Source organism: Trichosurus vulpecula, chromosome 8 (assembly GCF_011100635.1).
Source record: "Trichosurus vulpecula isolate mTriVul1 chromosome 8, mTriVul1.pri, whole genome shotgun sequence".
Lineage (NCBI taxonomy): Eukaryota > Metazoa > Chordata > Mammalia > Diprotodontia > Phalangeridae > Trichosurus > Trichosurus vulpecula.
The window spans coordinates 164,319,476-165,472,908 of NC_050580.1; the positions used below are offsets into that span (position 1 = coordinate 164,319,476).

General features: G+C 37.7%; 2 protein-coding genes and 2 pseudogenes across 2 annotated transcripts; 1 reads left to right on the forward strand and 3 right to left on the reverse strand.

Moving 5' to 3' along the window:
* Window positions 1–247,921: 247,921 nt before the first annotated feature.
* On the reverse strand, window positions 247,922–828,192 carry UNC13C (unc-13 homolog C). The gene is made up of 31 exons (XM_036734862.1): window positions 828,174–828,192; window positions 827,513–827,574; window positions 742,062–742,140; window positions 740,609–740,614; window positions 738,802–738,873; window positions 717,411–717,630; window positions 690,962–691,189; window positions 681,927–682,068; window positions 632,940–633,109; window positions 627,103–627,218; window positions 623,541–623,704; window positions 597,179–597,335; window positions 589,986–590,054; window positions 587,579–587,668; window positions 584,935–585,063; window positions 514,618–514,745; window positions 484,438–484,523; window positions 413,166–413,292; window positions 412,433–412,529; window positions 411,465–411,608; window positions 400,747–400,824; window positions 389,215–389,292; window positions 360,620–360,708; window positions 353,082–353,231; window positions 340,375–340,498; window positions 338,174–338,230; window positions 327,538–327,618; window positions 314,576–314,723; window positions 253,878–253,970; window positions 251,832–251,991; window positions 247,922–249,085 (listed from the first exon to the last, which is right to left on the reverse strand). The coding sequence occupies exons 3-31, from the start codon at window positions 742,107–742,109 to the stop codon at window positions 248,800–248,802; spliced, it is 3,537 nt and encodes a 1,178-aa protein (XP_036590757.1). The 5' UTR covers window positions 742,110–742,140; window positions 827,513–827,574; window positions 828,174–828,192; the 3' UTR covers window positions 247,922–248,799.
* LOC118828304 lies at window positions 497,394–498,998 on the reverse strand (annotated as a pseudogene).
* LOC118828305 (14-3-3 protein eta-like) lies at window positions 732,860–734,257 on the reverse strand. The gene has a single exon (XM_036734861.1). The coding sequence runs from the start codon at window positions 733,948–733,950 to the stop codon at window positions 733,207–733,209; it is 744 nt and encodes a 247-aa protein (XP_036590756.1). The 5' UTR covers window positions 733,951–734,257; the 3' UTR covers window positions 732,860–733,206.
* A 258,711-nt stretch (window positions 828,193–1,086,903) lies between the features above and the next one.
* LOC118859102 lies at window positions 1,086,904–1,087,690 on the forward strand (annotated as a pseudogene).
* Window positions 1,087,691–1,153,433: the final 65,743 nt, after the last annotated feature.

Consider the following 1,153,433-nt stretch of genomic DNA (forward strand, 5'->3'; position numbering starts at 1 on the left):
AAGAGCTCCAAAAAGCCAATGAGGAGAAGAAAGCCTTAAAAGGCAGAATTAGCCAAATGGAAAAGGAGGTCCAAAAGACCACTGAAGAAAATACCACCTTAAAAATTAGATTGACGCAAGTGGAAACTAGTGACTTTATGAGAAATCAAGATATTATAAAACAGAACCAAAGGAATGAAAAAATGGAAGACAATGTGAAATATCTCATTGGAAAAACCACTGACCTAGAGAATAGATCCAGGAGAGATAATTTAAAAATTATTGGACTACCTGAAAGCCGTGATCAAAAAAAGAGCCTAGACATCATCTTTCAACAAATTATCAAGGAAAACTGCCCTGATATTTTAGAACCAGAGGGTAAATAGAAATTGAAAGAATCCACAGATTGCCTCTTGAAAAAGATCCCCAGAAGAAAACTCCTAGGAATATTGTAGACAAATTCCAGAGTTCCTAGGTCAAGGAGAAAATATTGCAAGCAGTCAGAAAGCCAGAAAGAAACAATTTGAGGATTGTGGAAACATAATCAGGATAATACAAGATCTATCAGCTTCTACATTAAGGAATCTAAGGGCTTGGAATATGATATTCTGGAGGTCAAAGGATCTAGGATTAAAACCAAGAATCACCTACCCAGCAAAGCTGAGTATAATACTCCAGGGCAAAATATGGATTTTCAATAAAATAGAGGACTTTCAAGCTTTGTCAGTGAAAAGACCAGAGCTGAATAGAAAATTTGACTTTCAAATACAAGAGTCAAGAGAAGCGTGAAAAGGTAAACAGGAAAGAGAAATCATAAAGGACTTACTAAAGTTGAACTGTTTTGTTTACATTCCTACATGGAAAGATGATATTTGTAATTCATGAAACCTTTCTCAGTATTAGGATAGCTGAAGGGAACATACATATACATACATACATATGTACATACCTACATACATACAAATATCTATATATATATATATATACACACATATACACAGAGGGCATAGGGTGAGTTGAATATAAAGGGATGATATCTAAAAAAATAAAATTAAAAGGTAAGAGAGGAACATATTGGAAGAAGGAGAAAGGGAAAGATAGAATGCTGTAACTTATCTTACCTAACAGTGGCAAGAAAAAGCCATTATAATGGAAGGGAAGACAGGGTAGGTGAAAGGGAATTAGTGAATCTTGCTCTCATCTGATTTGGCTTAAGGAAGGAATAACATACATACTCAATTGGTTGTCTTACCCTACAAGAAAGTAGGGGGGAAGGCAATAAGGGGGGATGATAGAAGGGAGGGCAGATTGGGGGAGGAGGTAGTTGAAAGCAAACAATTTCAACTTTGATCGCCTTAAACATGTCAAATCCTCTGAAAGTGAATTTCAAAGCACAATAAAATGTCTGTTTGGGTTAGACTGTGTTTCACTTGGTTGGAACTTGAAGATCATGGACTCACAGAAGTTGAGAGTGGGTACGGACTTCAGTGATTCCCTAGTCCAGAATGGACTATTCTAATATATACAACAAATGGTTATCTAGACTATAAAAACTTCCAAGGAGGGGGAACCTACCACCCCTCAAGATGTTTTTTTTGTTACTATAATGACATTTAAAATGAAATTTTTATTAAGGGGAATTGTACCTTCCGTTTGCATTTTGAGCTAAGAATTGCTTCCTATTGTTTTTTTTAAAATTGTTCACATTTATGCCAGTAGTTGCAGGAATGCACCATAGCACTACTCATCTTTATAATCCTTTCCAAGTCACAGTGTTAGCTTTAACATATGAGATGCATTTTATTCTTTAAAAAGTGATGTAGTTAACCTGAAAATGTTATATAAACATGTGCTAGAAGTCCCCAAACATGTTTTCTTTTAAGTTTAAAGGTAACAACAAATCAAATTTTAGGCATTTGAACCAAATCATTTGCAGTTAGTTACAATTGGGCTATTTAGGTCATAAAACACATTGAAGTGAAGTTGCTAGGTGTATTCATCTTTTACAGATGGCATTGATACTCCGACATGTAGCATTTGGGAAACTTTATGCTTTGAAGAGATACTCAATTCTTTGATAGCACCAGAGGGCATGATAATAATGCCTCTTTTAGAGGTGCAGTCAGAGTAAAATCCACATTCTTATGCTTCCTGGGATAGGAGAACCTAGTTTTCTCAAAGTAATGTGCACCTGTGTTAAGTTGCTCATAGACCTTAGACTTGGAGAAGGAAGCTGATTGAATGTTCATGGTTACATTGCTGTATTAGGCTGCCCAATTCTTAGGAAGGATTAAAATAAATCATTAAAATGGTTTAAGTAAGATTAACTATGTTGTGAACTGTGTTGTGAATTTATACAGCTCTTTTGCCCAGAGACATGTCTGTCTTTGTCAAGGATTCCACACTATAGGTTGCCTGGGAAACTGCTTCTAGGTGTTTGCCTGAAAAAGGCATTTGAAACCCAGTGAAAAGTCATGACATTTAACTGATTATTGTGGTGTGTGTCCAGAGCCAGTCTTAGGAAAAAGGGTTATGGAGACAAAACCTTCAGCAATTCTAGCTCTTCCCTCTCCTGACCATTCTCTCTTTTAATGGAAAACTTTGTGGGAAGAAAAAAAAAACTTCTTGTAAGATTATTTTAAATATTTTAATTTACTAAATTGGGTAGCAATGTTATGTTTTATGTTGCTTTGATTCTTTCCTTTCTTCCTTCTTCTCCATCATCTTTCTGCCTCTCCTCTATTCTTTTCTCCCTTCTGTGAGATGGACAAGTAGAATGCAAATAGAATTCAAATTATTTTGTTTGTTTCAAAAATATTTGGGAGGAAGAGAGGAGAAAAGAGTAGATAGAGAGGGGAGAGAGACACTAATAGTGGAGAGGACAGAGAGTGGATTGTAGAGAAGAGAGAGTGGAGTGAAGAGAATGAAGGATGAAATGGCCAAGAAGTGAAATTAAAAAGAATGAAGAGAAATAGAGATGAAGGCAAGGACAGAAAGAATAGATTTGAGTTGCTGAGGTGGGAAGAAAACTTAAGGAAAGAGGGATAACTGTTTTCACTATGGCTAATTCCACTTCCCCTTATCACCGCACAGGGGCATGCCTAAACCTTGGCCTGGGATATACCTTATCCCCAGTTTGCTACATCCTGCCACGTTTAACACTTCAGAGCTACCAGGCCCCCAGCCAGGGCCCGCCTTGCTCTTGTTTTCTGGACTCATCTTTCTTTCCAGCGCCCAGGGCCTATTCTCCCCACTAACATGTTTTTTCCAGCCCTCAGGTGCTTGGTCAACGTTGGGATTTCAGCTTCCATACCTGTTCTCCATAACCATTTGTTCTCACTTTTTCTCCCATTACCACCATGTAGACTTGGTCTAATATCACTCATTCCTCCTGGCCTGTTCTTGCTATTAGACTCAATTCCTTGATAGCAGAGACTATCTTTTGCCTTTCTTTGTATCTCCAGGGCTTTTCACGGTGACTGGTACATAGTAGGGGCTTAATAAATGCTTTTGACTGACTTATGATAGCTTTATGCCCTCCAAAGTCAGGCTATTGTCCTCCAGGGAGACCTGCCTTTCCTATTTCCATCCTCTTTAATCTTAAGCATCTCCAGTTAGACACCTTCAAGTGGCTCTTGTTACAATCCTTTCCTGACCAGGCCTTGGTCCTTCATTTTCACTTTTCCTTGTCAATCAAAAAACCTTACTTGGCCCCTTGTGCATCTTTCACATGACAATACTCATGCTTTCTGTTTTCTTTGGGTGGCTCCTTACACTTCCAGTGCTTAGGACTGGGTGTTCACGTCTTTAGTTCATAAGTCATTATTTAATCCTTTCCTATTAGCCCTTTATATTAGCACTTGCACCTATGCACAAGTTTAGTGATCACTGGACATTAAATAGCTCTTTATAAAACACTGCCAATTGTGCTCCTTGTCCTGCAGTTTTCTCATCTGTAAAATAAAGAGGTTAGTCACTAGATTGTCTCCACATCCCTTCTAGCTCTAATATTTTGTTCTTTTATAGCCACAGCTCAGCAATACTGCAGTAGGTTTGACCTTACTAATTTTGATTTGATACTTGAAAATACAGGTGTATCGAGGAGCCATGGTTTTGAAATATTTGGAAACTAGTATGGTGCTGGTGATGGGCAGCTAGGTGGTGCAGTGGATAGAGCACCAGGAAGACCTCAGTTCAAATCCAGCCTCAGACACTTACTAGCTATGTGACTCTGGGAAAGTGACTCTGTTTTCCTCAGTTTCCTCATCTGAAATGAGCTGGAGAAGGAAATGGCAAACCACTCCAGTATCTTTGCCAAGAAAATTCCAAATGGGGTCACAAAGAGTCAGACATGACTGAAATGACACAACAACAACAACAACAACAACAACAACGGTGTTGGCGGTGTCTTTAGAGGTGTCGGAGAGACACAATTAAATATGACTTTAAAGATCACTCTGTCTTTCAAGTAGCCTCTGGAAATATTTAGCAGAACCTTAGAGTTCACTGTAATAAAGTTTGAAAATTTCTTCTTTTTAGAGTGGTAACTTTCTTGATAATGGAATAATTTTTGGATTAGAATAGTCAGAACAAAAATGGTCAAAAAGGAATTGACATTCAAGATAAGTAAGGAGATAATTAGGGAGCATCTAGCTGCTCTTAATGAGTTTAACTCACCTGGACCAGGTGAACTAACTAGATCCTTAGATAGCAAAAGAATTGGTAGATGTGGTTACTGAGCTGCTTTCAGCTACCATTTGAAAGATTTAAGATAATGGGAAAATTACTGCAAGATTGGAGAAGGGCAAGTATTGTCACTTTTTTCCAAAAGATGGAAGAGAATGGAACCTATATCTATATCTCAGTGAGCATGACTTCAATTCCTGACAAAATTCTTAAATATATTATTAAAGAGATGTGTATGAAATAACTTGGAAATAAAGCAATGATCATAAAGGGCCAGAATGTCTTGGCCATGCCAGACTAACCTCCTTCCTTTTTTTTTGGACAGAATTTGTCTCCTTGTAGAGAAGGAAAATACTATAAACATCTTTAACTTAGATTTTAGTTAAGTGTTGAATAATGATTGCCATGCCATTGCTGACAAAAAGATGGGAAGATGAGGGCTAGATGATAGAAAATAGATAGATTTCTAAGAATAGCCAGGTTCAAAACTATAGTCATTAATGAGCCAGGTATCTATCCTTAGCCCTGTACATTATGAGCAATGACTTGGATGATAGAAGAGATGCCATTCTTACTAGATTTGTTGATTATAAAAACTGGGATGGAACGCTAACACATTGGATCACAGATAAAGGATTCAAAAATATTTGCACAGGCTTAAACATTAATCTATTTGGCTTAAAAATCACACTAGAAGAATGATATGAAGGGCAATAGATGGAAATTATTCTGAGGATGATAACACATAAGTTTTCATGGACTCCAATCAATTTCATTATGAACCAACTGTGGTAAGGCAGCCAAGAGTTCTGATGAGTTCTTAAGCTTCACTGAAGAGCACAGCCTTTGGAAATGAGAATATAAAAATCCTTTTGGACTCTGCTGTGGTCAGACCACATCTGGGACATTGTGTTCAGTTTAGAACATTGATAAACTGTATGTATATGTGTGTGTGTGCAGAGAAGGGCAGTTAGATTGGTGAAAGGCTTAAGTTCTTTCCACTTGAAGACTGGTTGAATGAACTGGGAGATGTTTTTGCCCAAGGAAGAAAAGACTTAATGGGGATGTGATAGTTGTATATGAGCATTTGAAAGGTTGTCATGTGGAGGAAGGGTTAAACTTGGGTTTTTTTGCCATAGCAAAAGGGCTTGATTCAAGGAAAAACTTCAGGACACAGTGTTGGACTTGAATGAAGTGCTTTTTAGCTTTTCTGATTTTTTTTTCTTAAAACAAAAACAACATTACATATCTATGTTCTGTCTCCTTTTATGATAAGGAATATATTGAGAAAAGCAGGTGATATAAAAAAGAAAGCTATTTTTTATAAGTTCATTTTCTCCAGATGAGATTGTAATCACTTTCATTTAACAAAAACTTTTTTTAAATGAAAGCTATTATAAAAGTAAATCCAGAAAGGTGGTAATGAATACCTATATGAGATATATTCATAGCAGCTATTTTTGTAGTGGCAAAGAAATGGAAACTGAAGGGATGCCCATCAACTGAGGAATGGCTGAACAAGGTATGAATCTGATGGAATACTACTGCACTGTAAGAAATGATGAAGGGGATGGTTTCAGAAAAACCTGGGAAGACTTACATGAATTGATGCAAAGTGAAATGAGCTGAAACAGGAGAACAATGTACACAGTAGCAGCAACATTGTAAAGGTAAACAACCATAAAAAACTTAGTAACTCTGAACAATACAGTGATCCATCAGTACTCTAAAAGACTTACAATAAAAAATAGTATCCACCTCCAGAACATAGCTAATGTGGAAATGTATTTTGCATGACTTCACTTGTGTAATGTGTATTATATCTTATCATCTCAATGGGTGGGGGAGGGGTTAGAAAGAGGGAAAGAATTTTTCACTGCAAATGAAAATAAAATTAAAAAATATAAAGGAAAACAGTTTCAAAAGAATGGTGGGGATGAAAGTCTGATTGGAAGAGATTGAAAAGGATGGGTAGTGCGAAAATGGAAATGTTGGGTGTAGACAACTTGTGTAAGAAATTTAGCAATGTGATTAAAGAAAACAGTCAACAATTATTTATTGAAGGCCTTCTATATTCTAGGTATGTTTCTAGGGATGTAAAACAAAACACAAAACAATTTATGCCCTTAAGGAACTTAGATTTCATTGAGAGAAGCAACATATACACATATAAGCATAAAATACGCAAAATCAACACAAGGTAATTTTTTTGAAAGAGGTATTAGTAGCTGGGTTGAGGATCAGGACAGATGTAAAACATCTGGACAATAGGAGAGTCACTTGTGCAAAGCTTTGAAGGATAGGATGATAGCAAATACAGTAGAAGGGTCAAGGGAAGGCTTTTCACATACTATGGATAAATGCTTTTGATTGTGAGTTGTTCTAAGATAGAGAGAAACCCCTTTTCACCTTCTAGTAATCCCTGTGGTGCCTGCTCTGATGCCCTCTACAAGCCATGTGCACCCAGCAAATGCCATCTGATTATGATAGCTATGACTCAAAGAATCGCCTAGCAGATGCAAAATGGTATGGCTTTAGAACATTTCCTCAGGTCTCCATGTAAATTATCTTGTGATGTCAATGACAGAAAATCATAACCCTAGATCACCATGCTGAAGAATTATTATCATCCTTTGCTTAAAGGTATTCCAGCAGTGTGCAATCATTCTATGAGACAGTTTGAAATACATGAGGCACCAAGAGATTTAATTTAATGTATGGAATGTTTCAGCCTATTGAAAACTAATTTCTTACTCATTTGGGAACAGTCTGAATGATGGTTGAGTCATTAAATGGTTTTCAGTTCAAGATGAATTCTGTCCCTTTATGCAAATGGGGATAATAGAAATGTAAGAGAAGATGGATGTGCGACAAAAAGAACTTATTTTTACTCCTAGTTTACAAAAGAAGGAGCATTACATTGCAATCATAATACAAATGGGTATCTTGAGTCCATCCAGTATCAGGTTAGAACAGTCACCGTAAATTTCAAACACAATACAGTTTTATAATGTGCGAAGACATGAAGTCCTTCGTCCATTTTAGAATAGGAAAGGTTTATGGTGTTGGCTTATTGTTCAAGTTTAAGTAAAACAGGGTAAACATTTTTAACCTAGTCTTTTGCCTCTTACTTATCTTTTTCTAGCAACCACCAAGGTTTCTGGTTATAGATCCCAGACTGCAGAACAGTTAGCTAGTGTAGTAGATAGAGTGTTGGGCCTGGAGTCAGGAGACCTAAGTTCACATCAAACTTCAGATACTTACTAGCTATGTGACCCCGGACAAGTCACTTAACTTCTATTTGTCTTTGTTTCCTCAGATACAAAATGGGGATAACATTGATACCTACCTCACAAGGTTGTTGTATGGATCAAATAAAATAACAATGGTAAAGCTCTTAGCATGATACCTAGGACACAGTGGATGCTTAATAAACATTTGTTCCCTTCCCAACCTTGTAGATCATTGTATTTTCAACACAGCATTTTAGAGTGGTTTTGTTAGTTTTTATTATTAATGACAGTTATAAAGTTGTTACAATTTTCTGTTAAAGAGGTGATTTTTCTTTACTCGTAAATATATGATTTCTAAAATAATAATAACTTGGGGCTAAGAGTTTTTCAGTAGGGATAGACATATAATTTATAGTAGTATCTGTCAGACTATGTAGATTTGCCTGAAGTCTTGTAAATTTAATCGAAAGGGATTTAAACTGAAAGGGAGGAGCAAGAAGAAAACTACCTATCTATATCTGTCAGACTGGGAAATTTTTACAACATAGACAGGAAATCCCCAAATTATCTTTACCTTAGTAGTCTACTTAGATGTTACATGCCACTGGCAGAATGTAAGCTCCTTGAGGATTGAGATTACTTTTAATTTTTTTTTCTATCTCCACTACCTAGCAGTGTCTTGTTATTAAGTGCTTAATAAATGCCTATTAAATTGAATTGACTGACTCTTAATTAAGATGCAAGAAATTAAATTAATGGCCTCAATTGTCTATATACACATACACAATGTATGGGTAACGAGCAAGGTGAACTAGAGATCCTAATGCAAAGGCACAAATTTGACCTCATAGGTATCATGGAGATTTGGTGGAATGAGACTCATGACTGGAATATGGAAGGGTATATTTTATTCAGAAGGAACTGAATAGATACTGAATAGGGTGTGTGGGTAAGAGAACATGACATTAAGACTATACACTTCTGTGAAGAAATCCAGGAACCATAAAGAGAAAACATGATGGGCAATATTTGAATGGAAGAAAGTTGAGAGAGAGAGAGAGAGAGAGAGAGAGGGAGAGAGAGAGAGAGAGAGAGAGGGAGAGAGAGAAGTGATACTGTCTTTTGGGTATACTGTAGACCACAGGACTGAAGAAAGAACTAGGTGATTTCAGGAAAGACAGCATAAGTTTACCATAGGGGAATGGTATAGTTGTAATGTGACACTTCAGTTATCTGGACATCTGCTCAAAATCTCTAGTTCTCAAAAGTGGAGTAGATAATGAATTTTTTTACTTGTCACCTTAATGTAATTCATCCTCCAAAAAGGTTGAAGAAGCAAAGGAGAGAAATGCTATTCTGGATCTGGTTCTCACCAACTTGGAGGACCTATTTGTTAATATAGAAATGATGAAAATCTTCTGGGGAAGTGATCACTCCATCTCAGAATTTGTGGCAAAGAAGGAGAGGAGGAAAGCCATGCATAGTCTGATATACATCCTTGATTTTGAGGGAGCATATTTCAAAAGTCCATAGAATGGAGAGATGAGGAGCTATAGCCTGAAGTTCTAAAGGGAAAAGCCTCGTGGGTGGAAAGGAAAACTGAATCTTCTAAAGACAGAATCAGAAGCAATTTTAATAATGAGAAAAAAGGAGAAATTGTTTAAAGTGCCTGTTATGAATATATATGGAGGTTAATTTTTTAAAAAGACATGCATAGGTGATAGAAACAGGGGAAAGTAAGAGGGGACCAATATAAAAATGTGAAATGATCCTGTAGAAGTGCTATCTTGATAGAATGTAAGCTACCTGAGGGTAGGGTCCATTTTTTTTCATTTTTAGCAGTATTGTGCCTAGCACTGTTAAGCTGATGCTTTTGGGACTGTTTGGATTCGTGGGTTTCTGTCTTTCTCTTTTCATTTTGTCACCTCTTAGGGACTCAGAATTCTGCCAAAGCAGCTATTATATCTGTCTTGGGTTTATCATCATCATCATTACCAGAGTGCTAAGTGCTATCACTCTGGAGATTAGGTTTAGAGACAAAGACCTCAATTATTCTACCAGGTAGAAAAGTCGGGCTCATCTATCTTAGGAGACACCATAATCTTCAGTCACCTTTATATTCTTCCACAGCCAGACTCCATGTCCGGCACTGTGAGCACCCACATTACTGAAATCCTTGCTGCACTCTAGCTCAGGGATATGTGTCTGAGGCCATTTATATAACTATCTAATCTTTCAGATTCCCTGGACACTGAATGTATGCTCCTGTAAACATGGCTAGGAGTCTGTACCTAGGCTCATTCAAACAGAAATATATTCTAACCCACAGGACTCAACCCTGTGTACTATCTCACCATTTGTTTCACCAAACACATCTGTTCACAGTTCATAGATTCATCAAGATCAGATTATGCCACACTAACACCATTTCCTTTCCCCTCCAGGGTTATTAGATGAATGAATGAATCAAATCAAAAAGCATTTATTAAGGACTTACTATGTGCCAAACAGTGTAATAAAAGCTGAGGAAACAAAGGTAAGAAAAAAGTACCTGCTCTTAAGAAGTTTACAATTTAATGGAGGAGATAAAACATAAATATAGTGGGGGAGGGTAGTGGTGGTGGTGGTGGTGGCTAATTAGAGCCCAGTTCTCAGCCATTCAGTCAACATTTATTAATTGTTTACTGTGTGCAAGGCACTATGTTAAGCACTGGGAATACAAAGAAAGGCAGCAATGACTCTTGCTTTCAAAGACTTCACATTCTAATATGTAAGACAGCATACAAATAACTATGCATGTGTGAGATATACAGGATGTCCCTAAAGTCTGGACACATAGGAAAATACATATTTTGAAATATTGGGAATATTAACAGACCTAAGCCCCCTTGACTTCTTTTTCTGGGGTATGCTAAAGGAAAAGGTGTACTCAATGAAAATCATAGATGCGACACACTTGATTGAACACATAAAGAGTGAATGTGCTAAAACTGACAGCAACGTGGAGTTATTGCATTGAGTTCACATGAATCTTGCAAAGTGCATCAACCTTTGCAACACAAATGATGAAAATCATATTGAAGATGTTATTTATTAATATTCCAGTTAAATAAAATGTTGTTGAAAATTTCATTCATTTTATTTCTTGAAAATATGAATTTTTGCCCATGTGTCCAGTCTTTAGGAACACCCTGTATAAAGGGCAGATTGAAAGTAATCTCAGAGGGAAGCATTAGCAGTGGTGATGTGGTTGAGGAGACATGAAAAGTCTCTTAGGGAAGGTGAAATTTGAACTGAGTCGTGAAGGAAGCTAGAAGGTAGAAACCAGGAAGGAGAGCATTCTGGCACAAAGGGAAGCTAGAAAAAAGGTAAAGGAAGTACAGTGTCATGGGCAAGGAATAGCAGAGATGCTAGTGTTGCTAGACCATAGAGAATGTGAAGGGGTAAAACATAAGTAGATTGGAATGGTAGAAAGTGGAGTAGTAGCAATTTAGATTTGAAGATCTTTCCCACCCATTAATAGGCCATGTGACCTACTTATGTCACAAGAAGCCTAGGTCACTTGTGGTGGGAGGAGCTTTCTAACAGGAAAAGGAAGTCACATCGCAGGAAAGGCAGAGAGAGAAAGAGAGCAGTTTTGGCTGCTAATGGCCATCGTGATTGTTAGAGCTGAACAGACTGCGAGGATAGCTGTACTGTGAGTTTGTTTTTGGGAAGACTCCAGCAGGGGGTTGGAGAGGTTTTGGGATGGCGAAGCTCCATGTTGTGATATTGTATATTGAATGCTTCACTGCTGTGATAGATTGGATAAATGGCTTGTGGGATATGGTTCTCTGGTGTCTGAATAAATGGTTTACTTCTTCTGCCTTCTATGCAGAGAGTCTCATATACTTTGCAATACAGAACCATATAGGCATTTTGACAATTATCATATTATATTTTGGCATTGTGATTATTGCCTTACTGAGACAAGGGGTCATATTGTAAAGGGCTTTAGAAGACAAACAGAGGATTTTATTTTTGATACCAGAGGTAACAAGGAGCTACTGGAGTTTATTCAGTTAGGGAAGGAGAGCCAACATGGTCAGTGGTTAAGTAACAGTAGTACCTGTGCTTTAGGAAACTTACTTTGATAGTTGAATGGAGAATGGACCAGAATGGGAGATACCTGAAGCAAGGAGGCCAAGCAGAAGGGTATTATAGTAGTCTACGCATGAGATAATGAAGGTCTATGTGAGGGTGATCAAGATAGGGAAGGCAGGAGAGTATAGCCAGTGCAGCAGGTGACGGCCTGGGAATGAAGTGAGCTATGAAAAGACTAGAGGTGACAGTGAGGCTGAAGCACAGAGATAGGGGACATGAGACAGAGGGAAGATAGAATGGTGAGATTATGATCAGTTAAAGGAACTTCAGAGTTCATGGACAATAAAAGGTTGAGGGAATGGTCATCTCTATATGTAGCTGATGTGAGATGAGGAGTAGGTCATGAGAAATGGGTACATTGAGGAACTGGGAAGTTAGGTTATTTGGGGAAATATCAGAGGACATGTTGAAGTTCCATAGTATGGTGGTAGCAGTTGGAATGGGGAGAAAGACATCAAGGCAAGTAAGCACTGAACTTATTGAGGAAGGAAGGAGAGGATGTTGAAGGTCAACAGATAATAGCTACTAGAATCTTAAATGGGTAATAAAAATGGATTAAATGAATCTCAAAGGAGGAGAGGTGGGGCAGCTAGGTGGCACAGTGAGTAGAACACTAGCCTTGGAGTCAGGAAGACCTGAGTTCCAGTTTGGCCTCAGACACTTGACACACTTACTAGGTGTGTGACCATGGGCAAGTCACTTAACCCCAATTGCCCTGCCTTCCCCCCTCCAAAAAAGAGGAGAGGTTACTGAGTGATGGTAAGAAGAAAGTCTGGAAGTGACAATGGGGAACAAGGATTATTCCAACTTCTTTACCATGAGCAGTGAGTTAGTAGCATGATGGGGATACAATTAGTACTCAAAAAGGTGTATGGGATGCAATGTCATCAGGAAAGAATCTGTTCTCAGTGGCTGCCAGAATATGGCTTGAGAAAGGAAAAGATTTATGAAGCAGGTATTCCAGAGAGTGCCGTGGAAGAGGTTGATCTGAGGTGGGACATTAGGGGAGAAAGAGAGGTAGAGTTGAGTGAGATGTGATTAAGGGAGTGAACTTTTGAGGATGGGGAACTGGAGACTCTGAGTTTGTGAAGGGTGTTCTGCTTGATACCAGCCCATATTGAACCTTGGGGAACCTACTTCTGGAAATCTGAGATGACTTATAATAGAGGGACATGAAGCTCTACTTCCCAGTACATCTAGGTATTCTGTGACTCTTTCCTGTCAGATTACTGCCAGGTGAAGAAAAGTACTTTTGGTTTATTTCAAAGCCCAAACTTAGAGTGAATGTAAAAGACACAAATGAGGAAGTGATATTTTTTCTTCCTACTGACCCTATTCTTGAATCTAGTACATGGCATATGGTAAACAAAATGCTTGTTGACTAAATGACTATAAATGATTCCTGGTGGCATGCTTGCCTGGGTTCTGGATAATGGGTGATGCTCTTGCACTTTCCCAGTCACCAGTGGAGTGAAGCAAGTTTGTGTGCTTGCTCCAATGCTTTTGTTTTTTTTTGGAGGCGGGAAAGCATGGCAATTGGGGTTAAGTGACTTGCCCAAGGTCACACAGCTAGTTAAGCCCAAGCAAGTGTCTGAGGCCGGATTTGAACTCAGGTCCTCCTGACTCCAGGGCTGGTGCTCTACTCACTGCACCACCTAGCTGTCCCCACTCCAATGCTTTTAGCATAATGTTTTCAGCAATGTTGTCAGATGCCTTCAACAAGGACAAACACAGCATCAAGATCAGCCTCCCTACTAATGGCAAATTATTTAATTTGAAAAGCTATAAACCAAGACTACACCGGAGGGAGAGTTGGTGTATGATTTTTCTTTGCGGATGATTTACTCAATGCAACCTCTGAAGCAGAGATGCAACAAAGTATGGATCAATACCCTGCTTCTTATGCTAATTTTGACCTAACAATTAACACCAAGAAAACACAGGTTCTCCACCAGCCAGTACCGTACCATATATACATGGAACCACTGGCTACAATAGATGGAGAAAATGACTGTGGAAAGACACAAACAAGGATGACATAGGATAGGAAGGTGAATACTGATTGTGATCTGCATTTTGAGAAGCAGAGCCCAGGTCAAGAAGAGACAGTGTTGTACAAAGGAAAGAGTCCTGGATTTCTACTGAGAGAATTGGAGTTCTAGTCTTTTCTATTTATGGCTTGTGTGACCTTTAGCAAGTTGCTTCACCCCATTTTCCTTGTCACTAAACTGAGGGAGCTGGATCCAATAGCCTTGAAGGTCCCTTTCATCTCTAAATTCATGAACCTATGTAGATCACAGATTCACTGAATTTTAGTGGTCGCCTATAGTTAAACAATTTGCCGTTCAAAAATGCTTTGTGTTTCATACTTCGTATATATAATTTCTTTCTTCATAGACATAATCTGCTGAATATGTCTTAGGATATATGACAAATGACATCAAAGAAGTATAACAAGCTTCGTTGCCTATGTTCCAATTTCCATCCAGTTGGCTAATGAAATAGTCATGACATAATTATATGAGTATTATCAAATTTTGAATGAATAGGTGCATGTGGAGGAGGGAAATAGAGATCTTTCTAGAAGGCTGAACAGTTTCTAGGCTGCTGGCCAAAGCTTGCATGTAATGCCATTGCAGTGAGTGATTAGGTAACAGTAGTACCTTACATTTGTACAGCACTCTCCTGGTCTGTTAAGAACTTTACCATCCTTGGTATCATTTGGTTCTCACAACAGCTCAGTGAGGAAGGCAGAACAGGTATTGTTACCAGTACTTCAGTGAATATATGAACTAATCATGGAGGGTACTTCAAGAATTGTTATGAAATAACGTGGCTAGATGGCCTAGTGAATTGAGTACTGGACCTGGAATGAGGAAGACCTATGTTCAAATTTGGCCTCAGACACTAGCTCTGTGATGCTGGGCAAGTCACTTAACCCTGTTTGCCTCAGTTTTGTCATCTGTAAAATTAGCTAGAGAAAGAAATGGCAAACCACTCCAGTATCTTTGCCAAGAAAACCCCAAATGAGGTCATGAAGGGTTGGACATGATTGATATGACGGAGTGATGTATATGAAATGCTTTGCGAACTTTAAAACTTTATACAAAAGCTATTTATTATTATCCCCGTTTGACAGAGACTCAGAGAGCCTCTATGTCATTTGCACTGGAACACACAGTCAGTAAGAGACTGAACTGCTACTAGAATAAAGATCTCCTGGCTTTCAGTCTGGTGTTCTCTACAAAACATCCATCGGCCTCTAGAGTAGGGGTTTTTAATTGATTTTTGTGTCATAGACCCTTTTTGGCATTCTGGTGGATCCTATGGATCTCAGAATATTGTTTTTAAATATATAAGGTGAAATATACAAAATTTTTTAAAAAACCAATTAAATTGAATTTGTATTCTGTAAGATGACAACAAAAGTGATTTGAACAAAAAAAAGATAAAAATAGTTATGTAATTAAAAAAAATTCATGGACCTCAGGTTAAACACCCTTGCAAAGCACAGGTTCATGGAACTTGAGCTAGAAAGGACCAGCTTAGTCCAACCCTTTCAATGGTTGAGGTTCAAGGAGGCTACCTAGGGTTGCATAGGTAAATGTAAAAAACACATAACTTATCTAGTTTCTTGTTAGTCAGGATATCCTTGCCCTACCTCTTGGTTTGAATCCATTCACACCAACATTACTGAAGAACAAATACTCTTTTGACTCACAGCCTTTTTGAATTAATGATGAAGGCAAAAGCCTAATCACTGTGACTGAAAATGTAACATTTAAATTAAGAGTTTGGAAGTGGGAAATTGACATCATTTCCTTATACCATCTTCTTAGGTTCAGATGATTTTTTTCTTTCTTGTTTTTGAATTCAGTGCCTGAGCACAGGATTTGTGGAAGTAGAGCTTTAAGGAATTGTGTGTGTGTATGTGTGTGTGTGTACACACACACACATACACACACAGTTCTTATAAATATGCATATATATACACACATACATATGCATCTACATACATATATGTATATACGTTTATTTTTTTATTAAATGTTGTTATTCTTGTTGTTTGGAGATTGGGTCTTTCCATTTGGCCCAGACTAGAAGTATAGCAGCCAATTCCTAGGCCCAGTCTTACACCTGATTGATGTATGAGCTTTGACCTCCATCTCCAGTCTGGGTTACTTTACCTCGTTCTTATGCAGCTCAGTGGCCTCCTGCTCTCCAGGGGCTCACTGTACTGGTGTCAGACTTATGGGAACATCCATTTGGCTTAGCTCACCGTAGCTTATGAACTCAGGTGATCCATTAGCCTTAGCCTCCTGAGTAGCAGAGATTATAGGTGCACGCCACCACTATGCCTGCCTTAGCACAATTTAAAAAATAAAATGTGAAAGAGATACAAGGCTCTGACTCTGCATAGATAACATGAGAAGGTAAAGTAAAAACTATCTCTTGAGGAAAAGATTATAGATACTGTGCTTGCCCATAAGAAGATTGTTAAGGGGGCAACTAGGTGGCACAGTCAGTAGAGCACCGGCCCTGAAGTCAGGAGGACCTGAGTTCAAATCCGGCCTCAGAGACGTGACATACTAGCTGTGTGACCTTGGGCAAGTCACTTAACTCCAATTGCCCTGCCTTCCTCCCTGCAAAAATAAAATAATAATAATAATATTTTTTTTAAAAAAAGAAGATGGTTAATGAGGCCTAGCAAATAAGACTTTCACCTGCCTTGTATCCCCTATGACAAAGTGGCAAGATTTTTATTTTTTGAAGTACATTTTTATTGATATTTTTTGTTTTTATATCTCCTACACTTGATTTTCCTCTCCCCCTTCCAGGGAACTATCCCACATAATAATTTTAAAAAGAGGTGGGGGTGGGGGAGAATTCAGGAAAATGATCCAACAAATCAAAAAAAAATCCCATATATATTGTTCTACATCTGTAGCTCCCTATTTCTGCAAAGAAGCTGAAAGAGGTTCCTTTTCATATCTCTTTCCTTGAGGCCAGTCAAGATCATTATACTTTCTCAGCCTTAGTTTTAAATATTTAGTTCTTTCTATTTACATTGTTTGTAGTCATTGTATATTGTGTATTTCATAGTTTAACTTACTTCACTTTCCATCATTTCAGATATCTTTCAATGCTTCTATGTATTCATCATATTCATTACTGTTTTATAACAAAATTATGTTTGAATTTAATCATGTACAGATTTTTTCAGAGATTCTAATACAATAAATTCAATAAATATTTATTAGGTGCCTGCTATGTGCCAGACACTATGAAAAGCACTGGGGATAACATTAATAAAAAGTGAGACACTACCTGCCCTCAAGGTACTTACAATCCAATGAGGTCAGGGGAGATAAGACACAAACAGAGGGAGGAAAGCTGGGATGGGTTGGTGGTGGTGGACACCAGCGGGTATCTTGTTCCATGGAGTTGAAACCAGACAGAGCAACAGATGCAAAATGGAGTGAGCTGAGAGTCCAGTTCCTGCCCTCTGTAAAGGAAGGCATTGGGAGGATTTTGGTACTCTACTCTCCAGTCTTCCAATCAGAGGGGAAGGAACAGGAGGCTGAGGGAGGTAGCATAATGATGAGATTAGAGGGGAGGGGCATCTTATTCTTTGGAGTTGAAGCCAGGTTAGGCAGCAGAAGCAAAGTGGAGTGATTCTGTAATCAATAGGCATCTGTTTTGTTTCCAGTTCTTTGCTGCTATATAAAGAAGTGTTGCTATAAATATTCTGGTGGGTATGGAACCTTTCTATTTTTTGTCATTGACCTCCTTTTTGTATGTGTGGTAGCATTTTTAATACTGAGTTCTTCCGACGTCTAGATCAAGAAAAATTCTGCAGTTAAGTTGTGCTGAGAGTAAGATAACCTACCTTAAGGTTTCTTCTCCAGCTTTCTGCCCAAGGTGAGCTCTTATGTAACAGGTGGAAGCTCAGTGCAATAGTGTGAAGGAAAAACAGAGACTGGTTCCTTCTGACCCTGTGTTTAGAACAGTGTCTTGTAAACATTCAAGAGTCCTTTGGGTTGTTCCTTAGAATCTAAGGGACCTAAAATGGTGTCACCCATGCGGAAAATTTTGAGGGGAACCTGTTTTGGGGAGATAGGAAAGTTGGTGATTCCATGGATATTCTATATTGGTCTACCATATGGGTGGTAGCAGCCTGTTAAAAAAATTTTTAGCAGAGCTTTCTGCATCTTTGAACTGCCTGATTAAGCACAGTCTAGGGAAGCCTTTTCCTGAATTCACATCTGACCATGAAGGACTCTTTCACTCATAGCAGAAGAGGCCATGCAGTAAAAGAGGGGAAGCTAAAGGAAGCCCTACCTTCTACCTCTTTCTTAGGCTCTGGGGTCCTGAGAGATGTGTCTAAGGTTTTGGCTTTTATTTTTGTTGGGCTAAGTCCTTTTCCGTTCTTGGACCTGAAAATGAAGACTTTGATCCGAGAGTCCAGGAATCTAGACAAGGCGTTAAAGTCAGGTCAGCAGTGAAGTCCTGGGAGAGAAATTGAGGGAATGGTAGCCCAGCAGGACTTTGGACTTGAATTTGTTGGTCCTAATGCTATATAGGAATTAGGCTAAACTATGAACCTAATCACCCAAGCCCCAGACACCAGTTGTGATTATGTCTTCAGGTTTGGGGAGGAGGGATGTTTTTTCCTGCTATATCTTTGAAGTTAATATTCCTTTGTAAAAGCTAATCCATCATTAAGTGCTTAAATTTACCAGTTATGAGGCCCTTAAAATGGGGGAACACAATTGGTTAGAGCTCCCGCCAAAGACAGAGAAGGGAGATTCCAAAACCTCCTTAATATATCCCCTGGAATGGTTGTGGTAAAGACTTGGCCCTTAGAGAATGAGGCCAGAATGAAACCATGTTACATGTGCAAAATTTTTATATCAGTTCTTTTTATAGTAGCCCAAGATTGGAAATTAAGAGGCTGTCTTTCTGTTGGGGAATGGCTAAATGGTATATGAACATAATGAAATATTACTGTGCCATATGAAGGGATGACACACATGGTTGCAAAGGAAACTGGGGAAATCTCTAGGAACTGATGCAGAGAGCAGAATGGAGAGAACAATTTATATGACAATAGCATTGCAGAAAAAAAAACAACTTTGAAAGACTTCACGACTCTGATCAATACAATGATAAATCACTAGTCCGGAAGATGTGATATGACATTCACTTCCTGCTAGAGGTGCTGAACTTAAAATTCAGAGAGCAACATTTTTGTTGGCGCATCTGAGATTTTGTTTTGCTGTACTATGCACATTTGTGATGAGAGTTTTGTTGTTTTCTTTCCTTTCTTTTCTGCTTTCTTCTTTCCTCTTTCCCCTTTCCTTTAAAAAAAATCAATAAAGAGTTTAAATGGGAGGCTTAGATGATAAATGCTTGTAAAATAAATAAATTTATTCCACCCCCCCCAAAGGGAGCACTTTATAAGCCTTTTTGTTATAGTTCATTCATTTCACTTGCATCCTAATCTTCATGACCCCATCTGGGGTCAAAGATCAACTGGAATGGTTTGCTATTCCCTTCTCCAGCTCATTTTACAGATGAGGAATTGAGGCAAATAGGGTTAAGTAACTTGCCCAGGGTCACACAGCTATTAAGCATCTGAGGCCAGACTTCAACTTACTCCAGGCTTGGAACTCTATCTACTCTGCTACCTAGCTGCCCCCATTATAAACCTTAAATTACTACATGTGAATATGAATCATTAATAATTCATATGCATGTTTAATTACCCTAAGTTGTGGGTATAATTCATCCTCGGCTTCCCCATTTAGCAATTTGACCAAGATAGGCTTGACCTTTGGTTATATAGGACAAAGACATAATCCACAAATTTAGGGCCAAAGCTGTCGTTCAGGTATCAAGGATAGGACAGAAACTAGCATATGAAGTAAAAAGGAACAGAATTCTTAGACTATTTCAGGCAGTTATCCATGGAGTTTCAGTCCTGCAAGAGTTTTTTTTTTCTTAATAAATTTGCATAGCATTACTGTTTACAAGGATTTGCCTAAGGCAGGTATGTAGCTTATTAGCAGCAATAACCTTTAATAGAGAGAAGGCGGTATTCTGGAAGAAGGAATGCCCTATCTTCACCAGCACAGCTGCTATTTCTCTTCCACAGGGCACTTACTTCTCTGTTTGCAATCTCTCTGCTCTAACACCCATGACAACTGCCTTCCCTATTTGCCCTCTTGGAGTAGGTATAGTTTGTGCTGTATTACTTGGAGACCTATTGTCAACTGCTTATACTATTTTACTTCTGAGTTTTGTATGACTGTGTGCATGAGGTATGCACACACACAAATATATACACACACACATACATACATACATGCATGCATGAATTTACAGTATTTACTTCGGCTAGTCAGAGATATTTCCCCCATTTATTTTAGGAACCTGGTTATGTTTACAGATAGCTGAAGTTTCTGCATAATTTGTCTAGTGATAAATGCATTGACAGAAAAAATATGAAAATATTATTTAAAAATCTGTTATGTTCACTTAAAAAAGTAGTACCTCTGTTCCGTGTTCACTCCAAAGAAAATTTCAGGATAATTTAGAATGCCCATTCGTATTTATCATGTAGAACATTATCTTCTGTTTAAAAACCCTACAAGTGACACCAACAGTTATACAATGCAGCGTACAGATCAAGACATTTGTTCCAAAAATTTTTTTAAGCTGGACCTGTGATTTCATTGGTATAAAGAATTTTTGGACTTCTTGTGAGGATCCTCCCTCTACCAGTGCAGAACAATACATTTTCTGGAACGCATAGTCTTGGACTGTTGTTTGAAGCACTTGAAAGATAAATCGTCAAGGCTTCATCTCTTGGATTTTGTCTTTATGCTAGTTGGCTGTCCTATACCTGGACAGCTCTCTCTTCTTACCTCTGCCTCTTAGGATGCCCTGACTTCCTTAAAGGATTAGCTCAAATGCCACCTTCTGCAGGATGATTGTGCCTCTAGGGTTACCTTCCATTTACTCTGTATGTATAATTCTATGTGCCTATTTATAAACATACTGTTTCCCCTTTCAAATATAAGCTCTGGGAGGGCAGAAACTATTTATGATTTTTCTTTGTACAGTGTCCACATTACACAGAACATTTCTAGGCACAGAGTAAGTGGTTAACAAATGCTTGTTGACTGGGTCAGAAGTAAGACTTGAACCCAGGTCTTGTAGACTCCGAGGCCAGGTCTCTATCCACTATGCCATGTCACTTTATTTATTTAAATGGTGGTAAATTTTGTATTATGTCAATTTCCCGGTTTATTGGCTAATTCTACTAAAAAAAATCTATTGCACCTTGTATGTCTATTGATTCCAAATTAATTTTTCCTATGGATGATGAATGACCTGAATGAGAATAAACAGCAGGTGAACATGATTCTGGCTCATGACTTTTGCAGGGTGTCTACTCAGAAAAATTGTTTTCTATGTGAGGTCAAAATACCTATGCCCCTGTCACTGATTCTTGTCTAACAAGAATCATATGGCATAAGTAGGTGCTCATCAGGAGGCAGGGTGGCCTCCCTCCTTCCTACTAATAGCATTTTTCATCCTTGGGGAGGAATAGGCTAGCAATGCACTCCCACCATGTGACAGTAAGGAAATATTTTGTCAGTAAATCTCCCCTTTATGTGGTGCATCTGTATTCCAGGGAGCACTGTGCTACGATGGGAGTTTTTATTTTTTTTATTCCTTGTGGGTTTTTGTTAGTTAGAAATTGCCTAAGGGATTCAAGCTATTCACAAACTTTTGGCATGAATTGTCCATGTGTAAGTTGCCTTCTTGTTCCAGAAGTTGATTCTCACATCTTGGATACACTGCATATAGCACATGTGGGAACTGTTTGCATGTTGCACTGACTAGAAGCTACGTCTGGTGGCCTGAAATGTATGGGAACATAGAGTGAGAGTTGGGAGTTAGAAATGATCAAACCTAATGCCCTCATTTTACAGTTGAGGAATTGAGACCCATGAAGGTTAAGTGACTTGTCCAGGGTTGCACAGTTAGTCAGTGATTGAAACAAGGTTTGAACCCTGGTGGTCTACCTGATTCCCAATCTAGCACTCTGTTGACTGCACCATGTTGACTGTAAAAGCATTAGCATATGCCACAAAACTGGACATGACCCACTAAAAGGGGGTTTACTTTACCCCTTGGGAAGTAAACAATAAATCTCATCAAAATTTCATTTTGATTTTTCAGGACTATTTCAGCTGGTGAGGTGGTGAAAGAAAGTGTCAGATAACCCTTCTTTTGTAGACTTGGAAAGTGCAGTGATACTCCAAGTATTTTGTTCTTATTGATTATGTTGGGAGCAATATCTTGAGCATGGCTCCTCTCACTCCCCCAAAGCAAGTTAGGCTAGTTTTATTTTGTTTTGCTTTCTTAAAAGGTATTGAAACAGTAATCAAAATTTAATTGACTCAGGAGACTTTGATGTGATTTCCTGGTCTATTGGGTGCAAAATATCCTCCTCCTTCAGTCCTTGGCTACAGAGCCTCAGGATGACAAATGCTGACAATGGAAAGCTGTGCTCAGATGAATTAAGGCTGTATCACAGAGATTTAAATCAACCGATAAACATTTATTAATGCCTACTATGTGCCAGGCACTGTGTTAAGCAATGGGCATACAAAAAAGAGGCAAAAAGACAGTCCCTTAAGGAGCTTACAATCTAATGGGGGAGGACAACATGCAAACAAATCCATATGAAGCAAGCTATATATAGGATAAATAGGAAATAATGAACAGGGGGAAGGCACTAGAATTAAGAGAGGTTGGTAAAAGCTTCCAGTAAAAGATGAGCTTTTAGCTGTAACTTAAAGGAATTCAGGGAGATCAGTAGTTATTGTTGAGGAGGGAGAGCATTCCAGGCATGGGAGAAAATACCTGGAGCTGAGAGATATAGTATCTTGTTCATGGAACACCCAAGAGGCCAGTGTCAGTGGATTGAAGAGTATGTGTTAGGGAAAAATAATGTATAAGAAGACTGGAAAGGAGGGGGTTAAGTTATGAAGGGCTTTGATTGCCAAATGGAGCATTTTGTATTTGTTCCTGGACGTGATAGGCAGCCACTAGAGTTGATAGATTGTGTGTGTGTGTGTGTGTGTGTGTGTGTGTGTGAGAGAGAGAGAGAGAGAGAGAGAGAGAGAGAGAGAGAGAGAGAAAGTGTGTGTGTGTGTGTGTGTGTGTGTGTGTGTGTGTGTGTGTGTGTGTTGGTTGACATAATTGGATCTGTCTTTGAGGAAAATCAGTCTAGTGGCTGAATAGAAAATGGATTGGATTGGGGAGAGAGTTGAGGTAGGCAGACCCACCATCAAGCTATTGAAATAATGTAGGCATGAAGTGATAAGAGCCTGCACTGAAGTGGTATCAGTGTCAGAGAAGAGAAGGAGGTATATTGGAGAGATGTTGCAAAGGTGAAATTGATAGGCCTTGGCAACGGATTGGCTATGGAGGAGTAAGAGATAGTTAGGAGTCCAGGATGACTTCTAGGTTGTGAGCTTGAGGGACTGCCACTTGGGTATGAAGGCTGTAGCTTCACTATCGAAGCTTTTTAGGCTCAGAGGTTGTATCAGGGGCCATTGACAGTCCCCTTCCTCCGTATACATTGTCACATCTTCAATCTCTGTCTTCACTGCAGTGGCACTGAATCCTCCTCCAGGACTATAACCACACCGCAACCTACTCTACTTATTCTGACATACTCCCTTCATCCAAGACATCTCCTGTTCTTCCCCTCGCCAGTAGGGAGAGGAGAAGTTTAGTTTTCACTCATAGGCTTGGGCTCTCCAAGGGCCAAGGAGATAAACATTTGTGAACTGAGTTACATAGCTATCAATCTCCTAGGAAGAGTATAATAGTAGTTATGTCACTATGCTTGCGAGCTATGTGTTCTTGTGGATATTTTGTGTTAAGTATTTCTTCTGTATGGAAGAAATAAATAGCTTCCCTGATCTGCACTGTACATTGAATACCCTTCTTCTCTCCCTATTTAAGCAGACCTTAAATCTGAGCCAAACCTAAGCTTTAAGTGATTTCCTCTAGGGGAGAGATCATATCAGCATATTATCCAGGAGGAAATGGAAAGATGCATGAATGTAAGTAGGCTACAGCATATTACTATTAATGATTTGTATTCAAGAAGTAGAACGAGAATTATCTCCTATATGACTGGAAATGAAGATCTAATGGTAAAGTTTCTGTTTGCACTGGTTGAGGGGTGGTGATGGGAAGGGAGGGCATAATCACATTAATGAAGTCATGGCTCCATTGAAATCTTAAAGTGTAGAATCTATAAGCAATTCCTACTAATATATATTAGAAATCAAAAAGGACTGGAAGAGAAGACCTGAAGAAAACTAGTTGGATATATGTTATCCATCTGTTTCAAAGAACTAATGAACTCTCTCTGGACTAGTGAATCGGATTGATGATTTTCTACTAAAGGTTTGACCTACTTTTAAAAAACTGGCAAGTTAAAGAGAGTTCCAGACAGATTTTACAACTACTTAACATAAATTATACTATCTGTGACAGTGAAATACTTTCATGTCACTCACATGCCCATTAGCTGTGAATCCTCAAACATTTTGCTTTCTCTGGTTTTAAAATGATATCCCTCAATTTTCCAGGGCAGCCTTGGATTTCACTTGTGCATTTCTGATGCATCTTTCAGAGTCCATGCTTGAAAAGGTCCTGATGCTTGACAGAAGCCAATTAACTATGAAACAAACTGTCCTTGCCTTTTCCATGCTCCTATTCTTTCCATAAAGAGTGGGGAGAAAAATCAATAGACACTAAATGAAGGAAGAAGGACTCAAGGAATGGTATAAGCACCATATGTCATGGAAAGTAATTTGACCTTTTCATGGTTTACAAACTCTAAACCCTTACTCCTAATTGAGCTACATCTATACCATCTATTTCATTCTCCTAACCCTTCTCTCACTTGCTATTTCAGATTACCCACTGTTGTCCATGTGAATTAAACCCCACACTTTTAGTATCCCATCACTGAAACCCATCAAGTGCAGTGGCAAGCAGGATTTATCTATTAGGATTGCCTAGAGCAGTGGTCTACCACTTATGCAAAGTTTTTTTTGTTGAAATTCAGCTAGGAAATTTCCATTCTTTTTGATTTCTAGTTTTTGTAAACTAATTAGAAGATGTTGCATTTTTATGTTTTTAACAAGTGGGTTCAAAACTCACACATTCTTTATTTTCTAAAAGGTTACAAGATTATATTTCCCAATTTTGAAGTATAAGATAACAATTTATTTCTTTTTAAAGAGATAGGAGCATTTTTATAGATGATATAAATAATTCTCAGTAGCAAAAGCTTAGTTTCTAAATTATGATGACTGAATACTAGCTAACATCTCAAAGTACAATATATTTAAAATATGGTTCATTCACTAACAAGTGTGTATAAATCCATGTTTAAAATTATCTTGATTATTTTGAATTTTTTTGGTGACTTCTTGTCACATCTAATTAGGTTGTCATTCTTTTTATCTTATTCCTATGGCTAATGAATTCTTGCTAAGCATAGAAGTGTCAATTGCCATTTTCTTGTTTGTTGGTATTCCCACTATTATTATCCTCTTCAATTTGCAGTTTCTTTGTAGAAATCTTTTAAAACAATTAGTCTGCTTTATGAGGATTAGTGGGTTTTTTAAGTTAAATCTGGATCATATAGTACATAAAACCAAATTTCTGGCTGTACATAAACTGTAGTAAGTCACAATGTGTTAACGTTGAATTAAGGAGTAAGGGTCAACTGTGGGCTCCTTGGTGTTATACAGTTCTGGTGTTATACAGTTCTATACACATAATAAGGTATACCTGAGGATACCTTGTAGGCCATGCATGTTGTGTCTATCTGACAGTAAAACTTTTTCTTTCCTTCTTTATTTTTAATAAAAATAAATATAAATAGGTCTGGCATTTTCTATCTAAACCCACACGTGCATGTGCTATTCTAGATACTGCTGTATTAAATAGGTGATAGACATTTACTTTTGTTTATTTCTAATATTTTTAATTCAACAAGCATTTATTAAAAACTCACTAAGTACAAGGCATTGTGTTTTGCCACAGCTTACTTTCTTTGTTTCTAAGTTAAAGTTGCACTGATGCCTTTTGGTTTTTAGACTATAATTATTTCCCAGTGCACATCCTTTCTCCCATGAATCCTTTCTCCTAACAAAGAAAATCAGGTAAGCAAAACCATGTGACAAATCAACCATTTCTGGCAATATGTGTGACACACTTTCCTACTAAGGAGAGGTAAGAGTGGTTCCTCACCTGTTCTATGCAACCATGACTGATTACTGCAATTAATTTTAATTCAGCCACCTCTTTATGTTGTTTTCACTTACATTATTATATGCACTGTGTATCTCATTCTCTTGTTCTGCTTAGTTTGATCTGTATCAGTTCACACAAGTTGTCCCACGTGTCTCTAAGTTCCTCATATTCATCATCTCACTGCTCAATTCTATTAAATCCATAAACCATAATTATTCAGCTTTTCCCCAATTGCAGTATACTCTATTTTCAGAATTCTTGTTACTACAGAAAGTTTTGCTATCAATATTTTCACGTATCTGGGACTTTTCTTTCTGTCTTTGATCCCTTTGGAGGTATTTGCTTAGTTGTGGTTTCATTTGGGTACAGGTATGACCTTTCTATAATAATCCCAAGTTGTTTTCCAGAATGAATGAACCGATTAATGGCTTTATTAAGAGCATATTAGTTTGATTGTCTTCCCATAGCCCCTCTAAGACTAATTCTTTTTATCAATTTTGCTAATTTGTTATGTATGAGGTAAAACCTTAAAGTTGTTTCAGTGTTCATTTCTCTTAGAGATTTGGATCTATTTTTTTATGTGGCTTTTGAAAGTTTGAGTTTTTCTGGGAAACTGCTCATATGCTTTGACCATTTATCTTGTTCTCATATATTTCTGTCAATAGCATGTGTGTATTTATACACACATATACATACATCTATGTGTATATGTATTTGTATATATAATATTAACATATATGTGCATGTATATGTTGTTCATCTTTAATTTTTGAAGAGAACTAATGACATCATGTTGTTGGGGTCAGGGTACAGTGTGTTTGGCTGTGGCTGATCAGTCCAATATGAGTTCAGAAGGCTCTATCACAAATCAGGCACAATAGTCTATTAGAACATCTGGAATGGCGATGTCTTTGGATTTGTGTGGCTCATATTTCCTTTGTGCTACTGAAATTCTGCTTTGCTCATGGAGTACAGCAGTTTCTTTGATGTGGGCATGCCATGCTGGATGGTCCTATGTCTGCATCTCCCATGTCTCATAATCAATACTTTCTTCCGAAAGACTTTAAGAGTGTCCTTGTACCTCTTCTGACCTTCGTGTGAGTGTCTGCCTTGTGAACTTTCTTCACGTCCAGTACCTTTTATAAGACATGAGTGAACTTATCCACAGCATTCAGAATTTCTCCATTTACTGTGACCAGTGGTTCCATATATGGATGGTGCAGTGCTGACTCTTGGAGGACCTTTATTTTCTTGATGTTAATTGTCAGGCCAAAATTAGTATGAGAAACAGAAAATTGATCCGTACCCTGTTGCATCTCAGCCTCAGAGGGCTTCATTGGATGCATCTGTGAACAAAAAGTTATGCCCCAATTCTCCCTCCACTTTGGTCTTAGCCTGTAGTGTCTCCAAGTTAAATAGTTTACCATTAGTGTGGTAGCTGACCTTGATGGCTTTTTGGTCCTTCTTGAAAGTACCTGACAGAACTGTGGAAAACATCATGCTATAAAGCATGAGAGCAAGCTCACAGCCCTGCTTCACTTCATTGGTGACAGGGAATGCATGAGGGCATTGTCCTTCATCTACAACCCATGCGAGTATGGCATCATGAAACTGGCATATACATATATGTAAGATATCAGACACTTATTAGAGATAATTGATGTACCCACTTGACTGGTTCTCATTTTAACTGCATTGAGTTTGTTCACGGAAAAGCTTTTAAATTTAATGTGATTGAAATTGCCTACTTTATTTTTAATGACTATCCCTTGTTTGGTTCAGAATTCTCCCCCCAAATATCTCCCTAAATATAGATCTGAATGAAAATGTTTCCATTTTCCCTTGATTTTTTTATATGCTATTTTACATTTTGGCCACATCCTTTTGTACCTTTTTGTGGTATAATGTATAAGATAGTGATCCAAAGTATTTTATATAAAATTACTATATAAAGAATTAAGGATTCACGGTGACAGAAAAACAATATGAAAGCATTATATATTATATTGCTTATTCCTTTTTAATATAAATGAGAATGTCGCAAGCAAGGTCCAAACAGAAAAAGCGTGCAGTTAAGAGGTAAATTGTGGCATTCAAATTGTGAGTGCTAAGAGTTCAAAGAAAGGTGTTTTGAGAAAGCTTTCTCTTTTGTTTTTCTTTCTTTCCCTTTTTAGCCACTATACAACTAGGAATATTTCTCCTTAGGATATTTGATTTAACCTCCCCCTTGAGTAAATTTGTACCTACTGCAATCATTCAATAAATGAACAAGCATTTATTAAGCATTTACTGTGTGCAAGATAGTGTAATAGGAATATGAATACCAGCAGAAAGACATTTTTTTGCCTTCAGGAGGTTACATTCTAATAGGGGAAACAATACATAAAAATCAAGCTGAAAAAGGGAAGGGAAAAGGAGAAGTTAACTCAGCAGGGACATTGTGGCCAAAGTCCAGAGCATCAGAAATGGAGTCCTTGGAAGTATCAAGACATGGCTGACTTGGGGATATGCCAGGAAAACTGAAAAGAGAGAACTTGATGGTATAATTTTAGGATATAGAGAGCTGGGAAAGTATATCTTGCAATATTTTTTTCTGTAGAATTTATTTTTTTATTTTTAAATTATATTTTATTTTTTAATTTATGGAATAAAACGATCATTTCCATTTCCATAACAAAGTACAATAAAAAAGATGATTGTGCATGAAACTGCAAATCTACTCTGTACAACTTGCTATTCCTTTCAAATATACAACAAATTATCATATAAATTCCTTTTTTTCTTTATTTTTTTCTTCCCTCTCCCATCACACACACACACACACACACACACACACACACACACACACACGTAAAGTTATTTTATGCATACTTCTATTTATCACTTCTTTTTCTGTATGTAGATAGTGTCTTTCTTTTATAGTTAATTTGGGTATTTATAAGAGACAAAAATAACTTATTTGCTCTAAGTCATTCTTAAAATAATGTTGCTGTTACTATATACAATATTCTCTTGGTTCTGCCTATTTCACTCACACACACACACAAACACACACACTCACACACTTCATTGTCTATGTTACCTTTTATCAAAATGTAGCTACCCTATTTATCTCTTTTTAATAATTATTTTAGCCATAACTTTGTCTGATATCATAATTGCTACACCTACCTTTTTTTGTATCAGCTGAAGCATAATAAATCCTACTCCAACCTTCCATTTTAGCTCAGTGTTTTTCTCTTTATTTTTAAATATGTTTCTTGCAAACAACATATTGTTGGATCCTGATTTTTAATCCATTCTGCTATCCATTTCCATTTTATGGGTGAGTTCATCCCATTCATATTTAAAGCTATAATTGTTATTTGTGAATTTCCTTTCATCTTATTTTCTACTCACTATTTTCCTTTTCAACCTATCTTTTTACCCTATCACTGTTACATTATCTTCTCCCCTTACCTTCTTATTTTCCCCGCCTCTCCAAAAGTCCCTCTCTTATCTATTTATCCCATTCTCCTAATCTTAATCAATGCACCCATTTAAAGTCCCTCCCCTACGTTCTCCCCCAGTTTTCTCACCTCTCTAGAAGTTCAGAAGACTTTTAAACCTTTTCAGATATATACATTGTTTCCTCTTCAACCCAGATGAGAGTAAAGTTCCAATATTGCCAGCCCTCCACCACCACCTGCTTCCTCTGTATTAGTTCTTCCTTTCACACCCCATTTTTATGAGATAATTTCTCCTTTTAACCTTTTCCTACCCAATTTTGTTTTTTAGAATCATCTTATCATAACCCCAGCCTTTCTTTCAAACTACCTTAGTAATGATAATAGTTTTAAGAATACTATTATCAATAATAGTAACCAATATTTACTAATATTAATAACATTTTCATATATAAGTAAACTGTTTGACCTTAATCAGTATCTTATAATTAGTCTTTAATGATTTCCTTATATTTCTGTTAAATCTTTTGTATCAAATTTTTCATTGAGTTCTGGTCTTCTGTTATAAATACCTGAAAGTCTTTCAGTTCATCAAATGTCTATTTTTTTTTATTCAGGATTACACTCAACTTTGCTGATTGAGTTATTCTTGGATGCAACACCAGCTTCTTTGTACTTTGAAATATAATGTTCCAAGACCAATAGTCTTTTAGTGTAGAAGCTGCTAGGTCTTGTGAAATCCTGACTGTTTCTCTGCAGTATTTTAATTGTTTTTTTTTTCCTTGTTGCTTGCAGTATTTTCTCTTTAACCTGGGAATTTTGAAACTTGGCTATGACATTCCAGTAAGTTTTCTTCCTAGGATATCTTTCAGGTCATGATTGGTAGATTCTTTCTATTTCTACTTTGCCTTCTTGTTTTAGGACTTCAGGGCAATTTTCCTTAATAATTTCTTGTAATATTGTATCCAGATTCTTTTTTTGATCATAACTTTCAGGTAGTCTGCCAGTTCTTATATTATCTCTCCTGGATCTGTTCTTCAGATAAGTTGTTTTTCTAATGAGATGTGTCAGTTTCTCTTCTATTTTTTTCTAGTTTTATTGTATCTTGGTGTCTTATAATGTCAATCATTTGTCCAATTATAGTTTTCAAGGAGTTGTTTTCTTCCTTAGGATTTTGTATCTCTTTCCAATTGGTTAACTATCTTCTCATAATTTCCTTGAACTGCCTTTTTGTTTGTATTTTTTCTTCATTCTCTCTTATTTGATTTTTAAATTCCTTTTTTAAGTTCTAAAATTTCTTTTGGGGCTTCTGATTAATTGACGCTATTCTTTAGTGTAGGATGGATTTTTTTTTTAATCTCACCATCTTCCTCTGAATACAAACCTAGATCTTCTTTTACAGCAAAGTAGCTATCAATGGTTCAGTTCTTTTTTCTTTGCTTATTTATTTTTGTTTTTAATTTGTCTTATTTTATTTTTAGCAGCTTAATATTATTATTATCAGCTTTTAATCCCAAGTTCTGTGTAAAGTTGCTCTAGGCCTCAAGTCCTTCTTACTGCTGTTTTCTGAATTTTGTCCAGGGGATCAACTCCAACGACTCCTCCTTCTTCCCCTATGCCCTAGCCATGGTGTCCTGAAAATGTTCTTGCTTCCTGTGGTGCCACACCGTGCTCGCTCCTCCTTGCCCACAGCCACAGCTAGGGATCATGTCTGATCAGCATCAGTAGGTCTGGCTTTCAGAAATAGCAGTGTGTCCTTCAGTCACTCAGCATCTGCTGTTCCTTAGATGAAAGTTTGTGAGATGAAAGCTCCAGAGATGAGATTTCTTGAGGCCTTGAATGCTGTGAAAGTTGAGGGGAAATTTCTTGAGGCCTACTATGCTTCCCTCAGGGCCCACTATTTGTTGATTCAGTGGAGTAGGTCTGGAGGTGTTTACACTTCACTCAGACCAAACCTTAGCCCCTGGAGTCTTCTCTGAGTCTCTCTCAAGATATCTTAGGAGGACAATTTATTTACCCTTTTATTTTTGCTGCTCTACGTTCATTTCTTGGGGATTTTCTGTTTGTAGAGGAAATCTGGAGAGATGGGGAATTTCTGACCTACTCTGCCATCTTCCCAGAATGCATACTGCACTAGCAATATTAAGGGAGAGGATAAGTACCCTTGTTAAAAAATATATCATAAGAAAAGTTGAATTTTGTCTGTTTTGGAAAAAAAGTTTTGATTTGAATCTGAAATGCAGAAGTCTGTGGCTATTCAGTAGACAGCACAAGAGAAAATCACCAAGAAACAAGAATTGGTTTTAGGGAACAGTATAATCTGAATATCACAATATGATTTCCATCATAGGAACAAGAGTAATGGGAATTGTGGTTTTAGAATCAATGAGTGTGTCACTGGGCATGTTTTTTTTTAAGTCAATTCCCATTTTAAAAAAATCTAGATGAAGAAACACAGGAAGAACTGAGTTAGCAGAGACAGTCAAAAGAAAAAAAAGAGACTACTCAGATAGTGACAGGCCAGCGCAGATTGGAAAGGAAAGCTTTAGGCTAATAGTCTCAAGTGAAAGCTATTATCATTTCTGTCCTTATTCTTCTCCCTCCACCTCTGAATTTTTCTTTTTGCTTCCATAGAGAGGACTTGAAAGCATGTCACATGATGATGTTTGACATAGAGAAGAGAAGACTTAGGGATGGGGATTTGTCAGTCATCTTCCAGTACTTGGGTCTGTAATGTAGAAGAGGGATTTAACTTGCTTTAATTGGCCACCGAAAGAAGAATTTTTACTAAAGGATAAAAATTATAGGGAGGTAGACATTAGTTCAATTACAATGAAGGACTTTCCAGCAATTAGGGTTACCAGAAAAAGCAATATTAACTAGTGAGTCCCTCACCATCAGAAGTACGTAAAGAAAAGCTGGATGACCACTATTGAAGGTAATTTTAGAGCTAGAAAGGGATATTAAAGATAATTTAGTCCAATTAGACGAAAAAACTGAGACCCAGGGAGAGGGAAGTGACTTGTCCAAAGTCACCTAAGTGGCAGAATGGCCACTCGGGTCTTCTGACTCTAGATGCAGCATTCTTTCCATAATACTACCAGAGCTCCTTTGTGATTTATATATTGGATAGGAGATTGAAATAGGTAACCTCTAGGACCCATTCCCAATAATGACTCTGTAGGATTACTAATATTTATGAAAGCTGATATTTTATCCTTGTTTCTCTTCCAGTCTTGAGAATTTCCTTCTGGCTAACATCCTCTGCAGAATTTTGGTCCATGTTATGCTACTCATTACCGTCCTCTATCTTTTCTTTTTGCCTAGGTAGTATCAAGGTATACCCTGATGACCATATGGCTTCTTTTTCTGCCTCTATCGATCTTCCTCCAGATGTTCACTGGTATGCGTTCTCCACTTCCCAGTAGAATACCTGAGGGCAGGGATTATTTTGATTTTGTTTTTGAACCCCAGCACCTAGCACAGTATCTTGCTTATAGTAGGTTTTAAAAAATGTTGAACTGAAATTTTTGTTGATAATAACAATACTATAACATTAATAGCTAATATTTATATACCTTAAAGTTTAAAAAAATGTATTATGTATGGTCACAAATATTGATGTGTATTATATGTGTATCATATGGACATGTATATATGTAATCATATATAATACATTTTGTAAACTTTAAGGTGTTTCATAAATGTTAGCTACATTTATGTATAGCTATTATTAGCTATATTTATATATAGCTATTATTAGTTATATATTATAGTTAGCTATTTTATATATATATAATCTGTCTCTATATACACAGAATACATGTATTTATGTGTATAGACACACATACATGTATACGCATGTATATATACACATGTGTGTGTGTTTCTCACAATGATACTGTCAGGTAGATACTGCCAGAATAACCCTTATTTTATAGATGAGGAAACTGAGTCTCAGAGAGGTTAAGTGATTTGTCCATGTAGCTAGTAAGCTACCTGAACTTGAACCTAGGTGGCACCTGATTTTAAGTATGTTCTGTACTTTTCCTACTATATCATTATGGGTTTTAAAAAAGCCCATAATACAAGGAAGAAGGATAGAGTCCAGAGCTATGATTTTACTGAAACTGGAAACTTCTTGGTGAGGAGCAAAATTTTTGAGAACTGTCTCTCTCCTACCCTGATTCCCCAGCTTTTGTTATATGCTTGTTGAAATTTGCTGCATTAGAAATTAGAACATATTAGTATTATTATGAAAATAGTTTTAACCTCATAAGCCTCCAAAAGTCTCCTGCTACCCTTCTGAAAACAATTGCCCATGCCTTGCTGCCTCTATCCATGGTATCAAAGGAAATTAGAATTTACTTGGCTTTCAGATTCATGGTACAAACAGAAGGCAAACTCCTTTCAGATTCTTGAGTTAAGTCTAATTTTATCCCCAGAGAATTACTTAGCTATACAATGACCACTGGATAAGTCCCAAAGGAGTCCTGAAATCTGAGTACCCTGTAAATCTGACCCTCGTAGTGAGAAAGGATGTGAGGCTGCACCAGACCTCAAATGTCTTATCCTAACTACCTCTCTGTTCTACCTCTTCTATTCTCATCACCTAACACCTTAACAGAGATGAATGGGAATGGGGGGTAGGAGAGCCTCTTTAGCGAAGAAGATTTTATGGTGAAAGGTTGGGAAAGAAATTTGTCTGATGTTAATAAAAGGTGCATATAGCAGTTAACTGGGAAGGCAGTAGAAATAAATTCTGTCTACTGTACAAATTTACCTGGAGCTGACCCTGTGAACCTGCCAGAGTGGGCATTTACTGATAATAGTACTGGAGAATATCAGGACTAAATGGTCCATTACCAACCTCTTTTTTTTTTTTTACATCCACAGCCTGAATTGAGACTCTCACCAGGACTGAATAGTCTTCTTTTTCTCCCTACAATTTGTTCCCCAGCCTTGTAAATCTGTGGAGGGCTTCTCTCTCAAGTAGAACTTGGACATTACAGGCAGAGTGAACAACAGAATCAATCAGACCCAAGGAAAATATAGTTTAGGGAGCTGTGAGTAGTCAAGTTTGGCTAGAATGTGTACAGGGTGTCCCTAAAGTCTGAACACGTAGGAAATCTCATTAATATCTCATTAATCATTTCACCGAAGACTCTATGTTGTTCAGAGACTTCTTCTTCTGGGGTATGCTAAAAGGAGAAGGTGTACTCAATGAAAATCATAGATGCAACATATTTGACTGAACACATAGAGTGAATGTGCTAAAATTGATGGCAATGTGGAGTTATTGCATCCAATTCATGTGAATCACGTGAATCTTGCAAAGTGCATCAACCTTTACATCACAAATGATGGAAATCATATTGAAGATGTTATTGGTTAATATTCCAATTAAATAAAATGTTGAAAATATCATTCATTTCATTTCTTGAAAATATGCATTTTTGCCTATGTGTCCAGACTTTAGGAACACCCTGTATAAAGAAGTAGTGAGAGACAAGCCTTGGGAAATTGGTTGGGGCTTAGAAAATTATAGAAGCATCTTGAAAGCTGAAGAATCTGGACTTTATTTGTAATAGACACATCAGAGTGTGATCTTCAGATACATGAACTATATTGTGGCTTTTAATAGATCTGACATTTATCTATCGCTTTTAGGCTTATGAAGCACTTTATACCCACAATCTCACTTAATTCTCATAACTGTATGAAAAGATTACTATAGGCATTGGCAATGCCCATTTTACAGATGAAGAAACAGGTGGCTATTGTGGCCCTCGGGTGACAGAGCAGATTAGAACCCATGCTTCTCTTCAGTATTATGTTCTTTCCATTACATCCCTGCTGTCTCTCAATTATTGTGTACTGTGTTCATGAAAAAACAGCCAAACATAAATGTATATCATTGTGCTAGGTGCTGTGAAATATGCAAAGTCCATGATACAGCCTAACATAAATGTATATCATTGTGCTAAGTGCTGTGAAATATACAAAGTCCAAGACACAGCCTAACATAAATGTATACCATTGTGCTAAGTGCTGTGAAATATACAAAGTCCAAGACACAGCCTAACGTAAATGTATATCATTGTGCTACGTTCTGTGAAATATGCAAAGTCCAAGATACAGCCTAACATAAATGTATATCATTGTGCTACGTTCTGTGAAATATACAAAGTCCATGATACAGCCTAACATAAATGTATATCATTGTGCTAAGTGCTGTGAAATATACAAAGTCCAAGACACAGCCTAACATAAATGTATATCATTGTGCTAGGTGCTGTGAAATATGCAAAGTCAAAGATACAGTCTTTGTTCTCATGGAACTCAGGTAAGGGATGTACACAACTAACTATAAGATGTCTGTGAAGTTGTCAGTGTGACAGGTTGCAAGGGGCCCATATCCTTAAGTCTTCATCAAAAATAACAGAAATGCTAAAAAAAATGACAAGAAGAAAGAAAAACTGGTAAAATTCATAAAATATTTTAGATTGGTTATAAAAATGGCCACAAAAATAAATTCAACAATGTGTACTGGATAAAATGTTGGCTATGAAGATAGGAGGACCTGGGTTCAAGTTCTGTCTCTGACACATACTACCTGTGTGACCATGGCAAGCCAATGAACCTCTCTTTGCTCTAGAGAACTCTCTAAGACTGTATGTTGCAGAGAGGATGCCAACCCGCATTGGTAGATAAGCAGAAGTTCCCTATACCAGTGAAGTCAAAGATCTAGTATCCCATCCACAAAATAAAATGAACATACCTAAGAACTCTGATATTATAAAATATATCCCAAAATACACACACATACATTTAAATACACAACACACAATGTATATGTATGTATGTTTCTGTATATGTGTATATAAAGACAGCTTGGTGGCACAGTGCCTGGAGTGCTGGACCTAAAGTCAAATCTGGCCTCAGACATTTATTAGCTATGTGACCTTTGGCAGGTCACTTTACTCTGTTTGCCTCAGTTTTTCCTCTGCAAAATGATCTGGAGAAGGAAATAACAAACCATTCCAGTGTCTTTGTCAAGAAAATCCCAAATGGGTTCATGAAGAGTTGGATATGACTGAAAGGACTGAACAGCAACAATGACAGCATCTATCTGTCTGTCTGTCTATCTATCTATCTATCTATCTATCTATCTAGGGATTGGGTTGAAGCAAACCTTCAGAAGCAATGAGAATTATACCTAGATATACTTAAATAGATAAATGATTCATTTAAAGATTTAAATGAGGATTAACTCTAGCAAGAAAATCTGAATAAGAAATCAAAAGATGAACGTAGAGAAGTAACAAAATAAAATGAAACACTGCCCTGAAATGGACATCCTAGTGTAACTCAAGCTCCCTAAAGATTGTTTTCTTCTTATCTTTGTGTCCTCAGAGTCTATCACAAAGACTTTCATCCAATAGGCACACAGTAAACATTTGCTGAATTGAAGTTCGAACTAACCTATGCTTTTAAAAAGATGAGATAAGAAATAATGGGGAAAAATAGTCGTTGTGGGGAATATAATGTAAGTTCTATAATGTCAGTGGAAAGGATAAAGAACAGGATTAACATCAATGAATATAAAATTGCAGACAATTCAATAGCAGCAGAAAACCCAAAATCATTTCAAAGAGATTTTAAAATCATGCAGCTATATAAGTGGTAGATTAGGACATAATATAAGAATCACTGAGATTCTGAAAGTTGTAGAGAAATAAAGAATTTGATTATTCTACTCAGAGAAACCATTTAAGAAAACATTCTGGATTTATCCAAAACAAGTCACATGCAAATACAAATATTCCCTAAAATTCAGACAATGAGATGTTTCAATTTCAGCTATCTGGGATACGTCATTTTTAAATTTCAAAACTAGAACTGCAAAGAAAAAAATCTTTGAAGGTGCTTAGAAGAAATACAGATATGAGTTACCAAAGGGGATCTTTTAGAATCACTATGGATTTTTCCGGTACACTGAGTGGTAAAGTTTACTTCAGGTGTTCAAGATTCATTTAATAATGAAGTTATCATTTGTTCAGTACTAAAACAAAATTCTGCATTTATCTTGCAACAATCACAATTATAGTGAGAAAAGGAATATGAAAAGTCAGTTGATTAACCATGTCCTTCCATCACTGGTTAGTTTGTGGTTCCTTCAGAAAGCAGTGGTTGCGATTACATTGAATGTAGGAGTAAAAACGGTAGGATATCAGAGACAGAGATGATCTCACTCGGGAAGTATCAGATAAAGTATCCTTGTTTCACAGATTTTGGCACCTCAGTTCACAGAATCTTGCAGCTCAATTCTGCCCTTATCTGCGAGTCCTTTATTATAAAATTTTGCTTGAGCACACTGTTTAGCTTGCCTATATTTCAGTTTCTTTTCATCACATAGTTTGTCTTGGATGAAGGCAAGAATTTTCTCTCCCTATCACTTAGAGTTAGCTGTGTGCTTTCATCATTTTTAGCTGAATGTTGATAAGTGCTAACAAAACTATAGATCCTTCAGGATCAGTGAGAAGCCTATAGCTTTTTTTCTAGCTCCATACTCTGTTTTAACCCAATGTTGGGGATGCATTGTTTACAAAGCTTACAGTGACATACTTCAAAATGTATGTCAAAGAATATTTAAATTTCTTTGTATCTAGTCCCTTAAGCTATTTGGGATATTTTAGTGACATAATCTGGGCATGCAATTTGAAGCATTCTTTTCACAAATTCATGAACATGACTAACAGAGTCTCAAGTGGTGGGAGACCAGCACCAGCTATGTTCTAAGCAACTTCCCTCTAAGTCATAGGTCCCCAAAGTGGGTGATACCACCCCCTGGGGGGCACTGGAATCATGGAGGAGGTGGTAGTAATGTTGGGTATAATTAGGGGATGTTGAATAAAAATAAAGGGGCATGGGAAGCATAAGGAAAGAGAAGATAAAATTTTGAAAAATCATTCATATATGTTTCATCTGTTGTGTTAAAGTCATAGTGATGATTACATCATTTTCCAAATAAATATGCAAAATGCAAGTTATAACTGATCAGTGGTCAAGTCCACTGATAGGTCTTAACAAGCAAGTATTGGCAGGCAAGCCTGTTGTGCATTGTTGGGAAGTCTAGCATGCATCAACAGAAATATGTGTGTGTAATGACTTGTTTACAATATGATACTATATGGTTACATGATGCAATTTTGCATCATCAAAATTTCAGTGCAGGAAAAACCTCACAAATTTACAATAAATTATTAAATTTAAGATGCATCATTTTTAAAAAAAATTCTGTGTTTTTGAAATGATGCAAATTAAAAAAAAAACATTAAGAGGTTAAAGAAAATAGATTTGGGGGGCACTGGGTAATTTTTTTTTGACAAGGGGGTGGTAGGCCAAATAAGTTTGGGAACCTCTGCTCTGAGCAAATGTTTCAGTTTTACAAAGAACTGACTCAATGTGGCACAGTGGAAAGAGCACTGACTTTGGTGTCCTGGGACTGGATTCAAATCCTGCCTCAGTTATTGATCTATGTAAGCTTGATCAAGTCACTCTGTACTTTGCTGTCCACATTTATAATGAGGGGGTTGAACTAGATATCTTCTGATGTCCTTCTAGCTTTAAATCTAAATGGCAGGGGCAGCTAGGTGGTACAGTGGATAGAGTGCCGGCCCTGGAGTCAGGAGGACGTGAGTTCCAATCTGACCTCAGACAGTTACTGGCTTACTGTGTGACTTACTGTCTGTGTGACCTTGGGCAAATCACTTAACCTTGATTGATTCTAGCACCCCCCTATCCGGCACCCAAAAAACCCACCAAAAATGAATAAATCTAAATGGGAAAGCCATGTTGCTTGTATTGGGGCACATATGTTTTCCCCATATTAATTCATAGTGGATGAGCCAGTATGATTTAAAGTGAACCCAACTCCCCCTTGATAATCGAAAAAAGTTGGTTCACCATCTATAGGGATTGTGCCACTCTTTAATTAAAGGTGTAGCAAAGATAATAAATTCTGTTATTTCGTCCAATTAATCTCAGCTCTGGCTCTACTGTGAGGCAAAGGGCATTATGGCTATTATCCAGAATTAAAAGTTCAAGGACAAAAATCATTTACTCACTATAAAATTCGTGTCAGTTTGCTAATTTAGAATCTTTAAAAATTCATAGTCTAACAGCAAGTGAAAGCATTAGGTGTCTTTTAACAGAGCCAGGTTCCATCCTATGACCCCATATTAATACTATCCTGTCTCTATTTCAAATAAGAAGTTTCCAGTTGGGAGCCTGTGTCTGAAAATAAATGGCAGTTATCTTATTAACTTCTATTCCTATCTTAGGAACCTATGAGTTAATTGGTGTGGGAGTTTCTTCCACCAATTCAGATTGTAAGCCTTCCTCATTTCCATAAATGGCCATTCATGAGAATGTCTGGGGTTGAAAAAAAATCATTTAGTAGCTATTCTTCCAGGTGGGGACTAGCCTCTTTAACTTTAGAGAGGTGAGTCCTTGGATCATAGATAGAACCTCAGAATTTCAAAGGTGGAGCATACCTCAGAAGCCAGTTAGTCCAATCCCTACCCCAAACTACAACAGTAGCAACAGCAACCTCAGGTGGGGCTATCTCAAGACCCAGGCTTTTCACAGTTAGCTTGGTGTGTTGGCTTCACCAGCACCAACCACCCAATGCCCGTGTTCCTGATAACTCTGGCCAACTTTGAGAAACAATATCTGTCCTTTTGCCTCTCTCTTCCCACCCCTGTTTACAGGACAAGCAGGAAGGAATGACTAAGGTTCTATACGCTGGTCCTTGCAACAATTCCTTTTGGAGAATGTAAGCTTTATTTTTCATCCGCCATCAATTACTATCCCTATAGTTAACAATTTCCCATGATCTGTTCTCCTTATCCCTGTATTACTTAATCACTGACTACATAAGAGAAAACTCTCCCCAACCTGCACCTTTTATTCTCTTATCCTTCTCAGTTCTACTCCACCTGTCTTCCACTTCTACCTTGCTTACCTCTTCCACTGTGCCCTTTGGAATTAGTATTCTATAATGAACAGATTTCCCTTTAATTTCCCCCTCCTCCCCACTTTTTCCGCATTTCTTCCTTCTGTTAGCCCTTGAGACCTGACTCCCCCTGACGACACTAACCTCCACCTCCCTCTCTACTATTAGTGATACTTTCACCCATAATCTCCCTCTCCTGTAGAGGGGTTGGAATCTTCTTCACCTTCCTTTGAAGTTCATAGTATCAAAACTTTCCACTCAATCCGCATTACGGTAGCTGTTGTGTTCCAGCCCTAGATCATTCTTCCTTCTTTCTCAAGGAGTTTAGAACCTGACTCACAGCATTCCTCTCTTTCTTGTTTCCTGTACTTCTATTAGGTGACTTCAATATCTATATTGATTCCTCGTCAACCTTCCTAGTCTCCCCATTCTTGATTCTTATCAACCCCATGATACATTCCTTCACTCTACCTCAGCCATACATAGAAATGGTAGCACACTAGATTATAGGATCATAGATTTAGAGCTAGAAGGGATTTTACAGTCCATCAAATCCAACCCCCTCATTTTATAGATGAGGAAACTGAGACCAAGAGGTTATTTCCCAAAGGTCACATAGCTGCTAAGTGTCTGAAGTAGGATTTGAACTCAGGTCTTCCTCATTCTAGGTCTACTGCTCTATCCATTACTCCACACCCACAAGTATTCCACCTTCTTAACAAAAAAAAAAACCCTATCATTTCTCTATTTGACTATAATTTTCTCACTGTGTTCTACTGCTCTTAAAACCATTCTTTTCTCTCATTGAAAGCTCCACTCCCTCAATCCCTCATTACTTTCTCTGGTTTACTCTGACTTTACTCCCTCCCTTCTCTAGTCTTGACCCTGTGGTTAGTCATTTCAACTCTACACTGTTCTCTGTTCTCAGAACCCTTGTCCCATTGTACAGCTGTCTCATGCCTTACTAACCTCAGTTCCTGACTACTCCTACCTACTATTTTCCTCTTCCATTCTTACTCACATGCTACAGGCAGAAATGGAGGAATGTATAAATTCATCATTCATCCTTAACTGGGCCTTCACTGCACCCCTCTTTTAAACTGCTCTAGTTCTGTTGAAGGTACTGTCCTCTTGCAGTCTTTCAGCTTTGTTACTTTTGACTCCTTACTCACCTTCATTTTGTATATCTAATCAGTTGCCAAAACCTGCCATTTCTCTCTCCACAAAATGTCTTGTACACAGCTTCTTCTCTCCACTAACATAGCTGCTACCTCAATTCAGTCTGTTATCATCATTCGCCTAGATTATTGCAACAGCAACTGGTCTCCTTGCCTCAAGTGTTGAGGTACTTAAGTCTGTCTTCCATAAATATAGATTTAATCATGTCTTTTTTTTGGAGGGGAGAAGGTAAGGCAATTGGGGTCAAGTGACTTGCCAAAGGTCACACAGCTAGTAAGTGTGTCAAGTGTCTAAGGCTGGATTTGAACTCAGGTCCTCCTGTCTCCAGGGCTGGTGCTCTACTCACTGCATCACCTAGCTGCCCCAGGTTTAACCATGTCATTCCCTTTCTCAGTATACTTCTGTGACTTCTTACTGCTTGTAAAATCAAAGTTAACCTCTGCTCAGCTTTTAGAGACCTTCACCATCTAGCCCCAACCTATCTTTTCCTTCTTCACTGGACATTGCTCCTCCTCCTGTACTCTGCGATCTAGCCAAACTGGCCTCTGTTCTTAAACTACAACACATTTCCTCTCTCCAGGCCTTTGTATTGGCTGTACCCTGTTCCTGGAATGTGTTACCTCCTCACCTTCCCTTCATAGAACACCTCTCTTATGTCAAAGTGCAGCTCAAATAGCACCTTGCTTTCTATATGAAATCTTTTTTAATTTCAACAACTGTGAGCGCCCTTTCTCTTTTATTTGGTTCCTTTATATTCCTTTGTTTTATTTTCTTTATATTTATTTTGTACATACTTGTATATGTCCTTGTCATCTCTCCTTTTAGATTATAAATTCTTTACAAGCAGAGATTGTTTCCTTCAATATATTTGTATCCCCAGTGCCTGACACATAGTAGGTGCTTAATAAATGCTTGTTATTATAATATTATAAATTCCTTACAAGCAGAGATGGTTTCCTTCAATATATTTGTATCCCCAGTGCCTGACACATAGGTGCTTAATAGATGCTTGTTATTATAATATTATAAATTCTTAACTATTGATCCAGCCTTTGCTTAACAGACTCCAGTAAGGGAGGGGGACCCATTACCTCACAAGTTACCCTTTCCACTTTTGAACAGTTCTCTTATGGTTGGGAAATGTCTATTGATATTATCTAAAGTTGTCTCTTTGCGACTACTACCTACTGCTTCTAATTATTTCCCCTTGGGATAATTAGAATAAATATGGTTCTTCTGTAATAATAATGATAACTAACATTTATATAGTGCCCACTATGTGCCAGGCACTGTGCTAAGTGCTTTACAAATATTATGTCATTTGATCCTCACAACAACCCTGGAGGCAGGTGTTATTATCCCCATTTTACAGATGAGGAAACTGAGGCATACAGAGGTCCAATGAGTTGTCCAGGATCACACAGCCAGGAAGTGTCTGAGACCAGATTTGAATTCAGAAGTCTTCCTGTCTCCAGGCCAAAAACACTATTCATTGTGCCACCTATATTGCCCAGTGACAGTCTTTCAGATATTTGAAGATAGCTATCGTGTCCTCCTTGAGTCATCTCTTTCCAGGGTGCAGGGATGAGGAACCTGTGGCCTCAAGGTCACATGTTGACTTGTAGCTCCTCAGGTGGTGCCTTTTGACTGAGTCCAAGTTTTATAGAACAAATATTTTTATGAAGGGGATTTGTTCTGTGAAGTTTGGATTCAGTCAAAGGGCTGCACTTGAGGAACTAGAGGGGCTACATGTGGCCTCAAAGCTGCAGGTTCCCCATTCCTGTTCCAGGCTAAGCATCCCTAGCTTCTTTAATTAATCCCCATAGGGCAAGGACTAAAGGCCCTTTATCAGAATGGTTGCCCTTCTCTGGACATTCTCTAGCTTATCATTGTCTTTCCTAACATGTGCTGCCTAGAGTTGGGCACCCAAGTGACAGATGTGTTTTGTAACTGGGCCTTTAATCAAAACCTTTCCAACTCAGAAGGGCTTGCTAGATCTTGGGCTCTTTGGGCATAGCCTTTGAAAACTTGTGGTCACTTTCATCCCAGGAAAGTCATGAGGTGTGGATTCCAGGGGAAGTATAAACATCTTTTTTAAATTTCTGAGTCATCTAATATTTGGTGACTGCTTTGAAGACAAATAGCACAGCAACTGGACAAATACCATGAGAGTTCAGTGAAGAGGATAGATGTGTGTGTGTGTTGATTATTATATCAAACAAAAACATTTGCATAGAGATGCAAATTAAAATAGAAACTAGAGTCAAAACCAGACACTCATCTGACATACAATCCCTGGTCAGAGGGGGGAAAACTGACTTGGGAAGATTGCCCAGTCAGGGCTTCCTGATTCATCCTGGTAAAGGCAACCAAATCCCCTAAAGAGCACAGTTAGAGGGTAAAGAACAGTCTTGTCAAGGTTTGATAAAGAAAACCAGTCACCTGTAGTAATAACACGTCTATTTTTCTCTTCAATTTAACTTTCCTTCTTTTATTCTTTTTCTCCCCTGCAACAAATCAATTCCCCAAGCTCATCTTACCTCCCTGGCTCTGACATGGACATTATTTTCATCTTCTAAATTGTTTTTCCATTTCTTTTTTTCCCAAATAGCTTTGACCCATCAGTCAACAAGATGGCATAGTTTGCACAGAGTAAATTCATAAACACTTCATTCTTAATGCTACCCTAGAAGAGTTAATTACTTGGGTATCTTATTGTCAATGCCCATAAAAAAGGGTATGTTGTGGAGAAGGGATTTTGATCCTCAAAATTTTAGAGCTGGAATAAACCTTGGGCATCATCTATTCTAGAGGTTCTCCACCTGTGGTCCATGAAGTTGGTTTTAAAAAAATATTTTGAGTAAATGTTTCCTTTACAATTCTACATATTTTATATATTTTAAAAGCATTTATTTTGGGAAGCAACTGATAGGATTCACCATACTGCCAAAGGAGCCCATGAAATAAAAAAGGTTAAAAAGCCCTGATGTTGCCCAATACTTTTCTCGTAGCCAAGGAAACTAAAGCTCATAGAGCTAAAGGGAATTACACAAATTCACACAGTCATTGACAAAAGTAGAACTAAAACCCAGATCTCCTGTGCTCTCTTCATGACATATTCCTTTGTTACTATAAATAGTATATACAATCCTGGTTCTGTGTCTCTGGGCAAGTCTCATAACCCCTCAGTAACCCCTGGCAACTCTGTAACACTGAAATTTGAAGAGCAGAAAATTTTACTGACTATGCTTAGCCGGAAAGAGATGAGAAAAATTCATCTCCCTTGCTCCTTTGAGGAAGTTGGGGAATTATGGGTGAGGCACATATACTATCAATCAGTATGTTGATTAGTTTTGCTGAGCTAGTTTTTTCTTTTCTTTGTTACAGAAGCTTAATCTTTGGATAAGAGAGCAGGATATATTTGAAAATGAAGGTGATATAAAATAGAAGTTATAAATACAAAATGTCAAAAAAAACCCAACCAATCACAACACCAAAACAAGATCTTGAGGCAGGTGTTCAACACATTAGAAAAGTTATATGAAGACATGTAAGAGTTACTCAGGATGCAAAGGCACAGACAAAGGGTGACTTAGAGGGAATACCCACATCAATAAAATCAAGATCCATCAGAGCATTAAAGCACAGAAGAATTTTTTTTTCTTAAGTTTTTCTTCTTTCTGGCTCTTTTCTTTTGCCTGAACAGATCATTTCTCTGGTCTTTGTTGAAAGCTTTCTCCTCCTCTTCCTCCTTCTCCTCTACCTTCTCCTTTTCCTTTTTTCCCTTCCCTTCTCATTATCATGTTTTTTTCCCCCCAGCTCATGTATAGCCATCATTTTTGTTTAATTTTACACTGTCGTTCTTGATTATATTCTGGGGCCTACTTATAGTCACAATGCCTCTTTGATGTGCCTTGATGCTCTTTAGTTACTTGTAATATTGATAATTTTAAAATTATGAGATCTCTGATTCACAGCCTCAGAGAATTATCCACAAAATATTGATGTTTAAGTAAGGAACTTCTGTAGTGGTAAGCCATTTGGGATCACTGAAAGCACTGCATAGTGTCTGAAATGTAATCCAGTCCACTCCCCTTTTAGACCCAATTTTGTGCCCAGTTCTTTGTCTAAAAAAATAGATGTTTAGATAGATAGATAGATAGATAGATAAATGTATTAACTCAATGAGTTGTCCATCCATCTTTATGCCATAATCTGAGATATGTGAATTTTTTACCCACTTTTTTTTTTTCTAATATGGATGGTTAGTTTTGCGTTGCTGTGGGAATTCAGCTTGGAAGTGCAATCATCTCAGAACATCTCATTTCTCACCTGGCTACACTACTTTGAGACTTTTGTGACTTTTCCACTGTATCCCTGAGTCAGATATCTTCCCAGGTGTCCGCCTCCACTTCCACCCATTTGTCCTTTTCAGCTTCCTTTTGTGTGTTGTTTCCCCCCATTAGATTTTATGCTCCTTGAAAACAAGAACTATCTTTTTTTCATCATATTTGTATCCCTAGCACTTAGCAGACTGCCTAGCACATAGTGGGTGCTCAATAAATGTTTATTGATTGATTTAAATGATATTTTATAGTGCTCCAATAAGATGGTGTCCCAAGTGGGAAGCATATACCTCAAGGAGTACACATGATAATTTATTGGAGGTGCAGGAAAAAAATAGAATTTTTATTTTTTTTAAATTTAAAATTATTATTTTTATTTTACAGCTAAAAATATATTAAGCTTTGCTAATACAAAATATACAAATTGACACTAGTACCCTCACTGAGTTTATATGTCAGATGGTGACTACCTCATACAGGACAGGAGATATCCTGAGGGAAGAGTAGGAGTAGTTGGCAGTGGCATCCTCACTTGTTTGTTCATGTCATTTCATTATTCTATTATTTTCAAACATCAAAATTCATTGTACTCCCTCCCACCTTCACCTACTCAATGGAAGGAAAGAAACAAAATTCACTTATGTGTCCTTTTGGTTATGAAGTTTTTTCTTTGGGAGTTCATTTATGGCTTGTTCAATATTATTTTTTTCTGATATTTGGTTATTTAAATTCTTTATTTCATGTTCTGTTAATCTGGATATTTTATATGTTCATAAATATTTGTTCATTTACTTGAAGTTGCCAGTTTTGTTGGCTTATAGTTAGGCAAAAACTTTTTCTGATGATACAATTTATTTTTCTTTATTTTCTGTAAATTATAATTTAATCATTTTTGAATTACTTCAGTTATTTTAAATTTTATTTTAAATCATTTAAAAAATTTTTCCTTTTGTCTTTTTAATCAAATCATCTAATAATATATTTTAAAACAAGCTCCTACTTTTATTATTATTGTTGTTATTCTACTTTTAGTTTTGTTAATCTTTCACTTGATTTTCAGTATCTCTGTTGGTATTTAATTGGAGTCTTTTGTTGTTTTTTTTAGTGGGATCCCCAATTCATTAATCTATTCTTTTTCTTTTTTGTTAATGAACATGTTTAACCCATACAAGTTTTCCTTAAGGAATGTTTTGGCTGCATCTTAAAATATGTGGCATCTTGTCTTGTGATTATCTTTAATAAAATTACATATCATTTCCACAATTTGTTCTTTGATCCACCAGTTCTTTAGAATTAAACTATTTAGTCACCAGTTGATTTTTTAAAATACTTTTTTGAGTGGCTATTGATTTAAGTTTTATTGCTTTGTGTTCATTAAAAGATCTCTTGAACATTTCTGCCTTTCTGTACTTCTTTGTTAGGTTTTTATACTTACATGCATGTTTCAATTTTGTAAAGATGCCATACATGGCTGAGAAATGTGTGTATTCCTTTTTATTCCTGTTCAATCATCACCAGAGGTCTAACATATCTAATTTTTAAAAAATTCTATTCAAGTTCTTAATTATTTTTCTTTTTATTTTTGGTTAAATTTGTTTATGCTTGAAAGAGGTGCATTGAGTTTTGTAGTCATATTGTTTATTATAATTACACTTCCTATTTCCTCTTGTAACTCATTTAACTTTTCCCTTATGTACTTAGATTATACAACATTTGGGGTGTGTGTGTGTGTGTGTACATGCATATTGTTGAATATAATTCATTGTCTATAATACCTTTTAGCAAAATTTAGTTTCCCTGTTTATCTCTTTTAATTAAGTCTGTTTTTCCTGTTGTCTTATTTGAAATTACAATGACTACCTCTTGCATTTTTTTTAGTACAGATGAGGCATAATTGATTTTCCTCTAATCCCTGATTTAAATTCTATGTGAATCTTTGTTTCAAGTTTGTTTCTTATAAACAACATATTGCTGGATTCTGTTTTCTAATCCATTCTTCTATTCTCTTCTGTTTTGTGACTGAGTATATATCATTTATATTGGATATTAAATTGTATATTTCTCTATTCAACTATATTGGTTCTTCCCTACACTCTTTGCTTCCTCTTTATGACAAGTTCATAACCTTTCTTTCTTACCTTTTTTTGTGGGGGGAAAGCAGAGCAATTGGGGTTAAGTGACTTGCCCAAGGTCACACAGGTAGTACGTGTGTCAAGTGTCTGAGGCCAGACTTGAACTCAGGTCCTCCTGACTCCTGGGCTGGTGCTCTACTCAATGTGCCACCTTGCTGCCCCTCTTTCTTTTCTTTTAAACGTTTCTTCGTGATATCCTATTTATCCTTACAGTTTATTTTGCCTATGACTAATCCATTCCTAAAACTACTTTCCCTCTTTTTCCTTCCTTTCCCCTATTCCTGTTCCTTCCTGTATCCCTGTTGAATTAAAAGTATTTCTATACCAAACTCTCTGTGTCTTCCTTCTTTTTACCAGTTTAAATGAAAGTGAAATTCAAATGATACTTGTTCCCCACACTGCTTCCATGTTCATATAGACATTTGCTTGGGTGTCTTAATTATATGAGATAAGTTCCCCAGTCCTTTTCTTTGTTGGAATAAAAAAAATATCACCCAATCAGATTATTCAAATCTTTACCTTCCCCCCCCCCCCACTTTCCCCCCCTCCAGGTCATTGTGGAGACTAGAAGAGAGCTTGTCATAGCTATGGGTCCTGCAGAACTCAATGAGAGAAGACAAGAACTAATTTGCTATGTAAACACGGGCTTGTGGAGGAGAAAGATCTGGCAGCTAGAAGGAGTAAAATGTCAGTAATGACAGAAATGAGTGAAGTTTGTTTAAAGAAATCTTTAAAAGATTCTTTTTTCCCCCTAGAGTTTTACAAATGAGTCTGGCCTAGTTCTTAGGTCTGGTTTACATTCTCTATGTGTAGAATGGGACTCAGGGCATAGGACTCAATCAATAAGAATTTATTAAGCACCTATTATGAAAGAAAAGTCCTATACATGGGGTGTCCCAAAAGTCTTAGTGCAGGTTTATTTTAATAGTTTAAGTTTTTAACAACTTAAATTAAGCTATTAGAACTGATAACCGAGCTAAGACTTTTGGGACACCCTATATATATAGATGTATATAACAAAATATATAACCCCATATAACTAAATATCCATAGCAGCATTCTTTGTGGTAGCAAAAACTGGTAGCCAAATGGGTGCTTATTGATAGAAGAATGAGATTATAGTATCTTGTTGTAATGGAATATTATTGTGTCTTAAGAAATGACATATATGAGAAATTAAGATAAACGTGGGGAATTGTGTGGTAAATGATGCAGAGCAAAACAAAAAGCAGAACTAAGGGAAAAAAAATATACCCAATGGCTATGATAATGTAAATGAAGACAACACTAAAAAGTTCACTGAACTTAGATGAATTACAATGAATAATTTCAGTTCTGTAAAAGAAAGCCTGTAATACACATTTCTCTTTAGAGAGGTGGGGACGTTCACTGTCAGTTTGGGGTGCTTTGTTGATTTTGCTGAACTGCTTATGTTATAAGGCATTGTTCATTGTTCATTGCTGGTAAATATATTGGCAAATGACTCTGATGTTTAGAACAAAATCCAAAATGGAATTCTTTGAAAAATGAAGTGGCTGAATGAGGTTAATCTTTAATGTCTTTTAAAGCTGTAAAATTCTGTGATTAGCTTGGACTTTTCCCAGTTTGTTATACAAATGCAGACAAACCATTTAATATCATTGTCCCATTTTTTGGGAAAGAAGTTTGATTGCCTGTTAATAGCATGTTGATATCCTTGAATGAATGAAATCGCTCGTGTGACATTTTCTTTTTTTCTTGGAAATATGCACAGTTGCTGATTTTAATGGACATCTGTTGTCAAACTAAGGACTTGTCTTGTTTATAAAATATAAATGGTGAAATGTGTTTGTTGGATACAGACATATATGACGATGGAATATATTTTGTCTGACCTGGAAAAAAAAGCACAATAAAACAATCCATTTATAGGTGACAAGAGTATATAGCGAAAACCTTTTATCAGTTTTGACTGGGCCTTTAAATCTGGAATGTTAGAGGAAAACTTGTAGAATAAATGAAAACAGCAAATACGAGATCAATTCACAATGAGCAGATTGTGCAAAATATGTACATGGACATATTAAAATAATGGTGAAATTAATTAAATGTGCATAGCTTCTTCCAGGTTGAAGCTGGCATTAACCTATATTGATGGTAATCTGATCCTGAGAAATCCTTATAAAAATTTTCGGTTATTTTTCTATTATAAGGTAAGTGGCCATGAGAGATTGTTTATGCATCTAGGATCTTAGCAATATAATTGTTTAAACATTATGAAGAGTATCATCTTTTTTTGCAATGCGTCCCTTTGATACCTGGCATCAAGAATCCTTGGGTCAAAGGTGCCCAATAATGATTGCAAAGGGGAGAAATCTGCATATTTCTTTAGATCAAGAATGGTCCCCAAATAACTAGACTATCAGCAGCATCTATCATCTATGCATTTTTTATGGACTCATTTGGGAAATGTCATGGTGTATCAGAGCTGCATAAATCAGAAATTCCTAGATTAAATCCAATCTTTAAATGTCATTGGAAGATGAAGGAATCATATGGAGTCAATTCTCCATTTAAGGTGAAATGAAAAGCATTGAAAACAGGCAGACATATCAACTCGAACCTGAGAAAAGCACTTGGAATTAATTGAGAGAAAGGACTGGTGAATTTCCATAAGACACAGGCTTATACATGATGACATCAACACTAAAAAAATGACTATTTTCATGTAGTGGTAGTAGACCTATGAGTTATTTGCAGTCTACTATATGTGTCTGTAAAGTCAGATTCAGTCCTTCATTCATTGAACAAATATTCATTGCTCAAGGCCAAACAGTAGGCACCCAGGCAGATGGGAGGAGGAACAGAAGTCATGGTTCCTGTCTTGTAGGAGTTTGCATCCTTCTCCAGACTATATTAAGAATCCTACAGCAATACTGGAGAAAGAGAAAAGAGAAAAGCAATCATATTCTCATTAGTTACCCATCAGTTCTCACTCTGGCTCCTTAGCCAGAATGAAAGAAGACCAATAGAAGAAGAAATGTATAGGGAGGATAAGGAAATGGGGGCAGATTTCTTACTTGTTAAATATGTGAAATGAAGTAATCAACAATCTGGCCTCAATTTATCTTTCTAATTGTCTCTTACTTTTCTTATAAACACAAGCTCTTCCCCTTTTTTTCTTTTAAAATGTTTTATTGATTTAAAACAAAACTAAACATTGCTGTCATTTTCCAATCTGCACCCACAACCCCGTCTTTTAAAGTCCTTCACAGCCTGGTTCCAACCCATATTTTCAACCTAATTATATATTCTTCTATTTCCCACACTCTACCATCCTTCCCAACTGGGCTTCTCTCTGTTCTTCTTGCATGACACCTGTAATGTTAATGGAATAAGAAGATCTTCCTTGTCCATTAATAGGCCTATGTGACCACATGTATTCAATCATAGCTGTGATACCCCTTGAGTCACATAGAACTCATTGGGGGAGGATCTTGCCTAAGTAGGAGCTTCCTTAGGGGGAGGCTGGCTTACTGGGAGGCTTGCTTGTAGGAATGCTTTCACACCTTTTGGTACTATGCTATAGGCACTGAGTCATGAGGGCTGTGATGCCTTCTGGCTCTGAGCCTATTAGCCCAAAGTGTGTGTGTGTGTGTGTGTGTGTGTGTGTGTGTGTGTGTGTGTATAAATATATATTCTGAGGTGAGATTTTGCTTTGGAGGGTTCGCTCATGAGAAGGACCTTTTGATTCCCTGGACTGAACTCTGAGTAGCCATTTGTTAAGAGTCCCCCAACTACTCAGATGTTGGTGCGCCCCCAATCTGGTGGTGTATGTGGGTGATTGTATTACTTTGTTCAGATAGCTGGAGCCCTGTCTGTTGAATCTTTGTGCTAATTTCTCTGCTTGTATTTTCTGAATGATCTTTTTCTGCTTGTATTTTCTCCACATTTAGGATGCTGACTTTTCCCCTGAACTAGTGAATGATTTATATATGTTTGATTAAAGTAAGATTGTTGACCCACTTAAAGTTGCCTTTCCTTTAGGAAAACAGATCAAAGAACCTGTGCTAGCTGGCCATCCTGGGTGTGCTAGACAATACCCCATCTTCCAACTCTATACTTCTACACTGGCTATCCTCTATCCTTGGAATATACTCCCTCCTGACTGTTACTTCACCAAATTCCCCAATTCCTTCTAGTGTTAGATTAAGCACCACCTGCTACAGGACATCTTTTCTGATCTCTTTCAATTCTTATGTCTTCCTTCCTTAACTACTTTGTATTTAACTATCACGTATTCATTCTGTTTGTTTCTATTTTGTACATACTTATATATGTATGTGTTACCTCCATTGATAGAATGTAATCTCCTTGAGAGTAGAGATTATTTTTTTTTGTCTTTGTATGTCCCCTGTGGTTAGTACAGTGTCTGATTCATTGGAAGTACTGTTTTTAGAAAATTCTTGTTGATATGTTGAATAGGTTGGAGCACTCCACTTTTCATCAGCAGCTCTGCTTGGTTTCAACTCTCCAGGACAAGATGCCTCTCCCAGCATAAGCTGATCACTTCAGATCAGTCACCATGTAGCTAACTCAACCTGGATATTCTATACAGAGGTGGGGAACCTGCAGGCTTCACTGAATCCAAACTTCAGAGACCAAATCTCCTTAATAAAAGGATTTGTTCTATAAAACTTGGAGTCAAAGGGCCACACTTGAGGCCCTAGAGGACCACATGTGGCCTCATGGTCACAGGTTGCCCACCCCTGTGTAAATTTCCTATCTCTCACAGTCTCCTTGTCCCTCTTATTAGAGATCTAAAGAGTAGAGTATTAAACTTCACCCAAAGCTTTCCTTTATAGAGGGTACAAACTGGACTGCTGCTCATTCAATTTTCTACCAGAAGCTTTGCTTGGTTTCAACTCCACAGAACAAGGTAGTTCCTCCATGGTAGTTCCTTCTCTTTACAGCTTCCTTTTTCTTCCCCCAGTGCTTAGCATGATGTCTAGTATATGATAAATGCTTAACAAATGTTTATTGAATTGGATTATGAGGAAGAGAGCAATGTGAGATAATACTGGAAAAATAGGGTTGGTTGGTTGTTGTTCTTCATCTCTGAAGAGGACCAAAATGACATTACTATGTCGGTGTCATAGCATAGTGTGTCCAACTGTGGCTGATCAGACTAAAGCAGAATGCTCTGCCACAGATTGACCATAAATGGCCCATGGGAATATTTGGAGTGGATTCTCTAAATTTGCACATCTCACATTTCTTTTGAGCTATTTTGTTTCTGCTTTGCTCATAGGGCACAGCACCTTCTTTGATGTGGGCACACAATGAAGGGCAGACCTTTGCCAGGTCTCCAATGTCATGCAATCAATTCCAAAGTTCTTCAAAGAGACCTTGAGAGTATCCTTGTATCACTTCTTCTGACCATCATGTGAGAACTTGACTTGTGAGTTCTCTGTAAAAGTCTTTTGGGCAAGTGTGTGTTTGGCATTCAAACAATGTGGCCAGACCATTGGAGTTGTGCTCTCTGCAGTAGAATTTGAATGCTTGGCAGTTTAGTTTGAGAAAGGACCTCACTGTCTGGTATCTTATCCTGCCAGGTGATCTTCAGAATCTTCCCAAGACAATTCAAATGGAAGTGATTAAGTTTCCTGGCATGATGCTGACAATCATACAACAATGTGGTCAGCACAATGCCTCTGTAGACCAGGGCTGTCCAACCTTAGGTTTTTATTGAAACAATAGACAATATATTTCGATTTGCCATTTTAGTGAGAGCTCTGCGGGAGCTCAGATTCCTTTACTAAAGCATTTATGTAACTTTCTATGCTTGTAGGTGGGTCACATAAATCGCAATGCAGCCTGCATGCAGCCCACGGGCTGCATTTTGGACAACCCTGCTGTAGATGTTCAGTTTGGTAGGCAGTCTAATACCTCTTTTCTCCTTCTTCCTTCACAGCCTCCCAAACACTGAGCTAGTTCTGACAATACAAGTGTCAACTTTATAATCAATGTGTACATCCCTGGAAAGTATACTGCCAAGGTAAGTGAGCTTATCCACGGTATTCAAAACTGTATGTCAAAATTTGGTTGCCAGGAGAAATTCACCAGTCTCATACATCAATCAACTTGAAAAGGCTACAAGCCAAAGCTAAGGTGGAAGGAGAGTTGGCAAATGATTTTTTGTTCACAGATGATTGTACACTCAATGCAACCTCTGTAGCTGAGATGCAACAAAGTATTCTCTGCTGCTTGTGTTAATTATGGCCTAATAATTAGCACTAAGAAAACACAGGTGCTCCACCAGTCGGTACCAAACCACCCACACGTGGAACCATGAGTAGAGCAAATGGAGAAAGATAGGGTAGTATCAAGTCAAATGCTGGACAAAGAAATCTGAACCTTACTTGGTACTTGGAGAAGAAGCCACTGAAGATATCTGTGTAGGATCTAGCAGTAATATGAAAATAGATTTGAGACTGGATGTGTTCAGAAGCTATCACAATACTCTAGGAAGGTGACAATGAGATTCTATAATAATGACTGTGGCAGAGGGAATAGAAAGTTAAGAGTAGATGCTTAAGATTTTGCCAAAATGGAATTATTAGGAGTTGGTTATTGCTTGCATATGACAGATGTGGGAGAAGTTAAATATAATACCAAGATTTTGAGCACGGGAGACTGGGTGAAGGATCGTGTCCCTGAGAGAAATGACACATGTGGAGGTTTAAGGGAAAGATATCAGTTTTTGGAAATGTTGCTCTTGAAGTGTTTGTGAGACATACATATGAACATGTACTGTAGGAAGTAGAGAAATTAGGGTTGAAAATATCTATTTGGAATCCTTCTGCACAGGGTAGGAATGATTGAGAATGTGGCAGGAGGTTGGAGGATTGTCTTTGATCTTATCCCTAACACAGAGCTGGATCTGACAGAGATATTTCCCAAGACCTGGCCCGGTTTGGAAAACTTTGATTTTTCCCTGCCACTAAAGAACGAGGAAGACTATAGGATACCAGGGATATCCACACCTATTTCCCCAAGAGAAGTGAAAGGTTCTTTCCTCCTCCGTTTCCTAAGCAGTAAGGATACATGGAGATCAGCTTCATGCTATCTGCAAACCCATAGTGAATAAAGCTTATCTCACAGAAGCTATCTTCAAAAGAATTCAGAAATTCCCTACATTTTGTAGCTCTCAATCTTTCTAAGACTCTCTCACCATATCTCTCCTAAGGGAGAAAGAATGACACAGTGGAAAGAGAACTGGTTTTGGAGTAAAATACTTAGTTTTGGTTCAAAGTCCAATTCTGCTACTTATTACCTATGTAACCATGTGCAACTGCCTAATAATTAGAACTATGTTAAAGTAAAATTCACTACCTTGGGAATTAGTGGATTACTCTTACTTGTCTTCAGGCAAAGATTGGATGACCATTTGTCAAATATATCATAGAGAGGATTCTTGTTCAGATATGGGCTGGTGTAGATGGTCTCTTAGCTCTTATCCAACTCTTAAATTCTGTGAATCTGTGTTCCACTAAAAAAAACAGTTTGGAGGTAATGTCAAGTAGAGGGTCTACCAGTTACTTGAGAAATTTGGTTGGTGTAGATAGTTAAATAAAGTAGCACAGAGCATTGGAAAAAGTACTGGGTTTGGAATCAGAAAATCTGGTTTTTAACCTAATCCTGTCTCTACATGCTATGTGACTTTGCAAAATGAAATGGCTGGTTTAGATGTTCTTAAAGGTTCCTTCAAACTCTAAATCCTGTGAGTCTAGTGAATAGAGAGGCAGATTCTTGGGTAAATTGCCATTTCTTCTCCTCTCCTTCTTGCCATCCCTATCTCCCTAAGCTATGATATTCAGTCTGAAGAGTCACTAAGTGACTCTTAGAGGCAGCCAAGGGGTCAAGAGGATGGCTCTTTAGCAGGAGCTAAAATATTACCAGAAACTTGTGAGAATATTTGTATTAAATCAGTCCCTGGGGATGGAGCTGGGTTACCCTCAAGACAAAGTTCTAGTCCTCTTTTACATATACCCCCTAAAGCTATAGGTCAGTTTTCTTTGATTTCTTTTCTGAGTCTATACTAGCCTTGTTTTTTATTTTAACCTGATTTCCCTGTATAAAAATAATTGCAGGCATGTACAATGTGATTTGCCCTGGATCTATATCCCTAAAGGAAGACTGTACTAATAAATGCCTGCACTATGCATCAAATATTCAGGGGGAGAATGCAAAATGGCATTTATTTCTTTAGACTGGAGGTTTGTGCTTAAAATAATCCAGATGTGCATATTGACTCAATGTGAATATATCTGAGATTGAGCTACAATGTAAAAAGCAAGTGACTTGAAGGCCCAGGGCAGATCAGCCCAAAATGACTTAGAGCATGTCATGTGGATAAGCCTTAAAGGGATTCCTGCTATAAATCTCCTGACAGCCTAGCCCCAATACCCAGAGGCCTCATAAAACTAAACATATATTGGTTTTGCCAAGTCAACCAACTGCTTCAGATTCTTTTTCCCTATACATACTAATAGGATATCTTCCCGTACAGGTTGTGGGGTATTTGAAATTGTTTTGAACAGAGAGACAATGCAGAATTTTAAGAAGTGCTTGAACTATATAATGTGTGGTTTGGGAACAGTGCTAAGTGGATGCAGGCAGATGCCCGAATTGTTTGTCAAAAGAGGAAATTGACTAGAGAGATAAGATGCAGGAATGCCCAGGTTAAGAATGAGCCATTGGGTCTGACAGTCAGATAAAAAGGACAACCAATTTAACATTGTTTGATTTCAAGAATATTTCATGAACTTGGCCTTTCATAAGACCATCTCTAGTCATCTATTTACTCCCTTGGACCTTATAGGTATCTAAAATACCAGGTTGATGCTCAGAAACACCCATTACAAATCGAGTCTCTGAGGACTGCTTTGCTTTGAAGGACGATGTCTGAGGTCTTGTCCACAATTCTTTCTGTACTGTTGGTGCTGAAATGGGTGTAGATATAGATTCACTACTGTCATCCCTAATTACTTTTCCACCTTAATAAAAATAATGATATCTAGCATTTATGTGGCATACTTTAAGGTTTGTGAAGTATTTTATAGATATTTCTCATTTTAATCTCATAACAACTCTGGGAGGTAGCTGCTATTTTTATGCCCATTTTATAGATGGGGAAACTGAAGTACAGAGATGTTCTTTATCTCGTCCACAGAACTAGTAAGCATCTGAGACTAGTTTTGAGTTCAGGAATTCTTTACTTCAAATCCAATGCGCTGTCCACTGTGCCTCCTTTTCTTAATCAGTGGGCGGAGCAGAAGTGTTTTCATCTCGGGAGATATTGCAGCTTCTACATTAAAAGATTAGAGGGCTCAGAATATGATATTCTGTAAGGCAAAGGAGCTTGGATTACAACCGAGGACCGACTACTCTGCAAAATTGAGTATAATCTTTCAGGGGAGGAGATGAACATTCAATGAAATAGGGGACTTCCAAACCTTCATGATGAAAAGGCCAGAGATCAACAGAAAATTTGATCTTCAAATACAAGACTCAAGAGAGATGTAAAAAGGTAAACAGGAACAAAAAGAAATACTTGTAACTGTTGAGAGTTACAACATTTAGAAGGGAATATACATAGACAGAGGGTGTAGGTGTAAGTTGACATTGACGTGATGATAAAAAAAACCTAATTAGAGGTGAAAAGGGATTATAGTGGGAGAAGAGGAAAGGAAAAACCTATTACAGTAGAGGGAAAGAAAGGAGGGAGATGAGCATTGTTTGAACCTTATTCTCATAGGATTTAGATCAAAAAAGAAATAATATAATCAGTTAGGTATAGAAATCTAACTTACCCTATAGGAAGTAGGAGGGGAAAGGGGAAAGAAAAGGGAGGAGGGGATAGAAGAGAGGGAAGAAGTAATAAGGGAAAAAGGGAAAGAAAAGGGAAGGGCTGATAGAAGGGAGGGCTGATTGAGGGAGGCAGTGGTCAAAAGCAAATCTAGTGAGGACAGAAAGGGAGAAAGAAAAGCATAAAAGGGGGGAATAGGATGGAGAGAAAGACACAGATAGTAATCATAACTATGAATGTGAATGGGATGAACGGGCCCATAAAACAGAAGTGGATAGCAGAATAGATTAAAAACCATAATCCTACAATATGTTGTTTCCAAGAAACATACTTGAAACAGCGAGATACACACAGAGTAAAGGTAAAGACTGGAGTAGAATATATGCATCAGGTGAAGTAAAAAAAGCAGCAGGGGTAGCAATCCTGATCTCAGACAAAGCAAAAGCAAAAATAGATCTAATTAAAAGAGATAAGGAAGGAAACTACATCCTGCTAAAAGGCACCATAGACAATGAAGTAATATCATTACAAAATGTATATGCATCTAAATTGTTAAGGGAGAAATTAAGGGAGTTACAGGAAGACATTGCAAAACTATACTATTGGGGAACCTCTACCTCCCCCTCTCTGAACTAGATAAATCCAACCACAAAATAAACAAGAAAGAAGTTAAGGAGGTGAATAGAATTTTAGAAAAGTTAGATATGGTAGACCTCTGGAGAAAATTGAATGGGGAATATACGTTTTTCTCAGCAGTATATGGCACCTATGCAAAAATTGACCATGTACTAGGGCATAAAAACCTCATCACAGGAGATATTAGTGACATGAGAAATTTCAAAATTTATTGGCTTCAAATAAACAAATCACATAGAGAAGTCCGGCACATAATATTGAAAATACTTCGAACTTACCCTAAAATTGTCATCGTTGTTCTTGAGTCATTTCCACTGTGTCTGACTCTTCATGACCCCATTCGGGGTCTTCTTGGCAAAGATACTAGAGTGGTTTAACTATTTCCTTCTCCAGATTATTTTATAGATGAGGAAACTGAGGCAAACAGGGTTACGTGACTTGCCCAGGGTCACAGGGCTAGTAAGTGTCTGAGGCTAGATATGAACTCAGGTCTTCCTGACTCCAGGCCCTGTGCTCTATCCACTGCATTACCTAGAGGCCCTGTACCCTTATAATAGCTGACATTTATATAGTTCTTCAAGCTTTACACAAAGTACTATAGATACATTGTCCCAACAACTGCACAAGGTAGACATTATTATCATCATTTTACGGATGGTGAAACTGAGGCCCAGAGAGGTTAAGCAACTTGTTTGGGGTCGCATAGCTACTATGTGTGTTTGGCAGGATTTGATCTCAGATCTTCTTCACTTCAAATTTAGCAAGCTGGCTCATAGCTACCCATGATGTTCTCATTGGAAGATACACAAAGGAACTTCAAAGCATCACAGGATCATAGATTTACAACTAGACGGGATCTCAGATGCCATTTAGTCTAACCCTCTCATTTTACAGATGTGAAAACTGAGGCTCATGGTGATTATGTGACTTGCCCAAGTTCACATCAGAGATAGGATTTGAACCCAAGTCCTCTGGTCCCAGAGTATGTGTTCTTTTCACTACACCACTGCTTCCCTATGATCTTTTTCTGCTGCACATGAATCTTCTGAGATCTAACAGTCATTTAGCTTGAGTTGATTTACTGCATGGTTTTTATTCTGGTAGAGCTTCTAAAGGGATTCTGGAATTTAAATTTGTTGCCATAGTAGGTTTCCCCCTCTTGGGAAGCCAATTGAGGTTAAGTGACTTCCCCAGGGTCACACAACTAGTAAGTGAGGCTGTATTTGAACTCAGGTCCTCATGACTCCCATGCTCTATCTCCTGCGCCACCTAGCTGCCCCCATAACAGGTTTGTGAATCTGTCTAATAGAGGCTGTGTGACAACCCAGTAGCTGTCCATTGACCTCTGTCAAAGGTCTTGTTGGGAATGGTCTGGCTAGGAGGCAAGATTTTTTTTAATTTCAGGAATTGGAAAGTAAAACTCTACCTAATCAAAGCCACTGTCCACATCCACAAAAAGAACTATGGAGTCTGAATGCAGATTGAAATATATTATTTGCTCTCTGTCTCTGTCTCTCTCTCTCTTTTTTCCTTTTTTGTTTCTTCTTTTCGTGGTTTCTCCCATTGGTTCTAGTTCTTCTTTACAATATGATTAATGTGAAAATAGGTTCAATATGAATTTATATGTTGTGCCTATATCAAATTACATGCTGTCTTGGGGTGGGGGAGGGGAGAGATGAGGACAAAATTTGGAACTCAAAATCTTATGGAAGTGAATGTTGAAAACTAAAAATAAATAAATAAATTTAAAAAAAAACAAAGACCATTTAGAATACTTAAATTGCATTATGAGTCTGATAATTAGATGCGTTTTGTCGTATACAGATACAGAGCTTTCCCTGGCACTTGGTACTGTATTATGGAGGGATGGAGGGGAAGGAGTAGAATCTTTTGGAAGAGCAAAAGGTAGGAGACCTTCTAGGGTGGTGCTGAAGTACGTTCATAGGGTTATATGTTCATAGGCTTTAAGAGCTGGAGAAGGGACCTTTGAGATCATCTGGTCCAGTGTGCTCATTTTACAGTTGAAGAAACTGAGGCCCGAAGAGGTGAATTAGCTTGCCAGAGGTGACAGTGTTAGTAAGCAGCACAGCTAGGATTTGAACCCTAGGAGTGCCTCAGTCTTCAGTATTTGGTATCATTTACCCTGAAAAGGAGGGAAACATAGTTCTACAAGCAAGCTGGGGCACAATGATGGAACGCCCCATTCTGATGAATATGCAAAACTTGACAAGTTGATTGAGTACGAGAGACTGAGGTAAATTAATCCCCAAAGGGCATTACAAAGCCCCTGAAAGTTTTAGAGTTGAGGATTGAGAAGAGTTTTAGGAAGAAAGAATAAGGGTCTTACAGCATAGCTACGAAAGTGTCTAAATTGTTCTTTCACTAGAATGAACATATAGCAAGGGGGGAGGGGAAGTGAGATTCTGGGCCCAGATAACTCATTGCTGACACCCTTCCATTTGGACTACTTTAATAGCTGACATTTATCCAGTACAATATTACAATGTATATACTGATTTTTAATTTCTGACATTCTTCTTATGCTCAAATATAAAACTATTTCAGTGGGGTAGTTTTTGTCAAAGCTAAGAAACAAAACCTGGGCCTCTGCCATTTTCATATCCCAAATTTGGCAGGCCCCTTTTCTGAGGTCTTGGATAGATTGTTATTGTTTAGTTGTTTTTAGTCATGTCTGACTCTTTGTAACTCCATTTGGGGTTTTCTTGGCAAAGGTAGTGGAGCGGCTTGCCATTTCCTTGTACAGCTCATTTTACAGATGAGGAAACTGAGGCAAAGAGGATGAAGTGACTTACCCAGAGTCACATAGCTAGTAAGTGTCTGAAGCCAGATTTGAACTCGGGAGGATGAGTCTTCCTGAATCCAGGTCCAGCACTCTGTCTGCTCTGTGACCCAGCTGCCCTTGAATTGATCACTTCACTTGACTTAGCACCTACCTACAGAGAAGGCCAACATTAATGGCTATGTGGTTCTTAGGGATGTGAGATGAGGCTCAATTAATTCATACTGTGAATTGGAAAGTAATGGACCATACTCAGGCTGCCCACTTCAGTCAATGCTGCCCTCATGTGACACTGCAAAATTATTTATTGACTAATAGCATTTTTATGTTTCTTAGGACCAATAAGTGTAAAATGGATAATTAAAAAAAAGCATTGTTGAAATCTTAAGTAATACAAAGATATGAGCCATATTAGTAATGAGCCCTGGAATTCAAATGAATAGCTTTGGGACACATGCAAATTAACTAACTGAAGAATCAATTCAATCCAGCAAACAGTTATTAAGCTCTGGCTATGTGCAAGGCAACATGGTATAGTGGATAAAGTATTTGGTCTTACTTAAAATGTTCAAAATACTCCATTGACACATAGTAAGTGCTTAATAAATGTTTGTTGACTGACTTACTGACTGGTTTTGTGACCCTGGCCAAGTTATTTAACTTATATGTGCCTCAGGTAATACTCTAGCATGCATCTACTAAATCATAGATGAATTGTATTCTTTAGGAAGTTCTTACATAGGAAGTTCCTTACATTGAAGAAATTGTAGATTCTTAGGAAATATGGGCAAGGCACTGGGGATATGAAGGCAAGAACACAATAAACCCTATCCTCAAGGGGTCTATAATCTATTGAAGTCATCTAATCGATTAGTACATCAATACAACACAATTTGAGGAGGGGGATTCAGGAGAGGCTTATTAGAGCAAGTCACACATGGAATAATAGTCTCGTGGGAGTTAATTTTTAGCAGAAAAATTGTTGCTAGCTGGTATGAAACCATACCAACAAAGTTTTGTAGCAGCTTCTGTTTGGCAGATTGTCTTTTGCAGTTTAGTCCAGTCATCCCAGAGTGATGTTGGGGGGTATTTGGTCTCTAGGACAGCAGAAAAGTTCCTTAGTTTAATAAATGCTTGTTGATTTATTGTTCCACACACAGGGTACTCTTTCCTTCTTTGTGCTTTTGTATTGACAGTCCCCTTGTGCCCTAAATGAACTTAACCTCCGCTCGTGAAATTCCTCCCTTCCTTTAAAATTCATCTCAGTATAACACCTGTCCTATTGTTGTGCCTTTACGCCATGTCAGTATTCTCTCTCTCCCTAACTACCCTGTATTTGTACTGGATATTTATTTATTCTGCATATACATATATGTACATATTATCTCCCCTGTTAGAATGTGATCTTGAGAGCAGGGACCATCTCATCTTGTCTTTGTATCTTTGGTTCCTACCATAAAGCCTGGCACACAGTAGGTGCTTAAAGATGCTTGTTGATCAAGAGATTGATTGATTGATTGATTGGCAGTACTGGCATAGGAAGAAGACCATGTGGATTGGTAGACACTAGTGCAGTATTTTTTGGTTGATTACTTTAAAAACCCACAAAGACCATATCATATCAATGATTTTCTTTACAACATAATTTATTGATTTTGGAAGTGTCCACATGTTCCCCACAGGCTTTGCACTTTTTTTTTGCAATCAAAAAAAGTTTGAAGCTTTTATTTTTCCCATTTTGCTAATTTAAAATTATATGTTTTGGCTGCTTGTACACATTTTTCCTTGATCTTGAGATCATAGGATTTTACCTCTAGAGTTGGAAAGGACCCCAGAGACCATTAAGTCCAATCACCTTATTTTTCAAATGACCAGACTAGGGAACAGGCTGCTAATGATTTGGGCCAGGTCTAAAGGTAGTAAGCATCAACAACAGTGTTGGGGAAAGGGAGCCAAAACTACCATGTCCCTCAAAGGGTATCCCAATATGTTACTAACTCTTGTTGCATGTGAATGCTCTGTTTTAAATAACCCAATGCTACTGGTAAGTCTCATAAGTAAAATTGTGAGTCATGTCCTATGCTAGCAATCTCTTAGTTCTGGACAGACCAAGATTTATCAGGGTTCTGACTTATTTGGCCTACAGAGAGAACTATTTCTGTATTCTAGCCTTCCTAGGCTGTGATCAAGTTTTCAAGAAGTGTTCATGTCTTTGAGTCTTAAGTATTTTCTCTATGGTGAATGCCATTTTGGAAAAATATTTTTATTGATACTTTCATTTCCTTCCTTCTCCTGCCTTGCAAACCATCTCTTGAAACTAAGAATAAGAAAGAAAGAAAATAAGAAGTTAAACAAAATCAACCAAAGCATTAATTATATCCGATGTTATATGCAATAAAGTATTCCACATCCACCTCTGCACTGAAAAGAGAGAGATAAGTTCCTTCAACTCTTCTTCAGGGACAAATGGGGTCATTAGCATTATACAGATTTCAGTTTCATTTTCTTATATCCTTGTAGTCATTCTATAGATCGTTTTCTTGTTTCTGCTACCTTTCTTAATCAGTTCATATGGCTTCTCTTTTTGGTTAGTTGTTTTTCAGTTGTGTCTGACTCTTCACGACACTATTTGGAGTTTTCTTGGCAGAGATCCTGGAGTATTTTGTCATTTCCTTCTCCAGCTCATTTTTACAGATGAAGAAACTGAAGCAAACAGGGCTAAGTGGCTTGCCCAGGGTCACACAGCTAGTAAGTGTCTGAGGCCGGATTTGAACTCAGGAAGATGAGTCTTTCTCACTCCAGACAGGGCATTGTACCACCTAGCTGCCTTAATCAGGGGTGGGGAACCTGTGGCCTTGAGGCCACATGTAGTAGCCTTTTAGATCCTTAAGTGTGGTCTTTTGACTGATTCTAAACTTTTTTGTTCTGTAAAATTTGGATTCAGTCAAAAGGCCACACTTAAGGATCTAGAAGGCTACATGTGGCCTCAAAGTCGCAGGTTCCCTACCCTCTTCTCAGGCTTCTCTAAATCCTTCATGCTTGTCATTTCTTACAGCATAGAAGTAGTCTACTGCTTTCATTGCATTTATTGGTGGGCACCTCCTTTGTTTACTGTTCTTTGCTGACACAACAGGTGATGCTCTTTGGTGTATTTTTGGACCTTGCTTCCTGTCTCTGACTTCATCTTTGGAGTATATACCTATCAATGGAATCTCTGTGCCAAAGGGTATGGAGATCTTAGTTACTTTTAGAGTCACAACTTACTTTCCAGAATGGCTGAACTAATTCACAGTTCCACTAACAGTGTATCCATTTGTCTGTTTTTCCATAGTTCTGGAAAATGCCATTTAAAGCATTTAAAGCATATATGTTGTTATTTGGTATGCTTTGGCATATCATATAATTGCTTTGTGCTCATTTACCCTAGTAGATGTTAAGTTCCTTGAGGTCAGGGACTATTTTTTTATTTTTGTACCTCTAGAATTCACCACAATACCTTGCACTGATGGGTGCTAAATAGATGCCATTTGGATGAAATTGAATTAGAAATAGATTAACCTCAGTCCCATCTTTAGTGTATTAAGCAAGGACAAAGATCACTTTTTTTTTTAAACAGAAGAGAGAAAAATCAGACCAAGGTTTCTGATGATAGATTATGTCAATTGCTTTCCTGGTGCTTTAAGGAAGAAATAAAGTGCATCAAGCCAAGACAATTTACCTTTTTCTTGACTTGTTGGTGTGTCACCTATTTTTTTTGGCTCCTCGGCATGTACCAGCCTGTTGATAAACACCTTAGGAGACTTTTGGAAGTGCAAGCATTATTTATTGATGAAGAAAAGGCAGTGCCATTAGGAACAGGAGGATAACATTTAAAAAGGTAATAAATAATGCAGTCTAATGAAGATACAAGTAGAATGATGAACATTGTTCTAGTGGTAAAAAGAAATGCTGATGTTAAAATGGCTAGAAACAGGAGTATGCTGACTACATAATATGCCTCACTTGCCTGAGATGCTCTGACTTTCTAAATATCTTCAGGGCAAAGTGCTCTTTTAAGCAAAACAAAATTTACCTAACAAAAGTATTATTAGGCTTATGGAAAGAATAGAGATGGGAAAACTGCACATTTGATCACTTTCCAGATGTTTAGGTTATCCTATCCAATGCTATTCTGCATTAAAGCCATTAATAAATTATCACCAAATTCCCACAGAAATTCCGCAAGTACTATAATGTTGTTCAGCTATTTGCCAGTTTATAACCTTTATGGCATTGCTTTGCCTAGTGTTTTTATTTTGGGGGGAAAGGCGACACTAATTCATGTCAAGTGGGAAATGCCTACATACGATGCTGGTTCTTACTTACTAAGCAAAGATAGAAAGGGAAGAAATAATGATCTATACTTTCTTGTAGTAGCTAACTTGCATCGCATAGTTTGACAAATGATTAAATGCTCCTTTGCACATATATATATATATATATATATATACATATACTAATATACACTTATCAAGTTCCTAGGCACTGTACATACGTATATACAAATATATGTATATATGTCATACATACACCATGCATGTATACATACATGGTAAGCATATATATGTATAGACATACACATTTTTGTATGTATATGTCATACACACACACACACACACATACACACATACAGATATATTTGAGACAATGTGGGGTAGTGAATAGAGAGTTGGCCTGAAGACAGGAAGACTTGGGTTTAAGTTCCATATTATCTATGTAATCCTGGGCCAGTCACTTGACCTCAAAATGTCATTGGCAACTCTCTAAGATTATAAGTTGCAGGAAAGTGCTGACCTGCTTTTGGAAGAGGGACTTTCCCTCTCCTAGAGTTCTGTATATCAGTGAAATCACAGGTCTAGTTCCTAAACATATATGTATACTTCAATATATATGTATATGTATGGATATATGTGTGTGCAATAATTACACAAACACACACACACACACACACACGTATATAATAGTCATGTCACCTTTATTTGAATGGCTCGCAAACTTACTACCCCTAATCAATACTAGCATTTCAAGCTATTTGCTCTTTTTGTCCTGAATGAAGAAAAATGCAACATGTCCAAAAATCAAACTTCATGTCTATTTCTCAAATGTATGTCTCCTTCAGACATCCCTATTCTCTTAATGCTACGAACACCCCAAATCATCCAGACTTGAAATCTCAGACTCATCCTTGATTTTTTTACTCTTTCTTCCTTTTACATCCAATCTATTTTGACTTTCCAGTTTTCTCCCTTTCTCTCTATTTCCAATCCTTCAATTTAGTCCTGTTTTTTGGCTGAACTATTGCAATAATCTCCTAATGTATTATCAGTCTCTCCCTTTCTAACCTATCTTACACACAGCTGCCAGATTAATCTTCCTGGAGCATAACTATTCTCATGTCATCCTCCTGCAAAAAAGCCTTCAATAGTTTTTTCATTGCTTCCTGAATAATATATAAATTCATTTGCCTGACATTCAAGGGTCTCAGAGTTTTGGCTCCAAACTACCTTCATAGAATCATTTCCAACTCTTCCTTTTTATATGTAATAGAGGTTTGGAAAATGTGCAAATGCCATGAGTTTGTTAAGATGGCATCATCCTTGTGGAGAATGCTAGGGAGCAGATTCTGGGAGAATCATGAGGATAGACATATATATGTTTCTGCCATGTTTTTGGGAGTAGTATTTTTTTTTTCATTGACTTAGTTGCTGGAATTGTTGATGTCTTCAAAACAGCCTGAGACAGCACCTATTAGCTTTGTTATATTCATGTGGGGAGGAATAATCTGATTCTCTGCCTCACTGCTCTCCTTATATAGGAATGGACTTAAATTGTGAATCTAATCTCCCCTGCCCCCCAGACTGAAGTGATATAGAGGGGATTGTGCTACTGAAGTATGTGGGGAAAATATGTGTTTCTTCTTGCTATATCTGTGAAACAAATATTCTTTTGGAAAATCTAATCAACGTTAAATTGTGAAATGGAACTGAGATGATGGTCACTGGGTCCTAAAATAGGAGGGACATAACTGGTAGCAGAGGAAAGAGATACCCCAAGTCTGTCAAGATTTCATGCAACCCTGAGCAAGCCTGGTTCTAAGAGTAAGGGGCAGAACATACATATTATATAGATATCACGGGATCCTAGAACCAGAAGTAACCTTAGAGGCCATTGAGCCTAACCCCCTGATTTTATGGATGAGGACACTGAGGCAGAGTGAGTAAGTGACTTGCCTATGAACATATAGCAAATAAATTTACAAGCAGGATTTGAACCCAAGTCTTACTGATTCTGAGTCTACTATGCCATGCTGCCTTTTCCTCTCTCCAAGTCAGACTACATTGTTCCCTAAACATACCTTTTCTCCCCCCATCCTTTTACTCATATAGTTCCCATCTACCATGAGCACCCTTTCTCCCTATTCCATTCCTACTTTTTCTTTAAGATCCAGATTAAATACAGAGCTCGTTCCCTGATCCATATGACTATAAGGAACCTATCTTCCTTCTGAGGTCCCAAATAGCATTTTTTACCCTTGTTCTCAGTGAATTTTCACATTCTGCCTTAAGGGTGGGAATTGCTTCACTTTTGTCCTAGTGTCCAGCCTGTAGTACAGTGCCTGCACATATAAGGTACTTGATAAATGCTTGTTGATTGGTTGGTTAATAAAAATCTTCCCTACTAAGCTCTGTGCACACAGGAATTATGCCTTATTCATTTTTGTATTCCCTATGTGTAATGGTAATTTAAATTTGAAGATCTTTGCTGCCCATTAATAGGCCCATGTGACCTGCTTATTATGTAACAGGGAGCCTAAGTCACATGTGGTAGCAGGAACTTGCTGAGAGGAAAAGGAAAATGTGTCACAGGAAATGCTGAGAGAGAGCAGTTAGAGCTGAGAGAAAGAGCAGATGTGTGGTGGCTGTGCTGTGAGTGTGTGTACGGGTGGCAAGGTCCACGTGGGGGGCAGATGGCTTTGAGATGGCATGGTTCTCTGCTGTGATATTGTATATTGAATTCTTTGCTGCTGTGATGGATTGAGCTTATTGGTTTTGGGATCTGGTTCTCTGGTGTCTGAATAAATGTTTTACTTCTTCTACCTTCTATATTCTTCTACCGTCTATATTCTTCTACTTCTACTTTCTATATGGGGAGTCTCTTATATTTTGCAATACTGAACTACATGGGCATATTCACAATTATCGTCAATGTTGTGTTTATTGTTTTGCTGATACACCATGGCGCCTAGTTTTGGAAGCATCATGGTACAATGACTTTGGACCCAGAGTATCTGATTTAAATTTGCCTCTGCCATTCACTACTTGTGTGACTTAGGGTACTTCATCACCTTGAGGCTCATTCTTCTTGTCTATAAAATGATAGAATGGAACTAGAAGATTTCTAAGGTCCCTTCCATCTCTAAGTTTATGGTTCTATGATTGATAAATCTCTTCTACTAGACTATAAGCTCTCTTAGGGCAAGGACCATGACTCCAAAGAGCAATAGATTTATAGTCATTAAGTTTAAACCTCACCTGTCATTTACTAACTGTGTGACCTTGTGCAAATCCCTGAACCCCTCTGGGTCTATTTCCTCATATATACAAGGGGGTTGATTGGACTACATATATAGTGTCTAAGGCTTCTTTCAACTCTGAATGTGTGTTTCTGAATAGATATCTTGTAGCCTCCTAATGTATGTCTAATAAGTGAATGAATAAACTATGATTTTAGTGTAGGTGGTTTTAAATTTGGAATCCACTTAAAGGAATGCCAGATATGACGCCATAGTAAACCTAAAATCAGTAATTAGTGAAACTCTTCTCTAGACATTTTTGGATGTTCTCTGATAAAAATCATATTTTTCTTAAAAATCATGTGGGCTATTCAGATCTTAGTTCAAATGTGAAACAGAGGCTTTTGGGGTTTGCAACTTCATCAAAAAAGAGAATGTTAGCCAAATTTACATTTTGTTTCAGATTTATGTATTTTGAATATAATAATACTAGATATAATATAAGGATGAAAAGGAGCTCATTCACTATTTAGATTTTCAAATTCCTGTGTTGTATCATTAACCTAAGAACTTAAGAAATGCCATACTGGACCAGCATGGTATTTCAAGTGGCCCAGTATCCATCTTTGAATATAGTATGAAAGAGTAGTTTTGTGGGAAGGGATGGTTGCTTTTCTATTATATCAACTTTAGTAGATTAGGGCTATACCCTCAAAAGTCTATAGCTTTCCTTAATCTTTCTATATATTATTCACTAGCTTGTCTGAACTCTTCTTGTACCTTCATAGATTTCTGGCCCTACCCTCTTGTAGTAATCATTTCCATATATTGATTACCTGCTATATAATTCAGTTCAATTTAATGAGCATCTATTATGTAAAAGAATACCTTTTATTTAACCTAAAACTATCTCTGTTAAGCTTTAAGTACAGGATTTGGTGAGAGTCTGTTTTTACCCTATCTATATCCTTTGTGATTTTGTAAAATTGGATAATTTTCCCTTCCCTCCTTTTTCATTTCAGCCTCAAGCATTCTCAATAGTTTTAGCCTATCCTCTGAAAACACTTTATTATTGACTCTTTTTGTCTTGTGTAGTAGAAAAAAGTGTTGCTCTTATATTTAGGAGACTTTGGGTTCAGTCTGGGCCCAGATATTTATGAACTGTGACTCCTTTAGCCTCAGTTTCCTCACAGAATGGGGATTATACTAACTACTACTAATACTTCTTGCCTTACAGGATTCTTGTGAAAAATGAGCATCCTAAATTTCAGAACTTATATAGTTTTATTTGAATTTCAGTGACTAGAAATGTACACAACATTCCAGGTATAGACAGTTAATGTATGTATGTGTGTGTGTGTGTGTGTGTGTGTGTGTGTGTGTGTGTGTGTGTGTGTTTGATATGAGGCAGCTAGGTGGCACAGTGGATAAAGTACTGGACCTGTAGTCAGGAGGACCTGAGTTCAAATTCAGCCTCAGACACATACTAGCTATATGACCCTGGGCAAGTCACTTAACCCTGATTGCCTCAAAAACCAACAACAGAAAACAAAAAAACAAAATGAAATACTTCAGAAGTGTTTAAACCATATAACTGTTAGCTTATCTTCAGCACTTAGCCCAGTCCCTGGCACATAGTAGATACTTAATAAATGTTTACTGATTTTTTGTTTATTTTCCACCAATGTGAATGGAAATTGGGGAAGCAGCCCTGAAGGAACAGTTAGCATAATAACAGTTTAAACATTTGGGTAAATGGGTCTAAAATTTCATCTTTGAATTCCTTCCAAACTTTTGAATAGATGCCATCAAGGGCCTGAGATCTATCGATATCCATTTTGCCAACCAGGTCTAGAACACCCACTCTCTATCGCCTCTCCATATCCAATCTGTTGCCAAGGCACATTGATTTTACCTTTGTAACATCTTTCCTTTCTCTCCTCTAACATTGCTACCACCCTGTTATAGGCCCCAATCACGTCATGCCTGGGTTATGGCAGTAACCTGCTAATGTACCTGCCTGTTTCAAGTCCCTCCCCATACCAGTCCATCTTCTATTCAGCTGTCAAAGTGATTTTCCAAAAGTGCAGGTCTGACCATGTCATTCCCCACTCAATAAACACCAGTGGCTCCTATCACCTCCAGGATCAAATATAAAATTCTCTTTTTCGGCATTCAAAGCCCTCATATGTTGTCCTTCCCCCCACTTTCCAATCTTCTTCCACCTTTCACATTCCCCTGCTCCCCTTGTCCTCACCCCCATGTACTCTTTGACCAAGGAATACTGGCCTTTGCTGTTTCTTGACCAAGACAATCCATCTCCCAACTGAATATTTTCATTGTCTATTCCTCCTTTTTGAAGTGTTCTCCCTCCACACCTTTGCTTCCTGGCTTCTTTCAAGTCCTAGCTAAAATCTTACCTTCTATAGTCTTTCTAGATCTCTCTTAATTCTAGTGCTTCTTTTCTGTTGAATATTTTTTTTATCCTATATGTAGCACTTTTTGTACATAGCAGTTTGTGTATTGTCTCCCCTGTTATACTGTGAACTCCTTGAGAGCAGGGACTGTTTTTTTAATGTTTCTTTGCATCTCTCATGCTTAGCACAGTACCTGGCACATAGTAGGTGCTTAATAAATGTTAATTCACTGACTGTGATACCTTGAAACCTGCTGCTCTAATTACTGGATGCAGCAAGACGACTCAGAGATAAGTAACTCTATCTAACCCTTATCTCATGCTAAATGTATTGTTCAGTCCTCTCTATTCCTTCACCACCCCTCCTAAACCTCACTGTTAAAACATCTACAAGAGCTTCTCTCCATTGCTACAATTATGAAAGTAATTGCTCAATTGCCTTGGTCATTTTCTGAGTATTTTCCATGACTGGTCTCTTCAGTGATGTATGATAAGTTCCAGAGACGTAATTCATCATTTTTATTAGTCATGCTAGCTGATAATTAGCAAAAGGGGTCAGTGGCACTCTCAAATGCCAAAGATCCCTCATGGAACCCATTCTATGCTTATGTGCTCTTGGAAGAATAGGTATCCTGAGGGTAGCAATCAACTCAGATTGGTTAAGAATTAATGAAAAGAATGAATATTATAAGGAAAGGAGGGCTTATTGGCAATCGACTCAGATTGGTTAACAATTAATAAAAAGAATGAATATTATAAGGAGAGGAAGGCTTATTCTAATGAGGGTCTAGAGGATGAGACTGACCTTGGGGAAGTGACTAATCATTCAATCTTGGATAAGGAGACTTATCTCTTATCTACACTACCCCTGCCTAGGGCAATCTAGACAAAAAGGTGTCCACTTCTGCTCAGACCTAGTTGAGTGGAACACAATGGGTTGGAATTCACCTTAGATTAAATTCTTTCTAAGGTTCTCTTTGGGTGAGGGAACACCTCCAAGATTTCATCATCTGCCCTGCCCTTCAGAGAACTAAGCTTTGACCTAATCTTCAAATTAGGAAAGGAAAAAATCCTGAATCTCCCCAATATTAACAGCTGGTTATTTAATAATCATTTCTCTCATTCCTAATGTTGGCTGTTGTGGGTGGGCATGAGGGAAATTTAACTATTCCTTCTACTAGACAGCTCACAAGTACAGAGATCTCTCACTGTGGGTCACCTCTAAAATGGTGCTAATGTATCCACGATCAGTGATTCCACAGTGATGGGTTCTCTCTTCACTAATAAAGGTCATCGTTTTCTTTAGGTGGTGTTCCTTGTGAATTAATGAGAATGAATCAGAAAAAATCCTTCATTCATTCATTGTCACTAGGTTAGACTTGTGTCTGATTAGGAAGACTGTAAAATGGCCTGAGTTCACAGTAAATCTGCCCTTGAAAATGTAATTATTAAATGGCTAGTCTTCATGTCCCCAACTAGATAGCAAAACTCCCTAACAATGGGCTAGGGGGTTGGGAATCCTAGCCTTAACCTGGGAAAAGACATTCCCTCCTATGTGACTCTCAGATCCCTTTGATACCATCATGCTGTGAACAAAAGGATACACAGAAATGCAAAGGGCAAGGTTAGCCATAGGTATTTAGGAGAAATATGATTAATTAGTCAAATTCAGTCCTTAACAGAATTTTTAAAAAGAAGCACAATTAGGAACAGGCACTGATGAGGGGTTGCTGGGAACCCTGGAATGTCAGTGTACAGGGTGCTGTCTGCCTGATGAATTCAGGCACTCAAACCTTCTTCCAGTCAAAGTGGCAAGGTTTATTGCAACACCAATAGAAGCAGGCTAGATTCCTAGTGAATCTGTAACTTAATGGGGGTAAGATTGTTCTTATATACAAAAAAGACAGTGAATGGATCTGGATGGATTAAGGAGTAGTAAATAGCCTGAGGTGGGTCAAAACTAACTATGAAAGGACTGTCAAGTGTCTATGTGGGCTGGCAGGGTCCAGATGCCTTGGACAATATGCCAGTGATCTGGGCTGCTGAAATGAGTGGAAAAATTCAGGGACTGGGTTGCTTTCAAAGACATGGTCTTTTCCTTTTAGGGGTCCAGGTCTCATCACCCCATCAATACCAGTTGCACTCTGATGAAGTAAATGGGGTGGAGAAGTGGTGGTAAGGACATTGCAGTTTTTCTCAGTGCTCCAGCCATGAGAGTGAGGAGCAGGTTTAGGAACATAGATTTAAAGCTAGGAGAGAGGATGAGTCCAACATACTTTATAAATGAGACTCTCTCTCAAAGAGATTAAGTGACTGGCCTGGAGTCACAGCATCTGAGGCATGATCTGAACCCAGGGTTTCCCAAATTCAAGTCCAGCCCTCAATCTACTACTCCATGCTGCCTGATAGAAAAAGGAAAAGTCTCAGGCAAAGAAACCTTCAGGGGAACAATCGACTTTCTAGAAGGAAATCATGCAGTTGTACCTGGTAAATGATGAGCTCTTATTGGAAATGACACTGGAAACATGAATGTGGTTTAGCATTGGTTGTAGAGTAACCAAATTTACCTGTCCTGAGAATCAGAGCTTTCATATATATGATCTTACTGGGCACTTTGAGCTATTGTATTTTCACATTCTTTCTCCTTTTAGAATTATTTTTATAGGTTTCCATCTCCTGTCCTAGATTATAAGCTGCATGAGAACAGGATCCTTGACTAATTCTTGGTAGTCCTGTCCCATCACACCCCCAGTGACTGGCCCTATACCTTTGAATAATAAGTGCTATAAAAATATTAGTCGGATTCAATGTATTATCATTGTTACCTTAATAGTAATGGTGATGTTTATAGTTTATTATGAAGTCATCATAAGATATTTTAGAAGACCAAACCAGTACAGAATGTTTCCCTTTGCATGTGCTGCTTTTCAATTATCCTTTCTTATAAGCATCTCGACCTTGATTTTCAACTTCACTAAATTGAAGAATAATTATATCAAGCAAAACGACAGTGCCCTCAACCTGCTGCTGTGGTCTTTGGTTTCAAAATGTTCATTTGACAAGGTTTCATTAACTCATCATAGCACAGTGGAAAAAGTCAGGAGGGTCTGGGTTTTGGTCCCATCTATGCGCCTGACTTGGTGTGCTCTTAAGTATTAGTTATTCACTTTTCTGTTTCCTAGTTTTCTCTGGAGTAAATCACACACTTGTCTTAGATGGGGGCAGGGCTTTAAAGCTTACACAGTATGTTGCATATATTATTTCATTTATATCTCACAAGCCTGGGAATATTATCACAGGGAGCTAGGTGGTATAGTTGATAGAGCTCTGGACCTGGAGCTGGGAAGATATGAATTTGAATCCAGCCTCAGACACTTACTGTTTGGGTGACCCTGAGCAAATCACTTAACCTTAGCCTGCCTCAATTTCCTCATCTCTAAAATGGAGATAATAATAGCAAGAGGGCTATTGCAAAGATAAAGTGAGAGTCTGCTTATAAAGCTCTTTGCCAGCCTAAAATCGCTATATAAATGCTAACTGGTGTGTATGGGGTGTTCAGGAGGTCTAGCACCTCTGCTGTGAGGGCTTGCCAAGCCCTTTCAGGGCTGCTTGTCCATCTCTGGTGTCTACCTGTTATACAACTCTTACTTGTGGCTCCAAGGTGCTGTAGCATGTGCAGAGGCTTCACCCATCTTGGCAGACAGACTAAACCAAGTTGAGGGTAACTGACAGGCCCTAGACCCATTGGTGAGATAGGGGATGTCTATCCCAGCATGTGAAAACTTCCCTCCAGCTGAGGGGTGGATAAGAGCAATTTGTTTCTATGGCTATGGAGGCGGCTGAAGCAGGTACTAGGGAGTGCTTAGAGCTTGGTCAGACATCAAAGATGCCACTGCATCCTGGGCCATCACCAGTCATGTTGACTTTTGTCCTGCCACTCTGGAAGAGAAAGTGAGGCTGATGACTTTGTGCAACTCTGCCTCACTTAAATCCAATTCATGTGCAAGTTAAGATCTCAACTCCATGATGTCATTGGTCCTCTTCAAAAATGAAGGACAAACAAGAACAAATGCTAAATATTTCATTGGTGAGAAATCTGAGGATCAAAGGATCTTACAAAGTGCTTTACATACTTTATCTCATTAGAGCCTCCGAAGACTATTTTCCTCATTTTGCAGATGACTCGCCCAGAGTCACAGAACTAGTAGGTATGAAAGATCGGATTTGGTGTTAGGTCTTACTCCAAATCTAGTGCTTTTTCCACCACATTAGAGTATATCTCCTTGTGATGAGGATCAAAGGAGAAAAGAGATACGAAAGCTCTTTAAAAGTGCTTTGTAAATAGGAGGTAGAGAAAGCTACTCACTGCTTATGAACATTAGATTATGAATTTTATTTGAAAAAGCCTAACAATATGGACAAAATATAAGTCTGTGTATGTGTGTTTAGGCAAATCTGGTCCCTGTAGATGGGAATCTAAGGTATCATTCAGTTTGTGATAACTGTCACAATTTTGGAGATGTGTTTCCATGGGGGAAAAATGATGGTTCCAGGACAGAATCCTAAAATTCAGTTAAAGGAACATTTTTTTTGCCTTTGTCTCCAAACAGCCTATGGACATAGAATTTTCCTGTACAATTCCTACATTAACATTTGCTTGAATGAACCATCAACCCCAATGATGTTGTGTTAAAAGCATAAATATATCAAATGCCACCACAGATTGAATCCCATTTCATTGGAAAGGACCCTATAAGGATCTTTGGAATGTCTTGTGAGTTTGGGTTTTTTTTTTTTTTTTTGGAACTGTAAGCTATGATACAGGCAAGATGGCACCCAGTGGGGGAGCTTAAAAATGCACATATGTGAGATATCCATAAATGTAAATAGAGCACTGTCTTAATTTATTAAATATGCAGTGTGGAACTGTACTAAATGATATGTGCAAATGGAGGATCATCAGTTTTTCTGTGTCTGTTCTTTCTGGTAGGATCAGCAGGTGCCTTTTATTGTATTTTTGTATGTGGCTGGTTTGAAGGAAAAACAGCTGCCTACCACTTGGCCCCTCCGTTAATCATTTCTGCTACAGGAAGCAGCCATTTGGCAAGGACTGCAAAGCCCTTGATGGGAGTATTACAAGTCAAGCCCTTTATCACTTCATCAATTTCTCTGAATAATTTTGTTTTAGCAAAGATGTAGTATAAACTACACCAACTAGTTGATGCGATAGAATTTCGTATGTTCTAAAGAAATGAGTGGTCCTTAGAATTGAATCTTTAAAAAAATCTCTGTACGACATTGGCATGAAGCCCTGGAACAAAGAATTGGTACACAATCACTGAAAAACTTAAAGCCTAAAGCTTGGAAGCCTACACAGTGCTTTGGGTGGAAGAATATATAATTTATAAAATGTATACCTGACCTAAGCTGAAAATCACAAATGTGGACAATTTTTAGTGAAAAACATGGTTTCCTGAACTTTTTTTCTTTTGGCTAATACAATTTCTTTTAGACTACTGGTCAAATAGTAAACCTATTAACTGAGAAGCAGTATGGCATAATAGAGAGGGCACTGGAATTAGAAAGTCCTGGGTTCAAATCCTCTCTGAGACTTTTACTAACTTTGTGATCCCGGGCAAATCCTTAAAATTGTTTCTGTCTGCTTTCTCATTGACAAAATGATGGGGTTAGATTCTATGGCCTCTACAATCCTTCCAAGCTATAAATTTATGATTCTTTGAACTTAAGTATTTGCTGTTGTTAACTTACAACAGAAAAAGAAATTTTCTATTCAACTACTAAGCATTGAGTGCATACTATGTTCAAGGCACTGCCTTGAGGGCATACAAAAAGTGACAAATGACACAATTCCTACTTGTGAGAAAATTATGATCGATAGAGGGGAAACAACCTAAGTAAGTATGATTTAAAAGCAGACTATGAGAGGGTGAAAGGAGAGATTTGGACATGCTGAGGCCACTAGGTGGCACCATAATGCACAGAGTGCCTGGCCTGGATTCTGGAAGACATGGATTCAAATATGGCCTCAGACACTAGCTATGTGACCCTGGGCAAGTCACTTAACCTCTGTTTGCCTCAGTTTCCTTACCTGTAAAATGGGGATAATAGAAGTACCTACCTCCCAGGATTGTTGTAAGGATCATATGAGATAATGCATATAGCACTTAGTACAGGTACTGTCATGTAGCAAAGTGGGATACAAATATTAGCTCCGTATCTTTGCAAGAAAACCCCGAATGGGACCAGGAAGAGTCAGACACAACTGAACAACAACACCAAAACCTTAGGGTTGTTGTGAGGATCAAAAGAGAGAATAATAGTAAGTGCTTTCCAAATGTTAAAGTGCTTTTATAAATGCTAGCTATTGGGGCAGCTAGGTGGCACAGTGAGTAGAGCACTGACCCTGCAGTCAGGAGGACCTGAGTTCAAATCCAGCCTCAGACACTTGACACACTTACTAGCTGTGTGACCTTGAGCGAGTCAATTGCTCTGCCTTCCCCTCCTCCAAAAAAAAATGCTAGTTATTGTCTCAAGGAGCTTACAGTCTATCAGGAGAGATAGTATGGACAAGTATTAATCTATTCAAAATAATACAAAGTATTTGATGGGGGGGTTGGCACTAGTGGCTGGAGAGGTAGGTCTGTATTCAATTCCATTAACATTTATAAAGTGCGTACTACATACTCAGCACTGCTTGAAAAATGTAGATGAATAAAAACACTCTAAATTTAGATAATGAAGTGACTTACATTACACACCTCCAGGTGTTAGCAGGATTGATATGTCCCCCCAGATGGTTCTCCTTCCCAGGAGAGGTATTTCATTTGTAAATGTTTAATCACAATTTAAGATGTTAATTGGCACAGAAATAATTTCTTAATGAAAAATTATTTTATAGCTTTGGAGACATTAAAATGGAAATTAGATAAAAGAAAAGAAAATGAATTTGGTATGCAATCAAAACTTCATTGGATAGTTAAAAGTTCTTTTACTTTTCCTGTTCAGATACCATTTGATTCTTGATATTTCTGAGATTCTGTGAATTATGTAACTTGGGCAGGGAAGGGGAATCATTTTTTGGACTATCCAGCACCCTTTCTATACCCTCACATGAAGTAACTTAAGTCTGCACAGCTGTTCCAGCTCATCTTTTTTTGAGGAACAAAGCCAGAATTTCAATTCCTAACAAAGAGGGACAGAACACTCCCCTCCCCCCCATTTATTAACATTTACTAAAGTAAAGGCAATATGTTGTAGCACAGACTGGCCTTAGAATCAGAGATACTGGCTTCAAATCTCACTCCTGACATATTATGGCTATGCGACCCTTAGCGAGTTGCTTAACTTCTTGGTATCCTGAGGCAATATGTTATGACTATAAATAGCAGAACACTTAACAGTCAGGTTTGGTAGTGGAAACTTAATGGGAGTTTCTTACATCTATGATATATCAAGTCTGTTTACCTACCATTACATGCAACCAAAAAAAAAATGTTCAGAATTGTTAGGTACAAAACAATCACAAAAAATTTGTTCTTGCCCTCTGGGAGCTTACTGTATTTCAGAAGAGAAAACACACACTCAGAAAACAATTAGATAATTGGTTGAAATGGCAGCAGGGTATAGGGAATAGGACAGACTTGTAGCAATTAAAGGGGTGTGCAGCTTAAGCTGCTGTCTGTGGTACTCCAGCCAGGTATTCAACATGAAATTAACCAAAATTCTGTTCTCTTCAGCCTTGGAACATGGTACTTCAGGGACTACCCTTGGCTGCCTCTACTGACAGAGATGCACACACTTTCTGAGCTGCTACAGCAGGAGAGTCTAAAATCCACTGAACAGAAAGGAGGATAAGAAAGGGGAAGTCTTTTAACTAATTATTGAGCAAGCACAAAACACTCTTATAAAAGGGAGAGATGCAAAGAGTAAATGGTGCCAGAAAAGAGTAGAAGAGAGCTTTTAATGAGATGGGCACCTGAAGAAGGGTTCGCAATTATAGACTAGAAAGCAAATCCCTACTTTTCACATTTGAGAGAATCTTAGAATTTATGGCTAAGGCTGTAACATTGTTTCTTTGGAAGAGAATAGGCCAGACTACTCAATCTGAGACAGTAGAAGGAGTCCTCCTTGCCAACATCATTTCAATTCAATACATATTTGCTGAATTTCTCTCATGCGTAAAGCTGTTGTGCTAGCACTGTGGGGAGGATAAAAAGATGAATTAAAAACATGAATTAAGACATGGTTCCTGCCCTGCAAAAGCTTATAGTATAGTAAGGGACATAAGCTATGTATACAAATAGTTACAATATTGGACAGAATGTGATAAGTATTATAAAAAAAGGTTCTTAGTATTAGCTTTTACTTCCACATTTTATCTACAGCCTGATTGTGCCCAGCATATGTCTTCCTTTTAATTTTTTTTAAAAATTCTGAATTTAACAAACATCAACAGTGAAAGAAAAGAGTACTTCTATATACACAGTTGAAACTATGTATATATAACTACAAATCTCTATTATGTGCAACATGCTTTTCTTTTTAAAGTATATAATAAATTCATCATGCAATTTTCAAAATTGAACAGTTTTTTTTGTAATTTCTTCTGGCTTTCCATGTATTTTCTTCTGTGCATTAAAAAAATACTCCAATAACCTTTTTTTTTCTTTTTTCTTGGCAACCTTTTCCTTACCACCCTTCTGTCTCCTAACTTTCCCTCCCAAATTAAAAAGGAAAAAAGAAACCTTTATTACAAACATACATAGTCAAGCAAAACAAATGTTCACACTGACAGTGTCTAAAAATGTATGTCTCATTCTGCAACTTGAGTCTATCACTTCTCAAACAGGGAGTGGGAAACATGCTTCATCACTTGTCCTTTGGAATTGTGGTTAATGTCGCATTGATCATTTCAAAGTTATTTTATTTTACACTGTTGTTTTTATTGTGTAGATTGTTCTCCTGGATTTGCTTACTGAACTGTATAATTTATCTTCCCTGAAGGTTTCTCTGAAACCACTCCGTATAGCATAATAGCATCCCATTCCATTCACATTCCACCATTGGTTTAGCCATGCCCCAATTTAAAGGTACTTACTTAGTTTCTAGTTCTTTGTTTTAACAACAACAACAAAAAGCAGCTATAAATATTTTTGTACATATCACCATCTGTTGTTCTATTGCTTCTCAAGTTTGTGATTATTATTCTTCTATTATTGTTTTTGTTCTGTGACTTGCAGCCATGTAATATCACCAAGAAGACTTTGGCATTAATTAGATGGCTTTTGTTGCACTGGGCAAATTGGGATCATTAAAAACACTATGCAGCTTCCTAAATTCTATCTAGTCTGATCTCTTCCTCTTGCTAAATTCCAGGACCAGTTTATTATGTATCTCTATAAGCAAAGCACTTTGCCAAGATACATATACTAGTGTATTGGTTTGCATCCAATGGCAAATCTCTTAGCACCAGAGCAAGTGGGCACAAAGCCAGTGCTGAACTGGTGTAGTCATCAGACTCCCTGACTCTGACTTTTTATGCACTGAGCACAGTATAGTTGAGTCAGGATAGAAGAGTTGGATAAGACTCAGAGGGTGGACCAGTGGTAGAACCATGGCAGTCAGGGAAAGTTTGTGCATCTAGTATGCACAACTGACTGACATTTAATGGAAGGCCATCAGAACTACGTGTAGTGAGAGTGCTCCTTAGCTATCTTGGTATGTCTGCAGTTTGACCCTCTACTGCTCCAGAGCCTGTGAAGGATCTCAAAGGGTGTTGTGAATAATGCTATAATATATAGTTTCCTTGAAGGCTGTTTACCTTCATTTTACCTCCTGGACTCATTTTCCCATTCCTAAAACAAAAGTGTCCAATACTGGCACATGACAGAATGGCCGAGAAGATAGAGTTCTGGGTTTGAAATTAAGGGCAGTAGGTGGTGTTCATTTGTTGGGGGATCACAAACTGGGGCAGGGGAGGTTCAAATACTGATTTCACAGTCATAGTCATATAGGTTCTCTAGCCATTGTGCCTTCAGACTTTCTTCCTTCCCTTTCAAAGAAGATCACAATCCCAATTTATACTCCTCCCCCCTTTTTTACTTAGTCAACAAGTATTTACTAAGAGCCAAGTATTGTGCTATACATAGGTGACCCTGTATTCTCTTTGCATTTTAACATGATTCCTTTACAATTCATACTATATGGAGGGGTGTGCTGGTGCTAGCTCAAAATATAATGGTTTGTGAGAGGTCATTATTAAATTTTCATTGTGAGCATTTGTACTTTAGAAATCAGCAAATGCTACAAATCATAGTGTGATTTATTATTTTGTTGATTGTCTAGGCTTAAGAAAATGATGGAGAAAATGTTAATAAGTCAGATTAAATTTAAAGGTATGTCATATATGTATTATTTTTTCCCCAGAGGGCCTGTTATTAAACATTTACCAGAACACCACTGAATACAGTGGATGACAGTCAGGATCCAAAAAGATCTTGAGAACTAGGGGATTGGGTTAAGTTATGGATTATCATGGTCTACAAAGATTTAACTGAAGCCGCTCAAAGCTCAAAGGACAATGAAGAGATGCTCAGTGGGTTAGAGTAAAGTATAACACTTTACTAATGAATTATGCATGAGAAAGTGCAGGATGTTTTCTGGGAAATCAACAATAGGAGGAAAAGAGAGTGGGCTGGTCTTACAGAAAAAGTGAAAGATAACTGATTCATCAGCCCATGTGCTCCTTCAAAGCTTCCTACTTGAGAACTCTTCTAATCCCTGATACTGACTGGCTCCTCACTAACACTCCTCCCCATTTTTGGTGCTCTTTGTTTATTGAAATTATTTTATATTGTTTTCTCTATATTTTGCATTTCTGTTCAGTGTGTATGTATCCGTACAGCAGAATGTTAAGTGCCTTGAGAGCAGGGACTCTTACACTTCTATACCCTTATATATTATCCTTATGTTCTATATCCTTAGGACTTAGTATAGTGTGCTACATAGCAAGCTTTAAATCAATGCTTGTTGAATTGAATTGGGAGGAGGCAAAAAAGCAGGGGTAACATTCAGAACAACAGCCTTAAGGACATAGAGTTCTTGGTCAATCCATTCCAATCATATCCTGTACAATCTAATTTAAGACTGTCTTTCCTAATTAAACCCCATTGATTACTCCCTGGCTTTAGATTTGCTTTGCATTTATCATAGTTTCTGTCACAGGGTTGGGAACCTATTTCCTATTGAGGGCTACCGAATCAGAAGGAAAAAGTAATCAATGATGCACCAGGTACAAAAGCAGCAATATTTTTTCCTACTTAGAAAAACATACATATTCAATTCATCTGATTTTAAAAATAAAAATAAGTAACAATTCCAGCTTAATAAGTACAGTAAATATTTTCTGAATGCTTCATTTCTACATTATAGTCCATTAAAGCATATAGAGAAAGAAGGAATGAAAGGAATGGAGGGGTGGGGAGAGATAGATATACATAGGAAGAAAAAAAGACTTTTAATTTATGTTTATGTGCTGCATTTAATTTATGTGCTGCATTCCTCTACTATACAATACTAATACTACTACTAATAAAGGATAGCTAACATCTATATGGTGCCTACTAAGTGTTAAGCATTTTCCAATTATTATCTCATTTGATCCTCACAACAACCTTGGGAGTTTTTATCCCCACTTTATAGAAGAGGAAACTGAGGCAAAAACAGATTAAGTGCCTTGCCCAGGGTTACACAACTAGAAAGTATCTGGTGCCATATTTGAATTCAGGTCTTCCTGACTCAGGACCAGAGCTCTATCCACTGAGACACCTTGCTGCCCTATATGCTACAGAAGAGCAGGAAAGAGGTCATCATGGTGCTCTGCACTTAAAAGATATTTGATAAAATGTGTATTGAACTTCATTGCAGCAGAGTGAAAGAGAGACGAAGTATTTCAAGACTGTTATCACTTAGTACCCATTGCCCTGAGTAGCAGTGTGATTAAAGACAGGGATAGGGTAGTAGTATAAGGAACTAGCTGGTGTCTGAGATAGGAATACCTAGGTTTATGATATGTACTGTTAGCATGACCCTGGACAAGTCATCTAATCTTCTCAGTGCTCTAGGCAACTGTCCAAGGATCTAAGTTTCAGGGAAACTTCAAACATTGGCAGAGGGAGGTTTCCTTGCTTGGAAGTTCCCTAAACAAACAATCATAGGCTGTGTCTCTATCATTTGCCCTACAGAATATTGATTAGCTCATAATTTATTGAAAGAAAAGCCTTGGTGGTAGATTTTGGTTCAGAATAAAGAACAATTTGATTGGACCCAAAATAGGATTGACTGCTTCAGTTAGCAGTGGATTTTCCATCGCTAAAGGTCTTTAAGTGGTGGCTGAATGGCCACATGTCTAAGATGCCATGGAAGGAATTCTTGTGCTTTCAATAATATATATTAAATACCTACTCAGCACAGATCACTGTTCTAGGTGCTGTGGGAATATAGAACCTTTAGTTTAGATATAGTCCCTGATCTCAAAGAACTGACTGTTCAGTAGGGAGATGACGCAAACACTGAAAAAAATAGAATTCCCAATATTACATAAATGTATTGCAAAACAAAGTGCTGTACCAGGCCTAATGAGGTGGATAAGGGACAGCTATCTTGAGTAAGTGGCATGTGTTTAAAAGGATGAGGCAAGTGAAGGAGTAGGGGGAGACTATTCCAGGGAGAAGGAATATCATGAGCAAAGGCAGAGAAATAGCATAATACAGAACATGTTTAGGAAGTGAGAGTTGTATTGTTTGAATGGATGATGTGATAAGGCTATAAAGGCTGGGAGGTAAAAGGTAGTGTAGATGGCCTCGAATGCCAGGCAATGGAGTTTGAACTTTTGGAAGTAGTCTTTAGGGAGCCACAGAATATTTTTGAGCAGAGGAATGACATACATCCAGAGAGTGTTATGAAGAAAAAGAGTAGAGGTAGCATGATTTGAAAGGAGGTTATTCCAACAGTCCAAGTGGACAGTAAAGAAGGCCATGATCCATAAGGCACCTCCCAAACATTTTTCACAGCTGCTTAAGAGCTCTAATCCTTTATCCGTTAGTGTTTCCACTCTGAATGGAATATATAGAACAGCCTACCTCAGTCGAAATTATTTCCTGAATTTCAGCCTCCCTGACCTGAACCTTATCACCCTCACGGCTTGTGAAATAATCTAGAAACAAGAGAAAAAAATCAGAACAATTTGAGATTTCCCACCCTCTTTCTATGCCTTTATCTTAAAATATATTCTCTAATTGTTTCTTATATTTTTTAAAGAACCTTTTTAAAGAAATTTTAAAAGAAATTTTTAAAAGAAATTTTAAAGAAATGGATAATTTTGATTATACAAAATTAAAAGGTCTTTCCCCATGAGATTTTAAAGTGCCTCTAGGGAAGGGAATGTTTTCTATGTCACACAGGTTGCATTTAGGGCAAATACAGGCACTTGTGATTGGATGACTGAACAAGGGGTCCTTATTCACCAAGCACTGGAGTTTTGTTGTCTTGGGTGTGAGGGTGAGGGAGGATTTGTTTTACTGAAATAGTCTTTTATAACAGATGAGTTGCTGTGTTCTGACCCCATCACTTTTCTTTTCTCATTCATCTTTCATTTACTGGCCTTCCTTGGTTCCACATGATCAGAACATACCTCTCAAACACTGGAGTTGAAAGAACACTGTGATGGAAATTTCCATTTTTTTCCTCCAAATATCATTAAACCATTGGCTTATATCATTTAATTTTCAGTGATGTGCAGGCTCATAGGATTGAATTTATTTTTTCTACATTTTTTTATGTTTATATGTGTACATGTTATATCTTAGAACATAAGGCCCTTGAGAGCAGAGGTTCTTTCATTTATATTTTTCTAGTTCTAGTGCCTTGCACAATACCTGACATACATCAGGCACTTAATAAATGCTTGATTTATTGATGGACTCCAGTTTAGAAGCCAATGTAATTTTACTTGTCCTTGCTACATGACCTCACTAGAGTCTTTTCCATTAAGAAAAATGTTACCTCTAACTCAAGCTCTTAATTTGTCCTGAAATTGCATGGAAAGGTTCTTTTCTTGTGGTCTGAGTAACTCATACTTCCAATAAGAATGAGACAAGGTGACTCCTTAAGGCCACAGAACAATCCAAAGGATTTTAATTCATGGACTCTGAACTTCTAGCCAAAAATGTCCACTGAACCATGAAGTAGGTGCTCACTGGGATGACTTTATGGGTTAAGTGATATTATGAAAGGCACTTATTAAACATAATAGTTCAGGAATAAAACAGGCCATTTCATTTCATATTCCTGTAGAAGGATCTGGGGAATGGGAAAGATAAATAAAGCACCTTGAATTGTGGGGATTCAATATCTGCCATCAGATATTTTCCACTTAATTACCCACTCTGAGTCCTTTGTTATGGCAAGCTGGTGTTATGAGATTCAGGGGCACTGAATATTTGTTTTCCATTCTAGTGGGGATATGATAATGGATAAAAAGCTAATTGCTATCAAATGATAGATTTTTCTTTTCCATTTTAGTTATCACAAGAGATTTCTTAATTTCATCATGCTTATGTGTCTATAATTGATCTCTCTCAAGATAATTTTTTTAATTTTTGGAATAATACAACATTAGCATGTGGGTATTTAGAGAGAATGAAGGGTTCGGAACCCCCCAAATTTCTTCCAAACTGATTTAGTCATTCTTTTGATAAGTAACTAAAGCATTTTTCCCCCCAATTCTCAAGAAATTTTCTGGTCTCAAAGGTTTTTGAAGAGAATACATAGATGTCCAACTCCTTTGAACATCTATGGCATCTATAGCACTTTACTACACATCTACAGCACTATAGCTAAGATATGGCTATCTTAGCACTTTTCAAATAGTGCTTTATGTTATAATCTTTTTATGTGTCTGTGAATCTTGTGGCCAACTAGATTATAAATTCCTTGAAGACAGCAACCATATCTTGCATTCCTTGGTATCTTCATAGTGCTCAATATGAGGCATGAAGGCAGGTGGGGCAGGCCTGGATTAGATGCTTCCAATTAGTGGTTTTAGGCAGCAAGGGGGAAAACAACAAATAAGTCAATTCAGGAAACATTTATTAAACCTTTTATATATATATATATATATATATATATATATATATATATATATATATATATATATATATATATATATATATATATACGACACTGTACCAGTCCTACAAATTCAAGGACAAAAGGAAAATTTATCCAGGCCTTTATTGAGCTTATACTCCATTTGGTGATACCAATATGTGTGGAGATAAGCAAAAACAAAATATATATGCAAAGCAGCTCCAAGGAAGCAAGAGAATCATAGCAACTGGGAGATCAGGAAGACCCCATACTGGAGGTGGCACCTGAGCTGTACCTTGAAGGATGCTAGAGATTCTAAGAGGCCAGAAAGGAATATATTACAGAGATAGGGGATAATCTCCAAAAGGCACTGAGGAATGAGATGGAATATCATATAAAGGGAATATCCATAGATAACATTCCAATAATCCAAATGTAAAGTTATGAGGATCTATAGAAAGATGATAGTATTAGGAATGAGAAGGAAAAGGCTAACTGAAGCAACATTTGCCATAGGATCATTAAACAAAATGGCTCATTTAATCTCCCCCCCCCACTTCCTTTGAGTTCCCCAGTTCCAATTTTTCCTTCAAATTAATCTTCTGCATTGACATCTGATTAATTTCATTAAAGTAAGGTTTTGATCATGTCATTCCATTCCTGTTTTTAGAACCTTCTGTGGGTTCTGATTAACTGTAGAATAAAGCCAATTGATCAATCAAAAAACATTTAATTGGTGCCTGCTATCAGCCAGGCACTGTGCTAAATGAAAGGAATACAAATATGGAGAATCAAATAATCCCTACATGCAAAGAACTTGTATTCCAACGAGGAGGATGCCTACATATATGGGTTTATACAGAATAAATATAAAATGAATAAATACACGCAAATACAAATTCGAGGTAGCTTGGGAGAATGGGTGCCAGAAGTTGTAGGGATCATGAAAGACTTCATGAAGAAGTTTGTGCTTGAGCTGCATCTTGAAAGAAGAGAGGGACTTTATGAGGTAGAGGTGGAGATGGAAGATATTCCAAGGATGGGAACATTCCAAGTACGGAAATAGGAGATGGGGTTAGTGTTAGATCGTAACGTGCAGAGGGGACTAATGTCCAATGAATCTGGAAAGATAGGTTGGAGCAAAGTTTCTAAGGAATTTAAAAGCTAAATGAGGAATTTTAATTTGATCCTAGAGATCATAGGCTCTTCTTACCCCTCAGAACCTCTGACTCTATCCCAGCTGACTTCTTCTTGGGGATGTCTCTGGCTGCTTCTGCAGCCTCCTCCTCTCATTGTTTAGTTTCTGCCTTGACCCTCCATTTGAGGAAGGGTCCAGGCCAGCCACAGGTCACTTCTCTCCTGGGTTTACTCCAGACTTTCTTGACTTCTTTACTCTTTTATTACTCCCCCTCACCTGTTCTTTTTAACTTGTTTTTGTGTAATATCTTCTCCCATTAAAATGTAAGCTTCTTGATGGTAGGGACAAAAATCTTTTTTTTTTTTTGGAGCACACCTGCAATTCTATTGATATAGGGAACTCACAATAAGGGAGTTATGTCAATGTAGAGCTTCGATTTATGGTTTGATAGAACTATCTGGGGCTAAGTGATTTAGAGATACACAGCAAGTATATGTTAGAGGTGGATCTTAAACCTAGGTCTCCCTGATTCTGAGGCTGGCTCTGTCTCCTGCTTTGGGCTACCTGCCATGCTCAATGCATGATCAAGAAATGAAGGGGAGGAAGAAAGATCCTTGTCTTCACCCTTTTAGGCAGATTGGCTGAAGAGGAGATGGTTGAGAGGAAATTGCAGCAGTGTATGTTTCTCTAGATTTTTTCTGGTCTCTCTTCCAGCCTCTGCCTCCTCCCCACCCTTCCCAGTCAATACCAATAAACATAAACATGTATGGAATAAGAATACCATTCACTTGATATACATCTATGTCTGAGTCTGATAGTACATTAATCAATCTATATATATTTTTAGTGCCAATATATGCCAGGCACTGTGCTAAGGTCTGTGGATACAAAAAGAGGCAAAAGACAGGAGCTTACGAGTTTAAAAGAACATAAATTAAAGCTACACTAAACATACATCTTAAAGAAGATTTAAAGAAAGCCCTTCTCTGGACTATTAGATGACAATACTACAGTACCACTTGAGTCTTCAATTACTTTAGAATATATTACTAGCCAATGACAGGAAACTTTGCACTTACATTATGGTTTCATTATATTGGGCTGTCTTAAGTAAGGAGGAATATTTTAATGAGATACATAGTGCTGATTTCTGGTACACATACAAGTCACTTTGGTTGCCCCTCTTCCACCAACCTACAAAGTTTCAGCCATTTTGGAGAGTAACTTGGAACTATACCCAAAGGGCTATAAAAATGTTCATACCCTTTGACCCAGCAATACCACTTCTAGGGTTGCATCCCAAAGAAATCACACAAGCAGGAAAAGGACCCACATGTACAAAAATATTTATAGCGGCTCTTTTTGTGGTAGCTAAGAATTGGAAATCAAAGGGATGTCCATCAATTGGGGAATGGCTGAACAAGCTGTGGTATATGAAGGTAATGGAATACTATTGTGCCATAAGAAATGGGGATGATATGGACTTCATAACAACCTGGAAAAACCTACACGACATAATGCTGAGTGAGCGGAGCAGAGCCAGGAGAACATTATACACAACCACAGGTATATGGGTTCTATGAGGACCAACTCTGACAGACTTCGCTCTTCTCAGCAACACAAGGTACAAAGACAACTCCAAAGGACTCACGATGGAGAATGCTATCTATATACAGAGAAAGAACTATGAAGTTTGAATGCAGATTGAGGCACACTTCATGCTTGCCTTTTTTCCCCCTTTTTTTCTTCTCTTTTGTTTTTGTTTTTGGGGTTTTTTTTTTTTGGTTCTGTTTCTTCTTTCTCATGATTCATTCCATTGGTCATAATTCTTCTCCACAACTTGACTAGTGTATAAATTAATTCAATGCGAAGTTATACCTGGTAGTTATATGAGATTCCATGCCGTCTTGGGGAGGGAGTGGGGAGGGAGGGGAGAAAATCTGGAACTCAAAATTATGTAGAACAGTGTGTTGTAAACTAAAACTAAAACTAAAAAGAAAAAAAAAAAGAAAAAAAAGAAAAAAAAACTTAAAATGGAGTATAACATTCCTGAAGGAAATTTTAAACCTATCCCAATCATGCAAATTTTAGGAAGGTGTTTTGGGAAACAGCCTCACAAAAGATCACAGCTCTGGAGCTGGGAGAAATCATTGAAACTATCCTGTCCAAACCTCTCATTTTCCAGGTGAGGAATTGAGGCCAAGAGAGGTGAGTGACTTGCCAAAGGTCACACAGGTAGTAAGTATGAAGTGGGATTTGAACCCAGGCTTTCTGACTTCAGAGTCAATATTCTTTCCATTATACCACATTGCCTCAGCCAAGAACAATTTTCCATATATATATTCCTTTTTCTTTGATAACCATTGCATGAGAAATAAAACCATAGTCCTTTGGTTTTACCCCAGACACAAATGGTTCTCCTCAGCATGCAAGATGCTTTAATATTTCATTAGTGAAGATACATTTCACCTCCATGGAGTGGGTTTTGATCCTTTTAGATACTCTTCCTGGGCTATGTGGCTTCTCCTCCTCCCCTATTAGCACAAACCACCTGGTGAGCAATCATTTGGTTCAGGTGCTCTGAATCTTAGTTCAGGCTAGAAATAAGTGAGCCTGGTCATTAAATCATGCCCATGTAGTCAGTGGATTAAGAGCTGGAAGGGACCTCAAGGGTTGTCTAGTCCACCCACTTTTTATGATAAAGAATCTGAAGTTCGGGTAAATTGCTCAAGGTTTCACAGGGAATTCATGACAGAGATAATAACTGAATATTATCTGACTCTGGAACGAGTGTACATTCCTTTGCCACATACTGCCATTTTCACTGGACCTCTAATGGAAGCCTTGCCTGTGAGAATTTATGTTCTAATACAGGCTGTGAGAATCCAAGAGATCACCTTGAACTTCAGTGCAGTATCAAGGTAGGACTTCGGTGGAGTACCACTAATAAAAACCCACAAGGAATAACTAATGCCCAAGCAGGGCCCTAGGAAACAAAATAGAGGATAGGAAAACTTGAGTGAAGGGAAAGGTTTGAAAAAGTTTATAACACAAACCTCCACTTAAAGTACAGGCCTTTGTAGCACACCTCTCTGGGAAGCCAGGGAAGCCAAGAATCAGCCTTTGTAAGCCTGTGGGGGTGGGGAGAGGGTGAGAGTTGACTAGTGTTGAGGGAGAAATGGAACCCCAGAGATGTAGGAATCCCAAACCAAAGTTCCCAGGTTGCCTGGAATGAATTCACCGACCCAAGCATTCTTTAAGTCAAGGAGGCAAAGATTCATTATGCTTTTCAGCGGGCAGGAGTTCTTAGGGAACCATAAAGAGGTGCAGGGGGAATTTTATAGAAGCTTCTAGGGGATTAAGGGGATGTCAGTTAGGTGTATGGGGGTGGGATTAGGGAGTGGTTGGTTCTTAAAGGAACTTGCACATTTAGTATCTATTTCGAATGCGTATTACCCAGAGTTCTCTAGGAAATAGCCCACAGGGGGATTGCTAGGGGAGTGGTTTTTTACTATGAAATGTCACTGAGTTCACTATTGGTCGGGGCTAAAGGGGAATAGTTTCTCATCTAGTGTGTTGTTAGACAAAATATTGTGTCTAAGATACATGTTAGAAAGATCAGTAAATAGCAAATATGGTTATGACTCAGTGTACTAAGGAAGAAGCAGAGATAAGCTGTGGTATGCTGCCCTTTAGCTAGAGAGAGGCTGCCTGAGAGAGAATATGTTTTGAGAACTAGATGTGTTTTGGAATTGGGATTCTGGCACAGACACCCAAGCAGAGGCTGTTAGAATTAGGGTTCAAGCGCAAGCACCCCATCACTAGGACAGAGACAACATGTTAAATAACTTTCCATCTTTTCTATGGCTACTGCCATGGGAACCATTCAGAAGTTGAGGAAAGGAAGAAGTCTGGAAAAGCAGGAGAGTCTTAAAGGAGGTGATATCAGAGGTATAATCCTAAGCAGATCTGCTTTTGCTTCTGGTTTCGTGCCTCTAAATCTCTCTCCCCATGCTGCCTGAAATCCCACCTGTAGACATTGACTTGGTTTCATAAGTGTCTTCTTTAAACAAATAGGCAAATAATCTGGGGGAGTTAAGGAGAGAGATTGGCCACAATTTTTATGCCGCCAGTTCATGCTTGCTTTGTATCCAGTTGAGACCGTTTCTGCTGAAGAAATAGAAGGTTTGATTGGGATAGGTGGTAATAAGGTAATTTTAGAAGATGGAGTACTTTGGGGGGATTGTATGGACTTGGGTTGGAATACTGCAGTAGATGGTTTACAGCAGCACTTACAGCAAGTTACAGCAAATAATTCCACTGGGCAGGTGAAAGAGGAGGTATGAACCCATCTGCTCTGCTGGGACCACATAGGCAACAGCTAAAACCACACCAGGTGCGGCAGTTTTCCATAACAGCATAGTTGTTGTCACTTTTATTCACCATATTTCTCATGGATACCTAATTTCTATTCAGGACATAAAGGTTGGCAAAGGTCTTTTGCTGATGATTGCTAGCCTGGGGAGTCATTTGCAGTATGATTGTCATGCTTTGCTGGCTTTACAGTCCCTCAGAACTGCAGCCTTGAGGAGAATCCCTATAAATCATTGTCTTCTAGGATTTCCTTTTCTTGTTGGTCTTTTTGTATGAGTTTCCTTTGTCTTCTGTGGTAGCTTTTGTGACTGATTCTTGTGCTAGGCAGATTGTTCTGTGTATGTGGGTAGCTAGGAAAGATAGAATTACTCTGGTCAAGGGGCCATATGCTTGTGCCCACGTGTGGGCAAAGGGGAGAACCAGAATGATTCCCTAAAGTATTGTGTGTTTGTCCTTCATTCTCAAAGAGGACCACGATATCAGGGAAATGATGACATGACTTGCAGTTGACTTTGATTTGAGTGAGGGAGGGCTGTGCAAGGTCACCAGCCTCACCTTCTCCTCCAGAGCCATGTGGATCCAGTGACCAGATATTCATCAGGTTGACTGGAGATGACCCAGGATGCAATGGGAGACCCTGGCCTTTTTAGGTTGAGGCCTTTTCATGTACTCACTTAGAGTGAGGTAACACCCATTCAGTGAATAAGTGATTCAAGGGGGGCAGCTTAGGTGGTACAGTGAGTACCACCTAAGTACCACTGGCCCTGGAGTCAGGAGGATCTGAGTTCAAATCCAGCCTTAGACACTTGACACACTAGTTGTGTGACTTTGGGCAAGTCACTTAACCCCGATTGCCCTGCCTTCTCTCCTGCAAAAAAAAAAAAAAAAAGGAGTCAAGGGATGGCTCCTTTAATTAGAAAAAAGAAGGGAAAAAAATCAAGCTGGGAGGGGAAGACCCTCAGGGTTGCTGTTCCAAAGAGAAACAGTTACCATTGACATTCACTCTAAGCCAGGAGGGCCCAAAGTACAGCCATTAAGTGGAGCTTGGGCAGGGACCTATTGTGGTCCAATCTATGAGCTTCAGAGTGAACTGGTTTAAGGTTTTGTGAAAGACAAAGGAACAAAGTATGAGGCAGTGATGAAAGAGGCTGCAGATTCTGCTAGTGGGAGTGTTTCTGCTACCAAATGTCTGTGGCTTCTCTATTTTCATTCTTGAGATACACATCTCATAAGTAGAGCCAGGGTAGAGAGGTGAGAGAGAAATGCTAACAAGGTAGTGAAGGATGCTAAAGATATATTTTGGCTGTGTCCCCATTTTTCTAGGTGTGGTCCTGAATCTAGGAAAAGTGGGGCAGGACCGTACTCTTCTGTTCTTCCTTCTTCTAATTTATAGTCCTGTATTCCCAGGATCCAGGGTTCGTGCAATTAGTGTTCTTTTACATACTTTACAGATAAAATCAATGATGGTAGGCTAACCATCATCTATAACGAGATTTCCATGGGGAAGATGTGGTCAATTTCCAAACAAGTGACTGATGAGCAAACTTTTGGAATAATATTCATAATTTGATAGCCTGTTGAAGACTATGAAACCTATATGGTATTTAATTTGTCATTAGTATTATTAGTATTTACAAGAAATGGTTTGATCACAATGAATACAAACAATTCCTAGGCAATTATAATCACTATAAATAATCGCTGCGGTGCGCTACATGGAACCCAAGTGTCCTGAAAGAATTATTGTGCCTAATAATGAACCACGAGAGTAACAAGTATCTTAAAAAATAGAATCTCTAGAATGTTGGGTGAAAATTAATCACTAGAATGTAGGGATAGGGACTAGACCTATAATTTCTTTGATGTGGGCAATTCCTGGATAACAAAACGCCCTGTATCTATGTGGGTAGGTGCCTCTGTAGCTTGTAATCTTAGAGAGGTTAAATATCTTACTCCGAGTGGCACAGCCAATATGTGTCAGAGGCAGCTTTGAGGTCAGCTTACTGTCTAGTACACTATGCTGCTTCTCTAGACAGTAATTATATAAAATTACCATATTTTAAAAATTGATTGTAAAAGCTAGACTATTAAATGTTTAATTTGAGGGCAAGCAGTCTGACGCTGCTCCAGTTGAGGCTGAGGGGAGAGACTCTAGCAGCTACAATGGTGGTGGCACCATTACCATATTGACAAGCCAATATTCAGGCACAAGACAGAGAAAAGAGAGATCTGTGGGAACTGATTGTAAACATCAAGCTTTCTACCTTGGTATTTCCTAAGAGAGGCTAAGGGTAGAGATGAAAAAAAAAAAAAGGCCAATCTGAGTGTTAGCATCTGCCTTGCTAAGATTTTCTACAAGCCGGATTTGAGAAAAAGTCTAGCTCATGTTCGTATTAATATGGCAGAATCATACGATAGCTATAGGGGAAAAAAAAATAAAAACTGAAACCACAACCTAGTCCTGCTAAAAAGTATTTAACAAGATAAGATGCTTCCCACTCTGATCTTTAATGCTCTTAGATTTTTTTCCAAAATTTCATATTTATTTAAAGATTTATTTTCTAGAAACATACCATCTTTAGACTGATTGGAAGCACTTGGTCTCCTAAAATCATTGGAGAAAAATCTGCTTTGAATTCTAACATGCCATGAAGTGGTTTTTACAGTTTATAGAAGCTTTGCAGTGGATTTAAAATCTATCAAATGCAACAATATTGTGGCATGTTAACCCACATGTAGAGTAACTCCTACTCATTGTAGCACCGTGCTACACTTGCATTAGCCAAAGCATTTATGGAACTTGGACAATCTTGGAAATGATTTACTCTATATATGACTCTAAGTGACATAATTTATACTCTCCAGGTTTTTTTTATAAAGAAGTAAATTTGCAAATTATTACTGAGATTTTTCACTGGAAACTGTTAACATCTTATTACATTGTATTAGATGATATTTTCTTTTTTTGCATATATATGTATATATATGTATATATATATATATACACATATATTATCCAGCAATATATTGTCTATAAAAAACACTCTGGAAAATTAAAGATTCACAAAGACAAAAATGAAAGTCTCTACCTAAATGATATTTTCTTAAGAATATCTTTCATACGTTAAAACTAATGGATCACATTTAATAATTGTTTCCTCATAATTACCCTTTGGATTGATTAGATAGTGTAAAGATTATTATCCCCATTTTATAGTTGAGGAAACAGGTTTGGGGTTCAGAGGGACATCCACCGCCTTGTTTCCCTCCTTTTCCAAGGCTGCCCTGTTTTATAGGGTTCAGATAGTTTTGCTGCTGCTGTTCTTCAGTTGTTTTCTAGTCTTTGTGACCTATTTGGCATTTTCTTGGCAAAGATATTTGGAGTGGTTTGCTATTTCCTTCTCCAGCTCATTTTACAGATGAGGAAACTGAGGCAAATAGAGTGAAGTGACTTGCCCAAGGTCACATTGCTAGTAAATGTCTGAGGCCAGATTCACTCTTGAAAATAAGTCTTCCTGACTTCAATCCCAGTGCTCAATCCACTGAGCCATCTAGCTGCCCTTCTGATAATATGAGATGGAGGATTACCAGTACTTACCATATGCTCCAGTGCTACCTCATGAAGTCCACCAGGCCTTATCTGTCTATTCTCTGTCTCCTTCTATCCCCAGTGTACCCTGATCTATTAATGTAAGCTGAAGACCTCAGGACCTTGCTGTCCTCCTTGCCACTGAAGGCTTAGGACTTCTGGGTCTCTCTCAGCAAACTGAAGGTTCTTTTAGATCTTGTTTCTCCCAGTTAGACTCAGCTCTTTGACAGAAGGTATGATCATGCCTTTCTACTTGTATTTACCTTTTTATTCATGCAGCTCTTAGCACAGGATTGTGCTTGACTCTGTCATCCCATTTGGGATTTTCTTGGGAAAAGATACTGTAGTGGTTTGCCATTTCATTCTCTAGCTCATTTTATAGATGAGCAAAGGGAGGGAAACAGGGTGAAGTGACTTGCCCAGGGCCACACAGCTAGCTAGTGTCTGAGGCCAAATTTGAACACTGGAAGATGAGTTTTCCTGACTCCAGGCCAACCGTTCTGTAAACTATGGTGCCACTTAACTGCCTACTTATCACAGTACTTGGCACATAAGTGCTTAAAAATTTGTTTTTTATTCATTCATTCATAGAATCAAAGTCACTTCTTTAGCTCAGTGACTCAGTAAGCACTTGATCCAAGACTCCAACACAGGCCTTCTGACTCCAAGTTCAATAAATTTTCCAATGTATTCTAGTTACTATGTGAAAGAATTTTTTCAAATACCCCAGAAGTAACATGCCAGAATGAGCCAGTATAATTAAAATGTGGTTTACCAATTCCAGTTCTTATGTTATGAATTATTGACATTTGAATTGCATTAGGGCAACTGTGTTAATTTCTCTCATTTAAAGCTTGCCCTCGGGATAGAGCCAAGAGATGGGTGGTGAGACTCAATTTGTCAGAGCTAATCCAATTTATAAAAAAGGTAATGCATTTAAGCGAATGTAATGTTTTGTTTATTTTTCTCTTCCGAGGCAGTTGTTATAAAATCATTAAGACCTGAATGCTGTTTATTTTCTGTGTTTTCTCTGTGTAGTCTATAGACCTATTTGTCTTATTCCCAATCCCTACTCTTGGCCTCCATGGGGAGTGTCAAATATTTTCCAAGTATAGCCTCTGCATTGCAGATAAGTCTATGTGGAAGCCTCTCTGTGGAAAGATGTTTCTTTTCTATTTAACAAAAAGTCACTGTCCTTTCTGAAATTATTCTTTGTGGGGCCTGGAATATGAATTTAAGATACTGTCTCGGTGCTACTTACAGAGGACCCCTCTGGTATTCATAGTGTAGCAAGCTCCCTCTCTGGAATACCAAGCTAAGTTCTCCTTTTGATCAGGTTTAGATTGTGGGAGTCCCCTTGAACTCCCTTTGAATATTCCCACTAGATGAGGCGTCTGCCTGAGGCCATAAGCCTTTCATTATCGCTAGGCCCAAATCTCTAGACTAGGTTACCCTTAACCTAGCCTAGCCCTCCATTGTCTGGCTAGTTTCCACGCTTGATCCTATCAAAGTATCTGTGTCTAAATCTGTTACCCTTAAACTAGCCTAGCCCTACATTGTCTGTTATCTTCAGGTAGCAAGCTCCTCCTTAGACTCCTCCTCAGGACCCTCCCTAAACTCCTCCTCCCATCACCCCAGGACCACCCTAGATCCTTCCTACAGTCTTCCTGTATATAAGTTTCATCTTGCCTCCATGAAGGTGCTCAGATTCCATCTACCTCAGATGGGATCTGGCCCACTTGTGAAAATGAACGTCACAAAGGGTGAGATTTCTTAAGATAATCCATTATGGTGAATCTGTAATAAACTTTGTCTTTCTTTGGCTGTGAGAAGGCTGGAATTCTTTTGAGCAGGACCTGGAGTGTTGGTATGTTAGGGTCTTGACCACCCCTAAAAACATAGTTCCCTGACCTCTTCATATGGTTCCCTGACTGGGGAATCGAACCTGGGCCGTGGTGGTGAGAGCGCCGAATCCTAACCACTAGACCGAGGTCAGGGAACCATATGAGCTATTACCGACAATAAGCAAAGTTATTACTCTGATCTCCAAAAGGTACTGCTAGGTGGCAAAATGGTTAGAGCAGGGGTGGGGAACCTGTGGCCTTAAGGCCACATGGGCCCTCTAGGTCCTTAAGTGTGGCTCTTTGACTGAATCCAGACTTCACAGAACAAATCCCTTTAATAAAAGGATTTGTTCTATAAAACTTGGACTTAGTCAAAAGGCTGCATCCAAGGACCTAGAAGGCCCCATGTGGCTTCAAGGCTGCTGGTTCCCTACCCTTAGACTAAAGCATCAGAACCCTGAGTAAGGAAGACCTGAGTTAAAATCTAGTCTCAGGTACTTCAAGGGCATTGTAGGATTATTAACTGGCCTAATTTCAATATTGTTGTGTCTCATGGAATAGAGAAGCCTGAGGAAAGGGAGAGAGATAGAGAATAGCCACTTGGTAGAGTAGTCGGAACACACACAACATTTATCAGTTAAGTTTGCCCTCTTACATGGCATGGTTTACAGTACCCTAAAACAATTACAATAGTGGCATCCAAGATACTGATCACAGATCATCATAACAGATATAATAATAATGAAAAAGTTTGAAATATTGTGAAAAGTACCAAAATGCGACAGACATGAAGTGAACACATGCTATTGGAAAAATGGTGCCAATAGACGTGCCTGATGTAGGGTTGCCACAAACTTCAATTTGTAAAACACATAACATCTAGAAAGCACAAATACACAATTCAGCTAAGCACAATAAAATAAGGTGTGCCTGTAAACAACCCTTGAAGTGTTCAATTGAAAGGAAGTGTCAATAGATTCAGCAAACTTCATTGTTGTCTCACTTTAAGAAGTTGCCACAGCTAACCCAACCTTCAGCAGCTATGGCTCTGATGAATCAGCAGCCATCGACATCAAGGCAAGACCTTCCACCAGCAAAAAGATTACAACTTGCTGAAGGCTCAGAGGATGGTTAGGATTTTTTTTTTTTAGCAATAAAGTATTTTTTAATTAAGGAATGTACATTGTTGGTTTTTTTAAACATAATTCTATCACACACTTAATAGATTACAGTATAGTGTAAACACAACTTTTATGTACATTGAGAAACCAAAAAATTTGTGTGACTCACTTTATTGTGGTAGTCTGGAACTAAACTCGCAATATCTCTGAGGTATGCCTATAAGTAGTAATTAACAAAATTTGGACTAGAACCTGGTTTCTTTGACTCCATTCCATTCCTATAGTATTTATTAGGTGCCTGTTATGTATAGCCACCTAATAGAGCTCTGGACCTAGAGTCATGAAGACCTGAGTTCAAATATGGCCTTAGATCCTTACTAGCTATGTGATCCTGGGCAAGTCATTTTAGTCAATACCTGCCTCAGTTTTCTTATTTCTCATGGGGATAATAACAGCTCCTACCTTACAGGTTTGTTGTGAGGTTAAATGAGACAATATTTATAATTGCTTAGCATAGTGGTCTGCCACATAGTAGGTACTTAATGAATGTTTATTTCCTTCCTTAAATGCTTATTATCTGTAGGTCTTTTCATAAGGTACTGGGGATATAAACACAGAACAAAAAGCCATCCGTGATCTCTAGGTGCTTGTTCATTGTTTCAAGTCTGTTTTTTTTTTTTGTACTCTACCATACTTTTCAGACCCTACAGTTTTGGTGGATTCCTATTCTGTCTGTTTGTATGACCAGCTTTATTGTTTTGTTTACTTCTCATATAGCCCAGCTTTATGTCAAGGAAACATGTGATGGGATCCTGTGTACAAATTTTTGAGGAGGAATACTTTTAATTTCTGGCTGGGACTGGATCATCCCTGGCTCAAATTATCCCAACATTGTTCTAGAACAGTAGTGGTATCTCCCTTATGCCACAGGGGCAAACTGTGTAGACTACATATCCAATAATCTGAATCCATTTGTCAATTATAAGTGTAGAGAAAGCAGAGAGACTGGTTCCTGATTTGTTGCTAGAGGGAAAGACAGCAAATGCTATTAGCCTTTTCAGTTGATTACAACCAGCCCAGGCCATGTGATTGAATAAAGAAGTTGAAACCTGCTTAATTACCACAATTTCACTGGCTCCTTTTCTTTCCAACAAAGTAAATCTCTAGAGTTACTTGTCCCAGCCAGTGAAAAATGGTAAGAGCTAAGAAATAAGATGGAATTCTGATCATAAATCAAATCAGAGTTGGATTAAGGAAGTCAGAAGTGAGAAGAATTTAACAAATGTGGAAGAGCTTTAGCCTAGGCATCTGCTATGCATGTGCCTTCCCTGGCTTAGGTAAGGTGGTACGGTGACTGCATTGGAAAAGTTGTTGAAAAAGCTATTTCCATAAGTGGAGATAACCACAACATCTACAGTGGAGGGTTGACAATGTTAAGTGGCCCTGAAAATTGTTGGTAATCTGAAGATCTGCTGATGTGGCAAAGTAATGATCAGTAGGATTAGCAGAGAGCAACTCCCAGGGAGATGAAGCAGAGATATCAGGGAGTAGGTCTAGCACAGAGCAGCATGATGACCAGAAGACATTAGTACTTCGGCAGTAGTGGAGGAGTGAATGCCCTCTGTGGGTGTATTCTGCAGGATTCCTCTGTGTTTGCCCATCCACACACGTGCTTCAACTGTTCGTTCTAACTGGCTATATTGTGGAGTCTTCCTAGGGAGTGTGTATTTGTGGGACAATGAGATGAAGACTTATGGGGAGATTAACTTATTGCTACTTTCATTACTATGCTTTTACTTTGAACTGTGTCGTCTGGCTGGCTGGCTAGTAAAAGTAAACATACTAGTGAGGTTTGCGAGCTGTACTTTAGAAAATTTCCTGACCCACAAAGAACCTCAAGTAGTTTTTCCCCCCTCATTTCTATAAGTCCTGCTGAATATGGGTGGATGTCTGATCATAGACATTAAGTGTGACCAGAAGAAATCTAAAATCTTGTAGGTTAAGTTTGCTTTGGATGATTTGGGGCAAAGAGGCTAGGCTTAACATCTAATATCTCCTTTAACACTAGGAGTGTCCTGCCTTTAGGACTTTGCTTATCAGGATAGGTATGTCAGAAAGCACACGTTTTCATAGGATCCAGTTCCTATAATCTCAGGATAAATTTTCCAACCTGCAGCTTTCCACTTTGATCAGAGCTACCAGACCTAATTGGAATAGAATTCAGTGTCATACTTGACACCCATTTATTGTAAGCCTATTAAAACCAAATTTTAATAATGATAAATGTAGGGCAGCTAGGTGGTGCAGTGAGTAAAGCACTGGCCATGGAGTCAGGAGGATCTGAGTTCAAATCCAGCCTCAGACACTTGACACACTTAATAGCTATGTGACCTTGGGCAAGTCACTTAACCCCAATTGCCCTCCAAAAGCAAAGCAAACAAAAATAACGATAAATGTAAAATCTTACTCTTGGGCTCAAAAAGTCAATTTCAGTAGTATCAGAGGGAGGAAGTATGGCTAAAGAGAAGTTTCTTTGAAAAATATCTCAGAATTTTGGTGGATTAAAAATAGGATTAGTGTACACAGGAGCCAAGAAAGCTAGTACGATCTTATGGTGCATATCACAGTCCCACTATGATCTGTCTTGGTCAAGCCACAGATCTGGAGATCTGGCTGCTGCATATTAGGAAAGAAGTTTATAAACTGGAGAGCATATAGCTTCAGGCAACATTGAAAGTGAAAGGCCTCATTTTCATTCACATAAGGATCAAGTGAAAGAATTGAAGATGTTTAGCCGAGAGAAGAGAATACTGGGGGTAAGTAGGGGAGGAGAGTCATGGAAACCCTCTTCAAGTATCTGAAAGACTCTAGTGTGGGATTAGACTTGTTCTTCTTGGCTCTGGGGACCAGAATTAGGAGCAGTTGATAGAAGCTGCAAAGTGGCAGATATAGGTTTGATAGAAGAAAAAGCTAAAAAGAGTGATTCCAAATTGGAATGGGCAGCTTCAACTAGAAGAAGACTTAAGAGTCTTCAAGGAAAGGCTGGATGACCACTTGTCAGATATAATGTATAGAGCTAGAACTAGCAGTCCGGGCTTTGTCCCAGGTGAGGATGTTCAGGATCCTTCCCTAACCTAATCCCCCACACCCTCAGCATAACACCAGGCACTCTTTTATCTGGTAATAGGCTGACACCTCCCAGAGAGGCTTGTGGCTGTCATGCCCTTTTCTTGGGGTCACTTTCCCTCTGTCACAGATTGCTCCCTTTAAACTGTTTGGAATAGGGATGTGCTATCTGCCATGTAGTATAGCTGTGGTCAGGCCAAGAATGAGGAGAGGGTTGGGGATCAGCTGTGAAGGTAGGTGGTATAAGCTGACTACAAGACCATAGGAGCGTAATAGCTAGAAGGAACTTTAGCAGTCATCTAGTCCCACCTCTCATTGTACAGATAAAGAAATAGAGGTCAAGATAGGTTATGTGACTAGCCCAAGGTAAACTGGATAGTAGATGGTAACAGAGGTGAGATTAGATCTCAGGTCGTCTGACTCCAAATCCATCTTCCCACAAGGTAAACTCTTTGGTAGGGATCATCTCACACTTTTCTTTTGATCTCCCTAGGAGATCAAATATACACATCTTTTTCAATGAATATGGTATGGTTGCTATATTTCTCATCAAACATCTCCAGGCTCATTCCCAGCTACATACCTTGAAGCAAAATATATGCTGACTATTAGCTATATAAACGGTTAGTCCTGGTTAGCTTTATCAAATAGTCACAGCATTGATGCCATTTAATGCATTAAGACAACTTTATTCATTCAACAAGCATTTACTACCTGCCTGCTATGTGCATAGGAAATATGAATATTTTCAAATGGGACCATGACCTCCTCCATATGGATATTCCCTCCAATGCCGTTATTGATCTTCGTTTCAGGGAGAAGATTAGGGCTATTCATCTAAATTAACTAATTCATACGATTTCCCCAAAATCAATCCAACCTACTTCCCTCTTCTTGTTCAATTCTAGGTCCAACTCACTGTCTGTCCATACTGATGTACCAGCTTTACAGGTTGTCGATGCAACTTCTTATCATAAGTCCAGACAATGGGCATTCTTTATGCATTTTTTCCCCTTGATGAATAGTTAGGTCAAACTCTTTTGAGGGATTATAGATCTCATTTAGTAGATTCAGCAATATTCTTGGACTTAATAAAATAAACTCAGTATCCTGTGAAAACAAGAAAACCTGGAGGACCTCACTATCTATAGAGAAGCCCTCCTTAATCTGTACTCCAAATTAGATCTTTTCCATGACTGGCAAATATCTTTGGTGCACACATACATGTGCATGTATGCACATACACACATATACATACATACACATGTACACATATCCCTCTGCTTTATGCCTTACCTGATAATATCAGAAGGTTATGGAAAAAAGTAATCTCTAGTGTTATATATTCCTAGCAGTCTTGCATAATTTTTATTATGCACAGGAGACAAGTTGTTGAAGAGCTTTTAAGAGGCATTTTATTCTACTGAATCAAATACTTTTCTTTTATCATCAACAGTGAGACCTTTATATTCTCAACATTTCTTTAGTCAGTTGTGTAATGGAAAAGATGTGGTCTAATTTCTAATTTTGCCTGCAAAATCTTGCCCTCATAATACCCTCATCAAGAAGGCTCTTAAGGCTTAGGAAGATTATTCTCATTAAAATGTTATATACACAGCCATATGGACAGTAGTCTCCAATGTGCTCCTGGTCACTGTTTTCGTGGCAGTAATGAAGTCTGAAATTTGTTTTTTCCTCATTCATTTGGTAACTTCCCCTCCTTCAGATGCTTTGTATGTCAACATCTCAATGCTCTCAACATTGTGTTGCTTCTATCATGAATCCTCTCTTTTTATACTTTGTCTCATTTCACTGCTTTTTTTTCCCCTCCTGTCTCTATTTTGGTTCCATTTCTATTTCTTCTATAAGAACATGTGGGACTGTGATGTTCAAGCCCAAACGTGATGGGTTCAGTGTCCTTGGTGGCAAAAAAGAATTCGTTATAAAAACATTCTCAGGTTTTTTTTCCCCATCTTTTATTTACTTATTGTCCCTCTAGTTTCATCCTTAGATGCCCCTGGGAAGATCCTACAGACATAAAGACAAAAACAAAATAATCTCTGCCCTTAAGGAGCTTACATTCTACTTGGGGCATGCAGCATAAATACAGTCATAATATATAAAATAAATGTCAAGCTTTATCTGGGGGTGGGTTGGGGGAAGCATTTGCACCTATGTGTGGAGGGGAGTGGTTAAGAAATGGATCTTTTAGTAAATGATAACTGAATTGAATCTTGAAGGAAACTTGAAATTCTGAGGCGCAGAGCATTGCAAGTGTGTGTGTGTGTGTGTGTGTGTGTATGTGTGTGTAGGTGTGCAGATGATGCATGTGGCAGAGACTGGAGAGGGAAATCTGATATGGGAAACTAATAGATCAATTTGGCTGGAATATAAACTGAGGGAGCAGGAGTAACATATCTATATCTATACACATGTACATATACCTATATATATATAAATATTCATATATATGCATATGTATATGTGTGTATATGCACTTAGCCTACATAGCCTGGTTTAGTGGAAAGAGCATTGGAATTGAAATCATGAGACTTTAGTTCTTGGCTTGGTCTCCTCACTGGCTCTGTCTTTCTGTGGTTCTATTTTTTTTTTAATTTTAAAAAATTTATTATATACTGATAGATACACATGTTCCCCAAAATCTGCAGAGATGATTTCATAGGCACTTTGGGTTTTTTTTAAATTTTATTTTTTTTAAATTTATTTTTAGTTTACAACATTCAGTTCCACAGGCTTTTGAGTTTTAAATTTTTCCCCCTCTTTCCCTTCCTCCCTCCCCAAGACAGCATGCAGTCTAATATAGTCCCTCTATATATTCACATTAAACATATTTTCATGTTAGTCATGTGGCAAAGAAGAATTAAAACCAATGGAATGAATCTGTGGTTCTATTTTGAAATTCTATTGAAAGCACTTTGAAGGAAGGTACTTTGACTACTGAATTACATCGTAAGGAACCACAGTGTATTAGATCAGGGAGTATCCAATAATTCCCATGATACTACCCCAAGTTCTAAAGAACTATACCCAAAGGGGATTTGGAGTTAGAGAATCAGGGGTATAATTTGCCTCTGTTACTAACTGCATGACCTTAAGCACATCACTTAAGTTTCTCTTGGCCTCTGTTTTCTTATCTGAAAAATTAGGAATTTGGACTGGATAACCTCTAATATTCCTTCCAACTCAAAATCTGTGATCCAGTGACCCTAGCCTCAGAAATGTCAGTTCCACAATATTTCTCTGCAGAAGTAATTATCTCAAAAATATCCTTTGAAAACATCTCTGCAAAGAAGTTGGAGTATCTCATTTGCTTTTTAAAAATTTCAGGGCTCTTGTTTATTGGTTGGATGTAACTTTAAAAATGTTTCCCTTCACAAAGCTAACCTGAGAATGATCGGACTAATGAAAATGTACCTAATGTTAAAAAACCATAGCAATGGAGGGCAGAACAATTTTAGCAAAGTTAAATAGCAATGGGAATGAAAATGCTAAATGTAAATCAATTTTGAGAAAGGAGAGTATTTTCAAAGCCGTTTATCTCTTCACCCCAAAAGACTGCATTTTAGACCAGTGTGTTGAGCAGTGGAGAGAAGGTAGGGTCTGGGGGGGGAGGAAGAGAGAAATAGAAAGAAAAAAAAGAGGAGAGATGGATAGAAAGGAGAGAAAAAGAGAAAGCAGTAAGAAGGGAAAGGAAAGAGAATTAAACAACAACAATCCCAACATTTTCCATATATGAGATCTTCCAGTCTCTTGTTATTCAGTCATTTTTCAGTTGTGTTTGACACTTTGTGACCCCATTTGGGGTTTTCTTGGCAAAGATACTGGAGTCATTTTCTTCTCCAGATCATTTTATAGATGATAAAACTGAGGCAAATATAGTTAAGTGACTTGCCCAGAGTCACATAGCTAGTAAGTGTCTGAAGCCACATTTGAACTCAGGTCTTCCTGATTCCAGGCCTAGCACTTTATCCACTGGAACCAATCTTCCTCCTAACACCGCTTTCATTTTGTCATCTTCCTGTTCAAAGTACATAGAGGCTTCTGTGAAATAAGTGTCAAATTCCTGTGCCTGGTTCTCAAGATCCTTTATCAATTGGAGTGCTCTTCTGTATTTGAATTTCACTTCTTGTTATTTCTCAGCATGGACTTTTGGCACCAGCCAGACTGATCTTGCCATTCTACATTCCCAATTTGCTTGTGCCATCCTGTATGCCTTTTTCGTATGCTCTGCCTCACTGGCATGCCTATCCTGTTCATCTTTATGAGGAACCCTGTGAGCCTTCCTGTTTCAAAATCTGCTACCAAAAACCCCTCCGCTAGGAAGTCTGCCTGGAATGATACTCTGCTACTTCAGTTTTACTTTGGATCTCCTTTGGATCTCTTCATTCTGCTTACATTATGTTGCAGATCTTTATGCTGTTCTGAAAATATGCTTGATTTGTTTCTAGAGCATATATTGTCCCTCCAGTTAGATTGCAAGTATTTGAAGGGTTCTGTGCCTTCTATTTCTTTTGTTTGTTTGCTTGGTTTTTTTGCAGGGGGGAAGGCAGGGCAATTGGGGTTAAGTGACTTGCCCAAGGTCACACAGCTAGTAAATGTGTCAAGCGTCTGAGGCTGGATTTGAACTCAGGTCCTCCTGACTCCAAGGCTGGTGCTCTATTCACTGCACCACCTAGCTGCCCCAGAAGAGACTTAATCTTATCCTGAACGCACCCTATCCAGCTCTTTATTCAGCTGTCTCTTAGATATACCTAAAGAGTCATCAGTCTTTTTTCATCAAGGAGATGCTTTTCAATCAACTGTGCCCTTGCAAACAGGAATGAGGATGGTCATCACACAATTCTGATCTCAGCTAAATACCAGAGCAAAAGCCCAGTAGAGAGCAGAACCGTGATGCCTAATGAGAATCAATGAAGCTTTGATGCTCACTAGGAAAGCGACAGTTTGATGCTAGGGGAACAGGTCTAGTAAGAGCAGTGTGATGACATTGCCAGAAGATGTCAACAGCCCAGGAGCATTACAGGTATACCAGTCACGGTGATGTCTTCATGCATGCCCCTCCAAGAGTGTACATGAATAAGCACCAAAGCCAAGCCAAGAGAGCAAGATCATTTTCCTATGTCCTCCTGGCCCATAAGCATCTTTTTTTTAAAAAAATGAAAATGCCAGTTACAACAAAGATCCAAACCTTTAAATTTTCTTATGTATGTTATTGTTTTCACTTTACAGATGAAGAAATTAAAGCCCTGAGAGGTTAAATACTCCCCTGGCCGTATATGTCAGATGGCAGTCTTCTGCCTCTTACTTCAATATTCTATACCACACTACTTCTCCTCTGGTATTTTTCCTATAGAGGGACAGTTAGGTGTTACAGAGGATAGAGTGTTGGACCTGGAGTCAGGAAGACCTGAGTTCAAATCCTGTCTCAGACACTAGCTGTGTGATTCTGGGGAAATTACTTAACTTCATTTGTCTCATTCCTCATCTATAAAATGAGCTGGAGAAGGAAATGGCAAACCCCTCCACCATCTTTGCCAAGAAAACACCAAAAAGGGTCAGAAGAATTGGACACAGCTGATCAACCAAACAACATATTTTCCCTTTCTGCCTAGTTTGGTACTTTACATTCAGTGTATATTTAAAAATCAGTCACTAAACACTTACACCGTGTCTATGTGTTACCAGGGGTACAAAGACAAAATGATTCAGCCCATGTCCTCAAAAAGCTTATATTCTACTTATGTTGACAGACAAGTAGTAACCACTGCTGTTGGTATCAGCTATGTGTGCGTGCATGGATGAGTAAAGGGGGAGAAGATAGGAGTGAGCCAGATATGTAATGGCAAGGAATGAACCCTGAGAATTCCCTTTGTAAAATATTACTTATTTTTCATATACCTCCTGCTTAAATTACAAAAAGGCTGATTAGCAGTGCCCATTTCTGTGTAGTGGTTACTAGCATGTAAACTGTTACAGTTTTCACCATTCTCCTACCCCATCCAAGGATCATCTCACTCTTTTAATACAAAGACTCTGTAGCAAGGAAGTTTCCAGCTTTCAGTGAAAGCTCCATCAGCTAGCTACTCACAAGCACTAATTGAAAATCTAACTTCTCCCCAAGCAAACCATGATGCTGCATTTATGCTAGAAACCTCCTTTTATTGTAAACTGATGGCAAGGCCATTCAGAAATTGTCAATACTGTAGTATGTTGGTTACTGTGTACATAAATCTAAGGTAGGAATGGAAGGAAAAGTTCCTAGGAGAATAGATGTCTTAAACAGAGCTTACTGTTGTGCATGAGAGAACACATAGTATGAGGAAGACTGTAACTGTAACTGAAAACTATTTATTTGGTATGTACTTTTCAATCTGGGTTGGCTGTGCTGGAGAAATGGAATTTTAGGAGTTGCATCTACCAAGACTTCAAGAAGTTCAGTTGTGTTCCCAAAAACTCAACACTTGAATTTCTGTAGCTTAAAAACATTATTTCAGTTTTAAGCTACAATAGACTTTAAAAAAATTTTGTGGAGAAAAACATATTTTTTTAATCTCTCTACTTAAGTGAACATGGAGACTGCACAACTTGTTATTACTGGTGCAGATGCTAATTAGATTTGATCTGATTTCATTCCAAAGTCCAAACTACATTAAAACCTTGAGTCAGCATACTGATTTCAGTTTTTCAAAACACTTTACATGTCTTATCTAGTTTAATTCCCATAACTATATTGTAAGGTAGGTGATATTATTATCCTCATTTTACAGATAAAGAAATTGAGTCTCAGGTAGTGAGTTGCTCAGAATTACAAACTCATAAGTATCGGAACTGTGCAGCTAGGCGTATGGTGGATAAAATGCCGGGTCTGAAGTCAGAAGGCTCATCCTTATAAGTTCAAATCTAGACTCAGACTCAAAGTTACTGTGTGACCGTGGCCAAATCACTTCACCCTGTTTGCCTCAGCTTCCTCATCTGTAAAATGAGCTGGAGAAGGAAACTGCAAACCACTCCAAGTAACTGCCAAGAAAATTCTAAATGGGGTCTTGAAGAGTTGGACACAGCTGAACAACAACAACCAAAAACATGTGAAGTAGGGTTCTATCTCAGGCCCTCCTGATTCTAAATCTAGTGCTCTCTATCCTCCACCACTCTATCTTTCAAATGGAAACCAACTAACGAGAACTTGCCGTTAACTGCAATTTTTTATGGTACTTTCATTCTGAGAAAACGACATGTGACAAAAACATTTTGGAGAAAGAGGTTTAGTTTTTCAAAAAAAATTTTCAAAATGCTCCCTGGATCATAGATTTACACCTTGAGGAGACCTAGAAGCTTACCTAGTCCCACCCTTCATTTTTGCAGATGGGGAAACAGAGGCCCAGAGAGGTTAAGTGATTTCCTTGAAATCAAAGGTGATAATAATAGTGATACCTAGAATTTATGCAACACTTTAAGATTTACAAAGTACTTCACATGGTATAAGGACAGTACAGTCAGCCAGCCCACACCTTCCACATCTCCTGACTTGTACCAAGGTAATCGTGGTTGTTCAGACCTGTTATAGTGAAGTGTTGTGAAATCTCAACCATCCAAGAAAGATTTTCTTCTGTTCAATAGACTGTGGCCATTAAAGTAAAGTGCCCTGATATATTTTAGACAGATTTTCAATAAGAAGGGTTGCAACGGAAATTCTGGTTCCCAGAAAACACCATTCATAGATTTAGAGTTATAAAGGACCTTTTACATCATTTGGTCTAACCTCTTTGTTCCACAAATGAAGACAATGAGCCCATAGAGGTAATTGATAAAGTCATACAGTTAACAAGTAGAAGGCCATGACTCGAATCTTCTGGTAAGTTATATGTGAATCGAATATATTGAGAGAGAAGCAATGTCAAATTTCATGTGGTTAAAAAGCATAATTTTTAGAAGGTCCCCTGAGGGGAAGCATTTTTATATCCTTTTGCTTTTCCTTCAGGAATTAACTATTTGGCCAATTATGGATGTCTCCTGCTGATATTATACCTATAATTGTTGATACACCCATTATTAGCCAACTCCCATTGAAAAGACTAGACTAGAATAAGTTAAGATTATTAACCCCTCTGAAGCCATCTTCCTGTTCAATCAGATCAAGAGTGAACCTGTTAGAGGCTGGAGTGCAAAAACTCCAGTGCCTCCCATGAGTTATTTGTGAAACACCTGTTTGCCTCAGTTTCCTCATCTGTAAAATGAGCTGGAGAAGGAAAGAGCAAACCACTCCAGTATCTTTGCCAAGAAAACTCCAAATGGGGTCATGAAGAAGTAACTGAAATGATTGAATAGCAACAAAATATTGAAGGTCAAAGGTAATGTGGCATAGTGTTTATAGAGCTGGCTTTATTGTCAGGGAAAAGTGGGTTCAAGTTGTGTAATCCTAAACAAGTCATTTAACCTCTTAGTGCCTCCAAGCAACTCTCTAAGACTAGAAATCAGAGGGCAAGTACCAATCTGCCCTGTGGAGGGAGTTTCCTCACTGAGAGTTTCCTTTTTCAATGAAACCATAAGCCCCCTCCACAAATAAATGTTCAAAAAAATCACTTGGGGAGGTACAAAGAAAAATAAGGCAGCTCTCTTCCACTGAAGAAGCTTACACTCTACTATGAGAGATATGATAACTACTCAAACTACTATATTGCAAGAAGGAAAGATTACTTCAGGCTAGAATCTAATATCCAAAATCATATCAAGGAACACCTATAAATATTAGCTACAGGCTGTCATTCCTAATATCTCTGCCGTTTATCTGGTTGAGGTAAGCATGGTTGTCAAATTTATTTTCAATATTTGTTGCTACTTCCATTCCTAATACACCCACTCTGCCTAAGCACCTGCTCCCCATTGCTTAAAGAAATTCAATCACAAGAGCAGAAAATCAATCAGTGTAGACTCTAAAATCAAACAATGGTTTTAGTAAAAGAAAAAAAAGAGGGAGGAGGCAAGGGAGAAAACAAGCATGGTTAAATTTATTGGGAAATGTTAGAATGTTAAAAGAATTACAATTTTAATATTCCTAACTAATTACTATCCTACGTCCTCTTCTGTTAACAGGGAGAGGGGAAAAATAGGGGTGATTCATGTCCAATTACGTTGCTGTAAATTTTTTTATTCAGCCAGTTACATCAGCTCAAATATTAATACATACAGAGTACACATACACACATATAACCATATAAACATGCCTTTGCTCATGCTGTCTTCCCTCTTTGGAAAGTCCTTCCTCGTTCTTGACTATCCAGATCCTGCCAATCCATCAGGCTCACATGTTTAACGATGCCTGTCCTATCTCCTTCAGTTTATATAGATTTTTCTTGACTTCCCGTGACATAGATGCTTTCAATAGTTGCCTATATCATGCATTGCTGATTGTACCAATAAATAAGTATTTATTAAACACCCACAATTTGTTTGTGGTCTCTCTGCCTCAAGTCTCTCCTCACTCTAATTCATCTTGCACTCATTGACCCAAAGTAATTTTCTTAACTTTTAGGTCTAATCATGGTAACCCTTATTTATCTCTAGAAGCTCCCTAACACCACCAGGATCAAACAAAAAGTCCTTTGGCATTTAAAGCCCTTCACAATCTGACCCTTTCCTACCTTTCTCATTTGATAAACACATGACTCCCCTCCAAGCACTCTGTGATCCAGCTACATACTGACCTACTGGCTGTTCCTCATACAAGACATTCCATCTCCCGGTTCCATTCGTTTTCACTGGCTCTTTGAGGGCAGGGACTATGCTTTTGTCTTTCTTTGTCTCCCTAGTGCTTAACACTGTCTTGCACATAGTACGAACTTAATTAGTTGACTAATTGACCTTGAACATACCACTTAAATTCTTTGTACTTCAGGCAACACAAAAAAGAAATGTTCTTCATGAAAGAGCTAATCAAAACCCTTTTCCTGATTCACAGAATTTGTGAAGTTATGAAATGAGGGAACCTATATTAATATTCAGAAAGGTTTATAATGAAGTTCATTTTTGCTTCCACTCTTGTTTAAGATGAAAGTGATTTTAATAACTCAGTATAAAATGCTGGGATGCTGAAAAATTAATATAGACACAATCTAACATTATGAAACTGGATTAACCTTAAATCTAGTGGAAAGATCATGTAGAGATATTGGACTAAACAGTAATGGAGGTAAGGAAATTATTTGTTATCCTTTCCTTTTGATCCTGGACTGTGTCTTCTCATTGGTTGAGGGTTTACTTTTTGGATTTAACCCTGAGTTTCAGAAATATTGAAGATGATTAAAAAAATTTAAAGTTTCTACAAGACTTATTTTTTAACAACCATATGATATAGAAGCAGAAGTAGAAAAATGAAGGATGTAGCCAAGGATGAGTGGAATGTTTCAAAGGTAATGAAAGGAGAATGAATGTTGTATCCCTACATGATGAAAGATCAGCAGCTGTCATCAGTCAAAAAAGTAATTCAAGTTATTATTTTGGGGGAGGGCAGCATTGGTAGAAAGGAGAAGCACAACTAAACAATTAAATCAGTTGGTATCTGAGAGATGTCATAGGATTGACTAAACTGAGGACTTCTTAGGGAGTCAGGAGGTCAACGTCTCTAGTGGTTGGGTTATTCTGGGGAAAATTGCTCCACCTCTTTTGGCCTCTGCTTCCTCATCTGAAAAAAAAATGAGGGTGTTCAACTAGATGATCTCCATTTAAAGTCTTTTTCTAGTGTTATGTTCCTTGTACTCATAACTGGCCAATTTTCAGTCAATGTTTTGATGGTATGTGCCCCAACTTATTCTTTCATTCAATAGTCTTAAATTCAGTTCTCTATTCTCCCAAGTATAGAGCACGTGGAGGTGGAAAAAGTTTGCTTCACAGAACCCTTTTTTTGCAGAGGTTAAGGGTGGTGGTATAAATAGGGGGAATGAGAAAGATCACCAGGCTGGCATTCTTGAGCCCTGCAAGCCAACCTAAACTCTGCTTTGAAATTGCTCTGCCTCCTTGGGAAGTTACTTTATTCCTTTGGGCCTCAAATGCCATATCCACAAAATAGGGATAATGTAGTACCTCCAATTTTAACTAATTGAGATATTTTAAGGTTAAATAAGAGCTATGGCAGGACTCTAAAAAAGTTTTTGGAGAAATGTCATATAAGGACAAGAGATTATGAGGTTTTCCCCCACAGGACCAGCAGATGCATGGTTTCCTTCTTTACGCACTTTGTTGCCTAAAGGTTTTTTTTTCCTCCTGATGTGCCCTGGACAGAAAAAATCAGGTTGATTAATGGATTTATAATGGTTTCTCCTCTTAGTTAGCTGCCTGTAGTGAAAAGTGGAGGAAGAATTCCCATAGTGCTTCTCTGAAGATCCCCTTCCAGAATCCATGCAAATCAGTTATTCACATATTGCAAAACGAAGCCTATTACTGCTGTATTTTTTATTGATTCTAGATGCACTGGAAATCAACAGATTAAGTAGCTGATTCAGAAACTGGGCTGCCTCCAGTAACAGCTGGGAGGTGGTAGGAAAATCTTTTCTAATAAGGTGTTCCTCATGCACCTCCCCAGGATGAATATGGTGACAGCTCCCTCCTTGGAGTGTTCTGTGGCATTATTATGCTGTTTCACAAAGCCCTGCTCCTGGTAGAATTGAAGAGCTCTCTCAACGTCTCTGGCATTCCTATTAGGCTCAGAATTTTGCAATGGAAATGATGATTTTATTGTTTCAAAGGACCGAAAGAGGCATCCCTCCAAGTAGCACTGGGCTAGAAAATGAAAACAACAAGCATGCAAATGACCTGCATCCCATTGACAGTAGGATTGTATGTTGGATTTGTAAGACGTTTGACTCTATCCCCGTTGTGTTTCAATTCAGCTAAATTCGATCCAATTCAACAAACATTTACACAATACCTTGCATGAGCTAGGCACTGTGGTAGATGCTGAGGATATAGATTTGGGAAGGGGTAGGGGGGCAAGTGGGAGTGCAAAACAGTCCTGCCCTCAGGAATGTGCATTGTACTTGGGACTGGGCAGGATTTAGCATATATACATTTAAGTAAATACAAAATAGATACATGACCTGTATATGCCAAAAACATATATTGCCCAGATTTTGCTATTGTAGTTATGAAATAATAACTGGCATTTTAATGTGGTACTTTAAGGTTTTTTAAAGTTTGCAAAGCAAAGTACTTTACAATACAATGGATCTCCATTCAAACAGCTCTAACCTGGGTCCAAATCCTCATCTTCTTTCACCTGGAGCTTTTCACCCTTTCACCTGGAAACTTTTAATTGTTTTGTCTCCTATGTTCTCCCTCTCTAATTCATTTTCTATACAGTTGCCAAAATATTATTCCTATATCACAAGTCTGACTATGATACCCTCATTCAAAAAACATCAGTTTCTCCATTCTCTCTTGGAAAATAAAGTAACACCTTAGCCTGGCCACAGTCTGGCTCTCACCATCCTTTCCAAGTTTATTTTTTGTTTGGCCATATTGAAGTTGTCGACAAACTGGACTACTGGTTGTTCTTTGAACTTGGCACTCTCATCTCTTTTTTTTCCTTTTGAAAGGGGAAGGCAGGACAATTGGGGTTAAGTTGACTTGCCCAAGGTCACACAGCTAGTAAGTGTGTCAAATGACTGAGGTCATATTTGAACTCAGATCCTCCTGACTCCAGTACCAGTGCTCTACTCACTGCACCACCTAGCTGGCCTGACACTCTCGTCTCTCAAATTCCATGCATTCTCACAACTGCTACATATACTCCATGCTTGGAATGTAATCCCTCCAACTCTTTGCCACATATAATTCTTGTTTTGTTTCAAGTTTCAGCTTAATTATCCTTCCTCTCCCTGCCCCATCCTGTGAATCTTATATAGGCTTAAGATTTATAAATTTTTTTTCTCACAGCTAACCTGTGAATTGGGTGGGCTAGTTCCAACTACCATGTGTTGCCATCAAACCATTATTTGTGTGACTGTGGGACAGTCACTTAAGTTGCCCCAACTTCAGTTTTCTTACTGTGAAATTTATATTATAAGCCTAATAATACTTAAATTATTGGGTTATTGTGAGGCTCAACTGAGATAAAGTATATATGAGACAATAAACGTTTGCTGTTACTACTGTGAATACCGTCCTCATTTTTATAGATAACGAAGCTGTTACACAAAAAGGTGAAGTGATTTGCCTGAGGTCACACAGTTTGTAAAGTGTCAGAACAAAGATTAGAACCCAGATCTCCTTATTCCAAGTCCCAGGCATTTCTCACTATACCATATGTGTTGTTATGCTCATTTTATAAACTGGAAAGCTGAGGTTTAGAGAGCAGAAATGATTTTTTCATGATTCCACAACCAGAGTTCCTAATCTAAAAACACATATTTGACTTAACAGGTATCACTGAGACTTGATGGAATAAAACTCGGGAATGGAATCTTGTTCTGAATGGGTATATTAAGAAAGTTTCATCATGTGATGAAATTCAGGAACATGAAGCAGAAATCATGTTGGAGAACATTTGGGTCAAGAGCAGTGGAAGAATAAACAGAAGTAATTTTGTCATTAAAATCTATTACGGACAGACTGGGCAGAAAGAAGAAGTAGATGAGTTTGGGTATTTAGTTTGGGAAACAGATCACAACCCTAGCACAGAGGTATGAGTTTTGAAATTATGAATTTGAAAACAAAGTATTTCAGAAATAGAATCCAGGTAGCAGTTATGGGGAACTTCCATTATTTAGCTACATGTTGGAACTTCTTCCTCTCCTTTTTTCTCTTCCTCCTTCTTTTGCTCGCCCCTTCCTGTCACCATGGAGGAAACAACAAGTGGAAAGAGTATCTTCTGGATTCTTTTTTCCTTTCTTTTCTTCTCTTCTATTTTTCTCTTGGTGGTGGAAATGACTAATACCTCCTACATTTTATGATAGAGAAGGAGAAGAAATCTGAGTAAGTCTGACTGAAGCCATGGATTTGGGGAAAGGAAGGTTCAGAGGAAGGATGGAAGATCCCAAGACTAAGTTTCTGCAGAAGAAATCAGGACCAACTGAATACTTGAGAATGAAATTCTGAAGACAAAGAGTGAAAGAATTCTGGGAGGAAAAATGGGGAGATAACCAAATGAATGCACAGAGAACTCACCAACTAACTTTAAAATGTTAAAATATATATAGTGTGACACAGTACTCTTAACATATGGTTGGGGATGCCAAAGCTCAGAATGAGCTCAGGTTAGTGAAGAAAAGCCTAAGGATAATTTTTCCCTCTCTTAGCTATATTAAGGAAAAAAAGAGGTTCACAGAGGCAATGCTTGGAACAATGACAGAGACAAGACAATTTAAAATAGACGCAAGTTCAAATCTTACTTTGCTTTCTTTTTCTCTGTCGAAAAGATCAACCTTTAAATTGGAATCCACAGAACAAAACTAGCTACCTGGGAATTGATCCCTAATATAAGCAAGAAGATATACCAAGAAAGCATTTAACTGTCTTCAATGAATTTGAGGAACTGGCTTTAGTTGAACTTCATTGCCTAGTATTGGCAGGCTGATTATTGCTGGCAGATGTGATTGCTGAGGAACACTTAGTTACATTTAGAAAATCTTGGAGGGGCAGCTAGGGGCAGCAGTGAATAGAGCATTGGCCCTGGAGTCAGAGGGACCTGAGTTCAAATCTGACCTCAGATACTAGCTGTGTGACCCTGTGTGTTGGTAATTAAGGTAGGACCTTTTTACTGTTTTGGCTTTTGGAGCACTGAGGTAATCAAGGGCCTTTGATGAGTCTGTCCTTTGTTTCTTTGATTGAATCAAGAGTCTTTCATGGTTATGATGCCCTTTGACCCTGAACAGGGTATGTAAACTCAGAGGTTAGCCTTATGTTTGGGCCTCTCACTCACTGGAAGAGTGTCTTTATGATTTGACCAGATGAGATGAGATTCCGGGTAACCGCTGGAGTCTCCACACTTTGAAAACCCAGATGTTGGTGCCTCTCTTTCTGGTAATTATGTAATTCTTTGGTCAGACAGCTGGAGGCCTGTCTGTTGATAACTGTGTCTATTTGCTCTGTTTGTAATTTCTGTTTGTATTTGCTCTGAAGTTCAGGGTGCTGGCTTTCCCCCCTGAACTAAGTGATTAAAGTGAGATTGTTAATCTCTTAAAGTTGCTTTCCTTATAAGAGCAGGTCAAGAACCTGTGATAGTAGTCCTCCTGTGTGCTGGTGTTATTGGCCTTACACCTCCACAGCAGCTTCTAGCAACATTGTCGTTATACCCTATTATACCCTGTTATACCCACTTAACCCCTATTGCCTCTTTCTAAATAAAAAAAAAAGAAAAGAAAAAAAATCTTGGAGAATGAGAAAGGTATGGCAGGAAAGAAAAGGGCAAATTTCCCAATTTCCAAAAAAGGGAAAGAGGATATAATCTGCAAACTATATGCCAGTGAGCTTGACTTTGATTTTTGAGAAAATGAGAAATAGTAATTAAAGAGCAATTAGCAAACAACCAAAAAATGAAGTGGTGATTACGAAGAGCATGGCATTATAATGAAGACACCATGGTAGACTAACCTTATATCCATCTTGTGACAAAGGTATTCAAGTGGTAGATCAGAGGAATGATGGGTACATAATTTTCCTAGATTTTAGTTAATCATTTGAAAAAGTATTTCATACAATTATTGCGGGGAAAATGGAGAGGTTTCATTAGATGGCAATACAATTAGATGGGCTTGTGATGTGTAACATTTTTATTAATGAATTGACTTAAGGCATAGATAGCTTACTGAATTAACAGATAACACAAAGCCAGGAGGTTTGACTAAAATGTATTTGTCGATGAAATTGACAAAGTCAGGATCCTAAAAGCTCTTGACTATATAGAGCACTAGGCTGAATCTATTACAGCGAAATTCTATAGAGAGAAAAGTAAAGTCTTACACTTGGTTTCACAAAATCAGTTTCACAAGTCCAAAATGAGGGAGGCATGGCTATATAATTGTTTGAAGTTTCAAAAACTTTTAGTGGGCTACATTTTTGAAGAGTCACCAGCATGATATGACAGCCAAAAAAGCAAATGTGATTCCTGGACTTCATTGAGGGAGGCTTGACTTCCAGAAATATGGATGCTGGAGAGTTTCTACTTTGTTTAGGTCATTGTTGTTTGTCCTTCATTCTCGAGAAGGATCAATGACATCAGGAAGGTGATGTCTTGACTTGAAAGAGTGTTGGATTTAAGTGAGGCAGGGCTGTGCAAAGTCACCAGCCTCACTCTCTCCTCCAGGGCCATCTGGGTCCAGTGGAAAGACATAGATCAGGACAACTAAAGCTGGCCCCAGATGCAGACTTTGGGTCAGACTACATTTGGAGTATTATGTTCAGTTCTACACACTTCTTTTTAGGAATGTTATTGATAAGGTGGAGAGAGTCCAGAAGAGGACAAACAGGATGGTGAAAGAGGTCCTTGAGTACATGTCATAGGAGGACTGGTTGAAGGAACTGAGTTTATTTATCCTAGAGGAGAAGAAATATGATAACTCTGTTTGAGTAATTATAATAATAGCTCTAATTTATACAGTGCCTTAAGACTTTCAGAGTGCCTTTTATGTACTATAGTTATCTCCTCCACATCATGGAGTTTAGGGGTACAGCACCCCTATGATGTGGAAAATACATGTAGGACTCCATTCTTACCAGAGAAGTCTGAATTTTTTCATTTTTTATGGGGTGCTTACAGTACCTTATTATACAATTGGGGTTGATATTATGTAATAATATACATATATTTTATGTATTTATGAGTTTCTAAACGTTTTGTGTGTTACCTTCATGTAACAGCTTTCTGCAAAACTCTCCAAAAATTCCCATTTAATTTCTTATGCCAAACCATGAAATATCGAAAGCCTCAGTGGGGAAAGTTGTGATGTGGAATGGATAACTGTATTTGATCATCACAAGGGCCATTTTAGACTGGCTGAACTGTCCCGGCTGCTGGGTGAGTGCAAATTCATCTAACCTAATAAATCTAGCTGGCCTTAGACCACCCTTCATATCCCATGTAGCCATTCACTCTGCCAGGGTGCATTATACTCTTCCTACTTTTGTCCAGCTTCCTTACCCTCCGCTCTGTACTTTGCTTTGGAAGCAATAATCAAATCAGTGCTACCATTGATATTTGAAGGGTACGACACATAGAATCAGGAAGACCTGAGTTCAGATTTAGCCTCATACACTTACCAGATGTGTGATCCTGGGCAAGTCACTCAACCTCTGTTTGCCTTGGTTTCCTCACCTGCAAAGTGGAAATAATAATAGTAACTACTTCCCGGTGTTGTCATAAGGATAAAATTATATAATATTTGTTAAAAGAACCTCCTAGCCAAGTGCCTGGTATCTAGTAGGTGCTATATAAATCCTTATCCCCTTCCCTTCCCTTTCCTCTCCAATGATTTCACTTTCCATCTCTGAGATTCTCTATACCATATTTCTCTTCCGTAGGCACAACACTCCCATATCTATTTTCTCTCCCTGTTAGAATGTAAGCTCCTTCAAGGTAGGAACTCTCTCACCTTTGTACTTATATCCCCACCACCTAATACGGTGCTTGACAAGGTAGGTGCTTAAATTCTTTTTCTTTCTTTCTTCTTTTTTTTCCCACTTTACTTAAGAGAAAATGGAATGTCAAAGAGGTTAAGTGACATACTCAGGGTAACTCGGCTGGTAATTGAGGTAGGATTTGAACTCATGTTTACCATGCTGTCTTACAAGGAGTGTCATGGGAGAGGGGATTATACTTGTTCTGTTTGGCTCCAGTGGGCAAAACCAGGACAAATGGATAGATGTTGCAAAGAGACCATTTTAGGATTGCTGTCAGGAAGAAACTTGATGACAATTAGAGCTGTCCAAAATCAGAAAGGACTAACTGAATGTGGTGGGTTGTCCCCCATTGGGGTTCTTCAAGTATAGGCTGGTTGGCCATTTGTTAGGTATGTTGTCATAGGGCTTCCTTTGACATGGGTTGCATAAGGTGGCTGCTAAGATCCCCTGACAACTTTTCTATTCTGTGATTCTGTATGTTGCATCATTGTTTACTTCTTGTATTCATTCTGCTGAAACTGAGGTATTACATCTTCTGTTGGTACCTTTGTGTTTTTCTGAAGGTTTTTAAGCAACCCAAGTCCTTTCCTAACCAAGTGCCTGTGCTTTTCCAGCGTTTTATCAACTGATTTACCCCATCTTTGCAGCTGCTGACTCAACCTTTTGGCTGTTAAGGTAAGTGAACCATGTAACCCGCAATTAATTTTTATTATGTTCCTGATTCTTTTCTACAAAGCTCATCATACTTTCACAACCTTAACTGCGTGACTGAAATTTATTTTAAAGGCATATATTTTAAACTCATAAGCCAGAAATAATAACAATGTTATTAATAATAATTAACCAGCAATATTAATCATCTTTATTATTAATAAATAATAATAAGTAATGATTATTGTTATAATGTAGGGAGATTGTGTTGTATTTTTTTGTTTCATTTTTACAGACCAAAATACATCAGAAAAACAACCATACTGCTATAGACTTTTGTTGTTCAGTTGGTTCACTCTTGTCTGACTCTTTATGACCCCATTTGGGGTTTTCTTGGCAAAGATATTGGAGTGGTTTGCCATTTCCTTCTCCAGCTCATTTTACAGATAAAGAACTGAGACAAACAGGGTTAAGCGACTTGCCCAGGTTTACACAGCTAGTAAGTATCTTAGGCTAGATTTGAACTGGGGAGGATGAGTCTTGCTAACTCCAGGCCTGGCATGCTATCTACTCAACCACCTAGCAGCCCATACTGTTTCTTAACTATATAGCTTAATTGCCATTCTTCTACAGACAGATATGCATAATAAAGATAAGAATGTTGGCTATTTGGTAGGAGACCATTGACCTAGCCCCAAATCCCTTAGCATGGTTAAACCAGAGAGAATCCTACATGAATTTAACCCTAAAATAGATAGTTACCCCTAAAGGAGGGCTTTGATCTCTGTCCTGTCATGGGAATCAGAAAGATTTAATTTTAGCACAGAGGCACTCTGGTTTTTGTTAAATGGGTATAGTGGTTCTTTAGGTGAAGTTCTCTAGATTCTAGACAATGCATTTTAGAGGACTCAAGACCAAATTGCTTTTAGGCGGCCCAGAGAAAACCATATGTAGTCGAAAATGACATGAACTTTGGGTGGAAGGAGCAGACAAGAGAATAGCTTGAAATAATCTGACATTTCGGAAACGCAGATTTCAAAGGATCCAGAGAAAGCATAGATGGGATCTTATGGGCTAAAAATCTACAGGCAAATCAACATAGGAAGAATGGGTGCCTCTCAAGAATGAAGTTCTAAAGAGAGAATACAGAAAATTCTAATGAAAAGAAAATGTTGAGCCACAAAGAGATTAGTGTGGACATCCAGGGAATTTATCAAGCAAATGAGATTTCAAAAATTTTTATTGTTAACTTTTGTTATTCGAACACTATCATTTCCAAATATATTTCTGTTCATCCTCTACCTACCTCTGGAGTTATCCCTTGAAACAAAGAATAACAAGAGACAAAAAGCAATTCAGCAAAAGGAATTAACACATTAACTAAGTTTGACAGTATATGCAGTATTCTATACTCAGAGTTTTTGCAAAGAGGAGCTCCTTTCCCCAGGACCAAGTTTTATTATTAAATTATACAACATTCAGTTTCCCTTTTTTAGTTCTTTCAACTCTTACACTGTTATGGTGTATATTGGTTTTTTCCGTATCTGCTTGTTGTGTACCAGTTCATGCAAATCCTCTGTGTTTTTCTGAATTCTTAAAATTTATTTAAAGTGCAGTAATATTTCATTAATTTCATATACTATAATTTGTTTAGTTATCCCCTAATTGATGGTCATCTACTTTATTTTCACAAAAAGTGCTACTATTTATATTTTGGTATTTATGGGGCCTTTATTTCTGACTGATTTCCTTGGAGGGTATGCCTATCAATAGAATCAAAGTGAGATCGTAGAGTATGGACATTTTATTAATTTTTAAAGCCATAATTCCAAATTTCTTTCTAGAATATTTGGACCACTACAAAGCTTTACAAATAGTGTATTCATGTTCCTATCTTTCTGAAGCCCCTCCAACATTGGCTTTTTCCATTTATTGTTGTAAGTTCTGGAATTCCCCCACCTGGGGAAATTTGTGCCTCCCTCCTCAAACAGTGAGGCAAGTTCATCATGAAAGGAAGAGGCCAAAGGAGCTCCAGATTGATAATAGGTAGTAGCTTAATCAATTGGATTACTTATATTGGGGCAGAATGATGGATCCCTGCTAAGAGTGTAATAACCTTTGGTCTGTAATAATCTTTGGTGGTAGCCAGACCAATGGTGGATCTCTGTGAAGACCCCGCCCCCCCCCAAACTCCCATGGTAATTATAGAAATCAGACAAAAGGAGGAGGAGTCTTAGGGCATATCACTACTAATTGGTGGATATTTTGGGTTTCTGCTTAGTAATGAGTTAATTTCCAAGCTTGGGTGGTAAGTCAGTGTTGACAGGTAAATGCCCAAACACAAGATTGTGTACTGGACATGAACTGTTCACTGTGTCCGTGTTATGGCTTTCATTGCTCACAGTATCTAAGTTATGACTCAGTGTCTAAATTACAATTTTTAACAGGTCACCATGTCCAGGTTTCTACCTTTCACAGAGTTTTAAAGTTTATGTATTTTTACTTCTTACTGTCTATTATGGCTTTTCCCCAATTGGGACCCCACAATTGTTATCTTGGATAATTTGCTAGATAGTAGATAAAACTTAAGAGTTGCTTTGATTTGAATATCTTTTATTATTAGTGACTTATTTATTAATTTTAAATATCTCAGAGCATTTATTCACATAGTTGTTAATAGTTTGCAACTCTTTTCTTTTTTGAAAATTGTTCATATCTTTTGCCCAATTTGTTTTTAAAAACCATGTGTATATACACATAATCATATACTATGTACGTGTACATGTAATTTCATATTTTTGTATACATGTAATTAGCATATGAGACTATATATATATATATATGCATATATATGGGGTGTGTGTGTCTGTGAGGGAAAGGAAGAGGGAGAAAGAGAGAGAGAGAAGGAAAAGAAAGAGGGGGAGGAAGAATTTCCTGGAAGGATGGATGGAAGGAACTGGGGATGTTTAGGCTGAAGAAGGGAGAAAATGCTTGCTGTCTTCAACTATTCAAAAGGCTCCTACATGGAAGAGGAATTAGATTTATTCTTCTAGAGCCAGGAGCAATGGGTGGGCCTTCTAGATCCCTTCTTGCTCTAAATCAGCATAATGGACAGAGAGCTTGCTTCAAAGTCAGCAACCTTATGCCTCTTAAACATATTGGCTGAGAGTCCCCAAGGAAATCACCTAACTCCTCAATGTTCCAGGAAACTCTCTAATACTATAAGAGAAGGTGATGGTAAAAAAGAATTTCATCATCAGGAAATTCATCTATCAATGAAATCATGGGTCCAGTGCCAATCCTTATCCTATGATATTGTAGAAAGGGAGATTTTGGCTTGATATAAGTTAAAACAAAAGAAAAACACAAAACTTCCTAACAACTACAACTCTCTCTCAGGAAGTAGTAAATAGAACCCTAGACTTGGGATCACAAAGATCTGAGTTCAAATCTAGCCTCAGATACTTGTTAGCTGTATGACCCTGACCGAGTCACTTAACCTCTATCTGCTTTAGTTTGCTCATCTATAAGATGGGGATAATAATAGCAATAACTCTGTGTGACCCTGGCCAAGTCACTTAACCTTTGTCTGCTTGGGTTTCCTCATCAGTAAAATGAGGATAGTAATAGCAATAACCCTATGCTCTGGGGTTATTGTGAGGATCAAATGAAACAATATTTGTAAAGTGCTTTGTAAATGTTAGAGTGTGATATAAATACTAGTTATTATTTATTGTTATTATTAATTGCATTGTTCTTCCACTTTATGGTGGATGCTTTAGAGGTGATTTCTATTCAGGTACAAATTAGAATAGATGATGCCCAAGGTCCCTTCCTACTCAAATACTGTGGTTCTATGAGATATAAGAAGAGAAACTGGCATAAGGACAGCTTGGCTAATTTTATGTTGGCTGATTGAACTGCTCCCTCTCTCTCTTTTTTTAACTAATTAATTTTTAGTTTTCACCATTCACTTTTATAAGTTGGAGTTCTAAATTTTTTCTCCACCCCCCTCCCAAGATAGCATATAATCTGATATACGCTAGACATGTACAGTCATATTAAATAAATTCCCACATTAGTCATGTTGTGAAAGAAGAATCAAAACAAAAGGGAAAAACCATGGAAGAAAAAAAAGAGAAAATAGTATGTTTCAATTTGCATTCAGACTCCATAGTTCTTTCTCTGAATGTGGATAGCATTTTCCACCATGAATCTTTTGGAATTGTCTTAGATCACTGCATTGCTGAGAAGAGCTAAGTCTATCAAAGTTAGTCATCACACAATGTGGCTATGACTTTGTACGATGTTTTCCCGACTCTGCTTACTTCACGCAACGTCAGTTTATGTAAGTCTTCCCAGGTTTTTTGAAATCCACCCGCTTATCATTTCTTATGGAACAGTAGTATTCCATTACATTCATATACCACAACTTGTTCAGCCATCTTCCAATTGACGGGCACCCCCTTAATTTCCAATTTGTTGCCACCACAAAAAGAGCTGCTATAAATATTTTTGTATGTGGGGTTCCTTTTTCCTTTTTTATGATCTCTTTGGGATACAGACATAGTAGTGATATTACTGAATCAAAGGGTATGCACAGTTTTATAGCCCTTTGGGCATGGTTCCAAATTGCTCTCCAGAATGGTTGGGTCAGTTCACAACTCCAGCAACAATGCATTAGTGTTCCAATTTTCCCACATCTTCTCCAACATTTATCATTTTCCTGTTTTGTCATGTCAGCCAAGCTGACAGGTGTGATATGGTACCTCAGAGTTGTTTTAATTTGCATTTCTCTAATCAATAGTGACTTAGAGTGTTCCCTTTCTTTTTGTGTTACCTAAGTCATCTAAACCCTCAGAAAAGGCCCTTTTTTGAGGGTTGTGGTATAGTCTAGACTTACAATTTCATCAGGAGGGGTGATTTCCTCCCCTGGAACAGATCACTTCTATAACTTATCAAATGATGAGATAGCTATAAAGTGCTTTTCAAACCTTAAAGCAATATGTAAAAGAGCTATTCTGATTAGTAAGGTCTTAGAGCATTGCCTCAGGCACTGCAAGTTGAACCCAGGTCTTCCTTGACTTCAAGGACTGTCCTTTCTCCATTATGTCACACATAATAGAACTGGAAAGAAAACATGGAAAGCCGTGCTATAACAGAGCTAAAAATAGCCTCTAAGAAGTGAATGTGACCTTTATTGTCAAGCATTTCATCATTCATAAAGTCAGCCACTTGTAATACTGCCTGAAATGCTGGCTTCCTTCAAGTCCCCACTAAAATTTCACTTTCTCTTCTTTTTTTTTTATTAATTTAAATTTATTTATTTGACATATTTAGTTTTCAGCATTGATTTTCACAATAGTTTGAATTACAAATTTTCTCCCCATTTCTACCCTCCCCCCCCACTCCACAATGGCGTATATTCTGGTTGCCCTGTTCCCCAGTCAGCCCTCCCCTCTATCACCCCCCTCCCCTCTCATCCCCTTTTCCCTTCCTTTCTTGTAGGGCAAGATAAATTTCTACGCCCCATTGCCTGTGTATCTTATTTTTTAATTGCATGCAAAAACTTTTTTTTTTTGTTTTTGAACATCTGATTTTAAACCTTTGAGTTCCAAATTCTCTCCCCTCTTCCCTTCCCACCCACCCTCCCTAAGAAGTCAAGCAATTCAACCTAGGCCACATGTGTATCATTATGTATAACCCTTCCACAATACTCATGTTGTGAAAGACTAACTACATTTTGCTCCTTCCCAACCCATCCCGCTTTATTGAATTTTCTCCCTTGACCCTGTCCCCTTTCCAAAGTGTTTGTTTTTGATTACCTCCACCCCCATCTGCCCTCCCCTCCATCATCCCCCCCCCCCTTTTACTTTTTTTTTTATCTTCCTCCCTCTTCTTTCCTGTGGGGTAAGATACACAACTGAGTATGTATGGTATTCCCTCCTCAGGCCAAATCTGATGAGCACAAGGTTCACTCATTCCCCCCTCACCTGCCCTCTCCCCTCCTCCCACAGAACTGCTTCCTCTTGCCACCTTTATGTGAGATAATCCACCCCATTCTATCTCTCCCTATCTCCCTCTCTCAGTATGATGCTCTCTCATCCCTTAATTTCATTTTATTTCTTTTAGATATCTTCCCTTCATCTTCAACTCACCCTGTGTCACACATATATATATATATACATAGATATATACATACATACACATTCACTTATATATATACATAAACATTATATATATATATATATATATATATATATATATATATATATATATGCATATTCCCTTCAGCTACCCTAATACTGAGGTCTCATGAATCATACACATCATCTTTCCATGTAGGAATGTAAACAAAACAGTTCAACTTTAGTAAGTCCCTTGCAATTTCTGTTTCTTGATTACCTTTTCATGCTTCTCTTGATTCTTATGTTTGAAAGTCAAATTTTCTATTCAGTTCTGGTCTTTTCACTGAGAAAGCTTGAAAGTCCTCTATTTTATTGAAAATCCATATTTTGCCTTGGAGCATGATACTCAGTTTTGCTGGGTAGGTGATTCGAGGTTTTAATCCTAGCTCCATTGACCTCCGGAATATCGCATTCCAAGCCCTTCGATCTCTTAATGTAGAAGCTGCCAGATCCTGGGTTATTCTGATTGGGTTTCCACAATACTCAAATTGTTTCTTTCTGGCTGCTTGCAGTATTTTCTCCTTGATCTGGGAGCTCTGGAATTTGGCGACAATATTCCTAGGAGATTTCTTTTGGGGATCTATTTGAGGAGGCGATCGATGGATTCTTTCAATTTCTATTTTGCCCCGTGGCTCTAGAATATCAGGGCAGTTCTCCTTCATAATTTCTTGAAAGATGATATCTAGGCTCTTTTTTTGATCATGGCTTTCAGGTAGTCCAATTATTTTTAAATTATCTCTCTTGGATCTATTTTCCAGGTCAGTGGTTTTTCCAAGGAGATATTTCACATTGTCTTCCATTTTTTCATTCCTTTGGTTCTGTTTTATAATATCCTGATTTCTCATAAAGTCACTAGCTTCCACTTGCTCCAATCTAATTTTTAAAGTAGTATTTTCTTCAGTGGTCTTTTGGACCTCCTTTTCCATTTGGCTAATTCGGCCTTTCAAGGCATTCTTCTCCTCATTGGCTTTTTGGAGCTCTTTTGCCATTTGAGTTAGTCTATTTTTTAAGGTGTTGTTTTCTTCAGTGTATTTTTCAGTATCTTTTTGGGTCTCCTTTAGCAAGTCATTGACTTGTTTTTCATGGTTTCCTCGCATCCTTCTCATTTCTCTTCCCAATTTTTCCTCTACTTCTCTAACTTGCTTTTCCAAATCCTTTTTGAGATCTTCCATGGCCTGGGACCAGTTCATGTTTTTCTTGGAGGTTTCTGTTGTAGGCTCTTTGACTTTATTAATTTCTTCTGTCTGTATGTTTTGGTTTTCTTTGTCAGCAAAGAAAGAATGCAGAGTTTGAGACTGAATCTCAGTGCGTTTTCGCTGCCTGGCCATAATCCCAGCCAACTAACTTGACCTTTGAGTTTTTCAGTGGGGTATGACTGCTTGTAGACTACAGAGTTCTATGTTCCACGTTTGGGGGGGAGGTGCCAGCTCTGCCGCACCAGCACTGCTCCTTCCCCAAGGACCCCCAACCCGAACTGGGCTCAGATCTTTGGCAGGCTGTGCACCCCTGCTCTGATCCGCCACTTAATTCCTCCCATCAGGTGGGCCTGGAGCCGGAAGCAGCAGCAGCCTTAGCTGCCCCACCTCCGCTGCCCCCGGGGCTGGAAGCCAAACTGTGAACTCCTTCCATTCCCACAGCTTTTCCCACTAACCTTCTCAGCAGTCTTTGGTGTTTGTGGGTTGAGAAGTCTCGTAACTGCCGCAGCTCACTGAATCAGGGCGCTAGGGCATGCTCTGACCGGTTGCTGGTCTTGTTGGTCCACGCCGCTCAGGCTGGGCTCTGCTCCACTCCGTTCCCAGCTCCCAGCTCCGTGCGGGATAGACCTCACCCAGAGACCATCCAGGCTGTCCTGGGCTGGAGCCCTGCTTCCCTCTGCTGTTCTGTGGGTTCTGCCGTTCTAGAATTGGTTCAGAGCCATTTTTTATAGGTTTTTGGAGGGGCTCGGCAGGGAGCTCAGGCTGGTCCCTGCTTTCCAGCCGCCATCTTGGCTCCACCCCCAAAATTTCACTTTCTATAGGAAGTTTTTCCCAATTCTCCTTAACTCTACTGCAGATGCTCCCGAAGTTATTGGCCTACTGCCCCCTTTTCAAAAAAAAATTACTCAGAGCCTCCCTGGAAATCTACTTTCTTTAACCTCTTAACATTTAAAATTTTTTTTTGTCATTGTGAAAAAATATAATATAATATAATATAATATAATATAATATAATATAATATAATATAATATAATATAATATATATATTAAATGAAGCATCTTAAATTTAATAATTTATTGTAAATTTGTGCTTTTATTTCTGCATTGAAATGTTGATGACACAATATTGCATCATGTAAGTGTGTAATATAATATTGTAAACAAATTGTTACATGAACATATTCCTGCAGATGCACACTGGACTTCCCAACAATACATGACACACTCCCCTGCCAACACTTGCTTGTTAAGACCTGTAGGTGAACTTGACACTGGTCAGTTATAAATTACATTTTGTGTGTTTATTTGGAAAATAATGTAATCGCTATGACTTTAATTCTGTCACACAACAGATAAAATATTTAGGAACGGTTTTTCAAAATTCTCTTCTCTTCTTTCTTTATGCTTCCACCTCCCCCTTATTTTTATTTTCCACCCCCAATTGCACCCAGTGCTACTACTGCCCCCCTGCCCCATCATTCCAAGGGGTGGTATCACCTGCTTTGGGAACCTATGTCTAGTGCCTTCCCTCTGTTGATTATTTCTGATTTATTCTGCATATCGCTATTTGTTCATAGTTATTTACATGTCTTTCTTATTAAATTGTGAGCTCCTTGAGATCAGGAACTGCCTTTTACTTTGCTTTGTATCTACAGTGCCTGGTACAGAGTTGGTGCTTAAAAAATGTTTATTGACTGACCTATTGAAATTGATTCAAATGTAGAATGTGGAAGGAACCTTAAAGATCATCTAACTCTATGCACTAGTTTTACGCAGAATGTTCAATTGCTTTATCTAAGTTCAAAAAGCTAGCTAGTGGTAGAGATGAAAGTGAAACTCAAGTATTCTGACTTAGTCATTTAGTATTTAGTGAGAGTCCACGTGCTGTACACTATGGTAGTGACTAGGAATACAAAGACAAACGTGAAACCATCCCCAGCCTTGGGTATATTCAGTCTGGGGATATAATATGCATATATCTAAGTATGTGCAAGGTAAGTAGTCTTTTCATATGCTAGTTAGTAGACCATAGGTAACACTGACACTGATGTTATCAAAAGTTAGGTATTAGAGACCCTCTGCATTTCTTGACTTCTACCCTCGTTTGACAGGCTGAAGTTCAACTTTATATTTATTTAAAATTGATTTTTGTTGTCAGTTCTGAATGCTCTCCTTTCCTCCACCCCTTCCCCACCCACAGTAAAGGCAAGAAATACAATGCCTCTTATATATACAAAGTCATGCAAATAATATTTCTGCATTAGCCCTGTTACTCCATCCCACCACCAAGGCAACAAAAACAAAAAGGAAAAATATATTTCAGTCTGTGCTCTGAGTCCATCAGTTCTCTATTTGGAGGTAAATTGCATTTTACATCATGAGTCCTTTGAGTTGTGGTGGATCATTATATTGATCAGAATTACTAAATCTTTCACGGTTAATTATCTTTACAATATTCCTTTTACTGTCTAGATTGTTGGTCCTGCCTCTCCTCACTTCAGTTTGCATCTATTCATATAAGATTTATATGAAATTCCCAGGTTTTTCTGAAATTATACCCTTCATTATTTCTTATTGCACAAATGTATTCCATCATGTTCACATACTATAACTTATTCACCCATCTCTCAATTGATGGGCACTCCTTCACTTTCCAATTCTTTGCAACCACAAAAAACCCCTAATATAAATATTTTTGTATTTAGATCTTTTATGTCTAAATCATGTACCCAGTTTGGTGTTATCAACTGATATTAAGTTGGTCTTAAAATAATAGAATTATACCTAACTCACTTGTATGTATAGATATAGCTATCTACGAATCTATTCCTTTGTGACTACATGTGTGAGCCCCCTGATCACTAGTGACTCAGGGAGTGACTCACATCTTGGGATTCCTGTCTCTCCTTCCACCTAGGAGAATGAGGACCTTGTACCTTTCTAACAAGGAAAGATGAGCTCTGTGTGTGTGTGTGTGTGTGTGTGCACGCGCGCGCCTGTGCGTGTGTGCATGTGCTTGCTTGTGTGTTTGTAAAGAAGGGTGGTTTTAAGCTATCATGGATTTAAACTATGTCATAAATTATTCTTAGTAAGGAACATATGCTTCAGGGCTTCTGTAAATTCTACCATTTATTATTTTGAGTAAATCTAGCCAGCTTTGCAATGAAAGGAAGGCGAGACTAATATTCTGTGTGAATGGCCAAATGATAGATTGTAAGTAACACAAATGAGGATATATAGTATCTTAACTAAAGGTACTGTTAATATATGCTGGAATAAGCAAAGAGTTGAGCATTTACATGCTGATAATTCCTGACTCAAATTAGAACAGTGCAGGTACATTTTCTAATTTGTGCTGATTACTGGGTTGCAGTGCCTTGTAAAAAAAAATGTCCACTGTAGTCATATAAATTAAACTCAATCAATGGAAGCTTGTTGAAAATTAAAAATATGTAGTTGACATCAATTATGTTGGCATGGGGCTATAGGGTTTAATCAAGAAGGGTCTAAAACCTCATTTTTAGAGTGCCTTTGGATTTGTATCATTTCCTTTACAACAAACTAAGGAGGTAAATACTTTCCATAGTGTAACGGATCTGTGATCTCAGTAAAATGGCTGCTTCCTCTTGTTGTTTGACCAGTATGATGTATCCACACCTTTACATGATGTATTACTGAGGTGTAGGGTGTATTCAGAGAAGACTAGTACCTCTGGTGTGATGACTGCTGAGCCCTTTTGAGAGCTGCTTTCCACCTTTGGTGTCCACCTGTTCTGCCCAACTCTCGCCTGTGGCTCCAAGAAGCTGTAGCGTGCACAGCAGCCACATTCTGGTAAATCATTTCAGCAGATGGACTAAACCGGGTCAAGGGTAACCAAAGGGTCTCAAACCCATTGGTGAGTTAGAGGGGTGTCTACCCCAAGCATGTGAAGACTTCTCCTAGTAGAATGGGTAGAGGAGAATAATTTGTTCCAGTGGTCATGAAGGCAGCTGAGGCAGGCACTGTGGAGCACTTACAGTTTGGTTAGACATTGAAGACACTGAAGTTATCCACTGTATCTTGAGCTAGCCTTCTTGATTCTGTCCTGCCACTGGACTGTGATAACTCTGGAAGAGAGAGTGAGGCTGACTCACAACTTCATGCAACTCTGCCTCACTGAAATCCAGTTTATGCTTGAATCAAAAGACATCATCAATACCATTTTACCATTATACCTATCTCAAAGTCCTGTGGTGACAGGCAAATGATGAAGCAGCAGGTAAGGATACACTAGGAGCTGTAGTCACAACCTTGTACACAGGTGGTCTAGGCCATCAGATCATTTCTCACTGGAAGCAGCAATGGGATTTGGCAGCCTCCTGGGTGTCTGAGAGCAGCCTTTTAAGGATCGCACTGCTCACCTCCTGGTGTGAAGAAGGGGGTAGAAAAGGTGCCCTAAAAATTGTCTACTTACCCAACGGGCTGAACATTTTCATAGTGTTCTCAAGAGACCATCATCAATCAATGCTGAGGCTATTGACAGTTTACCCCAGGTTGAAGTTAATCTCTCCCTAACTGAAGTTCCAATGGAAGAAGAGGTTTTGAATGCCATTAGGCTCCTTTTCTGTAGCAAAGCAGCCTGTGCTGATTTTATTCCAGCTGAGATTTACAAGGTACAGGCCCATTGCTCATACAAAAGTGGATTGAATTTTTCCAGGTTATATGGCAAGAGGAGGTTATCCCCCAAGAGTCCAAGGATATCTCCATTGTCCATCTCTATAAAGGTAAAGGAAATAAATTGTCCTCTGACAATCACAGGGGAATCTCTCTCTTAGTCATTGCTGCCAAGATTCTTGCCAGAATCCTCCTTTATAGGCTAATCCTTCACCTGGAAGATGGTCATCTCCCTGAGAGCCAGTGTGGCTTCAGAAAGGGCCAAGGAACAGTTGATATGATATTTGTTGCCTGACAACTCCAGGAGAAATGCCAGGAGCAGAACAGAGGTCTGTACATGATGTTTGTAGATCTGACCAAGGTCTTTGATACTGTTAGTTGTGAGGGCTTAGGGAAAACTATGTCAAAATTTGGTTGCCCAGAGAAATTCATCAGCATCGTACATCAATTTCATGAAGGCATGCTTTCCCAGGTTCTAGATAATGGACAATGCTCTTGTGCTTTCCCAGTCACCAAAGGAGTGAAACAAGGCTGTGTGCTTGCTCCCATGCTTTTTAACATGATGTTTTCAGCCATATTGTCAAATGTTTTCAATGAGGATGAACACGGCATCAAGGTCATATACGGCACTAAATTCTTCAACTTGAAAAGGCTACAAGCCAAGATCAAAGTGGAAGGAGTGTTGGTGCATGATTTTCTTTTTGCAGATGTTTGTGCACTATCCATACATGGAACCATCAGTTACAGCAAATGGAGAAGTTTTGAAAGCTGTGGATTAGTTCACTAACCTTGGTAGTGTACTTTCCAGGGATATACACATTGATAATGAAGTTGACTCATGAATTGCCAGAGCTAGCTCAGTATTTGGGAAGCTCTGAAGGAAAGTATGGAGGAGAAAAGGTATTGGACTGACTACCAAACTGAAGCTCTACAGAGCCACTGTGCTGACCTCATCGGTATATGCATGTGAAACCTGGACAGTCTACTGGCGCCATGCCAGGAAATGGAATCATTTCCATTTGAATTGTCTTAGGAAGATTCTGAAGATAACCTGGCAGGAAAGGGTGCCAGACAATGAGGCCCTTACTCGAACTAAAGTGCCAAGCTTTCAAACTCTGCTTCAGAGAGCGCAACTCTGATGGGCTCGCCATGTTGTTTGAATGCAAAACAAACGCTTGCCAAAAAGACTATTTTGTGGAGAACTCACACAGGGCAAGCATTCACATGGTGGTCAGAAATGATACAGGGACACTCTCAAGGTCTTTCTTAAGAACTTTGGATTGATCACATGACATGGGAGACACTGGCACAGGACTGCCATGGTGTGCCCACATCAGAGAAGGTACTGTGCTTTATTAGCGAAGCAGAATTGAGACAGCTCCAAGGAAATGCAGGATGCACAAATTTGGAGTATCCACTCCAAATGTTCACATAGACTATTTGTGCCCGACCTGTGGTAGAGCATTCTGAGCTTGTATTAGTCTGATCGGCCACAGTCGGACACATTGAAACTTAACTCTAGCATAGTGATGTCATTTTAGTCCTCTTGAGAATGGAGCACAACAGCCACCAACCACTATAATGTACTACTCCTGTCCAGGGGCACCTTGGTGGTGCAGTGGAAAGACACCTGAAGTCAGGAAAAACCTGAGTTCAGATCAGCCTCAGACACTTACTAGCTGTGTGACCCTAGGCAAGTCACTTAACACTATTGCCTCAGTTTACTCATCTATAAAATGAGTTGGAGAAGAAAATGACAAACTAGGTCATGAAGAGTTGAACATGACTGAAATGACTGACTAAGAACAACAACACTCTTGTCCATATCCTCCTGTAACTCCTCCTCAAATGGTCCACCCAACATGTTGGGGACATTGCTCTAGATCACTTGACATTGCATGAGTATATCAATGGAGTCTGCAGACTGTCCATCAGCTAATTCCATGCTTGCTATACGTGATCACTCCATTTTCTTTTCTGTTCAAACACCTCTGTGGTCTTGCCTCTGACACATATTGGCTGTGTGACCCTGGACAAGTCACTTAACCTCTTAGTGCTTTAGGCCAGGGGCATTAAACCCTGCCTATGGCAGGACCAGATTAAAATATAATTAGGAAATATAGAACAAAATAAATAAAACCAATAAAACAGATAACATTGCATTTTAAAAGTAAACCAATATATAGGGCCCTTGAGGATTCTTAGGTATGGATTAGTGGCACCATTTCTGTTTGAGTTTGACACAATTTCTATTGAAAACCCTCGAAGATTATAACTTGCTGAAAAGGTGACTATCTATATTAACACCATGAATTTGTTTTCCTGGGAGGTCTCTATACCCATAGCAGTAAAATCACAAATTCTTCCCCTAGCCTCTTCATATATACCTCCTTGTTGGCAACATCTTATGGCCTATTTGTGTTTACCATGTACTTTTCTATGGCCTTCAGCAACGAATGGGGTCACCAGTATAGAGAGAAGGGAAGAAAGTCAAAAGTATAGTCTTGGGGTTCATCTGTGCTTAGAAGATTCATGATAGATAATGAACCAGCAAAAAGATCGCAAAAATAGGAAGAAAAACAGAAATAGTAGCAAAAGAGGAGATAGTATTAAGGAGCAGGGGGTAGTGATTGAGTCTTCTAGCCTGATAGTGTTCAGGAAATTAAGCATTTAGCCAGAACTGTAAGGTCTAAGAATCAATGGTTTCCCTAGATGACATCAGTATTAAAAGCAAGGTCAATAGCACTGGGGCCTGGGTCATGGATCTGGAATATTTCCCACCTGATTGGGATGAGGTTATTATCCCTTTTAATGAATATATGCAGTTGAAGTCCTCATTGATCTGTTTTTGTGCCTAATTGGAATGCCTGAACTGATGGAAGCTCCTAGACAATAAGTGGAAAGATGCCCAACCCTCTGAAAATATATTGGAAAAGTAGCAGGATTAGGTAAGGCTTGGGTTATCCTCTCTAACAATAGCCTTTCTATGTATTCTTGATAAATTAAAAAGAAGCATGTCTGATGCTTGATAATGGCCTCTGAACAGCTTGCATGTATTAGGTGGATGTTTATTTTGTTAAAGCTATTCCTTACCCAGGAGATACTGTTGAACTTTGCTGAGACTCACTGTGTGATGCCCTGCACCTGCCTCTTCCACTGAACTAAAGACTTGAAGAGAGAAGGAAGTGGCAGGGAGATTCCTGTCTACCTCTTGGTTGGGTGCAGGCTTGGAAGTGAGTGGCTGCTTCATCTTCTCCCCATGGCAGGAAGAGTGGTGCTAGGGAAATGATGTAGGTGGACAACTCCAGGCATAGGTGCACACTGGTTCCTTTATTTCCTTTTGTCCCTTTGATGATCCAGATGATTGTCTCCTAAAGAGAAAAGATATTTTCTTCTCTTCAGTCATTGATCACAGTAGGTTAAAAGGACCCTCAGTAGGCTGAGGGGCAAAGTATTCTCTTATATCTACGTATACTAAAAGCTAAATCCCCCAATGGCTCATTTATACTATTAAATGGTGCTGTCTTGAGCTATTCTGGCTCCCAAACCTTGAAAGCCCAGAAATCCCTCTGGTTCCTAAATTTGGAGGGCTGATTCCTAGTATACGCTAATGGTAATAACAATGGACAGTAAGCCAAGACTTAGCATCCAGTTCTGACCCTACTGTTTTCTTGGTTAAGTGACTTTGAGCAAGTTCCTCCAAGTCTCTCTGTCACTTTCTTCATCTATACGCTGGAGATGATTATACTTTGTAGTATCCTACCACATAGGATAGGTACCATATTTTCCTTATAGTTCTATCTCCTATGGAATAAATGGCTATTGAAAGGATAAATGAATGAATAATGTATATAAATGTCTTTGTGACTATAAAGTATAATCAAAATGTGATTATTATTACAATAATCTAGCTCAATACTTTTAATTAAGACTAATTGTTTAAATGTATAGTTTATTAGTATTCAATTCAGATACCCACTATGTGCATGGTGCAGTGATAAGTGTGGGAAAGTACATAGTCTAGATAGAGAAATATATAGTTTAGATAAGATCGGGTATCTGTCCTCATGGAGCTTACAGTCTAGTAGAAAGGGCATGAACGTGCACACACACAATAGGGCCATCACTCCTGCCTCTCTGTCCTCCTTGAAGCTTGGCCACAGTCAACATTCCTGGTTCTAGGTAAATGGGAGGAAGCTTAGGAGGGTCTGCTTCTGTATATGTATAATTACTCTTATTACTGAGAGGCCTACACTGTGAGAAGACACTGTGCCCTGCATCTTCTTATTGGCTCAAATGCCTGAGGAACAGATGACTCAGTAGATGCAGAAAAGGAAGTTGCTTCAGTTCTCTCTTCCTTTCTGTTTTTGAACCCTTCAGGACATTTTTTAAACTATATGATAAAGTTGGGTAGGAGAGACATATCTGGCACTGTTACCTACCTTAGCCGTTATGGGAATGCAAACACATGACATTAAAGCACAAGGAAGATTGGGTCTGGGTTTGAGCTGCCTCTTCTGTGTTTATTTTTTCATGGGCTTAGGTGTATGAGTAAATGTCCCAAGATGGATGTGTCCAAGATTGGAAATAACCTCATGAATTTGAGAGGTCTGGAGATCTGGACACAAGTGGTTGGTTATGGCACCGAGAGGACTGGGTTGACAACAAGGAAAGCCTCTATGTTGGAGGAAAGGGCCACTGATAAGAGGATTTGGCCAAGCCTGAACATTTTTAAGCAGAGAAGTGACATGGCTAGATTGATTACCTGGTTTTTCTTTTTAAATTATGGGCTGGCCAAATCAAAAGGAAAAATTTTAAATGCCTTTTCAATTGTCACAATATCTAAATTTGCCTATGGCACACAAATGCCTTGTGCTGTTTCTTAATGGGAGCAGTAGAATATAAGCTCTTCATGGGAAGTACTTTTTTTGTGGGAGCAAAGAACTAAAAAAAAAAAAGATACCCATCAATTGGATAGTGGCTAAATGTGTTGTTTATGTGCTATAAATGGCAACTTTCTTTTACTAATATATGTAGCAAAGGAATCTTCTGAGTCAAAGGATATAACATTTTATATGACATTTATATGATATTTTTGTCATATTATTTGCATAATTCCACATTTCCAACTCCAATCAACAATGCACTAGTGTGCCCATTTTTGCACATAACCTCCAACATAGGTACTATTTCCATCTTTTTTCATCTTTGCCAGTTTGCTAGGCATGGGGTAAAATCTTAGAGTTGTTTCAATTTGCATTTCTCTAATCTATTTGGAACATTTTTTCATATATTAATAGCTTATATTTTTCTAGGAACCATTTGTATCTTTTTACCACTTACATATCAGAGAATGACATTGGGATGTATTGCACATATATCTCTATCTTTCTATCTGTATTTGTTAGTTGTCCATCTGTCTTGGGTATTGATAATTATTGAGAAATTTTATACAAAGATTTCTCCCATTCAATCTTTTCCTTTCTTAGTGAGGTGCATTAGTTTTTTTTGTGCAGAAGCTTTTAATTCCATGCAATTAAAATGATCTGTTTCATCTTTTGTAGTTCACCCTAGATTTTTTTTTGTTAAGAATTCATCTCCTACCCATAGTTTCAAAAAGTATGTGATCTCTTCTAAATTTTTGTGGTATGACTTTTCACCTTAAGGCACATATACATTTTGAATCTATTGTGGAATATTGCTTAAGGTGTTGGTCTAAACCTCATTTCTGCCAGACTTCTTTCTAGTTTTGCCAGCATATTTTTTTTAGCACCTAAGGAGGTCTTCCCTAAGTAAATTATGTTTTGTGGTTTGTTGGACACTGGGCTATTGAGTTCCACAGTTTCTGGCCTTCTTTGTTCAGTCTGTTGATTGACTTACTTTTCTATTTTTAAACTAATACCAAGTGGTTTTGTTGGCTAGTGCTTCATAATATGGTTTGAGGCCTAGAAATGCTATTTTCCCTTCCTTCTTACCTGCTTCATTTTTTTTCCTTTGATCTTCTGGATTTTTTGCTTCTCCAGATGAACCTTGTATTTGATCAAGTTCTATAAAGTATCCATCTGAAAGATCAATCATAAAGCATTAAAACTGTAAATTTACCTTAGCATGACCCAGCCAAATTTTTCTAGATATTTTTTCCAGCTATTTAAGTTATTCTTTATTTCTTTAGGTAGTTGTTGTAATTTAATCTATAGAAGTATTTAGTAGATTGATGCCCAGTAATTTATGCATTTTGTTGTTATTTTAAGTGGAATTTTCTTTTTAATTTTGCTTCTTGTATTTTGTATCATTTTATAGGAGGATTTCATTTGTAGCCTAAAATTTTGCTGAAGCTATTAATTGTAGCAATTAATAATTTTGCTGATTCCCTGGGGTTTTCAAAGCAAATTTCACATCATCAACAAAGATTCTTTTATTCCCTCTTTGCTTATCTTTACACCTTTAATTTTTTTCTCCCATTCATTGTTGCTAGTAGCACTTCTAGATCCAAATGAAAGAATAGTCAAGAGAATGAGCATCTCCACTTGATTTCTATATTTTTTGGGAAAGCTTCCAGTGCAGCTCCATTGCATTTACTCTTTCCTTTCGGTTTGAGTACCAGTAATCTTATAATTGTCATATCTAATACCTTTTTCTTGATTCTTTTTGGCCTTTTTGAGGTATTTAACTGGTGACTATTTTCTTCTCCTGGAATACTCTCTTTTCTTTAGATTTTCATAGCACCGTTGATAGAGAAGGAAATGGTGAATCACTACATTTTCTTTGCCAAGAAAACCCTAAATAGGGTTGCAAAGAGTCAGACATGACTGAAACAACTGAATAGCAACAACAACAAAATCAAACTACCAAGTGTATACTTTAGATATTGATAAAAAGTAAATAAATTGATAAAATAAAATTCATTTAGAAAGAGAAAAGATCCAAAATATCAAGACGAAAACAGATCAGGACAAAGGCGGAATAGTACTGCCAGACCTCGAGCTATAGTATAAAGCAGCAGTCATCAAAATTATCTGGTATTGTTTCAAAAACAGAGGTAGATCAATGATACAGAATAAACAAAGGAGAATCAGAAATAATAGAACACAATAACCCAGTATTTGATAAATCAGAAAATATAAAATAACTAGAAACGTCCCTATTTAGAAAGAACAGTAAATAACCTAACACAAAATAGGTGCTTAGTTAATTACAAATGCTTGTTGATTGATTGTGTGATGACTACCCTTGGCTAGCCATTGAATATCTGGCAGCATGTTTACCACCTAGGTCACACTAACTTTTTTTGGCTACTGCATCATGTCTCATACTGAGATTGCAGGATGCGGAAAGTCCTAGGTCTTTTTCAGAATAGCCACTACCTAATCATGCCTTGCTATGGACAGCTAGGTGGCGCAGTGGATAAAGCACTTAGAGTCAGGAAGACCTGAGTTCAAATTTGGCCTTAGAAAGTTACTAGTTGTGTGCCTCTAGGCAGGGACTTAACCTCTGTCTGCCTCGGTTTCCTCATCAGTAAAATGAGGATAAAAATAGCACCCACTTCTCTGAGTAATTATGAGGATAAAATGAAAAAAAGTTTGTAAAGTGCTTCGAGAATTTTAAAGCATTTTATTAATACTAGTCATTATTATTATGACGCTGATGAAATTTTTTTTTGTATCCTAGTATAAGACTTGACATCTATCCCTACTGATTTTCATGTTACTGGATTCGTCCCACTACTCTAAGTTGTCAATATATTTTTAGATCCTACCTCTGTCACCCATTATGTTAGGTATACAAGGGTGTGTTGGTAAGTGTTTAACAGTCAGCTCCTTAAAGAATATTGTACGCTAGGTGGCACACTGAGTAGAGCACTGGTCCTGGAGTCAGGAGGACCTGAGTTCAAATCTGGCCTCAGACACTTGACACACTTACTAGCTGTGTGACCTTGGGCAAGTTACTTAACCCCAACTGCCCTGCCAAAAAATAAAAAAAAAAACCCAAAAAACAAGAATATTGTATGCATGACACACTTTCAAGTTTAATCTACATTATTAACATTTTCTACATAGCTTTATTAAGTCTAGACAGTTAACAAAATATTAACTCAAGTCCTTATTTGTAGCATTTACTGATTTCTGAGGTACAAATGGTCACACTGAAATTTAACAATTGGCTCTCATGAACAGGTTTGAACCCACTCCTGCTCACCCCTGTGAATATTCCTCCCAGCTTCATTTTATCTGAAAATTTGATAAGTTGTTGATAAAAATGTTAAAGAAGATAGGTCCAAGCCTTGGTGCCTGAAGTACAACACTAGAGACCTCCTGCCACACTGATATGTAACTAATAACAGCTACTGTTTGAGTTAAGCCATATGAATGTATCCATCTGAATATATTATCATCTAGACCATATCTCTATATCCTCTCCACAACATTATGAGATTCTTTATCAAAAGATTTGCTAAGATCTAGGTAAATTATATCCACAGAGCATCTGCTTCATCTCCTGTTTTAGTAATTCACTCTAAAACAAAACAAAAAAAAAACAAAAAGGAAATTTGTTGAGTTTGGCATGATCTTCCTTTCCAGATATTTGACAACTAGATTTGATGACTCACTAGTGATCTTTTAAAAATATTTTTTAAAGTTGAAGGCAGCTGAAGGAGGTGCTATGAAGTGCTTAGAACTTGGTCAGATATCGAAAATGCCAAGGTCATTCACTGCATCCATGGCCACTGCCAGTCATCCTAATTTTTGTCCTGTCACTGGACTTTGATGACTCTGGAAAAGAAAGTGAGGCCGACACCTTGGTGCCATTCTGTCTCTCTTAAATTCAATTCATGCCCAATTCAAGATACCACCCTATAATGTCATTGGTCCTCTTTGAAAACAAAGGACGAATAACGAAAGTCTTTAGGGAATCATTTTAGAATTTTCCTCAGAATCCAAGTTAAGATGTTTTAGGATTCAAGGATGTAGTTTATCTGAGCCAGGTGACTTGAATTCAAGAGCAGTTAGGCACCTTATTATCTCATTATTTATCTTGGGGTATCAAATCTTTCTTAGTCATTTTTGTTATGGTTGTTGTCAGTTTAATAATTGTTCTCCTTTGGAGAGAAAGCAGAGACAAAATAAGGATTGAAGAATTTTGTCTTCTCCCTCTTGTCAGTTATTATCATCCTATTTTAAGTAAAGGTCTAATGACTTTTTAAAACTCTTTTCTCAAAATATAGCTAAACGTATCCTTTTTGTTGTCTTTAGCTTCCCTCACTAGTCTCAGATCATCCTGATCTTCAATATTTCTGACACATTTTACAGAACTGGGATGTGCTCTTAAGTTCATCTAATGTTACCTGTGCTTGCTTCCATTTTTGTTATATTCCATTTTCTGTCATCTGGACAAAGGTCAATTTTTCTCCCTTCCATATCAGATTCCATTTGCCTTATGGAAGCTTTGTTTCTGGGTTTTTTTTTAAGGAACCCTCCATACTTCATAACAATCTTGGAGCATGGAGAGGTATTCACTCTTTGGGTCCCTTTACTTTCTGCTACTGGAGGAGGGAGATCATCTAACCCTTGGAAATCAGGTAATAGTCACTCAGTTCTAGCATAAATACAAGCCCATTTGATTTATTTTCTTCATCTGAACAACTCTACAACCACAATCACACTTACCTCCCCTCATCCTTGTTCCAATCTCATCTATTTCATCAGTTTGCACAATTCACCCAACTACCCTTATCATTCTGCTTAACCTTAAATTGCTTCACTTACCTTTTCTTATGTATCTGGCATTGTCTTGACAACAGCCTTTTTCTTGAATTTACCTCTTCAGATTATGCTCCCTAATCTTCCTCACTCTTTTTATATCATGTTAATTGTTCTTAATTCTACTTCTCTTTCAACCCAGAAGGAGAATCTGGAACAATGTCTGAACCTGGATATCAATCTTCAAATTTTCCTCATTTTTTTCCCCTGAAATTCTCCTCCCCAAATTCAACCCCTGAAGAACTTCTTCACCAAATGAATTCTTTCCAAATTCAGCTATGCAATTTTCTTCTCCCTTGATTCCAATTCTGCTCTTTTCCTATTTATTTTCCCCCAATTTCATTCCACAAAGTCTGAGAATCAGAGGAAGAGTTGGGTTTGATTCCTGATTTGGGCAAACCACCTAAATGCTTTGGGGCCGTTGCCTCCTTTGTACAATGAGGGGTTTGACAAGGTAACCTCTGAGATTACCTAGAATTCTAAACCTAGGCTCCTAGCTGGATTTAACACAATGATTCCCTTATTACCTAAATTAGCTTTTCCTTTAAGTTCTAGAATTTCTACTCTCAATTGCCAAATTTACTTTGGAACCAGCAACAAAGTACAAGAGTTACACGTAATGGAATTTACCATACTTTATGTTTGGACACCAGTGCCTGACACATTGTAAGTGCTTAATAAATGTTTATTGACTGAGCATACCACAGAAAAACTAACACTTTACCACATTCTGCAGCTTTATATTTTCTGAATATATGATTTCTCTTGCTTTCTAGAATTTAATGTTTTTGTAAATATTACTCATACACTCATTGGAGTTTAAACCTGGATCATCTTGTCTAACCATCTCTATACATTAACATTAGGGTCTTAGGATGAATTATCTGGGAGATTTAAGTTGTATGGCAGCTCATAACATCTCAACCCTGTATGCCAAAAGTGGGAAGTATTTGTCATCTTTCCCCCCATTTATTAAAATACTGTCTATTGATCTCACATTTAAGTTACTTGACTCTCAATGACTTATAATATATCTCTTTATTTTCTTTTCCATGCAGAAAAAAATACTTTATAGTAGTTATTTAGCCAAAAAGTATTTATTAAGCCTTTACTGTACTAAACACTGGGAATATAATGAAAGGGGAATACATTATCCCTGACCTCAAAGAGCTCACGTTCTTGAGGGGGAGACAACATGCAAATAGCTATGTGCATTCAAGACATATAGCAATCAAGGGATTATGAGAAGTTTCTTCCTCCTCAAAGCTTCTGGCTTTCTATTTTAGCAGGCAGCAACAAGTATTCATTAATTATTTACTATTTGTCAGGCAATGTATAAATGGAAGGAAATCCTAGACCATTAGCTTGGGGAGGGTGGCAGAGTAAGGGAAGGCAGAAAGGCTTCTTATTTTGTCACATATATAATTAAGGTACAAAGCCAGGACTACAGCATTATTTTATGCATGTTAAAAAAATAGGGGTAAAATAGAAAGTCCTACCTTTCTAAAGCTTATTTCACATCATTCTCCCTCCTATATGCTAGAGTCTAGCCAAATTGGTCTGCATGCTGCTCCTCACATACAAATGTCTACCTCCACACTTTGTACCTTGGCAGAGGAGGATGTCCCTCACACTTCGGATGCTCTAGGTTGATTCTTCCACCTAGAGGAATTATTGTTAGCTTCCTTCAGAGCTTAGCTCAGTACTATACTTGGCAAGTCACATAACCCTCAGCCTCAGCTTCATCTGTGAAATGATCTTGAGAAGGAAATGGCCAACTAGTCTGGTGTCTTTGCTAAGAAAACTCCAACTGGGGTCATGAAAAGTGAGACATGACTCATCAGCCAAATAATTACAAGTACCTCCTTCATGAGGGCTTTGAAAGTCCTCTCAGTTCTTAGTGTTTCCACCCAATCCTGCCCCACCAAAAATTACTTTCTTTATAATTTGTATTAATTATCTGTGTACATGACATGCCTGCCCCACCCCCATCTTTGAGGGCAGGGACTATTTTGTTTTTGTTTTGTGTCCCCAAGGCCTGAGATACTGAGTACCTTGCATATAATAAAATGAATCCACATTTGTTGATTTGAATTCATCACTAGTTAACTTGAGTTGGATAATGACTATTGGTACCATCATAAAACACTTTTGGAAGAACAGTACCAAGTTAAAAGTAATGAATGAAGACAATAGTGAGAGATATAGAACTTGGGGCCCTGAAATAACAGAAGAAAACAGAGAGGCAATTGGTTTCTGTTTTTTATTTGTCTGTTTTAAAGAGCATCTCTAGATCCCTCAGAAGCCAGACTGTTTCTTGGGTCACACTACCATTTTCAATTTAACAAACATTTAAGTGTCTCTACTTATAAGGCACTGTGAAAGCTGCTGGAAATGCAAAGAGTCCAAGCTGCTTACCATCTCTGGGGGGTTTTTGGAGTCATTACAATTTCACTTCTTAGTATTTAGTTGTAATTACTGCAGTGCTGTTCTCTTCTTTCTGGAGATTTCTCTCATTTTGTTTTTCAGCCTGCCATATTTCTTCTTTGTATTAGGAGATCTTTTTGTTTTTTTTGCTTTGCTTATTCATCATTCTTTCTCATTCTTTTGTGGAGTATTTCTTATAAAGATTTCTATCACCCTCTTTTTTCCATTGTTCCTTGACTTTCTTTGCTGCATTTCTTGCTGCTATGTGGTGATGAAAGGGAACCAAGTTTAAGTACAGCCATTTATCTTGCCAGAGCTCCTCATCTCTAGCTTCAAGGAGATTTTCCAGTCTCCTTGCAGCATTACGACAGGCACACAAGTAAGCCAGTGTGATCAGCACAAAGAAGTCCACAAAAGATGCTATAAACAATTTGAGGAGGGAGAGATCTTTCTCATTTAGTGGGATTAGGTTAGGCTTTATGGAGCAGGTGACATTTGAGCTAGACCTTGAAGGAAAATAAGAGTTTCAACAAGAGGGAATATGGAGGAAGTTCCAAATTCCAAGCGTGGGTGGTGGGGGTGGTAGTGGGTGGTAGAGGTGGTGGGGGTGTTGGGTAGTGGAGGTGGTGGGTGGTGGTTGGTGGTAGTGGTGGTGGTGTGGGTGGTTGTGGTGGTTGGGGACAGAATGATCATGCTCATAGAAATCAGAAAGCAGAGAAGATCAGGAAAAAGCCAGAAGTCCAATTATGCTGGAGCATAGAGTGTAAGAATGAATCATCTGAAATAAGTCTGAAAAGGTGATATTAGACTGGAGAAGGCCTAACTCCTGCCTGGCCATTCTCAGGCAGCCTGGTGGTGCCTCTTTCCTACACACAATGGTGCAGGACTTAATGCAGACATCTGATGGGCTTTTTAATCCGGCTGCAGCTCGGAGTGTCTAAGCTCAGGTGATCTACCAGTCTTCCCAGGAGCAGAGATTATAGACTGTATCACCACACCCAACTCTCTCTGTCTTTTAAGGCCTTCACAGCTTGATTCTTTTCTGTTTCCATTCATTTTATACTTTACATCCCTCCAAAAATACTCTGTAATTTAGTGACAATGGCCTTCTTGCTGTTCCTCACACATAACACCATCTCCAGACTCCATGCCTTTTTCACTGACTGTCCCCCATGCTTGGAATGTGTTCCTTCTTCACCTCCTCCAGCTTCCTTCAAGCCTCAGCTCAAATCTCCTACAAGAAGCCTTTCTTGGTCCCCTCTACTACTAGAGCCTTCCTTCTGAGATTGCCTCCAATTTACCCTGACTAGATTTTCTTAGTTGTATTTTGTCTTCCCTGTCAGAATATAAGCTTCTTAAGGACAGGGACCATTTTCATATCTTTCTTTGTATTGCTAGAGCTTAGCATAGTGTCTTAAACACATTTGTTGTTATTCAGTCACATCTGACTCTTCTTAATCTCATTTGGGGTTCTCTTGGTAAAGCTCCTGGAGTGTCTTACCATTTCCTTTTCCAGTTCATTTTACAGATGAGGAAACTGAAGTGAACAATGAATTTCCCAGGGTCATACAGCTAGTATATCTGAGGCCAAATCTGAACTCAGGAAGATGAGTCTTCCTGATTCCAGGCCTAGTAGTTTATCCACTGTGCCACTTCGTAAGTGTTCATTAAATGAGTGTTGAAGTCACTTGACCTACTGCCAATGGAAGAAGGAAGTTCCTTATTTTATTGTTCATGGCTAAATTCCCTGTAATCTTTAGGTATATGAAGAAGAAGAAGGATTTTTTCAGTCTTTAGTTTCAGTTAAGGCAAGGTAACCAGTTGTTAGTTGATAATATTAATGCATTTTGGAGCCTGCGAGATATTTTAGACTCGGAAGAAGCGGTGCTGATTAAGATTTTCAAGAATTCTTTTTTTTATTAAGATTTTTTATTTTTATTTTACAATACTCAGTTCCAAATGATTTTGAGTTCCAGATTTTCTTCCCTCCCTCGCCCCTCCCTCCCCAAGACAGAATGGAATCTGATATATCTTCTACATATAACTTCCCATCAAACTTATTTACACAATAGTCAAGTTGTAAAGAAGAATTATGACCAATGGGATGAATCATGAGAAAGAAGAAACAAACCCCCCCTAAAAGACCCTCAAAAACAAAAACAAAAGAGAAAAAAGAAAAACAAAAGAAATAAAAGGAGGGCAAACAGTTTGCCTCAATCTGCATTCAGTCTCCATAGTTCTTTTTCAGGATGCAGATAGCATTCTCCATTGTGAGTCCTTTGGAGTTATCTTTGCACCTCGTATTGCTGAGAAGAGTGAGGTCTATCAAGGTTAGTCATCACAGCATCCATATATCTGTGGTTGTGTATAATGTTCTTTTAGTTCTGCTCTGCTCACTCAGCATTATATTGTGTAGGTTTTTCCAGGTTCTTAGGAAGTCCGTATCTTCCCCATTTCTTATAGCTCAATAGTATTTCATTACATTCATATACCACAACTTGTTCAGCCATTCCCCAATTGATGGGCATTTGCAGCAGACTTCCAAGTGTTTGCTACTACAAAAAGAGCCACTATAAATATTTGTGTACATATGGGACCTTTTCCCACGTGTGTGATCTCTTTGGGATACAACTCTAGAAGTGGTATTGCTAGGTCAAAGGGTATGAACATTTTTATATTCCTTTGGGCATAGTTCCAAATTGCTCTCCAGAATGGCTGGATCAGTTCACAACTCCACCAGCAATGTAACAGTGTTCCAATTTTCCCACAGCCTCTCTAGCATTTATCATTTTCCTGTTTTGTCATTTTAGCCAATCTGACAGGAAAGATGTGGTACCTAAGAGTTGTTTTGATTGGCATTTCTCTAATCAGTAGTGATTTCGAGCATTTTTTCATATGCCTATAGATATCTTTAATTTCTTCCTCTGAAAACTGCCTGTTCATATCCTTTGCCCATTTTTCAATTGGGGAATGACTTGTATTCCTATAAATTTGGCTCAGTTCCCTATATATTTTAGAAATGAGGACTTTATCAGAGACACTAGTTGTAAAGATTTTCTCCTAATTTTCTGCTTCCCTCTTAATCTTTGTTGCATTGGTTTTTTTATACAAAAACATTTCAATTTAACATAATCAAAACTATCTATTTTGCATTTTGTAATGCTCTCTATCTCTTGTTGGGTCATGAATTCTTTTCTTTTCCATAAATCTGATAGGTAAACTATTCTTTGCTCTCCCAAATTGCTTATAGTATCAGCCTTTATTCCTAAAACATGAGCCCATTTTGACTTTATTTTGGAATATGGTGTAAGATATTGGTCTATGCCCAGTTTCTGCCCTACCATTTTCCAATTTTCCCAACAGTTTTTGTGAAATAGTGAATTCTTAGCCCAGAAACTGGATTCTTTGGGTTTATCAAAGAGTAGATTGCTAAACTTGCTGATTTCTCCTACTTGTGTACCTATTCTATTCCACTGATCCACAGCTCTGTTTCTTAGCCAGTACCAGGTAGTTTTGATAACTGCTGCTTTATAATACAGTTTAATATCTGGTATGGCTAGGCCACCTTCCTTAGCATTTCTCTTCATTAATTCCCTAGATATTCTAGACCTCTTCTTCTTCCAGATGAATTTTGTTATTATTTTATTGAGCTCTATAAAATCATTTTTGATAATTCAATTGGTATTGCACTGAATAAATAAATTAATTTAGGTAAAATTGTCATTTTTATTATACTAGCTTGGCCTAACCATGAGCTACTGATATTTTTCCATTTATTTAGATCTGACTTTATTTGTATGAAAAGTGTTTCATAATTATGCTCATATAGGCCCTGGGTTTGTCTTGGCAGATAGACTTCCAAATATTTTATAGCGTCTACAGTAGCTTTGAATGGAATTTCTCTTTCTATCTCTTGCTGTTGGGCTTTGTTAGTAATGTATAGGAATGCTGAAGATTTATGTGGGTTTATTTTATATCCTGCAACTTCCTAAAGTTATTATTTCAAGTAGTTTTTTACTTGCTTCTTTAGGATTCTCTAAGTAAATCATCATATCATCTACAAAAAGTGATAATTTGGTTTCTTCTTTGCCTCTTCTAATTCCTTCAATTTCTTTTTCGTCTGTTATTGCTACAGCTAACATTTCTAGTACCAAATTGAATAATAGGGGTGATAATGGACATCCTTGTTTCACTCCTGATCTTATTAGGAATGCATCTAGCTTGTCCCCATTACAAATAATGCTTGTTGATGGTTTTAGGTAGATGCTATTTATAATTTTAAGGAAGGCTCCATTTATTCCTATGCTTTCTAGTGTTTTTAATAGGAATGGGTGTTGTATTTTGTCAAAGGCTTTTTCTGCATCTGTTGAGATGATCATATGCTTTCTGCTAGTTTTGTTGTTGATATGATCAATTATGCTGATGGTTTTCCTAATATTAAACCAGCCTTGCATTCCTGGAATAAATCCTACCTGGTCATAGTATATTATTCTTGTGCTAAGTTGCTGCAATCTTTTTGCTAATATTTTATTTAAAATTTTTACATCAATATTCATTAGGGAAATTGGTCTATAATTTTCTTTCTCTGTTTTGACTCTTGGTTGTTTATGTATTAGTACCATATTTGTGTCATAAAAAGAATTTGGTAGGACTCCTTCTTCACCTCTTTTCCCAAATAGTCCATAAAGTATGGGAATTAATTGTTCTTTAAATGTTTGATAAAATTCACAAGTAAAACCATCTAGCCCTGGAGATTTTTTCCTAGGGAGGTCATTGATGGCTTGCTCAGTTTCTTTTTCTGAGATGGGGTTATTATGGTATTTTATTTCCTCTTCTGTTAACCTGGGCAATTTATATTTTTGTAGATATTCATCCATATCCCTAAGGTTGTGAAATTTATAGGTATACAATTGGGAAAAATAATTCCTAATTATTCTTTTAATTTCCTCTTCATTGGAGGTGAAATCACCCTTTTCATTTTTGATACTGGTAATTTGATTTCTTCTTTATTTGTTTTAAATCAAATTGACCAAAGGTTTATCAATTTTATTGGTTTTTTCATAAGACCAGCTCTTTGTTTTATTTATTAATTCAATAGTTTTCTTGATTTCAATTTTATTAACCTCTCCTTTGATTTTCAGTATTTCTAATTTGGTGTTTAATTGGGGATTTTCAATTTGTTCTTTTTCTAGCTTTTTCAGTTGCATGCCCAATTCATTAATTTCCTTTTTCTCTATTTTATTCATGTAAGCATTTAGAGATATAAAACTTCCCTAAGAACTGCTTTTGCTGCATTCCGTAAGTTTTGGTATGTTGTCTCATCATTGTCATTCTCTTGAATGAAGTTATTAATTGTTTCTCTGATTTGTTCTTTGGCCCACTCATTCTTTAGAGTTAGATTATTTAGTTTCCAATTAATTTTTAGTTTATTTTTCCATGGTTCTTTATTAGAAATAATTTTTATTGCATCATGATGTGAAAAGGATGCATTGACTACTTCTGCCTTTCTGCACTGGATTGTTCAGTTTTTATGCCCTAGTACATGGTCAATTTTGAGTATGTGCCATGTACGACTGAGAAAAAACATATTCATTTTTATCCCCGTTCAGTTTTCTCCAGAGGTCTATCATATCTGCCTTTTATAAAATTCTATTCACCTCCTTTACTCCTTTCTTGTTTATTTTGAGGTTAGATTTATCAAGTTCAGAAAGGGGAAGGTTGAGGTCCCCCACTAGTATGGTTTAACTGTCTATTTCTTCCTGTAACTCCCTTAACTTCTCCTCTAAGAATTTGCCTGCTACACTACTTTGTGCATATATGTTAAATAATGATATTACTTCATTGTTTATGGTGTGTTTTAGCAGGATGTTCTGTCCTTCCTTATCACTTTTAATTAGATCTACCTTTGCTTTTGCTTTGTCTGAGATGAGGATTGCTACTCCTGCTTTTTTTTACTTCAGCTGAAGCATAATATATTCTACTTCAGCCTTTTACCTTTACCCTGTGTGTATCCCCGTTTCAAATGTATTTCTTATAAACAGCATATTGTAGGATTATAGTTTTTAATCCATTCTGCTATCCACTTCTGATTTATAGGAGAGTTCATCCCATTCGCATTCACAGTTATGATTACTATCAGTGTCTTTTTCTCCATCCAATTTCCCTCCTGTTTATGCTTTTATTTCTCCCTTTCCCCTTCCACTCCTCAACAGAATTTTGCTTTTGACTTCTACCTTCCTCAGTTTACCCTCCCTCTTGATTCCCCTCCCTTATCTTACCATTTTCCCCTTGTTACTTCTTCTTTCCCTTCTGACTACCCCTTTCCTTTTTTTCCGCCTTTCCCCTCCTACTACCTGTAGGACAGGTTCGATTTCTATACTTATCAGGGTATGTCATTCCCTTCTTGAACCAAATCCAATGAGAGTAAAGCTCAAATATTGCTCTTCTCCCTCCCTTCTTTCCCTCTACTACAATATGTTTTTGTGCCTCTTCATGTGCCTCTTCACTCTCCCAGACCTGTGCGCTGGCTAGATTCCTCTTCTGTTCCTGGTCAGTTTAGTCTGGTGCCATTCTGCTTGCCCGGCCCTCCTACCCCTCTCAGTCTACTAGTGGCTTCTAACTCTCTCAAATCTGCTCAGATTCACTTTTTTAGACATATTTGACAGAATTTGTGAGAGAGCTACCATAGTTCCTTCCTTTCACAGTGCCATCTTGGCTCCGTCCCAATTTTCAAGAATTCTAAGTGATAAACTTGAGGCTTGCTGAACCAGTATGTGGATCTAGTAAACCTCATAGTTAGGATGATGTAGCTTAAAATGATTTGCAGGAAAATCTATCTCCTAGAAAGATCAAATATCAAGGAAATAGTGAGAAGACCCAAAGCCCAAGGCAACCAGGAGGCATCTAGAAGTCCTGGCTGTCCAGGCTGCAGGACTATAGAGCTTGACACACAGAGTTGGTTTTTTTTTTCCTTTTTTTTTTTTTTGGTCTGGTATAGAGGTTGCTAGCAGCTGCTATGGCTGTGTAAGGCCAATAACAACAGTGAACAGGAAGGCTGCTAGCACAGGTTCTTTGATCTGCTTTTGTAAGGAAAGCAACTTTAACCGGTTAACAATCTTACTTCAATTAAACATACATATACCATTCACTTAGTTCAGGGGAAAAGTTCAGCACCCTGAACTTCAGAGCAAATACAAACAGAAACCACAAATATGCATTATTTAAACAGAGCAATTAACACACAAGAGATCAACAGACAGGCCTGTATCTCTCTGACCAAAGGATTACATAGTTACCAGAGATAGAGGCACCAACATCTAGGTTTTCAAAGCCAGGGGGCTACCCAGAATCTCATCTGGTCAAATCACAAGACACTCTTCTGGTGAATGAAAGCCCCAAACAAAACACTAACTTCAGATCTTATATACCCTTCTCAGGGTCAGGCTGTCACAATCATGCATCTCAAACCTATGTGAACTAGACTCTCTTGTTTCTTAAGCAGGTTAAAGACTCTTGATTTAATCAAAGAAACAAAAGACAACAAAAAGTCCCCTTTGCTTTCCATTGCATTTGAAAGGCAAGACTCATCAAAGGTACTTGATTACCTTAGCATTCTAAAAGAGAAAACAAAAAAGTCCCACCCTAATTACCTTGACAAGAGGACCTTACCAATTGATTTTAGATCATGGGCAAAGTCAGGCCAGGAACAAAGAGTAGTAGAATGGTGGGGAAATGGAACTGATTAAGAAAAAGCAGGTTGCTCTGGGGGGTGTGGCAGAACATACCACAAATATGGAGATTTCCACGGACATAGGAAATGCCGGGGCAGGTTTGCCTCTCAGTAGCAATGCTTTGGAGTCCTGGAGAGGGGAAAATAGAGTTATTCCACTGGAGATGGAAATCAGGCATGTTACTCATGATTTCCTTCTGCTTGACAGTGTGGCCTGAGGCCACAGAATAATTAGAGTAAATCCAAATTTATCTAAGACCTTAATTAAATTTATATAGTGCCATCTAAACTATATGGCACATGGTCTTGCTGTGACTATGCACAGTCCTGTCTGCTCCTGCTTAGATGCTCTTGTCAACTCACCACCTAGTCTCCTTACAATTCTTGACTTTCACAAATGCAGTCCTTTTCCCCTCTCTTATCCTTAAATACCACTCAAACATCAACTTTGTGATGACCCCTCTCGGTCATACCTATCATAACTTGCTTTGCCTTGTCTGAATTAAAACTCTGTTTTTTGAGGAACAATCCTGCTGGGCACATCATTGCTTCAATTCCCTCTTAGTTTATCCAGGATTCATCTTCACACTATTTCATTTTGGGATCCACTGCTATTTCATTCTCATCATCCTTCTTGTGACTATCTCTCCATTCGTGTGCTTGCCAGTATGTAGTATAACCCATGTATCCGTTTTGAAAAGAGAATCCCCTAGTTGTCTTCCCTTTCATGTTTCTTTTTCTATGCTAAGAATAGCAGGTATTAAAACAACAAATTCTACACACTAATCTATCTATCTAAATGTCCATTCCTTAAAGAGTTCCCTTCTTTCTATCCTGAGCCTAGATCAGTCTTTTGTTGAGGTTTTTCCCTTGCGCCAGGTTGACTAGCATCACCAGAATGAGGGAGTCAGCCTAGTACTTGGTAAGGCAGTATGTTATAATGTTTAGGATGCTGCAGGGATGAGGCATAGAAAGGTAGTGATTTGTGATCTTGGAGGGATTATTTATAAAATGAGATTAGAGATTCATCTAAGTATTGAAATAGATATATTTTAACGAAGCCCATGCTCTATCTAGGCATGGGCACTTCTGTGCCCTTTTTTATTCCATTTTTGTCTTTGGGTAATTAATTTATCAAGAATCAAGAGTACCCTGGCAGATTCATTCTAGAACATGGACCTAGAGCAGCTTTTAGAGAAGAAAAACAATATTTGTAACAACCATGTTGAAAGGGCAAGCTGATGCTTTCAGCCAGTGAATGATGGTGTCCTCATAATACTGAAAGGGCATGGAAATTCATCATTTTACTCTGTTAATGGGGCATTCAAAGGAGACCCTGGCAAGAGAACTAATCTGCTATCACTCTGGGTGGCCAGTTTGTGTGTGTTACCTCTGATGCTATTGTGTTGAGCACTAATATAGCAATGCCACCAAAAGTCAAGGGGTCTTGACTACAATCTTTGCTGATTCTATTGCAGTATTGGTTCTGAAAAGGTATAGATTCCCTGACTACTGTGTGCCTATTCTTAGTTTACCTGCCTGTCTCCATAATGGAGGAACCACTTTTCATGAAGGTAACACAGCCATCTCTCAGCCTGAAGCTGCCCTCTGCATACCAAAGAACTTGGTAGTTTCCAAAAAATATAGTCAAATTATATGGACCTTTAACACAGTGTCAGAAACAGGGCTGTAATTTATAGCAAAATTTTGGAAGGCCTCCAGATTAGGAATCCCATTACTTCTACAGAGACCATTACTGCCTGCAGGCTAAACTGTCAAATGGAAAAGAATAGAGGGAAAACAGTTCCTGTACTGCTGCTTCGTATATTCAATGGGATTGGGTGTGATATTTGCTAATAGTTTAAGTAGTGTGACCCTACTGGTACCCAAGTGAACCCCATTCCAAGTCATATATCCTTGAAATCCATGTCTGCCTGGGAGATATCCCAGAAATGCAACAATTGCCTACTCTGGAAGTGAAGAACTTAATTTGCAGTTGGGACAACAACACAGAAAACTCTGGTCTGAAGATGGAAGCAAATCTGATAACAGGGGAATCAATATAGAGAGGAGGCTCCCACATTTGAATCATGAGTCCAGGTCTTCCTCCTGGGGTAGGGAACCAGCAGCCTCAAGGCCACATGTGGCAACTCCAGTCCTAGACTATATACAATTCGGGTATGAAGATTCTTTGCATTCTCAATAAACATTAATTTGTACCCTTTACTATTACTAAACTATATAACAATCTGCCATATAACTATAAAATAGTTAATGGCTCAGGAAATTCTCCTAGCATATGGCTATCATTTGCCTGAAACTAAATTGCATCTACGTGGTTTTTCTGAAGCAATGGGAGTACTCAGTCCCCCTTGGTATTGGGGAAGAATATGGAGCAACAGAAGTTCTGGATTATAAATTACAGAGTGGTATAGAAAGGATATGGTCTTGAGTGCCAGATACGGAAAGAGATGGAGAAAATACATGTCTTAGTAGTTGTTAGGAATTTTCATAATAAGTATATGAAAAACTTTGGCTTCCTTCTTCAGGGAATTTGGGGAAATGATCTTAAAAAGGGATTCAACTTAGGAACTGAGTCTGGGACAGATGAGCACAAGTAAGGTCATGAACTGGAGATTAATTTCAGGCTCCCCCAACACCTGATTTTAGGAGAGAATCTGTATTCCTGTTAATATCTTGTTGCCTTTGGGGCTGGGGTGCCATTGTTAGACCAGTCAAACTTTTGGTCAGTTCTAAGTATAATGTGCATGAAAATATGGGATTGAATAGCGGGGCAAGTCCTTGAGATGTTTCAGTGGCTTGACTGTGGTGGTCTGAATTTTCCCTCTGATCTCCCTCGATGTTGCTCTATATGTGGCTGCTGTACCATGGCAGAAAACAGTCATGAACTTGTGTAGTGAATCTTTATTTCCTAGTTTTTAGTATGTGATTCATAGTCTGGCTCTATGCTCCTCCAAAGTCAGAACACAGAATTTATCTGTAGCCTGTGGGGGCGGCCTGGATTCAAATTCATGGACACAACAGGACACAAGGACTATATAAATGGTAGCAAAAGAATTGTTTTTCCAGCAGACAAGTTCATATCTCTAGCATCAGGGGAAAACCTTGGAAAATAACTTGTGAAACAACAGACTATAAGAGAAGCTTCTGGCATCACTACTTTTATCTGGACAGACACTTCAAGGAGCCTAATGAAGAGGCTCAATTTTATGTAGCTTGCCTCTGGGAGTCACATAGATCTCTAGGCAGTTACAGATAAGGGAGTTTACCTGGTCAAGTTCATATCACTACCTGGCTGGGAAGGTGTAGCATATAATTCTGCTCTTGCTATTACAACTGGAAATTGAGAAAGACCCTTTATTCACCCTATGCTTACATGAAAATTCTGCAAATTCCTTGCCTTCCAGGACATCAAAGATGGAATATGAGTGGTGATGATGTGTCCTGAATTTTCAGCCTAAAAGCCATATTTCTAACCCTTTATGATTGAACTCAATCCATCATCTCTGGAGAATTTGACTAAGTGAGCATCTGCATAGCAGAAAATTCACATGATCCCAAGGAAGATGTCTGTTCTTTGAGGGTGGAGACCCTGTCATTTACTACTTACATATTTATATTTTAAGACTGAAGTCATAAATAGAAGGCAGCACAGTTCTGTGGAAAGAGTGCTGAGGTTTTGTGAATCTTGACACTAGATTGAGGGTCAGGAGTCTGAGTTCTATACAGATAATGTCACATATAATCTCAGAGGAGTTAACTTCTCTGGGTCTTGCTTAGTTAAATTTAAAATGATGGGGTAGGACTAGTTGATCTCTAAGGTCCTTTTCAGCTCTTAAATTCTGTGATTTTCTGATCCCGTCTTCTAGTAGTATTTAGCACAGTATAGTATGTTACCTGGGATCAATAAATCCCAATTGAATTTAAGTTTCTGAGCCTTTTTAAATTATGAGTGTGTTCAGGTAAGCTCATGCTATTTGTGTTCCATGTAATAAACTACAAGGTCAATGTTGGCCCCCAACAAAAAGTGAAAAGAATAATAAAAGAGCTTAATCAAAAAAGAGTTGATTTAATATTACTTAGGTCACAAGCAAAAGTGCTTGGAGGTTATTTCTACTCTTCAGCTTTCTGATTTAGCTTGTTACCGAGCACAATGGAGTTAGTAAGGTATTCAGGTCACATACTGCTTATAGGCCAAATGGTGCAATAGTGAAGACTAATGAAGACAAATGGCACCAGATATGGCAGGATCTAATTTTCACAGAGCAGCCCTAGTGATGACAGCTGAAATGTGCACACACCCAAAACTTGTGCCTGACAGCAACTGATGAAATCTGTGAAATAAGATTAGAATCAACAGACAGGAATGTGTTCATGTCTGTGGGGATCTCCTGCAAGCAGGTGGCAGGCTTGATGCTAAGATCCATCAAGCTTTTGGTATAAATGTTTGATTGGGGCAAGAAACTGACAAATGACTTTAACCTCCATGCTGGGATTCTGAATTATAGGGAGGGATCTTGATTCTCTTTTTTTTTTTTAAACTATCATTTGTGTCCAGATGTGAAAATTACCCAGTATTGTTTATATCAGTTAATACCTGCTGAAAAATAATATTAAGCTCTGAGGAGAAAATTAGCATATGAAAAAAGCAAACACCTAGAACCTCTTAAGTTATAATTAGACCAATCCTTCGTTGGATGTGGTGGGAGGGGATAGTCTGAATCTATGATATTATTCATGGTGGGGTGGGGCTCCTGGCATGAGATAACAATGTATCTATAACTTATTCTCTTAGAGTTTTTTCTAGGGACATTGAGAGGCTTAGTGACTTTACCAGGGTCACAGCTAATGTGTGTCAGATCAAAACTTGAACTCATGCCCTTCTTGACTAGATATCTCCTCCCCTCCATACCTCTCTCACCCTGTCTCTCAGACTGATGTTGTGAGTGATTAATTAGATTGCTTTGCTCTGCTAAATTGTGAAGGGTTCTTGAGGAAAGCACTTTGTAAATTGCAAAGCACCCTGCAAGGTGTCTCAAAAGCCTTAGTGCAGTTTTTAAAAGATGTATATAGTAAATATTGTTATCAATATTCAATTATTCATTAAATATTATTAATAACTATTAAAGCCTTAAGCTGCACTAAGATTTTTGGGACAGCCTATATACATTCAGTTCAATACAACAAGAGTTTATTCAGCATTTACTATGAATTTTCATGAATGTTTTATAGCAAAGTACTATGCTAGGCAGTGAGCATACAAAGACAGATTTGAAATATCCCCTGCCCTCAAGGAGTTTATATTTTACAGGCTATTGTTCTCTCTGTGTTATTATTATAATGATAATTATATTGCTATATATAGCAGGTGGTAGCTTCCAATTTAGCAAGGGCTGTCAGTTGATCTTAAATTCCTCATCTTTTTGTGGGCCTGGATGGATACTCTTTCCCTTTGGTGAATGTCTTTTTCACCAGTCATTCTGTGGGATTCTCCTTCTAGAGGTGTGACTTTCCTTTCAAAACCGATGCCGCCTCCCCCCAAATGGTGGGTATCTGCCTCAATACTACCTAGCCTAGTCACTTTGCTAGCCTTATAGCACATTTGCTTAGAGAAATCCTGATAAAAATATTCTTTTTTTCTGGCAAATTATAAAAATGAAACAATAACTCTCCTCACTCTGAGCCCTCGGCCAGAGGTTACACCATGGCAAAATATCACAGCTTTTAAAAGTATTTGTTTCATTTCCTTCCCTGGAGGTCCCCAATCACCCTTTTCTGCTGCACTCAAATCATAGTATACACAGAGTTTAGCAATTGGGGTGCTTAACAGCTTTATCATAATTACTGGCTTAAGAAACAAAGCAAACATTTGTACTAAGTATATTTCTGGCCTCACAATCCCAAAGCTAGGTGGGCTACAGTTTTCTCCCCCTTCACCCCACCAATATAGAATCCTAGCGGTTGTGATGTCAGCTCTCTAATGCTACTGGCTCAGGGTCCTATTCCAAGTGTGTTCCCTCCACTCTAATTCACTAGTGACTAAGCCCCCATTTCCATTTAACCAGTTAATTAATAAATTATATAAAATAAAATAGAAAATAGAAAAAATATAAAATAAAATATAATTAATAAATAACTTAGTTTTTGCAAAGGGCTGTTACTTCAAAGACAAGGTAAGAACAGAAGTATAAGTGTCCTTTTCCAAACATGTTGGGGGCACACTGTCTCATAGACCTCCTAGGACTCTAGGGAGTGCTTGGTTCAAAGTAAATGCAGTTTCTACATAGCACTGGCCCCTCCAGATTCTTGGATGAGTCCTTGTCTCAGCAATTCACTTATCTAGGTCCCTAAGCTACTTGCTCCTTGAGGCACAGATGCTGGGCTGGTTCCAAAACTTGGAATGGACTTAATTCCCAGGATTCCTAGACCTTGGGTGGCTTGTTCTTTTCAGCACTGGAACTGAAGGTTGTAGCCTCAGAATAATCTCCACCTAAAATGAAAGAACAAAAGGCAGTGGACAACAGAGGTTGTTTTCAGGGGCTGTATGTTGGCCAAAGATAAGAAGAAAGCCTAAGGCCTCTCTCTCTCCTTAAAGAATTGTCTTCTACCGCTTGCCATCTAGCAAGAAGTTAGCTGAAAAGAAGTCAAATCAAAAGCTGATATCTACCTTTCTCTTTGGTTAGACCTTTTGAATGCATACTCAGCCAATCATAAAGGCTCTTCCTCATCACATGGTTGGCAGACCCAAACCAGTTAAAATATCTAGGTGTGCTCCATGGTCTCCCCAAGGCATTTCCATTGCATGTCATCATGACTTCCAGAAGTAGGTTCTTCCCCTCTATCATGTGGGGAATTGTATCAGTGGTACTCCGTTCATTCTTATAAAGATAGGGCTCATTGCCCAGTCCTTCATTAGATAAGGTAAGCAATTTTTTAAGAAATGGAGATGAAACTCTGCAGGGAAACATTACAATCTTATGGAAAAGAGGGAGGGAAGGAAAATGATTCATCATAATCTTGATTTTGTCAGTTTGTTGGTTTTAGCCAAGCAAGATTTCACCCTATATTCCTTGTGCTATACTGAGAAGTCAGGCTGTTGGACTCATGGCTGCAGTTGGCTCTTTTCTTTCTTCTAAATTAGCTTCCTTCTCTCTACCCCTCCTCTGTAGCTTCTAATGACTCTGATGGTTTTCTTTCTCTTTATTCCCAGAAATCCAAAGAGTCTTTGATTGAATCAAGAGTCTTTGATAACCTGCTTAAGTCAAGGGAAGGCTTAGGTCAAATGGGTTTGAGTCGCATGGTTGTGACACCCTCTGACCCTGAAGAAGTGTGTGTGTGTGTGTGTGTGTGTGTGTGTACGCTCTGAGGTTAGCATTTTGCTTGAGGCTCACTTACTGGAAGAGTGTTGTGTGATTTGACCAGACGAGACTCTGAGTAGCTGTTAAGGAGCCCCCCTGACTTTGAAATCCCAGATGTTGGTGCTTCTCTCTCTGGTAACTATGTATGTAATATCTTAGACAGACAGCTAGAAGCTTGTCTGCTGATTTGTGTTATTTTGCTCTGTTTATATAATTTCTGTTGTAATTTCTGTTTGTGTTTTCTCTGAAGTTCATGGTGCTGACTTATTCCCCTGAATTAAGTGAATGATATATGTATGTTTGATTAAAGTGAGATTGTAAAATCCTTAAAGTTGCTTTCCTTAGAAAAGCAGATACCTGTGCTAGCAGCCCTCCTATGTGCTGGTTATTGGTCTTACATAGCCACAGTAGCAGCCAGTAGCATTGTTGTTACACCTAGGTACAATTATTCCCATTTTACAGATTAGGAAACTGAAGCTCAGGCAGCTTAACTTGGGTCCACATGGGGAATTTAAAGAAGTGGTTTGAGAAGAAAAAGATGAAGAATTGGAGCAGAACATAGAAAGGGAGGGAGAAGTCAAGGATAGGAAGGAGAAAGGAAAGAAAGCAGATATTGATTTGTCTGGCTTGCATTCTCTCAAAGATATAGGAGAATAATAATAACAACAATAATAGCTATTATTTATATTGCGCTCTAAGTTTTACCAAGAACTTTACATCTATTGTCTAGTTCTAAGGCAGGATTTGAATTTGGGTCTTCCTCACTCCAAGTTTGACACTCCATCCATTGAATCATCTATAGATCCTAGAAAGGCGGAAAATTTGAAAGAAGACAAAAGAAAATGCAAAACATCCTTGAAACTTTTCTGAGGGGAGAAAGAAGTCAGGAAGAACATTTCAAAGAAGGATTTTCTCTTTAAAATATGCTTTATAAAGAATGAAAATCAGGGTCTAGTAAACTATTATGGGGTGGGGACCTCGTATTAATTCAGTTGGGATGAATGCAGGGGATATATGTGAAGAAATTCAAATCATAGGAAGGAAGGGGTTGATGTAAACTCTAGATTAGCAGAGAAACTGGATTTATTTCAGAGGTTGTTAGCAGGGGAATAAAGAAAAAAGGACTAGAACTGCTCCAAGCACTTCATGGTGATTCAGCTGAGCAGCACGCGGCTCCTCCAGGGGACATCAAAGCTACTGTGACTTTGTTAAAGAGATATTGGAGAGCATTAGTAAGTTCAATAAAAGCAGTGGATAGGTTTAGAGCTGGTACTAGTTTGGAGCTTGTACTTTGAAATGTATCTGTGCAGTAGAAATTGGGCAAGTGAGGGATGGGGCTAACCACTTGGCACATGCTTTTCACTTAGGGATGAAGAAGGTTTTTAGCTGGTATAGGAATCACCAAAGGAAAGCAAGAGATATGGCTCATTTGTGTAAGAGTTGAATGGTCAGGTAAAGAGTTCTAGATGAAGGAAACAAGGATATAGCCATGCCTTCTATTTAAAAAAAATAAAAGTAGGGGGCAGAGCCAAGATGGCAGTTGGAAAACAGGGACTTGGTATAGCTCTCCCCCAAATCCCTCCAAACACCTGTGAAAAATGACTCTGAACAAATTCTAGAGCTACAGAATCCATGAAATAACAAAAGGAAGCAAGTCTCCAGCCCAAGATGGCCTGGATGGTCTCTGGGAAGGGTCTGTCGCACCATGCTGAAAGCAGAGCGCAGCCCAGAATTGGCCACGCTGGGACTGACAACCAGACCAGGAGCTGGGCAGAGCAGGCCTATGGACCCCGAATCACTGAACTGGCAGTTACCAGACTTCTCAACCCACAAACGCCAAAGACCATGGAGCAAGTCAGTGGGAAAACTGCTGAATCTGGGTGATAAAAGTGCACAGTGTGGCCCCAGCCCTGGGGGCAGTGGAGGTGGCCCAGCAGCAGCAGCAGGAAGCTCCTGCAGCTGCTTGCCAAGCTCCAGCAGTGGCTGCTTCTGGCCCCAGGCCCACCTGGTGGGAGGAATCAAGTGGTGGATCAGAGCAGGAGTGCTGGGATTGCTTTGCTGGTGCAGAGGCAGGGTTCTCTTGTTTTGCCCTGCTTGGATCTAGGTCATAGTCCTGGTTGGCAGTTCTTGTGGGAGGAGGAGTGCTGATGTGACAGAGTTTGCAGTGACTGTGGAGTAGAAGTAGCTCTGAAAACAGCAGTGCAAGGCCCCTAAACCTTGGGACAAAGTACTCTCTACTCTAAAAGCAGTCATACCCTGACAAAAAGCCCAAGGGTCAATTAGTTGGCTGGGAACATGAGCAAGCAGCATAAAAGGACTCAGACTCAGACTATAGCATCTCTTTTTTGTGACAAAGAAGATAGAAAATACAGCCATAAGAAGTCAACAAAGTCAAAGAGCCTACATCAAAAACCTCCTAGAAAAATATGAATTGGTCTCAGGCCATGGAAGAGCTTAAAAAGGATTTGGAAAAGGAAGTAAGAGAAGTAGAGGAAAAACTGGGAAGAGAAATGAGAGTGATGCAAGAAAATCATGAAAAACCAGTGAACGTCTTGCTAAAGGAGACCCAAAAAATGCTGAAGAAAATAACACCTTAAAAATAGACTAACCCAAATGGCAAAAGAGCTCCAAAAAGCCAATGAGGAGAAGAATGCCTTGAAAGGCAGAATTAGCCAAATGGAAAAGGAGGTCCAAAAGACCACTGAAGAAAATACCACCTTAAAAATTAGATTGGAGCAAGTGGAAGCTAGTGACTTTATGAGAAATCAAGATATTATAAAATAGAACCAAAAGAATGAAAAAAATAGAAGACAATGTGAAATATCTCATTGGAAAAAACACTGACCTGGAAAATAGATGTAGGAGAGAGAATTTAAAAATTACTGGACTACCTGAAAGCCATGATCAAAAAAAGAGCCTAGACATCATCTTTCAAGAAATTATCAAGGACAACTACCCTGATATTCTAGAACCACAGGGTAAAATAGAAATTGAAAGAATCCACAGATTGCCTCCTCAAAAAGATCCCCAAAAGAAAACTCCTAGGAATATTGTAGCTCAATTCCAGAGTTCCCAGATGAAGGAGAAAATATTGCAAACAGCCAGAAAGAAACAATTTGAGTACTGTGGAAACATAATCAGAATAACACAAGATCTAGCAGCTTCTACATTAAGGGATCGAAGGGCTTGGAATATGATATTCTGAAGGTCAATGGAGCAAACCAAGAATCACCTACCTAGGAAAACTGAGTATCATGCTCCAAGGCAAAATATGGATTTTCAATAATATAGAGGACTTTCAAGTTTTCTCGATGAAAAGACCAGAGCTGAATAGAAAATTTGACTTTCAAACACAAGAATCAAGAGAAGCATGAAAAGGTAAACAGGAAAGAGAAATCATAAGGGACTTACTAAAGTTGAGCTGTTTTGGTTACATTCCTACATGGAAAGATGATATTTCTAACTCTTGCGACCTCTCTCAGTATTAGGGCAGTTGAAGGGAGTATACATATACATAGACAGAGGGCACATGGTATGTTGAATATGAAGGGATGATATCTGAAATAATAATAATAATAATAATAATAAAATTAAGTGGTGAGAGAATAATATATTGGGAGGAGAAAGGGAGATAGAATGTGGTAATTTATCTCACATAAAAGTGACAAGAAAAAGCAGTTCTATTGGAAGGGAAGAGGGGGAAGGTGAAAGGGAATGAGTGAATCTTGCTGTCATCGGATTTGACTTAAGGAGGGAATAACATACACACTCAGTCGGGTATCTTACCCTACAGGAAAGTAGGGGGGAAGGGGATAAGAGAGGGGGAAATAACATACACACTCAGTCGGGTATCTTACCCTACAGGAAAGTAGGGGGGAAGGGGATAAGAGAGGGGGGATGATAGAAGGGAGGGCAGATTGGGGGAGGAGGTAATCAAAAGCAAACACTTTTGAAAAGGGACAGGGTCAAGTGAGAAAACTGAATAAAGGGGAACAGGATAGGATGGAGGGAAATATAGTTAGTCTTTCACAACATGACTATTATGGAAGTGTTTTGCATAATGATACATGTGTGGCCTATGTCGAATTGCCTGCCTTCTCAAGAATGGTGGGTGGAGAAGGAAGAAGGGAGAGAATTTGGAACTCAAAGTTCTAAAAACAAATGCTCAAGAAAACAAAATAAAACAAAAAGATGTTTTTACATGCAACTGGGAAATAAGATATACAGGCAATGGAGTATAGAAATCTAACTAGCCCTACAAGAAAGTAAGGGGAAAGGGGAGAAGGAGCGGGGGAGTAGGGTGACAGAAGGGCGGGCAGACTGGGGAAAGAGCCAATCAGAATATATGCCATCTTGGAGCGGGGTGGTGGCGGGGCAGAGAGTAGAGATGGGGAGAAAATTTGTAACTCAAAATCTTGTGGAAATCAATGTTGAAAACTAAAATATTAAGTAAATAATAAAAATATTAAAAAATAAAAGTAAATTGCAAACAGTCTCATGGAAACAAAACAAAACATTAAAAAAAACCAAACAAACATGTAGGTGGGGTGGAAATGACATAGTAGACTGAGTGCCAGGCTTGGAGACAGGAAGACCTGAGTTCAAATTCTGCCTCAGGCACTTATTAGTTGTGTGACCCCAAGCCACTTAACCTCTGCCTCAGTTTCCTCATCTATAAAATGTGTGTGTGTGTGTGTCTGTATGTTTGTGTGTGTGTGTGTGTGTGTGTGTGTGTGTGTGTGTGTGTGTGTGAAAGAGAGACAGAGAATGAACAGTAATCTACTCATTTTGGAATCTATGATAGAAGAGAAGAAAGCCCTACAGTCTGACATGTAACCTATATTTGGGGAAAACAGATTTCAATAGAAGCAAAAGAGGATAGTTAGGATTTGATGGCCTAAAATCCTGAAGATATTTTAGTAGAAATGAGGGTTAGAGCATCAACTTATACTGTATACCTCAGTAAGCTCCATGTGGATAAATTTCTTAAATATAAAAGGTCATATCATTTTTAGAAAGTAGAGAATTTAAATAGTCACATCAGTAATGGAGGAAATTTTTAAACAAAACAATGGCTAGAGGTGATCATAAAGGATAAAAGAGCTAATTTTTATTACATAAAATTGACCTGAATAAATAAAATTAATGCTGTGAGAATATGAAGCAAAATAAGCCTAAATGAATGGAAAGTTCTCAGGAATGAAATTCTGAAGCCACAAAGAGAAATATTTCTCATGAGACCGTAAAATGAGAATTGTCTAAAGAGACTGATCAGGATTGACAATTTGGCTTTATTTTTAAAATTAAATTTTATATTTTAAATTGACAAAAATCTGCCTTCTCTTTCTCCTACTCCTCCCCCAATCAATTGAGAATGAAAGAAAAACAAAGTCCATTATATAATGAAGCAAATTTTGTCAAGAAAACATTCCAGCAAAACAAATTTCTATGTTGGCCATATCCAAAAGAAAAAAAAAGTTTGCATATGTAACATATGTGGTAAACTATACATACACACATAACACAAACGCCTGTATATAAATTCTTCACTTGAGTCTTGCCTTTTTATCAGGAGATGGGTAGCATGTTTCATCATTAGCCTTCTTAAATCCTGTTTGGTCATTACATTGGTCACAGTTTGTAAGTCTTTCAAAGTTGTTCTTGCAGTATTGTCGTCATTGTATAAATTTTTCTTCTGGTTCTGTTCATTTCACTCTGTATCAACTTACACAAATCTTCCCAAGCTTCTTAGAACCAGTCTTTTCAATCATTTATTACAACATAATATGTTTGGGGTGTTCAGGGAAGACTTTTTGTCATTTGGTATGAGGGCTTGCCAACCCCTTTTCAGGGTTGCTCATCCACTTTTGTTGTTTACTTGTCACCCAACTCTCACTTGTGGCCCCAAGAAGCTATAGCATGCCAAGCAGTCATTCTCCATTAAAACTGTCTCAGCAGATGGGCTAAACCAGGTTGAGGGTAACTTCCAGGCCTCAAACCTGTAGGTGAGTTAGGAGGATGTCTACTGAAAGCATGTGAAGACTTCTTCCCAACACAAAGGACAGATGAGAACAATTTCTTCCAACAGGCATGAAGGTGGCTGAAGCAGGCACTGTGGAATGCTCTAAGCCTGGCCAGGCTTTGAAGACATGAAGGTCATTTACTACATCCTGGGCTATTGTCAGTCAACCCAACTTTTCTTTTGCCACTGGACTTTGGTGACTCTGGAAGACAGAGTGAGGCTGGTGACTTTGAGCACCTCTGCATCCCTTAAATCCAATTCACACATGAGTCAAGACATTACTCTGTGCTATCATTGCCTGCTTCAAAAATGTATTCCATCATATTTGTGTAGCATTTTGCATATTCATTTAGTGTTCAGCTGTTCCCCAGCTGGTGGATGTCCTTCTGATTCCAATCCTTTGCCACCTCAAAAAGAGTTATGTTCTTATACATACTTAGCTAGAGATTATTTTGTTTAGGATTAATCCTTACCTTAAATTACTCTTCTAGTCTTTTCTTCTTCCTTCTCCCCTTTCCCTTCTTTTTCCTCATTGAGTGAAATGTATTTCTTCTCTGAATTGCGTGTCTGCATATGTTTTTATTCTTCTCTTCTTTGACTAGCTCAGATGAGAATGAGGTTCAAGCATTAGTCACTCCTCCATTCCCTCTTTCTTGGTCATATAGACTTCTGTTTGCAAACCAAAATATGTGAAATAATTTTCTATAAATTTCCTTTCCCTTCTGCTCCTAGTATATTCTTCTTCCTTGTCTTTTTCTATTTTTCTTTTCAGATCACCAAGATACAACAGAATCACTATCAGAACTTCTGTCTAATTATACAACCTCTATGACCCTTGGTGATGATAAGGTTTAGAAGGAGTCACATGTACTAGCTCCCCAAATTAGCTTCCCATGCATATATGCAATAAGGTTTACCAATAGTAAACAGCTTGTCTTTGATGAGTCTCTAATCATTTTTCAGTTTAACCTTATTATGTTTCTCTTAACTTGAGTTTGAACTGCATAGTTTCTAAACAATTCTGGTCTTTATCATCAGAAATGCTCAGATGTCCTCTATTTTATTAAAGATCCATTTCCGCCCCCCCCCCCACACTATAGCATTATACTCATTTTTACTGATAAGCTATTCTTGGTTGTAAACCTACATCCTTCACCTTCTGGAATATAGTAATCAAGATCTCTTTTTCTTTACTGCGGTGAGTGCTAAATCTTATGTGATCTTGACTGTGGCTCTTCAGTATTTGAACTCTTTCTAGCTGATTGTAGTATTTTTCCCTTCCTGAAAGCTCTAGATTTTGCCTATGATGTTCCTGGGAATTTTCATTTTTTGGTTTCTTTCAAGAGATGATTGGTAGATTCTTTCTTTTCTCTATTTGGCCTTTTGGTTTAGGAGATAGGTGTATTTTTTTAATATTTCTTGAAATATAATGTCTAGACTCTAAAAATTTTTGTCTTGATCATGACACTCAAGTAGTCCAGTGATTCTGATTTTTTTCCTCCTAGAACTATTTCTATGTCAGTTGTTTTTGCTATTAGATATTTTACATCTTTTTTCTTTTTTTTAAGTGTTGTGATTTATTTTAATATTTACCATTGTCTCATGGAGTCATTAACCTCTATTTCAATTTTCAGGGAGTTTGTTGCTTGGATAAGGTTTTGTACTTCTTATGCTAAGCTGTTAACTCTCCAGTTTTTTCTTCCTTAACTCTCATTTCTAATTTTTTCCTCAAGTGTTCTCATTCCATTTATAAAAACATTTTTTAATTCCTGCTTCATCTTTTTGAGGAACTCTAGTTGAATTTGTGCCTAAGCTGTGTTTTCTTTTCTTTTTTAATAGTTCTATGTCTTTTTTTCTTTTTTTCAACATTTACTTTTAGAAGATTTTGAATTCCAAATTTTTTCTCCCTCCCTCTTCTCCCCCTCCCCAAGAGGGCATGCAGTCTGATATAGGCTATACATGTACAATCATATTAAACATATTTCCACATTAGTCATGTTATGAAAGAAGAATCAGAACAAAAGGGAAAAACCATGAGAAAGAAAAAACAACAAAAAAGAGAAAATAGTATGCTTTGATCTGCATTCAGACTCCATAGTTCTTTCTCTGGATGTAGATAACATCATGAGTCTTTTGGAATTGTCTTACAATGTTGCGGTTACTGTGTACAATGTTCTCCTGATTCTGCTCACTTCACTCAGCATCAGTTCATATAAGTCTTTCCAGGTTTTTCTGAAATGAGCCTGCTCATAATTTCTTATGGAACAATAATAATATTCCATTACATTTATAAACCACAACTTGTTCAGTCATTCCCTAATTGATGGACTTTTCAGTTTCTAATTCTTTGCCATCACGAAAAGAGCTGATACAAATATTTTTGTACATGCGGGTCCTTTTCTCTTTTTTAATGATCTCTTTGAGATACAGACCTTGTAGTGGTATTTCTGGATCAAAGAGTATGCACAGTTTTATAGCCCTTTGGGCATAGTTCCAAATTGCTCTCCAGAACGGTTGGGTCAGTTCACAACTCCACTAACAATGCATTAGTGTTCCACCTGGTCATAGTGTATTATCCTCATGATAAATTGCTATAATCTCTTTGCTAATATTTTATTTAAAATTTTTGTTTCAATATTCATTAGGGAAAATGATCTATAATTTTCTGTGTTTTGGCTCCTCCTGGTTTAGGTATCAGCACCATATTTTTGTCATAAAAGGAATTTGGCAATTGTTAAGGAATAATTTTCTTCATTTATCTTTTGTATCTTGTTTTCTGTTTGGCCAATTCAAGGAGTTTTCTTCAGTGAATTTTTTTTTTCCATTTGGCCAATTGTATTTTTGAAGAATTGTTTTCTCCAGTCAATTTTGTGCTTCCTTTTCCAAGCTGTTGACTCTCTCTTGCATAACTCTCATTTCTTTCCCCATTTGTTTCTTCTACCTCTCTTATTGGATTTTTAAAATCCTTTTTGAGCTCTTCTAAAAAGGCTTTTTGGACTTGAGACCAATTAATATTCCCCTTTGAGGCCTTACATGTAGGCATTTTGACATTCTTGTCCTCTTCTGAGTCTGTTTTGATCTTCCTTGTTACCATAGTAGTTTTCTACGGTCAGGGCTCTTTTCTGTTTTTTTCTAAATTTTTTTTTTTTAGTCTGTTTCATGACTTATAAAGTTGAGCTCTGCTCCTGAGGCACAGGGGGCACTGTCTCAAGTTTCTTGTGCTGGGAGACTGAGGCCTGGTCACCGGCTTTCTGTGCTGGGGCCTCAAGTGCTGGTGGCTTGCCCACTGCATCTAGTCATACCTGTTGAACTGGGGGTTCTGGGCTGGCAGTTTGCCTTCAATTCTGGGGCTAAAGATCTTACAACTGGTCTGTTGAGCCAGGACTGAGGTGCCTTGGTTGCTGATCTGTGCTGTGGCTAAGAGCTTCCCACTGTCTTACCCAGACACTGTCTGTGCTGAGCTGCATGCCCCTTTTAACCAAGTAAGACAGACCTTTCCTGAAATCCTTCTAAATTATCTTAAGCTGTAAATTGTTACACACCATCTTTTTGTAGGTTCTGTTGCTCCAGAATCTCTTTAGAGGCTTGATTTAACATTGTTTCAGAGGGAAACTGGGGAGAGCTCAGACAACTTTCTGGCTTTTCTCCACCATCTTGGCTCCACTTCCCATAGCTTCTACTTTTAGGGCAAGTCACTTCTCCCACTCCCTCCTCCCCGTCCTCTTCAAACTCTTCTTTTTTCTTACCACACTCTCAGAGTCACACAGGTTGAGGAACTAAACAAATGAAAATATTTCCCCTTCTCCTCTTAAAGTGTGTCAGTATAAGGGGAGATGTCTCTGATTTACCTCCCTTCTCAGCAAGAGAAGGTAACAGTTTTCTCCTTTGTGAGGAAGAGGACAAAATCAGGAGGCATTAGCCAGCTGAGAAAGAATTTTCTCTATTTTAAAGAGCTTAGCATCTAAACTAACTATCTGTTTACAGGGAGTTTGGATGCCTCCCTCGCCAAAATTTCTATTGAGTAGGCAGGGGAGATTTCTTGTTAGTTCCCAGACAAGTATTTCTACCTTTTTAAAAAAGAACTAAAGATAGCCTTTACTTTTAAAATTAAGAAAACATGGTAGGACTTGCTTTTCCCTAAGCAAGAAATAACCAACCACTATCTGGCAGAGACTGTGTATCCAGCAGGCATCTAGTTAGGTAGTACCCAGCAGAGACCACAAGACCAGCAGGGAGCTTTGCAGTGACTTCACTAGAAAAGAGTAGTTCTAAAGAATCAGAGACATGAATGTCCATTCCTGATGGGTACCTTGGCTCCCTCCCATTATATTTCGATTCTTCTTACTAATGCCATAAACTATACATTTGTAGGAGCATAATACTATTTTCTTATTATGATATTTAATTAAAAACTTTTGCTTTGACTGTTTTGTATCTTTGTTCAACTATTAAAGGTAAACACAGTGGGACTTCATGAGCTATGATTTTCAGGGATGTGGACCTTGAACTTGGGGTATCAGCCAATTATTTCCCAGTGGACTGACACTCTGGAGGAAGGAGCGCCCACAAGTTCTACACTTTAGATTTATTTTAAGTGCCTTTCATTTCAAATGCAGTCTAAGTATGTTTATCTTTAATATACTTCATTGGAAGCTTTATGAAGTGTCACCTAACTCAATAAGTTCTGGACTTTTCAAAGAATATATAAAGGTACTGCTCTGGTTAGTTGAATCATAAAAGTAGCTAAAATATAACCAGATCTCAGTTTAGCGTAAAGTAGTTTGAGATACAGTCTTTTCTGAAATTTCCCTGCTGGGGATTCCATTTCAGAAAACAAATAAACACAAAGCTATAGAATTAGCCTGCAATGTATTTCTGGACTGCGAAGTACCTCAGTAAGAACACTGAGGAATTAAAAGGTAATTAAAATCTGTGTAGTAGGGAACAGTACTCAGGGTAGCAGTACTACTTCATTGGTTCTGTGTCCTCCACCTGTTCTTCTGTTTTCCATCATTTAACTCATAGCCTATGATTGGTGCTTTTACAGGCATCTGTCTAAGGGTTAAACAATAGGATTGCATCATTTACTTGTTATCTTAATGACCTTGTTTAAATACTTCTTGTAAACTGGAATAAAATAGTTATTGTTTATATCTAAAGGTTTAAGTATAACTTTGGAATATTCTTCCTCCCCACTATTACTGAGCCATATTTATAAAATAAGCATCGGGGAACAATGAACTTGAAGGGTGGGCAGGAGGGCACTTTAAATATACTTTAAAATCCATCCGACATTGATACTGTCTTTTAAAAACTTACAGAACACTTTCCCAACAGAAAATTTGATTAATCAACAAATATTAATTAAATAGGTGCTATGTGTAGCCATGATACTAGGCATTGGTATACCAAGAAAAGCAAAATCAGTTTCTGTCCCGAAGTAACTTATTGTGTTACAAATAATAGTTATATAAATTGTACATACAGTGTTGATGAAAGATAACTTTTGAGAAGAAAGGGCATTAGGGGTGGGGGTGGGGGCTGGAAAATATATCCTGTGAAAGATAACACTTGAACTGAGCCTTGAAAGGAAGCTGGAAATTCTAAGAGGTTGAAATCAGGTGAGAGACCATTCTAGACATTAAGCATGGGGGATGGCGAATGCAAAGGAATGCAGGTAGGAGATGAAGTATTGTGTGAGGAATAGAAAGTAAACCAGTACAATTAGATCACAGTTAACAGGGGAGAAAGATGTCTGGAGGCTGGAAAGGGTCAGGTTGTGAAGAACTTTGAGTATAAAGACCTTTCTTTTGCATTTTAGAGGTAATAGGGCACCATTGGCATGCATGTGTGTGTGTGTGTGTGTGTGTGTGTGTGTGTGTTGATTGTAATGATAAGTCATATATCCTTTAGGAAAATCTGGGGAATATATTAGAGTAAAAAGAAACTTGAGGCAAGGAAATCAATTAGAAGACAGCAGTGCTTCAACAGTTTTAGGCATTAGGTGACAAAGAGCTCAACTAGAGTGGTAGCTGTGTAAGTGGAGGGAATGGGATTTATTTGAGAAATGTTGTGAAGGTAGAAATCACAAGATTTGGCAACCAAATGTGCGTGTGGAGGCTAGGTGGCTGGTAAGAGTGTTTATATCTTTGTGAGGTAGATAGTATTTTTATTCCCATTTTATAGGTAAAGATTGAGATTTAGAAAGATAAAGTGAGTTGTTCAAGATTCCACTGCTAAGAAAGCATTGAGGCCAGAATCTTAACCCAATCTGCTTTCCATTGTTCTTCAGTCCTGTCTGACCCTTTGTGACCCCATTTGGGGTTTTCTTAGCAAAGATGCTGGAGTGGTTTGCCATTTCCTTCTCCAGCTCATTTTGCAGATGAGATAACTGAGGCAGACAGGGTTAAGTGACTTGCCCTGGGTCACACAGCTAGGAAGTGTCTGAGGCTGAATTTTGAGCTCAGGGAGATGAATCTTCCTGACTCCAGCTGGTACACTATCCATTGCACCACCCAGCAGCCACATTGCTTTGCATTACACCATTACTATCTATCCTCTTTTTTTCCCTCTCCCTCCATGTGTGTATATGTTCTTGTTGTTTCTTCTCTCTCTCTCTTTCTCTCTTTCTCTGTCTTTCTCTCTTTCCTCCCCTGCTTCCGCCCCTTTATCCCTCCCTCCAATCAAACATACATACATACATTTCATCAGTCAGTTATTAGAGCATCAGTGATTACACATTCAAATTATATATGTGCATAAAATCATATGTGAATATAATTGTGTTGAATACATATTTATGTGTGTATATGAGTGTACATAATTACATTTATAATCCCATGTCACTTTGCGCATCTTGTTGATTGAAGCCTTGCTTTTGAGCCCTCCATTCCAAAGACTAGGAGTTTTGCTGAATGCCCCACAGATGGGTCCTTGCCATGCTTCCTTTTACATCTCAGCCATTTCCTTCCCTGCCACTTTGAATCTACCCTCCCCTCCTTCATCCCTTACCACTGTTCAATTCTGAAACCATCATCTAATTTATACTTTCATTCCTACTGGGAAAAGGTATGCCAGTCTGCACCACTTTGGTTTTCATTCACCATGCTTGGGATTTTCCAAACCAAAATACCCTCCCTGGTCATCTATGTGTATATGTGTGTATACACACACACACACACACACACACACACACACACACGTATATGGATATATGGATATATAGACATGTATATAGACATAGCTATAGATAAACACACATGCATATATATGTGTGTATGTATATTGAGCTAGGAGTCACCATGGGTAGAACACAGGACTTAGAGTTAATCAGGAAGAAAAGTTCAAATCGTGCCTTAGACATTTATTAGTTGTGTAACTCTGCACAAGTTAATTAACCTCTCTGGACCTGTTTCCCCAACTGTAAAATGGGTATAATAATAGCACCTATCTCATAGGGTTGCTATGAGGATAACATACATGAAGTGTTTTCAAACCTTAAGTGTTAGGCAAATGCTAGTTATTTATAATAATACATTTTATATGTAAATCTTATATTTTCATTTTTGTCACCAAATACATACCCTTACTTTTGCCTTCAGTGAAATTAACCTTTGTTCTGTTCAGTGGGATGTCTAATAATACCACATCAAGTTTTTTTTTTTTTTGAGAGATCTGAAGGATTAGGAAAACTGCTGAGTCAGGCTTTCTCCATTATGAAGCATATGAGCTAGAGAATTTAGGACCCAGTGGAGTTTATGGCTTATTAGGTACCATAGTTCAATGAACAAGTCAGACTACTTTAATGCTTTTCCCCCTTCTAGTAGCCAGAACCTTAATTAGCTATTTTTGCATATGGAGCATGTGGTGCGAAACTCAGATCAACTTTTAAAGAGAAATTCAGTTGAGAGGAGAGACACTTGGCACAATTGTGGTTGTTGCTGGGTAAACGGCCAAGGGGTGTGTAGTATGGAGTGGAGAAGGGCAAAGGTGGACCAGGAGCACCTGGAGAGACAAAGCATGTTGCCTGGTAGCTTTATTTTAACTGAGAATTCTGTTAACTAAATGCTGTTTATCTGTTTTACGATGCTGAATGAGAGCAAATGCCTCCTCTGAATTTCAGCACCCTGGGACAAAGCCCTTATCACCCCTAGCTAGTTTTGATTGTGTTAATAGGTTGCAGTACCCTTTGGGGGCCCATTCACTGCCATTCTCTTTTCAGTTGACATGCTACTGTGTTCTTTCAGAAAGAGCCAAGACCTTTAGAGTAAGATTTACAGAAGCCTTTTCATTTTTGTTTCTTCAGGGCTGTATATCTCTAAGGTTTCTTTCCTGCCAGTCTGGAGGTGGGAGAAGTATTGCTTCTCTTGTTTGCCAGTTCTTCATAGTTCAGACTAGCCTCACCTCAATGAGGAACCTCATTCTAAGTTAGGGTAATGTCCTCATTATATTTACTGGATTACTATTGAGTCTAATGCGAATGAATGGCTTGTGGTAAGGCTAAGGCAGCAAGGGGAAAGTTCCTTATCTCGGATGGACTTACCATCTTATCTTTTCAAAACCCTGCACCCCTACAAGGTATAGAATCCTTAAGTAAAGCCTAGACTAGCCCCTCCCTTACATTTCATTGTCTCTCTTCTTAAAAAAAATTATTTAATTTTCAATTCACGAAACAAAACAAGCATTTTCATAACATAGTACAATAAAAAAGATGTATCTTTCTTTGTTCCTTAAGACCTTCAGCTTTGCAGAAGTCTAAATAGACACACCCTTACAATATAATGATCCCAGTAGCATGGATTCTATTCCATGTACTTCTGAAGTATTATTTGCAATCTCAGTTTCCCATTTTTTGCTTTTTTTAATCTTTAATCTTACTTTTTTGTTTTTTTATATCACCATTATTTCCTAATAAATCCCTTTCTACCCCACCCAGAGTGTTGTCTTTTATGAAGATATTTGTTAAAAGAGAAACAAATTAGTTCTACAAAATTAACCAGCATACTAATAAAATCTAACATTATATGCAGTATTCTCACCCATAGTTCACTGTTTCTGCTGAGAAAGGAGCATGATACATTCTCATCCCTATTCTTCTGGGACAATACTGGTCATTATAGTCATGCAGCATTTGGTTTCAATTTTGTTGTTCTTTCTATTTGTTGCATTCATTGTGGATGATGTATTCTTGATTTTATTTGCTTCAGTTTGTATCAGCTTGTATGTTTCCTCATTCCTCTTCATATTCTTCGGAGTTATTATTTCTTACAGTGCAGTATTCTATTACATTTACGCATTGGGACACCCTGGTTCTTTCTGGCTAAGGTCTTTTCAGGTTCTCACTTTGAGTGAGGTAATTTAGTGAATAGGCCTCCTTAAAAAGTTAATCAAGGGATGGACCTTTTAATCAAAACTCAAAATAAAAAAAATCAAATTGGGAGGGGAAGACCCTCAGGGTTCCCTCCCCCTCCCCTGTTCACATTCCCCTCCATCCTCTCCAAGCTTCATTTCGATGGCTGAAGGCTGCCTCCTTAACTTTGGGTTTACTGGTTAGATTTTTTTCTCAAAAACCAAGCCTTAAACCCATTTCGCTCTGGAGCTTATAGGTTGGACAATAGGTCCCTGCCCTCCTAGCACAGAGTGAATGTAAATAATGAATAGTAACTGTTTCTCTTTTGGCCAGGAACCCTGAGGGTCTTCCCCTCCCAGTTTGAATTTTTTTTGAGTTTTGATTAAAGGGGCTATGCCTTGATTAACTTCTTAAAGAGGCCTATTAACTGAATGGGCATTAGCTCACTCTAAGTGAGAACCTGAAAAGATATTTGGCTGAAAGGGCCAGAGTCTCCCAATGCATCATGGGCCATCTCCAGTTGTCCTAGTGAATATCAGGCCACTGGACACAGATGGCTCTAGAGGAAAAAGTGAGGCTGGTGACTGCATAGCTCTCCCTCACTCAAATCAAAGTCAACTGCAAGTCGTGTCATCATTTCCCTGGTGTCATGGTCCCCTTTGAGAACGAAGGACAAACACAACTAACTGTTTTGGTCATTCGACAAGTGATGATTATTTGCAGTTGCCAGTTCTTTACTACTATAAAAAGTGTGGCTGTAAATACTTTGCTGTATTGGGGTGAACTTACCATTTTGAATATTGAATATGTTAACTAGTACAGGTATGCTAGGTTTTTTGTTTTAATTGCTTTAATTTAGTTATCTTTGAGTAGATTTTCTTCTTTTCTTGATTGTAACCCTAGTAAAATTAAAAAAAAAAACACAACATGAGATGATCCTTCACTTTCCCTGTCCCACAGGGGAAGGAGGAATAGATGCTCACAGTGAAAGTAGACCAAACTTGATTTGGCTCCTGAGACCACCTTGAAATTTTCTAGTTGCAGAATTTATCTTAATGTATTTAAGCCTAGAGGCTAGTTGAATTAGATGAAAATCACGAAGAGCCTCAGGAAATTTAGAGAGTATTCATATATTTTCATTATTTGAGTAAGTAGTCAGCATTTTTATTATTTATAGGATTTTGCTTAGTAATATCCTAATATATTTTATGTGATATATCTGTTTATGTCTAAAAATCAGAACAATACGTGTTTGGTTACTTGTGCATAAAAATTAGGCCCTGGAAATCTTAAAGAGTATGCAGAGAGCCCATACTTGTGTTCCAAGTGGAAGTAGATGGAAGAGGACTGACGGATAGTTATATAAGAGATGGAAAATGTCTTTCACCTGGACTTTTGTCCTAACTTCTTTTTCATGCCTTTAGAGCAAGATGGGTTCCACTGTTCTAGCTTCTGCATAAACTCTGGAAATTTTTGAGTTTTGGGTTTTAAGGATACAAGCTCCTGATCAAGGATAGGATAGGAGTTAACAAGGCATTGAGGGGATTTTCTAACCCTAAATCAGTTGTCTGGAACCAAGGAATGTGTCTATCTCAAAAGAAAAAACAAGTAGCTAAAAGAATAGACTTTAGCTTAGCTTAGGAGCAAATGGGGGTTTTGTTGGCTACTTGGTTAGTTATGGTAGCTTAGAGACTTAGCAGCTATGTGCTAAAAAGAATGTCAGCCTATCCTTGTTATGGGGAGGTTCATAACCCCTGTACCTTAGTAGATGTAAGCATATAACTTAACAGATGGCCCTGAAGAGCTAAAGCTCAGAAAGTAGTAGAAAATGGAAGCAGAAAGCAGCTCGGAGCCCAAAAAGTCAATGGGAAAGCAGCGGAGATTTCCAGCAGAGGGAGAATAGGAAGTTTTCGGTAGAGAAGAGAAACACAGCACCCAGCATAGAGAAGGAGAGGGCAGGACAATGTCACCACTAGAGGATATCAGCTTTACACAATTGAAGACATGAATTTCTCCAGATATACATGTGCCACAGCCAAGAATGTCCGAATGTCCTGTTTGTGCATTTTTTTTTCCATGTGCTCTATCCACATGGGTTCCTAAAGTATGTGCCTTCATATATATTCCCTGGTTATATGCATTTTCTGCATAAATGTTTCTTACCACTGATGATATGGTTACCTGTGGGAGAGAGAACTCCAAGTGTGCCAGGGGTAGGAGGGCATCTTTTCTAGTCGTTTTGTTTGCTTGTAGTTTGGTCAAATGTCTTTTATTTTGGACTAATGTACCCTCCATCTGGCTAGTAAAAATACTTGCGTGGTAGGGGCAGCTGTGAGCCATGATTTTGAGTGTCTCAAACTTGATGTCACACAGGAATAAGGGGGTAGGTGATACATAGATAATATAGGCAGTGTATACAAGGTCAGTAGGGTTTCTTTCCCCTTATGACAGCAGTAACTACCAAATCTCACAAAGGCCTATAGTACAATTGACAAATGCTTGGTCGATGACCCGAAAGTAGTGTTAGTTTTGGGTTAAAGAGAAATAGAATGTTACACTTCTTGGAAGTAGAACCTACATGGAATGAAGAGTTCTTTGCTCCTCATACTTCCCTTTCTAGTCAGTTATACATAGCTATTAAGTAGCTGAGCCAGGCTTTAGAAACATGGCTTCTGACTTCCAAATATAATAATTATAGCTGACATTTATATAGAGGTTTAAGATATATTTATATGTGCATATGTATATGTGCATGTATACACACACACACACACACACACATATATATATATATATATATATATATATATATATATGTACATATATTTGATCCTCTTAACAACCCTGTGAAGTATGTGCTATTATTATTTTCATTTTGAAACTGGGGACACTGAGGCTGACAGAGACTAAGTCACTTGCCTATTAAAAACACTAGTGAACATAAGAATAAATGGAGCTTTTCTTAAAATGATAAGTAGTATTTATCTAAAACCATTAGCAGCATTATCTGTAATGGGGTTGAGCTAGAAGCCTTCCCAATAAAATTAAGAGTGAAGTAAGGATGCCCACTATCACCACTACTATTCAATATTGTACTAGAATGTTAGCTATAGTCATAAAACAAGAAAAAAGAAATTGAAGGAATCAGAGTGGGAAACAAAAATATCACTCTTTTTAAAAATACTTTTAGTTTTCAGCATTGATTTCCACAAGATGTTGAATTACAAATTTTCTCCCCATTTCTACCTCGCCCCCACTCCAAGATGGCATGTATTCTGATTGTCCCATTCCCCTTCTGTCACCCCACTCCCACCCATCCCCTTTTTCCTTACTTTCTTGTAGGGCAAGACAGATTTCTATGCCCCGTTGAGTGTATATCCTATTTCCCAGTTGTGTGCAAAAACAACTTTTTTTTGAACATCTGCTTTTAAAACTTTGGGTTCCAAATTCTCTCCCCTCTTCCCTCCCCACCCACCCACCCTAAGAAGGCAAACAATTTAACATAGGCCACATGTGTATCATTATGCAAAATCCTTCCACAATACTCATGTTGTGAAAGACTAATTATATTTTGCTCCTTCCCATCCTATCACCCTTTGTTCAATTTTCTCCCTTGACGCTGTCCCTTTTCAAAAGTGTTTGCTTTTGATTACCTTCTCCCCCTATCTGCCCTCCCTTCTATTGTCCCCCCTTTTTATCTCCTTCCTTCTTTCCTGTGGGGTAAGATACCCAAATGAGTGCGTATGTTATTCTCTCCTCAGGTCAAATCTGATGAGAGCAAGATTCACTCATTTCCCCTCACTTGCCCCATCTTCCCTTCCTACAGAACTGCTTTTTCTTGCCACTTTTATGTGAGATAATGTACCCCATTCTATCTCTCCCTTTCTCCCTCTCTCAATATATTCCTCTCTCATCCCTTAATTTGATTTTATTTTCTTAGATATCCCTTCATATTCAACTCTCCCTGTGCCCTCTGTCCATATATATGTATAATGTATGTATGTATATTCTTTTCAGCTACCCTAATTCTGAGGTCTCATGAGTTACACACATCATCTTTCCATATAGGAATGTAAACAAAACAGTTCAACTTTAGTAAGTCCATTATGATTTCTCTTTCTTGTTTACCTTTTCATGCTTCTCTTGATTCTTGTGTCTGAAAGTCAAATTTTCTATTCAGCTCTGCTCTTTTCACTGAGAAAGCTTGAAAGACCTCTATTTTATTGAAAATCCATATTTTGCCTTGGAGCATGATACTCAGTTTTGCTGGGTAGGTGATTCTTGGTTTTAATCCTAGCTCCATTGACCTCTGGAATATCATATTCCAAGCTCTTCAGTCCCTTAATGTGGAAGCTGCTAGATCTTGCATTATCTTGATTGTGTTTCCACAATACTCAAATTGTTTCTTTCTGGCTGCTTGCAATATTTTCTCCTTGATCTGGAAGCTCTGGAATTTGGCAACAATATTCCTAGGACTTTTCTTTTTGGGATCTTTTTCAAGAGGCAATCTATGGATTCTTTCAATTTCTATTTTACCTTCTGACTCTAGAAAATCAGGGCAGTTCTCCTTGATAATTTCTTGAAAGATGATATCTAGGCTCTTTTTTTGTTCATGGCTTTCAGGTAGTCCAGTAATTTTTAAATTATTTCTCCTGCATCAATTCTCCAGAGCAGTGGTTTTTCCAATGAGATATTTCACATTGTCTTCCATTTTTTCACGCCTTTGCTTCTATTTTATAATATCTTGATTTCTCATAAAGTCACTAGCTTCCACTTGCTCCAATCTAATTTTTAAGGTGGTATTTTCTTCAGTGGTCTTTTGAACCTCCTTTTCCATTTGGCTAATTCTGCTTTTCCAGGCATTCTTCTCTTCATTGGCTTTTTGGAGCTCTTTTGCCATTTGAGTTAGTCTATTTTTTAAGGTGTTATTTTCTTCAGTATTTTTTGGTTCTCCTTTAGCAAGTCATTGACTTGTTTTTCATGGTTTTCTCTCATCACTCTCATTTCTCTTCCCAATTTTTCCTCTACTTTTCTTACTTCCTTTTCCAAATCATTTTTGAGCTCTTCCATGGCCTGAGACCAATTCATATTTTTCTTGGAGGTTTTTGATGTAGGCTCTTATATTAGGAAGGCAGAATTTATGATTTCAAAGAGAATCTCATATGTGCCTAAAAGGTCCGGAACTGCAAGATATAAGGAATTCTCTAGGCAGAAGGCAGGAGAACTAAAGCATGTATTTACACTCCACAGTAACAATCCCACAAACCAGCGTCCCCATTTTGATATTTTCATCAAAAGCTTCCAGGCCCAATAAGTCCGCCTCACAAGAGTAACTAGGAGGCCACAGAGAAGCGAGATGGTATAAGGCAAAATCGTATACATGCTTCCCCTCTACGGTAAGAAGATTACCCACTAGCCTCTAGTCAGCTCTGCTACCGGCAGCTGAGCTTCGGCTGTAGGCGTCTCTGGCTCCAACCGGAAAAGGAAAGGAGGATCTTCAAGCTGTCCTCTCCCCTCTTATAGAGTTTTTGACATCATCAAGCGCCGCCTGAAGGACCAGGGCCGATTGGTTCTTGACTTGGCCCCTCCCCCAGCATAGACCACGTTAACACACCTCCCCTCAGCCAGCGCCACGACTCATCACACAGGAAGCTCTGGTCCTGCCCTGGAAGAGCAAGCCCCAGCATCCAGGGAAGCTCAACGAGGCAAGCTGAGTCATTCAAAGAAAACAAAGTCCATTCTGGCTACACTCCACCCCTCACAATGTTCTAGGATGCACAATCAAATAATTCAAATTAAATTATATATCCTAGAACATTGTGATCCAATTATGCAGGAAACTAAAACATATCATTCACAATAAAGCAAAACATTTCATTCAGTGACATTCCCAAATATTGGTTTACGATTCAAATGTGATCCACCCCTACATCCCAGCCAGATAATCTCTTCAATCAATCATCCCAAAATAATTATTAATAATTTAAATGTCCACCCCTAGATCTTTGTATCCATTACATAGGATCAATAATATCATAACAATAAAACAATATAGCAAGGATAACACAAAATAAGTACACAGAACACTATCATCATTCCCCCCCTCAAACAATTGGGGCTCAAAATCTTGGGGTAATGGGCGAAGGTCTCATTTTCCATAGCTTCTTCTTGCTGAAATTGGATGTAGAGGTGTCCCTGCCCCAAAGAGTCCCATTCCAGAGTTCAGTTCTTTAGCGAGCTGGCAGGAATTCCAAGAATGCTATGTACTTAGGCAGTCACCGGAAACTGCAGGGTGCTTAAACCTGCAGGAGACAGAACTAGCGACAAGGTTAACTAAAACAGAAAACAAAAAGAGTAGGCAAGTATGGGTTATTATCCTTTAAATAAAATCATCTCCAGTTTAGTTGAAATTTCAGTTATGCAGAGATCCAATATCAGAGCCAAACTCAGATGGGAAATGTTTCTTTTTAAACGGAACACAATGAGGAAACTAAGCCAAGAAGATCCCACCCTAGATGGAGACCAGGATTGTCCTCCCAGCCTTTCCCCAGATGTACAAAGGAAACCAGGAGGATCCCATCCTAGATAGACTAGGATTGTCCTCCCAGCCTTTCCCCAGATGTACAAGGGAAACCAGGAGGATCCCATCCTAGATAGACTAGGATTGTCCTCCCAGACTTTCCCCAGATGTACAAGCTTTCATCCGTTAATCACACAAAGTCACCTTCCCTCTGAGTGGCTTGTGTCAATTACCAGCATCAGTCATACCTGTGGGGTCCGTGAATCTAATATTATAGCCCTATTCACGGTAAAATATATGGTTCAGGGGTACGATTTGGTAATTATCTTCTCCTGAATAGACAACTGTTACAGTGTTGTTCTTCCCATGGGCTATGACTTCTGCAGCCTTTGGAATATCATCTGGCTTCCGTTTTACCCATACCTTAGCTCCCAACTTTATTCTATCAATGGAGCAAGCCCCTTTTGCCCCTCTAGTAGTTATTCTGGGAGGAGGGTCAGTTTTCACAAAGGGTATTTTTTCACAGGGGATAATAATCACTTGAACTATCCTATCATTCCTACCAAATTGTACAGGTTTTTCACCCAAATTCTGGAGTGTCACAACAATTTCTTTTTGATAATTCGAATCTATCACTCCAGCCAATACATGTACTCCTTGAGCTGCTAATCCTGGTTTAGGTAATATCTGTCCAAAATGATTCTTGGGGATTCTCATACATACTCCAGTAGGGGTTTTTCTTATCTCTTTCCTATTCAACCTAAAATTCTCTATACAATGTAAATCATATCCTGCCGAACCAGGTGTTCCTGGACATGGTAGGGGGACATCTTCCCTCACAGTCCAAAATTCAATATTTTGGATCTCACGTGTTTGCTGTTCTCTAATCTGCAAATTTGGGGTCATCATTCTGGCTAGAGGTGTACTCCCCCCTAAGGGCCTATTGTTCAAATTACGTAAGGCAATAGACAAATTATCCTTCCAATGTAGATATGAATTATTAGAGCTTAATTTTCTCAGCTGTTCTTTCAACAATCCATTCATTCTTTCAATCAGCCCAGATGCTTGTGGGTAATATGGAATATGATATATCCATTCTATATTATTCAACACACAATGTCTTTTCACTTCTTTGCCCTTGAAATGTGACCCATTGTCACTTTGAATCTGCATTGGGGTTCCATAGTATAAACTTACAATATCTAGGGTTTTACAGGTGTTTTTCTGAGTTGCATCCTTATAAGGACAAGCCACTAGGACACCTGAATAGGTGTCAACACACGTACATACATATTTACATCCTTTATCCTGGGGTAGTGGGCCAATATAATCTATCTGCCAAATTTGGGCTGGAACTTTTCCCCTTGCTATTTCTCCAGTTACTATCCTAGGAAGAGTTCATTCTTTTTCTAATTGGCATATACAACACCCCTCTGTTATTTGTTTTAACAACGCATGAGAGATACTGATACCTCGATCCTGTGCCCATCGGTGGGTGGCCTGGACCCCTAAATGGCCGGAGGTCTGGTGGACCCATCTCGCTAAGGCTAAATCATCAGTTGGAGTTGGAGTAGGGACAATACATTCAGTGGCAATCTTTGCTAGTCGATCCGCGTGTGCATTGTACTCACGCTCTGGTGTGGTCAGGGTCACGTGAGCATCAACATGAAAAACTGACAAATCCGTAACCAAAGACATGTCCCATATATTTTCCCATAACTCTTTACCCCAAACTTGTTTGCCATGAATCTCCCAATTCTGATTCCTCCATATAGGCATCCAAGTAGCTAATCCATTAGCTACCGCCCATGAATCAGTAAATATATGACACTGTCCTCCCTTCTCCATTCTGATGGCCTGATGTACTGCCATCAGTTCAGCATATTGGCTACTTCCCCCTATCCCAGAACTTTCCAGAGTTCGCCTAGTACAGGGGTTATAGGCTACTGCTTTCCAATGTCTCTTCTGTCCTAAATATTTTGCTGTCCCGTCAGTAAACCAAGCGTGTTTCTTCTGTTCTACACTTAGTCCATCATACCCATTATTCCATTTCACTAAGGATGGCACCATCTGTTGCTTAGATTCAATGGGTTTTTCATTTCTCTCAGTGCCAATGTTCGCCACCGATTCATGTAAAGCAGAAACTCCACTTTTGCCTGCTCTGGACCTATTCTGAATATACCACTTCCATTTGATTATGCTTGCCTCTTGTGCATGTCCAATTCTGTGAGAAGCTGGGGTACTCATTACCCAAGTCATAATTGGAACTCCAGGCCTTAATACCACTTCATGACCCAGGGTTAGTTGCTCAGTTTCTACTAAAGCCCAATATGCAGCTAACAGCTGCTTCTCAAAAGGTGTATACTGCACTCCAGATGAGGGCAGTTTCCTTGACCAAAAGCCTAAAGGTACACTTCTGCTCTGTTGTTTTTGGCACAGACTCCAATTTGCATAGTCATCTTGTACAGTCACTTGTAACTCCGCTGGCCCATTTTGCATAGGCCATAAGTCCAGGGCTAATTGTATAGCAGCCTTTGCTTCCTCAAAAGCTCTACTTTGTTCAAGGCCCCAGTCGAATTCATATTTCTTTCTGGTGACTTTATACAAGGGTTTTAAAATTTGTCCCAAATGTGGGATGTGGTGTCTCCAATAACCAAATAGCCCTATGAACTTTTGGGCCTCTTTCTTATTAGTAGGGGTGGGAAAATCCTGAATTTTTTGTCGAGCTTGTGGGAGAATTTCTCACAGTCCTCTATTCCACTGTATCCCCAAGAATTTTACAGTTTGAGCTGGCCCTTGAACCTTTGCGGGGTTGATTTCCTATCCTTTGCTTTTCATATGGTCAGTTAATAATGCTAAACTCTCCTCCACTTCTTTTATATTCTTTCCTGTATCATGATGTCATCTATGTAATGTGTAAGCTGTACACCAGGTAGCTTTAATTCATCCAAATGCTCAGCTACAATCCTGTGGCAAATAGTTGGGCTGTGAATATATCCTTGTGGCAGGCGTGTAAATGTATACTGTCGGCCTTGCCAAGTAAAAGCAAACTGGTTCCATTGCTTGGGGTCTATTGGGATCGTAAAGAAGGCATTGGCCAAATCAATAACTGCATACCAAGTCCCTTCATGTTTTTGTATTCTCTCTATTAAAGTAACCGTGTCTGGAACAGCAGCATACAAGGGAGGAGTCACTTTGTTCAGCTGTCTATAATCTACTGTCATCCTCCATGTCCCATCTGACTTTCGGACTGGCCAGACAGGGTTGTTCCATTGAGTAGTTGTAGGGACTAACACTCCTGCCTCAACACATTCTCTTATAGTGTTGGCAATTTCATCTTGCCCACCTGGCACACGATATTGCCTCAAAGTAATTACTTCAGAAGGTTCGGGCAAAGTGATTGGATCCATCTTGATTTTCCCCACTAAGACTGCATTAATGCCTATTTTCCTCACAGCAAATTGGTATTATCCTTCAGGCAAATTTAAGGTCATACCCTTCAAAATGTCTATTCCAATGATATATTCAGGAATAGGCACAATAACCACACTATATTCTTTCTTGGGCAACTGTCCAATTTTCATCATCAATTTAACTTGTCTGGCTGATATTTCAGTCCCTCCTAGTCCTGTGATGGTAAAAGGAGTTCCATGGCTGAATTTGTCTGGATTCCCGTAGATAAGTGTGGCCTCGGCCCCAGTATCTATTAATGCCCTAGTTACTGTACTTGACCCATTTTTCCAATATATGGTCAAGTTAATGTGAGGTCTGCAATCCAGCTTACGTATTTCCTTAATTTGGGCTGGGGCCTGGCCTGTTTCCTAGTATTCCCTAGCATGTGATTCACTTGGGTATGAAGGTTCAACATCTGTAGCATTTGCAGGAGCAGTTCTTATTTCCCTATCTCTCCTGTTATCGAGTCCTTTATCTCGGTACATCCTGTACAATTCATTGGTTGGAATGCCATCTATCATTTCAAAACCCACCCCTGCTCTCAATAGAGCAGTGAACATTTCTTTTCTTGTCACTCCATTTTGGCGCCAAGTTTGCTGGCTGTTCACCCTTCTGTCTCGAGGAGATCTGTCCCTTCCCCAGTCTCCTAAGTCATGTAACTGTAAAATCTTATTTATCACCTCTGTAAGATGGCTCCCTACTTCCCCAAGTAACAGATTCAAAATTAGTTGTTTATAAGCAGGGGGAGCTGTCCTAATTATTAAATTCCTATCAGGGATTCCTATGGGATCATTGTAATATTTGTCTGCAGTTCCTGTCATAATAGCAGTCTTCATTACCTCCTCCTTTAGTCTCATGATACAATCTTTAAGTGAATACCATGGTCTGTGCTCAGTGGGCCACATAGAATCATTAGTATATCTCTTATTGCATCCCACAGCAGCTAATGCCAACAGAGTAGTCCTGCTAGCATCATCTCCTCGAGGATCGTGGCTGATACCTATGAATCTCATACAGTCCCTCTTATCTACTAATATTCCACCGGCCCCTTGATCACTGAGCCTTACCATCCAAGATATTAATGGTTCTCCTACTCTTTGGCTGAATCTACTCAAAATATCTGTGACTTCTTGTGGTGAGAAATCTTCCTGAAATTCCCTCGTAACTAAATTGCCGCCTCTGGTTTCTGTCCTCCTCCTCTCTACGGGACGAACGCTTGTCTGAGTATTTAACCATCTCCCATTCTCTGTGCGAGGGATGTCCTGAACCCTAGTAGCGTTTTCTGTCTCAGCCCCTAACACTGTCTCATTTTCCCCCCACTCGCTTCCCCTGCCACCATGGCAAGGACAAAGCAGGCAGTCAGGCTTGGTCTGGGCTGAGTTGGGATGCACTCTTGGCTTATTTGGCCTCCTGTTGCTCCTAGCCACATTAATAGAAAAGTTCTCATCTGAGTCAGTGGGTTCTTGAGCAGCAATTTGTTCTCCTGCTATCTGAGATTCCCGTTCTTGCTGTGGGGTAGGAGTGCCCCCATCTCTTTCACTTAATCTCAATCTTTCATATACTAGCCGGTAGGCTGATAACACTATCCAGCTTTGCCTAGATAGCGATGCCCCTGACCGAATCCCAACCTCTTGTAAACACCTTTCCAAATCCTTAGGATCTCCTCTCTGTAGCCTTGGTTCCCAGTTTTCACAGGGTCCGGCTTTTTTAGCCAATTCCTTTGCTAAGGAGGAATAAAAAGGATCCTCCCACCCTGGGATATTCATCTCTTCCTCTGAAGTTCTTCTGCTTCTGAACAGAGATCTTATATCTAGCGATCCCATCCTCGTCGCCAAATATATTAGGAAGGCAGAATTTATGATTTCAAAGAGAATCTCATATGTGCCTAAAAGGTCCGGAACCGCAGGATATAAGGAATTCTCTAGGCAGAAGGCAGGAGAACTAAAGCATGTATTTACACTCCACAGTAACAATCCCACAAACCAGCGTCCCCATTTTGATATTTTCATCAAAAGCTTCCAGGCCCAATAAGTCCGCCTCACAAGAGTAACTAGGAGGCCACAGAGAAGCGAGATGGTATAAGGCAAAATCGTATACATGCTTCCCCTCTACGGTAAGAAGATTACCCACTAGCCTCTAGTCAGCTCTGCTACCGGCAGCTGAGCTTCGGCTGTAGGCGTCTCTGGCTCCAACCGGAAAAGGAAAGGAGGATCTTCAAGCTGTCCTCTCCCCTCTTATAGAGTTTTTGACATCATCAAGCGCCGCCTGAACGACCAGGGCCAATTGGTTCTTGACTTGGCCCCTCCCCCAGCGTAGACCACGTTAACACACCTCCCCTCAGCCAGCGCCACGACTCATCACACAGGAAGCTCTGGTCCTGCCCCGGAAGAGCAAGCCCCAGCGTCCAGGGAAGCTCAACGAGGCAAGCTGAGTCATTCAAAGAAAACAAAGTCCATTCTGGCTACAGCTCTTTGACTTTGTTGACTTCTTCAGGTTGTATGTTTTGATCTTCTTTGTCACCAAAAAAGATTCCAAAGTCTGAGTACGAATCTGAGTCTGTTTTTAGCTGCCTGTTCATGTTCCCAGCCAACTACTTGACCTTTGAGGTTTTTGTCAGGGTATGACTGCTTGTAGAGTAGAGAGTACTTTGTTCCAAGCTTGAGGGGCTGTGCTGCTGTTTTCAGAACTACTTCTAAACAGCAAGCTCTGCCACACCAGCTCTCCTTCTCCCCCAAGAACCGCCAACCAGGATTGTGGCCCAGATCCAGGCAGGGCAAAGCAGACTTTGTACTTCTGCCCTAATCCACCACTTAATTCCTCCCACTAGGTGGGCCTGGGGCCTGAAGCAACTGCAGCTGTAGCTCTGGATGCGGCCTCAGAGCTGCACCACCTCTGCCACCCCCAGGGTGGTGGCCACCTCGAACTCCTTTCCCTCTCTCCCAGTGGTTTTTCCCACTTACTTGCCCTGTTGTTTTTGGTGTTTGTGGGTTAAGAAGTCTGGTAAATGCCACAGCTCACCGATTCAGGGCCCCAGGGCCTTTTCCTCCTGGCTCCTAGGCTGGTTGGTTCTGGCATGGCCCACGTTGGGTTCTGCTCTGCTCCGCTCCCAGCTCCGTGTGATAGACCCTTCCCAGTGACCATCCAGGCTGTCCTGGGCTGGAGCCCTGCTTCCCTCTGCTATTTCGTGGGTTCTGCAGCTTTAGAATTTGTTCAGAGCCATTTTTTATAGGTGTTTGGAGGGACCTGGGGGAGAGCTTAAGGAAGTCCCTGCTTTCCAGACACCGTCTTGGCTCTGCCAAAAATATCACTCTTTACAGATGATATGATATACTTGGAGAATCCAAGAGAATCAGTTAAAAAACTAGTTGAAATAATTAACAACAAAGTTGCAGAACATAAAATAAAGCCTTATAAATCATCAATATTTCTGTATAAAAGTATATAAGTATACTGTATAAAAGTATACAGTATAAAAGACTACAGAGTATACTTGTCATGACAAACTCAGGAACTATATGACCACAATCACAAAACACTTTTCACACTAATAAAATCAGATCCCCAAAATTGGAAAAATATTAATTGCTAGTTGTTAGCCCAAGTCAATATAATAAAATGACAGTTCTACCTGTTAATTTACTTATTTGGTGCCATGCCAAACTACCAAAAATTGCTTTATAGCATTAGAAAAAACAATGAGTAAATTCATCTGGAAGAACAAAAAGGTGATGAATCTCTAAGGAATTAAGGAAAAATACATGTGAAAGAAGGTGGCCTAGTAGTTACAGATCTCAAACCATATTACAAAGTTGTAAGCATCAAAACAATCTGCTACTGGCAAAGAGACAGAGTGGTGGATCAGTGAATTAGCCTGGGTACACAATACACAACAGATAATGATTACACTAAACTAGTGTTTGATAGACCCAAAGTTTCCAACTTTTGGGAAAAGAACTGACTATTTGACAAAAACTACTGGGAAAAATGGAAAGAAGTTCTGCAGAAAAAGACCAGCATTTTGCAGTATCTACGAAGATAAGGTCAGAATGGGTACATGGTTTAGCCATAAAGAATAATATCACAAGCAAATTAGAATAACATGGAATTTTTTATCTGTTAGATCTATGAATAAGTGAAGAATTTATGACAAAACAAGAGGTAGAGAACATTATGGTATGCAAAATGGATAATTTTGATCACATTAAATTAAAAGTATTTTGCATAAACAAAACCAGTGCAGCCAAGATCAAAAGGAAAGCAGAAAGGTGGGGGAAATTTTTCTATAGCAAGTTTTTCTGATAAAGGTCTCCTTTCTCAAATATGTAGAGAATGGAATCAAATTGATAAGAGTATAAGTCGTTCCCCAATTGATAAGTAGTCAAAGGATATGAACAGGCAATTAGATGAAGAAATCAATGCTATCTACAGCCATATGAAAAGTGCTCTAAATCACTATTGATTGGAGAAATGCACATTAAAACAACTCTGAGGTACCACCTTATGCCTATCAGACTGACCAATATGACGGAAAAGGAAAATGGTGAATGTTGGAAAGGATTGGGGGGAAATGGGGACTAATCCAACCATTCTGGAGAGCAATTTGGAACTATGCCCGCAGGGCTATAAAACCAATCATACCCTTTGACCCAGCTATAACACTACTAGGTCTGTATCCCAAAGAAATTTAAAAAAGGGGGAAAAACCTATTTGTGCAAAAATAATTTTACCAGTTCTTTTTGTGGTGGCCAAGAACTGGAAATTGAGGAGACGCCCATCAATTGGGGAATGGCTGAACATGCTGGGATATATGAATGTAATGGAATACTGTTGTGGTATAAGAAATGATAAGCAGGATTCTTTAAGAAAGATTTGGGAAGTCTTACATGAACTGATACAAAGTGAAGTGAGCACATGTAGGAGGAAATTGTACACTGTAACAGTAATATTGTAACGGGGATCAACTGACTTAGCTATCTGCAGTACAAAGATTCAAGACAATTCCAAAGGATATATAATGAAAAATGATATCTACTTCCAGAGAAAGAACTGATGGAGTCTGAATGAGGATCAAAGTATACTATTTTTTGTTTCTTTATTTTTTTTCTATTTTTTTGGCCTGTATTTTCTTTCACAACATGACTAATATGGAAATATATTTTGCTTGAGTGGACATTTATTATCTAAATCAAATTTCTTACTGTCTCAGGGTAGAAGGGATGAAGAAACGGATGAAGAGAATTTGGAACTCAAAATTTTTTACATGTAATTAAAAAAATTAATTAAAAACAAATGAGGTATCATCTCATCATAATTTCTAAATTTTTTCCAAGTAAAGGTTACAAGGCAGAAAAGTAAGATTTCTTCATGAAAGAATCTGAGCTGATCATGATTTGATAACCTCTGACATAACTCCTGACAGCAGCAGACAATGCTAGGCATTGCTTTTAGAATGGAAAAAAGCCATCTTCCTGAAATACATTTTTCTTGTTCAGTGGCTATAGTTTTTATCACTGTAAAGTGAAAAGTAAATGGAAGCCATTCAGGGGGCATCTGACTCATCTGCATACATGGGGATTCTCTTAGGCTGGCTTCCATTTTACAAGAAATATAGTTTCTATTTGGAGAGTTATCATTACTAGGCAGGTATGGTTGGTAGCAGGGAGCTCACATTAGGATAAATTGAGAAGGGATTATGGCAGAGTGGCCAAATGTATTTCATTACTAAGTGAAGTTAAAATGTCAAAGGTTAAGTGAGGCTGTCATAACCTGGAATTTACAAAGGTGAAATTACAGAACTAGTTATCAGTTGCATGTAAGTATTGAACTCTTGGGCTAGTCACAAAACTAACGACTGGATCTATTTCCTAAGAGATGAAGTCTGGGAAGAAAAGGTTAATTTCTCTATAAGGGCATTAGAAACATCATTGTATATTTAGTAAGTGATCCCATTGCAAGATGGTCAGTGACTATACCTTTATGGCTACACTAACTAAAGAGATAACTAGAAAATTCTACCATGGATTTACGCCAACTGAAGATTTGAACAAAAAGGAAATTATCACCAGATTTCATTTTCCTGACTGTCTGACAGCTACTAGATAACAGGGGTTGTAAGTGTTAAATGAAAATAAATGATTCCGGTTATCTTCATTGTTTTTTAACCTCCAAATGACTAGAACTGAAAGCATGGCAGCAATGTACATTGGAAAACCCAAGATTGAGAATCAGATTTGTAATGATCTGAAACCAGAACTGGGGCAATTTCAATTGTGTAGGGGTTGCAGTGGTAGAGAGAAGAGTCCTGTTATAGGTACAGTCATGCCAAGAAGAAACAATAAGTCCCCCAGAGAATTCCATGGAGGTGGTTGAGAGATGAAGCATAGGGGTACTAGATGCCGTGTGTGTGTGTGTGTGTGTGTGTGTGTGTGTGTGTGTGTGTTGTTCTTCAAACAAGAGTGGTAATTTCATCAGTGTATGGGGCTTGTGACGGAACTGCGTCTACCAATGAAATTTCTTCAAACAAGAGTGGTAATTTCATCAGTGTATGGGGCTTGTGACGGAACTGCGTCTACCAATGAAATTTGGCACAGATGTTGAGTGGCTTAACCAGGGTCATACAGTCAACACATGAGAGACAAAACATGAACCTATTTCATACTCTCTTCTATCCACTAAGTCAAGTTCTACACTAGCAAGCAAAATACATGTAATTTTAGAGGACAGGGGAATATACTAGTAATGGGTGATCAGGAAAGGCCTCTAATGGGAATACCTGGACAGAGACATGAGGGAAGCTAAGAGGCAGAGGGGAGGAGAGAATGTACTTAGGGGACATCTATAGAAAGGCACAGAGATGAGAGCTGGCATATTTTGAATGGTTGCTCAGTTTGGAATATTTGATCTAAATAAAAATGACCTTGGGATCACCAGAATTAGTGCTGAGTATGTGCTGGTAGCTACTTTGAAGGTTATTCTCACAATGCTCCTTCATTGGGACTGCTTAGGAAGCCAAGGAAAAGTTTAAATGCCTATTGACATGATAAATGATGGTCTCCTGATAGCCTGAAAAAGACACTTGGATAGATACCCAACCTCTGTTGCCATCGTAGCCTGCCATGCTCAGAAAATGAATCCAGGGAGACCTGATAATAAGCACCAGACTCAAGCTAAGGAGCTCCTTAAAGTAAATGTCACTTGGGATTTTAAATCAGACCCTTTTGTGAATCATTCAGGCTTAACATGACCCTCAGAACAAAGTCAAGAGGGAAGAACAGATGGAGTCAGAAAAGGGGGAAGTGGAGAAACTTTTTGTTTCCTTTTTCTCTCTTAATGGAAATTAAGTAACCGTGGAACGGCCATACTTAATGATGGAAAGAACATCCACTTAATTGATCACTGGTGACTTCCATCACAAGGACAAGGGCTTGTTAGCATATTGACTCCAGTTCTTATCCTGTACAAAATGTGCAGTTAACAGAAATGAAGTACTCTTAAGTCAATGGATTGAGGGCTGCAAACCCCGCTCAGGAGGTACTCCTTAAAGTAGAAACAAGGTCATACACATAAGTTGAATCTGACACATCAACATAAAATGAGGAAGATTTTCTAGCTCAGAATAATTAATGTGTTAATGGGTTGACTGTAAGACTAAAGATCTCACATAAATCTAAAGAGTAATTAATCGCAAATAATAATAATATTGTAATCCAAATGGTAATCAAACCTGTTCACAACATTTTCATTCAACTCACTAAACATTTATTATACTCCAATTATGGACCAGGCACTGTGCTAAGCGCAGGGTATGTGAACAAGAAAAAAGAAAAGTTTCTGCCCTTAGGGATCTTACAGTTTAATGGTGGAAGACAACACACAATAGGAGCCAGGTCTTGAACGAGGAGATCATTTCTCCTAGTCTCAAGCCTATGCTTTTTCTGTGACAGCATGCTATCATAGTAGAATGTGTCTAGAAAAGGGAAGAATTGATCAGAGCACCTGATACCTAGCACAGTGCTTGGGGGCCTAGTAGGCTTTTAATGAATGCTTGTTCATTGATTAATGGTAGCAGTGGGAATGTCAGTCAACATGATTTGATTAACATTATTTATTAAAATCAAGTCTTTTTAGCTTGAATTTTTATTTACCAAGCAGTCTTATGTTATGAATTTAGTTTTTGAACTAAGTTTTCTTAGGGGGATAATGTGAATGTAGGGGTTATAATAGGTGCATTGCATCTCACAGAACTGATATGAAGATCAAATGTAGGTGAAAAGGTTCTGTAACCTTCAAGGTTATATAAACGTAAGGTGTTATCACTTAATTCTTTTTCCATTTAAAAATGCTATTTAAATTTGAGTGCATGGGGTGTTTATCAGGCCAAATTAAAATCAGAGAAGTTATGTTTGTACTTATTTAACTCATTATCTATTAATGTGTCACTCATTGGTGGATTATTTGTTCAGTTGTTTCAGTCGTATTTGACTCTTCATGGCCCTATTTGAGATTTTCTTGGCAAAGATATTAAAGTGGTTTGCCACTTCCTTTTCCAACTTATTTTTTTTTGTTGTTGAGTCATTTTTTCAGTTGTGTCTGACTCTTTGTGACCCCATTTGTCGTTTTCTTGGCAAAGATACTGGAGTGGTTTGCCATTTCTAATTCATTTTACAGATCGAAGAAACTGAGGCAAGCAGGGTTAAGTAACTTGCCCAGGGTCACACAACTAGTAAGTGTCCAAGGCCAGATTTGAACTCAGGTCTTCCTGACTCCAGGCCCTGCGATCTATCCACTGTGTTACCTAGCCGTCCCTTGTGGATTATTAATGATCTCCTTTCTCTTGTGAGTGCATATCCATGTTTATATCCTAAACCTAAGTAAATGAATGAAAAGAAAGTTTTTGGATTGAGAGTTCTGGTCTTAGCTTTGCTAATAATTTACTATCTGGCCTAAGGCAAATCAATTAATCTTTCTGGGCTATAATGTTCTCATTTATTATAGAAGGAGAATCAACCAGATATATAATCTCTAACATCTCTTCTACCTTGTTTTATGAGCCCATACTTAATTCACTTTATTCAACAACCTTTTATTGAACAGCTACTCCTTAAAGAGTAACAGTCCATATAGAAAGCACAAAAGATAGGAGGTATACAGATTCTGCCCTTAAGAAGCTCGTAATTTAGATGTGGAAGCATAATACATAGAAAACTAGAAAACAAAGCAATATTCACATTATTAAAAACCTCAGCTTGACAAAACAGCATAGAAAGCTTGCTGTCTCCCAATTTCAAGCATTTTCAGTTGCTTAATAAACATTTATTGTGTCTACTATGTGTCAGGTGCTGTTCTAAGGGCTTGGGATGTAAAAGGAGGTAAAAATACACTTTCTGCCATCAAGGTGCTGCCTGTTTCACTCTCATTTCTTATATCTATCTCCTGATTTCCCTAGCTTCCTAGAAGTCTCTGCTGAAGGCCTACCTTCTGCACGAAGGCATTTCCATTCTGCCTTAATCTTAGTGCCTTCTCTACCCCCAATTCGTCTCATACATATCTTGTCATTTTCATGTTGTCTCCCCTAATTAGACTGTGAACTCCTCAAAGTCAGGAGTTTGTTGGCTTTTTGCTTTTTTTTGTTATGTCTTGCTCTTACTTGTAATAGGCACTTAATGAATATTAGTTGATCGATTGATTGACAAGAATGGCTTCATGTCAGCAGGAATTTTCAACCAGGAAATTGCATAGTTTAATCTCAGAGAAATATTGGGTTAGTAGGATGAAAGTCATAAATCTGGTGCCAAAGGAAGGAGCCCTAAAGGTCATCTAGTCAAACTCTTTTATTTTTCAGATAAGGGAATTGAGGCCGAGAGAAGCGAAGTGGTTTGTTAAAGTCTCATAGGTGACACAGTTAACAGAGCTGTGATTGGAACTCAGGGCCTTGGACTCTAAATATAGTGTTCTTTCTATTGCACTGTACTGTCTTTCTTATATAACTTTTGTTGTGTAGTCATCTTTCAGTTGTGTCCAAATGTTTGTCATACCATTTGAAGTATTGTTTTGTTTTGTCAAAGATACTGGAGTGGTTTGGCCATTTCCTTCTCTAGCTCATTTTACAGATGAGAAACTGAGGCAAACAGAGTTAAGGCACTTGTCCTGCGTCACATAGCTAATAAGTATCTGAAGCCAGATTTGAACTCAGGAAGATGAGTCTTCCTGTTTCTAAGCCAAGTGCACTCTCTACTGTGCCACCTAGCTGCCAGGAACTCCAATTAATTGTACAGCCTAGTTGGTGGTCGTGTGTCATAATGATAAAAACATGGGGCTTGGAATTAGGAGAGGTGTGTTTGAATTCTTCCTAAAACATTAATTATATGACCATGGGTAAGTCAGTCAATCACTCAGCACCCCAGTTTCTTCATCTGTAAAGTGTGAATGATGATATTTCTGCTTCTTATATCATGGGGATGTTATATAAAGAGTTTTAAAACCTTAACACACCATAGAAGTGCTAGTTATTACTCATATATAGAAGACAATATGAATGAAGAGAGTGTATTGAGAGTGGTACTTTTCCTAAGGGAAAATTGAGGTTCCTAAGGGACTTTTATTTCATTTTCCTGCCCCATATCTTTATGCCATCTCTATCATAGTATTTTATTAAATTGCTCAGAGAAACCCTTAGAGTTCAGCTATGAAAATATATGAGAACATGACATCCCCGAGGTGCTTATTTCTTTAAAACAATTTTATTTCTCTTCTAAAATCATTCTGCTTTCAAATGACCTTCATGGAATTTAGGACCCTCAGAAAAGAATTAGAAAGAAAATTCAATCTTTTAATGGTTTCTGTGAAGGGTTGCTCTTCATTCTGTGGTTTTTAGGTGAAAAGGTAAGATGATGTTTATAGTATAACTAGAGAATTATGTAAACTACATTTATCTAATGTAGTAAGACATTTCTAACCTCTCCCTTCTTAACAGATTCCTTTGAAACCTGTTAGAATACTGGAAGATATTACTGAAAACATCTATGATCTGAAATTCTGTTTTCTGGTAGTGGACCAAGTCACAAATCGAACATAAAGTAATGTAGCAAATTTATTTAAAAGAAATATATATATATATATATGTATATATATATACATATATATATACACACACACACACACACACACACACATACATACTTCATGAAAATCATGACAGAATGGGCACAATCTTAGAATTTTAGAAAGGGAAAGGACTTACAGATTGTCTGGAATAATCCTTTCACTTGACATATGAGACAAGGCCTAGAGAGCTTAAGTGACTTTTATTTTTTTCAGTTTTTAAAATAAAATTTTGTTGAAGTCTTTTTTTTTACATCACCATAATTTCCCCCAGTAAACCTCCCCCTTCTGTTCACCTTCCCAGAGAGCCCTCTCATATAGCAAATAGTATTCTTTAAAGAAAAAGAAAAAAAAGAAAAAACAAACATATTCAATAAATACATTGAGAAAGTCTCAAAATATGTGCAATGTGCGACACCTGTGGTCTTCCTACCTCATGAAAGAATGGGTTGGGTATATCGTTTCATATTTCTTCATTTGAGTCATGCTTGATCTTTATAATTTTGCTGCGTTTACTTTTGATTTTTGTGCTCATGGTTGTTCTCTCCACTCACGTTATTGCTGTCATTGGGTATTTTGGGTTTTTTTTTTCCAGCTCTGCTTACTTCACTCTGTTTACAATATACATAGATCTTTCCATGCTTATCTGTATTCATCATGTTCATTATTTCTTGCAGCACAGTAATGTTCCATTACATACATCTACCAAAATTTCTAAGGATGTTTTGCAATCAATGGGCACCTACATTTTTTCCAGCTTTTTGTCATTACAAAAAGGTTGCTCTAAATGCTTTGGTGTATATGGGCACATTCTTCTTATTAATAGCTTCCTTCAAGTATAAGCCTGGTAATAGAATCCCTGAGTCATGCTATGGATATTTTAGTAATTTTATTTGCATAATTTCACATTGTTTTCAAAAAATGAGTGTACCACTTCACAGCTCCACAAACAATGCATTAGTGTACTTATCATCTTCTAAGTCCTCCAACATTGACTTTTTTGTCATTGCCAGTTTTCAGGGTCTAAAGTAAAATGTAGGGTTCTTTTGATTTGCATCTCTAATATTATTAGTAGTTTGGAGTTGTGATGTCAAACTCAAAAAGAAATGGAGGCCCCTAAACCACACATAAAGAACCTTGTGGATGAAATATTATTTCAGTATCTTGGATTCACATCCTTTTCTATCCCTTTCTCCTTTTGCCTTCACATCCTTTTCTATCCCTTTCTCCTTTTGCCTTCAATCTTTTCCAACTCAGGTTCTTTTCCAATGAGTCCTGTCTTCTTATGATGTAGCCAAAGAATTTAAACTTCAGCTTCACTATTTGTCCTTCCAAAGAGTAGTCTGAATTAATTTCTTTAAGTATTTGCTGATTTGATCTCCTTGCTGTCCTAGAGACTCACAAAAGTCTTCTCCAGCACCATACTTCGAAAGTGTCAATTCTGGAGTACTCAGCTTTCCTTATAGTCCAGTCCTCACAGCCATATACTGCTACTGGAAAAACCACGATTTTGATTACACAGGGCCTTTGTTGTCAAGATGATATATCTGCTCTTTAATATGCTTTCCAGCTAGATTTGCCATAGCTTTCCTTCTGAGGAAATCAAAAGATAACTGGAATAACAGGTAAGTTTGGCCTTGCGGTACAAAATAAATGAGGGCAGAGACTAATGAAATTTTGTCAAGGTAACTCACTGATCATAGCGAATACTCTTTTTCAACAACCCAAAAAGTGACTCCTCTAGAAATATAAATGTACATGTGCATGTGTATGTATGTATGCATGTGTGTATATAATATGTGCACATGTATATATGTATGTATATACATACATGTAGCAGCGTACATACAGAATACGTACCAAATAATTATAAGATAATTAAATATAAGGCAGTTAGAGAAGAAAGACAGTAGTAATTGATGGAGGGAATCAAGAAAGGTTTTGTGTAGAAGGTGGGATTTTCTTTACATATTGGTGGAAGTGGGTAATTCAATGAGGCAGAAGTGAGGAAGCATCACAGTGAATGGCCAGTCCAAAGACACAGAGATGGGAGATGGTGCGCTATCTGTGAGGAAGAAAATGAAAGCCCCTTTCATGGCTTTGAGATCACCAGATGGTCAATATCACAATCAAGCTGACTACATACTTTGTAGCCAAAGGTAGAGAAGCTCTTTACAATCAGTTAAAGCAAGGCCTGGAACCAACTGCAGCTCAGATCATGATTTGATTCCAAAATTTAGACTTAAATTGAAGAAAGTAGGGAAAACCATTGAACTGTATAATATAACCTAAATAACATCCCTTATGAATATGAAGTAGAGGTGAAGAATAGAGTTAAGGAATTAGATATAGTAGAGTGCTTGAAGAACTATAGACAGAGGTTTGCAATATTATACAGGAGGCAGCAACAACAACAAAAAAAAACTCAAAGAAAAGGGCAAAAAACCGAAATGACTATCTGATGAGGCTTTACAAATAGCTGAAGAAAGAAAGTGAAAGGAGAAAGGGAAAGATATACCCAACTGAATTCAGAATTCCAGAGACATAAGAAGGCTTTCTTAAATGACCAATGCAAAGAAATAGAAGAAAAGAATAGAATGGAAATGACAAGAGATCTTTTCAAGAAAATTAGTGATATTAAGGGAGTGTTTCATGCAAAAATGGGCATAATAAAGGACAAAATGGTAGAGATTTAACAGAAGTAGAAGAGATTATGAAGAGGTGGCAGGAATATACAGAAGAACTATGCAAGAAAGATCTGAATATCACTGATAACCCCAATAGTGTGGTTACTGATCTAGAGGCAGACATCTAGGAAAATGAAGTCAAGTGGGCCTTGGGACGCATTGCCAACAATAAGATCTAATTCATTAAATCTATTGATCACCTCGGCTTCATATTCATAAGAGATGTTATTTAAGTCATACCTGTAAGTCTGATGGTTTTCCCTGTTGGTTTCTTTAATTTAAATCTGAATTTTGCAATAAGAACCCTATGATCTGAGTCACAGTCAGCTCTAGGTCTTGTTTTAGCTGAATACGTAGAGCTTCTCCACTTTTGGCTGCAAAGCGTATACTCAGATTTTGTTATTGACCATCTGGTGATGTCCATGTGTAGAGTTGCCTTTTGGGTTGTTGAAAAAGAGTGTTTGCTATGATCAGTGAGTTATCTTGACAAAATTTTATTAGTCTCTCTGCCCTCCTTTATTTTATACCCCAAGGTAAAACTTACCGGCCATTTCAGTTATCTTTTGATTTCCTACTTTCTCATTCTAATCCCCTATGATGAATGTGACATTATTTTGCGATGTTATTTCTATGTTGTACATCTTCATAGAAGTGAACAACTTTGGCCTCTTTGGCATCAGTGGTTGGAACATAGATATCCACTCATTTATCCTTCCCTCATTTAGGCATTAGAAGTATATGTGTCACATAAAAAGATTTTGGTAGGATGCTCTCCTCAATTTTTGAGAATAATTTGTATAGTAGGTTTAGCTTAAGTGACTTCTAAAATTAAACTGTTAGTGACAGAGGCAAGAATCCAGATCTTTGTTCCCAATCCAGACCTCTTTCCAATATAACATACTGCTACAAAAACATTTAAATGCTCAAACTGAAAACGTTTTAGTCCCTTTGGTCAGTAACACAGTTAACCACGTTACTTCAGGCTTCATCGCTCCTTGCCTAGATTGTCATAATAGCCTCCTGGTTGGTCTTTCTGCCTCAAGTATCTCACAGTTTCTGGCTGTCTTACACACTGCTGCCAGTGATCTTCCTTAAAAGCAAATATGACCATGGCATTTCCCTTCTTAGTAAACACTGGCTTCCCATTGCCCTCTAGGATTAGATACTAACAGTTTGGTTTTCATAGCCTATTCCCAGCCTACCTTTCCATTGAATATTTTCTTTCCTCCCACACTCTGCTATCTAGCCAAACTGGATTATCCTCTTCATACAGGGCTCCTGACCTTCCATCTATATGCCTTTACACTGGAATGCCACATCACTGGAATGTGTTTCTTTACCTGTGCCTCATAGAATCTCTCTCTTCCTTCAAATGCCACTTTTTATGTGAAACTTTTCCTGATCTCCTCCCACCATTCCCCACTGTTGGAACCCTCCCCCCAAAACTATCTTGTATTTGTTCTCATATTTATTTTATTTATAATTACATATTATTTATTGTCTTCCCCATTAGAGTATAAGCTCCTTGTAAATAGAGATTCTTTCTCTACTCAAATTTCATTCATTAAATTTGTATCCCCAGCACCTAATACAAGACCTGACACATAATAAACAAATGCTTGATTGATTGGTTTGTTGGTTCACTAACACTGGTAACTGAAGAGGTTGGATGCAAAATATATAGAGATGAAGTTTGTACTACACGGTGTGTGATAACTTGAATGGAATTGTAATGTTATTCCTTCAGAAAATCCTCCTTATGCAAGCAATGAGGTAACTCTACATTCTCAAAGACAGTGGTAAGCATGCACAAGCTATAGCTACCATGTTAGAAAGGCTTCAAGAGAAGTCTTGGTAAGAGGATACATCTGATTTCTGAGGGCCAGTCTAAGCACAGAAAGGCTTATTTACCAGTATTCTGGCCACTTGACAAAATCTTTAAAAGTTTTATGATGTATTTTATTTATATCACCATAATTTTCCCCTATATCCCTCCTCCTCTCCTTCCTTGAGGGCCATCCCATATAACCAATCATATTTTTAAGATAAAAAAGGGAGGAAAAAAATCAATACAACTGATCAATACATCAATGAAGTCTGAAAATATGTACAATATACAGTTATGGACCTCTCACGTCTACAAAGGAGTGGGGATATCTTCTCGTATGTCTTCTTTTAAGCCATGCTTGTTCTATATAATTTTGCAACTTTGACTTATTTTTGCCGTTGTTCTTTTCATTTACATTTAGTGATTTTGCATGCCTACATATGCATGTATACACACGCAACACATATTTGACTATGTTAACTTAACTCTGCATCAGTTCATGTAGGTCTTTCCATGCTTCTTTGTATTTGTCATAGTCATCATTTATTACAGTATAGTAAGATTCCATTAGACATAAATACCACAATTTCTTTAGCCATTCTCCAGTCAGTAGGCTTCTACTTTGTTTCTAATTCTTTGCTCTCACGAAAAGTGCTGCTATAAATATTTTCACATATATGGAGACTTTATTTTTTATCATTTATTTCCTTAGGGTATAAGCATAATAACTCTCTGAGTCAAAGAACATAGACATTTTAATCCCTTTATTTGCCTAATTCCAAATTGTTTTCCACAATGGATGTGCTGATCTACAGCTCCACCAGGAATACATCAGTGGGCATATTTTCTCACAATTCCACCAACATTTTACTATTCCTATTGAAGTAAAACCTCAGGGTTGTTTTGATTTATATTTCTCTTATTATTAGCTATTTGGAATGCTCTTTCATGTGGTTATTAACAGTTTGAAATTCTTGTTTTCAGCACTGTTTGTTTATGTCATTTGACCACTCAGATGATGGATTCTTTGCTCATGGCAACTAATGTTACAAATAAATTTTTTTTTAATCTTTGGGTACCCAGTCCCTGAGTATGAATGCAAGCTGGGAGAGTGACTCAGAGGGTGATACTACACACACATCAAGGACATTTTCAAGAAGGGTATTAGTAGGGAGAAGACAAGTGTTTATAGCTAATATTTGGTAGCAGACCATATCTTTACCTTCTGAAACTGAAGTACATAGAGAATACAAGGTACCATTGTGATTGTTTGTTGATCATCAAAGAGCATTGATTTATTAGAGCAAAATGCCACATTAAAAACCTTCCCAATGGGACATCTCCCATGCATTCATCAAAATTATTCGACTCCTTGAAATATATAAACAGATAATCCTTTGATCATTTGTATCAAGTAGGGCACAAAATAGAGATGTATATACTTAGAAAGGATTATTTGCCACTCTCATAGAGGAGCTTGAATTTAGAGTCCTAGCCGAAGAGAGATTTCCTGCAGATGGTAAAGTCCCCTAGATACAGCTATTGCTAAAGACAATGTTTTAGTTATGTTAATTCCTGGAACTTTGCAGAACCTCTTGGATGTGATTGACAACCAGTAAAAAGAGCACATATAAAGCATCTACACAGAAAGAACCAAGTAAATGAAAATTGCCTTTTGTTTGGAACGGGATATGCAATTGCAAACTATCTATTGTATGTCTGTCTATCTCTTCTGTCTATCTCTGTGTCTATCTAGCACTTGGACAGACACTTAAATGAACAGATTGGACCCAGAATTAAACAGAAAGAGGAGACTGAACTGGATTTCCTATGGGAAATTGTAGCTTTAGTGATTCTAAACTTCTCTTTTAAACAAAGGCCTCCCTTTTCTTTTTAATATAAATATTTTTCAAGTTTTGTTTCATGACTGAAAGTTATGGAATATGAGTTTTCAAAAAAAAGTTAAAATCAAGTGTCACTTACAAGGCAGTGGTGTGCTTGAATAATCTGTTTCATTAAAAACCAGGAACTATGAACAACTGGATTAAAAGAAATCACCAAAGAAATGTATTAACTGGAAAAGAAGATGTGGGCCGATTATAGAGTGAGAGCAAGAAATAACCATTGAACCACTCTACTGATGTGCTTCTAATATCAGGAGAAAACTAGGAATGTTTCCAGAACTTTGGATGGTGGACTTGTGGGAAGGTGGGTGAAAGTTTCAGGGAACAGCAAATCACGGGTGGGTTATCTGTATCAGTGGAAGGATGTTAATGAGATCACAGGTCTATCTGAGTGATCATATTGGTACAGGTATTTTCTCAAACAGGACCAATTATACCCCCTTCACACCTTAACCTATCAGATTCTTGGCCATGTTCTATTGATTTTGTTATTCAGTCATTTTTTTTTGTTGTGTTCAATTCTTTGTGACCCCAGCAAAGATCCTGGAGTGGTTTGCCATTTCCTTCTCCAGCTCATTTTATGGATGAGGAACTGAGGCAAACAGGGTTAACTGACTTGGCCAGGGTCACACAGCTACTAAGTGCCTGGAGCTGGATTTGAACTCAAGAAGATGAGTCTTCTTGACTCTATCTATTGTATCACCTAGCTGTTCTATAGATGACTGAATAGAAGAGCTGAAAGGAAGCTTAGACATCACTTCCTATAATCTATTAATTTTATAGATGATTAAACTGGGGTTCTGAAAAGAAGTGATTTGCTTTGCTTAAATTCTTATAGCTAATAAATGTTGGAGGTGATTTGAACACAGGTCTTCTGACTCCCAGTTCAGAGCTTTTTACCCTATTCCATGGTATACCCAATGAGCTAGAGGTCTTTCTTTGCTTCTTTCACTCTTTGGGTGGTATCAGAGTAACATCTAGGCTGTATATCTGTTTGTTAATTCTGTTGTTTTTAATTATTGGCTCTATACCATTCTTTGCCTGCTGATGATCTTTTAGGTGTTTGATTTTTGGTAGAAAATTTAGAAGGGTTTATATTTGTGGATGAATCTTTGTTTAAATCCTGTCAGCTTCTGAGAGTAGGGAAACATCAGGATGAGCTAACTACATCTAGAAAATAAATGTGATGAGGCTAATCTTTTTTCAATCGAGGAACAATTTCTTCTTCCAGAGTATAGCTCCATGCTGAGATGATGGAATTCACTCATTAGCTGAGTTATTAAATTTCAACAAATAATTAAGAGTCTACTTGCAAAATTAAACTAGCATTGGTTTAGGGAAATGAATGTTAGATGAAAAAGATGTGTCTTGGTGCAATGCATGGAGAGTTAAAACTTTAAAGGGCCCCAATGGTCCAGGAATCATGTAACAGCTCATCTCTCTCCATCCCCACACATGCCAGCATCCATCCAGGGATTCAACCTTCTCAACCCCTCTTACTGTCTTTGTAACTTTGTTTCCTAGGTTCTTTGCTGCTAGTCTCTGATCCAGTGCTCCATGCTCCCCAGATCCAACTCTGTCTAGTGGACGGCTTTGCTGAAGCATATCTGTTGTGCATAGTGTGGTGGCCTCTGTTCAAGTCCTACCTCAGACACCTACAAGCTGTGTGACCCTGGGCGAGTTACTTAATCTCTTAGCCTCAGTTTCCTTATCATGATCATGATAATAGCACCTAGTTCACAGAGTTGTTTTGAAGATCAAACATTACAGTGTTAAGCAAATGTTAGTATGATTACCATCTACTCATCTGGGTGTTGTATTAATCATATTTTTTTGGGCTTTGTGGTGAAGGTGGGTGAATGGGATAGGGTTATTTCTATGACAGGGCTATTTAATTCTCAAAATAACCTCAAAGGATAAACATTCAATGGAGAGCTCAATGTGAGATGAAGCTGACTCAGCCAGAATGTGAGAAGCAAGTTTGATTTGAAATCTCTCCAGAAGGCAGAAGCTAAAAAGTCCCCTCTTCTACACTATGGAAGTATGTTGGTCCAGGATGTTAGCTGTGCATTTTAATTTGCAGTCTACTGGGTCACCAGACAGTTCTTTTACTTCTCATTAGAACGAAATTACTGTTGACTGGGGCTTTTTGCATTGTGCCCTGGGAATTTCTGATATAGTATTGTTATTCAGGTTGCTGTGAATAAAATCATACAGCTGGAAAACGATTAGAATAATAAGTCCCCCAAATGGAAATAAAAGTAGCAGTACTAGACCTGAGTCAATCAGTGACACCGCATACTGAGGATTCTACTGCAGCCAAGTAAAAACCATCATGTCAAAAAGGGCAAGAGGAACTTTGGAATCCTTGCTTTGTAAAGGTCAAAATGATTAATAATGTTTTATGATAGACAACTAGCTAGCTAGATAGCAAAACTCTTTATTAAGGATACGTATGAGCCAGGCACTGTGCTAAGTGTTGAGAATACAAATTGTATAAAAAGAAAGACATTACCTGCCATCAAGGAGCTTATTCTCTATGGGGAAAGATGACCCATAAAAGAGAACTGAAAAGCAGATATAGGAGGGTTGAAAAATCTGGGCTGTCAAGAGTAGAGCTGAGAGAGAAGTGAATCAAGGTTGGCTCAGGTGGAGGCAACTGGAACTGAAGTGTATACAAGAACAAAATTTTTGTGCTTCCAAATTTCTAGTTGTAATTCTTCATAGGTTTCTTATCTGTTATAAATTTATTGACTTGTGAGTATGGTGTAGGGTTATGTATCCATAGCCAAAAAAGATTACTGGAGAGAGACTGGTTAACCAGTTCAACAACTCACTCTAGACCATTAGGGTTACTGTTTTGGTTGTTGCTATACTGGACATTCCCACAATGACTTACATTTGGGCCAGAAATATCAGTGGATGAATCAGAGTTCAACAGGAGCAATGTCCTTTACTCTTTGGGACGGAAGCCCTTGTATCTACTATCCTAACTCATGATACTTTAGTCATAACTCATGACTGATGACTTTCTTTGGAGACAGTTACTATTTTTGCATTTGTGCTTTGCCTTCACCCCAGGTTGTAATGTTCCTGATCTGGGGAATAACAAAACCAAATTTAGGTTTTTATTCAACATTTTAAGTAGATGATTCTGTTAGTAACAAACAGGATGGATAGGAAGCCAGTGAAACTAAAGGCAGTTGGACCACTGAGAAGTTAGTCAATAAATATTAAGTGCTTACTACGTGCCAAACACCATACTAGGTACTAGGCACACAGAAAAAAAAGCAAAATACAGTCCCTGTTCTCAAAGGAGCTCACAGTCTAATAGGGGAAGACAACATATAAAAAGAAACTGAAAAAAGGTGGGGGAAGGAGGCTCCCTGGGAAAGGGAGAATGATGACAGTTCAGAGTTAAGTTAGATGAGAAATGATAAAATGGCTGCCTTGGACACCAACCGTAAATGGAGGATCTGGGAGCTCTCCCTGGTCCACCTTCCACCCTCTCCAGTCAGAGGGAGGGAGGGGTCCTAAGGTCAGGGAGTACTGAAGAGGTATGAATTTGAGTTGATATGATCTTGCATGAGGACTAGAACAGTTTGACTTGGTAAAAAATGAGTCTGAAGTCTGGGAAATTATCTGGGCATAAGTTGTTGAGAGTTTGGTCTTCAGCAGTAGGAAAGAGAAAGGAAATGGTGATACTCTGAAGAATAGACATGGATGATTGATGTATTGGATGTAAGGGATGGATACAAATAATGTCAGCAATCATAGAAATTAATTGGAAAGGACCATCAAGATCATTAAGTGCAACTGAGTTCTTTTACAGATGAGGAAACTGAGGCAGAGAGTGAATTGACTTTACCAAGGTCATATAGATAACACAACTCCACATTTTATAGTCTAGGGCATGGAGATAAGGGTGATACTACTAATCAGAATATGGATGTTAGGAAAGGATGTCAGTTTGCAGTGATTTCTATGAATTAGGCTCTGCTACAGTAGTCAGTGATAATAAAGACATATGGACAGAGAGACATTTGAGAACATTATTATAACATGTTTGAAATGTATAATTCATATGGGAGAGATATATGTTCTTTCAGTAATGTGTGGCTAAGAATTACATAATAGTCTTTGAAGAATTGAGATTTAGTATTGCCTTCGAGGCAATGGAGAAGTGAATGGAGGGCATGAGCAGATTGTAATGAAATCTCATTATAAATGAGAGGCAGAAGTACATACTAAATAAAGTGGAAGCAGCAATAGAGTGCTGGGATTGGAGTCAGGAAGGCCTGAATTAGCATCCTGCCTCAGACACTTGGTATCTGTGTAACCCTGGGGAAGTTACTTAACCAGTTAATCAATCCAACAAACATTTATTAAGTGACGACTATGTGCCAGGCACTGCGTTAAATTCTGGGGGCAAAAAAGAAAGCCAAAAGAAAAAGCCAAGAAAAAAGCAAAAAAATTTAAAAAGTAAAAAAGAAGCAAAAGACAATTTTAAGGCTTAACCTCTCTGGGCCTTAGTTTCTTCATTTGTAAAGGAAAGGGCTTGTACTTAATGGCCACTAGCTCTAAATCCATGATCTTATGATCCTAGATCCATGAATTACGTAGGAAAAGTGATGCCATGCATAGCATTTGAGATATGTATGTAGGGAAAAAAAGGATAGGCTCTGCAAGAACAAAGGGGTAGACCTCCCACATAACTCCTTATTATCATTCAGTCTTTTTCAGTTGTGTCTGACTCTTCATGACCCCATTCGAGGTTTTCTTGGCAAAGATACTAGAGTTGTTTGCCATTTCCTTCTCCAGCTCATTTTACAAATAAAGAAACTGAGGCAAAGAAAATTGAGTGACTGGCCCAGGGTCACACAGTTAATAAGTATCTGAGGTCGGATTCAAATTCAGGAAGATGCTTCCTTGACTCCAGGCCCAGCACTCTATGTATTATGGCACCACCTACCTGCCCTTAATATACATAAAATGTCAAGGAAACACTAAGGACACTGTTACACTAGGTAGATTCTGTATGGGAAAATTCTTGGGAGGACGCGGACAAAAGTCCCACAGAGTTGGCAAGCATGGCTGGTTTGTGATCCGCATCTTTGGAGGAAGGGCCCATATGGATGCGAGCATAACTCCACTGGTAAATTGGTTTATTATCAAATGCTTCACCTAACAATATTTCCCAGAAGTACAGAACGTCAGGTCACCGCTAAAGACTTTTGTAGGCGTCACAGCAATGGTAATGATCAACTAATCTGAAGTTAGAATAGTTTAATCAGTTCAATTTAACAATCCATTAAGTACCTACTGTGTGCAAGGCGTTGTACTAGATGATGGGGACACAAAGACAAAACTTTGACACATCTCTGAACTCAAGGAGCTTATGTTCTACTGGGAAATATAACACATGAACAGATAGGTAAATGTAGAAGTATATGCAAAATGATAGGTAAAAATTTGAAAAGGTTCAGAAAGGTAACAACTGGGGGCACTGGGAGACACCTACGGTAGGAAGCAGCACCTGATCTGTGCCTTGGAGGAAACTGGCATTCTTCGAGGTGGAGGGGAGGAAGGAGTGAATTTGGGACTTGGAGAACAGGCTATGCCAAGGTACGAGATTGAGTGCCATGTTGGGAAATAGATGGTAGGACAGTTCGACTGGAAAGTGTGAGCAAGGGAAAAGGAATAATCTGAAAAAAGACCAGTAAGGTAGGTGGGAGCAAGATTGTGCTAGCCTTTACATAAGAGACTTAGGATTTTGTATCCTATCCTAGAGGCATTAATTAGGGAATCACAGAAGATTTTTGAATAGGGGACAGACATGAGCACCTCTAATTTATGCAATATTCTCGGTGTTAAGCTCAGGCTTTAATATTTAGTATTTTTCCTTCTTGCCAATGTGAATTTCCTGGTTATGTAAAGGCTTAAGCCAATTGTTACTTTTTGTTCTTTCTAATTCAAAGAGATATTCAAAAATCCTTCTTTACTAGAGTGCTCCTACAACAAAAATGCATTCCAAAGATGCATTTTGTTGTAGGAGCACTTTTTAATTATTTTGAAATCACTGAATCGAAATACTGAAGCTTGTATAGGTGGAATCTGACAGTGTCAGGAACTTCTGGAGAGGAAAACATGTTTTGTCCCTTGCTAAAGGATCTGAGTGACCAGCAACTCCTGTTTGGTTCTTTTATGTCCCTTAGCAAAGAGCCAGAAAGTATGTCCCGCCCCAAGGAGCCAAAATGTGGATGCCTAACTCCATGGGAGGTATTCCAGTGCAGCAGAAAATAAATTCCCCTGAGGTATCTGTAAATTAGAAATAGAAAGCCCCTTAGTGAAACATTTAGACCCATAGACTAGTACTAGGTACTACTACCACTAGTACTACTAGTACTAGTACCACAACTAGTACTAGGTGACCAGGGTTTTGATATAGGATGCTAATATGGGGGAAGGGCAGGGAGTAGTGATCTTTTTTAACCACTGTCTTTTATTTTTACCTTGTGGTCCTCCAAAACTTCATGGCATAGCTACTATCCCCCAGAGCCCTATTGCCATTGTGCCGTTCTCTCTCTCTTCCTGTCCCTCTCCATCTCTCACTCCCTTTCCTTCTACCTCTCTCTCCAATATGTTCATTAACACTATAATGGAAATTCCATGATAGTAGTAGACAGTTTAGTGAACATATTTATCTTTTCTTAATAGATTGATATTAATAACCAGATAGTCTTTAAAGTTATCTTTGCTGTTGTGTTATATCTATTATGGAATCCTGCATGATCTTAAGATATGCATGGAAGGTGTGATGGTAGGATTGGCCCTTCTCCTGCAGCAAATGCACTAGCTCTAATGTGACAAGCTGCAGGACTTTTTCTCCCCATGAATTTGGAGGAATCATGAATATATTGAGTTCATTTACAATGATAGAAAGAATTCCCTAAGGAGTGGAGAAGGGATTGAAATAGTGTGCTTAACCTCTTAAATCAATTTTGCATTGAGGGGGGAGTTTGATCTGTTTCAAAGCAGGAAGGAGTTATTTAATATCCATTAAATATTTTGTGGAGCCCTCAGTGACATGCAGGGCAGGCTGATGTAGAGGCAGCCACAGGATTGTTTAGTTGGAAATAGAGGGAGTGCTGTTTTCAAAACCAAATGGTTTCCCTGAGCACTAACAGATTAACCCATGCCAGGAAGGCAGTGCCTTAATGAAGAGGACATCTGCATTCGCTCCTAGGATTCTCTTCCTTGCAAGATGACATATTAATGTGTCTTCTCTCTGACAGGCAATAAAGGTGTGTGAATTCCAACAGGAACAACAGCAAAAATGCACCTCTATCTGGAAATGGAAATATAGCAAGCTTCTTTTCTGACATTTATGTATTGGAAACTGAATTATAAAAAACTCCAAAGTCTATAGTCTCATGAATCTTTCTTTTCTGTTACATTAATTTTCCTAATAGGAGAAGGAAAAATGCTTTCTATAGTGAACAGAACTTTAATTTGGTTTGATTCCATTGCTTGAAGGCAGCTAGGTGGTGCAGAGGACAGAGTGTTGGATTGGAGTAAGAAAAACTCGAGTTCAAGGACCACCTTAGACAATTACAGCCTCCCTCAGCCTCAGTTTTCCCATCTTATTCAGATGGTTCCTGGCTCTGGAGTCAGGAAGACCTGAGTTCAGGTATTTCAGACCATTACAAGTTGTGAGACCCAGGGCAGATCATTTAACTTCTCCCTGCCTCAGTTTCCTAATCTGCAAAATAGAGATAATAACAGGACCTATATCCCAGGGTTGTGAGGATCAGATGAGATAAAATATGTAAGGTACTTTGCAAACCTTAGAGCAATATGGAAATGATAGCTATTATTAATACTCTAATAGATCTTTTATCTCATCACTGTGGTCAATTCTTCAATGGTACAGATTACAAATGATCCACACCTTCTTATTCTGTATCATTCTTGCTCATGTCTTCCTTAAATCCTCTATAGGGGAGTCAATTTGATGTTCTAGAACCTTTCCTTTTGGTTTTAACATTACATGGGCAGAAGCATAGGCAAGTGGCTGTCCATCTGTTACCTCTCTTGTTTCATGTTTGGCATGCCTGATTTTCTGGTCAAGCATGTCACAGAATGTGAGAGCTGGAAAGACCTTTAGTGGCCATCTAGTCAAGTTGTCCTTTAGTTATTTTTCAGTCGTGTTCTACTCTTTGTGACCCCTTTTGGGATTTTCTTGGCAAAGATACTAGAGGGGTTTGCCATTTCCTTCTCCATTTCATTTTACAGATGAGGAAACTGAGGCAGTTTGCTTACAAACAGACTTGCTTAGAGTCACACAGCTGGTATTTGAAGGTAGATTTGAACTTAGGTCTTCTGACTTCAGGCCCAGCACTCTATCTACTGTGCCACCTAGCTGCTCTCATCTAGTCAAATCCAGATCTTAAAAGAACCTTTACCATAATTTATAAGTAGGCTTCTAGCCTCAGCTTGAAGGTACTCCAAGGAGAACTCTAGCACCTCTTCAGGCATTCCTCCATATCTCTCTTATGCCCTCTAGACCACTTCTTGTATGTAATTTGTCTTTGGTACTATGCCTCAGCTTATTTATGCCCAATATATTTCTCTCCTCAGGTCTTTAGGTGACCTCAATTGTTCCTTCACAGATTGGAATATTCTGTGATTCCCAATCACTGCAGGAATATTGGTATTAAAAGATGAGCATTTCTTTTGGGGACAAACTTGTGGTCAATGAAAATGCTACTTCATTTCTTAAAGGTAATCCAATCTGCTCTCTTCTTCTGATTTAGTTTGGGGCCCAATTAATTTTCTTTTCTCCAAGCTATATACAGTGATTCTCCATGAGAGTGGAAAATGCTTGAGTGAGCATATTTCTCTTTGTTCAATAACTAGCTTGATATTAACAATCAAATAGTTTTTAATGTTACCTCTGCTGCTGTGTTGTAGCTGTTAAGTAATCTTGCATGATCTTAAAATATTCATGGAATGCATCTGGTTGAAAGACAGCTTTTAAGGTTGCACTTTGCTCCTAATCTGCTCAATTCCCTCAAAACCAAGTGCTTGCCAATAGCAACAAGCAGTGAGTACTTTGAGATCCTCTACTTTCTGTACCAGTCAGTTGTGTGACCTCCTTGAGGGCAGGGACTATCTTTTTGACTTTCTTTGCATCCCCAGAGGTTAGCACAGTGCCTGGAAAATAGTAGGTGCTTAATAAGTATTTATTCATAGTTTCAGATGGTTTTCTTCTAGCCTTTTTAACAACTACTTTTGTCTTTTTCCATCATTGCCAACTTTTTGGTTATAAGATGAAACTTCAGTTCTAATTTGCATTTCTCTTGGAGCAGTCTTTCAAATCTTTCTCAATAGTTTACAATTCTTTATTTAAGAATTGCACATATCCTATGACCATTTAAATATTCAGAAATGTCTCCTGGCTCTTTAAATTTTAATTAACTCACCTTGTATAATGGGTGTCAGACTTTCTTAGAGATATTTGATTTAAAGCTTATTTGAGTCAAAAGTTTGGGAATTTTATGATGTTTAAGTTGTCTCTCCCTTAGGATCATCTGTTCATCTCTTCTGTGTTTGCGTGTGTGTGTGTGTGTGTGTGTGTGTGTGTGTGTGCACGTGCATGTGTATGTGTGTGTTTTTATGCATTCTTCCCTTAGTCATAGTTTTGAGATATTTCCTTCCATTTTGTTGTACCAGAAGCGAGCGAGACACACCACAGAGTATAAGTTTTAAGTGGAGAATTTATTAGCTGGCGGCCATTGGGGTAATGCACCACAAATCAATGGCGATGTGTTGGGGTGATGGCTTGGCTTATATAGGATATGTGGGGGTACAGGGTGGGGGGAGCAGGAACAAAGGTCCTGGCTGATCAAAAGATTCAGTCAGGTTATCGTACTAGTGGCATAATCTCATTTACATTCCTTGGTGGAGTCACGGAGCCCCAGGGATATCTGCTAGAAAGGATCTGCCAGGTTATTCTTCAGTGGGATGGTCCTATCTATTGACATTCCTTGGTGGAGTCATGGAGTCCCAGGGGGTTTGCTAAATGACAAAGATATCTGAGTCCACTCTTTCTGGGGGTGCTTGTCAGTAGCTAGGGGTTACTCAGGGGTTCCTAATTTTCCTTGTATTACAATTTTCTTCTATTTAAAAAAAACATTTTGTCATTTAGATCAAATGTCAATTTAGAATTTATTATGTAGACTTGGTAATTATTGATGTCTTTTCAATAGCATCCCACCACCCCCAGGAGTAATAGGTTTTTTTCTCCTGATTATTTAATATCTTCCTTTATTCGAGATATTTTGAGAAATCTATCTGTCATTGCCTACAAATGATTTTCACATCTTACACAGATCTCTTCTGTATAAACTTGGCCTCTTCTAGTTGCTTTCCCCATCTTTGTTAAAGTGCCATTTCTACATCTTAATAAACCCATTGGAGATTATAGTGATAGACCATAAATGTGTTAGCTTCATTTTTATTGATGAACGAAGTAGCTTGTTGCAAAAGTGATGACAGGTCTTTTTTTATTGACTTCTTTCCAATCTAAACTTCAAATGTTCTTGGGATGATCTGGCTTAGTTGGGTTTGATGCCAAGATTTTTTCTAACCATTTTCTTCCTTCACTATCCATATTTTCCCACCCTCCTCACTTGAAAATCATGTTATATTCTCAACTGATATTTACCTTAGTAGCCAAATGTCTCCACTTTGTTGTTGTTGCTTGATGATCCTATTTCATGACCCCATTTGGGGTTTTCTTGACAAAGATATTGGAGTGGCTTGCCATTTCCTTCTCCAGCTCATTTTACAAATAAGGAAACCAAGGCAAACAGGGTTAAATGACTTACCCAGAGTCAGACACCAGTAAGAGTCTGAGGGAAGATTTGAACTCAGGAAAAGGAGTCTTTTTGACTCCAGGCTGGGCACTCTATTCACTGTGCTACTTAGCTACCCCAGTGCCTTCACTACAATCAATCAATCAACATTTGATAATTGCCTATTACATGCCAGGTGCTGTGCTAAACACTTGACAAAGGAATCAAGTGTTTGTGGCTAAGGTTGTTGTGTTTGTCCTTCGTTTTCGAAGAGGACCATGGCATCAAGGTAATGACGTGACTTGCAGTTGACTTGGATTTGAATGAGGGAGGGCTGTGCAAGGTCACCAGCCTCACTTTCTCCTCCGGAGCCATCTGGATCTAGTGACTTGATATTCGTCAGGATGACTGGAGATGATCCAGGATGCAGTGGGAGACCACTTCAGTAAATTATAACAATAGCTTATTTAAATCCTGAAGGTGTTTTACTTACATGCAATAACATTGTTTTGTCTTTTTTTCCCTTCTAATTTAAAGTGGATTTCAGAATTTGCCATAAAAAGTCACTGTCTATGAAGAGTTGATTCAAAAATTACTCTTGCATCTATGCACAGTCATTTTCTTTATGTTAAAACATATTCACTCATATTTTTGATGAAGTAATTTAGTATTGATAATAATCATCACCTTCCACCCCTATTCCTGAAGAAAGTATTTGTAATATACAGGCACGTAACTCTGTATATTCTATAGGATTCTGGACTTTTTAATGTAGTAAAAGACTTAATAAACTTTAGAGCACAAAATATTAAGAAGATAGCTTTTTGCAAACCTTTCTGCTTTGGTAATCTGGACTTGGAAAAAAACAAATTCTAGAATTCTGTCATAGTCTCATAAATTTTCAAATTAGACCTTAATGGTTATCTAGTCCAGGACCCAGCAAGCCTTAATTTTTTGAAAATAAGTCTTGGAATATAATTTTGAAGAGATATAAATTACACACAGATATATATGCATATATATATATGCACACATATATGTATGTATATCCATATAGATATCTCAGTTGATGACAGATTTTATACCAACTTCATCTGTACAGTTAAATACTCATTTATGCATTTTTACTATTTTAATGCATGCATACTAACATAACACAATAGAAAGATCAAATACTTATTGCCGAGTGAAGTTTCTTACTATAATGCTCACAAAGCCTAGGACCTGGTAGGGGTATCTAAATTATTTTTATAACTTTCCCTCATTAGCACAATTAATATTTCAGAGTAGCTAATGGCCATTTGGGAGAGAGGGCAGCTAGGTGGTGCAGTGGATAGAGTGCTGGACCTGAAGTCAGGAAGGATTTCTCTTTGTGAGTTCAAATCTGGCCCATACATTTACTGGTTGTGTGATCCTGGCCAAGTCACTTAACCCTGTTTGCCTCAGTTCCTCATCTATAAAATGAGCTGAAGAAGGAAATGACAAACCACTCCAGTACCTCTGCCAAGAAAACTCCAAATGAGATCACAAAGAGTTGGATACGATTGAACAACAACAACAGTTTTGGGGAGAGCCTGACCCTTAGGGGTACAAGTCATGGGATAATAGAGAAGATTGGATGAAACAGGTCAACAGCAAGATGCGGGTTGGAGAGTTTCCTGATGGCAACATTGAATAAGGACAAGTGATCCTGGTGAGGGACTCCAGTGGGGGGATGTGCTTTGATCAACAGGGGAACAAACAATAGGGGAGGAATGGGAACATCAGAGTTCTGTATTTGAGCTCTTAAATATGAAAGGTTAGATATTCATTCTTTTTTGTTTTTAACAGTCAGAGGTGTTGGCATGTTAATGAAATGAGTCGTTCAGACACAGATTCAATTGATTCTTTTGTCTAAAATAAATATTCTTAAAGCCCTATTTGGGACACTTGAGCTGCCAATCACCAAAATTGAATTTAATTTACATCTTTGTTACATAGATGAAGAAAAGGAAGTGTAGGGAGTTTAAGGGTATATAACCAGTTATTAGGAGAGGGAGAACTAGAGCTCATATTTTTTACTTCTAATCCACTAATCCACTATGCTTAATCCCTAAAAAGGAGCTCTTTACTGAGGCCAGAGAATGTGAATGGAGTTGTCTGGTTGACAATAGATAGGATTAGTGAGGAAGACACCCAATTCTACCTAGGTGTTTATTTCTTTAAAACTTGCTTTTTGACCACCTACTCTATTATTTAATTATATGTTTATCTGTGTCAGTATCAGAATTTTTTTCAAGTCTGAAAAATTTGGGTCTCAATCTTTATCTTCAACCTATGAACAAGCCCTTCTAAGTCAGATAATGGGTCAAAGGTCATTTACAGCACCTCATAGCTATATATCCAGTTGAATAAAGATTCACTTCTGTCAGTGGTGCCTGAATATGCTGAAAGTTGAATTTGTGACACATAGAATGTTGACAAAATGTCATATGTGTAGCCTTGTTAGCAAAACTGGTGGGGGTGGGGCAGAGAGGCCCATTTCATACTTTTGCAAAGGACTTTGGTCATTATAATGAATCATTTAATATCTCCAAACACTTATTCCTATGGTGTTTCGTGATGGTTGAGGCTTTTGCCTTTATGTATTTAACTTAAAATCATATGTTTTATAAACACATGCCAAAATGCAGTGGTTGTTTTATCAGAAGCTAATTATCTGTGCAAACAAATATCTAAGGAAGATAAACAACTAAACACGCAAATAATACCGCTAAAGACCTGTGATTACTGCAAACTCCTGGTGTTTAGAGACTGAAAATAAGTTATTTCACAATATCCTTAAAACAGAGTATTATTAAACTTCCCCGAGATGGTATTAAAGCTGTATGTAAACAAAGTAAAATGAAGTGAAGACCTATAATAAACACTTTGGTTTTAACTTAAGTATACTGTTTCGGTAATATTACAGTGCTTTTTTCCTGTCTAAAACTGTTATTTCACCAGCATAGAAAACTGCCAGTGAGGAAATCCCCTCTGACATGTAAGATGAGGAGTTTCTCTGCAATTTATATTTTAGTTTCCAACATTTTCATTCATTATTCCTTCCTTCTTTCCTTCTTTCCTTTCTTCCTTCTTTCCTTCTTTCCTTCCTTCCTTCCATTCTTTCCTTCCTTTGTTCCTTCATTTTTCCTTTCTTTCTTTCTTGTCAACAAGCATTTATTAAGTACCTACTCTGTGCCAGGCACTGTACTAAGCTCTTAGAAAATAAAGAAAGGAAACAAAACAAAACACCAGTCCCTATTTTCAAGGAGTTCAAAGTCTAACAGGAGAAACAACCTGCAAACAGTATAAATTAGTGTAACATATTAAATTAGAGATACTGAACAGAGGGAAGGCACTAATACTAAGGGGGGTGGTGGTCTGGGAAGGTTTCTTGCTGAAGATGGGACTATAAATGAGAATTGAAGGAATCTAGGGATGCAAGGAGGCAAAGATGAGGATAGAGAGAGTTCCAGGCATTGAGGGTCAGCCAATGAAAATGTCTTGTATGAGGAACAACAAGGAGGTCATTGTCACAGAGCATGTGAGGTGAGGAGGCAGTAACATGTAAGAAGACTTAGAAAAGTAGGAAGGGGTCAGATTCTGAAAGGTTTTAAAAGCTGAACAGAAGATTTTGTATTTAATCCTGGAGGTAATGAGTCATTGGAGTTTAATGACTAGTGAGGTGACATGGTCAGATTTGTACTCTAGGATAATCACTTTGATAGCTGAGTAGAGAATGGATGAGAGTAGAGAAAGATTTGAGGTGGGGAAACCAACCAACAGGCTGGTTGGTTTGCCCCTCACTATCACTTCCCTTAGGTAGTCTGGTACATGACCTCTTCAATTATTCGAACTCTTTTAAGTTTGAGTCCATTATCCCTAGGGATCTTGCATTAAAGGAGCGCATGTGTCCCTAGTTTGGGGTGGGGGTGGGGGAGTGGAGGAGAATTAGCTGGTATTTACTAAGCTATTCTACTATAGTAAACATCAATTTCTAAATATTAATTAATTCTTGCTGGGTAATTGATAATCAATAGGAAATATATTGGATAGACACTCATGAGTGACAGTAATAGGCACTTGTAGCCATTCAGGGTTATCTCTTGAACCCTTCAAGGAAAAGTAATAAACCCCTTTTCTTGGGGTCTTGGCCTACCAATGCAAGTGGGAGTAGGGGAAGTAGCCCCAGTGAAGATATTACAATATACATTATTTCATTTGATTATACTAGGAAGGTGCATAGGTAAATATATAATTTGTACTAATGAGAAAATAGACACAGGAAATTGCTAACATTTTATCAATGACCGAGATGACCTATATCTAGCCAGATCCATAGCCCAGTACACTGTTTTCTAGTCATCTTTATGCCATGCCATGCTCTACCCTTGGCTTCTGCCTCGGATATAACCTGGGACCTCGGCTTCTTCTCTGGGGTGTTAGACTCCAGATGGGTGAGTGTTCTTCCTATATAACTTGACCCAGATCCCAGCATACTGCTCTATGGTCATCTTTATGACATTTAGGCACACGCACACATATGTCCTTTTCTTTCTTTCCCATTCCCTTCGTCCCTTCTTCTGAGTTTGATAATCAAATTCATAAAAACTTTTATGGAAAGTACATGTCAGTCAGTTGCCCTATGGCTCCACTTAAAATCCCTGTGATTTCCCAGACCAAGATGCCCCTTCGTAGTCATCAATTCTCTATGAGAATATAAGCTTCTTGTGGACAAAGTTATTTTGCTTGTTTTTTTTTTTATATCTCTAGTCTTTAGCACAGTAATAGGCACATAATACACACCTAAATGTTTCTGAGTCATTCATTTACCCCATGAATCAATTATACAGATGACACCAGAACCTGATTTGTAGTATCTGATACTCTTTTCACATCACCAAATGGACTGTGTATTCTGAACCAATTCCCATGCGAAAAGATACACACATAGAGTAAATTTCAGTCCTCTTTAGTGACTTATCTGACCTCACATATTCATCCATTCACTCATTTAAAAGCATTTATTAAGCATAAACTGTTTGAAAGTACCTTCCTAAGCACCGAAATGGATAAAATGTTTATAGTAGGTGAGACACATTCCTTGTCCTCATACAGCTTTTGGTCTTCTAAGATAGATAAATTAAAATATAAACCATTCAAATGTCCTTACTTGTCAGTCATTCGAACATTTCATAAACATTTATTAAACATCTACCGTGTATGTTCTAGGGACAGCTTATCAGAAAGACCAAAGCAGTATTGGTGTCCAGCTTGGGAAGAACGTCCCATAATGCCCTGATATTTAACATCGTCCTTTCTTGTCCAGTTCTCTACTTTCCTCTGTCTCCAAATATTCTTTCTGAGTTCATAGCTTCTCTGTATCAGGAAAGAAGCATTTTGGTGGCCCTTAATATACTCTGTCTGATGACAGTGGAAAGAATCCTGGACCATGCTGAAAAGAATTTGGAATTATGCCCTTAAAGTCACAGAACTATGCATACCCATTGACCCACCAATACCACTAATGGGTTTATTAAAGACATAAGCAAAAGAAACAATATATAAAAATACTTATAGTAACTTTTTATTATAATAAAACTTAAGTAGATACCCATCAACTTAGGAATAGCTGAACAAAATATGGTATCGGAATGTAATGGAATATTATTGGAGTGTTGATTAGTTGTCATCCTTTGTTCTCAAGGAAGACCAAAAGGACATCACTATGTTGGAGTCAAGGTATAGGGTGTCTAACTATGATTGATCAGACCAATACGAGCTTGGGAGGCTCTACCACAGATCAGGCACAAATAGTCTGTGAGAAGTGACAAAAAGGATGGTTTCAGAGAACCCAAGAAAGACTTATGTGAACTGATGCAGAATATTATAAGCAGAGGTAGGATTTATACAACAATAGTACTGCAAAGACAGACACCCTTGAAAGACTTTACAACTTTGATCAATGCAATGATCAGCCACAATTCCAGAGGATACTGTCCACCTCCTGACAGAGGCATGATGGACTCAGGGTACAGAATAATAAATATGTTTTCAGACATGGTGATTTAGACATTTGTTTTGCTGGGCTATGTATATTTGTTACAAAGCTCTTATTTTTTCTTTTTCTTTCAATATGGGGTAAGGATGAAAAATGGGTTCATGACAGATGAGAGAGAGATTCAGGGAGAGAGGGAGAGGGAGGGAGGGAGGGTGAGAGAGAGAGAGAGAGAGAGAAATTGATAGCTGAGGCCCCTGGGTGGCAAAATGGACAGAAGACTGGGCCTAGAGTCAGACACACCTCTTTTCAAATCTGATCTGAGAAACTTACTGGTTGTGTGACTCTGGGCAAGTCACTTAACCTCAGCCTCAGCTTCCCCCAGTAAAATGGGGATAATAACAATACTTACCTCACAGGGTTGTTGTGAGGTTAAGTTGAGATAATATTTGTAAGGTACTTAGCACAGTATCAAGCATAGCTGATGCTATATAAATGCTATTTATCATCATCTTTGAAAATTCATTTTTTTTCAAAGCATAAAATGAAACTAATGAGGGTTTTTATAGTATGTAAAGCTTTTAAAACATAAAAAGGGGCACCTATGTGGTGTAATGGGCAGAGCACTGGCCCTGGAATCAGGAGGAACTGAGTTCAAATCCAGCTTCAGATACTTACTTAGCTGTGTGACCCTGGGCAAGTCACTCAACCTCAATTGCTTCCAAAAAAACAACTATAAAAAAAGTTGAATTTAGAGTCAGAAGATCTGCATTTGAATCCTATCTTTGCCATATATTACCTGTTTAACCTTGGGCAAGTCATTTGCCCCTTGAACCTCTTATTTCTCATATATAAAATAAGGGAGTTGGATGAGGTGACATATAAGGTCACTTTCATTTCCAAGTTCAAAATCTTGTGATCTTTAATAGGGAAGGAATCTTTCATCCTGTCACCACCACCACTACCACCACCTTGTTGAGAGACAGAATGGTATAGTAGATGGAATGATGGACTTGAAGGCAAGACCTGGGTTCAAATACCACCTCTGTCATTTACCATCTGTGTGACCCTGAGCAAGTCACTTAATCTTTCTCAGCCTCAGTTTCCTCATCTGAAAAATGGGGTAGTAGTTGTACTTAGTGACCGCTAAGGTCTTTTTCATCTCTAAACCTATTATCGAATGACATTCTCTACTTCTTGCACATTCTGGGAGTGTCCCAAACAGCCCATTAAGGTCATATGACTTTTAGTGTCCGAGCTGTGACTAGAGCAGGCCCTCTAACATGCTGGGAACCAAGAGCAGTCTTAAAGTAGGTTCAGATCCATAGCTATAGTAAATCTAATTATGGACCTTTGGTGAATGCCTCCTAATAATGAGCTTCATGCTAGCAGGATACACATATACACATGAGAAGGAAAATATGTATGGATCTCAAACCAATACAGTCTTACTATTTTGTCACTATACTTGATTTTCCCCATACTAACCTCACCTTCTCTTATATAGCACTTCTAGCAGGTGAGGGCTCATCTCAAAAGTACCAGTAAGGACTACATTACCACTCCTTGAATAAATATCCTTGCTATACACAGCCCTGAATGGGAATGTCAGAGCATATCTGAAATACCTGCTTCATTCTTGCCGCTGTAGTTATATTTCACTGCCTTCCCTATTGTGTTAACACCACCTTGGCATGAATATTCCAGTCTTTTTCTACCAAATGGTATAGAATTTCATCATTATTAATCCTGATTTCTTTTCCCAGTCTAGGCACTTGGCTTGTCAAAGCCACTAAATGTGACCTTAAACTTCCATTCTCCCATTCTTCTACTCACTGTCTACATCAAGAGCTTCACACCTCCTACACCTCCAACTCCCACTACCCATCAGCTGATCTTGTCCAAAGCCTTTCTACTACCCACCAACTTGTGTCCTTCTGGTACTCTGTCAGCTTTACCATTCTCACCCTTTTGACTCTCAGCTTTAGCCAACTTCAGTTTGATGTCAGTGTTCCCCAGCATCAGAAGCAGCAGAGATGAAATCCTCAATAGGGCTAATCCAGAAGTGGATTAGGTTTGTGAGTACCTGAATGTATGATCAGTCTGAATCAAGGATTTAGGTGAACATACCACAAGCAAAGCTTCTAGAATAAAGCCATATTATCTAAGAAGGATAACAATGCCTCCCATATTAATGTTCCTTCATGTCCTTTTAGATATCCTCTGAGTTCGCTATTTGAAAATTATTTTTCATTCTCATAGTGTTTCTACAGTTCATTAGTTGCAGCGTATAAGCTCACTGAGTGAAGGGACAATTTTTTTTCTTGGTATTGTCAGTGCCTACAACAATGCTTTGCACACAGTAAGCACTTGAATTTGTTGAATTGCATGAAAACTGGCTATGACTCAGTTTGTGAATCTTTTGGGTCCTATATGCTTTCTTTACATAAGCTAGAAATATATTGTTACCCGAATACATGTTTCTTTAGTTTTATCCACTGAGCCCTCCAACCCTTCAAAGGAAATTGCTTGAAAATCTTTTTTTGTGTATAGATGACAGACATCTATCTTTTTTGGGTCAGTCAGCTTTATGTTAGGCAGAATGGTTTATAGCTTCTGGGTAAAAAATGGTTAGAAAGTCTAAATAAAACTATTTACTGATCTGGTTAGGGAAACTCAATTTGATTGACAAAGTAATACATCACCATGGAGTCAAGAGCTAATTTTTCCTAGGTCAGAGGCATCTGTCTTGTCAACTGGTTGACAGCAAGCATATTTCTGTTTCAACAATGGGAAAGTCAATACAGAAACGACATATTAAAAAAAAATCACCCAAGAAATGTAAAGCAATGTTTACTAGAGTTTCTGAGGTTGTTTTATGCCATTTTTGACAATGTTGGCAAAACATATCATGGCCATATTTCTCCAGACTTGTCCTTTTGCAGGAATTATTGAAATACCTTTCAGTATGCTCGTGGGCATGGTTAAGAACATTCTCCTTCATTCAGGTGCCAATACAAGGGTACCTGGCTCATCTGACATCTTCAAGAAAAAAGTTTTTGTGTATTAATGGATTTTCTGCTATTTAGAGACCCCTCATGAGCTGAATTTTTAAATTTTAACCATTTTAAAAGTAGTAATCTGTGAAAAATTAATTTCCTTGACTTTAAAATGTTTTATAGATTATTTTTATAAATTTTTAGAGGTAAATCAATTAGATCTGGAAGTTCCCATTTCCGTCTCTGCTTCAAGCCTCTAGATTGTATGTTTCCTTGTAGCAAAGAAAAACAGGTAAGGAAAAACATATGCTACAGTGGCTTTTCCTGAAAATATAAAAAATTCTGCTCTTATAGACTCTATGTCAAGATGGCGAACATATGTTTCGTGATCTGTTCTCTAGGATCATTAATGTTTCTTTTGGTTTCCATTTGGCCAATTCTAATATTTACAATTATTTTCTTTAGCATTTTTGTACCTCTTTTTACCAAGCTGTTAATTATCTTTTCATAATTTTCTTGCTTAACTATGCTTAACATAATTTAACTTGCTTAAATTAACTTGCTTAACTTTTCTTTTTCTAATTTATCTCATATTTGGTTTTTTTTAAAAATAACTTTTTAAAGTCTTTTAAGAATTCTTGTTGGGCTGGTGTCCCATCTGCATTTTTTTCCTTGAGGCCTCATTTGCAGATGTTTTCAAGTAATTGTGTTTTTCTCCGTACCTTGAGCTTCCCAGTCACCATAGTAGTTTTTATGGTTAGGTTCTTTTTTTGTTTGCTCTTTTTCCCAGCCAATTTTTTTACTTTGGATTTTATGATGTGTAGCACTCTGCTCACCCCTGGAAGGAATATCTGGCCTGAACTTCTGTATTTTATATCCTTCTGCTGCTTTCACAGCTCAGTCTAGAGGTTTGCACATTTTTAATGCTTCCAAAGTGGTATGATTTGGGGAGAGATCTATTCACTGACTTTTTGGTCAATGTCCTGCAAATTCCTGACTTGGGTCTGTTGACTTCCATGTGGTTGAGTTTCCATAGACTGTTGCTGGACTCAGTAAAATTTATCCTGCTGGGAGATTCTGCAAGTTCAGGGCAATTGAACTATGGTCTCCCTCTTGGTTTTGAATCCCTGCCCTGGTTTATGCACTTCAGGCCTATGTGTGGATAAAGGTTAGGGCTGAGTCCTTCCTCTGCTCTTGAACTCAGAGTCACACAGCTATGTTTCTGGAACTTGTTCCTTGCTACTTAGATAGGCAGAGTACCTGCTCTCTTATAACTATACCATTCCTTTCTGGCCTTGAATTATGGTCTGGTACTGGGTAATGGGTGACAGAACTGGCAAATAATAACTGTTCCTGTGCCCAGTGCTAGTCCCTTGCCATCCCTGGGTGTTGGGCTTCTCCTCACCACTGTTGCTGCTTCCGTTGCCCTCTTCTGCTTCTGCCTGTTGCCCCATGCTCCTGGTCAGCCCCAATCCCAGTTTCTGAAGACCCCACTGTCTTTGTAAGCTGCTCTGGGATGGAACAATGTCTCACTGTGACTTTTTCTTGGCTTTCATGATGAGAATTTGTTTTGTCAAATTTTCTGGGTTGATGTGGAAGAGGTGTGTTGGGAGAATTAGGCAAAAATGCTGGCTCTCACTCCAACATCTTTACTTTGCCCATTAATAGGTTTTGATTAGTCAGAATTTACCTTGTTTTTAGTGATCTTTTCATTCACATTTTATAGCTATTTTATATGTTGTTCTTCTGGATCTAACCATTTTCCTTCGTTCATTGATACAAATCTCCCCATGTGTCTCTGAATTCCTGATAATCATCATATCTTCACACCCAATGATTTTTCCATTACATTCATATGCCACAGTTTGTTTATCAAACAATGAAAAAATTTCAATTGCTTTTTTCATCAGGTCATCATCAGAAAGGACATTGCCTTTGGTAATGGCATTCTTACGAGAACACGAGCTCTTGAGGACAGGAGCTATTTTTCATCTTTTTTTTTTGTGTCCTGAAGGTCAAGCAGAGACTTAAACATAGTCAGAGCCATAACTAGGGTGGGGAAGTTGAGGCACAAAATTTAAAGAGTTCCAAGTTTAGAGAGCACCGACAGCACTTGAAATCCTTTAGCGGAACAGAAATGGCAGAATTTAGCTCCTAGTTAGCAAGCATAATTAGTTAACAGAATGATCTACCAGGTTACTCTGTGGGGTGAGAACCTCTTTTTACCCCTGGACCCCAAATTATCTTTAGCCTCATCCTCTTTTTCCAAAGTTCATTTCCCTAAATCCATGGGGCATTCCCTACTCTTTACCTCCAACTGAGAGATTGGTTTCTTGGTTTGTTATGCATGCCTTGGGTGCAGTAATCCATAGTTAACAAATGTGTGTTGAATTGAAATGGATTTATGATGATGGTGATAATAATAATGATAATTTTCTGGAATCATCATAGTAACACGAGGACTGTCGGGGCTTAATTTGAGGGGATGTAAAACAGAAGGGTGTTGGGACTGGAAAGGAACACTAGATAAATGGGAAATCAAGGGGAACCTCCTCTCTGAGGAACTTATTTGCTTCAGATTCCATTAGGGCTGACCCTTTTAGTCAGGTTTGGCTTAATGGGGCAGAATAATGAAGCTACTCAATGCTAAATATCTAAGAGTATATGATATTCTGTGTCCCTGAACCATCAGAGGAGAAGGAGCAAGAAACAACAAGGCCACATATTCAAACACAAATAAAACTCCATATAGCCATCCTCATAAGCTGTTTGGTCATAGAAAAAGGCTTGACCTCTTACTCGTGTTTCTGTACTACTGCAGTGGTAGATTCAGGAGGATTTTTTTTTTCTTTTTATGTTCTGTGGCTGGCAGATGAAAGTACCTATGCCTGCCCTCCTGGTAATGAGAGGGAGATGCAGTGGAAACAGATTAGGTTCAGGAATCATCAAGCAACCATAGTCTAAGGATTGTGAACCCACACCTGGAAAGATAACAAGACTATTCAGAGAGCTACAAACACTTCAGAGTAAAAATAACAGGTCCCTGGAGGGAGGTTCAGGTACAGAAGTTCTTCAATTGGGGCTATTTTCAGACAAAACCTGGTAAAAAGGACTAAATAAGGGTTGAAGTTCAGTCTCTGCTGTAAATCAATGGTGTTCTTTTCATCTGGAGCACTTTCACCCTTCCTCTGCATCTTTTTCTCTTCTTCCTTTTTCCTCCTTCCCTCTCTTCTCCCTCCTTCTGTCTCTCTGATCAAATTGGATGAAGCCTCAGCCAGGAATCCCTGGTATTTCAAGAGGACATGATTGTGCTAAGGCTACCTTGAGCAGCCCATTTCTGGTGTTGGGTTGAGTCAGTGCATGTTTTATATTAGCCTAATCAAATAACTGTGAACCTTGTTTAGTGGTTTCAGTTGTATCTGATTCTTTCATGACCCCTTTTGGGGTTTTCTTGGCAAAGATATTGGAGTGAGTTGCCATTTCCTTCTCCAGCTGTTTTATGGATGAGGAAACTGAAGCAAACAGGGCTAAGTGACCTGCCCAGGGTCATACAACTGGTTAAGTGTCTGAGGTCATATTTGAACTCAGGAAAATGAGTCTTCCTGACTCCAGGCCCAGCACTCTAACTACTGAGCCCCACCTTGCTGCCCAACTATGGACTTTACTCATTGGTTTCTGGATCCTTATACTCCCCCTCCTCCCTCCTCCCCTTACCTCATATATACATAGACATATATTTGATTAAAAAGAGCCATCCTTTGATTAACTTCTTTTTAAAAAATTATTTAATATTTTTAGTTTTCAGCATTGATTTCCACAAGATTTTGAATTACAAATTTTTTCCCCATTTCTACCCTCCCCCCACTCCAAGATGGCATATATTCTGCCTCATTCCCCAGTCAGCCCTCCCTTCTGTCACCCCACTCCCCACCATCCCCTTTTCCTTTACTTTCTTGTAGGGCAAGATAGATTTCTATGCCACATTGCCTGTATATCTTATTTCACAGTTTTATGCAAAAACAACTATTTTTTTTGAACATCTGCTTTTAAAACTTTGAGTTCCAAATTCTCTTCCCTCTTCGCTCCCCACCCATCGTCCCTAAGAAGGCAAGCAATTCAACATAGGCCACATGTGTATCATTATGTAAAACCCTTCCACAATACTCATGTTGTGAAAGACTAACTATATTTTGCTCCCCATTTCAGGTGTATCTGACTACCCAGTCCCCCTTTATTCAATTTTCTCCCTTGACCCTGGTCCTTTTTGAAAGTGTTTGCTTTTGATTACCTCTTCCCCCTATCTGCCCTCCCTTCTATCGTTCCCCCGAGTTTATCCCCTTCCTCCCCTTGATTAACTTCTTAATGAGGCCTATACACTGAATGGGCCTTACCTCACTCAAAGTGAAAACCTGAAAAGACCTTAGCCTGAAAGAGCCAGGGTCTTCTAATGCATCCTGGGCCACCTCCAGTCATCCAGGTGAATATCTGGCCACTGGACCCAGATGGCTCTGGAGGAGAAAGTGAGGCTGGTGACCTTGCACAGCCCTCCCTCACTCAAATCAAAGTCAATTGCAAGTCATGTCATCATTTCCCTGATGCCATGGTCCTCTTCAAGAATGAAGGACAAACACAACCAACAACCCCCAATTAAACACAAATTCAGTCATTAAGTGGGCTTTTTACCTACTTGACCTGAATCCCTAAAAGAGTAAAAAAAATCTAGATGTTCCCAGTTTAGTTGCAGATGACCTGATTTTTCTTAGCCATTTTTAGCTAAGTGGATGATGCTAAAAGAGTAAAGTATTGCCTGATCTGGGATAGATTTAATCTTAATAATGTCTAATCAGTATTTTACATAAATTAAACTCTGTGCACCTCACACTGAATCAGGGAAGTTTAGGGTGAGAAGGAGGTAGATAGAGGTCTTTGGAAATTTTTTACTTTCCTGACTTTACACCATTTTATTGCTGTTTACATGAAGTTCGACTTTAAGGTGAAATTCTCATACTCCTACTTTCCTAGTTGGAAAGAGATTTAAAGATAATCTAATTCGGCCACTTCAACTGTCAGATATGACAGGTGAGGACCAGAAGTTGAGGTGAGTTGCCCAAGGTCACACACAGCCAGCATTACAGCCCACTTTCTCATGACTACTAGTTTAGGGTCTCTTGTTCAAATTTCATGGTTTCCAAGATGATTTGCTCCTTGGATTCCATACAATTTATGTGACAGAAGTAGAGCAATATCACAGGATTATAGATTTAAAGCTGCAATGGATCCCAAAGATCATAGAGTCTAAAATCCTCATTTTAAAGATGAAAAAATTGAAGCACAAGAAAGATAAGTAGCTTGTCTAAAACTGTACAACCATTAAATAGCAGAATCAGGATTTGAACCCAGGCCCTCTGATTCAAAATATTTTGCACTTTCTATTATAATGTAGCTCTTTACAACTATAGGAATGCCTCACCTATCGTCACTTTTGTTGTTCTACCATGGCATTATTAGTCAGTCCATAAACATTGATGTGCCAGGCAGCATGCTTAGTGCTGGGGATATAGAGAAAGGCAAAAGACAAGCTCAAGGAACTGGCAGTGGAGGACAGGGGAGACAACGTGCAGGCAGCTATGTACAAATAAGCTATATACCGGGTAAAGTGAAAATAATCAATAGAGCGTCGGCATTAGAGTTAAAGAGGATTGGGAACGTCTTTCTGTAGAAAGTGGGATGTTAGTTGGGACTCAAAGGAAGCCAGGAAAGCCAGGTATTTCTGGCACTATTCATATATTAAACTGTCTCCTGTAACATATCACCTAATATCAGGATATCATGAAATTAATGACATTTGGTGGAATTTGCCTTTATTCTGAGATCTGGAAGGTCTGGTTCATCTTATCTATTACCTCTTGTGATTGTACAGATTTGTCTTTCCAACCTGACAGGGCCTCTCTTCTGATGTCTACCCTCCGCACTACTAATATTTTTGAACGCAAGGCCTAGAGACTACAATAAATCAAGTCCTCCTTAAGCGGATAGCTATGATACCTATGTTAATCGGCATACCTCTAAGAGTTTGGACTTCAGCACAGAAAAAGGCTTGCTTGGAATTGATGATCTAATATTTTAGATATAGTTTTTTTTCTTGAATATTAGATTTTAAAAGGACTTTGTGAGGAGGATAAATTTATTCTCTACATTCTAGAAAGGAATGCAGCTAATCCATTTGTGTGGGGATATTTTTTATACCTTTAACTCTGTGTGTGTGTGTGTGTGTGTGTGTGTGTGTGTGTGTGTGTGTGTAAAATAAATGTTGTTGTTCAGTCGGTTTTAGTTGTGTTTGACTCTTTCACGACCCCATTTGGGGTTTTCTTGGCAAAAATACTGGAGTGGTTTGTCACTTCCTTCTTAAGACAAACAGGGTTAAGTGACTTGCCCAGGGTCAAACCGGTACTAAGTGTCTGAGGCCAGATTTGAACTCAGCAAGAGGAATCTTTCTAACTCTAGGCTGGGCACTTTGTCCACTGTGCCACCCAGCTGATATATACACATATATGTATATATGCATATATTCATGCATGCATTTCTACATGTATATGTACATATGCATGTATATATGTGTAAATATATGCATGTGTGTGATCTCACTTTCTTGGTATTATTTTTATGATGATACTCCAAATGGGTAGCTCTACCATTTTTGTGGGCATCACTCCATCATTTTCCACATTTTTCAAATTTAATCATAAAGCTTTCAATTATCTCAGTACAAGTTAGTTCTTTTGCTGATTTCACATCCTAACCAGAGGCACTATTTCTTTCAGCATCTTGCTGGTTGTTAGGAATTTTCATAGCTTGTGAAATCTTGTTTCCTGGGCACATATTCCCCTGGGAATCTAAGGGCTGTTTTATAGTTCAAAGTTTTTATATTGACTTTGTGTAGGATAAAGAATAATAAATTTGGAGTCAGGAGACCTGAATTTAAATCCTGACTCTAAAACTACTTAGCCATGCTTGAGCAAGTCATTTATTCTTTTGGGGTCTCAATTTTCTCACCTGTAAAATGAGAGAGTTGGACTAGAAATCAGGGGTCCAAACCTGGCATCATAATCTTGTTTTATAAAATATTTTGTTAACTATTTCAACATAATTGGTTTTTGTTATAATCCTGAGTGTTTTATTTTATGCATTTTAAACCATTATTCTGAGAAAAGGCCTGTTGGCTAATGGTTAAGAACTCCTTGTGAATAAACTCTTCCATCTCTAGACCTTATGGACAGCTGATCTGAGTCCCTGCTCACGTTTCTTGCGTTTACCACCAGGCTTCCTGGCTGATAAGTGTTATTTTCTTCTGTGTGAGTAGTGTAATGAAGGCCAAGTGCGGAATGACCTTTTTCTCAAGGATAGTCTTTTAGGGGATGGGGATGAAGAGCCAGGATCTCAGAGCAATAATGTCCCAAGCTTATATGCGATTTCTTCTTCTCAGTGGCAGGTCGCTTCACTGGTAGCTTCCAGAAGTTCCTTTGGTAGCAGTCCCCAAATTCATCTTTGTATGGCCCTCCAACTCCTGCCCCAGGGTGTATGATGCTATATGTAAATTACCCATTACTCTAGGTATTCTAGCCTTTCAAGGTAATATACAAATAAGCTTGGGTAGCTAGGTGGCCTAGTGGATAGAGTGCCTAGACTGGAGTCAGGAACACTCCTCTTGCTGAGTTCAAATCTGGCCTCAGACACTTACTAGCTGTGTGACCCTGGGCAAGTCACTTAACCCTGTTTGCCTCATCCGTAAAATGAGATGGAGAAGGAAGTGGCAAACTACTCCATTATCTTTGCCAAGAAAATCCTAAATGGGGGTCACAAAGAATTGGACATGACTGAACAACCACCGCTACAAATACAAGTAAGCAATAATGAACTTATCTTAAAATGAAAATGAACACTGAATGGAAAAAAAACATTTTAAAGTATTTATGAAGTGCCAAATATTGGGCTAAGCACTAGGCACACAAAAAAAAGTGGATTGGGTTTAAATTTTTCCATAAACCTGGGTTTACTTTTTCTTAAAAAATCACACCACAAAAGTGTTTTAATTTTTGAAAATTGGAGTATGTTGCCAAACTATTCTCCCAAAGTTTCTGTTACTAGTACTTCTTGAAAGGGTATGTTTGAGCAAATCCATCTGCAGATTTTGAAGCTCAGGGCTTCTGTATATCCCAAGGGAAAGGAGTAATGCTTTGTATATGTTCACTTTCAGCCAATAAATGAATTCTCTAAGCTTCAAAAAGAGTACTCAAAGCAAGCTAGTTTCTAGGTGGGGAAGAACCCGGACTAAATAGTATATGAACTACATTTAGTTACTGACCCTGAGATCTGGCCAGTAAACAGATATTTTCAGAAAATCTGTGATCTCATAGATGTAGGTATTCTCTTTAGCAACACAGGTCACAATTGAGACCTGTTTTCTCTCATCTTGTATGAATCTAGTCTACATTCTCCTATAAATTCTCCATAGGGGATCTGTGCTGCACTCTTGGGTGGGGGGAACCCCAAATATTTTGAAGTTACGTGGCGTACTAGCTGGTTCTCTTTGTTCTTCCCATCTTTTCCAATCATTCATTTTTCTGTTGACATCTGTTTTTATCACTTCTCTTGTCTAATTTGTAATTGGACATGTATAGTAGCATATGAATATACACTTCCCTGCAACTCCATTGCCCTTTGGCAGTTCTCAACTTTAATTCTTAATTCATAAACTGATAGTATCTGACACATATTCATAAAGAATCATTGGAAGAATATCAGTGTTAAGGAGATAGGTTTTGGTTTCAGGGGGAAATGTGGGGTTATTAAAATAGCTGCCTAACTTTCCAAGGCAATTCATCCTGCTCTTCCCTTTTTGTTCATTTCTGGGTCGAGGTCATTGTCCGTGCACAGTGTCTATCCAAGAAACACGTACTGATGGACCATCTCTATGGATTGTTTTTCCTGCATGTATAGTTAGGCTGAAATCTTTTGAGTAATTATGAACTTCATTTTGTAAACTCTTAAACATTTCAGAACCTAATGCAATCAGTACAGTGGCATCTGCAAACAGGAATATCTGGAGAATTTCACAATTTATAGGGAATTCCTTTTGTATTTGGACTGTTTACTAGGGATCCACTATGATGGGGGAAAAACATCTATTAGAGACCATGCATATGTCATTACACTTCTGTTGACATCAATCAGCTGAAAGTCATTGAACAAAGGCACTTCTGTTTTTATACTTTTTGAGGTATTTTGTGTAATCTCTAAGTATTCATGAAAGACTCCTCATTGGAGAAGAGCCTTTAAGATATAATTTTGCTCAATTGAATACAGTTTTTTAAGAAATTATCAACTAACAATAAATAGCCTGGGGGCTTATATCTTCTATAACTTTCAGGAAAATGCACATTAGTTAAGATATTGTCTACTATGGAATATCATTTGTGCGTGCCTGCTGGTTCCCTTTGCACCTTTCATCAAGGATGCCCATGATATGTGTACAGATTATTCTCACACATATTTTGCGGTGATAGGCCTATGAGTCTGCAGTTATTTATATTTGTGTGTGTGTATGTGTATGCGTGTGTATGTGTATGTGTGTTACAGGTGAGGGCTATGACTCCTGGAGAGTATACATGATACTGATTGCTTGTGGACACCTGGGCTTTCCAGGACCAGTAGCTGAGTTACTGATGAGCGGATTTGTTCAGGGGCAAGCTTTGAGTTGGGAGTTCCTTTTGATAAGAATAGCACATGAAAGGAAAGAGATACTGAAATAATTTCCCTTCTCTCCTATGATTTTGATGTGGAATGGATGTGGAATAGAGTCGTGTTCCTATCTGGAATAATAGTAAGTGAAAGTAAAGCTAGGGATAGTAAAATCATTTCCCTTTCTGCCTGTGATTTTGATATGGATTGGCTATGGGATAGAAAGACTGCATTGAAGAACTTCTCTACCACGGTCTTTTTCCTGTGATAGCAGCAAGGCATATCACCGAAGATGGAGAACAAGTTCTACTGGGGGCTACTTACCTTGCTCAGATGTAATGACATTATACTTTTTTTTTTCATTTTCATTTGTACTAAATGCATTTTAGTTTTAAAAAATTCTCTTGGTCAATTTTTTTCCTGTTGCTGAGTCATGGTATTTTCCCAAGCCTTTTACATCCTTCCCTCTTTCAAATATCTTTAGAATCATTCCATCAGTGCTTTCAAAATCATATCATTTCCATAATATAGACCTCTTCTGTACCTCCTCTTTCCATCTTTCTTTTCTTCATGCTAGATGTAGTAGTGAACCTAGTGCTGGACTTGGGATCAGGAAGATCTGAGTTTAAATTTTGCCTCAAATACATTTGCTGTATGATCCTGGACAAGTCTTTTCAGCCTCTTTTTCCTTCTATATAAAATGGATATGATAGTAGCACCTGCTTCACAGGGTTCTCATAAAGATAAAATGAAATAACATATGTAAAGCATATTATAAACCTCATAGCACCACATAAATGCTAGTTATTATTATTTTTATTATTACTAATTTTTTCCAATTCCTTACACAGCATATCATAGACTATCCAAATGTGGTGGCCCCATTAAGATTGATGGAAGAATTTGTTAGAAAATTATTTTTAAATCTTCTCCATTTTTCCTATTTTGCCTTCCCTGTTTCATTCTTTTCTTTTTTGGGGTGGAGGGAGGGTTAAGTGACTTGCCCAGGGATCACACAGCTGTATTTGAATTCAGGTCCTCTTGACTCCAGGCCTGTTGCTCTATCCACTGCACCACTTAGCTACCTCTTCCTTTTTTATTCTTAAATGCTTTCAGGGTGATCTTGCTTAATTGGGTCCTTTGCCCAGTTTTTTTAATAAACACCTTTTCCTCTTTATGTCTTTTTGCTGCTTTATGATATGCTATTGTTCATATTTTCCCATTATATTTCACTGTAATATTTCAAAAACATATTTATGTTATAAACTGGTGTGTCCTTTGGATGACAAATATATTTTGTAAGGAGAGCATGTATTGACTAGCTGAGGTTATTTCTAGATGTTTTTATTCTCATTTTCTGATTGTTTTATATGGGCTAAACTTCCATCTCTTATCTATTTCTGTTTTACAGCATTAAGAACTTATTAAAGTGGCTCAGGTAGGAATTATCTCAAATGTACACCTTACCTTATTTTTTTTCTTTCTTCTCATTTAGTATTGATTTTACTTTTTACTCTAACAAGTCAATACTCTGACATGTACACAGATAATAAATTGAGAAAAATTAATCCACTGATAATAATTTTCTGCCATTTAAAAATTTATGTCATTTATTCCAGGGAGATCCAATATGTGGGTAGGCAGGGTGGAGAGTTTTCTGTTAGTCATATTTTAAAAGTCTCATCAATGGGTATAATGTTCCTTTTTTTTCTCTGCAAATAAGTTATCACTTGTTGTCTCAATGTTCTATAAGCATTTTGGTAACATGGTTAAAGTTTGATTCTGTTTTAGGGAAAAATAATCACAACCTTTGCTGGTTCCACTCCTGACTCTTTAGACTTTCTCCATTGTGTCAGAGCAATCTTCTCATTGTGGAAGTTCACTTAACTTTTGGTCTTCTTATTCTGGAAATTCTTTGAGCCCTTCAGCCCAGTTCTACCCAGAACCTTCATTTTAAGGAAAGGGCGCAGGCCAGCTATGTCTTTATTTCTCTCTATCACTCTTCTAACTCTTTAGATTCTCTCCACCATGCCACTATCTTCTTCCTCCATCACCACTCTTTTCAGCTTTTGCTCATTTATCTTCTGCCACTGTTAGAATGTTAGTTACTTAAGGTCAGAGATGGTATTTTTTTTCTGATTGTATTTGTATTCCCAGTGCCTAACACAGTGTCTGGCATAGAAATTTTCTATTCACTTGATCCTGAAAACTTTCCCTTCCTGAAGGCAGCATGGTAAATTGAATAAGGCTAGACTCAGGGGCCTCCAAGGTCCATTTTACCTCTAAATTTATGATCCTCTGATTTACTTTTTCGAGATGTTGCAAGGATTTTTGTTAATGTGTGGCGTGGATCAAATGGCCTCTGTAGTCCCTTGCAAGATTGACATTCTGAATACTTTAGGTGCAGAGATTTTGTTTCATAAAATATGATGCTCTAAAACAAACATTATTGTTTGCTGGCAGAGGCAAATATGCTTGTCCATTTTATCCCTTTTCGGTGGTTTTAAATTATAAATGCTTACACTGGAGGCCTTACTCAGCAGAGTAAAGTAACAGAACAGCATCATGTTCTTTGCTTTATAAGGCTCAGAAAGGCATTAAAAAAAAGGCAAACTGAAAAGTGGTTTAGGCTGGCCAACTTCCTAATTTCAATTGGTGAAGTGCTAGAAGAAGGAACCATTCTACTTAAACTGATTTAAACAACCCAGTGCTCCATTAGGTACTTTAAAAAGAATTCAATTTGGTCCCTCTGGTGGAGTGGAAGTGAGAGTGCCTAACCCCATGCTGCATGGGCTGTGACATGCCCTAGAAAAATGTTAAAAAGCCCCACTTTCCTACTTTGTCTCCACTCCCTTTCTCCATGTGCCTGCTGTGCACAGACATGACAGCACTACCCAGTTTTGCTGTGATGGGGTTTACCCTCAGCTGGATGTGGACTATAGAGTGCTAAAAGTGGCAAGCACATTGTGACAGGACAGGAGAAAACTGGAACTCATGTGTGGCTGCTGATTTCCTGGGGCATATTTGCTGATTCCATGACAGTCTGAAGGGAGGGATGGGCAGAGGAAATAAAGGTACTCCATATATATCTGTACTTAGAAATTTTATGTCTGAAATAAAACCCTACTAAAACAAAACAAAACTTTATTCTCCTAGTAATTCAGGCAGCAAATCAAGGATCCTGCATTCTCTAAAGGTTATAACTATGGATCACCATGTCAACTAAGAGATTTAATGGAGGGTGGTTGTAAATAGCCTATAGTATATTGCTATGGAGACTTGATTGCAAGAAGCATAAACCATCAGAGAGATGCTTGACTGACAAAAAAAAAGGTAGGGTAGTCATAGAAGCAGAGCAAAGGATAATTGATGGAAAGTCCATGTGCTCCAGTGGCAGCCAGGCAATGTCAAGAGAGGTAGAGAAAGGACCTTCCTCTTTCTGCCACCCGGAGCATTTATAGGAAGATGTCAACCAATAGACCAGAGGCTCTTAAACCTTTTTCTGTTATGGTCCTCTGGCAGTCTGGTAAAACTCGTGGATCCTCTCTTGGAATAATGTTTTTAAATGAATAAAGTAAAGTACAGAGGATTAAAGCAGAAAACAAATGATCTATTTTTCATATACACACACACAAACACAATTAGGATTACCACTGAAAATAATTATATTGAAATAGTTATCAGTATGTATAAACAATTATATTGAAATAATTGTCGGTATATATAATTAAACAATTATATTTAAATATTTATCAGGATATATATACACACACATAAACAATTATATAATTATTTCTAATTATCAGTATTTACATAAATATCAGCATATATTGATAACTATTTCAATACGATTGTTTTCCATTGTATTCCTATATATTTTATTTTATGCATATAAAAACATTATTCTAAGAAAGGAACACATTTCTACACCCACACACCAAATTCACAGACTCCTAGTTAGGGACTGGAGCTAGAAGAACCTTTGTAAACTATGAACTATTTATCTTTTCACTCATGACCGTGCTCTTCTTTTCCCTCGTTCCACAGTATTTGTTGCTTTCTATTCTCACAGAATCACCTAACCTCAGAGTTGAATAAGACTTCAGAGGCCACCTAGTCTGCCCTGTAACTAAGTGGGGAAGGACCCATTATTTTCTGAAGCAACTTACATAATCTCTGTAATTGCAAGCTTGTTCTGTTACTGTAAGAACTTTTTTTCTTTATGTCAAGCCTCAGTTGTTCTCTGCAAATTCCAATTATTTCCCCTAGTTCTATCCTCTGGGACCCAGGAGAAACAGACTAATACCGTTTCCTTGGATCAGCCTTTTAAATATTCAGTGACAGCCATTATTCAATCACAACTGATGAAGGACAGATGGGACTTTGACCCAGGCAACCTACACATAAAGGAGAGGAAGTAATTTTCTGTGCCTTGCCATGTGGTTTTCTGGTAGCATCCAATGTAGCCATCCTTCTCCCCAGGTCTGCTTTTACTCCAAGTTCCCCCAGGAACAAGTTCTAGACAGTGAGAAATGTGCCACCATCTTCTGGTACAACTACATTTATAGTAGAACTATCCTTCATGTTTTTCCCAAGTGAATTTATATCAGGTGCAGTTATAGCTAGATCAGGCTGTGTTATCATGTCGCTTCTAACTTTTCTCTAAGCTAAACATCCTCATTTCCTTCAACAGATCTCCCCATGGCATGATCTGGAAATTGTTATGAGGCTCAAACAAGGTAGTATTTGTAAAGCCCTTAGTACAGTGCCTGGCACAGACAAGGTGCTTAATAAATGCTTATTCCTTTTCCCTTCCTGTCTTTGACATCTTGGTCACTTCCTTTTGGACATTATCCAGCTTTTGGATATTCCTCCTAAAAGAACATTGTTACTTGAGCAGGAGGACTGTGATGATGGAAAACTCGTGGCTTTTACTCCACAAGGAATTGGGGTGAGGGAATTCTGGGAAACAAAGAAAAGTAATAGCCGTTTGAAGCTTGAAATGGCTACAGGGAAGATAAGTCTTGCATTTGCTGATAGAAAAACAGCTAAAAGCCAAGCATTCCATCAATACCACACCAATTCCAAAGAATTTAAAATTGGCATTTTAATGATATAATTAATTGTGATAATAACTGTTCGACTTGGGGGATTTCTGTGTGCAAACTCAAAAAATTAAAGAGAACACCTTTTCCAGTGTATGCAGAGAGGCATATGATGCTGTCACCCTCCCAGAAGTAAAGAGAAAAATCTTATGCAGTATTGTTGTAGTTCATTATTTCAGTGTGGAGATAAAGCAATGCCTGTATCACAGCCAAAGAATTTTTACAGAATGTAGACAGGGAAGAAGGAGGCAAACTTTTGATTGAAATCAGAGCTGTAACCAGGGCAAGGCAATGGGGGCCTTTCCACAGGGCATTCACTTCTGGTTTCTGCTGGCACCTTCTCTCTCCTTCCTACCTCTCTGGGAGTAATAACTTCCAACATCTTGCAGTATATTTCCTCTCCTCCACATAGCACACCCATCCCTCTTTATCCTCTCTTTGCCTCAGGCTAAAAAAATTCCTGGGGAAAGTTAAAGCCAAACATTTTCTCCTTATGGAGGTTACCTGATTTAGTGGAAAGATAACCCAAAGACTTGGAATCCAGAGAGAGTTCAATGGGAATCCTGTCTTTGGCACTTGCCAATTGTGTGACTGTGGACAGATCACTTCATCTCTCTGGGTATTAGCTTTATCATCTGTAAAATGTGTATGGAATAGCTTATAGGATCATTTTGAGGATCATATTAGAGAATGTATCTACAATGCTTTGCAAACTTGAAAATTCTCTAAAATACTTGTTAGGGGCACTAGGTAGAATAGTGGATAGAGCACTAGGCTTGGAATCAGGAAGATTCATCTTTATATGTTCAAATCCAATCTCAGATATTTACTAGCTGAGTGACCCTGGGCAAGTCACTTAACCCTGTTTGCCTGTTTCCTCATCTATAAAACAAGCTGGAGAAGGAAATGACAAACTACTCCATTATCTTTGCCAAGAAAACCCCAAATGGAGTAGCAAAGAGTCAGACACGACTGAATTGAATGAAAAACAACAAAATACCAGTTGTCATAATCATAATCATCGCCAACTACCATCATCATCATCATCAGTAGCAGTATTAAGCCCAAGGTGCGAGTTTATTGGTGTAGGGAATATCCAGTGTGGAGAAACTCCTTGCACCAGCATAGGTCCATAACATGTCTGTAGCTTACAATTCTTCATTTTGATTGTAGAGAGCTTAGTTGATTTGTCCATGGTCACATGGCCCAGGTGACTTGAATCTTGGTCTCTCTGACTCTAAGGCAGTGTGGGTTGCTGCTAATCAAGCAAACTTGGTGTTTACTAGTTAGATCTCTTTCTCAAAGACCAAGTCTTAAACCCATTTCACTCTGGAGCTCATAGATCGTACAACAATAGATCCCTGGCCTAGCACCTCTTAATGGCTATTTTTTTTGGGCCCTCCAGGCTCAGAGTGAATGTAAATAACTGTTTCTCTTTGGGCCAGCAATGCTGAGGGTCTGCCCCTCCCAGTTTGATTTTGTTGTTGTTGTCTAAAGGGGCCATCCTTTGACTCAGTTTTTTTTTTTACAGGGGGGAAGGCAGGGCAATTAGGGTTAAATGACTTGCCCAAGGTCACACAGCTAGTAAATGTGTCAAGTGTCTGAGGTCAAATTTGAACTTGGGTACTCCTGATCACAGGTGTGCCTTACATTAAGAAAACTCCATATATAAAAATTCTTAAAAAAAAAAAGACTAGAATGTGATTAGGATCATGTGATTTAGAGCTTTATGGAACATTAGGTGGTACAATGGGTCTGGAGTAAAGAAGTCTTCATGAGTTCAAATCTGGTCTCAGACACTTATTAGCTGGGTGACCCTGGGTAAGTCACTTAACCCTATTTTCCTCAGTCTCCTCATCTGTAAAATGAGCTGGAGAAGGAAATGTCAAACTATGCCAGTATCTTTGCCAAAAAATCTCCAAATGGGGTTAGAGAGAGTGAGACATGAGGGAAATATAAGTTAACAATAACAAAAGAGACCATCTAGTACAACCCCTTCATTTTGCAAATGAGGGACTGAGGTTGAGTTGCAAGTGACTTTCCCTAAGTCACACAAGTAGTAAGGGGCAGAGTCAGGATTTGAATCCAAGGTCTTCTGATTCTAAATCCCATGTTCTTTTTATTATTCTCCACTGCCATTATTATTCATGTTACAAAATAATTCAAATACAAGTTCCCTTTGAATAGTTCACTCCTCCAGCGAATTTTAAAAATAATTCCATTTACAAAATTCTGATTTACATAAAACTGATTTAAGAACATAGCTACTGCAAAGTCAGGTACACTGATGGGTGACCTTCAAAGCCTTGCCTTTGTACTTTGTGTCTCAAACAGTATAATATAAACGCTTCACATTTCAATTGTGTGTTAAGTGAACCTTCTTCTTGTCTTTGTGAATTTCTGGAAATTGTTGTATAAAGTAGGACATATTTTTTGATAGAATCAATGTGGTAATTGTGAAGTCAGGCCCTTATTAAGGAGCAAGCATCAGGTAAACCAAAGATTTGACCAATATTATATCATAATAGCAAACACAACTATACAACAATTTATCTAAATAAAATTGAAAAAAAAAAAGGTAAGACGCTTTTCCAAGTTCTAGAAAATGGCTACAAGTAACATACATATCAATTGTATAAGGAAGTCCCAAAAGACTATAACACATAGAACTTAAAAATACAGTTTGACTTGATAACTCCAACATAAAATGAATATACTAGCTATAATAAATATAAAATATTGAATTAACATTAACTCTATATGCCTCTGTAGAATTTAGATATCACTGGATGGGGATGAGGAGAAAGGATGATTTGGATAACCTATCTTTCTTTTAAAAAGCTATACCAGAAAATCTGGACTGACGCCTTCATTTTCTAGTGATTAATTTCTCTGTAGCCAACAACTTTTTAAAGCATTCCATTGATCCTCAAGCCTAGTTCATAGTAGTAGAAGGTCAATAAATTATATTCTTCTTGCTGATGATTCATGTCATTTCTCCTCCTGAAACATGTTTTTTTTTAAAGCTAAAGGCTAACACTGAGTTGTGACAGGGCATCTATATACCTTGGGCATGGTTTGAAAATCAGAGCTCCCTATATCTCAAAGTCTGCCTGAGCTTTGTGCCTTCATTTAAACACGTGAATAGACTAAGTACAAAATACATGCATATGTGCTATAGAGAGTAGGATTTTCTGGCATTAAAACTGTGTACATTTATAAAAAAGAAATATTAATTCTCTCCCTTGTTACATTCTCCTGTCCCTGGGCTTGCATACCTTTCCTATCCTCCTTCTCATTTCTGTACCAAACCCCACATTTCCCCACTTTCCATTCTCCAACCACTGCCTCATCTTCTAGATTCTAGTCTATAAGTTGTTCATAATCTATATGCTGAATGGTAACTCAAAGGAATAGAATAGAAAAAAAAATTCTGCTGAGCCTTTCCCATCACCCCCTCCCACCCCAGTCTTCTAATTGTTACAACTAGCTGGGTTAATGCAGTACTGTTATTCTTAAAGAAGGAGGCTACAATCTATTTCCCCCTTGTGAAGCATTCTTACCTTATCCTTCCAGAAACTCAAGGGAGGAAATATTTCTTCTTCTTGTACCTATACTTCATGCCTTCTTTGAAAACAAAACTAAAAAAGATTAACTTTTAGCATAGCTTTAACTAGGGCATAGTGAATGGGGCTGTGCTCCAAGGCTCCAAAATTTAGAGGCTGCTGAAAGCACTTATGTTCTTTCAATGAGCAAAAACCACTGACCTTAGTGTTTAAGTTTTCTTTCTTTTTTTTTTTTGAGGGGGGAATTATGACTTAATTAGTACAGGACATTCTTATAAAGAAATTTCTTCTACAAAGGCAGACTGGCAACTACTCTCCAATTTATTGTACTAGAAATTTGCCTGGCCTCACTGAGAGTTTGTGACTTCCCTAGGGTCATATTGTATATGTCAGAGTTGGGATTTCAACCACCTCTTCATAGCTCATGACTTAACGACTCACTCACTGTGTATCCACTATGGCAATTGTGTCCTCTAGTTAGCAGGAAGCACCCCCTTCTTGCTGCCAGTTGCAGTCCAGTTGAACTTCCCTTCTCACTCTCTCCTCCTCCCCCCTCCTCCCCCATAAGAGAGTATCCTTGCTGTACCTTGTTATCTCCTCTCATCAGAGTTGTACCATTCTTCTAAATTGAATTTGTTTTGATTTGGGGCTGCATCTTGTGATGGTTGCCCTGAGTGCCAAAGTGTTAAGCTCTTGCCTTGGAACTACCAGAAATGTCTTTGCTACAGTGCATGTATTTCTTGATAACATACTATGGAATGTAGTCAGGAGTAGCAAGATTAAAATTCCTCTTAGTGGCTCTGACAGTACTTGTGTTTTTGAGGGTTTTTTGGACATACTATCAGAATACTTCACACTTCATTGAAAAACTATGAGAAAAATCAACCAGGTCATCAGTGCTATTTTTAAAAACAAGTTTTAAAACATTTTTCATTAGGAGATTATGAAGATAGGCATCTCACAGCATCTTGACTGGGGATACACCAATGCCTTTGTGCAGAACCTATCAATAAAATGGGTATTAGTGATGAAAAATAGGGAAATAATTATGTGAGGAAAGGTCCAGAATACCTATATTCCTTTTCCACTTGGAAAATTCTCATCTTTGCTCTAATCACTCTGATTTTTCCCCTTTTAGCTCTGAGGAATGGGCTGATTATCCATTAATATCTCACAGGAAAGTTAGTTTCCTCTATAGAGAAGGAAGAGTGGGTAATGTAATTTCTTTTCATGTAAATATTTCGTATGTTTGCAAATGTGAAGTCCTATACTTGGGCTCAAAAGATCAACCTCACAAATATATGGGGGAGGTATTGCTAGAAAACTATTTTGTGAAAAATATCTGGGGATATTACTGAACTGAAAACTCAATATGAGTAACAGTGGAGCAGCCAACCCTCTTCTAAATCCTCTCCGTTAAAGTGATGTTACATTACCCCTCCTCTAACTTCCCCCAAAGTGATGTTATATTTAGCTGAATTTTTTAAAAAAGTGCTGTGCCTTAAAAAAGAGGCAATAGTTCCATGTTTTTTTGATCTGGTTGGAGTATTGTGTTCAGTTTTTGACGTCTCATTTTAGGAAAGAAAATTTTTAAAAAAGCTAGAATGGGTCCAGAGGGGTCACCAGGATCGTGAAAGCCTTGAGACTGTACTACATGGGGTTCAGCTGAAATAGCTGGGGATATTTAGCCTGGAGAAGAAAAGAATTAATAGAGGAAGTGACAGCTGCCTGTATCATCTAAAAAGGCTTAGATTAAACTTCCTTTGTGTGGCTTTGAGGGCAAAACTAGGATCAATGGGTAGAAGTTGTAGATCCATGCAAAGAAAAACTTCCTAACAAGTAGAGGTGTCCAGAGAGTACACTGAATTACCTCAGAGAAGGCTGAATGATTGCTTTGGGAGGGTAGGAGGAAGACTTCTTGGCAAGGTATGGCTTAGACCAGGTGAACCTGAAAGTTATATGATTCTGTGATAACCTTGATACCAAGTTGAAGGTGGAGAAACATTGAAAAAACCATTCCAATATGTTGTTTATTCTGTTTTATTATCCATTTGATTATTAATTCCTTTTTCTTCCCAGCTCCTCCACCAATGAACTCATCGACTGACTTGGCTTGTTTTTGTATTATACAAACTCAGCCTGAAAAATGTATTTAGGTTAAGACTTGTATTTACATTGTACAACTCCTATGTCAAGACTGTGGTTGGTTATAGGCTGTTGTTCTTCTTTAGTTGAGCAGTTGTCTGACTCTTCATGACTCTAGGGACCATACTGTTCAAGGGAGTTTCTTGGCTCATATACTGGACTGCTTCGCCATCTCCTTCTCCAGTGGATTAAGGCAAACAGAGGTTAAGTCACTTGCCCAGGGTCACACAGCTAGTGAGTGTCTGAGGTCATATCTGAACTCAGGCCCAACACTCTGTCCACTGAGTCATCTGACCGTCTAATGTAACATGATTTTGATATAATATCCCCACAAGGGTCAATGGCACAAGTCCAATTAATTTGGCTGATCCAAGATCCAGTCTGGATTTCCACCTAGATTATGTGAATGGATGGCACACTATCAAGACAAATTTTGATGAATGTCAAAGTTACCTTGCCATGGTTAGTTTAGTTATATCATAGATTCAAAGGCATAGGGAAAGATATTGCAGAAATTAGAATGAAAGAATGTTAGTTATAGAGAGAGATTTAGAGATTATCTGGTACAACCTCAGAGATACGTGGCTTGGATCCAAAGACCACGGAAACATTCCTGCGCTCAAGGAACACTGAGGTTTTAGGATTAATGGTACCTTCAAAATTACTACCTGTGTTTTCTGGTGATGATAAACTTCAGTCTGACACAATTCATATCACCATAGTTAGTCATTGCTAGGTACTGTATCCAAAAAACCTAGAATGGATGGATCTAATTAAATTGAATCCGAGGGGCAAAACATCATCTATTAGGGAGCCATCACCAGCCTGGTAAAGCAGAAAGAATACTGGGATTGAATCTTGATTCTGCCAATTACCAATTATGTGAAGTTGGACAAGTCATTTAAGCTCTTTTAACCTCCTTTTCATCTGTACAATAGGATAATAATTCTTGCATAATTATATTTATACTATTGTACACAATATATGATATAATATAATAATATGTTGCATCTTATTATAACCCTGATGGGGCTGTTGTGAGGACGAGATGAAATGAAAGCTAACATTACTGTAGCATTTACGTAGCAAACACTGTTAGTAACAGTTCATGTTACACACTTTGTTCTCTCCTCTACCTCTCAGAATCCCTGATTTCCTTCAAGTCTCAACCAAGGGACCACTTCATACAGGAAGCCTTTCCTGATCCCTGCCCAACCCACCCTAGTTTTTAGTCATGTTCCTCTACTTGAATTGTTTTGCATTTATCCATCTGTTTACATGTTGTATCTTCCAGGATACCATCAGCTTCTGGGAGGCTGAAACTTTGATTTTCCCTGTCTCTCTTTCTGCTTCTCCTGGGTTTTAGAGCCACAAGAGTCACCAGAGAATACCTAGTGTAGTCTCTTCATTTTATATAAGACTTGATAAATGAGGTTCCATTGAGATCTAGATGGATGGTAAATAATGATAAGGTAACAGAGTCCGTCAAACAGTAAGCATTTATTAAGTGTCTACTGTGTGCGAGGCACTGCAGATACAAAAAAAGGCAAAAGACAGTCTCTGCTCCTAAGGAGTTCACAGTCTAACTGGGAGACAGCATGCAAACAACTGTGTACAGACATGCAGTATACAAGAAAAATGAGAGAGAAACAGCAGAGGGAAGAGGGCTAAGGAAAGGCATCTGGCAGAAGACAGGATTTAGCTGATACTGGAAGGAAGTGAGGAGGCAGAGGTAAGGGAGGAGAGAACTCCAGGTATGAGGGAAAGTTGGTGAAAATTCACAGAATTGGGAGATACATTGTCTGACAAACAGGAAGGAGGCTGGTATAACTGAACTGCAAAATACAAGGGGATAAGATATAAGAAAACTGGAAAGGTAGGAAGGCGCCACACCATGAAGGGCTTTGAACACCAAACAGGATTTTTTGTTTGATCCTGGAGGTGATAGGGAGCCATTGGAGGGCATTTAGTAGAGGGCAGACCAGTGCATCGATTTGACAAATGAGTGGAGGTTGAATTAGAGTGGGGAGAGACTCCTTAGAGCTTAATGACTTGAGTACGGTAACACACCCAGTGAAAGACGTAGAGTCAGGATTTGCATCTAGGCCTAGCTCTTGTACTTCTCTATCCCGTTGCCTCTAACACTTAACTGCAGTGCCTTGTACTTAGAGGCACTTGACAAATGTTTGTTGAATTGAATTTTTACAACGTTTTAAGATTTACCATTGCTTTTCTTAAGACTTTATGAAGTAGCAATAAAAATAGCTAGAATTTCTATGATGCTTTAAGGTTTGCAAAATACTTTACAAATGTTATCTCATTTGATCCTCACAACAGCCTTGGGAGGTGGGTGCTATGATTAGCCCCATGGTATAGATGAAGAGGCAGCTAGGTGGCTCAGTGGATAGAGTCCTGAGCCTGGAGACTCATCTTTTCTGAGTTCAAATCTGGCCTCAGACACTTACTAGCTGTATGACCCTGGGTAAGTCACTTAATCTTGTTTGCCTCAGTTTTTTCATCTGTAAAATGAGCTGCAGAAGGAAATGGCAAACCCAGTCCAGTATCTTTGTCAAGAAAACCCCATGGGGTCACAAAGAGTCGGACACGACTGAAACGAATGAACAACAACAAATAGATGAAGAAGCCTTAGTTTGGCTGGGAGCAATGAAATCATACAATTCAGGGTCATACAGCTAATCAGTGTCCAAGACGAGACTGAAACTGTGGTTTTCCTCTACTGTCACCCAGGGACAAGGACATCTCCCGTCTCACTGGGTTGTTTTGAGAAGCGAATGAGATAATATTTATAAAGTGTTCTGCACAGCGCTCCATGCATAGTAGGCACTATATAATTTAGTATTCCTTTCCTTTCCACCTTCCTCTTCCTGACTCCATTCCCATGCTCTAATCTTTGTACAGATGAGAAAACAGGTTCAGAAAAGGTGAAGTGACTTGCCTATGTTCACAAAATTAATCAATTATCAAACTCAGGTCGCTGCCTACTATCTTCTGTCTGCTGCCCCTTGCTTCCTCTTAATAATGACAGTAAACAGGTACAGCAATGATGAAGTGAGATCATGCTTTCAGAGTGATAGAAAAGTACTGAATTCTTCTTCAACCTAGTTTTGATATCACAAATGAAAATTAAGTGTTCAGAGGAAGCCTGCTATAGTGCATGTAGAGTAGGCCGTGGGGTCAGTGAGACCTGACCGTGTGACTCAGGCCCAAGTCACTTAACCTTGCAATGCCCCTAGATAACCCTCTAAGAACCTAAATTTCAGAACAGGTGGAAGTCTGTCCCCTAACTTCTCCCCATTCAAAGAAAAAGAAAACAGAATTGAACCTAATTTGCTTTCTTTTCCTTGTTAAGAGTGGCGTATGAATGTGTATATTATGGATGTATTTCTGAAAAGTATACATCAAAACTTTAGAAATGGAACCATGTTTTAAATAACTCATATTTCTATTACCCTTTAAGATTTACAAAGCATTTTCCCATGAGGTAGTCAGTACAGGTCTTACATCTTACAGATAAAGAATTGAGGCATCTTACTCATGCCTTCACACAGCTAGCAAAGACGTGCATTTGTTGTCTGATATTCTACAATACCACATCGCCTCTTAAATGTACCAAAGGATCTTGCTATAGGAAACCATATGGCAAGTCCTTAAGTATAGTGAAAATTACCCCCTAATTTATCTTAAAAGTTCTCATTTTTGTATATCAGGTTTCCTTAGTGGGGCAAACAAATATATTTAGTGAAGCACAGATGCAAATAGTCTGAGCAATGCAGTTGTTTAAAAAATTATGTTGCTTATTGTTTTCAGTAATTTCTACAACTGGAATTATGTAGAAAAACGTCCTTAAGACAGAACATTATTTTTGAACTTCACAAACATATTTCATTGATACTTAAGAGTCAAAAGAACCTGAGTTTTCCATTTCTAAACAAGGAAATGATGCTCTATCAGTGAAAGAGGGAGGCAGGAAGTCCTATAAAAGTTATGTTTTCCATATATAAGTATTTATTAATGCATGTGCTAAAATATTGTGTTTATGCCATGCATTGTAAGCAATCACTGATCCAGTAATTGCTCGACAAGATGCAACATTGAGGATGCTTTAAGAAAACAATCTAGGGCTCATCAAGCCGCTTTTATGCATGAAGACATTGTTTTCCAAAGAGGATGATACCATGCCACAGAGGTTCTCTTTCCCATTTTTTGTATGGTTATATTACTTTAACTATATAGAGCAACAGAAAAGTTGTGAGAACTATCATACGTATAATATCTGATCTAATCGATCAACAAAACCAGTCTGAGTCAGGTTTGGAGGTTCAGTAGTATTGAATCCATTATGTAGATAGCCTACTACAAGGGATTCATTCATTGACTGCATTTGGAAAGTGCCATTGTATACCTGAGTGTAGACATTCACCTGCGAAAGTGGGACCATAGGAATATAGAAGATGAAAATGTTAAGATAGTTTATATAAAAACATCAACTTGGTAAGATCATTATGGATTTATGGAAGTAGCATTCATAAATAATACAGTCAGATGGGCTTTTGAATAGAAAATATTTTCCAAGCACTTCCATCTTCTCTCTCTTTCAAGTTCAAGATTATACCTGGTACTTTGTGGGTACATCAGTAACATAAATTACAAAACTGAAAGCAGTTTCGTCAGACTTTATTTTACATTTTTTTTCACTAAATATACGAAGACAATTTTTTTTTGCTTCAGTGCAATACATAGTCATGTTGCATTCAGTACAAACTGCTGAATATTTTTTAAAGAAAAAAATAAAGGACTTAACTGATTATACAGCTAAGTGTGTAAAGTGATTTTTATAACTGTCAGAAGGAAAACACTAACAGTATCATTACACATAATAGATGACTTGGAGAAACAAATTTGCCTTCCTACTTCTAAATTGTTTACCCTGACTACATCACTTTCTAAAAAAAAAAAAAGATTTGGTAAAAGCATTATGCCACACAGCAAATACATCAACTTACCTTCTTGTACAAATGTGATATGACCTTGGCAGTTTCGAAGAACAAAAGTTTTTTCAATATATCAAACTTTTTTTAAAACAAACTAGTGAGCATTGCTTTATATAAGATTGCTTTAATAGCATTTCTTCACAGTGATAGTTCAGAAAGGTTGGAAAGTGGTCAGCATAAAATATTTCCCACCATTTCTATTTTCATTTGTATGCAAAAATCATCACATTACATCAGTAATTATAAAATTACAAACACTTTCTAGAAGTAACTGCATTTCTAGCTATGGTAGAAAAAGTTATTGGTTAGACATCTAAGATGATGGTGAAGTAACATAAAAAGGATATGAATACAGAATACCTTCTAATGCACAGATAGGCTTAACTGCCTGTTGTTAAACAACACACAACACTAATATAAGGAAAACTATTAATGAATAAATTCAAAGGACAAATAATTTATGAATGAGCTGAGGAGATGGAAGTTTGGTCATGAAATGAAATCGATGTCTGAAAAGATACTCTTGATAATGCATCTTTAATCTTCATTTTGGCACTTCATGGAACTACTAACTTTCCAAACCCCAATAGGCATCAAAAGTCATACAGGTCTTCCACACACCAGAGTACGGATAAACACTTAAACATAGTTGATTATGCATTCCCACTGATTTGCACACACATGCACTAGTCAAACAACAGCTTATTTAGGTTCTTGAGGATGCTACCTTGCAATATTGGCTTCAGGCAACCTCTTCTGTGGATCTTGCGTCTGATTTCAGTCTTACAAATTCTTTAGCCACGTCATCATTGGTCCTTTGAGAAAGTATCCTAAGGATTGTCAAGCCAGTGTCATCCATAAAGATGTTTTTCAGTAGCGGATACCATGCCCCTGAGCTCCCCTTCTCCACTATATTTTGGAGTTGAATCACTGTCATTCCTATAACTCGATCTTCCCGTGCAAAGCAGTAATCCTTAACTGAGAGGTGAAGTTCATAGGCCCCTGGGCGGTTTTCATTACTCAGGATGCTGTGGGGATTAAAAATATTAATTTTGATCAAGGATATTAATTCTTTCTCACCCTCTGATCCCCTAACCAATTCTGAAATCTCACTGAAGATTTTGCATGTTGTTCAGATATGTTTGTACTTGAGTAACTGGAAAGCATTGGATTCAAAACCCTGATACTCTCATCCCTGAAAGATCTCTGAGATGTTTTTTAATGTAGCTATCCACCTACTGGTTATCTACCAATCTATCCTATAAATTCCATAGATTTTCTAGACAGAAATATAGCTTACATCAAATATCCAGAGACATTCAGACAAACATTTGGTATTGCCTTCTCATAATTTGCTCATTGTACATGTAACTTTTTGTTGGACTAAACCCTTAAACTTTGTTTCAATGTGTTTATTTCTGGTAGTTTAAACTGCAGCTAGTTGGATCATGAGTGGCAGGGATTGTAGTAGAAAGAGCACTGGATTTGTTTGCAAAAGATTTGGGTTCAGATACTGACTTTTAGCTACTTACTGCCTGTGTCACATTAGGCAAATTACTTAACTACTCTGGCGCCCAGTTTCCTCAGCTATAACATAAGAGGACTTGACTAGCTGGTTACTAAGGCCCCTTCCAGCTTGAATTCCTATGATGATTAACGTCACTCTATTCTCTTCTCATTTTATGGAGGTGGCTATCCCACTTCTCTGTTAGCTGGATTTTACCCAGACTATCCTTCCTTAAATATGATACTGTGTAACCCTGGGCCACAAACTGATGGGGTTGTACTCAGTGGTCTTTAAGTTTCCTTCAGGCACTAAATCTATGATCTTCTGATTTCTATCCTGTCCCTTGTTCATAAACCCACAACTTTTTTTTGTTTTTGTTCAATCATTTCAATCACATCTGACTCTTTGTGAACCCAATTGGGGGTTTTCTTGGCAAAGATACTGGAGTGGTTTGCCATTTCCTTCTCTAGCTTATTTTATAGATGAGGAAGCAGAGGTGAACAGGGTTAAGTGACTTGCCCAGGGTCCCACATATAGCTAGTAAGTGTCTGAGATTGGATTTGAACTCAAGTCTTCCTGATTCCAGGGCTGATGCTCTATCAGCTGTACCACCTTGCTGCTCAAACCTGCAGTATCTTCCCATTAGGCAATATTCAAATTCCTCATTCTAGCATTCTTTGATAAGGCTGTTCTTTTGCCCATCCAGTCTATTCTCCTACTTCTCCTTGGGTGCTCTTCCTTGTTGTCAACCCTAATGTATCTCCTGTAGTTCAGAGCCAGTTCTCTATGGTGATGCAAAAATCAGAACAGAAGCTGGTGGTCAGTTCCTAGAGACTCATGAGATTGCTTTGTAATGCCCTAGTACCATATGCCACAGTTCCCCATCTTCTACCTTTCCCCTTCTCCCCCTGTCCAAACCTTAACTGAAGAATCATATCTTTGTTGATTTTCTCAGGGGAATACCCTGCACAGAAGATCAAGGACTACTCTCAATCATTTAAATTGAATACAAATTCCCTGCACCACAACAGAGCTCATGCCAATTCTTTCCTATGGCAACAGTTAGACCTGTCAACTATGTAGCCGATGATGGCTTCTACTAATAACCTGAGACAACTTGGCAGTGCAAAACAGAACATAATGAAGAAGGCTGACTAGTGATATTCCAGGAACATTCCTTCCCCCAACCTTCTTTGATTCATCTTCAGATATTCTGGGCCCTTAATGAATACACTATATATGCCCCAGCAGTAAAAATTTCTGACTTGCTTTTCACTCCTAATTTTTTCTGATCAAACATTTTGCAGAGTCTAACTTTTCCTCCTGGAGGAAACTGTTAACTAAGGTAAGGGAGCATTTTAAAGCAAAAGTAAAGGAAATAGTAACTTGCTATGAGACACAGGTGGAGATTGAGAAATGTTAGAACATATTTAGAATTAGCCTGTGCTATTGGGACAGAGAGTAAGGAAACCAAATGCTATACCATCTCCAAAAGAATTATCCTCAGAGCCTATGATGGTTTCACTTCATAGGCTTTTCTGCACACATACACACACATATGTTAACTGGATTAAGACCACCTGTTTCTGGGAAGTTTATCAGCCAACGGCTTTATTCATTTATTTATTTATTTATTTGGAGTGGGGGAAGGCAGGGCAATTGGGGTTAAATGACTTGCCCAAGGTCACACAGCTAATAAGTGTGTTGAGTGTCTGAGGCGCTACTCACTGCAACATCCAGCTGCCTCAGGCTTTATTTTCTCTGAGAAACCCATTGTAATGGTGTGCTATAGGAGAAAGGGTAATAGCACTTAAATTCAGAGGATGTGTTCCTATCCCAACTCCATCATTTACTAGCTGTATGAGCTTAGGTAAAATCACCTAAACTCTATGAAACTAATTGTCTTCATCTATAAAATGGGGAGAAGGCTACTTGTACTGGGGAGGGCTATTTGGAGAGTCAAATGAGATAATCTATATGGAAATCTTTTGAAATTATAAAGTGCTATATATTTACACATATGTAATTTCCAGCATAAACTTATTATTATGTGGCGATACAAATAAATAGCCATAATAATTGTTGTGATTCCCACTCTCACCTAAGAGGGAATAGGGCCTTGAGATCATGGGACAAAGAACAGGTAAGTTATGGGCCCTAGGTTTTGTTTTATTCACTAGAACCATTTCTATTTCTAATTGTTTGACAGACTTAGTTGAGTTATGACTGACAGCCAGTTAAGTAAATGAGATTTAACTAATACTCACAACTGGAAAGTTTCATTGTACTTGGGCGACCAGGTGTTGCTTTTGGTCTTGGTACCTTGTTTCCTTTTCTTGTCGCCGAGGTTGGGTCCCAGGATGAAAACCTCCACAAAGGGGCGAAACATAGCTGTGGTTTGCCAGTGTAGGTCACTGATGGCGATGACTGACGTGGGAAAGAGAAGGGAGTAGAAAGCATTAGCATGAAAATATGCAGAAAGATAAAATTTCCCTATTTTGTATCAATTCTGAGTGGTTGGTTCACTCCTGCAGTTAAGGAAATGCTTCCAGGACAGCTTCCAGGAGAGTAATCTAGCCATGGAGGATCCAACTTCAGTGCAACTATGAGGGGTTTTGGCTGCAATTGAAATGCTACTTGGCACTAATCAAGAAGGATACTTTCTAAGTTTTCTGACTCCTCTTATTGTGATATATAAATTAAGCCAGAATCAGTATTTATTTTTAATTAAAGTTAACAAATCTTTTCTTTAAAAAAGGGAAGGTTCATTTCAATTAGAGTCAATAAAAATTTATCATTGTGCTAGAATGCAAAAAGACAAAGACAAAAAGAAAGTAGTTCTTGTCCTCAAGGAGCTTAAAATTTATAACAGCAGGTAGGTGGTGCAGTGGATAGAGTGATGGGCCTGGAGTCAGGAAGACTCAACTTCCTGAGCTCAAATCTAGTCCCAGATACTAATCTCGTGACCCTGGGCAAGTCACTTAATCCTGTTTGCCTCAGTTTAGTCATCTGTAAAATGAATTGGAGAAGGAAATGGCAAACCACTTTAGTGTCTTTGCCAAGGAAACTCCAAGTGGAGTCACAAAGTCCGATATGACTGAAAGCAAGAAATCAGTACTGAGATGCAGGGTGGATAGAGAGCTGGCCTCAGACTAAGGAAGAGGTAGATTTAAGCCCCACCTCTCACACATACAGGCAACTTTTTTTTAACTTCTCAGTACTTCAGCAAGACTATGTATCACAGACCTGCACTGACAGAGGGAGTTTCCTCTTGAGCAGTTCTCTAGACCAATGAAACACACACTCCCCATTTCTCCCCCCACCAAAAAAGCAGTAGCAAAACAAATTTCTGTTTCACTAAGCAATATGTAGTTGCCCTTTAATATTCTTTTATCAAATAATTTTGGAGGCTAAATTAGCATTAATGAGTATCCAGATTGTGTTCTCACAGTACTAAACTCACCAAGTCATTCAGTGATTCTTTCAAAAGCCCAAATGTTGGGAATCATGGAGATAAAATCCATCAACTACTATACTATACCAATAGTGAGACTATCCTGGCACCATTACTCTTTAAACTTAATTTTAAATTCTACACTAGTAAGCTTCAACGAAATATTTAAATAAGCAAATGACGAGATTATACATAGAACCACAAACGCCAAATTATTTATAATTTGTTAAAAAGTATATACCAAGTTTAACAAATTAAATTATTATATTTTCTTCTATATCCCTTCTGATCATCTTTTCCTTGGTGCAGTAAAAAAAAAAAAATGCTATCACCATTCTTAAAGTGTTTATACCAGGATGTAGGGAATGGTCTATAAATACTTGTTCACTGAAACCCACTCATTGACTCTGCCTGGGAAAAAAGATGGTGAAAAACATTTCCCTCTTCTTGAGAGAGAAGTTAGGAAACTGCAGATGCAGAATGTTGCATATATTGGTATGTCATATTGATTGGTAGGTTAATAGCTATTTTGGTGCTGGTTCATAGTATTTTCTGTTACCAGGGAATGTCACAAATATTATGTGTGTGTGTGTGGGGGGGGTGGGAATGAGAAAAGTGTTATGGTATAAAAACAGAAGTCATTAGAAAATTTTGAAAAAGAAAAAAAATCAAAATATTGACATTTTTTCCAAGTATTGAACTTTCCAAGTTCTATCCAAAAATAGCTAGAAAATTTCAAAGGCATTTTGTTTTGTATAGTGATTCAAAGAAAAGAAAAGAAAAAAAAATCACACTTTTAATTTCTCCAGTTATCTAACATTCTAATCAGACACTTGGGTTGCTCAGACTTTGGATTTACCTTTTACTGTCACTTTGTGCTCCCCAGTTCCTGGAATGGTTGAGATGTCTACATGAACAGATATCTGTCCCACTGAATCATTCCGGGAGCGATCTGAAAATAACATAAATAGAAAGCTTCAGTTTGTATTCAGATGACGTCAGTTCCTTCTTGGGAGGCAGATAGCATTTTTCATCACGAATCCTTTGGGATTGTTTTGGATCATTGTATTGCTGAGAATAGCTAAGTCATTCGCAATTCTTTATCATACTATATTGCTGTTACTCTGTATGATGTTCTCTGGTTCTGCTCACTATACTTTGTATCAATTCATGTAAGATTATCCCGTTTGTCATTTCTTATAGCACAATAACATTCCATTACAATTATACACCACAACTTATTCATCCATTCCCCAATTAATGGGTATCCCTTCAATTTCTACTTCTTTGCCACCACAAAAATAGAGGCTATAAATATTTTTGTGCAAATAGGTTTATTTCCCCCCTTTTAAAAAAATCTCTTTTGGATACAGACCTAGTAGTGGTATTGCTGAATCAAAGGGTAGGCAGAGCTTTAGAGTAAAATTTTAATATCTTACCAGTGTTTTTGTATGGATCTGAGTCATGGAACACTGCATTTTCAGAAGAATTAAAAATGAGTCCACAACGATAGCATGAGGGAATTTGTCAAATGCTTTATGAAACATAATCATCGATAGATCCTACTGTACAGTGGTATTCACTACTTGGAGTAGCGCTGATCTCAAGATACTCAACAATTATAATTCAGAAATTTTAAAGATGAGAAAATCAAGGCAGAAACCTATTAAGTACCTTGTCCAAGGTCAGGCAGGTAACTAGTAGCAGAGTCAGGGCTATAATCCAGGTGTCTTGATTTCTGGTTCAGTACTATTTCTACTGTTTTTGAAACTTACTTGAAAAGTAGTTGGGTAAGGTGCTAAATTCTATTGAATCTGACTAATTTTGGTATTCTTGGGTACAGACCAAATCTTCTCAATCCTTGCTCAGATGGAGGCCATCTGCTTCCATAAAGCCTAACAGTAGCTCCTCCTCATACTTCTCACATCTCAGAACCAAACCATTTTAGTTTCAAAGCCTTTTCCCAGGTAAACCTATGATATACCTCTTTGACCTGGCCCCTCCCAGACTCTGGGTTACTACTATCACTATTCATTGTCGCATTTATTTAAAGCTTTCTTGATAAATTAACTTCTTTTAGATTTTCTACTTAGTTGTATGGATGCCTAGAATATCTTCCCCCACCATTTTACTAAACTGTCTCCTTTCCAAGGTCTAAACCTATTTGTAAATATTTCCTCCATACAGTTTGCCTAGATAGATCAGAGTAAAGGTTAACTTTTGCTAACCCGCTGATATGGAAGTCCTTCCTCATTTTCTCTCCCACAGTACATTCAGAGACATACAGATCATAAATTAGTATATCAGTAGAATGAAATGCCCTCATTACGTTTTCTGGTCAAAAGAGGGTTAACCAGAATACTCTTTTGGTTAGAACCTTTGTTGCTTTTCTGGTCATCATCAAAATTTAGATAATTCATTTATTTTGTCTTTGACTAAGAGGGAGTTTAATAATGCAAGCTAAAAATTAGGAAAATACATCAGTTTGTGCTTGGCTCCCTTACTTAAAGAGAAATGTTATTTATGTTATTTTTTTAAACAACTAAAAGCTAAGGAAACATGCCCCACATCTTGTAATAGGAAATGATTAAGATGCTTGTTAACAAATATAATTTTCCTTATTTCTTCTTTTTATTTTAAATGGCTTTTCTCTATTCTTCATCTAGAGTATACCCAGGGTGTATGTCTTCATAGTGATCTATAGGGTCAGATAGGAATAATCCATAATTATGTTCTCAGCATTGGATGAATACTTGACAGCAAACCCCTGGGGTAGAAGCATTTACTAGACTGAAAAATACATGTTTCCTTCTTCTTGACATGCTAAGATGTGGAAATTCACTGCTCAGCTGAGTCAGAGGTAGCCCTTGAGAATAAACTGCTCTTTATGCCGAGGAGCCCAAAGTAAAGCAGACCAATTCTCCTACTGAAAATAAGGGTTTTCTGCAAAAGGCACAACAGTTTTGTTATGTCTTAATAATATTCTTCTTCAGAATAGCCCCTTAGAATTCCATATAAACAGTAACTCTGTTACTGATGTATTTGGTTGGAAGGCATGGGAGAAGCAATATTTAAATGGGCTCCTCCATGTGGTTTGAGCTAGGTTTCCTATAGTCCTACACCTTAAAGGCTGTATTAGTTTTTTTTTCCAAAAATGATGTTGAAACAGTGTGTTGGTAAGCAAAAATGGGCTCCTTAGCACTTAGTTCAACAAATGCCCTTGAATAGTTTGGCTTTTGTTCCCTTTGAGTAATTCATTGAGCCTTACTAGGTGCTAAGCCCCAGGCCCAAACCCCTATTAGGTATAAAACTTTAGTGGGTGTGGATTGGCAACCAAACCAAATTGGTTAGCCAAGGTGGGGCTAACTCCAGGGAGGGCCTAGTTTATATGTCTGGGAGAGCAGAAGCTTTTAGACCATGTGGGTTTAAGTCCGCCTCTTTGTGACGATTATAGGTCACGTGGGTCAGTTGCATGTGTGACTCACCCCTGACGCTGAAAAAGATATAAAAACCAGGGGTTGGCTGTCTGTTCCTTGGAGCTCCTCCTTACAGCAGTGGTGGCGTGTGACTCTGGGCCAGCCCTTGTTCTGAGCTCCCGGGCTGAACCTAGATGTTGGTAACTATGAATCTGTATTGGGTCTGTCTGTTGATGTTTATAATTTGTTTGTATGTTGCTCTGAAGTTGAGGGTGCTGGTCTTCTCCCCTGAAGTAAGTGACTGATATTTGTATGCTGAATTAAAGTAAGCTTGTCAACCCCTTCACTTTACTTTCCTTAGTTAAGCAGATCAAAAGAACCCGTGCTGTTGGCAGCTTTCTGGGTGCTGGCTATGGGTGTATCTTACACCCCCACAGAAGCTGCTAGCTGGACTGTTGAAACACTATCCTTAAGACTTAATTGACCAAGCTGTCATGGCTTCCCAGTCACTCCAGGCCAAAAGAGTCCCATAGGGAACCACTGCCCTTCAGACTTGGTTGATGTCCCTTAGCCCTGAGAGTGATCATATCCCAGTCTGTGGACCATATGTGCTTATGCATTTAGATGAAGAAGATTGTATCTATATAAATCAATGTTGTATTTTTGCTGTATTTTTTTTCATTCTATGGCTAAGCAAACTTTTCTTAATTGTTAGATATCTAATTTCATTCCAATATCGTCTCTACCTGGGCTGGCCAGGTAGTTCCTACCAGTCAGGCTAGTCTACCACATAAAGTATTCAGTAATATGAATTAAAATTAAAATTCAGACAAGAAGATTAAGATAATAAACATCTACATAAGAAAAACTAAATTATTGAAGCAATTTTTACAGTCATGGAGTTTGTGAAGTAAAAATGAAAACTTAGGTATATTTGATCAGTTAATGCAACAAGAATCTAACTGATCTCTTAAAATGTCTCAAATGGAAATAGGAACTGGTTTTCTCCATATTGTATTTCTAGTTGACTTCTGCCTCTGCAGAAAACATGAGGAGTCTGCCTCACTCAGACCCAGTAAAGAGTCCTTCAGATCTACCATTCTGCAGGGGATTTTGAAAGATAGCATTACAGACAGAGTGGAAGAACTCTAAACAGTAAGAGATTAGGAGTTCTGTTGGCCAAGGAGAATTTACGCTCCTTGAGAGCAGAGACTATTTAACTTTTGCATTTGTTTCTCTGGTGCCTCACCAAGTACCCAAGAGGAGGTGCTTAATAAATGCATTTTGGTTGATTGCATTAAATCTCCATGGTGGTATTAAGCAGTAGAAATCCAGCAATGCCAGTCTCTTGCCATGTGAATTGTTTGACACTAGATTTTTAGGTCAGACCTAGCACTATCAAAACACATGTCACACAGACTAAGAGATACTCAAGGAAATTATATATAATAGGTGAATCAAAAGCTGTCGCATCTCTGTAAGGGTCTACAGTGAATCTAGGTTGGTTCTGGTCACAGTCCTTTACTGATATACATGAAATACCTGGTCTTAGAAACTGTAGTACCTCCATGAGGGGCCTAGGGAGCAAAGTCCCCTTCACCGGATATGTCATTAACTTGTGGGGCCTTTCTTGTAGTCTGTTTCCCTTGTGGATCACTTTTCTGTCTCATTTTGTCTTGTCTCACCTAGTGAAATAAGCAGATGGTTTTTCTCCCTATGTGTCATTATGCATCACATCCCCCTACAGGTCCTGTCGGTACCTTTGGAAGCTGGGACTCTTGGGTTATATAATTTTAGCAATTGCTTCTTTGCAAAATCTCTTCCTGGCCCTATCCCTGTGGGCAATGCTTCCTGATTTAGGATAATGTGGAGTAGCAAGTGATGAAAATGTGAGACAGTATTTGGCAAGGCTATAAAATTCTTAAAAAAAAAGTCCACATCCTCAGTGACCTGAGTTTTATGGCTACAGAGTAAGTCTCCCTAGGAAGGGAAGATAAATTGTCCACTGAATCCCCTGAGGGCTTTTTCCCGTGGGTTTAGGACAGCCTGGCCTTTAGATCTGTAGCATTTGTTCATTGTAATGACAGTGAATTTTCTATCATGGAATAAAAGTCAAAATGGACGGTAGTATTTTCCAATTGACCTAAATATATAGGAGGAACTTATCTGACAAGGAAAGTAAAAAGGTGAAAAAAGGGAAGGAGAAAATCTTTACTTTCTCCTGAGGATGAAACAAAACAAAATAAAAATCTGAGACAGAATTATAAACAAGAATAAGCTATGTTTTGTTCTTTTTAAGAGAATGAACATTTTAAACCTAGGCTTATGTCAATCGATTCAGGATTTGGCCCCCATTCATTCTGTTCTTCTATGGACAGCAAACATTATTTAACATACCAGGACTGTACAGTGCTCTCTCACCAAATGGCAGCAAAAGGTTTGTACTGATTTGATTTTTTTGGCTGGAATTTTAAAAAATCCCTACCAGAAATCCTGTTCTCTAGACAGGGTAGGAATTCTTTCTTCTCTGTACAATAATACTTACAAACACATCATGACAGAGGCTGCAGGGATGGAAGACATTGCAAATAATGATATCTTGTCCGTGGTTTCCTTTTCTGACAATTCTCTTGCTCCTTGCTAATGTGATTTCATAATTTCCGCATGGTTACAGAGATGGCTACCTTCTGGCCATCTGTATTGCCACATTATCATCCAGACCACCAGACTTTATGAATTAGACTATAAACTCCCTGAGGGCAGGGCTAGTCTTTTGCCTCTTCTTGTATCACCAGTGCCTCACACTGAGAGAGCTTAATAAATATTTATTCACTAAATGCCCCAAGAAACTTAATCCACTCAGTTTTACACCTCCTGCCCTGGGGCTATGTTGTACTTGTGAATTAGTAAAGTCAAATTTACATAATACCCTAAACTTGCCCAACTCCTTCCCATCTAGTTGTCTCTACTAATTATCTTTTTGCCATGGATTCTGCTATACTCCTTTGCTCACTTCCCTTCCTCAACTTATTTCCATGCCCTTTTCTAGGAACCCTGAGTAAATCCATACAAACTTACTCAAAAATCAGGATAGCTTAGTGCCTGGGCAGGAGGGCCAAAACTGAGTGGATTAAGTTCACCAGGGCATGATCACCAGGTGTTCTGTAATGTAAAGTGGCCATATGCATGGCCAGAAATCCATCTCTGTAAATCCCCTCTCTCTGTAACTCCATTCAGCACCCCTATGCCTTCCCAAATCAAAACAACCCTCTTAACCATCTCCCTTTGGAATATGAGGTCTTTAAAGGCAGGGACTGTCTTACCTTTTTTAATCTGTGTCCCTAGCAGTGCTTAGCATATAAGTGGGTAACAAATGCTTTTCATCCAGTCAAGATATAATAGTCTTACAATCTTTTATGATAGCTTTATGCACATAAATTAATACTTAGATCAGTTGTCTCATTACTTTGTGTTCCATCCAAACATCAGTACAGAGAGTAACCCCTCAATGCCTTCTCAACCTGTACAATTCCCAGGATTTCAGTTCTAGAGCTGCTGGAAGAGACCTCAATACCCTTCTAATTCACCCCCTTAATTTCGTTCATGAGGAAAGTAAAGCTCAGAGAGGTCAAGTGTCTTGCTAAGGCATTGTGTTTAATCCAGGATTTGGACTCAGGTTCCAGACCAGCATTTTTTCCACTGTACTGTAAATCATTCAAAGCCAATCCACCCAATGTACTAGGCACCTACCTCTGGTTTTGCTAATATCTTGGGAGGTGCCAACATAGGACTTGAGTTGTCTGTGATTTCTCAAAGCCTGATATAATCATTTACCCTCTTTTTCCAGTCATACATGTCCTTGATAGCTTTTTCACACTTCTCCAATGACAAGCCTTCAATGATAATATGCTGTAGTTTTCTTATGCTTACTATGTATCTTTCCACTGTCCTTTGGCAATGGAAATTATACCTCAGTTTATACTTGATAAATATTCCCAAAGCCTCATGAAATAAGTACCCTGGGGAATACTGAATCATGGTTCATACTTTTCTTCTGTAGTATAATCATTTAACACTTTGATATATCAAATACTAAAATTAGTAATTCCACAGGAGTGCTGGATTTAATAGTATCTCAAGGACGGTTAGTGATGCCTGTGATAAAGGGGCTTATATTCCTTACATGGGCAGTGATTAATTTCCTTCCAGGAATGAGGATCAGGAAGTTAAGAATAAAGTGGTTATTCTAGAGATGCCACTTTTGTACGATATAGCTCTAGGCTACTTTCTGCTTTTAAATAAAAGCAATAAGCATTAATTTTCTCTTCCTTTCATCCTACCCCCACTAGGGTGGAAAAAAAGTCCTTCTTGTAACAAATATGCATACCTAAGCAAAAAAAAACGTAACATTAGTCATATCCAAAAAATGTCTCATTTTTTTTTTTCAGTACACTGCTTTGAATCCTCTTGCTCTCTCAGGAGGTGGGTAACATGCATTCTTCATTAGTCCTTGGGAATCATAACTGGTCACTGTGTTCATAAGTCTTTCAAGATTGTTTGTCTATACAATGTTGTTATTATAGGTAAATTATTTTCCTGATTTTTTCCCCTTCATTAATGCATCCATGGTACTTTTCACCTTTTCTCAGAATGTAATCTGTACTTGGCTCACTAGTTGGCATTATGCCTGACTAGAAGGAATGAAATACAGGGCAGGAATCTAGTCTGGGGAATAGGATATCTAACTTATGGTCTAAGGCTAATGTGATCTATTTTCTCTCTCTATCTTCTCCCTCTCTGTTTTTGTTCATTCATTTATTCATTCATGACTTAATTGGTTTCTGCTATTATGAAGCCTAATGCACGGGGTGATAGACAAGGATAAATAACATGGTCCCTACTAATATATTATCATCTAGTTAGTGGGAATATGTCACACTCATAGATATGTAATACTATATAATAAGAGTACAACAACTATGCAAAACTGTGAAGCAAAATGGAATATAGTAAGAGCTTCAGATAAGTACAATGATAACTACAATAGCCAGCATTTGTATAGCACTTTAAAGTTGGCAAATTACAAATTACTTTATAATTACTCATCCTCACAACAACCGTGGGAAGTAGGTGCTATTATTATCCTCATTTCACAGATGAGGAAACTAAGGTAGATAGAAGTTAAGTGATTTGCCCAGAGTCACACAACCAAGAAGTATCTGAGGCTAGATTTGAACTTAAGTCTTCCTGACTCCAGGTCCAGTGCTCTATCTAGGTGCCATATGCAAAGTGCCTTGTGAGACAGTGGCAATGTTTTGTAATATATTATTTGTAATATATTATATGTATATATATTAATGTATATATGTAATATATTTTCAAAGAATTACAAAATTAAGGAGTTTATACTAGTTGACAAGTCTTACTGATTTTCTTTCCATACCTATGGCTACCATCTTACTTTAGACCTTCATTGACTATTTCAATGGACATCTAATTGGCATCTCAGACTTCAGATTCTCCCCTCTTTGAAGATTCTCCATGTAGCTGCCAAAATTATATTCCTTAAGCATAAGTCTGACCATATCATTCTGCTAGTCAAAAAGTTCTAGTGTTTTCTTGTTTCTAGGATAAAATGCAAATACCTTACTTTGACATTTAAAACCTTTCACAGATGGGCTCCAGAATATCTTTCCAGGTTGTTACACATTGCTTCCCTTCATACAGTCTTTAGGCTTGCTGTTTACAGGGAGACTACATTTCATCTCCAAGTCTTGGGCAGTGTCCCTCATAACTGGAATATACTCCTTCTTCAATCCTGCCTCTAGGAATCCCTAGCTTCCTTCAGAGCAAAACTCAAATGCCACCTTGGATATGAGTCCTACAGATGCTAGGGTACCTAGGAATGACTTTGTATTTATCTATATGGGTACATGTTATTTCCTCCCAAAAGAGCACAAGCTCTTGGAGGACAAGGATTGTTTGGTATGGATCTCTGCATCCCCAGTGTCAAGCATACTATCTCTCATAATAGTACTTAATAAGTACTTTTGGAATAAATAAGTACCTCAAAATAAGTTATTTTAAAGTTTTCTAATTAGCATTTTTCAATGACAACAGTACATCTGTCTGTTGTGACAACTCCTCATTCATTTGTACACTCCTCAACATTATTTTAAAAATCCCATCCATGGAAAATTATGACTATTCAATTATCTTGCTAAATTAATACCAGACATTCTTGACAAAAATGGGGGAAAAGTCCAGCCAAACTCTTATGTATATAATGCTAAATGTTTGGGGTTTTTGAAAATGCCCAGATAATTCACTATTTTTTTCTGTATCTATTGGTATCATGTAGACACAGCCTTAAATCTCATTTTTAATTATTTGCAGCAGTCTATGGGGGAATGTGGATCCTATGGAAGACTGGCCTCCCCTGATAAGAAGGCAGGATCTGTATAAAAAGAAATGTTTGAAAAATATCACTTCAATAAGATTTCAATTTTATTAATTTAATTTTTAAAAAAGAAGCCTGTATAAATGTACTTCGATTAAAAATGGACTAAGCTCAATGACTATCAGAGAACAGGGACGTTCTTTTTCAATTACAAATGTATTGTTTTGGAAAACTCCATGGACAGTAACGTCCACAGGATCATAAAGAGTTGAAGGTGACTGAATAACTAGGGGGCAGCTAGGTGGCCCAGTACATAGAGCACTAGGCCTGGAGTCAGGACTCCATTTTCCTGAGTTCAAATCTTGCCTCAGACACTCACTAGCTGCATGACCTTGGACAAGTCACTTAATCTTTGCCTCAGCTTCCTCATCTATAAAATGAGAGGGAGAAGGAAATGGCAAACTATTCCAGTTTCTTTTCCAAGAAAATCCCAAATGGGGTCATGAAGAGTCAGACATGACTAAAACAACTCAACAGTCATAAAATTGTTTTAGAAACTTTTTACAAATAGAATACAAAAGGTCATTGGCTAAATAAATGTACTATACTAGAGGCTCAATTTTATAAATCTTTCCAAGGTTCCTCTATTGATTAATTCATAAAGTCTAATGAAAATTTATCGTTATGTAGGAGGAAGCTTAATTTGATCCATCAGGACCCTCACCTACTATCTTGCCTCCAACTGTTAATTTTGAAACTTCTCAAATTAGTGGGTTCTGTACTTGCTGCCTCCACCTAGTTTACCTCAACTTCCTGCAACCTGAAATAAGTCCTCAAAACTATTCAAAAACTGCTCTTTGAAAGCTCTACAATCACCTTTTTTCTCACCAAATCCAGTGCGTTTTCTCAGATTTCATTGCCACTGTTCTCTACTTCATTTGGGACACATAACCTTTTCCTCCTTCCCAAAGATGTCTTTTTTCTCTGTATGTGTAGGTATTGTTTTTGTTTTTGTTTTGGCATTGATGCTCTTTCTAAGACATCTGTCTCCTTTGCTGCTTCCTTCTTTTGGTCCTATCTGGTCCTGGATGTTTTCCAGGCCTCATTCCTTTTCTCCTTTTACTATACTGTTTCTTTCAGTAACCTGCTCTTGTTTCACAGTTTTAATTACCACTTTTCTGCTGGTTATTATCTAATTTCTAGAACCCATACCTCTTATCAATTGAGATAATATTTGTACAATGCACAGTTCCTGGAACCTAGTAGACAAGATAAACACCTATTCTCTCTTTTCCTTCCTTTGCCCCTCTTACCCAATTTCCAGTTTTAACTGCCTACAGGATATATTCATTCACGTTGATGCTTACTAACAGCTGAAACCCAGTACATAAAAATAAGAGTTTTAATGTAATAAAAAAGATAAACTGAAACAGCTTAAGTACCAGAAATAAATTGCGTGTAAAAAGAAACTGTGAAATTACAAGTCTGCTCAAAAAGATAGTACAATGAAGGAATTTAAACAAGATTTAACATTGGTAAGAAATCAAAAGAACAAATAAAAAACATTTTAGGAAATTTGAAAATCATAGTGGGAACTAAAGCTATAATTAAAAGCTTTTGGGAAAGAGTTGTAAAAATTTATTTTTTAGATGACCAATAGACTTAGTCTAATAGATTTCTTAAAGAAAAAGCAAATGGTAGACTACCCCCCAAAAAAGTAAACACAGATAGTGTAAAGAAAGTAGAAAAAATAAGCTTAGATAACAACTACTGAAAAAATTTGAAATGTGCAGATACAAGTGACAGACCTTTAGGACATTTCAAAACCTGGGAGCCATGGCATTACTGACATCTCAGATAATTTAGAAAAACAGGAATATTTGAACATTATACTTAAAGTGTTATTCAAAAATAATTTCAAGTATTATAAAAATAATCAGCAACAGAATCCCCAGAATCCAGGACCATGAGAGTAACATTACAGTTAAATTCCAACACTACAAAGACAAAGCAAAAATACTACACAAACTGTAAGAATACAAAAATGCCATGCCAAGGAATATCAGTAGGCTCAGCAGATTTCCCAGGGAAGATAAAGGATGATTAGAGAAATTGAAAGATGGCATATATTACGACACAAATTATGAATCCAGTTAAAAGGAAGGCCTATTAAGGTACTACACCTTATGTAGTAATATTTTAATAATATTTCTTTACCGGGGTATACGACAGACAAGTATATAGAATATTATCTCCTTGAAAAAAGAGATATGTAATCTTTCTATCCTGAGAAACTGGCAGAAAACCTTGTGCTTATGTTCACTGAATGAATGAAAAGGATGCAAAGTGAAAATAATGGAAGAAATAAATTTAAAGCTTGTGGCTCTATATCTTCTAAGAAGTGTTTTACCTTGAAAATGGTGAATGGGGTGCTTCTTAGCATATGGGATCTGTAGTGCTCCCTACATGGTAAGTGCTTAATAAGTGATTTGTCATTCATTCAGGTTAGTCAGGTACCTAATACCTTGATTATTCTGAATGATGGAGTATTGTCTTAGACTGTGAGCTTTTGGGTCAGATTTCTGAATGTCTTAAGTTAGTTGTGTGGGATATGATAGCTTTACCATGTGAAAGAGAAAATAGAGATTTTTTTTGTTGTTTCAGAGGGCAAAGGAAACAGCTTCTGACAGTCTAGTCTGTATGCACTCAGTAACATTAATGCTGCTTTGGTAACTACATTAATACCTTTGTACAGAAGGATGTTTTTTGTCTTGGGCTTCTTATAAAAATGGTCTACAACTCATTAAGAAAGTATGAGATGTATTAAATGGCTCCTAAGATCATTTTCAGCTCTAAAATTGTGTGGTAATCTCTAAGGTACCTTTCAGCTATACATCTCACAATCCCATGGTGTTCAATTAGAAGAAAGCAGTCAAATTTTATAGTTGATTTTCCATTGCATACTATATTTTTTCAGTATCTATATATGCATATGCATATATATATATATATACACATAGGTATGTGCATATATGTGTGTGTGTGTGTGTGTATAATTGAGTGAGAATAAAACATATAAAATGCTGCTGGATTTATTGTTTGTTAATTTCAAGAAATTATTTTCCCTTAAAGAAGGCAAAAATGCAGCCTAGAATCTCTGAGTAAATTGATAGATATGACAACAGACATTACTTTATGGCAAATGTCCTATCAAGTCCAAATAAAGCAATTTTCTATTGTATAAGAGAAATTCTACAAAGAACTCAACAAGATCCTCCAAATTAATTCAACATCTATTTTGATATGTAGAGACTTTGAAGCAAAGAGAGGAATATCTGAGAATAGTGAGAAATATATTGGAAGACACAAATCAAGTATAAAGACTATGTCATAAATATTCTGAGAAAAGAATTGGTAGGTGTTAGATGTGGTAAGCACCAAATAACATAACAAAAAATGGCTATATTTTCATAAAACTATGCGGAAAAACTAGGAGGCAGCCAGGTGGCATAACTAATAGAGCTGGGCCTGGAGTCAGGAAGATGCCCCTTTCTGAGTTCGAATTTGGCCTCAGATACTTACTAGCTATGTGACCCTGGGCAAGTCACTTGACTTTGTTTGCCTCAGTTTCCTCATCTGTAAAATGAGCTGGAGAAGAAAATGGCTAACCACTCCAGTATCTTTGCCAAGAAAACCCCAAATGGGGTCATGAAGAGTCAGACATGACTGAAAACACCTGACAACAACACAAAGAACCTAACATCACGGTTGGTTATAGGGGAAGTAGGAATAGCAGTAAAGGGAACAAAGAAAGAAAAATTAAGCCAAGTATACACAGAAGAGATATATGCAACATAATTCTAAGGGCACTGAGAGATTGATCATCTATACAAGCAAAAACAAATAGATGAAGAATGTTCATTGCCCAGGTTATGACATGCAGTTGTAAGACAGTCAATAGAGCATGAACATATATCTGGGGACCAACAGTAAAAATGTATGAGTAGGGGCCAGGATTAAACAGGAAAGGGAAGTGGGCTACACTGCCTTCAGGAGCTTATAAAGTCCCTTTAATGATTCTCGACTTTTCTTAGAAACAAAGGCCGCTCTATTTAAGAGCAACATTTAATGAGTGTCATTCTATAGCTGTCAGGCCTGGGGCATGATAGATTCTGAAGAATTGTAAATGATTATCACAAAGAGGGCAAGGGAATAGTGCATAGTGGGTGTCAACAGGCTGCAACAAAACACAAGTCAAGGATTTCACAGAAACAAATGACAGAAAAAGAAAGTGGGCCAATCACATAGAAAATGCTGGAGCTGATAAGTGGACACTTGTATGCTCCACCTAGCACACTGGGTAGATGACTTGAGTGGACATGAGACATGAACATGACATGGAAATGAACAAGCTATTCAGGATGCATAGGGATAGATGGGCTACAATTAACACTTTGGAAAGATTGTCTAAATTAGTGAAATAACAGAGCCTTTTGGATATTTTTAGTGATTTCAGAGAGTTTGCTTCTTCAATATTCTCCTCAACACTAGTATTCTCTAGTGTGACTACAAATCACAGAACAACACAATTCAACTTAGCCAACATTAAGTACTTACTATGTATAAGGCATTGTTGTAGACCCTAATCTCAAGAAACTAAAATTCAAGAGTTAGTTTAGTTAGATGTTGAGTTTATAGCTGACTGGAAAAGAAGGGATAGTCACATTATGTAATAAGAGTGAGAAATAGTGGCACATGAGTAGTTTCTCCACCCCCAAGTAATTTATTGAATGACCTTGGGCAAGTCACTTATCTGTGTCTCAGTTTCCTCATTTGTAAAAAGAAGGGGTTGGGCTAGATAACCTCTCAACCCTAAATCTATGATCTTATGGTACTAGAAGAGTAAAAAAGTCTCAGAAATAGGCCTTTATGCCCATTGCTTAGATGATAGTTTGTTAGGGAAAATAGGCAAGAACAGGATGAGAAGTCTATAAGGAACTGAGATGAGCATCTAAAGCAATGAAATCATTTGAATCCTTCAAATGATCTAACCAGGTAAATTCAGGAAGATATATCCTAAATATATAGGATTATCACTATACTGTGTCAAGACCATCATCTTTTTCTGCCATTCCTGAATTGGTTAAAACCCCCAATCTCTGCTTGTTTATGCAGCAAATTCTTCTTTCCATGTAGTTAAAAACAAGAGTTTAGTGACATATATCAATTACGACCAGGACACATGTCCACCCCACAGAGCAGAGCTCATGACCAAATTGCTGAATACATTGAAAGAGGAAGTAATTGGACAATGTGTAAATGTTGACAAGAAAATTGGTAACCCAAATGATGGATGGAGCCACGTCCACAATGATCCAGTAATAGATGCCTGCATGACAAGAGAAGATTGGGAAGTTTCTTCTAAGAGAAACAATTGATATGTCTAGAAGAGGAGACACAGCAGAATATTTCTAAGAAATAGCTATAAAAGCTCTAATAAACTGAAACCTCTCCCCCAACTGTCTAGTGTACAGTTTTGCTGCTGACAATGAGGCGAAAGTTTATGAGAAGCAAAAAAAAAATGTAAAGGGAGCACCAAGTCAATAACATATGGTTACAGTGCTCATTTAATGCCACACATTCCAGAAATAGACTAATGAACAACTACTTTCCTAACAACCACATAGGAACACATACTCTAAAGGAAGGAGGAATAAATGAATTAGATTACTCAAAAGAAGAGTGAAAGGCATCCTGCATGAAAATGGAAAGGAAGTGGGAAAGCTTTTACAAATAATTTTCTACAATAGATAACATCTTCACAGTCAGACATTTGACCACAAAGAAAACATAAGATCCCAAAGTGTGGAGAAAAGGTACAACCTTAAAGATTCTCCTGACAAAGTATTTCCCATTTGCATATGAGAGGCAGTGAGATAAAGTAGGTAGACCTGGGTTCAATTTTATCTCTGACACATAGTGGTTGTATGACCTAGAGTGTCTTAGCCTGAGGAGTGCATATTGTCAATAATCCAGGCAGTTCTCTAAGATTATAAATTGTTTGTTGCTGTTCAGTTGTTTTTCATCCATGTCTGACTCTGCTTGACCCATTTGGGGTTTTCCTGACAAAGATACTGGAGTGGTTTGCCATTTCCTTCTCCAATTCATTTTACATATGAGGAAACTGAGACAAATAGGATTAAGTGACTTGCCTGGGGTCATACAGCTATTAAGTGTCTGAGGCCAGATTTGCATTCAGGAATATGAGCAATCCTGACTTCAGGCCTAGCACTCTATCCACTGTGCCAAATTGCAGAGAAGTCTATAAGGTGCTGATATGCAATAGTAAAAGGTATTTCCTCACCCCGCTGAAATCAGAAGTCCAGTCCATAGCCCTAAGATCACACAAGATTAACTTTGTTCAAAGATAATCCCATTAGTAACAAAGTCATGGATAAAACAGGAAGATGTGGGCTTCATAAAGGTGTTTGTCACTGTTGTGGGGGAATGTCCTAAGCAAATTGCAAATAGAGGAGAAGTTCCCTCTAGATGAAGTTCTCCAGAACCTCCTGTTCACAGATAACAACATGCTGATTGCAGTGAGCCTGGTGACACCATAGGATCCCCTAAATGAGAGCTATAGCACCCAAGATAAATCCCCATAGCAACCTATATAGGTTAAGTCAAATGGATGAAGAGTGCACATTGTCCTGATTATGGCATGAAATTGATTGGGCTGCACAGCGAATTAGTTCGTTAGTCATTTATCTTGGACAGGCCTTTCGGGGGCAAGTCAGGCTGAACTGTGTTGGGGAAATTGCATAGGATTTTACAGAAGCCACAGTTACACCCTGCCACCAAAGCACATTTTTCAATGTCAATATTCTCCTGCTGATGCTATATGGATTTGAATTATGGAACACCACAATCTCAAAAGAATCATAGTGGAAAGATTCATGGCACATATTATAATGGATGACCTACTGAATGAGAAGCAGCATAAAAGACCATTGGGGGCATGTAAAAGGTGAGCCGATCATGTAATGAGAGTGAAGCAAAGCAGCTGGGCAGATTGAGTGCTGCACCAGTATTCATGAAATATTGAAAGACCCAGAGGAAGGCCTCCAGCACTAATGGTGCATCATGGATGACATTTTTCTTGAAATCCCTGAGTTAAACTTGTTCAGGGTGAGAAGGCCTGAATAGGCTGTAATCTGTTATTAGTGGAGGGAGATCCCACATCAACGAAATCAGGAACCCACTGAAATATTGAAACAATTACAGTAATAATTTAACATTCATACAGTCACAGAACTACTACATTTTTACAAAATACTCCTATATATGTTATTTGATTTGATTTTAATAGCAGGTTTATGATAAAGGTAAGATTAGTGTCACTGCCATATTACAAATCAAGAAAGAGGCAAAAAGTGGTTAAATAATTGTACAAAGTTGTGCACAGAGTGAATTAGAAAAAGACCTGGAAGTAGAATCCAAGTCTCCTAAGGTCAAGATGCTGTCCATTATACCACCATAATACTAGCTCTTTTTGTAGGATAATAATAATTCTTTGCTCTTTTGCACTTAAGAATTTTAAACTTTCAGAAATTGTTGTAGCCTGAAAAAAAGTTAAAAAGTGTAAAAGGGTTCTATTCCAAGTCTAAAATAACTTTAAACTGAGAGTTTCACTCCTTGACCTAATATTTTAAGTTTCTCAAATTCAACTGATCAAAACAATCCATTTAGTTTATGTTTTAAATAATGCATTTATAATGAAAAGGTTAAACAATGTATAAGCTAAGCTGAAGTATCTATACATGTGTATAATAGGAACACATGTTTCAAGTAATAGTAACACAATATACACAACTATTATTTTAATTTAATAAAATAATTTGTCTCTTATTTTCAGTATTGAGAATTTGCTTACTAGTGCAGTTAGCTTTGTGAATTGGTAAACAAGTAATTGGTAGTTTTAAAAACTGGAAGTGGAGGCAGGAACATCATTGTAAATTTCTCAGGAGGCATTTTTCTGAAAGCTTCAGGAAAGAAATGTTTGAAAAGTCATTTTGGAAAATTTTACACATTGATTATAGCCATCTGAGATTAGAGATTCATTGCTATCCCACATTTTCATCAAGAACTTGGATCAAGGCATAGAAGGCATACTTAGCTAATTTGAAGATGATGCCAAGATGGGAGAGAGAGCTAATAGACGCTTGATAGGCTAGAATTAAGGGCTGAATCTAATAAGATGACATTTAATGAAGATAAATTACCTGTTCTTGATGGAAAAAAAAAACAGAAGCAACAGGTGAAAATTGCAAGTTTAGACTTAACATAAGGGGAAAAACCTTTCCAATAATTAAAAATATGATAAAATCCTCTACGCTTCCTTAGGAGATATGGAGGAAGTTCTCCATCCTGGGAAGTCTTCACAGGGAGGATGGACACTCAATTATTAGTAATGCTGTAGAGAGAGTTCTAACTTTGGGATGGATTGGACTAGATGCCCTCTGAGGTTGGTTCCTTCCAGCTGAGATTTTGTGCTTTTGATATTGGATCCATTTCCTTGTGCCTCTATGTGCCTTTTTCATGATCTATAAAATAGAAATGATACCAGTCTTGCCTATTTCATAAAGTGTTGGTACAACAGATGGTACATCAGATGGTGCAATATATGAGGGAGTACTTTGAAAAGAATTATAAAAATTTTGTAGCTATAAAATGTTGAGATTTGTATTTTACCAAAAATGTGGCATTGCCCACAATCAGCATCACCACTATATAGCTATGTATAAATGGCAGTTCATTTTTCAGTGAACATATATATTTATCTTCTTCAATCAATTCATAAAATACCCAAATCTTCACTTTTAGTAGAAGAAAAATTAATCTGGAAGAATTAATTTGGAAAACTATAGCAATTTATCACTGCTTTAAAAGGTCCACTACATAACTGCTTTAAATGAAATTTAAATACCTATATTTGAATGATGAAGAATATGTTTTAAGGTTTTATCCATCAATCAAGTACTTACTGAGGTACCCAGAAAAAAATTAGTAAATTTTTTGGATCAATGAATCAAAATTAGAGTTGAAATATTTGGATTTAAACAGAATACACATTAAAGGTATTTATTTTGTACTAAAAATACCATATATGTTTTCACTATTGGAAAATAGTTCATGACACATCAATAAATCTATGGGGGGATAACAAATGTGATCTATTGATGCTGAAAGCTGGTTGCTTATGTAAATGTGGGATAATGAGAGGAAATATGAAGACATTTCATATTTTTGCATAGGAAGATGCTCTTTGTTCTTGAGACATGGGTTGATCCAGAGACATAACTAAGAATTTTTGCACCTAGAAAGAGCTCCATAAACTATGCCCAGGGAAACCAGTGTTAAATGCACTCTCATCTGTGGGGAGATTGGAAAGAAGGTGATGATCACCACTCTATGATGGGTAAATAGAGAAAGTCTAGGATATTGACTGGGATTGCCCTGAAGAGAAGCATGCCATCTGATAGCTTTCTATTTTAATTGATTATTTGTGATAACTAGGCACTGAGGTCAGATCATTCTTTACACTGATAGTGACAGTGTAATGGTAACTCCCTATAATAAACATAGGGATGCATTTTGGGTAGTGGCTGAAAGAGGCCTATGCCCCTAAAACCTTCAAAGTATAATGACAGGATATTAGAGCTAGAAATAACTTCAAGGATGACCTTATCCAACTCTTTCATTTTACTCGGGAAGAAAACGAGGTCCCAGAAAGAAGTGATTTACCGAAAGTCAAAGAGGAAGCTTCAGTCAACTCTTACCAAAATGGGCTGGGCTGAGATGGAGTTTCATAGAACCTAAATCTTAGAGAATCATAGACCATTAGACCATAGAAAAGAGCCATAGTAATTACCCTGTCCAACCTTGTCATTTCAGAGAGGAGGAAATGGAGGCCAAGAGTTAGGGTCATGGCAGGAACTAGGATTGGGGTCTCCCGATGCCTGGTTCATCTCTTTTTCAGTTAAGCAACTGAAGTTTTAAAATTTGATTTTTTTGTGATATGGTCAAAATTCTCTCAAGAATGTCAACTAGTTCTTCCCAAGCACTGACCCTGAGTCTCCTGACCAAATGAGTAGCTGAGCAGGGAAATGGCCCCTTGGATCTTCTTGGACATCTATACCCCCATCGTTATATACGTCAAGGAGTAGAGCCTAGAGCAGGACCTGCTTGGACTTGCTCCATACTGCAACTGGGTATAGGCATCAGACACTTCAAAAGCCAGAGTCCCTATTTACCCTTCCCCAGACCTAGGCCAAGTTAGACCTTGGCCTGATAAACAAATCACCATTAAACCCTTTAACTGACCAGAATATATTTCCCACCTTCTTGCTAGGTTCTACTCCTCCCCTGCCTTCTTCCTTGGAGGAGTTAAATACTTGTATCACCATTTATATTTCTTAACTTGGAAAAAGCCCCAGTGGTCCTATCTTAGTTTTGACTAGATTAATCATCTCTTATGATTAGCCCCACAAAAACTGAGTGTTGTGTTTGTTTCACTGTCACTATATGTAATCCCATGAAACTGAGTGTGTGTGTGTTTTGGGGGTAGGACAAGAACTAAAGAATGGGCTTATTTATCCCCACTCCCTCTGAATCTCACAGATCTAGTCATAACTACAAAGAGAGGAGAATAGCTCAGGTTATGTTAACCAAAGGAATGAGTTTAAAGTAAATTTTAATGGCCATAATAATTTGTGGCAAGACTGTCAGCATGTATATCAAGGATAGGGAAACTTCTTCTAACCAGGGACCATGGAATCCATGGAATTTCTAATCCATGGAGAAATCAACCTAGGGCCATATGCAAGTAAAAGGAAATTTACAACCAACTTGTTTTTGTTTGTATCTTTCAAGGGGAAAAATAGAAAATTGTTCAATTTGTTTAATGTTAAAATTGAAATATCAGGAATATAAATTTTAATAAACTAATCTAATTGGATGCACATAAAATTTTTCAATTGTATTTAATAATTAGTGAGGGAGAGTGAGAAGACAAATAAGAGGATAGTCAGGAAATAAATGAGGGAAGAAGGAAAAGCAAAAGAAAGAGGACAATAAAGAAGGGGACTAGAGTTAGGGACCTCCATATTAGCTTCAGTATTCCTTCTTTCTATTTTTAGGAACTTGGGTCAGTCACTTTCTCTTTCTAGGCTTCTATTTTCTTATATGGAAGTTATAGAATTATCTTTAAGGTCCATTCTAGACCTAAATCCTATATCAGAGGAAAGGAAAGTTAACAGGCAGTATCAAATCAAAGGGCAGTGGAAAGAGTACAGGGCCAGGAGTCAAGAAGACTCCTTTTGATGAGTACAAATGCCACTTCAGATATTTACTATCTGTGTGCCCCTGGGCAAGTTACATAACTATGTTTGCCTCAGTTCCTCATCTGTAAAATGAGCTGGAGAAGCAAATGGCAAACTACTCCAGTATCTTTGTCAAGAAAACCCCAAATGGGGTCATGAAGAGTTGGACATGACTGACAAACAAATAAACAACAGTAACAATCAAATACTGACCTATGACTTTTCTATAATTCCAGGTGCCACCCATAAACCAAAGAGACCTTTTCCCAATCATCTATAAGCCAAATATTTTCTGCCAATTCTCTGAGTTTCTCTATCTACCCTGACCTCAGGTGTGATGATCATTTTCACTGCCATAATTCTGGATTCTATGGCAAAACCATTTTTTAGGCCCTCACCTCTGGCAATTTACCCTTCCTTCTTCTGCTCTTGCCTCAGAGTGCCAAGTTAAAGTAAATCAATAAGCTGAGAGTATTACTTCCCAAAGGAACTTTTTGATTGTCTTTGAATTTGTTGAATTTGAAAGCAGAAGAGAGGAACATGGGAAATTTTAAGCACTTAGCAGTAATTCCCAAGAAGAATGGAAAACTGGTGCATCAGAAAGAAAGCTGAACTTGGAGTCAGAAGACAAAGTCATATCTTGCATCTGATGCTTACTTCCCATGTGATATTAGGCAAGTCACTTAACTTCAATGGGCCTCAGTTCCCTCATTAGCAAAATGAAGGGGTTATACTAGCTGGCCTCTAAGGTCCTTCTAGCTTTGGAACAATGATCTTATCTTAAGTTGCTGAAATGAATATTGTTTTCTTAATGCAGTCAATTAATACTTGGGCCAAATAAGCTCTGTCATCCTTGTTCTGCTAGACCAATGGCCCTAACGAGGAAGGTGGGATTGAGGACTATGCATAACCTGGCTCATTTCCACAAGAGAGATGAAAGTCACATGGACAAGGAAGGTCAGTGAGCAAAGAGAAACAAGGCGAATGATTGGATCTAACTGGATAACTGGATTTTTACCTGTGCAGCTATTACTGTTGTTATTTGTCCTTGGTTTTCAAAGAAGACCAATGACATTACGGGGTGATGCCTTGACTTGGTTGTGAATTGGATTTAAGTGAGTCAGAGTGGCACAGTCATCAGCTTTACTCTCTCTTCCAGAGTCCGTGAAGTCCAGGGGCAAGACAAAAGTCAAAATCACTGGCAATGACCCAGAATGCAGTGGATGACCTTGGTGTCTTTGATATCTGACCAAACTCTAAGACTGAGCACTCCACAGCACCTGCTTCATCTGCCTTTACTGCCATTGGAACAAACTGTTCTCATCCACCCATTCTGCAGAAGGAAAGTTTGCACATGTTTGGGATGGACACTTTCCTAACTCACTGACAGGTTTGAGGCCTGTGGAGCTATTTGTATTATGAGGAAGCAACAATGTGCTTTGTTGTCAATTAGTAGAGCCAGAGCAGATAGCTTCACTTTATAGCAAAGGAGAGGGTCACAAGAAATAAATCATCTCTGACTCAGAAGACCCCAGCTCACTTAAAAGCCCTGGCATTCAGGAAATCTACATTAGTTGGCAGAGGATTAGCTAAATACATAAAATTAAAAACCATGCCCCCCCCCAAAAATCCTACCAAAAGAGGGCAAAGAACTGGGGATCTCACTTTGAGCAAGTATGAAGGCAAGGAGAAGTTTGTAAAGACTTATAGAAAGTGCATAATATTTATGCTTTTGCCATTACCAAGCAACATCTACATATGTGCAAAGTGCTAATTAGCTTCCTTCCTAAAGAAGGGAATGCTTCCCTATTCTGCAAAGTATCAGGGAGAATAATATATTCTTCAAAAGAATCGAAGAAGAACTTAGAAGAAAAAGGTGAAAATGCAAAAGAGTCAATTGACTAACATTTCTTAAGCACCTATGTGCAATATGTTAGGTGCTGTGCTAAGCACCAGGTATGAAAAGGAATGAAAACAAATAAGCAAACATAAAACCCCAAAATAAAAGCTACTCCTTGCTTTTAAGGAGCTCACAGGGAAGACAGCATAAAAACAATGAGGTACAAACAAGATGTAGACAGGATAAATTAAAGCTAACCAACAGAGGAATCCTAAATCAGGAAGTTGGAGGATGCAAAAGGTAACAGAGAAAGGAGGGAGAAAGGATGACTAAACTCTTGGAGCTACAGGGAGTATGACATATGAAGCTGCTCCCACATTAACACTTGTGGGATAATGGGGATAAGCTGGAATATCTCAGAAGGAAGCTGCTCTTTATAGAATAATGAGTGATAATATGGATCTAGACTAGAAGGACTACCAGGTAAGAAATCATCCAGCAATGTTCAAAGGAAAAAAGACACAAGTGACAATGGTTATCACCATGTTAGGGAGTCCTGAAGGCCATGTGCTGACCTGACAAAACAACAGAGAACTTTGCTGTCTTCCTGGGATGTGTATCCAGGATGTGATAATTGATGCCCCCATCATGTGTTAACCCTTGGAAACAAAGTTGGTGTCATTTTCATTACTTTCAATTGCTTATAAGGGATTCAGAATAGGACACATCTAGGAAATAATAACTGAATAAGGTGTGGCAGCTAGGTAGCACAATGGATAGTGTTGGGTCTGGAGTCAGGAAATCTTTGAGAAATCAAATTTGGCTTCAGACATTTACTAGCTGTGTCACCCTGGGGAAGTCACTTAACCCTGTTGGCCTCAGTTCCTCATCTGTAAAATGAGCTGGAAAAGAAAATGGCAAACCATTTCAATATCTTTGCCAAGAAAATCCCAAATGGGGTCAAGAGGAGTTGGGCACTACTGAAAAAAATGACTGAATAGCAACAGCATCTGAGGATCTAACTTAAAATACAGACATAATCAACTCTTGAATATGAAAACATGGAGTGAGACTAACTAGGACTAACTAGTAAAGATTTATTAGCCTAGAGTCTTACCAATCTGAGCAAGAAGGCTTTAAGAGGGAGGAGAAAAGGGAAAATTACTCACATACATCTCCAAAGAATGCTATCATAGAGAACTGCAGAGAAAAAGAAGAGAACTAGTAAAATCCACGGCAGACAATTTGTAAGAAGTGAGAAAGCAATGAAAAATTGTGGTATTATGTATATTCATACAAATGCAGAACTATGGTTAACCAATAGGTTGAAGTATGTATCCTAATTGTTACAAGGCAAATCTGGCCTTGTTGACCTTGAGATTTAGTAGGATGGGGTTCACAATGAAAATATGACTTTGGAATTCAAAAAGAACAGAAAAGATAAAAAGGGGTGGTGACGCTACATTATGTATTTAAAATACATGAAATCCAGAAACCCAGTAAGGGAAGTAACGGAAGAAAGAACAAAAGTGACATTATCACAGAAGTATAAAACAAAGCATGGAGACAAAAGTAGGAATTAGGAGTTCAGGAAACATATGACAAGCCCAGCATGGGTACATATGATATAAGATGGGAGACTTTGTTTATCTGGAAATCTGCTAGAGCTTCATCTCTTCCAAAAGCAGAGCCACTTTACGGAGTTGGGTGATTTTCATTAATAATACTTGCAGTCTTTAAAAGGCTGGGGAAATGACAAGAAGAAATGCTATTCTAGACTCACTATTTTTTAAAAAGACCCATATAGAGGATGGGATCTAGGGAAAATAACAGATTGCATAATACTAATAACAATAATATTATAAAATTATAATATATTATAAATAATATATTATATATTCATATAAATTATAATTTATAACTATAAAATTATAAAAATATTATAAAATAATTTTATATAGCTAATATGAAAAATTTATATAGCACTTGCTGTGTGCCAGGCATTGTGCTAAGCACTTTACAATTATTATCTCATTTGATCCTCACAACAATTCTAGGAGGTAGGTGCTATTGTTATCCCCATTTTACAGACATGAAAACTGAAGCAAACAGAGGGTTCAGTGACTTGTCCAGGTTCACACAGCTAGTAAGTGTCTGAGGCTAGATTTGTACTCAGATCTTTCTGACTACAGCCACCTAACTGCTCCTACAAAAAAGTAGCACAATTTTGCAAAAATAATCAGGAATGCTAAAGTTCACATGAACTAAGGCTAATGGAAAACATTAATGACAACAAAAAAGAAAAAAATAGAGCTATGAGGGGCAAAAGGAAGATTAGAAAAGGGATAAGAGCTATGCCTAGGAAAGATGGGATGATAACAAAAGATGGTGGTGCAAAGGCAAAACTATTTAAACTTTTACTTTTTTCTGTTTTCTTTTTCAAGGAGAATGATCCTTGGCCTGGGAAAGATAGAAAAAAGGCTCAATAGGGATGTGAAACTAAAGATAAATTGGAAAATGAAAGGAGTACTTTGTCATTTTCAGTGAGTTTGGGTATCAGATCCTGAGGAAATGTATCCTAGGATACCGAAAGAACTTGATGGACACTATCTGTGAAAACGTGTTGGTTGGAAGAAATGCCGCAAACCTGGAAAAAGCTGGCTCAATTTTGAAAAAAAATGGGAAGAATATGGGGCCTGCAAATTTTAAGCTAGTGAGTTTGACTTCCATTCCTAGGCAAATTCTACAAAAAAAAAAAAAAAACCATTATTAAAGGGATAGTTTGCGAACATTTTCAACAGTGATCACTGAAAGCCAGCACGGCTTTATCAAAAAAAGGTCATGCTAAATTAACCTCATTTCTTTTTTTGATGAAGTAACTAGACTCATGGATCAGGGGAATGCTATTGCCACGATGTATTTAGATTTCAGCAAGGCATTTAATGATTTGAGCTACATGATAATAGTTGGCTCTAATTGGCTGAATGAATGTACTTGAAGAGCTGATGTTAATGGATCAGCATCAACTGGATGTGACATCTTTAGTTGAGTGTTTTAGGGATCTCATCTTAGTACAATGCTGTTGTATCTTTTTTTATTAATGAATTGGATGCAGGTAGAGAAACCATGCTTCTCTAATTTTCAAATGATATAAATTTTAGAGAGATAGCCAATATATTGATTAGTAATTATGATTGCAAAATATCTTGACAGTGTAGAACCATGTGACAGATCCCAGAAGATGAGATCTGATAGACTAACCTAAAGTTCTCTGCATGGCTTCATAAAATTAGCTTCATAAGTATAGGCTAGGGAAAGCATGGATGGAAGATAGGTAATGTGAATAATATCCAGGGGTTTACTAGACTGGAAACTCCATATTAATCATTGCTGTTAATCAGTCAAGTAACATGGGCAACTGAGAAGTTAATGATATCATAGGCTGCATTGAATAGCACAGTATTCAGAACAAGGGAGAATATAGTTCTGTTTTACTCTGCCCTGGACAAACTACTGAAGTATTGCCTTCAGTCCCTAGAGCCACATTTTAGGAAGGATGTTGACCACTCCAGCATATACTGGAAGATGACCCAGATGAGGAGAGCATTTGAAAGCACAGCACCTGAGGCTCTGAAAAAAAATGAGAATGTTTGGCCTGGAAAAAAAGACAATGTGAGAGTTGAGAGAAATCAGTGGCTGTCTTAAAGGGAAGACTGTTATGCTGAAGAGGGATTGAATATCCTCTGCTTGGTTCTATAGGGTAGAAGTAGAAGCAACAAGTGAAAATTTCAGAAAAGCAGATGTAGGCTTGTTGTAAGGAAACACTTCCTAATCATTAGAGTTCTCCAAAAACACAATGTGCTACCTCAGGAGTTAGTGGGTTCCTGCTCACTGGAAATCTTTAAGAAGAAGTTGTTGACCTACTTGTCAATAATATTGGAGAATTCCTGGTTAGGTATTAATTGGACCAGACAGCTTCTGAGGGCTCTTCCTGAAATACTGTAAGTGGAAGGGCATTTCTCGCCTTACAATCACTTATTTTATGGTATTTAGAAGTGTATGGGACTTTAGAGGTCATCTCATTTACATGGTCATCTTACAAATGAGGAAACTAAAGCTCAAATTACTTTCCAAAGGTCACAGCATAGGAAGAAATAAATTCGAGTTTCAAACTCAGGTCTTTTGACACCAAATCCAATGTTCTTTCTACAACACTATACTGCCCTTCAAAAAAGAATATTTAATCTAGAGTCAAGGATCTTGGTTCTGCTGTTCTACTTGTGGGATCTTGGGCAAGTCCTTTATGTTCTGAAGCTTAGTTTCTTAACCTGTAAAATGAATGAGTTGAATTAAAACCTATTAAATTTCTTCTGGTACTAAATATGATGATTATACTAAGATCTATATTATATCCCAGGGCTACATTTTACATGGCACATTACCTTATTCAGCTTTTCTAATATTCAAGTGCACCTATATAACTTTAATTTAGCCATTAAATTACCTGTCAAAATTCAGAAGACAAAAGACCCTCACTTTTTCAGCCAACTTAGCTCCAGCGAATTTTTATGGGAGTTAAATGGTAATACTTTCTACAGGGAGCATTGGAATCTAGACCTGATGGTTGTGTCTCTACATGATAAAACATATGTGTCCTTGTTTGTTTCAAATTACAGACTGATGATTGCATTCTGAATAGTAGTTCACTCTTTGAAACTAATACTTGGTAAGTACCTTCATAACACCCTTTCAGTCATTCAGAACAAAATCACTTAAGGTCTTACTCATATCTCTGTCCAAGGTCCTATTCTGAATAGCAGATGAGCCTCCTGAGGAGTAGCGTGTGTGTGTGTGTGTGTGTGTGTGTGTGTGTGTGTGTGTGTGTAATCACATACACTGTGGCCAGCCCTTGATTATTCCCTTTTGCACAGAAGATGACTGTAAGTGGCTAGGAGGAACAGTAGAACCTATTTATTTTCCTTTCACATTTCTCCCACCTATTATTTATTGTTGAAACAATAATTAAGCCCCTAACCAATGGAAGGCTTCCACCTACTTTTGGATCTGGTACACAAAGGAAAAAAGAATGAGAAAAATATTCATAATTTTTGGAGGACAGACAGACAGCACTATTTTTACATCTAAATTCTCTCTGTCACCAGCAGCAAAAGGGCAATGAATTTATTATCCTGAGTATGACTGAGTCCAGCCAAATTGGCCTTCTTGTATAGCTCTCCATCTCCTTTCTTTACTTTTCACTGGCTGTCCCTCACACATTCTTGAAATGCTTTTCCTTCTCACTTCTGTCTCTTAAAATCCATAGTTTCCTTGAAGGTTCAACTTAAATATTATCTCTACATGAAGCATACACAAACCCCAACTAATGTCTCCTCAAAAATATTTTGTATATATTTAATTTTACATACAGGCTGTCCTCCAAATCCTGGTACTTGAATAGTTTAAAACATGCAATTGTGACCAAAAATGGCCAACCAAGTTAACACTGAGGAAAGACTAAGGGAAATACATTTGGAGCTAAGGAAAATATATTTCATTGGAAATTTAATCTAGGAGTGATCAAAGGATCATCAATTTTGAGTTGAAAGGGACTTTTAGAGATTTTCCAATGTAACAGGATTTTATAGAGAAGGAGATTGAGGTCCAGAGGAGGGCATATAGGAGGAAGTAATAGTAAAGGTAAAATTGGAACCCATATTTTCTTACCTCAAAGCTAGTGCACTTTTCATTATACCACATATTAAGTTGATATTCCTTTGTACAGCCCCTCAGGGATGCCTACATCTCTCTCCCCTTTCATTTGTGAAACTCTTAGAAGAGTAGTCTACCCTCACTATTTCCATTTCCTCCACCTACTCATTCCTTAATCCTAAAAAAAGTTCTGAATATATCATCTACAGATTTTCACAATCTACTTGTCTCTTGGTTTTTGAAATGCAAGAAAAGGATTCTTCTTTCCTTTAACATATTGTAATCTGGCTATTTTCTCAACACTATCTTCTTCAATTATAAAATTGTTTCTCGTTTGCCCTTTGCACTCTTCAATTATGTAGGGCATGTTGGCTGTAGTTTCATCTGTTAAAGTTAGCTCCACATTTTGGAATATGACTTCCATGGGAAATGCTCTAAAAATAACCTTGCTGTCTTTTGTCACCCCTTAGTTAAAAAGATGTCAAGGTAGTTGGTAAACCAACAAAAAATGATCTAAAGTGGAAAATTAAATGAAGTGAGTATCTATAAGATACTCACACAAATTAGAATGGGTCAAGTGTGTTCCATTTTCCACTCTAATTAAACATTCTATGTTACAAGCCTATGTTATAGGTAAATGGATAAGCTTTTTTAATGGAAATCTGGTTTTTGATTCATTAATAGACACATATATGCACAAAAACAAAATGACAAATAATTGAAAACTATTCTGTTGGTTTTTAGAATCTGCCAAACATTAAGTTTTCCATTGGCTCTAGAGAAAACAATGCAATTTTTAACTAAATCCTATATGAGTGGATGAAAAAAATGAGGGAGGTTCAGAGTTTATCGAGTTCTGAACTCGGATTTTGGCAAGTCTTTCTGTTTATCTTTAATACGTGGTTCCCTTTTCATTTAAGCTTATTTAAAGCACAGCAGGTGTGATGCGTGCCCTCTTGGAGTTCAAAAAGCATCTGCTTTCACTTGAAAAATCACAGTATTATTGACTCTCGATTCTTGTGCTTTTGAGGTGATGCTATTTTTTCCTTAATGCCTGGTGTATTGCAGCCTGTAAAGCAGCGTAAAATAACTTGCATGAGACAATGTACTGCAGTCAACTGACCAGTAAACCAGTTATGCGAAAACAGTTATAGGTATTCTCATTTTAGAACAACTTAACATGCAAATATGGAATATGCATAAAATCAAGCCACATTTGTTATGTTACCTGAAAAATTCTGATGGATGAAATGGGCCAATATCTTTGAGTTAGCTTGCCTCCTTTGATGGACCAGATCCAGTCTTCCAAGGGAAAAGCTTAACTCTAGCTACTGGAGTGGTAATTTTCCTATTTGGATCACCATAATCATATTTGCTCTTTGTGTTAGGGTTAGGTGGGTATGTGGCAAAGTGTATTTCTGACTTTGAGTGGTTATGTCTGCATACAAGAGGGCCAGGAATATAGCTGAGCAGGCAGCAGAGACAATGAATGACCTTTTCCTCTGGGCTTGGCATCTACAGGAGAAAATTGACTTAGGCTTTAAAAACTAGGGGACACTAAATGTCTAGAGCTGTTTGGTAATTTTTAGGCACATAACCATTACCAAGTTTATTGCTTGGTCTTCTGAGAATGAAAAAGAGTATATGGAATAACTATTCTAAGCTAACGTGAGGTCTCTGGGTAAGGGAACTGAGTCCAGGAGAACCTTACTCTTTATTAAAAGGTAGATACTTGGGGATAAAAGCTTCCATCTAGGTAGATATAATGCCTTAGTAGCCAAGACTTTGAGGGAACAAAACAGCAGAGACTGGTGATCCTAGAACATGAGGTTTTTTTTTAATTTTTGAAGCGCTTAAGGAAGTGTACAGGTTTTAAGTTAAGCATGGAAGCATGCTACTTCTTAATGAAGAAGTAGCTATGTATTTCACCTCAGCAAGAAGCTAGAGGTAGTAGAGACTACATCTTTGGCAAAGCAATAAATACCCAGAGAAGAATGCGAAATGAGCTTGGAGCTGGCCTGGTGGGAGCAGTGTAATGACATCATTAGAAGATTTCAGTGATCTCTACAACATGTTAGGTGTTCTTCCACACATAGGCCCTGGACACATGTTCACTACATATGCTTTATTTGTGTACCCACACTTCCCATGGGAGCTCTTGTTAACTCTAGGTATTTGAGGGAAATATTTTGTTTTTACTTTTCTTATTAAGATACTTCAACAAATGCTTTTGTTTTGATCTAATTTGTTGTCTGTCTGGCAATTAAAGGTAAATGCATTAGTGGGTGCTTGTGAGGCATAGTTTTAGAGGTTGAGGATCCAAAGATTATCTTGAATTTGGGTGCCTGTCCTTTGGGAGTTTGGCCATAGTGCTGCAGGTGCAAGGTGGAGTAGGCATGGAAAATTAAGGTGAGAGTATGAAGAAAGCCTATTATTATCACGTGCCTTCTTGTTAGGGTTTCCCCTCAATCCAATTGTACAGAAATGTTGTTGCCATACCTGGGATAAAATGCTATGATCAAACTTTCCCTCCTATCACTTATATATACTGCCATACCTTTGTGCTATTTTTCTCTAGCAGGGGCCATAATTACCAGCATGTAGCACAACCTCTCTTTTTCATAATTTAATGGGGATTAACAGCTCAAATCTTTATCTTAACCATTTGTTTCTAGATATCATAACCAAAATTTTAATGAGATTTGACAAATACAGAAGTGCCAAAGATAGCTGGAAGAGGGCTACAAAGTGCTTCTACTCAACATACTACCAACAGACTTATTTTCCAAAGATTTCTCTCTACTCTTGTCACATGGCTGCTAAAAACCCTCACTATCACCCATAGAATAAAGTCTGAACCTGATATTTAAGGCCCTCCACAGTATCACCCCAACTTCACTTTCTGCTCTCATCTCCCCCTATTGTCACCAACCAGAAAGGTCTACTCACTATCCCCTGAATACACATCATTCAAATTTCTCCTTCTCTAATTTAACCTGCAATAATTCTCTTACATTAAAAATTTTCTTTGCTTAGGTAAATATAACCCATTTGCTAATGGGCAGCCATCCTGAGAACTTTCTAGTATTACTAACCCCATTAGTAGTTGTTTCCTATTCCACTAATTTGTCTCACTTTGCATGTTGTCTTGTCTCCCCAGTTATATTGGAAGCTTTTTGGGGCAGGGATCATGTTGCTTTAAATCCTTGAGTACACGGTGCTTCTCATATAATAGTGGTTGGATAAATATATTTGGACCAGTTGACCAAAATGGATTCATTGGAGCCAAATCCCTATGTGATTCTCTTGAGTTCAAGCAGCCAACTATTTAGCTGCTAGCAACCATGGGTTTCTGAGTGCTCCTTTGGTAGATGGTAGATTCCGTGAAGGTACTTCTATCAGGGGTAGGACTGTGAATTCAGAATTGGAAAGGATCTCAGAGATTATCTACTCTTACCCCCTCATTTTATAGATGGGAAACTGAGGCCCATACAAGTAAAGTAACTGGCTGAGGATCATAAAAGGAGTAAATAGTAGTACGAGTATTTGAACTTGTCTGATATTAACAATTTCAATGGTCTTGAGAAGTACCATGTTATCTCATAGAGAACTGTCCAGCTGATACCTATTTAGTACAAGATAGAAAGCAGAGCTGACTTCATATTTTTGGACATTCAGCAAAAAAATTCATGTAACCTACAAGATGCTGAGTTCAGCAAATTGCCTCAGACTCAATGTTAAACTTAAGTCCTTCTCATACTCATGGTACATGAACCTTCTGTTAGATCCTCAACCTCTTCTCTTTATCGACTCCTAACTGATTCTCTGGTACTAACTTAAGCCTCTAATTTGGATCCTGCATCCCATTTTCAGCTCCGGTGATATCCATAAAATATTAAGGCCACCTAGTATCTTATCCTTGGCTCTGAATGATTAAGCTGTTGTTTGTTGACCCTCTTGGAGCAGGGCTTTTCTTTGTGCTTGAGAAACTTCAATCTAGACCATGAATACATATGTCCAGTCCCTACTGATGGCTGGCCCTGTTCATTACTGCTGGTCTGCGTGGGGAACAGAGTGGTATGACCATGAGAGGTGATCAAGAGCTGGCATTTACTAATACCTGTCAACAGTCATGAAAATATTGGTTCAACAAACTGATGGCTAAAAATCATCTCTCCATGACTCTTTCTAAAGCTACATGCTGAAGGCTGACCTTAGGAATACCACTATTTAGCGTCCTCTTTCTTCCCATCAATCCCTAAACATAAAAAGATAGAGAACTTTATTTCAAAGCTTTACAGAGTTTGGTCTTTAATATCTAACAGCAATGAATTCTAATCATTTGGCTTGATCACAAATGAATGCCATTTTAATAAACTACTGGGAAAACTGTCAAAAGGCAACTCTTATAGATTGCATCTATAAGTACTAAGTCAATGCTCTCTAGGTTTCAATCTATTCAATCTACTATGGGCTGACCCCACCAGAATTCTAACCTGTTCTCAATGAACAGAGAAGTAGTTATAACTTCAGTAAGTCTAGGAAAACCTCAGATTTTCTGTTCTGAACTCAGTCATTAGAAAAAAAACAGATTTCTCCTTAGTCCTCAATTTATTAAAAAACAACCCTACAACTGACTTTAATCTCAGCTTGATACTTTTATCAGTTCTAAACAAATCAACCAACCTTTGATCTGTAAGGTATATATCCTACATAAATAATAAATACAAAGTTCAAGAAAAATATGCTTTACAATCTATTCAAGCTTACTTAGTTCCAACAAAAGAAGTTGTACTTGTCTCTAAAAATTAATTATGACAAATAAATTTAGCAATTTCCCACAATAAAAATCTTTCAATGACTTTGATACTTCTTTTTACCTGGGATCTTCTCTATGGTGACATCCTCTATACTAGTGTTTATCTCAAGCCATCCAGACTTTTCATCCAATGTAATTCTTGTCTTACCATAAATCATTCATGCTTTTCTGTTGTTCAGTCCTGTCTGATTCTTTGTGACCCCATTTGGGATGTTCTTGGCAAAGATTCTGGAATCATTTGCCATTTCCTTCTCCAGCTCATTTTACAGATGAGGAAAACAGGGTTAAGTGACTTTCCCAGGTCACATAACAAGAAAGTGTCTCAGGGTAGGTTAGAATTCAGGTCTTCCTAACTCTAGGTCTCACACTGTACCCACTGTGCCATCTAGCTGCCCCAAAATCATCCATAAAGAATTAAAACAATATGCTAGAGATCTACTAGATGTCTTACTGTTTTGTGGATATGTATAGTGTTCAAACTGTCCATCTTTCCACATCTCTTTTTCTCACCACTTAAACACCCAAGCCTTCATTTCTGGTCATATAAATTCCAGATGATGTTTTTTACACCATATTTTCCATATAGGTAAAATTATGGATAATATGCTGCATGTACTTTGTGACTGACTTTTTATTATTGGTAATATTTATTTCTCTGAGCTCACAGTATTTTTGCTATTGCACAAAATGCTTTAGTTTCTGCCTCCTAGAAGGTCATGTATAAGCTCCATAGCATAATGACATCATTTGGAACAAGCAACATCATTGTTTTTTTTTAAATTAAGGGATAGAAACCTTGTAGAAGTGGTAAGATGGTCAGTGTATATGGTGTGTGTGTGTGTGTGTGTGTGTGTGTGTGTGTGGAGGGGAAGAGGGCATTGTGATAGCTTACATGTTTAGGTACAACCCAGGGAATTAAGAATAAGAATAAATAACTGAATTAAAAATAAAGGACATATGAAGAAAAATGCTATCTGCATTCAGGGAAAGAACTGATAACTAGAAGTATACATAGAACAATTTTACATATATAATATACATATATACATATATGTATATATAAATAAATATACATATACATGTGCGCATATATCTATTTGTGTATAATGTTAGCCATTTCTAGGGTGGTGGGGGGAAGGAAGGAAAAAAAAAGAAATTTGCATGATAACCTTATTGTATATTTGGAGGGAATAACAGGTTGTACATGGTAGATTTGCAGTTTCATGTGCAATCACCTTTTTCTTGTACTGTTACGGAAATGTTTGTTTTGTTCTGTGAAATGCAAATAAAATAAATTTTAAAAAAATTTAAAAAAAGAATATAAAGAGGTCTTTTTCCAGACAAACTACTGTCTAACCTTCTGAAGTTGACTTTATTTTTATCTCAAGTCTAAGACTGAACATAGAGAGGCAACAGAATGCAGTGGAAAGAGTATTGAGTTTTCCTGAATTTATATCCCAATTCTGTCATTTCCTACCTGTGTGACCTTGGGTTAATCACTTACCCTGTCTGGGCCTCAGTTTCTTTGTCTACAAAGTGATGAAATTGGACTATGTGTTTTCTAAGGTCCCTTTCAGCTCTAAGACTGATTCTATGATTGGTCTTACTTTATATTTAGTTCTATTAAATTTAATCTTGAATCAGAGTGATATAATTCATTGGAGAGAGATGACTAAATTGAAGTCTTCCCTTTGACACATACTGGCTGACCCTAGAAAAAAGATACATAACCTCCAAATGCTCTAGAAAACTCCCCAAGACTCTATGTTGCAGAAAAGGCAATCATCTGAACTGGAAGAAGTTTCAGCATTATACAGGAGTTCCTTTTATCAACAGACTCATAGGTCTAGTCACTATCCCTTCAATTATGCCTTATTTTATTTAGCCCAATGTTCTGTCTTTTTGGATCCTAACTCTGATCCATTATGTTAAATCTCTTTTGTTTTATGTCCTCTGAAAGTCTGATGAGCATGAAATTTATGCCATTATTGAAGTCACAGATAAAGTTCTTCAAAAGCATAGAGTTAAGTAGAGATCTTGAAATCTTCCCCTGGAGACCTCCTTTCAAGGAGAAAGCAAACTACAAATGACAGCTCTGACATTCAATCCAGTCCTAATCTACTGAACTTTACTACCATCTAACCCATGTCTCCATTTCCCGCCCCCATAAGAACAGCCTGAGACATTTTGTTGAATGCTTTTTTCAGATCTAGGTCAACTATATCCATAGCATACTCCTGACTTACCAATTTAGTTAACTTCTCAAAAAAAAAAAAGAAATGTAGTTCTTCTGCTGTGGCCTATTCTTGAGGAAACCATGTTAGTTCTTTTAGATAACCATGTTCTTTTCTAGGTGTTCACTAATGAAACCTATGATAAAATATTTGAGATTTTTTCCAAGAATTAAATTTAAGCTCCCGGGCCTATATGCATCTCTTTTTCCACTATTCTCTTTCCTTCCAATCCAGTGGCACCACTCCTGCTCATCATGATTTTTTCTTAATGATGTGGTAATCAAACGTGCCAGTACCCTCAGATGTCATTCATTGGGAAGTGGAGAATGGAACGCTTTAAGGTCAGCTTAGTGCTCTGTCATGGTCTTCCTACTTATCTTAGATATCAACCCCTTATTGCTTTTTCAGGTTTTTTTTAGTCATGTTCTACTCTTTGTGACCCCATTTGGGGTTTTCTTGGCAAGTATATTGGAGTGGCTTGCTATTTCCTTCTCTGACTCATTTTACAGATGGGGAAGCTGAGGCAAACAGGGTTAAATGACCTGCCTAGGATCACTCAGCTAAGAAAGTGACTGAGGCCAGATTCAAACTCAGGAAGCTGTGTCTTCCTTACTCTAAGGCCAGCACTTTAACCACTGTGCCACCTGGCTGCTCCAACTCTCTTTATTCTTTTTTTTTTTAATTATGTCTTTTCCAGTCCAATTATTTTAAATCTACAGTATTTGGGACTTGGGATAGGGAAACAGTTGTTTAATTAAGTTACAAGTTCCTCTACTCTGTGATTTTATGAGACATTATACTCCATACAGCATATTCAGTAATAATGAACACTTTTAAAATTTATGGAGTCAGGGTATGCCTTCTCTAAGTTCCTTGGGAATCAATTACAAAGCCAGGAGTAATTCTACTTACCTTGGGTTTCTTTCTGCAAAGTCAGTCCCTGTGGGGTGCTCCATCATGGTAGTGAGTATAGAAAGCTCCTTAGCCTGTGAGGCAGTGATTATACATGTGTATGTGTGTATATGTATATATGTATGAATGTATATGTATAGATATATATAGATATATATTTAGAGCTGGAAGAGATCTTAGCCAGGGGTGGGGAACCTGCGGCCTTGATGCCACACATGGCCCTCTAGGTCCTTGGGTGCACCCTTTTGACTGAGCTCAAGTTTTACAGAACAAATCCTTTTATTAAGGGGATTTGTTCTTTGAAGTTTGGATTGAGTCAAACGGGTACATTTGAGGACCTAGAAGGCCACATGCGGCCTTGACGCTGCAGGTTCCCCACCCCTGCAGTCTAGACCAACCACTTCATTTTACAGATAAGTAAACAAAGTCGCAGGAAATTTTAGTAACTTGTGCAAGGTCATACAGGCAATAAGGTTTATAGGCTAGATTTGAGTCTGGGTCTTCCTATACCAGAGCCGTGCTACCTGAGTGTTCTCCCATGGGCAGCTTGGTAAAAAGTACATATTTCAACTACAGAAGATACATGAACAGGAGGATAAATCAATACAGATAAGCTCTGTCCTGGCCTGAGTGTCTCAAAATATTGTATATTTCAATGATGTGCATTTAACTAGATGACACCCTCCAAAAGCAAATTGAATAGTATTAGGAAGACTTAATTTTCCAAAGTGATTATGCAAGGCATTCAATCTTTTGCTAGGCATCAGATCATAGACTTAGAGATGGAGGGATCCACAGATACCATTGAGTCCAACCCCCTCCTTTTACACATGAAGAAACTGAGGTCCAGAGAGATTAATTTACTTTCTCAGAATCAAATATATCTGAGACAGGGTTTGAATCTAGGTCTTCCTGACTCTTAGTCCAACATGCCATCTATTATTGCACACTGCTATTTGCCTCTTTTAGGCATCTAGGTAAATGGACAATATGCATAGACATCAAGAGCTTATAACACTCTTTGTTCAACATTGAGACTGTTCAGTCATGAAAGTACCTGAATTCAGAGAACAGAGAAATTTCCTGATATCTGTCCTCATTATTTCATGACAACAACATGTGGCCAGATAAATAGAGGCAATGCCTATGAGTCAAGGAAAAGTAAATAAGTAAGGCAATTCACCATGGCAAAGAATCCTTGATACCCATTCATCTGGAAACGTCTCGCTGAACTAACACAAGCACAATGACCTACTTTATGTGACTGGTAGCTTTTACGTCTAACATAATGGGAGAAATAAAACATCATGAAGGTTGCAAATGGCTTATTTTCCTCCTGATTTCCTATCTATTCTAATATAATGCATCTCTTTCAACATCTATTTAAAAACATATGTGCACGCGCACACACAAAACTGAGACTGTCTACCTTCTGAACTGTATAATGGGCTTCATAGATTAATCTCCTATGTTTTATTACTTTATAATCTATTTTATTTACTTGTGTAATATCCTGACTCCTTTTAACTCTGAAATCAAGAATATCGTGTAAATAATGTTGGCAATTGGGATACAGATTTTTAATGAACTGAGGAAATATTTTCTTATAACCATTCATATTGGCTTCTCCTGGGGTCTAAGCTTCCAATTCATTATTAAATACTTTAACTCCTGAGTATGTCTAATGGTTACAGTCTAGATAAAGGAAACTGGAAGAAGAATCAGCAAGTCATATGATGGGAGAAGCCAATTATTGCCTATGCCTACACAAGCAGAGGTTGAAACTATAAAAGTGTCTCCTGTTCAGGAAAGAGCCTAGTTATACTGAAGTAAAGAATAGGGAAGTAGATGTTGGTTAGGGGTGGTGGGGGTGATGGAAGAGGCCTGTGGAGGAAGGAAACATTTATTTCCCCTTCAAAGTTCGGGGAGAAGATACGGAACTACATTTATATATGGAAAAGTATGTAAATGAATTTGAAAAGTTGATAACTATGGATTATATTTCATGCTACAGATGCCATTTCTGACCTTGTAACATACACACGCACATATATACATATATGTACATACATATATATGTATATGTATATGTATATGTATGTATATATATATATATAACTATAATATACTATTTCTACACTACCAGATGAAACAATGTATTCTTCCCTTAGTAGGAATAATAATAATAGCTAACATGTTACATATACACATATTTTTTAAAGTTTGTAAAACACTTTACATATATTATCTTATTTCATCCTGACAACAACCCTATGAAGGAGGTGCCATTATTATCCCCATTCACATGTAAAGAAAGGCTGAAAAAAGTTAAATGACTTTTCCTGGGTCACAAAGCTAGTAAGTGATTGAGGAAGAATTTGAACTCAGGTTTTCCTGATTCTAAGTCCCGTGCTCCATCCACTCTACTATGTAGTTGACATTTACCAGTTTGAACAGGAATATATATATAAAGGTCCTGGCTTCATAAGCTCTACTTTCTTTCTGCTCCTGTTCTGCTGAGGCCAATGTGACCTGCTGAAGACCATCTCCTTTCTGGAAGGTTCCAAGTTCAGAGCCCTGGAAAATGTTTTATGGAAAGTGGCATAGCTATGTGACCTTGGGAAAGTTATTTAAATTCTATTGACCCCAATTTTGTCATCTGTAAAAGGAAATTTGCTTGGATGATCTCTTAGGTCCTCCTCAATCATGACCTTCCTTGACTAATTCTGTGTTGTTCTGTTGCTTCCTTATAGTCTACCAGGCAAGAATAGAAACTCCCATTACATATAAAAATCAGTGTTAGAGAAGGAAATGCAGTAAAGGTAGATAGTAGTAAACTTCATTATTCCCTGCCTGTATTTGAATTAAGAACATTTCCTCTCATTTAACAAAAATACTGGGGATGCAAATACAAAAATGAAAATAATCCTTTTCCTCGAGGAGTTTATGTTCTATTAGGGGTGGGGCAAAAGGTGTACAAATAAGTAAATACCAAACTATTTGCAGTGTTATTTCAGGAGAGGGAGAGCACTAAATAATCTGGAGGAATCGCAAAGGCCTCAAATTGGAGTTAAACATTTGAGTTAAACCTTGAGGGAAGCTTTGTTGTTCTTGGGTCATTGCAATCATGCCCAGCTCTCCATGATCCCATTTTGGGGTTTTCTTGGCAAAGATATTGGAGTGGTTTGCCATTTCCTTATCCAGCTCATTTTACAAATGAGGAAACTGGGGCCAATGGGGTTAAGTGACTTTCCTAGGGTCACACAACTAGTAAGGGTCTGAGGCTGGATTTGAACTCATGACTATGAGTCTTTTTGATTCTAAGCCCAGTGCTACCACCTAACTGTTCTTGAAGGAAGATACCAAGTTTCTAAAGCAGAAATGAGAAGGGAACATATTCTAGATCTAAGGGTATATGTAGTCTTTACTGAGGTGGAAGATGGGACATTGTAGATAGGGAATAGCAGGTTGGCTAGTTTGTCTGTAACATAGAGTGTACAAAGCGTCCTAATATCCAATAAGCTCAGAAAGTCAGGCTGGAAACTGATTGTGTATGACTTTAAATGCCAAACAAAGGGGCATGTATTTTGTCCTACAGGCAATGGAAAGCCACTTGGGCAGGAGAGTAATATGGTCAGACCTATGTTTTAGGACAAGTCAAATAATAATGACGACTGGCTTCAGAAAGTGCATATCTTGCTCTTGTCCATCAGATACCAAGAGTTTCCTAAATTTTAAGGGTATTCACTTCTCAAGGACATGAAATTAATCATTCCTTGTAATGGTCAATTAAAAAATATTTCTTTTTTATTGCTGCACATAACTTCTCTCCCTCTGTACCACAGGGGAGACCAAAAGTAACACTGATAATAAAAATGACTAGACATATGTCATTTCATATCTCCAGGCCTTGGTTTCCTCATTTGAAAATAAAGTGCTTTTGAAATAGGTCTTTAAGGTTCCTTCTAGTTAGCAGCTACATAATAAAATTATTAAAAATCATTCCCACAAAACCGGGACACCAATGTATTGTTGATAGCATTGTGAACTGATTCAACCTTTCTTTTTTTTTTTTTTTTTTTTTTTTTTTTTTTTTTTTAACATCTACAAAATTCTCATTCTATGCAGAGCACAATCAGCAATTATAAAAAAAAGAATTTGACATCTATAACATTGGGTTAATGTAAACAAGTGAAGTCTAGAATACAAATAATATTATTTTACAAACAGGAACACTCTGTCCTTGAGAAATGCTTATCAAATCGACAATGATTTGATAAATACTACTGCTCCCCTTTATACAAAAAAAGTTTAAATTCTGCTTGCCCTTTTTTTTTTTTTTTTTAAATTTATTTTTAGTTTACCACACACGGTTCTACATAGTTTTGAGTTCCAGTTTTTCTCCCCTCCCTCCCCCCTCCCTCCCCAAGACGGCATGAAGTCTCATATAACTGTCATGTATAACTTTGCATTGAATTAATTTATGCTCTAGTCAAGTCGTGGAGAAGAATTTTGACCAATGGAATGAATCATGAGAAAGAAGAAACAGAACCAAAAAAAAAAAAACAAAAAAAAAAAAACCCAAAACCAAAAACAAAAGAGAAGCAGAAAAGGCGAGCATGTAGTAGTGTGCCTCAGTCTGTATTCAAACTTCGCAGTTCTTTCTCTGAATGAAGATAGCATTCTCCATCGTGAGTCCCCTGGAGTTGTCCTTGCCCCTTTAGGTTGCTGAGAGAAGCGCAGTATGTCAGGGTTGGTCCTCACGGAATCCACATATCTGTGGCTGCGCACAACGTTCTCCTGGCTCTGCTCCGCTCACTCAGCATTATGTCGTGTAGGTTTTTCCAGGTTGTTATGAAGTCTGCATCATCCCCATTTCTTATGGCACAATAGTATTCCATCACCTTCATATACCACAGCTTGTTCAGCCATTCCCCAATTGATGGGCATCCCTTTGCTTTCCAATTCTTGGCTACCACAAAGAGAGCTGCTATAAATATTCTTGTACATATGGGTCCTTTTCCCGCTTGCGTGATTTCTTTGGGATACAACCCTAGAAGTGGTATTACTGGGTCAAAGGGTATGAACATTTCTATAGCCCTTTGGGCATAGTTCCACACCGCCCTCCAAAATGGCTGGATCAGCTCGCAGCTCCACCAGCAATGCAACAATGTTCCAATTTCCCCATATCCTTTCCAGCATTTATCATTCTCCTGATTTGTTATTTTAGCCAATCTGACAGGAGAGATGTGGTATCTAAGAGTTGTTTTGATTTGCATTTCTCTAATCAGCAGCGATCCAGAGCATTTTTCCATATGCCTGTAGATAGCTTTAATTTCTTCCTCTGAAAACTGCCTGTTCATATCCTTTGACCATTTCTCAATTGGGGAATGGCTTGTATTCCTATATATTTGGCTTAGCTCCCTGTATATTTTAGAAATGAGGCCTTTATCAGAGATACTAGTTGCAAAGATTTTCTCCCAATTTTCTGCTTCCCTCCTAATTCTTGTTGCATTGGCTTTTTTTGTACAAAAACATTTCAATTTGACATAATCAAAATTATCCACTTTGCATTTTGTAATGCTCTCTATCTCTTGTTGGGTCATGAATTCTTTACTTTTCCACAAATCTGATAAGTAAACTATTCCTTGCTTTCCCAAATTACTTAGAGTGTCAACTTTTACTCCTAAATCATGAACCCATTTTGACTTTATTTTGGTATATGGTGTAAGATATTGGTCTATGCCCAGTTTTTGCCCTACCATTTTCCAATTTTCCCAACAGTTTTTGTGAAATAGTGAATTATTAGCCCAGAAACTGGCTTCTTTGGGTTTATCAAAGAGTAGATTGCTAAACTTGTTGATTTCACCTACTTGTGTACCTATCCTATACCACTGATCCACACCCCTGTTTCTTAACCAGTACCAGGCAGTTTTGATGACTGCTGCTGTGTAGTACAGTTTAATATCTGGTGTGGCTAAACCACCATCCCTAGCATGTCTTTTCATTAATATCCTAGATACTCTAGACCTCTTGTTTTTCCAAATGAATTTTGTTATTATTTTGTCCAGCTCAGTAAAAAAAAATTTCAGTAGTTCGATTGGTATGGCACTGAATAGATAGATTAATTTAGGTAGAATTGTCATTTTTATTATATTAGCTCGGCCTAACCATGAGCAACTGATATTTCTCCATTTATTTAGATCTGATTTTATTCGCGTGAAAAGTGTTTCATAGTTATGTTCATATAGGCCCTGGGTTTGTCTTGGCAAATAGACTCCCAAATATTTTATAGTGCCTTCAGTAACTTTGAATGGAATTTCTCTTTCTATCTCTTGCTGTTGGGCTTTGTCAGTAATGTATAGGAATGCTGAGGATTTCTGTGGGTTTATTTTATATCCTGCAACTTTGCTAAAGTTGTTTATTATTTCAAGTAGTTTTTTACTTGATTCTCTAGGATTCTCTAGATAAATCATCATATCATCTGCAAAAAGTGATAATTTAGTTTCTTCTTTTCCTATTCTAATTCCTTCAATTTCTTTTTCTTCTCTTATTGCTACAGCTAATGTTTCTAGAACCAAATTGAATAATAGGGGTGATAATGGACATCCTTGTTTCACCCCTGATCTTATTGGGAATGCATCTAGTTTATCCCCATTACAAATAATGCTTGTTGATGGTTTTAGGTAGATGCTATTTATAATTTTGAGGAAGGTTCCCCTTATTCCTATGCTTTCTAGTGTTTTTAATAGGAATGGGTGTTGTACTTTGTCAAAGGCTTTTTCTGCGTCTATTGAGATGATCATATGGTTTTTGCTAGTTTTGTTGTTGATATGATCAATTATGCTAATAGTTTTCCTAATATTGAACCAGCCTTGCATTCCTGGAATAAATCCTACCTGGTCATGGTGTATTATTCTCGTAATGAGTTGCTGCAATCTTTTTGCTAATATTTTATTTAAAATTTTTGCATCAATATTCATTAGAGAAATTGGTCTATAATTTTCTTTCTCTGTTTTAACTCTACCTGGTTTAGGTATTAGTACCATATTTGTGTCATAAAAAGAATTTGGTAGGACTCCTTCTTCCCCTATTTTCCCAAATAGTCTGCAAAGTATTGGAATTAGTTGTTCTTTAAATGTTTGATAGAATTCACATGTAAAACCATCTGGCCCTGGAGATTTTTTCCTAGGGAGTTCGTTGATGGCCTGCTCAATTTCTTTTTCTGATATGGGGTCATTAAGAAATTTCACTTCCTTCTCTGTTAGTCTGGGCAGTTTATGTTTTTGTAGATATTCATCCATATCTCTAAGGTTGTCAAATTTATGGGCATACAGTTGGGCAAAATAATTCCTAATTATTGTTTTGATTTCCTCTTCATTAGAGGTGACCTCACCTTTTTCATTTTTTATACTGGTAATTTGATTTTCTTCTTTCTTTTTTTTAATCAAATTGGCCAAAGGTTTGTCAATTTTATTGGTTTTTTCATAAAACCAGCTCTTTGTTTTATTTATTAATTCAATAGTTTTCTTGGTTTCAATTTTATTAATCTCTCCTTTGATTTTCAGTATTTCTAATTTGGTATTTAATTGGGGGTTTTCAATTTGCTCTTTTTCTAGCTTTTTCAGCTGTATGCCCATATCATTGATCTCCTCTTTCCCTATTTTATTCATGTAGGCATTTAGAGATATAAAACTTCCCCTAAGAACAGCTTTTGCTGCATCCCATAAGTTTTGGTATGTTGTTTCATTATTGTCATTCTCTTGAATGAAATTATTGATTGTTTCTCTGATTTGATCTTTGGCCCACTCACTCTTTAGAATTAAATTATTTAGTTTCCAATTAGTTTTTAGCTTATTTTTCCATGGTGCTGATTCAACCTTTCTAGAGAGCAATTTGGAGCTATGCCCAAAGGATTATAAAACTGTGAATACCCTTTGACCTAGCAATGACATTACTAAGTCTGTATCCCAAAGAGATTAAAAAAAAAAGATGTGTGTGTGTGGGGGGGGGAATGGTGAAGAACCTATGTACAAAAGGTATTTATAGTAGCTCTTTTTATGGTGATTAAGAATTGGAAATTGAGGGGATGCCCACTGGGGAATGTCTGAACAAATTGTGGTGTATTAATGTAATGGAATGGTATTGTGTTATAAGAAATGACAAGCAGGATGATTTCAGAAAAACCTAGAAAGACTTACATGAACTGATGCAGAGTGAATGGAGTAGAACCATGAGAACATTGTACACAGAAACAGCAATATTGTATGATGAACAACTGTGAATGACTTAGCTATTCTTAGCAATACAATGATCCAAGATAATCCTAAAGGACTCATGATGAAAAATTATATCAATCTCCAGAGAAAGAACTGGTGTTATCTGAAGCATACTATTTTTCATCTTCTTTCTTTGTTTTTGTTCAAGTCTTCTTGCACAAAATGACTAATATGGAAATGACTGCGCATGTATAAACGATATCCAATTTACTGTCTCAGGGAGGGGGAAGACAGAATTTTGAACTAAAAAAACCCCAATTATTAAAAAGTGTTTTTACATGTAATTGGGAAAAAAATAAAATGTTATTTAAAAAAATCATTCCCACTTTGAGTTCGATGATGAAATGTTTGGACAGAACATTGTTGTTAACAATCTAATGCATGTCTCTTCTCTGGGCCTCAATTTCCTCATCTCTAAAATGAGGGGGTGGGACTAAATAATCTTTAAGGCCTTCTCAATTTCAAACATGAACATATAATGCCTCTATTTCTTCCACATAGAATGTTGAAGGTTTTTTTTCTGTAAAAATTACACATCTTTTGACATCACTAATAAAATATCTATATCTACGAACAAAGTCATTCCATATATGTCTAAAATGTGGGAAAAACTGGAATCACTTTTCCTACTTGAAAACAAATATGCTACAGCATTCTTTAGCAGTAGTTGGGCTATTAAAATGACCAAGAGTATCTCACTTAAATATTTAGGACATTTGAAATAAGTAGCAACTTCAAAATGTTACTAATAAAAAAGGAAAGGAAGAAATATAATAGGAGAAACACTTTAGCTCAAATTAATTCATGAAGTCATTAACTATAAAAGTTGGTTCATGATTCAGTTGTAACTGAATGCATCTCTGATATAAAATAGCCTCTTTTATGCCTACCACCTATACAGTTTAAGCTCTCTGCACCATAATAAAAGTTCTGTTAAGAAAACTGAATTAAGATGATTAATCATGCTGCACCTAAGTCTAAACTGTGTTATCCATTTCTTGAAATAAAAATCTATACTCACTAAGTTAATACTTTCAACATTTTTCACTGTCTACCTATGAAATATTCAAATACCCCACTAGCAGAATGAAGGGGCTATTAGGAAAACCATTTTTGATGATGAATACTGTGATTAAAAAATAGATATTTTACCTTCTAAAACTGTAAAACACAGTAGGGGAAGAAAATCCAGTGAGGTTTAATTTTTCCTACAAGCTGATCAATGTAAACTGTGTATGTGACCTTGGAAAGGATAATTCTTTGGTAATTACTATAGATCTCTGAACTCTTTCCACGTAGATAATATGAGGAACAGCAAAACATTTCAACGGATACAAATCATTGTACGAACTCTAGGGTAGGAAATGTCTACTGTACAGAAAACAGTGGTGATGGTATGTGTGTTGATAAGAATAAAAGAATATAATATATCTTACAGCTTTCAAAAAAAATGACCCAAAAGGGTCATTTTGCATGAAAGGCTCTGTGAGTATATCATTAAGTACTGTGATTTTAAAAGGAGAACTGCTATTATCCTGGACTCCTGGATTGGATATTTGTGTGCTCAAGTCAGCTACTTAACAGTTGTGTGCTATTCATTGTGAGCAAAGTATTATAAAAGGCACATCTACCTCCCATTCTTCTTCTACCCCGCCCCCCCCCCACCCCATGCTCTTCTCCCTAAACCCTCAATGGATAAACCCTCAGAGGTCAAATTGTTCATTCTGGTTCTAGGGTAGAATACCCCAAATTCTTTACCTAAGGATCTTGAGGGAGAAAGAAGCTGCACAGTATTGTGGTTAGGGGACTGGATGTGGAGTCAGGAGGACCTAGGTTCAAATCCTACCTTAGATACTTGCTAGTTGGTTGATCGTGGATGTCACTTAACCTCACTATGCCTTCTACAATTTCCTCATCCTAAAAATGGAGAATGGCTTGCATCTAAGATCTCTTCCAGTTTTAAATTTATGAAATTAAAGCCAGTTTAATTGAATTTCTATAATAGCTTTTTATTTTTCCTTTTTATATTTATATATGCATTCTGTGATGTTTTCTACGTTCTCTTTAAGGGAGGGTGGGAGTGAGGGCGAGATGATATCCCCAATATTTTTTTTTCAGCTAATATTGTGTTTAACAGTCATGGCCATGATCGACCAGATTAAACTGACTAATCCTTAAAGAAGGGCAATGGAATCTAGAAAAATCCTACCTTGACCTTCAGGGAACTGTTTTTCCAGTCCCCCATGCTGCCCTTAAATACCTGGAACCAATTAGATGGCCAATTGATCTTCATAGTGCCTTTACTATGGTAGTATGCTCACATAAGTTCCCCTAATAAATAGCTGGAATACATCAGGACACCAATCAATTTGCCCCAAGGTCGCGGTACACAGAAGACTAAGAAGTCAGCCCTACTATAATTCCCATCTCAGCAACATTAGAGCCTCTGCAGCAAATAATTTGTGATCAGAGGATCACAGTGGCCTGGACCTACTATATCCTGAAATTCTACTCCTTTTTTTTCACCAAGACATTGCAGGACTTGCTTACTTGGCCTTCTGATTTCTCACTACCAAAGCCTCTCCTCTCTGGACTGAGGTTCCTGCTACACAGTTTTTGTGTGCTGGAAAAAAATGCAGAGCTTTATCTTCCTTGCTTGGGATGCTTAAAGAAGATAATAAGCAGCTTCTCTCATGTTCTTTTAAAAGATCATTATTACATATCATGGGGAAATATATATGTGTATATATGTACATATATACACATATATATGAATAAAATAATTTAAAAATTTCACAGATTAATAAGGATCTCATTAATGCTGGGCCCCCATGTATAAGTCCTGAGATTCCCTGTCCCTTTGACTTTTTTCAGATTTTATTTCTGCTTCAAGCCCATTGAAGGCTTTTTGCCTACTTTTGTCTATCAGGTCCTGTTCTGAAAATAATCCCCCTCACCTGTTGAAGCAGGAAGTAGACTCCAAAAATCATTACCTTTTCTCCTCACATACTTTGTCCTCACGTAGGTAGTGTTATACTTAGAACAGTGGAAAAAGCATTGAATGTAGGGTCAGATAGAGAAATCCTTCTAGATCCCAGGGTCAGAAAATAGGTATAAATCCAAATCCAACCCAAATGAAATACATGTACATCTTATTGCAGAGGTGTCAACCTATAGCCTCAACATTCCAGAGTGCTGCCTAAACCAGATTACAATATTTGACAAAATAAATAAATATCTGTACATTTGGATAATATATTTGGAAACTAAGTCAATGTGCAGCCTGCAAGGAACCTTATGTGTGGTTTAGTGGCTCTCATTTCTCTTTGCGTGACATCACTGTCTTAAAGGTTGCTCAAGACTCACACTCCCAATATTAAGAATCCGGCTTAATGGGCAGTAACGGGCCATTTCAACATAAAGGCAACAGAGATATTACTATTTCAAATAATTTATACTTTTTGTTTCACTTGAAAAAAAGATTCTTCAAGGACCTTTGTTTGGACATTTTCCCATATTTAAAATAAAGGAGACTCTAAGTTGATAAAAACTCATTTGAATTCTGTGACTCATAAATTTCTAATGAATTTTCATCTTTGGTGGTTTGTGTTCTGTTTGGCACCAGGAAAAAAAGAAGGCAAAATCCAATTTCATCCAGAAGGATAGAAGAGAAGGTGAGAAAGACACCAAAATAAAGAGATAAAGAGAGGACACAAGAGAAATAAAAGAGAACAAAATAGAAAATACAATTATCAATCAATCAATAAATATTAAGAACCTAAGATAATACAAAAGTTACTATGGATATACACTTATCTAAGAAATAAAGAGACAGTGTTGCTTAATGGGGAGAGAGAGCTGACCTTGGAAGCAAGTTCAAATCTTGACTGTGATGCACATTGGATGCATGTCCCTCACTTAACCTGTCAGTGTTCCAAAGTGATAGTTTTAAAGTGTAAGTCTAACTATGTCAGCCTCTCCCTCCCCTCCTCAGAGCCCTAGTGGCTACCTATGTAAAGTCCTCTGTTTGGCACTTAAAGGTCTTTCTAAATTTCTACTCTCCTCATACGTTCCTCACCTCTGTGCCTCTATGATCCAGGTACTTTGGCCTACTTGCAGTTCCTCAAACATGATACTCTGCTACCTCCAGGCTTTTGCACTGTCTGGCCTTCATACCCCCCTCCCAATCAATGCTCTGCCTCTTTAATTAGCCCTTTGATTTCCTTCAAGACTATGATCAAAACCCACCCTCTGCAGGAGGCCTTTCCCAGTCTCCTCAGCTTCTAGCATTTTCTCAGATTACCTTCTAATCTACTCTACATCGATCTTATTTATCTACACTATGATACCTCTCCTATTCAAATATAATCGCCTTAAGGGCAGAGACTGGCTTCCTTTGCTTGCATAAGTATCCTTAGCTCTTAAAATCTCACAGTTTTATTCAATATTTCCTTGGACCAAATTCAACTGATTTTCAAACAGAAAATGGGCTCAAGCAAAATTCTGGGGAAAAAAAGTGGAAGGTGGGAAGGAAAGTGACAGAAAAACAGAGCATAAACAGAAATGAGGAAGATTACCTAGTGAAAGCAGGAGTGAACAGACCCTTCCATTTTCATTCACTTTTGTACCTCTTTGAGATTTACAAAGCCCCTGCTAACAATAAGTATGTGAAGTAGGCAGAACAAGTATTATTATCTCTATTTTATATGAGATGAAAATGAAACTCACAGAAATTAAGTGAACCATAGAAAGCATAGAATCCCAGACATAAAGCACCTTGAACAACATTCCATTTCATGAGATAATATCTGAACAAACTTCTAATAAACTGCAAGCAATAATTTCCCCACAGAATATCACCTGGAAATTAAATGAAAAATTAATGAACGAGGATGTCTGTATTTTGCTGACTTCACAGTACCTTTAAAAAGTGCCATTTTCCAAACAAGAAATATAATCAGATTATGTCTAGGTTTCAATATTTCCATTGGTTCTGCCATAATTTTAAAATGCCATGTAAGAAATTGTGGCCAGAGTGGCCTTTGTTTTCTTTGAGTGACTCAGTTTATCTCATTGAACCTTGCTGGGTGCTGGGCCTGCTGCTTCTCTTCTGGGGCAGGAAGCCCAGAGACCCATGCCTGGGAGCAGAGAACTTCCTGTGTGACCTCTTCCGGGGCAGGAAGCCCAGAGACCCATGCCTGGGAGCAGAGAACTTCCTGTGTGACAATTCATGGGGCTGGCTGAGGGGAGGTGTTGACTCCAGAGCCATGCCCTATTGGGTGTTAACCTAGTCTACATGGACGTGAACCTCCCAGGGTCCTAGGGGAAGGGGCCAACTCAAGAACCAATCAGCCCTGGTCATTCAGGTGGCACTTGATGATATCAAAAACTCTATAAGAGGGGAGAAGACAGCTTGAAGATCCCTTTTCGGTTGGAACTGCAGCGGTGGTGAGCGTGACTCTGGGCCAGCCCGAGCTCTCGGGCTGAACCTAGATGTTGGTAACTATGAATTGTATTGGGTCTGTCTGTTGATATTTGTAATTTGTTTGTATTTGTTCTAAAGTTCAGGGTGCTGGCTTTTTCCCCTGAACTAAATGAATGTTCTGAACTTCAGGGTGCTGGCTTTTTCCCCTGAAGTAAGTGAATGAATCTGTATTTGGTCTGTCTGTTGATGCTTGTAATTTGTTTGTATTTGTTCTGAAGTTCAGGGTGCTGGCTTTTTCCCCGGAACTAAATGAATGTTGGATTAAAGTAAGCTGGTCAATCCCTTCACTGTGCTTTCCTTGGTTAGGCAGATAAAAAGAACCTGTGCTTTCCCGGCTTGCCGGCAGCCTCCTGGATGCTGGCTGTGGGTGGATCTTACGCCCTCACAGAAGCTGCTAGCTGGATTGTTAAAACAAAAATGGAATGGAGGGGAGGAGTTGGAGAGGGGAGGGGAGAATACAGAAAATTCACTCTGAATTTAGGTGTTTAAATTCATTAATAGGGATATATATAGAGAGGCAAAATTGATGTTTTAGTCACCAATCTATGGTATGAAATGCATTAGATACTGTCCTAGGCTCTTAAGTTACATTTACCCAAAACAGTGAACTCAAAGGCTGAAGGATTTAGGTAAATCAGATACTTCCTAGATTTATGTAGATATTTTAACTTGATTTTTTTGTTGCATGTTTTTCATACAAATTGCCAATTTATTCACTTTATAAATGTAGACATGTCTTAAGTATTATTTTAATTTCAAATTAAGAATAGAAGAATACATCTATTTATACATTACAAGGATTTTATTTAAATCAGAATTGTCAATAATTCTTTCATTATAGCCATAGTCATCTATATAGCCAGGTAGAAGGGGTGTGTGTGTGTGTGTGTGTGTGTGTGTGTGTGTGTGTGTGTTTCCCACAATGCATTCCTGGAAGCTGTTTCAGAAAGCAGAACAGTGAGACACAGATTTTCTTTCTTTTTCCCTCCACAACTTAGCACTCCAAAATTGGGAAGGCAAAATACTGATTTTATGTAACTGTGAGAGGGAATGAAAGATTTAGTAGCTGAAAGTGACAAGTCAGCAGAACAATTCCAAGAAGTGCTTTTTAGTGACTTTCAGCATTGTCAGATGAGTAGATTGTAAAATCTAGATAGTAAGTCAACATTACATACATTTAAATTTAATTCTATGCTTGCTGGTGTTCCCAGCTACAACTTTCACATCTGCTTTAACCCTGCCTCTGCCTGGGGCTCCCCATCATAGTTAAAATAGAAATTAGAAAGCCTGCCTTAACTGGAAGTAATTAGAAGCCATCAGGGGTTAAAGAGAACTATAAAAGAAAATACTTGGACCTAAGGGACTTTCTTGCTTTTGCAATTATATTTGGAAGAGCTTCAATAAAAGATAAGCTTTGTAGAGACACATTGGCAACTGTAACTCTAATTCACAGATCCCTCAGTTCATAAGGATCTCTAGAGGCCCTAACCTATGAAAAGGTTCCTGAAATTTCTTATTGACAGAAGTCGAAGTGCACATTTAGATTCTGTACTCTTGTTTAATATTGAAATGCAAAATAAATTCCCTAGTGTCTGATTGGAACACCAGGGATTACATTGGATCTATTCATGATAGTAATTTTTTTAAGTGTCAAAAAATATGGCAAAAAGTTGTTTATAGGAATAATGTCTCAAAAGTCTTGAAGATGGAAATGTTTTCCTTTGAAAATATAACTTTTAGACCAAAGCAGGAGCAACTGCAGAAACCAGCCAGCAACCCAGGCTGGGAGAAAGCTGGGTGCCCAAAACTGGCAGAGATCCCCAGGCTTCCCAACACAGGATGGGAGTCTGTAGAAGTGAGGAGAGGTAGCAGTGCAACACCACCGGCTGTTTTGGGCTTGAAGCCCAAAGGTTTGAAACTTGTCTTCTTGAACTTCTGGGAGACATAATGGCCAGGTAAACTGCTCTAAACCCTTCCCTTCCCTGCCCCCTTCCCTTTTCCTTGGGAAAAAATGCTGGAATAGAGGAGACAGAAATGAGGCTTCAGTGGCCAAGCAGTGGGAGTTCCTGAGTTCCAGGGGGGCAGAGCCAGCAGGGGTCAACACCAGAAGCCCAGACGAACCTTTGCACAGCCAGGGGAAGTGGCAGACACCAGACAACAAACAGCTGAGACCATTGCTGAAGGGCAACAGTGCTGGAGAGCAGCCCCAGGGGAAAAGAAGACTTCAGGCAGCCAGACCCCTCCCCCACACCTCAGGAAGCTGAATGCTAAAATATGCAAAGTCAGTAACTAGACTCGCAGTCCCCAGAACAAGAAACCTGGGACAGAGAGCCCTGAGCCCAAAAGCAGAAATTCACTGTAAAGCCAGGAAAAAGCTAACCAACACGAAGAACAACACAAAAAAACTGAAGACCATTGATTCTTTTTTATGGAGTAAGGCACGATCAAAATACGAATTTGGAAGAGGATAGCATTGACACTATACCCACATCTGATACCTCAAAAGGGAATGTGAACTGGTCTCAAGGCCAAAAAGCATTACTGGAAGAGCTAAAGGAGGATCTTAAAAGTCAAATTAGGGAGGTAAAAGAAAAAACGGAAAAATAAAAAACACTGACTAAATCAAGTCCTTAAAAAATAAGATTGGTGAAATGGCTACTGAGATTCAGAATCTAAATAGAGAAAATGACACTCTGAGAAGTAAAATCAACCAATTGGAAAAGGAGACTCAAAAGAAAAATGAAGACAGCAACTCATTAAAAATTAGAATTGAGCAAGTGGAAGCTAACAACTCTATGAGGCATCAAGAAGTAGTAAAACAAAATGTAAAGAATGAAAAAATAGAAGAAAATGTGAAATATCTGATTAGAAAAACAACTGACCTGGAAAATAGATCCAGGAAAGACAATTTAAGAATTATTGGTCTACCGGAAATCCATGATGAAAAAAAGAGCCTTAACAGTATCTTCGAAGAAATTATCAAAGATAACTGCCCAGAGGTCCTAGAACCACAGGGTAAAATAGTCATTGAAAGAATCCACCAATCACCCCATGAAAGAGATGCCAAATTGAAAACTCTGAGAAATGTTATAGCTAAATTTCACAATTACGAAGTCAAGGAGAAAATACTGCAAGCAGCCAAAAAGAAACAATTCAAATATTGTGAAACTATAGTCAGGATCACGCAGGATCTTTCAGCTTCTACATTAAAAGACAGGAGAAATTGGAATATGATATTCCAAAGGGCAAAGGAGCTTAAACCACAACCGAGGATCAACTACCCAGCAAAATTGAGCATAATTTTTCAGGCAAGGAGTGGACATTCAACAAAATAAGGGAATTCCACACCTTCCTGATGAAAAGGCCAGAACTCAGTGGAAAACTTGATCTTCAAATACAAAACTCAAGAGAGACATAAAAAGGTAAACAGAGAGGAACCTCCCCCCCCATAAACATTATTAATCAATAAGGGCAAATTATTTACATCATTATATAGGATTATATCATTTTATATATATTTTATATATATAGTATATGTCAATCTTGAGAACAGTACAGTTATTATGACAATTGAAAGGGATACACATAGACTGCAGATATCTGTATAAAATAACTGATATAAAGATAAAAAAACATAATTAAGAGATGTAAAGGGAGGGTTCTTGGGGAAGAGGTAAAGAGGTAGGAGAAAAGGGTAAATTACATCAAATGAAGAGGCACAAAAACACATTACAGTAGCAGGAAAGACAGGAGGGAGAAGAGTAGTATATGAGTTTTACTCTCATGGGATTTGGTTCAAGAAGAGAATAACACACTCTGAAAAGTATAGAAATCAAACTTGTCCTACAGGCAGTAGGAGGGGAAGGGGGAAAAGAAAAGGCAGGGGTGGTCAGAAGGGAGGGAATAAGTAGCAAGGGGAAAAGGGTAAGACAAGGGAGGGAAATCAAGAGGGAGTGTAAATTGAGGAAGGTGGTGGTCCAAAGCAAAACTCTATCGAGGAGCAGAAGGAGGGAGGGAGAAACAAAAGCATAAATGGAGGGGGGGGGCAGATATAGGATAGAGAAAAAGATACAGCTTGTAAACATAACTGTGAATATGAATGGGATGAACTCTCTCATAAAATGGAGGCGGATAGCAGAATGGATTAAAAACCATAATCCTGCAATACTTTGTTTACAAGAAACACATTTGAAAAAGGGGGATACACACAGGGTAAAAGTATGGAATAGAATATATTGTACTTCAGCTAAAGTAAAAAAGCAGGAGTAGCAATCCTAATCTTAGACAAAGCAAAAGCAAAGATAGATCTAATTAAAAGAGATAAGGAAGGACACCATATCTTGCTAAAAGGCACCATAGACAATGAAGCAATATTATTATTTAAGCACCAAGTGGTACAGCATGCAAATTCTTAGAGGAGAAGTTAAGGGAATTACAGGAAGAAGTAGACAGCAAAACCATACTAGTGGGGGATCTCAACTTCCCCTTCTCCGAACTTGATAAATCTAACCTCAAAATAAACAAGAAAGAAGTTAAGGAGGTGAACAGAATTTTAGAAAAGGCAGATATGACAAACATCTGGAGAAAACTGAAAGGAGATAAAAAGGGATATGCTTTTTTCTCAGTGGTGCATGGCACATACTCAAAAATTGACCATGTAGTAGGGCATAAAAACCTCACAATCCTGTGCAGAGAAGCTGAAATAATCAACGCATCCTTCTCAGATCATGACAGAATGAAAATTATTTGTAATAAAGGACCATGGAAAGATAAACTAAAAATTAATTGGAAACTAAATGATCTAATCTTAAAGAATGAGTGGACCAAAGAACAAATCATAAAAACAATTGATAACTTCATTCAAGAGAATGACAATAATGAGACAACATACCAAAACTTATGGAATGCAGCAAAAGCAGTTCTTAGGGGAAGTTTTATATCTCTAAATGCTTACATGAATAAAACAGAGAAAAAGGACATCAATTAATTGGGCATGCAACTGAAAAAGCTAGAAAAAGAACAAATTGAAAATCCCCCATTAAATACCAAATTAGAAATACTGAATATCAAAGGAGAGATTAATAAAATTGAAATCAAGAAAACTATTGAATTAATAAATAAAACCAAGAGCTGGTTTTATGAAAAAACCAATAAAATTGATAAAACTTTTGTCAGTTTGATTAAAAAAAGAAAATCAAATTACCAGTATCAAAAATGAAAAGGGTGAATTCACCTCCAATGAAGAGGATATTAAAACAATAATTAGTATTTTGCCCAATTGTATGCCCATAAATTTGACAACCTTAGGGATATGGATGAATTTCTACAAAAATGTAAATTGCCCAGGTTAACAGAAGAGGAAGTAAAACTCCTAAATAACTCTATCTCAGAAAAAGAAATTGAGCAAGCCATCAATGAACTCCCTAGGAAAAAATCTCCAGGGCTAGAAGGTTTTACACGTGAATTTTATCAAACATTTAAAGAACAATTAATTCCTAATTTATGGACTATTTGGGAAAACAGGTGAAGAAGGAGTCCTACCAAATTCTTTTTATGACACAAATATGGTGCTAACACATAAACCAGGAAGAGTCAAAATAGAGAAAGAAAATTATAGACCAATTTACCTAATGAATATCGTGGCAAAATTTTTAATTAAAATATTAGCAAAAAGATTGCAGCAACTTATCACAAGAATAATATACTATGGCCAGGTAGGATTTATTGCAGGAATGCAAGGCTGGTTCACTATTAGGAAAACCATCAGCATAATTGATCATATCAACAACAAAATTAGCAGAAACCATAAGATCATCTCAATAGATGCAGAAAAAGCCTTTGACAAAATACAACACCCATTCCTATTAAAAACACTAGAAAGCATAGGAATAAATGGAGCCTTCCTTGAAATTATAATTAGTATCTACCTAAAACCATCAACAAGCACTATTTGTAATGGGCATAAGCTAGATGCATTCCCAATAAGATCAGGGGTGAAACAAAGATGTCCATTATCACCCTTATTATTCAACTTAGTACTAGAAATGTTAGCTGTAGCAATAAGAGAAGAAAAAGACATTGAAGGAATTAGAATAGGCAAAGAAGAAACTAAATTATCACTTTTTGTAGATGATATAATGACTTACTTAGAGAATCCTAGGGAATCAAGTAAAAAACTACTTGAAATGATAAACAACTTTAGCAAAGTTGCAGGATATAAAATAAACTCACATAAATCCTTGTCATTCCTATACATTACTAACAAAGCCCAACAGCAAGAGATAGAGAAATTCCATTCAAAGTTACTGTAGAGGGTGAAGCCAAGATGACAGCAGGAAAGCAGGAACTTGCCTAGGGCTGTCCCCCAGGACCCTCCAAACACTGATAAAAAATGGCTCTCAACAAATTCTAGAACTGCAGAAGCCATGAAACAGCAGAGGGAAGCAGGGCTCCAGCCCAGGACAGCCTAGATGGTCGTGGGGTAAGGTCTGTTGTGCATGGAGCTGGGAGCAGAGGGGAGCAGAGCCCAGCATGGGCTGTGCCTGGAACAACTAGACCAGGAGCCAGGCAGAAAAGGCCCTAGTGCTCTGAATCAGTGAGCTGTGGCAGTTACCAGACTTCTCAACCCACAAACACCAACGACAACAGAGAAGGTTGGTGGGAAAAGCTGCGGGGACCAGAGTGAAGGGAGTTCTTGGTTAGGCCACCACCCCTGGGGCACCAGAGGTGGTGCAGCTACAGAACTACAGCTGCAGTTGCTTCTGGCCCCAGGCCCACCTGGTGGGAGGAATTAAGTGGCGTACCAGAGTGGGATTGCAGAGCCTGCTTAAGATCTGAGCCGCATTCCAGGTTGGTGGTTCTTGGGGGAGGAGGAGCGCTGGTGTGGCAAAGCCTGCTGTATAGAAATAGCTCTGAAAACAACAGCACATCCCCTCAAGCTTGGAACAAAGTACTCTCTACTCTACAAGCAGTCATACCCCAACGAAAAACTCAAGGGTCAAGTAGTTGGCTGGGAACATGGCCAGGCAGAAAAATGGACTCAGATTCAGACTCAGACTTTGGAATCTTTCTTTGGTGACAAAGAAGACCAAAACATACAGCCAGAAGAAGTCAACAAAGTCAAAGAGCCTACATCAAAAGTCTCCAAGAAAAACATGAACTGGTCTGAGGCCATGGAAGAGCTCAAAAAGGATTTGGAAAAGCAAAGTTACTGTAGACACCATAAAATATTTTGGAGTCTATCTGCCAAGACAAACCCAGGGCCTATATGAACACAATTATGAAACACTTTTCACACGAATAAAGTCAGATCTAAATAAATGCAAAAATATCAGTTGCTCATGGTTAGGCCAAGCTAATATAATAAAAATGACAATTTTACCTAAATGAATCTATCTATTCATTGCCATACCAATCAAACTACCAAAAATTATTTTACAGAGCTGGATAAAATAATAACAAAATTCATCTGGAAGAACAAGAGGTCTAGAATATCTAGGGTATTAATGAAAATAAATGCTAGGGAAGGTGGCCTAGCCATACCAGATATTAAACTGTACTATAAAGCAGCAGTCATCAAAACTACCTGGTTCTGGCTAAGAAACAGAGCCATGGATCTGAGGAATAGGATAGGTACACAAGATACAGAAGTCGACAACTATAGCAATCTACTCTTTGATAAACCCAAAGAATCCAGCTTCTGGGCTAAGACGTCGCTATTTCACAAAAACTCCTGGGAAAATTGGAAAATGGTAAGGCAGAAACTGGGCATAGACCAATATATATTAAACCATATACCAAAATAAAGTCAAAATGGGTTCATGATTTAGGAATAAAGGCTGATACTATAAGCAATTTGGGAGAGCAAGGAATAGTTTACCTATCAGATTTATGGAAAAGAAAAGCATTCATGGCACAACAAGAGATAGAGAGCATTACAAAATGCAAAATGGATAATTTTGATTATGTTAAATTGAAATGTTTTTTTATAAAAAAAGCCAATGAAACAAAGATTAGGAGGGAAGCAGAAAATTGCGAGAAAATATTTACAACCATTGTCTCTGATAAAGGCCTCATCTCTAAAATATACAGGGAACTGAGCCAAATTTATAGGAATACAAGTCATTCCCCAATTGAGAAATAGTCAAAGGATATGAACAGGCAGTTTTCAGAGGAAGAGATTAAAGATATCTATAGGCATATGAAAAAATGCCTAAATCAGACTTATTAGAGAAATGCCAATCAAAACTGCTCTTAGGTACCACATCTTTCCTGTCAGATTGGCTGAAATGACAAAACAGGAAGATGATAAATGCTGGAGAGGATGTGGGAAAATTGGAACACTGTTATATTGATGGTGGAATTGTGAACTGATCCAGCCATTCTGGAGAGCAATTTGGAACTATGCCCAAAGGGCTCTAAAAATGTTCATACCCTTTGACCCAGCAATACTACTTCTATGGTTGTATCCCAAAGAGATCACACAAGTGGGAAAAGGACCCTTATGTACAAAAATATTTACAGCAGCTCTTTTTGTAGTAGCAAAGAATTAGAAATCAAGGGGATGCCCATCAATTGGGGAATGGCTGAACAAAGTTGTGGTATAGGAAGGTAATGGAATCCTATTGTGCTATAAGAAATGGGCATGATACGGACTTCGTAATAACCTGGAAAAACCTACACAATATAATGCTGAGTGAGCAGAGCAGAACCAGGAGAACATTATACACAACCACAGATAAATGGATTCTGTCATGACTAGCCCTGATAGACTTTGCTCTTGTCAGCAATACAAGGTGCAAAGACAACTCCAAAGGACTCACAATGGAGAATGCTATCTACATCCAGAGAAAGAACTATGGAGTCTGAATGCAGATTGTGGCATACTTTAGGTTTGCCTTTTTTTCCCCTTTGTTTTTTTTTCTTTTTTGTTTTTGTTTTTGGGTTTTTTTTTTTTGGTTCAGTTTCTTCTTTCTCATGATTCATTCCATTGGTCACACTTCTTCTTTACAACTTGACTATTGTGTAAATAAATTCAATGCAAAGTTATATGTAGAAGATATATTGGATTCCATGCCGTCTTGGGGAGGGAGGGGGGAGAGGGGGGAAGAAAATCTGGAACTCAAAATCATTTGGAACTGAGTATTGTAAACTAAAAATAAAAAATCTCAGAAGTAAAAAAAAGAAAGAAAAGAAAAAATACAACAAAATATAAGTTTTTGATGCACACACTCATTATGTTCACAGAAGGAAGTGAGGTGGTTTTTTTAAACAGTTGTAAATAAAGGAGAGATGGAGGGAGAGAGAGAGAGAGAGGAGGGAGGGAGAGAGAACAATAACTTAATGGAAGATGAAAACTTTTGATGAAATTTTCAAATAATTTGATGACTTTTTTACTATGTGGATCTCTGTATGGTGGCATCTTACATATATCTTAGAAATGGTAAAAACACTGAATATGGAATCATAGGACCTGAGTTCAATCCTAGGTCTGCCACTTACTGTGTGTCCTTGGACAAATCAATTAACACCAATGTGCCTTAATGTTTTCATCTCTAAAGTGAGATGGTTGGAATATATAATCTCTAAGGTGCTATCTAGATCTAGAACTAGGATCTTATGACTCTCTCATGGAGCTAGGTATGTTCACTGGCACCTTGCTGAGAAGATACATGCAACTACTTGGACTGATTCTCTACGACTGTGGATGTCTCTAAGATAGTTGGCAACTGAACACCAGAGATTAGGCTTTTGTTGAAGAAGCCATTCCCTTTCCCTTTCCCATTCTCTTCCCCTGGTTATTCCAGACCACAGCAAGGAGAACAGACCTGTGTTAGGGGCAATGAAAGAGGGAGATTTCTTCCTTCATCCAAAGCAGTTACAGAAGGGTTGCAGTAAAAAGCACATGGTGAGCTGCATGTGACTACATACCCTGGGATTCTTGTACCTTAAGTTCCTAGTGTCTTCTGCCTGCTTCCTTTTCTGAACAAAAGTCAGAAGCTATAGTTTCTGAGAAGGTACTTTATCTCAGAAGCTGGGCATTAATGGTAATTCCTGCAGAAGCACATCATAGAGATAAGAATGTATTTAGGTTCTAGAGGAGAGGTACTAAAAATAGACCTTCCCAGCTCGGGGGCTCATCTTGTAGATCATATCAAAATAGTTTAGGCATTGGCTTTAGAAAGGCAGAAGTTTGCTCAACAACATGCTTTTGGGAGGAGGAAGAGGATGGTTAACATGTCCTCTATAATTGGAGGACTGGAGTAACACCATGGGAGAAGAGATGGAGGAGAATTAGATTTGTAAATCCCTCTTCGCTATGGCTATTCATAGGCCTCACTGATTTTTGTTTTGCATTTTATATATTTTCTGTGGGGGAAGAAATGAAAAACTGTTCCCAAACCAGTACCCATATTGCAACTTAGTTCCTGTGTAGCATTTAGGGTACATTGTTACTACCATGTGGGCAAACACAGGACTATAATATGGGCATAGTTAAGAGATTTTCTTGGAGAACCTGATGTAGTAACAATGAGACTTGGTGTCAAACTCCTGGTTGTTGGATCTGACTTACATGAACCCAGAGTTTTCAAGGGATCCTAAGTTACATTTATTACATTATTACATATTAAAAACTGTTAGTGTTTACTCATTTTCTTTGTCCAAGGGTTTTCCCTACAAGGACAGACGGATCAAAATAGGTAAGTCCTGGAGTTACTATGGGTTCTTGTTCTACACTGAAGAAGTTATATTGGGAACAACACTCCAAGGCTCATAGTTATGTAATAGCTCTCAAGGGAATTTTGGAATACTTTTAAAAAGTTTAAATTATGTTCAGTATGTTTTAGTGTTTAATACATTTTACTGCATTATAATTATCTCAAAACTATTGAGAGGCAAGAAAGGGAATCTACTTGTTCATAACCAGAATATCTCATTCTCTATGTAGAAAACAAACAAAATACTGTAACAATATATCCACTAATTAGTATGATTTGTAAAAATGATTTCAAACAATGTTAATAATAACAACTTACCATTCCTCTGAGTTGTATTTATTTCTAGCCTCTGTATATTACTTACTCTGAGAGGTTTGGGTGTCTATGAATTTCTTTATCAGGGCATCGGTGGTTTGGGTATAAAGACTGAGAGCATATCTAAGAGACTGAAGATCAGGGCTCTTCTCCAGAAAGTTCTTTTTCAGACCATTTCCTCCAGCATGAAAGTATTGCTATTAACAAAAAAGAAGAAAGAAAGAAAATAAGCACAGACACACCCATAAAGAAATTATGATTGGAAAGAAACATATTCACACTTCTGATGTGAAAGTTAATTTGGAATAATAAAATACAGGATACTAAATAAGATCATAGATTCAGAGCTAGAGGGAACCCTCAGAAACCATCCATTCTGACCCTTCTTTTATTATGAAACTAATGAGGCCCTTTGTAGTTATGTAACTTGCTCATAGTTACACAGTCAGTAGTTGGTCAAATCCATCTTTCACATTCAAACCTAGCGCCTTTTCCACGATAGAAAGCTACCACTTGAAACGCAAACTGGTGGTGTTATAAACCATGTGACAGAATTCAATTAACCTAGATTAAGTATAAATCATATACAAAGCACTATACTAGGCACTGGTATTACAAAGAGAAAAATGAAATCATCCCTCCTATCATGGTGCTTACGTTCTACTGATCAAAGACGATTTGAGCTAAAAAGAACTTCACTTATTGATTCACTTAATATTAATTGAATGCCTACCCTATACAACTTAAAATCATCATCATCTAATTGGAACCCCTTAGAACTTAAGAGGACCCTGGGCTCCATACTATCTTATGATTTGAAGCTAGAGTCTAATGTCTCTTTCCTTTCATCCTTACCTTTTATTATGCAAATGAAGCCAAGATGATTTTGTGACCAGAGTCTTTAAACAATAAGACATAATAAAAATTAATCTGCTAAAACCTTTTCAGTTTTGGAAGGTACAAAGGGAAGATACTGTCATGAAACTATCATCCATAGTTATGTAGGCTCTGGGCTTCTCTAGGCCAGTGCTTCTTAAACTGTGGGTCGTGAGTAGATAAAGTTTAAGAAGCACTGCTAGACACTTACTTCACAAAGTATGACTAAGAAAAGCTCAGAAAAAGCCTCATTCATTTATGTCATTTAAGGTAAAATCTAATTAACAGCTTTGCCTCACTGCTTTCTTTTGCTGGCATACATATTTTGTAGGGGAATGGGTCAGTAGGACATAGGTTATACCCTATGTAGACTGGGCTCAGGAGCTCTGAAGTTGCCCTGGTTCTTTATGATTTAAGGTATTTCCTCACTCATTGAATCAAAAATTCCTTCTCTCTGATCTCCCTCAATCACTGTTTCTGTACTCTTTTGCATTCTTCATTGACTTAGTGCACTCTTACTTTTTCCAAGCTTGCTCAGTCAAACCTTTCTTTGTGCACCAAATGTTCTCTCTCAGTGCAGTTCTCTCTCACCTAGAATCTACTAGCTTTCTGTTCATACTCCCACATTCACTCCTTCTGGGCTAGCCTCTCAAATTTCTTTGACTCAAACATTCACTCTGAAGACACTTTCTAACACCTTAAATAAGCCTGGGGAATTGAGGACAGCTGTGTATGCCTCAGCCTTAGGAGCACAGCTGTTTCTCCTTTTCGGTTTTCCAGAGCATCCTCAATGTGAGATAATCATAAAGAAAGTGACATTTCCTTTACTTAGGACTGAGCAATCTCAAAAAAGATAGATGGAGTCTAGTCCCATGATTCTAAGTTGTCACTTGGAGTTCTCATGACTGACAACAGAGACCACAGCAGCTCTCTCCACCATCATCTCTAAAGATAAAGATTATATCATAGACCATTAGGAAAAATGCTTAAGTGCCTTGTAGCATAGTTTTAGTGTCCTGTTATGTCTGGCACAGATCCACCCAAGGGGAAATGGAAGAACTTAAAGGGTGTTTTCAGGAATGCCATTGCTGCCCTATCTGCCCAACCCTTTGATGTATGATTTGTCTTAAGGTGATGATGGTATGAAAGTCTCCTCAGGGACACTCATAACACATTGCAATACAAACAGACTTAGGTAGTGAAATCTAACCACCCCATTGCTGCACTTTGTTGTTGTCCAGTCATTTCAGTCTTTTTGTGACCCCAGTTGGGGTTTTCTTGGAAAGAATACTGGAGTGGTTTGCCGTTTCCTTCTCCAGTTCATTTTACAGATGAGGAAACTGAGGCAAACAGGGTTAAGTGACTTGCCCAGGGTTACATAGCTAGTGAGCTGAGACTAGATTTGAACCCATGAAGATGAATCTTCTTGACTCCAGGTCCAACACTCTATCCACTGCACCACCTAATGGCCACAGGTAAATGGATACCTCTTGGTAAAGTAGCCAAAAACAAGGCAAAGTTTGGAGGATATTTCTAAAAAATCTACTGTAGTCTCAATGACTAAGTAGCCTCTGTACATACTAATTAAATTTTAGCTGCTATCTCTAATGAATTATTTTGGGCGTAAGAGGATAAATAAAAAGGAAACTTTCCCAACTTCTTTGTAGAGGTGGGATACTTTGGGCAAGAAACATTCCATATAATGTCAATGAATAAGCATTTATTAAACTCTTATTATATGTTGGGCACTTTGTTGAGTTCTGAGATTACAAAGAAAAAGTGAAAGTTTTCTCCACCTTTGAGAAATTTACATTATAATGTAATGTCAGATTTTTTTCAATATGTTGGTTAATTTTTCTGAACTGTTTTCCTTGCTTTGTTTTCATTCTTTCTTAGAAGGACAGAAAGAGCAGGTATATGATCAGAAATATAGGTGATGCAAAACCAAAAGAACACTTGAAAAATATACATTGGCATCAATTTGGAAGGCAGTATTGCTAAATAAATGCCATAGAAGCAAAAGATTTCTCTGTCTTCACACAGAGGAGTAAGCTTAGACTGGATCAATGGAAGAACAGAAAAAAACAATTGCAATGAGCCTATTTTCTCCTGATATAAGGGAGGGGTGAGCTGTCAGAAAGGCTCACAAAGGTGGAGAGTATTCCTCTACTATGTCTAATACCTTAAAATAGGTCATGATCCAGAGGAGGAGCCCAGGGCACTCCAGAATGGAGCATGCAGTGCAAAAGCTGCAATGCTTCCATTTGGCAGTCAGGCTTCAGTCAACTCCCCTGGGGAGAAATGTACATTAATTTGAAAGTGAGCCTTTCCCAGGCACAGAAGCATATACAGTACTAGGAAAAGAAGCTGTTGTGACTAACTAACAGGCATAGTGCTGAATGGGGAAGGGGGAGTGGGGAGGAGGGGAAGTGATTAATCTTATTCTTAAAGGGGACACAAGTCAATTCTAAAATAAGTAAATAAAAATGAAAACTCTGCCATTACGCTTGACATTTCTTAGATGAAACTCCAAGTGCTTTTACATCAATCAGTCAAATATTTCCTTACTGGCTACCATGAGTACAAGATTGTACCAAGTCTTAGAGATTCCAACATGAGATAGTCTTTTCCCTTAAGAAGCAGCTGGTCTAGTTGGAGGGATAGGACTGATAGGAGACAATTAAAAATAATGAAGACTTCACTATGAAGCAGGTGATGCAGGCAATGGCAACTCTGAGAAGGCAAGAGATAAATGTAGGCTGGAGCTGGTCATGGATGGGATTTATGGGGAATGGAAATCTTGAGCTGTGCCCTGAATACAAATGTTATCTTGTCATTTAACTATAACATAGATAAAGGATGGGAAACTAGTTGGTGCAATGGATAGAGTACTGGGCCTGGAGTCAGGAAGACTCATCTTCTTGAGTTCAAATCCAGCCCCAGACACTTCCTAGTTATGTCACTTAACCCTGTTTGCCCCAGTTTCCTCATCTGTAAAATGAGCTGGAGAAGGAAATGGCAAACCACCCTAGAATCTTTACCAAGACAACCCCAAATGGGGTTACAAAGACTTAGACATGACTGAATAACAGGTAACAGAGAGGTACAATTATATATAGCTTACAGAAAGGTTAGAAAGTCGCACTTTGGCAGGAGCCTGGAATTGGTGAGGCTAATAACAATAATTATTATGAATATTATTATTAAATTTTCATTCATTTATTAATTTCTTTCATTAATTCTTAAGATTGTACTTTAAAATAACCTACAGAAAATGGAGGGGAGAAAAGTCATGAAGTGATAGGAGATAGCTATTAAGCATAATAAGCAAGATAATGACAATAAAAGTCTAAAAATTGAGCAGGACATTAGTCTGTATTAGGTTAAAACATATGGCTTTCTCTTGAGTTTGAAGTAGCACAGTGTTTGGCACCTAATCAGCGCTTGTTGATTTAACAGCAAACTGATTGCTCTTTTTCAGCAGTCAAAACATTTGACTAATTTTCACTAAAACAACATTCTGAAGGCTACCTTTGGGAAACTTAACAAATAATAGGAGACTTGTAAGAACAGGAATGATTTCTCTGTCTTACAATAGAAACCTAGATTGCAACAGGTGTCCAAGAGGAAAAACAAGTTGTAAGATATATGAACTAAATAAGGTAAACTAGACTTATGGAAACAAAAGCTCAATATAATTCTAAAATATAAAAGCTCCACACAACGTGAAAACAGCTCCCCTCCCCACTCCAGTTCTGTTATCTCACTATTACAGACAGAAAATTCAGGCCATTGTCTTATCTCATTGATAGACTGCCAATAAGAAAGCTAGATTTAATGACAATGTTACAAGGTTGGGCATTAGTTACCTGTAGACTTTCTCCCTGCAGTATAAAACAAAGAGGCCCATTGAGTTTTTCAGATGCTTTGTCTATATTGGGGACATATTAAGGGAGAAGAAATCACCAAACGCCATGTGTGAATTCTGGCTAATTCAGATAGTCATTTCAGCTTCTTAGTTTGGCTACTCATTTTAGCTTCTTGATAAGAGATCATCTTCATTAATAACCATATCAAGTCATTTAACCTGCTAGACTCAGTTTCCTTATCTGTAAAATGGAGGTAATGATAGCACCTACCTCATAGGTTGCTTGGGAGGATCTAATGTGATAATGCATATAAAGTACTTTGCAAACCTAAAGTACTATATAAATGCTTGCTCTTGGGCTCTCTTCTGTATAGCTTTCACAATAATCTGTCCTGGAGAAATTTTTCCCTGGGACACAGTTTTCTTGACTGGTGACGGCCTTACCAGGGCCACTGTTTCAGGGGAAAAACATCAGCCAAGTTTCACTTTTCTCCTGACTGTCCATAGACTCATCCCTGAGTACTTTCCCCATTCTCTCCCTTCTCAGTCCTAGAAACATGTACTGTGATCAAATCAAATCAATTGTCATATTCCTAGATGGGTTGTGTCAATCTATTTTCCTGTGGCTCTATTCACTAGCCCAATAAATTTCTGAACCAAAATGCTCCTTCTTGGCTACCATTCTCCCTTTTATGATGTCTGCCTTTTGTATAATGTAAGGGGACAGGGACTGTCTTCACCTTTGTATTTGTATACAGAGTGTTTGACAAGTGTTCAGTGCTCAAAAAATGTTTTTTCTTCATTATTTTTAATAATATTATTAATAGAAATATGCTTGCTATAAGCTGTTATACCATTGACCTACAATTTAATTTTATGTAGCATACTGTTGCCCCCTACAAATGTTATTTCATGATTTTTTTTTTTTACTGAACCTGTAATTTCTTTTTTTTCCGCATTTTTTTATTTTTTTAGTTTTCGGCATTGATTTCCACAAGAGTTTGAATTACAAATTTTCTCCCCATTTCTACCCTCCCCCCCCACTCCAAGATGGTGTATATTCTGGTTGCCCTGTTCCCCAGTCAGCCCTCCCTTCTGTCACCCCACACTGCTCCCATCCCCTTTTCCCTTCCTTTCTTGTAGGGCAAGATAAATTTCTACACCCCATTGCCTGTGTATCTTATTTTCTAGTTGCCTACAAAAACTTTTTTTTTGTTTTTGAACATCTGTTTTTAAAACTTTGAGTTCCAAATTCTCTCCCCCCCTCTCCTCCCACCCACCTTCCCTAAGAAGTCAAACAATTCAACATAGACCCCATGCGTATCATTATGTATAACCCTTCCACAATACTCATGTTGTGAAAGACTAACTATATTTTGCTCCTTCCTAACCTATCCCCCTTTATTGAATTCTCTCCCTTGGCCCTGTCCCCCTTCAAAAGTATTTGTTTTTGATTACCTCCACCCCCATCTGCCCTCCCTTCTATCATCCCCCCTTTTTTTATCTTCTTCCTCCTTTTTTCCTGTGGGGTAAGATACCCAATTGAGTGTGTATGGTATTCCCTCCTGAGGTCAAATTTGATGAGAGCAAGATTCACTCATTCCCCCTCACCTGCCTGCTCTTCTCTTCCTACAGAACTGCTTTTTCTTGCCACTTTTATGAGAGATAATTTACCCCATTCTATCTCTCCCTCTCTCAATATATTCCTCTCTCATCCCTTAATTTGATTTTATTTCTTTTAGATATCTTCCCTTCATCTTCAACTCACCCTGTGCCCGCTCTCTCTCTCTCTCTCTCTATATATATATATATATATATATATACATATATATACATACACACACATATATATATACACACATACATATATACATACATACACACTCATATATACATATATATATACATAAAGATATATATATGCATATTCCCTTCAGTCACCCTAATACTGAGGTCTCATGAATTATACACATCATCTTTCCATGTAGGAATGTAAACAAAACACTTCAACTTTAGTAAGTCCCTTGCAATTTCTTTTTCTTGTTCTTTTTCTTGATTACCTTTTCATGTTTCTCTTGATTCTTGTGTCTGAAAGTCAAATTTTCTATTCAGCTCTGGTCTTTTCACTGAGAAAGCTTGAAAGTCCTCTATTTTATTGAAAATCCATATTTTGCCTTGGAGCATGATACTCAGTTTTGCTGAGTAGGTGATTCTTGGTTTTAATCCTAGCTCCACTGACCCCCGGAATATTGTATTCCAAGCCCTTTGATCTCTTAATGTAGAAGCTGCTAGATCTTAGATTATTCTGATTGTGTTTCCACAATACTCAAATTGTTTCTTTCTGGCTGCTTGCAGTATTTTCTCCTTGATCTGGGAGCTCTGGAATTTGGTGACAATATTCCTAGGATATTTCTTTTTGGGATCTATTTGAGGAGGAGATCGGTGGATTCTTTCAATTTCTATTTTGCCCTGTGGATCTAGAATATCAGGGCTGTTCTCCTTGATAATTTCTTGAAAGATGATATCTAGGTTCTTGTTTTGATCATGGCTTTCAGGTAGTCCAATAATTTTTAAATTATCTCTCCTGGATCTATTTTCCAGGTCAGTGGTTTTTCCAATGAGATATTTCACATTGTCTTCCATTTTTTCATTCCTTTGGTTCTGTTTTATAATATCTTGATTTCTCATAAAGTGACTAGCCTCCACTTCCTCCAATCTAATTTTTAAGGTAGTATTTTCTTTAGTGGTCTTTTGGACCTCCTTTTCCATTTGGATAATTCTGCCTTTCAAGGCATTCTTCTCCTCAGTGGCTTCTTGGAGTTCTTTTGCCATTTGAGTTAGTCTATTTTTTAAGGTGTTGTTTTCTTCAGTATATTTTTCAGTATATTTTTGGGTCTCCTTTAGCAAGTCATTGACTTGTTTTTCATGGTTTTCTTGCATCATTCTCATTTCTCTTCCCAATTTTTCTTCTACTTCTCTAACTTGCTTTTCCAACTCCTTTTTGAGCTCTTCCATGGCCTGAGACCAGTTCATGTTTTTCTTGGAGGCTTTTGTTGTAGGCTCTTTGACTTTGTTGACTTCTTTTGGTTGTATGTTTTGGTCTTCTTTGTCACCAAAGAAAGATTCCAGAGTCTGAGACTGAATCTGGGTGCGTTTTCACTCCCTGGCCATATTCCCAGCCAACTAACTTGACCCTTGAGTTTTTCAGCGGGGTATGACTGCTTGTAGAGTTAAGAGAACTATGTTCCAAGCCTGGGGGGGATGCGCCAGCTCTGCCACACCAGCACTCCTTCTTGCCCAAGAACCCCCAACCTGGACTGGAGTTAGATCTTCAGCAGGCTCTTCACTCCTGCTCTGATCTGCCACTTAATTCCTCCCACCAGGTGGGCCTGGGGCTGGAAGCAACTGCAGCTGTAGTTCTGTAGCTGCCCCACCTCCTCTGCCCCCGGGGCAGGGGCTGAACCACAAACTCCTTTATAAACTCTGTCCCCAGCAGCTTTTCCCACTAACCTTCTCTGTTGTCTTTGGTGTTTGTGGGTTGAGAAGTCTGGTAACTGCTGCAGCTCACTGATTCAGGGCGCTAGGGCACGCTCCACCCAGCTCCTGGTCTGGTTGGTCAGCACTGCCCACGCTGGGCTCTGCTCCGCTCCGCTCTGCTCTGCTCCCAGCTCTGTGCGGGATAGACCTCACCCAGAGACCATCCAGGCTGTCTTTGGCTGGAGCCCTGCTTCCCTCCACTATTTTGTGGGTTCTGTAGTTCTAGAATTGGTTCAGAGCCATTTGTTATAGGTTTTTGGAGGGGCTCGGCAGGGAGCTCACGCTAGTCCCTGCTTTCCTGCCGCCATGTTGTGAACCTGTAATTTCTTTAGTATAGGGAGCTCTTAGTGAAGAAACTTCCTCTGCCAATGTAGATTGGTAAATGCTTTTGTGTTAGAGAGGCTTTGGGGGCATAACAGGCCAAATGACTGGTCCACGGTCATATAGCAAATATAAGTGGGACTTTAATCCAGGTCATGACCCTAAGGTCAATCTGCTAAGTCATGCTGCCTCATCATGCCAAAGAGATGATATGGTTTATTTGGGTCTCTTGCCAAGCTTTCAGCAAACTGCTTGTCATAATATGATATTTCATAATCTTTTACTATCCTTCACAATATTTTAATAAAAGTTGCTATCCTCAACTTAGGCTGTCTTGTACTTCCACATCTTTCTACTTGTCTACGAGATTAAATGTCTGTTGACTAAGGGTGGTTTCTAAGCTCTTCTAGAGCATTCATTCCAGCAGTTTTTTTTTTCAATCTGCTCAACTTCCTTAGGAAATGGTGATTTGTGTCAATGTCTAGTAGTGGTTCTGGTGTCAAAGGACATGGGTTCATGTCCCATCACTGACACTCCTTATATGATTCTCAGCAAATCACTCAACTTCCTTGGGCCTAAGTGACCTCATCTGGAATTAAGTTATCCTCTGAGGTCTCTTCTGGATCCAGATCTATAATTCTTTGAAATAATATTGTCCACACTTCCATTTTCCTTCACAGTATTGTTCAAAACTCTTATATTTCTGTTTGTAGGAATAAATGCTGCTATGTTTGAAGGCTATTCATTTCTTGTTTCTGTACTTTCCAAAAACCAAACCTAAAAAAGGTTGTTCTAAAGTAATTTCTTAACCTTGTGTTTTCTTGTGTTAGAAATTCTTTTCCCACCAGATGAGGTGGCACATGCCTGTAATCTCTGTTTACTAGGAGATGCTGAGGTTGGTAGATTGCTTGAGCTCTGGTATTGTGATTTGCAGTGGCCTAAAGTCAACGATTAGGTGTATTCCCTAAGTCCAACACTCTTATGGTGAGGCCCTTGGAGCAAAGGTCCTCCACTGCCTAATGCCCAGGTCATAAGCTGAGAAGGTCAAAGCTTTCTTACTGATTAGCAGTAGGGTCTGGCCTGTGAGTGGCTGCTGCGTTTCCAGCCTGGGCAACATAGGGAGACCTAGTCTCAAAAATAAATAAAATCTAAAAAATTAAAAAGCTTCCCCTACCACAAAACAAGACTTTTATTATGAAGGTAAAATTGTAATTCAAGATATGGAATCTACATATTGCCCTATTGCCATCACACGTCACAAAAGTGTCACTGTAACTTTGTTTTACAATGTTCAACATTTAAGGGCAAAAATCAAGTTCTTAGGGGTGCCAAGTACAAAACAAAGTGCTACAAGGTGGCAGCTTTGTGAACAAGTACGATCGTTACACAGGCTGATTGCTATTTTAATGCATACTGTATGAATATCTGTTTCTACAAAGTGAGACTATTTCTATTAGCTGGCAAATGGCCCGTAGGAACAGTGCTTTGCTAATCTGGTCATAAATCCTGTACAATAGATGCCTCCACCAGGTAACAACAGACAAACTGGTGCACTGAGAAAATAGAGGTAAAAGAATAAAACCTAATTTTCCAGTACAAGACTTTCCCCAAAGCATGCTTGTATATGCAAATAGGAATGTGTGTGTGTGTGTGCATGTGTGCGTGTGTGTATACACATATATTATAGAAAGGAGGCAGGCTTAGAGTCAAGAAGACTTGGGTTCAAGTCTTGCTTTGGACACATACTGGCTGTGTGACCCTGGGCAAATAACTTAACTTCTTAGGGCCTCAGACAACTCTCTAAGACAGGGCTTCTTATCCTGGGGTCTGTGAACTTTAAAAAAAATTGATAACTGTACACTGTATTTTAATATAATTTTTTTTGGTAACCCTGTGATGAAATGTTTGGACAGAACATTGTTGTTAACAATCTAATTCATGTGTGAGGAATCCTGAGGCATAGACTTCAGCAGCGAGACAAAGAGTGGCAAAAAATTAAGCTCAGCTCTAAATTGTAGAAAAGATGCTTATCTCCATTAGCAGAGGATGTTTCTTCTCTCGAGTTGCCTATAACAATGAAATTATGGATCTGGACTGCCTTCTGAATACACACACACACACACACACACACACACATACATAAGTAAGTCTTCTTGTTTACTTTTTAATTAAAATTTTATATTAATTTAAATTAAGCTTTTCCCTCAATTCTCTCAGGAGAAAGTGAAAGGCGAAATTACAAGAAAACAAGTTGAGATCAGAGATCTAGTTTTTTTAAAAAAAATCATCCTTCACCAAGTCTTATTCTGATGCCTTATCCTGGCATGATGGCCCAAGGGTCTTGAAGGGTATGCTAGTAGATTGCAAACTTTGCTGGCTTCCACTATGATGGGAAGGATTCACTTACTATCTGCAGACCAATGTAGCTAAGTATGCAGAAACTTAATAGCAATTGGCCAGACATTAGTGACAAAATCTTTGGTTAGGGCAATGCATAAAACACAACTTTTAAAGGCCTTCTGTCTAGTGGGGTCCTCTTCTGTTTCCACAGAGGCAGCAATGAAATGGAGAAATGGATGGGCAGAAGGTGCTCAGAAAATTCTTCAAATATCTATAAACCTTTTCTAGCCTTAATTCTCAGCAGTCCAAATGTGAAACCTTTGTTCAACCAACAATGATTGGCAGGTCATTTGAAGGGCTGTTTCCAGTATACTGTGTATATCCGCTGTGGAGGGTTATCAAGAAATAAGGGAGAAGAGTCCCAAAGGATGAAAAGGGATGGCTGGGTTGCAATTTGCAGCTACAGAGTAAGTACCAACATAGAAGAGCTTACAGATCGATTGATATTTTGAAGTTAGAAAGAATATTTTCCATGAAAACCCTCCCCTCTTCCTAAGGCCCCCATTAATATTCAGTAAAAGCACTATCATTCTCCTTTTCTCCCAGGCTCAAGTCTTCAGTGTCACCCTTGACTCCTCACTCTCTCCCTCCCCCCCATATACAATCTGTTGCCAAGGTTTGTTGATTTTGCCTCCATAACATCTCTCACATATGTCCCCCTTCTTGCCTCTGACACTGCCATCAGTCTGGTGCTGACCCTCACCACCTCATACCTAGACTGTTGTAATACCCTGCCTGCCATAAGTCTCTCCCCACTCCAGTCCATCCTCCACTCAGCTGTGAAAATGAGGATTGACCATGTCACCCTCCTACTCAACAAATTTCATCGGCTCACCTCCAGCATCAAATATAAAATCTTCTGTTTGGACGTCAAAGCCCTTTGTAACCTCTCCTCCTCCTCCCTCTCCTCTACTTTTCAGTGTTTAACTCCTTACATTTCCCTCCTTTCTGTTCTTCATATAACATTCCATCACCCAGCTCTGCATTTTCTCTGGCTCTCCTATATCCCTAGAATTCTGTCCCTCTTCATCTCTGCCTTCTGGGGCTTCCTTCAAGTCCCAATTAAGATCCTGCCTTCTACAGAAAGCCTTTCTTGTTCCTCTTTAATGCTAGTGCCTTCCCTCTGTTGATTAGCTCCAATTTGTTCTGTCTACAGCTTGTTTGTATGTAATTGTCTTCCTTATTAGACTGGGAGCTCTTTGAGAACAGAGACTACCTTTTGCCTTTCTTTTTGTCACCAGCACTTAGCACAGTGCCTGCTACACAGTTATTTTTGTTCAGTCATGTCTGACTTTGTGACTCAATTTGGGGTTTTCTTGGCAGAGATAGTGGAGCGGTTTGCCATTTTCTTCTCCAGCTGATTTTATAGATGAAGAAACAGAAGCAAACTGAGTTAAGTGACTTTCCCAGGGTTACAGCTAGTAGGTGTCTGAGGCTGTATTTGAACTCAGCAAGAGGAATCTTCTGACTTCAGGTCTGGCCCTCTATCCACTGCACCACCTAGCTATGGGCATTTAATAAATGTTTATTGACTGACACCAGTGTATGTTTAACTTAGTCTCTTTACTAGGTACAATGAGAAAGGATATTTATGATACAGTGTTTTAATGCTTCAATTATATTCAATATATTGTACTTACAAGGGCAGGAGAGTGGATTGATAATTTTGGGAAGACTTCCAGCATCCAAGGATGAAAACAAAAGGTTAACCAGACTATTCAATTAGCCAGAACATTTATTGCTCTGAATATTTTGGTCATGCATATGTTTTTATTCTTAATATGTAGGCTTCACCCATATTTCATGCAGTGACATGAAGGTTGAAGGACCAAGGGCGATAGGGGATGTGTGGAGAGGAGTAGAAGAGGGAAAATACTGTACTTCTAAGGAAATAATACTATGTAAATTCAGTTAGCTTCTCACAATGTAGCTGCAGACATAATGTGTGTGTGTGTGTGTGTGTGTGTGTGTGTGTGTGTGTGTATGTGTGTAGAAATAGAAAACTGTACCTTGATTGTGGCCAAGACTACTTCCATGACAGCACACTGTCTCAGAGTCAGACCCTTGGTTTCTTCTCGAATCATGTGATCCTGAAAAATAGGTTAACATTTTGCATTTCATTCATCTGGAAAATATTTTCCCTTCTCTTCATGCATATAGCCACAACCCTAATTCAGGCTGCCATTAACTCTCATCTGACCTATTGCAATAACCTTTTAACCCTTCTCACTCCAAAAGTCTCTCAGACCGCCTACCAATAACCTGTCAAGGACATTTTTCTAACATGTAGATCTGACCACATTGCCCCCTTCCTCAATGAGCTTGAGTGACTCCCTTTTTCTTCCAGGATCTCTAGTTAGTATTTAAAGCTCTTCATAAGCTACCCTTTTCTTATAGTTTTAATTTTTTATATACCTTTTTCTCCTCCATACACTCTGCTAACCAGCTACATCAGCCTGCTTACAATTCCTGCCACCTGCCACTCTATCTGCTGTCCCCATACTTTGTCACTATCTCTTCCCCATCCCTGAATGCTCCACACCTTGGCCTCTACCTCTTGGTTCCTCTGGCTTCCTTAACAACTCAGTTCAAAGCCCACCTTTTCAGGAGGTCTTTTTTGGTCTCCCCAGTTGCTAGAGCTTTCCCCCATCAGATTGCCTTCCATCTACTCTGTATGCATCTTGCATGTTATTTACAAGTTCAATCATTCACTTAAAAGTAAGCTTCTTGATGGCAGGGACTGTCATGCACGCTTGCATTTATATTTACAGAATTGATCATTATACAGGACACATATTACATATTTAGTAAATGACTGATCTCTAACAACTTTAAGGAAAGATGAATCTTGGTAATTGTGCAATTTATCCTCCTGGACCATTAGTTTCCTCATCTATAAAATGGGGTAATATCACCAATGCTTCTTACCTAGCCACGAGGTGGCTATGAGGATCAAAGGGGTACAAGTATTTTGGAAACTGTAAACATACATCAAGGACCTTTATGTTCATCTTCATGAGAACTCCAGTGAAAATGATCCCAAAACTACAATCACTTAAAGTATCAGACCTCGTGGCCAGAAATTCAGAGGGTGATTTGCCTATCTTCAACAGCCACTAAGTACAAGGTATGGGATTTGATTACAGATCTTCCTGCCTGCAAGTCCAGCTACTTGATTTACTTTGCTATGTTGCATCTAGAAAAAATATAACAATTATAATTATTATACTTTATTCATGTGGGCAAGTATTGATTACAGAAGATAGTTCATTGTATATTAACTATTGGATACTATTTGCATAAAGTTGATTATTCTTTTTGAATAGAAAATAATTTCAGGGTACAGATTTAGTTTTACAAAGCAATACTTTTAAATATGTAGTTTTATTTGTATTTGTCATTTAATTTCAGTGCAAAAATAAAAGACTGAAAAACTTATCTTAAAAGTTCCTCTGGCTAATTCAGCGGTAACTATATTGTCATGTCAATGAAACTGAGTTGTAACATCATAGGATTTAGACCTAGAAGGGACCTAGAGATCATCTAGTCTAAACTCTGCTTTTTACAGATGGGTTAGCTCAAACTTAGAGATAGCAAAGTCCTTATTTTACAAATGAGGAAACTGAGGCACAGGGAGGTTAAAGTTCTTCAGAAAAGAGCTAAGGGGTGACTGATTTATGCCAGCTACTATAGCTAACAAGTTTAGTATATAAACAATATTCAGAACCCCTCATCATAGTTAACTTAAAGGAAAATTCCCAAAGGGTTAGCTGAGTGCTGGATCTACGTTGGATATGTAGATGGAGCTATGAGTTGAATATGGAGGTGAAAGGAAGGAAGGAAGGAAGGAAGGGAGGAAATCTATATATCGTTATTTCAGCAGATCTCATGTTGAAGAGAAACACTGTTTGTGTTTAAGGCTCACAGATGAAAAGAAAATAATGTTTTAGAATGACCAAAAAGAAAATAATGTTTTAAGATGACCATTTAAGATATACATAGTAAAAATATTTTCAATATATTTTCTTAACTCAGTGGTTCCAAACTCAAAGAAGGGTCAAGTTTTGATCAACTTTCCTAAAAAAGGCAAGCAAATTATATATTTAAGACATATTAAAGACTTTGAGTGATATATCAAAGTAAGAATGAAAAGTTTTGGGGTTAGATTAACCCAAAGTTCGTAAGTGAGTTAATCCCTCTACACCAACACACAGTGGATATATAGCCAGCTTTGGAGCCAGGAAGACCTTTGTTCAAATCCTGCTTCTAACACATACTAAGTAACCCTCTAAACAATTCTCTATGACTGTTAGTGACAGAGAATTCATTGATATACCCTTATACAAGGAGTATGCTCATTCAGGAGTTCTCTATACCAACCAAAGAAATTTTATAGATCTAGTCCCTACCTCTGTCCCCTAATCCAAGTGGTTTTTTGAGTTGATCCCCCTTCCTCCATCAAACTTAACTGAGTTTGGATTGTATTATTCATGCATTTCCCACAACTACTTATCAATAATTTACTTTGGTGTTGTTGACCAGAACAATACTTGCTAAAAAAAAAATTATTTAGTTTGTACATAGCAGAGTCAAATAAGAAGACTCTGAAGAAGAGGGTTAGAAGTGAATTATTGGTCTAATAAAAACCTGACCCAAGAGGCTCATGTAGGTTGCTACTGCTGCCTTCCATATCTCTAGGCTCCTAGTAACTAAACTCATCTGCAAAAGAGATAAAGCACTATCTCTTAAAAGCCTTGTTTAGGGGATATTATACAAAAAGACTATCTTAAAGTGAACAAAAACAACACTAAAAGCCCAGAGCTTTCAGATTCAATGCAATGGCCCATCTTGGTTTTGGAGGACAGATCATGAAGCATACTTCCATCTTCTCCATGGAGGGAATATAGACTTCAGCTGTGGAATGTGGATAGGGGCTCCTAAAAGGGGCAAGTTTTGTTTAACTATTTGCCACTGTTATAAAGAGAGGGCTGTGTGAAGGTACCGGGAGATGATTGTATTGTGAAAAAGTCTAAAAAAAAGCCTTTTTTTTTTAAAAAAGATAGAGGCTTGTTTCATTAGGATGCATTTTAGTGCTGCAGTATTTATGAGACTAGGTTAAAAATTCTTCCTCAATATTATGTCCAAGTATTTTCCAAAGAATGATCACTTTTACTTATTATTCTATGATACATCCTGCAAACTCTTTACTATGTCTTAAATTCATAATTTAGGAAAGTTGATCAGAACTTGTCCCTTCTTCTTTAGTTTGGAAACATTTAATTAAGAAAATATATTGGAAATATTTCACAGTATGCATTTTAAATGGTTATTCTGAAACATGAATTACTATCTTCTTATCTGTGAGAAACAAAGTGATTCAACTTAAAAGCAAACAATCACTCCTCAGATTCCTTCTAGGAGTCAATTTCATTGACATCAAAGTATGTTAATCAAAGAATTAATGAGAGAGAGCTTAACATAAGTTTTTAGATATTTTTTTTTGGCTGCAATGTTTGACACCATTGACTATTCCCCCTCCTCAATTTCCTCTATTGTACTGAATAAACACTTATTAAATGCCTACTAAGTGTCAGGTACTCAGTGCTAAGCACTGAGATCATAAACACAATAAAAGGATAGTCCTTGCCCTCAAGGAGTTTGCATTCTAATAGAGGAAAATAACATATGTAGTGGAGAGAGGTGGTAGCCCCCTGTTCACTGTGCCTCACCATATTGATGCTGATCAGATTAAACCTGCACTTCTGCAGCTCAGAACTTCTAAACTCAGGAGATCTTCCAGTCTCAGCCTCCCTGCACTCAGAGATTACCAACATGCACCATCATGCCCAGCTCTTTTGGTTTGTTTTTTCCTTTCAAATCTCATTGTTAACCACTCCATTGCAGGTCCTCATTCCATCTCAACTAGACTATTGTAATGTTTGCCTAACTAGTCCCCTTGCCTAGAGCTTCACCCCTCTACAATGCATCCTTCAGACAGCTGCCGGAAATAACTTTCTTAATGCACAAATCTGATCATGCCATCCCCCTGATAAAATGCCCTTGCTCCCAAAGGATTAGGAAATACCATATAAATTGGCACTCAAGGTCCTTAGGATTCTTGCTCCATCTGACTTTTCCAGCCTTACTGCATGTTATTTTCCTTCTGAATAATTCATTGTTATCCAATGTCTTTGGCACTTTCCACCTGTATCCCTTGATGCACACTATGTGCTATTCCCAGTGCTTAGCATAGTAACTAGTATATAGTATTATTTAATAATTATATGTTGACTGACTAACCTCTTTTAGGAATAGTCTTCCCTAGATCAGGTCCCACTTTCTCTTTGAAGCCTTTCTTGAACCTCCTACCTATAAAATGCCTCTCTATTCACAAATTCCCTGCCTTGCTTGATTTGAACTTCTCTTATGCACTTGTATTTTAACTCGGATCATGTGAGTATGTGTGTATAGGCTGTGTGCTTGTATATATTTGTCTCATCCTCCACACTAGATTCATTCAGCCAATCAGCCATCATTTACTAATTCTCTATTATATTCCAGGCATGGTACTTTGTATTATGGATACAAAAAATGAGATAACTGACCACCAACAATAGCTATTCTCCAAGAGCTTATATTCTGTTGAGGGAGACATGCACGTATATAAATATATACAAAATAAATACTTATAGAATATAAACACAAGGGGCTTTGGTAGGGTTGCTGTTAGAGGGATCAGGAAAGGTTGAAGAAAGGGGTGCTTGAGTGGCAGGGTGACAAAAGAGAGGGATTCCATTAGGTAGAAGGGAATTGTTAGCTTTGTGGAAGCTTTGTGTGTTGTTCGATTTCCTGTGTCCTCAGTGGCTAGCATAATACCTTTTATGTATTGGAAGCTTCATAAATGTTTGTGGAATTGAGCAGCTCTAAAGGTGAGAGAACAGTTCTGACAACTTAGAATGAATGACTTATGTTAGGTATTTCATCGCATTTTCTCCTCCAAAGAAATGGGAACAGGAAGCAAGTCACAGCTACATGTACTGGTAATTGGAAATTGTGCTATGAAGCAAATTGATCATGTGGAAATGTTCTCTAAGAAAAGAACCCACTATTATTGCCAATCATAGTCAGTATAGCTCTTGCAAATATCGATTTGACATAAATATGATCTAATACTATTTTAAAAACATAAACAAAACAAAAAAAACCCAAAAGAGCAAATATATTGTGACTCTAAGAGTCTCAGAGATTGTTAAGCAGAAACACTAGTTACTCAGTTGTTTCAGTTGTGTCTGACTCTTTGTGACCCCATTTTGGAGTTTTCTTGGCAAAGATACAAGAGTGGTTTGCCATTTCCTTCTCTAGCTCATTTTACAGATGAGGAAACTGAGATAAACAGGTTTAAGAGACTTGCGCAGGGTCACACAGCTAGTAAGTGTCTGAGGCCAGATTTGAACTCATAAAGAGGAGTCTTCCTGACTCCAGGCCCAGTACTCTATTGACCGCACCACTTAGCTGCCCCCAAAGTGCTAGACTTGGAAATTAATGGATCTGAATTCAGATTCTATATCTACTACTCACTAGATTTGTGACCTAGGCAGAAGTCACTTCCCTACTTAGAAGTTCAATTTCTTCCTTTAGATAATGAGCAGATTAGACTATAATCCTAAAATCCTCTTCAGCTTTAAATCCTATGATCCTAGTCCCACCCATCATTCCATCATGCTTAAGAGGTTTGACTCCAAATACATATGATGAATTTCCCTAGACATAGTAGTTATGACCACCATGCCTTCACTCCAAGTAGATACGGTCATATCAACATGGCATCATATTTTTTTACGACTGATATTTTGGGGTCTATCAAAGATATAACTGAGTCAGTAGGCTTAAAATGACAAGACATTCTCAAGGAAGAGGAAAATTTCCATGCATGCCAGAAGATGCTGTTGATTTGCATTTGTTTAGCATGCATAAGACTCCCTAGAAATTGTTGTGATAGATAGTGTCATTATTAAAAATTCAACTAAGTCCAAATAAGAAAATTAAAAAGAAAAAACCAAACCCAGTCATTAGGTTCCCTGTGACTAGTACCTCTTACCCAATCCTTGGAGAATAGCAAGAGGTTAGAATTCACAAACTAGTCAAGGGCATGGATTCTGCACTCTTTATCTCCATATTTCCTCAAAGCCTCTTGTAGTGATTCACACATGGGTCTTACATTTGAATTCTCCTCTAGATCCCTTTTTAAGATCCCAAAGAAAATACCCTGGCCAAAGAACAGAGACATGATGGAAGCTTTTCAGAAACCAGAGACTTTCCAGATGAATGGGAAAGCCTGCTTTATTTAAAAAGGTAGAAGCAGCCCTTCTGTTGTTAAACTTCTTCTCTGGATAGAGAGGGATGAAGAGTAATGAATGAGATCCCTCAGAGATTGGTGCTAGGACTGGCTATATTTTCCATCTTCATAAATGACATGAGACAGAATATACATCAAAACATCTCAGTTTATGGGTGATGCTAAACTCTTTGGTTGCAGTAGAGAGACAAATTAGTAGAGGTAAATGGCTGTATAGGTCAAAACAACAAGCATTTATTAAGTGCCTACTATGCATTAGGTACTGTACTAAATACTAGGGATATAAAGAAATTTTTTAAAAATCCTTCTTTCAAGGAGTGCACTGTCTAATGTGGGAGACAACATTACAAGAAGATAAGAGGATGAGTGAGTGGGCCAAATGAATTTTAACAAAGGCTCCAAGTACAATGTAATGCATTTGGGAATAACTAGTTTGCGTTCTCTCAATCTCTCTCTCTCTCCCTCCCTCTCTCCCTCCCTCTCTCTCTCTCTCTCTCTCTCTCTCTCTCTCTGTGTGTGTGTGTGTGTGTGTGCGTGTGTGTGTGTGCATGTGTGTGTGTATAAAATGAAGGGCCCTCTTGTTTGTGAACCAGGAAAGGGCCCTGGGAATCACAGTAGATTATTTCCTGAGGACATCAGTCCAATGTGCAGCTGTCATTAAAAATTAAAAAAATAAATAAAAAATTAAAAGTTAGGTTGGGCATTTTTATAACTGTGTGTAGCAAATCAAGGGAATTCCCAGTTTGCTGACCTATGCAGTATCCCATGGACTAAGACATGTGCTCTAACTCCTTATTTAAAGATATCCACATTGCTAGGATGATAGAGCAAACTCCTGATTGGTCCCTAGTGACTAGGTATGTGCTGAAGATGATTGGCTAACAAAGTCAGAGGATATATTCTCATTACTAGAGACTAATCAGAAGTCCCCTGCATCATTCTTGCAAGATGCCATCTTCCTCAACCAGGAGTCAGGACACATGTCCAGCACTGTGGAAGGTAACCCAGTTTAGCAAATCAAAGACTCTCCATTCACCTGTTAAATGTGAATTAAAATTAGATTTGAGAACTGAGCATGCTTGGTACTTACAAAAAGGCTTTATGAGTATGTGTGTGGGCGTGGGGGTGTGAGGCAGCGTTGTACAGCTTGTTATAGTGAAAAGAGACAGTTCATATATTCATAGGATTTAAATTTGGAAGGGGCCTCAGACATCATCTAGTTGAACACCTGTGCTTTAGAGATGAGGAAAACAAGAAAGACCCATAGTGGTTAAGTGAGTTGCCCAAGTTCACACAGGTGGTAACAGGATCTGAAACTCAGATCTTCTCTGACCTTTCAACCAAAACACTAGTTTCTGGTTCCAGCTTTGCTATTAACTATCTGTGTGATTTTAGGGTAGTTAATTAATCTCTCTAAAATCTAGGTTCTTTATCTGAAAATGAAGTGGTTGGGTTGGATGATGGCTAGCTCCTTCCAGCACTAACATTCTGTGATTTTGTAAACTTTGACAATGATGATTCCCCCAAGTGGTGAGCGCCAAAACCATAAGATCAGAATGAGGAAGTTATGAAACTGAGGATCAGAAATCCCAGGGAGGCAATGGAGAAATACTGGAGAGGAAATGGAGATTAAAACTACAAATGCCAATTTGGTAATGGCAGTTTTGGACATATTCTCTAGCTAGTTTTAAAAAGAGAATGCTACATAATTTAAAATGTCTAATTATCTTTACTGATTCCAAAGTAGCAAAATGTCTAACACCTCACTGGTGACCTGACTCATGTCCTGAAGCAGTAATAACCTTGTAGAGACATATGTTCCTTGTCCTATGATATGTATTGACACAGTTGAGGGAAAGGGGCTTACTTCAAGAACCAGCAATTGGTTCATTTCTCCCCACAGAGACAACTTCTTCCCCAACCCACTCTCTGAAAAAAAAAGTTTTACTGATGCTTTAAAAAAAACCTGGCTATCACTTCTCAAACACTTTTTAATAAAGCAGTAGTTGAAGAAAATGATTCAACTTAATGGGCAAGTCTGATGATGTATGCCTTCTTTCTCTAATTCATCACCTCTCAGCTGATAGGAGGGAGCATGTTGCATCATTATCTGACATATTTCAATATTCCTTGATATTCTTGTCATTATTATGTTAATTATTCTCCTTTTGCCTACTTTTCTCCCTACTCTATTATCATGCATCTATTTTGTATTTATTTTTAAAGTATCTTCATATGTTCATATTGTATCCCATCCTTGAGGGCATGGACTATTCAATTTTTGTCTTTATATTTACAGCATCTAGCATGATGTCTGCAACACAAAAAATGACTTGACTACCTGGCTCACAGTCTTCCCCTGCAGCCTATTCCCCAGGACAGTCTTTGGGGGCTTCAGTATTCCTATTGACAATCCTCTTGGCAACCTGACCATATAATACCTTATTTTTATCAGTTCCAAAAACGACCTCCACCCCACATTAGCCACACACTGACATGGTCCTTTTATATGGTAGCTCTTATGTCCCATAATTACCCCCTATCTACACCCCGAAAAGTCACACCCCAACCACAAACTCTCCCAATCCGTCCCTAATGTCCAAACTACTCTATGTCCTTATTGTGACCTTCAATCCCTTTATCCATCCCTACTTTCCCACTCCATCTCTCCCACTCTGGTTTCATTTGCCTCCTTATGATGTCTTGTCATGCCTGCCAATTTAATGTTTCCCTAACTGCAACAGAATCTCTAGAATAATTCATGTTATTGCCTTTCCCATTCCTAATCTGGGGATCTTTATTACTAGATCAGAAAAGAAACCTCATTTTGTAGCTTCTAACTCAAAACTGCTGAGTGAGGATTATCTGAAAAAAATCATGAAATCCAACTGTTTTCAATAATTAATTCATGATGAATAACCTCAGTTCTGCCCTTCTGCTGCTTGACAATCCTACTTTATATCTATCTTTATTTCCTCTATCCTGCACTGTGAATATTCTATATTTTTCTCCTTTGGCCACCATATCTCCACACCCTCTCCACACCTACAGTAGAGAACCTAGCTACCCACTTGCCTGAGAGGACAAAAGCTACCTGCTGCAAATTTCCTTAGCTCTGTCCATTCTTGAAACCCTCTCTGCACCCACCAACACCCTCTTTTTCCTCTTTCTGGGCAGTCACACAGAAGAAATAGCCTTACCCCTCATCAAAGTTAATCAGCTATCTATTTCCCACTCTTGCTTCACCCTCTTTCCCCTCAAACCCATGCTGAACACCACTGCCAGAATTATCTTTAAAACAACAACAATGTACTAATGCCTTTCACCATATACATTATAACATTTCTGAAGGTGGGAAAACCTTCCCCACTGCATGCCTTCAGATCAAAGGAATACAATTTAGTCAGAATGCCAGATACCATGATTCATCTACTAAAGTACAAATCATTCTGTCTGAGTGGTCCCCTGACTTTGACATCAGGAAGGTGTGTTTCATTTTCTGTTCCCCAGGATCATTCAGTTTTCTCAAAGTACAGCTTCCTTTTAGTCTTTATTTATTTTTAGTCATTGCACATAGCACTCTTCATTCTGTTTATTTCATTCTTCATCAGTTCATCTCATCTTTTTTATGCACATATCTCTTCTACTCAAGAACTTTAGTGACTGCCTATTGGCTACAGAGTAAAGTTCAAAGGCTGATATTAAAAGTCCTCTGTAATTTAGTGTCACCTTACTACAGATTATTCCCCACTTATACACTATGCCTTCTAAAATGTCTGCATGCCTGAAATGTCCTCCTGCCCTATCTTCACCTGTCAAGTTTATGTTCAATCTTAAAAGCTTAGCTCTTATGTCACTTTCTCCAAGAAGGTTTTCTTGCTTTCTACAGTGAGTGATTACTTTCTCCTCCGAATTCATATAGCACTCTATGTTACAAATATGAAATATAATTTTATTATACATTGTTACATAATTATCATATAACATTATATAATATCATATTCTATATTTCTCTGTGATTGCATCTTATCTCCCTCCTAGACTACAGTGTCTTTGAGGGTAGGGTTTAGGTCTTATCTAAATTTGTATCCCTACCCACTCCTACCCCAGCACCTAGTACAAGGTTCTGCACACGTAGATACTTAATACTTTCTCTAAATTTGTATCCCTACCCACTCCTACCCCAGCACCTAGTACAAGGTTCTGCACACGTAGATACTTAATACTTTCTTTTTTTCCCTAAGTGATAGGTGTTATAGGGATAGCAGATACACATTTAATGTTCTTACCTTCAGTTTAGATAGCTGTCCAAGGTCCTTAGCTGCACTAAAAATCATTTGAGGTCCCTGAAAGCAAAAGGAGAAAGGTTAAGAAACTGTTCTTTGTAACAGTAAAAATGTGGCCAATGATAGGAAAATAAGTATGCTGTCTCAATTATTAAAGGTTCTAAATTTTACAGGGTTGTATCAATGTGACTTATTAAGATGAGAGTGGCAGTGTGTTACAATGGAAAGACCATTGATTGGCCAAGATTTGAGTTTGAATTCTGATTCTTGTAGATAGGAGCTACATGAGAGAAATGTATGCTAATTATTTGTTGGAAGAGAGATTTGCTCAGATTTTTTTAAACAGGAAATAAGGGTAGCAGTATGTTGGTAAATGTTGAACCAAAAAATATGTGTGTGGCTGCTTTTGAGTTTAATCTGCATGAATATTTTCTTTATCACTTTCTTAAATGACCAAGGGTCAGCAGATTACCTGCAGGGCAAATCCTTCCCACAGCCTATTTTAGCATTGACCCAAGAATCATTTTTACATTTTTAAAGAAAAACAGGCTATGGCCAAGATTTGGCCCTTGGGTTGTAATTTGCTGATCCCTGGTCTAACCAATCAATGAAACAATAAATCAAGCTTTGATTTCTAGATTCCTAAGGTGTAAATGCTCACAATTAAAAATTTAAAAATCAGCTCCAACTGGTTAGAGCCGGCTCTACACTGCTGGATAAAGCTACCATACAACTCTTCAAAATTCATCATGGTCCAGAAGCAAAACATGCTCAGAATTGCCTATCAATAATTTTAACCAAAAACTATCTCATAAAAGTGATCACTGCCTCATGAAATGGGAAACTGAAGTGTTTCCACATTTATCTGCGGCTTAGAATACAACATTTACCAAATAATGTGAGGCGCTGTTCCTGGGAATCAGCCAAGATTTGGGTTCAAATACTACTTGTAACTTTTATTAGCCATAGAACATGGCCAAACTCTTATTCTCTCCAAACTTCAGGTTCTCCATCTATAAAATGAGGGTAATAATACCTGCAATAAGAACCTCACAGAGTTGTTGTGAGAATTAAATATAAGAATGTTTGGAGGACATTTCTGCAAATATTAAAACACTATGTGTTAGCTTTTTCTTTTATTATACTTACAATGTAAGTGCTAGACACCGTGTTGGACCTTATTTAACACCTAGCTATACGTTGCCAAGCATATAAATTATATTCTACGAAAAGTCTGATAAAATTGGAATTTCCTGTTTTGCTTCTTCACATTGAGAAAGTTTGGGTTCAAGGGATTTATGGATTATGTATTTGTGGTCATTTGCTCAGCCCAGTGCCTGTGACCAGAGTTTCCTGTCAGGGGTAACTCTAGCTCCATCCCAGCCCATTAGGCATCTTTGCTGGCAATAGGTAACTGCTCCACCCCCGCCTTTTGATGTGCTAATTTTAAGTAAAAGTCTTACATTCCTCAAACTCACCAAACAAGTCTACATTATTAATCCAAGAATGAAGATATTTCAGGAAAATTTAATCATTCAGAAAAAGCCAAGGGCACAGGAAGGGTAAAGAAAGTATACATATCTCAAACAAATCTCATTTCTTTTTATAATTTCTACTTTAGAGGGGTAGGGACTAGTGGCATAATTTTTTAAACCAAATTTGTGTTCATGTGAGTGTTTAATAAAAAATATCCAACATCTGAATAGCACTCCAAAGTTTGGAAAACACTTTACATATAGTATCAATTTGAGCCTCACAAATATGGCATGAGATAGGTAGGACTTGTATGTTTATTACCTCCATTTCACAGATAAAGAAACTGAGGCACAGAGGTGAAATACCTTGCCTAAGGTCATATGGAGAAAAATGTGGGCCAAGACATTGTAAAAATTTAATTTGATAGCATTTACTCAATTTGTGGGGGGAATCTAGTGATAGTGAATCCTTGAACAACATTCTTATTAACAGGATGTGCTTTGGGGAGGTAGAAACACACAGTTTCTCTGCAATTGGACATCAATTAAATTAGATCCCCAAGGGAAAGGGCCATTAGTATCACCACTGTTAGGAAACAAATTCCCTGCATCAGAGTGTTTTCAGGAGCCTGGTTCATGAAGATTTCTTCAAATTCCTAATTATTTAATTGAGTAAAACAATTAAAACCAGTGTTTGAGATGTGTATAGACCACAGCCAAATTCCTTACTGTTTGATCTGTCAAAGGAGGAAGAACAATCTGCTTTTCTATTTTGTTGAGGACGAGCTTCCACAGCTCTTTCAAAACCCGCTTCAGCACTGTCTTTTCGCAGATTTTCGCAGAGAGACTTAAACTGAAATAAAATCAAAGAGACATTCATTTTGAAATTTCAAGTCAAGACATCTAAGTCTCTTTATAATCAGGACTTTGGGGCATTAGCCACCCATGTTCATGGGATCATAGGGTTTAAAGTTGGAAGAGATCTCAAAGTGCATTTAGTTCATTTCTCTTGATCTTACAGATGAAGGAACTGAGATTCAGGGAGTGATGTGTCTGAGTTTGGACACGTAGTAAGCGACAGAGGAAGAAATGAAACCCAGACTCTCTGACCTTAGATTCAGTGTTCTTTCCACTTGTCCTTTCTCAAGGTCACACAGGTAATATGTGGCAGGATGAAGCCTTGAATCTGGGTCCTCTGATTTCAAATCCCACCCAGTTTTCACTGCCCAATACTTTTATGTAAAGAACAACTAATTCATCATACTGTGTGTTTAGTATAATATAAATTCATTATGTATTCTTTCACCATTAATTACTTTAGTAATGGATAGTCAGATTTCAAAAACCAAAGGAAAATCCTAACATTTTCAAGTTGAAAGGGGCCCCAGTAGACATCTGGTCTAATCCATGCCTGAAAGTAATGTGCATTATAACATACTGACAAGTGGTCATCTGGATTTTGTTGAGAGACTTGCACAAGGGGAAACCAAGGCACCCCATTTTACTTCCACTCTTATTAGAATCTTGGTTCTTTAAAGTCAAGCTTAAATTTCCCTCTTTCCACCTTCTATCCATTGTTCTTGCTTCTGTCCACTGGGACAAATAAGTCTAATCCATTTTCTACATGATAGATTGCCCTTCAAATACTTGAACATGACTCTCTTGTCTACCCCAAATCTTTTCTTCCTCAGGGTTAACTTTCCTAGGTCCTTCAACTGATGCTCATATGACATAGACATAAGGTCCATTATCATCATGGCTGTCTTTGAAGAATGTACAAAGTAAATATTTGTTCAAAACAAAACATTTTTGATGTTCTTTTTTTCTAGTTGATTCAGAATTAATTCCTGAGATCAATATGAAATGGCTGATTTGGAGTTGGGAGATGAAAAGAGAGGTCTGGGATCTCTTAGCTCAAACTAGCTTGCACCATTGAACAGTATGAGCATAATTAAGCATAACAGATCAAGGTTCCCATGGCAAATAATTCCCAACATCTTTCTCAACTGGCAAGAATTAAATGACACACATCCATGACACACACAGTGGAAAGCACTAAGAAATTTCCATTTTCATCACTATCTGTCATTAAACCAATGTCATACTTGGGAATTTTTATCCTTGGAGACAAATTACAATTGACCATTTCCTAAGTATGGAAAAGCTATGCATAATTTCACTCGAGAAAGACACAGATTATATTCTTGATTGTTTAAATTAATTTACTATAAACTCTATTTATGAGGAGATTCACTTAAACATCACTGTTAAATAAAAAAGGGTGTACAAAGCAGTCACAAGAGACCATAGTCCATGTCTAGCAGCAACAAAAAAGAACAACAATTCACATCTACATAAAGCCATTTTTTTACAATGCTATGCTCTCCTACCTCAGTGACATATGGAGGTGACCCTGAGCTTGTCATGGCTGTGCCAGGGGACTGCAAGCTTGAGCACTTTCTGCTGGAAAAGCTTCAAAGCAACAGACAGTGCATACCTTCTGACAACCAGCCTAGCTAACCATGGAGAGGTTCATTGCAACTGATGATAAATTCTTTGGCCATGGCAGACCACAACAACAACAAACAACAACAGAGAATGGTACTCAGTCCTGTTTTCTTCCCTTTATGAAGTGACCATGTTAGTGATAAAAAAGAGGAGCAGACAGTACTAAGAAACAATTTTTGTTGAGAGGAAAAAGGTAGTTTTATCAAATACTACTGCTGAAAATCCAACAGTCAGAATTCACAGGCAATTGATGCAAATATAAAACAGGAAGGGCCAAAGATAAGTGGTAAATGGATAGGAATAGTTTTCAAAGGAAGAGTTGCAAACTATAAATGGCCACATGAAAACATTAAGAAACATTAAAAGAAATGCAAGTAAAGAGAACTGTGAGACTTTACCTCACACCATGCAAGATGCAGAGGACTCACAACAGAGAAGTAGGGGGACTACCTACTAGGACAGAATAATGTATGCATTGTTACATACAGCTATGATCTTGAATGGTTTGGACAGTTTATCCTGACTATGGATTCAGAGGATAGAGGTGAGGAGGAATTATATTTTAAGCTCACAGGTCAGCCAATGCAATAGATGGAGATAGAGAGTGAAGTGTTGTGAAAGGACAGAAAGAAAGCCAATTTGGCTAGACTGTACAATGTGAGGGTGGAAGTACTATATAATAAAGCTCCTAAGGTAGGGCAGGAACAGGTTGCCAAAGGCATTAAATGCCAAAGGAGAGATTCTGTTTTATCTTGGAGGTATAGGAAGTCAATGTGGTTTATGAGTAGCAGAATGACATACTCAGATCTTTGCTGTAGGAAAATCATTTTGGCATCTCTGTGAAGAATGGATTGGAGAAGGGAAATACTTGAAGCAGAAAGACCAATGAGGAAGTTATTGTAGTAGTCCAGGCAAGAAGAGATAATGACCTGGACCATAATGCTTTGAGATCTTTGTCTAATGACCAATCAGGAAAAATGAATTGTTCCAAGTTTGACATTCTCATTACACATAAAGCCAGAAGATAAAAGGAAGTTGAAGTTAAATATAAGGATAACTAAAAAGTTCTTATTGGAAAGATGAGTAAAGGAGTTGGTTGAGTCAGTTTTTATCATATACTCAAAAGCAACAAGAAATATCATTTCATGGCACAACTGTTCATCTCGTATTGTAGTATTTATGATATATATTTATAAAAAGAACAACATGAAAATGAACATAATTTGGGTGCCAACATCTTTTGCAAAGGATAAAATGGCAATAAAATCCAACAAACTAACGCAGTAAGACACTCTAAATTAAGTCATCCTATACCTTGATATTCAGTGGCTTCAATTTAAAGGGGGGGATGGTGAGAAATGTATTGCAAAGTAAAACTCAAGAGTTAGGATTGAGAGAGACCAAAGACTTGTAAACCACAGAGAAGTCTTATGCTTAGAGAATATGAATGCTTTCAGGAAAAAATCGTGAGAGGCTAGACATGGTGAGCACTAAATATAATTAAAACAAAACTGATTATTTTTTATGCACAGGGGAAAAAATTCATTACTTATGTGGAAATAATTCCCAAATCAGTTTCCTGTGTATAGCAAATCTACAGTTAAGATAAAAAGTAATATAAAATGAGAATAAAAATGAGGAAAAAAAGATATGGCATGCAATTAAAACTTCAACCTGATCATATAAATAGGCTGTTGACCTCCTTCCCAAATGGAAAATAGGTGAAAGAACATGTATTATCATAAATTATAATCATTTCCTAAAGAAATTTAACCAATGTAAAACAGATGTTGGAATGAGACTAATCAAATCTAAAAACTGTTTCAAGCCAGCAAATACTGGATCTCCTTGTCAAGCAGAGAGATATGACAGTCAAAGGTAACACTAGTTTAATAAGTAACTTTATTTATAAATTCTTACAGAGAAGGATGATGGAAGATTTAATTGCCTGAGAAAACAATGAGAAGCAGCACAGGGAAAAACAAATTTAAGGAAAGCTTGGAGATTGATCCAGAAGCATCTAGAAGGCTTTTGAGAATAAAACTGGAAGATAACAAGCACATGAAAAATCAAAAAGATCTGTGAAGGTTTATTTATTTTTTTTGGAGAGGGGAAGGCAGAACAATTGGGGTTAAGTGACTTGCCCAAGGTCACACATATAGTAAGTGTGTCAAGTGTCTGAGGCCAGATTTGAACTGAGGTCCTCCTGACTCCAGGGCCAGTGTTCTACTCACTGTGCCACCTAGCTGCCTCCTGTGAAGATTTTTTAATGTTTACTGTCCAGAACGAGACATATACTTGGACGGACAACCCAACAATCCATCTCTCTCTCTCCCCTTCTTTCTCTCTCCCTTCTTTCCCCCTCTCTCTGTCTCTCCCTCTCTTCCTCCCTCTCCCTCTCTTTCTTTCCCTCCTCTCTCTCAGATGCTGCAATTGGACAAATGAGCTAAGTATCAGTATATATAAAACTACAGTTATAGAAAACCACAATGTTCAAAGAAATGTCACCCAGACTACAGATTCCAAAGAAATGAAGGTGGGGATTACTCACAGGGAAATGGAAAACAACTTCATGGTAGGTATTACCAGGCTGACATAGATTACAAATGAGAAACAATTCAGGAAATGTTGTATAAACATATCAGAGAAATGAACAAAAATGATGGTCTCACTATGGAGTGAGAATGACATAACTAAAGCCAACATGCTTCATTGGATCTACTCATTACTAAGACTATCAGGAGAAGGTATCTAGCATACTGAATGGCTTCCCTGTAGCAAAAAATATGAGGACCTACATAAGAATCCCACAGGCTGGGAAGTCATGGATTGTGTGATCATGTGATCACCAATGAAAATACTCACATTGATGACTTTGTCACATTTGACCCCCACAAAACCTTATCTAGGGCAGACACTATTATCCCATTTTATAGATCAGGAAACACTCAGAGAGGTTAAATTATTTGTCTAATTTTATACAGAGATGAAATAAGTCCTTAGATTCAAGCCTAAATGATCTGATTCCAACTCTAGTTGACACAAAACTGTAGCCAATCTAGCCAAGTACAATGTTTACTCATCAGTGCACTCCTTATAGTTGGTACTTAATTTGTTGAATGTTCCAGATGGATGAATAAATGGTTCCTGCTTCAGGAAGGACCAGAACTCTCAGGTTAGAGTGGGCCTAGCAGGGTGACCTCAGTGATTCCCATAGTAGTACTAAGAAATTTTGTGTACTTTGAGTGCTGGACCAGAGTTGAGTTTATATAGTATTATCCAGAATGTGGTTATAGCATAGGATCACAAATTGAGCATTGGAAGGGAACTGAGAGAACATCTGGTCCAAGCCCTTTTATGTTACAAATGTTACAGGTGTTAGAGATGAGTAAACTTAGGGCCTGAGAGAGCAAGACATTTGCCCAAATAAATATCAGAGGTGGGATCTAAACCCAGGTACTGTGGGTACCCATGTATAGCCATCTTATGACATATTATGCCTATCTGTAATGCAGTCGTGTTATGGTAATTAAGGTGGGATTTTTTTTTATTGTTTTCTCTTTTAGAATGCTAAAGTAATCAAGTGCCTTTGATTAAGGCTTGCTAGGTACTAAGCCCCAGGCCCACACCCTTTTGCTAACTAGATGTGAAGCCCCAGGCCCACACCCTTTTGCTGATTAGGTTTGAAGCCTTTGGGCCCTAAGAAGGGTATATATACTCAGAGGTTAGCATTATGTTTTGGGGCTCTCATGCGCTGGAAGAGTGTTGTGTGATTTGACCAGATGAGACTCTGGGTAGTCACTGGAGCCTCCCCCAGCTTTGAAGACTCAGACATTGGTGCTTCTCTCTCTCTCTGATAATTGTATGTATTGCTGTGGACAGATAGAAGCCTGCCTAGTGATTTGTGTTTGCTCTGTTTATATAACATATGTTTATAATTTCTGTTTGTATTCTCTCTGAATTGTAGGATGCTGGCTTTTCTCCCTGAACCAAGTGAATGATAAATATATGCTTAATTGAAGTGAGATTGTTAACCCCTTAAAGTGGCTCTCCTTAGAAAAGCAGATCAAAGAACCTGTGCTAGCAGCCTTCCTGTGTGCTTTTGTTGTTGGCCTTTCACCCCCACAACAGCTGCTAGCAACATTGTTGTTGTAAGTTGTCAATGTCACCCATTTTTAAAATTCCTAGCACAGTTTGGGATCAAGGGGTTACTCTAGGGCAGGGATACTCAACCTTTTTATACATATTTCATGCCCCTCCTTGGCATTCTGGTGAATGCAGTGGACCCCTTCTCGGAATTGTGTTTTGAAATTTACTAAATAAAGTACATAGGATTATAAAGGAAATCAAAATAAGTGAAAATAAGTATGGCATTTTTTCCAATCAATGTGATAGATGCCACAAAATCTTTCCATAAGTCTGTTTCAGTTATGAGCCACTGTTCTACAGTGACTGTGGTATGTTCTCTCTAACATTCAGACTGTTGAGGGTGACACTGAAGCTGGTGTATATGATTTCTAAAGCATAACTGAGCCTGCAAAAAGATATATGCTCTTGTGAAGTTCAGGGGCACTAGAGAATTTGCCAATTTTTCACAAATGTTTATTTTTTTTTTACTTCTAATTAGAAATTGGTATTCTTTCTGGGATCAATACTCTTTCTAAGAGCAGCAGACTAACCCTGAACACAGGATTGGAAATAAAATCACAGGAATAAAATTGGAGGTGTTCATAAAATATATTCCAAGTACAAACTGGATTTTACTAGAGTAGGTTTATAAAATGACAGGTTTTTCATGACATAGCTAAACCATAAATCATATACTTCATTCATATGGACTTCATCAAGTAACTGACAGTGCAGAGGGACAGGGCTAACTCTACATTGAGCACTAAGAGGTGTGTGTGCGTGTGTGTGTGTGTGTGTGTGCGCGCAAACAAAAACTGCAAACAGATCACAAATCTTGCAGTAGAATAGATCATAGAGGGCAAATCCTTCCTTACCATTTTGTAGATTAGGAAACTGTGATCCAGGTCACATAACTATTCAGCACCAGAGCCATCAGACCTGCAAATTCAAATCCAGCACTCTTTTCACTGTACCTTACTGAAAACATTCTGTATTCCATTAATAATTTTATGTAAAACAAGACAGAGGGGAAATGAATAAGTAATTTACTTAATGTAGGCTGTGTAGACCTTTAAAGATGATAGTAGGTCAAATCTTTACCAAGTGATCTATTTTAGACCTATTTTTATGACAGTGGCTGTCCATGCTGGGTAGATTAATCAGGTAATTGGCAAATAACTTTTATTCTAGATGGATAGAACCAGTGCAGGATTTTAAAACACAGTAAACTCTCTTTAATGCTACCATGAAAGGCTTCTGTTGTAACAGCACATGCCATAGAAAGATCACTGGATTTGGAGTCAGGCATTTGAGGTCTGAATCTGGGCTCTGTTATTTACTACCTGTAGAACCTCTTCATTTGCCACTAATAGATGACTGATAGTAACACATTATCTTATGTACCAAGGAAAACAGATTCAAGAGGGCCTATTTACATAATTAAAATCAAAACAGATTAAAATGTTATGAATGATGCTCCTGCTAAAGTGACAAGATTATAAGAATCAGATCTTGTTGAATAATTCAATTACTCTAGAATTGTTAATTGGGCACTTTGGAAGATGAGGTATTGTTTGCAGGCTATTTGAGACAGTAGAGGAAGAATTCATTAAATGGGTCTGGCTTGAAAGAGTGTATTCCCCCAACAAACCTAATTCAATGTACAATAATTCTCTCTTCTCTAATTGTGAACAAGAGATACAGTGTGGAGTGGTATTTAGATGGCCTCAGAGCTAGCAACACTGGTTTTATGTCCTGAGTCTACATGTACTCACTGTGTGACTCTAGGAAAGTCATTTAACCTGTCAGTACTCAGGGAATTTTCTAAGATAAGCTGCTGAGTAGATACTGAAGTCTGTTGGTAGAGGTAGGTTTCCTTACTGGGAGTTCTCTATATTAATGAATTCACAGGCTTGATAAAAAGAAATGAAAAAAAAGCATTGTGGACAAGACCATATCTGAAATACAATTATTCCTTCTATATTGCAGGACTTAGGGGCACAGTGCCCCCATGATCTGGAAAATCTGTGGAAAACATTTTGGCTCTCCCTTCATACCAGAGAAAAAGTCTGAATTTTTTCTTTTTCTTTTATGGGGTATTTATAGTACCTTATTGTTAAATTTAGGTTAAGTATTTGATGATAGGCTCTGTGTTGTCTGCTAGCCTTTGTATGTTGTCTATGGCTTCTGCAAAACTCCTCCAAAATTCCCATTTAATTTCTTATGCCAACCTGTGATATATTGAAACAGTGACGGGGAAAGTCGTGATATGGAAAGGATAACTGTAACCACTAACCTTGGGTGTCCCCCAAGAGTATTTCATCGGCCTTCATCTCTTTTCCCTTGATGAAATTTCATTAAGTGATCTCATCAGCTCCCATGGATTTAATTGTTGCTAGGCAGATGATAGATCTATTTATCTAGCCCTAATGTGGTACAGTGGATAGAGTACTGGGCCTGGAGTCAGGAAGACCCATCTTCCTGTGTTCAAATCTGGCCTCAGACACTTACTAGCTGTGCAACCCTGAGCAAGTCACTTAACCCTCTTTGCCTCAGTTTCCTCATCTGTAAAAAGAGCTGGAGAAAGAAATGGCAAACCACTCCAGCATCTTTGCCAAGAAAACCCCAAATAGGATTACAAAGAGTTGGACATGACTGAAAGGATTGAACAACAACAACCACCACCACCACCTCACTTTGGACTTTCAGCGTCACATCTCCAACAACCTGTTAGTCTCCAGCTGAATGTCTCTCATAGATATCTTAAACTCAACATGCTGAAAACAGAACTCAACCTTTCCCCCCAAACCCTCCCTTTTTGTGACTTACCTATTAATGTTGAGGGTACCACTAATCTCCCAGTCATTCAAGTTCACAAATAAGGTGTCAGACCTTAACTACACACTCTCTCATTCTCCAATGCCAATCTGTTACCAAGTTGCGTAATTTCTACCTTCATAAGATCCCTTGTATATGCCCTGTTGCAGGTCCTTTTCACTATTCACACTTGGACTGCAAAAGTTCAGGTCTGATGTCATCCCCTCTTCCCCATTCCTATAAACTTAAGTAGCTTATTATTACTGTTAGGATCAAATATAAATTCTCTACCATGCTTTTAAAGTCCTTTATATACCCTTCCTACTTTTCTAGTCTTCTTACATTTACTCTCTAGTGATGCTGACTTCCTTGCTGTCCTAACAACTTTCTATCTCCTAACTGTAGGAATTTTCATTGGCTAGATCCCATGCCTTGAATTCTCTTTCTTTATCTCTATATTCTGCCTTGAAGGCCTATTTCAGGTCTCAGCTAAAATCCCACCCCTACAAGAAGGCTTTCTCTATCCCTCTTATTGGTGAAGCCTTCCCTTAGTTAATTATCTCCAATTGGTATTTTCTTGTGAAATTCAAGCTGGTGGATATCTGCTTAAGCTCACTTCATTTTATGACCATGTATCCACAAGACTTTTTAGATAAGAAATATCTTTTATAACTATCTAGAACTTAACTCAAATTAAACACTGAATTTAAAAATGTTTTCTTAGAGTCATTTAAAAAAAACAAATGGAATTCTTATGATGCACACATGTATATATGTGTTTACGTGTATGTATATATAGATATCTGTACATATATAGATATGAATGTACATATCTACAGATATGTACATATATGTGAAACATTCTTCAGTAAGTCTTAATTGTTATCATCCTTGGTTTTCTTATTTTAACCCAGAATTTAGACTTAATAAGAAACCATTTGCTCTTTTCATTCGCTTACTTAATGCTGGAATTAGCTCTATCTCCTAGCAACTTATCATTTGCCTCTCACTTTTACTACTGATTCTTAGCAAATTGTTTCTGGCTACCTGCAGTGGTCATGGAACCATTTGTTTTTTTCTGAGAACAACTTTTTCTTTTTTTTTCCTTTTGTCCTTGAGAATATTTTTTTTTCAGGAGCCATGCGGAATGGTGCAGCTACTGCTGAGCAAAATTACTTTTCTGTCTCCTTTCTCATTCTGTTTCTAAGATTTTCCCGGTTGTTACTCAGTCTTTATAGTCCTATATCTGAATGGCCAAAAGATCACTTCTTCCCTTGTCTGAGAAATAGAAAATCCCATGTCTTTTTCTTCCCCCTCAGAGCAGTGGTTTCATTACTATCATTCTCCCTTCTAAGAAGTTCTTCTGATCCTTTCCATGAATGTTTAACAAGTCATGCCAGACTAAACATGATTTTTTTCTGGACTTGGTTACTAAACTGGAAGATTAGGGAAATAACATTAGATTTCATAGCCAAATCTTTCATAAAATACTGATAGACCATTGTATTTACACTTGTAAAGAATTATTATAGTATTAAATCAAAAAATATTTTATAGCCAAGTATTTTATTAACTATTTCATGCTATTTGAGGGAAAATGATGAAAAGAAATGGACTAGTAGAAGGTATGGTCAGGTTGATTCAGAACTGGGTAAATAGCTGGACCCAAAGAGTATTCCTTAATGGTTCAATGTTAACTTGGAAGAGGCCCCCAGGGGTTTTTGCTTGACCGCTGCTATTCTACACTTTATCAATGACTTAGGTAAAAGCCAAGATGGCATGATTATTTCCAAATGGCACAAAGCTCAGCAGGCTGGCTAATGCTTTGGCTGATAGAGTCAGCATTCAAAAAGCTCTTGATAGGCTAAAATATTGTTCTGAATTGACTAAGATGAAATTTCAATCCATTCCTGAAACAAAAAGCATTTATTAAGCACCTCCTATGTGCCAGGCATTTGAATGAAACAGTCTTTGTCCTTAAATAGCTTAAATTCTACTGGTACTGCAAACTCAATATGAATAAACAGTATGATGGGACAGTCAAAAAGGCTTAATGTTATCTTAGGTTATAGCAGTAGTGGTGGTCATGGTGATAGTGGTAACAACAAAAAATAGCTAGCATTTAGATAGAAAGGTTTGCAAAGCACTTTGTTTTCTCATTTAATCCTTACAGCAACTCTGGGAGGTAAGTACTATAATTATCCCCATTTTACAGATGAGGAAACTGAGGAAGACAGAGATCAAATAACTTGCTCAGAGTCAGACAGCTAAAGTCAGAGGCAAACTTTGAACTTAGGTCTTCCAGCCTCCAGCTTTAGTACTCTATCCTCCATAAGTCCTAGCTGCCTCTAAAAGCACTCAGAAATAAGGTAATGATAGCACCACTATATTCTGTCCCACCAGACCATATCTGGGATAATATGCTCACTTTGGGGGTACACTTTAGGAGAGTCATTGATAAACTATGTAACAGAGGAAGAATGAGAATAGGGGTCATGGAGGACCACAAATTTGTACCACATGATGGTGAGTTGAAGGAAATGGAGAGGCTTAGCTTGGTTAAAAGAAGATTGGAGGGCATAATTATCCCGAGGGTCTGAAGGACTGGCAGATGAAAGAGGGATTAGATTTGTTGTGTGTGGCTCCAGAGAGCAGAAGTAGGAGAAGTGAGTGGAATCTACAAACAGACACAGTTAAGGGGGCTGGGGAAATCCACCTTTTTAGAGGTATCTTAACATAGAACAAGTTGCTTCAAGCCTGATGACTTCACCCACATTGCTCTGGGCCAAGCCTAGCTCAGGCCAGTCCAGTGATTCAGGCTAAGGAGTGAAAAGTAATGAAACACTTGTGGATACAATTATTCATTCAAATGGATGTTACTCCCCTCTTCGATATGCCCTAAGGTAACTGGTTCAGAAGGACATTCCATAGGGGAGCAGGAATTCTTCTAAAGCCCAACAGCATCACCTTCTCGCAGCTTGGGCATTTTTATGTCTCAGGTAACAAGGAAGGACTACCAATTCAGTGATTCAAACTCTAGTCTAGTCTCTTAAAAGGAAAGCAGGCCAGTCAATAAAAAACTCTAGATGCAGTGCCTATGACAGAAAGTCTTCAAGTAGTGGCTGCATAACCATTTGTTAGGTATTTTGTAGAAGGGATTTTTTAAAAATATGGATTGGTCTAGATGGCCAGTGACATCCCTTTCAAGTCTGACATTCTGTGATTGTGCATATAACTAAGTTTACTAATTAACAGTCAAGTCTAGAAGTTCCTTTAAAATTGTATCACAAAGAAAAGCATTATTTTAAAAACTATTCTACTGGCTGTTTTCATCTCATAATACATTCTTCTACCCACCTCCATCATTTGCAAAGGAAATCTTCCATGTCTAAAATACTTTCCCCTCCCCTTTTTAAATCTGTATATGACTTAGATGAAACTCAGATGCCACCTCCTCAAGAAAGCCTTCTCTGATTCCCCTAGGTGAAGGGACTCTTTCGTGACTCATATTTCTTAGGTCATTTTGTCTAGAACTGCTTCTTTGCTCTTATCACATTCTACCTGGTGACATAATCATGTGAGTATGCATCTTAAACATCCTATTAGATTCCTTGAAGGCTGGCCCTTTTTTTTTTAACTTTCCAATTAAATCTTTGTACCATCATTTGTTAGTATAGTGCTGCACTCATTGGATGCATTTAATAAATCCTTATTAAATTGTTGTAAAAGCAAACAAAACCCATAGCAACTAAACTCAGAATAACAAATTGGACTGAACAATGAAAAGAAAATTAACTTCAACTCAATTCAAATACTTATTAAGCACCTAATACATGAAGGGCATTGTACCCAGCACAGAAGTAGATAAAAAAGATTAAAATTGACACCTCTTTGCCTCAAGGAGTTGACAGTCTGGTTTCGTGATAAACAGAATCAAAATTAAATGATTCCCAGGGTAGTAGTTAAATACTTGAAGTACTTACGTTTTGTCCAAGAAGTCCATAAGAGGTCTTAGTACAATTTCTGCATCCATAGCTGCATTGTTCTTGTTGGAGGTGGTACTTCCATTTCCTTTCATTTGATTCAATTCTAAATTCATCTGCTTCACGCACTCTTCGATAATGAGCTGGAAACTAAACATATACACAAAACCCCACCCCCCAAAAGGAATTTTGGAGTGAAATTTGGCCGTGTTCAAGCTCCTCTGTCAAATTCTTAATTTAAACAGCTTTTTGGTGGTAGGGGTTGGGGAAGGGGTCAGGTCAAGTTTCATTACTTAAAGTGCTCTATAAACATGAAGATACATGGAAATAAACAATTAATATTCAGTCTATGGGCATGCTCATGATACCTGTGTGTGTAAGTCCTGACACAAACTACATCCTTAACTGTTCATGCTCTCTCCTTGCTCAAATTACTTGTATTCTATCTGTCTGCATGCTTTATTCACCTAGAATTTAAGTTCCTTGAAGGGTGATATCATTTGCCACATTTTCCTTGTATGCCTAGGACCTAATGCCTTATACAAAGTAGGTGTTTAATAAATGATTGCCGAATGAATCAAAAGAGTGTTTATTAAAAGCTTACTATGTGCGAAGCACTGTGCTAAGCATTAGGAATACGTGTGTGCGTGCATGTGTGTGTGTATATATATATGTATACATGTGTATATATGTATATATGTGTGTATATGTGTACACATGTGCCTGTGAATGCGCGCGCACACACACACGTATATACAAGAGACAACTCCTTCTCTCAAGGAACTCATTCTATTGGAGGAGACAACATATATGGAAGGTTTCAGTAGCAAGTCAAATAGAAAGGTTCATAGGGTGCAGTGGCAAAGCAGATGGTAATGCCTCCTCTTTAATGCCATTTCCACTGACAAAATCTTAACAGTTTCTGTTGCTAAACCATTGATAAAGCCAAGGACTTTGGTGGCAGAATTTTTTTTCTGGGTCTTTAGTAGCTGTGGTTATAGCCACATCGTTGAATGACACTAGTGCCACTGACTTTGGACAGTATTTTTATAAATATTAATTGATTATGTGGCTCACCACCTCCTCTGCCTAACTCAGTTCTAAGACTTTCCTTTTCCTAAGATATTTGGACATTTAACTTCCTTTTCTTTTCCAGGGATTGAAAAGAATGTTGAAGAGCTCATTTCAATCTAGAGAAATACCATCAATGCAAGGATTCCATTTTTTTCTTCACTTCCCGAATCCTTGAATACATTTTAGAGATGATTGTGTGGCTAGGTATATTAGGAAAAGAAAGAAAGCTAGGAGTAGTGGCAAAGGTAAAAGGGTGCAAAATATTCATACCACTGAAAGGGTACTGAAAAAAGAGGGAAAATTAATTTTAATCATAGTCAAAATAGGGAGCAAAGATAATATCTTTTTATCCTAGGCTCAGTCTCATTTCCCCTCCCTCTGCTCATTCTGTTTAATGAAAATAACAAAAAGTAAATAATACTAATAGATTCATTAGATTGCTAATATTTAGGCAAGTAATTATCACTCTAATGATTCTCTCAAATTATCACCATCATTAATATCTCAAAGCAATGAAATAACAGAAATATAAATGTCTTTTAAATTTTAGAGTTTAAGAAGATCATAGGATTGAAATGTAGGGGGATTTAGAGGTTATTTAGTTTAACTTCTCCATTTAACACATAAAGATAAATTTAGTGTCTTGATCAAGGTACCCATAACCTCTGACTCTGAATCCAAAGCTCGTTTCAATATACCACACTACTCAGCAAAAGCATATACTTCTGTAAGAAGATAGTTCTTTGTCATGCATTTCTAATTCAGTCTCTTCCCTTTTATTTGTTATGCCTAAACAAAGAATGTCTTTAATGATCTCTGATGAAATAAATTTAAATAAGGGGCACTATAGATATTTAATCAGTTGAACTACTGTTCAGTCTTTAGGGATAACCAGTAATGCCCTCCTCCTTATGGGTGGCCAGGTCTTGTATGAGGCTAGGAGAAAAAAGAGATACATTTTTGTTATTATGGAAGAGAAATACTCTTCCAACACTCTCTTTCCCCTGAGAAGTGATATTTTCACTTCACTTCAGGGGAGTGAAAAGTAATTCTGCTGATGGAGTCCCCTCAGGGACCACTGCTGTAGTCATATCCTGGAATTACTGATCCATTTCACTACAGTAGCCAGGATTCTGTGTATCATCAACCAGGATAATGAAAGCACAACTGAAAACATCATTCTATTCTGGAATTAAATGATGGTGAATCCACACTTGGGATACACCATGCAGGTCTGTTTTCAAGGACAGTTTTTTTTTCTCCTTTCCAATCATTTTGCAATTAAAGGAGGTTTTATTTTGAGCTCACTTGTAAGAAGCAAATACTACTAAGCAATCTTGGACTTCATGAGCTCCTAAGGAACCAAAAAAAATCACACAAGAGTTCCTAGGAAATGTACTTAATTGCTTTATTTATTCAGAATCATATTAGGCCAGCTTCAGGTGCCAAGTGCACATTTAGCAGAAACATAAAAGAACCACCCTTAGTGATGTAGATGGTTACTAATACAGCTTCCTGAGAGACAGTGCTTCCTGAGAGACAGGGCTCTCAAGTACATGCTGTGTTTGTTGATAAAGAATCTAGGCTTTTAATTGCCTTTCTCAAATATGCCCTGAATTCCCTAAAAAGATACAGCAATAAAAAGAGCAAATGACAGAATTATTGAATCTTAAGCTTTAAAACACAAAGCAAAATTGATTGTCATGCAATTATAGACTTAATTTCTTTAATGGAAATGGCCAAATTGGCTAATTTGGAACCCCTAACTAATAAAGACTTTGGGGTTTACATGATTCAAGTGGACATCAGAGCATGAATTAATCAGTTGGCTGAATAAGTCTTATCTACCTTGCTTGCTGCAGATAGAGCCACAGTGGTGGAAGCAAAGCCATATGTCCAAGGGCTAATTTCTCTGTTAAGTTTTGAGTAAGTCAACTTTAGTTAGAAACTGGTATCAGGTGCTTCACATATTTTTTTCATCATCAGAAACCTAGATTATTATTATTCTAGCTAATCTCAAACAAATCACTAAATAAAAGACACATTCATGTAAGGTAGCTATATCTACCAATTTGAAGGACCTCCCTTTTATAAAATCATTCTCCATTACCATGTAACACTCATGTCAGAAGATTGTAATTTTATTAATAACCTGTTTCTTGTCCAGATTTTTTCAAAGTCCATTTCATATTTGAGGTTCAATAACTTGAAAGTTTCCTTTTTAAAAATAAGAAAGCAAAACTCAGGGGGCCAGTCTGGGTACATTATAGCACAATCTGTGAAGGGACCTTATCCATTGGTATGGCTGGGGCAGATGATATAAATGAGCAGCAAGTAGGGCCCAGAATTAAATGGGAAGAAGGGAGTATGTGGGATTCCTTTTAGGAATTATGAAACATTTTTTATTGACTCTAATAGTCACATCTTTTTATACTGCATCAGATTTTTATTTATTTTGCCAACATTTCCCAATACATTTTTTGTCTTTAAATCTCTACAGAGCCAGCTTAGAATAGTTGACAGAGAGCCTACCTTAGCACCAGGAACTCTTTTTTAAAAAAATTATTTAATATTTTATTTTTTCCCAGTTACATGTAAAACAATTTTAACATTCTTTTTTTTCAAATTTTGAATTCCAAATTCTCTCCCTCTCCCCCTCCATTGAGAAGGCAAGCAATTTGAAATAGGTCATACATGTGTAGTCATGCAAAACACATTTCCATATAGATTATTCAGTGAAAGAAAACACAGACCAAAAAACCCCAAGAAAAATAAAGAAAAAGTATCTTTGATCTGCATTCAGACTCTACCAGCTCTGTCTCTGGAGATGGACAAACTCTTTCATCATAAGTCCTACATAATTGTCTTAGATCATTCAATTGCTGAGAATAGCTAAGTTATTCATAGTAGACCATCATATAATATTGCTGCTACCATGTACAATGTTCTCCTAGTTCTGCACATTTCACTTTACATTAGTTCATATAAGACTCTTCATGCTTTCCTGAGAGCCTCTTGCTCATCATTTATTAATCCCCTCAATTTCCAACTCTTTGCCACCAGTAAAAGAGCTGCTATAAATACTTTTGTACATTTTAGTCCTTTCCCTTTTTTTATCTCTTTGGGATATGCACCTAGTAGTGGTATTGCTTGGTCAGAGGGTATGCATGGTTTTATAGCCCTGTGGGCATAGTTTCAAATTGCTCTCCAGAATGGTTGATTACAACTTCACCAATCATATATTAATGTTTTAAGTTCCTACACCCCCTCCAACATTTGTTATCTTCCTCTTCTGTCATATTAGCCAATCTAACAGGTGTGCAGTAGTAAGGCCTCCTCCTGGTTTGCTAGGGTCTGGTCTGAGCTGCCACAGCCTGTGCTGCACGGTGCTCTTCTCTTACTGTGGTGCAACAGACCTTTCCAGTCAACTTTCTAAGTTGTCTTGGGCTTGAAAATTATTTCACTCTGCCTTTTTGTGGGTTCTACAACTCTAGAATTTGATTAGAGTTATTATTTAAAGATATTTGGGGAGGATTTGGGGAGAGTCTGGCATTTATGGCCATAGAAAATCTGCATGCGACCTATGTTTCCAGTTTTATTCCACCATCTTGACTCTGCCCAAGGTTCATCTTTTCAATAGAAATATTCTAATAGTGTTATATGATGATCACAGAGAGTAATTGAAAGGTACATATGGAGTGAGTAGCAACATATAACAAGAAGAACTGGAGAAAAGGCTCTCATTATGGAAACGTATGATTGAAAAATAAGATCTATGAAGAGAGTCTCTGAGTTCTTCCCATCAGAAGCAGGTGAGAATGGCCCTGAGTATGTTACTAAACTCTCAGTAGCAAACTTGTTGGAAGCCATGGAAAAGATTTACATAGCCATGGAAAAGCATGGATTGCATTGTTGTCTCACCTAAATGGATAAGATTTGAGATCCATTTGAGCATATGAGTAAAGAGTCTAGAAATAGGCTAATCACTTTGTTTCCTATAACCACAACAGTCTCTCAAGCTTTTCCTGAATTCTAACTTCCCCTCAATTAAAAGTAACATATTACTGTGGCTTTTGGTTATTGTTCTTGTGGGGACTAATGAGAGGAGGATGGCTGTAGACTTGTGATTTCAGTACAGTGAGCTCACAACATAGAAAATGTCCACAAATCCTAGATCCATACTCATAGTCTTTAAAAGATGTCATAAGGCAGTGACTTGCCCATAGTTCCCATAGGAAGCATGAGTCAAAGGCAGAGCTTGAAATCAAGTCTTCCTGACTTCAAGGCTGGCCCTTTAACACTCTATCCTTCCTCAATGATGAAGGTTGATGAACAATAGCATGTGGAGAGTGAAGACATGGAGAAAAGCCAGGGCCTGAGAAGCACTATTAAGTATTTCATTTCCTCTACTTTGCCTCATACCTCTGTCTAGCAGCCAAAAGGCTTTAAAAAAATTGTGGACCCATCTTATGCACACACGTAGTTACATTGAGTCAAATAAACAAGCGATCACTGTGTACCTGTTGCATTTAAGGCATATGTGTGGAGGGACAGAGAAGTTTAAGCAACTTAAAAATTTGATAGGAACTATACACTTAGCTTGGATACAAGCATAAGTTAAAGGTCATTATGAGGATATATGAAGCAAGCTTCCTAATAAGTCAATTAACCTTTTTAAATGAGCAGTTTCCAGGCTATCTTTGTCTTAGAGTTCCCTGGTCAGAGGAGGCTACCTTTGCTAACTTTCTGAAAGGCAAGTTTCTTCTGGAGAATTATACCTGCTCTCACATCCGGTCACAAGAATATGAAGTTCCCAGTGGAGGCTAACTTAGAGTTCAATTTGTATAATATATGTATGTATGACAAATATATAATGTCTTGGGTGCTCTTCTCTCTCCAAGCTATTCCTCAGCATTTACATCTGCTTCCACAGGAATTATCATCTCTGTTCATATAATTCCCAAATCTATATATACAGCCTCAATTATCTCTTTCCCTTGCTTCATCACCTGTTGGATGTCTCTCTACACCTGGATGTTCCATGGCTACTCGATCTCAACATGCTCAAAACTGAATTTTACTTACTCTCTAATTTTATCTGCACCATCATCCAAAATTTCCTATTTCTTTGGGGGAGAGGACAAGAGTAATGAGCTTGGGATTTGCAATCAGAATTCCTTTGTTCAGTTCTACAGCTTTGTTACTGGAGAACTGTTACAGTTATTGTTACAGTACATTCTTTATTTCTTATTTTCCTTATCTTTAAAATGGGGATGGGGGAAGGAGGAGGACGTGTGAACTCTGCTCCCTATTTACCTTAATTTTTTTAATGGGAGTAAGGACAGGGACTAGAATCCTGATTTCATTAGTATAGGGAACTCCTGGGTGAGGAGATTCCCTCTACTAATACTGGCCAGCACCTCAGTAATTTTTAGTCTGAACTTGGTCTGGAGTGTTAAAAGTTTAAGTGACTTACCTTGGGTCACAAAGCCAGTACATGTCAAAGGCAGGATATGAATCCAGCCTCACCTGCCAGCTCATTATCTTCTGCACCATAATACCTTCTTTTCAGTAGATATTTCACATATATTCACATGAGTATACATTGTCTCTCCCTACCCCAATAGAATATAAACTCCTCAGAGGGAATCATTATACTCTCAATACCTAAGACAGTGCCTGGCATATGAAAGGTATATATAGACCTCTTGAAATTTATCCATGGTCCATGGATGCCTGGTTAAGAATACTTACTCAAGGGTAAAATGCATACTTCTCAGCCTGGCATTTATGGCCATGGAAAATCTGCATGCAACCTATGTTTCCAATTTTATTTCATATTATTTCCCCTCATATACTCTACCTTTCAGTATAAGCTATTTCCTAAACCTGGTATATCAATTCCTGACTATGTATTCTTTCCTTTGCTACCGTAACTTCTTGCATTGTGTTTTATTAAAATGTCACCCTGCCCCCTTCCCAACTAGAATTTAAGCCCACTAAGGGCTGTGACCATCTGGCTTTTTCTTTTTATTTTGTATCCCTGGCATCTAGCACAGTAGCTTGCATTAGAGCAAGATTTTGTGACTGCCTTACACGCAGTAGGAGCTTAATAGATCCCCGCTGAATGGGAAATCTTTGCCTCTTGTATACTCAAACGCTAGTCTCTAGTAATTTTGCTTTCTGCTTCTTAATTACCAATAAAGAGTCAAATGCACATACAGCATATCTATGGAAGCATCATTAGCTATCATGGCATCAGAGGGCATGGGTTAAAACCTTGGCTCTGTTGCTTATTTCTTCTGATATCATAGGTTAGGACCTTTACCTCTCTGCGAATCAGTTTCCTCAACTGTAAAATGGGAGTATTGGACCAGATGACTTCTAAGGTCCCTTCCTTTCTAGCTTAAAACCTGTCATTACGAAAATCATTGTTTTAGGTTCTTATTAGTTGTGTTAATTACCTTTCACCATAGGTTACGCTGAGTTCATCCAGGACCCCGTTGAGTTTTACCTGAAGTTCTTTGAGAACACTACTAGCTTCAGGATCTAGCTGCAAAGAGACCAGAAATAATATTAATTGGGGCTTTAGGTTAACATGATCACATTTTTTTGCAAGCACCGTGAGTATTATAAAGTAAACTACATACAATATGACTCAAACATTTAGTTTTGGAAAACAAATATGGAAACACCACCCAGATAAGGAAATTTTAAAACAAACCATGAGGGTCCTTATATATGAAAGAATGATTTGAAATCCATAGCATGCAGAAAAACATAGCATTTCTCAAGCTAAATAGCAAAGCCTTTGCATGCTATTGCAATGGGTTCCAAGGCATGTAGGATAGTATCTTGTAGACTACAGTAGGCCTCTGTGCCAGAAAACTGAGAAAATGACATACTAGACAAATGTGTGCTGCTTCATAATATAATAGGATCCTCAACAATGATGTGGGCAAATAAGGCCTCTAGGTACTAATGGGGACAAGCGTCATTTTCAAAGTCTGATTCGATTCCATTTACAATTCAATTCTTCAATTAAAAAAAATGCTTTTATTAAAGAGTAGCATGTCTCCTATTTGAAGGTGTTTTCATATTTTTCCACAAATGGAATCAAAAGAAAACAAATGAAAAGAAAGGAACCAAACTCTCCAAATGTTTCTGCAGGCTGTGACAGGATTGGCCTACACTGAGTCTCACTTTCTGAATGCCACTGGGCCACTCAGAAGTGGATTCTTACCTACATCAAGTTCAGCAACTTGACCTCCCTTGGAAAAAAAAGCTCCTGGAACTGATTCTGGCAGCAGTTGTTTCTGCATAGAAAAGGAGCTCATAGCAGAGGTCAGAATCTCTTTCAATAGGATAAGGAGAATTCTGCACAACACAGCAATGTTTCCTCTACCCACAATCTTTTTGGAGAAAAAAAAATCTCTTTACTTGAGATGAAATGTATTTTTCCCCTTCTCCTCAAGTCTCAACATTTTGATGAAATATCTGACATGACACTACCATGAAATGACTTCATGAAAGGGGTGTAATTTTTTAACCTTAGTATATCTAGGAAGGCAGTGACATTCCATGGAATAGATGACAGATGCACTGGAGACTGAATTCAATTTTTTAATTTTGAAAGTCAATAATTTGTTAGTTGAGTAACAGGAGATCCAATCAAGCAGTTTTTTTCCAGTACAATACAATGCTTATAAAAATCAATGGAAGCTGTTTTACAAAAATGAAACTTGGGTTTGAATGATTCTTTGTTATAGAAAATTAGTATTTTGAAAATACTTATACTTGCCTTCATCCCTGTTGCTGTTTTAACACTATATTGTCAATTTGAAATTATCAGTAATATAATTGTTAAAATTGAATAATAAAGTAAAAAAATACTATTTTGAATTTGAGTTGACATGTTATACATAAGGATATTTACAAGGATATGCATATATGGATATTTATTACATTTAAACTAATTCCATCTGTTTCTTGTTTTCAATAAATATTTAATTTCTATAACCTTGGAGTCAGTATTTTATAACCTTGCAATCCTTCAAACATCTGCAGGTTTTTCTCTCTCATTGTCTTATTTGATTTTCAAAAATCCCAGTGAAATAGGAGGAGAGATATAATCATCCCTGTTTTATAAATGAGAAAACAGAGGAACAAAAAATTGAAATCATTTGCCCAGAGTCACATGACTAACTAGTGATGGATTTAGGCTTAGAACCCAGATCACTCGATTCCTTTGTCAATTCACTTTCTACCTCATAAAAGAAACACAGGGAGGGGGAAAGGAAGCAGCAAGGTTATAGGATTATTGTCCTATCAGCCTTAGAGTTGGAAAGAACCTTAATGAACATCTTTTTGTCTCTCCTTCCCCAGATGAAGAACACCAAAGAGCAGGAGAAAGTCACTTTCCTAAGGTCAAGAATCTTTATTTTTCATAGCATATTTTTCCTCTGTGATAAATCCAGAATGAAAACTTTTAGTGTGGAGATATTTACTGCACTTGAATTAGACCATAGCAAAACCTTTGGAAAAGATAAATTAATAATCAAAATTTATTGAAACATCAAGAAAATTCTTTTTGATGTTCATTATGGTCCAAACTTTAAAACCAAACTCTTTCCTTAATGCTTTAATAGGATGTTTCTTAGAGTTCTCTTAAAGACCAGCCTTAAACCCAAATCACTCTGGTCCTAGACCAAGCCCTGCTTGGTCACTGTTTGGGCCCTTATTAGCTCAGAATGAATGTAAATAACAATTGTTTCTGTTTTGTACAGAAACCCTGAGGGTCTTCAGAGGCCATTTTTTATTAAGTCTTAGTCACTGAATGGGCCCTGCCTCAGTCAAACTGAGATCTGTTAAAGACCTTAGCTAGAAAAGGCCAAGGTCCCTCACTGTATCCTGGGCTATCTCCTGTTGTCCTGATCCATATCTGGTCACTGGACCCAGATGACTCAGGAGGAGAAAGTGTGGCTGGTGACTTTGCACAGCCCTCCCTCACTTAAATCCTATTCCCTTGCAAGTCATGGCATCACTTTCCAGGTGTCATGGTCCTTTTTGAGAATGAAGGATAAACAGTAATAGCATGTGTAGAAAAAAAGAAATACCTTTAAGGAACTTCTTCAATGTATCAAAGGGATCAAAATATACTTTACCAAATACTTTGTAAATCTAGTGATATGAAATTTTATCCCATTTGTTATTCCTTTTTGGTAGGCAATAAGTAATATTCTTAGACTACAAAAACATCTTTAAGAATGTCTCTCACAGAAATTAATGAGATGTAGTATTCATTTACATGCCATACACTAGTTGATTTTGGTATTTCGTTGTGTTTATATGATTATAAAAATTTGCGTGGAAACTGAAAATTTAAATTGACTTCTGATGAGCATAGGCCATATTTAATCAATCCTCGAATTCCATATCTTATCCAATTAGTCCCCAGGCTAAGAAGAGATTGATTTTTGTTTAGAGTGGTTGATTTCTATTCCTGTAAGATAGCTAACCTGATTTGATTGAATTTTCCTTTTGTTTGTTTTTTCTAATGTTTTTTTAGCCCTGTTTGCCATCTGATTTACTGAGGTCTCCCTCCTACTGACTGATGTTTACCAGGATAGGTAGAATTATGGGGAGGGGAGCGAGTGATCCTTCTTGGCAGTCACTCTGGGTCCTGCACACAGTAGGGTTCATCTATGCTATGCCATAGCTAGACTACTAAGCACTGTGACTCAAGAAGACTGCCAGTTAGTTCTTAAAAAACATGAAAATTAAAAATTAAAAAAGCACAAAAAATAAAAAACACAAAGACTGACATTTATAGGTACAATCAGCTATAAACTTAAATTACTGCTACCAAGTCAAAGTGAATGAGGCTTCCTCTCCTCTATTCCACTTAATCCTTTTAGATTCCTTGGTTTGTGATCCTTTCACCCCTTCCAATCCTCCTGATTTCACCTTATAAAAACATAATGGAATAGAAAGGGGAGGACCTCAAGAGAGGAACACATGTCCACATACACCTTAGGGACTAGAGGATTTGAACCTACAAACGACCATAGTGATCATTTAGGATCATTTAGTCCAAAGTCCTCATTTTATAGATGAAGAAACTGCCACTCAAAGAGTTGAAGTAGGAATTACTTGGTCACATGGCTCACAGACCCATAGTTGTAATCCTGGTCTTTGTACTTTGATTCCAGAAGACATCTTCCCATAGACTACCCATCCCCCACTAAGATGACTGATAAAGAGTTCATTAAAAATGTTTCATTTGGGGGCAGCTAGGTGGTGGAGTGAGTAGAGCACCAGCCCTGGAGTTAGGAGAACCTGAGTTCAAATCCGGCCTCAGACACTTGACACATGTATTAGCTGTGTGACCTTGGGCAAGTCACTTAACCCCAATTGCCCTGCCAAAAAAACAAAAAAAAAGTTTCATTTTCTGCCTTTTAAAATAATTGTATTATTGGTTTTTATCTATTTCATGTGCACTATGAGAGCATTATGGTATGGATTTTAAAGTTATACAAACTGTTATGGTATAGCATTATCTATTTAAGTGGGAGTATATTTTTAATAGTTGGCAGCTAGGTGGCCCAATGGATACAGTGCTGGACTGGAGTCAGGAAGATTAGAGTTCAGCTTCAGTCTCAGATACTAGCTATGTGACCCTGGGCAAGTCATTTAGCTTCTGTTTGCCTCAATAACCACTCCAGTATCCTTGCCAAGAGAACCCCACGAACAATTTGGTCTACGGAGTCATAAAGAATCAGACATGAATGAACGACTGAGAGACAACAATACTTATAGTATTTGCTTATAAAATTATTTTGGAATATTTTGAGTATTTTTTAAGCATAAATTTATTATTTGAAAAAATTCTGCCTCTTTACAAAATGTAAAATGTTGATTTAGGCTGAGTGGTTGTGTTTACCTCTCAGGAGAGCACATATTTCTAAACAGGTGAATTGAATTTATTTCATTGTAAAACACTTCCCACTTTAATTTAATTAGATACTTAGAAATCCTTAGTTACAGTAGCATATGTTTGTCTGATTACAAACATATCTTAAGAACTGGCAAAATTATTCTAAACATAGTTCAAGTGACTGAAATTAATTCTAACTTACAAAAATGAGAACAGCAATAGAAAAATTACGACCATTTAATTATAATATCTGTAGATGATCATTTGTTCTCTTTGTCAATGACCTTAGATCACAGAACATAGAGGTAGGAGGGACCTTAAAATCACCTAGCCTAACCCTCTCATTTTAGAGGTGAGGAAAGTGAGACTTAGGGTCCAAATGATTTGCCCAAGGTCACACAACTGAAGTCTGCCAGAACTAGGACTAGAACCTAGGTCTCCTGACTTCCAAGGCTTTCCATTACACCCAATTCCTGCTTAAGAGCGCCTTCTCCACTACCGTGGTATGAACCAAGGTTGGGAATGATAACAATAACCACAACAAGAAGAAGAATATTGATAATAATAACAATGATAAGGATAAAAGCTAGCATGTATAAAGTGCTTTAAGGAATGCAAAGCGCTTTACCTATGTTATCCTGTAAGGCATGTACTATTATCATCCTGATTTTACAGGTGAAGGAACTGAGGTTTAGAGAGGTCAAGTGACTTGCCCAGGATCACTGGGCAAACAGGATTTGAAGTCAGATCTTTCTGACTCCACGTCCAGTTTGTACACTGCTCCACTTAGCTACCTCTAATATCCACAAATGTTATACTACAATTTTGAGCCTTTAAAAAAAAAAAAGAAAATTTCATTGTAGAGATTACTGGTAAGAATAGCACATTTTCCCAGTATTATTATCTATTTGAAAGTTTTTAATAGCAAGGAGATAATAAATGCATTCTTGTACAAAAAGTTTAAAATATGCTCTTATCAGTTACTTTAAGCGGTATGGCATACCACAATCTACGTTACGCTAAAGTTATTTGTGTAAATGTCTCTCCTGGACTGGCAATCCCATGAAGACAGACATTGCATCTTAAATTTCTTTGTATCTGTCTCCCCTTTCCTCTTTGGTAAGGCATTTGGTAAGAATATATTGAATAACTATTATCAAAACTCTACTGCATCTTTCCTCTTTATTTGGACTGGTTATAAAGTAAAAAGTTTTGTAAATTTGTAAAAGTTTGACCTCTGTAAATCTATTTGGTATGAAAGACTGAGTTTAGTTTATGCACTGGCCCCTCTGGGGGAATAAGAAAAAAAAAGAGAGAGAAAAGGGGGGAGAGGAAGGAGAGGGACTTGAAAAGAATAATTTCAATAATAAAAAAAATAGAAATGCTGAGTCAGCTCTGGTCTTCATAATACCTAAATCAGATTTGAACTGCATTTTGGGCAATGCGTGGGAGTTTTAATACCTAAGGGCAGGCAAATTGAGTATGATCCAATTGCTTAGATTAAACCATGGAGCAGGGCTAGTTAGCTTCTAAATTTTTGCACCGCTAAAGTAAAATCCACCAGCTGTGGTCACATGTACCATGTTAGGTAATTGGCACCTCCTTGCACCATTTCTGTTCTCTTCCTAAAAGCATTATGAGATGAATTCCTAAATAAAGGCTCACACAGAGGCATAGATATTTTGAACTGTTCATTGAGCTTTTGTATTGGAGACATCTAGTCCTCAGATTTGTTCTGAGGAAAGTGTTTTTTGAGAGGAAAGATGTAACATAAATGGGAGTTATCTTGAGCCATCACTATAATATGCTTCGGGTTTTTTTCTTCTTCCCCAGTACTAGTGAGAGGTTGCTATAAGAAATCATAGTGAGGCTGGGAGGATTATTATAGCTTGGCATGGCACCAAATGCTAGAATGACCTTTGCATCCATGTTGAACACTTCTTGCCTTTGCATTGACCACACTAGAAAATGGCATGTGAATGATGTTAAGGATTCCATGGATTAAAGCCAAGATCTTGTCTTGGGCTCCTTTTCAGAGTGTCATGGAATTTCTACTTCCTCTGGAACCTTAGGCAGCCTCTTTCATTTGAAAGCTGGCTTCATTCAGTGAGTTTCCCTATTCTCACCTCTTAATGGTTAACATGTAAATAACACTTTCAACGTTATGAGCCTTACATTACCTCATTTACATGGCCATTTACTGGAAATCTTCCTCTTGGGTCATCTATCTAAAATCCCACCTTCTAGATGAAGCTGATGTTCTAGGCATCACTCTGTCTAGTCCTAGAACCTGCATGGCTACTCTCCCAATACGTCCATACTCCTTGTATGGTTCAGTCTCCCAAACCAATAGTCTCAAGTCATAAATTTAGAACTGGGAGGTCATCTAATTCAACTCCCCCCTTTCACAGATAGGGAAAATGAAGCCTAGAGAGACTAAGTGACTTGTCCAGGGTCATGCTGGTAGTAAATGGTATTTAACTTTTCATTCAATAAACATTAAATTGCCTACTATAAGCAATGGACTGTTAAGGAGAAATACAAAGATAAATAAGCATGTCCTTACCATCAAAGAGTTTAAAATATAGCTTATTAAGTAAGACATCTACACAAATAAATAAAAATTAGACTATAATAAATGTACAGAAGGAGCATAAAACACCATGGAGTCAGATGAAGGGGAAAAACATGATTTTCAGCTAGAGGAATCAGGGACATCTTCATGGAGGAAGTTGCATCTGAACTCAATCTTGAAGAGTAGATTGGATCCCCATAAGCATAGATTGGCAGGGTAGGGAGGAGACAGGCATTCCAGGCACAGGAGAACAGCATGAGCAAAAGTGCAGAGGTAAGAAAGCATAAGGAGTGTTTAGGGGACAGCTAGCAATCTGGTTTGGAGGTAGTGCAGAGTACATGAGGGGGAGTTGTGCTTGATAAAGTTAAAAAGCTAAGTCTAAACCTACGGATCCTTAAATATCAGGCTGGGGAAGGAGCAATGAAGAGCCTTTCTCTTTTTCTCTACTTCTTAGAAGGTTTTTGAATACTGGAGCAATATAACTGAGCTCCAGGAAGGATAATCTGGTGGTTGTACATTGCTGGGAAATGTGTTGGAAGGCTAATGAAGTTGCCTAGGTCAGAGGTAAAGAAGGTCTGAACTAGAGTGGTGGTAATAAGAAAAGAGAAAGATATGAGAGGCATTGAAGAATTAGAATGAACAATCGATTATGTGACAAGGGAGAAGATGAAGCTGATGAAGGAAAAGGGAACAAAGATGACTCAGCTTAGATTGAGTCAAAGACGACAGAGAAAAAAGTAGTTCATTTGACAAAAAATAGGAAAGTCAGGTGGAAAAGTGAATAAAAACAAAACTGATGAGTTCAGGTTTAGATATGTTGAAGATCTTCATGAGATCTCCAAGTGGAGAAGTCCAGAAGGCAGCTGGAATATGAGCCTGGAGCTTGGTACAGTGGCAGAAAGGTTAAAATCACAGAAGTGATTGAAATTACAAGGGGAGATGATATAGGGAGAAGAAAAAGCCAAGGACAAAGCCTTGGGAGAACGCACATGTTAAAGGTACTGACACAGGAGGCAGTTAGAGAGGTGAGAGGAAAAACTAGGAGTCTGGTGTCACCAAAACCAAAGAAAAATAGCATTAAGGAAAATGCAGGGGAAAAAGTGTTATAAATGGTCTAATCAATGCATTTCCCACATGTCAAACTTTCAAATATTTGAAGCCATAAATCATCGCTAATCCTTCCTTTCCCCTCCATATTTCCTTAGATGGAGGACATAAAAGTGAAGGAACTTAATACCCCAGATGGGGTATGACAAGCCCAAAATAAAGTGGGGCTATCACCTCCACTATCCTGGATATTAACCCTCTGTTAGCCTAGCATACAGTATTAACTTTTTGGGGATATCATATTGAGCTTGTAGACCAATAAAACCCCTAGATTTTTTGCAGAGGAGCTTCTATTTAGCAACATATCTTCCATTGTGTACCTCTAACGCTGTTTTTTTTAATCCAGAGTTGCCTTTATTCCTACTAAGTTATATCTTACTTAATCCAACTCAATATTTTAGTCTGTCAAGATTTTTTTTGGGGGGGGGATGTGCTGGTTCTATCATTTGATGGGTTAGCTAGCTGTCCTAGATTTGTGTCTCCTACAAATCTGATAGACATGATATCACTGTCTTTATTGAAATCGCTGAAAAATATCTTAAATGGCATAGGGCCCTCACCTAAGGTCTTCAAGCATAGGTGAGAATAGATAATGACTTGTCAGATATGCTGTAGAGGGAATTCATTTTCAGATACAGGTTGGACTAGATAGTCACTGAGGTGTTTTCATGCTATGAAATCATAACATTCTGTCCTTTTAGAATTTTATTCTTGAGAAATTTCTTTCTCTCCTGGGATTTTAGCCTTTGTTATCTTACCTATCCTTTTCTTAACCCTTTGAAACCTGCCCTCCCAAATCACAAGATGAATGTCAGATTATGTCTCTCCCTTATCACAAATTCATAGGATCATACAATCAGAGGTTTTGTGCTGGGAAGGATCTTAGAGACCATTGAGTTCAACTCTTCCCTTTTTTTCACAGATCAGGAAACTGAAGGAACAGAGAAGACATACAGTGAACAATTGACTCAGGCAGGATTTGAATCCATATCTTTCTAATTCCAGGGTCCTATTTAACAGACCACACTCCCAAAGTTTCCCATCATTTCTACTTCAACAACTGACTCCTCCTAGCTGATGAGATCTAGAATAGATGTTCCCTCTATAGCTTCTTCCACTTTTGGAAGGATTAAATCATCACTAAGGAAAGTCGAGAAACTCTTAACTGCTTTGTTTTTGGAGGAAAATGCTATCCGATATGTGGATAATTGAAGTCCCCTATCACTAATATATTATGTCACCACATACAAGGCTTATGATCTGTTTCACAAATTCCTTATCTATTTCCCTTCTGTCCGGGTGGTCTGTACCATACTGTGATGTCAATATTGTTTTAATTTCAGTCTTGATTGAACTGTTCACCCAAATGTTTCCCACTCTAGTTTCCTCCTCTCCAAAACCTAGATTCCCTCACATAAGCATCTCATTTAAATACACAATTATCCTTTGTCCTACTTCCTTCCTACAGCTTTTTGCTTAATCTTTTCTCTATGAATGAGTTAGCCATAGGATGTCATCTTCTGCAGTCTTGGCTCCTATTCCACACCAAGTCTCACGGATACCTTATTGTTGTGGTGGGTTTTTTTTGCCAAGTCATTTTTCAGTCATGTCCAACTCTTTTATGACCCAATTTGAGGTTTTCTTGGCAAAGATCCCAGAATGATTTGCCATTTCCTTCTCCAGCTCATTTTACAGATGAGGAAACTGAGGCAAACAGGGTCAAGTGATTTGCCCAGGGTTACACAGCTAGTAGGTACCTGAGACAAGATTTGAACTCAGGAAGATGAGTCTTCCTGACTCCAGGCATGGTGCTCTATCCAATGTGCTGCCTACCTGCCCACTGACATCTATCTTAGGTTAAATTTATCTCCTTGCATTATGCTCTTTAGACAATCAATCAGTTAATAGATACTAATTAAGTATCCACTGTGAGTCAGGAACTGAGCTAATCACTAGCTACTCTAGCTTTTTATCTATTCTTTATTCTTTTGGGTATAGCTATCAGTTTTTTAGGGGCTCCTTTCTCATATTTCATTTCCTAAGGATAACTGGGCATTCCTACTGTTATTCTCTTTCTTAATCATATGTCATCTATAGTTCGGGAGATATGGAGGGATAGTTTTCTCCATCATCCATTTTGCAGTGTAAAGCCTTTTTTAAAATTAGATTTGCATGACTCCATGCAAATATTTTTTTAATCAGTCCTTGTTACCTACACTCTAGCCCTTGCCAACAGCCAGTCATTCCTATAATCAATTCCACAAACATTCATTAAGGATTTTTTAGATTCTAGTTCTTCTGCTGCATACTGGGGTTCAAAGATGAGCAAAATAGTTCCTACCTTCAAGTACCTTTCAGTTTATCAGGGAAATACGCCACAAACACAAATGTATGTGTGATCATTCGAGGATGGAGAGAACACTGACAACTGTGAGAACCAAGAAATGAAGTGATAAGTTGTGCTTTGAAGGAAGATGACAGAAGAGATGAAGGGAGAGTGAAAAGGCAGGCAGGTGGTGCTTAAGAAAGAAGGAAACAAGCATTTATTAATCTCCTACAATGTGCCAGACCCTGTGTTAAGTCCTTTACAAATATTATCTCATTTGATCCTCACAAGAACCCTGGGAGGTTAGGGTCACCATTGTCATTCTCATTTTACAGTTGAGGAAACTGAGGCAAACAGAAGTTAAGTGACACAGCCAATGTTTCTGAGATGAGATTTGAAGTCAGATCTCCCTCATACTTGGTCCAGGGCTATATCCACCGCACTCTTAACCACATGGCCCAGAGTGCTGGACTTGGAGTTAGAACAATCTGAATTTGAACCTTGCCTTCCTGCGTGACCACTGACAAGTCATTTAGCCTCTGTTTCCTTATCTGTAAAATGGTTGGATTTTAAAGGTATTAATTTCTGGTATCACCTACTTCGCAGGGTTGTTATAAGACCCTATGTAAATATTAGCTATTTATTATAGCATTATTATTCTGGCATGAAGAACAGTACACAAATTTTGGGAAACAGACATCTGTCTAATTTTGCTGGAACTGATCAAAGAGAAATAATGTAAGATAAAGATGAAAAATAACATGAAACCAGATAGCATAAGGCCTTGATTAAATCCCAGTTGGAAGAGTATGTTTTTTTAAAAATTCTACATATAAATTTTTTTAAATTCTAAATTTGTTTTTTTAAATTATAAAATTCTAGAATTTTGAAAATTCTACAAAAATTTAAATTTTTAAATTCTTCAACGACTACAAAGTCATTGAAGGTTTTTGAGGAGAGAAAGAGATCTCACCCTTTTCCCCATTGTTAGCACTTACTCTGTCTTGAAATTATACTGTATTTTCTTACACATGTTCATGACAGGTAGTTGATACAGCAGATAGAGTGCTGGGCCTGGATTCAGGAAGATCTGAGTTCAGTTCTGGCCTCTAATACTAGTAGTATGTCCTTGGATAGTCACTTAATCTCTCTTTGCGTCAGTTTCCTGAACTGTAAAATAGAGATAATTAAAGCATCTACCTCACAGGGCTGTTGCAAGGATCAAATGAAATAATATTTGTAAAGTCTTTATCACAGTCCCTGGCACATAGCAGGAGCATAATAAATGTTTGTTCCTTTCTCTTTCCCCCTTATAGCTCCTCAGCAGAAAGTCTGCTTCTGAGAAGGGACTGTTTCATTGTTTTCTTCATTTTTTTAGAGATTTTTCCCCAATTCCTAACTACACTTAACCTTGACCTATATGTTTTTCTGTCCCCATAGTATTCTAAACCTATGCCTTTGTGTTCCATAGATACAAGTCGAAGTCGATGTATTCTATTTTAGAATAAGAGGTACAACAACTTAGAAGAATTTTAAAGCTAGAAGGGACATTACAGATGCTCTCTACCCCTACCTGGAAGAGTCCTGTTGAGATGTTATTCTAATTGCCTTAAGGAAAAATGTCTAAGAATTTCATAGAGCCTAGTAACCATCATTTTAGATAGCAGTCTGTGGCATTTATTTTTTCCCTTTGAGATTTTCATGAGCTGCTGTCCTAGAGGCATCTGTTATGCAAATTCATGTTCCTGACTTTATGGTCTCAGAAACATAAAAGCATCAATATTTGCAGCTAAGGATAATTCAGAAGAAACAAAATTATAAGAAAGTTGTCATTTTCAGTTCTAAAGTTACTCATTGACTTCAAGATAAGTAACTCAGCCTAGACAAGCAAAGAAAAGAAAGATTGACTTATCTCTTTCAACAGACTTAGGAAAGTACTTGAGGCTAGAAAAATTTTGACTTTTGAAATAGACTTTTTATATGGGAATTAAATGAGGCAAACCTTTTAATCTTATCAGTATGCTTCTTGCAAAACTTTTTTTATTTTATTATTTAATATTGTTACCTTTTTATGTATTTTGGCTTTTACTCCATAAAAAAGTATTCCTTAATTTTGCATCATTGAAAAAAACTTTTTCATTTATAACAGGGTTTGGACTTAAGAGTCACAGACTCTTGGTGCTAGTGGGAAACAAAAATTTTGTTTTTTCTCTTTTTAGTGGTGAGGAAACTTGGGAAACCAAGTAGGACAATGATGTGTTCAATGACACACAGAGTACCAAAGTTAGGACTGACACCCATATCTTCTGACTGTCAATTCAATTCAGTGGATTTTTGTCAAGCGCTTATCGTATGCAAGGCATTGTGGCCCTAGAAAAACAAAGACAAAAAGAAAACATCATTTGCTCTAAAGGAACATACATCATAGTGCAGCACCTTTTCCATTGGGCTGCCCTGCTTCTTTTCATTAACAGTCAGTGATGAAAAGTTCAATTGCATCATGTTAAAAGTAACATTTCTTAATCTTGATGTTTTTAATTAATGGATAATTTAGGGCATTTTCCAACAAAGGTCACTTTTTGTGCTTATTTGTGGAAAAATGATATGATGGTGCTTTTCATTTTGTCATCGAGAATAAAATTAGATTCTGATTACTATACTGAGTGAGAAAACTAATGAAGTGCATGAAAATATATGTATATTTAAATATTTTCTATAGATGGGAAGAAATATGCTTTCTGTAATGCAGACAGTTAATGTTTCTATAATTGCTACTATTTATTCTGCAAAATTTTGTTCCTGTTTTATGTCTTCTCTGGGCTGGTTGCTAGCTGTTCTCACATTCTTAGTTGCTAGTTTGTTCACATCAACTTAATAAAGAAAAATGGTCTGCAAAGCTTTATGTTCTTGCAGGGGCAATCTCACATAAGAATTGAGAGGGTACTCCTTGAATATAAGAAAGAACTGTATTGTCTTATAAAATATTTATCTGAAAGAGTTCCTTTTTATGATACTAACCAGTCTAGACGTGGATTGTGCCCAGTAAAAAAATGAATTAGAGTTTCAAAAAGAAAACAGTGAAAAAATATTACAGGATTATGCTGTGGTAAAAATGTCTTAAGGCTTGCTGAATGAATCAACAAAAATAGAAATATCTATCAAAAAAAACAACACAATCTGTAGTGTAAGTCTCCCCAGAAATCTTTGAGGAAATAAGATGCAACTGTATTTTGAATGACTTACAGGAGTTTAATGAGTAGATTTCATGACTTTCCACAGTCAACAAATGTGTGTGTGTGTACACATACATATATACATATGTGTGTATATGTATGTATTTCGCTTTGTATTTGCATTCAGAAATCTAATACTAAATATACATGTATGTGTGTATACATTCCCTTCCCTTTATATATATACATGTATATAAATTCAGTATTTAATATTAGAATTTGGAATGCAAATACAAAAGTGAAATAGTCACTCATTTCAAGGAGCCTGCATTCAACTGATAGCCTGGATAGTGCAAGTAAAGTCAATGAGTTATTCAGTAAACATTTATTAATCACCTACTATGTGCCAGGCACTGTCATAAACACCAGGGATACAAAGAGAGGCAAAAGATTCACTACCCTTGAGGAACTCACAATGTAATAATGTAAATGTAAATGGGTTTGATAAATCTTTAAACATATATAAATTTTAGGCATCATCATGATGATTCTCTGTGGTAGCATGGTGCTCCACATACCAATGCTATGCAGGCAGTAATAACTAATAGAAGGGACTAGAAGAGATCTGACAGGGAGTCAGATTAGTTATTAAGCAGGTTAGATTAGTAAAGAATTCCTGCTTATGGGACTTAGAAGCTTATGAAAACTTAAGCTTCATCAGTTTGAATGGGTAAGAAAAAAAACAAAAAAGAACATAACCATACTCTGTGTGTGTGTGTGTGTGTGTGTGTGTGTGTGTGTGTGAGACTGCGAGTGAGACACTTTTGCATTTGTGTTCTTGTAGAATTTCATCATAAGCTCACATTCTAGGAGTATTTTAGGGAATATAGTGATTTAGTCACCAAGCTCGTAGCTATTCTATAATCAATTTATTGCATATGGGTTAGTTCTATAGAGGAAAATGAGTATCATCAGTGCTTTTATTTCAAGTTCTCAGTCAGTTCTGGAGCTTCTTCAGAGACTAACTATACCATCATAAACTTTGAAAAGAGGTAATTCTATTACCTTTCATTTAGGAAAAACACTGATTCAATTCACCTGTATCTCTACCACTTTGTGGAAACAATGGGACTGTTTTTTGCTGCTACCTGAAGGGTCTTCTCCCTTCTCCTTGCCAGGTTCCAGCTGAGTAAGAATCTTGAGTAAATTCTCAGTGGTTTAAAAAAAAAGCGATAAGAAGATGGGGTAGGCAGGGGGAACAAGGAACAATATTTCCTCTGTTGATGGCTAAAACATGTAAATAGACTTTGCAAATCTTAAAGCCCCACAAATGGTAACTATTATTACCACCACAGCATACCTCTCAAACAACTAGAAAATTCCTAACAAAGTATTCTTTTATATGGGGTATCTTAAGGCTACCCCACCAAGAAAAAATGGTTATGGGTTAGCTGTGTCCAGGAAGTAAGATTTCATTAGTTTCTAAATTCCTTATGGTTTGAGAAGGTATGATCAGAATGATCAGGGTGGGAAATAAGTAATTCAATGAAAAGGAGCACCATTCACAGCTAGAAGGAACCTTCAAGATTATCTAAAAAAGAAGAAACCGAGCATTTATTAAGCACCTACTACATACCAGGCACTGCTTTAAAAGTATTATCTCATTTGATCCTCACAACAACCCTGGGAGGTTCCCATCTTATACTTGACAAAACTGAGGCAGACAGAGGTTAAGTGATTTGCCTAGGATCACACAGCTAGTAAGTGTCTGAGGCTGAATTTGAACTCAGGTCTTCTTGACCTAGCACTCTATCCACTGAGCCACTTAGCAGCTCCCAGCTAATTCCTGCATTTTTTAGATGAAAGAACAGAAATGTCAAGTTCAAGGTCATGTATGTTGTAAGTGACAGAACTCAGGGTCTCTGACTCCCATACTCCTTCCATCATACCATGCTCCTCCTGTGGGGGTACTGTAAGTCCCAGTAGGGATGAACAATGTAAAATAGAACCTCTGCCTCCTTTCCTATCTCCTGAGGGTTTCCTTGATGAATGTACTTTCCTCATTAGGGACAGAAAGAAACTAATTTCAAAAAGGAGTCTAGGTGGCTTGTGTTGATTGTGTTGGGAAATGGAGTTTAAGAACATCACCTGCCTGGGTCAACCCTACCATTTGATGGATATTATCTGGTAGAACAAAAACAGACAAAATGCTCTTGACATTTTCATTACCATTCTCCTTTAATGAGATTACTGGCTAGGTTTAACTAAAGGTGGTTTTAGTGGCTAGTTTCTAATTACATCTATTCAATCACCTTAATAGATTCCCTCCCCCTCCTCCACTTTTAGTCCCTCCAGCTCCTATCCTTACTCTTACTCATAGTGGGCATTTAATAAATAATTATGCTGTTATTTGCAACCCCATATGGGGTTTTCTTGGCAAAGATCCTGGAGTGGTTTGCTAGTTCCTTCTCTGGCCATTTTACAGATGAAGAAACTGAGGCAAACAGAGTTAAGTGACTTGCCCAGGGTCACACAGCTAGTAAGTGTTTGAGGCCAGATTTGAACTCAGGAAGATGAGTCTTTCTGACTTCAGGCTTGGCATTCTATCTATTGTACCACCTAGATCCCCTAATAAATGGTTATAAAATCAAATAATTCTGTGTTGCTACTAGGTTCCATTTTGGGGTGAAGTTTAGTGGTCAGACACAGATATGTTCTGATCTACATTGTAAGGGAGAATAAACACAGAGAAGAGATCTCAGGGACATTGGATTTTAGGTGTGCCACTGTAACAGGAGAGTGTGGGAGGAGGCAGGCTAGGAAGAGTAAAAGCTCTGAACACTAGCCAGTCTTTATGATTGTTCTGTGGTTCCAAAACAGGTGAAAAAGCAAAACTTTCCATCAAATAATAATATCAAAGAGATAAACATAAGTCTTTTTTTAAACAGAATTCAGTAAAATGATATTTAGGATTTGGCAAATGGGTTAACGGTATCATAGGATCATAGATACAGAGGTGGAAGGGACCTCATGGACCCCTCTGTCCAATCCCTTCATTTTACAGATGAGGAAAACCATGAAGCATGTGTCCTTTTAAGGTATCTGGCATCCTAAGATATTTTTAGCCTGATGTTCTTTGAGTTATACTAAGTCTGAGAGTGCCAACCATGGGGCATTCTATAGGCTTTGAGGGGTCAGGTCAAGGCCATGACCACTGGGCATTCTGAACTCTTCTTTCAATGTGGATGAAAGGTTATTATTACTTAGAAAAAAAGCAAGCAGTCTTATCCCACAGAGGACAGCAGCTTCAACAAATTATTTTTAGAGTAAAAAAAGCAAAAAAGAGATAGATGAAACTGATTGATTTTTTATTACTAGTCAACGACACATTCTATATTAATTTAGCTTTTATGTGTTGAATCATATAATATTCATGTTAAGAAAAGTGAAATGAGTAAGCACTATAACATACTGATAATTAGACCGAAAAACTGCCTGTCAGCCTCCTGTCACCACTAAAATGAACACACACATTTAGCAATAGGCAGAATAAGAACAGTAAAAGCCAGAATGATTTTTTTTAAACACAACCCTTGAGATTTGGAATGTGTTTGCATCCTCTCTCTCCCCATTTTGGGGGCATGGGCATTTTAAGGATCAGTGAACTTTTTAGTTTCAAATGTGTGCTGTTTTAGTTTAAAATTTGTATTTTAAAGTTTGTACATTGCAGAATGTATGAAGACCAATAGTGTGTAAACCTGAAGTAATCCTTAAAAATGCCATTGATGAGAAAGTCATAGTGTAGACTTAGGTAAAATGGTAAGTCTGAAAATAAGCTCGTTCTTGAGAGGAGGAATAGTTTAGTCCAGGTGTGGGAAACCTGTGGCCTCGAGGTCACAAGTGGCTTCAAGGCCACAGGGTCCCAACTCCTGGCTTAGTCAATGGGGAGCTAGTCTTGGGAGTCAGGAAGACTTGGGTTTATATTCTGCCTCAGGTACTTAGTAGTTATATGATCATGGACAAGCCACTTAATTTCTCTACACATCAGTCTCCTTATCTGTAAAACAAACATAATAAAAGCATGTATATGATATAGTGTTGTTAGAGTTAATAGACAGAAGTATGTGAAAGATTTTGCAAACATATTTTGTTAATATAAGCTATTATTAACATATTTTATTATTGAATATTTTATAATATTTATATTATAACATTTATAAATATATTTCTATAATATTATTTAATGTTTTATTTATTATTTATATTTTATTAATATAAAAGAGACCTGGTAAAAAATCAACATTTGTAAAGATCTTTGGGTTTTATGAATTAATTTTCAGAGGGTGCAAATTAAGTTAGAGAATAAAAAATAAAGAACCTAAATCTATGTTTCAGGGATTTGTTTGTTTTTTATTAGACTTGTGATTTCCTTGGGAATTCCTAAGAGAAAATTCTCTACCAATGCAAATGAGCATCTGTTTGGTGCCTTCTACTCTTAAAAGAACAAACAGGTTAAGTAACAGGGAATGTGCAATGTTTTACAGAGTTATTCACTTGTAAATATGCCACATGCAGGTAGGTACCTTTAGATAGCGATAAAAGAAAAAAAAAGAGTGGAATGACTATCACTGAAGATTCATAAGGGAGAAAAATAGTCACAATCTGTTCTGAATGGCTTTCCCCTAGAGCTACCCCTTCCCTATTACTGCAGAGGGCAACATCATCCTCTCAATCCCTCAGGCTCTCAACGAAATAGTCATACTTGACTCCTCACTATCTTTCATACCTCCCCTGCATATCTGATCTGTTGCTAAGCCTTACTGATTTGGAATACACCTTACTCCTGTCTTCTGACATTATCACCACTATGGTAGAAGCCCTCTTTACAGCTGAACTATTGCAGTAGCATGCAGGTGGCTCTACCTGCTTCCATCCACCCTTCATTCAGCCACCAAAGTGATTTCCTATGTCACCTCCCTACTCCCTACTCATGGGTCTCTCTATTGCCTTATGGATCAAATATACAATCCTCTGGCTGGTATTCAAAGCCCTTCATGATCTATCCCCTCCTACCTTTCCAGTCTTCTTACATCTTACACTCTACCACATACCCTTTGACCCAGTGATACTGGCCTTTTTGCTGTTCCATGAAAAAGACAATGCATTTCTCAGCTCCAGGCATTTTCTCTGACTTTTCCTCATTGACCTGAATGCTTGCTGACTTCCCTGACTTCCTTTAAATCCCATCTTCTGCAGGAGGCCTTTTCCAATCCTTTTTAATTCTAGTGCCTTACCTCTGTTACTTATTTCTTTTATATATACCTTGTTTTGTATATTCATTGGCTTATCTCCCCTATTAGATTGTGAGCTCTGTGAGGCAAAGGACCGGCTTTTGCCTCCTTTTGTAACCCCAGGGCTTAGCTCAGTGCCTGGCACAAAATAGGTGCTTAACAAATGTTTATTAATTGACTTCATCAGGTTCATTCTAGTACTATGAGTCTCTGTTTCTATGTGGTAGTATTATCATAATATACATGTGTAGTCACACAACCTAGAAAGAGGGGCTGTTAAAGGTGCTGATTGCTTATCATAGTGCTGAGAGTATGCATTGGTAAGGATTGCCCCAATATTCTCCCTTCTAGTTAAAAATGAACAGAGAGGGTAAATAATCCCAATTTTTATACAAATATCTAGTGGCTAAAAGGAACATCAAGGACATTCTTGATGGGGAAAGGAAAAGGAGGAAATTGCACAAAAAATGGACAACTTGTAGACTGTAGGATATGTGCAAAAATTGGGAAGGGGAGACAATATTGTATAGCAGAAAGAACACCAATTTTGGAGTCAGAGGGGCTAGGTTCAGATCTTACTTGACATTACCTATGCCAACCTAGAGGCAGTAAGGTGGGGCAGTGAACAGAATGCCAGGACTGTGGTCAGGAAGACTCGTCTTCCTGAGTTCAAATCTGGCCTCAAACACTTACTAGCTGTGTGACCCTGGGAAAGCCCTTCACCCTGTTTGCCTCAGTTTCCTCATCTGTAAAATGAGCTGGAGGAGGTAATGGCGAACACTTCAGTATCTTTGCTAAGAAAACCCTAATGGGACCAAAAGAGTCAGACACAACTGAACAACATAAACAACTGAACAGCAACAACATGCCACCATATCAAGTCACTTAACTTCTCGAAATTCTCATCTGGGATTGAACTATGATCACCAGGCTGAGAATCCTGTGAATTCATATGAAAGAGTCTGAGGTGTTTTTTTTAACTAAAAAAATCATTTTTAGTGTTGTGGTTACTTTATGTACAGGGCCAGTATTTTGTCACGATTATAGATAACTGGGTGTTCAATAATTTAGAGGGTGATTATTCAAATGTATTATTTTGAGAGATAATAAACATTTTTTTGAATGAAGAAATAGAAGTTTTATGCCTTTATTATTTCTGCATATACAACACATTCATAATTCTCATAAATCAGTTATTAAAATATTTCTTAAGGAACTGTGTAAATAACACATCACAACTTACTGAAAATAAATTTCATTTTGGAGAATTTTTTCTTTTAGAGTAAAAATTAATTATTGACCATGTAGACTGAATCCAATTTTTTCCCTGAGTGGTGGCAATATATTTGGTGAATTAAGAGAAACAAAATTTGTTGTTTTTTGTTTGTTTGCCACTATTATTACTCTTGCTGGTCTCTCATTTCAGTTATGTCTGACCCTTTGTGACCCCATCTGAGGTTTTCTTAGAAAGGATACTGGATCCTTTCTGGATTCTCCAGATCATTTTACAGATGAGGAAACTAAGGCAAACAGGGTTAAGTGACTTGTCCAGTGTCACACACCAGTAAGTGAGGCCACTTTTGAACTCAGGAGGATGAGTATTTTTGACTCCACGCCTGGCACTCCATCTACTGCACCACCTAGCTGCCACCAAAAAAATATTAAGATGATTCAATGGGGTCTGAGAGTTGAAATTACAATGCATGATCCAAGATTACAAGACATCAAGAGAAGAGAAAGGTCACCATGGAACTGAAGGACTAGAGGCATGAGTTCCTTTGCTATATGTGTTTTTACATGTGTGCTTCACATACAGTTTGTATCTACTCCTCTCCCAGATGCTTGTGTATATTGAAGAAGAGTAGGTCTCAAATTAATGGGGGGAGGAAGAAGGGAGGTGAGTGGTATTATTTTATGATGCCAATTTTGTAAATGATTTTCTTTTGGGCCAGTGGTGTCTACTGGCTGACATTAAGGATAAACACATTGGTGAGGGCTTATGAGCTATAGGTTTGAGAGTTAGGGCCCACATCACACTCTTGAAGTTGGCTTTCTTGAACCCTCTCCCCCCAGGGATATAAAAGGAAAACCTATGCACACTGAGTTGTGAAAGTGACACAGAACAGCTCTTACATATACAATTATGGGGCTTAGACATACTTTACAGCTTTGGCATGCAGTCATAAGAACATAAAACATTAAGTAGGTATCACTAGATGATGGTCAAATTTGTCAAAATCTGTTTTAAATGATAATATATAAATGATGAGAATAATAATTTACACAAACTACTACCTTTCTTCCTGCGGGTGGCGGCGGGGGGTGGGGGGAATACTAAAGCACTGTCATTGGATCTTCTTCAAATATAAGGAAGGCTGTGAAAAAGTTTGATGAGTACAATAGTGATTTATGCACCTACTAAATTTCTACTGAAGGAAATTGTGAGGAGTAAGTTGGAAGATTGGTGGACTTAGTTAAAAAGAATTGCCTATGTTAATAGAGTAGCAACAAGGATATAAAGAAAAAGCCACTCTATTTTACATAGTTAGCAAGAAACAGAGCTGAATTTTCACTATTCATTTTGGAAAATGTAGAGCCATTTTTCAATCAAAAGAACACAGTAACAAACTGATGCTGAAGTCGTCCTCATTTTCGTACTTTTATCTTCAGCACCTAGGACAGTGCCTGGCAAATAATAGGCACTTACCAATGCTTTTTGATTGACTGAAGTATTTCGAATAATATGTGTGGTGGATTTCTGGACGTGTTCCAGACAGGCTAACATTAAAATGTGAAGGGCATTAATCTGGCTCCAGCCTACTTTTCCAGGCATATTATATATGTTCCCCTCCAGGCACTCTGTGTTGTAACTCACTGTCCTACTTGCTGCTTCCATTACTCCTGGAACTTCGTCTTGTGTCTCTCACTCTTTACATGAGCCTAGAGCGCATTCCCTCCCCATTTTTGCCTCTTGGGAGCCGTAGCTGTTTTCAAGGCTCGCAGCAGTGGCTCTATCCTACTCCAAACCTCTTCTGATCCTCCCATCACTTGGCGCTCTCTTTTTCCATGAATCTAATTGAATCATCTGTGTAAATGTGTCTTTCCCAAGAAAGTGCAAGCTCCTTGAGGACAGGGGCTATTTGCTTTTCATTTTGTCTTAAACATTTTCTGGGGAGAGGGAAACAGAGTTGCCTAGTATAATGAAAGTTAAGTGACTTGTCTGGGATCACATTATTATACACTTAGTGTCAGAGGTATCTGACTTGAAGCTGGGACTTTCTTACTCCAAAACCAACTCTGTACTGATCATGTTATAATTGCCTCTCACCTGGTATACAGTAGGCACTCTGGGTCCTTTGCCTTCTCTCCTACTGCCCTCTAATCCATCTTACATATTACTGCCAGATCACCATCCAGAAAACATTACTTACTTATGGACCTTCCCAGCTCTAAAACTTGTAGCAGGTTTTCACTGAACATAAAATCAAGCCTATGAGGACTTCTATAATCTGGCCCTACACAACACACTATTGTGAGGTGGACTGGATATGTGTGAATGCTATTGTAGATTTGGGGGCTACAGACAGCACAGATGTATAATTGTGGCCACTGAATACACATTCTCATAGCTTCCCATTAAGTAGAGCTCACTTACTGCCTGAAGGTGATCTGTTGTGAAGGGATTCAGAAAGGATTCTTTCCCTCTGTGCTATGGGTGGTGCAGTGATTTGTGCTTTGTAGAGTTATAAGGAAAGAATCAGAGAAGTTATGATCATCATGGCTGCCATCACTGATCATCATTAACATCACTGACATTTATGAAGTATTTTTGCTAAATTCACAAAACACTATATTACCCAAGCCTCACAATAATCCTACGTGGGTAATTCTACAGGTTATTTGCCCCATTTTACAGATGAGAAAACAGGCTCACTGGGTTGACTGAGGCAGGATTTAAGGCACACACACACACATGTAAGTATATATATATATATATATATATATATATATATATATATATACACACACACACACACACACACATATATATATGAAAACACACATATATATGAAAATATATTATGAAAAGTACCTTTCTCATCAGTGAGAATTTGGGGATAGGGTTTTTTAAATTAAAACACTTCATAAGTAATTTTCTGCACAGGCTTTTCTTCTGGGCTGAGGGGGGATTGCATGAAACTGTAGACGAAATGAGAAGTGTTATATGACGGCTTTATCTCATTTTAGACTCTAAGCCAATTTTCCCTTCAGCCAATAAATAATTTGCATAAAGTACTCAGCTCCTAACTTGAAAAAAAGGAAATATTCCCATATGGTCCTCTTCCTATTTTAGCGGAAAGATGCAAAAAATTCAAGAAATGAAACCTTCTTGTTGTGCTTCTAAGATAGAGTTTGAATCTTCACTTTACCTAGGGTAAATTGTGAAGTAAAATTAACTGGGTCCTTTGCCTTCTGTTCTACTGGCCTCTAATCCATCTTACATATTACTGCCAGATCACCATCCAGAAAACATTATTTACTTATGGACCTTTTCAGCTCTAAAACTTGCAGCAGGCCTTCACTGAACATAAAAGAAAATCTAGCATATGAGGACCTTTATAATCTGGCCTTACACAACACATTATTCCAACCTTATTTACCATCACTCCCCTATATGAACTCTCTGCTCCAGCCAAAGTGATAACTCCAATCTATTCCTCCACCCCCACACACCATCTGTACATTCTAGCTTAACTTATATTTTCTCCCCTTGCATGTTATTTCTACTCTTTCATTTCCTCTCATCTTGACTTCAATGCTAGGCTCAGGTCCCATTCCTTTATAAAACCCTTGGTAGTTCATTTAACACTTAGCGATTCCTCTCTCCTTTAAACTCCTAAAGTATTTATTGTAATTTGGCATGCATTATCTACTGTATTGTATTATTATTTATTTATGAATACTTCCCTTGTTCCTAAGTTGTCAGTTACTGGAGGTCCAAGACTATGCTTTATGCACCATTGCAATCCTAGAGTCTACAGGTTACAATGATGGACATTCCATATTGATTGCTATTGATGATGATGGGTCAGGGATGATGCTTGGGGTGGGGGAACATGGGAAATAGTAGGTCAAGAGCTTTCTTCTTCTCTCTTCTCCTAGCTCCAGACCACCTCTCCCTCCCCCAATATTCCAAACAAATGAAAGGAAATTCTGCAAGAATTTAGACAAAATATATTTTTAAAAAGATAATCCCATAAAAATGAGATCTCCAGGCACCTTAGGTATAAAGAGGTCCTTTCAGAATTTTTTTTAAATTAAAAAAATATCAAATAAGTGAAAACTTTGCTATTCAAACAATGAAGATAGATTATGGCTACTGAACTACAGAAAGAACCATTCCTAGGTTATTACAAATTGCATTTAATTCTGGGGAAGAGCTACAGGAACCATGGGGCTTACACTATAGGAAGACAGAGAGAAGGGGTAAAATAGGTAGAGGAAGAAGCATTAGTATGATCAGGTGGCAGTAGGTACACATAAGCTGGATGATGTGATATGAGGTACACAAAATCTAGTTAACTGACAAAAATATTCTTCTCCTGCCACCCGAGGCTATTTGCTATTCTTTTGTGTCATCATCTTTCTTTTTCTCCATTAATATACCCCTTGACAGTCATTTCCACTGTATGTTATCTGTATAAATATAGGAGTGTTGGAAAATGAGGGTGAGGGGAAGATGAAGACACATGGTGTGACATGGTCTGGCTTTGTAATTCTTAAGGATGACAATCTAAAGGAGTCAGAAATGTGAAAACAAAGCACAAGTTGTTTTCTACACAGCTAGTTTGCCTTTTTCCACTCATCTGCTGGGTGGGAGGTAGTGAGAGAGTTATAAGGTTAAAAAAACATTTTTGAGTGGGGAAGAAGGGGCAGGAGGGTTGGGTTAAAATTGACAACTAAAAATACTTTCAGAGTTCAAGATTTTATTTTTCTTTTGTTCCAATTAAATTCTATAGTGGAAATGTGTGAGCAAAATATACTCAGATGTGAGCAAATCCATTCTGTTTTGCTAAAAAGCCTCACTCTCTGATATGACCTCATATCTTTCTCTGTTTTCTATCTCGTGGAAGAAAGGAATGGAAGGGAAGAAGAGAAACAAGAAGATTAGAAGGGGAGATAGAGGAAGACAGAAGGCAAAGGAGAAATGGAAGACCCATGTAAATGTGTGGGGGCAAGTGGAGAGGTGTGAGATTGAAGATAATTAGCATTGTGTCGCTAACAAATAAAGAAGTACAGCATGTAGCAACCAATACATTAACTTTTTTTAGAGGATTTTTTTAGGGAGAGGATATAGAGATGAGAAAAGTACAAGGAGAGGATGAAACACAAACTCTGTTTATTTCATCATTTTCGTGATAAGAAATTGTTCTTTTTTACTTTGGCAGAAGTCTATTAACCTAACTATGAAGAATTAAATTTGGAACAGATGTGACTAAAGGATTCTGTTGATGTGAGTGCATCATTTTGAGTTAGTTAGTAGTCTCCTATACAAAACAGCTTTCCCACACCATAACAACTAACATATTAGAAAGAATACCAGTCTTAGAATCAGAAGACCTGAACTCAATTTTGGTTTTGGTACCTATTAACTGTGTGACCCAAGCCAAGTCACTTAACCTCTCTGTTCCTCAGTGTCTTGATCTATAAAATGAAGAACATAATACTGGCATTAACTACCTTACATGGGTGTTATGAGGAAGATGCTTTGAAAATCTTAAGTTCCGTATTAATATTTATTACCCTGGTTACTAGGGTGAAATGAAATAACACATGCAAAAAGCTTTATAAACTCTTACTTTAAATGCAAAGAATCATTAGAATCATAAAATAGTAGAGCTGAAAGAGACTTTAGAAGTTATCTAGTTCAATGCTTATATTTTCTGGGTGAGGCAACTGAAGATCAGAGGTTAAATGACTTGTCCGATGGATACCAGGCCAATAGAGTTAATACCTCTTATAGTGAAAGTAAGCTCCTTGAGGGCAAAGAAGGACTGCTTCATTTTTGTTTTGTATCCCCAGTGACTAGTACAGTGCCTGGTGCATGGTAGGTACCTAAATGATTTTTAGTTGATTAAAGTAATGAGTGCTAGAGCCAGGAATAGAACTCAGGTATCCTGATAATGGGGCAGCTAGGTGGCACACAGGATAGAGTATTGGGCTTGGAATCAGGAAGACATCTTCTTGAGTTCAAATCCAGCCTCAGACATTTACTAGCTGTGTGACCCTGGGCAAGTCACTTAATGCTGTTTGCCTCAGTTTCCTCATTTGTAAAACAAGCTGGAGAAGGAAATCACAAACCACTTACAGTAGCAATTTAGATTTGAAGATCTTTTCCACCCATTAATAGGCCACATGACCTGCTTATGGCATAGGAAGCCTAGGTTACCTGTGATGGGAGGGGCTTCCTGACAGGAAAAGGAAGTTATGTCACAGAAAATGTTGAGAGAGAGAGAGCAGTAATGGCTGCTAACGGCCGCCCTCACGATTGTTAGAACTGAACAGGCTGACTTAGCTGTACTGTGAGTTTGTTTTGGGGAAGACCCCAGCAGGGGGTTGGAGAGGTTTTGGAATGGCCTGGCTCCAGGTTGTGATATTTCGTATTGAACGTTTTACTGCTCTGATAGATTGGATAAATGACTTGTGGAATATGGTTCTCTGGTATCTGAATAAATGGTTTACTTCATGTACTTTCTATGTGGAGAGTCTCATATGCTTTGTGGTACAGAGCCACATAGGCATTTTGACAATTATCAACTACATTGGTGCCATTCCCTTACTGTTACACCCCTCCAGTATCTTTGCCAAGAAAAATCCTGAATGGGTTCACAAAGAATCGGTCATGACTGAAATGACTGAACAACAACAACAAAATCCCGATACCCACTTATTACTCTACACCCCATGACTTTTTGGTAAAGTAAAGGTTTAATAAATTAAGGATTTCTCCCTGCCCTACATTTCATGAGTAATACATGGCTCTGTGGAATCTTATTTATGCTGAAGCTGTACCCTGGGGTTAACAAATAAACAGCAGCTCTGAGGAGGAAAGATGACATTTAAAATATAGCTTAAACCTTAAAAGATCTGTGGCCCTAAAAATTCATGAAGGGAAGGATAGGATTTCCCACAAGAAATTTATAATTTCTCCAAGACATTCCAAAATAATGAAGATATTTAAACCCTGCATATAAAACCGATCACTAGAATGAAAAGGGAAATCTTATAGTTATGATCTTCAAGTGCTTGTGAATATCTAATTCAGCAGGAGAATTCGAAGATGAGATTCATATTCTCAAAATTTTAACACTTAGGGGAATGGAGCCTTATTTTATCCAAATTGAACAGACACTACAGGGGAAATGTAGTTCATAAAAAGTCCATTTGTAAAGTTTTGCCCCATGACACACAGAAATCAATGCTTCTCATCTATTTGATTCTAATTATCAAATGCAGTGTTAAAATGAACCCAATGCCCAGCACTTAGACAGATATTTCATGGAGGCGGGGGAAAGATATTGAGATGGGAATAAACATAAGTGCCACTTGTGATTAGAAACAATATTCCATAAGAAGAGATGAGATCCTTGAAGAAGAGTTTTATAGCATCTTTAATTTATAAAAGATTAGCTCCCAATGTTAGAGTTTAAATTCAGTTTTCAAACATTTCATGTACTTGTTATTGCAACAAATGATTTAATTTTGTTTTTGAGTGATGGCCACATAGTGGAGGCCCCCGCTAGATAGTCAATGTAGAGGGAACAGAGCCACTTCCCTTATGGCTCTTTCTCCGTGCACAAGCTCTTCCAACCCCCAGATGAACATTAGCCTTCCCATTTTTGAGCTGGGGAGGGTGATGCTGGTGGCAGGAAGGGGAAGGTATGCAGCTAGTTTTAAATGATCTGCCTGAGCTATATAAGCAAATAACAATAAACAGGGAGTGCAATGGTTTTTCATTTTAGAAAAAAATGGTCAAGATGCTTACTATCACAAACCTCATAAGAGAATCTTTCTCCTTCTTTCTTCTGCTCAGGACATTGCAAGTCAAAAGTATTAGACAAAGACACAACAAATTACAGACAAAGCACAAAGCACATTTTGGACAGCAAATTTCAGATGTAAAAAAAATCACATTGTAACATTAAAAACACACACACACACTACCACCACCACAAATCAAAATACAATAACAACATCAATATCAAGCTGGCACTACAGAGTACAACATTAAACATCTATAATAGGAGAAAACTTTACAGATCATTAGCATATGAGTTTATGGATGTGTGTGTGTATATACATGTATATACACCAGAAAGCTACAAGTCTCTCCACCAGACCCCCACCCTACTCCTGCCCCTGGAACTACCTAATTGATTTTCTATGGTAAGACTTTTATAGGTAATACTGAATTACATGTGCTTAAAAATAAGCCTCCACAGTTACTAGCATTTCAGTTTCTCATAATTTTTTTCCTGCTAAACTAACTGAACACTTACTTGATCATGATACTTTCCTTTGTAAAGACCTAAGTTGCTAATGATCTCTAAATAGAATACAGCAGGTGTGGGGGTGGGGTGGATTACCAACCTCTTTCCCTCCCATGGATTCAAACATTTTTTCCAGCTGGACTCGCAATTGTTGGATGTTGTTCATCAAAATACAGGGCTACAAAGAAGAAGAAGAAAGGGAGTGAGAAACCATTTATAAGTTCCATTAAATTAGTGAATTTAGTAATAACAGGCAAGTTACCATTCAACAGTTACCATTCAGTTACCCAGCAAATTCAGCAAAATGAACAAATTGCTTTCTACCCAATCATCTCACTCATGTCTTTTCACAGTAAATCTTAGGAAGGAGATTGTAAGAGAAATAGCATAATGCATAGATATGTCAGGAGAATGAAAAGTAGTATCCTTAGAACAAGAGAAACTTGCTACTAAGACTTCTTCTGTTCATAGCATTAGAATATTCCTTACTTAGACCTTAAATAACCAATAACATTCTGTTTATGGGGGGGGCAGATGTAAGGAAATAAATGTAAGTGAAATCAACATTACTTATTAAGTGTCTACTATATGTGAGATACTGTTTAGCACTGGGAGTTCCTGCCCTCGAGGAGCTCACAGTCTAATGGAGGAGAAAACAATTTGAGTATTGTGGAAACCCAATCAGAATAACCAAAGATCTGGCAGCCTCTACATTAAGAGATCGAAGGGCTTGGAATACGATATTCCGGAGGTCAATGGAGCTAGGATTAAAACCTAGAATCACCTACCCAGCAAAACTGAGTATCATGCTCCAAGGCAAAATATGGACTTTCAATAAAATAGAGGACTTTCAAGTTTTCTCAGTGAAAAGACCAGAACTGAATAGAAAATGTGACTTTCAAACACAAGAATCAAGAGAAGCATGAAAAGGTAATCAAGAAAAAGAAATTGCAAGGGACTTACTAAAGGTGAACTGTTTTGTTTACATTCCTACATGGAAAGATGATGTGTATGATTCATGAGACCTAAGTATTAGGGTAGCTGAAGGGAATATGCATACATATATGTTTATGTACATATATGTGTGAATGTGTATGTATGTATATATCTATGTGTGTATGTGTATGTATATATATATATATATATATATATATATATATATATATATATATATATATATATATATACAGAGAGAGAGAGAGAGAGAGAGAGAGAGGGAGAGAGGGAGAGAGTGGACACAGGGCGAGTTGAAGATGAAGGGAAGATATCTAAAAGAAATAAAATCAAATTAAGGGATGAGAGCAACATACTGAGAGAGGGAGATAAGGAGAGATAGAATGGGATGGATTATCTCCCATAAAGGTGGCAAGAGGAAGCAGATCTGTGGGAGGAGGGGAGAGGGCAGGTGAGGGGGGAATGAGTGAACATTGCTGTCATCAGATTTGGCCTAAGGAGGGAATACCATATATACCCAATTGGGAAGAAGATACAAAAAAAAATAGGGGGGATGATGGAGGGGAGGGCAGATGGGGGAGGAGGTAATCAAAAACAAACACTTTGGAAAGGGGACAGGGTCAAGGGAGAAAATTCGATAAAGGGGGATGGGTTGGGAAGGAGTAAAATATAGTTAGTCTTTCACAACATGAGTATTGTGGAAGGGTTATACATAATGATACACATGTGGCCTATGTTGAATTGCTTGACTTGTTAGGGAGGGTGGGTGGGAAGGGAAGAGGGGAGAGAATTTGGAACTCAAAGTTTTAAAAACAGATGTTCAAAAACAAACAAAAACATTTTTGCATGCAACAAGAAAATAAGATACACAGGCAATGGGGCGTAAAAATTTATCTTTCCCTACAAGAAAGGAAGGGAAAAGGGAATGGGAGGGGAGTGGGGTGACAGAGGGGAGTGCTGACTGGGGAACAGGGCAACCAGAATATATGCCATCTTGGAGTGGGGGGGAGGGTAGAAATGGGGAGAAAATTTGTAATCCAAACTCTTGTGAAAATCAATGCTGAAAACTAAATATGTTAAATAAATTTTAAAAAAAGAAAAATACATGAAAAAAAAGAAATTAGGAGGGGCTAAATAGCATATACATACATACATACATACATACATGTGAGGAGATTGATAGTTATTTAGATAAAGAATTCATTAAGCTCTTATTATGTGCCAGGTCCTATGCTAAGTGCCTGGGGATACAAATACAAGAAAGAAATACTCCTCAAGGAGCTTACAGTGTAATGGGGGAAGACAAAGACAATATATACAGGGAAGTTGGAAAGAGTAGAGAGTACACTGATAGTCAGGAAATGCTATAGAGTTCTGGGTCCAAGTGACAAGATAAAGCCCATACTGCCCTATTATAGCCAAGATTGGTTCAAGGGGTAAAGTCCAATTTGCCAGTGGAGAAGGGGAGATGGCCTGAGTGGACATGGAATGCCATGCAGATATCCAGGAAAACAAAGTGTGTGTGTGTATGTGGTGTGAGGTGTGTATGTGTGTGTGTGTGTGTGTGTGAGAGAGAGAGAGAGAGGGAAAGAGAGAGAGAGAGAGAGAGAGAGAGAGACCATCTTTAGTAGTCATCTAAACTAACTGACACCCAAAGGAAGATAGGGAACCTGAAATTTATCTTTTTCCCAGCTCAGAAAGAGACTAGTGTTAACAGTGACTTTTTTCAGGGTTACATAGCCAGTATTTACCAGAGGCAAGTCTTCCTATTGTGATATTGAAAATAAAATCAGTCCAATCAGTTGTTTTTGCTGCTCTCCTGCCATAAATTGTTGCTCAACCAAAGCAAGTAGGTGAGTGTACATTTTAAAATTACATATGAAAGGCAGTCATATTTATCTAACTGGAAATCAATGAAACTTTGACAGATCTTCTGTTAAAATGCATTGCCTAACCAGTAGTGGAGGTACAATACTTGTAATCCTTACCAGGCTGAGGCTAGTGGCTCTCTTGAGCTCAGGAGTCATGAGCTACATGAGCTAAGCTGATTGTCTGCATTAATTTGGCATTAAGATGGTGAATATTTGGTAAGGGGTGCCACTAGGTCTAGGTTGGAAATGGAATGAGTCAAAATTCCAATTATGATCAGAGAAGGACTTGACCTGGGAGTAGTCCCTCCCTGTACTCAGCCTAAGTGAGATAGGGAGACCCAGTCTTTAAAATAAAAAAAAAAAATTAAAAATGTACTGCCTGACTTTGAAGCGTTTGCATTTCATTTTTATTTAATTAAATTAATGATTCAGCACTGAGAGGAATTGAATAATTCAAATCTACCTTAACCTCAATCATGAAATAGCTTTTACTCTAATCCCCTTTATATCAAATGAGAAAAACAGAGAAAGGAATATTAATCTAATTTAGAGGGCTCATATCAATTGATGGATTAAGCTAGAGAAACATATCTAGAAGATTATTAATACAATAAAGTGATCTATTTTTGGAGTCTAGTCGTAATCCCATTTCGCATTTTTTTGTCCTCCTCTCCAACAATATCAAAATGGGACTCATACCTAAGTGATAAAGTTTAGATTTTGGAATGCTTCTAGAACTTAGGAATAATCACAATGGGGGAGGAGGGAGAGGGCAGTGGGGATATGGACCACATTTGGACTGTCTTTACACTGCTGTAGCAAAGGTTATTTGGTTCTTATTGCTGCCTCCTGAATTCCCTAGATTCCTTCAAGCCTCTGCTCAAATCTTTCCTTCTGTAATGAGCCTTGCTCCCCTTACTGTGACTGACTCCCCTCTGAGATAACCTTCAGTGTACCCACTCTATATCTTATAGTTACATGGCTGTTTGCATATTGACTCCTCCATCAGAATATGAGCTGCTGAATGGCAGGGACTGTTCTTGCATTTCATAGTATCCTCACACCTTAGTACAGTGTCTGACACAAAGTATATGCTTAATAAATACTTCTTGACCCGACTTGAAGCACAGTAATAAAGATCGATCTTTATGGATGCTTGTTCTATTTGAATCGACTGGCATTCCATTGCTCAACTTTGGGATAAGAAAATTATCTTTAGATAAACATTGAATTTCCTAAAGGTGGCTTGGCAACTGAGTTAAATCTAAAAATAGCATGTTAAAGTAGAAATATCCTACTGTTACTAAAGAAGTTGGGGTACCCTATATTACTTTCTTTTGAAATTGAAAAACTTTTTATGTAAATAGTATTTTATTTTTTCCAACTATATGTAAAGATAGTTTGCATTTTTATAAGATTTTGAGTTCCAAATTTTTCTCCCTCCCATCCTCCCTCTTCCCTCCCCAAGACAGCAAGCAATCTGATATAGGTTATACATGTACAATCACATTAAACATATTTCCACATTAATCATGTTGTGAGAGAAGAAACAGAGCAAAGGGGAAAATCCATGGAAAACAACAACATGAACAACAAAGAAAGCGAAAATAGTATACTTCGATCTTCATTCAGACTCCATCAGCTCTTTCTCTGGATGTGCTGCCCTATTCTTGATCAATTCAGACCCAACTGAAATCTGTCACTCAATCAACAAGAATTTATTAAATGCCTATTCTCTACTAGGTATTGTGCTAGGTACTGGGACATCTGTGAGTTCTGATAATCTCAGTGAAGGCACTTAACACGGAAGGTTTCAAGTCAATCTACTATTATCATTACTACATTGCTACTCAGGCAAATGAGAATTACCAATTACATTGATAATCAAAGAAACCTAAGTAAGGAAATCCCTTTAGTTTGCTTAAGCCAAACTGCTACCTTACGCAACACGATACAGTCCCTGGGGAAGTTCTGTGTTGGAGTTTCTGGCATATGTACTATTTCAAGAACAATGTGCCTATATATAGATGTCAGGTACACTATTTCAACTAGACCTGAGTGAAAAAGGAGGGGGAGGGGAAGATGAGTAGAAGGAAGGGAATAGAAAGGGATCTACAGATGACAGATTGTTTTGTCCAAGGAACTCTAGAGGTCAAATCACTCAGCCTCCTCATGAATATGTCAAAACAGTGACATCAGGACTCTACTAACTATGGGATGAGTCTAAATAAATAAAACTGGGTTTCCTTTGCAGCTTACCCAAATTAGCACTGTTATACATAGCTTCTCTTTCTATTTCAGTTTGGAATCTTTCAACTGTGATAAAATTAGAATAAGGATGTTCTGAGAGTTTATTCTGAATTTTAAATAAATTTGTAATTCTTTCTACTTGGGTCATATATCTTTAGAATAAATTCATATGTATGCAAAATGGGGATAATATTTGTGTTACATGGGTAGGTCACAGTGTTCTGCACATACAAAAGGTGTTTAGTGAGTGTTTCTTGAATAAATGATATAAAGGGGATAATAATATTTCATATTTGTTGTAAAGAAACCTCTTTGTAAACCTCAAAGTTCTATTTTAATGTTACTACTACTATTATTATTAAAACATACATCTATATCTTAACTCATTTAATAAAATCATTCTGAAACTAAAGTGTTCTGATGTCCCAGCATGATGTGTAGGTGACCCTGGGTTCCTAAAGACTATGTCAGTGAGTTAGGTAAGTGCGTGCCTTCCTAGGACCTACCAAGCTAGAAAGGTCCAGTGATGGATTATGCATGTCTGTTGTCTATAAAGCAATATAAGTGAATTTCAACAGGCTCATTCCTAGGTTGGCTATAGGGTGATAAATTTTTCCCCCATTACAAGGCTGATGTTAAAGTATTCAAGGGTCTGAGATCATCATTAATGTGCCCCTCTTATGAGATGACAGATTCTTGAAATAATAAAAAATATTATTAACATATCAAAATATATTTACTTTTAATTAAATAGCACTGTATCACACACTGAAGGAGCTGTTATCAATATAATCTGCTATTCTTTGTTGAGATTTCTAAAATTCTTTATAAAATTCCGTGGATTCAATCAATTGACCAATATATATTTATTAAGCACCTACTATGTGCCAGGCATTGTGCTAAATGCTGGGATACAAAAAGAGTCAAAAGGCAATCTCTAATCTTAAGAAGCTTATGGTATAATGAGGAGACAAAATACAAACAAATATATATAAAGTAAGCTATATAAAGGGTAAATAGGAAATAATTAACCCCAGGAAAAGGATTAGAATTCAGAAGGGTTGGGGTAAGCTTCCTATATAAGGTGGGTTTTTAGTAGGTACTAAAAGAAAGCCAGGCAGGTTGGAGCAGAGGAAGGAGAGCATTCGAGGGTTTTTGACATTCAGAGTGAATGAACTGTATGGAGTGTCTTATTTGTGGAATAGCCAGGCAGCCAAAGCCACTGGACTGAAAAGTATATGGTGGGGGGTAAGGCATAGGATGACTGGAAAGGAAGGCTGGAGCTAGTTTATGAAGGTCTTTGAATAAATGAATGGATAAAAAAAATTTATTAAGTGTTTCTAAATTAACTATTAAGAGCAGTCCCAAGTTCTAGGAATACAAATGAAAAGTGAAGCAGTCATTGAACTTAAAGAGATCCCATTGTCATTGGAGAAATCAATACATTTAGGGAGAAAATCATCTCTAAAGCAGATGGAAAGACCCAGAAGTCTTAAGGGTTCAGTTATATGGTGAATAGCAAGGCCCAAAAGTCCTTATGGTGCATCTGCAGATCAGATGGTAAGTGGTCAAAGGACTGGAGAGTATAATGGTAAAATATATGGTGAGTTCAGTGGGACCTTAGGACACAGGACCTGGACAGGTCTCAAGTACTGTTGTTCCTCCTTGCCAGCAGGTTTGTTGCTGATGACTGCCTGCCCATACAAGAGGCCCAGCTCACAACAGCTGGGAAGTTTAGAGAGAGCATGAGAGTCTGATTTCTTTCCAAAAGAAAGAGATTCTTTTAGAATTTCCAAGAACCATTAAGATTGAGACATCTTTGTGAAGTATCAATGAGATGTTATTGAATTTTCAATAAAAAGTCTAGCATCTCTTCTCCTTTCCTGGAATTAAAAACTAATTTGTGTAACAAGATACCTAACCTTTCTCTATGCTTATGGAAAATTCCCATTTCTATTGGTTCTTTTCTGAGTGATTACTTTCAAACATGTCCAAGTGCCAAGACTTTTTTTCTCTATGCTAGCTATGCTTTTTGGTTTAATAAGGATGATTTCATTTCAAAACCTGCTAGTTGATCTTATTTGGTAAATGACATGACCTTTCCTTAATTCTTAAGACTGTTTTGGATTTTATAGACATTTTCTCAATCATATTAAAAGGCTTAGTTCTACTAAGGATTGTTCAGGGATAAAATCCATTTCATTCTTTAAATTTAACACCAATCTCATTCATAAAAACAGAAAAGTGAATCATGTTTACTTGGAAAGTGAGGTTTCTTGGTACTGAGAACCTTGAGCTGGGTTTAATGTAGAAAGCAGAGTACAGTTTTGTTTTGTTTTTGCTTTATGTCTCAAATCTTAACTCTCTAGATTGTGCATGCAATTAATATCAGGAGTATTTATGTCTGGGGGCTATATGTGACTTTCAATCATTTATGCTCTTCCTATTTTCTCATCACCATAAAAAAATCTTGAGATGACTGTCATGAAATGGCTATATGTGTGTATATTTTAAATGATTTTTTTATAATTTTAAATTTTTCCACTGTTGTTGTTATTTTATATCACCAAATGTCTCCCAGTATCCCTCCCCTTACCAAACCTGCAGGGATTTGGTACTTACAGAGATCACTACCTCTGAGAGAATGTTATGTCACTATGGATAGCATCCTTTCCCAGAAGGGAAGTCAGAACTTTTGGAGGTGGAGGGGGGGGGAAGTGATAACTGACAATTAGAAGAGTGGGAAGGCTTGATCCCAGAGATGAGATTTTGTGACAAATTCCCCAAAACTGGGAAAATGATGTAGGGGAAGGCAATGAGTGTAATGAATTGCACAATCAGTGGTATATAGGAAATGATGGTAGGAAAATTCCTACTGTCAGGCAGTATTTCTATCCTTTCTATCTCCTACAGGAATTAGTATTTCTAAAAGTGAAGTAAAACAGGAAAAGAGAAGCAGGGGAAAGATATACAAGGAAATAACATACAAGATTTATGGGAGGAATAGGAATCTAAGAAGATTTAATTTCTTGAGGAATCTAGAGACTAAAGAAGGAATAAATAAGAGTGATGAATATAGTATAATATAATATAATATAATATAATATAATATAATATAATATAATAAAGAATAACAGATGAATATAGACAGGAGGAAAAAGAAATGATGAAGAGAACAGGGAAAAGAAATCCTTTTTTTAAAAAACAAAGTTCAGAAAATGAAACAAACAAAACAAGTCGAAGGAAAGGAGAAGGGAGGGTTTACTTGACTACTTAGAGGAAAAAAAGGGAAGAATTAGACTGCTAGATAAAAGGAAGAAAGAAAAAGTAATGAACAAGTTAATCAAAGCTCCAGAACTAGGGAATAGGGTGACAAACAGGAGGAGGAAGTGACTTGAGGGTAAGAAAAGAGCCAGTGGGAGGAGAGCTGCCTTAAAGCAGATTTAACAAAAATATCTGAAGAAATAAAGTATTATCTTTACAGAGAAAGAGGGAAAACTTCCTAAGTCAAAAAAAAAATTAGAGACAAAAGGTGGAAACTATAAACTTAACTCATAAATTTAAATATATGTGTTTTCAGTAATAATAGGTGATGCTGGTGTTGTTTCCATACTAGAGTTATGATTTCACTGGGAACCCTGATAAGGAAACTACATCAGACATCGCAGATTGGGATCTTCCCTACAATTTATCTTCTTAGAAAGTAACCTGGGGCACTTAGAGATTGAGCGACTTGACCAGAATCACAAAGCCAGTATATGTCAGAGTCAGGATTTGAATCCGGTTCCTTGTGACTAAAAGGCTGGCTTCTTCGCTACTCTATCTTGTCCCTCAGCTGACATTTATGGAATATTTTATGGTTTGTAAAGGACTATATATATATAGCTTAAAACTGCACTAAGATTTTTGGGACTGTATGGTGAAAAATAAATGGGACTATCTACTATTAATCCATAATATATGATTATATATCTTAATATATAATACATCTTATATAATATGTGATTCCATTTGTTTCTCTTAACAACCTTGGGAGGTAGAGGCACTAAAGGTATTATTATTTTCCTTTTTTACAGATGATGAAATAAAAGAAAGATTAATTGACTTATCCAGGGTCACAGAGCCAATAAGTATTCCAATGAAGTATTTTACATTTTCTTCTATTTTTTCATTCTTTTGATTTGGTTTCACTGATTCTCGATGTCTCATAGAATCATTAGCTTCCACTTGCCCAATTCTAATTTTTAAGAAATTGTTTTCTTCAATTAGCTTTTGTACCTCCTTTTCCATTTGGCCAATTTGACTTTTTAAGGAGTTCTTCTCTTCAGTGAGTTTTTGTGTCTCCTTTTCCATTTGGCCAATTCTACTCTTTAAGGACTTGTTTTCTTCAGTGTACTTTTTTTTTCACTTGCTCAATTGAGTTTTAAGAAATTGTTTTCTACAGTCAATTTTTTCCTTCCTTTTCCAAGCTATTGACTCTCTCTCTCTTGCACATCTCTCATTTCTTTTCTCAATTTTCCCTTCTATCTTTCTTTTTCGACTTTTAAAATCCTTCTCAAGCTCTTCCAAGAAGGCTTTTTGGGCTTGAAACCAGCTCATATTCCCCTCTGACATTCTGATATGGGTATATTGACAATGTTGTCCTCTTCTGAATTTCTGTTTTGATCTTCCCTGTCCCCATAGAAAGAATCTATGGTCATTGTACGTTTCTACTTTTTGTTCACTATGTTTGCCAATTTCCTGGCTTTTAAAGTTGTGTTCTCCTGCTTGAGCACAGGGGCACAGTCCCAAGCTTCTTGTGTTGGGGGCCAGGGACCTGGTCATTGGTTTCCTGTGCTAGAGCCTCAGTTACTGGCAGCTGGAGGTTGTAGGGGTCTGGCAGCTTACCTGGTGCTAAGCTGGGGTCCTAGGGATGGTGACTGGCATGTGCTAAGGCCAGGTGGGGTTTTTTCTATATTTCCCAAGGGCTACACTGAAGCTCTCAGGTTGGTGGTGGTGAGGCGGGTCTGGCCTTTGGAAGACAGCTGCTCACCTGAGTGTATTGTTAATGTATTTTTTCTTGGTTTAAAGATCTTTCCCATCCATTAATAGGCATGTGACCTACTTAAATCACATGGAAGACTAAGTCACATATGGTGGGAGGAGCTTGCTGAATGGGTGGAACAGGAAGGGTGGAGCAGGGAGTTGGTTAGAGCAGTTAGAGCAGTGGGAGAGAGAGGACACAGACAAGCAGAGACAGCTAGGATTATAAGTGTTTGTTTGTGGGAAGGCCCCAGCAGGAGGGAAGGCTTTGGGATGGTGTTGCTTCCTGCTGTGATAATGTGTACTAACTTCTTTGTTGCTATGATTGATTTGGTTTCCCGGTATTGGGATTTTGCTTTCTGGTGTCTAAATAAATGTTCTGCTTCTGTCTTCTATATAGAAAGTCTGTTATATTTTGCGATTCAGAACTATGCCAGCATATTCATAGTCACCATGGGTGCTGTGAATATTGTGTTGGCGATACACTGAACTGCTCTGAAGCATGGGAAGGTTTGGCTGCTGGAGGACTCCTGTCCTCCTGGAGTTGTGCTGAAGCACTGAGAGGTTTGGCTGCTGGAGGATGCCTGCCTGTAGGCACATGTGGTGGTAGAGCTGGAGACTACCCATTCCCCTGGCTGCGTCAAGGCACTTGGGGGGTCCTGGTGTTGGAGCTTGCCTGCTCCAGCACCCTAGGGCTTAGAATCACCTACTGGTTTGCTGAGGTGCCGCTTGCAACTGGCTTGCCAGGATGCCTCCTGTCCTGTACTGCTCCCTTTCCTGAGCTAGAGGTACCTTTCCTGTTAATCCCCCAAGCCTCCTGGGCTAAAAGACTGCTGCACCCCATCTTTCTGCTGGCTCTGCTGCTCCTGGATTTTTCCTGGGGTGATATTTTCTGAGATTTTAGAGTTCAATAAGAGAGAATGACAGCAACTTACTGCTTACTCTGCCATCTTGGCTCCTGGAAGCCCCTGCCAATAAGTATTTGAGTCTGGATTTGCATCCAGGTAGCTGCTGACCCCAAGTTTAGCCTTCTTCCCAATCCATGAAGATGAATAGCATGATTTAATTCCAAACTATTTTGCTTGGTGACTGGAAAGAGGACTGAAGTTGGAGTCATGTGTGACCTGATTTTGATTCTGGACTCAGACCATCTGTGTGGTCCTGAACAAATCATTTAAACTCTTTGAATCTTTACTTCCATACTGTAAAATGGGGATAATAATGCCAGTCATATTTCTCTCACAGGGTTGCTGAGAAGAGTAAATGAGAGAATATATGTAAAGAATTTGGCAGACCTTAAAATGCTCCACAAATGTCAGCTGTTGCTGTTGTTACTAACACATTTTCCCCCCACATTCTTGGTTTCCGTATTCTCAAGTGATAATCCAAAGAACAAATGAAAATACTTTGAAGAAGGGAGGTAGATGAAGAGAAGGTAGAAAAATTCGCCTATGTGCACATTTTAGTTTTGTTTTAACTATTATTTTAAAAGAATAGCTGAAATGCTTTTGAAACGCATTGATATTTTTACTTACCACATTTTCTTTATCACAATAAGAACTGAAATCATTGGAGACAATTGCAGCATACTGGAGTAGAACTTTACTGATAGTCTGAAAAAGAACAAAGAATGTTTTATCTGCATAATTGAATATATACCTTTATATATACATATAGTCCAAATAATTGCTATCTCAATGTTGTTTTCATTAAATCTTCTGGTTAGAGAGGACATTGAGAAATTATTTTAGCTATCCTACTATCTAAGGCAGGCTTGTCATTAAAAAGAAAATCAGAGAGATGGGAACTTTTTTTTTCCAAGGGACCCCAGAGAAGGAAGTTTTACAATCTTCCTCAGTGACTTGTTATTCCAAAGTGAAACAATCTCCTTTGTGACAAAATCATTATGGCTAACCTCAATCCCTCTTGCTGCATGTATCTTAAGGATGCTTAATTTTGTTGGTTGATGGAGGAGATAGGGGACATCTGGCCATCATCCTTTATCCAAAGAGGCCTTAATACTTGAATGATTATTAAATCATCCTTCAGCCTTCTTTTATTCAGACAGAGCATCAGTTCCTGTTAATCTTTCCTAATAGGTTCTATTTTTTAACTATCAATCTTTGCAGACCCTCTCTCAATTCTTTCTCATGATTCCATATAATTGGGGCTAATAAATTCCCATTTATGTTAAATCCTAGAAATATATTTCCTGGAATTATGTAAGAACCAATTTTATTGAATACTACCATTAGAGTTCCTGAAATTTTTCTGCCAAGAATTTTATTTAGTTCCATAATTTTCGTAATAAGTTTGTTCAACTTTTATACTTGTGTTTCCTCTCTTGAATTTTCAAATCATGTTTTCTACATCATCATCATCCTAACTGTTAGTTCTTTACTCCTTTTCTCCTCACAAATAAGCAAACGACTTTGAAAGAGAAAGACAGAAATAGAGACAGAGTAATGCTGGGCATTTATTTTCATCAGCATTTGCTTTCTGGGCTCAAAATCTACTATAGTGACAATCCGAGGAATTAACAAAATGGTACAACATAAACTGAAAGCAAGGGGCTGAGTTTACTCTCTATTCACAAAGATAAATGTGACTATTACCATGGTTTATAGATTTTTAAAAATCATATTGAGAACCTAGAACTGGACATAAAAATGCAGATAGAAAATACATTTTGTGGAGAAACACAGAGGTTTACAATAACATGTTAATTTAAGTAGAAACTTGGTTTTATAAAACATACAATCTTCTCAAGAAGCAGTCTAATGAATCCAGGAAGACAGATGGCTGATCATACCAAAATATCTCACAAATGCTGCTGTTCAAACTTCACTGTGAGCATAATGCTGAAAATTATTATGGGATTTACCTATACAGTTAGTTCCCAAATCACTATTTCATAATGAGAATGAAGGTTGTAGAAGTAATTTCATTATAGCTCTCTCCAATGGGGGGGGGGGAGGAGGGAGGACAAACCATCCTGATTTTAAGATCCTGTTGTATCTCAGTCATTAGCACTGAGTCAGTTAAAACTTGATCAACACAAAAATCTTCAGTGATGCAAAGCCTGTGGAAATGCAAGGCAAATGCCATCTTGACTACTCTACCTCACCCCTCACCTTTCTGGGATTATTTTTTATCACTCCCCTTCACATACATTATCTTCTAGCCAAGCTGATCTGCTGATCCCCTGAACTCAAGAGTTTCTTCTTCTGCTTCCAAGATGTTTTGTGTTCTATTCTCATTCTGGCTAAAAACACATCACTCACCACCATCTTTTACAATGTCTACCTCACCCAAAGACCAGCTCATGTACTACTTCTTATCAGAAGTCTTTCTTTATTCTCAGGTTCTCTCTCCCTCCCTTCCTTCCTCCCTCCCTCCCTCCACTCCTTCCTCCCTCCTTCCATGTCTCCCCTTTTTTCTCCCTCTCTCTCTCCCCCTCCTCCCACTCCCCTCTTAAATTATCATGTATTTATTTAAGTGCTTACTCATTTCACTTTGTCTCTTAGTAGAATGCAAGTTTTTTGAAAGCAGGGACCAATTTTAAACTTTGTCTTTGTTTCTTCTGTGTTTAGCCCAAAAGGCTAAAGTGTTTTCTTCTGTCTCTTTTTTGAGGCTTTGGGGGCTTGTCTTAAACACCCTTTGTTCCAGTCTTCCAGAAGAATACTGGGGTAGAATTACATCTGACTGCACCTTTCAAATATTTCTGCTCTAGGGGTATGAGTCAGTTTAGAAGGAAAGCCACTTCCCTGGTTGCTCTTAAGAGGGATAGTAAGGCTTACATTCACCAGCTTAAGGCTTTACTACCAAATAGAGATTACACCAAAAACAATCCATCATAAATAAAAAAATTGCAAGTAAATCCATTTATCCAAACAGTCAATAGAAATTGGAGAAGTGATATAGAATAGGGTATACTATTACAACTTAGCTGCCACAGTGGAGTTGCAGCCACAGTGTGGGGTAAGGAGCGGTTTTCAATTTTTAAAACAACAACATCATATTTCTTCTGCTTTGGGTCAATAACATGTTTTAAGGAATGGATTGAGTGTGGTTGCTGTTTGTCTTTCATTCTAGAAGAGGACCATGATATCAAGGAGGTGATGCCATGACATGTTGGTGACTTGGATTTAAGTGACGGGTGGCTGTGTAAAGTCATCAGTCTCACTTTTACCTCCAGAGCCATCTGGGTCCAGTGGCCAGATATAGATCAGGATGACTGGAGATGGCCCAGGATGCAGTGGGAGACCTTGGCCTTTTCAAGCTACGTTCTTTAACAGGTCTCAGTTTGACTGAGTCAATGCCTATTGAGTAATGAAGGCTTCATAAGAAATGAGGCAAAGAATGGCCTCTTTAAAAAAGAAAAAGATTTGAGAGGGAAAGACTCTCAGGGTTTCTAGACAAAACAGAAATAATTGCTATTTACAATTTATTTATCAGGGCTGGCCATGTTGTTCTCATGCAAAATGTATGCTTGCCCAAAAGACTATTTTACGGAGAACTCAAACAGGGCAAGTTTTCACATTGTGATCAAAAGAAGCAATACAAGGATACTCTCAAGATCTGTCTTAAGAACTTTGGAATTGATCGTGTGACATGGAAGACACTAGCACAGGATCACTCAGCATGGCATACCCACATCAGAAAAGCCGCTATGCTCTATGAGCAAGGCAGAATTAAAACTGCTCAAAGGAAATGCAGGATGTGCAAATTTAGAGAATCCATGTTTACACGGGCTGTTTGTTCTGAGCTCATATTTGTCTGGTTAGCCACAGTTGGACACACTGAAATTTGACTCTAACATAGTGATATTGTTTTTGTCCTCTTCGAGAATGAAGGACGCCAACCAATGAACCAACCAATCAGGGCCCAAACAATGACCAAGTAGGGCTTGGCATGAGACCTATTATTGGCCAGTCAACGAAAGCCTGAGTGATCTGGGATTAAGGCTGGTCTTTAAGAGAAAAGGGGGGAAAAACTGAGTGTGGTATTGACACTATCTGCCATATCGTTATTACAATCAGTGAGATAAGGCTTTTGGGTCACAGTCTAAGCAGTTACAGGTCGGTGAACAGAAAACTAGACTGTTAAGAGGACAATGAGGCTGCCTAGAATTGGCTCAATAATAACAGCTATACAGGTATCTATGTAACTTTACTGAGAAGTCTTTTTCTATGCCCAGATATAGAAATCCTTCTGAATGGCTAGCAAACATCTTGGAGTTGAGTGCTTGGTCTCTTAAATAATAAATAGGCTTCTCCCAGGCTCCAAACAAGAGTGTTAATTCTTATGAAAGAATAAGATAGGGATCAAGACTAAACTTGTGATTTTGTTGGTATAGAGAGCTTCTGGATGAGAAAACTGCCTCTACAAATGTAGATTGGCGATTTCTTTGCTATCTCCTTCAAGAGCTGCCTTGAGCACTGAGAGGATAAGGGATTTGTCCATAGTCACACAGCCACTATATCTCAGAGATGGGAAGATATGAACCCAGGTCTTCCTGATTTTGACATCATCTATCTATCCACTGGCACATTGCCTCTCTTAAATCAGGTCAATTCCCGTGGTCAGAAGGGACAGAAGATGTATGTACCATCTCCATTCCTCACTCCCATCCCAACCCCCTTGCCTGCCATTCATTTTAATTCTCATCTAAGAAAAGCCAGGTACAGCTAGGTGGCTCACTGGATAGAGTGCTAGGCTTGGAGTAAGGAAGATCTGAGTTCAAATCCGGTCTCAGATACTTACTAGCTGTGTGAGGCTGGGCAAAGTCACTTAACCCTGTTCACCTCAGTTTCTTCATCTGTAAAATAAGCTGGAGAAGGAAATGACAAATGACTCTAATACCTTTGCCAAGAAAATTGCAAATGGGGTCATGAAGAGTCATACATGATTGAAATGATTGAACAACAACATGAAAAGCTGAACATTTAGGCTTCTATTCAATAATTAATAATAATAACAGCACTTCTATGTGCCAGGTAGTCTACTAAGATCTTTACCAATATTATCTCATTTATTCCTCTTAACAACCTTGTGAGGCAGATGCTATTTTGATTCCTATTTTATAGTTGAGGAAACTGGGGCAGAGTTTAAGTGACTTGCTCAAGGTCACACAGCTAGTAAGTCTATAACATTATTTATTAATAGATGGAAAGCATATATTATTATCTATCTTCAGAGCAATGTAAAGACCTATGATTAAATTCCAGCTTTGCTGCTAATTACCTATGTATCTTTATTGCCTTTAGTCCCAGAGACTAAAAGTCTTCTCTGGGACTAAATTTTTAATCTGCTGAGAGGCTGGGTAAAGGAGAAGACATGCAAAGTTTGAAGAGGGATAAAAAAATGTTTGGAAAAGTCACGGTGGTGAGTGGGAGAGTGAGTCAACTGTTATTGTTGTTCAGTCGTTTTGGTCGTGTCTGACTTCCTGACCCCATTTGGAGATTTCTTGGCATATATATTGGAGCAGTTTGCTATTTCCTTCTCCAGTAGATCCATTTCGTTGGGCAATAAAAGGTTAGGTCGCATACCTAGGAAGTGCCTGAGGCTGGATTTGAACTCAAGTCTTCCTGACTCCAGGACCAGTGTGCTATCTACTGAACCTCCAGCTGCTTCTGAATCAATTTGGGACGTATAAGAGGTTGCTTCCCACAGTGATGGATTATTTGACATTATGTAATATAAATTTGTGATGAACTCAGCTGGCATAATTTTATGATTGTTTTTTTCCAGCTTTGTTCAACAGCTCTTAAATAAAAGCAAAGGCAGTGGATGGGGATAACAGAAAGTTGATTTTAGCAATGCAATGCAGATAATAGCATAAAAGGGTAAGGGACTTGAGAGAAGAGGCAGTGTGGAGTTGAACTGGTTGGTAGTAAAGGAAGGAGAATATAATCAGTGGAAGGAAGAGGACTTGAAAAAGAGCTGAAGGGTCAAGGGATTGGAGGTCTCAGTGAGGATGAAAAACAAGATTTGAGATTTTAAGGCAGAGGTGGAATGACAACAGATTGTGACCAGGTAAAGGGAATTTCAGAATTCAGGAAAATGGAAGGGGTGCGTTTATGGGTGATGGCAATATCAACGGTAGGACCATCTGTGTATTTAGCTGAGGTGGGGTAGAAGAGTAGGTCATGTGAAATGAGTAAGTTGAGAAACTGGGAGCCTGGGAGAAGTATTAAATAATATGTTGAAATCCCCTATTATGAAGGCAGGAGTTGAAGAAAGACTGAGCCAGGCACTAAACTTCCTAAGGAAAGAAGGGGAGTATCTTGGAGGCTGGAATATAACAGGTACAAAAATTTTGATTGGGCTGTAGGTATGAATTGAGTGAACCTCAAAAGAGGAGAGGTTACTGAGGAGGGTGGTGGAGGGAAAGCCTAGAAATGACAATGGGGAGCATGCACTGAGTCCAATACTCCCACCTTGTCCAGTGATTTGCAGTCGAGGTGGGGGATGAATTGAAAGTGCAACCAGTGGTAGAAAGGATGGACAGGGAGTTTGTATCATCACCAAGGAGCCAGGTTTCAGTTGAAAGCCAAAGACAGGAAAGGAAAAGGTTTAAGAAAAAAATCAAATTTGTTACCTATGGAGCATGCATTCCACAAAGCACAGGGAAAGACATATGTAGGCTCAGAGTAGGACATTAGGACAATTGTTTTGAAAGGGATAGGAATAAGAAAGCAAGCAACAGGATGCAAATGAAGTACAAAGAGTATGGGATTTTGAATGAAGAGATCTGGGTTTAAATACTGGTTCTCCATTTCCCTAATGGTGTAATCATGGGTAAATTGTGTCATCTTTCTGGATCTTAGTTTCCTCATCTACAAAATGAAGGGGTTGGATGAAATGACACCTAAAGTACCTTCCAACTTCAGTTAATCAATAAGCATTTATTAAGTGCTTATTATGTGCCAGGCACCATAAGAATCAGAGATATAGGGAAAAATCAAATATGCAGTCCCTGTTCTCAAGGTAATGGGAGACCCAACATACAAAAAATTATGTGTACACATGCATAATATATACAATATAAACACATGAAAAAATCAAAGTAATGGCATGACCAAAAGAGAGGACTAAGAAGGGCCTCTGGTAGAAGGAAGAATTTGAATTGAGTCTCGAAGGTGGAGGTAGAAAGGGAGGAACAGAGAGAACATTCCAAGTATGGGGGAAAACCCATAAAAAAGGCACAAAATTAGAGTCAAGAGATGGAGTGTTGGGTGTGAGGAATACCAAGAAGGTCACTGTTGCTGGAATGTAGAATGTGTGAAAGGGAATAAACAGCTTTTGCTGTGATCCCTTTTTTTTTGGACTGAGATGAGGTATGCCCATTTTCTCAGTGAAGTTATTAAGCAGTGTATTCAGTATATTCAGAAATGATCTCAGATAAATGAATAGAAACTCTGAGCAAAATTTCTTTTTTTTTTGGCACATGAGGTCTGAACAATATAGGTGCACTGTCATTATAAAAAAAAAATCATGACTGTAGTCAGCTCTACATAACCCATTGCCAGCCTCCTACATTGTGGTGAGGTTTAGACACCATTATAATTTCTTTTAAAATATAATCCTCATACATATATCTGGCCATGTCACTCCTCCTTTCAGAAATCTTCTGTGGTTCCCTGACTATATCTTATTTAAATTTCACATCCATGACTTATCACAGAGTAATAAACACAATAGGTACTTACAAAACATTTACTGAGCTGAATCTGTTGAATTTAGTGTAGTTATATACTATATTATATATATATGTATATAATATTGTAAATTAAATTATTATATAATATACTATTAAATATACTATATAATATAGTAAATATAACTTTATTTGTTCATCTATCAGAAATATAAATCTGTTCCAACCAAACATCATATGAGACTATGGGACTAGCATGCCACACTCTTTTGTTATATACCCTATATTTACTTATCTGTAAACAAGCTTTAACCGTCCTTGAATTTCCAGTTCTGGGCACAATTTCTGATCCTTAATAAATATCATTGATGGATCAACTGACTTTCGGAACTTCAAAATTGAGAAGGGGGAAGGACCTGAAGAAGAATCTAGTAAATTCTCTTATTTTACAGGTGAAGAAACTGGGACCCTGAGATGTCAGATGACCTGCCCAAGATGATCAGAGTACTGCACAGCACAGCCAGGCTAAGAGCGCTGGTCCTTTAATTCACCCTTAAGCATTCTTTCCCTGGCACCACAGAGATCCACATGTGACTACTCCATCCCTTTCTCTTCTTGGCACACAGCCTCAACCCAGCTGCTAATCAGAAGGAGACTTACTTTCAGATTTTTTTTTGAATGATTCTTTTCCCTAGTGTTTATCTTGCAGAGGGAGTGGCATGAATATCTGTATGTTGCAAATCAGGAAACATCTGCTGCCTAGAAAGCCCTTCCCAAGTTGCATCCAAATAAGTGCTTTGGGGCCATCACATATGAGCAAAAGAGCATGTTTCTCATTTTACAGGAATACAAACTGAGGGACAAAGGGTTCCTTCTCAGATTAAAATACAGGCTTCAGATGAAAACTCCCTGAAGATTCTATAAGATCTCCAGCCACTGGCTGTCTCATTGAACTACACTATGCTCCTGGAATCAGGAAAACACCCATGAAACCTGCATTCCTAATTAGCTTCCATTTACCATCAGTTCCTTACTATGTCTAATGATTCCCAAATGCCTCTAAGATAGTAACAGTCGTTTACATTAATAAACTACTTTCATAGCTAATAAAACCCTTTATATCTATGTCAGTTAATTTCAGAGCAGGCTTATAAGATAAGTAGTATTGATAAGTATCATAACCTCTGTTTAGAGATGAGAAGTCTGAGAATTGGAGAGGTCTAGTGATTTGTCCAAGGTCACCCAGCTAACAAAGTGGTAGAATTAGGATGGGAATGTAAACATTCAGTGCTCTTTCCTCTGCATGAGGCTACCTCAGATTCAAGTTCCTCAATGTACTTGTCAAGGTCTTCCATAATTTATAGCCACTTTAGCTCTTCAACACTATTTTCCAGTATGATATAATAGAAATATCACTACACAAGGAGCTAGAAAGGAATTTTACTTCTGAATGATCTTGGATAATTCACTTAACTTCTCTCTATGAGCCTCAGTCCTCCTCTGTCAAATGGAGATGTGACAGATTTACCTCCTGGATACCTCTGGGAACTGAGGTATTTACCTCTTGGGCTCTTTGCAAAGATCAGATAAGATAATGTTGGAAGGTTCTTTATAATCCTTATAAATCCTTATAAACCACTACTTTTAAGTAGTGGTATCAAATCATTGGCTGCATATAGCCCACAATACTCTGAAAACAATGCTGCCTGCAGCTACTGTGGCTGTGTAAGGCCAATAACACCAGCACACAGGAGTGCTGCTAGCACAAGTTCTTTGATTGCTCTTCTAAGGAAAACAACTTTAAGGGGTTAACAATCTTACTTTAGTTAAAAATATAAATATCATTCACTTAGTTCAGGGGAAAAAGTCAGCACCCTGAACTTCAGAGAAAACACAAACAGAAATTACAATCAGAAATTATATAAACAGAGCAAAATAACACAAATCAGCAGATAGGCTTCTAGCTGTCTGTCCAAGACATTACATACATAGTTACCAGAAAGAGAAGTAGCAACCTCTGGGTTTTCAAAGCCAGGGGCCTTCCTTAATGGCTACCCAGAGTCTCTACACCAATGATCTTCCAATGAATGAGCCCCCCCAACAAAATGCTAACCTCAGAGTATATATACCCTTTTTCAGGGTCAGAGTGCTTCACGTCTCTGGAGGGTTTCACACCTCTCATGACCTAACTAGCAAAAGGCTGTGGGCCTTCTTATAAACAAAGACAAGACTTAATCAAAGGCACTTGATTGCCTCAGTGCTGAGAAGCACTTCAAAACAAAAGACAAAAAAGTCCCACTTTGCTTGCCCTTACATACTTCCAAGTGGGGCTGGAAACAGATTAAAACATTTCCTTTCTGATTTTAATGTACTGACATACTAATTTTTGTATATACATGTATGTGTATGCATACACACATGAATATACACATATACATACATATGTAGTTTTCTAAGTCAATATGCAGCCTTATGTACAGTTTAATGTTCCCTGATTCTATTTCAGTGTGACACCACTACTTTGAAGGACCAAGCACATTTTTGCATTAATTAACATACCTGTTCCTTCTAGTTAAAATACTATGTAAATATCAAGTATTGATGCTATTTGCCTACACAAACATTCAGCTCAAGTGAGGTCAGTTCCATATAGGTCACGATCATTTCAGTTTTTAATATCTTCATTCATTCTGTTTCTCTGTCCTGGAATACTTTTTTTCTTTTCTTTACCTGGACAGTGAAGGCTTTTCAAACTTTTATAGCTGGCAGATATCTCCCTATTCAGTGCTTATTTTTTTGTATCCCTAATTTTAATAAAATTATATTTGAATTTCTCCCTGTCATTCTTTTGTGCATTTGTCTTGTTCCCCAATGACTTGTAAGCCCTTTCAGGAGCTTACAAATAAGTGTGTGTGTGTGTGTGTGTGTGTGTGTGTGTGTGTTTGCTTCTGATAAAGAAGAACAAAATGTGAGCTAGATAGAAACCTTAAATATCTGATCTTCTCAATTTTATGTATAAGGAAACTGAAGGACAAACATAATGGCTTTCCTTCTTAGAGAAAATATATGAGGGAGTGAAAAGAGTATTGAATAGACTGGGAGTTAGGAGACTTCTGTTCAATTCATGACTCTATCACTAGTCATCTGAATGAGCTTAGGGAAGCCAAATTATATGATTCTAATAGAGCTAAGACTTGACTCCCAACTCCTTGTCCAACAGTTTTTGCACAGTAGTACACACTATGGTACTCTTAATAAACATGTGTTGCATTGAGACAGAAATATTAAGACTTTCTTTTATGTGGGAAGTTGCATCTCTGAAAAATGGAACTATTCACTAAAATCTCTTTAGGAATGTGAACATGAATAATTTTAAAATGGCAAGTATATAGCACAGAAATATGCCTCTGTGAAGCTGAGGGACAAAACTGAGGACAACTGAAGCTGTTGATACTGTCATGTGAAAGAAATTAAAATTTGACTATTGCCTCAGATGCTGCAACACACCAGAACTATTTAGGCAGTAGTCAAGAAAACAAGGAAATTTCACAGACCCAGAAATGAGAAAGAGATTGACCATTTTTAATCTACCTTTGCAAATCTTCTCATTAAATGGGATAATGCTTCAGGATTAGGGCACTCCAATTTCTTGATAATCTCGAAGCTTTGGTTAAGCTGTGCAAAGACATCTACCACAGAGCAAGAGAAGAGGGCATGGTCTGAGGTCTGCTGGAACTGAGAAAGGAGAAAGCAGAAACCATTCCAATAAACCAGCACGTTTGAGACAGTGGATTCATCATTATTCATTAACTGCTGAATCTCATATCATCCAACTCCATCCCACAGTAATAAAATGCTTCTTGCTTCAAAGCAGCCAATCCCTTCCACCTGAATTTGCTGTGCATCCAACAAAATAGGGAGGGTTTATGCTATTTGAAATCTCTTTTTGTTAGACAGATGTTGGTTATATGTCATTCCATTATTTCCTTAACAGGGGGCTATAAATGGTGGTTTTAGAATACCCTAGCATGTTCTTCAATGGTTACATATAAGCCAGAGGCAACTCATGCTCATGATATTTGCTCCAAATGGATTGGAAAGGTCACTTATCTATATCTTGGGACCTCAGCCAATTTTTACAAGATTTCTAGGTTTAGGATTCTGGGATAACCAGAATCTTCAGTGTTCAACTCATATTTAGGTTAACGACCAAGGAAATTATGGTACCTATTCTACATCTTAGAGAGTTGCCTGGGACACTGAGTGGTTAAGTGAGTTGCCCAGGGTCACACAGCTATATATTAGAGGCAGAGCCTGAGTAAAGGTTTTCCTAACTCTAACAATAGTTCTCCATTCACTATACCCCACTGCCTTGTGTTACTTAATTTAAAAATAATAGGAGTTGTTCAAACTCATCGCTAATCACTTAGTTTTAATTCTCCACTATTGGTAGAGGGATTTCCCTCCCTGGAACCTCTCTGTATCAATCAAACCACAGGTTATTAAAAAAAACAACTTTTTTGACAATAACCAATTTGAAGATAGGAAGTTAAACTTACTCCATCTTTTTTGTCTCTTCCTAGTGCACCATGAAGAAACTCCATTGACACATCTTCATTTTCATCAAGCCACTGAATGACAAAGGGCTCAAACCATCTTTAAAAAAAACTTCATTTGGTTAACATTGTGGCCCTCAAGAAACAATTCCTTTGTACATAATTAAGCTTTAAGGCTGTGTTTGTTTTTTTAAAATGAACATACTCAAAATGGCAGTTGTATAAAAATGAAAACACTATAAATTTATTAAATACCACTCTACCCCTTCTCCCCATGGGAAAGTTTTAATGAATTTTCTGGATGGTCTATTTTTTTTAAATTACTGTGAAAAAGTTTGATTATCTAAGTACCTTGGTACATGGCAAGGACGAGGAAACAATTTGATAATATAAAGGATTTTATAAATGCCCTCTACAACTCCAGGGTAGCCTCAATTCTAGCTCTTCAGGAATTAAATTCATATTGTTAGCACTGTACTCCAGTTTTCCCCACCAGTCTGATCAGCACATTTAAATTGGACACATTGTCCAGTGGCATTTTTTAATAAAAAATAAAAATGGAAAAGACAAAGTAGAAACAACTATGAAAGACCATCAAATAGTTGCTAAAATTTGAATATTTGAAATCTATCCAATCACAAGAAGACTATGAGAAGGGAATGTTAGTGCTGGAGAACTCAAATGAACTGGAGCTCTGTGTACTGAGAACAAAACTTAGTGAAAAATCGCTACTTACAAAGAGTATTCAGGAACGGCATCTTTGAAGGCAGAGAGCTCTCGCACATATTCATTATAAAACCATTTTACTTTGAAATGCAAATTCATGTAATCGGTACTCTTGCATAACCGCTGCTTTTCATGTTCTATAACAGATAAAATCAAACATTTAATAAAGTTTGGGTTGCAAATAATGCTTCTTTGTCACAATCTCTATCACTGCCTCCTTATCCAGCATTTGAAAAGAAACAAACCCATATATCTGATGTAAGGACAAGGCAAATTGTTAAAGGCAGAACCAAAGTGTTTGCAAAATGCTGAAATGATCTGAAGGTAAGGCGCATCTAACACTGATGTATCATAAGTCAACTACTCCAGTCTCTCAAAGAGTTGGCCATGAAGGGGGATAAGAGTAAAAAAGAGCAGTAACATCTTAAGCCTGTTATATTTATTCCTAGGCTTCCAGGTTTTTATTCCTTTTAGACCAGTACAAAGTATCCTGGTACAAAGCACATTAAACAAGAGTTAAACATATAATCATGAATAAAACATGAACCAACCTAGAAGCCATAATCACTGATAGAAATTGGAGATGGGAATAAGTAGGCTACATTTATTGAATGGGTTATTTAATACCTAAACACTGCGGTAGTTTAAAAGAAATCTATCTAACTCTTAAGCCACACTATTTCTCCTTCACACTTAGGCTAAGCCAAAAATTTTTGACAACTATAGAATTTAGAACATTGTTATTACCTTTAATTCTAATTTCCACCATCTGAAATACTTTTTTAAGATGTCCCCAAAATAATTCAGCTTAAAAAGGTGCACTCTAAAGTGAAAAAAATGATATTGGAGATATGGATGAAGTAGGATGGTGAGTCTCATGAACCTCTCAATACAACACCTATATTTTCCATAGCCATAAAGCTATCCTGCTTCTGCCACCAAAGCAGCCCAAACCAGGTTCTTGGGCTGTGGCATAAGGGTCACTAAGAAATTCTGGGGTTCTCTATGAGGATGGTGTATTTAGGAAACAGAAATCCTAAAAGGTCTTAGGGAGCAAATACAAACAAACCACAATCCACTTTTTTGTCACTTAGATATGCAAGTAGAAGCTAAACTCCTGGAGTTCAAAGAGTGATTTATTTTTGACTTTGAATTCCTAGCACCTGATGATTCCAGACAAGTGGTAGTCCCTTAAAATACTTGTTGAACTGAATAGAATGTTTTCTTTCTTGCCTCTGGCTGTTGGCTTCCCCAGCTTCCTTCGAATTGCAGTTCAGATGTCAGAGGCAGCTAGTAGTGCAAAAGAAAGAGGGCTGGGCCTAGAGTCAGGAAGACCTGAGTTCAAATTTAGCCTCTGACAATTACAAGCTGTATGACCCTAGCCCAGGCAAATCTCTTAACTTCTGTTTGTCTCAGTTTTCTCAACTGTAATATGGGAATAATAGCAGCCCCTACCTGACAGAACTGCTGTGAGGATTAAGTGAGAAAATATTTGTTTTAAAAAAAGTGCTTAGCAAGTGCCTGGCACACAGTAGGAGCTTATTATATATAATATATGTAAATACATAATATATACATAAATATATACACATAAATACACACACACACACACACATATATATATATATATATATGTATATATATAATACATGTGTATACACACACACACTTATTTCTCCCTCCTTTCTGCAAGAGGCCTTTCTAGGTCTTACTCATTGCTAGCGCCTTCCCTTTGAGACCACCTCCCATTTACAGGGTATATAGCTTCCATGTATATAACTGTTTGCTTGCTGTGCTCCATATTAAAATAGAAGCTTTTTGAAGGTAGGATGTTTCTCTATTCTTTGTATTCCCAGCACCTAGCCCAATGCCTTTCACGTAGTGTTTAATAAATGCTAGTAGTTTAATAAATCCTAGCCTTCCACTTCCCAGCTAAATTTTAGAAAAATAAGAAGTCTGTAGAGTGAGCTAGATTTCAGTGTTCAATAAAGAGATCTAAGTATTATCAAATAACATCTTTGTTTTAATGATCAGAACAAAGATCAAGCCAATCAATTTATAAAATCAACTGATACTGAAGAGCAGAAGTACTAAGATAATAGAGTTTACCACCAAGGCCCACCATAAAGCAAAATGGTAGAATCATAGGTGGTTGATATTTTTTCTATGAATAATATTTCACTTTTCCCCAATTAGATATAAAAATGATTTTAACATTTAATTGTTTAAAATTTTGAGTTCCAAATTCCAAGCATACCATCATATCATTTGCCAAGAATAAAGTTTTGTTTCCTCATTGCCTGCTCTAATTCCATCGATTTCGTTTTCTTCTCTTATTGCTATATTCTCTTATTGCATTTCTAGTACAATATCGAATAATAGTGGTGATAACGGGCATCCATGCTTCACCCCTAAAATTATTGGGAAGGTTCTAACATATACGTAGTACAGACTGTTGATCTTTTAAAAGCAATTTTTCCATTGAGTCCTTCTCTCTTGCCCTCCCACTTCCCCCCTTAGGGCTATTTTGGTATACCTCAGTTCCCAGTGTTATCAGTGTTATGCTTCATAAGAACATCTTTGCCTTAGTAAGGAACATAAAAGAATAAAATAGTAACAGAAGAACTTCAGGCATTATTGGGGGAGATATTCTTCAAATCATATCCCTGAGTATGCTGGCTCCTCTTATAAGCAACTTGGTATGAGATGAACATGACCCTATTTTGAAGTAAGGCATGCCAATTCTACCTAGACCTCTGGCCTTTTTCTAATGTCTGTTCCTTGTTTATGTGTGTTCTTGGTCATTCGTCCTCCAGAATTAAGGACCATGAACAACAACAATAACAGTCCAGTTATCCCTTCCATATCATGGGGGTTAAGGGTGAGGTGCCCCAGGGGGCTGGAAAATCCACATAAAAATTTTTGGCCCTCCCTTCATACCCAAGAAGTATAAATTATTATGGTATTAAAAGATGAAATATGTTGATATTATACAATATCATTTGAATATTTTATGCATTTCTGAGTTTCTAAATTTTTTCTATGGCATCTGCTAGCCTTCATGTGTCATCTGCTGCTTCCGCAAAATTCCCGCAAAATTCCCATTTAATTTCTTATGCCAACCCGCAATATATCAAAACCACAAGTCGCAATGTGGAAAGGACAACTGTAGGTCACAAAATTTTAAGGTAGGGGTTAGTAAGCTTTTTTGTATCATTGACCTTTTAGGCAGTCTGGTGAAACTTATGGACTCCATAATAACAGTAATATTATAATTAAAATGATAACAGTATTTATATAATACTTTAAGATTTGTAAAGTGCTTTGCAACTATTATTTCATCTTATCGTCACAATGACCTTTGGAAGTAGGTGCTTTATAGATAAAGAAACTGAGGCAGACAGAGGTTAAGTGACTTGCCCAGGGTCACACAGCTAGTGTTTGAAGCATGTTTAAAGCAAAGGTCTTTCTGACTCCAAGTACAGTGCTCTATCCTCTTAGACGCCCAGTTTTCTTCTCAGATTAATATTCTTAAATTAACAAAATACAATGAATACAAAGGATTACAAAGGCAGTGAATTACATTGAAAATTTAAAAAAACAAGTTCACAAACTCTAGATTAAGTGGTTAAGAACCCCATTTTAGAGAGAGGCCCTTGATGTCTTTTTTTTCCTGAAGGATAAAAACAGAGGAGGAGGGGAGCTCATATAGAAAACATTTCTTCCTTTAGACCAATCAGAGTCAGCTCCTAAGAAGGTTTCTGTCCCTGAGATGTCTGCAGTCAGGTCTGCAAAGATTCTAGTAGCACTTTTGGTAGGTCAGATTGCATTGAATAAACCTTGGATTTAACACAGAAAAACAATTCTACCCAGCCCTCCTTCCACAGATAGGCTCCTGGGAACCATTAAGAATTAGACTTTCCCTTTAGCTCTTATACTTCCCAGAAACTACCAATTTCCATAAATTGTTATTAATAACAATTTCAGACACCATAGACTCCAGTGGTAGCCCAAGAGACCAATTGTATCTACTTTCAGTTTTTGCTAATTCAACAAAGGATATTTGCAGTGTTATCAGAGACTTCCCAAATTCCATAAACCATTATATTTACATATAATATTAACCTCAGTTAAACTTGTGGGGAGGAGGTATCATTTGATCAGTTTTTGGAAATTCATTGAAAATTAGTTACGTATATGTCTCTGATATTTGGAGGGAAAATACAAAATCCACCAATAAACAAGCATTGGGTACAATGTGTAAGGCACTGTGCTAGCTGCTGAGGACACAGAAACAAAAATCAAATAGTCCCTGTCCTCAAGGAATTTACTTTCTGTTGAAGAAGACATACTTATTTAAAATTATAAGAGGTCTTGTTGCAGGGTGCCTCCATGTTAGGAGTTCTGGGCACAAGCATGCCAACCCCTCTTACACAATTGTATTTAAAATACATATGAAATAAATGTATGGTCATGGGAAGGTAGAGAGACACCAACAGCTGGGAGGCAGGGGTTCAGGAAAGTTTCCATGTATCAAGTGTTATCTGTGTTGAGGCTGGAGGAAAACAAGGGATTCTAGGAGGTGGACATGAGGAGGGAGAGACTTACAGGAATGGGGAGAAGACAACCAGCACAAAGGCACAGAGAATAAGCTAAACAGAATTAGAGCAATGATGAGAGGTAGAAAAGATACCCCCTCTAAGGTAACCCTCTGTAGTTAGCCATTATGAAAATTGGCCCACATTGAGTGCTAAAATGGGAATTAAAATGCCATCTCACCTGGAAACTTAGAAAAAAGGCAGAATATGAGCATACCCTAAACAACAAGTTTGGGGAGATAGTCATCCTAGCATGATCATAGGATTTCTTCCTATAATCAGTGTTTGAAATGAGATAATAAAGGACACAGAAGAATTTCTATATATTTCTGGTAGCCTCAGTCTATCTTTTGTGTTAAATCTCAAAATTTCCTGCCTGCTGATTTTCTTTGCACATGATGATGGGTCACAGTATTCTTTGGAGGAGTGAAGAAAGGAGTTAGTAGGTGGGTTTATACATACATAGGCCCAAAGACTATAAGAAATATTATTTCAGGGCACATTGGGTCATCTTGTATTACAGTATTAATAAGTATTTGCCAAAAATACCATCATGGAAATAATGGAAATTTATGTACCAACATCTATCAGATCCTGAGGATGAAATAGAAGAGAAGTTTTCTGAAGAGCTTGATCAGACTTGACAAACCTAACTCAACATATATTTTGATACTTGGTGACTTCATTGCAAAGATGGTAAAAGGGAGAAATATATGTAGAAAAGTGGTTCAAGAGAAAGAAATGAGAAGGATAAATATTTTTAGATAATACAGAATCTTTACACATTTACATAAAGAACAATTTTTTTAAAAAAAAGAGAAAGAATTGGTTGGCACTGGACATGGAAGCATCACAAAGACTGAAACTAGCTACATTTTAAAAGATAGAAAGAAGACTTTTTACTGATGCCATGGGAGTTTGTAACAACAATGTTGCTAGCAGCTATTGTGAGGGTGAAAGACCAACAACAAAAGCACACTGGAAGACTGCTAGCACAGGTTCTTTGATCTGCTTTTCTAAGGAAAGCAAAAACTTTAAGGGGTTAACAATCTCAGTTTAATTAAACATACATATATCATTCACTTAGTTCAGGGAAAAAAGTCAGCACCCCGAACTTCAGAATAATTACAAACAGAAACTACAAACAGATCAACAGATAGTCTTTGTCTGATCAAGACATCATATACATAGTTACCAAAAAGAGAAGCACCAACATCTGGATTTTCAAAGCTGGGGGGAGTGGGGCACTCTTAACAATGGCTACTCAGAGTCTCATCTGGTCAAATCACACAACACTCTTCTAGTGAGTGACAGCCCCAAAACAAAACACCAACCTCAAATCTTATATACCCTTCTCAGGGTCAGAGGGCATCACAACCATCTGACTTAAAACCATGTGATGCTTCTTCAGGTGTCACAAACATGGGACTCAAACCTATGTGAACTAGACTTTCTTGTTTCTTAAGTAGGTCAAAGACTCTTGATTGAATTAAAGAAACAACAATTAAAGAAGAATTAAAGAATTAAAGACAACAGAAAGTCCACTTTGCTTGCCATTACATTTGAAAGGCAAAACTCATCAAAGGTAGTTGATTACCTTAGCATTATAAAAGGGAAAAGAGTAAAAAAAAGTCCCACCCTAATTACCATAACAGAGTTATGCCTGAATTGTAGATAGAGATAGAGACTCAGAAGAGACCTTAGAGACCATTTATTCCTAAACCTTTATTTTAAAAACAAAGAATATGCCACTATGATGAATAAGTCAGATTTACTGTCAGACTATTATCATAGTTATGATAAAAATGTACAACAAACAATTAAAATAATGATACTGAGAAAAGGATTTGGCTTGAAATTTAAGATATTTGACTTTGAGTTATTTAAGTGTTATTAAAATAAAAATAGTAAATACATAATGGAAAGGGCATTGATGCTGACTATAATAATTTTATCCAGAAGTTAAGTTACAGAAATTGTAATGACATAAATTATTATAATTAACATATATTAATTTTCACAATGAGGAGACTGAAATAATCCATAAAGCATCTTGGTTAACATCTTTTTGGTGGTATTGTATGATGTGACTAGGTGTACAACACAACCCCTTCCAAAGACCTGAAGGTAAAGAGCACACAGAAGGCAATGGGGGAAGGGAAGGGAATTAAGTATTTATAGAGTGCCTATTATATGCCAGGCACTCATTTGATCCTGATAATAACTGTATGAAGAAAGTGCTGTTATTATTTCCATTTTGCATTTTCAGAAACTGAGGTAAATAGAGGTTAAGTGGCTTGCTTAGGGTCACACAACTAGTAAATATTTGAAGCTGGATTTGAACTCAAGTCTTTCTGACTCCAGGTCCATCACTCTATCTACTGTGTCACCTAGCTGTCTACAGTGGAAAACTGCATGGTGGGTGATTTTTAGCTTACAACATATAGCCAACAAAGAACCCTGAAGAAAACCAGGAGTAAACTATTCCAACAAGGAATTGTATGAAAGAAAATAAAGTGGGGTTAATCATGTGGAAAGAGCAAAGCAATGACAAATGGGCAGGGAATACATTTCATCAGTACCTTTGGGGTATTGGGAGAAAGTGAGTAGGGTCATGAGGACATTGGCTGTATGGCAATATTTAGGAGAGAATATAGGTAAGAATCACACAGTGTTGGAAAGCATGGATGGGTTGTAATCTACATCTATGGAGGGGATCTTAACTGATGGAATAACAGACCCTTTTGAATATTGGCATAGTCCACCATCTTGCTGATTTAATGCTTTTAATATGATGAAGATGTGGAAATGAGTTTATTTGACTTGTTGAGTTATCAAAATAAATAGAGAGCGAGTGAAGGGACTCTCCATGAATAAAGTGCATAAACTTTCATATATAGATTTTGGGACAGCTACTTTGACAGCTTTGAGGCCTTTTTATTTCTTTCATGATTCTCAAGCTGTATATTTTCTGATGTTATCAGATAAAGCGATTCCTGATAATCGAGGTGGTAATCGTACCAACATCCATATACTTGCTTTCCCCAGATCTCTAAAAAGAATGAAGACACATATTACACAGTAAATTTTAAAAGAACTTCAAATAATTAAGTTTGTTAACACTTCTCCATTGATATTTTAAATAAATCTTTGCTACTTAACAATAAAATGAACAAAATTCCAAAGTCAGATTCCAAAACAGACTACTAATTGCCTTTATTTCTACTCATTATTTTTCACTCAGTGATAGACTAAGTTGACAAAATTGAATCTATCTTATCTAAAGTGAATGATTCTTGTGAATTTACTTAGCCATCAATCCTCCTCCTTATTTAATTATGACAACTAAGTTCCCTCTATCTCATTAACTTTAAAAAAAAACCCTTTAATTAGTTCCCCATACTGCAGTATAATAATTTTGTACAAAATTTAATCTCTTGAATTCCAATGAGCAGTATGAATATTTTACCACTAGAATAAAAATGCTTCATTAAAATTATGAAAGGAAGAAAGCCTAATGCTGCAGAAGAATCAGAATATTTTATAGTAGGTGGGTGTTTTTCCTAGTATTCATTTGGAAATGCATATTCTTTCACTATAATTTAAGTGCACCCACTTTTAAACAGATTTTTGTATATGAAACAAAAATTTAAAATTGTAGATTGTTTGAATATTGGGGATGAGTAACGTCAACAATGACTCCACTGTGGAGGCAAAGGCAAGTTTCCTTCCATTCCTACAGTCTCAATTTCCTATTTTCTGTATATCAAATTACTTTATTACAAGACACTTTTTATCTATATAGTGCTTATTTTCGAATAGTTGATAAATACAAAACTTGGATGGTGGCTTTGGTGCCATGTTAAGTATTCCTTTGGGAGGTTCATAATAATTTGCTCCATCCCCTGAGATGGATGTGAGATGCTTGAATTGTGCTGAATATTTGTAACACTCATCATTCTACATGGGAGATAAGGCTATGTGGGAGAATTGTGCTGAATATTACTCTACTCAACAGTGGTCAGTAAGTGTCCACACAATATGTGGATGCCCTATGAAGTTAACATGGTTCTTGATATTTTGGTATCTCATTGGCCTATCTGATAAGATACTGGCCCAAAAGGTCAAAGATCATGGATTTGGATTTTACCCAGGAATATTTCATCCTGCTCTACTGGTCCAATACTCAACTTATTTGGATAGACTGAATGTTGAGAGGAAAGAATAATATGAAGAAGCAGTGCACTAAATTTAAAAGAATGGATCTGAGTCAGACAACGTGCTTTTAAATTTCATATCTGCTACTCACGGTATGTCTTTGTACAAATCAGTTTCATTCTCTGAGCCTTGCTCTCTTCATCTATGAAATGAGGGAGTTGGACTAGAGGATTTTTAAGGTTTCTTCCAGGTCTAAAATTTCTATGGTTCTAACTACCACTTAAAAATGAACACAAGAATGTGAACTCCTTAGAGGCAGAGACTGCTTCATTTTTGTCTCCATAACCTCAGTGCCCAGCATAATGCCTTGCACATAATTGGTGTTAAAAAGTTAGTTCAATTGAATTTGTTCAATAGGATAAATGCATACATATGCATCTATATATTTAAATAAGACACTGTGATGCCAATCAGTGACTAAAGATCTTTCCAGCCCACTCAATAGGCCTCAAATGGGGCCACTTAAGGGAAGCTTGATTAGAGGTTTCTTTGTAGGCAGGCTTACACCCTTTACTTACTATGTGCTAAGCCCCAGGCCTACATTCTACTTACTAATAAGCCCCAGGCCCACAGCCTTCTGCTGATTGGATGTGAAGCCCTCAGGCCCTAAAAAGAGTATACATACTCAGAAGGAAGCCATTGTAGGGTCGGATTTCAGAATTTAGCCCAGGGTGAAGGAGTAAGAATTCCAAGTTGACAGAGCTGCAGAGAGAGTGCAGAGAGGAGAGTGGAAACCAAGGAGCTGTGGAGACCAGAGAACTGAGTGGGGAGTGAATTCAGGCAAGCAGACAGTCGGGATTCATGAGGTTACAGGATGACTTGGTTCCTTGCTGCAATATTGTGTTATAATTTCCTTGTTGTTACGTTGAGGTGGACATACTGGTTTTGGAATACAATTAGTGTTATATTGAATTGGAATTACTGGTTCTGGGATTTGATCCTCTGGTGTCATGTTATACTTCCTCTGCTTTCTACCTGGAGAATCTTTTATACTTTGCGATTCTGAATTGTATAGCCACGTTCATGGTCATCTTTGAGGTCATAAATCTTGCCTTGCTGATAGAGACACAAAGACAGTTTGATGTTCAGGACACATACACACACACACACACATGTAGATGTACAAAAACATAGTTACAACATATAGAACCCATAAATTTCTTGGATTTTACCCTGTAGTTAGTTTCCTGGAGTTGTGAAGGAAAATCGTTGTCCATTTCCCATTTAGAGAAATTTTCATCAAAGTGGGGTTATTTCAACAGATCTTTGAAAAAGAAGGATGGTGCTTGGAAAGCTAGAAGGGGAAAGGCATTACTAACCTAAAGAATAGACCTAAGAAGGCACAAAGTTGGGGCTCAATAAAAATAAAAAGTTATTTGAACAAACACAGGAATGGCAAAGGCTACAGTATTTCTTTCCTTTCATAGTGAAATATTTTGTTGATGCAATGGGATTTTTATTTATGTTGCCTGTCAGGAGTGATTGCAACAACTGCAGTAACCTCTCCATGGAGTACAAAGGAATCAGCAAGTTTGAAAAAAGAGCGTGGTTTTTGACTGGCTCTTTGTCATTCTGTTTGGTGATCCTATCTATCCTCAGCATGAAATTAGGAGAGAGAATCATAAGAATTACAGATTTAGAGCTGCAAGAGACCATAAGAGGTCCTTTAGTTCAACCTACATAGAAAGGAACTCCCTACTACCATATATTCTACAAGTGGGTATCTAGCTTCTGCTCAAAGATCTCCAAGGAGAGGGGTGGGATCCTACCATCTCTTGAGACAGCCCACTCTACTTTTGAAGAGCTCCAATTATTAGGAAGTTTTGCTTGAAAACAATCCTAAATTGCTCCCACCCCCTTTTGCATTTTCTACCCGCTACTCCAAGTATTGCCCTTTGGAGCTGAAGTGGACACATTTAATTCTTTATATAACATCGCTTTGTCACTTATAGACACTTACCATGTAACTCATCCTCAAGTCATTTTTCTCTAATTTAAACAAGCCCATTTCCTTAAACAGATTCTCACAGGACAAGGCCATTCCCCATCCAGGACAGACTCTAGCTTATCCATTCCCTCCTTAAACTATAGTGGCCAGAAATGAAAACAACAATCCAAATGAATTCCTACAGGAGCAGAGTACAGTGGGACTATTACCTCCCTATTACTTGAATTGAACTACTTTAAGTTACTGTCTTAATAGTTTGCTTTCAACTTGGAGAACCTTCAGATCCAAAACACTTAGCAATGTAAATATAAGACACCTTAAAGAAAGCCAAATATTGATGAATTTTTTTCCAGACTACCCATCACCTTGAACCATTTTTTCCCTTCTGTTAGTGACAGATGAGTGAGAGATGACTATGTATGTAAAAAACCATGACTCAAATCCAGCTGCCTCTGAAATAAGGACACTCCATGCTTTGGTGACTTACCCTAGAATAAGCGTATACTTTATGGCTAGCGGAACTGTTTGCACAATGAGGTGATGTATATACTATCCAAAGTTCAAAGCCCTCTGTGAAAGCCAATTATTATTTCATTTCCAAACAAAACCATGAGGAAAACCACCAATTAGAAAAGCCACAGTGTCTTAAATACTCAGCACTAAAATGGTTCATACATAACTTGGCAATTGTTAATTATTATTATTATTATTTTTAATAATTTTTTTCCTTCAGTAAAGCTGAAAGTTAATATCCTTTTATTTAAATACACACACATATCTCTCCAAATAGGGTTTTAGATTGAAGTACTGATTTTTCTCTATACCCATTTTTTGTCATCTGAAAGATTCATTGCATCATTTTTCTTTCCTTTATTCCTTCATTCAAGGAGCATTATAGCTCCTTGAGGGCAGAGACTGCTTAATTTTTGACTCTGTATTCCCAGCTCTCAGCATGATGTCTTGTACACAGCAGACATTTGATATATGCTTGTGGAATTAAATTGAAATGAATTCCTTATTATTCTCACCAATGATGTAAAAAATAATTGAGTGTACACTGTGCATGGTATTAGATATGATTCCTTCTACTGTAATCACATTAGAGGAACAAGGCATATACACAGGAAGGACAAGCAGTAATAGGTTGCATCATATGATTAAGTGACAAATCAGAATTATGGATAATAAATACTATAGAAATTCAGGGGAGAGATCACTGAGAACTGGCAGGAAAACACAAACAAGGTGGGGCTTCAATAGGATAGGACCCAGCTTGTCAGCACCTATAAAGCCTAGTTTCTCCTCTTAAGAAGGCCCAGGAGGTATGAGCTGAAAGGACACTAGTCTCTTTGTAGTATATTTCTACTTGGGAGATGGATTGTTGGACAAAAGAGGATCTGGGAAGGTTGAAGAGTATGGTATGGAAAAGGGTAGGTTTGGGTGGGTAGAGAAACAAGAGACTCTAGGTAGGTAGGAAGAATAGGGTGCCTGCTAGAGGGTACTAAGTGTTAGAAAGTAGAGTTGTAAAGTAGAAAGTAGTGAGCACTAAAAACAACTTCATCTACTTCATAACTATGCTTTGGGCTGACTAGATGTGTCTCACAACTTTGGGCAGAACAAGTGGGTAATAAATGTTAAATTAATTCTAATGGAGATTACCATCAAAGCGTATGAAATCTGAGGGCACAGATTAGGATAGGATTTAGAGAGCAAATAGCTCTGTACACCTTGTTCTTTTGATTAATATTCATATAATTAAATTCCAAATACTATTAACACATCCTATAGCATTTTAAATTTGTCAAAATGTTTTCTTAAAAACTCTGCAAGGTAGAAAATCAAGTTTCTAAAAATATTTATTGAGTATGGAGAGTTAATCTTAAGACCAAGAATACCAGCAAAGGAAATATCTCTGATTGTATGAGCTTGAAAGAAAAGAAAGACAATTCCTGCACTGAAGACACTTATGTTCTACTGTTTTTATGGGGGAAGATAACACATGAATGGAATTTGAAAGTCAAGGGGAAGGACACCCATGCAAAGGCAGCAAAAGAAGACTGGAAAATCAGTTGTGGGTACCAAAGAGGAATGAAGGAGTAAACATGAATATTCTGGGGGTCCTTCCTTAAAATGAACCATAGATTGAAGATGTATATACTCCTGACTGTCTGCACTTCTTTCTTCACCATGCTCCAGCAGCCTTCTAACCCTGAAAGCTATTTTTACCAATGTGCTCAATCATCTCTCTTTTCTTGGAAACCCTATAGCTCCTTCTTTCAACTGGTTGTTCCTGATGGAACTCCCAAGCCAGTCAGGTTTGCTCCTTCATTCCACTCTGGGACCTACTACTGTTAATACAAATTGCTTTTGACACAATGTGCAGGCGTATGCTTTTCCCACCCTTTCTCTTTCATCTTTCTTTTATATGTTGTCTTCTCCCATGTTTAGAACATTAGAATGTGAGCTCCTTGAGGGCAGAGATTGTCTTTTTTGTTTTTCTTTTTATACAGTGCCTGACATATGGTAAACATTTAAGAAATACTTGTAGAATATAAGAAAAGAATGACCTAACGAAGATAAAGAAGGTAGAAGAATTGCAACCAAGAGAAGTAGAGGGTAGATGAGAGAGAAGAGAAACAGCAAAATTCGACTGAAATTAGAAACAAAACTGAATTTGATACTCTGTTCTCACTAATAAAATGTTCCCTCTGGTTTTATTTCTCTAATAATTTTTATAAAAGTGGATTACATGCTACAGTGGATTTGCAATTAGGAGACCAAAGTTTCCCTGCTGTTTAATAGTCCTTAGTCTGGACTTTTTAGTATCATCAAAACTCCTTACAGCATATAACTTCAATAAGATGATAGGATAAATGGAAAAGCCTAACTCCAGTTCTCCATCATACAATGAGAGATCATGCATGAATCCTTTTTGCCATCTGATCTCAACTTCTTTGTCTGAAAACAAGAATTAAGGAACTTAATTCTTTCACAAGGTAGGTATCTCTCAACCTTTACCCACTGGCTGGGAAGATGGTTCCTAATAGAAAAGAGTGCAAAACCTTGACTTCACTGCAAGGGATATGTGGCTAACTAATTAATTGGTAATAATGTCACATAATCTGAGTTTCCAAAGGCCTATATGATAACTTGTCCATAATTTAAAATAGTTAAAAGGAGAGTCCTTCTGAAAATTTAGAGTTCAATGCGTTAAAAATTAAAGAGGTTTTATTACTGTGCTGTAAGAAGTGATGAACATGATGAATATAGAGAAGCATGGAACAATTTGCTTGAACTGATACAAAGAAAAATAAGCAGAATAAGGAAACCAATTTATATAACAACTACAAAATAAGGTAAATGGAAACAACAACTATACAACCATTGAAAATGAATTATGTGAAATCATAAGAACTAACTTGGCTCCAAAGAAGAAATATATCAAGACAGTTCCCTCCATCATTCTTTTGCAGAGGTATGTAGGTATACATGGTATGTAGGTATACACAGGTATCTTATGTCAGATTTTTTTGATATATTGATCACTTTTTATTAATTTTTTCTCTTCCTCCTACCCCCACCCTCCTTGAATAAGAAATGAGTTTTTGAAGAGGAGAAGACTGATACAGTAGAAAAGTCTAGGTGGTAGAAAACAAAAGATTAATAAAATTTATTCTAAAATAAAAAAATTAAAAGAATTCTCAGTTACTAATGAATGTACATCAATAAAAGCACCATTTATTAAACACAAAATATAGATTTCCATGTTTCTATAAATCAAATTGCAAAAAATGTTTTATTAAAAATTTTAGACAAAATTTTGATTTAAGGCCTAAAAGTAAATGAAATCCCTATATTTTCTTTAAAATAATGGCCTTTGGAAAATAAAAGGCAGAGAAATAGGAAAGGATATAAATGAATATACCTAGAACCCTTTATGTTAAATGTGAGGTCATACAAAACCAGAATCTGAGGTAGGTCTTGACATAATGTCTATGTTGATTGATCTTCTATCAAGCCATGCTCTGTGGCTAGTGGAAAACCTATCACTATGTGTGTCTCCAAAGGTTTATCCTTTAGCTTCTGCATTTTGTTTGTTTTGTTCTTTTGCTTATTTTAACTCCCTCAGAGAGCTCAGTATTCTTGGCAACTCTGACATTCATCTTTTTTTTTTAATCCTTCCATCCCAGCTATCATCGTATATCTCTTCTGCCCTTTGTAGCTAAAGTCCTCCAAAAGACTGTCTACAATAGGTGCTTCCATTTTCTTTCCTCTCACTTTCTTTTTAACTCCTTACAATTTGACTTCCAATCTTATTATTGCATCCAAACTGTTCTCTCTAAAGTTATCAATCATCACAGGTACTAAATCCAATGGTTATTTCTCAAACCTCATTCTTCTTGACCTCTTTGAAGGCTTTGACACCACTAATTACTCTCTTCTCTTTGAGAATCTCTTCTCTCTAGGTCTTTAGGACATTATTTTTTCCTGGTTCTCCTCTCACTGATTGTTCCTTCCCTGACTCATTTACTGGAGCCTCTCCTCAAATCACAGGTGTCTGTGATAAATACCCAAATTAACTATAAAAGACATATGAAGGAAGACACCATCTTCATCCAGAGAAAGCACTGATAAATATCAGCAAGTATAGCATGATTTTACACACACACACACACACACACACACACACACACTCACTCACTCATATTTATGTCTAATGGTAGCCAACTCTAGGGCAAGGAGGGGAGGAAGAGGAAAGGAAAAAAAGGGAAAAAAAGAAAGTAACATGATAACTTTATTATATGTTTAAAAGAAAATAGCAAGTTGTACATAATAGATTTGCAGTTTTGTGTGCAATAATCTTTCTTTTCTATGCTACTGTGTTATAGAAATGTTTGTTTTATTTCTTAAGTTCAAAATAAATTTTTTTAAAAATTAATTAAATTTAATAGTTCTATCAATTACTTTAAGGTTTGGATCGGAAGAAAGAGTTTTGACAAATGGGTAGGTCACCTAGAAGGCATTTCATCACTCAGATAGATTGTTATATAATCTCTAAGATCCCTTCCCAATGGCCCAGGAGCACCAGTGGAGAAAGGCTACAATTGGGATTAACCAGGGTCAAGGATTAAGAAGGCATTGTCCATAGCAGACATTTAATAAAGATATACTACATGAATTGATGAATGAATGATGGACACATTATTCCAAGCTTGAAATATGATCATGTTATACTTTTTCTCTTCATCATTGCCCAAATCTAATTGTTACCCAAATTCTATACATTCTACAGTCTCTGGAATCCATCACCTCCTTTTCATTCCAACTGCTATTGTATATGAATATTCCCTCTTCCTAGATTACTGAAATAATCTCCCAACTATTCTTCTTACCTCCAGGCTCCCTCTCTTTTATCATACAAACTATTGCTAAAAGAACCTTTAAGGTTGCTATCTAAAGTGACATAATCTTTAATCATGCACACCCACTACCATCTAAAAACATCTGATGGCTTTATATTGTCTACCCAATCAAATACAAACACATCTTGCTCAGATCAAAATCCAGGTCGGTAACTTGCCTGGCTCAGATCACTTGGGCCCTTACTTTATCTTCGATCAGATCACTTTTGGAGGAATGAAAGCTTGCAAGTCTCCCCTACCTATCCCTGAAATCCTTGAATAACACAATGCTCAATATCTGAAGAAAGAAGGAAAAAACTCAAGAGAACCCAAGCTTTAGCCAAACATTCCCTCCAGAAAATTGCAGAACTTGGCGATAACACAAAGCCTGAAGACAAAAAGTAGACTTGGAAGAATGAGCAAGAAGTCAAAAGAATCCCACCTTAAAGAACTGGTATGGTGATGGGAACAACCAAGACAAAAACACAGAAGAGAATGACCTCAAAACACTGACAAGAAAAGCCACAAAGAGAAACACTGCTTGGATACAAGTAAAACAAGAAATTTTTTTGGTAAACATGAAATGAGTTTTTAAAAAATTAGAAAACTATTTTTTAATTAACAAAATGAAAGTACAAGAGCAAAAAAATATGAAGACAAATTAAAGTTATGGAAGAAAGAACTGGAAAGAGAATTAACAGATTGGCAATAGACATATGAAATCTTACCCAATTAACAAATTTCCTGAAAATTATAATGGATTAAATAGAGAATAATAATTCCTTAAGACACCAAAAAATATTAACATCAAAAGACTGAAAAAAGATGAAAATGTAAGGTTTCTCATAGCTAAAACAAATGATCTGGAAAACAGATCAAAGGGGAGATAATTTTAAAATTACTGGACCACTTGAGAGCCATGACTCCCCACTTCTCCCCACAAGAACCCTAGGCATCATATTTCAATAAATCACAGAAGAAATTGCCAAATCTCATAAAACAATAGTCAGAAGTGAAAAACTGAAAGAATCTACCACATAATGCCTGAAAACAATTCCAAAATGAAATCTTCCAGGAACATTGTATCTAAACTCCTGGGATTCCATGTCAAAGAAAAATATACTATAAGCATACAGAAAGAATTCAAGTACCAAGGAACCATAATCAGGATCACAGAATGTTATTAGTCACCATTATTAAGAATGAACGAATCTGAGATAATAAATTCCAGAAGACTTATATCCAAGAATAACTCATCTAGCAAAAGTCAGTATAACATTACTGAGTAAAAATGGATTGTTAATGAAATAGAGGACTTTTAAGTATTCCTGATGGGAAAAAAACGAGAGCTTCCATGAAATTTCAAAAAATAAATATGAAAATCAAGAGAAACATAAAAAGGTAAACATGGGCAAGCAATCAGAAGGAACTAAATAAGAATAAAATATTTACATTCTAATGTGGGGACAAGATATTTGTATTCACTTTAAATCCTATCATCATCAGAAGTCATTAAAGGGAGTCTAATAAGACAGAGGGACTGGGAATGATTTGGTTATGTTTTGATAATCTTAGACTGAAAATAGAGGGCAAGAGGAATAGTGTAAGGAGGGGAAAGAAGAGGAAAGCGAGTAAAAAATTATTTCATGTAATTGGGGCATTCAAGCAGAAGTTTATACAAACAATGAGAAAGGGGTGGAGGGACTGGACTACACTCTCATCTGAGCTGGTGAAAGGAGGATAGTACACCCATATAAAGAGATGAGTACAGAAATGCATTTTGCTCAACAAGGAAACAGAGAAGAAAAGGGAGAACAGAGAGGAGGCAGTGAGAGGTATAGTAAATTGAGGGATGCATTAGTTGTAGAGGTGTTTAAAGGGGGAAAAAATTAAAAGATTAAGAACTTGTCACTGGGTGAGGGAAAGAGAAGGGTAGGGGAGCAGAAGAAAATAGCTCCAAACCTATAGAACTAGCATTGAGCACACTTATCTCACTTTTCACCACCATTTTCTTTATAAAAAGGGGAAAGTAAGCAAAAAGAAGGAAAAGTAGAAAGGAAAGGAAAGGAGGGAAACACACAGTTAAAGTTTATAACTGTGATTGTACAAACAAAATCAATCAAGCTAAAATTTGAAGAGAAACTGGTAAATGTGGGGGGAAACGCCTTACAAGTTTTTCCAATAAAGGTCTCTTTTTTTTTTGAATTTCTTTATTTATTTTTAGTTTACCACACACAGTTCTACATAGTTTTGAGTTCCAGTTTTTCTCCCCTCCCTCCCCCCTCCCTCCCCAAGATGGCATGGAATCTCATATAACTGTCATGTATAACTTCGCATTGAATTAATTTATGCACTAGTCAAGTCGTGGAGAAGAATTTTGACCAATGGAATGAATCATGAGAAAGAAGAAACAGAACCAAAAAAAAACCCCAAAAAACAAAAAAAGAAGCAAAAAAGGCGAGCATTTAGTGAGCCTCGATCTATATTCAAACTTCGCAGTTCTTTCTCTGGATGAAGATAGCATTCTCCATCGTGAGTCCCTTGGAGTTGTCCTTGCCCCTTAGGTTGCTGAGAAAAGCGCAGTATGTCAGCGTTGGTCCTCACGGAATCCATATATCTCTGGCTGTGCGCAACGTTCTCCTGGCTCTGCTCTGCTCACTCAGCATTATGTCGTGTAGGTTTTTCCAAGTTGTTATGAAGTCTGCATCATCCCCATTTCTTATGGCACAATAGTATTCCATCACCTTCATATACCACAGCTTGTTCAGCCATTCCCCAATTGATGGGCATCCCTTTGATTTCCAATTCTTAGCTACCACAAAAAGAGCTGCTATAAATAGCCTTGTACATATGGGTCCTTTTCCTGCTTGTGTGATTTCTTTGGGATACAACCCTAGAAGTGGTATTGCTGGGTCAAAGGGTATGAACATTTCTATAGCCCTTTGGGCATAGTTCCAAACTGCTCTCCAAAATGGCTGGATCAGCTCACAACTCCACCAGCAATGCAACAATGTTCCAATTTCCCCACATCCTTTCCAGCATTTATCATTTTCCTGTTTTGTTATATTAGCCAATCTGACAGGAGAGATGTGGTATCTAAGAGTTGTTTTGATTTGCATTTCTCTAATCAGTAGTGATCCAGAGCATTTTTTCATATGCCTGTAGATAGCTTTAATTTCTTCCTCTGAAAACTGCCTGTTCATATCCTTTGACCATTTCTCAATTGGGGAATGGCTTGTATTCCTATATATTTGGCTCAGCTCCCTGTATATTTTAGAGATGAGGCCTTTATCAGAGATACTAGTTGCAAAGATTTTCTCCCAATTTTCTGCTTCCCTCCTAATTCTTGTTGCATTGGCTTTTTTTGTACAAAAACATTTCAATTTGACATAATCAAAATTATCCATTTTGCATTTTGTAATGCTCTCTATCTCTTGTTGGGTCATGAATTCTTTACTTTTCCACAAATCTGATAAGTAAACTATTCCTTGCTTTCCCAAATTACTTAGAGTATCAACTTTTACTCCTAAATCATGAACCCATTTTGACTTTATTTTGGTATATGGTGTAAGATATTGGTCTATGCCCAGTTTTTGCCCTACCATTTTCCAATTTTCCCAACAGTTTTTGTGAAATAGTGAATTCTTAGCCCAGAAGCTGGCCTCTTTGGGTTTATCAAAGAGTAGATTGCTAAACTTGTTGATTTCATCTACTTGTGTACCTATCCTATTCCACTGATCCACACCCCTGTTTCTTAACCAGTACCAGGCAGTTTTGATGACTGCTGCTTTGTAGTACAGTTTAATATCTGGTGTGGCTAAGCCACCATCTCTAGCATGTCTTTTCATTAATATCCTAGATACTCTAGACCTCTTGTTTTTCCAAATGAATTTTGTTATTATTTTGTCCAGCTCAGTAAAATAATTTTTTGGTAGTTTGATTGGTATGGCACTGAATAGATAGATTAATTTAGGTAAAATTGTCATTTTTATTATATTAGCTCGGCCTAACCATGAGCAACTGATATTTTTCCATTTATTTAGATCTGATTTTATTTGCGTGAAAAGTGTTTCATAGTTATGTTCATATAGGCCCTGGGTTTGTCTTGGCAAATAGACTCCCAGATATTTTATAGTGCCTTCAGTAACTTTGAATGGAATTTCTCTTTCTATCTCTTGCTGTTGGGCTTTGTCAGTAATGTATAGGAATGCTGAGGATTTATGTGGGTTTATTTTGTATCCTGCAACTTTGCTAAAGTCGTTTATTATTTCAAGTAGTTTTTTACTTGATTCTCTAGGATTCTCTAGATAAATCATCATATCATCTGCAAAAAGTGATAATTTAGTTTCTTCTTTCCCTATTCTAATTCCTTCAATTTCTTTTTCTTCTCTTATTGCTACAGCTAATGTTTCTAGTACCAAATTGAATAATAGGGGTGATAATGGACATCCTTGTTTCACCCCTGATCTTATTGGGAATGCATCTAGTTTATCCCCATTACAAATAATGCTTGTCGATGGTTTTAGGTAGATGCTATTTATAATTTTGAGGAAGGTTCCACTTATTCCTATGCTTTCTAGTGTTTTTAATAGGAATGGGTGTTGTACTTTGTCAAAGGCTTTTTCTGCATCTATTGAGATGATCATATGGTTTCTGCTAGTTTTGTTGTTGATATGGTCAATTATGCTAATAGTTTTCCTAATATTGAACCAGCCTTGCATTCCTGGAATAAATCCTACTTGGTCATAGTGTATTATTCTCATAATGAGTTGCTGCAATCTTTTTGCTAATATTTTATTTAAAATTTTTGCATCAATATTCATTAGAGAAATTGGTCTATGATTTTCTTTCTCTGTTTTAACTCTACCTGGTTTGGGTATTAGTACCATATTTGTGTCATAAAAAGAATTTGGTAGGACTCCTTCTTCACCTATTTTCCCAAATAGTCTACAAAGTATTGGAATTAGTTGTTCTTTAAATGTTTGATAGAATTCACATGTAAAACCATCTGGCCCTGGAGATTTTTTCCTAGGGAGTTCGTTGATGGCCTGCTCAATTTCTTTTTCTGATATGGGGTCATTAAGAAATTTCACTTCCTTCTCTGTTAGCTTGGGCAGTTTATGTTTTTGTAGATATTCATCCATATCTCTAAGGTTGTCAAATTTGTGGGCATACAGTTGGGAAAAATAATTCCTAATTATTGTTTTGATTTCCTCTTCATTAGAGGTGACCTCACCCTTTTCATTTTTGATACTAGTAATTTGATTTTCTTCTTTCTTTTTTTTAATCAAATTGGCCAAAGATTTATCAATTTTATTGGTTTTTTCATAAAACCAGCTCTTTGTTTTATTTATTAATTCAATAGTTTTCTTGGTTTCAATTTTATTCATCTCTCCTTTGATTTTCAGTATTTCTAATTTGGTATTTAATTGGGGGTTTTCAATTTGCTCTTTTTCTAGCTTTTTCAGCTGTATGCCCAGATCATTGATCTCCTCTTTCCCTATTTTATTCATGTAGGCATTTAGAGATATAAAACTTCCCCTAAGAACTGCTTTTGTTGCATTCCATAAGTTTTGGTATGTTGTTTCATTATTGTCATTCTCTTGAATGAAATTATTAATTGTTTCTCTGATTTGTTCTTTGGCCCACTTATTCTTTAGAATTAAATTATTTAGTTTCAAATTAGTTTTTAGCTTATTTTTCCATGGTACTTTATTAAAAATGATTCTTATTGCATCATGATCTGAAAAGGATGCATTGACTACTTCTGCTTTTCTGCACTGGATTGTGAGGTTTTTATGCCCTAGTACATGGTCAATTTTTGAGTATGTGCCATGTACTTTTGAGAAGAAAGTATATTCCTTTTTATCCCCATTCAGTTTTCTCCAGAGGTCTATCATATGTGCCTTTTCTAAAATTCTGTTTACCTCCTTCACTTTTTTCTTATTTATTTTGAGGTTAGATTTATCAAGTTCAGAAAGGGGGAGGTTGAGGTCTCCCAATATTATAGTTTTGCTGTCTATTTCTTCCTGTTACTCCCTTAACCTCTCCTCTAAGAATTTGTATGCCTTACCACTTGGTGCATATATGTTAAGCAATGATATTGCTTCATTGTTTATGGTGCCTTTTAGCAGGATATAATGTCCTTCCTTATCTCTTTTAATTAGATCTATCTTTACTTTTGCTTTGTCTGAGATTAGGATTGCTACACCTGCTTTTTTTACTTTAGCTGAGGCACAATATATTTTACTCCAGCCTTTTACCTTAACCCTATGTGTATCCCCCTGTTTCAGATGCGTTTCTTGTAAACAGCATATTGTAGGATTATGGTTTTTAATCCATTCTGCTATCTGCTTCTTTTTTGTGGGAATGTTCATCCCCTGCACGTTCAGGGTTATGATTTCTATCTGTGTCTTTTTCTCCATCCTAATTCCCCCTGTTTATGCTTTTATTTCTCCCTTTCCCCTTCTCCTCCTCAAGAAAGTTTTGCTTTTGACCGCCGCTTTCCTCAGTTAACCCTCCCTCTTTATTCCCCTCCCTTGTCTTACCGTTACCCACTTGCTACTTCTCCTGTCCCTTCTGCCCACCCCCCTCCCTTTATCCCCCCTTACCCTCCCACTTCCCGTAGGAGAAGTTAGGTTTCTAAACTTATCAGAGTATGTTATTCCCTTCTTGAACTAGATCAGATGACAGTAAAGCTCAAATACTGCTCTTCTCCCTCCCTTCTTTCCCTCTACTATAATATGTTTTTGTGCCACTTCCTTTGGTATAATTTACCCTTTTCTACTACCTCCTTACCACTTCCCTCATAGCCCTCCCTTTATATCTCTTATTTATATTTTATATCTTTACATCAGTTAATTTATACAGGCATTCACAACCTATGTATATCCCTTTCATTTGTCATAATAGTTGTACCATTCACAAGAATGATTTATATGTGTATATGTATATATACACACATATACATATACACATATATATATATATATATATGTATATATACATATATACATAAACATAAAAAACATACATAAGATGATATAATCCCACATAAAGATGTAAACAACCTGCCCTTATTGGTTAATAAGGTTTGTGGGGTTTTTCCCCCTGGTTACCTTTTTATGTCTCTCTTGAGTTTTGCATTTGGAGATCAAATTTTCCATTGAGTTCTGGCCTTTTCATCAGGAAGGTCTGGAATTCCCTTATTTCATTGAATGTCCATCACCTTGCTTGGAAAGTTATGCTTAGTTTTGCTGAGTAGTTGATCCTTGGTTGTAGTCCCAGCTCCTTTGCCCTTCGGAATATCATATTCCAATCTCTCCTGTCTTTTAATGTGGAAGCTGTGAGATCCTGCGTGATCCTGACTGTAGTTCCACGATATTTGAATTGCTTCTTTTTGGCTGCTTGCAGTATTTTCTCCTTGAGTTTATAGCTCTGAAATTTGGCTATAATATTTCTTGGTGTTTTCAGTTTGGGATCTCTTTCAGGGGGTGATCGGTGAATTCTTTCAATCACTATTTTGCCCTCTGGTTCTAGGACCTCTGGGCAGTTGTCTTTGATAGTTTCTTCGAAGGTACTGTCAAGGCTCCTTTTTTCATCATGGATTTCCGGTAGACCAATAACTCTCAAATTGTCTCTCCTGGATCTATTTTCCAGGTCTGTTGTTTTGCCAATCAGATATTTCACATTTTTTTCTATTTTTTCATTCTTTACGTTTTGTTTTATTACTTCTTGATGCCTCATAGATTCATTAGCTTCCACTTGCTCAAGTCTAATTTTGAATGAGTTAGTGTTTACATTTTGCTTTTGAGTCTCCATTTTCAATTGGTTGATTTCTCCTCTGAGGGTGTCCTTTTCTCTCTCTAGATTCTGAATCTGTGTATCCTTTTCGCCAATTTTATTCTTTAGGGACTTGATTTCATCAGTGAATTTTTTTTCCATTTTTTCCATATTTTCTTTTAGCTCCCTAATTTGGTTTTTAAAATCCTCCTTTAGCTCTTCCAGCAGTGCTTTTTGGGCTGGAGACCAGTTCATATTAGCTTTTGAGGTATCTGAGGTATCTACCGTGTCATTGCTGTCTTCTTCTGTGTTGATATTTTGATCCTGCCTGTCTCCATAAAAAGAATCTATTGTCCTCGGTTTTTTTGTGTTCTTCTTCATGTTGGTTTGCTTTTTGCTGGCTCTACAACGAATTTCTATCTGTGGGTCTCAGGGCTTTCTGTCCCAGCTTTCTTATTCTGGGGGTTGTGAGTCTAGAATTATAACCTTCAGTTTCCTGAGGTGTGGGGGAGGGGTCTGGCTCCCTGGCGTCTCACTCCCTGTGGGTGCTCTCCAGCACTTGCTTTTCAGCAATGGTCTCAGCTGTTTGTTGTTTGAGCTGATGTCTGGCACTTCCCCTGGGGGAGCAAGGTTACGTCTGGGCTCCTGGCGTTGACCCCTGCCGACTCTGCCCTTATGGGACTAATGAACTTCTGCTATTTGATCACTGAAGCCCCACTACTTTCTGCTCAGTTCCAGCGTTCTTTTTTTTTTTTTCCCGAGGGATTCTCTGGGTGGGGAGGGGAGGGATTAGAGCTGTTTACCTGGACATTAAGAACTCCCGGAAGTTCAGGAAGCGGCGTTCAATATGTTTGGACAGCAAACTTCTGGAGACGGTGTTTCATGGGTGGCGTTGCGCTGCCTCTCGTCGCTTCCACAGACTGCCGTCCTGTGTTGGGAGTCCTGGGGATCACCGCCGGTTTCGGGCGCCCAGCTTTCTCTCAGCCCGTCTCCCATGTGGATCTCCCCGCCAGCCGCTTCCACCTTGGTCTGGAGCAGCTCCGCACCGAGCACTCTCCAAGCCCACAGGTTCATGCCTCCGGCCCCTCAGACTCTCCTGGCTCGGAAATTTGCCCTATGCAGACTGCTCGCGGTCTCTGAGTCTCTCAAATCTGCTCAAATTCACTTTTTTATAGGAATCTGACAGACCTTGTGAGAGAGCTCCGGCAAGACGCTACCTTCATCCAGCCATCTTGGCTCCGCCCCCCCCAAAGGTCTCATTTTTAAGATACAAAGAGAGCTCCTCCAAATTTATAAGAATAAGGGTTATTCCTCAGTTGATAAATGGTCAAAGTATATGAAGTGTTAGCTTTCAGAGGAAGAAATCCAATCAATAGCTATGTGAAAAAAGTTTTAAATCACCAATAATGAGGGAAATGCAAATTAAAACAACTCTGAGGTTCCATCTCACACTTATCAGATTGGCAAAAAAATCACGGAATAAAAGAAAAAAGAAATTTACACAATAACTTTATCATATATTTAAAATTGATAGAAAATTATACATAATAGATTTGCAGTTTTATGTGCAATCATCTTTTTTATTACAGTATGATATAGAGGTGTTAGTTTTATTCCATAAATTAAAAATTAAATAAAAATAAGTTTTGAAAATTCTGTGGGAAAACATGTATATTGACTATTGGTGGAGCTGTGATCTAATCCAGTGATTCTGAAAGGTAATTTGGTACCATACCTGCAAAGTCATTAAACTATGCATTATCTGTGACCCAGAAATAACACTATATGAACTCCCAAATATATTAGAGGAAAGGGGACCATGTGTACAACAAAATTTATAGCAGGTCTATTCTGTAATAGCAAAGAATTAGGAAATGAAGATTATATCCATAAATTTGGAATGGCTGAAGAAATTAAGGTATAAGAATGTGAAAGAATATTATTGTAAGAAATGGTGAAAGAGATGATTTCCAAGCCACCTGGGAAGAATTGTATGAATTAATGCATAGAGAAGCAAGCAGAATAATGACAATTTATACAGTAACAATATTTTAAAGACAAACAACTATGAACAACCCAAGAACTTCGATCAATGAAGTGGCCAATCATGATCCCAAATGACTCATGAAAAATATATTAACCACCTCTTCTTGTAGAGGTGATTAGAGTATAGATTGGATTTTTTTTGGACATGGCAAATGCAGGAAATTTTCTTCATTGTATATGTTTGTAACAAGAGCTTTGCTTCTCTTTGAAACAGGAAGAGGCTTTTCAATGATTAAAAAAATAAAATTTGATTAAAAATACCTTGTGTTACGGCAACATCTTATATGTCACAATAAGTTCTAAATGTACATGTGAACTAAATATAAAAGATATCATAAAAAAAAGATATCATAAAATTAGAAGAAAGGGAAGTAAACACATTTCATAATTATAGCTAGTGGAAATAATTAAACAAGGGATAGAGATGATAATAGGAGATAAAATTGAAATTACTATTACATAAAATAAAAAAGCTTTTAAAAAACAAGACAAAAAAGGAGTTAAAAATGCAGTTAGGTAGGAATAAATGTTGGGAGCAATATCTTTTTATTAAATTAATTTATTTACTTTTAGTTTTTAACATTCACTTCCATAAGATTTTGAGTTCCAAAATTTCTACCCATCTCTCCCCTCCCCCGCCCAAAGATGGCATGTAAAATGGGCTCAACATATACATTCCCATTAATTCTATTTTCACATTAGCCATGTTGTAAAGAAGAATTAGAACCCATGGGAGAAACCAGGAGAAAGAAAAACAACAACAATAAAAAAGAGAGAGCAAATAATATGCTTCAATCTTCATTCAGACTCCATAGTTCTTTTCCTGGATGTGGACAGCATTTTCTATCATGAGGCTTTGGGAGTTGTCTTAGATCTTTGCATTGCTAAGAAGAGGTAAGTCTATCAAAGTCAGTCATGCCCATAATGTGGTGGTTACCTTCTGGTTCTGCTCACTTCACTCACCATTAGTTCATATAAGTCTTTACAGGTTTTTCTGAAGTCGGCCTGCTCATCATTTCTTAAAGTACAATAGTATTCCACTACATTCATGTACCACAACTTGTTCAGCCATTCCCCAACTGATGGGCATCCCCTCAATTTCTAATTCTTTGCCACCACAAAAAGAGGTGTTAAAAATATTTTTGTACATGTAGGTCCTTTTCCTGTTTTTATGATTTCTTTGGGATATAGACCTAGAAGTGGTATTGCTGGGTCAAAGGGTATGCACAGTTTTATAGCCCATTGGGCATAGTTCCAAATTGCTTTCCAGAATGGCTGGATCAGTTCACAACTCCACCAACAAGGCATTAGTGTTCCAATTTTCCCACATCTTCTCCAGCATTTATAATTTTCCTGTTCTGTCAAGTTAGCCAACCTGTAGGTGTGATGTGGTACCTCAGATTTGTTTTGATTTGCATTTCTATAATCAATAGTGATTTAAAGCACTTTGTTCATATGACTATAGATAGCTTTAATTTCTTCATCTGAAAAGTGCCTGTTCATGTCCTTTGACCATTTATCAATTTGGGAATGACTTGTATTCTTATAAATTTGACTCAGTTCTCTATATAGTTTAGAAATGAGGCCTTTATCAGAGACACTGGTTGCAAAAATTCTTTTTCAGTTCTCTGCTTCCCTCCTAATCTTGGTTGCATTGGCTTTGTTTGTGCAAAACTTTTCAATTTAATGTAAATTAAATTATCCATTTTGCATTTCACAATGTTCTCTATCTCTTTTTTGGTCATAGATTCTTCCAATCTCCATAAACCTGACAGGTAAAATATTCCTTTCTCTCCCAATTTGCTTATAGAATAAGCCTATATATCTAAATCCTGTACCCATTTTGACTTTATTTTGGTATACAGTGTAAAATGGTGGTCTATGCCTAGTTTCTGCCATACTATTTTCCAGTTTTCCCAGCATTTTCTGTCAAATAGTTAGTTCTTATCCCAGAAGCTGGAGTCTTTGGGTTTATCAAATAGTAGATTACTATAGTCATTGACTACTATATCTTGTGTACTTAACCTATTCCACTGATTCAACACTCTATTTCTTAGCCAGTACCAAGTAGTTTTGATGATTACTCCTTTATAATACAGTTTTAGATCTGGTACAAGTAGGCCACCTTCCCTAGAATTCCTTTTCACTGATAGCTTGATATTCTGGACCTTTTGTTTTTCCAGATGAATTCTGTTATTATTTTTTTCCAGCTCCATAAAATTCTGTGGTAATTTGATTGGTATGGCACTGAATAAGTAAATTGATTTGGACAGAATTGTCATTTTTTATTATATTAGCTCAGCTTACCCATGAGCAACTGCTATTTTTCCAATTATTTACATCTGATTTTATTTGTGTGAGAAGTTTTTTGTAATTGTGTTCATATACTTCCTGGGTTTGTTTTGGCAGGTAGACTCCCAAATATTTCACAATGTCAATAGTAACTTTAAATGGAATTTCTCTTTCTAGCTCTTGCTGTTGGGCTTTGTTAGTAATATACAGAAATACCACTGATTTATGTGGGGTTATTTTATATCCTGCAACTTTGCTAAAGTTGTTTACTATTTCAAGTAGTTTTTTACTTTGATTCTCTAGGATTCTATAAGTATATCATCATATCATCTGCAAAGAGAGACAGCTTTGTTTCTTCTTTGCCTATTCTAATTCCTTCAATTTCTGTTTTTTTCTCTTATTGCTAAAGCTAATGTTTCTAGTACCATATTGAATAACAGTGGTGATAATGGACATCCTTGTTGCACTCTCAATCTTACTGGAAATGCTTCTAGCTTATCCCCATTACATATATTGCTTACTGATGGTTTTAGGTAGATGCTACTTATGATTTTAAGGAAGACTCCATTTATGCCTATGCATTCTAGTGTTTTTAATAGGAATGGGTGTTGCATTTTGTCAAAAGCTTTTTCTGCATTTATTAAGATAACCTTATGGTTTCTGTTGGTTTTGTTGTTGATATGGTCAATTACGCTGATAGTTTTCCTACTAGTAAACCAGCCCTGAATTTCTGGTATAAATCATACCTAGTCATAGTGAATTATTCTCACGATAAGTTGCTGTAATCTTTTTGCTAATATTTTATTTAAAAAGTTTGCATCTATAGTCATTAGGGAAATTGTTCTATAATTTTCTTTCTCTGTTTTGACTCTTCCCAGTTTAGGTATCATTACCATGTTTATATCATAAAAAGAATTTGTTAGGACTCCTTCTTTGCCTATTTTCCCAGTCTACATAGTATTGAAATTAATTGTCTTTAAATGTTTGCTAGAATTTGCTTGTAAATCCATCTGGCCCTGGAGATTTTTTCCTAGGGAATTCATTGATGGCTTGTTCAATCAATTTCTCTTTCTGAGATGGGGATATTTAAGTATTTTATGTCCTCTTCTTTTAATCTGGGCAATTTATATTTTTGTGAATACTCATTTCACTAAGGTTGTCAAATTCATTGACATGGAGTTGGGCAAAATAGTTCCTAATTATTCTTCTAATTTCCTCTTCATTGATGGTGAATTCACCCTTTTCATTTTTGATACTGGTAATTTTTTTTTGTTTTGTTTTTGTTTTTTTTTTTGTTTTTTGATACTGGTAATTTGGTTTAGCAGCAATGTCTCTGAAAAGGTTTGGCATCTGTAACAACAATGCTACTAGCAGCTGCTGTGGAGGTGTAAGACCAATAACACTAGCACACAGGAGGGCTGCTAACACAGGTTCTTTTTTTTCAGAGGGGGGAAGGGAAGGAAATTGGGGTTAAGTGACTTGCCTAAGGTCACACAGCTAGTAATTGTGTCAAGTGTCTGAGGCCAGATTTGAACTCAGGTCCTCCTGACTCCAGGGCTGGTGCTCTACTCACTGCGTCACCTAGCCACCTCCACGCAGGCTCTTTGATCTGCTTTTCTAAGGAAAGCAACTTTAAGGAGTTTACAATCTCACTTTAATTAAACATACATATATTATTCACTTAGTTCAGGGGAAAAAGGCAACACCCTGAACTTCAGAGAAAACACAAACAGAAATTACAAGCAGAAATTATATAAACAGACCAAATAACACAAATCAGCAGACAGGGCTTCTATCTGTCCATAGCAATACATACATAGTTACCAGAGAGAGAGAAGTACCAACATCTGGGTTTTCGAAGCTGGGGATGGGGGGTGCTCCTTAATGGCTACCCAGAGTCTCATATGGCTAAATCACAGGAATGCTCTTTCAATGAATGAGCCACCAAAGCAAAATGCTAACCTAAGAGTATGTACACACTTCTTCAGGGTCAGCCTACAGAGGGTGTCACAACCATGTGACTCATACATATGTGACTTAGGCTTTCTTGTGGCTTAAGCAGGTCATCAAAGACTCTTGATTCAAACAAAGGCAAGACTCAATCAAAGGCACCTGGTTGCCTTAGTGCTGAGAAGAACTAGAACTCCAAAAGAAAAACAGCATAACAAAATTTCCACTTTGCTTGCCATTACAGCATCCAAGATATGTAGGAAAATGGTGCAAATATTTTAGAACAAGAACAACCCCCAACAGACAAATGGTTTTAGGGCAAGAATAGGCAATTGCCAAAGGAGGAAAGAAAAGTTACCAGCAACCATATGAAAACTGCTCCTAATCACACAAATTTGAACTCTTAAGATTCCACTTGACAACCAACCAATTGGTAAAGATGGCAAAAGATAAAATTGGCAAATGTTAGAAGGGGCATAAGGGAACATGCACACTAACACACTCTTGGTGAAATTATGAAATAACCCAACATTTCCGAAAAAATGGTTTGGAACTATTCCTTTAAACCGAAATCACTAAATTATGCATACCTTTTGATCATTTTGATACTGGGCATAGAACCCAATGAGGGCAAAGACAGAGGAAAAGAACATAGAAATACAAAAAATATTTAGTGTAATACTTTTTGTTTTAGTAAATAATTGGAAGGAAAGTGGGTGTCCAATTATTGGAGAATAGCTAACCAAACTGTAGTATATAAATGTAATATTTCTGATCAATATATTTCTGATCAATGCAGTAACTGATCATGACTTCAAAGACAGATGATGATGAAGCATACTTCCTATCTCTTGGCAGAAAGATGGTAGAATCTAGGTACAGAATGATATGTTTTCACATATAAACAAGATATTAATTTATTTTGCTCAACTTTATGTATTTGTTACTAGTGGGAGCCTTTTTTTGAAGCAAAGTCTTCAAAAAAATTAAAAATTTATTTAAAAGTCTAAAAAAGGACCTCACTTGTCTATCAACTCACTCAATGATGTAAACTTAACTTCAACAGTCAAGTGAAAAACATGCTCAGATCTAGTAATGTGCTATAATGGAGAGTGGCTAACATGGACTCATAAGATTTGAGTTCAAATCTTATATCTGCCATTAACTGCTTACATGACCTTGCGCAAATCATTTAAGCTCTTTGGCCCTCAGTTTGCTCATCTGTGAATAGAGAATGTTGGCTTAAATAAACTCTAAAGTTACTTTCAGTTCTAGATCTATGATATATTTTACAGCCTTCCCAAATAATTCAGTATGCCCATAAAGAACTATACTCTCTGACCTTTTATGAATAATTCACTAAAATTTACCAATGTAGCCACAGCCTCAGGGTAGTCGATTTTATGTTTCCATTAGTACATTTTTTTTCTTATTTTAAATTTAAATATCTGGTCAAGAGAAAGACAAGATGTATTTTAATGTAATTTTAAAATCCACAATAAATAATTTTTTCATAGCTTTAGTTATTACTTTCATTTCTTCTTTACAATTCATATTAAGAAATCAGTTTTATTGATTTTCTTGATTTTAAATACCTGTTTATGTTTTTATGATTATAAAAGGAAAAAATAATAATTTCTAGTTATATCCCCTCTGACATTTCAAAGGTTACTTTTTAATAAAAAGTAATATATTAGAACAATGATAAAAATTATGAACTGTATAGTATCTCCAAATTCATAACAATTGTGTACATTTATAGGTAGGAAGATATGGATAACTTGGAGCTCCAAGAATGCCTGTGTATGTATAGGAACTATCTTGCATTTTTTTCTTTAAGTTATTTTCTATTATGTTGTGACACATAATTTTCCCAAATACCAGCTAGGATTGTAATTATAAATTGTTGTTAATCAGGTTAGGCAGAGTATGCTAAGAAGCACAGATTTCAGACTTAAGAACACTAATTTAATTTTTTGTACTCTAAATGAGAGATATCTGACAATTGGGTTAATACACCACCAGAAAAACTGAAAAATATTTATAATAATATTCTTACCATAAATGAAATGAGACGACATAAAGAACTTGCAGCAAAAAAGAAGGATAAATTAAAGGTTCTTCCCAGTGGTACATTAAAAGAAGTCCAATCAGTCAAGCAACGAGTATGCATTAAATACCTGTGAGTGTGCTTGAGGTACAAATAAGATGAAATAATTGTTTCTCTAAAGGAGCTTATATTCCAATGCATGATCCAATAAGTACATATATAAATATATAAAGAATTAATGTGAATAAAATAGTAAGAAAATAAATGCAAAGTAGATAAATGCAATGTAGAAGAAGGGAGGTCACTAGCAATTAGGAGGAATCAGGAAAAGTTTAACATAGAAAGTAATGTTTGAATTTGATCTTGAAGAAAGAGAAGAATTCAATGAGGTGAAAGTGAGGTACATTTAAGGTATGGGCGGCATGCAATGACATGGAGATAGGATACAGGGCACAGTGTATTAGGAACAGAAACAGGGCCAGTTAGGTTGGACTGCAGAGTGTAAGGGAGTAGTAATTGTCCAGTGAGGTTAGAACTAGGTTGTGAAAGACTCTAAAAATTAAACAAAGGAGTTTAAATTTGAACCTTAAGATAATGGAGTAGGCGAATGTCATGGCCAGACATTCAGTTAAAGAAAATCACTTTAGTTCTTGTGGGGAGGATGAACTAGACTGGAGAGAGGCTTGAGGCAGGGTGACCAAAAGGAGACATTGCAGTAATCTAGGTGAGAGATAGCAAGGTCCTGAACCAGAGTGGTGACTGTATGAATAGAAGGAAGGTTTGCATTTGAAAGGTGCTATGCAAACTGTGCTCAAAGACAAGAATCATCATTTCATGGGGCATGGACTTTTCCTTATTTGTATAAGCAAACACACAACTATAAAAACAGCTGCAACTTATAGTAGCTGTTAAAACATTCCCCACTGTTACTTCCATATATCTTCTTATGAATAGCCATTATTTTATTAATTATGCATGACTCTCTGGTGCATAGCATAGTTCCTGGGTCATAGTAGGTGCTTAGTAAAAACTTGTCGACTTATTGATCTAATGTACATATCTTTTATGTACCTATTTATAAAAATGCTGTCTTCCCCATTAGAATGTAAATTCCTTGAGGGCAAGAAATGCCCATTTTGCCTTTCTTTGTATCCCCAGCACATAGCACAATGATTGGCATATAGTGAAAAGAACAAAAATATGCATTCATGGGTTTATGCACAAACATATGTTTTTGAGGATGGAAAAGTAAAATCCTATAAAATATCTAAAAAGAGCTTCCAAACTTTGACAACGGATAGCTTGATTCTTGGTGACTTTGCTGATGAGGTGGGCAATGAGGATGGTGGCTAAAAATATTAGAACAGTGAAAGATCAAACACTTGTATTTTCAGGAAGACTTTCTCCTATATACTATGAACATATTATTGAAGAAGAATATGAGACATTAATGGATATAGGGAGTTCACTCTATATGTCTCAATGGAAACATAGATGTATCTACACACATATATGTACACTTGCATATATGTGTGATGTTTATGTAACACACATATGTATGTAGACATATAAAAAGGAGACAGCATATAGGGAATGATTGATTGCTGCAAGAAGAATAATTTCAGAGCTAAGCTGTCCATGTAGTCACATCTACAACTATTTAAAATAACAGTTGTCATCAATTACATATTGGAAGAAAGGGTACAAATGCTGAGGACTATGAGAAACTTATCCTCCAAAGATTTTTTTTTAAGGGTAAGAACTTACATACAAAAAATATATCACAACTTTTTTGTTGCTGTTGTAGCAAACTTGCATCAAAGTGGTTGCCCATCAATTGGGGAATGGCTGAACAGATTATGATATAATAATGTAACAGAACATTTTTTTTGTCCTGTTAAGAAATGATGTAAGGGATAGATTTGGAGAATTTCAGGACTTGTGTGAACTGATGCACTGAAGGGATCAGAACTATGAAAATAATATTTGCAATGACTACAACATTTTAAAGGAAAACAATTATGAATGACATAAAGAAGGAAGGAAACAAAGCATTTATTAAGTGCTTACTGTGTGCTAGGTACTGTTCCAGGTGCTTTACAGATATTAGCTCCTTTGATCCTCACAATAACCCTGGGGGGTAGGTGCTACTACTATACCCATTTTACTGTTGATGAAACTAAGGCAAACAGACCCAGCTCTTCATCATCTCTGCTACTTAGCTGGCAGTTAGGCAAATCATGACTCCAGAAGACTGAAGATGAATCATTTTCCCTATTTCTTGGAAGAAACACAACGAAAAGTGCAAAATGAGATTCTTTTTCTCACGTGGCCTATGAATGTTTTGTATTATTCTACTTATTTGTTATAAGGTAGAAATTATTTGTTTTTTTATTTTTTTGAGGAAATAGGATTTGAGAAGACTGCTAAGATAGTGATAAAGAAGGAAAAATTCACCACAATATCATTAAAAATAGAGAGCAGAAATAAGTTCATAAGGGAACACAGAGAAACAGGGCAATTTGAAATATTTTTTAAAAAGCTACGTAGTAAAGATCTATGGCTTCATGAGGAATGTTTTCTCCCCTCTTCTTTGTATAAGGAAATGTTCATGCTTTTTGATACTTCTCAAGCTTATGATTATAAAAAGGAAATTTTAAAGTAAATTTAAAATGCTAATAAGATTGCTTGAGCCTTACTAACTACACACAGAAGAAATGTATACAGGAGTCAATGAAGTTTTAAAGGCACTTAACTATCAATTTTCCAGATAGATCAAACAAAGGAAAAGCCCAAAATGGAAAAGATCATATACAGTATTATTGTGATGAATAATTAAATGAAAGGTGACTAAAGAGATATTAGCAACTGCGGATCTATAATGCCTACTTTCTTATCTCTATAAAATTAACAAGAACAGGAAACAGATTTTTTGCTAGAAGTTACACAGGAATTGCCAATCCTCATTAATAGAGGATCTTTCGATACTAGGACTCCTTGCACCGATTAAATAACCAGTCTGGGGAAGGGGAGGAGGAAAGTAAAGCAAAACAAAACAAAAAAGTAAGATCAACCAAACAAACAAAAAACAAGAGTCTGTCTTCAAAGCCTGACCTATTGAGTCCATCCTTTAGCCCCAGAGAGGTGCTTCACTTTTCCTAAAATCTTCCAAGTAACCCAGTTCTGGATAAAAAGGAGCACCTAGGAGCCACACAAATACCAGAAAGAGATACTGAATATCTAGAATAATCTAGTTTTCTGCAGACACATTCAAGCAAGGAGAAGGCTATAATGTGAGCAATCCAATCAATTACATAGCTATGCAAGCCCAGACACAGATTTTGTGATGAAAATGCCAAATGCTATGAGAATTACAATTTTCATAAATTTGGGAGCATCTGTTGTGTGAGTTTCTTTGCAGCTTATGTAATAGATACAACAACAATATTTAGATGCTATTGAATATTTATGTCTAGCTTGCCAGCTGGAACCTGTTTTGTGACTAAAATACCATGGACATAATCAAATGGCTAAACATGTACTTCTTATATTTTCTATATTGGGACATCTGGATACCTGTCAACCTAAGAATAGTGGAAACTAAGTGATGTTGTCCACTGAAAGCCAATTTTTTAAGAGGAAACTAATTTTGTAATTGTAAAAACATGCTGACTGCCCAATAAGCCAAGGCTGTAAAGAATGTGAATAAAAGCCTGGTGAGTTCATGTAAAACTTATAGGAGATTCTATATACTGAATGACCCAATCTATCTGCCATTACACTGTTATCACTTTCTGCAGGCACTAAGCCTTGTGTTAAAGATATCTAGGATGGCCTTTATTTCACTCTCATTAATGAAAAACTGGTTTAGGAACTCAGAGCCTTCGTTATTTGCATAATGAACAGTAGCATGCTGTAATAGACAAACTACTTTTGTGCCTTGGAGTTAGAAAGGATAATCTTCAACTTACTCTTCTAACACATTATACCTGTACGACTATGGTCAAATTATTTATCTTATTAATGCTTCTGGGGCAGCTAGATGGCACAGTGAGTAGAGCACCAGCCCTGGAGTCAGGAGGACCTGAGTTCAAATTTGGCCTCAGACACTTGACACACTTACTAGCTGTGTGACCTCAGACAAGTCACTTAACTCCAATTGCCCTGCCTTCCCCCCTCCAAAAAAAAATAACTTGTTAGTGCTTCTAATCAAGCTCTTTAAGATTAAGTTGCAAATGAACTTTGATCAACATCAGTGGAGGGAGTTTCCATTCTGGGAATTCCCCATACTTATGAAGTCACAGGTCTAGACCCTCTACTCCATTCTTAGCTCCCCAAAAGGAAGGCAATTTTTATGTGTTCTTTTAAAGTTTTCTTCCTTTTGCCTTTAAAACTGTAATATTTGTCAATTTTAAGTTATGAGTGCTTATTTAAAAAATAATTTTATGTTAACTTCAATCCCAAACCTCTGTGCTAAATTCTTTTCTAAGGATTATATAGAATCATATATTGAGTAGTCCATAGTACTAAAAATGAATATAATAGGAAGCTAATTCTCTGAGGAATAAATTAAGAGAATATAAAACTAACATTAATTCTTTTTAAAAAATTACACTGGTAGCTGATTTGCTTTAAATTGCTAATATAATAATTGTCCTCATTTTAAGCAGATTGGTTTCACAGTATTTAAATCTCACAGAATTGAAAATGTAGGCACTAGTGCATTTGTATAAAGATAGTCCTTGAAATCTTTTCTGAAGAATCCTTTGAAAAATGGTGGCAATTTGCTGGCAAAGTTAGTAACATTACAAACTAGTCATATTAGACGCTACAAATACCCCGACCAAAAGAGATGGCATGCTAAATTGTGGGAACTCAGAATGAAGACGTTCTCCAAGAATGTGGAAAACACTTATGGTCTAGGGCCTGGTAAATGCAAGCAAGGATGGTTCCTTATAACTTCACTCCACCTAGGAAACTTTTTTTAGTTTGAGGTAGGAAATGAATTCTAAACAAAATTAAATCAGCTTTATAATTTGCTCTAATAATGTTGTTTACTTTGTGAGAACCTAAGCCAATTAAAATAAAATCAAAACCAAAAACTTTGAGTTAAAGTGAAATGGAAAAGAATGATGGTGGAGAGTGCAAGAGAAATCCAGGGCTTCAGAAGTTCCTAATGTCTTGCAGAAGTTTCTTTTAAACAGCATTTACTACATGATTTGCAATTCTTGAAATTTCCCAGGAGAATACATATGGGTTAACTTGGATTATTATCTAGGCAAAATCTGTCTAGGCCCACACACCAACTGTTCACACTGCTCTATTAGCAATTACATTCCATTCCATTGCCAAATTCCTGATCCTCTCAGTGGAATGAATGAATGAAGGCTTTCCTTTGCCCAGCAGGGAAGTTTGTTATTCATCAGGATGATTCTGTTTGTTGAAACTACAGAGATAGTATTTACTTCAGTTCTCAATCTCAGGGGTCATTCTACCACGTAAATGGAAAGAAAATGTGATTTAATTCCCTTGCAAACAGCTTTATTAAATAAACACTGATTTAAGGAAGAGAACACATTTTAAACTGAGGGATAGGAAATCTATTTTGACATTCCATTTAACTTCCTTGTACTTTTCTACTAATATTATTTGACATCTATTTACTTCACAGAATTTTGATAAGTTTAATGCATCAACGGGAAAAATCAATTAGTAAATTAAATATGCTTAAATCAAGATGTGAAAAGAAAAAAGTTAAGGCAAAACTGACCATATAATGATTGCATGCTTCCTCAAGGAGAGGGAGGGGAGGGATAGAGAAAGAGAATTTGGAGCTTGATTTTTTTAAAATGAATATTAATGATGTTTTACAAGTAATTGAGAAAAAATAAAATTAAATGTTGAAAAGAGCGTCTTTGATGAAGATCTGAGAAGAAAACAGGAAGGCTTTTGCATATTACATTCTATGGCTTTTTAGAGTCACAAAACTGTTTGTAGGCAAAATGGCAAAGTACACAGAGAGCCAGTCTAGTTGCCAGGAAGATCTGGGTTCAAGTCCCAACCCTAACACATACTGGTTCTCTGACATCAAGCTCTGTGACATCACTTAATCTCTTAGAGCCCCTAAGAAACTCTCTCAAATTGCCAAGGTACAAAGTCCTGATTCCCTTTACTGCTAATACCTTTCCACTGAGATTAGCTCCAATTTATTCTGTATATTTTATTCAGATGTGTCTTACTCTTTCTTACCCCATTTGGGGTCTTCAGCTCTTTGCATCAGATCATCTTGTTAAGCAGCTCAAGTTAGCTGCTTAACATGTAGCAAAAAGAGAAATCCAGTAACAATTAGCATTCTAGACTGCTCTAGGAAGTCAATTTTCTATTTGATTAGAGTCTCATACAAACATTTCATTTTAGCAATATTTTCAGTTTTCTCATTCCTGGAACATTTTGCAAAAGCTGCTGACAAGTAATACTTGCCTAAGTGGAATTTTACTACCTACCTCTTCTTTTGTTTAACTTTTGCTCACATTGTTCCGTAAATGGAATGCCCAAAGGAAAAAGGATTAAAAAAAAGGCTAGATTATCAACTCAAAAACCTTCAAGTCAAATGAATTAAATAAACCACCATGAATCTGGTCACACAATGACCCTTAAAATTCAGCAGTTCTTTGCCAAATTTCTGCTTCTTTTTAATTCTGATGGGAGTCTAGTGGAGGTGGGGATAGAAATAGTTGAAAAATAGTTGAAAAATCAGTAACTACCCAAGTTACTGTATATAATTGGATAGGAAACCTGTATAGCTATTCTTTCAACATATATATATATTATGGACATGTGTTAAAGACAGACAATAATTCCCAGAATTCTCAGAGAGGTCCCAACATTGAGTTGGAGTACTAGATTACATTTGGGAAATAGCAGTATTTTTGATGATATCAAATTAGTTTTTCTTGAAAATTTTTATTTTTTTTAGTATCAGTATTCTCCTGATAATACTATATGGCTTCAATTATGAAATTAGTAAAACATTTTAGAAGAATCAAGTTACAAATGATTGAAAGAGCAATGACAAGAAAGATCCAGGTCAGACACAAGCAACCTATGGCACATTACAAAAAATGACTTGCTCATAGTAAAAGGAGCTAAATAAAATAATTAGTTCAGTCAGAATGGGAATGAGAGAAAACAAACGGACAGCCTGAATGAGTATTTGCACCCCAAATACTCAAGATATAATAGGAAGTCTTCAAGGACATTACATAGCTCCTCTCTGAAGGATTTCTACAAAGACCTGAATGAGAATCACAGAACAGAATGGATGGGCTATAATCTGCATCAAAGGAAGGATTACACACAGTGCTGAAATTATAGATAATTCAAAGAATCACAAGGTACTATTCACCACACTTTCTTTTTGGCAACTCTAGTATAGTTATATTGTTTAATCAAATGGACTTTCCAAAGGAGGGAAGAATCCTTTCCATATATGGCCCAAGGACCCTAATAATTTACTAGGAAATTGTTAATTAGACTCAAATTTACAGACTGCTTGAGGGTAAAACTCTGATTCCTATGAGACATAGCTTAAAAAAATCAAATGAGGTTAGATAGTTTCCAGAACACTTGTTCAATTCTCTCATATTTAATCTTTAATCTTAAATCACATCAAGATTTTGATTAATTAAAAGCCTACTGTTCTTTTTGTATCACTACTTTAGATTTTACTAAAATGAAGCTTTGGGGGCCTGGAAGGGGTAGAGCCTGGACATGTGATTTCATTGCTATATGGAACTGGTGATGAGGAAACCTATTCTACCAATGCAGATTAGCAAGTGCTACACAATTTATAAGTCTTACAGAATTGTCTGGGACATGAAGAAGTTAAGTGACTGCAAATATAAGCTCCTTTAGTGAAAGGACTGTTTTTCTGCTTGATTTGTATTCCTGGCACTTAAACATTTAGTAAATGTCAGTAGATTGATTGACTAAGGTGACACAATCTAGTTAAAAGTGAGACTTGAACTCTAGTCTTTCTGACTCCAGTGTCCACTTGACCTAAACCTATTTTTTTCAGTATTACTATATATGATTTCCTTTTAGTCACTTTCTGATGTGACCAAATTTTCCATAGAGTTCATCATTCATAATAGTCTATCATCTACTTCCATTACTTTTTGTTGGGCTGCCCTGCATGTCTGGAATGTACTCTCTGCCGAAATCTCTTAAAATCCCAAGACTTCCATAAAATTAGGCTCAAATGCCATCTTGTCCAATCCTCCTGGCTACAAGTACAATCCCTTCACCAAATTACATGTTTCTATTTGTATATAACAAGAGGCAGCTAGGTGGCTCAGTGGCTAGAGTACTGGGCCTGGAGTCAGGAAGACCTGAGTTCAAACATGGCCTAAGATATTTACTAGCTGTATGATTCTGAACAATTCACTTAACCTCTGTTTGCCTTAATCTACTGGAGAAGGAAGTAGCAAACCACTCCAATATCCTTGCCAAGAAAAGCCCATGGACAGTGTTGCCATGCTATGGTCCACAGGGTCATAAAGAATTAGATATGACTGAACAACAAAATATGTCTATGTTTTCTCTCCTGATGGAACACGAGCTCCTTGAGGGTAGTGACTTTATCATTTGTCTTTGCATTCCCAGCACCTAGTGCCTGGGACATAGCAAGCACTCAATAAATGTTTATTTATTGATTGGCTGATTGTAAAGAGTTTTCTCATTGGGAGTTCCCTACACCATCAATGGATCCCAGATCTAGTCCAAAAACAAAACAATAGACTATAAATAAAAATCATCGGCATTAGCAAAAAAAGATGGTCAAAAGGAACCAAGAAAAAGCTGTAACTTTGACAAAGTTGTATTCCTGAAATATTGGCACTAAAATATAGTTAAAGTTTTGTGAATTATTTTCTTCTAGGCTTTCTTTGTAAAAATGGAGGTGTGTTTTCACAGAAAAAAAACTGCCTAAAATGTTAGGTCTCGGGTCAGCTGAGGCATTTACTCTTGAAGATCCTAAGAGGAGCATGAGAAGCTTATCTCGTATCAGTAGGTGGATTCACCTCTGTTGTTACCTGACCATTTATCTGTGGTATCCTGAGGTTACTTGGATCTCATTCTGACAATGTCTGTCGTCTGCTTTGTCATTCAGTTTACTCCTGCTGCATTCAAGACTTAGTGCTCAGCTTTTCTTTATGGCCATTTTTTTCCAGGGTGGCCCTTGGCCTGTCCTGCTGAGCTGAAACCTTAATTCCCATCCTTCCCTCTACAGTTGGAACATGGTATGCGGCTGGTGCTTCTGGTCTATGATCTTTATCTGGCTGGCAACCTTTATTGAACTATCAGTCTATCTGCTGGTTTCACCAAAGTCTATCCAACTAAACGAGCTCCATGTTACCCTGGTTGATGCCATCCATACAAGTCCTATCTTGGGCCATCACACCCAAAAATAAATAAAAATTGAATTCCAGAAAACAATAAAACTTTAGAATTGCTTAAAGTTAAAACTGATAGCTTTCTGAAAAGAAATGTAAATAGCATTCAGATTTTGTACACACATCAAAAATAGTGAAACTGACAGATTACAGAAGCCATCATGGAAGATGCTTTGTTCAAGGTCCTAACGGAAGAGAAATCCTCTCCACAGTGTAAAGTTTTCCAGATACAGATGCCTCTGAACAAGTGTGATAATAGCATTAAGCCCCACAACATCACAGGGTATAGTGAATGAGATACATGAGTATTCAACAGTTTTCAGTCTAGTACTACATACAGAGGAAAAAAAGTAATGAATCAAGGAAGAAAGCTTTTTAAGCTTTTTTGTGTGCTATGTATTGTGCTAAGCACTAGTGACACAAAGAGGAAAAGTGATATAGTCCCTGATCTCGTGTACTCACACGCTCTTTGGGAGAAACAATACATACTACTCAGGTCTAGAGCAGATGAAAGATCCTAGAAGTCCAAAGAGTGCAGCAGCAGGTGGGTGAGGTGGCATGGTGTGGTCAACCACAGGTTACATCAGTATGTCAGATGCTAGGGGTTTGGAGAGTATGGAAGCAGGGTCCGGAGGGCCTTAGAATGCAATGACAGGACAGACAGTAAGGCCTGGTGGTCCTTCTCCTTGTCAGAAACAAAGTTTGTGACTCTTGTCTCTGATATGTGGGCAGTCAAAAAGCTCACAAATAGATTCTGGGTGACCTTGGCCAGGGAAGGGTGCAAAGGGACATCCCCAGTGGTGGCACAGGTCTTCTTACTCTCTGTTTGTTCCAGATAGGTTCAAGGGCAAGGCAGGGAATGAAGGGAGAAATCAGGGTCACCCCAAATTTTGGTGAAATAACTTGAATGAAAGTTACACGTGTTAGCTGTGTTACAGAGATAATTGGTGTTCTATTGCAGTACACCTAAAATAAAAATGACTAAACATATCTTGGACCAAATTAAGAAGGGCCTACTTTCTTTTTTTTTTTATTGTTGATGCTGTGTTAATTGCCTTGCTGTTACAAAGACAAAGCTACAAAATATCAAAGATAGAAGACAATTTAGAGATTCCAGATCCCATTCATACAATGGCAGAAGTAGAGGGAGCCTTAGGAATTTAGTTCAACCATTATTATATGAAGCATAAAAATATTTTTTTTAGTTTTTATAAATTTATTTATTTAAATTATTTAATATATTTAGTTTTCAGCTTTTCACAAGAGTTTGAATTATGAATTTTCTCCCCATTTCTACCCTCCTGCCCACTCCAAGATGGCATACATTCTGGTTGCCCTGTTCCCCATTCAGCCCTCCCTTCTGTCACCCCACTCCCCTCACATCCCCTTTTCCCTTCCTTTTTTGTAGGGCAAGATAAATTTCTATGCCCCATTGCCTGGGTATCTTATTTCCTAGTTGCATGCAAAAACTTTTTTTTTTGTTTTTGAACATCTGTTTTTAGAACTTTGAGTTCCAAATTTTCTCCCCTCTTTTCTCCCCATCCACCCTCCCCAAGAAGGCAACCAATTCAACATAGGCCACAAGAGTATCATTATGTAAAACCCTTTCACCATACTCATGTTGTGAAAGACTAACTATATTTTGCTCCTTCCTAATCTATCCTCCTTTATTGAATTTTCTCCCTTGACCCTGCCCCTTTTTGAAAGTGTTTGGTTTTGATTATCTCCTCCCCCTATCTTCCCTCCCTTCTATCGTCCCCCCTTTTTTATCTTCTTCCTCCTTCTTTCCTGTGGGGTAAGACACCCAATTGAGTGTGTATGGTATTCTCTCCTCAGGTCAAATCCGATGACAGCAAGATTCACTCATTCCCCCTAACCTGCCCCCTCTTCCCTTCCTACAGAACTGATTTTTCTTGCCACTTTTATGTGAGATAATTTACCCCATTCTATCTCTGCCTATCTCCTTCTCTCAATATATTCCTCTCTCATCCCTTAATTTGATTTTATTTTTTTAGGTATCATCCCTTCATATTCAACTCACCTTGTGCCCTCTGTCTATATATATACATATATATATATATAGACTCACATACATATATACACATACACACATATGTACACACACACACATATATGTGTGTGTGCGTGGATATAGATATAGATATAGATATAGATATAGATATAGATATAGATATAGATATATGCATATTCCCTTCAGCTACCCTAATACTGAGGTCTCATGAATCATACTCATCATCTTTCCATGTAGGAATGTAAACAAAACAGTTCAACTTTAGTAAGTCCCTTGTGATTTCTTTTTCTTGTTTACCTTTTCATGCTTCTCTTGATTCTTGTGTTTGAAAGTCAAATTTTCTATTCAGCTCTGGTCTTTTCACTGAGAAAGCTTGAAAGTCCTCTATTTCATTGAAAATCCGTATTTTGCCTTGGAGCATGATACTCAGTTTTGCTGGGTAGGTGATTCTAAGTTTTAATCCTAGCTCCTTTGACCTCTGGAATATCGTATTCCAAGCCCTTCGATCCCTTAGTGTAGAAGCTGCTAGATCTTATGTTTTTCTGATTGTGTTTCCACACTACTCAAATTGTTTCTTTCTGGCTGCTTGCAGTATTTTCTCCTTGAATCTGGGAGCTCTGGAATTTGGCAACAATATTCCTAGGAGTTTTCTTTTTGGGATCTATTTGAGGAGGCGATCTGTGGATTCTTTCAATTTCTATTTTACCCTCTGGCTCTAGAATATCAGGGCACTTCTCCTTGATAATTTCTTGAAAGATGATATCTAGGCTCTTTTTTTGATCATGCCTTTCAGGTAGTCCAATAATTTTAAATTATCTCTCCTGGATCTATTTTCCAGGTCAGTGGTTTTTCCAATGAGATATTTCACATTGTCTTTCATTTTTTCATTCCTTTGGTTCTGTTTGATAATATCTTGGTTTCTCATCAAGTCACTAGCTTCCACTTGCTCCAATTTAATTTTTAAGGTAGTATTTTCTTCAGTGGTCTTTTGGACCTCCTTTTACATTTGGATAATTCTGCCTTTCAAGGCATTCTTCTCCTCATTGGCTTTTTGGAGCTCTTTTGCCATTTGAGTTAGTCCATTTTTTAAGGTGTTGTTTTCTTCAGTATATTTTTCAGTATTTTTGGGGTCTCCTTTAGCAAGTCATTGACTTGTTTTTCATGGTTTTCTTGCATCATTCTCATTTCTCTTCCCAATTTTTCCTCTACTTCTCTAACTTGCTTTTCCATATTCTTTTTGAGCTCTTCCATGGCCTGAGACCAGTTCATGTTTTTCTTGGAGGCTTTTGATGTAGGCTCTTTGACTTTGTTGACTTCTTCTGGCTGTATGTTTTGGTCTTCTTTGTCACCAAAGAAAGATTCCAAAGTATGAGACTGAATCTGAGTCCATTATTGCTGCCTGGCCATGTATGACTGCTTGTAGAGTAAAAAGTACTTTGTTCCAAGCTTGAGGGGATGTGTTGTTGTTTTCAGAGCTATTTCTATACAGCCAGCTCTGCCACACCAGCACTCCTTCTTCCCCAAGAACTGCCAACCCGGACCTGACTCAGATCTCAGCAGGCTGTGCACTCCTGCTCTGATCTGCCACTTAATTCCTCCCACCAGGTGGATCTGGGGCCAGAAGCAACTGCAGCTGTAGTTCTGTAGCTGCCCCACCTCCTCTGCCCCACCCCGCGTGGTGGCCGAACTGTGAACTCCTTTCACTCCCCTTAGCTTCTCCCACTAACCTTCTCTGTTGTCTTTGGTGTTTGTGGGTTGAGAAGTCTGGTAACTGCCACAGCTCACTGATTCAGGGCACTAGGGCCTGTTCCACCTGGCTCCTGGTCTGGTTGGTCTGCGCTCCCCTCCACTCCCAGCTCCATGCACGATAGACCTCACCCAGCGACCATCCAGGTTGTCCTGGGCTGGAGCCCTGCTTCCCTCTGCTATTTTGTGGGTTCTGCAGTTCTAGAATTTGTCCAGAGCCATTTTTATCGGTTTTTGGAGGGACTTGGCAGGGAGCTCACGCAAGTCCCTGCTTTCCAGCTGCCACCTTGGCTCCGCGCCCCGCCCCCCCAAGAAGGGCCTATTTTCCACATTTTGGCAGCACTTGGATGGTCAGTCCATTGAGTTAGTCCATCAGTATATAGATTTAGAAGGGTTGCTGAAGATGAATAATGAACCAGGCTTAGAACTGGAGAGGAGAAGGAAGGGGCAGGGAGTGACAGTGTGAAAAATGACCAGTACTTTTATTGGTTCCTGGTACAAAGGCTCCTTTTCAAGACACATTCTCCAAGTGATGTTTGGCAACTATAAAACTCAGAGGAATTAAAGTAACCCAGAGGACAATGGAAAGACAATAAGGAGAAGTGCATTTCCAGGTCTGACTTATGTTTACGTGATATAAAGGATATCATGGAGGAAATCTACATTCAGAAAAAAAGATCAACCAATCATGTTAGGGACACAAAATAACAGGTAGACAGCATGAGACCTTCAAAAATACCTTTTAATACAAAAGTGTTCCCTCTAACATATTCCATAATATTCAATAGAAGATTTATGGAAGAACTTGGACAAGAATGGTCCAGGATGAGAAAGAATGAATGCATTTCAGTTTGCACCAATTGAGGGATTACTCATAGCAAAGGGCAGTTAAAATTAGTATGCCCTCCTGAGTGGGAGACACAACTTTCAATCTTTTAAATTCAGGCTAAGGAAATGAAACAAAGATGCTTTCTTCCTGGTAGAGTAAGGTAGGATTGTTGTATCCCAAGTAATCACTTTTTAAAAGTAGTAAAGCTTATGAACTAGGAAATATTAGTCTTAATAATTTATTTAAGTGCTTTTAAATGGTACTGTTAATAGAAGCTAAACTAATCATTTTGAAAAACAGAAACCCATGTACATTTCAGTATCACCATGTTTTTGTATAGTGGAGCATCAGCTGCTACAATGATGAGCACATCACATTGCTGAATGCCAACTGAATGATTTAATAAATTCCTGACTTATTATTTAAGTACAAATGTACTGGGGTTTTATTTAAAAGAAAAAGAAGAGAAAATAAGGGAACTAGCTGGCATAAAATGGCTGCCATTTATACAGCACTTTAAGGCTTCCAAAGTGTTTGACCAGAATAAGAGGCAGGTGGTAGCTCCGTGAATAGAGCACTCAGCTTGGAGTCAGGAAGACCTGAATTCAAATCTACCCTCAGACACTTCCTGGCTGTGTGACCCTGGGCAAGTCACTTGACCTCTGATTGCCTGACAAAATGGATCCACTGGAGATGGAAATGGCAAACCACACCAATATCTTTGCCAAGAAAACCCCAGATGGAGTCACAAACGGTAAGACATGAGTGAAACAACTGAACAGCAAAAAATATTATGTGTACTATTTCATTCGATCCTCACAGGAACCCTGCAAGGTAGCTGGTATTATTATCTTTATTTTAAAGTTAAAGAAACAGAGACTTAGAGGCTGATTGACTTGCTCAGAGTCACACAGCTAAAAAATATCTGAGGTTAGATTCAAATGCAGATCTTCCTAAGTCCAAGACCAATACTCCATCCACAGCACCACTGAGCTGTAAGGGGAAGAAAAGTGTACAGGGGCCTTCCTTTTACATCACACATCTTTTTTTTGAATAATATTTTACCTTTTTTTTTACCAATTACATGTAAAAAGAAATTTATAACATTTTTTAAAAAAAATTTTGAATTCCAAATTCTCTCTCTCCCTCCCCTCCCCACTCCCTGAGATGGTTAGCAATATGATATAGGTTACACATGTTCAATCCTGCAAAATATATTTCCATATTAGCCAGGATCACACATCTATTTTTAAGGATTGAAATGTCTTTGAATTAGAAATAGTCCTCAGCTAATACTGAACAAGGGCAAGATATGGACAAAGAAATATAGACGGAAGAAGCAATTTGGGTTTGCACAGTACGTAGCCTGCTCCAAAGGTCCGACAAGGACCTTTAATAGAAGAGTCACGTGGGCAGTGAAGTTACCTTTGCAGACATAAGGCTTATAATGAGATGTAGCACAGGAGGCCACCTCAGCCACGTAAGGGGAACTGTTATGTTTATACTTCTCTTCAGGTAAACCAATGACAGCTTCATAACAGCGTCAGCCATTTTGCCTGAGAGTGTGAGTTTGGGGCATTAAAAATAACTGGGTGACACGCTGCTAACTGTATACCTTCTCTGAGGTAGTCATTTTTACCCTGAGAATGTTATGCTACTAAAGTCTCCACATTTTAATTATCCTTCACCGAGCTAGATAATGAGGTGAGTTAGCTGGATTGCCAAAAGTTAAGATAAATAATAGCGGTACAAATATTCCCGGAAGCCTCTTTTCTTTTCTGCTTCTTAGAAGCCAAATATTTTCATCAGCATGTTTCTAGATGAATTAAATGCACAATTTATACTCTCTCTGTACTCTACAAGTATGGATTGAGGAGTTTTAACTTAATTATGGTCGGGGGGGGGGGAGGGAAGAAAAGCCAGGAAACTGTGGAAAGGCATTTCTTACAGTTGGAGAAAAATTATTTATACCTTCTACTGAGGTCATCTGGATTAACACAGAAACTTTCATCCTACAAAGTTTAGATGAGGTGAAGGAAAAAAAAATTTCAAATTTTATTTAGACAGAGAAAGTGAAAAGAAGAAGCAGGCCACCTTCATTACTTCACATATACATTTTACTTGGTACTTCCAACCCCAGGATTCTAGTAAAAACAAACTGAGCTTACAACCAACATTTTCCTTTTTCTTCTCCATGGGATGCAAAGTCCTGTACAATAGTAATCTGTTTCCTTTACCTTCCACAAGCTGACTGACCCCTAAGGTCCTGAATTGTCCAGGATGTGCTCAAATAAGACCTTTTGTATTATAAGGAGAGAAAAATTACTTTAGTCTTACTGCCACAGAATTTTAGAAGTTGATGAAGGTGGGAGGGAGAGAAAATAACTGCTAGTTAATTAAAACAATTTAAAAATAAGTCATCTAGTCTTACACCTACATTTTATAGATGAGTAAATTGTGTGGGGGTGACAGTTGAGGGGGAGAAATCAGTGAGGCAATTTGATCCCACAACCACATAGAGTTGCCTCCCCAAGCACAGAAGAGGGGCCAGTGCTGGCTACCTGAACTTTCCTTTCCTTCTGCCCTCCATGTCTTCATCTTTTCTCTGACCCTGAAATAACAGAGGGGCCCCTCAGTTTGGCTCAGGGGAACAGACATAACAATAGGATCAGCCTCTCAGGCTTTTTGTGAGGTTCAAATAAGCTAATATTTATAAAGCACAGTGCCTGGGATATAGTAGGTGCTTAATAATGGTTATTCTCCCCAACTCCACCCCTCCATAGGAGAAGAATAGGTCAGAAACAACAAAGATTAAACCTCACAACAGCCTGTGTACAAGTGAATCAGAGCATCTGTGTGTGTGTGTGTGTGTGTGTGTGTGTGTGTGTCTGTCTGTCTGTCTGTCTGTCTGTCTAAACTGCAGAATGACAGAATTCAGAAAAAGGGACAAGGGAAGAAAAAGACAGAAGAGAACTGTAGACTCTTAGGAAGGACAGGGTAGTGCAGTGGATAGAGCATTGGCCATGGAGTCAGGAGGACCTGGGTTCAAATCCGGCCTCAGACACTTAATGCTTACTAGCTCTGTAAAACCCCTAGGCAAATCACTTAACCCCAATTGCCTTGCAAAAAAAAAAAGGTTAGAGATGGAGTATAGAAGAAGGAGTGAGGGAATGAAGCAAGGGAATGAAACTGGAAGAAAGAAAGGAGAAATCTTGAGAGGGCAAGATCTGTAAAATAATAATGCAGAAATTGTTTAGAAAAGGGAACTCAAAATAGACACCTTAAAAGCTTTAATTCTATGAGGAAAAGACTAGACAAAGAATAAACATAAGGAGTATAAATCAGAGAATAAAAATCTCAAATATACAGAAGGGGATGATAAATAATGAAGAGAATGAGAGAAAAAAATCTTTTATAGGAAAAGAGAGAGAAAAAATTAAACCTAGCAAACAAATTAAATCAAAGAGAAGGAAAACAAAGGCATTTTACTTGGCTATTTTAATTGAGAGGAAAAAAGATAGAAAGAACTGTTTAGATAACTAGATAAAAGGAAGAAAGAAAAGGAATCAATAAAGTAAACTATACTCTAAAACTAGGAAAAAGGGTAATAAATAGCAATGGGGAACTTAAGAGAAGATTAAGCAAAAATAACTCAAGAGGCAAAGTACTATCTTTACAGAAGAAGGGAAAAATTCTAATTAAAAACATTACAGAAAAATGGGGGAAAATATAAACTTAATTCCCACAGCCTTAAGTATGAATGAATTAGTCAAACCAACAAAATGAAAAAGAGTAACACACTGGATAAGAAAACAAAACCCCACAATCTGTTGCTTACAAAGAAACATAACTAAAAAGCAGTCACACAGAAAATAAAATGATGGACTGGAATAAAATTTACTATGAACTGAGTGACTAAAAAAAAGGACCTGAAATAAAGCTACTAGACAAAGCAAAAATGAAAATTTACAACATAAAAAGAGATTTTTAAAAAGGAAACAATGTCATATTGAAAGGGACCACAGACAACAAGCCAATCTAGATATTAAACATATACTCCCAATACCCTAGGACCTAAATTCATAAAGGAAAATGAACCAAATTAAAAAAGAAAAAGATAGTAATAGTGCAGAAGACTTTAATGTCCCTCTCTTAGGTTTAGGTAAATCTAACAGAAAGATGAACAAAATGAAAAATATAGACTCAAACAAATTGCAGAGAAAGAAAACTAGACCAATGTCCCTAATTATTATAGAAGAAAAAATCAAAATATTTACTAATAAACTCTGCCCTTTAGCAAAGAGGCTAAAAAAGGTATCACAAAGATTATACACTAAGATCAGATTGGATTTATGCTAGGAATGCACAATTAATCTACTATCAGGGAAAATAAAAACTTAGTTATATTAATAGCAAAATCAACAAGAATCATACTGTAATATCAGTAGATTAAGAAAAAGCTTTTGACAAAATACAACACTTATTTCTATTAAAAAGACTAGAAAACATAGGAATAAATAGACCTTTCCTTAAAATGACAAATAGTATGTACCTAAAACCAAGAGCTATCATTACTTGTAACAAAGACAAACTAAAATCCTTTCCCCTAAAAACAGAGGTGATACAAGGATGTCTATATCCACTACTACTGTTTTACATAGTACTAGAAATGCTGGCTACAGTGATAAGACAAGAAAAAAACATTGAGGTAATAAACATAGCCAAAGAAGAAAAAGAATCATCACTTTTTTTGCAGGTAATATAATAGTGTATATAACTCTAAAGAATCAAGTAAAATTAATTCAAACAATAACTTTGGCAAACTTGCAGGATATAAATTAAACCCACATAAATCATCAGCTTTTCTATGTAATATAAATAAAACCCAGTAGGAAAAAATAGAAGGAAATTCCACTTAAAATAACTACAGAATATATGAAATACTTTTGAGTCAACCTACCAAGACACATATAAGAACTATATAAATATAGATACAAACCACTGTTCTCAGAAATAGACCAAAATAACTGAAAAATATTAATTGCTTACATCATGTCAGTATGCAATAAAATGATGTTACTTAAATTAACTTATCAATGATGTACCAATAAAATTATCAAAGGATAACAACTAGAAAAAAATTATAAAATACAAAAATAAATTCCGAGACAAAAAAGTCAAGAATATTAAGGGAAATCATGAAAAAAGTAAGTGAAAGCAGCACAGCAGTGTCAGATCTCAAACTATGGTATAAAGGAGAAATTATCAAAACAATTTGGTACTGGTTAAAAGCAGAGAGATCAGTGGAACAGACTAGGTACACAACACACAGGAGAAAGTGTATTTAGTAGTCAACAAATACAAATATCTTCGCTACTGGGTAAGGACTATTTAAAAAAAATTGATGAGAAAAATAGACAGCAGTAGGAAGAAATTAGATTAGACCAACACCAAAATTTAGACCAAGATAAACTCTACATGGATTTGTGACCTAGGTAGTAAAGGTCACATCATAAACAAATTAGAAAAACATGGTAAATGTTGCCTAACAGATCTATGGATAGGAGAAAAGTCCATACCTAGTGAAACAATTGTCACATCAAGTCAAATGTAAATCAATAGCACAGATACAATGGATAATTTCAATTACATAAAATTAAAAAATTTCTACAAAAACAAATCCAATAAAGGTAATATTAAAAAGGAAACAATTAACTGGAGAAAATCTTTTAGTGTTTCTCCGATAAAGGTCTCATTCCCAAGATATATCAAGATCTGATTCAAATTTATAAGACTAAGAGCCATCCTCAAACTGATAAATTCTTATAAGAATAAGAGTCTTTCCCTAAGGTTATAGTTCTCAATGGAAGAAACCCAGGCTTTCTATACAGATACTTTTAAAAATACTCTAAATCACTACTAATTAAAGAAATGAAAATTAAATCCATTATTTCACTCAGATTGGCAATGATGACAAAAACAAGGAAAATGACAAATGTTCAAAGGGCTGTGGGAAAGCAGACACATTAATACCCTGTTAGTGGATCTATGAATGTGTATAACTATTCTGGAAAGCAAATTTGGAATTATACTTAAAAAGTGATTAAACAGTACATGCTCTTTAACCCAGCTATATCTCTGCTAGCTAATTCTATGCCAATAGGACAGCAAGGAAAAAGTAAAAGATCCTATATGCACAAAAACAGGCTTTTTTTTTTTGGCAGGGCAATTGGGGTTAAGTGACTTGCCCAAGGTCATACAGCTAGTACATGTGTCAGGTGTCTGAGGCCAAATTTGAACTCAGGTCCTCCTGACTCCAGGGCCGGTGCTGTACTCACTACGCCACCTAGCTGCCCCCACAAAAACATTTAAAGGAGCTATTTTCTTTTTTGTTTTGTTGTGGCAAAAAAAAAAAAAACAACCCAAAACCTAAAACTTTACCCTGGAAAATAAAGGGATGCCTCTCAACTGAGGAATGGCCGAAAAAATTATAATATATGGATGTGATGGGATACTATCATGTTGAGGAAATGAGTGATTTCTAAAATATAGGAGAATCTGCATTTAATAAATATGTATGTATTAAAATAAGTAATTTCAAAGAGATAAAGACATACATGAACTGATGAATAGTGAAATAAGCAGAACTAAAATAACTGTGGACAGTATATCATAAAATACATATCATATTATCATATATCATAATAGTAATACCATAAACTATCATAAATATATCATAAAATAAAAATATCATAAAAAGAACAATTTTGAAAGCTTTTATAAACTGATTCAGAATGAAATGGAAAGAACCAAGAGAACAATTTATATAATAGCAACAAGACTGAAAAGGGAAGTTGGAAAGAGGTAAAAACTCTAATCAACAAAATGACGATCCAGAGGCCTGATGTTGAAACAGGCTATCTACCTGCAGATAGAAATGATAGCTTTAGTGGGCAGAATGAGACATAACTTTTTTTTGTATGCAGACTACAGGGCAATTTATTTTGCTTTACTATGCAGATTTATTACAAGGAGATTTTCTTTCTTTTTTTTCAATATGAATAAGAGGGAGAAAAATGTTATCTGTTAATTAAAAAAAACTTTAAAAATAAAGAAATTGTTGGGGCTACAGAAATGGAATACTAAATGCACTTTCAGATGATCAGCTCCATCAAAGGGATATATTACAGAACTTAATAAAATAATGACAAAATTAATTTGGAAAAACAAAAGGTTTTCACACCTCAAAATATATTATAAAACAGCAATCAAAAAGAAAAGTCATAAAGAGAGCTAGGAAGCACAATGAATAGAGAGCTGGGCGTGGAGTAGGAAGACATGAATTCAAACACTTGAATGGAAAAAAAATGTTCTATCAAATTTCTCAGTAAAAGATCTAGTATCCAAACAATATGACAGATGTTATGTATTTGCATGTATGAATATATATAGCTATATGTTTGTATATTATACTGTTTATGGATATATACATATATTAACTTAGATTTATACATATAACATTTATATATAGAGGTTAGATATCTATCTACAAAAGCCATTCTCTAATGCCCCAATAGATAAATGACCAAAGGAAAGGAACAGAGTTCTCAAAAGAAGAAATGCAAATTATTAACAGCCTTAAGAAGAAATGCTCCAAATCACTCACAGTAAGAGAAAAGCAAATAAAAACAACCTTGAGGTTTTACCTCACATCCCACCAACTGGCAAAGATGAAAAGAGATGAGAATACTCAATGTTGGAATGGTTGTGGATAGATAGGCAAACTAGTGTATCATTGGTTTAACTATGAATCAATAAAATCATTTTGGAAAACAATTGGGGGTTCTGCAAACACAGTGACTAAAAGCTCCATGTCCTTAACTCCAAGTTCCCATTACTAGACATATACCCCAAAGAGGTCATTGATAAGAAGGAAGTGTGTGTGTGTATGCGGTGTGTGTGTGTGTGTGTGTGTGTGTGTGTGTATTATCTACATCCATATATAGATATAGATATATATCCACCAACCAACAATTCACTATATATGTATATATATATATATATACACACATATATACATATATATTATATATTATGGCATGTGTGTACATATATACATACATCATACAGCAGCACCTTTTCGATGGCAAATACTTAGAAACAAAGTATCTATCCATAAGCTCAGGAATGGCTAAACAAATTGTGGTACATGAACCTAATCGAATAATACCACACTTTTAGAAATATAATGAATCCAAAAGCATGGAACAAAGGAAGTGATTTGCTGCAGAGTTTCAAAATAAGCAAAGCCAAGAAAACAATATGCATATTGATAACACAATGCAAATGGAAAGAACACAAAATAATTAAAACTGAATGTTGCAAAATTACAAAAAACAAGCCTGGCTCCAAAGAAGAGCTCTGAGAATATATTCTCACTGCACTGCTTGGCAGAAATGGAAAGTCATGGGTGTGGTATAGTACACATGCTTTATAAATCTTAGATGTGTTGATTTGCTTTGTTGACTTTTTTTCTCTTCAAGCCTTAGAGGGAGTCAGGGATTCCAAGAGGCAGAGATGAGAAGAAAGAGAACTGTAGGTACAGGGGATATAAGTTGCAAAGGTACAGTACCAAGAAAAAGATTGTTATGTAAAGAGACCAGCAAATAGGCCAGGTTAGCTGAAACAGCATATGAGACAGTGTAATATGAATTCAGTCCAAAATTGAAGCCAAATTGTCAAAAACTTTAAAAACCAAAAACAAACCTGTATTTTGTCTTAGAGACAGTAGGGAGACTTGAGTTTCTTAAACAGAGGAATGAGATAGTCAATCCCGTGTTTTAGAAATATTAATTTGGCAGCTTTGTGGAAGATAAATTAAAGAGCCTAGAAGGCAGGCAACTTGGCTTTGGTAACAATTGAGGCAAAGGGTGAGAAGGGCAGAGCTAGGATAAGTAGAGAAAAGGGAAAAGATTCTAGAGATGCTGTGGATGTAGAATCAATAGGTCCTGGTAACACTGTGTACAGGTCAGAAAGGAGGGTGAGGAATGAAGAGTAGAGAATTACTCCGAATTGACAGACCTGGATGGATGATGGACTCCAAAGACGGTGTTTGCACAGAAGTTAGGAAGAAAGATGGTTTAAGGGGAAACAGAAAAGTTCAATTTTGGATGTGTTGAATTGAATACAAAGAGGTAAAAGATCTTTCCCAGCATCAATCATACAGCTCATTAGTGGTGGAACAAAAACTAGGACTCTAAATTGCTGACTACCAACTTAGTGCTCTTTGCAGGTGTAATACTGTCTTGTGTCATTCTACATAAATCAGAGAACCGCAACCAACTGATCTTAGTCAACTGGTTCATGTTCAAGGCTTACTTATTATATTTTACTTAATTAATTAATTAATATATTAATAAATTAATACATATTATTTCATGCTTTTAAGACCACAACCACTAACAAACTTTACGTTATTTTCCTTACTTTCCCAATTATGTACTGTTCTACCAACAGTTAGTTTTTATGATTCTGTTTTTATTTATTTGCATTTATCTTTGCTTGCCTATTAGATTCTAAACTGTTTGTGGGTATGTACTATTTCCTACTTATTATGAAACTCATTAAAGCACCTCAGATCTTAGCAGGGGCAACAACCTCGCATACTATGCATCTTATTCTCTGCATTGCTTTTTAGTCCTACGCTACAAATAATGAATATCTGTTGCAGAGACCATTGCTCACATTTGTAGAGCACTTAAAGATATGCAAACATGTGGTCCATGATATATGGTCTACATAAATCAACTATGAAGGAAATAAACAAAGATTCTGTCATTTCTGCAGATATTTTCATGAGATATGTTTAAGAGAAAAACTAGTGCTAGCATGGAATTTCAAGTCTGCCTCCATCATTTGTCATAATCATGGTAAATCACGGATGAACAAGACATGGTTATTTTCAGGAGCATGCAGACGTTGGAATATATTTGGAATACATTTTCACAGGGAAAAAGGCTTCTTTCAATAGGACACTTACAGAAATGACTCTTTGTGCAGTAATCCAGTGTTGGGTGAATTTCCCATTAAGACCCACTCAAGTGTGAATGTGTGGCAAAGGCCATCATTTTCAGAATAAGCACAACTTTCCTGGAAAAGGCTTTGTCAAAATCCCTCCTTATAACATTAGCCTATTAACTTACCTTTCAAAAGTAGCAGGTCAGAAAAGAGATGATTTCTGTTGATGTCAAATGTGTTTGAACCTAGATGGGACCTGGACAGATTTTTCCTATATTAACGAATCATTTTGTCCCAAGACTTATAAATACAGAACAAAATGCCAGATCACTAAAGATAAGTAAATTCCAAGACATAGAAAGCATAATTAGATAGTTTTAAAACTTTAAAATTTTTGATGTTTCTTCATAAATTCTGGCATTCATTTTGCCAATTCATCTTGACAGGTAGTTTAAAATATACTTTAAAAATCATTAAATTCAATCTTCCTTACAGAAAAGCAAAGACATTTTTCAAGGAGATTTCAGCTCTGTGACGGACACAAAGCTCTTATGTCCATTCTAACCTTATCGACCTTGCTCTGGTACTATGAAATTTATTCCAAAGGAAAAAAAATGCCAGTACATTGCATCAACCTTGACTGCTTATGCTGAAAATTCCTGTGTTCTTATGCAATTGTATATATAGGTGCTAACAGCAATATAGCTGCCAGTTGGGCTGCCACATTTTAGGAAAATTATCTGCCTTCCAGAGGAGATCAACTAAAATGAAGAAAGGATTGAGAACAGTCCATATAAGGATTAGTTGAAAAAACTGAGCATTTTAAATTTAAATTAATTTAATTTAAAGAAAAGATGATGAGATACTATTTTGAAGGACTGTCAAGGAACAGATTATGTTGATAACTTAAGATAACAGATCGGTGCATGGTGGGTGCAGGGGTAGGGGAGAAATCATTTGAGTTACTGTATTCTCATAGTACTGTGTTTATTAAATCAAATAAGCTGATGCACATTAGAAAGATACTCCAAGGGAATTGAAACAAACAAAAAATCTTCACCAGCTAATTCAGTTAGCCAAAACTTCCCTCTTCTCCTCCCTGTAGTGAATATCTCCTGAATTGCTGTCCATACACGAGCAGTGACCTTGCTGGACTAATTTAACTATTTTGCTAACAGAAAATGTACCTTAAGAGAAATGCAAATCACAACAAAACCCTGAGCTTTCATCTTATACCCTGAAAATGGGTAAAAACAACCAAAAATAGCAATAATCATAATTGGAGGGGTTATGGAATGACTAACACACTAGTACCGTGTTGGTGGAGTTGTGAAATAATATAACCATTTTGGAAAGCAATTTGGAATTATTCAAATAAAGTGACTAAAAATCCATATTCTTTGAACCAGAGACTCCATTACTGGGTTTATACCCCACAAAAACCACTGATAAGAAAAAATTTCCATATGCTCCAAAATATTTATAGCAGCACTTTCTGTGTTAGATGAGAATTGGAAACAAAGTAGGTGCTAAAGAAATTGTGGTATATGAATGTAATGGAATATTACTGTGTTGTAAGAAACTATGTGTTATGATCACAAAGAAGACTGATGAAGGGCAAAGTAAGCAGAGTCAAGAAAAAGTAACTACGACAATGTAAATAGAAAAAATTACACGCAGAAAATCAAAAGTAAATATAACAAAATTATAAAGATACAGCAGGACTCAAATGAAGAGATGAGAAGGTACCCCCAAGACACCCACTTCCTAAATGTGGGAGGTCCACAAGTGTTAAACATTGCATAAAATTTCCAATTTTTCAATACATTGATCACTTGTGCTGATTTCTTTCCCTCTCTAAAAATGCTATTTGTTTTAGGGTCTGGCTCTCTGGGAGGAGGATGAAAAAGAAGCTCCACATAGCTATGATGATGTAAGAAACATAAGATATCAGTAAGGGCTTATTTAAAAAGAAAAAAGGAACTATATATTAGAATACATTAATTACATGAGTCTTGCAGCAATTTCCTCCATGTAATCGAAGAAAAATTATACATGTTTGACTATTACAATAGTTATGGGGAACACACATTAAAAGATATACACATGGCATATTTTGGTGCAAATCCATACTTTTCTTCAAACATTTCTAAGCAGCTAACAAGTCACTATCCAGGCAATCCATTATATTAAAAATCAGAGGTGGTGCAGTGAGTAGAGCACCGGCCCTGGAGTCAGGAGGACCTGAGTTCAAATCTGACCTCAGACATTTGACCCACTAGCTGTGTGACCTTGGGCAAGTCACTTAACCCCAATTGCCCTGCCTTCCCCCTTCAACCCCCCCCCCAAATTAGAATTAAAGGAAGAAAGTCTCCAAAATGCCTACACCCTCAGACCCAGGGCTTCCACTTCTAGGCATATATACATGAAGAAGGTTAATGACAAAAAAAGTCTTCATATAGACTAGGATATTTACAGCACTTTTATAGAAAAAGACATGGAAAGAAAATAACCATAATAGTTAATCAAGTTGTATAAAATGAATGTAATAGAATGTTACTGTGCTATATGAAATGACAAATAGCATGAATATGGAGAAGCATATGAAGTTTACATGAATTGATGAGAGTAAACAGATTCAAGAAATTAATATATATTGACTGCCACAATGTAAATGGAAAGAATAACAGCCACAAAAGAAATTAAAATAAATGTCGTGAAATCACAAAGAACAAGGTTGGTCCCAAATAAGAGCTATGAGAAAACACTTTCCACATTCCTTTGAAGAGATGCAGGTGGGGCGGGGAGTGGAACACTGGATATAATGGTCAGATTTTCTTTTTGATGTATTAGTTGATTATGTAATTATATGATTATGATTTTCCCTTCTTTTTAAAAATACGAATTATATAGTATAAGGGATGGCTCTCTGGAAGGAAAAAGTAGGAGATATTTAGGACGGAATTTGGGAAATACAAAAATAAAAGATATACATACAATTCTTTTTTTTAAAAGATCATCTTGTACACTTCCCTGATATAAAAAAAGTTAGTAATAAATTTTAATAAACAAATACTAAAAATGTCAAGTAAAATTTTGCCAAAGAACAAAGCATGGCAGCACAGCAAGATCAGCATATTTTCTATAATCCAAATGGCAAAGTAAGTCACTTAATAGCACTTTTTTTCTATCTTCAGTAACATTAGGCTTATATAGCAATGAAAATTTTAAAAGCAGTATTAAGTTCTTCACATTAGATTCTACTTAGAGAAACAAATAAGGATTCAAAGCACAATGTGAAAATCTGAGGAAATTGATTTCCACTAACAGGGATTTGGCTACAAGCTGCAAAAAAAATGAAAGTGCCTTCAGAAATCTAGACACCGTTATTTCAATTTCTAAAGAATGCAGGTTATTATGTTTTTTAACATTTTATACATGAGGCTGAGGTTCAATTACTTTACTACAGTCATAGAGTTAAGTATCTAAGGTGGAACTGAAACCCAGATCTTCCTGATCCTAGATCCCGTGGCTCTACACTAGTGAGCTACAGGACATTTATGAAGAGGAAGCGGTTACCAAGACTTAAAAGTTCCAAATATTCAAGTAGGCAGATGCATGAAAAGTTTTATGAGTTTTCTCAAAACACTGTGCCCATAAAATTGCAGCCCTTGGCAGTTCCCTGAAAATAGGCCTGCTGCTTTCTGGCAAGAATTCTCCAGAATAGAATTCCAGCAATTCACTAATAGATGTGACAATTTCCCTGAGTCTTCCTTCTTTCTCTTATACTCCTTTAACCACCCAAGGTGGGTATTATTCCTAAGTTATAAGAACATTTTCTCTGATTCCATCCAAATAAGTTAATCTCCCCAGTGGCCAAATTGATTACTGTGTATCATGCTAGGAAGATGGTAGATAAATGTCAAATGGAGAACCAATTAGAGTCTTACATTTTCTGAGAACAAGTTAGCACATACAGGTAAAATGAAAAGCTAATGATTATCTCATTCATTGTCAGCCATATTATTTTTTCCTGTAATGACTGGCGAATATGTATATATTCAATATACATATATATATATATATATATACACATATATATACAATCAGAGTAATAAATTATATTCAAATGTGCCCCAGGCCTGTGTACCTTCAGTCACTGTTTTCTGCTGTTAGTCTGACTTTATTATTATTCAATGTGTTGACTTAGATCCTTTAATCACAAGACTGGCTATGGAGTACAAATTATATAATCACAACCGAAGGCTTTATAGGTCAGCAATCTGAAGCACTACTATGGTATAGTCGATTAATTTTAACAACATACTTCAGGGCATTCAGGGAAACTAAAGAACAAAACCATTGCTATGTAGAAGGTCATAAAGCTTGCCAAAGAAATGACTTCTCCAATATGTATACCACTCTAGGAGATGTTGGTAGACATTTATTTCTTAAGAATTTTTTAAAAATAAATTTTACTTTAATAATAATTTTTTCTCTTCCTATCAGCTTCTCTATCCACCTTGAGAAAAAAGGAAGGGAAAAAAAACATTATGCAACAAATATGCAGAGTCAGTCAAAACAAATAGCATTGGCTATATCCAAAAGTATATGGCTCATTCTACATCTTGAGCCCATTACCTTTTTGTCAGGAGATGCTTCATCAGTTCTCTGGAACTGTGGATGGTTAGAGTTCTAAAATTTTTCAAAGTTGTTTGTCTTAATGAAGTTGTTTATTGTTATTACATAAATCATTTTCCTGGTTCTGGTCCCTTCATTCTGCATCAATTCATATAAATCTTCCCAGGTTTCTCTGAAACAGTCTCTTTCATCATTTCTTATAGGACACTAAATTCCATTAAATTCATGTAACATAATTTATTCAGCTAGCCCTCATTTCTTTAAACTACCTAGTTATTCTAGTCAATTATGATGGCCAGGATTGCCTCCTCCTTTAGACATACTATGTTTATGAGGGAAAGAGAAATTTTCAGGAAAAAAAAATTGAAGGACAGACATTAAAAATTATGGAGGTGAATTTAAAATTTTGATCATTATTTATTCTTTTCTTGAGATTAGAGAACTACTGATGATCCCAAAAGACTGTTGAACTATGTGGTGTCATGTGACTTTAGTCATTGCTACAAATAACAATGTAAATCCTGGCAACAGGAATAGAAATAGAATAGAAAAACTGAAGAAGCTACACATAGCCAGATATAAGCACACATGTGCTCACAGACCATGTGAGTGTAACAAACTGAGACTACTCTCACTTTGGTTAGTTCTATGCTGTGCCAGTACTGAACTCCTATGACCTTCATAACGTATCTTGATTCTCACCAGCCCTTCTCTAAGCCCTTGTAAGATTCTAGGAGAATGCAAGCTTCTTGTGGACCAGCCTTGTTTTGTTTGTATCATTGCACCCTCAGTGTCTAGGGCAGTGCTTCAAATACCTTGGACATTTAATAAAGCTTTGTTGAATTAATGTGAACCTAATAGGTTCCTTAAGTTTCCTGGCGCATCTAGGTGGTACAGTGGATACAGCAAGGGGAGAAGTGAACCACGCCAGGTTGGAAAGAAGAGAGCAGGTTAAAGGTTCCATGCAGATCAGTATTGGTATCAGGAGGGACAAGAGTACATTTAGTCCGAGGGAGATAGGGAGATCTAGTCTTTAAAAATATTTAAAAGAAGAAATACAGATGATATAAACAGAACGTAGATCTGAATTATAATGAATACCTAAGTTTTCGAAGTGGGAGGTAGAAAACAGTTTTCAGGTAGTCAGTAAATATTTATTAAGCTCTAACTGTCTACTGGGCACTGAGTGAAATGCTAGAGATATAAAGATAGGCAAAAACAAGTTTCCTTCCAACAAGCAATGAACATCTTGATAACTTGCAAATAGTCATGTGGATGCATTGTGTATGTATGAATAGACATATGTATTTGTAGAAACATACATGCACGTACATGAATACATGCACAGGCACATAAATATGTAGATATCTATATAAATGCATAAGCATATATTTATACATATGTGTGTATATAGATATGTGTTTAAGTATACGTGTATGTGTATGTCTGTCTGTCTATCTATCTATCATCCATCTACCTACCTACCTACCTACTTACCTACTTATCTTATCTCTCCCCCCAGTGGGGGAGAGAAGTGAGAAAAGGTTCTTATAGAAGGTTACATTTAAACTGAGTCATAAATGAAGCTAGGGAAGCCAAGAATTGGAAATAAAGAGGCATAGCATTCCAAATATGGGAGCAGCCGGTGCGAATTCATAGTCAGGAGATGGAGTGTCACATGGGACATTCCATTTCTAATGAGAGAGACCAGTAGACTAGTGTAGCTAGATCATGGAGTGTTTAGAAGGGAGTAAAATATAAGAAGACTGGAAAGGTAGGAATGGGTTAGGTTGAGAAGGGCTTCAAATGCTAAAAGAAAAGGGTTTTGTATTTGGTCCTAGAAGTAAAAGAGATTCACTCACTTGAGTTTGTTGAGTACAGAGGTAACTTGCATTTGGGGAAATTCACTTTGGAAGCTCAGTGGAGGATGGATTGGAGTGGGGAAAGATTTGACGCAGAGATCATATTCTAAATCCACTCCTTTGACTAAAAACCTAGCCCTTCTTTGTCCACTTTTCCAGGGTGTTTTTAAGCTTTGTATGAAACAGCTAGGTGGGGTAGTGGATAGAGTGGATAGAGTGGATTCATCCTCCTGAGTTCAAATCTTGTCTCAGACACTTACAAACTGTGTGACCCTAGGCAAGTTATTTAATCCTGTTTGTCTCAGTTTCCTCATCTGTAAAATGATCTGGAAAATGAAATGGCAAACCACTCCCGTATCTTTGCCAAGAAAACCCCAATAGTCTCAAAGAGTCAGATAGGACTGAACAACTATGAAACTTGGATTTATATTTTTGCTTCTGATGTTTGCTGGTGGTCTGAACATGGGCCGATCATTTGACCTCTTTGATCTCAGTTTCCTCATTTATAAAATTAGAGCAATATAGTAATGCATGTAGTGCTAACTTAGACAGTTTTTATGAGAATTCAGGGAAACAATGTGCGTGAAGCCCTTTATAAACTGTAAAGTACTGTGTCAACATTAACTATTACTCCTGTTTTTCTTTCCGTTCCTTGGATGGCTAATTCCATAATTTTTCGGGGATGGAATAGTTTGAATTTATTTTAAATTCTAAATTCCCAACATTGATGTATCCCATGAAGCATTGTTTTTATTGCTGTTATTAATTTGTTTCTGTTGCTGTCTTTCATTTGCATTACATTATGGTGAATGTGATATATTCTGTACGAACAAAATGTAAAGCTGAAAGATTTGGATATATTTCATCAATAGTTTAATAGGTACAAACCAGCAACAAACTGGTCCCTGGATAACATTGATTTAGGGAGTAATATAGCTAGCCAGCTATAAACTATTCTTGTAGAGTTTGAATCCTTTGTAATAATTGTAAACAGTAAACTTTTTGTGTGTAATAGAACCCATTGCTGCTACAATTGCTTCTTGTTATTAGCTTAGAACTTTATCTTGGTCCTGGTTTCATATTATGGACCGATTGCCTGAGAGGTAGATTAATATTATGAGACCAAATTAGTGCTAGAAATGATTACTGATGTTTTGGGCATGCTATTGAATTAACCACTCACCAATGGGAGGAGTGGGTGGAGAATTGATAAAGGGCAGCCTATTAGAAATCTTACATACAACATACTAAAGTCTTTATAATGGTTCCCTGTGTTGCATCTTAATATTCAATATGTCCCAGGTGAATATAAGGGAACAGTGTGAAAGGTCACAGAAGCAGACTCACAAATATGGAAGCAGGATTTTTCTAAATATCCAATTGCTTTCCCTTCATTGGATGGGACAATCCTAACTGGTTTGACCACAGGATTATTATACCCCTTAAAAAGTAGGAAGTTATTTTGCATGAATTGACTACTTTTATTACAACTTTTTCAGGACGTAGGCTCCAGAAAATTAAGCAAAGTGCATCTTAGACCCAGGCCTGGTTGAACAAAACCATCATAAGAGTATCCTCTTTCCCTTCCCCAGACAAAGTTCTGGCCCTCAAAGTAAGATTCCCAACAACTCTATGATGATTTTTATTTGGCCTTGTATTTTGTTGATATATTGAACTCCCAGGTGAGGAAGGTCCTTCTACCAATGTTGGTTTGTGTTGCCATCTTGTCTGCAACTTATCCTCTTAAAAAGTCTTAGGGCACTGAAATGTCAGGTTACTTGGCCAGAGTCAAAAATCTGGTATGTGGGACTTGAACTCAAGTCTTTGTAGCTATGAGGCCTTATTTCTACTCACTACAGTATGTTGCTCCTCTTTTATTTATACAACTATTTAACTTGTGTTTGTGGAGACAAGAGAAATGCTTATAAAAACCAGCCTGGACTAGAGATAGCAGAATAAAAAGGCCACCTCTCAGCAATTCATACTATAGACATTTACAATGGTCAAAATAAAAAAATGCAAAAATGAGATGAATATACCTTGAACAGTTTTCTCTTTTCTTCTCTCCCCTCCCCCCCTTTCCTTTCTCTTCTTATCCCTGTTTATTCTAGGTAATTTATTTCTCTTCTAATCCCATGGGCACGGAGCTATTCCTAGGGAGAAACTCCAGTCAAAGACATACGCACATATATCTGTAGTAGTTTCATTTGCTTTGCCATATTCCTAATAGTCAAGGGTCCATTCCATAAGCAAAGGTATGACCAAATAAAAAGTCAAAAGATCTTATAGTGAAGGCCCATAAATAGGCAACAGGTTGCAACTTGTGCCCTCAACAATTAAATCACAGGAAAAAACAAATTGCAGAATAAGAAGTGGGAATCAGGGAGTATTAAAAAAAACAAAACCAAAATACAAAACAGATTAGGAATTGTTGCCTCCATTCATGGTCATGGTATTGTACACAGCAGAGTTCAACTATCCATGCCCAGGGGACACATTCCCCAGGGAACTATAAAATGAGAGGTTCTATCAGTTGAGATCTGGTTCTACCAGATCTCTTCTAGCTCTAAATTTATTATTGGAACTAAAACACTCAAGGTTCCAAGGGTATCCACGTGGTATGGTGGATAGGACACTGGACTTAGAATCAAGAAGATCTGAATTCAGACAGGCAAGGGTATAAATGGTTCAAGAGTAAGGAAAGGAATAATGTTGCCAGAGGGGTCCACAGGGTTAAGTGTACTAGGTAAGGAAGTGAAATCACAAGAGAAATGAGCAATTGGGAAAGAAGATAGGGATTGAGAAGCCAGAGATCTCAATAAAGTTTATGCACAAGTTTAGAAATCAAGGAGTGGGAAATCTAGAAGTAGAAGATGTCATGGACAGAGAAAAATTTGACAACTCAAGACCTTTAAATGGTCTAGTTTTAATTGACAATGAAGTCTAAGTTGTGTTTTCCTGGTGCTAGAATGGAAATGGAGAGCATGAAAATCGAGAAGGCCATAGAATTTTGAAGCCAAGGTGTTGGGAAGGTTGTTCACATGAGTATTGAGATAAATAAGAATGATATCATGGGTTGAAGAGGAAAACTATGCACTAGGTTTTGACATTTTTGAGGAAGATGGAAGAGTGTCCTTGAGGTAGATAGTAAAGATCTAGAGAAGATGGCATTTGGATAATTTAAACTTCAGAGGAAGAGGGATTGTTGAAGGAAGGCAGGATGTTAAAGGTCTGGAAGAGATAGTATAGGGCAAGGGAGACCTCAACCCTACCTACTAACCCTATATATGCAGGAATATGAGAGTATGATTGACTAGCATTGGACATAAAGGACAGGGACCCAACGAACTCAGGGGATAGCCAAAAGTTTTTTTTTTTAATGTGAAGGAGGTAACTAATGTACTAGTAAAGGCTAGGGATGAAAGGGAGTTCATTTCCAATAGAGCCTGGATTCCAAAGGGCACAGTAGAAGTGATGGATGATAGGCAGGGTAGGATCAAGTTGTTTAGGAATGAAGTTATGTGTGAAGAAACAAGAGTAAGAGGTCCTGAACTTGACTAGTCTTTTTGAAGGTCCTTGGAATTATGGATTTACTCGCAAGTGAATAACACCATATTCAATTTTATTTCAGCATTGCCTCTGACAACCACCACTAATACCAGTACCACTACCACTGTTATTACAGTCAAGCACAAAGGAGTAGCAAAAGTTTCTTTGCAAAACATATTTAGTTTGAATGAACTATTCTCTATTTGCCAAAGCAGAGTCTTACTGTTGTCATGTGATTTTGTTTTGAAGGAGCCAGTCATGTATTATCTAGTACCAAAAATCCTTGTCTGCCCCTCAAGCTTGGGACAAAGTACTCTCTACTCTACAAGCTGTCATCCCCTGACAAAAACCTCAAGGGTTAAGTAGTTGGCTGAGAACATGAACAGGCAGCAAAAACGCACTCAGGTTCAGACTCAGACTTTGGAATTTTTTTTTTGGTGACAAAGAAGACCAAAACATACAGCCAAAAGAAGTCAACAAAGTCAAAGAATCTACATCAAAAGCCTCCAAGAAAAATATGAATTGGTCTCAGGCTATGGAAGAGCTCAAAAGGAGTTGGAAATGCAAGTAAGAGAAATAGAGGAAAAACTGGGAAGAGAAATGAGAGTGATGCAAGAAAACCATGAAAAACAAGTCAATGACTTGCTAAAGGAGACTCAAAAAATACTGAAGAAAATAACACCTTAAAAAATAGACTAACTCAGATGGCAAAAGAGCTCCAAAAAGCCAATGAGGGGAAGAATATCTTGAAAGGAAGAATTAGCCAAATGGAAAAGGAGGTCCAAAAGACCACTGAAGAAAATACTACCTTAAAAATGAGATTGGAACAAGTGGAAGCTAGTGACTTGATGAGAAATCAAGATATTATAAAACAGAACCAAAGGAATGAAAAAATGGACAATGTCAAATATCTCATTGGAAAAACTACTGACCTAGAGAATAGATCCAGGAGAGATAATTTAAAAATTATTGGACTACCTGAAAGCCACAAACAAAAAAAGAGCCTAGATATCATCTTTCAAGAAATTATCAAGGAGAAGTGCCCTGACATTCTAGAGCCACAGGGCAAAATAGAAATTGAAAGAATCCATCGATCACCTCCTCAAATAGATCCCAAAAAGAAAACTCCTAGGAATATTATCATCAAATTCCAGAGCTCCCAGAGCAAGGAGAAAATACTGCAAGCAGCCAGAAAGAAACAATTCGAGTACTGGGGAAACATAATCAGGATAACACGAGATCTAGCAGCTTCTATATTAAGGGATTGAAGGGCTAGGAATATGATATTCCGGAGGTCAAAGGAGCTAGGATTAAAACCAAGAATCACCTACCCAGCAAAACTGAGTATAATGCTCCAAGGCAAAATACAGATTTTCAATAAAATAGAGGACTTTCAAGCTTTCTCAGTGAAAAGACCAGAGCTGAATAGAAAATTTGACTTTCAAACACAAGAATCAAGAGAAGCATGAAAAGGTAAATGAGAAAGAGAAATCATAAGGGTGAATGATAAATCATTATAGAAGATCTTCCATATTATAGTGTAAGCCCAGCTTTTCTTCCTTCCCCCATCCCCCAGCTCCTGAAAGATCTTTAGACTTTCCAGCTTGGAGTAAAGAATCAGGCATTCCTCTCTAACTGATAAACCTTCAACAAGAATGAACCTCTCAGACATTTCTCTCTGGCTGATAGGCCCAAACAAAGAGTTGAATACACCTCCACTAGGAGACGGATAGGTCTTGAACAAAGGACAGGAAATTCTGAAACTGCTTCTTGAGGACCTAGCCAGTTCTCAAAAACAAAATGATTGACAAGATCTTCCCCTCATGAGGGGACTGGCTACCCTCGATGCCCGGGAACATCTGGGACAATTAGCAGTAAGCCTTCCTTGTTTGAGATGCTATAAAAGTCCCCTTATGGGACAAGTAAGTGGGATCTCACTCATGGGGAGGAAGCTTCCTCGGATCAGTTTCCCTCTCTGGCCTTGATTGAGCTGGGTTGTGTAAACCGGGACCTCCCTCAACTTTGAGAGGATCAAGTGCTGGAGTTCCCCGGAGAGGTGATGAATCTATGTTGTCTGTGTCTTTGTCTTTGTAGTGTTAACTGTGTTTGTTAGAATATTTCCCCTGTCTTTCAATAAAAACCATGTTCTGTTGGGAATGTGCCTTATTGCCAGCACGAATCCGAATCCGAACCTAACTTAGCTTAACCGAACAAAGGGACTTACTATGTTTACATTCCTACATGGAAAGATGATGTGTGTAATTCATGAGACCTTAGTATTAGGGTAGCTGAAGGGAACACACACACACACACACACACATACATACACACACATATAGACAGAGGGCACGGGGTGAGTTAAATATGAAGGGATGATATCTAAAAAATAAAATCAAATTAAGGGATGAGAGAGGAATGTATTGAGAGAGGGAAAAAGGGAGAGATGGAATGGGGTGAATTATCACACATAAAAGTGGCAAGAAAAAGCAGTTCTGTAGGAAGGGAAGAGGGGGCAGGTGAGGGGGAATGAGTGAATCTTGCTGTCATCAGATTTGACCTGAGGAGGGAATAACACACACTCAATTGGGTATCTTACCCCACAGGAAAGGAGGAAGAGATAAAAAGGGGGTATGGTAGAAGGGAGGGCAGATAGGGGGAGGAGGTAATCAAAAGAATACAGTTTTGAAAAGGGACAGGGTCAAGGGAAAAAATTGAATAAAGGGGGACAGCATTGGATGGAGGGAAACATAGTTAGTCTTTCACAACATGAGTATTGTGCAAGGGTTTTACATAATGATACATGTGTGCCCTATGTTGGATTGCTTGCCTTCTTAGGGAGGGTGGGTGGGGAGGGAAGAGGGGAGAGAATTGGGAATTCAAAGTTTTAAAAGCAGATGTTCAAAAAAAGATGTTTTTGCATGCAGCTGGGAAATAAGATACACAGGCAATGTGGCATAGAAATCTATCTTGCCCTAAAAGAAAGTAGGGGGAAAGGGGATGGGAGGGAGTGTGGTGATAGAAGGGAGGGCTGACTGGGGAACGGGGCAATCAGAATATATGCCATCTTGGAGTGGGGGGGAGGGTAGAAATGGGGAGAAAATTTTAATTCAAAATCTTGTGGAAATCAATGCTGAAAACTAAAAATATTAAATAAATAATAATATAGATAAAAAAGGGAGAAACTGAACAGAGGAGGCCCAAATAAGAAATTATTACATCAGTCTAAGTAAGAAGTACTGAGGACCTAAACTAGGGTGCTAACAAAAAGCAGGAAGTCAATTGAGATAGACATTACGAAGGTATACTAACAATTTAAAAAAAAGCCAATAACTAAGATGTATATTTTAGATTTATAAGATCCTTTCTTTAATTGATAAGACTTCACAACTAGTTGGCAACCCTCAAGTTGTCAAACTTTAATTATTAGTAGAAAGATGATCTTACCAACAAAAAATAGGAAAGTCTGAAGGAAGGACACCTTTGGGGGAGGGTAAAGAACACAGCATATTAAGTTTGAAATAGTCTAACAGGCAGAAATGGGTGACTTGGAGCTCAGAGAGGTTAGGATTTTGCACATATATTTCGAAGTTATCTAAATCGAGATAATAATTGAAGGCATTAATTTGGATGAGATTACTAAGGGAGAGTGAATAGAAAGATGAAAAGGAGAAAAGAGGAATGGAAGAAAGGAGAGGAATGGAGGAGCAGGGAGGAGGAGAAGAGAGAAGAGGGTCAAGGATAAAACCTTTTAGGACTCCTAAATTTAGAGATGGGAGAAGAAAGAGGACTGAATGAAATTTTATGTGCCATCTATTTTTGTTCTAATCAGAGAAGTAGCTTGGTGGGGATTGGGGGAGGCACTGTGTGAAGTGGTGTGTGTGTGTATATATATATATACACACACACACACATGTGTGTGTGTGTATAAATTTTTTCAATGCATAAATTTACTCTTCTGATTCCCCTCATGTTCTTCCATTAAAAAAATGTTATAAGAGATGGTCTAGCATGGGGTGGGGGTAGAGTGAAGAAAATTATAGATGAAATCTATTTCAAGTAAACATACTAGATTTGCTGCATGCTGAATCATTGTGTCCTACTGAGGCAATTTCCCAGCTAAAGCTTTATAGCTTTTCATGGGCAGATATCTGATCTGCCTTGTTTTAAACACCTTCTCTAGATCTGATGTGATAGAAATCTGGCTCTACAGTCAGAATCATAGCTAGCAATTTCTGCCTCTTGAGTAAATGCCAGGGGTGGTGGTGGTGGTGTAGAGGAGGGGCTTAACTGAGGTAGAGCAGCTAAGGACAAGAAACAAAAACAGTATCGTTAAATTTCTAAACTGCCTAATGTTGGAGAAAATGCCCCTGAGATTAGGCTATCACTGTTGTCAGTGTGGGAGTGGGGTAGACAGGGGAGAACTATCTTCCATACTGTGCCATTAGCACTGTCTAAATTGTCCAGCCAAGGCAAAAACCCATCACCCTGCCCTTTTTAGGTCTCTGCCCAAATCATCCTTATTTTCAGCCCTGCCAGCCACCAACCAAATAATATAGTATGAGTTGAAAAAAATATATATTAAAAAATGACTCAGGTTGTCAGGACTAGGACACAATTCTCTTGAAGAGACACTTGTCTAAATCCTGCAACAGGAATGGTCTGATTAAAAACACAAGGGCTTCCTCAATACTCCTAAATCCTCCAAGGTCACATTCTCCTTTAACTTACAACCTCTAATATAAATTCCTTCTTAACTTCATTTGAGGCTGGAATACAACTGGAAAACCAACAAAATATGTTTCTGCATGTTTCAACTCTTGCTATTTTGTGCCAAGGGAGATTCCAATAAATAGATTGACTTTCATTACCTTCCAGCGCATATTTAATATCCTGTGCAAAGAGGGTCCACATGATCTCAGCACTGACTTTTCCCATGTTTAGTTCTTGAGGGAACCTGTAACCAAAGACATTTTTTCTAGGTCACCAGATGAGAAATATCATTTAAGGTAAAATACCAACAGTGTAACTATGATTTTTCATGATAACACCAATGATCCTTTCAGTGCTATGACACAGAATACACATATCATACACTAGTGCTAAGGCCAATGGTTGTAGCATCAGAGGACCTCAGCATCCTGTATGACCTCAGACAAGTCACTTAACTTCCTTAGGTCTCAGTTTCCTCATCTGTTAAATGAGGGGTTTGGACAAGATGGTCCTTGAGATTCAATCCAGATCTAGATCTACGATACTTATTAGCCTCTGGTTTCTGTCACCTTAAGGCATTAATAATAAAATACAGTAAATAAAATAATAAAACATTGAAGGCAATGTATCCTGACAATTTTATTATTCACTTGAGCTCTCCAGACTGTATATGCTCCCTATTACTGTTTCTTCCCTTCCCTTGTCCTAGCCCCATTAATGTAACTGAATGAATAACACCCGGGTAGAAAAGGAAAAGAAAAGCTGATGAAATCGAGTTTTACTGAATGTGCAAAATTTTTACTTTAGCATGTGGTAATTGCCATAGAAAGGGAATACTATGAGAATATACTCATCTATTCATTCTTCTTCACAACCTAAATTGGAGATATCACTTTGGAAGATCTTTTTTTTTCCTCCTGAATTAGGAACAGTAAATGAATTCCTAACTTTCAGTCTTCACATTTCACCCTCTTTCTGAAGCTGAGCTTTTATTGCAAACCTTCTCCATGCAACACTCCATTTTCCATCTCTGCACCTTTGTATGAAACTCATCTCCCTTTCAGTTCTCTCTCTTAAAGCTCTGATTTCCTTCAAGACTCAGCTCAACCATCCGCCTTTACATGAAGTCTTACATGATTCCACCAGTTACCAACACCTACAAATCACCTTACATCTACTTGTATGTATGTATGTATATATGTGTGTGTAAGCCTGTGTATAAAATAAAGAAATATTGAAGTTCAAGGCATTTAAGTCAGAAATCCAAATATATAAATAAAGTCATAATTGAATATACAATTCCTTGTTATAAAGAATGATTCTCTGTGAGGGGGAAAGGGAGATGAATGCAGAGGAAGATTTAAGCAATGTAAAACATAGCAATAAAATTTATTTCAAAAATTAATATTCAAAAACACTTTGACAAAAAGAAGGTTGATATGTAAGTAGCTTGCTATCTTTTTTTAAAAAAAAATTAGAAATAGATTTAGGTTTCCTTATCCTTAATATTCTTCCCACATTATGAAGTTAGTCAATGACGGAAATAGGAATGGATCCCATGCCTCTTGACCTTCCCATCCAATATTCTATCTGCTAGACCACATTTCCTCTCTATGCATTTTTATAAGGCAGTGAATCAAAAATGTTCCCAAGCATTAAGAATGTCTCCACAGCTAATCTGTTATTGCATCGGTCTATTGGTTTTACCTTAAAAGATTTACAGTTTGGGTTATTGGTTTTGTATTATATGTAATATTCTTTTTTATGCTAGATGAATTCTGAATCCTAATAATAACCATTTGTAAAAGATGTACTCTTACACATAAAACAGTTTTTTTTAACCAATGTGTTATTCTGAGCTCTGTTTCAGATTAGATTTTTGGCTCAATATAATGTAACAAAGAATGAGTTCCAGTTCTTGCTATACTTACTTTTATCTATCAAGATGCTGACCTTTATACTATAACAAAAAGACTCAAAACTTCAATTTCTGATAGTTGTACAAACTTTCTGCAACATTGCTTCTTTCTTTTCCTGCCATCTTTTTTCTCTCTATTATATGAAGAAAGCAAACTCTAGGTTACATTTCCTAAAGTCATTTGGGGAAAAAATGCCTTCTGAGCTTTAAATATACTGATAGAACTCATACATGTTTGGAATATAATAGTTCCAGGATAAAGTTCGAGCTGTCTTCGAATCCTGTCTCAGATACTGGCTCTCTAATCCAGGGCCAGTCATTTGACTTCTCTCAGTTTGTTTCCTCATCTGGAAAATGGAGACCATAATAGTACCTAGGTCTATGGTGGGAGTAAGAGTCTTAGAATGTGACCTCAGGTATTACAATTACTATAAAGAGCAAAGCAGCTCCATTCCACAGGGAAACTCACATGTAACCATGGGCCATCTTTTAGCACTAAAGCCTTCTTTGTTCTGTTTTTATATAACATCTGTTTAGACTTATGACAGGCCTTGTAAGTAAGTTCCCCCAAATAAAACCTATGAACTATCATGCTGACATGGACCCTATTTTTCATCGATATTTCGGCACCTTCTCTTTACCTCTAGATGGTCTGCCCCATGATGCTAGGTCACAGGGTTATCGTGAGGGTCAAACAAGGCAATATATGTAAAGTACTTTGCCAACCTTAAAGCACTATATAAATGCTTGCCATTATAAGAATCATTACTATTAAGTTACTAGACATGGAACAAAACTGAGGAAGTTTGGCTTTATTCTTATACTGTAAAATTGTTAGGTATAATAATACAGAGAAAAATACTGCTAGTAACAAAATTTTCTCACATGCATTCACATCACATCAAATGTTTGGGAAATACTCTGCTTGGACAGTTTATTTGGAAGTATCTTTAATCATTTTTTTTTTACTGGTAACACTAATAATAATAGTCAGTATTTATATAGCTCTTTAAGTTGGCAAAACACTTTACATGTCATCTCATGTATCCTCCACAACAACCCTACAAGACAGATATTATCATTCCTATTTTACAGGTAAGAAAACTGAGGCTGAAGAAATTTGAGTGACTTGTTTGGGGTCATTGAGCTATAAAGGTCTGAAGAAGGAATTTTACTTATTTTTCTAACTCCAAGTTTAGCACTTTACCAGTTTTTGAAGCAGTGGAGGATTTTCCCTCCACCACCAAACAGCCAAAGAGAATGAGTAAAGGTATAGTGAGTACTGGAAAAGGTAGTCAGGGAGGCTGTGTATGAAAATCTGAGCTCCACAAAATGACCAGGACAGTATCTTAGTCTTTTTTTTTAATCCCCTCTATACAGTACTGAAGAGAGAGTAAGGCACTCAATACCTTGGAAAACCAACTTAGAGTTGCAGAAAATGTGCTCGCTTTGGGAATCAGAAGACATGGCCTCATATTACGATATGACACACTATCTATATGACTATGGAATAGTCATTTAACCTTGCCGAAACTCAGTTTCATTAGCTGTGAAATGGGGATGGTAATATTTGTATCATCTATCTATGCAAGCTATTTTATGATACACATTTAATGTGCTGATTTAGAGAAAGAAGCAAAAACACAATTTTATTCACAGTTTACATTCTTTGCTAGGTACATGTGAAAGAAGAGGTTGATTTGCAAATTTTCCTGCTTATTCTGATAAAAGATATCTTTTAGCCATTGGTTGATAAAACATTAATTGATGTTTATGGACATTTTTTATTCAAAGTTAAGGAAACATAAAAGCAGCATCAATGAAATTCATTTGTTTTTTTGTTGACGGTCCTAGGAAGGAAGTAAATAAGCATTTATTAAGCACAAAGTATCTGCCAGGCACTATATTTAACACTGTAGAAATATCATCTCATTTGATCCTCACAGTAACCCTGTGAGATATGTTCTATTATTATCCTCTTCTTAGAGTTGAGGAAACTGAGGCAGCTAGAAGGTAAGTGATTTGTCCAAGGTCACACACAGCTGGTAAGTATCTGAGGCCACATTTGAACTCGGGTCTTTCTGAGTCTAAGCCCTTGTGCTCTATCCACTGAGTCACTTAGCTATCTCTTTTCTGGTTTGTTTTCTTTCGATCTGGTTTGTGGATACCATGATTCAAGGAAAATTTTACTCCTACTTGTCTTCCTTAAAGAACCATCAGGAAATAATTCTCTTTTATATATTCCTTTAAGTGAACAAATTTTAAAAATCAGTTAATTATAAAAGTACAATATTTTTAAGGATCTGGAATGGAGGGCTACATATCTACAGGGGTGAATATTCCCCTAAATAAATACCTTCCTGAGACTTTGTCTCCTATACTGATTCATTGCACTGAAATTAAAGATGGCAGAGCCGCAGATCCCCAGGGCAAAGCTGTCGCAGTCTAAAACATTTGAAACAGGCACCATGAGGTCTAGGAGTGTTGCCCATTGTTTCTATTTAAAGGGAGATTTGCCAAATTTGGATAAATTATTGGCTGGCTACTAGGTTTGTAATTGTATTCCTGTCTTTCTCCAGTCTTGTCTAATTGTATCAAACTTTCTTTTGGAAGCTTGCTAGTATCAAACCTCATTTAGACATAAAATGCTCTCGTCTTCAAGCTTGTACTTTAGCAACTATATGACCAAATCTTGATTCAGAAGGCAAAGCTGCATTTTTTTCCCCTCACAGAGTAGCACTTCTGGGCTTTCCTTATCCTGACAAAGCATCACAATTTATCTGCACATTTCCTGGATGAATACTTGAGATCCAATGATATATCAAATCATTTATCAGAATTGGTGGTTACCTTTCCCAAGTTGAAATATTTCCTATGCATTTCCTCCTTCCACCCCAGGCAATTACTTTCTAATTGTAATTACAAATTTAAAAGGCCTAGAAAAACTATCAAAATATGATTACTGTCAATTCTACTACTTTAGAATGCATTTCAGACAAAACCCAAACCAGTTTACTTTTGTGCTCTCTATGATAAATGAGTTTGGGATTTGTAGTGTAAGTTAATTGTACAAACTAGATTGCAGAAGCCATATTTAATGTGTTTAAGAAGAACAAACTGATTTCAAGCACCTTACAAGTCCTGCAAATCTATGACCTTAACACTGGCTGAGTTGAATGCCTAAGGATACCCATGTGTGGAAACAGCTCCTGTCTCCACATCTTCTGCCTACCATAAGCTGCGAGTCTGATATCATCTAGAGTGATGACAGGGTATCCCCACTTTTTAATGGGTATTCTGAGACTGGTTAGTTTGGGAAAAAAGATTACCCATTATAAATTCATCTCTGTATTCTCAAAGTTCAACCCGAATTGACTCCCAGGGATCCTCCTTTTTGGATTTCTGATTTTCCCAACTAGTACTGGGGAAAATTTTCTTCTCCTGTAAATTATTTGTATGCTCTTATTCCTATTAAATTCAGCCCCAACTTTCCCTAGGCATACTCCATTTTGGTTTACCCTCCTCCTAACACTTTTATTTACTTTGGAATCCCTGTTTTATAATAAATAATTTCCCACATATTATTAGCATTTTCTTCAATTTCTCCTTTTTTCTCCTAGGAGTAACTGAAATCTGGCTATTCCTATGCCAAAGATGAATCTTCTTCTCCCACATCTACCCTCCTAGTCTCAGGGTAAGGTAGGATGGCTGACATATTGCTTATTCTTCTCTCCCATTTCCTTACCATTGTTCTGCTGTTGTCGATTAATAACTACTTCTTTCAAGTTCAAGTCACTGGACAATATAACCCTCATCCTATCTTTGGCACACTCATCTACCAATTTCCATGACACTTTCCTCCATTCTTTAATGATGCTCAGTAATTTTAACATCCACACAGATAACCTTTCTGAAATTGTGTACTCATAGGCCCTACATCTTCTTTAAACTCTCCCTCAATTTCCATTCCATTTCAGCCTTCCATCAGTAGGATTACTCCTAACTCCCCATGGCACAATGAACTTTTAAATGCCTCTCTACTGTCTTTCCCTTCCTTTGCTCCTCTTGCATGAAAGCTTCATCTTCATCGGAAGGACCTAAAATCCTCTGTCTGGCATTTAAAACCCTTTACAAGTTGGCTCCTTCATACTTTTCTGGTGGTCTTATGATTTATTCCTCCCCATACATCTACAATCCAGCAAAATTTTTCTTCCTTTTGTTCCTTGAACACAACACTCCATCTCCCAACTCTAACCTGATGCCCTTCAGTGGCTGTCTCTCATGCCTGGAATGCTCTTCCTCCTTATCTCTGAATCCTGACTTCTTTTAAGAATCAGCTCAAATCTCACCTTGTACAGGAGGCCTTTCTTAGTTCCTTTTCCCTCTTTCACACCTCTGAATGCTAGTGTCTTCTCTTATGGATTACTTTGCATCTTTTTAAAAAAATAGTATTTTATTTTTTCCAATTATATGCAAAGACAACTTTTAACAATCATTTTATTTTTTAAACTTATTTTATTTTCCCCCAATTACAGTAAAATAATTTTTACCATTCATTTTTGCAATTTTGAGTTCCAAGTTCTTTACCTTCCTCTCTCCCCACCCCACCCCCTCATTGAGAAGGGAAGCATATAGGTTATAGGTTATACATGGGTAGCCATGCAAAATGTATTTGCATATTAGTCATTTTGAAAGAAAACAGACCAAAAAAATCTCAAGAAAAATAAAGAAACTAAAAAAGTATTCTTCAGTCTGTATTCAGACACTAGAAGTTCTTTCTCTGAAGATGGATAACATTTTTCATCATAAGTCCTTCAGAGTTGTCTTGGATCACTGTATTGCTGAGAATACCGAAGTCATTCACAGCTGAACATCTTACAATATTGCTGTTACTTTGTACACAGTACATTTCACTGTAAGTCTTTCCAGGTTTTTCTAAGAGTATCTTGCTTATCATTTCTTCTTCATTAATAGCATCCCATCACAATCATGTAGCACAATTTGTTTAGCTACTCCTCAAGTGATGGGCAACCCTTCAATTTCCAATTCTTTGCCACCAGAAAAGAGCTGCTATAAATATTTTTGTACATATAGGTCCTTTTCATTTTTTGTTTTTCTTTAATCTCTTTTTGTATACAGAGCTAGTAGTGGTATTACTAGGTCAAAATGCATGGTTTAATAAACCTTTGGGCATAGTTCCAAATTGCTCCACAGAATGGTTGAATCAGCTCACAACTCCACTAGCAATGCACTAATATCTTATTTTCCCCCACATCTCCAGCACTTACCTTCTTCCTTTTATGTCCCATTAGCTAATCTAATAGGTATGAGGTAGTACCTCAGAACTGTTTTAGTTTGCATCTCTCCAATCAGTAGTGATTTAGAGCATTTTTTCTTCATATGATTATAGATGGCTTTGATTACTTCATTTGAAAACTGCTCATATCTTTTGATTATTTATCAATTGAGGAATGCATTTTGTTTCTACAAATTTGACTCAGTTCTTTATATGTTTGAGAAATGAGGCCTTTATCAAAGAAACTCACTTTAAATTTTCCCCACAGTTACTATTGCTAACTGCATTTCCCTCCATCCTATTCCCCACCCATTTATTCTACTCTCCCTCCTTTGATTCTGGCCCTCCTCAAAAGCATTTTGCTTCTGATTACCCTCTCCCTCCCTCAATCTACCCTCCCTTTTACCAGCTCCCTCTATTCTCTTATTCCCTTCCCCTCCTACTTTCCTATAGGGTAAGATAGATTTCTATACCCAATTGAGTGTGTATGTTATTCCCTCCTTAAGCCAAATCCAAGGAGAGTAAGGTTCACTTATTCCCTCTCACCTCCCCCTACCTCTTCCCCTCCACTGTAAAAAATTTTTTTGCCTCTTCTTTGTGAGATAATTTACCTCTCCCTTTTCCTTTCTCCCTATACATCCCTCTCTCATCTCTTAATTTTATTTTATTTAGATATTATCTCTTCATATTCAACCTGTGCCCTCTGTCTATATATGCTTCTAACTGCCGTAATAATGAGAGACTTTTTATGAGTTACAAGTATAATTTTCCCAATGTAAACTGTGTAGCCTTATTAAGGCCTTGTGATTTCCCTCTCCTGTTCACCTTTTTATGCTTCTCTTAAGACTTGTATTTGGAAGTCAAATTTTCTATTCAGCTTTGGTCTTTTCATCAAGAATGCTTGAAAGTCCCCTATTTAATTGAATGTCTGCTTTTCTCCCTGAAGGATTATACTCAGTTTTACTGAGTAGGTGACTCTTAACTGTAATCTTAGTTCCTTTGCCCTCCATAATGTCATAGTCTAAGCCCTCCAATCCATTAATGTAGAAGCTGCTAAATCTTGCGTTATCCTGAACATGGCTCCATAATACTTGAATTGTTTCTTTCTGGCTGCTTGTAATATTTTCTCCTTGATCTGGGAGCTCTGGAATTTGGCTATAATAATCCTGGAGTTTTCATTTTGGGAAATCTTTCAGGAGATGATTGCTGGATTCTTTCAATTTCTATTTAGCCTTCTGATTCTAGAATAGCAGGGCAGTTTTCCTTGATAATTTCTGGAAAGATGATGTCTAGGCTCTTTTTTTTGATCATGGCTTTCAGGTAATCCAATAATTTTTAGATTATCTCTCCTGGATCTATTTTCCAGGTCAGTTGTTTTTCCAATGTGATATTTCACATTGTTTCCTATTTTTTCATTCTTTTGGTTTTGTTTTATTGTTTCTTGACTGCTCATAAAGTCATTAGCTTTCATTTGCTTAATTCTAATTTTTAAGGAATTATTTTCTTCAGTTTTCTTTTGTACCTCCTTTTCCATTTGGCCAATTCTACTTTTTAAGGAATTTTTTCTTTACTAAATTTTTATGCCTTTTCCATTTGGCCCATTCTGCTTTTCAAGGCATTCTTCTCTTGATTGGCTTTTTGAACCTCTTTTGTCATTTGGTCTAGTCTATTTTTTAAAATGTTATTTTCTTTAGTACTTTTGGGGTCTCCTTTAGCAAGCTGTTGAGTCTTTTTTCATGATTTTCTGGCATCACTCTCATTTCTTCTTGCCAATTTTTCCTCTACTTCTCTTACTTGATTTTAAAAATCCTTTTTGAGCTCTTCCATGGCCTGAGACCAATTTATATTTTTCTTGGAGGCTTTGGATGTAGGAGCTTTAAGTTTTGTTGTCTTCTTTTGAGGGTATGCTTTGGTCTTCCTTGTCACCATAGTAACTTTGTGCAGTCAGCTTTTTCTGTTGTTTGCTCATTTTACCAGCATATTTATTGACTTTTGACTTTTTGTGCAGTTGTTTTCAGAGATACTTCTAGGGACCTATAAGTTTTCAGTTCTCTCAAGATGGTACGATCTAAGGAGATGTGTGTTTATTACCGTCCTGGCCTGTGCTCTGGTCTGTGAGTGACCAAAAGCACCCCTTTCTGCCCAGAACTATGATGACGGTCCCCATTCCACTGTGGCCACAAGCTCTGGTGGGCTAGTGCCTCTCTTCTCCCTGGGACTGCCACCCAGTACTGCAACCCAGATATGAGTATGAAAAGCGATGTAGTCCTACCCCCAGTGAGAGCAAAAAGACCCGGTAATCTCCTTCTGATCAATTGTTTGACCTCCTCCACCCCCCTCCAAGGGCTAAGAGTTCCAGAAGCAGCTGCTGCCACTGCTGATTCAGTGGCTTCCAAGGCCTCCTCCTGGTTTGCTGGGGCTGGGTCTGTGCTGGCACAGCCTGCATTGGACTGTGTTTCACTCTCACCCAGGTGCAACAGACCTTTCCTGCTGACCTTCTAAGTATTCTTTGCCTGGAAAATTATCTCACATCATCCTTTTGTATATTCTGCCACTCCAGGAATTGTTTTATGGCATTGTGTAAGGGTGTTTGGAGTGGGATGGGTGAGAGCTCTGGTGAATTCTTGCCTTTTCTTCATGATCTTGGTTTTGCCTCCCTAACATTCATTGAAAAAAAAATTGAGTTCCAAATTTTCTCCCTTCCTCCCTGCCCCCCTCTCTAAGACGGTAAACAATTTGATATAGGTTATACATGTGCAATCATGTAAAATATAATTCCATATTAGTCATGTCAGGAAAGAAGAAACAGACTAAAAGGGAAACACCCCCCCCACACACACACACACATAAAAGTGAAAATAGTATGCTTTAATCTGCATTCGGATGCCATCAATTCCTTCTCCGAATGTGGATTGCATTTTCCATCATGAGTCCTTTGGAATTGTCTTGGATCGCTACAGATCACTTCCTATCTATTCTGTATACCCATTGCTGTACCTTGTCTCCCCCATCAAAATGTGAGGTCCCTGAAAGACCATGTTTTTGTGTTTCTTTCTATAAACCATGCTTGCTACATAGCACTTAATAAATGCTTGGTGACTGATTTATTGCCCTTCCCAACTATTACCCAATTCTCCCATCAGTGTTCTGGAACCTCTTACTTTTGGACTTCACATTCAGTCATTTCAGTGGTGTACTTACCACCATCCAAATTTTGTCTTCCCCTTTACCTTCTTCCACTTCTACTCTAATAACCTCTAAACTTGAGTGACCCCAACTATTCATTTCTGTGCTTCTTGAAACCTACATTACTAACCTCTACTGGACAACATTAAGAAACTACTGATTTCATCCATTACAAATTCCACCCTTATTGATTGCCCTGTCACATTCAATATGAAGCCTACTAGAATATGCTGGTAAAATTTTAACAACTGGTTCTCTAAGAAAAAATGTACATGTGACATACGTTTTAGATTTAATCTTAATTACTAATATTTTCTCCATCACTTGTTTAAGTTTAGCAGTAAACAAAACAATAAATCAAGCCTTGATTGTTAGCTTTTGCTAACTTCTGAGGCATAAATGCTTGTCCTGAAAATTTAACAACTGGTTCTAGCCAGCAGCAGCTGATCCTGGCCTGTTCTAAACTTTCTTCTTTGTCCCCATTCTCCCTAACTCCATCTCTGCCTTTCCCCTTTAAGCATATAGCTCATCTCCGATTGTTTTCTTTTTTTGCCAAGAAAGGTTTTATTTTCTTGCAATAGCTTCGTCAATTGCACAAAATCATTTTATTTTGCCATTTAAACATTATTACACCATCTTATTCTGAATGGCAAACATTAATTAAAAACAAAACAAAAATAAAAAAATTCACAACCTTAATTACCCAGAGGGTTTGTCATTGAAAAGGGGAAAAGGAAAACTGCTTTTCTTACAGGCTTTTCACAGACATCACATTTTCTCTTTAAAAAGGAGTAAAAAACAAAAGCAAAATAGCTAAAACAGAAAGTCATAAAAATGAACTTTGCAGAATTGTCAACAATATTAAGAAACCACTGACTGACCAGTTTCATTACAGCATCTCCCAGATACAGACCTTCTCCCAGACCTCTTCCCCGCCCATTACCCCTCCCAGTATCCTGGCCAGGAACAGAAGTGGCATTTTCAGAGACAGAGATAAAGACAGTATTGCCAGTAAAACAAACATCTGGATCAGAATTTGATACTGCATCTTCCCTGTGTCCCCTCTCTCCTGCCACAAGTTTCATTTTTTAAACCTAAGAGATTAAAAGGCAAAGAAGGACAATCCTCCAGATAATAGAAGAAAAAAGAAAAAAAGAAAACCAAACTCCACCCATAGAGCTGTCACTGAATTCCCATCCCACCCCACCCCCCATGAATATGGACCTTAAGCATTATGTGACTTCAGAAAACCAACCCACATAAAGGGAAAGGTAGATTTAGAATTTCAGGGATGACAGCCTCTCCTTGTTCCTATGTACCATTTCTGCCCCATGCGTGTACCTTTCCAAAGACAATACAGGGATTGAGAAGATGAACTTGCGTTTACCTTTCTAGTCTGTCAGAACCCAACTAGGGCACAAAGAACGTGATGCTGGCTGGAGTGCAATTACTCATTCCTTTGCTAAGAACTGATCCCATGATTGGTCAGTGTTGGTTACCCAAGGCGGGGGGGGGGGGGGGCGGTCTGCGTCAAAGGAGGTAAAAAGACACCCACTGTCTCCTCAAAATCAGGAAAAAGGAAAAGATGGTGGCATACACAACAGGGCTCTCTGTATGGACACAGATGGAAGAACCTAAAGGGGATATCGAGAGGACTTTGCAAGAAGCCAGAAGAACATGTGACATAAGGGAAACAAAAAGGAGTCATTCTTCCACACACCCCTCATTGCTCTCTCCCTGGTGAGAGAGTCTCCTCCCCCACCCTCACCCTGTAGGGCTGGAATGTAAATCCAAACAGTAAATCAGGTTAGTGATGGCAAAATCCCATCTATATTAGATAACCCCCCCCTTTCAGTATTCTCATAAAGACCAGAGATTCCAATTTCAGCCTGAGCCTTAGCAGATGGTGGATACTGTGATGGGATGGTGATGGTGGGCTGGGCTTGTTCTTCACTCAAACCTGCAATCTTTCCAGTTCATAAAACCATGTAAGGAGGAATTAGGTTAGCAGGAGTTCTCTTTTCAGAATGTTGGTGACTTAAACACCCAAATGCTCTCCAACTCGTTGCTTGTGCCCTGAGGTACTCTAGGCCCCTTTCTGGGGTCTGTGCCACCTCACTGTCCTCTCCCTGGGGGATGTGCTGACATGGAAGACCTAGGTGGCCTCTCAAAGCAGCCTGTATTCCCACAGAATTCAGCCCAGGATCAAAAGGAAGAAGAACCAATCCTAAGAGTTTGAGGAACTTAGACTTTACAACTAGGATACTATAGAAGCTGCTTCTTACAACCCCAGTGAAAGAGGGGAAGAGGGCAATAAGAACTCTGGCTCCTTTTGCTAGGAGGAACTCAGATTCTAACAGACTCAGAAAGGAGAAAGAAGCCAACCAGATTCTGGCAGCATCGTTTCTGGGAGTCAAGGGGAGTGAGGAGCGAGACCTGTTAGAACACACAGCCATCATTCTGATTCAGGCAGCAAATACACAGCAGGAGTACTCATCAGTTTTCCACAATTCAGAATCACCTTTCCTATCCCTCCCTGCTTTTCCTTGAGACCCCATGGGAGGCCTGATGGTACATCTGCCCTCATGGCAAATCTTTTCGAAGTCTGTGAATAAAAGGAAACATAGAAATAGATGGAATGGTCCAGAGTTAAGTCCCAGGATCCTGACTCTATGTGAGGAATGGGGAGTAGCAGGAAGACAGTGCCTCAAGACTTAGTGCATGTAGGTTTGGTACACAGAGGATGTGTCATGGTCAGACTGGTCCAGTGCCTTTACTGGTTTACATACCTCATTTGCTGCAGCTGCCATAGGATTTGGGTGGTTGACAGAATCACCTGGTGCAATGGTTAATCTGAGATCCTTCTGGATATATTTCAGATAGAAATCAGGTTTAAAGTTCCCTTGTAGGCTATTTTGGCACTTCTGATCTAGGAAGATGTTACCAGTTGTCCCCAGTTGAGGATGTCAAGCAATGTCTGTTGAGACTGTCCTGTCACTTGGGCCAGCACCAGCCCTTCAGTAGTGGTAGCCATGAAGCTCCCCTGGACCATATTCACAATCAACATCTTGGCTGCATTCCCAACCTCACCTAGAAAGAAGAAGGTCTTCCACATTCCCTGGAAGCAGCTGCTACAGTCTTCATATAAGCCCCTGCTAAGATCACCAGCATCCCATCATTACATAGCTACTGATTTCCTGAGATGGAGACTTCTAGAAATCTGCTACTGCTGGACACAATCACCTGGACCAATTCAGTGATTGTGTTTGTATGCACCATTGACATGACTACACAGCATTTTCCAGGGTGGATCCTTTGAAGCACATTCCTAGAGCGCAGTATCAGCTCCTTAGCTGCTTCAGGTTCCAACACACAGGAGAAGGTGATATCACGGGTAGAGATGACTTCACTGGTGGGGTGAGAGGTTCTTCCCAGCTGGGCCCCTTCTTTTTTTGCTACCTGGTTCCGTACAGTGACTATATGACCCATTTTTAGTAAGTTGGAGACACTGCCACTTCCCACAAGGCCAAAGCCCCAAAATCCTCTATCTTTTTGTCTGCGGATGTGTTGCTGCCATTCACTGCTGTGCTGTCTGCTGTTTGGATAGATGTGGATCCAGCTGCCTCTTCACATACTTTTAACTTCATTATTTCTTGATAACAGACAGCTGGCTTCTCTGTTTGGCTGAGCAGAAAGTGAAGGAAATGTGGGTCCCTGTCTTTTACAGGCTCCCTTACATCTGGCTAGCATTTAAACCCGGTCATTGTTCTTGCTACCACTCCTTTCACTACACTGGATTATGGGATTATGAGGTCCTTTTCATCCCTTGTGGGATAACCACACTTTCTGGGACTCTGTTCCTGGGCCCTTTTTAGAGGTGGACTGGAGCCTCTTTCTGCAGAGGCTGAAAATACTCTCTTCTTTCCTTCTTTCATATTCTTTCTCACCTTCCCTTCAGATAAGCCAGCTGTGTTTCTCATCACCTGAATTCTGCTTACTTCTTTCTTCATTGGAATTACACCAATTATCTTCAGCAGAATTATGGGATGACTGGTCTTTGCTTTTGGCTTTTTTGAGAAACTCCTCCACAGCATCCAAAGCCTGCTGAAATCTTCTGCCCTTGTTAACCTTGATCGTTTCCTCTTTATGGTGATATGGCTTTAGCTGTTCAGCCTTGATCTAAGCATGATCTTCCATTCCAAAGGCTTCACAAAGAAGCACTTCTTTCCATGAGGTCTCAAGTCTTTAGGTAGATTTACCTTTCCTGGCCAAGGAGGATACCTGCCCAGCTTCCCCCACACCAAGTGTCTGAGCCGCAGATTCAGTCACCCTCTTACTGACTTAACCACCCACAGCACACCTTCTACTGTTTTTAAAAAGACCGATACCACCTGATTTAGGCTCCCCCAAATTTCCTCCCTTGAAGCCTTTATATATTAACCCATTCCTTCCTCATTACCTCCAGTCTTAGGAGAAGTGGTTTTTCTGGTGGACAAGGGGAATGTCCCCTGTGCCCTAGCCTGTCCTATTGTCTCCCATGTCTTCCAGGACTTACCACATTCTGTCCCTCTCTTTTTCTTACATTTTTAAGCCATCTCTACAATACTTGAGGAATCTATCCTCCCTAAAATATTTCCACTGCTGCCACCTTCGTTCAGTTCCATATTATTTGTTGCCTGGGCAACCGCGAGAGCTTTCCAACAACTTTTCCAATCCTCACAGCTGTCAGAGCAATCTGCCTAATGTACGTCCCTGATCCCGCACTTAGCACAATACCTGGCACATAGTAGGTGCTTAATAAACATTTATTGATTTACTGACTGGCTGTCATTCCACTTCTCCCATGATTCTTCAGAGAATGCAGAGCAAAATCCAAACTCCTGAATAGGAAGGTAGGATCTTGCATAATCTTGGTGTAGGCTACCTCTCAAGCACCACCTTGTATGTCAAATTCTTCATGATCCCCTCAACTGCTACTGCCCACCTTCCCTATCTTATATTAAACAACTTCATATTTATTTGTATTTGCTTTCATTTGTATGTGCATATTGATACAAATTAAAGAAAGTAAATATATTGGTGTTGTTGAGTCATTTAAGTCATGTCTGACTCTTTGTGACCCCATTTGGGATTTTCTTGGTAAAGATACTGGAGTGGTTTGCTATTTCCTTCTCCAGTTCATTTTACAGATGAGGAACTGAGGCAAACAGGGTTAAATGACTTGCCCAGGCTCACACAGATAGTAAGTGTCTGAGGCCAGATTTGAACTCAGGTTTTCTTGAATCCAGACCTAGTGGCCTACATACTACACCACCAGCTGTCATAAATATGTGTGTATACACATATGTATATACATGTATGTATACATTGTTAATGTGTATGTGTATGCATGCATATGTATGTATATATAGGTGTATATATATACACATACACATACACATATATTTCCTTTGATCTTAAATTTTAAAATTTTGTTTGTTTGTTTTTGGAGGGGGAAGGCAGGGCAATTGGAGTTAAGTGACTTGCCCAAGGTCACACAACTAGTAAGTGTGTCAAGTGTCTTAGGCTGGATTTAAACTCAGGTCCTTCTGACTCCAGGGCCAGTGCTCTACTCACTGTGCCACCTAGCTGCCCCAAATTTTAAAGATATTAAAATTTCTCTCTGGGGCCAAAACTCTCCACTCCATCTTAGCAGCTCAATCTCTTCCAAGGCTGGGAAAGACTACAACACCCTGTGTTCTTAGCCAGACTCTCTATGTCTCTTCCACTTTTTAAAGATTTAGTGAGCCATTTCAGAGATGGGCTCATGAGTAGGTATAGTGTGATTTCAGGATTTACAGGAGGGCCCCTGTTATACTTGTTTTTCTTCTCCTGCTAGATTACAAATAAGCTTCTTGAAGCCACCTTACCATGTCTTACTGACTTCTGCAGGTGCTGAGGTACATACCTTACATAGTATAATGGAAAGAACACTGACTCTGGACTCAGATTTCATATTCCACCTCTGATGCTGACATGATGATCATGCCACTACAGTGGTGTCATCTTGGGCAAGTTATTTAATCTCCCTGGACCTCAGTTCTTCATCTTGTAGGATGAGAAGGCTGGACTAGATAGTCTCTGATTGCAGGAAGGCTCCCCTTCCTGCTGGAGAGCTGTGATCTCCATACTGGCTAGAATAACAATCTACATATATTAGGTAAAGAATGGATGAATGAATAAATTGAGCTGAATTCTATGTTTAGATATTTACTAGAGTAGATAACCAAGAAAAATTTACTTGATAATTTTTTTTACCCAAGTAAGTGTTACAGTGTATGTTAGGAAGTCAAAACAAAATATTCAATAACAAAAATACAGTTATTTCTTTAAACATATTTGATGATTCATAGTTTTTACTAATTTAGTTCTTCCTTTGACATATGTCACCTATAGAATCTTAAGCAAATCACTTGACCTCTTAGTGGTCTAGACAATGCTCAGAGACTATAAGTGACACAGAAGGTGCCAAACCTGCTTTGGTAAATAAAGCAGAAGCTCCTGATGGCAAGGAAATCAGAGGTCCGGTCCCTATCCTTAGCCACTAACTTCGGTCATCTCCCAAACTAGTATGAATTAGTAAGCCTTAATTGTATACAACTTAATTTTGTCATATAAAGAAGTAATTCTCACTCATCTAGTATTGGTTCCTCTCCCATCCATCACTTATAAAGAAGGCTTAATGAAATAACTGATTTATTGCAGCATTATGAGCATATCTGTATTTATTAATATATAGCAATTAAGAAAACACATGAATGTGTTATACATTAAATCCCATGAGTAACAAATAACCTTAGAATTCGATTTATTTTCATCCAGATCTCTTGGTGGAATAAAGAAAACAATCTTACTCTGCTGAATGTGCTAATACTGATTCATGAGTCACAACAGAGAAAATGAAACTTCATTAGATGTAAAGTATTATTTTGATATGCAAAGTTTGCCTTTGAAGAAAATAGTGTTCATTATTATAATTCCACAAGCAGCGGTTGTACATTATTGTGTGTCAGTAACACAATTAGAACTGCACTTTCATTGCTCGAATTCAAGAGAGATTTGTAGCCCTTTCACACTATAAGAATTTCAGCGTCTGTTAATTCATTCTGCTCTTAAAGCTTGACATACATTACTGTAATTAGCTACAATTTTCTCAAAGGAAGCAAAATAGCCAAAAAGTAATTGTTAACAGCAAAACTTCCTAGCAAATTACAGAAGGACTAAGACTAGGTTTTGAAGTAATGATAAAAGAAAAAATAAAAAGGTTTAATGTAAGAGTAAAAAAGTTTTTTTTTCTAACAGTATGAACATTAATAATAACTACTATGTACATGCACTTTAAGGTTTGCAAACATCTCATTTTATCCTCACAACAACAATGGTAGGTACTCTACTTCACACTTGCTGCTCTGCTTGGTTTTAGCTTAGATGCCACTCCCAGGAGAAACTCCTCATTTCTATTCTCAACCACCATGCTGCTAACTCAAGTCTTGATGGACACCAGCTGTCTCAGCCTCCTCGGATCTCAGCTTTACTCCACTTTTCATCTCCTGTTCTGGTTTCAATTCCACAGAACAAGATGCCGCAGTGTCAGGTACTTTCTTGGACCCTCCCCCCAACCCCATCCATGCTTTCCTGCCTTTTTATGTGTTGTTTCCCTCTTTAGATGGTAAGCTCCTAGAGGGCAGGGACTGCCTTTCTTTTTATTAACTGTATCCTTAGCACAGGGCTTGGCACATAGTAGGTGCTTAATAACTGTTTATTGGATTGGGAAGTAGGTGCTATTATTGCACCATTTCACAGTTGAGAAAACTGAGGCAGACAAAGGTTAAGTGACTTGCCCAGATTCACACCATATGTGCCTGAGGTCATAGCTTTCTCTCTTCAGGTCCAGTTCTTTAGCCACTGTGGTACCTATCTGCCTATCTGTGAACTCAACTAATTAAACAGCATATGTTGAATACTTATCTTTAAAAATTTGCTTCTCAATTTTAGATCTTGACTATGTATAATGAAATAAGTTAGAATTAAAGCCTAAATCATTTCCTTTTTTTCTGCCTCTGTGTCCAAATTTTCCAGCTGACATTGACCTACAGTCAACTTTCAGCTAAGTAAAATGGAAGTAGTAAGATGAAGAAGGGTCTGGAATAACTGAATATTCATTGTGCATGTCATATTCATCAAAAGGATCTGTGATATTAGCAAAGGAATTTGCTTCAATACCAAGTCTACGGCTGAGAAGTAAGCCTAGGTTGTTGCCTATGTCACATGTAAATAACTTGCCCAATGTCACAAAAATAGTAAATGTCAGTGGCAGATTTGAACCCAGGTCTCCTGACTCAAAACTTAGCATTCTATCTAACATGTCACAAGAAATAGGAAGCAGGGCAGAGGTTCTAAAATACGTTAAAATGTGTTCAAATTTTCCCATTTATACCTTTCAGTTTTCAAGAGTCTTTAAGGGAATTTTGTGCATTTTCCTCACAGGTGATATTCTATTTCATTAACACAAGTATGGTCTAAGGAAGTGGGGGTAGCTTGCTGGGTTAGTGGCAATCAAGGTAAAGGTAAATGTGGAAAACAATGACATAAATTGAAAGGTTTAATGATTTCAGTTAATGATTTCCAAAACTCACATAGGTCATGCAGATTTGAGCCAAAGTTCTGAAAGGCAAGGCCTCATTCCAATATTTAATACAATGAAAAGTTGTCACTGAGGAGTTATTTAATCCTAATGGTGACATTTTTCACATCCTTACAGACCAATATACTAGGTCTATAAAATGCACATTTTGGATAGAGTATGATAGAACTAAGACTTTCAATGTTAAAAAAGGAATAATTGTGATAATACAACTAGACTGATCTAGATTAGCATTAAAATATCAAATATAAAATAACTGGAGTTGGAAAGGACCATAGAAGTCATCTAGTTCCTCTTTGTCCCCTCCATTTATAGATGGCCCCTAAACAGGTTAAGTGACTTGCCTTAGTCACAAATGTAGTAAGATGGCATAGCTGAAATTTGAATCCTGGCACCATGCTTCCTTCCAGCACTTTATTTTAATATTTTCATCATATGCAAGCTCTACATAAATTCAAATAGTTGTTTTAAACCTTCCTGGGAAGTGTGTGTGTGTGTGTGTGTATGTATATAGAAATGGCAAGTTGTACTTTGTGTCTCATAGACATAACCATACTGATTGAACCACACACACACACACACACACACACACACACACACACCCTTGTAACTTAAGATTTAGAATTTGAATAGGGGAAGGAGAAAGGTGTAAGCATTTATATAGCACCTACTATATGCCAGGCACCATGCTAACCACTTTTTTTAAAAGAAATATCATCTCATTTGATCCTCACAATAACTCTGTAAGGTAGGGGCTGTTATCTCCATTTTACAGATGAGAAAACTGAAGCAAATAGAGGTTAAGCGACTTGCCCAGGGTCATACAGCAAGTGTATGAGGCTGGATTTGAACTCAAGTCTTCCTGACTCTGGCCTAGCACTTTATACACTGTACCACCAAGAGGCCTCTACAGACCTTAGAAATCATCAAGTCTGTCAGTCTTTCTGTCTGTCCCTCTCTCTCTCTCTTTATGTCTATCTATCTATCTATCTCTCTATCCACACACATATATACACACACATATCTGTCTATATACATGTATATGTATGTATATATGTACATATATACACAATATACATATGTTTCTTTTTGTGTGTATATGTGTGTGTGTGTGTGTGTATATATATTCATATTCCTGTCACTGGGGTACTGTGTAGGTAAGTAGTTGTCATGTTAGTTTTAATAAATAGATAAGATACACCAATGGTGATGATAGCTGAGAGTCACATGATGCCGTAAAGTACGTGTCATCTCATTTGAATCCCACAAGGCTGTGTAGTAGGTATTACATTTATCAACATCCACATTTTTCCCATTTTACAGATGAGGGAAACTAAGAAAATTAATGAGTTTCAGAGGAAGGCCTTGAATACAGCTCTCCTAGATATGAGGCCCAGCACTCTCTTTCATAAGGAGCTCTTACACACATATTAAAAACAATTTGCAGGATATAAGATAAACTCACAGAAATCATCAGCATTTCTATATAATACCAATAAAACCCAGCAGGAAGAGATGGAAAGAAAAATTCCATTTAAAATAACTGTAGATTACTTAGAAGACTACCTGCCAAAACAAACCCCAGGAATATATGAACATAATTACAAAACACTCCACACAAATAAAGGCAGACCTAAAGAATTAGAGAAACATTAATTGTTCATTGGTAGACTGAGCCAATATAATAAAAATAACAATTCTACCTGAGTTAATTTACTTATTCAGTGCCATACCAATCAAATTACCAAAAAATTATTATTTTATAGAGCTAGAAAAAATAATGATGAAATTCATCTGGAAGAACAAAAGGTCAAAAATATCAAAGGAATCAAGGGAAAAAATGTGAAGGAAGGTGGCCTAGCAGTTCCAGGTTTCAAACTATATTACAAAGTGATAATCATTAAAAACAATCTAGTATTGGCTAAGAAATGAGTGATGAATCAGTGGAATAGATTGGCTACACAACACATAGTAGTGAGTGACCATAGTAATCTAGTGTTTGATAAACCCAAAGATCCAAGCTTTGGGGTCAAGCACTCACCATTTGACAAAAATTGCAGGGAAAAGTGGAAAGCAGTTTGGCAGAAACTAGAAGGATACCTCACACTGTATACCAAGATGAGGTGAAAATGGAACAAAGGTTCCAACACAAAGGGTGATATTATAAGTAAATTAGAGAAGCCTAGAAGAAGTCACCTGTTAGATGTATCGGCAAGGGAAGAGTTATGACCAAATAAGAGACAGAGAGTATCATGGGAAGTAAAATGAAAAATTCTGATGACATGAAATTAAAAAAGATTTTACACAAGCAAAACCAGTGTAGCCAAAATTAAAAGGAAAGCAGGCAACTGGGGAAAAGTTTTTACAGTAAGTTTCTCTGACAAAGGGCTCATTTTCAAATATATAGGGAACTGAGCCAAATTTGTAAAAATAAGAGCCATTCCCCAACTGATAAAGTCAAAGGAGATGAAAAGGCAGTTTTCAGAAGAAGAAATCAAAGTTATCAATAGTCTTATTGAAAAAAATGCTCTAATCATTATTGGTTAGAGAAATGCAAATTAAAACAACTCTGTAATATGACCTCATACACAGCATACTGGCTGACATGACAGAAATGGAAAATGACAAATGCTGGAGTAGAAGTGGAAAAATTGGGACACTTACGCATGTTGGTGGAGTTGTGAACTGATCAAATCATTCTGGAGAGCAATTTAAAATTATGCCCAAAGGGTTATAAAACTTTGAGCCCCAATACCACTACTAGGCCTGCATCCCAAGGTGATTAAAGAAAAGTGAAAAAGAACTATTTACACAAAAAATATTTATAGCAGTTCTTTTTGTGGTGACAAAGAATTGGAAATTGAGGGGATGCCATCAATTGGGGAGTGGCTGAACAAGTTATGATATATGATTGTGATGGAATACTAGTGTGCTATAAGAAATGACAAGCAGAATGGTTTTAGAAAAACTGAAGCCAAGTGAAGTGAGTAGAACTAGAAGAACATTGTACATAGCAACAGCAATATTGTAACAATGATCAACTGTGAAAGACTTAGCTACTCTGATACTTGGCTACAAAAATTCAAGACAATTCCAAACGACAACATGATGAAAAATGCTAGCTACTTTCAGAGAGAACTGATGAATTCTGAACGCAGATTAAAGCATAACTTTTTCACTTTTTAAATTCTTCTTGTTTTGTTTGTGTTTTTTTTTTCTTTTGCAACATGGCTAATGTGGGAATATGTCTTACATGACTTCACATGCATAATCAATATCATACTGCTTGCCTTCTCAAAGGGTGGGGAAGGAAGAGAGAGAATCTAGGACTCACAAATTTTTAAAAAATGAATGTTAAATTTTTTTTTAAGTAATTGGGAAATATTTAATGAAACAAACAAAAAATACAGTTTTTAAAAGCAACAACAACTCAGTTACAGGCAGAGAAAAGGATGGGGAATTCTAAAATATAACTGAATTTCTGGTCTAAGTTAGTTGTAGTCATGCTCTTAAACTGCTTGCCACAAGAATGTCTGACAGAGATTTGTCTGAATACTCCCCCAAATCCCTCCAAATACCTGTAAAAATGACTCTAAACAAATTCTGGAGCAGCAGAACCCACAAAAAGACAGAGCAAAACAAATTTCCAGCCCAAGACAATCTGGATGGTTGATGGGAAAGGTCTGTTGTACCAGGCAGGGAAAGGATCCCAGCATGGGCCGTGCTGTCACAGATGGGGCCCCAGCAAACCCAGAGTAGGCCTTAGGGGATTGAATCACTGGCAACAGTGGCAGTTTCCAGACTTCTCAACACATAAATGCCAAGGACAACTTAGAAGGTCAGTGGGAAAGGGTTCAGACCTGGTTGAGAGAGGAGTGCAGACCAGCCCGGGCCCCAGGCCAGCTGCTTCCGGAGCTCTCAGCCCACAGATGGGAAGGGGTTCAAACAACTGATCAGAAGGAAATTACAGGGATCTCTTTGCTGGCACTGAGGCAGGATTCTCTTGCTTTGCCCATGCTTCAATCTGTGTCGCAGTCCTGGGGTGAGGAGGAACACTGGCATAGCAGAGCTTGTGGCAGCAGTGGAGGGGTAACCCTCCTCACAGTTCCAGAGCAGAAAAGAGTGGTTATGGTCACTCACAGACCAGAGCACAGGCCAGGAGAGGAGTAAACACCTCTCCTTAGATCATACCCCCTTGGAAGAACTCAAAACTTACGGTCCCTAGAAGTACCTCTGAAAACAGCTGCACAAAACCCCTGAAGCCTAGTACAGTATGCCCTCCACACTGGAAGCAGAGCCCTATCTTAACAAAGAGTTAAAAAGTCAAGTAATTTGCTGGGAAAATGAGCAAACAGTGGGGAAAAACTCAGACTCTAGAATCTTACTTTGGTGACAAAGAAGATCAAAACATATAGCCAGAAGAAGACCATAAAGTCAAAGATCCTACATCAAAAGCCTCTAAGACAAATATGAATTGGTCTCAGGCCATGGAAGGGCTGAAAAAGGATTTTAAAAATCAAGTAAGAGAAATAGGGGAAAGATAAATGAGAGTGATGCAAGAAGATCATGAAAAAGGAGTCAACAGCTTCGTAAAGGGGACCTCCAAAAATACTGAAGAAAATAACACCTTTAACTAGGTTACAAACAAATCCCTGCAAGTATAAATCATTACAGTATTATATTTAATGTGGCACTTAGTTTTTAATTTAAGTGACTGTAGTAGCAATTTAGATTTGAAGATCTTTCCCACCCGTTAATAGGCCACGGGACCTCTTACATCACAGGAAGCCTAGGTTACACGCGGTGAGAGGAGCTTGCTGAGAGGAAAAGGAAGTTATGTCACAGGAAATGGAGAGAGAGAGCGTGCGCGAGAGGGAGCAAGAGAGCAGTTATAGCTGCTAATAGCTGCTAATGGCCACCATCATGATAGGGACCGAACAGGCTGACTTAGCTGTACTGTGAGTTTGTTTTTGGGAAGTCCCCAGAAGGGGGTGGGAGAGGTTTTGGGATGGTGAGGCTCCAGGTTGTGATGTCATATATGGAATGTCTCACTGCTGCGGTAGACTGGATAAATGGCTTGTGCGATATGGTTCTGTGGTGTCCGAATAAATGGCTTACTTCTTCTACCTTCTATGTGGAGGGTCTCATAAACTGTGTGATACAGAACCACATAGGCATTTTAAAAATCATCATCTACATTGTTATTATTGCCTTACTGATATGGTCATTAATGGAATCTCAGTAGAATATAGGTTCTTTAAGGGCAGAGAATGCTTACATTTTGGTCTTCGCATCCTCGGTGCTTAGCAAATCTGTTTTTATTGTTGTTGTTCAATTATTTTATAGTCATGTCCAACTCTTTGTGAGCCTTTTTGGGATTTTCTTGGCAAAGATACTGCAGTGGTTTGCCATTTCCTTCTACAGCCCATTTCACAGATGAGGAAACTGAGGCAAGTAGGGTTAAATGACTTGCAATGTCTGAGGGGAGATACGAATTCATGAAGATGAGTCTTCCTGACTCAGCAGATCCTCAATAACTGTAGGTCATATTGGACTGAATGAATGTGTTTGGGGGAAGTCTTATTCATAGACAACATAACTTCCACCTAAACTAGACCGAACAATCACAACTGTTCTAGTACTGGATTCATAACAGTTTGAATTCAGGAGGTTTTGGAGACTCATTATCATATCACCAGGAAGTTGTCTAGAAATAGAATGGTTTTGTTTTAAACATTAAAGCAATTCTCAAAAGGGATAGAGGGATGGTGTTGGTGGAGAAAGCATGTATACACTAAGGAAATCACACATTTAAAAAAAAATATTTCATTCAGACATTAAGCAACAGCAGGCCAATGTCTGGAGCCCAATGATTTGTTGCTTCAGTTGGATATCAAATGTAAAGGGCTGCTTATACCAAGCAACAGTGAGAGAGGCAAAAGGCTTTTTTTTTTTGTTTGGTCAGAACTTTGATTTCATTAGATTGGAGATTCCCAGTAGAGAAGATTCGTCTACCAATGAAGATCAGAAATTGTTTTGTAATTTATAGTATTACAAAATTGTTTGGTTAAGTGATGTGCCCAGTCGGTATGGACAAGGCCTCTCAGACTCAGAAAAAAGTTACTATAGAATTTCTAATGCTCTGCCCACCTTTTCCTCCTTCCTAATCTCTCTCTCTGTCTCTCTCTATCTTTGTCTGTCTGTCTGTCTGTCTCTCTTCCTCTGATTTTTTTTTCATGAAACAACTTAATTACAAATAATGCATATTAAAACTATTCTCAGGTTTCACCTCACACCATCAGATTGGCAAAGGTGATCAAAGAGGAAAAGGATGAGGCTATGGAAAAACAGGTACATGAAGTTCATGGTTGGAGAAAGTTATTAAAGGTCAATGAACCATAGATTTCTCCCTAAAAAAGACATTAGAGCACAATCCATCATTTTACACATGAAGAAAATGAGAAACAAAGTGACTTTCCCAAGGTGACTAGTAACTGGAAGAACTGGTCTTGTAATTCTAAATCCAGTCTTTTTTCTATTTCATCATGCATGTCACACATGGACCATATAAAGGAACTAGGGATGTTTAACTCAAGTGAGAGTGCACTAAGTGGAAGACATGATGGGCTATTATATAGAAGAAAGATTAAACTTGTTCTTCCAATTTAATTCAACAAGCACATGTTAAGCACCTACTGTATATAAGTTACTGTTCTGAAGAGTAGGGATATAAAAAAATCCCTTCCCTCCTGAACCATTTTTCCCCCCCAGGGATGGAAGTAGGGAGTCACAACACGTACACAGTTAAGTAAATATCATGTTATTTCAGGAGGGAGAGGTACTTGGGGAAATGACTTTGTGTAGGACATCACATGTAAGCTAAGCTGTGGAGGAGAACCTATGCAAAGGTATGCAGATAAATGGAACGTCATACGTGGAGGAGCACAAAGAAGTCTGGTTTGGCTGGAATATAGTGTGTGAGGTGAAGCAACTTCAAATGTCTGGAAATGCAGGTGGGTACATATTGTAAAGGGCTCTAAATGCCAAATAGAAGTTTGTTTGTTTTTTAATCCTAGAAGCAATAGGGAGTCACAGAAGCTTCTTGAGCTAAGAGATGACAATTAGATTTGTGTTTTGGGGATTGTTGAGGATTGACAGAAGAGCCAAAAAACTGGAAGTAAGAAGACCAATTAGGATACTACTCTAGTGGGCTGGAGGATAGATAAGGAGGTAGTGAACAGGCAGGTAGGGGCATACATGTGAATGAAAGGAAGGGAAGGGTATGTCTGGGAGAGACGTTTTGGTGGGAATCAAATTTGCCATCCCTAGATTTTAAGCCACGGTCCAGCAGTCCATATCCCATTCTCAGACATCATCTTCTTTGCTTCACTTCTGAATAAAATTTTCCCTTCTGAATGCTTTGCCTCAAAGGAAAACAAGTTCAAAAACCCAGCCTCTATTCCCATGATCTTATTTCTTGCCTAAAATTTCATAATCATTGGCAATATTTTTTTTTCAAGGAAACATATGTCCATGGTACTGAATACTACAAAAAGGTCAAGGAAGACGGAAGCAGGAAAAAAAAAGACTATTGGAATTAGCAAGAGGGAAGTCAGTCACATCAAGTCTTTTACAGTAGATCACCCAGCAAAATGGAAGCAGAGGAGAGAATAAACATTTAGAGAGCACCTAGTATGAGCCAGACATTGTGCTAAATGCTTTATAAATATTATTTCATTTGATCCTCACTCCAATTCTGCAAGGTGGAAGCTGTCATTATTATTATTATTATCATTATCATTAGCCCCATTTTACAGTTGAGAAAACAGGCCAAGAAAAGTGTCTTGACCAGAGTCATACAACTAGTAAAGTTTCAGAGACCACATCTGAACTCAGGCCTTCCTGTTTCCAGGACCCAGCATTTACTGAGCCACTTGGCAGGGAGGAAAGTGATAGCTTCCTTACATTATCAATAAATGTTTATTGACTGAAGGGTCAAAACAAGCTTCTTTGGACTCTAAAGTACCATTTCTCCTTTGCTAGATGGCTATCCTCCACCACCCACTGGGCAATAATATATGTCCCTTCATAAAGCAGGGTGGAAATATTTCTTTAATTAACTATAACCCCTCTTGTAGTGGCAGAGCTGTATTTAACTCGTTATCTGTTTTTTTTTATTACTAATAGCACTATTTCAAAGTATGTGCATACCAAATGGTTTGGAAGGCTCTAAACTGCCTGCTGTCTTGGGAGGGATAATGCATACATGTGGCCATGGAATTAACAGTAGTTATACAATTGGGCTACAACTAACAACCAGTGTACTTCTGTCCTTACTGCCTCAAACCCTAGTACCTATGGAAGTAGTTTATGGGGTTGTATCCTTTTTTTTTTCTACTTCTACTATTAGCAATTACATTAGTCCAGAAAATAGCTATTTCCTCATCTAAGAGGCTATGGAGATTAACAACAAAAGAGAAATCATGGCACAAATTCCTATGAAACCTTATGAAACACACAATCAAATCAAACCAGATGAGGGTTGGTGCTAGAGAGGCCAACAAAGCCAGGTAGCACTTGTCTTCAGGCAGACTTCTTTATGCCATTTAGGAGGATGGGAGAATATTAAAAAAAAAGAAGGAAGAAGGATCCAAAAACATTGGTACAGCCTTTTCAATATGGCAGCTTTAGGGTACTGAGTCAGTAGCAGAATAAACCACAGTCCAGACTTTCACTAAACATCAAAAACTCCAGAGTCAGACCAAAGGAAGAATTGCTCAATTATTTTTTGGGTTCATTTCATTAGATATTAGGTATCATAAGACACAACATTTCTTTCACAATCTTTTTCTTTCACTTCATGTCTCATTTAGTAGCAGAGATTACTTTAAAACAAACTGAAATGTAAATATGACAATTTTCCCACCCCAGTTTCAGTACCCACACTTATATGTTATTGCCCCTAATAAGCAAAATCTTGAGCACCACTATATAGTGGGCTGCTGATTTAAGGATTGAATTTAACATGCATAATATACAATATGGATCATAAGATTGTACTGTTAACTGAGAAACTGGCTATCTGTGGGTAATACGGTGAATAAAAAAGAGTTGTGAAAAAATTAATATCCTAACATTTTATAATAGACATTTTACTGGTTCTGTGTGTAGGGAGCTAGGTGACTCATCTTCCTCAGTCCAAATCTGGCCTTAGACACTTAACTGCATGACCCCAGGCAAATCACTTAACCCTGCTTGACTCAGTTTCCTCATCTGTAAAATGAACTGGAGAAGAAAACTGCAAAATCACTCCAGTATCTTTGCCAAGCAAGCCCCATATGGCGTCAGGAAGAGTCAGAAATAACCAAAACAACCGAATAGCAACAGTCCTATGTTGGTTTCTGAAATTCAGTAAGTATAAAGGTATTACCAGTTATCTTGGAAGTTATATTCCTGATAGCAAAATTCTAATAGGAATGAATGATCATTACCTTGATTAAAAATAACTCTTAATTTAACAGGTGTATTTACAAGCAAAGACATTGTGCTAAGTTTTGGGGACCTTCTTTATCACCCCCTTTTCTTTATACATCTTCCTCTTCCTTTTCTCTTTTGGACTTGGCTTGTGATTTCATTAATATAGGGAATTCCCAGTGTAAAAAGTCTCTCTACCAATGGAGAACTATCCTTGCTTTGCAATTTACAGCCTCAAAAATTTGCCTGGGAACACCAGGCAATGAGAGGCTAAGTAACTTGCCCAAAGTAAAAAAGAAATCCAAAAATGTTAGAGATAAGTATTGAAAGCAATCTTATGCCAACTCCTTACCCTCTATACCACAGTACTTCTCTAAGCAAAAATACAAAGACAAAAAATAACAGCGCCTACCCTCAAAGAACTTACAGTTTACTGAATATAGATGTTTTATCAAATTTATTTTCTTCAACATATCTAAGAAGCTCATTCAGTAGCTATCAAAATAGCAACCTCATCATAAATACACCTACTTAAATCTATCATGTTCACATCTACTAATGTGCCAATATCCTATCATTGCACATACTTTTCAAAGCCAGATTGTAAGGCCCTAGGAGGCAAGAACCACATTTGTCCTACTTGTTCATTTAGCACATAGGCTAATAGCATGTTCCTGTAAGCACTTAGTGTATCCTGTCTGATGGTGGTAATCACTATAGTCTTCTCTATAAAATGATAAAGGAAAGAATTAGGGAAAGGACCTGAAAATCAAAGAATAATATAAATGAAGGAGAAGCCCATTTAAATTCATGTAGAATTACAAATGGGTTGTGTCAATTTGGACAATGATAATGAAGCTAAGAAGTCATTAATTAAGCAGATTTGCATTAAAGGGAAGGCTACAACAGAAAGGACATTTAGCCTTACAGTGAGAAGACCTGAATTAGATTCTTATTCTGACTGCCTCTAGGCAAATGCCTTTGCATCTCTAAACCTCAGTTTCCATATTCATAAAATGAGGATAATAACACTTGTACTGTCTATTTCACAGGGTTGTTTTGACTTAAGGTGCTATAGAAATGTCATATCTCCATCCTAATCATCATCCACCATGTGCAAAAACAGATACAAAGATGGATAATACATAAATTTTGTTCTCAATGAGTGCATAGTACAGTAAAATCTTACAATAATAATTCAGGAGCATTTTCTCTATGTTTACACGACAAACTGACATTTTGTGCATGCAGGTATGGTTCTTCAGTGAAGGGACATTTAATCTAAACAGTTACTTAAAATGAATACTTTTAACTCTTTTAAGGTGAGATTTTCAGACACAAGCATCCTTAATTATTGTCAAGTTTCCTCTTTATTTTATCTTTAATATTCTTTCTACTTTGCATAGATAAGAAAGGGCAAGGAGATGCAAGAAAGAAGGAGAAAAGATCTGGTTCTAAAGAAAAAAAAGATGGTCAGAAAAACTTTGCCTTGATATTCAATGAACACATTAACTATGCCAGGCACTGACTGTATTCAAAGAGTTAAATATCTTAAATTAGTTAATCTTATTTTCATGCTAATTCAAGTATTAAAAACATATAGAAAGGCTCTTTAAAATTTAAGTTGTAGACAATTTTAGATTGTTTGAACTGTAACTTATCCTCTTGTGGTAATATTTAATTTTATTAATTTTAACTTTTTAATTTAATTTAATAGTTAATTTTGTTTTGCTGATGCACTTGAATGGAAAGTCCATCCATTACCAAAGTAGAATACTTACTGATTTAGGACAGGTGTGTACGCAGTTTTATCCTCATCAATAATAGTGACCATCAGAGTGATGAGCTGGGGCCAAAAATCCAAATTCTTGGTGGTCGGACCCTGATCTTCTCGAGGAATATCCTGTTTCTTACTCTGTTTAGAAGATCACACAACATACAAAAAAAGTCAAATTGAATAATTTTAATTACATTTCAGTGTACAATAGAGAAAAATGTGAAAAAAATATTTGTGGTTATTTAAGTAAATGAAGCTAAATAAAATGCCCTTTCTTAGTTGAGTAATCATTTGTAAATTGATAGTGACATAGGCCATTTGGAAAAAAATCTTGTGGGGCAGTTGAGTGGTGCAGTAGATAGAGTACTGGCCCTGGAATCAGGAGAACCTGAGTTCAAATCTGGCCTGAGACACTTACACTTGACACTAGCTGTGTGACACTGGGCAAGTTACTTACGTCTGACTGCCTCCCCACCCCCCCCCAAAATCTTGCTGATCTGAAAGTGACCCAGGAGGGTGGATTAACGGGAAGGGAAAAGGAAGGGGTCCTTGCCCCAGGGTATAAAAATTAGAATGTACAAAAACTTAGCAATCCTACTTCTTTAGCAGTCTAGAAATCAGTATAGTAACTAATCCTCACCTCTACTGAATGTCTTAAGTACTTCTTTTATTACTTTCACATCACAAATTATAGTTGAATTGAGGGTTCATTTCTTGTTACTTATGATAAATGCCAAAATTGCTAGTTACAGTTCTACACTGATTGGTGCGATTTATGATTGTGCGACCTTTAATAGGAGAAATTGTTTCTTTCACAACACCTTCGGTCAATGTCTTTGATGAGAACTTTACTTGGGGAACCACAGAAGAACACTGAATTTCACTGTCTCCAGTTCCTATTTCCCAAGACCTTAAATTAAAGCACTGGGGTCTAAGAGCCTATGGATGCTCAAGTAATGAACTCTGGTTAAATCTGCATAACTCCTAAAATAAAATGCATAAGCACAGTTTTAGCTGAATGACCAAGAACCCATCATTTCAGATGCCTTCTCCCTGAACCCCTTTCCTCTAGTCTCCATAATCAGAACTGTATAAATAAGACTCTGAATCTTTCATTCTATCAAAGCCTCTCAAACTGGCACACTGGTTGTGTTCCAGAACTCTCTGTTATAGGTCTGAAGGTGTGCTGGGATGGAACCGATTCTGAATGTTCATACTCAGCATAGAGCAGCCCCTCAAACTATGTACCCTTACTCACAACTCCAATTTGATACTATACACTCCTCTCAAACACAGAGAAGAAGATCAATGGGTTTTTCATTCAGTAAGTATTCTCCCTGCAGGACCATTTGGGCATTTGTTAACCTTTTAAAATTCGGCCAAACAGACAAGGAAGACTTTCTGCTGAAAAATATATAAGGATTTAAACCATCTAATCAGAGGATTCTGGCTGACTTTGTAGAATTAATGACAGGCTAGTGGCCTCAGGTGGTCCCAGAACTATGGCCATACATTTAAACTATTGGCCTCAAAACACAGCAGTGGATCTTTACTAGTCAAAGCCTATCCATGAGATTGGTATTTATGTAATTTCATTTATTTTTTTTTGAGTTGTCTTCACTGAAATTGAATCACTAATAGTTTAAACAGGTCTCCATTAAATTTTGTCACAATTAATTAATTGCATTTTCTATTACCTTCAATTACAACTTCTCTTTCCCGAGAGTTTAGGAAACAAAAGAACCCTGGGAATTTTAACAAGGTATAAATAAAATTAGTTCTGATGGTTCCAGGAGACAATAATAGAGTACTCTCATTAATCACCACCCTGAGTATGCAGTTTTACTAAAAAAAACAGTTACTGGTTCTAAATATCGTGGTTAAATGAAAGGAAATTACAATTGATAGTATGACTAATATCACAACCAACTTATCATCCTGCAAGCAGGAGGCTTTAAAAAGGAGAGAAAGTCAAAGGTATATAAATAAATGTCAGTTCAAAAGTCTGAGAGATGTTTCTGATTGCATTAGTCTTATATGCTCCATGGCACAAGGGATTTATTTTTGGTGCCACTGTTGCACTTTGGATTGTGAATGTTTTTTATCAGGATTAACTGAAAGGTTCATTTACCCATTAGACTTGTTTACATATCCTAGAGCAGTGATTCTGATGAATCAGGTTCCTAATCAGTAACTTTCCTGTACATATAATAACAACATCATCCAAAAGATTGGTGATGGTGGTGGAATTCAATTAAGCTTATGGGAAACTGACTGGGCTCCGGAGAGGGACAATTTCTCAAAGTGTTTTCTTTATGTATAAAGAGAGTCTATAGAGGCTTTAACCTTGCGGGGGGAAAGTGTCTGTATGTGTGAGGAAGAGATGACTATAGACTATGTAAGAATTATGTTTATTTCATTTCCTTAAAATGGTATGTTGAATTTTTCAAAAGTGTCACTCAGGACTTCTCTTAAAGTTCTACTCTGATGCTTCATCAAAGCATGGAAAGCATGGAAGTGATGTTGGGTTCTTTACGGCTATGCAACTGGAACAACGGCTTTGCCAGGTCCTACAAAGACCTGGGTATGAAACCAATGGCAGACTGTGTGCTGCTTTTTAAAGACAAGCGCCAACAATTCTGGAGAAATTGATTAGAAGAAGGTTGGCCAATGGTTGATTTTTTTTCAGCCATATTAACTTATGAAACTATCTACTAAAGGGCTAAGTGTTGGGATCACATTAGTGGAGGGATTGCCCACACATAGACCTGGAACAGATATTTGGGATGAGATAGATCTGCTCTCCCTGGTAGAGTGCTGAATCAGCACATTTTCTCAGCTGGCTCATAGGATATTTGATTGTCCTATCTCTCAGGGCTCATTTTTCCACCATGCTATATGAGATGCCCCAAATCGCTACGGGAACTATGGCAAAGACAAAATCATCCACCCCCACCATAGTAAACACAGCCTCGGCCTTCTCCAGTATCCCCTGCCCTCCTTTGCCACTATGCCCTCTGGAATTATACTCCATTTTTAACAAACCCTTTTTCAATTAAGATCTTTTTTCACATTCTGTATATTTTCTATTTGGTGCTCATTGCAACCTAGGTTTCTCATGAAGAAATTAACATTCCTTGACACCATCTCCATCAGGCTGTCTTATCTCCTGACATCTAGAACACAGCGTTAGGAAGAGAAGTTGCCATTCTCCTTGCTCCCTATTGCCACTTTCATATATTTCCACTGCCACTGTTACTAAGCGACGACTGTTTCTCTTTAAAGTTCCCTCCAGCACCAGTCAGACCTGTAGTTGCCATCTTTTATCAATTTCTAAGTCATTCTTCCTCTTCCTCAATAAGCTCTTATAGTCATCTTCTTCATCCTTACTCCCATTCCCTTTGAATACTTTGTCCTCCCAGTTCATCCACCTCAACTTCCATGATCTCTATCTCCAATCAACCTCAATCACACAAGAGTGGTCATACTTTAGACACCCCCATCAAAGACCTCTTGATGGAAACCAGGAGGATGATAGTTGCAAGACGGGTTGACAGAAAATAACTTGGCAAAGCATGTAGGGCAGTTCCTAAAAGATCTGGTGAATAAGGCAATAAATCACTGAAAACATTTTGAGTTGAAAGTGTCAGAGGACCTGAATTCACAACCTCGCTTTGCTAATTACTTCATGTGTGAACCTGGACAAGACCCTAAACCTTTTTGAGTGCTTTTTTTTCCTCATGTGTAAAATTAACTGTCCTCTAAAGTTGTTTCCAAGTCTAAATCTATAATCCTTTGGTTCCATTAACTAAGGATTCTGGATGGTCAGAACAGAGTGGGGCTTGGCACACATAGCACACACAAAAAATAAGATTGACATTTTATTGTAAATACAAGAACCCAATAGATAAAAGACCACAAAAAAAGAAAAAAAGAAAAGGACATCAATGAAAGACTTTAAAAATACACAGAATACAGAAAATACACAGAAAAATACACAGACATTCAGAAGAGGACTCAGACAAGGAATTCAGTGCTAGTACTACTGTGTTAAATTTATTGCAGATTCAAGTGAAACCATGCTTTACAGAAGAGGTGTTAAACATGTGGCCTTTAGCAACATTACCAAGTGCATCCTGAACCAGATTAAAATGGGAAATATTTAACAAAATAAATAAAAATACAACAGAACATTTACAATGTTGATATGTCGTTTCTGCTAACATATGGCTAGCAGGGATCTTTCCACATTGTTATATTGGATGGAATCTGAAATTTCTATATGAGTATGACACCATTTCTTTCAATGTAACAGACTCAGTTTCTTATACAATCCTCTGTTTATGTTCTTTCTATAAGAAAATGTTTGTGTTTGTTGATGCCTGTCAAGCAGATGATTTTTTAAATGTTTGCAGAAAAATGGACAAATTATACATAAAGCCACATAATTAATAATGTCAAGGCCTCTCTGATAAAATAGGTATAATGGTTCTCTACTTTGGATAAACCAAATTAATTCATAATTACTTACATGTTGCTATCAACAATAATAACTGTCCACTTTATGTAGTGTTTCATAGTTCCATGGTACTTTTATATATTCCCTTGCTCTCACCAGAACCTTAATGGTAAAATAAATATCTAGCATTTCTGAGATAAGAGGACCCTAATGCCCCTCCCCCCCCAAAATTTGTAGATAGTAATAGTAGTAGGCACTCTGATGCCTAGAGATGCAAAAAGGTAACAAAAAAGTCATCTTATCTAAGCACTTAGCATTGCCTAGCACATTATAGGTACTTAATAGATGCTCACTGATTTTACACCTTATACAACAATATGTCTGGGACATCTTGCCTTCTGTCATGCAGCTGTCCCTCTTTTCCCCACCTGTAATACTTCCTTCTGACAAGACCCCCAGGATATGCTCCAATCCCCAGGGAAGTTAATTCACTCAGCATTGGAACTTGACGCTGGGGTTGAACTATACTGATTTGTGAGTGTAAATTCATCTAACCCACTATATCTAGCTAGGTCCAGACCATATTTCAGATCCCACCCAATTACATTCACCTATCTACCTTGAACATCTTGCCATAATTCCCTCCCTGCCACCACATTGCCCCTCTCCCCTCATGCTTTCTCCCTATAACTCCTGAAGTATTAATCATTACAAACAATCAATCAAACAAACAAACAACTATTGCTTCCGGAATGTTGATGACAACCAATCGCCCTGTGGTTCCACTCACCATCTTTATCACTGCCCAGGCCCAAACTCCTTTCCTTGGCCATATTTTTTTCCTCTATGTGTTATCTCTCCCCACCATTAGAACATAAGCTTCTTAACGTCAGTGACTTTCACATTTGTTTCTCTAGTGCCTATTATAATGCCAGGCACATAATTTGGGCTTAACATCATTGAGTACTCATTCATTCACTCTTTCTTCCCTTTTTATCTGGGAAACAAGGTCAAAAGTGGAGTGGTCTGGTGGTGTCAAGAAATACTCTATTCTCCTCTCTCTGCCTCATAAAAGTAGCTCTTGTTGGGATCTGAAACTTGGGATTTCGTTATCTGGGAGCAGATGTTTTCTCTTTCCTATACTCAAGCATATTCTGTGAGAAATATACATGATTTTCTGAATGTTCTTCCTCTTTTCCAAAGTGACTTATTGCAGAATTTTATATCTAATTTTCCTTCCTAACACTAATGAGCTGTGGCCCTTCACTTGCCTTTTTGTTGTTGTTGTTGGAGAACTGTAATTTTTTGTTACTTTCAGTTTTACTGATGTGCTTCGTTTTATATTACGTACATTTAAAAATTACTCCTACTTCATGGGAGGTCTCTTGCAACAAAGTAAAACAGTTAATTAAAATTAATAGTACAGTTACCTCATCTAAAAGTGTATGCATCATTTCACACCTACTTTTTTTAATTAACAGGAATCTATTTTCTCTCCTTCCCACCCCTCAGCCCTGGCTGCTTGTATTACTGCCTGATCACCCTTCGCCTCATTCCCATCTCCCTCAGGCCAACAATACACTTGTACCTTATTTCCTGTCACCACATCTTAAACTAATAGTAAATATGGAGAGATCACATCTTAGATTATAGCCTAAGTGTTTCTTTGACATAATTAAAACCAAAGCCAACTGTGCTGTTTACAGGCACAAATTAGAAGAATTAACGTCTCCCTCCAGTTGTGCCAAGGTCATCTTACTGACCTTAGGAATGTAAGGGAAAACGATACAGATTAAAGTCATTACTGTGCATCTGTTCACCTTTTACACCTTCTCATTGACCTCAGAGGACCTTTAAGATTCTAGGCTATTATTGGTAGATTGAAGACTATTTGATGAAAACTGGGCTAGTTATGAATAGTTTCTATGTAGCTATTCCAGGTCCAAGGGTTTCCTTGGTTTTCTGTGGTTTCATTAACACCTCATTGCCCCAAGTGTTAGCCCTATAGAGAAATCCCTGGAGCAGTTATTAATGCCCACAGAGAGAGCACCTGTTAAGATGACTGCAGCTGCCATCAGCTTTGTCTCACCATCATATTCCAAACATTGGATTGGAGCAGAAACAACCAAAATCAATAAAGAAGGAAGCAACACTGACTTTAGCTTTCCACCGTTCTCCAACACTGTCTTAATGACAAGGCAGTGCTTCAATAAAATGAAAAGCTGATTCTATACTTTAGCTAAGTTTCAACAAAAAGGAATAGAAAATTTTGTTGGGAAACAAAGGCCTCCTCGACAAAATTCTTGGATAGAAAAGAGTAGCATTGTAATAGAGTCTCTACAGAGGTTTTGGAGTCATGAAGTGCTGAGTTTGAATTACACTTCTGGTAATAGTTATGAAAATAGACTTTTAGATCTCTGTTTCACTCCCCTGAACACTACTGTGAATCTCTTCTTCTCAGGCCAGGTCTATCACTTTCACCTATTTTTCTCAGCAGAGGAGAAAGAAAAATGAAGTCACCCATTCAGACTTCCCTCTTTTCCCTAAATCGACAACTTCAAATCACCTTAACATCAACTTCTGTTTCCCTCTCCCCCACTCTTTATTCTCAGAGGTGGCTTTTCTTGTTCCTGCAAGCTTGTAACTTTTAATCACGTCACTCAATCATGTCACTTTTAATCTCCTTCAGCAGATTATTCCCCGAATTATCTCTCCTCTCCTTAATTTTCAACCTCTCCTGTTCATTGACTTCTTCCCTGCTGTCTACAAACATAGCCAGATCGCTTCCATCCTAAAACAAAAGAACAAAATAAAACTTTCATCGGGCTTTATCATCCCCTCATGTTATCATTCTGTATCTTTCCTCCCTGTTCCAGGAAGTCTCCTAGAAAAAGCTGTTGATTCTCATTGACTGTGGTTTCTTACCTCATGCTTGCTTCACAGTCTCTTGAAAACTGGTTTCCTTCTCCACCACTCATGAAAATGCTCTCTCCAAGGTCACCAGTGACCTTTCTATTGCTACCTACAAGAGCCTTTTCCTTTCCCAGTCCTTATCCTTACCTTCTTGGCAGCATTTGGTACTGTTGACCACTATCTCCTGAATAATCTCTCCTCCCAGGGTTTTCATAGCATTGTGTTGTCATGGTTTTCTTCCTATTTGAGCAATCCTCAATTACCTTTGCAGGATTACCATCCTTGTCTTACCCTCTATGGATTTAGCCAAGGGTTCTGTCCTAGTCCCTTTTCTCTCCTCACATATTCTCACTGTAATTTTTTCAAGTCTTATGCATCCATGCACAATCTTGGTACAGATCAATCCTTTATGCCTTGTCACAGCTTATCATTGTTTAAGCTTGGAACGTGGTTCCTCTCTTATCTCTGTTTCTTAGAACTCCTAGCCATTTTCAAGGTTCAACTCAAATCCCAGCTCCTTCAAGATGCCTTTCTGATTCCTCCAATTGCTAATGTACTTCCTCTCCCATCCCAAGTCATTTTGTATGTGTTCTGCATTGATATGAAGAAATGTTGATTCCCCCTCCCCCCAAACTTTCAGAAAATTGTAAGGTCCTTGAGGGCAATATATCACTAAACATTTATTTAGTGTCCATGTGCCAGGCACTGAAGCCCTAGGGCTACAAAGAATGAAACGATCCCTATTGTCAAGGCGCTTACATTCTGATGGAGGATATGACATATATACATATAAACATATACATAACAAATATAAAGAGAATAAATCTAAATAAATGTAAGATATTTAAATAAAAGAGAGTTACAGGGGGAGGGAAATACCAAGAAAGGCTTCATGAAGAAGGTGGTACCTAAGCTGAATCTTGAAGGAAAAGAAGAGTTCTATGAGGTTGAGGTAAGGATGGAGGGCATTTCATCGATGGGGCTAGGGGAGAAGTAGATGGCTAGTGCAAATGATATTAATCAATATTTACTGAGTGCCTAAGTGTCAGAAGCTGTGCTAAGCTCTGGAGATACAAAGGGAGGCAAAAGACAGTCCCTTCTCTCAAGAAGCTTACAATCTAATATAATAATCATATTCGTATGAGAAATATAGAGATGTGAGCTTGGCACATTAAGAAATTAAGTTGAAAGACCAGACTCAGAGTAGTCACTAATGTGTCAAGGTCATCATGGAGGCCTGCTGGAGAATGCTCAAAAAGATTTATCTGTCCATGATTCTAAATATTTTACCACTTTTTATCAATAATTTGGATCAAATCATAGATTGCATACATGTTGAATTTAAAAATAGCACTAAGTTTAGAAGGACAGAGAACACACTGGAGGGCAAAATCAGAATCCAAAAAGGTAGGGAAGAACAACAGAAGAAATGAAAAAAGCTAAGTTTTGTTTTGGTTTGGGCTTTTGGAGATAAATGTAACCTTTTATACTTTGGTGAAAAAACCAACTCTTCAAGGACAAAGTGAGGCATGGCTAGGTAGGAGATTCTCTGAAGAATCTCTGGAAATTTTAGGGAACTAAAGACTCTATACAGCTCAGCAGAATAACAATGTAGCCCAAAACAGGAAAAAATAAAACAAAATTCTAATGCAAACTTTATACTATATTAATCGAAGCATAGGGCCAAGAACAAAGAAGGTCATAGTTGTGCATTACTCTGCCCTGGTCAGATCATATGTACAATATTATGTTATGTTCTGGTAAGGATGTACATAAGATAGAGCAAATATAGGTATGGGTTATACTACATGACTTCTGAAGTTCCTTCCACCTCTTAGATTCTTTGAAGAATGATGTCACATAAACTCATGGATTGTTGCAGCTGGAAATCACCTTAGAGAACACTTATTCCAACCTACCCATTTTATAGGGCAGCTTGGTGATGCAGTAGATAGACTGTTGGGTCTGCAAGAAGACTCAGCTTTGTGAGTTCAAATCTCCTGGTCTCAGACACTTGGCAGCTGGGCAAATTGCTTAACCCTGTTTGCCTCTGATCCTTATCTGTTAAACAAGATGGAGAAGGACATGGCAAACCACTACACTAATTAGACAAAACTGAAAAATGACTCAACAAAAGCAAAACCCTAAAGATGGTGATTACAGGTAGCTTGGTGTTACAGTGGATAGTGTTGGACCTGTATTTAGGAAGACCTGGGTTCAAATCCTGTCTCAATTTCTTCCTAGTTGTGTGACTCCTGGCCAGTTGCTTAACTTTTCTCAGTATCACCTTCCTTCTCAATAAAATGGAGATAAAAATAATACCTATCTCCTGAGTTTGTTGAGAGGATCGAATGATAGGATATATGTAAAGTACTTTGAAAACCTTTAAGCACTATATACTGGCCATTACTATGGTTAGTATAAAGATATTGAAGCCAAAAGAGGGAAAATTAAGGGAAAAATCCCAATTCTCATGATCAAGGAGCAGAGCTGGGACTAGAACCCAGAGGTTCTGGATTTTAAGAGCAATGTGAGGATATATATTTTACTGCTCCTATTGATTATCTAAGGAAGTTTTCATAGAGACCCTTATTTAACAAGAAAAACAAGCCTGTTTCTCTGCAGAAGCTGTTCTCATAACAAAACAGCAAACTGCCATTATTTCATGTAAATGCCATCTGCTCATTAAACAAGACAATTAATTTTTCCCCTTTTGGGTGCCATCACCAGATATTGACTGGCTATCTTCATCTCTTCTCATGATCAAGAAGGGCCTATATTTCAGCCTTACACCTAACTGCTTGCAAAGAGCATGTTTTTTCCTAGTTTCAAGTATAAAAGTGAGTATTCTGGCTTGTTATAGTTTTAAAAAAACAACACAAACCTTATAGGATTGTAAGATAGGAGCCTTCTTCACCACAGTCACACTAAATAGACAGAGGTCTAGTAATGGATTTTATGCTAATTTATAGACACCAGCATGTTACCAGAATACCTAAGTGAATAAATACACTGCTTTTTCCCAACTGAAGAGAATTGTGAGAACATTGTTCTTAAATCACAATAATGCCTGAAAACTTTTCAAAAAGGTTATTTGGATAGAAAACCAAGAAATTTCCTTTTACTATAATAAGAATTATAGAAACTTTAAGGAGAAAATCTTGGTACATGGAACAATTTGGGGTAATAACAGGGATCATAAAAGCCTTGTTAAATGACCAATTTGCTTACAGGATTCCCCCCCCCCCCGTTTATATGAACTTAGAAGTATACAAAAGTGGAAATATGCTTATTTGCATATAGGTCTCATTCAAACTCAGAAAGTCATTTACAGTCATTCAAAATTACTAAGACTACAACTTTTAGGACAATTGAAGCAAAAGAAATACACTCTTGCCCAAGTAAGATATACCTCATGCCTTTCTCTACTATTCAAGATCATGAAACCAATGTTCTAAAAGTAGTGTCTAATGAAGCGTTCATTGCTTTATTGGGTTCTGATGATCATGAGTCAGAAGCAAATGTAACATTTTCATTGCTAATATATTTATTTGTTTTCTAATATGTGTTTTTCAAAATGTGTTGGCACCAGTTTATTCAGAGTGACTCTAAATGGTTCTATGGATTTGAAAGGTATGATAATTGTTTACCTACAAGTGTAAACTTATCAGCTTTACAGACTAATATGTACAAACTTACTTTGTATCATAGGGATACACACACACATCTGTTTACAGGTTCATAGATTAAGAGTTGGAAGAAAATTTAGAGACCCTTTAGTCCAACTCCCTTATTTTACAGATGAGGAAACTGAGGCCCATGATAGTTAAATGACTTGCTCAAGATCACATAGGTAGTAAGTTTTGATTTGAACACAAGTCCTCTGACCCCAAATCCAGAGCCTTTCCACACAGTACCATCCTATACCAATCTTCAGTGATTCGACTCTGCTTTTTTATGTGTGAACACATAAAAGAATGAAAAAGAAAATAGGTTTTCTATGAAGTACTGAGTTAAATTCAGGTTGTTAGATTTCAAAAGAGGCACTGAGAGACTGAAATGTACCTACAGGCATGAATGAATGAATGAAGCAATCAAGTAATTAAATAAAAAGCATTTATTAAATGCTTTCTGTGTGCTAGGCATTCTCCTAGGTTCTGGGATATGCAAACCAAACCAAACAAAAAAACAACAACAACAAAACCCAAAGAGCTTGCATTCTAAGAGGAAAAGTTAATATATTTAAGAGAGGCATGACCAGGTAGTAGTTTTTGTGTGTTTGTTTTTAGTTTAGTTTTATTTTTTTATTACAAGGATCAAGAGCATTCTGATAACCATGACATGAAGAATGATTAAATAAACTGTGACTATTTAACTTAGAGAATAAAAGAACAAGAGGAGACTTTGTAATTATTTTCAACTGTGTGAAGGGTTATTATATAGAAAGGGGAATAAACTGTTGCTTTAGAAAGCAAAACCAGAACAAACAAATTTGAAGGAGTCTGCTTTCATTTCAATAGAGGAAATAAAGATTGGAGCTGTCCATCAGCAGAAGGAGTTACCTCAACGGGTAATGGACTCCTGGTTACTAAATATATTCAAGCAAAGTCTTCTTGACTTCAGTCGTAGATTGAGTAGGACAGATTCCTATAGAAGGTAGGGGTTTGCAAAAATGCTCTCTAAGGACCCTTCCAAATCTAAGATTTTATCATTCAATGCCTGCATCTAAGTTTGTTGAAGAGGGATAAGAAGAGATGAAGCCATATCACTATTTCAGAGGACTTTAGTATGCAAAAGAGGTAGGACATCTTTCACAATTAGCAATTATTGCAAAAGAATCAAAGTTAGTGAGCAACTTATGCATATCACCTTGTTTTAAAAATCAAAGTTCTTCTAGCCAAGTCATTCTTAGGAATACCACTACTCTGATTTTTCTAACCATTTTTTTTCTAGCCTTCCATCTCTAATGATCCCTTCCTAGCTTTTCTGAAACTCTGGACCATTTCCAGTTCCTTGGCTCCTCCTGTTCTACTCTTTCTTTACCTTGTCTATCCCAGGGCACATACAATAAATCTGTTTAAGATATTCAGTTCTTTAAATTGAAATTTTTGTTTTTTCCTTTATGTACAAATACTTGCCTTTCTCTACCTCCACCCCATCTCCTCTTGCCCCCCTTTCTAAGCCATTACCAGTACTTCACTTGCTTCCATTATAGGAACTCAATAATCATGAGAAATATGTAGAAATCATAATGCATTTTTATTTGCAAAGTTTATTGTGATTTCTTTAAATTCATTCATTTATTCAATGAACATTGATTAAGCCCTTACTATATGCAAGGCACTGGAATCAAATTCAAAACTACTCCCAACTTATAAGGAATTAACATTCTACTGAGGGTAAACAAAATAAACTTAGGCAAAATCTTCCAGTATTTTCTTTTTATTTAGACATAGAATTTTTGTTTCTTTTTGTGTAATTTATCTATTTAAAATATTCATTTTGGTAGCTGCCACAAAAAAAGTAATGTAGAAAATTCCATTTATATTGAGGGACCAAAATACAAATGCAGAGCAGGCCAACACCTCACTCCCTTCCCTTCTACCCCTAAACAAAAACCAAAGTCCCAAGAATTCACTCACCACACACATCAAAGATCCAAAGGTGGTCAGCACATAAGCGTAGCACAGAGCATTTCAGATGGTTCAAGTGAAGGATCAGAAAGGCTGAGGTGCTCGACATTGTTTTTCCCTATTAGCAGAGGAGGCTATTTATACCTTTTCTCTCTTTCTGAACCCCACCCCCTTTCATCCAGGCATTTACTCCTGACTCTGAAACACTCAAGAGAGGCAGAATGGCCCAGTGGTGAATAGGGCTAACTGGAAGCCTATTAGTACAGGACAAGTGGGAGTAGATATTGGAGGGATCCAATATACAATAGAATGAATCCTCCCTGTCTAAAGGACTGATGAAGGACTTTCCTAAAGACCAAACTTATCTCTGACATCACAAAAAGGCATCAGTGGTAAAAACTTCAAAAGCACAGTTAAAAACAGACTAAGGATGGCAAACATGGAGTGACCTGTTGTACCTCCATAGTCTCCAAGCTGATCCCCATCTTCAAGAGGCTGTGGCTGATAAACAAGGGAAGTGGGGAAAGGAAATGCGGAGGAGAAACAGTATGTGTCAATAAACAACCTTTTTTTAACATAACCTGTATAAGAAACTTATGAGGAGTTACTCCTGGTGCCAAAGTAGACTGTCACCTTCTCCACCATTTATCGTCTCAAAGAATTGCCTAGAGCACTGATGGGTTAAATGATTTTCAGAGTTATAGTTACGTGTAGATATGTGTGTTTACGTATATGTATATATATATATGTATATATGTATAATATGTATATATGTATAATATGTATATATGTATAATATACAAATGTAACTATATACACACATATATATTAAATGCAAGTTAATTTGGTACTGAGGGGAGCATTGACAACTAAGGAGACTAGGAACAGCTTCACATAGGAAATAAAACTTTAACTGAGCCTTGAAGGAAGCCAGGGATTTCAAGAGAGGGTGGTAAGGAGAGAGAATATGTAATAGCCAGAACAAAGGGAAAGAGATGAAAGATGGAATGTCACATCCCTAGAAGCACAAGTAGTCCAGTTTAGCTAGAATATAATGAACATTGGGGATGGTTTGGGGAGTCAATCTGGAAAGATAAGTTGAATTCCGATTGTGAAGCCAAAAAAGCGAGTTTTTATTTCATCCTAGTCACAAGAGTAAGCCAACTGGAGTTTCATGAGCAAGGAAGTGGCATGGTCGGAATGAGGCTTTACATGTCATCTCTGTGAATGATAGATTGGAGAGAATTGGGACAGGGAGACTAATTATGAGGATACTGCAATAGTTCAACATTGGGAGGGTTTTATAGAGAGACAGGCACCCTAATGGACCATTGGTGGAACTGTAACTTTCTTCAACCATTCTAGAATACATTTTGGAATCAAGTGAAAAAAGTGACTAAAATATCCATATCTGTTGACCCAGAGCTTCCATTTCTAGGTATATACTCCAAGAAAGGTCCCATAAACAACAAATTGTTTATGCTAGAACTTTTTGTAGTACTTAGAAACAAGAAAGGTGTATGAAAGCCTGGAATTTGACTTAAGTAGTGATGACAGTGAAAAATTAGCGATAAAGATACCTAATTGTATGAAAGTGTCTGGATTCTTTTAAATGTTCTAAATTATGCATCATTTTAAAATGTAATTGTCAGTGACCGGCAGATGCTTATATAGTTTGCTTAGGTGATTTAAAAGCTATATTGTAAATTGAAATGCAGTCAATAACTGACACATTTATAACTGTTTCAAGCTTAAAAAGCGCTTTACGTACATTCTCTCACTTTGGTCTCACAACAAATTTATAATGTAGGTACTATTATTGGCTTTTTATAGATCAGGAAACTGGGAGTAATGGATGGTTAAGTACCTTACACATCACACAGCTAGAAAGTATCAGAAGCAAGATTTGAATGTAATTCTTACAGGTACCGAGGCCAGCATTCTACAGGATATGTGTTTCAACAATCCAGCTAGCAGCTGCTGTGGGCGTGAAAGACCCACACAAGCCCAACAACAAGAATGCTGCCAGCATAGGTTCTTTTGATCTGCTTTACTAAGGAAAGCAACATTAAGGGGTTAACAAGCTTACTTTAATTTGGCATACAAATACCCTTACTTAGTTCAGGGGAAAAAGCCAGCACCCTGAACTTCAAAGCAAAATACAAACAAATTACAAACATTGACAGACAGACCAAATACGATTCATAGTTACCAACATGAGTTCAGTCCGGGAGCTCATAACAAGGGCTGGCCCAGAGTCACGTGCACCACTGTGACTGTGGGTAAGAGCTCCAAAAAAGAGAAAGCCAACCCCTGGTTTTATATCTTTTTCAGGGACTCACCCATGTGACCTAAAATCGTCACAAAGAGGCGACTTAAACCCACGTGGTCTAAAAGCCTGATGTCTCAAACCTGTCATTCAAACCCATGTGTAAACTAGGCCCTCCCCTGAGGCATGGAGGTCACCAAGAACTCCCAATCTAATCAAGAAAACAAAGGCCAAACTCTTCAAGGGCACTTGGTTGAACTGAGTGCTAAGAGCCCATTTTGTTTGCCAACAAAATATGCCAAAATGTCTCACCAACAATTAGGTAGAAAAGCATATCATTTTCTTTCATTTCAGTTAATCACACCAATGTGCAGCCTGGATGTTCAAGCCAAGAGAATAAAACCTAGGTATCTTTTTGGTACTCTGCTCTATCTACTTATATCTAGGAATAAATTATTTCCCCAGTGCTATCCTCGCAAATCTAAACATCACAAGAAATCAGGGGAGAAGTCACAGAATAGCAATTTCCCCCAATAGACCAGACCTACACCTCTTACACTCAAGGTAGGGGAGAGAACAAACGTACTGGAATATTAAATGATGCCAGGAATCATCATCACCATCATCATCACCATTACCATCATCAGCATCGTTCCCTTTGGCCTGATTCAGGTAGGTAGAATCTGGCTTTATGCCAGTTCTTGTGTTTTTCATCATAAATTATTTACTGATTTTAAAGTCAATTAATTGCTTAAGATGAGTTGGGGGGGCAAGGGGATTTGAAGGTTTAACTCATACTTGCAAAAATGGTCAATGTCAGGGGCCTGATTTCTCTTTTAATGCAGTCCTTTCAAATACTTTGATAGGCAGAAGCTTCAGATTTCAGTTTACTGGGGTTAGTGGAGGTTTCAGGATAATTTGGTAATAGCTCTTTCACTGTGATTGCTGTATAACCTTGAACAAGCCACCATCCCTCACTATGTCTTCCTCTTTGCTTAGTTAGGTGAGTATGTAGTTCATAAAACATTAAAGGTTCTAAAAGTACCATACAAATGGTATATAAATTCTACAGAGCCTAAATGGATAAGGGATAGGGGCTAAAGCTGTGATTTTGGTGACATAAGGAACTCCTGGGTGAGAAAAATCCTACAATTATTGCAAGTTGGCACCTTCTGTATAACTCATACTCAGAAAGTTGCAAAGAATATTGAGATTTTAAGTGACTTTGCTAGAGAAGTAGTATCATAGTCAGAATGAGAAAGGAGTAAGATTTTTTTTTTTAATGCAATTTATTTATTTAACATATTTGGTTTTCAGCATTGATTTTCACAACAGTTTGGATTACAAATTTTCTCCCCATTTCTGCCCTCCCCCCCCACTCCAAGATGGCGTATATTCTGGTTGCCCTGTTCCCCAGTCAGCCCTCCCCTCTCTCACCCCCCTCCCCTCTCATCCCCTTTTCCCTTCCTTTCTTGTAGGGCAAGATAAATTTCTACGCCCCATTGCCTGTGTATCTTATTTTTTAGTTGCATACAAAAAGTTTTTTTGTTTTTGAACATCTGATTTTAAAACTTTGAGTTCCAAATTCCCTTCCCTCTTCCCTTCCCACCCACCCTCCCTAAGAAGTTGAGCAATTCAACCTAGGCCACACATGTATTATTATGTATAACCCTTCCACAATATTCATGTTGTGAAAGGCTAACTACATTTTGCTCCTTCCCAACCCATCCCGCTTTATTGAATTTTCTTCCTTGACCCTGTCCCCTTTCCAAAGTGTTTGTTTTGATTACCTCCACCCCCATCTGCCCTCCACTCCATCATCCCCCTGCCTTTTATTTTTTTTTTTATCTTCCTCCCTCTTCTTTCCTGTGGGGTAAGATACCCAACTGAGTATGTATGGTATTCCCCCTCAGGCCAAATCTGATGAGAGCAAGGTTCACTCATTCCCCCCTCACCTGCCCACTCCCCTCCTCTCCTAGAACTGCTTCCTCTTGCCACCTTTATGGGAGATAATCCACCCCATTCTATCTCTCCCTATCTCCCTCTCTCAGTAAGTTACTCTCTCATCCCTTAATTTCATTTTATTTCTTTTAGCTATCTTCCCTTCATCCTCGACTCACCCTGTGTCTGCTCTCTCTCTTTTACATATATATATATATACACATACATACACATACATACATATACACATAGATACATGCATACATACACATTCACTTATATATATACATAAACATATATATATGCATATATATATATATGCATATTCCCTTCAACTACCCTAATACTGAGGTCTCATGAATCATACTCATCATCTTTCCATGTAGGAATGTAAATAAAACAGTTCAACTTTAGTAAGTCCCTTGCAATTTCCGTTTCTTGATTACCTTTTCATGTTTCTCTTGATTCTTGTGTTTGAAAGTCAAATTTTCTATCCAGTTCTGGTCTTTTCACTGAGAAAGCTTGAAAGTCCTCCATTTTATTGAAAGTCCATATTTTGCCTTGGAACATGATACTTAGTTTTGCTGGGTAGGTGATTCTAGGTTTTAATCCTAGCTCCATTGACCTCCGGAATATCGCATTCCAAGCCCTTCGATCTCTTAATGTAGAAGCTGCCAGATCTTGGGTTATTCTGATTGGGATTCCACAATATTCAAATTGTTTCTTTCTGGCTGCTTGCAGTATTTTCTCCTTGATCTGGGAGCTCTGGAATTTGGCAACAATATTCCTAGGAGATTTCTTTTTGGGATCTATTTGCGGAGGCAATCGATGGATTCTTTCAATTTCTATTTTGCCCTGTGGCTCTAGAATATCAGGGCAGTTCTCCTTGATAATTTCCTGAAAGATGGTATCTAGGCTCTTTTTTTGATCATGGCTTTCAGGTAGTCCAATAATTTTTAAATTATCTCTCCTGGATCTATTTTCCAGGTCAGTGGTTTTTCCAAGGAGATATTTCACATTGTCTTCCATTTTTTCATTCCTCTGGTTCTGTTTTATAATATCCTGATTTCTCATAAAGTCACTAGCTTCCACTTGCTCCAATCTAATTTTTAAAGTAGTATTTTCTTCAGTGGTCTTTTGGACCTCCTTTTCCATTTGGCTAATTCTGCCTTTCAAGGAATTCTTCTCCTCATTGGCTTTTTGGAGCTCTTTTGCCATTTGAGTTAGTCTATTTTGTAAGGTGTTGTTTTCTTCAGTGTATTTTTCAGTATTTTTTTGGGTCTCCTTTAGCAAGTCATTGACTTGTTTTTCATGGTTTTCTCGCATCCTTCTTATTTCTCTTCCCAATTTTTCCTCTACTTCTCTAACTTGCTTTTCCAAATCCTTTTTGAGTTCTTCTATGGTCTGGGGCCAGTTCATGTTTTTCTTGGAGGCTTTGGTTGTAGGCTCTATGACTTTGCTGTCTTCTTTAGGCTGTATGTTTTGGTCTTCTTTGTCACCAAAGAAAGAATCCAAAGTCTGAGACTGAATCTGGGCGCGTTTTCGCGTCCTGGCCATATTCCCAACCAACTAACTTGACCCTTGAGTTTTTCAGTGGGGTATGACTGCTTGTAGATTACAGAGTTCTATGTTCTACTTTTGGGGGGGAGGTGCCAGCTCTGTCAGAGCCGCACTCCTCCTTCCCCAAGGACCCCCAGTCCAGACTGGGCTCAGATCTTTGGCAGGCTGTGCACCCCTGCTGTGATCCGCCACTTATTTCCCCCCACCAGGTGGGCCTGGAGCCGGAAGTAACAACAGCTGTAGCTGCCCCACCTCCGCTGCCCCCGGGGCTGGAAGCCGAACCAGGAACTCCTTCCACTCCTGCAGCTTTTCCCACTAACCTTCTCCCCAGTCTTTGGTGTTTGTGGGTCGAGGGGTCTGGTAACTGCTCACGTATTCAGGGCGCTAGGGCCCCCTCCGCCCGGCCTCTGGTCTGGATCGTCCACGCCGCTCAGGCTGGGCTCTGCTCCACTCCGTTCCCAGCTCCCAGCTCCGTGTGGAATAGAGCTCACCCAGAGACCATCCGGGCTGTCCTGGGCTGGAGCCCTGCTTCCCTCTGCTGTTCTGTGTGTTCTGCCGTTCTAGAATTGGTTCAGAGCCATTTTTATAGGTTTTTGGAGGGACTCGGGTACAGAGCTCACTCTAGTCCGTGCTTACCAGCCGCCATCTTGGCTCCGCCCCCCAAGGAGTAAGATTTGAACCAAGTTCAAATGGATAGAGAACTGGGCCTGGAGTCAGAAAGACCTGAATGCAAATGTGACCTCACACACTTTCTTAGCTGTGTGACCTTGGACAAATCATGACTGCTCTCTGTCTCAGTTTTCTCATCTGTAAAAAGAAGGTGATAATATCACCTACCTCCCAAAGTTGTTGTGATGATAAAAGGAGGTAACATTTTTGCTTTAAATAGTATTTTATTTCCCCCCACAATTACATATCAGGAAGATTTTTAGCATTAATTTTTACAAGGTTTTGAGTTCCAAATTTTTCTCCCTCCCTCTCTCCCCTCCCCTCTTCTGAAAACAGGAGGCAGTTTGATGTAGTGAGATAATGTTTTAAATACTTTGCCAACCTTAAAGTGCTATACAAATGTTATTTATTATTATTATTTATTATATTCCAGGCTACCTCTGTCTGCTACACCATGGTATTTTCAATGATCAATGATAACAAAGAAATAAACTACTTATTACTACAAAAATAAAAGGGCCTTTGTTATATAAAACAGTACCAGGGATATTTAGCAAATAGTGAGTAAAGGGCAGGTATAGAAGGAAAGCAGAAAGAACACAGGCTTAGGGTAAGGAATCTTGCCTCCCAGTTGGATCGCAGGTGACTAACGGTTCCATTAGGCAATTCCTCACATTCACAAAGCACCCTCCTGCCTAGAATCCACTCCTTCCTGGCTTCTGGTGGTTGCAATTCCTTGTTTCCTTCAAAACTCCCAGGTGCTACCTTCTACATGAAGCCTGTCCTCATTTTCCCCTATGGCTAGTAACAGCCCCTCTCCCTCCCCAAATTACCTTGCATTTCTTGTGTGTATATGTGTGTGTGTGTATACACACATGCATATCGTCTCCTCTAAAAGAATATAAGCTTCTTAAGAGCAAGCAGAGACTATTCCTTTTTTTTTTTTGTCTTTGTAACCTCAATGACCCTGGAACACAATCACTGCTAATTAAATAGCCTAGTCAGTCAGCTATGTTTCACAGTAGATAGTCAGGATGACCTGAGTTCAAATTCAACTTTACCAGATGCATGACCTTGGGTTAAGTCACTTAACCTCTGTCTGCCTCAGTTTTCTCATCTGTAAAATGAGGATAATAATAGCAGTACTTCTCAAGGTTGTTTTGAGGACAAAAAATAAGATATTAGCTGTAAAGTGCTTTGCAAACATTAAGACACTATAAAATATTAGCCATTACTATTAGGTATTGTGTTGATTAAATGATGTCTTCGTTAAAATAGGGATCATAAGCCTATTATTTACTTCTCGGAACTATTGTGTGAAAAATCACTTCGTAAATAGTTAACTTCTATGTAAATGTAAGGTACTATTATAATAAATTAAACCAGATTATAAACTTGTATAATCCATGATCTATCATCTGGACATTATTTACTAACCTGTAGAACATATAATTTATATCTCACTTACAATGCTGAAATTTCCAACAAAGTTCTTGCTTATCCACGATAATGGGAAAAAGAGATAGCATGAAAAATGCAAATGATCTAAAAACCTTTTTACTCTCCGCTTTCTCCACTACAAAACCACCTGAAATAGTTCCTTGTAAGTAAAGAGACTGACCCATCTGCAGTTCACTTCTCTCTTTGCTTGTCTACCCTTTGGCAGAGGTCGTAAAGCAAATAGCTAGAGAGCAGTAAACAAGAGGACAAGGGGGAAGCAAGGGGAAGAGATAATCCACAAACTCAGTGGTTGTTGTTTTGTCTTTTTTCAGTTATGTCTGACCCTTCATGAGTCTTCTTGGCAAAGATACTGACTGGAGTGGTTTGCCATTTCCTTCTCCAGCTCATTTTACAGAGAAGGAAACAGAGGCAAACAGGGTTAAGTGACTTAGCCAGGGTCACACAGTAAGTATCTGAGGCCAGATTTAAACTCAAGAAGATGAGTCTTCCTGACTCCAGGCCTGGTGCTCTATCCATTGAGCCACCTAGTTGCCCCATTAAGTCAATAGCCAGTCTGTAAATAATCAAGAGCTGTTAGTAGTATTGTGATACAGCCCAGTTAGTCTCCCAGCCAACAGCCTGCAATCAGTTTTCCCCAGGGGTTATCAATCCATTCTACAGGCATAAAATTTATGGAGCATGCTTCAAAATTGTGTTACTTCTTATTAACTCCTGAGTCATTATTTAGAAGTTTAGGGTTACACAGGGAATAATGGTCTAAATAGACAATTACCGATTTGATAGTCCTGCTAGGGAAGTACACTTAGTATCAGATTAGGAAAAAAGACTCATATAGTAGTTATACACGGTATTAACTACATGGCATATAGACGATATTCTTTGATTTAATAAATCTGGAGATTGTGAGAACTGGAATTAATGTTTAAAAGTCTTCTCCCTACTCAGCTCATTTATGCCAGGCAGGTAGTAATTCATCTTATTCTAAAAGATCTTCAGAGAAAGAAATTCAATAATATCTGAGAAATATCCAAATAAATAAATGGTAGAGACCCAAAAAGTATGAGGTTCCACTGTAACTCATGATCTTGGGAAGCAAGTTAACTGCAGGCGCTATCTTGGGTTCTGTTGCCTTCTAAGCAACATTAGCATTCTAAGCTGAGGATCAACCTCTGGTTTCCAGGTGATTGTCTTCCATCCTAATTCCTCCTTTCCCTATTTATTATTCTCAGTTCTCCTCTTCCCTCTTGGAAATATGTGAATTCATTATTTTTCCACCCAAAACCTCCCTTCTTCCTAACTTCCCTTCTACTGCTGAGGGTACCACAACCCTCCCAGTCCCTTAGGCTTGCAACCTAGGAGTCATTCTCAGCTCCTCACTCTCACCCCACCTCCTTTTCCAATTTCTTGCCAAGTCTTGTCAATTTTACCTTCATGACATCTTTTGAATACCCCCCCCTTCTCTAAGGTGACAGAGCCAAAACTCTCATTCAGGCCCTCACTACCTCACATCTGGACTATTGCAATGGTCTGCTGGTTGGTCTACAAGTTCCTCCCCATTCTTGTCCATCCTCACAAAATACACTCAGTGAATTCCAATGGTTCCCTTTCACTTTCAGGATTAAAAATAAAAGCCTTTGTTAGGCATTTGAAGTCCTTCATAACTTGTCCCCTCTTCTTTATAGCTTTTTGAAACCTTATATTTCCATGTACTCAGGCAACAAGGTGGCTCAATGGATAGAGTTCTGGGCCTAGAGTCAAGAATACTCATCTTCCTGAGTTCAAATATGACCTCAGACACTTATTAGCTGGGTGACCCTGAGCAAGTCACTTAATCCTGTTTACCTCAGTTCCTCAACTGTAAAATGAGCTGGAGAAGGAGATGGCAAACCACTCTAGAATCTCTGCCAAAAAACGAATAACAACTCTCAAATGGGGTCATGAGGAGTCAGACACAACTGAAAAACAACTTAACACATGCAGACCCTGTGATCTAGTTACACCAACCTTCTTGCTGTTCCTTGAACAAGGCCCTCTGTTTCTTAACTTTAGGCATTTTCACTTGCTATCCCCCATGCCTGGATGGTTCTCTCTCTGCTCATCTCACCTCCTGGCTTCCTTGCTTCCTTCAAGTCCCGGGCATAATTTCACCTTTTATAGAAAGCATTTCCCAATTCCCCTTAATTCTAATATTGAATTCAGCTCTGCTGAGTGTATACAGTTGCTTGCATGTTGTCTATGACATTAGACTGAGCTCCTTGGGATCGCGGCCGATTTTTTGTCTTTCTTTGTATCCCCAGTACGTAGCACATTCCCCGGCATATATTTGCTTGTACAACTGTGATTCAGTAGCATCTGACTCTTTGTGACCCCATTTAGGGTTTTCTTGGCAAAGATACTGGAGTGTTGTGTTGGTAACCAAAAATGGGCTCCTTAGCACTTAGTTCAACAAGTGCCCTTGAATAGTTTGGCTTTGTTCCCTTTCAGTAATTCATTGAGCCTTACTAGGTGCTAAGCCCCAGGCCCAAACCCCTATTAGGTGTAAAACCTTAGTGGGTGTGGATTGGCAACTAAGATGGGGCCCAAGGTGGGGCTTACTCCAGGGAGGGCCTAGTTTACATGTCTGGGAGAGCAGAGGCTCTTAGACCACGTGGGTTTAAGTCTGCCTCTTTGTGACAATTCTAGGTCACGTGGGTGAGTTGCATGTGTGACTCACCCCTGACACTGAAAAAGATATAAAAACCAGGGGTTGTCTGTCTGTTCTTTGGAGCTCTTTGACGCAGCAGTGGTGGTGCTCGTGACTCTGGGCCAGCCCTTGTTCTGAGCTCGCGGGCAGGAACCTAGATGTTGGTAACTATGAATTGTATTGGGTCTGTCTGTTGATGTTTGTAATTTGTTTGTATTTTGTTCTGAAGTTTAGGGTGCTGGATTTTTCCCCTGAACTAAGTGAATGATATTTGTGTGCTGAATTAAAGTAAGCTTGTCAACCCCTTTAACCTTGTTTTCCTTATTAAGGCAGATCAAAAGAACCTTTGCTGTTGGCAGCTTTCTGGGTGCTGGCTGTGGGGGGATCTTACACCCCCACAGAAGCTGCGAGCCGGATTGTTGAAACAAGTGTTTTGCCATTTCCTTCTCCAGCTCATTTTACAGATGAGGAAACTGAGGCAAACAGGATTAAATGATTTGTCCAAGGTCACACAGCTAGTTAAGTGTTGGAGGCCAGATCTGAACTAAGGAAGATGAGTCTTCTTGACTCCAAGCCTGGCATGATGTACCTGATGAAGGTTTCTCTAGACTGGGCTGAATCCAGATGCAGAAATGGTTCCAACAAGAAGAAAACAGATTGTGAAATTGTTTTTTGCAGCTTTCCAAGATAGTTAAATTTGCTTCTAATCCCCACTCCGCCACCCACCCCAGGAGGTTTGCAGAGTTGCTGGTTCTCTTCTGTTCTGAGAGCTTTCTTTTTTTTAATTATAAATTTATTTTTTCTTTTTAGTTTACAACACTCAATTCCACAAGTTTTGGGGCTCCAAATTTTCTCGCCCTCCCTCTCCTTCCCCCCCCACAAGAAGGCATGTAATCCAATGTAGGTTCTACATGTACCTTCACATTGAACTTATTTACATATTAGTCCAGTTGTAAAGAAGAATTATAACCAAAGGAATGAATCTTGAGGAAGAAGAAACAACACCAACAAACAAGGAAAAAAGAAAACAGTAAATAGTCTGCCTCAATCTGCATTCAGACTCCATAATTCTTTCTCTGGATGTGCATAGCTTTTTCCATCATGAGTCTTTGGGAGCTGTCTTTGAACCTTGCATGGATGAGAGGAGCCAAGCCTATCAAACTTAGTCCTTACACATACCGTGGGTCTGTAATCATGTATTTAAACAGAAGGATCTTTAAAAAAAATAACCAATCACCTCAATATGAATTTGTCTTTTCTGGATTTTCTGCTTGTGATTGGGGTTGTCAGAGAGGCAAGATTTCCCAAAATGAAGATAAGGCAACTCTCTTTCCTGGATCATTCTACAATTGATAAAGGACTTTCCTCACTAGCCTAGGATGTATATGAAACTTTCTGTGTCTTTATTTGTGATTTTTGTCCTCCCCAATTCCAAAAAGTATTTGAAGTGTGAGGTGATCAGTTAGGAGCTCCTTCTCCTCCCCTCCTCAACAATGGAAAGCCCCTTTACATCCCACTCTCAACCACTTTCTCCTCTTTTACTACAGTCTTGGAAGATGATGTGGCTCTTCTCCCTGCTACAACCAGCACCTCTACTTTTGCTTCTGAACCCATACTTTCTTGTCTCCTTTCATGGCTGGCCCCTTTTATCATTTGTTCACTTTTCTTCATCTTTTTCTGTTGTTGCTCAGGCGTTTCAGTTGTGTCCAACTCTTTGTGACCCCATTTGGGGTTTTCTTAGCAAAGATGCTAGAATGGTTCGTCATTTCCATCTTCAGCTCACTTTACAGATGAGGAAACTGAGGCACACAGGGAGAAGTGACATGCGCAGGGTCACACAGCAGTAAGTGTCCGAAGCCAGATCTGAATTCAGGAAGATGAGTCTTCCTGAATTCAGGCTCAGAACTCTATCTACAATGCCACCTAGCTGCCCCTCTTTCATCTTTAGTGTCTCTTTAATTATTGTTTATCTTTTTATAAACTCACATCATTCTCTCCTGGTATTGAAAAACCTTCATCTGATTCTGTCAAATGAAGGCAGTGTGTTCCAGTAGAAAGAGTTCTATATTTGAAGTCAGAAGGTGTGAGGTCAAATCTTGCTTCTGCTACTTACTACCCATGTGACCTTGGGTAAGTCATGTTACCTTTCTTTGCCTCATTTTCCTCATCTGAAAAATGAGGAAGTTGGAATACATGACCTCTAAAGTGTCTTTGCACTCTAAATCTATGACAATTCCACGATCCTGTGATCCCATCAAGCTATAGTCTCAAATTTCTTTTACTTTATATGACAAAAATAAAAAGGGTTGTATACTATATTTGCCTACATTTCCTTAGCTTCTACTCAAAATCTCACGGTTTTGCAATCTGGCTTCTGACCCCATTAATAGACTGAAACTTCTCTCTCCAAAGTAACCCGGTATAACTCAGTCCCAAAGCCCATTGGTAGGAGACTCTTTCCTCATTGGTGGAGATCAATGTTCTCTGCCTGCATTGGGGGTGGCACAGAGGTGGCAACAGTGAGGGAGCTCCAATCTCTTCAGTCTCCTTACAGCTCAAGAGTCAAAAACGTTCTCCTGGCTTTCTTCAGGTCATTAAGGGACTTCGAACTTTGGACAGTTCCGATGTTCAGCTTTGAGAGACAGGATGGAAGATGCCACCTCCACTTCAGGCTGTTGAAGGAAAAGTCTGTAGGAACAAGCTGACATGAGAGGATCTGCCAGACTTTATCATGCCCCTATCCCCAGCTTCCTACACTAGAGACTTCAGGGGGTACTTCCCCTTCAATGAGCTCTAGGACCCTCCCTCTTTCTTGAGCTAAGTTAGCTTGTTTCCACTGTGAGAACTCTCATACTCTGCATTGTCTAATTTCCTTCTAATTACCGTCTCTTATTTCTGTTTGGTCACTGATTTAAATAACTGAGTTTTCTTTGATAACTGTTATGTGTGTTCATTGTAGAACTGGTATTTGGAGGGAAAGGGATTAAGTTTATGATATAGAGCTTAGGGACCCTTCTCCCCTTCCCCTCACTATTGAAACAGTGATTAGAAGTTAGTTTGAAACTGAAATCTACATCACCTAGATTAATAATATCTACGGGAGCAGATAAATACAATTCTAGCTCAGTACCTCCTCTCTGAGGTGAGCAGAGGGGTGGCCTCTGGCCCGTGCCCTCTTGTTTCCCTTCCTGTAAGGCAGGGCTGTCCAACCTTAGGTTGTTATTGAAACAATAGACAATAAGTTCTGATTTGCCATTTTAGTGAGAGCTCTGTAGTAGCTCGGCATCATTTATTAAAGCATTTATGTAAATTTCTATGCTTGTTGGGATACCGTATAAATCACACTGTGGGCTGCATTTTTGACAGCCCTGCTGTAAGGGAATAAAGATTTTTCTGGAGAGGATGGGGGGTGGGGAGAAGAGGCTAGAACTGTTTCTTCTGCCTCCTTTTGAGCCACATAAAGACACCACTCCCATCCCATAGTAGGAGCGGGGGCAGGGCAGTTCTCAAAATACATGGCCTCACTACAGAGTCTTCTCTTAACTGCTCAAACTAATGCCTTTGTCTTAGTCCTCATTCCACCTGGCCTTGCTGCAGGGATGGATGCTTTTAACAAGCCTCTTCTTTGTGGTTTGTCTAGCAATGTTCTGTCATTGTTCTCAGTACCAGTCTGAGAGGCAATTAGACAGCACTGTGGATAGAAAGCTGGGCTTGAAGTCAGGACAGCCTGAGTTCAGACGGCTTCAGATACTCATTAGTCGATTAAGTCTGGACAAATCACTTAATTTTTGTCTGCCTCAGTTTCCTCAGTGGTAAAATAGAGATGATAATAATAGCACATACACCTCAGGGTTATAAAAATCAAATGCATTTGGCATAGTGCCTGGCACATGGTAGATGCTTAATAAATATTTGTGCTCTTCCCCTTGTCTTTTTGTTTTCAGTCTTTGCTCCACGTCACCATTTTCTGTCTTCTGTTCACCAAATATAGGTGTACCCGAAGGTACTGTAGTGGACTGGATTATCTTCTCTCTCTGTGCCCTTGGCAATCTTCATGGGCTCTTTTATTGTTGTTCGGTCGTATCCAACTTGTCATGATCCCATTCGGGATTTTCTTCGCAAAGATACTGGAGTAGGTTTGCCATTTCCTGCTCCAGCTCATTTTATAGATGAGGAAACTGAGGCAAACAGGGTTAAATGACTTACCTGGGGTCACACAGATAGTAAGTATCTGTGGCTAGATTTGAACTCAGTCTTCCTGACTCCAGGCCCAGCACTCCATCCACTGTGCCACCTGGTTGCCCCTTCATTAGCTCACAAGGGTTCAATGAACATTTCTATGAAGATGATGACTCAAATACACACACACACACACATATACACACACACAAACACATCTATATATTTACACACATACTTATACATACATTCCAATGGAACATCAAGGTGACTGTATTTAGCAGGCAGCAGTTGACAGCGTGTCAACTGCTGCCTGCTAAGTACAGTCATCTTGCTGTTCCATTGGACCCTCATCTTGTCCAAAGCAGATCTCGTTATGTTTTCCCCCAAACTCCTGCTTCCTCCCTTCCTTCCTATCTCTGCATGAGGAATGAGGGATTGGAGGGATAAAGGAATGGGAATAGCCCTACATTTCTCATCACCTAGTTTTACAACCTTGGAATCATCTAATTATTTCTTATCTCTCACCACCCCTTACTCCCTAACCCCACACCTATCCATGTCCATTTAGTTGCCAAGTCCTGTCAATTCTACCTCCACAACATCTTTCTCATATCTTTGTTTTTCTCACATAACCACTACCCTAGCTTAGGCCTACATCACTGTTCACTTAGTCTACTGCAATAGACCCACACTTGACCTCCTTGCTTCTAACATCTCCCCTCAGCAATCCATCTTCTTCCTAAAATACAGATCCAAATATCTCATCCCCTTTCAGTGACTCCCTGTTGCCTACAAGATAAGATATGAAATCCTCTGACATTTTAAGCCCTTCACAATATGGTCTCCACCTAGCTTACCAGTCTTATTTCATAGTACTCCTCTTCATATATTACCTGTTCTAGCCCAGGGGTGGGGAACCTGCAGCCTTGAGGCCACATGTGGCCCCCTAGGTCCTCAAGTGTAGTCCTTTGACTGAATCCAAACTTCACAGAAAAAATCCCCTTAATAAAAGGATTTGTTTTATCAAACTTGGACTCAGTCAAAAGGTCGCACCCAAGGACCTAGAAGGCCACAAGTCACCTAGAGGCCACAGGTTCCCCACCCCTGTTCTAGCCAATGGGGACTACCAGCAAGTCCCCATATGGGCATTCCTTCTCCAGCCTCCGTTTCTTGCACAAGTGACTCTTCTCTACTTGGAATTCATTCTTTCCTCTCACCTCCATCTGTATAATCCATAGCTTCCTTCAAGACTCAGCTCAAGTGGTCACCTCCTTCATGAAATCCTTCTTGATTCCCTCAGAGTCCTTTCCCCCCAGACACTATTTTGTATTTAACTTCACATTTACTTTGTTTTTACTTCTATGCCTACTTACTATATCCCACCACCCCCCCAGAAAAAAATCAGCTCCTCATTGGCCGAGATTATTATTTTTTCTTTGCCTCCCTAGAACTTATATATAACAGTGCCTTGCACACAGTGTGACAATGATGATTAATAATAATAACAGTCATCGTTTATGTGGCGCTGCAAGGTGATTTACATTTGTTATTTCTTATGATCCTCACAAGAACTCTGTGGGGTAATTGCTGTTACAGCCAGGTCTCACTTAGTATAAAGCAGGAATTTCCTGAGGTGGTTATATGTATTCAAATTCACACTATTAAAGGTTTCAGTTATGGAAAATATGGTAACTTACCCTAGCCTAGTGGAAATGTGCAGTGTGAATCTGAATAATGTTGCTATTTCAATGGTGTCCAGATGGCTCAGTGGATAGGGTGCTGGGCCTGAGTTGGGAAGCTCAGTTCAAATCCAGCCTCAGACACTTACCAGCTGTGTGACCCTGGGAAGTCACTTAACCTCTCTTTGCCTTAATCCACTGGAGAACCGCTGGAGAAGGAAATGGCAAACCACTCCAGTATCTTTGCCAAGAAAACACCTTGGACAGAATTGACATGCTGCGGTCCACAGAGTCACAGAGTCAGACACAATTCAACAACTAAACAACAATAAGAAGCGCTTTGGTAGATCAGTTATTCACACTAATTGGGATAGAGCTGTGCCATCTTCATTTTTAGAGCTAAGCAACCTGAGGTTAGTGTCTGAGGTAATATTTGAACTCAGGTCTTCCTGACTCCAAGCCTGGTACTTTAATGCACGGTGCCACTTAGCTGCTAAGAATAATGTATTATTGTTTCAGACCCAATGTAATTAATAAATTATTTGTAAATAGCTATTTATAAGTAATCAGAGATTCACTTATTCTTTTAAAAATTATATCTAATTGAATTGGGAAGTTTCTTTGAAACAGGGCCAAAATTCTGGTCTAAGGAGACCTCTGATTGGGTCTCATTTGTGTTTTAATGTAGTGGAGTTGGACATCACTGCCATAAGGCAACTAAATGTATTACATATAGATCTAATATGTTGTTCAGTTGTGTCTGACTCTTCATGACCCCATGGACCACAACACATCAGGACTTTCTTTTTTGTGGGATTAAAGGGGACATCCCTTGGCTCACTTCTTAAACAGCTATAATGAATGGGCATTGCTTCAGGAAAAGTGAGAACTTAGCTTAAAAGACCTTAACTTAAAAAGGCTGAGGTCTCCCACTGCATTGTGGGCTATTTCCAGTTGTCCTGACTGATATCTGACCACTGCAGCCTAATGGCTCTGGAGGAGAAAGTAAGGCTGGTGACTTTGGACTGCCCTCCCTCCCTTAAATCCAATTCATTTGCAAGTCATGACATCATCTTCCTGATGTCATGGTCCTCTTCAAGAAAAGGACAAACCACAACCTGTGAGCAGTCCGAACTGACCACTGGGGACCCAACTGTTTGGGCAACTCCTCTCCTCTCCTCTCCTCTTTCCACATAGGATATCATGACCTTACCTGAGGGTGATCTGCCCAAAGGAAGATAAACTTTGAATGCTGAAACCTACCTAGATATCTTAGGGTTTACTAGCTAGATTTCTTTCTTAAAGACCATGCTTAAACCCGATTCACTCTCGTTCTCATGGATTGGCCAACAATAGGTCCCTACCCAAGCACCACTTAATGGTTATTATTTGGGTCCTGATGACTCAGAGTGAAAGTAAATACTAATTGTTTCTCTTTTGGCCAGAAACTCTGAGTGTCTTCCCCTCGCAGTCTGATTTTTTTTTAAAGGGGCCATCCCTTGGCTCACTTCTTAAATAGCTCCAATCATTGAATGGGCATTGCCCCAGTCAAAGTGAGAACTTAGCTTAAAAAGACCTTAGCTTAAAAAGGCTGAGGTCTCCCACTGCATTGTGGGCCATCTCCAGTTGTTCTGACCTATACCTGGTCACTGGGCCCAAATGGTTTCAGAGGAGAAAGTGAGTCGGTGACTTTCTACAGGCCTCTCTCACTTAAATCCAAGTGGCTTAAGTATTTAAGCTTCAGCTTCAGTCTTTGACGTTCCACTGAGTAGCCTGAATTTATTTAAGTATTGACTGATTTGATCTCCTTGCTATCCAAGGGACTCTCAAGTCTTCTCCAGCACCAAAATTTGAAAGTGTTATTTCTATAGCGCTCAGCTTTGCTCATAGTCCAACTCTACAGCCATACATTGCTACTGAAAAAGCCTGAGCTTTGACTATACAGACCTTTGTCAGCAAGGGGAAGTCTCTGCCTTTTAGTATGCTGTCCAGATTTGCCATAGCTTTCCTTCTAAGGAGCATCTTTTAATTTCATTGCTACAGTCACTGCCTGCAGTGATCTTTGAGCCCAAGAATACAAAATCTGACACCGTTCCATTTCTTTTCCCTGTGTTTGCCAGGAAGTGATAGGACCAATTGCCAAGATCTTAGTTTTTTTGATGTTAAGCTTCAAGGCAGTTTTTACACTTTCCTCTTTTACCCTTATTAAGAGGCTTCTTAATTCTTCTTCACTTTCTGCCATCAAAATGGTATCATCTGCATATCTGAGATTGTTGACATTTCTCTGGTCATCCTTAATTCCAGGTTTTAATTCATGCAGCCTGGCAGTTTGTATGGTGTACTCTGCACATAAGTTAAATAAATAAGGTGACAATATACAGCTTTGTCATACTCCTTTTCCAATCTTAAGCTAATCAGTTGTCCCACATTTGGTTCTAACTGTTCCTTCCTGATTCCTCATTCAGATACCTCAGGAGACAAGTAAGATGATCTGGTACTCCCATTTTTTTGAAGATTTGCCACATTTTGTTGTGATCCACACCAGCAAAAAAAATGTAATGTACCTTTATTCAAATTTTTGTTTGAATGGAAAATTGAGAGTTGACTGAAGAAACATTATAGACTGGTAAGGGCTAGACATTTTTTTTTTGCATGAAAATGAAAAAAAATCTTCTCTCAAGTATTTTAAATTAATAGCTATGATAGCTGAGCATACTGCTGCAGTGGGGTAATGTTTATTTCCAAGATAATATATTATAAAAACATCACAGCCTTCTCTTCCCATCAACATGTCAGAAACATTTTTTCCTTCCAATAAATAATACTTTCTTCAATTTCGACCACATTTCAGGGACATTCATTTAATCTAAATCTTCAAATAAATCAATAGGTGACATTTACAACAACAACATCTAGACTGGCATTGTATATGGACATGTGTATTAACAATTAGTTGACCTGAGTGCTTTACATATCTGCATAAAGCAGAGCGTGTGCGTGTGTGTGTGTGTCCATGTGTTGTGTTGTATGTAGGATTAAGGGGGGATGGGAAATACAGCCTGATCAATGATTTTCAGGACAGCCATGTGTTCCAATTCAAGGAGCTGGTTTAGGATGGTAAAAATGAATCTCAGGCAAAATATATGGTAGGATTAAAATCCACAGCTGGAAAGCCACAAGAAAAATCTGGGTGGGCCAAGCATAAGTACGCTAAGCTTTTCACTTGTCTTTTCATTCATTTTGTCATATTATAGAACAAAATCTCTTCTACAATCCAGAGAATGGCTGGCAAAAGGGATTACACGCAAATGGCTGGTCAAGAATTACCGCTGTATCATTTTAAAACCAACAAACTAAAGCATAGGTGGGACCTCTGCAATGGTGAGAGGCACGTTGGATCTTAAATCCATTCAGCATTAATATTTCAGGCTGCTGGAAGCTTGAGGACAGACCTGTTGCCATTTTTGTGCTCTGTGTTAAATAGTTCAATGACCACTCCTGACCTTACTATTTATGTGAAAATATTGGGCCAATTTCTGTCCATTATTAGCTTATTCAAAGTTTAAATTGTTTTACCTGGTATAAATGTTTTTTAGATTTTTTTCATAAAATGTATTTACAGCTATGTAAGCTAAAATCTTACTGTCCTTCTCAACCTAGCCTTGGTCTGATAGAATGACGATCAGACACTCATCAGTCGGAAACAACTTCACTCAAGGTGAAGATGATACCACCAAAATATTGTAGAGAGAAAAATCAAAATATGAATATGGTTCTGGGCATGGTCACCTGGAGCTAGCAACAATACTAATGCACTGTGCCTCTGAATTTGTGTTTATGATGGATCTGTGTTGGCCAAAAGAAGGCACATGTTTGCTCAAATTGTATTCATTTTTCATGTGTATTTGACTGGTTACTGAAAGAAAGAAATTTAAGCTTGATTTTGTGATTTGTTTTAACACCCCACCTATTTCAGCATGAGGTACACTTAATATTTTGTATGGCCAAATCAAAATTTTGCTTGAATAGATATATTGTTCTTACCTAGCTAGTTTACAAGCTAGGAGAGGTCATTTTTTAAAATTATGGGTTGACAAGAAAATAGTTCCTATTTGAAAATTTACCTAAAAACCTACTATTTTTCTAATAGAGTTCAATATGCCATCTGTAAAATGTTGTTTAGTACAGTGGATTTAGAGTCAGAAAACCTGATTGGGAAATCCTGCTCTCTATACTATCTGTGTGAACTGGGGCAAGTCATTTGGCCCCACTGTCTGGGCCTCAGTTCTTCATCTGTAAGATGCCAGGGGGTTGGGATATATGGCTTCTAAGGCTCCTTCCAATTTGAAATCTATTGTCCTGTGATCATCATATAGCTCATTTATACCATCAGTTTTAGCAGAAGATAAAGCATGCTATTCTTTGTCCCACCCAGATCTGTCCTTAATAATAACTTCCCAATTTTTATTGACAGTATCACTATCATTTAAATTCATCCTGTCTCAAAACCCTAGAGACATCTCCAATTCCCCAATCTTCCTGCCCCTCTTCCCTAAGCTAATTAGTTCCAAGGCCCATAAACTCTAACTCCAAAATGTCTTTTTCCTCTTTGTCCATAGGTACCTCTAATTCAGGCCTTCATTACCTCCATCTTTTATAGTTGGAAAACAATGGCAGCTGGGTAGGTGTGCCAGATAGAGTGCTAGGCATGGGGTCAGGAAGATTCATCTATCTTCCTGAGTTCAAATTTGGCCTCAGACATTTACTAGCTACGTGACCCCTGGCAAATCATTTAACTCTGTTTGCCTCAGTTTCCTCATCTGTAAGATGAGCTGGAGAAGGAAATGGCAAACCACTCCAGTATCTTTGCCAAGAAAACCCAAAATGGGGTAACAAAGAGTCAGACACAGCTGAAATGATTGAAGAATGCCATCTCTCCTTTTCATTTATACTTTGCATTGCTGCTGAAGCGATATTCCCAATAGATGTGATCCTGACATCTCTCTGATTAACAATATTTAGGAATTCCCCACTGCCTGTACGACAGTATACAACTTCAAAAGCTTGGCAAAGATCCTCTACCATCTGCTTCGACCAGTATTCTTGGCTTTATTTTCCACTCCGTGTTACAGACAAAGGGACTAATTCTTTGAAGATCTCATTCTGTCCTCTCCCACCTTTGCACATTTGCCCAGGCTACCTTCTAAGTGAAGAGACCCAGGTGGACTTTCAAAAGTATTTCACTTTCAGCCATTATTATACTAAAATCCAGACATGTATTGGCTTCTTCTTGAAAACTCCCTTTTCCCTATGTGAAAATTATTGGTGTTCACAATTAGGACAAGCATATATTTTATCAGCCAGTGCTTCATCATGGCAGCTTTCAAAATACTGATGTAATTCAGTGGGGATCCATATCCAAGGACCTTTTGAGTCAGATACCTAGGCAGGGGTTGCCTGTCTCTGCCTGTCGTATAAACCACTTCCTATGAACCCAACATGAAGATTGGGTTAGACATCCTACCTCACAATAACTCTAAACATGAAACTGTTTAGAGAAGAACTGCACTTCCTTCTAGGGTTCCCTTCATTATTTTTAATGGTTCCATATACCCCTCCTTCCCTACATTCATTGCCCAGTATTTCACTTCTGCATTCAACTGATACACATTCCATTCTCTATGTTGTTCTACTTCACTTACTCAATAACTGTTCCACACTCTATAAACATACCCAGGGGCCATATCTCAATACCATTTCAAACTACTCTCTTTTATTAACATCAGGAGAACTTTTCTAATCCAGGGGATTGCAGAAAGCTGTGCAAAACATTATTTCTCCCCACAGAGCTGTCTGACATCCCCAGAGTTCTCAATCTTAACATCATGCCTAGAAAAAGCCTTCCTCTATCTCTGTGCCTGTTAAAATACTGCTTTTTCTGAAAATTGGTTTAATTGCCAAGTTCTCCATTCTTTTTTGACACTCCCTTCTTCAGTTAGGCTTGATCTCTCCCTCCCAATCTTTCATGATTCTGACCTCTCCTAAGTATTTACCACATTCAAACTTGTAATATAGTTACTTATATCCATGTTTTATTTCCCTAATTATAACTCCTCAAGGGAAGAGACTATGCAAATTATTTATCTTTGTACTACAATAAAGAGTGCATTGAATGTTGATTAGATGTAATTGATTTTTTTCACTCTACTGAACATGTTATTGATTTTAAAATTTAACTTTTTGACTCATTTGTGAACATATTAGCCATGGAAAAATGTGAAACTAGAAGTATGTGAGGTTCACTTTTGGTGCCTCAGATCTTACACCTTTCTATGCCTTTCTCTTCTCTCTGCTAAACCTCATTCATCTCTCTTAAGGTGCTCAGTATTTAAAATTTCTTTATGTGTAATTGGGAGAAAATAAAATAGTAATTTAAAAAAAAGATGTTCAGTATCTTTATTTCCTCTCTAGTTTCTCTACTACCAAACCTAGCTCTTAGGAAAAATATGATGAGTTTATTCTAAACAAAATGGAAATGACTGACTGGTTTAATGTGTTACCTCTTGACTAGCTGCTTCTATTTAAAGGGACACAACTTTAAGGCAATGTATGGAATGCCTCTATGTGGGTTTTCTGTCATCAGCCTGAGGGGACAGTTTGGACACCAAACCCTAAATGTCCCTGACATTATTCTGGGCAGGGGACTCTGTGAAGTCCTATTCTGAATCATCTCAGTCAAGAAGTGACTGCATTTCCAGTGGAGTGAATGCTAAGGTAAGGTCTACCATGCCAGGCTTTGAACATGTCCTGGGCAACAGACAGTTTGCAGTATAAAAACCAACTTAGCTAAGTATATAGAGGATCATTACCAGTAGACTAGTCATTAGAGGATGAATTCTTTGGCCACGACGGTCCACAAAATAAGGAAAATTACAAAATCACATTTAGTCCCACAGAACACCCTTACTGCTTTTCCATTGATGGGGCAAAATAGTAAACAAAAAATGTAACAATCATACCACTTTTAGACCATTTACAAACATTAGTTGCTATTCTAAACATGAGTCAGCTAGATGGCACAGTAGATACAGCACTGGGCTTGAATCAGGAAGACTCATCTTACTAGCTGTGTGATCCAGGGTAAGTCACTTATTTGCCTCAGTCTCTCATCTGTCAAATGAGCTAGAAAAGAAAATGGCAAACTGCTCAGGTAACTTTGCCAAGAAAATCACCAAAATGAGGTCATGAAGAGTAGGACATGACTAAAATGACTGAACAATAACAAAACACTAAACAGGAGATCTTTTGTCCAGAGACTAAGTGAACACACTGCTAGAAGAACTGCACCAATCCTGACATTCTGAGTACAAACAAAACCAGGATAGGAGAATTTGTAGCTACATGGAAGCTATAAGGTAGCCTATAGCTAGGAAGAGGCCCATAGGTTCTCCTTGGAGAGGTAAGTAAAGTAGTTTGTTGTATAATGTGTCCAAAAACAACACATCATTTCATGTAAGTTATTTTATATTGTAGTGTTTACAGTATTTTTTTTAAAGAACACCATTAAAATGCACTGATATCTGTTGTGGAAGATACAGAAGTAAACAGAGAAATTCTATGAAGAGTTTGATAAGAGAATCAAAATGAAGTTGAGATATACTTTGATACTTAGAAACTTAAAGCAATGATGGGAATATGTAAGGATTTTGAGAAATATGTTGGACAACATGGAATAGGAATAAAATACAGAAGAAGCCAAAGATTTAAATGTTACATAGAGATCCAATGCCTGGTTTAAGGTAAAGTGAAACTCATTATTGGTGGTCAAGCCCTCCAGATGCTCATGTTCATAGATGGAATCATGGTTGGTTGCATCCTGCCTAAGATTTGCAACATACATAAACACACACACACACACACACACATATATATATGTATGTATACACACACATATAAGAATTTTTCATTCACTTGGTTTTTCAGAATATATGTATATATATATATCTCGATGATATCGCCTATCTACATATATATATATATCCGATGTCATATATATGTATGTATATATGAAAAACCAAGTGGATGAAAAATGCTTATTGTCCAAATTATGATGTAGAGTAGAATGGGAAATTTACAATGCTTGTCTATCAGGATATATATCAAGCAGATAATGAGTTGGGTCTAGCATTAAACAGGAGGTTAAGAATGAGTTGGATTACCACTGGGAAACTAACATACTCTTTTATTGATACCAAACTTCTAACAAATAATAAATTATCTTTTTCATGATTGTGTAACTGTTAGTCATGAAACATTATAGTCTCTAGAGATTGAAAATGGATATCATTCCAAGGGCAATGGAGAGATGCATGGTGGGTATGACCAGGCTGCAACATATAACGAATCTGGACAAGCAAGCCAACCTAGCTGAAACAGCAAGTCATCCTGATGGGAGTTAGGATGTGCCAGGTAAGTCAAATTATCACAATGACTACTGTCACTCTTCAATTCTGATGGAGACCAATTAGGACCCTGAACCCAAAAGCTTTGGGAATAAGAGTATCTTAAAAACTAACAGACCTGTTTTTTATATTTATTCCTACTTTATCTCTAAAATAAATAATCCTTTGTAAAAAAAATAAATCTGATATTGTGGCTAAATGGAACTGGGGTTCTAGTCACTGTGCCTTTAAAATTGGGTGATCCTATAGGCAGGGACTCTAGGAAATGCCCTAGTTCCCCACCACACACAACCCTCTAAGGCAGTGGTTTCAAACTCCAATAGAAATGGACCCCTGTGAGCTGCAGATTGACTTAGGAAATCAGAAATTAACATTATCTATATTGTGCTATATTTGTATTTATTTTTCAAATATTTTCTGATTACATTTTAATCTGATTTAGGCTACACTTGGGAGTTTTTCTGGTCACATATCGACCATAGGCCAAAAGTTTGACATCTGTACTGCAAAGGTTCTGGAGAATTCTGGAGGAGGGATAAAAAGCAATAGATCTCATCCTCAGATGGGGGTCAGAGCAAATATAACAAAGCAATCTACTTTTAACAAAGAGAATAAATGACCCCCTACCAATTTTATTAGGAAGAATTGCAAACAAAACAAAATCAACCTCAGCCAATGTGTAGTGAACCTATGGATGTTTTGTACATTGGAAGGATCCAGCAGAAGGTGAGATTAATATCCTGCCAGTATTCATCCAAAACTTGGAGGTGCTCTGCCATGGGGTATAAAGAGTTAATGAAGCTACTTCACTGTGTTCCCTATTTATTAGAAACTAGGAAGACAAATTAACTTTGAGGAGATCATTTGTAATTCTGTAATGAAAGATCAGGTAGGTAAAGGATTATAGTAAATTGGTCTATTGAGAAAATATCTGAACCATGTGGAACAAAAACAAAACAAAAGGCAAGTCAAAGTATCAAATACATAATTCCATTATCATGAATAATTCCAAAGTTTAAAAAAATCAGTAACGTATAATATAATTTAAAAATAATAGAATGTTTTTTAAATTAATAAATAAGATTGCTATGCAGAAAAGACAGTGGCGGGGATTGAGTATTAAAATTCTACCATTTCCTGATTCTAAAAATGAGGAGATAGGAAAATTTTTATCATACTAGCAGCTTGCTGCAAAACACATTCCTATCCAGATGGAGAAGCCCTAGAATTTTACCATCCCATTCTACTTCCACCCCATCAGACACACTATCCCTTCCCATTTATATATTCTCAGGAATACACAGATAATACTCAATTTTTATTATATCATTTTAAATTAGATAACACATTATCTAATATCCAAGTGTACTTGCGAAATGCCTGAATAAGCAGAAAGCTAGCATCAGCACATGCATTCTGGAGTGTCTGTCTGGAAGGTGATAAGCTGTGTCCAGACACTGCATGGTAAAATGGTAAGAGTACCAAACTGGTCCCCTCAGTTTCCTTATGTGTAAAATGGGGATAATAATTGCATCTACCTCTCAGGCTTCTTTGTGAGGATCAAATGGGATAACAATTGTAAAGTGCTTAGCACTGTGCTTGGTGCATAATAAAAGGTACATAAATGTTAAAACAAACAAAATAAACAAGAATAAAATTTTAAAAGAAAACTTTGGAGTCAGGAAAGTCCTTGGTTCAAATCCTACCTCTGGTATGTCATAACCTCGATGAGTTTATTCATCTTAAAAAGTGAGTGCGTGCGTGCGTGTGTGTGTGTGTGTGTGTGTATGTGTGCGTGTGTAGATAATACCGACAGTATCTCCTCACAGGGTCATCACAAGGATCAAATAAGATAATACAAGGTATCCCAAAATTATTATTGTAATTTTATATTTTAGTAGCTTGATGCTTTAAGCTTTCATTAAATTTAAACTGCACTAAAACTTGTATCTGTAAAGCACTCTGTGAATGTTAGTAATCTATTATCCTTCACTTCTCTTAGTTCTTCTTTTACCAGTCGGTAGTAGCGATTAGATTTGAGGATCTTTCCCATCCACTAACAGGGCATGTGACCTGCTTATGTCACAGGAAGCCTAAATTACATGCTATTGTTATCTTTGCTTTACAGATGAGGAAACTGAGATTAAATGACTCACCCAGGGTCACATAGTTAGCAAGTATTTGAGTATGGATTTGAACTCCACTCTTCCTGACTCCAGGCCCAATTCTCTACCCACTGTGCCACCTCCTTAGCTCTTATCCCTCATATATCCAAACCCAGTCTCTCTCCTAATGTCCAGTTCTACATCACCAATAGCATACTGGAGATTTCAAAATGAAATCCTATATTTTTGAATGGGAACAGTTTGTTGCTAACTTGGAGGGAAAGAAGCCAACACACAGTTGGCAACAGTGGAGCAGAAAAGGAGTGGGCAGCTTTCAGAGATTTGATGTATAGTACTGCATTTGATCATCTGGGTAAGAACACTTGCAAATATCAAGACTGGTTTGATGAAAATGATGGGGAAATTCAGAAGCTGCTAAATGAAAAATGAGAACTCCATAGGATTTACCAGCAAGATAGTTAACCCATCTCTAAGAAGGCAGCATTTAATTCCATCAAAAGTAAAGTACAAGAGAAGCTTAGACAGACACAGGATTCTTGGCTCAGTAAGAGGGCAAATAAAATTCAGTTTTATGCTGATAGTAACAACCCAAAGGGTTTATGATGTCTTGAAGGCTATTTATGGGCCAAAGACCCATGGTGCATGTCAACTACTCAGTGCTGATGAAGTCACACTGATTAGTGATAAAGACATGATACTAGTGAGATGGGCTGAACACTTCCACAGTGTCCTAAACAGACCATCATCAACCAATGCTGAAGTCTCAGATTGAAGTCAATCCCTCTCTAGCTGAAGCTCCAACTGAAGAAGAGGTTGTGAATGCCATTAGGATCCTTTCATTTGGAAAAGCACCTGATACTGATTCTATTCCAGCTGAGATTTACAAGTTAGGGAGTCCACTGCTCATACAAAAACTGACTGAAATTTTCTAGGTTATAATGAAAGAGGAGGTTATCCCCTAGGAGTTCAAGGATACCTGCACTATCCATCTCTATAAAGGTAAAGGAAATAGATTGTCCTGTGACAATCATGGCGGGGGGTGTCTCTCTCTTAGTCATTTGTTGGCAAGATTCTTGTCAGAGTCCACCTTAATAGACTGATTCTTCACCTGAAAGATGGTCATCTACCTGAGAGTCAGTGTGACTTCAAAAAGGGCTGAGGACTGATCAATATGGTGTTTGCTGCCAAACAAATTCAGGAGAAATGCCAGGAGCAGAAGCAAGGTCTGTACACAACATTTGTAGATCTGACCAAGGCCTTTGATACTGTCAGTCATGAGGGCTTATGGAATATTATGTCAAAATTTGGTTGCCCAGAGAAATTTATCAGTATTGTATGCCAATTTCATGACAGTGTGCTTGCCCAGGTTCTAGATAATGGGCAATGCTCTTGTACTTTCACAGTCACCAATGTAGTGAAACAAGGCTGTGTGCTTGCTTCCATGCTTTTTAGCATGATATTTTCAGCCGTGTTGTCAAATGCCTTTAATGAGTAAGAACATGGCATCAAAGTCAGCTACCACACTGATGGTAAATTCTTCAACTTGAAAAGGCTTCAAGCCAAGACTAAAGTGGAGGGAGTCTTGATGCATGATTTTTTGTTTGCAGATTATTGTATACTCAATGGAGCATCTGAAGCTGAGATGCAATGCTGAGATTGTTTATTAGCTGCTTGTGCTAATTTTGGCCTAACAATACCAAGAAAACACAGGAGTTCATCAGCCAGTACCACACCATCCATATGTGGAACCAACCAGTGGTATAGTATGCTGAACTCCTATTGGTCTCATCAGCCACAGTCAGACATGCCGTAAGTTGACTCTAACATAGTGATGTCATTTTGGTCCTCTCGGAGAATGAAAGACAACAACCAAATAACCTTTGGAGATTTCAAACTGAATGTCCTCTCTGTTGGTATCTCACATTCAATGTATCCAAAACAATGCTGTTTATCTTTCCCAAAATCCTATCCCCCTTCTGAGCATCTATAGTATGAATGAGGTCACCACCATTCTTTTAATCTCCCAGGTTTGCAACCTTATAGCTTATCTCAATTCTTTACTCTCCCCTACCCCACATATCCAATCATGTTACCATACTATTAGTTTCTAACTCTGCACCTTTCACATCTGCCTCCTCTCTGTTCATATGACCACAAAAATAGTTCAGACACTTATCACATTTTACCTGGATTATTACTACAGACTCCTGATTGATCTATATCCATTTTAAGTCACTCTACTCTATAATTCATCCTCTATGCTACTGCAAAAGAATTTTTCTTTTTCCTACACACAGGTCTGACATATCACTCCTCTGCTTGATAAACTCCAGTGATTCTGGAGTTAACACCTAAACAAAACTCTACCATCCCCCTTGTGTTTGGTTTGTGAAGTCCTTCACAATCTGGTTCCAAGTTACCTTTCTAGTCTTGGGTTTTTATTCCCCTTCATGCACTCAATAATTCAGCCCAACTGACCATACTGCTATTACTCACACAACATCCTATTTCCCATCTCTGCGTCTTTGCCTCAGCTGTTGCCCATGCTTATAAAGTACACCTTCTTCATTTCCACCTCTTAGAATCTCTAGGTTCCTTAAAAACCACTCAGATCTTCTATGTAAGGACTCTCCAGAGCCCTTCAGTCACTCAGTCAACAAGTATTTATTAAGCATGTTTAAGTAATCCATGTGCTAGGAGTTACACTTGAATTCATCTATCTCCCCCAAACAGATTTATTGTGTATGTACACATACACACACACACACACACACACACACTTATATGTATTTACCTGTGCCATAAGGACATAAGCCCCTTGAGAAATGGTTCCCTTTCATTGCTACATTTGTATTTCCAGCACTTAGCAAGGTGCTGAACGATTAACTTTTATAATAATATTGATAGCTCACATTTATATTGCATTTTCAGTTGTGTAAAGCACTTTATTCACATTATCTTCCAAACTGACTTCATAGAGTCAACCCTTATAACGCCTTGGATGGTGACAAGCAACCCCCAAATGTTATTGCTTTGCCCCCCCCCCTGTCGTGCATGAGAACCTCCTAAGAGATTTGTTGACTGGAAAGCACAAGAACACAGAAAAAAATTAATGTGAGCATAATTCAGGCCTCACCATCTTTACTTTTCCCTGACACAGGTGAACCATTATCATAGCCTTCATCTCCCAGGCATCAAACAGAAGGTGATGATGCTCTTAGCAGATAGTTAGCAACTCAGCTCTTATCTATTTGTGGATATGAAGTGGATAAATTTAAGCAAGCTCTCTTTGATGTGAAATGTAGCAGTCCCTTTGTTGTGAAAGACACAATGGATCATCAATAATGTTGCTCTGGAGGAAGAAATCTCCAGTCCATATTGGCAAGGATGCCAGATTCACAGTGAACTATTCTCGTCCTGATAATCTCTCACACAAAGTAACCTCCGCCATCTGCTTTCACTGCTCCCAGGCAGCCGAGCATTACAAAGATATAAAAAACAAACAAACAATGGTAGTGGATTGAGGTCACTATCAACCCACACTCCTTACACTCAGCTAAATCCAAATGATGCTCAATTTTACTCATCTCTAATTCTGATCCCAGCTCTGATTTTGACTCGTAGGACTCCTTTATTACATCTGAGCTGTCCTCTCCTCCTGGAAATTCCCTCAGTCTGGAGCATCTTTTCACATTTCCAGTCCCCTTTTCTCTTCAGTGATTTCTTCCCAGGGCACCCAGGCTGCTTCTGCTTCACTGTCATTCCCTTTCCCCCACCCCCTTCCTGCTTTCCAGCTCCTTTTTTTGGGTTTCCTTCCTTCATTAGAATGTCAGCACCTTGAGGGCAGGGACTATATCTTTTTGCTTGAACTTATATTTCCATTGTTTAGCACGGTGTTTGGCATATAAAAAAGTTTAATAAGCATTTATTGCCTTTTGTTTCATTATGAACTCTCTGTGACATTACCCATTATGTCCGCTCCAAACGTCTCTTTAGATCTCTAAATCCATCTCTTCTTTCATCACGCTCGGCTCTTCTACTTTACTGAGGAAGATGACACATCCTGCAACCCCCTTCAACTCCTCTATTTTTAATTCAAAACTTTGTATTATCTACCATTCATCAAGAAATATATATTAATTAAGCACCTTCTATATGCCAGGTACTTTCTTAGATTCTAGGGATAGAACTACAATGAACAACACAATCCCTTCTCCTAAGGAGCTCACATTTGACCCCCTCTTTCCATTTTCCCCTGTCTCCAAAGTGTTTATATGTATGTGCGTATATTTGGGTGCAAGGCATGTCAAAAACTCAAATCCTGTGTTTGTTTTAAGCTTACTGGACTATCTGTACCTATTTCAAAGGGTTTGTTTCTTTTCATAAATACCTGCTAAACTCACAAGGAGGGGAAGGATTAAGCATTTATTAAGCACCCACTATGTGCCAGAAACTAAGTGCTTGATTCTCATTTGAATTCTTATTTGAAATGATACGTCCTTTAGTCCTTCAGGAAATAGAGGTTACACAATACTCTTTGGTGGTATGCTGAGGATCCAATCAATTCTACTTCTACAATTTTTGCATCTATTCTCTCCCTCCTACTTCCTTGCCATGACCCTGGTTTAGGCCCTCATTATCCTTGCCTAGACTCTTGTATAGCTGCCTAACAGAGCTTACCTGCATCCTCCTGCACCTCAAATTTATCCTATGCATCAAAGCTAGATCAGTCATTCTAATACACATTGCAGATCATTTTACTCATGTGCTCAAAAGCCTTCAGCGACTCCCTTTCACTTCTAGAATGAAGTTTAAAAGTCTTAACCTGGCATAAAAATACTCCATAAGCTACCTTTCCAATTCTTAATTTTTTAATTGAAAAAAATACTTTCCCAGGTGGTTCTTCAGAAGGAAAGAAGGGAAAGAGGAAATAAAAAAGCAAGGAAGAAAGAGGGGGAGGGAGGGAGGAAGAGAGGGAGGGAAGAAGAGAGGGAAGGAGGAAGGAAGAGAAGAACAGAAGGAGGGAGGAAAGCCTTTTGTATTGTTCCAGGCACTGTGCTAAGCAGTTTTTACAAATATTATCTTGTTTGATCCTCATAGTAATACTACAAATTTGGTTCTATTATTACTCCCATTTTGCAGTTAAGAAAACTGAAGTAGAAGTTCAGGGACTTGCCCAACTTTCCAGGGCAACTCCTCCCCAATTCAGGAGTTGAAGAGGGCCTCTGTGGGATCTTGGTGCAATTTGTTTTGTTTTATGTATAGATATGGCAGAGGTCTGAGGCAGGGCATTACTGATACTGGAGTGGTTTGTCATTTCCTTCTCCTGCTAATTTTACAGATGAGGAAACTGAGGCAAATACGGTTTAGTGACTTGCCCAGGGTCACACAGCTAGTAAGTGCCTGAGGCAGGATTTGAACTCAGGTCTTCTGACTCCAGGCCTGGCACTTTATTGACTGCACCACCTAGCTGCCTTGATTTCTGACTGCTTGATTTGTACTTACAGCCAGGTGTCAAGGGCAGCACTGAGTGTGTGTAAACTATATATGGTGATATTATCTACAAGAGTAAACATCATTGCCCAAGACCAACTCAGTGTATGGCACTTTCCAGTTTATGATTCATCCAAGGTGTGATCAGTGCCTATGAAATCATCCAGATACCTAATTATACTGTGTCATGACAAAGGCTCCATGGACTGTAGGGACATCTGTTCTAAATGAATGAATTCTGATCAGTTTTCTTTTAAAGGAATGCTTGGCGGTAAATCTTTATAATGCCTATTGTGAAGCTTATGACACTTATGTAGTATGTTGCATTGGAAATAGCAACATAGTGGATACAGGACCATCTTCAAAGTAAAGTCAAAGTCAAGAAGATCTGGGTTCAAATGTTACCTCTGACAGATACTAGTTTTGTGACAATAGCTGAGCCACTTAATGTCGCAGTGCCCCAACCTTAACACAATAAAAGGGTAATTGATCTGCATCTGTGAAGGGAATCTCTGCACCAATAATATCCTACAGGGATGGGGAACCCGGGCCTCACGGCCATGTGTGGCCTTCTGGGTCCTCGGGTGCAGCTTTCTGACTGAGTCCAAGTTTTCAGAATAAATCTTTTTATTAAGAGGATTTGTTGTGTGAAGTTTGGAATCAGTCAAAGGGCTGCACTTGAGGACCTTGAGGCCACAGGTTCCCTACCTCCTGCCCCCAAAGAAATCAGAATTTTGGCTCAGAAGGAGAAAAAAGAAAGGAAAGAATTCCTTAAATTTATTTGGAGATATAATGGAAATTGTCCATTATATCTTAAATTGAAATGGTGTATGTTTAAAAATTAAAATTCTACCTTACTCAAAATGTCATGAAATTTTTTAAATCATAGAAGAAAACTATGTAGCACCATTTACACCAGACATTTGATTTGATGGGTATATGGACATTTGTTCTCAAATTATGCATTCCATAAAAAAGATTACATTTCTCCTTTTGCTACAAACCATGATAAAAAATCAATTTCAATTCTGTAGATGTCGCAAAGAGAAAATGAGGTGTGGGAGTGCGGGTGAAGGTGAGGGAAGACTATTTTCAAAGAATTGCTTGTTACAAGATAATATCAATAAAAGGTACTTGTTATGATTATTTCATAGAGGTGAGTAATCTACAGCTTCAGTATCAGTGGACTCTGGAGACTTCACAAAGGCACACAAGAAGACAACATTAATTTTATTTTAGTTAAAAGGCCATATTGAGATTCATTTGTTCTAAATCAGTGAAAAATTCAGACTGACCTGACTAAAAAATGCCCACTCTCTTCACTTGTTATACCTTCTAACACTGCTGTATCTCCATTATTCTGAACTTCTGCAGGATAAATAAATGTATGAGCATAAAGTCAAAGTCGGTTTCATTATTCATTTATGGACGCAAGAAATCCTAGGACTGATGTCGTTGTTATAAAATCTTTACGTTAGAAAAATTCACCCAAATCATGGCTTCAAATAGTAGGTGATATGGTGTAGGAGACAGAGAGCCAGACTTGGTATCAAGAACCAGGTTCAAGTCTTATCCCTCATCTTACTTCTTGTATTACTATGGCCAAGCCACCTAATTTCTCTGAGGCTCAGGCAACTCTGACACCATTTAAGATGTTATATATGGGTTGGAACCTGCCTTGGTAGGGAAAGTTCTCTCACAGAGGAAATGATAGATCCTTGATGTATTGATACAGCATTAACTCTTGTTTGTTTATTTGTTTGTATTTTGGAGGGGGGGGAAGGCAAGGCAATTAGGGTTAAGTGACTTGCTCAAGGTCACACAGCTAGTAAGTGTCAAGTGTCTGAGGCCGGATTTGAATTCAGGTCCTCCTGACTCCAGGGCAGGTGCTCTATTCACTGCACCACCTAGCTGCCCTATACAGCATTAACTTTTAAGAACAAGAGAAAGAAGGAGAATCATCATTCTAGGACAGATTTATTATATGACAGTGATACTAAGAAACCTATAATGGGGAAAGATAAAATTATCTTTCTTGATATATACCTCAAAGATTAGTTGTGTAACCTCAAACAAACATCCCACTTTTCCTTAAATTATGAATCAATCTCTCATCCACGAAGTCACTCAAATCTTTTTTTAATTACATTTTCAACTGACTCCTGAGAAAATGCCTAGCACAAAGCTGTGTTTCCTTTTATTTGTCTTCAATTTACCCTTCTCAAGTAAAAGGGGTAGTTCCCAGCTGTAATCATCTGAGATGAGTGGATCAAATTCATGCCTACTAATTCATGCTGTAAAGAATATTCAAATGTATTTGATCATTTAAAAGCAACATTGTATTTGAATCACACACACACAGACAGACACACAGACACACACACACACAGACACACACACACACACCCAACCCACCCACCCTAAATTGCATTAACCTTCAGCTGAAAAGAGCAGCCCTGAATAACAGAATTAGGAACAACTGGGGAAAAGGCACATGAGAAGACAACATTAATTGCATGCTTTACCCTCAAAAAGTTGTTGCAACTTCCAAAAGCTAAGTGGATGTTAATGGAAATGAGATAAGAGACCATTTGGAAGATAGAAGAATTGATTGGTTGGAGAGATGGCCAACTGGGAGAAAAATGAAGAGAGCTTTAAGTGTTAAGAATGAGCAGCCAACAGGTACCAATTATTTACTTAACTTCTTGCCCTGAACAATTAAGGTTAGATTGGAAAAGATAAGCAGAATGACCAATGAAAATTACCCAGACAGTCCCTAAGTGGGAGAAAGATAGAAGCTACTGCCTGAAAAGTTCAGGTTAAGAATAAGAACCACCATGTATACTTAAATGTTTTCATTTCATTTTAGTACTTGTTCTATGGAGGAATAGAGAAGTTTAGACAGTTTTTAAAGCTAGAAAGGATAATAAAAATAAGTTAAATCAATGTGGCTATTACATCTTTGATAAGTGGAAAGCAAAGTTATTCTTGCTATCATTTAAATACTCTCCTTCGTCTTTTTCTCTTAAAAATAAAATATGTGCTATTAAGGAAATAATTGGATTTTGATGTGTTCATAATTTTCTTCATGGATTCATTAACATGCCACCATTACAAGAATATCTTTGACATTTATTTTCTTGCTTTTTTGGTATGGAGAATTAAACATTACTGATTGCTATTTTCACACCAACTTTTGGTGTTTTTATTTTATTTTTCAAATCCTGTTACTTTGTTGTGTCTAACTCCTCTTTTCTACATCTATCTCACTTTGACTTTTCCTTCCATTAACCCAAATCTGACTCTTTCTTCCATTAACCTAAATCTGACTCCTCCTTCCATTAACCCAAATCTGACTCTTCCTTCCATTAACCCAAATCTTCCTTCCTCTAAAAAGACCTTCTGCTCAAGTGATCTTTCCCTCCTGTGAACTCTTTTAGAATTCTAATTGTTTATTGTTCTTAGCAATGTGTTGAGTATTGCTTTATAATTTATTTTCAACCATTGCCGTGAACAGTTTATTTAACTTTTCATGTGTTCCTATACAGATTATGAACTCCCTGAGTTCACAGGGAACAATTTTTACCTTTTTTTCACATCCCTCTGAGTACCTAGAACAATGTCTTTCATATAATATCAAGATCTTTTATTGAATGCATGCTTTCTAGATAGATTATCCAGTTATATGGGCTACCTATCAAGTTAGTCCACTGCTTAAACAGGCACTGAGAATAGCTGATGAAGTGGTCCCAGAAGTGAATAGGAGGAGATCAGGCTGGATGACATTTAAGAAACTGCATAGCATTTTCACTGGTCCCAAGCTCCCCTCTGGAATGAAAGCCCATCTTTTAAAAATTAATATTCTCCTAGCTCCAAGAGGCACCATGGCATAATGGATAGACAACCAGGAATACTTGTGTTCAAGTCCTTCCTGACACATTTAGTATACGGGACCATGAACAAGTCATCAATTAACTTCTTGCTTCAGGCAACTCCAACACCTTAAGTATCTGAGCAGTTACTGATTTGGTAGAAAGATTTTTTTTTCTCATTGGAAGTTCCCTGTAGCAGTAAAATTACAAGTCCAGTCCCTATCCTTAGACTTATTCACCCACTAATGCTTTACAATTCTGAATCATGGAGCTATGATTTCAGACAAATCAGTCAGTTAGTAAATAACTATCTATTAAACTTACCATGTGCCAGGCACAGTGCTAAATGCTAGGGATACAAAGAAAGGCAAAAAGACAGTCCTTGCCCTCAGATATTTTGTATTCTAATGGGGCACCTAATAACTATGTACATATAATTTATCTGAATTTTATAATTGATAAGTTGTATAGTAAATGGATGGTAATCTCAGAGGGAAGGCACCAGTGATGGTGGGGAAGAGTCCAAAGCAAAATTAGAGGTGACCTAAAAGGTAATGAGAAGACATCTGGTGGATTTAAGTAGGCTGCAGAGTAGTACCAAGGATGGCATGTACACATGTGTGAAGAGTACTCTAATAAAAAAAAAACCACACAGGTCCAAAGAAGGAAGTTGACTAGCTTTGTATGGAGTATGAATATCATGCTATTTTTCAAAATATTAAAAGACCCAAGGAAAGCCTCCATTATATTTGGCATATCCTCTTTGAGAGGGATATGTGGAAAGAAATGAAAGAGAATGAGAAATCACAGATGGCTGTGATATATGGTAGTAGGTGGGAATACTCACACTGATTTGTATGGGGATCCTTAAAAGTAAGGGCCAAAACCTTTTTAATCTGATGTCAAGAACCCCAGACCCTTGGCCATTTTAAATGAACTAATCGGAGAACTGTCCAGATAGATAATTTTCTAAGTGTTGCAGCTGTTACAGTCACACACTCTTTTTTAAAAGCCAGTGTGGCTATACTATGGCTTTGTTCAAGGACAAGAGTTTTAGATTTTGTTTTGTTTCCAACACTCTTCCTGATAATGCTTAACATTTTATTATTGTCATTTTAATTCTTCTTTACTCTCTTGTAACATTTGCCATTACTAACTTTCCCTTCACCCTGGATATTCTTTCCTCTCTGGGGTATGAGGACATGGTCTTCTCTTTCTGTCTGTCTGCTATGCAATATTCTCTTTGAATCTCCTTCTAGCTCACATCCACCAACTGTGGATATCTTCCTAGATGTTGTCCTGGACCTTTTCCCTCTTTTCTTTCTATCCTCTCTCACCTGGTGATCCCATTAGCTCCCATGGGTTCAGTGATCATCTCTGTGTAAATTAGTCCCATACCTACACATCCTGCCCCAATTCTGACAATCCCGCATCAACAACTTTTGGACATTTTCATCTGGATGTCTGATGGGCATCTCAAAATCAGCTTGTCCTAAACAGATCTCATGCTCATTTCTCCCTAAGTCCACCCATCCTCCAAACTTCTCTATTATCGTCAAAGGCACCATGATCCTTCCATTCACCTAGGTTGGCCCACATTAACCCTTGCGTAGATTATGGTAATTGGCACCTCACTGGTCTCCTGGTTTCTTTCTCCTCTCTAATCTGTTATCCACATAATTACCAAAATAAATTTTTTTTGGAGGGGGGAAGGCAGGGCAATTGGGGTTAAATGACTTGCCTAAGGTCACACAGCTAGTAAGTGTGTCAAGTGTCTGAGGCTGGATTTGAACTCAGGTCCTCCTGACTCCAGGACCGGTGCTCTACTCACTGCACCACCTAGCTGCCCCAAAATAAATTTCTTAAAGGACATATCTGAGTTGTTGTGAACATTGAATAAGATGATACCTGTAAAACACTTAGGAGCACAGTGCCTGGCACCTGGTAGGTAGGCATTAATAAATATTCCTTTCCATTCCTGCAATCATATTATGCTTAGGATAACATTTATTTTTTCCATTTAAAACTCTTCACAATCTTGATCCTTCCTAACTTCCTTGTCTTTTTACACATTATTGCCCATCACATACTCTATAATTCAGCCAAACTGGTCTTTGTATTGATCCTCACACATAACTCTTCATTTGTGTGGCTTGACAGGATCTTTTATCCATGCCTGGAATATACTCCTTTCTTCATTTTGGCCTTTTAGAATCCATGACTTTCTTCATGACTCAGTTCAAATGATACCTTAGGCAAGAGACCTTTCCTACTATCCCAAGCTGGCAAAGCTGTCCTCACCACTTGCTCTGTATGTATATCTATGTATCCTTCATTAGGATTGAGCTCCTTGAGAGCAGAGATTGGGTTGGTTTTTGCTTTTTTTAAATAATATTCTATTTTTTTCCTCAATTACAAGTTAAAACAATTTTTAGCATTTTAAAAAAAGTTTCGAGGTTCAAATTCTATCCATTCCTCACTGATCTCCCCCTTCCCTGAGACAGTAAGCAATTTGGTATAGGTTATACATGTGCAATCATGTAAAACATTTTCATATTAGTCATTTTGTACAAGAAGACTAAAAAAACCCAAAAAGAGAGACAGAGATGATGGGTGGAAAGAGGGAGGAAAAGAGGGAGAGGAAGAGGAAGAGGGAGAGGGAGAGGGAGAGTGAGAGAGAGAGAGAGAGAGAGAGAGAGAGAGAGAGAGAGAGAGAGAGAGAGAGAGAAACAGAGAGAGAGAGAGAATCATATTCTTCAATCTACATTCAGAGAATACCAATTTTTTTCTGGGGGCAGAAAACATTTCATCATGAGTCCTTTGATCATCATATTGCTGAGAATAGCTAAGTCATTCACAGTTCTTCATTGTACAATAGTGCTGTTACTGTGTACGATGTTCTCCTGGTTCTGTTCACTTTGCATGAGTGCATGTAAGTCTTCCTGGGTTTTTCTGAAATTATCCTATTGGTCATTTCTTATAGCACAATAATATTCCATCACAATCATATACCACAACTTATTCAGCCATTCCCCAATTGATGGGCATCCCCTCAATTCTGAATTCTTAGCAACCATAAAAAAGCTGCTATAAATATTTTTTGTACAAATAGTTCCTTTCCTCCTCCTTTTTTTTATATCTTTGATTGACTTAGCAGTGGTATTGCTGGATCAAAGGGTATGCACAGTTTTTTTTTTCCTTTTTCTTTGTAGTACCTGAGATTGCACAGTGCCTGACATGCAATAAGTACTTAATAAATTGATTGATTGGCCCTCCGTAGCATATTAGACTGATGTCTCTGGGGTATAGTCAACAGTGATTTTTATTTTCCTTTTCTGAGTCAGAACTGAAGTGGGCTATTATTATAGAAAGACTGGTTTGGCATATGAAGACCTGGATTGGGATCCTAGCATCTTCTACAAGATCCTGGATAAATCTTTTAATTTTTCTGGGCCCCAGATTTGTCATTTGTAAAATGAAGGGCTTGGACTGGATGATGATTAATATCCTTCCAGCTCCAAATCTGATTCTCTGATAGCTCAGAGACCATCAGCTTATGACTTCATCTGTATGGGCAATTTTTTTCAATCATTGCTGACCACAATACCTCTACAACTTAGTGCATATTCTTTAAGAGTTGCCCTGGCCCAAAGGTGAATCATCCTGTGGCCAGTCTGGAGACAAGCCTCTTAGAAAGCAGACATCCAAGCCTATACTTGAGATCTTTCCATATAGGGAGGACATGTCAGAGCTCATATCTTGCAGGTACAACCTTCAAAAACTCTGAGTCACTTCCATGCCACACTGAAGCATGAGAATAAGATTCAAGTGTGAGATCATTCTATGTAGCTTGGATTATTTCCACTTAAATACTTCCTGGTTTTTTCCCATTTTCTAAGAAAGCTACACTCAGAACTTATACTGGACTAAGAAAGAAGACACCTAAAGCATTATATAGTCACTGCGTTTTTTCAAACACAAAATAGGCAATGGTGAAAGAACTAAAGAAATCAAAAGAGAGAGAGAGATGAAGTATTACAGAAGAACAGAAGGCGGCAAAGACATAGGGATTCTATTTTCCTTTTGGCTAGTTTCAGAGGATAGCAACAGAAACTCGATTATATTCTATGTTACCATTGCAGACAATCTATTGTTAGGGAGTGAGCTATAGAAGTGACGTTTGAATAGTAACAAAACTCTATATAAATCTAGAATTCTATCAGTTTTGTCAATTCATTAACTCTATTTGAACATTTCAAATTTCATAGTCCTAAACTGTAGTAGGTCTAGAAAAAAAATTGCTATTTTTGAATGAAAAGAAAATGTCTCCTTTCCAGAAAGGATCATGTCCAAACAAAACTTTCAAAATTCCATCATACTCCAGGTACCATGCTTCCTGCCTGGATTTGTTGATTACGAAATTAAATGATCAATTATGAGTTTAAACAGTTTGATGAAGATCACACTACATAAAATACCTATGCCCAATACAAAATTTGATAGATTTGGATTCAGAGGTCCAGGTTCTGCTACTGACTCTGATTTGATTATAGACATATTATCAAAGCTTTCTGAGACCTTGAAAGGGAGAGGGACAGGATTAAATCTATGCTTTAGAAATATCAATTTGACAGCTGTGTGGAAGATATCAGTAAATAAATATTGATTAAGCACTTATTATGTGTCGGACTCTGTGTTAAACACTACAGATGCAAAGAGAAGCAAAAGACAGTCTATAAGCTCCCCAAGGACCTCACAGTCTACTGGGGGAGAAAAAAATGAAAACAAAAATCAACAGACAAAACATGCACAAGATAAATGGGAGGTAATTAGCAGAAGGAAAGTACAAGAATTAATGGGGCTTTGAGAAAGGCTTGCTGTAGAAGGTAAGATTTTAGCTGGGACTTGAAGGAATCTGGGGAAGTAGTAATGAGGACAGAGAGTATTTCAGTCCCAGGAAATCATCAGGAAAACACACGGGAGTCAGATAATTGAGTGTCTTGTGTGAGGAATAACAAGGAGGCCATTGCCACTGGGTCATGGAGTATGTGGGGAAGAATAAGGTATAGGGATATTGGAAAGGTGGGAGGCAGGCAGGTAGGTTGTGAGAGGCTTTTAAATTATTGAATAGGAACATGACATGGTCAGACTCATGATTCAGGAACAGTAATTTGACAGCTGAGTAAAGGATGTCACGGAGTGGGGAGAAACTTGAGGCAGGAAGACCAACCAGTAGGCTACTGCAATAATCCAGGCATGATGCATTGGAGATGGAAAAGAAAGGAGACTGGGAAGCCAATCTGGTGGTGAGTACCATAGTCTACTAAAGAAGAGTTGAAATCCTGAACTAGAGGGATAGCAACATAAGTGGAGAGAAGAAGACAGCTGTCAGATATATTTTGGAGGTAGAATAGACAAGACTTGACTACTAAATCAATATGAGTAAAGAGAAGGAAGAGCCAAAAGCAACTCTAATATTTCAAACTTGAGTGGAAGATTGATGATACTTTTGACAGAAAGAGAAAAGCTCTATTTTGAGGTTTGGGTTGGTGGGGGGTTTTTTGAGCTTCATTTTGGACATATTGAGTTGGAGATGTCTATGAAGTATCTAGTTAAAAATACCTTATAAGTAGTTGGTAATTTAAGACTGGAAGGAGGAGGGGATGGAAGTGGGGGGAAAGGAGGGGAGGGGAGAGGGAACAAAAACAGAAAAGAACAAAACCTAGGACACAGCCCTGGGGCACACCTACCCCACACAGGGTGTTACAAGGATGGTCCAGTAAAGGAAACTTTGCACATAGGGGCTTCTCCAGTCTCAGACACTTTCAATACTGCTCTGAACTAGATTCCAGCAAAAGTCCCTTTGACTTGCCTTTCCAAGTAGTACTTCCCTCAGTAGCTCCTCCAGTTGTCTGTTCAGAGCTGGCATTATAAAGATCACACATCAATTACTCCTGCAGGTGTCACATACTGCTGCTTTCCATTACAATCTTGCTACTCCATGTTTAGATTCTCTAGCCTTCATCATACTACCTACAGGTATACTTCCTGTAGTTCTTGTCAGCTCCCAGCAGATACTGGTGGTTCTTTTTCTTAGGTAGTTCTCTAATTCCAGATTCTCTGGCCTAAGGCTAAAAAATAGTTGCAGGCTATTTTTAAGTTTCTCTTATACCCAAGTCTTCATAACCCTAACTAAACATCAGCAGTTCGAGAGCAGGCATAGTTAAGGCTCTGGCTTAACAAGGCTGACATTTCCCAAGAAAGGAGAAGCAAGGGGGAGGAGGAGGAAGAAGAAATGACTTCTGGGCTCATGACAACCAGATCCTATATTTAGCTATCTTCTCTATGCAGATGATTCCCAGACTTATTTGTCCAGCCCTAACCTCCTTGCTGACCTCCAGTCTTAGATCTCCAGTTTCCTATTGGACATTTCAAACTGGATGGCTCATGGGCATATTAAACTCAACATGCAAAAAACAACTCATCTTTCCCTCAAAACCTTCCCCTCTTCCTAGCTTCTCTATGAGTGTTGAGTGTACCATCACATAGGCATGAAACATGAGTAGTATCCTCAATTCATCACTCCCTCTCACCCCTCTCCATATCCAACAGTTAACAAGTCCTGCTGTTTCTACCTTCACAACATCTCCTGCATATGCTCCCTTATCTTGTCTGGTACTGCCACCATCTTGGTACAGGCCCTCATCCCTCATTCCTGTATTATTGCAAGAGGCTATTGATTAGTCTTCCTGTTTTGAGTCTCTCTTCCTTCCAGTCCATCCTCCACTCATCTCTCAAACTGATCTTCCCAAAGAACATATCTGACCATTTCACTCGCCTGTTCCATAAACTCTAGTGGCTCCTTATCACTTGCAGGATCAAATATAAAATCCTCTGGCTTTTGAAGCCCTGCATAACCTAACCTCTTCCAACCTTTCCAGTCTTCTTCCACCTTATCTTCCTCACATACACTGTGAACCAGTGACAGCTGGATTCCTGGTTGTTCCTTACCTGTGACACTCCCTCTTCAGACTCTGGGCATTTGCACTGGCTGTGCCACATACCTGGAATCCTTGCCATCCTCATCTCTGCCTCTGAGATTCCCTGGACTCCTTCAATTCCCAACTAAAATGTCACCTCCTGGAAGAAGGCTTTCTTCACCCCCCCCCCCCTTAATGCTAGTTCCTTCCCTCTCTTGATTATCTCCAATTAATCCTCTCTATACCCTTTGTGGGCAGCTAGGTGGTGTATGGGATAGAGAGTCAGGCCTGAAATCAGGAACACCTGAGTTCAAATCTGGCCTCAGACACTCGCTGCATGACCCTGGGAAAATCATTTAAGCCTGTTTGCCTCTGTTTCATCATCTATAAAATGAACTGGAGAAATAAATGGCAAACCACTCCAGTATCTTTGCCAAGAACCGCCCCCCCCCCAAAAGGGGTCAAGAAGAGTCTGATATAACTAAAAATGATTCAACAACTACTTACCTTGTTTGCATACAGTTGTTTGCATGTTGCCTTCCCCATGAGACTGTGAGTTTCTTGAGAGGCTTTTGCCTTTCTTTGTAGCCCCAGCTTTTAGAACACGGACTGGCATACAGTAGGTGCTTAATAAATGGTGGTGAATTGTTGACTTCACAGGAGAGTCCTCCAAAAGGTTTAAAGGAAGAATGTGCTCACAGACCTGACAATTTTACATTTCCCCAATTCCACTTTGGTTTGTCCTGACTTATCAGAATTTGATATCCTCTCTTCCCTAGTTGGAGTACTCCTTGCCTACATGAGGGCTTTTCATGGATGCAGGGGCTCAAGAGTACACTTTCCTCTCTCCCAAACTGTCTCAATTCCACAAGATGTACTATGGAGTATCTGAGTTCTATTATTCAAATTTTGCAAGGCTGCATCTCTTAACATCTAGGGAAAAGAACAGCGGTGCTGCACCACTATGTGATAGAGAAGGATTTGTAGTCCCTGAGACAGATTTTGCTTGTATCAGTTATTTCCTGTCTTGTAGAGGGGAAAAAAAGCCACTATCATAGAAGAGCATAACAACGTTCTTTGCTAAGCATTCCTCCTAGTGTCAACAGCATATGGCACGAATTCATTGTTATGCTGTATTTGCTAAGTGTTTTCATTTATAAAAATGCTCCTTGTACAATAAATGAACTGAGGGTGCAAATTAAAAATATAAATATTTAATTAATACACATAAAAACAAGATACTAGGAGTTTAAATGCACATTTAAAATACCAGCTCATCCCTTTACTGCATTCTCTTTTTTTCCCTTTCAATTTTAACACTTCTTTTCTAGTGGAAGGGGTTCCCATCTTTGTTTTACAACACTTTCTTATATTATTAATAGTTAGTTTTCAACCTAAAATTCAAACTCACCAATCCTTCTAATCTGTCCTATGCACACCATCCTATGCACACCACTTTCAAATTAATCTTCCTAATCTACAAATCTGTGCATGTCACACCATTACTTGGAAATATTCAATAGTTCTGCATAGTCTAAACTCCTTAGTTTGACATTAAATGTTATAAATACTCTGATTGCAACCTACCTTTCTAATCTTATCTTTCAATCCTTCCCTTCATATAGTATATACTACAGACAAATTGGATAACTCACCTTTTGATGAATACTTTTCCCATCCCCATCTCTAGTCATTCTGCTCCCTATGCTAGAGAATACCCTTCCTTTTCCATCTTCACCCATGGAAATCCTACCTATTCCACAAGACATAAAACAAATAGCACTTTTCCCATGACAAAATGATTCCCCCTCTTTTCCATACCTAGATATGTTGTCTTCCTCTCTGGCACATTCAGGAGCAGGCAGAGTGGATAGAGAATGGGCATCTAATCCAGGAATGCTCGGTTTTAAAACCTACCTGTGACACACACATTGGCTATAAGAGTCTGAACAAGTCACTTAACTACTCAGGGTTTCAGATGCTCAAGTGTTCAATGCTTATTACTCTAAGACTTGAAGTTGCAGACAACATGACAGCTTGCAAGACTAATAGGAGTCTCCTCATGATTGAGTGCTCTATGCCAGTGAGATCGCATGTCCAGTCTCCATCTGTAACAACAATGTTGCTAGCAGCTGTTGTGGGGGTGAAAGACCAACAATCAGATCACACAGCTGGGCTGCTAGCACAGGTTCTTTGATCTGCTTTTCTAAGGAAAGCAGCTTTAAGGGGTTAACAATCTTACTTTAATTAAACATACATATATCATTCACTTAGTTCAGGGGGAAAAGCCAGCACCCTGAACTTCAGAGAGAATACAAAAAGAAATTGCAAGCATAAATTATATAAACAGAGCGAACACACAGAGAAATCAACAGACAGGCCTCTAGCTGTCTAACCAGGAATTACATAGTTACTAGAGAGAGAGGCACCAACATCTGGGTTTTCAAAGCTAGGCAGCTGGGGGGTGGGGGGACGGGGACTCCAAAGGCTACCTAGAGTCTTGTCTGGCCAAATCACTAACACTCTTCCAATGAGTGTGCCCCCAAAGGTGAAAAGCTAACATATACCCTGTTCAAGGCCCTAAGCGCTCAGGATCTGCTTAGCATTTAGGATGTGGGAAAGTTCTTCAATCACTAGCACCACATCATATACATAGTTTCCAATCAATGACTCCCCATTCCCTTAGTGCTGAGAAACGGTCCAAAACAAAGACAACAAAAGGGTCCTACTTTGCTTGCCCTTACATCTGAAAGGCAAGACTTACCATCAAAAGTACTTGATCAGTGCTGAGAAGCACTCCAAGATAAAAGACAAAAGCATTCCACCTTACCTGCCCCAATCAAACAAAGGCAAGACTCATTAAAGGCACTTGATGGCCTTAGCATTCCAAAAGAGAAGAACAGAAAAAGGTCCCACCCTAATTACCATGACACCATCCTAATCAGATCTTCAATCTCTTTCACACTCAGCAATTTATTCTGTATTAGTTATCTCTCCGATGCCATATTATGTTATGACAGCAACCTTGGGTTATCCAAGACTATGGCAAGAGAGTGCAAACACTGACAGCCAAATAAATTGAAAAGGCTTTGATGATTGCCTGGGTAAGACTATTGTATGAGAGTCAGTATGGCTGTTTACAGAAAATATTAAAAGTTCTCATACAAATTCAATGTAAATAATATTAAATGGGAAACAGTTAACTAGTGGGGGGGGGGTGGAACTTTTGCTTCAAGTTCTCTAATAAAGGTCTCATTCCTAAAATGTATAAGGAAATAATTTATAAGATTAAGAGCCATTCCCTAATTGAAAAATGATCAAAGGATGTGGACAGACAGTTCTCAAGGGAAGAAGTTCAAACTCTCTCTAGCCATATAAAAAAGTTCCCAATCATTAATAAACATAAATTAATGCAACTCTGAAGTTCCCTCACATTCATCATCTGGGCAAAGGTGACAAAAAGGGGCTAATGATAAATGTTGGTGGGACAGCAGTTAAATAGACATATTGATGCACCATTGGTAGAACTGTGAATTGGCACAGTCATTCTGGAAAGCAATTTGGAATTGTGAATAAAGAATTCCTAAACTGTGCACACTCTTTAGCTCATCAATACCACTGCCAAGTCTATATCTTAGATCAAAGAGATCAAAGAAGGGGGAAAGTGTTATATATACAAAAATATTTGTAGGAGCACTTTTTGTAGCAGCAAAATAAAATGGGGAGGGAATAAGATGGGTGCCAATCAAAGGGGAAATGGCTAAGTCAGTTATGGTATATGAAAATAACAATGTACTATTGTGCTGTAAGAAACAAAGAAAACTCAGAAAAACCTTGGAAGACTTGTGTGAACTTACACAGAGTGAAGTGAACAAAACTAGAAGAATGATGTATAGTGTAACAACAAGTCTGTAAAAGCAAACAACTTTGAAAGACTTAAGAATTCTGAACAACTTGATTCCAAAGGACTGATGAAGAATGCTACCACCTCCTGACAGAGAGATGATATATAAGTAGAAGACAGACACAGACAACATGGGCATTTGTTTTGCTCAACTCAGCATATCTGTTACAAGGGTTGTTGGGTGTTTTTTTTCCTCCCTATCCCCTCCCAGTGGGGTGGAGGAATTCAGAGGGAGAAAGACAAACACCTGATAACTGAAAAAAAAAATCAATGAATTATGAGAATCAGTATAATTCAATTTGAAAAGGTACATCATTAGAAGGTTGAATGTCAGGAACTATTTTTTTTTTTGCCTCCAGTAATTAATTGGATATGTCCTAGCACCATGGATTTATGGCTGGGAGGGACAGAGGAGGTCATCTAATCTACCTTCAGCTTACAGATGAGGAAACTGAGGCCCAGAGAGCAAGGGACTAACCCAACAAATTCATTAAGACCTTTGAAGAGATGAAAGGATTATGATCTTTGTGAGTGGATGACATACCCTCACTCCTGAAATCACAGATCTTCTGATTCATTAAAGTAGATTTGGGACAACAGCCAAGATGAGTGGGATGGTGAATCAATTAGAGAAGTATAAAAAAAGATTTTCACGCTCATAATTGCTAATGTTCATTTATTGCTTTAAGGTTTGCAAAGTGCTTTAAATATTGTCTCATTTTATCCTCAGAACAGCACTGGGAGCTAGGTGCTTTTGTTATCCTCATTTTACAAATAAAGAAACTGAAGGTGGCAGAGACTGGTTAGCCTTGACCAGGGTAATATAGCTAGTCAGTGTCTGAGGCAAGATTTAGAGTCAGTCTTCCTTATTCTAAGTCCCCCACACTGTCCACTGAGTGCCCCAGCTACCAGCGTGGACGTCTTGTTGAGACTATGTAACATGAATTTCTACTCTACTCACTCAGCACGATTTTGAACTAGCACAGGAATGATGGCCCGGAAGAGAACTGAGGGATTAAAGGTCATGTTAATGGAAAGCTTTCAATCCTATGAAAACTGTTTATAAATGATAATTGTCCTTTTGCTGTGAGATTTTGGCTCATGACAAAATTCTTTCGCTTATGTTTTAATTTAGTATGATTTAGCACTGAGTACTGCATTTAATGAACAGGATGCTTTAAAACAAACAGTGAAAAAATATTATAAATGTACAAGGGTCAGGTTGTTTCTCTGACCATCGTGCTGCAAAGGTTTTTTTTTTTTGGTTGTTACTTTATTGCTGGGATACGTGATGTCATTAAAATAACTGCAAAGCATCAAAGAAGCACACAGAGATATGTGTCATAAAATTGTTTTCATGTAAATGCAATGACTTTTATTATCATGCTAATATTGCACAGAAATAAAATTTAAATGTCATTTTTACTTTATATCAAAATCTTAATGTGAAAAATTAAACATGATATATGGGGAAAGTTTTTTTAAGTAAATATCGATATTATTATCCCATTAGATCATAAAATCTTTGAAGGCAAGGACTACTTATCTTTGTAGCTCTCAGCATCATGTATCATTCTTTTCACCTAATAGATGGTTAGAAAATATCTAGGGGATTGTCCAATTGCTAGAGCTTTGGGAACGCCTGTCAAAAGTCATTTTTATATGTAATTCTACTATTTGGTTTTCAGTCTTAATTTACTATTTCCTGGCAATGACAATCTAGTATTTAATATTAGTGAAAAAGCAATAAGTTCTTATTGCTTCTACAGAAACACTAGCCCTGAGATTCAAATTCAACCTGAGATCATTGGTGTCATTACTGTTATAATTTAGCTATGACTATTTTCTGAATCAATACAGTCTAAATCAAGAACTTGAGAGAATGTTCACATTCACTTTAGCCACTTTCCCAAAGTATCCATAGCCCCCCAGAGACAGAAAGGACCCCAAAGGATACCTTGTTCAACCCTCTCATTTTTTATATGAGGAAACTGAAGCCCAAAATGTTGAAATGCCCACAGTCACATAGGCAATAAGCATCAAAACCAGGATTTGAACCCAGGTGCTCTGAATCCAGACTCAATATTCTTTCCATGGTACCATGCTGCCTCCTATACATGTTGATTACTTTTGAATTTGTGAATATTGCGGATCGTCTAGATTGACAGACTATGAGAGTGGCTTAATTGAGATTTCACTAAGGTATAGAATGAGAGCTACAGCAAACAACCTTCTTTTATTCCTCTGTTCACGTTTGCTTGGTTTATTACCTAAAAAACTTTACTTGAAACATCCTCCTTCCTTTAAGAATTCATCAATGCCCCAAGCCCCTTCAACCATCATAGAAATGTAATCAATGCAAGATTTGTTCAGGGATGCCTAAGCCTTGGGGGGAAAATGAAGTATTACAAACATCTTAATTAAAGATAGTTAAAATGCCAAAAGGCAAAAATAAACTGAATCCATTCTTTTTAGCCTGTCATGTTTTGTGAACAAAAGAAATCACTGAGGACTTGGAAGAGCATGAAGCTAGAACAAAGGAAAAGAAGTCTCTTCCCTGGGAGAAATGGGACATACATGGACCAGAATGAAATAACCTAAATGGATTTTCAAAAGTCAGAATAATTTCACCACTATTTGTTTTGTCTAAAATAAGCTTAAAATGACAGAGTTCAATGTTTGCCAAAAATCACTTTTGCACATGTTATCTCATTTGGTCTGCTGAGTTACTTAACTAATAAATAGTAGGCCTGGGACTACCCTTAGCCAGATCTTCTGATTCCTAGGACTCTCACTCTTACAATTACAGATCCCTATAAAGGCCCTTGGCCTAAGACAACAGTAAGGGTAACCCTTTCATTTGCTCAGGTAAGAGCTGAATAACCTCAGTTTTTCTCCTCTTCCTCCATTAACTAGTGCCAGAGGTTGACACAACAATTCAGGAATAAACACTGTTCTAAACCCATTTTACAAATTTTAGATTCTAAAATCATAAAGCAGATTGAATCAGGACATCATAGTTGATTCTAAATTGATGTTAATCACAATGTACTTCATCCCTGAAGATTTGATTTCATTAAAACACGAGTATAAACTTTTTTGAAACAGAACTCTTCGATCACTTTTCTAAGGGTGCCAAATTTTCAAAATACTTTTCTTAGTTCCTATATTCTATACTCTATCCTATATTCTTTAGTCTGGAGAAAGAAATGGCAAACAATCCAATATCTTTGCTAAGAAAACCCCGAATAGGGTCACAAAGAGTCAGACACAATTGAACAACAAATATCTTTACTTTCTGAATATATACTCTATATATGTATGAACTTTTATGCATATACATGTGTAAATATGTATTGTGTGTTTATAGACAGGCTATGCATATATTATATACTTATATGTGCATATTGGCTGTGTATGTAGAGATGTACATACATGTATGTAGGTGTATATATGTATACACATTAAGGATTTCTTATTCCAACTGGATGGGAAGTTCACAAAGATCCACAAATGCAAATGGTAACTCTTTCTATACATTAGTAGACATTTTTCATAAGTAGTAGCTATAAAAATTGAATCCCCTGATGGCAAACCCTTTGGTAATTAAATCCTCTCTCTCCATATCTATATATCTATATATATATGTATGTATGTATGTACATACATACATACATACATATAAGATCTCAGGAAAACATAGTCCATCTCAGAGATGCAATATACCACTTGATTCATACTTAAATCTCTGCTTTAGACTTCATAGGCCACTGGCAGGACCTTCTCACCTTCTCAAATGTAGAGTTATTGCTGTGCTGTGATGAAGCACGTACAAGAGTAAGAGTTTACCGGAAAATATGTGTATTTATAGATTGGTGGGGATTTTTCTTAACTAAACTGTGATCTCATTCATATAAAGCAATCCCCTGTTAGTGCTCTGCAGCTTACAGTCTGAGGAAGATCTTTGCAGCAGAGAGAGATCAAATAATGTGTTGCAGCCAGTGGCAAGTGTCAGAGACAGCACTTGAACCCAGAACTTTTAGACTCTGAAGATGACTCTCTATGTACTACAACAGGCTACTCAATATTATATTAATATTAAATATGCATTTGTATAGAGGTGTATCTAGATCTAGACATAGATCCCTATTCAGAGGCTCCTGTTTTCTGATGACATTATACTGACTGAATCAAAGCTTTGAATGCTACCAAAAACTCACATGAACCAGGTTTTATAATATCAAAATAGCAGAATGTAGCTAAATGTACAAAATCACGTGAAAGCATTTCTAACAAGCTATTTAAAGCCTTTGCCAATGTGACTCCAGCCTATCTTTCCAGAATAATATTTATTGATTACAGCGGTTGCTTAGTGGTTTTCGGGATATTTAGTAAGTCTATAGATATATGTAGAACTATTCTGTAATAAGATGACCTTTATGTTTTGAAGAATAGGCTTACAGAACTAATTCAGTTTAGAGATAGAAGGAAATTTTGGAGACCATCTAGTCAAATCTCCTCAGTTTATAAATGAGAAACAGATTTAGAGGTCTTTTTGTTGTTTTGTTATTGTTCAGTCATTTCAGTCTTGTCTGACTCTTCGTAACCCCATTTGGGGTCTTCTTGGCAAAGATTTAGGAGGGGGTTTGTAGTTCCTTCTCCAGCTCATTTTACAGAGAAGGAAACTGAGGCAAACAATGTTAAGTGACTTGACCAGAGTCACACAGCTAGTAAGTATCTGAAGCCATACTTGAACTCAAGAAGATGAGTCTTTCTGACTTCAGGCCTGGCACTGGATACACTGTGCCACCTAGTGGCCCTGATTTAGAAGTTAAATGACTCCATGATATTCAAGACCTGAAGTAAAGGGGAACCCATGACCTCCCATTCCCTAGTCCTAATTTTTAGCATTTTATTTTCTTAGATAAGTTTAAATTTGCCTCTTTTCGACTTCTACTCTTTGGTCCTCATTCTACCTCTTGGGGCCAACCAAATCAAATCTAATCCTTCTTCCACATGAAAGCCTTTCAAATATCTGAAGACAACTTGATGTTCTCCTGTCTTTCTCCCCAAGGTCCTTGGGGAGAAGGTCCTCCATCAACCAGGTCCTTCAAAAATTCCTTATATGTCATGTATACAAGTGTGTTGGCAATCAAAATGGGCTCTTAGCACTTAGTTCAAGCAAGTGCCCTTGAAGAGTTTGGTCTTTATTTCCTTGATTAAATTAGGAGTCCTTGGTGACCTCTTTGCCTCAAGGGAAAGCCTAGTTTACATGGGTTTGAGTGACGTGTTTGTGACACCAGAGGCTTTTAGACCACATGGATTTAAGTCGCATCTTTGTGACGATTTTAGGTCATGTGGGTGAGTTGCATGTGTGACTTACCCTTGACCCTGAAAAAGATATAAAATCAGGGGTTGGCTTTCTCTTTTTTCGGAGCTCTGACCCATAGCCGTGGTGGCTCCCATGACTCTGGGCCAGCCCTTGTCATGAGCTCCCGGGCTGAACTAAGATGTTGGTAGCCATGAGTTGTATTTGGCCTGTCTGTCGATGTTTGTAATTTGTATTTGCTCTGAAGTTCAGAGTGCTGGCTTTTTCCCCTGAACTAAGTGAATGGTATTTGTATGCTGAATTAAAGTAAGCTTGTTAACCCCTTAATGTTGCTTTCCTTAGTAAAGAAGATCAAAAGGACCTGGGCTTTTGCAGCATTCTGTGAGCTGGTTGTTGTTGATTTTATACCCCCCACAGCAGCTGCTAGTCGGATTGTTGAAACAAGGTCCTTGAAATCCTGGCTGTCCTCATCAAGACCCTCTCTCATTTATCAATGTCGTTCTTAAAATGTGGCATCCCAGACTGAACATAGGGCTACAGATGATGTTTAATAAGGGCTGAATGGTACTATTACTTCCTGATTTCTGAATACAACACAATTTTTTTTATGGAACCTAACATCAAATCACCTTTCTTGTCTGTCATGACATACTACATTCTCATTTTGAGATTGCAAGCAGGAGGATTCCTATCATCTTAGAGATAAACTACTGTCTGGCTATGTCCCTCCTGTCTCATCCTTATAAAGTTGATCTTTTGAAGCCGAGTTTAAGATTGACAGGCAGCTAGGAGGCACAGTTGATAGAGTGCTGGGCCTGAAGTCAGAGAGACCTAAGTTAAAATTTGGCCTCAAATGCTAACTAGCTGTGTGACCCAGGGCAAGTCACTTAACCCTGCTTGCCTCAGTTTCCTTGTCTGTAAAATGAACTAGAAAAGGATAATGCAAACCACTCCAAGAAAACCCCAAATGGGGTCACGGAGAGTTGGATACAACTGAAACTTTGTTAAGTGCTGAGGCAAAAAAAATATACTCTACTCTCAAGGAACTCACAAGTCTAATGGGGAGACAACATATAGATCACTATGTTCAAATAAGACAAAGACAGGATAAAGTGGACATAACACAGGGAAGACAACATAATTAAGAGGATTGGGAAAGGTTTAGAGTGAATATAAATAGCAATTGTTTCTGTTTTGGCCAGAAACCGTGAGGGTCTTCCCCTCCAAGACTGATTTTTTTTTAACTAGGTAAAAGAAGCCATTCTCTGCCTCATTTCTTACCTAGCCTTAATCACTGAATGGGTGTTGCCTCAGTCAAACTGAGACCTTAAAAAGGCAAAAGTCTCCTACTGCATCCAGGGCTATCTCCAGTTGTCCTGATTTATACCTGGCCACTGGACCCAGATGGCTCTGGAGGAGAAAGTGAGGCTGGTAATTTTGCATAGCCCTCCCTCACTCAAATTCAATTTAATATAAGTCATGTGATCATCTCGCTGATGTCATAGTCCTCTTCAAGAATGAAGCACAAACCACAACCACCATCATGAAGGGGATATGTTTTTTCAGGCCAAGAGTTGGAACAAATTATTTCTGAGATATTTACTAAATCTGAAATTCTATAATTCAATGAACCCAGCTCCACTGCCTCTAAATGAGCCTTATTTCCAGGTAACCACACTGTTCATTTCTTTGTGGCATGAATATATTCATGTTGAGTCAACATACAGAGGAACCTCTTTAGAATGTCCCTTTCTCTCTATCCTTTTATTCTCCAGGATCCTTGGGGCATAAGTACATGTACTGTATATGTGTTTGGGTACACACATACAGTTTGTTGTTGTTCAGCCTTTTTTCCAGTTGTGTCTGACTCTTCATGACCCCATTTGGGGTTTTCTTGGCAAAGATATTGGAGTGGTTTGCCATTTCCTTCTCCAGCTCATTTTGCAGATAAGGAAACTGAGGCAAACAGGGTCAGGGTCACACAGCTAGTAAATCTCTAAGGCCAGATTTGAACCCAGGAAGATGAATCTTCCTGACTCAAGGCCCGGCAATGCATACACTGTGCCACCTAGCTGCCCCACGTGTACAGTACATGCACACTTATTCCCTTGCAGGTAATATTTCCTAACTAGAATATCTTCTTCCCTCAATCTTTTGTAAACCATAACAAAGAACATTTGTCTTACCTAACTTTCAGCCATTATACTGTATAAAAATTGCAAACTTAGAAAATACAAGGGAAAATGTGCTTCCTCTGAATTCATAGTTTTACCCCTGTTGCTAGGGAACTAATTTCCTACTGTATTCACCTGTCAGTCATGCCACCTCCTAAAAGCATTCTGTGTATTTAAGGAGCAAATTCTCAAAACAACCAATTACATAAAAATCCAAAATTATTTCAATTTAATTTGTGGGTGGGTTTTTCTTTATATGTTAAAAAATTCCAACTAGATGTAAAATCAGGCTCAATTGTGAGTTTCAACTTTAAAAGGATATAACTGTGTGTAAAAAAGTATGCAGGAAGATAAGGTATCTCCATCCGCAGACCATAGAACTCCTTGGTCCAAGAGTGAGCATAGAGCTTAAAACTTGCCAGTATATTTAGAGTTAACAAACAAGCACCTTAAAGGGGGTAAACAGGATTTTTAAAAAATCTGTATTAATGTTCCCTTCTGAAGGTCATAGCTTATGACACCAAAGGACAACCAAAAAAATTTCTTTTGAAGACTCAATCACATAATTTTCTTTTCTCCAAAGTTTCAAACAAACTAATTTGATTTGACTTATTTTCCACCAAAGGTATTGATACAATCCTAAATAGGCACAATCTTTAAGTACTCTGCCAATAAATTAAAAAACTGCAAACAACAACAACAACAAAACAAATCTTTCTTATTTAGCCACCTTTCCCAGCAATCAGGGAAAGCACCAAGAAGACATACTGGACAAGATTCAGGTAGTTGTTTTTATTTTTGCTTTGTTTCCACTTATCTATTGTCTTGATACAAGTTTCCTACTAAAAAAAATAAAGAAAAAAGCAAGTTTTTTTTTAAAAGCCATATCTATGACAGTCAATGGCTCAGAGCCAATTAGCATTTAGGTTTGTGTAGCTATGTGCAGAATCTGTTCTGTACACACTCTCTAAGCATCAAGAAAATTATTCCCCAAATCTCAGAAGACCCCATTGTCTTCTAGTTAATTCAGAAAGGCAGGAAGACAAGCTGTTAGAGCCCATAGCAAATTCAAAGAGAACTACTTCTTCCTTTGTCTTTACACTCTACAATCTGAAGCCACTCAGGCTATGGGCAAGTGAAAGTTTCACACCTTTGACAAGCTGTGAATTCAGCCACTGTCTGAAACAAAGAGGAAAACCCTAATACCTTGCTATCTCAATCACCCACCCCTTCTGTAATTTCAACAGGTGGGCTGGAGAAGGATGAGACTCAAATTATCAGGAGTCCCCATCAATTGTCTACAAGACATACAATACACAGGGAGGTGCTGGGAATACAAATACAAAGCAAAAAAAAAAATCTCTACTCTCCAGGATTTCAGATTCTTAAGATCAAATCACAGAGGAAAGAACATACTCTTAGATTATCCCTTGCCAAGGAATATTATTTTTAACACCACCATTATCTTACTGGAGCAAAATATTTGGAAATAATACATTGTAGTATGGAAACGCAGGCATATCTACCCTGATTCAGATATAGACATGACTTTTCCAAAATGCCAAAAAAGTAGGTATTTTATCGTGGCTTTAAGCAACTCTACTAAATTTAGAAGAGTCCCAATCAATTCAAATTAAAACAAACAGAAAAAAATACCCCTTGATTATAACTAGAACTATTTGTTATTCGACAAACCAATTAGCAAACAATTTATTGATGTAAATCTAATTTCTACCTGATTTTCTACAATTGGACGTTTGTGCCTGAGCCTCTGCAAGAAGAGAATAATGGAATATAGTTATCCTGGGTACCTTATAGACTTGTAGGGGATGACCAAATGAATGTGAATTATCTAACTGAAGTTACATTGTAGTAGTTACACAGAATGTATATTAATTAAAATACATTTTGGTTCTAAATTTTAGGAGCTTAATACTTAAAACTGAATCTTCACAAGAATTAAAACTTTTTACCTCTACCCCGACGACTTTTCACTCTGGCAATGCTTTCGCTCTTTTGCCTCCTCTTCTGATTTGTTAGTTCCTCTTCAGAACCTCCATTTGGGGACTTACTCATGCTAGTTATGCTCACTTCCCACTTGGCTCAGCCCCCAACGCTTTAGATTACTTCTTACTTTCCCTGTCTCCTTACCTCCTGACGCTTGAGAATAAAGACTATGTTCTTATTGCTTGCATTTTTATTCTCAGACCTTACATAGTAAACCTTTAATATATGTTTTTATCTAATCTAACATTCACCATCAACTGTATGGCATATGACAAAACAACATCTGATTAACACTACTGCTTAATTTAACTTCTCTTGCTTTAATCTAAGAAGTAGTTTAATTAACTTTTCCTAAGAGGGAAAAAGGTTTCATTTTCCCCTAATATTCTCTCCTTTATGGAAATAAAATGATGTAACTCTAAGATCTGAGATTGATGTAAAATTAACAAAACACACATTCTGTTTTACTTCCATTTTAAATCCAAGGAAGCAGACAAATCACAAATAACATAGGTATGCTCTTACCGGATCTATTAGCTGGGTGTAGAGTTCATGGCAGTTGTCAAAAATATACTTGTATGTGGAGTCTAAACAAGCCCTAACACAGTCCTTTACAACAGTGCTGGCTCTTGGTGGACTTTGGAGTTCTAAAACCTGAGAAAGAGAAGATTTTCATCAATGGAAAATACAGCAATATGAGGAATTATAAATCGTAACAAGCCATCATTTGAAATATACTATTAATTCTCAACAGAAGAGTAGACCTATATTTTCATTGATATAATCTTAGATGTCTAGGACACAGACATTAAGTGACTTGCCCATATTAACATAGCTACTATCTTCCAGAGCTGGGACTTAAACCCATGTCTTTATGATTCTGAGGCCAGCTCATTAGCTATCTCATCATGATGCCTTTTCATTGGTACATACATGTAAAATATTGTAGCAAATATGCAATATACAATATTTATTTATGATGTATATTATATGTTTACAATAAATAAAATTTAAATTTATTTTAAATAAATTTAAAATTTTAGATACTTGGATGGACCTATGATCTCACTGATGTGGATACCCTTTTCAGGGGTGCAGATCATCAACCATCTATGCCTGTGTATCCTCTTGTCCTTCTCTTCCTGAAAATCCTGTATAACAGATTCACCCAAAATACCAGTAACCTTCCTCTATATCTCTCAACATTTCCCTGCTTCCAAGCTCTGGCTCTCCATAGGTCATTTCTTGCTTTCAATATGTGAACACCTTATCTTTTGTTCTGGTTTCATATCTCTCTGATAATACTCTTTTCAATGACTATTTCCCCAGCACTTCATCCTGGCTGCCATATGCAAATCCATTACCCTTTGGATGGTGTTGTCTGTCTGTGAGAAAAAATGATTATTAAAGAGTTCTCCTCTTCTTCTAAAGTTTTAATTTTAAAAAGTAAAAATTTCAATTTCTTAAAGGACATTACTGATGAGATTGAATTAACTTCTCCTCTGACACAGCCCAAACCTACAAGAAATCTCTAGTCTCAGGTGAATTCCATTCAATCAAGCTTAGGTGGAGACAGATCCTTTTTCTAGATAGGCCAAGGCTGGTGGTGGTCCCAGTATAGTGACAGTTTCTCTGTCCAAGGTGACATGATGTCACTCTCAGCCCCTCATTTTAATATGGCTTATATCCTATTGTGTTAACAAAAGTTGATTGCTACTTCTCTCCCCCCAAAAAATATAAGTTCTGAGTCTGTTACCATGATTGTCTTTGGCCTAACAGAGGCAGCCCGGCTCTCCTTTTATTAATAACATTCTGGCCTTATTAATAAAATGATTAAACTACCCAGAAACTATGTCTTTGGCATCCTCTAAGGAAATGAAATTTAAGATTACCCAAAGGGCAATGGAGAGGAGTATGTGTATGTGTATCTACATGTATTTATTTTAGTGTATATGTGTATACATATATTTATTTTAACTATTTACATATAATCATGTTGCTTAACTATCATTTACCAATCACACTTTAGTTTTAGAAGCTCGAATTAAAAAAAAATCTCAGAAATTTTTTTAAACATGGAGTTTTCTTTGGAACCTTATTATAGGGTAATCGTTATTTGTTTTTAACCACAATAGCAACATTATAATAAATATATCTAATGTCTTCCTCAAATCATCCCTATTAAAGTGAATAATAGGGATATTTGTTTCCTAAATGCTTTCTGTCTACTAGACTCTGAAACTGTTTAATTTAATTACACATTGTAGTTCTGACTTTTAGCCTAGAAGGAGAACTTTTAATCCAATTTTTAAAAAGCCTTGTAATTTTTCCCCTCCATGATAATTTATAATTTTTCTAGTGAATATGAGACCTTAAATAACCAGAAGGGGAAAAAAAGACTCTACAGTATCTTTCAGAGTAAGCAGTAGAACTAGTATGATATTGATCAAGAGGCAACATTTTAAAATCTGTTTCCTTGAAAGCCATTTAAAAAGATTCTTTTTGAGGCATTGCATGAGCTGTGCCATCACCAAAATCATCACCGTGCCAAGTAATTACTAGTAAGGTGGGCTAAGATAAGGAGACAAAAACATAAAAGTCAGAATACATCAGGAACAAAAGCACTGGCTGATGAGAAACAAGCCTTCTGGTTAAGAAGATTGTACTGTTTCATTTGTCTACAATCAAGGCCAGAGTTTGCAGTAGTTGGAGTGACAAGTGGTAAACCAGGAAACATGGTCTAAATATTGAAGAACATGGGTTGAAATTGGAGGAGCTGCTCTCTCTCTCTCTCTCTCTTTCTGTGGACAAGTCAGAGATGCCCTTTGATTTCAACCAATGCAAGGAAAGAACTGCAATTCAACTTTAAATTCTTTCTCAGAAGATTCATATATGCTTAGATTTTTTTTTAACGAGCCTTGCTCAAGATGGACTTAATTTAAAACTAAGTCAGACTGAATATATCAGAAGGCCCTAAGTGGCAAGGACATTTTGCTTCCTCAAATCAAACTTTATTGGAAGATTCATCAAGTTAAGGCAGAGGCTGGCACCTTAATCACTGAGGCTGAATTGTGTGGGATCAGGAAGACACAGTAAAACATTACTTTTCCTGAAAAAATAAATGTGTTCCGTGTCTCACCAAGACAATGACAGAAATAAAACGAGATACCTTCATTCGAAAAAAGGTGATGCTTGTTAGCAGGTCAACAGTTGATTTCAGATCTTGAAGTCTCTCTGAATTGCTAGCAGGAAAGTTGTCCTAGTTAATTAGAGAAAAGGGGAAATGTAGAGGGTAAAGTTATCACCATCAAACCCTAAGGAAAGAGAAACTCTTTTTTAAAGGAAAGTATAAACTTGCTATCTTTTTTTAAAAAGACATTGAGCTATTAAGATTAAAAAGTTTACTCATTAAACATTTCAATCTTTATGTGCTCCATCAATTTAGAAAAAAATAAAACTTCAAAGGATCCATTCAGTAGTGTGGTCGTCTTGATAAAGAGAGATGGCTTTGATATCAAAAGACTTGAGTTCAAGTCTTGATTTTGCCACTTACTATCTGTGTGACCTTAGATAAGTCACAATTTCCCTGGGCCACATTTTTCTTCTCTGTAAAATAAAAGAGTTGGATTGTATGACCTTTAAAATCTCTTCTAGGTCTAAATCTTTGCTTGTATGATTTAAAAAGTGTGGGTACTCCTTTTACGAACGTAAATTCTAATCCTCCCAAATTCTCAGTAATCATGAATCTCTGTGGCCAATAATGATGGAAAAAAATTCTATCCCCCCCACCTACCCTACACTCAGAGGCTTTATATCTCACTATATATCCTATCAAATATCACAAAGAAACAATCAAAGCATGAAACAACATAAATCAGAAACAAAAGGTTATATGTATGATAATTCTGAGGAGCTTATTTGTAAACTTCACTTGTAATTTTCTCAATCCTTATAATTTTTTTTTCAAATGTAGTCTGAGAAATGCCAAATATGCTGAGTAAATCTTTTGGAATGAAATACAAAGACTTTTCCCAATGTGCAAAACATTTTGCATTTAGGGGGTCTACCTCTGAGAGTAAGGGGGAAGGGAAAGGAGGGGCAGCTTTCCCACCAGGTTCAATTAGAATAAATTTTTTTGAGGCATCATGTCTAGAACAGCACTGTAGGTTTCACGGTGGCGAGAGCACTGGGCCTGGAGTCAGAAAGACCTGAAACTCAAATTCAGCCTCAAACACTTATCAGCTTTGTGATCCTGGGCAAGTCACTTGAACTCTGTTTGCTCTAGCTTCTTTATTAGCAAAAATGGAGATAAAAATAGGACTTATCTCCCATGGTTGCTATGAGGACAAGAAGAGATATCTGTAAAGTGCTTAAAGCACTAAATGGAAGAAAAGGGGAAACGAACAGGTAATAAATATTTTATATACCCCCTACTAGGTGCCAATCAGTGTGCTAAATGCTTTTTACAAATATCTCATTTGATCCTCACAACAACCCATAAAGGCAGTGCCCCATTTTACAGCTGAAGAAACTGAGACAAATAGGTGTTAAGTAACTTGCCCAGAGTCACACAACTAGTAAGCATCTGAGGCTGGAAATGAATGCAGGACTTATTGACTCCAAGCCCAGCACTCTATCCACTGGGCCACTAGCAGCCTCTACATATGCTTCTTGTTATTGTTATGATTATTATTAAAATTACTTCTATCACTAGATTTTTGAAGAAGGTTCCTGGTTCTCTTCCAGTCTTCTCTTATCATCACTGACTAATTTAGAAGATCAGCTAATCGTTACCTTGTAAATATAGAGTCCAGCACTGAGGACATGTTCAATAGGTCTATCTAAGTACAGTAGTAGGCATGAAGTAGCACACAGCAGCAATCATCTCTAGCTAAGGAGAGAACATCACAGGGATGCTGTTCAGACAGAGATGGCACAGCCATGGAGGCAGCCTCTCTATGGGCTCTGTCTGGTTGGCTCTGGGTACCTGGTAGAGTTGTTTTGGAAGTGGGCAGCACTGGAAGTCAAACTGTGGAACAACTCAGTTTACCAGAAGGGCACAGTCACTAGACCTGTGATTTCATTGGCTTGTGGAGTACTCAGAGGAGGAGACTCCCTCTATCAATGCAGACCAGCATCTTTATTTGCACCTTATAGCTTAGAGTTGCCTTGGCTAGTAAGGATAGCCAAGTGATTTCCTCAGGGTCATATGACCGTATATAACAAAAGTAGGACTGAAATACAGGTCTCCCTGGGTCCAAGGTCAGATCTCTTTTCACCACTCCATGTGGACTCTCAAATATATGGTTGCTAAAATCTACCAAAAACCTTAGTTGAATCCAAATAATCAGAATCCCTTAATAAATGGAGATCTGAGGGATGTATATAAAACAAACAAACAAAAACCTTGGTTAAGAAAAAGAAAGAGACCTTCTAACTTTAGAAAATACCAATCTCCTTAAATTGCTATGGAAGCTTTAAGATTCTACTCTATAAATGATTACCCTGTAAAATGACAAATAGCCATTTGGACCCAATTCTAGATTCTCCTCTTAGGAACATAATTGTGTACGTACCCTGTACTTTGATAAATCAATCCTCAAAGAGTTGTGCAACTGATCCAGTAGTTTGATGAACTTTTCTCTCTGTGTAAAGCGAAAAAGGAAAAGAACAGATGCTCATTGGAATCTGAATGAATAATATTTTTTTAATCACACCAAGGACAGACGTGCCATCTAAAATGCCTAACATAAAGCATGGATTGACTGCCTCCCTCTTGGGATCTGTTTGCAAGGCACGTTGTTTTCAATTTATAGTCATACAAGCATTGCTAGGAGATAATAGGAAGTGTATCAGAAATTGCAAAATGTGTTTTGTTGAGCTTTATTTATGCCTGCTGCCATACTTCACCATTCTCCTAATGCAGTACAAATGCTCCTGGCGCCCAGCCAGTAGCCTTCAGATTAGAATGCATTAGTGAGCACCAATAGTCTCTTTTCTCCTCCTCTTCTGTTCTTTATCTCACTAACCAGCTCATTGTGAGGTAAACAAGCATAATCTCCATGGGAAGGAGAAAACATGAAAATATTGAAAAAACAAAGGTTTTGAACCACCTGAACAAATGATAGTTTCATTTCCAATTAAAGTACAGAGGTTTGTCCTAATACTCTTATGAACTCACATTTTTTTTCTTTCTTTCAAATATACAGAAGCATATTTGAATGTTACTTAAACTCTGACCTCAGCATGCCCATAAGGAAAAAAAGACAGAGCTTTCTAATTCCCTCCCCCTTCAGCTAACCACACTTAATTACCAATATGAGCTTTCTCATTGAAGAGAAAGCTATTCCCTAAGCATAAACTAGACACTTTAAGACTACCAAGAGTTATTTCATAAATTAAATCTCTTCAGTTCATACACTATCTCCCTGAGCACCTTGTTCATTATTAGAGACTGATTCAAGCCCTATTGATCAGCTGAGTCCGATAAAAGTATTATTTGGTTTAACAAGCTTACTTCCAATGATTAGTCATTCAACAAATGTTTATTAAGCCCGTTATGACTTGTGCCAGGAATTGGGGATGAAAAGACAGAAGTTCTTGCAATAAAGAAACTTGAATTCTATCAAGAAAGATGGCACAATGTATACATGAGGCACTGTGCTAGCATTAGACATGTTGGTTGGTTGTTGTCCTTCATTCTGGAAGAGGACCAAAATGACATCACTACATTGGGGTCAAGATACAGTGTGTCCAATGTGGCTAATCAGACCAAGAAGAACTTGGAAGTCTCTACAACGGGTTAGGCATGAATAGACCATATGAACATTTGGAGTGGAGATGTCCCTAAATTTGCCCATCTCACATTTCTTTTGAGTTACTGCAATTCTGCTTTGCACATAGAGCACAGTACCTTCTTTTACGTGGGCACACCATATTGGGCAGCCTGTGTCAGTAAACTTGATGCAGACCCTGCTCTGAAAGAGTTTATATTCCATAAATCAAAATACACTTAGAAACAGTGACCACTGATAACACCAACTCACTGAAGATTCACTGAGTAAATAAGGTGTTTCCTGGATGGAGTATAATGAACAACATTATGCTTTACAGTAGGCTGTTCATCATGGTTGACTGAATTTGTGTCCAGTGAAGTTAGTCTAGTAGAATTCGAAGAGGGTTACTCAAATTATCTAGTCTATCCAGTATTGAGCAAGAGGTTATTCTCCTAGAATGGAAAAGTGGAAAATTGTTCCAGTATCATGGAATCTAATGTTTCTTGGACAGAAGGACAACACTTTGAGAATTCACCACTGCTTTACTGTCACCAGTGGTTGCAAATTATTGACAGAATGCCAAGATTGTGTCAAAATAAACAAATGAAAAACCTGCCAGAAGTCTCCTCTGCCCTCACCTCTCCTCCCACTTTTAAAAAGGCACTAGGTTGCTTTTGGAACTTGCCAATTTATCTAGCTGGGATGTGAAGCAAGTCACTTAACCTCTCTTGGCCCTGTACATTTCCCCTTTTCTCTAATTAACTCAGACAACTTTCCCTGCTAGCAATTCAGAGAAACTCCAAGATCTGAAATCAACTGTTGACCTGCTAACGAGCATTGTATTTTTCGAATGAAGGTATCTCATTTTATTTCTGTCATTGTCTTGGGGAGACACAGAACACATTTATTTTTTCATTTTATAGATGAGTCTTCCTATCACACCAAATATACAATAATTTGCTAAGTCTTAGCAATTTTAGCCTCACAACATCTCTCCAACTTGTCCCCTTCTTCCTTTTCTCTACTCACTCAGCCTGTACCCTAGCTGAGGCCCTCAATGTCTTTCACCTGCAGTATTGCCATAGTATCCTAATTGGTCTCTCTGTTGGTTTCTTGACTCTCAAATCCATCCTATACATGGATGCCAAGTTGATATTCCTAAAATACAAAACTATGTCACTCCCAAAGTAAAAAAATCATCAGGGTTCCCTACTGCTTCCAAGATAAAACATGAAATTTTCAATCTGACATTTAATGTCCTTCAAAATCCTGCTCCTATCTACCTTTATGATTTTATTTCTTATCACCCTCATTCCAGTCATACTGACTGGCTAATTGTTTCCCTATGTGAGGTTCTATCTTCTGCTTTCATTCCTTTGCACAGACTGTTGGACTTTCCACTTCCAAAAAAGCATTCCCTCCTTAACTCTTGTCTTTTAGAAATTCCTCATGTTTATCAGAGAACAGATAAGGTACCAGTTACTCCCAAGGCCTTTCCTGATTTCCCACAGTCCTGCATGCTTCTACCTTCTTGAAATTACTTCATAGTTATTTTACAGTTAGCAAAAGGCAACATCACACTGTAAGTAATGGAGTGCTGGGCTTTGAGTCAGGAAGACCAGTGTCAAATTTGTCTCCCATTTTTAGTAGCTATGGAACTGTAAACCAGTCACATAACCACTCTGCCTCAGCCATCTCCTTAAGATTCATGTGGAAGGAGTCTCCAGGGCTCAGGAAATCACATGGAGTCTAGCTATTTCCCAGCAAAAGGCATCAAAAGCCCCTTTCAGATTTGTACCAGTATGAGTCCATGTGTGGGGATACTCATCTTGTCTGGTCAAGCCGATGACTAGGGACTATTGTAATGAGGTGGCCTGCTCCCAAATTACCCAGACAACTTCAAAAGTCTTATAACACAAAGGCCTAAGACAGGCTTACTTACTTATGATTTCCCCAGGACAAAGAACATAGTGCTATCATTACCCCCATTTTATAGATGAAGAAACTGAGGCAAACAGAGGTTAAGTGACTTTCCTAGAGTCACAGTCACTTAGCAAGTAAATATCTGAGGCTGAATTTGAATTCATGCCTTCAGGAATCCAAGTCCAGTGCTCTATCTACTGCACTGTCTAGGTGCTTCAAACTCCTAAGAAATTCTCTCTTGCCTTAGATTACTTGCAGAAATAGTTTCATCTCATTTTAAAATATATTTTCTATGTTCCTCCCTCTTTTCATTGTAGTGGTGAAGGCCCATGGACATCAATTATAGTCAGATATATAGTCAGATGTGCCCAATATGCATGTTAGTTTTGGTAAACTGCTTCCTCTTTGCAAAACTTTGTCAGAAGAGAGAGCTCTCTGAGTAGGAGTGTTTAAAGTTTAAAGAGTTTTAATGTTTAGAAATGAATATGATGTAAAAAAACAAAAGGTATCAATAAGATTAAATATCATTTCAAAAATAAAATGCATTTTCTTCAATAAAGGGAGAGCAGAATCATCAACTAATAGGAATAATGAGATAGGATTGGAGCTTTTTAAATGAATGGCGTTTAAAGCAGTGAGGTTGCTTTTCTGTTTCCTGAGCTGTTTGCTATTTCCTCTGAAAGAGAATTTTTTGTAATCACATTGCAGCTGAAGCACTGGGATCTATTTAAATGCATGGCACATTCTCTTTCAGGTTAACATGAATGAAGGGACTCTTCATATGACTGCCTTATAAAGTAGGTTTCATGGTTGATGATAACATTAATGACCTTTCTCCCTGAAGGGAGAAAGGCCCAGTGTTCCACAAGGTTAAACTATTCCTTATAGCATAGCTAGGCATGATATTAGAAGCAGAATGAGCATAAAACACAGGCTGCTTTGCATGACAGGTAAAATCCCTTGATGATACCATTCCAAATGTGAGGTTTGTATAACAAAGCTCAGCTGGGTTCCAGTGGATGACCATAAATAACTATACTCTGTTGATACGGCTACAGTCAATTCTCTGGTCCCTGGCCATGTAAGAATCAATACATATAACTAAACTACTGGCCCATGGCTGTTTGTATGGTATGATCCAAAGTCCAGAACAGTGCTAACCTGAGCTCAAAGAAGAACAAGGATGCTTTGCTTATGTTTTAACAATTTTACATTTAAAAAGTTTTCATTCCTAATATTTTATTTGATCTGGATCGTAAAACCATAGGCTAGATAGGAAATGTATCCCCTCCCATTCAGCAGACAGGGCAACTGAGGCACAGAGGAATTAACTGACAGACCTAGGTCAAATAGCTCATTAGTAAAACAAACAGACCTGAATCCCACCTCTTCATTTTTTTCATTTGATTTACAGGATTTTTGTCCTATTGTGAAACACCATTAAACTTTGCCCCTTTCTACTTTGTGCCCCTTCCCCTTTCCAGACATCCTCAAACCACATACACTCCCTGATTGATTGCACCAAAACATATATACAAGAACATAAGAAGAGAAAAAGGACTGGGGCTACATCATATCCCTACTTCCTTTGCCCCACTGGGTTCAGATTCAGACTTCACTTCTTCATTATGTTTCATATCTAGAGACTAAAAATAGGATTTTTAACCAAGTATAGAGTAGACACACTTCTCTGCAACCCCATAGTCCTTACTACAACATTCAACTGTAAAGTCTTTTAATGTGGCCATGCAACATACATTTAAACAATTTACTATCTATTGAAATTACATAGTAGTGTCTCTCTAAAAAGCTCACTTCTAACAACCATTTAAACTAGCCTTTTATCCCTATTTTTATCTATTGGGTATTTACTCTCCTCCTTATTAAAATGGATGATAATGAGGAAAAGTTTCAAAGCTATAGCTTATTTTCACTCGAGAAGGAATTATCACATCATTCAGTTAAAACAAGGACAACAAATACACAGGAACACAATTTGCATAATCAAGTACACTAAGAATTCAACACACAAAGGTTGTTTGAATTGGATATTGGATGTTCAAGGAAAGAAAAGAGTTCCCTGTTGGATTAGGTGTTGGTATAGGCGCAGCAAGAAAAAGGGAATTCAATCAATTTTCTAGATAATTTAAGCCGCAAGCACACTTTTACTTCAACCACCAAATAAGCCTGTTTAGGTATGAATGATACAGGTAACTCTAATTATATCTTCACTTCACTTTCCAGGCCTTAACAGAGCCTTGAATTACTCCTATATTTCTAGAGTGAAGCAGGATGTTATAAGTCAAAGCTCAATATACCTAGCAAGGTCTCAATAAATGTCATGAATTCAACGCTGATTGACTGCTATTTAATTGCAGGCATTGTCACTAACCTTTTATACATATAGGAACAGAAGGAAAATGTTACTCTAAGTTTTTCTTCCTGCATCCTTCCCCTTAACCTCCATCTCATGCCCTCCCAGAACTATTCTTTCAACCTGGGTGAGATAGTGAAATCACATCGACACATGAAGGCTTTGTTCACGGCCATACGGTGACTGGTATACCTTCTAGTGTGGTCCAGAAGAGAAGCAGTGTGATTTTATAGAATACCAGCCTTGGAGTTAAGATGGCCTGAGTTCAAATCATGCCTCTGACTCATACCAGCAAGTCCCTTAATCTCTCAGGCCAACAAGTGGCAATTGTGTGGACCATCGTATGGGGATTTTCCCACACTGATGAAGTCAAAGGTCCAGACAACAGTAATAATAATGATGACGATGATGATGATGATGGCTCAAATCCCCTTTTCATCTGTAAAATTCTCTTGTTGCTGTTGTAGTTCAGTTGTCTTTTTAGTTATGTGCAACTCTTTGTGACCCCATTTGGGGTTTTCTTGGCAAAGATACTGGAATGGTTTGCCATTTCCTTCTCTAGCTCATTTTAAGGATGAGTAAACTGAGGCCAACAGGGTTAAGTGACTTCCCCAGAGTTACACAGCTAGTAAGTGTCTAAGATCAGATTTGAACTCAGGAAAATGAGTCTTCCTGACTCCAGCCTCAACCCTCTATCCATTGTGCCACCTACCTGCCCCAAAATTCTCTTTAATGCTCTTTAAATTATTCTGCTGAGGAAGAAAGCCTCTGATTAGGTGCTAATAAGGAAAGTCTCAACTAGGTGCAAACAAGGAAGGCCTTAACCAGGTGCTAATATGACTTTTAACATCTGTAATACCTGAAAATGTTTATATGTGGATTTGGGGGAGGGGAGTCTAGGATATCTAAATATATCAAGAGCTGCCATAAGGGCCACAGTTGTGGTGGATGTGGTAGTAGGGATTAGTAAGCAATTACATATTTCACTTTTAAAAAATGAGAATACAAAGAAAATACCTTTTCTATTACTGAATCAAAGGTCATTCTACAGGCTTCAATTCGATGGAACTTAGATTCTTCTCTGACTCATCAGTGTCTCTGTAAGTGTATCTCACTAAAAATATTCAAATAAGTGTTAAAGCTTTAGCACTACATACTAGATAGGAACAGGCATGAGGATTCTATAAAGATATTCTAGAAACAACCTAAATCCCAAGGCCCTCAGAATAGGACCAGAATCGAGCTTTCCCCTAAAAACCTGCAAAGAGAGATTAGTTTTCCCTACAAGGCAACACAGTTGTTCCTGGACCTGACTGGACCTTGCCTAGCTTGAAGAAGCTGTCTGCTGCCCTAAGGAGATAAAAATTCCTGCTCACATGGAGATAGGACTCCTGTAATTTGATGGATATCTTAAGGCCACACGAGTCATTGAACCATCCTTTAATGATCAGATGCGTTTCTACATGGAGGTGAGGGGGAACCACGGAAGAAGCTAAGTGCCTGTTGCATATCCTTGGTGTTTTAGGACAGAGTAAACCTCCTTTTGTTAATTGTTCAATGACTCACAACTTACCACTAACAGGTACTGGTGTCAGGCCCACCTGTAACAGCCCCATGGACCTAATAATATATACAATCATGGGAAAATCAACTCAGAAAAGCCAAAGTCATTGTAATGTACTAAAATCATACTTACACCAAAATTGGTAGCAGCAAACCGATCTGAGGCAGACACTTGCACATTAGTTGAGACCGTTGGGTGGGCATAAAAAGCATTTATGTTTGCCAGGAGGGTACTCATCACTGCTGGGACACCAGGGCACATGTACTTGGAAGACAGACACGAAAAGTGCCTGCAATACAAAGGGATGAAAAACTCTTAACGCGTGTTTTGTTTATTTAACAAAAGTGCCACATTAGACACAAAGCTAGAAAATAGTTTTTCAAACATATAGTATACACAAATACATACACACACACACACACACACACACACACACACAAAAGAAAGAAAGAGAAAAGATATAGAACTACCATTTCTAAGACAAAGAAGAAAAATTTCTTTACCAAATTCGACCTTTTCAAGTTCTCCTCTCGAGTGCAAGATAACTAATTAGGGCCTTGCTCTGCTTCTCTAAATACATTGTTCCTTTCAATTTGGGAGAGGGAATAGAATTAAGTATTCAAAAGCCAAAGGACCAATCTCTATTGACCTTAAGGGATTGTCAAAGAGATTGAGGCCCTTTCTTTAACTTCAGCTCCCAGAATACCATTCTCTCAGTGGTCTCTTCCCATATACTTACTCTGCTATTTTAAACATTCAGCATAATTAAGCTTCAGGGATCATGACTAAACCTATGATTTCATTGGTATAGGAATTCCCAAGAGACCAAACTCTATTTCCCAATACAGGTCTACACCCTTTTGATAGTTTATAATCTTGGAGAATTGCCAAAAGCATGAAGAGATTAAGGATCTTGCATTGGATCATATAACTTGTATGTATAAAAGCCAAGACTTGAACCTAGGTTTTCTTGGATTTGAAGCCATTTCTTTGTCCACTATACCACACTGACTTTCACTACTGAAGTGAAAACAAACAAAAAAAACCAACAACATTCAATTGGAAGACAGCATCTTATATACAAATGTGACTATTATATTCAGCCTAGCCTTCTTTCCTTGAGCTCTTTGGCATATATGATCCTGATCTAGATCCTGACCACTTCCCACAAAAGCCCTATTTGTGCTCTTTCACTCGGTAGGCATGGAGGTGAGTCTGAGTTCTCAAAGGCAATGGCTGATAAATTGATGCTGTGTCTTTTTTTTTTCCTTCTAACTGGCTATTGATTTTTGACCTTTGATCTAACTAGTCTAACTGGTCAGCTATACACAGAGAGATGATTCTGAAATAACTATTAAATACATGCAAATTAATTTTAAAAAATGTTCATCAGCATTCTCTGTATATACTGCCCTCTGACACTCTTTTGAAGAAAACAAACATTCTATTAGAGATGTGAAGTTCCAGAGTAGTCTACAAGCCTTTAGACTCCTTCATTTCTTGTGCCCAAGACATGTTTTCCAACACTTTTTCCCAGGAATTCCCTTGTGCCCACCTTAACATTGAAGTCATCAATTATCAAGGTGTAGATTGACTTAATTTGGAGGCTCTCATCAAGGTCTTCAAAGAGGTGGTGACTTTCTTGTCCTTGGCAAGTGACATTGGCATATAAGATGTGACTACCTATATGGTGGTCTGTTCTGCAGGTCATGAGTTGTGCAAGTCAAAACCATCCAATGAAATGACCCTTTCTGTTACCATTAGAAACAACTATGCCAAGAACTTTATTCACCTAGGTGAACTTCAAGCCATTTTTCTATTTAGCTGCAATTTTGTTTTTTGCATTTATGGTAAAATATTAAAATAAATCTGGTTCACCACCACCAAATTGTTGGTCAGTGAACTAGCATTTATTAAGCGACATCAGTGTGCTAAACACTGGGGACACAAAGAAAGGCAAACAATGGGTGAACAGAGGCCCTGGGAAAGATCTTAGCTTAAAAAGGCCAAGGTCTCCCGCTGCATCTAGGGCCATCTTCAGTCATTTTGACTTATGTTTTGCCACTAGACTCAGATGACTCTGGAGGAGAGAGTGAGGCTGATGACTTAGCACAATTTTGCCTCACTTAAATTGAATTCACTTGCAAGTCCAGATATCATTCTGCTGACATCTTTTGTCCTCTTAGAGAATGAAGGACAAACACAAAGAAACAAATAAAATCCAAATCAAAACACAATCCTTGCTGTCAGGGAGCTCACAGTCTAATGAGAGAAATAATATGCAAGCAACTATGTACAAACAAAATATATAGGAGATAAATTGAGGATAATCTCAGAGGAAGGGAACTAAGATGAAAGAGGATTGGGAAAAGGCTTCTTGTAGAAAGTGGGATTTTAAAAGGGCACTTCAAGGAAGCCAGGAAAGTCAGAAGTCAGAGATGAGGAGGTAAAACATTTCAGGCATAAAGGAGAACCAATGAAAATGTCCAGAGTTGGCAAATGGAGTGTTATGTGTGAGGAGCAACAAGGAAGCCAAGGTTGTTATATATCATTGGACAGAGTTATATTAATATTTGTTGAGTTTAGGAACTGTGAGATTCTTAGCACCCTCTGCCCACTTTTCTACCAATCTGCTTTTGTTACTAGATAACAGAAAGCATAAAATTGAGGGTCCTTTTATTTCTGTTCCCATTCTGGTGTACCTCCCTTTCCCCACATGGTATAGTGATCAGTACTGGGCCATCTCCAGTTGTCCTGATTCATTATCTGCCTTCTGGACCTAGATGGCTCTGGAGGAGAAAGTAAGGCTGGTGACTTTGCACCACCCACCCTCATTCAAATCAAAGTTAACTGCAAGTCATACCATCACGTTCCTGATGTCATGGTCCTCTTTGAGAACAAAGGACAAGCCACAACCCATAACTAGCCCAAGCTGCCTGAATGGGGACCTACCTGGCAACTCAGTTCATCCTGTCCTGTCTTCTCTTCCTTGACTCAACTCTCCTCTCCCCTTACCTGAGGTTCTGCCCAAAGGAAGGTAAATTTTGGTGGTCTAAGGCTACCTAGTTAACTCAAGGTTTACTGCCTAGATTTCTTTCTGAAAGACCAAGCCTTAAACCCAATTCACTATGAATCTCATGGATTGCACAATAGGTTCCTGCCCAAGCACCACTTAACTGGTTATTTTTTTGGGTCATCTTGGCTCAGAGTAAATGTAAATAGTAAGGGTTTCTCTTTTGGCCAACAACCTTAAGGGTCTTCTCTTCGAAGTTGGATTTTTTTGTTTGTTTAAAGGGGCCATCCCTTCACTCACTTCTTAAAGAGGCTTATTCACTGAATGGGCATTGACTCACTCAAAGTGAGAACTTGAAAATGCCTTAGTTTAAAAGGGCCAAGGTCTCCCATTGCATCCTGAGCCATCTCCAATCATCCTGATTGATATCTGGTCACTGGACCCAGATGGCTCTGGAGGAGAAAGTGAGGCTGGTGATTTGCACAGCCCTTCCTCACTCAAGGTCAGTTGCAAGTCATGCCATTATCTCCCTGGTGTTATGGCCCTCTTCGAGAATAAAGGACAAACCACAACAGTGCTCAACAGTATAATGGTAGAAAAGGGAAGTACAAAGTTAGGAGTTGGATGAAAGTATGGTTAAGGGGACATGGTTACTAATTTGGGATTGCAACTTTTTAGCAAAAGGGACAATTAAGTGCTTTCCATTATAGTGCCTTAAAGGCAAGAAGGTAGTGCAATGGATAGAACAGTAGATCTGTAGTCACGAATACAAGAGTTAAAATTCTGCAGACATTTAAAAGCTATGTGACCCTGGGCAAGTCACTTAACTTCTGCCTGCCTCAGTTTCCTCATCTCTAAGAGGGGGAAGAAAGGGAATAAGCATTTATGAAGTATCTAATATGTTTCTGGCACAAATATAACAAATATCAACTATTTGATCTTTGTAACAAACCTGGGAATCATTACCCTGTAATGATCCCCATTTTACAGTGGACCAAACTGAGGGAAGGCGATAATAACAGCACATACTTCCCAGGGTTGTTGTAAGGATATGAGATAATATTTGTAGAGTGCTTTGCAAACAATAAAGTACTATATAAATGCAATTATGATTGTTGCTGTTTTTATCACTATCGTGTCCCCATTTTATCTTCCTAGTAGCTATACTTCATTATCCATACACTTTTCCAGTGATGTCAATTTCTCCAAATATAACAAAATAAGACAAGCCATGTGTTCCTATTCCTAAATTGAAGGTCTGAGATCCTTGTTTAGTAAGAAACATGTAGACATATTATTAGAGCGACTGAAGCATTGATTTTATATATAAAACTAATGTGTTTGTTGACCTGAAAAGTATAACTTTTATGTGTGTACTTAATAAGGGCACTTTAAAGATGAATGACCAATTTTCAAGCTACATTATTAGAGGAATCTTCCACAATGGAAGTTCCCTATGTGGATGAAATCATGGGCCCAACCCTTTCCTCACACCGAAGGGGGAAAAATGTGTTTAGATTACATTTTATTCTGCTATATCAAATGACTTTTTAAATCACTAAACAAGCAAATATCATTATTTGTATAATATCTCTGCTGGGGCCACTCCCCTTAATTTGTACTTTCATTAACAGGTTGTATTTCCAGGGGGTGGCTGCTATTCTCAAGTTCTTCCATAATTCTATGGGTTGTTGCTCCTACTACTATAGCTCTAAAGCCCCAAGCAGTTTGCTTTCATTAACAATCAGCCAACAGACTCAATTAGCTTTTGGCAAAGGCCTTTACCAAGATGGTATAGTAAGAACAATTCACAAAGCATTCCTCTCAATAACCTGGGGGCACACTCTCCAACAAATACACAGGAAGATTGACTTGACTTTGGAGTAAACAATGGTAGAGGCACTTGGGAAAGAAGCACATCTCTTGGTACTGGAATTAATTTCTTTCTTTGCAAAGTCCTCACACAGCACCCTTTGAAGGCAACTTTTTACTGGACAGGCTACTTATATGGCCCCCAGGGTCAGCTTCATTCTCGAGTCCATAGCTAGTACTTGCCTCTGCCTAGAGGGGTCATGTTCTCTAAAGCTGCCTTTTCCCTCTGGTGATCATCTTTCCTCATTTGTTTTTGTCTTCCTTGGATCTTGCTGCTACATGGCTCATGTGGAAGAAGAGAAAACATTCTCCTCCAATCCCAACTTTGTTATCCTCTGGCAAAGGCCAAAGGGGTATGTCTCCATAAAGTTCTCCTAAGCCTGGAATGCCCAATTGTTGAGTAGCTTAATGGTGTTTATGTACTAGTTCAAAGACTTGACTGATTCTCTCAACCAATCTTCACATCCCCTCACACCCATTTCCCAGCTTCCTTTTGTATATAGCCTTCCTCCGTAATACAGTAAGCTCGTTGAGGGCAGGGCTATCTTTCTTTTTCTTTTTGGAAACACAGTACCTGGCACATCGTAGGCACTTAATAAATATTACCGAATTGAACTAATCAAAACACATTTTCTTGTGTGCTCCCAATTGCCTTTATCAAATGGCCAAGGAAGGTCCTATAATACTCTCACAGGTGATTAAGTATGTAGTCTCACATTTGTGGAAGAGTAATAGGAAGATTACTTAACACCTGCTTAATACCCTGTGATTACATTCAGGGCTCTGTAACTATACTGCTTGGGTTGGGTGGGGGGGAGGGGGGAGCCCTCTCCTTAATATTATATTCTTTATACATGTCAGTTAATTGGGTAAACTGAAAAGATTTAGTCCACTTCTGAAATATTTTTATAAAAACTTTCCTATACCATTTTCATGTTTTCATGAAGGATTTTCTTGAAACATTTATAGACCTCTCATACAAAGTTGTATTTTTAATTTTAGATATCAAAAGGTGATCATATGAGATGGGAGTTACCGTATCAATGTCTTTCTGGCTTTTTATTTTGGTAAGGCATCATCTATCATATTTTAAATTCTATTCCCTTTTTAAAAGTATGTTGGTAACTGACCTTTATATTATACTGATTTAGCCTGATAATTAAAACTTGATAATATCAGTGATAGGTTTCATTATCTATGTTGAATGACCATAGTCAATACCTTGAAGTTTCCATTTTCTATTTGAATATTAGATACATAGTTTATTTGTATGTTAGATACCTATTTATTTGTATATTAGATACGTAGTCACATCTGTCAGGGTTTGTGCTGATGTATGTGGGCTACAGTTATCCATAAGTTTCATCAAAAAATACTCCATAAACTAGGGATTGTTTGTTTCAGATTTTTTACCTGGAGACATGACTTTTTTTTTCTTTATAAACTTATTTCTGACTTACTTAGGTCAGTTTGTTAAATTTTGGTGCTAATGAAACCAATATATTTGGCTATCAGAGTAACACTAAGGATGAAGTGCGTAAGACTGGGATAAGCAAAAACTGTTATTCCCTGAACTAGTCAGTAAGCCCGTGCTTTGTCAATAGATAGATAACAGATAGATGAAAAAATGAACAAATGAATTAGTAAATATGTGAGCCACTGAATAAAGATGAATAACTATATATAAATATATATCTTAATTTTTCCATAATCTATGCTATGCACATAATGTATTTTTTCAAGCATTTTCTTTACCCCAACATTAAGTATGAGAATAGTTCCTCTCATCATCTGTGGTAATCAGTGTTGCATCTCAATTGGTCAAGTTGACAGAAGAATCTCACTCTAGCCCAGGTGTGAAAGCTTTCCCCAGAGTGGAAGATTCCTACACAAGCAGTTCTGTTTGCTAAGCATTTTGTCACAACCAGGATTTAATTAGATAAACATGAGATTGCTGATTAAATAGGGAAGACAGCTCTGTGTTATTTCAGCTGTATGCTCAAAATCCATTTTTTTCATAACCTTAAATAGCATCATTTTCAGGCATCAAATGCTCAAAGAGTTAATTCTAGTACTCCTTGCAAAGAATTCCATTCTATCTGAACTACAACAAAAGACTCCAACATTGAAAACATACTGATAATAGTGAAAAGATAAATACAAAAGGGAAGATAGGGATTCCCAGGATATACTTTGATTCTATTATTTGCTTAGATTTCACTAGTGACCCTTCCACATTATATTTCCATATATTGTGAATTCTTGAATACACAATAAAAATTGTGCATTTACTTAAAGCCCTCAAAAGTGTCCCTATAGCTTCTGAAGGTTCTTGCTTCATCTAAATGACATAGGGAACAATTGCTGAACCTCAGGAATGGTAAACTTAGAAAATGAGAACTATCCCACTAAATTCACTCCATTCATAGTGGTATAGGTATAAAAATGATTGCTAACGTTTATGTAACCCTTTCAGGTTTAAGCACTTTGCCTTTATTCTCTGATTTGATCCTCACAGCAATGTTGGGAGGTAGGTGTTATTATCCCCATTTTACAGACAAGGCAACTGATGCTGAGAGCAGTTAAATGACTTTGCCCAGCGTAACAAAGTTCAGTAAGTGTCCAAGGCAACAGTCAAATGCTTTATCTACTAAGACACCCAGGTGCCTTTATAGAGCAAATGACCCTGGCCCTAATGGATAATTAGTAGTATATATCTAAAACCTAGATGATGGGCCTTAGGAGGGAGGCATAGGCTTGGACATGGTCTTGCAAGAGGGTATTGACAAGATTTGAGCCCAGGAGAATGGGAAGAGGAAAGAAGAAAGAATGAATATGGGGGCCAGGGTTTGTATCAGACCAAATCATACCCTGCAAATTTGATGGGAAACTTTCCCTCTTCCAGGTTGACATTAAACTTCCACTGTTTTTTGCTCCCGCTGCTACTTAAGGAGTTTTCCCTGGTCATGCTGGGAACTTTTGGGATATTTATACAGTAATGCACTGCAAACCATAAGCTTTTGCCTCCTTCTATGGAGGATTCTGAGATGAGCTCTTGTCACTTGTTTGTAACTCAGTGAAAAAGGGAGACAGAAAGACTCTAATTTCCTCTTCTCCTGGGAATTGTGGAATAACATGATTGTAGTCTAGGAAATGGGTAGAGTTGTATTCCTTGTTATTTACCCCATACTATGTATCTATTAGAAGGGCAGCTAGGTGGCACAATGAATAGAGAACTGGGTTGGAAACAGGAAGGCCTGAGCTCAAATTCAACTCAGACACTTACTAGCTGTGTGACCCTGGGCAAGTCACTTAACCCTGTTTGCCTCACTTTCCTCCTATAAAAAGAGCTAGAGGAGGAAAATGGTAAACCACTCCACCATCTTTGCCAAGAAAACTTCAAATGGGGTCATGAAGACTTGAACACAACTGAAAAAGTGACTGAACAACATCAACAAATAAATCTATTGAGGATATGTGTGTGTATGTATATATGCATAATATACATACACACACACATGCATACACCTAGGCATGTGTGCATACACACATATCTATATATGCATATACGTGTATATTGTCAATTTTCGCCACTATCATGTCATGCAACAGAGTAAATGTCTTAGTCATGAAAAACAAATTCAGAGAAATCGATGGAGTATAGTCATCATGTTAATTTTGAGTAGACTGAATCAGACTAGATTTTAAGAATATAGAAGTAACAAGGGGGTGCTACAAAAAAAATTGCATAAAATTGCTTACTTAGAAAATAAATAATGACTTTATTTTTTTTTACTTCTATACATTGAGGTGTAATGCAAAGGAAACTGACTTTAGAGTTAGAGGACCTGAGTTCAGATCCTCTATGCCTTATGAGGCAAGTGGGTAGTACAATGGACTTGGAGCCAGGAGGAATAAAGTTGAAATCCTGCCTCAGATAATAGCATCTGATCATAGGCAAGACACTTAATCTCTTTCAGGCTCAGTTTTCTCCTTGCTAAAAATGGGGATAATAACAGCACCTTCCTCTCAGGGTTGTCATGAGGAACAAATGAGATAACACAGGTAAAGAACTTGGTAATCCTTAAAGTGCTAGATAAAGATGATGATGATGACGATGATGATGATGATGACGATGATGTTTGTTGTTATTATATGCGTCACTTAAACTTCCTAGGTATGTATCCTTATCTACAAAATAAGGGTAGGAGGTTGTACCAGATTCCCTCTGATGCTCCTTTCAACTCTAGATATATGGCCCTACAGTCCTACCCTATAGGAATGAAAGGAGTTCAAAAAGAAATAGATTGGGGCTTAATCCATTGATTGATTTTTTGGCAAAAGATGCTCTAGTCTTTAATTTTGTGATGAAAAGATACTAGGAGATAATGGTTATGGCATCCTCCAGCAATTTTTAAAAATTCAGTAACGAAGCTTAACATCCTATATCTCTCCTTCGACTTACATCTGGTAGTATGGGGATTTATAAGTTGATTTAGGAAACCTTATGAATTGAACACAGAATAAAAAAATAAATTATTGGCCATTCATTTTAATATGTAGCATGGAATTTTCCCTTATCACAAGTAAAATACATATGATTTATAGAGGTTACACATGAAAGCATAGAAAAAATAGCAAAAAAAAATCCCAAATGCATTTCAATTTTTTTCTTTTCTTTTTTAAAAGTGGTAATTTCAAAGTCATAGCCAATATCTTATCATGAAATATACTTATTAAGTCCTATATGCTTAGCTTTTTTTCTACCATGGCTTTTTTCACATTTCAATATCAAATCCAAGGGATCATAAGCAGGAGTTTATTTACTGCTAACATACCCATAATACTTAGCTGTTTTTAGTGTGATAGTTTATCATGCCATCCAATTATTCTGTGAACATTTAGTAGGCATATACAGTAGCTAATGTTTTATTTTATGATTTTGAGTGTTAATGGTAACCTATATATAATCAAGTTTTTGTGATTAGCATTTGAATTTCCAGGGAATTAGATGTTATGTGGAGATTTTTGACACATATTCTTTTGGGAAAATTGAATGAAATATTTCATTTCAAATTCAACTAATGACTTACTATTGCTTCTAAATGATATGTTACCTTAAGAACTAAAGAAATATACGAAATAGGGCATGAAACAAACAATGTTAGCAGCCATTACTAGAGTTAGTCATTTCCTCTATTGTGGGAGAATGAAACTTTGCCTCAAGTCTCCAAAATTTAAAGGGCTCTGACAACATTTCCTTCAGTAAGTAAAAATAACTGAACTTTATGCATATCGATCAAAGAATAATTCATCAAAATGTAAAATTATGAGACAGTCCATTTTCTCACCTTTCCTTTGACCCCTCAATGGCAGCACCCCAGTTAAATTTTTCCCTGGATTTGTGACTCTCTAGCACTGGCCCCATGTTGTCTTACAGTCTCTTTCTCTGTTCCTGAAGGCAGTGCCTGAAGGTCTATCCCCTCCATTAGTACTAAGTGCTGTCATCTTTCATGAGGTCTTCTCCCTAGACTGATTTCTCTAGGTTCCAGAATTTTGATTTATGGCTCCGGTAATTCATAAGAAATAACATTTTGTGATGAATCAAATGTACATTATCCTCAAAGTCTTAGTGCAGTTTTAAGCTTCAATAGCTTAAAGTGACACTAAGACTTTTGGATAAAATGTAATGGCTGAAGGTGAATGTTAAAGATAATAGCTAAATAAAAATTACCATTGCTTTCTCAATAGGACTTTCATTTCTAGAAGCCTGGAAAGTATGCATGGGACGTTTAAGAGTCAAAACAGATGCCCAGGTGCAGATTAATGGCCCCAGGCTGGCACTTGTCAGACAAAATGGTGAGTTCAATTTCCCTGACATCCCAAAATGTAAACTAAGGAACTGATGTGGTAACTGTAGGTGGCCCTGTGGAGGTAAGAGAATCTCAGATGACTGAAGAGAGAGACAGAGCTTGCCAAGATGACTCACTAACAGCCAGGTTCTCACTGGTAAGAGTAGGAGGATTGAGCGGAAGAAAATTTAAGCTTATTGTCAGGAAAAAACTTCCAAAGAATTAGAACTGTCCAAAAATGTATTGGAATGCCCTGGGCCGTGGTGAAGGCCTTCAAGCAGATGGATGATACCTGATCAGTATGTTATGGTGGGGATTCCTTTTGTGTATGAGTTGGACTAGATAACCACTATACAATTCTCAAATTCTGTGACTCAGGGATTCTGTGATTCTTTGGGGTTGCTAGTATGTACATTTCTGGAAAAACTCTGAAGAAAGTACCTGAGGATTTTTGTGCTGTTCCAGGATGGCTACTAAACAGAAGCCCTCTCATTTCCTGGATTTTTCTGTAGCCATCCTGATTTTTGTTTTACGTGACCTAGAACCATTCAAAGATAAACAAAGTAGCCTGAGATAGAAAGAATGAAACAAGAGTTAGTAGACCAATCCAATATACTGGGTGACATTTTATGGCTTTGTTTTCCTCATTTGTAGAAATATTAGACTAGGCAATCTTTCAGGTCATTTTTAGTTCTAATTATCTAAGAAAGTAAGGCTATGGACTTTCTCCAGTTTGGTGTTTTAATGATATCATTCAATTATATTGGAGCCTAGAATGAGGTAGCAACAGGAAAGGGGATAGGCCATCAAAACAACAACAACCTTCCTACATTTTCCCATATAAGACTTTTAAATTAATGAGTTTCATAATGGAAAAAGTGTACGAGCTCCAAGTTGAGAGGCCAAGCCTAAAGAAAATTTGTTATTTCTTAGTCTACCAAAGATGATTTAGCTTGGGAGAATGTTAGGGTGAGAAGAACTATACTGTGTACCCTGTATGAGAAATCTTCTGTGAGGCCAAGAACAAGCATATTATATCCTGATGATTGAAAAGTAAGTAGTGAAGTAATTTGTTCCACAAAATCTATTCTTTAGAATCTCAGGAAATCTTAAAATGCCTGCCTTCCCCTTTACAAGACATGACTAAAAGGGAATGCATTGAGTGTATTAAAACACTTTGGCTTCAAGTTTTATAATAAAATTAGCCTAGTGTCAAAACAAATTAACAAGTAAAATTCTAGTTTCACAAAGTTACAACAAAGATGATTTTTAAATTTCTATTAATGAAAGCGTTCAGTGGCATATTTGCCACTGAGAAAAAGTTACAATTGCTATTTTAAAAATTAAATATTCTCTAGAATCATGAATATTAAAGCTGATGATAGTCATTCTAATAATGTGGAGTAAACTCTTCCAGAAGAGATGAGAAAGGGACTCTTAGAATAAAAGAACAGCTTAAGATCAGCTAATGAATGCCAGTGTGAGACCACAAGGAGTGCCAGTGACAGATTCATTCAGTAAGGTTCAGAGGAGGAGATGAATAGCAGTGGTTGGGAATTCCCTGTTGACATTCTTGAATTAGAGATTTGCCAGTTTGATTCTCTAAGTATACGCTGTCTTCATTGGTATCTGTCCAGGATATGCCAACAAATTTCCTAAGACCATTAACTACTTCTGGTAATTCATGTGCAATCAAACAAAACTGCCAGAAGAGATCTGTCAGTCAGTCAACAAGCAATTTTGTAAGGCACCTAAAATGTGCCAGGAACTGTGCTAGGCAAGGGATACAAAGAAAGGTCAGAAATTGTCCCTGCTCTCAAGGAACTCACAGAAAATATTGCTGAGAATTATTTAGTTCTGGGGGGCAAGCAAAAACAAAAATAAAAAACTTTAAGGGCACAGTACTTTCATCATTTCTATTGACCCAAGGCAAGGGTTTTATAAGAGAAAGAGAGGGCTGAAAAATAATTTGTAAAGATGATTGTATCTGAGAAAAGAATTTGGATTTCTTAGCCACAGATAAAATGCAAGAAACATGAATTCTTGACCAAGGATAGAGTGCCCCTAACAAAGAAAGGTAAATACATTTCCTAAGAGTCTTGAAAATGCAATCAAAAGGCATTTAAACTAAAAAAGGAAGAGGGAGTGAGAAAACTGCTTTTATAAATCCATCAAGCTAAACATAATAGAGATTAGTGGCAATGTAAGAAAAAGAATAACAGCAGAGAAGACCAGAAATTCTAAGGCAACAAATCCATGAAAGGAGCCAGCAATGAAACAAAAAGAATCCTATGTTTACACACAATGTATGATATGTTGTCAGTGAGCCAGCAGAGACACCTTACTGCAAGGAGAGAAATTTGACCTCATCTATGCTATTAAAGCTAAATAGAATGAGACTTAAGATGTGGAATATGGTTCTGGAATAGCCATACCCTATTTAAAAGGAGAAGGATAGTGAAAAGAGGAGCCTTCACTGTACATCCATAATATATATTCAAGTGAGACAATCTAACTAATTGAGACAGGGAAAGGATTTAGGTGAAAATCAACTGAGGCAGACGAAAAGAGTGCTATTGTTAAGAGAGCATACTCTAGGCTATGTGGACAAAAAGAAAGATATGCAGAATTTATCAAACAGACCAAGAGCCTGGCAAGGATACTTCATATAGTAATGATGGAGACTTCAGTCATCCTAACATCCTATGGGGTGTCTCTGCCAATCATGTTATCTAGAAAAGGAAACTTATAACAGAGTCAGCATGGCTTCATTAGGAGCAGTTCATGTGAGTTAGTCCAGTTCCTTTTTGGAAAGGTTTCCTAGATTGGTAGATCAAGGAAACACCACAGGTATAATTTGCCAAGTGTTAGGTAAAATCCCAAATGCTCTTCTTGGGGAAAAACTGTAAAGTTGTGTTCTAGCATGACTTTGGAATTAGCTGAGTGGGCAGGACCAAAAAGCAGTTTTTTACTATTTCTACATCGCTTTAGAGCCATGTCTTTTAATGGAGTTCCCCAGAGATCCGTGCTTGACCCTGTGTCATTTAACATTTTTATCAATGACAAGGACAAAGCATAGATGGAATGCTTATCAAATCTGCAGGCGTCACAAAGTGAGGAGGGAGGGTTAACATGTTGAATAAGTCAGATTGTAAAGAGATCTCAACAAGGTGGAAGATTGGTCCCAGCATCATGAGTATAAGGTACAGTTGACATGACCAGACAGTCCTTTGTCTAAAAGAAATCTGAGGGTTAGACACTTACTAGCTGTGTGACCCTGGGCAGGTCACTTAATCCCATTTGCCTTAATTTCCCTATCTGTAACAATGAGCTAGAGAAGGAAGTAGGAAGCCATGCAAGTATCTTTGCCAAGAAAATATCAAATAGGGGCATGAAGGATTGGGCACAACCAAAACAACTGAACAACAAAAAGATTTAATGCTAAAAGGTACAACAACAAATGTTCAATTTGAGTGAGTGGCATAATATGGCAGAGGAAAGGTCTAATGAGAGAACTAGATGCTGCAATTGGCATCCTTTGAAGGACTAAGGAGGTTGACAGTTCCACTGTACTCTAACTTGGCTGGAGTTACATATAGAGCATTGTGATCAGTATTGGGTAACACATTTCAGGAAACACAATGATAAATTGGACAGTGTGACTGAGAATGCAAAGAGCCTTAAAAGCATGCCATGCAAATGGTAATTGAAGGAACTTTATGATGCTTGGCCTGAGGAAGAAATGATTTAAGTGGTATAAGAAAGCTATATACAAGTATAAGAAGGGTTGTCATGTGGAAAAGGAATAATTTTTCTTTTGCCTGGACCAAGAGGATGGAACTAGGAGCAATGTGGGGAAGTGGCAGAAAGGCAAATTCGAGTTTGATGTAAGTAAAAAAATCTCTAATAATGAAAGGTATCCAAAGGTAAAAGGGCATGTCTTTGGAGGAAGTTTGTTCCTCCTTATTTGGGATGTTAAAGCAAAAGCTGGATTATCACTTAGGGATGTTGCACAGGGGTATCCTAGTTCAGGCATAGTTTGTAACGTAGAACCTCAGCCATCCCTTCCAACTCTAAGATTTTCTGTGAATCTTGGAAAGCAGTCCAAAAAACTCTGCCAACACTCTTTGCAAATCAGAAAGCATGACTGACTTCTGATTTTCCTAATGATTAATAGCTAGCAAGATGGAAAACACCAATAAACAAGAATTTCGGACATCATCGACTGCCTGACATGTAAAATAAGTAAAACCCAGAAAGATGAAGTGATTTGCCCAAGGTCAAATAGCTACTCCATACCAGACCTGGAAATGGGGCCTCGCTCAACAGTTTTCTTTTCTTTACATTATTCTGCCTCTCCAATTATAATCAAGCTCACAAGATTTCCCACATGAGCTTGTCACCAATTGCATAATGAGTCAAGAGATTGGCTTTCTTTTGCTTCGGAAGGTAATGAGAAGTAAATATTTGGGAAAATGAGCATAATAAGATAGAAGCACTGAAGAGAGATCAATGAGTCTCAAGCCTGTCTTAGAAGAAACTCTAGAGGAAAACTTGTGTAGATGAAAGGAAAAATTATCTGCAATGATTAGCAATAGAAACACTTTGAATATTTATGCATCGCTATTTTTTATGAAGAGTATAGAATACTCTATGCATAACATTGCATTCATCCTAGACATTTGAGAGGTGTAGAATTCCCAGACTCCTTTTCCTTGTTCAGCAAGGTTTGTGGCTCCATATAGAACCAGAGGAGGCTGGTTTACAAACAGGTGGGAAGTTTAGCTCCCGGGTGTGAATCAAAAGGAGGCACCGTGGAACACAGCAAGACGAACAGGCAATATGAGCCACAGAGGCAAGGAAGGAGGAGACTTATATTTTTCCCATTAATCCTTTGTGCAACGTGTCATAATAAGTGTCTTTTGTACAATCAGCTAAGAAGGTTACCTCTGTCAGATGAACTTTCCTTACATTTTCAAAAAAAAAAAAACCACCCAACCCCAACCCCCCCCAAAAAATAAAAAAACATTAGTCTGATTCAGTTTACCAACCCTCAAGAATGGAGTATAGTTGTTAAACAAACCAAGGTTAAGCAAAGAGATTGCATACTTTTGCTTTTTCACTATGTATACATTTATTTTGTTCTAGAGGTAAGGTCTTAACCTAACAGAGACATAACTAAGAATTTTTAAACTGTGAAAGTTCCATGAAACATATCTAGGGCAAGAGATAAGAAAAATTCCCTCTGTTGAAGGTGGGTTAGGGCCAGGGAGGAGTTCATCAGCTGGTACATTCCTGTTTTAACCACTTACTTTTGCCAACTTAGTGCTAAACCATGCTGGTTCTCTGCTGCTAAAGTGCTCTCAGTGCCCTATCAGTTCACTCTCCTGAGCCAAAGCTCTGGTCAGCCTGCCCCAGTTGTAGCTCCTCTAACAAAGCAACTTGAGTTTCTCTTTATCTTTATTAAGGATATTTTAACATTAAATAAAGAACTTCCTGGAATTGCCTCTAGATGATTTAAACAATTTTGTCCAATCCTCTGTCTCTGATAAAGGCAATAGAAAACTCCCTTGGTGTATATGTTCATATGATAAACTTTTTTTCTTACAGAGATACATTCTATTTCACATCTTTGGGTTTTCCTTTTGATATCACAGAAAGTGTCAAGGGGTCCCCAAAACTCTGTAATGGAAGTAGGCACCATGCTTGACCTCACAACAAAAAAAAATTGACAATAAATGGCACTCCTCTTGGCAAAGAGGATAGACTTATTATTCTTCCCTAAGTTAGAAAATGGCTTTTATTTCAGATTTATGATTGTAGTTGCCATGTGGGAACTAATCTTTCCAGTATTTTATCAATCACTTGTCCAAACATGGAAATCACACACATTTTCTCTATTATTGTGAATGTTCCAGAATCAAGAATATATTTTTTATGCAATGAATAGAGCTAATAAATTGGGGCCCCAAAGGTAATGTTTTGTGGGAAAAGGGCAGTCCATTTACAGTAAGCTTGAGGGACCCTAGGGAACTGGGAAGTCTGGTATTGCTGTTCAGGTTGTTTACTAGCAAAATAGATTGTTCTCCTTTTCATTATGATGAACACACAGAAAGGAAATTTAATAATTTACCTTCAGAATTTTTCTTCTTAAATACTATCCTACTCTTCTTTTCTGGCTCCAATTCTTTAAAAACATGAAAATGTGATAAAGAATTACATAAAGAATTGGAGTGGGACACAACTACACTTTAATAAAGAGGTAGAAGATCATGGCTACTGCATGATGGTAATGAAAGAGTTGGCAGGACAACCAAAGATAAGATACTGTGTTCACCAAATCATATTTTAAAGATCTATGGGGGCCAGCCTTGTGTCGAAGTGGTACCTAGCACAGCTAAATGAACAGCCTTTTGACAAAGTCCAAATAATCTATTTCTGTCCATGTTCTCATGAAAGTGATCCTTGAATTGATGTATAGGCCCATAGTCACAGGCTTGGCATCTTCCTTAAAGATGGATTAACTTTATAAAATAAGTAACCTAAGCAGGATGTATTTTCTCTGGGTCTTTTTTTTTTTTTTGAGACTAGGTATCCCTATCTTATCCAGCCTGAAAATGTAGCAGTCACTCATGGGCCCAATCCCATTGTTGACTGGCATTGTAGCTTTGACGTGTTGTATTTCTGACCTGGGCTGGTTCACCCTCTGGGTCTACCTTTGCCAGAAAGAAAGCTTTAAGACGACCTGAAAAAATTTATTCAATTAACTATTCGACCATTTTTGATAATATAAAAATGCACAGCAAAGTGGCAACAGTGCTAGATTTATAGCCAGCAAATGTGGATTTAAATCCCCAGTCTTTTATTTAATATTTATGTGACCTTAGGCAAGTCACTTAACCTTCTGAGTTCTCAGTTTTCTCATTTATTATGTGAGGGTGTTTGGATTTGACAACTCCTAAGGTGCTTCTCATTCCAAGTCTCTGGTCCTATGATTCATTCATGCATACTGATTCACTCTTAATCCAATGATACACTGGGAATAATGCTTATGTTGCATCTTCAAAACTGCTTTGCTGTTAATATATAGTCAAAGGCATCTTAACAAAGGACATTTCAACATCTAACAGAAAAACGTCTAAAACAGGAATGTCAAGCACACGGCCTGTGGGGCATACAGAGTTTGCAATGCCATTGGAACTACATTAAAATGTAATTAGGAAATATGAAACAAAATAAAAATACAATAAAACATAGAAAATGTCAATACGTGATTTTCCAAGTCAATATAAAATTCACAGAGATCCTTAGTTATGGTTTAGGCGGGCTTTCTCCACTCGTTTCTTTTTGAGTTTGATAAGAATGCTCTAAAATATTTAAATGAAATACAATAAACATTTATTAAGCATCTACTATGCCCAAGTCACTGTGATAGGTGCTGGAGAGAAAATAAAAAAAAATAAAATAAAACAGTTCCTACCCTTAAGGAGTTTAGATTCTGGTAGAAGGATCAGGAAAGGCCTCATATAGGTAGGGAGACCTGAGCTGTATTTTGCAGGAGATTAGGGATTCAAAGAGACAGAAGTGAGAATGGAGTACAATCTAAACATGGGAGATAGCCTGGGCAAAGGAAGAGGCAAGATATGGAATGCCATTCACAGGAAATAATACCTAAGTCATTTGACTAGAACAAAGACCATATGAATACTCTATAACTATCCATGAGCAAAAGACTAAATTTTAAAAATGTTTTCACTAAAGATTTACAAATACACACTAAACTTAAAGTCTTTGTGTAATTACAATCACAATTGACTAAGCTGAAGAATTGGAACAACAAAAAAAACAAAAACAAAAAAACAAAAAAAAATTCATGCTGTCTAATAAACAAATCTTAGCCAGTGTGAGGTGTCCAGGTTTCCTAGTTGTACTATGTCAATGGGATGTGAAAAATCAGGATAACTAACTTTTCCCATTTTATTCTGGTTTTCTATTGGCAAATGGAATCAGTTTCAGACCTACAGAAAATGGAAAAAAAATCTTATTTAAATCATTTGATTTTCTGAGGTCTAGTTATCTGGCCAGATTTTTTTGGTGAGGGAGAGGAAAGGTATGGACCTCTGATTTCATTAGTGTAGGGAACTTCCCAGTAAGGAAATTTTCTCCAAAAATACAGATCAGCATTTATTCTAAAGCTTATAGTCTTCTGTCTCCTTCTAGCATGTACCTAGAGTGTCCAACGAAGTCTCAGCATAGTTTTAAATTAAAACTTCATGGACACCTTTTTGGGGGGACATTACAGCACCTTAAGGTTTGCAAATAACTTTACAAATATTTCTTTTTATCTGCTCCAAAACCCTGGGAAGTAGGTGCTATTATTATCCCCATTTCACAGTTGAAAAAACTGAAGCAAGACAAGTTACACAGGGTGTGCCAAGGGTTACACAGCTAGTAAGAGTCTGAGGCTGGATTTGAATTCATATCTTTCTGACTCCAAAGCACTGACTCTAACCACTATACCACTGGGGCACCAGAATCATCTAACCAGTGTCAGAAGTGGAATTTGAATGCCGGACTTCCTCCCACTTCAACCACTGGTCTTTCACTAGAGTTTCATATACAAAAGCATAACAAATGGCCATTTCTTAACAATGAATTTTCCAATTAACCTTTGATTGGGTTTTATTGTGCCAGCTTGCACCAATTCAATTTAAAAATGTATGCTGACATATTCTTCTTACTATATGTAATCTCTATATGTGTCTGTCCCTTACACTTTCTTACTTAGGAGTAGCAGCTTGCCATAGAGGACACTTTGAGTCAGGAAGATTCAGTTTCAGATCCTGCCTTTGACATATATATAAACCCTGGTTTAGTCACTAACTCCTTAATGCCCTAGGTAATACTTGTGTAAGGGGTCTTTGGAGCATACCCAGATCCTAGAGTATGTGCCTTGAGAGGCCTTTGGAGTATGTCCAGATTGCTTACTACAGGGAGCGGGGTTAGCTTCCTCTGACTGGCTGCCTTCTTGGATTGGAAGCATTGTCTTTAAAAGTAGTGAGACATCATTCTAGCTTCTGGGCTCTGAGAAATGAGAATGAGGGTGTATATTTCTATTCTGTGTTGTCTTTCTTCAGTTTCAAGTGCTGGCAGCAATGATCCTCAATAGAACCCCAGAATTGGGAGTGTGAGCCACATGGCAACCTTGGAGACAGAATTCCATCAAGGATGTTATGGCCAGCCAGCCTGCTCCAGAAGCCTAGAGATGCCAGGATTCCTGAGACTCAAGTCTGAGAGGTATTTTGGACTTGGAACTGGGACAAGACTCTAAAGAAACTGAGCTAATAATTGGTGGGAGGGGGGAGAAGGATTATGCCTCCCACAGATAAGGGAGTAAGTCTGTCTGTTTGTGATTACATCTTTTGTTGTACGGGGGTATTCCACTTAGAATATTGATATTTTAAAATACAATTTAAAAGTTTCAGGGAGAAACTTGGCTTCACTGAGAGCATAACACAATTTTCTGAATGCAATCTAGCATGCTATCTTCTCCTATTCCTTTTTCAGTTAAGTTAATTTTCCTTCTGCAGTTTATGTCTAAGACATATATATATTGATGGAATTGAATATCACAATATAGACCATATGTTTCCTTCATCAATTTTGTTTTTCCTGTGTGGTTTGTTAGGTCATATTCTATGGAGGACTCTCTAAAATGTTCCATGGACTGACGCAATCATTATAATGCGATGTGCAAACAGAAGCAACGGGTCGTATTCACCATCTCTAGAGAATCCCTAGACATTCTGGGACATTTTGGAATCTGTATTATATGTCTTTCACAATGGGGGCAGGCACTTTTGACAAACACGCATATCTATTAAAAAATAAGCAACAAGCACAGTGGAATACTGTATTCTTTACAATTATAGTCAATTGTGTAACTGTTGGTTGGTGGTTGTCCTATATTCTCAAAGAGGACCAAAATGACATCACTATGTTGGGGTCAAGGAACAGACTGTGGCTGATCAGACAAACATGAGTTTGAAAGGCTCTACCACAGGTCAGACACAAATGATCCATATGAACATTTGGAATGGAGATGGCTCTAAATTTGCACATCTCATTTTTTGTTTTTTTTCAGCTACCATAATTCTACTTTACTCATACAGCACAGTGTCTTCTTTGATATAGGCACAGCATGTTGGGCAATTCTATGCCAGTGTCCCCCATATCTCACAATCTATTCCAAAGTTCTTCTGAGACTTTGAGGGTGTTCTTGTATTACTTCTTCTGACCTCCATGTGAGTGCTTGTCTTATGTGAGTCCTCTGTAGGACAGTCTTTTGGACAAACACACATTTGGCATTCAGACAACATGGCCAACTTAGTGGAGTTGTGCTTTCTGCAGTAGAACTTGAATGCCTAGCAGTTCACCTTGAGAAAGTACTTCAGTGTTCCATACCTATCTTTCCAGGAGATCTTCAGAATCCTCCTAAGACAATTTAGATGGAAGCAATTCAGTTTCATGACACTGATATACTGTCCAGGTTTCACAGGCATACAACAGCAGCTCTGTAGACCTTCAGTTTGGTAGGCAGCCTCCTTTCCCACACTTTCCGTTAGAGCCTCTCAAACATTGGCTAGCTCTGGCAATGCATGCACCAAGCTTATGTTCTATGTAGACATCCCCGGAAAGTATATTGCCAAGATAAGTGAACCATAGCATTCAAAATCTCTCCTTTTGCTGTAACCAATGGTTCCACATTTGGATGATGTGGTGCTGGCTGGTGGAGAACCTCTGCTTTCTTGGTATTGATTGTCAGATCAAAATTAGGACAAGCAGCCGAGAACTGAGCCATACTCTGTGGCATATCTGTATTCACCCTTTCACTGGTATCAGTGAGAATTAAAATATGTGGATTTAATGTGGAGAGTCTTATCAAGTTATTTGCAGAATTTTCCACCTCTAAAACAGATTTTGGAGCATAAACTGAATTACCTTAATGGCAATCTTTTTGCTTATGTTTAACCAGAGCACTACACTGAAACATGGTCACATGTTCCATAAAATAAGATTTCTTTTTGCCTCTGGAAGCACAGGAAAAGCAAGATGTCAACTAGTCCATTTGTCTCTCCAAGGAGAAACTGTGAACTATTTACTTAAAACTTATTTTTATCTTCTGTTTTCATATATAGCAAGAATGTAAAGAAAGATGCTTTACTTCCTCAAGTGTCATTTCTACCTATCAGTGACTGGACAAGGAAATCACTTTGCTAGTGAGGAACAACAATGCAACTTGCTGCTACTGTGGCTGTGTAACCAATAATACCAGCACACAGGAGGGCAGTTAGCACAGGTTCTTTGATCTGCTTTTCTAAGGAAAGCAACTTTAAGAGGTTTACGATCTCACTTTAATTAAACATACATGTATCATTCACTTAGTTCAGAGGAAAAAGTCAGCACCCTGAACTTCAGAGAAAACACAAACTGAAATTACAAGCAGAAATTATATAAACAGAGCAAAATAACACAAATCAGCAGACAGGCTTCTAGCTGTCTATCCAAGGCATTACATACATAGTCACCAGAGAGAGAAGCACCAACATCTGGGTTTTTCAAAGCCAGAGGGCTCCTTAATGGCTACCCAGAGTCTTGTCTGGTCAAATCACATGCACTCTTCCAGTGAGTGAGCCCCCAAAGCAAAATGCTATCGTCAGAGTATATATATACTTCTTCAGGGTCAGAGGGCATCACAACCATGTGACTCAAATTCATGTGACTTGGGCTTTCTTTAAGCAGGTCATCAAAGACTCTTGATTCAATCAAAGGCAAGACTCAATCAAAGGCACTTGACTGCCTTAGTGCTGAGAAGAACTACAACAAGCCTCCAAGTAAAGTCCTCTTTCATCTTGACTCAAGGTTGACTTCCAAGTCCCATGGCTCTTCTTCTATAGGCTGACTGCTTCTGACTCTCACCTGGATTTGCACATAGGCAGCACTCCACTCCTGCTCCAGGTCTCAGCTCACAGGAACTGCTTCACTTCAAGCTCTTGCCCAACAGCAGGCTCCAGGTATCCTTGCCCACAGCCTCTGTTTCTGGGAAAATAAAGCTTAACAGCGCAACAACATATACCACCAACACCACCATCTCAATTTACTTCCAAAGTCCAGATGCTCTATGTTAACAACTCAGTTCACCTTAACAGCTCTCAAAAGGGGCTTAAGCTAAGCCTCCTTCCCATGGGCAAGTCTCTGCCCTACAGCTCCACTTGCCTCCATAGTTTGGAGGTTCCTTTAGCAAGTTTCTGTCATCAAAGGTCTTCTCACTCTTGGAGATTTCTTCTCTGCTCTAGAGTTCTCCTCCCAGCTCTTTTAGGTTTCCTCTCAGCTCAATGCTCACAGCTCATTCTTCTTTGTCTCTTCTCTTTCCAATGCTGGCAGCTCTCTCTCGATGTCTTCTCTTCAACACCCTCTCGATGTCTGCTTCTCTCATATTCATACTCATACTTCTTTCATATTCCTTATATACAGTTCTAGCCTACATCTGATTGGCTAGAACTCAGGTCTCTGATTGGCTGAATTCATTCACATCTGCTTGGCTAGAACTCAATGCACATTCAATCCAGCAAAAATCCCACTTTGCGTGCCATTACACAGTGCCAGATATATTGTCTATAGATCTATAAACAATGTATAAACTATGTGAATTGTAGCGCCCTATTCCGCCATCACTGAAGAATTAGAAGTGGTCTGGACAGAATAGGGACCTTTCTATATTTTTCTTTGTTTAATGGGTTACCTCGGTCAAAGAATGCATCACCTACTCTAGCCTACTAGTGAGAAACTTTTCTGTACTTACTTGGCTGGGATAGTTCTTAGCAAGAAGAAATAGTCTGTCCATTGCTAGGACAATATTTAAAACCTTTCCAGCATGGTAGAACCTGCTAGATACTACATTCTGTTGATTCAGCCTTTAAGGACCCATGGTTACCTCCACACTGAAATGAAGCATGAGAGTATGACCTTCATATTACATTCATTGTTCATCATTGTTTAGATATGATTCAAAATTTTAGAAGTAATACCTTCTGTTTTTAACCTCCTGGTGTATTGGGCAAACTTATCCATAATCATGTTGAGGGTACTTGGTAAAGTGACAAACTGTAATAAATAGCCCTCTGCTCATATTAGCATATTTCTCCCCAGGGTCATGAGAATAGGAAAATAAAGAAACAGTTTAGGAACAGAGAAGTCAACATGTTGGCATTAACTACTTTACAGATTGTTGATGCAGATTTGGTGATTGGAAGATATTACTTTTACTTTTTTGCAGCTGAACTTGACTCTCCCCTAGATTGTTATCTCCATGAGGGTAGAGATTATGTATAATCAAAATTCTGTCAGCCTGAAAGCACCCAGCCCTATGGGTTACCCTATGGGTATCAGTAAATGTTCCCTACTGCAGCTAGGCAGAAATAGAAAGACAGGAAAGAATGTGGTAAAAATACTGGATGGAGCTAAGAGTTATATCTCCTCCTTTCAACTTGACTACTCGTCTTATTCTATGTGAATTGGGGGAAGTTTTAAGCTTCTTCGTGACTAGTAAGAATACCAATGAAAACAACATAGCCAAGGTGATTTTTAAAAACTGTTTAGCCAACAGTTGTCCCTGGGATCCTTTTCTGAAGCAGTTTTGTTCTATGGTTGTTTTATTTAGCTATGTCAGCAGGAAGTTATTCTAAACCATTAGTTATCCTTTTACTTTAATTGCATCCAAGTTCTACCATTAGCGATATGCAGAGCTACGATAATTGGCATAGTGAAAGAATTTGAGGGCACAGTACATTATTATAAGCGTATCTCATGAACTGAAAAAGTGTACCCAGCTTCTAACAATAAGAGAAAACACCTACCCATATACTAGGCTATTCTAAATAACAAGTGGAAGGTAAAATGCTGAGGAGAGTGAGAGCTCATTTTAGAGCTATGCTACAGAGCAGGAAGGGAAACCTATAGGCAGAAATCTATGGGGATGAACAAACAATAGCTAGAGACTTCTTTAGAATAGCAAAAATCTGGGAAAACATGAGTGTCCTTTGATTGCCAAATGGCTGAATATATTGTGTGACATCCCAGAATCACAAAATTTGAGAAACAGAGGGATCTCATCGACATCGAATCCAATCCATAAACAAAAGGAATCCTCATTATAAAAACCTAATGAATTGTCCAGCTTCAGCTTGAAGTTGTCCAAAGAAGTGAAACCCACTACCTCTCAAGAGAGACTTTTCCATTTTAGACAGCTCATTGCACTAGGGAATTTTCTTGATGTTTAACCTAAACTATCAACTTCCTTAATTTTTAACCTCCTTGTTGACTTCCTGCCATGGTTCTTGGTTTAGTCCGTTGTAGGAAAATGGAACATCTAATCCTTCCTCTCTGTGAAAGCCCTTTGAACACTTGAAGATGGCTTTATGTCGCTCCTGAGTCTTCTCTTCTCTAGGCTAAACATGTCCAATCCCTTCTCATATGTCATGGAATCAATGCCCTAAAACATCCTGACTGCCCTTTTCTGGACAGAGTTTATCAATGTTCTTCTTAAAACCTGGTGCTTAAAACCAAACACAATACTCAACATGAATGATGGTTGAGTACAATGGAACTGTTACCTCTGTATTCCTACTAGTTTTACCTTTTCCCACATCCCAAAATTATATCAACATTTCTGGAAGTCACTTTGCCTTAACTCATATAGGCTTGCAGTCCACTCAAAAGCCTAAATTTATTGAGAACAACAATTGTCCATGTATGTATACCTCCCATGAAATGGAAGCAGATGGCAGAATGGATTAAAAACCAGAATCCTACAATATGCCGTTTACAAGAAACACATTTGAAACACATAGACACATACGCAGTAAAGATAAGGGCTAGAGAAGAATATACCATGCATCATCTGAAGCAAAAACAAAGAAACAAACTAAAACAGGGGTAGAGATTATAATATCAGGCAGAGCAAAAGCAAAAATAAACCTAATTAAAAGAAATAAGCATAGAAAGATAAATTCTATTTAAAATAACTGTAGACAATATAAAATACTTGGTAGTATATCTGCCAAGACAAACCCAGGAACTATATGATTTGGCAATCTTCAAGGTTTGATGTCAATGATTGAAGCTGGACTAATTGTGCCGTACTACGGAACCACTCCCCTACCCCACCACCTGCATTCAAAGAGCATCAATGAATATAGATCTTCAGAGGCAGGATTGTATCACCTCTCATGTTAAAAAAAATATGGCCTATGAATATAAAAATAAATCCTTAATTTATGCCTTTGGAAAGTAAACACTTAATGTACATTACATTTTGAAATTAAAATATATTTTCAGATTAAAACTAGGTTTTGCAAATATTTCTGCAATTTTAAAACATTCTTTTTTTAAAAAAGCTGAAGTAACAATAACTAAGAAACTGAGTCTAAAGTACCAAGGCTAATTTAAAGATACTCAATATAACTTTCAAAAAGGCACAAATGTCTCCATTCTGTAGCAACGGCGGCCACAGAGGGAAATGAAGGATGTGAGCTAGCTGGATGAGACTATCACACTCTGTATCTCTATTTTTCCAAACTGTGGTTGGTATGACATTATCAATTCAGATCAGAATTTCAGAGACGTGAGATTTCTCTCTTTTCCTTTAGATTCTCACAGAGCTTAAAAAAAAAAGACCCAAAACATGTGCTGTACTCACGTCATTGCTTGATAAATAGACTCAATTCCATAACGTATTGCAAATTCATCTACTATTTCTTGGGACGCATCATCAAAGAAAACCTTCCAGGCTTCATCTCCTTTGACTTCTGGGATTTTCACTCCACCATTAAATTTAACTTCAGTCAAGTAATGGAACAGGTTCTAAAGATAAGAGGGTTTTGAATTGTTCAGGGATTCCTCGATGGAGGCCAGAACTGTTTAAATATAACTCACAGCGAAATCCACTCATATTATCTTTGCTTCTAAAGGTTTTTACCAAGTGCCTGGTTTCTAAGTCCTCTGGAGAAATAGCAAGAGTGTAACATGTTCTTAATCCACCCCTTCCTTTCCCTCAGAACCATTCCTGCGTTCAATTCTAACCATCTACATGGACCTACTTACTCAAATGGCTTATTCGAAAAACATTTTCATTAGCTATCTTCCCTGGAAGAAAAACATCTTCAGGAGGAGAAGAAAGCTACCACAGGTGAATTTCCCTATTGCTGAGAAATACTGACAAAGTATACACTTCTGCATTGCTAAGCACAAGCTGATTCACTGGCCTGGCTTCCTTGGGCTCCCAGTCAATTACTGAGCCTGGGGGAACAATTTGGCCTTTATGACTATATTGATATAGAAGATAGTTATGTAAATACATACTGTACAGTGGTGGCAAAAAGTTCAGGCAAGGGTAAAATTAAGCATTCTGGACTCTTACTAATCACTCAGTCAAGGACTCCACTATGTTCCAGAATATTCAGGGGTTGTAGTGAAGACACAGGCTATAAGTTGGAGAACACTAAGATCATGCTGTCTTCTGGTTCTGGGACCAGCATGAAGGAATAGAAAATGAAATCTATATAAGTGGTTCCATTTAGTCTGCCTCTCCCCTTCCTATATTTTGGTGCCAGAATTCCATTTATATGCAAGTCAAAGTATCTTCTGGAAGTTTAAAAAAATAATTCAAATTTTTGGAATAGAAAGGTGCCATGAGATAGAGGTTCTTACCTTGGAGGTGGGGGGGGGGGTGGTATGGGGAGACTATGAACTTTTTTCAAAATAAATTTTTAAAATGATATTTTAATATAATTGAGTTCCTATGTAATCATATATATTTTGTTTTATGCATTTAAAAACATTATTCTGAGAAAGGGTCCACAGGTTTTACCAGACTCCCAAAGGGGTCTATGACACATACAAAAAAGGTTAAGAACCCCTGGACCAGGAGGACAAATGGATTTGGAGTCAAGAAGATCTGGATTCATATGCCTCAGACACATACAATCAGTGTAACCTTAGGCAAATCACTTAATCTCTCTCTGAATAACCATATCATCATCTGTAAATGAAGATGAAATCTGTAATATGAAGATGACAACACATCCCTAATAAGGTTGAGATAATCTATATTAAATTAAATTAAATACCACTTTGTGAACCTTAAAGTACTATAAGAATATGAGTTATTGCTATTATTATTGCTGGTATAATTGTCACAAATAGTAGGACCTGAAATCCAGGCTCCATTCTTAAATAATTTTATGAGTTAAAACACTTAAATTCTGTGGAATAGAAAGAGATTAGTTTTAGATGAGTGAAAAAGCTGTTCCATTTGGAGTCAGAGGAAGGACGTGGGTTAGAATCCTGCCTCTGACATTTGCTACCTGGGTGACCTTGAGAAAGTCCTTTAATTCTTTTTTCTTTTGGCTGGGGGAGGCAGGGCAATTGGGGTTAAGTGACTTACCCAAGGTCACACAGCTAGTGTCAAGTGTCTGAGGCCGGATTTGAACTCAGGTCCTCCTGGCTCCAGGGCTGGTACTCTACTCACTGCACCACCTAGCTGCCCCAAAGTCCTTTAATCTCCCTGGACTCAAGGTCTTCATTTATAAAAATGAGGTAACTGGACTAGATGACCTCTAAGTCCTAAATCTATGATCCTCTACATCTCCCAAAGTTATTGTCAGAAATAAAGGCATAATTCTTTTAACCTTTATTTAAATGTCTAGGAAGCCAGTAGCTGTGCACCAGTCTAGAGGTGCAAACATCGATATAGATACTTCTGTTCATCCCTGCCTCTCACTACATTCACTGCTGACTGTGTGCTCCAATATGTTCAAAAATGGTTTATTCCATCTCTAGTTTTGGCTCTACCTACAAAATGAGCCCCTGTATTTACAAATGGGCCTCCTTTGAGACATTACTAAAACTGGTGAACCTCTCTCATATGTAGCAGTCACACCCCTATTAGAAGAAAAGAGTTTGGATGAACATAAGAGCACAGTGCCTGGCATACAGAAGGTGCCTAATAAATGTATAGTGACTGACTTAAACTCAATATTTATAGTCACTTCAGATTTTCAGAAGAGAAAAAAAAAGCACATTAAAATGATCTTTTCCAACAACTAGGTTCCAGGTGAGAGGCACCATTGTGCTGTGAAATTGTGAGATGAGTCATTAATAAATTTATGAACATTTTATTATTCTAGCTCTATAAGTCACTTCTGGACTGCATCCAAACTATAAATTTTGAATTTCAAGGCCTTTCATCAACTGGCTCCCCTCCCACCTACATTAGTTATACCACTGTTACTTTCTTCTTTCAAAATACTACTCAAGATTCACCACTTCCATGAAGTCTTCCAAATATGTCATTATATTTTAATATTTTTCAGTTTCATAGTTTGTTTCATGAGAAATGGCACGGTGAATAGAGAGACAACCATGTGGTTAAGAAGACTTGGTTCTCCCTCTGTTACTGGCCTATCCTATGTGTCACTATGAGCAAATACCTGGTGTTCTAGGTCTTCCTAGTGTTCTGGGTGACTTTTCAAGGTCATAAATGACAGAAGAGTTGCTGATCTGCATTGGTGGAGGGAATTTCCACATGAGCTGTTCTATATACCCAACAAATTTCAGGATCTCTGCAATCCCTTCCCTTCCCTAAGAGATTAGAAAAAATTGGTTCATTAATAGTTGTCTCTTGTGTTAAATTTCCCTTATTATACTGCAAGCTCTTTAAGCAAAATTCTATGCCTAATCATTCATTTATTCATGAACCTAGGATTTATTAAGCACCTACTATGTGGCACAAACAGCAGAAATGCAAAAGAGCAATGCTCTTGCCATCAAAGGGCTTATATTATATTGGGAGAAATAATTCATATGCAAGTAAATAAAAAGTAATTTGGAGAAGTGAGGGGTACTTAGGTCTGGGTTGACCATTAAAACTAGGACTAAGGGGCAGCTAGGTGGAGCAGTGAGTAGAGCACCAGCCCTGGAGTTCGAATTCAGCCTCAGACACTTGACACACTAGCTGTGTGACCTTGGGCAAGTCACTTAACCCCAATTGTCCTGCCTTTCCCCCTCCAAAAAACAAAACAAAACAAAACAAAAAACTAGGACAAAGCTAATTCTTTATAGTTCCACAATAGCATTACCCACCACAGGATTCTATACAATGTAGATATTTAATAAACACAATTGCCTGAAGGTTCACATATGATATCCAATTAAGTTAGATTTATCTAAACTTTATTATAGTCATTATTTGATTTACTTACCTCATGCAAACATGTATACTGTATATGATATGGTGCAACCTTCTCCTCTCCTTTTATTTCAACATTGATTTTCAGCCTAATGGCACCAGATACAGCTGATTTATCTGTCCGTTTCTCTGATGAAAGGAAAAGAAATTGGTTAGTCATTTTCTACAGTACCATAATTCTATGTCACAAGAGTTCATAAGCTCAAAGCAAGCAACAGATATTAAAAGTGAACATTTCTAACTCCATCAGACGTGTCCATTGAGTAATCATGATTCACGTAAGTCAGATTCTAAGGTGAAATCCCTCTGTTTCTGTGCATTGTAGCGGCATGATTGCCAAGATCTCCTTCAATTTCTAAATGCTTCTGAAAATTGATATATTTTGTTTTTAACATTGCCTTCATTTTCAAATAAATACTTCCCCTTTCTCTACCCAGAGAGCCATACCTTGTAACAAAGAATAAAAAAGAGAAAGGAAAAAACAGGTTCAAACAAAACTAACCAACATATCAACTGAGTCTGATAGCACCTGCATACTTCTACACCCATAGTCCCCCAACTACAAAATACTACTTTTCAGTTCAGGTCAAGCTCTGCATCCTCTCACAGAGACTTATCATGCAGGATAAGGTGGGACAACAGGTAATGCATTTTTTTTATCCACACAATTGATGAATATCATCTACTAAGGTGTGGAGGAGTTGCTGTATGTTCATCACCAATGAAATCACAGATGCTTTAACCACTGAAATAATGCTGTCATTAATACAAGTTAACCAAAGTTTATATCAATACCAGGCATTTCTACAGATATAGGTGTATTTATCATGTTTAGAGCTCTTGACAAAGGTGAAAATTTGGGTAGTAAGGGAAGTAGTCATCCATCCTAATGGAGCCAATGAAGGTAAGACTATTAATGTTTATGGACAAAACAGAAACTTCATTTTGCTCTAAAGCTTCAACAAATAAAATAAATGACTGGGAATTTCTCTCTCTCCGTCTGTCTCTCTCTCTCATTCTCTCTGTCATTCTCTCTCTCTCTCTCTCTCTCTCCCTCTCTCTCTCTCTCCCCTCCCCCCTCTCCTCAGCCACGTTTGGAGGAGCTTGGAAGATAGGCACTTAAACAGAAGCTTTTAGAATTGAAGTTCAAATGGGAGGGAGAGGAGAGATCAAAAGAAGCAAAGATAAGGGATAAAACACATACTTAATAATTATCCACCAATAATTGAACTTTCACAGCATCTTTATCAGGGAATAGAATTTTATTCCAATATACAGCCCGGGCTTACAAAGAAAGCAACCAGATTAAAACTGTAGAATTCTGTGATGTTCAATTCAATCAAATAAATGATCAATTACATTCATAGATTTAAAAGTGAAAGGGAATTAGCAGTCACCCAGATTAAACCCTGCACTTTACACATGAGGAAACAGAGGTTCAGAGAGGTTAAACTAATTTGCTAGATGTCATATAACTAGTAGGCTGGCAGAAAAGAGACTGAAACTTGGCTTCTCAGATTCTACATTTGGCATTCCTTCTACTATATCATAACATCTCCAACAATTACCTTCGGCTTTTTAAACTGAATTAAATGAAATGGCCGCTTTTAGGTTTCTCTTCTTTTTCCTCTTCCTCCTTTGTCTTCTCTCTTTCTCCCTCCCTCCCTCTCTCTCCGTCCCTCTCTCTCTCTCTCTCTCTTTCTCTCTCTCCCTCCTCTTCCCTCTCCTCCCATACACACATACTCAGGACTCCTTCATCCCTCTGAATGTGAATTCTAGTAGCACAGGTGAAAGGAAGGATAGAAGCAAGCTCATGATAGCTTTACTACAAATTAGAAAATAGGACCAAAAAAAAGGGGAAATGATAGAGTCACTGGTAGAATGTTTTCTTCACTGACTTTCTCCATCTGTGCCTAAACCTAAACATATTTCCTGTTATACATCCCAATAGGAGCAAATTATGAATTCCCTGAAGTGATTGTGCACATTATAATTCACAGTATTAGAAGATCATTATGTAAAATGTGATAACTGATTCTAGCAATGGAAACATGCAATGCAAATTCGAGTAACATGATCAGTTCGGGGGAGTCATTATTGGCACCAATTGGGCCCTAGATATAATAATGACAAGTATTGTGGTATGGTAAAGAGAGAACTGGCTTAGGAGTTAAATCTTGCCTTGTTAAATACTTAATGACCCTGAGCAATTTACTTAGCCTCTCAGCGCGCTAAACTATCCACTAAGACTATAAGCAGCCAAGAAGGTTCTGGAATTCATAAGTGGAGGGAGTCCCCAATCATCCATCTTGAGATTCTGCATAATTCTCACCACCTATTTTTATTACTTAGAATTTTAAAAAGGGAACTACATTTCATGGACACTTCCCTTTAGGTGTGTCAATAGCATGAAAGATATCGATTGCTGAAAAGAAAACCTTTTATTTTATTTTATTTTTTTTCTCCAGCCTAGGTCTGAAGTCTCTTCTGGGAATTTTGAAGCAAAAAAAAAAAAAAATCAAACAACTTGAGCTATATTAGTCATTGGATTCTCTTCTTAGAGCCTCAGGGTTGTTTTCACAATTCTTTGATTTCAAACGTCATTATTCCGATTCCCTTTCTACCTATCCCACCTCCCACCTTTTCTAGAAATAAATTCTGGTTTTGGAAGCATTGTTTTTTTTTATTGTGTTTGTTTGTATGGTTTTTAGGACTTCTATTAAGTATAGTGGCATGGGTGCTGAATTAGAAGAAAAGAAGAATACAGATTAAGGATAAATTATTTGTGTGGATTCAGTATTCCAAGGAATTTTATCTATTGTATTAATCATAATAATGACAGTAATATTATTGATAAGTAGCATTCATAACACATTAAGATTTTCAAAGCACTTTATAAACACTGCTTTATATTATCCTTACAACAAAACCTGTTAAGTAAGTACCTGGAGGAAACCGAGGCAGAGGTTTAGTGAGCCACACAGCTATTAAGTGTCAGGGTCTGGTTTGAACTCAATTTTCTGAGAGTCAGACCTCTATTCACTGTGCCATCTAGTAAAAAATTCCTTCTTTTTAAAAAGAAATGACTCTTAAAACATTAAGAAAGAAGGGTAAGAAGGTTTGTCAGTGAGGAAATAAAAGCTTCCTCTGCTGTAACACTTTGTAATCTCCAATTATAGAACCAAAGTCTAGGTATGAGAATCTATTGTTATTAAGAACATTCAGGTTCTTCAGAAAAGTCTACATACCTGTAGTTTATTCTGTATATGACTAATTAATCAAAATATCAAATTGAGGAAGCTTCCATCCTAAATCATTGCCATTCTGGAATGCATTTGAAGACTGCCAAGCAGTTTTGTCACACAGAAAAATATTCTAAGTACAGTTTAATCTCAGTGACTCAGATTTCAGTAATTCCAAACAATTGGACATTGCTTGAGCTGAAATTTACTCTTGTTTAGCAAACTAATCTTCAAAGTACAGTGTAAATTAATAGTATTTTATAAAAAGTTAGGAAACAAAGGGCATTCTATTACCTGAGAAAGGGAGGAAAACTTGTCAAGTAACTATAGGTATTTTGAAAGGCATATTTACATACAAAGAAATATTTTAAAGTATTTTTTAAAACTATTCTTTTTAAAAACTATTCTTTAAACTAGGTACCCTGAAGATTTTTGCTAGGTAACTTAATTCAAACCTAGTTTGAACTATGTCATGTGCTTGAAACTTATAAAATCACCTTCTTTCTAATATAGAAGACTCTCATTCATTCCAATGGCTTTCCTTTAAATTTGTCAAGTGTGAAATTATTGCCAGCATGAAACTTTTCAAGAAGAAAAATCATTCTTTCATTTGCCACAACTGTATTTATAGACTAATAACTGTACTTTAGGACATTGTTATTTCTAATTGGATAATGATTCACTGAGGACTAACAGAGAGCAGTATAATTAAAATACACAAATGCATTGGCTAAATAAAAGTCTCTAGGATCAGTTCTTTGAAAGGAGCTCTGGTGAATGAGATGTCCTTTAACTGTTATGTGGAGCAGTAAACCAGACAGTGGTCAAATGGATATGCAATTTAGATTTTTGTTTCCTTAATTTTTGCTTTAACAGGTGACCTAATTTTTCTTCAGGGGCGGGGGAGTGAGGTGGACCTTCTAAGGAATTCCTTCTAAGAAATATCCTCTACCAATACAAATAGGTACAGACAGTCTGACATTGTAGAGACAGGGTCTAAAAGTTAGAGACCTAGATAAATTCTGCCTCTGAAACATACTGGCTTTGTGACTCTAGGCAAGACACTTGATCTGTCAGGGTCCCAAGTATCTCTCTAAGATCATAAACTACAGAGAAACTAAAAATACTACAAACAAAAACATTAGCTGACATCATCATAAGAAGCATTTATATAGGGATTTAAGGTTTTGAAGCTCTTTTTAGAGATAATCTTGTTTTATCTTTCTGATAACTCTGGGAAGTAGGTATTATCATTATCTCCTTTTCAAAAATGAGGAAACAGACATAGGCTAAGTGACTTACCTATGGTCACAGCTAGTGAGTTCAATCTTGAATTCAAGTCTTTCTGACTCCATGTCTCATCACCCTAACCATTTGGACCACTTAACGTTTTGCAAAGTACTTTACATAAATTATCTCATTGAAGTCTCACAATAACCCTAATAAGTAGATTCTACAGTTATTTTTATCCTCATTTTACAAATAAGGAAACTGAGACTCATGGATGTTAACTGATTTGCCCATGGCCACAAAGCTTTTAAGGCTCAGTGGCAAGATTCATGTCCAAGTTACTCTGAATTCACACATAGAACTCGAGCTTCCAGAAGTCCTTGCCTCTCAAATGTCTTTATCACTAGTGGAGACTAGAACTTGAAATATATTTGACCTCTTTATGATACCTAAAGTATGGTTATTGTCAAACATACAAAAATTTATATCCTGATATATAAGTAAAAATAAGGATCCAAAATACATTTTTAAAAACTTGTTGCCAAGTTCCATTTAGTAAACCACAATCAAGTAAGTCCCAAACTGCAAAAGCACATTTGTTGGATATGTGTTTTCCTGGAATTTGATACATATCTTTGCCAATGCATTTTACTTCTTGGAGGTATTTTTTAAGTGATATAATTATTTTAAACTTACTCCGAGATACAGTTTGGCACAGTGAACAGACCATCAGCTTTGGAGTCTGGAAGACCAGTTTCTGACACATAGTATCATGTTCTGTAGGAAGCCTTTCCTGCACTTCCACAGCTACTAAATTTTGTATGGTACCTAATTCATATACATGCCTCCCCTACTAGAATGTCAGCACTTTGAGGACAGGTATTATTTTGCCTTTCTCTGTATCCTTTTTGGTTAGCTTAGTGGTTGGCACACAGAAAGTACTTATGTATGTTTGTTTATTAATACTAGCGGTGTGATGAAAGGCAAATCATTTAACCTCTCAGGGCTTTAGAGAGGTAAAATACTTTAAACTACAGATGTACATAAATGAAAAAAAAATGTCTGCATAGGAGGTTCCTTACATTGATGAAATCACAGATCCTAGAACACCACCAATGGTTTTTATTACATATTACATGTAAGTCTTTCCTTGAGTTATAGCCCCATTTCTCTTTCCTCTGAACATACATTCAAGGGAAGTAACCATCTTTACTTTCCAGTTAAATTACATTGCTTTGTTCCCAAGCTTAGTCTACAACTCAAAACCCAAGAGACATTAGGAGACATCACACAGTCGTACACCTATGGAAATTTTGTTACATGATTCAAATGAGGGGCCCTTATGTAATTTATTTATGAAATTTATAAAGATAGTTACCTAGATTGTACCAGACATCCATTTCTCCACTCAGGGTCCTCACTTCAACAATTGTTTGTCCCAAAAAATCATCTGATTCCTTTTTGAAATGTTGCTTGACTCTTGATTTAATGTCATCATCTTCATCCCACACTCTGACTTTGATTCGATCAGTAGAATTATGGCATTCACTAAAAATAAATATGTAAGTTAATAACCATGCTTCATAGTCTCAAAAAAAAGTCTGGGGATAAAATTTATTTTATATCTATTTGATTTCTGAAGAAGTCATGATTAGCATAATCTATGAGGTTTTGAACTAGGCTGATCCTATTCATGGGAATATGAATATACACAGCAAATCATGATCATGAATATTATGTTAGGCTCTAATAATTCAAAGCTTCATTAAGACTTTTGGGACACCCTATATTAGTAGCATTATTTTCATAGAACCAAACAGAGCCTTTGACTTGGAGCTGCATCTTCTAACTTTACCTCCATGTCATGCCACCTTACATTGTTGAACCATATATAATCAAATAGAGTTAAGAAACTTTCCCTTAGGCAGCTAGGTGGCACAGTGAATAAATTGCTCTACTTGGAGTTAGGAAGATATGTACTTGGATCCTGCCTCGGATACTTACTGGCTGTGTAACCCTAGACAAGTCAATGAAACCTCTCTGTGACTCAGTATCCTTATCTGTAAAATGGGCATAACAGTAGCGTCCACCTCATAGAGTCATTGTGAGGATCAAATGAAATAACATATAAATTATACATCTATATGTTATATATATATATATATAATATATGCACACACATATATAGTGAGATAATACACAAAATGCATTGCAAACCTCAAAGTGCTATATTATGATCACCATTATTGCTATATTTTAGCTCATGCCTTTTTTTTAATTCATAAAGGATGTGTTAAGCTATCAGCCATCCAAGGCCTAATCTAATTCCTGCCTCACCAGGGCCTAGAAGTGACCCTGTATTTTTGAAAACTGCTCTAGCAGATCCTAAAAGGTTGAAAAAGCATGAAGTGAGGCCTGGCCCCAGACTGTATGTCTCAGGCAGTCGAAAAGCATTTATTAAGCATTTGCTACGTTCTAGGAACTGTGCCATGTGTTAGGGATAAAATGGAAGACAAAAACAGTCCCTGACCTCGAGCTCATATTCAAATGAGGGAGCCACCTTGTAAAAAACAAAAAACAAAAAACTAGGAATATACAAGAATATCCATCTATCTATTTATCTAGTTGCAAGAGGGGGAAGTAAGAGACAGAAAGGAAGGAAAAGAGAGTATAGAAAGGAGGTATAATATCTGTCAGCTTAGTACCAGACTAAGTTTGAAGATGTTCATTACCAGAAGGTTGGCCATCAGGCAATGAATTTTGTCAATGGCTGTAACAACATGGTATAGAAGAAAAAGTAATAAATTTGCAATCAATGGGCCCAAAGTCAAATCCAAGTTTTCTTTACTACTGATGTAACACAGGAGTGATGCTCTGTGGAGATGTACGCATGTGTATATGATATATATTATATACACACATATACATAAACAGATGTGTCTGTGTATCTCTCTATGTGTGTGTATACATATGTTATACACACACATAGAGAGATTGTGTGTGTGTGTTTATGTGTGTATATACACATACTATGTCCTTCCTCATGATAGAGTTGGAAGAGAGCATCCATAACTCAGTGAAAATGGCCAAGTTCAGCAGAAGAGGAAATTCCCTTGATCATTCCATTCAATCCCAAGTCATTTTACCTCTAAATCTCAATTTCCTCATGTATGAAATTAAGTGATTGGATCAGATAGCAGCTAAGTGGTGCACTGGATGGAACACCGACTCTGGAGTCAAGAGGACCTAAGTTCAAATCCAACCTTGGTCATTAGCTATGTGACCCTGACTAAGTCACTTACTTAACCCTGTTTGCTTCAGGTCCTCAGCTGTAAAGTGAGTTGGAGAAGGCAATGGCAAACCACTCCAGTATTTCTACCAAGAAAGCCCCAAATGGGGTCACAGAGTGTTGGACATAGCTGAATCGACTTAAAAACAAGAACCAGTGTGGTGCTGGTAAACATTTAACCCCCAGCTCTCTAGAAAAAAAAATAAAGATGGTACACTTTAAAGTTTAATATGCATTAGTGGCATTTTCCCATCATTTTCAATCAATAAAACAATAAATGAATCCCTGATTTGTAATTCTTCTTTAATTTTCCAGGTAAATATGCTCATATTGAAAGTTTAGCAATCAGTCCACAAGCCAGTTTGGTCTGGCTCCAGCAGATCCCTGCCTCTATCATTCTTCCCAGCTCTAAAAATCTAAGATGCTATTAATTTCCAGAGAATGTCTAGCAAAGTACAGAGGGGTTACAGTGGAGATCTTCAGAGAGAATACCTACACCTGTGAAATCACTAAAGTAATGATAAGTCCAATATCCACCCTGAGAAAAGCTAGCCCCAGATATATAATTCTACCACTGCTATAAAACATCGGGAAGACACAGAAGAAAAGAGAATTGAAAGTTAAAAAAAATGTTTTTCTAAGGTGAATTTTTCAAGGTATTCTTTCTGAGACAAGTCAATATATATTCACCATGCATTCAAGACTGAGCATTTAACTTTATCGTTCTCAAATGGTTAAAAATACAAATACCTCCTCTCAGGATATTGAAAATAACAATATCTGTACAATTTTTAGAAATGCAAGGGGTCCTAGAGATCTTCTAGGGCAATCCTCTCATTTTAAAGATGAGGAAATTGAAGTCCAGGGAGGTGGAGCTGCCCAAGGTCCCATAGCTAGTTAGTGTCACATTTAGGACAATACTCCAGGACCTCTGCCTCCAAGTCCACTGCTCAACTCCTCTTATAAATCATTTAAATAACTCATGGATTAATTTTGGGCATCAGACTTTTACCAATCCTACCATCTCTTATCAATGGATACGTCTCTATTTCTGTCCAGAAGAAAAGAAACCTTTTGTTCTCGTTCACAGAGCACAATTAACAGAAAGGAAGTTTTATCAGATTCCAAAGGCAGCAGCCTTACAGTCCTTCAGTAATGAAGCAAGAATATTTACTGTAGAGTTAACAGTGTGGTATGTAAGAGTTCAAGGAATAAAAATTAAAGGAAAAAAGTAGAATAATCAGTTAACATAAACAATTGAAAAAAAAAAACCCTGGTCTATCACCATGGAAGTTGCCTTCATTGATTAAAGCAAATATTTCATTCTTCTGTGACAATGGCAAAATAAATCTGCTGGACAAATGCTGTTTTTTTAAGTTTCTTCATAAATTTAGGATTTTCAAACAATTTGTTCTCACTGGCCATGATGGGCTTTTTCCTGCTAACAGAAGACCGAGGATAGTGAATCTCTTGAGCTAGGGAGCTCTAAGTTGCAGTAGGCTAAGCCAGTTGAGTGTGTCCCCTAAGTACAGCATCAATATGTTAGCCCACAAGAGCAAGAGACCACAAGGTTATCTGAGAAGGAATGAACTAGTGCAGGTGGGACAAAGAAACATGAGCAATCTTTGCTTTTTTAGCCTGAACAAGAGACCCAAAGGGGGGAAAAGAAAAGAAAGGAGAAAAGAAAAGAAAAGGAATTCTTGGACATAAGCTTAGTTTGTAATAACATCCCCACCCCCTCCCCAGTAAAAAAAGCTAGTCTGTATTTAAATCCAATGGCAGTTAGGTGGTGCAGTGGATAGAGTGCCAGGCCTGAAGCTGGGATGACTCATCTTCCCAGGTTCAAAACTGACTCAGACACTCACTAGCTCTGTGATCCTGGGCAAGTGGCTTAACTCTGTTTGCCTCAGTTTCCTCATTTTCAAAATGAGCTGGAAATGGAAACAGCAAACCACCCCAGTATCTTTGCCAAGAAAAAAAATGGGGTCATGAAAAGTCAGACACAACTGAAATGACTGATCAACAACTAAAAGGTTCAAAGGAAAATCACTGTTGATGATGGAAAACTAATAATCTTTGTCATTTTATGGAAGAAAACCCAGGTCTCCAATTCTCCTGAGTTCTATCTTGCTCAATTTGTCTTTTTTGTTATGTTATATTTTTATTATTTAATATTTTAGTTTTCAAAATTGATTTCCACAAAATTGAGTTAAAATTTTCTCCCCATTTCTACCCTCCCCCCACACCAAGATGACATATATTCTGATTGTCCCATTCCCCTCCCTTCTGTCACCCCACTCCCCCCCATCCCCTTTCAGCTTACTTTCTTGTAGGGCAGGACAGCTTTCATGCCCCATTCCCTATATATTTTTTTTCCCAGTTGCATGCAAAAACAACTTTCTTTTGAGCATCTGCTTTTAAAACTTTGAGTTCCAAATCTCTCCCCTCTTCCCTTCCCACCCACTCACCCTAAGAAGGCAAGCAATTCAACATAGGCCACACATGTGTCATTATGCAAAACACTTCCACAATAATCATGTTGTGAAAGACTAACTATATTTCCCTCCATCCTATCCCATCCCCCGTTATTCAATTTTCTCCCTAGACCCTGTCCCTTTTCAAAAGTGTTTGCTTTTGATTACCTCTTTCCCCTATCTACCCTCCCTTCTGTCATCCCCCCTTTTTTATCCCCTTGCCCCTACTTTCCTGTGGGGTAAGATACCCAACTGAGTGTGTATGTTATTCCCTCCTCAAGTCAAATCCAATGAGAACAAGATCCACTCATTCCCCCTCCCCTGACCCCTGTTCCCTTCCAACAGAATGGCTTTTTCTTGCCACTTTTATGTGAGATAATTTATGCCATTCTATCTCTCCCTTTCTCCCTCTCTCAATATATTCCTCTCTCACTCCTCAATTTTATTTTTTTAGATATTGTCACTTCATATTTAACTCACCTGTGCCCTCTGTGTGTGTGTGTGTGTGTGTGTGTGTGTGTGTGTGTATTCCCTTCAACTACCCTAATACTGAGAAAGGTCTCATGAATTATAAACATCATCTTTCCTTGTAGGAATCTAAACAAAATAGTTCAACTTTAGTAAGTCCCTTATGATTGCTCTTTCTTGTTTACCTTTTCATGCTTCTCTTGATTTTTATATTTGAATATCACATTTTCTATTCAGCTCTGGTCTTTTCATTGAGAAAGCTTGAAAGTCCTCTATTCTATTGAAAATCCATATTTTGCCTTGGAGCATTATACTCAGTTTTGCTGGGTAGGTGATTCTTGGTTTTAATCCTAGCTCCTTTGATCTCCAGAATATTGTATTCCAAGCCCTTCAATCCCTTAATGTAGAAGCTGCTAGATCTTGTATTATCCAGATTGTATTTCCACAATACTCAAATTGTTTCTTTCTCACTGCTTGCAGTATTTTCTCCTTGACCTGGTATCTCTGGTATTTGGCTACAATATTTCTAGGAGTTTTCTTTTTGGGATCTTTTTCAAGAGGCGATCAGTGGATTCTTTCGATTTCTATTTTACCCTCTGGTTCTAGAATATCAGGGCAGTTCTCCTTGATAATTTCTTGAAAGATGATGTCTAGGCTCCTTTTCTGATCATGGCTTTCAGGTAGTCCAATAATTTTTAAATTATCTCTCCTGGATATATTATCCAGGTTAGTGGTTTTTCCAATGAGATATTTCACATTGTCTTCTGTTTTTTCATTCCTTTGGTTCTGTTTTATAATATCTTGATTTCTCACAAAGACACCAGCTTCCACTTGCTCCAATCTAATTTTTAAGGTAGTATTTTCTTCAGTGGTCTTTTGGACCTCCTTTTCCATTTGGCTAATTCTGCCTTTCAAGACATTCTTCTCCTCATTGGCCTTTTGGAGCTCTTTTGCAATTTGGGTTAGTCTATTTGTTAAGGTGCTATTTTCTTCAGTATTTTTTGGGTCTCCTTTAGCAAGTCATTGACTTGTTTTTCATGGTTTTCATGCATCACTCTCATTTCTCTTCCCAATTTTTCCTCTACTTCTCTTACTTGCTTTTCCAAATCCTTTTTGAGCTCTTCCATGGCCTGAGATCAATTCATATTTTTCTTGGAGGCTTTTGATGTAGGCTCTTTGACTTTGTTGACTTCTGGCTGTATGTTTTGGTCTTCTTTGTCACCAAAAAAGAGATTCTATAGTCTGAGTCCATTTTCACTGCGTGTTCATGTTTCCAACCAACTACTTGACCCTTGAGCTTTTTTGTCAGGGTATGACTGCTTGTAGAGTAGAGAGTACTTTGTCCCAAGCTTTAGGAGCTGTGCTGCTGTTTTCAGAGCTACTTCTACTCCACCATCACTGCAAGTTCTGCCACAGCAGTGTTCCTCCTCCCCCAAGAACCACCAACCAGAACCGTGACCTAGATCCAAGCAGGGCAAAACAAGAGACCCTGCCTCTGCACCAGCAAAGCACTCTTTGCATTCCCACTCTGATCCACTGCTTGATTTCTCCCACTGTGTGGGACAGGGACTCTGGAAGCAGCTGATGCTGGAGCTCTGGAAGCAGTCGAAGGAGCTTCCTGCTGCTGCCACTGCCACTGCTTTACTACCTCTGCCACCCCCAGGGTTGGGGTCAGACAGCTCTCACCCCTATCCAGCAGTTTTCCCAATAATCTGCTCTGTGGTCTTGGTGTTTGTGGGTTGAGAAGTCTCATAACTGCCTCAGCTCAATGATTCATGGCCCTCTGGCCTGCTCCACCCAATTGCTGGTCTGGTTGGTCCTGGCACGGCCCATGCTGGTCTGCGTTCCACTCCCAGCACCATGCGATAGACCCTTCCCAGCAACCATATCAGCCATCCTGGGCTGGAGATCTGCTTCCCTCTGCTATTTTGTGGGTTCTGCAGCTCTAGAATTTGTTCAGAGCCATTTTTTACAGGTGTTTGGAGGGATTTGGGGGATAACTTAATCAAGTCCCTGCTTTCTAGCCATCATCTTGGCTCTGAACCCCCCCCCCACCCCTGCAATTTCTCTTAATGATAGGCCCTTCTTTCCTTATTTCTAAGGAACTATTTGGGGAACTAAGAAAAAACACTTTATCTTTCAGTGTTCATATCTTTCCTAATGTTAATGCCTGGATTTTAAATTATATATGTACATATGTGTGCGTATTTCTATACATGATTATGTGTAACCCCCACATATGGTATCCTAAATGTCTCAGTGCAACTTAAGCCTTAATAAGATTTTACATATATATGTGTGTGTGTATGTGTGTGTGTGTGTGTATGTGTATATATATAAATTATGTATGTGTGTATAGTATATGTGTATATACATATATATATACATATACACACATATATAATATACACATATCCATATATATATATATATATACACATGTATACATATACAAATACACATACACACACATCATATGGCTTGTTTGTTTTTATAATCAACGAGATCTGCTCTATAGTTGATCCTATTCAAGTACAAATATACAAACTAAACTACCAAAGTGATTCTCTAAGATGGGTTTTCTGTTATATAAAATGACCCTATTTTCTCTTCCATTACAGCACAAATAAGCACAGCTTAACCCTGCTTGAGATGGATGATTCCACCTATAGAAATATTCTGAGGTTTTATCAAAGTTACTGCAGCCTGACATTGATGGAAACATGAGGTACTGGAGATTTAACAACCCATAATGTGAAGCCATAATAAGGCTGATAGAATGGGGGAAATGTTCAGAAACTGGAAACTGCTTCTGTAGTCTTGAGGTACATTTTATAAGTCCTCACCACCCACTTGTTCCTCAACTCCTTGCAATATGGCTTCTATCCTCAACATTCTACTGGAAAAAGTTATTGGAGGAAGGTTCTGACACCACAGTAGTTCCATCTCCAATTATCTCTCCCCGCTACCAAACCCAGAACAGTAAGAAATTCACTTAGTGTCAAAGAAAAATGTCAATTAAAAGAGAAGAAAGAAATCATAAAGAAATGTATTCTCTGGTCACAGTTCTTCTGAGTCTTCTCTGGGCTCCATCTTAACAGTCTTTTACATGTATCTAATGGGAAAAGTGCTAGTCAAGTATCCATTATCAACTCTGAAAATCAGTGACTCGTTAACTTAAGGTTTGAGACCAGCAGTAGCTAATGCTGCATAGATTCTGGGAATCATGAAGGGGGAAAAAATTCAGTCTGTTTCTCTCTCCCTCTCTCCCTTTCTCTCTCTCTCTCTCTCTCTCTCTCTCTCTCTTTCTCTTCCTCCATATACATACAGTACAGACATATATGTACATACACATATGTATACATGGAAAAATACACATATGCATATGTAAAATGTATGTATACACATAGGATACAAGCATGCATATTTATACTTAAACATGTAAGTGCATGCACATGTATGTAATTGTATATGTACATATGTGGGTATTTATGTTATATCATATTCCAAGAATTCCCAGACTGAATCATAGAGGACTACTACAAAGAAAAAGTATTGTAGAATATGACATGTTGTGATCATTGCCACTTCTCACTTTTTGGTATTTATTTTCCCAAACACAACCAAATGGGCACTTAGTTAAAGGAATGAAATATCAATAATTGTTTCCCTAGGTATTCATTTTTAGGGTGACTAAAGATTCAAAAGTAGATCTAAAAAAGCAGTTTGAAATGGGAAGACAAGGTATTGCCGTTGTCTATATATTTGAAATTAAAGGTAATTTTTTCCCATCTCTATTTCAAAGACATGTGGTATTGACATATGCTCTTGCAAGACACTGGGTGGTTAGGACTGAACACTGACTCTGGTTGAGTGGGAAAAGCAGACACTAGTAGTGACCTGAAGCGCTCATATAATACCCGCAGACAAATATCATCTTGGTGTTTCCATAGCCAAAGCAATAAGACTTTCCTTTGTTTGCCTTAAGCTTCATTCTTCCCTCTTGAGACATTTTCTCCTGACTGGCAACTTATACCTACTGATTCTCCTGTGTTATGACACTGACTAAGACTGGTCTTGATATCTGTTCCACTTGTATAAAATGTTATAAGGATGGAACATGTCTTCTTACAGAAGAAAGGTATTTCTTAGAGACAGAACTTATCATCAGACTGTTAGATCTAAACCATTTTTTCTCCCCCCATTTTTCTATGGCCCTGGTAGCATTAACAAGTTTAGAACAAAATTAATTTTAATGTGGACACACACAATATAAGCTTACTCTGAATGGATGAGAAAAGGAAAAAAAAAAGTAGGAAATGCTTATTAAGGAATCACCAAGGTATAGTAAAGAGAGTGATCTGCAAGCTTTGGTGTTACTATATCTGAACCTTGTCTGGATGACTCTGACCTACTTGGACGGGGTGTTACGTTTGTGATCGCCAGGGAAATTTCTGGGAGGTCAGATGCCTGCAGGAAACATGATATATGGCCTAACAAAAACCCATCAAAAACAGGGACAAAACTGCCAAGCAGTGGTCACTTATCAGGCAGTGTATTAGAAGCATGATTCAGAAGAAACTGAATCTCTCAAGAAAGGGAAACTGAAGTTTTCCTCATATGGGATTAGGATCTCCCGAGGAAGGATGGCAATGGTATCTGCCAAGAACTGCATTGTGTTAGAGGAGAAACCTATACTATTAAAAGGTAAAACCTGCTGAGAGTCTTACCCAGTTCATGACTATGCGGAGACACTGGACAGCTCTCTGGGGAGTAAGATGGGTGAGAGATGTCTTCATTTTCCAAGAGCTCTACTGTGAACTGTATTTTGTTTTCTTTGGCCTGTTATAAAATAAAATGCTTCTTCTTTGAGCATAACGTATACTTTATGTGTGTGTGTGTGGAGAGAGAGAGAGAGAGAGAGAGAGAGAGAGAGAGAGAGAGAGAGAATACTTACAAGAAGACTTGTCATCAATGTGTGGTGCCATAGAGTAATAATTTTCTCAGCACTTCTGGTTGGGAGCTATGAGTTAGAAAGATTTAAAAAAAGTACCCCCTATATGTGCCTGGGCCCTTAATACTACAGTCTCAGTTACGCATTTGCTTTGTTTGTTGTTGCTGTTCAGTCATTTTTGCAGTCATGTCCGACTTTTCATGACCTCATTTCGGATTTTCTTAGCAAAGATACTGGAGTGGTTTTCCATTTTCTTCTCTATCTCATTTTATAGGTGAGGAAACTGAGGCAGACAGGGTTAAGTGACTTGCCCAGGGTCACACAGCTAGTAAATGCCTGAGGCCAGATTTGGACTCACAGAGATGAGTCTAACTCCAGGCCTGGCATTCTATCTACTGAGGCACCTTACTGCCACATACTTCATCTTAAATGGGTTGATTTATATTAATATAACCTCCAGAGGCAGAAGCTTTACACATACAATCGGCTTGCTCATTTTGGATTAAGTTATAGGTTAGTAGTCAGTCAGTCATCGAGCATTTATTAGGTGCTTACATACTGTGTGCTGGGCACTGTGCCATGCCCTGGAAATGGAAACCAGCTAGTGACTAAGATGCCTGGAATAGTGTATAGGAAAGTACACTTGGAATGAGGAAGACCTGGGTTCCAATGTAGCCTCTGACAGTCAATATATGACCACAGGCAAGGCTCTTAATCTCTCTCAGTCCCAGACAAATATCAATGACCATAAGTTATAGATGAGTTGCTGATATTCATTGGTAGAGGGATCTGACCCACTGGGAGTTCTCTATACCATTAACTCACATGTCTAGACATCTCCACCCCCAATAAAACCTCTAATAATTTGCTCACTAAATAATTAAGTCATTAAAAATAACAGTTAAATAAAGAATAAGATGTCTGATTAAAGAGACTGAGTATGTAGACAGGTGAGTGTGAGATGGTAATTTGTATAGCTACAGCCAGAATATGTCTATTGTTAATGTGTATATTCATTTTATTAAAGTGAGCTAAAAGAAACTACTAAGAATTAGGTCATGTCATCTTTGTTCCTCTAAAACTGAAAAAAAAATATATTCTTTGTTACATTTCTCCTCTGGAGCATTCACTATAATACCTAACAATCTGATATAATTTTGTCTCTAACAAATAGCCTTTTTCTGTAATAATACAATCTTTTGTCATGTAAAACTATAAGATCATTTTTGAAGCAAGTAGCACTAGATTTATTCCTTCCTTTTATTCTTCCAAAAGCAATTATATTGTCTCTGAAGTAATTCAACCATCGATACTGACACATACACATACTTCTAACCCTCGCTTAATGGAAAAGATGAGACACTACCTAGAAAGTCTCAGCATGACTTCTAAGATTTGTCCCATTCCCCTAAGCAAGATCAGATTATGGGGGCAGGGAAACAGGAAATTGCTGGAAGATATTGACCATCAATAGTGGTTACAGAATTTTCTTTTTGGCTCCAACTAGCTATTCCACTAACTCAAATCCTTTCTCTAACTTCAGAGAGGCAACATGGTATAGTGGAGATCATAGTGAATTTCAAGTCCAGAAGATTTGTGTTCACATCCTGCCTCAGATGCTACCTGGGTAACCTTAATTATGTCACTAAACTTCTCTCTGTCAGCTTCCCCAACCATAAAATGGAGATTAAACCACACCTACTTCACTGGCTTGTCATGATGTTCAAATGAGATAATGAATATATGTAAAATACTTGGAGACTTTAAAGAGCCATAGAAATGTCCCCCCTTGGGCCCATAACGGGCTATCCCCATCATTTTATGTGTTAGGGTATGTTTGACTTTCATTTTACTATTTATTATGGATCTCTTCTACCTCCAGAAATAATGAGTCCATCTTGAGATGTAAGACAAATAACATTTAAAGACACAGCAGGTTTGTTCATTATATTTTTAATGAAGGAGGGGGCTGGGACTGGATCTATCACATTATTGAAATAAAGAACCTGCACAGTGAGGAAATGGACTCCGCCAATGTAGTTACATACCTGTTCCACCACTCAGAGTCTCAGGGAGTTGTCTGGAGGGATGGAGAGGTTAAGTTAGTTGCCTAGGGATCACAGAGCCAGTGTATGTGTCAGAATGGGAACTTAAGCCCAGTTCCTTCTGACTTTGTGGCCAGTTCTCTATGCCCTACTGCCTCTCATGTTGAAGTATTCATGAAGGACTCACTCATTTTGTAATGAGAAGGTAGCATGGCAATGTAGGTTGATGGGTTGGTCTTGGAGACAAGAAGCCCCAGCTCAATTCTTACCTCTGATATATACACACTGGTTGTAAGACCATGACAAGTCATTTAAGCTCTCAGTGCTGATGAGGTTAAAGAAAAATGGTGAGGTAGGGAACCATACGTTTTTAGGGGTGCTCGAGACCCCAAAATACCGACACGCTGAGTCCTGCAGAATGAATTCAACTCAAGCCTTCTCAGCCAAGGAAAAAAGACAAAGTTTATCAAAGATTTGCCATATTGGGTTGTCTTAAGGAATCTCACCCTTTTGTGACGCTTGTTTTCACAAGCGGGTCAGATTCAACCTACTGAGCTAGATTGAATCTGAGCGCCTTCGTGGAGGCAAGATGAGACTTATAGACAGAAAGGTTGCAGGAGGGATTGAGGGGTGGTTGAGTAGTCTGGGATGACTAGAGGAGGGGTTTAGGGAGGGTCCTGAGGAGGAGTCTAAGGAGGATCTTCATGGGACTGGGGTGACTAGAGGTCAAGACTCCAGGAAACAAGAGAATGGGATTTTGATAGGATTAAGGGTGGGAAGCAGCTGGGCCAGGCCAGGTAGAGATTTGAGTCTAGTGATAAGGAAAGGCTGACAGCCTTGAGCAAGGCCAGATCTAGTGGGAAGATTCAAGGAGAGTTCAAGGGGGCTCCCAGAAACTGTACTCCAGATTCAAGGAGGTTCCTGGAGACTGTACCCTGGTGAATATTATGATATGTAAATGGATCTATGATTTCATAGATGCAAGTGCTCCCTCCAACAATGCAGATGGCAACTTATCCATGCCTGCCTACCTGGGGTCATCCAAAGACATGTACATGGAATAGACCATAGACAACCAAAGTAATAAATAAATACATAGACAGATAATAGATAAGAAATAATAAAACAATAGATTTTTTAGCAGCCAAGTGTCACAGAATGCTGTACTTGGAGTCAGGAAAACCTGGGTTCAAATCCTACCACAGACATTTACTAGCCTATGTGACCCTGGGCAAGTCACTTAATTTTCCTCAACCTCGGTTTCTTCATTTATAAAATGAGAATAATCATAGCACTTGTCATAGGGTTATTGTAAGGATTAAATGAGATACCATGTATGAGGAACTTTACAAACAATAAACCACTTCATAAATGCCAGCTATATTATTAATGGCATTTTAATCACATATAATCTTATGATTATTTCCTTATTTAAGAACTCTGGTAAGGGTTGCTAATGTATTTCCTTGGTATACCTTATAAATTTCTTATTGAGGGTCAGTTTGTCTTTATGGATGCTATTAAAAGGATCATTTGTATGCCTTATCATTTCACTAAACACCAGTATCTGCACAGTAGATGTCATTCAGGTTGGTTCATCTATTGCAACTCAGGTTTAAATAAGAAAAGTTTGAATTCAAATTGAGTTTTATGTCTTTGTGTTTAAATAAAACCATTCTACCTAATTAAAAAAAAAACATATAAAACCTTACATGTTGCTTTTCTTGGGTAAATTTTTAAAGAGCACCAAATTCTATCAACATGGGGTTAAAACAAGCAAAATCTTATATCAGGTTTAAAATTGTAATGACACAGCTCTTTCTTATTTTGTAGTTACTTTCTTGAATAAAGTGCTCTTTCTTACTACCCTGATATGTCCACCCTAAAACACATATTCTGTCTCTTTCCTAAAACAGTTATTAGAAATTCTCAGTATCTTAGGTGAGGATCAGAAATCATACCTGAGGCAAAGAGAAGAGAGACTTTGGGAAGAGACCTATGAACTTAATACCCAAGTCCCCATGGCAACTAAAACAGAGGCTAATTTCTTATTTCAACTAATTATTCTTGCTAAGTACTAAATTTATTTGTTTCTACCTTCTAGAGAAGTACAAATGCTGCTGATGTCCTCTAAACCAAGGAAAAAACTCTATCAATCCACCCTAGCAATAATTCTACTTTTCACTAAAGGCTCAAGGATTTGATCTAAGTATTCTAAGTATATATTGGTTTCTCCAAGATCTGGAATAACTTGGTTCTTTTAATTGTAGAAAAGAAGAGCCAAGATCTGATTGTTTGAAGAAGTGTATAAAAAGGTACAGACACTACCATAAGAACCCCAATTTATATTGGGGTACAGAATCAAGGCAGGTCAAGGTAATATTGTCCTCCAATTCTTCAAGAACTCTCATCCATAGATTTATAATGCTTCCATCCCCCACAACTTCTCACATTTGTAGTTTTCTTAAGGTCTATAAAGAGCTTTCCTCACAAAAATACCATGAAGTAATTAACGCAACTATTACACCTTTTTACATATGGGAAAACTGAGTCTTACACAACTAGTAAGTGCCTGGAGCGTGATTCAGACAAAAGCCTCATGACTCCAAGTCCAGACCTCTCTGGGCTTCCATTCTTTCTTCTGGACAAAGAGGAAGTTGGCCTAGGTGAATTCTAAGGTTCCTTCTAACTCATATCACCTACCTCACAGAGTCCTTGTAAGGATCAAATGAGATAACATACTGACTCACAATATTTTGCAAACCCTAACATGCTACACAAATGCTAGGTCATCTAACTCCAAGTCCTTTTTCCTTTCTAACACACCGTACTACTTTTTTTTTTTCCTCCTCTATATACCATCTCTTCTTACCAATCTCCACAAGTGCTTTTCCTTCATTGAATTCTTTTACATTACCTTGTTTCAACTTGACAGAATCTCTCTCCTTCCTCCCCCTTTCACGCTCCATATTCTGGCCTCACATCAACGTTCAAAACCCCCAGTACCAATGGCAAACCCCAAATCTAATACCAATTTCCCACTCCCTTCCCTCCATTACCCCTTAAGCTAAAGCCTATCCCTTTTCTCTAGACGTAAATTTCTACTCTCCTATAGAGCAATCTTCACAAACTTCCCTCTACTCTCACAACACAAACTTCATACCCAACTGCTTTATGCCCAGTTCTCATGGCCTGATCCCCTTCCTAAGTACTTTAATCTCTGTTCATAGACTTTTCCCTTTCTCTGATTTCTTCCTATATCCCAACCCAAATATCCCAAACCCCTCCTTATCCTTCAATGACCACACTCCTTGGTTCACCTAACCTTCAATCCTCAGCCTGTCAAAACCACTTTTCTCCCTATTCTCATGTTCCATTTCTCCTTTCTACTCCAAATCTCATACCTTGGATTCAATCCTTATTTCCTTTCCCTAAGTCTCAATACTTATTCCTCTATACCCACACTTCCATTTTTACCCTGAATTTTATTCTTCTACCATATCTATCTCCTCCTTCACTTTTCCTCATAATCTACCCCTTCCCCAATGACTACACCCAGTGCTAAACATTGCTCCAATGCTCACAATTCTGTATGATCTCTCTCCTCATCTCTGCCTCCTAACTTCTCTGGCTTCCTTCAAGTTGCAGTTAAAATCTCACTTTCTATAGGATGCCTTTTCTGATCCCCTTTTATTCTACTTCCTTCACTCTTTTCATTATTCCAAATTTATCCTGTATATAACTTTTAAAAAATACTTAGTTGTTGGCTTATTGTCTCTTCTATTACACTTCAAGCTCCCTGTGAATAGGGATCACCATTTGCTTTTTTCTGCATCCCCAGTGCTTACATAGTGACTAGCACATAGTAGGCACTTAATACAGGTTTATTGACTGACTGAATATGCTAATCCTATACCTCAGACCCAGAATTCCCACACCTGAATCTTTAAACCTCTTTTATTTGTCCTCAATGCCTACAGACCTCTCTTCTATCTTGATACCTATATTTTTAACCCTTTCCCTATGCCCCAGCCCTCTCACCTCAACCATTTCCCAAATCCCTAAACACATAACAAAAAATTCAAAAGTTAACAGCAACCCCATGGAAATGAAGTGCAAGCCTTAAAAAACAAGTCTTAGACTGAGTGAGTTTTAGAATTACTTTGCTTGTTCTTTTCATTGGCCTCACAGCAAGGAAACTGGCTGTGTAAATGAAGATGAGTCAACTTTAATAAAGTGCCCCTGAATATCTAACTTATCTATGATATAAATAATTTTTGTTATTTTTAGAAGACAAGCTCCTTGACACCATGTCTTACTATTACTGCCACAAGATCCCTTCCAAAATAGGCTAATTCAGGTATCCCAGAGACAAACTGAACACTTAAAGATCTCATAATGCCAAGGGTATCCTGATCATTCATTCTCCTACCTTATGGTAAGGTAATCTACCCACTCTTTTTCTCTGTTATAACTAAAACCAGACTAAGCAAACAGTGACTCTTTTTACCTGACCTTAACATCCCAATTTTTTTTTAGATTTCCTTGTGTTCTTTTCTTTCATCTAGGCATGGAACTCCCAAAAAAAGTAACTCTCTCTACTAAGACACACTGGACCTGTTCCATATTGTGTGGTCTTGGAGATCTGCCCAGGGTCAAGCAGTCAGTACATGTCAGCAGAACACTTGAACCTAGATCTTCTCGAATCAGTTGGAAATCTATCCACTATGCCATGCTGCCCCTCCAGAAATCAGAAGAAGGCATTCCTTTCGTTAGCTTTATGAAACACACACACACACACACACACACACACACACACACACACACTTGAGCAATGATTCCTGGACATAATAAATGTCCTTTGATCTTAGCCTGGGGGAACGAAGTTATCCATAGAAGAGGAAATTATCATCATAACCCCAGTGGAAGGAGCCATCTGGATTCAAAACAGCATCAGCCTTTTATACAGCAATTCAATTCTCATATTACAGCTTAATCCCTCCAACTCTGACCTACCAAATGGAAATACTATGAGAGATTCAACTTTCACATTTCCTGTTATTGATTAATTATGAAGCAAGTAGCCCATTTCCATTAGAATATTGGCGTCCAACTCATTATTGAGTCAAAAATGCTAAACCTATTAGCTTTAAATTTGATTACAGGACACAGGCAGATGTTAGGTTAGAGTCCTGGAGACAAACTCAGCTGCATTCAGTAATGACATCCTGTACATATAGGATAGCTGAGGATCACAAACAGTCCCCAATAATTTACTTTTGATTAGGTTTTCTTTGTGGTGTTGGGCTGTATTATTTAGAAATAACCCTGTGTCAGAGACAGAGAATACACAATGAATAAATGAATAGAAATAGGTATTGAATTCAACGATTAGGATCATTTTCTGACAAAGACCACTAGCATTAAAAATACTGTCTGAAAGATATCTAAAAGCTTTTTTGCACCTTGTAGCATTCTGGTACAGATGCATGGGGCTGGAACACATCCTGAAGGGTCATCCAATCTATTCCCTTGCCTCTATATTCTTTCTTTTCTGCCAGCTCCCCAAACCATATCCCATTGGACTATAAAGAGATAGTATGTCTTAATGGAAAAAACACAGGCTCAGTGGTCAGTTCAAATTCTGTCTCTGATGCTGACTACCTGGGTGAACTTGGGGCAAGTGGTCATTTCAATTCCCCAAGCCTCAGTTTCCTCATATGGAAAATGAAAGAGTTGGACAAGATAGCTTCTGAGATATTTTCTAGCTCTAGATTTATAATATTGTAATTCTCTAACATCATAGATTTTTTTCATTCCCCACTCACCACACACAGACACACAGACACACACACACACACAGACACACACACACATCCCTTTAATGACCACAGTCCAAATTCCTTAGCTTGACATTCAGGGGTCTCCATTAGTGGAGCCCAGCCTATCTTCTCTTTTTAAAATAAATTTGTATTGATTACTTTTTTATATATCACTTATCACTTTTCCCCCTTTTCCCTGCCCATCTTTAACCTACTTTCTGTGTTCTCCTTTCCTGATATTTGCCATAAGAAATCAAGCCAAACTGAACCCCTCCCATTTCTTAAGCAGGCTTTAGACCTGACTGACCACTGTGGAACCTCTCTTCATAGTGCTGCTTCACCCTCTAATGCCTAATTTCCACCAAGTTTCCACCCAATAAAACAACGCAACCATCTTTCAAGGCCTAGATCACATACAACCTTATTCATAAAGCCTTCCCTTACTAATCCTTCTAGATGTATTTCAGAGTATTATAAAAGAATGAATATCAGAGATCATCTAGTCAAAACTCCTCATTTTAAAACATGTAAAAACTATGGGCCAGGCAGCTGAAATATTTTATTGAAGTCAAACAGTTAGGTCATGATAGGCATAGAAGCTATACCCAGGTCTCCTGATTGCCAACCAGTGTGCTTTCTACTTCATCACATTCCCTCCTTCCCTTGAGCCTTTTATGATTCTTAATTTATTCAATTCACATCAGAGTTTACAGTGAATTATTTGAATATGTATCCAGTTTTCACTACTAAAAAATGAGCTCCTTAATGGCATGGACTATAATATATAGATTTGGATATACATGTACACATAAATATACACATATATAACTATATATTCGTATATATACATATATAAATTTATTTACATATACATGTGAATGTATGCAAATATATCTTTATATATAACTATAGGTATACATATATACATATATATACATGCACACATGTGTGTATATGTATATATATGTTTGTATATATAATATATACAAACAAATATAAAACTAATGGTGTAATAGTCATGCTGGCAAGGCTTGGACTGGATTGAGAACCTAAGCTTCTATTTTCCCCTCGATTAAGAACCAGAACTGAAGGGTGGATTTTTTCTTTTAATAGCAAGCATTTTAAATCTTTATAGAGAGGAGTGTGGAAAAGAGAAGGAAAAAAGAGAGAGATAGTAATAAAAACAGAGAGAGAAAGAGATACAGAAAAGACAGCTAGAAAGGAAGGAGTGAGGACTTCAGTAGCTGAGTCAAAATAACTGATGGCATTTGATAACAGACAAAAAGAGAATAGCTGGAGCAGCAATCAAGGAGGGCCATCAGAGGCATCTAGGCCTGGTCAATTTGGACTGTGGCCCCCATTATGTCTACTTCTTCAAGGACTGAGGGAAATTTCAACAAAAAGTCTATTCTCTTTCCCCAAGAATCTTTCCTAAGAAAAAGTGAAGGAATTAGACTAGGCAATGAAGAAACAAAGTTACCACTCTTTGCAGATGATGTGGTGGTATACTTAGAGAATTCTAGAGAATCAACTAAAAAGTTACTTGAAATAATAAACAACTTTAGCAACATTGCAGGATATAAAATAAACCCACATAAATCGTTGGTATTTCTATATATTACTAACAAAACCCAGCAACAAGAGATAGAAATGGAAATTTCATTTAAAGTAACTGTAGACAATATAAAATATTTTGGAGTCTACCAGCCAAGACAAACTCAGGAACTATATGAACACAATTACAAAACATTTTTCACACAAATAAAGTCAGATCTAAACAACTAGAAAAATATCAGTTGCCCACAGATAGGCTGAGCTAATATAACTTACCTAAATAACCTATAACCTATAATATAAATTACATAAATTAATTCACTTATTCAGCACCATACCAATCAAATTACCAAAAAATCATTTTATAGAGCTAGAAAAAATAAAAACAAAATTCACCTGAAAGAAGAAAAGGTCCAGAATATCAAGGGAATTAATGAAAAGAAAGGCAAAGAAAGGGGGCCTAGCTCTATCAGATCTAAAACTGTATTATTGGCTAAGAAACAGAGCAGTGGATCAGTGGAATAGTTTAGGTACACAAAACACATTAGTAAATGACTATACTAATCCACTGTTTGATAAACCCAAAGACTCCAGCTTCTGGGATAAGAACGCACTATTTGACAAAAACTGTGGCAAAAACCTAGGTATAGACCAACATCTTACACTGTATATCAAGATAAAGTCAAAATGGGTACATGGTTTAGTCATAAAGGCTGATATTATAAGCAAACTGGGAGAGCAAAGAACAGTTTACCTGTTAGATTAATGGAAAGCAGAAGAATTTCTGACCAAACAAGAGATAGAGAACATTATGAAATGCAAAATGGATCATTTTTATTACATTAAATTGAAAAGATTTTGCACAAACAAACCCAATGCAACCAGGATAAGGAGGGAAGCAGAAAACTGGGAAAGAATTTTTACAACCAGTGTCTCTGACAGAGGCCTCATTTCTAAAATATATAGAGAACTGAGTCAAATTTATAATGATACAAGTCATTCCCCAATTAATGAAGAAATTAAGCTATAGTCATATAAAAAATGCTCTAAATCACTATTGATTAGAGAAATGCAAATCAAAACAACTCTTAGGTACAACATTACACCTATCAGATTGGCTAACATGAAAAAACAGGAAAATGATAAATGTTGGAGATGTGGGAAAATTGGAACATTAATGCATTGTTGGTGGAGTTGTGAACTGATCCTACTATTCAGGAAAGCAATTTGGAGCTATTCCCAAAGAGCTATAAAACTGTGCATACCCTTTGATCCAGCAATACCACTATGAGGTCTGTGTCCCAAAGTGATCATAAAAAGGGGAAAGGACCCACTTGTACAAAAATATTTATAGCAGCTCTTTTTGTGGTGGCCAAGAATTGGAAATAGAGGGCATGCCCATCAGTTGGGGAGCAGCTGAACAAGCTGTGGTATATTAATGTAATGGAATATTATTGTTCCATAAGAAATGATGAATGGGTAGATTTCAGAAAAACCTGGGAACACTTACATGAACTGATGCTGAGTGAAATGAGCAGAATCAAGAAAACATTGTATACAGTAATAGCATCATTGTGTGATGAGCAATTTTGATAGACTGAGCTCTTCTCAGCAATACAATGAACCAAGACAACTCCAAAAGACTAATGATGGAAAATAATATCCACATCCAGAGAAATAACTGTGAAGTCTGAATATAGATTGAAGCACACTATTTATTCTTTTTTTGTTTTTTCTTTCTCATGGTTTTTCTCTTTTGTTCTGATTCTTTTTTCACAACATGACTAATATGGAAATATGTTTAATATGATTGTACACATATAGCCTATATAAGATTGCATGCCGTCTTGGGGATGGGGGAGGAGAAGAAGGAGGGGAAATTTTGGAACTAAAAATCTGATAAAGGTGAATGGTGAAAACTAAACATAAATAAATACTTTTTAAAAAAGAATCATTCCTAGTATCTCTCTATTAGCAGGCACTGCAGGATATTGTCCTCACTTTTTTATTCAGATGTTTCTGCTAATCTGAATTTTGCCTTTACCATAAAGAGGCTAGGAGTTAGCTAAAGATAAATATACATTTAAATTAAAGCAGGAAGTCCAACCTCTGCCTATATGTTAGGAATGTTCCTGTCTTGGGGTACTGAGCCATTGTGAATAAACTCCAAATGTGTTGTTTAATATAAACTCTATAATACAGCAGAAGAGGGAATCACATGAACCTGAGGGGCCATTTTATTGCCCTTAGGCCAAAGGAAAAGAAATACCCAAACTAATTGCAATAGAGCATGGAAAATTAAATCTCTAGGGGCAAAAGAGGTGGGAAGAAGGGGGCAGAGGTGCTGGCCACTTCATCCACTTGAGATATACTAGCATACTGTTTATCCCAAGTGGGTTGTCAATGAACAATTATTAAACTCATAATTTCCTAATGTTAAAAAGAAAATGTAAGAGCCTGGGTTTTCATAAGATAGATCCATTAGAGTTTTGCATTTTTCTGCCTTCAAAAAAAAGAAATATTTGTGATGAAATAACTTCATCTCTCTATGTTTCTTAGCAATTTTGCAGACAGAATAGCATCCTTTCTATATTCTATTAAATTGTTATACCTGTATATGTTAATGTCAAAGAAAGATTAGGAGAGAGAAAAAGGCAACTACAGGGTGTCCCTAAAGTCTGGACACATAGGCAAAATGCGTATTTTCTAGAAATGAAATGAATGAAATTTTCAACAACATTTCATTTAATTGGAATATTAACAAATAACATCTTCAATATGATTTTCATCATTTGTTATGCAAAGGTTGATGCACTTTGCAAGATTCACATGAACTCGATGCAGTAACTCCACATTGCCGTCAATTTTAGCACATTCACTCTTTATGCGTTCAATCAAGCGTGTTGCATCTGTGATTTTCATGGAGTACACTTTCTCCTTTAGCATACCTCAGAAAAAGAAGTCAAAGGGGCTAAGGTCTGTTAATATTCCAATTAAATAAAATGTGGTTGAAAATTTCATTCATTTCTTGAAAATATGCATTTTTGCCTATGTGTCCAGACTTTAGGAGCACCCTGCAGAATGCTTAGAAGAGTTGGTGCAACAGAACAATTGAAAGAAGTCTAAGTCGAATACAAGTGAATGAGGCAGGAGGACAAAAAGAACAATTCCAAAGGAAAAAAAAACCAAAAAGATAGGATTAGATAAACAGTTTGACAATGAGTCAAAACTCTTAAAAACTGGAAGGAGTGTTGAGGGCTTATTCTCAAGGCAGGATGACATAGGAAAGGTTGGATATTGATATTCCCTTCTGCAGGAGGGCTGAGTCAAGAGAGTTAAAAAATGAGAGGAAGAGTGTGGGGGAAGGGGCACTGAAAACTAAGTCCTGGGGGAGTTCTCAAGTCTGGGAATGATGCAAGAAAATAAGGTACAGGAAGTCAGCCTGGGCCAGAGAGCAATACCGTACAATTCCACAGTTATTAAATCTACCTTGAGCAGAGTACTGTGGTAGGGACTGAGTAGGTCACACAGTTTAAATAAGAAATGGTCCCTGCCTTCATTCAAATTACAGTCTGGTAGGGACCCCTTCACACAGCATCACAAGAAGCAAAGGACTATGGTTGTGGCCCAATAAGGATTCCATTTCCAAGTCTTTGTAAGACAGCAATTACAGGGGAGAAAAATCAACAGACATTTTGCTACAATATGCATTAATGGGTGACATAGAAAAAGCCTGTCTCCAGAATATGAAGCTATCCTGTGGAGTATACTATAAATAGAATGGAGGTGGGAAATGAGGGCTACAAAACAGTTCCTAAAAAGGAACACTTTTTTTTTTCTCTCTCTCCCTTTAATTCATTCTCTGTCTCTGTCTCTCCTCTTCTTTTCTCTGTCTCTCCCTGCCATCACCAAATGTAGAATTGGCCCATAGAGAGGAAATAACACCAGTACGTGCACGTGAAAATATATTGCCTAACCCACTGACTTTTTGATTAAAAAAAAAGTCTGCAGAATTTCAAGCTTTAGCTACTGCTCCTATTTGAAAATTGAAGCTTAACAGTATTTCAAGCAGAATTTAAAACCTTTATTACTATGAGTTATGACTTCTTCAGAGGCAATGACAGAAATTAAAATTCCTTAAAATACTCTGCAAAAGACTAATGGAAAAATAGAAGGGACAAAGAACCGGATCTTCAAAGTGATAACTGAAAATATTCTCTGTGTGTGTGTGTGTGTGTGTGTGTGTGTGTGTGTGTTGGGGCAAATCTCCACTGTTTTTATGCTTCCCTTTAGCTTTCTGTGCAGCATGTCTCCATAGGGGTTGTCTATCAGCCCAAAGCTACTAGCATGCTGTGCAACACAGTTCAAGGCCCATATCTTTGGTATCGGCTTGGGCCTAGAGCCAAACTTTGGCATCAGATACTACAAACTGAACTTGGACCCAGGTCTTCATAACTATGAGGTCAATTCTCTATCTATCATCTCTCTTGAGGGCGGTACTACAAATATTACCCACATTTTAAAGATAAGAGAACTGAGATTCTCAGAATTTAAGTAACTTGCCTAAGAGCACAGAGCTAGAAAATGGGACAGGATTTGAATGCATATCTCCTGACTCCAAGAGCTGTCAATTTGCCACTATGTTATGCTGTCCTTATCAACTTACCAGCTAAGGCAGGAGCAATATCCTAACCCCATCTCCCATGCAAGTTATGTTAATCTTTCCTTAAAAGGTACTGAGACATTCCTCAACACTTGGTTGGCTCAGGATTTTAAAGACTCAGACCATTGACCTCACTTCCGTATCACCTGAGTACAAAGTAGGCCTGAAGAGCTCTAGGTCAGGGGCTGTGATTCTTGGCTGATGGATCACAATGGATAATCAAAGCAAGTAAGCTTCCTTCAGTTAATTCCATTCAAGTGGTCTTCAATGCCAATCCTTGTATATATTTCTCCTGCTATGACTAAACAAATCTCTTTTTGATAACTACTAAATGAACTACAAGTGCTGTACTCTGCTCCAGTATCAAATCCAACCTACTAGGGAATTAGAGGTCTGCTAGACCTGGTCCAGAACACTAATTCAGTTAGACATGACCTAGAAAAGTTAATATAAGTTCTGAAGTGACTCAGGCACCAGAAAAATCCAATTTAACATTTAGTAAAGGAGTCTGACTATATCAGCAGCTCTTAAATTACCAGTGGTTCTTCATTATACCAGCTAGGTGGCTCAGTGGATAGTGTTGGAGCTCAAATCAGGAAGATGAGTTTAAATCTGGCCTTAGACATTTACTAGCTGTATGACCTTGGGCAAGTCACTTAACCTCTTTTTTTCCTTGTTTCTATCATATGTAAAAGGAAGATAATATCACCCTCCTCCCAGGATTGTCTTGAGTTGATATTTATAAAGTACTTTGAAAACACTATTAAAGTACTATGTAAATGCTAGCTATTATTATCTTAACCTGGAATCTGCAAATTTTTCAAAAAAATTCTGATAATCATATTATTGATTTCCTTTGTAATACTATTTATTGTATTTTATGCATTTAAAAGAATTTTTTTTTCCACAGAAGGGGCCCATAGGTTTGATCAATCTGTCAAAAGGGCCCACGAAACAATAAAAAGCTAAAACCCCTGAACTGTGCTCCTTCATCAACTCAAATGGATGATAATCTCTCTATCAGGTGGATTGTATTCATATTGTGATTTAAAAATATTTAATTTGAGGATTTCTATGGGTAGTAATTCTGGAAAAAGAAATGGCAAACCACTCCAGTATCTTTGGCAAGAAAACTCCAAATGGGGTCACAAAGAATCAGACAGAACTGGAAAACAACTGAACAAAAAGAATACCTGTAGCAATTAGGGAAAGTTGATTTGAAACAGAAACATTTTTACCTTTGACACAAGTTTCTCCTTGTTGATGCCTCTGCTGTGAAGAAATGACCAAAAGCTACCAATTCTACCCCAATACAAGCAGAAGTCAAAGTCTTCCTAGTTAGAGGGAGAAGTTCATAAAAATACATTCAAAGTTCTTTGTCATCCATCGCCACAAAAGCTTCCATTAAAAAAGTAAAAATAATGCTTATTTATTTTGCCATAACTTGATGATTTTTTGGCTTAAAGTCACTTTGCCTTCTTATAACACAATTTCGGCTGATCATTAAAATGGAAAATCAAATGAGAAAATGCCAGTATCTAATTTAGAGTAATATTGAACTAACCACTATTCCAGACAGACTCAGTCTACAGATTTATAAGGCAACTTTCTATCTAAAGAGTAAAGTAGACAGAAAACAAAGAGGAGGTGCTACCCTGGCTCAGGATTCTAGAGATTTTTCCAGTCGGAAAGAGGGACTGTCCCCACAAACTCTCTAATGTCTTATTTGGCAAAAGGGGACAATGGTTGTTACATGTTGGGAAGATGGACATATCCCATGCCTCCCCGGCCAAAGTTAGAAGCATTGCTATTGCACAAGGGATAGGGGCACGGCCCTTAGCTCAAAGCAGTTACCGTTGATTCTGAAACATACCATTTTCCTGGATAATCAGGCCACTGCTGTTTATGAAACTCCTCAGGAACTTCTGAATGAACAAGCTTCCCCTAAACTGAACAAAAGATTCCTGACTCATTTCCCAATCAATGATGTTAGAGTCCATCTCTGACTTGTCCATCTAAGTGGTTAACCTCTGCCTGTATCATAAGCTGGCCTCCCTGACCTATCTTTGCCTCGGAGTTTTTATCCAACTGTTAAACCTGAAAATTTGGTTGAAGGAAACACAGAGCTAGGTAACAGAAAAATCCATGTTGTTTATTATTTTCCCTTAAAGCATAGCTAGGCTAGCTTACTTGTACGTACAAGGAGTCAGAGCATAAGCTCTGGCTGTCTGAACAAAGTAATGAGAAAACTTATATACGTTATTTTAGCAGACCTAGCAAGCCTGTATTACCTCACGTTTATGACCCCCATGTATGTTTAACCATGATACAAGAAGAGGATTTTCCTTAATGGAATAGGATTTGTAAAGAATGTTGACAAAGGTCAGTTAATATTAAGCGAGGTAGTCTCTCTTGGGGTTAGGGTCTCATCCCTTAATGGCTAACGGGTAAGAATGTCCTTAGGTCAGTCTAATCTGGCCTTGTTGACAGTGGTAAGGGTATTTCCTGAGCAAACTTTTAGAGAGAACAAAGAAGCCCAGATCCTGGATCTTCATCCAGCTACTCATTAATTCAGGCTCTGGGTCTGGTTGAAATTAAAAATGATATAAAATAGTATAATATTTTTCACACAACATCTAGCACTACCTGTCTCCCTCACTCTAGCTCAGCCCTCTGAACCCATCAAGACTCTTTAGGTTTTCTGTACCTTCAGGGAGACATGATATTCTTTGGCTTTTGGTCTACTACAGGACAGATTACAAGGCCACTCCATGTACTTCTGGATGTGCTTCTGACTTTATGCCTCAAAAGCATTTGCATCTTTACGCAGCACCTGGGAACTCCTCACCCTGGGACATCAATCTTCTCCTGTGACCTTCTCACCCTTCCCTGTGAGCAAGTTCCTCCATTTGGGGAGAGGCGCAAGCCAACTAATCTTCATCCCCCTCCCAGCTGTGCTTGTGACTTTCTAGGTTGCAACACCATGCCTTCAAATGGGTATTCTCTTCCACTGTTTTCACTTTTATGTGTTATTCCTCACCTCCTCCCCTCCCCACTCCCTTAGAATATAAACTTCCTGAGGGAAGAGATTGTCTTTTTTTTTTTTTTGTAGTTTTTTCTCCAGTGCTTAGCACAGTGCCCCACTTAATGTATGCTTATTGCCCGTCTTGACTGTCAGCCTCTCTATGTTCTGTGAGCACCTTCCCTAGCTCCTAGGCTGGAGACTGATTTTTCCACTAATCATCTGATTCCCTGGATCATCCTCATGACTGAATCTCCTGGTATAATTTGGTCAGCCTACGTGACCAGTTCCCTGACCAGTAGTCAATTTCACACAATTCTGCATGAATACTTCCAGTGATGGAGAACTTACTACCTAATGTGGCAATCCAGTCCATTTTTCTTCTTAAGGCAGTTCAAATAGTTTATTATTCTGAACCAAATTCTAACTTCCTACATTTTCTAATTCTTCTCTTTGGAACCATTCAGAACAAGGCTAGGGACAGCGAGTTGGTGCAGTGGATAGAGCACCAGCCCTGAAGTCAGGAGGACCTGAATTCGAACCCAGCCTCAGATACTTAGCTGAGTGACCTTAGGCAAGTCACTTAAAACTGATTGCTACAAACAAATTAAGAAAAGAACAAGTCCTGTTTCTCTTTCACACATCTGATGTTCAAAGTTTTGAAGACAGCAATTGAGTCCCTTTTAATTTTTTTCTTCTGCAGGGTCATCATCTCTAGTGCTTTCAAATGTTCCTCATGTAACACTGAGCAGAGATCCCTTACCATCTTGTCCTCCACTGGTTGTATTCTATTTTGTCAATATCACCCTTAAAATATGACATCTATCATAGATCACAATGGCCCAGTTCTGGTATGACTTGTCACAGTAGGATGAGATGATCATCTTCCTTATCTTAAAAGTCCTGCTGCATTCTTCTGTTTTTCTTCTCTTAAGTATAGATATCTTGCATTCTTCCTCTATTATTATATGTTTAAAACTGCATTACCTTTTTTTGGCAGCTATATCCTGCTTGCAGTTCGTTAAAAGCCCAAAGGCTATTTCATAGGACCTGCTTGCTAGTCAAGTCTCCCTGTTTCTGTATTCACGCCAATGACCTTTCAATCCAGGTGCAGGATTTTGCCTTTTACCCAATTAAAATCTATTTTATTAGATTAGACCTGTATTTATAGCTTCTTGGAAATGTTTTTCTATCCCAAATCTGACATTCACTAAATTCACCATTCCTTTCAGCTTTGGCCCAATTTGACAAATATTAAATTTATTGCTTTTTTTTCTAAATCTTCTTTTTTAAATATTGAACAGAACAGGGGTAGGAAAAGAACTTGGGCCATTTTCACAGCGTTCTCGAAGTTTATTGAATTTCACATAATAATATTAACCAAAACTGAGGGGCAGAGAGAACAGAAATAGCAATGGTATGGAGCAGTGTGTGTGTGTGTGTGTGTGTGTGTGTCTGTGTCTGTGTGTGTGTAGAGACTGAGCCTATTAAGGCATCACTTATGATATTATGTCATCTCACAAACAGACTACCCTAACCCCTCCCCATTGACATCAATCTCCTCTTCAGCACTTTTTGAAGCTAGTCATTTAACCAGGTATGAATCTATCTTACCATATTATCATCCAGCCAAAATTTCTCTACCACCAGTTTAAAAGTGGAGAAGGCCTTATAGATCATTCATTCTAGCAATTCTCAAAGTGTGGTACAAAGACCCAGACAGGTTTTCCATTAATTCTAGCAAATTCTTGGCTTGTTCTTCACAATCTGCCATGAGCATAGTCATATCCATTCCAGATAAATATAAAGATCAAAATTATTTTGATAATAATGCTAAGACATTTATATTATAATACAATAAGTATCAATAGACATAAACTACATAAGGAAAAGCTCTTGGGAGCCTCCCCAAGAATTTTAGAGTGTAAAGGGGTCCTAAGACCAGAAATCTGCCAATCTATTAGTCTAATCCAACCCCTTGATTTTGTATTTTTTTGGTCCTGTAGATACATATTCTCCAAATCAAGCATTTGTGGATAAAATGAGTTAATTTGTGAATTTTAGTGTCTTGTGTTTTCTGAATTGATTGGTTTGGCTTTATTATTTGAAAACATCAATTTAGACATTTTAAAATCCTTCTGAGGCAGGGCAAGAGTATGCTTAGGGGCAGCTAGGTGGCACAGTGGATAGTGCACTGGGTCTGGAGTAAGGAAGTCCTGAGTTCAAATGCAGCCTCAGACCTCTGTGGTGCTGTGCAGGTCACTTGACCCTGTTCGCCTCAGTTTCCTTACCTGTAAAATCAGCTGGAGAAGGAAATCACTCTATTATCTTTGCCAAGAAAACCCCAAATGAGGTCACAAAGAGTCAGACACAACAATAATAAAGATTATGCATTGCTATTGCATAGACTGTTTCCAGTACTGCTTTTATTGAGTGCTGGAATTTTTTGTTTTCCCCATGAGTAACTGGAGAAAGTAAGTGAAGCCCAGAAATATGTTTCAGAGAAATTAAGTAGCAGAGTGGGGATTTGAACCCTAGTTCTTTGACTCTAAATCAAATACCCTTACCACTGTTAACAAACTGCCTCCAAAAGCTAATGCTTTTATCCAAAGACTATCAATTTTTTTTATGAAATCCACTGAATTTCCCTGATTGTCATTCTAATAACTCTGAAAGAAAAGGAAATGAAGTCATTTTTGCATGATTTGTTTTTAATAAACCCTGTTGGCTTCTAGTCTTCACCATTTTTCCTTATAAGCCCACAATCTGAAAAATTTAATTAGATTTTTTATGGGGATCAGTCACTATAATGCATATAAGCCAGTAATTTATGGCATCCACATTTGTAATTTTTATTAGCTTTAGCTTATTCTACAACTTTTTCTTTATGATATGCATGATAATATTCTTATTCATCCATGCCAATCTTTGGTATTCTTCTTTGGCTAAGCATCCCTGCTTCCATCTTTCACACGTGTCATTTTAAAATGGATTAGAAAACTCCCTGTGAGATAATGTTTATTTTTATATGCCTTTCCTTTTCTTTTCCTCAATTAGTTCCTCTGAAATTATGTCATCAGAACTTTATTTCTTTCCCTCTTGACCATCTCCCCTTCCTGAGAGTTAGGCCAAATAAGGATAAGTATCTTTCATCTCAGTTTATTGAAACCTGCTTTTTAAAAAAAGTGTAAGATATATGGCTGATTATGATTAGTACTCCCCTTTTTAACTATAATGAATTCTAAGATGATAGGATCATTTCCTCTCAAAATTCCAACTTTTCCCTTCCATTAACTGGTCCCTTCAGATTAAGAGTTCTCTACTCACCCCTATCTTCTGAGAAAAGGTAGTAATTTCTCATCAAGAATTAGTCAAACTCTGCTTTTTTTAAACTTCTCTCACATATAATATTTCATTATTAAACTATAATTACAGGTATAGGATTCAAAGTGTACCCTTTGGAGACTGTATTTAGGTAACTTTTATAGGCTCACAGATTTAGAACTGGAAAGAATAGCAGAGGCCATGTAGATCAACCCACTCATTTTGCAGATGGGGAACCTGAGGCCCAAAGCAGTAGTCTAACTTGTCCAAAGTTACACAGGCAGTAAGACGTATCTTGCCAGAAATCATTTCAATCATTTTTACTTTAAGCATCATAACACATTTTTGAATGAAACACCTCCTCTCTTCCATATTGCTGAGCTTCACCTTTCTCTTCCTCAGACTGGGACATGGCACTTCAGCTCCTCCTGACTTAGGATCTATGTTTCTAATTCACCACATCCCTAGACACTTGCAGACCCATCACACTACACTTTGATCATCTTCCAACCACTGTCAATTCTATCCTTGCCCCTTTCCAGCACACCATTAACCCACTCCATAGTAGCATTTCTAGAAAGGACATGTCAGTCAATTGACAACAAATACAGTAAGATAAAGGAACCAGTAAACAAAGATTTAAGCAGTCAATTATGAATATATCTACCAGTGCCACTTTTTTTCTTCTTTTTTGGTCCCACATATACATATTCCACATATTAAACATTTTTGTGGACAAAATTGGTTACTTTTACTTTCCTTACTTTTTTATTTTACTTTTAGACTTATATTTTCTGAATTGATTGGCTTGATTCTAACATTTGAAAATATCACTTCAACCATTTTAAAGCCCCTTTGAGGTAGAGCAAGAATATGCATTGCTACTGCATGGACTATTTCCAGAACTGCTTTTACTGAGTGCTGGAAATTTTTGCTCTTTTCCTCATAAGTAGCTGGAGAAAATAAACTGTTTCCCTCACAAGAAATGTAATGCCAGGTGACAGATGGGCTAATAACTGAGATAGAGGCAGTGACTTTCAGGGGAAAGATATTTGGGTCTGGAGTCAGAGAGCCTGAGTTTTGTTACTTTTTATCTGTGTGACCTTAGGTAAGCCATCTAATTTTACTGGGCCTGTTTCTTCTTTAAAAGAAAGAGTTTCAACTAGATGGCACCTAAAGCCCCTTTCAGTTCTAGAACTATTATTTTAAGGCAGAGAAGACAAAAGGCCTAGGGAGAAAGAACTGTGGAAGCCAAGGAAGACTAACTCTTGTGGAACTCCTTGCCTTTATCTCACACTGGGGAGATGTTATCAAAAGACTGGAAAATTCAAAACAGGCAGGGGTCCCTAATCTGGGAGTCATGGACTTTAAAATAAATAAATAAATAAATGACTTTGATAACTAATACTTTCTCTAATATTATAAACTGTGCTTAATATGCAGGGACTTATTCTCACTATACTGGGAGAATACTTCACATGCATTGTCCCAGGTTTTCAAGGCTGATACAAGCCAAGAAAGGAAGAAAAATTCCCTACAGGATAACTAGACCCTTTAGAGGTTAAATGAAAAAAAAAGTTTCTCTCTGCTTTCTTATGAGATTTCCACCAAAAGTCTTTCGAATGATTGACAATAGGGGCAACTTTCCATAGTGTCTTACATCTAATTACCTTTTCTGGTTTTGGTATACACGAGTGTCAAACCTGAGTCCAGCAAAACTCCTGGGTACAGCCAAACCAGATTAAAATATACTTAGGAAAGGTTTAGCAAAACAAAATACAACATAGATGATGTTAATGTGTGGTTTTCTAGTCAATATGACACCCACAGGGATCATTTCTATTTGAGTTTGATACCACTAGTGTATAGCACATATATTAGCCATATGTTTAGCAATACTTAAGGCATGTGGATCCAGCTGGAATAAAGTAGAAAATCTTACTTTTTGTTATTTATCTTAGTTCTCCAAGTATATTTAGAAAAGCTTCTCTCCATGCCTCTAGGTTTTTATTTGTCCATGGGGTTCAATTCTAATCAATGACAGCATCAAAGTTTATTGGTATACTATAGTATCAGAACAGAATAACAAATATCACATAAGGCAACATCAGGATCTCCAGAGGGAAAAAGTTTCCACTCATAAAAAACAATTGTGCTTCTTAAAATATTGCACCAGTGATAAAGAAAGGGTGTATAAAACTAACCTTTGAGACTTCTTAGAAGAGAGCATTATAAAGACAGCTATAGCAAGTGAGCAAGTGAGGCTTTTCAAGAGAAGAACAAGAACAATTTAATTGTTAAGTGCGCTTGACTAATACGGAAATATGTTTTACGTGACTGCACATGTATCACTCATATCAAATTGCTTGTCTTCTCAAGGAGCAGGAGGGGAGACAGGGAGGGAGATAATTTGGAGCTCAATATATTTTTTTAAATGTTAAATTGTTTTTACTTGTAATTGGAGAAAAAGAAAATATTAAATAAAAAAAACAAAGAAAACAAAAAATTGTTTAGAAGTGCAAAACACATTATGGGCTGGTAGGATATAAAATTAACTGTTGGCAGTACATTTTTAGGGGCAGATAGGTGGTACAATGGATAGAGTATTGGTCCTGGAGTCGGGGAAAACTCATCTTCCTAAGTTCAAATCTGGCTTCAGACCGTTACTGACTGTGTGACCCTAGGCAAGTCATTTAATTCTGTTTGCTCATCTGTAAAATAAGCTGGAGAAGAAAATAGCAAACCACTTTAGGATCTTTGCTAAGAAAACTCCAAATGGGGTCATGAAGAATTGTACACAGCTGAAAACTTAAACAAAAACCAAAAGTCTATTTTTAACCAATGAAGAGTGTTATTCAAGGGCCTACAATGGGCCCTATGCTATACTTAGGTGCCTGAACCAAAGTAGAAGTCACGGCTCCCATCTGTTAAGATGGGAATTCTTGATGATAGTTGTTGTCATTGTTGTTGTTGTGTGTGTGTGTGTGTGTGTGTGTGTGTGTGTGTGTGTGTACGTATGATTTCTTTCCAACTTTTGTAATCGAAGTTAGAAATTAGAGAAAATGAAGATTTTTTTCCTATCCAATTTCAATGATCCCTGAAAATTTATCCGTGGATCCTAGGTTAAGAACTTGTGCTCTAAGAGATTCCAATTTAAATGGGACGATAACACAAAACACAAGAAACAATAAGGATACAATTAAGTTCTGAGCTCATCGTAGACTAATGGCTCACATAGCCATTCAAAAAACTGTAAGCCCTATAAAAAATAATTTCTGCTTACAAGGCCAATTATCTGAAATTCTCCAGTTGTTTCAGTGGATTTGCAGAAGATCATTTTCTTTTAGAATCACTAGTTTGGAAAAAATGGTTTATTGGAGTAAACTTGGGAGAATTTTCAGAACTATAATTATACTCTAATTAATATAATTTTGTATAGTCTTAATTTAGGCAGTAACCTAGATGGTGTCTAAATTATCTTGACGTAATGAATATATTAATGAGGTATAAATGGAAAACTTATTCAATACAACAAACATCCTTCATACAGATGCCAGAGTGATATTCCTAAGATTCAGATCTGACAGTATCACCTTCCCTTTAAAAAACCTTCAACAGCTTCCAATTGCTTCTAGGAGTATGTGTGTGTGTATGGGGGTGTGTGTGTGTGTGTTTGTGAGTGTGTGTGTAGTGCGGGAAGGTACTTCATTAATGTAAGGAACTATACTGATGCAGATTGGTAACTAGTCTATTATGGCCTTAGACAGTTGTTTGGGATCTGAAAGGTTCAGTAACATTCTTATTTTCAGGGTGATACCATGTGTCAGAGACATGGATTGAACACAAGTCTTTCTGTCATCAAGGCTGGCCCTCTTATCCAATCAATATGCCCTGTTATTCTCTCTTCAGCTGGAAATTTACAATGTTTCATAATGACTCCCTCCTACTTTTCAAGTCTTACTTCATATTATTCCCTTTAATATGGTCTCTGTTGCAATCAAACCAGCCTACAGTTCTTCTCCATATGCAGTATTCTATCTTCCACTTCCTTACCTTTGTTCAAGTGGTCCCCCATGTCTAATAACGTTATTATTACAGTTTGCTGTTTGTCTTTTCATCTTTCTGTACCACAAGCTGCCTAAGGCCAGCTTTTCTAAATCTAAATGATCACACCCTATGCAATCACTATCTTCTTCTCATAGCAGATACTTATGAATGTCTCTTAAATGGGCAAATGAATGACTCTTCAGATAATTTTCCTGAATGGTGACCACGTGTCTGACAATGCCTATGTGTACAGAAGTGACCCAAAGGACTAATGAAGGATCTCCACAATTCTTTTTGTGAGGGTTTCAAATGTGATCTGTTCCGTGATTCTAACTGTCATTTGGTGCTGGTCTACTTGGTGAGATGTGAGCCTAGAACCCAGATCTCCCGACTTCTACCACAACATTCTTACCAATATGCCCTATTGCTTCCCAGATGACCAACTTTCAGTACCTGATTATATTAAACATGGAAGAAATGACCAGTGAAATGGTCTGATCTTCCATAAGGTATATTTTGGGTGCATGCGTAACTCATTAACCTTATTTACTACATTCAAGAGCAATCCTTATGATTATATACTTTGCATGGCATATTCCTTGAATAATCATTTTCAAGCTTTCCAACCTAGTCAAGTGTGATTAATATCTTTTACAGTCTGGTATCACTGCTGACATATGTGGTACAATACTATATGACAAATTACTTGATGATACTAATGGGATCATTATGTGTTGGCTCAGATTACAAAAAAAAATGTCACTTTCAACATGATATTGATATATTTTATGACAAAGGAGAAGGGATAAGGGAACAAGCATTTATTAAGCAATTAAGTTGCTAGTGCGGGATTTGAACCCAGATCTTACTGACTTTGTATCCAGAGCTCCATTCACTGTACCACAAAAGTTCTATGCTCCCAATCTAAGGATTAGGGATGGAGATTAGACATATGATAGTATGAGTATAGGGAGCTTCTAAGGTGAGGAAAATCCCTCTACTAATGCAGACCAGGATCTTCTCTACAACTTACATTCTTAGAGAATTATCTAGAACCCTGAGAGCTGAAGTGACTTTTCAAGAGTCACATGTGTATGTGAGAGGAGCAGGCCTTTAAAACACCTTTTCCTAGCTTTATTCTACTTCTCTCTGCACTACATTACACTTCTTCTCAATCTAGGATTTAACTGATTTTAAATCTTTGATTTCCTCTACGTTGTCATTTTTTTATAATTAAGATTTTTTATTTTTAGTTTACAACGCTCAGTTCCATATAATTTTCAGTTCCAGATATTCTTCCCCACCGCCCTCCTCCCCAAGACAGCATGGAATCCGATATATCTTCTACATATAACTTTGCATTGAACTTATTTACACAATAGTCAAGTTGTATAGAAGAATTATGACCAATTGAATGAATCAGGAGAAAGAAGAAACAAAACCAAAAACAAACAAAAGAGAAAAAAAACAAAGGGAAAAAAAGGAGAGCAAACAATGTGCCTCAATCTGCATTCATACTTCTTAGTTCTTTCTCTGGATGTAGATAGCTCTCTCCATCATGAGTCTTTTGTTGTTGTCTTTGCACCTAGTATTGCTGAGAAGACCAAAGTCTATCAGGGTTAGTCATCACAGAATCCATATATCTGTGGTTGTGAATAATGTTCTCCTGGTTCTGCTTTGCTCACTCAGCATTATATTGTGTAGGTTTTTCCATGTTATTATGAAGTCTGTATCATCCCCATTTTTTAATCACACAATAGTATTCCATTACATTCATATACCACAACTTGTTCAGCCATTCCCCAATTGATGGGCATCCCTTTGATTTCCAGTTCTTAGCCACCACAAAAAGAGCCACTATAAATATTTTTGTACATATGGGTCCTTTTCCCAGTTGTGTGATCTCTTTGGGATACAACCCTAGACATGGCATTGCTGGGTCAAAGGGTATGAACATTTTTATAGCCCTTTGGGCATAGTTCCAAATTGCTCTCCAGAATGGCTGGATCAGCTCACAACTCCACCAGCAATGTAACAGTGTTCCAATTTTCCCACATCCTCTCCAGCATTTATCATTTTCCTATTTTGTCATTTTAGCCATCGACAGGAGAGATGTGGTACCTAAGAGTTGTTTTGATTTGCATTTCTCTAATCAGTAGTGATTTCAAGCATTTTTTCATATGCCAATAGATATCTTTAATTCTTCCTCTGAAAACTGTCTGTTCATATCCTTTGACCATTTCTCAATTGGGGAATGACTTGTATTCCTATGAATGCGACTCAGTTCCCTGTATATTTTAGAGATGAGGCCTTTATCAGAGACACTAGTTATAAAGATTTCTCCCCATTTTCTGCTTCCCTCCTGATCTTTGCTGCATTGGCTTTTTTTATACAAAACATTTCAATTTAACATAATCAAAAGTTATCTATTTTGTATTTTGTAATGCTCTCTATCTCTTGTTGGGTCATGAATTCTCTGCTTTTCCATAAATCTGATAGGTAAACTATCCTTGCTTTCCCAAATTGCTTTATAGTATCAGCCTTTATTCCTAAATCATGAACCCATTTTGACTTTATTTTGGTATATGGTATAAGATATTGGTCTATGCCCAGTTTCTGCCTTACTATTTTCCAATTTTCCCAGGAGTTTTTGTGAAATTGTGAATTCTTAGCCCAGAAGCTGGATTCTTTGGGTTATCAAAGAGTAGATTGCTATTGTTGCTGAGCTACTGCATCTTGTGTAACCTATCCTATTCCACTGATCCAAAGCTCTGTTTCTTAGCCAGTACCAGGTAGTTTTGATGACTGTTGCTTTATAGTACAGTTTAATATCTGGTATAGCGAGGCCACTTTCCCTAGCATTTCTTTTCATTAATACCCTAGATATTCTAGACCTCTTGCTCTTCCAGATGAATTTTGTTATTATTTTATCCAGCTCTGTAAAATAATTTTTTGGTAGTTCAATTGATATGGCACTGAATAAATAAATTAATTTAGGTAAAATTGTCATTTTTATTATATTAGCTTGGCCTAACCACGAGCAATTGATGTTTTTCCATTTATTTAGATCTGACTTTATTCGCATGAAAAGTGTTTCATATTTATGTTCATATCAGCCCTGGATTTGTCTTGGCAGATAGACTCCCAAATCTTTTATAGTGTCTACAGTAACTTTGAATGGAATTTCTCTTTCTATCTCTTGCTGTTGGGCTTTGTTAGTAAAATATAGGAATGCTGAGGATTTATGTGGCTTTATTTTATATCTTGCAGCTTTGCTAAAGTTGTTTATTATTTCAAGTAGTTTTTTACTTGATTCTCTAGGATTCTCTAAGTAAATCATCATATCATCTGCAAAAAGTGATAATTTAGTTTCTTCTTTGCCTATTCTAATTCCTTCAATTTCTTTTACTTCTCTTATTGCTACAGCTAACATTTCTAGTACCAAATTGAATAGTAGGGGTGATAATGGACATCCTTGTTTCACCCCTGATCTTACTGGGAATGCATTTAGCTTATCCCCATTACAGATAATGCTTGTTGATGGTTTTAGGTAGATGCTATTTATAATTTTGAGGAAGGCTCCATTTATTCCTATGCTTTCTAGTGTTTTTAATAGGAATGGGTGTTATATTTTGTCAAAGACTTTTTTTGCATCTATTGAGATGATCATATGGTTTCTGCTAGTTTTGTTGTTGATATGACCAATTATGCTGATAGTTTTCATAATATTGAACCAGCCTTGCATTCCTAGAATAAATCCTACCCGGTTATAGTCTATTATTCTTGTGATAAGTTGCTGCAACCTTTTTGCTAATGTTTTATTTAAAATTTTTGCACCAATATTCATTAGGGAAATTGGTCTATAGTTTTCTTTCTCTGTTTTGACTCTTCCTGATATGGATATTAGTACCATATTTGTGTCATAAAAAGAATTTGGTAGGTCTCCTCCTTCACCTATTTTCCCAAATAGTCTATAAAGTATTGTAATTAATTGTTCTTTAAATGTTTGATAAAATTCACATGTAAAACCATCTAGGCCTGGAGATTTTGTCCTAGGGAGTTCATTGATGGCTTGCTCAATTTCTTTTTCTGAGATGGGGTTATTTAGGAATTTTACTTCCTCTTCTGTTAACCTGGGCAATTTATATTTTTGTAGATATTCATCCATATCCCTAAGGTTGTCAAATTTATGGGCATACAATTGGGCAAAATAATTCCTAATTGCTGTTTTAATTTCCTCTTCATTGGAGGTGAATTCACCCTTTTCATTTTTGATACTGGTAATTTGATTTTCTTCTTTCTTTTTTTAATCAAATTGACCAAAGGTTTATCAATTATATTGTTTTTTTCATAAATCCAGCTCTTGGTTTTATTTATTAATTCAATAGTTTTCTTGATTTCAATTTTATTAATCTGTCCTTTGATTTTCAGTATTTCTAATTTGGTACTTAATTGGGGATTTTCAATTTCTTCTTTTTCTAGTTTTTTCAGTTGCATGCCCAATTCATTGGTCTCCTTTTTCTCTATTTTATTCATGTAAGCATTTAGAGATATAAAACTTCCCTTAAGAACTGGTTTTGCTGCATTCCATAAGTTGTGGCATGTTGTCTCATTATTGTCATTCTCTTGAATGAAGTTATTAATTGTTTCTCTGATTTGTTCTTTGGCCCACTCATTCTTTAGAATTAGATTATTTAGTTTCCAATTAATTTTTAGCTTATTTTTCTGTGGTTCTTTATTACAAATAATTTTTATTGCATCATGATCTGAAAAGGATGCTTTGACTACTTCTGCCTTTCTGCACTGGATTGTGAGGTTTTTTGCCCTAGTATATGGTCAATTTTTGAGTATGTGCCATATACTGCTGAGAAAAAAGTATATTCCTTTTTATCCCCATTTGATTTTCTCTCAAGGTCTATTATATCTGCCTTTTCTAAAATTCTGTTCACCTCCTTAACTTCTTTCTTGTTTATTTTGAGGTTAGCTTTATTAAGTTCAGAGAGGGTGAGGTTGAGGTCTCCCATTATTATAGTTTTGCTGTCTATTTCTTCCTGTGACTCCCTTAATCTCTCCTCTAAGAATCTACATGCCATACCACTTGGGGCATATATGTTAAACAATGATATTGCTTCATTGTTTAGGGTGCCTCTTAGCAGGATATAGTGTCCTTCCTTATCTCTTTTAATTAGATCTATCTTTGCTTTTGCTTTGCCTGAGATTAGGATTGCTACCCCTGCTGATTTTTTTTTTAACTTTAGCTGAAGCACGATATATTCTACTCCAGTCTTTTACCTTTACCCTGTGTGTATCCCCCTGTTTCAAATGTGTTTCTTGTAAACAGCATATCATAGGATTATGGTTTTTAATCCATTCTCCTCTCTGTTTCCGTTTTATGGGAGAATTTATCCCATTCATATTCATAGTTATGATTGCTATCTGTGCCTTTTTCTCCATCCTATTTCCTCTGTTTATGCTTTTATTTCTCCCTTTCCCCTTCCACTCCTCAACAAAGTTTTGCTTTTGACCACAGCCTTCCTCAGTTTACCCTCCCTCTTGATTCCCCTCCCTTATCTTCCTGTTTTTCCCTTGCTACTTCTTCTCTCCCTTCTGACCACCCCCCTCTTTTTTTCCCCCTTTTCCCTCCAACTGCCTGTAGGACAAGTTAGATTTCTATACTTCACCCTCCCTTCTTTCCCTCTACTACATGTTTTTGTACCTCTTCATGTGATGTAATTTACCCTTTTCTACTACCTCCTTACCTCTTCTCCCAGAACCATCCCTTTATATCTCCATAATTATATTTTTTATCATTGTATCGGTTATTTTATACTGACATCCACAGTCTATGAATATCCCTTTCAATTGTCATAATAAGTATACTATTCTCAAGATTGACATATGTATCAAACATATAGAGAACAAAATAATCCTATATAAGGATGTAATTAATTAGCTTCATTGGTTAACTAGGGTTTTTTTCCTTCCCCATTTACCTTTTTATGTTTCTCTTGAGTTTTGTATTTGGAGATCAAATTTTCCATTGAACTCTGGCCTTTTCATCAGGAAGGTCTGGAATTCCCTTATTTCATCGAATGTCCATCTCCTTACCTGTAAAATTATGCTCAATTTTGCTGGGTAGTTGATCCTTGGTTGTAGTCCAAGCTCCTTTGCCTTTTAGAATATTATATTCCAATTTCTCCTGTCATTTAATGTAGAAGCTGAAAGATCCTGAGTGATCCTGACTGTATTTCCATGATATTTGAATTGTTTCTTTCTAGCTGCTTGCAATATTTTCTCCTTGACCTGGAATTTGGCTATAATATTTCTTGGAGTTTTGAATTTGGGATCTTTTTCCAAGGGCGATCGATGGATTCTTTTGATGACAGTTTTACCCTCTGGTTCTATGACCTCCAGGCAATTTTCTTTAAGGATTTCATGGAAGATACTGTCCAGGCTCTTTTTTTCATCATAGCTTTCAGGTAGACCAATAATTCTTAGATTGTCTCTCCTGGATCTGTTTTCCAGGTTGGTTGTTTTTCCAATCAGATATTTCACGTTTTATTCTATTTTTTTCATTTTTTTAGATTTTGTTTGACTGATTCTTGATGTTTCATAGAGTCACTAGCTTCTACTTGCCCAATTCTAATTTTTAATGTTTTATTTTCTTCCTTTGTCTTCTCTATCTCCTTTTCCATTTGGTTGATTTTACTTTTCAATGAGACATTTTCTCCATTTATATTCTGATTTTCCTTAACCAACTCCCCGATTTTACCCTTTAAAGATTTGTTTTCCTCGATGAATTTTTTTTTTCCATTTTTTCTTTTACCTCCCTAATTTGGTTTTTAAAGTCCTCCTTGAGATCTTCCAGGAATGCTTTTTGGTCTGGAAACCAATTCACTTTCCCTTTTGAGGTTTCAGATGTGGGTGTAGTGTCCATGCTGTCCTCTTCTGAATTGGTAATTTGGTCTTCCCTGTCTCCATAATATGAGTCAATTGTCTTTGAAAGCTTCTTACAATTCTTTTTCATGGTGGTTTTTTTTTCCCCCTTCCTGGTTTCTGAAGTGGATCTCTGTTTCTGAGGCTTGGGGGCTCTGTCCCAAGTTTCTTGTGTTGAGATGTAGCTTTATGTGCTATGGCCTCTGGTTTGGTGAGGTGTGGGGGAGGGGTGGTCTGCCTGCTGGAAGTCTCCTCTTCCCTAGGACTGCTCTACAGCAGGGGTGGTCTCAACTCATGTCTATGTTGGTGTCTGTCACTTCCCCTGGCTGTGCAAAGCCAAGTCTGGGGTCCTGGCATTGGTGTTAGTTAGCTCCACCCCCTGGGGCTCAGTTATTCTTGTTGTTCTGCTAAGGTGAGTGATGCTGGGACACCTCTCTTCCTGCACTAGTCTCCTTCCGCCACCACAGGAAGGGCCCTTTCCCCCACTTCTCTCACTACAGAAGCCTCCCTTCTGGCTCCTCTGTTTCTCCAAGGTATTATTCTCTGGGTTTATTCAAGGGAGGGATATGAGCTGTTTTATCTGCACATCCTGGCTACCGGGAGTACAAGAAGGCAAGGTTCAAACCTTTAGACTGTGGGTTGGAGGCCTCCAGGCTAGCTGCTCCCGTGACTGCAGGCTCTGTGCTCCCTACATTGTCATTTTAATCTTAGTCTTGAATGCATTGTGAGGTAAGCAAAAGCATAGCATTCAATACGCACTCTGCAACAGAGTTTAATGTGTGCTTAATTCATAATCTGCTCCATTTTTTATGTCATAGGTTGGGCTGAGATAAAACCACAAGGGTTTGACCCTTGACAGTGTACTTATGTGGATGGAGAATGTTTCACCTTTGTGTATGAGGCTACCGGCCTAAGCACCTACACTGTACTCACAGAATGCCAAAGTTGATATAAGAGATGACTGGCACATACTTCAAGTAGGACTAACAAGCACATATCACTGGTGTTTTAGTGAATTTGCAAAAGCTGCCTCAATGCCTGCAATGTAGTCTCCCCTCAGAGCTCTCAGAATCTCAGATTTCAGCTCCTCTCTGAAACCTTCCCTGATTCTTACCCATCTAGCCCTTCTCTAGCTGTTAATGTGCTCTCTTTCTTTTTCTAAATCACCTTGAATTTACTTTTCTTGTATATGCTATATGACAATATAAATATACGATCCAAGTCTTCTAACACCCAAACTGTTTTACTTGAACACCAAGATGAGTCTCCCTAGAACACCTAGGGAAATAATGAATTCCCTTGCCTCTAAAGAAACAGTTTAATTTCAGCACTAGCTAAATATGAAAAAAAGTTATAATTATTCATGAAATGATGTACTTTTCAATTCTGTGCTGGTATCAAAGATAAAAAAAAATGCTTTACATTTGGATAACATTTGATATTGTACAAAGCACCTTTGCATGTTGTTTTATTATTCCTTCACAGGATTTTATTAGAAAAGGCACAGAAACATTATTCATATTTACAATCCTTCTCTAACTTACTATAAAACACAGCCCCTCAAATTCACACAATACTATTTCTGGTCTTATTGAACAAAAAAAAATATAAATAATTTCTCCTTGTTTTCTCTCCCCATACCCTTTTCCAAGTACTATGAGATAAGCAAGGCAAATGTTGTTTTACAGATAAGGAAACTGAAACCCAGAGAGGTTAAGGGATGTGCCTAAGAAAACACAAATAATAAATAGTATTGAAGGAAAATGAAAATCAAGGCCTTCTATTCCAGGGCCCATCCCAAGATGCCACAGGAGTCTTTATTTACCAACAAATGAGGGAGGAAAACAGAGAAAGGACTCTACAATAGCAGTATGGATTCTGTATTGAAACTATAGACAGTCCTTGGAGCCCTAGATAGCCAACATGGTTCACCATTTTACATAAGGATCATTCATCAAATGCCACTGGCCAACTCTCTCATCTTCTGGCCGTGATAACTGAGCTGATTAAAATTTACCTTCCTACCAAGACTACAAAATTACCATTATCCATTTCAAAGAACAACAGAGATGCTGATCTTTTCTCTCTAATAGACAAATGCATAATTCCTTGCGTCTTTAGCAGCAAATTAAGAAACATGTCATAAGCATTTGAAACACTTACAAGGGAGTCTCCAGAATGATGGCAAATCTTCTGAATACTTAATAGATTGTTTATATTCTAACATTGTAACTAACTTTGATTGGAAATGAATTATGCACTGTAGCATCAGGGCTGGCCTACATGGTTTAATGATTAGAAATAGAACACAGATCAAGAGCTAATTTTAGAAGAAATCATGCCACTTTTCTTTACTATCGCTAAGATACAGATGACATTACATGCCATTGAATATTTTACCTCATCTATGAAAAGGTATTGGTATGTCATCTGCCCAAGGTGAGATTTCAACTCAAACTTTAAATGTAAATTTCAAAGACTATTTAAATGACCCCTCTATCTGATTAGCTTTATGATCTACTGTGATATGCATACAAATAGTTTTTTCAAAGCCAAAGGTTGACTTTACCCAAAGTTTCTACAGAGACAAGAGATGGCTAAAGCCTTTTCAAAGGCCATGTTTGACATTGCTTCAAACATTCTTATTTACTTCTACCCTGGCCCAATTATAACTTAGCACTTCAATAGTACTTCACAGTTACATAGTCCCTCTGTATCATGTGATATTTTTGACATGATAAAAATATTATTGCTATGTTTGATCCAAAGTTTGTTATGGATTGATGTGGATACAAATGGTGCCCTGACGGTTAAAAAGAATATTAAGGTTTGCTTTTCCAGTACTTTGTGAAGCCCCATAGCTTATTTTGTAACTTGAAGGCATTCTAAAGTCCTATTCCCCTTATCTTGAACCTGTATCAAAAGATTTGCTTTTGTCTCCCTTATCCTGTGTTCCCCCTGTCCTTTAATTTTTAGCCTGTGTCCTCCTTCTCTGTCCTCAAATCCTTAAACCATAAAGAATTCCCTTTGTCTCCTTCATCCTATGTTACAGAATGCTTTCTTGTCCTGTCTTTAATCTTTAACCCCCATAAAATCTCTAAAACTACAGCATCATACTGAAACCTCTATGTAAGCATAACTCCCCCAAATATCATGGTCTCACTTGGCTTTTTTGCTAAGGAGGCACATGTAGCTTTCACATAATAAAGCTCCCATTGGCTACAGAGAAGGTCTAAGTGAATTCTTTCACACCAGAACTGCTCTCCCAAATCTGACCTCAACAGGATGACAGTGGATGAGATGTGAGGAGAGCTCAGGTTTGTCTTGCCTGGGGCAACCTAGAATCCCAAGCATATACCTAATAGCCCAGGGCAAGATTTCTAGATTAGTGGTTGTTTTAGGACTGGAATAGGTTGCCAGTAACACGTGTGCATTTGAAAAAAATATATATTTTAAAATAACAATGTGAATTAATTTCCTCTGGTTAAAGAAGAAAACCCTTAGAATGAGAGAGATAAATCTGTAATATCTCATGTCATTTTATAAGCAAAATGAACATCTGCATTCAATAAGATCAGTTCTGAAACTAACTTAAATTTTTGTGATCATGACAAAGTCCTAGAATTCACAAAAAGATACGACAAAAGTTAACTGAGTTAAGAGATGATAATGGCATCCACTGGAAATATACTAGCCAGAGAAAGATGCAAATATGCTATGCAAGGGATATGTGACTTAGAAGTAAAATCCCGACATGAGAACTCCCTGTGCTAACTCCTCAAGTTAAATGCACAGGGTGGTTAGATGGGTTGGCCAGGGTTATGAGAGTTAGGAGTGTGATCTTGAACTCAGGTTTTCCTGGCTTGCAGTTCATCACTCTCTTCATGCACTCTCCCCAACCAGATCGTGTTGCTAGAGGAATCAATGAAGTAATTCTCTCTTAAACTTTTCTTACAACTAGGAGTCATTGGTCACAGTAAAAAAATATGAAAATAAACTTAAAAAATAAGTGTATGATTTTAATAATTCTCTGGATAATTTCCATAAGAAAAATCAGCAGAAACAACATTTTAAACCAGAGACTTTTTTTCTTGCATATATCTGCTTTACCTATGGGATTCTACCTGGCTGACAGGACACCACTGATTTAAATTGGAATTCCTGCTGCTTCACTGAACTATATAAAAAATGCCACTGAAATGTGCAGGAAATGGGTACATTGTTAGTGTCAACATAATTTGGAATGCTTTTTTAAAAAATAAACCTAAATACAGTGGCACCCATCTCAACCAAGATATACACAAATATAAATTATTCATATTTTCACTATTTATTAAAGTGAAATTCATCTGGAGGATAGGGATGGGATTAAGGAGTAAAGCCACGATAAGTAGAAACTCTTCCATTTTCTAATTTCAGATGCTTTAGCAATCTTATTTATTTTTATTTTCCTATTTAACTAAAAGGAGTGATTTGTAGCATTCTTTCCAAATCACCAGAGAGGAATTAATCTAGTAAATTCTAGTATTGCCTCACCTGGGCCTTTCCCATACCTAGCCTGGTTCAGAGCTGTAAATATCAATTCTGTAGCCTAAGGGAAGCATAAGGAATGAGAGGGAGCTTGGCAGGAGAACAGAGTAGAGAAAGGATCCTCTCAGATATCTGGCACTAGGCAAAAAGACCCTTGTTGTTCTTCCAAATTATAGCTCTGGTTTAGCCTAATCCCACATGGTGAAACTGGGTTCAGACTTAATTGTGGGGGTTGGATAAACCCTAAGGAAGATCAGTATGGGCTTTTCCACCCATATTAGATTTTCATAGTTCTTCTACACCATACAATATCAGAGGTTAAGCCTGACCTCAATAGGATAAATGTTCATTATGCATCTACACATCCAAGGGGAATCCAGTTCAGACTATACTACTTCCACATAGGTCCATACTTCCAAAGTGAAGCTTCCAGGTGTTAGAAGATGAAGTGCCATATTCCTGGGTATTTAGTACTTTATCATCATATGGAATACAGGCAAAGTTCTGTGAGTCACTAAGAATTGTCAATACTGTCAAAGAGTCAACAATATTGACTGAGGGCAAAAAAAAAAAAGACACTAGGAGACAATACCTACCCTTCAACCACTCCAACCTAATGGAGTAACAAGAGAAACAAATATACAAAAAGAAATGTTTTCAGAAAAGTATAGCAAAAAGACAAGACCAGATACATAACTGAGAATCATGAAAGAAAAATATGTGTAGCATCCAAGAAAGCTAAAGGATAGTTGTAATGACTGTAATGGTAGTCATGGGTAGCTTCATGAAAGAGACAAGAGTAATCTCTGAGGGTCAATAGTGGGTGTGGGAGGACATAGGCAAAGGAAGGAGAAAGCTAGACGTATGCAGGAAATAGTAAACAGGTCATCTAGGCTTGTGTGAATGACATGAGCTATGTCTAATGAATCTAGAAAAGAGAGAAACAGTTTTTGGAGAGTCTGAAATCTATGATGAACATTTTCCTTTTTTGACTTTCCCTAATATGTTACTGACAGTTATTTTATGTTCTTTTGAGCAAAAGAACAGGGTAAAGGACACTTGAAAAAAATTATTCCAGCTGCTGGCTACAGGAGCATTACAAGATGAGTTATATTTAAGAAAGAATTCCCTAACAAAAAGCTGCTACAAATTCAATAGGTTACAGAGAACTAAACGATCTCTTCTGAGAAATGATTAAAAACATTCTAGACACCTCCTCAATCTATGCTGGTGCAGGTGTGGTTCAGCCTGAAGTAATGGACTAGTTAACTTCCTGAGGTACCTTTCATTCTCAAGACTCTTTAGACAAATTCTTCTGCATCCATTTACTTTTATGCAAAGGCTGCACTGTGGCATATTTCCAGTGTGGGAATGGACGAAGGAGAGGGAGAAGGAAAGAAAGAGGGAGACAGTGAAGGAGAGGGTGAAGGAGAGGAAAAAAGGGAAAAGGAGATAAAGGGAAAGAGGGAGTTTCTCTGATGATTCTAAGATGAACCATCACCTCTGACCTTGAGCAGATAAACCAGATTTATCTGATTTTTCTCACCTTTAGGTACTTCTCTGTCAGTGGAGTGTGTTGCATTGTTTGCCAAAAACACATTCTACTGTTCTTTTTTTTAAACTGTGTTTTTAATTCTGCGGATTTTTTTTTTAATAATGGATATTAGTCCAAGGAAGAGTGCAAAGGCTGTAGCTTTTAAAAAGTCATTTCAGTTGCTGTTAGAGATACTGCAGAAGATGTTGGGGGAGGGAAGCCAAGTGTTTCAAGGAACATTCAAGCCCATGATGATATAGGAACAAGTCACATCAAAACACAAAATGAAGTGAGAAACCAACACCAAGAACTGACAAACTACTGCCAAAAAAAAAAGGTAGCCCAATTAAGCTTAATAAAGCAAGTGAAGTTATTCAGAGGACCCTAGCAGCTGGGTCATATGCTTCTTGAAGTGTGAAAAACAGTGAGAATCAGGGGAAAAAAACTAATAACCATTTCTATTAAGTAGAAAAAAATTACTTGTCATGGGTTAAGGCAATCCAAGGACTGGGGTAGTAAAAAACTGATGATAATCACTTTTTAAATTCAAGACTACACCACAAACCACTGTCAAAGAAGTCTCTAAGAACTACACCTTTTTATCAGATTGTTAAACATTCACTCCTAAAATGTGTGGGGGATTTTTTTAACTTCCTAGAGTTGTAGAAGTTTTGATCTCACTGAGGGGATGATTAACTCTTATGAATATAATGACGTAGCTCCCATCTCTGGATCAAAGAGTGGTTCTGGTAACTCCATGGCAGGAAGGAGGGGAAGTAAAGTGTTATGGAGTATTAACAATGGGAGTGAAAACAGAGAGGGAGGAAAAGGATTAAGCCTTGCCCAAAGTGCTGCCACCGGGGACAAGCGCCATTCTCTCCTTCTCCCTCTCTCTCTCCTCGCCCTATCATCAGTTCCATCTTTTAACTTCCAGATTTTCTGTGCTCTCCCCCCACCCCCAATTCCACACAGTATAAAAACTTGACATCTTTTCTCAGTCAGGAATATGAGTAAAAACTAGAAAACAGAATAGTCAGTGAGAATCAAAGACCCGATGACACCAGTACCACTTTCTGACTCTCAGATGACTGCTAGATACTGTAGCATAACACTGCAACATGCCATGAAAAGGTAAGGAATCTTAGCTAAGGGCTCAAGAAAAACATGTTTCAATGCCCTAGGAGCTCTGATAGGCTATACAGAAGGCTAGATTTATAAATATGGACAGTTCAGAAATATAAAAAACATCAAATGAGATTTCACGATGAAGAATTAAACAATATTTGTCAAAATCTTGTGAACTCAATGTCATATATAAAATGTGTGATTGTAGCAAAAGGAGGAAATAGTACATATTAAAAAGGTTTTGTTTTTTTTTAAGGCTGGCTGTATACATCAATTCATTTAATTATTTTACTTTGGTCCCGTTGATTTACATACCTTGTGAGGTTGTCCAAATTTTGGACCATATAACATTCTAAATTTCCCTATAAAATGTTTCCATTATTATATGACAGTTTTATAAGCACTTAAAAAATTCTTTGCTTATCATGACTAACAATTTTATATCAGGAGAATAACAAAATAAGTTCTCATTAGTAATTTTACTGAGAACTTTCTGAAGGAAAAATGAATTTTTTTGTCTTGTATACTAGCCTTATTTGTTCTCTCCAAAATCACTTTGCTACATACTGCATACTCACAAATAAAACTTTTCATCCCAGACTGGATTTAAGTTTCCAAAAATTGTTTTGGTTCTTCTCTTGTTCTTTCCAACTTGAACTGTAACATATGGATCACTTGATCCTGTTTTGTCCTTAGCCTGTAAGCCTTGGGCAGAAACCACTGAAATAAAACCAAAAGAAAGGGCTTTTACTGTTAAGAAATTCATAGGATTATGACAACACAGTATCCCAATGGTTGATAGAACAGAAGAGTGTAGGTGTATGGAGGCTTATGAGATGGGCACTTAACCCCTTTGTACTCCTTTATTTTACTTCTAAATAATGTTGCTTACCCTAGAACATAGTATTGCTTCATCTATCTGAAGAATGTCCCATGGGTTCTTCAAACTCAACAAGTTCCCTAAACACATTTCTTTTTCTGGTTTTACTATTTTTTGTCAATGTCCCCACTATTCACTTAGTCTCTTAAACAACATTGTTTTTGACTATTCCCTATCCCTCACTTCTCATAACTAGGTGGCTTACCAAATCCTCCTTTGTGTGTCTCAGTGTCCATCCCTTTGTCTCTTTTCCCACTATTACCACATAGTACAAGCCCTTATTGCATCCTGAATATGCTATTATCATAAACTCCCAATTGGTCTTCTGTTCGACTCTTTCTTTCCATTCCAATTTTTCCTCTCCAATCCTCTCAAACTGATCTTGTTAAAGTACAGATCTAATCATATCACTCTTCAACTCAAAATTATTCACTGATACCCAATATCATAACCCAAATTCAAACTCTTTTGCCAGTCCTACACAACTTAATGTCATCATTCATATCCATATTTATCTCATATTTCCCTGCATGTATTCTGTGTTAGAGTTATGTGAGGTTATTTATTGTCTTCTAAACACATCTTACACTTCTCTTCCTCCACAATTTGCTCACGCTATTTTCTATGCCCATGGCCAAATACTGGAAAGAACACTGGATTTGGGACAGAATTAGATTGAAATCCTGCCTCTGATATTTAATATTTCTATGACCTAATTCAGGTCACTTCACTTCCCAAGGACTCATTTTCATCCCCTACAGAATGAAGGGATTGGACCAGATCATCTCTAAGGTCCCATTCAGATCTAAATTCTATGGCTTCTATGCTTTCTCTTCAACTATAAATTCCTATCTTTAAAAGTTTAATTCAAATTATATTTCTTCCATGAAACTTTCCCTGATTCCATACTGCCCTTCCCCCAATCTATGTTAGCAATGACCTTTTACTGCCTGGATCTTACAAAGCATTTAGTTTTCATTTGTCTCACAAACTTTGCAGATATTATCTTCCATTCTAAGTTATCTATGCAGGTGTCACATTGTCTTAATTAATAATAAGCTATAAAATTTAATATTCATATCTCCTATGCCTGATATAGTGATCTGTGCATAGCTGTGTTTAATATTTTAAAATTCAGTTGAATTAATGCACACAGTGTAGTCTTTGGGAAAGAAATGGCAATGAATGAAATACTATTTATGATATATTTTACTAATTTTGAGATTGAGATTGAGATGTACTTAATCCTTGCTGTGTCTACAGTATAATTTAGATCCAGGATAGAGGCCATGCGGTCTCATCCCCTGTTTTTTGTTGTTGTTTACAAACAAGAAAACTGAGGTGTGGAGTTTGTTGGGTTTTTTAAAAAATAAGTTGGTTTTTTCTCTTTTTTTATTACAAATGCTGTTTCTCCCAATGATTATTCTTCCCCACCCCCCAAAAAATTCATCCTAATAAATAAATACAGTCAAACAAACAATGTGTTCAGTCATTTTCAGTCATGTCCAACTCTTCATGAGCCCATTTGGGGTTTTCTTGTCAGAGACGCTGGAGTGATTTGCTATTTACTTTTCTAGCTCATTTTATAGATAAGTAAACTGAGGCAATTAAGGTTAAGTGACTTGCCCAGGGTCACACAGTTAGTAAGTATCTGTGGGCAGATTTTAATTCAGGAAGAAGAGTCTTCGTGACTCCAGGCCCAGGCACTGTATCCACTGTGCCACCAAGTTCCCCCCCAAAATCAAGACATCAGCCATATCTGAAATTGTATGCTTCATTCTAGATCTAGAATCCACCACCTTTCTGCTACAAGGTAGGAGGCAGTTTCACTAGTCAGTGTTCTAAGGCACCACTGGTAATAATATATATATATATATATATATATATATATATATATATATATATGTATATGTATGTGTGTATGTATGTATGTATATATGTATATGTATATATACACACATATATATGTATGTGGTAGAGAAGGCAGTCCTCAATTCAACTCATCTCAACATTTATTAATCACCTAATGTGTACAAAATATTGTGCTGGGTGCTGGCAGAAGTCCAGTTTAGACACCATTCTCCAGTTCCTCAGTCTTGCAACCTAGGAGTCACCCTGGATTCCTATTTTCTCACCACCATATTTAATCTGTTACCATAGCCTGCTGAGTTCGCCTTTGCTGCATCTCTCAAATAAGCCCCCTTCTCTCCTTTGACACTTTTACCAAGCCCTCATCATCTCATGCCTTGAGTGTTGCAAAATAGCCCACTAGTTGGTCTCCCTTCCTCAAGTGTCTCCCCACCCCAATCTGTTCTCCATTAAGCCATTAAAGTGATTTTCCTAAAATGAAAAAAAGAGACTTATCCAAGTTCTACTATAGGTAGTAAATGTAATATCCAGGAGGTAAACCCAGGTGGTGTGACTCCAAACTCAAGTGTTCTTTCCAGTGTACCACACGGGCTCCTCCCAAGACTTCAGGGTTACTCACAGTTGTATTACTATCATCACCCTTCCCTTTCCAGCTTATCTCTTTCCCACAAACTAGAAAGGAAAAGGTGATGATAGTAATACAACTATGAGTAACATAGAGAGTAACAAGAGGAACACAACTGTGAGGAATATAACATATATATGTGTGTGTATGTGTGAGTGTATACACACATACACACACACATCTTATTTTTTGAGCCAAAGGTGAATGTGTATGTATATACACACACATGAAAACATATCCATAACACATGTATATATCTATATATACATAGACACATATAAATATATATTTAGCTTATTTTTAGCCAATGGTGTATATGTCTATATAAACATGAAAATATATACATAATACGGATATTTTTCAATATGTATATGTAAACATAAATACACACACTAATCTTATCTGTGTTTTCATGTGTGTATGTATGTGTACAGACATGAAAACATATGCATAATATACATGTCTATGTGTATACTTCCATCCACATATCTATACATATACTATATACAGTTATATGGTATATGTGTATATATGATACATAAGATATTATGTATATGTTTTCATATCTGTGTATATACATACATAAACATATATTTGCCTTTGGCATAAAAAATAATAAGCAAATTCTAATTCTGCTACAGATCCAAAGGGATTTATAGTTCTTCCTTTTTAAGGAGGAATAGGACTTAAGAAAAGCTGTCTATCTTTAATTAGATTTAGGAGCAAAATTTAAGTGGCTGGTAAAATTCATTTATAGTTTATAGCCTTGGTAAGGAGAAAAAGTTAGTGCTAGTCATCTGCTACCACAATAGAGACCCAACGAAGCCCTATTAGATACTCAAGATCACCATAACATCCATGAAGCCCCATTAGCCTAGGCCTTGTCACCTAAATACTTTCTGTCTTTCCATCAAGCATAACTGTAGGGAATTCGTTACTTGTAGTAACTACTTCACAGGTTTGTTATGAGGTCTAAAGAGATAACATATGCAAAGCACTTTGCAAATCTGAAATTGCTATATAAAGATTAGCTTTATTATAATAGCAAACACAACAATAACAATTAACATTATTATTATTTTCTATGAAAATCCATGGCTTTCTAATCCTTACAGAGTGATGGCAATAATAAACAGGAAACTAAACCTAACTCACAAAATTTATAGAGCGGTATTTTAAATAAGAAATCAGTGAGTTTTTTCCCCTACATATATAAAAGAAGCAAAAGCTTTCTCCAGCTTCTAACTCTGATCCAATTTTTTATTAGTTCAATGAAATTTTTAACAATAAAGTAAATGTATATTATTACAACTAATGATCAACAGGTTAATATATAACATTAACCTGAGGGGGCTGTTTAATATTCAGAATATACCAGAATACAATAACCTCCTTTCCCTTGAGCCAGTTTAATTTACTCGGTCAAGATAAACTCATGAACTCAAAGGTTCATACATATCCCAAGTGGAGGGGGGGGGGGTTGTGAATATTTTCATTTATACTAAACATTAGAAAGCTCCTCTGACAAGACTTGATATTAGCCTTTTGTTGTGCATCACCTATACATGCTTATGTCATCTCTACCTCTACATATGTATGCACAGAAAAAATTCTTTAACATATAATCTGCAAAGATTCCCTCTCACTTTTTTAATAGGCTAAGTCTTACTAATCTTAGTACTCTCTTTAAAAGCAAAATCAGAATACATTGTGACAAAATGGAAGAGCGGCTCACAGGTTTTCCTTAAAGATTCCAAGAGAGGAACTGGCAGGGTTGCCTTGACGCTGTGCCTAGTAATAACAAGAAATATTCTATAGGACATCTGGTCATCTATCCAATGTTCCTAAGTACTTGCAAAAAGACCACCATGAAAATAACTGCTGCCTACATAATGACATGTGTTGCAAAGGACTGGAAAAAAAGGATGGAAAAAAAAAAACTTCTAAGAAGAACTTTATAAAATCCTTGATCTTCAGTGACTTCCACATAAAGCAGAAAAATAAGGAATTTGTTATTCAGCAGAAAAACGTGGATCAGGATTAAATAATGAGAGAGGCCAAAGATTTATAGACTACAACAAACTTTATGGCTTTATAGTACATGACAAATACTTCCATCAAGAGGAGAGTTGGAAGGTATGGGACATTCAGAGAGTATTGAAAAAAATCACCAAAAGTGAAATTAATTATATTTTAGTAGATAGGAAATGACTCATTACAATATGGGAATCATTCCAGAATCAGCTATGTATAGTCAGACCATTGACTTGGTAACTCAAAGATAAAAATTAATACAAAGATAGAAGAATAAAAATGTGAGAAGCTGTGGCAAGCAATTAAAACAATGTCATCTTCTGGTATTGTAATAAGCTCCCAATACAAAAAAAAAAGTATTAATAGGAAATAGGCAGATTTTCACAGACGATTTTTCGCAATAGTTCATTTGTTGTCATCATTTAGTTGTTTCAGTCACATCTGACTCTTCATGACCCCATTTGGGGCTATCTTGGCAAAGATACTAGAGTGCTTTGCCATTTCCTTCTTCAGCTCATTTTAAATGGGAAACTAAGGCAAACACAATTACATGACTTGTCTAGAGTCACACAGCTAGGAAGTGTCTGAGGCTGGATTTGAACTCATGAAGATGAGTCTTCCTGATTCCAAGCCCAGTGCTCTCTATCCACTGCACCATCTAAACTCCCCCTGCACAATAGATCATATCTTTTACATTATACAATTGACAGATAGATATAGAGAATACAAGATCCCACTGTGCTTATTGTGTGTTGGTAATATAAAAAAGGCATTTTCTTTGGAGGAGCACGTTAAAGGCTCTCTTTTAACAACATGTCAAAATATATCAAACTTATGCAAGAGTCTTTGCAAGATATGAAAACAGAAGTAACACTGATGAAAATATAAGGAGAGGCATTCAAAAAGGAGAGCTGTATTTCTCTAATGGTATCTGCCATTGTCACGGTATTTACTTAGTACATAATCCATACTGAAAAGAGTTTCTCTGTAGTTGTGGATCCCTCGCAATGCTCCTATACATGGATGACAGTGTGCTTGCTGCATCGAGTCTGAGGATATTGCAGTCTCCTGCATAAGATTTGTAAACACTCAAAAGATTTTGGTCTAACCATCTACATATGAAAACTATCACAAGGATGAAGAATTCCTATTGCCCAGATTATCGCATGTTGTTAGATAATCTGACCTAGGGGAATCTTCCATCAGTACATATATCTTGTACTGATGCTACAAATGGACAATGAGTTGGGCCTAGAATTAAACAGGAGGAGGAGAGAGGATTGGATTGCCTTTGGGAAATTGCAAATTTCCATTAATGCCCCTAAACTTCTTCTAGTAAATTAAGGCCCAACTTTGTCATATCAATATTTATTGGTATTCTAAAGCACAAAGTTATGGACCACTAGCATCTCTAAAAAATTAAACTTGAGAATCACCCAGAAGGCAATTTAAACACGAGTGGTAGATACTATCAGGCTATACTACATAACAAATGTTGTTGAGCTGTTTTTCAGTTGTGCCCAAATCTTTGTGACCCCATTTAGGGTTTTCTTGGCAAAGATACTGAGTTGTTTGCCATTTTCTTTTCTAGATCATTTTATAGATGATGAAATTGAGGCAAAAAAGGTTAAATGACTTGCCCAAAGTCACACAGCTAGCATCTGAGGCTGTATTTAAACTAAAAATGAAAATGATTTCTGATTCCAATCTCAGTGCTCTATTCACTGTGCCACCTAGCTGCCCCTACATAGCAAATAAAGAATTATAAAGAACTACAGTAAAAGATATCATTAAAAAAGATGATTAAAAAGTGATTGGATGGTTAATGACCAGCATATATGCTCCATTTTACATCCCTGTATCAAGAAAACTCAACAAAGTATTTCCCAGGACACTGGGTGGACTCCTTGAACAAAACTATGGGAAGACATGGATAAGAGTAACTAAATGATGATCAAGCATGGATCAGGCTATCATTATAGGGAACATAACAGAGGAGATCACAGATCCATTTCAGTTTTTATTAATAAGGTAGTGAATCAAAGTGGATTCGCTGGTGGACAGTGCACTGAAAATGGAGTTAAAGGATCTACATTCAACCTCCCACTCTGTACTTAACTATGTGACATTGCCAGTAATTTAATTTCTCTGGGCTAATTTTTATTATATGTAAAATGAGGGATCCAGTGGTCACTAAAATCTCTTTCTAATTTTTCCAATCTTAACTCCTACGATTCTCCTACATCTAAGAAGTGAATGATTTTGCTGTCTTTGGTCAAATTAAGCAGATAAGAGCAAAATATTCACGTTATTTTTCCACTATGTAAAGTACACACAGGTGACTCAAGAACCTTGAGTAGAGTTTTCAAGATGCAACAGCAGTTGTTCTTAGTGACATAGGACAGTGGAGAAGACTCTAAATATCAGACTCAAAAAGTAAAAACAGATAGAGAATCTTGAAGTTTTATGCTCAAGTACTAATTGGAGGTGATCTTTGTTTAATTAAGAAATCCACAGGAAATATCAGTTATTCCTGTAATTAATCAATAGCACACAAAAGGTGGCATCTTTTACAATTTATCTGGTGCTTAGAGTAGGAAGAGGAGAATTTTGAAAAAAAAGTAAATAGCCTCAACTACAAAACAGGAGAATACCTGTAGGCTAGAAGAAATAATTTTCTTCATTTACATATGGTTTGTGTTAGACACTGATAATGGCATCTGATAATGACAAACAGAAAGCTTCTGTTTGATGTATTGTGATAGCCATGAATATTTTAGGTTTTAATCTTAACACCATTTGTTTCACAGATTAACACACAGGAGGCACTGGAGTTTTTGGACTCCAGCCTCTAACAGGTTCACTCATGATCTGGTCAGACAGGAAGGACAGGAAGACAGCTTCAGAGGGGCTAATAATCTTACTTTATTCTAGTCTAGTCTTCTCAGAAGGGTTGCTGATAATGGGAGCACCAACTCCTACAGCATTCCTTAATTGCCCTTCTTGCAGGGTTGGGTGAGAAGCAGGAGCAACTACCCCAGCATCTTGATGGGCTCAACCGAGAGAGGCACAGCTTGTGCACTCAAGCTTCAGTGGGGGCTGGTTGATGCAAGTACATGCATTCCTCTATTCATCACCATGGTTTCCCCTACAGATTCCCCTATAGATTCCTCTCAAGACTCGATGGGGGCCAGTCAAGGCACACACAGATTCCCCTACGGGTTCCCCACTCACTGACAGTGCCCACTTCCTTTATATGGCAACAGACAAAGAAGGCATCTTGCCAACATTAAGCTCACAGGTTAACTTCAGGGATATCGTCACTCTGCACAAGTGTAGTAAATATCAATTATGTCACTCCTTATCTCACAGCACAGTGGCAATAGGACTGTCTATCACTCTGATTCTAGGAATTACTATCTAGGATCCTTGGGGCTATTCTGGGAGTTATTATCTAATACCTGGAAACCAGACACTGCCATGGCCATGGATCCTGAGAAACTAAGCTAAAATAAGGATAACAAAATCCTCCTTACGTACACTATAGCATTTCAGAACCACAAAATATCAGAACTCATTATCTTTTCCCTTAAACCCTCCCCCACTCCTATCTCTAAGTACTTCATACTTATAACCCTAGAGTTATCCTGGATTCCTCACTATCTCTCACCCCCCATATCCCATCTGTTGCCAAGGCCTGTCAATTTTACCTTTGTAGTATCTCTCCAATATGCCTCCTTCTCTCCTCTGACACTGCCTGGTGTACTCACGAACTTATAAATATCCTTTCTCTAACATAGTATCCCAGATATTCTCTGACCAAGGGAGAGCACGGCAGCAAAATTTTCTCCCTTATTCTTATTATTGTCATTTTTATTGTTATTAATTTTTTGCTATAGTTTTTCTACTATAATCTATTTGCTTTTTGCTATAATTCCCAGGGTTTGGGATAAAAGTCTAATTATGAAATAGTAATGATAAACTAACATTAATATAGCATTTTAAAGTCTGTAAAATACTTTACATATATTATCTCATTTGGGTCTCCTAACCTGAGATGTGTGTTTTTATTATATCTATTTTACAGGTGAGAAAAACTGAGGCTGACAGAGGTTGAGTCACACATCTAGTAAGTTTTCAAGACAGGATTTGACTCCAGCCTTCCCAAATTCAAATTCACAAAGAGATATATTGGATCTTCTCACCTGTGATGGTTATTTTAGCTGACCACTTAGATGTCCCATCCAATACACTCTGTTTGGCAGCCTTTGTATACTGTACAAAGTCTTCTTTGGAAACTTGGAACATTTCCTGAATGACTTCAAACACTTCTGGTCTATTTCTCTCTCTTATTTTCATCCGTTCCTTCATGGCTGTAATGATCGTCTGAGTCTTATCTTCGGCACCATGCTTAGAGCTCTTCTCTGCAGCTCCTAGGATAAAAAGTTAAGCATTATCAGTATATTTATTTTTTTATGGCTGTATGTTCACTTTGCTCTGCCTGATTTCGACTCCATCAAACACGTTGCCCTTGCATCAGGTATCCCTCTAGTATCCCATCCTTCTACTTCCTGGTTCTTTGTTGCCTCCCCCCACCCATAAGCTCTTTGAGGGAAGGGACTGTCTTTCTTTTTATCAATTGTATCCCTAGTGCATAGCACAGTGCCTGGCACACAGGAAGTACTCAATAAATGTTTATTGGATTGGACTGTTGGGAGAAGTCAATATGGATGGATAAATAAGATTACCCTATTTTGAAGAGTCATAAGGAATATTACAATGATGTCAATGATATCATTTGAGAGATGTCATAAGCTCACCAAGGGCAGGGACTGTCATGTACCTTTCTTTGTATCCTCAGTGCTTAACATAATGTCTGGCTCATGGAAGATACTTAGTAAACGTTTGCTGATTGACTGAGATTGTTGACTGGAACATCAGTCGCATAGTAAAAGTGAAAGATAACTAGTTGACAAAATTTCATGTGCTATATTCGTATCCATTCAATACTTGATAGTGAGAAATTTCAAGGAAGGCACTCAGGACATTGGGTGGATGCTTATGGAACATTTAGAGAAGGATATGGATAAGAGATATATCTGATAGGATGGCATAAGTAGGTTTCTATCTGTACCCTTGGAAGGACTATGCATATCAATGAAATAACAGAGACACTGAAGTATCGAAATATGAGGGGGCTACGTGATACGATGAGAAGAAGAATAGCTTGGGATTCGGGAAACCTGAAAGCATAATGAACTAGCCTCAGAACACAGAATTCTTCACTTTCTTTAAGATTCAGTATAAGCACCAGATTTTTCACAAGGTTCCTCCCTCCTCCAATTTTATTTTTATTATATTTATTTTATATTTATTCTATATGCACTTATTTATGTGTCTTCCCTAATGGAAGGTAAGAATCCTTGAGAGTAAGGTTTGTCTTTTTTTTAATTGCCTAACACAGTTGCTGACATATGGGAATTGCTTACTAAATGTTTTTTCATTGAATTATCAACCTTGCATGAGGCACAGTCTGTCTGAGCCTCAATTTTTTCTTTTAATCTGAAAAATGAGAGAATTGGACTCTGCTTACAGTTTAAAAAGGTGTGATCATTTCCTTTGGAGCTTCTGATGTGGTCAAGCAGTATCCCTCAAAATGCTGTAGACTTTGATAGTTTTATGTTTCCTGGCCATGACCTTCTCAAATTCACTTCTCACATATTCTTTCTCTGAAATATATCATCTACAGACTTGGAGATTCTCAAGTTCAATTATCAGTTCCCTGTTCTGTCCTCCATTCCAGGATCATGGGTTTTATTTTCATCGGTCTTCTGTCTTTGATATGTAGAAGGGAGGAAAGGGAATCAGTATCCATATAGCACCTATCATGTGTCAAACACTGTCCTAAGCACTTCGCAAATATTGTCTCCTTTGTTCTGCACAATAACCATGTGAGGCAGGTGCAGTTATTATCCCCATTTTACATGTGAGGAAACTGAGGCAAACAGAAGTTAAATAACTTATCCAGGGTCACACGAGTTAGCTCTGACATTGGATTTAAACCTAGGTCCTCCTGACTCCAGACCCAGAACTATCCATTGCATGACCTAGCTGCCAAGAAGCCGTACATATGTACTCATCTATCATTGCAATGCCTGCATCTAGACACATAAGACTCTCTGTCTATGATGATGCTATAGCCAACACAAATCGAACAAAAGAAAGATGGAACCACTCATCTTCACATCCCCTTTTCTTACACTACCAGGCAATGGTAAAGAGAAGAAAGGATGAGTTCACTCAATTATAACTATTTCCCAATTAGAATCTTTCTGTTTGTTGGGGATACTAACCAAAAATTTAACGGCAGGAGACAGTATTAAAAGCTCAAAAACTGACTTCCTTTTTAATCTCTTAAAATACAATTTCTTAAGAAATTATACAATTCAAAATTTTCATTTTTGATAGGTACAGTATTTATTTACTATAGTGAACAGATTTTTAAAAAATTAACCTACTAAATGATTAGAACTACCTAAAAGTGATGAATATTATCAATATAGAAAGAGTTGATTGCCTGTTTTTTATCTTGGCTTAACCTTTGGGAACTTTACACTGACATCTGAAAAGCAAAAGAAAGTTTAAAATGGAAGTATCCCATTGAAACTAATTTGAAAAAGCATGCTAAATGCCCTTGTCATCCATTTTAATGTACACCAGAACAGTCACACAATCACAACTTGTGCATACTAAAATATTCAATATATTCGTAACGTGTTAATAATAGAATGCATACATTTATATGGTATAATCATCTGATGCTGCTTTTAAATTGCTGCAGTTACATAGCTAATGGTCTTTAGGAAAGTGGCAAAGTTAAAGGTTCTGGGCGAATCCAGTTCTCTCTATTTTCATTTCAAAAACAGTAAGAAATTCACCAAATGTAATAAAAGAACAAGCAGCTAGGTGGCATAATGAGTAGAGCACCAGCCCTGAAGTCAGGAGGACCTGAGTTCAAATCCAGCCTCAGACACTTGACACACTCACTAGCTGTGTGACCTTGGGCAAGTCACTTAACTCCAATTGCCCTGCCTTTCCCCCTCCAAAAAACACCAAGCATTTTAAGGCAAAAGATCTCTATCAGATTAAAACAACACCAAGAATAACAAAAAGCTATTAACACAAAGTTCTGCTTGTCCTTCCAGTTCCTACTCCAACTCTGGTCCTGAGCTGGATGCTTCTTGTGATTGGTATCTAAAGGGGCTACTGAGTGGAGTGTTTGAAACTAAATGCAAGAGAGAGTGACAAGATCCTCACTAATTGCCACAGAGTCCATCATAGTTCAGGAAACAAGAAATTTCTGACCATGAATAATCACAATGATTAAAAAAAAAATTTGGAGCCAGGTCAGAAACCAGGACACTAGTTCATTTAAAATATGTACCATTAAAATAACTGACTGAAGAATAAGGACGTAAAAAGAGAAAAGAATCTAAGACTCGATTGACTCCAAGAAGAACATAATGACAACAAATATCTCACTACTATAATTCAAGAAACATAAAAGAAAAAATACCCAGAATTACTGGAATCAGAGGTCAACATGCATATTCTAAAATCTTTAAGTCAAAACCAGAGAGAAATGCCAAATATAATATTCTCAGTAATGGAACTTCCAAGGTTCGGTAAAGCAAGCATAACAATTTTTATTTTAGAGAAGATAAAAGTATGTAGAAGCATAGTAAAAAGAAATAGGCAGGGGCAACTAGGTGGTGCAGTGAATGGAGCATTGGCCGTGGAGTCAGGAGGACCTGAGTTCAAATGTGACCTCAGACACTTGACACACTTACTAGCTGTATGACCTTGGGCATGTCACTTAACCCCAACTGCCCTGCCTTCCCCTCTCCAAGAAAAAAAGATAGGCAAAGAAACTGAATTATATTAAATGGTGCAACCTATAACAAAAAAAAATACTAAAATTAACTACATACATATAGTTAATAGTGTGTATATAGTCACTTACAAGTATATTTACATATACTAAATATATATGTACATATATAAATGTCTACACACACATATATTAAATGGCAAAACAAATAATTAATATTAAAACTAATTAAATTACCAGAAGACCTAGACAGTAAGACAATGTTTGTTGAGGACCTTAATAGGTCTTTCAGACTTAGACAAATATTATGAAAGATAATTGGGAAAGAAGTTAAGGATGCGAATAAAATATCCAAAAAATAGATATGAAATATATTTGGTGATTACCAAATGAGAAATTAAGATTACACTTGTTTTTCATTATAAAAACTGACCATGTACTAGAACATGAAGAACTCATAAATGAAAAAGGAATAAATTTAAATATATCTTTTACAAACAATAAATGAAATAAAAACTACCACAATAGAAATGTGAACAGAAGACTAAGGCATGAGTGAGGGGAAGGTCAAAAGACAATTTAAAGAAATAAAAAATTGTAATAGAAATGAAAATGGGACAACATGCAGAAATTGGAAGGGGGAGGGTGATAAAGAAGTCCTTAGGGAAAATCTGCATCTCCAAAGTCACATTAATGAAAGGAAAAAGGGCAACGTTTGGTGGTGCAGTGGACAGAGCACTTGCCTTTGAATGTGGAAGACTCCTCTTTCCAAGTTCAAATCTGACCTCAGAACTTACTAATTGCGCAACCCTGGCAGGTCATTTAACCTTGCTTGCCTCAGTTTCTTCATCTATAAAATGAGCTGGAGAAGGAAATGGCAAACCACTCCAGTATCTTTGCCAAAATAACCCCGAATGGGGTGATGGAGAGTCTGACATGACTGACTGAAAGGACTCTACACCAATAACCACAACACTATTGTTTGCAAGAGCTTTCAAGCAATGAGTACCATGATAGAAGCTGAGAGTTCAGAACTTCTACTCAAAGACCTAAACTCAACGCATTCAAAGATTGTAAACAAAAAGTTTTTACAATTGACTCTGAAGGACTTTACAAATAGTAATCAAGTGACATAAAGCCAGTGTATGAAATTGAGGCTCAGTGAGACCAATGGCAAGTAGAAACACTCGTGGTATCTATGTTATGCTGGTTAAATCAGCGAAACTATATTAATTTATTTACCAAGTACTTCCCAAGAATATCAAAATGTATCTTTTTACTCCTTCCAACTTTCAGGCATAGAGACGGCAAATAAGCTAGACGCTGAGTTCCTTGAGGTTATGCGCCTTATATTAGAGAGTGTTTTGAATCTCTTCTTTTAGCCAGGTCCACTAAGTACTAAGTACTAATTTAACTTAGATTCAATAACAATAATGAGTAAATAAATATACACCTATTTTTGCACCTTGGATACTTTCATATAAGGATGTGTGGCTGCACAAAGACGGTCTGACAATGGGTGCTTTCTCAATGGGAAAAAGTTGAGAAGGAAGATGGATCCAAATAAAGAGGCATTTCTGGGATAGGACTTGGAGGTAGATGACAGCCAAAGTATGGTTGCCTTGCATACCAAAATAGGACCTTGGGGTGATAAATCGGAACAATAGTTTCTACATGGAAGAACCTGGAACACGAATCTTGGGGGGGAAGCACATTTCCCAGATGTCAGAAATCTAGCGCATAGCTCAATGTGTTTCATTTTAGTTTCAGTTCTATTGAGTATAGGTTTGACTTGATAGTTGAGAAATCAGAGAAATATAATATCAGATTTACAGTTATCCTAATTATTTCAAGAATTCCTTTCCCCAAATATTGTTCATAGATTCTTAATTAACTTGAGGGGAAAAAGTACTTTAGGTTTAAAAATTTTCAGACTTTGCGCTTATGTTTTTTTTTCAAGTTTTTCAGATTTTTTAGGTTTATTTCAGTGACCTAAAGTCATCAAATATAGCTTTAATTTTTGTCTTCATTTTTGAAGACTTTTAAAATGTGGGGATGATGCAGCTGAAACACTAAGATGTATGCAGTCAGTTCCACATAGTGCACTCCTTCTGGAGTGGTTCTCCCCTCCCCTGCTAGTGGGACTGAGACCTGGACCTGGACCACAAGAGCTCCACTGAGACAATTAGGTTTTCTCCCATTCCTACAGTAGTCTTCTCACCTTGGAATTTTACTGTTCTTCTACAGACTTCTCATGCTAGAAGACCATTCCACTCCTGCAACAACTTTTTCTGATGGCTAAGCTCCTTCCAGAACCTCATTTCAAGAAAAGTTCCCATGTGAGTCCTGTTGACTCATTCATTTCTTTCTGTGCCCTAATCTTGACTCTTCTGACTTTCATGCAATAACAGTCTTCTCACCCTGAAAGTTTATTCCTCCTCTAGAACATTCTCACCCTGGAGGATCACTTCATGCCTATGGCCCCTTGCTCTGGTCAGCTCTTCTCAGAATTTCTTCTTTAAGGAAAGTGCCCAGACTAGCTATGTTCCCCACTCTGAACTCTTCTTTTTCTCCACCATGCTCAGAGGCTAGTAACTTTTCCACCCCCACCCTACTTCTTAGTTTCCATTTATGTGTTATCTCCCTTAATTAGAATATAAACTGCTTGAGAGAAAGGACGATTTTTCTTTTTGTTTGTATTTGTTTGTTCGTCCTTTGAAGTCATACCTGGCATGTAGTAAGCATTTAAATGTTTGTGTCCTTAACTCTAAGAACTGATCAGCATGCACCTTGTAAATGTCAGACATTATGCTAGGTTCTGAGGATACAAAGGCAGAAATGAAACAGCCCTGTCCCTTAAATTCTATTGAGGAAATCAGCATTCACAACTTAAACACATAAAAGAATATACAAATGAGTGTCAAAGAAAAAGGTCATTTCTTCACCACAGACTGGAGTAAGAGTGGGGGGAAAACAGGCAGTTCAAACTGCATTGATTTTCCAAGTAAACTTGCAAGTCAAGACATCACTTTCCTCTTATCATTAGTCCTCTTTGAGGAGGAAGAGGAGGGAGGAAGGAAGGAAAGGAAGAAGGAAGAAGGAATAAAGAAGAAGGAAGAAGAAAGAAGGAGGAGGAGGAAGAAGAGGCTGAGTTTCAGTTGAAAGGGTGGAGGAGGGGGAGGGGAAGGGGCCTTGAGGATAATAGTGAAGATTTAGAATATACCTGGAGTGGGCTGAAAATAATTTTGGAGAAGAAAAAGGATTTCCTTCCTGCAATGAGGTCACAGTTGGAATATGATAACACAAATCTGCAGTGGCAATGACTTAACACAAAGGATTTACCTCCATATAGGAGACAAAAAATTTAAGAATGAAGGACAATGCATTATTATACTGATGAGGGTACAGTCTCTGGGAACCCCCTTGAATCTGGAATACAGTCTCTGGGAGCCCCCTTGAACTCTCCTTGAATCTTTCAACTAGATCTGGCCTTCCCCTAAGGCCATAAGCCTTACATTATCATTAGGCCCAAATCTCTACCTAGCCTTGCCCTTTGTTGTCCAGCTACTTCCCACCCTTGATACTATCAATATCCATGCCTTCAGCTACTTCCCACCCTAAATGCCATTCTCTTGGTTCCTGGAATCTGACCTTATCTCGTCCTCCTTAGACTCCTCCTCAAGACCCTCCCTAAAGCCCTCCTCCAGTCACCCCAGACCACCCCTCAATCCCTCCTACAATCTCCTATATAATCTCCATCTTGCCTCCATGAAGGTGCTCAGATTCAATCTAGTTCAGCTTAGATTGAATCTGGCCCGCTTGTGATAACAGGCATCACAAAGGGTGGGATTTCTTAAGACAACCCATTATGGTGAATTCCTAAAAAACTTTGTCTTTTTCCTTGGCTGAGAAGGCTTGAGTCGAATTCTTTTGGCAGGACCCAGCGGGTAGGTATTTTGGGGTCTTGAGCACCCCTAGAAACCTATGGTTCCGTACTACCATCATCATTTTTTTGATTAGACCTCTTCAATACTAGAAGATTTCCCATATGTCTTAGGGCCCAAAACATTTCCAGAGGACTACATCTGCCATAGTATAATGCAAGTCAATGAAAAAGTAGAATTTGATAAACAGAAATCATATGATGACAGATTTCAAGCAACAGGGGACCCTTAAAGGACATTTTGTCCAAAGCTTTTCTTTCATAGATGAGTAAACTAGGCCCAGAGGTAAAATGAAGTGGCAGCATCACACAAGTAACAGAATTAGCATTCAAACCCAGCTTCTCCAATTCCAAATCCACTTTTCTTTCTACATTTTCACACTGCCAAAATGAATTAGAAATGAACATGCTGATTTACTTATATGAGATCCATTTCATTATATACCCATTCAGGGCCTAGGTCATGATGACTTCCACAGAGTAAATGTCTGGTAGATGTGTGTCTTGAGTATGGTCATATAATCAAAGATATTTTTTCAGTGATTATTGCTAAAAAGGAAAACTTTAGAAAAGTATAATAAAAAGGAGGTGGCAAGATTTCCATCTGGGATTAAGTAGAATCTGGTACGGCAGTCAGGTGGTACGGTGGATAGAGTACTTGGCTTGGAACCAGAAAGACTCATCTTCAAGTTCAAATCTGGCCTCAGACAATTACTAGCTGTGTAACTCTGGGCAAATCACTTAACCCTGTTTGCCTCAGTTTCTCATCTGTAAAATGAGCTAGAGAAGGAAATCATTCCAGTATATTTGCCAAGAAAACCCCAAAAGGGATCACTAAGAGTCAGACAAAGAATCTGGTTAGGTAGGCAGAATGTTTCAAGAAATACTTCTTTTACAAAACCAATTGTACATAACATTGCTTTAGATGAATAAGTCTAAAGAGATTACCCTACTCTCAGTACAATCTGCAGATACCCTTTTGTATTACGTTTTTTTTTTTTAAGAATGTTACAGAACCATTGAATAGGAAAGTTTTGAGGGAACTCACTATTCACCTAGTCTAACCCCTTATCTTACCATATCTGTTCTATAATGTCCCTGACAAGTGATCACCCAGCCAACACCTGAAGACCTTCAGGATTCTTTGATGCAATTGTACTTTTGGATAGTTCTTAATTGTCATAAAGGATTCCCCCACTCCCCCATATCAAATTTTAAAAACTTACCACTTTACAACTTCAATCCATTTTTACTATATTAGCTACATGGGAACAAATAGGACAAGTTCAATCCCCTTTTCCCCACAAGACAGTCCTTCAAATTCTTGAAACAAGCTATCATGTCACCCCAAAGTCTTCTCTTCTCTAGGCTAAAAAACCCAATTCTTTCATCGTATCCTCAAATGGCAAAGCCTCTAGTCCATACACATCTAGCGACCTTCTCCAATACAAGTGAACATGAGATGGTGAAATTCATCCTGATATAGGAATCAGAGCAAGGATACTTCTAATCCAACAGCAAAGGATTCAGAGCTGTGGCTAAAAAAAATTTGAAATGATAGGGATACAAAGATTATCCTATACCAACCTTTGTGATATAATTCACAGCATGATACTCTAAAGCCATAAGCAGGAAATGTTACATTTGAGATGGGATATGGGGAGAATGTATTTGTCCAGATGAGGTTTCCATGCTGCTAAAGGTCTGGCTACCACTAAGGAGGTAAGGAAGGGATGGTGTTATTGGGATTGTGGTCACTGAGGGAGAGGAAGCATGACTCAGGATGGTGCTATCATCATTCTAGATTTTGATTTCCTGCGGCAAAGCTTAGGTCACTTCATCTTAGAACTAGCTCTGTGGTAATCCTAGATCAATAGATAAATCAGAGCCATGACTAACACAGGGAAATGATCAGATTCTTGTAAACTATGGTTCTGGTGCCTCTATTCTGTCATTAAGGCTAGTTTCGATTTCAAGTGACAAACACCGTTGAATCATAAAATTATTTTAATGGACCTGTGATTTAAATGGTATCAGGAATTCCCCATAAGGAAACCTCATCTACCAATGCACATTTGCAATAAATGTTCCAAGTTTTAGAGAATTTCTTGATGATCTGGACAAGTTAAGTAACTTGCACAGAAAGAACCTCACATTCAGTATGACCAGAGGTAGGATTTGAACCCAAGTCTTCTTGACTTCTAGGCCAGCTCTCTCTTCACTACACTATGCTGTCTTTCTGAACCAATACCATCAAAAATTACTATAAATTTGGTCCTTGGCTTCAGACTTGTATCTTTCAAAAAAAGGAGGTCATGCACACATGACTAGAAAGCAGAACTTGGCCCATATACGTACTAAAAAAGTCAGCACAAAAGCCTGGAACCAGGCTGATGCTTAAAGTGACTGAGAGGAGATGCATTACAAAACAAACCACTTTTAAATAAGCAAACCCAGGAAGGGGAGGGAAGAGCAGAAGGATGAACATATAGAGATGCTCTAATTGAAAAACAATTTCCAGGGTTTTATCCTTATAATTATTCCATGTCTCCTAGAACTTTTAAAAACACCTCCTGGAAAATAATAGGTATTGAATAAGTTTACATTAAATTAATAATTGAAAATGTGGACATTTAACATCTGAAGAAACTAGAAGGGGGAAAAAAAGTTCATTATTATTTGGGAGCCTTACATTCATTTCAGTTTGCCAGAAGACAGAAAGCAACATTGCCTTACATACATGTTGGATCTCAGATGATCATATCATTCACGTGCTATTTTTTTCCTATTTAGGGCACAATGTTTTTCAGCATCTTTTTGCTTTTCTTTCCATTTCTTGTGAAAGGCTGTAGGTGGGTGAATTCTTGGTGTTTTCTCCCCTTTCCTTTAATTGCTTCACATACAAATGATCTCATCTACTCCCCCTTTAACTTGTCTTCAAATTCTTCCAAGGAACAGAATTGCAACTCCCCCATTCCCAAACTCCTCCTCCCCCTCCTCTTCCTCCTCACAAAATCAAAGCATAAAAACCCCCACAAGTTTTCTAGAAAACAATAGAAGACTCCAGTTTTGTCACAAGGGTGACTGTATGTTTAAAACAGGCAGGGTACTCAAACACTATGACCCAGAATGACATATGGCACTATCTGATCCTGTCAAATGCAAAAGAAAATACTTGGCCGGTTACAGAGCCTTTAAGAAACAAATCATTTCAGCTAAACAAATTCAATATTAATAAACACTATTACTGCATTACTCTTATAACTATTATACTATTATATGACAAAATGTCAGCAATCTTAAGCTACTTGGAAAATCATCTAAACATAAAGAAGTGCAAAATTTCAAATGTTTTCAATGTTGTCAGCCAAAGTAATAACTCCATCTCAATGACTTTTCTAAAGATCACGGGTTTTTAATCTGGGGTCCATGAATTTCTTTAAAAAGTATTGTGATTTCCTTGATAATCTTATGCACTTTACTGGATGTATTCAAAACCATTATTCTGAAAAAGGCTCCACAAAACCAAAAAGGCCGAGAATGTCTGTTCCTCCAGTGCTCTAATGTTTCTATGATCTCCTTGATGTGGACATTCCGTCTACTAATGAAAGTTACAACCCATCTGTGCTGGTCCATCTTGTGTGATTAAGATATGTGGTAAGTAAACTTTCAAGAGGAAGTAAGAAGTCTGGAGTTTGTGGGACAGTCTATGTTGAACAGGCCTCAAAAGGTTTGCATATTGGGAGGGGACCTCTGAATGGGTGTGATGGGCAGCATGACTGTTAAGTAATCAGGGAAAAATGATTACCGAGAGAGAGAAGTAGGAGTGCACTAAAAAAAAATTGCCATCATCATCATCATCATCATCATTGTAAAAAATATAACAATACCTGAAAGAGATTAAGTGATTTACTCAGGATCACACAGTAAATATCCTAGGCATGATTCATACTGATGTCTTCCTGACTTAAAGTCCAACATCATAGCCACTTAATTCATAACGGAATAGGAATCTTGGAGAAGAGGCCCCGAGAAATAGTGATCAAGCTTTCATTTGAGGACTTCTAATGATGCAGAACCCACTCCACTTTAGGCAGTTTACTCCACATGGCCTTCCCAATATTCCTTAGTGTGTTAGACAAACAACTCTCTCAAAAATACTCCTGAGTTTGAGGCCTGCCTCTGACAAATAGCTGTAAAAAGAGGAAAATAATGGCCTACTTCACAAGATTGTTGTGAAAATCAAATAAGCTAATACCTGAAAAGTATTTTGTGAACCTTAAATGTTAGCTATTATTTATTATTATTACTATCATTAGTAGTAGCAGCAGCAGTAGCTGGGTGACCTTTGGAGTCATTTAACCTCTGGGTCTCCCTTTACTTATCTGTAAATTAGGGTAATTTATACCTGGTCTGCCTACTTAACAGGATTATTGACAGATCAAATGAGATTATGTATGTGAAAGCACTCTGGAAACTGTAGACTCTCCTGCCAAATTCAAGTATTTTAAAAACATGATCTCTCTGGAAACCAATAGAAGCAATATTCTATTTAAGGTACACAGTTCTCCATTTCCTTAGACTAATCGACCCATCATTTAGCTTAATTTTTTGTCCATTTTTTAAAACACTGAAAGTGGCAATATTTTATTCTGGAAAATGTTATCCACACTGAGTTGAGCTGAAATTGTTTCTGAAATGTTAATAAAGCATACAATGGAAGCGAAACTCTGAACTAGTAATTCGCTGAAACAATGACTATAAAATAGAATATTAATAATATAGTAAGGCGACATGTCTTACAGACATTTTTTTTTGCAAGCATGACAATATGACAGTGCCTTTATCTCATATGCCTTCCTAGAACAACAGAAGTCAACAAAGCCTGTTTAACATTACCACAGCATATCAATCAGATAATGGCTGCAATGAATGAAAAGCTTTTATTAAAGGCTTATGCCATGTGCTACACATTTTGCTGAGCCCTGGGAAGAGGGGCAATTGCTGCCTCTCTTTTGGGAGACATATTTAATTGACATAGGAAAATAGCCATGATGAAACTTCCCATAAATACCAATGCAGACCTGAACCTGCTATACCATTTATAATCCTGAGTGAGTTGCCTGGGACAATAAGAGGTTTAGGGAATTAACAAAGGTCAGGTGGCTAGTCTGTGCTCAGTGGGCCAGACAGCCTCTCTGGAGCCTACATTTTAATGGTAGATAGGGTAATATGGTGTGTGTGTGTGTGTGTGTGTGTGTGTGTACACAAATATAGAAAAACTGTAGCTCTGAGGAGGGAGTTAAAGTCTCAGAAGTTACAAAGATAGTAACTTCTATCAACTAAAGGGAGGTCGCCTACAAGACCTTTTCAACACTAGTAGTGTTGAAAATACTAGTGTTGATTTGATTACAATTTCATTGGAAGGGATTAGTAGGGGAATGGAAGGTCCTTTGTCAGAATGGGAAATGGCTAGGCGAGGAAGAGTCTTTCTACTCCAGAAAATGTTAAGTTGAGTGGCTTAGAGCCTTGTCCATAACATCAAAAGGAAGAGTAATCAGCAGAGGATATCCACATTGAATGAAACTAACTGATTCATCCATTTAAACTGTTCATTCTCTTGCTCTAGAAAAGCAATCCTATTTGTTATAGTACAATAAAGAATTCCTGAGTACCTCCTGAGTGCTGAGCACTGGGGCAGTTATAAGGTTAGATAAGACACAGATCCTATCCTCAAGTTGCTGACAGTCAAGCAGAGGAAAAATATGACAAGCAGAAAACTGTAACACAACATCATATTATAAATGTGTTAAGAAGAGCAAAATAATGTGTTATATGAAGTTAAATGGGTTAGATAATTAACAAAGTAGGAGGTATTGATGCGAGAAGACTTCCTGGCAACATGGTATATTATTACCTCTAAGACTCTGAGCTGATTCACTATTTGCCTTACCTGAAATGTAGAATCATAACCAGGATGGATTGACTAGGGCCTTTGCCCATGAATGCTTCCTATGGCAAGTTTGGTTTTGAGTTGGTACTTAAAGGAATCCACTGAGGTCAGTAGTCAAAGTGGAGGAGGGAGAGCATTCTGAACTTGGGGAACAGTCAGAGAAAATACCCAGAGCCAAGAGATGGAGTGTATTGTTGGAAGAAGAGCCAGGAGACCGGAATTGCTGGAGGAAGGGATGAGAAGACTGGAAAGGTAGGAGGGGGCTAGATTATGAAGGGCTTTGAATGCCAAAAATAGAATTAAAATGTTGCTGAAATGTCTTATTACATTTCCCCCTGTCAAACTGACTTTTCTCCTTTCAAACTCACTCAAAACCCACCTTCTCTGTAATAGGTAATGGGACATAGGTTGAAACACTGAGCATACGAAGAGTGGACCTGAGTTAAAAGCTCACCTCTAGTGCTTCCTGTCTATGCAGTCCACATCACTTCATCTGCCCAGCCCATAGTTTTTTCATTTACAAAGTGAAACTTCAGGAAATGAATTGACTCAATTAAGGCAACATAGATGGGTCTTGACCTTAGGTCCCTTGTTTCTACTGTGCTATGCTGAGTAACTAGGCATTATCCATTTAAAAGAGGTGAGTTTTGAGTAGACTTTGGAAGAAGGAGAACTAGCATGCAGAAGAAAAAGGTAGTAATGTAAGTTAGAAGAATGGCAAACAGGAATTTTCTGTTCTCCACGACAAATCCTTCTAAAGCAACAAGTTGGACGAGATGACCTGTGACCTCCCTTTCAGGCCTAGATCTACGAGCCTCTACTTTCCGTCACTCTTTTCCCATCTTTTATTCTTCCCTTCAATCTTCCTAATATTTGATGCTTCAGTGTGTGTCCTTGTACAAATGGAGATGGATGTGTATGGCTTTATAAATTTCTTTTGAGTTCATCTCCATCTCTATTCATGTCTTCCTTTTCTTCTTGTTGGACTGCACATTAGAGGTCAAGATTTCTATCCTTGTTAACTCTGAATAGTCTGTACGTTGCTTCACTGTAAAAACTGATACCCAATAAGCCCTGACTGATAGATTTAAAGTGGTGCTGTTGCAACATATGGATAACCAGTGAAGTAAAACTAAGTTGAACCTAATCTCTGATTTATAAAAAAGAGCACATCAAGCAGATTTCACTAATTCAGTCAACCTCTAGTCCATTATAATATTAAGATGCATTATAAGTTTTAAGTGCATTAAATAATATGTACTAAATATTATACCTTACATTGTATTACATAAGATAATCTATTTTATAAGAACATTACATATTATAAGATATGTGTTAAGCGCATTAGAAGGTTAAGATGAGAGGGATCATACAAATTGAGGAACAAATCCTGTTCCCATATCTTTGATGGAATTATTTCTATTCATAGGCAGGTAGGTGATTGGTTCTTAGAGTCCTTGAAATGTGAAATCAAGCAAGCTGTGGAATCTTCTTGAACCAGATTCAAGAAAAATATGGACAACTCAGACAACATAAAGATGCCAGTATGTCACAAAAGAATGAGCACAAGCACTGAAATCAGAGGACCTGAGTCCAAATCCCACGTTGGACAATTACTACCTGCATGACCTCCTAGGCAAATCGCTTAACCTTTTTCGGCCCCAATTTCCTCATTTGTAAAATGAAAAGGTTGGACCAGATAATATCTGAAGGCCTTCCTAGCTACAGATTTAAGATCCAATAATTTACATATTCTTCCCTCTTATACAATTTTCCTGTCCCTATTTGAGGAAGAAAAGCAAGAAAAAAATGCTTTTCCACATAATCTCTCTGGCCCTTTAAACATACAATTTTCTCCCTTGAAATAATTAACTATTCTTGAGATGTTTAAGACCAGGTCTACAGCTGGGGGCATAGTGATTTAAAGAATACAGTGATGATTTCCCTATTCCTTTTGTTTTTTAACTATTCTACTATGGAATAAGTTTTTGAATATATATTAATAATGTAGATTTTATATGTAGGGATAGGGGCTAGGTGTGATTTGATTTGTAGCCTTGATACCCTCCCCCCCGCCCCACACACACAAAAGAACTATGTTCACTTGTTTGTTTTGAGGGTGAGAAAATCCCAGGATGCGAACTTTCTCCACTGATACATATATCAATCTATGACTTGCTGGTAAATCCTACGTAGTTGTTTCCTGAGGCAGCTAGGTGCATACAGTGCTGGGCCTGGAGTCAGAAAGAACTGAATTCAAATTTGGCTTTATACACTTACTAGTTTTGTGTCTCTGGGCAAGTCACTGAATCCGTCTGTCTCAATTTCCTCAACTGTAAAACGAATATTATGATAGTACCTATATCACCAGGTTCCTGTGAGAAGCCAATGAAGTAATATTTGCAAAGCACATAACAAAGCACTATATAAATACTTACTGCCCCTCTCCACCCACCCCCTCCCCATTCCTGTGGTACAGAGGGATAAAATAATTTGTCTAGGGGACCACAGACAGCAAGGGTCAAAGAGAGAATTCGAAACCAAGTCTTAACTTTGAATTTTCTATGCATTCTGTCATCCTCACTTTTCCTCATTAATGCTGACAAATAAATACTATGCCTTCATACGAATTCTCTCCAACATTGTTTGTGTACACACATGCCACCACACACAGATTTCAATTGGTGACAGAGAAATTTTATACCAATTTCACTTGTACTGATTTATAGATTTGTATTATTTGATTCAATTTACCAACACTGATATCACAGAAAGGCCATTTGTCCTCTCCAAGAGAGCCTTGTTATAATGCATATATTGCCTAGGAACTGAAGGATGGGCTCTGAGGATTTCAATAGCCTCCTCCAATTAACACATGCTTACTATAAGTTTATTCTATTAGCTAAATGATAGGCAGATAAAGGGGGGAACTAATATAGTATCAAGGCAAGTCTGGAAGAGAAAGGGGAAAGGGAATATTGCCTAAGGAAAGGACACCAAATGCGATAACTCACTAGGAGCCCTGACAATTTAGATGGCAGAGGGTTTACAGCATAAAAGTTCTAGGCTTGAGCTCTATTTGCCTACCAGGGAAATGATGCATCATCCTGAAAAGGTAATTCTACTCACGCTAATGCAAGAGCCAATAAAGCAGTGCACATGTGTGTGTATTTATATTTATTAATTTGGCACAATGAGCCTCAAGTATGTTTTTGAAAAAATAGCATGTGCCCAGGGTGCTACAGATTGCTCATCTTGCTTTAAGCCATCGGGCAGAGTGGTGGAAGGCAGAAAACTACAAAAACTACTACTGAGCAGATGCACCCAAGAGATTCCTTTGGAAGAGTGTTTGCCTTTCCAATGTATCTTTCATACTTCATGGAGACACCAGAGCAGTGAGCACCATCATGACATCTTCCTGCTCCTTTTTCTTTTAAGTCTCAAACCTAACACTAGGAAGGAAAGTGATTCTCAAATGTAAACAAACAGTACCTTAAAAATCACTTCACAAATCTCTTTTTTACATTCTCTCCTCTGCATTGATCACAAAACATATAATTTTTATTTATTTCTGGAAGTTACATTTTAAGGTCAGGGAAAACTAAGACTCTGGAGGAGGATGATCTAAGTCAGGGGTGGGGAACCTGAGGCCTCCAGGCTACATGTGGCCCTCTAGGTCCTCAAGTGCAGCCCTTCGACTAAATCCAAACCTCATATATGGCCTGGCGGCCACAGGTTCTCCACCCCTGATCTAGGTGGTAAAATTTCCAGAAATGAAATCATAAAATCGTAGATAAAGAAATTAGGGATATTTAGCATAAAGAAAAAAGAATAATGAGAGATATGATAGGTATCATCAAAACATAAAAAACTGCCCGTGAGAACTAGGACCACTAAGTTAAAAGAAAGGAAAATCTTGGCTTAATATAAAAACTATTATCCAAGCCTGTCCAATAGCAATAGAATAGAACTTTTTCATGAGCTTTCAGGTCCCTTGCTACTGAAAATGTTAAAGCATTAGCCAGAAGATTATCTCTCCAGGGTACCATAGGAGGTATACTTACACTGAAAAGCTAGACTAGATACTCCTTCCAATTTGCATTTGCTCATCCTCGATCTAGCTCATTATGGTGACATGTTTACAACTATGTCTTCATAGGAGTTCTTTCTAACTCTTCATTCCTTGAATGAAACAAGGTATGAGAAGAATTCCTGAAGAGAGATGTGTCAGGAGAATCAAATACCAATTAACTTTGTCCCAAACTGCTGCATCACATGGGCAAACCATATCAGTAAACAGAGATGAGAATCTCCAAGATTAATGAAGGTTCCAGCGAGTAGTGGTAGACCAGGTCAGAGAAGCTCAACTAGTTTCTTCTTATTCCCATCTTAGAGTGTGAATACAAACCAAAACCAAAAATAAAAATGGAGGGAAGGGGATGTAAGCAGACATAACTTTATTTTCCTGGAATGGAACAAAGGCCAGGGAACAAGAGACCTTATAAAATCCCGTTCATAAGTCCTCTCTCTTCTCTCACTCTCACAGTAATTTTCAGTTGTTTTGTGACAGTTCCACAGAGAGGTGTATACAAAATTAAATCATAAATTAAACAGAAACAAAATATCATGAAAAGTCATCCTTATCCAAACAGGACTCCGAAAAGAAGGATTCCTTCCCACTTATTTCTTTATTTCTATCTTTTCCTAGAACTCCCATGCCAGCCCATATCTCTTATATGGCTCCCTCCAATTGGGGAAAGGAAAGACAGGCCTTAGGGAGTGAAGTATCATTGTTGTTTGGTCATTTCAGCCAAGTCTGAATCTTCATGACCCCATTTAGGGTTTTCTTGGCAAAGATACTGGAGTGGTTTGCCATTTGCTTCTCCAGCTCATTTTACAGATGAGGAAACTGGGGCAAACAGGGTTAAGTGACTTGCCCAGGGTCACACAGCTAGTAAGTGTCTGAGGCTGTTTGAAGTCAGGTCTTCCTGACTCCAGGTCCAGCACTCTATCCACTGCATCACCTAAGTGCCCCAACAACAACAATACCTCTGAAAACAATGACTTTCTGAAAAAGCATCTCTATCCAATAGGATTATGGAAAGCAAGAAGACTCCCTCCCACTTATTTCTTTTTTATTTTCTTTTCTTAGAACCCCCATACCATCCCATATCTCTTGTATGGCTTCCTCCGACTAGGAAAAAACAGGCCTTAGCGAGACCACCTTTATGTTTTGAGAAGAAAGAGGCATGGCAACAGGGACACTGAGGCATTTCTGAAAGGGAAGATACTTCATTTCTACTATCTCATGCTTCTACAAATATTTAAAAATCATAGGATGCTTTATTCCTGTATTAGGAGTGAAAAAGATACAAAAACAGACTTTAAAAAAAATAAAGTGTACATTCAAAAGCAAGGGAAAAAATGATTTCCCCTTGGTTTCTGGTCTAAATCTCACTTTGCAATTCTACTCCTCCTTTTATTAATATCATATTTAGAAACAGGACATGTACTTAATTGACCTAAGGACTTTTATCTAGAAAAATACGTTTTCTAGGGTAGAACCTCTCCTGGTGTTCAGGCAGCCCCAGGTCACGGAGGTGATGTTTACATTATAGAATAAGGTCTGTGATTCTGGCAATGCTCTCCCCAAGCCCTTTTCCATCTCTGAAACAGTCAAATGTAAACACTAATACTGCTTAACTGACAGATTATAGGGATGTCAGCCACACTGTCATTTTCATTCGTGTTCCCTTTTCAATCCTATTTTCTCTGAACAGCAATTACCAAGCACAAAAGAAGGCTTTGAAATGAAACAGGGAGCTCAGACCACTTCCAGCTGAGATAGGGTGCCTCCCTGTTGTCTGTAAACAGGTGTAGAGAGGATGCCAGATGATATCAGAGGTGCCCTCTAACACTTATTGTGTATGTTTTGTTCTCTTCCACTGAGAGAGCACTATGGGAATGTTATCTGGAATAGTGACACCAAGTAAATAGAATTGGCTATTTATTTACTTATCTTATCCCAAATTTTGAATATAGGAACCATGTCTTACACATACTTGAACTCCCTCAGCATCCACTAAGTACCATTAGCCTTGTATATAGTAGGTGCTTAATACAACTTAGCTGGATGAATGCATTCATGTATATGTGAATGCATGCATGAATGAATCAATAAATGAATAAATACAGATCTAGATGACAAAGCAATCCATGACTCATTTCAGTGTGTCATAGACTCTGACATAGTTCATTTGCTTTTTTAAAATTACATTTAATACTATAATCAATATTTATTATTAATTATAATTATAATATAATAAAATGATAAAAATCAAAATTAATAAAATCAAAATTTAATTTATTAATTAATTATAATATACAATTAATTATAATTATATTAATAATAATTAATATTAATATCCTTGAGTTTTTCTCAAGTTAGAGCATCTGCCCTGAAGCATGCTTTGTCTTTGTCACCTTTTAAGAAACATTTCTTGAGATTATTCGTTGTCTTTGTTCAGTCACGTTTCAGTTGTGTCTGACTCTTCTTGACCCCATTTGGGGTTTTCTTGGCAAGGTACTGGAATGGTTTGCTATTTCCTTCTCCAGTTCATTTTGTAAATAAGGAAATAGGCAAAGAGAATAAGTGATTTGCCTAGGGTCACACAACTAGTGTCTGAGGCCAGATTTGAACTCAGCAAGATGAATCTTCCTGATTGCAGGCCTGGTGCTGTATCCACTGTGTCAGTTAGCTGCACTGAAATTATCTACAACTATTTTAAAGGTAGGGGAGAGGACAGGGGAATGACACTCTTATCAACAAGGAAAACTACCCTAACAGGCTTTGAATGAAATGAAATGCAAATGAAGCAAAGTGAAAGTCAAGTGAAAGCAGTAATGTTGCTTCTTTTCTAAAACTGATTTTTAAAAACATCATAGGAAACGCTATGACAAAACCAGATGTATCAGGGGAACTATCAAATGGCTCTTTGGTTAAAGCTCTGGGTCACTCTTCAAAGACCTGTTTAGACTCTAACCTAAGTACAATTTTGGTATTCTCCTCCTTCCCCCATAGACCTTGTTTATATGATAGAAATTGGTGGATTATGAACTAGCACAACTGCCTTTACAGTTGGCTCCCCAAGGATCTTAACAATGAATACAGATTGCCAGAAAATGAGCAGCTGTGGTGACCTGTATTCATCCTGAATTCAGGCTCAGAAAACTGCATGTACCATAAAGGCCACTTCACTGACTCTACAGTTCTGACCTCCAGTTCAAGAAAATGTCTCCAAACGTTTTACTCAAACATTCTTTTCTATTTTCCGCAAAAATTCTAGAAGCAGCTAGGTGGCGCAGTGGATAGAGTGCTGGGCCTGGAGTTAGGTAGACCCAAGTTCAAATCTGACCTCAGACACTTACTAGTTGTGTAACGTGGGCAATTCACTCAATCTCTGTTTGCCTCAGTTTCCTCATCTGTAAAATGGAGATGACACCAACACCTACCTCCCAAGGGCTGTTGTGAGAATCCAATGATACCATAATTGTAAAACACTTAGCACTGTTCCTGGCACAGAGTAAGGGCTATATAAATATTAGCTATTGTTTTCTCTTTCATTGTATTCGCCAAAACGGTCCTTAATGAAGCAGCTGGCCACTTGGCATGGGTACACTAAGTAGCAATATGGTGTGGGAGAAGGAGATTACTAGGTTCCAACAGAGCCTTAGTTTGAGCCCCAGCTCTGCCAAGTGATGGGTCTCAAGCTTCCCATCTATACAATGGGATAACCTACTTCATGGGGTTGTTGTTTGGAAAGTGCTTTTGAATCCCAACACACTATTTATATGAGAGATTTTATTTCAGTTCTAGTTGTTGGGCTGGACATGTGATTTCATGAGTGCAGAGATCTCCTAGGATGGAATTTCTACTGATACAGATCAGCTACTTGCCTCCAATGAAAAGACTTAGAGTTGTCTGAGGGTGCTGGGGGGGTGGGGTGGGTGGTTCAGTGACTTGCCCACTGTTGCACAGATATGATGTGTCAGAGGAAGGATTTGAAATTAAGGTCTTTCTAACTCTAAGGCAGGTCTTCTATTTACTGCGTCATGTTGCTTCTCATTCATATTCTTATTGTGGTAGCCGTTGTTTTTGTTAACATTCTTACATTATTATTGTTGCTACTGTATCATAGTTAATAATGATATTATCAGGACTTAAGTGAGGAGATATATGTTTATATATTAAAGGATACATTAGGTGAGAACTATGGCCTATCTGGCTCGTTACGACCTTTCCAACCATGGTACCAAGGGATATTATATTGGAGATAATATTTGACTTAAGAGATCCATCTCAAGTGGTTTTGAGAGAGGCTGAGTAGGGTAGTAGAAAGTGTGCCGGCCCTGGAGTTAGGAAAATTTGGGTACCTGCCTCAGACACTTACTGGCTGGGTGACCCTCTGATTAGTCACTTAACCTCCTCATGTTTCTCATCTGTAAAGGGGATTGGACCTGATGACATCTGATGGCCTTCCCAATCCATGCTCCAGACCTATGATCCTAGAATCCCCAAACCTTCTAAATCTCTTGTTTCTCCCCCTGTGAATTACACTCCATACAGTAATACAGTACAGTACTACATATGTACTACAGTAATAGTCTCCCGAACAGGCCATGTGCATTCGTGCCCATGAACCTTTGTTCATCTTACAGAGGATATGTGCGCTATTCCTCCTTGTTAATCTGAACTCTACCTTTCCTTCGTGACCCAGCTCAAGCCCTGCCCTCACCCCAGAAAAGGATTGCTCCCTTCTCTGAATTTCAATGGCATTTAGTGTCCTTATTGCTTATTTTGCAATCATGAAATCATCTCCTCTGCTGTTTTTATCTTTTAAAAAAAAAACAGATGTTCTATGTACTCAACTAAATAACATGACTCTTATGAGAGGGCCTCAATAAACGACAGAATCTCTGAAAAGGAAGCTGTCTGTTGTCACATGGAACCATCTACTTCCATGAAGAACTCTCCTGTCCCAATTTATCCAGATGAAAGGACTTCAGAGGACACATGAGGGCAGAGCCAGGCATATATGACAGGATATAAAAATGCACAGATACAGGCAAAATTCATGTGGCAAAAAGGTAACTTTTTGGCTAACAGAATACCAATACTTGTTTCATAACAAATAATTGTAGCCTCAATCTTGGCTCTAATGTACTATCTTAGATGGAGTTGTGGTTCCTGGTTTTTGAGCCCATTTCTACTTTAGATACAACATTCCACCTCTGGCCTTTTTAGCCCCACTACTTGTTAATTCCATTCATAAGAGATTTAGAAATGAAAGGGACCTTAAATATCATCTATGCCAACTCTCTCATTTTACAAGTAAAGAAACATTACAGGTAGGAATTTGAACCCAGGTCCTCTTAACTTCATTGAACTGAAATTCTAATTCCTATCTATACAGATTGTGCAGTGGATAGAGTGCCCAGTGTGGAGTTAGGAAGTCTCATCTTCCTGAGTTCAAATATGGCCTCAGACACTTATTAGCTGTATGACCCTAGGCAAGTCACTTAGCCCTGTTTGCTTCAGTTTCCTCATTTGTAAAACAAGATGAAGGAAATTTCAAAACTATTCCAGTATCTTTGCCAAGACCCAAATGGGGTCACAAAGTCAGAAGTGAGTGAAATGACTGAACAACAACATCTCCAACTAATATAACCATACTGTGCTGGTTGATGACTCCTGGTACTATGAATTTAAGAAGTTTGGGACCCCAATGACCATGCTGGCTATGAGAAACCCTATTGTGAAGCAGGCCACAGGAATGTGGTGTTTCTGTAATAAATTTGACCTATCCATCTCCAACAGCTATCACCCCATCTCTTCTCCTTGACATTCTCTAGGTTTTTGTGATACCACCCACTCTTGGCTTTCCCATTATCTATTTGACTGTTCCTTCTCATTCTCACTAGAGTTATCTAATAAATCATCAGAGCTCCGATTTATTGTCAAGAGGACAAACATTAGACAAGTGTCAACACAAAAAGTTCTCCTTGCTTTTGTTGCTGAACCTCTGAGAAGGCTGCCTTGAAGAGACTATCTCACAACTAACTTAAATGAATTTCAGAAGAAAATGTCTTCAGTCTAGTTTTTCCCCTTCACTGCTTTTGTTGTTTAGTGAGAGGAAACTGCTTATATAGTATATATGGAAAACCAAGAGAAAAATATACATACATACATATATGTGTGTTACGTATATATGTGTGTGCATACACATGTGCTGTCATTCATTGATTTTAGTCGTATCTGACTCTTCGTGTCCTCATTTGGGGTTTTCTTGGCAAAGATAATGGAGTGGCTTGACATTTCCTTCTCTAGCTCATTCTACAGATGAAGAAATTGAGGCAAAGAGGGTTATGGAACTTGACCAGGGTCACAAAGTTGGTGTCTAAGGCTGGATTTGAAATCAGGTCCTCCTGATTTCAGGCCCAGTGCTCCATCCACTGTACCACTTTGCTGCCCACTACATACATACATATATATGCATACATACAAATAAAAAGCATTCTTTTCCCTCACACATACCTTTGACCTCTCTGTGTCCTCTCTCATATATTAGCTCTTTACGTACATAGTTGTATATATGCATATGTACACATATGTAATAAATATTTTATTGTCTTGCTCTTTTTTATTCTTATTTTCTGTAAGAGATATAGGGGATATACTATTATACCAATTTAATAGATGAATAAACTCAAGCAGAGAAGGGCAGTGGCCTACCAAAGAATGACCTTGGTCACATCAGACCAGTGCCAAAGCCAGAACTGAGACTCTCAGTCCAGGCCTCATATCTCCTGCATTCTCTCCTATTCTTGAGTTTCGTATAGGCATTTAAACATGAAAACATCACCATCCTCAAATATTTTGAGTTCATTCTGCTAGTCCTATAAAGAATTGCACAATTCATTAAACCAATGTAAAATGTTACACATTTGCAAACAGTGAATATTGGGATAATAAGCAAAGCTTTTTGATACTTAGTGAGTAGTGTGTTATCTATTCTACATGAAAGAACAAAAAGGGTGTGAGCTAATTATTTATGTGTGATCTTCACCATCTTTCTCTAAGGACAACCAGTCATTTATTATATGCTACAAATACATTTTTTTTCCTCCTCCATTGACTTTATCCCACCCTACCTTTCTGATTAGAATATTTCTTAGAATTACTATATACCATTAATCATTTTTATACAGCGGATCAGATTTTTAATTGCATCTGTGTTCCCCAAAATAAACTGGACAAGTAATATTGATTGTAAAGAGGATTTGTTCCCTCTTTAAGTTGGCACTCCAAACGGCAGATTTTTCACAAGAACAATACTATTCCTTCAGCAGGAAATATATTCATATGTATTCATTACCATTAACATAGCTTCTGCGTGGTCATGCGGAGAGAATTTTAATCAGGTAAAAGGTTGTGGAATGTATATGGCTGAGATTATGACAGGCCTTGGCAGTATCTCTGATTTCATCTTCCCTTTGACATTTCCCTGTGTTTTCCACAAAGGAATCTATTCAATTCACTGAGCCCCTGTGTTGGACATTCCACGTAAACAGAAATGGAACAGGTAATGAGCAGATGGGTCAGAGAAAGCATGATTTGTGAGTTTATGTCACCATTTAAACAGAGGGTCCTGGAAATAGTTTTGTTAGTGTTTTAGATTAGAAGAGTCCTTTTGTTTTGCCTACAGATGCAATTGAGCACCTTATCGGAAAGTTTAAAAAAAAAATCTTTCATGGTGCGGTATTGTGGTGGTTCAGCAGCTAGACAAAGGTTAACTAAGGCAAAGAGAGTGCTGCATGAATGCCCTAAAGGCCACAGCAGGTGTTCATGCAGCACTAGAAGAGCTGGCCATGGAAGGATCGTAGCTGCCAGGTGAGACTCAGTGGAAATTGTTCCTTTGTCCTCAATTTGCGAAGCTGAAGCAAGAATTTATGATGCTGCAATTCCATGGGAATAATTTGGCCACTGATAATGAATTGTAGATGCCACCTACCTATCTACTTCCTCACAGGGCTATTGGGTTAAGAGGACATAAAGGAGGTGAATCATATGTTGGAAGAGAAAAAGTATAAAGCATCATGTAAATGCAAGACATTCAAATATCTCCCTCAGGGCCAGTTTCAGTGACAGCACATGACTGAACAGTTGCTTCTGGGGTCACTTTGTTTTAAGAATGCCTACTTCACTGAATTGAAACCCAAATTCCTTATAACTACTTTTCATGTTATAGCTGACCTTTTCTGCTATAAAACCCAGATGGCTGTAACAGAAACATCACTATGGTTTTGGTGCTCAGGAGAGGTGGAAAATGGTCCTTCAAACCAGCTTTTTAGGACAAAATCAGTTGGTGATGGAGAGACTCTGGGACACAAGAGAAAGAGAACCTGGGACAGAAGTCTCTGTAGGTTGGGACTCTGAGAGAGAGAGGCTGCTGCTAAGGAGGCTTCTTAGAGAAGAGGAAGCAGGGAAAGGCCAGGCCCAGGCCCAGATCCTGGAAATAAGCTTAACTGTACCTACTGAAGAAGTACAAATGTATTCAGAGCCCTCTCAATCCTAGAGGGATTTTTAGTATGAGATAGAGTCTGGGTTGTCTCAACCTAATTATGACTTGGCCCTTCCATGGGAATGACAGTATAAAACCAATTGATCATCTCATGAACAATGCCAAATCTCCACTCAGTGGCTATTTAACTGGTCAGCCTAAATAAATTGTAAGAAATGTCAAGCTTTTAACTAGAAAGCATGCAGGCATCATATTGAATACATAGAGCATTTGACTGAATACTCACTCTGCAAACAGTCAGCATTTAGAAGGTCCTGACACTTTTCATGACATTTGACACCGCACTCCATACACTTCATGCCTTGTCTTGCTATCCCCCAAAGAAGACCTTCACATTCATAGCAGTAGGTTGGGGTGGTAGCTGTCCACACCTCAAAATTGTGAGGGGTGGTAGATGACATTGGGTAGATCAATGCTTGCAGAGTCTTTTTGAAGACATGCATTTTCTGTTAGTGGGAGGAAAAAGGAAAAAAAAAACAAACAAGAAAAATCAGTCTTTTGGGGGAAATTCGCAAAATGATGTTGCACAGAAACCTCAAATAAAGCATTATGACAAACCAATTTCTCACTTTTTTTCAGAACTGTTGCAGTGAAAGAGCTCATACTTATACATGAGTCTCACACATAATGCTGGCAAGAAGAGGATGAAAACACCTTCCCTTATTCTAGTATATCTGCCATGGAACCCAACTCAATTATCATCTGAAAATACATTTACATAATTATTTCCATATATGGCCAACACTGTGAAATAGGGTAAGTCTGTCTTCTAGGCCATCCCTTCCACCCTTCATATCAATATCTCTTGATTCTCTTTCTCCATGTATTTCAAAGACCTTCATGATATTCCTTGGATGTCTAGAAAAATCCTACCACAAAACCTACTAAGGCCAGTATTTATGCATGATTCTGAATTTGTCTGCCCTCTCGCCTACCAAAATCATTAATGAAACTTTAGGAAACTGCCCTCAACAAGTTGTCACGGAGAAAAACTTGATAAACTCAATCACAGAAGTGAACAACTGCTAAGGCTTATTTAATCACTCCTACAAGCACTATCAGCAATTTAGCAGGAATATTCCTTAACGATCTAAAGGAATTAATTTCTGATGGTAGAATTTCATTATCAGTAACAAAATGATGAGGGAAAGAGGTATTTTTGAAGGGGCTGTCCTGGTGCTTCTGGAATCATGATATGCTATAGTAAAACTCAAACCTGTCTCAAGTCACACTTGAAGGTAATTTTGCATGAGCATCTAACACCCAACAAGGGAATATCTGCATTTTAGAGTAGCTTTACTGATGCATGAAGCTAATAGGGAAAGTAATATTCCAATAACCTAAGAATGACATTGATTTTAATAACATTTTTTCTATTCTTTTCTATTACCTTCATATTCTTTCCCCACCCAGTCAGCCATCCCTTATTACGAAGAAAAATTAAGAGAAAAAAAAATCAGTTCAGCCAAACTAATCAACACACCAACAAAATCCAATGATATATTCAGTGTTATACACACATAGTCCTCCACCTATACAAAGAAGGGAGAGAAATGATTCTCATATCATGTCTCATTTCAGAAACAAGCTTGCTCATTAGAGTTACATAATACTTTGTTTTTGTTTGCTTACTTCCATTTACAATGTTGTAAGTTGTCTGTCTTGCCTGGTTCTTCTTGCTTTACTCTGTATCAGTTCATATAAATCTTTCCAAGCATCTATATCCTCCATACTCATTGTTTCATTTTGAAGTGTAATACTCCATTATATTCACATAGCATGATTTATCTGGCTGTTCCCACGTCAGTGGGCATCAACATTTTTCAGTTCAATTTTTTTTAATAACAAAAAGTGCTATGGAATAATTTGGTGTATATGGCACCTTTCCCCCCTATTTTTTTATCCCTTTGGCAGTACATATCTGGGTATGAAAATTTTAGAATAACCAGCTAAAATGATTATACCAACCTAATTTCTCTACAGTAATGGTAGCTACAAATTTCTTTAGATTTATCGTGCTAACTCAGATTATGTTCATTTTTGACGCTGCCAGGGAATTTATTTGCATACAAACTTTAGCTTTGTACACAGAGATGTAATTTTCTTATTATATGGTCTTCTCAAGTCTTCCATATACTATTCCAGTAAAGTGTAAATGTCTTGAGGGCAGGGATTAAGCCTTTATCTTTATATCCCCAGAACAATAGCAAATACTGAATAAATATTCGATAAATTAAATTTTGCCCTTACATATAATATTTTGACATTTCAAAGGAGCCATCAACTCACTGATATGGCCATTCCCACCAACAGATGGAACAGATGTTTGGGGAATTATACCCTTCAATCCATTATTCATACTGTTGCTAAAGTGAGACTCCTAAAGTCTGGCCAAACCATGTTATGCCTCCTGTGTAAGAAGTTCTAGTGATTCCCTATTGCCTCTAAGACAAAATACAAACTCTCCCATTAGACATTTTAAGGCCTTCACAATTTGGCTTTGACTTCCCTTTTATGCTTCTTACACATTAGTAGTCTTCTCACCCTACGCAAAATCTTGGCTACGTCTTATAAATTTTCCATGAGGAAATGATAAAAATTAAAACAGGATATGGCTGTGCACATTCTATTTTCCCTACCAAATTGTAAACTCCATGAGAATAGGATTCACGTTTGTTTCCCTAATCTTTCTCTGGAGCTCTAGCTCAACATCATCAACTGCCTATTGGCTATTTCCAATTGGTTGTCCCATAAGAATCTCAAAATCAACATCTCAGAAACAGATTTGTTATCTTTCCCCACAACTCCACCACTTTTTCCACACTTTCTTGTCTATATGAGAGCACCATTATCCTTCCTCTTGGAGGCTCAGAGTTACCTCCCAACTCTTGACTTTTCCTCATCCCCCCATATTCAATCAGTTGCTAAATCTTGTCTATCTCCATATCATTTTTACATAAATTCCCTTCTCCTCATTCACATGGGTCACCACCCTAGCTCAAACCCCTAATCACCTTTAGGCAGCAAGGTGGCACAGTGGATAGAATGCTATGCTTGGAGTCAGGAAGACTCATCTTCCTGAGTTCAAATCTGGCCTCAGACTCTTACTAGCTGTGTGACCTTGGGCAAGTCACTTAATCCTGTTTGCTTCAGTTTCCTCATTTGTAAAATGATGTAGAGATGGAAATGGCAAACCACTCCAGTATCCTTGCCAAGGAAACCCCAAATGGGGTTGCAAAGAGTTGGACATGACTGAAAAATCACTTTTAGACTGGATTAGCCTATCCTTTGATTTCCTTGTCTCAAAATCTCTCCTCCTTTCAATCCATTATTCACACTATTGCTAGATTCCTAAAGCTCAACCTAGCCATGTCATGCTTCTTGTGTAAGAAATTTCTAGTGACTTCTTATTGCCTCCAAGACAAAATACAAACTCCCTTGTTAGGCATTTAAAGACCTTCTCAGTTTGGCTTTGGTTTCCCTTTCAAGTTTCTTACACATTAGTTTTCTTCATGCATTCTGTGGTCTAGACAACTAGTCTACTTGCTTTTATTTATATACAACATTCCATCTCCAGTGTCTTTGACTTTATATATGCTGTCCTCTTTACCTGGAATATAATCTCTCCTTGTCTTTGCCCCTTAGAATATTTAACTTCCTCCAAAGCTCATCTTCAATAGCACATTCCAGATGAGACCTTTCTTGATCCTTCCAGCAACCAGGATTTCTCCAATAAAATTATTTTGCATTTACATAGTTGTGTACATTTTCTCCCTATAGAAGGTAAGCCTTTTGAAGGCAAGGACTACTTTACATTTGTCTTTGTATAACTAGCATCTAACATAGTGCCTAAAACAATAAGTTACTTTTAATAGATGCTTGTGGATTGATTCCCCAATTCCTAACAAAGTTCTATTCATATAGACACAATCCTGGTTTAATGAATATGTCATGGTCAACTTTTCAACTGATTATGTTGATCTTGTCTTAGAGAAAATCTTTCAGCTATAAAAGTTACCTGCTGGAGTGTAAAATGTCATCAAGCTTTTCATTTAGACATCGTGCCATAGAGTTTCAGCCAGTCTTTAACAAAATCTCTTTTATGGTGTTGCTTTTTTGGAATTTAGCTACTGGGCTCTAAGGGATAAGAACGGAGACAAGCTCTGTCCAGAACTTTCTGGCAGAAAATCATGGGGATAGTTTTGGGAAAAAATACCACTATAGCAATTTTAAAGCATATTACTACAACATGATCAATGGGTACAAAGTAGAACCAGCTCTGCAGAGCCTAAGGAAAGAAAAGGCATGGATATGGATTCTTATTATTGCAAATATCTAAAGAACCACATTAGATAAAGAGAAGATGTTCTTGGTTAACCAAAGGGTCTTGCATCACCTTTCATTTTTTAAGATTAATTTATTTTTTAACATTCATTTCCATAAGACTTTGAGTTACAAATTTTTTCCCCATCTCTCCCCTGCCCCCCACCCCAAGATGGCATGTATTCTGATTGCCCCTTTCCCCAGTCTGCCCTCCCTTCTATCAACCCACTCCCTGCCCCATCCCCCTTCCCCTTACTTTCTTGTAGGGCAAGATAGATTTCTATACCCAATTGCCTGTATATCTTATTTCCCAGCTGCACTGAAAAACAGTTTTGAACCTTTGTTTTTAGAGCTTTAGGTTCCAAATTCTTTCCCTCCCCACCCACCCTCCTTGAGAAGGCAAGCAATTCAATATAGGTTATACATGTATCACTATGAAAACACTTCCATAATAGTCATGTTGTGAAAGACTAACTGTATTTCCCTCTATCCTATCCTCTCCCACATTTATTCTGTTTTCTCCTTTGATCCTGTTCCTTTTCAAAGGTATTTGCCTCTGACTACCCCCTCACCCAATCTGCCCTCCCTTCTATCATCCTCCCTTCTTATCCCCTTCCCTCCTACTTTCCTGGAGGGTAAGATGCCCAAGTGAGTGTGTATGTTATTCCCTCCTTAAGCCAAATTCAATGAGAGTAAGGTTCACTCATTCCCTTTCATTTCCCCTTCTTCGCTTCCATTATAACAGCTTTCTCTTGCCTCTTTTATATGAAATAATTTACCCTATTCTATCTCTCTCTGTCTCCTTCTCTCTTACCCCTTAATTTTATTTTTTAGATATCATCCCTTCATATTCAACTCACCCTGTGCCCTCGGCATATATATTCCCTTCAACTACCCTAATACTGAGAAAGGTCTGATGAGTTGCAAATATTATTTTTCCATGTAGGAATGTAAACAGTTCAACTTTAATAAGTCCCTTATGATTTCTCTTTCTTGTTTACCTTTTCACGCTTCTCTTGATTCTTATATTTGAAAATCAAATTTTCTATTCAGCTCTGGTCTTTTCATCAAGAATGCTTGAAAGTCCTCTATTTATTGAAAATCCATTTTTTCCCCTGAAGTATTATACTCAGTTTTGCTGGGTAGGTGATTCTTGGTTTTAATCCTAGCTCCTTTGACCTCTGGGATATCATAGTCCAAAACCTTCAATCCCTTAATGTAGAAGCTGCTAGATTTTGTGTTATCTGATTGTGTTTCCACAATATTGGAATTATTTCTTTCTAGCTGCTTCCAATATTTTCTCCTTGACCTGGGAACTCTGGAATTTGGCTACAGTGTTTCTAGGAGTTTTCCTTTTGGGATCTTTTTTAAGAGGTGGTTGGTGGATTCTTTCTATTTCTATTTTACCCTCTGGTTCTAGAAAGTCAGGGCAGTTTTCCTTGATAATTTTTTGAGAGATCATGTCTAGGCTCTTTTTTTTGATCTTGGCTTTTAGGTAGTCCAATAATTTTTAAGTTATCTCTCCTGGATCTATTTTACAGGTCAGTGATTTTTCCAGTGAGGTATTTCATATTGTCTTCCATTTTTTCATTCTTTTGGTTCTGTTTTATAATTTGTTGATTTCTGCTAAAGTCATTAGCTTCCATTTGCTCCATTCTAATTTTTAAGGAACTATTTTCTTCAGTGATCTTTTGTGGCTCATTCTGGTTTTTAAGGCATCCTTCTCCTCATTGGCTTTTTGGAGCTCTTTTGCCATTTGGGTTAGTCTATTTTTTTAAGGTGTTATTTTCTTCTGTATTTTTTGGATCTCCTTTAGAAAGCTATTGAATCATTTTTCATGATTTTCTTGCATCCTCATTTCTTTTCCCAATTTTTCCTCTACTTCACTTACTTGATTTTTAAAATCCTTTTTGAGCTCTTCCATGGCCTGCAACTAATTCATATTTTTCTTGGAGGCTTTTGATGTAGGATCTTTGACTTTGTTATCTTCTGGCTGTATGGTTTGATCTTCTTTGTCACTAAAGTAAGGTTCCTATAGTCTGAGTTTTTTCTGCCATTTGCTCATTTTCCCAGCCAATTACTTGACTTTTGACATCTTTGTCAAGGTTTGACTCTGCTTCCAGAGTGGAGAGTGCTCTGTCCCAAGCTTCAGGGGTTTTGTGTTGCTATTTTTCTGAGCTACTTGTAAGCACCTCTAAATTTCCAGTTCTTCTGAGGCAGTATGACCAAGGAGAGGTGTTTATTCCTCTACTGACTTGTGCTCTGGTCTGTGAGGGACCTCAAGCACTCTTTTCTGCCTTTGCACTTCTAGGAGGACTCCCTCTCTACAGCCACCACAAGCTCTGCCACACCAGCATTCCTTCTCACACACGACCACCACCCAGGACTGCGACCCAGATCCAAGCAGGGCAACGCAAGAGAATCCTGCCTCAGTGCCAACTCTGATCAGTCACTTGATTCCCCCCACAGTGTGTGGTCCTGGAGTTCTGGAAGTAGCTTCTGCTGCTACTGCTGCTGCCCCAGCTACAGCCACCTCTGCTGCCCTGGGGCTGGAGCCAGACCACGCCCTTTGCTCACCCTGGTCCAACAGAGTTTCCCACTGATCTGCTTGGCATCTGTTGGTTGAGAAGTCTGGAAATTGCCATAGCTCAGTCATTCAGTACCTTGAGGCCTGCTCTGTCAGGTCTTCTCCTGCCTGGTATGTCCAGATAAGGCCCACACTGGGCTGCTCTCTGTTCCCAGTACAGTGTGATAGAACCTTCCCAGAGATTATACAGGCCATCCAGGGCTGGAGACTTCTTTCACTCTGTCATTTCGTGGGTTCTGTAGCTCTAGAATTTGTTTAGAGTCATTTTTTACAGGTGTTTGGAGGTATTTGGGGGAGAGCTCAAGTAAGTCCCGGCTTTTACTCTGCGATCGCGGCTCTGCCCCTCATCATTTGTTAAGATTAATTAATCTATATTCTTTTGCATGCTTTGGAGATGAATTTTATTTTAAGGAATAGATATTTAATTTTCCATAGAAGCAATTGCTTTAGGACAGAACGCTCATTTAACAACAGCAGCAATTGTTACATCATCACAGGTGCTAGGGAAAAGGAATAAAAGGGAATTCTAAATAAAAGACTAAGGTACTATAGTTGGCTTGTTGTATTTTCTTTTGTTTAAGCACCATGACCCATTATAGCTAAAAGAGTCAAGTTAATTTTTAAAAGGAACATGGAAAATCTACTAGTTATTACATTGAAAATCAATTGAATGGGACATTAAAGCAAATCTCAACATTTAGAAGTACTGAAGCTAGAGAGACAAACGTTAGAAAATTAAATGGAGAAAATTAATCCACAGTGGCAGAAGAGATGGACAAGCTAAAAAATCTTTTCCACTTTTAAGTTTGGGGAATTATAAGCCCTAGTAAAAGCTGAAACTAGTTAAAAATGGATGGCTTGTAGGGATGTGCAGCACTCCAGTGAAATAGAAAAAATAGGGTATATGAGATGAATAAAAGGTCAGTCAACTCAGATATCTTTACTGTGGCATAGAGGTAACCCTGGGAAAAGGTTCTGCCAGGGGAATGTCAGCTGTGTCAAGTTCTACAATGCTGGAAACATTTCTGGTATTATTGGTAACAGATTATGTTTGCTTCCTAAGGAAAAGTCTTGGTAAACCTGGAAAGACTTGTCACCACTTGGTTGGTTACTTAATGATAAGTTTCTTTGCCATAGCAACCCATGAAACAAGAAATATGAAAAATTGTCTGTAGTGCTGACCATGGCAGAATCTTACAAAAGGTAGGAAATGGTGCTAATAATCACAGTTTTGACATTTTCTGTAAATGTGAACTTAGCTATGGTTACTCTAAATGTGAGATCCACTGATCAATAAGTGTGATAATAGTAGAAAGACTGAATCATGTTAATATTGGTATTAATCCCACAAAAAAAAACAGGAGAAAAAATAATTTGCAGCAAAATGAAAGGATGGGTCTCAAGTCTTCCCTGGTAATGCAAATAATGGTTCGGGCAGTTAGCTTTTTCCTGCATCCAAAGGCAATAACAAACAGCTTTATACACAGTCATCTTTCATTGATATGTTCATGGTGACCATTTATAGAAACCCTTCAAAGAAGATAATGGCATCTTATGGACCATTGCAGACCATGAGGAGTTCGCAATTATATGAAGAATCCAATTAAGCCCACAAAAGTAAATGTACATGTATTTTAATATTTTATTACTTTGATCAAAATGGATAAATATATTGGAAAATATGGCAGAGGAGTAAAAAAGTAAACAAAGGATAACAAAGACTGGTAGTCTGCACAGAAGTCTCATGTCTACATATCATCAATGCTTTAATTAAGAAGCAGGGTAGAGTCACTGTACATGGCAAATACCATATAATATGACAAATAAAATTGATTATAGTGTAATAGGAAGACATTGGTTATCAATGCAGGATTCATGTCTGAATTATCTACATGTATAACCAGACAATTAACCTGTTAGAACAAAGATAAAAATCAATATCGAATTAGAAGAATAAAAATGAGAAGCCATGGAGTACAACTGAAACAACTCCAGCTTGACCTATTTAAATAAACTATTGATGACAAAACTGGGAAATGAATTTTTTAAACACCCAAACATTAATCTGGACCATAACCATTTCCTAAATACATTAACTGATATAAATCAGATATCACAGTGAGAGGAACAAAAGAGCCCAACATGGCCTTACCTATCAAATGTGTGATCTCTTGGCCAAATTTACACATAGTACAACAATGTTTGGGGAATTTAAACTCACTTGTAAAATCTTATTACAGAAGATGGAAGAATAACATGAGCTATACTATCTCATAATGCAGAAGCGGTGGGAGGAAAATGCAGGTACAGAAAGCTTGACAGAAGACTCAATTAATCAAGATCATCTCCAGACAATTTTAGGATGAAATCTGAATGACAACAAAAAGGTGAAAAATGAAAATGTTCTAGCATAATTATGAAAGCCAACTAGTCATTCCATTTGAGACAACTTATTCATCATATTTGGATTAACTACAGTTCCCGGTATGCTACACAAAGTAGAAATGAGGTTTAAAAAATGAGAATAGTTGGACTAATCAAAATATATGCAGAGAAAATGGACTGCAAGTATCCATCCTGAAGGCATCAATTATGAGGATATTAAGGAATTAATTCTCAAAATATATGTTGCAAAAAATCATAATTAGCACCAACAAAAATGATGATCCAGAATGTATCAATAAGCGTTAGCCCATTTAATCTGTACATGTATTGAAGACATCCTTGATGAATATGTGAAAAAGGAAAAGGCAGGCTTTCACAAACAATATTCTACAACAACTACATATTTACAGTCATGTAATTCTCTAAAGATTGTGACAAAATCCTATTGTTTGTTGACCATTTTTATAAAGAATTTGATTTGGTAGAGCAAAATTCAGTCTTAAAGGTTCCCCTTCAACAAGGTTTCTCCATTCATGTTAAAGCATGTAAAATTCATTTTTTGATACAAGAGTTAAGAGGAGAGAAGGTATGCTTGCCAAAGATATTTCCTACTCTCCTGGAGGATCCAGTGTAGAGTCCAAATTAAAAAAGAATTCCCTATACATTATGAAGTTCTATTTGTAGGTGACATTGCATCAGCTTTATTAATCCCCGAATATTGCAGAACCTCCATATTTAGCTTCACAATAACTGAAAAGAACTTAATATAACTAGTTACACAGGAGGAAAAAAAAAGTGAGAGAAGAATCCCTACTTCCCAGACTATGATAAATACCTGGGTGGGTGGCTCACAGATCTGTGCTGTGTATGTATGTACATATGTATGTATGCATGCATATATACAGCACACACATGTATATATGCATTCATCATACATGTACATATACATAAGTATACACATACACATCTACTTATATGTATAGACCTGTTTCTCTGTGTACACACACACACACACACATGCATACACATAGGTATATCTACTATGCATATATGTATATGTTACATATATTTGCATGGAAAGCTCACAGAGCTATATGGGCTTTTTTCTCCACTAGAAAGATAAGATGGCACAGTGGATAGAATGCTCAACTTGGAGTCATGACCTAACTTGCAGTATGACCACAGGAAAATAACATTGCACCTCCTTTTTCTCATCTGTAAAATGGGAGGTAATAAGATGTCATGTCTAGGTACATATGTGTAAGTATATGTATATATGCATACAATATACATCACATACATGTGTGCATTTATTTAATAAACACTGCATTTCAAATGTATGAGAAACTGAGTGCAGAATTCATAGATGAAGAAACCAAGTTGGATTACATTTAGGAAGTTTCACAATGCTTTTATTGACACTGACACAGAGCAATGTCAGTGAGATCACAGCCAGTCAAATAAGTTTATATTAGCAATCTCTACCAAATAAGTGATAAATGCATATCACCAAGACTATGGTATGTACACTAAGTTAGTCCACCAAATCATATAAAGGGTATCTCTAAAGTTTTAGTGCCAGTTAAGTTTAAATAGATTAATAGCATGAGTGGCCTTAATAGATTGAAATGTCACTGAGATTTTTAGAATATTCTGCATATTGGATAGGTACTCTGAAAAGAAATTAAATTCTACACAGGATTGAACAGGAGGTGGATACCAGGTTGTATTGCATTTGGGAAATGAGTAGTGTTTCCAAAAATCCTGACCTACTTCTTGTAGCCAAAAATCCATTTAAAAAATCCCTATGATGCCATATGCCTAAGAATCATGGGACACCGTAATGTGTGAACTCTCCAAATTATAGGAGACACAAATAGCCTTATAAAGACAAATAACGTCTATAAATTGGAGGCAACTTAATACCAGAGGTGATTTACACATGACAAGTGGCATACAAGATATCCTCTATGACTTATATCCCCAGAAAAAGAGGGGACCAGTCATATAATAAAAAAGAAAAGATGGATAGTTCAAATGGTATATTGATGTTCATTTGAAAAAAAAAAGTCCACAGTAAGTTCTACAGCATGTTTCATGGTTCCTTTACAGAGATAGTTAAGTGATGCAGCGGACATAGCATTTAGTCCGGCTTCAGAAAAACCCTAGTCCAAATTCAGCCTCAGACACTTACTAGATATGCGACCCTGGGAAAGTCGCTGTCTGCTTCAGTTTCCTCAACTGCAAAATGACTATAATAAAAGCACCTATCTCCCAATATAATTATGAGGATCAAAAGAGCTAATATTTTTAAAGTGACAGGGGTTAATAAATACTTGTTTCCTTCCCTTCTTCCAAAGGGTTTATGGGGGAAAAACTACAACAACAAATTATAAGACAGGATGAGAAGATCTAAATCAGTTGATAACAAAAACTGGCATTTATATAGTATTTTCAAGTGTTCAAAGTACTTTAAGAATTACTTCATTTGTGTCTCAAAACACCTCTCTGAGAAAATTGCTATCGCCATTATTATCCTCATTATATAGTTGAGGAAATCAAGGCATAGAAGCTTATGATGAATATTATTATTCTTAGAAGTTATTTCTCTGTGATCACGTAGCTAGTTAGGGTCTGAAGTCATATTTTAACTCTGGTTTTCCTAACTCTAAGCCCATCACTCTCTCCACTATACCATGCTTCCTTTCCAGCAAGGAATCACTTAGAGATCCATTAACATGTGAACCAAGAAATGTATTCAACTATCAATAAATATCTTGTGACCATGAATGGTTTTATGCAAATTGAGTACCCATCTAATTTACTTGAATTGCCTCCAAATGACTTGGCTATTTTGCCATCATTCAGAATATTTAAATCAACATGCTATAAAACCCTAGAGAGAATCTCGGAAATATTTTGAGCAATGAAAGTGTTACTGAAATACATTTATGACCTTCTAAGGTGAGGACTGCAAAGGCAATGATACTTATTCTGATATTGTTTGGGTTTGGTCATTTTTAAAGTGCATACAATTAGTTTAGAGTCATATGGCATCTGTTGAAATAGATGCTTAAATAGCTAAGAGTACTGTCAGGATATTGGGCTCTGAGGGTAGAAGTGGTCCACAAGGGTTTATAGGCAAGAGCTGTGGGAAACTGCAGAATGTTTTAAACATTTTTATACCAATACACCAATGGACCAGTCTTCTCATTGAAAATCAACATTCAATCAAATGATGCAGATCATAATTTAACAATCCCTGTCCATCTCATATGACTCGTTCATCTCTTTGCATAAATTTGCCACAAGGGACCTACTAATGAGTTGGGAGCTTTTTTCCATGTTCTCTTCATATTGAATGGGAAGCACTTTAACTATGTACCAATTGTCCTTGGTTCTTGATAAGTGAAGGGTCCATCTTTTCATTTAGTTATATATATCAATTAGAAATTCAATTAAACATAGCACTTTATTAAAAGAGGTACTGTGGTATATATAGCACTGATAAAGCACAGAAAGACCTGGTTTCACATCTGGTCTCTGACAGATGTTTGTAACCTCTGTGACTCTAAGCAAATCACTTAACTTCTATATTCTTCTATCAACTCCCTAGGACTTTCCTAAGTTATAAATAGGTTGTATCTGTGTTCATGTATCATGTGTAGAGTTTCCTACTATTGAGAAAAAGATTGATATAATCTGTTGGTTTTTCCATCTTAACAATCACATCAAATTTATTTTATAGCCAACCCCTTTACATGAACTGAAATTGGGTCTTTGATGTGCACCTCTTCCTAAAATTTTACTAAAATCAGTTTTGCATGTCTATGAATTTTATTTTAAACAATAAATTTCATCTAGGTAGGTAATATCCTTTGCTTCAACTCTAAAAAAGTATATATTACAGTACTATACGCAAATTTATTGATCTTAACAATCAAAAAATCTCTAAATTCTTCATCCCAAAACCAACAATTAATAAAGGTATTAACTTGACACTCAGCATATTAAGATTGTAGGAAAAGAAAAAAAAGATTGGCCACAAGTATAGAATTAAAATAAGTCTAAGAATTAAATAGCAATAGCTGATATTTTTAAAGTGCTTCAAGATTTGTCCAGTGCTTAAAAGTAGACCTTGTCTTATTTGGTCCTCACCATAAACCTTTGAGATCAGTCCTACAGTGCTAGGTCTGTAGTCAGAAAGACCTGAATGAAATCTGGCCTCAGCCACTAACTAGCTGTGTGACCCTGGGCAAGTCACTTAACCCATTTACCTCAGTTTCCTCATCTGTAAAATGGAGATAATAATAGAACTTTCCTCCCAGGATTGTTATTAGCATCAAATGAGATAATATGTGTAAAGTGCTTAGCACAGTGACTTGCACATAGTAAGCATTGTAGAAATGTTAGCTATTTTTCTTATTATTAATTAATAGTAGTAGTAATTAATTTTATGTAGTAGTATAAAGAGGAAAAGGAGGAGAAAGAGGAGGAGGAGAACAGCTAGGTGGTGCACTGGATAGAGTACTGAGCTTGGAATCAGGAAGACTCATCATCATGAGTTCATATTTAACCCTGAGCAAGTCACTTAACCTTGTTTGCCTCAGTTTCCTGATCTGTGAAATGAGCTGGAGCAGGAAATAGCAAACTACTCCAGTATCTTTGTGAAGAAAACCTCAGATGGGGTCACAAAGAGTTGGACATGACTGAGCTGACTAAACAACAATAGTGGTTAATAGTAGTAGAATTAGCGGAAAAAATAGCAGTAGGTAGTAGTACGAGGAGGAGGAGGAGGAGGAGTATTTTACAGATAAAGAATCTGAGGTCACCGAGGTCTCATGTGTATTTCTAAAGTGGGATTTAAACCTGGATCATCCTGACTCCAAGAACAAGAATTTATGCACTATATGCATCACCCAATCTGAATTATAAAGAGCATGAATCAGTAAGGATTTTTACCAAGGTTAATGATGTGCTCTTTTATACCATATTGGGATCAATATCCAATCTTCCAAGTGTTAAGAGTTGTCATTGAAATGGTGATGGTCACCTTTGGAATTCAGCATTCCCTTCTCTCCAATTCACTTAATAGTGTGTTAATGAATAGAGTTCCCCCTTTCTTCCTTATGAGTTATATAAAACAGCAATATATTGTAGCATACTGAACTTGTAGTCAGGAGACCTAATTTCACATTCTAGCTCTAACACTTACTAGCCATGCATGAGGACTTATAAGCCATTCAGTTTCTCTTGGCAGGTTTTTTCATCAGCAAAAGGGCAAAAATATTTATACAACCTGCCTCATAAGCTTACAGTGAGGAAAGCGCTCTGGAAATTATTAATGTTAACATTTTTAATTTATTACTATACATACAGATTTACTTGACCATTTCTTTTCTTGGGTTCCCAGTAACAAACTTCTAAGACTTTAGGATAAACCATGTAGCCCATTCTGGAGCTTTCATTTAATAGTTTAGTTGTTGTTTTCAGGGCCTGGTTTTATTGCTGCAAAGTTGGTAAGGGAGTGGGGGGCGGGGGGAAGGTCAGGCAGGGAGAGGGAAAGAAACACTTTTAAATGACTTCATGCCCTACAGTTCAGGTTGGAATCATATTGCTCTTGGCCAAAGGCTGTACAAGACTTAAAAAGACTCTGTACAATGTGACCTTTAAATTAAGTTATAAAGATCAAAATAGGAAAAAAAAAGTGAATTTCAGTCTCAGAATAGGTAGTATTTCAGACTTGGTTTCATAAAAGATGCCATTAAGTCAACACATCACTGTGTTGATTTAAGGGCAATGTCTAAAATACTTTTAGGTATAATTTTTTTTTTTTTTTTTTTTTTTTTTTTTTTAGCGATAATATCCCCAAAGCAGCATTTATTTAATCCACTGAATTCCAAAACATTGATTTTAGAAGTCTGGTGTTTCACAATCATCCACCTTGATTGACATGGGCTGACACATGGCACTCGCTGTCAGAACAACGGCCAAAGAGTTACCAAAAAAAAATATATAATAATAATAATAATAAATCCATGATTCCTGAACAATCGCAACCAAAAACAAAGTTACAAGTATCAAAACGTTTAGAGGCATTGCATTGAAAACAAGGTTTGTGCACATCATTTAAAGAGGCAAAAAACAAGGCATTACGGAAACCTCACATTTGCGACAGTCCGTGTAAGCTGATGGGCAGGGTCGGCTTCTCTCTTGGTGCCATCAGCTTCCTGTACCTGTTTCCCATTGGCGGAGAGACAGTGGGGGGGGGGGGGTCAACGTATTCCGCATGCAGGTGACACATACTGCTCAACAAAACACTATTAGCGCAGCTGAAATGGGACAAATTTTTAAGATCAATATAGACTAATTCTCCTTCCAATCTCTTCCTTTCTTTCCTTCATTCCTTCCTTCCTCCCTCCCTTCCTTCCTTTCGTGGGATTCCCAGCTCAACAGGCACACATCCACTCAAGAGCCTCCTGTGTGCACAACCCAAGAAGGGGGGAGCTCCCGTGGGCTCCAACCATCCGTCAATCCAGAAATGCCCATGAAGCCTCATGTGGGGCTGCTTCCTGATTCGTGGGAGGGCGGGCAGCTTCGAGTCGCTGTGCGGACAATACAGATATGTTTAGCACTAGATATCGAGGGACCGTGGCGGGGGACGCGTCAATGACAACGATGGGGACGGCTCGGGGTGGAGGGGGCAGGGACGCGGCAGGGACCACTCTCAGTTGTTGCCTTCGCCCGCCTCCTCGTCCTGTTGGTCGCTCGTCCAGAGGGTGAGGTTGTCTCGAAGCAGCTGCATGATGAGGGTGGAGTCCTTGTAGGAATCCTCGTTGAGCGTGTCCAGCTCGGCGATGGCATCATCGAAGGCCTGCTTGGCCAGGAGGCAGGCCTGCTCGGGCGCGTTCTGGATCTCGTAGTAGAAGACAGAGAAGTTGAGGGCCAGGCCCAGGCGGATGGGGTGGGTGGGCTGCATGTGCTCCTTGCTGATCTCAAAGGCCTCCTTGTAGGCAGCCTCGGAGGACTCCACCACGCCGCTCTTCTTCTCGCCAGCAGCCACCTCGGCCAGGTAGCGATAGTAGTCGCCCTTCATCTTCAGGTAGAAGGCCTTGCTCTCGTACTGGAAGTCGTTGCAGTTCTTGATGAGGAACTTGTCGAGCAGCGCCAGCACGTCGCCGCACACCGTCTCCAGCTCCTTCTCGATCTTCTCGCGGTACGCCTTCACTTTCTCCAGCTTCTTCTCGTTGCCGTCGGCCATCGTCTTCTGCTCGATGCTGCTGATGACGCGCCAGGAGGACCGCCTGGCACCCACCACGTTCTTGTAGGCCACAGAGAGGAGGTTCCGATCTTCGTTGGAGAGGGGCTCATTGAGCTCAGTCACCGCCTTCATGGCGGAGGCCATGTCGTCGTAGCGCTCCGCCTGCTCGGCCAGCCGCGCGCGCTGCAGCAGCTGCTCCCGGTCACCCATGCCGCCGCTCCCGCCGCCTGCTCCGGCCGCTCCCGCCGCCGCTCCTGCCGCCGCCGCGGCTCCTCGTCAGGCCCGGGCCGGGCTGGGCTGGGGCTCGCTCGGCCACGTGCGCCCGCGCCTCGGGCGGCTGCGGCTCCCGCTCCGGCTCGGCTCGGGCGGCTCCCGGGCTGGGGCTGCGGCCCGACGGGGAGAGAGCGAGCGAAGAGGAAGCGAGGGAGCGGGAGGACGAGGAGAGGGAGGCTCGCGCCGCCGCCGCCGCTGCTGCTCTGACGGGCTCGCGCTGCTGCCGCCGCCGAAGCCCAGGCTGAGGCTGCCGCTCTTAGGTATAATTTTTGAAGCAGTCAATACAAAGCATGACTCTAAAAGCTATATCTCTATCCATGTTAGACCAAAAATAATACTTTCCCAGCATTATTTTAGAGTTACTATAAGCCAAAATTACTCAAAAAATAATGTGGGGATATAAGATTTATAAGGTAGAATGAAAGGTAAGGTAGATGTTCCTCTAATTCAGTCTTACAAGTACAAACATATTGGGCTAGGAATGTCTGATGGTCTTCATCATTCAATCAACTAACCAACAAGCATTTATTAATCATCTATTACATACCAGGCACTGATACCTACCTTCAGTCATGGTCAGAAACACAATTTGCAAACTGATTTCCTAAAAGGTCTGACATGCCCCCAAAGACTTCACTGTGATGGAGGTTTTTCCCCTTCAAATTCAAACTTTCGAAGAAAACATATGTATATTCAGATCTTAGAAACTACACTCTATTATATTTTTATATGTCTACTCCATTGGAGCAAATTACATTCATTTTAAATTATATAAATTCAATTTTTTTATTTACAGAGCCTAATACACACACGCATCATGGGGGTTAGGGGCACAGTGCCCCCCAAATCTGGAAAAATCACATAAAATTTTTTTGGCTCTCCCTTTGTACCAGAGAAGAAGTCTGAATTATTATGATATTAAAAGACAAAATATGATGATATTACACAATATTTTACATATATTTTATGCATTTCTGAATTTCCAACCTTCTTCTGTGTCATCTGCTTTGTGAGTCGTCTGAGGCTTCTGCAAAATTCCCCAAAAATTCCCATTTAATTTCTTATGCCAACCTATAATATATTGAAATTACGATGGGGAAAGTCACAGTGAGGAAGGGATAACAGTACATACACGTGTGTGTGTGTGTGTTTGTGTGTATACATACACAGAATAAGTCCTCCAGAGATCTATACCCAGATAGAAGTGTAGAGGGGATTCATTAGGAAGGGTGGGGAGAGATTCTCTTTCCTTTTCCCCAAGGACACAGTATGGGAAATAGAACCTTCTATTTATCTCCACATAACCCAGAAGCATAGTTGTGAAACAAGTGTGGCTAGCAGGAATAGAGGAGTAAAGTCAGGAGCATTTATGATTAGAACTTCTGTTCACTAGGCAGCTGCTGACATCCTACTCCTACTAAGAATACCTGGCTTTAGTAGCACAGGAAAGGAACTTTGTGCCTAGCCACCAGAGTCACCAAGAAGCTCTGATTGGCTGAGGCATAGGGTGACTTGTGGTTCATGTGGATACAGAACATCAACCCCATTGAGGGCCCTTTTTCCTGCCCTTTTTCTGAGAACCTGCCACCCTGAACCAGGGAACAAATATCAAGCATGGGGCTGGAAGGGCAGGAGTTGGGGTGGAGGTGGCAAATATAAGCTCCCTGAAGGCAGGAACTATTCTTAGCCTAGTGCCTAGCACATAGTAACGATTTAACAAATTCTTGTTGACTGAGCTGAATTCAAGCACATCTTCCAAAAGCTTTGTATTGAAAACGTGAACAAAAACTGTTACCAGCCTCATAATGCAGGAATGACGGTGGCTATCTATTCAGACCTAGTAACAAACTACAGGAAGTGATGTGTAAATTGAAAGTAAATAACATCATTAATATGGAAATACAGTTTGCGTGACTTCACATGCATTATGGGTATCATGTTGCTTGCCTTCTCAATGGGTGGAGGAGGGGCTGGAGGGAAAGAGAATTGAAACTCAAAATTTTTTTGAAAAATTAATGTTTTTAACACAAAATGATGCCAAAAATAACATAAGAAAAGAATGCCTATGAAAAATAAAATTTCACTCTCCTTATGAATCCCTCCTCTCATACATTTTGTTATTGATGTTCAGACCTGTGATTATTATTAGTGTATGGAACTCCAAGTGGAAACTCCTTCCACTAAATTAGATTGCCATCTCCTTTGTAACTCAGACTTTTTAAGAAAGCAATCTATCACAGGAGGTTAAATGACTTGTCTGGAGTCATACAGCTAGAATGTGTCAGTCAGAACTTAAACCCTGGTCTTTCTGTATCTCAGGCTGCTACTCCAATCACTATTATGAATTGGTCTCCCATACTAGCAAAGTGAGAGAAAAAAAAATCATCCCTCTGTATATTATCTAAATTTAGTCCAAAACATCTTTGGAGAATACGATTCTTCTACTTCTTCCAAACTTATACTAACCATTTTTACTCCTAAAGGGGAAGAACTGGTGGAAGGAAGGACTTGGCTTTACATTTTTCATTCCTGGCACAATTTTAATGAAGATGACCCTAAAATATGACCTGTCATTTTGGATCGATCATTGAAATCTTAAACTTCCTTAGAAGACCTAAGTTGGATTTTTACTGCACTTTGCTTTTATGAGGATAGAAAATCAACCACTTGCCATTTTTTCACCTGGTCAGCCCTTCCATTAATATAAAAGCAAATACTTTCAGCCAGCTCCTTTCACCCTGAGGATGCCACTGAAGAGTTCTGACATCGAAGAAGTAATTTTATTCTACTTAACATTTATCGTTGGTTTTCATGTAACAACTGAATGTGACAGCTTGTCAAGTCTGACACTGAAATGGGGCTGCGCTACAGAAGTCACATTTCATTTACATTGCCAGACATGTGCCCTTCGGAAATGGGCATCTGAGGGTTTTGGAAGGGTGCTCTGTGGACTCTGACCTCACCTCTACCATGTCACAAACCAGAAGCTTTCACTCATGCCTTTGGCCACATCACAAAGCTGAGTGGTCATTTCTAGGCTAAAACATAGATCAGTACATGCTGTAACAAAAAAAGAAATGAATAAAATCCCATGAAATTAGCAAACTCGAAGCTTAAATTTAATAGTCTTTGCATCTTCTTTTTCTTTTTGGTTAGCCTTCAGAAGAATACATGTCTAGGGTAAAAATCCAACTCCGTATTTCCAATGACAATAAAAAGGAGCTCCCCAAGACCCAGGTAAAGCATATCCTTGTTTTACTTTCTTTTAAGATACAACTGATGAGGTAGCACTTGGGAGGATGGGGAAATCTCCTATCACCTCATCCTGGGGAAGAATAACAGAAACAGTAGAGGGCACTCATATGTTCTTGGACCCAGTCCTTCTTCCTCTACCTTCCCCAGTGTTAAACCCAACCTCAGTCCTTGAACCAAAATAATCTTAGGACTTCCATTCCAATCTCCTTGGAGAATACTCCTAGTCATGTATGTTGTCTATACTCCAGTCCCCTGGGCAAACAATGCTCCTTTCATCATACCAGTCAATGCCTAAATTTGCTTATGGAGAGGAACCAGGTAGTAGGCAAAATGAATAAAATTCTGCAACTAGATACAGAAAGACTTGAGCTCAAATGCTTCCATAGACATTAGCTGAATGATTCTGGAAAAGTCACTTGACTTCTCCTAGCCTCAGTTTATACATCCATGAAAATGGGGGTAATAATAGTACCTATCTCACATGGTGGGTACGCAGATCAAATTTGATAATGTAAGTAAAATGCTTCTATATATACATTAAAGTACTATATAAATATTATCTCTAATAATAATTATCATGCACAATAACATTATTAAATAATAATATAAAATTAAAAATTACTATTATTATTATTCAGCAGACTGGTGACCAAATTTGCAGTTAGAAAGCCCTGGCTTCTGTCCCTTACAACCTCATAGTCCCAGAAAAATTTCTTAAACCATGCTACAAAAAAGGTTCTTATCTTCCTTAATAGAGGGATTTCTTAACCTGGAATTCCCTGCACAAATGAAATGACAAGTCTAGATCCACCTTTGTGATTCCCCATTCCACTCCACTCTCAAAAAATGGTTGTAACCACTAAAAGGGATAAAAGTATCTATGTTCCTGTGTCCAATGAGACAGACAGAGGGGAAGACAGAGAATCAGAAAGAAACAGACAGAGAAAAAGACAGTCAGAGGCAGAGACAGAAACAGAGAGAGAAGGCAAGTGGGGAGAGGGGTAGGGTTTGAGGTTACATAGGACTCAATATGGGTTATCTGAAAAGTAAATGTTTATCTGTGACAATAAAGAGAGAAGACATCAGACTAGGTGTTGCTGATAGTTTGTGATTATCCAAAATGACATCCTGATCTGAGAAGACAGAGAGAGTGATGCCAGCCACACTCCATGCTTTATGTGGGAAGGGCCTGTCATGACTTGTCATAAAAATCTTTATAGTTTCCTAGTACATACAGGGACAGTACCTGATAGTTACTACACTAGAAAGTTAAGGGAATAACGATATATGGGGACAGATTTTCCCTTCCCTCCCTGCTACTTATCCACATCTCTTTCATATTGTGCATTGCATAGAATTTATCTCAGAAAAGAATGCCCCAGTGAAGCTTTGTTTATTTTTCGACTCAACTGTACAAGACTGAACATCAGCAAAACTTAAAGAGATAAACTTTCAGCAGAACTTTGTCTTACTCCTTCCCCATTAGTAAGCTCTTGGATAACTTATTTCATTTTTCCATTAGATAAAACTTACCAATTCCTCATTGTTCAGAGATGTCCTAATAACCATGGCCAGGGAGATTCCAGATTTTCGGGCAGCTAATGTCTAAGGTAAATATCAGAAAATCATTATTAATAAACAGAGCAAGAAGTGCAGATTACAATATGAACAGCAAAATATTAACAGTTCCTGCCTGACCTTAAAAGAAGGACACTAACATGTGACATCTCAATTTCTATTTTCTTTGGTAGCATCAGGCAGAGCTGCCATTTATTTATTTTGACATGAACTTTACATGACTGTTATTTAAACTTTTAAAAATACAAAATGATAGAATGTTAGAAATAAGTGGGATGTTATTCAATCCTTTCATTTGTGTCATGACCCCATTTGAGGCTTCCTTGACAAAGATGCTAGAACAGCTTGCCATTTCTTTCTCCAGCTCATTTTATAGATGAGGAAACTGAGGCAAACAGGGTTAAGTGACTTGCTCAGGGTCACGAAGCTAGTAAGTGTCTGAGGTCAGATGTGAAGTTGGGAAGATGAGTCTTCCTGATTCCAATCTACCCTATCCCACTGTGCCACCTCATTACCCCAATCTAGACCATTCCCTAAAAGGTTTCCAGATGAGGGCATTGGGGTCTATGTTATTAGAGAAGAACTACTAGTCAAAAGACTTGATTTCCAGTTCTAACCCTTCCTACCAAAACCATTTTACCACTACAAGCCTGAGTTTCCTTTCCCATAAAATAGAGATGAAAATACCTGTCTTGCTTAACACCAAGGGCTGAAGATCAAATGACATAATGGAACTGAAATTAGTTGGAAGCGTATACTGTTCTATGTATATGTAAGATATAAATCCTATTAACTGACCTGTTTAAAATTATACCACAGTTTAATGGTATTTATAACTTTTTTTTAAAGAATCCCCTAAGTAAGCGTAATTAGTTAGGTAAAACTTGATTTATTATATGAAGTTGTTGCAAACAAAGCCCATGTTAATAGATGATGGATCTGGAGCATTGATTCAGGGCTTAATTTAAAAAAAATATTTCATAACCTCATTGGAATGGTCTTTTAGATCCAACCTAAAAAAACACTTTGCTATTTTCTTGAAAATAGCCTGGTTTAGTGAGAGAAAAATCAAGATTGGGTGTCAAAATGCCAGGGTTGTGTTTTTGTATTTGCCATTTTGAGGATGTAGCTCAACAGTCCTGATTGTCAAAATGAGATATCTAATATTTATGAAGATTTGGGGCATATAAGGCCTGCAAAGTTTTTTCTAATGACTAAAAAAATGACAACTATATGAGACTTTAAATGTAGTCTTCAGCTAGACACAGGAACATTAGGAGAATCACTGGTCCAATCCAGTTCTACTGCAAACATAATTCCCCTTCAGAGATCCATGGCATTGCACTATATTTTCTAAAGGCACACCATTCCCTGAGAAAAACCATAGCAAGCTTACCTTCAAAGATTTTTCAGCAGCCTCTGATTTACTATCCCTGAAGAGAAGAAATCTCCCCTCAAATTTTCAGGGGTTGTTTTGTTTGTCCTTTGTCACAAAATTATGTAGTTGATTAGCTGGGACTGACTCTGTGTGACACCATTTTGGCTTTTCTTGGCAAAGATACTGGAGTGGTTTGCCATTTCCTTCTCCTCAAAAATTATACTTAATCTTTATCTATTTCTTTGTTGTTGTTGAATGAGGTGATGTATGCTTTGGTTAGCTCCGCTTATATTACAGTCCAGTTTCCCCTCCTCACAAATTAAATGCAATATACCCTTGGGAGCTCAACAAATATTAATTTAATGAATTAAAAAAAATACTTACCATGGCCTGAAAAATTCCAGCAGTGAGAAGAAACAGAGTGTGAATAATTAGCTATTTAAAAGTAGAAAAAAGTATAATGATGTTAAATAAACATAAAACATTCTTAAAATTCCATGTGGCATTACAGATGTGAGATAATCATCTGGATGTATACACAGCCTCCTCTTTTGTAATATAAGCATTTGGAACTCATTTTTTCCTTACCTTATAACTATAGTAATAGCTTAAATAAAAATCACTGATGCTAATAGCAAATTTTTGTGCATTACCAGAAATAAATGGTGCATTCTAAGCAACCTTTAGGAAATACTAAGGAATACTAAGATTTTGTCGTACATGAAAACAATTATAATAGTTTATAACTTACTAATATATCATATTTTCATTTAGATTTCAAATATTCTGAAAGGAGGAAAGTATATAATCTTAAATAGCATATTTCTAGTGGAATCTGGAACATATTCTGGTTTTGAAGTTGATTTATTTCTTTGTTATATGCTATCTCATTGGTTAATATCTAATCATATTCCAAAGATTGTAAGGTAAGTTCAATAAGGAGTAAGCAGAACAATGGATGGAAACAGAGTGGGAAGGGAGAAGGAAGGGAGGGAGAAAAAGAAGGAAAAAGAGGGATAGGCAGAGAGGTATATAACTCACCAAGTGAATAGTACACAAGGAGATGATTCTTTTTACTACACCTTCCTTGCATATGTTCTAAGTTTTAACTGGCATTTGTAAGATTCTTATCCTATTTACTTTTACCACTATTCAGATCTCATTCTAAATTGTAGGGGATTGCTAATCACTTTGAAGCTCTGTAATGTGCATGGCCTAATAAGCATTTTAATGACTAGAGTACCACAGGAATTTTCAGCGGTAATTAATATTCTTCAGCAAAAGACGATTTCTACTTAATTTTGTCTAGACCAAACCTCAACAGAAGAGGAAGAATTCTCATATGCCCTACCCAAATTGATTTCTTTACCTCAATTACTTCTACCCAGCTCCATAGTAATATATGAATGCTCAGTGTATTGAAAACTTGGATAGGTCTTTAAATCTTGCATATTAAACTCATGCTCATTTTTTTTCTTTAATGCAAACAATTGCATTTTGAAAGGACCAAAATACAGCCATTCACCTCAGTTTATATGGCACTCTGCTGGATGTTTTCTTACTTAACTGTGAGGTGATTTTTGGCTCAGTTCATAATTTCAAGGTGCATCAATAGCAGGCATAAAGCTGTATTACTACCACATTTAAAAATGTAGAAGGCAATACCTTCACTGAGAAGGAAGGAAAGATAAATATAACACTTTAACTTGAATGAATCTAACATCTTGAATATTTTAATTCATGTATCACTTGTAGGCTAAAATGTTAATCCAAAAGGCAATTTTAAAAAATGAAGTAAGAAACAACATAATCAGATAGTTGTCCAGAAGTTACTTACCACATCTCGGACAATGGGGAAGGTTTTCTTCCTGCGGAGGTCAGGCATGCTGTCGATACCATAGAGTCCTCTCCCAGCCCTATAAAAAATATATTATTTTAGCAGGTGAAACAAAGTTCTATCAGAAGTCACATCTTAGGTCTGGTAGTAAAAAATGTCACACAGTAAAAAAAAAAACAAAAACTGAATTTGGACTATGGAATTAAGGTATCCTCACAAAGTCCACTGGTCAAATTACTATGATATTAAAATAAAGATCCCCTGCTCTTCCTTTCTAGCTTCTCCAAATTACTCAACTGACCTCAGAAGTAATCCAACACTTTGGGATTATAAACCATGGTCTTCTTTGACTGAATCATTCTTTTGGGGACAAAATCAAACTTGGCAGAATACATGTTGTTGGTTTGGAAATATTAAGGAAACCAAAGTGAACAATGTTTTTGGTCTAGACCCAAATTGTCACAACTATAGGAAAATTATCGGCAGTTTAGAAATCACTTCCCTACCCCTGCTCTTCCACCAATGTTAAAACTTTAAAAATTCATCTTTAATAGGTGTATATGTCCTTTATTTTCAAAAATGAGATGGAATTTATATGGTACAAAGGATATATTTTGGGCCCCAGAGTTATTAAGATCTATTAAGTCCTATTTCTGTCACATAGTAGTTGTATGACCACAGACAAGTTGTTTAATCCCCAGTTAACTCTCTAAGAAGCTAACTTATGGAACCATTACTGTTGCTTTGTATCAATGAGCAGAATTTCTAGACCCAGGCATTCTCCACACCTATTAAATCACAGGTGTAGACAAAATAAAATGAAATAGGCTGGATATAATTTGCTTGGCAGAGGAAATATTGTGAAAAGAAATGAGAGTGATGCAAGAAAATTATGAAAATAAAATTAAGGGCTTGGTAAAAGAGGCACACACAAAAAATACTGAAGAAAACAACACTTTTTTTCTAAAAGAGGTACAAAAATTCACTGATGAAAAGAATTCCTTAAAAAATAGAACTAGCAAATGGAAACAAATGCACAAAAGTTCATTGAAAAAAAGAATTCATTAAAATTTAGAACTGGGCAAGTAGAAACTAATGCCTCCATGAGACATAAATGAACAATAAAACATACTAAAAAGAATGAAAAATAGAAGAAAACATGAAATAATCTCAACAGAAGAACAAAAGACCTGAAAAATTGATCAGAGATAGATAATTTAATAATTATTGGACTGCCTGAAAGACATGAAAGAAGTAACCTATATATCATAGATTAAGAAATTACAAAGGAAACCTTCCCCAATATCTTAGCTGCAGGGGATTGCAGAAATTGAAACAATCCATCAATTTCTTCCTGAGATCCCAAAATGAAAACTCCCGGGAATATTACAGCCAAATTCTAGAGTTCTCATGTCAAGGAGGAAATACTACAAGCAGTCAGAAAACAAAATAATTCAAATATCATAGAGCCACACAAAATTTAGTGGCTTCCATGTTAAAGGAGCAGAGGGCTTAGAATTTGATGCTCCAGAAGGCATAGCAGCTACAAATAAACAAAAATAATGTACCCAGAAAACTGAGTACAATCTTTCAGTGGGGGAAAAATACTTAATGAAATGGAAGACTTTCAAGCATTCTTAAAGAAAAGACCAGAATTTAGTAGAAAATTTGATATACAAATACAAGACTCAATAGAAGTATAAAAAGATAAACATAAAAGAGTAATCGTAAGGGAATCAATACATTTAAACTATTTACTTTACTGTATGATGAGATGATACACATAACTCCTAAGATTTTATCATTATTAGGGCAATGAGGAGTCTAAATAGATAGAGGGTATGAATGTGAGTGGATTATGATGGAATAATTCCAAAAAAAAATGAAGGGGTGAGAAAGAAGGTCGATTTGGGAAAGGAGGGAAGGGAAAGATAGAGTGGGAGATCTTTCTCCCATAAATGAGGCATACAAGGAGGTTTTTAATATTGGAGGGGGAAACAGGAGGAGTGGTGGGCAATGCTTGAACCTCACTGTCATTGTGTTGGTTCAAAGAAGGAAGAATAAATATACTCACTCACTTGGGTATAGGAACCTACTTTACCCAATAGGGAAAAAGGAGAGAAAGGGGATACACATTGTGTGTGTGTGGGGGGGGGGGAGGTGGTAAAAGGAAGGTTGAATTAAGAAAGGCAGTAATCAAAAGCAAAACACTTTTGAGGAAGGACAGGATAGAAAGAGAAAGCATTAGAAACAGAAAAAAATAGGATAGAGGGAAATGCATAATTAGCAATTATAAAATTGTGAACATGAATGAGATAAGCTCTCCATAAAGTGGAAGTAGACAGCAAAATGAATAAGAAATCAGAATCTAACAATATGTTGTTTACAAGAAACACACTTGAAACAGAAAAACACACATAGAATTAAAATACAGGGCTGGAGCAGAATCTATTGTGCTTCAGCTGAAGTAAAAAAAAAGGCAGGGGTAGCAATCATGCTCAGACAAAGCAAAAACAAAATTAGACTAATTAAAAGAGACAGGAAAGCTACATTTCACTAAAAGGTAACAAAGATAATAAAGTAATTTTTAAAAAATATAGCAAATTTCTCTGATAAAAGCCTCATTTCTCAAATGTATAAGGAACTGAGTCAAATTTATAAAAATAAGAGCCATTCCCCAATTACTAAATGGTCAAAGGATATGAAGAGTTTCCAGAAAAGTAAATCAAAGCTATCCATAGTCATATAAAAATGCTGTAAATCACTATTGATCAGAGAAATAGAAATTAAAGCTACTCTGAGGTACCACTTCACACCTATTAGAAATGACAAATGTTGGAGGCAATAAGGGAAAATAGGTACATTAATAAACTATCAGTGAAGTTGTTAATAGGGCCAACTATTCTGGAAAATCATTTAGAGCTATGCCTAGAGGGCTATAAAATTGTGTATACCCTTTGACCCAACAATACAACTACCAGGTCTGTACCCTAAAGGGATCAAAGGAAAAGGAAAAGGACCATTTACAGAATTGGAAGATCATCAATTCAGGGATGGCTGAACAAGTTGTGGCATATTATTGTGATGGAATACTACTGTGCTATAAGAAAAAACAAGGATGGTAGTTTCAGTGGGGGAAAAATATGGCAAGACCTATATGAACTCATGAAAAGTGAAGTGAGAAGAACTGGAAGATCATTGTTTTGTTTTGTTTTAAAATAGTGTTTTTTCCCAATTACACATCGACAACTTTTAGCATATATTTTTATAAAATTTTGCATTCTAAACTTCTTCCCTTCCTTCCCCTCCCCTCTTCTGAAAATGGTAGGGAATTTAATATAGGTTATACATGTATTGTCATGTAAAATCTATCTCCATCTTAGTCACAGTTGTGAAAGAAGAAACAAAATACAAGGGAAAAAAAAGAATAAAGTGGGGAAAAAAGTATGCTTCAATCTGCATATAGAGTCCATCAGTTCTTTATCTGGATGTTGATAGCATTTTCCTTTGTTTGTCCTTGTTAGTCCTTGTCTTGGATCATAGTTTTGTTTAGAAGAGCTGAGTCATTCATAGTTGATCATCACACAATGTTGCTGATATTGTGTACAATATTTTCCCGGTTCTGCTCATTTCACTTTGAATTAGTTCATACAGGTCTTTCCAGGTTTTTCTGAAATTTGCCTGTTCATCATTTCTTATTACACAGTAGTATTCCATTGCACTCATATACCACAGCTTGTTCAGCCATTCCCCAGTTGGTGGGCATCCCCTCAGTTTCCAATATTTTGCCACCACAAAAAGGGCTGCTATAAATACTTTTGCACTGGTAGGTCCTTTTCCCTTTTTTATGATCTCTTTAGGATATAGACCTAGTAGAGGTATTGCTGAATCAAAGAGTATGTACAGTTTGGTTGCCTTTTGAACAAAGTTACAAATGGCTCTTCAGAATAGTTGGATCAGTCCACAATTCTACTAACAGTATGCTAGTGTCACAATTTTCTTATATCCTCTCCACCATTTATCATTTTTCCTTTCTGTTAAATCAGCCAATCTGATAGGTACAAGGTGGTACTTCAAAGTTGTTTTAATTTGCATTTCTCTAATCAAAAGTGATTTAGAGCACTTCTTCATATGTCTATAGATACCTTTAATGAAAACTGCCTGTTCATATCCTTCAACCATTTATCGATTGGGAATGGCTTGTATTCTTATAAATTCAGTTCTCTATATATTTGAGAAATAAGGCCTTTATCAGAGACACTTGCTGTAAAGATTGTTTCCCAGCTTTCTACTTTCCTTCTATTTTCTATTTCAATTACCCTATTTTTCCTCCTGTTTGTCCTCTCTCTCCTTTTATCCTTTCCTTCCTTGACAGTGTTTTGCTTTGGTCTACTGCCTCCCCTAGTCTGCTCCATTGAATACCCTCTGTTTTCCCTTTTTAGGCTTCTCTTGGGTCTTGATATTGGAGATCGATTTTTTTGTTCAATTCTGGTCTTCTCTTTATGAAAGCTTGAAATCCTGCTATTTCACTGAATTACCATATTTTCCTTTGAAGTATTATTTGTATCTCTTTTTCCATTGGGCAAATTTACTTTTAAGCATTTGATTTATTTTTCCAAGCTGTTTACTCTTTTTTTCATAAGTCTGTCATTTCTTTTCTTCAATTTTTCTTTTACTTCTTATATGATTTTAAGCTCCTTTTTGAGCTCTTCCATGAGTTATTCCTGGGCTTGAGAGCACTTCTCTTTTTCCTTTGGGGTTTTACCCACAAGTGTTTTGATGCTGTTGCCCTCTTCTGAGTTTGTGTCTTGATCTTCCCTGTCACTATAATAATTTTATGTGGTTGTATTCTTTTTTTTTGTTATTTGTGTTCATCTTTTTTGGCCTTTTCCTTTCTTTTAAATTTGAGCTCTGCTGGGTGGAAGGGGAACTGTCTCAGGTTTCTTGTGTGAGAGGCTACAAGCTCTAGCTATTTATCTGGTGCTGCCCTGATGTTGCCTTGAGGCCCACAAGGGATCCTCATGTCTGATGCTGCTTTGAGGGGGTACAGTGGAGAGTGACTGGTGCTGCTGTAGGCCACAGTGTTTTGGCAGCTTACCTGGTGCTGAGCCAGGGTCCTAGTGCTGGTGTCTGGCATGTGCTGAGGCCACTCTGGCTTCAGTGTAGCGTGGCCTCTGGAGGCTGTCTGTCTGCCTGGGACTATGCTAAAGCACATGGGGGGTCCTGGCGTTGGCATTTGCCTGCTCTACCACACTAGGGCTCAGAATCTCCAGTTGATTTGCTGAGGTGGGGCTTGCTGTTGGCTTGCTGGGATGCTTCCTGTCCTGGGCTGCATTCCCCTTTTACCCAGGTGAGACAGACTTTTCTTGCTGATCTTCCAAGTTTTTTGGCTAAACGATTGTTTTGCCCCATCTTTTTGCTTGTTCTGTTATTCCAGGATTTGTTTTGGGGTCCCATTTTATGGCTGTTCAGAGGTGAATATGAGAGAGTTATGGCAATTCACTGCTTACTACACCGTCTTGGCCCTAAGTCAGGGAGATCATTGTGCACAGTAACAACAAGGTTATAATAATGATCAACTGTGAAAGATTTGGTTACTTTGACCAACACAATGATCCAAGACAACAACTCCAAAGGACTCATGATGAAAAAAATGCTATCTACCTCCAGAGAGAGAAATGAAAAGCTCTGAGTGCAAATTGAAGTATAATTTTCTTGCTTGGTTTTTGTTTTTTTTTTGCTTATTTATGATATGGCTAAGATGAACATATATTTTGCATGATTTCACATATATAACTGGTATCATTTTACTTGCCCCATCAGTGGGTAGGGGAGGGGTGAGAGAAAGGAAGGAAGAGAATCCGGAACTCAAAATTTAAAAAGAGAAGAATGTTAACAATTAATTTTTTTTCCAAAAAAGATGGTCCAATCAGTATGGTCAAATTTGATAAATCAAACCAAACTTCAATGTCTGATTACCTTAAGCTAAAAAGATACTTAATTTAAATATGGCAAATAAAGTCCAACTGTGCCTAGAAATACAACATTCATTATTTGTGCTGTGTGATAAAGGATTTATAAGATTTGCTAGAGTAAGTGATAGCTCCTAATATATCCAATTGATTAATGTTTTATAAATTCATGGTTAAAAAATATTGAAAAAGGAATCATTATCCAGTGAAAATATTGAAAAAATTGGATAGCAGTTTGTCTAAAAAAAATCTTAGATTCATTTTATGTCAGATGCTAAAAATAAATTAATTGGGTTGATGCTATAAATATTCAATAAAATCATTTATTATGGAAGAAAAAGCAATATTATATTCAGCTCAGTCATATAGAAGAGAAAAAATATCTATAGAACAAGTGGAAAAAATACTGGAAATAAAATATGTTAGTTGAATTACATGGAGGAGAGCAGGGATTTTGTATATGAAAATTCTTTGATTCAGAAAGAAAAGGGAGAAAAGGAGTCAAGAAAAAATTTAACAGTAAATTTATAATCAATTGATCTTTATAGGATCATAGAGTTTTAGAGCTAGAATAAGCTCTGGAAATCAATAACAATGCATGGAATGTCTGTAAATGTATTACCCATTTTCCAAAGGAAAGAATGGTCAAAGATGGGAGTCAGCAATTTTCAGAGGAAAAACTACAAGTTGTTAATGACCACTTAAAGTTATTCAAATTCTCTAGTTGTAGAAATACAAACTAAACAACTTTAGGATAAAAACTTGTATACAACAAATGAGCAAAAACATAAAATCTAAAAGTGATGTAATTAAATATAAGTGGGACTTCAGAGGAAAAGTATTCTATTCCAGTTGATGGGCTACACCCCAGTACAAGTTTTTTGGGAAGAGACCTAGAAATACTCATGAATAAGTTTCAGAATTGATCATTCTTTTTAATGTAGCAATCTCACTTCTGGAACTACATAGTAAGTATATTATTAAAAGGAGAAGAAATACCCTTCCTTCATGCAAATATTAATTGTGTGCTTGCAAAGGACCACACAATGTCTTAGACGAACCAATAATTTCTTACTTTTCATTATCTTCCCCCTTCTCACCTGGAATATTGTGTGTTAGAATATATAGGAACACATGAACATAGAGCTGGAAGGAATCTTTGTTGTTGTTCAGTTGTTTTCAATTATGTCTGATTCTTCATGACCCCTTTTGGGGTTTTCTTGGCAAAGATACTGGAGTAGTTTGCCATTTTCTGCTTCAGCTCATTGTACAGATGAGGAAACTGAGGAAAATAGGATTAAGTGATTTGCCCAAGGTCACATAGCTAGTAAGTATCTGAGGCCAGATTTGAACTCAGAAAGATGATTTCTCCTGACTCTTGGTCTAGCACTCTATCCACTATCCTAGCTTCCCCAGAAAGAATCTTAGAATTGATTAAGTGTAACCCTACTTCCCTGTAATGTTATAGATTAGAAAACTGAGGCACAGTGACTGGCCCAGGGTCTATCAATTAATAAATAGCAAAGGTGGAAAGTGAAGCCTTTCTAATTCTAGGCCCAGTGCTCTCTCTACTATACCAAGATATCTTGTTTTTCTCCAAGTTGATATGTGATGATGCAAAGAACAACTATTTACTGTTTGTTCTCTCTCTCTCTCTCTCTCTCTCTCTCTCTCTCCCTCTCTCCCTCCCTCCCTCCCTCCCTCTCTCTCATACACACACATACACACACACACTATTCCTTAAAAACTGAGTTCAGATTTCCTAGTCTTACCCAGAAGCTTTCTAGCTCAGTGTTCACACTCCTACATGCTGTATACAATTATACAGTTATACATGTATATTTTGCATTGCCCCATTAACCTTAGCAGTTCAGCCTGACCCTTGCACCTGCCACTCCAAATTGTAACCAAACACTTCAAGACCAAAACTGTATCTAACTTGGAGGTAGGAAAGTAGGTCTGGAAGATACTTTCAGATACAACAGAAAAAAGAATCAGACATCTGAGGAAAAGAAAGGGCTGAAAGGTTCAGGCAGGTATTTTATGTCAGATGGGCAAGAAAATATGAGATATGATAGTAAGGAGCAGGAAATCGGGGTCCAGTGCCAGGAAGTTCTCAAAAAATCATCAAGAAAAGCACTAAGAAGTAAGCAGTATTGAAATAGACTCTTCTCCCAGAGCAGAGGGAATGAATTACCCTCTGCCCTCTTTTATCCTGACTGCTAGGTCCAAGAAGCTCATTAGTCTCTAGATCCATAGGTGTTTATCCTAGACAGAAGGTCGAGGAGTCTATAGGCCTTTTGCCATAATGAATGCAGAAAATGTGCTGATGATATCACTAGGAAATCCTGACAGTATTCTCGTATGATATCCCACCCTCCCCAGCCCTCAAGTAACCTAATTGCTTCAAATATAACATTGAATCCATTTCACAAGATGTTCCTGAATAAGAATTTGGAAGGAATTTTTGGAAATAATTCGAATATTTGGAAATCTATATATATTTGGAAAGAATATTTCCAATTAGACTTTCTGTATCAAACTAAATAACTATCCACCCAATCTCAGTAAGTCCCTTTTTCTCTACTGATAGGTCCACTACCTTCTTATTAAGGCCCTCATCATCTCTGGACTACTTCAGTAGCCTCATAGTTACTTCCCTTGTTTCCCTGTCTATCCCTTCTCCAAATGCTTTCTCCTTAGAGCTGCCAAAATAATCTTCCCAAAGCACATGCCTAACCAAGGCATTTGCCTCTGCAAGAATCTTTAGTTATATCCCATTGCCTCTAGGATTAAGTAAACTTCTCAATTTCATTTAAAGCCCTTTACAATATGACTCCAGTTTAATTTTCCAGATTTAACATCATTCCTCTACCTTTCCAGGTATTATATTACTTAATTTACTTGACACTTGTCAATGACCCAGTAACACTAAACTACTTCCTATTGCTTGAACTCTATACTTCATCTTTTTGCATTTACCCAAGCTATTTCCTATCCTTGGAATGCTCTCCTTTCTTACCTCTAATTCTTGTAATCTTTGGTTTCTTACAAGACATCTCAAATTTTGTCTTCTGTCTTTTCCTGTCTCCCCCAGCTGCTAGTGCCTTGCTCTCACACATTACATTTCATCTACTCTATATATTTTGTATGTACCAAGAAATCTAGATATTGTCTCCCTCCTTAGAATATGAGCTCCTTGAGGGAAAAGGCTATTTTTGCCTTTCTTCGTATACCCAGAATTTAGCATAGTGCCTGGCGTGTAGCAAGTGCTAAAGAAATGCATTTTTAAAAATTTTAGGGGCCCCGCCAGCACAGACCAGCTAGAGCAGGACTCAGGGGATTGAACCACTTGCAGCTGTGGTGGTTTCCATACTTCTAAACCCACAAATGCCCAAGACAAAGTAGAAGGTCAGTGGGGAAACTCTGTTGGACATGAGTGAGAGAAGACCACAGTCCAGCCCCAGCCCCGGGGTGGTGGCAGTGGCAGCATCAGTGACCACAGAAGCAGTGCTGCTGCTGCTTCAAGAGCTCCAGGCACATAGCCAGTGTGGGGATCAAGTGGCTGATCAGAGGAGGAATGCGGGGATCTCTTTGTTGGTGTTGAGGCAGAATTCTCTTGCTTTGCCCTGCTTGATTCTGGGTCATGGTGGTCCTGGGGTGAGGAGTGCTGGCCTGGAGTAGCTTGTTTGTTGCTTTGGAGAAGGAACCTTCCTCACAGTTCCAAGGCAGAAAAGAGTGCTTATGGTCACTCACAGACCAAAGCAGTGGCCAGGAGAGGAGTAAACACCTTTCCTTTGATCAGACCACCTAAGAAGAACTGAAAATTTACAGGTGCCTACACACATCTTTGACAACAGCTGAGAAAAACCCCTGAAGCTTGGGACAGAGCATTCTCCACTCTGGAAGCACAGTCCTTCCTTGACTAAGGGCTCAGAAGTCAAGTAATTGGCTGGGACAATGGGCAAACTTCAGGGGAAACAATGGATATTCAATGAAATAGAGGACTTTCAAGTATTCTTGATGAAAAGACCAGAGCTGAACAGAAAATCTGACTTTCAAATACAAGAAGTGAGAGAAGCAAGAAAAGGTAAATAGGAAAAAGAAATCATAAGGGACTTATTAAACTTGAACTGTTTACATTCCTACAGGGAAAGATGATATTTGCAACTCATGAGACCTTTCTCAGTATTAGGGTAGTTGAAGGGAATATATATAGAGAGGGCACAGAGTGAGTTGAATATAAAGGGATGATAACTAAAAAATAAAATTAAGGGATGAGAAAGGAATATATTGGGAGAAGGAGAAAGGGAGAGATAGAATAGGGAAAATTATCTCAAATAAAAGAGGCAAGAAAAAGCTGTTACAATGGAGGGGAGGAGAGGGGAAGTGAAAGGGAATGAGTGAACCTTACTCTCATTGGATTTGGCTTAAGGAGGGAATAACATACACACTCAATTAGGTATCTTACCCTATAGGAAAGTAGGGGGGAAGGGGTTAAGAGGGGGGGGATGACCGAAGGGAGGGCAGATTGGGCAAGGGGGTAGTCAGAAGCAAACACTTTTGAAAAGGGCAGGGTCAAAGGAGAAAATAGAATAAATGAGGGACAGGATAGGATGGAGGGAAATACAGTTAGTCTTTTACAATATGACTATTATGGAAGTGTTTTGCATAACTACACATGTATAACCCATATTGAATTGCTTGCCTTCTCCATAAGGGTGCGTGAAGATGGAAGAAGGGAGAGAATCTGGAATTCAAAGTTTTAAAAATAAATGTTAAAAATTGTTTTTACATGTAACTGGGAAATAAGATACATAGGCAATGGGGTATAGAAATCTATCTTGCCTTACAAGAAAGTAAGGGGCAAGAGGATGGGGGGGGATGTGATAGAAAGGAAGGCAGACTGGTGGAAGGGGTGATCATATTGCATGCCATCTTGGAGTAGAGGGTAGAGGAGAGATGGGGAGAAAATTTGTAACTCTAAGTCTTATGGATATGAATGTTGAAAACTAAAAAAAAAAAATTAAACATAAATTTAAAAAAAATTTAAAAGAAAAATTTTATTAATTTTATTTTTAATTTATGGAATAAAATAAAAATTTTTTGGAATCCCCCCTCCACTTAAAATGTCAAACAAAAGTCAATTAACCCTATCTATTGGGAATGTTGTTAAGGGAATTCTTTTAAAGATACCAGTTGGCCTAGATGGCCTCTGAAGTCCCCTCTAAATCATAGTCAACAAGTCAAATAAAAAAGAATTTATTAAGAGTTTACTTTCTAGAAGGTATAGTGCTAGGTCCTGGAGCTATAAAGACAAAAAAAAGACCAAAAAATCCTTCTCAAACATAGTATACTTACCATAATACAGTAGAATTAAAAAAAGATGATTGCACATGAAACTGCAAATCTATTAAATACAACTTGCTAATCCTTTTAAATATATAATAAAGTTATCATGTAAATTTCATTTTTTTCTTCTCCCACTCTGGAGATGGCTACAATAAGCCACAATAATGTATGTATGTGTGTATATATGTGTATATGTATGTATATGTACATACACACACATGCACTCACACACCATTCTTTACATTTATCAGTTCCTTCTATGGATGCAGATAGCATCTTCCTTCATAGGTCCTTTGTTGTTAATGTGTGTATTTATAATAGTGAAAATGACTTAGTCCCTCTAAGTAGTTTTTAAAACAATATTGCTATGATTGTACACAACGATCTCTTGGTTCTGCTCATTTCCTTCTTCATTATTTCATGCCAATGTATCCATGTTTTTCTAAGATCATCAAGCTGATCATATCTTACAGTACAGTGGTATAAATGCTTTTTGACTGCTCTTTTATGTTCCAGTCAAATTGGACTATATGTTACTCCCCAAACTTCTATTGTATTTTATTGCCTTCTTGCCTTTACATGTTCTGTCCCCCATATCTGGAATGCATTCCTTCCTAACTTCTGTCTCTTGAACTCCTTAGTGTCTTTCAAGGCTCCTATCAGGTAACCTCCTTCTAGAGGAAGCCTGCCTGGAATCATTACAGTTAGATGTTCTTTTCCACTCTTCGAATTGTCTGTTTTTCCTTTGTTCACATATGTAATTTCCCAGTATCATGGGTATCTTTAAAAGAATTCCCTTAACAACCTTCCCAATAGATAGAATTAATTGGTTTTTATTTGACATCTCAAGTGAGTGGGGGACCCCCATGACTATCCATTTTTGGATAGCTGTAATTGTTATTCAGGTCTCTTTTTTTCCTTCTGTCAAACTAATATCTATCTACCTCTATAACTTCCCCTTATTACTTCAAGTTCTGCCCCCAGGGACCGAACAGAATATAACTCTCCCCTCAACCCTCCCATAGGAAAGCCCTTCAAATACTTTGGGGGGAAAATATTTCCCTTCTAGGTTTTTTTTCTCAACTCTAAACAGCCCAAGTTTCTTTATATAATCCATAGATAGTCTAACCTTCTGGCCTTCAGCATTTTATTGACCAATCTGGATGCTCTATGACTTATCAATATTCTTCCTAAAATGTGGCACCCAGAACTGGCCATGATGCCTCTCATGTCTAACCATATACTTCTTCACAAAAGGTCAGCCTGGGGTTTGTAAGGAGTCTGCCAGGTAGCCAAAAGGCTAGAACTCTTCAGAATGGTCTTGCCAGTGGGATACAGATCTAAAGTGAGCTGTTGGAACCTCTGGGAAGGCAAGGAACACAAAATGACGGGCAAAATATGATCTTTTCAACCAAACGGAGTAGAGTCTTTTTCAAATGAATGAGTTTGCATTTCATAATTTTTTGTTTCATTCCACAATAACTTTTTTTTGGTGAGGCAATCAAGATTAAGTCACTTGCCTAGGGTCACACAGCCAGTTAAGTGTAGGAGATCAAATGTGAACTCAAGTCCTCCTGACTCCAGGGCAGGTACTCTATCCACTGTACCACCACCTAGCTACCCCTTTTCCAAAATAACTTTCAAAAAAGTTGATTGTTTTGAATAATTTGTATTATATGATTAAAGTCTTTTGAGATATAACTTTAGTATAATTTGTGATTCAGTCTGCCATTCTGAAGTAAAATGGCAATTGAAAAAAATGTTTTCAAATGGTTAGGTCTATCATTTTAATGGAGTTTAAACTGAATTTGAAATAGAGGAAATAAAATAAGGGGGTTGTATATGGTGATAATCATTGGATCATCAGTTTAGAGTGGAAAAGAGACTTTAGAGATACTTTCATTTTACATATTAGGAAATTGAGGCTAAAAAGTTTAAGTGGTTTGCCAAGCTGTTTATACAATTAGTAAGTAGCTCTGTCCTGGACCCTCTTCACGTTCTCTGTTGGTTATCTCCCGAGCTCCCATGGTTCCAATGATCATATGCATGAAAACGATTCTCAGATCTATATACCCAGGTCAGTCTCTCTTTTGAGCTCCAGTCCTGTACCACCAACTCCCTATTGTATACAGATGATGTAGTGCAGTAGTGTTGAACTCAAATAGAAAACATACCCAGAGGTCCTTACTGACCTCTGGAGATCATATATTGACTTGAAAAAACACAAATTAACATCAGGTATTATTGTATTTTTATTTATCTTGTTAAATATTTTCTGATTAAATTTTAGTATGGTTTGGACTATAATCAGGAGTGCTTGTGGACTGGGATGTAGCCACCCGTCACATGTTTGACACTTTTGGTGTAGTGGATAGTGTGTTTGGCTTGTAACCAGGAAGGGCTGAGTTCACATCCAGCATCAAAAATTTCCTAGCTTTGAGACTCTGGGCCAAATCACCTAACTTCTCTCTACCTCAGTTTCCTCATCTGTAAAATGACGATAACAATAGCCCCTCCCTCACAGGGTTATTGTGGGGATCAAAGGGGAAAACAGATATAAAGCACTTCACTAATGTTAAAGCACTATATAAATGCTAGGTTTTATTAAAATCATTATTGGACTTATCCCACCAATGTTCCGTAGGTTGCTGAAAATCAATAAACCCAAAAAAGAATGCACTATGTTTTCCCTCAGTCCACCCCTCTTTCTTTTGTACCTTTCTTTATGACCTTCTAAGGTACTATCATCCTCCCAAGTCATCCAGCTCTGCAGCTATGATCACCTCTAACTCTTCACCCTCCTTTATCCTCCCTCTCTACCAAATCCAATCAAAGGCCAGAAGACCTCAGTGGCACCTCTACAATTTCCTCCCTTCTCAGTCAATGAAGCATTTTTGAAGCAGGAAGATAAAGTAATAGTCCCCTGCCCTCAATGAGTTTACATTATAAAAAGGGTTGGAGGAGGGAAGGGCAACATGACAATAAATAGGAAAACACTATATACCGAGTAGATGTAAGACAACCTTAAAGAGAAAAAGAAATAGCTTCCCTTCACTCACAGGACCACCATTTTTGTTCAGGCTCTTATCACTCCTCTTCTGGCCTATTACAAGACCCTCCTGATAGGACCCCCTGACTCAAATCTTTCCCCATGACAATCTATCATCCAGGGAGCAGCCAAAGAGATGTTTCTAAAGAGCATGTCATACTTGTAATCAAAGAGACCCGCTGGTTCCCTATTCTTTCTGGGATCAAATATAAACTCCTCTGTTTGATATCCAAAGTCCTTTAGACTCTGGCTTTAGCTTAACTTTTCAAGCCTATTATCTATCACTCCTTTCTGCATTTTACAATCCAAGCACACTGATCTATCTCTTGTTCCTTATAAACAATATCCCATCTCATTTCATGCCTTTGCACAGGCCATCTTCCATGCCTGGAAAGCCCTCCCTCCTCACCTTCACCTCAAAGAATCCTTAGCTCCCTTAAAAGCGCAGCTCAAGTGGTATCTTCAACATGAGGCTATTCCTCACTACCCACCAGCAGAGTGCTGATGCCCATATGAAATTTCTCTTTGTACACATATATGTATATATGTATATGTAAATATATATATATATGTGTGTGTATATACAAACACACACTCATATACCTATATAACATTTACTTATATTTGTAAATTTGCAGATCACTTCCCCCAATAGAATGGAAGCTGCTTGCAGGCAGGCACCAATGCCTGTTTCTGTATCCCCCATCACCAAGTGCAGGACTTGATACATATAGTAAGCAGTTTTTTTTTAATAAATGGAAGTATATTGATTGGCTAGATATCTGTAGTCATTTCATGGCTCTCATATTGAAAGGCAAATATAATCAATTAAGTAGAGAACATTTACTAAGTGCCTACTGTGTGCAGAAGAGTTTACTAGATTACAGTAGAGGCACAAAGTTTATAGTGCACATGAGCACTACTCTCAAGGAATTTACTGTGCAGTAGAAGGGGAAAAGGAAAAACATTTATTAAACACCAACTATGTACATGGTACTGTGCTAAGCACTTTACAAATTTTATCTCATTTGATCCTCACAACAGCCCTGGGAGCTATATGCCAACATTTTCCTTATTTTACAGCTGAGGAAACTGAGGTAGAGGTTAAGAGACTTGCCCAGGATCACATAGCTGGCAAGTGTCTGAGGCTGATTTTAACTGAAGACTCCCTGTCTTCAGGCCCAGAATTCTATCCACTATACCACTTTGCAGTAGAGGATAAAGACAGAAGAAATTAAGGAGTCAAGGGACCTGGGTTCAAATCCTACTTAGGATATTTACTACCTATGTGATTTTGGATAAGCTAATTAATCACTATGGGCCTCAGTTTCTTCATCTGTAAAATAAAGACAATGGCCTATGTGGACCTTGAGGTACATTCTAGCCCTATGTCTAAAATCTTATAAAGATAACTGTAATATACATTACATGATAAATATATTAGATAATTCCTAGAAGGTAAGCTCCCTAAGTATATAGAACACACACATACATTTGTGTATGTGTGTATTTGTGTGCATGTATACACACATACACACACACATACACACACACACACATTTTGTCATCCCCAGGCCCAAGGATCCACTTTGGTCACACAGTTGGCCCTAAATAAAAGTTTACTGAATTGAAATAAATTGAATTAAATGAAATAGAATGTGATGCCTGAGGGAAAAAGTTTTTGACAGAAAAGACTTCTATGAGAAGTTAAATGTGAGATGGCCTTTACAGTATCATTAGGAATTCAACAAGTAAAAAGACGGAAGGTGAGTATTTGATGTATAGGGGAAAATGTTATAAGGCTGTTAAAGAAAAAGTTTTACTGTTTATATTGGAGCTAATACTAAACTATTGCCAAGTATATGACTTCTGAATTGCCCATCACCCCCTTGAAGATTTTATATACTAAGGATTTGGAGTCCTTTCAAAATGATTTAAACAAATAGTTGGGAAATTATTTTGATTTTTGCTGTCTAGTGAGTACATCATTCACGAAGATGAATATGAAAGGATTTCCTCCTTGGTTGTTCCCAAGATAAAATATAAGGCCTGCTATTTCTTACAATCTATCACTGTTATGGTGTTTAGCGAGCTGTCTAGCAAGTCCTATCATACTAGCAATGCTTACAGAAGAGATTCCCTAAACCTCCTGGGTCTTTAATTCATTGTAGGGCAGTGTGGCCATCATTTTTAGGGTAGAGCTACTGGTGAACACTAAACTATCATTTTACTCTACTTGAATAATTCCCCTGAGAAGCAGCATCCAGTCTCTTCCCACTCCAATCCAAACCATATAGCACTGACAGAGGAATATACCTTTCATTAAATGACTTCTGAGTTACCTTCCTGCTCTAAATCTATGATTACCTAAAACACCAAATTATTCATATTACACTCCTAATAAGAAACATTCAATAGTTTCCCATTACTTAGCGAATAAATTCCAAATTTCTTAACCTGGAATTCAAGGCCTTCTGCTGTGTGGATTCTACATCCCTTTTCAGTCTCTTAACTCAACACTCCAGATGCTGTAGTGAAATTGGTACTTACCGGGCTGTAATACCAGGATGTTATACCATCCTACCTTTGCCTCCCTAGGCCATTTACTCTGTAAGAAAGACCCATCTTTTCCTCCTAAATCATCTTTATCCTTTGATATCCTATATATGCATCCAAATTTATCTTGAAACATACTACATTCATGGAAGTCTTTGTTTGCCTGATCACCCCAGCTGGAAGAGAACTCACCTTTGTCTGAAGACATACTAGCTGTAACAATAATGTGGAACTTTGTGATACTTAGACATAGAGCTAAGCGACATAGAGGATAGGCCAGCAGTCTAGAAGGACTGAGTTCAAATGTGGTCCTAGTTACTTATTAGTTATGTGACCTTCGGCAAATCATTTAATCTCTGCCTACTTTACCATCCTCAACTGTTAAAATAGGGATAATAATAGCACCACCTACCTCAAAGCGTTGTTGTGACCATCAAATGAGATATTTATAAAGTGCTTAGCCCAGTGCCTGGCACATAGTAGGTACTACATGAATACTAGCTCTTATATTAATTGCAGACATTTATCTATATATAAGGGTTATCTCTTCATTAGGCTGTAAATTCCTGCAGGAAAGGTACCATTTCTTATTCATCTTTATATTCCCAATGGAACTTTGTATATAGTATGTGCTCAACAAATATCTGTTAAATGAATGTTTACTTCCCCTCTGCCCTCAAACTCTATACTGAGAGCAAACAGAAATTTGGGATATTACTTTGACACTGAACTGTTTGTCAAAATAGAACTGTGAAAACTACACAATGATAAGAAACTTTCTTACTGATTCTAGAACCAGAGTGTCAACTCAGAACTAGAACAAAGTAGGTGGCCTGACCTTGCTTGGCATAATCAATATATCATAAAATTTGAATGCTAGAAAATTTATCTAGTGCTTATCTAAACATTTTGAATCCCAGGGCCTAACCTCCTCAGCTGTGATAGCGAAGTGAGGCTCAAATAGCATTTGTGTGAAAGTTTCATAACTCAAATTTCATAATAGGTATCTCATTCAAATGTCTCTGCAGATAATTCCCAGATCTATATATGTAGCCCTGATCTCTCCCCTGAACTCCAGTCTCTCATCACCAAAACTGGTTATTTTGAACTGGAGGGCATTGAACACTTCCCTTAGATTCTACTAGGATTGCTTCTTCCTCCTGACCTTTCTGACAACATCCTTCCCCCCATTCCTAGCTGGATGCCAGTGCTCTATCTCTCTCATCATGGGAAAGAAACCAGAGTGTCAACTCAGCTCCAATACTCAGGCCACTCCTGCCTTCCCAATGGTCCCATGTCCAGGAACACCTAGCTATGCTCAGTAAGCAGACATGGTCACTCATACCCCTTCAATGAACAGAGTCACCAACTATAATCTTTCTGAAAAGATGGCAGCCATTTGCCCTTTTACTGTCCCTGAAGGACCCCTGGACCTTACCCCATTCTCTGCAACCACAATGTCTCTTCCAGGGGTAGGGAACCTATGGCCTTGAGGCTACATGTGGTCATACAAGTCCTTGGGTGTGGCCTTTTGACTAAGTCCAAGTTTTACAGAACAAATCCTTTTACTAACAGATTTGTTCTGAGAAGTTTGGATTCAGTGAAAGGGCTGCACTTGAGGACCTACAGGGCCACATGTGGCCTTGAGGCAGCAGGTTCCCCACACCTCTATGCTCTCATGCATTGCCATCTGCTAGACAGATACATCTTGATGATCCATGTACCTTGCTCTCATAAGCTTAAGACCACTAGGCCTTTCATTCACCTTGTAGCTCAATCCTCCCATATATGTTCTCTCTATTAGAATATTATCCCCTTGAGAGCAGGAATGGTCTTACTTTTTTTGTGTGTGTGTATTGCCAGTGCTTAGTAGAGTGTACTTTATTCATAAGCTTTTTAATTTCAACATGGCCATCCCTCAACCCTCAAACCCATTTCTCTTCATAACTGCCCCTATTTCTACCTAGGGCATCATGATCCTTCCAGACACAATGTTTCCCAAACTGAGTCATCTTCAACTCATCAACCTCCCTCATCCTACATAATCAATAAATATACCTATATTACCATCTCTCATGCCTACCTCCTTCTCACTTTTCACACAGTAATTCACTGCCCTCATTAACTATTGCCTGGGTTCTACTACAATCACCTCCTAATTGGTCTCCCAGCCTCAACCCTTAACTTTCTCCAAGACATACTCTGCATAGCTGCCAAAATTATATTCTTAAAGTCCAGGTATGACTTGGATATTATCCTGTTCGATAAGCTCCAGTAACTCCCCATGACCTCTAGGTTAAAATACAATTTTTTGATATCTAAAGTCTTTCACAATCTGACCTCAACATCATTTCCCTTCTCACACTGATTTGCTTGCTATTCCCCATACACAAAATTCTATTTCCCCAATTTATGTCTTTGTACAAGCTTTTCAACATGCCTTAAATGCATTCCCTTCTCATCTTTGTCTCTTAGAATGAAGTAGTTGATCAGTTCTGATCAATACTAACTGTGTGACCTCAGGAAAATCAAAGCCCTCTAGTCCCCAGTTTTCTCATCTATAAAATGGGGACAATAAACATTATCAATAATATTAATTAATAATGTTTATACTACACAGTTCATTGAACTTTCAGGAGAAAAGCACTTTGTAAACTTCAGGATGTAAACTTTCAACTCATTCAAATATCAATTGAAGTGGACTTTATAAGTCAGGTAGGAATTTTAGTGGAAAAAGAAAGGAAATAGGGAGATGATTATTCCTAGAATAGAAAAGTCACCTGAGCGAAAGCATGGTGGCATAAGACAACAGTATATGTTGAAGGGAAAGAAAATCATCCAATGTGAGCTACAGCACAGAATGCATAAAACCAGAAATGTGGGGGTGGCATCAGATTGTGAAAAGATTTGAATGGAAATGAGTTTGAATTTTACTGCTGACCAATAGAGAGCCACTGAGGATTTTCACTAAAAGAAGGGAATAGAGTAGAGGAAAGGAAGACCTATGTTAAGGTCATCATATTATTTTAGCTAACAAAGGTCTGTTTTAGGGAAGTAAGTTCCAAATAAAATAAGGATAGCCAGAACTAAGACTGCATAATGCCACTCTTTTCAATGCTTTCCCATGGCTTTATAAATCCTAGTAAAACTTCAGCTAAAATGAATAAGAAATTTTGAACACATAACAGTCTCAGTAAATATAGTCATTTTGAGAAATCATCTTTCTGCTTTTCTAGGTATTTACCCTGCCCAAGCTACCTAATATGTCTTAATATTTTAAGTTTCTCTTCAACCCCCTGCCAAATGTTGTTAATATTCCAACCGGGGTTCAGGCATGTTGTAGGTTTTACATGCTTTCCATATGGCTGTTATAATAGCTAAGGATTAAGAGGGAAAAATATTAAAATTTTATTCCTCCAGTGGGGGGAGGGGGGAAGAATTCCAATTAGTGTCTCAGTAACTGTGTTTTTCTGACATAGCAAATACAATTGACTAATCCTGTTGAGGTACTGGTTTTATTCCAAGTGTGATTAAGGGAAAGAAAAAAAAATACTTCTTTAAAATTCGTCTCAAGAATATTAGTTTCAACTCAATTCAATTCAAATAAACAAACATTAAAAATTATATGCAAGGTGCTGTTCTAGGTACTGAAGACTACAATAGTAACAATGGGAAGAAACAAAAGAGCTTCAAAGAGCTTCCATGAAGATACAAAGGAAGATTCATACATCTTAAATAAAGTAATACGACTTCCAAAAGAATTTACCTTTGATTCAAGAAAAGAGCCACATTTACCTTCTAATTAATGCATGCACATGAATTCTTTCCCTAACAAGTAGAGTGGCAAAATAAAATGTGGGTTTTTTCTACATCCTGAGAAATAACATTGCTTAGCAGATAAACCATTGACCTTGAAGCCAGGAAAACCTGAGTTCAAAGCTTTTCTCTTGACACACACTAGTTCTGTGATGACCATGGGTAAGTCATAAAAACTCTGTAGACGTTAAGAAATTAAGGAAACAAACTAGGTGTAGTCAAACTACTGTGCATTTGCCCTAGAAGAGAGGGAAGGAGAATGATAGCAAACAAGAAACAAAAGCTTTATATTTAAAAAATGAAAAAAATACCAAGAAACTGAAGTCATCTCTTTAGAAATGTGTAACTCTTAAGCTCTAACATCAGGAGTTCCTTGAGATTATATACTATATCCTATCTTGTTAATACTACAAAAAAGTCTTTGAGTCTATTTCCATGAGACAAACAATTTTATCTTGATTGTTAACATTTTAAATTTGCAAATTAAATGAGAAATAAAAGCTTAGATGAAGGGCTCTCATTTTTTTTTATCATGGACCCCATTAAAAATCTGGTGGTGAAGGCTGTGGATGACTCAGAATATTTTAAATGCATAAAATAAAATACATAGGATTATAAGGGAAGCAAATTATATTGGAATGCAGCTATCAATATTTTTTTAAATGTCCAAAGATCACAAATTAAGAATCCTAGACATAGGTAAAGCTACAGAATTTATAATCTCAATCATGGCTGTTACTCAAAGTTCTCATATACACAGTAAGATGCTTTACTGGCTGAAACTGTCCTTAGAATTACATGAAATGTAACAAAAAAGTGACCTTAATAAGTCTAATGCTAAAGACAATGGGAGGTGTTTTTGCTTTTGTTTTCCTCTTCAACATATCTCAGGTACCAGATAATTCTCTAAGGCTATAAATTAATGATGAGTTGCCAATCTACATCCATTCTCTACTGCTAGTTCCCTACATTTTTGAAATAACAGGATACGCCTAAAAAAATAAAATAAAAAAGACCCTGGCCTAGTCCAGAATTACAGCAAGCTGCAAATGTCTATATTATTTTTGTTTGGCATTAAAATTCATTTCCATATTGCTTCCCTCTGGACAAACTCAACATCCATTTGAAACAGTCTCAAATCATAAGCTCATTTACAAGCTAATGGAAGGTCAACTTTTAAAAATGTTTTACTTAGATATTATTTGGACAAACTGAATCCAATATTCAACTGCAGGCAAAATATATTTCTGAAAGCAGAATGCTTAGATTTCTTTTAATTATACAATGCTATAGAAGTTGACAGCACATTTAATGCCCCTGTTCCTTCTAACAACTCAAACCACCAAGATGAAGTTGCATAAGGATGAAATGTTTACCTGTTTCCCAGCATTTGCTTGCTGGAATGCATCCTCTCCTCCCCTCCATTTCTCAGAATACTTAGATTTTTAAGTCTCGGCTCAGGTGTCACTGTATCCATTAAACCTCTCCTTATCCTCCCATTTAATTATCTGTCTTTCCTCAAATGATAAACAAAGGACAGTGTTGGACTTGGATTCAAGAAGATGTAAGCTTGAATCTGCCTCCAACACTCACTGGCTGTGTGACCCCAAGAGAGTTCCTTAACTTATTTGCATTTGTTTTCTCATCTGTAAAATGGGGGGAAAACAACATCTACCTCACTGGAGTGTTGGGAGGATCAAATGAGATTTTACAAAGTTTTTTGCACTATATAAATGCTAACTATCATCTTCAAAAACCAGCATCCAGCATCACAACTATAGAATGCAACCTCTTTGAAAGTAAGGCTGTTTCATTCTTGTTTTCTCCATCACCCACCTAACAGTGATTTGAAAAAGGTAGACATTAAGTCTCCTTCAGTATTTTGGGGCAGCTAGGTGGCACAGTCAATAGAGCACTGAGTCTGGAGTCAGGAAGACCTAAGTTCAAATTCAGTCTCAGATACTTACTAACTATGTGACCCTGGACAAGTCACTTTACCCTATTTGCCTCAGTTTTCTCCTCTGTAAAATGAGCTGGAGGAGGAAATGGCAAAAAATCCCTGATTCTTTGCCAAAAAACCCCAAACTGGATCATGAAGAATCAGACACAACTGAAAAATGAAACATACCCAAGACACTTAGTAAATATGGAACTGAATTGAAATGTATGTATAACTCAAGGTGGTACGAGTTCTCTAAAGTCCTCCTAACCTGCCATGGGAAGTGATGCTTCCTTTCATTTGTCATAGAGCTACCTTTTCCAAACTTTGAGAAATGTTGTATTTTTCTAGAATTATGGAGTTTATGCAACATATCATTGTTGACTTTATAGCCTTCATGGCTTTATAAGCTTCAATCATATTACCTTTCCACTTACAGCTTTAGCCAGACAGTCCTTGAACAGAAGTACTTCTAACCACTTGATCATTTTGTCTGTCCTTTTTTGATCCGTTTCACCTCCATTAAGGGCATTCTGGAGGTTCAGCAATCAGAACAACAAGATATTCCAGATATGGATGAATTATAGACCAGGACACCAAGCAAGAAAAAGGTTTTCTGTGTTATTTGTGATACCCTTCCTGAGGGTGCTCAGAAATGTATTGGGCATTTTAGCTTTAACAGAATAGTAGGTCAACTCTTGGATTCCTTTCATAGGCTAAAGTTGGTAATCTGTGAGTAAGAGTGAAGCAAGAACTATACATGTAACATATTTAAACTTTCTAAATTCTTCTGATAACATATCATATTAAAAACTCTGGCAAACACTGTGTTTTCATTGTTTAGAGGATAATGTTTACTTATGGAAAGGAAATGTCTCAAAGATTAAAACCAAATAATGTGTATGGACAACTGGGCATGTTTCAAAATGAAAATAAAAATGGGGTTCCCAGAGAATCAGTGTTGTGAACAAGATTATCTAATATTTTAAGCATTTAGCAGGAAAAAAGAGTTCCTAGTGAAATATTTAAGCTTGTTAAAAGATAACAATTGTTGTGGTTGTTCAGTAACTCAGTCGTGTCTGATTTTTCATGACCCCATGGACCATATTGTCCATGGTATCGAGTTTTTTTGGTTCTTTTTTTTTTTAAGCAAAGATATTGGAGTGGTTTGCCATTTCCTTCTCCAGTAGATTAAGGCAAAGAGAGGTTAAGCAACTTGCCAAGGGTCACACAGTTAATAATAGCCTGAGGCTGGATTTGAACTCAGGCCTTCCTGACTCTAGGCCCAGTGCTCTATCTACCAAGCCACCTAGCTGTCTCTAACAAACAACAGAATAACACGATTATGTGATTGTTTCAAAATAACTGCAAGAAGTTAAATTGTATGAATCAAGCATTAAGGCCTGCTGCTAATTCCGGTGCAATCCTCCATTTTTTATTTTATAAGCAAATCCCTTCATTTTATTTTTTAATTTTTTTTTAAATCCCTTCATTTTATAAAAGCTGATTTTGTTGTTGTTTAAATGTATAAACAAAACAATCTGATTTTAGTGATCTAAACAACAAGCTGGGGAGTCACGACTGTATTGCCTTTTGTTCTGTTCTAGGTTCTAGTTCTTGCTCACACTTCAGTCTTGATGCATCATATGTAATGGATGCTTACAAGTGTCGGCTAAATGAATATTGAGAAAATACCCATTTCATCGCAGCTGGTGGACTGTGGACTGAGTAGGTAAATGGGCCAAATCACAACTTTGGCACCTGCTATCCAGTTCCAAGTCACAGATCCATGGTGAAATGAGGAGGGGACCTGCACCCAGAAATAGCATGGTATAGGGAGTAGACTCCAGACCTGGGTGGAGTATCAAGAGAGGAGCAAGTTCTGTAGCAAGCAGAAACTGTATAACTCAGATACTCAAAAACAGAGCAGGATCTCAGTTCCAGCTTCTAACTCAGTCTGGAGCCCACAAAGGTATAACAAGAGCATTGGTACTAGCCTTAAAGAGAGGCTACAGCAGTTCTGTCCCTCTGAACCAGGAAAGTTTCCAACTGGCTAATAGTGGCTGAGCCCAAGAGGAGTCTACTGTTGCCCAGATCCAAACCAAGGTCAGGAACTTGCAGAACTTAGACCAATAAGGAAGCAATCAGGATCCAATCCAGATCATGCCACTTCCGGATCACTGAATTGCAAACATTCCCTTGGGTCCCTAGCCCAAGTTGTGCCTGAATGTGGAATAACACAACATTCATTACCCTAAGAAAGCATCAACAGGGTCACAATCTAGCCTATCACTCCAGAAATGCTCAGAACCTGGTGCTAATATCAAGGCTGAAGCCAGGAAGTAGGCTAAAAGAATGAGAAAACAAAACAAACAAACAAAAAAAGAATCTCATAATAAGAAGCTATTGTGGTGTCAGGGATTCTTAAAACACAAAACCAAAAGAAGAGAAAGACTCCCAAATTTCTACCAAGCAAATCCTCAAAGAAAAGCATAGCTTGTGTACAAGTTCAATTTGAATTCTAGGAAGAGATGAAACAAGAGGTTTAAGGAGGTTTTTTTTTTTAAAGGTTTCTTTTTTTTAATAAATGAAATGAGATTACTAGAGGAAAAAACTAGAAAAGAAATGAGATATGGAAAAATTACATAGGGAATTAACAGCTTCACAAAGAGATATAAAACTACACCCAAGTAAAATTAGCATAGACCTAATGAAAGATAATAACCCCATGAGAAGTCAATAAATATTAAAATAAAGTCAAAAGGCCAAAAAGTAGAAGAAAATGTAAAGTCTTTAACAGCAAAAACAGCTGACTTGGAAAACATATCAAGGAGAAAAAAAAATAAATCATTGGATCATCTGAAAGTCATGACTAAAAATAGAAGCTTACACATTACATTTTAAGTGTTCCTATTTCTTAGGAGTAGGGGACAAAACAGAAATAGAAAGAATCCATTGGTTGTCTCCAAAACAAAAAGCCTTAAATGAAAATTCTCTGGAATATTATAGCCAAAATCTAGAACTTCCAGGTCAATGAAAAAATGCCACAAGCTTCCAGAAAGAATGGATTCAAGCACAGAGACACCAATGTCAAGATCAGAAACCATGACTATAAAGGAGGGGACAGTTGGGATATAATATTCCAGACAGCAAAGAATGTAGGCTTATAGTCAAAAATAACTTATGCAGAGAAGCTAAGTATAATGCTACAGGGGAAATATAAACCTGTGATGAAATGGAGGACTTTCAAGCAGTCCTGATGAAAAGAGCAGAGCTGCATAAAAACTCTGAAGTTCAAACACAGGACTTAGGAGAAACATAAAAAAGATAAATTCAAATGAATAATCATAAGAGCCTAAACAAGGATAAACTGCTTGCATTCAAATGTGAGGAGATGATACACATTCCCTCAGTACCCTACTATCATCAGAGTACATAAAGAAAGTTTTAATTGGACAAGGCCTGGGAGTGGTTCTATTTTGTCTAGATGATCTAAAGTAAAGAACGGAAAGAGAGTGGAAAAGAAAAAACGGTTGGGAGAATTCTTTCACATAATGGGGTAAGTAGAAGTCTATACAAACACGGAAGGGATGGGGCAGCTGACAGTTGAACCTCATCTCATCTGAAGAAGTGAAAGAAAGGACAAATATACACGTAGAGTTGGGTGCAATCCAATCCAATGAACATTTGTTAAGTACCTATGACATACCAGGCACTGCTCTAAGCCCTGGGGATACAATTAACAAAAAGACAGTTCCTGCCCTCAGTGAGGTTACAATCTAAAAGGGAAGACCAAAAAGAGATGGAAAACAGAGGTGGGGGAAAGGGGATGAAATATCAAGGAGTACCCAGCATGGAGGCATCTTGTTTGTGGAGTTGAAACCAGGCAGAGCAGCCAATGTAGACTGAAGTGAGCCCCTAAAGTCTAGTTTCAGCCCTCCATAAAGGAAGATTCCATCCTCCAGCCCTCCCCTCTCCAGGGGAGAGGAGCCTGAGGTGGTGTTGGAAGCAACATGGTAATAGGATTAAAGGGGAAGAGCTTCACCTGGGAGGTATCTTGTTTAATGGAGTTAAAACCAGGGAGAAACAGCAGCTGCAGAGTAGGGTGAGACCAGAAACATATTTCACTCAACAGGGAAATAGAAGGGAAAGAGGAGAAAGTAAAAAGAGGATTAGAGGGAGAGTAGATTTAGCTCTCAGCAAAACAAATTGTAAGGATGTTCCAAAATATTTATAGCTTTTTTTTGAGGTGGCAAAGAATGGGATTCGGAGGGCATAGCCATCAATTCAAAAACTCCTGAACAAATTACAGTATATAAATATGACAGAATACTATTGTACTGTTAAGAAATGTGAAGGAGATGGTTTCAAAGAAACCTGGAATGACTTATTTGAAGTGAAGTGGAGTTAAGTGAATAGAACTAGGAGAATAAATCATGCAATGATAACAATAAAGGTAAAGAACTTTGAAAGACTTAGGAACTCTGTTCAGCATTAACAACCCACCATGACTCCAGAGGACTAACGATCAGCAAACTGAGAAGTGAAGGACTCAGAGTGCGGAGAATATTCAATATTAGGTAAATATCATATACCATGCTTTTATGTGTATGTAACATTATATGTATTCTATTTATAAAAACATATACATATCATACACATTTTATGTTTATATGAACTTTATATATGCATATTATATATGTGTATGTATGTTTGTCTATGTGTGCACGAATACACCCACACACTTAATATACTTTTGGATACAGCTAATGTAGAAATTTGTTTTGTGAGACTATGAGCACTATTTTTATTACCAAGTTTTTCTTTTCTTTTGGGGAGGGAAGGAAGAGCAAGAGAGTACAGTTTGGACCAGTGATTTCACTGATGTAGAAATCTCCCTGCCATGAAAACTTCTTCCTCCAATGCCTATCAACCACTAGTCTATAATTTAATGGGGTCAGACAGGTGCCCGGGAAGTGAGATATTGTACGACTTTTCTGGTGCTCACACAGCTACTATTAATCAGAAGCAGGACTTGATTCCAAGTTTCTCTGACTCTGCCCATTATATCAAGCTGATTTTCGTGTTCTTAATTAGGTTAGCATGATACTCAAGAGTGGACTTTACATCCCAAAGCACAAACAATACAGTGAAAGCGAACCACCAAATAATATTATTTTGTTTGTTTTAAAATATTCATTTCTAAGAAGAACATATTATAAAGTCTAGGTCTAGTGAATCCAAGATACTAGCAGGTATCTTCTCCTTTCCTTGGTCTTGGGGCTTGATGGAGAGTACTCTGAGAGGCCATGGGAAAACTGCAAGTCATTCATTATTAAGCAGTTAGTACCTTACTTCTCTTCCTGTTTTTACTGTGTGAGCACTTTGCATTCTAGAATATAGCAGGGGTTAAGCAGGAAATTCACTGTTGTTTTTGCCTAGAGAGAATGACTTGCATTTTCAGGTATAGTTGTTGGAATTGAAGCAAAGCTTAAATAAAACACACACACATACACACACTCATTAATTATAGGTATTTAAACAGAGACAAATCCTTCCAAGTTTAGCTTAATGTGTAATCAACCCTGCCAGTACACTGTCAGACTCTTACACTACCAACACTTTTTAAACACAGCATGGTGGGTTTTTGTTGTTTTTTCCCTGTTAAGGAGAACTAATTAAAGTGACATTGTAGTCACAAGACTGAGTAAATACATGACACTGGAGTTCCATGGTGTTTTCTCTCTATCATTTTCACAGGAGTTTCCTAATTCCAGCTCAGGATCTGCAATATTACTTGATTCTTACCCAAACCCATCAGAGACACAATAGCAGAGTTAAAAAGACAAAAGTTCAGGGTCTACTTGTTAAAGTTGTTGGCCGTATGTATTACAATTACATGCTAGTACACAGGGTGGGCTGATAGCACAGGTTCTTGATCTGCTTTTCTAAAGGAAAGACAGCTTCAAAGGGGTTAATAATATTGCTTTAATTAAACAATGCAGAAAGATATATTACCCAAGAAAGACTAATATCACCCACAAATTCAGGGGAAAAGGTCAGCACCCTGAAAGTGGAAAAAAAATCAATTCCTAACAAGCGGAGAGACATAGAGAAATTAGATCCAATAGACAGGGCTCCAACTGTCTTAACAGAATAGTAGAACTATTTGCATACATCACCAGATTAAGAAAGTAGGGATATCTGGGTTCACATAGTCGGGGGGTGGGGAGTGGTGCTTAATAATGGCTACTAAGAGTTCCATCTAGGAAATTTAAAAGCATTCTTCAAATAAGTAAGCCCCAAGGCAGAATACCAATGTCCATGAACATATATACTTTCGACTGGTAGCTCCGAGCCAGAAGGTCTGTGACTTAGCACCTAATTGGCTCAGTGCCATCAGGTGCAAAAGCCTGAACACTTGATTGGCAATACCTGGGAACAGGAGATTGTTGTGGCCATGGATCGTGGAAAACCAAACTCCAAGAAATCCACTTTGCTTACACTTCTACCACATGACCACATGCAATTCATGGCAGCTCTCAGGGCCACAGGCAACTCTTTAACACTATGAGCTGCTCATCTGGAGAAATGGAAGAAGTTTGTAGACAGGGCATGCATTCACTACATTAATGAAATGAAATGAATGAAATAACTCTCCATTTTCTATCAGCATCTCTGGTTTCTACTCCAGGGAAATCATGCCTCTCCCTGGATGAGCTCATGATGTGAAATCTCAACCCCATAGTTATTGACTCAGTTTTTAATACTCAGCATCTTTCAAACTCCCTCAGTTACCTTTCCCCATTGACTGGTGGGTGGAGCAATATGAGGGCTCAGAAATGTGTAACACTCCATTTTCTATCAGCAGCTCTGCTCGCTTTCCACTCCACAAAACATCATGCCTTCACACCCAGGAACTTCTGGTGCCCTCTCCCCATCACTCTCCCCAGCCTCTGCCCACTTTTTCCCTTCCTTTTGTTTGCTGACTTCTTTCCATTAGATTGTAAACTCCTTGAGAGCAGGGACTGTCTCTTTTTTCTTATTTGTACCCAAAGCACTCAGTACAGTGCTTGGCACTTAGTAAGTACTTAGTAAAAGTTTGTTAAATTGTAATCTCAAATCTGGAACAAAAAATCATTAGCATCACAGGGACAATAGTTTGTTTCCACAACTTAAGCAAATAATCTATTCTACCTAGCTAAAATACTATCCTTCTATTTTCTATAGGTACACAGTTCTCACAGTCTAACCAAATTTAATGTACTTCCAATATCATGTCAGGAGTAATATCTAAGTCACCCACATAATCAGAAAATGAACACCAAAGGGCAATGCATTCCATTATCCCCTCTCCTGGGTTCAGTCACCACCTGTAAAATACATCCTATCTACAAAATGCAGAAACCTACCAGTTCAAGCTAAGTATGCCCTTTGTAATAAGTATGAGCCCCTAGTAATTCTCCTAATTTAGAACCACTTGTGATCAACTGCTGTGTCAACACACTTTGATAAAGGGCTAACAGCAATATAAATGTGAAGTTTCTTCAGTTGAACTATGCAAAAATAACACCCAATGTGAACCCAGTAAAAGATCCTTGTAAGACTGCATAAGATTTAAACTTCACAAAGAAAACTCGGGAATGAGGCTACAGATAAAGCTCACTTTTAGGCAAAGACTTGTTTAATTCTGCTAGGCTCATATTAGAAGTAATTTCAGCCTCCTTTCAAAGCAGTGTTAATGCTGCAGTTGGTTTTGAATGACTCTAAAGAGTTCCTTGATCTTAGGCAGCAAGTCATCTGGTCAATTGCAAATTCCCTGCTTATCTGTAAAGAGGTGGGTTTCTGGATCTTAGCACTAACAAAAAATAAGGCATAGAGACAGGGAATAGAGACTGACTTTGTGATTTCATTGGTAACTAGCGTATAAGAAAACTCCCTCCATCAATGCAGACTGACACCTTCTTTAAAATTAACAGTTTTAGGAAATTGTCTAGAGCAGTCGGCCAATACATGTAAGATGCAGGACTGAATCCAGAGCTCCCTGGCTTCAAAATCCACTATCTCCTATACCATACTGCATTTCTCCTACAAAGAAAAATGACAGAGAAGCCTACCTAATCTTCCTTTACTTTATTTTTGGGACCATTCTTATATAGAATTTTTTATATGGTATAAGAAAATAAATGTCTCTGTATCAACTCAAATTCAGCTCGATAAATAAAATGAGCTGCTAGAGGCTTCTCACATTCTCCCCCACACTGCTAGATTCACCATCCCAGGGAGTTATGACATGACATTGGTGACCATCACAGGGCACATCTTTCATTTGGACCATCACAACATCTTCAAAAATCTATCTTCTCTTCCTAAAGCCTCTGGGCACAATCTATTCCAGGCCCTGGTCATTTTTTATCCAAAAAGAATTTTAACCTCTTATCCTTTAGATCTCCTTGCCACCGGCACCACATTTTTCAAATAAATCTTTAATAGTCCTAAAGGTAGAAATTGTTTCTATTTAAAATTTACCGTTGGGAACCTAGGACAGTGTCATAATGAGGCACTGGCTTATGGACTCCATATGATTTTGAACTAGTCAAACTCCTTCATTTTTACAGATGTGAAAACTGAGTCTCAGGGAGGTTAAATGACATATCCAAAGTCAGAAAGGTAATAAGTGAAAGATTTTAGCATTAAAAGCCTCATGGGAACTCCCCTGACTAACTAAAATGAAAATACTTTGGTTCTAAGATAAAAACAAAAAAGGGGGAGGAGGGAGATAGCAGGAGAATAGTGGGCCTTAGCTGGTTGTGGAAGAAAAGTAATTCTGAGACAAATAAAAAGGTCCCTCCTTCCTCTTCTTCCCTCCCAAGAAAAAGCCCTCACCTAGGTATATTCCACCAGAGTTAGCTTGGATTTAAGAAAAGTCTTCTCTTTTTTTCTCTCTCCTCAACCAAAGGAAAGGACTCGAACTAAGTGCAATCACAGAAGAGGATAACTTTGATATCTATGATAAGGAAAAGTCATGAGTCAAAACCTTAACCCAAAGGACATGGAGAGTCTAGACTAAAGAAACAACCTTGAGGCCAAGGAAAGGTCTTCAACTTGATTTGTCATCTTCAGAGTAAGGGAGATTTAGAGTTCAGCTCCTGAGACATAAGTAACAAAAATGAATAAAAAAATGACAAAATAGAAGACTTTTATGTTGCCAGGGATGATCAAGACAGAAACATGGAAGAAGCGAATAACTGCAATACAACTCTCAACAGCTTAACAAAAGAGTTACAAAACTTTCTCTTTAGTAACAAACTCCCTAAAAATCAGAATGAATGAAATGGAAATCAGTGATTCCAAGAAACAGCAATTCTTAAAACAAAATCAAAAGAACGAGCAAACAGAGATATCTCATATAAAAACCAACTGACTGGCAAAACAGATTTTAAAGGGAGTTAATTTAAGAATCATAGGGTTATCTGAAATCTATGACCTTACCACCCCACACCCCCAAAAGAGCCTGGATATCATATTTCAAGAAATAATTAGATACTTCCCAAACATAACAAGGGGACAATGTGAAAATAAAAGAATCGACCAATCACATCCTGAATGAAAATACCTAGGAATGTTCCAAGTCACTACTAATTAGAGAAATGCAAATTAAAATAACTTTGAAATTCTACCTCATACCCATTAGATAGGCAAAGATGACTGACTGACACTCTCTTCCTGTATATAGATAGATATAGATATATGTATCTAACTATATGTATATCTATATCTATGTATATATACCATACATATAGCAGACAGACAGACAGGAGGGGGCTGTGGGAAAGCAGAAACAAGAATTCCTTCTTAGTGGACTTGTGAATGGGTACAACCACTCTATAAAGTAGTTTGGAATTATACACAAAAAGTAACAACACTGCATGCCATTTAACCCAGAAAAACCACTGTTAGGCCTCTACCCAAAAAAGATCAAAGGAAGAGGAAAAGGCCCTTTTTGTACAAAATTATTGATAGCAGCTCTTTGATCATGGAAAAAAAAAAGAAAAGAAAAGGAATGCCCATTAATTGAGGACTGGACAAGAGAGTTGTGATATAAGATGTGATGGAATGTTATTATACTTTAAGAAGTATAAGAAGTATATAAGTATATACTTATAAGTATATAAGAAGTATAAGAAATTAATTAAAATAAATAAATTATATGAAAATGTTTATGATTTTAAAATAAAATGTCAATTACAAAATAAGTACAGAATTTGAACCCAGGCCTGGGTTCATTTTGTCTCTAATGAAGATACTCTTTCCATCATACCATACTGCCTCTCAAAGAACAGAAACAAAATACAAATTACCAACATGGAAATTAGTAGGCAACTAGTTGAATTACAGGCATCTAATTTGCAAACTACCATAAAAAGTTTTTAGTCATGTATAAATACACTGTAGACCAGGACCAGATCCTCAATAATCTACTACCACATGGTAACTGCTTGTGTCTATTGTCCAGGAACCTACATGGAAGCTGACGGTTCTGGAAGCTGTATAACAGAAATATCAGGCCCTTCTCAATCACACAAGTAGCAAATTCAATAGCCTTCTGAGGAAAGCGTTCTGTTATCATGAGAATTCAATCAGACTTCCATTCCAAAGAGAATTGTACCTTTGGTGCCTGATGGCCCAAAGGCTCTTCATAAGCATAAGCCAACATATCTGTGCACTAATGGGAAAAATACAATTCAGTAATGCCTTTGTTCATTTCCTCAGCTATGCTTGGAGATAAAGACCAGGTATTATTTATCTTTAAAAAGAGTTATCAAGTTTATGCAGACATTGAGTAAATAGCATCTTAGTAAGGAAATCAGAGATTACTTATTCTAATAAATTTCATTTTTTCAGATAAGGAAACTGAGGACCAGAGGAGGGAAGTGACTTGCAAAGGTAAAGATGGCAGAGTGGGAATTCAAACCCAGGTCTGATGACCCTAAAGTCTATATACTTTTCCATGCCCCATTGCCTCCAAATGCTAGAGGTGATAAAGACAACATTAGTTTTCAAGAACAAAAGTTATTGGTAGTCTCCCATAAAACCATACATTCATGTGGTCATAGCCTTCTAAATTTATGATAAACTAGAGTTGTTGTCACCAACCCCAAAAGTCCATCTACTCAGAAGGCCTAATAAATATTTCTCTTTACTTAAAAAAAGAAATAGAAAAACATGGCAAAATAAAATTCAAATATCATACTTTAAGGTATCATTAAAAAATTACCAGAATATTAGGACCATGGTACAGAGTACAAATTGCTTCAATACAAAGGTCACTGTGGGACTGACAACATTGATACAGCCCACCCAAAAAAGCATTTATTAGTGTGATAGGCACTGTTCTAGGGTCTGGGGATACAGAGACAAAAAATGAAACAATCCCTAATTACAAGTAGCTTACATTCTGAGATTCCAAATTCAGAAGTACATACATCATGAAAGAGGGAGAGAGGATTATTGTGCCTTTGAGCTCCATCATCTCTGAATGACATTGAGGAAACCAAAAAGAATCAAATTACAGACTTGGTTACTAACTAATCAACAAGTCTCTTTTCTAGAAACTTCAACCATTCAGAATAAGGCCAAGAAATAATAATCAAAATAGACATCGCAAGGTCCATTCATTTTATTCATGGGAGAGTGCTTTTTGTATTCAAAGTAAGCCTACCTTTATTCTTATTTTTGTCATAATTCTAACAAGCTTGGTTGTCTGGTTTCCCAATCCATTCCATACAATATTGGATGCAAAAAATTAAAATGGGTGAGTAGGGATGATGAATGAAGCATGCATAGTGAAAGGATCGTAACGAAAGTAATGGCAGACAGTGTTAGTGAGGAAAAATCCCACAAAATTTTAAGATAAAACACACTCATACATACACACACACACACACACACACACACACACACACACACACACACACACACACTAGCAATCTAGAACCACTTAATAATGTAAGGACCAAGAACATGTATACTTCAATAGTTCTAGAGCTCATCCCTGGGTTACAACATTGTAATATGAAGGTCATAATCATGCCCCTGGATCATTAAGAAGTGAAAATGTTAGCATCCTCTGGTTTAAAAGACAAATTAATTTCTAGTGGAATTTCTAAATATTTCTATAGAAAATAGCTTTAGTTCCAATAATTGGAAAAATTACTTATTTGGAAAATCTCAGTTTCCACCTATGCCAGATACATGAAGCGTGTGTGCGTGTGTGTATATGTGTGTGTGTGTGTGTGTGTGTGTGAGATTATAAACATAAGCTAATGACATTACATTTTTTCTGGATATCCATTCCCTTCCTTATTTTTGAGTCTATCATCATAATTCATCTTCAGAGTAAGACTACTGTGAAAGGCACAATCTACTCGACAGGGACTTTAGGACCCTGTGAGGCACAGTTCCTTCAATAATTTTTACTTTAGATAAGAGTTGCTGCTGATGCCTGGAGACACAACTTGGGTATTGCTGTCTATTAGCAGGATGTTGTATTTTCTCCACCTTACATATTGCTGTGGTACTGGGAGTTGTAAACTTAATGGGAGGACACATCTTTTCACTCTTCTGGCATTCATGACATTATTTATGATAAAGAAATTTCCAAAGGAGGGAGAGACAGGAAGTGGGGGGGGAGGGAGAGGGGATGGGAAGAGGGAGAGGGGGTGGGAAGAGAGAGAGAGAGAGAGAGAGAGAGAGAGAGAGAGAGAGAGAGAGAGAGAGAGAGAGAGGAGTAAGAGGGGAGACGGAGAGAGCAGGGGGAGAGGGAGAGGGGGGAAAGGGAGAGAGCATCCTTTGCTTGAAATTTTGCGTTGTTAGCATTTCCCAAATTACAACGGTCCAACTACATGGAGAGCTGACTCCTTCTACTTATTGTGTGTTGTATCTATTTTACTGTCATCATAAGGTTCCCATCCTTTCATTACTTTTGCTTACAATCACATCTACCTCTAGTGTAATTTATTGGTTAGTCTAGACAAGCCCATATACTGCAAGTATCTTGCTCTCTGTGGTTTTATTACTTTTGCCACTGCCACACACTCTGGGTCACACTTGCGCATATTTTACTGCCTAGACCCCAAGATTTGTTGTGACTCAGAATCTATTAATGCATTTCTTTAGGATCAAGAATCATTAAAAATTTCTTTAGACTCAAGATTCATGGTTTCTTCTCCATTAACTACTATCCCTTTCCTCATCAAATAAAACCATTTAATATGCTAATCTCCCTCAGGAATGGTGAGCAGGCAAGGCTAGTTTATCATGGAAGGATTAAGCTCAGGATAATTCAAATGGTATTAAAAAAAAAAAACCTGTTCCAGTATCCAATGGAACTTGTTTTCACTTAAATGAGTATTTAAGCTGATTTACAGGGGAATTATGAGGGTCTTGAATAAATTGGAATCAAGCATTGCAGTGATTGAATATGGTGGGGAGGGTTAGTCTTCAATAAAACCTAAAAGGGAAATAAATATGCTGTAAGATGCTTTCTTAAGGATATAATTTCATTTGATTTATGTAAAGCACTCAGTGCCAGATGCTTGGGAAAGTTTTACTAAACATTTGGTGCTTGCTTTGGGATAAGAGCAATGTTTCTGTCCGATATAAAGCCTAGCACACTATGGCTGCTGAACAAATTTTTGATTAGATATAAAGATCAGCATGCTCTAGTTAACATGAGTTGATTTAAATGGACAAACACTTTAAGAAGTCATGTCTTCGTTTTGTTTTGGTTCAGGCAGAATTCCTGGTAGGAACTCAATTTGGGATGAACAAGGTATATTTAGAAGGGAACAATGAAAATCGAGGCTGATGATGGGAGAGTTAATGGGTTTTAAAATTCAGGAAGGTAAATCTGGATATGATCAGATAGGAAGCCAACACCCATTTTGAGCATGGGACATGACAAAGATGTTTTTGATGGAAGATTTTTCTAAAAGCTCTTTGGGAGACATTACAATGAAGAGAAAGAAGAGACAAGAGATAAAACTAGAAGCTGTCTTAATAATACAGAAATGAGAAGTGCTTTGTGCAGAGCAATGAATATAGAAATAATAAAGAAGATCAAAGAGAATTAACATTGACTGGGCAGAGAGTAGGCCCTCAATAAACACAAGTTGAATTGAATTATTAAACCAAAGTGAACTAAGAAAATAGAATCAACAGGATCTGGTAATGCGAATAAGGCAAAGGCAAAAGAAGAATTCAAAATACCTACAAATTAGACTGAGAGACTTCCAATGACAATTTAGAAAGGTGAATATGGCAGAGACGTAATAAAAGGAAACCTATTTTAGAGAACTTTAGATCGAGAGGGAGAAGAGAAATAGTATTTTAAAATGTCAGAAATTTTATAAACAGATACTGGTCTAATTTTTTTAAAGGTCATTCATGTACCTGTGATATCTAAAATCTTGTGAGAAGGATTTTCCAGTCAAAATGACAAGGTACAATTCCGAAGGGAGTCAGATTATTCATACACTCCAAAACAAACAAAGACAAAAACACCAAAGGATAGGGAAATGACTTAAAAACAAAAAAGAAGGAAAAAAAAATTAAACACCGAGACAAATAAAAGGTGATGAATTTTTTTTAAATAGCACAAAAGGGAAACAAAGTAGATTTCCATTAATTAGGGAATGGTAAAACAAATTGCAGAAGACAGCTAGGTGGCTCAGTGGTTAGAGTAGTGGGCCTGGAGTCAGGAACTGGCCCCAGACACTTAGTAGCTATGCAACCTTGCACAAGTCACTTAACCTTGGTTTGCTTTAAACCACTGGAGAAAGAAATGGTAAATCATTCTAGTATCATTAGCAAGAAAACCTCATGGGGAGTATGGATCACAGGGAGACAAGGGGTTGAACGCTACTGAACAACTGAATGCAAAACAAACTATAGGACATTAATGTGATAGAATAGCTCTGCACCAAAAGACATGATACATATGAAGAATTCAGAGAAGAGTACAAACACATGTATGAACTCATGAGGAGTGAAGAACACAGAAGCAGGAAAATAGTATGCACAATAAGACCAATACAAATGGAAAGAACAAAAAGGAAGGGGTGGGGGAGGAAAGGGAGAGGAGAAAATTTGCCTCTTCTTTTTTTTTCAGAGTTGAAGGATTATATACTTGCAAGGGTACAAATAATGTAGTACTCATTTGATGCATTGTATAATCTTGCTGACCTGCCTTTTTTCTTCTCTCTCTCTCTCTCTCTCTCTCTCTCTTTCTCTCTTTCTTTTTCTGTTATATGAAATGGCTTGCCAATTCATGAAGAGAAATATTTGGAAATGAAGGTGATATATGAAAAAGATGTTAATAAAAATTCTTTAAAATACCACAGAAGAACTGAGAACTGAAACCAAGAGCAAGAGAAATATGAATCAGAAAAAAAAAACCAATAGAGGACACCACAAGAAACATTTTCAAAAGGATGAAGGTCACATTGTAGGATTGAGTGAAAAATAACACTAATAAGAAAAATCACAAGACCAAGTAAAAGTAGTGGTTATGAAAAGTTTAATAATAGGAGGAACTGAAGCTAGGACAAAAAGATGTCTAGAAAATATCTGGAGGAAAGAAAATTAATTGATCTCTAAGAAGTATTTTGCTATAGTATCAAACAGAATTGTAGATAATTCTAATAAACTTGAAAGACAAGTTCATAAAAAACAATGAATTGTCAAAAGAATTTGAAAACATGAAAATTCCAGGGACAGACCTGAAAGACAGATGAAGGTCACCTCTTGTTGCTGTTGTCAGCCATTTTTCAGTTGGGTCATGACTCCATATGAGAGTTTCTTGGCAAAGATACTGGAGCATTCTCCATTTCCTTCTCCAATGGATTAGGCAAGTAGAGATTTAGTGAATTTCCCGGGGTCACACAGCTAATGAGTGTTTGAGGCCGGATTTGAACTCTAGTCTTTCTGATTCTAGGCATAGCACTCTGTCCATGTAGCCACCCCGCCATAGTCACTTTGTCCACCTAGCTGCCCCCATGGTCACTCCTGAGTTAATGGTATTCTGACAATGTCAAAAATCACAAGAATCTTAATAGTATATTCTATAAAATCATTAAAGAAAATGTCATCACATTAACAAAAAACAGTGGAAAATGGAAATAGAATGATTCTGCAGGGTCTGAACAAGGACTAAAATTTCAGATCCCCTCAGTACATTATAAATTTCAGCATTATAATAAGGAAAAACTGAATGCTGAAAGACAAAAATAGTGTTGCAAGAATGTGAATCATGATCATTCCTCAAGAAAGACAAAGGCATCATGAAAATAGGAATATTACATAATTAAAAAGCATGAGCCACAAAAGCAGAATTACCCAACAAAACTTAGTTTGCTGCATGAGAGAAATTTAAACATTTGCTGACACTCGGAGTTCACTAAGCCACAGAACATAAATTATTAGGGAAATAATTTCCCCTTTGACAAAAACTGTGGGAAAACTGAAAAGCAGTTTGGCAGGAACTAGCTTTAAACCAGCCTCTTACAAGATATATACCACATACACCACAATAAGCTTAAAATGTGTAAGCCACAGGAATGAAATGTCACACCATAAAAAAAGTGATGAAGGTACAATCAGGTACTTTCACAGTTATAGTTAACAATAAAGTTTTTAACCAAATATCCTGGGAAGGCAATCACAAAAGACAATACTCATAATTTTGATTACTTGAAGTTAAAAAAGCTTTTGTATGAACAAAATTGGTGCAACTAAGATTATAAAAGGATGGTTATTGATTAGGAAAAACATTCATCAAATATTTCTGCAAAGGGTTTTATATTCAAGATATGTAAACAACTAACAAATACTGTCTCAAAAGTCTTAGTGCAGTTTTAAGCAAGCTTTTAAAGTTTTAATTGCTTAAAACTGCACTGTATATCCCATATAAAACCTAAAACCACTTCTCAGTAGACAAGTGGCCAAAGGATATGAACCAAGAGTTCTCAAAATAAGAAAAACAAATTATTAACCAGTTAATGAAAGATTGTTCTGCATCACTAGGAAATTAACTCCAAATAAGCAGAAAAAAAATGAATGAATGAAAAAGCAAGGATTAAGTGATTACTGTGTACAAAGGACTATGTTAAGTGATAGATATACAAAGAGAAAGCAGAGGCACTCCCTGGTTACAAGGAGTTCATATTCTAATTTGGGGAAAGAGAACATATATAAAAGCTTTGAGTTGCAAGTCAAGTATAAAGGTCCCATAGTCCTCTGGATATCATTTCCACTGATAAAGCCATATCATCCTTTTTTGTTTGTTTGTTTCTTCTTATTTGGTATTTTATTTTCCCCCAGTTACTGTAAAAACAAATTTTAATATTTGTTTTTAAAACTTTGACTTCCAAATTCTCTCCCTTCCTCCCTCACCACTCACCCCCTACCCCAACCCCTGCCACTGCATTGAGAAGGCAAATAATTCGATATAGGTTATGCATATGTAGCCATGCAAAGCATTTCCATAATAGTCATGTCCTGAAAGAAAACATAGGCAAAAAAAAAAAAACTCAAGAAAAATAGAGAAAGGAAAAAAAAGTTTGCTTCAATCTACATTCAGATAGCATCAGTTCTTTGTTTAGGGATGGCTAGCATTTTTTATCTTAAGTCCTTCAAAGTTGTCTTGAATCATTGTATTGCTGAGAATAGTAAGTCATTCACAGCCGATCATCCTACAATATTGCTGTTACATTGTACACCGTACATTTCAGTTGGCATCAACTCATAAAAATCTCTCCAGGTTTCTCTGAGAACATCCTGCTCATCATTTACTGTGGTACGATAGGATTCCATCATAATCACATAACATAATTTGTTCAGCTATTCCCCAATTGATGGAAATCCCTTCAATTTCTAATTCTTTGCCCCCGGAAAAGAGCTGCTATACATAATTTTGTACATATAGGTCTTTTCCTTTTTTTTTTTTAACTCATTTGGCATACAAACCCGGTAGTGGTATTACTAGGTTAAAGGGTATACATGGTTTTATAGCCCTTTGGCCATAGTTCCAAATTGCTCTACAGAATGGGTGAATTACTTAACTTCACCAACAGTGTGTTAACATCTCATTTTTCCCACATCCCCTCTAACATTTGTCATTTCCTTTTCTGTCCTACTAACCAATCTAATACATATGAGGTAGTACTTCAGAATTGTTTTGTGGGTTAGAGTACTTTTTTATATGGCTATAGATAGCTTTGATTACTTCAGCTGAAAACTTCACATCTTCTGATCATTTTTCAAGTGGGGAATGGCTCTTATTTTTGCAAATGATTCCTTTCTCTGTATGTTTGAGAAATGAGGCCTTTATCAGAGAAACCTGCTTCAAATTTTTTCCACAGTTATTATTAATAACTGTATTTCCCTCCATCCTATTCCACAACTATGTTTATCCTATTCTCTCTTTCCTTTGACTCTTTCCCTCCTCAAAAGTGTTTTGCTTCTGACTACCCCCCCCATCTGCCCTCCCTTCTATTACCACCCCTCTTCTCTTATGCCTTTCCCCTCCTTCTTTCCTGTAGAGTAAGATAGATTTCTACACCTAATTAAGAGTGTATGTTATTCTCTCTTTGACCCAATTCTGATGAAAGCAAGATTCACTCATTCCTCCTTATCTCCCCCCTCTTCCCCTCCATGGTAAAAAGCTTCTTCTTGACTCTTTCATGTGAGATAATTTACCCCATTCTACCTCTCCCTTTCTCTTACTTCCAGTACATTCTTCTCTCACCCCTTAATTTTATTTTTTAGATATCATCCTTTCATATTCAACTCACACCTGTCCTCTCTGTGCATATTCTTCTTCTATCTACCCTAATAGTGAGAAAGGTCTCATGAGTTACAAATATCATCTTCTCGTGTAGGAATGTAAACAGTTTGACTTTAATAAGTCTCTCACGTTTTCCCTTTCCTGTTTACCTTTTTGTGCTTCTTGAGTCTTGGATTTGAAAGTCAAATTTTCTATTCAGCTCTGGTCTTTTCTCAAGAATGCTTGAACCTCCTCTATTTCATTGAATATCCACTTTTCCCTTCAAGGACTGTACTCAATTTTGCTGGGTAGGTGATTCTTGGTTGTAATTCTAGTTCCTTTGCCCTCTGGAATATCATATTCCAAGCCCTCTAATCCTTTAACATAGAAGATGCTACATCTTGTGTTATACTGACTGGCTCCAAGATATTCGAATTTGTTCTTTCTGACTTCTTGTAATATTTTCTCCTTAACCTGGGAACTGCAGAATTTGTCTATAATATTACTGGGAGTTTTCCTTTTGGGATCTCTTTCAGGAGGTGATTGGTGGATTCTTTCAATTTCTATTTTACCCTTTGGTTCTAGAATATCATGGCAGTTTTCCCTGATAATTGCTTGACAGATGATTTGTAGGGTTTTTTTTATCATGGCTTTCAGATAGACCAATATTTTAAAAATTATCTCTCCTGGTTCTATTTTCCAGGTTAGTTGTTTTTCCAATGAGATATTTCATGTAGTTTTCTCTTTTTCATTCTTTTGGTTTTGTTTTATTGTTTCTTTATTTCTCACAAAGTCATTAGCTTCCATCTGCTCCATTCTAATTTTTAAGGAATTATTTCCTTGAGAGAGCTTTTGCACCTCCTTTTCCCTTTGGCCAATTTTGCTTTTTGAGTCATTCTTTTCCTTATTGCTTTTTAGGCCTCTTTTATCATTTAGCCTAGTCTGTTTTTTAAAGTGTTATTTTCTTCTTTTTTGTGTGTGTATATCTCCTTTACCAAGCTGTTGACTCACTTTTCATGACTTTCTTGTATCACTCTCATTTCTCTTCCCATTTTTTTCCTCTATCTCTCTTGCTTGATTTTCAAAATCCTTTTTGAGTTCTTCTATGGTGTAGCCAGAATGGACTTTGTTTTCTTTGAATGACTCAGCTTGCCTCGTTGAGCTTCCCTGGACGCTGGGGCTTGCTCTTCCGGGGCAGGACCAGAGCTTCCTGTGTGATGAGTCGTGGAGCTGGCTGAGGGGAGGTGCGTTAACGTGGTCTACGCTAGGGGGAGGGGCCAAGTCAAGAACCAATCGGCCCTGGTCGTTCAGGCGGCGCTTGATGATGTCAAAAACTCTATAAGACGGGAGAGGACAGCTTGAAGATCCTCCTTTCCTTTTCCGGTTGGAGCCAGAGACGCCTACAGCCGAAGCTGAGCTGCCGGTAGCAGAGCTGACTAGAGGCTAGTGGGTAATCTTCTTACCGTAGAGGGGAAGCATGTATATGATTTTGCCTTATACCATCTTGCTTCTCTGTGGCCTCCTGGTTACCCTTGTAAGGCAGACTTATTGGGCCTGGAAGCTTTTGATGAAAATATCAAAATGGGGACGCTGGTTTGTGGGCTTGTTATTGTGGAGTGTAAATACATGCTTTAGTTCTCCTGCCTTCTGCCTAGAGAATTCCTTATATCTTGCGGTTCCGGACCTTTTAGGCACATATGAGATTCTCTTTGAAATCATAAATTCTGCCTTCCTAATATACATGGCTAGAGACCAATTCATATTTTTCTTGGAGGCTTTGGATGTAGGAGTTTTGACTTCGTCTAAGTCTTAGAGTCTTCCTCTAAGTGTCTTTTGATCTTCCTTTGTCACCATAATGACTTTCTATGCTCAGAGGTTTTTTATTTTTTGTTGTTTGCTCATCCCAGCCTATTACTTGACTTTTTAATTCTTTGTTAAATTTAGGCTTTGTTTGGGCCTACTGTCTCAAGCTTCAGGGGTTTTGTGCAGCTGTTTTCAGAGATACTTCTATGGATCTGTAAGTTTTCAGTTTTTCCAAGGTGGTATCATCTAAAGAGAGGAGTTTACTACTTTCCTGGTCTATGCTCTGATCTGTGAGTGTCCAATAGCACTCTTTTCTACCCTAGAACTGTGAGGATAGTTCCCACTCCAATGAAGCCACAAATTTCAATGTGCTAGTACTCCTCCTTGCCCTGGGACTATCACCCAAGACTATGACCCAGATCCAAATATAAGCAAAGCAACAGTCCTGCCCCAGTGCTAGCAAAAAAAGACCCCTGTAATCTCCTTCTGACCAGTTGTACTACCCCTTTACCGTCTTTGGGCTGAGAGTTCCAGAAGCAGCAGCAGCTCCTGCTGCTACTGCTGATTCAGCCACTCCCAAGGCCTGCTCCTGGTTTGTTGTGGCCAAGGCTATGCTGTCATGGCCTGTGCTGGACTGAGCTCCACTCTCATCCAGGTGTGATAGACCTTTCCTGCTGCCCTTCTAAATTGTCTTTAGCGTCTGTAGGTTGAGAGGTCTGGAAACTGCTACTGCTGCCAGTGATTCAGTGGCCCTGAGGCCTGCTCATTGTTTGCTGGGGCCTGGTCTGTGCTGGACTATGCTCCTCTCTCACTCCAGTACAACAGACCTTTCCTGCCGACCTTCCAAGTTTTCTTGGGCTGGAAATATGTTTCACTCCATCTTTTTGTGGGTTCTGTTGCCATAGAATTTGTTTAGAGTCACTTTTTAAAGGTATTTGGAGGAGTTTGGGAGAGAACTCAGGCAAGTCCCTGTCTTTACTCCACCATCTTGGCTCTACCCACCATGTAATCTTTTGACATTGACATCTGATAGTGACAAGAACTTTGGTGAGAAGAACCTTCTTTACTGGGTCTTCTGCAGAAACTATGGCCACATTGCATCTTCACAGTCCTTACTTTCCTGCATGATGGTTTGAAGAGATTGGCAAGAAAGAGGACCAGTAGTCTGTGGTGCTGCTCCAAGACCCCTTGGGCTTATCCAATGTTATGTAAATTAAAACAATGCTGAGGTTTCACCTCACACTGAGCAATGGGTGAAGAGACGAAAAACATGAATAGTCAATGTTGAAAGGCTATCATAGGGGAGGCACACTAATGGATTCTGGGTGGAGCCATGGTCCAACCATTCTGGAAATAGGTGGTTAATTATGATTTTTTAATAAATGACTAAAATGTCCAAACCCTTTGATCCAGAGATCCTACTGCTAGGAATGTGCCTCCAAGGAGGTCAAAAGATAACAAACTATTCACAGCATCATTTTTCTGGTAGCAAATAATAGGAAACATAGTAGCATTCCATTGATTAGGAAATGAAAAAAGCAAACTGGGATATACAAATATAAAGGACTATTCAAAATAACATAGAATGACATGGATGGATGCAACACTGAATATGCAGAAACAGTAAAGTGATATATAATTACTTCTATAATGTAAATGGAAAGAACAACAACAAAACCTCAATGCTGTTTACTTATAATGACTGTTTGGCACTGGAGAAGAGATGACAAAATTTATCTTCCTTCCTTCCCTTCTGAGGTGGGAGAACAGAAGTTATAGAATACGGCACACACATAGTGGACTTCTCTCTTCTTTCTCCTCTCCCTCTCCCTCCCTCCCCCTCCTTCTCTTGTGCTCTCTCTCTCTCTCTCTCTCTTTTTCTCTCTCTCTCTCCCCCTCTCCCCCTCCCCCTCCCTCCCTCCATCTCTCCCTTTCTCTCTTATTTAACAGGGGATGGTACCCCCACTTAGGAATGTGTCCAAAAATATCATTATGCCATTAATATCTTTAATCCAGCAATAGCATTACTGGCCTGTATTCCAAAGTGATCGAAGAAAAAGGAATAGTATATATATGTACAAAAATGTTTATTATAGCTTTTTTTTATAGTATCAAAGAACTAGAAACTAAAGGGATACTCATCACTTAGGGAATTATTGAACAAACTGTGTAATATGAATGTGATGCAATATTATTATATCAAAAGAAATCACAAAATGGATAATTCAGTAAAGCTTGGGAAGACTTTGACACAAATGAGAACACAGAGTACAATCTATATAATAATAGGACTGTAAAAATAAACAACTCTGATCAATTCAGTGACCATCCATGATTACAGAGGACAAAAGATTAAGCATGTAACCTAACTGTTGACAAAAAGGTGATGGACTCAGGACGAAGACTCATATATATTTGTTAGCTATGGCCAACCTAGGGATTTGTTTTGCTTTATTCTGCGTGTTTGTTTCAAGGGTTTTATTTTTCTTGTTGTCTTTTTCTCTGTAATGATAGGAAGAGCAAATCAATTTTAGTTAATTGAAAAGAATAAAATTTAATTAAAAAGACAAGGGATAGCTCACTGAGTAGAATGGGGAAAGGATACATTCAGAAATGAAGCTGATAAAGAGCAAAAATTTTTTTCAAATTTTTAAAAAGAAAACTTAGCTGAGAGATATGCATATTTTAGTCTTTAAACAACAGTCAAGCTTCCAAGCCCCAAATATGAGTAATTTAATACAATTCACATAAGTCAAACTAAGATATGCTACTTCCTTACAAAATGTAAGAGTCTTTAATCACTAAATGCTTCAAAAGAGTATTGCAAATAAAGTAAGAGGGAGAAAAGAAAGAAAGAAGAGGATGAAGAAGAGGTACTTCTAGTCAAGAAGATTATTTCAACAGGAATCATCTTATCCTGAACTTGATGCCAGACCAAGTTACAATCAAGAAATTCAATGAGAAACTAGAGTAGTTAACATCTTTCACCCAAGAATTGCAAAAAAGTCAGCAAGAAGCACATGGGCAATGGGAAAGGGGACTCCTCAAGCAAAAAAAAATCACTAGGACAACCAGAGATAAGATGCATACTGCCTGCAAGAATGAAAACTTCAGCATGTGGAAGCCGCATGGAACACCACTAACCAGCTCATCAATGCAACCTCAATCAGTGTGGTGCCACAGTCCCCAGGCCAGGACAACTCAGGACAACTGCTGTGCCATAGAAATCAGAGAAGGCCCTTAATCTCACTTTTTGAACCTCAAGGAACCAGAATAAACAAACACTAGAAGGTGGGAGGTCAATACAAGATTCCAAGGGCCCCAGGTTGAGACTAAGTATAGCCAGTCACTTTCAGCCCAAAGAACAGCTGGGAGGACACAGCTTAACCATGACTCAAAGCCTCAATTCTGAAATTAAAGCTGAACACATGAGTAAATCAATGAAAACACCAACCAGTATTAAAAATTATCACAAATCTATCTCCATAACAACTGTAAGCAGAGACTCAGAGGAAAAAAAATAAATTTTTTCACATATGAATGCCTAGAAGAAAAGAAGTGAGATGCTAATTAAAATAAAAACTCTGGAGGAAAGAGGTAGAAGGAGAATAAGTAGCTTAAAAAAGAAAATGGTAAACCTTACCTAAGAAATATACTCTCTGAAAACAAGAACAAGGGGAAGGGGAAGGGGAAGGAGAAAAGCATTTATATAGCACTTAATATGTGCCAGGCACTGTGTTTAGCACTTTTTTCAAATATTTCATTTGACTTCTTACAACAATCCTGTGAGGTGTTACTATTGTTCTTATTTAACACTTGAGAAAACTGAGACAAGCAGAGGTTATCTTACTTGCCCAGGATCACACACTTAGATACTTATGTCTGAGGCCAAATTTAAACTCAGGTCTTCCTGTCTCCAGGTCCGGTACTCTATCTACTGGACCACCAGCTTTCTCAGGCCAAAGGGAAATCGATAATTTCAGAAAAGAGGCTAAAATATTAGAATAAAATGAACAGATAGGAAAAAAATATGACATCTTACGTAACAACTGACCTGGGAAATAGATTAAGGAGAGATCACTTAAAAGTCTTTAGACTACTTGAAAAGCATGATAAAAAATCATGCACGCTATATTTTAAAAAATCATAAATGAAAACTGTACCAATCAGAATTAGAGAACAAAGTAAAACTACAAAGAATCCATGAATGATCTGAAAGGAACCCCAAAAGTAAAAGTTCAAGGAATGTCATAGCCAAAATTCATCTTTATTACAACAAAGAAAATAAAAATACTGTCAGCATCCAGAAAGGAGTTTAAGTGCCAGGGAGTTGTAATCAGGATCAAATAAAATTTGGCAACTTTGCATTAAAAAAGGGAGGAGAATACAATATTCGAATACATTATTCCAAAAGCCAAAGGATGTAGCCTTACAAGTAAGAATATCTTACTTTGCAAAGCTAAGCACAATACTACAGGGAAAAATAGTAGATCTTCACTGCAATAGAGAACATTCAGGTATTTCTGATGAATAGACCAGAGCATAGTAGGAACTACCAAATATAAATCTAAGAGTCCTGAGAAATCTAGAGAAGGAAATTTATTTGAGCAATTGAGTTGTATGGTTTTGTATTGTTAATAAGGAGAAAGAAACAAATATCCCTTTAGAGCCCTAATGTGTTTAAAGAGTACTGACACAGTTAAATAAGAAAACCAGCAATCTTTTTTCTAAAATTTATTTATTTAATATATTTAGTTTTCAACATTGATTTTCACAAGAGTTTGAATCACAAATTTTCTCCCCATTTCTACCCTCCCCCCGACTCCAAGATGGCATATATTCTGGTTGCCCTGTTCCCCAGTCAGCCCTCCCTTCTGTCACCCTACTCCCCTCCCATCTCCTTTTCCCTTCCTTTCTTGTAGGGCAAGATAAATTTCTACACCCCATTGCCTGTGTATCTTATTTTCTAGTTGCATGCAAAATTTTTTTTTGTTTTTGAATATCTGTTTTTAAAACATTGAGTTCCAAATTCTCTCCCCTCTTCCCTTCCCACCCACCCTCCCTAAGAAGTCAAGCAATTCAACATAGGCCACATGTGTATCATTATGTATAACCCTTCCACAATACTCATGTTGTGAAAGACTAACTATATTTTGCTCCTTCCCGACCCATCCCCCTTTATTGAATTTTCTCCCTCAACCCTGTCCCCTTTCAAAAGTCTTTGTTTTTGATTACCTCCACCCCCATCTGTCCTCCCTTCCATCATCCCCCCTTTTTTTATCTTCTTCCCTCTTCTTTCCTGTGGGGTAAGATACCCAATTGAGTATGCATGGTATTCCCTCCTCAGGCCAAGTCTGATGAGAGCAAGATTCACTCATTCCCCTCTCACCTGTCCTCTCCCCTCCTCCCACAGAACTGCTTCCTCTTGCCACCTTTATGCGAGATAATCCACCCCATTCTATCTCTTCCTATCTCCCTCTCTCAATATATTCCTCTCTCATCCCTTAATTTGATTTTATTTCTTTTAGATATCTTCCCTTCATCTTCAACTCACCCTGTGTCTGCGCGCTCTCTCTCTCTCTCTCTCTCTCTCTCTATATATATATATATATATACACACATATATATACATACACATTCATATATATATATATATATATATATATATATATACACACATAAGCATATATACATATATATATATATATATATATGAATATTCCTTTCAGCTACCCTAATACTGAGATCTCATTTATCATACACATCATCTTTCCATGTAGGAATGTAAATGAAACAGTTCAACTTTAGTAAGTCCCTTGCAATTTCTTTTTCTTGTTCTTTTTCTTGATTACCTTTTCATGCTTCTCTTGATTCTTGTGTTTGAAAGTAATATTTTCTATTCAGTTCTGGTCTTTTCACTGAGAAAGCTTGAAAGTCCTCTATTTTATTGAAAATCAATATTTTGCCTTGGAGCGTGATACTCGGTTTTGCTGGGTAGGTGATTCTTGGTTTTAATCCTAGCTCCATTGACCTCCGGAATATCGTATTCCAAGCCCTTCGATCTCTTAATGTAGAAGCTGCCGAATCTTGGGTTATTCTGATTATGTTTCCACAATACTCAAATTGTTTCTTTCTGGCTGCTGGCAATATTTTCTCCTTGATCTGGGAACTCTGGAATTTAGTGACAATATTTCTAGGAGATTTCTTTTTTGGATCTATTTGAGGAGGCAATCGATGGATTCTTTCAATTTCTATTTTGCCCTGTGGCTCTAGAATATCAGGGTAGTTCTCCTTGATAATTTCTTGAAAGATGATATCTAGACTCTTTTTTTGATCATGGCTTTCAAGTAGTCCAATAATTTTTAAATTATCTCTCCTGGATCTATTTTCTAGGTCAGTGGTTTTTCCAATGAGATTTTTCACATTGTCTTCCATTTTTTCATTCCTTTGGTTCTGTTTTATAATATCTTGATTTCTCATAAAGTCACTAGCTTCCACTTGCTCCAATCTAATTTTTAAAGTAGTATTTTCTTCAGTGGTCTTTTGGACCTCCTTTTCCATTTGGCTAATTCTGCCTTTCAAGGCATTCTTCTCCTCATTGGCTTTTTGGAGCTCTTTTACCATTTGATGGTAAATCTATGTCATGTCTATTTTTTAAGGTGCTGTTTTCTTCATTATATTTTTCAGTATTTTTCTGGGTCTCCTTTAGCAAGTCATTGACTTGTTTTTCATGGTTTTCTCACATCCTTCTCATTTCTCTTCCCAATTTTTCCTCTACTTTTCTAACCTGCTTTTCCAAATCTTTTTGAGCTCTTCCATGGCCTGGGACCAGTTCATATTTTTCGTGGAGGCTTTTGTTGTAGGCTCTTTGACTTTGTTAACTTCTTCTGTCTGTATGTTTTGGTCTTCTTTGTCACCAAAGAAAGAATCCAAAGTCTGAGACTGAATCTGGGTGCGTTTTCACTGCCTGGCCATATTCCCAGCCAACTAACTTGACCCTTGAGTTTTTCAGCGGGGTATGACTGGTTGTGGAGTTAAGAGAACTATGTTCCATGCTTGGAGGGATGTGCTAGCTCTGCCACCCCAGCACTCCTCCTTCCCCAAGAACTCCCAACCCAGACAGGACTTAGATCTTCAGCAGGCTGTGCACTCCTGCTCTGATCTGCCACTTAATTCCTCCCACCAGGTGGGCCTGGGGCCGGAAACAACTGCAGCTGTACTTCTGTAGCTGCCCCACCTCCGCTGCTCCCGGGGCTGGAAGCCGAACTGCGAACTTCTTCCGCTCTCGCAGCTTTTCCCGCTAACCTTCTCTGTTGTCTTTGGTGTTTGTGGGTTGAGAATTGTGGTAACTGCTGCAGCTCACTGATTCAGGGCGCTAGGGCATGCTCCGCCCAGCTCCTGGTCTGATTGGTCCGCACCGCTCATGCTGGGCTCTGCTCTGCTCCACTTTCCTCTGCTCCCAGCTCCATGCGGGATAGACCTCACCCAGAGACCATCCAGGCTGTCCTGGGCTGGAGCCCTGCTTCCCTCTGCTGTTTTGTGGGTTCTGCAGTTCTAGAATTGGTTCAGAGCCATTTTTTATAGGTTTTTGAAGGGACTCGGCGGGGAGCTCATGCTAGTCCCTGCTTTCCAGCTGCCATCTTGGCTCTGCCCCCCTCGAAAACCTGCAATCTTGGGGGGAGATTGCTTTAGTTCTGAGGTTTTGAAAAGAAGAATGGGAAGATAGGGTAAAAGGAAGAAGACACTGGTATAGAAAGGAGGAAGGGGGTGGAACTTGCTATTTCTCATAAATGGGGTTTATAAAGGAAGAATATATAAATATGAAGCGAGGGCTAAGGGAGTAGGTATTAGATGATTCTTATCTGATGATTTCTTGTCTGAAACAAAGTAGGTCAGAAAAATACACTCAGATACACACATACAAACAGTTTGGGGCAGGGAAGAGGAAAGTACATAGGGTCTGCTATGTTCTAGGCACTGTTAAGCACTATTACAAATAATATCTCATTTGTTCCTCAGAATAACCCAGCAATTTGGTAGGTGCTGTTATTGTCTCCCTTTTATATTTGAGGAAAACTGAGGCAATGAGAGGTTAAGTGACTTGCCTAAGGTCACATAGCTAGTGAATGAGGCCATATTTGAAATTAGGTCTTCCTGATTCCAGGTCCTGTGGTCTATCCACTATGCCACCAGTTGCCTCCAATCCTTCTCTCTATGTAGAAATACATCAAGCTCAATAAGGAAAAAGAAGTGGGAATAGGGAAATATGTTAGGGTTAAGGAGAAAGATACCAGAGAAGGAATATCCATAAGGAAAATAAAATTATCTTATCCTAAGTAGGGGGAAATAGAAGTGGAAAAAAGAAAAAAGAGAAATTGCATCTAACAATATGCCCTAGAATTGTCTCTCAGACAACTGACGTATAGCTAAACAAATTGTGGTATATGCGTATAATGGAATAGTATTGCATTGTAAAAATGACAGAAGAGATAATTTCATAAAATCCTGTGAGTACAACAAGGAGAACAATTTATACAAAGGCAGTAACATTAGATAGGGAAAAAAAGTACTTCGAAAAAGTTCTGATCAAAGCAGTGATCAACCATGTTTCCAGAACACCTATGATGAGGCATATTACCCAGTTCCAGATGGGTGATGGACAAAAAGTACAGAAACAGGCATTTTTGCCCAAAAGCACTACATGGATCAGCTTTGCTTGACTGTGCTTATTTGTTTCAAGTTTTTTTCTTTTCTTTTCTTTCTCTTGGTTAATTAGAGGAGTGGTTAGTTCCCTAAAGTGATACCAGAAAATAAGAAGGCACTGTAATTTTTTTTAACAATGGATGGAAGAAAACAGAACAAATTAAGAAGTACAAATCAGCAGAACATTTTGAAATAAACATGTAGAATTATATGTATACATACACACACACACACACACACACACACACACATATATATATATATATATATATATATATATGAAAGCAGTATGTCATCAAGATTCACTACTTCACATGGTTTTCTGATGTGTACATGAAAATACTTTTTTGTTTGTTTGCCTAAGCTCATAAGAAAAAAGTAAACTAAAAGAAAATAAATCAAGGTCAGAGTAATGCCAAAATGATCCTCCTTTGACAAAAGGGGAATAGGAGTAAAAGAAGACAGCAAAGTAATTTAAAACAGAGACATGTTATTTAGTCATTTTGTTACCTTGGTTTGTAACAGGAAGAAGAATAACAAAGCACAAATCTACCCTTTCAGTAAATCAAATGGCATTTTGATTAAAATAGCAAGCATTTTTAACTTGCCCAGTTTGTGCCAAATACTATAATAGGCACCAAAGCTAAAAAGCCAAAAATGAAAATAGTCCCTAGGCTCACTGAATTGAATTCTCTATTATTTGGAAATAATAGGGACAAAATTAATAATAAAACATATACCAAGTATTTTCTAGGGGGAGTCCACTAGCAACTGGGGAAGAGGGCAGCAATCAGAATGGTCTCCTTTTATGGCATTGTACTCATGTTAAACTTTGAAGGTAATTAAAGATTCATTAAGATGGGGTATGGAGGAAGGAGCACATTGCAGTCATGCAGTATATATAGCCTCTAAAAGGGTACAGAGATTGCAGGTGGAATGTGATATATGCAGAAGAGCAAGCAGGATAGTTCAGCTTGAATATAGAATATATGAAAGAAAATGATGTGGAAATACTCTTGGAAGATCAGTTAAACTCAAATTTTAAGGGCTGCAAGAGTCAAAAAAAAAACCATATATAATCCTAGAGGTAATAGTGAGCCACTAGAATTTCTTGAGCAAGTGAGTCACATAATCAGACCTGTGCTTTAAGAAAATCACTTTCAAAGGTTGAAAAGTAAGTTAATGATGGGTTGAAGAGAGGAGAGATGAAGCAGAGTGAGCAATATGAAAATAACTGCAACAATACAGAAGGACATGAGGACAGCCAGAATGAGGGTGGTAGCCTTGTGAGTAAAAACAAGGGTTTGGATGTTAAGAGATGTTGTGGAAGTAGAATCAACAAAACATATCTATTTATTGCATGTGAGGAGTGAAGAAGCAAAAGTTGAAGATAATTCTGAGATAAGGAATAATGATCTAAATAGAAAAGTTTATAGTGGATAAATGACAGTGGAAGGGGATGAATCGGACAGTGTCAGTAAGGAACAAAAACCATGGCTATTATTCCTCCTCTTCCAGTGCACTGGTGGATATGAATAAAGGTACATCTAAAATAATAAAAGAGAGATAAGCTGCAAAATGTTGACACTAAATGTAAATGTATGAAACTCTCCAATCAAAGAGAAAAGAATTATTAGACAGAATGGCTTTAAAAGTAGAATTCACTGTTTTTTAATGGAAAATACATTCAACCCAAAAACAGATTTAAAATAAACTGTTTAAAATTTACCATGCAGCTGCCAAATCATTAAAGTAGGAATGGCCCTTATGATTTCATTTAATGTAAATTAAACCCAGAATGGATTCAAAGAAATAGAAAGATATTGGGGACAGCCAGAGAAAAGACATAGAGAAAGAAGATGGAATGTTTATGTGAGGAATAGCTAAAAAGTCACTTTGGCTGCATTATCAAGGACATGAAGTATAGTAATATTATACTTAAGCTGGGAAAGTTTGGTTAGAGTCAGGTTGTAAAGAGTTATGAATGCCCTGTATGGAGAAATCCTTTGAAAAAAATACTCTATGGTATGCCACTAAGAGTCTGAATGTGTGTCAACGGAAGTGTTATCATGGTATGCATATGATTTTATGGATAAACAAGTGTGGACTCCTGGGAAATATTAAGGAAGCAGTCAACTACTCTTTGAGTAGCCTAGAGAATTAGAGTGCAAAAGAAATATGGTTCTTACCCTTTTTGTGTAGCAGACCCCTTTCTTAGTCAAGTGAAGTCTATGGAACCCTTCTCGGAATAATATTTTCAAATGTCTGAAGTAAAATGCATAGAATTGTAAAGAAACCAATTACAAAATACCTTTTTAAAAATGAGTTTACAGACTCCAGGCTAGAATACCTGGGATAAAATACAGACTCTGAGCTGGTATGTGGTATAGAAACTGGAAGTTTAGCAATTACACAGTTGCTGTTGAGCCTGACTCTAAGGGAGTGAAGAGGTAACTGTGGTTGCAAACATGTCCTCAGGCCATAAGTTCCTATCTATGCAGCCGTCAAAATAAATGAGAAGTCTGAATTTACAATAGATGGCAGTGTTGACAGAACTGGCCACTATTAAGGTAAAAAGAGACTTAAGTTGGCACAAATCAATTAACACACATTTATTAAGTACCAATTACGTTCCAGATTATGTTCTATGGATACAATCCTCAATGAATCAGGCCATGGCCTCAAGAAGCTAACATTCTATAAGAGGCAACAATTTATACTAATAAAAGTGCATATGGAATAAATATTTATAAAATAAATAAATACAAAGCAATTTTTGGGGAGGAGGGGGAAGTAGCAACAAGGAGGATCAGGAAAGGTCTGAGTGTCAGAGTTGCGTTTCAGGAAAAAAACAACAACAAATAAACAAATAATGATTCTAAAAGCAAAGGTAAGAAGAGGGCATATTCTAAACACAGGGGAACCCATTACATAGGACAGAGACAAATGATAGAATGCTATATGTGAAACACGACAAGATCATTTTGGCCAGATTGTAGAATGCTTGAAATGTTAATGGTTAAAGGGTAATGGTTAACAAGTTTAGAAAGGTAGGCTGAAAACAGAGGCTGATTGGGATTTAAGTGGAAAACAAGAGTTTGTAGTTGATCCTAGGAGTAATGGGGATCAACCAGAATTTACTAAGCGTGGTTCAGAGTATCCAATAGATTACAAAGAAAACTAATGGGCCCAGGATAATCAGGTGGGAGAACAGACATGAGATTCTGTGACAATAATAACAGATTCAGTACTATGAATATTACATGTAATAGAGAAACACTGAAGACATTCATACTAAAAACAGATGCGAAAGGGAAGGAAAAGAATAAGCAATTATGTAGCACATGCCACAGGCCAAGCACTTTATAAATATTATCTCATTCAATCTTTTTAATAACCCTGTGAGATAGGTACTATTATTACCTCCACTTTACAGAGGAGGAAACAGAGACAAAGAGTCACTTGCCCAGGCTTACACAGCTAATAAACGTCTGAGGCCAAATTTGAACTCACATCTTTCTGACTCCAAACCCAGCGCTCTATATCATCTATATATATCTATATCATCTAGTTGCACAAGCCTATCTACTCTTTTCACTCCTATTTGACATTTTATAAATTTTAGCAATAGAAATAACACATGAAAAAGACAAAAATAAACACACTGAATTACTTAAACTATCCTTATCAGCAGGTAGAATGGTTTATTTAGAAAGCACAAGATAGTAAAAAAAATGAAGTAATAACTTTATAAAAGTAGCAAGTTATGACAGATCCATGAAAATAATCATCCGCATTTCTTTGTACCACCATCAAGAACAAGGAAAATTGATAGAAAATGCCATTTACAGTAATGAAAAAATACATCATACATTTGGGTATTAACTTATCAAAATATATAAGATCCATATCGAAACAACTTCAAAATGAATTTGTCAGAAATTAAGGAATGATGAACTGAATTAAGGGAAATTTCTGGTTCAAGATTAAGTCAAGCAAAATAATAAAAAAATTAATACTCCCCAAACTAATTTGTGAATTTAATGCAATATTTATAAAAATATCAAGGCATTTCAGAGAAGTTGATAGTCATAACAAAATTCATATGGGAAAGTAGATATGTAAGATTTTTTTTTAAAAAAAGCCACCAAAAAACCTAGCAATGGAGAATCTGTCCTACAAGTTTTCAAGAAGTAATACAAAGTGAAAATAGGAAAAACTTTCTGATGCTGAAAATGAATATAAAAGCTTGAAAGGATGTCACATAAGTTAGGACTACTGAAAGTTTCTACCTTCAATATCTCCACCTGACCAAAGGGTTCCATTAAGGACAAAGGTACAGAGATGGGGGAAAGAAGGATGAAAACAGAAAATGGAGAATGTCCAGAATAGCTGGAATTTTAACTTAAGTGACGGATAAGTAGCAGATGTAGCCCTGAAAGTTAAGTTGGAGACAAAGAGTAGATCTCCCAAATACCTGAAGTAGGAGTTCAGACATTATTCAGTGAGTAATAGGGAGTCAATGGAAGTTTTTCAGTACAGCAAAGTCATGACAAGACCAATACATGAAGAAGGTGACTTGGGAAGTGGTATAATGATGAATGGAAGAAAGGATAGGCTGGAGTCAACAAGACCAATTAATAGATTTCTATAATACTCTAAGCAAGAGATAAGAGCCTGAATAAGAGAGGTTGCAATGGGAGTTAACATAAAGTAGCCAATATCAGACACTTACTAGCTGTGGGTCCCTGAGCAAGTCACTTCACCCTGTTTGCCTCAGTTTCCTCATCTATAAAAAGAGCTGGAGAAGGAAATGGCAAACCACTCCAGTATCTTTGCCAAGAGAACCCTAAATGGGGTCATGAAGAACTGGACTCTACTGAAATGACTGAACAAACCAATGTGATAGATACAAAGAAAACAATCAAATAGGATTTGGCAATTAATTGAATGTGTGAGGTTAATAAAAATAATATTTAGGAAGTCCAAGAGTTGTGTCATGTAAAGTACTAGGCAATAAGAATATGAAAAATCAAACAGTCTCTACTTTCAAGTAGTTTAAACTGTAATGGATGAGGTGAGGAAGAGTAAAAAAGTCATTCCAAACTTCAATTCCAAGTGTTATGCCACAGGAATTGAGAAGATGGTGGAAAGATTGAATAGTTCAGTTTCACTGGAGTGAAGGGTATACATAGGAGAAGAATGGAAATAACAGAGATAGAAATGTGGAGGGGAAGAGTAAAAGTTTGGAGGGAAATAAAATTCAGTTTTGGATATGTTGTATTTGGCAGGTGTATGGCAAGCAAAGCAGGAGTTTTTGTTTTGTTCTTTTCTTCTTTTGGAGTTCTATTCTTCTCAGCACTAAGGTAATCAAGAGCCTTTGAGTGAGACTTGCCTTTGTTTGAATCAAGAGTCTTTGATAATCTGCTTAAGTCACATGAGTTTGAGTCACATGGTTGTGACTCCCTCTATGAGTTGACCCTGAAGAAGTATATATATAGTCTGAGGTTAGCATTTTGCTTTGCGGCTCACTCACTGGAGGAGTGTTCATGTGATTTGGCCAGAAGAGACTCTGGGTAGCCATTAAGGTAGCCATTCAAAGCCCCAGCTTTGAAAACCCAGATGCTGGTGTTCTCTCTCTCTAGTAACTATGTATGTATTGCTATGGTCAGACAGAAGCCTGTGTATTGATTTGTGTTATTTTCTCTGTAATTTCTATTTGTATTTGCTCTGAAGCTCAGGGTGCTTACTTTTTCCCCTTAACTAAGTGAATGATATATGTATGTTTAATTACAGTAAGATTGTTAACCCCTTAAAGTTGCTTTCCTTAGAAAAGCAGATCGAAGAACCTGTGCTAGCTAGCAGCCCTCCTCTGTGTTGGTGTTATTGGCCTTATACCTCCACAACAACTGCAAGCAGCATTGTTGTTACAGCAGGACACCCAAGTATCTATATAAGACTGGAGCTCATTTGATTATAGAAAGAAATAAGGTGCATTGATTTAAGCCACTATATATACTAGTACACTCAAAAATGACAGCTTCAGGGTTACTTCTTGTTTTAAATCCTTCCCTTTATGTATTCATGTGAGCTGCTACAGCCAAAATTGATTCATCACAATAAAAATTATGTTTAAATATATTATTTTCCTAATTATAGTGTTCCTATTTGCCTGATCTACATAATGTCTCAATTATTCCTGTCACTTTGTCCCTGAAGATAGGTTTATAATAGAGTAGCAGACATCCTCACCCTTATAAATTCTTAAAACTTTCTGATGCCTCCTACTTAGATAGTTGACTACTTAGGACATTCATTCTCCCTCAAGATTTTTGAAGGTACAACTATATATTTTTTTTAATTACAATATCTTTTGACTTTTTAAGAAATTCAAAGAAAATGTGAAAGTGCATGTTGAACATTTGTATCGAACACAAGTCTCCACTTTGTGTCCAGAAAATGCTCATTTCCTAAGGAAAGAGTAGAGAAAAACTTCCTTATGCCTAGTATCTGATCTAGACTCCTCATTTTAGTATACACTTGTCCACCCTTACCTTCCACTATCTTCCCAATGCACACCTTTTACTCCTGCAAGATTGGACTATGCCATTTTTCCAACTTTCCTCTGCTCATTCTGTTACTTTTGCTTCTCTCACCATCTTGATTTACTGATACCTTCTTCATCTTTTAAGACTCAGCTTAAATGATACCTCATCTTCCCTCCCAAAAACCTTAACTGTACATCATTTCTCAGTCCTGTGAATCTTCATACCATCAAGGCAGTTTTTTGCATACCTCTTATGATATTCATCTCACTCTACTTAGTTATCTGTGTTTTTGTCTTATCTTTCCTTCTTCAAACGTTACAAAATATTTGTGGCTTCACTTGTGTTGCTATTACCTCCACCAATGAAGGTTACAAGCTTTTTTTCCACACCATAGCAGTCTATGAGTTGACATTATCTAAAAACTGTTATAGTCTAATAGACAATTTTTGATATAATGTGTATCTCTGGTCCTCAGACCTCTTGTCCAGTCCTCAGACTAAGACAAAAAAACAGTCTATTAACTTTGATGTTAACTATACTTGACAATAGTGTCCTTGATTGACAAATAATTATCTGCTAATTGTGTGTGTGTGTGTGTGTGTAGGATATCAATACCCCTCCCCTTTGCCCCCACAGCCAGCCTGAATAGGCATCAGTGAAGGTCCTGTGACTGAATTGAAGAGGCTTTCTCTTTTAACAGAGTGGAACCTCTTCAATTCTAAGCTGACTTGTTCAGAGACTCCATTTGCCCTTAGGCCCACCCCCAGAGTCAGCAACTATTGGATATAACACAGAACTTAGAAGGCAGAAGCTTCAATTTTGCCTGCAACCCTCAGGAGCAGCTCAGCAGCAGACAATGGATACCTTAGCAGCTAGGAATGTAATTTTTTTGTTTGTTTGTTTAAAGAATGTGACTCTAACTCACTGGCTATGAGGAGGCTTTAGGGAAAATGGAAATAGGATTTCTGCTCTGCTTCTGGATCTGGCTCCATGCCAGACCACCTACAGTATCTCACTCTTTCTTCTACACGACCAAATTTTCTGTCTGTTTCACCATTTCTCAGATCATTGGCTATTGATTTTCTTTTCTCTCTCCATTTATGTCCTCCATAGTGAAATCTCTCTGTTTTCTTTCTATTCCCTTAAGGAATCATGTTTGGGATTTGGAGCCCAAAAGAGCCATCAAAAGAGAGCAAGTTTGTAATGGAATTTTGTTCTATTTGCAGAGAATATTTATATGTTTATATTTTGGGAGTTATTGACAAAATTTATATTCTCAAACTGATATAAATAACTTTATAGATTTACATGTAATTAATATTAGAAATTTTTCTTAAATACCATGTGCTCATTAAATATGTCTATATAATATATATTCAACCCATCATGGTAGTGCTCAGGATGTTTAGAGTGACTGATGAGCAAAGCAACCCCTTGCTAGATCAATTCTCATAGGGCTTGATGCCTTTCCAACTTGATTCCATTTAATCACTTAGCTGTATGATCTTAAATCAGTTCACTTTCATGCCCCAATTTCCTCATTTGTAAAAGGGGAATAATAATACTGGTATTATTTAACTCCCAAGGCCATTTTCAAGGATATGCTTTGTAAACTTTAAAGAGCTAAATAAATCGAGCTATAACTATCTATTGCCAGAAACTTCAGGAGCTAAGGTTCAAATGGTATAACCTTTGATAACCTAGAGTCACTTCTACCCAATGACATTATCAGAGTAGAATACCATCCTTCTTAATAGACTGTAGAGCTTCTAAAGGCTAGAGGTAGTGAATTATTGATCTTCCTTATCCCCCTCAAAATGTGCACAGTGCTTTCTTGTACATAGTAGGTGCTCATTAAAGTCTATGCTGAATTTCAGGAATGAGTAACATTGATGTGGAAAATGAGCCTGTCACAACTAAAAAACAAACCACTAGTTTGAAATAACGGTCAAAAGAAACTCTGTCATTTCTCAGCTGGAACAGCTAGGGGTTTGGAGTAATGTAAATGCTGCCATTGGGAGGGGGGAGTGGTGAGGGGGAAGTGGAAGATTTTTACAGTTATAATCATTTCTAAGACATCAAATGGTCTGCTCTTTGCCATTAGATTTGACTATAATCTCATGCAGACATTTTCCTACTGCCATTTTACTGGACAGAACATTATAGCCCCTTCTAAAATACATACATATTAACTGTTGCCAGAGGGTGGAAATTAACACAATGGAAGCTAGCAGCTGCTGTTTGCCTGTCACCCAAGGAAAGGAAAACACTGGGAAAAGAAAAAATATAACTTTTTTTCCTAAAGTGAATTATATATTTCATTACTCTACTTCTGGCAATCAGCTGAAAAAGTTTCCTAACAAACATGACATGGAAATTCTGTTATATTTTTTCTTGAGAAGAACAAATTAAATCTGCATTTATAGAAACATTACTTCCCATTTTCAGGTCATTAAGTCAGTAATCAGCTACAAGGTTAATTGTTTATTACATGTTTCCCCACACAGCGAACAAGTTTTGGGTTTGCTATCTTTGAAAAATAGCTAATTTGGGTCATCTTGGGACAGCTGGAATTTACTCCTACATCACGGTGAATTAAAAAAAATAGTATCAAACACTGCTGCTTTTCTGCAAAGGCTTCCTACTATTATTACTGCATAGCCAACCTTTTAAGCAGACTAGAATAGCCATCTTTGTCCAATGATTTCAGGAGAATATCTGGATAGATCACCTGCCTCAAAGTATGGAGAGGCAGCAAGGTACATTAAAAAAACCCTGCCTTTAGATTCAGAGGATCTGGGTTCACATCTAAGCTATGCTACTTCAAGACCTTGAGCAAACAGCAATCTCTTTGGCCCAAAGCACTGAGAGTAAGGAGCAAAAAGATTTCAGGACATAATAAATCACTAATTTCCCATGAGTCAGAGGACCAGTACTATTTTGTCTTAATCTAAATATATTATTATTAGAAATATGAATTGGAAGAAATGGACTTTTTGTAGTCTTCTGCCTATTATTCTCATGTAAATCAATGCTGTCGTTCAGGTATTTTTCAGCTGTGTCTGTCTCTTCATGACTCCATTTGGGTTTTCTTGGCAAAGATGCTGGAGTAGTTTGCCATTTCCTTCTCCAGCTCATTTTACAGATGAGGAAACTGAGGCAAACAGGGTTAAGTGACTTGCCCAGGGTTGCACAGCTAGTATCTGAGGCCAGATTTAAACTCAGGAAGATGAGTCTTCTCAACTCCAGGCCCAGTACTCTATTCACTGTACCACATAGCTGCTCATGAATCAATTAATAGCATTCCTTTTGTCTTGAGACCACTCTGCTTTACCTTTTGTTTTTTAAGAGTTTTAGATGATAAAGCCCCTTATCTCAGGGAGATAACCATTTGACGGGGGAAATAAAATGGTAACAAAAGAAAATACATTCAATCATAGATGACAAAAATATAAGTGAATAATAAGAACTATAGAGAGTACTGACATATACCAATGCATTGTTATATACTGGTCCCTATAGAAAGCATGGTGCTTACTCTCCAATTAGGAACTCTGTGTCTTTTTTTTTGCAGGGGGAAGGCAGGGCAATTGGGGTTAAGTGACTTGCCCAAGGTCACACAGGTAGTAAGTGTGTCAAAGTGTCTGAGTCCAGATTTGAACTCAGGTCCTCCTCACTTCAGGACTGGTGCTCTAGTCACTGTGCCACCTAGCTGCCCCAAGGAACTCTGTGTCTTAAGGGCAATGTTGAAAGAAGATATGTTTGCTGCCTATATAGCAGCAAACATAATTAAATGTTTAAAAAGCCACATTCATTCATTCATTCATTCAACAAGCAATTATTAATCACCTACTATGAGCCTGGGGACAAAAAGACAAAAAACAAAACAGTCCCTGCCTTCAAGAAGCTTATGGTCTACTGGAGGTCAGTAACACATGCACATAAGGAAGAACAAAATATATGCAAAAGAAATTCAAAAGAATCCCTGAAATGTAGGCATTACTAGCAATTGGGTGCTAACATGAGAGATTAAGGTGGTACCCCTAAGACAGACAGTGAAACCCCAAGTAAGACATATTAGGGAAAAATACAAACAGTTTTGGACATTCTGAGTTTGGAGTACTATTGATAACTCTAGGTAGAGAAATAAAAAGTGGCTAACCTTTATATAGTACCTTCTCTATGTCAGGCACTGTGTTAAGTGTTATATAAATATTATCTCATTTGATCCTTACAATAATCCTGGGATTACACATGAGAAACTGAAGCAAACAGAGGTTGTGACTCACCCAGGGCCATACATCTAGTAAGTGTTTGAGGATGGATTTGATATCATCTGGAAATGAGTACCTAAAGCTTGGGAGAGAGATCAGGGCTAGGAAGAGATCTGGGCTTCAGCTGCATAGAGACTGTGCTTAAAACTTGGGAATGAATGAGAAGACCAAAGGAAAGAGTAACGGAGGAAAAGAGGAGTACAGGATAGAACCTTGTGGATTTGGTGTTGGTGAGTCATGTTCAGTTGTGTTGGACTCTTTGTGATCCCTGTTGGGGGTTTTCTTGGCAGAGATGCTCGACTGGTTTGCCATTTCTTTCTCTAGTTCTTTTTACAGATGAGGAAACTGAGGCAAACAGGGTTAACTGACTTACCCAGGGTCACATAGCTAGTAAATGTCTGAGGCCAGATCTGAACTCAGGTCTTCCTAACCGCAGGCTTGGCACTCTATTCACTACATGACACATATGCCCTAAACTTGTGAATATTCATCTTAAATGACTGGGAAAAGAATGAGGAACTAGAGAAGGAGACAAATATTTGTATTCCCAACATCTAGTATACTACCTGATGGATTGTCTGCTTAGTACATGCTTATTGATTGATTCAAAGTCAAGGGAGGAAGTGTGTGTGTATGCATGTATGTATGTATGGGTGTATGTATGTATGTATGGATGTGTGTGTATAAATAATGATGAGTATACAGAGGGGTGTTATTTAACAGTCTAATGCTGCAGGAATGTCAGGAGGCAAGGGGGCAGGCATTTATATAACACTTACCATGTATGTGCCAGGCACTCTGCTAAGCATTTTACAAATAGTAGCTCATTTGACGCTCACAACAATTCTATGAGGTAGGTGCTGTTATCCCCATCTTATATTTGAGAAAACTGAGGGACACAGAGGGTAAGCTGCTTGCCCAGTGTCACACAGTTATTCAGTATCTGAGGCTGGTTTTGAACTCAGGTCTTCTTGACCCCAGGCCCAAAGCTCTATCCACTATACCACCTAACTGCCTAATTGAACACTGAATTTACTGAAGAGGATACTGTTGTTGACTTTTGGGAAAAAAGATTTTAATAGAGTGGTAAGGAGAGAAGCCAAAATACAAGAAAAGAATAAATGGCAAGGATATGAAAGGAGCCAATATAGACAACTCTCCCCAAGAAATATGGCTACGAAGAGAAGAGATTTAAGATTAGTTATAAGGGCACTAGAAAAAAAATTATTTTTAGAGGACTCAAAAAACCTGAACGTGCTTAGAGGCAGATAGAAGCAGCCAGTTTGTAGGCATGTGGGATGATGCTAGTGAAGAGAGAAAGATTGAAGATACCCGAGGAAAGGCTAATTAATACTAGAACAAGGTCCTAGAGCTGATGAAAATGACAGGATTAATGGTAGGAATAGGGATACTTTTTCCCTCTGAGGCAGAGTGAAAGGAAGAAACAGGAAATGTGTGTGGGAGGGAATGGGAAGGCATAGTAGTATACTGCATTTTCCTTCTTCACAAGGACCTAGCTTCATCATGTTTAATACTGCCTCCATGGCTTTCTGGATGACTAAGGGGACTTATGTGGGTCAATGGAGAAGGCCTTAATTAAACTTGCCCAGTTGGATACAATATGCAGAATGATCTGGGATATACCCCTAAAGTTAGGCAGGGTAGTAGGAAACCCAGTCCAAGAAGTTGATCTGCAAGGTTGTAATGACAATTTAGATTTGAAGATCCTTCCCACCCTTTAATAGGCCATGTGACCTGCTTATGTCACAAGAAGCCTAATTCACATGTAGTGGGAGAAGCTTGCTGAGAGGAAAAGGAAAGCATGTCACAGGAAATGCAGAGAGAGCAGTTAGAACTGGGAGAGAACAGATGCAGGTGGGCCAGCTGTACTGTGAGTGTGTTTGTTGGTGGCAAGTCCCCAGCAGGGGGGTGGATGGCTTTGGGATGGAGTGGTTCGCTGCTGAGATATTGTGTATTGAATTCTTTGCTGCTGTGATGGACTGGGCTTATTGGTTTTAGAATCTGGTTCTCTGGTGTCTGAATAAATGGTTTACGTCTTCTATCTTCTATAAAGAGAATCTCTTATACTTGCGATAAAGAACTACAGAGGCATATTGACGATTATCATCTATTTTGTGATTATTGCCTTACTAATACAAGGGTCTACTAGAAAATGAACAATGGCTGTCAGTCAATCTGTGTATAGACTGACATTAGTACTCTACCTTCTGAGGTTATGTTATATATAACAGGGATAGCTACATGGCACAGTAGATAGAGCGCTAATCCTGGAGTCAGGAAGACTAACCTTCCTGGGTTCAAATCTGGCCTCAGACAATTATTAGCTGTCACTAGGCAAGTCACTTAACCCTGTTTGCCTTGGTTTCCTCATCTCTAAAATCAGCTGGAGAAGAAATGGCACAAACCACTCCTGTATCTTTGCCAAGAAAAGCCCAGATTCACAAAGAATCAGACATGACTAAAAAACGACTGACTAGATATATACATGTGCACTGAATATATACAACTACATGGGTTCGTTAAACATCTTTAAAAGTAAAGATATGAATATTAAAGGCAGTCTTTATTAGTGTTTGCTGAGCTAGTAACATTTGAATACCCAACTATAGAACTAACAAACTGTCATTCATAAAATCAGCATTTGGTATTACTGAATGAGAGTGGAACTTGAAGTCGGAAGACACAAGTTCAAAGTTCGCCTTTTCCATGTCCTAAATTTATGACATAATAGAAGGCACTGAACCTCTCTGAGCCTCAGTTCTCTAATCTGCAAGGTAAGGTTATACTTGCACTATCTACGTCAGAGGAAATTTTGAAGATCAGGTGTGGTAAACATTAGCTATTAAAGTCAAATTAGCGTAGCAACGAGCTATACCAGCCCTCATACCCCATCTATAGCTAAACTGAAGTCTTTGTCATTTTCCTGAAACTCAAAGAGGTTTAATGATTTGCCCACATTTACAGAGCTAGTACATGTCAGAGGCAAAATTTGAACCCAGTTCTTTTTGACCTATCTACTATGTCACACTGGCTTACCGGTTTGTAAATAACAGGAATTGGTATACAAAAACAAAACCAAATCCACATCCACAGGGCATCTTTGACCTGATTTTCTAAGATCTGTGACCAATGTGAATTGAGTCCACATATAATGAAATGGTAATATGAGCAATTTCCTTTCAGAAAACTGGCACCCACGTGGCATAAAATTAAGGGAGAGATTTGTTTTTTTTTTAATAATTCTGAAATATAAGACTGTATAATAGAAAAAATGTTTGGGCATTAGTGTATGTGATTGATGAGTACCAACTCATGATTTAGAGCATAGTTATTCTGTGTCTTGAGAAATAATTTTTCAACTGTCAAACCATTTCTAGGATATGTTTTATTAGCTCAGTTTACTTTCAGAAAATGCTTTAAACAATAGACTATGGTAAATGGGCTAATACATCATAATAGAGAAACACTGACAATGTCAGCATAGGAAACTGTCATTTGCTCTTTTCTTATTAGTGCCTGTTCCCCAAGAAAGAAAACAAGCCCAAAGCTAAAATAAATTGGACCAAATGTTGTGTATGAAAGGAATATATAGTGTGTGCATTGATGGCTTCAGAAAAGGGAGTGCAGGGGGAATATCACCAATAATCATTCTATGAGAAAAATTTTACAAGGTTTTTTTTAAGATAATGAATAGCTTTTCAGGGATAGTTCTATAGAATATGATCAACATATTTACATAGGGAATTTCATATGCTTGATCACTTTTAAAATTCATTTTGGTCACTTATTTACTGCAGTTTCTAAAATTCACTGGCTCTCTCTGTTAGTAAACATCTTTGCAACAATTTTATTTTAACAGCATCTAGTGATTTTTCTGGGCCTCAATACTAATTTAAGATGCATCTCACTGCAATTCAACAAAATTTCCATTATCTTCTTATATGGAAATATTCAGGTATATGCATGTAAATATGTGGAATGCATAAAAATAGCAGCCAAACCCTTAGGCAAGATGGAGGGAGTAGAGGCGAATCAAGAGAGTTGTAATTTCTTCATGTAGAAGACTCTCAGGGCAGAATTTTTTTCCCACAAAAATTCAGATCCATATTTCCTTTGTAACTTAGAATCTTGGAAAATTGCTCAGAGCAATAAAAGGTTAGATGAGTTCCCCATAGTCAAATATCCAGCATGCATCAAAGGCAAGGTTCAAATGAACCTAGATTTTCCCATCTCTGTGGCCCTATTTAGACCATGTCACACCACCTTCATAGCAGCCAAGAAGGCGTCAACATTTTCCAGGATAAATGATTATGGATTCATATCCTGTATATGAAGTTGGGAAAGACTCTGGAGATTAGGGATCATCAGATCCAACCCCCATCTGAAGATGAGGTCTAAGGTCATACAGTTAGTAGCACACCTGAGACTAGACTCAGAATTTTAGAACTGGAATATGCCATTCTCCAGGTAGGGAGGTGGCACAGTGGATAGAGTGTTGGGCCTGGAGTCAGCAAGACCTGAGTTCAAATACAGCCTCAGACACTTACTAGCTATGGGAACCTGAGCAAGTTACTTAACCCTATTTGCATCAGTTTCCTCTTCTGTAAAATGAGATGGAGAAGGAAATGGCAAACCACTCCAGTATCTTTACCAAGAAAAGCCCAAATAGGGTCACACAGAGTTGTACATGACCAAAAAACAAATGCTTGTGGTCAAACTGTGAATAAGTAAACCAAGATAGGTTTAAAAAAATCAAAATAACAGATTATGTCCTTACGACAAGAGACAAAAGTATATTCGATTAAAAGATGCCACCACATCATGAGTACTATAGCACATGGAAGGATGTGGAAAAATGTTGAATTTGCATCCAAGAAATGTAGGTTCCAATCCCAAGGATCCCATTCCTGTGGGTAAAACTTTCATTTCCATGCTATCAGTTTCCCCCTTTGTTAAATATGGATAATAGTAGTTGCACAACCTTCAGTACATTAGTATTGTACTAATGGAAAGTGATAATAACAGTGCTATGGATTTAAAGTCAAAAGAGCCCAATTCAAATCTAGAGTGTTCAGCTTTTAATTTATCTGGGCTTCAGTTTCCTCTTCTAGAAAAAGAGGAGATAGGACCAGAGATAATGTCAAAGGTCTTTCCTAGTTCTGAATCTGTGATTTCAAGATATACTTAATGTTAATACTTAAAGCACCAACTGGAATGCAAAAATCTATGAATTGCTGTTGGTGATCACTTTGCTAGGAATAAAATTAGGCAGCTGCTGTACTGTATTAATTTAGTTAGACCACGGATAAGCAATGACTACTCTTTTCTTAGGCTGTTGTGTTCTCCTAAAACTGCCAATGTTATATAGCCACTTGCAGCAACCTTCAAATCTAATGGAGTAGAACTCCAATATAAAATATCTTATTAAATGGATTTCCCCAAAACATAACTATATACTGTAAAAGACTATTATATTGTTAATCTATAAAGTAAGGCTCTCCCTGTCCCCAACACAAGTAATTTAGTGCTACTGTAATTTCTCCCAGCATTCCTTCCCTTTCCTCCCAGTTACTGTGCCTTAAAAGTTATTAGTTTGATTTGTTTTGGCATATGGTGTTTGGGGCAAAGTAACACCTCAATCTTTATACAAAGTAAGTCACCCATGGCCTTTTGGGTTATGTTCTGCAACTGAAATCAATCATTCATCAAACATTTATCCAGAACCTACTACGTGCCCAGCATGGTGCTAGGTGCTAGTAATACAAAGACAAACATTAATCATGCCCTGTTCTCAAGAAACTTACATTCTTAAAAAAACAAAAACCCCCTTACATTCTATCAAGGGGAAGAAGTTTGAGGATCACGTATTTTGAGTTTGGATGGATCTTGAGTTATTCAAAAATTTCCTGTGAAGACTATATAGAATTAATCACTTAATAAACAGAAGACTATATTACAGATAAAACAAAATCAAACCAAGAGTCTGAATGTATGTGTATGTGTATGGTAATCATGGGCAGTCTCTCCCAAGTAAAGATCATTTTTCATATTCTGTTTCTTTGTCTGTCTGTGACTGATGAGGCCAGCCTGGGACCAAGAGGTTTTGCCACCACTGAAATACATTTTTACACCTGGAAGATGGGTTCTGATTCAATTTCCTATTTTTTTTACCTCTACCTTATTACAGCGATGTATAGATTCAAAGAATTTATTGTGAGTACCTTATTTTACTCTATATGCATCCTAGTTAAGCGGTCCTCAAGCAATCTCTCATGTCATCACATCACATTTTAAAAACTGCTCCATAGATTGCCTTGGGTTTGGGGGGAGGAGAAAGAGGGAAAGGAATAAGAAGCCTGCTGCTTCTCTATCATTTTTCTATGCTTAGTTCTGAGAAAAAAAAATTATTTGTGGGTTAGGGAAAGGGCTTTGGAAGAGATAACTTGACTACACGGCATGCTCATAATTTATTTGACACTGCTCCAACATTTTAGGCATATGCAATCAAATCTGTGTGTATATGCATGCTTGCTTGTGTTGCATCTGCCAACTACAACCATTCTATGACTTTGAGAATGCAGAGCCACTTCTGTGCCACAATGAGGTACAGGAGAAGTTCATAAATTGAAGACTTAGTTGATAATTGTTTCTCTACAAAACTCATGTTTGCTTTGCCAGGGCACAGAGGTGACTCTGTCTTCTCAAATGTTATGCCAGTAATATTCAGTATCTGGCAGCTCTTATCTAGCTGGAAGTACTTCAGATAGAAGCCCTGTGATGGATTGTGTCTCTTGGTAGAGGACAAGTTGGCCTCAGTATAAAGATGCTAATCACCAGAAGGTTGCCCACGAGGTGATTTTTCTTTTTTAGCTCCAAGGGATCCAAGAAACAAAAATAGAAAATGATATTCCATATTGTTTCCTTCTTCATTCACAATGATGACAGCATAGTAGTGAGAAAGAAGGTAGAGGGAGCTAAGAATCATCAGGGGTTTAGAACACCTGCCAAGGTGGATTCGACTGTTGGTACATTTAGTGCTTGATATCAAAGAGTTGACATCTAGAAGCACTGATCCAGGTGCACATTGATATTCCCATTAAAAAGAATGCTAGAAATATATTAGCTATTATCTATAGACATAGAAAGGGAAGAGGAAGAGAATATTTATTAAGCTCCTACTACGTGCCAGGGACTGGCTAACAGCTTTACAAATATCTCACTTAGTCCTCACAATAACCTTGAGAGGTAGGCCCTATTATTATCCCCATTTTACAGTTGAGAAAACTAAGTAAGACAAAGATTAAGTGACTTTCCTCATGTCACGTAGCTAGGAAGTATCTGAGGCTATATTTGAACTCAATTGTTCCTGACTCTAATCCCGGAGTTCCATCTACTGCATCAAGAGACATAAAGAAGTAGTTATCTTTACAGACACGACTCAAGAGTCAGTACAGATGGTTTCCACTGAGCTTTCAAAAAAGAATAGCAGCTTAGTGGTGCAGTGGATAGAGCACTGTCCCTGGAGTCAGGAGGACCTGAGGTCAAATTCAACCTCAGACACTATCTGTGTGGCTCTGAGTAAGGCCTGATTGCCTCCAAATAAAAGATTTTTTTAAATTAAAAAAAATAAAAGGAATATTGTCACAGGCTACTGGTTATCTTGCAATGCTCACCCTTAGTATGCATGAACAAGAAATTAAGTACTGTACTTGAGATAAAAGGAGGAAAAAAAAACAGAGTCTTTATTTTCAAAGAGCTTAATGAGGGAATCAATGCACAAGCAATTGTGTACAAACAAGATATCCAGGCTAAACTGAAGAAAATCTCATAGGAAAGGAAAGAAGAATAAGGAATGGAAAAGGCTTTCTGTAGAAAGTGAGACTTCAGCTAACACCTGATGGAGGCCAGGAGGTAGAAGTGAGCAAAGGGAGAATTCCACGCATGGGCAACAGCCAGGACAAAAATGCTTGGAGTCAAGAGATGGGGCGTGTGAGAGGATGAGGAAGGAGACTAAAGTATGTGAAGAGATATAAAGTATATGAAGACTGGAAAGGTAGTTAGGGAACATGTTATAAAGGCCTTTAAAACCCAAACAGAAGATTTTATATTTGATCCTGGAGATAACAGAGAACCACTGGAGTTTAATAAATAGGGTGGTCACATGCAGTAAGATAATAATTTCAATTTATGTGGCAACTTCCATTTCATAGGGCAAAAATAAAGATAAATCATATGAAGAACCTTCCACTATCCTGCAAATTATGTAAAAATGTATATTCATAGTCAGTAACTTTAATGTGAAAGTGGATATGGGAGAGACTTGAGGAAATTAGATAGAGACATTAAGTATTTTAAGTAACAAGGTATAAAGATATAAGAAAACATTTAAAGATGGCAAGAACAAAAGATAATGAGCAATGCCATCTTACAAAACAGCAAAATTCAATTTAGTAGAAAGGGAAATCACAGGTTTCGCACTATGCAAAATAAAACACTCAGGAATCCAGTTTTAAGATATTTCACAAAGAAGATAATTTTTAAAAAATGGAAATAATCATCAAAAATAATGGTGACTGAGAAAGCACAAACTAACACTGAACTATGTCTTTGCCTTTATTTTCAAGAAAAAATAAAAGAAATTCTTGAGAATGTTCAATGAATGCATCAGTTATCACAGTAAAAAATGTTGAAGTGGGAACAGGCTGGCTTTTTGCAGATGATTTTCTACTTCAGTTCACATTTTTATGGCTACACAATGGAATGAAAGATATAAAAATATAAGCTTCTGATGTGTTTATTATTTGTTGATTTTTCTAAAAAAATTTGGCTTGGAAGAACAAAATGCACACTCAAAGGCACCTCCAGACACAGAGTCCTTCATGCATGTGTTCAAATCATAATTTACACAATGACAGATATAAATGTAACTTTGATCAATAATCCACTAAATATTTACATCAAGGGAGATACAAAACAAAAAGATATATGCTTACCTCAGGTGCTTGCCAATAATATTAAATAAGTATCCTATACAAATTAAAAGATTCTCTATCAATGGCATGTTACTCCAATCATTTGTATTTGCTAATGGCATTATTATCAATTGCATCATGTTCCCAAACACCACAAAATGCAATGAGATCGAGCAAGTGCCATGGAGACTGGCTTAATAATTCACACTAGAAAAACAGATTGGATGAAAAACACACAGCACCCAGACAATAACATATAACTGAGCCTCTTCAAGTATCTTGCATGAATGTTGCAAATGTATAATGTATAATGAACAGGGTCCTGAATAGCATAGTAAGAAATCAAGCTAGATATCGCTTGCAAAAATGCTTAATACTTTCAATGATTCCAAATAATTAGATGAAGCAAAAGTCCATTTGTCTAATACTAATACTCTCCTCTCCTGGTGATGATTTTGAATCATGAATTACTAAAATCTTAAAAGAATTAAAATTGTAAGTTATTCAAAAGTCTATTGAAATATACATAGAAAAGGTATCATCAAATAGTTTCCATGTGAACCATGGCATAAAGAGGTGCAACTGAAAGAATATATGAGGGAAAAAAGGAAATGGACAGGTTATGTAGTAAGAATGAGAGATAAGAGACAGAGAGCATATTGTACTATATTAGTACCCCTAGGATATTAAAGTAATGGAAGGAAGACCTCTAGTGCGTTTGGGGGCACCCCCTACAGAGAGTTTGTGTAATGTGTCCTGCAGATAAAAAACTGCCCAGGATAAGATGAGAGGCTTTTAATTAACATTGGTAAAATCATGCACTGATAAAACTAAGGAGTTTTTGACATTTTAAAGGAATGTAATAATTGTCTTAGAGAATTTAATCAAGAAGTAACACTAATAATAAAACTTCTATGCTCCCTCTTGCTTAAAAAAACTTAAAACACCCTAAGTTATTTCCTATATTTTGCTAGTTCCTTTCTCTGCTCCAAAGAGCAAAGTGGAAATTATACCTCTATATTAAACTATGACTTTAATTTTAAATCTAATATCAAAGTTCTCAAAAATTAAAACCATATCCCACTTGTACATTTAAGGAAATATTAAATTTCTTTATCAATGTCAGTATTTCATAAGAGAATTATAGGTTCAGAAAATATTAAACATTCTCTGAGGTCTTATCATGGATCTGAATTGTTGGACTTACTGTATATACCTTGCGAACTTTTTAATAAAGTACTTTTGTCTTTCAATTATTGAGTTAACCCCATTTTTTTTGCATATGATATATTCAGGAATGGTGTAGTGAACAGGGCCCACAGGTTTCTAAGTTAGACTTCAAAGTCCAAAATAGGATTGTGGAAAATCTTTAAGGAAAAAAAGAAAAGAGGACACCAAGTTAGGATTGGGACGTTCCCTTAACTGAAGCCTGTTATCTATGTGCTACAAATAAGATAAATAATCTATAGGTAACATTCATAGAAATAATGAATTTTATAATAGATTAGAAAACACATTTTCATTCATTCACAAAACTCTCATTGAACAACACCTACAAGTAAAGAATTTTGGTAGGTCATGAAAAATGATGAGCGAGATATGGTCTTCATGGAACTTGTAGCCTAACTGGGGAGAGATGACAACAGAAATAACTAGAAGCACTATGGGAATTCTCAGAAGTGATGATTTCTGGCTACAACATGGGGATGGAGGTCAGGAAAAATTGCATAAAGGAAAATATAATTGAACAATACCTAAGAATGGATAGGATCAGGATAGGAGGATATGATAGAAAGGAACTTTTCAAATATCATTGCTATGATTAATTTGCGTGAGCCTTAACTTGATCTGTGATCTCATTAATATGGGTTACTCCTGCTAATGGTGCAGATCAGAGACCATGTATGCATAATCTCATCCATATCCTTCCACAAATCCTCCACAGAAGGTTCACCTGATATACTGGGAGCTTTTATCTAGGGATCTTAGCATTTTATGGGTAACACTCACTCTCATCACAAAACTGACCTCTCACTTTTTGTAGTCAGAGCTCTTCGACAGGCTTTGTGCTACTTCTTACAAGTAAACTGTCACTGATGTATTATAGTATATTTACACCCACCATATACCACTCCTTACCCGCTTGGGTGAGCTGGAATTTTGGATCTTCAGAAAATGTGGTATTTCATGACCCAATTACATGTTATTGGAAAAAAAGAATGCTGGCATCAATAAAATAGGCTTTAGTTTTAAGGAGAAGCTTGGGATCATTAGAATAGTGCAGGATTTCCAAAATGTAGCCCAGGTTCCCTATTTCTACTGTTCAATCCTTGCCCTAATTCTTTGGCCATCTGCAGTATCTAAGATGTATTTGTGCTGCTCAAATGTTCTATAGTCTGGATAAGAAGTACACTTTATGTGCTAAATTCAGCAAATTAGTTCCAAAAGCTGTCCTGCTTGTCTGTGTTCCCTCTAAATCTCCTGTTCTAAAGTAGTTAGGCAGTACAGTTGATAAAGCATTGAATTTGGATTCAAGACCTGCATTCAAATCCTGCCTTAGATGTTTAATATCTCTATGGCCTTGGAGAAGTCACTTCATTTTTTTTTCAGTCTCCACTCCTCCTCTATAAAATGGGGATAATAATAGTATCTACTTCCCAGGGTTGTGTGGAATAAATGAGATATTTGTAAAGTGCTTTATAAGCAAAAATGTGGTAACACAACAACCATGGGAGGTAGATGCTGAGGCACGATAGTGTGAAAATGGATATGCTAATGACTTTGATTTGCTTGAGCCCCCCAATTATCCAGGTAACCGAGAAGAGCTTTATGAGGACTGCTTGTATTAGCTAACATACAGAGAGGCTTGACATACTAACAATCCTTTGTGGTGACTGAGAGTAAACTCAGCTGGATGTGTAGAAAATCAGCAACTCCAAAGCCAATTAAGCTCATACCAGCTTTGAGGCAGATCCTGAGACATTTGGTAGTTTATGTACCTTCAAGAGACATTCTTATTTTCAGAGACTTCCCTAACTGTTGGTTATAGGGTTCTCAGACATATCCTGTTTTATGGTTTTTGGATACAACCCTTTTTCTTACTGTCTGTGCTCAAGCTTTGAACTGTGGATGGCTTATCACTAAGAATGCAATCTGATTTGTGTATCAAAGGGCCACAGCTCTGACACCTGGAATTCCTCATTCCCCCTGTTTCCTGCATCTCCCCTTCCCCTTGGCAATGTGGCTTCCTCCCTCATTCATTTCTAGGATTTGCCCAAATTAACACCTTTTCTTCTCCATTTCTCTGCCTTCCTTTGTTTGAAAAGCATAAATATTTCACTCTTTCCAAGTGGTCTTTGAACAGATGTGAATCCTGCCTCACTGTGGTATGTTGTATGTATGTGTGTGTATGTTTTTCTTCTGTGAATTGCTTTGTCAAATTCTTGAGTGTTTGTCAATCTCATTTAAGGAGACTATACTATGTTCTGGGACCATATGTAATCACTATAAACTCACATCTACAAACAGGAGCATCTAAGTTACCTCTCCATTTATAGGAAATCCCTCTTTTATTTGGACCCTAGTCTGGAAATCTACCATGAGAGCATAAGTATATTTGAGGAGCAAAAATTGTTTTGTACCTAACAATATCAAGAATCAGTTCACTGAACTGATCTCCAATTCACCTCTTGAGGAATTTCATGATTTTAACATTTGCATGGGGCATCCTATTCAAAGCATGTTAAACTGTAAGGGTGCATTTTGCTCTACTGAACAAAATGCTTTAAAAAAAAAGTACTCGACAAACACTTTTGGAGCTCATATCCTCTATACCTTTCAGTCAGTTATGTGACTCTCAAGATGTAGTCTGCTGTAGAAGTTCACTTGTGAAAGTCTGCATATTCCCTTCTCAAATGTTTGTTAAAAGTATCCTGAATATGTAGATTATCTCATACAAATTTTCCAAAGGTAAGAAGCTAGGCCTACCACTCCAGAAAGACCGATGCTCTCTGATTGTCTTTTCTCCATAGTAATGACTGGTTTTGTCCAGTTCAGAATTTTCCTTGCTTTCAAATATTTGAAGAATTCATCCTTCGCTACTCTCAAACAATAGTTTTGTTTCCAGCATGCACTTTCTCTGTTCATATATGATCTAATCCAACTGCTTTTCTCATTTTAAAATACCATTTGCTCTTCACTATGCGGCAAAACAGTGACTACGATATTAGGGTCCAAGTGCAGACGGCTCTTTTGACAATGATGGATGAAATAGTTATAGAGATATGGACAAATATTTTCCATTTTTCATCTAATATTATTTTTAAATTTCTATGAAATATTTGAATTAAATAAGTTTCTCACCAAATTTTCTGCAAAGCTGTTTTCCTTCCACCAATTCTCACTGCTTTAAGAGGCAATGTTGTTTATAATTTTCCACATTCCTCCTCCATAAGATTTCGAAAAGGAATTTTTATTTTAAACTAGTATGCCCTTGGCTAACATATCTTTTTTTGGAAGGAGCTCTAGTATATGTTGACCCAAGCAGTTTCTAGGCTTTTGTTGGCCTTTTCATTGTAACAAATTTACATCAGTTGAAGTACTATAGGTAACAGTGATAATACTAATTTGTTCTTTTGTCATTTCTTACTTATCATAAACATCTTGTTCAGATAAATCTGGAATCATTTTAATTTCATGTCACATCTTCTCATATTTATCTTTTCTTCCAATTTTATTTTTTTTACATTTAAGAAATCAAGTATTTTGAGTGCACAAACGCGGTTGATTTAGAAAGAATTCCCACATAGTAACCTATTTATTACCTATTCAGATATAGTAATTTTCATTCTTTGTAATACTATTTGGTGTTTATAAACTTCTATAGGCTTTTAAAAATAATGTATAGATGTGTGGCTGAATGGTCAAAAACATTTTAGACTTTTGTTTCTTGATTTTGAGCAATATTTCCCCAGTACACTTATCAAGTTCTTGGTAGAATTTCTCTGCCTCTTCATTTTCTATAACTGATGTTGGTGCATATACTTCAATTATCTTCCATGTTGATTGTCTTATGATCATTATGGGTACTGCAATCTATTTTATAAGGCCTCATAAACTATAGCTTCCATGATTCATTTCATAGTGTCTTCATCATGGTTTCTATAACCTTTCTAAATAATAAGTTTACTTCTTAGAATTTCTAACTATAAACATCATCCTTGAATGAAAGTTAATTGACATTGCTTGTTAGCCAATACATACTCAGATATATACATTACTGCATAACTTTTAGTAAGGACTTTCTCCACTGATTAGATTAACAGTGTGTTGAAAGTTTATTCTTTCTTCCTATAGAATTTGAGTTACTGTTATCTAGAGTCCCAAAAGGAAAGACCAAAGCAACCTAGAACATCTTTGATTCTTATTTAGAAGTCCATTAACACAAAGTTATTTTCCTGGCACTGGCCAGCCAATTCAGAGGCAGAACTCCCTGAGAAAGCTTAAGCCTATATCTTATAGGTTTCTTAGGAATAAGATTAAACCTTTTCTGTGAAAAGACTTGAGTTCTATCCATAGGACTAATAGCCTATGGATTTATGTAATTTTAATTGTTTTTTTACTTTCTTTTGCTTTCAGCTCTAAAATTAACAGATTAAGTATGGCCATCCTCCTTCCCCCGCCCTCCCCCCCCACCACACACACATATCCCCTATTTACACAATTACTACTTCAAGAGTAAGTGTCCAAATGGGCTAGATGACTTCATAGCACCAGAGTATCAAAGATTAGATCCTCCACACATTCCCAATCACGTAACCTTGAATAAATAGGAAAACATTCTACCCTCATCTTAATCTTCTCAACCAATTCCCATGCTCAAAGATCCCAAAACATTGATCTGGAAATAGAAGAAATAGAGGGCACCTTGCTCTCTACCAATCATTATCCTGGAATCCCTGAAAAGCAGAGAGCATTTGTAATACACACCAGAGAAAGAACTCTTCCTGTAAAAAAGGGGAAAAACTGAGACACCATCATTGAAGATGACACACCACCTTTCCAATCTGAATTTATATTTTAGCATCTCACAGCTTTGTATTCTTTATTTTGGCAGACTGAAAAGAATGTACTTTAATAAATTACTTTTCTACATATAAGATTTGTATGTGGGTTTTCTCTTTTTTTGCTCTCTCTCTCTTGCAGATGTGGATCATCACATGATCAGTCATTATGCTGCCAAATGTAGGAACTCACAGAGAGAGTCTGTAGCTGCAGTGAGTGGCTCCAATTCAATGTTCCATGAAGTGATGTTTCTTATTGCCTTTGAGCATTCCATGGAACTTAGTCCTTTATTTGCCCCTTCAAGGAGAAATTATTAGCTATCCTTCCATTTAATAGTAACTTCCTTGTGCCTTATTGTTTCAGTTAAAAGGAGGGATATTGTCAAAATTGACAATGCAGTTGTTTCAGTAGCCTGATGATTCAGTGCTTTTTGGGACAAGGATTTCACATTTAAACAACCAACCCTTAAGAAAATGTTTAGAGAACGCCTAAAAATCATGTGATTCTTTGTGCCTTCCAGTCTTTTTCTACCGCTCTAGCACTATCTCTGCAGCAGCAGATCAAGCCTATAGAGCCCTTTTGGTGTTAGTTTTATTCTCTGACACCACCAAAGAATTAATCACAAAGTATGTAGCCTTTTGGTGATAAGCTTCTATTTGTTTAGACTGGTTTTTGGAAAGCAGACAAAGTCTGTAGTTGAATCTATACTCAATGCCTTTCCAAGATAGTAGAAGTTGTACAATCTTATGGTATTGTCCTTGGAAAACTAAGGGTCAACTCTATGCTGTGGAGACAGGACTTTCATGGAGGCTAGCTTCTATCATTTTTAAGAAATGATGATAAACACAATTCAAACTTCAGATAGGTGATAAGCAGAATAAGACCATTGTAAAAAGCCAGAGATCAGAAAAAATATTTCTGGAAATGGTAAAAGGAAATATAAGACTAATATTCAAAAGTAGTAGCAACCAATGTCTCTAAAAGTTTACTAAATTGTTGGAAGAAAATGTCTTCTCCAAATAAATGAATTCCTGCACAGTGTCATCTAAAGAAAATGGAAAATACTTTATAGGTATGGGAGTCACATTTTCCCCGTAAAATCAGCTATAAGTCTCAAAATAGCGAGTTTATAGCTGAGTGGTTAATATTGCTGCAGTCAGACATTCTGGTGGGAGCCAGTGAGTAAATGCTGTAATCAAAGAGAGTGAGTACATCAACTCTATGCACAAGAGGGAAACAGTAACATTTCAGTCAGAACGAAGAGTCTTCTACATTTCCCTAAGGTGTGTCAAGCTCCATGACTGTAGAATTAATTTCTTATCTACAACAGATCTTTAAGATTAATTTTTTCCCCATTCATTCACAGAAGGTGGATGTCCAGACCCAAAAATAGATAGTTTAGAAAGACCCAAAAGCCTGGTTATCTTAAAATTAAAGTTCACACATCAGATGTTAGGATTAGTTAATATTACAGAATTCCCCATTACTCAACAGGCTTCCCAATGTTAAACAGGACTGCATTAATCCATGGCTCTTTGCACTATGTTTCATACCTAATTATACTCATGGTGGCACTAATACTATTTCCAGAGATCGGCAGATTTGGGGAAACAAAGGAAATTAGAAGCAAGGCTAAGGCCAGCTTAAATACAAATAAGGACATCTTAGTCATGACCACATTTATATAACAGCAAATACTGCCCTGGTGAACGCCACTTTACCATAATATAATTAATACAAAACCAATGAATTTGATCACCTGAATTCATAATATCAGGAAAACCAACCGGAATGTTACTCAATCACGTATCCATTTTATTACTTAAAACGTTATGACCTGAGGGCTCCAAAAACACCTTTTCATTTAACATTATATTTTAATAATGTTAACTGTATAACAATTTGTGGTTTCCAAAGATACATATAATACATACATAGATGTATAGATCTATCATTTGAGCCTCCCCCAAAACCTGTGAAACAAGTCCTACAGATATGACTAGCCCTAGTTCACAGATTCAGAAAATGAGACACAGGTTAACAGACTTGCCCAAATGTCACAAAAGTAGCAAGCATCAGAAGGGGAATTTGAAACCACATGTTTCTGACTCCAAGTTCAATGCTTTATCCACTGTCATGGTGCCTTATGTTTTTCCAGAACTAATTAGTAACATTAGTCAGGATACAACTCTGTTTTATATTTTACACATATTTTAATACCTGTTTGATCCTTTTGATAGAATCAACTGTAATGTCTTTCCTACATTTTAAATTATCCTTGATACGTTAGAGAACTTTATATGCTTAAGAAGATTAACTATAAAGATGACACAAAATTTTAAATTTCACATTCAAGAAGAAAGATGATAATTCCTTTACCCACCAATTTATGTTTAGTTATATGAAACATGATCATTGCATTGTCAGACAACCAGAGAGAACTTGCACTCTATCTTTAACCCTTTCTTCTTCATAACCAGGAGTGTATAACGCTATTGAATATTAAATAGATTTGAAAAAGATTAGGCTACTTTCCTACTGGACTTTGCACCAAGTGCAGTTTATAGTAGAAACAATATAAATACTGAACAACTGATCTATGGAATGATTTGCTGGAAAAGGCGAATCTAGCATTAGCAGATTTAGCAGGCAAATTTTCAAGGGTGATCTAACTTTAGAAAAGAGACTGAGGAGGAAAGAAAGAAGGAAAGAAAAGCTATGATAGTTACTTCAAGGTAGAAATATCAGATGATTCAGGTCCCACTAAGTTAATTGAAACAAAGCATACTTTAAGTGTTTTGGATGTACAGTCCCCAAAATCTCTTATGTAGGAAAAACAACCCTCAAATATAATTATAGGCTAAAGAAACAAATAAAATTAAGAGAATCTTAAGTTCAATAAAAAGAACTGGCCTAGGCAGTAGGAAATTTGTGTTCAAGACATATGGCTGACACTATATGACCTTGGGAAACTAATTTCCCTTCTCTGGGCTTCAATTTATCCTACTTAATGAGACAGAGTTGAACCCTATTTGCTTTGTATAAAATAAGTCCTTTAAATTAATTATTAATCATATCATATGGATATTCTTTTAAAGATCTTTTTGGCAAGAAAGGCATTATGAAAAATTTCCTAGAAAATGCTTTTTCTGCAGCTTTAAGAAATTAGCATTTCAAATACCACTTTAGGATTAAAGAATAATGATCTACAAGGTTTCTGAACTTTAAAAAAAATCACACGTGCACAAACACAGACACATGAGTTTAGATGAATACAGGGACACTTCGCTGACTCCAAGCCAACTTTGGTCTATTAATCAACACTATGTGAGTCCTGTCATTAAATCAGTTCTTAATAACCTTGATTATCCTGCTACTTAGTTAACATAGTACTACCTTATCAATAAGGATGTCAGGAAAAAATGTCAAATGCCTGTTTGAAAGTACAGCATACTCTGTCTATGACATAGGCCTCATCAAATAACCCTTTCGAAGATGAGGTCAATGACTTGTTCTTGGAAAACTCTTGATGGTCTTAGAGCAGGAGTAGGGAACTTGGGGCCTTGAGGCCACATGTGGCCCTCCAGCTTCTCAAGTGTGGCCCTTTGACTGAATCCAAACAAACCCAAAGGAATTTGTTCTGTGAAGTTTGGATTCAGTCAAAGGGCCACACTGGAGGACCTAGAGGGCCACATATGGCTTCAAGGCTGCAGGTTACCCACCCCATTTAAGGGTTTATGGCTTCCCTTTCTGGTATTCAAGCCCAGAGTCTGGAGCATCTACCTTCTTTCCCCCTTCTGCCATTGTTGAGTTCCTCCTAGAAACTCCATTTTGTAGAAACATCAAGGCTGGAATGCCTTCCTGCTCCTTCTGGGCCTGTTGCTGACTTTGTATGAACTTAAAAACCATTACCCAGAACCAGACACCTTAGTACCACTCCAAATTATCTTTTTAGCTTCTTTCTGTATATTGTCTTCCCCACACAGTCACATTAGATGGAAGCTCATTGAAGAACAGGAATTGTCTTTCTTTTTACTTCTGTTTGTATCCCAGAGCTTAGCTCAGTACCCAGCGCATTGTAAACACTTTACAAATGATTGCTTCCTTCCTCCCATCTTTCCCTTTGGAAAGGGAATAGATCAAATAGACCAAACAGATCAAAAACACTGTTCGCCTATTTCAAGTTTGGTAGCACTTTATCTAATCTCATTCTTCAGAAGCCAGGGATAGCAGTTCAGTATTGACCAGTTCTTTCACTACCACTGGAAATATTTCCTTTGGGTCATGTATATTAAATTTAGTGGGGGACAGCTTAGAGCTCTTTTGCCATCTCTTTATTTCTCTTGAATTTCTTATTTTATTCAATTCATTCTATAATTAAATTCTAGTTTAGTCAAGGCTGCTATTTTGAGAGTAGAAGAAAAAAGGGGGAAGTTTTCCACAGACAACCCTGATATAGCTTAGAGAAGATGTACACACTCTCCCGAGCAGGGCATTGACTACAAATGCCTAGGACAAGACAACATTTTCTAGATTCATATTAGCATAAAAGTACCTTTTTAATATAACAGCTGACAATGAAAGTTTTCCCCCCTACATGACACCAAATTCAACAGATCCAGAATTTCATCGATATGGACACTCACCTCTAAGAGCAATGAATCACAACAAATCCATGCACTATCACATGTGACTCATGTTCATGTCTTCCCTCAAGTCTTTCACAGGGTGTTCATTCAATAGGCTAAGTGCTTTCTTGTAGGTCTCTTGACATTAAATAGGTACCAACGGAATATGTGGACTTCCTGTTACCCCTTGCACTTGCTATGTGACTGACTTTCCTACCTTTCCAGTTGTACATGTCTTTGATAAACTCTTATACACTCAATGCTTTTCACCTGCAGTGCTTCATTGGGAATGAGCTGTAGCCCATTGCCACCTACCATATTTCTTTCTATTGCTCTCTGGGTGACATGCAACTCTATTTCTTGAGAGACTAGGATTCTTTGATTCTCAGTCATATAGCATCACCAGAAAATATTAGTGGTAAAATATGGGCATTTGTTCCTGAGGTACCAAAATTAAAGTGATACAAAATCCACTACACATGGCCAAAATATTCATTTCCTGAAGAGGAGCAGAAATCAGAAGAAAAAAAAGGCAAGGGACTCACTCACAGGTTCTAAAGCTAAAAAGGACCTTAGATATTATTTAATCCAATCTGCTCAGTTTACAGATGAGGAAAATAAAGCTTCAAATACAGGTCTTTTGGATTCAAATCTTATACTTCAGTTGAGTCACCATGATGGCTCCATTATATGACTTTAGTATTGTCTGCATTACGGATTCTTTGTCAGTCTTTAAAGTCTCTTGACTTTCAAATGAGGAATGAGTAGGGAAGGAGAGACAACAAAGATTGTAACAGCAATTTGGGAAGGAGAATTTTTTTAAATGGTGTGGAAGAGAAGAAACATGGAATGCGGTAAAAGAAGTAGCTAAGGAAATGTAGATTTGGGAAGTGCCATTAGATTTTGTGTTTCACAAGTTTTGGTGCCCCAGAAGCAAAACCTCAATTTTAACACCAATATTTTTCGGGTAATATTATATAGATAAGTTATACAACCCCAGTATCTGAAGAATTATAGTTGCACATCACCAAAAGAGCAATGGAGAAATGTATAGTGGGTGTAAATGGGTTGTATCATATTCCCACGGAAGCAAGTAATGCTTGAAGAGTCATGGTATAAAACTGGAAAAGAAGTTAGATCAGTTATATGTCAAGGACAAGCAATAAAAATCTAGCCTCTGACCCTTACTAGATGTGTGACCCTGGGGAAATTACTTAACCTCGGTCTGCCTCAGTTTCCTCTCCTTGGTAAAATGCAGATACTAATAGCTCCTACCTCAGAGGCTTGTTGTGAGGATCAAATTAGGTAATATTTGTAAAGCACTTAGCAAAATGCCTGGCACACAGTAGGCACTTAATAAATGCTCACTCCTTTCCTCCTCATCTCTCTCCCATGTAATGAGAGTCAGCAGAACAATTTTGCATTCTACATATTTCACAAGAGAGAAAACTGAAGAAGTCATTTGACACCTCTGCTTCTCTGAGTTATACAGTAGTTAGCAGCACAACTGAGGTTCTAGCTAAACTCCTAGTTTACTACTAATCTTTCAAGCACATTACCCTGCCCAGGGCAATATTTGTATTATAGATATGTTTGTATTAGAATCACTTTGGGGAATGATGCCTGACTTTTGTTAATCTGCTGATGAATAAAACTAGAAAGGAGATCTTTTCAACTTGATTTCAGCAGAGTTTATTTCATATTCCGAAGTCTAAAACTAGTGTATAACCTGAAGGTTTAGCTGAAATTGCCATTGGATCAACGAACTCTGCTACCTTTCTCAAATCTTGTTTTTTTTTTTTTGAGTTTGGAACACAACCCCAACCCAATCAGAGGTTGACAATTCTTTTCACTTTAGGGCAGAAGTAGCATGGTGTGCAAGTGCAGCACTCCAAAAAGGGACAGAGACCTTCCCCCATAGGCATTCAGTCATATTGGACATTGTTGTTTTGACATTTTGATTAGTTATCCACGGGGCAAGAAAAGATGTCCCAGTAAAACCTCCAAGTTGAGTTTAACACTTTAGCATAAAATATGTTTGTGAACAGCAAAAGGCTCTAAATAATCAATGCTATTTAGAATCTTGCATGCAGATATTGAATGTTGGAATAACCCAAGTCTCTCCCTCTCCCCTGTTCTGTTTTTTCCTGAATGATTTAATGATTATAGAGTCAAGGATCTGTGTATCCAAGGGTGGGAGAACTCCACCCACCAAAGTGCACTTACATCCCTAATATCCCTAGCATAATGCCTTGTATACAGAAAGCATTTGTTTGTTGATTGATGAGTTGAATGAATCAAAAAGCATGTATCAAGCCCTATTAAGTGCTGGACATTGTATAACTTAGTAAGTAAGAATTAGAAAATAGTCTGAGGCTCAGAAAAGTTGAATGACTAACCTATGATCACAGAGCTAGTGTCAGAGGTGGGACAAGACCCAAGTCCCAAAATGTATTCAACACACCACCTCATCACTCTCTTAGTATTTGTGGGGAGTCAAATCAAATGCCTTTGATTTTATTCTTATAGGAAACACTTCCAAGAAAACTAGCAAATGGTCCAGAACTTCTAGTTTAAGAGAATTGCCTAGGTGCACTGAGTTCAATGGCTTGCCAATGGTCACAGAGCTAGTATAAGCTAGAGACAGGATTTGAACCCAAGTTTTTATGATTCCATGGCTTGTCCCCTATCTATATACCAGATATATCATACTCTTCCTTTAGATAACACGCATCTAGGAAGATAATGGATAATATTGCCTATTGTCCCATTGTACTACTGCATTGTCTGCATTTCAACTATCTTCTCAAGAAAAATAAAAATCCCCCAACTCTGAGTGCAAAACTCATTGTAGATAGTAATTCTACAGGGGAGAAACCCCTTAGAGACTTGGTGGAAAAGATAAGAAAGGCAGTGAAATTACACTTACCCAAATGCTTGGAGCACACTCAATTGGGAAGCATCCAGACCACTCCCATTTACTATTCGAGCCTTAAATGAAGAATAAGAAAAGAAAAGACATATTTAGCATTTTATAGGCACGGTATTTGTATACTGGGGACACAGGTCAACTGCACTATACATGTAACACCTAGGATGACAAATGCTAGGCAGGGTCAGCTGCAAGTCAAAACTACTGTACTTTTGTGTGGTAGAATGTTTTTTTGTTTGTTTGTTTTGGGGTTTTTTGACAATTGGCTGTCAGCATTTACAAAAAGCACTGGGAGAATCCAGGACAACAACTTGTCTTCCCCGATACTTGTTCTGTTACAAATCTTCAACTCTATAGTGAAGATTATGATGTGTTCAGGAAGAGCATGATTAGTCAGACATAAGAACAGATTCCGTGTTTGACCGTAGCAGACCCCTAGGTAGGCAGATATGAAATAAAGGAAGCACAGCTGTGAGAGGCTAACATCTTAATAAATGCAACATATTGGAGAGACACTCAAAGGACAACCAAATGATGGAAAGCTGGGAAACATGCAGATATCACAACTAAAACAAAGGAACCAAAAACAGGTCAACTATATCACAAACAAACATGGACAATAGACAAGATCCCTTAGGAAAAAAATATGATTTGAAACCTTTTCATCCACAGAACTGCTATCTGAAAGAGAATCAGGAAAAGAGGGGATAAATATTAGATGAAAGAATTTCCAAGAAAAAAAATCTAAATATATTCATATATAAATGAACAAACTATTACAATGTTACATTCTTTAAAAAATAATAAATGAAAGTGAAAATTACTACACAATATTCCAGGGAACATGAATGGTTCATGCTTCTAGTACATGTATAGTTAAACATGGATAGTTATACATGGATAGTTTAAAGAACCTAGAAGGATGCCAAATGTTTTCAAAATTCTGCCACATTGGGGAATTAAAATCATCTATCCATTTTTTAGCATCCCTGGATGTGTCATAAAATTCATACCAGACTGTACAGTTAGGGACCAAAGCTTTAAATCTAGAAAAGACATCAAAGGTAAACTAGCCCAACCAACCCTTTACGAAGGAATATGAGCTCTAGTCCCATCCCTGCCACTCTGAGAAACTGAGGCCCAGAGGACTAAGTGACTTGACCAATATTAGACCAGTATTTACACTGAGGGTTTCTCATTCTAAAATCCAATATTATCATTTCTCCACAGCTAATTAAAGCATCCCCATGGGTTACAGTTTCAGTATTTGAGTCCCTTCTACAAACTGCATTTTTAGGTCATGTTTGATTCTACCATGATGAAATCCACAGTCTGCTTATCTATTTTGCCCAGCAGCATTTTTCACTATTGTTTTAAAATTGATTGTATTTATTCACGCTAATAATAATCAAACCTTTATCAAGTGGATAGGGTAACATGGGAAGGGAAGAGGTATTCTAGTTAATTTTTTTTCTTTTTTGTTTGACCCTTGTGGTAAAAAAAAAAATAAATTAAATCTCTCAATCCCTTTTCTTAACTCATTAAATATTTATGTTAGCAACCATATCTTGGTCTGTTTTGGATGACTTTACCCTATGCCAAGGTCATTTTACACACAATTTCACTAGATGGTATAGCTAGATAGCAATTCAGAAGGTGAAGGACTTAGGAATTAATTGTAACCAGCTCTAGGAAACTACAATACTGTTCAATGCAAAAAGTGCTGTTTCAAGAGTCTAAGGATGTGGGTTCTAGTCCCATCCTTCTTCTTAATAGCTGCATGACTTTGGAAATAGCCAGTTAATCTCTCTGGAATTTGCTTTCTTCAACAATAAAATGAGGTAAATAGACTAACTAGATGCTTTATATAAGGTCCCTTTCAGATCTGAATTTTTATATCATCTAATTGATTTTTTAAAAAAAATAAATAACTCCCCCTCATGACCTTACTTTTTGTGAATTATGTTTTACTATGAAAAGAAGAATACGAAACAGAGTTTAGTTTAGTACAGAGTCACTTCTATTTGGATTAAATAATGTATAGTTATCTAACACTGAAGCCCCGAGACGTTATACTTCCCTCTGGTACCTCTGGAAATAAATCTTGGATGGGCCCAAGAAACATATTTGACCATTTGCTGAATTTTGTTGACATACATAATTAGCACTCAAACTGGGATCCAGTACATAGATTTTACGAGTATAACAGAATGTTCTGAAAAGTTTTGTGATTAGAAAGGGACATTTGTTTCTTCATACAAGAGAAGAGCTGATAAATGGTTTACTACTCTTCCATCACCGCTGCAGATATAATTTCATTCTTATTAGGAGATGACATGGGAAAACAGTCACCGAATTTTCACTATACATGACCATTTTTATTCATCAATTATTATCCTGCAAAATAATAGCAAAACAATGCAATTTAATAGCTACAATCCTACATATATTAACATATTCTTGCCATTTTCTACAATGAAAGAACACTATTAGTTTCTCTTTAGTATGGGATTCAGATCTGATGAATTTGTATATTGTATACAAATGCATAGTCAGACATGAATGGCTTTCAAGTACCAGAGGGGAACTGGGAGACCTGGGATCCAACTCTAAATTTGTCATTTATCAGTGTAATCTTAAGAATGTTTTTCAGCTTCCCTGAGCCCCAGTGTCATCTACAAAAGTAGGCGGGTAGGCCGGATAATGATAAGAACTCACATGTATTCAGTGCTTTAATGTCTAAAAAAAGCTGCCTAAAATTGTCCTAAAAGGAATGCAGTAGAAAAATTGTTATCCGTTTTACAGATAAGAAAAGAGAAGTTCACAGGTAAAGTGACTTGCCCATTGTTGTGGTTCTGTCATTTCAATCATGTCTGATTTTTTGTGCCCCGTTTGGCATTTTCTTGGTAAAGTTCCTGGAGGGATTTACCATTTCCTTCTCCATCTCATTTTACAGAAAATAAGGAAACTGAGGCAAACAGGATTAAGTGACTTGTCCAGGGTCACACAGTTAGTAACTATCTGAAGCCAGCCAGATTTGAATTCAGGAAGAGTAGTCTTCCTGACTCCAGATCAGCACTCTATCCACTGTGCCACCTACTTGCCCTGACTTGCCCATTGTTACACGGTAAATAAAGAAGTAGCAGATCCTGGACCAGAACCCATCTCTTGACTTGAATTCCAATATTTTTTTTTCTTTTTAAAGGAGTTTATTATATGCATTTCTTTTTTTAGTTAGGTGGTATTTTTTTCCATTAAAAAATGCTTCCCCTCCAGAGGGCTTTTGAGGGTCCTTTCTGCTCTAAAATATCATGTTTTTATGTTTCATATTTATTACATTTTTGTTATACTTGGCAATTTTTATTCTCTAATTATTGTCACACAAAACAAATACAATTTCATATCCATATTTGCATATACATCTTAAAAATGCTTACCTTTTTTCCTAAGGGGGAAAAAAACATCACAACATTTTTTTCTTCAGTAGGTTATTCCTATTTCATTAATCATGTTTGTGCATGATACTGGCAAGGGGCAGTATGTCACAGTCACAGCTCCATCTGGCTTTCCTACTGGCACCTCAAACTCAACACATCCAAAGCTGAAAAAAATCACCTTTTCCTCTAGACCTGTTTCTTCTCTGTCAGTTCTGATATTCTCTCCATCTCCTATGTTCAAAACCTTGGATTTGGTCTTTCACTTGTCCCTTTTCCTTAATTCTTCTATCAAAACAGAAAGCCCTGCAGATTCTACTTATGTAAGATCTCTTACATCCTCCTCTATTTCCACTGCTACCACACTCATTACAATCTACATTATTATTACAACAGTTTCTTTTAATAATAATATGTACCACCATTCTCTCCCCTTTCTCTGGAACATTCTCTATACTCCTTCCAGACTAAAATACATTACTTCTATAATTCTAATTATGTCACTCTTCTGTTCAAAAATCTTCAGTAACTACCCACTCTTTATTAAGTAAATTTCAAACACTTTCTCCTGGCATTTCAGGTCCTCTATAATCTGACAACATGCTACCTTTTCAGCCTCATTTAATTTTACACACTCCTTCGCCCCAATAAAATTCAACTGTTCTTGGTCCTTGGAATGTGACCTAAGATGTCCTCTCTTCTCTGCCCTTCCACATGCTTTTGCTCATGTTGTTCCCTCTACCTGAAATAACTTTCCTCCCTCCTTTTGCTAATGAAATTCCCATCTTTTTTAATTTTGTTTTTAATTTTAATTTTTTAAATTTATGGAATAAAATAAGCATTTCCATAACATAACGTAGTACAATAAAAACAATGGTTGCACATGAAACTGCAAATCTATTACATACAACTTGCTATTTCTTTTAAATATGTAATGAAGTTATTATTTAAATTTCTATTATTTAAATTCCATCTTAAACACCACCTCTGCCCTGAAGCGTCCTCTGCTCTACCCTATGCATAATAACCTTCCACTTCCACTTTACACAGTACTTTGTTTTGTAACTCTCCAGCGAACACGTTAGATAATGTTATGAAATATTGCTATCTGTGTGTATTAATCCCCTCTCAAACTTTAAACCCCATGGGGGTAATTATTATCCCTAATCTACATTTTATTTTTACTTCAAGGACTACCACAGTGCTCTACATAGACTAAATGTGTAAGAAATATTTACTGATTAATGTTTAACAGACCTATAAGTTTCTAAGGAATATAAATTCTCAGTTCCTTTCTTACCCAAGGCTGCCATTAAACCTTGTAGAATCAAAGGCCTTTGGAGATGATGGAATGTGTTGACCATTAGACGCTCTGGAAAATATTACTGCTTTGTATTAATCACCCACAAGGATTTTGTGTTTTTCTTTAACATAATTTATAACAAAGATTGTCCTCTACTTTTTTGTCAAAGATATTCTCAGGAACTAGGGGAGGTTCAAAGAAGACTACTTAATAGGATCGAAAAAGATGAAGGAGTTCCTGCCAGGACAAATTATTTTAAAAAAATAATAATAAGGCTTGATAGTCAGAAAAGATGAAGATATACCCAGTGGGGATATAGTTGAAGTCTAAGGTATTGAGAGGTACATATGACTTGAGTTCAATACCTGTTCAATAAATTCTGAAATGCTTAAACTATAAATCACACCTTAAAGCTTAAAGATTGATAAAGCAGTATGATGACAAAAACATTGGACTACAAGTCAGTAGATCTTGGATTTATGCCAAAAAAGGATTACTACTTTACTCTGGTACACAATGATAGTAATAAACAAGAAATATTGTAAGAGATAGTAAAAATTGAAATCATAAATTAGATTAATAACAGTTTGAGTAAATTCTTAATTATAGGTTCATAATAGGATATTGAGAAAAAATCATGTTTGGTGCCATTTCCATGCCATTTCAGGCTGCTATCATGGAGGATGTCAACCTTATCTGGGGAAGATTAGCCTGGAGAAGTGAAGATTTAGTAGCTATCTTTGACTAGCTGAAGGGTTGCCAGCAGAATTAGATTTGTTTTGCTTGTCCCCAGACAGAAGAACTAATGGCACTGAGTAGAAGATGAAAAAGACTTAAATTTAGACTTGACATCAGGAAAGACTGGGGCAGGTAGGGAGATAGAACACCAGGCAAGGAATCAGAAAGACCTTAGTTCAAATCCAGGCTCACATACTTACTAGCTATGTGACCTTGGGCAAGTCACTTAACCCTGTTTGCCTCAGTTTCCTCATCTGTAAAACAAGCTGGAGAAGAAAATGGCAAACCACTCCAGTATCTTTGCCAAGAAAATCCCAATTGGAGCCATGAAGAGCTGGATGTGACTGAACAACAACAGGAAAGACTTCCTAGCAAACAAAGCAATCCAGGATTGAAAGTGTTGCCTTCATAGGAAAGGGGTCTCTCACCTCACTGATCTTCCAGCAAAGACTCCATGAATACTTGCCAGATATTGTTAGGGGGAAGTTTTTTTTCAGGTACGGATTGGATTAAATTGTCCTGAAGTGCGTTCCAGTTTTGAAATTCTTTGATTCTTAAAACTAAATGTCTCCTGGTGCCTCTGTCAAACAAAAAATTTCCCATTTCACAAATGAGGAAACAGACTCAGAGAGGTTGCCCAAGATCTTACATCTAGCAACGAATAAAGCTAAGGTGCAAAATTTCCAAGTCCAGCTCCTTGGAAGATATGTATTCCTAGGTTCTTGTGACACTAAGAGGAGTGAAGCTGATTTATAGAATCAAAACACTCTGAACATTGCTAGCCCATACTACCATTCTTGAAAGGACAGAAGTGGCCTCAGATGCAGATGATAGTGGTCAGGTTATATGGAGTCCACTGTGCCTGAAAGTACAGACTCATTAAGGATCACTCCTTGTGTGCTCATTGTGACCTGATGCTGAGACAGTAGCAACACAAGAGAGGATACAACAAACATACTGGGGGACCACAGGTGGTCCTGTCATTTCCACTGATAGTTTCCCTTTCCAGAGGGGAAGAGTCCCAACAGAGAAAAACGCATCTGAAAATGCCGCCCTGCGGGTCCATGAACCATCACAAGCATGTTGCCCCATTGCTGCAATCATCCTGACTCTATCTCTCTCCCTCCTCTTATGTAATAATTTCTGTCTGCAGACTTGTAAGAGGCCAGACTCTCATGCTCTAGCAAGTACCGCATTGCCTTTATCGCTGAAATTCCCTGGCTACATACTGACTTGGCATGGACCAAAATGTCATTTAATTATCTCAGTACAACCACTACTGTTCCCTTCCTGAACCCCTAATTCAAGCAGTATAATATTACTATTAAGTTTGGATGTTGTAGTCCACAATGTGCCCACATCTACTTAGTTAAGTGGCAATCAATCCACAAAGAAATTGCAAGTACCCAAGTTTGTCTAGAGCTATATGCATAGTCTTCCTCCCTGCCTCAGAACTACCTACCTAGGAATTTTGCTTAGATGTGTTCTCACCTTAGCACCTTTCATTATAAACCAGACTTTCTTGTTACCTTAAATAACTCAGTTTTCACATAATCTGACCTGTCATTCTGTCTTTCTCATGAGAGCATCATCAGCTTCGCCAAATCATTTAACCTCTCTGTACCTCAGTTTCTTTACATGTAAAATCAGAGGGTTGTACTCAATTGCCTCTAATGTCCTTTCCAGGGCTAAATCTATCATTCTATGCGTAGACCACCACTACCTTGACAGAAATTAGTATTGTTATTTATAATAACAACTAGCATTTATATAGTGTCTCAAGGTGTATGATAGACAGACAAGCAGGCAGGCAGGCAGGCAGAAAGACAGACAGACAGAGAGGCAGACAGATAGATGGGGCGGGGGGGGAGAGGGAGAGAGAGAGAGATTGATAGATAATTTCTTGTGATCCTCATGCAACCCTGTTGTATATTGCTATTCCTGTTTTACAGATGAAAATGCCGAGGTTTGAGATAGGCTTAGTGATTTGCCCAGGGTCTCAAAGCTAGTGTCAAAAGCAAGATTCCAACTCAGCTTCTGCTGACTCCACATCCATTCTCTATCTATTACCTAGCCTCTAACCCTAGTATAGTTCTGCCCTTTCTTGCATCTAGGCAGGAAATCTTTCAGACTCACTGGGGTCAGTCCCAGTTGGACCCGGATCCAATATAGCAGTTGTTAATTCTCTTCCTTACCACCCGCCCCTTTGGAGCTTCCCTGAACTTCAGTCATAGAAACAATGGGCTATGATGATAGAGTATAAGGGCTGAATAAACCACTCTCCAGGAGTAAACTGCTTTGATAAATTACTTCTTTCAGGACAATGAATGGTTATCCAAAGGAAAAAAAAATAGTGGCACAGTTTCTTGGCACAGATGTTACTCCTACTGATTAACCATAGGCACAGGTGCTGTAAAGCACAGAAGTAAATGGGCAAAGGAGACATGGCCTTGCCAATGAACATTCTGTATTTCAGGCTGAATTTTTTAATGAGAGAAAAATCAGCGTATTGATCTTGTTCACAAAATGAGGGAGCTGGACTTGGTTTCTTCTAATAGCCCTTCCCACTCAAAATTCCATAACCCTATGCTGGTCCTGCATAATAAGAGCTATGTAATATTTTTTTCTTCTGACCTATTTTTTCACTGGTAAAGGGAAGTCTCAATGAGGAAACTCCCTTATCCAGGCAGATCAAGGCCTACATTCCAACTTAGTCTTAGAGGAGCTGCCTGAGACACTCAGTGTTTAAGTGATATATCACACAGTCAGTATTTATAAGAGGCAGATGGCCTTCAACCCTCAGTACTCCTGACTTCCAGGCCAGCTTTCTACTTACTGTCTCACACTGTTTTCCAAGTGCATGTTATAATTCTTTTTAGTACCCATCTATTGTACTTAAAATTGTTTTTCCTGATTTTTTTCTTTTTTAATTAAATTTTATTTTCACATTCATATTCTTTTTTTCCTACCTACCTCCTTTTCCCCAAAGAGAAAGTTACAGAAAAAAGAACTTTTGTTACAAGCATACGCAGTCAAGCAAAACAAATTTCCACACTGGTGATGTCCTCTCCCTGCCCCTAAAAGTGTCTCAATCTGTACTGAGTCTATCACCTCTCTATCAGGTGGTAGGTAGCATATTTAATTGTGAGTTCCCTGGAACTGTGAATACTCAGGACCAGATCAGGGAAGAGCTATCAGTCCAATCAGCTCAATTAGCATGGAGAGAAGGAGGCAGGGAAAGGGCTGAAAATGTAGGTTTACAGGCATATTATACAGGAATGATAATGTCTGACTTAGAATACGAGGACCTCACATTTCTTCTCTGTTGAAATGGATTGACTAAACTGTGTGACTTTCTAAAGTGCATACTGGCATGGGCAAGTCACTTAACTGCTCAATTTCTTCATATAAAAAGTTCCATTTCCTCATATAAAAAGGGGAGTGAGGAGGGGATAATGATACAACCTCAGAGGTTTGTGATAAAGAAAATAGTTTCCATTCCTTAAGGTGTTCTAAAAATGTGAGCTATTATTACGGATACTCTATGCATCCTCCAAACCCAAGTCAACTTTCATCTCTTTTGTGAATTCTTCCATCCCCCACCCCTGGTGTCATTCTCAAATGGAAATGGATCCTGCAGGCTGCATGGAGACTTAGAAAACCACAAATTAACAAGATCTATTCTGTACTGCAGTTTTTATTTATTTTGTTAAACATTTCCTAATTACATTTTAATGTAATTCCCCTAACCCAACCCCACCCCAACTCAGAAACTTGACCTCTCTCTTAGTCTAAAATAATCAATCCCTTCTTTAATTCTTTTGCAACTACTGTCTGTGATAATGTGATATGCCTACCAAAAATATCTATGTCAATTTAGACTACATTAGAGAGACACATTGTCCAGAATAAGGAAGGGGATGGTCCTATCTTACTTTACAGAATCAGAGTATATCTAGGATGCTATGTTCATTTCCAGGCACCAAATTTTAGAAAATATATTTACAACCCAGAGAATGATCAGAGGAAAGTAACCAATATGGTAAATGGCCTGGAGATCATTCCGTACTGGGATCGGCCAAAGGATGAGGGGATGCTTAATTTATAGAAGACTTAGGAGGTACATGATAATTGTTTTTAAGTATTTGAAGAAGTTAAATCCCTGGAACCAGGATTTAAATTGCTCTGCTTGCCTCCAGAGAACAATTAGTGAAGGGAGAGATCAACTGGGCCTTCATCATGGAAGAATTAAAAAAAAAAGAGGGCAGTTGACTTGGCATTTGAAGGATGAATGGTATATCAGTAATAGCAACTCATGTTTTTGGAGTACTTTAGGGTATAGAAACTTCTTTTTTCATTATAGTCCTTTGAGGTTGTATTATTACCTCCTCTCTATATTTTCAAGATGAGGAAATTTAATTTCTGAGCAGCTGAATGACTTTCCTGTTTTGATAGGCACTTTAGAGATCACCCAGTTCAACTACTCCATTTTAGAGATGAGGAATGAGCTCTATCCTTTACTACTTATATGAACCTTGCGGAACTCACAACCTCTGTGGTCCTGTTTTCTTATTAGGAAAAAAAATAAGAGGTTAAACTAGATGGCTTCTATTTTTTGCTCCAGTTCTAAATCTTTGATCTTAAATCCTTTGATTCTTGATTTTACATATGAAGAAAGTGAGGCTGCGTGAGATTGATTTCCCCAAAGTGCCATAGCTACTTAAAGCTGAACCAATTTGATGCTGATGGAGGAATTTTGGGACCCTAGCAAGTTGATCAAAATATTTTGGAGAATCCATAGCTTTAGCATCCCTCAGTTCATATCCTTATAGATGATTGCACATTGATCTAAAACAAGGGTTCTTAAACTTGTGCGGGTCATGGACCTCTTTGGCAGTCTGGTGATATCTATGGATCCCTTCACCAAATAATGTTTTTAAATGCATAAAATGAAATACACATGATTAAGAAGTACACCACTTATAATTAAATGTAATTTTTGAGATAAATTTAGCTACAGGTAAACAACACCTGTAGTCAAATTTATTTTTTGAAATCTTGATAGTTTCAGTTCATTATGATTGGTGTACTTCTTCCCTGGGCAGCTAGGTGGCACAGTGGATAGAATCCTGGACTTGGAATCAGAAAGAGGCCTCTTCCTGAGTTCAAATCTAGCCTTAGACACTTACTAGCCATGTGACCCTGGGCGAGTGATTTAGTCCTGTTTGCCTCAGTTCCTCTTCTGTAAAATGAGCTGGAGAAGGAAATGGCAAACCGCTCTAACATCTTTTCAGGGGGAAAACCCCAAGTGGGGTCAGGAAGAGTCAGACATGACTGAAAGTGATTGAACGACAAAGAATACCTCCCTAAAGCTCTTCCTTTGGATAAACATCAATTTAGAGCAGAGGTGGGGAACCTGTAGCCTTAAGGCCTTCTAGGTCCTTGCGTGCTGCCTTTTAATTGAGTCCAAGTTTTACAGAACAAATCCTTTTATTAAGACAATTTGTTCTGTGAAGTTTGAATTCAGTCAAAGGGCTGCACTTGAGGACCTAGAGGGTCAAATGTTACCTCAAGGCCGCAGGTTCCCCACCACCGATTTAGAGTCTCAAGACTCAATATTCTCATTTTTTTCTCCAACTCTTATAACAAAAAGGATCAGGAAGGAGTGCAGAGGGACAGTTTTGAGTTTCCAAGGTGGTGGTCTATTTTGTACCCTATAGCAATTAAAGAAAATCAATATGATAAGCAAGTTATATAATGACATTTCTTTTAGACCATGAATGTGAACTCATTTAAAACTTGTCGCTCTTGCAACAAATACTAATTGATAGCTAGCTTCACTTCCCAGAGTTATATTGCAATCATTAGTATTCTCTGAAGTTAGAAGAAAAGTAATGTAGTCTAAGAGCTTGCATATGGTAACTACTCAATTGGCCCACCCACCCAGTCTTTAGATTCAGAGGTTAATTCAACACTTTAATCAGCTTCATTCTAGGGAATGACTTAAAAGAGGGGACACTTATACTATACTCAAGAGCAAACAAGAAAAAAAAGAAGTTGAACCAAGTTTGAGTTCAATTCTCAGCTCTAAATAGGCATAGGAAAAAAAGAAATAATGATTGTTCATTGAAATTAAAATGTTCATTTAAAAATACAGCTAGAACTAGGCATTCGTTATTTGAATGGTAGATAATTATAAGTTTTCCTAATGAGTAGAAGCCTTAAATAATCATTTCAAAATCAGCTCTATAATCTGTCATTTGTTATGTCTGGAGCTCTCAACGACTTCTATAAGACAATGGATAGAGTTCCAGTACAACCACTCTTGCTTTATTAGAAAAGTGGCCAAGACTGTTATCTAAGTACCCACAATCATCACAAACTTGCCTATAGCAGCAGATTGATACCCTGCTACCCTGTAAGGTTCTAAATACAACCATAGAACCCAAGATTGGTTGTTGGGTCTGGGTGGGGAACAACTGGTTTGCGTGGAGAACGTGGACACAACACACAGTTGTGGTGGCTTCTTTCCCACAGATCAGATACTAGGGAAAACATACAGAGACACGCCCCTAATAAGAGAAACTTCCTGAGAAACCCAGATATGGAATTCATACCCTATTTTATTACCTATGTGACCTTAGGTAAGTTACCTAAACTCCCTAGACCTCATCTTAATTATCTCTGAAGTAACACTGTTGCAGTAGATGATTTCTTCTAATTAAGCACCCATGAGGCTTACCTAGGTCTGATTATCATCACTGTACACAACCAAATCTGGACAAAGGCAATAAGCTTATGGTCAACTTGATAACATACTAGCAATACTCACAATTCTTGGGAGCAGAGGTTGAGAAATGAAATGGACCAACTGATCCTTTAATCAAAAAGGGCTTATGAAATGTTGGGTACTACAGATATTCTAAAAAAAAAAAAAAGGCAAAAAATGCCCCCGTCCTCAAAAAGCTTAATTTCTACTGAGAGAGACAACATGTATCTACATAGGCATATAGTGTATTTTAAAGTTCCCAAGTTTCCATGTACTTTTGAGCTAAAGCTATTAAAGCTTAAAATTGCTTGAAAACTTTTAGAATAATCTATATAAGATGCATGGTAGATAGAGGGTAACCTTAGTGGAGAGGTATACCAGCAGCAGGAGGTGCCATAAAGGGCCTCTTGCTTAAGTTAAGCATTGATAAAAACCAAGGATTCCAGGAGGCAGAGAGAAAGAATAGCATTTCAAGCATAGCAACAGTAAGAAAAGGTAAAAAGATGGGAGATGCGGCATTAAGCATGAGGAAAAGAAAGTAGTAGGAGGAATATGAAAGAAGATTCGACAGTTAGGGGCCAGGTTTGGGAAAAGCCTTAAATTCAAAACAGAAGAATTTCTATTTAATCACAGAGGTAAGGTTGGTGTTGTTCAGTCTTTTCAGTCGTGTCCAACTCTCGATGACCTCATTTGTGATTTTCTTGGCAATGATACTAGAGTGGTTTGCCATTTCCTTCTCCAGCTCATTTTACAGATGAGGAATGGAGACAAACAGGGTCAAGTGATTTGCCTAGGTTCACATAGCTAGGAAGTGTCTGAAGCCTGATCTCAACTCAGGTCTTCCTGCCTGTAGAGCTGGCACTATATCCACTGGGCCACCTAGTTGCTCCTCATAGAGGTAACAGGGAGATATTATAGAGTTTGACATGGTCAGATCTACGTACCTCATTTTACAGAAAGGAAAACTGAGATTGAAAGCAGTAAACAGATATGTGCAAGGTCATACAAGTAGTAGAACCAGAATTCAAATCCGGGTTCTCCAGGGCTCTTCCTACTCCTTAAATATTCATTTGATGAACTGTTACACTGAGATGCTGGTAATAGCAGGATAATGAAGTTCCCCTCTTGTTGTTGTTAGCATAATTATGATTCATATTCATATAGCCTTGTAAGGTTCGCAGATCTCTTCCATCCCAATAATCTTATGAGGTGGATAGTACAAATATTGTTAATCTCATTTTTATAGAGAAATAAATTGAGTTTCTGAGAGATTAAGTTGTACAGGCTTACCCAGATGCAAAGTGTGATCGCTGTGATCGAGGCACGGTTTACGTGCAGGTACCCTGACTCTCAAGTCCAACACTATCTACCATGGTGCTTCTTACTGGCTTTAGTTCTAATATCTTCGATGTAATTCTTCCAGATATCAGAGCTGGTTTTATTTCCTGAAGTTAGATATCAAATCCACAGAACACTTCTGCAGAGATCTGACACTGTTCAGCAAATAGAAGGTTAGGGATAGGAGCTGCACCTATGATTTCACCGGAATTAGAATCTCCTAGATGAGGAAATCCCTCCATCTATGTGGATCAGCAACTTATAGACTTAAAGGGTTATCAAAAGCACTGAGATGTTAAGTGGCTTTCCAAGGGTCACACAGCCAGTGTCAGAGATGAGACTTGAATACACGTCTTCTTGGCTTCAAGGCTTGCTTCTATCGATTATGCGATGGCCTTTGATATTGGACACTGAAATTGATTTCTTTTTATTTAAAAGCCCTCAAGCTTGGAATGGTCTAGTAACTTTCTATTTTGAAGGTAGTTGCCTTCAATTTGACCCTCCCAAGAAAGAAATTTAATCATTTTCCTCTGCCAATTAGAGAATCTTTCTTTATCTCAAAACACCCAATACATATGCTGATATCCGCAAGTCAGAGTGAGGGGGACAAATTATTTTAATACATGACCCTATTAGACAATAAGAAGATTCTGCCATATAATTGCATCTCAGTCTAGGTTCCTTTTCTTCAAGTGTCCAAAATAGCACGGTCTAATGAAAATAGTCAAATGTATTTGAAACAGCTTCCACAACAGAAGGAAAATAAGCATCATCTAACCAATATCTTGAAATATCTGCTATAGATATTTTAGGTTTAAAAATTCATTTTTATAAGAAAGAATATACAGAAAAACAATAGGCCTTTTTGATCTGCCCTTGGATGATTTTTGGTCTCAAATAGTTTTTCTTCTTCTCGAGTACTAGGTTCTTCCAATGATAAGATTTATGTCATTCCTATATTACTAGTTCCTCCTCCACTGAAGTCCTACTCTTGATAATGTTCCACTATTATAGGGAGGGGATCTTAGGTTCTCAGAATCCAAGTTTTAACAGTTCCTAGCAAGTCAATTAAATTGAAAAGAACTCAGACATGGATCTGGTGATGGTTACTGGCTGAGGACCAGTCTACCTTTGAAAGGAACTATTAATAGAAAGTTGATGAGAAGGTAATCTTTTTCCCCCAAACACAGCAACTTACAAATGCTATCTGAGATAAGGCTTTCTTTCTTAAGTTTAGAGAGTTTTGACTCATTGACAGAAAGCACAAAGGCACTCATGAAATCACTGATCCTTGACATACAGAAATGTACAAAGTACATGGCAAAGATGGGGTTCATCACCAAAAGGTTGGCCACCAAGAGATGGATCTTTTCAAGCCTAGCTGTTCATAAAGATTATCTACTAAGATATATGAAGGGTCACTGAGCCATTAACAGAGATAGTACCACTACCAACTGAATCCTAGTACTATATCTTTGAATTTGTCTCTTTGAACCATATATCCAATTAAAAGGATTTCAATTTTAACCTCCTCCAAAATCAACAAGTCTCTCCACAGAGTCTTGGAAGGTTTTTTGTTTTGTTTTGATTCCTTTTTTTCTAGCTACTTGGAATTGAAAAAAAAATATGTAATCTTGGGACTGAAAAAAAAGTCTTAACAGCTCACCTTCCTTCTTTCAGACAGGAACTGACAAACCATTCTAAAATAATGGGAATGCATCATATTTTTAAAAAATTCTAGAGAATGAGATTCTACAGCTTTTCATTGCTATTCAAGGAACTGATTCTCTTTTCACCTTTTGATTTTCTATTAATAGATTTTATGAATTATAGATATTCACTGGAAATCACTCCTGCTCCTCCCTGTGAATAATACTGCCTGCTGAGTCTCAGGGCCATTTCTCCATGCTTATGACATACATGACCAATATGGACCTCTCTGAAGCATTTGACACCTGACTGTCCCCCACCTTCCATATACTCACTTCTTCCTGGGTTTTAATGATATTCTTGCTTCTTCTACCTATATTACTGCTCCTTCTCAGTATCTTTTGCTGAATCATCCAGGTACCTACCCCCACCTGTAGGTGTATGTAGGTATAAAATGAATGAATGTAGATGACACTTCCACACAGGATATATCTTGTGGTTGCTTGAAGAGTCATGTCCTTCTAGCCCTTTGAGACTTGGATAAGGTAACAATCTAGTTCAGAATCTGGCATTGCAATAATGGACCAATCTAGTGATGGAAGAGGACCAAACATGAGGGAATCGTGATGAGAGAAGAGTCTTGTGAACTTCAAAAGGTCAGAAGATTTAAACATCTCATTTGCATTTGCAGCAGTGTCCCCAAATGGCAGTGTTTGGCTGCAGCAGATGTACTGGGATCTAGAGATACTGAGGAAAGGCAGTTTCAGCCCCCAAGAGCATCAATCCTCAAAGGTCTGCAGAAAACAGCACACACCTAAGAGGAACTTCATCAGGACACCATAAAAGGAGGAAAGAACTTTCCAAAATCACAAGGTTTTTAGCCATTTATCACAGGGGCTCATTAAGGTTGAATCCACTTTCTCCTAGACCAGGGTTAGGGAACTTGGGGCCTTAAGGCCACATGTGACCCTCTAGCTAGGTCCTCAAGTGCGACAAGTGCCACACTTGAGGACCTAGAGGGTTACATGTGGCCTTGAGACCATAGGTTCCCCAACCCTGTGCTAGACTCTATCTATACGTGTGGTAGAGCACATACCAAGCTTTTGGAAGAATTAAATTTGTACCAAGTGTTCTTATTTTGTTTCATAAATACCTCTAATTAAAAGCTAATTAGAATCTGGCTGGCTAGTATCTTATGCAGAGCAGGCCAGATGAAGATTCAGAAACTCTAGCAATGGAAATCACAGCCCCTCAGGTTAACTCTAAGAATGCTGAGAACAATCAGTCATCCTTTGAGAGACCCAGTCAGGGCTAGTTGAGAAGTGACCTCAGAAGGATTGCTACATTTGTATTTAATTGTGTCTACATGTTGTTTCCCTGGATAAAAATGTAAGCTCCTGGGAGGAGGGAGTTTGTTTATTGTTTATTTTTTTAATCTCCGTATCCCCAGGACCTAGCAAGCACTGTGCTTGACACATAAGAGGCTCTTTAGAAATGATTACTGATTGACTGAAGAAAGGGTTAGACCATTCACTGAATGAGATGTCTTCAGCTAGGAGGCACAGTGGATAAAGTGCTGAGCATACTACCTCTGTGACCCTGGACAAATCACTTAATCTGTTCGCCTCAGTTTCCTCATCTGTAAAATAGAGATAATGCCGATACCTACCTCTCAGGGCTGTCGTGAGGGACAAGTGAGATACTCTTTACAAGGCACTTAGCACAGTGCCTAGGATATAGTAAGTACTATATAAACGTTAGCTCTCAACTTCATCATTATCATTATCCTCCGATTTTATGTAGGGACAAACCAAAGCATAGAGCTGACAGTAACTTGCTTGCCAAAAATCAGGAAGTCAGGGACAGAGCTAGAATTAAAACTTGGGTCTCCTGACTCCTAGTTAATTGCCCCATGCTGCTTCCCAAAAAAGCCATGGGAGATACATTTCCTCTGTTGGAGTTATTTGTTCACCTGAAGGAGAGATTTATGGACTTTTTTGCTATCCTTTTTAGAGTTTGGAGAGAGGCCTGGCTATTATTCAGTTGATAACTGAAACTGTAATGATAAATCATATGTAAGCAGCACTTTAAGGTTTACAAAGGACTTTGTTCACAACAACTTTTGAGGCATTAGCATTTCAAGGATGAGGAAGCTGGATCTGAGAAAAGCAAAAAGATTTTTCCAGGAACTAACCATTAGCCTGGGTCTGGGTGGGATCTGAATTAGTGCTGACAGTCTCCAGGCCTATTTTCCTTCCACCACAAACTTTCTCCCTTGAGCTACTATCAACAGTTTCCATAGTTGTAGCCACAGCTTGGGGAGCACAAGCAAATGCCCAAGACAGTAACCATTAGCCTAGCATACCAGAAGAGAAAGAATGAGGGAGAAACATTTGCTTCTACCAAATAAATAAAAATTAACTGAAATATGTGGTCTGCAATTAGATACTACAAAAATAATACCAGGATAGAGGAAACACCAAAGTAAATTAATTATAACTTTTGAAATATAACTGAGGGCTACAAATACTCCTTTTAAAAAAGGAAATGATGAAACTATCTATGGAACCTCCAAAGATCCAGACGCTAGTAATTTGTTGCTTCCCATTTCCCTCTTACACAAGCATCCATGCGCGCACACACACACACGCATGCGCACACACACACACACACACACACACCCCAATGGTATGCTGTCACAGAAACTGCCCAGTTCGTCAACAGTAATTAAATAAACAGAAAACAGACCAACGGCCTTGCTCAGAGGATCTGCTGTAATTAAATTAGGAGGGACCTAAGGGGCCCTGGGTGATTTTCTGACAGCAGATGAAAAGCTCTTGTAAATGAAGCTGATGGCCTTTTTTCTTGACACTTCTTTCCTTCCTGCTATGCTTGAAGCTTATTTTCTTAGCAATCGAAAGAATTTTTTTGTATTTTAGAGATTAATTATTCCTTCCAAGAAGACTCAAGTGACCTTACCTGTGATGTTGATGCAAAAGTCTCCATCAAACATACCTTGTCATCCTAGTGTTTTTCTGGGGCCTGGTAAATTCCTATCTTTTAAAAGAGATTTGTCATGACTATAGCATATTTGTATTAATTCAATCCAGCAATATTATTTCTTTTGGACATGGTGATATATTCTATTCTTCTTAGAATCATTAGAATATCAGACCTGGAAGGCACTTTGGAGGGTCTTCTTTCCCCATTCCCTTGTTTTACAGAGGGGTAAACTGAGGTTCAGGAGGCAGCTAGGTGGCTCAGTAGATGGCACACTAAGTCTGGAGTCAGGAAGTCACTTAACCTCTGTTTACCTTAATCCACTGGAGAAGGAAATGGCAAACCACTCTAGTATCTTTGCCAAGAAAACCCCTTGGACAGTATTGCCTGGCTATGGTCCATGGGGTCACAAAGAGTCAGACACAACAGAATGACTGAGCAAACTGAGGCTCAGAGAGGTTTGTTATAAAAACCAGATTAGAACCCAGGTCCCTTGACTCTCAGTCAAGTGATGTTTACACTATACCACTTTTTTCCCCCTTGGAATCCAAGCTCCCCTCCATAGAGTCATAGAATACAGGACCAGAAGGAACATCTGTGATCACCTCATCATCAGATCCTAGATTAAGAGCTAGCTAGAAGGGATCTTAGGGTCCATTAAATCTAATCCTTCCATTTTAGAGGGCGTTCCTAAAGTCTGGACACATAGGCAAAAATGCACATTTTCAAGAAATGAAATGAGTGAAATTTTTATTTAATTGGAATATTAACAAATAACATCTTCAATATGACTTCCATCATTTGCGATGCAAAGCTTGATGCACTTGGTAAGATTCACGTGAATTCGATGCAATAACTCCACACTGCTGTCAATTGCCTATGTTTCCAGACTTTAGGAACAGCCTGTACATGTGAGGAACTAAAACACAGTGAAATTAAGTGACTTCCCCAGACACACAGCTAATAAGTATCTGAGCTGGGATTTGAACCCAGTCATCCTGACTTCAGTCCTTATATTTGATCCACTACACCATACAGATGTAGTCTACTCTCCTCATTTTACTATGGTCCAGAATGGCCAAATGGTCCCTATCAGAATATTCTACCTCATTGTCACCCAATTCAATTACAATCATAGGATCACTTGCTCAGGGTTATGTAGGTAGTAAGTACAAAGACAGTATTTAAATCTAGACCCTTTGACTCCAAATCCAAGGCTTTTTTTGTACTACACCTGGCCAGGTTTTTCCACAATGTAAGTGAGGGCTTACTTCAATGGGGCTCTACAAGAAACATTTTCATCTTTCATGCTTAAGTCAACCACTGATTTGATAGCGATCGGGCAATTTACCAACAAGACTCAGGAGGCCTGAGCTAGAACACATTCATGCAATTACTTCTCTGATAACATGAAACCATTCAAGCAAACTGAATGTATAGAACATTTCCTATCCAACAGACTTCCTTCTATGAAGTGCAAATAAAAAAGAAACTAGAAAACATATTTGGCAATGGACATGCATTTATCCAGAAAAGTTTAACTCTTTCATCTTTCTGTGTTTAGGCCTCAGTTGCTCTCTACTTTGGTTATTTTTTTTCTCCTGCTAATTCATCAGCTAGCTGTTAAACACGTAACTACTATGTTCAGATTGTGTTTCTTATGCAGAAATACGATATAGAATATTCTTACCCTAAATGAGTTTATCATTCCACTGAGGCAATGGGGACTACATACATGAAATAATTTGATAGTAGTGAAAGAAGTGTATGATTCAGTGCCAAAATGAGTGGTATTTGTAATATGTGCCACAAATGTTCAGAGAAAGAAGAGAGCAGTGAAAGTTAAGAGGTCTAAGGAAATCTTCATCAAGATTATGAATAGCTAAATTAAAGTCTCTTAGATGGTCTTAAAAATGTGATTCTTAGCACCCTCTGCCCTACTTCCTACCACTCTAGACCCATCATCACAAGAGTCAAAGTTGGATGTATAGGACTTAGCGTCATCCTGGGTTTTTCATTTTAGTAGTTTACATGACCAAGGGATTTACCTCCAAGTGACCAGACTACAGGTAGCAAGCCTCACCATATTTAGCTTGGCTGGTCCTCAGGAAATGGAGTCAGACTCCTGCAGTGATTGTATTTGAAGCCTTTTGAGTGTGGTAGAACGAACCAGCATTTCTATTATACTTGCTTAACCCAGGATCATCTGCATTCTACAGTAAGGCATCAGAGAAGGATTTTGTGTGTTGAGGGAGAGAAAGACAGAAAAGGAAAACAATTCCAAAAGACTCAGATGGAAAATGCTATCCACATCCAGAGAAAGAACTATAGAGTCTGAATGCAGATTGAAGCATACTATTTTCTCTCTCTCTTTTTTTTTGTTTCTTCTTTCTCATGGTTTTTCCCTTTGGTTCTAATTCTTCCTTACATAGCTAATGTGAAAATATGTTTAATGTGATTATACTATATAGTCTATGTCAGGTCGTGTGCTGTCTTGGGGATAGGGGAATGAAGTGAGTGGGAGAAAATTTAGAACTCAAAATCTTATAGAAGTGAATGTTGAAAACTACAAACAAGTAAATAATTTTTTAAAAGGGAAATAAGATTTCTACTTTGAAAGCAAATGACCAAGTCAGTGATTTTGTACTGGAGATACTGGACAGATGGGACATAAGTATGAAGATAAAGCCCCCTAAGAATTTTAAAGGGATAAAAACCAGAGCCCAGATGATTCATATCTCTTTAAAAGAGAAAAGGGGCACATCTTAGACTTAGGATGAACCGAGAAGATAAATGTAGAAATAGGAAATATAGCTAAAGTGATAATAACATGATATCTTTTCTCTGAATTACACCATGACATGTCACAGGATACAAAATCTCAAGTCTTGGTCATTTTGTAGCAGAAAATCATTTTGATTTACAGTGGTTATTAAAGATTTGAGATGAGAGATATTTAGATGATCACTGGTGAGTTTTGACTTCTCATTTTGATACTTCCTTTTCACAAGGACTCTTATCAGACATGCCCTCAATTCATTGCTATCAGGAGGAAAATAATCCACTCTCAGATGTCCCTACCCATAGATCATGGTCTTAGTATTTTATTTCATATTTCTGTAAATATGAGTCTCAGAAGTATTCTTACTCACACACCTCATATAAATGAAGCAGTCTCTGAATCGAGATCATTACTATTAGAATTGCTATTGGAAAATAAATGGTCCAAGGTATCTAGAAAAGCATCATTTTAAAAGCATGGAAATAGAGGGATTAAAAAATTTTAATATTATTTTTAGAGACTATCATACCAGATAAAACCAAGCATTTAAACTTTGAAACGATTTCAACAAACATGAATAAATAATTTCAAAATAGAAGAACTTCTGTTGTTCTAGTTGTATTTGCTAGGGAAGTGGTTGGAGATGGGATGAGAACCCACTTCAATGTAAAGGATTTAAAAGATCATCATATATACTTTGTTTTTGAAAGATATCAAATTATATCTGTTGGTAAAAGAATTCAACAAAAATCTTTTCCTTTCAAAGCCACAAAACAATAATCCATTTGAATTTGCAGAAAACATACCAAGTCATTTTCCTGGAGAGACAAACTTTTCAAACATGCAGTGATGTTTGTATTATTTATGCATATATTTTCAGGTATGCATCACAAAACCTCTGGATGCCTAGTCTATCACTATTCAGCTATGTCTTGCATAGTAGCTAGAATTTAAAATTTGCGAAGCACTTCGCACATATATTATCTAATTTGATCTTCACAACAACCCTGGGGGTAGGTAGTGCTATTTTTATACCTATTTCTCAGATGAGGAAACTGAAGGACAGAGAAATTAAGTGACTTGTCCAGGATTGGCTAATAAGTGTCTGAGACAGGATCTGTCTTCCTTACTCTAAGTCCTGTACTCAATCCACTATGCCTAGTGGGGCCATTTAGCTGGCCCTATACCACCTTGCTGTATAAATATATATTTCTCTTCCTCTTATCATAGATAAACTCTAACATCTCCATTGCTTTATAGGCTCCATTTAGAAGGCTACAATCATTAAGTAATTCCTGTAGTGGTAAATATGGGGTGGTGGGGGTGAATGAATAGTGGTGCTGGATTATGGCTATTTGATCCCAAAGAAAAAGCTTCCTGTTGGTATAGTTGAGTCTTAGATTACTGTGCATGTCAAGTAATTTTGCTTTTCTATATAACTACTTTATTAAAAGGACATGATAGTCCTATTACCTAACCATGTGAATACCCCATGGCTCTATGATTTTATCAGAGTAGGGAATTCCCAAAATAGGAACTCTATCCACCAACAATGATCCTAATGATCTTAGTAAGTTCTAGTATTCTAGTAAATTCTACTAAAAATCCCTGAGTGACAAAGAGATTAAGGAATTTGCCAAGGATCACACAAGCTAGCAAGTGTAAGAAGCTGGATTTGAACTCTTGACTTACTGACTGTAGGTCTAAGAAGCTATTTCCCATGATGTTTTCTTTAACAAAAAATAATATTAAAAATATTACAATTAAAATAAGAAAGATAGTTAGACACAATTAACTACAATAAAATTCCTTTTAATAAATATTTATTAAATGCTTCTTATTTCTAAGATACCATGATAGGCCCTAGTAACCCACAGGTGAACAACATAGTTCCTGTTTTTAAAGGAACTAAAATATAAGAGAAAATATGACCCATACACAAATATGTTATAAGCTACAATATGATCAGGGAAAAATATGTTTACCTAATAAAAATAAGGAAGGAGAAATTACAGAAAACCTAAAGGAAAAAGAGTCATCTGACCCAGGCCTTGAAAGAAAATTATCTCAAGTAGAAATGTGGAGGGAATATAAATCTGACCTAGGTGGATACACAGAGGCAGGGCAGGGCAGGAAGAGATCAAGGAATAGAAAGACTAATTTGCCTTAAGTATAAATTATGTGAAGGACAGCAAAGTAAAATAAAGTGGGAAACAAAGCTTGAAGCCAAATTGGAGGTTGAGATGTGGGATTTTAAAGCTGGGCTAAAGAATATTTTATTCTATAGTTCAGTTGTCTCCAAAGTGGAGGCAGAACCCTGTGAGGGTTCTTTGTCTTATTCCAAGGTATCCTTGGTATCTCACTCTGTTGTATACTTTCCTAACTTGCTCCTACCACCACCACCACCACCACCAACACCCAGCATGAGGCAAAGGTCTGAGCTTCAGGAATCACAGGCACTCAAAGTAGTAGTAGCTCCACAGACACCATTTGGAAAGTTTCTCCCCTGTCTTCTGCCTTCTCAGATCATCTCCTGGATTTGCATGTGTAATGACAAGCAAAGTGGGATTTTTTGTTATGCTCTTTTTTTCTTTTGGAGTTCTAGTTCTTTTCAGCACAAAAGTAATCAAGCACCTTTGATCGAGACTTGCCTTTGTTTGAATCAAGAGTCTTTGATGACCTGCTTAAGTCACAAGAAGGCCTAAGTCACGTGAGTTTGAGTAGCATGGTTGTGATACCCTCTGACCCTGAAGAAGTATATTGACTCAGAGGTTAGCATTTTGCTTTGGGGCTCACTCACTGGAAGAAGGTTCCTGTGATTTTGCCAGACGAGACTCTGGGTAGCCATTAAAGAGCCCCAGGCTTTGAAAACCCAGATATTGGTGCATCTCTCAGGTAACTATGTATGTGTTGCTATGGATAGACAGAAGCCCTGTTTGCTGATTTATGTTGTTTGCTCTGTTTATATAATTTCTGCTTGTAATTTCTGTTTGTGTTTTCTCTGAAGTTCAGGGTGCTGACTTTTTCCCTTGAACTAAATGAATGATATATGTATGTTTAATTAAAGTGAGATTGTAAACCCCTTAAAGTTGCTTTCCTTAGAAAAGCAGATCAAAGAACCTGTGCTAGCAACCTTCCTGTGTGCTAGTGTCATTGGCCTTACACCTCCACAGCAGCTGCTAGTAACACTGGTGTTACAGCACATCAACTCTCAAAGGGCAGGTTCTGTGCTTTGTGACTATGAGCAAGAGCCCTGCCAACACTTTTACATTTGGGGTTTGACAGAGTGAGTAATCCAAGATGAACAGAGATGGAAGGGCTCTGGATTACAGATCTCATTATTTTCCCCCAAACTCACCCCTCTTCAAAATGTTTCTATTACTTTGGGAGAATCATCATCACTCCAATCACCCAGGGTCTCACAAGCATTCTGTCAGCATCAATTCCTCACATTCCCTTGTACCCCAGATCTTCCAAATCTAAGCAACTGCCAAATATTGCTAGCTCTTCCTCCATATCTCTCACACTCATTCCCTTCTCTACTCACAGAATTCATCACTTTTCACCTAGACTACTGCTATAACTTCCTAATTGGTATCCCTGCCTCAAGTTGCATCCTTCTACAATCTGTCTTCTACACCACTGATAAATTGAATTTCCTTAAGCATGGGTCTGACCTAGCCCCCTACTTAAGTCAGCTCCAGGTAATTCATAATGACTTTAGGACCAAATATTACTTCATCTTTATTGTGTCCTCAATTTTTATTTTGTCTCACAATGGAAGATTATCAGTGTAGCAGTGCATGTATATAATCCATGAATTAGTAAACATACACATAATAGGTACATGTTTATTTCTTTAATTTACAAGGATGCATAATCAAAGTTTGGAGACAATGGAGAGCCCCTGAAGGCTTTTGAATAAGGAGGTAATATTGTTAGTTATGAGAATTGAGAATAACATTTTGGTAGCCATGAAAAGGACAGATTAGAGAGGGAAGGAATTAGAACAAAACTAGTTAAGATGACATTATAATACTTTAAGAAATAGGTCATATGGACTGAATTAGGGTGGTGGCATTGTGATTGGTGAAGAGGAGGCAAATGTGAGAAGTATCATGGAGACAAAAATGGACAACACTAGGCAAATGACTAGATGTAGGGAGATAAAGGAGTAGGAATATTCAAAGAGAAGTCTAAGATTTTACAGAGTAGTCAACAACTTACCCATAATCATACAGGTAGTAAGTATCTGAGGCAAAATGTAAGCCCAGATCTTTCTAGCTTCAAGTCCATCACTCAAGCCACTAAGTTATATCACCTATCATACTATGTCTGCAAGCTGCCTCGTACTTCCTGTGTGACTTGAGCAAGTCACAAGCTTCTTGAGCCTCAGGTTCCATATATGCAAAATAAGGGGGTTAGACAATGGCTTCCAAGGTTGCCGAATCTACGGCCTTTGAAGAATCTTGGACTTCCATGAGTGCTCAGCGCTCTCTACTGATTTCCTGTGAGTCTTTTCCCAAAGAGAGAAATTCATTTTCAGCTCTATGTAGTTTGGTTAAACCCAAAAGAGAAAATGAGCACCAGTCTCTACACATCCCCAGCAGGAATCCCTTGAGTAGATTCTTTTCTATTTACCGAGGAGCAATTTTTCCTCCAACTAATTCTTTCTCCTCATCTACTACCTGTCCTTTGAAGCTTAGAGTAGATGTAAAAATTATTTGAATCAGAATACAACTGGTACGGACTAGACTACTCAGGCCTGCAATCGTATTCTCAGAATTTTCTCTTGGGGGCCATAGTGTTGCATAAATATTCAATTAACTAGAAAAAATGTTTTGTGCATATTTCATAGAATCCTAGATCCTCAGAATTGAAAGCCCTTAGTAGTTAATGACTTCTACCCCTACATGAAACATTATCTTTTCTGTAACATCCACAAGTGTCCACCCAGTCTCTGATCCATCACCTCTAGCAAGGGAAAATCCACTGTCTTCTTAATCAGCCTATATTATCCTTTTCTGGATTACTCCAACCATAATATTATTCTTCCTCATATTGATTTAACGTCTACCTACTGACAACTTCTACTCATTAGTCTGATTTCTGGCATCCACAAAGTAGGGCTGGGGAAAACCCATTTTACACATGACCACCCTTCAAATATTTTAAGACTATAGTTGTTTTCATTTCTATGGTCTAAGCATTGAGTCCATCAGTGAGTCTTCATTTAACGTTATTTTAATTACCTCACTCTCCTCATCTCTCTCTACCAATATTCCTCCTAAAAACTTCGCATATAGAATTGCACACTGTAATTCAGATGTAATCATATCAGTGCAGAATACAGCAAGACAATGGCCTTCCTCATCGTGGATGCTATCATTGTAATGATGCCATTTAAGATTGCATTATCTTTTTTTTTTTTTACTTTCGCTTCACACTGTCGACTAAGATAAAGCTTATCATTTATTTTTTAAAGTTATTCTTTAAAAAACTATCTATCCATTTCTCTTTTCTTCCTGTGTTTTGGCAGTTGGTTCCTTGAAACTCAATGCTAATCTTTGCATTTTTTGGATAAATTTTATCTTGCTATATTTAACCCATCATTCCAGCTTGTCAAGCTCTTTTCTGGATCTTGACTTGGTTGCCCAACGTATGAGCTACTGATTCCAGCTCTCTGTCATTTGGTGATTTTATAATTTTGTTCTTACAAATCACTGAAAAAGAATAGGATAGAAAAGGACAATGGGGAAAGCCCTGCCACACACCAGTATTAACATCTCTCCAGACCGACATTTATTCAGTGGAAAGAGTGCTAGATTTGAAGTTCTATTCCATTTAACATCACTTACAACCTGTGTGACTTTGGGACAAGTTAATTAATCTCTCTGGACCTCAGTTTTCTTATTTGTGAAATGGTGGGATGGGAACTAAGTAACTTTTAAGTTTCCTTCTTTTTTATAGCTAGAATCTTATGTTTTTAAGCTCTTTGGGTTTAATCATGAGACCAGCTCTGACTTTATCTAACTATCACTCTATCTTATGAGAAAGGAAATTGAGATAGATCACCAAATACTTGGTTAAAATGCAGGTTTTTAATTTCTATGGTATTCCTTTAAGTTAAATTTATAGTGAGGTTATTTTGCTACTCAAAATGTAGCTCCCAATAAGAAAAATTCAAATATGACAGTTAAGTATCAAGGTGTAGGCAGTGGTTACAAACTCAAAATATTTATACTTTATATAATGGCAAATCATAAGCACTCAAACAATTCTAAAAACTGGCTAATTGATAGACCAGATGGTGGCAAAGTATATTCTATCATCTCCACTGCTTCAGCCTCCAAGTTTTACTTTTTTAAATGAGGGAAGATCTTAGCCAGGTTGCAATTTGATTTTTTTTCTACATAGAGCCAGTGTCCTATTGAATGGGGCCAGAAGATTTGGTTCTAGAGAAAAGTAATGTTACTGTGTAAGCACTAAATAAATCTCCCTGTCCTCTACCATTGCAGTCCTCATTTGAGCAGGGTTATTAGCTAGTGGCATAACGCCATCTTAAAAGGACTATTCAAGGCTGCCTGGGTGCCAGAAAACACTGAGGTTTGGGTAAATTTGACTGTTCCTGGTTGGAGAGGCACTTTGAAAGGATTTAACAATTCTCAACCACAAGACCTATACGACCACTGTTGCTGATGTTACTAAATCTTTTGAAAATAGATACCCTGCTTTTCAATCAGCCAGAGTAGGCAAAATTGGAAAATAATGAACAGTGTGTCAACGTCTAGTTTAGGAATGCTACCAAGTATGTAGTTACACAGTGATAGTGGGTACTCTGGGAGACTCAGGAGTATCAAAACAAAATCAGGCTGATGTATTCAAATCTCATGAAGAAATTGACAAATACATAGCTATATAGTGATAAAAAATTTAGAAGTAAATATTAGTGTGCTCGAGAGGTGGTTTATCCTAGTGGACCAAGGGAAAACAGTTCAGGAGTAAGGAAGTCCTAGGTTCAAGTTTCATTCAAGTTACCCCCTCTACATGGGTAGAAGGAGTTTTCACACTAAAATTGAAGAAGGAAGAGGGGAAAGAAAACAGGAGAAAAGAGGAAGAAGAGGAAAAAAGAGGAGGAAAAGGAGAAAAAAGAGAAAGAGGAAGAAGAGAAGGAAGAAGAAAAGGAACAAGATGATGAGGAGGAGGAAGACAAAGAAAAAAAGGCAAAGAAGATTGCATAAAACTATGGAAATACCTTTACATATCCGATGGGGTTTTCATGATATGGGGTTTAGTGTTGGTCAGTTTTTTCAGTCATGTTTGACTGTTTGTGACGCCATTTGGGGCTTTCTTGACAAAAATACTGGAGTTGGTTTGCCATATCCATCTCCAGCTCATTTTACAGATGAGGCCAACACAGGATTAAGTGGCTTGCCCAGGGTCACACAGCTAGTAAGTGTCTGAGGCCAGATTTGAACTCAGCAAGATGAGACTTCCTGAATCCAGGACTAGTGTTCTATCTACTGCACCACGTAGATGTTACTGAATTTGAAGCAACTCTTGATTCTATGTGAACTAGAAAAACAAACAAAATAACTTTTCGCAATGGTGACATTCATCACCTTTGCTAGTAGGGAGTAAAGGAAGCAAAAAATGAAAACTGTCATTTAAGTAAATCAGTCAAGTCTTAAAGAACATCAAAAAACTTATTCTCAAACATCCAGAAAATTTTTGTTTTGACCCAAACAACTCCATTTCTGTTGTCTTTGACAAAGGATATATTCTTTCTTATATAAAAGAAATCACTAGCCTGCATGCTCCATACCTATAGGGGATATTCCCATTAGTATTACAAAGCTGAATCTCTGGAGTAAAAGGTTACAGATAATTTAAGCCATTGTCCCAGAATCTTGTCCAATCATCACAATTCCAGCTCTTGTTTATTATGGTTTTTAGTAACATTTTTCTGCCTATAACTGTGGTCTCCAAAAGGCAAATTTAATTATGTTTTTTGATGAAGACATTAATATACTTAAATATAACTCTGGGAAATGAATATCATGACCTTTTATAATAGGAAGTCATGTCTATCTGTACCGTTGGGCCCGTGCCTCATTATTAAGATCTTAGCTGCCAAAGGATGAAAGGTGCCATAAAAAGAAAGCTCTATTGAGTAATAAAAACACTTAGTAATTTTGACTAATGAGCAAAAGCCAGTCTAAATTATAGATTATTTAAAAAATAAATGACATGCTATTATTTTGAATCCACATAGTATTTAACAAAGGTTTACCTAGTAGTGATCTTTATGGGATTTGCTTTAATGAATGCATAAATCAACTTAAATTAGCCATTTAAGGATTTTCACATAAACAGACGCAGATGATTCATAGACCAATAAAGTCTAAGAGCTACAGCTGTTTAATAAATAAGGACACTAAGTCTCAGAGGTATAACAACTTCCTCAAAGTCACAAACCTAGTTAGTTCCAGACAAGATTAGAACTCATTTCTCTTGACTTCCAGTCCAGCTTTGTTTCTGGGACACCATGCTGCTTGCTCAATGCAACCATAATAGGACTATTCAATTAAATACTAAAGCCAGTTTAAAATTAATTTACATTATCATAAGCACTGAATTTAGTAGGTTAAATCCATTCTGTTGTAAAGGGGATAAATTTTCTTTTTATAAAATCTAAGGGAAGCAATGCCCATACTACCAGACAAGTTGATTGAAACACTTGTTGTCATTGCCTGAAATAGGTTTTCTCTCCAGACTACGTAAAACCAATTCATTCTTCAGTATCTAGATTAGTTCTTACCTCCTCCTTGACACTTCCCCTGACTGCTGCAGATTTCAATAACTTTCATGTTACTCTGAACTCAGAGCCTGCATTTATAATCTGTAACAAACCGTTTTTTTACTTTTCCATGCTTATATTTTAATACATAATATGACATTTTACTACAGCAATGGAAGCTAATAAAGCAATAGTAATCATAGTGTAAAATTATAAAATCATAGACTGGCTAAACATCGGAAAAAAATCTTAGGAATTATCTGATCTCATTTTACACATAACTGAATATCTGCCACAAATTTACATGTAAAAGGTGTTAGTTATTAAATGTCAAGTCAATCAAATGTTAGGAAATCCACCTGTAAATCGGAAAAATATTTTAGTCATATAGGGCTTTTGACATTACAAATTGTACAATATAAGTGATTCTAGTTCCATATCTATGGGAGACTGGAACCAGAAAGCTGAATTCATTTGCCTTTTCAAATTGGGAAGACATTAAAAAGTCTGGAAAAAAAATTTTCCAGATTTGGATTTAGTGGACCCGGATTCAAATGCTAGATCTTCTCCTTGCTACAATTTTTTGGTGATGTATCGCAATTTTATTTAGACATTCCTTAATCAATGGGCATCTGCTTTGTTTCCATTTATTGCTACCAAAGTAATGCTGCTATAAATGTAGAAGCACTTGATATCTTTGTTATCAGTGACCTCCTTAGGGTATATGCTTAGCAATGAAATGTCTGGACTCAAAGGGTATGGACATTTTCGCCTCTTATCTACATAATTCCAAATTGATTTCAAGAAATGTTGTACTGCTTCATTGTTCCACCAATAATGTTGTACTGTGCCTGTCTTTTTAAAACCCCTCCAGTATTGACTCTTCCCATCTTTTGTTATGGTTGCCACTTTGCTAGGTGTAAGAAGAAATATCCAGGTTGGATAGACTTATATTTCTCTTATTATTAGTCACTTAGAATATTCTCTTATATGATTAATAGCGAACAATTCTTTTGAGGACTTTTTTTTCTTTTAAAACCACTGAGCTCTTAATCATAATCTGCCTCTTGTGTTTTTCAGTTTTATATACTGGTACAGTGGGTAAGAGTGGTAGGCCTGGAGTCAAGAAGGCTTGAGCTCAAATCCAGCCTCAGACGCTTGCTAGCTATGTGACCCTAGACAAGTCACTTAAAAGCTCTCAGCCTCAATTTCCTTATCTGTAAAATGGGGATAATAATACCATCTACCTCACAAGGTTGTAATGAGGATTAAATGAGATAACATTTATAGAGTTTTGCAATTCTTAAAATGATATATTAAATGTTAGCTATTAATTATGATGTTGACGATGATGATGATGATGATGATGATTTATGTCCTGACGCACAGATAGAAAGTCCCTCGAGGAAAGGGATCATGTCTAATTCCTTTGTACCTCCCACAAAGTTTAGAAAAGTGAGCATTAAAGGAAGGGAGAAGATGGAACACAAATAAAAGAATTTATATCAGTCATCTAGTCTCCTCAAGGCTGTTATAGTAACAACTCATTTCCATGTAAGTTTTGAGAGCTTTGCAGTGCACTTTCCTTATAATAACCCTGTAAGATAATTTGTAAAAGGATTATCTTCACTGCATAAATTAGGAAAGTGGGACATAGAAAGAATAAGTGACTCATATAGCTTGGAAGTGTCAGTGCCAGAATTAGAATCCAGAGTCTGCCTCTCCTCCCTTATTCTTTTCACTATACCATGCAGCTTTTCTAGGTACTGTAAGATGAAATCTTTCTTTTTTAAATCCATACCCTCTTTTGTGGAGAAAGCAGATGAATGAATGAACAAATAGAAAATTTTTTCCCTTAGTGTTGTAAAAAAAAATATCAGAAGAGGGCATATTCAGTAGACCAGCCACAATTTCTATGCTACCTTATAGAGCTGAAGGTCATGAGTTACATCCTAAGAGTAATTTCTTCTAGTCTGGGCAGAAGTATCTGCATTTCACGAAGACTTGTAGGGGAAGGAGAGTGATGGGAAAAGGCCATGAGACTGAGCCAAACTCAAGTTTTAGGACAACAATGGCCCAGAAGATAAAGATGCTGTGCTAAGATTAACTGTTGTTGCTGTAGATTTAAGAACTGGAGAACAAGATTTGAACGCTCCATTTTGCACTTTGTAGGTCTGGGTACACATATATGCATGAACATATACTCATCTGTTTATGTGTAGAGGTTTATTTTAGTGGGAGAAGGGTAATAAAATGAAAGCAGTAATTAGGCACCCCGCTGTCTAGCATATACATACATACATATATATATATGTGAGTGTGTGTATGTGTATATATATACACATATATATGCACATATGTATGTATGTATGTATGTATGGGGCATCTAGGTGGTGCAATGGATACAGCACTGAGCTTGGAATCAGGAAGCCTCATCTTCATGAGTTCAAATCCAGCCTCAGACACTTACTAGCTGTGTGACCCTGGGCGAGTCATTTAACCCTGTTTGCCTCAGTTTCTCATCTATAAAATGAGCTGAAGAAGGAAATGGCAAACCAGTCTAGTGTTTATGCCAAGAAAACCTCAAAATGGGGTCATAGAGAGTCAGGTACAACTGACATGAACAATGGACATATTTTCATATGTGTGGGTGTGGGCGTCTAATATCATATGTACCTAAATACATGTGTGTATATGAATATATATCCATACACATATATGTGCTTCCTCTGTAAGGGTGGGGGTGGGGTGCAGATTTTATCATTTTAGGGAACTCCAAGCGTAAATGCTTTGTCCACTAATGAAAATCAACAGCATATCTGTAACCTATCATCTCAGGATGTTGCCTGTAAGCAGTGAAATATTAAGTGACAAGGTCTTGTGAAAAGATCACTGGATCTAGACTCAGAGGTCCTTGGTTCAAATCCATGACTGATAATTGAGTCAAGTCATTTAACTCCTCTAGGCCCCGGTTTCTTCAGCTGTAAAAGGAGGAATTGGATAAGTCGGCCACTGTGATTCCTTTCAGCTCCAGGTGCCTCTTTAATTTGACTTGCCTTGCCACACAGCTAATGTGTGTCAGAGACAGCACTCAGACCCCATGTCTTCTTGAGTCCAAGACTTTCTATCCATTATGATATACTACCTCCTGACTGTAAACATACACAAACTTTCTACACTTGGCACATTAAAAACAGCATAATTGCACTTCTCTTGACATAAATTTCTGTATGTAATACTTTCCTTTTCCCTACTACATTAATTCCTTCGCACACTACGTATATTTTCATGTGTGTGTGTGCATGCATGTGTGCGCGTGTGTGTGTAATGAGTGCATTCAGCACCCCTGTTTACCCACTCATCTCCTGAAGAAAACAAAAAAAGAAACCCATTTAGTCTATCTAGATAAAAAGTAAGATTCAGGGCCGGACCCTTGAGATCATAAAACCTTCTGTACCTTTTTACAAACTGATACTTCATTTTTTATTCCATTCCTTCTCTGATAAGGACCTTCCCAATCAGACCATAGGCTTAGTGTAAAACCAGGCTCTGATGCTCTAGAGGTCAACATTTCCCAAATCCCAGCTACCACCTAGCCAGAAAGTAAAGCTCTGCTGGACAGAGCCATCCCAATTATTTAATCCCTGTACATGTCTTGCTATGTTTTCTTCCCTGATTTCTACATATCTTCCTTTCCCTTTCAAAATTACCTTTCATAATAGTAGACCAAGCTCCCCGTCCCAAAAGTTATAGCAGTAAGTAGCAGAGCTGAGCTTGAACTCCATTCCTATTAATTCAAATCCAGAAGTCCATCAATACCAGTTCTATAAATAGGAATATAAAAGAAGAGTGAAACATTTGCCCCACACTTCACTTTTCTTATAATCCATTTGGGGAGCTAAGAATTGAATTGATCTGAGATGAGCTGAAGACAGCCTTTAAGGACTCTATGGTATGACTGGTATTGTAAGGGAAGAAGAACATGAAAGAAGGCAGAATAATTGTCACTTGTTGTTGGAAAAGATTAGAAACTGCCCTGATCCAAGGATGGTGGAGATAATTTGGGTAAGTCTAAGGCTGGGATTCTTAACATGGGGTTAAGCAAAAAGATTGTTAAAATTGGATGGGAAAAATTACATCTTCATTTTCACTAACCTCTTTAAAGTTTTTTAAATACTGAATGCAGGAAATAAAACATTATTCTGAGAAGAGTTTCACAGGCTTCACCAGATGGCCAAATGAAGTTCATGACACATAAAAAAGTAAAGAACCTCTCATCCAGGGGGGGCTAAATAATGGAGAGCAAAGCACAGGATTTTCGATTCAATGCGAGGCAATAGGGAGCCACTATATGCTTTAAAGCAGACAGCAATATTTCTCTGCACTGGTGCTTACAAGTTATACTATTCATCTATCACAGATTTTATAGCCCCTCACTAGGAGGAAAGGTAGCCAGAGGTCAGAGGATCATGGGAATTCTCCTAAAGTGCTGAATGACTAGGCATTCCATAGGTGGAATGTAATGGGCTCCTATCTTGATCAAATAAACTCTTTGCTAAGTTAAGGTCACCAAAACACCACAATCATTTTTTGTTAAAACCAAGAGATTGTCGAGCTGTTCGTAAGCCTTCTCCCAGAAGGAGCATTTAAGTCCAAGAAACCCACAAGGCAAAATTACAAATCTTAAAAGCTACAAAAAAAGAAGAAAGAAAGAAATGATGATCTTGGCTTCCTGTCCTAGACCCACAAGGCAATTATAGCCACAAATTGTAAACTTCAACTCTTATAAACTCCGTGCTGACCTACTTTAAGAGTGAACTGCAGAATGAAAGTTTCCCTATAGGAATTCCTTGGCATTTGATGAATGTAGAGATCGCCATTAGGAGATCATAGTTTGCAAATTACTCAAAAAGAAAATAGCCAGCACTGAATTTCCTGGGTCAAAATGTTTTTCCTAACAGTGTTTTGAAATGTGCCTGTGGAAAAGGTTTTGTAGTATACATCATTTCCCTGCTGTGATATGAATTGAAAAACTGTAATTCAATACAGCTTATTATTTGTTCAGCCAAACAATGTGCATCTTTTTTCTTTTTATACCATTGTAAGCAAATCAAACAGATTTAAAATTAACACCTTGGCCCTTCCAGCCCCCAATTCAGGAACTAGAATGGAAAAGGAGGCATGAACAGAAGAAAGGATTTGAGGAATGCAGGCAGGTTATACAGCAAAGCAGAGAAAGAAAAGCAAAAACCCAGGCAATGGCTCCATGTCCTGATCAGCCTATGAACTAAGTCAGCTCCCTGTGTTCTCTACTACGGTTATACCACTGGTTCCAAAAGAACTTATCAATTAACAATCAAGTTGGTTATTGGCCTTCTTGGCTACCTGCTACTTTTTATATTTGTGTAAACATAAATGAAGAAGATAAAGCAATATTTTGTTTGAGTTTGCACGCACACAAGTTTGACTAAGGAATATAAAGCAGTAACACTGGGTTGCAGTTTGGGTGTTGCATGTGTATATACACACATACATAAAATACACAAACATCAAAACTCCAACCTCTCAAGCCCTCAACAAACACACACACACACACACACACACATTACAGGGCTTCCTACTAAAAAAAAGACATCCAAAATTACTTAAAATTTCATCCTAATTGTCCATGCTGGGTTTTTAAAAAATACATTTTATTAATTTTTTTAAACTGGCTCACCCTATTTTCCTCAGCTTGAAAATACATTGACCATACATAGGTATAAACCCACTGCTTATTGGCCCAGAAGCTTTGATCCTGCTGTTTCCAAGCTGAGGTAGCTTGCCTTTTCTAAGAAAACCAGGCACTTCCCTCCCCTCCCCTTGATTCTGGGGGCTTACTATGCTGGCGATGAACTTAGAGATGACACGCAATTGGCTTTCCCCACTCTATAGCTCAGCACTCCCAAATCGAGTGATCCACCAGTCTCAGACTACATTTGGCACTGTGAGTGAGCCACATTGACTCTATCTTGAGACTGAATTCCAGATCTAGCTCAGTTCCCTTTGCATTCAGTTATGAGTGTTAGCCCAATTTCTGTTTTGTGAAAAACTTTATTCAATTAGGGGAACTGTGAGAAAATTGTATTGCACTGTTTGACCCTAGCCCTGCTTAGCTGGAAAACTGGACCATCTCACCTCTACCTGCTACCCAGAGACCCTTAACTAAGGACCTAGGTTATGTTGTCCAGAAACCCAGTCAGATCTGAAGACTGATACAAGGAGTTTTCTCACAATTACACATTCAAGAAAACCCTACGTCTTATCTGAAAAATGGTCCTGTACTGGTCACTCAGTTACTGTTTCCATGTTCCTTTTATTGAACACAGATACTTGGGAGAAGAGGGACACCTCTTCTTCCAATTTCAGGGAATTGCACCTGCTCACTTTCCCCCCACGCCCCCAACTCATCCTCCTCTCCCAATTTAGAAAGCCCCTAATCTTTCCTCCAGTTATACATCAGATTACGTAATCCATTATCCTGGTTTATAGCCTGTTCATTGTTTTTAATGCATAAAAATCTGTCTCCCCCTGTATTCTAGGTCCAGAGTCAAGTTGAGGAACTCTGGCCCTGATTTGTCAGACAATTGGCATACATTCTTTAATAAACTGATATGCTCAGAAGCTCGAATCTTTGTTTCCTCCGTTATTTCAGATTTCACCCATCACACTACCCTAGTAGCAGGATTTACTTGTGTCTATGACAATATTCAGCCCCATGCTGATTTTAAACTAAAGTGCATCAAAATTATTTAAGTCCTTGAGAAGCACATACCCATTATAGCATGTAAAATTGAAGATGATATCACTGCAAGATCTACCAACTTCAAGAGCTAAAAAGCTATTTCCATATCCTTACAAGATCTTAGACTTAAAGCTGGCAGAATCCTCAGAGTTCATCCTCTACCTTCTCATTTTACAGAAGAAGAAACTGAGGCTCAGAGAGTTAAAACTTATACAAGTCCTTAGTGTCAGTGCTCAGATTCAAGTCTATGCCTTCATCTTGTCTCTGAAACATCCTTCAAACGTCTCAGGGTTGTGAATAGAGATCCCTAGATATTCCTTTCACTGGGATAAGAATTTGGATTACTGTAGGTGGGTGGAATTTACACAGTGCTTGAATAAATTCAGTAACTTTGTTTTGAGTGTTTCAATATTTCTTCTCACCATCTAAAACTGAAAGGTATCCTTGTAACCTTGTGGCAATGACTGATTAAACATAAAGGAAAGGAGATGGGCTGGGAAATATTATTTTTCCATTTTAAGATTATCTACCTAGAGAAGATAACCCCTATAACTTGTTCCCAAGGTCCTTGCACATCTAGTAAGAATACTTTAAAAGCTAGTCCTGAGACTACCAAGGAGGGTGCTAAAGGAGTCTGTCATCCCCATCTCCAGGCCCATGGCTCCATAACTCACGGCTAGAAGAATTTCCCCCAACTTTGCAGAACACTGAGAATTTTCAGGAATCCTAGGTTTTGTTTCAACTCAGCATTGCTCAGTGAACTCTCAAGAAGCAAAGAACAGACTACAAGCACATCTAAGAGTATAAGGGCTTCCCAGGTAGAAGTCTCAGCTCCCTTGCACTATTGTTCCTGAATTAGGATTCAGCACCTCGTGTCCGGGATATTCTCAAAGCCTAACAAGTATCAGTAAGAGCTCAAGAATATAAGACCACAATGATCTTACAGTGTTATCTCTATTCCCTGCCTTGAGAGCCCATTTTATAGAGAGAGAAAATTGGAAGTCCATAAAGATGAAATGAAGAACCACGCACCCCTGATTGATAAGTCTCCAAAGCTTACACTCTCTATGGAGGCCAGTTTCCCAAAAAGATTTCTCCCATCTTTATGTCATAGTACAAGCTGCCCTACCCACATGTGACATGTCAATCCATCAAAAAGTGAGTATTAAGTGCCTACAATGTGCCAGGAACTGTGCTGAGTGCTGAGGTTACAAAGAAGGGCAAAAGACAGTCCCTGCTCCTGGGGTTTATCCCTTGACCTCAGCTTCTTAGAATCCTTAGCTTCCACCAAAATATATCTCAAACATCACTTCCTTCAGGAAACCTATTCTGCTCCCCCCAGCCTTGAGAGTCTCCTTGAAACCCATCAAACACAGGTATTACCTTATATCTATTCATATATGAGTGAATCTCATCCCTTGAATCCCATCAAATACAGATATTTACCTTATATCTACTCAGCATATGCTTTATATTTACTTATACTTACACTACTGTCTCACCCAATAAAGGCAGAGAGCCAGTCAACAAGCATTTATTAAGTGTCTACTATGCGCTAGACACTAGGCTAAGCACCGAGTATACAAAGAAAGGCCAAAAAACAGCTCTCAAGAATCCCACCAGTCTAATGGAAGAGATGACACGCAAACAACATTGTACAAACAAGACATACACAGGATAAACTGGAGATGATCGACAGAGAGAAGGCACCGGAATTAAGGGGAATTGCACTGAATGCAAAACAGAAGATTTTATATTTGATCTTAGAAGTGATACAGAGCAACTGGAGTTTGCTGGCCTGGCCCAGGCAGAAGAGAATGATGACTGAGGAAAGGATCAGAAGAAATTTCTATTCTTTCCTTCAGGAAGATCAATTTGACAGATGGACTGGAGTGGGGAAAGACTCAAGGCAGAGAGACCAACCAGCAAGCTACTGTAATAATCTAGGCACAGGGTGCCTGCATTAAGGTGGTGTCTGTCTTAAAGGAGAGAAGAGGGCATACAGGAGAGATGTGACATAAGCAGACATTTGGCAACAGGTTGGACATAGGGGTGTGAGAGAAAGGAGTGGAGAATGATGCCCCAGTTGCAAATCAGGGTAGTAGGTAGGATGGAGGTGCCGTTGAAAACAACAGGAAAGTGAGAGTGCATATATTGTTTTATTTCAGTCATTTTAACCCTGAGCCAAGCATAGTGCCTAGAGGCTTAATGGCAGTCCACATTTAAGATGTTAGGCCCTAGCTGAAGAGAGCTACCTCCAAAATCAATAGAGTAAAAAGTCTGCATTACAACAATTTCAGTTATCCCAAAGCACCCTATAAACTCTCTGGACTCAGAAATCTCTCTCCTGCTTGTAAAATGGAGCTAGTGATAATTAATTTACTTTAAGATATTATAAATTAATGTAGCAGAAAGAATGCTAGATTCGGAGTTGCAGGCCTAAGGATTGAATTCTAGCTCTAATTTACTATCTGTATGACCTCAAGCAAGCCACTTAAGCTCTTTAGGACTCAGTTTTCTTGTCTGTAAAATGAATCAGTTTCATTAATGATCTAAGAGGACCCATTCAAGATATAAATCTATTATTCTCTGATTATATGATAAATACTTTTTTTAACAATTGCATAGCGGAAATAATAAATGAGAGACATTTTCTGGCATAATGCACTGTACACATAGTGAATGAGTGGGAATTTAATTCTAATTTTCTGGAAGTCCTCATTCAGATCTGGATGAATTCCCTTTGGAAAATCGATTTAAAAATCATAAGTGATAAAAAAAATCGTGAGTTGGAATTGCTGATCCACTCAACTGAAACTTCTCACTTTAGGATTACCAATCATCTATGACTTACTAGATCCCATGGCCTTTTTTTCAGTCTTCTTTCTGTTTTATCTTTCTGTATTTCTGGAAACTCTTGCATCACCACTACCTGGTTCTCTCAGGCACCGTGAGTGTACCACCACTTTCTCTTGATTCTCCAATTTGTATGGATGTTCCTCCCTTTCTTTACTAGATCACCATCCTCCTGCCTCACATTTAGTATGGGCATCCCCAAAGTCTCTGCGGTAGGCCCTCTCTTCTTCTCTCTCTGTACTCTTTCCCTGTGTGATCTCGTGATTCTCTATGGATTTACTTATGAATTTATGCAGATGACAGCCAAAATTATATTTCCAGCCATAATATGTCTCCTGAAATCTGCTCCCCCACCCTCGCCCATTACCAATTGGATTCTGGATATCTCTACCTGAATGTCGATCATTTGGTGGATAGAACTTGAGGCCAGTACACAATAATCCATCTCCCACTCCATTCATTTGCACAGATAGACCCCCATAGCTCCAATCCCCACACCTCTTTTCTCTCTTATGCCTCTAAAAATCTTTAGGGTCTTTAAGAGGACAGCTCAGGTCCCACCTTTTGTACAAGGCCTCTCCTCATCCTTTAGCTGTCAGTACTCTTCTCTCTTCAAAACATTGTTGTTGTTTTTTCACTTTATATATACTTTTTATTTAAGAAACAACATTTTGTAGCCAACTGACACCTGGTCAGGAAGACCTGGATTGAAGTCCTACTTCTGAAACACAGTACGTGACCAACCTAACCCTTAGTTTCTTCTGGCCAACTCTGTAAGCTTCTAAGCAAGGGCTGATTTGCATGAGTCAAGTGAATTTTCCTACAAGGAATTACTTATACCAATAAAATCATAAGTCAGGTTAAAAAAACAAAAAAGTGCTCCTCATTACTTTACTCATAGGTATCTTTCCAGTAGTAACCTCATGGAGGGTAGGGAATTTATTATTTTTGTATGTGTATAGAAGCCCTGACAGTTTTATGCAAGAAGTAAGAGGCTAATAAATGTTTGCTGAATTGAAAGGATAAAAAAGCATGGAGGAATTATGATCTCGGGTGGTGAAAAATATACCCATATTGACAAAATCATAGGTCCACTGAAGTATTGAAGCAATCATAGGTAACACATTTCTATCATCATTATTACTATATAACGAGCATTTATATAATGATTTGAAATTTTATAAAGTGTTTTTAAAGTATCTCATTTAAATCATAGCAACATAGCAACATGGGGATGTGGGTGCTATTATCCCAATTCTGTAGCTGAGGAAGCTGAGGCAAACAGAGGTTAAGTGACTTGTGTAGGGTCACACAACAAGTAAATAACTGAAGTATTGAAGATAATGAGAAATTTTCTAGCTTTTGTATGTTTTTCAGACCCTTAACCCAACTGAAAAAAGTGTATCAGAAATACACTGAATAAAACAGAACTGTATGGAATCAAGAAGGCCTTAGACAAAAGCTAAATGGAGACAAGAGGATGTTTCTCCAAGTCATTTGTTATTCCTTACCCTAACAGTACAGTACAACCCAGAGATTTTTTTTTTTTAAAAATCCAATCTTATGGAGGAAACCTTCTTTTAGCATGGATTGAGCAATATGTGTGAAGAAGTAAAATACACTCCCATTAAATTACTCATTTGTATTTAGCCAGATTGCTCCCAGTTTGTCAGAAGTTATAAACAGCTCTTTTACTAGCTCCAAATTACCAATTTGCACCTTTAAAAAAGGGAAGATTTTAGGAATGTGCCTCAATTCAAAATGAATCCTGATCAGCCAAACCCATTTGCTCTAGCTACAAAATTACAATCTCAAAGAAACTATTGGAGAATGAGTAAGTCAACCAGCCATTTTGTCTGCATCCTATCAAACAGTCGTTTTCAACATTATTTCGTATTGAATCAACCATTTATATAGATGATAATGTGATGTAGTAGTCAATTTCAGATTAAATCCTTGCTAGGATTTTAATTGCATTACCAATTTCAATCTCTCTCTCTCTCTCTCTGAAAGTTTTTAATGATACAATTTGCTCCCTCAGGACTGGTATGGCTTCATCCCCCAAATTTTGGAATGCTGTCTCATTGTCATCATTTTCTTTAATGAAATCAACTATTCTTCTTATGATGTGCTCTTTGAAAAGTTCTTTAGGATTAAGTTATTTAGTCTCCAGTTGATTTTTAATACTTTTTTCCAGTAGCCCCTTCACTAATACAATTTCATTGCTGATCAGTAAAATATTGATAATATTTCTGCTTTTCTGCTTTTGTTTGTAAGCCATGATCAATTTTTATAAAAGTGCCATACACAGCTAAGAAATACCCAGGCTCCTTTCTAATTCTATTTAATAATTATAAATTGGATATGATAGCCAGAGTACTACCACATCTAATTTTTCTAACATCTCTTCAAGTGCTTAACTTCTTTATTTTTTTGATATGTTTATCTAGGGCTGATAGGGGTAAATTTAGGAACCCTATTGTCATAGTTTTATTGTCTAGGTTTCCTTATAATTCATTTAGATATACCTTTAAGTGTTCAGAAACTATGTCTTTAAGTGTCTATATGTTAAACATTAAAATCAATTCATTGTCACCTTTCAGCAAAATGTAGTTTCCCTCTTCATATCTTTTAATTAAGTCTATTTTGCTGAACTTCATTATGACCTCACAAACCTTATCATTCTGAAAGATCATTTCAGACTTGGTACTCACACTTCATTAGTACTCTCTGCTTCTGGGACCTCACTTAATAGAGGGTGGAAGAAAGAACTCTTCCCAAGATCTCTACTTAAAGGTAAAAGAAAACTTTTCTGAAAGCCTCTATTTAAAGCCAGTTATCTCTTTATTTCCAAACTGGTTGCATTTCTTTGAACTTCTTCCTCATGTCTCAGGGGTAGGAACCTTCTCTCCCCCCTCCTCTTATTCCTACTTTCCAGACTTCACAGCCATCACTTAGGTAAGCGGCTACTGTGGAGAAGAGCAACTACATCCAGCAACTTCCAACCAATTGCCAAAAAAGACAGGGCAGGCAGGCCAACATAACTGAAGGAGTAAGGCGCCCTGGGGGAGAAACAGGAGGCAGAATGTGCCAGGTAAGTCAAAGCATTACTACCACAAACTTGAAGACTATCTCCCCTCAAATACTGATGGAAACAGCCCAGGACCCTGAATCAAAGAGCCTTGGAAATAGCAATGCTTCCAGTCCAGTGGCCTCACCCATCAATCTTATGTAGCAACCCCTGCGAAGATGCAGCTTCGTAACTACCTCAACAAGTGCTACGCCAAAGGTACTGAAGATTCAGAAAAGAAAGTTCTTGGTCACACCACAAGCAAAATTTAAAAACATGGAAAAAATACCTATCTGATTCATGGATAGAAGAAAAGTGAACTACTTATCAAGGAAAAGAGAAGATCACATGAGGGAAAAAAAGGATCCTTTAATTTAAAAGGTTTTACACAAAAAATTGAATAAAGCAGACTAAAGAAGAAACAATTGGGGAAAAAATCTTTGCACCAAATTTCTCTGACCATAGCTTCATTTCTAAGATTATATATATATATATATATATATATATATATATATATATATATATATATACATATACATATATATATACATATATATATGGAACTCATTCAAATTTGTAAGAAAAAGAGATGGTCATAATTGATAAATGGTCTAAGGATATCAACAGGAAGTTTTCAAGGGAAGAAACCAGCACTATCGATAAACACATCAAAAATACTCCAAATCACTATTAAATAGATAAATCAAATCACTACAATTCTACCTTATACCCATCAAAATGGCAAAGATGGCAACAAAGGAAAATGAAAAACTCTGGAGAAGCTGTGGAAAAACAGGCACAATGGTGCACTGAATCTGAAAAAGAGCCCAGAAAAAGATGAAAACATCCTTTATGTAAATAAATATTTATGGCCTCTCTTTTAGCGGTGTCAAAAAAACTGGAAATGAGAGAAGACTGCCCATAACGAAATACCATTTCCTATAAGAAATGAGGAAATAGACGGTTTCAAGAAGAGAAGGAATAACTTATATGAACTGAAGGAAAACAAAGTTACAAAATCAGAACTATTCACCCTATCAAACCAATATGGTAAAAATGAACAATTTTTAAGACTTTAATAAACTGACAAAGAATGAAATGTGAGATCCAACAGAACAATTTATACAATAACAACAATATTATAAAAAAATGAAAGCTGCAAGAACTATGATCAATATAATAATAATACATGATTCCAAAATCCAATGATGAAACATGCCTTTCATGACAGAGCAGTGATGGATCTAGGATACAAAATGATACAAAATAGTTATATATAACTATTAAGCATTTTTTACTTATGTATATTTATTACAAGAAACTGTTTTTCCTTTTTTTTCCCAAAGGGGTGAGCAGTGGGAGGAAAAAAGATTTCTTATCATTTGAAAACAATAGGGAAGAGTGGGCAGGAGCTACCAATGTGAAATGTTGCAAGCACTTTCAGATGAAGTCATTGCATTATTAGTTTTACTTCACTGTTTTACTTTACTACAAGAAACATCTGGGGCGGAGCCAAGATGGAGGCTGGAAAGCAGGGATTTGCTTAAGCTCTCCTCCGAATCCCTACCAACACCTGTAAAAATGGCTCTGAACAAATTCTAGAGCTGCAGAACCTACGAAATAGAAGAGGGAAGCAGGTATCCAGCCCAGGACAGCCTGGGTAGTCTCTGGGAAGAGTCTATCACATGGTGCTGGAAGCAGAGCGCAGACCAGCATATGTGCACCAGAACAGACCAGACCGGGAGTTGACTGTAGCAGGCCTTAGGGCAATGAATCATTGTGGCAGTTACCAAACTTTTCAACCCACAAACACCAAAGATCACAGAGCAGGTTAGTGGGTAAACTGCTAGATCGGGTTAGAGAGTGGTCAGGCCTCCAGCCCTGGGGGTGGCATCCCTGGCTCACACAGTAGGGGGAATCAAGCACTAGACCAGAGTGGAAGAGCCTAGACAGGGCTTGCTTTGCCCTGTTTGGATCTGGGTCGAATTCCTGAGTAGTTCTTGGCAGAGGAAGAGTGCAGAATTTGCAGTGACAGTAGAGTAGAAGAAGCTCTGAAAACAGCAGCGCAGCCCCTAAAGCTTGGGACAAAGCACTCTCTACTCTACAAGCAGTCATACCCTGACAAAAAGCTCGAAGGTCAAGAAGTTGGCTGGGAACATAGCCAGGCAGCAAAAAAGGATGCAGACTCAGACTCAGACCCAGACTCTAAAATCTTTTTTTGTGACAAAGAACATCAAAACATACAGCCAGAAGAAGTCGATAAAGTCAAAGAGCCTACATCAAAAGCCTCCAAGAAAAACACGAACTGGTCTCAGGCCATGGAAGAGCTCAAAAAGGAGTTGGAAGAGAAGTAGAGGAAAAATTAGGAAGAGAAATGAAAGTGATGCAAGAAAACTATGAAAAACAAGTAAATGACTTGCTAAAGGAGACCTAAAAAAATACTGAAGAAAATAACACCTTAAAAAACAGACTAACCCAAATGGCAAAAGAGCTCCAAAAAGCCAATGAGGAGAAGAATGCCTTAAAAGGCAGAATTAGCCAAATGGAAAAGGAAGTCCAAAAGACCACTGAAGAAAATACCACCTTAAAAATTAGATTGGAGCAAGTGGAAGCTAGTGACTTTATGAGAAATCAAGATAGTATAAAATAGAACCAAAGGAATGAAAAAATGGAAGACAATATGAAATATCTCAATGGAAAAACCACTGACCTGGAAAACAGATCCAGGAGAGATAATTTAAAAATTAGTGGACTACCTGAAAGCCATGATCAAAAAAAAAGCCTAGATATCATCTTTCAAGAAATTATCAAGGAGAACTCCCCTGATATTCTACAGCCAGAGGGTAAAATAGAAATTGAAAGAATCCACTGATCGCCGCCTGAAAAAGATTCCAAAAAGAAAACTCCTAGGAATATTGTCACCAAATTCCAGAGATCCCAAGTCAAGGAGAAAATACTGCAAGCAGCCAGAAAAAAACAATTTGAGTATTGTGGAAACATAATCAGAATAACACAAGATCTAGCAGCTTCTACATTAAGGGATCAAAGGGCTTGGGATACGATATTCCAGAGGTCAATAGAGCTAGGATTAAAACCAAGAATCACCTACCCAGAAAAACTGAGTATCATGCTCCAAGGCAAAACATGGATTTTCAATAAAATAGAGGACTTTCAAGCTTTCTCAGTGAAAAGAACAGAGCTCAATAGAAAATTTGACTTTCAAACACAAGAATCAAGAGAAGCATGAAAAGGTAAACAAGAAAGAGAAATCATAAGGGACTTACTAAAGTTGGACTGTTTTGTTTACATTCCTACATGGAAAGATTATGTGTGTAATTCATAAGACCTTTCTCAGTATTAGGGTAGCTGAAAGGAATATACACGTATATAGAGACAGAGGACACAGGTGAGTAGAATATGAAGGGGCAATATCTAAAAAATTTCTAAAAAATTAAGGGATGAGAGGAATATATTGAGAGAGGGAGAAAGGGAGAGATAGAATGGGGTAAATTATCTCACATAAAAATGGCAAGAAAAAGCAGTTCTGTTGGAAGGGAAGAGGGGGCAAGTGAGGGGGAATGAGTGAATCTTGCTCTCATTGGATTTGACCTGAGGAGGGGATAACATACACACTCAAATGAGTATCTTACCCCACAGGAAAGAAGGCGGAAGAATATAAAAAGGGGGGATGATAGAAGGGAGGGCAGACAAGGGGAGGAGGTAATCAAAAACAAACACTTTCGAAAAGGGACAGGGTCAAGGGAGAAAATTCAATAAAGGGGGAGCAAAACATAGTTAATCTTTCACAACATGAGTATTGTGGAAGTGTTTTACATAATGATCATGTGTGGCCTATGTTGAATTGCTTGTCTTCTTAGGGAGGGTGGATGGGGAGGGAAGAAGGGAGAGAATTTGGAACTCAAAAGTTTTAAAAGCAGATGCTCAAAAAAAGTTGTTTTGCATGCAACTGAGAAATAAGATACATAGGGAATGGGGCATAGAAATCTATCCTACCCTACAAGAAAGTAAGGGGAAAGGGGATGGTCGGAGAGGGGTGACAGAAGGGAGGGCTGACTGGGGAATGGGGCAATCAGAATATATGTCATCTTGGAGTGGGGTGAGGGTAGAAATGGGGAGAAAATTTGTAACTCAATATCTTGTGGAAACCCATGTTGAAAAATAAAATATTAAATAATAAAAAATGGATAGAAGGAAAAAAAGGACTCCTTTCTCTTCAGCTTGACCTCTGTAATGGGAGAACTTGGCCAACAATTGTTCAGGATGAAAGGGCATGTTACAGTCTGTACTGATGGAGGGAATATCCATGCTGATGACATCATAAAGCTACTGTTATAATAAAATTATAAATTATGTACCCAAAAGCAACAAATAAAAGAAACATCTCACAAAATAGTTGTAATCTATAGATTTGTGGTATGTAAAAGCAAAACTTCTAAAAAAATTCTTAGCTAGACTATTTGCTAATTATATGACCTTCTGCATCTCATATAAACCCCTGGACATCCATCCTCATTTATAAAATGAGGGAATTGGACTAGAGGGCCTCTAATGTCCCTTTTCATTCTAAATCTATGATCCTATGAAATAGCCTTGGAAGAAACCAGTGAAACATTCATTTGCTTGATTTAAAAACAGAAACAAAAGACTTTTCCTCCATATGTTTTATCAGTGTGTAAGCAAAGCCTTAGGGAAGAATAACACTGCATAAATACAAGAAGAGGGAGGACTGAAACAGAGACTAATTCAGATAAATATATGGGAAGTCAGAAAAGGGCACTAAGGTTCTGGATACTAATCAGGAGGGAGGAGTAGACAGCTGGCTAAAAGGCCAATTTAAATTGAGATAGTAAAGGACTGCTTGTTTATGTCCTTTTCATTCCTAATAGGAAAGGGAAGTTGTTGCCACATCATTAACTGAAACAAGATTTGCTTTCATAGATACTATTCTCAGAAAACCTTTCTAGGAGCTATGGCTCCTCTTGTCCTCACACATCCCCAAACGCAGTACTGTCCCTCACTATGCCCCTCAAAGGCCCAGGAGGAGAGGTCACTTATGTGCAGCCCCCCACTGCCACTTTCAGGCCCTTGATTTGCCACTATAAATCTTTTCACACTCATTCCATATGTCTGTATGATCCTTTTCAAATCCTTATGCTGTCATGTGACAACAGGCAAGTCACATTCCCACTTTCCTTAAGAAATTCAGCATCTAGTTCATAGTCTTCCAACTCAACTCCTAACAACACACTTGCTGCTTTCAACATTCACAATTGTGGGGCTTATAAAACAAAATAGATTAGCAATACAAACGCTACCTCCCTTTTTCATCAACTTCCTCAGTAAACATGATGCCTATCTCAATTCTATTTCAACCAACCATGGAGAGGAGGAGGGGGAGAGGAAGAAGACATTATATCTAAAAATACTCCACCTCTAAGATTCTTAATTCCTGTTTCCCTCTCTGATCATAGTTTCCTATCCTTCCACCACTTCTATCACTGCCTTTCCTCTTGATTTTAATCTTTACCTTCCTCTCAATCTCTAGTCCCCATTCGTTAATCCCTGCCTATTGTTCCACTCCATCACAACTACTTTGTCTTTACTTCCTTTATCTTTATAGCCTTGATCTTATAGTTAGCTATGTTAAAAAGTCACTCTTCTTCAATCCTTTATCCCTTGTCCTTTCCCTATTTTGCCCTCTTAATCCTCAACTCTGGGGCCCTTTCCCATATTTGTCTTCCTTGTCTACCCCTGACAACAGTTACTTCAAATCTGGGCCCTCCCTTTAAGCCTACAATTTGAAATCCACACTCCTTTCTTTTTAAATTAATTTTACAACACTCAGTTCCACAAGTTTTTGAGTTCCAAATTTTCTCTCCCTCCCTCTCCCCTCTCCCCCCACAAGATGGCATGCAATCTGATATAAGTTTTACATATACCTTCACATTAAACTTTTTTTCCCAATAATCAAGTTGTAAAGAAGAATTATAACCAATGAACTGAACCATGAGAAATATGTAACAAAACCAAAAAGAAAAGAAAAAAGAAAAAAAGAGAGCAAATAGTTTGCTTTACTCTGCATTCAGATTTTGTAATTATTTCTCTGGCTGTGGATAGCCTTTTCCATCACGAGTCCTTTGGAACTGTCTTAGAACCTTGCATTGTTGAGAAGAGGCAAGTCTATTAAAGTTAGTCATCACAGAAGCAATGTGTCTGTGGTTGTGTGTATTGTTCTCCTGGTTCTTCTCCCTTCACTCGTCATCAGATCTTACGAAGTCTATTTGCTCCTCATTTCTTATAGCAAAATAGTATCCCATTACATTCATATACCACAATTTGTATAGCCATTCCCCAATTGATGGGCATCCCCTTGATTTCCAATTTTTTACCACCACCAAAAGAGCTGATATAAATATTTTTGTACAAAAGGGCCCATTTCCCACTTGTATGATCTCTTTGGGATACAGCCTTAGAAGTGGTATTGCTAGGTCAAAGGGTGTGCACATTTTATAGCCCTTTGGGCATAGTTCCAAATTGCTCTCCAGAATGGTTGGATCAGTGCACAACTCTACCAACAATGCAATAGTGTTCCAATTTTCCCACATCTTCTCCAGCATTTATCATGTTCCTGTTTTGACATGTTAGCCAATCTGACAGGAGAGATGTGGTACCTGAGAGTTGTTTTGATTTGCATTTCTCTAATAGTGATTAAGAGCATTTTTATATGACTATAGATATCTTTAATTTCTTCCTCTGAAAACTGCCTTTTCATGTCCTTTGACCATTTATCAATTGGGGAATGATTTGCATTCTTATAAATTTGACTCAGTTACCTGTATATCTTAAAAATGAACCCTCTGTCAGAGACACTGGTTGTAAAAATTATTTCCCAATTTTCTGCTTCCCTTCTAATCTTGTTTTCATTGGCTTTGTTTGTACAAAACTTTTCAATTTAATGTAATCAAAATTATCCACTTTGTATTTCATAATGCTCTCTATCTCTTGTTTAGTCATAAATTCTTTCTTTCTCCATAAGTTTGATACCTAAACTATTCCCTTCTCTCCCAAAATGCTTATAGTATCAGCCTTTATATCTAAGTTGTGAACCCATTTTGATTTTATTTTGATATATGGAGTAAGATATTGGTCTATGCACAATTTCTGCCATACTGTTCTCCAGTTTTCCCAGGAGTTTTTGTGAAATACTGAGTTCTTATTCCAGAAGCTGGAATCTTTGGGTTTATCAAAGAGAAGATTACTATATTCATTGACTACTGAGTCTTGTGTACCCAGCCTATTCCACTGATTCACCACTCTATTTTTTAGCCAGTACCAAGTAGTTTTGATGACTGTTGCTTTATTACACAGTTCAATATCTGGTATGGCTAGGCCTCCTTCCCTAGCATTTCTTTTCATTAATTCCCTTGATATTCTGGATCTTTAGTTCTTCTATATGAATTTTGTTATCATTTCATCTAGCTCTATAAAATAATTTTTGGTAGTTTGATTCATAGGGTGCTAAATAAGTAAATTAATGTAGGTAAAATTGTCATTTTTATTATATTAGCTCAGCCTAACCATGAGCAACTGATGTTTTTCCATTTATATAGATTTGACTTTATTTGTGTGAGAAGTGTTTTGTAATTGTGTTCATATAGTTCCTGGGTTTGTCTTGGCAGGTAGACTCTCAAATATTTTGTAGTGTGTACAGTAACTTTAACTGGAATTTCTTTTTCTATCTCTTACTGTTGGGCTTTGTTAGTATTATGTAGGAATGCCACAGATTTGTGTGGGTTTATTTTATATCCTGCAACTCTGCTAAGGTTTTTTATTATTTCAAGTAGTTTTTTATTTGATTATCTAGGATTCTGTAAGTATATCATCATATAACTGCAAAGAGTGATAACTTAGTTTCTTCTTTGCCTATTCTAATTCCTTAAATTTCTCTTTCTTTTCTTATTGCTAAAGCTAACATTTCTAGTACCAAATTGAATAATAGGAGTGATAATGGAAATCCTTGTTTCACCTCTGATCTTATTGGAAATGCATCTAGCTTATACCCATTACATATAATGCTTGATTATGGTTTTAGGTAGATGCTACTTATCATTTTAAGGAAGACTCCTTTTATTCCTATGCTTTCTATGGTGTTTTTAATTGGAATGGGTATTATATTTTATCAAAAGCCTTTTCTGCATCTATTGAGAAAATCATATGGTTTCTGCTAGTTTTGTTGTTGATACGATCAATTATGCTGATAGTTTTCCCAATATTGAACCAGCCTTGCATTCCTGAAATAAATCCTACCTAGTCAGAGTGTATTATTCTCATGATAAATTGCTGTCATCTTTTTGCTATTTTATTTAAAAATTTTGCATCTATATTCATTAAGGAAATTGGTCTATAATTTTGTCTGTTTTGGCTCTTCCTGGTTAAGGAATTAGTACCATATTTGTGTCCTAAAAAGAAGTTGGTAGGACTCCTTCTTCACCTATTTTCCCAAATTGTCTATAAAGGATTGGAATTGATTGTTCTTTAAATGTTTGGTTGAATTGGCTTGTAAATCCATATGGCCCTGGAGATTTTTTCCTAGGGAGTTCATTGATGGTTTGTTCAATTTCTTTTTCTGAGATAGGCTTAAGTATTTTAGTTCCTTTTCTGTTAATCTGGGCAATTTACATTTTTGTAACTATTCATCCTTTTCCCTAAGATCATCAAATTTATGGGCATAGAACTGGGCAAAATAATTTCTAATTATTTTTTTAATTTCTTCTTCATTGGATGTGAATCCACCTTTTTTGTTTTTGATACTGACAATTTGGTTTTCTTCTCCCTTTTGTTTAATCAAATTGACAAAAGTTTTATCAAATTTATTGGTTTTTTTCGTAAAACCAACTCTTAGTTTTATTTATTAGTTCAATAGTTTTCTGGATTTCAATTTTATTAATCTCCCTTTTGGTTTTCAGTATTTCTAATTAGGTATTTATTTGAGGATTTTCAATTTGTTCTTTTTCTAGCTTTTTCAGTTGCATGCCCAATTCATTGATCTCCTTCTTCTTTATTTTATTCATGTAAGCATTCAGAGATATAAAATTTCCCTTAACAACTGCTTTCACTGCATCCCATAAGTTTTGGCATGTTATCTCATTATCATCATTCTCTTGAATGAATTTGCTGATTGTTTCTATGATTTCTTGTTTGATTTGGGTTTGATTAGGGTTATTTACTTTCCAAAATAGTTTTTTGTTTATCTTTACATGGCCCTTTATTACAAATAATTTTACTGCATCATGATCTGAAATGATGCATTGACTATTTCTGCCTTTCTGCACTGGATTGTGAGGTTTTTATGCCCTAGTACATAGTCAGTTTTTGTGTGTGTACCATGTACTGCTGAGAAAAAAGGTATATTCTTTTCTAACCCCATTCAGTTTCCTCTACAGGTCTATCACATCTACCTTTTCTAAAATTCTGTTCACCTCCTTAACTTCTTTCTTGTTTATTCTGAGGTTAGATTTATCAAGTTCAGAGAAGGGGAGGTTGCCCAATAGTATAGTTTTGCTCTCTATTTCTTCCTGTAACTCCCTTAACTTCTCCTCTAAGAATCTGGATGCTGTACCACTTGGCGCATGTATGTTAAATAATGATATTACTTCATTGCCTATGGCACTTTTTAGCAGGATATAGTTTCCTTCCTTACCTCTTTTAATTAGAACTTTGCTTTTGCTTTGTCTGAGATTAGGATTGCTATCCCTGCTCTTTTTTTTTTTACTTCAGCTGAAACATAATATATTCTACTTCATCCCATTGACATTCAGTTATGATTACTATCTGTGTCTTTTTCTCCATCCTATTTCCCTCCCTGTTTATACTTTTATTTGTCCCTTCTCCCTTCCCCTCCTTGAAAGAGTTTTGCTTTTGATTGCTGCCTTCCTCAATTTTCCCTATCAACTCCCCTCCCTTATCTTACCCTTTTCCCTTACTACTTCTTCCCTCCCTTCTAACCACCCCCCCTTCTTTCCCCATTCCCCTCCTACTGCCTGTAGGACACGTTGATTTCTATACTTAGAGGGTATGTTATTCCCTCCTTGAACCAAATCCATGAGAGTAAAGTTTAACTACTGCTCTTCTCCTTCCTTTCTTTTCCTCTACTATAATATGTTTTTGTGCCTCTTCATTTGATGTAATTTACCCTTTTCTATCTCCTCCTTACCTCTTCTTCCAGAACAATCTCTTTATACCCCTTAATTATTTTTTATCATCACATCAGTTAATTTATACCCACACCCCCATCTATGAATATCCCTTTTAATTGTCATAATAACTATACCATTCTCAAGATTAACATATTTATATATTATATACATATAAAACATTATATATAAACACATATATGAAACAATATAATCCTTTATAAGGATGTAAACAATTTGCCCTTATTGAATAATAAGGTTTTTTCCCTGTTTACCTTTTTCTACTCTCTTGAGTTTTGTATTTGAAGATCACATTTTCCATTGAGGTCTGGTCTTTTCCATCAGGAAGGTCTAGAATTCCCTTATTCCATTGAATGTCCATCTCCTTGCCTGAAAAATTATGTTCAATTTTGCTGGGTAGTTGATCCTTGGTTGTAGTCAAAGCTCCTTTGCCTTTCAGAATATCATATTCCAAACCCTCATATCTTTTAATGTAGAAGCTGCAAAGTCCTGTATGATCTTGACTGTAGTTCTGTGATATTTGAATTGTTTCTTTCTGGCTGCTTGCAGTATTTTCTCCTTGACCCGAGAACTCTGGAATTTGGCTGTAATATTCTTTGGAGTGAAAAATTTGGGATCTCTTTCAGGGTGATTGGTGGAGTCTTTCAATGACTATTTTACCCTCTGATTCTAGGACTCCAGGGTAGTTTTCCTTGATTTCTTGGAAGATACTGTCCAGGTTCTTTTTTTCCTCACGGCTTTCAGGTAGACCAAAAACTCTTAGATTATCTCTCCTGCATCTATTCTCCAGGTCAGTTGTTTTTCCAAAGAGATATTTTACATTTTCTTCTACTATTTTATTCCTTAGATTTTGTTTGACTGATTCTTGATGCTTCATAGAGCCATTAGCCTCTACTTGCCCAATTATAATTTTTAACAAATTGTGTTCTTCATTTAGCTTCTGTACTTCCTTTTCCATTTGTCCAATTTTACTTTTCAAGTAGTCATTTTCTCCAGTTAGGTTCTGTACCTCCTTAACCATTTCGCCAATTTTACTATTTTTTTTAAAATTTATTTAATATATTTAGTTTTCAGCATTGATTTTCACGAAAGTTTGAATTACAAATTTTTCCCCATTTCTACCCTCCCCCACTCCAAGATGGCATATATTCTGGTTGCCCTGTTCCCCAGTCAGCCCTTCCATCTGTTACCCCCTCCCCTCCCATGCCCCTTTCCCTTATTCTCTTGTAGGGCAAGATAAATTTCTATGCCCCATTGCCTGTGTATCTTATTTCCTAGTTGCATGCAAAAGCTTTTTTTGTTGCTGTTATTTTTGTACATCTGTTTTTAAAAACTTTGAGTTCCAAATTCTCTCCCCTCTTCCCTCCCCACTCACCCTCCCTAAGAAGGCAAACAGTTCAACACAGGCCACATGCATGTCATTATGTAAAACTCTTTCACAATATTCACGTTGTGAAAGATTAACTATGTTTTGCTCCTTCCTAACCTATCCCCCTTTATTGAATTTTCTCCCTTGACCCTGTCCCTTTTTTGAAAGTGTTTGTTTTTGATTACCTCCTCCCCTCGTCTGCCCTCCCTTCTATCATCCCCCCTTTTTTATCTTCTTCCTCCTTCTTTCCTGTGGAGTAGGATACCCAATTGAGTGTGTATGGTATTCCCTCCTCAGGTCAAATCCAATGAGAGCAAGATTTACTCATTCCCCCTCACCTGCCCCCTCTTCCCTTCCTGCAGAACCACTTTTTCTTACCACTTTTATGTGAGATAATTTACCCCATTCTATCTCTCCCTTTCTTCCTCTCTTATCCCTTAAATTGATTTTATTTTTTTAGATATCATCCCTTCATATTCAGCTCACCCTGTGCCTTTTGTGTGTGTGTGTGTGTATGTATGTGTGTGTGTGTATGTACATATATATGTATATATATACCTACATATATACATACATAGACACATACATATGTATACATATGTATACACACACACACACATATATATATATATATATATATATATATGCATATTCCTTTCATCTACTATGATATCGAGGTCCCATGAATCATACACATCATCTTTCTATGTAGGAATGTAATCAAAACAGTCCAACTTTAGTAAGTCCCTTATGATTTCTCTTTCTTGTTTACCTTTTCATGCTTCTCTTGATTCTTGTGTTTGAAAGTCAAATTTTCTATTGAGCTCTGTTCTTTTCACTGAGACAGCTTGAAAGTCCTCTATTTTATTGAAAATCCATGTTTTGCCTTGGAGCATGATACTCAGTTTTGCTGGGTAGGTGATTCCTGGTTTTAATCCTAGCTCCATTGCCCTCTGGAATATCGTATTCCAAGTCCTTCGATCCCTTAATGTGGAAGCTGCCAGATCCTGTGTTATCCTGATTGTTTCTCCACAATATTCAAATTGTTTCTTTCTGGTTGCTGACAGTATTTTCTCCTTGATCTAGGAGCTCTGGAATTTGGCGACAATGTTTCTAGGAGTTTTCTTTCTGGGATCTATTTGAGGAGGCGATCTTTGGATTCTTTCAATTTCTATTTTACCCTCTGGCTCTAGAATATTAGGGCAATTCTCCTTGATGAATTTCTTGAAAGATGATATCTAGGCTCTTTTTTTGATCATGGCTTTCAGGTAGTCCACTAATTTTTAAATTATCTCTCCTGGATCTATTTTCTAGGTCAGTGGTTTTTCCAATGAGATATTTCACATTGTCTTCCATTTTTTCATTCCTTTGGTTCTGTTTTATACTATCTTGATTTCTCATAAAGTCACTAGCTTCCATTTGCTCCAATCTCATTTTTAAGGTAGTATTTTCTTCAGTGGTCTTTTGGACTTCCTCTTCCATTTGGCTAATTCTGCCTTTCAAGGCATTCTTCTCCTCATTGGCTTTTTGGAGCTCTTTTGCCATTTGGGTTAGTCTATTTTTAAGGTGTTATTTTCTTCAGTATTTTGGGGTCTCCTTTAGCAAGTCATTGACTTGTTTTTCATGGTTTTCTTGCATCATTCTCATTTCTCGTCCCAATTTTTCCTCTACTTCTCTAACTTGTTTTTCCAACTCCTTTTTGAGCTCTTCCATGGCCTGAGACCAGTTCATGTTTTTCTTGGAGGCTTTTGGTGTAGGCTCTTGCACTTTGTTGACTTCTTCAGGCTGCATGTTTTGGTCTTCTTTGTCACCGAAGAAGGATTCCAAAGTCTGAGACTGAATCTGGGTGCGTTTTCGCTGCCTGGCCATGTTCCCAGTCAACTTACTTGACCCTTGAGTTTTTCGCCAGGGTATGACTGCTTGTAGAGCAAAGAGTACTTTGTTCCAAGCTTGGGGGGATGCGCCGTTGATTTCAGAGCTATTTCTATATAGCCAGCTCTTCCATCCCAGCAGTCCTCCTTCCTCAAGAACCACCAACCCGGACCTAATGCAAATCTTCAGCAGGCTCTTCACTCCTGCTCTGATCTTCCACTTAATTTCTCCCACCATGTGGGCCTGGGGCCGGAAGGAACTGCAGCTGTAGTTCTGTAGCTGCACCTCCCCCCGCTGACCCTGGGCCGGTGGCCGAACCACGAACTCTGTCCCCCTCAGCTTTTCCCACTAACCTTCTCTGTTGTCTTTGGTGTTTGTGGGTTGAGAAGTCTGGTAACTGCCACAGCTCACTGATTCAGGGTGCTAGGGCTTATTCTGCCTGGCTCCTGGTCTGGCTGGTCCTGCTGTCTCCCACGCTGAGCTCCACTCCCCTTCACTCCATGCGCGATAGACCTCATCCAGCAACCATCCAGGCTGTCCTAGGCTGGATCCCTGCTTCCCTCTGCTATTTTGTGGGTTCTGCAGTTCTAGAATTTGTTCAGAGCCATTTTTTATAGGTTTTTGGAGGGAGGTGGTGGGGAGCTCACGCAAGTCCCTGCTTTCCAGCTGCCATCTTGGCTCCATCCCCAGAAGTTGCCAATTTACTTTTTAAAGATTTATTCTCAGAAGTGAATTTTTTCCATTTTTTTTTTTACCTCTCTAATTTGGCTTTTAAAATCCTCCTTGTGCTCTTCCAGGAACACTTTTTGGGCTTGAGACCAGTTCATATTACCTTTTGAGGTTTCAGATGTGCGTATAGTGTCAATCCTGTCCTCTTCTGAAATGGTATTTTGATTTTCTCTGTCTCCATAGTAAGAATCCATGGTCTTTGTTTTTCTGGATTGCTTCTTCATGGTGATTGTCTTTTTTCTGGCTTTTAAAGTGGAACTCTGCTTCTGGGGCATAGGGGGCTCTGTCCCAAGTTTCTTATGCTGGGAATAGGGGCTTGGTTACTGACTTTGTGTTCTGTGGCCTCTGGTTTTGTCAGCTAGAGGCTATATAATGCTGCCACTCACCTGATTCTGAGCTGAAGCTGGCTGGTGTATGCCAAGGATTGAGGCCCAGTGAAGTCTTTCTTAGTTTCTCTGCGGGGGGGTCACAGCATGAGGTGTGGTGGAGGGGTGGTCTGGTTGCTTCTCTTCCCCTAGGGCTGTGCTATATAGCACCAGGGTGTATATAGCAGCCATTGCCCATGCTAGGGTCTGCTAATTTCCCTGGCTGTGCAAAGGCACACCTGGGGTCCTGGTGATGGTGCTCGCTGGCTCCACCCTCCTGTGGCTCAGGGACTCCCACTGGTCTGGCTAAATTGAGGCTTGCTGGGATGCCTCTCTTCCTGCACTGGTCTCCTCCTGTCACCACAAGAGGGGGTATACTTAGCTTTCTGGCTCCTCTATTCCAGGGTTTCTCCTAGGGCAGTATTCTCTGGTTATTCAAGAGAGGGATGAGAGCCATTTCACTCAGTCATCATAGCTCCTGAAAGTTCAAGAAGCTGAGTTTCAAACCTTTAGACTGTGGGCTGATAGCTCCAGGAGTAGCTGCTGCTGCTGCTACAGGCTCTGTGCTTCTGTCTCAGCTAGCTCCAACAGACTCCTATCCTGCACTAAAAGGCCTAGGGATTGCCACCACAGCTGGCAATTCAGCCCCAGGCCTCCTCCTGCTCTTGTTCTGGTATGGTTTAGTTCCCTGGCTGGGTTCCACTGCTGCTCCCATTCTGGTGTGGTTGGGTGTAGTTCCATGTGCCTGGCACTCTCCCAGACCATATATCTGTCCTGTCAACTCTGAGGACTCTCCTGGGCAGGAAATCTGCCACACTCAGTCTCCTAGTGTTTTCTTCCTCTCTCAAATCTGCTCAAATTCACTTTTTTTAGAGGTATCTGACAGAATTTGTAAGAGAGCTCTGGTAAGTCCCTGTTTTCACTCCGCCATCTTGGCTCCCCACACTCCTTTCTAGCATATGTATGACCTCACTTCCTACTTTATTGAAAAGCTTAAAACCAATATCTTCAAATTCTTACACTTTTCACTGAACTTCAAGAGATGAATTGGCCCTCCTCCTTTCTGAGGCTAACCTCTTACTTGTGTTATTTGGTCCCCTTTCTCCCTATCTTTTCTGGGAATTTGTTCCCTTTCTTTTGCAGTCTCTACTGGCTCCTTTCTCATCACCTAAAAACATAATCATCTACTCTACTCTAAAAACACTCAAATATCCCAATGGATAGATGATTTCATTGATTTGGGAGCTTACTACAACGATACAGATTGAAACCTATCACTGATACCTCTCTTGTGTGATTCTTACACGTCATGCCATAAATTTGCCACTCACCCAATGTAGGCTATCCTCCTACAGTGTTAGGGTCCAAATTTATCGGTTCCACTGCCCTTAATTGTGGAAAATCTTTGTTGGTGCAACTTCAGTAGATCTTTCCAATTTTTCTTAGTTGTCCTCCCATTTTCATCAATAAATGCATTTGGGATGATTTCAGATAGTTGGACCTCTTGCCAAGCTTTTATTAACTGGTTTTACCCTCTAATATTTTTCTCTGTTATATGAGATAATGTTGTTCATAATCATCATCATTCAAGAAATTTTACAAATGAGTTTATATTCTAAACCACTGTTGCCTTTGGCTAGCTCTCTCCTCTTGGCAAATAAGTAAAACAATTCCTTTGTTTGTTTGTTGTAACTGATTCACATTAGCTAAATTTTGGCATAAAAATAATATAATTGGGGTTAATGCCATTTCTCAATTTATTACTTACTTAAATAATTCAAGATTGGGCTGCTTCGATTCTATGTCCTATCTTTTTCTCATTATTATTATTTTTTTTCCTGGCTTTTTACTAATTCTTATCCTTGCCCAAACAAGTCAGTGGTCTGACTCTACACAGACAACTAGTTCAGCTATACCTACCATACTAACAAATATTCTTTTCCTGTCAAAATACAGCCCTATTTTGGAACCAAGGTGGCAGATTATCAAAGGAAGTACTGCCATGACTTCCCCCACAGCACCTCAAAACAGAGCTAAAAAAACCCACCAGACTGAGCTATGATTGGGAAATCTAAGAAAAATCACAATAAGACACTTTTTTCTAGGCGGAGACAGAGAGAGATCTTTGGACTTTGTGGACTGAGTATAAGCTAGAAACATTCTTGTAGAGGCTTTCAGGAAATCATAGAGAGTCATGACAGTGTCCCAGAACAAGAAGCTATCCCCAATCATTGCAGAGTGGCCTAAATATGCGCACAATGTAGGAATAGGTGCCAAACGGCAGCTTTGTTATTCACTATCCATGTCTAAGTCACAATTTAAGGGCAGACTGAAGAAGTAACCTGTACTTGGGGGTGATGGTTCAGAGTGAAAAGTGGTCATGGACACCATGCTGTGGATTCAACAAAAAGAAAGTTCAGATACAAGCAGCAGGTGTGTGGTATGGAGCCCAGAATCTCAATTCCAACCCCCAGTCCTATCTGAAGCTTATTGAATTAACCAGGGAAGAACTGGTAGCCCAAAGAGAAAACTATAGTTCTGTCACTTTAAATGAGCAGAACTTTCCAGTTGGCTGATAGTGGCTGCAACCAGCAATAGTCTACTTGAATTCCAACCAGGTTAAGCCAACAGGCATGTTGCTCAGACCTAAAACAAGGTAAGGAATTTTGCAAAGCTCAGACTAGAAAATCAATGATCAAACTTTGCCCTGGATCACATCACTTTAAGAGCACTGAAACCTTGCAGGTGGCCAATCTGATTTGTCCCTAAGATTCTGGAATAACATGACATTTCACAACCCCAAGAAAGCAGCTGAAGGACCCAAGAATGGACAAACTCATTCTAAACATTTCTTCCAAAAAGTATGCAGACCTCAAACCTTAAAAAAAAAACCAAAGGCAGGAAACAGGCCAGAAGAACAAGCAAATAAGTGGGGGGAAAAGATTCCATCATAGAAACTATAATGGTGGCAAGGAAAATCAAGTCAAAAACCCATACAATAACTCCAAAATATTAACAAAGAAAGATTCTAAGGAAAATATAGTTTGGGCAAAAATTCAACCAGACCTCCTGAAAGAGATGAAGTAAAAAATTTTTAAAGAATTTAATTTTTTTTTATAAATGACATGGGAACATTAGAAAAAAAAGTGGAAAGGAAATGATATAAACAGCTTGGCATAAGTTTACCCAATAAAAATGAGAATGGATACAATAGAAACTCCACAAAGCAAAAAATACTAGAGAAGTCACAAGGCTGGAAAATAGAAGAAACCATTGACCTGGAAAAGTTTGAGGAACAATAATTTAATAATCACTAGACTATTCTATAAGCAATGGTCAAAAAAGAGCCTCAACATTATATTTCAAGAAATAACAAAAGAACACTGACCAGCTCTTGTAAAACCAGAGGGCACAATGGAAATAGAAAAAATCCACACCTGAAAGAAACTAACAAATGAAAACTCCTTAGAATACATTAGGCAAAATCTTCCAGTTCGATGAAAAACAATTTAAGTAGCCAGAAAGAAAGAACTCAAGTATAGAGGCACCATAGTCTGAGTCACACATGATTTAGCAGCCACTGCTATTAAAAAGTGAACAGCTTGGAATATGACTTTTCAAAAATTGATATAGGCCTACAACCAAGAAAAATTTGCCCAGTAAAATGGACTACAATCCTAGAAGGTGATAAAAATGGCTCTTTATTAAAATGGAAGTCTTGCAAACACCAAAGCGGCATAGAAACTTTGAAGTGCAAATGCAAGAGTCAAGAGAAATATAGGGAAAAAATCATAAAATACTTAACAAGGATAAAACAGTTTACATTCTAAAATTCTAATATCTGTGTCCCTTCTGAATCCTATCATCATGAGGTATCATAGAGGAGATCTAATTAGACATAAAGCCTGGAAATAGTTTTATTCTGATGGCTGGTCCATTTTGATGATCACAAAAGAAGAATCAAAATGGAGGTCAAGAGGAATACACTAGGGGGAGAAAGGTTGAGGAAAGATGGGGGAAATTATCTCATGTAATTAGACTGTGCAAATAGGAGTTTATATAAACAAGGAGAAAGGAAGATGGAGCAAATAGCACTTGAATATCATTCTTATCTGAGCTCGCCAAAGGAAGGAAGAATATGCAAAATTACAGTAGAGTACAGAAATATATTGCATTCAACAGAGAAACAGGAGGAAAATAGTAGAAGGGAAGGAGGGAATAAGGTGGAATTTACGGTAAAGGAGGGATTAGTCCTAAGCAAAACATATTCTAAGGATATACAAAAATAGCTTTTCTGTGGTGGCACAGAATTGGAAACTGGGGGTATACTTATCAGTTGGGGAATGGCTGAAAAAGTTACAGTATATAAATGTGATGAGATACTACTGTGCTATAAGAAACAGTGGTGGGGATCATTTCAGAGAAACCTGGAAAGAAAAGTATGAATGCCAGAGTGATAAATCACATTGAAGAGAGTAGAAACAGTAGAACAATTTATATAATATCCACAATAGTGTAAAGTCAAACAATTTTGACTAACCAAAATTCCACAGTACTTATGATGAAAATATGCTACTCATGTTTCAAAGAGGTGATAGACTCAGAGTTCAGATTAAGACATAATTTGTTTGGACATGATCAATAATGGAATCTGTTTTATTTGACTATGCATATCTCTAACAGAGGTTTGTTTGTTCTTTTCCTATTTTTCTCAATCGGTGGGTAGAGATAGAAAGGAGGGAGAAAACACATATTTTTGTGGATTAAAATAATTTAATTTAAAAATACACAATTTATTCCAATTTTGCAATGTTAATTGGTGCCTATTTCAAGCACCTACAAATTCTTTTCTCCAAGAAAAGGTTCATTATATAAACTAAAGATTCTTTGTAGTGTAAAAGTCTTTGGCCTCCCTCAATCAATTTTCCTCAGCTCAATTTTCCCACATATTTCTAATTCTCAAATTGACAAGTTGCATAATTTTTTAATCAGTCCCCTTTCATCTTGACCACTGTAGCACTTGACATAGCTGACTATTTCTTCCCTATGTGAAGCTCTTATGTTTTGGTTTGCCTCTGCCCATCATATCATATTTTCACCATCTCTTTTTTCAGAGATAGCCAAATTCATATGCACATACCCTAGAGCTCTTCTGTTTCCCTCCCCTGCTCTTTACACACACACACACACACACACACACACACACACACACACACACACAATGTAGATAGATATGAATACCTATCTATATCTATGTATATATCTTTTCTCTTTTTTAGTGACCTCATCCACTTTCATGATTTCAGTGATTACCATTAGTTGAATAACTCCTAAACCTACATATCCAGTCCTAATCTCAGGCCTGAGTTTCAATCTTGCATCTTCAATGATCTGATCACCATCTCCATTTGGAAGTAATGTGGTAACCTCAAATTCAATCTATCCAAAGCTAAACTCATTATCATTCTCCTTCCTTTCAAGTTCCATGTTTCTGTGATATCACCACCATTCCTTTTTCCCAGTCATCTATATTTTAAATTTCAGCATCCCATTTTTGCTTCCCTTACTCACTGTTCAATCATTTACCATATTTGGTCAATTGCAGCCTGAGATTTCTCACATCTGCACATTCTCCTCTCACACTCCTATTACTCTAGTCTTGACCATCATCATCTCTCATATGGAATATTATTAAATGCCCCCAATTGGTCTTCCTGCTTCCAGTGTCTCCTTTCTCCAATATGACTTCCATATAGGTGCCAAGATAGACTTCCCAATGTACAATTCTAACCATGTACCTCACAGCCCCAAAACTTTTAGAGATGCCTTATTGTATATAGGATAATATACAAATTCCATAGATATTTAAGGTTATAATCGAACTCTCTTTTGCCTTTCCAAGCTTAACACCATTCCTTTTTCCAGCCTAACTTGACCATTCTTCAGTCCCACTTTGTATTCTCCTCTCTACATGAAACCATCACTTATACATCAAATATATCCTCTCTTCAACATCTCTGAGAGCTAAGATTCTTTTCTTCCTTCAAGACACAACTTGTTTTTCCTATTCTATGAAACCTCATCTCTCCCCAATCTTTGCACTAAAAATGACCTCTTCTTTCTCAAATTCTCCTAGAATTTTTGAGGGATTCTCACTTTTGCCAATATTACATTAATTTTTCCTTTTATCTTATGTATTTCTGCATACGCCTTCCCCCAATAAACTAGAAACTCCTGCCCTGAGGGAAAGGACTGTATTTTTCATGCTTTTGCTATTTAATAAGCAAATTTTAGGTGCTGAAGTTTATCAAATTCAATTATATCATTTCTGTTGTAAACAACGTTTTCTTTGTAAAATTCATTGTGACCTGAATTTGTGCCACAATTCATCATTAACCGATAAATGGGTATGTTTAAAAATCAGGACTCCAATAAAGAGATTACAGAATACATGTCAAAAAAAAATGTTGAGGCCATAGCCAACCACATGGCCCCAGATATTAGCTTAACAACTCCAGATTCCCCTAGGCAGTAAAATTCCAGAAGTTATAGAAGAAAATAAAAGCATATGGAGAAATCCATTCTGTGTTTTGTCTTTTGGGGATTATTTACTCAGGTCTGATTTTTAATTCTTCAACCAATTTAGTCTGATGATTTATACAGCCATATGAATGTGTCTATGACAACACTTATTTGTGATATTCACACATAGAAAATTAAGTGGTTCATATACCAAATTACCTAACAAATTTGGAACTCCACAGCAACATATGAACACTTGGTTTTTCTATCCAATTAATACTTTTCATTTCAGCACTTAGCACAGATGGAATGTATGACCTTACTAAACCTTCTACACCTCATACTATGATCTTAATTTAGTTCCATATAACTCTTTGTGAAGTTTTAGAAAATTATTAAGAAAAGGAATATGGATACACGTGGAAAAGGAAAAGCTGGCCAACTATGAGATTACTGGAAATTGAAGAATATATTTGATAGGCAAATGTAGAAACAACAATAAAAATGCAGGTTGGACAGAAAAAGTTTAAGTTCTTTGTAGTTAAAAACCTCTTAGGGCTGGCCATGATTTGCACAAATACTGATTGTAGATTTCACATTATAGAACTCCTAGGTTCACTTCTGAGTACTGCCTATATACCAGGGGTAGGGAATCCACACCTCAAGACCACATGTGGCCCTCTAGGTCCTCAAGTGCAGCCCTTAGCCTGAATCTAAACTTCACAAAACAAATCCCCTTAATAAAAAGATTTATTCTGTAAAATTTGGACTCAGTCAAAAAGCCACACCTAAGGACCTAGAAGGCCATATTTGGTCTCAGGACTGCAGGTTCCCCACACTTGGCTATACTATTAAATGGAAATTGATACTTGAGAGACTTAACTAGATGCTAATGGAGATTTCTCTTAAAAAAACATTACTCTTGAAATATCCAGACAATGAAGTTCAAGTTGATTGTTTTTGCTGTAATTATCTAAATAATTGTTTCATTATCCACTCACTTCTCTAGTGGACACCTGACCTTAAAGATTGCATTGTGTCTTTTGATGTAATTTCCACACATCATTATGATCTTGAATAGTCTTGCTAAAAGGTCAAGCCTTAGATATTATTCCTAAAGAATCATCTTTATGAAGCAGAGACAAGATGATATATTAGAGACAGCCATACAGTTGAATTTTCCCAACCTTGCCCTCAAAACAATTTTAAAATAATGCCTCAAATAAAATTTTGGAGTGACAGAGTCAACAAAAGGTCAGGATGAGACATTTTTCTGGTCTAAGAAAACTTAAGAGATTGGCAGTAAAAGTTTGAGACTGTGAGGTGGAGGCCCACCTGGAGCTTACACACAGGAACAGGAGAAGCAGCAGCTTCAGGAGCTCTTAGGCCAGAGATGGTAAGGGGCCCAGACAACTGGTTAGAAAGAGATTTGTAGGGGACCCTTTGCTGGCATTTGCTACAACTGGAACTGACTGGCAACTCTGCTGTCCATATGCAGTTCTAGGGCAGAGAGGAAGGCTGATGATCGGTCACAAAGGAGCAAGAGCTCTGTTCACAGTTCCAAAGCAAAAAGTAGAGCTAGCACTTGTAGCTGCAGGGGACCAAGGGCCCTGCTGAGGTAAAGACCAGAGTGCAGACCAGGAGATCAGTGACCACACCTCCCCCAGGATAACACCACCTTGGATACACAGAAAACTTGCAGACCACCAGAACTAGCTCTGAAAACAGCAGCATGAAAACCCTGAATTTTGGGACAGTGCCTCCTCATCCTCAGGTGAGCAGAGTCTCACTTTAAGATAAAGGTCAAAGCCAAGAAACAGGCTGGAAAATTACCAAACAATAAAACAAGAATTTGACCATAAAAAGCTGCTATGGTGGCAGGAAATATCAAGACATAAACTCAGAAGGCAGCAATGTGAAAACAGCTACAAATAAAGCTTCAAATAAAAATGCTGATTGAACCCAAGCACAGCAAGAATTCCCAGAAGAGTTAAAGAAAAGTGATAAGAGTTGTACAGGAAATACTAAGGGGAAGGGAATGAGAGTTATGTAAGAAAATTATGAAAATAAAATTAACAGCTTGGTAAAAGAGGCTTGAAAATGCTAAAGAAAATAACACCTTAAAAAAAGAATAGGCATAATGGTAAAAGAAGCACAAAAACTCAATGAAGAAAAGAGCTCCTTAAAAAGCAGAATTGGCAAAATGGAAAAGAAGGTACAAAAGCTCAACGAAGAAAATAATTCCTTCAAAATTAAGACTGGACAAGTAGAAGCTAATGACACCATGAGACATCAAGAAACAATAAAATAAAGTTGAAAGAATGAAATAAAAGAAGAAAAGTAGAAATATCTCATTGGAAAAACAAATGACCTAGAATATATATTGAGGAGAAATAATTTAAGAATTATTGGACTACCTGAAAGTCATGACTATAGAAATAGTCTAGATATCATATTTCAAGAAATTATTAAGGAAAATTAACCTGACATCTTAGACCCAGAGAGAAAAATAGAAATTTTAAAAATCCACTGGTCACCTCCTGACAGAGATCCCAAAATGAAAACTCCAAGGAATATTATAGCCAAATCCCAAAATTCCCAGGTCAAAGAGAAAATATTTCAACCAGCCAGAAAGAAATAATTCAAATATCCTTGAGCCACAGTCAGGATCACACAAGATTTAGTGGCTTCCATGTTAAAGACATGGAAGGCTTGGAATATGATATTCCAGAAGGCAAAAGGAGCTAGGCCTACAACCAAGAAGCACCTACCCAGTAAAACTGAGCATCACCCTTCAGGGGAAAAATAAATATTTAATGAAATAGAGGACTTTCAAGTACTCCTGATGAAACGACCAGAACTGAACAGTAAATCTGATATTCAAACAAAAAATCAAGACAAATGTAAAAAAGTGGACATGAAAGATTAATCATAAAGGACACAATAAAGTTAAACTATTTGTATTTTATATGAGAAGATAATACACAAAATTCCTGAGAGCTTCATCATTAGGGCAGTTAAAAGGAATTTGCATAGAGACAGGGCATGGGTATGACTCAATTATGGTGGAATGATCTCCAAATAATAATAATAATAATAATAATAAAGGGCTGAAAAAGAGGGATGCACTGAGAAAAGGAGAAAGTGAGAGGTAAAACGGGGAAATTCTCCCATAAAAGAGGTACACAAGGAAGAACTTGAATAATGGACAGGGAAATGGGCATGGGTTGATGGGCAATTCTTGAACTTCACTCATTAAAATGGCTGCAAATTAAGAAGAATGAACACGTACATACACACACACACTCAGTTGTGAATAGAAATGTAACTTACCCAAAGAGGAAATATGATGGGAAGGGGACAAGAGAAAGGGCAGGGGGGTATGATAAAATGGAAGGGTAGATTAAGCAAATGAATGGTTGGAAGTAAAGCAGACTTAGGAGGAGGACGGAAAGAGGGAGAGAGAAAGAGAGAGAGAGAGAAAGAGAGAGAGAGAGAAAGAGAGAGAGAGAGAGAGCGCGAGCAGAGCGGAGCGAGCAGGGGTGGAGGGAGAAAGAGAAAGAAAGAAAATGGAATGCTGGGAAATAAACAGTAATCATAACTGTGAATGCGAATGGGATGAGCTTACTTATAAAATGGAAGCAGATGTCAGAATGGATTAGAAGCCAAAATCCAAAAATATGTTGTTTACAAGAGACACATTTGAAACAAAAAGACATGCAAAGAGTTAAAATACAGGGATGGAACAGAATTTAATATGCTTCAGCTTAGGTAAAAAAGGCAGGGGTAGCAATCATGATTTCAGACAAAGTAAGAGCAGAAATTGACATAATTAAAAAAGATAATCAGGGAAACTACATTGTGCTAAAAGGTACCATAGACAATGGAGTAATATAAAATTTTTACAATAAGCTTCTCTGATAAAAGGCCCATTTCTCAAATACATTGTGAGTATAGGACTGAGTCAAATTTTTAAAATAGGAGCTATTCCCCTACTAATAAATGATCAAAAGATATAAACAGGCATTTTTCAGGGGAAGAAATCAATGCTATTTGTTGTCATCTGCAAAAAATGCTCCAAATAACTATTGATGAAAGAAAGGCAAATTAAAACAACTCTGAAGTACCACCTCACACCTATCAGAAATGATAAATGCTGGAGGGGATGTGGGAAAAACAGGCACACTAATGAACTGCTGGTAGAGCAATGAACTGGTCCAACCATTCTGGAGAACAATTTGAAACTATGTTCAAAGGACTACAAAACTGTGCAGACCCATTGACCCCGCAATAAAACTGATAGATCTGTGTCCCAAAGGGATTAAAGAAAAAGGAAAAGTGCCTATAGGTGCAAAAATATTTATAAGCAGCTCTTTTTGCGGTGGCAAAGAATTTGAAGTTGAGGGGATGCTCGTCAATTGGGGAATAGCTGAACAAATGAGCGTATGGTTGTGATGGAATATCACTGTGCTATAAGAAGTAATGAGGGGAGTGGTTTCAGAAAAACATAGTAAGACCTATATAAAGTGATGCAAAATCAAGTGAAAAGAACCAGGAGATCATTGTGCATAGTAGCAGCAATGTTTTAATGATAACCAACTGTGAAAGACTTAGCTACTCTGATCTATACAATGAATCAAGACAATTCTAATGAACTTATGATGAAAAAAATGCTATCTACCTTCAGGCAGAGGATCGATGAACTCTGAGTGCAGATTGAAGCATATTTTTAAAACTTTCTTTATATGTGTTTTCTTTTTCAAAATGGTTAATATGGAAATATATTTTGCATGACTTCACACGTATAATTTATGTCATATTGCTTGCCTTCTGAGTGGGTAAGGAAAGGGGTAGGAGGGTGGGAGAAACTTTGGAACTCAAAATATAAAAAAATGTTATAAATAAATAATTTTTAAAAAAAATTCAAGGGAAAAGTCTTTTCTGCTTCCTTTGTGAATACTGTGGGTTGATTAGGGATTGGGCCTGCGATTTCACTGGTATAAGGAGCTCCTGAATAAGTTGATTCCCTCTGCCAATGCATGGTCAGCACCTTCTCTGCCATATATTGTCTTAAAGAATTACCTGGCGGTACTGAGAGGTTATGAGCTATTCCCAGGGTCCTAGAAGCAGTATGAGTGCAAGCAAAACTTGAAAATAGGTCTTAATGACTTCTAAGGTCAACTTTCTATCCATTACCCCATGCTGTACCCCCGTTGCCATATGAATGTCATTACTGGCTGAGATTAGGGCAGCTAGGTGTCACAGGGGATGGAACACTGGGTTTGGAATCAGGAAGATTTATCTTCATGGGTTCAAATCCAGACTTAGACACTTACTAGCTGTGTGACCCTGGGCAAGTCACTTCACCATGCTTGCCTCAGTTCTTCATCAGTAAAATGAGCTGGAGAAGGAAATGGCAAACCACTTCAGCATCTTTGCCACAAAAAACCCAAATGGGATCACGAAGAGTTGGACACGACTAAAAAACAACTGAATAATAACTGGCTGAGATCCCTGAAAACCAGACATAATACCAGAATTCTCTTTAGTTACAGAATGGTCTAGATGTATCCATTTCAGATGCCAATCTTTCTGGGTAGGCACAGCAGCCGTTCCAAATTCAAAGCAGGGCAAGTATTCTGGAAACAAAACATCCATGAAGATGGAGAGGTAAAATTGCCCATTAAACCATATTAAAGAAAGCAAAATTCCCTTTGGAGCAAACTACTCACTTTTAATTAGGTGTCCTGGCCCTGGAAACCTAACAGCATTTCTTTCATTAAAAAGCACCTTTTCTGTCCATCAGTTTCAAGTCAACACTGAAATCAATTAGCCTTCTTATTCTAACCAAACTAAAAATATATCTCTTTCCATTGGGATTTACAATTAGAATCTGTAATAATTAAATAAGGCTTGGAGTTTGAAAAATTATAGAGACTTTGAGCATGAAACCAAAAGGAACTAAAATGAACATGTCTTTTCAAGGTAAAGCATTTCTTGTCATCTTTAACAGTCAACTGAGGGAAGGGTCACCAAATGTCTCCCAGAACCATACAATAAGAATAGTCGGCCTTTTCAAATGTTCTATGCATCAGAATCCCATAAAAGATGAAACCTATAAAACAGCCAATCTTGGAATATTCTACCATTCTGAATATTTGGGAAAGTGTAGAACAAATATTCAAATGACTGCCTGAATTTTCTAAATTTTAAACCCTGGTCTTCATGATAAGCAAATACGGCTTCCCTCTCCTTGTTTTGTCCTTCCTGTTTCTCTCTCCCTGTTTCCTTTTCTCCCTCTCCCCACCACTTTTTTTCTAACACAAAGACAAGATTCACACAAAAGGAATCTTACTAAACAGGGCTTGAGAAATCACTACAAAGATTTCCTGAGCACCTACAAAGCGCCCTAGTCATGACAGACTTTGGTTATCCTCCAACCAATTCTAAGGGGATCTTCTTTCCAAGATTCTCTTCACAATCACTGGTGTGTCCTTAATCTTTAAGCAAGTCGGTGACTATTGAATAAGATGGTTAAAGCCAATTTCACAAGATAATATTAGCAAAGGTGGAATATATGAGCTCCAGAGCAATATGTGCCAAATTCAAAGTATGTCCTTAATATATGTAATGTAGCTATCACATAATTATTTGCTCTATCAAGAGCAAGACCAATTTTCCCCTGTGACCCCTAAGCACTCTGATGCACAAGTAATCAACTCTGAACTTTTAGATGTGAAGTAGTGTTCCTCATCACAATTAGACTCCCAATAGTCCTTTGGGGTCAAAGAACAAAATCTTACTTTGCAATATGGCTCTACTCACTCTCCTATATTTTTTGTTTGCTTTGGGGAGTTTTGTGTTTGTTTTGGGGGTTTTTCTGTGAAGAATTGTACAGAGTTGTTTTATTTTGATGTCTTTGTATTTCTCTCTTGACACTAGAGATGAATAGGGTTTAGTCTGAATCTCATTGTAAAGGGTACAAAACAGAGCAGTTGTTTATTTCCAGGATAATTGGCTAGTAATGTATTTAAGTTGGAAATTAACTGAACTGTATTGGGCAATAACAAAGACCTTTACCAAGAAATAAATGATAATTTGAGGAAAAGGAAATTGACAGATTAAGATTATGAATGTTCTCTGTGCTGGCACACTGGCCATCACCTGCCCAGTAGGCACTTTAACAAATATTTTTTAAATTGTATTGCTCTGTTGTACTGGCCTCACTGAGAAAACACAACCAATCAATAAGAATGTATTAAATATCAACTGTGAATCAGATATAATACTAAATGCTGCAGATAGAGACAAAAATGAAATAGTCCCTTAAAGGAGGTTACATTCTATTAGTGGAGATAGAATATAGTTATATAAACATATTCAAACTATACTCAGTAATTAAATGGATCGATCATCCCATCAATTTGGAAGAATCATCCAAAGAGAGAGATTACAGCCCATGTCTACCTCCTAATCTTTTGTGACTTCTCCATGGCCTTCCATACGTTCACCACAGAGATTCCCATCAATGTTCTGGAGGCCTTCTTTACTTTAGGAGAGCCCATTCTTTCTATCGTACAATTTCTCAATGGCATCTTTTCTTCCACAATGAATTAAATATAAGTATATATGTATACATACATACATATATATGCATATGTAAGTATATAGATCTATTACTCTATTATACATGTATAAATGTATATCCATATGTATAAATACAAATATCTATATGTATGCATATACATATACATGTGAATATACATTTAGAGCAGTACTATGATTTCATTGGTTTATGAAATTCCCAGAGAAGAAGGCCTTTCAATTAATGCAGGTAAACACCTGTTCTATACCCTATCAATCAATCAATCAACATTTATTAGATGCTACTATGGACCAGGCACTGTGCTGTCTTCGAGAATTACCTGAGGCATTGAGATGTGACTCATTAAACATGGGTAAGAGGAGATTTGAACCCAGGTCTTCCTGACTGAGACACCTGCTCTTTTTCTACTGTGCCACACCATCTCTCACTTTTCATGCAAAATAAGTATGAAACCATTTTTGGGGAGCAGGCACTAGAAGGAGATCAAAGAAGACTTCATTGTTTTCCAAATCTATAATGGAAATGATAATTATTTTCCTAGGTCTCTTATGCTGCACCCCATCCCCATTCTTACTAACGCAAATACAGAAAACCTGAATAAAAAAATCTGTGAGACACTGCAACTACATGTTGTACATTCTTAATAGTTAAATACTAAAATGAAAGTTAAAACTTTAGCTCCATCTTTAAGTATCAAGTAAGGAACTAAGGAATCTCTGGTAATCTGGGAGAGGAGGCAGTGGTAAAGAGAAGGGGAAGACAAGGAAGGGAGCAGTAATGGAAAACAGGAAATGATATTGAAGAGAATAGGAGAAAAGGAGAGTTACCTGGGTTCCTGCATCTATTAGTTATAGTGGTTGAACCAGAAAATGGTTATGTTCCCCTTCAACTCAGAAATTCTGTAATTTTAAGATTCTATCAGTTTGGAAAAAGGTAAAATTGCATTCTCTTTTGCAAGTGTAACAAGAATGTTGCTTGCAGCTGCTGTGCGGGTGTAAGACCAATAACACCAGCACACAGGAGGGCTGCTAGCACACATTCTTTGATCTGCTTTTCTAAAGGAAAGCAACTCAAAAGGAGTTAACAATCTTACTTTAATCAAACATATATACCATTCACTTAGTTCAGGGGGAAAAGTCAGCTACAACTTCACAGAAAATACAAACAGAAATTACAAATAGGAATTACAAGCAGAGAAAATAACACAAATCAATAGACAGGGCTTCTAGCTGTCTGACCGAAGCAATATATACATAGTTACCAGAGAGAGAAGCACCAACATCTGGGTTTTCAAAGCCGGGGGGTTCCTTAACGTCTACCCGGAATCTCATCTGGCTACATCACACTGATACTCTTCCCATGAGTGAGCCCCAAAGCAAAATGCCAACCTCTGAGCATATATACATTTCTTCAGGGTCACAGGGCATCACAACCCTAGTGATCCAGGCTCATGTGACTCAGGCATCTGTGTGACTCAAGCAGGTCACATGGGCCTATTAATGGGTGGGAAAAATCTTCAAATTAAATAAAAATATATTAACAATATAGCAAGGAACTCTAAAAATGAGACTGTAACATTTGGATATATTCCAGAGTGGCCCAGAATCAAAACACTGTGATTGTCATTACTTTTTTCCACCTAATCTTCCAAGCCATAAAGCAGGAAGAACTGAGCAGGTTCCCAGTATTTGTTCTGCTGGTCCTAGGGGGTTAAAACAGAACTCCTACATCCAGGGATAATCTACTCCCCTAGCCCCACCATGAAAAGAAAATTCACTCTTCCCTGCTGTGTTAGAAAAGAGTCATAACAACTTCAAAAAGCTCATGATGGAAAATGCTATCCACATAGAGAAAGAATTACAGAGTCTCAATGTAGATTAAAGCATACTATTTGCTCTCTCTGTTTTGTTTTGTTTCTTCTTTCTCATGTTTCATTCCCTTAGTTATAATTGTTCTTTGCAACATGACTAATGTGAAAATATGTTTAATGTGAATGTATATATAGAGGCTATTTCAGATCGCATGCCATCTTAGGGAGCAGGGTGGGGACAGAGGGGGAGAAAATTTGGAACTCAAAAGCTTGTGGAACCGAATGTCATAAACTAGAGACAAATAAATAAAGTTTTAAAAAGAAAAGAGTCATAATTTCTTTATTGCCAACAATGAAACTTCAGTACAAAACTTGGGACATCATATGTATTTGTATATATATATGTGTATATATATATATATGTATGTATGTATTTATAACTTGGGACATCATATGTATTTATATATATATGTGTGTGTATATATATATATGTATTTATAAACTAAAGAATGAATGCATTACAAAGCATTTTTATTAAATGCCATGTATCTACCACGTGCTGTGCTAAGTGCTGGGGATACACATAGAAAAAAAGCAAGACAATATTCCTCCCTTCCAAGTACTCTGCTATCCTGCTCAGGTGGCCTGCTTAATACATCTAACATTCTTTCACCCAACCCCATGCCTTTGAACTGGCTGGTCCCCATTCTTAGAATGATCTCCCTCTCTCCTCCATCCCTTAGCTGCCCTGACTTCCTTTAAAATTTAACTCAAATCCTACCTTCTTAAAGAAGCCTCTTTAGCTCGCTCTGCTATGGCTGCCTGCCTTCTGAGATGATCTTCAATCTACTCTGTATATGGGACATACATGTGTATATATCTACATATACTCATATATAGTCTCCTCCATTATTAGCATGTGGACTTCTTGAGGCCAGAGACAATGCTTTTGCCTTTTTTTGATATCTCCAAGGCTGAGTACAGGACCTGACCAGTAGGACATGCTTAGTAAATCTTAGCTGATGGAGTGAGTGGGATAGTTCCTGTTCTTAAGAAGTTCAAATTCTAGTAAGGAGGTATCAGCTGCTTTCACTGTTGTTCGGTCATTTCAGTCATGTCTGACTCTTTATCACCCCATTTGTGACTTGGCACAGATACAGTAGGGGCTTTGCCATTTCCTTCTTCAGCTCATTTCACAGATGAAGCAACTGAGGCAAACAGGGTTAAGTGACTTGCCCAGAGTCACACAGTACGTGTCTGAGGCCAGATTTGAACTCAGCTCTTCCTGACTTCAGGCCCAGCACTCTATCCACTATGCTACCCAGATGCTAGTAAAGTCAAAAAGTCCTCATAGTAGTCAGTAGCAAAGCAAATGGTAATGTATCTTCTTGAATGTGATTTTTATTAATACAATCAAAGTTTTTTGGAGGTTTAGCCACAAAGAACTGAAATCTTTTTTTCATAATAGACAAATGTTATATTGTTGTTGTTTTCCATTTTATTTCTCAATTGCTATTTAACTGAAAGAGAATTTGTAAGAAAAAAACTTAAGATTGTAGGATCCAAGATCTAGAGATGGGAGGGATCACAGAGGTTAGCTAGCCCAACACCTTCATTACAGTGAATCCTGGCTCTAAAGAGAGAAGGGCCTTAATAGCCATTTAATCCAACCTCCTTCAACCTCCCCTACATCTCCACCACCATTTTATGAATGAGGAGACCAAAGCTCAGAAAGATTAAATGACTTGTACCAGGTGATAGATGGATAGTTTTAAAAGAAAATTTTGAACTCGGGTTCACTGATTTCAGAACCAATGACATTTGAAGAGCTGGATGGAAATTCTTAAACTGAATAGATAAACATGGAGAACACAAGAAAAAATAAAAATGTTCTTTTCAAACGTAACTCAGCAATGACCTATTAAAATCATACAAATAAAGGTTTTGGGTTTCACAATGAAGGGAGATGCTTCAGAGTTTTGGGTTTGTTTGGTTTTTTTTGGAGGTGCTGTCTGGGAGGCTTAATGTGTTCCAACTAAACCATATATTTTTCACTTGACTGGGAGACCCTCAGAGCCTATATGTATGCACCCAGTTTTCCAACTGTAAGCCCAATCACTTACCTATGTACACCTAATTCAAAATATTTATGTTTGACTTTGGAAAGCATATGATCTTTTAGCAACAGACTCACATGCATACATAATTGACATCAATATTAACTTATGTAATTTTCAATGAGTTTACAAGCAAATGAATAGGATTTGAATAGGATTCAAGTAGAGATCTGAACATACTTGGAAACCTTTCATGTTCCCCAAAAGGCACTAAAAGCCTTATCAAAACTTGCTTCATACCCACCCTCTTCTTACTAGTTACATGGTGACTACTACAGTTCAGGGTCTTATCACACCTCTAGCCTGGAATGCTGCAATAGCTGCTAATTATTCTCTGTATCCCATGTCCCTCCTCTCTTCCACACTCCAGTAAACTGCCAAAGTGATATTCCTAGTGCAGAGGTCTTATCATGTCACATCCCTCTCCGCAACTACCATAATCAATAAAAGCCAGTAACTCCTTAAAATTCCTGTTTGGAACCTAAAGTGCTTCACAACTTGGCCCCAAACTACCTTTCCAGACTCATTTTCTTCACACACACACACACACACACACACACACACACACACACACACACACACACTACACTTCAGCCAAATTAGCTTTCTTTTCCTCAGCCCTCCATCTCCTCACGCTAGAGCTTTACTTTCTGGCTGTCTCGCGTGCTTGAAATACACTTCATCCTCAGGCTTCTATCTTTTAGAATCCCTTGCATCCACTTCTACACAAAACTTTTCTTCATTCTTTTGCTACTCAATCTTCTGTCCCAAATTACCATCTATTTATTTTGCATGTATTCTGTATATAGTTATGGTTTACATATTGTCTCCCTCATTAGAATATAAGACCTTTGAAGACAGGAACTGTTTCACTTTCATCTCTGTGTCCCTAAAGCTCAGCATGTATTAGGCATTTCATATATGTTTGCTGATTGATCAAATTTTCAGATATTATGAAATGGGAAGAGAAAGTAAAGATACTAGATAACAAGAAGCAAGATCCAAATGATCTCAACTGACTAGAATGGAAAACTGGAACCAGTAAGATAAAATTTAATGGAATAAGTGTGGAGTTTTACCTGTAAGTGTGAATACAGAGGAAACCTGGTTGGTAACAGTATGTGTGGGAAAAGATAGGTTAAAGCGTTCAATTTGTCATAGAATCACAGCTCTTTAAGTGGAAGGGAAATTAGAGGTGATCTTGTCCGAACTCCTCATTTTATAGAGACTCAGAGAGATTAGATAATTTGTCCATGGTCACACAGGTACTAAGTGAAAGAGTCAAAATCTGAATTCATTTCCAAGGGCACCAAGTTTAACATGCTCCAGCCATCTTCTCCACAGCCTTGCCAAGGTAATTGCCACTCTGGAGAAACTTCTACCCTAGGGCCCTCCTGTCGTGATTGCCTGGACTGCCCCTCCCAAATTACTAATGCAAGAACCTCATAGATACCAATATGTTTCACTATATTCTCATCTCACCATATTCCCATTGTCATCTAGGTTATAGATCTTGACATCCAGCTCTCAACTCTTAGTCATTTTCTAGGTAAGTCTGATATTGGACCCCTCAATCAATTGGCCTAGGGAACATGGCCATCAATTTTCTCTGTATCTCCTTACAAGGTAGCACAATTATATTTGAGAGCCTTAGTCAGCAAATGTGAATGCCCAAAAGACATGGCATCTCCGTCATGGGCTGGGTCAGCTTCCTTCTTGTCCTCTAAGGTCAGCTTGGACTCCTGAAAGCTTGAAAGCAAAAGTCTCCCTTTGAGATAGACTCACCATGCCCTCTTGAGAACTTCCCACCATGGCTGATGGAATCCTAATAAAGCTTCCCCCCAGCCCCAATATTCTAACTTCCTTATAGGCCCCCTGAACAGCAGGCTCACTGCCCCTACCTAGCCACTCACTTCCCCTCCCCACTCAATGTCCTAACTTCTTCATATACGCCTCACTGCTCACACAACAATAGGTGTGTCCACGCACTCATATTTCTCACAGAACAGCAGGCATGTCCATGTGATGGGACCCCAGCCACTGCCTCTAGCTGGCCACTGCTCCCAAACCCATTCCTCATATTTCCCACAGAAAGAGCAGGTATGTCCGTGCACTGAGCCACAACCACATCCATCTAGCTTAAGATAAGACCACAATACTCAGCCAATCAGAAAGCAGGACCACCAGGATGCCCAAGCAGGATAGGGACCCCAAAACAATGGAACGGACTTTCCCTAAGTATGCACCTGCACAGTAATAGTAAAGAACTGACCTAGAGCCAGTTTCATTACTTGGTGCCTGGGACCTAATATAGTGTTATGAATATAATGCCTGCTCTGATTTTACCCCTTAGTTCCATATACAGCAGGAAGCCTAATAACGGATATTTCAGCAACAACTGGCTGTCAGCAAGGATGTTTTTCTCTGGAAGCAAATTTAATCATCTATGTAGACAAGGACTACAAGGATTTCAATGTGTTAGAATCCATATTTGTAGAACTTCGTGGTTTTGATATTGAAATAAATCTGAACTAGCATTTATTTGCTTGAAAGGAAAGACAAAATAAAGACATTGAGTCTAACTTAAAGGCATCTTATAAAATATACAAGCGTCTTACAAATGGGTGGACGTAACAGGGAGGCTGATGTCTGCTCAACAGAGGGATGCCTTTTCTAACAGTGGAGTGGGATGCTTCATGACTGGGAAGGGGATGTGGTATAATCCAGAGTGTTCAACCAAGCTAGATAATCATCTGTCAGGTCTTTGGTAAAAGGGACCCTTGCCTGGAATGAAACATTGGACTAGAAGGCCTCCAGTGTCCCTCCCAATTCAGAGCCTAAGATTCTATGTTAAATTAAACTAATGGCTTGCTTCAAAACAACCAGAATCACAGAACATCCTGAAGAGAGAATTATCACTATGGGAACCTAGAGTCCTTAAGGACAGCATGGAGGGAAGGGAATTTGGCCTAGTGTTCTGTTCCCATTTTAAACACTATGTTTCTTGCTAAAACAGCAGAGGAGATAAGTGAAACTTGTCTGATACAGATAAGAGCAAATCAGGACAATTAGAGAAATGGAAATAATGCTTTTATTTAAAATCACTAAAAGAAAAGTAATAACATGCACACATTGGGGCTTAATGGTAACATTCTAAATATATAAAGAATAAATGTATTTTGTAAATATGTACTGCTCTAGTATCACTTTTAAAAAGTAATCTTGGATTCTCTTGTCTTGAGGTAGGGGGGATGACTGTGGAATTCTGATTGCTCTAAGGAATCTTCAGTTTTACCTTTATTTAAGCTAATAAGAGAAAAAGTTTATCTAAAAGCCCCAGGCATCTCCGAACAATTTTTAAATATCTTAGTTCCCTCGTTCATATCATTCTAATGATAAGCTGATTGGCTGCTCACATTATATGATACTCATGTATTAAGGAATCTAAAAGTTTGTTTACTTTTCTACAACTATTATTGGCTGTGCCAAGCCTGTCACTTTTTCCTTTTTTCAGTGTGGTAAATTTTTGAAATTCCTCTTTTCAGATGAAAGGGAAAAGGGGCAATAACCTATATGGGAATGATTCAACAACTCTTAAAATTTATTTACCAATAATTTCAGACATTTAGAAAGTAAATTTATAACAATGACCTTTGAAGCCTTGAAAAATTACAGTTGAGGAAGCTTAGGTAGACAGAGGTTAAACTACTTGCCCAGGGCCACACAGCTTGGAAGTGTCTGAAGTCAAATTTGAACTCAGGCCTTCCTGATACCAGGCTTAGCCACTGTACCACCTGACTGCCCAGGTGCATGGCCATATATACTGGGCTAGCACTGAACGTTAGAACAGAGGCAACAAGACTTTATTAAGCAGTTGCTATGTGCCATTCACTGTTCTAAGTGTTGGGGATACAAATCAAGGGAAAAAAACAAAACAAATAAACAACAAAAACTAAAGTCAGTCCCTGCCAAAAAGTTGTTTCCATTCTAATAGGGTAAAACAACATACCAAAGGGGGTTCAAAACGGAGGAGGGAGAGAAGGTACTTATTTAATGGAATGGTGTTGAAGTCTGTAAAGTCAGAAGCACAGCCCAGAGGGGAAATGCTGCCTTGGTCCTGGTCCCCTCACCAAAATGGACTCACCAATGGGAGAAGGAGCCTTTTATCTTTTATGAAGTGAAACAAAAAGTCTGCTCCTTTACGTGGCATTTACCCATTTGAGAAGATTAATGCATTTTCTTCTGCCCTTGCTCCTATGTGTCCCTCTTTTGTGCATCTTCAAGCTTGTGTTCACCCCCTTCAAAGGTCCCATCCTTCCATACTCACTAATCCTATCAGTGGCAGAGTCATTCACTACCTTGGACATCATCTTCATTTCTCACATTCAATCGCTTCTTAAGTGCTGCCAATAAAACCTTTGTATGATCTCATATTTCTCCTCTCTATTGCCACTGCCACCACTCCAATACAAACCCACATTACCACACATTGGAACCAATCTCCTTCATTTGAACGTGACATTCCTCTGTTAAACACTCTTCAGTGGGTCTCCACTGCCTATCAAGCAAAGTTCAAGTTCATTTGTCTGGCATTCAAAGCCTTCTAAAATCTGGCACATCTCTACCCAGCTACCTTACCTCATTCTATTCCCCCACATATCCTTTGGCTATACAACACTATTCCTCATCACCCATGACTCTAGAATTGAAAGGGACTTAACAGAGGCCATAGCACCCATCCTCTACCAGAACAATTATCCTCTCCCCAAGTGGTCATTAAGCCTTCTTGAGAACCTATAGTGCAGAAGAACTTACTACTTCCTCACGCAGCCCACTATACTTTTCTATAATCTAACTGCTTCAGTCAGCTTCTCTCTAGCTTTCCTCAGTGATGTTTGTTCTGACCTCCAGGGTCATGCAGAGGGAGGCCATATCCCTCTTTTACATGACAATCCTCTGAAGTCTTGAAAACAACTGCCATGGTATCCCCTTTCCAATTCCCACCGACTGAATGAAAGAGATGTTCTCTATACAGAAGTTCACATGAAAATGACCTGAAGATTTTACTTGAAGGAAGACTCGATGAGTCAACAATGTGACTTGGCAGCCAAAAAAAGCTACAGTCATCTTCTAGACCAGACGTATAATTTCAAATGGCATAGGTGATTGCCTGGAAGGAAACTCCCTCAACCAATGCAAATTAGCATCAGTTCTTCAACTTTTAGTTTTAGAGCGTTACCTGGGACCCTGGAAATTTAAAATGTCTTGCCCAGGGTCACAAAACAAGAATGTCTTAGAGGTGGGAACTAAACCCAGGTCTTCCTGCCTCCAAGGCCAGCTCCCTATCCACTCTGCAACACTGCCTCTCCAAAGTGATCTTGGGCCTCATTAACAATGTCCAGAACCAGAGGTCATTGTCCCACTATTTTCTCTTCAGGTCACACAAGATCTGGAGTACTGTGTTTGATTCTGCATGGCACATTTTAAACACATTGGTTAACTAGAGTACATTGAGGAGAGAAATCAGGAGGATGAGGGAACTACAAGTGGCCCCATAAAGGGATCAGTTGCTGCAATTGTGGCTGTTAATTTAAAGAAGAAAAGATCTAGGAGATAAGGGGATCACTGCATTCAAATATTTAAAGATGAGTTATTCAAGATATTTATTTTGCTCGTGACCATTAATTCACAAAATTTAGAACCAAATGGGCTGAAGTTGCAAAGATGAACATTTTGGCTACCTAACCATTAGAGAGGGAAAACAGTGAAAAGAGAGCTGGACTAAAAGCCAAGAAGACTTGGGTTCAAGTCTAACCTCTAACACATAGAAGCAAGTCTGATCCTATCGCTCCCCTGCTCAGTATGTTCCCTTGCCTCTCATATAAAATTGTCCATCACTTAAAGTCCTTCAAAACCTTGGCCTTTCCTAACTTTCTAGTCGTCTTTCTGTCTTCTCAATAATGTCTTCTATCTTCTCAATAAAGCTACACTGACCTTTCTGTTCCTCAAACTTCTCTCTCTTGATTCTGTGTCTTTGCACTCGTTGTCCCCCATGCCTAGAATTATCTCTCTCCTCACATGTGTCTCTTAGCTACCCTGGCTTCCATCAAGATGCACCTTAGATACCACCTTCTACTACATACCTTACCTCCTCTCCCACCTATGCCTTTACCTCTGAGGTCACTTTCCATCTCCTCTGTATATATGATCTATGTTCTAAGCTCTTTACGTGTAATTTCCTATTAGAATGGCAAAAACAGTGCTTCTGTCTTTCTTTCTGTCCCTAGTGCTTAACATAGTGCTGACATGTAGCAAGCCCTTAATATATGTTTGTTGACTGAATGAAAAATTCTCAGTGCCCCAGTCAAGTCTCTAAGACTATGAGTTGCCAAAAAAAATTTTTGACCAATACATCTTGGTAAAGTAAATTTTTCATAGACGCCTCCCCATACCAATGAAAACAAAGGTCTGGTTTAAAAAAAAAAGAATTGAACACCTTTCAAAAGTGGGATAGGCCATTTTAATAATATGCTATTTTAGAAGTAAATGAGCTTCCCATCACCAAACATCTTCCAGAGGAGAGACTGAGTGACCACTTTCAAGAATGTTGAGGTAGATGGAAAGTAATCTCAGAAGGGAAGGCACTAGCAGCAAGAAGAACCAGAAAAGGTCTTCTACAGAAGGTGGGATTTGAGCTAAATTTTGAAGGAGGCCAGGGAAACTGAGGCAAAGGTATGAAGGCAGATAATTCCAGGTTTGGGTCACAGCCAAGAAAAAGGACCAGAATTGGATCTGGGAGATGCAATATTATGTTTAACCAACAGCGAGTGTGTCACATTCACACACACACACACACACACACACACATATATATATATATATATATATACATATATATATATATTTATGCATAGAAACTCTCAATCTGTTCTCTTGTCTTCAAATGGTCTTCAAGGGGCATAGGACAATGGGAAAGGCATGCCCTCGTGAGCCAGCCTCCTTCTATCTGTAAGCCTGCCTTGAACTACTCAATCCTTTCAGTATGGAACTGCTGTCTTAATTAGAAAATTTAATAACATTCTCCTCTCTAACAGTATTTTAAATACTTGGTTTCTAGCTGATAATTTTCCTTCTTCATCAAGACTTGAATTCTTGGTCTTAATCCACTAATTGGCATGCGCAGTTAGAGCTTTATTGGTCCCATAATACCTAATTAAATACAATAACAATAATTACATACCAAATAAATAAGAAATATCCATTTGAGTAACTGAACCTGTGTGGTTTACCTTTACTCTTATTTTGTCACATCATCACTCTTTTTTTTCTGTTATTGTTTGAATAGGTCAACAGCACCAGGTTTGTGAGCACATCACAGCTGTTCCTTAGAAATAGAACCTGAGTTGAAAGAGATCTCAGAAATCACAGAAGTCTGAGAAGGAACTTCAACATTCCCAAAAGCAGTCCTTTGGTCTCTCCTCTGGAAGACCCTTGGTGATGGGAAGCTCATTTATTTTTAAAATAGCATATTATTAAAATACCAAATCCCACTTTTGAAAGGTGTTCAATTCTTTTTTTTAAACCCGACCTGTGTTTTCATTGGTATAAGGAGGTGTCTATGAAGAATTTACTTTACCAAAATACATTGGTTCTCCCCACCCACACACTTTTTTTTTTCAATTCATGATCCTAGAGACTTTCTGGGGCACTGAGAATTTGTCATTCAGTCAATAAGCATATATTAAGGGCTTACTACCTGCCAAGTACTTTGTTAAGCACTAGGGAAACAAAGAAAGACAGAAGCACTGTTCCTGCATTCTAATGGGAGATATGATATAAAGAGTTAAGTACATAGTACTTACAGTACATACAGAGAAGATGGAAAGTGATCTCAGAAGTAAAGGCATGGGTGGGGGAGGAGGTAAGTCTCTAATAGAGGTACATCTTGAAGGAAGCCAATGTAGCTGAAAGATACAATTGAGGAAGGCGAAAGAACAGGATGAAAAAATAGAATCAGCAGCCTAGTATGCCTGAACAGCTTCTAACAATTCATTATCACATAAAGAAGTCAAACTGGAACCAATATTGGTGTGGGAGTAGGAGAGTTTCTCCCTAGTTATACTGCTAGTAGTTTTACCCATCTCATAGAGAATTGAGCTATATAATTTTCTATTGTCCGGTAACTGTGTTAACTAGGGTATCGTGCATTTAAAATATAATAATTTGTTCTCTTATTTTTTACATCATAGATGAATATTAGCTAACTAGCTATTTAAATGGAAATATAGATGAATGTGATGAACCGAGAACTTGATTTGCACACTTTGTAACTCATCGGCAATTTGAGGTAATCCCAGTGAAGAGTTTCTGGCATGACCCTGAATATTCAAGAGGTAGCTTATATGAGTAAGTCAAGATAAAATGTGCCTGAACCTCTAGGGACTCTTCTGCTAGAGATCCTTCTGCTGTGTCAACACTGAAAATCCATAAGGCCAAATTAGGGAATCTCTTTACCCTGATAAGCTTCATGAAAGAAGCAATCCCAGTGTTATCTAACTTTTGTGTCTCCCTCAGGCTTAATTCACATTTATAGACTTGAATCATTCCTTAAAATTGAAGGAGAAAATAGGGGGGATTTGTCAGGAGGGAGCAGTTTCGGATTATTGAGAACACTATACCATTTCTTCCTTAAATGAGTCAGTCCTGTCTCCACTTATTGAATTCTGGATTCAGGTCTTTGCCCATCTCTACTGCCTGTCCAAGAGACCTGAAACAATAAACTAATTAAATGGGTTCCTCTGTTCAACTGTATGTCATAATATGTGCAATATAAATTCCTTATTTGCTTTTCCCTTATGGATTACTAACCCAGTTTCTTTTAGTAAAGAGGTGGTTCCAGCAATGATATAATGAAACAGTAGATGGTAAGTATTAACTGGAAGAAAGCTTAGAACTGTCCTGCTCAGCCCCAAAGAGCAGAACCATAAAAAATGTGGACCATCTACAATGAAGCAAATTTTGACTCAACATAAGGAAAGACTTCCTAACAAACAAAGCTATGTAAAAGTAGAACGGGCTGGCTAAACATTTGCAATAGCAGAGATTCCTTTTGTATATGCATTAAACTAGACGGACACTGAAGGCCCAATCCAAATCTCACCTTCTATGATTTTGAGCCTAATGTGACAGTAGGTTGTATTCCACAAATAATTTTAAGGGGAAGGTCTATTGGGGAAGCTTTTGAGATTTCCACTGAGAACTATTCAGGTACCTATTAGACTAGATGGTGTCTGAGGTACTTTTACAACTCTGAAATGCTGTTATTTTGGAATTATTACACCCCAGTCTAATTCAGTGCAATTTGTAGGGAAGTCTATCAAGGCTTGTTTAACAAGTTCATTTCTCAATATGCATAATTACAATGACTATTCTCTTGGCTCCCAAAGTACTGAATATTTACATTTCCCAGGAGAAATAAAGATAAAGTTGCCTTTTCTTGTTAAGGATTCCTAGATTCTTTAAATTCCGTTTACTTTAAATTCCATTTTCCTCCTTCTTCTACAAACTAGGTCATTCATTAAGTATGGATGTATCATCAAAGTATAAAAGCAAACAAACAAGTGTCATTCTTTGAAAAAATAGGAGGACAAAGAGAAAAGAGACCCTGAGTAGTGCCCACAAATCAAAAACCATGGAAGCGTTTCTAAAACAATAAACTTCTCAATCTACTTTGGCCATATGCACAATTTTCCCTTTTTCATGCCCTATTTAGTCCATTTAAGTGAAAAATGGGTGTGAAACATAGCAACTTCAATAATGGAGATACTTCCCAGGCATGTCTAATTGCAGGTTCATTTTGTCTGGAACTTGCCTTTGTCTCAAAGTTTACCTACAGATAAATGAGGGAGAAAACATCCTTACAGAGTCAAAAGTAATGCCAATTCTCTGGGAGGAGATCCACAAGCCTTTTTTGTTTGTTTTAATCCTAAACAGACCTAAGGCAATCTAAATCCATGAAGACTTGATCTAAGATAAAAAAATTAAAAATATTCAGAATATTTTGTCCCTCTGAGTTGTCTTCATGGAAATAAGAAAATAGCAGAAACAGTGCAAGACGGAATCAGTCAACCATCAAGCTGTCTGGAAAATTCCATGACAACAGAAAAAGATTTTGAAATAGACATTACAATTCAAATTCATTCTCAAATACTAACACTGACAATTATTGATGTTAATTGGTTTTTCTACCAGAATATGTTTGCTGGAATGACAAACAAGACAGTGTGAATGGATAGATTCCTAGACACAGATGGCAGAAGACATGGCTCCTAGCTCTGTGTTGTTGTCAGTCTGGCTTGAGATTTCAAGGTATAGTCCATGCATGTCATGTGGACATCTTACATTTCCCACATTCTCACAATCTTCTACAATTCTCTCACTGTTCACTATTTGTCAGGGTCTGGTTCAACTGTGCAGGCAGATCGTAAGTTTCCAAGGTGGGTGGCCATATTGCTACAACCCATTCTCAGGGTCCTAGGAGTAAGCCTAACATGATGAATCAATTCATACTACTCAAAACTCTTATTCCTGAGACCCAAATCAATGTTACTCACATTTAAGAAATCAACCAAGTTGGTGGTTTTTGCTTTTTTTGTTGTTTGTTTGTTATTCTTCCCTTTAGGGCTATAGTAAGTACATAGAAAAATCTCAGCAGCATTTCCATGTGATCAGATTCAATTACAGAGGATCATTTAATTTTGCAAAGACTCAATATTAGGTAATAGTATGGACCAATAAAACATTTATCTGCCATACAAATTAAATCAATTTAAAGAAATTGATAACCTAGTAGTACAAAAGAAGCCTGTAAGTAATGTTAAAAATACTTTGCAGTACATGGCACACTGTATAGAGTATTAGGGCTGGAGTAGGGAAGACTCATCTTCCCGAGTCCAAATCTAGCCTTAGATAGTTACTAGCTGTGTGAGCCTAGGTAAGTAATTTAACCCTGTTTATCTCAATTTTCTCATCTGTAAAACAAGTGGGAGAAGGAAATGGCAAACTGCTCCAGTGTCTCTGTGAAGAAAACATCAAATGAGGTCACAAAGAGTAAGACATAACTGAACAACATTATGAGTAAATTAGAAGAATATGGAAGATATTACCTACTGGATTTACGGATCGGAGGAGGATTTGTGAATAAAGAGATAGAGAGCACTGTTGGATGTCAAATGGATAACTTTGATTACATTCAATTAAAAAGATTTCATATAAATAAAACTAATGTAGTCAAGATTAGAAAGAAAGCAGAAAATGGTGTGGGGAGGAATTATAAACAGTTTCTTGGATAAAGGCCTCATATTTCAAATATACAGAGAACTTTGTCAAATTTATAAGATTCTGAGCCATTTTCCAATTGATAAATGGTCAAAATATCAAGCAGTTTTTGGAAGAAGAAATCAAAGGCATATATTTATATATATATATATATGTATAGTCATATGAAAAAATGCTTTAAATCATTATTGATTAGAGAAATGCAAATTTAAAAACTTTGAGATCTCAAACTTATCAAATGATAAAAATGATAGAAGGGAAAAATAAATGTTGGAGGGTATGTAGAAAAATTAGGACACTAATACACTTTTGGCGGGACTGTGAACTAATCCAACCATTTTAAAGAGCAATCCACAATTTTGCCCAAAGAGTTCTACCCTTTGACCAAGTGTATATACCCTTTGACCCAGCAGGTCTGTTTCCCAAAGTGATCAGGAAAAAAATAAAAGAAACGATATGTATGGCAGCTCTCTTTATGGTGGCAAAGAACTGGAAATTGAGGAGATAGTCATCAATTAGGGAATGGCTGAATAAGTTGCAGTATATATGCCTGTAATGGAATACTATTATGCTGTAAGAAATGAGCAGGTTGATTTTAGGAAAACACAGAAAGGCTTCCATGAAATAACAAAGAATGAAACAAGCAGAACCAGGAGGATGTTTCATACTACAACAGCAATATTGTTCACAGAGTAACTGTGAATGACTAAGCTATTCTGAGTAATATGAATATTCAAATAAAGTATAAAGGACAATGAAGGAAGATGCTATCTACCTCCAGTGAAAGAACTGATATATGGAAATATGTATTGTATGGTTTCACATAAATATCTGTGCCAAATGTTGGCCTCCTTTAGTGGGAGTTGTGATAGAGGTAGGGAGACAGCTAAGAACTAAAAATGTGGAAAAAAAATAAAAATTTAAAAATAAAATACATTGCAGTGTCACTATGAGCTCTGTCTTAAAATACCTTCAAAAAGTAAAATAAACAAAAATCCTTACATAGCTCTGAATTATCCAGTCAAGTCTCAGAAAAATCAAATCAAATATCAAACAATATTCTTGTGTGGCTTGTCTTTCATTCTCAATGAGGACTATGACATCAGGGAGATGATGACATGACTTGCAATTGACTTTGTTTTGAATGAGGGAGGCTATGCAAGGTCACTAGACTCACTTTCTCCTCCAGAGCCATCTAGGTCCATTGGCCAGATATCAATCAGGAAGACTAGAGATGGACCAGGATGCAGTGGGAGATCCCAGCAAGGTCTTTTCAGGTTCTTGCTTTGAGTGAGGCAATGCCCATTCAATGCATAGAGTTCTTTGAGAAGTGAGCCAAAGGATGGCCCCTTTAATTAAAAAAAAAATCAAACTGGGAGGGGAAGACCCTCAGGGTTGCTAATCAAAAGAGAAACAATTACTATTTATATTTACTCTGAGCCAGGAGGGCCCAAAAAATAACCAATAAGTGGTGCTTAGGCTGGGACCTATTGTCTAATCCATGAGTTCCAGAGTGAATTGGGTGTCTTCTACTGCACCCTGGGCCATCTCTAGTCCTCCTGATTGATATCTGGCCACTGGACCCAGAGGGCTCTGGAGGAGAGAAAGTGAGGCTGGTAACTTTGCACCACCCTCCCTCACTCAAAACAAAGTCAATTGCAAGTCATGTTATCATCTCCCTGATGTCTCGGTCCTCTTTGAGAATGAAGGACAAACCACAACATGTGAGTAGTCTGAACTGCCTGAATGGGGACCCAATTGGCCAGTTCCAGTCAGGCAACTCAGCTCATCCTCTCCACTCCCCTTACCTGAGGGTGTTCTGCCCAAAGGAAGGTAAAGTTTGATGGCCGAAAGCTACCTAGTTAACTTGGGGTTTACTGGCTACATTTTTTTTCTCAATGACCAAGCTGTAAATCCAGTTCCATCTGGAATTCAAACAATAATCTAGAAAGCACTGAAAGGCATATATACATTTTTCTTTTGAACTTTTTGAGGATTCATGAACATTTCAGAAAAACTGCTAAGTTTCAATGTTGATTTATTAGCATGACAACTATCCTTCTTATGGCACTTTAAAGATTGTGTGGAATTATCTTGGCTACTATTCCTTCACCTACATTCCTCAAACTAGACAGAACCAACCAGAAGTATTCAATCCAGCAAATCTCTAAAGTCAAATTAAAACTCCTAGCATATCACCTCGGGGCTGCATCTATCTCAATCCACATCATTCAATTTCAGAATATAGAAAACTAAGTAACATACAATCATCCCACAGCCTCCAAATAATTCTTAGTACTAGGGTCTCTTAGGTTTCAATATTAAAGTCCTCATGTCTATTATATGTAAATTAGATGCTAGGAAATAGGAAATTTTAATGATTTTTACTCTGTGTTACAGTCTTTTCTCTGTGGGGCTGGGGGTTTTGGTTTGCTTTTAGTATTTCTCACACAATTGACTTTGTTTCTATACTTAATATTAACAAAATTAACCAAAGCCAAAAAGAGCACCATTTGACAAAGGTATCAAGACAGTCTCATTCTAAAGAGAATCTTCAAAGTTGGAACACAGAATTGCTGACATAGTGCTTTAAAGTAGTGGTATCAGTCTAAAATATAAACTGGGGGCCACTAAACTTTAGGTAAGGACTCCTGAGAGTCATGTATTGACTTCAAAAAATCAGATATCATCATTATCTATGTTCCACTGTATTTTTACTTGTTTCGTTAAATATTTCCCAAGTACATATAAATCTGGTTCACATTTGGATATATTTTTAGCTACAATAGCACTACCTAGGCTTCAAAGTTCCAAAGTACTATGTGATTTCATCTGAGCCTCACAACAAAAATTTTACTATAGGTATCACTATTCCCACTGTGTAGGTGAAGAAATTGAGGCTCAGAGTGGTTAAGAACTTACTTATGGTCTCTCAAATTATCAGGCTAACAAGCAGTTTAAAAAGTTCCTTTAAATAAGACATTGATCTGTGTTGTCAATATTGCTTATGTGAGGACAGTCTCATCTTCCTAAAGGTAAAGTAATTGCCTGGAAGTTAATGCTGCTTCCAAGAATATTCAACTAAGATTGTAAAAGTGTTCTGTCATCAAACTGGACAAAGCAGGAAGGAAGTAGAAAAATTATTGACTGTGAATACACGTCAGCAGGAAACATGTACTGAAAGTATACAGCCATCAAAGGGAGTAGGCACAGTACCTTTTTTATTAGCATGACAATGTACAAGTCAGTCAAAATGCAAAACAAAGCCCAATTCTCCCTTGTACTAGCACGGATTGATCTCTTGGATGGGACTTTAGATACAATAACATCTTCTTCAGGCTGTCACCAGAGAAAGATTCCAAAGTCTGAGACTGAATCTGAGTGTGTTTTCACTGCCTGGCCATGTTCCCAGCCAACTTACTTGACCCTTGATTTTTCTGTCGGGGTATGACTGCTTGTAGAGCAAAGAGTACTTTGTTCCAAGCTTGGGGGAATGTGCTGTTGATTTCAGAGCTATTTCTACACAGCCAGCTCTGCCACACCAGCACTCCTCCTTCCTCAAGTACCACCAACCCGGACCTGATGCAAATCTTAAGCAGGCTCTTCACTCCTGCTCTGATCCACTACTTAATTCCTCCCACCATGTGGGCCTGGGGCCGGAAGGAACTGCAGCTGTAGTTCTGTAGCTGCACCTCCCCCGCTGCCCCTGGGGCGGTGGCCGAACCACGAACTCTGTCCCCCTCAGCTTTTCCCACTAACTTTCTCTGTTGTCTTTGGTGTTTGTGGGTTGAGAAGTCTGGTAACTGCCACAGCTCACTGATTCAGGGTGCTAGGGCCTGTTCTGCCCGGCTCCTGGTCTGGCTGGTCCTGCTGCCTCCCACTCTGAGCTCCATTCCGTGCATGATAGACCTCATCCAGCGACCATCCAGGCTGTCCTGGGCTGGATCCCTGCTTTCCTCTGCTATTTTGTGGGTTCTGCAGTTCTAGAATTTGTTCAGAGCCCTTTTTTTATAGGTTTTTGGAGGGACGTGGTGGGGAGCTCATGCAAGTCCCTGCTTTCCAGCCGCCATCTTCTAGATACAATAATGTCCACACCATGCCTGAAAAATACTACTGAGCCTTCTGGGACATGGAGCAAAGAAGAAGCTTTCCAACAGTTATAGCAGCCACCACACCCAGCGTTTCTCCCTCTCTTCTTCTTTGGGAGACATTATTGTACAGCAAAAGGAGAAATGAAGTTGAAGACATCAAATGGCTTTGCCATTTACTTAACTTGCTTCCATTTCCTGAGCTATAAAATGGGGGTGGGGGAGTAGGACACATGACATCTGAAGTCCCTTCCAGCTCCAAATTTCTGTGAACCCACATGTCTGAGATAAGTTACAAAAATGGAGACAGAAAGAGTAAATAATGTAGGCCAAAGAATTGACTTTGGGGGAGCATAAGGGACAGCAATGAGTCCTATCTATGGCCAATGAAGGACAGAAGTAGCCATGGCCAAAAGCAATCAGGATTTCAATGATTCTATCAGCATAGAGAGTACCCAGCCTTTTCCCCAATGCCCATGTCATTGGTTACTCTCCATCCAAAATGGGATGGTCGTGACTCTCCTGTTTTGCCACAGCAGTGCTGTTTAATCTTCAATGGCCAGAATTCAACCATTCTCAAATCTTACTTAAGACACTGAGAATTTAGGTTCGACTATGAAAGCTTTTGAAAACCTGAGTTCACATTTACTTGAGAAAACTATTGTCAAGGGAACCATCAGTCTTTGGATTGGAGGGGAAACAGAAAATGCCTCAGGAATAAGTCAATTCATATTTTATTCTCACAAGCCAGCTGCTGACTAACCAAAACATAGAACTGTAAGTACCTTTTCTTTGATGATTGAGTTCAATTCAACTATCATTCATCAAACAATTACTACCTACAAAGCACTAGGCTGGGAGCTAGGGACACAGACACAAAACAAAAACAATGTCTGCCTTCAAGGGCCTTATATTCTACTGAGAGAATATAAAGTACATAAAGATAAATAAATACATACAATTTGAATTTAGAACTGGGAGATCAGTGAAAGCTTCATGGAGGAGACGACTCCCTACTGCCAAAGCTGAGCAACAAATGGAAGTTAAGAAATTTGAGAGATGGAATTGAGGTGATATCAGGTATGGGAGATAGTCGGTGCAAATGTATGGAAGAAGGATATACAATGATAATATCAGGGAACAGCTAACTATCTAATTGAGCTGGAACATACAGCATCAATGGAAAGAAAATGAAATAAATCTGGAAAGGTATGCTGAGAAGTAAATTTCAGTGGGACCTAAATAGCAGGCTGGGTTTTTGTTTTATTTTAAAGAAAGAAGGGAGACACAGAAGGTTCTCAGGAATGTTATGGTCAGAGCCATTCCTCAGGAATATTATTTAGGGAGCTACGTGAAAGATGCATCACAGAAGAAGATAAATCTAAGAGTGGAACAAATCATTCCCAGGTGCCATGCTATGTTTACCCTTTGAGTTTGAACAGAACAAATGAGGAAAAAGATAGAGGTTGACATTTTGGTATTCATTCGATTTCAGCACTTCTGTTTCCTCCATTTATGATCATATCAAATGAAACTGAAATTCATTTTGCAAAGAAAAATAATTCTAGGGAGGAGGAAAAAGAGGGAGTTGCTTAAAGGAAGCAAATGTGGATGCACAGGGAACTCATCAACAAACTTAGATTGTTTTAAAGATGTACCAAAAAATGAAAGGAAAGGCAGGGAAGTGGAAGATGAATACAAAGGTGTGGCACCACCCTCTAAGAACGGTCTCAGGAACATCAGAGCTTACAATTAGCTGGTAGGAAATGCTAAACACAATTTTAAGAGGGAATTTTAAAGCTATAGTGGGGGAAAGAGGAGGATCAGAAAAGGATAGGAGCACTGCTTGGTGTGGAGGGAATGGATGATTATGATGGATGATAGATAAAAGGTATATGTACAAAACACTTATTCTCCAACCATTCTCTGCCAATGAGAATGATCTTTGGCCTATTCAAGTAGCCTAGAAACTTTGAGGTATTCTGAGCCATATTCTGTCATTATGGAAGGTGCTACTTATTTCAATTTCCTATTTGATCATCATCATCCATGCCCAGGCAGGAAAATTTCTGGTTATAAATCTGGTGGAATTTTTTTAATCCCAAACCAAAGTAAAGCAATCAACCACAATCTGGGTCAAGTTACCAAACTGGGGCCAAAAACAAGGAGATCCAGATCTAGGCTTAAGTAGATAAAGCAAAAAAGAATGTGAGAACATGAACGGAGCATGTAGTCAAGTTGTTAAAGCACAGTCAGGAACTCCAGAGATGAGAGGCAAGGTAGAATAGGATAGTGAAAATATTATTGTTCAGGCTCCAAGATAGAGCTGGAGATCCTCGAATGGGAAGGCTAATGCTTGAGTGGTTTAGATACTTGACAATCACCACACCATGGCAGGGAGGTTAACACTTGTATGTTCGGTCTGCCTGCTTCTCCATAGGGTCTGGGCAGTCTCCAATTGTGATGTACTTTGCAGTTCAATGCTTGGAAAAGACACTACAGATTTCACACATAGCAAGGGACACAGATAATATTAGAAGAAGATTCCACTGTGACCATGAATTTGGAAAGAAAGAGTCTGAGAAACTGGTAGTTTATTCTCACTACCCTAATATTAGCCAGCTGTAATAATTCCACATATTCTACAGATGCCTGTATATTCTTGCCAATGTGCTTAAGCCTGCATCTAATTTTGAAGTGAAAACAAAACATTTTTTATTCCTGTTAATAATTTTTCCCTGGCATGTCTCAGCAAATAGTAATCTAGAACATCTGAAGCCTTTCTTCACTTACCCAGCCACCACGCCACCTCAGGCCTTCATAATTCCTTGCCTAACTGCAGCAAAAGCCTCTTAGTTGGACTCTCAATTTCCAGTCTTTCCCCCTTTTAATCTATTCTTCCCAAAATTAATTTTTCTAAGTACACATGTGACTGTATCATACTCCTGCTCAAGAAATGTCATTGGCTCTCTACTACCTCTAAGATAAAATACAAATTCCTCAGTTTGGTACTTAGAAAACTTCACACCTCATCCCCAAACTACCTTCCAAGCCTTTTTATACTGTAAATGAACTCTACTGCCCAGCCAAACCTGCCTTATTACTGTTCTTCACACAAGTCACTTCATTCCCCTGAGTCCATCCTTTTTCACTGGTTCCCAGGCCAGACATGAACTCCTTCCTCACCTCCGCCTCTTACAATCCCTGTCTTCCTTCAGAATTCATCTCAAGCACTATCTTCTACATGAAACTTTTCTTGATCTCTCCAAGAAATCAGTGCCTTCCCCTCAAATTATCTGATATTTAATGTGTACATACGTACATTTTATCTTCCCAAAAGAATGTAAATTCCTTGAGGGCAAAGGTTGTTCGTTACATATAGACATAGAAATATAACCCCATCAGTATAGGGCCGGGCACATAACATGTACTTAGTAAACGCATGTTATCTTGAAGGTAGGGACCATGTATTTGTCTTTCTTTGTATTCCACGCTAGTAGCACAGTGCCTAGCACATACAAGGCATTTCATAAATGCTTCTTGATTGACCAACTGCCCAGAATCCCTAGCTTCCTTTCAGTTTTTTCTAACACCTCGACTTGTTAAGGCCCTCTCTCTTTCTTCACATTTTCACGTGTGCTTTTATGTTTATGTTTTGTATCTCTCAAGTAGATTATAAATTTCTTAAGGACAGCAGAGTTTTTTTTTTCATTTTGTCTTTGCCACCTACAATGCCTAGCATAATTCCTCGAAAACAGAAGGCAGTCAATGAATGTTTTTATTAGATTGGATTAATAAGAGCCTCTAAAGAAACATGAACTGTATTTAATTAACACCTGTTCACAGAAAGCAAATGAAAGATGTATTGGTCTACTCACGATTTTAACTATATGTATCAAGCTTTATACATACAGTCATGGTAGATTTGTAAGGGAGAGAAAGGACTTAAAATTTGTAAGGGTGAGAAAAGACTTAAGAAAAAAGCATTTAAGGTAAAAAAGAATTAAGGAATTATATCCTAGATTTTTGGCCAGTAGTAATTTTAATTTTTTTTAATGTGATATCTACAAGGGAAAAAAGTTTGGTGATAATTATATGAGTAAATATTGTATTAAGAAAAATTCCATCTCATTCTTCCATGTAAACTTCTGTTACTAGCTAACAGCTTCTCTTGGGAAATCAGCCACACTGCCTTGTTTCACTGCTCTCACCTGCATATTGAATGAGAAAGTATGGACTCAATACAGATTTGTTCTCCCCTGATGGCAACAACATTTGGCTGTGTAGCAGCATCTGTGTGGAGCAAAAACAGCATGACATCAAGACAATGCACAAGTGCACCCAAATTGTTAACTTTGAAGATAGAAGAGCCTCAGCCTTCTCTTCTTTGATCAATTGCAAAGCTTTTCTTGAGGAGCAAGATATGAGTAGCAGCTTCTTTGAAGTCCCCTAGCTTTACACAATCAGTTTGCATACTACTTTCACCTTTTGAAGGTGTTTTCCTATCTATTCTCTTCCCTCATTAGTTTCCTTATCTGTCAAATGAGTGGATTGGATTCCATGTTGTCCTTCTTTCTCTACAGTCATATTCTGACTTTATTATTTGATCCTTACAATTGCTCAATAAGGTAAGTAGGACATATATTATCCATACTTCACAACTGAAGAGTCTGAGCTTAAGTGGCTTGCATATTTCTAATTGATTATAACATAAAGACAGCAAGCCCACCAGTAAGGTAAACAGGAAAAAGTCCTGGATTTGAAATATGAAGCCCTAATCTAGCCCTGGCTTGGCCATAAACAAGCTGTATGACTCATGAGTCATGGACATTTCCTCCCAACATTGTGCAGGAGATGAACCCGACTACTACCTCAAATTCCAATGAAAGTCCTGGTACATGAGGCCTAAAATTGAACTATATCTGGATATCCAGGTCTTACTATCAAACAAGAGAAGCAATATAATATAGTAGGTAGAGGTCTGAACTTGGAAAAAGAGCTGGATTCAAATCCTGCCTCTGATATTCACTAGCTGTGTATACCTTGGCAAGTCATCTAACTTATGGGTACCCCAGACAGCATCTAGCACTTATTTGTTATGTGACCCAGAGGGACATCGTTTACCTTGAGTCTTGACTTCTGCCTTATGTGTCAAATGAAGATAACAACATCTACAGATATTCCTCACAGGATTGTTGAGATACTCAAATGAAATATAATGTATGTAAAATGCTTTCAAAACCTGAACTAGCCATACAGAGGTCAGCTATTATTTTTAATCATCATTTCCTAAAGTCACATTGGCACTGGTAGAAGTTCCCACACTGAAAGTTCCTCATGCTAGTGGAATCACAGATTCTTTATATATCAAGACTATCAAATAATCATTGTAAAAAATAATATACACTACAATAAAACTTCTAGATGTACCAGTGACCTGGATCCTGGGTTCTGTAAAGTACCTTCTATTAGCTGTGCAGAAGTCTCAATAACATTTTACAATTTTTATTTTATTTTGAACTTAAATAAAACAAGTATTTCCATAACCTAGCAGCATAGAAAAACAGATGATTGTACATGAAACTGCAAATCTATTGTGTACAAGTGGATATTCCTCTTAAATATATAATAAAGTTAACATTTTTCCCCAATTGACATTATAACTTGACAGCTTTCACTTGATTCCCCTTAATTCTTTTTCTTCACGGCATGGATTTAGTCTTTATAGTTCTTGTTTAATAGAATAAGTTGAGTTAAACATATTCTATAAAGGCAAACCTGAGTCATTGCCCATTCTAGAAAATGGAAGGATTTTCCGGTCTTAATAATGAGTAATGTAAGACAATTAGTTGAGTAACCAATTTCCAGCAGCTCCCCAAATTCACAATGACCCTGTTGGAAGGAAATATCCAGTATATATTATATTAATATCCAGTACCTCCATTTGCATTTTGTCTAGACATGGTTACAGAATTAAATTCCCTGAGTTAGATCAGCTTAAAGTGGCAAATAAATCTCTGTCATCTGAACAACAATAGTACTTACTTTTTAATCTTACAGCAGCACATGTCAAGAAGAAGAGCATAGGCATGAACAGTAGGATCTCAAGGAATTTATTTCCTCAACCACTAAAGAATGATCAAAAAGTTGGATGAACATAACCACATTATATGTACCAGGTGACAAAAAGAAACATGCAAATTGGCATGTATAAGAACCAGTTCATCAGGAGCTAAGTTCTAACAAGAGGCCTGCCAATTTAAAATACTATAAAGACTATCTTTATATTTTGCCAAAACAAACCAAACAAAAAGCTGAACATTTAAATATTTCACACCATGTTGGCCAAAAGGAAACTATTTGGACTTAGTTATACCAGTGGTCTTATTTAATTTGATCAAACCAGTTTGTATCTAATAGATGGTGTAGTTTTGTAATATATATTGTAATATGTTGATCTGTGTAATATTATAATATAGTGATCTGTACCTCTTATTCAGGTCAAAACTTACACAATTGATCCACCAACCCATTAATGGGTTTACTACCTCCAATGAGGCTAAAGAGAAACCATCCATATGCTTTTGCATCCTAGGCAATTCTTGTCCATATGCTCCCATGAATGTTCAACAGCTCAATAATCTAATAAAGTGATAGAGAACTTGCCTGTGGGTTATTTTTTGACATTCCATGGGTAGTAGTGAAACATGTGGGCCATCCCTCTATTACCCTTTTTTTCCATTCATTTATTTCACAAGGATTTGCTAAATGCCTATTGCATGCAATAATATAATATGTAGTTGTTTAGTAAACCCACTGAAGTGGTCCATTAACACATATATCTTGGACTGCATGTAAATAATATGAAGATCCCAGAATTAAATCATAGGAGGAAAAGTAGGATAGACTGCATTTGGGAAATATCATTTTCTTTTTTTTAAATTTATGAATTTATTATTTATTTATTAGCAGTCTCGATGATTCTAATTACCACTCCCTATTCAAAACCCCATTTTAAAATCAATATTCTCCTAATGATGCCATGTGTAAGAAAATCATGGAAAATTAAAATATTAAAAGAAATTTTTTTAGATGATGAATGATCCTAAAAGCAATGGAGAGATATTCAGTGGGCATGAGGAGTTTCCAGGATATTACTAGTGATGCAAGAAGCAGTGTAAGGGATACCATCTAGGTCAAGTCTATAAGACCAAAAATAGCCATTGTCTGATTATGTCAACTACATGTGACACAGACATCCACATGGTTGATCCAATCAGTTGGGAAACAACTGCTCATTTACCCCTCAGAAAACAATAATCAACTATGGAATAGTTCATTCAGTTTAATTATAGGATTAGCATGAAAAACAAAATATCTTTGTCAAAACCTTATTTTCATTCTCTTTTACCCAACAACACATCACAACACAAAAAGAAAATGATTTGGAAATGGTGGGACAGGAGAAGGATGAAGGAGAGAATAAAGTAAATGATTAAGAAAATGTCTTAATAGATTCAATCAGGATTGAGTTAGTGGCATTCCAATAGCCATAATATCATTGATTCTGTTTTTTTCCACAAAAGATAAACTACTCACTAATCACGCTTCCCCCATTTTTACTTGTGAAAGTTAATTTTTTGAACCCTCACATAAAACTTGACTTTTATTCCTATCAAGTTTCATCTTATTAGATTCAGCCAGACTATCATATCTTTTTAGATCCTGACTTTATTATTCAACAATTTAGCTATCCTTCCCAGCTTTGTGTCATATGCAGTTTGATAAAGCATACCATTTATGTCTTCATCCAAGTAATTTATAAACAATGCTAAACAAATCTGGAACCACAGCAGATATCTCGGGCAATCCACTTGTCATTTCCTTACGAAGTTGACATCAACCATTAATGACTAATATTAAACAAAACATTAGTCTTAATAATAACATTAATAAGGTACAAGATACAAGATGCTTGAGGACAAAGACTATCTCATTTTTACCATTATACCTTCAGTGCTGATACAGTGCCTGACATGGAAAAGGTTTTTAATAAGTGCTTGTTTATTGATGATTTTAAGTATTACATCTATGCAGATAGTTCCCAAATTTACAGAGACATCCCCAATTTTTCTCCAGATCATTGTTCCACATCATTATATAGCATTTAAGGTTTGTAAAATCCTCTACATGTATTTTCTCATTTGATACTGACAAACACTTGGGAGTTATGTATTACTATTATCTCACATTTACAAGTGAGAAAAATGAAGCTAAGATGGGTTAAATAATTTGCTCAGGGTCATACAGCTAGTAGGTATCTTAGGCAGGCATTTAGTTCTGGTCTTCCTGATGCCAACTCTCTCTCTATTATGCCAAGCAGCTTCTTCCACTACTCTTTTGGGCCAATACATGATCCAACCAATTCACAAATCTTCCTACACTATCATCTAGACAAATCCTTCTGTCTTGTGCACAAGAATAGCATGAAAGATTGTGCCAAATGCTTTTCTAAAATCTAGGCAATCTATGTCTACAGCATTCCCCTGATCTATCCAACCAATATAGTAGCCTTGTCAAACAAGCAAACAAAAAGGAAATAAAGTTAGTCTAGCATGACCTGTTTTTGATGAAGTCATGAATCAAATGTTTGAGTCAACATCTTTTGTTTTGCTCTTTCCACCCATCCACACTATTACTAGAAAAAAAAAGTTTTAGCAGAAAATATACAGTTTTGTAGGTGGGCTTCTTTACTCTAAACAGGGGGGGGGGTGGGTGGGGTGGGACTTATTACATGATCTTGACCCCCTTATTCAGAGAAAATTTGCACAGCTTTCCAGTACAAAAACTTAAGTAGGTTCCCCATCAGTGAAGCTCTTTAAGCAGAAAATAGATAGTCTCTAGTCTAGATATTGTAGAGGGGATTCCCATCTCCCTATTCATTTACCCCTATGACTATGATATCCTATGATATTTAATAGTTAATATTCATATTGCATTTTACACAGAGCTATTTCAGTAAGGTTTGCATTTGAATGTCTGTTCTCATTTAATCAGCTTCAGCCTCTGGCCAATTAAATAGTAGACCCTGGAACCCAGGACAAAGGAAATAGAGTTTGGCAGTGGGTGATGGGGAGAAGATATCAACCTATTTGACAAACAGTGAAATGGAGTGAAAATGGTAGATTTCATGGATTTTGTCAAGACTGAAATCTAATATTCAGGCCACCATAACGAATATTGTTTTCTTTACTTCCAAAATATTTTTGAGTTGTCATGCAGTCCATATAAGCTTTGATTTCCTTGCCTATTATATTTGGTGCCATTTTTGCCTGCCATTTCCCTTAGGGGCAAAATGTATCTGTCACTATCTGCATTTCCTATTCTATTCCATCTTCGTATAACTATGCCTCCAATGAAACTAGACTTCTACAATTGCTTTTTCCTACAAATATTTCAGTTTCCTACATTTGTACTTTTTTCATATTGTTCTCATCCCACCACACCCCTGGAATATCCTTCTTCTAAGATCCATCCCTGTATTTCCTACCCAGTCTTCAAAACTCATCTCCAATTCTATCTTCATCCTGAAGAATTCCCTGATCCCTTGTATCAGGGAAATGACCTCCTCTGAACTTAAATGAGGTTTGTACCTTTCATAATACACTTTTTTTAAAAAAAATTATTTTTTAGTTTTCAACATTCACTTCCATAATATTTTGAGTTCTAAATTTTCTCTCCCTCCCTCCCCAAGGGGGCATGAAATCTGATATAGGATATATATATATATATATATATACATACATACATACATACATATGTATGTATACACACACACACACACATCCCTCTGAGTATTTGTAATAGCTTAATCCAGCTTCTGATGAGAAGATTAGGCCAGTTATGTTATTCAAAATAATCAAGTGAAGTCATTTTACCCATTGTGGATTTATTATTAGTATTAGCATGTAACTCCATTTTTAGTCAATCTCTTTCTCAGTGGAATCTCTAACTCCAAGGTTCACTCAAATCCATTACCTCTTTTCAAAATCAAATTGAATGGTTATCTTCCTTGATTAGTTCTCTGTCCCCCTTAACTTCACTCCCCTTACCAACCTAAAAATCTCTATCAGAAGAGGTCCTGGCCTTCTACTCTACTGAGAAAATAAAGGCTGTCATGAGCCTCCTATCTCCTGATTCCACATCTCAAAATCCCTCTACAATTTCACCCCTCCTCTCCTCCTTTACTCTCACATCTGACAAAGATAACTTACTGCCTTGCCAAGGTCAATCCCTCTACTCTCTACTCTTTGATCCCATGACCTCCCTTCTATTATTCCCACTTTTTTCCATTTCAATCTCACCTACTGGATCTTTGTCTACTACCTACAAACAAGCTTACATCTACCTAATACTTAAAAATCCTCCATTTAATCTTGCCATCCCCACCAGTTGTATAATCCATTCTCTGTCCTCCCTTTCAAGGTCTTAGAAAAAATAATCTGTACTCACTACTTTTACTTCTTCAGAATCCACTCTCAGCCTCTTCAAATAGAATAACTGACCTCACCACTCTACTGAAACTTCTCTACACAAGTTATCAGCCATCTCAACCACAAAATTCAATGATCATTTCTCAATATTCTTGATCTCTCTTCCACTTTTGATATAGAGTACTCATTCCTCCTGGATATGCTCTCATTTGGCTTGCCTTTCACTGCTCTCTCTTATCCTTGGCATTGGTTTTCCAAATACTGATCTAATCTATCTTTCTTATTCTTCTTTACTAAATAACTATCCATATCCTGTCACCTTACCGCCATGAAGCAGTATCCTAGGCCCTCTTCTCTCACTATACTCTCACCCCTGATGATCTCATTTGCTTCCATGATTTACTTAGAAACTCAGATCATGTACCACTTCAACATGAAGCTTTCCATGACCTTCTGAGCTGCTGGTGAATCCATAATGAAATCACATTGTATTTATTTAGTATCTATTTTGCATATATACAGACATGTACGTATTATATTCCTCCAGAGTTGTGATACAATATGCTTGAGGAAAAAGACTATCTCATTTTTACCATTATACCTTCAGTGCTGATACAGTGCCTGACATGGAAAAGGTTTTTAATAAGTGCTTGTTTATTGATGATTTTAAGTATTACATCTATGCAGATAGTTCCCAAATTTACAGAGACATCCCCAATTTTTCTCCAGATCATTGTTCCACATCATTAACTACAAGACATCTTCTGGATAAAGAAATTTCCTTATAGTAAGGGCACCACTATTCTTCCATTTAGCAAGACTCAAAGCTGCAGAGTCATCATTAATTATTCCCTTTCCCTAACCCCATACAGTTAGTTATCAAATCTTGTCATTTCTAACCCCATAACATCTTTTGCATCCATCTCCTCTCAACTCATAGAGTCACTTTCTTAGGTCAAGCACTCATCACATCCTATCATGAAAGTCTCCTAATTGATATCTTACTCCATCTTCTACACAGAGAGCAAATTATTTTTTCCAAGGCACAAATCTGACCATGTTACTCCCTTGTCCAGAAAGTTTCAATGTTTACCTTTTGACTATAATATAAAATCTAGACTCCTTAGCTTTGTAAACTTTCCATACACTGGCTCCCACTTACTTTTTCACATTTATTTCAAGACTTCTTTCTTCGCACACAATATGTTCCATCCAGACTTGATTACTAGCTGTTTCTGAACCTGAGACTCCATTTTTCATTTCTATTACTTCTATGTCAGTGGACAATACTGCACATTGTCTTGTCTAAGGCCAGGTCTAAGTGGCAAGGGAAATCAGACATAGTACTGAAACAATCCATCAAATTACAAGAGACTGCCTTAATCATGGCACATATAAGAAGTGGCATTATCTAGTCCCTGCCAAGTGGCACAGCTGTACAGAGGAGTTGTGACCAATTAGATTTGTCTCAGTCCTGCAAAACTTGGCAATGATTCTGGAGGTCTGAGCAACCTTAGGGAAGTAACTTTCCATTTAGTCAATAAAAAGCATTAAGAATCACTTCATTGTAGTTATTCAACTTGGATGCTATGTAGAATATGACCAAGATCTCCTTCCTGTGTCTGGAATGAACAAGCTCCCAACTGACATTGCATGCCACACAGTGAGTTCAGCAGGGAACTACACTAAAACTGGTTTAAATGAATCAATCTGCCATGTGCTTGGCATGGCCAAAAAATATAGTGTGTACGATGTGCCTAAATGCTCACACGATATGAAGTGTATTGGTGGACTAAATTTGTGTAGTCTATTGAAGCATTAAACATGAAAAGTGGCAGGTAGGTGCTATGCTTATAGAAAATGACTGTATCTTCTGTATAAAGATTAATAATTTCTTTCACATACATTAGTTCAGTGGCTCCTCACAATAAGCCAATCCAATCCAACAAACATTTACTAAGTGCTTTAAGAGGTATATAGTACATATGTTGTTCAATTGTTTCAGTCATGTCTGACTTTTCATGACCCCATTTGGGATTTTCTTAGCAAAGATACTGGAGTGGTTTGCTATTTCCTTCTCCAGCTCATTTTACAGATGAGGAAACTAAAGCAAACAGAGTTAAGTGACTTGCCCAGAGTCACACAGCTAGTGTCTGAGGCCAGATTTAAACTCAGGTTTTCCTGACTCCAGGCCTGGCATTCTATCCACTGCACCACCCTAGCTTTCCAACCGCATTCTACGGATAAGAAAATTGACAACCACAGAGATGAAATCACACAGCAGAAAGGGTGCTGAATATGAACTCAGAGGACTTGGGTTCAAATCACATTTTAAATCCCACTTGCTTACTGCTAATCTGACCTTGGAGAAGTCACTTTCCTTCTCGGGACCTTGATTTCCCTATCTAGCAAATCATCACGTCAGATTAGATGGCCTCGAAGATCCTTTCCAGATCTAAACCCATGTTCCTAAAGGATGTGATGGTCACAGATAGAGTAAGTGACAAGAAGAAGGACTTGAACTCCTACCTTCTAAACCAACTGCAGGGTTGTTACAATCCTCCATGCAATAGTAGAGGCACAAACCAAAGAAGGTTCTGAATACTGTATATGTAATTCTTATTCCCCAAAATACTTTTCCTAAAAATAAAAGTCTCACATTTGCATTTCATTCTTCTTTTAACAGAATCATAGAATCTCAGAGTCCAAAGAGATCTCAGGGATCATCAACCCATTACAGAACAAGAATCCTGCTATGTCATTCTCAACACATCATCCTCTGGTCTTTGCTTAAAAGCATTCGATGACAAGGCAGTTGCTACCTCCCAAGGCATCTCATTCCATTCTGGGCTAAGGCTAATCATTAGGGAAGAGACAAATAAACCAATTTTCCCCTTCTGTATCTTTGCACCTTCTACCCATTTGCTCCCAGTTCTGTCCTCTAAGTCCAAGCAGAACAAATATAACCCCTCTTCTATGGGAAAATCAGAATTCATATGGCACATTCTGTAGGGCACGCAGCATTCTGACTACCTCCTCTGGATATTTTATAGATTTTTCTATGCCCTACTTAAAGTGTGGAGCCCAGAATAGAACCCAGTACTCCAGAAGTGGTCTGACCAAGACAGAGTATCATAGTAGTTTGCCTGCCTAGGCCAAAACACTCTGCCTCTCCCAACACAGTCAAAATTTACATTAATTTTCTTAGCCAAATCATGCTATTGTCTTATACTGAGCTTGTAGCTTACTAAAATCCTCATAGATTTTTTCAGTTCAACTATAATATGGCTGTACCTGCCCCACCTTATAATTGTAATTTTATTTTTTAACCCAAGCATAAGACTTTATTTTGTTAATCCAAGTATAAAGTTTCTATTATTAGGTTTGAGCTGATTTTCTAGCCTGTCAAGACCTTTCTGAATATGGATGCAGTATGTTAGCTATCTCTCCCAGCTAGCTTTATGTCATTTTTCAAATTTGAGAAGCATTTCAAATGTCTTTATCCAAGTCTTTAATAAAAATATAAAACAGTATGCCTGACACCTGGGTCACTCCACTGGAAGCCTCCTTCCAAGCTGAAATCACAACATTAATAACTACCCTTTGGCTCAGGACATTCAGCCAACTCTAAATCCATTTCACTGTGCTATCATCTAGCTGATATCTCTCCATTTTTCCCACAAGAATATTATGAAAGACTTAATAACCTTGCCTCATCTCTGATGGCCTCTTTTAAAACATAAATATTCCTGGGAAATACCCATCTTTGTTCCTATCTTTGTTTCTTTCAAATGTTTGCAATATGGCCACTATTTTTGATCTGTAAGAATAAAGAATAGCTTTATTCCCCTTCCTTTCTCTGCTTCACATAAGTTGAAGGGAAGCCTACTTCAGTCCGCTACTGCAGTTCAAAGTTGGCACTTCCCATAGGTCACTTCAAGAGTACTTATTCCCTCCTCTCTCTTAGGTGGTTCGGGAAGGCCAGTCAGACTGTCTAAGTGAAAAGTATAAATGTGAAAAACTCACTGTGCAGAGATTTTGAAAATTATGCTTAAACTCCCGTGAGTTTTCTCTTTTTCTTTAGTAAAATGTTAATTTGCTGTTTTGAAGGAAACATGAACAGTTTCTGCTGCAAGGCATCTGACGCAGAAGTAAGGGAGGTTTCTTGGTCCGATTTATCATCCTTGCTTACAGTCTGTTGGATACTTCCAACTAGTCATCCATTAGATACTTCAAAAATTAACATGCACAAAACAGAACACATTATTTTTCTTCTCAAACTGACATCTCTTCTAAACTTCCCTGTTTCTGTAGAGTATACCACCATCCTTCGAGTCTCCCAGATTCCAGACCTCAGAGTCATCCTCAACTACTCATTCTCTTTCACCCCAAATATCCAATTAGTTGCCAACATCCCTTGTATCTGTCTCCTTTTCTACACACTGAAACACCACTAGGTCAGGCCCTCATTATTCTGACTGGGACTACTTTAATAAACTCCTAAGTGTTCTCCCCTCTTCAGCCCATCCTCCACATAGCTCCCCATATGGCCTTCCTAAAGCATATAGCTGAATATGTCACTCTTATATACTCTAACTCCAGCGACTCCATATGAATCTAGGGTCAAATACAAACATTTTTAAAATCATTTTAAAGCACTTCACAACCTGGCACCAGTTTACCTTTCCATTCTTTTTTCGTTCTAACATCATTTCCCTTTACATGTCTTACAGTACAAGCAATTTAATCATCTTGCTTGTTCTTCACATGTTCTCTCTCTGACTATATAGGCAAGATGGCCCCCACTTTGACTTTTGAACTTCACCTTTGGCTCTTGAAGGTTCTAGTTTCCTTCATAGTTTAGCCAAAGTGTCATGTTCTATATAAGGCCTTTCCTGACCATCCTCCCCCACTCCATGTGCTACTGCCTTCCCCCAGAGATATTCTTGTTTTATGTATATTGTGTGTCTAATCGAATACGGACATTTTCTCTAATAGAATGTAAGCTTCTAGAGGTAAGGGATTGCTTCATTTTTATCATTGTTACTTCAGTACCTACTATAGTGCCTGGGATATAGATCCTTAATAAATACATATTTATTGAGCCATAGATTTCCTTCTTTTCTCCCCACCCAATTATTATCTTGCCTTTCTCTGCTCCTTTCTAAATTTTTTCCCCATGAAAAGCAGCATGGCCTAGTAGGTGCATCATAAAATTGTAGATCCTTGACAAAGTACAATGTCTCCACTGAACATAAATTCCTCAAGGACAAGGACTTTCCTTTTTGTCTTTGAAACTCTACTTCTTTACCCATTTTTGTTGTTGTTCAGTTGTTTTGAGTAATTTGCCATTTCCTTCTCCAGCACAGATGAGAAAACTGAAGCAAATAGGGGTAAGTGATTTTCCCAGGTGCACACAGATAAGAAAAGGTGAGGCTCGATTTTAATTCAGGAAGATGAGTCTTCCTGACTCCAGGCCCAGCACTCTATCCACTGTACCACCTAGCTGCCCCTAACGCTTTTGTAGCCATCTCTACAAGGAGTGTTTTGGAACACTTCCATTGTGGCCCTCTCAGAATTCTCTCTCTCTCCTCAAGCACTTTTATCTAAGGAGCTACTTTTTCTCTCAGGATTTTTTTTAGAATTGTTAATGTTTTTCAAACTGCTTTATACTTTACACAGAATATCCTCTTTCTGCCCTTTACAGCCTTTGAAATATCTCTATAAGAAAGATGCAATATCATATTTATATTTAGCTAGCATGTGTCTCCCTATAACTTCAGCCTGTTAGTCACAGTTCAGTCCTCTGTGGTCAAGCAGGTAATTCTAATCCACCTTCTAAATATTACAAGCAATTGACAAGCATTTATTAAGTGCCTACATTATACCAAGCACTGTGCTAGGCGCCGTGGATACGAGCACAAAGAATTAAACCATCTCTACTTACTATGAGGGCAACTAGGCAGCACAATGGATAGAGTGCTGAGCCTGCAGTTCAGGAAGACCCAAGTTCAAAAGTGTTCTCAGACAGTAACTAGCTGTGTGACCCTGGGCAAGTCATTTAACCCTGTTTGCTTCAGTTTCCTCATTTGTATAATGAGCTGGAGAAGGAAATGGCAAACCACTCCAGTATCTTTGCCAAGAACACATGGTCACAAAGAGTCAGATACAACTGAACAGCAACTTACTATGAATTTATATTCTTCTGGAAAAGGAGGGGCACATATCAAATACAAATACACAGCAAATAAGTAAATATAAATAAATACAAAGTAACTAAATGCGAAGTGATTACCCTCTGACTCAGAAATTTCACTACTAGCCATACCAAAGGTCACCAATAAGAAGAAAATTCCCATATACACCAAAACATATGGCACCATGTTTGTAAAGAACTGGAAACAAAGTAGATGTCCATTGCCCAGGGAATGACTAAACAAATTCCGATACTTGAATGGAATGGAATAGTACTGTAATATAAGAAATTGTGAATATGATAAATATAGAGAAGCATAGAAAGATTTGAATGAACTGATGCAGAGTGAAGTAAGTAAAGCCAACCAATAACCAATCAGTAAACATTTATTATGTGCTTACTGTGTGCCAGGCACTCTGCCAATAGCTAAGCCAAGAAATGACAACAAAACAATCAAAAGTAAATTCTGTAGAATTACAAGATCTATCATGGACTCAAAGAAGATATTTCCTCCCTCCCTTTGAGGAAGTGGAGGAGCACAGCTGCAAAATATTGTTTATATTTTAAGACTTTTTCAATGTACTGATTAGTTTTGATTTTTTTTATTCTTATTTTTCTCTTTTAGTTTAAAAAATTGTAAGGGATTATTCTCTGGGAGGAGGAGATGAGATGCTGGGAGAAACTTAAGCAATGTAAACAATAACAATGTATTATAAAAGAAAAAAAACATACATAAATACAAGTACTTTGGGAAGAGGATCATCAGCAATTTCATGGGAGAAGAAGGAATGAAAGAATGCTTCATGCTGAAGAAGGTGCCTTAACTACATATTAAAGGAAAAGAGGAATTTTATGAGGCAGAGGCGAGGATGGAATATCTTCTGAGCAGGGGCAATCAGCAGGGTAAATGCATGGAGACAAGAAATTCAGTGTCCTGTGTGAAAAATAAACAGAAATCCAACTTGTCTAGAATAACAGAGTACCAGATGCAGGAGGAAGGGAGTAACATACAACAAAGCTAGAAAGATATTGGATCTTAGGGGTTTCAGAGCTAAAGAGGAGTTTATATTTTATTCTAGAGGCAATAGAAAGACACTGGAGTTTATTGAGTAAAGGTGAATGTATAGAATAGACTAGAATGGTGAGAGATGAGACACAGAAAGCAAATTCAAAAGTTGTTGCAATTATCTGGGTGAGAGGGGTTGAAGGCCCAGGTTAAGGTGATAGTTGTGTGAGTAGAGAGAAAGGGCAGAGTGCAAGAGATGTTATACAGGTAGAAATGGCCAAATTGGGGAATTGATTGGCTAGGAGGGTGAGGGAGAGGGAAGGGACATGGATAATGCTATTTAAGAACAGGTATCACATTCTCCCATAGAAAAAACAAAATATTTGTAAGTCTCTCAACCAATCCTTGAATGACATGGTTTTAAGTCTGAAGTTGACACCCTCCTTTGGACACACACACCAGCTTCCCAAAATCTTTCCTATAATATGTAACCTAGAATTGGGCACAATATACCTGATGCTGTCTGAAGTACTTATGAGCAGGAAGAACAGGTGGTCACCTACCTCATTTACTTCGAAAGACCCTAGAAAGACCCCTACCCTCCAAGCATCAAGCAATTGCCTTATATTCCACTATTAGCAACAAATTCCTTTTGATTATTATTCCCAAGGGCCCTCTTTTAAAAATGACAACATGCCTCATGTCAGAAATAACACATTTAATCACTACCATTTTAGTGTGTATTGATTGTATTGAATCAAATATCCCTGTGCTCTTGGGGGCAATATAAGAGTGGAAAGTAATGGGAAAATGATAAAGGACATAAAAGTAGACAGAAGGGCAGGAAGGGGGGTAGCATAATATACCAAAGATCAACTATGATAATTTATATTGTGAATGTTCTTATCTCTCTCAATCGTCTCTTTGACTCTGTCTCTCTTATACTCATGTTGAATTGAACTCTACAGATGTTCTTTTTCAATTCTAAATATTTGTATTCTTTTTCTAGGATCAAAGACCTAAAGGAGACCTCAGAAGTCATCTAGTTCAAACACTTCTTATTAAAAAGGTGGGGGGAAAAACTTAAGAGAGTTTGTTTTAATTACCTTCCTCAGGAAAGTTAAATGAGATTTCCAAGGTCACATGGGTTGTAATTATCAGAGACAGAATTCAAACCAAGCTCTTTGGATTCCAAAGAAAGAGTTGAAAGTCGTCTGATAATCTTTTTATTTAATTAGTAAAAGGAACTTTTGTTTAGTGGTTTGACACTTGACTCTGACCTCCCACAAAAAGCATATTGGTTTCCAACATGATGAGTCTGTCCTCCACAATTCCTAACTTGAGTTGCACAGGACAAAGGGCTGAAGTTTACAGTCCCTCAAAAGTCTTTGCATCTAATGATAAGTAACATTGACAGGATTGTGCCCCAGGTCAATGAGAGGCATGAGAAGGCGGATGGAAACATTCTTCTGATGGCTTCTTATTGTGAACTGCAAACTATACCAAGTAAAATAGTGAGAAATTAATTTGACAGATAATATATTATGTAGACAGAATCAAATAACTTCTAAGTAGCTAGATTCTTTTCATGGACTTAGAAATTAACATCCCAAATTTTGCACCACTGAAGACCAACCCCGTTGGAATTTGACACAAGACAGATATCTGGGTAGGTTGGGGGCATTAAAGGTGGGAAGTCCCCAACAGTTTTAAGGGTCAGAGGTACAGCTCCTAGGCTCATAAAATGACAATAATTCTTTACAGCTTTATAATACCTCAACCTTCTCTGGTTCAGGTCACCAAAAAAATAAGACAATTACAGACTTCCCTTAAGATAGTTGAATAGTTAGGACACGATCTTCAGCTTAGTCTCTTCTTCATTCCCACTCCATCTAAAAACATGCCACATTATTTGTTTCTTTTTTGTGTCTTTGTTTTGAGGGGCAGGAGAGGAAAGGGGACTTTTTAAGAACTGACTTAACTTATTTTTGAAACTTTTCCCATTTCATTTGTTTAGTATTATGCTCTCATCCATTCCCATCTAAAATTGCTGGTATTATTGAACTGAAAAACTTCCCCATCATCTGCAACAACCACTTTACACCCTCCATGAGGCAGGGCTAGGTCACAAGCCTTCATTTGTCAACAAGTTCAAGGACCAACTCAAGTATCAACCATAAACCACTCCTTCATGATCACTTCATAACTGATTCAGTCTATAAAGAACTTTAATAATCATTTAATCCAACCCCCTTATTTTATCAATGAGAAAATGGAAGCCCAGAAAGGTAAAATAATATGCTCAAAGTCACATTAAGGAGTAAAGGAAAGAGACAGGATTTGAATCATCCAGGTACCCTGATTCCCAAACCCAGGCTTCTTTGTCTCCTGCCATGCTTCCTCCAGGAGATAAGAAATGTCACAAAAAGAGGCACTGTAGTGCAATGGAAAGAGCCCCAAACAAGAAATTAAAAAGAGAAAAATGTGTGGTGACTTCATTTCTCTGTACCTCAGTTTCTTCATCTGCAATCAGAGAAGGGTGAATTGGAGGATCTGTAAAGCCCTTTTTAGCTCAAGAATTGGATTTTTAATAAATTCCACTTGAAAAGTTTTAAAATATAGCAACCTATACTTGATAGTATATTTTGTTAAAATGTTATTCAAACCAGAAATTGGGAACTAGAGTTGAGGCATATAGGCAAGGAATTATTTAATCAGGTATTTATTCACTGTTAAGGAGTCAGCCTGTTATTTGGATAAAGAGCTAGCCCCACCTCTGATATATACTGGTTATGATATATTGGGCAAAATACTGTGGTACTAATAGTGATTAAAGATCTTCCCTGCCCTTCATCCCCTTAAGAGGCCTCAGGTGGAGCTAGTTAAGGGAAGCTTGATTAGGGGAAGCTTGTTTGTAAGAAGGCCCACACTCTTTTTCTAAGTAGGTGATAAGTCCCAGGCCCACACCTTTTTTGCTAAATAGGTACTAGGCCTCAGACCCATACCTTTTTGCTGATTAGGTATCAATCCCTCAGGCCCTAAACAGGGCATATATATGTTTTTATTCTGAGGGTGGCCATTATGCTCAGAGTAGAAAGAGCTGTGAAGAAGATGGAACTGAGAGAAGAAGAAAGAACCGCAAGAAGAGAGAGAGAACTGGAAGGGCTTGCAGAACTGCAAGAGGAGAAAATGCAGGCAAGCAGACAGTTAGGATTCAAGAGTGAATGTTTACAGGAAGGCCCTAGAAGAGGCGAAAGTTACAGGATGGCTTAGCTCCCTGCTGTGATGTCATGTTTTAATTTCCTTGCTGTTAGATTGAAGTAGACTTACTGGTTTTGAGATACAATTGTTGCTATGTCAAATTGGAATTATTGGTTTTGGGATTTGATCTTCTGGTGTCTGAATAAATGTTTTACTTCTAAAGCCTTCTATATAGAGAATCTCTTATACTTTTTGATTCTGAACTACACAGGCATATTCATGGTCACCATCGATAGCGTGAATCTCACCTTACTGATCCAACCCCTCAGTCCTCTAAGTAAATTTCCTAAGAACATAAATTGCAAAGAATTTGCCAAACCACATTGGTAGAAGGAGTCTTTTACTCTTGACATTCCTTATGCCAGTGAAATCAAAGGGCCAACTTTTAAATCAGCCTTAATCTAGATATGTTCACCATTGTTACTGGGACATTCCAAACAGATCAAAGAAACCAGACGAGCAGTTTTGTTGGCAGAAGCAAATCACAAGCTATAGAAATGAAGTGAGTTATGCCTATCAACGAAACAGGAGGCAGTCTGGTACAGCAGAAGACACAAAGAATCTGTATTCAAATCCTGCCTCTAATCCTTCACATTTGTGAGTTTAGACAAGTCACTAAACATCTGGAAGCCTTAACTTCAACAACTATACACCAAAGGGATTAGAAAAGTTAATTTCTGAGATCTTTTCCAGCTGTAGCTCTATAATTCTGTTATTTTCCTTGCCTATCTTCTCACTGCCTTTAAAATTTGTCATGATATACACAGCATTGGAGATTTTAAATTATTATTTGATTATACTGTCTACTTACCAGAAGAAATGTGGCATCACTAAAAATTTCTGAGGGACAATGAGGAGTAAAAATCTAGGTTCAGGAAGAAACACAAGGCAGCTATGTTCCTCCAGTATTTAATACTAAAATGATTTTAATTGGGGGGGGGCATTTTCCAGATCTCAATCCCAATATAAATACATAGAAACACTGGATGGTTTGCATCTGTGTTTCTCTAAGTAGTAGCTTAAAAGTAATTAATCTCTGTACTAATCACCTTAAAAATTCCATTTAAGGGAGCAACTATTTTTTCTGGCAGCCTCTATTTATTGCATCAAATCATGTGCTTCTGCTATTGGTTATGAGAGTCAGTAACTTTAAATGCCAAATTAAACCAATGTGTCTCAGTTTTCTGCTATTGCCCTGGTAAAGGTGGAGTCGTGGCCAAAGCTCTACAAATTGCATGTGTCACATGCTACAATAGGACAAGTAAACATCTCTCTAATAGTCTATTTACATTTCAAATCATGTAGTCATTTTGCAATCAGAGTTTAAAGAAAATTTTCTTTGGAAAGTTGGCTTCTAGGGCTGTCCAAGTATTACTCATGTTTATTCAGCTCTATAATCAGGGAGAATTTCTTATCAAACCTATATGATTTATCTTGACATAGAGATGACTATCTTATGAATGCCTTTCTTATAACCTGGTTTTCTTTGTAAATCATTCACCTTAAAGTGAAAAATGGCAAAGATCTAAAGGTACCAATGTATTCAAATCAAGATTTTGAATTACTGAATTCATAACTCAAAAAGATTGCTTAGCATAATACCATTATTTGACAGTGGACCTTGGGTTGAATTTGTTTTCTTCCTCTAGGTCAGGCTCTAAATTGCCTCTCAGAACTTGAAGCAGAGGCTTCAGTCTTTGATCCTTTGTAGCAGACAGCCACATATGCTACATGAGCAACAAGCTATAAAGATGGATACATGAGCAGAGTTATAATCAAGTAAAAGTTACAATCAAATTAATTTTATACATATTTTGCATAATTTTGTTTAATAATAAGCATTTCATGCAAACAGTTATAATGGGTATTACTTTTTCACACACAAATTTACTTTTACAGTTTTTCTCTTCATATTTTACTAGTTTTCCAAAAGGTATAAATGGAATCCAACACCAGCTGTTTCCTCCTATATCATGTATACTTCAGTTTCATTCTAGATACCATAGCATGTTCACATGCCATAAAACAATCCTGGAAACAACTTCACAGTAACAAGGGTTACTTTTACTACCACTAACATCCAGCCTCAAGTGCATGCATATGCTCACACAGGTTTCTAGTATTCCCTTGTGCCTTCTCTAATACACTTAATTGATGGATTATTATGAAAATCTAAATGATCCAAAATCCCCACTCCCCTAATCCCAGCATCACTGCTTCAGTTTTATTACTAACGACAAATGAGAATTAATCCTTCAGGATAGCCTGAATTGTTGGCCCTCTATACTTACCTAGTACCTCCTTCATAATGCTGTCAGGATGATCTTACTAATAAAAAAAGTTTGATTATGTCACTGAAAAGCCTTCAGTTGTGCCTTATGGCCTATAAAATAAAATATACATTCCTCAAACTTAAAGCCCATCACATTCTGCCTGAAACCTACTTTGCCTACCTTATTGGCAAATTCTGTTCCACCAAATTGGATTACTAGTTGTTCCCTGACCTTGTCCTGACACTTTCTGCTTCCATGTAGTTCTGCTATTGATCTTTCCCACTTAGGACATGTTCTCCTCACCTCTACTTGTTAAAACCCTTCTTTTGCATTAAGGCTCAACTCATATGCCTAAGTCTTCCTGACCCTATATCATATAATGGTTGTATATACAATATTTGCAACAGGGGACTGGGTAGTCAAGGGCCAGATCTGGGAGCAAACACGATAGGCTTTGCCTGCCTTTGACCCATGTGGGTATAGGAGTGGAGGTAGTGAGCATCTGTCTGGAAATACCAGATGATGGGTAGTACAGGGACAGCTCACCATACAGATCACATGTAAGTATTCTTTTGACTCCTATTTTCCTGTCTACCTACTTCCTGGTAAAGAAAACTCTTTTATTTGGTTGCTGAGATAGAACTGAATGTGGTGGCTAAGAAATCAAAGGTATGTCCATCAATGGGGCTGGCTAAACAAGCTGTGGTATATGATTGTAGTGGGATACTATTATGCTATAAGAAATGACAAGTAGGATGATTTCAGAAAAGCCTGGAAAGATTTATGTGAACTGATGCATAGTGGAGTGAAAAAAACCAGAAGAATGTTGTATGTAGCTGACAGCAATATTGTTCAATGAAGAACTGTGAATGACTTAGCTGTTCTCAGCATTACAATGATCCAAGAAAATCCCAAAGGACTAACGATGAAGTATGCTATCTGCCTCCAGAGAAAGAGCTAATATTGACTGAATACAGACTGAAGCATGCTATTTTCACTTTCTTTCATTTTTTCCCTTTTATTAGAATCTTCTTGTACAAAATGAACAATACTGCATTGCTGGTGGAGTTGTGAGCTGATCCAGCCATTTTGGAGGGCGGTGTGGAACTATGCCCAAAGGGCTATAGAAATGTTCATACCCTTTGACCCAGCAATACCACTTCTAGGGTTGTATCCCAAAGAAATCACGCAAGCGGGAAAAGGACCCATATGTACAAGAATATTTATAGCAGCTCTCTTTGTGGTAGCCAAGAATTGGAAAGCAAAGGGACGCCCATCAATTGGGGAATGGCTGAACAAGCTGTGGTATATGAAGGTGATGGAATACTATTGTGCCATAAGAAATGGGGATGATGCAGACTTCATAACAACCTGGAAAAACCTACACGACATAATGCTGAGTGAGCGGAGCAGAGCCAGGAGAACGTTGTGCACAGCCACAGATATGTGGATTCTGTGAGGACCAACCCTGACATACTGCGCTTTTCTCAGCAACCTAAGGTGCAAGGACAACTCCAGGGGACTCACGATGGAGAATGCTATCTTCATCCAGACAAAGAACTGCGAAGTTTGAATACAGACTGAAGCACACTACATGCTCGCCTTTTCTGCTTCTCTTTTGTTTTTGGGGTTTTTTTTTTTTTTTGGTTCTGTTTCTTCTTTCTCATGATTCATTCCATTGATCAAAATTCTTCTCCACGACTTGACTAGTGCATAAATTAATTCAATGCAAAGTCATACATAACAGTTATATGAGACTCCATGCCATCTTGGGGAGGGAGGGGGGAGGGAGGGGAGAAAAACTGGAACTCAAAACTACGTAGAACCGTGTGTGGTAAACTAAAAATAAAGAAATTTATAAAAAAAATGAACAATATGGAAATGTTTTACATAATTGCACTTGTATAATCTATATCTGATTGCTTATCATCTCAGGGAGAGGGGAGAAGGAGGGAGAGAAGGATAGAATTTAGAACGCAAAACTTTAAATAAAAATGTTTAAAAAAAGATTCATCCTAGTAGTAGATTAACTGGACAGACAAGACACCTCCAGCATCAAGCAACAACTTATCTAGTACCCATGCTGCATCTCAAAATGAACTTAGCCACTCACTTTAAGGAGTGAGGTGGAAGAAAGCAAGTCTGTGCTGCAATTTGGGTAGTTATTTCACATTGTGCTGTATCTTTTCAGTAACTATCTTTTTGTAAAATATAATCAATATTAATTGGTAAGATGATATTGGGGTACTAATTAATTGCAGATGTTATTTCAGAGAACTCACTGGAATAGGGGCTTAAGCTAATAGCTAACAAATAGCATTATAAAAACTCCACTACCATTCAGGATACCCTGACATTTTAAGTGAAAGTTTTAGTCAGCTAAGCTATGAGAACCCATCTGCTAATGGGCATGTGAGTTGGGAGATTAAGTCTAGAATCACACTCCATAGAGCTTTGTTTGGGATAAACATTGGACCATTTGCAGGGATCCACTAGAGAGATTCTCAAACCAGAAATCCCCTGTACTGGATTTCCTAGTTTTCAGAATGCACTAGAGAAAATCTGACAGTTTTCTGAACTTCCTCTCCTGACCAACAGTCTAGCAGGTCTTCTTTCATTTCAGGAGGTTTCATCTATTTCAGGAGGCTTATAGCTTATAGGAAGTTAATTTGTCATCCCTGAAATTCCAACAGGAACAATCATGAAATCTGGCCTTTTCGTGCCCTTTTATTATGTATACTCTGCATTAAACCCAATTAAAAGGTCTTTTTCTACTGCACAGTGAAAGTTACAGAACAGCTGCAGGGACTCTGAATTGGAGGCAGGAACCCTGTATTACACATCATAGTGCTCTTCCAGAAGTAGGTGCCCTAAACCCCATGTGGGTTACCAGGAGGTAGAATATATTATACACACTCCTAGGTCTAGGGCATCATTGGTCATTCCCACATCATAACTGTTTTTCTTAGTTAAAAGAGACAGCTATATAGTTCAGTGAAGTGTTGGAACTAAGGGAGCCAGGAAAACCGGAGTTTAAATCCTGCCTCAAATACTTACTAGCTATGTAGGCAAGTCACAACCTCTGCCTGCCTCAGTTTACTCACCTATAAGATGGGGATAATATGTCCCAGAATTTTGAGGATAAAATTATATAATCTTCACAAAGGATAGTGCAAACCTTAAAGCACTATGTAAATGTTAGTTTTTATTATTGTTGTTATTATTAGAGGCAGGGGTATTACCACAAAGGAGGGGTTTTTTAAGTGTCAATAATATTTATTTTCAAAGAGTTTGTTGGGAAAAGAAAGGGAGAAAAATAAGAGTTTGGGAAGAAAGAGAAAAGGAGGTTATGGGAAAAGAAAAGGAGTATTTGGAGAAGGGAAAGAGTGAAGGGACAGAATGGAGGTAGGGCCCAGATAAGTGGGACTATGACCAATCAAATTGAGAGGTAACTGGAAGAAGTAAGTGACACTTGGGCTCTAGAACACTCACTCTTGTCTTTCAGAATCTGTAGTAGAATCCTAGCTCATCTTTTAATTACAAGGGAGCTGGGGAATGTTTAAATGGTGTAATGTTAACAGAATAGGAAGATCTTCCCTGTCTGTTATTAGGGCTTTGTGACCACATGTGTTCAATCACACCTGTGATACATCCTGAGTCACAGAAAGGCCATTAGGAGAGCAACTTGCCGAAGGAGGAGCTTGCTTATAGGAAGGCTTTCATACCTTTTGGTACTAAACTAATTAGGCACTGAGTTATAAAGGTTGTGATGCCTTCTGGCTCTAAGCCTATTAGCCAAAAGTATGTGTGTGTGTGCGCATATATATACACGTGTATATACACACACACACACACATATTCTGAGGTGAGATTTTGCTTTGGGAGTTCGTTCATGAGAAGGACCTTTTGATTCCCTGGACAGGACTCTGAGAAGCCATTTGTTAAGAGACCCCCCCCCCCGACTACTAAGATGTTGATGCTCCCCTGATTTGGTGGTGTATGTAAGTAGTTGTATTACTTTATTCATACAATTGGAGCCCTGTCTGTTGAATTTCTGTGCTGATTTCTCTGCTTGTATTTTCTACTTATCTATAATTAAAGTAAGATTGTTGACCCCTTTAAAATTTGCCTTTCCTTTAGAAAAGCAGATCAAAGAACCTGTGCTAGCAGGCCATCGTGGGTGTGCCAGGGTGCTTGCTGTTACAGACAGCCAACCTCTTAGTACTCTCTTCATCCCTACTCCATGCATTCTCAGAAAACAAAAATGCACTTATAAAGCTGAGCTCAGTTTCTCAAACCACGAAATGGGGGCAGGGTGGTATAGTGTGGAATGACCACTGGATTTAGAGTCAGAAGACCTGGATTTGAACCCTAGGTCTGCTTCCTATATGACCCTGGGCAAGGCTTTCACTCATTTCTTCATCTTTACAAGGGGAGGAGGGAATTGGGAGTCAATTGTCTCTAAGGAAATTTTCAATTCTAAAAGCTATAATCCCTATGTCTTTCCCTTCTCTATCTTACTGAGTCATTCTAAGGTTTAAATGAAATGAGATAATATATGTGCAAATACTTTGTGAGCCGTATATCATTATGGAAATGTAAGATACTGTTACTTAGTTAAGGAAGCCAGCAAGATAGAAACTATAGTACTTTGTTCTGCCTAATTTCTCTTAGAGGTAAGGGAAGATCAACGAAATAAAAAGTCCATGGAGCATCACACAGTATTGACTGCCTTCCTGGTTATTTCACTGGTATTAAGGGCCCTCTGCTACCCTGAAGCCAACTACAAGCATGTAGATATTATCTGCATGAGCTTGGGCATATCATTTAACCTCTATGGGCCTCAGTTGCCTCTTCTGTAAAATGAGCAATTTAGATTAGATAGCCATCTAGCTTGAGATCTAGGTCCCCTCTTAAAATAAAAAAGTTTATAGTACAGACAGTTTTCACTTGATATATATCTGCATTTTTGCTGCATTGTTTATAGGAGACTACCTAATAAAAACTTCCTGTCAGAAGATTAGGCATAGTAGACTTGAGACCACCACGACAGTCTCCATTTAAGGGGAGACTATGTCCCCCCAAATAGTATTTTGTCTACCACCAGTTTGTTTTTTCTCCCTGATAGACACCCCAAATAATGTTTTTCCCTGACCTCTGACATCCAAATAAGCGTAGGTCACTCAAAATAAAAGAATAAGGACTCCACTCTCAGAAGGGCACTTTGGAACACACCTTCCTTCTGAAATACCCCTTTCCTACTTTGTGGATCCATATTTCTGTGCTCCCCAACATAGTGCTGCCCTTATATGTTATAGTCCATGCTACTGTGCATGCCAAAGTTGTATGTTGGGTCCCCTTTTCCCTCTTCCTCATTGTTTACAATAAAGATTTGCATTAAACCAATTCCCACCGTTTTACAGGTTATTTTCAACACCCAAGTTCAATAAAGGGTTGTTTTCCTCAACATCTCTGCTTGCCCCACAGGCTTTTCCTTGGACATCAACTGAGTACCTGGACAAGGAAGTAACCTATTGTATTAGGAGGGCAGAGTTTATAATCTCAAAGAGGATCATATATACGTCTGAAAGGTTCGGAACTGCTGGATGTAAGAAACTCTCAAAGTAGGAGGCAGAAGAATCAAAGCATATATTTAGGCTCCACAGTAACCAACCTATGAACCAGCATCCCCATTTTGAGATATTGATCAAAAGCTTCCAGGCCCAATAAGTACGCCTCACAAGAGTAACCAGGAGGCCACAGAGAAGCGTGAGGGTGTAAAGCAAAATCATATACATGCTTCCGTTCTATGGTAAAAAGATTACCCACTGGCCTCAAGTCCTTGTTCAGCTTCCTCCCATAGGTCAGCTCTGCTACTGGCAGCTCCTGCTTCAGCTTCGGCTGTGGCTGTAGCTGTAGCAGCCTCTGGCTCCAACAGAAGCTGTTTTTAACCATCCCGCTTCTGCGGGGGGTGTAAGGTACGTTGGGGAAAGCACAGGTTCTTTCAATCTGCTTAAGCAAGGTGAAGGGGTTGACCAGGAAAGCACAGGTTCTTTCCATCAGCTTAAGCAAGGTGAAGGGGTTGACCAGGAAAGCACAGGTTCTTTCCATCAGCTTAAGCAAGGGAAGCAAGGTGAAGGGGCCGACAAGCTTACTCCAATCCAACGTACAAACAGCATTCAGTTCAGGGGAAAAAGCCAAACTAGTCAAGGGCACTTGTTGACTAAGTGCTAAGGAGCCCATTTTTGGTTACCAACACACCTATTGATAACCACACCTACATTGGGGGAGTGAACCCAGTTGTAGAAAGCAAGGGTCAAACCCTATATATTCCCAGGAGAGATTCCCTTATGCCAAAGGGCCGTCACAAAATACCTCCCTTCTTCACTTCTCCTATCTTTACTCCCTCATGCAATAGTTTGTTATGTTATTCTAGTACAGGAAGGTTATAGTACAGTGGTTTCATTAAAAGGTACCATCCATAGAGACAACTTCACCTTTCACAAGTCAAAGGATGTCATTTCCAGGACTCATTTCATCTAAAAGCAGGGAATACCCTATGGTCATATTTTGGTTTCTGGATATATTTAGCTCACACCTAAGCCATGTAATGAAAAAGGTATTAAAGAAGGAAGGTGTTTGGTACAGTGGAAAGCAGTGACCCAGGATTCAAATTCTGCTTATGATTATTGCTATATACACAACCTAGTCAAGTCATTTAACCTTCACTTGCCTCAGTTTCCTCATCTGTAAAATTTAGATGCTATTCTAGATGGCCTCTTGCCTTCAGGTGAGTTCCTTTTTTCTAATAGTCATTGGTCAAGGACCATCTTATTCTTATATACCACCATTCTTATCCCCAAGGTTCCCTGGACTTTACCATAAGTCCTATTGCTTTGCATCAGCCCTAATGATGAAACCTAAGGACCAACTGACCTTTACATCTTGCCTGAAACCAAACTTTCCTAGATGAATTGCCTCCTTTATAATGTACACCCCTTGAGGGAAAAAAATTAAAAAGACTCTCAATTTTCTGTTTGCATCCCCAACACTTACCAAAATGCTTGGCAAATATTTTTGTTGTTGTTTTAGTCATTTTCAGTCACATCTGACTCTTCATGATCCTATATGAGGTTTTGTTGGCGAAGATACTGGAGTGGTTTGTCATTTCCTTCTCCAGCTCATTTTACAGATGAGGAAATTGAGGCAAGCAGGGTTAAGAAACTTTCCCAGAGTTGAACAACTACGTCTGAAGCCGGATGTGAACTGAGAAGGATGGGTAAGCATTTTTGTTGTTTGTTGTTCAGTCATTTTTAGTCATGTCCGACTCTTCATGACCCCATTTGAAGTTTTCTTGGTAAAGATACTGGAGTTGTTTGCTAATTCCTTCTCCAGATCATTTGACAGATGAGGACAATGAGGCAAACAGAGTTAAGTGACTTGCCCAGGGTCACATAGCTAGTAAGTGTCTGAGACCAGATTTGAACTCAGCAAGATGAGTCTTCCTGACTGCAGGCCTGGTGCTCTATCCACTGTACCACATACATGCCCTTGGCAAATACTATGCACTTAATAAAGGCTTTGCTATGCTATTCGATTTTGAATTCCTTTCCATTCTTCGTCTATGATTATAACAGAAATTTTAACCTGTCACTGTAAATGAAGAGAATTACATCACCCTTCATTATTCCTGTTATTCAAAGCAGCATACAGTGTCTTCTGCTGACACCAAAGTGAGCTAGAATATTACGCATGGTATCTATTCTTAGTTTATTATGTCGCCTTGTAATAAATAATATAGGGTTTGGTCAAGAGGTCACCTTATCGATGATTCCCCCAGCAAAAGAATATATAAGGTGTTAATATTTTCACCTTGAAAAGAGTATGAAACTAGGAGAGAATGCTCTAGGTTTATGGAAGGAATGTTTTTTTTACCACTGTTCATTCTATTAACATTTTAGTAAATGCTTTTGATTTGAGCCAATGGTGTCAACTAGCTAGCTGGGAAATGAAGGCAAATCCATTGATGGGGGTTCAAAAACTATAGTTTTATCAGTGAGTATTTATAGATTACCTTGAATGTAGGATAACTATTTCTCCAGAGTACAACCTGTGAGTATGGGGGTGGATGAGACATAGTAGTACCCCAAAATCTACAATAATTATGAGAAGTCTAATCTAAAGGATAAAAAGTAAACCCAGGATTTCAGAGAGTTCAAATCTCAAATTCTATAAAACTGTGACCTTGGATAAGTCATTGGCTTTTCTGTTCCTCATTTTATCCATCCACGAAAAGGAAATGCCAACGTATGTCTCATACCCCTCGTTGAGTTCCTTTTTAAAAGAAATTGGACTAAATTATCTCTCAGGGACCTTTCAGTTCTGAAATAAGTAACTATACATGCTATATTACAACAAAATTCCTTTCACATCACCCTCAAACAAATATAACAAGAATTTATACATCCAAATTATTATTTTTCCTTCAATGAAGACTAATGCACTGATTCCAGCAATTATATGCTAGTTCAAATTCTTATGAGGACCCTTTTTGGGGAATCCTACAGAAACTTGGACCTGTTCTTTTGAATACCCACAAAGATGGAAAATCAGCCTTGAAGTTGGGTTAAATTTTTTTCCAAATAGCCAAAATTTATTTAGAATAAAAAAGTAACATAAGATAGCTGATTTAGCTAGATATAAATGGTCTCTGATATAAGACTTCCCAATGTACATTTCCCCATACCTATATTATTAACTTAAGGAATCAATTTTGTAAAATTACCTCATATTGTATACTCTTGTCATATAGATTCTATAGCTATAAGTCTAACAACCATTCCCTTCCCCCCTGCCCCCATACATAGACTTCTTTGCTTAGTATGTGATCTTCCTGAAGCATAAACATGACCACATCACTCTCCTGTTCAGAAAACTTCAGTGATTCCCTCTTGCCTCTGGGCCATGCAAAATACTGTCTCCTCCCTATAGTCTGACTCCAGTCTATCTTTGGAGAATTTTTTCATATACCTCCTCTTCACAAACTTCATGTTACAGCTAAATTGGCCCTATTTGCCACTCCTCAAACTCAGTATTTAACCTCCTATGCCATGTGTCTAGAACACACTTATTTCTCACTTCTCCCTCTTAATCAAATCAATCATGAAGCATTAGCTCAGCATCGACCATGAGCCAAACAGCGTAAGGCTCCCAAGTATTTTTCCAGGCTCTGTTCACATGCTACTTCCCTTCTGAAGCCTTTTCTATTCCCCTACTTGTTAGTACTTTCTCTTTGAATATTCAAGTATATAAGCTGATCTGTTTATATTCTGTATTTGTACATTTTTCCTTCATCCCCAGGAGAATGCATGTTTGATAACAGGGACTGCTTCTTATTTTGTCTTAGTATCCCCAGCACCTAGGACAGTGCATTCCCCATAGGTAGAGCTTAAATGCTTGTTCAATTGGACGTAAATTCCATTAGAGAGGAAAAGACGCTGGAAATACGGTTTGTATAACTTTTAGTGTCTTCAGCATTCTACAAGATCATAACTATATTTACCAGAGGATGTCTCTAATAATAATAAGGACAGAGTGGTCTGCTGTACACTGTTTTTTTTTAATTTAATTTAAATTTATTTATTTAATATATTTGGTTTTCAGCATTGATTTTCACAACAGTTTGAATTACAAATTTTCTCCCCATTTCTACCCTCCCCCCCCACTCCAAGATGGCATATATTCTGGTTGCCCTGTTCCCCAGTCAGCCCTCCCCTCTATCACCCCCCTCCCCTCTCATCCCCTTTTCCCTTCCTTTCTTGTAGGGCAAGATAAATTTCTACGCCCCATTGCCTGTGTATCTTATTTTTTAGTTGCATGCAAAAACTTTTTTTTTAAACATCTGATTTTAAAACTTTGAGTTCCAAATTCTCTCCCCTCTTCCCTTCCCACCCACCCTCCCTAAGAAGTCGAGCAATTCAACCTAGGCCACACATGTATCATTATGTATAACCCTTCCACAATACTCATGTTGTGAAAGGCTAACTACATTTTGCTCCTTTTCAACCCATCCCGCTTTATTGAATTTTCTCCCTTGACCCTGTCCCCTTTCCACAGTGTTTGTTTTGATTACCTCCACCCCCATCTGCCCTCCCCTCCATCATCCCCCCCCTTTTATTTTTTTTTATCTTCCTCCCTCTTCTTTCCTGTGGGGTAAGATACCCAACTGAGTATGTATGGTATTCCCCCTCAGGCCAAATCTGATGAGAGCAAGGTTCACTCATTCCCCCCTCACCTGACCTCTCCCCTCCTCCCACAGAACTGCTTCCTCTTGCCACCTTTACGTGAGATAATCCACCCCATTCTATCTCTCCCTATCTCCCTCTCTCAATATGTTGCTCTCTCATCCCTTAATTTCATTTTATTTCTTTTAGATATCTTCCCTTCATCTTCAACTCACCCTGTGTCTGCTCTCTCTCTTTTACATATATATATATATACACAAACAGACATATATATTTATACACATACATACATATACACATAGATATATACATACATACACATTCTCTTATATATATATACATAAACATATACATATATATGCATATTCCCTTCAACTACCCTAATACTGAGGTCTCATGAATCATACACATCATCTTTCCATGTAGGAATGTAAACAAAACAGTTCAACTTTAGTAAGTCCCTTGCAATTTCCATTTCTTGATTACCTTTTCATGCTTCTCTTGATTCTTGTGTTTGAAAGTCAAATTTTCTATTCAGTTCTGGTCTTTTCATTGAGAAAGCTTGAAAGTCCTCTATTTTATTGAAAATCCATATTTTACCTTGGAACATGATACTCAGTTTTGCTGGGTAGGTGATTCTAGGTTTTAATCCTAGCTCCATTGACCTTCGGAATATCGTATTCCAAGCCCTTCGATCTCTTAATGTAGAAGCTGCCAGGTCTTGGGTTATTCTGATTGGGTTTCCACAATACTCAAATTGTTTCTTTATGGATGCTTGCAGTATTTTCTCCTTGATCTGGGAGCTCTGGAATTTGGCAACAATATTCCTAGGAGATTTCTTTTTGGGATCTATTTGAGGAGGCGATCGATGGATTCTTTCAATTTCTATTTTGCCCTGTGGCTCTAGAATATCAGGGCAGTTCTCCTTGATAATTTCTTGAAAGATGGTACCTAGGCTCTTTTTTTGATCATGGCTTTCAGGTAGTCCAATAATTTTTAAATTATCTCTCCTGGATCTATTTTCCAGGTCAGTGATTTTTCCAATGAGATATTTCACATTGTCTTCCATTTTTTCATTCCTTTGGTTCTGTTTTATAATATCCTGATTCCTCATAAAGTCACTAGCTTCCACTTGCTCCAATCTAATTTTTAAAGTAGTATTTTCTTCAGTGGTCTTTTGGACCTCCTTTTCCATTTGGCTAATTCTGCCTTTCAAGGCATTCTTCTCCTCATTGGCTTTTTGGAGCTCTTTTGCCATTTGAGTTAGTCTGTTTTTTAAGGTGTTGTTTTCTTCAGTGTATTTTTTGGTATGTTTTTGGGTCTCCTTTAGCAAGTCATTGACTTGTTTTTCATGGTTTTCTCGCATCCTTCTCATTTCTCTTCCCAATTTTTCCTCTACTTCTCTAACTTGCTTTTCCAAATCCTTTTTGAGTTCTTCTATGGCCTGGGGCCAGTTCATGTTTTTCTTGGAGGCTTTTGTTGTAGGCTCTATGACTTTGTTGTCTTCTTTAGGCTGTATGTTTTGGTCTTCTTTGTCACCAAAGAAAGAATCCAAAGTCTGAGACTGAATCTGGGCGTGTTTTTGCTGCCTGGCCATATTCCTACCCTCCCCCCCCACTCCAAGATGGCATATATTCTGGTTGCCCTGTTCCCCCGTCATCCCTCCCCTTGACCCTTGAGTTTTTCAGTGGGGTATGACTGCTTGTAGATTAACGAGTTCTATGTTCCACGTTTGGGGGGGAGGTGCCAGCTCTGTCAGACCTGCACTGCTCCTTCCCCAAGAACCCCCAACCCGAACTGGGCTTAGATCTTCGGCAGGCTGTGCACCCCTGCTCTGATCCGCCACTTAATTCCTCCCACCAGGTGGGCCTGGAGCCGGAAGTAACAACAGCTGTAGCTGCCCCACCTCCGCTGCCCCCGGGGCTGGAAGCCAAACCATGAACTCCTTCCACTCCCGCAGCTTTTCCCACTAACCTCCGCAGTCTTTGGTGTTTGTGGGTCGAGGGGTCTGGTAACTGCCGCAGCTCACTGAATGAGGGCGCTAGGGTCCCCTCTGCCCGGCTTCTGGTCTGGATGGTCCACGCCGCTCAGGCTCGGCTCTGCTCCACTCCGTTCCCAGCTCCCAGCTCCCAGCTCCCAGCTCCCAGCTCCATGTGGAATAGACCTCACTCAGAGACCATCCAGGCTGTCCTGGGCTGGAGCCCTGCTTTCCTCTGCTGTTCTGTGGGTTCTGCCGTTCTAGAATTGGTTCAGAGCCATTTTTTATAGGTTTTTGGAGGGACTCGGTAACAGAGCTCACTCTAGTCCCTGCTTACCAGCCACCATCTTGGCTCCGCCCCCCTGCTGTACACTGTTTTATCACAATTTAACACAGGAATATTGTCATGCTTTCTCTTGTGCACTTGCACTAGTACACTGTTTAACAAGGACCTTCTGGTAATACATGTAAAGAGAATGGCTTTAACAACTTTAACAAAAGTGTTTGGTTGGATTAAGGTGGAAAAATATGGTTTCCCTTAAAAAATGAATAAATTCATATATGATGAATAAGAAACATAGAAAGACAAATGAACTGATGCAGAGTGAATTAAGTAGATTCAAGAAAAAAATATACACAATGACTACAATAACAGAAATGGAGAATGTAGCCAGAGGAAAAAATGTCAAAAGTGAAATTTGCAAACTCACAAAGTACAAGCATAACCACCAACAAAAAAAAATGTGAGAACACATCTATCCCCTACTGTTTACAGAGGCAGAAGGTCCACAAGTGTGAAACACTGCATATATTTTCAGGGTTGGTTTTTTTTTTGTTTGTTTTCCTAAATGTTTTTCTCTTTTGCTTCTTTTGCTTAAAAAAAATCTCTGTTATCTGAGATAACTCTCTGGGAGGTGGGAAAGTATATAGGAGAAATTCAGATAGCATAAAACCAGAAGATTTCAATCAAAATATTTTAAATGTTTTAAAATAATTTACAAAACACTGGAACCCATTTCCAGTTTGCCCCAGCCTGTCATTTTTTTATCTTCACCATGAAACTTCTTGAGAGAAAAGACCTGGCAGTGTTTTCTATAGGGATGTGAACAGATTACCAGACAGCTCTAGAAATAAAATGGAAAATACAGAACTCTGGTCACTTTTTAATGTTAACTATATTTCTTTGTATGACCTACAAAGTCAGCTAAGAAACTTTTTTTAACCGCTAAGTCCCAATTATAGGCATCCAAGAGCTATATGCTATGCATTTGAGTTCCATTTTCTAATATGTAGCTTTCTTTATTTGTGTTTCAAGCCATGACTAGAGCATAACATGAGAGATCACCCTGGGATTGCCCCAGATTCACAATGGTCTTTTTGTCAGTAGACTTAGACAGACTCTGTTTCAGTTAGACCATAAATAGTTAGACCAAAGAAGAATGGGAGTGGAATGGGATGGGAGCAATGTTTTACATGATAGTTTTCTTGGAGTACTTGCAGGGCCGGCATGTGAATGAGGAGTGAAACTTCTATTTGGCCCCATCAGGCAAAAGTGGGACCAATGAGAAGTTGCAGAGAGACAGATACTGGTTCAATGTAAGAAAAATCTACTTATGATTAGATTGTTGTGAAATGGGATGGGCTACCTAGGTAAGTAGTAAGTTCTCCATTACTGGAGATCTTTTCTTTCTCTCCCTCCTGCCCCATCCTAGAGATGGCTACCATTAGACACAAATATGTATATATGTTTGTGTGTGTGTATCTTTATTGAGACAATTCCTCAACATCTCTCATAGTTATTCATTAATATGAATCAACTAAATCTCTGGCCTTTTCATCATGAGCAACTGGATGGTACTTCCTTCAGAATTGTAGACATTTTCATTATAATATCAAGTGCCTTATTCTCCAATTTGTTTAACTGTGCACAAAATTTTACAGTAATCTTTTGGTCTTAAGTAATAGTCACTCATTTTCATGCTTACAGGAAATAATATCATTTGATATTGACCCTAACGTCTAGTAATGAGTGTCTTTCTGACTTTGAAGGTTCTGCTACCATAAATTAAAATGTCACAGCACATCCACGACCACCACCACCACACCATCACCCTCGCCCCCTTGTGTTAAAATGCCACACAATATATTCATTCGCATTTCTTTATAATTGGCTTCAAGCTCTCCAGAAGAAAAAAATTAGAACTAAGAGCGTTGCATTTAACCTGGATTTCCTAAAATTACTTTGTCTTTCTGTTATTAACATTAATGGATGTTATAAATAAATATAATACACGTGTACATGTATTATGCATTATAGCATGTATACATACACACATACATACATAAACATGTTTATGAAAATTCAGATATTATTAAATTGCTTTAAATCCATATATGTGAAAGTACAAACATAAAATAGACATAACCATTCTAATACGTTATAGTTAGAAGGGACCTTCAAGGTAATTTAATCCACATGAGTAAAATGAGGACAAAGTCCTAAACTTACTTGTCTAAACTTAACACAAAGAATTAGTGAAAGAACTGGGATTGGAAAATCATTATGACTTCCAGAGTTAGTACTCTTTCAATTATACAGTGGGGATTTTTTTTCATTTGCAAAAAGATTTGCCATAGGATCACTAGCACGAGCAACTAGGACTTTTAAAATATATTTATTCACCAAAAAAAGAATATCCACATCCAATAATAGGAACACATCCATCTTACATCTATACATAGATTTATGGCTTTTTATCACAATCCTCTCAAGCTTTTACATAATATAATCACTTTTCCCTAGAGAAAAGAACAATCTGTCCTTATTTGCTTTCATATAAAAAAATAATAGATTCTTCTTAGTATGATTTTGACCTTTAGACTCCAGAAAATATTACTCTTAAGCAGTTGTCTTTTGTTAAGTGTAATGTTTGCCATTTCTTTATAAGTTAAGGTCTACAAATCTAAAGTTTCAAAGGCCATTATTTTCTCCTAAACATTATCCCTAGATTTTGAGTAAAATGTTACCTTTGATGAGGCCGGTGATACACAGGCTAGCCTCCTACTCTGAACAGATAGGTTTCTTAGAGTTATATTTGCCTAAGTCAAAGAGAATATAACATATTTTTCTACCAAGTTATGATTTTTCCTGTCAAAACAGAACTCATTAAGGATTGGAAAAGTATATATAATCATTCTTATTAAGATACCCATTCTGAGTCAAAATTTAAGAGACATTATTAATCTTCATTTGTTGTTAAACACTATTAATGAAATACTGATTCTTTCTGCAGCCATAGGTAAAATTCACCTTTTATACTCATCCTGAACATTTCTAGTTCTGTTATTCCCTGTAAGAATCCTACTAATCAGGTTAGGAAAAACTTCCATTCATACCAAAGAACACTCCACATCCTCTCATACTTTTCTCCTTATTACTTGTTGATGTCCCAAGTCTATACATGATTAGGCTATGATTTCAATTAAAATTATAGAGTTTGATCCTTAATAGCTACAGGTTGGATTTTGTCTCTCACTACATTCTCAGCTATTTTTGGCTTAGCTAAAATAATTCCTCATACAATTATAGTAATCTTCTTTTCAGATGTCTAATTTCCTTTTCCACCTGGTTTGGTAAAAAAAACTAAACAATAAAGTTAATAAGCACATCGGGCATATTTATATAAGCAGTGTATATACACCTTTGATTATGCTGCTCCAGTCAGAAGGGGGTTTCACAGCTGGTCATCAACTTCTCAAATTTAGCCCTTTGAAACTTGAGTTCATACTGTCAGATTAATTTACTTTTATATGAAACTAGTCACTTTGGCAGCAACCTCAAACAAGATCAGTGACTTTTCATTTTAAAGAGACCATACCTATTTTCTTAGAATGCGACATTTTAAAATAGTTTGAATAGAACCCAATAAACAGAAATATAAAGGAGTTTCAGAACAGACTACTGTTTTAGGATTGGTTATAAAATGACCAAGAGGAAAAAAATTTTTAATCTGTCACCTAAGAAATTTTTTTTCAGATTTCTCAGGGCCCCATTCCACATTACAACCAAAGAGGTCATTCCAGGATTCTTTAGGGAGAAGGTTGACCAATAGAGTTTCCAGCATCTGCCTTAGGAGACATCCACTCACTGAACAGGCTAATCTCCACAGTCTGGATTCAGAGATCTTTCCACCACTCAAAATGAGAATTTAGAGCTATTTCAGTTGGGTCCCTGCTAAACCAAAACATATAGTAATTTTCCTATGGTCATTTTGATTCATAAACCGTCCAATTTCTCTAAGAATATATGGCTAGTTTGGGATCAAAGAATACTAAAATTTGAAGGCAAACTTAGAGGTCTAATCCAACTCCCAACTCAATATTAAATTAAAATATTCTGGAATCTGTAGCTCTGTCAAGTTTAAAAGACCCTATTATTAAGACATAAGAATTTAAAAGAATATTATAAATGAATAATAAAATAAATCACAAAATTTTGTATTCATATAGATCAGGACATGGGCTAGAATGTGATTAAAAGTTATCTAAAACACAGATTTTTGCAATGAGTCTATTTGTACAGAAAATACAAATGAGAACACTTTATGGATTTCAAATAGCCTGCGTAAAAACTCTTCATGTACAACCAAACAAAAACAATTGCACACTCCAGTCTTTACCAAATGGAATCAATACACTTTGCCCTTTAGGTATTATTCATAAGATATAACATCTAAAGTACTTTGCCTTTTTTTTAAGAGGAGCAATCACTGATACCAATAATTGACAGTCTATGAAATTTATCACTTTCCATCCACATACGGCTTGTCCTGAAAACTTTTCTTACCCTCTTGTTACCTCCCACATTTTATCTTAGACCTTCAACACATTTGAAAATTGCCTTACTCTTGAATAGTTTGTTACCCTGAGACTCCCAAAGAGTTTTTGGAAAATCCACTGAATTTTAATCATGGATGGTAACTTGATATAGTCCCTGGTGGCTTGAGTATGTTTTTACATTTTGTAGTTAATTACGTAAAACTTGAAATTTAAGGAGTTTTATTTTTATTTCTTGGCCCCAAACTGTAATTTATTTTGCTTCTGCATATATCTGGCACTGCCCCCACACATTCCTGGAGTCCCTTCCACAGCATACCAGAAATAATGATAGCCAGAATTTCATATTTTAAGCTTTGCAAAGTGCTTCATATGTTGTATTATTTGACCCTCACAATCATGTAAGGTAGGTGCTATTATTATTCTAAATTTATATATAAGGAAACCAAGGCTGAAAATGTTAAATAAATTTCCCAAGGTCCTATAGGTAGTAAGTTCAGTGTTATAACTTTATGCCACTAGCTACTTAAAGAAGGTCATATAGCCTTTTTTTGGAGACTTCCAGTAACAGAGAACTCACATCAAAGGCTACCAATTCACTTGTTAGGTCTCAATTCTTAGAAAGTTCTTTATTATATTTAATCAAAATCTACTTCCCTCTGTCTTCTAGCTTTGATTCTAATTGCCCTATCTGGCATAATACAGAACTCTACTCACTGTTCCTAATGAAACCCTTCAAATATTTAAAAATATTATCATGACTCCTCTTAGTCTTATCTTTTAGAAGCAGCTACGTGTGGTGGATTCAGAATTTGAGGATCTGGGTTTAAACTCTGGCTGTTCTAAGTACATAGTGAATTTGGGTAAGTGACAGAACCACTATGGGTCTCAACCTACACTTTGGAAAACTAGGGGTCTTTGGAGAACTTAAGGATTTGATAGTCTTTAGGAACCATTGCAGTTCTAATTCTTATCACCACAATTTCATCATTTCCTTCAACTATTCTTTCTATTATATGGTTGCCAGATCCAAATACCCTATTCTGGGTTGTCAGAGTATCTAAAAAAATAGCACTAAAATTGAACAAAATTTTCTAGATATAGTTTGATCATCAAGTCACACTCTTATTAGCCTTGTTCCAGATATGATGCTGTTATTATGGCCTGAGATTTTGTTAGCATCCTTAGTTGTCAAACATTTGGCTCATATTAAGCTTTTGGATCAGTTGAAATTCCACAGATATTTATATTAAAGATGTTTTTATTCATTTTGTTTTTATATTGTCTAGATTTACCTGGGCCCCTATCCTCTCCCCTTTCAGAGAGCCATCTCTTATAACAAAGGATTTTTTTAAAAGCAAACCAAAAGAAGGCTGAGAAACAAATGTTGAGTAAAACAGATTAACACATTGGGGAAAAAATACCTGACCTCTGGGGTAATGTTCCAAATGAATCAACTTCTACCTCCCTAAAAGCATTAAAGGGGAGAAGAGTATCGTCTCATCACTCCTTTGGAGTTGGTTCTTTATATGTTTATTCTGTGTGATTTTGAAACATTTGTTTTTCCATTGTTTTGTGGTTAATCATTCCATTTATATTGTTATAGTCATTGCGTATTTTCCCTAACTCTGTTTATTTTATATCAGTTCATGTTAAGTCTTTCCATGTGTCTCTGTATTCATCATATTCACCATTTTGTGAATAATCTGTTACATTCATGTACCACAATTTGTTTAGCCAATCCTCAATTTATTGACATCTATTTTTTCCCAAAATCCTTCCTACCATAAAAAATGTTGCTGTAAATATTTTGGTATATAAGAAGCCTTTCCTTTTTTTTTTTGAAAGAACTCCTTGGGGAATATACCTAGTGGTGGTATCACCAGGTCAAAGGGTATGGACCTTTTAGCCACTTCATTTATATAATAAAAATTGCTTTCCAAGAGGGATTACTAATGCGCATCTCCACCAACAGTGCATTGGCGTGCCTTTCTACAATCCCCTCGATATTGATGCCCAAACTTCTTACATGAACTGCTACCAAATGAGGACTCCCCATATCCCATTCTCAATACAGTGAATTTTTGAATGTAAGGCAAATGTATCCGTGTTAATTTACATCTGTTTGGTTTTGGTTCAACAACACTATAAAAATAAATCTAGTTTTGAGTCTTGATTCTCACAATCAGTATGGTTTTGTATAGATTGCAAATCTGATGACCAACATCCTTGAGAAAAACTGCAAGTTCTTTCAAGCTTGTCCTGACTCTTTCCTAAATCCCGTTTCTACCACTCACTGCATTCTTACAGAAAATTATATTTTCCTTAGCTCAATATTCAAAATAACTAGGGACACATGAATGTGCTATTAAGGCATTGTATGATACATTTGAAAATCAATTGTAAATTATTTTCATCCTACATTAATTTATATTATTCACTTCCCTCCACTTTTCTATGGCATCTCCAGAAAAAGCATGAATGCTACAGAATGTCCATCTACTCTGGACACCCAAAACTTTTATTTGTATATGACTGTGAACATCTTATTAATATAATGTATTTTTTATTCATTATTTATACTCTCTCTTAAAGTTCTTTACTCCCCCTTTTTTTTAGTAAATTCCATGTGGAGATGACCAGTGCCTACGTAATTCTCTTTAAACCCTCCCTAGCATAGTACCACATTCAAACAGGATCTTAATGAATTTTTTATCTCTATGCTGTCTCTTCTTTTCTCAAGGCTCCACTATAAGCTTTAATAGTCTATAATTCTATGGTGCTGAAAACAAAAGATGAAGATTGAAAGACATGAGTCATCTTTGAAACTACAGGTGATAAGACGCTGTCCGCTGAATACATATTCTTCAATCAAGCAAGTCACTGAAAGGAAGTATTAATTGAGTGTTTATTGTTTGTGTAGCTCTCTCCTAGAAGCTATGGGAAATACAAAAGTAGTCAACAGCATGATGCCTGTACTCAAGAGCAGATAGCCTGCCTTATAAGACAAAAATTAGCCCACATTAAAAAAAAATTAAAGCAATTAAATGCAAACTTGTGTGGTGCTGACTTTAAGGCCTATAGTAATTTAAGAGAAAGCAACAAGATCACTCCACTGGATTAGGAAAGATGGCAAAAGATAAATGCTAAGTGATGGAGAGGTCGAGGGAAGTTAGGCACATTCAAACACTACAGGTGAAACTGTGAATTGATCCAACTATTCTCAAAAATAGCAATTATACTGTCACTAAAATACACCAAAACTTTGCTTAAGTAATACCACTTCTAGGCAGATACTAGTACTCAAGAAGATGAAAGTTGGAAAGGTCTCATACGTATGAAAAATATTTGTGGGAAAATATTTTTAGTATTAAAGAACTGGAAGGAAAGTCGATGTTCAAATACAGCAGAAGCCTAGTATCAATGAATAGATGGTCAATGGAACAGACTAGACAAGAATAACCCAGAACCAATGAAACTTTAGTTGCTATATCTTCAATAAACTCAAGAACACCAACTACCAGTATAAGGATTCCCTATTCAACAAAAACTGTCGGTAAAACTTATAAACTATCTGGCAGAAATTCAGTTTAGATCAGTATATTACACCATATTCTACAATAAATTCCAAATTCCTATGTGACCTAAGTAGAAAAGGTTACATCATAATAAAGTTAGAGGAGAATGAAAGAAGGTACCTTGCACAGTTGTGTATCAGGATGGAGAGTTCTTAAACAACAGATCAGTATGATAGAACATAAAACATAGAATTTCATGGAGAAAATATAAAGCGTTTTGCATTAACAAAATCAATGCAGTTAGAATTAAAAGAGTTAACTTTAGGGGAAGAAGGATGAAGCTTGGTACTTCTGTTTGGTGTCCCCAGCCTCTTCTTCCTATCTCACGACATGTTTCAAATCTCCTTTTCATTTATCATTTAGCCAGAAAACATGGGTATCTGCATGTGGTCTAAGAAACACTGAATAGTGTTTATTTTGTTTTTCTTAAGTATATATCAGGATTAGGATTAATAACTAGAAAACTGAGAAAAGAATAGTGGAAACGTCTATAGAAGTTGAAAACCATTTATAAACCTACACCTGAGAGAATTCCAAGAATATAGTCCAACATGAATTCAAGCACAGAATTGGGGAAGATATCCCTTTACTTAATTACCATGTAGGAATGGGATGACCAAGGAGACAGATTTCAGAAAGACCTTATCTGGAGCAATTAGACTTGAAAACGATATCCAAAAAAAGCAATTTTAAGTAAGACTCTGTTTACTCTGAATGCAGCTGAGCTTTTATCAGCTTTCTTTCCCTGCATGGAAGCCATACCCTGAACAATTTTCATGCTTGGAGTAAAGTACCTTTTGGGTGCTCCAGAAAATTTACCTCAAATTGTTTTGCTATCAACACTTCCCGATACCCGGTGACCAAAGACTTTTGGTCATCATAGTGGAAGTGATAGCCAAGGAAGGTGTTTCAACAATTCTGCTAGCAGCTGCCGTGGGGGTGAAAAACACAACACGAGCCTGACAACAAGAATGCTGCAAGCCCAGGTTCTTTTGATCTGCTCTACTAAGGAAAGCAACTAAGGGGTTAACAATCTTACTTTAATCCAGCATACATATATCATTCACTTAGTTCAGGGGAAAAAGCCAGCACCCTGAACTTCAGAGCAAATACAAACAAATTACAAATATCAACAGACAAACCTTGTCTAATTCAAATCTCAATGCATAGTTTCCAAAGTTTAACAAAGTCCTAACATCTGGGTTTACAATCTGGAGGGCTCTTAACTACAGCTGCCTGGAGTCTCCACATCAGTGCACCACCAAGAGTGAGAGCCCTAAGGAAATAGCTCTGTCTTCCCTTTTTATGCATCATCAAACATCATCTGAGCAACCAGAACTTAAGCTCTTACTATTGACCCTGGTCTTAGCACCTCCCTTCATTGGCCCCACCTGGAGCCCCACCTTAGTTACCAATTCACATCCACATAGGCTTAGCACCTAATAGACAGGGGTTTGGGCCTGGGGCTTAGCACCTAGTAAGACTCAATCACAGACACTGAATTAATCAAAGGAAACAAAGGCCAAACTCTTCAAGGGCAGTTGGTTGAATAAATGCTAAGAGCCCATCTTGATCCCCAATACAGAGGTCAACTGAGCTTGTCATGTTTCTATATGATATAAGCATTCCTTCTGGCCATTGTATGACCAAAGTGTTGCAACAAGTGTCCTCTGGGGTATTTTTTCAGACTCCTGGGTAGGCTACTACTCTCAGGAGAAGAAGGGAGAAAACTAAAAGGAAAGTATTTTCTTCTCAGCTATCAATTAAAGATGAGGTTAGCAACCCCATACGTTGGAGGAGTGCAAGGATATAATCTAGCTTGAATAAAGGATAGGACAGGGATAGAAGAATGGGAACTCCCTCATTCCTTCATACCCATGTATTTCTTTAGTGACCAAGTAGAAACGGGGTGAACCTGACCTTCAAGATCATCAAGATCAACTTCTTTGGGCATTCTTTACTTCATTTGTAAAATGAGAGGGTTTAGATAATTTGTCTAAAGTCACACAAGTACCACGTAACAAAGCTTATATGAGAAAGCAAATATTACCTTCCTACACTCAAAGGAGGAAATTTCACCTTATTAAATATGGTATTCTTGGGACTAGTCCCAAGAATGTACTGCATCAAGTAGATGTGTCTATGGTCTAACTCCTAGAATTCTTGGTTCTTCCAAAGCTCAGCTGGTGTACCATCTGTACAAAAAGCTTATTTCTGATTCTCCCAAGTTGTCTATGCCTTCTCCTCTAAGATTACTTTCTATCCACTCTAAGTGTATCTTTTTGTATAAACCTATTTGAGAATATGTTAGTCTACTCTCTCCCTATTAGAATGTCAGGGCAGGGACTGTTTTTTCTTTTTCTTTGCATTCCCAGTAGTAAGGACGGTGCTTTGGCACATGACAAGTATTTAATAAATTTTCTTGATTGCTTAGTATGCTCATTCAACACTGGAATTATTTTGGAAAAATTTTATATTTATTAATATGTATTCTTCCTATTTCCTGCCTGAGAGAATGTAAGCTGCTGGATCTGGGGAATAAATTAACTTAAAGTAAGTAATGATACATTCAATGCAATGCATACTGCTCATTCTAACACAAACTTAAAATAGTTTAAACAAAATGCCTAGTCTAGCAGGAGTGGGTGGGTGAGGGAACTAATCTATTAGTAATAGAAATTCTTACTCAGAGATATCACCATTTCAGAGGCTGTATGAATAGGGGCTGGAGGCAGAGCTCTGAGGAAGAGGTGGGATACATTCTTCTGCTAGGAAAAATTCATGTGAAAGAAACATTAAACTCTAACTTGAGGCATATCAAAGCCAGACATCAAATTCATCACCCTTTAAGCAACTGTAATACTCCATTTATCAGCATTTAAGAGGTCCCTGGCTAGACTAGCCTTTAAATTAAGAACTGAATCTTTTACTTCAAAACCTTGATGTGTCTAGAAAACTTGAGGTTCTTCCATCATTTACAATTCCTTTTGACATTTGTTTAGTGGGAATAAACAGTACCAGACAGTGTTCTGAATTTTTAATAATCTGTTTCATATCAAAACAGGAACAAAATGACATTGGTGTAAAACGAGTGAAAATTTGGTGGTCCAAAGCAATGAAGAGGCAGAATGGTGACTTACTTGTGTTATAACATCAATTTAAATCCCACTGCCATGATTTCAGGAAACTCTCTACAATTTTGAAAGAAGTATGATGTGTTAATCATCATGAAACAGATACATTCCTAGGTACCCTGGGATATAGATGGGTCACTGGCTATGGCACACAGATAGGCAAAGCTGGTGGTCTGATTTGGAGAATGATCCAGAATTGTTCCTTCCACTACCTTACCACAATTCATTAAATTCCCACAGTGGTCTCTCTTAGAGAATAAGGCATTAAAGGTCTTTATTAAAATGCAATATTTCCTCTGAGAAGGAAATTAAGGCACTGTAGATCACCGACTCTATTAAGGCATTGTCAGTCATTTTAGCATCAACTAGTTTGTTAGGTTATCTCTCACAGAGGAGAAGAAAGCAAGTATTTATTAAGCATTTGCTATGTGTTCAATGGTTTACAAATATTATCTCACTTATTCCTCATAGTGATCCTGGGAGGTAGATACTATTGTCATCCTCATTTTACAATTGAGAAAACTAAGGCAGACAGAGGATGAGTGACTTGAGTGTCCGAGGCCAAATTTGAACTCAGGTCTTCCCCATCGTAGTCCTAGTTCTATACCCATTACACCACCCAGACTTCACAGATAGTGGAACCCTAAGATAATTTAACACTGAAAGTTTTGATGGGTACACTAGACAGCTTACTTCATGAACATACTACCATGGGCAGTATGAAATCCCTAGGCATGAGGCTATAATGAGGGGAGGGGAGAGCAACACTGCAGTGGAAAGGAGAGGAATGTTGGTGGGAGGAGCTTCCAACATAAACAACTGGTTCAGAATTTTGCTTATAGCTAGGTCTGACAGTAGCATCTGCAGGTTTGGATGTGCTCTTTAAACTAGGTAACCTCTACCATTTTTAACTGTAATATCCTATGAAGTAGCTATAAATTATGAGGACAAGGATAGTCCAATTTATAGTCTTGAACCTTGAGGGAAATCAGGCTCCCACCATGCACAGGGGAGCAATCTCTGCTCTATCTCATGTCCCTTAAGGACTCAACCAGGTCCCAGTGTAGGGCTAGAAGCTAAAAAACAAAGAGAATACCAGGCTATATTTCTAGGATCTCCTTCAGTTACTAGCACCTTTGCTAAACAAATTATTTAGAATAATAACACTGCGTAGTACACAAATAGCCTATCACACACACTGTAAGATCCACTTACCAAAATAGTTAAAACCAAAGATTAACTCATTTCTATCATTCTATAATTACATAGAGATCTATCAGGGAAAATTGAGTCATAGGATTTCATAGCCAGATTCTCAGGGTCCCATTTAGCCTGCGTTAGAAATGAATAAAAGATGTCATAACAGCCTAATGGTGGCCAGAGTAAAAAAATCTGTTGACCCCAAGCCAATGCCTAGGGATCAGATGTCCAAGGCACAAAACCCATCATGGCACTTGGCAATTTGTTGGGCTTTCTCAGTGGAGATGAAGAGCAGGGATCAGATCTGGAGATGGACTCGTTACCATTCCTTGGCTAGCTTTTCTCCCAAAGAGCCAAGGCATATTGGCAATGCAGGATGGGGAAGGTTGCCCAGATGCTGCTGAAAGAGGGCATGTTATTTTGAAAATTAGCCTATTTCAGCCTCTTGAGCCATCAGTCTGGTATCTTTTATCAATATGAGAATAGCTTAGAGATATGTGTACTAATTTCCTTTAGAATAATTAACTCAACCACTTAAAACAGACTCTAGAGAAAGTTAGTCTTCAGTATCTAGACTCCAAAATGTTAAATGTAATCCAGTCCCCTAGGTACAGAAAGAACAAGGTAGTTAATCTAAGAATTTGCTTTTCTTTCTTAAAATTCTGAAAATATTCAAGTTCTTGACAGCTTATGTGTTTATGCTTTTCATGTTACTTTCCAGAGGGATGTGGAAGAAGGGATCAGATAGGCAAATGGAAATAAACAGGATATTTATTGTTATTCAATTAAAGGAAATGTATACTTTTTGAAAAATCAAATTGTAAATGATTTGTTATTAAAAAGTTTAGGTATGATCATTTTAATTTCTTGCCTATTTTAATATTTTTTGAGTGGTTGCTAAGATTTTTTTAATTAAAAAAATTTCTTCAGAGATAAATCCCTCTTTTTAAAGCATATTTTGCCATGATGAATTGTCTTTTATGAAATTCATGGCTCTGTCCCCTATCATCTTGTCTAGTATCTTATACAATGGTATCTAACTTTCTAGCACAGCGCCAAGATATGATGCTTCTCTATTTGTCTTCATATCAAGGGCCATGAATCTATATAGAAAAAGCAAAAATTGAAAAAATATTCAACTCTTGTACAGAATCAGTAACTGAAATTTAGGAACAAAAAGATAGAGGGTACTCTGGAAATAAGATAAACATCCAATCCAACACAAAGTAGGTTTCAGGGGGTTTTGACTCCCTTACACTTTCAAGTTGGCCATAAAAGAAGAAAGCCACACCATAACAAAAGTTTCTAAAATATTGTAGGGCCATATTTTTGCACATGGATTTGGAGAATGTTGTTTACTTTAAATGTAAGAAATATCTCTCTTAGCCTGGGCTCTGAAAAACCATCTATCTGAGAAGGATATGACACACAATAGGGTTTGAAGGTATGGAGCTGCCTGGGGCATGTCACTGGCTAGAGATAAGTGTCTAATCTAAATATGTCTTATTTAAGGTCTGTGAGCAAGTTAAGAGCCAAGAGATCCATCAAAGGATACAGATTCACAATAGAAAAAAGAAAGCTGGCCTGGGAAGGGATACCATTCTGGGAACATCATGGCATGTGAAATTCCAGATCCTGTAGACTCTAGTAAATAGTGGCCCCCAATAGCAATCTACAGCAATTGTTAGAGAAGGAAACTGTGCCACACAAGTCATGACAGTGATTAGTAATTTGACTAGAGACTTTAGGATCGCAGGACCATAAATCTAATAAAAGTAACATTAATATAGGGCTTTAAAGTTTGCAAAACCCTCTACAAATATTATCTCATTTGAGCTATGACAATCCTGGGAGCTTGGTGCTATTGTAGTCCTCTTTTTACAGAGGAAGAAACTGAGGGACACAGAGTTTAATGACTTGCCTAGGATCAGACAGTCAGTAGGTGTCTGAAGCAGGATTTAAACTCAAGGCTTCCTATCTTTAGATCTAGCTCTCCATTCATTATGCCACCTCTTGCCAATCTAGAGGTAAAAGGGACTGTGTAGTCCAATCCTTTCATTTTACAAAGAGAGAAACTAACACCCAGAGAATGAACATGAATTGTTCACCCTAACCAACAAGAATAAGAAAATTATGAGTGAACATGTTTCCAGGACAGGCAATGGAGACTAGTGCTACATCCTGAAAGCCTTATTCCCAAGGGTTGAAATCTTTGGAGATCATATGGGGAATTACTTTGCTCATATAAGGAGCCAAGAGGCAGGAACAGCACTTCCTTGGGTCAGTCGTAAGTAGAGTAAGTTCCCTACAGGCAGGAATCCCAACAGAAATAGCACCTTATGGGAAATGGAGGTGGGGAAAGTGAGCAACCATAGCAAGAGTATGCCATCTAATTAGCCAAGAGCTCCCCTATGCAGAGATGGCAGGATGGAGAAACAGATTCTAAGAAGACTGAGAGTCAACACCAACCAAATTTGCCAAATTGAATCCACTAATCTACAAACTAAGAGCTTAGAATCTAATCTAGCATCCGGCCCTTGACTGATTCCCTTAACTCCAAGGACATAATCTGTAAGACAGCAAGTGAAGAGAAACTACAGAGTTACCTAGTGATTGAATATTGTCTTAAAGCTGACTTAGGAAGGTTTGGAATGCCAAAGTCAAATACAAGGAACACATAGGGCACATAAGCCAAAAAAGGAAGTCAGGAGCTACTCACAAAATAAAGGGGGTGGTCAGGGAAAATGAACATAGGGTAGTCTGCTGGAATCTTAGATGGAGTAAGGAGACTCACTATGGCACCAGAGTGAATGGGGCATCCTCTGCCAAACCAATAAAGTCCAAAGGTTTTTGTTTTGTTTTGTTTTGAAACAAGGTTCTTATCTGGATTTTTCAGGACCAGGTATTAACAGAAGGAAAGAGAAGTGTGTACCTAAGGACTGGTGCTGATTCATGATAGTGGGGAGAGGGGGTGGGAAGAATCCTGGGAAACTGCCAGCTAATTACTATTCAAACTTCAATCTGTAGGAAAAGGGGCTTTGGGCTCTATAACTGCTGAATCTTACTACGACAGAGTAATTCAACTTCCCTGACATGGATTTTTGAACTTAGCTGGCATTTATTTTAGCTGGTCAGGAAGGCTACCAGGGTCATTACAGATGCAGACAGCTAAACACTGCAATTTCCTGTATGTATACACATACTTTCTAGTTTCAAGGAGCAAAATAACAAAAAAGCCTGCCTATTCTCTTCTAGATAAAACTAGGATATTGATGGTTACAAGTTCAGAGCAAAGATAAATTGATTTAGAAAAAGTGAGGAATAGTGGGAAACCAGTCTTTGATCTTTATAATTAAAGAGAGTAGGTTTAGATGACTGATGTGTGATATCACAGATCTTATCAGAGAGTAGGGGGTAGGTAGAGGAATAAGTAATAGATCTATGATTTCACTGTTACTGGGAATTCCTAGCAGGAGGAAACACTTCCTGTATCACCTTCTTTGCAAGTCCTACAAAGAGATGCAATGCATAGAGAAAGGTTAAAGGATTTGACCAGAATCACAAGGCCAATATATGTCAGATGTGGGACTTGAACCTAGATCTTCTTGGCTTCAAGACCAGCTGTCTAGCCACAATACTATACTGCCTTTACACCAATTAAATCCTTCATTTCTGTGGCTATTTCTTAAACCTAGTCAAGATAGTTTATATGTATCAACACACAGCACCCTGACACATTTCAACCATGTTAGTGACTGAACAGGATCAGTCATGAAGCAAATTCACCTAAGTGCTCAGTGATCTGCCTGAATCAACCAGAAAATGATAAAAACAAAACAAAACAAAACTGTAGCTCTAGTAAAAGAAAAAAGGCCTCCTTGCCAGCTATAGTAATTTAATAATTATATTAATTACCTTCTAACTTCTTGCCAATAAAATTTGATTTGATGAACCCATCCCCATATATATATATATACAGTTAAATAAAGTAAATATCTTCATTTGGTTATTAGAGATGATAGCAATGACTAGTAAATGCTCATTAGTCAGTAGGGGGAAGAGTAATGTTAATTCATTTTAAAAAAAACTATCATCATAGATAACCTTACAGAAAAAGAACTGGCACACTTATCAATAAGGTGAATTCTTCAGATAAATAGTGGGAGACTTGTCAGGAAGGTGACTTATGGAGGTTGAGATAAACTGAGGCAAAATTTTTATGAACGGTCATAATTCAGAAAGTTAGATCATTAAAAACGTCTCTGCATTAAAATGACTTGACTTTTCCCACCAAAAAAAAAAGAAAAAGGAAACAAAATCAAATTGCCTCCTTGGCTTACAGAAGCCAAGCCCATGAACTACTTTAGAAGTCTGAATACTCCTCTATACTTAGCACAGTACCTGAAATATAGCAGGTACTATATAAATGCTTACTCCTTTGGACACCTAACCATATGTACTATTCATGCAATGCGCTTAGAATTTTCTGCTGTTTTGGGGATTACTTTCTTTTCCCCCACATTCTAAGTCTATGTTGCCATCAACTAGGCTGTTGATTAGGCAACAGCCTCTCCCTTCTTTCTAGCTTGATGAGTACAATACAGCCAAGAAATATACTTTAGAGATCCATTATGGGACGAGGGAATGGTATCTATAATTTCACTCACTTCTTTATACCTAGGACAAACATCATTCTCCCACAACATATAGCAGGGAGCTAAGAGATTATTTAAACTTAGCAGGTTATATCTGAAGTATACTATGGTTTTAACTTTTTAGGCTTAATTTTTTAGACCACGATTTTAGCTCCCCTCCCCCCACCTTTAGAAGGGGTCAGCATGAGTAAAATATAATCCCACCTGAATGAAGCAGGTATATACAACAGAGGTAAATTATTTCTCCCCAAAGTAAATATAGAATATACCTACAACAAAATACCATTTTGCATTATAGGAATATTACATTTATAATGTAGCATTTAAATTTGAGTACCTCCAGCTAGAATCTTCTCCTCCAGCTCAGCCATTTGCTTCCTGTATGCCCTTAAGGCAGCCTCTTTAAAGGAGGGACGAATCCTCTTGGGTTTTGGTACTTCTGGAGGCTTTTCAGGGACATTCTGGTTTTCATCTTCCCTTACTTCCATTTCAGTTATTGTTCCATTTAAAGGCTCCAATCCCTCTTCACTCACCAGGTCATCTACTTGTCCATCATACCCCTCATCTTGTGGTGTTTCATAAGGTGTTTCATATGAAGGGTGTTCATATTCGTGGACATTATCATCCATTTCAGGAATGCTAGTTCTATTCTCTAGTTTAGCAAGAACTTGCTCCATCACTTCTACATAATCTGTTTCATGTTCAGCTCCAGGTTCACTGTAGTCTTCCTCATCCTCTGCTTTGTAGTAATATGGTTCAGTGTAGACATCAGAGTCAAGAGTGGTACTTGACTCATTTGCAGTAGACTGGGATAAAGTTCTAAATCGCCCCATTAAAGAGGACCCACTGTCCTCATATCCACTTAGGCTCTGAGTGCTTTTGTTCCACACAACTTCCAATGCTGATTTAGCTCGCTGAAGGGTAGACCCAAACTTTGGAAAGCTAAATGTCTTATCAGAAAGATCTATGCTCAGTCTGCTGTGCCAAGACTTGGGTGCAGCATCCTCTGAGGCATCACTTGGTAACTCACTCTGACTCCGATACAACATTGGCAGTTGATTTTGATTTTGGTAAAGTTCATTAGAATTAGCTTCTGGATAAACATCATATGGACCAACCCAATGGCCTTGTGTTTCATTATCCAACCCTGGGCATGGGGAAGAATTGTCATCTAAGGTAAAATCATAGCTCTCCGAATCATCTGGAAGGTCACTGTGGCACTTTCCTAGGTCATCCAGATCTTTGTTGTCACCATCTAGCTGTGGGTCTGACAGGCTGTTGGTATCATAGTCAAAACCTTCCTGTGTAGATGAATCAAGGCCCAGATCTGCACCTTGTTCTGACTGATTCCACTCTTTCCATGGTGAGAGATCATCTCGTAAAGAGAGCTGGGAATCACTGTAATTGCTTCTGTCTCCCGATACACACACTACTCCATTACTGACACCGCTGTCCACTGTTTCAGTGTTCTCTATTTCACTGGGACCTTGGTCATTTTGAATGCTCCTGTTAAAGTTCTGGTCCTGGGAGCTGCCATACCAGTTGGATGTGCCATCCTGTCTCCTCTGCCAAAGTTCTCTGTCTGAAGAAGATAAGAGAGAACTTCCATTCGTTCTGGTAAAAAACTGATTCTCTGAAAAATCCTCCGAATAAGATTGACATAGCTTGGAAAAATCAGAATCAGAACGGCTCAGTTTGGGTGTGAGAAAATCATGTGAATGCCAGAGGGGAGCCATGTCAGCATAATAAGCCTTGGATTCCTTCTCTAAGTTATCAGATTCAGGGAACTGTGGAGCTTGTTCATCATAGCCTGATTTATTGGAAAATTTGCTGCTGTCAGCAGTTTTATTCCTGCTTCTAGCATTATGAGATTTTGCATTTGACTTTGGACCACTTGCTTTGGTTTGAAACTCTGACTTTGATATCATAGCATAACTGTTTTTATTAAGATCAGAATCCAGATCTTTATCACTATCATCTGGTGATTGCCAACTGCTCCTTTTGATTTTAGGCTCCAGAGTAGAGAGCTTAATGTCCATACTCTCATAGGTTTGGGAGGTTGGCATCCCTCTGTCTTTTCTTTCTCTGATGTCATGAGTTAGAATATCAGTCGATACCCCAATGCCTGTTCCTTTAAGTTTATAAGACTTTTTCAGTATGAAATCCCTCTGTTGAGGTGTCTCAAAGTATACAAGTATGGGGCGAGGCTTCGCATTTGGACAATCCCTTTGCTGCCCGATTCTTTGAGCAAATTCAATTTTTATAGCATGTGGTGCATCTGAAAATCCCATTTTATCTATGAGAATGCGGTATACAACATTTTCAACATATTCAAATCTTTCTTCGGGCACATTTAAAAATCTCAGACTCGCTTTGCTTCCAGTATGACTTATTTGTTTAATATAATCATGAATGTCTCTGGTTTCCCTGCGAGACTGGACAAAGCCAGTACGTAGCTGTTCTATTTCACTTTGGACAACCTCTACACTGCTAGAGATCTCATCAATGGAGTGTTTAAGAGCATTAACGTGGCCTCTTAATTCAGAAAGTTCTGTTTCAATCTGGCTTATTCCCTGAAGTTCCTTAAATATCATTTCCATAACATCGTGGGTTTGGCTAATGCAGCCGGATGAACTAAACCCAGGTTCGAGAGTGTTTGTTTTCTGGGGACGGGCAGTTCTGTCTAATGATTTGCTGCGGAGTCCCCATGTTTTTTTCATCGTGCTCAACTCTGAATCAGAGGAGATGAATTCTTGGCTCTTTTTCCACTTCCTCAATTTGCGTAAGGCTCCTAGTTTCAGGCTATGTAACGTGCGCTCCCCATCGGAGCTTCCCTCAGAGGGAGCCAGGCTGCTCAAGCTCTTTCTATTGCGTCTTACTGGCATTGTGTGTGAGGAGTGCTCCTTGATTTCAATGCTGCCCTTGATCTCACTTAATGATTCTGAATAGGAGCTCTCAATAGATGATAGCTCTTGAACCAGATCCTCATTACTGGGGTTTGTCACAAGAACATTCTTTTGCAGTCCGTTAGCAATCGCGACACGGTAACTGAATGTGGGAGAGAGGGAATATTCTCTATTGACTTCGTCTTCTTCTGTGGACAAGTTGCGAGCAGATGAACACTTGGCAATTTTTTTAACGGTGCTTTTCAAAGTGCTAGAAAATTTAGGGGGTTTTGTCTGACCAGGCAGAGCAGTGTCTTGCTCTTTTTTGTTAGGGCAACTTTCTTTCTTTTTTGTAGTATTTCCCAATTTCTTTGTAAACATTCCTTTACAAAGCTTATGGAGATAAGGTAAAATCAGGCTCTTAAAAAGGTCAGACACCATGGAGGGTAATCTACATGTCCTTTCCTGTTTGAAAAAACTGAATGATATACCCAGATGGAAATTTGAAACTCCAACCTAAGCATTACTGTGTTTTTATCAATGACTTGAGGATAGTTGAGATGTTAAGCACTACAAGTTTCTTGTCCTTTGATGAAGAGGGGCAAAGCTCCATTCACGGAAGACATTCAGTTACGATGGAAAGCAACATTACTCTTTCTCTTCTTTCCATGGCTTGATGTAGTATCTAAAAGGGAAGGGATTTTGTTAAAATGAATATTAAAAGTAAAAATTCATTCTACTCTCAATATTTAGGATCCCTAGAATCAAATTTAAGCTTAAACTCTATAGAATGAAAGACCTTCCTATGCTTACATGAATTTGCATATTTTGTATTTATACATTCTATTCATATTGTTTCCACCAGTGGAACCATAAGCTCCTGGAGGGCAAGGGTCATTTCTGGCTTTTGCATCCCCATTACCTTACATATAATGCCGGGCACATAGTAAGCACTAAATAAATGATTGTTGAATTGCATACCACACGAAATACTATTGAAGTGCCCCAAACCACCCATACTTTGTCTAGATCAATATAAAAATGGGCTGGTTGGTTGTTTTGGTTTTGTTTTGTTTTGTTTTGTTTTTTTGAGAAACAGTGACTGAATTCAAACAACCCCTTATGAAAAAAAAGTTGAAAAGAGTTCAATAATTGGTTAACAATCATCCCAGTAACCAATTATTTTTTACAAAGGAATTATTTTACAACTATTAATAAAACTACTTAATCATTCCCCTAAAGTGGGTTGTATATCAGGACACTGCTAATAAGTACCAATAGAATATTAATAAATGGAAATTATTTGGTCCAAATGTGGTACAAATAGCTACAGCTAATCTAATATTGCCATTTTATCTTTGCTATTATTTATCATAACTGTACTTATTAATATTATGATGTTTTCATGTTTTCTTCCTCTACCAACATTTTTAATATGAGTAAACACACTTATTAAATTCCTTATATCATGTATAGAGGCACTATTGTTATTTACAAAAGAAAATACAAAGATAAATAAAGCATGATCCATGATTCACTTCACTAAATTCATCACAAAAAATATCAAATTCATATTATAGTCCTGGCCTCAAGGAGCTTACATTTTATTGGACCCAGGTAATACGGGATTATGAGACCTTTCTTCTATTATTTTTAGTCATTTGCTGTTCCATGCTCTGGTTATTTATTTTCTTAACTTATATGAATAATAAAAGGTTTGTGTTAACTAAGCACATCATCAAAAGGCAGCATAATGTTGTGGAGAGGTTACTGGAGTTGGAATCTGGAAGATCTGGGTTCAAATCTAATCTTAGACATTTACTAGGTATGCAAGCTCAGGCAAGTCAATTAACCTCTCTGAACCTGTTTCTCCAACTGTAAAGTGAAGCTATTGGATCAAATTACTTTTGAGGTCCCTTTCCAGGTTTAGCTAAGCACAATACTATTTTCAAATGGTCAAGTAGGCTTTAGATTCTTTTGTTTCTTTATGTATTGAATCAAGAGGATTTGAGGAAGAACCGCAGACCTCAGAACTCTGATATCTATCCAAGGCTCATCCTCATCAAAACAAATAATCCAACCCTAATAGTTTTCTCTCACTTGGAAAAATTCATTTACATGGAAACAATATTAGCATTTATAGGAGGAATGCATAGGATTCAAGAGGAAGAGATGCAGGGTCAGAAGAGTTTACTTAGAAAGGAGGCAAGCAATGAAAATAGTATGGGATAAGGGTTAAGGAGAGGAAACAGGGTTCATTTACCCAGTGAGATCAAAGTCTGGAATATAGGAATCATCCGAACAAGATGGAAAAGCAACATGGTACTTTGATTGAGGGGTGGGAAAGGAACACAAAGAAACTGTGACAAGAAACACACTTGTCTCCCATTCACACTTAATCACACTTCACATGCACGCATTTTCCTTTGACCTATTAGCAGATGCGCTTAGAGTCCAAGAAGTTATGAAACAGAACTCCCTTGACTTTACCCTTTAGCCATTGGTCAAAATAAGAAATTAAGTAGAGAAAAGCACACCTGAAAGGTATCCCTGACTGAGAGATGCTTCTTATGTAATGGAAAGAATAAACAAAGCCATCTAAAAGCAAGGTAATATGAAAAAGCACAACAGGAAAAAGGTCATCAGAGAGATGATTGTTGTTGTTCAGTCATGTCCAATTTTTTGTGTCCTCATTTGGGGTTTTCTTGGCAAAGATACTGGAGTGGTTTGCCATTTCCTTTTCTATCTCATTTTACAGATGAAGAAACCAAGGTAGAGTTAAATGACTTGCTGAGGATCGCACAGCTAGTAAGTATCTGAGACCACATTTGAACTCAGGCCCTGCTGATGCCAAAGCTGGCATTCTATCCACTGCATCACCTACCTGCCTTCAGAGAGAGGGATATAACTGCAAATTACTACGATATTTTTTAAAAGGGCGACAGTAAAACTAAAAGACAAAAAAATATTGCCCCAAAAATGTTTAAATTATCATATCATCTTGGTTCAAACCCATCCCTGATGCTTTCTAGTTGTATGACTTTGGGCAAGACACAATATCTCCAAGGCTTCAGTTTATTAAACTGTAAAAGTAATTTTAAGTAATAGAAGATTTAAATAATTAGCACAATAATGCTTATACTACCTTATGAGGTTACTGTAGGCTTAAATGAGATGATGTATCTAAAACAATCTGTAAATGGAATGTGAATGTGAATTTGCCCATCCACAGAAAGTGTGGGAACCATTTTGGAATTTCAAATGTCCAATGGGAATTTTAATACCTGTAGTCTAATATGAAAACTCAGACCTAAATTTTCACATTTCTGTCCTGAATGACTGTTGAAAATGCTAAGACACTTTTTGGTGCCACGGACATCTAGGACCAAGTATATATGTTGGTCTAGGACCAGGTAATTTCACTATCTTGGGACAGAAACATAAATCGAAGGATCACAAAATTTAAATATAGAAGGAACCCTAGAAATCATCGCATCTAACACCTCTTGTAGATGAGGAACCTAAGACCCATATAGATTGTGAGTTGGAACATAAATCTAGAACAGAAAAGGATCTTAGACAAACATCTCATCCAAACCTCTCATTGTACAGATGAGGGGTCTGAGGAGTTATATAACCTGCTCAAAGTCACATAAGGATGTGTCAGAGCCTATACTCCAGTTTAGGTCCTTGGATTCCAAATTCATGGCTCTTCCCTCTGCTCCAATATAACTAATGTAAACCTAGGCCTATAATTGTTATCCCTGAAACTTGTCATGGAAAATAAAAGAAGGAACTTCCAAACTCTATTATTATTGGGGTATGTGCTTGATTGGATAAAATAATTTCCCAATTTCTTAAATATTTTAGCATGCATTTTGATTGGAGGACATTAAGAATGCATACAAAAATGCATAGCCAAGTATTTTGAACATTGTAAAGCACCATATAAATTTAAATTATTATTGCTATGGCTGGGGGTTAGGGAGCCTGTCTATAGAATGGTCAGCTGAACATCCTTGGAAATGTGCCAGCCTCTACTCTAATTGGTACTGCAACTTCTGAAAGCACAAACTGAACTAGTAACAATAATAGCTATCACATGTATAGCACCTTAAAGTTTGCAAGGCACATTTTGAATAGTATCTCTTTTGAACCTCACAACAACCCTGGGAGGTAGGTGCTATTATTATCCCCACTTTACAAATGAGAAGACTGAGGCACACAGAGGATAAATGACTTGCCCTAGTTTACTAGGACAGTTACTAGACAGCTGTTGAGGGTTGGGGGAGACGAGGTCCAGGAACCCCAAGACTGGAGTTCCCAGATGGGGTCATTGAGAGGGAGTGCCCCTCAAAGACCAGAGTACTGGAGAGGGTCGGGGTCATCTGGAATGAATTCACAATCTCAAACATTCTTTAAGTCAAGGTGGCAAAGATTTATTACACTTTACAGCGGGCAAGAGTTCTTAGGCAACCCACAACCTTACTAGGCTACAGGGAAAGTTTAAATACGAGATTTGGGGATGAAACCTGTCAATTAGGTGTTTTGGGGTGGGATTAGGGAGTGGTTGAGGGGTGGCAGTTCTTAAAGGAATATGTACTTTTTGTATCTACTACGCAGGTACCTTACCCAGAGTTCATTGGGAAATAGGCCGGGGGTGGGGGGGTTACCTGGGGGTGTGGTTTTGACTGTGAAATGTCACTAAGTCAACCAAAGGTCAGGGCTGGCTGAAGATATCCAGGTTGCTTTCATCAAATGTCTTGTTAGACAAGATGAATGTAAGGGAGCATACATTTGACTATATCTAGGATACATATCAGGAAGGTCAGTAAGTAGTAAATATTGTGATGTCCCAGTGCACAGCCAATTAGCAATACATAGGGAGTCTAAACTAATAAATTCTATAGGTAGGCACAGCTGGCCACAGTATCAGGAGGAGAGATAAATGTTTGACTAAGGCATGCTGCCCTTGAACTGGAGAGAGGCTGCTAGGGCCAATGCTTTGAAGCTAGGGAGAGATGTGATTTTAGAACTGGGGTCCAGGCATAGGTACCCAAGCAGAGGTTAAGGAGAAATGTTAGAATTAAGGTCTAAGAACAAGCACCCCATCACAGATACTAAGTGCCTGAGGCTGATTTTGAATTCAGGTTGTCCTGACTCCAGGCCCAGCAATCTAGTCACTGACTCTCTCAAGCTAGCTAGACAGGGAAGATATTTATACAGTTTTAGTCAATCAGTCTTTCTTTGAGTGGAACGCATTGTCAGAAACAAGTTTTTTTCATTTTTTTTCTTTCATTTCAGGCAACTTGGGGACAAGGAAACCTAGGCTAGTTTGATTGCTAAGGACAACACTAAAGATGCTAAAAGCTCTGTTTTGAGTAAAAGGTAGATTTTTGAAAGGTACAGAAAGCATAATAATGGATAATGGAAAGAATACAAAAGGATAAAATTTTTACTTCACTTTCATTTTCGTGCAAAGGGAAATGATTTTTGGATTCAGGATAGCAAAAAATAGATAGAAAGATAGATGAATAAATGAATAATGAACAAATAAATAAATAAATTTTAAAAAGATAAATAAATAAAATGACTGAAACCCCAAACAAATGAAGAGATGATAAAAAGAGGCTTCAGTTATCTTCAATGAATATTAGCTCCTTGAGGGCAGGGATAGTTATTTGTCTTTATATTCTCAGAATTCTGCACAGCTCCCAGCAAACAGTAGGTCCTTAAAAACCTGTTAAATTGAATGAGTTGAAGTCATGAGGCCCAGCCAGGGTGCAGAAAGATCTTGCAGTGCATGGAAAAAATAACCAATGGTCAATGATCATTGGAAAAATCTTTGAAAGAGTGAGGTACATTGTAAATCTGGAGGAAGACAAATGTTTTCTCAATTTAAAAAAAAAAGTATGGAATCTTCCATACTTTTCAATTGTAGGTCCCTGGTAAAAATCGATCATTAAATGCCCACAAAAGGAATGGGGAGTTCACTAAGAGCCAGCATGGGTAGATTAAAACCAGCTGATGCTAGCTTTAACTTACTTCTTCTTCAACAATATGAAGAGAATTATAGATCAGGGAAACATAACATGTTGGCACACCGAGCCCAATATTGCTGATGAGTGAGGTACACAGGACTTAAAATTTTTTTGCCTTAATAAAGATTAACTGACACCACTGAGACATTTAACAAAATCTTTCATCATTTCTTTTGGAAAAGGCAGAGAGCCATGTGCAGTCCAGTTAGGTAGATTTGGAATGGATTAAAAAGATGTGGAATCAAATAACAGTAAGGTGATGTTATTTTCAAGCTATAGATCTCTTCCACTACCATCTTTCTGCTGCCCTCAGTATATAGGTAATTTCCCTCAGTTATATAAAATTAACAAATAAAAATATAATGGAACTTTATAGCCTTGGAACTTGGAGATGGCATTGCTGCTAATTGTAGCTAGAATGACTACTGACAGAGAGGCAACAGGCCCAGGGCTCCTACATCTACATTTACTCATTTTACTGGCACTTTGGGAGGCTTGGCTCCATGGCAAAAATGCCATGATAGAAGGAGGCTGTCAAAAATAAACAGCTCTAAAGAGTCTTACTGGTGGTGTGTTGGAAAGAATCCTAAATCTAGAGTCAGGAGGCTCAGATCACATGTCGGTTCTTGACGTCTGACCTTGGGAAGGTCATGTAGTCAGTCAATCAATAAGCACTTACTGAACACCTACTATGTGCCAGACATTGTGCCAAATGATAAGGAAACAAAAGCAAAAAACAATCTGTCTCAAGGAACACACAGTGTAACAGAGAAAACAACTATAGATAAATAAGATATATATGTAAATATATGTGTATGTACATTTGTATCATGTATATATGTATATCCACAAAATATAGCGATATATAAAGACAGATTGATATATACTCTCTCTATATCTGTATATCACCTATACAGTCTATATACACAATATACATACATATATGTATATTGTGTATATACATATGCATACACATACGTGTGTGTGTGTAAATGTGTGACTATTCTCTGGACCTTGGTTTGTCCTTACGTAGAATAAGGAGGTTAGATTGGATAATGGATTAAGATCCTTCCAGCCCTATATTTATAATCCTATAAAATATTATGAAAGACACAGTGGATAGAACACTGGGCCTGGAATCAAAAAGATTCGAATTCAAATCTGGCCTTAGACACTAGCTATGTGACCTGGGTCAAGTCATTTAACCTTGGTTTGCCTTAGTTTCCTCATCTGTAAAACAGAGATAAGAGTAGCACTTACCTCCCAGGTTTGTTGTGAGGATCATTAAAAATATTATTTGTAAAACACTTAGTACCATGCCTGGCACATGGTAGGGACTATGTCAATGCCAGCTATTTATTATTATTATTATTTTTGTTATTATTATTATTATTATTATTATTATGATTATAGTGGATAGAGAGCTGAACTTGGAGCCAAAAAACCTGGATTTTGGGTTCAAGTCCTACCCTGACACATAATGGCTTTATGATCCTGGGTAAATCCCTTAATCTCTCAGTGCTCTAGTAACAGAGAAGTTACTCAACTGGTTGATTCTTATGACAATGAAATCGTAGCTCCTGGGGCAGCTAGGTGGTGCAGTGAGTAGAGTCAGGAGGACCTGAGTTCAAATCTGGCCTAAGACACTTGACACATGTACTAGCTGTGTGACCTTGGGTAAGTGACTTAATCCCAATTATCCTGCCAAAAACAAACAAACAAAAGAAAAAACAACAAAAAAAGAAATCATAGCTTCCTTCCTATAAATATGTATGTGTGTATATAAAATTATGTGTAATTATATATTATATATAAGTAATTATATATAAATTATATATGTGTGTATATATAAATGTCAACTTCTATGCCCTCAATCTGTTTGATTCTCCCTCAAAAATGTACATAAAATGTACATCCTGCAGTTCTGTACTTACCAAAAAAGTATTAACCCAACCAAATTAGCATCTCCCTTAAAAAAAATCAGATTCAAAAAAGCCATGCAGAACTACAGTAGAATATAAACTACTCAAGGGAAGGGACTACGATGTTTTTGCCTTTGCATCCCCACCATTTGGCAGAGTGCTTGGCACATAGTCATTTAATCAGTGCTTGTTAAATTTAATTGTGTTTGGTTATCACACAGTAATTCTAACATAGCACTTTGCCCATTCTCTTAGTTTTCCTAAAACTATGCAGCAGATTGAGATCCTTGGGTCAGCAGGCAATGGAGCTTAAGCCAAACACAAGACTGTTCAGTTAGAAGGGTAACTTCCATCTAGTTGCCTAGACATTTGGAGCTACCACCTTACTAAACTAAACATTGCTGGTGCATGAGATAGAAAGGATTTTATTTTTTCTTAAAGAAACATTAACTGATTTTGAGTATAAGAGAATCATTCAAGGTTATGTGTTGCCAACGTTGCTATGCATCCTATTGAAATAATAGAGCTAATGAACCTTCAAATCATAATTTACTCCTGCTTCGTTATTAAGATTTGGTTTAATAAATTTAATAAACAATTATTATTTATGTTGCTTATCATACATTAAGTTGCTGTCAAGACTGCTGAGGAGGTAGAGGGGTTAGCCTGAAGCTTCAAGTGAAGCAAAAGGTCCCACCTGAGCCAGCTAGGTAGACAGGCGTGTTTTTCTTTTTTCTGTTGGTGAGCTTCCCTTCTGGCCCTAATCTGTTTTGTTCTTATGCAGGAATTTTCCCTTATTAATTTGACTTTGCTCTTCTGTGTCCCTGACTTTGGGCAATCTCATTTGCATCTCCTGTTTCCCACCTTTCCTCCAATCTGTGACATCTGCCTTACCTCAAACCAGTGTGGCAATCCAACTCTTATCCCGACTGCTCCCCTGCTTAATCATGTGGTTGGAGGTTCTTCCCCTTTGATTGTTAACTATGATTAACTCCACCATAGGGATTCATCCGAAAGGCCTCATCATCATATTACAATGATATTTATAAAAATCAGATGATATATGAAGAAAGTGCTTTGAAATTTTTAAAAACTATCAAAAATATAAAGTATTACAATTATGTAAAATATTTAGAAGGTATTCTCCTTTCAAACACAAAGAGTACTCAGTTTGGAGGCAGAGGGCCTGGGTTTAAAGCCCAGTTTTGTCACTTATCTGTAATTCTGAGCAACCTCCAAACTCTCTAGGTATCTGTTTCCTTGGTTGATTGGTTGTTTTTTGTTCACAAAGAGGACCAAAATGACATCACTATGTTGGGGTGAAGTTAGAGTGTGTCTGACTGTGGCTGATCAGACCAATTTTGTGGTTGGAAGGCTCTACAACAGGTCAGGCACAAATAGATCATATGAACATTTGGAGGAGAGATTTCTCTAAATTTGCCCATCTCACATTTCTTTTGAGCTACTGCAATTCTGCTTTGCTCATAGAGCACAGCAGTACCTCCTTTGATGATCTCTTTCCTTATCTATAACCTTTAATTTCCCTTCCAGTTCTAATTCTATGACCCTAAAGTACTATCCTTCAAATTCCTTCACAAAGTAAATCCTTGGGTAATGGAATTCTCACAGGATTCGTATGAGGACAGAAGTTTTAGGTGGAAGAAAAGTACCCTATTGGTAGTATACTGGGAAGAACATTGATTTAGAGTCTGAGAACCTGAGAACTCTGTCTGTTACTATCTGTTGGACCTTGGACAAGTCATTTCACTTCCTGTACCTCCCTTAACTTTCTCATCAGTGAAATGATAGAGTTTCACTAGGTGACTTCTAAGGTCCCTTTCCAGCTCTAAATCAATGATGATTATGAGGGCATTGACTAGAAACTTAATTAAAATTTCAATAAAAATCTGGGATTGGTTGGTCTGCTAATTAAAAAGACTTAAAATTAAGGCCAAACACTGATTAGTCAGCAAATGGACTCAGATTTTTTTCCTAAGGAAAAACATAAGTCCTGGAACCACAGCATCATATTGCACCTGTTGGAGAACAGCGATCTCAAACTCAAATAGAAATGCACATTGTCTTAGCAAATCATAAATTAACATTATCTATATTGCATTGTATTTTTATTTATTTTGTAAAACATTTCCCAATTATATCTTAATCTGGTTCAAGACGCACTTGGGAGTTTTTCAGTTCCTTGAGTTTAACACCTCTGTCGAACCAATGCAGGAAAGACAGGAATGCGAGAGCAACTAAGCAGTCTTTACAGAAAAGGACAGGGGACAGATAGAAACGTGAAGAAAGCGAGCAGATGAGCAACAGCAAAGGTGAAATAAAGGAGATTGAAAGGAAACAGAGAAAATTATATAAAAATAATTATTTTTATCTCAGCTAACATTCATCTAATGCCTCAAGGGGAAGGGGAGGGAGAAGAGAAAGGTACAAGCATTTATTAAGTGCTTACTATGTGCCAGGCAATGGGCTAAGAGCTTCACAATATTATAACATTTGATTCTTACTACTATCCTGGGAGGTGGTTGCTATTATTATTCTCTCTTTACAATTGAGGAAACTGAGGTAGACAGGGGTTAAGTCACTTACCCAGGCTCACATGCCTAATAAGTGTCTGGGTCTTTTGCATGTGTCTCCTTCTCTCCACTCACACTACCATCATCCTTATTCAGGCCTGTATTGTCTTTCTCCTGGAGTGTTTCCATAGTCTTCTAATTGGCATTCCTGCTTCTAGTGTGTCTCCTCTCCCATCCCACCCTACACACAGCCACCAAAGCAGTTTTCCTAAAGTGTAAGTCTGACTATATCACTCCCCTACTCATTCAACTTCATTGACTCTCTATTTACCCTCTAGAATTAAATGTAAACTACTGCGTTCAGCACTTAAAGCCCTTCACAATTCAGCCTCATCCTCCCTTTCAGCCTAATTACATGTTCTTACCAGATTGGCCTTTCACTTATGGCACTGTTTGTCACATATTGTAATCCATCTCCCTTCTTCTTGCTTTTTGCATTGGCTTTTCCCCAAGCCTGGAGTGAAATTCTCTCCCAACTTCTGTCTTCTAGAAGCTCTACCTCCCTTAAATGCTCATTTCAGATTACATCTTCCCCATGAGGTTTGTCCTGTTACCCCATTTCTTAGTGCCCACCCCTCCTAAAAATCTCATATTCCTTGCATATTTAAGGATTCCAAAGCACTTGAAATTACAATTATTAATAAATTTATTATTTATTGTTAATAAAAATTATTAATTTAGCACCATCCCACTTGATGCTTACAACATCCTTACATATGAGGTAAATGCCATACATATTGCTCCCATTTTTAGATGAGGAAATGAAGGATAGGAAAGGTTAAATGATTTGTCTCCAGACACAGAACTAAAAATATGTGGGTGGCAGCGTATGTCTCAGTTCTCTTATGTGTAAAAATGAAAGGGTTGGATAAGGTGATCTCTATAGCTGTGATCCTAAGTTACTAAGGTACTCTTATAATGAAATTTCATCATAAAGTAAATCTTTGGTTAATGAAATTCTCACATACCTAATAGAGTAAGGCAGAAGGAGGAAGAAAAGAGTCCTATCAATGTAAGAGAAAGAATATCTGATCTGGAGTCAGACAACCAAAGTGCAAGTCCCAGCTTTGCCAATTATTGCTTTCATTACCTCGAATGGTGATGGGTCCCAATTTTCTCACCAGTAAAACTATAGTATTTAACTAGATCACATCTAAGGTCCCTACCAGCTCTAAATTTATGATCCAATGAGTCTATGTCACAAATTCAAATTCTTGCTCTGCTACTTACTATATGTGTGACACTAGGCTAGTTATCCTCTAGACCTCAGTTTCCACATCTGTAAAATGAGAGACTAAGTGAACTATGGGATCCCTTCTACCTCGAAATGTATGATCTCATGTTAGATCACAGTATCCAATAGGATTTGAACCCAGGATTCCTCTGTCTGAGTTCAGTATTCTTTTGACTATACCATGGTGCCTATCGCTGAGATCTAGGAGGTTGGAGAAGATAATCAAGGAAGAAAATATCTTAAATGAGTTTCAAACTCATGAAATATGTGAGAAATATTTCTGAGCAGCCATCGCCCTACTCTCTCCCTGTTCTTTTCCCATTCCCACTCTAGAAAAATAATAGTCTGAAATTTACCACCCAGCTTTTGACTCCTGATCAACACCGTCTTCATTTTCCTCTTCATACAGTAAGAACTTGTCCACCTCCCTCAGTGACTTCTCTTCCTCCTCCCAAACTCAAACCTTGTGTCTTCACTAAGACTCAGTTCTTGAATGTATACTCTTTATTCTTTCCACACATTTTCTCCCTCACAGACTCAGGCAGTTTTATGGCTTACACCAGAAGTGTCAAACTCAAGTCCCTCGGGCCACAAGCCCAGAGTGTTTCCGATCCTGATTAAACTGTAATTGGGAAACGCTTATCAAAATAAACAAAAATACAACTCAATATAATGTTAATTTGTAAATTTCTAAATTAATATGCAACTGTAAAGATTCATTTCTATTTAAGTTTTTCACCACTAGTTTACTCTCATCTTTTTGCCATTGACTTCCCAAATCTGAACTTTCAATCAAAACATTTTACTCATAAAAATCGCATTGTTGGAAGACATTTGAAAAGCCTCCTTATGTGTAGCATGAATCCTCTCTGTAACATCCCTGAAAAGTGGTCATTTAGTCTCCACTCAAAGATCAGTAGTAACAAGGAACTCAATAGCCCCAGAGTTGGCCCATTCTACTTCAGGATTGCTTTAATTTTTAAGATATAATCTCTTACCACAAGTCTACACCTGTCTCCCAATTTCCACCCTTTGGGACCAAACAAAAGAAATCTAATCCCTTCTCCCCTACATGATAGCCCCTCAAGTACTTGATGATAATAACCATGTTTCACTTTTGTCTTCCTTTCTCCAGGCCACATATACCCAAATCCCTCAATTCTTCCTTATAGGACATAGTTTTGTGTCCCTTTGCCATCATGGTCACCATTTTCTGGGTCCTCTCTAGTTTGTGGTGCCCAAAATCAAGAATGATATTTCAGATATGTTCTGACCAGAGGAGAGCTTAGTGAGAATAAATTCTTTTTTACTCTGAATATTTTAATTAATGCAGGCTTTGTTTTAGCTTTTTTTGACAGCCATGTCACCCTTCTATCTACTGCCACTCAAACAATGACTTCCCCCAAATGACACCACATTTGTGAACATCCTTTCTGATTGTATATTCTCTTTAATCCCAGACATACTAGTACTGGGGTAGAATCAGTAGAGTCATTCTATTATGATTTTTATACTCTCTCATCATTCTTCTCCTTTGCAGTTCACTCTATCAAAATTCGTCACCTGTTCTTTACTGGCACACCTCCTTTCTCAAGAAGTTCAGTGCCTACCTCATAGTTCCCTTCTTTGCCACATCCTCTTTCCTAGGGAATTTCAACATATGTGTTGATATTCTCTCAAATACCCAAATCTCCTAGTTCCTCAGCCTACTCATCTCCCATGACCTAATCCTCCACTCCATCACAACCACACACAGGGAGTCAGATCTTTGACCATGTTATCACCCATGATCATTCCACTGTCATGATCAAGAACTCTGAAATTCCTTATATCTATGTCTTCTACTTTAATGTAACTTCATTTTTACCATGACCCTCCAATACCTCTTCTCTCTATATAATTCTAGGCTAGCACCCCTTTTCTAAATTCACTTTCCTTTTTCCTCAATCTCAACCCTTTGGTTAACCAACTCTTCACTTTCCTCAACTTTTGAAGCACTTGTTCCCCATTATACAGTTGCTGTAACTCCGGTAAATCTCAACCCTAAATTACTCCCACCTCCTCCACTCCTAAAGAAGCTAGCAAAAGTTACAACTTGGTCCACAGCAAATCTGCATTCTCTAACAACTATGCCCTCAATGTTGCAAAGCAATCCCATCCTCCACTGCAAAAATGCTGTTATTAAGATTCTCTACTCTTTGCAAACTTCCCCCAACCCTAACAACTGAGGACTCCATTTTATGCTTTACTGCGTGAGGAGGCCATTCATTACAAGCACCTACCTGCTACCCTTCTTTGTGTCTTTAAGCTCTTGACATCAGCCACAAGTCTTTCTTGCCCTCACAAAGCTTACAGCCTTACAGAGAAGCAGCATGGTATAAAACTTGGAGTCATTAACACATGTATAAGCCCTGGTTCAGCCATATAAAATCTATATAATGAGGAAAAAGTTAACTCCTTTGGACAATGATTGCAGTGGCAATGGTGCCAGACTTTTAATCAAGAACTCTGCACTCACATTAGTCTACCAATGACCAGTAGTGTAACCCTAGTGAGTTGCTTAACTTCTCTCAGCTTCCATTTTTTCATCTATAAACTTGAAATAATATTTCTTGTACGGCCTAGCTCATAGAATAGTTGTGAAGAAAGTATTTTGTAAGCCTTAAAGTGCTATGTGAAAATGTCATTATTTTCATCCCCAAATATTTCAACTTATGAGCTTTATCTCATTGAGATTTTTTGACTCTGTGTCATTAAAGAATTTAAGAATCACAAACTTTTCCTTTCTATTACATAATGCTGAACCCAACAGAATAGAGCCTACAGCATTCTACTATGGATGTCCACTATGGACATCCTACAGGGTGATGTAACTCCATTCATAAGTCTTTGGGTCCAATTGTTCAAACATTTATGAATTAACTTAACTATGCTTGCATCTAGCCCACATCTCCATCTTTTGTTCCCAAAAACTGTCAAACGATTTGTTGAAATCCAGGTGTACTATGGATTTATGCACAGTGCCTGACATGTTTGGTAAGTGCTTAATAAATGTTTTTGACACTGCTCTGATGCACCAGCTCAGTAACTGCCTCCCCACTAAATGTATTTATCTAAGGCTGGATTCTAGTAATCCTATTTTTTAAACAACTCTTTTTTGCATGTCCCTTCAAAGTTTAAAAATGAGGGTTTTTTATACCACCCTGTGGAGCAGGTAGTACAAGTATTATTCTCCCCATTTTACAGCTGAAGAAACTGCCCAGACAGTTTGTGACTTGGCTACAGTCACATAGCTGATCAATGTCAAAACCTGGGGGGGTGAGGAGGAAGGGGAGGAATTACAACTTTTATTCAAAAAACAAAAAGTTCTTTTTCATTTTCTTTGAGGACAAGGAGCCTCCATTTTCAGGGCCACAACTGAAACTTCCAAAGAAAATAAACCTTGATCTTGCAAAAATGCTCCTCCCCCAAAGAAGGTCTCCTTGTGTGATCTTAGAGCTTATTGTATCATAAGATCAAAGATAGAGTTAGAGAAGACTGAGGCTCAGAGAAGTTGAAGTGATTTCCTTCAGATTACACAGGTAGTAATTATGTGTTCTCTGACTCCAAATCGAACGTTCTTTTCACACACATACAAAGGATCCAGTGGCCAAAACAACTGATGAATGTACTGACCATGCAAAGGTAAATAAATACAGAACTTGGTACACAAAGCAGACACATTGAGATGCTTATTATTCTTTGGGAGGACTTCCCAATGTAATTATTTAGGGGGTTAAATAAATGCCTATGACATTAGGCAGTAGATGAACATAAATGTGTATCAGCCATACTGCTTTCTTCACATAATTATTTGGAGCTTCAGAATAGTGTTAGTTTCTTTTGAAATTTTTTATTGATTTTCTACAATGACTTCATTTACACATGAAGTATTCATGGGCTACAATCCAACCTACCCATTTGCTAGTTATCATTCATCTGCATCTTTTCAATAAAATCAGAGTTAATACATTCTAAGCATGGTCTAACTGTAATCTAGAGAGGCATTTGATTTATATGTTTAACGGTACATGCCATGATAAAGAATTAAAAATATTAAACTTAATTTTTTTATGCTATTAAGAGTCTCATGTTAATGCTAACAAAAGCAAGTTTACTTCAGCTACTAGGTCCTTTAAGATGTCAATAATTTTTTATGGATTTTCTTTTTAAAAAATCTCAGTGATGCTAATGAAGAAAACAATTTAAGTGGTTTAGGAATCTTAGTTTTAATTTTACTAAAAACAATCACGTGTACACACACACACACACACACACACACACATCATTTGAGATTGAGCACTTTAATGGCTTCTATCCAAGATTTAGATTCAAATTATTCCCCATTATGAGCAAAGCATTGTACTAAATCCAATGTTTTCATTCTAAAATTGGGTGGGGCAGATAATTAAGTGAATACATGAATTCTGATCTTTTGCCATCCTTTTAAACATCTATTAAAGCTTAGGAGTCTCATATACATTTACTAAAGAACAAGGACACAGCCAAAGTTATACAGCAATCAGTGCCAATATTAATTATAAACTAGAGCCCTTTCTTTTCTGCCAACACAATAATATTTCATATTCTCAAGAAATGCTTTATAGAATAGAAACTATCAAAGAATTATAAAGAGGGTATTGTTGGTGGATTATCAGTATAGATGGCTATGGTGTTTTCTAAATGTGAGACAGGCAGGAAACAAATCATTTTCAGAAGGAAATAGGTGACTAATTACATCCTGAACCTTTACTGGTCCTTACTCTTCTCCATTACAGAATACTCTATGAATATTTAATCGCTTGTGTGTTCATGGTATCGAACTGTTTCTGATTTACAAAATAGTGTTATTGGTACAGTATACTTTTAAATTTACATTGCTAAAACTTTTCATAATTTTAGAAATTTAAAATTTTAAATGCACTTATTCATGTTTGTATGTCTGCCATGTATATATGTGTATATATTTAGCTACTATTTATTTCCATTTAAAATAAATGAAATAACTTGGCTTTTTACCATGTTAAAAACAGCAGGGAGAAGGAAATGAAAGAATACAATGTGATATTCCAAGATGATTTAAAGGTGGTAAGATTCCCTTTCCTTCCCAAATTTCAGGTTCAGAGGCTAAACACCTTTGATTTACAGAAAGAAGAGCTCAGGGAGCTAAGCTGCTGAAAATTTCACCTCAACTCCAATTTCATGTCTATGGTTTATAGAAAATTTCCATGTTAAAATAAAGTTCTCTCACATAAGACAGGGCTAAGAGAATAAGGGGACATATAGCACCCAGGTGGTGCTTTTTTGGTTTATATCTTTATCTGAGTGTTTTCTAATTTATGATCAAGTGCTCCCTAATAACATTTTCCTTTCCCTCTGCTTCAGTGACGACATCCATTTTGAGGCATACTGCCATCTATTTGTCTTCTCACTGCTCCTTCCCTTCTCCCCATCCAGAATAGTACTCTCCAGGCTGGACCACCACCCACCATAGCTTGTCTCTGCTCACTTTGGGAACTCTACCCTGAGTCTAATCTCTTCTGATTTGTGAAGTGATTACATGGCATCATGTTTAATATTTATCCAGTAACCTTGCCATAAGCCCTTCTATGGGAGTAATCTCACCATTTCCCACCTCTTGCTCAAACCAATACTACCATTACTTCTAGAAAGAGTGAGGCAATAACCCATCCTATTATTCCACTTACCCATACCTCAGACCAAAATTCCCTTTCTTGCCATCCCCCCTCTATACATGTTGTCCTCACTATTAGAATGCTAGTTCTTTGAGAGTGGCAACTGTCTTACTCTTGCATTTGGATCCTCAGGAACTAACATAGCAGTGGCAAAGAGTAACCTTTATTCAATGCCTTTTTATTCATGGACCATATTTTCTATGCCACTTCTTTCACAGAAGTTATCTTTACAAATGGGCCAGACCATTTGTGAACATATAGCATCACCAGAAGACTGGGCTTTGACGGTATGAGGCATATTGGAATTATTAAAAGTACTACCTGATAAGAGACATGCAAATGAAAACAACTGTAAGGTTTTATTTCTTAACAAACAGATGAGCAAAGATGATAAAAGGTGGGAATAGTCCGTGTTGGAAGTATTGTGGAAGGTAGTCAAACTAGTACATTGCTGGTATAGCTAGGAAGCAGCACGACCATTTTGGAAAACAATTTGAAATTATCCAAATGGAGTGACTAAAATAGTTACCTTGTGACACAAAGATTTACCACTCGGCCTATTCAACAAAGATGTTATTGATAAGAACAAAGTCTTCATATAGACCAAAATGTTTATGGTAGCATTTTTAGTGGCACCGATGAATCTGAAACAAAGCAGATGCCTATCAGTTGGGAAATGGCTTTATTGGTCCTTACTCTACTCCATTACAGAGTTCTTTATGAATATTTAATTCCTTACGTGTTCATGGTATCAAAATGTTTCTGATTTATAAAATATTGTTATTGGTACAGTACACTTTTAAATTTACATTGCTGTGGTACATGAACATAAAAGAATATTACTGTGCAATAAGGAACAGTAAATATGATGAATACAGAGAAGCATGAAAAAATCTGCATGATATGATACAGAATAAAGCAGAGGCAAGAAACAACATACATGATGACTATAATAATGTAAAGAATGGCCACAAAATAACCAAATGTAAATGTTGCAAAATTGAAAAAAAAAAACAAAAAAACAAAAACAAGCAAGACCCCAAAGAAGAGAAATGAGAACACATCTCTACTCTACTTCTTATCAGAGTGGAGAGGCTCATGCCTATATCATACATATGTGAACGTGTTTTTGAATGTTTTCAATGTATTGATCCGTTCCACTAACTTTTTCTTTTTTTCTTTTGTTTCTCTTTTGAAATATTGTGCTGTTTAGGATGGCGCCCTGGAAGGGGCAGGAGGAGGGCACTGGGAGAAATTCTGACAATATAATCAAGAAAAGATATCAATAAAGACTTAAGATAAATCAGAAATAACCAACAGAGGGAAGATGCTAACTTATGGGGGAATAAGGAAAGATCCCCAAAGGAGACTGAAGAATCAAAGATGACACCTTGTTTTTCTAGCCTGGGTGATTGTTACCCTCACCAGTAACAGGCATATTCGGTTTTGGAAAATCAATAATGATATTTGTAAACAACTCACAAAATCCTTCTGAAGGCCCATTTAAACATTCCTCAGGACAAAGTTGAACATCTTTGGAAAAGTCATTTCCCTATCTTACATCCTATAGCAAAAGTGAGAGGGAAAAGAAATGGCAGCCTGCATAATGCATTGGTAACCACATATTGTTAAAAGGTATCTAGGAAGGTTCTAGAAATCCTAGGTGGACCCATATTGAAAGATTTATTGGAAGATATGACAAGAGTCAAGCAGGAAGAGAAGTGGCGGGTATGGGTTATTATTTCAACAGTTGAAAGGAATAACCACATTGATCAGTTCACCATCAATTGACCAACATGAGCTTCAGTTTCCACAAAATAGGTTGGGTTAGATTAAATGGCCATTGAAAACCCTTTTTATTCTAACTCTATGATCTTTTAGTTTTGAATTATTATTTTAGGTGATAACTATGTTTTCTATTTGTTCAAACTAATGAATATAAATATAAGATAAACTATATATTTCAGCATGAAAATGTTGTATGTATTAATATACACTAAATAAATCATACAATATTTCTTTCTGTTTAATAATTATGGTCAACTCACAACCATATTATCTGTTCTCCCTAAATCAACTTGGAAACATTTCCTCCCTGAGAACTCATAGAAGAGATTTCTTCTTTCCTACTTTTTCCATATTATTTCCCAGAATTAATATTAATTTTGACTCTAGATGAATTGTTGAATCTTTCTTAATAGTACACACATGAGGACTACCTTGAACATTTTTTCAAAATATAAGAACAATTATAACTACACTTTTTGGATTTCCCTACAAAAATCCATCAAACAATCTGACATAAGTAATAGCATAGTGAGGTGGATTTGGGGACTAAATGACAAATTTTGATTTGGACATGTTAAATTTGAAGTTTCCAGTAGGACATTCAAGTGGAGATATTCAGAAGGCAGTTGAAAGAAGGTCTTGGTATGCTGGTGATAGGTTAAATACGGAAGTATAGATCTAGGAATCATCTTCACAGAGGTAATTGAAGTCATAAACTTGTGTCAGAAAGACACACGGAGAGAAAGACAGATAATGAGACGGAGAGTTAAATATAAAGAGGTAGAACCTTAGGGAAATATTCATATTTAAGAGATTGGAAGATGAGGAGCAGCAAAATAGAGTAAGAATGGCCAAAATGGTAGGCAAAACATCAAAATGCATTGTCAAAGAAATCAAAGAACAAGAGCATATCTAGAAGGACACTTCCAGCACCAAGTAATATAGAGATGTCAAGGAGAATCAGGGAAGAAAAGAAGTCACTGGATTTAGCAATAAGAGGTAGTAGTGACCTTGAAAGTGTTTCAGTAAAATGCTGAACATGGAAGCTAGATTGCAAAAGATTGAGGAGTCAGTGATATATATGCAACAAAGGAACTATAAACAATTCTTTCTCAGATTCGGTTAATAAAAAGCAGGAAAGAAAAGATTGAGGGTAGTTTGAAGAACTGGAAAGATCAAGACAAAGTTGTGTTATGATGGGGAGGAGAATGAGAGCATATGTTTAAGCTGAAGAGAAGGAGCATGCAGAAAGGAAGAGTTGGCCTTTTACAAAATCAAAGGAAGGACTGAAGGAACAAAAACATGAAGGAGACAAGGGAAAATGGGGTAGATAGAGAATATCATCACTTCAGCAAGGGAGTATGTCATCTCTTCTTCAGAAAGAGGAGAGGGGATGAGTTAAGAAAAGCTGGCAAAAACAATTAAAGGAGTTAACAGTACAGGGCTTTAATTTTTTCAATTAAACAAGAGTCAAGATCGTTTAGTAAGGGAGAAAAGAAGCATAATTAGAGACTTGAAGAAAGCACAGTTTTGGAACATTTGTGAACTATGTGATAAAAAGTCCAAAAGAGTGGATAAAAGAATCAACATGCAACACTGAGGGGCCAGTTGAAGTTAGTATAAATTTGTAGGGTACCTAATCAGAATCATTTTGTGATTTATTCAATCTGTATTTGAAAGCTTAAGAGTGGAAGTATTTTTAAAGCAACTACTGTGTGCGGGATACTGGGGACAAAATGAAAAAAAAAGTCTTGTCCTCAAGGAATTTACATTCTACCAAAGGAGTAATGGACTATGACCAAGTCACCTCCCCACCTCCCCAACCCCAACCATTACCCTTCAAGGACTCATCAGGCTGAAGTGAAAAACCCAACAGAATCAGCAACTCTACCCAGGCCTTCCCAGGAGCCAAATCCCACAAAATTAATGGCCTGCAATAGAGAGCCCCTTACAGATTTCATCCACTACAACTCAGCATGCCTTTTGGCTTCATTTGAGGGTGCTCCTAAGATCTGTTGGGCATAATCCTAGGAGTCTGAATGCTTTCTATGGATCTTCTGGTCACTTAGGATCCCTCCCAGAATACCTTGGGGTGTAAGGGAAATATTCCCCAACACTCTCACAGTCACAGCCCATGGATCCTCTCGATCTTAATGGTAGAAAGAAATCAGGGAAAGCATAGAGATTTCAAGTGGGAGGTGGATGTGGACAGAGCAGGAGGCAAGACCGCTGAAGACACATGAGTAATTAGAGGGAAGGGCATCATGAAAAAGAGAGCACCTAACAGGGAGGTTGAGAAGATAATGAAATAAACTTCTGTTTTTGGTTTGTTTTTTTTCCAGATCTGTCCAGAGCTGACCTTACTTGCCTACTCTATTCCTTTCCCAGAAGGAACTCTATATGTGTTCTCTTCTGGTCATACTGCCTAGGCAGTAGGGGGGGAAATAGTTTGAGGAATATTCAAGATTCTTTAGCACCATTGAGAAGCCACATGGCACAGTAAAGACTTCTAGATTTAGAATTGGAAGAATAGGGTCAAAACTCTGGCTCTGATACTTACCAGCTGTGTGATAATAACTTGGCAAATAATTTAACCTTACCAATCTTCAATTTCTACATCTAAAAGATGTGAGGTTCGACTAGAACTTCTCTAAGATTGCTTTGAGCTCTCAGTGTCTGATCCCTGTCACCTCCATATTTGTCATTTTTTGTTGTTCAGTCATGTCTGACTTTGTGACCCCATTTGGGGTTTTCTTAGCAAGGATAATGAAGTAGTTTGCCATTTCCTTCTCTAGTTCATTTTATAGATGAGCCACTGAGGCAAACAAGGTGACTTGCTCGAAGTCACACAAATAGTAAGTGTCTGAAGACATATTTGAACTCATGAAGATGAGTCTTCCTGATTTCAAGCCCAGTACTCTACCCACTGTGCCACCTAGCTACTACCCCCATATTGCAGGATGAGAATTTAGAGTGTCTTTACTGGATGCCTTAAGTGTCTTTACTGGATGCCAAAAAATGTGCTCACTCTGAGTCCAGCGTGACACAGAAGAATAGCTATGTTCTGATGTGTTCCACAGACCATAATATAGACCCTAATATATCACTCTGAGTCCAATATGACACAGAAAAAAGAGCAGATATGTTCTAATACATCCCATGGACCATAATATGGGAAAATCCACACTTACAATTTTAAACCTGGAAGGAACCTTGCAGATCATCCCGGAAATCAATCAGCAAGAATTTATTAAGCACTTACTATGTACCAAGTACCACGCTAAGTGTTGGGAGTAGGCTTTCCTTATTTTACGGATGAGGAAATGAATATCCTAAGCGGTTCACTTACTTGCCCAAGGTCACACAGAAAGAAAATGACAGCCCCAAAATATATTTCCAGGTCTCAGTTCTTCTAAATTCGACTCTAGGTCTCCTTCCACCATACTGACTCATTAATACAACAGATAAATTTGAAGGTAACTACTTAGCCTCCCAAATAATTTAATCCTGGGATGCTGGGGGTTTTTGGTTCATTTTGTTTTTTATAAAGAAATATCAGTGATGCATTTGAAATCTGACTTATTTTATATAGAACTTAGCAGGAACACATTTTGAAAATTGGGGCATGGATGTTCTAATCCTTCCCTCCCTCTCAAACCACCAGGCAGCTTGTCTCATGGATTAATGTTGACCAGGTCTCTGACCAGGTTGAAAACTCCAATAAATTATTTTCCACAAAGTACTGAGGTAAAACAGAAATCCATTCATGTGTGATAAAGTAACAACCTACGGATTTAATAGTAAATTAGGGAGTACACAACTGCAATTTTCTTTTAAGGTCACTGCCTTGGTGCCTTAAGGAATCATTTGGGTAGATTAATTTTTTTTCTATTTTTAGGCCTGAATTTTCTACAGGGCAATCACTTCATGTGTAAACCAAGAAAGATTGCCTAGGTCTTTAACAATTAAATAGTAGTTATTAATCAGATTTTGTTGACAGCTTCCTAACTTTGTAATTGGGGTCTTATAACCTTGCCTATATTGACAAATGTAGGTAGAATCATTGGAGTTCAGGGGAGTTTATGTCTGATTACAACTTTGGGGTATGTGACATTCAGCGTCTAAATCACCAAACTGATGTGTTGGCCAGGGATTGACATACATTTATTCTAGAAGTCTTCACACTGCACTTTCTACATCCTGGGGTAGCACTTGTAATCTGACATAACCCATGCCTTAACCATCCTTAAATATGAACCTACCTCGTGACAGAGAACTAGGCTTCACCTTTTTAACTGTCCTTTTGGGGGTTGGGTTAAGTTGCTAGAGTTTTCTATCCTTACTGCTGCCTACTCTCTGACCCTCATTTTTTCCATCGCAAAAATGGGGATGAGGAATCCATAAAGCATTGCATAAATGTGAGTTAATACTCTGATTCATAACCTTTGGGAGAGAGACACATAAGAAGGATCTGGTTTTAATTCCCTTAAAGTGAGTTAGGTCCCAAGAATCCTCTACCTTCAAGAGACGTGAAAAGATATGATGCCCCTTTACTGTCCTGATCTGGAGAGACAATGGTAAATCACATTTAAACAGTGCTCTAAAGATTAAAAAGTACAAAGTACTGTCCCTACCACAACTCTATGGACAGATGGTACATAGCACATGTATTATTACCTTCAGTTTACAGAAAAGGAGGCTTAGAAGTTAATAGTAATCCACATTTTTCAGAGCGTTTTAAGATTTAAAAAGCACTTTCCTTTCGTATTATTACATCTACAGTTTCAGAATTGGAAACAGGTCCCAGAATGTTGGATGGATCCCTCCCTTTGGAAGATTTTACAGAACTTAGACAAGAGTAATACAGAATAATATATAGAGAGGTCTAGCAGGATCACATATTTTAGACCTGAAGGGACCTTAGAGAAGTCACTGAATCCAACACCCTCATTTGACAGATGAGGAAATAAGAACAGAAAAGTTATGTATATTGTCCACCATCACATAGCTGGTAAGCATTTGAGGTATGGTTTAATCCCAAGTCTTCCCAACTCCAAGTCGACTGACCTATCCACTAGTCCACACTGCCTTTATACTGTTGGAAGCAACCACACTAATATGATCACAGGTCCTAATGAAATATCAAAATATATGCCCAATTTAAAGATGAGCAAACTAAGGTTCAAATGTTCAGGAGCTTATCCAAAGTCCCACCAAGCTGGATCTTGAACCTCAGCTCTCTAAGTCCAGTGCTCTGCTATATGCTCCTGCTTCCTCTCTACAGTTAGGTAAAGTAAGTGTTGAGACCTTTAACAAAGATGACTTAGGCCTACAATAAATCATGGTAATGCATTTATTCCTGATGCATCTATAGGTTTGTCGAATGGAATTGGTGAGGTGCCATAAGACAAGGTAAATGGCCATGCCTAGCATGTATTAGGCCTCCATAAATGCTTGTTGATTCACTCACAAGAAAGTGGCGGACTCTGGGCTTGGCACAATTCTCCACATAAATATAAGTAACTGTTGTGGAGGAAAGTCCTAGATCTACAGGCAGAGGACTAGGATTTGAATTTGCTATTTACTGACTTTGTGAACTCTTCCTTTGGAAATTATCTTCTATTTATATTCTAGATATCTTGTATGTACAGGGCTTCAGAAGCTGTCTCCTTCGTTAACATGTGAAATTGCTAAGGCCAGGGACCATGTTTTGCCTTCCTCTGTATCCCCAGTGACTAGCACAGTGTTTGGCACACAGCAGGCACTGTGTATATGTGTGTGTGTGTGTGTGTGTGTGCATGTATCTATGTGTGTATATATATATATATATAAACATATATATAAACATATATATATATATACAAATTATCATCAGCTATTATTAATAGTGTGCTGAATTTAGACAAGTCACTTCACTGGCCCTCAGTTTCCTCTCTTTTCACTTATAAAATTGTGATTACAATAAGATTTAATGATCTCTAAGGTCCTATCCAGACCTGTTTGCTTACGGTAAATTTATCCACCCTGGCAAGAAAAGGCTCGGGGTACTAAGATTCCAAGAATAACCATTTGCTTGCTGCCCTACTGATACAATCCCCTTTCCTTTTTCTCCTCCAGTTATGGACCCTGATCAGCCCCCAGGCCTTTATGACTTTCATAGGACACTCAGAGTATGCCACGTTATCTCAGAATCTATCATTTTTGTAGATGTCCTTTCAACCCTACTAGATGATAAACCCATCAAGGGCAGGACCCTGTGACATTTGCCCTTTTATTTCCAATGCCTAATACTCCCAATGACTTACAGATACTGGGCTCTCAATAAATATTTGTTGATGAGGAGGAAAAAATTCCATTTATTTATAAGAAACATCTTAACAACATAGGATATAACTTTTTCAATGAATGCAAAGCTACTGATAACAAAACCAAAATGCATCATTTACATGGCAGAACCTCTAGAAAACAATTATGTGCATAGAATACCTCACAGACCTCCACTGTTTTCTTCCCCAACTCTAATCTCTACTCTATGCTTCATTTTTTAATACTCTGTCCCACAGATTCTCTTGGAACTCAAATCTTTGCTCTAATCAAGATAACCTGTTTGTCCTCCCCACATAAGTCTGACTTATTCTCGCCTTTGTATCTTTGCACTAGCTTTTAACTACCCAAAAATACCCTCCCTGCTCCATCCAGCCTGCCCTTCATTATACTGGGAGGAACTCATCTCTTGAGAAGACTTTGATGACTAACCTCACCCAACTCCAGTGACTCCCATCCTCTGGGTCTCTTCAGCACCTATACCTTACAATCACTTACAGGACCAAGGGATATGGCAGCACAGGTGATAGAGGATTAGAACTGGCAGCAAGAGCTCAGGCTGTGATTTTGGAACCCAATTTGAGATGTTACTGATTTCATTTTTTCCTTCAAAAGTTGTTAGGAACTCAGTAATTAACCCAAGAGTAATCCCCTAGACTGAAAATGTTTTCTAGCTAGCCTAATTAGAACAGGGGCATCAGCGCAGATGGCAGGAGATCCACCTCTTAATCAGAAATGAACAGGCATAGTATCTAAGTTAGCAGAGCAAAAAGAGAAAATGTAAACATAGTCAGCTTGTTGGGGGGAAGGGGACATTGTCTGCATTATGGATTATTGAAGGCAAATGTTAAATCCCAGTATGACTTCCCCTTGCCACTTTAAATACTCTTGGGCATCTCTTAATGCTGCCAGTTTGCATATACCTAAGACCTTCAAAACTTAACCCTTCCAATGGAATTGTTTAAACATGGTGCCCTCTATATGTGAAAACGATTCCTGGTCTGTCAAAATATGTATTTTGAACTACAGTAGCTCTTCCCTGAACTAGACAATCTCACATCTATATGCCTTTGCATAATCTGTGTAACTTGTGCCTGGAATGTATTACCTCCTCATGTCTGTCTCTGAAAACCATTTGTCTCCTACAAAAATCAGCTCAAATGTCACATATTACATAAGGTCTTCCTAGACACTCCCCCCACTCCAAAAAACATTATTTTGTAATGATATTTACTTTGTTCACATACATTCTGTCCCTCCTTAAAAGGTAAAATCTTTGAGGAGAAGAATATATTTTATTTTTCCTTATATCCCCAACACCTAGCAAATTTCCTAACACCTAATAGTTCTTGATTGATTAAAATTCTTTGTTTCTTTCAGACTCAACTCTGGTGCTTCTTCTTTTAGGAAGGCTTCCCTGATCTATCCTAATTGTGCAGTTTTCTCCCCAAATTATCTTGAATTTTCTTATGTTTACACATATATTCTGATAGAAAGTGAGCTCTGTGAGGACAAAGACTATTTTTCAAAAGTCTTTTCCCCGCTAATATCTAGCACACTGCCTTGTTCATAATGTTGTTGTTGTTGTCATTCAGTCATGTCCAACTTTTCATGACCCCGTATGAGGTTTTCTTGGCAAAGATATTGGAATGGTTTGCCATTCTATTTTCAGGTGGGTTAAGGCAAACAGAGATTAAGTGACTTCCCCAGAGTCACACAGCTAGAAAGTAACTAAGATCACACTTGAACTCAGATCTTCCTGACTCCAGGCCCAAAGGTCTACCTGCTGAGCCACCTAGCTGCCTCTCTCGCTCATAAAAGATGTTTGTTAATTGTTTAACTGAAGAGCTTTGCTTCTATACCCATCTCTCCCTCATGGTCAATGCCTCCCTTTACCATCAATCAGTAAGTATTTATTAAATGCCTGCTACGTGATATACTCTGTACTACGTATTGCAGATGACAAGCATGAAACAACCTCTATTTTCAAGGAACTTACAATCAAATTGGGGAGACATACATCTATAAACCTGAACAGAATAAATATAAAGAGAATAAATACAAATGAGGACAGTGATATTTAGGGGTAGAATGGCAGAAGACGGTGCTTGAGCTACATCCTAAAGGAAAGTATTCTATGAAACAGAGGTAAGGAAGGAATGCATTATAGATAGAGGTTATGTCCAGGGTGAAGGCAGAGAGATGGGAGACAGAATGTTGCATGCATGAATGACAGAGACAAGGCCAGATGATCAGAGAGTAGAGGAGAAGAGAATAATATCCAGTGAAGCTGGAAAAATAGGTAGGACAAAGTTGTGAATGGCTTTAAAAGTTCAACAGTGGAGGTTAGCTTTTATGCTAGAGGCAAGAGGGAGTCACTAGCATTGATTGAAAAGGAATGATCTAGTCAAGAAAATCAATTCGCCAGAAGTGAGTTAGAAGGACTGCAGAAGAGAGAGACTTGAGGCAAGGATGCAAATTAAGAGGTTGTTATAATAATCCAGGCAGGAAGTAATGAGGACTTGGACTAAGAGGATAGCTGTGAGAGGAGAGAACACGGTCAGGGTTTAGACAGGAGACAGACTATGGAGACGGGAGCTTATTGAAAGAAGGATGTTTGCAATCAGGGTGCACTATGGCCTTGGGACAGAATCACTCTCTGGGTGAAGGAAGCTAACTGCCACATATGGGATATGAACACTTAGCTGTTCATAATGTATTTTCTATTCCAGAATCAAATACTTCTGATTTGGGGATCGTCATACTCCATTACCCCACCTAATTGACAACTTACCACACTTACATTATTTACACATTTAACTTATGTTTGAGATGCAATATGGCATAATATGGGGAGAGAACTGGCCTTGGAACCAGGAAGATATATGAACAGTGATTGACATGTGACCCTGAGAATATCACGTAACCCCTTAGCACTCTGGGCACCTCTCTAAGACGAGCTGCAGAAAAGGTGCCAGACTACATTGGTAAAGGTATTTTTTTCATCCGGAAGTTGTATAGGCCAGCAAAAGCATAAATCAAGTCCCTAGCTCTGAACTTAATTTATATAATGAGGTTCTGTTAAATGAAGGATTGGGAGGGGTGGAATGCTCTGGTTAATAATATCTGTGATTCTATGAACAGTTTTAGAGTAAAGGAATTATTGGGGACCATGCTTGGCACAACAGCAGAAGAAATGCTTTTCTGACAATGTTACAATCAAAAATAAAAATGGCAGCCCCATCCCAGACAGAACATAGTGCAAAGTGCTTCTGGAACATAGACATTCATAGAGTGAAGAATTCAAAGAATACTATGTTTACTGAGGTAATGGAAGGGAATTAATGAAAGGGAAGGGAGTATGGCAGAAGACATGGGCAGAGGTGGGGGAGGTGTGAGGTATGGAGAGGAAAATGCTCCTGAACTAAACTCAATAGCAAGGGAGCCTGATCTCGGCCATAAATTCAGCTGCAAGAGTCAGGAAGAGTCATGTATCATCCCCATATGCATGTGCTTCAAGAGAACAGAGTTGCCTGTTTGTCTTTTCAATCTATCAGTAGAAGAACCAAGCCTGAAACAAGATGAGCCCTTCTTAGTTCACATGGGAATTAAGCCATGAATATTAGTGACTCAAAGAATTCAGAACATGGCAGAGAGGTATCAACCTGAGATTTCCCCTCTCAGTATAATAGGTAGTTGTGAAAAACAGAGACAATCATTGAGAAGTAGCACATTTCAGTGAATTTAATGTTTCCCTAAATAACTTACTGGGTTTACCAATTTCCAAAAAATTGGAATAATCAAGCTCTCTTTATTATATATTTGCTATGTACCAGCCACTGTGTTAGGCCCTTGGATCCCAGAAGATAACAATGTAACAGCCTCTGACATCAAGCAGCTTACATTCTAACAGGGAAACAATATGTGTACATGAACTAAATGCAAAATACAGTTTTCCCCTCCACATCATGGGGGTTAGCGGCATGGTCTCCCCATGATCTCGAAAATCTGTGAAAAAAAAATTTTGGCCCTCCCTTTGAACCAGAGAAGAAGTCTGAATTATTATGGTATTAAAAGGTAAAATATGTTGATATTATTCAACACTGTGCACATATTTCATGCATTTCTGAGTTTCTAAACCTTTTCTGTGTCATCTGCTGGCCATCACATGTCACCTGTGGCTTCCGCAAAACTTGCAAACAATTCCCATTTAATTTCTCATGCTGACCTGCAACATACTGAAACCACAATGGTGAAAGTTGTGTTGTGGAAGGAATAACTATATATACATGGTAATTTTGTAGTAGAAAAGAGGTAGCAGCTCAGTGGGGTGGAGGGTAGAAATCAACAACACTTCATATAGAAGAAGCGGGTGTGTGAACTGAGACCTGAAGTAAACGTGGGCTTCTTATAGGCAAAGATGATGAGGGAGTGCATTCTGGGCATGAGAGAAGCTAAAGCAAAAACACAACAGATGGGAAATGGAGTACCTTGTGAACTGTTTTAGCATTAAAATCATAATGAACATAGGATCATAAATCTTAAGCAGGAAGGGACCTTAGAATTTACCCAGTCCATTCCTATCATTTTATAAATGAGGAAATTGAGACCCAAAGTAGTTAAGTGACTTGCCCAAGGTCACACACAAGGTAATCTGAGCCTGAATTCCATCTTAGGTCCTATGACTCTAAGAGCAGTGGGCTTTCCATACACCATGCTGCCTGACTGGCTTATAGTCTCTCTAAGTTTACTGCATATCTTGCAATGCCTTTATGTCATCACTGTGATGAACCATTATCAACATTCAATACTAATGACAAAGAAATCGTGGTGCTAGGCATTAAACAGTCATCACAGTTTTAAGTTCCCAGAGACATTTCAGAGTCCTGGGTTCTAATTTTTTTTCACTATGGTGTCCAGGGTTGATTTCTAGACTGATCTTCAGTATTATCACTCTAGACTTGATCCCCTCTTCCACCTAGGTTCCCAGGGACAAGAAGGAAGGAAGGAAGGAAGGAAGGAAGGAAGGAAGGAAGGAAGGAAGGAAGGAAGGAAGGAAGGAAGGAAGGAAGGAAGGAAGGAAGGAAGGAAGGAAAAAGGAAGGAAGGAAGGAAGGAAGGAAGGAAGGAAGGAAGGAAGGAAGGGAGAAAAGAAGGAATGAAGGAAGGAAGGAAGGAAGGAAGGAAGGTAGGTAGGTAAAAGAAAAAGGAAAGAAGAGCAATGAAAATAAGAGGAAAGAAGAGAAGAGAGAACAGAAGAGAAAGGCAGGAGTGGCATTGAAAATTTTCATTGTCTTTCAAATCCTACTGTTTCTAAAATAAGCACAACCTCCCTTTATGAACAAAGATAGATGGGGAGGGGGAGGAGGAAGAAAAAGATGGTAATAAGCATTTACTAAACTCCTACTATGTGCCAGACACTGTGCTAAATACTTTACAAATATTATCTCATATAATCTTCCAAATAATCCTAGAAGGCATTATTGCGTATTGTTGTTCAGTCATTTCAGTCATTTCTGACTCTTCATGGCCCTATTTGGGGTTTTTGGCAAAAACAGTGGAGTGATTTACCAATTCCTTCTCCAGCTCATTTTACAGATGAGGAAACTAAGGCAAACAGAGTTAAGTGACTTTCCCAGGGTCACATAGCTCGTGCATGCCTGAGGCCTCAGAAAGATGAATCTTTCTGACTTCAGGCCTAGCACTCTATCTACTATAACCCCTAGCTGCCAAATTTACAGCTGCTGAATTTAAAGGAAACTGAGGTAAACAGTAGTTAAGTGACTGTCCCAGGATGACACAGCTAGAAAGTATCTCAGTCTATATTTGAACTTGGGCCTTCTTGATTGGCTCAGGGCTCGGTGTACTATGCCACTTGGACGCCTAGATTAATAACAGATGTAAAGTGCTTTGTTGTTAAGGATTTCTAAGTGTTTTTACTTCTACAAGGAGAGAGGCAGCACAGTGTAATGGGTAAAGGACCATTCTAGGAAAGAAGATATGTTTTCAAGTCCTGCCTTTAAATCTCTTAGCTTCTCTGTACAACTCTAAGCCTTAAGTTACAGAAAAGATGCTGATCTTCCATTTTTTTTCCTTAAGAGTATTTCCTCACTGGGCGTTCCCTCTGCCAATGAAATCCCAGGTTCCATTAAAAAAAAAACCCTACAAGGAAACAATAAAAGATAACCACAATGGTGAGTCTATCATCCATCTGATCTCTCCTTATAGCTTCCTGAATAGGAGATATATTACATCCTATTTAGCCTAAGTCCTCCTTTTTACCACCAATTTCATAGCAGAGGGCCTAATTTTTGTATCTCCCTCTCCTCCACCAACTCCTCAAGCAGTTAAGACCAACGAAATCTCCAGGAATGTCTCAGAGACCGATTCCCAGTATTAGGTTCTGCAGAGGTCTTTCTATTACAGGTCCCACAGAGCTCCTTCTATTACAGTGAAGCTTACACACAAACCACTTTCTGTCTCAGAGCACCAGCTCTCCCCAAAAGATAGCTAGTTTTGTTTCAATCTCTTGGAAAGAGGCAAAAACCAACTTTTTCCTAGAGTCTGTTTTTCAGGGTTTCCATGCATTATAATCTTAAGCACTTCAGGGATGGAGGAGACCTTAGAGATGATCTAGTACAATACTCTCACTTTACAGTTGAGGAAACTGAAACCAAAATGAGTCAGCCAGCTAGTTAGTTGGTGGAGGCAAGACTATAAAAGCCAGGCATCTGATTCCTGGTTCAATTCTTTATGCGCCAAACCATGCTCTTCTGCTTCTTCTGATTCTATTTATATGAGGTTTAAGGGAATATTTTTTCTTATTTTTTCATATTTGCTTGGCTATAATCACTACATACAAATTAAAGGACCAATTTTAAGTCACTAAGCATTTATTAAGTACTTTCCCTGGCAACATGGGTAGATTAGAACAATTTGCTCCAACGGCCATGAAAAAGCCGAAGTGGGCACTGTGAAGTGCTTAGAGCTTGGTCAGGCATCAATGATGCCAGGGTCATCCAGTGCATCACAGGGCATTGCCACTCGTCCTGACTTTTGTCCTTCCATTGGACTTTTGTGACTCAGGAAGAAAAAGGCTGATGACTTTGTGCAACTCTGCCTCGCTTAAATCCAATTTGTGACATCATCCTTCATGTCTCTGGTCCTCTTTGAAAACAAAGGACAGGGAGAGAGGAGCAAAGATGGCAGAGAGAATCCAGGAAGTTTCCTGAGCTCTCCCCAGTTTCTCTTGGAAACAATGTCAAATCAAGCTTGCAAAAGAATTATGGATCAACAGAATCCACAAAAAAGATATGACTGAGGCAATTTTCCAGCCCAAGATAACTTAGAAGAACTTCAGGAAAGGTCTGTCTCACTTAGGTAAAAGTATAGGCAGAGTCTAGGAAAGCCAGCAGGAGGCTCTTAGCCATGGCACAGATTGACAACTGAGGCTCCACAGTTTTGACTTAGCAGGCTAGTGACACAGTAGGCCAGCTGTGAGGCCTCCAGGTCCAGCCCAGCAAGCAAGCCACTGGCCCCAGAAGCCCCAGCACAGAAAGCCAGTGACTAGATCCCTGGCCCCCAGTGAAAGAAGTTTGGAACAGTGGCCCCCCTGTATCCTAGGAGCAGAGCTCAACTTTTAAAAATGAACAAAATGGTATCCTGACTATAGAAAGCTACTATGGCTTTGACAAGGAAGGTTAAAAAACAAACTAAACAATAATATCAAAATGCCTACATGCAAACTTCACAGGGGAATATGAATTGGTCTCAAGCCCAAAAAAATCCTCTTGAAAGAGCTCAAAAAGGGTTTTAAAAATCAAGTAAGAGAAGTAGAAGAAAAATTAGAAAAAGAAAAGGGAGTTATGCAAGAGAATTATGAAAAAAAAATCAACAGCTTGGAAAAGGAAGCACAAAAATTAAACAAAACAACTCCTTAAAAAATAGAATTAGCCAAATAGGAAAATAATCCACTGAAGAAAACAACTCCTTTAAAAGGAAAATTGGCCAAACAGAAAAAGAGTACAAAAGCTGACTGAAGAAAATAATTCCTTAAAAATTAGAATTGGGCATGTGGAAGATAATAACTCTATGACACATCAAGAATCAGTCAATAAAATCAAAAGAATTTTTAAAAATGGGAGAAAATGTACAATACATCATTTGGAAAACCAACTCACCTGGAAAATAGATCCCCTAGAGATAATTTAAGACTACCTGAAAGCCAGGCTTTAAAAAAAAAATAATCTGGACATAGCATCTTTCAAGAAATTATCAAGGAAAACTGCCCTAATATCCTAGAATCAAAGGATAAAATAGTCATTGAAAGAATCTACCAATCACCTCCTGAAAGAGATCCCAAAATGAAAACTCCAAAGAATATTGTAGCCAAATTCCAGAACAATTAGGTCGAGGAGAAAATAATGTAAGCAGTCAGAAAGAAATAACTCAAATATTAAGGAGCCACAATCACAGTCAAGGTTCAACAAGACTTAGCAGCTTCTACATTAAGGAATCAGAGGGTTTGGAATATGATATTCTGGAAGGCAAAGAAGTTTAGATTACAACCAAGAATCAACTACCTAGCAAAATTGTGCAGGGAAAAGATGGACATTCAATGAAAAAGGGGATTTTCAAATTTTGCTGATGAAAAGAGAAGAGCTGAACAGAAAATTTGATCTTCAAATACAAAACTCAAGAGAAGCATAAAAAGGAAAACAGGAAAGAAGAAAAACAAAACATGGCACTCGATAGGTTAAAGAGTTTATATCCCTACATGGGAAGATACTTATAACTCTTAAGAACTGTATCACTATTAGGGCAATTAGAAGGAGTATACTTAGAGGAGTAAGTACAAGTTGACTTTGAGGCGATCATAAAAAAAAAATTATTAAGGAGTAAAAAAAAAGGATTGTACCGGTTGAAGAGGAATGGAAGAAGCAGAATGGGATGAATTTTATCACATGAAGAGGCATGAACAAACTACAACAGTAGAAGGAAAGAAGGGAGAGAGTGACCATTGTTTGAACCTTACTCTCATCAGATTTGGCTCAAAGAGGGAATAGCATACATACTCAGTTGTGTAGAGAAATCTATCTTACCCTATAAGGAAGTAGGAGGGGGAAAAAGAAAGAAAAGGTGTGGGGGGGGAGCTGACAGAAGGAAGGGCAGATTGAGGGAGGCAGTGGTCAGAAGCAAAATACTGGTGAAGAAGGACAGGGTGAAAGGAGAGAGAAAAGTATACAAGAGGGGTAAAGGATGGAGGGAAATACACAATTAGTAATCATAACTGTGAATGTGAATGGGATGAACTCTCCCACAGAACTCTCTCATAAACAGAAGCAGATAACAGAGGGGATTAAAAACCAGAATTCTATAATATGTTGTTTACAAGAACACATTTGAAACAGAGAGATATGCAGAGAGTAAAAGTAAAAGGCTGGAGGAGAATATATTATGCTTTAGCTGAAGTTAAAAAAAAGCCAGGGTAGCAATCTTGATCTCTGACAAAGCAAAAGCAAAAATAGACCTAATTAAAACAGACAAGGAAGGCAATTACATCTTGCTAAAAGGTACCACAGACAATGAAGTAATATCAATACTAAACATATATGCACCAAGTAGAATAGCATTAAATTTTTTGGAGGAGAAGTTAAATGAGTTACAGGAAGAAATAAATAGCAAAACTATACTAGAGGGGGACCTTAACCTTCCCTTCTCAGAACTAGATAAGGCTAACCACAAAATAAACAAAAAAGAAGTTAAAGAGGTGAATAGAATTTTAGAAAAGTTAGATGAAGAAAAGCTCTAGAGAAAACTTAATGGGGAGAGACAGAAATATACCTTTTTCTTGGTGGTAGATGGCACCTACATAAAAATTAATCATGTGTTTGGGCATAAAAACCTCACAATCAAATGAAGAAAGGTAAAAATATTAAATGCATCCTTTTCAGATTGTGATATAATAAAAATTACATGTAATAAAGGGCAATGGAAAGATAGATTAAAAATTAATTGGAAACTAAATAATCTAATCCTAAAGAATAAGTGGGTCAAACAATAAACCATAGAAACAATCAATATTTTTTTCAGAAAAAAATGACAATAATGGGACAACATACCAAAATTTATGGGATGCAGACAAAGCAATACTTAGGGGAAATTTTATATCTCTAAATGCTCATGTGAACAAAATAGAGAGCAGATCAATGAATTGGGAATGCAACTAAAAAAGATAGAAAAAGAATAAATTAAAAATCCCCAACTAAAAATCACATTAGAAATTCTGAAAATCAAAATACTCAGTTGGTTAGAGAAATCTATCTTACCCTATAAGGAAGTAGGAGGGGGAAAAAGAAAGAAAAGGTGTAGGGGGGAGCTGATAGAAAGAAGGGCAGATTGAGGGAGGCAGTGGTCAGAAGCAAAATACTGGTGAAGAGGGACAGGGTGAAAGGAGAGAGAAAAGTATAAAAGAGGGGTAAAGGATGATTAAGGGGTAAAAGAGATTAATAAAATTGAAAGTAAGAAAACTTTTGTACTAATAAAACTAAGAGCTGGTTTTATGGAAAAAATAAAATAGATAAACCTTTGGTTAATTTGATTTAAAAAAAGAAAGAAGAAAATGAAATTAGCAGTACCAAAAATGAAGAAGGTGGTGAACAAACAATAGTAAAGAGGAAATTAAAACAATAATTAGGAGCCAATCTAAGTGGAATGGATGAATGTTTACAGAAATATAAATTGCCCGGCTTAACAGAAGAGGAAATAAAATACTTAAATCATCTCATTTCAGAAAAAGAAATTGAACAAGCCATCAATGAACTTCCTAAGAAAAAATCTCCAAGGCCAGATGGATTCACAAGTGAATTCTACCAAACATTTAAAGAACAAGTAATTCCAATACTATGTAAAATATCTAGAAAAATAGGAAAAGGAGGAGTTCTGCCAAATTCCTTTTGTGACACAAATTTGGTGATGATACCTAAACTGGGAAAAGCCAAAACAGAGAAAGAAAATTATAGACCAATTTCCCTAATGAATACTGATAAAAAAAATTAAATAAAACATTAGCAAAGAGATCACAGCAATTTATCACAAGGATGATACACTATGACCAGGTCAGATTTGTACCAGGAAAAGGGCTGGTTCAATATTAGGAAAACTATTAGCAAAAGTGACCATATCAATAATAAAACCAACAGAAATCATATAATTATCTCAATAGATGCAGAAAAAGCTTTTGACAAAACATAACACCCAACTTTATGAAAAAAACACTAGAGAGTATAGGAATAAATGAAGCTTTCCTTAAAATGATAAGCAGTATCTATATGACTATCAGCAAGCATTATCTGTAACGGGGATAAGCTAGAGGCCTTCCCAGTAAGGTCGGGGTGAAACAAGGATGCCCATTACCACCACTGTTATTCAATATTGTACTAGAAATGTTAGCTTTAGCAATAAGAGAAGAAAAAGAAATTGAAGGAATTGGACTAGGCAACGAGGAAACAAAATCGTCACTCTTTGTAGATGATATGAGGGAATACTTAGAAAATCCTAGAGAATGAACTAAAAAAATTACTTGAAATAAATAACAACTTTAGCAAAGTTGCAGAGTATAAAACAAACCCATATGTTACCTACAAAGCTCCACAAAAAGAGATAGAAAGAGAAATTCCATTTAAAATAACTGTAGACAATAGAAAATATTTGGGAGTCTACTTGCAAAAACAAACCCAGGAACTATATGAACACAATTACAAAACACTTTTCACACAAATAAAGTCAGATCTGAGCAACTGGAAAAACATCAATTGTTCGTAGGCAGGCTGAGCTAATATGATAAAAGTGGCAATTCTACCTAAGTTAATTTACCTATTCAGTGCCATACCAATTAAATTACCAAGGAAATTATTTTATATAGCTCAAAAAATAACAGAATGTCAAGAATATCAAGGCAGTTAATGAAAAAAAATGCAAAGGAAGGTGGCCTAGCCATACTAGATCTAAACTATGTTATAAAGCGACAGTCATCATAACTATTTGGTACTGGCTAAGAAATAGGGTGATGACAAGCTGTAGTATACGAATGTAATGGAATACTATTGAGCTATAAGAAATGACAAACAGGCGGACTTCAGAAAAAGCTGGAAAGACTTACATAAACTGATGCTGAATGAAGTGAGCAGAACCAGGAGAACACTTTACACAGTATATGATGACTGATTTTGATAGACTTAGCCTTTCTCAGCAATGCAAGGACCTAAAACAAAGGACTGACTCATGTTAGAAAATGCCATCCACATCCAGAGAAAGAACTATGGAGTCTGAATGCAGAGTGAAGCAGATTATTTTCTTTTTTTTGTTTGTTTTGTTTTATTTTGTTTTTCTTTCTCATGGTTTCTCCCATTCATTATAATTCTTCTATACAACATGACTAATGTGAAAATATATCTAATAGGAATGTATATGTAAAGCCAACATCGGATTGCAGACCATCGTGGGGAGGGAGGAGGAGAAAATTTTAAACTTATGGAAGTGAATGTTGAAAACTAAAAATAAATTAACTAATTAAAAAAAGAAATTGAATAATGGATCAGTAGAATAGATTAGGCACACAAGACACAAAAATAAATCTATTGTTTGATAAACCCAAAGACTCCAGCTTCTGACATAAGAATACATTATTTGACAAAAACTACCGGGAAAACTGGAAAGCACTGTGGCAGAAACTAGACATAGACTAACATCTCACAATGTACACCAAGAGGAAGTCAAAATGGGCACATGATTTAGACATAAAGGGTGGTACCATAAGCAAATTAGGAGAGCAAGGCATAGTTTACCTGTCAGAGCTATGGAGAAAGGAAGAATTTATGACCAAATAAGAGATAGACAATAAGTTCCTGACAAGGAACTTATTCTCCTTTAGCTTCTTTACTCCAGTTCTGGATGGTTCCTATTTCTAGGAAGTTTTTCTTTATGTTAACCTTAAATCATCTTCATTATAAAATCCAAAAAGATGTTAGTTCCACCTTCCAAGGCAGTGTCCTCATCATTCTTCATTTCTCTAGCATTTGACAATGTTGATCACCCATTCCTGAATACGCTCATTCCTTGACTTTAGAAGCACATTGATATGGGTTACTGTCAAATCTAACCATTCCTAGGTAACCCAGTAAATTGAGCACTGGGGCAGGAGAAAGGGAGGCCTGAGTTCAAATCTAGTCCCTGACCCTTACTAGCTTTGGGACTCTGGACAAGTCAGTAACTTCTGTATGCCTCAGTTTCCTCAATTGCAAGATGCAGATAATAGTAGTATTTACCTCCCAGGGTTGTTGTGGAGATCACATGAAAAAATATTTATAAAGTGCTTAGCACAGTGCCTGGCACATAGCAGGTGTTTCATAAATCCTTCCTTCCTTTCTCTTCCCATTGATTCTTCATCCTCTTCCCAAACTGTTAGCATGTCTATTTTCCAAGTATCTTTCATAGCTTTTTTTATGGATCTGTTTTCCAAGGATCCCTCTTAGTTTTTTTTTTCCTTCCTTCTCTCTCTTTTCTCCCTTGGTAATCTCATTCACTACTACAGATGTAACTGAATTCTTTAAGGATGATCCACAGACCTACATCTCTGATTGTAAATTTTTTCTCAATTTAAGATCTATACCTGCAACTTCCAATGTGACATCTCTACCATCATGTTTCGCCAGCACCCCAAGTAGCACATATCCCCCTTCGAATGAGCTTATTATCTTTCCTACATAACCTTAATTTCCTTCTACCTTCGCTGTTTCTGTTAGCAAACCACCATTCCCCATGACTGCATATGAAGTGAAAGTCAAAGATAACATAAGGATTTTAATCAACTACCAAGTCCTGCTGATTCTATTATCACAATATTTTTATACCCATTCCCTGCTCGTGATTCCTGCTGCCCTCATTACCTCCTAGAGTATTCTAATTGCCTCCAAAAAAGACTTTCTGCTGTCATTCTTTTCCCCTTGTCAATCAGTCCTTCAAAGAGCTACAATACTAATCTCGTACATATATTTGACTTTCATTTACCTGTTCAGAATTCTTTAATAGTTTCCTACAACTTTTACCCAGTAGAATTCGCTTACCTTAGCCTGGCATTCAAGGCTTTCCACAAGCTAACACTAGTCTAACTTTTTAATTTCACCTTATATCACCTCCCAACCAAGCTCTACCATTAATCCTGTGTTTACCACAATTTCACACTACTCTTCGTAGCTGTGATAGCCTTTTTTATTATCTGGCTGCTTATGGAATTCCTCCCTGTCTTTGAAAGCCCACCTCAAACAACGAGTCAAGGAAATTTTCCATAATTTCTGTCTTCCTCCCTCATCATCACCACAGTCAATAATGATTTTTGTCTGCTTTTACACATACTTATTTGTATTTCTATATTAGTTTCCTGAGTATATGCTATCGCCCCTATTATGCCATAACTGGTTCCTAAGAACTTAGGAAGATAAGATCTGTGGTTTTATATAAGTTTTGTATGTCTCCCAATGGTAAGAATAGTATTTCACATGCACTAGACATTTAATCAGTTAATGTTTTCAATTCAGCAAACATTCTGTGGTTATCAAAAGAAATAATGAAGGAGATGAGAAAACCATTTCAGTAATGTTATTAAATCTGTTGCTATTGACAAAATACAGAATACAACTTAACTATATTTCTTAATATATGTATATACATATATATATATATATATATATATATATATATATATATATATATATATACTGATAAATCATCCTGAAAGGCAGACCTGAAAGAATATAAGAGAGTGACAAAAAAGATCCAAGAAGTGTTTATGAAGGAATGGCAGCCAGCTCAGGATTTCCTTGCTGGGATAAAAAGCTTGAATTTTATCCAATATCAGATAGCGGAGCCACTGAATGTTTTTGAGCTGATGAGTATCAGAATATAATCAGTACTTTAAAAAGATTAATCTGGAAAGATAAAGTGGAAAGAGGATAGACTATTACAATAGTCCAGGACTAATTAAATTGATAAAAGGCCTTAAAACTGGTGCCAGAGATTATAAATTAAGGCAGAGATGTAAAAGGTATCTCAAAAGAAAAAATGATAGAATTTGGCAACTGGTTGGATTTGGGGTAAGAGTGAATGAAGTGTCAAACCTCAATCAGATTTTAAGCTTGGGAAAATGAGAGAATGATGGGGCCATTAACAGAGAAGTCAGTTGGGGAGTTTTTACGCAAGAAGTTCAGTTTTAGGTATGTCGACTTACCATTACTGGCAAGATATCCAATTAGAAATGTCATCAAGAACTGACAGAGCTAAAGACAGAGATATTGGAGTGATCAGCCTGCAGATAATGCTTGAAGGCATTTAAGGGGATGAAGTCTCTAAGGGAGACAGTCTGTAGAAAAAAAAAAGCTGCAAGAGTAAGCCTTGGGGACTGTCTACATGTAAGATGTAGAAGGAGAAAGAAGAGCTACTAAAGGAGACAGGGACTAAAGTTATTTTTCATTAATTGCCCAACCACTCTATGTTGTTGTGGCAGGTGGCTTGAAGATAAAAATAAATTGTTCAACTACGTGTACCGACTTTGTCAAAACTGGAACTAAATGTTGATTTTTTTTTTTTAACTTAGAAATGGCCTTGGATTTTGTTTTGTTTTTCAGTCAGCAGCTCTTCAAAACGAAACAAAAATTGCCTCTTGTGGCATAAGTTTGGAGGGGCTTTGTCTTTTTTCTCTTTGAAATGCAAAAGAAATATTACAATACCTGCCCAAGGGAGCTTATTTTTTTCATATTTATTATCTCCTTTTATTTGACTATGAGCTTGGAGGTAGGTAGGACAGCTTTGCGGCACAGTAGAAAGAACGTTGGGCTTGGAATCCGGAAGACTGCTATTCCTGAGTTCAAATCCCGCCTTAAACATTTAATCAATGTATGGTCCTGGACAAGTAACTTAACCTTGTTTGCCTCAGTTCCTCATTTGTGAAATGAACTGAAGAAGAAAATGGCAAACCATTCCAATATCTCTGCCAAGAAAACCCCACAATGGGGTCATGAAGAGTCAGATATGACTGGAACAACTGAACATTGGAGGCAGATACTGACTGGGTCTTTGCAACCTATCACCTGATAGGATCTTTCATATAACAGACATTTCAGCAACATTATTCAAGATAAAATTTCAAGTAGAATTAATTCTGTATAATCTACCTTATATCCAAAAATTTGGTATGAAAGATTTGTCTAAAAGGTCATATCATACTTTAGCGGTTAAACTCTTCAACAAAGAATCAAGAAGTCAGGTTCTGTGGTTGACTCACCTTGTATTGGCTATATATCCATTTGAGGAAGAAAAAAATGAATTTTTTGTATTTGTGATTTCTAACATCTGCATGCTTCTAAACATCTGTAGTTCATTTTTCACTCTTTATATAGATGTTGATATTTCATGTTGAGGTACTGTTTGACTTCACATGAGACATTTAGTCATTTAACTCATTCTCCTCTTATATAAAAGAGAAATAATAATCTTGGTCCCTGATCTTAATATTTTTATAGAATGCTATTTTAAGTTTAAAAATGAGGCTATATCTTAAATAGAAATTAACAAAGTAATTTTAAAGTTTGTCTCTGGAATTTGATGATGGCCAATGGGTACTGGAAAGGGAGGTAAAGGAAGGCATAATAGGCAGAGCTGTAAAAGTTTGGGTGGGAGAAAGGAAATAAAATATGAGAAAAAGGGTTTAATGATAATATTTTACTTCCATTTCTTAAAAAAAATAGTTTTACAGTGGTTTATGTGAATGATAAAATGTTTGAGGCATGATGGTTATGTACTGTCTCCTGGCCTTGAAATTTCCAGAAATGATTCCTGTGAACAGATAATTTATCTAGAGGTATCATCTATAGTATTTGGTATAATTCCTACACCCTGAGAACAAGTATAGAGTACAAATGTAAAAGCAAAATTCATTTCTGCCTCTAGGGGGCAGTATGATTTTTTTGAACAAAAAGACTTCCTTTGCTTATGAATTTTTGTTGACTTTTGATGTAAATATTAGTAAAAATACCTCTCTCCTCTTGAATAAGCTTTAAAGCACAAAATAGAGTAGGTATGTAGGCAACAGTATCCATTTATTCCCATACATAATACACATTTGTTATTGGATTTCAAGGAAAAGTTGGAAACCAAATTGTCCTGGTTCTTGACCTTGTCCAAGATCCTACTGACCTTGAGATTCAGAAATGAGTTCATAGCTTCATGTGTCATCAAAATTTTAATCATTTATAAAGTAAGTTAAATTAGCAAGCTTGTTATTATACTTTATATTCTGAACTACATTTTAAAAGTGTAATATAACAAACATTAATTTTATAAGCAAATGAAGTTATACATAATACATTTGAATATTATTAAGCTGACAAGGACTTTTGATTTGCCAAGAGTACTTTCTGTTTCTACAGAGCTGCATATATTTTCCTTTTCTAAAATAAAATTTTTGATTTAAAAACAGGAAAAAATTTGGAATCTTTTTCTTAATCTCAAAATTGCTTGAAATTGTACATCTCAACTAATGAGGTGGGAGGTGGAATGAGAAGGGAAATAAGGGAGACTGATAGTAGCAATACCATAGAGCAGTTGGGGATGAGAATGGGAGGCCTGGGGGAGGCAGAGGAGAAGAGGTAGGAGGGAGGGCCTTAAATTATAGTTGGCTATGCTATATATAGGGACAGCTAGGTGGCACAGTGGATAAAGTGCTGGGCTTGGAGTCAGGAAAATCTTAGTTCAAATCCAACCTCAAACACTTACTAGCTGTGTGACTCTGGGCAAGTCATTTAACATTGGTTTGTCTCAGTTTCCTCAACAGTAAAATGAAGATAATAATAGCACCTACCTTCCAGAGTTGTTGTGAATAACATACTGATTGCAAAGCACTTAGCACAGTGCCTGGCACATAGTAAATACTGTATAAATGTTAGCTATCATCCTCATCACTATTAAAGACAATTGTGATTAGTATAAAGATACTTTGAGTTATTTGGAAGCCAGGTGCCAAGTCTTAAGTAAAAGCAGCATACAGTAAGAGAGTGCTGGTCTTGGAGACAAAAGACATGGGTTCGAATCCTACCTCAGCTGTAGGGTTAAGGGCATGTCACCTTACTTTTGGGGACCCTACTTTCATTTTCTACAAAATGGAGATAGATTTGCACTACCCACCTCAAAGAGTACTTTCAGAGGAAGTGCTTAGCAAACCTTAAAACACTATACAAATGTGAATTACCATTAAAGAGTGTAATTCTTTCCTTTAATCTGGGAGGATGCTAATGTGTTTTGCCTTCCATCTGTCCTCTCTGCCCCGGCCAAGGTACTTAGTATGTGAGCTGAGAGTCTTCAAAGTCACTATGTATTAAATATTTACTTCTATTTGGGGAAACACACTAGTAGCAACATGCTCAACATAATTAGCTTCCTCATATTTTAAGACCAACAAAATTGGAAACAATTTGTACTCTGGCAGATCTATGGGCATTCCTTCTAACTATGAAGCTCACAAAACTCATCTTTGCCAATGTCTTCCCATAAACTCACCACAAAGAGTTCCACTCACTGGGGTGGGGATATTTTCCTCTATACCACTTAACACTGAATACATATAAGTCCTTTCTATCTAAGATAATCACCAATTCAACCTGCAAGGACCATTCTTATGATCATCATATACACTTTCCTAAAAAAGGGCAGAATCTGACCACAGGAACTAGCTACCAATGGTTTTAGTCAAGATCTAATGATAGAGTTAGGAATAATGAAATGAGGGGGGGAGGGAGGGAGGGAGTGAGAGAAGGAGAGGGAGAGAGGGAGGGAGGGAGAGAGAAAGAGAAAGAGAGAGAAAGAGGGGGGTGGGGAGAGAGAGACTGAGACTTCTATATACCTTAATCCTTTTCATCAGTTGGAATCCATTGCTTTATTTACTTTGAAAGAACGATAAGACAGAAACAGCACTTTCAATTTTGTCATCTTAGACTAGTTTAATTGAAGGTGGTGGGGAAGGGAGAAATACAAAATGCAAACAGCCCTTGTCTCACAGGGGCAAAGATCATTCCTTGTACTGTACACACTGTAGGCACATACACCTTTTCTTATAAACTGGACCCCCAAACAACACTGAATAAAAGCACCTTTCCTCATCTGCCAATCAACCTAACTCTTTATGCGTACTTTCCCAAAGAGCCTAGTGTTTCCTGAGCTAGATACTCAATTCTTGTCATTAGAATAATTTTCAAAAGCTCTGATTTCATCATTTTGTCATGCAATCCATTTTAGTGCTCAGAAACTTTGGCATTTAGTAAATATCATTGTTTTGTTTTGTTTTCCCAAGTGGGGAAGTAATTTAATTTGCATAAGCAAAATGAAGACTTTAAAAGGTTCTATAATTTTTATTTAGTTTTTGGGGAAAGTAAATCTGAGCTACTTGGATTTTCCATTCATGGGAAACTGCGACTAAGAGCAATAGAACTTAGTAATTCAGATTCTTGAGCTCTGCTATTAACTTTTGATTCTACTAGGTCTTGGTTAACAACATGAATATTCTTTCCCTGGTAGATCTATGTACTCTTAAAAAAAAAGATAAAATTGAGCAAACTTTCCCATGTTTTTATTGTTTCCTACCTCATCCTCAAGTATGTGTGTCAACAACTAAATTCTAGATTTTACGAGATGATCATTAGATGTTTTGATGTCAATCACAGGATTTTTGCATCTAATTTGACAGGTTAAAAATCCTAGATTCAAAACCCCACACCAAATTTACTACTCAATCAAAAGTGACACCCTTAAAATTCTTAGCATTTTAACACAGTGGTTTTTTTTTAAGAAAACTCACTTTGGCATATAATGTGTTACCTACTTCTTCCATTTTTCTTTTTTTTTAAAGTAAGAAAACATAACTTTAGGCATTGTCATCTAACTCTAAAAGCTAAGGGTTGAATAGTACCACTATTGCTGATATATATGTTTTGCCAGTGTATAGGTGATGCAGCTGCAGAAGTTAATGGTTACTCCTACGAATAGGACATGGACATTGGTTGCTTTTTGTTTTGGGGTTGGGGTTTTTATATTTTTAAAGATAGATTTCTTGCATATCTTGATCTAGTTGTGAAATACATTCAAAAATGCACGTGAAGCAGGCTGCTTCCTGAAAGCAAAGCTGCAGAGTGTTCATCTTGGACAATTAATCAAAACCTAGAAATGCAGAACCAGCTGCAAAAGCTTCATTTGTTACTGATGCTTTTGTGAACTAAGAAAACAGTGGAGTGACGTGACCCAACCCAATGACATCTTCTTGCTTTACTAATCCGGACTTGGCAGCCCATTAACTTTGATTTTCTGCTTTTCTCTAATTTTTTAAAGTGTCCCACAGCTAAAACATGGTTTAATAATAACAATAATTCCCACATACCCTTTACCCCTACGAGGGAGGGGAGGGGGGAAACTACTGGTTCCTATGCAGCTATGCTACAGAAAGTTGAGGGGAGAAGGAAACAATGCTAGAAGGCTATATGAGTGAGGGATCTTTGAAATGAAGCCTGATTCACAAGTATGCACACCAACCACAGTAATCAACTGAATAAGCCTTAGAAAGGGAATCGTCTGCAAATGCATGCCTCACAAGAAGCGAGCACATAAAAGTACAAATAAAAAGAAACAAGCCAAGGAAGCAGAAGAGATCAGAGAAGAGTACATACCTGAGAAATTCTTCTGTTAAAAAAAAAAAAGGTATTCATGGGAAGAGAGTGTCCCCCTCTCTCCTTTGCAGGAGAATCACTCACAACCCTGCTCTTGTTTCTCCTTGTCTTTACTTAGCGACAAATGGCTAGTACCAAGCAAGAAGCTTGCTCCCCAGTGATTCGCCTCAAGTGCAATCAGGCATGCTGTTAGTCTGCAAGGGTATCTGTTCTCGTCGATTCAATCGTGCTCGGAGGCAGCATCCAATTCAATTTCAGAACTTAGCTGCTGGCCCCAAACTGCCTTTGGCTCCTATTGCTGACTCCCGCTGGTAGCTCCTTTCTCCTCCCTTGCTCCAGGAGGGCAAGATGGGGAGCCCATCCGCGCCTCTGCCTAGGAGGAGACACCACCACTCCGCTACATCAACAACTGAGTAGCAGAAGGCTCTTGGTGCGCTGTGGGCTGGCAACTTCACACATCACTGTTCCCCCGCCACTGTTTCTGAATGCAGCACTGACTGCATTCGCCCTAGCCCTCCTCTGGAAGCGAACAGCGCGGCTGCTGCTGCTGCTGCTGCTGCTGCTGCTGTGCACACAGACCCAGGGAAGAGAGACTGAGAAATTAAAAAAAAAAAAAGTCCTTGCTCCTTGTGTGGTTGTCACAAGTGATGCAGGTACCAAGCTTTGGCGGGTGTTATCTTTGGTCACCATACAGATAAGTTGGCGGGGGTGAGGGAGAGCACAGCTTCACATCTGCGGAGGGAAGACGGGTTGCTAGGGCCACTGGTAACCTAACCTTTCTGTCCCATAACCCCACTGGTGTCATTGGTCTCTCCCGGCTTCTACTTAGTCGCATCAGTAGTTGGTCATTTCAGTAATGGGGCCGAAGGATAATTTAATGATCACCGTTCTGAATTTAATGGGGCTTTCATTTCATGGCGGGGGGGGGGGTGGGGGGGAGTAAATGAGGTACATTTTCCAGTTAGCCCCTGAGAAGCAGCTGATAGGACTGAGGGTCTGGGAAAGGAAGTACTGAAATCCCATCCCAAGGGATCTGGCTGTTACGTATTCTAAAGGACCTTTCATCATGCTCTGCAGACTAAGTTTAAAAATTACCAGAGCAAATGGGAAAATGAATACGAAACATTATTTTAAGCTAAGAATCAGGGTCAAAAGTTAGGAAACCCATGGTTTCCTTCTCACAATAACAACAAAGTTCTCACATGACACTAGTTCCCCTTCTAGCCCCCCTCAAATTTGGCCAAGAAAAGTAATCTATCTCTCCCACCTTACCATAGCAAAACGCATTACCCAGCCCTCTTCCCCATCCAGTCGAAGTAAAAACAATGTTTTTGATTTTAAAAGGCATTAAAGTCCCTCTGGTACTCATTTAACGCCCCCCCCATTAGTCTAAAGAGGGGGAGGTACTGTATTTCTCAATGGTGAGAACTTACTATTTTTCTTTTTGTTAGTGTCTGGAAAATCTAAGGATACTTCACATTAACAGAAATCCAGTTAAATATCAGATGATGGCCAGGATATACAAAGATTAAATATGTTTCTCCATCCAGCATTAAAATAAATTCTATTTCACCTATTTCGAATAAATCATTGGACGGTTTAGTAGAACTACTTGTGTATTTCGCTTGAAAACAGCAATTACCCCAAGATTATTCATTATATGATCAAACTTAAATGTTGATTAATAGTTAACTTTGATACAACAATTGCATTGTGTTTGTTTTAATTCACAGTAATCCATACTGTATAAACTCTATGTCAAAAAATACATACACATTAAGTCTTTAAAGTTAAAAAACAATCTCCTAAATTGAGATCGATTTATATGCCAGGTAGCCGCAACTGAGCCCTGCCCAATATTGTTCTCAGCAGCAGCTAAAGCGTACAGCAGCAGAGCCTACTCCAAGCCGGCTGCTTAAGGAACTGCTAATGGACTAAAGCAGCTGCTCATGGTCTAACAGGCAGCAACAGGGGGTCAGAACTTGAACTGGTGTGATCTCCACCTTTAGCAGCCACTTAAACAGAATTCTAGGGGAAGCTCTGCTGCCCCTTGGCTGTAGCTGCTGGGAGCAGCAGCCCAATCACAACAGCAGGAGGAGAGTGGACCTATTCGACTTAGGTTGTATCAATTCAAACTTTAATTTTTGGAAAGAAAAATCATGGTCAACTTCAATATAACCAGAATGACTTCTACCTTTCAGTATACAGGGTCTCCCAAAATCTGCAGTCTGCTTTTAAGCTAAAAGGGCAGCTGGGTGGGGCAGTAGATAGAGTATCAGACCTGAGTTGGGAGGACTCATCTTCCCGAGTTCAAATATGGCCTCAGATACTTACTAGCTGTGTGACCCTGGGCAACTCACTTAACTACATTTGCCTCAGTTTCCTCATCTGTAAAGTGAGTTGGAGAAGGAAATGGCAAACTGCTCCAGTATCTTTGGCAAGAACACACCAAATAGGGTCACAAACTGTGGAGGATGACTGAACAGAAAAGATATAAAAGCTTAAAATTGACTAATAGTTTTAATAATATCATTTAATATATTAACAATTTAATTAAATTTGATAGTCATTTAAGCTACTAAAGCCTAAAGTGCGCTAAGACTTTTGGAACATCCAGTGTGAAAGAGAGTCCATTTAATAAGTACCATACTTATTAAGTGTCTAAATGTATAAAATTAGAGTGCTAATTTTAGAGCCAAGGGATTTGATTCAAATCCTACCTATGAGTCTTACTACTTTATGTGACCTGGGGCAAGTCATTTATACTTTCTGGGCCTCAGTTTCTCATTTTTAAATGAGGGGTTGGACTAGATCTACGATACTATAAAATCACAAATGTAGACAAATAGCAGATATGTTATCTGGCCAAAAGATAGCTCTAGGTATCAAATAACATTTTGCCCCAAGTGCTTAGACGGGTCCCATGAATGCATCATTGTGCTTCTTCCCTCCATTCATGCAGATCACAACTTCCATGCCATTTCATTGCGTATGGGTTTTGGTCCACACTTTTTTGTAACCTTCACTAAAGTAATAATCAGATGCCTCAATATGTCATGGAAGTGACTCTGGCTTCTTGAAGACTATTCCAAAAGACTACAAAGAGTACAAGCTCTGAAGATCCTAGATAAAAACTACAAAGGCTTCAGGTACAATTCTGGTGATGGATAGACTATATTTGTCCAAGTACTAGCCTAGATAAATTCAGGGAGGCTCATCACCAGATGTAGGAAGTGATGAATTGTTTAGCCACAGCAACTCTCTGAGACCATCTAAGTTATCTGTAACTTTTGTTGTCATCTGCATAGGAGCTGGGGCTAGGGAGAGATACTATGCCTACAAAATTACTTATCTTCAAGTTACCAAAGAAATCGTTATATTCATCCTTCATAGATACATTCTTGTAGATATGTTAATATATCTAGGATAAAAATTTCTCTGGTAGGTCTTCAATCAACATTTTTTATTTGATTTATTCACTTAAATATTTTTTTGTCCTGACTAGTAATTTAATCAGTTTAGATAACTCTTTTTCTAGAAAATCCCCACACTAATACATATTGGCAATTCATAATTAACATATAGTTTTAGATTAGTTCTTAATCTGTTTTGTATTATGGACCCCTCCGCCAGTCTTGTGAAGCCCTTCTCAGAATAAATGTTTTAAAAGATACATAGGATTAGAAATGAAACCTAGGATTCTTAAAAAATAAAAATGTATTTTTTTTCTATTGAGGTTCACAGATGTCCCTGAAATGAATTCATGGGCTGCTTAAGGGTCCATTAACTCTTAGATTTACCTGGGGTAGTGAGAGATAAAGTGACTTGCCCATGGCTACACAGCTAGCATGTTAAGAGACTGGACCCAAATCCAAGTCTCCTGTTCTCTAAGGTGGGCCCTCTATCTCCTGCACCATTCTACTTCCTTATAATTTGCTACCTGTGAGTTAGTTCATATAACCTACAATGGAAATTCAAAACAAATCAACAAAGGTAACAAGATCCTTTCATAAGCAGGCCCTATGACTTACACATGGCAGAAGGCTGAAGATCTAAGAGGGTATAATAATCAAGTTCCAATTCAAATGCTCCTGGATAAAAGGAATTTGTTTCAATGAAAGATAGTGTGATACAAAGGACTGCCAAAAAAAAGTTTCAATTTTTCCAAATTGGAAAATGAAAATAAAGAGACTTGGGAAGCAAATTCTTCAAAGGCAATTTTTGTGTTTAATAAAGACACTTTTTGTTTTTACTGATTAAACTTCTGGTGATAACTACGGAAAAATTTCACCATGGAAATTATTTACTTCTCAAAAAGGTATTGTAACTGTTAGTGCTAAATAACATCAGATTGCTAATAAAACTTGTCACAACTAGAAAGAAGACACTTTAACTACTTACCTACAGAGTCATTAAAATTCCCCAAAGAACACAGAAAAAGATTTATCTGGTGAAAGTCTGGTTTAAATAATGTAGTTACACACAGCCACAAATATTAGAGCACCTAAAAAAACTATAAATTTGTATCAATAGCTGATACCCTTCAGTTTTGGCCAACCATTTCCTAAACCTTTTATTGGGGTGTTTTATAAAGAGCTTTACAAAGACTGATTCATTTTTATTAGTTATCATACATCTGAAAATCAGTAATGCCTGCTTGCTTCATAGCACAGCACTCAACATAAAGAAGGCACTTAATAATTACTTGTTGATTAAATAATCGACACTGGTTAATTCTGACATGTATTTTCCCTGCTCTGGGTGACACCAGTAACTATATCTGGAGTACTAAAGCCAATGTTGTACCACCTCATTTTTATTCAACATAATACTTACTAGCCCCCACCATCAGCCTGGTCCCTCTACTTGCTAGACTTTCTTCTATTTAAAATTATGTGCATACTAACTTACCTGTTAATATTTTAAATCAACCCAAGAGAATGCAACATCCTTGAAGGCAGGATTTATTTTTCATTTGTCTATGTTTAGATTAGATTGGATGTGTTCTGACCCAATTATAGTTTGGATAAAAGAATACCAAGTTTTCTCAGGGATGTCACTTTATTAGTTGATGAGTTTCGACTGGTCCAAAGAATATCATGTTAAAGTGATCTTCCTAGCAGAATTCAACAACTAGCTTTAAGAAATATAAGTTCAGAAGAAGTAAATATATCAAACTTTTGTAAAATTGAATCTCATTTTCAAGCATTCCAGCTCCCATTTCAAGGAACTCATCACCTACCCAGATCATTAGCTGTATGTGTTTCCATGAAAAATGTAAGGGAAGAGTGACATATCAAGATAATTGAGGTAAAAATTATGACTTCACCTAAAATAGCCAGCTATTTGTCTAGCTCTATGTAAACAGATACCCGAGGGGGACAAATGTCAGGGAATAAACCATATGGTACAGCTTGGAAAAGCTTGCCTGATGCATTTCTATAATAAATAATACCTTTAAGCTGGTTTCAAAGCAAACGCTTGTGATGAAATTGTAGGTCAACAATTTTACTGTTACATGTGAGTTTTCAAAGACAAAAAAATCAGGATCATTCAATCTAAATTCATCTCTGGCTTGCTAGCTGTCAGGATCTTAATGCCAAATGGTTGAAATGCAATGTGGTCAATGTAATGTAGAAAGACAGCTTGATCTGGTATCAGAAGACATCTGTGTTCAAATAGTAACTCTTACTAACTGTGCAATCATGGGCAAGTTGCTTAACATGTCTGAACCTATTTCCTTGTTGTAAAATGAGGATAACACTTGTAGTCCCTGTCCCATGGAGTTGTTGTGAGGTTCAGATGAAATCACGTATACAAAGCATTATATGTCAGTATCATCCTACCCTTTCATTCTACCGCAAAAGTCATAATTTAAAATGATCCTGATATATGAAGCTTTATCTCATTTAATACATTTTAGCTACAAAATTTGAATTACATAAACATAAATTTATCATGTATAAAATCATCTGATTGGAGGATGTAGCCAGAGAGTTTGAGAGAAAGACCAAAGTCATTGGCTCAGTCCCTAAGTGAACCGAGTAGTTTTCATAGGCCCTCAGTCAGAGCTGTTGCCCTTCATTTTTGGCTAGCTATTTCATAAACCTTTTAACCTTTGTTACCATGGGAATCCTACAGGAACAGAGAAACGAATAAAGTAAATCTATCACTGTTATTGGAGAAACTCAAAAAACATATAGACTTTAATCATAATGGATTCTGTAATATTTTAGATCCAGGATTTAGTCCTGAATGTGAATCCTTCTTCAGGCACTAACTGTGTAGTCTATGGAAAGTCACTTTATCTCTTTTATGTTCAGTTTTGACACTTGTAGAATGGAGATAACGGCACTCCTATCAAAGGGCTGTTGTTAAATGAAGTAACATCTGTAAAGTGCTTTACAACCCTTAACTCCATATACAAAAGGACCTGAATATCTTAGTGAAATTTTATGCTATCGAAGTTTAAAAATGCATCAAGATTTTAGGGACACCTTGTATAAATGCTAGCTATTATTGTTTTTATGATGCTAGAAGCAGTATGTTGCCATAATGATGAATGCTCACCAAAAGCAATAGCAGAGATTTTAAAAGGTTATCTTCCTCAATAAGAAAAAGTGATTAAAATAAGTCAAGTGGAAGGTCACTGAGACATACTTGGTGAACAGCATGATATTTCTATGGCTCCATGATTTCATTAATGTGGGTCCTTGGTACAACAGGTATATAAAGCATTTATGTGCAGTGCACTGGGGATATGAAGATGAAACAATGTCCTCAAGGAACTTATATTCTACAGAGAACTTACATTCCACTAACCCTTTCCCTAATAAAGATTACAACCCCTTCATTCCTTTTCATGCTACCTTCATAGCTGCGGCCACCAAATAGTTCATCGCTCTTCAGTGGAGCTACTGGTGAGCTTCTATGAAATAGAAGGGAGGCCTCAGATCAGACACACAGACAATAGTCAGGCCAATATTGGTGATTCATGTTTGACTCAAGAAATGCACAGGGCTACTACATCCGTCATTGCATTGTTAACCATCTCATTTTCTTTTATTACATTTATACTCAACTTTATAATCACCCTAAGTAGGAGATTGAAACACTGATACAATTTTTAAAAGATCTTAAGTGTAGTCGAGTTGGAAGTAATCAAGGTATCCCTATTCAATCAAGTCTGCCAAATCCCCTTGATAAAATGATTTAAAAGAGGGGCAGCTAGGTGGCACAGTGAGTACAGCACCAGCCCTGGAGTCTGGAGGACCTGAGTTCAAATGCGGCCTCAGACACTTGACACACTTACTAGCTGTGTGACCTTGGGCAAGTCACTTAATCCCAATTGCCCTGCCTTAAACTCATCTAAAGAAAAAGTTCTAAAAATGTGATTTAAAGTTGTACACTTTTCTGTGTCCCAATTTACACATTGTCACAGTATTCATCTTTCAGATATTAACATGTCCATTTGCTTATGAAAGGATTAGAAAACTAGGTTGAAGATTAACAGAGAGCAGATTTACCCTAGCTCTAAATCTTCTTTGAGAAAAAGAGACTAAAATTTGGAGGAGTCAGCTTTGCCATCATTTGTGCCACGGAGAGGAGTTGCATATAGAGGTATCCAGGAAAAAACATCGTTCCTCAGAGTTTTCTCTTTACCTTTTCCCTTTCCCTTCTTGGGAGAATAGAGCAAAGGTGAAGAAGTTGTCTCCTTCCTCCCTACCTCCATTGACAATGGCATCTTATAAGAGAAGCATATGACAATGTCCAGTTTTGGAGTCAAGGCAAGTGGGAAAGTTGAAAGTCTGACATGTTGAGCTAAGATCCTACTTAAGCAATGGCAGGACCCAGATCTAAGACTCTTCTATGTGTTCTCTCTCTCTCTTGGCGATTGCCCAGAGTCACACAGCTAGTTAATGTCTGAAGCCAGATTTAAACTTACATCCTTCTGACTCCAGGGCCCACATTCTATTCACTGCACTACCTAGCCGCCCCTGTAGCATCAGTTTTTGAAAGAATTTAGCAGTACCTTAGTCCAGACTATCATTTGAGCTGAAATCAAGAACTGGTAGTGAATATAGCTAGACAGTGAAATAGCATCCGGCCAAAATATGCAAGACCAAGGTCAAGGGGAACAGTGAAACAGTATCAATGGCTCTGCACCCCTTCAGCATCGGAGACATGAACTGCTTAACCTGACACGTGCCTTAGCCATTTGTTTTCCATATATGTGTACCTCTCTGCTTGTGAACTTTTATCTACTACCATTCCCACTACCATGCTGTAGGAAGCTGTGGGAGAGCTTACCCCAGGGTTTATGGGGGAGGTGCTTTATAGCTACTATTTTTGCTGTATCATTTCTGTAGACACCTTTACTTTAAGCCATTTATGTGCTCTGGCTAACTGAAGTTAAGCTAAACACACCAACGGGGGCTCATGAGATAGTTATAGGACTGTGGTTCCACAGAATACATTGAACCTAGGATAATCGTTCCTCAGGGAATTTAAATTGTGAATGTAAATTAGGGGTAGAAGGAAGGATACCAGAGAATGTGTTACCTAAAATTGCAATGAAAGCACTACATTTGGAGAAATGTCAATGAAAACTATTGAATGCCCTTATTCTTTTAACCTTTATTGTAGACCAAGAAAATTATTAAATATCAAAATTAAAATAATACTTCTAGTAATGTAAACATCCTCTAGTTGCATATCCCACTAGATGTTTTACTACCAGAATCTTCTATCACTAACCTCTCCTCACCTCACACTGTTGAGTATGAGATTACCATTTGGATAATCTGTTCAGATTTACAAGAATAGACTTTAAATTTTGCCTAGCAAAGATATGTTCTCTCTTTAATTTTTACATTTATTTAATAGGATATCTACCAGACCCTCCTTGCCAAAGTATGCTGTACCACTGTAGTTAAACTCAAACTAAATTATCTTTTCTAAGTCAAATAAATGGTTTTAATGAAGAAATTACTTAGGTGAGGGACTTTTAAACATTTTTTGGTTGTCATGGAACCCTGTGGCAGTCTGGTAAAGCCTTAAGAACCCCTTAAAAAAAGAAATCAGAAACCCTTGATTAAGAACCCCTGACTAACACCACATACTTATACTCAGGTAAGATGCACAGCAACAAATGGTTCTTAGGATTTCCTTTAAAATACTGAAAATGTTTTTCCCCCTTTCCTGTCTCTGGATGTTAAGAATAGTAATGTAACTAGGTCTGTCTCCCAAAGAGATGAAAGAAAAAGAAAAAGGACTCATATGTAAAAAAAAAATATTTATAGCAGCTCTTTTGTGGAGGCAAAGAATCGGAAAGCAAGGGGATGCCCATCAACTGGGGAATGGTTGAACAAGTTGTGATATGTGATTGTGATAGAATGACAAGGGGAATGGTTTCAAAAGAACAAATGACAAACCACTCCAGTATCTTTGCCAAAAAAAAAAAACCTCAAATGGGGTCAACAAAGAGTTGGACACAAGTGAAAAACAACTCAACAACAAAGAGCAGAACTAGGAGATCATGGAACACAGTAACAGCAATATTATAATAATGATCAATTGTGAAAGACTTAGCTACTCTGATCAATACAATGATCCTAGACAATTCTGAAGGATTCATGATGAAAAACGCTGCTTACCTCCCAAGAGACAACTGATGAATTCTGAGTGCAAATCAAAGCATATTTTTTTTTACTTTCCTTATTTTCTTTGGGAACTCAAAAATATTTTTAAAGAATGGTCTAATTTTTTTTAAGAGAATAGTAAGGAGGAGTGGATACCTGTTAAGAATAATGAGTTTGCTACCAACTAGCTGTGTGACCCTGTGAAAGTCATTTATCTCTCTTGGCCCAAGTTTCTTCACCGGTAAAATGAGGTATTTAGACTAAATGATATCTAAAGTCCCTTCCAAAAAACCATTATTTTACCTGTAATTTTGAGGTGTCATAAGTCAGCTTCATTCAAGAGGCCAGTGTTTTAAAAGCTCTTTCTTACCGTATCGCTGACTAAGAAAAACAGTAAAAATGACATATGTGGAATTTCTGTCAGCAGCCGATAGGATGGCTAACAACATCCTTGTATGGCCTGGAAGGAGTAGAAGCATAAAGATGCTGTCACTTGGCTAGAACACCTGCCAGGATGACTTTTAGTGCTGAGGAGGGAGGTAATTACCTACTTAGTATTAATATAGGGCCCTAGGCAGTTGGGAGGCTGATTTTTTTTTAATTAGCCCACCTCTATTCTGCAAAGGTAAACCAGAGAGCAGAACAGTCTGTGTATGCAAGTATTGGGGATTGCTGACATAGCCAAGGCCGTACTGGGAAATATCAGCTTTCTTCCATTGTGTATTTTGTGTTTTCTGTGGGTTTGGCAGACACCACCGGACACACAAGGCTACATCTCCTGTCTTTGTTCTCTTGGGACAATCAGCTTCAGAACTGCCACTAGTTGTGTCTCTGGGCCTTTGGAGGGAATGAGAACAGGGAAGAGTACTATTTGCATTAAGTAGAAATTCTTGACTTTTTGTATGTTATGGACGTCTTTGGGCACTCTGGTGAAGCTTATGGATCCCTTCTAACAATAATGGTTTTAAATAACTGAAGGAAATGTGAAATACTAGTGGTTAGTGAAAATAAAGATGCAATATTTTTTCCAATACAAGTTCCCTGTAATCTAACCACAGTCCCCTCGAGGGTCCTTAGATCCCAGGTTAAGAACCCTGGCACCATTCATTGATGCATAGCAAAGCACACTAAGAGAACTGACACGCAACATTGGAAGACATCAATGATCAATGTAGTCAAAGTCTTGATGTCAGAGGACTGACAGTGAAGTAGGCCTCCCTTGCCTTGAAGAAAGGTGGTAGACTATAGGTGCATAATGATGCTCCTCTTGTCAGAAGATGCCAATGTGTTTTTTTTTATTTCTTTGCTACAAGGGAAGATTCTTAGGGGCAGCTAGGTTGCGTAGTGGACAGAATGTCAGGCCTGGGGTCAGGAAGACTCATCTTACTGAGTTCAAATCCAGCCTCAGACACTTACTAGCTATGTGACACTACGCAAGTCACTTAAGCAAATTTGCCTTAGTTTCCTCATTTGTAAAAGGAGCTAGAGAAGGAAATGGCAAACCACTCCAGTATTTCTGCCAAGAAAACCCCAAATGGAGTCAATAAAGAGTTGGATGCTACTGAAAAATGACTCAACAACAATGATTTTTGGAGGAAAAGAGGTCAGTAGGAAGTGGATAATATTTCAAAAACAGGAAAAAAATTCAAAATGTGTGTAAAGAAGACTCCATTTGCCTCCAGACTTAAATTTGTGCTGCGTGTCTAAATACCTTAACTGAAGTAAAGCTTCTTATTAGGTATGCATGAAAATAGAGCTGGAAAATATTAACATTAAGAAGAATAATCGCAAACAATGTATTCATCAATATTTTGAAGAGCCATACCCTTCTTTCATAAGCTTCCAAAAACACAGCCCTTTTTCAGCATTGAAGATATTTTATTATTCCAATTTCTATCAAATAAGATGGCCGGTTTGTAAGCTATTTAACATTTGTGTCTATATAGTTTATGTACCACGGCTTTGTTTTTTTTTCCATTCTAAGCAAAAGCTCTATAGTACATATATAAACCACTTAGTGAATAACAACAAATTCCTTGAAAAATGCCTTGCTTTAAATACTTGTGTCAAAAATATCTCTTTGGAGCATTAAGTTATTTTATACAAATTAATAAATGTTTCCTTCCTTTTCCTGACATTTTCCAGGCTAAAAATTTCTATGTTTTTGAACCCACAGAGCCCAACAATGCCCTCTTTGGAAGGAAGGAAGGAAGGAGGGAGGGAAGAAAGGGAAGGAGGGAAGGAAAGGAGAGAGGGAGGAAGGGAGAAAGGGAAAATGGAGAAAGAGAGAAAGAAAAAAAGAAAGAAAGAGAGAGAGAGAGAGAGAGAGAGAGAGAGACAGAGAGACAGAGAGAGACAGAGACACAAAGACACGGAGAGAGAAAGACAGAGAGACACAGAGAGACAGAGAGAAAATAGGCTCCAGGCTTTAGACCATTTGTAGTATTGCATGGATTTTAGCAGGATCTAGCTCTAAGCTAAATTGTAAAACAAATGAAATTCATTTTTTGTGCCTCTCATCTCTCCCTTCTGGTACTATCCACTTCCTTCCTTAGGCTTTTGCCTTCTGCTTCCTATCAGGCTGCTCTTGCTTCCTCAGAAGAGTAAAGTGTCTCATGATGTAAACTAACAAGTTTCTTGTTGTGAATCAGTTTAATGTACCAACCAAGAGGAAAAAGAAAGCAATGCAATAAATCCGACACATTTAGGGAATTTCAGGCAGACACTAGGATGCTTGGAGAGTGTGTTGTTCATTTGTTTTAGTCAGATGAGCCTTTCAGGCAAGCCTTCTTGACCTGCTCTGTTACGGCTACGGGCAGTCACTTGTACTCTTCATCTTCATATTTTGTAGGGGAGGGAGAAGGCCTTGGACATTTCACCAGTTGGGAACTCCTGGTTTGTAACTCCCTCCACCAGCAACTCATCTGTAACTTACAATTTTCGAGAGTTGCTTGAGGCATTAAATATCTTATTAGGTCACACAGCCAGACCACATCAGCAACTAGCATTGAACCAATGACTTCCTGACTCCAAAGCTTGCCCTCTATCCTTTATGTTATGAATGACAGAGATTTACAATAGTTTACATTTCGAGGACCTGAGCTACTTAAAAGAGGAGACTGACCGAAACTCACTCTTGAGGTAGGAGTAGGATGTGAAGATTGGGAATATATGGTCAAATATCTGGGCATATCCTAGAACTCGATTATGGAGGGGAAAGGGGCAGGGATGGTTAGTCGCAATTCTCTGACCAAACGTGAATAGATCTATGCTCAATCACAGTTTTGCTTTGTAGAATAATGCTTCAGTGATAAAGAATCTGCCAGCTGCAAGCATGTAGTAAAGTCTTACCTTCTAGTTCAACACTTCCAGGCACGTAATGCAGTAATAATTGATATAATAATTAGAGTCTCTGATGAGACAGTTTAAAAGCCGTACCTCCTTTCCTTCCCTTGGCCACATCGGAATTCTGCCTAGAAGACTAAAAAGAAGCATCTTCTCTTTCACTTAACTTAGAAATAACCTGCTTTTTTCTTCTTCTAGGACCAGGTATAGTTAGCAACATTAAAAAAAAAGACAAAGCAGGTTCTTAATTCTGTAAGGCAGCATTATATCCGAAACAGGCTCAACGAGAAGCACCTGCCTTATCTCATAATAATCTAGACTCGGACCTTTAGGTCATCTTATCCAACCTAACCTCACTTTACAGCCAAAACGGGAGTATGTTGCCCAAGACCATACGGGTCATAAGTGGGGATTTGAATCCATAACCTTTAACTGCAGCTCCAGAATTCTCTTCACTGCACTACACTATGTCCTCTGGTCAAAGTCTTTCTAGTTTTCCCATATGCATACAAGGCATGAGTGACAAACCAATTAATAATTATTACCATCTTGCCTTTATATAGCATTTAAAGTGCTTAACTTTCATTGCATTCCATTCCATTGCAATACAAATATTAACAGTGTACCACATGGTCTGGGATCACTTTGCCAATACTCTGTCTTACAGGTTGGGTGGGTATCCCAGAGCAACGCAACTACACCTCCCTTCATCCTGAGGGGCTAACGGTGTCTTTCTAATGGGATAGCTTGTAACCCCCAATCTGTGTACTTCTCCTCCGTGACTACGGGTTAATATTAACTAGTCAGTTAAACTTAATTATTTTTTGGAACTAATGTTTCCTTTCTGGTATATTTGATGATATACTTGGCACAAAACTTCTCCCTCAAAATCTGTTATGCATTGACCCACCAGAATAAACAAAGTCTATGAGAAAGTAGACTGAAGGTTACAGATCATGCGCAGGAAAAAGGGTAACTCATATCTCTTATATGTCATTTTGCTGGAGTCCTCAATACGTCCCCCTAAGATATCACGTAGCTTCTCTGCTGGGCTCTTCGTGGAGCCCTAACTTCCTCATTGCATCCAGTCTGTCTTTGGCTCCAAATGAAGGCACTTCTGTCAACTGATCCAGGAACACTATTACTAGTATGCTGAGGACAAAGTCCAAATATTCTAGTCCTTCAAAATTTACAAAGTCCTCTTCTGGTCAAAGTGGGGAAGCAGAAGGAGGTCAAGATGCTGATGCCAGAGTTCTTCCCTCCCTTAAAAAGCAATTTCTTCTCAGGGCTTTGGCGCTCTCATCTCTGCTCCTTAAACTCTAGAGTCTATATTTTATCCGTCACTCATCAGAAGTGACCAAATTTCCTGAAACCATCTGAACACACTTCCTGTACAATGTATCCCCCATTTGTCCAAAAGCTTTCAAAGACATCTAAACTGGTCAAATACCTTTTCTGTACTTAGTCTCTACTCTATGATAGTCTGATTCTAAAGATATTTATGTTCCTATCTGGTTAAGGTATCGGAATATATGTACTTTTGACACCTTAAAGCAGAATAGAGTGATTGTCTAGGGCAGGGGTGGGGAACCTGTGGCCTTGAGGTCACATGTGGCCCTCTAGGTCCCCAAGTGTGGCCCTTTGACTGAATCTAAACTTCACAGAACAAATGCTCTTCATAAAAGGATTTGTTCTATAAAACTTGGACTCAGTCAAAAGGCTGTACCCGAGGACCTAAAAGGCCATACATGGCCTGGAGGCCAGAGGTTCCCCACCCCCTGGTCTAGGCTACCGCTTCCTGCCACATTAACTGAACTATTAAATTGGAAGGGACATCAGGGACTATAGAGATCAAGTTATATCTGACCAAGAAATTCCTTTACAATTTCCTCAGCAAGGAGTCATCAACCAAGGGAAAGGGAATATCTATCACTGTTTTAGGCAGACCATTCCACTTATGGATACCCATTTTTTGCAGTGTTTTTCTTCAATGTAGCTGCAAATTGTGCATCTGAAATTTCTCTACCCATTGCTCCCAGTCCTGCCTTCATGACCACTTTAAAGACAAAGAAACTGAGATATAGAGATGTTGATCAAGTTGCCCGGTGTCACCCACCTAATATACATCAGAGTTTAGATGCAGGATTTTAGAGTTAGAAGGTATGATAAATTTGTATTTAGAGAACATCACTTGACCTCTTTGAAGAAACCGAAGTCCAAGATGCTTTGACTTACCCAGGGTCAAATAGATAGTGTCAGCAGCCTGTCTTGAACCAAGGTCATCTGATGCCAATTCTAGAATTCTTTCCATTATAATGTACCATTCTGAGATATGGGGCTTTCAGGGAGGACTAGCATCTCTAGTATAAGGGGCCCTTTTTAGGGCTTTTCATCCACCTTTGATGTCTACCTGGCACCCAGCCCTCACCTGTGGCTCTAAGAAGCCATAGCATGAGTAATGGGCCACACCTGGGTGAAGTATCTCAGCTTACAGGTAAACCCAGTTGAGGGTAACTGACAGGACCCAAAACTATTGGTGAATTAGGGAGACATCTAGCCAAAGCATGTGAAGACTTCCCTCAGTGGAGGATGAGAACAATTTGTTACAACAGCCATGAAGAAGGTGCTGAAGCAGGTGCTATGGAGCACTTAGAGCTTGGTCAGACATCAAAGACACCAAGGTCATCCAGTGCATCCCAGGCCATAGCCAGTCATCCCGACTTTTATCTTGCTAGTGAACTTCAATGACTCTGGAAGAGAGAATGAGGCTGACGACTTTGTGCAATACTGCCTCACTTAAATCCAATTCACTACACAAGTTAAGACACCGCCTTATGATGGATGTCATTGGTCCTCTTCGAAAACGAAGGAAAATTCTGACCGCCATTTAGGTCTTCTATTCTTGCTGCCTTGAACTCATGCCTTCTGACTGTAAGAAATAACACAAGAATATTTTATTTCCCCTCCATTCTAGTCGACTCCATGGTCTTAATTAAATGGAGTATGAAACCCAAGAGAGGCAGCATGATATTTTGCATCTGAATCAAGATGAATCTGTGTTCAAGGCCTGTTTCTGATACCTACACTTTGCCATTTGACTCTGGATAAATCACTTAACCTCTCAGCACTCCCATGCCAATCTATAAGCCTAAACACTGCATTTGCCAATCTGTGCTTGTAGGGATAAATTCCTGCCTTTGGAATCACAGGTGTATATATACACACATACATATATACATATACATATATACATACACACATATACATATATACATATCTATGTATGTGTGCATGATATCTATACACATGTGTGTCATATGTAAACATACATGCATATACATATGCTTCTCTCACAAGTGTCACACAATACATATATACACCTGTGAGATAATATATGTGTATCTATGCATACACAAATATATACATATATATGAATTCTATAAATTTGAACTAGAGATTTGCAATTATAGGCTTTGTCAACAGCTTTAAAATCAAATGTATTTACAATTTCATGGGCAAACATCTGTTCTTCTATTCTACTATGTTACAGACATGCTTGTTTTATTTCTTAAGTTTGGAATAAGTAAATTTTTAAAAACTATAATAAAATACTCAATATCAGCTAAAAGTTATATAGAGTGTTTCAAAAGTCTTAGCGTGGTTTTAAAATTGTATTAAGATTTTTGGAATCCCCTGTAGAGCACTTTACAAAAGTTAATGTGCTTTATATACATTATCTCATTTTATCCTTACGAAAACTCTGTACATTCTGTGTTACTACAGGTATTGCTATCTCTTTTCATTCGTAAAATCAAAGAGCTGTGCTTAATGGCTCCTAAGGAAACTTCCAGTTCTAAATCTGTGATGCTATAAAAAAAATTTTACCTCAAAAAATGAATGAAAAGCATTTATTATGTATCAGGCAGTGTGCTGAGGATCCAGTTCCAAAAGGAAATATAATTCCTGTCCTCAGCAAGTACTACAGGTATCCCTATCTCTTTTTTATCAGTGTGCATGACCAGACAACTTTGTTAGAGGCAGGATTCAGACACAGTCCTCTCCAGAGGTTTGGTCCAGAACCCTTTCCACTACACTGTGTGGTCCCATTTCCCATTTTGCAGTATGAGGAGTCAGTGACTACAAGAGCAGGTACTGAAATACAAGAACATCTGTTTCAGAAGAGATATTTCATCTGGGAAAGTTCTCTGTGTATAGGGCGTGATTAGAAGTGTAATCAGTCCCTTCTGGTTGGGAAGGGATGAGTTAGGGGGAAAAAGAAAATAAGTGATTGTGTTGTAGGAAAGTAGCTAGCAGGATATAAACAGAGCAAAGGAGATCTGGATTTAAATACCCCCTCACACACTAGCTATACAGCCATGGGGCAAATCACCACAATCTCTCTTAGCTCCAGTTTTCACACAGGCAAAACGGGGGTAATATCTATTGCATTTGCCACATGTGGATATTGCAAAGGTCAAATGTGTAAATGTATATAAAGCACTTTTCTGATGTGTTATTGTGAAACCAGTTATTCTTATTAATATAATAGTAGTAATATGATAGCTTATGCTTATGTCATGTTTTAATATCAATAATATAATTTGATAACCAGAACAACCATGCGATGACAAAATAATGATTTTTTTTCAATGTGGTACCCAGGAGCAGGAGACTAGTTCAATTCATAGAATAAGAATCAAGAATTACGGAAGTGTAATTTGGGAAGAGAGACCGAGACAGCAAGCACATTGTGGGTCAGAAGTCTGAGATTTGCGGGCACAAGTCCCAACTTTACTATACAAATGCTAGCTTGTTTATTCAGGCAAGTTATTACTTATTACATGAGCTGTCTGCTATGCGTCTTCAATTTTATAAATGGAGAAACTGAGGCCAAGAGAGGTCAAGTACTTTGCTCCGACAGAAACACAGCTGGGACTGAAAAACTGGTCTCCTTATTCTGCCCAGGGTTGTGGTCATCCCAGTGGTGTCATCATTCTTAGAGAACTTAACCCTTTGAAGTCCCACACTTCCTTCCGGGGGTCCCATTGTCCTGACTGGCAAGCAGCTCACCTGGCCATAAGCTATCTGGTGCTATGTTTTACTCTCTTATCTGCCACCCTGCCTTTGAGCCCCTGTATCCTCTGGAAAATTCCTCCTGATTAATCAAATCGGTGCTTCCATTACTGCCCGAATGGCTGGGCATCCAATCCCCTAAAGCTCTACTCATCAGCCTCATAACTTTTTAAAGCACTAACCTCCTCCTCTAGTCTCCTCTTTCCTTTTATCTCCCCCATTAGATGTATAGAATGTATAAAAACAAAAAAGGTTGAACACACAAAACTACAGCTGACATATACCTAATGAGAACAAAGTTTCTCAATCTTTTTTTTTTTTGGAGAGGAGTGAGGATCATAGCACAGTATAGAATGTATAGAAACTTCCTGAGGACAGGAATTATATGAAAAAAAAAACTGAGGCCTGGAGAGATTAAATGACTTAAAGTTAAGAAGTTAAGGATCACATAGCTAGTAAGTATCCAAGGCAAGACCTGTCTCTTGATTCCCTATTGATTACTCCACAGCTGTATCTCAAGTACCAAAATTATTTTTTGTTTTAAGTACCAAAATACTTACAAGCAAATGAAATAGGGGGTTTTCTATAAGGTATGATTTGCCTAAAAATATCTCCCTCCAAAACAAGTTGGACCTGAAATCTTACTTTTTTTAATGTAAGATTTTTTAAGATTAAGGAATTCTCCCTTGTCAAAATGCAATATCCTCAGAAAGGCTACCATATTAATCCATTTACTAAGAGCTCTTAACATTTTAGCGTGATGGAAAGCATGGTGTTGTCGTTTGTCCTTAGTTTTCTTTTTTATTATTTAATATTTTTAGTTTACACTACTGATTTTCACAAGAGTTTGAATTACAAATTTTCTCCCCATTTCTACCCTCCCCCCCCACTCCAAGATGGCATATATTTGGACTGCCCAATTCCCCAGTCATCCCTCTCTTCTGTCACCCCACTCCCGCCACAATCCCTTTTCCTTTACTTTCTTGTAGGGCAAGATAGATTTCTATGCCGTATTGCCCATATATCTTATTTCCTAGTTGCATGCAAAAACTTTTTTTTGAACCTCTTCTTTTAAAACTTTGAGTTCCAAATTCTCTCCCCTCTTCCCTCCCCAACCACCCTCCCTAAGAAGGCAAGCAATTCAACATAGCCCACATGCGTATCATTATGCAAAACCCTTCCGCAATACTCATGTTGTGAAAGACTAACTATATTTTGCTCTCTCCTATCCTATCCCGCCCTGTTCAGTTTTCTCCCTTGACCCTGTCCCTTTTCAAAAGTGCTTGCTCTTGATTACCTCCTCTCCCTATCTGCCCTCCCTTCTATCATCCCCCCTTTTTATCTTCTTCCTCCTTCTTTCCTGTGGGGTAAGATACACAATTGAGTGTGTATGTTATTCGTTCCTCAGGTCAAATCTGATGAGAGTAAGATTCATTCATTCCCCCTCACCTGCCCCTTCTTCCCTTTCAACAGAACTGCTTTTTCTTGCCACTTTTATGTGAGATGATTTACCCCATCCTATCTCTCCCTTTTCCCCTCTCTCAATATATTCCTCTCTCATTCCCTAATTTGATTTTTTTTAGATATTATCCCTTCGTATTCAACTCACCCTGTGCCCTCTATCTATCTATATGTGTGTGTGTGTGTGTATGTATATATATATATATATATATATATATATATATATATATATATATATGTATATTCCCTTCAGCTACCCTAATACTGAGTTCTCATGAATTATACACATCATCTTTCCATGTAAGAATGTAAACAAAACAGTTCAACTTTAGTAAGTCCCTTGTGATTTCTCTTTCTTGTTTACCATTTCATGCTTCTCTTGATTGTTCTGTTTGAAAGTCAAAAAATTTTCTATTTAGCGCTGGTCTTTTCACTGAGAAAGCTTGAAAATCCTCTATTTTATTGAAAATCCATATTTTGCCTTGGAGCATGATACTCAGTTTTGCTGTGTAGGTGATTCTTGGTTTTAATCCTAGCTCCATTGACTTCCAGAATATCGTATTCCAAGCCCTTCAATCCCTCATGTAGAAGCTGCTAGATCTTGTGTTATTCTTATTGTTTTGCCACAATACTCAAATGGTTTCTTTCTGACTGTTTGAAGTATTTTCTCCCTGATCTGGGAGCTCTGGAATTTGGCAACAATATTCCTAGGAGTTTTCTTTTGGGGATCTTTTTGAGGAGGTGATCTGTGGATTCTTTCAATTTCTATTTTACTCTCTGGCTCTAGAATCTCAGGGCAGTTCTCCTTGATAATTTCTTGAAAGATGATATCTAGGCTCTTTTTCTGATCATGGCTTTCAGGTAGTCCAATAATTTTTAAATTCTCTCTCCTGGATCTATTCTCCAGGTCAGTGGTTTTATCTAATGAGATATTGCATATTGTCTTCCACTTTTTCATTCTTTTGGCTCTGTTTTATAATATCTTGATTTTTCATAAAGTCACTAGCTTCCACTTGCTCCAATCTAATTTTGAAGGTGGTATTTTCTTCAGTGGTCTTTTGGACCTCCTTTTCCATTTGGCTAATTCTGCCTTTCAAGGCATTCTTCTCCTCATTGGCTTTTTGGAGCTCTTTTGCCATTTGGGTTAGTCTATTTATTAAGGTGTTATTTTCTTCAGTATTTTTTTTGGGTCTCCTTTAGCAAGTCATTGACTTGTTTTTCATAGTTTTCTCACATCACTCTCATTTCTCTTCCCAATTTTTCCTCTACTTCTCTAACTTGCTTTTCCAGATCCTTTTTGAGCTCTTCCATGGTCTGAGACCAGTTCATGTTTTTCTTGGAGGCTTTTGATATAGGCTCTTTGACTTTGTTAACTTTTTCTGGCTGTATGTTTTGGTCTTATCACCAAAGAAAGATTCCAAAGTCTGAGTCTGAATCTGAGTCCTTTGGCACTTCCTGGTCATGTTCTCAGCCAACTACTTGACCTTTGAGTTTTTCGTCGGGGTATAACTGCTTGTAGAGTAGAGAGTACCTTGTCCCAAGCTTGAGAGGCTGTGCTGTTGTTTTCAGAGCTTTTTCTACACAGCAAGCTCTGCCACACCAACACTCCTCCTCCCCCAAGAACTGCCAACCTGGACTGCCACTCAGATCTGAGCAGGCTCTGCCCTCCCTCTCAGATCCACCACTTAATTCCCCCCACCAGGTGGGCCTGGGGCCTGAAACAACTGCAGCTGTACTTCTGTAGGTGCACCACCTCCCCTGCCCCTGGGGCAGTGGCCAGCCTCGAACTCCTTTCACTCTGTCACTGCAGTTTTTTCCCACTAACCTTCTCTGTTGTCTTTGGTGTTTGTGGGTTGAGAAGTCTGGTAACTGCCACAGCTCACTGATTCAGGGCACTAGGGCCTGTTTCACCTGGCCCCTGGTCTGGTCGGTCTGGGTGCAGCCCATGCTGGGCTCTGCTCTGCTCCGCTCCCAGCTCCATGTGATAGACCTTACCCAGCAACCATCCAGGTTGTCCTGAACTGGATCCCTGCTTCCCTCTGCTTTTTTGTGGGTTCTGCAGTTCTAGAATTTGTTCAGGGCCATTTTTGTAGGTGTTTGGAGGGTCCTGGAGGAAGAGCTTTAGGCCAGTCCCTGCCTTCCAGCCACCTTCTTGGCTCCACCCCTGTCCTTAGTTTTCTAAGAGGACCAAGGCCATCACAGGCCATTTCTTGCACATGAGTTGATTTAAGTGAGGCAGAGCTGCATAAAGTCTTCAGCCTCACTCACTCACTCGATGGCTGGGAATGCAATGGATGAACTTGATGTCTTCTACATCTGACCAGACTCTAAGAGCTCCACAGCACCTGCTTCAGCTGCCTTTATGGCCACCGGAACAAATTGTTTTCATCTGCCCATTTCATCAGAAAAAGTCTTCACATGTTTGGGGTAAATATTCCCCTAACTCACCACAGATTTGAGGCCTGCCAGTTATCCTCAACCTGGTTTAAATTATCTGCTGGTTTACTGGGGTGTGGCCGCAACACGTTACAGCTTCTTAGAGCCACAGGTGAGAGTTGAGTGTCAGGTAGACACCAAGGGTGGATGAGCAGCCCTGCAAAGGGCTCAGCAAGTCCCCACACCAGAGCTGCTAGTCCGCCTGAACTTCCCCTATATCCCAGAAAACATGGTAGAGTAGAAAGGACCCAGGATTTGCGGTCAAAATACTATTTGTTCTGCTACTAATCACCTTTGTTTTTAATTAGGTGAGTCACTCAAACTCTTCAATGGTTCTTCTTCACATGGAAAATGAGGGCTGTGATTGCCTTATCTCTAATGTTCTTTTCTAGTTCTGAATTCCATGACCCTCCAAAATACTCATTAGCTGTTACACTGGAGAAGGGGTCACTTAAGTACTATGAGCCTTGATTTTCCTCATATGTAAAATGAGGATGACAATAGCATCAGAACTGAAATGTTATCAAATGAGATAATATATGGAAAAGGTGTACAAATGTAAAATCTCTACATATATGGCAGCTAGCATCATAAGTTTATCTACTTCCAACATTTATGAAGCACCTATATGTTTGGTATAGAGCAGCATTGCCTTGCACATAGTAAGCCCTTCATAAATGTTTGTTGTATTGAATTTCCAGGATGTGGTATCCTAGAGCTTTAACATTGTGATGTAGAAAACAGTTCTCTGGCACTGGTTCTTCAAGAGTGCACTGTCTTTTGGGGGTAGGGAAGAAGGTCATAGTATGGAACTTATTCTTGCAATCCATGAATTTGTGCAAGACTCCTCCAGGCCATGAATAATATTGTTCCATAACCCTCACTCCTCTCAAAAAAAAAAAAAGATCGAGAAACTTTGGCCTCATTAGATACATGTCAGCTGTAGTTTTGTGTGTTCAAGCTTTTTTGTTTTGCTTACAGGGAAAGGGAAGATGAATTTAGAAGGAAATCTATAGCACATTTCACTGCCCAAGAGGACAGGACAAGATAGAGAGCAGCAGTGAAAACCCTATGCAGCCAAGGAGTAGCATGAGGACCTAGGTCTCAACAGCTGGGGATAGCAAAAAAAAAGGGGGGGGGCAAGCAAGAAGGCGCTGAAGGCAAATTGAATCCTTCCCCCAATTCTGCTAAGGTCCAGATTCTACAGTGACCTACATTTCCTCTCTAGGTACTATGTTCTAGTTCATTTAAAATTCGGTTCCTTATTACCCCTCTTTTTATTCTCTTGGGCTATCCCCTGAGACCCTGTAACCTTTTAATCCGTGGCCTTGCTCTCTAACCAGGAATCTGAGGGCTGGTTTTTAGCCCATAGACCCTAAAGCAATGTTTACTGACCTTGTATTCTAAGGAAACTTCACTTTCAAGCAATGCAAATAACATGTCTACAAAAACCCTTTGAATATTAGTGTTCTTCCCCCCCTCTTTTTTTTTTTTTACTGATTATACCAATTACATAGGCCAAATTTTCAATACGTCCCTCCCCATCCCTATTTATCTTAGGGAAATCTCATAGTTTCTGAAACCTGGGACCAAATTTATGGGTTCAAACCCCAAAGCCAATAAAAAAATAAAAATATGGAGAAGTACAAGAGTTTTGACTCCAGACCTACAAGCCATCATCTCTAGAGGCAATGTGACAAAGGGGAATAAAAGCCGGCAGTGATGTAGTGTTTGCTAGATGCCAGGAGCTGTGCTAAGCTCTTTACAATTAGCATCTCACTTGATCTTCACAACACCCTTGGAAGGGAAAGAGGTATTCCTATCATACCCATTTTACAGAGGAGGAAACTGGGGCAACAAGAGGTTAAAATGACTTGCCCAGGGTCACTTAGCTAGTAAGTCTGAGGCCAGATTAGAATTCAAGTCTTCCTGACTTTAAGCCCAGCACTCTGTTTATTGTACCATCTAGCTGCCCTTGACTTGGAATCAGGAGGACTTAGATCTAAATCCCACAATATCTACATTAGTTGTCTTCCCCTGAGCAAATTATTTAACTTTATTCAGCCTCCATTTCTTCATGACTAAAACGGGGATTATCATAGCTTCTGCTTCACCAAGCTATTGTCTAGATCAAGTGAGATAAAGATTTCTAAAACACGTTTCATAATTTAAGTACTACAGAAAAATCTTAACTATAATTATTATCACCCAATGTAGCTTTCACAGGAATCAGTCTCTCTCCAATTATCTCAACAAAGGAGGCAAGCGTAACTTTTTCCACCCATTTTAGGATGACTCCTATCATGTAGGGGGTAAGGAAGTTTAAGGGGCTCCAGGTAGGAAATACTTTTTATCCTAACTCACTATGTGGTAGCTCTTCACCCAAGTACCAGTAGTTCTAATCGGCTGCTGATTGGCATTCTCCATCATTCAGCAACTCTCATAGAGGGCTGGTTAATATCCTCAGGTCCTCTCTGCTCTATAATTCAACATCTTGAGTCCAAGACTACATCTGCTGGTGCTCCTGACATTGTTCTCTTCCAACTAAGACCTCTTAATGTCCTGGCTTTAACTGCTCCCTCCCCCAGGGTGTTGATTGTTGTCCCCCAGTTCTCCTCTTCTCCACAAAGACCTTGTGGCTTCTCTCCCTGGTAGAGCGAAGCCCTTGCTGCGCTCTCTCTAATGGTAACTGTGGAGTGAGTTGCACAGGTCTTTCAAGGACTAGTTCTTTTAAGAACTTAATCAGCACCATGTGGAGTTGCCTAGGGAAACAAGTCTATGTAACACCAGTTAATGTCATAATCTCATCAACTCTCTCTAAATTCCCTTCTTTTGTGCACTGAGACAGGGACCAGATACATGCGCTTTCGCTTGGCTTAAGGTGTCTTTCCAGGTAGTTGCTGTATAAATTGCCTTTCTCCTGGCAATGTCTAAACACAGCTAAAAACGGATCTTGGTGACAACTCAACATTCACTCCTGGATCACAAGGCACAAAATGCAAAGCAAATGTCAAGACCAGATCCAGTTATCCCATAACGGTCCAAGGTAAGCACGCCTTTTATTAGAGAGAATTGAAACTAGCTGTCAGAACAAAGTGCTTGACTTAGGCACCTTGGTTTGGATTGTAAATGAATTTCTGTCCCCATGCCCATCCTTCCTTCTGACCATATTATGTTGTTCGAATGCCAAGCATACGTTTGTCTAAAAGACTATTTTACAGGAAGAGGGCAGAGCCAAGATGGCAGCTAGAAAGCAGGGACACACTTAAGTTCTCCCCCAAATCCCTCCAAATATCTGTAAAAAATGGCTCTGAACAAATTCTAGAGCTGTGGAACCCACAAAATAGCAGAGGAAAGCAGGTCTCCAGCCTAGGACAGCCTGGATGGTCACGGGGAAGGATCTATCACACCATGCTGGGAGCAGAGTGCAGCCTAGCATGGGCTGCACCAGGACAGACCAGACTGGGAGTTGGTCTTAGCAGGCCAAAGGGCCATGAATCACTGAGCTGTAGCAGTTACCAGACTTCTCAACCCACAAATGCCAAAGAGCGAGGAGCAGGTTAGTGGGAAAACTGCTGGATGAGGGTGAGTGCAGTCCAGCCCCAGCCCTGGGGGTGGTGAAGGTTGCACAGCAGTGGCGGTGGCAGCAGGAGGAAGCTCTGTGCCTGCTTCCAGAGCTCCAGCATTAACTGCTTCCAGAGTCCCTGTTCCACACAGTGGGAGGAATCAAGCAGCAGACAAGAGCCAGAGTTCAAGGAGCTCTTTGCTGGGCAGAGGCAGGGTTCTCTTGATTTGCCCTGCTTGGATCTGGCTCACGGGCCTGGTTGGCAGTTCTCGGGGGAGGAGGAGCACTGCTGTGGCAGAATTTGTGGTGAAGGTGGAATAGAAGTAGTTCTGAAAACAGCAGCCCAGGGCCCCTAAAGCTTGGAACAAAATACTCTTTACTCTACAAGCAGTCATACCCTGACAAAAAGCTCAAAGGTCAAGCAGTTGGCTGGGAACATGACAAGGCAGTGCAAAAGGACTCAGACTCAGACTATAGAATCATTTTTGGTGACAAAGAAGACCAAAACATACAGTCAAAAGAAGTCAACAAAGTCAAAGAGACTACATCAAAAGCCTCCAAGAAAAATATGACTAGGTCTCAAGCCACGGAAGAGCTCAAAAAGGATTTGGAAAAGCAAATAAGAGAAGTAGAGGAAAAACTGGGAAGAGAAATGAGAGTGATGCAAGAAAATCATGAAAAACAAGTCAATGACTTGCTATAGGAGACCCAAAAAGATACTGAAGAAAATAACACCTTAAAAAATAGACTAACCCAAATGGCAAAAGAGCTCCAAAAAGCCAATGAGGAGAAGAATGCCTTGAAAGGCAGAATTAGCCAAATGGAAAAGGAGGTCCAAAAGACCACTGAAGAAAATACCACCTTCAAAATTAGATTGGAGCAAGTGGAAGCTAGTGACTTTATGAAAAATCAAGATATTATAAAACAGAACCAAAGGAATGAAAAAGTGGAAGACAATGTGAACTATCTCATTGGAAAAACCACTGACCTGGAGAATAGATCCAGGAGAGAGAATTTAAAAATTATTGGACTACCTGAAAGCCATGATCAGAAAAAGAGCCTAGATATCATCTTTCAAGAAATTATCAAGGAGAACTGCCCTGAGATTCTAGAGCCAGAGAGCAAAATAGAAATTGAAAGAATCCACAGATCACCTCCTCAAAAAGATCCCCAAAAGAAAACTCCTAGGAATATTGTTGCCAAATTCCAGAGCTCCCAGATCAGGGAGAAAATACTTCAAACAGTCAGAAAGAAACCATTTGAGTATTGTGGCAAAACAATAAGAATAACACAAGATCTAGCAGCTTCTACATGAGGGATTGAAGGGCTTGGAATATGATATTCTGGAAGTCAAAGGACTTAAAACCAAGAATCGTGTATTATGCTCCAAGGGAAAATATGGATTTTCAATAAAAGAGAGGACTTTCAAACTTTCTCAATGAAAAGACCAGAGCTGAATAGAAAAATTGGATTTTCAAATACAAGAATCAAGAGAAGCATGAAAAGGTAAACAAGAAAGAGAAATCATAAGGGACTTACTAAAGTTGAACTGTTTTGTTTACATTCCTACAGGGAAAGATGATGATTGTAATTCGTGAGACCTTTCTCAATATTAGGGTAGCTGAAAGGAATGTACATATATATAGACAGAGGGCACAGGGTGAGTTGAATATGAAGGGATGAGATCTAAAAAATAAAATAAAGGGGTGAGAGAGGAATATATTGAGAGAGGGGAAAAGGGAGAGATAGAATGGAGTAAATTATTTCACACAAAAGTGACAAGAAAAAGCAGTTTGTTGGAAGGGAAGAGGAGGCAAGTGAGGGGGAATGAGTGAATCTTGCTCTCATCGGATTTGACCTGAGAAGGGAATAACATATACACTCAATTGGGTATCTTACCCCATAGGAAAGTAGGGAGAAGGGGATAAGAGAGGGGGGATGATAGATGGGAGGGCAGAGAGGGAAAGGAGGTGATCAAAAGCAAACACTTTTGAAAAGGGACATGGTCAAGGGAGAAAATTGAATAAAGGGGGACAGGATGGGATGGAGGGAAATATAATTAGTCTTTCACAACATGATTATTGTGGAAATGTTTTGCATATTGACACATGTGACCTATGTTGAATTGCTTGCCTTCTTAGGGAGGGTGGGTGGGAAGGGAAAGGGGAAAGAATTTGGAACTCAAAGTTCTAAAAGCAAATGCTCAAAAAAAAGTTGGTTTTGCATGCAACTGGGAAATAAAATATACAGGCAATGGGGTATAGAAATCTATCTTGCCCTAGAAGAAAGTAAGGGGAAAGGGGTTTGGGGGGCAGTGGGGTAAAAGAGGGGAGGGCTGACCGGAGAATGGGGCAATCAGAATATACGCCATCTTGGAGTGGGGGGAGGGTAGAAATGGGGAGAAAATTTGTAACTAAAATCTTGTGGAAATCAATGTTGACATCTAAAAATATTAAATGATAAAGTATGAAAAAAGATATACAGGGCTAAAAAAAACTATTTTACAGAGAACTCACACAAGGCAAGCACTCACATGGAGTCAGAAGAAACAATACGAAGTCACTCTCAAGGTCTCTGAAGAACTTTGGAATTGATTGTGTGACATGGGAGACACTGGGCAAAGATCTGCCCAGCATGGTGTGCCCACATCAAAGAAAATGCTGTGCTCTATGAATGAAGCAGATCAGCAGTAGTTCAAAAGAAACATGAGATGTGCAAATTTAGAGACATCTCTACTCCAAATGTTCATATAGGCTATTTGTGCCTGACTTGTGGTAGAACACAGCCACAGTCAGATGTACTACACCTTGACTCCAACATAGAGATGTCATTTTGGTCCTCTTCGAGAATGAAGGACAACAACCAACCAACCCCACTACCTAGAGCAAAGGTTTTTGACCCCTTTGATAGTTTGGTGAATCCTTGGATCCCCTCTCAAAGTGTGTTTAAATGTGCAAAATAAAATACATACCCCATAGCATTACATAGCATTACATAGCAACTGAAATACAGTTCTCAAAATATTTTTTTTTAAAAATTCGAAGACCCCAGGGAAAAACCCCTAACACAACCAAGCAAATCAACTACAAACTTCTGTTCCCATTAAGTGATCAGAATTATAGCATATCAGAAGGGGAAGAGATGCCAGGGCCATATAGTCCAAACTGTACCTGAAGAATGTCTTCTGCAACACACCCAGCCAGTGGTCACCTATCCTTGCCTTGAACATGTCGAGATAAAGAAAAGCTCACCGTGTCTCGAGGAAGCTCATCCCACTTACAGGCAATATTAATTTTTAAAGATTTTTCTTACGTTGGGCCTAACCTTGTTGATTGCATAATTTGCATAATTTCTACCCATTGCTCCTAGTTCTTTTCCCCTGCAGTAAAAAAAAAAAAAAAAAAAAAAAAAAAGGATTTTAATCCCTCTTTTCCATGATGGTGCTTCAAATTCTTGGAATGCATCTATCATGTTCTAAAGATTCTCACATTCATAGGTCGTGATCTTCAAGTTCATTAGTCACCCCCTTTAAAGTCTCTCAATTTTGTCAATGTCCTTCTTGAAATTTGGTATCTGGGACTTAACATCATATTCTAGGTACAGTCTGATGATGAAAAATACAATGGGACTATCATCTCTCTAGTTTTGGACATTATGCTTCTCTTAATACAGTCTAAGATCACATTAGGTTCTAAAGCTACCATATCACACTATGGATTTGCATTAAACTTAGAGTCTGCTAAAACTCCTAGTTTGTTTTTTTAACTTAGCCTAATTTTGTCCATCTATGCCTCCCCTCAACCTATACTTGAGAACATTTTCCCCCTGAAACACCTGTGTGGCATTCAAGAGGCACTGTGGTCTAATGGATAGAGAGCTGGGCTTGGAACCAAGAAAACCAAGGTTCCGGCCCTGCCCCTGAGAGTCAATAAACAAGCATTTATTAAGTGCTAGCCCTTTCTACTAAGCACTAGGGATATAAAGAAAGGCAAAAGACAGTCTTTACTCTCAAGAAACTCAGTCCTACAGGAGAGACAACAGGCAAACAATCACCTACAAGTAAGAGTATATTTTAGCTGTGTGACCCTGGGCAAGTCATTAATCCACCCAGTGTTCTAGGCAACTTTCTAAGACTATAAGTTTCAGAGAAGGGATCATCCTTAGAGGCAATTTTCTGATCCAGGAGCTCCCTATACAAATGAAATCACAGGTCAAGTCCCTATCCCTAATTTGAGTGACTTAGTATAAATATTAATTATACAAACAAAATTCAAGCTAGTCAGTATTCATCTTAAAAGTTCAGATAACCAAACAGGGCTCAAATCAGATCTCTACAACTACAAATTGCAGAAAATGTACAAACTTGCATTGGTAGGGGTGGTTTCCCACCAGTAGCTCTCTATATCATTGAAATCGCAGGTTCAATTATTATGCCAAAGACTAGGTTTATCCTTATTCAGGGCAATATCTAGTCCATAGGTTATTAACCCAGGCCCTTTGAACTTTTTTTAAAAAAATTAATAATTGCATTTTAATATAATTGATTTCCTTCATAATCCTATGTATCTTACGAATTTACAAACAGTACTCTAAGAATGAATAGATAAACCAGACGGCCAAAGGGTCCATGGCACAATAAAAGTTAACTATTCCTGTTTCAGTCTGTCTGTCCAACATGTTAGTGTAGTAGCAATTTAGATTTGAAGATCTTTCCCAGTTATCATTGCCTTACTGGTACAGTTAGCTACCCCCTTTCAACTTTATGGCATCTACAAAATAGATCCATTTCAATAAAAGAGTATTTATTTACTGGAAATGTCTTTCTACAAAATAGATCCATTCCAATAGAAGAGTACTTCTGTACTGGAAATGTCTTTCTATAAGATAGATCCATTCCAATAGAATAGTATTTACTTACTAGAAATGTCTTTTTACAAAATAGATCCATCCTAATAAAAGAGTATTTATTTACTGGAAATGTCTTTCTGAAGTAGCCTGGTTTTCCTCTTAACTCACTCTTTTGCCTTGGTTTATATCTGAAATCATCCATCATAAATTTCACTTGAATAAAACTGTAGTCATGTGCAATCTTATGTAGTTAAGTTGCTTTAAGTCTTTTTAATGGTGAAGATTATTTTAAATTTTTTTTGCCTTTTTTCTGCAAATGCGGGCCCTTTAGGTAAACTCAAACAAACTGATCCAGGCCAGTTTGTGCCTAGAGGCAGAAGGCACTAAGGAAACAGTTTAGTTTTAGTTATTCTGGACTTGAAAGTCTCTGTAACACAGAGAATGTCCTTCTCTCAATATAAATTGCTTTCTGGGGGTTCCAGTGGGAGGAACTGAGTATGGCCCCTCAATGCATAGGCAGTTGATGTTCTTCCCAGAAAGGGAGAGCAAAATCTGCTCTGTACTGTGCTTAGACATGCTCAGCAGAGGGAGGCTAGTATTAGGAGCAATGAAAACTCCAGATGTTTCTGTTTTGCTCTCTGTACAATACCTTAGATGAATTGGATACCTTAGAATTCTAAGAGGCAGAGCTAGGATTTGAACCCACATCCTTTGGTTTCAAATTAAGACAAACAATCATATGCTAAGAACATACGGAAAGAGACTGGTAGATTAAAACCAAACAAACACTGCATGAAATCCCCAAACTGGAAGTTGCTTTTTCTGTGCAGCTGGGTTATCTTGTCCAGATGATCCTCATCTAGGGTGAGAACAAAGCCAAACATGGGTGTGCTTTATATCAGAAGACTTCTAAGTTCTGATAAGATCTTACTTTGGAGGAGCCTGTTACATTGTGAAGGCCTTTAAATAGAGAAGCTTCTATGCTATCTATTTTCAAACAAGGACTTTGGGCATGACAAAGGCTGCTTACTGCAAATGGGAAGAGGTTTCTTTTCCTGGAACAGGACTCCACAGGGGGCAAAAAACCCAGAAGGTTCAGAAATCATCTTAATGTGTACATGTGTTTGATTGTAGCCGGCAATACAACTCTAAATTCCTTTATTTCTTCTCCTCAGTGACCCTGACTGTGGCCAGGGACTCCAAGATGCTAAAGAATTACACCTTTTCCTTATTACTTGTCAAATTATTCATATACTACCAAAAGTTGGCTAAAGATGAAATCCAATTCCTAAAAATACCTTTTGAGGATTGGGGGAGGGGATGATGAGGAAGAAAAATGTGACATTTCATACATATTTTTATTTTTTGGAAAAAGGAATAAAAGGCAAGGTCATTCTTTATTGAATAAGACAGCTATGGCTTATTTTATTTCGATCTGTAGAGTTGTTACATGGGAGGGATGCTTAAGTGTTGTTTGCTGGACATTAGGATTTCTGTCTTTAATGTGAAATGAATGTATGCTTCTGGAGTGCTGAGGGTGACTGGATTAACTTTTAAAAAAGTGATTTTTATTAAAAAAAAAAAGCAACTTACCTGGGTAAGTGAAATTTTCCACATTCTTCATCCAGATCATCTTGGCTCCATATAAAACCCAATGCCTTAATTAAATAACCAGGAAGCCTGGGAAACTTTGTAATCATTAAACACTTAGATTCTCTTAACCCCCTGTCACACCTCATCCCCCTCCAAAAAAGCTGGAAACAAAGAAGATTCCCATTGATTAGGAAATAGGTAAACAAATTATGGTAAGTGAATATAAAGGAATATTACAGGCATCAAAAAATCAATGTGACGAATTCTGAGAAGCGTGGGATGTCATATAAACTGATGCATGAAGCTGAATCAGGAAAGTAATGTACCCAATGGCAACCATGTAAATGGCTAGAACAAAAAATAAACAAAAAAAAAAGAAAAACAACTTAACTGAATGCCAAATGATTATCATAACAAGGCTTGGTCCAGGAGAAGAGATGAGAAAATGTACTTCTCCTCCTTCTTTGTAAAAGTGGAGAACTACAGACATAGGACTTTGCACATGCCCTGTTAGTCAAAGTTGGTATTTGCTTAATTTTGCTAAATTATACTCCCTCCCCACCCCCACCCCACTCCATCTTTTTTTTTAAGCCTTTGTTATAAGGGATGGCTTACTGAGGAAAGAACGGTAGAGAACTGTATTCAGAAATCAAGGTGATAATAAAAACACGATATCAATACAAATTAACAACAAAAAAAGCATTAAAAATAAAAGATACCAGTTATCATGGTAATTGTCCCAAAAACAATAGCAACAGAATCACTCTCACACTGAGAACATTTCCAAGGGCATTTTAGTATTTTGACTATCCTATTTCAGCAGTATAGGGAACTCCCAGTATGGAAATTTCCTTCATTTACTCAGAATACAATCTGTCTATGAATTACTAGAAGAATCCTCAAAGCTGACTAAGGAACATATACTGTATGAAACTTGTTCAGGATTCCAGATATTAAGTGGCAAAATTTGGATTTGAATCCAAATCTTCCTAATGCCAAGAGGCAGCATGGATTATGACTAGAAGGCAAGCCCCAGAATCACTAAGACCCAAGTTCAACTTTTGGCTCATATATAGATAGATATAGATATAGATAGATGTATATGTATATGTATGTCTATATGAGTAATATCTGTGCAATCACAGGCAAGTCAATTAACATCTCAGTGCTTAAGGCAACTCATAGAATTATAGATGGAGAAGTAGAAAGGACCTCAATCTATTGAGTCTTACTTCCTCATTTTACAGATGAGAAAACTGATGCTAAGTGAAATGACTTGGTCAAGGTCACACAGGTCTCTGTGGCCAGCAAGAATACAAAGAGTTGAGCCTGGCTTAATTCACACTTCACAACCTCGTTCGTGTACTGGTATTCCTTGGCTATTTAAATCCTTCCTTTTCACCATACAGACGATACCCCCAAAGCCACTATTATCAGTGTCCTTTGAACAGCATTTGATATGAGAGTCTAGTCATATTTTTGGTGGTCCGACATCAACCACATAACCATCAGTGAGTCACTTAGCCTAAGTCACAGTTTCCTGATCTGTAAAATTCAGGAAAAAGAAATTCCATAGTCTCTATTTCCCATGGTTGTTGTCAAGCTTAAATGACATAATGATTATAAAGCATCTTAATAATATAACACTTTAAAGGTATACATAAAGGTCAAAGACAACTTAGCATTTCACAGAAACTCAGAGTGGTAAGGGACATCAGAGGTCATCTAAGCCAAGAAGTAACTGACCAAGAATCTCTGTACAATATTCCAAGAAGTTGTTGTCTAGCACTGACTTAAAGACCTCCGATTAAGGGTAACCCATTTGCCTCCTGTAACAGCCAGACACATTTTGGTTATCTCCAGTTCTTATGAAGATTCTTTCCTTACATCAGACCTCCATCTACATTGCTAACTTCCACCCATTGTTTCTAGTTCTGCCCTCTGCAACCAAGAAGCATAAATCTAACCCCTCTTTCAAATCCCAGTCCTAAAACTACAGGCATCTATCACCCAATCCTGCATGTTTCTACATTCTCCAATCCATCCTTGTTTGGCATGACAGACAACCATACAGTGACCTTTAGTGTTTCTGGTGGCAGTTTCTTTTTTCCTTGCAATAGGAACGCACAGTTGTCCTCCTTAAATTACATCATCTGTCCACAGAGTCCACTGGACTCTGCAAGAACAATGGGGAATATTCTGTGCTTCTGAAACAGTTACATTGAGTACCGCTTAATTCCAGAAAATCAATTCTTCCCTGACATCTCTCTTCAAGCAAGTGTGCCTGAAAGATGGAATAGAGGAAGAAACTCCCTGTCTTGTCACAGTTGTTAATTATAAATTTTATCTCTAGCAATAAAGTTGTCCAGCTTGTGTTATTTCCATTGGCATATGGCACCTTGATACCCCAGGAAAACTCTTCACTACCTTAACTTTATGGGCCTTGAACTTCTCCTCCCAATTCAAATTTTGTAATTTTGGTAGAGCAAGTGTCCAGGAACTTTTTGAAAAAGATTTTAGTAGCTTAACATAATTCTAATTCTGTGTATTTTATTTTGTTCATTAAAGACATTTTGAGAAGGGGTCCATGGGCTTCACCAGACTGATAAAGTGATCCAGGACCTTAAAAAAAATCAAGAAGCTGTGATGGAAATTTATGATTCAGTTGATGAGTTAGGACACTAGTTCAGGGACTAGGTCTATTAGATGACCTCTCAAATAACCATTTGTATTCAGAAATCATCTAGTTGATTGTTTCTTTCAACTTAATTATACCACCTCCAAATCCAGTGTCTCCTTATATTTTAGTGATCTTTAAAGAAAGTAACTTCAGGACTTAAGTCACTGCAAATGGCAGGGGACACTGCCTTTTGAAATGTGTGAGTTATTTTAAAATAAACAGAAGAATTAACTTTTATGTGACAGAGGACAATGGCTTTGGTAGCTGATGCATGCCCCCTGCTGGCTGATGCAGTTGGTGCTCCAGAATGCAGTCCTGCAGATTTCAGGAAAACTTCAGCAGTCATGAAAATACAACTGTTTCTTCTATCAGATTATAATGAAGACAGCAAAAAAATAAAAATAAAATAAAATCAACTATATCCTGACCTGGGAATGTCATTTGAGAAAAATCAAGCTAAGAGATGGAAGCTATGAGCCTTTTGCAAAAGCAGGGAAAGTTACCAACAGTTGATTTGCATGCAGAGAATGACATCAGACCCAAAGAGGGAAGAGGGTAGCTGTCCTTGAAGATTCAAATGTCTATTCCCTTAAGGTGAGCCCGGTATCAATGAGAGCAGAGGTGTCTGTATGATTTGGTTTGATGACTGAAAAAATTAAGCAGAAAGGGGATGCAAACCTTGATCTAGAGGAGGCAGGGTTTAATTTAATTTATTACTCGCTTTGCTTTAGCAGAAATTCAATAATGCAGCATTTTTTCTGCATCCACATAGCAGATAAATGATGCAATATTGAGATGGAAAACTCAGCATTATAGAGATGTTATCACCATATCACTTAACAGAATAGATATTACAGCAGAGTTTGCTGTAAAAAGACTGGCTGCTAAATGAATCAGTTCTCCATTGACTTGATTATAAAATTCAGAGAAGGATTCTGTCAGAAGTATTCTTGATCTCTGGCACTAATAACATTGTACTTAGAAATAAAGTTTCTTTTTAATTGGATTTTAAAGAAAGTTTAGTTCTCAATAATGCTCAAAACAATATTAATAATTATTAATAGTTTAAAAATAAGTAATCACTTATCAGCAAGTTGTTTTTAAATTTAGTCTTTCCCATTTCTAAACTATCTAATGGATGGGCTTATTAGTGGTTGTTGGCATAGCCACATGCTCTCTGCCTGATTGACCTAGGACAAGTCACCTTACCTCCCTGGGAGGCAATTTTCTTATTGGTAAATAGGAGTGGAAAAAGATTAGATTTGAAGACCTCCAAAGTGCCTTCCAGTCCTAAATCTATGATCTTACGGTGTCCCATTGTTATATTAGCCAGATGTTGGAGCTTAGCCATGACATATAGTAGGGGAACATAGTACTCTGCTGATGATAGTACCAAATTGATCGATCAGTAAACACTTATGAAATGTTCCTATCTGCTAGGCACTGTGCTAAGCACTGGGGATACAAAAGAGGCAAATGAAAGTCCCTGCCCTCAAAGAGCTAACAATCTTACCCAGGGTAGGATAGTATGTATAAGCTGACAGCATGGCTCTACTCTTCTCTTTCCCCCTCAAATTCTCAAAGTTTCTATAGAGGAAAATGTATAATTAAATGCATATATGTTTCCTATAAATGCATATATAATTATGCAGTAGTACATAATTCACTGTTAGAGAAGGGTCTTGTTCAAGTACTGGTTAGACCAAATGACCTCTCAGGTTTCTCCCAATGCAGTGATTTTATGAATTCCTGAAGACTGGTCATTTGAACAGTAGTAGAAAAAAAAAATTTTTTAAAGGGAAGGAAGAGAAGAAGATAGTAGAAGAGAAAAAGGGACTTTTCTGATGTCTATGTATTCTTCCTTCCTATCAAACCTCCCTCATCAAGGGTTTCAGATTTTCTAGATGCTGTGAATATCCTGAAGCCCAGGCATATTTAAAGTATGATTTTTCCATATTTCCTCATTGAGAAAATTAAGCATCTAGTCATGAATATGCTCACCTTTTCTTATGCACATGCAAACACAGAAAAGGATCTGCAATTTCCTCAGTTTACCTGAACTCCCTCCGCCTACATAGATGTCAGATCATCCATGGCCTTTCTAGAGAAATCATTGGGATCTGGCTGAAGCACTGAGAAGTTACATTAAACAGCTCCTAAGTGAACCCAAATCTTCCTAAGTCTAGTACTCAGTCTGCGCTTTATCCTCCTTTCTCAGCATAGCTAGAACCACATCATTATCTTATCACTGTTATAGACAGAGTAGTTAGAATCCTCACTGGTGCAGTCATCTATACATACACAGTACAATTTCCTGAGAGCAGAAAATTCTTCTAGGAAAGATTCAACCAGTACTTATGAAGCACCTGTGAGCCAGGAACTGGGGATATGAAGATGGAAAATGACATGGCTCCTGCCTTTAAAGACCATTTGAGTTTATTAGAAAGATTGCTGAAATTGAGTTGCCAAGGAAGGGTCTCCTGAATGAGAAATGATTGAGCACAAAAGGCTCAAGAGATTTTCCTGGCATCACTGAACAAGTGGTTAGGGCTCAGACAAGATGAAGAGAATGTACAGTTTCTCAGCTGCACCATGCTCAGTTCTTTGGATTGTCCCAGAAAAGATTTCACTTGTTATCAGAGTAAAGCCTCAGGGATAAAGGAAGGAGAGGTAGCAGAAACTGCTAGGAGAGAGTGGTTTCAAATTCAAACAGAAATAAGGGCCACTAAACCATACGTAAGGATTCCTGTGGATCACATATTGACCTAGAAAACCACATGTTAACATTATCTCTCTTCTGTTGTATTTTTATTTATTTGTTAAATATTTCCCAATTAAATTTTAATCTGGTTTTGGTACATTCAGGAGCACTGTGCTGTTTGACACCTCTACATTAAGAGAATCATAAATTCCAGAAGGAATGGCTTATAGGAGTCAATGTCATAAAGAAGAAATATTACTGGATCGAGAGTCATAAAATGTGGATTTGAAACATGTTTCTGATTCCTACTATGGGTATGTGTCATAAGCATGTAATTTAACCTCCTTGGCCTCTGTTCCTTTATTTGTAAAAGAAAGGGGTGGACTAGATGACTTTTGAGCTCCCTTTCAGAAATATGTGATCTGTTTGACTGATAAATTTTGCATATATACAAACCTATGAAGAGGTACCAAGATAGTAAAACTAATGCACTTGACTCACAGAAAATCCATAAAGCCCCCAGAAGAAGTTATGGTATGGATTAAAGGGGAAGAGAAAAAAAATACCCAGCATAGAAAATGTATATTTATACATTTTATATACATATTCATGTTTATATATTTGTATACTATAAAATGTATATGTGATACATAATATAATGTTCATATAATATATACATATGTGACCATGTATGTATATACAAATATATACACATATATTAATGAGAGACTCAAAATTAGATTCTTTGGCCAAATAACATAGCAAAAAATTCTTTGAGGAATTTGATTGTGTAGTATTAACCTAAACAATTCATGACAGAATTCTCACTTAGGGACCTAAACTGGCTACCTTCCATGGAGCAAATGAACTAGGTGACTTTCATCTTTATGTTTTGTCAACACTGCCAGAAAAAGATACGTCATAGTACATAGAATTCTATACTAAATAATAGTGATTTAGTTCTTGTTAAAGTCTCTCCTTCCCATTCCCTCTTTCCCCCACCAAAGAAAATTTCTCGTTACATGATACTTTAATGGACCAATTGAATTTCAAAATTATTTAAGCCCTGAAGGATTAAAATAAGTCATTAAATAAGTTGACCCAGTTGTGTTATTTCTCCATCTTAACTCATGGAAGATAGGAATTTTTACATTATTTGACATGTATTTCTTATTCATCCATGTGAGCAGGAATGAGATAGATGTTTAACTTTATGCCCCCTTTATGACTTTTAAACTGGTTGAAGGTTTCCCCCCCCAAAAAAAAATATAACTTTCTTATATATTCTCCTTCTAGCCATCCTTATTCCCCTAAGTATTTCTGTTGACAAGATTCAGGTTTTTATTCTCCAGTGAGAGTACACAGAAGAATACCATGAAACCTCAGTAGGGTAATACTGTAAATATTGATTCCCCATGCATAAAGGTATCCACAGTTCTGTCTGAAAGCCAGTTGTGAGCTCAGTCTGGAGACTAGAGTCCTTAAGGATGGCACTTCATCCTCTCTATCACTGTCTGAGACAGGTGTGTGCACCAGGGAACAATGATTGATCTCGGCTTAGAACAACAACAACAGAATGTCTATTGTGCTTGACACGTAGAAGGTGCTTGTTGGAATCCTGATGCAGGAAAACTGAAGAGCCTATGTTGATCATATGATTAACGACAAGTAAAAGTTTCCTTCTCAGGCTTTCATTAAATAAAGTGATGGGCACTTACTCGGAGGAGCCAATACTTTGATAAATCTCAAAAAGGATTCCTTTAGGGCTTAACGAAAGATGGCTTCTGGTAGAGGCAGCTTGGTGTAGTGGGCAGAAGACCAGATTCTTAGGCCCTGGTAACATGTATCATGGTACAGTGGAAAGGACACTGGGCTCAAGAATCAAAGGGCCTGGGTTCAAATTCTGCCTCTACTGCCTTACTCACTTAATCTCCCTAGGTCTCAGTTTCCTCATCCATAAAATGAAAGGTTTGGACTACAACACCTCCCAAGTTCTAGAACTTCCTGTTCTAGGGATCTAGATCCCTATGATCCTATGATAAGGAAATCTCAGTTCAGCCGCTAAACTACCAGTGTGCTACTATAAATAAGTCATGACTTCTTTGAACCTCACTTTATTCATTTGTAAAATAGGAGGGGGAGTTGTGTCATTAAGGTCCCTTCCAGCTAAAAATCTATGTTCCTAGGAGCCTGAATGAGTTACATTTCTGATGAAAGATTACTTTGGCATGACAAGTTGGTGGTACTGTGGATGGCAATAGAAATTATCAGAAGTATTTAACCAAGGAATAAAAGGCCAAGAATGTGTGCTGAAATTAAGTGGAGTTACAGAAATAAGCTAGCAGCCATATAGGTGTTGGTTTTGTTTGTTTGTTTTAAAGCATGTCAGCAAACAAGAGTGTTGGTGTGCCTCTAGAGTTACCGAAAGAAAGCCTATTCTTATTCTAAATATGTAACTGAGCCTAGGATTCTTAACTTGGGGTTTGTGAACTTATTTTGAATATGTTGATGACTGTATTTCAATGTAATTAATTTATTTTATGCCTTTAAAAAAAGTTCTGAAAAAGGATCCATAAGTTTCTAGACTATGGGAAGAGTCTATAACACCAAAAAGATTAAAACTCTCTCAACTTGTCCAACCTTATGCAGCATACCAAAAAGCATTCAAAAACAACACTCCTTAAAACTCCACATTGAGATAGATCCCACTCCCTCTGGAGTCAGCCACTGTACTTTTCAGATAGCTTTGTTAAAAAAAAAGTTGATAAAGTTTTTCCTTTCATCAAACCTAAAATTGCATCCCTGCAACTTCCAGTCAACACTCCTACTTCTGCCTCCTAAGATATTGTGAATGAATCTAATGTATCTTCCAGAATCCAGATCATAGCCCTATACATATACACGCTTGAAAACGGTGATCATGACCCATTCTCCCAAGGTTCTTCTTCCTAAGGCCAAACATTTTACAACTGATCCTCATGTAACCCCATCTTGAGGTGTGGGAAGTAGCATGGGAATAGCAGAATAAACTTAGACTGATAGCCAGAGGACCTAAATCCAAATCACCATATGTGATTTTGGACATATATGTAACATATATGTTCTATATAACACCATATGTTATATTGGACAAGTCATGTAAATTTGATCCACAGTTTCTCCATGGACTAACTGGTATCTAAAGTCTCCATCAGCTCTATATGATCTTCTATTTCTTGAATATCCTCACTGCCCTCATCTGGATACTATTCAGCTTTTCTAGGTCCTTCTTAAAATACTATGTCTGTTGCTGAACATAAATCTCTAGACATGGTATGAAAAATGTAGGTTATCTTGGGATTATCACTACACAAGGTCTAGACACCATGTTTCTAATGGCAGTCCAAGGTAGTGTTGGAATTTTTAGCTGCCATGTTATATTGTCGACCAATATTGAGATCCCAAGGCCACTAAAACACTCAAATCTTTTCCAACTAAATTATCTAGTCATATCTCCCTTACCTTGAACTTGTGAAGATGATTTTTCTGAATCCAACTATAAAACTTTACCTGTATTCCTTTTACATTTCACTTTATTAGAATTTGCCTAACATTCCAGTTTGCCAAGTCTTTTTGGATCCTGACTGCCACCCAAGGTGTTTCCTGTTCCTTGCAGTTTTGTCATCTGAAAAATATGGTAAGCACACCATCTATCTATATTTGTCCCTGGTGCATGTTAAATGGCAGGTGTAGGGCTACATAGAGATCCATGGGGCACTTCAACTGAGACCTCCATCTTTGTTGACATCTTAAATCACAAATGACTTGGCCCTTTGGTCTGGCCACCCAACTATACTATCTTGAAGCCCAGCAGTGTAAAAAGAAAAAAAAATTAGTTTGAGGGCCATACAAAAAGAGGTGATGGGCAGGATTTCACCTTCAAGCCATAGTTTGAAGACCCTTGGATCTTTAGTCCACAATTCTCCATTTTTCCTTAAGAATAAAATGAGAAACTTTGATAAATGGCATTTGAAATCCCAGCAAACTATATCTAGAGCATTTTCTTGACCTACTAGTCTTGTAAACTTTGTTAAAAAAAAGAAAAGAAGGTATTCTGGCACGACCTGTCCACTGTGCCAATTCCTGCTTTGTTATTTGGCCTCTTGAGTGGCCCTACCTGCCTGAAAGCTATTACCTTCTATAATAGATTGGTTAGGGTTTTCCAGCCTTGTAAAGCCTCCAATATAAATGAATCAGTTTGCAATTTTTAGTGCCATGAGGATGGAAACAAAAGCCAGTTTTCTTAGACCCCACCAGAACAATCTCCATCATCACTACAGTGATAATTTACCCAAGAAGATGAATACTCATAAGAATAACTGCATGTGAGACACGAGTGAAAAAGAACAATAGATTGGAAATTGGAATATGTGGATTCAAGTCTAAACAGCCATTTATCAGTTGCATGACTTTGGATGATTGATATCGCTTGACTTTTAGTTTCTTCATCCCTAACTCTGAAACTGGTTCAGTTCACACCCAATACCAGAGATGTTGGGCCATTTTGACATAGAATTGGTCCAAAGTAGTGCATGGAAGTTCATCTTAGTCCCATGTGATCATTAGTGTAGAAAATCCCAGTTGGATTCCAGAGACCACTCCAGGGCAAACCCAGTATTATAATTGTTCTGTAAAACCTGGATGTCCTCTAAGAAAATTTTGTCCAAAACTTTTCTGTATACAAAAAGCCTTTTCTTCTATACTCCAAGGCTTTGATAAGCTCAAGTGGATTTTTATACCATCTTGAGAATAGAACTTAATTCCTGTACTAAGGTACAAATGAATAATATTGTACTTCCTAGAAGATTTCATCACAAGTTCCCAACTCCAATTTACCTCTATTTCCACTATTCCCTCCCCTTCCTCCCTCCCAAGTTCCCATATAATCCAAGAGTTGCTAAATAAAAGCTAAAGTCTATAAGCAACATTACTATAGTAACAGCGACCCCAGAAGTAGATTTAAAGATGTGAATTCTTTGTCATGCCAATACATTTCAGGACAAAGTGTCAATGTTTGGAATAATCATCTTTTAAATTGTTGCTAGGTCAAACCAATAATAATCATACTCAACAAACAACTTTTTAATGGACCTTCTTGAATAATGCCCCAAATTCACTCTGGAGTTAACTAACTGAGCATGAAATCTTAGAATATGATATACGTGTATGATATGGGAAAGAGAAAGACCCCTTTGTAGTGAAGACTAGGACTCAGCCATAGTGATGACAAATTTGGGCAGCCCTAAGCTAAATATTCACAATTCATGCTGTCTTAGTTTAAATGTAGAGTTGACCTTGTATTCCAAAAGTGTTCTGAAACTAGAAGAAAGAAATTTCCCTAATTGCAAATAAGAAATTGAACAGAATTATGGATTACCAATTCAACATTAAATACCTACAGACTGCTACTCTTATTTAGAGCCACAACTAGGAAAGCGTACCCCAAAGGACTGAAATTTGGATGGTTCTGACAACACTTGTACATCTTTAACAAACAGAAGCAATGAAACTTAGCACCTAATTAGTGTAGAGGCAAGGAGATATAGAGCTGCATATTAACTTGTTCTGACTTAAGCGACTCCATCTTGAAACCAGCCTCTACTTCAACATGAAATGAACAGTAACATACAGCTCTGTGCTTACTGTTTATGTGACTCTTTCCAAATTCCCATGTTATTCTAGCCATAGAACAAAGATGCCTTGCTCATCTCTCCTTGAGACCAACAACAGATTAATATTTCTCTTCACCTCACCTTCAAGGTTAACAGAAATCCTGGAAGGACTGCTCTCCATTTTTCCTTGCTTCCTAGATTGGTAGGAAATTGTATTCAGGCTAACCAAGGAAAGTTGTCAATCAATGGATGTCTCACTTCTATGGCTTATTATACATCTTTTTAAAGTGATTGGTGCCCTGAATTTGTATACTGTGGCCCTTTTGCCACAACATTAAAAGAAGAGTCAAAATAGGAAGCTAACAAATAGCTGGTTTCTTCCCTGTACACTGAGTGACTACCACTGAAATAAGTACCTCCCAGCTCCACCCCTCTCCCTCCTTCTCCAGCATGTCTCATGTCTCTCCCTCCCCTCTGAGTGACAGAATTGCTTGTTCTTTCTCTGCTGATCTTTCAAGTTAGTCTGAACACTGTGGGACATAAGGTCAAAAGGGAAAGTACTTTGAATCCCAAATAAACAAAGGAGAACCATGAATAACTTTTAAAAATGACTGTTCACACCTCTGTAAATACTAAATACTCAGTGTTAGATATTCACAATAAAACATTTCCTATTCCCTATGTAAATAAGTTTATTCTGATAATGTAATTTTTTTGAATGACACATTAAATATTGCCATGAAGGCACAGTTCCTGCTGGGTCACAGTTATAGAAGCACAGGCTTTATGGGCCATATGTAAACACCTGCCTGTTTTAGACAAAGTGCATGCATATTTAAATGCCCATGGGGGCTCATATTGGCCTCTGACAACCATTTAAAGCTATTCAAAGAACAGGCAGTCTCTAATTTATAAACAACCAACTTAGAAATGACTCACAGAAATAAAAGAGCTGCTGTGCATATTATACCAGACATAGGAGATAACTTAAGGCTTTTGAAGAAACTCTGGGTTTAGAGATGAAAAAAGGAAAAAGTTATGAGAATCAGAAACATCCTAGTGTAGCAGACTCTTAAGAAAGGCTGGACTATGACCATGATGGCTACCCTGCCAAAAAAAATTTAAAAATCTTCCCATGTGTTTCCTGTATTTTTTCCCTCTCAACTCTAACACTCCTTGAAATTCTATCAGTTATAGCTTCATTTGAGGCAACAAGAGGATCTTTTTAATAATGCAATGCTACCCAAGCAAAGCTAAGCATAATTTTGAATGGAAAAAAATGGATATTTGAGCAACTGTTAGACTTCCAGGACTCTGCTAAAAAAAAAAAAAACCACCACCCTGAACTCAATAGATGATTTGATATACAAAAGCCAAGAGAAAGATAAGGTACCAATGACCGATTACAAGGGACCCAATTATGTATGCAAAATGTAAAATGTATGTCTAAGATAGTAATTAGATAGCTTATAAGACTGGGGTAGACCTGAGTATGATACAATTTTAAAAAGTAAAACCTTTCAAGAACAGCTAAAAGAGTAACTATACAAATGAGGTGAAAGAGGAAGAGCCAATACAGAGGAATTAGATTGCCAGGAAGAGCTGTTAGCTCTGGAAACCTACTTTCATTGAGAATAGGTTTAAGAGTGAGAGGGTAGCTAGGTGGCCCAGTGAATAAAGCACCCGCCTCAGGTCAGGAGGACCTGAGTTCAAATTTGGCCTCAGACACTTGCTACTTACTAGCTGTGTGACCTAGGAAAAGTCACTTAACTCCAATTGCCTCCCCTCCAAAAAATGAAAACAAATAAAAATTCAATGCTTCTACAAGGATAAAGAGACTATTAGGCATTCACTCATTAGTGTGAATTAGTTTAATCAAATTACTTTAAACAACTAGTTCAAGTCAGCTGAGTTTTGATGGGAGAGAAAGGAAGAAGATTCCTATGCTTAGAGGGATGTTTTTGATTGGTGAAGAGGGGGCATAGCTAGCAAGGTATTACCATAAAAATGCTCTCTTGGATGAAATGAATAATCTCCTTGATCACTTTGTCGCTTTGGTCACTGCTTCCTCCTGGAATCTCTCTTGTCCCTTGGCCCCTGAGATGCTCTTCTCTATTGGTTCCCTGACCTGATCTTTCCTTCTCATTCTCCTTTACTGGATAATCCTTCTTCCGTCATCCTCAAGCATTCATGTTCCCTAGGCTTAGTCCTGAGACCTTTTCTGTTTTTAGCCTCACTCCCTTAGTGATCCTATCCATTCCCTCGGGCTCAATGTGTCATATGTACATAGATAATAACCAAATTTTCATTTCCTAATATTTGTCCTGAACTCTTATCCCACACTCACAAATATACAGGACATCTCCACCTATATCTCATGTCAACATCTCAAAGTCAGCTTCTCTGAAAGAAGCTCTTTGTATTAACCCCCAAAATCTGCCTAAACCTAAAAGTTTTCCTATTTATTCTAAAAGCACTATCCTAGCCATAGAGGATGTGACCTCATAGCTACCTTTGATTCTTTTTTCTCCCTCACTCTTGTTATCCAATTCTTTACAGGAATACAACTCATAAGGATAGTATACATAGTAATCTATAGCAGGGCTTATGCCAAGTCCTGTTAATCCAGCCTAACATCTTTTACATCTGCCTCCTCTTTTGGTAAACACTTCCATGGCATGCTCACCTCTTGTCCCCACAACTGAAATAGCATCCTAGACATAAGAAGACCCTAACTCCAACCCTTCTTTATGGAGGTATAGCACTTTGGGAGCAGAACACTGCATATGCACAAAATTATTTGATGTGTTGACAAGTTTTGCTGAACTTTTTTTTTCCTTTTTTGCTACAAGTTATATCATTCCAAGTACAGAGGGCGAGGGATTTATTTGGAAATTAAAGTGATATAAAAATAATAAATAGTAATATATTTTTAAAATTTAAAATTCCTGATTATTCTTTCTGCTAATTCTTGCCTTCCTCAGCAGCCAAAATGATTGTCCCATGGCACAGGTCTGATCTCTGGTCAAAAAATCTTCAGCGTCTCCCTATTATTTTTAGGATAAGATACAAACTACTTAGTTTGACATTTGAAACCCTTACACAAGCTGTTTCTATCCTACTTTTTCAATCTGATTTCCTCTTACTCTTTTAAGGGAGCCAGCACAGTACAGTAGAAAGAAGTCTTAGTTAACTTGGACTCACAAGATCCAGATTTTGTCCTAGTTTTGTCACCTACTGCTTGTATGACAAGCAAATTGCTTTAGCCTCTTTGACCCTCAATGTACTAATATGTAAAGTGAGGGGCTTGAACCTAATAACCTCTAAGGTCCCTTTCAGATGTAGATCTCTGATTCTATGTATTTCACATTTCAGTGAAACTGAATTATCTCTTGTCTGAAATCCCTATGCCAATTTTCTCCTCTGTTCATTGGTAAAGAACATTCCCCAAAACTCCCCTTCTAGATACTAGTAGCCCCTCATGTCTGCTTCTCTAACTCCTCCAAATACCAGCTTAAGAGAGAAATCTTCTGTGAAACTTTTGCTGATGCCCTAGCCATTTTTGTTTTTCCCCTTTCCACATAAGTCTCATTTTGACCCTTTTACTCTCTACCATGCATATCTTAGCTTGCCTTTACATATCTGTAAACATGTTATATACATGTTCTAGCTCCATAAGAATGTAAACTCCATGGCCATAGAAATTGTTTCATTTTTGCCTTTATCCCCAAGACCTAGCACAATATCTTACATATAGGAAGTGTTTAGCAAATGTTTGTTGAAGTTACATAAAGTTATTTTATCAACACCTGGAACTATTCCCTTTGAGGCATTTTCCAAAACCTATCCCCCTTCCATATCCCAGTTTTGACCAGGTAGTTACTGATTCCTTCTAGTCTGGCCCTTAGGATTCATTTCCTTTACAACTTCTAGCTTGAGTGACCTGACCCATATGGCCTCAATCTCTCCTCTCTACCGTGACTTAGACTATGCCCTTTGCTCCCCTCTCCCCCAACAGGATAGTTCTCTTCCTTAGATCTTCTGAATTGCACCTAATTACATGTATACCATGATCTCACTACAGATAATTTTGAAGCATGGAGCTCTTCAAAAGGCAGGGAAAGCTCGAGTGGTTTATAAAATGGAGCACATGAAAGGAAGTGATGCCATAAGAGGGAAACTCTCAGCTTGTAGGGTGTAGGAAGGAAGGAGGAGGAACTTTAGTCAAGTAGTCAGTCTTAATTCTGCCTAGTCTTACTCATATATCACAAGTTTGAATGCCTCAGGTATTTTTTTAGAAGCAGTTGGTAGGACCATGTACTATTTCATTGCTCTCAATCTATTGTTTCAAGCAGTTGGGTCGGGCAGCAGTACAATTGCCCCCAATTTACTGCATCCTAGGGAAGTCTCAGACTGTAACCAAATTCTAAAGAGATGGAATTTCACAAGTCAAGCCTCTCTGGTTGGCTATCTACCAGTTAACGGCTACTAGAATTGCCCACTTCATTTGGGCTGGAGTAACCCCCATACCCCATTTTTTCCTCATTTCTTAAATCTCTTAATGAAGTAACAGGAAGCCAAACAGTGGAGAAACATGTTTGTGCTTGTCCTCTGTTTTGCCATTTTATATCCTTTAACTCATCATCTACAATCCTAGTGACTGCACTTCCATATTGTTCTTTTCTTAGTGTCTTTTTTCTTACCTAAATTTGATGCCAGTGTAGCCAGAGCCAGAAATGTTATAATACATTAGAAAAAGTCACGTAAGTTTCCCTTTTTCAAAACAAAAGTGATCTTATATCCAAGATACACTGATTCAATTTATTAGAATTTATAAAACTGGGAACCATTTCCCTAGGGTCAAAGAATATGAATAGGCAGTTTTCAAAGGAAAAAAGTTCAATCTAACAACTATATGAAAAATGCTTTAAAATAATAATAAATCAGAAAAAATGCAAATTAAAGCAACTTTGATGTTCCACTTCATACCTATCAGAATAGCAAAGATGACCAAAAAAAAGAGAAAATAATATTCGAGGGGCTGTGTCAAAACAGGTATACTAATACACTATCAATAGAGCTACGAAATTGATCCAGGTATTCTAGAAAGCAGTTCCCAATGTATAGTCTTTGACCCAGGAATAACTCTATTAGTCCAAGACCCCAAAGAAATCAAAGAAATAAAAGTCTCATATACACAAAATTATTTATAGCAATGCTTTTTGTAGTAACAAAGAAACATTGAGCAATAACTAAATAAATTGTGGTATATGAATGTAATGGCATATAATTATGATGTAGGAAACAATGAATATGATGAAAGCAGATGTGCGTGGGAAGAAAGATATAAACTGATACAAAGGGAAGTAAGTAGAACTAGGAAAACAATATACTCAATGACTACAAAAATGCAAAAGATAAAAATAGCAAAATTATCAAAATTGAATTCTACAAAACTATAATGACAAAGGTTGATCACAAGAAAAATATATAAGGCACCTCTTTTTTTAACAAAAATGAGGGACTATGGGTGTGTAATACTGTATACAACATCATCCTTTTTGATATATTAATTTTGATAAACTTTTCCCTTCCTCTTTTGTTGTTTGTTATAAAGGATGGCTCTCCTGGAGGGGAAGAGCATAGTGATACAATGCGAATTGTGGATGGTGTTAAAAAAAATAGAGAAAAGAAATCCTCCCAGAGTTACCCAGAGATTAAAAGCAGACCAAAAAAAAAAAAAAACAAAAAAAAAAACAAAGAAAAAGTGAAGCAAGAAATTAAAGCTATTTTCTTGATAATTTAGGCGAATATTGGTTTTTTTGCCTGAAAAACACAGACAATTAAATAGCAAGGGGTAGGGGAAGTTTAATCATTTGGAAAATTGCTTCAGTTTTCTACTTATTTTGTCCCAAATTGTCTGTATATTTCAGAGGGAAAATGTACTTGAAGTAAGACTAAAGTGCAGGAATTATTTCCTGCCTACTTTCTATCAGACCAGACTAGACCAGATCCAGATGTATCCACTATGTGGTATATTCTAATATTTATTTATATTGTACATTATTTTTATCTGTATACAAGAAGATTGGGCTTGGAAGATATATCACCCTTTAACAAGAAACATAGAGAAAGATTATCTGTCCAGTTATTTTTATCTCCCATTCATAAAACCAAGTATCACCAAAAAAAATGAAGCCTTGAAAACACACAGTCTACCCAGTGACATCCACCTAAGGTTAGGGAAGTTTCAGACTTTGTTCATTATAATGAAATATACCTTTTGTTCTGAAAGCCAATTTGTTACACTAGCTTGTGATTCATGTAGAGACTGTCCTTCAAATTACAATGAGAAATCCTTGCTCTCAAATAATAAACCAAAACACTGAAAAGGAATCCTATAATACAATTTTAACATCACCTTAAGAACCATATCATTATGTTAACATACTGTTTAAATCAAAAATTAATAGTAAAGGAGGTCATCAGTTATATAAAAACAATCCCAAATAGACATATAAGTCAAGGTAATAAGCATTTGTTAAGCACCTACTATGAGCCCAGCATTTGTGATGCAAAAAACAGCCCAAAAAACAGTCTCTGTTCTCAAGGAACTGACAATGTCATGGAGGAGATAACATACAAACAATTACATACAAATAAGTCAGTAGCAGAGTAATTATAAAGTACGAATGAGGATTTCTGTGTTTTACATTCAGTGGAAATCTAGATTCAGACATCATCAGTCAATAAATCAGCAAGAATCTATTGAGCTGCTCCTGTCTCTGTAAGTCTCTAAGTTGCAAAGAAATCACTAACCTGCATTGGTAAAGAGTTTCTCACCTATGCTTTTCCTTTATCGATGAAACCACAGCTGCAACCCCTATCCTTATCCCAATGTGTCAAGGTCTATACAGGCTGCTAGGTATAAAAATATGCACATGTGAGCAGATGCCAACAGGGAAAGGTTAAAAAAAATACTCTGACTACTGTCTTTTCTTTGTTATCTCAAAACAAAATCTTTCACTTGTTACTGCTTGCCCTTTATAGGAGGAAGTGACTTTACACAAGGATAGTGACTACAGGTTTACTTCTGAAGTGATCAAGCTCCCTGGGACTATATAATTTATTCAGATTTTACATTCTAGACCCTCAGAGTATAAAAGGGTTTAAAGAGTTCTGTCGGGGCCCCACAGTCTCAGAGATAGGTAAGCCCAAGAGAAGAGACAAGGACTTTGAAAAGGTTTCCAAGGAAACGGCCGATGCTAACTTTTTGACCCAATATCGTTATGACCCAGCCCTCTGCTACCTACTGGTCCTTAAGGACTCCTGTGATTTACAGTACAGACCAGTGCATGATACTTGCTTTAGGAACATACAACATATTAGAAGGCAAACACCAACTCACAAGAAAGGAAACCTAGGTACACAGACTCACCAGAACAACACTGCTTTGCCATAGAGAAGTCTCACCCATCTCTCTTGGCCTCGTGCTTTTAAAATTTAGTTTTCCAGTCACAATACAAGAACCAGCAAACATCACCACCCCCTTAGCAGAAAAGCCCCTGTTTTTGTAAGTTTCTTGAGGTGTGGCTGAGGTACTTGTTAAGACTATTGGCAGCAGTTGATAACTGTTTTTCTCTTACAGATCAATAGATCTGCCATCCTGAGTGTAGTAACAAGAAACCTGCTGACTACCACTGCCTGGTTAAGACTCTCTGTGCAAGGTCCCTAGATTTTACTACCCTGAAAATTGAAATGCAAACTAAGTTTTCAATATTTCAACAAAAGGTGAATTAAACATGTATTAGTCTGAGTTCCACTACATGGTAAATAATAACTATCAATTTATAGAGTTTTCAAGTTTTCTAAGGGATTACCAAATATCTCATTTGGACCCTGGGAAGCAGATGATATTATTATCCACATTTTACACATGGGGAAACTGAGTCAGAGGGAGCATTTAAATTACTTGCCCAGAGTCACACAGTTAGGAAGCATGTCAGGCTGCAATTGAATTCAAGACTTCCTACCTCTGGGCAGCTAGATAGCACAGGGATAGAGTGCTCTCTCCTCAGTAGTAGTAGTGGTGGTGGTGGTGGTGGTGGTGGTAGTAGTAGTTAGTAGCGGTAACAGTAATAGTAGTAGTAATAGTAGTGGTAGTGGTAGTGGTGGTAGTAGTAGTAGTAGTAGTAGTAGTAGTAGTAGTGGTAGTGGTAGTAGTAGTAGTTGGTAGCTCCTCACATTTGTATGGTGCTTCAAAGTTTACAAAACACTTTAAATACATTTGATCCTCAAAACAACCCTGTGAGGTAGGTAGGTGAATTATTATTAATTTTACAGAGAAACTGATGAGCAGAGATATTAAATGATTGGCCCATGGTCACATATTAATAGGTAATAAGTAAATATCTGAGAAAGAATTTGAACCCAGATCTCCTGATACTCTCATCAAATAGCATTGAGTCAACACATCACCAGGGCAGTTCGGTGATAGAGTACCAGGCCTGTAGTCAGCAAGACACAAGGTCAAATCCAGCCTTGGACACTCACTAGCTGTGTTACCCTGGGCAAGTCACGTAACCCTGTTTGCTTTAGTTCCTCATCTGTAAATTGAGCTGGAGAAGGAAATAGCAAACCACTCCAGTATCTTTGCCAAGAAAACCCCAAATGGGGCCATGAAGAGTCAGATATGACTGGACGATGACGGCAACAATAACTCCCTACTTCTAGGTCCAGTGCTTTATCCACTGTACCACCTGGAGTAAATAGAGCATTTGCAGGCCAGCTCTCAAGATGCGGCTGACCTCTGCTCTGATTCTATTTCTTAGCCTGGGATCAAAGAGTAAAGAGGGGATGGAAAATATCCATATGTCCTATTATGGTTTATCCATTGCTGCTTGGAAGGGGAAGGTTAGACCAGATGGCAGTCCTTTCCTAAGACCCTTTCCTAGTACTATGATTTTGCTTTATGTAGGATTTTATTTGCTTCATATAGGATTTTATTATGTGATGACAAATCCTAATGGGCATGTATTTTATATTTAAATAGCCACCATGGTCTTGAGTTTCATTTACTCCTAACTTTTCAAAACCTATTAGACCAGCATTACGAAAGTTTGGTAGGATAGAACCAATCCCATCCCACGTAGAATCAGGACCTTTCAGACTTTGCGAATATCCAATACCAAAGAAATCATTATACCTTACTCCTCTGATCAGACACAGTTTCATACCCATGTGAAGGAAGGCCTTAGTGCTTCCCAACATCTTACCGGACTAACAAGATACAGACCTGAGTCTAGCCCACCACCATCATTTGATTCCAGCTCAGAAATCAAACTTTTACAGCACTTGTTTTCTTTCTACTCTTGTCAGGTTCTCCAGCAAGGCTGTGATCTTACTAATCCAGAAATATCTCTTGGCTGAAAGTGTCCCTTAAGGTTAATTCCTATGCTAGCTTGAGAAACAGCACTAATTTGCTTTGACTTTTAGTGTCTTCCTTCAGGAAATCACCTTGAGCATTAAACAGCAGATGCCCATTGGCAACCCTGGTTTTAGTTTTACCCGACATATGTTAGGGCTGCTTTTTTTAAGACCCATCAACTCTACATTTCTCTAGCATTCCAAATGTGTCTATTTTACATCACATCAATGAAGATCCTTCACATAAGATGAAAATGTGACTTCAGGTCATTTTGCTATGTTAACTGAAGAAAAGGGGAATTCCGAAACTTTATTTCAAAGTCCATGCATCATATCAAAGTTCTAAGCCATATTTAGAAAGAAGCCTAAATTGGCCCCAGGAAGGCATTTCCCCCAAGCCTGTTTATGACATCTCTCCCTCCTAAAATTTCTTGCTGCGTTTTTCTGGCCCTCCCATTTGTACTTACTATGTTCTCTACTGTTTCATAATTAGTGTAAATGTCTTATTCCCCTTTTTGAATTTAAGCTCTGAGGCATGGACTAACAACCTTTAACTCTTGCTTCTAGGGAGGCTAAGGCTGGTGGATTGCTTGAGCTTGGGAGTTCTGAGCTAAAATCGAATATTAAGTCTGACACCAATGTGATGAGCCTCCAGGAAGTCTAAGGAGGGTCAAATAATCCAGGTTAGAAATAGAGCAGGTCTATTGCTTCTATGCCAATCAGCAGTAGTACTTGGCCTATGAGTGGCCACTATGTTTATCCTGGGAAAAATAGGGTGACCCTGTCTCAAAAAAAAGTAATCTCTTGAAAGTATACCTTTGTCATTTATCTTGATGTCTCTATAACCTAACATATAGTAGGTGTTAAATAATTTTTAGTTAAATTCAATCAAAGCCAATTGCTGTGAGGTATTAAGAACAAAATTCTTATTCAGTACTTCTCCTTTACTTGGTAAGTTACTTACCAAGTTAATATAAAAGTATAAAGTTTTTAACATTTTTTAAAAGTCTCTGGTTTCTTCAGTATTGAGAATTCCTATTACGGAAACTCCCTCCACTGACCCAGATCAACTCCTCATCTATAACTTATAAACTGAGAAGCACCTGGAACAAGAGGTTAAATGATTTGACCAAGTTCACATAAGCAATATGTGTAAGAATCAGGACTTAAATCCTCCCAGGATTTTTCTGACTCCAAGGCCATCCTTCTCTTTATTATATCATATCACCTCTCATTTTTATATGATGGGCAGATTTGTGTAAACTTATTTATGGAAATATAAGAATTTTAGAACTAGAAAGGACCTGAGGAATCACTTAGGCTAACAACCTTCTTTTAAAGATGAAGAAACTGACCCCCAGAGGAGGGAAGTATCTTCGAGGTTATACAGCATTATGGCATTCTTTAACTCTTCCTATCCTCATCACAAGACTATTGGGAAAAAAACAAAACCTTACAAGCCAGGCTAATATGAAAACCATTCATTATGGGCTTTATGTATTTATACTAGACCCTATGTTTGTTTCTCTGGGTTTCCCAGAACCAAATATTTACTAGTAGGAAGAGATTCTATTTCAAAACAAATTTTGATCAATCTTTCGCATAGAATAAAGTGTTCAGTAACACCCTGTAACATACTCTCATCCCAAACGTAAAAGGAAAGCTTGCCTGGGAGTCACCAAGCACAGTTTTTGAAAGTTTCAATATTGGTTTCATTTTTAAAAAATCATTTTAAAAATCCTTTCAGATCTCATTCCTGAGAATGTCCTGTATTAAGATTACATACATACACAGCATTGGTTGAAAGAACATGGAATGGTTAGCTTGGAGGCAGGATGTGATCTATCTTGAAATATTTGAAAGATTGTCATGTAGATGAGAGAGTAAACTGGTTCTGTTTAGCACCAGAGGGCAGACCTAAGACTAATAAATAAAAATAGAAAGATACATGATCAAAGAATCACAAATCTTGAACTGGACATATAGTAGAATACTTACAAATGAAGAAACTGAGGCTCACTTACTTACCCAAAGACCAGATTACCTGAAAGTGTTACAGGAGCCTAGGGCTAATACTGCTTGGGGGTAGGAAAGCCATGGCAAAGGCTGGTTTAGTTGTCTAAGACATAAAATATGGGATATCTCAATGATATCTGAGACAGTATTGCTATGTTTAAAAATATATTATCTTGTTATCTCAGGGGTGCATGAAGGAGAGAAAGAACAGGGTTGATAAATAAGGTTTGCCAGGCACTTACAATAAGAAAATAGCCACACACAAAGACCATAGGAATACTAAACGATCAGGTTATAAGTGTACTATTTTCACTTTATTTTTTATTTTGTGCTTTTTTCCTTTTTTGTTTGTTTCTTCTTTCATAACATGATTAATATGGAAATATGTTTTACACAATGGCACACATAAAACGTATATCAAATTGCTTACCATTTTAGGAAGAGGGGAAGGTAGGGGATGGAAGGAGGGGAAAAAATGGGAACTCAAAATTTTGTAAAAATGAATGCTAAAATTGTCTTTACATGTAATTGGAAAAAATGAAATACTATTAAAAATAAAATTTAAAAAGTTTAAAAAAGGGTTACAGTATCCAGAGGATGAACTGAGGAACAAACCGATGAACCAACAAGTACCTCAGGACTATTACTAGTTCAAAAGAAAATCCCTTTCCCTCCTCATCCACCTAGAGACTAGGGACCTATGCAAACTGTGTTAATATATGCCAATAATATTATAATGAGAGAAAACATCACTATTGGTGGGTTACCAAGGGACATCTGTGGGAGAGAGAAGCAAAGAAACATCAATGCCTGTAAGCATCATTAGGATGAAAAGAGAGGGAGGTATAGCCTAGTGAATTTGAAATCCTCTAGTATCTTTGTCAAGAAAATTCCAAATAGGGTCACAAAAAGTCATACATGATTGAAACCACCCAACAACAACTCAAAAGGGAAGGGATATGGAGCTATGATTGCAAGAGTTTTTTTTTTTTTTTATCATACAGATACTAGCCAGAGAGTTATGTGTGGTTGATAAAATATTTAGATAAATGAAAGTTTCCTCTGAATTATCTCCTACCTCAGAATGCCATGGTAGAAGAGAAGATTGGGGATCACAGGATCACAGACAAGCTAGTAAGAACCTCAGAGGTCATCTATTCTAACCTCTTATATTTTAGAAGGGGAAACTGAGGCTCAGATACAAAGCGACTTTCCTAGGATCATAAGGGGTAGTAAAGTGGCAGATTCATGATTTAAACTTAGGTTCATTGACTTTAATGTTCTTTTCACTGGACCTCAGTGCAAGAGAAGGGCTTCACTGATTGCTCCTTTTCTAGAGCTGCCTGTGTGGTAGATTTGGGAAAAGCCTGTAGGAACTTGGTCAGTGGCTAGAATCTCTGCTCTAAAAATCCTTGAGAAAACATTTAATAGGCGAAGGTAATGCTCAAATGAGAGAGTTCAAAATATCAGATATGGAAAAGGAAGAGCTACAATCTACTTTGAAATGGTTAAAATGGGAATAAATTATTGTCCTTGGGGAAAGGAGGTTGTGCCCATAGGAGTTGAGTATAGGGGCACTGTAAAGTTTATTTGTTAACATTACAACATTTGTCATGTGGCTAATTAGACAAAGAGATGCTCCAGTCTGGGTTGTCTGATTGGCTCTGTGCATGTCTCAACAGAAACATTTGCAGATAATTTAAAAAGGCAGAATAGATGAATGAAGAAAGGAAGCTTTCTGTAAGATAGGACTTATATAGATAGCTGGACAAAGATAAAATATGTAGAGCATTTATTAAGTGTTTTCTTATGCCAAGCAACGTGATAAGCCTTGGGGATACAAATACAAGCAAAAACAAAAGTCCCTACCCTCAAGAAGTTCATATTCTAATGAGGAAAGACAAGACATAAGATGGAGTTGAACATAGGGTAACCTGGGGATTGCTACAAGAGGAGCAAAGGTTAAATCAAAGCTTGAGGATAGAAATAGCAGTGCATCAGACATACACTGGTGAATATCAATTACTTGAAAATCAGGAACTAAGAAGAAAATGTGGATACAGGAGAAACAAATGGTTAATAAGCAAGCCTCATGCCACTGGTACTGTTTATCCTGCCCCTCCTCCCCAGCTTTTGGTCAAAGATACTGTTATTGTCGTTAATCCTTCATTTTCTAAGAGTACCAATAACATTATAAGTGATGCCTTGATTTAGGCATGAATTGGATTTAAGTAAGGCAGAACTGCACAAATCCAGCCTTACTCTCCCCTCCAGAGTCATTGAAGTCTAGTGGCAGGACAAAAGCAGGACGCCTGCCTATGGCCCAGGATGCAGTGGATGACCTTGGCTTCTTCCATGTGTGATCAAGCTCTAAGTGCTCCACAGTGACTACTTCAGTCATCTTCATGGCCGTTGGAACAAATTGTTCTTGTCTGCCCATTCTGCCAAGGAAAGTCTTCACATGCTAGGGGGAGACATCCCCCTAAGTCACCAGATTTGAGGCCTATCAGTTATGTTCAACCTGGTTTAGCCAGTCCGCTAAAATGGTTTTCCCAGGTGTGGCTGCTGCTCATGCTATAGCTTCTTGGAGCCACAGGTGAAAGTTGGGTGAATCAGGTGGATACCAAAGATGAACGAGCAGCTCTGAAAAGGGCTCGGCAAGCCCTTACACCAGAGGAGCTAGTCCTCCTGAACACTCCGTACATTCCAGCTAAAGATACAGGTATGTGTGTATGTATACATACACACATACATACATAATGTCATATATATATATATATATATGTGTATATATATATATATGAGAGAGAGATCCAAAGATATACAGACTCAATAAACACTTCGATAAATTCAAATTTTCATGTTACTTTGCAGTCCTAAATGGCCCTATAGAATGGTTGAAAAGCAACATCTTAATTTACTAAGTAGAATCCTGTGGGAATCTTGGAATAGGGATTGTATCTGTGATTTCATGGGTTATAGAGACTTCCCAAGTGCTTATAAACTCAGTCTACCAATACAGCTCAGTATCATCATTCCAATTTATACTCTTGAGTTACTAAGAGCACCGAAGTTAATTAAGTCACTTACAAAGGGTCATACAACTAATATGATGTTGTAGATTGGACTTGATGCAGATCATCCTGGCTCAGGAAGCCAATTCTCTAACCTTTATGTACACTGTTTCTCAATTGGTATATTGTGAAAACTGTGGACCTGGAAACCTGCCAAGTACTCAGCTGTCCATGATTGTAATTTCATTAGCTAACAAGGTTTACTGCTTTTTTGGAATTTGGGATTTTGGAAGGGTAGAATTTTGACAGGATTTTGTTTGTTTTTACTATGTCTATTTCTGTTTCCTTGTGATCCTTTTTTGATGGGTGTAAAATAAAACTAGCCTGCTTTGGTTGGCTATTATTATATGGGATAGTATGAGGGGAAAATATACTCTGGGTACAAATAGAAGGACTTTGGACAAAACCCAAATGTTTCCTGATGGGGCTACATTGCTTACCATCTCTAGGGTAACTACATCTATATTGGAAGTTGGTGCATTGTTGAAACAATCACAGTTGACTAGAGACGCCTGAAATAATACTCTTATTTTCTACCACGTGTATCATGCAAGTATGCCTTCAGTACTATAGTTTAATAACTCCACAGTGGTAGCCCATAAATTTCTACAAAATACATAAGAGGAAGACTTCATACTGGAGCTGCAACTTGACTCTCCTCTGACAGTAGTGTGGCAAGTCGAAAAGTAATCAAAAGTAGTCAATTAAAGGGCTGGATTTGGAGTCTAGAAGACCTTAATTTAAATTCTGCCTCAGACACGTACTAGCTGTGTGACCCTGTGCAAGTTATTTAACTTTTCTAAGCCTCAGTTTTGTCATCTGTTGAGTGGGGATAGGAAGTTCTTACCTTTCAGGGTTGTGAGGATAAAATGACATATTATATGTAAAGATTTTTGCAAAACTTAAAAGCAGCACATAAATGTTAGCTATTATGATGATTATTGGGCCAAAGAGCCAAATACTATTTCATCATTTCTTGTAATTCTTTACATTCTTATTGTATTTGATGAAATGTGGTGGGGTGGGGGTGAAGGACAGTATAATATCCAGAGGATTTAACTGGTGCAGGCAGCCTTAGTACAGGCTGGCTCAAGCAGAGTCCTTCAATGGTATTTGCAGTAACCTTACAGGCTTAAAAAAAAAGTCTATTACCATAATAAATTTTACATCCATACGTGACAGAAGAAGGTTTGGGGATCACCATACAGAGATCACCTCAAGGTGTTTATGAATTCTCCCATTATTTCATCACTTATCTTGGGTTGCAGTTCTCTCCTAATCCTTTTTGTCCCATCCTCTAATGTTTAAACAACATTCTCTTTGGTAAAGAATGCGGAAGAAAAAAATAGAAATTTTAAGGAGTTTTTCTTTTTCTTCTGCAATTTGATAAAATTATCTCAATTTTTTCTTTATTTTTACATTCCAATTTATTATTTATTTATTTTTAACATTCTTTTCTTTGTAACTCATTCATTTCAAGCAGTGGAAGTATACTGTTCTGTTCTTCTCCTAACCTCCTCCCCCACCACCACAACCACATAGCTAAAATAGGCTTTTTTCCTGTACTTTCTTCCATCTTCCGGACATTAAAAGAATCTACATTGGTCATGAGTCCCCTGTGCATCCCTGTCAATCTTTTTAGACAAATCCCTCTTTCCCTCTTTATTGGAATTATTTTTTTTGAGTCTTTAAAATTTAATTCTTCATTTCACTCCCTCTTGGAATAACTTCATCCTAACAATGTTTTTTTCAGAATCTTTTGAAACCTATGCTCCCCAAATATATGGTACATAACAAGCTATCCCTGTTTTTTACTTCCTCCTCTATCAAAAATTCTCCCCAAAGTTCCCATCATTTTTGCCTATTGGCACCCAGGATTAGTGGATAATAATAATGACATGTATTGGTTTCTCAGATTAGAGATAGAATATATTCAAGTAAACCTTGAAAAGAGAGGGTGGATGAAAGGTCTATGGTTTGGAAAGAGTGGTTCTATTTGGGACCCACCAGTCAGGAGCACAAATGGTGGCACCAAAATTATAAATAAGAATAGAAAATGCTAAGTTCAAATTTCACCCATCTCAGTATCTTCTCCAAAACTATCCCTGCTTTCAGGCTTTCCAGATCTACAATTTGTATTCCTGGATCTAAATTTTACATTTTCTGCTAATGATAGTTCAGTTCATGATCTTTGAACATGTTCTTTAAGAAATCTACCGGATAACATTAGAAAGTGTTTACAACGTAGGAATCTGAAAAGGACATTTCATTTTGTGCTTTAGAAAAAAAAGGGAAAGTCCTAGTGTAAACAACCCACATTTTGTGGAGTTCTTCCTTTCATTGAAAACATTCTTCCATCTGCAATTTGAGGTGATTTCTTTAGTTCTGATCCCAGTACAAAGAGAGAATCATTGAAAAGATCAAGAAATTGAAATGACTGAGAGAAGAAAACAAAAACATTGAGACTTACAGAAAAAAGGCCCTTTCCTCAAACTACAAGGTTCCTCTTCCAAGTCCCAAATGTTCTGCTCCATTTCCTCTTGTTACTATCCCTCCAACGTACATGTGTGTGCACCCCCACACACACCAACACACACACACACAGACATGCCTCTGTCTATACACTGGATCAATCTAGGTATGAGTAACTTCTTGAGTTTGCATGTTAAAGTGACTACCTAAATGTCCTGAAGATAAAGGAAACATGGGAAAAATTCCTTGAATAGTTATTGTTCTAAGCAGAAAAGAATCTTGAATAAAAAATGAACAGAGCTGAAATGAGAAGCACAAAATGTAGCAGAGGAAAGAAGCATGAAAAGTGCCTTGGAATCACCTTTTAAAAATGAATTTAATAGCTATGAGGAGAAGTGCTGGGGCAACACCCAATGGAGGGTAGACAGAGACACCAGAATACTACAAGGATACTGCTGTAGCAATTGCTTTGAAGACATTAGGAATGGAGATGGAAAGGAAACAAATTGTCTAGTTGCTTCCTTTTTGACTTATCCTTGATATATAGTGTTAAGCTCAATTGTTTCTATTCTATGAAAAATAATGCAAACCTGCTAAATTTTGATGCCCTGGTACACTGATCTGTCCTTGTTATGTCTCTGGGAGGAGCAGAAACATTGAGAAAGACTTTATCCAGGAGGGTTCGGTGCATCTGAAATTGGATAGTATTTCAATGGGAACCTGAAAGAACTAGCAAAGATTCCCTAGACATGGCACATAGTTAAGAAGACAAGTGTATATGAATAAGACTGTTTCCTAAGAAAAGGAATCAGAGGATAATGGAATTTTAGAACTATAAAGGACCATAGAGTTCATCTGCTTTGACCCTCTCATTTTGCAGATAAAGAAATTGAAGCCCATAGAGATTAATGAAATCAAATAGATAGCCCTACTATACTAGTCCAAATATTGAACATTTCCATTTGGCCTCCCTACTTCTATTCTCTTTCCCCTCCAACAATCCTGAATACCATTGCCTTCATACCTATGCTGCTGAACATAGGTGGAAAAAATTATGCAACCATTCTAATTGGATCCACCACAAATTTATGCTACTTCAACTAGGCAATCTTACTATACCTCCTTTTTCAATTCACTATCCCACCCTCCACAGAAACCCTTCCAAACTTTTCATTCCTCTTCAATCCTTCCCTGGCTCCCCTTCTCCACACTCTCTTAGCTGAGAACATTCTTTGTATTTTACAGAAAAACTCAAAGCCATTCATTATAAGATTCTTCTTGTCCCCTTATCCTCAGCTATCACTCAGGTGCCAGGCCAAGGGAGGATGGCCTTTGTATTACAATTAATAAATGTCACTTAGTTTTTGTCTGGACATGTGATTTGATAGGTATAGGGAAGAAATTCTAATAGGAAGAATGTTGGGGCAAGAAAATGTGCCTGTAGAAAGTTGAGTAAAGGGGCACTAAGCTAGGTGGCACAGTGGATAGGATACTGACCCTGGAGTCAGGCGGACCTGAGTTCAAATCCAGATGTGACCCTGGGCAAGTAACTTAACATCAATTGTCTCAACAATAACAACAAAGCCTTTTTGACTTGACTCAACTTTTTGAGTCAAGCCGGTAGGGAAAACAGTGGAATTTCCTACTTATCCCAGTATTGAACGCAGCCTGACCCAGACTTATGTCTCCTCATTCACTATTGCAGACTCTGATTTAGGGCTTTGTGCCATCTCTGCTTTGTCTTCAGATGTGTCTTTCCACTTCATGCTCATCAGTCTATAACTCTTGGCTCCCAACTGTGCTGACTGCATGACCTTTCTGTGTCTCTTTACTTGCCTCTGAGTGGGAGTCTTCTCATCACAGTCGTCCGTTTCCTTGCATCTGGGTGAGGCTTCAACTTGCGCTATGGTTCATACACTTAGTTAAGCTTCCTCCCAGAATAAGTCCCCGTCCAGCCTTTTTATGCTTCTCTTGATTCTTGTATTTGAAAGTCAAAATTTCTATTCAGTTCTGGTCTTTTCAACAAGAATGTTTGGCAGTCCTCTATTTCATTCAATATCTATTTTTTCTGTTGAAGTATTATAGTCAGTTTTGCTGGGTAGGTGATTCTTGGTTTTAATCCAAGCTCCTTTGACCTCTGGAATATCATATTCCAAACCCTCCAATATCTTAATATGGAAGCTGCTAAATCTTGTATTATCTTGATTCTATTTCCACAATACTTGAATTGTTTCTTTCTGGCTGCTTGCAATATTTTTCCCTTGACCTTCAAACTCTGGAATTTGGCTACAAAATTCCTAGGAGCTTTCCTTTGGGGATCTCTTTCAGGAGGTGATTAGTGGATTCTTTCAATATCTATTTTCCCTCCTGGTTTTAGAATATCAGGACAGTTTTCCTTGATAATTTTTTGAAAGATGATGGCTAGGATCTTTTTTTGATCATGGCTTTCAGGTAGTCCAATAATTTTTAAATTATCTCTCCCGGATCTGTTTTCCAGGTCAGTGGTTTTTCCAATGAGATATTTCACTTTGTCTCTTTTATTTTTTCATTCTTTTGGTTTTGTTTTATAATTTCTTGATTTCTCAAAAAGTCATTAGCTTACATTTGTTCCATTCTAATTTTTAATGAATTATTTTCTTCTGTGAGCTTTTGGACCTCCTTTTCAATTTGGCCAATGCTGCTTTTTAAGGCATTCTTCTCATTGGCTTTTTGGATTTCTTTTGCCATTTGAGTTAGTCTATTTTTAAGGTGTTATTTTCTTCAGTACTTTTTTGGGTCTCCTTTAGCAAGCTCTTGACTCATTTTTCATGATTTTCTTATATCACTCTCATTTCTCTTCCCAATTTTTCCTCTACTTCTCTTATTTTATTTTCAAAATCCTTTTTGAGCTCTTCCATGGCCTGAAACCAATTCATATTTTTCTTGGAGGCTTTGGATGTAGGATCTTTGACTTTGTTGTCTTCTTCTGGTTGTATGTTTTGATCTTTCTTGTCATCAAAGTAAGATTCTATAGTTTGATATTTTTGTGCTGTTTGCTCATTTTTCTAGCCAATTACTTGACTTTTTAGCTCTTTGTTAAGGTAAGCCTCTGCTTACAGTGTAGAGGGCATACTGCCCCAAACTTCAGGGGTTTTGTGCAGTTGTTTTCAGAGATACTTTTAGGGACCTGTAAATTTTCAGTTCTTCCAAGTTTGTATGATGAAAGGAGAGGTTTTTACTCCTCTCCTGGTCTGTGTTCTTGTCTGTGAGTGACCATAAGCACTCTTTTCTGCCTTGGAACTGTGAGGAAGATTCTCTCTCCACTACTACCACAAGCTCTGCCACACCAGCCAGTGCTCCTCCTCATCTCAGAATCACCACCCAGGACTGCAACACAGATCCAAGCATGAGCAAAGCAAGAGAATCCTGCTTCAGTGCCACCAAAGAGATCCATGAAATACATCTCTGATCAGCCACTGGATCCTCCCCACTGTCTGTGGTCTGAGAACTCTTGAAGCAGTCACTGCTGCTTCTGTCACCCCCACTACCCTGGGGCTGGGGTCAGACCTCTCACCTAGGTCCAACAGACTTCTCCTACTGACCTTCTAAGTTGTCTTTAACATTTGTAGGTTGAGAAGTCACCATAGCTGCCTCTGATACAGTCCCCTAAGGGTGGCTCCAGCCATGTCTGTGCTGGCATGGCCCACATTGGACTGTGCTCCTCTCCCAGCCTGGTGTAACAGAACTTTCCTCTCAACCTTCTAGGTTGTCTTGGGCTTGAAATTTGTTTTACTCTGTCATTTTGTGGGTTCTGCTGCTCTAGAATTTGTTTAGAGTCATTTTTTACAGGTATTGGGGAGAGCTCAAACAAGTCCCTGCTTTTATTCTGCCATCTTGGCTCCACCCCTCTCTTTCATTTATTTTCAATATCTCCTTCTGTACTAGCTAATTTCCTTCTGACTACAAACTCGCTGTTGTTGTTGGTGTTGTTGTTCAGTTGTGGCTGACTCTTCACGACCCCATTTAGTGTTTTCTTGGCAAAGATACTGGAGTGTTTTGCCATTTCTCTCTCCAGCTCATTTTACAGATGAGGAATTGAGGCAAATAGAGTAAATGATTTGCCCAGGGTCACACAGGTATTAAGTGTCTGAGGCCGGATTTAAACGCTTCAGACCCAGGACTTTATATGCTACACCATCTTACTGCCTCAAATCTGCCCATGTCTCACCTAACCTGAAAAAACCCTCACCTGATCCTTCTATCCCTGCTAACTATCATTCCATATCTCTTCTGCCCTTTGTAGCTAAACTCCTTGGAAAGGCTGTCAACAATAGATACTTCCACTTTCTCTCCTCTCATTCTGTTCTTAACTCCTTACAATCTGGCTTCCAAACTTATCATTTGCTAGGGTCTTGACCACCAAGTTGCCCTATCTCAGTACGCAATGATGAGGCGGGAGCAATGATGGTTATAACTCTGCTTTATTGGCAGACATTATCCAGTTTTATAGGGTTTTGCACTACATAAGCAGAAGCAGGTGTTCAAGTGGATGAAAACATGGGAAAAGAGATGTGCTTCAGTAATGTATTGTTGCACTTAGATTAGTAGCAATATCTGGTGGGAAGAATCTGGATTATTGTAAACTATGCTGCCTACAAGCGTATGGGAAAACTAGGGCTGTGGTAAGGTGGTTTCCATAGGAGTATGGGAACAGGAGGGGAGTGCTATTGTACAGTGACAGGGAAGGCTGGGAACAGGAGGGGAGTGCTGTTCTACAGCATCTAAGGAGGCCTGGGAAGGCTCAGGCAGGATACAAACTGATTATCAGAACTGTATGAGCTATGTGAGGCACAGGGCAGGATGCCCTTGTAAAGTATCAAAGAAGTTCCCATTAATTAAAGCATGTTTGTGTTAGGCACTGGTTCAAGAGCATTAGGTAGTGGCCAGCTGTGTTCCTCCTACTGGACTTGTGAGTCCTTGGTGGATGGACTCTGCCTGCATGAGAAAGGATGGCTATCAGAGCAAGAGGGGGGTGCTGTTAAGAGGGGCTGTTAGGGACGGAAGTCTTTCCTTCAGGCGCCTACCGTTCCAACTCCTACTAAGCCTGTCTGGTTTTACCGAGGAAACAGGCCAAGCGCTAGGGTCCGAGCAGCCCTGGGGTCGGCACTAACTCCCTACAATCATTCCACCAAAATTGATCTCTCCAAATTTACTAATGTCTTTTAGTTGCCAGATCCAATGGCTTTTTCTTTGTCCTTATTGTTCTTGATCTCTCTTCAGCCTTTCACACTATTAATCACTTTCTCCTCCTTGATACTCTCTTCTCTCCAGGTTCTTGAGATACCACTCCTAGTTCTTCTCTTACCTATCTATCCACTCCTTTGTCTCCTTTATTCAGTCCTCCTCTAGATCCCACATTCTTACTGTAGGTGTCCATCAGGCTTCTGTCCTCTTCTCCCTCTGTATATGTCACTTGGAAATCTCAGCTTCCATAGATTTAATTACCACTTCTATGCTGATGATTTTCAAATCTATCTTTTCTTCCCTAATCTCTCTGCTGTTCTTCAAACCTTGCATTTCCAACTGCTTTTCAGATATCTTGAATTGGATGTCCAGTAGACATCTTAAACTCAATATGTCCAAGATGGAACTCATTATCTTTCCCTCTAAATCCTCCCCCCACCACTTTCTCTACTATTGGTGGGATTACCATTGTCCTAGTCCCTCCAGTTCACAATCTAAGAGATATCCTGAGTTCCTTGCTATCTGTCATACCCCCTACCCAAGCTGTTGCCAAGGTCTACTGATTTCACCTTTTCAACATCTCCCATATATACCTCTTCTCTCCTCTGATGCTGCCACCACTCTAGTATAAGCCCTCATCGCCTTATACCCAGATTGTTGCAATAGCCTGCTAGTGGGTCTGCCCGCCTCAAGTTTCTTTGACTCTAATCCATTCTCCATTCAGCCACTTAAAGTGATTTTCCTAAAACACAAGTATGACCATGTCGCCTCCTTCTACTCAATAAACTCCAGTGGCTTCCTATTGCTTTCAGAAGCAAATACAAAATGCTCTGTTTGGCATTCAATACCCTTCATAACCTAGTCCCTGCCTACCTTTCTAGTCTTCTTATACCTTGCTCCTTACTTCCACCGGCACTCTTCAATCCAGTGACACTGGCCTCCTGGCTGTTCAATTAAGTCATTTCATCTCTTGGCTCCTAGTGTTTTCTTTGTCCCCCATGCTTGGAATGCTATCCTTTCTCTGTTCTGACTCCAGACCTCCCTGGTGTCCTTTAAGTCCTATCTCGAATCCCACCTTCTACAAGAAGCCTTCCCCAACCTCTTTTAATTCCAGTGCCTTCCCTCTTTTATTTATTTTCCGTTTATGGTGTATATAGCTTGCTTTGTATATACTTGTTTGCACTAGATTGTGAGGTTCTTGCGCGCAGAGACTCTCTTTTGCCAATATATATCTTCCATTCTAGTAAGGCCTGTCTTATCAATCAAGTATTTTTAAGCACCAAGAATGTCATAGTCAAGCAGAAGACGGGAAGAGAGAGCATCCCATAGGCACTTGTCCTGCTCATCCTGGCACCCGGTTCATCCCCAGGAACAGGCACTGGCTGCAGCATGGGCATGCAGCAGCAGCAGAGGTGGCAGTGGAAGAGGAGCAGTGGTGAAGCACAGCAAGATCTACACAGGCTGCACCACCAGCATGTCCCTGGTGGCTGAAGAGTTAGTCTCTCAGGTCACAACTTGACCTAAAGATGCTACACTTTATCAGCAACTGAAAGGGGAACAAATTTTGCTTTCTGACAATGCTTCTCTTATTGTTCAGGCCTTTTTGCAAATGTACAAAAGTGGATTGTAATGGTATGTAGAGCAAATGCCAAATACATGTCCCCATCTTGTAAATTACCTTTTATTCATGTGGGAAATCGAGTGATATCAGAAGTTGGTCTGATAGTCCAATTCATAAAAGCCAAGGGCCATTCTCTTAGTGATGGGTTGGATGAAGTCCAAACAGTAGAAATGAAAGCCTACATGGAATTAGCCAATATTATGCTGTTGACAGCAGAGTTGTGTCTTGTGGTGCCATGAAGTAACAGTAGGGGAGAAGACTCACTCTCCACATGGATTTCCTTGTCCTTGGCCTCTGAACCACATCTTGACTTATCAAAAACAATGGAAAGTCAAATGCAGAATGAAAGCCATCGGATGGGGTTATAAGACTGGATCAGGTCTTAGAAGATGTAGACCAGTGCTGTCAAGCTCCTTCCCAAAGGCTGGGAACACAACCTTATTTCTTCAATAAGCAGCCAACTGAACTTGATGCCCTGGTGTTTGGCCATCTCTTCACAGTCCCTACCACTCAGCTGACCAATGAAGAATTCTCTGAAAAGGTGAAAAATTACAGCAATTTTCTTGCTTTTTGTAGAATAATTGAACAGAATGACTTTGAAGAAAATGGGAAAGGATTCATCCCCCTCAGGTTGGCCTAGAGAGACTTGTTGAATTAGCTACTTCAAGGAAAAATCTAACTTTTAAAATTAGGTTCAACTTCGTTATTGTAGTAGTATCAAAATTTTACAAATGAACACAATTTTTCAAAACCTCCAGTCATTTAAGAGACCTTTTATTATATATTTTGTAGCCAATGAACACACTAAACAATTCTGAATTGCTCTATTGTATTCCAGATTATGGATGTTTGTTTCCTTGAAAGATGTATGCACATAAAAATAAAGCTTTAACAGTGATACAAATTCCCCACCCCCCATTGTTGTCAGCTTCCTTGAATTGAAAAAGTGCTTTCAGTTCTCCCAGGGCAAAGACAAAAGACAAGACAGAGAAGATGATCTTGCTTAGTTAGGTGGTAAAATTGGCCATGGTGGTGGAGGGGAAAAAAAAAATCTTCATTTTAGGACTGAATAAATATTAGAAAATTTGCCTATTTCCAAGATGTTTAGATCATATACTAGTTTAATATTTTAAAAAGTTATTCTTATCTGAAATCAGTTAGATGAAAAGGGATACTTCAGAAAATGGTTAAACTCCATTTGATCAAAGGATAGCTTTACTTTGTGACACAGATTGGAAGACTATAGATATAGAGCTGGAAAGGACATCGTATTTTGTTAACAATTTTTCTTAATGATTTTTCCTCTTAAAGTGACTAATCACAAAAGTAGTAGTGTCATTCTAAGAGACCATTAAGTATATGCAACCTAGAGAATAATCATGAAAGTGGCTGAAAGTTTTTTATGTGATCTTTTATATTTTTCTGTTTTGTTATTGCTTTATGTTTTAGCTTCCCTCCCCCTCCCCCTTCCCCCAAATAAACAAAAAACTGGAATGGATTAGGTGGCAACAGTTTTCTTTCCCCCACTGGAAAACATTCTTCTTTCTAATAGGAAATTTTATTATATAAATATTTTCAGAAAGTTCTGTTTTTACTATGTACTCTAGATGAAGAAGTTTGGGGTTGAGGGGTGCTCAACAGGCCAGGTCCTGCAGAAAGAATTCGACTCAAGCCTTCTCAGCCAAGGGAAAAGACAAAGTTTATTTGGGACTCACCATAATGGGTTGTCTTAAGGAATCTCACCCTTTTGTGATGCTTGTTTTCACAAGTGGGCCAGATTCAATCTACTGAGCTAGATTGAATCTGAGCACCTTCATGGAGGCAAGATGGAGATTATATACACAAAGATTGTGGGAGGGATTGAGGGGTGGTTGAGTAGTCTGGGGTGACTAGAGGAAGGGTTTAGGGAGGGTCTTGAGGAGGAGTCTTAGGAGGAGCTTGATGGGACTGAGATGAGGTCAGGCTGCAGGGTGGGAAATAGTTGAAGGCTACCTGGAGATGAGACTATAAGAGAGCTAGGGTAGCTGGCCTAGGCTATAGATATTTTGATCAGAATTAAGGGTGGGAAGCAGCTGGACAATAGGGGGCTAGGCTAGGAAGAGACTTGGTCCCAAAGATAATGCAAGGCCCGTGGTGGCCTTAGGGGAAGGCCAGATCCAGTTGGAAGATTCAAGGAGAGTTCAAGGGTGCTCCCAGAGACTGTACTCCATCAGGTTCAAGGGGGTTCCCAGATACTGTACCCTTGTCATAGATATGTACTGTGGCTCCCTCTTTGCTTTATTCTCACTTTTCCCACCCCAGTACCCCCAAAATCACATGCTTTGAAATCTTTATCTAGTCTCTAATGCTATTTTGTGTAGTCTTTTTGTTTTCTTTTTTCAGTATTCTTTAGTTTTAAAAGTTTCGCACCCTCAGTGACTTTAGTTTATGCTGACTTTTCTTTAAAATCCTACTTTGGGGACAGCTAGTTGGTGAAGTGAGTAGAGTACCGGCCCTGGAGTCAGGAGGACCTGAGTTCAAATCCAGCCTCAGACACCTGACACAGTTACTAGCTGTGTGACGTTGGGCAAGTCACTTAACCCTAAATTGCCCTGCCAAAAACAAAAAAAAAAAACAACCCTACTTTGTCCTAATTCTTTTTTTGAATTCTTTTTTTGAATTTCACCATGTTATTAATTTAATAATCATATATTCTATACATACTTTTGTACTTTTGATATTCTTTCTGAATCATTCAGTACATGGAATCTAGGTTTTTTCCCCCCTTGGTGCTTTTTGGATAGAAACGCACCAATATTAGCACAAGATATATTTTTATCGTTATCATTACAATTTGCTCTCTTCTTTATCTTAAGATAAAGGGCTTTAGGAGACAGTGGCTGTTTATTCTAAACTGAGATTTCTGCTCTTATTTAAGACTTACTATCTATGGATCACTTTAGGTCTTGTTGTTGTCCTCTGTCAAGGTGAATCAGCACCAAGGCAAAATGCATTAGAAAATGGAAACCTTGACATCCCATTATGGTGATTGGGTTTCCTGCCTTTACCTTTTAAATTGGAGCATTTAAAGCCAAGTCACAGTAGCTAAAAATTATCACCGAAAAGTCAGCGCTGCTTGTGCCCCTTCTGCTTGCTGACAAAAAAAAGCTGGATGTGTGTTTGGCTATTGTTGTTGGGTTTTTTTTTTCTCCCTGCCAAAAGTTTGAGGTTACTCTGACCACTCTAAAGGTAGTGTACTGCCCTATTTTGTGAATTTTAACCTGTAATTTTACAGAGTGACTCATAGTGATTATAAAAATAAGGAAAAGGCAGTCAAGAGATACTACACCCATAATGTTAATAAACTTTGGGTTTCTTATATGAATGAAATGATGGTTGTAAAGAACCGTAGTACACAGTACCTGGCACATAATAAATGCTTAAGAATTCTTTCCTCCCTCACTTCCTCCCAAATTCCAAATGAACAATTTCCTGCCTTTTTAGCCTCTTTCTTTCCTAACTTCATCCCTCTGTCCTTCCTTCCTATTCACTCTAACACAAATTATTTCTGTGAAGCTTTTCTTTTCCTTTAAAGGTTTTATCTGCTGGCCTTTGGATTGCTTCCAACTTTTGGGTGAGTAGATTTTTTTCCTTTTTTAGATAATGGCTTTTGAGTTGAGCAGGACCTCAGGAATTATCAACTCAACTCCTTCGTTTTGCAGATGAGGGAATTGCAGCCCAGAGAGATTAAGTGCCTTGTCTAAGATTATCTTGTAGTAATAAACAAAGCCAAATTATTAGTTAATATTTCTTTGGATAACCTGTATTTGGGAAAAATAGATGGGAATGTTCTATATCTGTATCAGTTCATTTATGACTTTTTATTCCTGATAATGTTGATTAACTGATGGTTAATGGAATATTTCATAGCACGGTAAGCACCTATCGTTTGTTGCTAAATAGTTAATAAGTGACTGGTTATTTGAATTCCTCTTTTATTCAATACTAGAATAAAGCTTATGAGTGGAATGTTAAATTTTAAAATATTTATAGTTGCATAGCATTTTATTTTTTTTTTTGTTTTTGGCAAGGCAATTGGGGTTAAGTGACTTGGCCAAGATCACACAGCTAGTAAGTGTGTCAAGTATCTGAGACCACATTTGAACTCAGGTCCTCCTGACTCCAGGGCCAATGCCCTACTCAGTGAGCCACCTAGCTGCCCCCTGCATAGCATTTTAAAAGTGACAGGTGAGTGTCTATTCGGTTGTTTAGTGTTTTGGCTTCTCTGACTTTTCATACACGTTTGTACATTATGAATTGTAACTTATATGGATTCTCATACAAAAGGAAATGCTTAATAATATTTAGAATTATATAAATGATACACCCATCCTGTTTAAATTCCTGAGTGTTTGGATCATTCTTTATGTAGGCTTTGTGTTAAATTGACATTTGACCCTGTATACTCAGTCATTTTTGTCTGGAGGCCTCTTGATACAATATTTTCTTGTCTATTGTGTAATTTAACTTATTTTCCTTCTGAATATGTTCTTTGTTCTTTTTTTTTTTTTTTTTGCTGTGATTAAGTAACTTTAGTGCCAAACAGAATCAAAAAGTCTATTTTGTTAGTGGAGAATCTTCCAAAGATCTGTGTGACTTGAGTTAATATAATTTGCCTATACAAATCTCTATATCTATAAATTATAGGGGTAACCAGAATGCATGCTATCTTCGGGTGGGGGAGGGGAGAGATGGGTAGAAAATTTGGAATTCAAAATCTCGTGGAAATGAATTCTAAAAACTAAAAATAAATTAATTTTTAAAAAATGATTAAAAATAACATGCCTTTTCCATGATTCCTGTAAAAAAAAAGAATGCCATAGTCTTTCCAACTTCAATGTTTTCACCCACCTGCTTCCCTTCACTTGTAATGCCCTCCCTTCTTTCCTCCAAGTATTTACATCCTAATCATCTTTCAGTAGCACAGCTCATCCCATTTCTCCATTAAGTCTCCCCCAAATACTCCATCATATACTTCTTGCTGCCTTCTCTAAGCTCCAATTACACTGTTGGTAAAAATACCCCTTAATTAAAATCATACAGATATTCAGTATTGAAAGACAACATGACAGTGGATAAAAGGATGGCTTTGGGGTCAGGAAGGCCTAGGTTCGAATTCTATGTCTGACACTTATTACCTATTTGACCCAGAGTAACTCAGTTAACCTCTAATTACCTCTGTCAGCTCCCAAGGATTTGTATACCAAATCATAGACAGGTTGTGATGTAACAGAATGGGTGATCCAAGCTAATAAAAATCACAAATTCTTCCTGTATTTACATGTGTATTAAAAGTAAAAGAAGGGATAGCAAACAAGAGATTTGCCCAAACATAAAAACAAAGAACAGAAGTAGAATTTGTTAGGAAAAGTATATGTCTACATATGTGTGTATGTATATATTTTATATATTACATATGTATATACATACATACATGTATGTATGTATATATATATATCACAGGAAGAGAGAGAGAGAAAGAGAGAGAGAAAGAAAGAGAAAGAGAGAGAGAAAGAGAGACAGAGACAGAGAGAGTAATATAACAGAACTTAATTGTAGCTTTGCCAGGGTGGGGTGAAAAAATAGCAAAGTAAAAAGGGCACAGCAGAGAACAAAAGAAAACTTACAAGGAAGTAAAGAAAAGAAGGACAGCTCTCAACACAATGTCTAGTATTTATCATACAGACTTCCTTGAAATGAAAATGAAAATATATTGTTGCATATTTTGAATCCTCTCTTATAGTCCACTATGCACATGGCATGCTTTTTTCTCCTCCTTTGTATTTAAGTTCCAATATTTAAGTTTATGATAAGGTTTTTTTCTTTTCTCTATTCTGTATTCGTGTTTTGGTGTTTGAGTCTAAAATAAAATAGAATAAAAAAGAAAAAAAGGGCTAATAATAGGTGACAAGCATGGTCTTCACCCTGGTTTTTCTATTTTTCTATAGTTCGACTTGCATGAGAAACCAGTCTCTGGTTGTCCCTTGCTGGTTCTTTTTTCACTTCCAGATTCTCAAGATTAAAGTCATAGCTTTTTCAATGCAGCATCCCATATTCTCTTTGTCTAAATGAGAGGCAGAGAGTAGCTAGCTGCATGTGCATAGAGGAGATATTCAATAAATACTTGTTGGCTTCCTGAAGAGATGAAAGAGTTGGGTTGTCTACTGCTCAGACTGATCCAGCCTACTTTTTCCTTCCATTCTCATAGATTATGGGGGGGTGGGGGAAAGGGGGGGGGAAATTAGTGGAACCTATGTGAATTCAAGGTGGGGGCAGGGACTAGATAAAATGCATAAAGTATATTTTTAGAATTTTCAAAAACCCAATGACCTACAGAATTATCCAAGTAAAAGGAGTAACCTTAAATTAGTTACTAAAAGCTAAGGTCTTTAGGAAAACAAAACAAAACAAAGCCTCAGTAGCATCTCTGCCTTTTCTCTTTAAAATACAAGAGGAATGAAAGAGAGAAAAGGTATTCCTCTTTAGAAGTAGGGAGAAAGAAGGGGCAAGGGAAAGTGGGAAGGAGGGGAAGAGGGAGCAAGAGATTGGAATTTCAACTTCCCCATTCAAGTTCTTGTTTGTACTCTTTATGTGACATTTTGATGCCGGGAACATGGAGTAAAAGTGTTATTTCTTTCCTCTTCGACTTTCAGGAGTTGCTTTGCAGTTGAGTTTCTTGGTGCTTGAGACTATCAATAGGAAACTTTTTGGAAATACCTACCAGAAGGGTACTGAGCCAAGAGTGTCCTGAGCATTTTTTTTTTAACAAACATTGCTGTCTATTGGCAGACCTATCTTCTCTCCCGGCTTGCCTCTCTGTCACTGAGGACAGTGATGCCAAAAATATCAATGAAAGGATGACTACGGTGATTTTCAAGGTCAAACACATTAAAGGCCATTTCCTCACCCACACTCTTTATAATATGATGTCCTCCCCATTTGAAAGGGATGGGATCTAGAGATGCTTTCAAACAAACATATGAGATCATTTGAATTAGACATGAAATTTAACACAGACCCCAAATTTTCAAAAAGCATGGGGAAAAAACCATTTTCTATTTAGTTCAATAAACCATTCAGTTTTACTGAAGTGAATTTTTAATGATAGTTAAAGAGTTTTTCTACTAAACTACTTAAGTATTCAAGAAATTCAATTATTGCAGCATTCTGATGAACTGGGTCTTAATTGTATAAATGGTAAGAGATTCTTGATTTTTGGCATTTGGGGCACCTCTAAAACTGATCTTTACTTGTAAAATAAGAAGCCACTGGTGGGTAGTAAATAGAGTGGATAGCTGGCCCCAAAACTAGTAAGACCATTCATGTTTTCCCTCTTATAACAGTGGTTGTATGACCCTGGGCATGTCACTTAACCTCTCTCTACCCCCAGATAACTCTCTACACTGCAAAATGTAGAACAGGTTCTAATCATCCCTGGTAAAGGTAGTTTCCTCACTGGAAACTCCTTGCACCAATGAAATCAAAAGTCCAGTTTTTTTTTAAGTCTAATCTATGTTGTTATTCATATTATATGTCTAAAGGGAATAATTTTAAAGCCGAGAGTTCTAAAGACTTTTAACTAATCAAGGGAACAAATGGTCAAAAACTCGACTAAATGTTCTGAAAACAAAGACACAGGGGAGCTATCTATAAAATCACCCCCAGGAGTAATTATACTGAATCTTCAGCTTTGACAGTCAGTACATGGGAAAAACAATACAACTGAATTCAACCTGAATGTCTATTTTTATACTTGACTAATACAGAAAGATGTTTTGTTTTGCATTAATTTGAGAAATCCCATAGAGAGGTAGGTGGTGTGGTGGGAAGGGAAGGGAAGAGAACAGGGAGTCAAGAGACATTTGTTCTAGTCTCAGCTCCCTCACTTACTAGCTATGCAGCCATGTGGTCTGTCCCTAAACACTCTAGCTTGGCAAGCCTGAGTCTCTTATATCCCCAGGGGTTTGCTTATGTCAAGAAGCACCTTCTGGAGAAAAAAATCTGAGCTTTCTCCACTACTCCATCTTATCCTACTTTACCCTAACCTACCATACCCTAGTCTGCACTGAGGGTATATTGAGAGTTCAGTCCCAGAATTCATTATGCATCTAGAAAACGGTAACTATGCCCTGTTTTATCCTGCCAAGGGCTCAGACAGAGCTCAATAAATATTTGTTAAATAAACAGAATAGAAATAAATAGCTCACATTCCCATTTTAAAGCTACAAAGTAACTTCATAATCATTTTTATTTTTACTTTTTAAAATTTTTAAAAATTTGAATTGCTTTGTTGTATCTTCTTCATCTCTGAATATTTCCCTTTTCTCTCCTTAACCATCACTTTAACATTATAATTAATATTGATAAGAATAGCTAGCATTTACTCAGTACTTTAGGGTCTTTCTTATTTTGTCTAGAAATCTTTACACTATCTCACCTTGCTGCCAATAATAAGTCATAATAATAGCATTTATATAGCAATTTAAGGTTTGCAAAGCACTTTACATGTTACCTCATTTGATCCTCACAACAAAGCTTGGAGGTAAGTGGTACAGTGGATAGAGTGTGAGCCTGGAGTCAGGAAGATCTGAGTTCAAATTTGACCTCAGACACTAGCTGTGTGATCCTGGTCAAGTCACTTAACCCTGTTTGCCTCGGTTTCTTCATCTGTAAAAAGAGCTGGAGAAGGAAAGAGCAAACCACTCCAGTAACTTTGCCAAGAAAATCTCAAATTGGACCATGAAGAGTCGGACAGGACTAAAACAACTGAACAACAAGTGCTAATGCCTTTCCTTAGTAACTATCTCCAATTTATTTTGTATACAGTTTGTTTATAGTTGTATGTTGTCTCCCCATTAGATTGGGAGCTCCTGGAGAAAAGGGACTCACTTTTGCCTTTCTTTGTATCCCCAATGCTTATAGTGAAATGCCTGGCACTTAGTAGGTGTTTAATAAATTTATTGACAATAAATATTTATTGACTATAAATATTTATTGACTGACTGCTGTAATTATCCCTATTTTACAGATGAGGAAACTGAGGCCGAGAAAGGTTAAATGACTTAGGGACATAGAGTTTGTGAGGATAGTTATTCTTCAACAAAAAATAAAAAGAAAGAGGGCAAAAACAATTTAGTAAGACAGAAGTCAAATTTGAAAGCATATGTGATTTTCCAAACCCATAATTCCCTATCTCTAGAAAAAAGAGATTTTCTCCTCTTATCTTTAAGGCCAAGTTTAGGCATTATAAAACCTAGCATTAGGGGTTTTGTTACTTTTTCCCCAAACAACTATATTTTCCAGAGAAAACTTTGTGTTTTCTCCAAAGTTCTTATATTGGCTTGCACTGACACACAGACTTACCTTCTGCTTGCTTCTAGCCCTTGCTCATTCACCTCTGGTACATAATCATCTGGTTTCATTCTTGAATTAGACAGCAAATCAATCCTGTTGACAAAGCTAAGGTTGAAGATGATTTTTTATCTAGTGGATATGTTAGGATTGGCTTTACCCAGAGTATCCATCACCATGTGATCTGATTATAATGAAGCCTCAGGGACACATGACACATAACTTCACAAGGAAAAATCTTTTACAATAGACTATCTGCTTATCTGCTCTAAAAAAAAAAGAGTAAAGGATGACCCTCATATCAAAATTACCCTCTGCCCTTATGACTCAGGCTACTCACAGGCATGAGCTAAGACCTCATGTAATAAGGGCTGTCCTTGAGAGATGACTATATATATATGGGACTATAACCATCCTAGATTATTTGGGGTCATCTAGAACCACACTGGAAATCTCTTCCTTCCAAAATAGCTATTTACACTTTTATGAATCCCATAAATACAAATACCCTGCATGGAATCCTTGCCAAAATTGCCTTATCTTATGCTACCAATCCTAAGGGGCAAGGTTTATTTGCACCTTGGGAGGTCAGGATAGAAAGTTTTAAAAGGCATCATTGAGCCAGAGATAGGACAAGGGGTAGGCAAAAATGAAAAGCCACTTACTATGCCATACATGGTGGAGGGAAGGAATGCAACAGTAGATTTCTATGCGATTTGTTTATAGATGCATATATTTTTATTGCCAAAAATGCCATTCTGCTTGGCATGTAGGGATTTATACCTGACAAGTTTTGCTTAGGGCGTAAAGTAGAAGGAAAAGTACAACCAAATTAATTGGTAGTGCTGATAAAAAGATTGCTTTTGCATAAAATTAAGACACATTGAAAAAGCAACAGGAGACAAGAAATAAAAAAAGTAGGGAGATGGGAAAATAGATGGAAGTAGCAATGAGGATGGTAAACAGGAGACATAACAGTGGAGAAGATGTGACAAAGATGAAAAAGGTAGAGCAGGGTTCGGTGCGTGCATGAGTCACCCATACCTCACTACATTACTGTCAGACTTAGAAGTAAGAAATGCCTTTTCCATGGGGGAGAGGAGAAGACATCTATCTACAATGCACCCCTCTAGCCTCTAAAGTCCTCTGTCTACTTCCTAGGTCTGGTGAAATTCACTGAATAGAATATAGTACAGAACACAATAATAACTAAATCATAAGATAGTAGAGATATACAGCCTAGACTAGTAATTCTCAAAGTGTGGTCTGTGGACCCATTAAGGTCTGTGAGACCCTTTCAGGGATTCTTTAAATTTAAAACTATTGTCATAATAATTCTAAGATATTACTGGCCTGTTAAAATGTTCCACCCGTTTCCAATTATATAACTATGTGAGGCTGGTTTTTCTTCAATGAAAACAACATATTACGACAGATAGAATGCAAAAACAGATGGAAGAATCCAACTGTCTTTTATTAAGCCAGACATTAAAGAGATCTGCAAAAATATGTAAAATTATAACATTTTTCTCACTAATTATTTTTGTTTTGGAAAACATTTCATAAAATATGAAAATGTTTTATGAATATAATATTTTGAAATGAATTGCTTTTGTGAATATAATATTTCATGGGAATATTAATATATTTATGAAGAATATATTTTCAAAAACAATTAGTGAGAAAAGTATTACTGTTATATCATTTTAATTGCTAATATGGTAAATATCAATCTATATGACCTACATAATCAAAAGCTCTTTGGGCACCTTAATTTTTAAGAGTGTAAAGGTGGCTTCAATAATTTTTAAAAGTGTAAAGAGCACCTGAGACCAAAAAATTTCAAAATTGCTGGGCTAGAAAACCACAACTGCGAAAGTAACGCTCCCAAAGGCTGTTTTTATTAAAGACACTATCTTATGGTTTGGATTCAGACCTTCCTGCAGTGAAAAAGTACATAAGTACAAAACAATGTGCTAATTTTAAAGTTAAAAATGCACATCTCTACATAATGTGAAAAAGAATAATCCAGGAAAACAAAAAGAGATCCTCATAATGTTGCTCTGTCAGGGACCCTGAATTATATAGCACGGTTCAGAAAGGACTAGTGATTAAATTATTTGTAAATTTTGTGTCATGTAAAGCTGTAAAAAAGTACTACATGAGGTATCTATCTAAACTGGAGCATCTATATTCTATGAACAGTTCTTTAATGAAAAGATTACCAGGTACTATCATCTCTGAGAAAATGGCCATTTGAAAAGGTAAATATATATACATATATATATGTATATATATATATACACATATGTGTGTGTATATGTGCATGTGTGTGCATACATATATATGTATATGCATGTATACATATATGATATATATCCTGTCAAGATTTGTAAAGACCCATTCTTTAAAACTGGCAAATAAATGAAGTAATAGATGTTTACTTTTGTTACTAGGTATTTTAAAATATTGATCAACTATATTTTCAGAAGTGGATTTGGCATTTTAAACTTTAAACACGGGATTTGAAGGCCAAATAGAGCTACAGAAAAAAAAAAAACTCAGCAAATCACAAATTTGCAGGAAAATATTGAGGCTTTTTCAGTGAACTCATTTTTGGCTACATTGTGTTCTCATCAGCTTTTGAAAGCTGATTAAAGTGATTTATTTTCCATGTTGCTTGTCAACAATTATCATGGCAGATATTAGTGATGATTAAGTCAAGTCCCCACTGGATTTAAACAGAATAAAGAGAGATTGAAATAGTGACGTGCTAATACTGCAACTTATAAAATTTTAGGTGACCAAGCTTAAAACCAATTTATCCCAGAGCAGGGGTTCTTAAACTAGGGTCCATGAATTTAAAGTGTATGTGGGATGTGTGTGTGTGTGTGTGTGTGTGTGTGTGTAGAGAGGGAGGGAGGGAGAAACTATTTTAATATGGTTAGTTTACTTTATAATTCCATGTATTTTAATTATTGCATTTAAAACCATTATTCTCAAAAAGAGTCTACTAACTTCACCAGACTACCAAAGGGGTCCATGCCAAAAAAAAAAAAAAAAAAGTTAAGAACTCCTATCCTGGAACTTTGAAGGGTGTGCCACATTCACTAGTTACTTAAAAAATCAAGCTATTATGTGTGCAGACAAATTCTTTTCTGACGTGTTCTGCCATCTTTTTCTATGTTCAGAGACAAATAAGTTCAAAAACATCCTTAAATTTACCTAAGAATAGCAAAGCTCTTCATTCTATTGCCAGACAATGGGGCAGACTAGGAAACAGGATCACTCTCTTGAGATATTTTTGCTATTTTCCTAACTCACATTGCTAACAAATATAAAACAGTAAAAAAGAAATTTCATGAGAAATATGATCCAATGTGTTTATGTATATACTATTTTATAGTGTAACATGTATGCTTTTGGCTCCACTCTCTGAGAGCCAAACCTGCTATATCTGCTCCTCAGGGTTCTAGGTTACCTAGTATCTGTTTTCTCTGCTCTCAACTTGAAACCCCATTAGCTCTCTCCCCTCCCCCATTTTTAGGAGGCCAACGTCTAGCATCCCAATTCCATTTAATCACTTGATGTCGGATTAGTTTTTACAAAGGGATACTTACTTTAAAGATATAGCAAGAACAAGCATACTTTTCCTGACCTTGATTCCTCAGGAACATACTTTCTCATATATCTTCTAGGGAAGGAGAATGGAATAAGCACTTATTAAATACCTACTATGTTCCAGGCACTGTGCTAAGTGCTTTATAATTATGATCTCATTTAATCCTCACAACAATCCTGGTAGCTAGATGCTATTATTATCCCCATTTCACAGTTGAGGAAATTGAGGCAAACAGAAGTTAAGCTACTTACCCAGGGTCACACAGCTGGTAAGTATCTGAGCTCAGATTTGAACTCAGGTCTTCCTGACTCTAGGTCGAAAGCTTTATCTGTGTGTGTGTGTGTGTGTGTGTGTGTGTGTGTGTGTGTGTCTTATTTTTATTTATTTAATATTTTTAGTTTTCAGCATTGATTTCCAGAAGGTTTTGAATTACAAATTTTCTCCCCATTTCCACCCTCCCCCTCACTCCAGGATGGCATATATTCTGATTGCCCCATTCCCCAGTCAGCCCTCCCTTCTGTCACCAACTCCCCCCCCCCATCCCCTTTTCCCTTACCTTCTTGTAGGGCAAGATAGATTTCCATGCCCCATTGCCTGTATATCTTATTTCCCAGTTGCATGCAAAAACAACTTTTTTTTTTGAACATCTGCTTTTAAAACTTTGAGTTCCAAATTCTCTCCCCTCTTCCCTCTCCACCCACCCTCCCTAAGAAGGCAAGCAATTCAACATAGGCCACATGTGTATCATTATGCAAAACCCTTCCACAATACTCATGTTGTGAAAGACTAGCTATATTTTGCTCCTTCCTATTCTATCCCTCTTTATCCAATTTTCTCCCTGGACCCTGTCCCTTTAAAAAAGTGTTTGCTTTTGATTACCTCCTCCCCCTATCTGCTCTCCCTTCTATCATCCACCCTTTTTTATCTCCTTTCTCCTTCTTTCCTGTGGGGTAAGATACCCAATTGAGTGTGTATGTATTCCCTCCTCAGGTCAAATCCGATGAGAGCAAGATTCACTCATTCCCCCTCTTCCCTTCCTACAGAACTGCTTTTTCTTGCCACTTTTATGCAAGATAATTTACCCCATTCTATCTCTCCCTTTCTCGCTCTCTCAATATATCCCTCTCTCATTCCTTAATTTGATTTTTTTTAGATATCATCTCTTCAATATATATATATTCCCTTCAGCTACCCTAATACTGAGGTCTCATGAATTATACAAATCATCTTTCCAGGTAGGAATGTAGGCAAAGCAGTTCAACTTTAGTAAGTCCCTTATGATTTCTCTTTCTTGTTTACTTTTTCATGCTTCTCTTGATTCTTGTGTTTGAAAGTCAAATTTTCTATTCAGCTCTGGTCTTTTCACTGAGAAAGCTCAAAAGTCCTCTATTTTATTGAAAATCCATATTTTGCCTTGGAGCATTATACTCAGTTTTGCTGGGTAGGTGATTCTTGGTTTTAATCCTAGCTCCATTGACCTCTGGAATATCCTATTCCAAGCCCTTTGATCCCTTAGTGTAGAAGCTGCTAGATCCTGTATTATCCTGATTATGTTTCCACAATACTCAAATTGTTTCTTTCTGGCTGCTTGCAGTATTTTCTCCTTGACCTGGGAATTCTGGAATTTGGTGACAATATCCCTAGGAGATTTCATTTAGGGATCTTTTTCAGGAGGTGATTGGTGGATTCTTTCGATTTCTATTTTGCCCTCTGGCTCTAGAATATCAGGGCAGTTCTCCTTGATAATTTCTTGAAAGATGATATCTAGGCTCTTTTCTTGATCATGCCTTTCAGGCAGTCCAATAATTTTTAAATTATCTCTCCTGGATCTGTTTTCCAGGTCAGTGGTTTTTCCAATGAGATATTTCACGTTGTCTTCCATTTTTTCATTCCTTTGGTTCTGTTTTATAATATCTTGATTTCTCCTAAAGTCACTAGCTTCAAATTGCTCCAATCTAATTTTTAGGGTAGTATTTTCTTCAGTGGTCTTTTGGACCTCCTTTTCCATTTGGGTAATTCTGCCTTTCAAGGCATTCTTCTCCTCATTGACTTTTTGGAGCTCTTTTGCCATTTGAGTTTGTCTATTTTTTAAGGTGTTATTTTCTTCAGTATCTTTTTGGGTCTCCTTTAGCAAGTCATTGACTTGTTTTTCATGATTTTCTCACATCACTCTCATTTCTCTTCCCAATTTTTCCTCTACTTCTCTTACTTGCTTTTCTAAATCCTTCTTGAGCTGTTCCATGGCCTGAGACCAATTCATGTTTTTCTTGGAGGCTTTTGATGCAGGCTCTTTGACTTTGTTGACTTCTTTTGGCTGTACGTTTTGGTCTTCTTTGTCACCAAGGAAAGATTCCAAAATCTGAGTCTGAATCTGAGACCATTTTTGCTGCCTGTTCATGTTCCCAGCCAACTACTTGATCCTTGAGCTTTTCATCAGGGTATGACTGCTTGTAGAGTAGAGAGTACTTTGTCCCAAGCTTGAGGGGCTGCGCTGCTGTTTGCAGAGCTATTTCTACACAGCAAGCTTTGCCACACCAGCGCCCCTCCTCCCCCAAGAACCGCCAACACAGACCATGATTCAGATCCAAGCAGGCTCTGCCCTACCTCTTGGATCCACCACTTAATTCCTCCCACCAGGTGGGCCTGGCCAGAAGCAACTGAAGTTGTAACTCTGTAAGCAGCCTCAGATCTGCACCACCTCCACCGCCCCTGGGGCTCTGGCCAATGTGAACTCCTTTCACTCTGTCCCAGCAGTTTTTTCCCCCTAACCTGCTCTGTTGTCTTTGGCAGTTGTGGGTTAGAAGTCTGGTAACTGCCATGGCTCACTGATTCAGGGCACTAGGACCTGTTCCACCTGGCACCCAGTCTGGTTGGTCCGGGCACAGCCCATGCTGGGCTCTGCTCCATTCCACTCCCAGCTCCGTACGATAGACCTTACCTAGAGACCATCCAGGCTGTCCTGGGCTGGAGCCCTGCTTCCCTCTGCTATTTCGTGGGCTCTGCAGTTCTAGAACTTGTTCAGAGCCATTTTTATAGGTGTTTGGAGGGACCTGGTGGAGAGCTTTAGGCAAGTCCCCGCTTTCCAGCTGCCATCTTGGCTCCACGCCTCCAAAGTTTTATCTAATAGGACTACCTAGCCACCTTTAGGTCTCTTCAGAGATCCAGGTTTCTGGAGGACAAGGATCAAATTGTAATTTAATTTCTACACAGTATTGTTCCCACCAAGTTCATACCTCAATGCACCATGGTTTCCAGATGAGCCCAAGCTTCAGCCACTTCTGGGCTAGGGGTCCAAAATGTCTGTCCCAAAGTTTGCTCCTTGTTACACTAGGCGTTGATGTTGTACTGGCTGCAAGACTGGACTTGAGAACAGCAGGATGTAGGGTAGAGCTCTTTAGACCTTTAAAACTCGCAGTATCATGGGCTTCATTCCCTTCCTCATTCATTCAGCTCTCCCAAAAGTAGTAGCTTATGCTGATACACTTGAATGCCTCCCAAGCCAACCAAAGAGCCACCTCTTTAGCTGGCCCAAACCAGTTTCAGAATGTAAGATATCTACACATCCTACAGCCTCTCCTAGGCACTATCTTTACACATCAGCACTACTCTCCTAGAAGCAACTTTAAATGTTTTGTCATAATGTTTCTCTGCTCTATCTTGGACCCTGGGGCATTATAGTTCCACAGGTTAACATAGTTCCAGTGACCACTTCTGCTTTCTGTTCCTGAGGCCTACTGGGCTGTTCTCACTGCTGCCACCTACTGGGGGCCTCATTTGTTGCTCGCTGCTGTTTATCTTTTGTTCTTGAAGAGGACCATGACGTCAGGGAGGTGATGCCATGACATGCAAGTGAATTGGATTTTAGTGAGGGAGGGCTATGCAAAGTCCCCAACCTGACTTTCACCTTCAGAGCCATCTGGTTCCAGTGGCCAGATATAAATCAGGACAACTAGAGAGGGCCCAAGATGAAATGGGGATCCTTTTCAAGCTAAGGTCCTTAGCAGGTCTCAGTTTGACTGAGCCAAAGCCTATTCAGTGATTAAGGCTTAATAAGAAAGGAAGCAAAGAATGGCCAATTTCAAAAAAAAAAAAAAGATTTGAGAGGGGAAGACCCTCAGAGTCTCTGGCCAAAATAAAAACAATTGCTATTTACATTCATTCTGAGCCAACAGGGGCCCAAACAGTGACCAAGTAGGGCTTGGCCTGGGATGTATTATTGGCCAATCAATAAGAGCCAGAGTGATTTTGAGTTAAGGCTGGTCTTTAAAAGAAAAGGAGAAAAAAAAATTCAGAAATTAAAAATTTACATTCCTTTTGGGCAGAGCACCTGCAGGTAAGGGTGTGACTCCCTATATGGATAGAAGGAAAGAAGGAAGAAGAAAAGAAGGAAGGAAGGAAGGAAGAAAGGAAAGAAGGGAGGGAGGGAGGGAAAGGAAGAGAGAAGAAAGATAGAAAGAAAGAAAGAGAGAGAGAGAGAAAAGAGAGTGAGAAAGGGAAAAGAGAGAGAGAATGAAGGGAAGGAAAGAAGAAAGGAAGGAAGGAAAGAAGGAAAAGGAAAGAAAGAAAGAAAGAAAGAAAGAAAGAAAGAAAGGAAGGAAGGAAGGAAGGAAGGAAGGAAGGAAGGAAGGAAGGAAGGAAGGAGGGAAGGAAGAAAAGAGGAAGGAAAGCTGTGTTTCCCAACTGGCCAGTTCCAGCTTGGTCCCTAGTATGCAAGTCTTTTTCTACTCACAGAGGTTGCTGTTTGTCTTTCATCCTCCAAGAGGACCATGACATCAGGAAGGTGACACCAGGACATTCAAGTGAATTGGATTTAAGTGAGGAAGCGCTGTGCAAAGTCACCAGCCTCACTTTCACTTCCAGAGTCATCATTTGTTATCTCCAGTGGAGGGGCTACCTCTTTTGCTTCCTCTCTCTCTCTCTCTCTCTCTCTCTCTCTCTCTCTCTCTCTGCTTTTATCAAAATGGCTAAGTTTCTGTTCTTTTAATAAGGAGTAATAAGGAGGGCAAACCCTTTTACAAGGACTGGACAAAAGAAATGCTTCAGCTGCTTTCTTTCCACAAGGAGAGTGAGTGGTCTGGAAGCTTTCACAGTCTTATCCCCATGTAAACAAGGCAGCCAGATAATTAGAACCCACAAACTTAATTTATTTTTTGAACTTATTTCCTCCTGCTGGACAATCCAAATCCCTGTACAAAGTCTCTGTCTGTCTTAGGGTTAGAAGTTAGGGTCTGAGGCCTCATAGCATCCCTCCATCATGAAGATCTGCTGTGTAAATAGATGAGTTGAGGAAGGTAAGAATAAAAAAAAAGCTAATTTGAGCTTCAGCAAAGCTTACACTCACATCTCATCTCCTCTGTTCTAAATTCCTGCCTTTCTCATGCAAATGCAGGTGGCAATAAACCTCCTAGGCTTTGAGCTTCTGCACATACATATTTGTGAAATAATGAGGAATGCTCTTCATTCCCTATGAACAAATAAACCTACTCCAAGTGAAAGGAGTGTCTAAGCTGATGAAGAGATGCCTGCAGTTTCATTGCATTAATAAAGCAGAAATCATGGAAAATACAACCACAGCAAAACAGAAAATGGTGCATACATGTTAAAGGACACTGATTGTAACAACAAAGATGATTTTCTTTAGGAAGGTGAGGAGGTGGTTTCTTTCTGCCTTCTCTATGGCACTATATAAATGTTGCATATAATTAATTCTATAGAAAAATAGCCATGTTGCACTGCACAGGAGGTCATGCATTTCACACATGCTCCACTCAACCTTTTTGAGAAGAGTTAAATGAAGAAAAAAAGCAGTCTGACAATGAATTTTTTCAATAAAGCAAATTTGAGGAATACTGCTATCACTACTTCAAGGATCTGTGGCTTTTTTCAGTCTTATTACTCCTTCTACCAATGTAGACAACAACTCCTCCATGCCCAAGGAGGCTGTTTGATGATTTTTAGCTGTGGTTGAGAAAAATACATCAGCTGAAGAAAAAATTTCATCACCTTCTAGTGATATGCCTCTCCTAAATTATCTGAACTGGTTTTCAAATGACAGACATACAAGTTATTGTTGGGCCCTGTCAACCTCTGAGTGTTTGGTCTAAGAAAGACAAAGAGAATTAGGTTGCCAGAGTCCATGTTTTATTTTTCTAGCAACAGGCAGCATGCATATGCATAGAACTGCAGTAATGAAACTGAGCTCCCTTTGGGGTTGGGGCACCCAGTTTATATATCTTTCGAAGAGTAGGTGTCCCCAAGGGGTACCAATCAATTCTGATTGCTTAGCACACTGGGTGGGGGGGGGGCTATATTAAAACGAGGGTCTTAGGGTGAGTGAGTTAGGTCACCTAAATCTTGGTCAAAGAGAGGTCAATTTCCGAATCACCTGTTCTTGACAATAGGGGGAATCAACATTTTTCCAGATCTGTCTGAGCAAACACAATGAGCAGAAATACACCCATTAGCCCAAACTTAGAGTTCCTTTTACTGTCTGATTATATCTTGGCCTGGTTAATCTTTAAGAAAGATTTCACACACTGGTTGGTTTCTGGATAAGGAAGTAGCAAAGGAGAAAAACCTTGAAAAGAATTTATCCCCACCTAAGCCTGAGGAGAGCACAATAGGTCTCCCTACTTTAGATTAAGTTACTTTGGAGCTTGAGCTGCTGGCTGACCAGGATAAGGATACTCAATGCAATCTCATTATCAATAGTGTCCTTCTGAAGAAGAAACTGAACTTTGGAAGAAGGGGGCTGGGGAAAACTCTGCGTATCCAAGATAATAATTATTAAAAATCATTTTTCACAGCCTATAACTGGTTAAAGTTTAGGAAGATCAATTAACTCCCCTGGTACAGTCTTCAAGAACCTAGTACCACCTGCCCACCACAATGAGGCATTGGTTGCAGCAAGTCCCCAACATAAATTAAGATATGTATATATATATATATATATGAAATATAGCTATAGATACATGCATGTATGTGTACACATATATATATATACAGACACACATATATTGTATATATATTGTCTGATTGGTTAGCACACTGGAGGGGGCAGTGCTATATTAAAACGAGGGTCTTAGAGTGAGTGAATATACTGTTGGTAGAGTTGTGAATCAGTCAACTTTCTAGATATCAGTGATGAGGATGGGACCTGGAACCCTAAAAGTCCCAGAAACTTTCCCACACAACCCAGTCCCTGAACCTGGGCATTTGCCTGAGGCATCATCCATCCCAGTAATCCTTTCAACTGTCTTTTCATTGTGGCCCCACATCCAGTCCTTCATTCTCTGTAAACCATGATCCAGCCCAACCTTCAATTCTATGTTACTGCTGACTCAGCCCAACTTTCATTGTCTGTTACCTCCAGACTACCCCAGCTATTTCTCACCTTTGATCCCATCTAGACCCCTTCTCTGTTACCTCAGGGTCACTCCAGGTTATTGGCAACTCATAGATCACATCCAGATCTTCCCACAGTTTTTCTATATAAAAGTATCTGTCTTTTCCCCATTAAATTTCTCAGATTATTAAAATCTGGCCTGCTTGTCAATACAAGCATCACAAATGCATGAATTCTTAAAATCTCACCCACCCCAACCAGTGTTTTAATAAACCTTGTCTCTGACTAAAAGAAGACTTTTGTCAAATTCTTTCAAGTCAGAACCCATGCTTTTTGCCCTTGAATTTTGGGATTCTCAGCACCCCTAGACCACAACATCAGTTTGGAATCATGTAAGAAAATGGCCTAAACTTTTTACACCATTTGACATAGCAAGCTCATAATTGGACATATGTACCAACATAGGAGTCCTCCAGCTTGAACAGGCTTCTGGCATGCAGGGATCTTCTAAGGTAAGAAGGCTACTACAGCTTGGTGTTGACAAATGAGGACATAGCATTTTGTTTTTTAAGGAAATTTGATCTTACAGTATAGAGGATGAGCCCTGACTCTGGACTCAGAAGACCTGCATTTAAGACCCACTGCTTACATAATTTCTATGATTGGGGAGGCTAGGTGGCACAGTGAGTAGAGCACCTGCCCTGGAGTCAGGAGGACCTGAGTTCAAATCCAGCCTCAGACACTTGACACACTTAGTAGCTGTGTGACCTTGGGCAAGTCACTTAACCCCAATTGCTTTGCCTTTCTCCCTCAAATAAGTAAATTATTTTTATAATCTTTGGCAAACCATTCCATCCCCATGAGCCTGTACTAGATGTTTTCTGAGGTATAGTCAGTCATATATTACTGTTACCTTCTCCCTTAGCCACCACCACCAGCTGCCCAAGTTTTGCAGTAAGTTAAACTCTGGCCAGGGGTTTTAATAAACCAACTCCCTTCTCTCATATAACTTAGGCTTTTTCACATAGATAGGAGTCTCTGTCTTAAAAAAAAAAAAAAAGATTACACAGCATCAAGCTTTAATCAACACAAATATAACTAACCTTGGTAAAATTGACTCATTTCTATGACCTTTTTTGAAAAAAAAAATTGTAATTTACCAATATACCAGTGTATGCAAACATGTACAGAAACAATTGTTTCAAAAGAATTTAAACTAATCTAAGATGGCTTTCATCCCTAGCCTTTCTTACCTAATCCCATGTTTTTAAACTAGACTCACCCTATAGAAAAATCTATCTTTTCATTTTAGTGAGGATGTTCAATTAAAGTTGCATTAGACTCAAATACTGGAGTTCACGGACCCTGGAAATCTGGCCCCATTGTGCCAAACAAAAACGTGCATGAGATTAGACACAAGGACATAAAAACAAAATATTCCTCCACAATGCTTAATAATAATTCCCTAATTAATTAGAAAAACAAAATCTGCCTAAATTATCTAGCATTTTCCTCTACTTTAAGCTGTAGTCACTGTCATTAGATATCATTAGGCTGCGATTGTGGTCTTATTGATAACATAAATTCCATTTAAAATATACCAGATTTTTTTTTCTTTCTCAGTGTAAGTATACTAAGAGCTTCATTAAGTGATAACATGCTTAAACTCATCAACAAAGTGAATAGCAACATTACTTTCACCCAGCGGTGGGCCTGGTGAAATGGCTTTAATTTCTGGAAACTACGGACAGAGCTGAACATCCTTTTCTGTAGTAACTAACTCCTAAATCATCCACTAGTCCTCTTAGAAGCCTCAATTTCAGCTTGGCATCTTTCCAAAAGATACATAGCAGACACAATGACAGGAAAAAAGTTCTTCATTCTGCCATTGATACAAGGTCTTTTACATTAATTCATTATAAAACAAATGAAATTCCAATCCTAATAGCATATGATGGTGGTTGTTCTATTTGCAATGATGCTTCTAGGAAAATAGCTAACCTGTCCCTTAGAATCATTTATTCCCCATTTGATAAAAAGGATATTTTTGTATTAATTCATCATATGATAATTGAAAGTCTTCCTAATTTCTATAGGATATGATAGTAACCTGGCCCCAAAATGATTTTGCATAGGACATACAATATTCTGGATCTATGGATTGAGTTAGCCTCAGAGACAGGAAGACCTGGGTTCAAGCCCTGATTCTTACATATACTGGCTAGGTGAGAGAGTGTCACCTCCTCTCAACACACCCAGCCATTCTCCAAGCCTGTAAGTTGAAGAAGAGTTGCAGATATTCTCTGATCGAAGAATTCCCCAAACCCAAAGTTCCTTACACAAATGAAATAATGTGTCAAGCACAGACTTTTAAAAAATAATCTCACCAGAATGTGATTTATCTGTTCTCATAACTGAACCAAATACAAGTATAATCAAATGCATTTTCCCAAATAATCTAAACAGTTTCTAGTTTTTTTGTATCAGATACATATTTTAGTAGAATTCCTATTCTGAATGTTTAACTGCCAAATGTCCATCAATATATCCATCGATATCCATCAATCAATAAGCATTTATTACGTGCCTCCATGTGCCATACACTGTGATAGACACTGGGGATACAAATAATGGAGTGACCCAATCCCTATTTGTAATAAGCTTACATTTTAACTGTGGAGATGATATTTATATTATATTGTTATACTGTTTTGTATTATTTTGTACCTTATTGTATTGTATCATATCATATAATATTTTATCATATACACATATACATAAATGTATGTATAATATATTTATATATTTCCTTGTATTTCTATTTCTAGATATCTGTATCTGTGTATATGTATATATGTACGGCTGTGTGTATACAGAGTATAAAAAGAACAGATACAAATAAATAAAATCTGGTTAGGGAAGGAGGGCACCAGCAGTTGGAAAGTCAGGAAAACCTTCATGTAGACAGTCATGCTTGACCCTCATCTTGGAGAAAGATGATTACAAGTGGCACAGGTGAGGAAGGAGTGAATTCCAGGCATGGAGGATGTCCAGTGCAAAGGCTCGTGAGAAACAGAGGGCTGGCTTGGCTGGATCACAGAGTGTGGAAAGGAAAGTAATGTATGATGAAGCTAGAAAAGTGATTTGAAGCCAGGTTATAGAGAGCTTTAAAAGCTAAACAGAGAAGTTTATACTTGGTCTTAGAGGTGATAGGGAGCCACTGGAGCTTATTGAGTAGGGAAGTGATAATGATTAGATGTGGGCTTAAGGAAATCACTCTCACGGCTTAGAAGAAGATATGGACAGACCCAACTCATCTATCTCTCACCTTAAAAATGCTCACCAACTGGGTTATTAAGCTGCCTCATTGGTCAGTCAAAAACATCCATTTCCATCGGGTGTCAACTATAAGACCACATTACATCTTTGCCCAGCAATATCCCCTCCCCAACTACCTTCTGAGCTGAGGCAGCTGTTTGGTGCAGTGATGCAGAGGACAGAGTGCTGGACCCGACATCAAGAAGACTCGAGTTCCAATTCAGTCTCAGACATTTACTAGATGTGAGAACCTGGGCAAGTCTGGCTCAGTTTCCTCATCTGCAAAAAGGGAATAATACAACTCAAGGTTGTTAAGATTTGTATCTGTAAAGCACTTTTTAAACCTTAAAGCACTATATAAATACTGTCATGTATCATCATCATTATTTTTTACTATTATTGTTTTTACCTCCTCCCTTAGGCACCACCACCAGCTGCTCAAATTCTGCAGTAAGTCAAGCTCTGGCCAGGGGGGTTTTCATAAACCAGCTCCCTCCTCTCACACATCAAATATGCCTTTTCACATTGACAAGAGTCTCTGTCTAAAAAAAAGTGATTACACAACATCAAGTTTTAATCAACACAAATATAACTGACCTTGGTAAAAGTGACTCGTTTGTAAGACCTTTTTGGAATTCCTTTTGTAATCTCAAATATGTGAATATGCCCAGGGGTCCCTGGTTGTGTCATGGATTGAGCACTAAAGTTAGGTAGACCTGCATTGGAATCCTACTTCAGATACTTACTAGCATGGAGGCCCAGGGCAAGTCACACCTTTCCTAAGCTTTGTCCTTTCTACTTTCCCAATCTCTTCTCTCTACTTAAACAGCTACCTGGTACAGGTCCTCATCACCTCACACTTGAACTATTATATATTTTTCAGGTTGGTTTCTATGCTTTGAGTCTCCCCCCAATCCAGTCCATCCTCCACTTGGCTGCCAAAGTAATCTTACTAAAGCACACAAATACACAAAGATAGTGTCACTCCCCTACTCAATAAACCCCAGTGGCTCCCTATTACTTCCAGCATCGAATACAAAATCTTTGTTCTTTAAAGCTTTTCACAGACTAATCCCTTCCTATCTTTCCAGTGTTCTTATACTTTACTTCCCTGACCATATTCCATGGTCTGGTAATAAGGGCCTTGTTCCAGACTGCCTGCCTTTTCAGTGGCTGTGCTCATGCCTGGGATGCTCTTCCTTCTCCCTTCCACTTCCTGTCTTCCCTGGTTTCCTTTAACACTCAGCTCCACTCCTATCTTCTGAAGGAGGCCTTTTCTTGTCTCCTCTCTGCCACCAGCCTCCTGGTGTCTTTCCTCTGAGATTATCTCCCAAATACACAGTCTATATCTACATGACTATTTGCATGTTATCTCCCCCACCCCTGCCCCAATTAGATTATGAACACTTTGAGGACAGGAACCATATTTTTACTTCTTTGTATCTGAGCTGCTTAGCACAATGCCTGAAACGTTGTTGTTGCTGCTGTTGTTCAGTTGTGTCTTCATGACCCCAAGAACCATAGTACACCAGACCCTTCTATCGTCTATCTCTTAAGGTCCATCCAAGTTCATGTTCCTTGTTTCCATGACATTATCTATCTCATCCTCTGCCATCCCTTTTCCTTTTGCCTTAAATCTTTCTCAACAGCAGGGTCTTTTCCAATGAACCCCCTTTTCCCATGATGTGGCCAAAGTATTTAAGCTTCAACTTTGTATTTGACCTTCCATTGAATAGCCTGAATTAAGTTCCTTACGTATCTCCTTACCATCCAAGAGACTCTCAAAAGTCTTCTCGGTCACCATAATTTGAAAGTGGCAGTTCTGAGGTACTCAGCTTTCCTTATAATTCCATTCTTACAGCCTTACATTACTATTGGAAAGACCTTAGCTTTGACTATACAGAACTTTGTTGGCAAGGCGATGTCTTGATTTTTAAGTACTTACTCACTGGCTGACTAAGCCTCAGTTTCCTCACCTGTAACATGAAGACATTGGACTTTATGACCTCAGAGTTCCCTCCTAGCTTTAACTCTATTTATTATCCTATATATTAGGTGGCAAACTTCTCTCCACATCCATCCACCTGTTTCAACAGAATCAACCTCTGTGACCAATTCCAAAGGAATTTACTCAGGCATAGGACTAAATTTGTGATACTTTGACCCAGATAAGCTTCATGTGTTACTGCCTTTCCTACTTTGCAGGTCATGTTATACACAGCCAGAAGACAGAATAAAAACAGAAGCCACTGGGATATACACATGTTCTTTGATGAGACATGAACAAGGAAGATCTGAGGGATATGAGAGTTAAAAGGCAATATTTTTTTTGGCACTAGCAAAGATTAGGCTGAGATCCAATGTCCCTGGTAAATAACAATGTGGCACTTACATTTTCACAGGGGATTGTTTCTCTTGGCACCACAAATTAAATGAGGCAGACTCTGCTGCATAGCCTGTAATTTTACTTAGTAAACTATGTCTGGAAACTCAACAAAAGGGCCAACTCTGCCTTTTCTAACTGGGAAACTGAAAGAAGGAACAACATTTCTGCCTTGAGACTGAAAATGCAAAGACACCTGTCTTGCTTTATCCCAAAGATAGAAAACTTTATTTACCCTCTCCTTTGGTCAGTCAACAAGCATTTATTAAGAGTTTACTATGGGCCTGGTTTGGTTTTAAGCCCTGGGAATACATTGACAAAAAGAAAATAGTCCCTGCCTGCTCCTTTCAGGTGTAAAACTAAGCCTAATTGGTCCAGGAAAAATACAAATAAAAACAAGGCAGGTATAATCTCTTCCTTCTCCTTTGGGAGAGAGAGGCAGTGTTGCCAAACACACACCCTTTGGGAGTTGAAATCTTACCAGGCCCTAAACAAAACATCATCTTACTTTTGGCTCCTCTTCCTTTTAACCCCATCCTGGCCTTTCTTCTACATCCCTGGCCTTTTTTCACCCCCTCCAGCTATTAGTGCTTCCCCCTCCAAAAAAGAACCCTGTATTTCTTCTGTATAAGCTTAGCACATACATAAATCAGGTGCATATTGTCTCCTCAAATAGAACATAAGCTCTTTGAGGACAGGGACTGATTTAACTTTTGCTTTGTATACCCACAGCACTTGATACATAGTAGACAATTAGTGCTGGTCGATAGATTGATGACTAAATATAAAAATGAATAATATGAAAGGAAGGCATGGGAATTATGTTAGGACTGTGTCTAAACTGTGAGTGGCTTCATTTGGAAATGGGAATCCAACCAAATAGTTGGGAAATTTTCAGGATTCCTAATTGAGCTAATATAGTGATTGCAAGGATCTCCCTTGAAATAGAAAGAAAAAGCAGATCTATTTTTTTCAGCTTCTTTCAAGATTCAGCTCAAAGTGTAACTTCTATAGTTCCAGTTCTCCCAATTGCTATTGTCTTCCCCCTTTCATATGACCCTCTACCTACTCTGTACATATCTTGTATGTACCTAGTTGTTTACATGTTTTCTCTTCCATTAGAAGGTAAGCTTCTTGAAGGAGCAAGGTATTTTTTCCTTTGTATTCTTAGCACTTCAGACTATTTAGTAGGTGGTTCAGTGAATAGAATGCTGGGCCTGGTATGCTGGGTCAGGAAGACTCATCTTCCTGAGTTCAAATCTGGCCTCAGAGCTAGGTGTGTGACGCTGGGCAAGGCACTTAAGCCCATTTGCCTCAGTTTCCTGATCTGTAAAATGAGCTGGAGAAGGAAATGGCAAACCACTACAGTATCTTTGCCAAGAAAATTCCAAATGGAGTCACAAAGAATCAGGCATGACTGAAAATAACAACAAACAATAACAAAAAAATGCTTACTGGCTCACAGATTGACTTTATACAGTGGTTTCTCTCCCATTATTTGGATACTGGTCTCTTCCAAAGTCCAGTAGTGGTTATTTAAAGTTTGGCCTAGAATGGATATGTCATTGGATATTCTACTGATGGGATAATTATTTCTATCAGATTTCCAATTAGAGGTACTCACCTCATGCACTATGCATTAATCATAGCTCATAATGATATCAGAGCTGAGAGTTATCGAATTCATAGAAATCATCTAATCCATCCTTCCCATTTTACAGATGAGAAAGCTGAGATCCACCAAAGTAAAGTGACTTACCTTGTGCTACCAAGGAGGTGAGTGCCAGATTGGCTTCAAACCCAGGTCCAGGTCAGGTATTATCTCCACTGTGCCACAATATATGAATATATGTAATGTACCTCCTAGAAGTACACATAAGAAACATTTATTGATAGATATTTATCTTTCAATGGAAGGTGAAAAGCATTAATCACATAAGTCCAAAATAGCCTATGGTAGAAGTAGTTCCAAGTACAGCTTATGCTTTCTGGAGGGGTACTGAAAGAACATATTCCCTTCAACAATGCAGATCGAAATCCACTCATTCTCTATCCTCCTGCACAACTCTTATCCGTGTCCTCCAGTAAATCCTTCACAAGAAGTCTATCCCAAATGTTGGAGGCCTTCCTATAAGTCTCCTGACGTGGTACAGATACCAGCAGACTGCACAGACTGTCTACTGTTTGTCCCCTGCCCTTTCCTGCATCTGGATGAGGACATTCTTTACACCAATGGTGTCAAACTCAAATCGAAACAGGGGCCACTAAATCATACACAAGGATTCCTATGAGCTACATATTGACTTAGCTTTTAAGTGCAGTATTATCGATGTTCTGTTATATTTTTATTTAATTTGTTAAATATTTACCAATTATACCATAATCTGGTTCAGGCTATACTTGGGAGTATTGTGGACTATGTGTCTGATAACTTTACTTTATACCACTTCTCCTGTAAGATTATTAGTTCGCAATGAGTTGTAGTCAGCTCCTACCCATGAGCCTCTCCATTGCCCTTTGGATGATCTTCAGCTTTGCGTCTTTATAGGCTACAGCATTCCATGACTCATAGCCCTATAGTGTCAACAAAAGAATATTGTTTAAAAGGATGGACCTTTGTTTATTAGGGGTTAGAAAAGAGATACTTTCCTTGTGGGATTCCTGAGCAAAGGCCATCTTTGGTGTCACATCAATATGTGATGTGGAATAAATGACTTTTAAGATTTTAACTTTTGTACATAATACAAGAGGATTAGAGAGGCACACCTAAGATGTACACCAAATAAAAATCACCTTAAACCAAGGCTGAAAATATGCTTTAAAAAATGGCAAGAACTCAGATCCAAGCATCTTTTTGTAAAAATAGAATGTAGGATCTCTGAATGAATTTCTCATGGAATCCTAAGATTTAAATCTAGAAGAAATATAAGAGATCATTTAGCCTAACTTCCTCATTTTTCAGAGGAGGAAATTCAGCTTTGTAGAAGTTAAATGACTTATACAAGATCATCTTAATCTTCTGAATCCAAAGCTGTTTCTTTCTACATACACACACACACACCATACCACCTATTCACTTTTAATTGACTATAATCCTAGTCTTTATTATTCTGTATACTATTCTTTTCCTTGTGAATAAACCATAGAAAATAGGCACTTGTGATCTAGAGTGTGTAATAAAAAGAGTAAGAAGGAAGGTTGGGTGCTGGGCACAGAAAAAGGGGTTGGAAGATGGGAAAGGGGAAGCTCATCAGGTATCCAGTGCAACAGAACATGACCTAGAGAGACAAGAAGGTTTATATGACCAAGAAGGATCTGGGCCTCAATATCTTGAGCTAGATGTTAAAGATCAGTGAAAGGATAGAAGAGAATGGAAGGACACTAGGCAAAGGGCAAGGGTGTTCTGCCTATGTTTCCAGAAGGAGCAAAGCCCACAGAAAACTACTGCAGTCATCAAATCCCAAAGCCATAGGGCATCATCCTTCACAGTGTCAAAGGAAGGATGAGAAGTCTCCTAGAATAATATGAAGACAATTTTCTATAGGTACAGTTAATCATAGAAGACACAGGAACTAGGTTAGGAATCCAGAATGTATTTTAACAGACATACTTTTTTTCCTGCCATATTGATTAATAGACTGTCTGGCCAAAAGGAATTGGAACACGGGAACCCCCTATTTAATTTCTTGTATGAATTAATGGGAGTAGGAAGGGATATATTAGCCATTTATAGAGAATATTCATGTTTCAGGTAAAGATTGTACTAGATGTATAACCATGTCTGAGGTTCTGGGATTCTAGATTTCCCATTTGATTGGGAAGGCAAAGGTTAAAGCTCTTCAAACTCATATCCTGCTGTTTCCAAGTCCAGCTACAATGCTGTAGATGATCCTAATATAAGGGAAAGTGAGCAAGGTTCAGAGCCAGAAAGCCTTGGTTTTTATTCTGAGCATCATTAATTTACTGAGGGACAGAATTGTAGATTGGAAAGAAATTTGACCCTAGAGACAGGAGACCTAGATCAAAATCTTATATCTGACACTGACTAGCTAGGTGAACATAGGCAAGACACCTCATTCAGCACCTTGGCTTATCTAGAAAATGAAAATTGGACTGGATGATTTTTAAGAGTCTTTCTAGAAGTAATATTCCATAATTCAAAATAAGAAAACATATCCAAAGTGCTTTGGAAATTTTAAAGCACTGTCTAAATGTGAGGTATCATTATCATCCAGTTCCTCATTCATAGATATCTCTGTGTCCCCCAAAATCATGCAAGTTCCACTCACTATTACCTGCTGACCACCTTAAGAAGGCAGGCAATTTGCAGGTTACCAGAGCCCTGGGAATAATCTGTCCAAAGCCCCTATAATTGGTTGTGTCATTCACAAACATGATGCTGATGATGATAACTAGCATTTATATGGTGATTTAAAGTTTGTAAAGCAATTTGCATATATTACCTCATTTTAACATTCCAACAATCCTGTAAGATGGGTGCAATTATTATCGTCCTCACTTTACATATGGGGAAACTGAGGTACTAAGAGGTTAAGTGATTTATCTAGGATCACATAGTTAGCAAGCATCTGAGGCAGGATTTGAACTCATGTTTTCCTTTCTTGATATCCTGTGTTCTCCCCACTATGCCACCTAGAATCACCAACGAAGATGTTATTATGTTGGAGTGTTCTGGGAGAAAAAGATTTTTTTAATATATGACTTCCTTTCATACACAATATGCAGAGATGCCTACAAGTTCAATGTCAACAAAAATATTTGCATTAACTTTTTCTAAACTCAAAAGCAGCCATCATAAAAACAATGTTTTGCTTTGGCACAAAACTACATTTAAACATTCCTCTTTTAAGAGATTTCAGCCTACAAATGCAGTAGTGTTATTCTCTCCTTCACATATAGAAAGAGGTTTGCAATTTGCCTTCCTAGAAAAGAGAAGAAAGGAGTTTGTTTGTTTTCTGGCCCCCACATAGAAATGATTGTCCCATGCAGGGCCAACAGCTGTGCTAGAGACCATTGCTCTAAACTTATTTGTCCAATTTCCTTGGTTCTTGGGGGTCCAACTCACAAAATACTCAGTGTAAAGGGTGCTACTACTATCAGCAACCCCCATCAGAGATAGTTCTGCTATATCAGTAGCAGATATTTGCCAGATGGACTTATTAGTGGTTATCTAGATTGACTATCAAGACCTGCCTAAATTCACTGGATTATTTGTATAATTAGCCTTGGCATAATTGTTCAAGTCTAGAGACCCCCAAAATTGGATTATCATGTCAAAACATGATAAAAAAAAGGTCCTTGGGTTTTTTTTTTACCTTAAACATGATCGTTCCTACTTTAGAAAGCACTGGGCTATGCCATGTTCTTCATGCATGGATAATTTCTAGTTATTTTTGCTATTCTCTGACTTACCACTAATAAGCATGCCTGGCAAGTATCTAGGGATAAGACCTTGTGAATAAATGATTTTTTTGTCTACTTAAAAAAAGATTTAAATTTATTCCATGAAGAAAATAAGACTCTGAAGCTTCTGAATATGAATCCTGCCTCAGATATTAGCTCTTGTGACTTAGTTGCTGTTTGCTTCAGTTTCCTTACCTCTAAAATGGGGACAATAATAACATGTATCTCCCAGGGTCATTTTGAGGAAAAAATTAAGTAATGTATGTAAAGCGAACCTTAATGTGTTGTGTTGTTAGTTGGGCAGCTAGATGACGTAATAGATAGAGTGCTGGGGCTGGAGTCAGGAAGATTCATCTTCCTAAATCCAAATCTGGCCTCAGACACTTACTAGCTATGTGACCCTGGGCAACTTAACCCGGTTTGCTTTAGTTTCTTCACATGGAAAATGAGTTGGAGAAGGAAAGGGCAGTGTTTGCCCTTTGTGTTTGCCAAAAAAAAATCCCGAAAGCCAACATATGGAGTCATGAAGATTTGGATATGACTGAAATGACTCAACAACAACAACAACAAATACTCGACTTCTTAACTAATACCAACATGGACCAGAGATGTACAACCATCCTCCACAATTGTCAGGGTTTCTCTAAAGAACCTTGACATTCCCCCAAGTCTAACATGGGATCCTCAACCTTTTCTTATCTCTTACGGTATGGTTTCTGATCCAACATAGTGGGGATGGGATTGGAGGAAATGATACTGGGGATGGTATAAGGTCAATTAAATTTAACAAAGATTTTTTTTAATGTGCACAAGAGCACTGCGGTAGGCACTAGGAGAGATGACTAGTTTAGATAAAGCAGAATTCCTGCCTAGCTTGCAGAGAGATGATCATAGCTACAGCAATAACAGCAAATATACATAGAAAAGTAGTTTAACATAAAGCCTTCCTGGGCTCCAGGGAAGCTGGCACGTTCCAATTTTGTAACAAACAGAGGTGGAATACCTTCAAACTTTTTAGGTGAAATTTGAGAGGCTAGAAAAGTCCTGATCTCAGTGCCCATCTCATGGAAATGCATAATACAACTTCCTGTAGCTTCAGATTCCCCTTGCAGAAGTATAAGAACTGAAGGAGAAAAAACTTCAAGTATTTCACCCTCATTTCTCAGTTTTCTCATCTATACAGGCTAATACAGGTTCTACCTTTCTTGCAGGTTGTTGTAAAGATAATATTAGGAGCTGGCATGTATATAGTATTTGACAAAGGTCTAATAAAATGTACAGTGTCTCATTTAAGCCTCAAAACAACCCTATGAGATAATTCAGCAAGGTCCAATTAGCTGCATTTTATAGAAAGTGAAACTGGAGCTCATAGATATGAAATGATTTGACCACATTCACATTGCAAGAGGTGGGATTTAAAGCCAGGTTTCTGAGAACTCCCAAGCCCCACTCCTCTTTCTATCACACCACACTGGTGAGGAACAAATGAGCTAATCTATGTGAATGCACTTTATAAAGAATAAAACATTACACAATTTAAGTTATTGTTGTTATTATTATTATTGTCTCCCTGATGTATTTCTTGGAATCAGTGAGATTTTCCTACCTAAAAAGCGTTACTATATACACTACTTTGAAATCAGAGCTATATGTGACTTGCCTTTATAGTACTTTTCCATAATTCTAAATCTATGATCACTATCCATGAAGAGCCAAAGCAAAGCCACCAAGACATAGTTTCAGAGAGCATGATTAACATCTGCCAATATCCCAGTCTTTCTGAAGAAAAGACTCCTAACTACCCACTAAAATGCCAGCCAAATACCTTTGCCCATACACTTAAATGCTACTGCACAACATTAGTGGCGAGGGATGATAGAAGCTCTTTTCTGGAAAATGATTGCAGGAAGAAGCAATATAGTCACATAAACCCCCTTCTGCTCCTATTGTTTGACTTAGAAATTAGCCAGTTACAACCATACACACCCCACCCCCCAGGCCTTAGAGTCACCAAGCAATAAGAATGCAACCACAAGCAATCTTGGTCCCAATTGTCAAAGGCCAGACAATGTATAATATTAGCAGCAGGAGATAAGACAGGACATTGATATTCCTCATTGGCTCAGGAGTCCTGGAAAGCAAGGGCTAGAGATATTAGCCAGGGGCTGGAATTACCAAAGATATTGAAAGATGCCCTTCTGGGAGATAGGTGTACCTATGAAAAGGTAGACAGTTTTTGATGGTTTTCTTTTTCTTTCTACCAAAAAAAAAGCAATTCTCCCATTTAGAAAGCAGAGACGACAGGAGACTGGAGAGGGGGGGAAGGAAAAAGAATATGGGAAAATTAGTTGTTGACTCTGGAAGAGATACAATGGGATATGGGTTCCCTTTACATCACATCACACTGGTGAGGAACAAATGAGATAATTTATGTGAATGCATTTTATAAAGAATAAAATGCTACACAAGTTTGAGTTATTATCATTATAATTATTAATTCCCTAATGTGTTTTTGGAGTCAGTGTGATTTTCATGTTTAAAAAGCATAACTATAGTATGTCCCCTCTTCTGAAATCTGAGCTATATATGATACCTATTTTCATAAATATAGCTAGACCATACTATCCAATCAAGACAAGAATCACCGATTTGATGCATATTGTACGCCCTGTTTTTGAAACCCCAAAGCCAGCCTGCTCATTTCTTCTGTCTCATTTTTTTTGTTTCCCATCTTTCCTGAGACAGTTGATGGGGTCTTTCCTGAAAAAATTTAAAAGCGTCTGATTAGCAAAAACACATTAATAGCTACATCCCCAATAGTCAGAAGAGCATATAGGGTTCAGAAGTATAGAATGACAAGATGCCAGAAGTCAAGGCTGAAGGAACAAAGTTAATGTAAATTGGCCAGCCAATCAATAATAGTTATTCGATGTCTGTAAAGCCACAGAGTTCAGTGCTACATATACTGAAGATTTGCAAAAGACATGGTCCCTGCCATCAAAGAATTTACAATTGTGCAGACAAAATGATACAAGCACATAAATATAGGTAATGGTACCTATACACAACTAACCACTAAGATATACACATAAAAGGTAACTAGCCTGAGAAGAAGGCAGAATGAAGAATGGGGAAATGATTATCAGGACTGGAGTCAAGTAAGGTTTAAAAAGGATAAAGCATCACCTTTATCGGTGAGGGGTTCTGTCTCAAGGTACACATGTAGAAAGCACATTCTTCCTTCGGTGCCCCCAATGAAGGATAAAATGTATATATTTCTCCCACCACACACCTCAGCCTTTCTCCTTCCCCTAGGCTACGACAGGGTCTGAGTTCTGCACAGTTTACACAATCCGCAGGACTCTGTTTCTTTGCAGATGTTATGTATGAATTTTATGGCCAGATGCACCAAGCTGATCTCACCTTTCAATTTTATAAAATTAGTCACATCTGGATTCCATATACGTCTTTAAACAACACTGAATTATTCCCTAAAACTGTTAGAGTCAATGTAGCTTAGTGAAAGACTATTCAGACTTAGAGTCAACAAAACATACCTGGATTTGAAATCTGCCTCTGGCATTTGCTAGCTGTGGGACCATGGGCAAGGTTTTTAACCTCTCTGAGTCTCTGTTTCCTTATCTGTAAATGAAGATAAAATCTGTGGCATCTATTTTACAGGGTTGTTGTGAGGCTCAAATGAGATAAGATATGTAAAGTGTTTTGTAAATCCTGAACTGCTACATAAATGTCAGCTGTTATTGAGTAATTTGCAGTCTAATATGGGGAAACAGGAAGTCTTTTATTCAAGCGATAAGAGACATACAAAATTACATAATTCAGTTCAACAACCATTTATTATATGCCAGGCTTCGAGAGACAGAAAGTTAAATTTAACAAAGGCCCTGCTCTTGAAGAGTTTATAGTCCAATGCCACACAAGACAATGCATATGATGCAGAATGTACTAATATAAAGGAAAGACACAAAGAAAGTACTATGAGAAATCTGAGTAAGGGAGGAGGGAGAGACATCTAGCAGACATTGGAAATACAAGACCAAAGCTCTGGGGAGAGTTTAAGGCTGGAAGCATAGATTTGCATAGAGATGATAATTGAAGCCATGGGAATGGATGAGATTGTCAAGGGAGAGAATACAGAAAGAGTCTAGAAAAGAGGAAAAGACAGGCAAGGAGGGAGGAGACACCTACACTCGAAGGATGGGAGAGGAAGAAATGAATCAGGAAAAGAACAGTCAGAAAAGAGAACTAAATAAACTCAATGTCAAGGAATCCAGGGGAAAAGAGGGCAATCAAGACAGGGGGCGATGAACAATGTCAAATGCTACAAGGAAGTCTGTCAGTCAATAAACATTTATAATGCATCTATCGTAAGCCGCACACTGTGCTTAGAGCTAAGGATACAAAAAAAGGCAAAAGATGATTCCTGCTCTCAGGAAGGTCTCAGTCAAGAAGAATGAGATCTACAGTATCCTTCAAGGTTCAGCCTCTGCCAAAAAGCCTCTATGATCACAAAATTCATAGGAGTTAAACCTGGAAGATACCTGTAAAATTATTAATAGTGTATAAACTCCTTGAGGAGAGAGAGAATTTTTCGTTTTGTCTTTGTCTCCCTTTCTCCTGGGACAGTGACTTGCACATAATAGATATTTAATAAAAAAAAAAAGTTCATTGAGTTTCTGAGTTGTTGAATAAAATCAAACCAGGACTCTCATTTTATATGAAGAAATTAAGTTATTACTTTAAATTTTGTAACACACCGTCTACGTCACACACTTAAAAATTGTCAATAGACTGTACTGCAACATCTTTTCTATTGCTGCTTCAATAGCAAGTTGAGTATAATAATGCAACTTAATTTTTTGTTTGTATTTCTTCTCTAGCTCCCCAGCTAAACTGTATGCTCCTTAAAGACAGGGCTCATGATCTGAAACTTTCTGTAACCCCTTTTAAATACCCAGCACAACGCATGGCACACAGCAGAGACTATGTGAATGTTTGAGGATACTTATTTGATTTAATATCTCCAGTTATACTTCAGGTGGTGTGAACTTAATTAAAAGGGATTTTTTTTTCTTGAGATATCAAACCCTGAAATGCTTTGAGTGACAGGTGATGGATGTGTTTTTGATTGATTTCAACTGGCAGGACCAAAGGTTCATTTAATGTAGAGTGATGTTTTGGAGCCCTTTTCTTAGCAGTGGGATGCCACACTCCATTATGTCTTCTATGTGATAAGATGGCCTCTTGAGGTCTGGGCTTGGCCTGAAGCCTTGTGCTATTTGCATAGTCTTCCCGTTTGTCAAACTGAGCTCTAAGATTCTTCTATCAGCATGTTCTGCTAGTGTTCATTTGTCTATGGCAGCTTTATTTGGTGACTTTGGATGATGGCTGAAGGAAGCTGTTGAGAAACCCAAACATGACATTGAGTCTTCTTGGCTTTATTTCCAACAGAATCAAGATTGTGTTTGCAGATGTTATCACAGCAGGCTATTTTTCTGAAGTACAGGTCACTCCCATCAGGATGCATGCTGCAGTCCCCTGACGCTGCAGTCTCCTGATGCTGCAATCTCCTATTGCCAAATTGTTGGGCTTTTATTATCACAATATCTATTGAATTCTTCTGTTGTATCAGCAAGGTACCATGGATACTCCAGCTAACGTAGCTTTCCTGATCACGTGGGCTGTCTCCATCATCCGTTTATTTCTATTGTAGCTTATATCATCATAGATTCAATTCATAAAATCACAAAATCTGTGTTGGAATGAGGAACAGACCTCAGGCACTACCTAGTCCAAACCCCACCTGAAGCATAAATCCCTTTTGTACCCTCCCTGAGAAGATAAAGTGAATCAATTTGACAAATGTAAAGTGCTGAATTTGTAGATTTCTGGCCCATTGTGTTGTAGTCAAGACTGAATGGAAGTAGATACAAAGGAATGAAATGGATACAAAGAGTAAATAAGATGCAGTTATTAATAAATTAAGGCATAGGTACTAATATTTATATATCTTATTTAAATGTCAAAGGTAAAATATTTCACAAGATATACCATGTATATATGCAAAGTATTTTGTATATTATAGAATACTTTCTATCTGTTTATATCTATATCTAAGAAAGAGACAGACAGAGACAGGGATAGAGAAAGACACAGAGAGACAGAAACACCCTATGGTATACAAAACACTTTGCATACCTTATCATCTAACAACAACCCTGTGAAGGCAGTGGATGTATTATGACTCCCATTTTACAAATGTAAGTCTAGAAGGAAATCTATCTGCCTCACGGTATCACAGAGGCCACATATGAATGCAAATTCCTCTCAATAACATTTCTATTATGCTCGATAATTTAATTCATTAATTGGATAAAGGCATGAGAAAGTGCCCCCCTCTCCCATTTCTAGGGGTCCCCAAGCAGAGGATGTTATGGAGAAAAGTCTTGTTCAGGTTGAGATTGGACTCGATGACTTTTGAGGTCACTTTTGACGCTTAGATTCTATGCAATTGAAGCTCAGTTAAGATCAAATGCCTTGGTCAAAAACATCCAAGTAGTAAAGAGGCAGAATTTAATTTTTTTTGTAAATTTATTATTTATTTTAAACTTAAATACATAGAAGAAAAAATTAATGCCATGTACACAGCAGAGGATTCAATATAAAACAATAAATTTCCATTTCAAAAAAAATGTACAATAAATACTACACATTATTTTCAAAGCTGCCCAGCTTTATTTTTGCTTCCTTGTAGGTTTTCTTTTGTTCTCCATTTTTTAACTTTATGTCCCCCCCACCAACCCCATCCTCATTCTACAGAAGGCTACAATTAAGCGTGGATATATATATGAACATATAGATATCTATAAACATACACATATATGTAAGACTACTAGTCTTATTTCCACTTGTCATTTGTTTCTCTGAAAGTGGAGAGCATCTTCCTTTATATGTCCAAGTTTTTTCTAAATCAACCAACTCATCATTTCCTACAGCACACCAATATTCCAACCCAATAACATTCTATCTGAGAGATTGTCTATGAAAGTTTTCCCCCAGTTTTCTGCATTCCTTCTATTATTGGCTGCATAGGCTTTATTTATGCAAAAGATTTTAATTTAGAATAATCTAGATTATCCATTTTATACTTCAACAATGCATTTACCCTATAATACAGTTTAAGGTCTGATACTACTGAATCTGCTTCCTTTACATCTTTTTTTCCTGGTTTCTTTGAAGTCCCTGACCTTTTGTTCTTCCATATGAACTTTGTTATTATTTTTTCTAACTCAGTAAGATAATTTTTTAGTAAATTAATTGGGATGACATTGAATAAATAGGTTAGTAAGGATAAATTGTCATTTTTTTATTATATTGGCTTTACCTACCCATGAACAATAAGTATTACTTCAATTATTTAGATCTGACTTTATTTGTATAAAAAGTGTTTTATGTTTATGTTCATATAGTTCCTGTGTCTGTTTTGACAAGTATATGCTCAGGTATTTTATACTGTCTAGTTATTTTGAATGGTCTAAAAAACATTAAATAATATTGCTGGCACATAGTATAGTTTTCCTATTTTTTCTTTTGATTAAATCTATTCTAGCTTTAACTTTGTCTGAGATCATGATCACTACACCTTTTTCTATGTAATAAATTCTACTCCTGACCTTTATTTTATCTTTATGTGTATCTCTCATTTTTATAGCATTTCCTGAAAGCAATATGTTGTGAATTCAAATTTTTGATCTCCTATCAGTTTCCATTTTATGGGTAAATCATCCCATTAACATTCTAAGCTACATTTACTTGTGTATTTTCCTCCTTCCTATTTTTCCTCACTATCCTTCTCACCCTATTCCTATTCCCCCTCACTCCTCTGCTTTACTTCTACCCACTACCTTGCCCTCCTATTTCTTAATCTACCCACCCCTCTAAGAGTCCCTCTCTTACCCTTTCCCCTTGCCCCATCTCCTCTTATTTCTTTCTGTATTTAAAACTTTTATACATACACACACACATATTATATATATAAATAATGTGTGTGTGTATGAGTAAGGTCCCATTACTGCCTGCCCTCCCCCCTACCAGCTTTTTCTGTATGAATTTTTCCTTTTATGCCTTATTTGTATGAGGTAATTACTTCTTTTTAGTTCTCCCTACACAGTTTAACTTTTTTTTAGAATCATCTCGTCATACACAGCTTAGCCCAAGCCTTTTTTTCAAACTACCCAAATAATGAAGATAGCCATATGAGTACTGATAGATCATATTTTCACACATATGAAATAAACAATTTGGCCTCATTGAGTCCCTTGTAATTGCTTTTTAATGTTTACCTTATATTTCTCCCGGATGTTATATGTTGAATTTTCCCTTAAGTTCTGCTATTGTCAAAAATACTTGAAAGTCCATCAGTTCATTAAATATCCTTTTTTTTTCCCATTCATGATTATAGTTAAGTTTGCTGGGTAAGTTACCCTGGGTAGAAAACCCAGGTCTTTTGCTCTACAAAATAGAGTATGCCAAGACCTACAGTCTTTCAATGTAGTAGCTGCTACACCTTCTGTAATCCTTATTGTAGCTCCATGATATTTAAATTGTTTTTTGTTGCTTCCAGTATTTTCTTCTTAATCTGAGAGCTTTGAAACTTGGCTTTGATATTCCTGTAAGTTTTCCTCCTGGGATCTCTTTCATTCTATTCTGCAGATCAGTTGTTTTTCTGATGAGATGTTTCACATTCTCTTCAATTTTTTCATTCATTTGATTTTGTTTTATTATTTCTTTGTGTCTTAGAATGTCATTAGCTTCCTTTTGCCCAATTCTAGTTTTCAAGGAATTATTTTCTTCCTTAAGTTTTTGATTCTCTATTTCAAGTTGGTTGATTCCTTTTATGATTTTCTTGGAATGTTTTTTTTTCTCCTAATTTTTCCTCAGGCTCTCTTACTTGATTTTTAAAGTCTTTTTTAAGTTCCTCCAAGAACTCTTTTTTTGCTTGGGACAATTTGACATTTCTCGATGAAAAGGAGCGGCTTTTTTCTTTATTATCATCCTCTGAATATGAACCCAGATCTTCTCTATTCCCGTAGTAGCTATCTATGTATTGTTGGGTCCTTTGCTTATTCATTTTTACTTATTTTTTTGTTTTATTTTGCTTTTAGTGCCTACTAGTGTAATCAAATTATAGTCCTGAGGTATGGGTAATGATGCTCCAAGTCTCAGGTTCTTTTTACTGTTATTTTCTGAGGTCTGTCCCTGGGCTTAACCTTGGACTCTCCTCTCCACTCCTAAGCCACATCTAGAGGCCCCAGCCACGTTGTCCTGCAAATGATCAGCTGCAAACTACAACTGTCCTCTCTGCCCTAGAACTGAAACCAGGGACTCTGCTTTCCTGCAAGTGCCCACAACCAGCGGCTACTGCTGCTCTACTCACCAGGTGGGTGCCAATTCCTTCTCCATAGAAGCTACAGCCTGGGATGCATCTAGTCAACATAGCTGGGCTTGGCATCCCACGGCAGTGGAAGGTCCTTTAATCTTCTCCTACTCAGCCAACAGTCCCTCCACACTATGAGTGAGATGACAGTTTCTAAGGGTGAGGCTGCCTCCCAACATAGTTGCCCTCAGGGCTTGTTGTTCCTTGATTTTGCAGAGTCAGCCTGGAGGTGTTCACACTTTACTTGGGCTCAACCTTCATCTCCAGAGGTCAGTCATTTCTTGGGTCATCTCAAGTTGTTTTAGGAGAACAATTGGAACAATTGCTTAACCCTAACTTTCGTTTATTTCTGCTGCTCTACATGCCCTCTGAGGCAATGTTCTGTCTCTTTTGTCAAGGAAATTTGGAGAGCCAAAAGTTTTCTGACCTACTCCATCATCTTCCCAGAATCTTCTCCCCAGAAATGACATTTGAACCCAGCTCTCAACTCCTGGTCCAGTCATCACTCCACTATAATACAGTTGCTTCCATATATGTTAGTTAACCCCAACCATATACATTTTATCCCTCTGAAATGAGTTTATGAGCCAGTAAATTAAAACCGGCTTTTTAATACATCTGATAGTCCATAAAAAAAAATCTGTCACCTAAGCTAGACATGTATCAAAAGGCATTCATGATTTTCATACAACTTATCCTCACCAGACAAATAAATCTTTGGGCTAAATTCCCTAGGAGTATTATAATTTATGAGAGAAAAACAGAATTTTAAAAACTAATATTAATACTGAAAATTCAATTCCTCTATTAGTACCAATTCAGAGATAGAGAAATCCATTTACTTCCTCATCATTTGGTTGAGCATTTATCTTTTCAAAGGTTTATGCTTCTTGGAGGCAGTGATTAAAGACCATGTATTCATTCTTACTGAAGGTTGATGAATATGTGCAAATGGTACAGTAAAGTTCCTCTTTAACCCTTTTCAGAGAGCTGGAGAGAGGAAATGTTGTGAATTTCAGGAAAATATAAGATGAGAGACAATTAAATTCTACAAACATTTATTAAGTATCCTTTATATTCAATGCACTGTGCTAGGTATTAATAAATTGACATAGGCATTAATATATTATATATGTATCTTATCATTTAAAGAGCAAAAGTAAAATATTTCACAAGCTAGATTATTACCACTTCATCATCAAAGATGTTTTAGGTGTCACCCCTAGAGACATCTCAAGGTATTAAGTCCAAACTTCTCTTTAAGTAGGATCATGTATAATTGGAAAAAAAAGGTAGATAGGAGATATGGCAAAAGTAAGGGATAGCCCATGTGTTCCACTGATATTCTTGTAGTTTCAAGAATCTAAAAGTTCCCTAGCATATTGGAAGGAGTATATATAAAGGACTGATGGAAGGGGGAGGGAACAAGCATTCATTAAGCATATACTATGTGCTGGGCACTGTGCTAAGCACTTTACAAATATTATCTTATTTGATCCTCATAGCAACCCTAGAATCTAGATGTTATTAATATCTCCATTTTATAGCCAAGGAAGCTGAGGCAGTTAGAGGTTAAGTGACTTGTCCAGAGTCACACAGCTCGCTAAATATCTAAGGCTGGATTTGAAGTCAAGTTTTCCTGATTCAAGACCCTGAATGCTATACTTTGTTGTCCTAGGTGGGAAGACATGGATAACATGTATACTAGATAGGAAGGTGTGGATGGTTTGTGATCAACATGATGAAGTATTGACATCACTAAGATTACAAAACCACTGACATATCATAGAATCATATGACCATCTAGGGACCTCAGAGGCCATATATCTCAACATCCTCCTGTTACATATGAGTGTTGAGGTCAAATTTTGAGAGATTAGTTCAGTTGCGAAAGAATTCACTTAGACCTTCTCTGTAACCATTGGGAGTTTTTATTACATGAAGCAGCATGAGTCTTCCTATCAAGAAAGCTAGATGAGACCCCAATATCTGGGGGTGTTATGCCTATATAGAGATTTCAGAATGATGATGAAGTTTTAGAGGTTTTCACGGAGGTTAAAGATTAAAGACAGGACAGGATGAGGATTTTATGACATAGGATAAAGGAGACAAAGGGAATTCTTTTATGGTTTAAGGATTTAAGGACAGGGCAGGAGGACACAAGTTAAAAATTAAAGGACAAGGGGAACAGAGGTTTATGGGAGACAAAAGCAATTCTTTTGGTATAGGCTTAAGGAGAAGTTTTATGGTATTTCAAGATAAGGGGGAAAGGACTTTAGGATACCGTCAAGCTCAGGATCTCAAGTTATAGGATGGGCTACAGAATAACCTTCAAACTCCTTCAGGGGGGCCTGAGAAAGCAATTCTTAAAATTTTTAACCCTTAGGGCACTGTTTGTATCCACACCATTTGGAAACTTAAACTTAGATTATATATATAGTCCAAGGTCATATGGTTGGAATTATCAAAGGTAGGATTTGAATCCAAGTCCTCTGAATCCAAAGCCAATGCTCTTTTTATTCTAGCAAAGGAAGAACCCTGAACCTAGAATTAAAAGAGATCTTTGAGATGGTCTAGTTTAGCAGTTCTCAAGGTATAGTCCACAGACTACTGAGGGTCCTTGAGATCCTTTCTGGGAGCCCAAGAGGTCAAACTAATATTACTAAGAAAAATCCCTCCCTTTTTCAACTATATATCTGTGTGTCAGAATTTTCTTCATTTACTTCAACCAAAATAACATGTAGCAAAACAGTGAATGCAGAAGTAGATAGAATCTAGTTGTTTTCCAGAATTTTATTTGTCTTTAAGACAGACATGAAAAGAGCTGCAAAAATATGTAAAATGCCACTCTTCTCACTAACTGCTTTTGGTTTTGGAAAATACAGTAATTTTTTATATTAAAAAGGTTATTTATTTTAACATAATGGGTTTACTATTTTTAATGAATTAAAAACAATTTTGAAATTTTATAAGTTTTAATTTCTAATGTGTTAAATACTAAGGGATGTCACTCGCATAAACAAAAGTTCTTTGGAGTTCCCAATAATTTTAAGAGTCTAAAGGGGTCCTGAGACAAAAATAATTTGATAACTGCTAATTTAGACCAACTCCCTTTTTGCAGAAGAGATAACTGAAGCCCAGACAAGTTACTTAATTTACCCAAGGGTACTCAGAAAAGAAACAGAATTGGATTCAAATCTAAATCTTCTGAATATAAAACCTGTATACCAGACATCCTCCTTGCTAATGGGATTGTTTTAGGGAAATTACAGTTTTATAAAGAAGATAGTAGGCATTCATTAACAGCTTGTCAGAGACTTTCTATCCATTTTTCAGAGATAGTTTTGGCATATGAGATTACTTTTGCAAAGCATTTCTAAAACCTAAGACAAAATGTGGTGCCTTGTAGTGCAGGCAGAAATTTTACACACACACACACACACACACACACACACAGTGATAACCAGAAAATTTCAGTGACTAGAATCAAAACATTGGCAATAATGTAAGTTAAGCATTTAATTGTATTTAAAAAAAAACAAACTTGTAAGGCTACTAATTAAATGCACAGGACATTATTCTGTTCTATTCTTTTTATTATTATTTGTTGAGAATATGCAAATTCTCAATTCTGTACCTATAACTATTAGTAATAAAAATGCAATAAATGCCACAATTCCCTCTCTCAAAGAACTGACCATTTTATTGGGAAAATAAGCATAAGACAGTGATTAAAATACGATATGGTTAAGGGTCAAAATGATTGGTACAGAGGAAGAACTTTGTTGTTGTTCAGTTGTTTTAAGTTCTATCCAACTCTTTGTCACCCCATTTGGGATTTTCTTGGCAAAGATACTGGAGTGGTTTGCTATTTCTTTCTCTAGCTCCTTCCTTCTCTAGGTCATTTAATGAGGAAACTGAGGGAAACAGGATTAAGTGACTTAACCAGGGTTACACAAGCTAGTAAGTATCTGGGGCCAGATACGAATTCAGGAAGGTGAGTCTATCTGAGTCTAGGCTCGACACTATCTGCTATGACACCTAGCTGGCCCAGAAGAAAAACTAATTCAACATAAACTGAAGCAGTTAGGAAAGGCTTCATTAGAAAGTGGAACGTGACCTGAGTCTAATAGGATAAGTAGAATTTAGGGCAGGCAAAAAGAAGGGAGAAGGCCAATCCAATTGGGAAAAATGCCATATACAAAAGCAGAGAGATGCAAATTAATTTGGACTGTTAGTGTCTGGGCAAGGTCAGTCTGCCTGAGTCTTGTTTATATTGGCAAGTTGTGGCAGATATGTTAGATAGGTAGAGTGGGGCTAGAAAACTTACCTTCACAGAGACTACATCATCTTTACTACTCATGCCTCATCAACACCCTTAGTTATTTCTGCCCCTCTGATCGGAGGGCTAGATGGCAGAACAATAATAACAACAAAAAACTCTCGTCCCAAAGAAGCTATTTAAAGAGTTTTCAGAAGACCAGCCAATTTCATTCCTCATCAGCTAAACTCTTTGCATCTGACTCTATCAGTATCATGTCCCACCTTGGTAACTTTCCCATCTCCTCCCAACACCTTTCAGCTGTCTTTTGTGTGTTGTCTTCATTCATTGGATTGTAAGCCACTTGAGGGCAGGGATTGTCTTTCTTTTTCTTATTTATATCCCCAGACAGAACAGTGCTTGGCACATAGTAGGTGCTTAATAAATTTGTATTGTATTGTGTTGTAGATTTGTGTTGTAGAGCTTAGAACGCTTCCAGAGAGAAAAATTTACACTTAGTTCAATTGCCAAATGGGAACTTAATTTTCAAGAGAGTCTATTTATAGGCAAGGTTGGGTAAACATCATCAAATAGTGTTTTAGGAAAAAAATCAATATTGCAGTCAACAGGAGGGCAGCAAACATTTATGAGGTGCTTACTATGTTCCAGAAATTGTGCTAAGCTCTGGGGGTACAAATAGGCAAAAAGAAAGTCTCTGCCCATGAGACACTTACATTCTAACATAGGAAGAACACATCAAAATTTATTTTAAAAGGGTTGGAGGGGAAGAGAAGTCCCAGAATCAGAAGGATGACTGGGGGTAAGAAGGGGATAGGGCATGGAAGGCCTGGGTCCATCTCCAAAATGGAGGACCACAAAAGGAACTCACTAATGGGAGAAAGGAGCTAGCATCATATTTTTATGTTGCAGCAATATCTTGCATTGAATCCCCCTCCAGAGCTTCTTTATGACCTTGGGTTCTTAAGAGTTCTAACAATAGAGCAAAAGCTTTAGTAGACCCTAGCAAGCTGGAAAGACTACATGTATCTGCCTGATCATGGGCTGTAGGTTTGTTCGGCTTCAAGGTCATGAAGTCTTGAGCCCCACCTTCTCTCAAAGACCACCAACGAAGTTTGAAAGGGATACCACCTGCCTCAGTGGGAAGAGTATATTCATGTTAAAAAAAATGGATGTCTTCATCAGAGCAGTGTGTATAGTGGAAATAGCACTGACCTTTGAGTCAGGGGATTTGAATTGCATCTCTGATGCTTAATATAAATGTGACCTGGGGCAAATCATTTCATGTCCCTGGGCTTTGGTTTACTTATCTACAAAATAAGGGGGGTGGGGGTGGGGTGGAACTGGATGGCCTCTGAGGTCATTTCCAGCTCTACATCTATAATCCTATTGAAGTAATCTATTAACAACATATGGGATGGATCAGAGCAGGGGTCCATGGATAGATTTCAGAGGGTCCATGAAATGGAATAGGGAAAAATGATCTCTATTTTCACTAAACATTAGTTTCCTTTGTAATACAATGTATTTTATTTTATGTGTTTAAAAACATTTGTGTGTATGTATATATAAGGATCTATAGGTATCACCAGGTTGCCACAGGGGTCCATGACATGAAAAAAGATTAAGAAATCCTGGATTAAAGGGAACCAAAGACCACAAACATTGGAAGCTTTTATAACAATCAAATCGTGAGATGACTGGGGAGTCCTGGACTTAAATAGTATTAGAGGAAATTGAGAGGAAATAGCAGACCCAAAGACTTTCAGGGGAATAATGAATAGAATTTGGTAGTTTTAGGACTGTTGTTCATCCTTCATTTTTGAAGCGGGCCAATGACATCATGGGGTAATGTCTTGACTTGTACATGGATTGGATTTAAGTGACACGGAGTTTCATAGAATCATCAGCCTCACTCTCTCTTCTGAGTCATTGAAGTCCAGTAGTGAGACAAAAGTCAAAATGACTGGCAATTTGGCTTGGGATATAGTGGATGACCTTGCTGTCTTCAATGTCTGACAGAGCTCTAAACACAGGGTCTGCTTCAGCCACTTTCCTGGCCATTGGGAGAAATCATTCTCATCTGTCCATTTTGCCAGGGGAATTCACATGGTTGGGGTAGACATCACCTTAACTCTCTGATGAGTTTGAGGTCTCTTGGTTACCCTCATCCTGTTTTAGCCCATATGCCAAGATAGTTTACTGGGATGTGGCCCACTAATATTCAATAAGGCAGTTAGGGGATGAAGTGGATAGAGTACTGGGCTTGGAATCAAGAAGACTCATGCTCATAAACTCAAGCCTAGCCTCAGACACTTACTAGTGGTGTGACCCTGGGCAAGTTATTTAACCCTGTTTGCCTTAATTTCTCATTTGTAAAATAAGCTGGAGAAGCAAATGGTAAACCACTCCATTATCTTTGCCGGGAAAACTTCGAATGGGGTCACCAAGAGTTAGACGTGACTGAAACAACAACACAACAGTAACAACAATGTTCCATAATGCCAAAGTCAAACTTAGGAGGGAGAGCCTGGGAAGGAGTCAAACATGAGTTTCTTTGTAGCATTTTGAGTAAATTATGTTCAGAAAAATTTGGAAATAAGTGCCAGCAATGATCATACTGTGTTCTGAAATCCAGGGTGATAAAAAGACTTCTAGAAGAAGACCAAATATTTCTACATTGCTAAGTCCAAAAATGGGTAAAAGAACTTTAAAAAAGAAAGTTTTAACGGGAAAGTCCAAAACACTTTTCTTTTGCTCAGTCAACCCAAACAGATTGTTTTTGGAAAAGAATACTGAAGAAGACCAAGGAGTTTGAAGAGATGGTAAAAGAAAATTAACACTATTTTCTCAAGACACCACACAAAGTCTATCTTTTATTAGCAAGTCAGCAGCAAATCAATCCAGTAACTGAACTATTGACAAAAATGATTGCAAAATTGCCTTCTGTACTGTTCACAACAAATTAGGATATAGTGTTAGGATTGTTTGTAAAAGAGGAAAGTCATTGGCTAAGAAAGAAATAAGGATAGGGACTGGTCTTGTGATTTTATTGGTATAGTGAACTCCCAAGTGAGGATATTCTTTCTACTATTGCATGTCAGCATTTTCTTTGCAACTCACTGTCTTAGAGAGCTGTCTAGCTACAGAGGTGTCCAACTTGGTGCAAGCTGCCCATAAAACTCCCAGCTCCCTAGTATGGGCCAAACCAGATTAAAATGTAATTGGAAATGTCAAAAAATAAATAAATAATTCAATGAAACATAGATAATGTTAATTTGCAGCTTTCTAAGTCAATATGAGGCAGCAGGGAAACATTTCTACTTGAGTCTGACACCATTGGTATAGAGTACTAAGAGGTTAATTGACTTGCCCAGGATCACACAACCTGTTGTGTTACCACAGGCAGAACTTGAAGAGGGGGCCTTCCAAAGTCTGAGTCCAGATGTCTATCTGCAAGAGGCCATGTGGCCTCTCAAAAAATAGAGAAGTAAATCTAAAACAGGAGTTGGAAGATCTCAATGATTAATTTTAAAATGCCTGAGATTTAGGGTTAAAAGCAATGAGTTTAAGCAATATTTAGAATCTTTATATTGAAGCAATTAGCACAAAGCAAGCAGATGCAAAAATTCCCCGTAATAATAAACACATGGGGAAAGGGTTATCATTACAAAGCTTGTTCAACAGACATTATAAAAAATTTGGATGTAAGAGTCAAAGACAAGCTATTAAAAGATGCAAGGTATAGGAGATCTATATAGTAGCAGAACATGCATATTGCAATGTTTTGTAATAAACATATTATAGTATGAGACCAGAAGATGAAAGAGGTCAGATGAGTCCTGAGATCTATATGGTAGCAGAATAAATAAATGACAGTGTTTTGTGATATAACATAGTGAAAGGTGAGACCCAGGGATGAAGGAGGCAATAGGAGCCTTGAGAGTCAGTGGAAGTTTCTTTTTGGACTGTACATTCAATGCACAATAGAAATTTTGTCCAGAGAGACAGGAAATGATGAAAAAAAGAAGGACTCTTACTTTCCAAGACATTTCCTTTAGTGGGAATAAGAAGGAAAATAAATACATTTTGTGGCAAAAGGGAAACTGTGTTTTATTCTTCTATTCAACTTAACAGAGATACTTTTGTTTCTGGCTCAAAGACATTACCATTCATTCATTCCAGAAACAGTGATTGCACTGGTGATATAAAAAAAGTATGGTTCTTGTCCTCTGAGAGTTGATAATCTACCATGGAGACAGGATAGAGAGAAAAAGAAAGGAGGTAGTTGAATGTCAAAAGTAAATGGAGATTAGATTTCTGAGACTGTCTTGCAGGTAGAATTTCAAAAATGAAGGTGACCTGATGCTGTGTAGTCCAACTTATACCTGACTGAGCTCCTAGTTCTACTTTCTAGAATCACCACAGAATGACCATATCTTTTAAAAGTATATGATGAATTCATGGTAGGCCAACAAAGAAGATGGAGTAGGATGGAAGCAGTACAGACAGGGACTCCCCCAAAATCACTCCAATAAAGACTTAGAAAAAAATACCAGACTAAGTGCCAATCAGAAATTCCAAGGAAAAATCAAAGGACCTGTGAATGAGTTCTGGATGAGGAAAAGAAAAGAAAACAGAAAGATAAAAAGATTGTACTAAACCTAAAGCACTGGTGCTAGGCACACTTGTCTCTCACCACCTTATTCTTTGTAAGTAAGAAGCAGGAAACAAAGAGAGAAAATGGCATGGGACAACAGTATGGAAGCAAGTATATAATTAATTATTATAACTTTAAACGTGATGGGCTTAACTCACCCACAAAATGGAAGAGGATAAAAGAATAGACCAGAAATGAGAATCTAACAGCAAGTTGTTTACAAGAATCACTTGAAAATAAATAATGACAATGAGTTAAAATAAGGGGCTAGAGCCTAATCTATTCAGCTTCAGCTAGTATAATAATAATTTAAAAACTTTGCATGTTTATGCCACTGGTAATGATATCAAAAGAAGGAAATCCAGCCAAAAGATACAATGATTCCAGATCAGAACCCAGAAAGAGCTCTTTAAAGGATTGGTCAAGCAGGATGGGGCTAATGGGTACTTCTGAGTTACTCTTACCTAAAAGGAAGCAGAAACCCTCTCACACTTCATGGAACAACTCCTGTTCTTCTGGAGGTCATGAATAACACCCAAGAGGCTTACTAAATACCTTTGGCTCTTCTCTCAGATGATGTTCCCCATAGACATCCCAGGAACTAACATTCCTTGTTGGATGGGCCTATGCCTCTTTGCCTTTATCCATGTGTGTATGTATTATGTAGTATGTATGTGTGCATGTGTGCATATGTATATATATATATTTATATACGTGTGTATATACATACCTACAAGTGCATACATATTGTGTGTATGTGTGTAAATAATCTATATCATATAATATATTATATATATGCATTATATAATATATTATATATGTTGTATTATCACACAATATAACATATCATAATATGTGTTATTTATGTGATATGATATATACTATATTATGTTATATATAATATAAAATATATATGTAATATATAATATAATGTATATAATATATAATATAATCTATTATATTATATATGGCATATATAATATAATATTTTATCTCCTGGTCTCATACTATAATATATAATATGTAATGTATATGATATATGGTGTATTTATATATTCTGATTAATATAAAATTATTGATATATAATATATCATGAATAATTTGTCATTAATAATTGACATATAATCTTCAACTTACCCAGCTAGGGTAATACCTTGCCCACTATGCTTAACTCTTAACTATTTGTGATCCAGAGCCCAGCTAACACCATTAGCAGCTAGCCCAAGGGGAAAGAATACCCAGCTTTATAGCAGTAAGGTGAGTGGTTGGAGAATTGTCTGAGCATTTATATAACTTCATCATTACTGAAATTGTACATGGTATTACAGATAGTGGTCAAGAACTGAATCTTATAAACTCACATTGTGGACTGAACAATGGTATTCTAGCCCCATGGTCCAGCTGTTTGTTTTGTTTTTTTTTAATTTCCACCTTCCGCATACAGAAATTGGAGGTATTTTAGGGATCTCTTATGAGATGAAGAATCTAGCACCAGTTTCTTCCCTGCTCTCAGCTATAGCAGAGGATGGAAATGGGTACAGATGGTGAGTGGGAGGTTGGAGGAACAGACTCTCTCCAAAACCCCTGCAGTGCTGGGAGAACCTCTCCTAATAAATACTAATACACTGATATGTTTAAAAGTACCTCGATTTTCCGTTAAAAAAATTTCAAATGGAAGAAAAAGTTTCATGAGAAAGAAGGAAAGCAGAGTTAATATGAGTAGCTAACCTGAAATGGAATCTATAAAGGCAACTCTACTATATATTGATTTTCTACACAGACAGACAGAATGTTCTCTGATCTCCACTCACTCCAGTTTAGGGACTTATCACCTCTGAAAAAGACTATTACAATCATGCTTCCTGTCTCTAGTCTCTCTCTTCTCCAACCCACTCTCCAAATTAGCTCTGACAAATAGATGGTCCTAAAATTGCAGCTTTGACCATGTTATTCCTGCACTTGAAAACATTCAACGGCTCCCTATTGCCTCTAAAACAAATTGCAAAATGCTAAGCCCGGCACTTAAAACTTCCACAATCTGGCTCCTACCTTCCTTGACAGTTTTGTTTTGTATTCTTGTCTTTCAAAGATTCTCCATTCCAGACAGACTAGCTCCCTAGCTGTTTCCTACACAAAATATTCAATCTCTCCCCTTTCTTTTGCTTCTTTGCTTTCTTCATAGCAAAATCCAGGTGCCATCTCCTATGAGAGAGACATCTTACCTGATCCTCTAAGCTGTGTGTGATGAATATTTCTTAGAATTGGTCTGGACCTGTGATTTCATTGGTTTCTCTTTGGAAACACCTCTCACTTGGAGCTAAAACCTTCTATGTATGTTGTCTCCTCCCTTAGAACATGAGGTCTTTGTAAGCAGGGACTGTCTTATGTTGTATTTGTATTCTTAGTGGTTATTATAATGCTTCACACATAGTAAGTGCTTAATAAATGCTTTATTCATTTATTCATTCTCCTACCAAAGCAGATAAACAAGTTTCCTGCAATTTATAGTTGTAGAGAGCTACTTGAGGGCACTAATAGGTTAAGTGACTTGGCCAGAATAGCACAGTCAGTATATTTCAGAGGTAGAGGAGAGGGTCAAGATTTGAACCTCTAGGTCTTCCTAACTCTAAGACAAATTCCAGAAGAGTCATAGTGACTATGCTATGTTTTCTCCTTTAAGCACAATTCAGGTACTACCTGAGTTACCAGAGGCCTTTCCAGATCTCCACACTTTTAGTGCCATCCAGTTCCTGAAATTACTTTGTGTTCCTGTGCTACTCACTTCTCTGGGTAAATGTAGCATCCCCCAGGAGAATATGTCTCTTAATGGCAAGGGCTATTCATTTTTGTGCCTTGTTCATGTTGTTGTTGTTCAGTTGTTTCTCGGTTGTGTCCGATTCTTTGTGACCGGGTTTTCTTGGCAAAAATACTGGAGTGGTTTGTCATTTCCTTTTCAAGCTCATTTTACAGATGAGGAACTGAGGCAAACAGGGTTAAGTGACTTTTCCAGGGTTACACAGCTAGTAAGTGTCCGAGGTCAGATTTGAACTCAGGAAGATGAGTCTTCCTGATTCCAAGCCCAGTGCTCTATCCACCTACCTTACTCGTATTCAGCCTAATGAATGTTTGTTGACATTGAATTGAATGAATTTGCAGAAGTATCAAAGACTATCTTTCCCTGCCCATTGCAGAAGGAAGCACTGATGGTGTGTTTGATTGATGGGCCTCTGCATGTAGTGACACAGCTGTGCAGTGATTACAGGAGCAACCCCCACAGTGTTCAATAACAGCCAGTGAACTGGCAAAGCAGAAACTAGAAGGGGAGGGTGAGAAATGAGCCCGATGTACCCTCATCCTTTCCCAAGGGATCTACACACAGCTGCAGATCTTGAGCAGCAGAGAAGTATCAACAGAAAACAGCAATGTTGCTTATATTTGTCTTCCAAATATTAGGATGCTCAAAAAGAAGTGGAGAAGTGTTTAAAGTCATAATAGGACCTATTGTCAAAGAAATCAGTTCAACTGCATCAGGTGAACCTGCTTCTTAACAAGGCAAACAGAACATGTTGGGATCTTTGCTCTGGGGTTTCTGCAACTCATGAAAACAAATTTAGCTTCCTTGACAAATTACTGTTCTACATTATGTAATAACAAAAGAAGCTTGTCATAAAAATCTCATCTCACAGAAATCTTGACTTCACTTGCATAAAATAGCCATGACTTCTGCACACATCTATCGTTTCTGTCACAAAGGCATCGAATCGCTCCACAAACAGCTCTTTAAAAGGATGTCTGAAATGCAGCATATATAGCATCTGGTGTTCTCATTTTGGATAATGAATATGAGCTTAATTGTTGCATCGGAGGTGTCTGCATTATCTTTTGGGGGCTCAAGGTCCCATTTGGATTTGTTGCAAGTATGGCTAGAGAGCTATTCCCAGAGCCAAGAAGATCTGGCATGAAATCTTACCTTTGACATTACAGGGGGTGGAACCCTGGGCACTTTCTAGGTGCTCTAGGGAAGACTCCAAGCTGTAGAGAAACTGCTGACTTTCACTGATAGGAGTAATTCCCTCCTCCAGAAGTTCCCTACAGCAATGAAATCACAGATTCTGTCCTAATCTTTAGCTATCCTTGCAGCTTTCTCAACAGCCTAGAATTTCTCCATTTGCAAACATTCCGATCACAGAATAGCAAAGGGGGTGGGGGGAGACACTATAATGGCAACAGAGGAGTAAAGTTATGATATCGACAACAACCCATGTTTAGTATCAAATGTCCAAGACCCAGCTATAATTATTCATTACCTTTTTCTCCATTTTCATTCCTCCTTTCTCTGATCCACTTAGTGGTCCTCAGTCCTTAGAATGCTACATTTTTTATGAAGAAGAGGTTGGAGAATCGTGGAAAAAATAGTTTTCACAGTTTCCTTTAACCCTAGAGCAGTTGCATTATCAGACTTTGTGTCTCTGGACCTGAGCCCAAGCCTAACTCATCTATTTAACTCTTTAGTTACTTTAACATAAACAAAAAATTCATGTCATAGCTAATTTACTGTTCATCCTTCATTTTTGAAGACCAATGATATCAAGATGTTGGGGTGAAATAGTGGATGATGGGTGATATCTTGACTTGCGTGTGAATTGGATTTAAGTGGAGGCAGAGTTGCACAAAGTCATCAGCCTTACTCTGTCTTCCAGTCATTGAAGTCTAGGGGCAGGACAAATGTCAAGATGACTAGCTATGGACCAGGATGCAGTGGATAACCTTGGTGTCTGACCAAGCTTTAAGTGCTCCATAGTGCCTGCTTCAGCCACCTTCATGGCCATTAGAACGAATTGCTCTCATCCATCCATTCTGCCAGAAGTCTTCACATGCTTGGGGTAGACATCGCCATGTGGCCACTGCTCATGCTACAACTTTTTGTAGCAACAAGTGAGAGTTAGGTGACAGGTGATAGATGAGGTAGATAAGCAGCCCTGAAAAAGGTTTGGCAAGCCTTCACACCAGAGATATTAGGCCTCCTTGAAACACACACAGTAAGGAATCCAAAAACGGTATTCAATGGTCCAGTATGCACCTATACATTCTATATAGAATAATGATTGAGGTCTCTCAATATGTTTTCCATATAAATAATAGAAACCTTAGAGAGGAAAAGTTTCTGTTTCATTTTGTTTTAAGATGTCTGGATTATGGATAATATATTACAACTGACTAATGTCCATTAAATGCCTAGGTCAATTGTGCCCACATCAATATTTAGGTTAGCAACCCAATGTTTCATTTATTGTATTGTCCTCATTGAGATACACAGAAAGGACTTTTAAAGAACTTCCCTCTGCCCTCCCCCCATCCCATTTAGCCTTGTATACAATGTAAATATTGGAGCAGTGCATCACTTTTCTAGATTCAGAATGTTTTGATACAAGACCAGTTTAAATGTTTAATGTTAATGTTTAAAGGAACCAATAGTTCAATAAACAAAACATTTGGCTGCAACTGAAGTGTTAGCATGGGTGCAATTGAGTTTGCTGATCTTTTGTGAATAGTAGCAGAACATAAATATTCAACCAAAATCACCCCTGTTTCCTGACAATGAATTAAAATATCTGAAGAAGATGCACTCTTTTTTTAGACTACACAAGAACTTAGAATTAAGAAAAAAATAATATTTTATAGGATTGTTCAAAAGTGAATTTCTAGAATAGAATTGCTTTAAACCTCGCCTCAGGTACCACCTTCTCTATGAAGCCTTTTCCTTAGTTTTACCAGTTATTACTATTCTCTCCCTCTTGAAATTATTTTACATTTTGTTGTTGTTGTTCAGTTGTTTCAGTTGTGCCTGACTCTTTGTGACCCTATGGACAAGATGTCCACGGGATTTTCTTGGCAAAGATATTGTATTGGTTTGCCATTTTCTTCTTCTGTGGCAAACAGAGTTTGTGACTTGCCCAAGGCCACACAACTAGGATGCTTTCGAGGCTAGATCTGAACTTGGGTCTTCCTGACTCCAAGCCCAGTGTTCTTCCCACTGCATCACCTTACTCTACTTTGCACACACAAACGCATGTATCTTATAGTAGAATGAAAGTTCTTTGAGGGCAAAAGTGTGGTCCAATTTTGTCTTTTTGTGCCCCAGTCTTTTGCACATACTGAAATATATAAAGACTCTATGATTTCATCAGCTTAGGAAACTCCTGGTATGAGAATTTTTTTCACCAATGAAGATCATCACCCTCCTGTGACTTAGTAGCTAAGTCCAAGGGAGTTGCCTGAATCACACAGAGGTTAAGTGAGTTCCCCAGGACCACAAATCTGCTAGATATCAGTGGTGAGGTTTGAACGCAGATTTTCTTGATCCCTAGGCCAACACTATCCACTATGACATACTACCACCTATGTAATAATGGCTTAATAAATCTTTGCTTACTTGAATTTGTTAAACTGTATAGAGCATTTTTTTCAAATGCCTTGTAACATAGCCTATACATGGTAGTATTCAATGCATGACTCTATATAGCCATTTATTGAAACACTATTTGTTAAATTCTGGGAAAGGTAGGATGCATTGCTTTGACTGCAAATGACTTATTTGCCCAAATCTCATATCATAGTTTTCAGATGGTTTAACATGAATAACATTTTCCACTGTCCTATTCATCCCAATCTTTAGCACTAAGAGCTCCTTAGTGGTGATATTCTAGGACCAATATGATCAGCCTGTCTATCTATTCAATATTAAGCTTCTGAGGACTTTTCATATGTAGGCTCACCAATTTTCTAAAAATTATAATTCAGCAGTTATGCTAAAAGAAGAAAAGCAGAAGATGGCGGCTGGTAAGCAGGGACTAGAGTGAGCTCCGTACAGAGTCCCTCCAAAAACCTATAAAAAATGGCTCTGAACCAATTCTAGAACGGCAGAACCCACAGAACAGCAGAGGGAAGCAGGGCTCCAGCCCAGGACAGCCTGGATGGTCTCTGGGTGAGGTCTATTCCACACGGAGCAGGGAGCTGGGAGCTGGGAGCTGGGAACAGAGTGGAGCAGAGCCCAGCCTGAGCGGTGTGGAACAACCAAACTTGGAGTCGGGCGGATGGGGCCCCTAGCGCCCTGAATATGTGAGCTGCAGCAGTTACCAGACCCCTCGACCCACAAACACCAAAGACTGCGGAGAAGGTTAATGAGAAAAGCTGCGGGAGTGGAAGGAGTTCGCGGTTCGGCTTCCAGCCCCGGGGGGCAGCAGAGGTGGGGCAGCTACAGTTGCTGCTGCTTCTGGCCCCAGGCCCACCTGGTGGGAGGAATTAAGTGGCGGATCAGAGCAGGAGTACAACAGCCTGCTGAAGATCTAAGCCCAGCCCGGGCTGGGGGTTCTTGGGGAAGGTGTAGTGCGGGTCTGACAGAGCTGGCACCTCCCCCCCAAACGTGGAACATAGAACTCGTTAGTCTACAAGCAGTCATACCCCACTGAAAAACTCAAGGGTCAAGTTAGTTGGTTGGGAATACGGCCAGGCAGTGAAAATGTGCCCAGATTCAGTCTCAGACTTTGGATTCTTTCTTTGGTGACAAAGAAGACCAAAACATACAGCCTAAAGAAGACAACAAAGTCATAGAGCCTACAACAAAAGCCTCCCAGAAAAACATGAACTGGCCCCAGGCCATAGAAGAACTCAAAAAGGATTTGGAAAAGCAAGTTAGAGAAGTAGAGGAAAAATTGGGAAGAGAAATGAGAAGGATGCGAGAAAACCATGAAAAACAAGTCAATGACTTGCTAAAGGAGACCCAAAAAAAATACTGAAAAATACACTGAAGAAAACACCTTAAAAAACAGACTAACTCAAATGGCAAAAGAGCTCCAAAAAGCCAATGAGGAGAAGAATGCCTTGAAAGGCAGAATTAGCCAAATGGAAAAGGAGGTCCAAAAGACCACTGAAGAAAATACTACTTTAAAAATTAGATTGGAGCAAGTGGAAGCTAGTGACTTTATGAGAAATCAGGATATTATAAAACAGAACCCAAGGAATGAAAAAATGGAAGACAATGTGAAATATCTCCTTGGAAAAACCACTGACCTGGAAAATAGATCCAGGAGAGAGAATTTAAAAATTATTGGACTACCTGAAAGCCATGATCAAAAAAAGAGCCTAGATACCATCTTTCAAGAAATTATCAAGGAGAACTGCCCTGATATTCTAGAGCCACAGGGCAAAATAGAAATTGAAAGAATCCATCGATCGCCTCCTCAAATAGATCCCAAAAAGAAATCTCCTAGGAATATTGTCGCCAAATTCCAGAGCTCCCAGATCAAGGAGAAAATACTGTAAGCAGCCAGAAAGAAACAATTTGAGTATTGTGGAAACCCAATCAGAATAACCCAAGATCTGGCAGCTTACATTAAGAGATCGAAGGGCTTGGAATGCGATATTCTGGAGGTCAATGGAGCTAGGATTAAAACCTAGAATCACCTATCCAGCAAAACTGAGTATCATGTTCCAAGGCAAAATATGGATTTTCAATAAAATAGAGGACTTTCAAGCTTTCTCAGTGAAAAGACCAGAACTGAATAGAAAATTTGACTTTCAAACACAAGAATCAAGAGAAGCATGAAAAGGTAATCAAGAAACAGAAATTGCAAGGGACTTACTAAAGTTGAACTGTTTTGTTTACATTCCTACATGGAAAGATGATGTGTATGATTCATGAGACCTCAGTATTAGGGTAGTTGAAGGGAATATGCATATATATATATATATATATACATATATATATATATGTGTGTGTGTGTGTGTGTGTGTGTGTGTGTGAATGTGTATGTATGTATATATCTATGTGTATATGTATGTATATGTATGTATGTGTATATATATATGTGTTTATATATATATTATATATGTAAAAGAGAGAGAGCAGACACAGGGTGAGTTGAAGATGAAGGGAAGATATCTAAAAGAAATAAAATGAAATTAAGGGATGAGAGAGCAACATACTGAGAGAGGGAGATAGGGAGAGATAGAATGGGGTGGATTATCTCGCATAAAGGTGGCAAGAGGAAGCAGTTCTGTGGGAGGAGGGGAGAGGGCAGGTGAGGGGGGAATGAGGGGGAACCTTGCTCTCATCAGATCTGGCCTGAGGGGGAATACCATACATACTCAGTTGGGTATCTTACCCCACAGGAAAGAAGAGGGAGGAAGATAAAAAAAAAATAAAGGGGGGGGATGATGGAGGGGAGGGCAGATGGGGGTGGAGGTAATCAAAACAAACACTTTGGAAAGGGGACAGGGTCAAGGGAGAAAAATCAATAAAGCGGGATGGGTTGGGAAGGAGCAAAATGTAGTTAGCCTTTCACAACATGAGCATTGTGGAAGGGTTATACATAATGATACATGTGTGGCCTAGGTTGAATTGCTCGACTTCTTAGGGAGGGTGGGTGAGAAGGGAAGAGGGGAGAGAATTTGGAACTCAAAGTTTTAAAATCAGATGTTCAAAAAAAAAAGTTTTTGCATGCAACTAAAAAATAAGATACACAGGCAATGGGGCATAGAAATTTATCTTGCCCTACAAGAAAGGAAGGGAAAAGGGGATGAGAGGGGAGGGGGGTGATAGAGGGGAGGGCTGACTGGGGAACAGGGCAACCAGAATATATGCCATCTTGGAGTGGGGGGGAGGGTAGAAATGGGGAGAAAATTTGTAATTCAAACTGTTGTGAAAATCAATGCTGAAAACCAAATATGTTAAATAAATAAATTTAAATTAAAAAAAAGAAGAGAAAAAAAAAAAAGAAGAAAAGCAGGCATTACTGACTATATCCTTTCTAAACCTCTAATTCAGACTTACTCTTTCTTCATTACCAGATTCACCAATAGGAAATCTTACTCATAGCAATGAGCAATTATCATCATGGAGGACGAATGAACAATTTAAACTGAGTAAGAAAGTACTTGGGGTGAGCAGTCTATGCATCAGCCTTACATCCATCACACTGATTAGTCAATGGATAAAATACGTAGACCACCATTACCTCTCAGCACATACTTATAAAATTATGCCAAGATAATGGAAAAGCTGTCTGACCCAGATATCTGGTGAAAGCCTGATTGAATGGCGCATTAAACAGTCATTGTATTTGTGGAAGCCCTAGATCTGTGTTTAACTTATGTAGTAATACATTACAACAGTTTGGCAAGCCTCTAATACAAATCAGATAAGAACACATTTGGAAATAGTTTACATTGGTAATGGTCTTAATGTCTCTGCTTCACTTTGCCTGGGATGAGCTATCCTCATTCTCTTCTACTAAATTTTTAGAATGTAGTTGTGGGTCCCTTAGATCCTAGGAGAGGTTTGCTTCAATGATTTGCATTCAACTTCATTGAAAAAAGTAAACATTTATCTCTGATACCCTACCATTCTCCCTTAAACGTCCATCCTGCCTTTCACATCCCAGGAGTCTAGTTTCTTTCTACAGGTATCATCCATGATGATATCCCATCCTGACCTGTAATGACTCCTGCTTCAGCCTCTTCCTTCCCACCCACCCCCAAAATTTTCCCTCCCTGTGCCTGTTTACAGATGTATGTACTCAATTATTCCCTTGTAAGAAATATCAATGGCAGTCCCCAAGTGAAACTTACATAAGATCATGGAGGTGCTGGGTGGGAGAACGAAACTCAAATGTTAGGACTCAAAGGGGATATAGTTACACTTTTTATGAAAAAAGTCTATTTGAAGTCAGTCCATTTTCACATCTATTTCAAGTCCCAGGACCTTGGGTTCTTGCCTTACCCTAAACTATATTTTCTTGTTTTGCCCTTTAAATCTCAATGTTCTTCCACTGTCTATGTATATTTCCCAACTTTGGACAAGTCTCCTGCAGCATGTGGAAGGATGATCAGATGGAGAGTCAGGAGACCTGACCCTGGGCAAGTCATTCAAAATCCCTAAGCTTCAGTTTCTTCATTTATAAAATGAAGGGAGGTTCTAGGTGACATTGAAGGTCCCTTTCAGCTTCAAATATGTGATCTAAGTTGGATATTTAGATTTTATTACAATATCGTTATATATTAAATCTACTATCTAAACCAAGTATTTCCTCCAAAACTATAAACAGTTATCTGCAGGTAGAATGTGTCTAATAAAAGTTGGTTAAGTTGAATTTGTTGATTCATCTTCAAAGTAGCATCCTTCTAAGGTGGAGTGTTTCTTATAATGTTGTTTCCTTCCTGCAAACAGGCCTTGCATGCAATTTGTATTTATGCCCAATGTATCCATAGAAAAATAAACTTCATTAGAATATTCCCAAAGCATCTTTTATATTTTGCTGCTGTAAGAGATTTTCTTATTCTGTGCCATTCCCTCATAAGGCCACAAAGTCATAGCCTACAGTTATGAAAAGTATCCTTCAAGACTTTCAGAAAATTTGGCTAAAACTTTCATTTTGTATTTCTTGTTTCCCCGTTTTCTAATTTATCTTCCAAGTATTCTTAGATCTATATCACAGCCAGCAACTTTCTTTTCATTTACCTTCTTAAAACTTTGCATTTTGGGCATTCTATTTTGGCTCTATATCCTGCTGAATGGGATGTAGTTGTGTTAGGTACCAGAGTGAATATGTCATCTCTTGTCTCTATATTCATAAAGGATAGATTATCTCTGGATACAAACCTATATCTTTTTGGAAAATGACCCCAAGTATCTTTAATATTTAGTGATTTCTTCTATATTTGCCAGGGTAGAATGATTTTCTATAGTACATTTTCTTTAAAATTAGAAAGACCACAGTGTGGAATAATGAATAAAGGTTTGGCCTCAGAGTCAGGAAGACCAAAGGTCAAGTCTCACCTCTGACACACACTAGCTGTATGACCCTGGTCAAGTTACTTAACCTATTAGCCCCACTGCTACAGGCAGCATCCTAAGATCATAAACTGGAAAACAATGACCAACATGTATTTGTAGGGAGAGTTTTTTCACAAGGAGGTCCCCATATAGATGAAATCAGAGGTCTGGGCAAACAAAAAAAATTCATAATGATGATTATAGGAACACTCTAGGGTTTTGCTCTCAATATATTCATAGCCTGTGGTGACCTATACAAAGATAGATCTAACTTTACACAAAGCTATGTTCTAAAGATATGTGTATAATTTTAGTTTTCATAAATTTGAGGAAGACAAGAATCAAACTCTAATTAATCTTTTATGCAAATCTGGATTATTATACACTGGGTTTACCAAGATGAGTTCAGATCCTATGGAATATTTCTTAAATAATTACACTGTTTTTTCTCAAATCAGATGTGATATGAAACTATAATCCCTAATATATGATGGCATATTTGAGTTTTAACATATGTTATTACTATGGTATAATAAAAGCATTGTCAGCTAGGTGGCATAGAGAATAGAGTGCCAGGCCTGAAGTCAAGGACACCTGAGTTTAAATTTGACCTCAGACACTTATAAACTGTGTGACCCTGGGCAAGTCATTTAACCCTGCTTGTCTCAGTCTTCTCATTTGTAAAATGAGCTGGAGAAGGAAATGCCAAACCACTCCAGAATCTTTTCCAAGAAAACCCCAGATGGGGTCACAAAGAGTCAGACGTAACTGAAAAAAACTGGACAACAAACAACAAATAACAGAAGCATATTGAACTTAGAATAGGAGACCATGAATGTGATTCCTAGCTCTCTCAGTGACTAGATGTGTGACTGTTGGACAAATCATCTAACCTCCCAAAAACCTTAGTTTTCTTATCTGTAAATGGCGATAATTAATAATCTCTATATGGCCTTCTCTCACAGGGCAATTGTAAGAAAAATGCTTTATAAACCTTCAAGCAATTATATAAATGTGAGTTATTTTTCTTTTACCAAAAACATTAGCAAAAAGTGAAACTAAATTTAAAATGCATATGACACTTAGATAAACAAATGAAATATTATAATCAAAATGTTTTAGTTCAGGTATTGCCCTTTCATGAGGCCATTATTCATTGGGAAATACCACATTGAAATTGTTCTTTCTTTTCAAGTTTTCCTAGAGCACTCCTTCTGGACCTCTCCTTTGCACATATCAGAATTTACTTTGTTTTACACTTATAAGTTTACATGTCATAAGGCTATAAGCACCTTAAGGACAGGAATGATTTTTTTTTTGTCTTTGTGTCTTCAGAAACATAAAATCCTGTACACAGTAGTCACTATTTAAACATTTACTAAATTACTTAAGTAAATTTTATTTTAATTTTTAAATGATCAATTTTTATTTATCCTTCCCTACATATATTACCATTGATGTCAAAATTCCATAAATCTCATCATTACCTTGGTAGCTTAGGTACTGACAAAAAATCTGGCTCAATGAGCATTGATAGGGTTAAAATTATTTGGGATAATGGAAAAAGATCATATGATATAGAGCAGACAGGGATTTTAGATGTGAAGTGGGTACACTTCCTCCCCTCAACAATTCTCCAACATGCCTTTCTCATGCCTTCTGGTCCTTTGCTAGACTCATGTCACCAAGAACCACCTCCCTTACTCCTGGTCCCTGTGTTTCCCTATATCAGCCAAACCCAAATAGAAACAGAGGCCACTAATCCATATGTAAGGAACAAAATTAGTTTTAAAATGTAATATTATCTATGTTTTATCATATCTTTAAATTATTTATTAAATATTTCCAAATTATATTTTAATCTGACTTCCACAACACATGGGGGTCTCGCTAACCACATGAATCTTCCTGCATCCCCTGCATGACACCTTTGTCCTACATCATTCCCTCATCTGCCACTTTCTTGGTGTCACATGGGCAGGAGCTGAACTTTGAGGAACAGTCTACTCCATCTCCCAGAGCAACTGTATTTAACTAGGGAGTTCTCTGCGCAGCTCCCACCTGAATTTACCCCAGATACCGTAATTTTTAGTTACTTTTCTGGAGTGCAAACTCAGGCCTCTGATTACAGATCCAATACCCATTCTACTCTACCAAGCCGATTATTCCTTCCTTGTTTCAGATTCTATTCAGTCCTAGGATTGTCTTCTTTTCTAGTATTTGTTGTCCAATCATCTAATATGTTCACCAAAACTACAGACCCTCAGCACCCCTCCCTTTTTATTATTCATTAGCATTTAAATTAAGACATTCCTTTCCTAAAATCAAGTTTTCTGTTCTCTAAGTGGAGTGGGAGGTAGAGGAAGAAAATGAACATTCTCCTAAAACTGATTACACACATGATCTGTCAAAACATCTTAAGGAAAATGATTATCTTTTGACTTCTTTTGTGACACTTTTTTAAAACAAAAGAATAATGAAAAGTCACTCCTTTTCAGAGAGTAGAAGGGGTAGGGAAAGGTTCCAATTTATTCCATTTATACTAAGTAAGTTTTGGGTTATTGACATCATAAAGTAGATTTAGACTGAGATAACCACCACTACCACCCCCCCAGGCTCATTTTACAGTAATACTGTTCCATCTGAAACTCTTCCACTGTTGTCAAAAAGCTGACTCATAGTTACTTTAAGAGCTACTATATCAGTCAAATAGGGAAACTCGACATGAATAACATAGTGCCATTTCTTTTTTGATAGCTGACTTAACAAAAATATGCCAATACAAATTAATTCACTGACTTAAAGTGATTATCACCAAAGATTGTAATTGAAAGGGGAGAAAAATCTCTAGAAAGACTACTATGGAAAGGTAAAAAGTATTTCTAAAACTTTTGAAAAAGAAAAGAAACTTATGATCAAGAAAGAAAATGGGTTGGTCATGTGGCAAAAGCACGGATAACCATCCAATTGCTCACTTGCTCCATGTTTACCTTCAAAATGACAGGAAAGAGGTAGAAGATTCTCAGCCTGTCAGGTGTGCTGCTGTGGTGAACATGGGGGATGATATGGACAAGAACAATACAGGATGGACAAACATGAATGAATTGCAATCTGCATTAAAATCTACACTGATAAGATTGTAGGTCTATTTTAATATCCATTAGCATGGTTCATTCTGTATTTGTAGTCATCAGTTGATCAGTTCCTTGGTGTAGTAGACAGGATACTGGACTTGAAATTAGGAAAAAAGTCTATGTTCAAATCCTACCTCTGACATATACTAAATATGTTACGCTGGAAAAATTACTTAGCCTCTCTAAGCCTGTCTCATCACCTGTGAAATGAAGGAATTAAATTCAACATCTGAGGTCCCCTCCAGGCTTGATTGGATGAATGTTTATAAAGTAGTTGTCCAATGGAAGGTAAGAAGGAAGGAAACTTCAAGTATTTATCAAGGAGCTCATGTGCCAGGCACTGTGCTAATATTATCTTTAATAAGACTACAGATACCTTGACAATTATTGTCTCATTTGATCTTCACAATGATGGGGTGCTTGTGCTTGGACCCTAATTCTAACATCATATTTCCCCTTAGTCTCTGCTTGGGTGCCTGTGCCTGAACTCCAGTTCTAAAATCACATCTCTCCCTAGCTTCAAAGCATTGTCCCTAACAGTCTTTCTCTAGCTAAAGGGCAGAGTGCCCCAATTTTATCTCTGCCTCTTCCTCAGTAAGCAGCTATGCCCAATTATAGATTGATTCAGGACGCTGATAACTGACTATACACTGAGTCTAACATATATCCTAGACACAGTCAAATGTATACTCCCCTACATTAATCTTGACTAACAAGACATGTGATGGAATCCACCTGACTATTCCCAGCCAGCTGTAAACTTTTGGTGACTTAGTGACGTTTCCCAGTCAAAACCATACCTTCTCCTAGCCCCCCTTGGGCTATTTCCCAGTGAACTCTGGGTAAGATACCTGCACAGTAGATACAAAAAGTGCATGTTTCTTTAAAAACCGACCACCCCTTAACCACTCCCTAATCCCACCCCAAAACACCTAATTGACAGGCTTCACCCCTAAATCTTGTACTTAAACTTTACCTGTAGCCCTGTATGGTTGCAGGTTCCCTAAGAACCCTTGCCTGCTGTAAAGCATAATAAATCTTTGCCTCCTTGACTTAAAGAATGCTTGGGTCTACAAATTCATTCCAGGAAACCTGGGAACTTTGGTTTGGAATTCCTACATCCCTGGGTTTCTTTTCTCCCTCAACAACAACAACCCTGAAAGGTAATCCCCATTTATAGTTGAGAAAACTGAGACAGACAGAGATGTCAAATTTGAACTCCGGTCTTTCTAACGCTAGGCCCAGCTAGTCTCTGTATCTATTGGGCTACTTAGCTGCCCCTAGCTGCTGTTGGTTTTCTCTAATGTGAACCAATGAAACCTAATTTGACTTCCCTAACATACATACATGTTAAGGGTTGACTGACCTGGAGATTTAACATGTTATGTTGTGATACAGTTATAGTTAACTTTCTTGGCTCCTAGCCCCTCATTCCTCATTTGTTTTTAGAAAATTCATGAAATATTCTCATTTCAGTAACCCACCATGCCCCATTGCCTTGCCTCACTGGTGATAGGGCATTCTCCTGGTAGTTTCAC

Excerpts from the sequence above, each read along its gene's own strand:
- LOC118828305 (XM_036734861.1), bottom strand. The coding sequence starts at position 733,950 with ATGGGTGACCGGGAGCAGCTGCTGCAGCGCGCGCGGCTGGCCGAGCAG.
- UNC13C (XM_036734862.1), bottom strand. The coding sequence starts at position 742,109 with ATGCCTGACCTCCGCAGGAAGAAAACCTTCCCCATTGTCCGAGATGTG. Across the intron at positions 682,069-690,961 it reads AGCTAAAATAACCATCACAG|TGGTTTCTGCCCAAGGCTTA; the intron begins GTGAGAAGATCC and ends GTTTTATTTCAG. Across the intron at positions 597,336-623,540 it reads TCTATTTATCAAGCAATGAC|GCACTTTTCGTGTCTGTCTT; the intron begins GTGAGTACAGCA and ends TTTGTATTGCAG.